Below are 1,137,273 nucleotides of genomic sequence, written 5' to 3' on the forward strand. Positions count from 1 at the left end.
ATTGGGAAGTGAGAGATTTAGATTATGTACGTAAAATTTGGACGCTAATTCTTTTGCGCATAGAATTGAATAATGGAGTTGGGACCCATTAGCTTTTCCTATTTATGACATAATCAATGCTCGTGCCAAATTTCCCGTTTCTATGACACCAGAAAGTGAAAAAATTACATTCCGCACGTAAAATTTCTACGCCAATTCTTTTGCGCTAGAATTGAATAATCAAGTTGTGACCCATAAAATTTTCCTATTTATGACATAATTAATCAATGCTCGTGCCAAATTTCCTGTTTCTATGACACCGGAAAGTGAGAAAATTACATTCCGCATGTAAAATTTGGACGCTAATTCTTTTGCGCATAGAATTGAATAATGGAGTTGGGACCCATTAGCTTTTCCTATTTATGACATAATCAATGCTCGTGCCAAATTTCCCGTTTCTATGACACCAGAAAGTGAAAAAATTACATTCCGCATGTAAAATTTCTACGCCAATTCTTTTGCGCTAGAATTGAATAATCAAGTTGCGACCCATAAAATTTTCCTATTTATGACATAATTAATCAATGCTCGTGCCAAATTTCCCGTTTCTATGACACCGGAAAGTGAGAAAATTACATTCCGCACGTAAAATTTGGACGCTAATTCTTTTGCGCATAGAATTGAATAATGGAGTTGGAACCCATGAAATTTTCCTATTTATGACATAATCAATGCTTGTGCCAAATTTCACGTTTCTATGACACCGGAAAGTGAGAAAATTAGATTCCGTACGTAAAATTTGGACACTAATTCTTTTGCGCATGTAATTGAATAATGGATTTGGGACCCATTAGCTTTTACTATTTATGACATAATCAATGCTCGTGCCAAATTTCCTGTTTCTTTGACACCGGAAAGTGAAGAAATTACATTCCGCACGTAAAATTTGGACGCTAATTTTTTTGCGCATAGAATTGAATAATGGAGTTGGGACCCATTAGCTTTTCCTATTTATGACATAATCAATGCTCGTGCCAAATTTCCTGTTTCTATGACACCGGAAAGTGAAGAAATTACATTCCGCACGTATAATTTGGACGCTAATTCTTTTGCGCATAGAATTGAATAATCGAGTTGGGACTCATTAGCTTTTCCTATTTATGACATAATCAATGCTCGTGCCAAATTTCCCGTTTCTATGACACCGGAAAGTGAAAAAATTACATTCCGCACGTAAAATTTCTACGCCAATTATTTTCCGCTAGAATTGAATAATCAAGTTGCGACCCATAAAATTTTCCTATTTATGACATAATTAATCAATGCTCGTGCCAAATTTCCCGTTTCTATGACACCGGAAAGTGAGAAAATTACATTCCGCACGTAAAATTTGGACGCTAATTCTTTTGCGCATAGAATTGAATAATGGAGTTGGAACCCATGAAATTTTCCTATTTATGACATAATCAATGCTTGTGCCAAATTTCACGTTTCTATGACACCGGAAAGTGAGAAAATTAGATTCCGTACGTAAAATTTGGACACTAATTCTTTTGCGCATGGAATTGAATAATGGATTTGGGACCCATTAGCTTTTACTATTTATGACATAATCAATGCTCGTGCCAAATTTCCTGTTTCTATGACACCGGAAAGTGAAGAAATTACATTCCGCACGTATAATTTGGACGCTAATTCTTTTGCGCATAGAATTGAATAATCGAGTTGGGACTCATTAGCTTTTCCTATTTATGACATAATCAATGCTCGTGCCAAATTTCCCGTTTCTATGACACCGGAAAGTGAAAAAATTACATTCCGCACGTAAAATTTCTACGCCAATTCTTTTCCGCTAGAATTGAATAATCAAGTTGCGACCCATAAAATTTTCCTATTTATGACATAATTAATCAATGCTCATGCCAAATTTCCCGTTTCTATGACACCGGAAAGTGAGAAAATTACATTCCGCACGTAAAATTTGGACGCTAATACTTTTGCGCATAGAATTGAATAATGGAGTTGGAACCCATGAAATTTTCCTATTTATGACATAATCAATGCTTGTGCCAAATTTCACGTTTCTATGACACCGGAAAGTGAGAAAATTAGATTCCGTACGTAAAATTTGGACACTAATTCTTTTGCGCATGGAATTGAATAATGGATTTGGGACCCATTAGCTTTTACTATTTATGACATAATCAATGCTCGTGCCAAATTTCCTGTTTCTATGACACCGGAAAGTGAAGAAATTACATTCCGCACGTAAAATTTGGACGCTAATTCTTTTGCGCATAGAATTGAATAATCGAGTTGGGACCCATTAGCTTTTCCTATTTATGACATAATCAATGCTCGTGCCAAATTTCCTGTTTCTATGACACCGGAAAGTGAAGAAATTACATTCCGCACGTATAATTTGGACACTAATTCTTTTGCGCATAGAATTGAATAATCGAGTTGGGACCCATTAGCTTTTCCTATTTATGACATAATCAATGCTCGTGCCAAATTTCCCGTTTCTATGACACCGGAAAGTGAAAAAATTACATTCCGCACGTAAAATTTCTACGCCAATTCTTTTGCGCTAGAATTGAATAATCAAGTTGCGACCCATAAAATTTTCCTATTTATGACATAATTAATCAATGCTCGTGCCAAATTTCCCGTTTCTATGACACCGGAAAGTGAGAAAATTACATTCCGCACGTAAAATTTGGACGCTAATTCTTTTGCGCATAGAATTGAATAATGGAGTTGGAACCCATGAAATTTTCCTATTTATGACATAATCAATGCTTGTGCCAAATTTCACGTTTCTATGACACCGGAAAGTGAGAAAATTAGATTCCGTACGTAAAATTTGGACACTAATTCTTTTGCGCATGGAATTGAATAATGGATTTGGGACCCATTAGCTTTTACTATTTATGACATAATCAATGCACCTGCCAAATTTCACGTTTCTATGACACCGGAAAGTGAAGAAATTACATTCCGCACGTAAAATTTGGACGCTAATTCTTTTGCGCATAGAATTGAATAATCGAGTTGGGACCCATTAGCTTTTCCTATTTATGACATAATCAATGCTCGTGCCAAATTTCCTGTTTCTATGACACCGGAAAGTGAAGAAATTACATTCCGCACGTATAATTTGGACGCTAATTCTTTTGCGCATAGAATTGAATAATCGAGTTGGGACCCATTAGCTTTTCCTATTTATGACATAATCAATGCTCGTGCCAAATTTCCCGTTTCTATGACACCGGAAAGTGAAAAAATTACATTCCGCACGTAAAATTTCAACGCCAACTCTTTTGCACTAGAATTAAATAATCGAGTTGGGACCTATGAACTTTTCCTATTTATGACATAATCAATGCTCGTGCCAAATTTCACGTTTCTATGACACCGGAAAGTGAGAAAATTAGATTCCGTACGTAAAATTTGGACGCTAATTCTTTTGCGCATAGAATTGAATAATCGAGTTGGGACCCATTAGCTTTTCCTATTTATGACATAATCAATGCTCGTGCCAAATTTTAAGTTTCTATGACATTGGGAAGTGAGAAATTTAGATTATGTACGTTAAATTTTGACGCCAATTCTTTTGCGCTAGAATTGAATAATCGAGTTGGGACCCAATTACTTTTCCTACTTTGGAGATAATCTATGCTTGTGCCTGTTTCTACGACATCGGGAAGTTGGAGAACTTTTGGCGAGTCAGTGAGTGAGTGAGTCAGTGAGGGCTTTCAGATATATATATATAAAATTGTGGACTCCCTTCAGGTCGAGCCAAGTATCAGAGACTCCAGTTAAGGTTAAGCGACCTGCTTAGTTTAACACTTTTTCGACTCCTGTGGTTGCGAGCCATTCTTTCAGCTGTTGGGCTCAAGGAGGAAATTCCACTTTGTTGCTTAAAGTGGGTTCTGTTATCTTGATGCAATTATAAGCTGGTGCAGACACCCTTGTGTCACTATGGACTGTATACTGCGACCTGCACCCAGAGAAGAAATATTATGAATGGTTAACTATGGCTGGCAACGTACTCAAACAGCAAAATTTGTACTTGCTTCAGTCGACTCTTTGTAAAGAATGGTTGGAATTAGAGATGAGCGAACGTACTCGTAATGAGTACTTACGCACCCGAGTACCGCCATTTTCGAGTACTTCAGTATTCGGGCGTAAAGATTCGGGGGGCGCCGGGGGGCGGGGAGAGGCGCGGCGGTGCGGGGGGTAGCAGCGGGGAACAGGGGGGAGCCCTCTCTCTCTCCCTCTCCCCCCCACTCCCCACTGCTACCCCCCGTGCCGCCACGGCGCCCCCCGAATCTTTACGCGCGAGTACCGCTGTACTCGAAAATGGTGGTGCTCAGGTGCGTAAGTACTCGTAACGAGTACGTTCGCTCATCTCTAGTTGGAATGTTTGAATATGCTGCAAAAGTAATAATGCCTGTAATATTGTTATTGTTTGACACTTTTATTTTTCAGATATTATTTGCAATTTTCAAAGTAAAAATGCAGGAGATGCAGTTGTGTAATGTGAAAATGTCTTCATGTTGTGTAAGTAGTAGAGATGATCGAACGTACTCGTCCGAGCTTGATACTTGTTCGAGTATTAGCGTGTTCGAGATGCTCGTTATTCGAAACGAGCACCACGCGATGTTCAAGTTACTTTCACTTTCATCTCTGAGACGTTAGCGCGCTTTTCTGGCCAATAGAAAGACAGGGAAGGCATTACAACTTTCCCCTGCGACGTTCAAGCCCTATACCACCCCCCTGCAGTGAGTGGCTGGCGAGATCAGGTGTCACCCGAGTATATAAATCGGCCCCTCCCGCGGCTCGCCACAGATGCATTCAGACATAGCTCAGGGAAAGTGCTGCTGATGCTGGAGCTGCTATAGGGAGAGTGTTAGGAGTTATTGTAGGCTTCAAGAACCCCAACGGTCCTTCTTAGGGCCACATCTGACCGTGTGCAGTGCGGTTGAGGCTGCTTTTTGCAGTGTTGCACTTTTTTTTTTTTTTTGTATATCAACCGTGCAGAGCATTGCGTCCAGAGCATTGCGTCCTGCAGTAATTTTACATAGTCCAGGGCCAGTAGTGGTGAGGCAGGGACAGAAGACATATACAGTCTATATAGGCAGTGGGCTTTTCCAAAAACATTTGGGAAAAAAAATCTATTTGGGCTGCCTGTGACCGTCCTCAGTGTACTGGGTCTCTGCTGGGGGTAGTTGTCCTCCTAATTCATACGCAGCCAGCTAAGTGTTACAGCAGGCTTGCGCAAAATTCTTTCCTGGCTCTGTGTTGCCTCTTACATCACCGCTGTATTCCTGTCCACAGTGAAACAGTCTGCAGTAATTTTACATAGTCCTGGGCCAGTAGTGGTGAGGCAGGGGCAGAAGACATATACAGTCTATATAGGCAGTGGGCTTTTCCAAAAACATTTGGGAAAAAAAATCTATTTGGGCTGCCTGTGACCGTCCTCAGTGTACTGCGTCTCTGCTGGGGGTAGTTGTCCTAATTCATACGCAGCCAGCTAAGTGTTACAGCAGGCTTGCGCAAAATTCTTTCCTGGCTCTGCTGTGCGTTCCGTAAGCGAAGTCAGCCTCCAACCACAGGCCAATAAGCGGCACATTTAATTACAGCGTTCTGTTTCTGCACTACTGGTAATACAGCATGCTGAGGGGTAGGGGTAGGCCTAGAGGACGTGGACGTGGACGCGGGCGAGGACGCGGAGGCCCAAGTCAGGGTGTGGGCACAGGTCGAGCTCCTGATCCAGGTGTATCGCAGCCGACTGCTGCGGGATTAGGAGAGAGGCACGTTTCTGGCGTCCCCACATTCATCTCACAATTAATGGGTCCACGCGGTAGACCTTTATTAGAAAATGAGCAGTGTGAGCAGGTCCTGTCGTGGATGGCAGAAAGTGCATCCAGCAATCTATCGACCACCCAGAGTTCTGCGCCGTCCACTGCTGCAACTCTGAATCCTCTGGCTGCTGCTCCTCCTTCCTCCCAGCCTCCTCACTCCATTACAATGACACATTCTGAGGAGCAGGCAGACTCCCAGGAACTGTTCTCGGGCCCCTGCCCAGAATGGGCAGCAATGGTTCCGAATCCTCTCCCACTGGAGGAGTTTGTCGTGACCGATGCCCAACCTTTGGAAAGTTCCCGGGGTCCGGGGGATGAGGCTGGGGACTTCCGGCAACTGTTTCAAGAGCTTTCAGTGGGTGAGGAGGACGATGACGATGAGACACAGTTGTCTATCAGAGAGGTAGTAGTAAGGGCAGTAAGTCCGAGGGAGGAGCGCACAGAGGATTCGGAGGAAGAGCAGCAGGACGATGAGGTGACTGACCCCACCTGGTTTGCTACACCTACTGAGGACAGGTCTTCAGAGGGGGAGGCAAGGGCAGCAGCAGGGCAGGTTGGAAGAGGCAGTGCGGTGGCCAGGGGTAGAGGCAGGGCCAGACCGAATAATCCACCAACTGTTTCCTAAAGCGCCCCCTCGCGCCATGCCACCCTGCAGAGGTCAAGGTGCTCAAAGGTCTGGCAGTTTTTTACTAAGAGTGCAGACGACCGACGAACAGTGGTGTGCAACCTGTGTCGCGCCAAGATCAGCCGGGGAGCCACCACCACCAGCCTCACCGCCACCAGCATGCGCAGACATATGATGGCCAAGCCCCCCACAAGGTGGGACGAAGGCCGTTCACCGCCTCCGGTTTGCACTGCTGCCTCTCCCCCTGTGCCCCAACCTGCCACTGAGATCCAAGCCCCCTCTAAGGACACAGGCACTACCGTCTCCCGGCCTGCACCCACACCCTCACCTCCGCTGTCCTCGGCCCCATCCCCCAATGTCTGTCAGCGCACCGTCCAGCCGTCGCTAGCGCAAGTGCTGGAGTGCAAGCGCAAGTACGCCGCCACGCACCTGCACGCTCAAGCGTTAAACGTGCACATTGCCAAATTTATCAGCCTGGAGATGCTGCCGTATAGGGTTGTGGAAACGGAGGCTTTCAAAAGTATGATGGCGGCCCCGCGCTATTCGGTTCCCAGTCGCCACTACTTTCCCCGATGTGCCGTCCCAGCCCTGCACGACCACGTCTCCCGCAACATTGTACGCGCCCTCACCAACGCGGTTACTGCCAAGGTCCACTTAACAACGGACACGTGGACAAGCACAGGCGGGCAGGGCCACTACATCTCCCTGACGGCACATTGAGTGAATTTAGTGGAGGCTGGGACAGAGTCAGAGCCTGGGACGTCTCACGTCCTACCCACCCCCAGAATTGCGGGCCCCAGCTCGGTGGTGGTATCTGCGGCGGTGTATGCTTCCTTCACTAAACCACCCTCCTCCTCCTCCGCAACATCTGTCTCGCAATCAAGATGTGTCGGCAGCAGTCGGTGTCGCGCGTTGTGGCAGCACAGCGGTGGGCAAGCATCAGCAGGCCGTGCTGAAACTACTCAGCTTAGGAGATAAGAGGCACACAGCCCACGAACTGCTGCAGGGTCTGACAGAGCAGACCGACCGCTGGCTTGCGCCGCTGAGCCTCCAACCGGGCCTGGTCGTGACAACGGCCGTAACCTGGTGGCGGCTCTGCAGCTCGGCAGCCTCACGCACGTGCCATGCCTGGCCCACGTCTTTAATTTGGTTGTTCAGCGCTTTCTGAAAAGCTACCCACGCTTGTCAGACCTGCTCGGAAAGGTGCGCCGGCTCTGCGCACATTTCCGCAAGTCCCACACGGACGCTGCCACCCTGCGCACCCTGCAACATCGGTTTAATCTGCCAGTGCACCGACTGCTGTGCGACGTGCCCACATGGTGGAACTCTACGCTCCACATGTTGGCCAGGCTCTATGAGCAGCGTAGAGCTATAGTGGAATACCAACTCCAACATGGGCGGCGCAGTGGGAGTCAGCCTCCTCAATTTTTTACAGAAGAGTGGGCCTGGTTGGCAGCCATCTGCCAGGTCCTTGGAAACTTTGAGGAGTCTACCCAGATGGTGAGCGGCGATGCTGCATTCATTAGCGTCACCATTCCTCTGCTATGCCTCTTGAGAAGTTCCCTGCAAAGCATAAAGGCAGACGCTTTGCGCTCGGAAACAGAGCCGGGGGAAGACATTATATCGCTGGATAGTCAGAGCACCCTCCTGTCTATATCTCAGCGCGTTGAGGAGGAGGAGGAGGAGCATGAGGAGGATGAGGAGGAGGGGGAAGAGACAGCTTGGCCCACTGCTGAGGGTACCCATGCTGCTTGCCTGTCATCCTTTCAGCGTGTATGGCCTGAGGAGGAGGAGGAGGAGGAGGAGGAACCTGAAAATGATCTTCCTAGTGAGGACAGCCATGTGTTGCGTACAGGTACCCTGGCACACATGGCGGACTTCATGTTAGGATGCCTTTCTCGTGACCCTCGCGTTACACACATTCTGGCCACTACGGATTACTGGGTGTACACACTGCTCGACCCACGGTATAAGGAGAACCTTTCCACTCTGATAGCCGAAGAGGAAAGGGGTTCGAGAGTGATGCTATACCACAGGACCCTGGCGGACAAGCTGATGGTAAAATTCCAAGGACCAGGTAGCAAGGGTGGTGCGGAGAGCAGGCAGCATGTACAGCACAGGTAGGGGAACATTCTCCAAGGCCTTTGACAGCTTTCTGGCTCCCCAGCAAGACTGTGTCACCGCTCCCCAGTCAAGGCTGAGTCGGCGGGAGCACTGTAAAAGGATGGTGAGGGAGTACGTAGCCGATTGCACGACCGTCCTCCGTGATGCCTCTGCCCCCTACAACCACTGGGTGTCGAAGCTGGACACGTGGCCTGAACTCGCGCTGTATGCCCTGGAGGTGCTTGCTTGTCCTGCGGCTAGCGTCTTGTCAGAGAGGGTGTTTAGTGCGGCTGGGGGAATCATCACAGATAAGCGTACCCGCCTGTCAACCGACAGTGCCGACAGGCTTACACTCATCAAGACGAACAAAGCCTGGATTTCCCCAGACTTCTCTTCTCCACCAGTGGACAGCAGCGATGCCTAAGCAATACGTAGGCTGCACCTGCGGATGGAAGCATTGTTCTCTATCACCATCAAAAACGGGGACATTTTTGCTTCATCAATCTGTGTATAATATTCATCCTCCTCCTCCTGCTCCTCCTCCTGAAACCTGACGTAATCACGCCGAACGGGCAATTTTTCTTAGGCCCACAAGGCTTAGTCATATAATTTTTGTAAACAATTTTTATACGTTTCAATGCTCATTAAAGCGTTGAAACTTGCACCTGAACCAATTTTTATTTTAACTGGGCTGCCTCCAGGCCTAGTTACAAATTAAGCCACATTAACCAAAGCGATTAATGTGTTTCACCTGCCCTCCTGGTTGGGCATGCGCAATTTTTCTGAGGTACATTAGTACTATTGGTACACCAATTTTTTTGGGCCCTCGCCTACAGTGTAATCCTATTAATCTTTTGCCCACCTGCATTAAAGCTGACGTTACATCAGCTGTGCTGGGCACTGCAATGTGATATATTTATGTACTGCCGGTGGGTTCCAGGGAGCCACCCATGCTGTCGGTCCACACGGAGTTGTAACTGCATGTGTCCACTTCTAAAGAACCCCAGTCTGACTGGGGCATGCAGTGTGGGCCGAAGCCCACCTGCATTAAACATGACATTACCTCAGCTGTGATGGGCAATGCAATGGGATATATATTAATGTGCTGCCGGTGGCTTCCTGGCACCCACCCATGCTGTCGGTCCACAGGGACTTCACAATAGGGAGTTGTACCTGCCTGTGTCTATGAATTAAAAACCCCGGTCAGGTTGGGGCATGCAGTGTGGGCCGAAGCCCACCTGCATTTAATCTGACGTTAGCTCTGCTGTCCAGGGCACTGCAATGGGATACATTTATGTACAGCTGGTGGGTTCCAGGGAGCCACCCATGCTGTGGGTGCACACGGAATTCCTATTGCGGAGTTGTACCTGCCTGTGACTATTTATAAAAAATCGCGGTCTGACTGGGGCATGCAGACACCTTGACAGAATGAATAGTGTGTGGCACATAGGTTCCCCATTGCTATGCCCACGTGTGCAGCTCCTGATGGCGGTGGCACAGGATTATATTTCTCATTGCTTCTGTACAGCATTGTGGGCTATCGTCCTGCCCCTTTTAAAGAGGGTCGCTGCCTAGCCGTGCCAACCCTCTGCAGTGTGTGCCTGCGGTTCCTTCTCATGGCAGACGCACTTATAAATAGACATGAGTGTGGCGTGGCATGAGGGCAGCTGAAGGCTGCGCAGGGACACTTTGGTGTCTGCTGTGGACACTGGGTCGTGCGGGGGGGGGGAGGGTTGGGCAGCATGTAACCCAGGAGAAGTGGCAGCGGAGTGTCCTGCAGGCAGTGATTGTGCTTTGTTGGAGGTAGTGTGGTGCTTAGCTAAGGTATGCATTGCTAATGAGGGCTTTTCAGAAGTAAAAATTGTTGGGAGAGGGGGCACTCTTGCCGCTATTGTGGCTTAATAGTGGGACCTGGGAACTTGAGATGCAGCCCAACATGTAGCCCCTCGCCTGCCCTATCCGTTGCTGTGTCGTTCCCATCACTTTCTTGAATTGCCCAGATTTTCACAAATGGAAACCTTAGCGAGCATCGGCGATATACAAAAATGCTCGGGTCGCCCATTGACTTCAATGGGGTTCGTTATTTGAAACGAACCCTCGAGCATCGTGAAATTTTCCTCCCGAGTAACGAGCACCCGAGCGTTTTGGTGCTCGCTCATCTCTAGGAAGTAGCCTTAAAGCTGGAAAACAAGACAAGTTATAGGTGTTAGGGTCGAGGAATGTTGGGTGAAGCAGATTCTACTGCATTAGTACCAGCGGTTGAATTGTGCAATTCCAATTAGATCCATTCCTTGAAGCACATCCCCATTTCTTTTTTAAGTGTGGAGTTTCCTGTCTGCAGTACCAGAAATAGGGTGTAGAAAAATTCTGCTCTTATTGGGAAAAGGCAGTATAGGGGCTCTTTTAGCAATTTGTAGTCTAGCTTGGAGGAGCATTGATGTGTGTTTCCACCTTCCAAGTCGAGGGGTGTAGTGAAGTTCATTGCCCAATTGCCATGTTTGGGCCCCATGGCATATGCTGATGCCCCCCGGGTTACGCCCGTCTCAGCAGCAGTTTCAAAATGTACTAGGCCAGTCCTTTATTCTGCATGCTGTCATAATTAAATGCTGAAGAAGTGAGACTTCAAAATTCATGCCAAATGGGTTCTTTGTTCTAATGCAACTGGAGGAAGATAGAGGTATGGTTACCCTATGCCCTTACCAGTCTTGCATAGTGATTGTACCTTCCTTGGCACCCCTTTATCGTAGTAGTTGAATGCAGTCTTTACTGGAGGTACAGGAGCTAATCTAATAGGGTAATACACTGAGGGAATCCCTATCTCAGACTTAGTCTTTGAATTATGGAGCATGCCAAGGTCAGCTTTCTTTAAGTAGGGGGGAACAGTAGTGGCCCAAAGTAGGGGCCCCACAGCACTTATGTGACTAATTTCAGTGTGTGTGTATTTGTCTGTCTATGTGTATTTTTACGCATAGCCATCTCTGTGTGTTGGCCTAGCCAGGTCATTAACAGGTCATTGTCTGGTGTTGATATTGTCTAATCTGTGTCTGTATGTGTGTCTGTCACCCTAATTCACTTGGTGTTCTGTCAATCATCTCTTGGCTAGCCCTGGATTGGGTGTGGAGCCTTCCATTACTCGGGATTGGTCGAAGGGGAAGTCAATAAAAGGTCAGACATTGTGTGAAAGAGAGGGAGAAGCAAAAAGGTAGTAGAGGAGCAGAAGAAGGATAAGGAGAGAGAGAGCTTTGGGGAAAGTCAGGCCCCAGAGGCGTTTAGTGGATTGTGGGCTCAAACTAAGTGAGAGCTTATGACGGGTCCAGCTCATCCAAAGCCGAATCTCGTCAAGCTGTGCCTGACAGAAAGCAAATAGTGAACCCAGCCATAGGAAAGTCTTTTTCCACCCTATCAGAAGATATCTGAATAAGGGCAGACCCCACGTAACTGCAAGGTAAAACAGGCCTTGGTATCATGAGTGATTTGCAACCTTGTGAATTAGAAGTCATTATGCCCTCCGACATGCCCTGCCAATTCCTCTGCAAGTATCTGCTCAGTGCAAGGGCCAGATAACTTAGACTGGCCCCTTCAGCTATCAGGAGAGGATGACAGGAAGTAGACTGAGAGAGGAAGAGTTAGAGCATTAAGGACTGTCATTATATGACTGTACAAAATACTGTTGAAGTTTCTACTGTGTAAAGGAACTCTTTTGTGAATGTTATTTTCTACAACCTGCAAGCTATAGTAAAACTGTGCCTCCGGTTTTGCAAAGATTGTATAGCTTGGACTCTTTATTATCTGACAATGTTATTCTCAGAAGTACTGGTGTCACGTGACAACTGCTCTAACCCTCTTTGTCAGGTAATCCGTCAGCTGTGGGAGTCACCACTCAAGGTACAATAGCCACCAAGCTGGAGTTGACACAAGCTGGAGTTCCCACTTGGGCTACCCCTGCTGCCTCCAGGCCACTGCAACTGCACTCCACCATCACACCCAGAGTACAGTACAGAATAGTGCATCATCACATTTGCCCTTCTATCGTCACTGTGACAGCTGGTTTGGTTGAGCAACACTTTAATTTGCCACCAGAAAGGGGAAAGAGCTTACACTGAGATATTAGGACTCACTTAACATCGTACCTATCCTGATCATCATAATTACAAACTGACATGTCATGTAGAGAGTGTGCAACATGAAACTGTTCACTGTACAATAATAAAGGAAAGGAGACTTTACTGCGATGCTCTACATGATTTATTATGACTCTACAATCACTTCTCTATTATTCTGCAATCAGTTCCTGCACATTATACATCTTATTAGAGAATTACGTCTCATTACCAGATCTATTCCTTGTGTTTATTGGGATCACTGAATCCATCATTATTCATCAGGAAACTGAAGATCAGAAGATCATTGATTTCACTACTTTAATCACAATTAGTTTTACTACATGAATATATGATCCCCGAAAGTCTTGTTTGTGCAGCCGATTTCAGGCGATGAAATTCCTCTAATCTCCTCATTCCTACCAGTAGTGATGAGCGGGATACAGAATCTGTAGTACAGAGAGAGAAATTAATTCTGTATATCTACACAGAAGAGATCTAGGGAATGTATTTGCTGTGGAGGCGGCAGGAGGTGCTGATGACTGGATGTGCATTCTGACAGACAAGGTGGAATCTGGTTATTCATAGGGATCAGGCTCGTGAGATTGGGGAAAGTGTGGAGCTGTTGGCTGTGATTGATGAGTTGGTGGGGAGTTGAGTGAGATGGTGGAAAAATAATAGTCTTAGCTTCCTGCATATTGAGTGTTAACAAGTGAGAGGAGAAGTAGGGGGATATAGCTGGTAAACACTCTGGAGCTCTGGGTAGTAGAGAGGTAACATCTGGACCAGAAAGGTAAATTTGAGTCTTATCTGTGTAAATGTGGTAAAGGAAGCAAGAGAGTAGGATGGGAAGCTTATCATCAGTAATGGTGGAGAAGCAGGTAATGTGGGGAGCACTGAGCAGTTGTGTAGGGGGGGGGGTGCAGGGACTGTACTGTAGGTTGGGGCTTTCACTAATGTTGTCAGTCTTGTATTTGAAATATGCAGTCCATCTGACAAACATCAGATAGACCTCTTGGGATAATACGCCCATGGCCAAATCAGACTTTTTTCTCATCACTAAGATTTCAATGTGTGGGAACCCTAAAATAGTAGACTAGAGATATAATGTATTGTTATGTGTATGATGGATCCTCGCCATGACAGCTGTACAGTTACACATAGACCGTTGATGTATACTTACTTGTCGGGGAGCCTGAAATCTGCTGCGGGGATATTATCTGAAACAGGAAGGAAAGTTTGAATAAATTAGAGTAATTTAACTATAACAGAAAGGTGGCAGAAGATGTATGGTGTCCAGGGCGGCTGGGCTGGGCGCAGGGTAAGCCTCTGGTCCAGTCCCCCAGTAAATGTTTAGTGACGCCCGCCTATGCCCAAACCGGCATACTGATTTGCGCTGTGGTTATTGCTGCTTTTTGCTGTCATCCGCTGTGTAATTATATACTCATTCATTACAAGCGTTGCACAGGGCAGAGAGAATGAAGGTCACAGAAGATGATAGTGGCATCGGGCGCAGCTCAAGTCAGGATGCTGCAGGTCAGGACATATTATAGTAATCAGCAGGGGTGTGTGCCATGTCATGGACCTAATCTTTCCTCCGCACTGGCGTCGCCGCACATCTCACGGCCGATGCACCCTCCTACACAATCCGCATATCACACGGCCCGATGCACCATCCTACACAATCCGCAGATCTCACGGCCCGGCGCACCCTCCTACACAATCCGCACATCGCATGGCCCAACGCACCCTCCTACACAATCCGCACATCTAACGGCCCGGCGCACCCTCCTACACAATCCGCACATCTAACGGCCCGACGCACCATCCTACACAATCCGCACATCTAACGGCCCGACACACCCTCCTACACAATCCTCACATCTCACAGCCCGGCGCACCCTCCTACACAATCCGCACATCTCACGGCTCGACGCACCCTCCTGCACAATCCGCACATCTCACGGCCCGGCACACCCTCCTACACAATCCGCACATCTCACGGCCCGACGCACCCTCCTACACAATCCTCACATCTCACAGCCCAGCGCACCCTCCTACACAATCCGCATATCACACGGCCCGATGCACCCTCCTACACAATCCGCACATCGCATGGCCCAACGCACCCTCCTACACAATCTGCACATCTAACGGCCCGACGCACCCTCCTACACAATCCTCACATCTCACAGCCCGGCGCACCCTCCTACACAATCCGCACATCTCACGGCCCGGTGCACCCTCCTACACAATCCGCACATCTCATGGCCCGGCGCACCCTCCTACTCAATCCGCACATCTCATGGCCCGGTGCACCCTCCTACACAATCCGCACATCTAACTGCCCGATGCACCCTCCTACACAATCCGCACATCTCACGGCTCGACGCACCCTCCTGCACAATCCGCACATCTCACGGCCCAGCGCACCCTCCTACACAATCCGTACATCTCACGGCCCGACGCACCCTCCTGCCCAATCCGCACCTCTCACAGCCCGGCGCACCCTCCTACACAATCCGCACATCTCATGGCCCGGTGCACCCTCCTACACAATCCGCACATCTAACTGCCCGATGCACCCTCCTACACAATCCGCACATCTCACGGCTCGACGCACCCTCCTGCACAATCCGCACATCTCACGGCCCGGCGCACCCTCCTACACAATCCGCACATCTCACGGCCCGACGCACCCTCCTGCCCAATCCGCACCTCTCACAGCCCGGCGCACCCTCCTACACAATCCGCACATCTCACGGCCCGGCGCATTCTCCTGCACAATCTGCACATCTCACGGCCGATGCACCCTCCTACACAATCCACACATCTCACGGCCCGGCGCACCCTCCTACATAATCCGCACATCTCACGGCCCGGCGCACCCTCCTTCACAATCCGCACATCTCACAGCTCGACGCACCCTCCGCACATCGCACGGCCCGACGCACCCTCCTACACAATCCGCACATCTAACGGCCTGACGCACCCTCCTACACAATCCGCACATCTAACGGCCCGACGCACCCTCCTTCACAATCCTCACATCTCACAGCCCGGCGCATTCTCCTGCACAATCTGCACATCTCACGGCCCGATGCACCCTCCTACACAATCCACACATCTCACGGCCCGGCGCACCCTCCTGCACAATCCGCACATCTCACGGCCTGATGCACCCTCCTACACAATCCACACATCTCACGGCCCGGCGCACCCTCCTACACAATCCGCACATCGCACGGCCCGATGCACCCTCCTACACAATCTGCACATCTCACGGCCCGACGCACCCTCCTACACAATCCGCACATCTCACGGCCCGGCGCACCCTCCTGCACAATCCGCATATCTCACGGCCCGACGCACCCTCCTACACAATCCGCACATCTCACGGCCCGACGCACCCTCCTACACAATCTGCACATCTCACGGCCCGATGCACCCTCCTACACAATCTGCACATCTCACGGCCCGACGCACCCTCCTACACAATCCGCACATCTCACGGCCCGGCGCACCCTCCTGCACAATCCGCATATCTCACGGCCCGACGCACCCTCCTACACAATCCGCACATCTCACGGCCCGGCGCACCCTCCTGCACAATCCGCATATCTCACGGCCCGACGCACCCTCCTACACAATCCGCACATCTCACGGCCCGACGCACCCTCCTACACAATCTGCACATCTCACGGCCCGATGCACCCTCCTACACAATCCGCACATCTCACGGCCCGGCACACCCTCCTACACAATCCTCACATGTGTGGAGCTGCCGCTGTGTAGGGCGTCTCTAGCTACATGGTGGGAGCAGAGTTACGATGGGCCTGCGGGGATTCAGTATATATATATTTGTCTGATCTTAGAGTGTATTCCCTTGATTTTTTTTGCTGCAGATTTCATGTAGAATCCATGTGGAAACTTTACTGATCTTGCATTAAATCCACATCTGAATTCTACAGCACAGATTTTTTTACGCATGCAGACTTAAAAGTGACGTCATTTTTTTTATCACAGATTCAGGAAATTCATGTGCAGATTTGCCCATTATGAAGGGTTATATCACAGGGGAATCTGCAATATACTGAAAGGCAGGGATGCAATCACTTGCCATATCTTTAGTACATAGCAGTGCACTGCTGCATGGTAGCGCACACCATTTGCCGCAACTGTTACAGTCATGACCCTGATGTTTGTGCATGTTCAACAAGGCAGGATATTGTTTTTTCTCAGACCGGTTCTGTCTGCTGTATTACATTCGCTTGCACTTCATTGAGACTCTGATCTTTTTAATGCATTGCTACCAATATACATTTCATTACATATCAAGAAAAGTCACTTATTAACCCCTTAATGACCAGGCCTATTTTGGCGTTGAGGACCAAACGATTTTTGGTATTTTTCCATCTCCATTTTTCAAAACCCATAACTTTTTTATTTTTCCGTAGATGCGGCCGTATAAGGGCTTGTTTTTTTTGCGTGGCGAACTGTAGTTTTTATTGGTACCATTTTTGGTTACATATACTATATTGTAAAACTTTTATTATTTTTTTTTATGATCGTAGGAGAAAAAACGCATCAATTCTGCCATAGATTTTTTAGGGTTTTTTTAAAGCGTTAATTATGCAGCATAACTACACACTACATTTTTTTCTGCGGGACGGTACGGTTACAATGATACCAATATTCTTATTTTTTTTTTTTGGATTTTTCCACTTTTCCACAATATAAACCCTTTTCTGGAAACAATTTTTTTTCTAAACTCACTGCATTCAAAGCGCTATAACTTTTTCATTCTTCCATGAACAGAGCTCTCTGAGGGCTTATTTTTTTGCGAGACGAGCTGTAGTTTTTAATGGTACCATTTTGGGGTACACACATTTTTTTGGATCACTTAGTTATATATCATAATTCCCTGGAAGAAGCAACAAGCGGAATGTACATCGTGGCTTTATATGGTTTCTGAGTTGGCCATTGATTAAGATATATAACTGATACACTCATATATATTCTGGTAACCAGCCACCAGCCATACATACATTATGGACATTGCATTCTTTCGTCCTGTTTCCCACGGGCTAATGGGTTCTTTCACATGAGAGATGTTTTGTATCATTGAAGGACCGATTGAAAATCATGGGCTTCAGGGCTCTTTCACACGAACACATATATGGCGCTACCCATGTGAAGCATTGGTTCCTAATGCATTCGTTCACATGGACGACTATACGGTGCGTAAATACGCCAGCAGCGTGAAAGATGGAACATAAGTGGACGAAATGTATCTGGCGTACATAGGGATGCCAAACAGATAGCTCCTAAGGGAGCAGGGAAATAGAAGGGAGGAGGAGGCATTTTTGCAGCGTCCAACGCAGTGAAAAGCTTACAGGTGCCTCTATAGGCACTGCAAGGCATCCCGGGGATTTTAGCAGAGTGAAAACACCATCGCCGTATATCCGCTCATGTGAAAGAGCCCTCACATACATGAATTTTGTAGCGAGATTTTGTAGCCCTGTGACGCAGGTGTTATTCCAGGTTTTTGCATGTTGTGTTAAGGCTGGGTTCACACAGGGCGGATTTGCCACGGAAATTCTGTCTGGAATTCCGCTGCTGCAAATCCGCCTGTGGCCGCTAATCCTGCCATTGGCCGGACATGTGGATGAGATTTGTCAAAAATCTCGCCCACACGGGATGGCCAATCCGCCGCAGCAAAGCCGGCAGAAGCCGATGCTGCGGTGCGGATTCCCCGGCCGCAACATGTTTATATTTTTTTTCCATTGCGGCCGCACTCTCCTCTAGGGGAGCGCCAGCCGCAACGGAAGAGCATGCGGCCAAGCCACTCCAAAACCCATGGTCAAGTGACGCTGGTTTTGAAGCAGAGCTTCCCCAGCGGAAATCTCCCATTTTTTTGCATGGCCAAAAGGTGAGATTCCCAGCGGGATTCCACCCTTTGGAACTCCTTGTGTTGGTGAATGAAGTATTTTGCTTTTATATTGCGCGCATTTTTGCCCTGTATGTGGATTTAATTATATTTTTACAGATGTAGCAGAGCTTAGTTTGTCATGTGACACAACGCACTGTGATATTACAGATGACCATCTGCTCTCTATGATGTTTATATCAGACCTCATGTAAATGTACTAGAAGAGCCATCATCACATGCAGAAGGTAAAGTGGGAAGAATAACGGAGCTCTGCTACATCTACACCCCATAATACGAGCCAGGAGTCTGCGTGGGGTTTCCTATCTTAATCAGTAATGACTGATGACTGGAGGGTCACTTACTCTTCCTTAGCGATGTCTCTGGAGTATCTATAATGATGACATTCCTCGCCCCAGCATTCATTAGGCATTCCATACGGCCCCTCTGCTGGATGAAAATGATAAGATTAGTAGCAGAAGCTGCGCAGCGCCGCGGCGGGAGGTTATTTCTGTTAGGCTTCCTTCATTCTGTGATCATGTAAACTGCGGCAAATTTGTATTTTTGATCGTGCGATTTTTGAGCACCAGCGATGCTTTTTTCCTGAGAATAATCTCACATTGTATCGCTGTCGCCCACAACAAAATCACGGTTACATTGCGCAATTTTTGTGCGGATAAGTCAATAGGAGTTCCTAATTTTAAAAACACATCGCATCACAGGAAACTAGAAGTTTGTGCGTTGTCATGCGATAAAAAGGAGGCTCAATAGTGAATTTTTGTTTTCACGCCCCATCACATGGGTGAAAACATCGCAAATGGGAATGAAGCTATTAGTTTCATCATCCTGCATTCTCAGCAGTGTGAAGGCACCCTGAGGCTGGGTTCACATGAGGTGGAATCGCCGCGGAATCTATGTGAGGAAAGTCCGCACAGCAATATCATCCGCGGCTCCTAATCCCGAATGAGATTTTGCAAAATAAAAAACACATGACGTCTTTTTTGGCGCTCACTACATGGCACTATAGTCTATGGATGCATAAAATACACAGGGAGTACACGTCTTACATCCACATTGGCTATGTCCTGCGTATTAAGCATGTAAAAAATACACGCGTGATATGAAGCCAAAATCGGCTTGTGTCACTGACCCTAAAATAGTACTAAAATGTGCCAGATCCATCACAGCGACTCATGACGGATGGCGAGTCCTCCAAATTCTAAGACTGTTCAGTTAAGTTAATACCACCTATTAGTTGGCTTAGTTGATGCCATAAATGCGCTAAGATGTTTGTGCACTTTATAACACGCGCTCTTTTATTAAGCTACACCTCCTTTTGGTCAGACAAATAAAGGCAGAAAAAGCGACTAAAAGTGTCTGAATACATCAAGAAGCCGCGGGGGGGGGGGGGGGGGGGTAAAGTATGTAATGCAGAATTTGTGGTATCATTTCCACCACAAAGCGGTCATATTTTGAATAGTAGATCTCCCCCAGTATCGGCGCACGCCCACGGACGTAACAAGTCACATCTGAGATTCTCGGGTACAACTAGTATTGGACAACACATGGACATCCCCTCTGTACGCGGGACACTGGACACTGATGTGCTGTTTTCATCTGAGAATCAGACAAGACTAGGACAAGCCCCTGGGAGTACATCCAGAATTGGTGCCACTTCTGTACGATTTTGGACTGACTTTTTTGTCCGAAAATTGCAAAGAAGAAATATCTGTGTGCATGTACCCGGAATGAGAAAAATACTGCGGAACACAACATACCGTAAATCATCTCCCCGTCACACATATCACACTCTGAGCAATCTAAAGTGAAGAGAAGAGGAGTTATTATGGGACGCTCACAATGTCGCAGCTGAAGCCGCCACAATTATATTCACAATAAGGATTGTCTTCCACTCCGTGTTTTGTAGAGCCCCCCATTACATGTGATTCCAGATACACTCCTTTCTGGAGTGCTACACTGTACAGAGACCCCCATTCTGTGGACATATGGGGGTCTCAGATATGGCCACATCGTACACCATTAGTACTTCCCCCCGGCTGCACCCATGTGATGCTGTGACCAGACCCAGACAATCATATCTGTGACCAGATGATTGGAGGGCACACAGAATGGTGCCACGTACCCCATGTAGCCCCCGGCTGCAGGTTGTGCCCCCTGTCTTACAGTGGATGTTCATCCTGGAGCCATTCTATGTGTCCATGTGCAGTGAATGTACCCCCCGGACATATCCAACTGTATGTCTATACCGGCTATATGTACCTGTACAGTTACAGATGTCGCCTGTTGACCCCCAGTGTAATACGACATTTACCCCCCAGCATGTGGATTTCTCATCCTGGATAATGATTATGGCTTTTCCGTACAACTGAGGTAAAGGTCCGTATGTAGCAGCGTATTCCAGCTCGTCGGATCTCAGTGTCCTCATTTACTGACATAAAGCCTTGTACATGTATAGACATTTCTCGGGTAGTTACCTGTTTCGGGTACATACATGCCAGCAGCATCTGAGAGACAAGAGAAGGAATTATTTATGTATCTATAGCCCCAACATATTCCAGAGACGCTTTCATAAGATTTTTCACAGTTTCACTTCCATTTTCAGAGCACAAAAACACACAATGATTTTTTTGTGACCGAAGCGCGACACTTAAAAAAAACGCTCTTGGCTGCATTTATTCACACATAAAGTGCACTGCCTGCTATCCCCTGCTGTGGCTGTGACAGCTGCAGCAGGGGATTCCTTACATGTGAAACCCCTGGATGCTGTCCAGCCGGCTCCATTGAACGTAGTGAGATGCTGGCAGCCCCCGCAGTGATTTGGGGGGAAGGGCTTTAAATATAAATCATCCCTAGAATGTGTAAAAAAAAAAAAAAAAAATATATATATATATATATATATATATATATACTCACCTCTCCACAGCTATGGGGCTCAGGCACATACAGACGCTTCTTCTACTGAACTTCAATAAAGTGCTTTCAGCAGGCGGGGATTTAAAATCTCTACCTGCCTAAAGGGCTGCCTCTGATTTGCTGAGCACTATGACCAATCAAATGCAGCACTCAGCCACTAAATGACAGCTGAGCGCTGCCTCTGATTGATCTCTGCGCTTAGCCAATTAGAGGCAGCACTCAGCCATTCATTGAATTCAATGTTACAGTGTTCAATGATGTGGGGACTCCCTGTCGGGATGGAAAAATCCTCAGCCATAGCTGTCACAGCTGTGGCAGAGCATTGCGATCTTCTCTGTATGTCTATCGTGCGGCTGCTGCTGCGGCCCGGCCCCATTAACCACAAGGTGAAACCCCTGGATGTCACAAAATCTAGGAATTGCACATCCAAAAAATGCAGAATGCTCTATATTTGTTGCTGCGCATTTTTGTGTGCAGGTAAATATCGGGCATGTGACCGCTGCCATTGGTTCTAATAGATGTGGATCACAAATGCAAGCAACACGTGCAGCAAAAAACGCCCATCTGAGCCCTAATACTATTTATCATTTTCAAATATGTAATAAATCTTTTTCTTTTCTTTTATCTTTTTAGCCCCTCTAAGGGATTAAAACTTGCTTGTACCATATACTGCAATAATTCTGCATAGCAGTACATACAGATGTATCTTCATCTCTGTTATAGACCACCAGGTGCCAGTACAGTATTAGGTTTCTTTCACATGAGCGCATATCAGCCAGCCTTTTGACAACCGGACGATATGCGCTGTGATCTGATGCATTGGATTCTAATGCATCAGATCACATGGGCGTATTTGTGAAATGTAAAAATGCCCGGCCCAGCTAATATAGCACCAGGCGTTTTTATGTTGGACCCAAAACATAGTTCCAGAACTATGTTTTGGGCCAGAATATGTCGGCCGCTGCATGGGCTCCTATGTGAGCCCATGGCAGTGGCCGTAATTGGGAGAGGGTTTAGCAGCTACGCTGCTAAACTCCCTCCCTCTGCTCTCCTCCCCCCATGTAGACTCACCTGTCTTCCTCACCATTCGTTCTGTGCGGGAAGGGGGTGGAGCCAAGTGTTGGTCCACCCCACCTCCTCCCATTGATGCTGTGGACAAGGGTCGGGATGGGGGCGTGATTAGCATCTGCCCTCTCTCCGCCCCTTGTCCATAGCCATCAATGGGAGGAGGTGGGGCAGACTGGCACTTGGCTCCGCCCTGTCCCACCACCTCCCATTGCACAGAACGAGCGGGGCAGAAAAGAGGTGAGCCTGCGATGGGGAGGGAGGGGAAATGGGTGATGGCCTGGTGAGCTCGGCACATTTGTGCCAGGCTTATCAGGCCATCTGAACGTGTGCACAAATGTTTGATTTGTGCGTCCATTCACCAAATTTTTCTCAACCAACGTAGCATATATCGGCAAGGCGTGAAAACAGTCTGCCAATATTCACTCGTGTGAAAGAAGCCTTAGAGTTGCGCATTTGCTATCATTCAGTTCAGGGGGGGGGGGGGGGGCAACGTGCATGCAGAATAATCGTGCCAAGCCACAACAAATTAGCTCAGTAACCCGGTAATGCGGGATTCGTCAGCAGTGTTACGCCTGTAGCAGTTTTAATTACTGCCTATTAAGCCCCGACAGGTTTCAATTCAAGGTTCTGAGCTGCTATGACACCCCATCGGGATCCTCCAATTGCTTTTTGCTGAGATGCTCAGGTTAGCATTGCCCGTGGCATTTAAGTAGTTTCATAGCCATGATAAGAGCTAACTCTGATCCCAGCTGTTCCCTGTGACAGTCCACCCCATATAATGTGCCAATCACATGACATACATTTACATTATGTGGTTGTGAAGTGATAAATATACACACTAGAGACAATTTAATAGGAGAGTTCGATAATCTCATCCTTCCATGGCGTTTTGGACCCCAACTTGGACAAGCTCTATGATGGGTTCCTTGACAACAAGCTGATCACAAAGTGTCCTCGTACTGAGACCCCCAGAAAAAAACTGTAATCTGTGGGAAACCTGGCAGGAATTTGCATGCAGATGTGCTCCTAGAGTCAAAAGCAGAATCCCAGCACAGCAGGACACGGTGCTAACCACTGAGACACCAAGTTGACTTATTTCTGCATTTATTACGGCTCTCAAAAATGTACCATTTTACATTAATGAGACTTAACAAATATTATCATTTTTTGTTGTTTCATAAAATAGACAGGTTCCATAAATGTATGCAGAAGTCATCAGGGTGCCCTGCTTTCCATCAGTCAGATGTCGGAGCTCCAGATTTTAGACTCCTCTGGGGATGAACAAACCCATTAGACTCCTTCACTTCCTTTCTATGTGAAAGTTTTTAAGAAATGCATCCTTCATAGTAGGAGACAAGGGAGTATGTATATTACCATAGGGGTGGAACAAGTGTCTCTGGAGGTGACCCAGCCCTAATATATCATAATGAGTGGTGACAACCTCTGCCCTCTGTAGAGGACAACAATGGGTCCTTTGCAACATGTGATGCAGCGAAGTGAGAGACAAGCTTCTTTAAAGTGGCCTGCAATGTCCTCATGTCAACGGGATTGGATGTAAGGCTTTGCAGCTGCAGACCCTCTAAGTATGACAATGTTTTTCTTTTGTTCATTCTCACCCCTGTTCAGACTTTTCATAGGTTTTGCTTTTAGTGCTGTGAATGTATTAAGTGGCCGATCCCCACAGCTCACTGTCAATGGGGAAGATTTGGTTGACAGTGGACAGCTTTCACCATTCACTCTCAATCATATCTGATTTCACCAATTATCAGTGGGGACCGCCCACTTGACACATGAACAGTGCTATGAGAAGAATTTATTAAGAGAATATGAAAGAATGAGGAGCCTGAACAAAAGAAAAGCACTGGTTGGAGTCAGCATGGCCGCGTCTGTGGGGTAAAGAACAGTAACGTTACCGCTATTCTGGAGGTCAGTACAATTATGGCAATGACAGATATATATATATATTTTGTCTTAATACTTTTGTCATGATAACTTAAAAAAAATTAGTCCCATTTGTGCCGCCTGGATCTGAAGTCTATAACTTTATGATTTTCCTGTACACATATTAAGTTTTAACTGGTAACATTTTGAGGTTTATGCGACCCTTTGATCACTACTTATTCTATTGTTTTGGCAGCTTTTGTTATAATATACCACATTTTTATTACTTTAATGTTTTATTATTTTTTGCACATTAAGATCACTTGTTTTTTTGGCACCTTATTCTATAGCTTATGTTTTTCTGTTTCGGGAGCTGTAAGAAGGCTGTTGGCCATTTTTCTTTGTATCCTTTATATATACTGAGCATTTATCAACTGTCATTTAGATCTTACCATAAAATAGTGCACTGATCATGCAAGTCTGCAGTATCCAAATGGGCGACATGTCTGAGAATATAGAGAGCAAACAAGGCATGAAAATTAAAAACAGGAAGAAACATCAATGATAAGTGGTATATTCTTTTATTACATGACCTGCCCTGTAACTCCAGTATAAGGGCTCTTTCACATGTCGGCCGGTCGCATCATGGCTGCAGGGTGGTTGAAAATCGAATGTACGAGAGGCAGACGTGACCAAGTCATAGCACCTCTTACGTTAGCCCAGGTGCGGCACATATACTCCACAGCCTGGAAGACCATCAAGCGTGAGGGAGAGTTTAGCTCTGCTAAACTCCTCCCCCTTCCCAACCCCTATCCACCCATTGCTGGCTGTCAGCAAAGGAAGGGGGTGGGGCACGAGCTAGTGTGCTAATTTCCTGCCCCATTCTGCCCGTCCCTTTGCCAGCATGGGGCAGAGAGGGATAGAGATTTTAGCAGAGCCGCTGCTAAACTCCCTCCCATCTCCCTTTTCCGGCAGCTCTTATAGGCTCCCATAGGAGTCTATGGGACTGGTCAACATACTCTGCCCTTTTTTGATGTGTCTGAACCTCTGACACAGCTAGTATTCTTTCTATATACCCTTGGAACATTCTCGCTATTTCATAAGGGAGTTGGCTTAGCTTTGTATTATCTCCTATCCATTGGACTGATCTTCTCAGCAGTGAAGCGCTGGTCACATCACCACCACATCAAGGGGAGGTAGAGCCTCTTCCTGCAGCGCTGCGTAAAGCTCTAAAAATGGTGTATCTAGCCTACTACAGCTCCCCGTTCTCTGCCAATCGTCTGGCAGGTAAGCAGGATCTTTCTACAAGGCGCCTTTGACTTCCTCTGCCTATCCCCACTAAGTCCAGGATAGAGGTTGGGCTTAGCATTGGCACTTGGACCATCTTCCTCTCACCATCCCTTTCTGGTCATATCTTGGACTGGAGGGGGCAGGGCTTATCCAGCATCTCCCAGGCCACATTAAACAAGCTGCTATGCCACTGTATTGTGTAAGGGGGGTGTAGAGCACGGCACGCCTTACTTCACTACACCCCCTGTTATCGTGATCAGTAAAGGTCCCAGCGGTTAGAACCTACCAATCTTGTCCTATCATGGGAATAGAGGAATGGTGACTGAGTTGTCATCTCCCTTTTAACTTTCTTTGCAGCTTTTATATTTGTAGTGTAGTAATCTGTTGTAGAGTCATTAATCACCTTTATTGTCACACTACTCAAACCTCTTCAATATTGTAACTTTATTTCTAGCATCTCTCTATCTTATCTTCTGCTCTTGCCATAAACTCACAGTCCTTGGTTCAGAAATCACAAGCTAATTTATCAGAGTTGTTTCAAGATTTGGATTCTGTTTAGCACAAAATGCAGGAATCCATTAATCTACCAGGTGAATGTCACATGACTTTTTAAGTTTTTGCCCCCATAGACTTGTTATTGGGTCTACAGCTAATAAGTGACTGACATTGAACTTCGTACACTACAGGGACAAAAACAGGATTTAAAAAGGGACATTTCCATAATGGCAGCCAGCTATGGTAGCCATGATTCATCTTCCTCCCCCTCTTATCTCGTAAGATGAGGAGGCTGAGGAGCAGATACGGGGATGCACAGCTCTGAAGCCTTCTCTACTCACTTTTTTCAAGTTCTCTTTCGCACTGTATCGTGGTCGCGCTGCCTCTCGGCTGTCACTTGCTGCTTCTAGGATGGATTAAGGATTGAAATTTAGGAAGGATAGAAAAAAACACAAAGAATTGTACTACATCGGGAGCAAGAGATCTCTAGGACTAAGTAGGTTCAATAACCTTTTAGATATTGTAGACCATATTGTTTAACATATATAACAGTCTATGCTCAGAGGCTGTAGGGAGTCACAGTGGTCACAAATGGGACCAAGCATTGGAGCCATGGTGACCCATTCATCCCTTTGTCATATGAGACTCACTGCATGTTGTTTAATGATAAACTTAGTGTCTTGCACCGCAATATTACTTTCAGGCTAAAGTGGGCTACTTATATTGGAGGCTATGACAAGGCTCATTAGTACTTTGGAGGCACAGTGGGGTGTGATTACAACTTTGGGGGCATTAATACTGTGGAAGCACAGTTGGAGCTCATTAGTACTTTGGTGGTACCGATGGCCTATTACTTCTTTGGGGGTGCAGAAGGTTCCATACTACATTGCAGACTCATTGCAGAGAACTGATTACTGTTTGGGGTAAAGAGGACTCATATTACTTTGGGGGCACATAAGGCTTATTATTTTTTTGGAGTGTAGGGGGCTAATTACTATTTTGTGGGCACAATGGGGCTCATTACTATATTAAGGTCACAATATTGGTTCACAGAAGGCTCATTACTACTCTGTGGCACAGAAAGCTAACTTTTACTTTGGGGCATAAAAGTAGCTCATTACTACTTTGGGGACGCAAAGGACTCATTAATACTATGGAGGCGCAATGAGGACTTATTATTACCTTGACATGAAATATGGCTCATTATTACTTTGGGCGCACAATGATGGTTCATTACTGCTTTTAGGGAAACAATGGGGACGAGGTTTGGGGCAGAAGGGGAGGGGGTCATTTTTACTTTTGGGACACTGTGGGAACTTATTACTATTTCGGCATCACAATGGGGGTTCATTATTTCAGTTGGATGAAGAGACTGTTCATTACTACTATGTAGTCATAATGAAAGGCATTATTACTGAGGGGTCTAAAGGCAGCAATTGTATTCTGTGGGGGGAGGTACTGTTACTATGCAGTGAACAGAGAAGTATTGGGGTAGCAGCAGGATTTACTCTGTGCCCAGAGATGAGTCATGATGGGAAACAGTCTGAGATAGGGGAAAGAAAAGAGAAACATCTATGACTACTAACAGAATAAACCTTACCTGTGATCCCTTGGGGGTAATTACAATGTAATCACAGCTCTATGTGTAGATCTTAATTATTATTTGGTGCCAGTAATCTTGTAATACCCTAGAAATACACCGGATGTGCATAAATGTCTAACTTATAGGGGTTGTCCCAATGCTGGCTGTTTTGCTGCCTGAAGCAGACAGCTTCATATAGAGGCGTAACCTGAAGCTCCTGGGCCCCAATGCAAAACCTGTAACAGGGTCCCCAACTATAATACATTTTTCATCGTACTGGGTTTCCTAGATGGAGAAATGAGGTCTTATGAGCCCCCTTAGGCTACTGAGCCCTGGTGCAACTGCATCCTCTGCATCCTCTATAGTTACGCCAGAGGCTTCATATACTAAGCAGTGGACTGGGTTGGTACTGCAGGTTCAGGCTTATTAAAGCGAATGCGACACAAATAAACGTAATTGGTATTGCAGTGTCTGTAAACGACAAAGCTCCTAAAATAATATATTACTTATGCCATACAGTGATTGCCACACAATGTCAGAGCTGGGCTTTTTTGTTTCCATCTGTCAATTCTAACAATATAAAACTTGGGAGATGAATAATAGTTAGCATTCTTCAAAATCCCTGTCTGTCTAGTAAATGAGAAAACATTTACAAGTGATGCATGAGTTCATAGATAATAGAAAAGCTTACCTGCTCCTCTTCTGTGCTGGACTGTGACTACCTTGGCATGGAGCAGGGTTTATATAGGATCCTGGATCACTACTGGAGCCAATTTACATACTTAAACAAAAGTAAGCACACCCAGTGATCCACCCTTCACCATTGTGTAAGTCACAATCAGGTTAGTGTGTGTAGACTGGCAATGAACCAACACAAAGGGTTATAGCAAGTATGCAAATAGGAGATGGTACAATGCCTCTACAGCGCCACCTACAAGAAGGCTGCTCTCCTACAAGTCACTGTCCGAAGTTATAACAGGTTATCCTTTCCTTCTCTAGAATCCTCTGGTATATTCCCAGTTACAAGACCTGTTAAAAGTTTGAACATTGACTTATAGGAAAGCTACCGTCTAATAGTGGGCACTGTAGAGGCATTATGCCATCCTTCATATGCATGCCAAAATTCCCAAAGAAGCATCATATGACTAATTAGATCTCCTCATGGTGATTAGACAGTCGTCACAAAGTGATCTGTACTTCCACCAACCTGAGTTATAGCAAATGACATGGAACTTATCTGATGATAATTCACATCTTTCTATGGCATCTCTGCCGTATGATATCTTACTGGATTACAAAAGTCTTCACATACCATGTGAAAGTACTATATGTAGATGTACCTATAACATTTTGAGAATTTTAGGTGTAGCTAGAAGATTATGGAGACCAATGGAAAAGCTAGCAGACATCTGGATCCTAACCACAGATGATGCCATATAGTGTGCCCCCATACATAATAACAGACAGCAACACAAATGGCTTCCACTATAGAAAGTAAATATATCAAATAAATTATTTCATGAGTAATATGAGAAATTAAGACTAAGGTTAAGAAAAATGTTCACATTTGATGCATATACTGAATATACCAGATTCTCATCTTTTGTAGGTGTGTTGGGGGTTTTCACCCCTCTAGAATATTGCAGACACCTGTTGCAAGAACAATAATTTAATCTTTCAGAGAAACAAGCCAATCCTTATGGCTGGGGACACTTTGAGTGGTATAATATGCTTAGTCTTATCTCCCAGACTCAATGGGTAGAAAGTCTTAGATAAATAACTGTAGAAGAGCTGCAGACAACTTGCGGCAGTCTCATGCTGGGGTGGTGCTCATATATTTGGTGCATATTTAACCATTCGTACACCCGAAAGTCAAATCTATTCCAGTCATGAGTCGACATGTAATATATATATATATATATATATATATATATATATATATATATATATATATATATATATATATAATTTTTTTTTTTTTAATCTTATTTATTTATTTTTTTTAAATGGTGAAGGGGACAGATAGAGGGAAAAGGTAATACATTCTTGTGTAATTATAGCTTGCTCAAAAATATGCAACCTTTTATGCTACAACCTTTCTTAAATTCCCTCCATAGCCTATAGCCATGTCTCATTCGCTCTCTAGCACTCATTGCTGTTTACACCATTTTTTTATAACCTACAACACTACAATACCCCACTGGTATAGTCACCTGTAGATGCATCCTTAGCTCTTTTCAACTTCAACTCTCTCTTGTTTCTGTTGAGCTACATTTAGACCTTTGCCTAGGCCGTTGGGCAACCACTACTTAAAATAGCACAATCAGCACTTTTTCCATGAGTGTTTTAATGTTTTTTGTGTAGTTGCAGTGTTATACTTGCACATAGATAAGACATACAGTACATCATCTTCCCCATACATACAAAGACTTGGCCAACAGTACTGCTGACTGCTAAGTCCAGCTGGAGTGAAATAGAAGGGCAGTGAGGAAGCTCTTGCTAGACACCTCAGGATATGACAGGACAGTGAAATGTTTAGTGGCCCTGAATTATGGAGCTTTTTCACTAATCTTGTGATTCTGGAGTCCAACATTCAGCCAGTGTGTGACCGTCATGTTGGATGGTGCTCAAAAAAGGGAAAGCCAAGAAAGTAGAAAAGTAAGGTGCTTGCACTCACTCACATGCTCCTCCACTTATCTATAGATCTAATATTCTAGTTTGGTAGCCCCCACAGTCTTCTTATCTCCCACTAATTGAGACTGTTTGAAATGTGTCAGTTGGTTAATTATGCTCACTATGGCAGGAAACCAACACAATCATCTAATTAGAAGGAGTTGGAGCAGTTTTGCCTGGAAGAATGGGCACAAATGATCAGCGTCTACATGTACAGATGTAGCAAACTTTAGCTTAACTTGTTGTAGAAAGTTATCACAGTTATCTTATCTTCACACACAAAAGCCATTGAAAAGGTGAATAAGCTGCAGCACAAAACTTTTTCTTAGCTCATTAGGTGTCAAGTCAAATGTTGTTACATTTATACTAAACCTATAGAGACAAACTCAGTGATACTTGCATGTGTGATTGTAGCAAAACAAACTACTGACCTTCACAGGGTAGATACTTATGTTCCTTTCAAGTGGTTGACATGTTGTGTGAATCAAATGATACAAACCCCTCCAAAATCCATTACAATCCATTAGGTTGTAATGCAATAAAAAAGGAAGAGGAGGGTGAATACATTTGCAGTATGTGGCATTGACTATGAGGAATCTATTATGGACTTCAGCACTTTCACCTCGTACAGTACAGGTTATAATGAAGTAGATACTATAACCCCCCCATTCTGGTATCCCCTTTTGTCAGGTGGGGAGAAAATGCAGGTACAAATGTTTTCACAGAAAAGTACATTTCTTGCCAATATATAAACACCAACAATACAAGCCAACAATTGTACTGAGGACTTGGCTTCCAGGATGTGCAAATAATCAGGGACAGTCCATTACTATTAACTTCAGTTTGATTGTTCCTTTGTGTTGTTGGGTATCGGTACAGTACAAGCCTCCGGGCATGATGGGTGCCATAAAGATGACTGCGTTCTATTAAGGGGGAAGAAGGTCTTTTCTCACAGATCTTCTGGTGGTCCGGAAAACCTTAATGAGGTTATCTCATAATGGAACCTTCAGTATTCTGTAGAGATGAGCGAGCACACTCGTCCGAGCATTAGGGTACTCGAGATGCTCCTTACTCGAGACAAACACCACGCGGTACTCGAGTCAATTGCATGTTTAGCGCCATTTTCTAGCCAGTAGACATGCGGGGAAGGCATTACCACTTCCTGCTGTGACGTGCCAGCCCTCTCTCTCCCACAGTAGTGAGTGGATGGGTCGATCAGGTGACCGCCGAGTACTTAAAGTGGTCCCGCCCTCGGCTCGCCTCAGACGCATGCTGGCAGAGGTTAGGGAAAGTGCTGCTGCTCATACAGGGATAGTGTTAGCGTAGGATCCTGTCTTCAAGAACCCCAACGGTCCTTCTTAGGGCTACTCTTCATAGTGTGCATTACTGTTGTGGCTGGCCAGGAGCAGTAATGCACCAATTTATTTTTTTAAGCATCTCGGACTGTTCAGGCTATTACAGCTATACTGTTCTGTGTGTACAGTGCATAAGGCATAGTGTAGGGACACAGCTACTTATATAGGGAAAGTTATATAGTCCTGATCCTCCATGCAAAAACCCCAACGCTCCTTCTTAGGGCTACATCTGACCCGGTGCATTATAGTTGTGGCTGGCTGGGAGCAGTAGTGCATCGGTTTTTGTATGATGCATCTAGAGCCTGTTCCCAGCCTTTCAGTAATAGCTTTCTCAGCCTGCAGTGCCGTACAACCAGCTCTCACCGTGAAACTGCTCTCTAACATCTCCTAGCCTACTGCAAACGACTTCAGTTATGCTGTTCTCTGTCTGCAGTGCATAACACAGAGTTTAGGGACACAGCCACCTCTATAGGGAAAGTTATACAGTCCTCCGGATCCTCTGTACAAAAAAACCCAACGGTCCTTCTTAGGGCTACATCTGAACGTATGCATTATAGTTGTGGCCGGCTGGGAGCAGTAGTGCATCAATTTTTGTATTACACATCCAGGCTTGTTCCCAGCCTGTCAGTAATAGCTTTCTCAGGCTGCTGTGCCGTACAACCAGCTCTCACCGTGAAACTGCACTCTAACATTTCCTAGCCTACTGCAAACTACTTCAGTTATACTGTTCTATGTCTACAGTGCATTAGACAGAGGTCTCACCGCTAAACACTACTGTAATATTTCCTGGGCCACTGCAAAGTATTTCAGCTCTGTTGCTGTGCAGAGCCTCTCACAATACTCTTTTCTTGGGGGGGGGGTTGAGATAGCCGCAGTTACCAGCACTATCCACTGGCTTTACAGTCTTCTCAAACTCCATACAGCCTCTAGGTATCAGCGCAAGACAGTGGGTCACTTTTTTCTAGTCACAGCATATAGCCCTCGCTATCTACAAGTCTCTGTGTGCGTTGAATTAAGCCACAGTTGTCAGTGCTGTACAGTGGGGTAATTTATTTGGGCCCTGCTCTATTCTTAATCCGCCATGATGAGGAGTAGGGGTAAGGGTCGAGGACGTGGATGTCCAAGTGAGGGTGTGGGCACAGGCCGAGTTCCTGGCCATGGTGAATTACAGCCAGCTGCGGTGGGATTAGGAGAGAGGCAAGTTTCTGGGCTCCCCAGCTTCATATCACAATTTACAGGTCCACGTGGCAGACCTTTATTACAAACAGAGCAGTGCGAGCAGGTCCTGTCGTGGATGGCAGAAAATACGTCCAGCAATGTATCGACCACCTAGTCTATGCAGTCTACTACTCCCGGCCTAGGGACTGCAACTCTGAATCCTATGGCTGCTGCTCCTCCTTCCTCCCAGCCTCCTCAATCCATGAAAATGACATATTCTGAGCAGTCAGACTCCCAGGAATTGTTTTAGGGTCCCTGCCATGAGTAGGAAAAAACTGTTTCTCTGTCAGCTGAGGGGTTTGTTGTGACCGATGCCCAAGCTTTGGAAAGTTCCCGGAGTCCAATTGATGAGGCTGGAGACTTCCGACTCAAGTGCTTTTTGTGGATGAGGATGATGAGACACAGTTGTATGTCAGTGAGGTAGTAGTAAGGGCAGTAAGTCCAAGGGAGGAGCGCACAGAGCATTCGGAGGAAGAGCAGCTGGACGATGAGGTGACTGGCCCCACCAGCTTTTCTAAGCCTACTGAAGACTAGGCTTCAGAGGGGGAGGCAAGTGCAGCAACAGGACAGGTTGGAAGAGGCAGTGAAGTGGCCAGGATTAGAGGCAGAGCCAGAGCGAAGAATCCTCCAACTGTTTCCCAAAGCACCCCCTCACGGCAAGCCTCCGTGCAGAGGGCTAGGTGTTCAAAGGTGCGGATGTTTTTTAGTGAGAGCGCGGACGACCGATGAACAGTGGTGTGCAACCTCTGTTGCACGAATATCAACCTGGGAGCCACCACTACCAGCCTCACCACCACCAGCATGTGCAGGCATATGATGGCCAAGCACCCCTCAAGGTGGGACGAAGGCCATTCACCACCTGCGGGTCACACCACTGCCTCTTCCCCTGTGCCCCAACCTGCCTCACAGATCCAATCCCCCTCCCAGGACACAGGCATGAGCCCCTCCTGGCTTGCACCGCCACCCTCACCACAACCGTCCTCCACTCCTTCCAGCAATTGTCTCTCAGCGCAGCATTTAGCTGTCGCTAACACAAGCATTGGAGCGAAAGCCCAAATACGACGCCACCCACCCGCATGCACAAGCTTTAAACATGCACATTGCTAATTTAATCAGCCTGGAGATGCTTCCATACAGGCTTGTGGAAACAGAGGCTTTCAAAAACATGATGTCGGCTGGGGTCCCGCGCTACTCGGTCCCAAGTCGCCACTATTTTTCCTGGTGTGCCATGCCAGCCCTACACCAGCACGTCTCCCACAACATAAATCATGCCCTCACCAACGCGGTTACTGGGAAGGTCCACTTAACCACGGACACGTGGTTAAGTACTGGTGGGCAGGGCCACTATATCTCCCTGACTGCACATTGGGTGAACTTGGTGGAGGCTGGGACCAAGTCAGAGCCTGGGACTGCTCACGTCCTACCCACACCCAGAATAGCGGGTCCTACCTCGGTGCTGGTATCTGCCACGTTTTATGCCACCTCCTCCAAACCCTCCCCCTCCTACTCCTCTGCCATCTCTACCTCTCAATTAAAAAGTGTGAGCACATCGCCAGCAGTCGATAGCACGCGGCGCAGCAGCACAGCGGTGGGCAAGCGTCAGCAAGCCATGCTGAGACTAATCAGCTTAGGTGACATGGGGCACGTGGCCCACGAGCTGCTGCAGGGCCTGACAGAGCAGACCGACCTCTGGCTTTCGCCGTTGAGCCTCCAACCCGACATGGTCGTGTGTGACAACGGCCATAGCCTGGTGGTGGCTCTACAGCTTGGCAGCCTCACACACGTGCCATGCCTGGCCCACATCTTCAATCTGGTGGTTCAGCGGTTTCTGAAAAACTACCCACACTTGTCTGACCTGCTCGCCAAGGTGCACCACGTCTGCACACATTTCCGCAAGTCTACCACGGATGCTGCCACCGTGAGGACCCTGCAACATGGGTTTCAGCTGCCAGAGCACCGACTGCTGTGCGACATGCCCACACGCTGGAATTCTACACTGTACATGTTGGCCAGGCTGTACGAGCAGTGTAGAGCAATAGTGAAATACCAGCTGCAACATGGGGGGCAGAGAGGTAGTTAACCTCTGCAATTCTTTACTGAGGAGTGAGCAAGCATGGCAGATATCTGCCAGGTCCTCGGAAACTTTGAGGAGTCTACCCAGATGGTGAGCGGCGATACGGCAATCATTAGCGTTACCGTCCCGCTGCTTTGACTGCTGAGAAGTTCACTGCTAAGCATAAAGGCTGACGCTTTGCGGTTGGAACAGGAGATGGGGGGTGACAGTATGTCGCTTGATAGCCAGACCACCCTCATGTCTATATCTCAGCGCGTTTTGGAGGAGGAGGAGAGGGGGAGGAGGATGAGGAGGAGGGGGAAGAGATAGTTGGCTACACTGCAGAGGGTACCCATGCTGCTTGCCTCTCATCTTTTCAGCATGTATGGGCTGTGGAGGAGGAGGAGGATCCTGAAAGTGATCTTCCTAGTGAGGACAGCGATGTGTTGCGTACAGGTACCCTGGCACACATGGCTGAGTTCATGTTAGGCTTCCTTTCCCGTGACCCTCGCGTTAGACGCATTCTGGCCAACACAGATTACTGGGTGTACACCCTTCTCGACCCATGGTATAAGGAGAACCTTTCCACTCTCATTCCCGAAGAAGAAAGGGGAACGAGAATTATGCAATTACACAGTGCCCTGGTAGAAAAAGGGATGCTAAAGTTCCCATCTGACAGCGCTAGTGGCAGAAGACCGGTTCAGGGGGCCAAGTAGCAGGGAAGGATCGGGGATCAGGCAGCATGTCCAGCGCAGCAGGGGAACACTCTCCAAGGCCTTTGCCAGCTTCATGGCTCCCCAGCAAGACTGTGTCACCAATCCCCAGTCAAGGCTGTATCGGAGAGTGAACTGTAAAAAGATGGTGACGGAGTACGTAGCCAATCATACCACTGTCCTCCGTGATGCCTCTGCTCCATACAACTATTGGGTGTCAAAGCTGGACACGTGGCACGAACTTGCGCTGTACATTCTGGAGGTGCTGGCCTGCACTGCTGCTAGCGTCTTGTCAGAGAGGGTGTTTAGTGCAGCTGGGGGAATCATCACGGATAAGCGTACCCGCATGTCAACTGCCAGTGCCGACATGCTTACACTCATAAAGATGAACAAAGGCTGGTTTTCCCCAGACTTCTCTTCTCCACTGGCAGAAAGCAGTGGAATCTAATGATTGTTTTCGCTGAAACAGGAGAAAAATGCATCCTCTATCACCACAAAAAAAAGGGGGAATTAGCTTTGTCAATCAATCTCGGATATTATTACTCCTCCTTCTCCTACTGCTCCTACTAAAACAGCATGTCATCATGCTGAACTGCCAATTTTTCTGTGGCCCAAGAGGCTCTGTTTAAAAGTTTTTTAAAATTTTTCAATGTTTCAGAAGTATTGATACTTTAACAGAAACCAATTTTTTTAACAGGGCTGCCTCCATGCTCTGTTACAATCTAAGCAACAGCGAGCTGTATCTTTAAAAAATGTTTATGGGTTTCACCTGCCCTGAGCAAGTTGAGCAATTTTTCAGGGGTGCACTTGTATTCTTCGTGCACTAATTTTTCTGGCCCTCACCTATACTGATATCTAACTAATTTTTCCGGCCTTCCCCTACACTCTTAGTAAACAAATTTTTTCAGGGGTTCACCTATAGTCTTGGTACACCAATGTTTTAGGGGTTCGCCTACACTATGCTACAGAAATGTTACAGGGGTCTGCCTAAACTTTTGCTACAGAAATGTTACTGGCGTCCGCCCATGCAGTTTCTACTGAATGGTTTGAGGGGTTCACATATACTTTTGCTACAGAAATGTTACTGGCGTCTGCCTATACCTTTTCTACTGAATGGTTTGAGGGGTTCGCCTATACTCTTGCTACGAAAATGTTACAGGGGTCCGCCCATACTCTTGCTACAGAAATGTAACTGGGGTCTGCCTATACTCTTGCTAAAGAAATGTTACTGGGGTCTGCCTATACCTTTTCTACTGAATGGTTTGAGGGGTTCGCCTATACTCTTGCTACGAAAATGTTACAGAGGTTCGCCTATACTTTTTGCTACAGAAATGTTACTGGGGTCCGCCTATACTATTGGTACACCAATGTTTCAGGGGTTCGCCTACACTCTTGCTACAGAAATGTTACAGGGGTCTGCCTATAACTTTTCTACTGAATGGTTTGAGGGGTTCGTCTATACTCTTGCTACGGAAATGTTACTGTGGTCTGCCTATACTTTTGCTACAGAAATGTTACTGGTGTCCCCCCATGCAGTTTATACTAAATGGTTTGAGGAGTTACCCTATACTCTTGCTACAGAAATGTTACAGGGGTCTGCCTATACTTTTGCTAAAGAAATGTTAGTGGGGTCCGCCTATGCAGTTTCTACTGAATGGTTTGAGGAGTTCGCCTATACTTTTGCTACAGAAATACTACTGGGGTCCGCCTATGCAGTTTCTACTGAATGGTTTGAGGCGTTCGCCTATACTTTTGCTACAGAAATGTTACTGGGGTACGCCTATACTCTTGGTAAACCAATGTTTCAGGGGTTCGCCTACACTCTTGCTACCGAAATGTTACAGGGGTCTGTCTATGCAGTTTCTACTGAATGGTTGGGGGTTTCGCCTATACTCTTGCTACAGAAATGTTACTGGGGTCTGCCTATACCTTTTCTACTGAATTGTTTGAGGTGTTCGCCTATACTCTTGCTACGGAAATGTTACTAGGGTCCGCCTACACTCTTGCTACAGAAATGTTACAGGGGCTCACCTATACTCTTGCTACGGAAATATTACTTGGGTCTGCCTATACTCTTGCTACAGAAATGTTACTGGGGTCTGCCTATACTCTTGCTATAGAAATGTTACTGGGGTCCGCCTATACTCCCACTATAAAAATGTTACTGGGGTTCGCCTATACTCTTCCTACAGAAATGTTACCGGGGTCTGCATATGCTGTGGGTGCACAAAGACTTCCTATCGCAGTGTTTAAGCTATCTGGCACAAATACTCTGACTGACTTGGGCAGAAATGTGGGCCAAGGCCAAGTTCCTTGGCAGGGTGAAACTCTGCCCTAATTGGGCACTCTGATTTCTTTCTGTGTAATACCATCTTTGTGCAATGACAGCATAGGCGAGCCCAAGGAACTCAAAGACTTCCCATTGTGGTGTTGAGCTTTCTGACACCTACTCAGAATGAATTGTGTGGGGACACATGGATTTCCCATTGCTATGTAACTCGTGGCAGCTTGGGTCACACAAGGTGGAGGCTGGGACCGAGCCTGACCCAGGGCCCGCTCACGTGCTTCCCACACAGAGTATTGCTGCATTGTGGAGATGTGTAGAAGTGCTGGCACCTGAGTCCCCTTTATGCCCACGTTTGCGGCTCCTGACAATTTTGTGACGGAGGTGGCACGGGATTGGAATGATGATCGTACGTCAATTTATCGCCCACACTTTCAACGAGGGTTGCTGCCTTGCCCTGCCAACCTTCTGCAGTGTGTGCCTCCGGTTCCTCCTTATCCAGTACACACTTATAAATAGACATGAGGGAGGTGTGGCTATGAAGCGAGCGTGTGGCATGAGGGCAGCTGAGCGCTGCGCAGGGAAACTTGTGTGCGCTGTGGACGCAGGGTCGTGCGGGGGGTGGAGGGGTGGGGGAGGGTTGAAAAGCAAGGCCAGCATATAACCCAGGAGAAGAGGCAGCGGTGTCACCCGCAGGCAGTGATTGTCCTTGGTTGCAGGTAGTGTGGTGCTTAGCTAAGATGTGTGTGCCTTGCTAGTGAGGGTTTGTCCGAAGTAAATTGTTAGGGGGGGTGACGCCAGACTCTTGCCCCCCTGTCCCTGTTTTGGCTTAATAGTGGGACCTGGGAGCCTCAGATGCAGCCATGCATGCTGCCTCTGCCCTTCCATATCCTATTCTGTGGTGTTTCCATGACTTTCTGATGTTTTCTGGTGTTTGACAACTCATCACCTATGCGGAGCATCGGTCCCTTACAAAAATGCTCGAGTCGCCCATTGACTTCACTGGGGTTCGGTACTCGAAACAAGCTCTCGAGCATTCCATAAGTTCGACTCGAGCAATGAGCACCCAAGCATTTTGGTGCTCGCTCATCTCTAGTATTCTGGCATCTCCTTGCTATTAAGCTGATCTGGCTGCTAAAACCGCAATTATCAGCTATAATCACTGCAGCTCTATGGGAAGTTTAGTATTTTTGCTATTGAATGTTTGACACCTTGTACTTTATGTTTGTGGTAAATTCTGATCAATATTTTAAAATTATAATGGACAGACAGGGCACTACATAAAGACCTCTAGCAACCTAGAGGTGACAAAGTCTCAATCAGAGACAACTAATAGGTGCCACCTATGTAGTTTTGAGGTAAATGACGCTCCCTCTTTTTCTTTTATTTTGTAATATTTTTTATAATCAGGGACGTCAGATGATATTACATTACTACTAGATGTAGTAGGGTGGCTACCATTATTTCTGGAACGCGGGTGTGGGAAAACCACAGATTTCCTACGTCTCTGTTTCAAGTATTAGTGGAATTATTCAACGTCAATTGATTATGCTTATCTAGGGATATCTAATGAATGATGTCAGATGTATCCCAAGTCTCTTTTTTCTTATTTTCTATAGCTATAGAGTGACGGTGATAATTTACGCTACATTTCCACTTTGTCAAATAATGAGGAAAAGATGTAAACCCATTATAGGTTTAATCACAGTGAGCAAACATAAGTTCCTCTAGATGACGATTTCTGATTTTTTGGAGCGATCGTGAGCTCATTGAATAGTACTTTGTAATCTCTTGTAATCTCGACGCGTTTCACCGCTAGTGTCAGCAGGTCATTAGGAGATTATTGAGCTATTACTTTCTCAATTTTTGGTACGGGTTATTACTCGCTCCAGAGTTTGATCAGTTAGTCTTGATAATTAAACAGTACTCTTCTGTTATCCTATTAATCAGAGATACGCAGTATTTTGCAGGATTTGTATGATTAGAAAGTAGTTTGCATACTCTATGCAAGCGATATTTCCATATATTGCAAATCCTCCAATGTATCAAAGGATTATAAATTTGATAAACTCCCTTTATTTCTTGATTACGCAGCAAGCACTCGTTGATGACATTTTTCACTAACTGTGCACAAACTGGTATAGAACCCAGCCGATATACTAGTGCTCTGTGTGTAGATACAAGCTCCTTTACTAGTGCTATTATTGATAATGCTGCCTGATTCTAGGATAGTATTTCTAATGTAGAGTACAAGTGGTAGGGCCTCTGGCCTGGATGGTAGGTCAGGGCTGTCTGTACTAAGTCCACCTCCTAAGTCACAAGTCCTTCCTTATAAAGCATGCTTAGCTCCTCCCACTGGGGGTATGTCCGCAGCTGTTAGCCAATGATATGAAGCTTAGGGACAAACTAGTCAATGTCCTTAATCATAAAGTCATCTTATATTGTGGTTTACTATAAAATAACGTGTGGGACTATTTGCTGCTGATAAGGAGATACCTGTAGTTTCCGCCGATCGCTTCCACAGTATATCGATCGATTGTAAATCTTACAATTATGCTCCTCTGTTTATCCGTTGTCTTAGTGTTAGGCCCTCCTCTCCGGGGTATAACTCTAAGATGACGCCGCATAAGAGGGTAATGCGATGACGAGACAGCGTGCGCGGCATGATGACGTAGCCGCATTACATAAGGTCACGTGACCCGAGTACGGGTCACATGTTCAATACTGACAGCGCTAGGCGGCGTGATGACATAGCCGCTTTGTGCGTAAGAGCATGACCAATTACAAGTCACATGACCGACACTGACATGATGTCTATATCAGATCATTATTGTATTTGGAAAAAGGGCATTCGCGGCCATCTTGGATGAGGGCATGCATAGTTATATTAGTTGCCAAAATCTACTTAGGTAATTTTGGATATTAATACAGTGTTCATTCTCTTGCTCATTCTTTTAAAAGCTTATTGTAGTCTTGATAAATTTATATAATCACTTTTATACTTTATTAATACCATTTTATACAAAATATCCAATGCTTTAGGAGAAAGTGTGTACTGATACTTATGTGTGTCATGGAATATAAAGTGTTAAGTTTCAGAATGCAATAAGTGTATGTTTCTTACCTTGTAGTGGACTATTGACCCTTAAATAGAAGACTAAAACCTATGCTTTGTAGTGTCAGGAACTAGGATTTTAAGATAAGAAGTCAACAGACAAATTAAATAAGGCTGAGCTATGTTAACAGAGAAGACACACAACTATTGCAGAACTATTGTCTAATGCAACAGCAATATCCTGACTTAGGTCATTTCTATGTCTGAGACGGGCTTTAAGAGCTTTGAGACTATTTGGTAGATGTCAATAAGTCTTGTGATCAATAAGTATTTTCACCTTTGTAACAGTAAGCTACGTAACACTAATCTTTGTACCAAGCAACATTTGGATACGCCCTCGTCTTTCTGTATAAGAGTTGGCAATGTTCATAATAAAGTAGAATTTCCTTGAGATTCTCACTGGAGAAATGTCTTGCCATAACATGGAGTAATTTCATGCTATTGATAGATAATTGCTAGCAAATCTCCTCATCACGGGCTTCCATATCTACCAATTTGGCACCTGGCAACGAGGTCATCTGATCGGTACCGGTGTGGTCCGATAACAGCTGACGCCCGGAACAGGGACCGAGTGACCGACGGAACCTCTGACCCAACTTACTCTCGAACGGACAGAATGCACATAATCAGGACAAAGGTGGCTGGTAAGAAATTTTTTTTCTTATCCCTCATTGTGTCTCTGTGCTTCTGTCTGCTCAAAGTTGGGTAAATGTGTTCATTTATATTAAGTGGTTCATTTAAGGTCTAAACTCGGTCTATTTTATGACAAAGAACCCTGTCAAATAAGCTGTCTCGTTGTCTAGGTCTGAATGAATGTGTAACTCAGTGTGTTTAAAGGCCATAGTAATATCAATAGGTTGAATAATTGTCCTAGTGTGGCTATTCTATAATCTAAGTTCCCTAATCTACTGGTAACGTGTTCCGGTCTCTGACGAGGGACCGATGGTTTAAGTGGGTCCTGCACTGTGAAGTCTGAGTTTTTAGAGTCACTCAGCGGGAACACTTGTACTGTATGTTGTCTGTAGGAAAAGTGTCTGATTTGTGACAAGAATCTCTTGCCATAGTCGTCATGATATCCTCAGACGGGGTTACCCTCTTCTCAAATAAGGAGGAAAAAGGTTATTAAAAACCCATATAGATTACCAGTGAAACATGGGTAACAGATGGTCTAAGAAAGCCACCTTGGATCAGTCAGAATGGATAATGGCCAAAAACATAGTAAGGGATATGAAAGGTAAAGAGATAGCTAAAGAATGTAAGGCTTTGATGTCTATCATGAAACAGGACACCAGACATGGGATCCTTAGTCCCCGTCAGTGGTCAAATGCAATGATAGAATATAAAAGGTAGTTTTAAAGATGCTAAACTCCTGGAGGCAGCTGAAGGTTGGGACAGATGTGCCCGCCTGGTTGCTAAAGGGCGGATAGAAGAAAGAATTGAAAATGATGGTGTCAGTAAGTACAGAATTAGAAAGATAATATTACTAACAATGCCAGATCCTGAGAAACAACCCATGGGGTTCTATAGAGCTTGTCTACAGTTAGCAGGAGTTTATGACTGCTGTTATAAAGACCTAGAAGTGGCCACATATAAGGCTGATCCCTTCTTTCCCTTGATGATGGAGGAATTTAATCCACCACCTGACCCTAAAGTGTCAGGTTCAGGGGCTATTTTCCTACATTATCTGAAAGACTGGGCTTCAAAGCATATGACAGAGTTAAGAATTAGCCTGCATGATGTTAGGCAGGAAAAGACAGAATCAGCAGAAAAAATGTTTGACTAGGATTCTGGTAGCGTGGAGGGACTTGGGATACAGTCCTAATGTCCTTGCACATGCCCAACTTCTTACGCAAGCCTTTGTGGGAGGTCTTATAAAGACCCTGAAGGACAAACTAGAAGCCGCCTTTCCTGAATGGCGTACTCTAGAGGCTCAGGCTCTTCTTCAAGTTGTCTGCAGTTTTGAGCTAGGCTCCTGTACTACTGTACTTGAAAACCTGGACAATAATGAATCCCGAAAACCTATCGCTACAATTGTGGCAAACAGGGCCACATGCGTAGACAATGTAGGGCACCTCCTAAGAGTCAGAATGCACAGTCCAAATCCAGACCGTCCTCCTCTGACCATTAGGAAACAGGTAATGCAGTTTCTGTACTCATTGATGACGTCTGCCCTTTGCAAATTAGCAAATCCAGAAGGGGCCCAGTACCTATTGTCTTTGACTGTAGGTTTAGAAGGTCCTTTCTGTTAGACACTGGAGCAGCCACTAGTGTAATACACAGCAGACATGTCAAAGAGAGTGACATCAGTAAACAAAGTATTTTATGTGTAGGAGTAGATGGAACACCAAAAGATACTCCTTTGTCTAAGCCAATAGAAGTGAAGTTCACAACTAATTATTCTCTAACTACTCGATTGTTGGTTAATGAAACCACTCCTCTCAACCTATTAGGAGCGGATTTGCTGCAGAAAATCCACACCTCTTAGAGTTCAGGGAGGATGGGTAGGTTAAAATCACGGGTCAGTTAGCAGAGAAAGAAATCTGTATATTAGCTGCATTTTGTAAGTCCTCAGAAACCCCTATAGCCGTATGCACACCTTTGTTGTCAGAGGGGGAGCTGGAACAATGCTTACAACAAGTCTTCAGCCCCGCCTTTGGAGAGACTGAACAGCGGATATAGGCAGACTAGTAGTACCACCAGTTCAGGTTAGGTTGAAATCAGGAGTCCCATTGCCATGTATTTCTCTATCCCTCTGTATAAAAGACAATAGTTATTTGTTTGCTTTCACACACATAGGCAAACAATATACCTGGGGTTGTGATGCTGCAGGGAGCTCAGATATCACCCTCCCTGTTCTCACAGTTCATTGGTCAAGTGTTGGAAGGCTAGCAACCTGAATCATAGGCTGTTGTTTTGTTACGATACGTTGATGATATTCGCTCTGTGCTCCAGACAAAGCCACATGCGTAGAAGCTTCAATTTCACTTCAATTCCTTATAAAGAACGGATGTAAGGCGTCAAAGAAGAAGCTCCAGTTTTGTTGTTCATCTCTGACTTTTCTTGGACATTGTCTCACGTCAGGAGGTTGTCATCTTTCCCAGCACTGTAAATCTGACGTTATGGTCATTAAGGTACCCGCTTCTGTCTCTAAACTACGTACTTTTCTGGGACTTGTTTCTTATTGTAGACCATGGACTGTGAATGCTGTGCAGCTGATGTAGCCGCTGTTTGACTGTCTCAAGAAAGAACCCTTCCAACTTACAGAATTAGCTATCTTGGTAGCCCCAGCCCTGGGCTTACCCACCTACGACAAACCCTTCAGGTTCTACAGCAGTGAGAACAATGGGCACGCAGCAGAAGTCCTCACACAGCAGCACAGAGGACACCAACGACCCATAGCCTACTACTCCAGCAGGTTAGACCCCCCGTCGTCCGACGATCACCTTCCTGTCTAAGAGTAGTAGCGGCAGTCTCCAGGATGTTGGACAAGTCCGCAGACCTAGTTCTGGATCATGAGGTACAACGGTTAGCACCACATGATATCTCTGCCATTCTAACACAGGTTCAGCCCAAGTACTTGTCTGCAGCCCGTTGCCTGAGACTCCAATGTGCCCTCCTGATGCCTGCCAGCGTTACCATCACCCGCTGTCAGACTTTGAATCCTGCTACTCTTTTACCGGAACAGGATGACACTGAGCAAGCGACTCAAGAAGAACTTCACAACTGCGCCCAGCTCATGCAGATGGAAACTTGTGGGTTTGATTCCATCAAGGATACTCCACTACTTAGTCCCGATTTAACCTTGTTCGTTGATGGCTCCAGGTATGCTGTAGATGGACAATGTCACACTGAATATGCGGTTACCACACAGACCCCTGTCCTTCATCAACAGTCATTACTTGCACACGTCTCAGCCCAACAAGCTGAACTGCAGGCCCTTACACACGCCTGTATGCTGGAACAAGACAGCTAACAATTACACGGACTCTAGATATGTCTTGGCAGACCAAGCAACCAAAGAAGCAGCCCTGCTGCCCCTCACACCGGCAGTTCTGGCCACCTGCCAAGAAAAAGATGACATGTCACCGTCACTTAATGTCTCACAACTTCTTCTTTTGTCTTTTCAGAAACAAGTATCTTCCCATGAAGTGTCTGGTTGGTAAGCAAAAGGAACCACTTCAGATTCCAGTGGCATTTGGCACTTCACGGGAAGCCTTGTCTTCCAAGAGCCTTGTTTCCAGTGCTAGCCTCCATAAAACATGACTTCATGCATGCCTCTAAAATTGCAATGTGTGATCTTGTTTCCAGGTATTGGCATGCATCCAGTTTTTCGGTAGTTGCTGTCTCTTATACTCAGGGATGTATGACTTATGCACTGTCCAGCCTAGGTAGGACTGTGAAAACCCCTTCTAAACACACTCCTAGGGCCTTGTACCCCTTCCAGAGGTTGCAGATTGAATACATACAACTTCCCCAAATCTGGACCGTTTCAATACATCCTTGTATGTATTGCTTTCTTCTCTAGCTGGAAACTTACCCCGTTTCTGCGTCTAATGCCAAAAATACAGCCAAAAAGCTTCTTTCTGAAGTGGTCTGTAGGTTTGGTGTCCCAGAAACTATTGAGTGACCGTGGTACTCACTTTACTGAGATGGCAGCGATCTTAGGCAAAGAACAGGCATTCCACACACCCTACCATCCTCAAAGCTGTGGGGGAGTAGAGAGGCTAAATGGGACTAGACAAAATTTAAAAGCAATGACCAAATTGAATAGACCTTGGCCTGAGTGTCTTTCCTTGTCTCTCATATCAATAAGACACACGCCCACCAAACAGACAGCGCTCAGTCCTTATGAGATTCTGTTTGGTTCGGCCCCTTGTCTAGGCCTATATTTTCCTCAGCAATTACAGGTTTAATTTGAACATATGTTACCTCCATTGCAGGATGTCTGGTGGATTTGTGGTGATAGTAGGATGCGTGCAACCCTGCCCAAATTTTGGAAAGGTAAGTGCGCACCTACAAAGGTACTCCTCCCCTTTCAGCTGTTCCCAGCTAGATGGACAGGACACACAATCACACCCCCATCAGGACATAAAGAATCTCTGCGTAACTGTGACGTAGTCTGCCAGGTGGATCTTTTGATGCAGGTATTCATATTGATGAAATAGGGGTACCAGGGGAGTGCAAAATGAGTTTAAAGCTGGAAACCAGATTACAGGAGGAATCTAATCTCTTTTGTCCTTGGTGCACAATTAATAAAAATATTGATTGGATTAATTATATAAATTATAATCAACAGAGATTTGTAAACTACAGCAGAGATGCCATACCAGGATTAGTGGAACAACTAGGACCAACATCCTCCATGGCCTTCCAGAACCGTCTTGCTTTGGACATGCCAATAACAGAAAAAAAGAAGAGTCTGCAAGATGATTGGGGATTCATGCTGCACCTACATCCCAACAACACGGCTCCGGATGGACTAGTAACTAAAGCTTTGCACGGACTACTAAATCTATCTATTGAACTTTCAAAAAATTCTAGTGTTTATGATTAGAGATGAGCGAACGTGTTCGGCCCCGCCCCTTTTCGCCCGAACACCGAACTTTACGAGGACTTCCGTGCTCGGGCGAAAAAAGTTCGGGGGTCGCCGTGGCAGCGCGGGGGGTTGCGGCGGGGAGTGGGGGGGAGAGGGAGAGAGGGCTCCCCCCTGTTCCCCGCTGCTGCCGCCCGCGCCGCCGCGCCTCTCCCCGGCCCCCGCCGAATCTTTACGCGCGAACACTGAAGTCCTCGGAAAAGCCGGTGTTCGGGTGCGTAAGTCCTCGTTAAGAACACGTTCGCTCATCTCTATTTATGATCCATTTACATCATGGTTGGAGGACATTTTTGGACAATAGAGTGCTTGGATCACATCTCTTCTTACTACTTTGACTATTATAGTAATTGCTTTTGTAGTAGTAGTTTATTGTGTAGTATCTTGTAAACGCACCATATTAGCAAAATCTGCTAAAAAGGTGATATCCACTATGATAGCACAAAATGGTATGTATGCCCGGCTCTTATGTTCACCCGGCTATGATTATTCTTGTATTGGTCAGAACAATAGTGATGAAATGTTATTGATAAAGGCTGGCAGACATCACTAGGATGGACTGAAGTACTTCAAATGTTTACTGTTGTTCTGGGACACGATAAGAAACAAAAGGGGGAAATGTCATGGAATATAAAGTGTTAAGTTTCAGAATGCAATAAGTGCATGTTTCTTACCTTGTATTGTACTATTGACCCTTAAATAGAAGACTAAAACCTATGCTTTGTAGTGTCAGGAACTAGGATTTTAAGATAAGAAGTCAACAGACAAATTAAATAAGGCTGAGCTATGTTAACAGAGAAGACACACAACTATTGCAGAACTATTGTCTAATGCAACAGCAATATCCTGACATAGGTAATTTCTATGTTTGAGACGGGCTTTAAGAGCTTTGAGACTATTTGGTAGATGTCAATAAGTCTTGTGATCAATAATTATTTTCACCTTTGTAACAGTAAGCTACGTAACACTAATCTTTGTACCAGGCAACATTTGGATATGCCCTCGTCTTTCTGTATAAGAGTTGGCAATGTTCATAATAAAGTAGAATTTCCTTGAGATTCTCACTGGAGAAATGTCTTGCCATAACATGGAGTAATTTCATGCTATTGATAGATAATTGCTAGCAAATCTCCTAATCACGGGCTTCCATATCTACGAATTTGGCACCTGGCAATGAGGTCATCAGATCGGTACCGGTGTGTTCCGATAACATGTGTTTTTGACTTATTTAGAAAACGCAAGAGTAGTTTGGAAGCGAATGATTTTGCAAGGGTCCAATCTTTCTTCTCTTAAAGAGATATTCTTCAATTTTCTTTTTCTAAATCAATAAAGTTCGATCTTCTTCAATTTTGTTAGGTCTCCATTTCTATTTGTATTTATTATAGAGTCCCTGATTGACACAAGCCTTCATACTTTGGACGTACATTTAGATATTAAGAAAGTCTTCTCTTTATTTCAGTGATAGTCATTGTCAGTATATTCACCGTCTTTCAGACTATTCAAAGGAAGCAGTTGAATGTCAACTGTTCGTTTAACCCCTTCGGTTGAACCGTATCCATCCTAAAGATCCATCCTGCTTCCTTTTGCAAGAGGAAGGTATCAATATCTCCACCTCTTACATCTTTCCTTACGAGTTCTATTCCCTGAAACTTTAGGCAGTCAGGATTACCCTCATGTAATTCCCAGACGTGATTCGATATTGGAGTTTTCTCCTTCCTCCTTATGTTACCGACGTGTCCCAGGATCCTTCTCCAAAATTCTTGTATAGTTTTTCCAATGTATTGTTTATTACACACGCACGTAGCAAGATAAACGATGTTTCTAGTAGTGCAATTAAAGAAATTTCTCGTCTTATAGATTTTACCAGTAACATTGGATGAGAAGGAATCACTTCTTTGTACAAAGGTACATGTGGCACAATTTGAGCAGGGGAAAGTACCATTGGGTATGTTTTTGGAAAGCCAGTTCCCATCATTTTTATTATGGTCCAGATGGCTTCTGATGAGATGGTCCCTAATATTACGTCCCCTTCTGTATGTAATTCTTAGGCTTTCTGGAATTATATCTTTGAGGTCTTTATCATGGGATAATATATCCCAGTACCTATCCAAAACCTCTTTTACTTCATGGTGTGCTGTATCATATGTGCCCAAGACTCTGATGGTAGGGGATTCTCCTCTCTCTTTCGGGATAAATAGTTGTTCTCTACTTTGTTCACGAGCATATTTATATGAATTATCTAAGAGCGCTAGTGGATACTTTCTCTGTTGAAAGCGGTTTTGCAATTTTTTGCTTTCAACTTCAAAAGTAGTAATCTCTGAGCAATTTCTCCTGACACGTAAATATTGCCCCTTGGGGATTCCTTCTTTCAGAGGATAGGGATGAAAACTGTCCCATCTCAGCAGATTATTAGTTGCTGTAGGTTTATGGTAAAGGTTTGAAGATATTGTGCCATCTTGTTTTAATTCAATCATCACGTATAGGAAGTCGATGGATGTATCATTGATTACTGATGTAAATCTTAGGTTGAGCTCATTTTGCTTAAGAAAGTTTACAAATTGTTGGAACTGAATCTCATTGCCTGTCCAAAGGAGTAGAATGTCGTCAATATATCGTGCCCAAAATAAAATATACTGAGACCATTGATTATTCTCCTCTGAGAAAAACATATTTTCCTCCCACCAGCTCAGGTACAGGTTGGCATACGATGGGCCACAGGGGGCCCCTATTGCAGTGCCCCTGAGCTGGTGGAAGTACTTTGAATCAAAAATAAAAAAATTGTGGGTAAGAATAAATTCTAGCAATGAGAGGACAAAGTCTGTAAGTCCGGACATATATACGCCTCTTTGTGAAAGGAAATGCTGTGCCGCATTAATGCCACCCGGGTGTGGGATGGAACAGTTTAAAACTGAAACTAAAAACTGACCCGACACAGAAATATAGGGCTGAGCTCAAAGATCTATTACTACAAGCGAAAGAAAGTCATTACATCAGTGAATCCGAATATCGATTTATGTCAAACGATACCCCACGGACATCAACATTCTACGCACCCCCGAAAGTGCACAAAGGTCTTAATTAGAGATGAGCGAGCATACTTGTCCGAGCTTGATGCTCGCTCGAGTATTAGGGTGCTCGACATGCTTGTTACTCGAGACGAGCACCACGCGGTACTCGAGTCTATTCCATTTCCTTCCCTGCATGTTTTGCGCCATTTTCTGGCCAATAGACATGCAGGGAAGGCATTACCACTTCCTTCTGTGACGTTCCAGCCCTATCCCACCCCGCTGCAGTGAGTGGCTGGTGAGATAAAGTGACCGCCGAGTATTTAAAGGGATCCTGCCCGCGGCTCTCCACAGATACACACTGGCAGAGATTAGGGAGAGTGCTGCTGCTGCTATAGGGAGCGTGTTAGCGTCTTCAAGAACCCCAACGGTCCTTCTTAGGGCCACATCTGACCGTGTGCATTACTGTTGTGTCTGCTGGGAGCAGTTTTGCACAATTTTTTTTTTTTCATCTTGGGCTGTGCAGACTATTGCGTTCTCAGTCTGCAGCCAATTATACAGAGTATAGGGGCAGTACTGGTGAGGCAGCGACAGTGGTAGTGTACAATCCTGTCTACAAGAACCCCAATGGTCCTTCTTAGGGCCACATCTGACCGTATGCATTAATGTTGTGGCTGCATATGCATATGCAAATAATTGCATATTTTTTTACACCGCTCTGTGTGTGCCTGCAAATTCACGCACAGCGTGCGGTGACAGCCCCTGATAGAGGAAAAGATATACACGCTATCTAGGCTGTTAGCTTTTTCAAAAAAATTTGAAAGAACGCCCCTTCTTAGGGCTACCTGTCACCGTGTCCGCGCGCATTATACTGCGCCGCTGCTGGGAGTTGCCTCACTATTACCCAGCTAGGCCTTTTTGCAGCCCTGCGTGTTATTTTTTGGGGACTGCAGTGTGCGTTACATAACCGCTGTCAGCCTCCAACTGCACGCCAATAATTGCATAATTATTCAGACCGCTCTGTGTCCGCTCTATTCGTAATCCACCATGCTGAGGGGTAGGGGTAGGCCTAGAGGACGTGGGCACGGGCAAGGAAGTAGAGGTCAAAGTGAGGGTGTGGACACAGGCTGAGTTCCTGGTCCAGGAGAATCGCAGCCGGCTGCTGCGGGACTAGGAGGGAGGCAAGTTTCTGGGGTCCCCAGCTTTATATCACAATTTTTGGGTCCACGTGGTAGACCTTAATTACAAACTGAGCAGTGTGAGCAGGTCCTGTTGTGGATGGCAGAAAGTGCATCCAGCAATGTATCGACCACCCAGTCTTCTTCGCCGTCCACTGCTGCAACTCTGAATCCTCTCGCTGCCGTTCCTCCTTTCTCCCAGCCTCCTCACTCCATGAAAATGACACATTATGATGAGCAGACAGACTCCCAGAAACTGTTCTCGGGCCCCTGCCTTGAGTGGGAAAAATTTGTTCTCTCTCAGCTGAGGAGTTTGTCGTGACCGATGCCCAACCTTTGGAAAGTTTCCGGGCTCCAGGTGACGAGGCTGGGGACTTCCGGCAACAGTCTCAAGAGCTTTCAGTGGGTGAGGAGGACGATGATGATGAGACACAGTTGTCTATCTGTGAGGTAGTAGTAAGGGCAGTAAGTACGTGGGAGGAGCGCACAGAGGATTCGGAGGAAGAGCAGCTGGACGATGAGGTGACTGACCCCACATGGTTCGCTAAGCCAACTGAGGAGAGGTCTTCAGAGGGGGAGGCAAGTGCAGTAGCAGGACAGGTTGGAAGAGGCAGTGGGGTGGCCAGGGGTAGAGGTAGGGCCAGAGCGAAGACTCCCCCCTTTGTTTCCCAAAGCACCCCCTCGCGCCAAGCCACCCTGCAGAGGCCTAGGTCTTCAAAGGTGTGGATGTTTTCCAGTGAGAGCGCGGACGACCGACGAACAGTGGTGTGCAACCTGTGTCGCGCCAAGATCAGCCGGGGAGCCACCAGTACCAGCCTCACTACCACCAGCTTGCGCAGGCATATGATGGCCAAGCACCCCACAAGGTGGGACGAAGGCCGTTCACCGCCTCCGGGTCGCACCACTGCCTCTCCCCCTGTGCCCCAACCTGCCACTCAGATTCAACCCCCCTCCCAGGACACAGGCACGAGCGCCTCACGGCCTGCACCCACACCCTCACCTCCGCTGTCCTCGGCCCCATCCAGCAATGTCTCTCAGCGCAGCATCCAGCTGTCGCTAGCGCAAGCCTTGGAGTGCAAGTGCAAATACGCTGCCACGCACCCGCACGCTCAAGCTTTAAAAGTGCACATTGCGAAATTGATCAGCCTAGAGATGCTGCCGTACAGGCTTGTGGAAACGGATGCTTTCAAAAACATGATGGTGGTGGCGGTTCCACGCTACTCGGTCCCCAGTCGCCACTATTTTTCCCGGTGTGCCGTCCCAGCCCTACACCAGCACGTCTCCCACAACATCAATCGTGCCCTCACCAACGTGGTTACTGGGAAGGGGAATTGGGTGAATTTGGTGGAGACTGGGACCGAGTCAGAGCCTGGGACCGCACATGTCCTACCCACACCCAGAACAGCGGGTCCTTCCTCGGTGCTGGTATCTGCAGCGGTCTATGTCACCTCCTCTAAACCCTCCCCCTCCTCCTACGCAACCTCTACCAATCAATTAAGAGCAGTGTGAGCAGCGTGTCGCCAGCAGTCGGTGTGGTGTGGCAGCACAGCGGTGGGCAAGTGTCAGCAGACCGTGCTGAAACTACTCAGCTTAGGTGACAAGAGACACATGGCCCCCAAACTGTTGCAGGGTCTGACAGAGCAGACCAATCTCTGGCTTTCGCCCCCCCTGCTTTCGAAGAGGGTCGCTGCCTGGCCCTGCCAACCCTCTGCAGTGTGTGCCTCCGGTTCCTGCTCATCGCAGACGTACAGAGAAATAGACATGAGGGTGGTGTGGCCATGAAGCGAGCGTGTGGCATGAGGGCAGCTGAAGGCTGCGCAGGGACACTTTTGTTTGCACTGTAGACGCAGGGTCGTGCGGGGGGGGGGGGGGTTGGGCAGCATGTATCCCAGGAGAAGAGGCAGCGGTGTGTCCCGCAGGCAATGCTTGTGCTTAGTTGGAGGTAGTGTGGTGCTTAGCTAAGGTGTGCCTTACTAATGAGGCTTTATCCAAAGTAAAAATTGTTGGGGGGGGGGGGGCAGACTCTAGCCCCTATTGTGGCTTAATAGTGAGACCTGGGAGCCTGAAATGCAGCCCTGCATGCTGCCCCTGCCCTTCCCTATCCATTTCTGTGGTGTTTCCATGACTTTCGGATGTTTTCTGGTTTTTCACAAGTGAAGACCTATGCAGAGCATCGATCATATACAAAAATGCTCGAGTCGCCCTTTGATTTCAATGGCGTTTGTTACTTGAAACGAGCTCTCGAGCATCGCGAAAAGTTAGACTCGAGCAACGAGCACCCCAGCATTTTGGTGCTCGCTCATCTCTAGTTATTTGCAATTTTCAAAGTAAAAAGTGCAGGAAATGTAGTAGTGTAATGTGAAAATGTCTCCATGTTGTGCTCTATTCCTGTGTAAGTAGCCTTACAGGTGGAAAGCAAGACAAGTTATAGGTGTTAGTCAGGGTCGAGGAAAGTTGGGTGAAGCAGATTCTACTGCATTAGTATCAGCGGTTGAATTGTGCAATTCCAATTAGATCCATTTCTTGAAGCACATCCCCATTTCTTTCTTGAGTGTGGAGTTTCCTGTCTGCAGTACCAGAAATAGAGTGTAGAAAAATTCCGCTCTTATTGAGAAAAGGCAGTATAGGGGCTCTTTTAGCAATTTGTAGTCTAGTCTGGAGGAGCATTGATGAGTGTTTCCACCTTCCAAGTCGAGGGGTGTAGTAATGTTCATTGCCCAATTGCCATGTTTGGGCCCCATGGCATATGCTGATGCCCCCCGGGTTACGCCCGTATCAGCAGCAGTTTTAAAAGGTACTAGGCCAGTCCTTTATTCTGCATGCTGTCATAATTAAATGCTGAAGAAGTGAGACTTCAAAATTCATGCCAAATGGGTTCTTTGTTCTTTGTGGATTGGGTGTGGAGACTTCCATTACTCTGGATTGGTCGAAGGGGAAGTCAATAAAGGTCAGACATTGTGTGGAGGAGAGGGAGAAGCAAAAAGGCAGTAGAGTAGGAGGAGAAGGAGAGAGAGGTTGGGGAAAGTCAGGCCCCAGAGGCGTTCAGTGGATCCTGGGCTCAAACTAAGTTGGAGCTTATGACCGGTCCAGCTCATCCAAAGCCGAATCTCGTCAAGCTGCGCCTGACGGAAAGCAAATAGTGAACCCAGCCACAGGAGAGTCTTTTTCCACCCTACAAGAAAATATCTGCATAGGGCAGACCCCATGTAACTGCAAGGTAAAACAGGCCTTGGTATCATGAGTGATTTGCAACCTTGTTAGAAGTCATTATGCCCTCCAACATGCACTGCCAATTCCTCTGCAAGTATCTGCTCAGTGCAAGGGCCGGATAACTTAAACTGGCCCCTTCAGCTATCAGGAGAGAATGAGAGGAAGTAGACTGAGAGAGGACGAGTTAGAGCATTAAGGACTGTCATTATATGACTGTACAAAATACTGTTGAAGTTTCTACTGTTTGAAGGGACTGTTTGGGAATGTTATTTTCTACAAGCTACAAGCTATAGTAAAACTGTGCCTCCAGTTTTGCAAAGATTGTATAGCTTGGACTCTTTATTATCTGACAATGTTATTCTTAGAGGTACTGGTGTCACGTGAAAACTGCTCTAACCCTCTTTGTCGGGTAATCCATCAGCTGTGGGTGTCACCACTCAAGGTACAGTAGCCACCATTGTGACAGCTGGAGTTCCCACTTGGGCTACCCCTGCTGCCTCCAGGCCACTGCAACTGCACTCCACTATGATATGTCATCATCCTGATCATCATATACACAAACTGACATGTCATGTAGAGAATGTGCAACATGTAGCCGTTCACTGTACAATAATACAAGAGGGGAGACTTTACTGCGATGCTCTACATGATTTATTATGACTCTACAATCACTTCTCTATTTTTCTACAATCAGTTCCTGCACATTATACATCTTATTAGAGAATTACGTCTCATTACCAGATCTATTCCTTGTGTTTATTGGGATCACTGAATCCATCATTATTCATCAGGAAACTGAAGATCAGAAGATCATTGATTTCACTACTTTAATCACAGTCCATTTTACTACATGAATATATGAGCCCCCAAATTCTTGTTTGTGCAGTCCATTTCAGGCGATGAAATTCCTCTAATCTCCTCATTCCTACCAGTAGTGATGAGCGGGATACGGAACCTGCAGTACAGCGAGAGAGATTAATTCTGTATATCTACACAGAAGAGATCTAGGGAATGTATTTGCTGTGGAGGCGGCAGGAGGTGCTGATGACTGGATGTGCATTCTGACAGACAGGGTGGAATCAGGTTATTCCGAGGGATCAGGCTCGAGAGACTGGGGAAAGTGTGGAGCGGTTGGCTGTGATTGATGGGTTGGTGGGGAGTTGAGCAAGATGGTGGAAAAATAATATTCTTAGCTTCCTGCATGTTGAGTGTTAACAAGTGAGAGGAGAAGAAGGGAAATATAGCTGGTAGACACTCTGGAGCTCTGGGTAGTAGAGAGGTATCTACATCTGGACCAGAAAGGTAAATTTGAGTCTTATCAGTGTAAATGTGGTAAAGGAAGCAAGGGAGTAGGATGGGAAGCTTATAGAGATGAGCGAACCTACTCGTTTCGAGTAATTACTCGATTGAGCACCGCGATTTTCGAGTACTTCCGTACTCGGGTGAAAAGATTCGGGGGGGGGGCGCCGGGGGGCGGGGGGGAGGCGTGGCGGAGCGGGGGGTAGCAGCGGGGAACAGGGGGGAGCCCTGTCTCTCTCCCTCTCCCCCCCCCCCCACTCCCCGTTGCAACCCCTCACTCACCCGCGGCGCCCCCCCGAATCTTTTCGCCCGAGTACGGAAGTAATCGAAAATCGCTGTGCTCGGGCGAAAAAGGGGCGTGGCCGAGTACATCTCTAGAAGCTTATCATCAGTAATAGTGGAGAAGCAGGTTATGTGGGGAGCACTGAGCAGTTGTGTAGGGGGGTGCAGGGATTGTAGATTGGGTCTTCTCTTATGTTGTCACTCTTGTATTTGAAATATACATCAGCTAGACCTTTTGGGACAATATGCCCACAGCCAAATCAGCCTTTTTCTCATCACTAAGATTTCAATGTGTGGGAACCCTAAAATAGTAGACTAGACCTACAATGTATTATGTGTATGATGGGTCCCCGCCATGACAGCTGTACAGTTACACATAGACCATTGATGTATACTTACATGTCGGGGAGCCTGAAATCTGCTGCGGGGATATTATCTGAAACAGAAAGGAAGTTTTCAATATATTAGAATAACAGACAGAAGCCGTGCGATGTCCAGGGGCGGCTGGGCTGGGCGCAGGGTGGTATAAGCCTCTGGTCCAGTCCCGCAGTAAATGTTTAGTGACGCCCGCCCCGCATACTGATTAGCGCTGTGGTTATTGCTGCTTTCTGCTGTCATCCGCTGTGTAATTATATACTCATTCATTACAAGCGTTGAACAGGGCCGAGGGAATGCTGGTCACAGCAGATGATAGCGGCATCGGGCACAGCTCATGTCAGGATGCTGTGGGTCAGGACACGTTGTAGTAATCAGCGGGGCTGTGTGCCATGTCATGGACCTAACCTTTCCTCCGCACATCTCACGGCCCGATGCACCCTCCTACATAATCCGCACATCTCATGGCCCGACGCACCCTCCTACACAATCCACACATCTCACAGCCCGGCGCACCCTCCTACACAATCCACACATCTCACAGCCCGGCGCACCCTCCTACACAATCCGCACATCTCACGGCCCGGCTCACCCTCCTACACAATCCGCACATCTAACTGCCTGGCGCACCCTCCTACACAATCCGCACATCTCACGGCCCGACTCACCCTCCTACACAATCCGCACATCTCACGGCCCGGCGCACCCTCCTACACAATCCTCACATCTCACGGCCCGGCGCACCCTCCTACACAATCCGCACATCTCACGGCCCGGCGCACCCTCCTACATAATCCGCACATCTCATGGCCCGATGCACCCTCCTGCACAATCCGCACATCTAACGGCCCGGCGGGCCCCCCTACACAATCCGCACATCTCACGGCCCGGCGCACCCTCCTACACAATCCACACATCTCACAGCCCGGCTGACCCTCCTACACAATCCGCACATCTCACGGCCCGACTCACCCTCCTACACAATCCGCACATCTCACGGCCCGATGCACCCTCCTACACAATCCGCACATCTAACTGCCTGGCGCACCCTCCTACACAATCCGCACATCTCACGGCCCGACGCACCATCCTACACAATCCGCACATCTCACGGCCCGACGCACCATCCTACACAATCCGCACATCTCACGGCCCGGCGCACCCTCCTACACAATCCGCACATCTCACGGCCCGATGCACCCTCCTACACAATCCGCACATCTAACTGCCTGGCGCACCCTCCTACACAATCCGCACATCTCACGGCCCTGCGCGCCCTCCTACACAATCCGCACATCTCACGGCCCGACGCACCATCCTACACAATCCGCACATCTCACGGCCCGACGCACCATCCTACACAATCCGCACATCTCACGGCCCGGCGCACCCTCCTACACAATCCGCACATGTGTGGAGCTGCTGCGTAGGGAGTCTCTAGATACATGGTGGGTGCAAAGATATGATGGGCCAGAGGGGGTTCAGTATATATATATTTGTCTGATCTTAGAGTGTATTCCCTTGATTTTTTTTGCTGCAGATTTCATGTAGAATCCACGTGGATACTTTACTGATCTTGCATTAAATCCACATCTGAATTTTACAGCACAGATTTTTTTACGCATGCAGACTTAGGGCACCCACCCACTGGCGATTTTTTTTCCTTTGCGTTTTGCGTTTTTTCTCAAGAGCAATTAGTTTTGAATGTACTCCTGTCCACTGGCGTTTTTTGTTTCAGTCCGTTGCAATTTTTAACATAGGAACTGTCAGTTGCATATGTGTCCTTATTTTTCTCTTAATGCACCCATGAATGTCAATGTAAATTAACGCAAAAAGCCGCGAAAATGCCGCGAAAAAGCCGCGAAAACGCCACGAAAAACGCACGAAAATCGCAAACGCCAGTGGGTGGGCGCCCTTAAATTGACGTAATTTTTTTGTCACGGATTCAAAAAATTCTTGTGCAGATTTGCCCATTGTGAAGGGTTATATCAATGGTGAATCTGCACTATATTGAAAGGCAGGGATGCAATCACTTGCCATATCTTTAGTACATAGCAGTGCACTGCTGCATGGTAGCGCACACCATTTGCCGCAACTGTTACAGTCATGACCCTGATGTTTGTGCATGTTCAGCACAGCGGGACATTGTTTCTCTCAGACCGGTTCTGTCTGCTGTATTACATTCACTCGCACTTCATTGAGACTCTGATCTTTTTAATTCATTGCTACTAATATACATTTCATTACATATCAAGAAAAGTCACTTATTAAAGGCACCTGACTGTGTGTATCAGCTTATGGCAAAGGCTGTAAAAGGCTGCAATTTAACCCCAGTGGGCCCTTGAGCCCTTAAAATTTGTGTTTGCATACAGTAGGCATGCCTGAAGGTTGGTTGCCAGAACAATGATTAGTTATATATGGAAGTGGAAAGTATGTTGTGGCTTTATATGGTTTCTGAGTTGGCCATTGAGTATATATATATATATATATATATATATATATATATATATATATATATATATATATATATATATATATATATATATATATATATATTTAAAGAACCGTTTGAAAACATGCGCTTCAGGACGCTTTTACATGAACGCCACCCATGTAAAGCATTGGTTCCTAACTAGAGATGAGCGAGCATACTCGTCCGAGCTTGATGCTCGTTCGAGTATTAGGGTGCTCGAGATGCTCGTTACTCGAGACGAGCACCACGTGGTACTCGTCTTGATTAAACGAGCCCTGACCATTGAATTCAATGGAGCCGGCAATACAGCCGGCTCCATTGAAAGCAATGGGCTGCCGGCGATCGCACAATGAATTTTCGGGAAGGGCTTAAATATATAAGCCCTTCCCTGCAATTCATCCAGAAATGTGTAAAAATAAAAAAATATATATATACTCACCTGCTCCCGGCAGACGGAGTTCAGCTGCGGCCAGCTGGCAGTTCTCACTCACACCCATTCATGAATTCAGCGCAGCTCTCAGCTGAATGACAGCAGTTCAGCACCACAGTACAGGGGACAGCAGGAGAAAACGCGGCTGTGCCCCGGCAGCTGAAGGGAGGTGAGTATCCATTTTTTTTGTTTTTTAAATCACTTTTAATTCATTTCCAGGGAATGGCTTATATGTAAAGCCCTTCCCTGAAAAAGAATTCAGGCTTGCCAGCGGACCATTGTCTTCAATGGAGTCGCCAGCAGCAGCAGCGGCTCCATTGAAGAGAATGCCTGCATTTTTATTCTTTTTTACACTAAAATCTTTCTTTTTCAGGTAAGGGCTTATATTTTTAAGCCCTTCCCGAAAATTCATCCCGCGCTCGCCGGCAGCCCATTGCTTTCAATGGAGCCGGCTGTATTGCTGGCTCCATTTAATTCAATGGGCTAACATCGTTCTTCTCTGCCACAGCTGTAACAGCTGTGGCAGAGGAGAACGATCTTTATGCTGACAGTGGGGGGGGGGGGTCTCACTCTTGCCACTATTGTGGCTTAATAGTGAGACCTCGGAGCCCGAAATGCAGCCCTGCATGTTGCTCCTCGCCTGCCCTATCCATTTCTGTGTTTTTTACATGACTTTGGTGATTTGCTAAGATTTTCACAAATGAAAACCTTAGCGGAGCACCAGTCATATACAAAAATGCTCGAGTCACCCATTGACTTCAATGGGGTTCGTTACTCGAAACGAACTCTCGAGCATCGCTGAAAGTTCGACTCGAGTAACGAGCACCCGAGCATTTTGGTGCTCGCTCATCTCTATTCCTAATGCATTCATTCACATGGGGGACTATACGGTGCGTAAATACACCAGCACCGTGAAAGATGGAACACAAGTGGACGAAATGTATCTGGTGTATATATGGATGACAAACAGATAGCTCATATGGAGGGGGAGGCATGTTTTCAGCGTCCAACACTGTGAAAAGCTTACAGATGCCTCTATAGGCACTGGAAAGCATCCTCAGGATTTTGGCAGAGAGAGGGTTTTCCGTGGTGCGGCGTAGGTTTTTTTGCTAAATACAGTGCTTGCAGTCATGTGAATGGATGAGAAAACCCTGTCTGTGATTACGGAAAAACGCCTATTCAGGCGCTTATACAGAGTGGGTGTGGAAGCGAAAAACACCATCGCCATATATCCGCTCGTGTGAAAGAGCCCTCCCATACATGCATTTTGTAGCCAGATTTTGTAGCCCTGTGAAACAGGCATTACTCCAAATATTTGCATGTAGTGTTAAGGCTGGGTTTACACCGGGCGGATTTGCAGCGGAAATTCTGTCTGGAATTTCGCTTCCGCAAATCTGCCTGAGGTTGCTAATCCTGCCCTTGGTCAGTGATGTGGATTCCCCGGCTGCAGCATGTTATTTTTTTCCATTGTGGCCGCACTCTCTTCTACGGGAGCGCCGGTCACAATGGAAAAGCATGCGGCCAAGTCACTCCAAAACCCATGGCTAAGTTCCGCTTCCCCGACAGAAATCTCCCGTTTTTTCGCATGACCAAAGGGCAAGATTTCCAGCGGGATTCCACCCTGTTTGTTAGCGAATGAAGTATTTTGCTTTTACACTGCGTGCATTTTTGCCCTGTATGTGGATTTAATTTGATGCTATATTTTTACAGATGTAGCAGAGCTTAGTTTGTCATGTGACACAACGCACTGTGATATTACGGATGACCATCTGCTCTCTATGATGTTTATATCAGACCCCGAGTAAATGTACTAGAAGAGCCATCATCACATGCAGAAGGAAAAATGGGAAGACTATTTGAGCTCTGCTACATCTACACCCCATAATACCAGTTTGGAGTCTGCATGGAGTTTCCTATCTTAGTAATGACTGATGACTGGAGGGTCACTTACTCTTCCTTAGCGATGTCTCTGGAGTATCTATTACAATGATATCCTTCGCCCCAGCATTCACCAGGCATTTCGTACCATCGCTCTCCTGGATGAAAATGATAAGATTAGTAGCAGAAGCTGCGCAGCGCCGCGACGGGAGGTTATTTCTGTTAGGCTTCCTTCATTCTGTGATCATGTAAATTGCGGCAAATGTGTATTTTTGATCGTGCGATTTTTGAGCGCCAGCGATGCTTTTTTCCTGAGAATAATCTCACATTGTATCGCTGTCGCCCGCAACAAAATCACCCAATTATATTGCGCAATTTTTGTGTGTATAAGTCAATAGGAGTTCTTAATGTTAAAAACACATCGCATCACAGGAAACTAGAAGTTTGTGCGTTGTGATGCGATAAAAAGGAGGCTCAATAGTGAATTTTTGTTTTCACGCCACATCACATGGGTGAAAACATCGCAAATGGGAATGAAGCTATTAGTTTCATCATCCTGCATTCTCAGCAGTGTGAAGGCACCCTGAGGCTGGGTTCACATGAGGCGGAATCGCCGCGGAATCTCTGTGAGGAAAGTCAGCACAGCAATATCATCCGCGGCTCCTAATCCCGGATTAGCCAGCAAAGTGGACGAGATTTTGCAAAAAAACCCCAAAAAACACATGTTGTCCTTTTTTGGCGCTCACTACATGGCACTATAGTCTATGGATGCATAAAATACACAGGGAGTACACGTCTTTCATGCACGTTGGCTATGTCCTGCGTATTAAGCATGTAAAAAATACACGCGTGATATGTTGCACAAAACCGCTCATGTGACTGACCTTAAAATAGTACTAAAATGTGCCAGATTCATCACAGCGACTCATGACGGATGGCGAGTCCTCCAAATTCTAAGACTGTTCAGTTAAGTTAATACCACCTATTAGTTGGCTTAGTTGATGCCATAAATGCGCTAAGATGTTTGCGCACTTTATAACACGCGCTCTTTTATTAAGCTACACCTCCTTTTGGACAGACAAATAAAGGCAGAAAAAGCGACTAAAAGAGTCCGAATACATCAAGAAGCCGCGGGGGGGGGGGGGGGGGGTAAAGTATGTAATGCAGGATTTGTGGTACCATTTCCACCACAAAGCGGTCATAATTTGAATAGTAGCGGCGCACGCACACGGACGTAACAAGTCACATCTGAGATTCTCGGGTACAACTAGTATTGGACAACACATGGACATCCCCTCTGTACGCGGGACACTGGACACTGATGTGCTGTTTTCATCTGAAAATCAGACAAGAGTAGGACAAGCCCCTAGGAGTACATCCAGAATTGGTGCCACTTCTGGACGATTTTTGGACTGACTTTTTTGTCTGAAAATAGAAAAGAAAAAATATCTGTGTGCGTGTACCCGGAATGAGAAAAATACTGCGGAACACAACATACCGTTAGTAGGTATGTCCTCACAGGCCTCATCCTCTGAACAACCTACAGTGAAGAGAAGAGAAGTTATTATGGGACGCTCACAATGTCGCAGCTGAAGCCGCCACCACAGTTATATTCAGTCAGGATTGTCTTCCACTCTGTGTTTTGTAGAGCCCCCATTACATGTGATTCCAGATACACTCCTTTCTGGAGTGCTACACTGTACAGAGACCCCCATTATGTGGACATATGGGGGTCTCAGACAATCATATCTGTCACCAGATGGTTGGAGGGTGCACAGAATGGTGTCATGTACCCCATGTAGCCCCCGGCTGCAGGTTGTGCCCCCTGTCTTACAGTGGATGTTCATCCTGGAGCCATTCTATGTGTCCATGTGCGGTGGATGTACCCCCCGGACATATCCAACTGTATGTCTATACCGGCTATATGTACCTGTACAGTTACAGACGTCGAATGTGGACCCCCAGTGTAATACGACATTTACCCCACAGGATGTGGATTTCTCATCCTGGATAATGATTACGGCTTTTCCGTACAGCTGAGGTAAAGGTCCGTATGTAGCGGCGTATTCCAGCTCGCCGGATCTCAGTGACCTCATTTACTGACATAAAGCCTTGTACATGTACAGACATTTCTCGGGTAGTTACCTGGCGGAAGCACATAGAAACCAGCGGCATCTGAGAGACAAGAGAAGGAATTATTTATGTTTCAATATCGCCAACATATTTCAGAGACGCTTCTCTAACCAGAGATTTTTCACAGTTTCACTACCATTTTCCAGAACGCAAACGCACAAAAATTTGCGTAACTGAAGCAGGCGCGATGCTTAAAAAAACACTCTTGGCTGCATTTATTTGCACATAAAGTGCGCTGCCCGCTATCCCCTGCTGCAGCTGTGACAGCTACAGCAGGGGATTTCTTGGATGTAAAACCCCTAAATGCTGTGACATCCAGGGGTTTCTCCTTGTGGTCAATGTGGCTGGCAGCAGCAGCGGCGGACGCGTTGAGATACAGAGAAGATTGCGATCACCTGCCACAGCTACAGCTGGCTCCATTGAAAGCAGTGAGATGCTGACAGCCCCCACAGTAATTTTTGGGAAAGGGCTTTAAATATAAGCCCTTTCTTGAAAATCATCCCTAGAATGTTTAAAAAAAAAACCTCTCCGCAGCTGCCGGGGCTCAGGCGCGTCCAGTCGATTCTTCTCCTGAACTGCTACGAAGTGCTTTCAGCAGGTGGGGATTTAGAATCTCTGCCTGCTGAAAGGGCTGCCTCTGATTTGCTGAGCACTGTGACCGATCAGAGACAGCACTCAGCCACTGAATGACAGCTGAGCGCTGCCTGTGATTGGTCCCTACACTCAGCCAATCAGAGACAGCACTCAGTCATTCATTGAATTCAGCCATTCATTGAATTCAATGTCACAGTGTGCAGTGATGAGGGGACTCCCCGTGGGGATGAAGAAATCCTCAGACACTGCTATCACAGCTGTGGCAGAGAATTGCAATCTTCTTAGAATGTCTATGGGGCCGCCGCTGCTGCCGCCAGCCCTATTGACCGCAAGGTGAAATCGCTGGATGTCACACCATCAGGGATTTTTATGTGCAGGTAAAAATTGGGCATGTGACCGCTGTCATTGAAAAGCATTGGTACTAAAAAAAAAACAAAAAAAAAACGCCCGTCTGACTGAGCCCTATACTTATTATTTTTTTAATATTTTCAAATATGTAATACATCTTTTTTTTCTTTTGTCTTTTTAGCCCCACCAAAGGATTGAAACTTGCAGTCCCTTGATTGCTTGTACCATATACTGCAATAATTCTACATAGCAGTACATACAGATGTATCTACATTTCTATTGTAGACCACCAGGTGCCAGTACAGTATTATAGTAGCGCATCTGCTGTCATTCAGTTTGAATGGTGGCCACACCGTGCATGCAGAATGGTCGTGCCAAGCCACAACAAATTATCTCAGCAGCCCAGCAATGCAGGATTCGTCAGCAGTTTTACATCTGCACTAGTTTTAATTACTGCCTATTAAGCCCTAACAGGTTCAAGGCTCCGGGCTGCTATGGCGCCCCATTGGGATCCTCCAATTGCTTTTTCTGAGATGCTTAGGTTAGCATTACCCGTGGCATCTAAGTAGTTAAATAGCCATGATCAGAGCTAACTCTGATTACAGCTGTTCCCTGTGACAGTCCACCCCATATAATGTGCACAATCACATGACATACATTTACATTATGTGACTGTGAAGGATTTAATATACACACTAGAGACAATTTAATAGAAGGAGAGTTGGATAATCTCATCCTTCCCTGGCATTTGGACCCCAACTTGGACAAATCTCTATGATGGGTTCCTTGACAACAAGCTGATCACAAAGTATCCTCGTGCTGAGAATCCAAGAAATAAGCTGTAATCTGTGGGAAACCTGGCAGTAACCTCTATGCAGATGTGCTCCTTGGTCAGAGTAAAAAGCAGAACCCCAGCACAGCAGGACACGGTGCTAACCACTGAGCCACCAAGCTGACTTATTTCTTTACTTATTACGGCTCCCAAAAATGTACCATTTTACATTAATGAGAATTAACGTATTATATCATTTTTTATTGTTTCATAAAAGAGACAGGTTCCATAAATGTATGCAGAAGTCATCAGGGTGCGCTGCTTTCCATCAGTCAGATGTTCACTTGATACAGAGAATGTGAATGGTCAAAGCCTTCCTTGGAGCTCCAGATTTTAGAATCCTCTGCGCATGAGCAAAATTATTAGACTCCTTCACTTCCTTTCTATGTAAAAGTTTCTAAGAAGCGACTGCATCCTTCACAGCAGGAGACATGTTAAGGGCTGGCCAGGACAGATGGACAGGGGATCTCTACACCAGCCCTCTCCCGTGTCCCTACATACTTGCCCCCCTGGGCTAGGCCCCAGGGCGACAACTGGGTGATGGTCCCTGTGCTGCACTAGTGTCAGGGACCCCAAGAAGGAGGAACTGGGAGACTGACAGGTGGGAACAGTGAGCTGACTAGGACAACGATGCGCCGACCAGAGAATAGTCAAAACAGGCAGGGCCAAACCAAAAAGTCACAAGGGGAGTGCAGGAGGGCTAAAACAGAAGCAGATGCAAGCCGAGGTCAAACCAAAAACACGTTGAGGTACAGGAGGGTAAAGCAGAAGCAGAGTCAAATGCAAGCAGAGGTCATACACACTATAGTCAGGTCAATGATTGTGGGTGTAGTCAGAAAAAGTCAAAACAAACACTGGCACTGGAGTCTGGCCAGCAGGGTTTATAAGCAGACCTCCTGCCCAGAAGAATGGGAATAAGCCACATGATGACTGGAGGGAGTCATAAAGCCACCTCCCTCCGAAAGCATGTACCCACCCGAGCACCACGCAGCCGACCAGCGGACTGGCGTGCCCGCGCAGGATGTTGGACATGCTGATGGCCACTGTGACCAACCACCAGAGTGGGGGAACTTGGACAGAGTCACCAACCCGGGCCCCAGGCATGTCAGGACGAGCAGCCCGCACCAACCAGAGCCCGGCGCCCTTAGTGGTAATCCCATCTCTAACAAGACAATGGAGTATGTATAGTATCATAGAGGTGAAACAAGTATCTTTAGAGGTGACCCAGCCCTAATATATCATAATGAGTGGTGACAACCTCTGCCCTCTGTAGAGGACAACAATGGGTCCTTTACAACATCTGCTGCAGTGAAGTGGGAGACAAGCTACTTTAAAATGGACCTGCAATGTCCTCATCTCAGTAGCATTGGATGTAAGGCTTTGCAGCTGCAGACCCTCTAAGTATGACAATGTTTTTCTTTTGTTCATTCTCACCCCTGTTCAGACTCTTCATAGGTTCGGCCTTTAGTGCTGTGAATGTATTAAGTGGCCGATCCCCACAGCTCACTGTCAATGGGGGAAGATTTGGTTGACAGTGGGCAGCTTTCACCATTCGCTCACAATCCTATCTGATGTCACCAATCATCAGTGGGGACCGCCCACTTGACACATGAACAGTGCTATGAGAAGAATTTATTAAGAGAATGTATGAGGGGATGAGGAACATGAACAAAAGAAAAAGCACTGGTTGGAGTCAGCATGGCCGCGTCTGTGGGGTAAAGAACAGTAACGTTACCGCTATTCTGCAGGTCAGTACAATTATGGTAATAACAAATGTAATTTTTTTTTACTACTCATTTTCTTACTGCTTTTGTAATAATAGCTTAAAAAATTAGTCCCATTTGTGCCGCCTGGATCTGAAGTCTATAACTTTATGATTTTCCTGTACACATATTAAGTTTTAACTGGTAACATTTTGAGGTTTATGCGACCCTTTGATCACTCCTTATTCCATTGTTTTGGGAGGAGCCGTAATTCTGGCAGCTTTTGTTATTATAATATTCACTGTGTGATATAATTTATATCTAACTAAATTATTTGGGTAGATATGATTAGGAGATAATACAATTTTCTTACTTTGATGTTTTATTATTTTTTGCACATTAAGATCACTTGTTTTTTTGGCACCTTATTCTATAGCTTATGTTTTTCTGTTTTTGGAGCTGTAAGAAGGCTGTTGGCTATTTTTCTTTTGTATCCTTTTGGGCTGCATACAACTTTTTGATCACTTTGATTACACTTAATGAGGGGGGGGGGGGGGGAATTGTGACCAAGAGGAGGAACTGATCATTGGTATCCTTGATAACTCTGTAGCTACTTTGTTACAAATAAGGAATATGGCCGTATATTTTACTGAGCATTTAGGAATTGCCATTTTAGATCTTACCATAAAATAGTGCACCGATTATGCAAATCTGCAGAATCCAAATGGGCGACATGTCTGAGAATACAGAAAGCAAGCAAGGCATTAATATAGAAAACAGGAAGAAACATCAATGATAAGTGGTATATTCTTTCATTACATGACCAGCCTTGTATAAGGGCTCCTTCACACGAGCGCTGCGATTGTTGGCCCCTCTGCATCACGGCCGCAGTGCAGTTAAAAATCGCATGTACGAAAGGCAGCCGTAACCAAGTCATAGCTGCATCTCCTGTTTAGGCGCCCATTCAGACGGCCAGGGTGCAACACGTATAAGCCACAGCCTGAAAGACTGTCGGGCGGGAAGAGACAGTTTAGCTCTGCTAACCTCCCTCCCCCTATCAGGCTGTCAGCAAGGAAGGGGGTGGGGCGTTAGCTAGTGTGCTAATCTCCCGCCCCATTTTTCTACTCCCTTTGCTGACTGCCAGCATGGCGCAGAAAGGGGGAGGGATTTTAGCAGAGTCGCTGCTAAACTCCCTTCCATCTCCCTCTTCCGGCAGCTCTAATAGACTCCCATAGGAGGCTAAAAAGCCAAAAATTGTGCCGCAATAAAACGCTGGCCAAAAATCACGATCATCCGATGCATTGGATTCCTGAAAATATAGCACATACAGTGCGCATTCCTGCAGATTTTCTGGCCAGGGTAAAAATAGCTAGCTTTTCAGGCATCCAATATATTGGATGATCATGGTTTTCAGCCAGCTTTCTATTATGGTAAGATTGCCGCGATAAAACGCTCGTGTGACTAAAGCTTTAAGGCCGCCTTTACAGGAGTGTATATATGCAACTATTTGTCTGTGTGAATACATCAGCCATCAGAAAGAATGCATTGAATTCAATGTATATATTCAGCAGGCCCGGTATATTTATGGGGGAAAACTCACTGCGCTCTACAGAAGTCTGAAGCAGTTAGCAAGAACCCCAACATCAATTTGCATAAATCCCAAGTTTGAACCCCAAATATGTCCCAGACACAGTTTATTGTTAACCATCCAAGCCATCCTGCTCTAAAAATGGTGTATCTAGCCTACTACAGCTCCCCATTCACTTCCACTGGTCTGACAGGGAAGCAGGGCCTTTCTACACAGTGCTTTTGACTTCCTCTGGCCATCCCTACTAAGTCCAGGATAGAGGTTGGGCTTAGCATTGGCACTTGGACCATCTTCCTCTCACCATCCCTTTCTGGTCATATCTTGGACTGGAGGGGGCAGGGCTTATCCAGCGTCTCCCAGGCCACATTAAAAAAGCTGCTATGCCCCTGTAATGTATAAGGGGGGTGTAGGGCACTGCATACCCTACTTTACTACACCTCCTGTTATCGTGATCAGTAAAGGTCCCAGCGGTTAGAACCTACCAATCTTGTCCTATCATGGCAATAGAGGAAAGGTGACTGAGTTGTCACATTCCTTTTAACTTTCTTTGCCGTTTCTATCTTTGTAGTGTAGTAATCTGTTGTAGAGTCATTAATCACCTTTATTGTCACACTACTCAAACATCTTTAATATTGTAACTTTATTTCTAGCATCTCTCTATCTTATCTTCTGCTCTTGCCATAAGCTCACAGTCCTTGGTTCAGAAATCACAAGCCAATTCATCAGATTCTTTTCAAGATTTGGATTCTGTTTAGCACAAAATGCAGGAATCCATTAATCTACCAGGTGAATGTCACATGGCTTTTTAAGTTTTTACCCCTATAGACTTGTTATTGGGTCTACAGCTAATATGGGACTGACAGTGAACTTCATACGCTACAGGGACAAACACAGGATTTAAAAAGGGACATTTCCATCCTGGCAGCCAGCTATGGTAGCCATGATTCATCTTCCTCCACCTCTAATCCTGTAAGATGAGGAGGCTGAGGAGAAGATACGGGGATGCTCAGCTCTGAAGCCTTCTCTACTCACTTTTTTCAAGTTCTCTTTCGCACTGTATCGTGGTCACACTGCCTCTCGGCTGTCACTTGCTGCTTCTAGGATGGATTAAGGATTGAAATTTAGGAAGGATAGAAAAAAATGCAAACAATTGTACCTCATCGGGAACAAGAGATCTCTAGGACTAAGTAGTTTCAATAGCCTTTTAGATATCGTAGACCATATTGTTTAACACATATAACAGTCTGTGCTCAGAGGCTGTAGGGAGTCACAGTGGTCACAAATGGGACAAAGCATTGGAGCCATGGTGACCCATTCATCCCTTTGCCGTATGAGACTCACTGCATGTTGTTTAATGATAAACTTAGTATCTTGCACCGCATGCGGCACATGGCAGCATCTCCATCTTCAGCAATCCAGTTGAGCAGAAATAGCACTTTAGGGGCGCAGTGTTGTCTGAACACTAATTTGGAGGCAAAACAAGTACTCATTATTACTTTGGGAGCACAATGGGCTCATTACTACATTGCAAGGAAATGTGGGCTCGTTACAACTTGGAGGCACAGAAGTCTTTTTGAGACTCTGGCATCATAAAGGATATATTACTATTTTGAGTGTGCATTGGGTTTAGTTCTACTTTGGGGGAATTAAAATGGGTTATTATTACTTTGGGGCAAGACGGCTCAAAACTACTCTGCAGTCTCACAGGGCTTATTAATACTTTGTGTGCACAATGGTGGCTCATTACAACTTTTGGTAGCACAGAGGGATTGATATTACTTGGGGACACGACTCATTACTATCTGGAGGCACATATGGCAGGAGTTACTGCATTTTCAGCATAGAATGCTCATTGCTACTTCCAGAGCAGGTGAAGTTGATTATTGCTTCACAGGACACATTGCCACTTTGGTGCACATGCGCGCCGCATTACTACATTGACAGCTCAGGGGGCTCATTTATAGTTTGGGAGACCAGGGTTGTTGTGCATAATATTGGACTCATTACTACGTTCGGGCATAATGCAAGCTTATTACTGCTTTGGGAACAATGGGGCCTCAATATTACTTTCAGGCTAAAGTGGGCTACTTATACTGAAGGCTATGACAAGGCTCATTAGTACTTTGGAGGCACAGTGGGGTGTTATTACAACTTTGGGGACAAAAAATATGCCATTACTACATTGGAGGCACAATTGGAGCTCATTAGTACTCTGGTGGTACCGATGGCGTATTACTTCTTTGGGGGTGCAGAAGGTTCCATACTACATTGCAGACTCATTGCAGAGAACTGATTGCTTTTTGGGTTAAAGAGGACTCATTACTTTGGGGGCACATAAGGCTCATTTTTGGGGGGTGTAGGGGGCTAATTACTATTTTGTGGGCACAATGGGGCTCATTACTATATTAATGGCATAATATTGGTTCATCACTACTTTGAGGACACAGAAGGCTCATTACTACTCTGGCACAGAAACTGAACTTTTACTTTGGGGCATAAAAGTAGCTCATTACTACTTTGGGGACGCAAAGGACTCATTAATACTATGGAGGCACAATGAGGACTTATTACTACCTTGACATAAAATACTGCTCATTATTACTTTGGGCGCACAATGATGGTTCATTACTACTTTTAGGGAAACAATGGGGACGAGGTTTGGGGCAGAAGGGGAGGGGGTCATTTCTACTTTTGGGACACTGTGGGAACTTATTACTATTTCGGCATCACAATGGGGGTTCATTATTTCAGTTGGATGAAGAGACTGTTCATTACTACTATGGAGTCATAATGAAAGGCATTATTACTGAGGGGTCTAAATGCAGCATTTGTATGCTGTGGGGGGAGGTACTGTTACTATGCAGTGAACAGAGGAGTATTGGGGTAGCAGCAGGATTTACTCTGTGCCCAGAGATGAGTCATGACTGGAAACAGTCTGAGATAGAGGAAAGAAAAGAGAAACATCTATGACTACTAACCGAATAAACCTTACCTGTGATCCCTTGGGGTAACTACAATGTAATCACAGCTCTATGTGTAGATCTTAATTATTATTTGGTGCCAGTAATCTTGTAATACCCTAGAAATACACCGGATGTGCATAAATGTCTAACTTATAGGGCTTGTCCCAATGCTGGCTGTTTAGCTCACGGAAGCAGACAGCTTCATATACTAAGCAGTGGACTGGGTTGGTACTACAGGTTTAGACTTATTGAAGTGAATGCGACACAGCTTGCAGTACAAACCCGGGCCACTGCACAGTGCATGGAGATGTTTGCTTTCTGCAGCAAAATGTCTAAAAGTCGGATAACCCCTTGAAGAGACTCAGCAAACCCCTGATAAATATCAACAGGAGTTTGTGTTAACCAGAAAGAGAAGTTGCGCAGGTGGGGGGATATAGCACCAGAGCCTATGAACCTTTAGCTATATCCCTGTGTGTGCTAAATATAAATGTTATGGATGCAAAATTTAAGATGCAGCTGAGTAGAAATTGTCATTTGAAAGAGTTCAATCTGATAACACAATGCATCATGGGTGGTGACACATTTCATGCCACATATAAGGGGCGCACCTGAGCCCCTGCTTCATCTGTATTGCAGTTTTACATTGAGAAGAGGACAGCAGTGATGGGAGGTTCTAGAGTTCCTGCATTTTTTCTAAGGGGATGGACTTACTATTTAGTTACCCAGCCATACAAATGAATGTAGATTACCATATAACTAGATTCTGTCTGACATCTCATCATTTATTACAGGGGCTCAAAGAGTTCAATCAAAGTATCTGCTAAGAACCCCCATTATTAGGAGATAATAAGAAGTGGCAATAATGTGGTGTACAGCTACATATAAGCATTCACAGATCTATCACAGCACTGATCGGAATCAGCAGGAAGTGTCCAATCCCCCTATATTGCCCCCACAGGAGAAATGAGGTATTACAAGGTTCTTATCGAAATAGATGTACTTAATGTCGAAGCATATTGGATGTATGTAGGGTGTGTAAAGAACAGCCTTGAAAACAACTATTATCCTGTCTGCTTAGGTATGCAAAAGGTCAGATAGAGGGAGAGGCTTACTGTATACCCTGATTAGCCCCTGGCAATCCTTGTGATTGTGGGATGATTTACAGTTGCCAACGCTACCTGGGGCCTAGTGAAGGTTCCTGGTCTGCCATGGATTTCAGCATATTAGGTCTTGCCAGTGGCATATTAAGTGTACTGCAGTATATTGTACAAGAGAGCAGACAATTGCAAGTTCAAGTCCTCTCGTGGGGTCTTAAAAAAGGAAATGAACTAAAGATTTTTTACTGTTACAAAAAAATATTAAGTTTTCCCATAAAAAGTCCAAATGAAAAAAAAAATAAACTTAATTGGTATTGCAGTGTCTGTAAACGACAAAGCTCCTAAAATAATATATTATTTATGCCATACAGTGATTGGCACACAATGTCAGAGCTGGGCTTTTTTGTTTCCATCTGTCAATTCTAACAATATAAAACTTGGGAGATGAATAATAGTTAGCATTCTTCAAAATCCCTGTCTGTCTAGTAAATGAGAAAACATTTACAAGTGATGCATGAGTTCATAGATAGTAGAAAAGCTTACCTGCTCCTCTTCTGTGCTGGACTGTGACTACCTTGACATGGGGCAGGGTTTATATAGGATCCTGGATCACTACTGGAGCCAATTTACAAGCTTAAAAAAAAAAAAAGCACGCCCAGTGATCCGCCCTTCACCATTAGGTTAGTCACATTCAGGTCAGTGTGTGTTGGTCCATTGCCAGAATAGGAAATGGTACAATGCCTCTTTCAGCGCTGCCTATTAGAAGGCTGCTCTCCAACAAGTCAGTATCCGACCTGATAACAGGTTATCCTTTCCTTGTCTAGAATCCGCTGGCTTTGGCGCATATTCCCAGTTACAAGGCCTGTTAAAAGTTTGAACATATAGGAAAGCTATCGTCTAATAGTGGGCACTGTAGGGGCGTTATACCATCCTTCATATGCATGCCAAAATTCCCAAAGGAGCATCACATGACTAATTAGATCTCCTCATGGTGATTAGACAGTCATCACAAAGTGATCTGTACTTCCACCAACCTGAGTTATAGCAATTGACATTGAACATATTTGATCATAATTCACATTTTTCCATGGCATCTCTGTAGTATGATATCTTGCTGGATTGCAAAAGTCTTCACATGCCATGTGAAAGTACTATATGTACTATATGTAGATGTACCTATTACATTTTGAGGATTTTAGGTGTAGCTAGAAGATTAGGGAGCCCTGCGGAAAAGCTAGCAGACATCTGGACCCTAAGCACAGTGATGTCATACTTTGTGCCCCCATACATAATAACAGACAGCAACACAAATGGCTTCCACTATAGAAAGTAAATATATCAAATAAATTATTTGATAAGTAATATGAGAAATGAAGAAAAAGGTTAAGAAAAATGTTCACATTTGATGCATATACTGACTATATCAGATTATCATCTTTCGTAGGTGTGTTGGTGGTTTCACCCCTCTAGAATGTTGCAGATACCTGGTGCAAGAACAATAATTTAATCTCTCAGAGAAACAAGACAATCCTAATGGTTGGGGACACTTAACATGGTACATTATGCTTAGTCTTATCTCTCAGACTCGGTGAGTAGAAAGTCTTAGATAAATAACCATAGAAGGGCTGCAGACAATTTGCCGCAGTCTCTTGCTAGGGTGGTGCTCATATATTTGGTGCATATTTAACCATTTGTACAGCAGAAAGTCAAATCTATGCCAGTGATGAGCTGACATGTATTTGAGATATATTTTTTTTGGTGATGGGGACAGATAAAGGGCAAAAGTAAAACATTCTTGCGCAAAAATATGCAACCTTTTATGCTACAACCTTTCCTAAATTCCCTCCATAGCCTATAGCCATGTCTCATTCGCTCTCTAGCATTCATTGCTGTTTACACCACTTTTACAACCTACAACAGTACCATTCCCCGACTGGTATGGTCACCTGTAGATGCATATCTAGCTTTTTTCAGCTCCAACTCTCTCTTGTTTTTGTTGAGCCACATTTAGACATTTGCGTAAGCTGTTGGGCAACCACTACTTAAAATAGCACAGTCAGCGCTTTTTCATGAGTGTTTATATGGTGTTTGTGTAGTTGCAGTGTTATACTTGCACATAGATAAGGCATACAATACATCACCTTCTCCACAACCTCAGGCGATGACAGGGCAGTGAAATGTTTGGTGGCCCTGAATTATGGAGCTTTTCCACAAATTTTGTGGTTCTGGAGTCCAACATTCAGCCTTCAGTGTGTGACTGTCATGTTGGATGGGGCTCAAAAAGGGGAAGTCAAGGAAGAAGGAAGGTAAGGCATTTGCCCCAGTCACATGCTCCAGATCTAATATTCTAGTTTGGTAGCCCCTACAGTCTTCTCATCTCCCACCAATTGAGTTTGTTTGAAATCTGTCAGTTGGTTAATTATGCTCACTATGCCTGGAAACCAACACAACCGTCTAACTAGAAGGAGTTGGAGAAGTTTTGCCTGGAAGAATGGGCACAAATTATCAGTATATTTATGTACAGATGTTGCAAACTTTCAGCTGCAGCATAAAACTTTTTCTTAGCCCATTAGGTGTCAAGTCAAATGTTGTTACATCTACACTAACCACATAGAGACAAACTCAGTGATACTTGCATGTGTGATTGTAGCAAAACAAACTACTAACCTTCACAGGGTGAATACTTATGTTCCTTCAAAAGTGGTTGACGTGTTGTGTGAGTCAAATGATACAAAACCCTACAGAAATTTACGTTAATTCAGGGTTGTAATGCAGGGGTGAATACATTCTGCAATATGTGGCACTGACTATGGGGAATCTTTTATGGTCTTGTACTGAGGACTTGGCTTCCAGGATGTGCAAATAATCAAGGACACTTCATTACTAATAACGGCAGTTTGATTGTTCCTTAAGGTTTATTTGTGCTGTTGGTTATTGGTACAGTACAAGCCTCCGGGTATGATGGCTGTCATAAAGAAGACTGCGTTCTATTTAGGGGCATGAAGGTCTTGTCTCAGAGATCTTCCGGATGTCTGGAAAACCTTAATGAGGTTAACTCATAATGGCACCTTCAGTATTCTGTCATCTTGGTGCTATTGAGTTGATCCGGCTGTTGAAACCCCAATCATCAGCTATAATCATTGCAGCTCTATGGGAAGTTTAATATTTGTGCTATTGAATGTTTAATAATGACACCTTGTACTTTATGTTTGTGGTAAATTGTGATAAATATTTTAATATTAATTTATTTAAAAAAAAACAAAAAAAAACAAATGTGCAGAAAATTTGGTAAAGTCACCAATTTTCAAAATTACTTTTTTCTGCTTACAATACGGATACATTTTTGTATATTTCCCCCAAAGTATTGCAGAGTATGTTAGTGCTATACATATAAAGATTATTATTATATTACTTTTAGCCATTTAAATTTAGCAGGAATTTTTCAAATTTTCTATAAAATTTCTAAAGCAGATTTTACGTGACAAACTTAGTTCTGAAGTTACTTTGAGGGGCCAATATACAGTATTAGAGACTGCCATAAATGACCAGATCTTAAAAACTGCGCTCTTCAAAGTATTCAAAACAGCAAACTGAACTTTGTTAACTCTTTCAGTATTATACAGGGATTATAGGAAAACAGAGTTAACATTTTAACAATTTTTGCAGAAATTCAATTTTAATTATTTTTTTTCCTGTAAGACAGATAGTGATAACACTGTAACATAGCTGATTATTGCCCTAGTTCTGCAATTTTTAGAAATATTCTGCATATAACCCTAGGGTGCTACTTGACACATTGGTCAAAGGCATGAAGCAGCACCATGCAGATTTGGGGCCCTTCCTTATTAGAATATTTTTCACGCACCATGTCAGTTTTGTGGTGGCCATTAGATGTTAAGACATAGGAAATACCCCCTAAAAGACCCCATTTTGGAAACTACACCCCTCAAAGAGTTTATCTAGGGATGTTTTGACTATTTTGTTCCCACAAGGGTTTCATAAAAATTATTACAATTGAGCCATGAAAATCGAAAAAAGTTTTCCCCAACATCTTGTTTTAACCCAAAAGTTTTAATTTTTACATGAGGTAATAGATGAAAAAAATAACTAATGAGGAGACTAACACTCAACAAATACAACAACAATCACCCCGAAAGAGCACCAATGATCCATAGCGGAGATGAAGGCTTCTAGTTCTATCCATAGAACCACTGTAATTCATATACTCCCCATTGTGAAGCTTAATGAAAAAGCAGCCATAAAAGTGCCAATACTTTAAGAAAAACATGTTTGGTGTTCACCAAGCAGCATGTGGCCTACTCCTCAAACACATGGAGGGTGAATACTTTTGCAGCATGTGGCAGTGAATTTGTGAAATTGCTAATGGTCTTTGGCACTTTCACGTTATACAGTACAAGTGTACATGGAATTCTATAACAGATAGGCAACATGTACAATGATTGGCACAGGGTAGATACCTCAATTATATAGCAGTGAGCTGCAGTAATCAAGCTGAGAGTGGAACAGGGCAACAAAAAGAGTTTTTGATTTATCCTCCTGGAGAAAAAAGTAGATTCTGGAGTAGATTTTGAGGTACAGGTGAAATGAGTATGTAAGTTATTGAATATAGGGAGCAAAGGAAATATCGTAGTCAACTATGACCCCAAGACAGCAGACGTCTTACCCAGCAGTTATAGAGGACAATTATGAGTTGGACATATCAGGATTAAGTAGTTTACTTGGCAGAAACACAAGAAGTTTTGTCTTAAAAAGAATTACTTTCAGATAGAGGAAGGACATGATGTTAGAGACAATGGACAGGTGTAGAATTGGGTGTTGTCAGTGAGGAGATGGTACAGAAAGCCAAATCTGCTAATAGTTTGTCCAACAGGGGCCGTGTAGGTGGAAAAAAAAGAAAGACATTAAGAATTATACACTAAACAAGAGTTCAGAGAGGAAGCAGAGCATCTGGAGAGCAATGTCCTTAAGAATCATCGAGTTGAGCATACTAAGGAGGAGTTGGTGATCTACGGTAATAAATACTGCAGAGAGATCCAGAGGAATCAGTAGAAAGTAGTCAACAATAGATTTAGCTGTAGAGATGAGCGAGTATACTCGCTAAGGCTAACTACTCGAGCGAGTAGTGCCCTAGCCGAGTATCCTCCCGCTCGTCTGTAAAGGTTTGGCTGCCGGCGCGGGTGACAGGTGAGTTGCGGTGGTGAGCAGGGGGGAGCGGGGGGGGGGGGGGGAGAGGGAGATCTCCCCTCCGTTCCTCCCTGCTCTCCCCCGCCGCTCCCCGCCCCCCTCGAATCTTTAGAGACGAGCGGGAGGATAGTCGGCTAAGGCACTACTTGCTCGAGTAGTTAGCCTTAGCGAGTATACTCGCTCATCTCTATTTAGCAGTCATGATGTTATTTGACACTTTTGCAAAAGCAAGTTTCTGTAGAATGTAGAGAATTAAAAGTAGATTCTAAGGGATGAAGAGGAGAGTTTTAAGAGAATTTGGCAATTAGATGAGAGCAGACTGAGTATCCAGGAATTTGAAGATGAAGGAAAAATTGAAGACAGGTCAGTAGTTGGTAGCACAGGACGTGTCAACAGTTGGCTTTTTTTGGAAAAGGGAAATTTCTGTGTGTTTGAAGGAGAAAGAAGCAAGGTTAAGTATTGTAGTGAAGTGACTGAGAGACTGGATGGAGAGTGAGGGAACATGGTCACTAATGCAGGTATTAGAGCAGGAAGAAAAGAGTCTTGCACAACTTCTTCCGTTATTGGGTCAAATATTGAGAGTGAACTACAAGAAGTCTGGGAAGGAAGGGGATCAAAGATACTTAAAGATTTGGAGAATAGTTCCTGATAAATGTTGCCAACTTTCTCTTTAAAATAAGCATTTTAGGGCTAAGGAGGCAGTGAAAGGTCTCAACGAGTCTTTTGGAGTTATTGGATAGTGAGGAGATTGAGTGGTGAAGTATGACTGTTTGTTGTAGAGAAGTGCAGAGTAGTATGTTCTGAGCATGAGCTTGTAATGGATAAAATCTGATGATGTCTGTGATTCAGCATATCTACAGCAATGCTGAAGGAACTGTGCTTGAGTAATGCTCGAAGATTGCTGTTATCTGTGTTAGTCATAGTGTTAGGTGAATACTTTGTCCATGACACTTTTGAGGGTTTCATAATAATCTACTACCAATGAACAATTCTTCTGAGGACTTGGCTTCCAAATTGTGCAAATAATCAAGGACAGTTCATAACTAATAACTTCAATTCAATTGTTCTTTAAGGTTTCTCTGTGCTTCTGCATGAGGGTACAGTACAAGCCTCCGGGTGTGATGGGTGCCATAAAGAAGACTTGCACTGCTCAGGTGGGATGAAAGTCTTTTCTCACAAATCTTCTGGTGATATGGAAAACCTTAATAAAGTTATATCATCAGAAGTACTGCATATTTCCCTGTTGAGGGACTATGGATCGGAGGCAGGGAGGGTGAGTACAGGCCGCCATGGAGCATATCTGCTGGTGTGACCCACACAGTGCAGCAGGCCTTCCCAGTCAGGCGTGATTGGTGGGGACAGCGGTGTGTCACAGCTCCACAGAGTCCTGTGGGCTCCCACCCGGCCATCAGAGATGGTACCTCTGCTGCATCCATCTGTAGTTTCATCTGCGGTAGGGCTCCTCCTGTGACCACCAGGGGATGGATCCTTAAATCCAGACCAGGGATTTAGTAGACTTGACTAGGCCATGGCCCCAACTTCTCTCACCGTTAGGCTCTGGAGCTCTTAAAAATGTTGTTGTGGAGTGGTTTACCTTACAAACATAGTGGCATGCTCTTGGAAACACGCAGACGCACACAATTACACATACATGTAGACTCTGAGGAATACTTTTCACATACTAACACTAAATTTAAATACATGTTTATACACCCAAACAGAAGTAACTGTATATATACCAGCACCCTACATGCTCCCTCTGGCAGGTATATTGGTCCAGTCAACGACAGATTCAATATACAGCAGTCCTTCTCATGGATGTCTTAAATGTCTAATGTAGCACCTGTATTATCTTATATTGTCATGTTTACTAACCGTTACTGTCAGTGATGAACACTGACCCTCACAGGCCACTGTCCATTGCCGACCTGGAGGCCATGATTTGATCTATGATTGTAATGGCAAGCATTGGCACCCCTTGATCTCATCGCGGAAGTGCCAATGGGGAGGAGGAGGAAGCTCTCCCTCTCCAAGCCTTCTAAGCATGTCTGTCTGCATTGGCAGCAACATCTAAATGGTTGAAATGCCGGGTTCGGAACTGCAGGACAACAGTTGTAAGTCTGCTTCTGAGCCCCCTGCTTATCAGAGCCATATATGTACGGTGTAATGCAGGAACTACTAGCTCGCTGCACAGTACATATACGGTGTGTGTCAGGAAAGGCTTAAAATTGCTTCCCAGCCACTCTGTCTTTTGTGGTTGCTGCTGACCAGGACATGTGACTGCTGTCACCAATCTGTGGCTATAGAGGGTCACTGATGTGGTCTAGATGAGGTGTAGGGTTGTTACTGAAATACTGTACAGGCCACAATTCACCCATACTGTAGAGAAACAAAGTTGGCGAATTGTCATGTATAAAGCTTGTAGTTATTGCAGACTGTAACACAACTCATTAGCTGTCCATACATTTCAGGAGCAACTCATTCCATTCCTAAAACAATGTGCAAAATTTATCTTTGGATATATTATTCCTCAGGTGGGTGTGCAGCTCAATACAAAACCTGCAAAAACTTTTCCTTAGTAGACCATGGAATTGATTTGGGGATTACAGCTAAGTGGCACTTCTTATTCCCATCTCATGGTAAGACTTCATGTGGTGGACTTGGTGGAACTGTGAAGAGACAAGCAGCTGGGGAAAGTTTACAATGTACTAATATTGAGAGAATTATGGCTACAAGACAATTATATGACTTGGTAAAAGACAAAATCAAGAATATGAACCTTGTATATGTGTGCCAAGAAGAAATAATGGATACTGAGAATTTTTCCCTCTCCACAGCAACACACCAGCCACACATACAGCACTCATAATATACATGGCCTTCATAATAAAGGGAATGAGTCAGAAAGTGACTTGTATACGTCACGCTTTTATGTTAAACATTTCTATAAAGATTTTTTTTTTATTTTAAAAGTCACAATCTGATTAAAAAATAGTATAGTAAAACACAGAATTTGTCATAGTGACCACTAAATCAAAAATAGTCACTTTTCTGTTCCATAGAGAAAACTTCTCAACAATCATATTATCATCACAGACAGGATGATAATGAAATTTATTTGTTAAAAATAGATAACACACCATCCACTATTCATAATAGGTAAGGGTCAAAGCTCACCTCATCCTCCTTTTTCTGCACAGGTCATAGAGCATGTCTAAAACAATCTTCCAGAGAAGTTGCTGGGTCAGATCCTGTCCATTGTATGAATGGCCAATGAGGCTGCTGTAAAACATATTTCTAAAAGCTGCTCTAAAGCTAATCTCTGCATCAAAAACAAGATGGCCACCTCCATTGTCATGTGGAAACAATGAAATATATAAATCTACAATCAGAAAATAAAAACTGGTTACATAATGGAGAATGTTGCACTGGTTTTAACTACTAAAAAATATAGGTGATGTATTCCCTCTAAATCAGAGCCACCCCTGGTTAAATGTATGCATCTATACTGTATATGAAGAACTTCACCATTTATAGCTTTTCTCTGCCCAAGACACAAAGTCACACCATGCTTTTAATTTCAGATTCAAATGGTATACCTGATAAAGATTTCTATTTGAAATTGACACACGTGGTATGCATTTACATCTATTGGTCTACTGGACTATAGAAGTTGTTAGTTTCCAGCTTTATTTCCTGAGCAGATCTAGTGTTTTCTTATTTTATCTGATCTTCTGGCTGGGTTTCCCCCACCATCTTCTAATCCCCCACCAACTGTTTGGAATGAGTTGGCTGCTTGTGCTCACTGTTGCATGGTCCACCATCATAAGAAGATAGAAGAAGCCTCACAGCCATCTGGTACAGTACACTGAATGCTGCAATACATCGGCACCACTCTAGATGATAAATGGAGGCTGGCAGTAAAAATACTCAAGAAGAATCATCCAAGTGGTCAACAAGGTGGTGGAGAAAGCATCAATAAAAATATAACAAATTTTATACTAATCTGACATATATTTTTATTATATACGTTGATGTTATTATGTGTCACTATTATGGGGAATCTCTTCTGGTCTTTAGCACTTTTACCTTGTATAGTACAGGGTTATAATGAAACAGATAAAATAAGCCCCCCATTCTTGTATCTCCTTGCGTTGGGTGGAAAGAAAATGCAGGTGCAAATGTTTTTAAGGGAAGCAAATTTCTTGCCAAAATAGAGACAATACCATCCAACAATTCTACCGAGGACTTGGCTTCAAAGTTGTGCAAACAATCAAGGACAGTACATTACTAATAATGTCGGTTCAATTGTTCTTTAAGGTTTATTTGTGCTCTTAGGTATCGGTACAGTACAAGCCTCCAGGTGTGATGGGTGCCATAAAGATGACTGTGTACTACTCAAGTGGGATGAAGGTCTTTTCTCACAGATCTTCTGGTGGTATGGAGAACATCTCAATATCAAGATGGTGCCTGAGAAGCATTAGACAGGGGGTTGCACTTCAGGGAGGCAACTGGAATATACAGGAGGAGACCACCAGTGTTTGACAGACAATCAAATGAGGGGTGGGGAGTGGGGGGAGGGCAGGCAAGTAAAAATGTAATTGAAGTAGCCCTTAAACAATCCTATGTGTTTCAACCAAAAGGGCTGATTCACAGAAATCTACTCTGCAGGATGCAGTTTGTTGCTACATTTTGAATGGGTTTCACTTATTTAATAAATAGGTACATCTTCAGCAAGGTCTACAATACATGCAATTTTACTACCACGCGTGACACACTGCAAAGGTGCCCACTGAGGCTACATTGTCTAGGACCTGCACAAACCTGGAGCTGGCCCTGACGTCACAGGAGAACTACATTAAATGAAATCATTGTATGTGCTGATTTCATAGCTGTGTTATAACTGTCATTACTGATATTCATTTGTGTATCTCAATGGTTGCAGTTTCCTTGTTTTGTTGACGGCGGAGACTGTGTTTTATTGTTGCATAATGAACAATGTAGAGTTGTGATTAGTGTTGCTCATCATGATTGACTGGCGATTTTTGCAAAATTGGATTGGGCTATAACAAACGATTTTTGGTAAAAATCACCAGAAAATTGCTTTAGAAATATGTCAGTGTATGATTTTTCTTTTATGAATGTTACTCAGTTGCCAGCGCTCTTGTGCTTTTAGTGCTGGAGTACAAGGTTCACATTTGTCAAGGATAACAACTACATAGACTTTGAAAAACTCCACCCAGATGTTGCCCTTGGTAAGATTTGAACCCACGCCTCCAGCACTGTGCAGAGGCAGTACTAATAACTGAGCTAATAAACTTAGCACATCTATTTTAAAATGTAGAAGTTCTGGTTACAAATCTGACCAAGAGCAACATTTGGATGGGATGTTTACATTCTCTTTGTGTTTATTCGTGTTGTTCTTCCCTTTCTCTGGAGCAGAGCAGAAAGGTGTGGTGGCTTAGTTGTTAGCACTGTTGGAGTTGTAGGTTCAAATTTAACCAAACGTAACATTTTATTTATTTACTTATTTTTCATTCTCTTTGTGTTTATTCTGGTTGTTCTTCCTTTTCTCTGGAGTGGAAAGGAAAGGGTGTGGTGGCTCAGTTGTTAGCACTGTTGCTTTGCAGTGCTGGAGTCATGCCTTCAGATTCGATCAAGAACAACTTCTGGGTGTTTTTTTTTCCCCCATTCTCTTTGTATTCATTCTAGTTGTTCTTCCTCTTCTCTGCAGTGGAATAGACAAGTGTGATGGCTCAGTTAGCCCAGCTGTTTTTTTCAGATATCTTGAACATAGATTACAAAGTTATTTTTTAACTTATATAGGGGAATAGGGAAACGAGGTGTGGAAGGGGGGTGAGAGGCCTGTGAAGCACAAAGGGACAAGTGACTTAAATTGTTTCTTGGCAAGACATGGTATCCATAGTATTGAGGAAGAAAATGGCAAAGATTAACTGTATTTAAAACAGAAAGAGCTTGTGATCCCGAATCGCCCTGTACATGTGTGAGACCAGGAGCCCCAGATACTTTTAAATATCTTGTGTGATCTATTTGACCAGCTCATTAACTCCTCGAATCTACGTATTTCATTCACCGTGGCCACTCATTGAGTAGCTGTGGGTGCTATGGGTTGGAGCCACAGGATTGGGATTAGAGTTTTAGCTGCCAAGAAAAGGTGCATAATTAGATTGGTTTTGGAACGCTTATAGTCATCTGAAGGTCTGAACACATGCTCTGAGAGAAGACTAAATGTGCTGTCTACTACTTCTCACATTGTACCCTCAACCTGCGCCCAATAGGGATGCGATAATGGGCAAGACAACCATATATGTATTAAGGAGCCCACATGGTCTTTGCAACGTCAGCACAAGTTTGTAGGCAAAAAGCCACTCTGGTGGCATATACCAACGTGTCATCAGTTTATACTGATTTTCTTGCAATCTGAAACACCTAAAATGACCATGGGAGCTACCCAGCACTGACTGCACCTCTTGGTCTGTTAGTTTTATATTGAGCTCCCTTTTTCCAGGAAAGAATGAATTTTGGCCAAGAGGTGTCCTGTGAGGTAATGAATTTTCTTTTTAGGAGCAAGATTTTCCTGCTGTGGCTGCATTGCGCTGAGATAATTTGCTCTAGTTCAGTTGATGGACTCGAGGAAGGGAAGGTTTTGTTAAATGTATCTAGGGTTTTAGCTAAATGAATAATTTTCAAGTGGTTAATGGAGGGGCATGTTGTTTAAGATAGCAGTTTTTCTACGAGTAGTGGGCTCCAGAGAGCTCGTTGGGACCAAAAATCAGGTATTGTAAGATTACTGAGGAGAGAACAGATCTGTTTTGTGTGGATGTCTAGTTGTGCTTCCAGGTAATCGGGTACGAGGGTTAGAGGTGAGGAGCTAGCTCCCCTCAGAGAGAATCCCAAACCTCACAGCAACCTCTAAAGAAAGGATCATACGTAGAACGTTTACATATTTTATGTGAAGGGTGCCATAGGTCCCTTAATAAGGTTGGACCGTAAGATGCTTGAGCTAAGGAGTTTACTATTAGATTTTTTGAAGGTTTTGTCAGTTTCAGCCATGTATTTAATTGGAATGATTTGTAGTATTGGGACATATCCAGAAGGTTAATGCCACCAGTCTCCCTCCTCTGAACCAAGAGATTGTGAGCTAGTCGGGGTATTCTATGATTCCATATAAATCTGGAAAAAATTGATTTCATGTTTTTGAAAAAGGAATCTGGAAGGTAGAACGGAATCATTTGTAGTTTGTACAGAATTCTGGCGACTATGTATCTTTGCAATAAGTTTTTCTGACCAAACCAGGAGAGAAAGGGAAGATTATATATTTGTAGCAGTGATGAAATTTCTTTTAAGAGTGTAGCAAAGTTCATATTGCATAAGTTCCCGAGATTTTTTGTAATTTCAATCCCCGGATATTCAATGTGGGTTTCAACCCATGTAAATTTAAGGGGCTTACTTCCCACGTCACTGACTGACTGCACTTACTTTCACTAAGGTCTCTGCGTGGGCCAGCAGCTTCTCCTGCACATCGGCGCTTCCTCCCGGACCTCCGCTCAGACTCCTCCCCTATCTGGTTCTTCAGCACTGAGATCATCAGAGGGGAGGAGTCTGAGCAGAGGTCCAGGAGGAAGTGCCAGTGTGCAGGAGCTGCCTGCCTGCGCAGAGACCTTAGTGAAAGTAAGTGCAGTCAGTGAGAGGGAACGTCCTCCTGTGTGAAGGGGGAGGAGAACAAGCAGTGTTCTGTATGATTAAGAGGGGGGGGAGGGGGATCCTGTGTGTGATGGAGAGTGGGGGGAATGAGGGGTGTTATTTGTGATGGGAGTGGGGAGAAACAAGAGGTTTTCTGTGTGATAGAGAGTGTGGGGGGGAAACGAGGGGTGTTCTGTGTGATGGGGAGTGTGGGGGGGAAGAAGGGGTGTTCTGCGTGATAGGGTGTGGGGGCAAGTGAGGGGTGTTCTGTGTGATGGGGAGTGGGGATGAAAATGAGGGGTGTTCGGTGTGTGATGGGTAGTGGGGGGAACGAGGGGTGTTCTGTGTGTGATGGGGAGTGGGGGAAACAAGAGTTCTGTGTGATGGGGAGTGTGGGGGAGGGCATTGGGGGGGTTCTGTGTGATAGGAGTGGGAGGGAAACAAGAGGTGTTCTGTGTGATTGGGGAACGAGGGGTGTTCTGTGTGATGGGGAGTGTGGGGGGGCAGGGTGGGTTCTGTGTGATGGGAGTGCGGGGGAACAAGAGGTGTTCTGTGTGATGGGGAGTGTGTGGGGGGGGAAGAAGGGGTGTTCTGTGTCATGGGGTGTAGAGGGGGGACAAGGGGCGTCCTGTGGAGTGGTTGAGAACGAGGGGTGATCTGTATGATGGGGAGTTGTGGGAGGAGAACGAGGAGCGTTCTGTGAGATAGTATCGTTGCAATCATGCCGACCCACGGAATAATGTATAATGCCATTTATGCTGTATGATTAGCGCTGTAAAAAATGGCAGAATTGATGTGCTTTCTCTCTCAGGCCTCAAAAAAAGTGAATAAACGTTTTACAATACATTTTATGTACACAAAAGATACCAATAAAAACTACATCTCGCCCCGCAGTAAACAAGCCCTCATACCGCCATGTTGATGAAAAAATATAAAAGTTATGGCTTTTGAAAAGTGGAGAAGTGAAACCCAAAAAAATCATTGCATCCTTATAGCCAAAATTATCCGTGTCCTTAATGGGTTAAAGAGCAGAAGGAGAGCATTGTTCGCAGCGTGCGGCGTGTTGGGAAACCATGTACTGTAGCTAAACATGTCTGTTCGGATTCTGTAGAGACGAATAGTAGCTGAAAAAAGCCCCAATGCTGGTCTGGGCCGGCTAGAGATGAAAACTGAAAGTGACAGTCACCAGCGATCACTGGAGGTAACTGCATGGTAATCACTATCAGCGAGCCGGCACCTGACTTCACTATTAGAGGTATGCTAGAACTGAGCCGCTGTATTGGTGACTGAGGGCTCAATGCCAATGCCACAGCCGTAAGCGTACAACGCTGTGGGAGGCCACCAGCATTTCACAGTAGGGGTTCTTTCCTTCTTTATGGATAAGTGTAATCAAGGCTTCCTGTGCTTGTTTGGGGAGAAGGGCATTGAATGATATGGCTAGTGGTGGCAGTATTATCTCTTAGCACAGCTGCTTTTGAGAAGGAAGAGTAAGAAGAAAGTAGCGTGTTTAGAACTGTTGGTTGTAGTGTTGGGCCCTATGTTTACATCTGGGTATGGAAAATGTCTGGATGGAATTTGTACATTATCGTTGTGTTTATTATTATTGTTCGTTTCTATCTCCTCCTCCTCTAGAGAAGTGAGGGTAAAGAAGTATGCTGGCTCATTTATTAGTATTGTAGGTTCGAAGGGCAACATCTGGAAGGGGTTTTTCAAAGTCCATATAGATGCTTTCATTGATGGTATTTGAAACAAGGAGCCCAGCACTGAAAGACAGCAGTGCAAACAACTAAGCTAAATTCTATGAAACACATGCTTGTGTGAATGTCGGCAAAGCGAATTTCAATAGGAGTCAGAATTGGATGTTTTGATTCATAATATATATTTTCCTGACGTGAATATTTCATTAATTGCCCAATGCTAGTTGTGATTTAGTCATGCAGCTTGTAATTACTGCATTTGTGGTATATTGTCATTTGTATAGCAGATTTTTAATAGGTCTAATCACATCATATGAGGCCATGCCAAACTGGGCAGAAGGACCCACCCACCATGTCCTTCTTTCTTTTCTGGCTTAATGGATTCACTCACCCTAATCTATATATATATATATATATATATATATATATATATATATATATATATATATATATATATATATAAAGGTGAAAGCCCTCACTGACTGACTCACTCGCCACTAATTCTCTAACTTCCCGATGTCATACAAACATGAAATTTGGCAAGAGCATTCCTTAGGTCCTAAATAGAAAAATTAAAGGGGTCACAACTCAATTATTCAATGCTAAGTGCAAAAGTATTAGCACCCCTCTGTAAAGTACCAAATCTAATTCTCTAACTTCCCAATGTCGTACAAACAGGAAATTTGGCATGACCATTCTTTAGGTCTTACATAGGAAAAGTAAAGGGGTCACAACATGATTATTCAATGCTAATGCTTAGCACAACCATTCTTTAGGTCCTAAATAGAAAAAGGAAGGTCCTAAATTGGAAAAGTAAGGGGTTCCTAACTTGATTATTCAATGCTAATTGAAAAAGTAAGTGCACCTTTATGTAATGTAACTTTGCGGTGTCGTAGAAGCGTGAAAATTGGCAAGAGCATTTTTAATGTCCTAAATGAGGAGAGTGTGAGGGATGGCACATTCAGCAGAGGGACATCGGTACATGCAGCCTGAAGAGAATCTAATTCTCCTTGATATGTATACATATTTTATTCCTTGGTTACTCTAAAGTAACTTGGACTGCGTAAAATTTTCAGTGCGAACAACATGTAAACACTTGCATCAAATTAACTTGGGCAAAGCTGGGTATATCAACTAGTCATCTCAAATGCTGTAAACTGGGGGAGAAGACAGGAGGAATTACAGCTGGACCCACCCTCTTTTTAGCAACTGGGTCACTGGGCACTGAGAGGAAGGAGGAATAATTTGATGAAGGGGAACCCAGTATCCTCTGCCTTCCAGGAACAGAAGGTGGGAAGAACACTGCAGTTCTTGTATGAATGAGTGGACAGAGTGAAGAGCAGGGAAAGAAAGCAATTTGGGAACAGTATAGTGGAGAGTATGGTACAGGGAAGGGGAGAAGCAATGAAAGAAATGAAGGAGGAATAGGAGCACTAGTGGTACAGAGGGTAAGGTGAAAAAAGTTGGGTCTAAAACCGGCAGCATTATACAGTAGGCATGGGTTTTATTAGAAGTATTCACTACAATGCTCAATGGCTGGTACTGTTTACAAGTTGGCGTTGCTTTATTATTTATTTTTTATTATTATTTCATTGTGCCAGGGTTGGTATTGCAGTCTGAATCCCAATCATTCCAATGTGCTTTTTTTTTCTTCTACTACCCCATGTGAAAATGAAACCTTATAGGGAAAAACAAGATACTATTGGAAAAAACTTTTTCATTTTTAGGGTCCAATTGTAATAATTTTTATAAAACTCTTTTAGGGAGGGGGGGGTTCCTTATGTCTTAACATGGGTTAAACTAGACAGGCATGTTTTTTTTCCAGTCTATCATATCCTGTTACTATGTATATCTCGTAGCCTCTGCAAACATAAAATGGTGCCTGAAACATATCCTAATAAAACAGGAGTTTCAAAAATCAATAAATTACTACTTTACTTTTGAGATCTGTGTGAGGCAAGTTGCACCTTATTTTTGTTAATGACAGACAGCTCCTTTGCAGCATATGGACATCATAGTGAAGGATTCTCTACTTGAATACCCCCTATTAATCAGAGCAGTTTAAACAGCTGATAATTGGGGGTTAAACAGTTGGATGAGCTCAATAGGAGAAGATGTCAAGATAATGGGGGTGTCATTATGTGATAACCTGGTTTCTAGAAAACCTGTGAAAAAAGATCTTCATCCCACTAATTATTTCACAGTCTCCTTTATGCCACCCATCACACCCAAAGGCTTGTACTGTACCCATACCCAACAGCACAAAGAAACTTTAACCCCTTAGTGACGAGGCCTGTTTGCGCCTTAGTGACGGAGCCAAATTTGGCAAATCTGACGTGTCACTTAACATATCATAACTCAGTAAAGGCTTTGCATATCCAAGTGATTCGGACATAGTTTTTTTTGCCACATGTTGTACTTCATTTAGGTGGTAAAAATAGACCCATAGAATTTGTGTATATTTATTAAAAACGCCAAAAATGGGAAAATTTTGAAAAAATTATAATTTTTTCACATTTTTAACTGTAATATCTCAAATATGTGAAACTACACCACTTAGTATATTCACTGAGGGGGGTCAGGAGTATTTTGACCCCACAGTTTCTTTTCAGGAATTAATGCAATTTAGAGTATAAAAAATAAAATTTCATATTTTTGCAAAATATGCAAATACGTAATTTTTAGCACAGGATTTTTTTCTATAGTGCACATGAAAATGAGGACTTACATCTCAAAATGCATACCCCCGTTTGTCCTGTGTTCAGAAACATACCCATTGTGGCCCTAATCTTCTGTCCGTATGTACAACAGGGCCAAAACCGAAAGGAGCAGCCGGGGGCTTTCAGATCAGACATTTTGCTTAAAGGCATTTTAGGCCGCATTGCTCACTTGTAAACCCCTCGAGCGGCCAAAACGTCGGGGACCCCCACAAATGACCTCATTTTGGAAACTAGACCTCTTAGAGCATTAATCTAGTGGTGTACTGCGTATTTTGACCCAACAGTTTTTGAATGAATCAAAGCAAAGCAGAAGTAAAAAATTACAATTTTTAAAAAAAAATCATTTATGTGATTTTAAAAACAGGTTTTTTTGGACAGCAGACATATGAATAGAGGCTTTCACCCAGAAATGGATCCCCCCGCTTGTCCCGTGTTCAGAAACATACCCATTGTGGCCCTAATCTTCTGTTTGTATGCACAATGGGGCCCTAACTGGAAGGAGCAGCGGGTGGTTTTCAGAACAGACATTTTGGTTGAAGGCGTTTTAGGCCCCATTGCCCATTTGTAGAACCCGCGAGCGACCAAAACGACAGAGAACCACCACAAATGACCCAGTTTTAAAATTTACACCCCTTAACACATTAATCTAGGGGTGTACTGCGTATTTTGACTCCACAATTTTTAAATGAATCAAAGCAAAGCAGAAGGAAAAAAACGATTTTTGTTTTTTTGGCAATTATGTCATTTTTTTTTGTACAGCATGCATAGGAATGAAGACGTTCACCCCAAAATGTATACCACCATTTGTCCCGTGTTTGAAACATACCCATTGTGGCCCTAATTTTATGTCTGGATGCACAACGGGACCCAAACTGAATGGAGCGTCAAACTTTAACTGTCTTTTGACTTTTACGTGATCGCCATTATCCGTGACCCCCCGTGACATCTCCAAGCTCTTGGCTACCTTTAGTAGCCAGGAGCAAGGAGATTTTAAATTTCCTCTTGCCCTCCCCAGCTTCTGCGCTTGCGTCCACCGTTTTGGCGATGGGCGCATGTGCCAAAACTGGGGAAAGGTCCGCGGAAAAGGATCCCATAAGGGGACATCGCCGGTGGCCTTATTTAAGTAATTTCACCTCCTCTCACGGATCTGATCCGTGACGGGAGGTGAAAATTGAGCTTTTTTTTACTTTTGGATAACGGCGATCATGTGACTGGGAAATACATACCGTGGCACCCCATGAAATCTTCTGGCTCTTGGCTACATTTAGTAGCCAGGTGCGGGGAGATTTTAAATTACCCCGCCAATCTGCGGCTCTTGCCCCTGCGTCCGCTATTTTGGCGATGGACGCGTGCGCAGAAGCCGGGCAAGATCCGCGGATAAATCTGGGGGCTTAAGGTACCTAATTTCATCTCCCCTCATGGATATGATCGGGGGTGGGGTCCCCCACCCGCGGCCCTGGATGACAGCTCCATGCTGTCAGCTACCTCCGGTAACCAGCAGCATGGAGCTATCACGTCCTGAGCCTGCAGGGCTTTCATTCTTAGAGGATGCATATTTCTACGTCCTCTAGGAATAAAGCCCAGCAGGCCAGGACGTAGAATTCCGATAGGGCCATCACTAAGGGGTTAAGGAAGAATCAAACTGCCGTTATTAGTAGAGATGAGCGAGCATACTCATCCAAGCTTGATGCTTATTCGAGTATTAGGGTGCTCGAGATGCTCGTTACTCGAGACGAGCACCACGCGGTACTCGTCTCGATTAAATGAGCACTGACCATTGAATTCAATGGAGCCGGCAATACAGCCGGCTCCATTGAAAGCAATGGGCTGCCGGCGATCGCAGGATGAATTGTCGGGAAGGGCTTAAATATATAAGCCCTTCCCTGCAATTCATCCAGAAAGGTGTAAAAATAAAAAAAATATATATACTCACCTGGTCCCGGCAGACGGAGTTCAGTGCGGCCGGCGGCAGTCCTCCTGAACTGCTCTGAACAGCTGTGAGTAGTATTCAGCAGCTGGGGATTTAAAATCCCTGCCTGCTGAATGAGCTGCCTCTGATTGGTCAGGCTGTGACCAATCAGAGGCAGCTCTCACTCACACCCATTCATGAATTCATGAATGGGTGAGTGAGTGCTGCCGGGACAAGGTGAGTATATATTTTTTTTATTTTTACACATTTCTGGATGAATTGCAGGGAAGGGCTTATATATTTAAGCCCTTCCCGACAATTCATCCTGCGATCGCCGGCAGCCCATTGCTTTCAATGGGCTAACATCGTTCTTCTCTGCCACAGCTGTTACAGCTGTGGCAGAGGAGAACGATCTTTATGCTGACAGTGCGGGGAGGGGGGGGGATCTCACTCTTGCCACTATTGTGGCTTAATAGTGGGACCTGGGAACTTGAGATGCAGCCCAACATGTAGCCCCTCGCCTGCCCTATCCGTTGCTGTGTCGTTCCCATCACTTTCTTGAATTTCCCAGGTTTTCACAAATGGAAACCTTAGCGAGCATTGGCGATATACAAAAATGCTCGAGTCGCCCATTGACTTCAATGGGGTTCGTTACTCGAAACGAACTCTCGAGCATCACTGAAAGTTCGACTCGAGTAACGAGCACCCGAGCATTTTGGTGCTCGCTCATCTCTAGTTATTAGTAATGAACTGTCCTTGATTATTTTCACATCCTTGAAGCCAAGTCATTCAATTGTCTTCTTGTAATGTAAATACAAATATTGTTCCCTCTAAGCTTTTCAGCTACTGAGCGGAACAGTTATGGAGCTGGTAATGTTCTGTCAAAAGTGGATAATGTGTTAAGGTTTAAATTAGACAGTATGGTCAAGTAGCTTTTTTTATGGCATTTACTAAAAAGACTTTCCAAATTTCTTTTTTTTACTGAAAATGCTGCAAAATCCCAGCATTTGATTCCCATTACATACAGTTACTAGAACCCAAGCTTGCTGCATAGATACCTTATTACCAGACCTATTGCAAAGGACATACATAAAATTATAACAGTACACTGTGGACGAACAACATAATAAAAACCCCAAACTAAAGACTAATACAGAAAATTCATCAAATATCATATTAATTAATACAAAAAATCATAAAAAACAGAGACAGGGCCGTGATAATAACCAGCCCGAGCGTCTGTATACATATTACACTGTGCATTCAGATGGCTTTACTATATTATATTCTGATGTAATGAATCTCACGGCTCTACATGGAAATCTACAATAGGAGGCAAATCCAGAGAAAAAACCTCTTATCACCTGCAGGAAAAACCTCCAAACCGCTGCCAGATGAAGCCGGAAGAGCTTCTAAATGCTTGTTGTTGCACTTGATTTGATAATGTAGACACGATCCCCCAAAAGCAACAACATTTACAAATGGTCAAAACCTCTTTAGATTAACACTTTAATGTATTTTCCAAATTGGATTCTTTTGAGGGGTATTTCTTATGTCTTGATACCTTATGGCTTCTGCAAAACTGACATGGTGCCTGAAAAATATCCTACCAAAAAGAGAGAACCCAAAATCCAAAAGGTGCTTCTTAATTATTGAAGCCTGGGTGAGTCAAGTAGTAACCCAGAGCAAAATGTGGGGTATTTCTAAAATCTACAGAACTATTAATATAATCAAGAGTTGTGTTTCTCTGTTATCATTGTCTGTGTTGCCAAAAAAGAATCAAATTAAAGTTGAATATCCGCAAAAAAGAGGTTAAAATTTTGACTCAATTTTGCTATAATTTCTATAAAATAACAAAGTTCTGTTTGCTGTTATGAATATTTAGCAATCATTAAAATGTGGTGATTTATGATGGTTTCAACTATATAAGCACCTTAGAATCACATCAGAACTGAACACTACATTAAAAACATCTGCTTTTGAAATTCTGCAAAATATTTAAAAACTTACTGCTAAATTTAAGAGCCCTGTAACATCCTAAAAAAATTGATAGCGTATAGAGCAGATGTAAGGTAAATGTTATGTAATATCTCCTTAGTGAGCTATGAGTATTCAGATAGTTTTAAATGAATTAATATAAAAAATGTCGATCCCAATTTACCACAAAGTACAACGTGTTATGCTAAAACATTCAAAGTCACCTAGAGAAGTAAAAGAATTCAAAGTATTTACAACACAAAGTGTCATTAATGATGCAGCCAGTGATGGCTGCATCATTAAGTGCCAAACTAGTCCATGTACTTAAAGGGGTTGTCCCGTGAAACAAAGTGGGGTTATACACTTCTGTATGGCCATATTAATGCACTTTGTAATGTACATTGTGCATTAATTATGAGCCATACAGAATTTATTCACTTACCTGTTCCGTTGCTAGCGTCCCCGTCTCAATGGTGCCGTCTAATTTTCAGCGTCTAATCTCCCGATTAGACGCGCTTGCGCAGTCCGGTCTTCTCTGTGTTGAATGGGGCTGCTCGTGCTGGAGAGCTGCTCCTCGTAGCTCCGCCCCGTCACGTGTGCCGATTCCAGCCAATCAGGAGGCTGGAATCGGCAATGGAACGCACAGAAGACCTGCGGTCCACCGTGGGTGAAGATCCCGGCGGCCATCTTCGCAAGGTAAGTAAGAAGTCACCGGAGCGCGGGGATTCGGTAAGTACTACCCTTTTTTTTTTTTTTATCCCTGCATCGGGTTTGTCTCGCGCCGAACGGGGGGGCTATTGAAAAAAAAAAAAAACGTTTCGGCGCGGGACAACCCCTTTAAGTGGTTAAAGGAATTGTCCAGGATTAGAAAAAAATGTGTCTGCACTGATTCTATCATTGAGCTTCAAACCCTTTGCAGCATCTGACATCATAGTTAAGGATCTTCTACTTGAGACCAACTATATGTCAGTGCGGAAAACTGCTACAAAGAGCACAAACACTGGACTTCCCATAGAGCTGCAGTGATAGCAGCGGATAATTGGGGTTTCAGCAGCCGGATCAGCTCAAGAGGAGCAAGGTGGAAAAATAATAGGGGTGTCATGATGAGATAACCTCGTTAAGGCTTTTCATACCACCAGAAGGTCTGTGAGAAAAGAGCTTCATCCCCCTAAATAGAACGCAGTCTTCTTTATGGCACCCATCACACCCGGAGGCTTGTACTGTACCAATACCCAACAGTACAAAGAAACCAGGGACAATCAAGTTTATGTCATTAGTAATGACTGTCCATTATTTACACACCCTGGAAGCCAAGACCTCAGTACAATTGTTGGCTTGTATTGTTTCTATTTTGGCAAAGTATGTACTTCTCCATGACAACATTTGTATCTGTGTTTTCTTCCCACCTGACACAAGGAGATACCAGAATGGGGGTTTATTTTATCTGTTTCATAATAACCCTGTACTGTGTGAGGTGAAAGTGCAGAGGACCAGAAGAGATTCCCCATAATCAGTGCTGCATATTGGGAAAGTATTCACACTCTCTGTTCCTGTTTTATTGCATTACGATCTGGAATTAATAGGGGACGGGGGGGGGGGGGGGGACCGGGGGGGTGTATCATGTGATTCACACAACATGCCGGCCACATTGAATGTACAAAATATTTTTGTACTTTGACAAACAATAGCTAAAACTATAGGCTGAAAGCTTTGCTGTTTTGCTGCAATTACAGATGCAAGTAATGATACTACGGGTGTGTAGATATTCACCCACTGAAAGTCAGTAGTTCGTTTTACTGCAATTACAGATGCAAGTATCATTGAGTTTCCTCTGGGCTCTTGGTACAGATACAGTAAAAGTTAACTTGACACCCAATGTGTTTAGAGGGAGTTCTGCGCTGCAGTTAATTTGGCTTTTCAATGGCTTTTTTGTGTGAAGATAACTTGCTGAAACAAGTAGACTTTGCTACATCTCTACATGCAGAGACTGAGAATCTTGCCATTACTCTTGGCACACCTGCTCATCCCATTCCAGTTAGACAGTTGTGTTGGTTTCCAACCATAGTGAGCACAATCATACAACCCACTCATTCCAGGCAGACTCAATTGTCAGGAAACTGTGGGGGCTACCAAACCAGAATATTAGACCTGCAAGAAAGGGGAGGAGCTTGTGAGTGGTTGCAAACTCGTTACCTTTCTACTTTCTTGGCTTCCCCTTTTTTAGTGCCATTCTACAAGACGGTCAGCTGATGTAGAGAGGCCTGAATGTTGGACTCCAGAACCACAAAACTGGTGAAAAAGCTCCATATTTCAGGGTCACTAAACATTTCATTGCCCTTTCGTCTCCTGAGTTGGTTAGCAAGGACATCCTCACCACCTTTCTTTTCACCCTCTTGACCTGAACTTAGCAGTGAGTTACAGGGAATGGTGGAAGTGATATTGTGTATTCATGTGGGTCTTCTCAGTTTCATTCTATGGGCCAAGTTCTTGGAAGTCTGGGGAAGGTGATGTATTGTATGCCTTAACTTTGTGCAAGTATAAGGCTGATATTACACAAGCATTGTTCACACTTGTGTAATAACGCTAATTGCCGCATATCACCTGCACTTGCAGACTGAATCTGTCAAATTGCAAGCACTGGTGATGGCTGCTAGTACTCATATAACAGCAGTGTTATACTCAACAGCCACCCTCACTACTGAAATGTGGTAGGCGTGTGAGTGGTTGTGCATCAGTGTTTTGGCGCTGTGCAATGCTCCTCTATATAGGAATCTCCCTGCCTGAATGCTCTTGGGAAGTAATACCTGACTCTTTATCTTAGTGTTTATGACTGCTGGACTGATTTTTGGACTCCATGATTTTATGTGGCCAAAAAATGCTACATCCAAAGTTTAGCTGTAAATCAACAGAGAATTATGAACCACAATACCAATATTGCATTGTTTGAGGCCTTCTTTCTCACTTGTGTTGTGTTTTTGGGGAGTTAATGGCATTTTTTGGATACTGAAGCATGCTGTAGGTATGGTTTTTTTTGTTTTTTTTTCAAAAAATTTCCTATAGAGTTCTCTACAATATATTTGAGCATAAAAACTTTAAAAGAAATGTGAAATTTCTTCTGTTTGTTTACAAGCTGGAAATGAAACACACAAAGTAAAGCAATGCAGAAGGAAGCATAATGTCTGGAATAACCCCTTAGTGACAAAGTCTGTTTGCGCCTTAATGACATACTCATTTTTTCTTTTTTTCTCATTGTCGCATTTCAGGAGCCATCATTTTTTAATTTGTTCATTGACATATCTATATGAGGGCATTTTTGTAAATGACTTCATCTTTGGGTACATGTATAGAAGAGGATAAAATATTCCACGCTCCAATGATCAGAATAAGGGGAATCAATATTCCAATAGTTCAAAGGTTCCGTAAGCCATATTAATTAGCTACTAGCTTACCCATCTCGCGTTGCTGCGAAGACAGACATACATACATACATACATTCGTTTTTATATATCTAGATAACAACGAATCACAGCGCAACTTTCAAGTTACCTCAGCAGTATAATATATAACAAGCAATCACAGCGCAGCTCTCATGTTATCTCAGTAGTATAAGAAGTAGCAACCAATCACAGCACAGCTTTCATTTTACCTCAGAATTCTCAATATCCAGCATTTGTCAAGCGAAACGTTCGGCGGATGCATCATTTTGTAGCTGAACACTCATCCCGTTGCTCATAATGTCTTTTGTTTTCGTGCTTGAGATGGAAATCAAACGATCTTTGTCTGGGGGGCATAACTGTCGATAATGCTCACACGCGCGCCACCTATCGTAGGATAGATGTACTATGCCAGTAATCTTCCCAGGAGTGACTCAACAACTTCCCAAAGTTTCATGACGATTAGATGAATGGTGTAGTAATGCATAAAGGACAGACAGAAAGACAGACAGACAGGCATACATTCATTTATATATATATATATATATATATATATATATATATATATATATATATAGATGACATCAGGAAGTGAGAGAATTAGCTTCCGTACTACGTAAAATGTGGACACTAATTCTTTTGTGCTTAGAATTGAATAATCGAGTTGGGACCCATAAACTTTTCCTATTTATGACATAATCAATGCTCGTGCAAAATTTCATGTTTCTATGACATCGGGAAGTGAGAAAATTAGATTCCGTACGTAAATTTTGGACGCTAATTCTGTGGCGCTTAGAATTGAATAATCGAGTTGGGACCCATTATCTTTTCCTATTTATGACATAATCAATGCTCATGACAAATTTCAAGTTTCTATGACATTGGGAAGTGATGGAATTAGATTCCGTACGCAAAATTTGGACGCTAATTTTTTTGCGCTTAGAATTGAATAATCGAGTTGGGACCCATTAACTTTTCCTATTTATGACATAATCAATGCTCATGCCAAATTTCATGTTTCTATGACATCGCGAAGTGAGAAAATTAGATTTCGTACGTAAAATTTGGACGCTAATTTTTTGGCGCTTAGAATTGAATAATCGAGTTAGGACCCATTAAGTTTTCCTATTTATGACATAATCAATGCTCGTGCCAAATTTCAAGTTCCTATGACATTGGGAAGTGATGGAATTAGATTCCGTACGTAAAATTTGGACGCTAATTCTTTTGCGCTTAGAATTAAATAATCGAGTTGGGACCCTTGAACTTTTCCTATTTATGACATAATCAATGCCTGTGCCAAATTTCAAGTTTCTATAACATCGCGAAGTGAGAGAATTGGTGGCAATGATGGAAATCAAACGGTCTACGGGGTGGGGGGGGCGTAACTGTCGACGCTCGCACGCGCGCCATTTATAATAGGATAGTTGTACTATGCCTATAATCTTCCCAGGAGTGTACTCAACAACTTCCCAAAGTTTCATGGCGATCGGATGAATGGTGTAGTAGCGCATAAAGGACAAACAGACAGACAGACACACAGACACGCATACAGACAGACACACACGCATACATTCAATTTTATATATATAGACTAGCTTACCAGTCGCGCGTTGCTGCGAAGACAGACATACATACATTTGTTTATATATATGTAGATAACAACTAGAGATGAGCGAGCACCAAAATGCTCGGGTGCTCGTTACTCGGGACGAAATTTTCGCGATGCTCGAGGGTTCGTTTCGAATAACGAACCCCATTGAAGTCAATGGGCGACCCGAGCATTTTTGTATATTGCCGATGCTCGCTAAGGTTTCCATTTGTGAAAATCTGGGCAATTCAAGAAAGTGATGGGAACGACACAGCAACGGATAGGGCAGGCGAGGGGCTACATGTTGGGCTGCATCTCAAGTTCCCACGTCCCACTATTAAGCCACAATAGTGGCAAGAGTGCCCCCCCTCCCAAAAATTTTTACTTCTGAAAAGCCCTCATTAGTAATGCATACCTTAGCTAAGCACCACACTACCTCCAACAAAGCACAATCACTGCCTGCATGACACTCCGCTGCCACTTCTCCTGGGTTACATGCTGACACCCCCCCCCCCCCCCCCCCCCGCACGACCCAGTGTCCACAGCGCACACCAAAGTGTCCCTGCGCAGCCTTCAGCTGCCCTCATGCCACACCACCCTCATGTCTATTTATAAGTGCGTCTGCCATGAGGAGGAACCGCAGGCACACACTGCAGAGGGTTGGCACGGCTAGGCAGCGACCCTCTTTAAAAGGGGCGGGGCGATAGCCCACAATGCTGTACAGAAGCAATGAGAAATCCAATTCAGTGCTACCTCCATTTGGAGCTGCACACGTGGGCATAGCAATGGGGAACCTATGTGCCACACACTATTCATTCTGTCAAGGTGTCTGCATGCCCCAGTCAGACCGCGTTTTTTTATAAATAGCCACAGGCAGGTACAACTCCGCAATGGGAATTCCGTGTGGACCCACAGCATGGGTGGCTCCTTGGAACCCACCAGCTGTACATAAATGTATCCCATTGCAGTGCCCTGGACAGCAGAGCTAACGTCAGATTAAATGCAGGTGGGCTTCGGCCCACACTGCATGCCCCAACCTGACCGGGGTTTTTAATTCATAGACACAGGCAGGTACAACTCCCTATTGTGAAGTCCCTGTGGACCGACAGCATGGGTGGGTGCCAGGAAGCCACCGGCGGCACATAAATATATCCCATTGCATTGCCCATCACAGCTGAGGTAATGTCATGTTTAATGCAGGTGGGCTTCGGCCCACACTGCATGCCCCAGTCAGACTGGGGTTCTTTAGAAGTGGACACATGCAGTTACAACTCTGTGTGGACCGACAGCATGGGTGGCTCCCTGGAACCCACCGACGGTACATAAATATATCCCATTGCAGTGCCCAGCACAGCTGAGGTAATGTCATGTTTAATGCAGGTGGGCTTCGGCCCACACTGCATGTCCCAGTCAGACTGGGGTTCTTTAGAAGTGGACACATGCAGTTACAACTCTGTGTGGACCGACAGCATGGGTGGGTGCCAGGAAGCCACCGGCGGTACATAAATATATCCCATTGCAGTGCCCAGCACAGCTGATGTAACGTCAGCTTTAATGCAGGTGGGCAAAAAATTAATTGGATTATACTGTAGGCGAGGGCCCAAAAGAATTGGTGTACCAACAGTACTAATGTACGTCAGAAAAATTGCCTATGCCCAACCAAGAGGGCAGGTGAAACCGATTAATCGCTTTGGTTAATGTGGCTTAATTTGTAACTAGGCCTGGAGGCAGCCCAGTTAAAATAAAAATTGGTTCAGGTGCAAGTTTCAACGCTTTAATGAGCATTGAAACGTATAAAAATTGTTTACAAAAATTATATCACTGAGCCTTGTGGGCCTAAGAAAAATTGCCCGTTCGGCGTGATTATGTGAGGTTTCAGGAGGAGGAGCAGGAGGAGGAGGATGAATATTATAAACAGATTGATGAAGCTAAAAGGTCCACGTTTTTGATGGTGATAGAGAACAATGCTTCCATCCGCGGGTGCAGCCTACGTATTGTTTAGGTATCGCTGCTGTCCGCTGGTGGAGAAGAGAAGTCTGGGGAAATCCAGGCTTTGTTCATCTTGATAAGTGTAAGCCTGTCGGCACTGTCGGTTGACAGGCAGGTACGCTTATCTGTGATGATTCCCCCAGCCGCACTAAACACCCTCTCTGACAAGACGCTAGCCGCAGGACAAGCAAGCACCTCCAGGGCATACAGCGCGAGTTCAGGCCTCGTGTCCAGCTTCGACACCCAGTAGTTGTAGGGGGCAGAGGCGTCACGGAGGACAGTCGTGCGATCGGCTACGTACTCCCTCACCATCCTTTTACAGTGCTCCCGCCGACTCAGCCTTGACTGGGGAGCGGTGACACAGTCTTGCAGGGGAGCCAGAAAGCTGTCAAAGGTCTTAGAGAGTGTTCCCCTGCCTGTGCTGTACATGCTGCCTGATCTCCGCGCCTCCCCTGCTACCTGGCCCTCGGAACTGCGCCTTCTGCCACTAGCGCTGTCGGATGGGAATTTTACCATCAGCTTGTCCGCCAGGGTCCTGTGGTATAGCATCACTCTTGAACCCCTTTCCTCTTCGGGTATGAGAGTGGAAAGGTTCTCCTTATACCGTGGGTCGAGCAGTGTGTACACCCAGTAATCCGTAGTGGCCAGAATGCGTGTAACGCGAGGGTCACGAGAAAGGCATCCTAACATGAAGTCAGCCATGTGTGCCAGGGTACCTGTACTCAACACATGGCTGTCCTCACTAGGAAGATCACTTTCAGGATCCTCCTCCTCAGGCCATACACGCTGAAAGGATGACAGGCAAGCATGGGTACCCTCACCAGTGGGCCAAGCTGTGTCTTCCCCCTCCTCCTCATCTTCCTCCTCCTCCTTCTCCTCCTCACCGCGCTGAGATATAGACAGGAGGGTGCTCTGACTATCCAGCGACATACTGTTTTCCCCCGCCTCTGTTTCCGAGCGCAAAGCGTCTGCCTTTATGCTTTGCAGGGAACTTCTCAAGAGGCATAGCAGAGGAATGGTGACGCTAATGATTGCAGCATCGCCGCTCACCATCTGGGTAGACTCCTCAAATGTTCCAAGGACCTGGCAGATGTCTGCCAACCAGGCCCACTCTTCTGTAAAGAATTGAGGAGGCTGACTTCCACTGCGCTGCCCATGTTGGAGTTGGTATTCCATTTTGCTCTACGCTGCTCATAGAGCCTGGCCAACATGTGGAGCGTAGAGTTCCACCGTGTGGGCACGTCGCACTGGCAGATGAAACCGATGTTGCAGGGTGCGCAGGGTGGCAGCGTCCGTGTGGGTCTTGCGGAAATGTGCGCAGAGCTGGCGCACCTTTCCGAGCATGTATGACAAGCGTGGGTAGCTTTTCAGAAAGCGCTGAACCACCAAATTAAAGACGTGGGCCAGGCATGGCACGTACGTGAGGCTGCCGAGCTGCAGAGCCGCCACCAGGTTACGGCCGTTGTCACACACGACCACGCTCGGTTGGCGGCTCAGCGGCGCAAGCCAGCGGTCGGTCTGCTCTGTCAGACCCTGCAGCAGTTCGTGGGCCGTGTGCCTCTTCTCTCCTAAGCTGAGTAGTTTCAGCACGGCCTGCTGACGCTTGCCCACCTCTGTGCTGCCGTGCCGCGCGACACCGACTGCTGGCGACGTGCTGCTGCTGACACATCTTGATTGCGAGACAGAGGTTGTGTTGGAGGAGGAGGAGGAGGGTGGTTTAGTGGAGGAAGCATACACCGCCGCAGATACCAGCACAGAGCTGGGGCCCGCAATTCTGGGGGTGGGTAGGACGTGAGCGGTCCCAGGCTCTGACTCTGTCCCAGCCTCCACTAAATTCACCCAATGTGCCTTGAGGGAGATATAGTGGCCCTGCCCGCCTGTGCTTGTCCACGTGTCCGTTGTTAAGTGGACCTTGGCAGTAACCGCGTTGGTAAGGGCGCGTACAATGTTGCGGGAGACGTGGTCGTGCAGGGCTGGGACGGCACATGGGGAAAAGTAGTGGCGACTGGGAACTGAGTAGCGTGGGGCCGCCGCCGCCATCATGTGTTTGAAAGCCTCTGTTTCCACAACCCTATACGGCAGCATCTCCAGGCTGATAAATTTGGCTATGTGCACGTTTAACGCTTGAGCGTGCGGGTGCGTGGCGGCGTACTTGCGCTTGCGCTCAAACACTTGCGCTAGCGACGGCTGGACGGTGCGCTGACAGACATTGGTGGATGGAGCCGAGGACAGCGGAGGTGAGGCTGTGGGTGCAGGCCAGGAGACGGTAGTGCCTGTGTCCTGAGAAGGGGGTTGGATCTCGGCGGCAGGTTGGGGCACAGGGGGAGAGGCAGTGGTGCAAACCGCAGGCGGTGAATGGCCTTCGTCCCACCTTGTGGGGTGCTTGGCCATCATATGTCTGCGCATGCTGGTGGTGGTGAGGCTGGTGGTGGTGGCTCCCCGGCTGATCTTGGCGTGACAAAGGTTGCACACCACTGTTCGTCGGTCGTCTGCACTCTCAGTGAAAAACTGCCAGACCTTTAAGCACCTCGGCCTCTGCAGGGTGGCATGGCGTGAGGGGGCGCTTTGGGAAACAGTTGGTGGATTATTCGGTCTGGCCCTGCCTCTACCCCTGGCCACCGCACTGCCTCTTCCAACCTGCCCTGCTGCTGCACTTGCCTCCCCTTCTGAAGACCTGTCCTCAGTAGGCTTAGCAAACCAGGTGGGGTCAGTCACCTCATCGTTCAGCTGCTCTTCCTCCGAATCCTCTGTGCGCTCCTCCATCGGACTTACTGCAATTACTACTACCTGAGTTATAGACAACTGTGTCTCATCGTCATCGTCCTCCTCACCCACTGAAAGCTCTCGAGACAGTTGCCGGAAGTCCCCAGCCTCATACCCCGGACCCTGGGAACTTTCCAAAGGTTGGGCATCGGTCACAACAAACTCCTCCGGTGGGAGAGGAACCATTGCTGTCATTGTAATGGAGTGAGGAGGCTGGGAGGAAGGAGGAGCAGCAGCCAGAGGATTCAGAGTTGGAATTGAGACGTATTGACCTGAGTTACTGTCCGGTTACTTACCTGATTTCGCTGTCCTTATCAGCACCTAGGGGGTATATTGTAAGATCCCAACATGAATCGTCTCCTTGAATGCCCTCGGCCCAGGGATGTTGCTATCAATGGGATGCCTTATGTCTCAATCATCATGAGATCCTTATTGTAATCCCTGAATTCAGGCAGGCAACATGTGCATCAGTAATGTGTGGTGCGGGCCCTTTGAACAAGTATGTGCACCACACGACTAGTTGCAATGAAGTTTAAGTCCGATGCTGGCTGTGTGTGCGCAGATGCGGGCCGTAGCCACTGTGGTTGCAATAGCGATCGAGAAAACAACAAAAGAATGACGGGTGAAATGTCACATGACCGGGAATGAGTCATGTGACAGCGCCGCACGATAACGCGGTTACGTCATGACGTGATGACGTCATGACGCCGCGAGATGAGGCCGGGGGTGTGCATGAAGACGAGTGGCTGATTGGAGCAATGGGACCAATCCCCGGTAAGAGACTGGGAGGAGCTACGAGTACAAAAGAGCTGGGTGTAGACCCACTGACCAGCTCTGTCCATATGGTTTGCGGCCAGGTTGGCTGCTGGTCTATAAAAACGGCATCTAAATAAAAGCCGTTAGGGATTTCTCTCTCCCCCTGTAAAACGGGGACTCTCTATACCTATCACTTCTACTAGGAGGCTAGATGTTGAGCGCTACTGAAAGAATTAGAACTATTTAGTGGAGGAGAAACTGAGGTGACTGACAAGCTGACAGTCTTCTTCACTTAGATTGTCAGCTAGGTCAGACTTTGGTGAATCTGCTATCTGGCAAGCTGGCAATCTCTGTCAGCAGGTGACTTTAAGCACGAAGTTGATGTCTATTTATATCAATATAGACAACTCACTTGTCCTTCTATGCCCAATACAATAGGAGCAGAAAGATGTACTAAGTGAGAGATGAGTGCATGTGAGACTAAGACTCTATATAGAGCTTAACAGTAACACAAGCTGACAATCTTTATCTACAGATGGCCATATAAGTCACACGCAGATAAACCTAAGGGGCACATCTAGGATCTATCTATATCAGTATAAACACCTCCACCAACGACTCATGCTCAAAGTAATGAGAGCAGGAGGATAAGAGGCGCTAACTAAGAGCAAAATCTATGAGAAGTAGGAGTCTGGCTGTGTGACATTATAGCAGCTTGAAAGGCCACACTGGGGTATAGGGGAGTACGTATTTTGTGTCTGTTTATATCAACATAGACACACTACATTCAAAGAGAGAGAACGTATGACAACTCAGATTAACAAAGAGTAACATACACAAGAGCGTTACAACAATTAGCTCTCTGGACGCTGAATAAAAACAAGACGAGTAACTAATCTCCATCCTGATGAAATGACACACTAACCAGTGTCATGGAAACGCGTCGATGGAATAACTGAGATGGAATGAATGTTATAATAAAGAAAGTATGAAAAATGAAAATCTAATCCCTTGAGGATTGGATATGACATTAGTCTGTTGTGTCTGGATGTGATCGGAGTATCATATAGACGGCTTCATCAAAATTACCAAATGTAAGGTGTTGTATGTTGTTCACACACCTTTTGGAAGAGTGGGTTCTTCAGCAGAGCGGCACGGTATATTGTAAGAGTGACCGCATATGAATGTTTATGGGAACTTGGTGATACCCTCATCAATGCAGAGCGATAAGTTGGGGCAAAGACAACAGACCTCATAGAGGCAATTTACTCATCGCCTTAATTATCACTTGGCATAAGTCTGTGGCTTTAATGACATGCTTTGGAAAAAGAGGGTGCCATTGACCTCACATAAACATTCTTTTTAATTAAAATTTTTTTGTTTGTCTGTACACGAAAGCTTTTTTAAGGACTACCAATAAAGGTTATATTTTAATAATCATTCAGGTTCTTTTCGGTGAGGAATAGAGGATTCAGAGTTGCAGCAGTGGACGGCGTAGAACTCTGGGTGGTTGATAGATTGCTGGATGCACTTTCTGCCATCCACGACAGGACCTGCTCACACTGCTCATTTTCTAATAAAGGTCTACCGCGTGGACCCATTAATTGTGAGATGAATGTGGGGACGCCAGAAACGTGCCTCTCTCCTAATCCTGCAGCAGTCGGCTGCGATACACCTGGACCAGGAGCTCGGCCTGTGCCCACACCCTGACTTGGGCCTCCGCGTCCTCGCCCGCGTCCACGTCCTCTAGGCCTACCCCTACCCCTCAGTGCAGAAACAGAACGCTGTAATTAAATGTGTCGCTTATTGGCCTGTGGTTGGAGGCTGCACAGAAGAGCCAGGAAAGAATTTTGCGCAAGCCTGCTGTAACACTTAGCTGGCTGCGTATTAATTAGGACTGCTACCCCCAGCAGAGACGCAGTACACTGAGGACGGTCACAGGCAGCCCAAAATAGATTTTTTTTCCCAAATTTTTGGGAAAAAGCCCACTGCCTATATAGACAGTATATCTCTTTCACCTTTCCCACTGTCCCTGCCTCACCACTACTGGCCCTATACTATGTAAAATTACTGCAGACTGTTTCCCTCTGGACAGGATGACAGCGGTGATGTAACGGGCAACGCAGAGCCAGGAAAGAATTTTGTGCAAGCGTGCTGTAACACTTAGCTGGCTGCGTATTAATTAGGACTACTACCCCCAGCAGAGACGCATTACACTGAGGACGGTCACAGGCAGCCCAAAATAGATTTTTTTTCCCAAAATTTTTTGGAAAAAGCCCACTGCCTATATAGACAGTATATCTCTTTCACCTTTCTCACTTTCCCTGCCTCACCACTACTGGCCCTATACTATGTAAAATTACTGCAGACTGAGGAAGCAATGCTCTGCACGGCCGATATACAAAAAAAATAAAAATGTGCAACACTGCAAAAAGCAGCCTCAACAGTACTGCACACGGTCAGATGTGGCCCTAAGAAGGACTGTTGGGGTTCTTGAAGCCTAAAATCACTCCTAACACTCTCCCTATAGCAGCTCCAGCATCAGCAGCACTTTCCCTGATCTCTGTCAGAATGCATCTGTGGTGAGCCGCGGGAGGGGACGATTTATATACTCAGGTGACACCTGATCTCGCCAGCCACTCACTGCAGGGGGGTGGTATAGGGCTTGAACGTCGCAGGGGGAAGTTGTAATGCCTTCCCTGTCTTTCTATTGGCCAGAAAAGCGCGCTAACGTCTCAGAGATGAAAGTGAAAGTAACTCAAACATCGCGTGGTGCACGCCTCTAGTAACGAGCATCTCGAACACGCTAATACTCAAACGAGTATCAAGCTCGGACGAGTACGTTCGCTCATCTCTAGTGAACAGGTTTTGGTAGCTACAAATATGGATCAGGAAAAAAAACAAAAAAAACCATAACCAAGACGTGCAATGAAGCAGGACTTAATATATGCATTTCTTTGGGGGGTACAACTAAAGAGTTTGCCTGATGGGGATTGGCCTTCATTCATGTAAGCAGCAGGTAATGTCCAGAATGGTGTGAGGCAGTACGTTATGCTTAACAGGTGACATCTACGAGGAGCTTCTCATGTTGAAGCAGCTTGTGATCAGGATTTAGCAATTATTCTGAACTGTTTCATTGGCTGATTATGGATTTTCTGGTATTGGTATCTCCCATGATGAGATAATTTTTTAACCATATCCAGGGCATAGAATTGTATGGAGGTTGACATCTTTATGAACAAGTAATTTTGTGGGAAAGCCCTATTTAGAATGGATTTTTCTGGATCATAGTACTGATGTGATGGAAGAAAATGCTCTAAGCAGTTTAATGGTGGCTTGGGATTAATCTGCAAACATTTGGATGTTTGAGTAAGGACTGGGCAGGACTTCAGATGTTCGGGCTGTAAACATCAGGGCTTCATTTACATGGAAGAAATGGATCCTCACTAGAGATGAGCAAGCACACTCGTCCGAGCTTGATGCTCATTCAAGCATTAGGGTACTCAAGATGCTCGTTACTCGAGACGAGCACCACACGGTACTCGAGTCAATTGCATTTCCTTCCCCGCATGTTTAGCACCATTTTCTAGCCAATAGACATGCAGGGAAGGCATTACCACTTCCTGCTGTGACGTGCCAGCCCTATCCCACCCCACAGTAGTGAGTGGCTGGGCCGATCAGGTGACCGCCGAGTACTTAAAGCGGTCCCGCCCGCAGCTTGCCTCAGACTCATGCTGGCAGAGGTTAGGGAAAGTGCTGCTGCTCATATAGGGAAAGAGTTAGAGTAGAATCCTGTCTTCAAGTACCCCAGCGGTCCTTCTTTGGGCTACTCACTCTTCATAGTGTGCATTACTGTTGTGGCTGGCTGGGAGCAGTAGTGCACCATTTGTTTTTTCATCTCAGGCTGTGCAGGCCATTTCAGCTATAGCGTTCTCAGTCTGCAGTGTATTGTGCAGAGTTTAGGGAAAGAGTTGCTGCTGATATAGTGAAAGTGTTAGAGTAGGATCCTGTCTTCAAGAACCCCAACGGTCCTTCTTAGGGCTACATCTGACCGTTTGCATTATAGTTGGGGCTGGCTGGGAGTAGTAGTGCATCAATTTTTGTATTACACATCAAGGCCAGTTCCCAGCCTTTCAGTAATAGCGTTCTCAGCCTGCAGTGCCGTACACCAGCTCTCAACGTGAAACTGCTCTCTAATATGTCCTAGCCTACTGCAAGCGACTTCATTTATACCGTTCTGTGTCTGCAGTGCATTAGACACAGAGTGTTGGGACACAGCCACTTTTGTAGGGAAAGTTATACACTATACTGTCCTGATCCTCCGTGCAAAAACCCCAAAGCTCCTTCTTAGGGCTACATCTGAACGTGTGCATTAGAGTTGTGGCTTGCTGGGAGCAGTAGTGGATCAATTTTTGTATTACACATCAAGGCTAGTTCCCAGCCTTTCAGTAATAGCGCTTTCAGGCTGCAGTGCTGTACAACCAGCTCTCAACGTGAAACTGCTCTCTAATATTTCCTAGCCTACTGCAAGCGATTGCATTTATACCGTTCTGTGTCTGCAGTGTTGAGGCACAGCCACTTTTATAGGGAAAGTTATACACTATACAGTCCTGATCCTCCATGCAAGAACCCCAAAGCTCCTTCTTAGTGCATTTTAGTAACCTGATGGCGGCTCTGTAGCTCGGCAGCCTCACACACGTGCCATGCCTGGCACACGTCTTCAATCTGCTGGTTCAGCGGTTTCTGAAAAACTACCCCCACTTGTCTGACCTGCTCGGCAAGGTGCACCGCGTCTGCGCACATTTCCGCAAGTCCAACACAGACGCTGCCACTCTGAGGACCCTGCAACATCGGTTTCAGCTGCCACAGCACCGACTGCTGTGCGACGTGCCTACACACTGTAATTCTATGCTGCACATGTTGGCCAGGCTGTACGAGCAGCGTAGAGCAATAGTGGAATACCAGCTGCAACATGGGTGGCGGAGTGGTAGTCAGCCTCTGCAATTCTTTACTGAGGAGTGGGCATGGATGGCAGATATCTGCCAGGTCCTCGGAAACTTCGAGGAGTCTACCCAGATGGTGAGCGGCGTTGCGGCAATCATTAGCGTTATCATCCCGCTGCTTTGCCTGCTGAGATGTTCGCTGTAAAGCATAAAGGCCGACGCTTTGCGGTTGGAACAGGAGCAGGGGGATGACAGTATGTCGCTTGATAGTCAGACCACCTTTATGTCTATATCTCAGCGCGTTTTGGAGGAGGAGGAGCAGAAGGAGGAGGGGGAGAGACAGCTGGCCACACTGCAGAGGGTACCCATGCTGCTTGCTTCTGTTCAGCGTGTATTGGCTGTAGAGTAGGAGGAGGAGGAGAAGGAGGAGGATCCTGAAAGTCATCTTCCTAGTGAGGACAGCGATGTGTTGCGTACTGGTACCCTGGCACACATGGCTGACTTCAGGTTAGGCTGCCTTTCTCGTTACCCTCGCGTTAGACGCATTCTGGCCAACACAGATTACTGGGTGTACACCCTTCTCGACCCATGGTATAAGGAGAACCTTTCCACTTTCAATCCCGAAGAGGAAAGGGGTTCGAGAGTGATGGAATACCACAGGTCCCTGGTGGACAAAGTGATGCTGAAGTTCCTATCTGACAGTGCTAGTGGCAGAAGTCACAGTTCAGAGGGCCAAGTAGCAGGGGAGGCACAGGGATCAGGCAGCACATCCAGCGCAGGCAGGGGGATACTCTCCAAGGCCTTTGCCAGCTTTATGGCTTTCCAGCAAGACTGTGTCACCACTCCCCAGTCAAAGCTGAGTCGTAGGAAGCACTGTAAAAAGATGGTGAGGGAGTATGTAGCCGATCGTACCACCGTCCTAAGTGATGCCTCTGCTCCGTACAACTATTGGGTGTCAAAGCTGGACACGTGACACAAACTTGAGCTGTACGCCCTGGAGGTTCTGACCTGCCCTGCCGCTAGCATCTTGGTAAATAGGGTGTTTAGTGCAGCTGGGGCAACCATCACGGATTAGTGTACCGGCATGTCAACTGCCAGTGCCAACATGCTTACACTCATAAAGATGAACAAAGGCTGGATTTCCCCAGACTTCTCTTCTCTACCGGAGGAGAGCAGCGGTACCTAAAGATTCTTTTCACTGCAACAGGAGAAAAAAGCATTCTCTATCACCAGAAAAAAAGGGGGAATTAGCTTTGTCAATCACTCTAGGATATTATTACTACTCCTCCTCCTACTCCTAAAACAGCATGTCATCACGCTGAACTACAAATTTTTCTGAGGCCCAAAAGGCTCTGTTTATAATTTTTTTACAATTTTTCAAAGTTTCAAAAGTATTGATACTTTAACAGAAATCAATTGTTTTTCACAGAGCTGCCTCCAGGCTCTGTTACAAATTAAGCAACAGCGAACTGTATCTTTAAAAAATGTTTATGGGTTTCACCTGCCCTCACGGTTGAGCAATTTTTCAGGGGTGCACTTCTACTCTTGGTACACCAATTTTTCTGGCCCTCGCCTATACTGTTATCTAACTAATTTTTCCAGCCTTCGCTTACACTCATGGTACACCAATGTTTCAGGGGTTCGCCTATACCTTTGCTACAGTAATGTTACAGGGGTCTGCCTATACCTTTGCTACAGAAATGTTACTAGGGTCTGCCTATACTTCTGCTACAGGAATGTTACAGGGGTCTGCCTATACTGTGCGTACACAAAGACTTCCCATCGTGGTGTTTTACCTGGCACAAATACACTGACTGACTAGGGCAGAAATGTGGGTCGAGGCTGAGGTCCTTGGCGGGGTGAAACTCTGCCATGTCTGGGCACTCTAATTTCTTCCTGTGTAATATCATCTTTGTGCATTGACAGCATCGGCGAGCCCAAGGAACCTACCTGACACCTACACAGAATGAATAGTGTGTGGACACATGGATTTCCCATTCCTATGTAACTCACGGCACCTTGGGTCACACAAGGTGGAGGCTGGGACCGAGCTTGACACAGGGCCTGCTCACATACTTCCAACACAGACTATTGCGAGTCCTACCTCGGTCATGGTTTCTTGGCCTTGTTATGCCACCTTCTCCTCCTGATTGGGGTCAGGGGATCAGTACTGGACAACATGTATTTTCTCTCGTGTTACCACAGTTATCTGAGACACTGGTTTGGGCCAAACAAAAGGAGCATTACTGCATTAATGAGATGGTCACAGCTGCCCTAGCATCCAAGTCCATTTTATGCCCACGATTACTGAGGGTGTGAGCCGAGGTTGGGGTCCTTGGCAGGCTGAAACTGCCTTGTTTGGGCGCTCTGATTTCTTTATGTGTAATTAGAGATGAGCGAGTATACTTGCTAAAGGCAATTGCTCGTGCGAGCATTGCCTTTAGCGAGTACCTGCCCGCTCGAGACAAAAGGTTCGGGTGCTGGCGGAGGGCAGGGAGCTGCGGGGGAGAGCTGGGCAGAACGGAGGGGAGATCTCTCTCTCCCTCTCCCCCCCCCCCCCCGCTCCCTCCTGCTGACTGCCGCTACTCACCGCTCCCCCGCACCGGCACCTGAACCTTTCGCTCCAGCAATTGCCTTTAGCGAGTATACTCGCTCATCTCTATGTGTAATACTTTCCTTAGGTTCCAGGGGCTCACCTATGCTGTGGGTGCACAAAGACTTCCCATTGCGGTGTTTTACCTGTCTGGCACAAACACACTGACTGACTAGGGCAGAAATGTGGGCCTAGGCCAAGGCCCTTAGCAGGGTAAAACTCTGCCTAGTTTGGGCACTCTGATTTCCTCATGTGTAATACCATGCTTGAGTTCCTTGGGCTCGCCTATGCTGTGGGTGCACAAAGACTTCCCATTACGGTGTTTTACCTGTCTGGCACAAATACACTGACTGGGGAAGAAATGTGGGCTGAAGTCCTTGGTGGGGTGAAACTCTGCGATGTTTGGGCACTGTGATTTCTTTATGTGTAATTCTTTCCTTGGGTTCCTTTGGCTCGCCTATGCTGTGGATGCACAAAGACTTCCTATTGCGGTTTTTTACTTGTCTAGTACAAATACACTGACTGACTAGGGTAGAAATGTGCGCCGAGGTCCTTGGCGGGGTGAAACTCTGCCATAGGCGAGCCCAAGGAACTCAAAGACTTTCCATTGCGGTGTTGAGCTATCTGACACCTACACAGAATGAATTGTGTGGGGACACATGGATTTTCCATTGCTATGTAACTCGCAACACCTTGGGTCACACAAGGTGGAGGCTGGGACCAAGCCTGACCCTGGGCCCGCTCACGTTCTTCCTACACATAGTATTGCTGCATTGTGGAGATGTGTAGAAGTGCTGGCACCTGACTCCCCTTTATGCCCACGTTTGCGGATCCTGACAATTTTGTGACGGAGGTGGCACGGGATTGGAATGATGATCGTACGTCAATTTATCATCAATTCTCAACAGCATTGTGGGCTATCGCCCACACTTTCAAACAGGGTTGCTGCCTGGCCCTGCCAACCCTCTGCAGTGTGTGCCTCCGGTTCGTCCTCATCCAGTACGCACTTATAAATTGACATGAGGGTGGTGTGGCTATGAAGCGAGCGTGTGGCATGAGGGCAGCTGAACGCTGTGCAGGGAAAATTTTGTGTGCGCTGTGGACACAGGGTCATGCGTGGGGGTTGGACAGCAATGCCAGCATGTAACCCAGGAGAAGAGGCAGCGGTGTCACCCGCAGGCAGTGATTGTCCTTGGTTGCAGGTAGTGTTGTGCTTAGCTAAGATGTGCCAGTGCGTGTGCCTTGCTAATGAGGGTTTGTCTGAAGTAAATTGTTAGGGGGGTGACGCCAGACTCTTGCCCCCATTTTGGCTTAATAGTGGGACTTGGGAGCCTCAGATGTAGCCATACATGCTGCCCCTGCCCTTCCCTATCCATTTCTGTGGTGTTTCTATGACTTTCTAATGTTTTCTGGTGTTTCATAAGTCATCAACTATGAGGAGCATCCGTCCCATACAAAAATGCTCGAGTTGCCCATTGACTTCAATGGGGTTCGGTACTCGAAACAAGCTCTCGAGCATTATGATCACCCGAGCATTTTGGTGCTCCCTCATCTCTAATCCTCACTATAACATTTCTAGAATTCTTTTCTGAAAGAAATTTAGGTTTGGGCAGTCTGTGCACTCTTTCTATTCCTGCACTGGGGTGTTTGGCAGAATTGAGCTCATAAGCTTGAACAGGAAGTCCTTTAAATTAGTTTGATTTACACTTTCAGGAACTCCACAGATTTTTATATATTTCATCTATTTCTGTCCTCAAGATCAGCTAGTTTACTTCTGATTTCTCCCTTAAGAGCATATTAGGCATCTTTGAGACTATTGCGGGGTGTGGTTATTTCCTCCATTTTATTTTCCACATGATCCGTACGCTCTTCCAATTCTTGTATAGAGATGTTGAAAATGTAGGGCATGGTTGATATCATTCTGTATAGAGCCTCTCAGTGCTATTACCATGTGTTTAATAAAATCTTCAGTAGCTAGCTGAAGTGGAGGGGAGGTCTGCAATGGGGTCTTCTATTGTAGTAAAACTGGTTTGTAGGGAATTAGAAGAGGACAACCTGGGCTTCTGTTTCTCAGGGCTTGTTGTGGGTGAAAAGTCTGCAGCATGCAAATGCCTGTGTTCAGTCACCAGCTTGTTTGCCTCATCAGGGCCAACATTTGCTTTTTCACTAGTGGCACTTATTCCTGCTTGCTGCTTGTTCCAATGTCGTGTCTTCAGAGAGCCAGCAGTGCCTGCTATGCTTGTAACTGTAGCAGAGTTGGAAGTGCTGCGAGGGGCGCAGCGGCTAATTCCTCTTCTGCTGCTGAGTTAGTGGGGGAGGGAGGGCCGTGCACTGTGAAGAAATCTGAGACCTATAGTGGAGGGAGCTTGGATATTTTCCTCTTGGCCATGGTGAGTGAGGAGGGAAGTTTTAGAGCTCAACAATCATACCTGGACTGCTGTACAGTTGCTATGATAGGAGCTCACAGATGTGCGCCCAACCTGCTCTGCATTCAAGCCACACACCCCAATATACATTACTTTGATATATCTGACATTTATGGATTCAACAATAGCAGATATATGGGTGTGTGGTGTGTGTGTGTGTGTGGGGGGGGTATTGAGATCTTTTAAAATTATAAATATGACAAAAGTTTTTTTTTAATAATTTTTATTACTTTTTATTTTTTTAATAAATATAGACTTTTTGAAACTGATTTATTTTATTTTTTTTAGTAACCATTGGGGACATGATTGCTCCTGCACTATGATGTAATATTATAGTTTTACATTATACCACAATCTGATGGGCAGTCTATCAAGCCACGCCACAGGTATGGCTTAATAGGCAATCTGCAATGGCAGCCCTGGGGGCTTTCAGAAGGCCCCCTGGCTGCCATGGTAATTAAATAGCACCCAGTGAACACCGATTGGGGCATTAACAGCTGTGATCAGCAGCAATACTGATCTGAGCTGTTGTGGATGGGTATTGGCTGTAAGAAATAGCTGACATTTGTATTGTCTGGAGCTGGATCAATTCTGAACCTCACCCATACAAACTCCAAACCTCCATTACATAAATATATGTCCTGGAGCATGCAGGGGTTAAACTAGAATATTATGGCAATGAAAGTGAAAGGCCAGGAAAAAATATACAGCTAATGAATACAATTGAGAACCTTGCTATTAGAAGTGGAAATAAAATACCAAAGACAAACAATCTGAAGGAGATAAGGGGAGCAAGAGACATCAATCACAAATTAAGATGTTTCTACACAAATGCACAGAGCATGGAACGAACAACAAACAAGGAGAATTGTAGCTCCTGACACAGAAAAAGAAGTATGATGTCATAGATATCACAGAAGCTTGGTGGAATGATACACAGGATTGCAGAAAATGGGCATATACTTACTAATGTAATGACACAAAAGAGCAGGTAAAAGCACCACATCCCTCAACATGCAGACAGGCAAAACGCTAAATGGAGAAGCATTGCACAGGTGGAAAGTACTAATGAACAACCACTCATGTGCATTTCTTATACTGAGAAGGGTGGCTGCTTAACACAGTAGCTACTCATAGATATAGCATACAAAGAAGGGTGTCAGGTGATATAGAGTGTGTAGTGCACCATGCAGGCTTCCAGCCTATTAATAATTACATATTTTATCCAGCAGGTTGCCCTGCATCTTATATGAGAAGCACAATAGCACCTTGAGCAACCCCAGCATTCAAAGCAATACTACATGTTACTGATACGTACTAAAAAATACAAGGTATTGGTTACTGTGGCCAAAATTTACAAGCTCACAAGCCCATGTCAAGGGTTTTTGTACTCTTGTTAGTCCTTACACTAACATATTTGTGCAGAAATTGTGTTAAGCAGCCACTCCCTCAGTATAATGAAGGTGTGTGAGTGGTTGTTCATCAGTACTTTGCACCTGTGCAATGCTCTTCCATTTAGCATTCGACTGTCTGCAAGCTGAGGGATGTGGTCCTTCTACTTGCCCTTTTGTATCAGTACGTAAGTAAGTATATGGCTATTTTCTGTTATGTTTCTGTACATTCCCTTTTTCAGTGATTCACATGATTGGAGGCTACAACTTATTTATAAGAAGCAGATTTAGTAAAATAAGAGTAGATGTTGCATTGTGTGTTAAAAAAACATGCATCTCCACAGAGATACAAGCTGCATAGTATTGTAGTTCTATAGAAACTAAGTAAGATTGCAAGGAGAGAACATCAGAAAGGAACCATTTTGGGCATTTACTATAGTTTGGCTGGACAAGTAGAAGATATGGATACAGTCTTTCTACATTAGATCACCAAGTATGCAAAAAAGCACAACATCACAACTACAGTGATCATGGGAAACTTTACCTAATCTCTCTCAGGCAAAATTATTGGGTCCAACACATTCTTATCCACTCTTGCTGACAACCTTATCTTTTAAAAGAAAGGAGAGACAGCAAGGGGATCTGCTCTCTTGGGCCTAATTCTTACTAACAGGGAGGAAATGGTTGAGGAAGTAGAGGGGGCTGGGACCTTAGGAGGCATTGATCATTCTATCCTTAAATTTTGGTTAACAAAAGGTAGTAAAACCTAAGAAGACTCAGACTTCAAGTTGACTTCAGCAAAGCATTTGGCAAAGTATCTCATACTATCCTTATTGAAAAAAAATGACCAAATATGGGATCAACAAGGAGGATTCACAAATGGTTTAGCGATCATAGTCAAAGAGTGGTCATAAATAGCTGCACATCCAATTGGAAGAATGTTTCAATAGGTTACCGCAGGGTTCTGTCCTGGACCGAGTGTTGTTCAACATTTTAAAAAATTATCTAGATGAGGAAATTGAGAAGCAACTGATCAAATTTGCAGACAACGCAAATCTAAGAGGGATAGCTAACACTAGAGAAAAGGGAAGTTTCAAAAAGATATAGACAATTTTAACAGGGGACCGTAACTAACACAATGGTATTTTCTTTTAGTAAATTCTATGTTTTGTTAAGATAAGAGGCATATAATTTCTTCCAGCATTAATCACATTGCAGTTAAGCACTTGAACGACAACTAGATTGGAAATTAAGGTGTAAATTTTAACATTTTAAGGCTTTAGGGACCAGGTAATAGGAGAGGGTAGGGAGCATGGGGGGTGGGAGGGGGAATATAGGAAAGGGAAGGAAAAGGGGGGGGGGGATATGTACAATTTCCAAAAATCATGCGACTAGTAGTATATCTCCTTAATAAACATTACCCAATGTAGATTTTTAGACAAAATAAACCAGACTATAGCGAAGATTAGCAAAGATTAAAGGGCTCCATTAGGCAATTGGTTGTCTATGTTCCCAGACTATCCTGTGCATTTTTGGTAGGTGAATGGATCACACTCAGTCAAAGTCCCCATATTTTTCTAAATTTCTCATGAGACCTATTCAACCACCTCGTCAGCTCCTTGAATCTACGTATTTCATTAACCTTGGCCAATCACTGAATGGTTGTAGGTGCCACGGGTTGAAGCCACAATGAGGTGATTAAGGAATTTTGCTGCTGAAATAAGGTGCATGATCAGGTTGGCTTTGGAGGGTCTATAATCAGCCGACAGTCTGGATAACAACACATATTCTGGGAGTAGTCTTAAAGAGTTATCAACTACATATCTTATTATAGCTTCAATCTGGTTGAAGTAGGGGCGTATGAGCTGACATGACCCCCAGATGTGTGTTAGGGAACCCACATGTTCTTTACATCTCCAGCAAATGTTTGAGTTTGATCATTTATATGCAAAAAGCCATTCTGGCGACTCGTACCAATGTGTCAGGAGCTTGTAATGGTTCTCTTGTAACCTAATACATCTAAAGTGGCCATGTGAGCTGTCCAAGATTGACTTCACCTCCCTATCTGACAATCTTATATTAAGCTCTGTTTTCATGATCTAATATTAGTAGGCCTAGTTGTTTCTTGATTGGCAATAACCATTCTTGAGGAGTGACACTTCCCTACTATGGCTACACTGAGCTACTACAATTCGCTCCAGATCAGTCAGTGGACAAGAGAATGGAACTGTTTTGTTAAACTCATCCAAAGTTAAAGTTATGTGAATAATTTGAAGATGGTTGAGAGGTGGGCTTGTTGTCTGAGATAGCAGCCTATCTGTAATTGATATGTTCTTGAGAGCGCTTTGAGACCAAAGGTCTGCTATTGTAAGGTTGCCAAGATAGGACTGTAATTGTTTTGTGAGGTTGTCTAGTTTTGCTTACAACTAATCAGGAATGAAATTAAGGAGCATTGGAAATGGGTGGGGAGCCAAATCTCCACATAGGGAGTCCCAATTCTGACAGACTCCTTTCAAGAGAAGATCGAACAAAGCCTTTTTATAGATTTTGTGTGAAGGGTGCCATAAGTCCCTCAAAAGGTTGCTCCATAGGCTGCTCAAACTAAGGGGCTTACCATTTGGTTTTTCGAGGGTTTTATTAGTTCCAATCATCTGTTTAGTTGGATTGATTGGTAGTATTGGTACATGTCATGAAGATTGATGTCCCCTCTCTCTCTCCTCAGAACCAAGAGTTTATGAGCCAGTCTCCTATGGTTCCAAATAAATCAGGAGAAAATTGATTTAACATGTTTAAAAAAGCAGTTTGGTGGATAAATTGGTAACATTTGTAGCTTATATAAAATTTTTGGCATAATATATGTTTGCAACAGGTTTTTCCAACCGAACCAGGTGATTAAAGGATGGTCAAAGTTTGTCAAGAGTGAAGTAGTTTCTTTTAAAAGTGGGGCAAAATTCTTGTCATACAGGTTCTCAAGGTTTTTCGTGATCTGAATCCCTAGATATTCAATGTGGGTTTCGACCTATTTAAAGTGAGAGTACATTTGGAGTTTTTTTGCAACAATTTTGGGGGAGAGTAATATTTAATACAGTGGACTTAGATATGTTTACTTTAAAATTTGAGATGGAGTCATATAATTACAAAATATTGTTACATTTTGAAAGGCTTTGTTCTGGATTTGTTAAGACAAAGAGGATGTCATCCGCAAATGTTACTGTTTTAATCAAGCAATGGCTTAGCTTTATTCCCTGTATTTCGTTATTCTTACACACCATTTCTAAAGGAATTTCCAGGGAGAGGATGAAAAGGGTGGGGGATATTAGGCACCCCAGTCTTATACCATTAAAAATTTAAAAGCGAGGGGAAAGGATGTTGTTTACTTTAATTTTAACACGCAGATTAGAGTATAATGAGAGGATTGCTTAGATTAGTACAGGGGGAAGTTTTTTGTTTTTTTTGTTTTTTTATGCAGCCTGCATAAAGATCCAATCTATGGAATCTCCTTGCATTGGGCATATTTTATTGCATGCAAGAGGTGAACAGAATTATCTTTTCCCTCCTGACCTACCAGGAAACCAGCTTGTTCTTCTTTAATCAAATTTGGGATGACTTTATTAATTCTACTGGAGAGGAGTTTTGCCCAAAATGTAATATCCAGGTTTAAGAGGGAGATAGGGCTGTAGCAGCAGCAGAGAAGGATGTCTTTACCCTCTTTATGTTTATGTGTAATAAAAGCTTCCTGCGCTTGTTTGGGTAATTGTGCTCCTTTCAGTATGGTATTGAATGATAGAACCAATTGTGGTATTATTTCTTGGAATTTTTTATAGTATGCTAAAGGAAAACCATCTGGGCCCAGGCTTTTATTGTAGTGGGAAGCTTTTTAGGACTAAGGTCAATTCTTCCAGTGAGGTTGGTGCTATCTAGAGATGAGCGAGCAAACTCGCTAAGGCAAACTACTCGAGGGAGTAGTGCCTTATGCGAGTACCTGCCCGCTCATCTCTAAAGATTCGTATGCCGACGGGGGAGAGCGGTGAGTTGCGGGAGTGAGCAGGGAGGTGCGGGGGGGGGGGGGGGGGGGGGGGAGAGTGAAAGATAGATCTCGAGTAGTTTGCCTTAGCGAGTCTGCTTGCTCATCTCTAGATAGCACCAACCTCACTGGAAGAATTGACCTTAGTCCTAAATAGCTTCCCACTACACAAAAGCCTGGGCCCAGATGGTTTTCCTTTAGCATACTATAAAAAATTCCAAGAAACACCTCAGCCACCCACACAAATCCCCTAACCACATGCTCACCCTTACTACCCTGCTACTCCTAGCCACAGGGGACATATTCCCCAACCTAGGCCCACCCTGTACTGCTCTCTACCAAAATGCCCCCCCTGCCCCATTCAAATGTGCCCTATGGAACTCCCAATCTGCACACAGCAAACTCCCAACTATCCACGACCTTTTCACCACCAAACATTTCAACCTACTCACCCTCGCCAAAACCTGAATAAAGCAGTCCAATTCTACTTCCCCCGCTGCATTGTCCTATGATGGCTTGCAGTTCACCCACATCTTCAGATTGGACGATAGGCGCGGCAGAGGAGTGGGTGTCATCCTCTTGCCGAACTGTACCTTCCAGGTCATTCCCTCAGCTCCCTCACTCACCTTCCAGTCATTTAAAGTACACACCCTAAGACTCTTACGCCCACTGTCCCTGCATGCCACAGTTTTTTTTTACCAGCCCCCAGGTTCAACCCACCTATTCCTAGACCACTTTGCAGCCTGGCTCCCCAATTTCCTATCTTGCGAAATACCAACCTTCATCCTTGGTGATTTCAAAATCCCTACTGATGACCTTAGCTCCTCATCCTCACTCACAGAGACGGCAACACTCTCAATTTAATCTTCCTCCGTCTCTGCTCTGCCTCTCTCTTTACTAACTCCCCCCTTCTTCTCTCAGACCACAACCTCCTCTCTTTCTGCATTATGCACCCTAGTATCAGCCATGACCCTCCTATTGCACCTCTAGGAACCTCCAGTTAGTCCACACCAAACAGTTCCCCAAGACCATCCAGTCCTCCTTCTCCCCTATGTCTACTCTCCTGCCCTAACCTGACAGCCCAACACTACCACAACACCCTCACCAATGCCCTGGATGAAGCAACACCACCCGTGACCCAAGCTGTCAATTGCAATGCACTTCATCTGGTGGTGCTCTAGGTTCACCAAGCAGCTGTGGAGAAAATCAAAGCTGCCCGCAGACTTCCTCCACTTAAAATTCATAAATCTTATCACCTCGCCCTTCACCACACAAAACAAGTTTACTTCACCTCCCTTGTCTCCTCACTATCCCACAACCCCAAATGACTCTTTGACACCTTCCACTCCCTCCTCAGCCCCAAAGAACAGGCCCCCATGATGGATCTGACTGCTGGAGAACTAGCTGCCTATTTCAAAGAAAAAGAAACAAAAATCGACAACAAAAATCTCTGAAAACTTGATCCCAGTTTCCTCAGCACTGCATCCAGCACCTATTCACTTTCTATGTTAGAACCAATGACAGAGAAAGAAGTCTCCATGCTGCTTTCCTGCTGCTCGCCCCACCACCTGTGCTAGCAACCCTCTCACCTCCTCCCGTCCCTTTACCCAGCTCTCATTACCCACCTCTCATTACCCACCTGCAACCTCTCCCTAACCTCTGGCACCTTCCCCTCTTAACTTGAACACTCCATCATATCCCTGCTGCCTCAAAAACCAACCCTTGACCAAACGGATGCCACCAACTACTGGCCTGTCTCAAACCTTCCCTTCATCTCCAAATGACTAGAGCGCCTGGTCTACTCCCGTCTTACATGCTTTCTCTCTGACAACTCTTTCCTCAACCCCCACTAGTCTGGTTTCCACTCTACGTTTGACCGAAACTGCCCTCATAAAAGTATCAAATGACCTGATGACAGCAAAGTCGTAAGGAGACTACTCCCTACTAATCCTCCTTGACCTCGCTGCTGCATTTGACACTGTCGACCATGGCCTGCTTCTCACTATGCTATGCCTATTGGCCTAAAGAACACTGGTTTCTTTTGGTTCTCCTCCTACCTCTCTGATCTGATTTTTTTTTGTCCGTTGGTTTGACTTCATCAGAAACAGCAAGATACAGGCTTGCATGGGGCTTGAGTCAATCACAAAAACAATAACAAGGAGACGACTTGCACTTTTTGGTCAGGTTGCATGCTTGTCAGAAGCTGTCCTGGCCCATGGTGCTATAACCGCAGCAATTGCTAGGAAAATCGAGAGACAACCTCCTGCCAGATGGCAGAGGCCTCCTGGTCATCCGTGGTTCTCATGGGTGCAACAGATAGGCAATGGTACCTCCTCCAACATCAACACTAAATAGAACAATGCTCTAGGTTGTGGTCATTCTAGATTGGCGCTACGGACCCTCGTCGTCTAAGCGAGATTTCTAACTAACTCTCTAACCACTCTTTCAGCGTCTCTTAAACTGACTCTATCTCCTTTCCACTTCCGCTTGCTGTTGGGGTACCCCAGGGCTCGGTCCTTGGCCCCCTTCTCTTCTCTATCTACACAGCCCCAATTGGACAAATCATTCTCAAATTCACACCTCTTCCCATGAGATCTCTGAACCATTCGTCCAAAGTATCACTGACTGTTTGCCCGCTGTCTCTAACATTATTTTTATTATTGTATAAATACTAGATCAGATATGAATGCAACAGCTAAGGAGTAAACAATTTACCACTACATTACAAAATAGTGTTAAAAAAAAGCAAAAAACACAAAATACACTGAACCAAGTCAATCAAACTATCAGGTAGGTTGAAATAACCCTAAACTTTCTTACATCTATGATTGAACAACATCAATTGTAGCTCTGTTCTGTACAATAGCATCCTAAGTACCTTGTACATCCACCAGTAATACGTCAAAAGCCCATAAGGTAATGTTAAGTGCTCTTTCCATATCACATGCCAAACCATGTATTAGGGCGCCTACCCACTGGCATTGCCGATTTTCGTGCGTGAAAAACGCAGCGTTTTCCGCGCGTTTTTCGCGGATTTTTCGTTAATTTCCATTGACAATCATGGGTGCATTAAGAGAATAATAAGGAGACATATGCAACTGACAGTTCCTATGTTAAAAATTGCAACGGACCGGAAAAAAAACCCCAATGGATAAGAACACATTCTATACTAATTGCTTTTCAGAAAAAACGCAAAACGCAATTTAGCATCGCAGGAAAAAAAACGCCAGTAGGTAGGCGCCCTTACCCTGCCATTATTTATCACTAGGCCCAGCCCCCACTATTGTTCCTACAAGAGCTATTATTTGACTCTTACTTAGCAGTGTGGAAGGTCTATCACGGGCTTCAAAAAGTACACGGGATTCCCCATTAGCTCTAAATTGTAGTAAGGTGTTCGATGCATGAAAATACAAACATACTAACATATGCCACTCTTGGGCAACTGTAAGGTAATCTATCTCTACAGTATATTGGTTACAGGGCTATTGGTTAGTAACAGTCAAATTATCTTGAAATGCATTTGTTTGATTATCATGTACTGGAAATATTTTGATAATCTAGATAATCAGTAGCTTGCATTAAAGGGGTTGTCCCGCGCCGAAATGTTTTTGTTTTTTTTTCAATAGCCCCCCCGTTCGGCGCGAGACAAACCCGATGCAGGGATAAAAAAAAACAAAAAACGGGTAGTACTTACCCGAATCCCCACGCTCCGGTGACTTCTTACTTACCTTGTGAAGATGGCCGCCGGGATCTTCACCCTCGGTGGACCGCAGGTCTTCTGTGCGGTCCATTGCCGATTCCAGCCTCCTGATTGGCTGGAATCGGCACACGTGACGGGGCGGAGCTACGAGGAGCCGCTCTCTGGCACGAGCGGCCCCATTCAGAAGGGAGAAGACCGGACTGCGCAAGCGAGTCTAATCGGGCAATTAGACGCTGAAGATTAGATGGCACCATGGAGACGGGGACGCTAGCAACGGAACAGGTAAGTGAATAACTTCTGTATGGCTCATAATTAATGCACAATGTACAGCTCTGGCCTGATTTTCTACCATCTCATCTCACATATTGAATACTATCTTATTAGGTAGCCCATTGTAATCGCCATAGGGTGTGTGATTTGGACATAGAGGCACTACATTATTAGTGAGTTCCACACATAAACAACCTGTCCAGGAAGGATGACAGTACATTGTAACATTTTATAAATAAATATATATATATATATATATATATATATATATATATATATATATATATATATATATATTGTGAGGGATTAGCGTTTAGGATCGGTAGCAACCTGGGCATAAGCAGTCAGAGACAGTGACACATAGGATAAAGTCTTTAGTCCAGGCTTTGCCTGGGTTTATTTCCAAGCAAACAAAAGCAAAATACAGGCCTTAACATCAGGCAAACATAACGTAAATCCTGCTCGTCTGAGCACTTACTATACATGGAGCGTCCCTGTCTACACACTGGTAACACAAATGGCTCCTGCACACAGGCAGCCTGGACTCTCAGACCTGCAGAGGTCCCAGCTCTCCTCCTGGCCCTGTAGGCCCAGGCTTTATAAGGCCTGGTACCAGCCCCACCTGGTACGTGGGAGTGACCATCCCACCCTTCACTTTGGTCACTCCAGGAAAAGCCGGCCCGGATTATGTGGCTTGGAGCCACTTACATACTACAACGTGTTAGTGGCTTAATGCTACTAACACTATACTGCCGGCTTCCTCCACCGAGCCCAGGCTGCTCGGTGGCACGCATCTGCCCAAGCGCTCCCCAAGGCAGCATAGGAGAGCATCCTTGGTGACACATACCTGCCCTCCAGCACCTTGCCGGTCACCGTCTCACAATATATATATATATATATATATATATATATATATATATATATATATATATATATATGTGTATATATACATATATATATATATATATATATATATATATATATATATATATATATATATATATATATATATATATATATATATATATATTGTAGTAGAGTGAGAGTTCAAGTGTGGGACGGAAGGTACATATCACGGAGACTACTAGCATCCGTGATGTAAACCTGTAAGTTATTTTTTATTTTTTTTTACATTAAAATTCTTATTGTTTTTTAGGTAAGGGCTTATGTTTAAAGCCCTTCCGTGAAAAACAATTACGGTGTGGCGGCAGCAGGATCCTCTACTGCAGCTGTCATCTGTGATAGCTGTGGTAGGGAATTATTTATTCCCCGCAGGGATGAAGAATTCCGTTTTTGAATCTGTCACAGATGTGGCAGGTGCAGCAGGGAATTCTTTTTACTAGCATGCGGCAGATGTGTTTTTCATCCCTGTGGGAGACACGGCAGCGGCGGAGAGGTAAGTTTTTTTTTAACACTAAATGATTGTTTTTTAGGGAAGGGCTTATGTTTAAAGCCCTTCCATGAAAAATAATTCAGGGGTGTCGGCAGACCGCGGCTCCATTGAAAGTGTGAGAAAGAGAGGGTGAAATTTTTTTGAGCACCACGTGGTGCTCGGCTCAAGTAATAAGTACATCGAGCAGGCTAATGCTTGAATGAACATCAAGTTCAGATGAGCATGCTCGCTCATCTCTAATAAACATATATAAACACATGAATATATAATTTTTTTATTTTTTTATCATGACCTGAACTATTTCATAATGAAGTAATAAGGGGTATACAAACAAAAATGTAGAGAAGGATATTATAGGAGCATGGGTGCACATAAAACAGTTCTTCAATTTTCTACAAGTACTTCATGATTGTTAACACACATATTGTCTCATTTATTTTCTAACATTATTCAACCATATTATAACCATATATGCATAGTCTAGCAGGTATTTCAATTTTATTTTGGATAGAGACATGCATACAGGGGTTGGCATGGACCCAATTATCTTTTCTTTCCTATTTGACTAAAGTGGCAGTCATCAACTGGATCTGGTATGGTCCATCAGATCTCGGTTCCAAACTTATCCCCATATTTGTCCTTCTGGGGACAACCCCATCACCTTAAGGGCGCCCACCCACTGGCGTTTGCGATTTCCGTGCGTGAAAAACGCCGCGTTTTTCGCGGCGTTTTTTGCTGCGTTTTCGCGGCGTTTCCATTAATTTCCATTGACTTTCATGGGTGCATTAGGAGAAAAATAAGGACACATATGCAACTGACAGTTCCTATGTTAAAAAACGCCACGCAACGCAACGCAAAACGCCAGTGGGTGGGAGTACATTCAATTCTAATTGCACTTGAGAAAAAACGCAAAACGCAGAGAAACGCAAATCGCCAGTGGGTGGGCGCCCTTACGTTTTTTTTCCCTGCGAAATTCGCAGCATTTTTTTCTCTGCAGGGGTCTATGGGACTTGTAATGTTAAAATCGCGATCGCGCAAAATCGCGATTTCGCGGTAAATTGCGATTTTGCGCGATCGCGATTTTAACATTACAAGTCCCATAGACCCCTGCAGAGAAAAAAATGCTGCGAATTTCGCAGGGAAAAAAAACGCCAGTGGGTGGGCGCCCTAAAACACAACTTTAAGTTTTGATCTGAAATTGAGGAAAATACACTTTTATAAGTGACAGTTAACTCTTGATATAAAGATGTGACTGTTCTCAGTGAGAGAAACAAAGTCATCTTGTAGATATGATATCTTTTAACCCCTATGTGACCCCCCTGTAGTGTTTTTACATCCTGCTTTAGTGATTTTTAATCCCCAGGGATGTAAAAACATGCTTCCCCTGGGAATTAAAGCCACGTGGGCTGTGGACGTGACCGTTCCATGCTGTTGGTTCCTGGAGGTAGACAATAACCTGGAGCCATCATCAGGGGCCACGGCAAGCCCCCTCCGGTCACATGATCGCCAGTATCTACTGGACACCAGCTATCACATTAAAGTAAACATAAAGTTAAGAAAAGTTAAAGTTTCAGACGCGCTCATAGATCAGATCCATGAGGGCAGCTAAAAATACTTACCCCCGTCCTCTGCAATGTTCTGCGGTGACCTTGTCCTCCAGGACCTGATTCTGATCTTCTGTGCATGCGTGTAAGACATCATTACATCAGCCACATGCGTAGAAGCTAGGCCAGGGAATTTGAAATCTCCTGGTTCCTGGCTACTAAATCATGACCGGGTCAGTGATCACAGAAAAGTAAAAAAGAATTAAAGTTTCAGCTTCCCTCATGGATTGGATCCATGAGGGCAGCTGAAAATACTCACCCCATCCTCCGTGATGTCCAGCCGCGATCTGCACCTGCCGCAGAGCTTTCTCAACTTTGGCGGAATCGCCTGTCAGCAAATTGAAGGATGCATGCACAAAAGAATTGTTTGGTAAATTTAAAATCTCCCTTTTCCTAGCAACAAAAGGCAGCCAAGACCCTGGAGATGTCACGGCAGGCCGCGGTATGTGGTCACCGGTCTCGTGACTGGTCATATCCAATGGATAATGGTGATTACGTAAAAGTAAAAAAAAAAAGTTGACGTTTCATCTCCCTTCATTGATGAGAGGAGATGAAACTTCTTATCAGAGGCCTCTGCATTTGAACGCCGATGCGATTATCCTCTGTTGACCTTCTCCGGCTTCTGCACATGCGCCCGCTGGCAAAATGCCAGACACATGCGCAGGAGCCGAGGAGGGCCCGGGAAATTTTAAATCTTCTTGCTTTTGGCGATCTACCATTAGGCCCGTCTCACATTACCAAATAGAAATTGCAGATTTTGCATGCTTTTGATCTGCAGTAATACTCGGATCAATCAAATGCATTGGATTACACGTTTCGCTCAAATTAGCAGGTTGGAATTGAATCATTCACTCGCAGAAAACAGAATGCAGCATATTCTATTTTACCGCAACATAGAGCCCATTGTGCTCTACCATCGTGGATATACCCACAGCCCATATGCAACTACATTATATACGGGCTGTAGGTAGCCAGCTCATTGTAAGTGACACCTATGAGCCTTTGCAAGCTTCTCTTAATGTAGGAAAACAAACTGTTCCTCAAAATGTTATTAATTATTCTTAAATTTGTACGTCTCCTAAATGGTTAAAACAAAACAAGAGTTTTTCAAATGTGCATCCAGAATAAAGTAAACAAATGGAAATATATATATTATAGCAAAATTTGTACAGTATGTTTGCACATATTTGGGATATTACAGCTGAAAATATGACATTGTTTTCAAAATTTTCCCAATTTTGGTGCTTTTAATAAATAAACTTTCAGATTTCCAAAATTTGGCTGGGCCATTGAGATGCATACAGGCTTGGTAACTAATGGTCACTTGGTCATTAATCGCTCACAAAAAGGCATGATGTTATAACAAGCTTTTGTGGTCATTACTGCTTTCTGCTTATCTGCACCCTATGTGGTGCAGAGTGTTAAGGCAGGAGTAATGTAGTCCCAAGCCCTCAACCACAACCTGAACATTGCAAGCTCAATTCCTGCGTGGTTCAGGTAACCAGCTCAAGCTTGACTCAGCCACCCATCCTTCTGAGATTGGTAAAATGAGTTTTCTTGGTGCCGGGGTGGGGGCTGCACCTACATGGATATTTTCACATTTTTTGCCACAGAATCCATGTGGAAGTCAAGTTAATTCTATATCAAATCAACATCTGAATTTTATGGCACAAATTTTTTTCTGCATGGAGACTTGAAATCCACATGTGAAAAAAAAGTGATGTCAATTGTTGACATGGTTTCTCCAGAAAAATCAGAAAAATCACAAGTGGATTTGCCCATTAAGAAGAGTTAATTCCATGTGCGAATCTACAATACACCCAAAGGTGATGCAGCAGCAGAAATCTACAGTCTAGCCGGGGATTTTAGAGGCAGAATCCACATTGAAAAATCCAACATGAATTTTGCTGTATGAGTGTATCCCATGCATTATAGACCCGTAGTATGAAGTCCTGGTCCTACGGGCAGTCGGACAGTCCGGGCACCAGATCTTTGTATGCACACGTTTACCCCTTGTGAACATCTGCGTCAGAGATTCTGTCAGGAGACTCCTCAGCAGGTTCCATCCAAAGCACTAGGAGAAATAAAGCAGCATGTAACACGCTAGCCACCATGAGAGAAGCTTTACAGACTCCATTATCCTCAGTGGGGTCCATCAGGCGCTGTTGGCGTGCGGCACGTTACCAGATCCATTGCGGAGCCTGCAGTGCTATTTCTTGCAGTAAAATGCCAAACTCCATGACTGGTACCCAATGAACCCCAATGTAGTCAACAGAATCTGTAGTGATGACTTTAGTGTCTGGCGTATGAATTTAGGTATTTGGCATAATTGTTTTGGATGCGTTTTGAGCTTCGTTTTGGAACTGTATTAGGTTCTGGAGCAGGACTTATATTATGAGCTTGGTTGTTGTACCTTATTTATGTTCTTGGTTATGGTACTGTATTAATGTCGTGAGTTTGAGTTTTGGTTCCGAATATATCTGCTGAGCCTGGTTATACTGCTGAATTTGAGCTATGAGTTTAGTTGTACTGTTGCATTCTTGTAATGAGCTTGGTTCTGGGGCTGTAACTATGTTACTAAAGGATTAGATAAAAAGGTTAAAAGGGAATTCCAGTCCACTAGATATGCTATAAAGTTTGATAAATCCAAGGCTCTTTGGGACCTCCCACCCCAGCCCGGCTGTTTATGGTGGCTTGGGGCTGCCCAGAGGATGAAAACAGAAGAGCAGGTTTCAATGGGAGTTGTGCAAATAGAATAGCTGAGGAAGCTATGTTGCTTCTATAACTTTTGAGTTACAGAAATAGTGCAACCTGAAGTGCTATGATGTTTCTGTAATGTTCATTGAATTCTATGGAGGTTACAAAGACAGTATAGCTGAGATGGGCTTGGCCCTTTCCATTCTCCCAGCCAACTTGTTTCTTGCGATGTTCTTATTGCAGCCATGATTGACCCAGATAGGATTGCCCCTTTAAGGATGGGCTGCTACTCATAGCCCTGTGCTGTGTACTTTTTCCCAGGCAGAAATTTGCCAGCCCCTGGATGTGTCATAGCTGAAGATGTGAGTAACAAAGGCTAGAGATAGAGTTTAATGGCTTCTTCTGCTTGTTAAACAGATGTTGCTTCCCGTCTGGCGAGTAACACAGCTGTGACTCTAGAGCCAAAAGATAGTTTAATCTGTGATATCGCTGGTGCCCCTAGTGGACAATAGTGCTCAGTGTGTCCATCAGCTGACAAGCCTCATGCAAGAGCCTGAGAACTACGTATTGCTTCTGACCCAGAACTACTGTTTGGAGAACATGAAAACAGACCAGGGATAGCTGTATGTGTGCAGCTATAGGGAAGCAGGGGTAGATATAGGGGTGCAGGTGTTGCTTTGAGAGGGATGTGGCAGTAGTTTATCTGGGTCCTGGAACCTGGGGAAGGCAATGGCAAACCATCCCGCAAAACCATTCTGCCAAGAAAATGTCAAAATATAATGTCAGCCTAGGAGTCAGTCATGACTCTGTGCAGAACCAGGGGACTTTACCTGAGGAGGCCAAATGCTCCTCTTGTGATGCACCCCATGTTCCTGTTTGCCTTGGCAGCAGCTGCCTGACACTGGTTGTTACAATTAACTAAAATCCCGAGTTTTTTTCCATCTCAGTTTTACCCAGTGGTTTCCCATTTAGTGTGTAATGGTGACATGTATTTCCTCTGCCCGTGTGCAGAACCTTACATTTATCAGTGCTACACCTCATTTGCCACTTTTCTGCCCCATTCCAGAACCTATCCAGGTCCTCTTGCAACTGCCGTGCATCCCCTCTTGTTTTAATGACTTTAATAAGTTTTGTGTCATTTGCAAATATTGATAGTTTATTGCACAATATTTCTACCAGTTCATTAATAAATAGATTAAAGTAAATTGGGCCCCAAACCATCCCATGTGGTACCCACTAGTGAGTGTGCACCATTCATAACCACCCTCTGCTTTCTACAGTCTTTCTATACAGTCAATATGCAATCTGTATATAATGTATATATAGTTTATATACCATCTATGTGATCTGTATCCAGTCTCTGTGCAGGAGTTAGATTAACAGTGAGTATAGAAGTAGATTACCGGCAATCTGTATATTGACCGTCCCTAGGGAAAAAAAATCAGATTTGTTCATTTCTGACTGACTTCATATTCTCCAGTATAATAAAGTGTATATCCAGCGCTGTCTTATAAATCCTGATTCCTCGTCAGTGATGTCACTGTGGCTCTTGAGCCCCCTGCCATGGGTATGTGTGCGAAGGTTGCTAAATTCTGTATTGTAGGCCTGGCTCGTCCCCACTCCAGTACAGCTGCCTGAGCCAAATGACCAGGTGGCGCTCAGGAACAGGTAGATTTAGGAGGAGTCAGGCTGTAAGGGGAGCATCCGACACATGTAGTGAGGAGAACTAAGAGGCCAGCATGATCCCAACTACAAGCGGCCAGTGTAAGCTATTCTCATGTCTACCGGGATTACTACCCCAGAGAGACTACTACAGGACTGGGGAAGCTGCAAATCCAGATACGACTAAGGGCTCCCACCCACTTGCGAGGGCGATAGTGCGTTTATAAAATCACTGCGATATCGCAGTGAACAATTTGCGATTTTTATGAGATTGCGCTGCGATTTTATTCCCCACTAAACTCGCATCGCAAAGCTCTATGCAATACTACTGTCCTGCGATTTTTTTATCGCAGCGTTTTGACACTTTAAACTCAATTATAGAGAAAAGAATCGCAACACATTCGCGCATGCGATTGTGCGATGTGTTTTTACGGCACCCATTTACTTGCATGGGCGAGGGAAAAATCGGACATCGCACAAATATAGGGCAGTCGCATTCGATAAAAAATCGCACCCACGCTGCGCAAAAAAAAAATCGCAAATGCGCATAGCCACATTACAACTCATTTGTTTCAATATAGAAATTTTTAGCGCTTTATTGCAGAGCTAAAAAAATCGCAAATCGCTAATGCAAGTGGGTGGGAGCCCTAACTGAGTTACTGCTTGCTGCTGTAGATTTAAAAGGACATTTAGGGCAAAAAATGCATTGCACAAAAATAACAGGTTCATGCTTTGCAATTTGTGTGCAATGCATTTTTAATAGAGATGAGCGAGCATACTCGTCCGAGCTTGATGCTCGTTCGAGTATTAGGGTGCTTGAGATGCTCGTTACTCGAGACGAGCACCACGCGGTACTCGTCTCGATTAAGCGAGCACTGACCATTGAATTCAATGGAGCCGGCAATACAGCCGGCTCCACTGAAAGCAATGGGCTGCCAGCGATTGCGGGATGAATTGTCGGGAAGGGGTTAAATATATAAGCCCTTCCCTGCAATTCATCCAGAAATGTGTAAAAATAAAAAAAATATATATATTCACCTGGTCCCGGCAGACGGAGTTCAGCGCGGCCGGCGGCAGTCCTCCTGAACTGCTCTGAACAGCTGTGAGTAGTATTCAGCAGCTGGGGATTTAAAATCCCCGCCTGCTGAATGAGCTGCCTCTGATTGGTCACAGCCTGACCAATCAGAGGCAGCTCTCACTCACACCCATTCATGGATTCATGAATGGGTGAGTGAGTGCTGCCTCTGATTGGCTCAGGGGCACCTCTCAGCTGAATGACAGCTGAGAGCTGCCCCTGATTGGCCCTGCGCTGAGCCAATCAGAGGCAGCACTCACTTACCCATTCATAAATTCATGAATGGGTGTGAGTGAGAGCTGCCTCTGATTGGTCAGGCTGTGACCAATCAAAGGCAGCTCATTCAGCAGGCGGGGATTTTAAATCCTCGGCTGCTGAATACTACTCACAGCTGTTCAGCGCAGTTCAGGAGAACTGCAGTCGGCCGCGCTGAACTCCGTCTGCCGGGACCAGGTGAGTATATATATATATTTTTTTATTTTTACACATTTCTGGATGAATTGCAGGGAAGGGCTTATATATTTAAGCCCTTCCCGACAATTCATCCCGCGATCACCGGCAGCCCATTGCTTTTAATGGACCCGGCTGTATTGCCGGCTCCATTGAATTCAATGGGCTAACATTGTTCTTCTCTGTTACAGCTGTGGCAGAGGAGAATGATCTTTATGCTGACAGTGGGGGGGGGGGGTCTCACTCTTGCCACTATTGCGGCTTAATAGTGGGACCTGGGAACTTGAGATGCAGCCCAACATGTTGCCTCTCGCCTGCCCTATCCGTTTCTGTGTCGTTCCCATCACTTTCTTGAATTGCCCAGATTTTCACAAATGGAAACCTTAGCGAGCATCGGCGATATACAAAAATGCTCGGGTCGCCCATTGACTTCAATGGGGTTCGTTACTCGAAACGAACTCTCGAGCATCACTGAAAGTTCGACTCGAGTAACGAGCACCCGAGCATTTTGGTGCTCGCTCATCTCAAATTTTTTAACATTAGAAAGTCCTATTGACATGCACATTAAAAAAAACGCAGAGATATCGTGATCACATGAGTGCGTGAGCCCTAAAGACTTCCATTCTCCATACACACACACACACACATATATTTCCAGATGTAGCAGAGCTCAGTTTGTCATCTGACACAACACACTGTGATATTGTGGATGGCAATCTGCTTTCTGTGATGTTTCCATCAGACCCCGAGAAAATGTATTAATGGAGCCAACATCACATACAGAAGGAAAAGTGGGAAGACTAACGGAGCTCTGCTACATCTACACCCCATAATACCAGCCAGGAGTCTGCATGGGGTTTCCTATCTTAGACCTTATTCACACGAGCGTGAGAAGATGTCTATGAAAAATCACGACCATGTGAAGCATTGGATTCCAAAAAACTGTGCCGTCAAAACAAGAAAGCCAACGAAAATTTTTCTTTTGCGTGAAAACATAAGTCTTGTCTAGAGATGAGCGAACGTACTCGGCCACGCCCCTTTTTCACTCGAGCACCGCAATTCTCGAGTACTTCTCTACTCGGGTGAAAAGATTCGGGGGGCGCCGTGGGTGAGCGGGGGGTTGCAGAGGGGAGTGGGGGGGAGAGTTAGAGAGAGAGAGCTCCCCCCTGTTCCCTACTGCTACCCCCCGGCTCCACCACGCCATCCCCCGCTCCCCGGCGCCCCCCGAATCTTTGCACCCGAGTAGCCAGGTACTCGAAAATAGCGATGCTCGATCGAGTAATTACTCATAACGAGTACGTTCACTCATCTCTAGTCTTGTCCTTTTTTTCTGAAAAACACTGGAAGCTGCCATAGCTCCATGAATGAACAAGAAAACGCTAATTAGGTGCAGGACTCTATCACGGTGATTCTTCATTGTTGCAATTTTCGAATACAAAGCGAGCAGCGTGAAAACGCATACACTCGTGTGAATGAGGCCTTAGTAAGTAATGAGAGATAGCTAGAGTATCACTTACTCGTTAATTTCGATGACTGTGAACCTCGGGTAATTATTGGAATCAGAGAGATAAGTTGTCCCGAATACAAGCCCCTGGTAGCTGCGCACTTCACATCCCATACATACTGTTGAAGGAAAATGATGAGGTTAGTAGTTGGAGCTGCACAGCGGCTGGCCGGAGGTGATATCTGCTACCTTTCTTCACATCTCTTAGGCCTCTTTCACACGACCGAATGCATTTTAACCCTCGACGTATTACCAGAAAAAAATCATGCGAAAGAAAAAAAGTCGTAATCAAGTCCCGATCTAAATAAGCATTTCCTAGCCCATTCAGAGGGGCGGCTAAAGCACTTCGGCAAAAATATATGCTGCAGCATGGAAATCTCCCGGTCGGCAGAAATCCTCGGAATTTACTTGTAATGGGTAAATAGAAGCGGCTGTAATTATTGCCAGTGCGGACGACGAGTAACTCCAACACCCTCCCTTTTTTTCAGCTCCCCATAGAAGCCTCTATGATGTGTTATCAGAAGATAGGTCAAGACTAGAGATGAGCGAGCGTACTCGGCCACGCCCCTTTTTCGCCCGAGTACCGCGATTTTCGAGTACTTCCGTACTCGGGCGAAAAGATTCGGGGGGCGCCGTGGGTGAGTGGGGGGTTGCAGCGGGGAGTGGGGAGAGAGAGAGGGCTCCCCCCTGTTCCCCGCTGCTACCCCCCGCTCCGCCATGCCTCCCCCCGCCCCCCGGCGCCCCCGAATCTTTTCACCCGAGTACTGAAGTACTCAAAAATGGCGGTGCTCGATCGAGTAATTACTCGAAACGAGTAGGTTCGCTCATCTCTACTGGCCACCCCTGAATGAATAAATTACATTACAATTAGAGATGAGCGAACCTAATCGTTTCGAGTAATTACTCGATCGAGCACCGCCATTTTCGAGTACTTTAGTACTCGGGTGAAAAGATTCGGGGGGGCGCCGAGGGGCGGGGGGAGGCGTGGCGGCGCGGGGGTAGAAGCGGGGAACAGGTGGGAGCTCTCTCTCTCTCCCTCTCCCCCCCACTCACCCACGGCGCCCCCCGAATCTTTTCGCCCGAGTACGGAAGTACTCGAAAATCGCGGTACTCAGGCGAAAAAGGGGCGTGGTCGAGTACATTCGCTCATCTCTACTTACAATATTTCAGATTTTTTTAATTCAGTAACAATAGCAGCGTATATACATTCGGGTGAATAAGGCCGTAGGGCAGCTTCATATGAGTGTAAGCAAAAATTCACACGACTGCACAAATTTTGCGCAGTGAAGGTCTCACTATTATGTACGTATCTGCACATTTTATTGCATACCACATACGCTGCAGATTCCGGACAGCCACTTCTACACGCGGACAGAAAAGATAGGTCTTCCCTCCCCCTTCATCCCCTCTCCTTTTTCCAATAGCTCCCATAGACTTCTCGCCCTGATGGAAATTTGTGCTGTGGCACAACCGGCCATGTGAATGGGTGAAAGAACGTGAGATTTAGCCGAAAAACGCAACTTCCATTCGAAAGAGGCCTAAATCAGCATGTCATAATAATGTTCAATCAACTACACATAATAATAGATTGGAATCAAAATCACTGATGGGAACCACTAGTTAATAAAACATAACTTTTAATAATAAAATATTTTAAAAAAGCGTAGCCGGATATTCGTTATTATTGTGTATTTATTCTAGGCGCTCAAAAGAGTGGTGTTGTGTTACTCGTATATATATGATCAGCTATGGGCCTGTAAATAATTGGGTTCATATGATGTATTGCTCTAATAACCCAAATGTAACACCAGCGATTGTTACTGTTTGTCACTAGGTCAATGATATATCTTATTTAGATTATAATCAATGACCATTAAAGGGGTTGTCCCGAGCCGAAACGGGTTTTTTTTTTTCAAACCCCCCCCCCCCCCCCGTTCGGCGCGAGACAACCCCGATGCAGGGGTTAAAAAAGAACACCGGACAGCGCTTACCTGAATCCCCGCGCTCCGGTGACTTCTTACTTACCTGCTGAAGATGGCCGCCGGGATCTTCTCCCTCGGTGGACCGCAGGGCTTCTGTGCGGTCCATTGCCGATTCCAGCCTCCTGATTGGCTGGAATCGGCACGTGACGGAGCGGAGCTACACGGAGCTACACGGAGCCCCATTGAGAAAAGAAGAAGACCCGGACTGCGCAAGCGCGTCTAATTTGGCCATTAGACGCTGAAAATTAGACGGCTCCATGGAAACGAGGACGCTAGCAACGGAGCAGGTAAGTGAAAAACTTCTGATAACTTCTGTATGGCTCATAATTAATGCACAATGTACATTACAAAGTGCATTAATATGGCCATACAGAAGTGTATAGACCCACTTGCTGCCGCGGGACAACCCCTTTAAGTACTCATGGTGACAAATTTTAGTAAGCTACAATTAGCCGTGTTCATTGTTCTGTGTGATTTAGTTTGAACATGCACAAACCAAACACAATAAGGAACATCTATCTATCTATCTATCTATCTATCCATCAGCTCTGACTGACTGACTCGCCACTAATTCTCTTACTTCCCGATGTTGTACAGACATGAAGTCTGGGATGATCATTCCTTAGGTCCTAAATAGGAAAAGTAAAGTGGTCACAACTTGATTATTCAATGCTAAGTACAAAAGTATTGGCACCCCTATGTAATGTACCAAATCTAATTCTCTAACTTCCCGATGATGTACAAACATGAAATTTGGCAGGGACATTCTTTAGGTCCTAAATAGGAAAAGTAAAGGGGTCACGACTCGAAAATTCAATGTTAATTGCAAAAATATTAGCACCTCTGCGTAATGTACCAAATCTAATTCTATAGCTTCCCGATGTCGTACAAACATGAAATTTGGCACAAGCCTTCTTTAGGTCTTAAATTAAAAAAAGTAAAAGGGTCACAAATTGATTATTCAATACTAAGTGCAAAAGTATTGGCATCCCTATGTAATGTACCTTCTCAGTGTCGAACAAATATGAAATTTAGCGTAACAATTCTTTAGGCCCTAAATAGGAAAAGTAAAGGGGTTACAACTTGATTATTCAATGGTAATTGCAAAAGTATTGGCACCCCTGTGTAATGTAACTTCCCGGTGTCATACAAGCATAAAATATGGCAAAAGCATTCTATAGGTCCTAAATGAGGAGAGAGGGAGGGGTGGCACATTCAGCAGAGGGGCATTGGTACATGGAGCCTGAGGAGAATCTAACACTCCTCTATGTGTATACATATTTTATTCCTCAGTTACTCTAAAATTCATAAAATTTTCTATGCAAACAGGTAAACACCTTTTATCAAATTAGCTGACTTGCCACTAATTCTATAACTTGTCATACAAACATGAAATTCATGCTGCAGTTTCCATCAACAAATTGTCATATTTTGAATAGAGAATCTCCCTCAATAACGGTACTCACACACTGACGTAACATGTCATATCTAAGGTTCTTGGGTACAAATCAGATTGCACAGCACATGAACATCACATCTGTGCGCTGTCCGATGTGCGGGACACTGATGTGCTATTTTCGTCCGAGAATCAGACAAGAGTAGGACAAGCCCTTGTGGGTGCATCCAGGATTGGTGCTACTCCCATTTAATTTTCGGACTGATTTTTTTGGTCTGAAGATTGGAAGGAAAAAATGTGAGAAAAATACTGCAGAATACAACATACCGAATAGAACCTTTTCCTCACCGGTCTCATCCACCCATCGAACTATATTGAAGAGAAGAAAAGGTATTGTGTGAGGCTCACAATGTCGGAGCTGAAGAGCCCCTCGTTAAACGTGATTCCAGATACACTCCTCTCTGAAGTGCTACACTGTACAGAGACCCCCAATCTGTGGACATATGGGCGCCACACCGTGCACTATTAGTACATCACGTGGCTGCTCCCACGTGATGCTGAAACCAGACCCAGAGAATCATATCTGTGATCAGATGGTTGGATGGTGCACGGAATGGTATCATGAAGCCCCCGACCACAGGTTGTGCCCCCTGTCTTAAAGTGAATGTTCATCCTGGTGCCATTTTATGTGTTCATGTGCAGTTAATGTACCCCCCAGACATATCCAACTGTATGTCTATACCTATGATATGTACTTCTACAGTTGCAGACCCCACCTATTGACCCCCAGTGTAATACGTGGATTTCTCATGGGTAGTGATTAGGCTTTTCCGTACAGCTGAGGTAAAGGTCCGTATGTAGCGGCATATCCCAGCTCGCCGGATCTCAGTGTCCTTAATTACTGACATAAAGCCTTGTACATGTATAGACATTTCTTGGGTAGTTACCTGGGAAGGGTACACATCGACCAGCGGCATCTGAGAGACAAGAGAAGGAATTATTGATGCATTCACAGTGCCAACATATTCTAGAGACCCTTTCATGTCCTTTTATTTTTCACCCCTGCCATACAGAAGCCATGAATTTTGTCATTTTTCTGTGTGATTGTTCTCAGTAAGAGAAACTAAGTACTCTTTTAGATATGATGCCTTTTAACCCCTTAAGGACACGGCCTATTTTGGGCTTAAGGACGCAACGATTTTTGGCGGATTTTCATCTCCATTTTTCAAAAGTCCTAACTTTTTTATTTTTCCGTCGACGCGGCCGTATAAGGGCTTGTTTTTTGTGTGACGAACTGTATTTTTTGATGGTGCCATTTTTGGGTGCATAGACTATAATGTAAAAGTTTTATTATTTTTTTTATTATAGCAGGGAGAGAAAACGCATCAATTCTGCCATAGATTTTTTTTTTACAGCGTTAATCATGCAGCATAAATGACACAATCCTTTTTTTTCTGCGGGCCGGTAAGATTACAACGATACCAACATTTTTTCAGGTTTTTTTACTTTTCTGCAATAAAACCCCTTTTTTGGAAATCTTTTTTTTTTTCTAAATCGTTGCATTTAAAGTTCTGTAACTTTTTTTTATTTTTCTTTGTATGGAGCTCTGTAAGGGCTTATTTTTTGTGAGACGAGCTGTAGCTTTTATGGGTACCATTTTGGTGTGCATACGGCTTTTTTGATCACTTTTATTGCGTTTATAGGGAGGCAAAACGCTAAAAATGAGCATTTTGCCTCCGTTTTTTAGCTTTTTTTTACGCTTTTTTACGTGCAGAGTCAAAAGCATGTGCAACGCATTGTACACATCGTTACGGACGCGACAATACGAAATATGTGGTATTTTTTAACCTTTTTTTATGCTAATATGACAAAAAGTACAAAAAAAGGTTTTTAACTTTTTTTTTTACATTTTTCTTTTTAGTACATTTTTATATATTTTTTGAAACTGTTTGTGTCCCTCTGGGGGACTTAAGGCACAGCACTGATGATCGCTGTGATAAGGTATGGCAGGGCTATATCTCTTATACAGCGATCACAGGCTGTGGCAATACAGGACCCTGATATCTGGCATACTGTTACTATAGCAACCAGCCGGGCTCTCTGCGAACCCTTCCCATGCCGCAATCTACATAGATCGGGGCAGGGAAGAGGTTAACAGCGGGGGCGCATGTCCGATGTACCCTCGTTGTTGCAGTGGGAGGCCGGCTATGACTGACATCCGGCTCCCGCTGCGGGATAGCGCGAGATCACTTATGATCTCGCGCTATCCCCAGGACGTAGCTTTACGCCCTGTTGCGGGAAGTAACCCGCTGCCAGGACATAAACTTACACCCTGGAGCGGAAAGGGGTTAATGGCTAACAAAATACATGATGTTACAGCAAGCTTTCAAAACCTCTCAGGGACTTTCTTCAGGCATAATGGAACACACCTAGAGATCTATTTAATACATACACAGATTAATATATACTGTATACAGATTTGTTCCATTATGCCTGATGAAGGACCCCGAGAAGTTTGAAGGCTCACCATTAAGAGGTATCCTACTACAAGATTACTTGATTTCTCTGGATGAGAGCAATCACACTTTACTCTACTGGCTAACATGGTACCAAACTTTTGCAATTTTTCTGGTGACATAGCTGTATGAGGGCTTGTTATTTTGCAAGATGAGATGGGTTTTTAATAACTCAATTTATTTACAATAAACTCTATGAAAAACCTTAAAAATATAATTGGAGTAAAATAATAAGTAATGCAATTTCACCAATTTAGGGAATCCTTCTCTTTACAGCATTTATGATGAGCTTTAAATGACATGTTCATTTTATTCTGTAAATCTGTATGATTTCAGTGAAATAGTACATAAATGATATTTTGTATTAAAAATAAAAAAACAAAAACTTTTAAATAACAGCTTTGCTGCCAAATTGTAACCCCCCCCCCCCCCCCCCCATTACTATTTTATTTTCCGTCTGTGGGGCTGCGTTGTGTTGTTCCTGCAGGGTGATCTGTAGATGGAATTGGAACTATTTTGGGCTACCTACCACTCATTAATCACCTTTTAGTCAATTCTGTATCAGCAGACGATGCCCAGAAAACCTGCAGTGACAGATCTTAATAGTTTGGCCTCCTAGGCTGCTGTTGCAGGAGAGCTAGTGGCTAACGCTAGTGCTGGCATTCTTCCAACTTTTCCCAGACTTAACCTGCAAGCACAGGTGCAGTCCGACAATTGGGGCTGTTACACAAGCGTTAACTGTGTATAGCAGCCATATGGACGTGACAATACCGAATGTTTTCTTAAGGTTTTCTTATTGTTGTTTAGATTTTTTCATGGGGAAATGGATAAAGTAGTTTTCATTTTTATTGTAATTTAAAATTTTAACAATGTAATAAACCTTTTTTTTCCATTTTTAACTTAAATTCCCAGTCGGGATTTTAATCCCCACTAGGGGTCTTTAATTTATAGTCACTTGATTGCATTTACAATATCATGCCATTTTTCTGTATAGCAGTAGACACAGCTGCAGCAGTGCCATCTTTAAGGGATGGTCCACTATATTTCTGTTGTATACCACCAGTGCCTCCACTGCATAGTGCCTCCACTGCCATCCACCTCCACTGCCATTGAATGGGGGCCACACTATGCAAGTTGCATAATGTACCAAGCCACAACAAATTAACTCAGCAACCCACTAATGCTAGATGTGTTAGCAGAGTTATATCTGTAGCATTTTAATTGTTGGCTCTTTAGTCCTTATACAAGCAGGGCTTAATGGACACCCATTCTAGGCTCTGGGTTGCTATTTGCACTCCATTGTCATGCTGCAATTGCTTTCTGCTTAGATGCCGAGGTCAGCACTGACTGTGGCATCCTAGTAGTTAAGCAGCCATGATCAGAGATAACTGATCACAACTGCATTTACCAAGTATATAGCAAGATCAGCTCCCAAGCATGTTCCATGTACTGTCTGCAACCACATGACATATATTTAAGCTATGCGGTTGTGAAGGTGTTCATATACTCACCAAAGACAATTTAATTGAACAGTTAGGTAATCGTATCCCTCAATAGCGTTTTGGACCCCACTATTGACAATCTCTATCATTATTCCCTGCACAACAAATTGATCACAAAGTGCTCAGTGTTCCCTGGAAATCATTTTTCTGGTGGGTCCTCAGCACCTCAGTCAAACACTTCTGCACAGAACCATAGAGGCAAACAAGGGTGTACGTACAATACTATAGAGGCAGATGACGTGTGCCTGGAGGAAGATACCCAGGCCTAGAATGTCATAATGGTGGAGCAACAACAGGTCCTTTGCAGCATTTGTTGCATTTACATGGTAGAAGAGCTTCAAAGTGGACCTTTCATGTCCTTAGTGGATCCGATGTATAGCTCCACAGCTGCAGCCCCCCTGACTCCAGCTATGCTTATCTTTTGTTCATACTCACCCCTATTAAGACTATTCATAGATTCAGGTCTTGCTGCTGTAAATGCGTCAAGTGGGTGGTCCCCACCGCTCACTGTCAATCGGTTCAGAATTCATTGACAATTGGTTTCTTTCACCATTCGCTGTCAATCACATATGATGTCACCATTTGATAGTGCGGAAAGCCCACTTGACACAATCACAGTGCTAAGTGCCAAATCAAAGAGGAGGCTATATGGGGTAATGGGGACCCTAATGCAACCAGCTAGACCGCAATGGGGATGGGCAGCAATGGTGGTAGTCACAGTGGCTCTGCGGCTTTCCCCCACTAGCAGAAGGTGGTGCAAAGTAGGAAAAATAAAATAATGTAAGTTTTTGGCTATTTGTGATTTTTGTGCAGGGTAAGATGGTCATCGCCAGATTTGTGACACCAGTCCATACACAGGATGAGATCTGTGCCAGACAAAATAATAATTAAAATGGAAAAATTAACATAAAACATATCCTTTTCCCTGAAGGAAAGTGTGATACCTCACTGTGTATGTCCAGTGGTGGGAAGAGACTCCTGGAGGCAGGATGAATGGTGAAACCATAGAATACTATATTTTACTGGAGCAAAGGATTACTTTCTCTTGAGGTAGATTTTACTTAGGCAATTCAGTTATATCAATTTGAACAAGTGCAGGCATGAAGTGCAGAAAACATTTATGAACACTGATGGGCTCCTTAATAGTAAGTAAGCACGGGAATACTTTCTGTCCTCTATGCTTTGTCCTCCTGCTTTTCTCCCTCTTTCTTATCGTCTCTTTTAAGTGTAAGGCTCCACTTACAGTTAAGTACAGTTACTTGTAGCCGTTTCTTACTCATCTAGTTATTTTTTTATTCTCTATCCCATTGAAAATCCTGCTTTATCTGCTTTCCCTTGCGCTTTACCCCAAAGCTTATGAAACTTTGGTACTCACAGTTTTTGCCTTCCCACCACACTGGTTTTATCTATCTCCTCTCCCCTGGTCTCCTAACCCTGCTCTTCTCAGAACTTCATCTTGAACTTTTCTCCTAAACTCCTTCCCTCTCTTTTATATGAACTATTGAAACCAACCCATGTGTGGGTCTTGTCTACCAAATACAGGCTGCCTATTTTCTGACCACCTGACTCCTACTTCTAACTTAGGTTGTGGTTTCTCAAGCAAAGTGTGGTACACCAACAACAAAAATCAACATACTTAAAGTGACATATGCATCAAGGACGTCTCCACATTATTATTATGGAGTGTTATAATGTTACCTTTACACTGCAGGTCAGTATAATTTTATTTTGCAGAAGAAATGAACAAAAAATAAAGCAATTTTGGATTTTTTGTTATTACAGCATCCCTCATGTAATATAATTAAATCACTGAAGCAGCAGCAGTCAGCACGTATTAAACCTCTATTCACAGATGATGCCTAAATTTATAAACTTTTTTGATTAGCTATAGAGATGAGCGAGCATACTCGTCCGAGCTTGATGCTCGTTCGAGTATTAGGGTGTTCGAGATGCTCGTTACTCGAGACGAGCACCACGTGGTGTTCGAGTATCTTCCATTTTCTTCCCTGAGAAATTTGCGCCCTTTTCTGGCCAATAGAAACACAGGGAAGGCATTACAACTTCCTCCTGTGAAGTTCCAGCCCTATCCCACCCCCCTGCAGTGAGTGGCTGGGGAGATCAGGTGACACCCGAGTATAGAAACTGGGGCCGCCCGCGGCTCGCCACAGATGCACGCTGAGAGACATTAGGAAAAGTGCCATCCTGCTGTAGCTGCTATAGGGAGAGTGTTAGGCTGTTATCTTCGTCTTCAAGAACCCCAACGGTCCTTCTTAGGGCCACATCTGACCGTGTACAGTACTGTTGAGGCTGCTTTTAGCAGCTTTGCAAATTTCTTTTTTTTTTGTATATCGGGCGTGCAGACCATAGCGTCCCCAATCTGCAGTCATTTTACTGAGTATAGGGGCAGTACCGGTGAGGCAGGGACAGTGATACAGGGAAAGAGATATACTGGCTATATAGGCAGTGGGCTTTTTAAAAAAAAATTGGAAAAAAAAATCTTTGGGCTGCCTGTGACTGTGTTCAATTTACTGCGTGTCTGCTGGGGGTAGTAGTCGCTCATTAATACTCATCTAGGTGTTACTGCAGCCTTGCGCATAATTTTTTCTGGCTGCACTGTGCTTTCAATAACCACAGTCATCCTCCAACAGGGAAATCTATATACAGGCTATATAGGCAGTGGGCTTTTTCCCAAAAATTGGAAAAAAATACTATATTTGGGCTGCCTGTGACCGTCTTCAGTTTACTGCGTGTCTGCTAGGGGTACTAGTAGTCGCTCATTATTACCCAGCTAAGCATTACAGCAGGCTTGCGCATAATTGTTTCCTGGCTCTGCTGTGTCTGTTACATGATTGCCGTCATTCCGCCAGAGGGAAAGAGTATACATATATACGCTGCATACGGTGTCTGTCTGGTTTTTCACCTCACCATTTTAAAAAATTGAAGCAAAATACTTAAGGCCTACCACTGGCCTTTGGCCACTTGACTGGTTTTGCCCTGTGAATTCCAGTAGCTCAGTCATACGCACCTAGGTCTCACTACAGGCTTGCGCATAATTGTTTCCTGGCTCTGCTGTGCGTTCCATAAGCGAAGTCAGCCTCCAACCACAGGCCAATAAGCGGCACATTTAATTACAGCGTTCTGTTTCTGCTCTACTCGTAATACACCATGCTGAGGGGTAGGGGTAGGCCTAGAGGACGTGGAAGCGGGCGAGGACGTGGAGGCCCAAGTCAGGGTGTGGGCACAGGCCGAGCTCCTGGTCCAGGTGTATCGCAGCCGACTGCTGCGGGATTAGGAGAGAGGCAAGTTTCTGGGGTCCCCAGATTCATCTCACAATTAATGGGTCCACGCGGTAGACCTTTATTAGAAACTGAGCAGTGTGAGCAGGTCCTGTCATGGATGGCAGAAAGTGCATCCAGCAAACTATCCACCACCCAGTCTTCTACGCCGTCCACAGCTGCAACTCTGAATCCTCTGGCTGCTGCTCCTCCTTCCTCCCAGCCTCCTCACTCCATGAAAATGACACATTCTGAGGAGCAGGCAGACTCCCAGGAACTGTTCTCGGGCCTCTGCCCAGATTGGGCAGCAATGGTTCCTCTCCCACCGGAGGAGTTTGTCGTGACCGATGCCCAACCTTTGGAAAGTTCCCGGGGTCCGAGGGATGAGGCTGGGGACTTCCAGCAACTGTCTCAAGAGCTTTCAGTAGGTGAGGAGGACGATGACGATGAGACACAGTTGTCTATCAGTGAGGTAGTAGTAAGGGCAGTAAGTCCTGGGGAGGAGCGCACAGAGGATTCGGAGGAAGAGCCGCTGGACGATGAGGTGACTGACCCCACCTGGTTTGCTAAGCCTACTGAGGACAGGTCTTCAGAGGGGGAGGCAAGTGCAGCAGCAGGGCAGGTTGGAATAGGCAGTGCGGTGGCCAGGGGTAGAGGCAGGGCCAGACCGAATAATCCACCAACTGTTTCCCAAAGCGCCCCCTCGCGCCATGCCACCGTGCAGAGGCCGAGGTGCTCAAAGGTGTGGCAGGTTTTCACTGAGAGTGTAGACGACCGACGAACTGTGGTGTGCAAGGTTTGTCGAGCCAAGTTCAGCCGGGGAGCCACCACCACCAGCCTCACCACCACCAGCATGCGCAGGCATATGATGGCCAAGCATCCCACAAGGTGGGACGAAGGCCATTCACCGCCTCCATTTTGCACCACTGCCTCTCCCTCTGTGCCCCAACCTGCCACTGAGATCCAACCCCCCTCTCAGGACACAGGCACTACCGTCTCCCGGCCTGCACCCACACCCTCACCTCCGCTGTCCTCGGCCCCATCCACCAATGTCTCTCAGCGCACCATCCAGCCGTCGCTAGCGCAAGTGTTTGAGCGCAAGCGCAAGTACGCCGCCACGCACCCGCACGCTCAAGCGTTAAAAGTGCACATAGCCAAATTGATCAGCCTGGAGATGCTGCCGTATAGGCTTGTGGAAACGGAGGCTTTCAAAAGCATGATGGCGGCGGAGGCCCCGCGCTACTCGGTTGCCAGTCGCCACTACTTTTCCCGATGTGCCGTCCCAGCCCTGCACGACCACGTCTCCCGCAACATTGTACGTGCCCTCACCAACGCGGTTACTGGCAAGGTCCACTTAACAACGGACACGTGGACAAGCACAGGCGGGCAGGGCCACTACATCTCCCTGACGGCACATTGGGTGAATTTAGTGGAGGCTGGGACCGAGTCAGAGCCTGGGACCGCTCACGTCCTACCCACCCCCCCGAATTGCGGGCCCCAGCTCGGTGCTGGTATCTGCGGCGGTGTATGCTTCCTCCATTAAACCACCCTCCTCCTCCTCCTCCTCTTCCTACGCAACCTCTGTCTCGCAATCAACAATGAAAAAAGACTTCGGCAGCATCCAGGGTGCAAATTGATATCCAAAATTTTATTCCCCCATCACAGAAAAACAGGCAACGTTTCGGCCATGTTGGCCTTTGTCAAGCTCACTCATAGTGGTGCACAATCACATATAAATAGTATCACAGTAAAGCAATTAACAAATCAAAACCCTCCACCTAGTTTACAACCCCTCCTAGTCACAGATGTCCATTTGCATACAATTATCTCAGGTGCCAGCGTCTCCCTCCTCCTCGAGGCTGTCATCTCCATGGTGATCACATGTGTGTACTGTCGGCGTCTGCTTTCCTCTACTACGCATGTGTGAGAAGATCGCCGGTATCACGTTGTCCCATTGCAACGTCATCCACTATGTCATGGGTGATGCCCACATGATCTCAATAAACATATACCGCTATGCTGCGGCTCAGCCGGCATAAAAAAAAATAAAAATTTCTGAACAGACTGCACAGTTTAAACAGTGAATAAATGCATCCGGGATCCTGCGCTTTCATGGGAGGCATTACGTTCCTTTTGCATTATGCAAATATCACATACATACGCTGTCATTATATCCTCAATAGATGTATGGTTTAACCAGTTGTTATCCTGCTACAAATAGATTGTAAAGCCATGCACCGAAGTATTTTTTATACACATTAACTCGTGCATGGTCATGAAATTCTGATGCCGTATAATATGTGATATATACTCATATAAAACCAATGTAGCAGGATATCAAAGCATATGCTAACATCTCTCATAATAATATCATGTATAGTGTCAAATGGTTATCCATCGTTTTATAGTCTCAATGTATCAATCATGAGATACAGCTTATCACATAAATCATACAAGATGCGCAATCATGCAGTAGTGCTCATCATGTGATATTATAATGAATATATGTAATATTTTACAGTCACCAACCTTAATATGATCATATGGCACTATATCATGCGATTGTATCAGATTATTCATATTGTTGTTTCTCACATTAACATATATGATCCCTATAGATAACATGTATATCACAATTATAAATACCATCACATATTGCATATCCTGCAAAACTATGAGATTCATTATGCATAATTCTTCAGTTATAGTATAACTTCTTGGAGTGTCCCGAGGTGTAAAACACAAGGAGGGAGAGACTGGAACCGTCTATTGGTCCATCTGTAAAGATAAAAGAAAAGAAAAGGTGGGGTATTTAAAAAAAAAACAAAACACCAACATATAATTAAAAACAAACCTCATTACCTATAATGCGTCTCAAGTTTCTTTGTTAGAGGTGGGGCATATATACATATTCCATGTTTAATCCTTTTGGGGACATTGTTTCTAACTCGTAAATCCAGCGCAACTCCCGTTTTTTTAGGAGTAGCGCGCGATTACCGCCTCTAGGGGAGGGAGGAACATGGTCGATTATTCTGAATTTAAACTGGCTGGTTGAGTGGCCCCGTTCAGTAAAGTGCCGTGAAACCGGCAATGTCAGATTTTTAGTTCTGATCGTACTCTTGTGATTCACCATTCGTGTCCTCACCTCTAGGGTGGTTTCACCTACATAACCCAGTCCACATGGACAGGTTATGAGGTAGACAACGAATGATGAATCACAAGAGTACCGATCTTTGATGTAATAGGTATTTCCATTAAGGGGATGACAAAAATGATCTCCCTTTTGTAAATTACAACAAACAGAGCACCCCAAGCATGGAAAATTGCCCTTTCTCATGGGCATCAAGGTGCGTTGTATTGATGGTTTATTATGCGCATAAAAAGAATGCACAAGTTGATGGCCAATGTTCCTCCCTCTCCTGTAGGCCATCATTGGTTTATTCAAGAACTCAGGAACAATAGAACTACTCAAGGTCAACAGCGGCCAATGTCTATTTATTATACCCTTTATTTTCCGTGACATGTTATTATAAGTGGAAATAAATGGGATTCGTTGTGCCTCTCGTTTTGTTTTTGGTTTTGTCAACAATGCTGTCTGTACAAGAGGTTTAATCTTATCCCTAGCCTCCTGTAATAACGGTTCTGGGTAACCTCTCTGTAAGAACCTGTTCGTCATCTCCTGCAATCTGACATCTACCGTGTCGTCATGTGCAACACGGCACACTCGAAGAAATTGGCTCCACGGTAGTGATCTTATAGTGGGGAGAGGATGATTGCTGTCAAATTGCAATAGGTTATTACGGTCAGTAATTTTAGTGAAGAGATCTGTGCGTAACCTATTATCCCTCTTTATAACAAGAGTATCCAAAAACTGTATTTCTGTATATGAATGAGACAAAGTGAACTGGAGCTCGGGGTATACGGAGTTGAGAAAGGAATGAAATTCCTTTAACTCATCCAAAGAGCCGTCCCATAAGAGGAAGATGTCGTCTATGTACCACCACCAGCACCTAAGATTAGGGCTGTAGGCAGATACATAGACGAACATCTCCTCAAAGGCGCGCATGTACGTATTTGCGTAACTTGGCGCCATATTGGAGCCATCAGTCTCGCAATCAAGATGTGTCAGCAGCAGCACGTAGCCAGCAGTCGGTGTCGCGTGGCGTGGGAGCACAGCGGTGGGCAAGCGTCAGCAGGCCGTGCTGAAACTACTCAGCTTAGAAGAGAAGAGGCACAGGGCCCACGAACTGCTGCAGGGTCTGACAGAGCAGACCGACTGCTGGCTTTCACCGCTGAGCCTCCAACCGGGCATGGTCGTGTGTGACAACGGCCGTAACCTGGTGGCGCTCTGCAGCTCGGCTGCCTCACGCACGTGCCATGCCTGACCCACGTCTTTAATTTGGTGGTTCAGCGGTTTCTGAAAAGCTACCCACGCTTGTCAGACCTGCTCGGAAAGGTGCGCCGGGTCAGCGCACATTTCCGCAAGTCCAACACGGACGCTGCCACCCTGCGGACCCTGCAACATCGGTTTAATCTGCCAGTGCACCGACTGCTGTGCGACGTGCCCACATGGTGGAACTCTATGCTCCACATGTTGGCCAGGCTCTATAAGCAGCGTAGAGCTATAGTGGAATACCAACTCCAACATGGGCGGCATAGTGGGAGTCAGCCTCCTCAATTCTTTACAGAAGAGTGGGCCTGGTTGGCAGACATCTGCCAGGTCCTTGGAAACTTTGAAGAGTCTACCCAGATGGTGAGCGGCGATGCTGCAATCATTAGCGTCACCATTCCTCTGCTATGCCTCTTGAGAAGTTCCCTGCAAAGCTTAAAGGCAGACGCTTTGCGCTTGGAAACGGCGGCGGGGGGAAGACAGTATGTCGCTGGATAGTCAGAGCACCCTCATGTCTATATCTCAGCGCGTTTTGGAGGAGGAGGAGGGGGAGGAGCATGAGGAGGATGGGGAAGAGACAGCTTGGCCCACTGGTGAGGGTACCCATGCTGCTTGCCTGTCATCCTTTCAGCGTGTATGGCCTGAGGAGGAGGAGGAGGAGGATCCTGAAAGTGATCTTCCTAGTGAGGACAGCCATGTGTTGCGTACAGGTACCCTGGCACACATGGCTGACTTCATGTTAGGATGCCTTTCTCGTGACCCTCGCGTTACACGCATTCTGGCCACTACGGATTACTGGGTGTACACACTGCTGGACCCACGGTATAAGGAGAACCTTTCCACTCTCATACCCGAAGAGGAAAGGGGTTCGAGAGTGATGCTATACCACAGGACCCTGGTGGACAAACTGATGGTAAAATTCCCATCCGACAGTGCTAGTGGCAGAAGGCGCAGTTCCGAGGGCCAGGTAGCAGGGGAGGCGTGGAGATCAGGCAGCATGTACAGCGCAGGCAGGGGAACACTCTCCAAGGCCTTTGCCAGCTTTATGGCTCCCCAGCAAGACTGTGTCACCGCTCCCCAGTCAAGGCTGAGTCGGCGGGAGCACTGTAAAAGGATGGTGATCGCACGACCGTCCTCCGTGACGCCTCTGCTCCGTACAACTACTGGGTGTCGAAGCTGGACACGTGGCCTGAACTTGCGCTGTATGCCCTGGAGGTGCTTGCTTGTCCTGCGGCTAGCGTCTTGTCAGAGAGGGTGTTTAGTGCGGCTGGGGGAATCATCACGGATAAGCGTACCCGCCTGTCAACTGACAGTGCCGACAGGCTTACACTCATAAAGATGAACAAAGCCTGGATTTCCCCAGACTTCTCTTTTCCACCAGTGGACAGCAGCTGTACCTCAACAATACGTAGGCTGCACCCGCGGATGGAAGCATCGTTCTCTATCACCATAAAAAACGGGGACCTTTTAGCTTCATCAATCTGTGTATAATATTCATCCTCCTCCTCCTGCTTCTCCTCCTGAAACCTCACGTAATCACGCGGAACGGGCAATTTTTCTTAGGCCCACAAGGCTCACTCATATTACTTTTGTAAACAATGTTTATACGTTTCAATTCTCATTAAAGCGTTGAAACTTGCACCTGAACCAATTTTTATTTTAACTGGGCTGCCTCCAGGCCTAGTTACAAATTAAGCCACAGTAACCAAAGTGATTAATGGGTTTCACCTGCCCTCTTGGTTGGGCATGGGCAATTTTTCTGAGGTACATTAGTACTGTTGGTACACCAATTTTTTTGGACCCTCGCCTACAGTCTAATCCTAGTAATTTTTATGGGATTCGCCTGCACTCATGGTACAGCAAGGTGTGTGGGGTTGGCCTACACTTTTGCTACATAAATGTAACTGGAGCCTTGTCTATACTGCAACTACTGAAATGTGAAACAGACTGTTATCTCCCTAAACCGCTGCAACAGGAATGTTACTGTGGCCTGTCTTGACTGCTACTACTAATGAAATGGAACTAATACTGTGCTCCCCCTATACTGCTGCTTCGGAATTGTTACTGGGGCCTGTCTTGACTGCTTCTATTACTGAAATGGAACTAAGACTGTGCTCCCCCTATACTGCTGCTAGAGATATGTTACTGGAGCCTGTCTAGACTGCTACTACTACTGAAATGGAACTAATACTTTGCTCCCCCTATACTGCTGCTAGTGATATGTTACTGGGGCCTGTCTAGACTGCAACTACTACTGAAATGGAACTAATACTGTGCTCCCCCTATACTGCTGCTTTGGAATTGTTACTGGGGCCTGTCTAGACTGCTACTACTACTGAAATGGAACTAATACTGTGCTCCCCCTATACTGCTTCTAGTGATATGTTACTGGGGCCTGTCTAGACTGCTACTACTACTGAAATGGAACTAATACTGTGCTCCCCCTATACTGCTGCTTTGGAATTGTTACTGCGGCCTGTCTTGACTGCTACTATTACTGAAATGGGCAGTTGGGCAGCATGTTACCCAGGAGAAGTGGCAGCGGAGTGTCATGCAGGGAGTGATTGTGCTTTGTTGGAGGTAGTGTGGTGCTTCGCTAAGGTATGCCTTGCTAATGAGGGTTTTTCAGAAGTAAAAATTGTTGGGGGGGGGGGGGGGCACTCTTGCCGCTCTTGTGGCTTAATAGTGGGACCTGGGAACTTGAGATGCAGCCCAACATGTAGCCCCTCATCTGCCCTATCCGTTTCTGTGTTGTTCCCATCACTTTATTGAATTTCCCAGATTTTCACAAATGAAAACCTTAGCGAGCATCGGCGATATACAAAAATGCTCGGGTCGCCCATTGACTTCAATGGGGTTCGTTACTCGAAACGAACCCTTGAGTATCGCGGGAAGTTCGACTCGAGTAACGAGCACCCGAGCATTTTGGTGCTCGCTCATCTCTAATTAACTATTAAAAAAGGGCTAAGTGAAGTTGAACAAATTGTGTTGTTTTTACAGGAAAATGATTTTTTGGCATTCAGGAAAATGTAACATCCAGATTCACTTGACAACAAATTTTTGAGGAATCCTAATATTTCCCTATACTCTAATGAGTCAGCCACTCTGAAATGTGAATGGCCACAGACATGGAGTTCCAACATAAATACTCAAAAAGAGACCAATTATCTTAGGTGCATAATTTTAGCAGCTAGTGTGGAAAATTCTGGCTAAAAAAGCAAATTCTGGCGAGTTCAACAGTTAGATTCTGTGTATGACTCAACATGTTTAACCAAGCCATTACTTGAGTCCTCATGAGCCCAATAAAACTTGAAGTCAAGGTAGAATATCAATCGGTAAATTTCCGTAAAGGTTTGTATGTAGTGGCGTTTTGCAGATGGTCGGATCTCACGGTGTCTTTATTTACTGACATAAAGCCTTGTACATAAAAAGACATATCTCAGGTAGTTACCTGGGGTGGGTAGAGATCGAACAGCGGCATCTGAAAGACAAGAGAAGGAATTATACATTTATATCAATGGTGTCAACATATGCCAGGGTGCTGTCTTATAACCCATATAAAATTCTCTACTCAACCTTTTCATGACCAGATATTTTTTCTTTTTGATTTTCCCTGCCCTCCAGCAGCCATGAGGGCTTGTTTTTTTTGTTTTTGTTTTTGCAGGATGAATTGTATTTTTGTAATGTTTCCATTTATTTACAATTGACTATACTGAAAAACCTAAAACATGCAATAGGAGTAAAAAAATGACAATTTTGGATTTATTTTTTACAGTATTGATGGTGCACTAAAAATGTCACTTTCCTCTTATTACGCAGATTTGTACGATTACAGAGATACTATATCTAGATATTTTATCTTGTATTACTTTTAGCAAATGAAGAACCTTTTTAAAAAACATAGTTTTTGTTATCAAAAATTGTGAACCCTCTTCCCTAACTATTTTATTTTCTGTCCATGGGGATGTGAGGGGTTGTTTCAGCAGGATGAGATGTAGTTATCATTGGTACTATTTTTGGCTACATATGACTTTAAATCACCTTTTTTAGTCAATTCTGTTTTAGAAAATGATGCCCAGAAAACCTGCAGTTCCTGCAATGTGTATTTTTTATCTTACGGTGATCAACGTGCAGGATAAATAGTGACAGATTTTAATAGTTTGGCCTCTTAGGCTGCTATTACACAAAGGCTAGTTCTCACATTCTCCCTACAATTGCTGTACTATACCTGAAAGCTCAGATGCTGCGAGCCCAACAATTGGCGCTATTACAGAAGTGTTAGCTGCACTCGTGTAAAAGCAGCCATATAGACAGGACAATATTTATTATGGTTTTTATGTGCTAAAGAGCCCACTGTTCTATGGGCACGTAATCAATCCTGCCCATATCGTTTACCTCAGCAGTAGAATACCAATCACAGGGCAGCTTTCATTTACCTCAGCAGTATAACACCAATCACAGTGCAGCTTTCATAGAATCATAGAAAGGTAGAGTTGGAACAGAACTCCAGAGTCATCGGGTCTAACCCTCTGTTTAGCGCAGGATTCCCTAAATCATCCCAGACAGATGTCTGTCCAACCTTTGTTTGAACACTCTCATTGAAGGAGAACTCACCACCTTCCATGGTAACCTGTTCCACTCATTGATCACCCTCACTGTAAGAAAGTTTTGCTCTAATATCTAATCTGTGTCTCCTCGCTTTCAGTTTCATCCCACTGCTTCTAATCTTTCCCTGTACAGATAAGAATAGGGCTGATCCCTCTGCACTGTGACAGCCCTTCAGATATTTGTAGACAGCTATTAAGTCTCCACTCAGCCTCTTTTTTGCAAGCTAAACATTCCCAGATTCTTTAACCATTCCTCATAGGACATGATTTGCAGACTGCTCACCATCTTGGTAACTCTTCTCTGAACTTGCTCCAGTTTGTCTGTCTTTTTTAAAGTAAGCGCCGCTGAATAAGTTGGCACTATACAAATAAAGATTATTATTATTATTATTAAAGTGGGGTGCCCAGAACTGGACCCAGTATTCCAGATGAGGTTTGACTAAGGATGAGTAGAGGGGGATAATGACCTCACATGATCTAGACTCTATGCTTCTCTTAATACATCCCAGAACTGTGTTTGCCTTTTTGGCTGCTGCATCACATTGTTGACTCATGTTCAGTCTATGATCTATTAGTATACCCAAGTCTTTTTCACATGTGCTGCTGCTTAGCCCAATTCCTTCCATTCGGTATATGCTTTCTTCATTTTACATGCCAAGATTCCCTCCTCCAGATCATTTATAAAAATGTTGAACAACACTGGGCGTAAGACCAAGCCTTGTGAAGTAAATGAAGCTTTCATTTACTTCACTGTATAATACCAATCACAGCACAGCTTTCCTTTACCTCACAGTATGATACCAATCATAGTGCAGCTTTCATTTACCTCTGTAGTATAGTAATTATTAAAATTAGTAAATTATAGTACGAGTGTTTCTGGTGGCGCATTGCGCCACACAGCTGTGCTACATGGTGCATCCATTATGATCCCCACACATCACACACAGCACATTACAAACACAGCTTGTCTCCTCCCACAGCAGTGACATCACAGCAGGTCCTTTAGCTTACCGAATCTCTGAGGTTCTGTAGGTTGGTGTCTTCTGTCAGGACAGCTGAGTTGTGTCTGACATAATAACGGCTTAGTTGTATTCTTATTTTGTTATTTTGTCCTTCCCTTTTCAAGAGCCCTAACTGTGTTGTTCCTCTGTCAGTCATGCTCTATGTTTTATACATGTTGTAGGACATTTAATGATGTCATCAGGGTGCAGTGTGATGATATCACCAGGGGCGGAGCATGAGAGGCACTCACATACTCACTCTCAAGTGGTTGTTAGTAGTTTGATCACTGCAATATACGGCGATAGGCCGAGTCACTGCCAACTTCACAGTGGTAAAATGCTGCATGAGTAGCACAGCATTTTATGCATATGGCCGTGTGAGCCCAGCCTTATTGATAATTTGCATTTTTGTTAAGTTTTTTGTTTTTTTTTTATTTCGGAAAATTATATTTTTAGAGCTCCTTTGGGTATGAGCAAACCCATTAGACTTCTTCACCATGTAAAAATTTCTTAGAAGCGACTGCACCCTTTTGAAGTAGGTGACAAGGAAGTATGTGCAATACCATAGAGGTAGGCAAGGAAATACGTATAGTAGCATTGAGACAGAACAAATGTCCATGGAGGAGATCCAGCTCTAGTATGTCATTATGGGTGATGACAACCAGGCCTCCCTATAACATGTCCAACAATTGGTCTTTTGCAACAAGCTACTTTAAAGTTGCCCAGCAGTGTTGTCATGTCAGCAGGGCTGGCTGTAAAGCTCTGCAGCTTCCGCTTCTTTGGGTACAACATTTTTTTTCTTTCATTCATACTCTCCCATGTTCAGACTTTTCCTAGATTTAGCACTTAGCGTTGTGAATGAGTTAAGTGAGCGATCACCACAGCTCACTGTCAATTAGAGAGCATTTGTTTGACAGTGGGCAGCTTTCCCCATTCACTGTCAATCATATCTGATGTCACCAATTGACAGGGGCACCGCCCACTTGACACACTAACAGTGCTATGAGCCGAATTTATTAGGAGACCCTATGAGGAGATGGGAAGCCTTAAAAGATAAAAAACAATGGTAGGAGTCGGGGGTGGCGTGGGGGCACGACTGTGGTGTAAAGAACAATATTGTTACCTTTACTCTGCAGGTCAGTACAATTAGGGCAAATGTATCTTTTTTTACATGTTAATACTTTTGTCAGAGAAAATAAACTTAAAAAGAAAATCAGCTACATTTCTGCTGCCTAAGGGCGCCCACCCACTGGCGATTTTTTTTTCTTTGCGTTTTGCGTTTTTTCTCAAGAGCAATTAGAATTGAATGTACTCCTGTCCACTGGCGCTTTTTTTTTGCGGTGCGTTGCGATTTTTAACATAGGAACTGTCAGTTGCATATGTGTCCTTATTTTTCTCCTAATGCACCCATGAATGTCAATGGAAATTAATGGAAAAGGCGCGAAAAAGCCGCGAAAACGCCGCAAAAAAAACGCTGCGAAAAACGCACGGAAAACGCTGCGTTTTTCACACACGAAAATCGCAAACGCCAGTGGGTGGGCGCCCTAAATCTGAAATCTAGAACTTTTAGATTTTCCTGTAGACTGAGACACAACACTAAGTTTTAATTTTTTTGGAAGGAGGAGAGATGATTTTTTTGTTGTTGTTCCGGCATTCACCATGTGGTATAATTGACATGTTAGCTAAATTCTTTGGGTAGATAAAATTAGGTGATACCAGATTTATATTACTTTTATGTTTTACTATTTTTGGCACATTAAGATCACTCGTTTTTTGTGTAACCTTATTTATGAATCTGTACTTTGTTTTTCTGTTGTTGGAATCGGATGAAGACTTGTTGTCCATTTTTCTTTGGGGTACATATGACTTTTTGATCCCTTTGAATCTATTTTATGGGGGGTGTGACCAAGGGTTGGGGGCTGATGATTGCTATCCTTAATAACACTATAGCTGCTTGATTACAAACTAGGAATTTGCCGTATATTTTGTTGAGCATTTATTAATTGCCAATTTGGATCTTACCATAAAATAGTCCAATGAATATGCAAATCTTCAGAATCCAGAGGAGCCCCATGTCTGTGAATAAATAGAAAAAGAACAACAATAAATATAGAAACTAAGAAGCATCAATGATAAATAACACATGCTTCATTGGTATGGATATCACGCAACTCAAGGCAGTGCAAAACCGAAAAACATGGGGGGAGGTCGCCTGTAGCATTCGCTGAGGGTCGTGAATAACTAAACGGCTAACAGGAATGCATTGTACATAGGGGGCAGTATTACAGTAGTTATATTCTTGTTCATAGAAGGCAGTATTAAAGTAGTTATATTCTTGTACATAGGAGGCAGTATTATAGTAGTTATATTCTTGTACATAGAGGGCAGTATTATAGTAGTTATATTCTTGTACATAGGAGGCAGTATTATAGTAGTTATATTCTTGTACATGGAGCAGTATTATAGTAGTTATATTCTTGTACATAGGGGCAGTATTATAGTAGTTATATTCTTGTACATAGAGGGCAGTATTATAGTAGTTATATTCTTGTACATAGGGGGCAGTATTATAGTAGTTATATTCTTGTACATAGGGGCAGTATTATAGTAGTTATATTCTTGTACATAGGGGAAAGTATTATAGTAGTTATATTCTTGTACATAGGGGGCAGTATTATAGTAGTTATATTCTTGTACATAGGGGGCAGTATTATAGTAGTTATATTCTTGTACATAGGAGCAGTATTATAGGAGTTATATTTTTGTACATAGGGAGCAGTATTATAGTAGTTATATTCTTGTACATAGGGGCAGTATTATAGTAGTAATATTCTTGTACATAGGGGCAGTATTATAGTAGTTATATTCTTGTACATAGGAGGCAGTATTATAGTAGTCATATTCTTGTTAGAGATGAGCGAACACCAAAATGTTCGGGTGTTCGTTATTCGGAACGAACTTCCAGCGATGTTCGAGGGTTCGTTTCAAATAACGAACCCCATTGAAGTCAATGGGCGACCAGAGCATTTTTGTATTTCGCCGATGCTCGCTAAGGTTTTCATGTGTGAAAATCTGGGCAATTCAACAAAGTGATGGGAACGACACAGCAACGGATAGGGCAGGCGAGGGGCTACATGTTGGGCTGCATCTCAAGTTCACAGGTCCCACTATTAAGCCACAATACCGGCAAGAGTGCCCCCCCCCCTCCCAACAACTTTTACTTCTGAAAAGCCCTCATTAGCATGGCATACCTTTGCTAAGCACCACACTACCTCCAACAAAGCACAATCACTGCCTGCATGACACTCCACTGACACTTCTCCTGGGTTACATGCTGCCCAACCGCCCCCCCTCCCCCCCCACAGCGCACACCAAAGTGTCCCTGGGCAGCCTTCAGCTGCCCTCATGCCACACCACGCTCATGTCTATTTAGAATTGCATCTGCCATGACGAGGGACCGCAGGCACACACTGCAGAGGTTGGCACGGCTAGGCAGCGACCCTCTTTAAAAGTGGCGGAGCGATAGCCCACAATGCTGTACAGAAGCAATGAGAAATAGAATCCTGTGCCACCGCCATCAGGAGCTGCACACGTGGGCATAGCAATGGGGAACCTATGTGCCACACACTATTCATTCTGTCAAGGTGTCTGCATGCCCCAGTCAGACCGGGCTTTTTAATTCATAGACACAGGCAGGTACAACTCCCTATTGTGAAGTCCCTGTCGACCCACAGCATGGGTGGCTCCCTGGAACCCACCGGCGGTACATAAAAATATCCCATTGCATTGCCCAACACAGCTGAGGTAGTAATGTCGTGCTTAATGCAGGTGGGCTTCGGCCCACACTGCATGCCCCAGTCTGACTGGGGTTCTTTATAAGTGTACAGATGTAGTAAAAACTCCGTGTGCACCTACAGCATGGGTGGGTGCCAGGAAGCCACCAGCGGTACATAGAAATATCCCATTGCATTGCCCAAGACAGCTGAGGTAGTAATGTTGTGCTTAACCCTTTCCAATCCAATTTGTATATGGTTTTCCTAGGGGGCTTACTCTTTTTCTGCCGTTATACAACGGCGCTATATGCTGGCTAAAGCCAGTACTGCATGAGCTGACACGTAGGATAGGCTCCGACAGCAGAGAGGCTGGCAATATACAGTAAGAGAACCCCGACGGACGTCTACCAACAACGGAGCTGTACAGCCTTAAACCCTAATGTCTTCACAGGTCACACAGTGGACTGGAAAGGGTTAATGCAGGTGGGTTTCGGCCCACACTGCATGCCCCAGTCTGACCGGGGTTCTTTACAAGTGGACACATGTAGGTTAAACTCCCTGTGGACCCACTACCTGGGTGGGTGCCAGGAAGCCACCGGCGGTACATAGAAATATCCCATTGCATTGCCCAACACAGCTGAGGTAGTAATGTCGTGCGTAATACAGGTGGGCTTCGGCCCACACTGCATGCCCCAGTCAGACTGGGGTTCTTTAGAAGTGGACACATGTATTAAAAACTCCGTGTGCACCTACAGCATGGGTGGCTCCCTGGAACCCACCGGCGGTACATAGAAATATCCCATTGCATTGCCCAACACAGCTGAGGTAGAAATGTCGTGCGTAATACAGGTGGGCTTCGGCCCACACTGCATGCCCCAGTCAGACTGGGGTTCTTTAGAAGTGGACACATGTAGGTTAAACTCCCTGTGGACCCACTGCCTGGGTGGGTGCCAGGAAGCCACCGGCGGTACATAGAAATATCCCATTGCATTGCCCAACACAGCTGAGGTAGTAATGTCGTGCGTAATACAGGTGGGCTTCGGCCCACACTGCATGCCCCAGTCAGACTGGGGTTCTTTAGAAGTGGACACATGTATTAAAAACTCCGTGTGCACCTACAGCATGGGTGGCTCCCTGGAACCCACCGGCGGTACATAGAAATATCCCATTGCATTGCCCAACACAGCTGAGGTAGTAATGTCATGCGTAATACAGGTGGGCTTCGGCCCACACTGCATGCCCCAGTCTGACCGGGGTTCTTTACAAGTGGACACATGTAGGTTAAACTCCCTGTGGACCCACTGCCTGGGTGGGTGCCAGGAAGCCACCGGCGGTACATAGAAATATCCCATTGCATTGCCCAACACAGCTGAGGTAGTAATGTCGTGCTTAATGCAGGTGGGCTTCGGCCCACACTGCATGCCCCAGTCAGACTGGGGTTCTTTAGAAGTGGACACATGTATTAAAAACTCCGTGTGCACCTACAGCATGGGTGGCTCCCTGGAACCCACCGGCGGTACACAAAAATATCCCATTGCATTGCCCAACACAGCTGAGGTAACGTCAGCTGTAATGCAGGTGGGCTAAAAATTAATTTGATTACACTGTAGGCGAGGGCCCACAAAAATTGCTGTATCAACAGTACTAATGTACATCCCAAAAATTGGCCATGGCCAGCCAAGAGGGCAGGTGAAACCCATTAATCGCTTTGGTTAATGTGGCTTAAGTGGTAACTAGGCCTGGAGGCAGCCCAGTGTAACGAAAAATTGGTTCAAGTTAAAGTTCCAACGCTTTTAAGCGCATTGAAACTTATAAAAATTGTTCAGAAAAATTATTTGAGTGAGCCTTGTGGCCCTAAGAAAAATTGCCCGTTCAGCATGATTACGTGAGGTTTCAGGAGGAGGGGCAGGAGGAGGAGGAGGAATATTAGACACAGATTGATGAAGCAGAAATGTCCCCGTTTTGGATGGTGAGAGAGAACGTAGCTTCCATCCGCGGGTGCAGCCTACGTATTGCTTACGTATCGCTGCTGTCCGCTGGTGGAGAACAGAAGTCTGGCGAAATCCAGCCTTTGTTCATCTTGATGAGTGTTAGCCTGTCGGCACTGTTGGTTGACAAGCGGCTACGCTTATCTGTGATGATTCCCCCAGCCGCACTAAACACCCTCTCCGACAAGACGCTAGCCGCAGGACAAGCAAGCACCTCCAGGGCATACAGCGCTAGTTCAGGCCACGTGTCCAGCTTCGACACCCAGTAGTTGTAGGGGGCAGAGGCGTCACCAAGGATTGTCGTGCGATCCGCTACGTACTCCCTCACCATCCTTTTACAGTGCTCCCGCCGACTCAGCCGTGACTGGGGAGCGGTGACACAGTCTTGGTGGGGAGCCATAAAGCTGGCCAGGCCCTTAAAGACTGTTGCACTGCCTGGGATGTACATGCTGCTCGATCTACGCACATCCCCTGCTACCTTGCCCTCGGTACTGCGCCTTCTGCCACTAGCGCTGTCGGCTGGGAATTTTACCATCAGCTTGTCCGCAAGGGTCCTGTGGTATAGCAACACTCTCGAACCCCTTTCCTCTTCGGGAATCAGAGTGGGCAGGTTCTCCTTATACCGTGGATCGAGCAGTGTGTACACCCAGTAATCCGTCGTGGCCAGAATGCGTGCAACGCGAGGGTCACGAGAAAGGCATCCTAACATGAAGTCAGCCATGTGTGCCAGGGTACCTGTACGCAACACATGGCTGTCTTCACTAGGAAGATCACTTTCAGGATCCTCCTCCTCCTCCTCCTCCTCCTCCTCCTCAGGCCATACACGCTGAAAGGATGACAGGCAATCAGCCGGTGTACCGTCAGCAGCGGCCCAAGCTGTTTCTTCCCCCTCCTCCTCATCCTCCTCATGCTCCTCCTCCTCCTCCTGTACGCGCTGAGAAATAGACAGGAGGGTGCCCTGACTATCCAGCGGCATACTGTCTTCCCCCGCCCCCGTTTCCGAGCGCAAAGCAGCTGACTTTATGGTTTGCAGGGAATTTCTCAAGATGTATAGCAGAGGAATGGTGACGCTAATGTTTGTAGCATCGCCGCTCACCACCTGGGTAGACTCCTCAAAATTACCAAGGACATGGCAGATGTCTGCCAACCAGGCCCACTCTTCTGAAAGGAATTGAGGAGGCTGACTCCCACTGCGCCGCCCATGTTGGAGTTGGTATTCGACTATAGCTCTACGTTGTTCATAGAGCCTGGCCAACATGTGGAGCGTAGAGTTCCACCGTGTGGGCACGTCGCACAGCAGTCGGTGCACTGGCAGCTTAAAGTGATGTTGCAGGGTGCGCAGGGTGGCAGCGTCCGTGTGGGACTTGCGGAAATGTGCGCAGAGCCGGCGCGCCTTTACGAGCAGGTCTGACAAGCGTGGGTAGCTTTTCAGAAAGCGCTGAACCACCAAATTAAAGACGTGGGCCAGGCATAGCACGTGCGTGAGGCTGCCGAGCTGCAGAGCCGCCACCAGGTTACGGCCGTTGTCACACACGACCATGCCCAGTTGGAGGCTCAGCGGCGCAAGCCAGCGGTCGGTCTGCTGTGTCAGACCCTGCAGCAGTTCGTGGGCCGTGTGCCTCTTATCGCCTAAGCTGAGTAGTTTCAGCACGGCCTGCTGACGCTTGCCCACCGCTGTGCTGCCACACCGCGCGACACCGACTGCTGGCGACATGCTGCTGCTAACACATCTTGATTGCGAGACAGAGGAGGAGGAGGAGGAGGAGGAGGGTGCTTTAGTGGAGGAAGCATACACCTCCGCAGATACCACCACCGAGCTGGGGCCCGCAATTCTGGGGGTGGGTAGGACATGAGCGGTCCCAGGCTCTGACTCTGTCCCAGCCTCCACTAAATTCACCCAATGTGCCGTCAGGGAGATGTAGTGGCCCTGCCCGCCTGTGCTTGTCCACGTGTCCGTAGTTAAGTGGACCGTGGCAGTAACCGCGTTGGTGAGGGCGCGTACAATGTTGCGGGAGACGTGGTCGTGCAGGGCTGGGACGGCACATCGGGAAAAGTAGTGGCGACTGGGAACTGAGTAGCGCGGGGCCGCCGCCTCCATGATACTTTTGAAGGACTCCGTTTCCACAACCCTATACGGCAGCATCTCAAGGCTGATGAATTTTGCTATGCGGACGGTTAACGTTTGAGCGTGCGGGTGCGTGGCGGCGTACTTGCGCTTGCACTCCAACAGTTGCGCAAGCGACGGCTGGACGGTGCGCTGAACTACACTGCTGGATGGGGCCGAGGACAGCGGAGGTGAGGGTGTGGGTGCAGGCCAGGAGACGGTAGTGCCTGTGTCCTGAGAGGGGGGTTGCATCTCAGTGGCAGGTTGGGGCACAGGGGGAGAGGTAGGGGTGCAAACCGGAGGCGCTGAACGGCCTTCGTCCCACCTTGCGGGGTGCTTGGCCATCATATGTCTGCGCATGGTGGTGGTGGTGAGGCTGTTGGTGTTGGCTCCCCGGCTGAGCTTTGCGCGACAAAGGTTGCACACCACTGTTCGTCGGTCGTCAGGCGTCTGTGAAAAACTGCCAGACCTTAGAGCACCTCGGCCTCTGCAGGGTGGCATGGCGCGAGGGGGCGCTTTGGGAAACACTTGGTGGATTTTTCGGTCTGGCCCTGCCTCTACCCCTGGCCACCGCACTGCCTCTTGCAACCTGCCCTGCTGATGCCCTTGACTCCACCTCTGAAGACCTGTCCTCCTGAGTAAGCGTTGCACACCAGGTGGGGTCAGTCACCTCATCGTCCTGCTGCTCTTCCTCCGAATCCTCTGTGCGCTGCTCCCTCGGACTTACTGCCCTTACTACTACCTCACTGCAAGACAACTGTGTCTGATCGTCATCGTCCTCCTCGCCCACAGAAAGTTGTTGAGACAGTTGGCGGAAGTCCCCAGCCTCTTCCCCCGGACCCCGGGAACTTTCGAATGGTTGGGCATCAGTGACGATAAACTCCTCTGGTGGGAGAGGAACCGCTGCTGCCCAATCTAAGCAGGGGCCCGAGAACAGTTCCTGGGAGTGTTCCCGCTCCTGAGCAGGTGTTATTGTAGTGGAGTGAGGAGACTGGGAGGAAGGAGGAGCAGCAGACAGAGGATTCGGATTGGCAGCAGTGGACGGCGCAGAACTGCGGGTAGACGATAGGTTGCTCGAAGCACTTTCTGCCATCCAGGACAGGACCTGCTCACACTGCTCATTTTCTAATAACCGTCTCCCGCGTGGACCCATTAATTGTGCGATGAATGTGGGGACACCAGAAACGTGCCTCTCTCCTAATCGCGCAGCAGTCGGCTGCGACACACCTGGATCAGGAGCTTGGCCTGTGCCCACACCCTGACTTGGCCCTCCGCAACCTCGGCCGCGTCCACGTCCTCTAGACCTACCCCTACCCCTCAGCATGCTGTATTACCAGTGATTTGATTTCACAGGCAGCTAATAAATTGGCGCAAGACTGCAGGCCAAATATAATTTTTTCCCTTTTTTGAAAACGAAAGGCCCCACTGCCTCTAGTGAATGAATAATCTAAGTTTAATAACTGTGCTGTTTTCCTGCTAATGTGTCACAGAACGTGAGGGTAGCAGAGTTATTAACTGTGGCAGAGCAGGTATTTTTTTTCCCAATTAAGGAAAGCAAATGGCGAAGCCAGGAGTAAAACGTAGCTGGGTGCGTCTGATTTTTACAGGTTGCACACGCAGCCGACACGTGTCCACCGGCGTTAGGACGGACAGAGGCAGGACAAATAGAATTATTTTCCGTTTTTTTGCACCAAAAGGCAGCACTGCGTATATTCTATGAACATGAGAAGTTTAATAACTGTGCTGTTTTCCTGCTAATGTGTCACAGAACGTGAGGGTAGCAGAGTTATTAACTGTGGCAGAGCAGGTATTTTTTTTCCCAATTAAGGAAAGCAAATGGCAAAGCCAGGAGTAAAACGTAGCTGGGTGCGTCTGATTTTTACAGGTTGCACACGCAGCCGACACGTGTCCACCGGCGTTAGGACGGACAGAGGCAGGACAAATAGAATTATTTTCACTTGTTTTTTTGCACCAAAAGGCAGCACTGCGTATATTCTATGAACATGAGAAGTTTAATAACTGTGCTGTTTTCCTGCTAATGTGTCACAGAACGTGAGGGTAGCAGAGTTATTAACTGTGGCAGAGCAGGTATTTTTTTTCCCAATTAAGGAAAGCAAATGGCAAAGCCAGGAGTAAAACGTAGCTGGGTGCGTCTGATTTTTACAGGTTGCACACGCAGCCGACACGTGTCCACCGGCGTTAGGACGGACAGAGGCAGGACAAATAGAATTATTTTCCGGTTTTTTGCACCAAAAGGCAGCACTGCGTATATTCAATGAATAATAACTGTGTTGTGGCCCTGCCTATACAATTCTTTCCCTGCAGTATCAATGGAGGGTGCAATGGTCTGCAGAGGCGATTTTGAGAAGCAAAAAAAAATGCAGCACAGCTAACAGCAGCCTGGACAGTACTGCACACAGATAAATATGGCCCTAGAAAGGACCGTTGAGGTTCTTGAAGGCTACACTCACTCCTAACACTCTCCCTGCCTATCCAACACTTCTGTCCCTAATGCCGGGTGCAACGCTCTGCAGAGCCGATTTTGAGAAGAAAAAAAAATTGCCACTGCTAACAGCAGCCAACACACAGCTATCAGTGGCCCTAATAAGGACCTTTGGGGGGTCTTGAAGCCTACACTAACTACCAATTCTTTCCCTACAGCAGCTCCGGTACAAACAGCACTGTCCCTCATCTAACTCACACGGCATCTGAGGCGAACCGCGGGAGGGGCCGACTTTTATGTTCGGGTGACACCTGATCTTCCCAGCCACTCACAGCAGGGGGGTGGTATAGGGCTTGAATGTCACAGGGGGAAGTTGTAATGCCTTCCCTGTCTTTCAATTGGCCAGCAAAGCGCGCTAACGTCTCAGGGAAGGAAGTGAAAGTAACCAGAACACCGCATGGTGTTCGTTACGAATAACGAACATCCCGAACACCCTAATATTCGCACGAATATCAAGCTCGGAAGAACACGTTCACTCATCTCTAATTCTTGTACATAGGAGGCAGTATTATAGTAGTTATAGTCTTGTAAATATGAAGCAGTATTATAGTAGTTATATTCTTGTACATAGAGGGCAGTATTATAGTAGTTATATTCTTGTACATAGGAGGCAGTATTATAGTAGTAATATTCTTGTACATAGGGGCAGTATTATAGTAGTTATATTCTTGTACATATGGGGCAGTATTATAGTAGTTATATTCTTGTACATAGGGGCACTATTATAGTAGTTATATTATTGTACATAGGTGCAGCATTATAGTCTTTATATTCTTGTACATAGGGGGCAGTATTATAGTAGTTATATTCTTGTACATAGGGACAGTATTATAATTGTTATATTCTTGTATATAGGAGGGCAGTATTATAGTAGTTATATTCTTGTACATAGGGGCAGTATTATAGTAGTTATATTCTTGTACATATGGGGCAGTATTATAGTAGTAATATTCTTGTACATAGGGGCAGTATTATAGTAGTTATATTCTTGTACATATGGGGCAGTATTATAGTAGTTATATTCTTGTACATAGGGGCACTATTATAGTAGTTATATTATTGTACATAGGTGCAGCATTATAGTCGTTATATTCTTGTACATAGGGGGCAGTATTATAGTAGTTATATTCTTGTACATAGGGACAGTATTATAATTGTTATATTCTTCTATATAGGAGGGCAGTATTATAATAGTTTTATTCTTGTACATAGGGGGTAGTATTCTAGTAGTTATATTCTTGCACACAGGGAGCAGTATTATAGTACTTATATTCTTGTACATAGGGGGTAGTATTCTAGTAGTTATATTCTTGCACACAGGAGGCAGTATTATAGTATTTTTATTCTTGTACATAGGGGGCAGTATTCTAGTAGTTATATTCTTTTACATAGGGGCACTATTCTAGTAGTTAAATTATTGGACATAGGTGCAGCATTATAGTAGTTATATTCTTGTACATAGGGGGCAGTATTATAGTAGTTATATTCTTGTACATAGGAGGACAGTATTATAATTGTTATATTCTTGTATATAGGGGGCAGTATTATAGTAGTTTTATTCTTGTACATAGGGGGTAGTATTCTAGTAGTTATATTCTTGCACACAGGGAGCAGTATTATAGTAGATGTATTTTTCTATAGGCTTCCAGAATATTTCCCAGACACAGTTTATTATTAACCCCTTCCCGCCCCTTGATGTAAGGGTACGTGATGGCAGGCAGGTACTTCCCGCAAAATGATGTACCCTTGAATGTAGCGATAGAGAAAAAAAAGATTTCCAGAAAAGGGTTTTTTATTGCAAAAAAGTGGAAAAATCTAAAAAAATATAAGAATTTTGGTATCGTTGTAATCGTACCGGCCCGCAGAGAAAATCTATTATGTCATTTGTGCTGCATGATTACCGCTGTAAAAAAAAAACCAAAAAATCTATGGCAGAATTGATGCGTTTTCTCTCCCTGTTATCATAAAAAAAATTATAAAAGTTTTACGATATAGTCTATGTACCCAAATGTGGCACCGATAAAAACTACAGCTCACCACTCAAAAAACAAGCCCTTATACGGCCACGTCGACGGAAAAATAAAAAAGTTATGGCTTTTGAAAAATGGAGATGAAAATCCTCCAAAAATCGTTGCGTCCTTAAGCCCAAAATAGGCCATGTTCTTAAGAAGTTAACCATTTAATCCATCCACAATTACAATGTCCTCTAATAATATAGGTCATAGTGCTACATGGTTAGTTTGCCTGCATTGGCTCTAGGAACTCACTGCTAGTGTGCACACCATTCACTTCATTTACACCTTTTTGCCACATAGCAGTTCCAAACTCTCTTTCTTGCAGCTCATTCCACCTTCAGCCCCCAATCATCAGGCCCTTGCTTGTGCTGCTCCTCAGTGCAGGGACAGTGCTGCTTAAGCTGCTCTTCTTGCAGCGGCCTCCGCCAATTGTCTGCTCTGTTGGGCTGGCGCTTTGTCTCTCCAGGTTGAATGCAGCTGCTTTGTCCTCTCTAGACGTGTCTGATTCTCTTGACACGGCAACTATTCTTTATATATGGAACATTCTCAGTAGTTCACAAGGGCAGTTGGAGTAGCCCTGCATTATTCCTTATCCTAGGGATAAGGATATCCACATGATTTTAAAAGGAAGATTTCCAGCTTAGCAGCCAGTGCCGGCAGCCATGATTTATCTTGCTCCTCCTCTTATCTAGTAAGATGTGAAAGGCTGAGGAGGAGAAACACAGCTCTAAAGCCATCTGTACTCACTTTCAAGTTCTCTCTCACACTGTATCATAGTCTGCACTGACGTGGTCTTCTTATTTGTAGGTCTTACTGACTAGCTGACTCTTGGCTGTGACTTGCAGCTTCTAGGATGGATTCATTATTCAAATGTGTGGGGAAATAGAAAAAACACAAACAATAGTACCACATACTATCAGGGTAGGAGTCTTGGAGTAAATGATCTCTAGGAGTAAGTCATTTCAGTGGCCTTCAGATATTGTAAATAGAGGTGAGCGAGCACCAAAATGCTCGGGTGCTCGTTACTCGAGACGAATTTTTCGCGATGCTCGAGGGTTCGTTTCGAGTAACGAACCCCATTGAAGTCAATGGGCGACCCGAGCATTTTTGTATATCGCCGATGCTCGCTAAGGTTTTCATTTGTGAAAATCGGGGCAATTCAATAAAGTGATGGGAACGACACAGAAACGGATAGGGCAGGCGAGGGGCTACATGTTGGGCTGCATATGAAGTTCCCAGGTCCAACTATTAAGCCACAATAGCAGCAAGATTGCCCCCCCCCAACAACTTTTACATCTTGAAAAAGCCCTCATTAGCAATGCATACCTTAGCTAAGCACCACACTACCTTCAACAAAGCACAATCACTGCCTGTATGACACTCCGCTGCCACTTCTCCTGGGTTACATGCTGCCCAACCCCCCCCCCCCCCGACCCAGTGTCCACGGCGCACACCAAACTATCCCTGCCCAGCCTTCAGCTGCCCTCATGCCATGCCACCCTCATGTCTATTTATAAGTGCGTCTGCCACAGGAAAAGCAGGCACACACTGCAGAGGGTTGGCACGGCCAGGCAGCGACCCTCTTTAAAAGGGGCGGGGCAATAGCCCACAATGCTGTACAGAAGCAATGAGAAATCCAATCCTGTGCCACCTCCATCTGGAGCTGCACACGTGGGCATAGCAGTGGGGAACCTATGTGCCACACACTATTCATTCTGTCAAGGTGTCTGCATGCCCCAGTCAGACCGCGTTTTTTTATATATAGTCACAGGCAGGTACAACTCCGCAATGGGAATTCCGTGTGCACCCACAGCATGGGTGGCTCCCTGGAACCCACCGGCGGTACATAAATATATCCCATTGCAGTGCCCATCACAGCTGATGTAATGTCGTGCTTAATGCAGGTGGGCTTCGGCCCACACTGCATACCCCAGTCAGACTTGGGTTCTTTAGAAGTGGAAAGAGATGCATTAACAACTCCCTGTGGACCCACAGCATGGGTGGGTGCCAGGAAGCCACCGGCGGTACATAAATATATCCCATTGCAGTGCCCATCACAGCTGATGTAATGTCGTGCTTAATGCAGGTGGGCTTCGGCCCACACTGCATACCCCAGTCAGACTGGGGTTCTTTAGAAGTGGAAACAGATGCATTTACAACTCCCTGTGGACCCACAGCATGGGTGGGTGCCAGGAAGCCACCGGCGGTACATAAATATATCCCATTGCATTGCCCATCACAGCTGAGGTAGTAATGTCATGTTTAATGCAGGTGGGCTTCGGCCGACACTGCATGCCCCAGTCAGACTGGGGTTCTTTAGAAGTGGAAACAGATGCATTTACAACTCCCTGTGGACCCACAGCATGGATGGGTGCCAGGAAGCCACCGGCGGTACATAAATATATCCCATTGCATTGCCCATCACAGCTGAGGTAGTAATGTCATGTTTAATGCAGGTGGGCTTCGGCCCACACTGCATGCCCCAGTCAGACTGGGGTTCTTTAGAAGTGGAAACAGATGCATTTACAACTCCCTGTGGACCCACAGCATGGGTGGCTCCCTGGAACCCACCGGCGGTACATAAAAATATCCCATTGCAGTGCCCAACACAGCTGATGTTACGTCAGCTGTAATGCAGGTGGGCTAAAAATTCATTTGATTACACTGTAGGCGAGGGCCCACAAAAATTGCTGTATCAACAATACTAATGTACATCAGAAAAATTGCCCATGCCCAACCAAGAGGGCAGGTGAAACCCATTAATCGCTTTGGTTAATGTGGCTTAATTGGTAACTAGGCCAGGAGGCAGCACAGTTAAAATAAAAATTGTTGAAAGTTTCAACGCTTTAATGAGCATTGAAACGTATAAAAATTGTTTACAAAAATTATATGACTGAGCCTTGTGGGCCTAAGAAAAATTGCCCGTTCGGCGTGATTATGTGAGGTTTCAGGAGGAGGAGCAGGAGGAGGAGGAGGAATATTATGCACAGATTGATGAAGCGAAAAGGTCCCCGCTTTTGATGGGGATACAGAACGATGCTTCCATCCGCGGGTGCGGCCTACGTATTGCTTAGGTATCGCTGCTGTCCGCTGGTGGAGAAGAGAAGTCTGGGGAAATCCAGGCTTTGTTCATCTTGATGAGTGTTAGCCTGTCGGCACTGTCGGTTGACAGGCGGGTACGCTTATCTGTGATGATTCCCCCAGCCGCACTAAACACCCTCTCTGACAAGACGCTAGCCGCAGGACAAGCAAGCACCTCCAGGGCATACAGCGCGAGTTCAGGCCACGTGTCCAGCTTCGACACCCAGTAGTTGTAGGGGGCAGAGGCGTCACGGAGGACGGTCGTGCGATCGGCTACGTATTCCCTCACCATCCTTTTACAGTGCTACCGCCGACTCAGCCGTGACTGGGGAGCGGTGACACAGTCTTGCTTGGGAGCCATAAAGCAGTCAAGGGCCTTAAAGAGTGTTGCCCTGCCTGTGCTGTACATGCTGCCTGATCTCCGCGCCTCCCCTGCTACCTGGCCCTCGGAACTGCGCCTTCGGCCACTAGCGCAGTCATATGGGAATTTTACCATCAGTTTGTCCGCCAGGGTCCTGTGGTATAGCAACACTCTCGAACCCCTTTCCTCTTCGGGTATGAGAGTGGAAAGGTTCTCCTTATACCGTGGGTCGAGCAGTGTGTACACCCAGTAATCCGTAGTGGCCAGAATGCGTGTAACGCGAGGGTCACGAGAAAGGCATCCTAACATGAAGTCAGCCATGTGTGCCAGGGTACCTCTACGCAACACATGACTGTCCTCACTAGGAAGATCACTTTCAGGATCCTCCTCCTCCTCCTCCTCCTCAGGCCATCCACGCTGAAAGGATGACAGGCCAGCAGCATGTGTACCCTCACCAGTGGGCCAAGCTGTCTCTTCCCCCTCCTCCTCTTCTTCCCCCTCCTCCTCCTCACTGCGCTGAGATTTAGACAGGAGGGTGCTCTGACTATCCAGCGACATACTGTCTTCCCCCGGCTCTGTTTCCGAGCGCAAAGCGTCTGCCTTTATGCTTTGCAGGCAACTTCTCAACAGGCATAGCAGAGGAATGGTGACGCTAATGATTGCAGCATCCCCGCTCACCACCTGGGTAGACTCCTCAAACTTTCCAAGGACCTGGCAGATGTCTGCCAACCAGGACCACTCTTCTGTAAATAATTGAGGAGGCTGACTCCCACTGCGCCGCCCATGTTGGAGTTGGTATTCCACTATAGCTCTACGCTGCTCATAGAGCCTGGCCAACAGTGTGGGACTTGCAGAAATGTGCGCAGAGCCGGCGCACCTTTCCGAGCAGGTCTGACAAGCGTGGGTAGCTTTTCAGAAAGCGCTGAACCACCAAATTAAAGACGTGGGCCAGGCATGGCACGTGCGTAAGGCTGCCGAGCTGCAGAGCCGCCCCAGGTTACGGCCGTTGTCACACACGACCATGCCCGGTTGGAGGCTCAGCGGCGCAAGCCAGCGGTCGGTCTGCTCTGTCAGACCCTGCAGCAGTTCGTGGGCCGTGTGCCTCTTATCTCCTAAGCTGAGTAGTTTCAGCACGGCCTGCTGACGCTTGCCCACCGCTGTGCTGCCACGACGCGCGACACCGACTGCTGGCGTCGTGCTGCTGCTGACACATCTTGATTGCGAGACAGAGGTTGCGTTGGAGGAGGAGGAGGAGGAGGGTGGTTTACTGGAGGAAGCATACACCGCTGCAGATACCACCACCGAGCTGGGGCCCGCAATTCTGGGGGTGGGTAGGACGTGAGCGGTCCCAGGCTCTGACTCTGTCCCAGCCTCCACTAAATTCACCCAATGTGCCGTCAGGGAGATATAGTGGGGACGGCACATCGGGAAAAATAGTGGCGACTGGGAACTGAGTAGCGCGGGGCCGCCGCCGCCATCATACTTTACGGCAGCATCTCCAGGCTGATAAATTTGGCTACGTGCACATTTAACGCTTGAGCGTGCGGGTGCGCGGCGGCGTACTTGCGCTTGCGCTCAAACACTTGCGCTAGCGACGGCTGGACGGTGCGCTGAGAGACATTGGTGGATGGGGCCGAGGACAGCGGAGGTGAGGGTGTGGGTGCAGGCCAGGAGACGGTAGTGCCTGTGTCCTCAGAGCGGGGTTGGATCTCAGTGGCAGGTTGGGGCACAGGGGGAGAGGCAGCGGTGCAAACCGGAGGCGGTGAACAGCCTTCGTCCCACCTTGTGGGGTGCTTGGCCATCATATGTCTGCGCATGCTGGTGGTGGTTAGGCTGGTGGTGGTGGCTCCCCGGCTGATCTTGGCGCGACAAAGGTTGCACACCACTGTTCGTCGGTCGTCTGCACTCTGTGAAAAACTGCCAGACGTTTGAGCACCTCGGCCTCTGCAGGGTGGCATGGCGCGAGGGGGCGCTTTGGGAAACAGTTGGTGGATTATTCGGTCTTGCCCTGCCTTTACCCCTGGCCACCGCACTGCCTCTTGCAACCTGCCCTGCTGCTGCCCTTGCCTCCCCCTCTGAAGACCTGTCCTCAGTAGGCGTAGCAAACCAGGTGGGGTCAGTCACCTAATTGTCCTGCTGCTCTTCCTCAGAATCCTCAGTGCGCTCCTCCCTCGGACTTAATGCCCTTACTACTACCTCACTGATAGACAACTGTGTCTCATCGTCATCGGCCTCCTTACCCACTGAAAGCTCTTGAGACAGTTGCCGGATGTCCGCAGCCTCATCCCCCGGACCCCGGGAACTTTCCAATGGTTGGGCATTAGTCAGGATAAACTCCTCTGGTGGGAGAGGAACCACTGCTGCCCAATCTGAGCAGGGGCCCAAGAACAGTTCCTGGGAGTCTGCCCGCTCCTCAGAATGTCTCATTTTCATGGAGTGAGGAGGCTGGGAGGAAGGAGGAGCAGCAGCCAGAGGATTCTGAGTTGCAGCAGTGGACGGCGCAGAACTGTGGGTGGACGATAGGTTGCTGGAAGCACTTTCTGCCATCCACGACAGGACCTGCTCACACTGCTCATTTTCTAATAAAGGTCTACCGCGTGGACCCATTAAATGTGCTATGAATGTGGGGATGCCAGAAACGTGCCTCTCTCCTAATCCCGCAGCAGTCGGCTGCGATACACCTGGATCAGGAGCTCGGCCTGTGCCCACACCCGGACTAGGGCCTCCGCGTCCTCGGCCGCGCCCATGTCCTCTAGGCCTACCCCTACCCCTCTGCATGCTGTATTACCAGTAATGCAGAAACAGAACGCTGTAATTAAATGTGCCGCTTATTGGCCTGTGGTTGGAGGCTGACTTCGCTTACGGAAAGCCAGGAAATAATTTGGCGCACGCCTGCTGTAACACTTAGCTGCCTGCGTATTTATTTGTAGAACTACTACACCCAGCACACACGGACCCAGAACACTGAGCACAGTGACAGGCAGGCCAAATAGATTTTTTACCCAATATTTTTTTGAAAAGGACCACTGCGTATATTCAGTCAATAATATATGTCTTCTCTCCCTGCCTACACAATTCTGTCCCTGGAGTATTACTGCAGGGCGCAATGCTCTGTACGGCCGATATAGCAAAAAAAATAAAATGTGCAACACTGCAAAAAGCTGCCTCCACAGTATTGCACACGGTTAGATGTGGCCCTAAGAAGGACCGTTGGGGTTCTTGAAGCCTACACTAACTCCTAACACTCTCCCTATAGCAGTTCCGGCACCAACAGCACTGTCCCTCAGCTATGTCACAACGCATCTGAGGCGAGCCGCGGGAGGGGCCGATTTTTATACTCGGGTGACACCTGATCTCGCCTGCCACTCACTGCAGGAGGGTGGTATAGGGCTTGAACGTCGCAGGGGGAAGTTGTAATGCCTTCCCTGTCTTTCTATTGGCCAGAAAAGCGCGCTAACGTCTCAGAGATGAAAGTGAAAGTAACTCGAACATCGCGTGGTACTCGTCACGAGTAACGAGCATCTCGAACACGCTAATACTCGAACGAGTATCAAGCTCGGACGAGTACGTTCGCTCATCTCTAATTGTAAACAATCTTGTGTAACACATATAACAGTCTGTGCTCAGTGGCGTAGCTGTAGGGGTCGCAGTCGTTGCAAATGTGGCCAATCCCTAGAACCTTGGTGAACCATCCCCCCCCCCCCCTTTGCCATATGAGGCTCACTGCATGCTGTTTAATGAAGAACTTAGAAGTCTTGGATGTGACACATGACAGCGTCTGCATCTTTAGCATTCTACTAGAGCAGAAAGAGAACTTTGGAGGCACAGTGGTGTCTTAATACTAATTTGGTGGCAAACTGATTATTACTTTGGAAGCACAGTAGACTTATTACTACATTTAAAGGACAATAGGAACTCATTACACTTGGAGGCACAGGAGTTGTTTTGCTACTCAGGGATTCCAAAGGATGTATTAGTATTTTGAGGTTACATAGGGCTCACTTCTATCTGGTGGGCATAAATAAGAGTTGTTACTACTTTAGGATCAGAGCTCAAAACTACTTTGAGGTTTCACAGGGCTGAGTATTACTTTGGGAGCACAATTGGGCTAATTACAACTTGTTGTGGCACAGAGGGCTTGAAATTACTTGGGGGCACATACCTAATGACTAATCTATAGCCACAGAGGACAGTCTTTACTGCATTTTGAGCACAGAATGCTCATTATGTCTTTTGGGGCAGGTGAAGTTGCTTTGAGGGTACAGAGCTCACATTGCTACTTCAGGTGCACAATCAAACTTAATTCATTCATTGAAGGGCTCATAGGGGTCATTCATACCTTGGGTACCTGCAGACTCATTTTTTGGATAATATTAGACTTAATATTACGTTGAGGCATAATGCAAGCTCATTACTACTTTGGGGAACAGTGGGGTCTCAATATTACTTTCAGGGTGCTTCTGAAGGCACAATAGAGGCTCCTTACTATTTTTTAATACTGGAGGGTTCCTTTGTAAGTGTCACACAGAAGACGAAATTACTACTTTGGGGACATAGTGGAGTGTGATTGTGGCATGTAATTAATACTTTAGAAGCACAATTGGAGATCAATATTACCTTTAGGGGTGCAGATGGCTCATTACTACTTTGGGAGCACAGAGGACTCCATACTACATTGCAGACTCCTTACTAGTCACAAAATGCAGAAAACTGATTACTTTTGAAGCGAAGGGGACTCTTTTGTAGTGAAGATTACTACTTTGGAAGCACATTATTTTATTGGGATGCAGTGAGCTAGTTACTACTTTTTAGGCACAAATGGGGATCATTACCACAATAAGGACTCAAGGTCAGTTCCTTACTATTTTGGGGGCAAAGATGATTCATTACTATTTTTGGGGTGCAGAGGGCTCATTAATATTTTGGGGACACAAAGCTTATTATTCGGGTGCAAAGGGTTCATTACTGTTTCAGTGGAATAGGGCCCATTTCTACTTTGGGGACATAGAGGAGTCATTACTACTTTTGGGGCACAGAAGGCTCATTGTTTACTTTGGGGCAGAAAAGGATCTCAATACTACTTTGGGGACACAAAGCACTCAATAATACTTTAGAGGCACAATGAGAACTCAGTACTACCTTGGGGTGAAAGAGGGCTCATTATTATTTTGGGAAGACAAAAGACTCAATAATCCTTTGGAGGCACAGTGAGAACTCAATACAATGATCCGTCACTATATCGTGGTTCAATGATTGCGGCTTCAGTGCATCGTGGATTTTAGATAGACCATGTATGCTTTCTGTTTTCGCAGAGTTCTTTTGCTATATCGTGGAATTTTGCGGTGCATACAGGAAATACAGGACGCCACTAGCGCTTGCCAATGCGAGATTGTACATGGCACACTATTGGCTGATGGAATGTGTTCTGTATTGGGTGCTGATTGGCTCACTGATCGTAGCATCAGTCTGTTTGTTCACTTTTGTGATCGTTAGGCAGTTCACCCCACAGATTGATTTGTGTAAATATAACGCCGCTACTTTGTCGATTTTCACATATCGCAGGGGTCTCTGGAACGTAAGACGAGGAATCACTGTACTACCTTTGGGGCACAATGATTCCTCATTATTACTTTTAGGGAAACCATGTGGACTAGGTTTGAGGCAGAAGAGGGGTATCATTTATACTTTTCGGACACTATTGGGACTCATTACTACTTTGGCATTACAATGGAGGTTCATTTGTGGGAGGCACTATTACTATGCAATGAACAATCAGAGGAGCATTGGGGTAGCAACAAGATGGAGTGTTTGTGCTCAGAGATGAGTCATGACTCTAAGAATTTTTCATAGTAGTCTGACATAGAGAAGAAAAGTGAGACATTTATGACTACATCAGAATAAACCTTACCTGTGATCACAGAGGTAATTGCACTGTAAATACAGCTCTAAGTGTAGAACTTATTTGGTGCCTGGGATCTTGTAATACCTTAGAAATACACCTGGCTGTGCATCAATGGTTAACTTATAGGGGTTTCCCAATGTTAGCTGTATTGCTGCAGGAAGCAGACAGCTTCATACACTGCACAATGTATGGAGCTGTCTGTTTCCTGCAGCAAAACAGCTAGAAGTAGGACAACCCCTTGAAAAGATCCACCGAAACAGCCCATAGATACTGAGAGGACTTTGTGGTAGCCATAAAGAGACGTTGCACAGGTGGGGTAGCTAGTTGAACTTTTGCACCAGAGCCTATAAGCTTTTAGCTATACTGCTGTGTGTGCTTGGTATAAATGCCATAGAAGCACATTTTTTAATGTGCAGCAGAACAGAATTTGTCATTTGGAACAGTTCAATGTGATAACGCAATGCATCATGGGTGGTTACACATTTCATGCTACATATGAGGGGCGCACCTGAGCCGCTGCTTCATCTGTGTTGCCGTTATACTTTATTACAAAGCACATTTGAGAAGATGACAAAAGTGATGGAAGTTTCTACAGTTCTTCTAAGGGGATGGACTTACTAGTCAGTTACAGCGCTATATGCACAAATACAAATTACCACTCTACCTTACATCTCCTCATTAATTACAGGGGCTCATATAATATAATCAAAATATCTGCTAAGAACCCCCATTATTAGGAGATCATAAGAAACGGCAGTTATGTGATGTAAAGCTACATATAAGTATTGACAGATCTATCCCAGCACTGAGAGGAACCAGCAGGAACTGTTCAATCTGCCTGCATTGCCCCTACAGGAGAAATGAAGTATTACAAGCTTCTCATTATAATTGATGTCCCAACATACATGTACATTAGTTGTGTGTGGGGTTTCAAAAGAACACCCTAGGAAATAACTATTATCCTGGCTGTTTAGGTATTTAAATTGTCAGATAGAGGGAGGGCTTTATTGAATAGCTGACTGCGATGAGAGTGCTTTGCGGTTGTCATAGCTACCTGAGACCTATTGAAGTCTAGTGGCCTGCCATTGATTTCAGCCTATTAACCTTGCCAGTGGCATATTAAGTGTACTGAATTATTGCAGTATAGTGTACAAGGGATCAGACAATTGCAAGTTCAAGTCCTCTAATGGGTCTCAAAAAGTAAATGAAATAAATATTTTTTTTTATTATTACAAAACAAATTAAAAGTTTAAGAAACTATCCCTTTTGCCATTTTCCCACAAAAAAAGTCCAAATGAAAAACATAAACTTAATTGGTATAGCAGTGTCTGTATAAGTCAAAGCTCCTAAAATGATATGCTATGTAAGCTGCACAGTGATTGGCACACAATGTCAGAGCTGGGCTTCTTTATTTCCATTTGTCAATTCTAACAATATAAAACTTAGGAAATAAAAAAAGTTAGTATTCTTCAAAATCCCTGTCTGTCTAGTTAGTGTAAAAACATTTACAAGTGCTACATGAGTACATAGATAATAGAAAAGCTTACCTGCTCCTCTTCTGTGCTGGACTGTGACTACCTCGGGATGGGACAGGGTTTATATAGGATCCTGGATCACTACTGGAGCCAATTTACATGCTTAAAAAAGTAAGCACACCCAGTGATCCGCCCTTCACCATTACGTAAATCACATTCAGGTTAGTGTGTGTAGACTGGCAGTGAACCAACACAAAGAGTTATAGCAAGTATGGAAATAGGAGATGGTACAATGTCTGTACAGCGCCACATATAAGAGGGCAGCTCTCCTACAAGCCACTGTCCGAACCTATAACAGATTATCCTACCTTCCCTAGAATGCTTTGTCTTTGGCGCATATTCCTAGTTACAGGGCCTGTTAAAAGCTTGAACACTGACTTGTAGGAAAGCTACTTTCTACTATTTGGTGCTGTAGAGCCATTATACCATCCGCCATATGCATACCAAAATTCCCAGAGGAGCATCACATGGCTTATTGGACCCCCTCATGTTTATTAGACAGTCATCACAAAGTGAGTCTGTACTTCTACCAATCTGAGTTATAGCAAGTGACATGGAACATATCTGATGATAACTCACATCTTTCTGTGCATCTCTATAGAATGGTATCTTACTAAATTTCAAAAGTCTTCACATCCCATGTGAAAGTAACAGATGTGGATGTATTCTTAGACTTATTACATTTTGAGGATTTTAGTTGTAGCTAGAAGATCATGGAGCCCTATGGAAAAGCTAGCAGACATCTGGATCCTAACCACAGATGATGCCATACAGTATGCCCCCATACATAATAACAGACAGCAACACAAATGGCTTCCACTGTAGAAAGTAAATATATAAAACAGAAATTATTTGATAAATAATTGAAGTAATTCATAAAACAAAAAGGTAAGAAAAATGTTCACATTTGGTGCATATTTACCTAATACAGCAGATTCTCGTCTTTATTAGGTGTGCTGGGGGTTTTGCTCCTCTGGAATGCTGCAAGAACAATGATTTTATTTGTCTATCAGAGAAGCAAGAAAACCTTTATGGTTGGGGACACTTTGAGAGGTACAATATGCTTAGCCTTAGTCTTGGTGGGTAGACAGTCTGGAACAAATAGCCATAGAAAACTTGAAGACAATTTTGGTCAGTCTCTTGCTGGGGTGGTGCTCATATATGTAATGCATGTTTGACTGTTCGGACACCAGAAAGTCTAATTTATGCCAGTCATGAGCCGACTAGAGATGAGCGAGCCTACTCGGCCACGCCCCTTTTTCGCCCGAGCGCCGCGATTTTCGAGTACTTCCGTACTCAGGTAAAAAGATTCAAGGGGCGCTGTGGGTGAGTGGGGGGTTGCAGCGGGGAGTGGGGGGGGGGAGAGGGAGAGGGCTCCCCCCTGTTTCCCGCTGTTACCCCCCGCTCCGTCACGCCTCCCCCCGCCCCCCGGCGCCCCCCGAATCTTTTCACCCAAGTACGGAAGTACTCGAAAATCGTGGTGCTCGATCAAGTAATTACACGAAACGAGTAGGTTCGCTCATCTCTAGAGCCGACACATATTTGTGCTGTCATTTTTTTTTTTTTAATTGTGAGGGGACAGATAAAGGGCCAAAGTAAAACATTCTTGTGCAATTATAGCTTGTGCAAAAATATGCAACTTTTCTATGCCACAACCTTTCTATCACTCAGTGCTGTTTACATCATCCTTTACAACATACTCTGGTAACACTACAATACCCCATTGGTAAGGCCGACTGTAGATGCCTCTTACTCTAACTCTGTCTTGTTTTTGTTGAGCCAAATTTGGCTTATAGCCAGGCTGTTGGGCAACCATTACTTAGGATAGCAAAATTAGTGCTATTAAATAAGTGTTAATGGTGCTCATATAGTAGCAGTCTTATACTTGCACATAGGTAAGGCATGCAATATATCACCTTCTACACACATACCATATAACATGGCATACAGATTTGTTCATGGTTAGGTCCCATATAAGTGATATGGAAGGGCAATCAGGATACCCCTGCTAACCACCAAAGAGGACAACAGGGTATAGAAATGTTTAGTGGCCCTGAATCATGGAGCTTTTTCACCAGTTTTGTAGTTCTGGAGTCCAACATTCAGCCTTTGGTGTTTTAGCTGACCATCATGTGGATGGCACTCAAAAAAGGGAAAGCCAAGGAAGCAGGTAGGTAAGGCATTTGAGCCCAATTGCATCCTCCTCCTCTTACTAAATGGTCTAATATTCTGGTTTGGTAACCCCAATAGTCTTCTTATTGCCCACCAATTGAGACTGTTTGGAATGAGCTACAGTACTTGGGTGATTGTGCTCACTATGGCTGGAAACCAACACAACCATTTAACTGAAAGTGGGTGAGGCAGTTGTGCCTGGAATAATGAGCACAAATTCTAAGTGTCTACATGTAGTAATTTAGCAGAGTTTAGCTTCACTTGTTTTAGAAAGTTGTCACATTTATCTTCACACAGAACATTTATTTAACTCATTACATGTCAAGTTAAATGTTAAGTCCCATTTGCATGGGACAGATGTCGGGCAAGCGATGCCCGACACACGTTCCTGCACATACTCGCTGCTGTCTCTGCTGCTACTTACCGCAGAGAGACAAATGCTATAATACTAAACAAAACAATAGCAAAACAAACTACTGACTTTCAGGGAGTGAATTCTTATGTACCTTCAATTTGGTCAACATGTTGTTTTGTAAATCACATGGTAGAAAACCTTCCAAAAATCTATATTAAGGCCAGGTGCACACAGCCGTGACGGGCTCCGCCCCCCCAGAGACCCCATACTTACCTGCGGATACGGCGTCCTGGGTCCCGCATGATGCTTTGGCGTGACACGCTGCAGCATCATGTGACACGCCAGCCACGTCACATGACACGCCCACAGCGTCACAAAGGCGTATCAACGGTCCTTAAGTGGTTAAAGTCTGAAATAATTTTTGTATTTTTAAAACGGAGTATTGAGATTCTTGTGGGTTCTTTAGTTATGTTTACACCGTATATACATGAAACAACATCTGGAATGTTTAAGTGACCCATTGTTCTGCCAATAGTTAACTTAAACATTACAGAATCTATGTCGCCACTAATACTAATAATATTAATCTTTATTTGTATAGCGCCAACATATTCCGCAGCGCTTACATAGACAGGGGGAATACAGAAAGACAAAATACAAAAATTACAGAACCACAGTTACATAGTAATCAGTTGATGGAAACAATAGGGGTGCGGGTCCTGCTCCAACGAGCTTACATACTACAAGTAATGGGCTGATACAGAAAGTAAAGGAGCTGGAGATGTGCGCGGTATGGTGGGGTGGAGAGTGAGGGGTGATATACACACAGACAATGGTCAGACATTTAGCAGTGTGACGGCAGAATCGTTATGACTGCTGGGGCGGTTTATGACGGCTAGCAGGGATTGCAGTCAGTAGGTCAGGGAGCATGTTATCAGGCGACGTACAGAGGACTTTGTTTAGGGAATGCCGTATGCCTTCCTGATGAGGTGCGTTTTTAGAGCACGCCTGAAGTTTTTTGAGTCCTGGATTGCCCGGGTAGCCTTTGGTAGTGCATTCCAGAGGACCGGTGCTGCTCTGGAGAAGTCTTGGAGGCGGGAATGAGAAGTTCGAATTAAAGGGGTGCACAGTCTAGTTTTGTTAGCAGAGCGGAGAGCCAGGGCTGGGTGATGGATTAAGACGAGGGAGGCAATATAGGGTGGAGCTGCACTGTGAAGGGCTTTGTGGATGAAGGCAGTGAGTTTAAATTGAATTCTGTATTTAACGGGCAGCCAGTTCAGTGACCGGCACCAGGCAGAGGCGTCTGAGTAGCGGCTGGACAGGAAGATGAGCCTGGCTGCCGCATTCAGGATGGATTGGATTGGAGAGGGTAGAGTCTGGTGCAGGGGAGGCCAATCAGCAATGATCGAGCCGAGAGTGGATGAGGGCAACAATAAGCGTTTTTAGTGTGTCTATAGTGAGAAAAGAGTGGATTCTTGCGATGTTCTTGAGGTGCAGCTGACATGTTCGGGTAAGAGATTGGATGTAGGGGGTAAAGGAGAGATTGGAGTCGAATATGACCCCAAGGCAGCGGGCATGCTGTCTGGGAGTTATGGTGGTGCCACACACCGAGATGGAGATGTCAGGATGAGGTCGGTTAGTAGAGGGTGGAAATACCAATAAGTCAGTTTTAGGGAGGTTTAGTTTTAGGTAGAGAGAGGAAATAGTGTTAGAGACAGCGGACAGACAGTGATGTTTTGAATAAAGTTGCAGAGATGTCACGGGAAAAGATGTATTGCTGGGTGTCGTCAGCATACAGGTGGTATTGGAGGCCAAATCTCCTGATGATTTGTCCAATAGGGGCTGCGTAGATAAAGAAAAAGAGGGGGCTGAGGACCGAGCCCTGGGGATCCTAACAGCAAAGGGAAGAGGATGGGAGGTAGAGCCAGCAAAGGAGACAGTGAAAGAGCGGTCAGATAGGTAGGAGGAGAACCAGGAGAGAGCAGTGTCCTTTAGGCCGATGGAGCAAAGCATCCCCAACCATGAACAGCAGTTAATTAACTTAAATACAAGAAATAGTAATCTCTCAGTGATATGGGTGAAAAAAGCACCAAAAAAATTCTACGACAAAAATCCATGACAAATCGGAAAACCCCATGTCATTTCCAGGTATTCCATGACTTTCAACAAATTCCAGGTTTTCCATGATGCGTTTAAACCCTGAAGCTAATACCAAACCCCTGCCCAACTAGCTAGGAACCTCCTCCTTCTGAGTAAGGAGCACTGGAGGAACTGTAGTCAGGAGTGTACATTGTTCTACATCTTTTGGGAATGCCTGTTCGTTCACTGTCGCTTTCAATGGGGACATTGCTTTCAATGTGGCCGGTGTTACTGTCACATCCAAGGGTTTCACCTTGTTGTCAGTGAGGCCAGTGGCAGCCCTGCCGTCCCCATTGAAAAGATACATAGAAGATCATGATCCTCTGCTACAGCTATGACAGCTGTCACAGCTATGACAGGGAGACTCACACAGATTTTATAATTAAAATCCGCCCATGGACATTGAAGAGCACTTTAGGCCCACTGAAGTCAATGGAAGCCGTCCGATCCATGGCACAGCCACAACTGTCACTGTGGACGTGCCGTGGATCCATGGGAAAGCAGGAGATTTTTTAAAAATTGCACTGCACATGCATCCGCCATGTCACATTCACTTTGCTGAAGAAAAAAGATCCTGCTGGCACATAACAGACCTGTGCTAGATCTGGGCAGGTAAGAAAATGTCTTTTTCTGTCCATGTCTGCGGGCACGGCTAGATTCTGCTGCGGCATTCAGCAGTGGAATCTGTGCATGCAAGTGGACATGAGGACTAAGTTTTTGCCTTGCTCTGAGCAGTTCCGAATGTAAGAACATACAGGGGCCAAAGCTTAATTTATGTTCTATTTCTTTTATTGATAAGAGAAGGCAACAAAGTTCCCTTTCTTTTCCTTCTTTGTATGGGGAACCTCGCTGGACCATAATTGAATACTGATTTATGAGCGTTCCATAAAGTGAAGGGGCTAATATCCAGGAAGTCGTTGAGAGAAAAATATTCTCGGATGGCTGTGTGAAAAATTTCCTTATATTTGGTGAGTTTCAGCAGAATTGTTACGCCAAAGTCTGAAGGGGGAGGTTTCGAGGAGGTCACCAATGTCAGGAACAAAGGAGTGTGGTCTTACCAAGCTGACGTCTCTATCAAGGCTTTTTGAATCTTAGGGAGGAGAAAGAAATTGGTCAAGAACATGTTAATCCTGGAAAAGGCCTTGTGCTTTGGAGAATAGAAAGATAATTCCCTTGATCCTGCATTCATGCACCTGAATGCATCATATAATGCTTCCTTGGTAAGCCAGGAGGAAAGGAGCAGAAGATCTACAACAGCTGTTCATGTCAAATGCTGGGTCAGCTATAATATTAAAATCCCCACATATCAACAGTTGGCCCGTCATCACTTTTGTGGTGATTCTCATGACTTTGTTCAAGTAATTAACCTGGGAGGAATTGGGTGCATACACTTTAACTAACATCATTAACATTCCGTTTATCTTATAAACCATCACAATGTATCTGCCGCCTTTATCGGCTACCAATTCAATCAGAGAAATCGTATCTCTGGGTGATGACCATCATGGCCGTGCCGTCAACTTGGTAGACCCCTCTTGGGTAGGCGGTTCGGGGGAGCCACTGCCCTGTCCAGAAGGCCCCACTCCTTTGACCCTTTTCTGGCCTGAGAATATTAGAGGTGGGATACAAGCAATCTTGTTGGGAAGCCCCATTTGTAAAGAATTTTCATTTTTTGGAGGATTGTGGATATAGGGAAAAACTTCCTTCTATGCTGCATTGTTGCTTGAGACAGATCAGCAAATATTTTGGTCTTGTCAAAAGGTACAGGCAGACTTGAGTGCTTTTTTGCTGTGAACATCAGCGCCTCTTTGATATGGTAATAGTGTATTCACATTATGCTATCTCTGGGAAGATTCTCTGAGATCGTTTTTGGACAGGGTAGCCTATGTGCCTTTCTATAATTCTTTCCTCTGCTGTGGAGTTTGGGAAGAAAGTTGAAATTAGGCGCTGCACGTACATGGTCACTGCCTTCTGAAGGGCCGATTCTGCTGATACTCTGAGTTTAACAGTATTGCGGTGGTTCCTATCTTTTTCAGGTCCACCAGTTTATATTTGATAGATAAATCTATCATTCCCATCTATATTCCCCGATATATCTATCATTTCTTCAAGATCTTCAGCTAGCGAGAGGTGGGCATCTATTAAAGGGGTTGTCCCGCGAAACAAAGTTGGGGTATACACTTCTGTATGGCCATATTAATGCACTTTGTATTGTACATTGTGCATTAATTATGAGCCATACAGAAGTTATTCACTTACCTGTTCAGTTGCTAGCGTCCTCGTCTCCATGAAGCCGTCTAATTTTCAGCGTCTAATCGCCCGATTAGACGCGCTTGCGCAGTCCGGTCTTCTCCCTTCTGAATGGGGCCGCTTGTGCCAGAGAGCTGCTCCTCGTAGCTCCGCCCCGTCACGTGTGCCGATTCCAGCCAATCAGGAGGCTGGAATCGGCAATGGACCGCACAGAAGACCTGCGGTCCACCGAGGGTGAAGATCCCGGCGGCCATCTTCACAAGGTAAGTAAGAAGTCACCGGAGCGCGGGGATTTGGGTAAGTACTATCCGGTTTTTTTTTAAACCCCTGCATCGGGTTTGTCTCGCGCCGAACGGGGGGGCTATTGAAAAAAAAAAAAAAACGTTTCGGCACGGGACAACCCCTTTAATTCATTATACAAACCAGTCACCTCCCCATCTAGTGTTCCAAGTGGTTTACAATGTCTCCAAGCTCTGTGATGTTGAAGTTGACTGATGCATTAAATTTGGTCAAGACATTCTGTATAGACTCTTTGAAAGCTAGGATAATTTCCATAATAAAATGCTCTGAAGCCACTTGATTGCTGCACATTATGTATAGAAGGGGATTCACAGTAGCCTTATGATTATTTTGTAAGGATAGGGGGTCTTTACATTGCTTCTCATTCTGCCTCTGCAGTTTCTGCATCTCTCTGGCACTGCTATTCTTGGTCTGCTTTTGTCAGGGCTCCCACCCTGGGACTTACTTTGCAGATCAGTAAGGGTTATTTCCTCCATTGAGGATTGTGAGGCCTCTTCCCCGCTTGTAGGACATACTGCAGGGATCCCTGGATATACACTGGTGGTATGCTCTGCGGACGAGGGACAGGGAGAAGATCTCTTACCCGATCCATGGGGCCTGATGTCCTCTCGGCCCACCGGCCCCTTCTCCTGCTCCATATTGCTGACAGCAGTGCTCGGCACCCCCATGAGTGCGTCTTGTGCTTCCTCCTCCCCCAGCTCCCTCACAGGAAAGAAGTCAATTTGCTGTTTGAGTGCCGGCTTCCCATACTTCTCCTTGTCATCCTGGCAGAGTAAGTCTCCAACTTTGCTCACTGGGGTCCCTCCAATAAAACAAGATGTAGTTTCTTGTTGGCTTTCTAAGCACAGCTCACAACTAGACAACCGCTCTCTCCGCCATCAGGCCACGCCCCTCTATGTTATCAGTATATATGATATGGTTATATGTTGAGTCAAATTTGTTTTACAGTGATGCTCTATGCAAACGCAATTATAAACTAGAAAGTACTAAGTATAAATTAACATAAGTGTGCAAGATACTTTAAACATGCTTCATGTGATTTTCATACTTAGACCGATGTAAAACACTTGTGTATGTGATTCAAGATCTGTTCATTCATTTTTATCTATTTGCATGTGTAACTCTGGACATGCCAGTGTGTTGCATACATGTATGTTTTGAAAAATCAAATAAATATTATTTGGTAGTCGCTGGAGAGGCAATTCATTGCAAACCCATCTGATGTTAATAGAACCTGATGGTCGCAGATTGGCAGAGATTATTTGCTGTAATTAAAGGAGAAGGCCCAAAGGAATCTTTTTTACCCAACAGTCTTTCCTTGAGGTGGGCAATCAATCGAGTAAGTTACTGGCCTACATGGCCCATGAAGAGACTGCCTCTCTCTCGATATTGCAGAATAAATTGGCTGAGGTAGTCACACTCTCAGACCTAGTAGATATCCTGAATAGATTTCAACAATTCTATAGCACCCTATATCAAGGGTTGATTACTCCACTACAGAACTAAATACCTATTCAGCAGATTTAGTATTTCCTAAATTACAAGATACTCATACATCCCTAATAGACTCCCCTATTAGAATGGAAGAAGTTGTAGCGGCAATTATGGTCATTACCAAGGGTAAGACCCCGGGACCAGACGGTCTGCCATTAGAGGTCTCTTTACAATATAAAGAAGAACTCGCGTCACATCTGCTTTCTGTATAGTTGCATGTATTTGAGGAGGGACGTCTATATCAGAGGCTAGCATAGTGCTCATTATGAAGTCTGATGAAGACCCAGTTTAATGTACTTCATACAGATGCATATCTCTTTTAAACACATATTATAAGATCCTCACTAAGATATTGGCCTCTCACTTGAACCAAACAATAAAAGAAATCATACACCCGGACCAAGCCGGGTTTATTCCGTGAATATCCACCTTGTACAATAATAGAAAGACAAAGGTAGGCTGGAGGTGGGGGTTAGACTTGGCCTTGGCTTCATTAGATTCAGCTAGGACGTTCGACTCTCTTGAGTGGCAATACTTGATAAATGTACTCCAGAGATTCGGATTTGGAGACTCATTTATTAAGTGGATCTCTGTACTGTATCGTTTACCGGTAGCCATGGTCATGGTAAATGCCTGGTCTCCACCTCCTTTTCACTACACAGAGGCACTCAGCAGGGCTGTCCGCTCTCCCACCTCCTGCTTGCCATTGCCATAGAGCCCTTGGCCATAATGATTCGGCAACATGTATCATACAAGGGTGTGAAGATCAGATCTAGAGATGATAGGGTAGGTCTGTACGCACATGATCTAATGCTATATATGTCAGAGCCCAGGAATACTTTGCCACTGGCTATTTCCCTGATAGATTGGTTTGGTAAATTTTCAGGCTTACGCATAAGTCAGCATTTATGCCTCGGAGACTTTAAGGCTTGCAGATGGGAGAGGCATTCCACAACCTGCAGGTCAATCCCTGATTTAAATATCTAAGAATTTAAATCTATAGATTTCATGCTCTGAGCTTTAACCTGAACACTTCTCCTGTGTTAACGTCCCTCCAACATAAAAATCCTGGAGTGCTCTGCCCTTATTCATGGTCTGCAGAATACATATTATTAAAATGATTGACTTTTCCAAGTATTTACTGTCTAGAACATGCAGACACAATTGTACCACGGAAATCTTGCAAAAAAATTAACTCAGTGGTTTTATTGGCTTGGCTTTGTTTGGGGAAAAGCTGGGGCCAAACTTTGCATGGAATCATTACAGCATCCGAAAGATAGAGCAGGAATGGCACAATCAGATTTTAAGCTGTATTATTTGGCTGGACAAGTAAGACATATCCGCTACTGCTTGTTGGGTTCTCCCATTCCAAACTCTGAACATCATCTAATGGTTTTTATGTCCAAAATATCTCTATAGGTAGTTTTGGAAAAAACGGAGTTACTGGCCAAGCAGATATTACGTATCCATAAGTTGGTGGTTAGACTGTGGCATGCATGTAATGCACTGACTAAGTACACAGATTCCCCCTTAGAAACATATCTGTGGGATAATAGACTGCTCTAACACCTTGTGAACTTACCAGATAAGCAGTTATCGGTGAACTTCGAATCAACACATTATAACAGCTATATATCAATGGAGTATTAGCCTTCTTTGAACAGCTACAGCAACTCTTCCAAGTCCCGAGGACTGTAATATAGTATGTTAGGCTGAATGAAGACAATGTCAAGTTCAGTCTGTTTTTAACCCACCCCCCTTGTTGATCCAGAAGTTGGCAGCTAGGCTGTCTGCTATAGATACCTGCAGCCCCGACATGCCATCATTTTCAGAGCCCGGACAACCCTTTTCTCTATATCCATTGATAGGTGTAATGCGTACCAAGAGCCCTAGAGGTCTGATATTGGTGTTATATACCCATCTGCTGCTCTCCAAAATTTTCTACATGCTAAAAAGGTGATTGATAGATGGAAAGAGCTCATTTACTCCCTTAGTAGGCAGGAATGGGAAGTGGCAATGTCCTCATATTCCATGGTATCACCAGCTACAAATAATAAACTAATGGAGTTGTATATACTCCATCAGTGCTAGCTCACACTGACTTGGCTTTATCAAATGAACAGAGTGCGTAGCAACCAGTGTTATCGGTGCCAGGCACCGGGTGCAAATTGTAATCATTTATTATGGAGCTGCCCTGACATCTACAGGTACTGAAGAAGGTCACAGAATTCCTAAGCCAGCTAATGGAAATGCTGGTCCCACTCGACCTGAGGATCTGCCTGCTGGGAATTTAGGATAAGGAGCACTGGAAATTTCATGACTGGATATTTCATATTAAGGTGCTATTTCTGGCTCGCAAAGTGATAGCTCTGAGGTGGATGAATAGACGTCCCCCAACACTCTCAGCGTGGCAGAACATTGTTAATTCCACCTTGCCATATGAAAAGTTAGTCTATAGAAACAGAAAGTGTCCGGAGAAGTTCAACAGGGTGTGGGGAAGGTGGTGTGGCATGGCAGACACAACTTGCCCAGTAAAATGGGTGTCAAATGTCAAATTCTACTGTTATGGAAGCCTAATGTTCTAGTGTACTATACTTATATATCAAAAGTGGATAATGCATCTATGTATTTTTCCCCTTAACTTGATGAATTTATGTTTTATGGAAAAGTTTTTTCTTTTACTTATATACTGTATGGTGTAACTATTGTTCAATAAAGCAAGTTTAAAAATGGAAAATAGTTCACTCCACCATGAGTTCTTATTTGCCTTATGCTCCTTTAGCCATGTATCACTCATTTTTGAGACCGCTTATACACTTGCTTGTACCTGCATGTTACCCTTGGGATCAATATATTGGCAATAGACAGGTCCAAAGATTTGACACATTCCCCCTTGGCCTGCTGTGAGGTAATCTAGAGCAGTAGTATGCTGATTAGCAACTACAATTAATTGAACTTGAATTGCATTAGTTTGATTAACTATCCCCAATACAGCAAAAATCTGATCATCTGGATATCTGTAACTTTAATTAGCTAATCCCTTATTTGTTGTTCAAATGGGGAAAAAACCCATCCCGTTAGCCATGTCCATAGACACTGCATGAAGCTTACCATTTGGCTTTGGCCAGTTATGCACAGCCTTTTGAAAGAATGTGTCCAGGGCTTGCCGTTTAAGACAGGACATCATGGCATGGCTACTACCAAGTGATCTAGGTAGTATTCCAGACAACTGTAGTTCAATGCTTAGGACATCCTACATCCTGATTCAATTTGTTACCGTGTTAAGCTGCCCTACACATTGTACATGTTTATTAGGTAGCCCATTGTATATTTGTTCCATAGTTTTGAACTTCCACACACACACACTTTGTTGAGGATGGATAACAGTTTATAGTGACATTTTCCTGGGCAAATGAGATAACATGATGATCCCCAATCCATGAGTAATAAAGAACCAACCAACCAGGGGTCACCGAGCCATGCTCCAACCAATGTTTGGTCAAGTGTTTTTGTGACAACACAGGAGCACCAAGAATTTTATTAAACCATGACCTGATCTCCTCCACAGTCAGGGGCATTAGCCACAAAGGGCATAGAGGAGAACATTGTAGGGGAATGAGAATACATTTAGAAATTATGCTGTTTTCTGCATCACAAGTACTTCATGATTTTTAACCCCTTAAGGACCAGGTTGTTTTGTACCTTAAGGACCAGACACGTTTTAGGGATTTTACCCATGTGGCGGTTTTACTGCTCCATTTTTTTTCCTTTAGCTACCAAAATTATTTTTGCTGCATTTTTTTTTTCCGTGACATGTAGGACTATTTTTTAAATATCTTTTTCAATGACTTTTTTCCCCGTTTTTTAGTTTTATTGGGGGTAAAATGCTAAAAAAAATGATTTTTTTAACATTTATAATTTTTTTTAAAATAATTTTTATATTTACACTAAAATAAAGTACAGTAACAGGTTCCTCAATTTGTTTCGGACATTTTGATATATAGCATGTATGGTTTTGGTTTACAGGGCGCATACGGTGACGGTTTTTGTTGGCGTCTGCTTTGTGTTATTCTCTTTCTTTTGTATGTATTGTTGTTTTATTCTGTTATTTTGTTTTACTTATGTATGTAATTGTGTATTTTACTATCTATGTCCCCCCATGACGTCATATAAGACCTCTGGGGGGCATTCACTTTTTTTTTAACTTTATTTGACACTTTCCCACTGTAGCTGGGGCGTCCATAGGAACCCTAGTTACAGGGGAAAGCAACCCCTCTAGTGACATTAGTCACTTGCAGAGCTGCCAGGGTCTAGTCTGACCCTCCAGCTCTGCAGTAGCAGGGAATCCCAGGAGGTCACATGACCCCCCGGGGCTCCTGTAGTGAAAGTAAATGTTCCTCTGGGAAGCAGAAGGCAGGAAGGGTTAAAAACCCCTCCTGCCTGCCTGACTGATTGCAGAGGCAGGAGACCTAATGCACCGCTGTAATTTTACTATCGGCTGTGCTCTAAGCCCAGGACCAGCCGCCATAAATTTACTGTGCCTGGTCCTAAACAGGTTAACAAACACATTATCTTAATCATGTTTCAACACATTATAGAATCTGTGTGTGTGTTTGTGTGTGTGTGTGCGGTGGCATATAGCAACAGTGACAACAGTCTTTTTCTGCTTCAAGAGTGAGGATGCTCTGGCAGTCGCTAGCGTGTATCCAGTTGTCTTTTCTTTCCAATTTGACTGAAGTAGTAGTCGTCAACTGGATCTGGGGTAGTCCACTAAATCTCGGTTCCAAACCTTTTCTGATATGTCCTTTTAAGAACAACCCAGTGAACTGAAAGCAAAACTATGTGACTTCTCTTTTGAGTCTGGATCTGAAATCAAGGAAAATGCACATTTATGAGTGACAGTTAACTCGTGATATAAATAGCCCACATGGGAAGTGAGGTCCTCATGCTGGGACTGGAGAAAGTATTAGCCTGTTACAAGAGCCCTACCAAACCAAACTTCACAGGAACTCAACTTAGTCTTACAATTAAGCACAGTTTTGAGCAGAGGGCTAACAAAACATGTATCACCATGTGGTGATCAAAATGTTGCACAAATCAATAAATGGTGCCATTAAAAAGTACAACTCATCCTGCATAAGAAAAAAAAACTAACAGCACTGTTAACAAAAAAAAATGTTAGGGGTCTTTGAATGCAGCAATGAAAAAATATATATATTTTAAGGATGAAAAAGTTGCAAAACAAAGTCTATAACAATTGGGTATTGGCGTACTTGTACTGGCCTGCTGAAATAAAGATGAATGCCTAAAAATAAAAAAAAGAAACCAGCCAGAATTGCAGATTTTGTTTATTTTCCCTCAATAAATAAGTGTAATAAAAAGCAATCGATACAGTATATGTTCCCAAAAGATGTTCCTCCCACAAAAATTAAGCCCTCCTAGATGGAAAAAAAATGCCCTGGCTCTTGGAGTACAGCAGCACAAGTGTAGGTCTTTTTTTCTGTACAAAAATAGCAAAACATAAAAAGCCGTATAAACTTGGTATCACTATATCCATGCTTAGGCCTCATGTCCACGGACGGGTCAGATTCCGCAAGTGGATTTCTGCAGCGGGAGACATGCAGAAATGAGTTTTAATTATTTGCGGATGCAATTTTTTCCCGGCGTAGATGTAGACAGATACACTGCGGATGAATTGCGGAAGTAAACACAAGCCCAATAAAAAAGTAGCCAAATCCCTAGCCATCGCCTATTAACTTACCACCCCCTTTATACAAGTCCTAAGTTCTATTTTACATTGCTTTTCTGCAGTGGAGAGAGAAAGATACCTTTATCAAGAGCTAGCCAAGATGCCTTGCTGTCCTGGATGGTCTACAGCACCTTTTTTGCAGAGCAGCTACCAACCCTAGAGGATGAAGAGGAGGAGCAGCATCGTCCACTAAATGATAACTTTGCTTATCTGTCCAAGGACCTGTGCAGACATGAAAGACATTTTTTTTTCTTTCGATAGGTTGACCATCGCAAGCTTTGACAAGTTGCTAGAGATGCTGTGGCCCCATCTGACTTAGGCTGGGTTCACATGCGGCGGATTTGCCGCGGAAATTCCATGCGGAATTTCGCCGCGGCAAATCCTCATGCGGCCACTAATCTCGGGATTAGCCAGCCGAGTGGACGAGATTTCTCAGAAATCTCGTCCACACGGGACGGCCAATCCGCTGCGGTTAATCCGGCAGAAACCGCCGCTGCAGCGCGGCTTTGCCGACCGCAGCCGCGGTTTGGCCAAACGCAGCATGTCTATTGCTCGGCCGCGCTTTCCTCTATGATGACCACTTAGTGACCAAGCCTGTTTGCGCCTTAATGACCAGGCCAAATTTTGCAAATCTGACGTGTACTTTAACATAGAATAGCTCCGTAAAGGTTTTGCATATCCAAGTGATTCTGACATTGTTTTTTCACCACATATTGTGCTTCATTTAGGTGGTGAAAATAGTCCGATATAATTTGTGCATATTTATTAAAAGTGCCAATATTGGGAAAATTTTGAAAAAAATATAGTTTTTTCACAATTTCAATTGTAATATATCAAATATGTGCAAACATGCTGTACAAACTTTTGATAAGATATATATTTCCATCTATTTACTTTATTCTGAATGCACATTTGAAAAACTTTAGTTTTTTTAACTATTTAGGAGACGTACAAATTTAACATTACTTTTCAGCCTTTTGAGGAACACTTTATTTTCCTGCACCAAGCCAAGATAGCAAAGGCTCATAGGTGTCCGAATAATAGATACCCCCAAAAATGACCCCATTTTAAAAACTACACCCCTTAATGTATTCACTGAGGGGTGTCATGAGTATTTTGACCCCACAGTTTTTTTTCAGGAATAATTCAATTTAGAGGAGAAAAATTAAAATGTCATATTTTTGCAAATATGTCATTTTAAAGACATACTTTTTTTCTATAGTTTACATGAAAATGAGGATTTACACCCCAAAATGGATCCCCTGTTTGTCCTGCGTTCAAAAATATACCCAATTTGGCCCCAATCTTATATCTGAGTGCACAACAGGGCTCAAAATGAAAGGAGTAGTCAGTGTCTTTCAGAACAGAAATTTTGCTTGAAAGCGTTTTAGGCCGCATAGCACACTTGTAGAGTTCTTGAGCGCCCCAAACCATAGAAAACCCCCACAAATGACCCCATCTTGAAAACTAGACCCCTTAACAAATTTATCTAGGGGTGTACTGCCCATTATGACCCCACGGTTTTTGAATGAATTCAAGCAAAGAAAAAGGAAAAAATTGTGATTTTCGTTTTTTTGGCAATTTTGTCATTTTAAAAACAGCTTTTTTTGTACAGCACACATATAAATAAAGGCTTGCACCCCAAAATGGATACCCCTGTTTGTGCTGTTTTCAGAAATATACCCATTGTGGCCCTAATCTTATGTCCGCATGCACAATGGGTCCCAAAATGAAAGGAGTAATCGGTGGCTTTCAGAACATAGATTTTGGTTGAAGTCCTTTTAGACCCCATAGCACACTTGTAGATTTCTTGAGCGCCCAAAACAATAAAGAACCCCCACAAATGACCCCATTTTGAAAACTAGACTCCTTAACGAATTTATCTAGGGGTGTACAACCTATTTTGATGCCACAGTTTTTGAATGAATTCAAGCAAAGCTAAAGGAAAAAATTGGGATTTTCATTTTTTTGGCAATTCTGTCACTTTAAAAACAGCTTTTTTGTACAGCACACATGTGAATGAAGACTTGCACCACAAAATGGATATCCCTGTTTGTGCTGTTTTCAGAAATATACCCATTGTGGTCCTAATATTATGTCTGGATGCACAACAGGGCCCAAAATGAAAGGAGCAGCCGGTGGCTTTCAGAACATAAGTTTTGCTTGAAGGCCTTTTATGCCCCATAGCACACTTGTAGAGTTCTTGAGCGGCCAAAACAATAGAGAACCCCCACAAATGACCTCATTTTGAAAACTAGACCCTGCAAAGCAGAAGGAAAAAAATTACTATTTTCATTTTCTGGGCAATTGTGTCAATTTAAAAACAGCTTTTTTTGTACAGCACACATATAAATGAAGACTTTCACCCCAAAATGGATACCCCTGTTTGTCCCGTGTTCAGAAACATACCGATTGTGGCCCTAATCTACTAACAGGACACATGGCTAGGCCTATAGAGAAAGGAACACCCGTTGGATTTCAGGGTACAACTGAATAAATTCCAGGTCCCATCGCTCACTTATAGAGCCATTGAGCGGCTAAAACGATAAGAAACCCCCTCAAATGATCCCATTTTGAAAACTCGACCCCTTAACAAATTCATCTAGGGTTATACTCACTAATGTGAGCGGAATTTTGTAATCGAATGCGATTGATGTGCGTATTACTGCGGATCAGACGCATGCGGAATCCGTAATTCCTATCCAGTCATGTGAGACCGACCTATGTTAGATCGCTACTTTTTTATTACGTGACGAGGGACTGCTCAACGAGGCCACCCGTCACTGCTCCATGCTCTCGGCGACCGTTGGTCGCCGAGAGCAAGCAGATTTTAAGTTTCCTGGGCTCCCCGACTCCTGCGCATGTGTCCGGCATTTTGCCAGCGGTCGCATGTGCAGAATCCGGGTAAGTTCACGGAGGAGGATCGCGTCGGGGTGCAAATATGGAGGCCTCTGGTAAAAATCTTCATCTCCTCTCACCGATCGCATCGGTGAGGGGAAATGAAACTTCAATTTTTAAAAAAACTTTTACGTGATCGCCATTATCCACTGTATAACGGCGAACACGTGACCAGGAACCGCTCACCGTGGCCCCCCATTAAATCTCCAGGCTCTTGACTCAGTTTTTTCAATTATCCTGGCAATCCACAGCTTTTGCGCATGCGTCCGCCATTTTGGCGACGGGCGTGTGCGCAGAAGCTGGGGTAAGGTCCGCGGATAAATCCGGGGGCCTTATGTACGTACTTTCATCCTCCCTTACGGATATGATCTGTGAGGGGAGATGAAACGTACGCTTTTTAAACTTTTTAAAAACTTTTAAAAACTTTTTTACACTTTTTTTAAACTTTACATGATCACTGTTATCCATTGGGTAACAGTGATCATGTCCCCGGTATAATCTCTCTGCTCCTGGCTACACATGGCAGCCAGGAGCAGAGGGATTTTGAATTTCCCGGGGCTCGAGCCCCTCTGTGCATGTGCCCGATGTCAATCATCGGGCGCGCATGCGCAGAGGGGGACTTCAGGTCCTGGAACACCGGGGACATCGGCGGACCTGAGGTGAGTATTTTCACCTCACCTCATGGATTGGATCCATTAAGGGGAGGTGAAACTAGCACTTTTTTAAACTTTTTAAAATTTTTTCGTGATCCCCGGTAACATTTCCTGGTTTCTGGCTGCCTTCAGGAGCTGGGAGCCAGGAGATTTCGAGTTTGCCGGGGGCCCCCGGGCTTCTGCACATGCGCGTGACGTCATCGCCTGGCGCGCACGCGCAGAAGAGCGGCGGCGGGTCCGGGAGGACCAGATCTTCGGGGGGCAGCGCGAAGAAGGCGGGTGAGTATTTTCAGATGCCCTGATGGATCCGATCCATCAGGGCAGCTGTATCTTTAACTTTTTAAGCACTTTTATTTACTTTATTGCAATTGGCGCTATCCATTGCAATGCCGGGGGGAAAGGCACTGCAGCCTGGGATGACAGCTCCATACTGTCGGCTAACTGCGGGCACCGACAGCATGGAGCTGTCATGTCCATAGCACACGGAGCTTTATTCTCTGTAGGACGCATTTTTTTACGTCCTCAGAGAATAAAGCCCACTTGGGCAGGATGTAAAAAGACTATGGGCTGGTCGTTAAGGGGTTAAATATTAGTTTCTGTTTTTTGGTCCCTTTATTCTTTTTGGCATAGTTTTTTTTCCCCCTTTTGGAATTTCTAACATATTATGTGTTTGTCGTTACAGATTCCTGTCCGCCGGAAACCCGTTTCCTTCATTGCATTTTAAGTGTCTGCTGGGGCACTGTACAATTGCCAGGCTCATCAGGAGGACCTGCTGCATCATCTGAGAGTGCCTCAAGGGGACTGTGATGCCACCACCACAGAGCAGAAGTGGCTGCAGATTGCTGACTGGTTTTGAAGCAGCGGCGAAGTTTCCTAACTGCATTAGAGCCATGGATGGTAAGCACATCCAGATAAAGAATCCTCCATGCTCGGGTTACCGATATTTTAATTACAAACAGGATTGTTTAGTAGTCCTGTTGGCAGTAGCCAATAGTGATTACCAATTTGTACCAGTTGATATTTGGAGCCTATGGAAGCACTGCTGATGCGTGCATCCTCAGGTCTTCCAGAATGGGCCACCAGCTTCTTTCCAACCAGCTAGCCCTGCCATAGCTTTGGTTGCTTTCTGGTTCTTTAGGTTCAACGTTCTCATTTGTAATTTGGCCTTTCAACTCATGTTCCTGCGGCCATTAGCCTGCAGAGGTTTGGACACCAGATGATGAGTCTTTAATTACTGACTCACGCAGGGTCTGCATTTTGTCGAATGTGCCTTCGTAATTCTCACCAGATGAAACCTGAAAACTTATGCTCTGTAGTTAAAGTCACTGTGGTTCTGCACAATTTTTGCCAGATCAATGACTCGGGTTGGATGTTTGTGGATGACCAACTTTAACAGTTGCAGGAATTGTTCAGAACCAAGCGGATAGGCTTGCATCTCCTGGGCTGCATGTTAGAGACCACTTCGCAGGCTACTTACTCACCCTTCAGGTTTCTCTGGCAGATGGCCTCTGTAAACGAAGCATGAGGATCAGGACTTTCTGAACCAGGTCATTGCTTCTTTTTACCGACATCCAAATTATTTTTTAGGTAGTGTTTTTGATTTTTTTTTAGTCAGGGATTTGCAAGCAAATGAGGACCCTTGATGTGGTTTGCAAGCTCACATAATATGGTCAATTTAGCAAAATTAATATTAATAATCTTTATTTGTATAAATGCAAACAATACAACAAATACAATGTGAGGTACAATTAGTTTGAAACAAATGGGGTGGGGGTGGTACAGGAGGTACAAGGGGGGAGGCATGGGGAACACAACAGCAGGATATTTGATGTGGAAATCAGTTATTAGAAAGAAACGGGGTGGGATGGTAAGGAGGTGCAGGGGTAGAGGTCGTATGTGATAGGCAGGGTGGAAGGTGTGAGGAGCCATAGGGTGGGGGACTAGGTCAGGGGATTGGGTATGCCTTCCTGAAGAGGTGCGTTTTTAAGGCACATCTGAAATTTTGCGCATCGGAAATTGTCCGGATGCCTTGGGATAGAGTGTTCCAGAGGATGGGTCCTGCTCTGGTAAAGTCCTGGAGGCAAGTCCTGAGGTTCGTATTAGAGGAGTGCTTAGTCTGAGTGTGCTGGTGGATCGGAATGAGCGGGATGGGTGGTTTATGGACAGGAGGGAGGCACGGCATCATGCAGAGCTTTGTGGGTGGGGTTGAGGACTTTAATTTTAGTTCTGCAGTGGATGGGCAGCCATTGCAGCAACTGGCATACTGCAGAGGCATCTGAGTAACAGCTGGTTAGAAAAATGAGCCAAGCTGCTGCATTTAGTATGGATTGGAGTGGAGCGAATCTGGTGCAGAAAGGCAGATGAATAGCTAGTTGCAGCAGTTGAGTCGGAAGGGGATGAGGGAGACCACGAGTGTCTTTAGCGTGTCTGTGGTGAGGAACGGCCATATTTTAGCAACATTTCTGAGGTGCATGTGGCATGTTTGGGCAAGAGGTTGGATGTGGAGGTAAAGGAGAGGTCAGAGTCCAGTGTGACCACAAGGCAGCAGGCATGCTGTCTGGGGGTCATGATGATGCCAGACACTGGAATGGAGAAGTTGAGGGGAGGTCAGTTAGAAGGTGGAAAGACAAGGAGGTCAGTTTTAGAGAGGTTAAGTTTGAGAATAAAGGGAGGACATAGTATTAGAGACAGCGAGCCCTGGGGTACGCCAACAGCGAGAGAAAGTGGAGAGGAAATATTGCAAATATTTCTGTTGTTTTGCTATTTTTGTTATTACACCCTGTTATGTTTTTTACTTTTATAATAAAAAGATTCACAGTGCTTTGTATATCATGTAGTTACAACTGATTTGACAAACACATTAGGGCACATAATGGCACAAAAGGTTGCTTAACTGGAATATATCTCGGACCACAAGGCAAAACGTACAATATTGCTTCAAGTTTATATAACTGCTTTACTCTCAGTTTTTTGTTGTTTGTTTATATTCTATGTTCTCTCCTTTTTGTTTTTTACTATCTCCTCACTTGTTTTCTTACAAAATTCTCTTTTATAGCATAATCATTCACAAATTAGTGTATGTAAAAGGCATTACAAAAGTATTACAAGAGTGAAGTACGGAAATTAGCGATGAGCGAGCACGCTCGGTAAGGTCAGTTACTTGAGCGAGCATCACTCTTCTCAAGTAACTGCCTTCTCGTCCGAGCATGCTCGGGAGGGGCGGCAGGGGAGCAGGGGGGAGAGTGAGAGATATCTCTCCCCCCCTCCCTCCTCTACCCTCTCCCGCCCCCCGCTCACCCCCGCCGCCTCCTGAGCACGCTTGGATGAGAAGGCAGTTACTTGAGAAGAGCGATGCTCGCTAGGGTAACTAACCTTACCGACCGTGCTCGCTTATCTCTAACGAAAATGTATGTGTATCCAAAACAGATGGAGTTGTCAATTTATATTATGTACGGTATATATGAATATTTCTGTATTAAATGAACAATATTTGGTTAATTTTTCTTAAACTTTGATAAAATTTATAAATAATGTGTTAGCAATAATTACAATACAGTTAATCACAGAAGGAACTGTGAATCCCTGAATGATCATTAGAATATTAGATAATTACCCTCTCATGTCTTTAGCTGCCCCAATGTTTCTATATAAGGCCCACCGATAGTTACTGCATGCGGCACCATAGGTGCCCTACACGTGAGTGTCTATATGTGTGTGCCTACTTTCACAATGTGTTCTTATAGCAACTAATACAGCATCAGATAAAAAGAACTAAATAATGAGCTGATCTTGTGATATCTGAGGTATTACATAGGACTGCAGGTGACATCTACTATATTATCTGTGGGGTTACATAGGACTGCAGGTAACATCTACTATATTATCTGTACTCAGTTATCACTGTTATCTGTGGGGTTACTTAGGACTGCAGGTAACATCTACTACATTATCTGTGGGCTTACATAGGACTGCAGGTAACATCTACTACATTATCTGTACTCAGTTATTGCTGTATTATCTGTGCGGTTATATAGGACTGTAGGTGATATCTACATTATCTGTACTCAGTTATCACTGTTATCTGTGGGGTTACATAGGACTGCAGGTGACATCTACATTATCTGTACTCAGTTATCATTGTTATCTGTGGGGTTACATAGGACTGCAGGTGACATCTACTACATAATCTGTACTCAGTTATCACTGTTATCTGTGGGGTTACATAGGACTGCCGGTGACATCTACATTATCTGTACTCAGTTATAACTGTTATCTGTGGGGTTACATAGGACTGCAAGTGACATCTACTACATTATTTGTACCCAGTTATCACTGTGTTATCTGTGGGGTTACTTAGGACTGCAGGTAACATCTACTACATTATCTGTGGGGTTACATAGGACTGCAGGTAACATCTACTACATTATCTGCACTCAGTTATTGCTGTGTTATCTGTGCGGTTATATAGGACTGTAGGTGATATCTACATTATCTGTACTCAGTTATCACTGTTATCTGTGGGGTTACATAGGACTGCCGGTGACATCTACTACATTATTTGTACCCAGTTATCACTGTGTTATCTGTGGGGTTTTATAGGACTGCAGGTGACATCTACATTATCTATAGATCCAGAAACAACACGATACCCTGCAGCACTTCGTTAAATACCCATAGAGGAGGAGGAACCGCCTGCACAAGCCGATCTGGAGAGGAGGACAAGCCTTCCAAACACTGTCATCAAAATTGCAAAAGATGATACTAAGTTTTTTATGACATCTCTAGTCTGCTGCGGATCCTCTTTTGCAATCTACATTATCTATACTCAGTTATCACTGTTATCTGTGGGGTTACATAGGACTGCAGGTGACACCTACTACATGATCTGTACTCAGTTATCACCGTGTTATCTGTGGGGTTACATAGGACTGACTGTGACATCTACATTATCTGTACTCATTTATCACTGTGTTATCTGTGGGGTTGCATAGGACTGCAGGTCGTATCGACTGCATTATCTGTATCATTGAGAATCCTATGCGAAACACTGAATGATAACTGTTTAAAAGGCACGAAAAGTGCCACAGCCGATACTGGTATTTATGCTGGCTGCAACTGAACGACGAACGAGAACCTTGCAATTCTAGCTCATTGTTCAGTCATTTTCTTGCGTTTAAACTGAACAATAATTGTCCCATCTAAACAGGGCATTAGTCCCACATACTCTTTCAGTCACATATGGCTGTGCCACCTGTCATTTGCCATAATTTTACAGGCAGGTTAGCTGCTTCATATAAGAGTTATCACACGCTCAAAGGGCATGTGAAATTAGTAAAAAACCCCAAAAACTAAAAATAACTAGAGATGAGCGAGCATACTCGTCCGAGCTTGATGCTCGTTCGAGTATTAGGGTGTTCGAGATGCTCGTTACTCTGGACGAGCACCACGCACTACTCGAGTCAATTCCATTTCCTTCCCTGCAGCGACATTTTCTGGCCAATAGACATGCAGGGAAGGAATTACAACTTCCTCCTGTGACATTCCAGCCTTATCTCACCCCCTGCAGTGAGTGGCTGCGAGATCAAATGACCCCCGAGTATTTAAAGCGGTCCCGCCCGCGGCTCGCCTCAGACACACGCTGGCAGAGATTAGGGAGAGTGCTGCTGCTGCTGCTATAGGGAGAGTGTTAGCATCTACAAAAACCCCAACAATCCTTCTTAGGGCCACAGCTCACTTTTTTTTTTTTTTTTTTAATATCGGGCGTGCAGGCTATAGCATTCTCAGGCTGCAGTCTGTAGTACGTAGCATAGGGGAAATATTGGTGAGGCAGGGATCAGTGGTAGTGTGGAATCCTGTCTAGAAGAACCCCAATGGTGCTTCTTAGGGCTACCTGTGACCCAGTGCATTTAACTCAGTGGCTGCTGGGAGTTGTAGTACCTCAGTATTGCACAGCTAGGTGTGCTTGCAGCCTTCTGTTACATTTTTTCTGAGTGCAGTTTGCGTAACGTAAGCGCTGTCTGCCTCCAACTGCACGCCCAGAAACCGCCAATTTTTCTCACCGCTCTGTGTTTGCCGTCAGCTGCCCGCACAGTGCATGGTGACAGACACTCATAGAGGGAAAGTCCGATACACGCTCTATAGCCTGCATTGCATTGAAAAAAATATATTTTAAAAGATAAATCCTTCTTACGTCTACCTGTGACCCAGTGCATTTCACTGTGTGGCCTGTGGCACTAGAGGTGCATCACAACTGAATATTGCACAGCAAGGCCTGCGTTCAGCCTTCCATTTAATTTATATCTGGCTTCATTTTGTGTGATATTACCGCTGGCAGCCACCAACTGCGCGGCAATGATTCACAAAATTTTTTACACCGCTCAGTATCTGCTGGATTTTTAATCCACCATGCTGAGGGGTAGGGGTAGAGGACGTGGACGCGGTCGAGGACGCGGAGTTCCACGTGAGGGTGTGGGCATAGGCCCAGTTCCTGGTCCAGGTGAATCACAGCCGACTGCTGCGGGATTAGGAGAGAGGAAAGTTTCTGATGTCCCCAGCTTCATATCACAATTCTTGGGTCCACGTCGTAGACCTTTATTAAAAAACAAGCAGTGTGAGCAGGTCCTGTTGTGGATGGCAGAAAGTGCATCCAGCAATGTATCGACCACCCAGTCTTCTACGCCGTTCACTGTTGCAACTCTGAATCCTCTCGCTGCTTCTCTTCCTTCCTCCCAGCCTCCTCACTCCATGAAAAAGACATATTCTGAGGAGCAGGCAGACTCCCAGGAACTGTTCTCGGGCCCTGCCCTGATTGGGAAAAAATCGTACCTCTCCCACTGGAGGAGTTTGTCGTGACTGATGCCCAACCTTTGGAAAGTTCCCGGGGTCCGGGTGATGAGGCTGGGGACTTCTGGCAACTGTCTCAAGAGCTTTCAGTGGGTGAGGAGGACGATGGCGATGAGACATAGTTGTCTATCAGTGAGGCAGTAGTAAGGGCAGTAAGTCCAAGGGAGGAGCGCACAGAGGATTCGGAGGAAGAGCAGCTGGACCATGAGGTTACTGACTCCACCTGGTTTGATAAGCCAACTGAGGACAGGTCTTCAGAGGGGGCGGCAATTGCAGCCGCAGGACAGGTTGGAAGACACAGTGGGGTGGCCAGGGGTAGAGGCAGGGCCAGAGCGAATAATCTCCCAACTGTTTCCCAAAGCACCACCTCTCGCCAAGCCACCGTGCAGAGGCCAAGGTGCTCAAAGGTGTGGCAGTTTTTCACTGAGAGCACGGACGACTGACGAACAGTGGTGTGCAACCTTTGTCATGCCAAGGTCAGCCGGGGAACCACCAGTACCAGCCTCACCACCACCAGCATGAGCAGGCATATGATGGCCAAGCACCCCACAAGGTGGGACGAAGGCCATTCACCGCCTCCGGGTTGCACCACTGCCTCTCCCCCTGTGTCCCAACCTGCCACTGAGATCCAACCCACCTCTCAGGACACAGGCACAAGTGTCTCCCAGCCTGGACCCACACCCTCACCTCCACTGTCCTCGGCCCCATCCAGCAATGTCTCTCAGCGCAGCGTCCAGCTGTCGGTAGCACAAGCGTTGGAGCGAAAGCGCACATACGACGCCACGCACCCGCACGCTCAAGCTTTAAATGTCCAAACTGATCAGCCTGGAGATGCTCCCGTACAGGCTTGTGAAAACGGAGGCTTTCAAAAACATGATGACGGCGGCGGCCCTGCGCTACTCGGTTCCCAGTCGCCACTATTTTTCACGGTGTGCTGTCCCAGCCCTGCATGACCACAACTCCCGCAACATTGTACGCGCCCTCACCATCGCGGTTACTGGCAAGGTACACTTAACAACGGACACGTGGACAAGCACAGGCGGGCAGGGCCACTATATCTCCCTGACGGCATATGGGGTGAATTTAGTGGAGGCTGGGACCGAGTCAGAGCCTGGGACCGCTCACGTCCTACCCACCCCCAGAATTGCGGGCCCCCGCTCGGTGCTGGTATCTGCGGCGGTGTATGCCACCTCTACTAAACCTTCCCCTCCTCCTCGAACGCAACCTCTACCTCACAATCAAGATGTGTCAGCAGCAGTACGTCGCTAGCAGTCGGTGTCGCGTGGCACGGCAGCACAGCGATGGGCAAGCGTCAGCAGGCCGTGCTGTAACTAATCAGCTTAGGAGAGAAGAGGCACATGGCCCAGGAACTGTTGCATTGTCTGACAGAGCAGATCGACAGCTGGCTTTCGCCACTGAGCCTCCAACCGGGCATGGTCGTGTGTGACAACGGCCGTAACCTGGTGGCGGCTCTGCAGCTTGACAGCCTCAAGCACGTGCCATGCCTGGCCCACGTCTTTAATTTGGTGGTTCAGCGGTTTCTGAAAAGCTACCCACACTTGTCAGACCTGCTCGGCAAGGTGTGCCGGGTCAGTGCTCATTTCCGCAAGTCCCACACGGACGCTGCCACCCTGCGGACCCTGCAACATTGGTTTAATCTGCCAGTGCACCGACTGCTTTGCGATGTGCCCACATGGTGGAACTCTACGCTGCACATGTTGGCCAGGCTGTATGAGCAGCGTAGAGCTATAGTGGAATACCAACTCCAACATGGGCGGCGAAGTAGGAGTCAGCCTCCTCAATTCTTTACAGAAGAGTGGGCCTGGATGGCAGATATCTGCCAGGTCCTTGGAAACTTTGAGGAGTCTACCCAGATGGTGAGCAGCGATGCTGCAATCATTAGCATCACCATTCCTCTGGTATGCCTGTTGAGAAGTTCCCTGCAGAGCATGAAGGCTGACTCTTTGCTGTCGGAAACGGAGGCAGGGGAAGACAGTATGTCGCTGGATAGTCAGAGCACCCTCATGTCTATATCTCAACGCGTTGAGGAGGAGGAGGGGGAGGAGCCGGAGGAGGAGGGGGAAAAGACAGCTGAGCCCACTGCAGAGGGTACCCATGCTGCTTGCCTCTCATCCGTTCAGCGTGTATGGCCTGTGGAGGAGGAGGAGGATCCTGAAAATGATCTCCTAGTGAGGACAGCCATGTGTTGCGTACAGGTACCCTGGCACACATGGCTGACTTCATGTTAGGATGCTTTTCTCGTGACTCTCGCGTTAGACGCATTCTGGCCACTACGGATTACTGGGTGTACACACTGCTCGACACACGGTATAAGGAGAACCTTTCCACTCTCATTCCCAAAGAGGAAAGGGGTTCGAGAGTGATGCAATACCACAGGGCCCTGGTGGACAAACTGATGGTAAACTTCCCATCCGACAGCGCTAGTGGCAGAAGGCGCAGTTCCGAGGGCCAAATAGCAGGGGAGGCGCAGAGATCAGGCAGCATGTTCAGCGCAGGCAGGGGAACACTCTCCAAGGCCTTTGCCAGCTTTATGGCTCCCCAGCAAGACTGTGTCACCACTCCCCAGTCAAGGCTGAGTCGGAGGGAGCACTGTAAAAGGATGGTGAGGGAGTACATAGCCGATTGTACCACCGTCCTCCGTGTCGCCTCTGCTCCATACAACTACTAGGTGTCAAAGCTGGACACGTGGCACGAACTCACGCTGTATGCCCTGGAGGTGCTTCCTTGCCGTGCTGCTAGCGTCTTGTCAGAGAGGGTGTTTAGTGCAGCTGGGGGAATCATCACGGATAAGCGTACCCGCCTGTCAACTGACAGTGCCGACATGCTTACACTCATAAAGATGAACAAAGCCTGGATTTCCCCAGACTTCTCTTCTCCACCAGCAGAGAGCAGCAGTACCTAAAGATTATTTTCGCTGAAACCGCGGATACAAGCATTGTAAAAAACGGGGACATTTATCTTTGTCAATCTGTGTATGATATTCGTCCTCCTCCTCCTGCTCCTCCTCCTGAAACCTCACGTAATCACCCCGAATGGCCAATTTTTCGGTGGGCCAAAAGGCTCATATAACTTTTGTAAACAATATTTATACGTTTCTATTCTACTTAACCCCTTAACGAGCAGGCCATAGCCTTTTTACGTCCTCCCGAAGTGGGCTTTATTCTCTGAGGACGTAAAAACATGTGTCCTGCAGAGAATAAAGCCCCTCGGGCTCTGGACGTGATAGCTCCATGCTGTCGGTGCCCGCAGGTAGCTGACAGCATGGAGCTGTCATCCCGGGCTGAGGGGACCCCCCCCCCCCCCCCCCGGATAGCGCCGATCGCAAAAAAGTAAATAAAAGTGCAAAAAAAGTTAAAGATTCAGCTGCCCTGATGGATCCGATCCATCAGGGCAGCTAAAATTACTTACCCGGGTCCGCCGCACTGCTCCCCGCTCTCCTCGTCCTCCAGGTCCCGAAGCCGGTCTTCTGCGCATGCGAGCCAGGCGGCATTACGTCAGCCGCATGCGCAGAAGGCCCGGAGCCGCGGGAGATTTAAAATCTCCTGGCTCCCGGCTCCTGTGGGTAGCCGGGAGGCAGGAGATATCAGCGGTATCACCGTTATCCATCGCGGAAAAGTGCAAAAAGTGTAAAAAAAAGTAAAGTTTCACCTCGGTCCGCCCCGATGTCCCGGGAAGCGATGTCACCTTCTGCACATGCGCGCCCGATGATTGACATCGGGCGCGTGCACAGAGGGGCTCGAGCCCCGGGGAATTCAAAATCCCTCTGCTCCTGGCTGCCATGTGTAGCCAGGAGCAGAGGGATGTCACCCAGCATGTGATCACTGTTATCCAATGGATAACAGTGATCATTTCAAGTAAAAAAAAAAATGTGTAAAAAGTAAAAAAAAGTTTAAAAAGCGTACGTTTCATCTCCCCTCACGGATCATATCCGTGAGGGAGGATGAAAGTACGTACATAAGGCCCCCGGATTTATCCGCGGACCTTACCCCAGCTTCTGCGCATGCACCCGTTGCCAAAATGGCGGACGCATGCGCAAAAGCCGTGGATTGCCAGGATAATTTAAATTCTTCCTGCTCCTGGCTACAAAACGTAGCCAAGAGCCTGGAGATTTCACGGGGGGTTGCAGTGAGCGGTTCCTGGTCACGTGTTCACCGTTATCCAATAATGGCGATCACGTAAAAGCATGGAGCAGTGACGGGTGGCCTCGTTGAGCGGTCCCCGGTCACATAATAAAAAAGTAGCGCTCTAACATAGGTCGGTCTCACATGACCGGATAGGAATTACGGATTCCGCATGCGTCTGATCCGCGCTAATACGCAGATCAATCGCATTGGATTACACAATTCCGCTCACATTAGTGGGTCGGAATTGTGTAATCCACTCGCAGAAAAGAGAACGCAGCAGGTTCTATTTTACCGCGGATATCCGCAGCATAGAGCCTATTGTGCTCCATGGTCATGGATATACCCGCTACCCATACGCAACTACATTGTATACGGGCTGCGGGTACCCATGTCATCGCTAAGCGACGGTGCGGGAAATACAAACAAAAAAAAGGTGTACTGCGCATGACCGCCCGTGTAGGTACGCAGTTATGCACAGTAGATTACGCGGCTGTATGCAGGGTCACAGTCAGGCTTACAAATGGGATCCGCTGCGGGCCTCCGCAAGCCGATTCCGCCAACGGCTGCGTGAGCCCGGCGTTATTCAGACCGCTACCTGTAATACGTATTTTACAAGAAGCCCCGGGAACGCTCGCCTTCATGCAGTTCCAGGAGCAGCTTGTTGAGCGCCTTCTGTGCAAGACCGCCGCACCTCAGTAAGCCTACGGAGACTCACGGAACGCCACTTTTTACACCCCATACCCACTACTGAGGTCAAGAAATGACCCCCAAAAAGCAAGAGAGGAGGGGGGATACATGGTTTTATTGCCCCATGGGCCCATTCCAACCAGCCTCCGTAGTTACACCTGTCTTCGGAAATACCACACAGTTCACATTATTACTTTTATCTAAGATTTGCGAATGCCGAAAAGGGCGCGGAGGGGGAGGGGGGGGGGGAATTTTTAGGGAGTCAATTTTTATTCCATACAAATAAGCAATGGGGCCTGGAATGTATTCAGTTGTGCCCTGAAATCCAACGGGTGTTCCCTCCTTTATAGGCCTTGCCATGGGTCCTGTAAGTAGATGAGGGCCACAATGGGTATGTTTCTGAACACGGGACAAACGGGGGTATCCATTTTGGGGTGAAGGTCTTCATTGCTATGTATGCTGTACAAAAAAACTGTTTTTAAATGTTAAAAATTGCCAAAAAAATTGAAAATAGTAACTTTTTCCTTCTGCTTTGCTTAGATTTATTCAAATACTGTGGCGTCAAAATACGCAATACACACCTAGATGAATTTGTTAAGGGGTCTAGTTTTCAAAATGGGGTCATTTGTGGGGGTTCTTAATAGTTTTGGCCGCTCATTGGCTCTATAAGTGGGCAATGGGGCCTAGAATTTATTCAGTTGTACCCTGAAATCCAACGGGTGTTCCTTTCATTATAGGCCTTGCCATGGGCCCTGTAAGTAGATGAGGGCCACAATGGGTATGTTTCTGAACACAGGACAAACGGGGGTATCCATTTGGGGGAGAATGTCTTCATTCCTATGTACACTGTACAAAAAAACTGTTTTTTAATTTTAAAAATTGCCAAAAAAATTTAAAATTGTAACTTTTTCCTTCTGCTTTGCTTAGAGTCATTAAAATACTGTGATATCAAAATACACAGTACACCCCTAGTTGAATTTGTTATGGGGTCTAGTTTTCAAAATGGGGTCATTTGTGGGGGTTCTCTATCGTTTTGGCCGCTCAATGGCTCTATAAGTGGGCAATGGGGCCTGGAATTTATTCAGTTGTACCCTGAAATCCAACGGGTATTACTTTCATTGTAGGCCTAGCCATGTGTCCTGTAAGTCTATTAGGGCTACATTGGGTATGTTTCTGAACACGGGACAAACAGGGGTATCCATTTTGGGGTGAAAATCTTCATTTATATGTGTGCTGTACAAAAAAAACCTGTTTTTAAATTGACGCAATATCCCAAAAAATGAAAATCGTAATTTTTTCTTATTGCTTTGCTTAGATCTATTCAAAAATTGTACAAGTAAAATACACAGTACACCCCTAGATAAATTCGTTAAGGAGTCTAGTGTTCAAAATGGGGTCATTTGTGGGGGTTCTATATGGTTTTGGGCGCTCAAGAACTCTACAAGTGGGCTATGGGGCCTAAAGGACTTCAAGCAAAATCTATGTTCTGTAAGCCACTGACTACTCCTTTCATTTTGGGCCCTGTTGTGCATCCAGACATAAGACTAGGGCCACAATGGGTATGTCTCTGAACACAGCACAAACAGGGGTGTCTATTTTGGGGTGCAAGTCTTCATTCATATGTGTGCTGTACAAAAAAAGCTGTTTTTAAAGTGACAGAATTGCCAAAAAAATGAAAATCACAATTTTTTCCTTTTGCTTGGCTTGAATTCATTCAAAAACTGTGGGGTCAAAATATGCAGTACACCCCTAGATAAATTCCTTAAGTTGTCTAGTTTTCAAAATGGGGTCATTTGTGGAGGTTTTCTATGGTTTTAGGCGCTCAAGAACTTTACATGTGTGCTATGGGGCCTAAAACGACTTCAAGCAAAATTTCTGTTTTGAAAGACACTGACTACTCCTTTCATTTTGGGCCCGTTGTGGACTCAGATATAACATTAGGGCCACAATGGGTATATTTCTGAACACGGGAGAAACAGGGATATCCATTTTGGGGTGTAAATACTCATTTTCATGTAAACTATAGGAAAAAAATATGTCTTTAAAATGACAGATTTGCAAAAATATGAAATTTTACTTTTTCTCCTCTAAATTAAATTAATTCCTGAAAAAAAACTGTGGGGTCAAAATACTCATGACACCTTTCAGTGAATACACTAATGGGTGTAGTTTTTAAAATGGGGTCATTTGTGGGGGTATCTATTATTCTGACACTCATGAGCCTTTCCAATCTTGGCTTGGTGTAGGAAAACAAAGTGTTCCTCAAAATGCTAAAAAGTAATGTTAAATTTGTACGTCTCCTAAATGGTTAAAAAAAAAACGAAAGTTTTTCCAATGAGCACCCAAAATAAAGTAAACGGGTGGAAATATAAATCTTAGCAAAAATTTCTATATTATGTTTGTACATATTTAAGATATTGCAGTTGGAAATGTGAAAAAAATGACGATTTTTTCAAAATTTTCCAAATTTTGGCGCTTTTAATAAATAAACATAAATTCTATCGGTCTATTTTTTCCGCCTAAATGAAGTACAACATGTGGCGAAAAAACAATGTCAGAATCGCTTGGATATGCAAAACCTTTCTGGTGATTTTCCATGTTAAAGTGACACATGTCAGATTTGCAAAATTTGGCCTGGTCATTAAGGCGCAAACAGGCTTGGTCACTAAGGGGTTAAAGCATTGAAACTTCCACCTGAACCAATTTTTTTAACTGGGCTGCCTCCAGGCCTAATTACAAATTAAGCCACAGTAAGCTCATCGAGTAATGGGTTTCACCTGCCCTCTGGGTTTGGCATGGGCAATTTTTCTGAGGTACATTTGTACTGTCGGTACAACAATTTTTCGGGCCCTCGCCTACCATGTAATCCAAGTAATTTTTATGGGCTTCGTCTGCACTCATGGTACACCAATGTGTCAGGGGTTGTCCTACACTTTTGCTACAGAAATGTAACTCGGTTCTGCCTGCCTACACTTCTGCCACAGTAATGCTACAGGGGTCTGCCTATACTTCTGCAACAGAAATGTAACTTTGGTCTGCCAATACTTCTGCTCCTGAAATGTTACCGTGGTCTGTGTATACTGTTACTACTGTAATGTTACTAATACTGGGCTCTGCCTATACTGCTGCTACGGAAATGTTACTGGGGTCTGTCTATACTGTTACTACTATAATGTAACTAATACTGGGATATGCCTATACTGCGGCTACGGAAATGTTACTGGGGTCTGTCCATACTGTTACCACAGAAACATAACTAATACTGGGCTCTGCCTATACTGCTGCTATGGAAATGTTACTGGGGTCTGTCTATACTGTTACCACTGAAATGTTACTAATACTGGGCTCTGCCTATTACTGCTGCTACGGAAATGTTACAGGGGTCTGGATCTGCTGTTACTACTGCAATGTTACTGGGCTCTGCCTATACTGTAGCTACTGAAATGCTACTGGGGTCTGTCTATACTTTTACCACAGAAATGTTACTAATACTGGGCTCCGCCTATACTGCTGCAACTGCAATGTTAATGGGCTCTGCCTATACTGCTGCTACGGAAATGTTACTGGGGTCTGTCTATACTGTTACAACTGAAATGTTACTAATACAGGGCTCTGCTTATACTGCAGCTACTGCAATGTTATAGGCTTGTGGAAACGGAGGCTTTCCAAAGACATGATGGTGGCGTGTCCGCCCTACTAGATCCACAGTCGTGACTATTTTTCACCAGCGCGGTTACTGGGAAGGTGCATATAACCACGGACACGTGAACACGTACTGTCTCAAAAACATCCCCCTCCTCCTCCTCCAACAATGAAAACATTCTTGGCAAATGCTTTCGCAGTGGTCCATCTTGCGGTGGTCCAAGAATTTCACCTAAAACGCCACAATAGGAATGCCCCCCCCCCCCCCCCCGCCTTGGCCCTCTTAATCCTGGCCACATTCCGAAAACCAAGTAAATAAAACCGGGGTACTAGTCCATTATCCCTAGCTGAAGCTTTCAGCCAAGTGGTAGAGCAATGGTGGCTTCCAACTTGTTGGTACTGCTAATTACAAAGATAAGCGTACAGCTGAGGTAGGAATAGAGCCGACTATAGAAGACAGCATCCCTTCAGGGCTAGGGACAGAATAGCAGCAGCACCAATCTTTGTTGGAAGCAGGCCAGCTGAGAACCACATACTCCCGGAATGATTTTGGACTGACTGATGATGAGGCCTTTACTTGTGATCATCTTTGGTAATTCTATTTCTTGGATTGCTATTTGCTAACACTTTGAAAGGGTCAACAGAAAACATATGAATGAAGCCTTTCCATAGTTCAGCTTGAGATGAGGAGGAGTGCAGACTTTCAGTACCTTGAATATCCTTTTCATGCAATCAAATGCCCCTCTTGTCTCAGAAAATACTAGCTTTTCCACAAAGCTGTTGTCTATCTGTCTGTAACTACTACTGAAATGTTACTAATACTGGGTTCTGCCTATACTGCTGCTACGGAAATGTTACTGGGGTCTGTTTATACTGTTACTACTGAAATGTAACTGATACTGGGCTCTGTCTATAATGCAGCTACTGAAATGTTACTGGGGTCCGTCTATTCTGTTACTACAGAAGCATTACTAGGGTCTCCCTAGACTTCTGCAACACAACTGTTAGTGGGGTCAGCTTATACCTTTGCTACTGGAGTATTACAGGGGTCTGGGCATTGTATGGGTGCACTAAGTTTTCCCATCGTGGTGTTCAACGTAGCTGCCCTCCCCCCCCCCCCCCCCCCAAAAAAAAACCCAGACTGACTGGGGCATGCAGCTCAGCGCAGGGCCAATCAGGGGCAGTTATCAGCTGTCATTCAGCTGAGAGCTGCCCCTGATTGGTCGCTGAGCCAATCAGAGGCAGCACTCACTCACCCATTCATGAATTCATGAATGGGTGTGAGTGAGAGCTGCCTCTGATTGGTCAGGCTGTGACCAATCAGAGGCAGCTCATTCAGCAGGCGGGGATTTTAAATCCCCGGCTGCTGAATACTACAGAGAGCAGTTCAGGAGAACTGCCGGACAGACGCGCTGAACTCCGTCTGCCGGGACAAGGTGAGTGTATATATTTTTTTTATTTTTACACATTTCTGGATGAATTGCAGGGAAGGGCTTATATATTTAAGCCCTTCCCAAGAATTCATCCCGTGATCGCCGGCAGCCCATTGCTTTCAATGGAGCCGGCTGTATTGCCGGCTCCATTGAATTCAATGGGCTAACATCGTTCTGCCGGGACAAGGTGAGTATATTTTTGTTTTTTACTTTTTACACATTTTAGGATGATTTTCAGGTAAGGGCTTATATTTTTAAGCCCTTCCCTATAATTGATCCCGCGCTCGCCGGCAGCCCATTGCTTTCAATGGAGCCGGCTATATTGCCGGCTCCATTGAATTCAATGGGCTAACATCGTTCTGCTCTGCCACAGCTGTTACAGCTGTGGCAGAGGAGAACGATCGTTATGCTGACAGTGCGGGAGGGGGGGGGGGGGGTCTCACTCTTGGCACTATGTGGCTTAATAGTGAGACCTCGGAGCCCGAAATGCAGCCCTGCATGTTGCTCCTCGCCTTCCCTATCCATTTCTGTGTTTTTCACATGACTTTGGTGATTTGCTAAGATTTTCACAAATGAAAACCTTAGCGGAGCACCAGTCATATACAAAAATGCTCGAGTCGCCCATTGACTTCAATGGGGTTCGTTACTCGAAACGAACTCTCGAGCATCACTGAAAGTTCGATTCGAGTAACGAGCACTCGAGCATTTTGGTGCTCGCTCATCTCTAGTAAAGAGTCCACTTGTTTGTTCTTTTTTTTCTACATGTTATACATAGTATTCTAAAGTTCAGGGCCTCTAATTCTTGTTTCTTTATATTGTTATTGATCTAGAATTACAGAAGCATAGGGAATACAACTGACCAAGGATATTACATCTCAAGATCTTTGTAGAGCTTTCAAATTGGCTCCTACCGAGTGGAAGTCTCATGACTAAATCTTCTTTTATTAATATGTAATGTTGCTAAAAACAAATGGAACCACTAGTCTAACCCTGACTTACCAGGTTGTGAAGTTTATTGGATCCTCGTGTTTCTAGTTCCTAAGCCTGTCATGAAGGTATAGACTTTCTGGTTAGATTCACAGATTACTGAAATAATCACTGTAGATGCAATGCAAAGGATATCAAGCAAGGACAAGATTATAAATTCAGATATGTACATCACAGAATCAATAATAATCCATATCAAGAAGGCATCAGAGCCATGTGACAGATCATAGAAGATCAAAAGCATAGCCAGAAGACAGAGCTAGAATCAATAACAGAGTCAAACAAGAAAACAACCAGATGTAAATCTGGGAAAGTTAGAAGAGTGTAACTCCCAGAACGTTAGTAACAAAAGATCAGGAGATACAATATAATAGAATTTTTACTCTCAGACAATAGGACTAAATTTACGTGAGGCTAAAAGGACAGTAGAGATATAGATAGACTCCTTCTAGTGGTATCTGTCAGCTATGCTTAGGAACCATAGTAGCTAAGATTGTAGAGCAGAAGTATACCAATGCTTGTGGTTAGTTTGAACAGTATTAAGTAGTTTGTTTTTTTTTTTCTCGAGACTAGTGTACATGTATACCCTGACCATTTGCAGGACAAGATAATTTTTGAGCCATGACTTGAGCTATTTTGACACATAGGTATGGAGTTTCAAAGAGTTTAGAATCATGGATCTTCCCATTAATAGGACTCTTGCCACAGAAGTAATTCTTCTTGGATTCTCTAAACATTTTAAGATAAACCTTGCACTTTTCTTTGTCTTTTTGGCCATCTATATAGTAACTATATCTGGCAATGGCTTCATGGTGTGTGTGATTATCTTCTGCTCCCACCTTCACACCCCCATGTACTTTTTCCTCTGCAATTTAGCTTTTGTAGACTTTTTTTACTCTTCATCGACTGTTCTCAAACTGTTGGTGGATCTCTTGTCTTCAAGTGGAAAAACATCTATTACAGTTTGCGCCATTCAAGTCTACTTTGGGATTTTTTTAGGAGGAACTGAATGCCTACTACTTGTCCTCATGGCATATGACCGATATGTTGCTATTTGTAAACCACTCCACTATCCTATTCTCATGAGGTGGAGTATTTGCTTTCGACTCATTGCCTTGGTTTGGGTGTCCAGTTTTATGACATCTGTGGTTCCATCACTATTGATGCCAGTGAGGGTCTGTAACCCAAATCAAATGAATCATTTTGTGTGTGAGGTCCTTGTAGTAGTAAAGTTGTCATGTGACAGCACGGAGAAGAATGAGATTGTGATGCGTTTTACTAGTTTTATTTCTATTCTCTTCCCTTTTGTATTTATTTTACTATCATATGCCTGCATTTTATCCTCTGTGTTCAAGATTCAGTCTGCTGGAAGGTCTAAGGCCTTCTCTACATGCACTTCACATGTGACTGTGGTGACATTGTTCTATGGGACAGCATTGATTATGTATTGTGGACCTTCATCAAAATACTCTCCAAATTTTGGAAAATATATTTCCATTTTTTATGCTATTATAATTCCGATGTTAAATCCTCTTATTTATAGTTTGAAGAACAAAGAGGTGACCAAAATTTTCCTAGCAATAAAGCCTTCTTCGGGCTGCTGCAAAATTAAAAGTGTTTTTTCACGGGAATAAAAAGTTTTTCATTAGCCTTAAACAGAAAAACAAGAAAAGTTTTAATGCATTTACCTTCAACTTCTCTACCATTGCAGTTACAATCAGATCAGCATATGGGAATTATCCTATAAATTAAGCCTGATACAAACATTTTTCCATTCCCTGGAAAACCCTTTTACATGTATATGACTTTTCCATCACATATTAAAAAGCTTGTACCAAGATGCCCAACCATTTTGAGAATGTGAGGTTCTGGACAACTTGCTGATTACACTGAAATATGCTCTCAGCTCTCTCAGCAATCCAATAATTTGGTGGGAGAAGCCACAACCAGCTTGACATTTCCACTGCAGAGAAAATGTAGCATTACACAATAGCAGAATGTCCGCCAGGATGAGAGCCTGCTATCACTTAGTGGCTCTCTGCTCTGGGTCATAGTTCGAAACACTGAATGTGGGACTCCAATCTGTGATGTTCCTATAACCTAGTAGAGAAAATGAACAGTGGATGCCATCGCGGCACAGCACCTTTAAATTCTGAAACAAAGAATTTGAATTACACAAATGTTGTCTCCCTCAGAATATGTGTAATGCTCTTCATATGTTACTAACAAAAATGTCCTACATTTAACTGGTCATCTTTGTGTTGGAGGCATTTACTGAATTTAGAGTTTAAAGGAGTTTCCCAGGCAAAAACTATTAATGATCTAGTTAATCGCCGGGAAACTGCGTGTGTTATAGTAGATGGCACTGGAAGTGTCCTAGCTGGCTTCACTTCCATTAAAATTAACGGGAGCTAAAGCGACTGTTACACTTTTGGTGCTTCCACATCCAGCAACAGGAATAGCCACGGAAGTATAATGGTGACTTCAGCTCCCATAGATTTCAAGCCAGCTAGAGTACTTTTGGTGCTGATCAATCTTCTTGGTTCTACTGGTACTCTTGTGTTTTGTGATTCTACTCCTGGCCTCCATAATTGTCTCACTGACATATAGGAGGCCACAGGGACATGTGCTAGTATACATTACATAAGAGGAGGCACAGGTGTATCTTCCTCCTATGTAGTATATCTCCCCAGTGAGGGGATGGGAAAAACTGTTACCCTTCACCAGGTTGTTGCAGCACGAACAGCCAAGGCAGGGGAAATTACCCCTCTTGGCTGGCTTAAAAAAGTGTGCTCTACTGAGATTTCCTTTTTCCTTCAAGTCAAATGTAACAATTTATCCTTGAAATTGGGATCCCCAACGATATGCCCTCATAGGTGGTACCCTAAATTCACATAGATGCTGTCTTGTGAATATGGTCATCTTTCTCTGTTCTCATTCTCTCTCTCTCTCTTTGTGGTGTGAGCAGATTCTATGTTTTGTGGCTGCAAGAAAGGTTTGTGTTTTGGGCTATGTTTGGTTATGTCGCTGGACTCCTGGTTAATGTAGAGACTAGTGGTATAGCCAGGAGCCATGATGTGGCCCCCCTAGCTTCCATATTTTGGCCAAAATGTCAACAAATACCTGGCATTTATAGCATTAACATCCGCTACTATTGTTTGTGTATTGGCTGCTGTATGGTGTTATTATGGCTCTTTGTGTCCTCCTATCCTGTCCAGTTGTCCCTGTCAGTGGTGGCATGTGTATGCATCCTAGCCTAGGTGCATGTATTCCTAGGGCAGTAAGGGCCCAGATCCAAGGAGCGCTGGGCCACCCCCTATTGGGGAGATGTCCCCGCTCAGGTAGATCATTGGTCATCTTCTTTTGTAGATGATAGGGAGAGGTGTTAATCGGTGGTTGTTTCATTTGGTGATCCCAGTCCATGGTAATGTTCATGTGGGCCCGGTGCGTTTGTTTCTGCTGTTTGCTCAGAATGTGGTGTCTCTGCATGTGTTTGTTGGAGCATATTCCCCAGTCTTCCCTGAAGTTGGTTTGGACACCTGCTGTCCCTCCCCTCTTTGCATTCTGGGGTGTGTGCATCAAGTAGTGTGTGGTATGGTGACATACACCTGCAGGTTTCTCCCTTTCCCTTTGCAGGTGCAGCTTCCAAACATTAGATGTTCTTGTGCGTGGCACAGACTGGTGATTCTGGCCACAGTGTTCCTTGAATGCCAAGTGGGTGAATCCTGGCACCCCTTCCCTTTTTTTGGTGGGTGTGGTGGCTCTATACTGCTTTGGTTGTATTGGTGGCATGCATAAATTCTGAGTGGTGTTCATATGTTATGTTATGCACTATGTTGTCTTTTTGTTGTGCTGATTTTCTCCTGTGTAGGACACTAGTGGTATAGCCAAGAGCTGTGGCGTGGCCCGCTACTTCCATATTTTGGCCAAAATGTCAACAAATACCTGGCATTCATAGTATTAACATCTGCTACTAGTGTTTGTGTATAGGCTACTGTATGGTGTGGTTATTGCTCTTTGTGTCTTCTTATCCTTTCCAGTTGTCCCTGTCGGTGCTGGCATGTGTATGTGTCCTAGCCTGGGTGTGTGGGTTCCTAGGGGCAGTAAGGTCCAAGATCCAAAGACCACTGGTGTGCCCCCTGTTGGGGCGATGTCCCTGTTCAGGTAGGTTATTGATCACATTCCTTTGTAGAAGATAGGGAGAGGTGTCTATCAGTGGTTGTTTTACCTGGTGCTCCCTATCCATGGTAACGTTCATGTGGGCCCGGTGCTCACTTGCCCACACGAAAGTAACACCATGTTATGTTAAACTTTTTTCTATGGTGATGTAGGATGCATCCTTGTGATTGCTGTGCATACTGTACAAAACTGAAATGTTTTTCTATGTAGCACTTGTATGGTTATGTTTTTTTTTTCTCTTTTTACCCACAATATTGAGTATTAAATCTCCTTTTCTTTCCAATAAAGTATTATGTCTAAGCATGTTACCTCACTGTTTTTGGACATTCTCCTAATGGGTTACTGCTATTGCGCAAAGTGTGTGTGTTAGATATTTGGGTTGACCAAGCATGTTTTTCTTTTGCACTGTTTTATTGTATGCTGAACTTAGACATAAGATTGTTATCTGTATTTGTCTTCTGCACATCATCTGTATATCTGCTGATTGGAATAAAATTTGATTCATTAAATAAAAAAGAAAGTATTGCAACTTTTAGTAATAAAGTTTTTACCTTTATTAAGTTCAGTCCTTGTCACTCTATACAAACCTATAGACACTGATAAGACTATGACTTTGACTGCTGGAATGTAATAAATACCCATGCCTGTATCTTATCAAAGTTTAGGTGGCTTACCTGTCCTATAATAAAACGGTCAGTGGTGGCAGTGATTTGGGGCGAACACACTGGGGTCTTGGAGTGTGAATTATGCTCCATCTCTCAATGAATACAGTAGTGAGGAAGTATAGGAGTGAGAAAGTTTTGCATTCATGTTTGCATCATGAGCTGTGAACGCTCAGCTTGTGAATGTCTATTCAGCATATGGCCCCAATAATTGATAGTGCTCTCTTTATGGTCCAATTAAGTATAACTCTATGGCTCCATTTAGTAATAGTGTCCCCTGTAGGACCCTATAAAGTAATAATTATACCTCTGTGGCCCCAATTACTAATAGGATTATATTTGTGGCCCTAATTTATATTAGTGTCAACTCTGTGACCTTGTTTAGCATTTGAGCCCATTCTGTGGACCCATTTAGTAATAATGTCCCTTAGGTAGCCAGGCACGTTTCCATTTAGCAATAGTGTGTCCATGCTGCTTCTCTGAATGTCAGGTTGGGCAACAATGTTTTCAAGTGCACATGGAAGTCAATCACTGTGAAGAGTTAAGGCCTTAACTCATGCCGAATGGCAAAACTACCTGTGCTTCATATGCCTAAAGACGCAGGGTAATGGACAACCATTAACGTAAGTGGTAGAGGATTTGTTGTTCTCATGCCTAGGAGTACAGATGGTCGGGAGGTTCCCTGCTGCAAAGTGTGTGGTCTAAGTGAAGCTGACACTTCAGGGCAGCAGCCTAGAGGACAAATACCCAGGAGAGTGAAGTTCAGAGAGTGAGGACAGGATGAAAGTGTGACCAACAGGACAAGTGCTGAGAGAACTCCAAAGGCGTTACCAGTAAAAACTGCTTGAGTTTACAGGGGAAATGAACAGTAACCCTCAGTCCCAGGAAAAAGTGCAGAATGGTGGAAAACCAGGAATATTGAAAATCAAATGTATTATTTTGTTTTGAAATGAACTGTGGCTCCATATTATGGATGCTGTAACCAACAAGATTTTTGCTAGACATAAACTGTGAGTTAATCTGCTTACCATTTCCTGGGGTTTACACTGCACCCCACCATCACACCCAGAGAACAGTACAGTGCAGTGCAGTGCATCACCGCCATCACACTCAGAGAACAGTACACTGCACTGCACCCCACCATCACACCCAGAGAACAGTACACTGCACTGCACCCCACCATCACCCCCAGAGAACAGTACAGTGCACTGCACCCCACCATCACACTCAGAGAACAGTACACTGCACTGCACCCCACCATCACCCCCAGAGAACAGTACAATGCACTGCACCCCACCATCACACCCAGAGAACAGTACAGTGCACTGCACCCCACCATCACACTCAGAGAACAGTACACTGCACTGCACCCCACCATCACACCCAGAGAACAGTACACTGCACTGCACCCCACCATCACACCCAGAGAACAGTACACTGCACTGCACCCCACCATCACACCCAGAGAACAGTACACTGCACTGCACCCCACCATCACACCCAGAGAACAGTACACTGCACTGCACCCCACCATCACACCCAGAGAACAGTACACTGCACTGCACCCCACCATCACACCCAGAGAACAGTACACTGCACTGCACCCCACCATCACACCCAGAGAATAGTAAACTGCACTGCAGCCCACCATCACCCCCAGAGAGCAGTACACTGCACTGCACCCCACCATCACACCCAGAGAACAGTACAGTGCAGTGCATCACCACCCTCACACCTCTATTGTCACTGTGACAGCTGGTTTCAGGACAACACTTTAATCTGCCACCAGAGAGGGGAAAGTGTTTACACCATGATTCTATAGAACTCGCCCTCGATACCGTACTCATCCCGGTCATAACAAACACAAGTTGATGTGTAAAGGGTGTACAACATGTAGCCGTTCACTGCACAATAATACAAGATGAGACTTTACTGCGATGCTCTACAGCAGGAGTGTCAAACTCATTTTCACCAAGGGCCATATTAGGCTTATGGTGACCTTCAAAGGGCCGATTGTAAGGTCGCCTGCAGACGGCCGGGTCTGATCCCGCTGTGAGAATTCTCGCAGCGGGACCCGACCCGAGCCCCTGCAGGGACCAGCGCGGCACTCACCTGCTCCCGCGGCTCTGGCTCTGTGATGTGCCAGCTGCCCCGCACAGTAATACAGCATGCCGCAATTTGTTTTCTGTGCGAGATTTTGCGCAGACAAATCGCAGCCGTCTGCATAGGATTACGTTTTTTAATCCTATAGCAGCTTCCATGGGCGAAAATTCTGCGGGAAATCCTGCTGCGGAATTTCCGCCCATGTGCAGGGATCCTAAGACAGTACAGTAAGGGCTTGTGAATATGCAGTGAATAGAAGCCATTGATCTCAATGAGTTCTTTCACATGATGTATATTTTCTCACAGCATGACCTATTTTGTTACGTACTACGCACCCCAATAGGCCATTGATGTGAATGGGCCGCGCAAATATGTGGTGAATGCGCAGGAAACCTGTGTATTCACTGCATATTTGCACACCATTTCAATGGGCCCAATCTGCGTTCCTTTTTACGTACGCAAATATACAGGCATAATCGGTTTTCGATTGCGCAAATACGTAGCGTATTTGTGCGACCGAAATACAATTACACCCATGTGAACAAACCCTAATAGTGACCCTGATAGTGGCCTCAGTAAAAATAACGACCCCCACAGTGGCCCAATTAGTAATAAGCAGCCCACCCCCTACTAATAAGCAGCCCCTCCCATTAATAAGCAGCCCACCCCCCTACTAATAAGCAGCCCCTCCCATTAATAAGCAGCCCACCCCCCAGTAATAAGCAGCCCCCCAATAATACCCCCTCCCCAGTAATAAGCAGCCCCCCACCCAATAATACCCTCTCCCCAGTAATAAGCAGCCCCTCCCCCACAGTAATAAGCAGCCCCACCCCCATAGTAAGCAGCCCCCCCAGTAATAAGCAGCCCCCTCCAGTAATAATAGTTCCCCCCAACTCAAATACTTACGTCCTCTTTCCTGTCAGCGCTGCTCCCTCTCTGCTTGCCCTGAGCCCGGATGCACACTGACGTCAGTGTGTAGCCCGGCATGCTTCCTCCCCGAGTCCTCTCCTGCGGGAACAGAAGAGCAGGGGACTCAGGGGAGGAGGATCCTGGCTGCACACTGACGTCAGTGTGCGCCGCAATCAGCGGTAACAGCGTGATTACCAGCGGGGAGCTACGGCACTCCAGCTGGTAATCGCTTCAGTGGTGAAAGGCGTCAGAATGGCGCGGGCCACATAACACGAGGCAGAGGGCCGCATTCGGCCCGCGGGCCTTGTGTTTGACACGTGCTCTACAGGATTTATTATGACTCTACAATCACTTCTCTATTATTCATCATATCAGTTCCTGCACATTATACATCTTATTAGGGAATTATGTAATATTACCAGATCTGATCATTGAATTTATTGATATCACTGAATCTGCCATTACTTATCAGAAAACTGAAGATTATTGATTTCAATACTGTAATCACACTTAATTTAACTAAATGAATATATGAGCCCCCAAACTCCTGTTTGTGCAGTCAAATTCAGGAGAATTAAATTTCAAGAGTGATGAGAGATATAGAGCCTTCAGTAAAGAGAGAAATGAATCCTATATCTATGCAGAAGAGATCTGTATAGATATAATCTGGGCCTGAGCTGTATTCTTAACATTACTTCTATGATTTCTAGCTATAGATCGCTGGACAAGGTGCAGGGTTTAATGGCCAGGCGCGGCTGCTCAGCAGTGTGGAAAAGATTTTATACATTAAGTGAGATGAAATGAAAAGTAATCACTATTGACTTAATTTGTAATAACATAATTAAACTTATTGTGGGGACATTAATGGCCCTTTTACATGGGGAAGTATCATTTAAAATCGCTCAAATTTCCAGGCTTCAGCTGTCATTTTTTTGGATAATCATCCCATGTAAATGCATGCAGCGACTGAACAAGAATTACGAGCCGTTCAGTATAAACAGCAGTCGTTCACTTCTGAAAAACTGTCTGTTTAGTGTGAATGGAGGAGGGGAGGCACTCCTCGACCCGCTCCGCCTCCATTCCTGCAGTGCTGTAAGTGATTCCAGTGATACTCGCTCCTGCGTACCAGCCCAGGAGCAAGCATCACTGGGATGAGCTGTCGGGCATCATTTGCCTGACAGCTTCTCTCATGTAAATTAAAGCTTGTGGATGTAAGGATGTGCTGATAAGGATCTCTAGGCAGTGATAGGCAAATAGTACAACAATTACCAGGAATGTTACTGGATATTCATGTCCTGCATGCCCAAGAAAGAAGAATTGGCCGGTTTTGGGGTTTTTAACGCCTGTGATGTTGCCATATTTTTTTTAAATGGTGCATGCGCATTAAGGCTGATACAACAGCAGGGATCTGGATATAGAAATAAATAGGAATGCTAACAGAGTGGCCGTTAGTGTGGATGTTTATATATGCTGGCTATGCTAGTAGAATTTATATAAATTAGAAAAAGAGAGAGAATGATGATCAGTTGATTATTAACATAAGACAATGATTATAAAATTAAAATTGGTGACATATTTCCAAATAAATATTGATAATAAATTAAAAAATAGTTACATGAGATCTCTGTGATATGGTTTTCATTTATGTCTCTCAACAAGTGAATAAAATATTTTTTACATCATGGCTTTTATATATGGATAAGGCTTTATTCCCACGAGCGCATATACGGCGCATTTTCACGCCCTGGCGTATATACGGTACCCATGTGAAGCATTGATTTCTAATGCAGCCGTTCACACGGGTAAATATACGGCATGTAAAAATGCTGGTAATGCGATAAATAGAACATATAGACGGCCGGCGCATATACGCTCAGCCAAAACATAGTTCTGGAACTATTTTTTGGCCAATATACGCCGGCGGGTCCTATAGACTCCAATGGGAGCAGGGAAAGAGAAGGGAGGGGAGGCATTTTTGCAGCGTCCAATGCTGTGAAAAGCTTACAGGTGCCTCTATATTGGCGCTGGAAGGCATCCCCAGGATTTTGGCAGAGCGAGGCTTTTCCGGAGTGCAGCGTATTTTTTTTTGCTAAAAACGACGCTCGCGTTTGTGTGAATGGACGGGAAAACACTGGCTACAAGAAATAGGAAAGCTGCAACACTCGCCTTTTTCACCCTCACCGGTGTATTAGATGCACGCCCCGCCAGGACTGAATTCAAATCCAAATGTCATTCTTTACACAAGATTTTCACATATTGCGGGGGTCTCTGGAACGTAACCCCTGCAACAGACGAAGTATCAAAAGAAGTAAAAAGGAGCTCATTATTATTTTTGGGGCACAATGATGGCTCATTATCACTTTTAGGGAAGCAATGTGCACTGGGTTTGGGGCAGAATACGGGTATCGTTTCTACTTTTGGGACACTATTGGGGCTCATTACTATTTTGGCATTACAATGGAGGTTCACTTGTCGCAGGCACTATTACTGCGATGAACAATCAGAGGAGCATTGGGGTAGCAACAAGATGGAGTGTTTGTGCTCAGAGATGAGTCATGAATGTAAAAATTTTTCATAGTAGTCTGAGATAGAGAAGAAAATTGAGACATTTATGACTACAAACTTTACCTGTGATCACTGAAGGTAACTGCACTGTAAACATAACTCTATGTGTAGAACTTATTTGGTGCCTGTGATCTTATAATACCTTAGAAATACACCTGGCTGTGCATCAATGGCTAACTTATAGTGGTTTCACAATGTTAGCTGTATTTCTGCAGGAAGCAGACAGCTTCATACACTGAGCAGTGGACTGGGTTGTTACTGCAGGCTCAGACCTATTGAAGTAAATGGGAGTCAGTTTGCAGTACCAACCCAGGCCACTGCGCAGTGTATGGAGCCATCTATTTCCTGCAGCAAAACAGCTAGAAGTAGGACAACCCCTTGAAGAGACCCATCAAAGCAGCCCATAGATACTGCCAGGACTTTGTGGTAACCAAAAAGAGGAGTTGCACCAGGAGCACCACTTCATCAGATACCCCTGTATCCTCTCAAGATAGCAGTGGCAGAAGCAATATCAGGACAGGTCAAGGCCCTGCTCCGAAATGGCCCTGCTCTCATCCCCTGCGAGTCACCCTGCAAGATACACCCCTCTTTCCCGTGAAGAAGACCCAGAAAGGGCAACCAGACAAATATAGAATGGTCCAGGATTTCAGAGCGTAAATGAGGTCACCATATTGGACACCCCTATCGTGCCGAACCCCCACACCTTGTTGTCCGGAATCCCACCCTAACCTATGTACTTTACAGTGGTGGACCTTGCGAATATGTTTTTCAGTGTCCCTCTCCATCCATCCAGCCGATACCTCTTTGCCTTCACTCATGACGGCCAACAGTAACTTAGACAGTAATGCCACAGGGAGCACAGAACTCTCCAAGTCAATTTGCCAAAGCCAAGGCCCTCATCCTAAATACTTGGCAGCTGGAGATCCCAAGTGTTCTCCACAAAACCCAAGCTCCAGTGGTGTGCGACATCAGTTGTGTTCTTAGGACACTGCATCTCGAAGGGTACAAGGGTACAAGACACATCACCCAAGACCGAGTTACTGCCATATAGCAGATCTCATTACTTAAAGAACCAAAGGCACTTCAAGCAATCCTTGGACTCATCTCCTACTGCAGAGCATGGATCCCAGAAGACTCTCTATTGATGCAACCTCTGTATGATGCTTGAAAGACGGATTCTTTCAGTCTCTTACCAGAAGCACTATCCAACTTTACCCTGCTCAAGCACGCCATTTCCTCTGCACCAGCTCTGGGCTTACCGGACTGCAACAAAACCTTTAAGCTCTTTGTGTCGGAAAGAAAAGGACATGCTACTGGAGTCCCTACCCAGTCTCATGGCAACAGACTAAGGCCCAACGGATACTTCTCTTCTCGCTTGGACCCAGTACCTAGAGGTGGCTGCTTCTGCCTGTGGGCAGTCTTTGCAGCCCAAGCTCTCCTGGACAAAACCTTGGACTTGATCCTCGGGCACTCACTGGTGCTTCTGGCCCCTAATGACATTGTTGCTAACCTTAACCAAACCCAACCCAAGCACCTTTTAGCGGCCAGATACCTCTGCCTTCAGTGTTCTCTCCTAATCCCGGACAACGTCACCCTGCAGAGATGCACCGTCCTCAACCCCTCCTCCCAATTCCCAAGGGAGGAACAGAAGACCCTGCAGAAGATCCGGAACAGGACTGCTTTGACTTGATGAAACAAGAGACTTCACACCTCCCTACAGTGTCTGACACACCACTGGGAACCCAGACCACACAATTTTTGTTGAGGGTTGCAGATACGCCGATAACTAGAGAAGGTTCCACACAGTATATGCGGTCGCCACTGAAGACACCATCCTGCTAGCTCAAGAGCTGCCCCCCGCTAAGGCCGAACCCCAAGCACTGACCTCAACTACACTGACTCCGCTTTCGGAGTGGCCCATGACTTTGGAGTCATTTGGAAAACACACGGGTTCTTCACTGCAGTGGGTACCCCTGTGAAATATCATGAGGCCATCAGGAATCTGATGGACGCACTTCTCCTGCCCACCCAAGTGGCCATAGTGAAAGTAAAAGCCCACGGACGGCTGAACTCTGCAGAGGCACGAGGAAACCACTTGGCAGAGATGGCAGATAAGGAAGTAGCTGCATGACCATGGAGAATTGAGAGTCGGGTGGAAGCGGAACCAGTGATGACAATGCAAGCCCACCCCGTGGAACAAATATACCTTTCAAGAACTGCAGAAGAAATTCAGCAAAGAAGAAAAGGACCTCTGAGTGAAGAAAGGAGCCACAACCAATAAACATGGCCTCTATGTAGTCAACAAGAAACCATGCCTACCTAGATGCCTATACCCAGCCGCCATAGTACAATGGGCACATGGCCCTGCACACCTGTGTAAGACACTGATGAATGCCCTTATCTAGAAGTACTATGTGGCCCTAGGCATCTTCTCCCTCACAGACAGATTCTGCAATTCATGTGCCATCCGTGCAGAATGCAACCCTGGACATACTGAAAAGGTTCCCCGGAAGCACTTGGCCAAACCCCTGTATCCCTTCCAGAAGATTCAAATTGACCATATCCAGATGCCAAAAAGCGGCTGACTTGAGTATGCACTGGTGATCATGGATATGTTCTCAAGCTGTCCGGAAGCATACGCAGTGGCCAATATGACTGACAAAACTACAGCAAAGAAACTACTCAGTGAAGTGGGGTGTAGATTGAGAGTCCCGGAAGGGATTGAGAGTGACCAGGGACCAGCCTTCACTGCAAACGTGACCAAAGAAGTTTGGAAAGCCCTGGGTGTAAACCTGGCCTTTCACACCTCTTACCACGCCCAGAGCATTGGGAAAGTGGAAAGACTGAGTGGCACCCTAAAGAACAGAATGCTGAAAATGTCCCGAGAGACTGGCATGCCTTGGCCTGAGAGCCTGCCCATTGCCATGTTCAGCATCCGGTACACCTCCTAAGGAGAACACTCCCGCTATGAAATCTTGTTTGGGTCAGCCCCCAGACTAGGTTTCTGTTACCCCCAACAGCTCCAACTGCAGTCTGATGTGTTGACTAAATATGTAACGTCCATGTCACGGGAACAAACCCAAGTACATGCTCAGGTGTTTTCTTCTATTCCAGATCCAGAGGCCAACCTGGGGAACCATGATCTACTCCCCGGGGACTGGGTCTATGTGAAGACGTTTGTGAGAAAACACTCCCTTGAACCTAAATACGATGGTCCCTACCAGGTGTTGCTGACCATGGCCACATCAGTGAAACTAGATGGAAAGAGCTCCTGGATCCACACCTCCCTTTGCAAAAATGCTCCGCCTCCCGAGGAACAGGCATAATTATGCTATATATCCTTTTACTACTGGGGCTGTTTCGGGAGGGGGGCAGACCTCAGGTAGCCATCACAAGAGAAAAGGATGAAACTTGGAACCCCTGGTCAAAGGTGTACGAGGGTACAGTTACGTTCTGGTACAATTCATCCAACACCCATGCAGCCACATTCACCTTTGATTATTGTGATCTAGCCCCCTACCCTCAAGTTTCGTGGTAGTGTAATGGATACGAGAGCATAATATACATATGCACCACGGATTCTTACTGGGACAGGACGGTAGCTATTGGGGATCCGTGGGGTGGAACAAAGGGATAGAGTGGGACTACAAACCACAGAGTGCCTTAGACAAGATTGACAGAAACTGGATATCCTTCAAACTAGGGGACATGAAAGATGCACTAGAGTGGAAACCTTCCATCAGTCCTGCACCTGTAACAAACCCCCTATGCCCTAAAATACAGACTTTGAACAACATGATAGCTATAGCTGACCCTACCTTTGAGAACACCATGATGGTAGAAACCAGCTTCTCCGACCTGAACCTCTTGTTAGAGTGGATGAAGTATAATGCCAAGAAACACAACAAGTCTGACTGCTACATGTGTGAGAGTGCTAGACCACACCTAGGTACCGTCCCTCTCCAAATCCCAGCAAAAAGCGAGGACTGCTTCCTCAAACTAGAGATGAGCGAACGCGTTCGTCCGAGCTTGATATTCGTGCGAATATTAGGGTGTTCGGGATGTTCGTTATTCGTGACGAACACCATGCGGTGTTCTGGTTACTTTCACTTCCTTCCCTGAGACGTTAGCGCGCTTTTCTGGCCAATTGAAAGACAGGGAAGGCATTACAACTTCCCCCTGCAACGTTTAAGCCCTATACCACCCCCCTGCTGTGAGTGGCTGGCGAGATCAGGTGTTCGCCTAATATAAAAGTCGGCCCCTCCCGCGGCTCGCCTCAGATGCGGTGTGAGTTAGATGAGGGACAGTGCTGTTTATACCGGAGCTGCTGTAGGGAAAGAATTGGTAGTTAGTGTAGGCTTCAAGACCCCCCAAAGGTCCTTATTAGGGCCACTGATAGCTGTGTGTTGGCTGCTGTTAGCAGTGGGATTTTTTTTTCTTTCTCAAAATCGCCTCTGCAGACCGTTGCACCTGGCATTAGGGACAGAAGTGCTGCATAGGCAGGGAGAGTGTTAGGAGTGAGTGTAGCCTTCAAGAACCTCAACGGTCCTTTCTAGGGCCATATTTATCCGTGTGCAGTACTGTCCAGGCTGCTGTTGGCTGTGCTGCATTTTTTTTGGGCTTCTCAAAATCGCCTCTGCAGAGCATTGCACCCTCCATTGATACTGCAGGGAAAGAATTGTATAGGCAGGGCCACAACACAGTTATTATTCATAGAATATACGCAGTGCTGCCTGTTGGTGGGAAAAAACTGAAAAGAAATCTATTTGTCCAGCCTGTGTCCGTCCTTACGCCTGTGGAGACGTGTGAGCTGCGTGAAAAACATTGCTAAATCATACGCAGCCAGCTACGCTTTACTGCTGGGTTCGCCATTTGCTTTCCTTAATTGGGGAAAAAAATACCTGCTCTCCAAGAGTTATAATAACTCTGCTACCCTCACGTTCTGTGACACATAAGCAGGGACACAGCGCAGTTATTAAACTTCGCAGGTTCATTGAATATACGCAGTGCTGCCTGTTGGTGGGAAAAAACTGAAAACAAATCTATTTGTCCAGCCTGTGTCCGTCCTTACGCCTGTGTAGACGTGTGAGCTGCGTGAAAAACATTGCTAAATCATACGCAGCCAGCTACGCTTTACTGCTGGGTTCGCCATTTGCTTTCCTTAATTGGGAAAAAAAATACCTGCTCTCCAAGAGTTATAATAACTCTGCTACCCTCACGTTCTGTGACACATAAGCAGGGACACAGCGCAGTTATTAAACTTCGCAGGTTCATTGAATATACGCAGTGCTGCCTGTTGGTGGGAAAAAACTGAAAACAAATCTATTTGTCCAGCCTGTGTCCGTCCTTACGCCTGTGGAGACGTGTGAGCTGCGTGAAAAACATTGCTAAATCATACGCAGCCAGCTACGCTTTACTGCTGGGTTCGCCATTTGCTTTCCTTAATTGGGAAAAAAAATACCTGCTCTCCAAGAGTTATAATAACTCTGCTACCCTCACGTTCTGTGACACATAAGCAGGGACACAGCGCAGTTATTAAACTTCGCAGGTTCATTGAATATACGCAGTGCTGCCTGTTGGTGGGAAAAAACTGAAAACAAATCTATTTGTCCAGCCTGTGTCCGTCCTTACGCCTGTGTAGACGTGTGAGCTGCGTGAAAAACATTGCTAAATCATACGCAGCCAGCTACGCTTTACTGCTGGGTTCGCCATTTGCTTTCCTTAATTGGGAAAAAAAATACCTGCTCTCCAAGAGTTATAATAACTCTGCTACCCTCACGTTCTGTGACACATAAGCAGGGACACAGCGCAGTTATTAAACTTCGCAGGTTCATTGAATATACGCAGTGCTGCCTGTTGGTGGGAAAAAACTGAAAACAAATCTATTTGTCCAGCCTGTGTCCGTCCTTACGCCTGTGTAGACGTGTGAGCTGCGTGAAAAACATTGCTAAATCATACGCAGCCAGCTACGCTTTACTGCTGGGTTCGCCATTTGCTTTCCTTAATTGGGAAAAAAAATACCTGCTCTCCAAGAGTTATAATAACTCTGCTACCCTCACGTTCTGTGACACATAAGCAGGGACACAGCACAGTTATTAAACTTAGATAATTCATTCACTAGAGGCAGTGGGGCCTTTCGTTTTCCAAAAAGGGCAAAAATTATATTTGGCCTGCAGTCTTGCGCCAATTTATTTCCTGCCTGGGAAATCTAATCACTGGTAATACAGCATGCTGAGGGGTAGGGGTAAGCCTAGAGGACGTGGACGTGGACGTGGCCGAGGACGCGGAGGGCCAAGTGAGGGTGTGGGCACAGGCCAAGCTCCTGATCCAGGTGTGTCGCAGCTGTCTGCTGCGCGATTAGGAGAGAGGCACGTTTCTGGCGTCCCCACATTCATCGCCCAATTAATGGGTCCACGCGGGAGACGGTTATTAGAAAATGAGCAGTGTGAGCAGGTCCTGTCCTGGATGGCAGAAAGTGCTTCGAGCAACCTATCGTCTACCCGCAGTTCTGCGCCGTCCACTGCTGCCAATCCGAATCCTCTGTCTGCTGCTCCTCCTTCCTCCCAGCCTCCTCACTCCACTACAATGACACCTGCTCAGGAGCGGGAACACTCCCAGGAACTGTTCTCGGGCCCCTGCTTAGATTGGGCAGCAGCGGTTCCTCTCCCACCAGAGGAGTTTATCGTCACTGATGCCCAATCATTCGAAAGTTCCCGGGGTCCGGGGGAAGAGGCTGGGGACTTCCGCCAACTGTCTCAACAACTTTCTGTGGGTGAGGAGGACGATGACGATCAGACACAGTTGTCTTGCAGTGAGGTAGTAGTAAGGGCAGTAAGTCCCAGGGAGCAGCGCACAGAGGATTCGGAGGAAGAGCAGCAGGACGATGAGGTGACTGACCCCACCTGGTGTGCAACGCTTACTCAGGAGGACAGGTCTTCAGAGGGGGAGTCAAGGGCATCAGCAGGGCAGGTTGCAAGAGGCAGTGCAGTGGCCAGGGGTAGAGGCAGGGCCAGACCGAATAATCCACCAAGTGTTTCCCAAAGCGCCCCCTCGCGCCATGCCACCCTGCGGAGGCCGAGGTGCTCTAAGGTCTGGCAGTTTTTCACAGAGACGCCTGACGACCGACGAACAGTGGTGTGCAACCTTTGTCGCGCAAAGCTCAGCCGGGGAGCCAACACCAACAGCCTCACCACCACCACCATGCGCAGACATATGATGGCCAAGCACCCCGCAAGGTGGGACGAAGGCCGTTCACCGCCTCCGGTTTGCACCCCTGCCTCTCCCCCTGTGCCCCAACCTGCCACTGAGATGCAACCCCCCTCTCAGGACACAGGCACTACCGCCTCATGGCCTGCACCCACACCCTCATCTCCGCTGTCCTCGGCCCCATCCAGCAGTGTAGTTCAGCGCACCGTTCAGCCGTCGCTTGCGCAAGTGTTCGAGCGCAAGCGCAAGTACGCCGCCACGCACCCGCACGCTCAAACGTTAACCGTCCGCATCGCAAAATTCATCAGCCTTGAGATGCTGCCGTATAGGGTTGTGGAAACGGAGTCCTTCAAAAGTATCATGGAGGCGGCGGCCCCGCGCTACTCAGTTCCCAGTCGCCACTACTTTTCCCGATGTGCCGTCCCAGCCCTGCACGACCACGTCTCCCGCAACATTGTGCGCGCCCTCACCAACGCGGTTACTGCCACGGTCCACTTAACTACGGACACGTGGACAAGCACAGGCGGGCAGGGCCACTACATCTCCCTGACGGCACATTGGGTGAATTTAGTGGAGGCTGGGACAGAGTCAGAGCCTGGGACCGCTCACGTCCTACCCACCCCCAGAATTGCGGGCCCCAGCTCGGTGCTGGTATCTGCGGAGGTGTATGCTTCCTCCACTAAAGCACCCTCCTCCTCCTCCTCCTCCTCTGTCTCACAATCAAGATGTGTTAGCAGCAGCATGTCGCCAGCAGTCGGTGTCGCGCGGTGTGGCAGCACAGCGGTGGGCAAGCGTCAGCAGGCCGTGCTGAAACTACTCAGCTTAGGCGATAAGAGGCACACGGCCCACGAACTGCTGCAGGGTCTGACACAGCAGACCGACCGCTGGCTTGCGCCGCTGAGCCTCCAACCGGGCATGGTCGTGTGTGACAACGGCCGTAACCTGGTGGCGGCTCTGCAGCTCGGCAGCCTCACGCACGTGCCATGCCTGGCCCACGTCTTTAATTTGGTGGTTCAGCGGTTTCTGAAAAGCTACCCACGCTTGTCAGACCTGCTCGTAAAGGCGCGCCGGCTCTGCGCACATTTCCGCAAGTCCCACACGGACGCTGCCACCCTGCGCACCCTGCAACATCACTTTAAGCTGCCAGTGCACCGACTGCTGTGCGACGTGCCCACACGGTGGAACTCTACGCTCCACATGTTGGCCAGGCTCTATGAACAGCGTAGAGCTATAGTCGAATACCAACTCCAACATGGGCGGCGCAGTGGGAGTCAGCCTCCTCAATTCCTTTCAGAAGAGTGGGCCTGGTTGGCAGACATCTGCCATGTCCTTGGTAATTTTGAGGAGTCTACCCAGGTGGTGAGCGGCGATGCTACAATCATTAGCGTCACCATTCCTCTGCTATGCATCTTGAGAAATTCCCTGCAAACCATAAAGGCAGCTGCTTTGCGCTCGGAAACGGGGGCGGGGGAAGACAGTATGCCGCTGGATAGTCAGGGCACCCTCCTGTCTATTTATCAGCGCGTACAGGAGGAGGAGGAGGAGGAGCATGAGGAGGAGGGGGAAGAGACAGCTTGGGCCGCTGCTGACGGTACACCGGCTGATTGCCTGTCATCCTTTCAGCGTGTATGGCCTGAGGAGGAGGAGGAGGAGGAGGATCCTGAAAGTGATCTTCCTAGTGAAGACAGCCATGTGTTGCGTACAGGTACCCTGGCACACATGGCTGACTTCATGTTAGGATGCCTTTCTCGTGACCCTCGCGTTGCACGCATTCTGGCCACTACGGATTACTGGGTGTACACACTGCTCGATCCACGGTATAAGGAGAACCTGCCCACTCTGATTCCCGAAGAGGAAAGGGGTTCGAGAGTGTTGCTATACCACAGGACCCTTGCGGACAAGCTGATGGTAAAATTCCCAGCCGACAGCGCTAGTGGCAGAAGGCGCAGTTCCGAGGGCCATGTTGCAGGGGATGTGCGTAGATCGAGCAGCATGTACATCCCAGGCAGTGCAACAGTCTTTAAGGGCCTGGCCAGCTTTATGGCTCCCCACCAAGACTGTGTCACCGCTCCCCAGTCACGGCTGAGTCGGCGGGAGCACTGCAAAAGGATGGTGAGGGAGTACGTAGCGGATCGCACGACCATCCTTGGTGACGCCTCTGCCCCCTACAACTACTGGGTGTCGAAGCTGGACACGTGGCCTGAACTAGCCCTGTATGCCCTTGAGGTGCTTGCTTGTCCTGCGGCTAGCGTGTTGTCGGAGAGGGTGTTTAGTGCGGCTGGGGGAATCATCACAGATAAGCGTAGCCGCTTGTCAACCGACAGTGCCGACAGGCTAACACTCATCAAGATGAACAAAGGCTGGATTTCCCCAGACTTCTGTTCTCCACCAGCGGACAGCAGCGATACGTAAGCAATACGTAGGCTGCACCCGCGGATGGAAGCTACGTTCTCTCTCACCATCCAAAACGGGGACATTTCTGCTTCATCAATCTGTGTCTAATATTCCTCCTCCTCCTCCTCCTGCTCCTCCTCGTGAAACCTCACGTAATCACGCTGAACGGGCAATTTTTCTTAGGGCCACAAGGCTCACTCAAATAATTTTTCTGAACAATTTTTATAAGTTTCAATGCGCTTAAAAGCATTGGAACTTTAACTTGAACCAATTTTTCGTTACACTGGGCTGCCTCCAGGCCTAGTTACCACTTAAGCCACATTAACCAAAGCGATTAATGGGTTTCACCTGCCCTCTTGGCTGGCCATGGCCAATTTTTGGGATGTACATTAGTACTGTTGATACAGCAATTTTTGTGGGCCCTCGCCTACAGTGTAATCAAATTAATTTTTAGCCCACCTGCATTACAGCTGACGTTACCTCAGCTGTGTTGGGCAATGCAATGGGATATTTTTGTGTACCGCCGGTGGGTTCCAGGGAGCCACCCATGCTGTAGGTGCACACTGAGTTTTTAATACTTCTGTACACTTCTAAAGAACCCGTCTGACTGGGGCATGCAGTGTGGGCCGAAGCCCACCTGTATTACGCACGACATTACTACCTCAGCTGTGTTGGGCAATGCAATGGGATATTTCTATGTACCGGCCGTGGCTTCCTGGCACCCACCCAGGCAGTGGGTCCACAGGGAGTTAAACCTACATGTGTCCACTTGTAAAGAACCCCAGTCTGACTGGGGCATGCAGTGTGGGCCGAAGCCCACCTGCATTACGCACGACATTACTACCTCAGCTGTGTTGGGCAATGCAATGGGATATTTTTGTGTACCGCCGGTGGGTTCCAGGGAGCCACCCATGCTGTAGGTGCACACTGAGTTTTTAATACTTCTGTACACTTCTAAAGAACCCGTCTGACTGGGGCATGCAGTGTGGGCCGAAGCCCACCTGTATTACGCACGACATTACTACCTCAGCTGTGTTGGGCAATGCAATGGGATATTTCTATGTACCGCCGGTGGCTTCCTGGCACCCACCCAGGCAGTGGGTCCACAGGGAGTTAAACCTACATGTGTCCACTTGTAAAGAACCCCAGTCTGACTGGGGCATGCAGTGTGGGCCGAAACCCACCTGCATTAACCCTTTCCAGTCCACTGTGTGACCTGTGAAGACATTAGGGTTTAAGGCTGTACAGCTCCGTTGTTGGTAGACGTCCGTCGGGGTTCTCTTACTGTATATTGCCAGCCTCTCTGCTGTCGGAGCCTATCCTACGTGTCAGCTCATGCAGTACTGGCTTTAGCCAGCATATAGCGCCGTTGTATAACAGCAGAAAAAGAGTAAGCCCCCTAGGAAAACCATATACAAATTGGATTGGAAAGGGTTAAGCACAACATTACTACCTCAGCTGTGTTGGGCAATGCAATGGGATATTTCTATGTACCGCCGGTGGCTTCCTGGCACCCACCCATGCTGTAGGTGCACACGGAGTTTTTACTACATCTGTACACTTATAAAGAACCCCAGTCAGACTGGGGCATGCAGTGTGGGCCGAAGCCCACCTGCATTAAGCACGACATTACTACCTCAGCTGTGTTGGGCAATGCAATGGGATATTTCTGTGTACCGCCGGTGGGTTCCAGGGAGCCACCCATGCTGTGGGTCGACAGGGACTTCACAATAGGGAGTTGTACCTGCCTGTGTCTATGAATTAAAAAGCCCGGTCTGACTGGGGCATGCAGACACCTTGACAGAATGAATAGTGTGTGGCACATAGGTTCCCCATTGCTATGCCCACGTGTGCAGCTCCTGATGGCGGTGGCACAGGATTCTATTTCTCATTGCTTCTGTACAGCATTGTGGGCTATCGCTCCGCCACTTTTAAAGAGGGTCGCTGCCTAGCCGTGCCAACCTCTGCAGTGTGTGCCTGCGGTCCCTCGTCATGGCAGACGCAATTCTAAATAGACATGAGCGTGGTGTGGCATGAGGGCAGCTGAAGGCTGCGCAGGGACACTTTGGTGTGCGCTGTGGGGGGGAGGGGGGGCGGTTGGGCAGCATGTAACCCAGGAGAAGTGTCAGTGGAGTGTCATGCAGGCAGTGATTGTGCTTTGTTGGAGGTAGTGTGGTGCTTAGCAAAGGTATGCCATGCTAATGAGGGCTTTTCAGAAGTAAAAGTTGTTGGGAGGGGGGGGGGGCCCACTCTTGCCGGTATTGTGGCTTAATAGTGGGACCTGTGAACTTGAGATGCAGCCCAACATGTAGCCCCTCGCCTGCCCTATCCGTCACTGTGTCATTCCCATCACTTTCCTGAATTGCCCAGATTTTCACACATGAAAACCTTAGCGAGCATCGGCGAAATACAAAAATGTTCTGGTCGCCCATTGACTTCAATGGGGTTCGTTGTTCGAAACGAACCCTCGAGCATCACGGGAAGTTCGTTACTAGAGATGAGCGAACACCAAAATGTTCGGGTGTTCGTTATTCGTAACGAACTTCCCGTGATGCTCGAGGGTTCGTTTCGAACAACGAACCCCATTGAAGTCAATGGGCGACCGGAACATTTTTGTATTTCGCCGATGCTCGCTAAGGTTTTCATGTGTGAAAATCTGGGCAATTCAGGAAAGTGATGGGAATGACACAGTGACGGATAGGGCAGGCGAGGGGCTACATGGTGGGCTGCATCTCAAGTTCACAGGTCCCACTATTAAGCCACAATAGCGGCAAGAGTGCCCCCCCCCCCCCCCCCCCACTGTCAGCATAAAGATCGTCCTCCTCTGGCACAGCTGTAACAGCTGTAGCAGAGAAGAACGATGTTTGCCCATTGAATTCAATGGAACCGGCAATACAGCCGACTCCACTGAATGCAATGGGCTGCCGGCGATCGCAGGATGAATGGTCGGAAAGGGGTTAAATATATAACCCCTTTCCTGCAATTCATCCAGAAATGTGTTACACTAAAAATATATACCGGCGTATAAGGCGACCGGGCGTATAAGACGACCCCCCAACTGTCACCTTATACGCCGGTAATACAGTGGAGCAAAGAATAAAAAGCATTACTTACGTTTTTAGATGATCTGCGGCGCTCCTGCAGGCTGTCACTCCCTCCTAATCCACGGCAGACAAGCTTTCTCTATGAAAGGCTTTAAATCCCTGCCTCCAGGAAGACACGTGCCTTCAGCCAATCACAGCCAATGACAATGATGTCATTGAATGGCTGTGATAGGCTGTGTTTCTGGAGGCGGGGATTTCAAGGCTTGAAATCCCCGCCTCCAGAAACACAGCCAATCACAGCCATTCAATGACATCATTGTCATTGGCTGTGATTGGCTGAAGGCACATGTGCTTCTGGAGGCAGGGATTTAAAGTCTTTCGTGGAGAAAGCTTGTCTGCCGTGGACCAGGAGGGAGTGACAGCCTGCAGGAGCGCCGCAGATCATCTAAAAACGTAAGTAATGCTTTTTATTCTTTGCTCCACTGTATTACCGGCGTATAAGGTGACAGTTGGGGGGTCGTCTTATACGCCCGGTCGCCTTATACGCCGGTATATATTTTTAGTGTAACACATTTCTGGATGAATTGCAGGAAAGGGGTTATATATTTAACCCCTTTCCGACCATTCATCCTGCGATCGCCGGCAGCCCATTGCATTCAGTGGAGTCGGCTGTATTGCCGGTTCCATTGAATTCAATGGGCAAACATCGTTCTTCTCTGCTACAGCTGTTACAGCTGTGCCAGAGAAGAAGGATTTGTCTTCTATATGTTCTCAATGGGGTCAGCGCTGCTGCTGCTGGCCCCATTGAGCGCATATAGAATGCATCCATAGCGAGCAGCGGGAGAGGCAGACTTTCATATCAGGCGGACACCTTATCTCCCCAGCCACTCACAGCAGGGGGGTGGTATAGGGCTTAAACGTTGCAGGGGGAAGTTGTAATGCCTTCCCTGTCTTTATATTGGCCAAAAAAAAGCGCTAACGTCTCAGGGAAGAAAGTTTAATTTACCAGAACACCGCATGGTGTTCGTTACGAATAACGAACATCCCGAACACCCTAATATTCGCACGAATAGCAAGCTCGGACGAACGCGTTCGCTCATCTCTATTCGTTACGAATAACGAACACCCGAACATTTTGGTGTTCGCTCATCTCTACCTCAAACTCTTCACCAACGCCTCAACTGACCACACTGCCTGTGAAAAATGGAAAAAGGAGTACCCCATAAACACCAAAACTCCCCGCCCAGGAGAAGGGATCACTGTCTTCCCAGGGAATTACACCTGTTACAAAAATAGATAGGGTGAAGGGAGATTTTTAGGGAATTTCACCTATGGGTATTGCTCCTCATACAGTAGTATAGACAGAGAGAAGGCACAAAATAAGATCCAATTCCTAGGAGATATTCACTGGCTTTATGGAGACATGAAGCTGAAAACCCATTTGGAGGGCAAATGGACAGGAGAATGCGCTCTGGCTAAGGTTCTGATGCATCTACACATCCTTTCTGTTAACATTAGAGATGTCCCGACTAATGAGCCCCACAGAACTGAACGTAAATCTCCATAACCGAGCTTTGACCATCATGTCTACATATATACCATCAGGGTCCCAAGGGAGGTGCCAAATGAATTTAGCCAGAGATCAGATAAAAGCAGAATTCGAGTCATTGATACCCATCATCACTGCTAATAAGAATGTAGATTGGATAAACTACATCTACTACAATCAACAGAGGTTCTTGAATTACACCGAAGACGCCCTACTGGGACTAGAGGACCAGCTAGTACCTATCTCTTCCATGACTTTCCAGAATAGAATGGCCCTAGATATGATCTTAGCAGAGAAAGGAGGAGTGTGCAAAGCAATAGGGGAAAATTGTTGCACGTACATTCCTGACAATACAGGGCCAAGTGGTAAAGTACCTAAGCCATTAAGAAGTTGGAGGACTTGTCAGTGGAGCTAAAGAAAAACTCATGTATAAGTGACCCATGGTACCAATGCTTTAGTTGGATGAGTGGGTGGCAGAGAATGCTGGCTCAGGTAGGAATAACGATACTTGTGATTCTGATTATCCTTGCCAACATAATCTGCTGCATACTACCCTGCCTGAAGAAACTCTGTGAGAAGGCTGTGGACAATGATGATGCTGAACATGGAGAGTCCAGAGGGCTATGAGAAATCCTACACCCCCTGCAGACTCTTTCCCCTAATCAATTACAATACCTTTAAGCCCATAGGGACAGCATCTGACTTCTCTAAGTGCAAAGTCCGTGGCAAGAGGGGTCATGGGATAGCCATGGCTCGACTAACGTACAGCACAAAAAAGTTCCAAGGAACTAGAGACAGATGAGATAAGCCCTGGATTAGGGACAGGTAAAATATTCATTTTAAGGGGGGATTGTAGTGGACCAAGCAAAATGTCTATTCTTTTATACTTTTATATATACATCTGCTTTTAGTAATAAAGACGCTTGCTAAAACGGACGCTAGCTTGCTCTTTGCTCCCCACTCCCACCGTGCTTGAAACAATGTGCTCAAGATGGCGCCTCCTCCAGGAATGCAATTAAGATGATGACGTTGTGGTCCTGGAGGAAGAAACCCATATAAGGCAACTGCCAATCAGTAACGGATTTGTACACTGTGACGTTTAAACTATGCACCCGACACAGACAGCATCTATATAACCCAGTGTAACCTGTTGCAATAAAGGAAGTGACATTCAGCTGAACTGTGTGTCAGTGTTATTCTTCATGTGCATGCACCCGCCTTAAGCTTTTTAATCAGGAAGGGGGCAAATATATATCAGGTACTTACTGTACCAAGCCATAACACAAGTATGTAAATAGGAGATCGTACAAAGGCTCTCCAGCACCACCTGTAAGAGGGCAGCTCTCCTACAAGTCAGTGTCTGAACTTATAACAGCTAATCCTTTCCTTATCTAGAATGCTCTGGTATTGGCGCATATTCCCAGTTACAGGGCCTGTTAAAAGCTTGAACACTAACTTGTAGAAAAGCTACCTTCTAATAGGTGGCGCTGTGGAGGCATTATACCATGCTCCACATGCATACCAAAATTCCCAGAGGAGCATCACATGGCTTATTAGACCTCGTTATGGTGATTAGACAGTCATCAGAAAGTGAATCTGTACATCTACCAACCTGAATTATAGCAAGTGCCATGGAACATATCAGATGATAATTCACATCTTTCTGTGGCATCTCTATAGAATGGTATCTTATTGGATTTCAAAAGTCTTCACACCCCATGTGATAGTACCATATCTGTATGTATTCTTATATCTATTACATTTTGAGGATTTTAGGTGTAGCTAGAAGACTATGGAGCCCTATGGAAAAGCCATCAGACATCTGGATCCTAACCACAGATGATGTCTGTCGTGTCTTCAGCAGTCTCTGTTCACTAAGATTGTCTGTACTGTATAATGTATATGGTATTGGTTTATTTTTGGCAATACTAGCTGGAGTTTCTGTTAGAGCTCCATCTAGTGGGCATTTGTATACTGAGCCTCAGTCTATTTTGTCCTCTGTGGGATGTTGTATCTTTTACCCATGACCTCGGTGACATCATCAGCTCAACCCACAGCATCCATTTTCTGGTACATTTTCTTCATGTCTGGACTGTTCTAGATACCCTCTAGAAATATTCATTATCCAGGCTCACAGTGACATCGTCTGTATGTCAGAACTTCTACCTGAAGTCATACTCTTACATCCTGTGTATATTATGTTTCCAGTTCCATGATTATACCACTTCTATAGTTTCTAGTCTCATGTGTGTTATTCAGATAGCATGTGTCCTAGTGTATGCGCATGCGCACTTATCATCTCTCATGTTTGTATTACATGCTTCCTGTCTTTTCACATGTATGGAATGTATTCTATGTCCTGCTTTGTTAGTGTACATTGCTAAGTGCATTATTTTCTTTTTTTTAAATCAATAAGTCTTTTTATTGGACAGCTTACATAAAAGGTACATTGTATGCATTAAAATTTTTTACATATAATCATGCGAAAAAGGGTTAACAAGTTGCGAAATAAACTAAAGTTGGGATTGAATTGTATGTTAATTCTAAGGCAAGCTGACCAGAACATTTTCCATTGTTAAGAGGGGGGAAACATTAGTTTGATTTGCACATTTTAAACATATATTTCAACAAGTTCTATATATGACATTAGGCGGAAAGTTGTAGTGGGGGGAGGAGGGGTCGAGGGTGGGGAGGGAGGGTGGGGTGGGGAGGTGGGGGGGAGGGGGGGAGGAGTTGAATTGAATGGGTAGGCTTGAAACAAAAAGAGGCCTAAAACGAGGCCTGTAACCAGAACTTAATCATCAGATAGGTCCAAAGAAGAAATGTTTCAGTTCGGGAATAGTCTTAACCATGGGTTCCACGTCTCATATTTTGGTAACTAAATATTTTGCGCCCAGTAGGATATGTCCTATGAGGTTTTTTGATTGGGGATCTATCCCTCCCGGATCTACCAGAAGTACGGCTAATTTCGGGTTGAAAGGTAGGCGTATTCTAGAAACGTCCTGTATTATTTTGTAAGTATCCTTTCAGAAGGATTTTAGATGTGGGCATTTCCAGAAAATATGTAATAGGGATCCTCAACCTCCACATCCTCTCCAACACAAATCATTTGGAGATATTTCTCTGCTTTTTAGCAAAGTAGGAGTGAAATACCATCTAGTAAGTACTTTTAAGTGAGTTTCTATCAGATTTGCCCCTCGTGAGGCCCGTCTAACCCATCTAAAGGCTTTCAGCCATTGATCTATGGGTATTTCTTGCTCTAAGTCTCTTTCCCAATTCAGTAGGTGACATTTTTTCGTAGATCCCAACAGACCTGTGAAAACATCATAAAATGATCTCGTGTTTGGTTTCTTTTGGGTGTTGTTTAGTAAATATGTCACTATTTTTGGGATTTTCAGAGATTTAATGTCTTGTGTTTGAAGGAAAGAGGCGATCTGTAGATGTTTAAAAACTTTGGATGCCGTTATGTGATATTTAGATTGCAGGTCTTGGAAGGAAATGAATTTTTCTTGGGAAACAAGTCTGAGATGTATGAAATTCCTCTGTCTGTCCACGATTTTAACTGTAGATTGGGAATAAAGTATTCCAAAGTTCTGAGGGGTATTTTGGGAAAGGCGCTGTGAGAGTCCTTTTCAGTTTTTTGTAATAGTTCTTTCCAGGCTTCTATCGAGGCCAGTAGTATACGTCCATACAAAATGTCAAGCCACCCACTTTTGGAAAGTGACAGGTGCCACGCCCCTTTCCCATGACCTTTGACCCTCTATCCCCTCGGCGCAGCAGCTGGCCGTCTGTGACGTGTATCAGGGGCCCCCATCCGCATTCTAAGCCTGTGACGCATCACGAGACACACTTTAGAATACAGTGTGTGTCATGATGATCAAGGGGGGCTTATTATATGTATAGTTTGACTTGGTTGTTATATACCAATCAAGACGGCTTATGAGTATATGGTTAATATATAGAATGCATTTCAAGCCACTAACAGATTTTTTCAGCACTGCAACCCATCAGCCTAAGCAGCTGTTATCTACCATGCAAATCATCCCCAATGAATGGCTTATTATGTGTATAGGATGAGGTGGTGTTATGTATAGTCTGAGCAGCTGTTATTACCATTCAAGTAATCCGCAATGAATGGGTTATTATGTGTATAGGTTGGCCTTCTGTTATATATCAATCAAGTCAGATTATGAGTATAAGGAAGTTAATATATTGAAAGAAAAACAAACTAATGTATAGTTTTATAAACGGTGCGCTGTAAGGGAAAAAAAATACAGAATATAGTTATTACATAAAGGAATGCATAAGAATGATTACATAGATGTGTATAGCACCGTATAATGTTAAAAGAAATATAGTTACATTTTTACAATCCTTTACAAAGCTAACCACGACATGGGGAGCATTGGTGTCGTTCGCTTTTTAGGCAGCAGGCTCCCCTGGGTTATTCCGTGTGGAGATGAGGAGAAAGTCAGGATTTTGTTTTTGGGGGTACCAGTTGCAAAGCCGGGAGCTGAGCCTGTTTTCAAATCCTGGAGAATTTCTCTAGTACTGTGGCTGCCAATGACCGTAGAAGGCATATTAACTTCGGCCAACGATCGCATAAAAATGTCCCAGCCCAGAGGCTGATTTTTCTTGGTAGCGCTATGGCTCTGCGTAGCATGGCGGATCAAGTCCAAAATGTTTGACCCATTAACCGCCTCATCTTTATAAACAAACTCGTCGCGCAAATTCCACGATGTAATATCCCCATTCTGCGACAGTCTGTTTAGCAAATCTCAGCATTTTTTTTTGAACCGTGGATTGACATGGCTCACAATTTCGTGAACACTATTTCTATTATCAGGAGATGTATTTGACACTTGTTGATGATCAGCGTCACCAGCGGTTACGAGTTTTAAAGTTGTTAGCTCTTTTGCGTCCTGTTTAGCATATACCAAGTATCTTTGTAAAACATCCGTGTATTTTTTAATTTTCACATCATCAGGAATGTCACTACGTTGTAAAATCGAGCTAATTTAATCATCAAGGCGATGTATAGTCGTCTGTCGTATGCTCGGTGTCATTGTGGCGGATTGTCTTATCTTGTTAAGTTCGTGTTTAGGCACCAAGTACATTTTCTCCGCATGCTCCATTATCGATTGGCAAGCAGACTCGTAATTATTGGGATTGCAAAACCCAAGAGCGATCCTATAAAACCGCCGGCCTGATTCACTATACGCTTCTTTTTCTTAACGGCCAGGGTTTTATCACCCAGGCGCCTTATAGCACCTCGCCATTTTTTTAGTATCTTTTTCTGACGAGGTTTCAGAAGTATCCGACCTTTTAAAATATTTAATGCGATCTCAGCTATGGCTGTAATCAGATCGTTGCTCGCGTCGTGTAAAATAGATTTTCTTACGAACGGTTTTGCTTTCACAAGGCTTTTTAAGAGAGCCCAATTACGACGTATTCTCTCAGACATCCTGTCGGCCCAATGCGCTCAGAATAAAATAAGTCGCGAAAAAGACAAACTCACTTTTTAGAAGCATTTTTCTTGGGGATGTACACAGCTGGTAAAGCAGGAGGAAACAAAGCTGTTCTCAAGCGGTGCTCCTCAGCCGTATTGGCTCTTAAGTCAACTAGCAGATGTCCGTAAGGAGCACTCGTGGCATCCTCAAAAGCTTCTAAGAAGAAGCGCGTCTGACCCGGATACATCTGTCTAGCCAACGTGACAATTTGAAGTTTATCACGCGGACTTTTAAACACCACAATATAATTAGTGTTCAGACTAATAGTGCGGCTTTTTTTACCTTGACAAAATATGTTCTGTACAAGGTACAAAATGCTCAGAATTCTGTGGTGTACATACTTGGTAAACGCTTTCTCTATTTCGTTGTTCTCGCTGGCATTCTCCATGAGATCATCAACAACGGTCAAATTTATCTTATCAGGCGGGAATAAGTCATCATCTATAAAAGTCTGAGGTAGTCCTTCTATAAATCTAATGTTGGAAAAAGAGGCGGAAAGTTCATCATAAAGCAGCTGCCAACACGAATGAAAAAACACAATGTTGGTGGGGATATGAGATATATGCGTTGCAGAGTTAAGTAACAATTGCTTAACAAAGTAACTTTTCCCAGAGTTAGACGGACCGGCTAAAATACAAGAGAAGGGGTGTTGCAATCGTGTGTCCATCATACAACCGTTAACACCATGATGTTATAGTGTGAATTCGTCTAATAGTCGTCTCCTCACACGATCTTGCGGATTGCGTGGCGTTAATCCTGCGGCGATCCGGTAGTACGTATTCCTTACAGAGCCTAGTTAGGAGAAGAAGCAGTTATCTCCGACATATAATTACGCCAACACGCCACAAAATCAAACAATATTACGGGTTTGCATGTCTGGGTGTATTTGCTTACTTTATGATCTAATAACCGTAAGGGAGAGTGGTAAAATCATCTAGTAGATACCTCTTTGTATAAACACACCTCTGTGTTTTTTGTAGTGGCCTTGTTTCGATATCCCAATACTTTTTATTTCTCACGAAGCCTGGCTGCTCTCCGGTGATGGTCTTTTGTGTTTCAGGGTCGCTGTTACGTTGATAATCCAGAACCAGATCTGTCAGACTGTCAAAATTTACGACCTGAGTGGCTGAGTGGCTATTTAAAGTTATACCTTTAACTTTTAACACTGTTTTACCAGTGTTCAACTTGTACCCGTAGGTTTTGGGACCAGCAGATACAAACTCTGTTATGTGTGTATCACCGGGGATCTCACTGGTCAATTTCCCCAGATAGTCGCCTAACGGTGGGTTCCATTCGCCTTCACGGTGTACAAACATGACAGAGTCTGTGTCATGATAAAGGCAACGTTCCTGCAGTCTATCCAGAAGAGAGTAGAGCTCTAGGCGTGCGTAGGCTGTTGTAAAACAAGCTATAAAGATGTTTGTGTTTTTGTTGACTGTGTGGTGCTCTTTGGCGTATTTCCACGCGACATTGGCTGTTTCGTCATCAATAAAATTTAGACCTGAAATTTCGTACTGTGGTAGAAACACATACTCAAAGAGTTCATCAGGGTCAGTCACGATGTTGGTACACGGAAGGTTTGATTTCTGCGCAAACTTTCCCCACAAGGAGTTTAAGAAAAGCTTGGAGATTTGGCGTTTAGCAGGGTTTACGCCTATTTCCTCCTTACGCAATTTAACACCTTCTTTTTGAAGAAAGGAGTCAATATACTCATTTGTCTTATCATCGTCAGTGCACCAACTAGGATACCCTGAAGCCTCTTGCTTATCCCTAAGATGCAACTCGATGTAAGATGCAAATAGATTATCCGATGTTTCCAGAAAGTGCCATATTTCGTAGGTGTGTGCTATCCTGTAGCCTTTCTCTACAGTCATCTCGAGTTCTATCGTACACCATGTGCCAACGATAGACCTCTCTTCATCGGTATGACTACAGGGATCGCGCAGTGAATTTAAAGCGCAGGTGTAACACAGCGGAAACATCAACTTATGATTCATTTTCACCGGTAGCACCGGGAAAAATAAATCGCGCGGCGGGTACACTTTAACTTTTGCGATACCAAAGTAATTTTTGATGTAACTAAAATTTTCATAAATAATTGTCAGGTGACCTATAGAGTAAGTCTTTGTTTTGTTGACGAAAGGATATAGACTCGTGAAATCATAATAATTTATCGTCTCACCATCGGCCAACCTGTGATATAGCTTTATCGCGTTAGTTCGACCCCCGTAAAGGGCGTCACGCGGCTCTAGCGGTACTGGGAAGTGTATTTTAAGAAGAAAAGCCTGAAGGTCTGAATTGATCTCAACCATTTCACGCCATTCATGCTCCCATAAGACGCGTAAACTGTACCCCTGCTGTTGTAAGTAGCGCTTTTTAGCTAAAGATGCCTGGTATAGTTGACTGTACGTCATTTTTGTGACGTTATTTTGCGCGTTTGCGTTAAAACACACGACACACCCATGATAGAAACAGCCGTGAAACTCTAAAGCGATATGGCGTCCATCAACATACGCGTAACCATCTAAATAATACTTGCCGACCTTTTTTTCGCCATCTCTCAGCGCGTGCTGTATGACTATGTTTTCACTGTGAGACACGTACATCAACCACTGAATAGCTGGCGTTTAGTACCTTTTTTTGGCCTTATGATAATTATCAGAGGGCACAACAGCTATAGTGTCTTTAGGTAAGAACTTAAACCTGTATATAGCCATACAGACAGACGCGAGAGTGATGTGCTGGAACGGGTCAACGCAATAAGTCACAGTAACGTTTTTCCTTTTTTCTGTACAATACCTTCTAACCTTTTTCTTGGCCATGTCCATTACCCGGTCTCTATAACGCTCACAGGCTTTCCGCAATACTTCAACATCCTGCTTACAATAGGCCTTCAATCCTGCATTAAAATCAAAAGTACAATCCTTTTGCGATTCATACCACTCCATGAACTCTTTTCGGTCCTCAGGCATCATGTACTCTGGGCCGTAATATTTAGTATCAGGTATGGGGCCGACATAATTCTGGTTTTCTTTAGTATTGAAAAAGTGAGGGAAATGGCCCTTTCCCCCTGAAAAACCCATAGCCTGAGGTAGCTTGCTAAGCTTCATGGGAATGAAGTTAAGCGAGTCTATGAACCTCAAGTTCACCGAAGGTACCGTCACACACAGAAGGCGACCGCCTTGAGTGATCATATCTATTTGAATCTTCTCAATTATCAATTGCTTGACTATGAAATACGAATCATATCGCCCGGCATTGTGGGCAATAAATGTAGAATCTTCAAAAGCGCCACTGAGAAAAAACTGAACAAAATCGCGCGTGCAAAACTCGCCCTCAAACTCCCAAGACACTGACCCGTGCAGCGGTGTGGCAAAAATAAAATTTGGAATGTGTTTACCTGTATCCTGTTGGCACTCAAAGTCGTAGATAATATACGATGAGGCGTCCTCATCTGGTCCCCCTTGGTAAGGCTGCATGTAATACTCGTGTTTGTCAAATTTCACCACGTTGGCTTTACAGATGTTACAACGGAGCCCCTTGCATTCGTGAGGCTCGGAACCTTTAACCACATAGCGGTAACAACTCTCGCAAAAGATTTTAGTCTTGCAAAACCCTTTATTTGCCGAAGCAAGGACCCTGTGTCGGGCTAAACATCCAGATGAGCGACAAAACACGCGACAATTGGAACAACGGTATATCGATTCCGCGGTCTCGACACACAATTCTGACTGACAAGCCTTGCAAAAATACTGACACGAGTGATTATTTTTGTGGTGGAAAACAGAACTGCAATGGTCACAAAAGTAATTTTCCCCGATAATGGCTTTTATATTCGTAATCCCGTAATAATGACCATCATGGTGAAGAATGTATACAACATTCCCACCAGATGTTTTGCCGGTGTGAAAATAACGCCAATCACCGCGATTGTGGTATAAAACCCTTATGGTTATGCCCAGGTGTTTCTCGAATGCCTCGATATCGCTAAAACTCACTAACTGATTGTCGGGAATGTCCAATTCGCGATGTAATTCTCTAGCACGCGCCAATAAAACACTATCATCAGGAGACCCATTCTCTAACAGTGCGAATAGGCTGGCGGCTAAGCAGAGGTTAGAGTCGTAATTGTTAAAATCAAACAGCCAGCGTTTTTTCTGCTTGATGATCTGTGTGTAAAGTATTGATTTTAAATGTCTGCGATGTCTTCTGCCGCCGCGCCTATTCCGCACTATTAGCACTCTGAGAGTCAGAAATTCACCAGCTAAACACTCCGCATTACTCTGCAATGCATTGGCCACAGCATTTAAGAAACTCTCAGTGTTAAAATCATCCCGAGCCTGTTTTAGGGAATAAATAGGATCCAGCCATCGACCGCCATCGATCCTAAGTTGTATGAAATCACCGGGTTGTATATTTCGTCTGATTCTGTCGAGCAAAGACTGAACAGCATTAATCGCACCAATAAAAGACTGTATCCTATGCAAATTTGCAAAGCTGAAATGATCAATGTGCTCCACGGCATTGAAGTGACCAACTTCACGCCGTATATGGAATAAATGCTGTAAAAACACAGACGCGTCAGCAGGTTGCTCAACACGATCAAACGGTATACGCTCTTGTTCCTGCGGGGGGGGGGGGGGATCAGCGGTGAGGGTTTATTATTTACAGACTGATTGAGCATGTCTGGAATCTGCGCGGTATGTGGAGCTGAATCAGATCTATCTGGGGGTGCGTCAGGGTTTTTTGGGGAAACTCTGGTTTGCCTCTTTCTGCGTCTTCTGACGGATTCCCTTCTTGCGGCAGTACACAACATTTTTATGGCTTTTTTAACAGACTTTGCTCTACCCCAAACACAACCTCTGTTAGAACACTGTTTCTTCAGACCTGACCCGACCATAGATAGTCATAAGGTGGGGGGCTGGTGGGGCTCCGTAATAGCGAGGGCCTTGGAAATCTTTCGCAACTTTACGACTAGTTTTAAAAGTTCATCGGTACTAACGGCTCTACAGGTGCATGCTCTAGCTCTGATTGCCTCGTCCTCACTTGGGAAACTATAGTGAGACATTCTGATGCCTTAGCGGCCCATTCTGATGCCTTAGCGCTACATTCTGATGCCTTAGCGATAACGCCGTCACATAGAAGCTGTATCGTATTTTTCATCTGTCTCTGTCGCATCACACAGTGACGGTAAACAGGATCGTTAAGGTTTCTCAGTGTTGGCGATCTTTTTGAAACTTGATACTCATCAGATGATTTTCTCTTTCTGTGAGATGAAGTGGGGTGTGATGGGGTAACTAGCGACTACTGTGTATCAACACATGTTACTGCGTTAATACTAGCACTGACTAGTTGGTGTTGTGTATCAGTTTGTGTTGCATTATGACAAACCTGAATATCATTTGACATTACGGCATGCGGCTTACCGTTAGCGGCACCAGTGTTGGTGTCCCCAGGCTTTTCGGACTCTTCCAAAATAGGGGATAGCGGTGTTTTTCTCACACAATGTTTCTCACGCTTCAATAAGTTTCGGCGATGTTTGACAGCAGTTGGTGTGGCGACGCGGTTGATGGTTATCTGTGGTTCTAGCGGCATCGGGTATCTCACAGGTTCGTTGTGTGTCTGTAACACAGGGCTAGTTGCATCCGTCGATACACTCGTATTTTCCACAGGGTTTAGCGTCAGGTTTGCCATCCCTAATGTTGTGTTTTCCCCCGCGATGACACAAGTATTCTCTGGAAGGAAGAAAAGAAAAAAAAACACAATAAAAATGTGTAACGCTGTTGATGAATCACGCGGGATTTACGCATGTAACAGTCGTACTATAATTGAACATTCGCTCAAATTGTTGCAAGCATCTTACCGATGACACTTTGACCGGAGTCCCCCGACTGGCTCCCATGCGCATCCGATATAGGTGATAGCTCCACCATTCTCACGCATCCGTTTTGCTGTCTTAGTGGACTCCATGGGTGATTGGCGTGTCCAACCAAGCGACTGGACTGGTCTTTCGTGATTTATGGATGTTTCTAAAGGATATAACGGATCTACGTGTTCATTTACATCTGTAGCATCTGTATCGAGACAACACTTATTTAGCATAACACATAACAATAAGTGCGTAAACAAAACAGCGCATACGGTGTGATAAAAACCTACCATTGGCAGACTGTGAGAAACATTCGAATCGCAGTTCATCAAAAGTGTCGACGATCTCCTCCCAGTTCTCTACTTTATACAGCAAATGATAAAAATGGATAAAATTAACGTATTTTTAAAAATGTAGCCTTAGCGGATAGCTATACGAAATCAAGTGGGTAAACGCTGCATACCTACCGATTTTGGGTGTTAGTAAATTCAAGGGGGGAACAATCAACACCCAGACTTTCCATCTGAAAATGCATAGAGAATTACTGTAGCAAAAAACTGATTTCTAGCACCAATGCTGTTCGTTAGAAGATTCGTCATTTAAAAATATTGGTCATGCATCTTTACTGATAGACTAGCGTGTCGTAAAAATATTACTGACCCGCATATTAAATACACACATATAATATATTTATTTGATACAGTAATATTATTATGTTATTAATAAGCATTATAATGATTAAAACTATAGCGAAAGACTAGTATATTGCACACGTAGTAAGGTTACCAAAATTATAAATAAATATATATATATATATATATATATATATATATATATATATATATATATATATCTAATGTTTAATACAACAATATTAATAAACTGCTATAATTAAAAATAAAACACATCTAATGTAACGCGATAGTACATCATACAACAATTAATGGGTACGGACATTAAAAATATACGGTATTAATAAGCATTCTAATAGTTAAAAACATAGTGATATATTAGTAAAATGCGCACACACACACTAAGACTAACAATATTACGCTATATGCATAATTAAAGACAGTATGTATTAAAAATATATGTAATCAACTATTAAACTAATTAAACATAGATCTATTATAATGCACTAATTTATGCATGCAATTATTAAACGTGTGTATATCAAATACATGAATATTAATAATTACGTTAATACGTCAATATAATACGGTAATAAAACAATGTTTTCAATATTACGCTATATGCATAATTAAAGTCAGCCTGTATTAAAAATATATGTAATCAGCTATACTAATTAAACATAGATCTATCGTAATGCACTAATTTATGCATGCATTTATTAACCGCACGTATATCAAATACGTGAATATTAATAATTACGTTAATGCGTTAATATAATAGGTAATAAAACAATGTTTATCCTTATACACTAATGCAAAAATAAAAAGATAAAAACAATGTATTACCTTTATTCCACTGATGCTTTGTGAAGGGCTGGAGGCGATGAATCCAAGTTCACTAGATGAACACAGATGTTTTCTGGCTCTGTAAAGGAGACGGGCTGACTGGCTGGTGAGCTATCTTAACTGAGTTAAGGGCCAGTTATATGAGCGGCTCTCGTCAGCCCGGCGGGCAAGTCCAGACAAACTCCTCAACAGGTGTTTCTAGTTATTTACAAATACCCCCCTTGTCCCCGTCGTCTCAATAGGCTCTTTTTTTTTGCACAGTGTAAATAATCAGTACTGTGACAGCATCTTGATTTTATTGATCCTATAAGTATCAGGATGTATGAGACAGCCGATCATAATGTGTCAAACTTCAGCTAGTGTTACGCTAGACCACGCACCTGTCAGAAGGTCTTAAACTTACTTAGCTACTGTCACGCTAAATTAGCCATATGTCTAATGGCTTCAATCTCTCAATAGACTCTTTTTTCACAGTGTAAATAATCAGTTCTGTGACATAGCATCTTGATTTTATTGATCCTATAAGTATCAGGATGTACGAGACATCCGGTCATAATGTGTCAGACTTCAGCTACTGTTACGCTAAATTAGCCATATGTCTAATATCCTAAATGCTTCATTCGGCAACACAATGAACCTTTGTAAATGCTATGCTACTAAGTTAAATATGCCATTCTATGTTCTGGCACATTTTAAAACTGGTTAGCGAAATCAAAATGTGATAGATACTTTATTTAAAAAAAAAAAAAAAAAGCAGAAAGTGATTGAAATGTCCAGGTTTCTACGTGCTGTAATCAGGTGATTTAAAATCTACGAGTGGTAGAATCAAAGCGCTCTAGATTTATAAAAAGTTAGGAGGTAATTAAACCGCTGCATCCCCATCCTTGATGCATAATTATTAGAGATGAGCGAACGCGTTCGTCCGAGCTTGATATTCGTGCGAATATTAGGGTGTTCGGGATGTTCGTTATTCGTAACGAACACCATGCTGTGTTCTGGTTATTTTCACTTCCTTCCCTGAGACGTTAGCGCGCTTTTCTGGCCAATTGAAAGACAGGGAAGGCATTACAACTTCCCCCTGTGACGTTCAAGCCCTATACCACCCCCCTGCTGTGAGTGGCTGGGGAGATCAGGTGTCACCCGAACATAAAAGTCGGCCCCTCCCGCGGTTCGCCTCAGATGCGGTGTGAGTTAGATGAGGGACAGTGCTGTTTGTACCGGAGCTGCTGTAGGGAAAGAATTGGTAGTTAGTGTAGGCTTCAAGACCCCCCAAAGGTCCTTATTAGGGCCACTGATAGCTGTGTGTTGGCTGCTGTTAGCAGTGGCAAATTTTTTTTTCTCAAAATCGCCTCTGCAGACCGTTGCACCTGGCATTAGGGACAGAAGTGCTGCATAGGCAGGGAGAGTGTTAGGAGTGAGTGTAGCCTTCAAGAACCTCAACGGTCCTTTCTAGGGCCATATTTATCCTTGTGCAGTACTGTCCAGGCTGCTGTTAGCTGTGCTGCATTTTTTTTTGCTTCTCAAAATCGCCTCTGCAGACCATTGCACCCTCCATTGATACTGCAGGGAAAGAATTGTATAGGCAGGGCCACAACACAGTTATTATTCATAGAATATACGCAGTGCTGCCTTTTGGTGGAAAAAAACTGAAAACAAATCTATTTGTCCAGCCTCTGTCCGTCCTAAGGGCGGTGGACACGTGTGAGCTGCTTGAACAACATTGCTAAATCAGACGCACCCAGCTACGCTTTACTGCTGGCTTCGCCATTTGCTTTCCTTAATTGGGAAAAAAATACCTGCTCTCCAAGAGTTATAATAACTCTGCTACCCTCACGTTCTGTGACACATAAGCAGGGACACAGCACAGTTATTAAACTTCTCATGTTCATTGAATATACGCAGTGCTGCCTTTTGGTGGAAAAAAACTGAAAACAAATCTATTTGTCCAGCCTCTGTCCGTCCTAAGGGCGGTGGACACGTGTGAGCTGCTTGAACAACATTGCTAAATCAGACGCACCCAGCTACGCTTTACTGCTGGCTTCGCCATTTGCTTTCCTTAATTGGGAAAAAAATACCTGCTCTCCAAGAGTTATAATAACTCTGCTACCCTCACGTTCTGTGACACATAAGCAGGGACACAGCACAGTTATTAAACTTCTCATGTTCATAGAATATACGCAGTGCTGCCTTTTGGTGGAAAAACAAGTGAAAACAAATCTATTTGTCCAGCCTCTGTCCGTCCTTACGGGCGGTGGAGACGTGTGAGCTGCGTGAAGAACAGTGCTAAATCATACGCACCCAGCTACGCTTTACTGCTGGCTTCGCCATTTGCTTTCCTTAATTGGGAAAAAAATACCTGCTCTCCAAGAGTTATAATAACTCTGCTACCCTCACGTTCTGTGACACATAAGCAGGGACACAGCACATTTATTAAACTTCTCATGTTCATTGAATATACGCAGTGCTGCCTTTTGGTGGAAAAAAACTGAAAACAAATCTATTTGTCCAGCCTCTGTCCGTCCTAAGGGCGGTGGACACGTGTGAGCTGCTTGAACAACATTGCTAAATCAGACGCACCCAGCTACGCTTTACTGCTGGCTTCGCCATTTGCTTTCCTTAATTGGGAAAAAAATACCTGCTCTCCAAGAGTTATAATAACTCTGCTACCCTCACGTTCTGTGACACATAAGCAGGGACACAGCACAGTTATTAAACTTCTCATGTTCATTGAATATACGCAGTGCTGCCTTTTGGTGGAAAAAAACTGAAAACAAATCTATTTGTCCAGCCTCTGTCCGTCCTAAGGGCGGTGGACACGTGTGAGCTGCTTGAACAACATTGCTAAATCAGACGCACCCAGCTACGCTTTACTGCTGGCTTCGCCATTTGCTTTCCTTAATTGGGAAAAAAATACCTGCTCTCCAAGAGTTATAATAACTCTGCTACCCTCACGTTCTGTGACACATAAGCAGGGACACAGCACAGTTATTAAACTTCTCATGTTCATTGAATATACGCAGTGCTGCCTTTTGGTGGAAAAAAACTGAAAACAAATCTATTTGTCCAGCCTCTGTCCGTCCTAAGGGCGGTGGACACGTGTGAGCTGCTTGAACAACATTGCTAAATCAGACGCACCCAGCTACGCTTTACTGCTGGCTTCGCCATTTGCTTTCCTTAATTGGGAAAAAAATACCTGCTCTCCAAGAGTTATAATAACTCTGCTACCCTCACGTTCTGTGACACATAAGCAGGGACACAGCACAGTTATTAAACTTCTCATGTTCATTGAATATACGCAGTGCTGCCTTTTGGTGGAAAAAAACTGAAAACAAATCTATTTGTCCAGCCTCTGTCCGTCCTAAGGGCGGTGGACACGTGTGAGCTGCTTGAACAACATTGCTAAATCAGACGCACCCAGCTACGCTTTACTGCTGGCTTCGCCATTTGCTTTCCTTAATTGGGAAAAAAATACCTGCTCTCCAAGAGTTATAATAACTCTGCTACCCTCACGTTCTGTGACACATAAGCAGGGACACAGCACAGTTATTAAACTTAGATAATTCATTCACTAGAGGCAGTGGGGCCTTTCGTTTTCCAAAAAGGGCAAAAATTATATTTGGCCTGCAGTCTTGCGCCAATTTATTAGCTGCCTGTGAAATCAAATCACTGGTAATACAGCATGCTGAGGGGTAGGGGTAGGCCTAGAGGACGTGGACGCGGCCGAGGACGCGGAGGGCCAAGTCAGGGTGTGGGCACAGCCCGAGCTCCTGATCCCGGTGTGTCGCAGCCGACTGCTGCGCGATTAGGAGAGTGGCACGTTTCTGGCGTCCCCACATTCATCGCCCAATTAATGGGTCCACGCGGGAGACGGTTATTAGAAAATGAGCAGTGTGAGCAGGTCCTGTCCTGGATGGCAGAAAGTGCTTCGAGCAACCTATCGTCTACCCGCAGTTCTGCGCCGTCCACTGCTGCCAATCCGAATCCTCTGTCTGCTGCTCCTCCTTCCTCCCAGCCTCCTCACTCCACTACAATAACACCTGCTCAGGAACGGGAACACTCCCAGGAACTGTTCTCGGGCCCCTGCTTAGATTGGGCAGCAGCGGTTCCTCTCCCACCAGAGGAGTTTATCGTCACTGATGCCCAACCATTCGAAAGTTCCCGGGGTCCGGGGGAAGAGGCTGGGGACTTCCGCCAACTGTCTCAACAACTTTCTGTGGGTGAGGAGGACGATGACGATCAGACACAGTTGTCTTGCAGTGAGGTAGTAGTAAGGGCAGTAAGTCCCAGGGAGCAGCGCACAGAGGATTCGGAGGAAGAGCAGCAGGACGATGAGGTGACTGACCCCACCTGGTGTGCAACGCTTACTCAGGAGGACAGGTCTTCAGAGGGGGAGTCAAGGGCATCAGCAGGGCAGGTTGCAAGAGGCAGTGCAGTGGCCAGGGGTAGAGGCAGGGCCAGACCGAATAATCCACCAAGTGTTTCCCAAAGCGCCCCCTCGCGCCATGCCACCCTGCGGAGGCCGAGGTGCTCTAAGGTCTGGCAGTTTTTCACAGAGACGCCTGACGACCGACGAACAGTGGTGTGCAACCTTTGTCGCGCAAAGCTCAGCCGGGGAGCCAACACCAACAGCCTCACCACCACCACCATGCGCAGACATATGATGGCCAAGCACCCCACAAGGTGGGACGAAGGCCGTTCACCGCCTCCGGTTGGCACCCCTGCCTCTCCCCCTGTGCCCCAACCTGCCACTGAGATGCAACCCCCCTCTCAGGACACAGGCACTACCGCCTCATGGCCTGCACCCACACCCTCATCTCCGCTGTCCTCGGCCCCATCCAGCAGTGTAGTTCAGCGCACCGTTCAGCCGTCGCTTGCGCAAGTGTTCGAGCGCAAGCGCAAGTACGCCGCCACGCACCCGCACGCTCAAACGTTAACCGTCCGCATAGCAAAATTCATCAGCCTTGAGATGCTGCCGTATAGGGTTGTGGAAACTGAGTCCTTCAAAAGTATCATGGAGGCGGCGGCCCCGCGCTACTCAGTTCCCAGTCGCCACTACTTTTCCCGATGTGCCGTCCCAGCCCTGCACGACCACGTCTGCCGCAACATTGTGCGCGCCCTCACCAACGCGGTTACTGCCACGGTCCACTTAACTACGGACACGTGGACAAGCACAGGCGGGCAGGGCCACTACATCTCCCTGACGGCACATTGGGTGAATTTAGTGGAGGCTGGGACAGAGTCAGAGCCTGGGACCGCTCACGTCCTACCCACCCCCAGAATTGCGGGCCCCAGCTCGGTGCTGGTATCTGCGGAGGTGTATGCTTCCTCCACTAAAGCACCCTCCTCCTCCTCCTCCTCCTCCTCCTCTGTCTCGCAATCAAGATGTGTTAGCAGCAGCATGTCGCCAGCAGTCGGTGTCGCGCGGTGTGGCAGCACAGCGGTGGGCAAGCGTCAGCAGGCCGTGCTGAAACTACTCAGCTTAGGCGATAAGAGGCACACGGCCCACGAACTGCTGCAGGGTCTGACACAGCAGACCGACCGCTGGCTTGCGCCGCTGAGCCTCCAACCGGGCATGGTCGTGTGTGACAACGGCCGTAACCTGGTGGCGGCTCTGCAGCTCGGCAGCCTCACGCACGTGCCATGCCTGGCCCATGTCTTTAATTTGGTGGTTCAGCGCTTTCTGAAAAGCTACCCACGCTTGTCAGACCTGCTCGTAAAGGCGCGCCGGCTCTGCGCACATTTCCGCAAGTCCCACACGGACGCTGCCACCCTGCGCACCCTGCAACATCACTTTAAGCTGCCAGTGCACCGACTGCTGTGCGACGTGCCCACACGGTGGAACTCTACGCTCCACATGTTGGCCAGGCTCTCTGAACAACGTAGAGCTATAGTCGAATACCAACTCCAACATGGGCGGCGCAGTGGGAGTCAGCCTCCTCAATTCCTTTCAGAAGAGTGGGCCTGGTTGGCAGACATCTGCCATGTCCTTGGTAATTTTGAGGAGTCTACCCAGGTGGTGAGCGGCGATGCTACAATCATTAGCGTCACCATTCCTCTGCTATGCATCTTGAGAAATTCCCTGCAAACCATAAAGGCAGCTGCTTTGCGCTCGGAAACGGGGGCGGGGGAAGACAGTATGCCGCTGGATAGTCAGGGCACCCTCCTGTCTATTTCTCAGCGCATACAGGAGGAGGAGGAGGAGCATGAGGAGGATGAGGAGGAGGGGGAAGAGACAGCTTGGGCCGCTGCTGACGGTACACCGGCTGATTGCCTGTCATCCTTTCAGCGTGTATGGCCTGAGGAGGAGGAGGAGGAGGATCCTGATAGTGATCTTCCTAGTGAAGACAGCCATGTGTTGCGTACAGGTACCCTGGCACACATGGCTGACTTCATGTTAGGATGCCTTTCTCGTGACCCTCGCGTCGCACGCATTCTGGCCACGACGGATTACTGGGTGTACACACTGCTCGATCCACGGTATAAGGAGAACCTGCCCACTCTGATTCCCGAAGAGGAAAGGGGTTCGAGAGTGTTGCTATACCACAGGACCCTTGCGGACAAGCTGATGGTAAAATTCCCAGCCGACAGCGCTAGTGGCAGAAGGCGCAGTACCGAGGGCAAGGTAGCAGAGGATGTGCGTAGATCGAGCAGCATGTACATCCCAGGTAGTGCAACAGTCTTTAAGGGCCTGGCCAGCTTTATGTCTCCCCACCAAGACTGTGTCACCGCTCCCCAGTCACGGCTGAGTCGGCGGGAGCACTGTAAAAGGATGGTGAGGGAGTACGTAGCGGATCGCACGACCATCCTTGGTGACGCCTCTGCCCCCTACAACTACTGGGTGTCGAAGCTGGACATGTGGCCTGAACTAGCGCTGTATGCCCTGGAGGTGCTTGCTTGTCCTGCGGCTAGCGTCTTGTCGGAGAGGGTGTTTAGTGCGGCTGGGGGAATCATCACAGATAAGCGTAGCCGCTTGTCAACCGACAGTGCCGACAGGCTAACACTCATCAAGATGAACAAAGGCTGGATTTCCCCAGACTTCTGTTCTCCACCAGCGGACAGCAGCGATACATAAGCAATACGTAGGCTGCACCCGCGGATGGAAGCTACGTTCTCTCTCACCATCCAAAACGGGGACATTTCTGCTTCATCAATCTGTGTCTAATATTCCTCCTCCTCCTCCTCCTGCTCCTCCTCCTGAAACCTCACGTAATCACGCTGAACGGGCAATTTTTCTTAGGGCCACAAGGCTCACTCAAATAATTTTTCAGAACAATTTTTATAAGTTTCAATGCGCTTAAAAGCATTGGAACTTTAACTTGAACCAATTTTTCGTTACACTGGGCTGCCTCCAGGCCTAGTTACCACTTAAGCCACATTAACCAAAGCGATTAATGGGTTTTACCTGCCCTCTTGGCTGGCCATGGCCAATTTTTGGGATGTACATTAGTACTGTTGATACAGCAATTTTTGTGGGCCCTCGCCTACAGTGTAATCAAATTAATTTTTAGCCCACCTGCATTACAGCTGACGTTACCTCAGCTGTGTTGGGCAATGCAATGGGATATTTTTATGTACCGCCGGTGGGTTCCAGGGAGCCACCCATGCTGTAGGTGCACACTGAGTTTTTAATACATCTGTACACTTCTAAAGAACCCGTCTGACTGGGCCATGCAGTGTGGGCCGAAGCCCACCTGTATTACGCATGACATTACTACCTCAGCTGTGTTGGGCAATGCAATGGGATATTTCTATGTACCGCCGGTGGCTTCCTGGCACCCACCCAGGCAGTGGGTCCACAGGGAGTTTAACCTACATGTGTCCACTTGTAAAGAACCCCAGTCAGACTGGGGCATGCAGTGTGGGCCGAAGCCCACCTGCATTAAGCACGACATTACTACCTCAGCTGTGTTGGGCAATGCAATGGGATATTTTTATGTACCGCCGGTGGGTTCCAGGGAGCCACCCATGCTGTAGGTGCACACTGAGTTTTTAATACATCTGTACACTTCTAAAGAACCCGTCTGACTGGGGCATGCAGTGTGGGCCGAAGCCCACCTGTATTACGCACGACATTACTACCTCAGCTGTGTTGGGCAATGCAATGGGATATTTCTATGTACCGCCGGTGGCTTCCTGGCACCCACCCAGGCAGTGGGTCCACAGGGAGTTTAACCTACATGTGTCCACTTGTAAAGAACCCCAGTCTGACTGGGGCATGCAGTGTGGGCCGAAACCCACCTGCATTAACCCTTTCCAGTCCACTGTGTGACCTGTGAAGACATTAGGGTTTAAGGCTGTACAGCTCCGTTGTTGGTAGACGTCCGTCGGGGTTCTCTTACTGTATATTGCCAGCCTCTCTGCTGTCGGAGCCTATCCTACGTGTCAGCTCATGCAGTACTGGCTTTAGCCAGCATATAGCGCCGTTGTATAACAGCAGAAAAAGAGTAAGCCCCCTAGGAAAACCATATACAAATTGGATTGGAAAGGGTTAAGCACAACATTACTACCTCAGCTGTGTTGGGCAATGCAATGGGATATTTCTATGTACCGCCGGTGGCTTCCTGGCACCCACCCATGCTGTAGGTGCACACGGACTTTTTACTACATCTGTACACTTATAAAGAACCCCAGTCAGACTGGGGCATGCAGTGTGGGCCGAAGCCCACCTGCATTAAGCACGACATTACTACCTCAGCTGTGTTGGGCAATGCAATGGGATATTTCTGTGTACCGCCGGTGGGTTCCAGGGAGCCACCCATGCTGTGGGTCGACAGGGACTTCACAATAGGGAGTTGTACCTGCCTGTGTCTATGAATTAAAAAGCCCGGTCTGACTGGGGCATGCAGACACCTTGACAGAATGAATAGTGTGTGGCACATAGGTTCCCCATTGCTATGCCCACGTGTGCAGCTCCTGATGGCGGTGGCACAGGATTCTATTTCTCATTGCTTCTGTACAGCATTGTGGGCTATCGCTCCGCCACTTTTAAAGAGGGTCGCTGCCTAGCCGTGCCAACCTCTGCAGTGTGTGCCTGCGGTCCCTCGTCATGGCAGACGCAATTCTAAATAGACATGAGCGTGGTGTGGCATGAGGGCAGCTGAAGGCTGCCCAGGGACACTTTGGTGTGCGCTGTGGGGGGGGGAGGGGGGGCGGTTGGGCAGCATGTAACCCAGGAGAAGTGTCAGTGGAGTGTCATGCAGGCAGTGATTGTGCTTTGTTGGAGGTAGTGTGGTGCTTAGCAAAGGTATGCCATGCTAATGAGGGCTTTTCAGAAGTAAAAGTTGTTGGGAGGGGGGGGGCCCACTCTTGCCGGTATTGTGGCTTAATAGTGGGACCTGTGAACTTGAGATGCAGCCCAACACGTAGCCCCTCGCCTGCCCTATCCGTTTCTGTGTCATTCCCATCACTTTCTTGAATTGCCCAGATTTTCACACATGAAAACCTTAGCGAGCATCGGCGAAATACAAAAATGTTCTGGTCGCCCATTGACTTCAATGGGGTTCGTTGTTCGAAACGAACCCTCGAGCATCACGGGAAGTTCGTTCCGAATAACGAACACCCGAACATTTTGGTGTTCGCTCATCTCTAATAATTATTACCACTATGGTCGCTTCACGGGATGCACATCGGTTACAGCGGCAATATTTTACACCATCAAGCGCCGGTACTTATGACGGAATTCAAAAATTGCATAAGGCACTTAAGGGGATAAACCAGTGCAAAATTACAGAATGGTTGCAAAAGATTAATTGTTATAGCCTTCACAAGGCGATCAGAAAGAAATTTGCTGGAAACAAAATAATTTCTGCTGATATAGATTCGCTCTGGGAATCTGACCGCGTGTGTTTAATGCAATACTCTAAAGAAAATGATGGCATAAAATACATTTTAACGGTTATAGATGTTTTATCAAAATATGCATGGTGCGTCGGATTATCATCTAAATCGGGATCAAGCGTCGCAAGAGCCTTCGAGCTGATATTTGAGAATAGCGATCGTGTACCTCGAAAAATACGCACCGATCGCGGGAAAGAATTCATGAATCAACACATGAAGCGCGTTTGTAAAAGATAGAACATACACCATTACATTACGAGCAACAACGTAAAGGCTGCGGTGATTGAACGTTTTAATCGCATTTTAAAATCGCGAATGTGGCGTTATCTCACCCATCATAACACATTTCACTATATCGATATTTTACCAGCACTGGTATACAGTTATAACCGAACTTACCACCGTATTATCCGATGCCGACCTGTGGATGTCACGAAAAAGAACTCCTTAACAATTTGACGAAATATCTACAGTGATATTCTGAACTCAAAGCATAAAAAGACTTCTTTAAAAATAGGCGATCATGTGAGGATTTCTCAACATAAAGGAACATTTACGAAAGGCTATGAGCAAACTTACACTGATGAAATTTTCATAGAGTCCATTAATACGCGATTTCAAAAACCGCTATATAAATTAATCGACATGAGCGGCGAAGCTATAGAGGGGTCATTTTATAAAGAGGAAATACAGCAGGTACCCGCTGATGAGAACCGTGTCTACAGGATTGAGAAAATATTAAAGAAGAGGCGCATCCGCGGAACGGACCATTATTTTGTGAAGTGGCTCGGGTACCCTACAAAATTTAACATCTGGGTCGCTGAAAATCAACTGTCACCCGCATAGAGCATGGAGTCGGGGTCGTTTTATAAAACTCTTCCTAGTAATGCATCGTCCAGAATCTACCCCGAAAACTCAATTTCTACTTACACTACGAAACTAGCGAAGCCGATTCACCTCTCGGGCGCTTACAATGTGGCGCTAACCGAAATTCAGTACCCGCACACATAGGACACAATTGCGGCGACTGAGGGAAACTTTTTCGTAGCTAAACACGGCAGTACATACAAGGAATATTTTGTCAAATCTGGATTTTACGCCTCATTATCAGATTTGACGTGTGCGATAAATGACAGAATTGAGGCTTTAAGGCTAACAAACGAGGTCTTTAAGCTACGCTATGATGAAGTAAAAAGAATTGTTACAGTTACCGACTCTCCAATGCTACACTTTGCTCCAGGTCATAAGTTGTCCGTTCTGCTAGGTCTGCCTGAATATAACGCTGCTTTACCTGGGAATATCCCGGACAAGAGGCACCATTTTGCGGACATAAAAGGTGGCTTTAAAACATTGTTCGTCTACACGGATATCATCAATCACCAGATTGTAGGAGATAGCTATGTGCAGCTATTAAAAACAGTAGAAATCAGCGGTAAAAACAGCGACATTGTCACAATTCACTACAACCGCCCTGATTACGTGGCGGTGTGTAAACAACATTTTGACACGATTACAATCTCGATTTTATCAGACCAGAACAGGCCTGTTAAATTCAAGTACGGGAAAAGTATAGTGCGATTACACTTTAGATCGCGTAACGATTCGCAGCATTAAAACATGTTGTCTCAGCGAGTGTACGGAGATCCTACGCTCTACGTGAAACTATTTGGCGCAGAGTGGAAACGGAAAAATAGATGGATTTCACGGAGACGAGTATATGAATGGCACCGGAAGTGGCGGTGTCTTCAGGTCACTCTTCCGAAGGGCCTTGCCTCTTTTCAGAAAAGGTCTAGAATTAGTAAAGCCTCATGTAAAGACGGCTGTCAAAAATATCGCTACAGATGCAGTCGGTTCTGTTTCGTCGGCTGTTTTGGACAGACTCAATCAGTCGCGTCAAGAACAGCGCGGCTCCGGACTTGTTTCTGTTGTAAAAAACCCCCGTAAAAGAAAAAGACGAATCGTTGCATGATTTCACCCGCTCCTCAGGGATAAGACTTCACGCAAAAGACGACGCAGTTAGAAACCCGCTAGACGCGCAGCAGACGACATCTTTTAATTCTCTAACATGGCGTTCATACACGACGGATCTGTAGAGTGCACCAAATCTGAGTTGGATATTTTCACCATACCGCTAACGCAGACAAGTATTGAAAAATCTTTATTTGTTGAAGTCCTACCTATCGCAGCCCTCACTGACAACACGCCGTTGGAATTCTTCATATCGGGTAGCGGCGAATATTACTACGACTTAAAGGGGTTGTCCCGCGGCAGCAAGTTGGTCTATACACTTCTGTATGGCCATATTAATGCACTTTGTAATGTACATTGTGCATTAATTATGAGCCATACAGAAGTTATAAGAAGTTTTTCACTTACCTGCTCCGTTGCTAGCGTCCTCGTTTCCATGGAGCCCGCCTAATTTTCGGCGTCTAATGGCCAAATTAGACGCGCTTGCGCAGTCCGGGTCTTCTTCTTTTCTCAATGGGGCCGCTCGTGCAGGATGCCGGCTCTGTGTAGCTCCGCCCCGTCACGTGCCGATTCCAGCCAATCAGGAGGCTGGAATCGGCAATGGACCGCACAGAAGCCCTGCGGTCCACCAAGGGAGAAGATCCCGGCGGCCATCTTCAGCAGGTAAGTAAGAAGTCACCGGAGCGCGGGGATTCAGGTAAGCGCTGTGCGGTGTTCTTTTTTAACCCCTGCATCGGGGTTGTCTCGCGCCGAACGGGGGGGGTTGAAAAGAAAAAACCCGTTTCGGCGCGGGACAACCCTTTTAAATAACACCCTCCTGCACTTAACCTGTCATATAGTTAAACAAGATAACACACCCATCCCCGATGGTGCACGTGTGGGCTTTATTAATTACCCTGTAGCCACACTTTTTAATCAAGTTGACATCACATTGGGGGATCGACTAATCTCACAATCCGATAATCTTTATAGCTATAGAGCGTTCATCGAGACAATTTTAAATTATAGTGCTCAAACGCTCGCATCCCAATTTACAGCTGGCCTGTTTTACAAGGATTCGGCAGGTCACCACCATGAAAGGACACTCGACGGTCCAAATTTAGGCTTCGCTAAAAGAGCTGCAGCAACACAGTGCTCTAAAACTGTGGAGCTTCTGGGGCCTATTTGTGGCGATATATTTAACCAACCGAAGCTTATCTTGAACGGTCTGGATTTAAAGATAAAACTGACAAGTAATAAAGACTCGTTCTGCTTGATGTCAGCAGACCCTGATGGATTTAAAGTTCAAATCCTTCATGCTTCAATTTTCATCAAGAGAGTACAAGTATCCCCAGCCGTCCGCATAGGCCACAGCCAGGCGCTACTAGCGACCACCGCTAAATATACTTTGGATAGGACGAGTCTCAAAGTCTTCAGCATAGCAATCGGAAGCCGTATAGCAACCCATGAAAATTTGTTCCTGGGCCAAATACCTAAAACTGTGATATTAGCCTTTGTGGACAAGGAAGCCTTTAGCGGTAGCTTCCAAAAAAATCCTCTCTGTTTTCACCATTATTCCGTAAACCACGCGGCCTTGTATCTGGATGGTCAACAGATTCCGGCCAGGCCTTTTCAGCCTGATTTTGAGGCCGAATTAGCTATCAGGGAATACATGGCTCTCGTGCATATCTCCGGAAAGGAACGAGCAGACAACTCGATTTCGATTGACCGAAATGAGTTCGTTAGCGGATACACATTTTTTGCATTCGATCTGTCACCGGACATGGAGCCCGGGATGCACTTCTTGCTCGTTAAAACCGGGAACCTGCGTGCGGAAGTACGCTTCTCAGTCCCTACCCCTCACACGGTTAACATGCTTGTCTATGCGTCAAGTCCCGCTATTCTGGAAATAAATCACAGAAGAGAAGTTCTGTACGATTACAATTAAATTATGAACACACTTCAACTCACAAATCTCCTTAAATCCGATCGTTATACTTCGCAAATTTTTGCTGGAGTATACCCGAATGACTTCCTACCCCAATTCAATGTGGATAAAAGACCATCGGCTTATATAATTAATACTGATGATTCAACTCAGCGAGGACGACACTGGGTGTTAATTGTACTATGTGACTCGGAGAGAGCGCTCTTTTTTGATAGTTACGGCCTAGCACCGGATAGTCCCATTTTCCCGAGGCTTTTATAGAGTTTTTAAAAAGAAACTGCGCTAGGTACATATATCAGGATAACCAAATTCAGGATACTGACAGTGTATTTTGTGGGCATTACTGTGTGTTTGTATTATATTACATAGCCCGTGGATTATCTTATGAGAGTATTTTACGTTTCTTTACGCCAGATTTTTAAAAAAATGATAATTTTGTAAACCAATTTATAAAAGATAAGTTTTGTGACCGTCATTACAGATGTCGGATCCCGTGTGTTTTTAATATGATCTGTGCATCTTTATATAATCATTAGATACATGAAGTATAATAAAATAGAGAGATAGACACCTGTGTTAACTGTTAACAGTGTAATCTTTGATTCTTACTGTGTAATAATAGACACCATCATTCATCACTATGCTGACACCCTTCCCGAGTTGGAACTAATTAGCTACTGATTGTAAAAAAGGCGTAACTAATTCAAGCCGCATCCCATTCATTGTCACACACCCACATCCTGTGGGGCCTGGACATGAGTGATAGTCAGCTGATCACACTAATGTGAGCTTCTCGAAGTCAGCAGACAGAAATCATTAACGGCTGTCCCCATCTAGTTCAAAGTTGCACGTTACACTAAAGCGACCTATTGAACTTAGCGAGAGGAATCATACCAAGACTGCGCTCGTAGCTAAACCGAAGTGATAAAGACTTTAATATGGAGTCAGACTACGCTATTCCATCCGTGCATGCTGCCGAACGATCGCGTTATGAAGCTGAAATAGCTAATGTCATTCGACGCTGGGACCTTCCATAATCGTGCAAGAAAAACACGGAGCGATTGCTGGCAGCTCTACTCAATCACAGGAATATTATCACATGGAACGATAAGCACGAGCTGGTGTATAAAAACGTCGTAATTCACGGAACCAATTTCCCCGCGCTGATCAGACATACGACGCAGAGTCACACCTTCGTGAGAAGAAGTATACCTTTGGGATGGAACATTTTTATGCATGCAATAGCGGAGGCTAATGTACCTAGCGATGTCGCTGGAGACGCCAGTACTCGCGAGTTGGTGGAATCTTTGAAGATGGATTTTTTAATAAAGTCCATGATGGATCTAAAACTTTAACTCGGAAAGACTTTTGAACTGTTACTCCCCTCAAACAAAACATTTTGGACTTGATCCGCCATGCTACGCAGAGCCATAGCACTACCAAGAAAAATCAGCCTCTGGGCTGGGACACTTTTATGCGAGCGTTGGCCGAAGTTAATATGCCTTCTACGGTCATTGGCGACCACAGTACTAGAGAAATTCTCCAGGATTTGAAAACAGGCTCAGCTCCCGGCTTTGCAACTGGTACCCCCAAAAACAAAATCCTGACTTTCTCCTCATCTCCACACGGAATAACCCAGGGGAGCCTGCTGCCTAAAAAGCGAACGACACCAATGCTCCCCATGTCGTGGTTAGCTTTGTAAAGGATTGTAAAAATGTAACTATATTTCTTTTAACATTATACAGTGCTATACAGATCTATGTAATCATTATTATGCATTCCTTTATGTAATAACTATATTCTGTATTTTTTTTTCTTACAGCGCACCGTTTATATATTCGGCGCACTCAATAAAGCTTTTATAAAACTATACATTAGTTTGTTTTTCTTTCAATATATTAACTTCCTTATACTCATAATCTCACTTGATTGATATATAACAGAAGGCCAACCTATACACATAATAACCCATTCATTGCGGATTACTTGAATGGTAATAACAGCTGCTCAGACTATACATAACACCACCTCATCCTATACACATAATAAGCCATTCATTGGGGATGATTTGCATGGTAGATAACAGCTGCTTAGGCTGATGGGTTGCAGTGCTGAAAAAATCTGTTAGTGGCTTGAAATGCATTCTATATATTAACCATATACTCATAAGCCGTCTTGATTGGTATATAACAACCAAGTCAAACTATACATATAATAAGCCCCCCTTGATTATCATGACACACACTGTATTCTAAAGTGTGTCTCATGATGCGTCACAGGCTTAGAATGCGGATGGGGGCCCCTGATACACGTCACAGACGGCCAGCTGCTGCGCCGAGGGGATAGAGGGTCAAAGGTCATGGGAAAGGGGCGTGGCACCTCTCACTTTCCAAAAGTGGGCGGCTTGACATTTTGTATGGACGTATACTACTGAGGCCTGCATAGGAGGAGATAAACTAGGAAGATTTAGGTGTTTCTTAAAGTAGGGGACATATGTGGCCAGAGTTTGCGCGTATAACAGTAAATTTAAAGGTCTTTGTTTATTGTGTTCTAATTCTAGAGCGGGCCAGCTTATGTTTGCGTTGTGACGTATCCAAGAGGATAGTTGGCTTAGAATGGTGGCTTTACGATAAGATTCCAAGTTGGGAAGGCCTAAACCTCCTTGGTCTCTGTTTAATGATAGGATTGAAAGTGCTATTCTAGGTTTTTTATTTTGCCAGATATATCTGGATAGTTGTTTTTGAGAGCTTTCAACTGTTTGTTTCGGGACTTGTATGGGTAGAGTTCTGAAAAAATGTAACATTTTTGGCAGAATGATCATCTTATATGCTATCACTCTTCCCAACCACGATAAAGGGCATGAGCTGAAAGAGTCTAGTTCTTTCTGTATATCAGTAAGCAAAGGGGGAAGTTAACAGGGATTAAGTCTGAAATGGGGAAGCATAATTTTATCCCGAGATATGGGATACTTTTAATCTGCCATTGAAACAAAAATTCTCTTTTAATGTTTTGTTTTAGATTTTCATTTATGCGCATGCCCAGAATTTGAGATTTAGTGATATTTAGTTTGTAAAAGGATGCCTCTGCGAATTCAGTTAGGGTGTGTTGTATTTTCCTAAGGGACTGGAGTGGGTTTGTAAGTGTGAGTAAGATGTCGTCTGCAAATAGACTAATTTTGTGTTGTCGTGATCCTGCGTGTATGCCGTGTATGTCTGGGTTATTTCTAATGTGTTCAGCTAAGGGTTCCATGACCAATGTAAACAGTAAAGGTGATAAAGGACAACCTTGGCGAGTGCCGTTGGTTATGGAAAAGGAGTTTGATAGAGTTCCATCAACTAGTACTTTAGCAGATGGGACTGTATATAGTGCTGTTATTGCGTTAAAAATATTGCCACAGAATCCAAATTTATTTAATGTTGAAAAAGCAAATTCCCAGTGCAGGCGGTCAAATGCTTTTTCAGCATCAAGGGCAACTAGTATTGAGGGGGATTGTGTCTTGGAATTTTTGTGGATCAGATTTAGGATTCTTCTGGTCGCATCTGATGCCTGCCTCCCACTGGTGAAACCCACCTGATCTGAATGCACTATGTCAGGTAGGATTTTTAGGAGTCAGCGGGCAATGGTTTTTGCGTATATTTTAATATCGCAATTTAGTAGCGAAATGGGCCTAAAGTTAACCGGTGAGGTGGGATTTTTCCCCGGTTTAGGTATTGTCACTATCGTTGCTTCTAATATCTCTGGGGGAAAGGAGCGTTGTTGGATGCCTTGGTTGAATGCTTGTGACATATGGGAGACGAGAGGTGAGTAGAAGATTTTATAGTAGTCGTTCGAGAATCCATCTGGACCAGGTGCTTTCTGGGGTTTTAGGGTTTGGATGGTGTCTTTAATTTCCGCAGGTGAAATAGGAGTGTTTAAGTAGGTTAGACGTTTTCCTGTGAGAGTTGGAAGTGATATTCTTTTTAGAAAGGAGTCTATTATTTGGGCAGTCGGTTGAGGCGTGTCTCTGTCGTCCCTTAGGTTGTAGAGTCTGTTATAGTATTGCCGAAAGGCTTCTGAGATTTGGAGAGGATGGTATAGTTTTGTCTTTTGGTTTTTTGGGTCTAAGATGTAGGGAATTGAAGATTTTTGTATTCTTTTTTTGACCATTTTAGCCAGCATGCGCGTGGGTTTATTGTTAGAAATGTAGAAGGTAGAGCAGAAGGATTTTTGTTCCCTTTCGTAGTTGTCAAGCAAGGTGTTTCTAGGTTTGTGTCTTAAATCAAAAAGTTCCTTATGTAGATTTTCCGTAGGGAACTCGCTCATTTTTTGTTCTGTATTGGAGATTTGTGTTATGAGTGTGTCTAACTGTTTTGTTTTTTCTTTTTTGTGTTGTGAGCTAATTTTAATTAAAGATCCTCTAATGTATGCTTTGTGGGCATTCCAAATGGTAAGTGGGGATACTTCTGGGGTGGTGTTTTTAATGAAATATTCTTTAAGGTCTGCTAGGATCGATTCACGAAATTCTGGAAGTTTCATGAGATAGATGTTATTTCTCCAGGTTTTTGTTTTTTCCTGAGTGTTCTCCAGGTTTATGGAGAGTAATGTTGGGGCATGGTCGGACCATGTTATTGTGCCTATTTGGGCTTCTTTGAGTAGTGAGAGAGCGTTTTTGTTGACTAAAATATAATCAATTCTGGAGAAGGACTTGTATCTGGCCGAGTAGAAAGAAAATTCTTTCGAAGATGTGTTTAAACATCTAAATGTATCAAAGATATTCTCTTTATGTAGCCAGGGTAACAAGGAGGGAGAGGATCTTAGGGGACCTCTTGAGGAGTCCATTAGTTTATCCGGAACCGCATTAAAGTCTCCACATATAATTAAAGTTCCCGTTTCGCACTTCCTAATTTTCCTCAATTTATTTTTAAAACGCAGCGGGGCGTGGTTAGGTGCATACAGATTGACGAGCGTAAATGGTTTGGAATTTATCAGCCCTGTCAGGATGAGATATCTACCGGCAGAGTCTGAGGTTTGTGAGAGGATTTCAGTGTGTATGGTTTCTCTGAATGCTATTAGAACACCTGCTTGTTTTTTGGAGGAGCATGCTGTAAAAATTTTTGGGAATTTTTTGTGGAGTAGTGTTAGGGAAGTGGAGGATGCGAGGTGAGTTTCCTGCACACATACAATGTCCGCATTAGAGGAAATTGCCTCTTTCCATAGTGAGGATCTTTTGAAGGGGGAATTTAGCCCATTAGCATTTATAGAGAATATTTTTATTGGCATTTTTTCTACGTTTGTGGGAGGCAGAGGTATGAGACGTGGAAAGTTAAGTACTGCGTGGACCTATACGTGGGTAAAAGGTTTAACAATGTAGAGACTAGAACCAGAATATTTCTAATGCATAACAGTTAGCTAATATTTCTCAATACTCTAGAATTGTTGTCTCAGATTATAGTTTTAGGAGAAAGAAAAGGAAAAGAGAAGAAAAATGTAAGTATAAAACAGAACAGAGATATTTCACTTTTCAGATGTGAAATAGAGGGGGTAGATTTGTCTCAGGTTAAAAACCTGTACAAAAGTGGTGGTGGTGGGGTGGGGGGGGGGAAAGTTCGCCTGGGATGAGCCGGGCCTAACCACCTCACATTTTTGATGGGATAGAAAAACTTCCTCTTCTTGGGAGGTGATCATTTGTAAGGCAGCTCTAGATCTTTCACATGATAATTCTTCAGGGAAGGATGTTGGTTTTGTGGCGGAGGTGTTTATCCCCCACTCTCTGCAGATCAGGAGGGCGTCCTCAGGTTTGACAATTACGTGGGTAGTGTCATCTTTCCTTATAAGGATTTTGGTCGGGAAGCCCCATCTGTAGGGAATTTTTGCTTGGCGTAGAGCTACGGTAATTAAAGAAAATGTCTTCCTTTCAAGCATAGTAGCTTTGGATAGGTCTGTAAATAGGCGGATGTCTTCGTAGGGAGCTGGTAATGGATTGAATTTTCGCGCAGCTGACATGAGAGCCTCCTTTGTCTGGAAGAAATGTATTCTTGCAATAATGTCTCTTGGGATGGAGTCTGCGAGATATCTCGGCTTAGGCAGCCTATGCGCTCTGTTGATAGATAAGTCTAGATTGGAGGCATTAGGAAGCAAAGTGGCCATTAAGCGGTTTAAATATACAGGAATCTCAGATGTTGCGATGTTTTCCGGTACTCCACAGATTTTTATATTATTTCTCCTGTTCCTGTCCTCCATATCGGCTATTTTCGTTTTTAGTTGGGCTACTTCATCTACCAGCTCGTAGTGCGCATCTATCAGTGCATTATGCGACTGTGAGAATTCTCCCATTTTATTTTCTGTGTGTGATACTCTTTCTCCTATGTCTTCTATTGTGGCTTTCAAGGAGGTTTTCAGAGAGTTGAAGTTAAGTTGTAGGGAGTCACTTAAAGCGATTACCATATCTTTAATGAAAGATTCCGAGGCTGGTTGAGAGGATGAAGGGAGAGCCGTAATGTACTCTTTCAAAGAAGGAGCATGTTGTTCTGTATTTAATGGCTCTTATATCCTGGGTCTTTCTTTGAGCGGGCTTACTGTGGGGGACTGATCTTCCATAGCATGTATAGAAGAGGCCGACGCCATTTTGTGGGCAGCATATGGAATTGTGTTATGCCTTTTTTCTGCAGTCTTGTGGTGTGCAGGGGATTCTTGAAGCTCACTTCCAGAATTATGTGGTGAGCGTTCTGCTGGAGAGCTCTCCCTAGACCAAGAACTCTGCTTAGTCGGGCTATTTGAAGCAGTTTTCTCCTGTGACATATGCTGAAGGGTGCCGGGCGCCATTTTGTGGGCATGGTGTGGGGCACTGCTATGTATTTTGTCTGCTTTTTTATGGTGTGCAGAGGTGTTTGCTGCTTCACTCACCACTTTTCTAGAAGAGCGTTCCGGTGGGGATCCCTCGTGTGCCGGTGGAGAGAGAGAGAGCCCTCTCTTCTGGTGCCTGTGCTGGACAAGGGAGAAGTCGGAGCGCTCGCTGCAGAAGCTTGCCTGGCTGTCGGCGCTGCAAAGAATTCGTCCAGCCGCTTCGGCTGCGGGCGCTGGGCTCGGCGTCGGGACATCTCTGGGTGGGTGCTTAGATCCAGAGAGGCTGCTGGAATCAGATTGCGGGAGGGAAAGCTATTTTTGTCCGCTGTGGGTTGCTTTTTGGTGGTAGACCGAGCGGAGCTCCAGGATTACGCTGCCATCTTGAGTTCGTCCAGGCCACGCCCCCCCCAGTGCATTATTTTCTTTGTTCTACAGTTTTACCTCTACCTTGCAATAAAGTTGAAAGTGGACATTGCTCCATCGTCATTATGTTGCAAGGAAGGTTATCTGCCTGTCTACTTATGCTCGACTCACAGAGAGGACAGAACAGTAAAACAGCGGCCCCTCACAGGCTGAGGAGAGAAACAGGGACTTCTCACAGGCTGGAAACAGGGCACCAGCAGTCTAGACAGGAGAATACTAAACCACACTTAGTGCTATACGCAGAGGTACTGCTACAGGACGCCCATTATGGCGGCAAGCATGTAAGCTGGTCCAGAGCATCATCATGTCAACCTTAGAGACTGGACTGTATGAGACAAGGTCGCACATCTCAGCCAGCTCCAGAAGCTCAAAAAAGTCAGTGAGTAGCTCTACAGTCGCCATTGCTCGTGCAAAAGCAAAAGCTGCCAAAATTCGAGTACATTATGCCGAGCAAGAAAGGCAATTAAAATTAAAGCACACATGGAAGCAACACTGGAAAAAATATCAGTAGAAAAATAAGCTGCAGCTGCTGTGGTCGAAGCAGAGGCTTTGGAAGAAGCAGCGATCTACGCAAGTGAAAGATTCAGCGACATGTCTAGGCGCAATTCTGGTCACCAAGATAATCTCCAGCGTGCTTCAGACTATGTACAGCTATATGCTAAGTCGGGTGACGACTTGTGTTCACATCCGGTAGAGGAGTCAAACCTCCAAAAAGAGCTCCGCCAGCATCCGGTGAGACAACAAGCAACCTCAGCAGACAGATTGCCTAACATCAAATTAGATAGCAGTTTAATATTCAGTCAGCCCTCAGTACAACCTGAGCTTGAACCAACAAATGTTTATAGTACCGCAGTCACCACCAATAAGAAGGAACCTGTAGACGGTGGCTATTATCGTAGCAGTGTGTCAAAAAATCATGGTAACTCACTAGGACCTCCAAAAGGCAACTTACCTTTAGATCTACCATGCAAAGATCAAGGTATGACAGACCTCGTCAAATTCTTTGCACGACGTGAGCTAATAACTAAAGGACTCACAAAGTTTAATGACAGACCTGAAGGCTATAGAGCATGGCATTCTTCATTCAGAAATTTGACGGAAGATCTTGACCTGTCTGTAAGTGAAGAAGTTGACCTCCTAGTCAAATGGTTATGCAACGAGTCAGCAGAACCTGCAAAGCGAATTAGAGATATCAACATTAACTACCCAAGCAGAGGACTAAAAATGATATAGGAAAGACTGGAGGAGTGTTATGGATCACCAGAAATGGTAGAAAACGCACTCTTCAAAAGGATTGAGGATTTTCCTAAGATTCCCAATAAAGGATTTCAGAAGCTGAGAGAATAATTGATCTGCTGATGGAACTCGAAGTTGCTAAAGGTGAAGGAAACTTGCAAGGTCTCGCATTTTTAGACACAGCACGTGGTGTCAACCCCATTGTACAGAAATTACCTTACAGTCTACAAGAAAAGTGGATTACTCAAGGCTCCAAGTACAAACAACAGCACAACATCTTATTCCCTCCATTCTCCTTTTTTGTGGATTTCATACGCCAACAATCAAGGATTAGAAATGCCCTAGCTTTGACTTCTCAACATTTGAAACCGCTTACACAAGAACTAACAAACCTGCTTCACTTCGAAACCCGAAAGCTACACCTGTTGCAGTACACAAAACCAGCATATCTGCTGTGCACCCCTCAACAAGAGACCCTTGCAAAGAGAGCCCTCTACATAAGAAGCCTCACCCATTGCAGAAATGCAGAGGATTCAGGGAAAAACCTCTTAAGGACCGGAAAGCCTTTCTCAAGGAAAACCAAATTTGCAAAAGGTGTTGTGCCTCAACGTCTCATCGGGCGAAAGACTGTACAGCAAACATCAAGTATTCAGAATGTGATAGTAAGGAGCATACCATGGCCTTACATGCTGAGCCCGCCCCATGAACTCTCATGCCTTTAGACCAGGCCACAGAGAATGGCAGGGAGGAGAAAGTCAAAGTATATCATGAAGTGTCACCCCAGTGTACCCAAGTCTGTGGAAAGGGCCTCAGGGGTAAAACCAGCTCTAAGATTTGTCTTGTTAAAGTTTATCAAATTGGACACAAAGAAATGGCTGTAAGGATATATACCATTCTTGACGATCAAAGCAACAGGTCCCTTGTCAGCTCTACTTTCTTCGACATCTTCAACATCAAAGGACATAGCTCTTCATATTTACTTTAGAGTTGCACAGGAGTAACTGAAGAAGCCGAAGAAGAGCTACTGGTTTTCAAATCGAATCCATGTATGGTGAAACATCCCTGCCTCTACCTATACTGATAGAATTTAATCATTTCAAAACAACAGAGAGGAGATTCCTACGCCAGAAGCGGCATTACCACATAGGCACTTGAAGACCATGTCCCATCTCATCCCTGCTTTAGATCCTAAGGCTCAAATAGTGCTTCTGCTTGGAAGGGACATCATGAGAGTCCACAAGGTCATAAAACAGGTAAATGGCCCTCACAATTCTCCATTTGCACAGAAACTAGACCTAGGATGGGTCATTGTAGGTGACGTCTGCCTAGGAAACGTCCACAAACCATTCACAGTAAATTCCTTTTGCACTAATATATTGGAAAATGGACATCCATACTCTTACTCTACGGAAATCGGGTCCCATTTCTGTGGCGAGGACAGAGACCACTTAGGATGCACAGTGTTCCGAGTACAAAAGACGACCATAAAATTGCCCCCTCTATTGAAGACAAAGCCTTCTTGAACATAATGGAACAAAGGTTTTTTCAAAGATGAAACAAACAGTTGGGTGGCACCACTTCCTTTCAAAACTCAGAGACGCCATCTCCCCGACAGCAGAGATCAAGCACTGAAGCGATTTTACTCGCTCAGACGCAACCTCCTAAGAAGACCAGGAGTGAACATTTCTTCACATTCATGGGGAATATATTTGAAAACGGTCATGCGAAAGTTGCTCCACCTCTAAGAGAAAAGGAGGAACACTGGTACCTACCCTGTTTCCCTGAAAATAAGACATACCCTGAAAATAAGACATAACATGATTTTCCAGAATTTTTGAGGATGCAAAATGATTTTTCAGGCTTTTTGAGGATGCTTGAAATATAAGCCCTACTCCAAAATTAAGCCCTGCTAACAGTTAATTTAAAAAGTCAATTTAAATAATGTCCAGGCAGCTATACATGTAAAAAAGTTAAACCTTTTTTAACAAAAATTTATATAAGACACTGTCTTATTTTCGGGGAAACAGGGTACCAATCTTTGGTGTCTACTCATGGGTAGGGAAGAATCTTTCATACATAGCATGCTAAAAATCTGTCTGTGTGCATTGGGCTTTATACTTGCACATAAATAAGACATACAATATCTTACCTTCTCCACGCAAACAACTTTGCCCACAGATTTGTTAATGGTTATAACTAGCGACCTAACGATGACAGGGAATAGAAATGTTTAGTTGTCCTGAATTTTAGAGCTTTTTCTTTTTGTATATCAAATTTTTATTGGTATTTTTCTCATAACAGTCCACCATAATGTACAAACAGGATAATTACATATCTTATATAAAATCCATCCAGCAGGACACACAATGGAACAATCATGGTCTACTGCAGAATTTGACTGCATGAAAAAAATCAACAAATCTCTTAATCAAAGAACTAATACACAATATATGTGGAGGGGGTGTTGAGGGGGATAGAGGGGGGAGGGGAATGCTTGAGTGTATATACCGAGATGTACAAATGAGCAGATATGTTAAACAGAGAGAGACAAGAGGCTAAGGCTGCTTGGGGGAATCAACAACCACGACCTTCTCCCATTATACCTTCCAACTACTCCCAGTAAGCATACTTATGTTAAATCCCAGAGACCCGATTAGGGCTCTCAATCAAAGATTAACACTGAGAACCTGAGAAGGGTTGGATCTCAACGTGCCCAACCAAGCAGGCTGCACTTACATCGCTAGCAATAACACCTATGAAGCTCCTCTCAATTTTTGCCAGGGACTCCAAATTTCCAAAAATGTATCATGAGTGCCTTTGGACCAACTGGAAAGCTCCTCAATATTATAGATAAGGTCAACCTTCTCACTCCACTGCACCTGGTTTGAGTGTGTCTTTTGCAGCCAGTGAAGCAGAATTAGAGCTTTAGCTGCATTTATTAGGAAGGCAATCAGTTTATGCTTAAGTGGGTGGAAAAAGAGATAGTCAGATTTGAGGAGAGCTTCCTAAAGGCCCTTTCTACTTCCCGCCAAAATGGTGTGATAATCGAACATTCCCACCAAATATGCGGGAAGGAGCCTTCTGCAGCGTCGCACCTCCAAAACCTACTATGTAGTGCTAGTTTGTAAGCGAAGAGCCATTATTGTGTCTTGTACCATCTCATCAGTTTTATATCCTTCAAAGAGAGTGAGATATTTAGCCCCTTTTCCCATGAAATGAGAAAGGCAGGTTTGTACCATATTTGAGGATCGACAAAGCATTTGCGCAAATTTGCTATTTTCCTAGGATTCTTTCAAAAGAGGTCAGTGGTCTAGATGATTTAAAAGAACGGAGGAAACTCTGAATCATTTTAGGGATATTGGCCCTCTGTAGGAATGAAAAAGACTGATTAGGAAGGAGGGTTTGTAGAATATCTGATGTTTTTTTTTATGTGCCAGTACCTGAAGGTTGCAAAGGTTAAGACACGAAAATTTCATCCAGATACTCCTTACACCCGGGTTTGAAGGGATGTCAAGTAGTCTGGGGAGGGTTCGCAATGGTGTACTTGCTGAAGGTCTAGGAGTCAATGAATCTCTCAGTCCATCACAGGTCTTGCAAGGACACCTAATCAGGGGGTTAAAGCCACCTAGTAAACATTTACTTTTTATAGGAAACCATAAGTCCTCCTCTAATGTGTCACCATACAAACTCACAGCCAAGATCTGCAACAACAGATCCCTGATAGGGTGGGTTAATTCCATCCAATAGCCAAACTAAAACACTTGATAGAAGTCATGAACACAGGGCAAGTCAATGCCTTCCTCTGAGCCTCTCTTCACCATTAAGCTACATGCCTGACATGGTCTTCAGACATAGCCAGAGCAAACCGAGTGGAGAGTTTTGAAGTAACTCATGGATTAGTGGATTGGGATCATACAGAGTTTATACAAAATTATCGAAGCACATATAACTTTAAATTATTTTTCCTGCTAAACCATGATATGTAGATTAAATCATACGAGTGTGGAAGGGTCTTTGTGTGAGCTATAAGGGGCGCAACATTATGAGTATAGGTCCTCTGCTTTTTGGTGAGTTTAATTCCTGGATAATCTATAAAGGTATTCGACAAAGAAAAAGCAGAGCAAATTTTTAGAGCACTATAGTGGGCCTCAGGAATGGAAACATTTAATACTGCAAATTTTGAGAAATTGAGTTTAAAGTTGAAGTTGAAACCCAAACTCCTCCAGAAACAGAACAAGCCTGGGGATGCCTTTTTCAGGGTCTGACACCAAAAACATAATATCATCAGCGAGGACCACCATAGACAGAGTTTATTCCCCAATGCTTAACCCCTTAAAATCTGGGTCTAGTGTTTCATCGCAAAGATAGATAGTGGGGGACAATGGACAACCCTGGTGTGTACCATTCCTGATATTAAAAGAGGGAGACAGAATATCATTAAAGGGGTTGTCCCGCGCCGAAACGGGGTTTTTTTTTTCAATAGCCCCCCCGTTCGGCGCGAGACAAACCCGATGCAGGGGTTAAAAAAGAAAACCGGATAGTGCTTACCTGAATCCCCGCGCTCCGGTGACTTCTTACTTACCTGGTGAAGATGGCCGCCGGGATCTTCACCCTCGGTGGACCGCAGGTCTTCTGTGCTGTCCATTGCCGATTCCAGCCTCCTGATTGGCTGGAATCAGCATGTGACGGGGCGGAGCTACGAGGAGCCGCTCTCCGGCACGAGCGGCCCCATTCAGAAAAGAAGAAGACCGGACTGCGCAAGCGCGTCTAATCCGGCGATTAGACGCTGAAAATTAGACGGCACCATGGAGACGAGGACGCTAGCAACGGAACAGGTAAGTGAATAACTTCTGTATGGCTCATAATTAATGCACAATGTACATTACAAAGTGCATTAATATGGCCATACAGAAGTGTATACCCCCACTTTGTTTCGCGGGACAACCCCTTTAAATTTTAGTCTATGATAAGGTTTTGCATAAAGGGAGAAGATGTCAGAAATGACCATGGTAGGGACATTGAGTTGTGTTAAAACTTTTTCCATGCAGAGCCAGTTCACCCTGTCAAAAGGCTTTTTGGCATCAGTTCCTACTAAGGCTAAGGGGGCGTTATGAACTTGGGAGTAATGGATGGCATGCAGGAATTGTAGACAATTATCCCATCCCTCCCTACCCTTTACTAAACCGGTCTGCTCCCTATTGATCAATGCAGGAATACAATCCTCTATTCTTCAGGCTAGGAGTTTAGCCCAGAGCTTACCATCTACATTTATCAGGGAGATGGGCCTATAACTGCCACACATCTTTGCGTCTTTGCCCTCTTTCTGTCTTAGGGCGAGCACCCACTGGCGTTTTTTTACCTGCGTTTTGCGTTTTTCCTGCACAGGCATAGAGATAACATGTGTTCCTGTCCACTGGCGTTTTTTTTGCGTTGCGTTTGCGTTTTTAACATAGGAACTGTCAGTTGCACATGTGTCCTTATTTTTCTCCTAATGCACCCATGAAAGTCAATGGAAATTAATGGAAAAGCCGCGAAAACGCCACGAAAACGCCGCGAAAACCGCGCGGTAAAATCGCGGGAAACGTGGCGAAAACACTGCGTTTTTTTCCCGCGGAAAACGCAAACGCCAGTGGGTGCTCGCCCTTAGTGTGATATGCATTTCCTGACACTGCTTCGGCAAGGGTTCTCCCTGTAGTAGAGCATTGAAGAGAAACTAACAGACGGGGAGCAAGCATTGTTTTAAAGTTTTTATAACATACTAGCTTACCCGTCGTGCGTTGCTGCGAAGACAGACATACATACATACATTTGTTTTTATATATATAGATAACAACCATTCACAGCGCAGCTTTCATGTTTCCTTAGTGGTATAATATATAACAATCAATCGCATCGCAGCTTACATGTTACCTCAGCTTTATAATATATAACACCCAATCACAGCACAGCTTTCATGTTACCTCAGCAGTATAATATATAGCAACCAATCACAGCGCAGCTTTCATGTTACCTCAGCAGTATAATATATAACAACCAATCACAGCGCAGCTTACATGTTACCTCAGCTTTATAATATATAACACCCAATCACAGCACAGCTTTCATGTTACCTCAGCAGTATAATATATAGCAACCAATCACAGCGCAGCTTTCATGTTACCTCAGCAGTATAATATATAACAACCAATCACAGCGCAGCTTTCATGTTACCTCAGCAGTACAATATATAACAACTAATCACAGCGCAGCTTTTATTCTGCCTCAGCAATATAAAAAATAGCAACCAATCACAGCGCAGCATTCATTTTACCTCAGCTGTATAATATATAGCAACCAATCACAGTACAGCTTTCATGTTACCTTAGCACTATAGGAAATAGCAATAAATCACAGCACAGCTTTCATGTTACCTCAGCAGTATAAGAAATAGAAACCAATCACAGCGCAGCTTTCATGTTACCTCAACAGTATAAGGAATGGCAACCAATCACAGTGCAGCTTTCAAGTTACCTCAGTAGTATAAGGAATAGCAACCAATCACAGCGCAGCTTTTATGTTACTTCAACAGTATAATATATAACAACCAATCACAGTGCAGCTTTAATGCTACCTCAGCAGTATAATATATAACAAATAGAGATGAGCGAGTATACTCGCTAAAGGCAATTCCTCGAGCGAGCATTGCCTTTAGCGAGTACCTGCCCGCTCGAGACAGAAGGTTCGGGTGGCGGCGCGGGGGTGTGGTGAATAGCGGCTGTCAGCAGGAGGGAGCGGGGGGAGAGAGGGAGAGGGAGATCTCCCCTCCGTTCCGCCCCGCTCTCCCCCGCAGCTCCGTGCCCGCTGCCGGCACCCAAACCTGCAGTCTCGAGCGGGGGAGATACTCGCTAAAGGCAATGCTCGCTCGAGCAATTGCCTTTAGCGAGTATACTCGCTCATCTATAATAACAACCAATTACTGTGCAGCTTTCATGTTACCTCAGCAGTATAATATATAGCAACCAATCACAACGCAGCTTTCATGTTACCTCAGCAGTATAAGGAACAGCAACCAATCACAGCGCAGCTTTTATGTTACCTCAGCAGTATAAAAAATAGCAACCAATCACAGCGCAGCTTTCATGTTACCTCAGTAATATAAGAAGTAGCAACCAATCACAGCACAGCTTTCATTTTACCTCAGCATTCTCAATATCCAGCAATTGTCTTGCGAAACGTTTGGCGGATGCATCATTTTGTAGTTGAACACGCATCCCGTTGCTCGTAATGCCTTTTGCTTTCGTGCTTGAGATGGAAATCAAACGATCTTTGTCTGGGGGGCATAACTGTCGACGACGCTCGCATGCATCCCACCTATCGTAGAATAGTTGGTGACATATCACCAACATATCATATCACATATCATACTGGTGGGTTTAATCTGATAAAGGCTAGGGCAATGTGGTAGGAAAAAATTCTAAAACTCGGATGGCGGATTGTCAATTCCTTTTCTATGTGTCTTTCCCTGTTTTTGACCTATTTGTTATGGAATAAATCACTGTCGGTAAGCCATACTGATATTTAGTTGCCTTGATATATGACGTCAAGTGCATTCCACGTCATCAGTTTTGATTACCAGTGAAATTATATTTCATGTGGGAATGTCATGTATACATCCACTAAATTCAGGAAAGAGTGACAACTTCAAAGGACATGAGTCATATTTAGTTATTGGGATTCCCAGCTGCCCAAGTGCTCATTGTCTCTTAAGCACTTGTCACGAAAAGGAGATAAAGTAACGCCCTTTTAGAGTAACCAGTGGGCGACTTAGTTTAACAAATAAATGGTCTTATGTGGCGCTTTTTGACCTTTTGTTACTTGATCATTAGTACTTCATGATTTCGTGATACTTTTTGATCTTTTCGTTCAAATCAAGCGTACAAAAGCTTGAGCAGTAGTACTTTGTAGTCTCTTTACAACCTCGACGCGTTTCTCCACTCATTTGGGCGGGTCATCAGGATATTATATTTATAGTTAGTACCACATATATTATAACTAGGTATCTATTCCAAGATTAGAATCTTAGGTCGGTATTAGTATGGAACTAAGGCCGCCTGCAGACGAGCGGAAATCCCGCCGCGGGATTTCCCGCGGGATTTCCGCCGCTGAAAGTCTGCATAGGAGTGCATTACAATACGCACTCCTATGCAGACGGCCACGGTTTGGCCGCGTGAAATCTCGCGCGGCAAACAAACCGCGGCATGTTCTAATTTTCTGCGGGGCACGCACTCACCTGGCCGCCGGCTCCGGTCTGCGCATGCGCCGGCTGCGCGGCAGCCGGCACATCAAAGAGCCGGGGCCGCCAGGCGCGGGTGAGTACGCTCTCGTCCCTGCAGGCTCTGGGGTCGGATCGCGCGGCGAGATTTCTCGCTGCCGGATCCGACCCGCTCGTCTGCAGGCGGCCTTAAGGTGTTCCTCGTAGGCAGAGGTATAAGATCTTTATTGTTTAGGAGTCAGTATACTTATACTAGAGTGCAGCTTAGATACAGCAGATAAACACTCAGTATATTACTGATCAGGTATAGTGTGGGATTAAGAGTTGAAGCATAGAGGCATAGTTCCTATAGATTGATAGCCCGCAATGTGTAAAAGGCTATCATATTCAAATAGTCGCTCAGGATGTGACTTAGCTGGTAAGGTATAGGAATGAGGATTACAACATAATTCCTATATAATGATAGTACAAGAGATCAGCATACTTATATTCGAGTGTAGCTTAAATACAGCAGATGAGCACTCGGTATATTACTGATCAAATGTAATATAGGATTAGGTATCAGAGTTCCTATAACATGATAGCCCTCAGTGTGTAAGGAGCTATCATACACAGATAGTCACTAGAGCTGTGACTAGTCTAATAGAGTATAGGGAAGAGAATTATAGCATAATTCCCATAGTATATAGCCTGCGGTGTATCAAGAGCTGTCATATCTATATTGATACACAGTGCTGAAAATATAAATACACCTCTCTTAGCTAGAGCTTCATATGCTTCCCACTGCCTACATCTGGGAGAGTATCCACAATCTAATAAAGAAATGGTAGCGCCTCTGGCCTTGATGGTAGGTCAGGGCTATCTGTGCATTGTTGAGATGTCAGTCCTTTTAAAGCAAGCTTTGCTCCTCCTATGGAGGGAGTGTCACATTATTAGGCCAATCGGGTAACCTAGGGGGCGCGGTTTCATCTTGTAAATAATGGTCTGTCCCTCTTAGCTAGTAATATGTAAGGCATGGAGAACACCCGTCATAACTTGTTTATAAAGAAGAAAAAGCATAGTATCTGCCGATCGTTCTTTTATTGGCTGCGATTCATCTGGTGGCTTCCGATTATACGGTGTATTGCAGTTTGGGAACCTCCCATTGTGGGCCGCACTGATAGTAGGGCCCCATGATAGGAGGGAAATGGGGGGCGCTGCCCGCGACGCATCACCGTAGCGCGATGTCACGTGACGTGCGGACGTAACAGCGTAACGCGTCATCACGTGAGCGGCGTCACAGGTTCTGGACTACATAGACTGTGAGGCGCAGCGTGGTAAACGTAGTGACGTAGGTGAAAGCGTGGCTATTGGGCGCACGGTCACATGATCTTGATGCCGGGTAGAAGGGAACGCGGCATTATAAGGCGCCATATAAATATTGATGACGTGGCTGTTCCCAAGCGGTTATGTGACCCTCGGGGGCATCAGCTAGTGTCACCAAATTAGTATGCATAATTATGCATATTCAAATGACCCATGTTGGTCTTTGGTCTATATGTCCCTTGTTGAGGTATATTGAAACCCGGCAGCATATATTAAAATATTGTATATTTTACTTTATGTAGTATTTTATTATAGCGGCAGGCAGTGTGTATTCTTCATTTCTTTATTAGATATATCTTATATTTTTAAAGAGGTATTTATGTATTTTGTATCAGTGGGCCAGGTTCACGTAAGTGTCTTAAATTATACATTGCTTAGGTTAATGATATTTATTATTGATGTTGCTAGAAATAGATAGAGGATAGAGTCAATTAAGATGTATAATATGAAGACGTTTATAATTTGAAGACATATATGGTCCAGCTTTTTATGCAATTTATAAAATAGATGATTAGATGATATCCCCTTCATTCACCTTGTTACTAGTTTATGTTCCTATTATGTTTTTTTCTCCCCTATATAATTGGACTCTAGGGCCTAGACGGGTGATTTCATGTCACCAGAATCTTCTCTTACGGTTCTCATTGTTGTTTTTTTCCCTGTTTTTTAATTTTTTAATTAAACTAGAGAAGACAAACACATAGTCCAAACTCTGAAAAGAGGAATGGACTTGAAAGAAGTAGGTGAAATCTTTTTTAGAGGGATGCAAGTGATGCCATAAGTCCACTACTCCTATCTCCTGGAGGCAGCGGTTGAGCTTTCTAAGCTTCACCTGTGAGACCTGGGAACGGCCCATAGAAGAATCAAGTAAGAGATGTAGAGTGACATTCAGATCATTACCAAGTAGGATATAGCCCACAGCAAACTGCTTAAGTACCTCCAATTGTTTAATTAGCCAGAGAATTTGATCATGGTTGGGGCGTACAGGTTTGCAATGGTCATCTTAGTATTATTAATTGAGCCTTTGAGGTATAAAACTCTACCCTCTTCATCTCCATAGTGTGCCTTGCCGGCAAATGTACAAAATTTATGGAAAAAGGTTAACACCCCCTTTGAGGTGGAGGTAGAGTGAGAGTTGTGAAACTTTTGAGGGAAGTGCTTCCCCGGGAGAGGAAAGCACCTATCTTGTTTAAAATGTGTCTCCTGCAAACAGATAATTTTTGTTCCATATCTTTTTAAGTAGGAGTGAGACGTTAGGTGTAGGTCAGCAAATATAGGTAACCACCATAACACTAATAACAACAACAAACCACTTGAAAAAGATCTTTTAGTCAAACGACAACTACTCAGACGAGTGCAAGAGTCCTTAAAATCAAGTGTCATCTTTGTTTTTCTTGCTGCTTTGTGACTTAGAGTGCCCTGCAACTTGCTAGCTCTCTGGGGTCTCCAGTCGTGGGAAACTTGGCAACTCCAGTAGCGGTAACCAGCATGGTAGCTCGATCAGATCCAATTCCAGGTGTTACCAACAGCTCTGTAGGTACTCTGGAGAACAAATGTTTAATCTCCAGCCCTTGTGAGTTATCTCCAGCCCAAAGGGGAACAGCCATGAATATTTTATGTCCGTAGCCCTCAGAGCTTCCAGCAGTAGACGCAGCAAGCGACACTTTGCTATGGATGTCGGGGCTAAGTCTTGGAACACCTGCAAAGCTACCCCCGCATATTATAAATCCCTACGATTTCTTGCCGCCTTCAAGATAGCTAGAGCATCCGGGAATGAGAGAAGTCTGCAGATGATGTCTCTTGGTGGTTTGGAGACCGCGGGTTGCGGTCTGAGCGTACTGTGAATGCATTCTATAGAGATTATGGTGGTATTATTGTATCTTGATGCTACCGGAAACTAGGGGTTTGACAGGAGGAATGCCTCTGTCACATCCTCAGCTCCTGATAGGGTCAAGGCTGGAAGGTCCTAGCAGCACAGTGTCGATTGATGTGTGCCAGTGGTGCAGCCTTAGGCTGAGGGTTTGTGGTCTTCTTAGGCATACATTATGAGCTGTAAATGCTGCCATGTTACTGCTGTAACATGGCATCATTAACATCTGGCACATATCAATGCAGATGCTGTCAACATTTTGCCGGCCGCCGCAACTCTGTTCTCCCTGATGTGCGCTCCCCCGCTCACCACTTGCAATGCTGCCACAAGCCGCACTTCTGCTCTGGCAGCTGGAACAGCCACCCAGCTGCCGCCTCACTGCTGTGTCCCAGCAGCCGCTGTCACCTCTGTGCTGGCTGACCCCGCTGGCTCTCTGCTCCCTCAGCACCGCTTCCCCACGCACCACTGCCAGTCCACCTCCCCATTCACTGCTGCCAGTACGCTCCCCCGCTCACCACTGCCAGTCCACTTCCCTGCTCACTGCTGCCAGTTCGCTTCCCCGCTCACTGCTGCCAGTCCACTTCCGCGCTCACCGCTGCCAGTCCGCTCCCCCACTGACCACTGCCAGCTGAAATTCGGTAGTGGCCTTGCAGGACCCACACGGTTACCAGATGTTCAGCCAATCATGTACAGGGGGCGTCACCCCCCTGTCAATCTTGACTCCACCAGGAGTTCCTGGTGACATCAAGATACAATAATACCAATTGTGGTTGCCTTGTCATCTCCTAGTAAAAGCACAAAGATTTATTTCACCACTTTAGGCAGGACATTCATGGCCCATGATTCTGGTAGCCCCTTAATACACATATGACAGCGCCTGTTATGGTTCTCCAAGTCCTTCTACATAATAAAAGCTTTGTTTAAATAGGAATGTTGGTCTTTAATAGCTTGTGCTACTTCATAGAATGAGAAGTAAGGGAAGCCCATGAGGACTCTAAATCCTTCACCTGACGGCCCATGTGTCTGACCTCCTCATTAATCTCAGCCAGGTCTGACTACGCAGGACACATAGCTTGCAATATCAGCTCTCTCATTAAACCGAGAAATCTGCTCACAGTCCTCACCACCTGATGAAGCCTCATTTTCCCTCTCCTTGCCGTGAACAGCAACAGTCTCCTGACTCAGTGCCATCTTGAAAGCTGCATGAGGGGAACGAGAGCTGCGGTCTTTCAGGTACTTCTACAGATCTGATTGTCCTCTGCTTGGTCTGGGAGTCCCCTGGAGCTCTACCCTCTCTGCTTGTCTGTTTTGCCCATTTTCTGCTGCTTCTAGCTTCTGAAAGAGTCCTGTAAATATGTTGCTGTGATGGAGCTTTCTGCTCACACTTCCATCGCACTCGACAGTTTGGAGCTTTTTCATCAGTTTTGTGGTTCTGAAGTCCAACATTCAGCCTTCAATGCCTGAGTTGATCATCATGCGGGATAGCACTCCCCCCACCAAAAAAAAGCCAAGTAAGCAGGTAGGTAAGGCATTTGAATCCACTCACATGCTCCTCCCCTTACTTAAAGGACTAATATTCTGGTTCAGTAGGTAGCCCCCACAGTCTACTTATTTCCTCCCATTTAAGACTGTTTGGAATGAGCTATTTGGGTGATTGTGCTCACTATGGCTGGAAACCAACACAACCATTTAACTCGAAGTGGGTGAGGCAGTTGTGCCTTGAATAATGGGCACAAATTCTAAGTGGGTGAGGCAGTTGTGCCTTGAATAATGGGCACAAATTCTAAGTGTCTACATGTAGAATATAGCAAAATTTACCTTAACCTATTGTATATAGTTATCACACTTATCTTCACAGAACAAAAGTTAATGAAAAGACAAATAATCTGCAGCACAGAACTTTTTCTTAACTCATTAGCTGTCAAGTTGAATGTTGTTACTCTAAACTCAATGATACTTGAATGGATGATTGTAGCAAAACAAACTACTAACTTTAAGGAAGTACTTATGTACGTTCAATGTGGTCAACATGTGTAAATCAAATGATACAAAATATTCCAACAACCCAAATTAATTCAAGATTGTAATGCAACAAAACAAAAAAGGAGGGTGACTTAATTTGCAATATGGGGCACTAATTGTGGGGAATCTCTTATGGTTTTTAGTACTTTCTACTTTTACTGTACAGGGTTATTATGAAGTTGATAAAATAAACCCCCTATTCTGGTATCTCCTTGTGTCAGCAGGGAAAAAGATGCTGGTACAAATGTTTGTTTTCACAGAAAAGTAAATTTTTTGCCAATATATGGACACCCAGATTACAAGCCAACAATTGTACTGAGGACTTGGCTTCCAGGATGTGCAAATAATCACGGACAGTAAATAATCACGGACAGTCCATTACTAATGACGTCAGTTTGATTGTTCCTTAAGGTTTCTTTGTACTGTTAGGTATTGGTACAGTACAAGCCTCCGGGTGTGATGGGTGCCATAAGGAAGACTGTGTTCTATTTAGAGGAATGAAGGTCTTTTCTCACGGATCTTCTGGAGGTCCAGAAAATCATTAACAAGGTTATCTCATCATGACACTCATTATTCTGGCATCTTGCACCTATTGAGGTAATTCAGCTGCTGATACCCCAATTATCATCTACGATCACTGCAACTCGACGGGAGGTTTAACATGACACATTTTACTTTATACAATGTGGGTTTTTTAATAGCCCCTTACATATTTTAACCTTCCCTTCTCAGATGACCACAGTACTATGGCACTTTTTGCTTTTTGTCCTTTGTTCTCGCTACTAGGTACTGCCATTTACATACTGTTTTTTCTTTTAGATTTTTTGATTATTTTTTCTTATTATTCTCATATGTATATACTTAGATTTTTTGCATATCTATTTATTTTTTTTTTAAACTGATCTAGATTTATTTTTCATATATTCTGAAATATTCTAACAGTAACATATCCTATTGTTATTGCATGCTTCTATTTGTATCCTATTTTTTTTCTTTTTTTTCCCCTCCCTCACTTTCTTTTTCTCTTCTTTCTTTCCTTTTCCCTTCCCCATACTATCCATTCCAATGTAACCTGACAAATTTCTGCTTGAAAAAGAAGCCTCTTTTGCTCTGAAATGCGTTTGCACTCCATTGTTTTTTTCCCCTCTATTTTGTCGCCTGTTTGTCTTCCTATCAATAAATTAGCTGAGATTGAAATCTCACAGGACTCCCTCCTTTGGCGTACTAAGGACGTCCGTGGATTGAGAGGAGCCCCAAAAGCATATAAGGCTCCTTTACACAGTCAGTTATACCCATCATTAGATTTATATCACTCACATTATCCTAAGTGCATATAAGCACAGGGTCATTTTCTACTTTGTCTACTACATTATACTTCATGTTTGTGGTAAGTTGTGATCAATATTTTTTGTATTTATTTATTTAAAAAAAATCTGAAATGTACAGAAAATTTGAAAAAGCCAGCAATTACTAAAATTACATTTTTTTCTGCTTATAAAATAAGACTCCTTTTCTTTAGGTTCCCCACAACTTCTAAATCTGCAGAATATGTTGGTGCTATACAAATAAAAATAATTTAAAAAATTGCAGCCAAATTTAAAAGCCTAAAAGAATAAAAGTAATAATTATCTGCAAATTTTTAAAGACAGATTTTAACATTAAGTAACGTTAAGGGACCAATATACAGTATTAGAAACTGTCACGTACCACAATATTTTTAAAACTAAACTACTTAAAGTATCCAAAACAGCAAACCAAATTTTGTTAACGCTTTATTATATTATATTATACAGGAATTATAGCTAAATAGAGTTAACATTTTAACATTATTTGCAGAATTTCAATTTCAATTTATTCATTATTTCCTGTAACATAGAAGGTGGCAACAGAATAATGAAAGCCATAGTTATTGCCCTAGTTCTGCAGTTTTTAGTAATGCTCCCTATGTCACCCTAGTGGGCTACTTGACTTACATTGGGCGACCATCATACAGATTTGGGCCATTCCTTTGCATTAAAATATTTTTTCTGGCACCATGCCACTTTTGTAAAGGCTATAAAATGTCAAGACATAAGAAATACCCCTAAATGACCCCACTTTCAAAATTACACCCCTAAAAGAATCATAGATTGTAGAGTTGGAAGGCACCTCCAGGTTCACCGGGTCCAACCCCCTGCTCAGTGCAGGATTACCTAAATCATCCCAGACAGATATTTGTCCAGCCTTTGTTTGAAGACTTCCATTGAAGGAGAACTCAACACCTCCCATGGTAACTTTAAAAGACTTTATCTAGAGTTGTCACCATCCCACAAGAGTTTCATACAATTTATTACAATTGGGCGATAAAAAATAAAAAAAATATATTTTTTCCTCAACATCTTGTTTCAACCCAAAAGGTTTTCATTTTCCCATGGGATAATAGACAAGAAAAGCAACCATGGGGAGAATAGAACTCAACCAATACACCAACAATCACACTGAAAGAGCACCAATGAGCCATAGTGAAGATGGAAGTATATCTCCACAGTTCACTATAAATCGTAGACTTCACAGAGTGAAGCTTTATGAAAGAATAACCAGAAGAGCAACCAGAAAAAACACAAAAACACATATTTTATGTTCTCCAAGCAGCATGTGGCTGACTAACCAAACACATTGAGGGGGAATACTTTTGCAGCATGTGGCAGTGAATATGTGACATCTCTTATGGTCTTTAGCACTTTCACATCGTACAGTACAAGTGTAAATTGAATTCTATCATGATGGGCAACCAGTGCAGAGATTGGCACATGGTAGAGACATCAATTAAATAGCAGCGAGTTGCAGTAATCAAGCTGAGAATGGAATAGGGAATCGCAGGGGCAGAATTTGTCTCAATAATCAAATCGAAACCCTTCACAGTATAAGACAACTAAAATATAACTTTTATTTAAGAATATTTATAAAACAATTAGGGCTAAGACAAACCAGACATACATAGAGACAGAGAACAGAGATGGTCAGCGTGGGTAGATAAAAAGGTAGTAGTACCCAAACTAAACTTGTAGATACTTGAGACTAGGTGGTCGCTAATATGATGCGAGATGATCTTAGATTGTGACAGTAACAATCATTGATACGTAAGCTACACATACATGTGGAGTATAGATTACTTAAGATAGTGTCACAGGATAAATTCATTCAGTAGTCAACAGAGCTCAAGCTCCAAAATTAGAGGTATGTGGTTTATGTGGCTAGGTGCGATACCAAGCAACAATTCATAAGCCACTCACCACATAGGTAAAATTACCCTCAAAGAGCGTGGTGTTGACAATAATTCGAATGACAGCAGAGGCTGACTAAATTCAAAAGTCAGCAGCGCTGGACTTCAGTATTGAAGATGTAAAAAGAAAAATCCAAGGATCTCATATATTTAAGAAGCGACCCACACCAATATCTAGATGATAAGAGTAACGCCAAAAGTAGATGAAGATCTCAAATTTTAGGTATTTTTTAGAAACTCAAGGACCCGTCTAACTGGGGAGGTAATGGTGTCTCCTCAGTTTTCTGGGGGTATCATAACCTCATAACCACTTGAGAAGGAGAGTAGTCCTCTCAGATGGATTAATTGACGCTCAACGCGTTTCCCTACCAGGGTAGATAGTAGTTCATCAGGAGCGGTTAAATGAGTTTTTAGTCAATTAGAGTTGACAGTATCATCAAAGATATTTTGCCATACTGATATCTTTTGGCAAAAAGAGAGAATATAGTCTCAAAAAGTGCCACAGTGGTAATCTGAGACACAACAGAGTTAGGTAGCCTCTGTCAGCTATCGTTGGTGTGATAGTATAAAAGAGCTCACAGGTAGAATGTAGAACACAGGTTCAGAAAGGATAATATAACCTTAGTATATATTGTCCATGGACTAGTGAGAGATAGTAGATGACAGAATGAATGAAAATTGGCATCAGGGATATCAATTGAGATGATAATTGATTCCCAAGCTCTATGTAGAGGTAGAGTAGTTTTCAGATCAAGACCTATTACTGCCTAGATAAATTAAGCAGAAACAAATAGTGACAGTCATCCTCTAAAGGGAATAAATCCCAGCCATTATTAGAGCAACTGGATCCCATTCATTCAAAGTTAGTCAAACATGAACAGCATAATAGCGGGAGCAGAACGATATCTTTGCTACCCAGCTAGGAGAGCTAACTATCACACACATCCATTCAAAATAAAAAAATGGTAGAGCCTAGAACTCTGGTAGTCTTGTTGACTACTGAATGAATTTATCCTGTGACACTATCTTAAGTAATCTATACTCCACATGTATGTGTAGCTTACGTATCAATGATTGTTACTGTCACAATCTAAGATCATCTCGCATCATATTAGCGACCACCTAGTCTCAAGTATCTACAAGTTTAGTTTGGGTACTACTACCTTTTTATCTACCCACGCTGACCATCTCTGTTCTCTGTCTCTATGTATGTCTGGTTTGTCTTAGCCCTAATTGTTTTATAAATATTCTTAAATAAAAGTTATATTTTAGTTGTCTTATACTGTGAAGGGTTTTGAGAATGGAATAGGGCAACAAAAAAAGTGAGATAAGGATGGATTCTGGAGTAGATTTTGAGGTGCAGGTAAAATGAGGGTGCAAGTGATTCAATATAGAGAGCAAAGGAAATATCATAGTCAACTATGACCCCAAGACAGCAGCCATCTTGCCCAGCAGTTATGGAGGAACCACACAAAGAGCTGAAAATATCAGGATTAAGTAGATTATTTGAAAGTAACACAATAGGTTTGGTCTTAGAAAGATTTTGTTTCAGATAAGGGGAAGACGTGATATTAAAGACAGTGGAAAGACATTCACTAATGTTTTCAAGTAGTAAAGGAGTGATGTCTCAGGATGAGGTGTGTAATTGTGTGTTCTTAATGAGGAGGTGATACAGAAAGCGAAATCTGCTGATAGACTGCCTAACGGGCTGTGAAGGTGGAAATAAAGGAGGAAGCCTGCAAAACCCATAATGCAGGAAGAAAATAAAAAGTGTAGCCGGAGAATAATACAGTGAACAAGAGGCCAGAGAGGTAGGAAGAGAACCAGGAGGGTTCAGTGTCCTTAACCCCTCAGTGACCAAGCCTGTTTGCGCCTTAATGACCAGGCCAAATTATGGAAATCTAACAAGTGTCACCTAAACAGAAAAACTCCGTATAGGCTTTGCATATCCAAGTGATTCTGACATTATTTTTTCAACACACTTTGTACTTCATTTAGGTGGTAAAAATAGACCAATAGAATTTGTGTATATTTATTAAAAGTGCCAAAATTGGTTAAAAAAATGTTATTTTTTTCACATTTTCAACTGCAGTATCTCAAATATGTGCAAACATAATGTACAAATTTTTGATGAGGTACATATTTCCATCTGTTTATTTTATTCTGGGCGCAGATTTGAAAAACTTTTGTTTATTTTAACCATTTAGGAGACGTACAAATTTAACATTACTTATTAACATTTTGTTTTCCCTCACCAAGCTAAGATTGCAAAACCTCATGGGTGTCAGAATTATATACCCCCACAAATGACACAATTAAAAAAAAATATACATCCTAATCTATTCAAAGAGAGGTGACGTGTATTTTGACCCCACGGTTTCTCTTTAGGAGTTAATGCAATTTAGAGGAGAAAAATATATATTTTTTAAATATATATCATATTAAAAAAAGTTTTTTTATATTATGCACATGAAAATAAGGATTAGCACAGCAAAATGGATACCCCTGTTGGTCCCATGTTCAGAAACATACCAATGGTGGCCCTAATATTACGTCTGCATGCACAACGGGGCACAAACCTAACAGAGTTCTCGGCTACCTTTTAGTAGCCAAAAGCAAGAAGATTTTAAATTTCCCAGGCGATTTTGGTGACTGGCGCATGTGCCGAAGTTGGGAAAAAGGTCCACAGATGATGATTCCATTGGGGGACATCACCGGAGGCCTTTAGGTAAATTTTATCTCCTTTCATGAATCAGATCTGTGATGGGAAGTGAAACTTTAACATGATCACCGTCATCTTTTGCATAACCGCGCTCATGTGACCAAGGACCACGTACCGCAGCTTCCCGTGAGATTTCCAGGCTATGTTTATTAGCTAGAAGCAGTGATATTTTAAATTACTTCAGCAATCTGCGGCTTTTGCACATGCGTCCACCACTTTGGCGACGGGCGAGTGTGCAGAAGCGGGGTAAGGTCCGTGGATAAATCTGCGGGCTTAGATACGTAACTTCATCTCCCCTCATGGACATGATCCATGGGGGGAGATGAAACTTAAACTTTTCTTATTTTTTTAAACTTTTTTTTTAACTTTTATGTGATCACTGTTATCCATGACTCATACTAGCCGGGAATAGGGCGTTTTCTAACATTTCCTGGACTTCTGCACTTGCGCGTAATGTAAGGATGTCTACTGCGCATGCTCAGATGCTAGCATCAGGTCCTGGAGGATGAGAACCCTGAGGGACATCATGGAGAACAAGGCTGAGTATCATCAGGTGAAAATGTAACTTTTTTTTAACTTCTTATTGACTTTAATGCGATTGCCGTTATCCGGGTGGGGGGGGGGGAGATTTCCAATGACCCCTTCATGACAGCTCTAGGTTGTTGGCCACGTCCGCTAGCCAATAATATGGAGCTGTCATGTCCAGAGCCGGCAGGGCTTTAATCACCAGGGGAAGCATGTTTTTACATCCCTGGAGATTAAAGCCCAGCCAGCGAGGACGTAAAAACACTATGGGATGGTCACTAAGGGGTTAAATCCTATTGAGTTGAGAATACTAAGGAGGAGTTGGTGATCTATGGTGTTTAATGCTGTATATATATATATATATATATATATATAATCTACAGTGAAGAAAAGAAAAGTTATTGTGGGACATTCACAATGTCAGACCAGATAATTGGAGGGCACACAGAATGGTGTCACGTACCCCATGTACCCCCCGGCCGCAGGTTGTGCCCCCCTGTCTTACAGTGGATGTTCATCCTGAAGCCATTCTATGTGTCCATGTGCGGTGAATGGACCCCCCGGACATATCCAACTGTATGTCTATACCGGCTATATGTACCTGTACAGTTACAGATGTCACCTGTTGACCCCCAGTGTAATACAACATTTACCCCACAGGATGTGGATTTCTCATCCTGGATAATGATTACGGCTTTTCCGTACAGCTGAGGTAAAGGTCCGTATGTAGCGGCGTATTCCAGCTCGACGGAAATCACAGTCTTATAAATAGACATTTCTCGGGTAGTTACCTGTGCTGGGTTGCCATCGAGCAGCATCTGAGAGAAAGAATTATTTATTTATGTATCAATAACGCCATGATTTCCCAGAGTGCTGAATTCAGATATTATAGTTCATATGAAATTCCTTTCTTAACCTTTTCATGACAAGAGAGTTTTCGTTTTCATTTTTCATTCTTGCCCCCAGTAGGTTTTTATTTTTCTGCTTACATAGCCAAATGCATTCTTGTTTTATTTTGGGACCAGTTGAATTTATTAATGGTTCTATTTATTTACAATAAACTCTACTGAAGAACTTTAAAAAAAAAAACTGAAATAAAAAAATGTAAATTTGCTAATTTGGGAAGTTTTCTTTTTACAGCATTCACGGTGTATAAAAAAAATGAGTATAGGCGAACCCCTGAAGCATTGGTGTACCAAAAGTATAGGTGAACCCCTGAAAAAATTTGGTTACCAAGAGTGTAGGAGTAAGCAAAACATTTATTAGATAACAGTATAGGCAAGGGCCTGAAAAATTGGTGTACCAAGAGTACAAGTGTACCCCAGAAAAATTGCTCAACCATGAGGGCAGGTGAAACCCATAGACATTTTTTAAAGATATAGCTCGCTGTTGCTTAATTTGTAACAGAGCCTTGAGGGAGCCCTCTGAAAAAAATTGGTTGCAGTTAAAGTATAAAAACTTTTGAAACTTTGAAAAATTGTAAAAAAAACCTTTTAAACAGAGCCTTTTGGGCCGCAGGAAAAATTGGCAGGTCAGTGTGATGACATGCTGTTTTAGGAGGAGGAGTAATAATATCCGAGAGCGATTGACGAAGCTTATTCCCCCTTTTTTGGTGTTGATAGAGAATGCATTTTTCTCCTGCTGCAGCGAAAAGAATCATTAGGTTCCGCTGTTTTCTGCCGGTGGAGAAGAGAAGTCTGGGGAAATCCAGCCTTTGTTCATCTTTATGAGTGTAAGCATGTTGGCGCTGGCAGTTGACAGGCAGGTACGCTTATCCGTGATGATTCCTTAAGCTGCACTAAACACCCTCTCTGACAAGATGCTAGCGGCAGGGCAGGCCAGCACCTCCAGGGTGTACAGTGCAAGTTTGTGCCACGTGTCCAGCTTTGACATCCAATAGTTGTATAGAGCAGAGGCATCACGGAGGATGGTGGTACGATCGGCTATGTACTCCCTCACCATCTTTTTACAGTGCTCCCTCTGACTTAGCCTTGACTGGGGAGTGGTGACACAGTCTTGCTGCGGAGCCATAAAACTGGAAAAGGCTTTCGACAGTGTTCCCCTGCCTGCACTAGACATGCTGCCTGATCCCCGCACCTTCCCTTCTAGTTGGCCCTCTGAACTGCATCTTCTGCCATTAGCGCTGTCAGATGGGAACTTTAGCATCACTTTTTCTACCAGGGCCCTGTGGTATTGCATTACTTTCGTACCCTTTTCCTCTTTAGGAATAAGAGTGGAAAGGTTCTCCTTATACCATGGGCCGAGAAGGGTGTACACCCAGTAATCCGTGTTGGCCAGAATGCGTCTAACGCGAGGGTCCCAGTACACCACACATCGCTATCCTCACTAGAAAGATGACTTTTAGGATCCTTCTCTTCAGCCCATACACGCTGAGCAGATGAGAGGCAAGCAACATGGGTACTTTCTGCAGTGTGGCTAGTTGTCTCTTCCCCCTCCTCCCCCTCCTCCTCCCGCTCCCACTCCTCCTCTTCCAAAACGCGCTGAGATATAAACATGAGGGTGCTCTGGCTATAAAGTGACATACGGTCATCCCCCATCTCCTGTTCCAACCGCAAAGCGTCAGACTTTATGCTTAGCAGCAAAATTCTCAGCAGGCAAAGCAGCGGGATGGTAACGCTAATGATGGCCGCATCGACACTCACCATCCGGGTAGACTCCTCAAAGTTTCTGAGGACCTGGCAGATATCTGCCGTTCATGCCCACTCCTCAGTAAAGAATTGCAGAGGCTGACTACCCATCTGCCGCCCATGTTGCAGTTGGTATTCCACTATTGCTCTATGCTGCTCGTACAGCCTGGCCAACATGTGCAGCACAGAATTCCACCGTGTGGGCACGTCGCACAGCGGTTGGTGCTCTAGCAGCTGAAACCGATGTTGCAGGGTCCTTAGGGTGGCAGCGTCCGTGGTGGACTTGCGGAAATGTGTGCAGATGCGGCGTACCTTGCCGAGCAGGTCAGACAAGTGGGGGTAGTTTTTCAGAAACCGCTGAACCACCAGATTGAAGACGTTGGCCAGGCATGGCACGCATGTGAGGCTGCCAAGCTGCACAGCTGCCAGAGTTGACAGAGCTAGGTCTTGAAAGAGTTGTATAGGCATTCCGTCGTATTGTAGATCTTTTTTGTTTCTGGTGGCTTCCAGGATTGCAAGGGCATCTGGGAATGTCAGAAGCTTGCAGACCACATCCCCGGGAGGATCTGCGGGCATTGGGGGTGGTCTCAAAGCCCTATGGATTTGTTCGATGGAGATACGGGCTGCTCTGTCGGGTCCCAGTAAGAGTGAGAATAGTTCCGTGGCTACTTTAGGGAGGGCCTCTACTGCCCATGACTCAGGGAGACCTTTGATTCTGACATTACTGTGCCTGTTTCTATTTTCTAGGTCTTCTTGCATAATCAAGGTGCGGTTAAGTTGAGAGTGGTGTTCTTTAATGACTTGAGCCATTTCAATTGAGTGGGATATGATGTTGGCTGTGGAGGTCTCAAGGTATTCAACTCTCTTCCCCAGATGCCTGAGCTCCTCTTTGATTTCAGATAAGTCCGATATGACCGGATGTAGAGCTCTTGTAATTAAGTCTCTCATAAAACTTTTGGAGATTTGTTCGCTATCTTCGCCCTCTGAGGAGGCATTATCATCTCTTTCCGTACTGCGGTTGGATGATGCGGGTAAGATTAGAGATTTTTGTACTAGATGGATGAGGTGACCCAGAGCAGCGGTCTTTTAGAAATCATTGCATGTCAGTTTGTCCTTTGGTGGGACGGGGGGTGCACAGGATTTCCATACTTTTGTCTCGGTTAGTTTTCCCCATAGTGTATAGTTGTTTGTAAAAGGTCCTTCAGTGGTGCCTATCTCAACACCGCCAGCTTAGCTTTGGGCCATTGAGGGCCGACTGCTGATGATGTAACCAGAAAGTCCTTATCTGAGGTTGAAAGTAATTGTCGGGGAGCTATACAGATTGCGTGCCGGAGGGCTTGAGTTCCGCTATGGGAGCTCCGGAGAAAAAATTCAGGCTGGACCTGTGTTTCAGCAGTTTGCTATAGTCTTTCTAATAGGTAGGATCTTCCCCTTGTGTAGGGGGGTCAGAGAGGAAGAAAGTGTGGTGAATGTAACGTCCAAAAATGATTAGAGCTCCACAATAGGGATTCCAGAAAAAATTCAGGCTAGGCCTGTACTTCAGAGGCTTGTTGTAGTCTTGTTACTGGATCTCCTTGCTTGGAAAGCAATTCCGGGTGGTGTTCAAAGGTGAGGGAGGGGTTATTGTTTTTGTATTGCTGCAGGAGAGGTGTCAGTGCTCTGTGGGGTGGAGGGGGAGGGCGCTGGTCAGGACTCTGTAGGTGTTAAGCACAGTATGGGTCCTTGTTTATGCTCATTTGCATGGCCACAAGTCTTTGTCTACTCTGCACCTGGGATCACTGCTCTAGGGTGCTGCTGATTGTGCTTCTTTCTCCCTTCCTTCTCCACAGTGTTTGGCGGGGGGTGGGGTGGGGGGAGTATGCGTGGGACGCTGCACAATAGCCTTGTTTCCTCTGCCCTATGCTCAGCTCCCCACTCCGTGACCAACCAAACTCCTGGAGGCTTCTGAGACTTCAGCTTGAGGCTGTGTGGCCGGCGGTGGTGATGAGTGCCAGCGTAGCGCCTCACTCCGGGCCACTCCGGCTCCAAAATCGAGGCCCTGGCTTCACTCCTGGAGGTAGGCCCTGACTTCTTCCCGCTGTCGATTCGGTCCTAAGACCCCTCTTTCTGTTCCTTAGCCTGCGGGGTAGCTGCTGCTGGTGTTCAACGGTTTGATAACGGGCTAGGGCCAGCTACAGTCCAGGCTTTCTGGCTGCAGGAGCTCTGTGCCTGTGCTACCTCTCTTTCTGCAGGCTAGGCCATGCTAGTATTTGAAAATTTTAAAGAAATATACTGCTTCGGTGAATTAAATCTTTTAACAAATCAATTGTCTGTTTGTTTTTTGATTATTTTTGTGTGGCAATTGATGTATATTAGCGTATAAGCTTGTGTGTTTTTATTATTTATGTTGGACTACTTGGTCCCTATGAGCGGTCACATGACCAGATGACATTACCCGCTACATCTAGTGCAGCTATGTTGTAATTGGCCTGAGGAAGGTGCCATTCCAGCACAGAAAGTCATTGCTGAATAAAATTCTTCTCCATACTTATCCTGGCCTTGGTCCTCCCTTTTGAAGTGCTCTATAATCCCCTTTATTCATTTCCCCTGGTTCCTGATTTTTAATCTTGTTTTTTTTTTACTCCTAAATATTCTCTCAATCTGTCTGCATGATTAGTATGTATGGATGATATGGAATTACTTCATGTATTGTAAGTTACATATGTTTACATCTCACTTTGACTAAATAAAGAATAAAAAATCTTAAAGACATGAGCCGTGCCAGGCTCTCCATACTCCAGCATGATGACTAACAACTCTTCCTACTTATGTATAGGGAGTGAGCTGTCAGTCAACATGCTGCGGCCGAGGAGAGCCCAGTGCTGCCTGCAAGTTTTACTCAACAGTACTGTTCTCAAATCAAAGAGGCAAACTTCAAAGTATGTTGCTGTGAATTTCAGAATAACAGCTACAAGGAGTTAGGCCTTAGTCAGACGGGCGTTTTTTCGCGCGGTTTGCGGATCGCATGACGGATGCGCATCCGCAAATCGCGTGACCGATGCCCAAAAATCGCCCGAAAATCTGCTCCTAGCCGCGTTTCATTAGAAACGGGCCGGAGCTGTCCAGCGCATTGCATTCAATGGAGCCGGCAATACAGCCGGCTCCATTGAAAGCAATGCGCTGCGGGTGAGCGCTGGATGAATTGTCGGGAAGGGCTTAAATATATAAGCCCTTCCCTGCAATTCATCCAGAAATGTGTTAAGATAAAAAATATATATATACTCACCTTGTCCCGGCAGCCGGAGTTCAGAGCAGCCGGCCTGCAGTGGGTGTGAAGGGGGTGTAACTCAAAGCTGCCCCTGATTGGCTCAGCCTGAGCCAATCAGAGGCAGGTCTCACTCACACCCATTCATGAATTCATGAATGGGTGTGAGTGAGACCTGCCCCTGATTGGCTGCCTCTGAGCCAATCAGGGGCAGGTCTGACACACACCCCCTTCACACCCACTGCAGGCCGGCCGCCCTGAACTCCGTCTGCCGGGACAAGGTAAGTATATATATCTTTTTTATTTTAACACATTTCTGGATGAATTGCAGGGAAGGGCTTATATATTTAACCCCTTCCCGACAATTCATCCAGCGCTGTCCGGCAGCCCATTGCTTTCAATGGAGCCGGCTGTATTGCCGGCTCCATTGAATTCAATGAGCAAACATTCTTCTTCTCTGCCACAGCTGTTATAGCTGTGGCAGAGAAGAATGATTTGTTTCTATATGTTCTCAAATGGGGTCGGCGCTACTGCCGCCGGCCCCATTGAGCGCATATAGAGAAGAGAACAGGAATCGCAGATCGCAGATAGGTGCGATCTGCGATTTCTGTCCTATAATTTATCGGACGAGCGCATAAAAAGCGCTCATGTGTCCGATACCATTGCAAAGCAATGGTTTAAAAAAGAACAAAAAAAAACGCCGGACGCATGCGCAAATCGCGCGAAAAAACGCCTGTCTGACTAAGGCCTTACTGTGCATAATGGTCTCGAGTTCCTTTTACTATTGCACAAAACAGACCAGACAAGCGTGATTCATTTCTGATCTAACATTTATTTCTTCATATGAAGCATTTTATACATATTAATATACTTACATGATGAAAATCAGTTTCCAATCACACAACATCATGGAGCATTCCTTAAGTACCATCGCCTTAGTAATATCCTATGATATTTTATTAGGCTCTATTCATATCTATAGTAGAGATGAGCAAGCATGCTCGGTTAAGGCAGATACTTGAGTGAGCAGCGCTCTTCTCGAGTAACTGCATACTCGACCGAGCAATGGCAGAGGGGGGGGGCACACTCACCCCCGCCGCCCCTACTGCATTTCCTCGGACGAGTATGCAGTTACTCGAGAAGAGCGATGCTTGCTCAAGTATCTGCCTTAACCCCTTGAGTGGCACGCCCGGAAATTTTCCAGGACGAGCTCCACTGCTCATAGCGATATAGCCCGGAAGATTTCCGGGCTATGTATCACTATGGGATCTGCAGAGCACAATGCCACAAGCTGTGGCATTGTGCTCTGCCTGCACTGTCCCACAGAGAACAAAGCAGGCCATTGAGAAGCAGGAAGATATTGACGATATGCCGGCAATCTCCTGCTTCTAATGTCCTGCTTTGTTTACAGGTTGCTATAGAGACCATTGGCTTGTCAGAAGCAAGCCGATGGTCTCTGTTGCAGGGAGAGCTGGTGCTTGGCTGTCAGAGGACAGCCAGGCACCAGCTCTTACAGCAGAGATCAGAGTAAACCTCTGATCTCTGCTGTGTTAACCCTTTACATGCTGCAGTCTGTGTGACTGCAGCATGTAAAGGGCTGTCACTGCAGCATGTAAAGGGCTGTCACCATGGGACCCCCCCCAGAATGTGATCAGGGAGTCCTGATGGATCTCTGTGGAGGTCCCCTAAAGGGACAAAAATAAAAAAAAAGTTAAAAAAAAGTAAAAAATTATTTAAAAAAATAAAATAAATAAAATTAAAAACACTTGTCTCCCTTTACTTTGTGAAAAATTAAAAATAAAATTACACATGTGGTATTACTGCATCGTAATGACCCAGAGAAGGAAGTTCGTACATTATTTAACCCCTTAATGACACGGTCCCTTTTTTTCTTCTTTCCCCATTTCTTTTTTTCCTCCCCCCATTTAAAAAATCATAACTCCTTTATTTATCCATTGACATCACTGTATGAGGGCTTGTTTTTTGCGGAATGAGTTGTATTTTTCAATGGTGCTATTTAAAGTACCATATAATGTACTAAAAAACTTTTACAAAAATCTAAGTGAAGTAAAAAGAAAGAAAAATGACATTCCACCATCCTTCAGTGTGTTTTGTTTCTACGGCACACAAACTGCAACAAAAATGACATAATAACTTTATTCTATGGGTCAGTACGATTACTACGATACCAAATGTGTATACTTTTTTTACTCTAGCACTTGTCTTTTTTTTCAGACATTACATTTTTTAAAATTATTTTCTGCTGCATCTTCTGCGTGCAATAACTTTTTTATTTTTCCATCGATGTACTTGAACAAGGGCTCATTTTTTGTGGGACGTCCTGTAGTTAACGTTGGTACCATTTTGGAATACATGCGACTTTTTGATCGCTTTTTATTGCATTTTTTCTGGGAGACAGGGTGACTGAAAAAGTGCATTTCTGGCATTCTTTATTTTTTTTTTGGACTACGTTCATCGTGGGGGGTAAATAATGCACTATTTTGATAGATCAGACATTTACGGACGCAGGGATACCAAATATGTATTTTTCTTTTATGATTTAGATTTTTTTATTATAGATATGGCAAAAGGAGGGCGATTTAAACTTGTATTTCTTTTTTTTTTTAAGTGTGAAAAAGAAAAAAAACTATTACAATTTGGTATTGGCATAATCGTACCGGCCTGAAGAATGACTTTAATATATTATTTATACTGTTCAGAGAATGCAGTGAAAAATACAAAAAAAAAATACATGCCAGAATTGCAGATTTTGTTAATCTTGCCACTAGAAAAAATGGAATAAAAAGTGATCAAAATTTTACATGTTCCAAAAAATTTGATAAATGAAGACTGAAGTTCATCCTGGAAAAAACACAAGCCCTTCTAGGGCTCCGGCAATGGGAAATAACATTAATATGGCTCTTGGAATGTGCAGACACAAAAGCAAACATTTAAGAAAAAAAAAAATGTTTTAAATGTATAAAAATAGCAAAACCTAAAAAAACTGTATAAACCTGGTATTGCCAGGATCGTGTTGACTCAGAGAATAACATTATCACATTATTTATTCTGCACACCGAACGTCGTAAAAATGAAATCGAAAAAACAAATGGCAGGATTTATTTTTTTTTCCCCTAATCTCCCTACAAATTTTTTCACAAAAGTTATGCAATACATTATATATGCACAAAAATGATGCCATCAAAAAGTACAACTTGTCCTGCAAAAATCAAGCCCTCACATGGCCGTGTCAATGGAAAAATGAAAAAGTTATGGCTCTTGAAACGCGACTGCAAAATTAGTTGAAATTAAACGATTGGCCCATTTAAAAAATCTGCCCTGGTGGGTCTGACAGGGTGGTAAGAAACCACCACTCAAGGGGTTAACAGAGCGTTCTCGCTCATCTCTAATCTATAGCAGAAACTCTGTTAAGAGCATCCAGTGCAGATCTGGCATGAAATGATGGCCGAAAAAGTTGTGCACACAGGACTTTTTTGTCCAATAAAAATACCAGACAAGTGCAGGAACTAAAAGGACCCCGTTCTAGTCAATGGGGTCAGTTCGGCACAGATTACTTCCATTATGAGATGGATATATTCATCCATAGAAGTCTATCTTTCTGCTACCCCAGTGCAAAGGTGAATTTAATCTCATCTGCTTTACATATCTGAGAATGATTCTGCTACATTAACAATATTCTTATTACAGTTTTGAAATCCAGCAGAAAATTCAGCCACACATATAGTGAAAGGAACACCCTAAGTATCAGTAGAACACTACAGACAGCGAAATATGTATGACAATTTCCAACAACATTCATTTTATGCTTTCAAATTCGAGAACAGCAATTTTCTTTAAAGGGGCATTCTGGGCTTCTTTAACTGATGTCTTATCCTCTGGTAGGTCATCAATTGTTGATGGACTGGAGAACCCCTATCCATCAGCTGATCGTCTGCCCCACTGTCATTGCAGAAAATAAAATATTCAAATTATCTAGTCCTTACACATTAAATGTTCCTCAACTCCAGTTCTTGGCGCTCTGGTTACAGAATCTTCTACACCGTTAATCACACACATGGCTGATGCTGTCAATCACTGACTTTTGCAATGATGCTTTTATGTATTGCCCAGGACTGCTGAGACCACTGATTGCCAACACCCATCATGTCAATAATGAACTGCACAAGACTGCTGCGGGAGCCTCTGGGAGCAGAACAACAGGGACCAGTGTGGCAAGACATTACACTGATGAGTGCAGGAAAGCTTAACTTATAATTTAATTCCCTGCTCATAGGCAGTTTTTTTCAAAGTCCCGGAAAACCCATTTATTATCCCCTTATTTCTAAGAGATTCTTTATTTATGATTTACTTAAATTAATAGGGAAGGATTGCAAATCTAATAATTTGGATTACAGGATATATCTGACTTTTTTTTTTTGCTGTTCAGTGTCAGAAATTGATAAATAAGAATAATTTTACAAATGTTAAAGAACATTTACAGTAAAACTTCAATAAATCTAACTGACGGACTTCATCATATACTCAAGTGATCATTAGAGACTAGAAATAAGAAAAGAGCAGATCACTCAGTCACAGCTTGTTGATGGGTTCCATGTAATAACCAGACACTTTTCAATAACCGGAACCTTCACCTATTAAACAATAATGACACATCCTATTGATTTATCTCATAGAGCGACTACTTCTATGTTGTTGCCAGTTTCTCTAACTTTCCTTTGCAATAAGAAATCAGTCACAACCTGAAGAGCCTTGGTCATCTGACTCCTGAGTTTAGCTGTTCTGTAGATCAGATAGCAGGAATGTAAAGCTGGGAGAAATTCCAAAACAATATAAAGCCAAACAAGCCTCGCACAATAAAAATAGTTAAAAAAGGTGCAAGTAAAAAAGCCAAAGTAGTATATAGTTTTATAAATGAGAGTGAAAGATATAAATTTCATCACTGAGTAATAGGTCTCTAATTTGATGGATAGATTACTGCTCATCTTCATCTTTGCTGTGTGGTGATACAATGAGGTGAAGAGGAGGACTGAGGAGATGCAAGAGAAAAACATTGGGATGGAGGCTCCTATAGTAAAACTGAATATTAAACCAAAAGAAGTACAATTCGTGGAAAAATTTGCCTTCATTGTATTGTATGTTCCACCATAGATGTTCTTAGTGAAAGTCTTCATAAAGGTTATCCCACTACTTACAGCGGATAGAAGTACTGCAGCTACAATGAAATAAACAGTCTTATCTACTATCATTCCCCTCAGATACAGGAACAGTCTGGTTTGGAGGTTGGAGATCTTCAGATAGAAGAGAATGGACAGCAGAGATGTTAACCAATAATTGACATACATAAAGAAATTACTTAATCCTGCCATAGTGAGAATCACGGCACGTAAATGCTGTATGCTTGAGAACAATGTGATCAAAAATAGACCCAGAGTAGCAATAGACTGAGAACACATCCTTGAAATCCCAAGAGAAGTTACAATGTGGTCAACTGGAGTCACTGGTCTTCCTTTCCACCAGTCAGTGACATTGACTCCTATAATAAATGAATGTATCACCAGTCCAGCTATGAGAGCAATCAGTGCCAGGACCAGAAAACCCAGATGCAGGACGTCAGTGTCACCTTCTGTAGAATCAGCCATCTCTGCTTTGTGTGAGGACCCTGATGACACAGAGAGCCTTTATCAATGATTTTAAAACAAGCTTTTAGCATTTATTTAAATGTCACAAGATTTCCATTGGAAATACAGATGAGATCACAGAGTCTCTGAGCTGGAGCAGGTCTACAGTACAAATGTAAAGCAGTTGGCAAAACAGAAAAGGGAATATTAAAATATGATCATTTGTTGAGTCACTCTGTAAATATATTGCATTACTTATCCTGTGCTGATCCAGAGTTAGATTTGTATTGAGGACATGAAATCTATATTCTGTTGGTGGAGTCACTGTGTACATATATTACTTATCCTGTACTGATCCTGCACGTATAATAGCTCTAGTTAAATCCAGATTTATCAGGAAAAGCCTAATTAGAAATGTATACAGAGTAACACACTGAGCACATATTCTTGCAATCCCAAGAGAAGTTACAATGTGGTCAACTGGAGACACTGATCTTCCTTCCCACCAGTCAGGGACATTGACATGTTCAGAGAGTCCAGGAGGTGCCGGGTCTCGCACGCAGTGGGAGAGGTTCTTCATGGAGCTCCCAAGTTATGCTAATGAAAGATGAATTGTAGCCATCCAAGGACCATCAAATAAGAATTCAACAAAATAAGAACTGAAAATAAGAAATAAAAAAATAAAGTTAAAATAAACTACCAAAATGTATCACTCCAAAAAGAAGCCATCATGCAATGAATAGTTCCATTTAAACTATTTAATTTCATCATCTACCATTTCATCAGCTCAAAATAGACAATCATAATGGTGAAAACGTTCACAGCTAATTTTTCAGGATCTCTGTGGTAAGACAAAATCATCAAGAGATAACAAAACATAAATGTTAGATCAGTTAAGATAAAGCTATCTACAGTTTATGTCAAAAAGGATTCAGAAATGGTCCAACTGCAATCATAGAGCTACTATTTCTAAGTTCTATCAGATTTTTGTATCTTTCCTTTGGAATAAAAATTACATTTTGAAAAACCCTGGACATCTGACTCCTGAGTTTGGCTGTTCTGTGAATCAGGTTAAAGAAATGTGAAACTGGGAGGAATTACTGTACAATATAAAGCCATAGAAAGTTCATACAATACAAGATACAAACAAAATTATCAGTGGTGTTATCAATGAAAGTGAAGGGTAGAAATTTGATCAATTTTTTTTGGTCAGTCCCTTAAGGTACCTTGACACATGATGATGGGAGGGAACTTGTGGACAAGTCTACTGACCGGAGAGGCTGTGCTGCAGAAGTGATGTACCGGAAGTGACGTCAGCGGGAGCCAAGGGAGCACAGAGCGAAAGTGAGGGAACTCTGGAGCAGCACCAGAGCCTCAAGAAGACCAGAAGAAATGCTGAAAGGATACGTCCAGCAGCTGAAGAAGAGTGAAGAGGAGAAGCAGTTCAGAGAGCGGCAGGAGGCCAGAGTGCAGCCGCCAGTAGAGAGGTCCTGTCGCTGAGACTGCAGGTGACATCATCAGAGCTGTAGAGGAGCTGCTGACCAATGTGGATAAGTATATTCTATGTGTCTAAGTGTGTGTCTTGGCGATTCCTGAACTGCCTTACCCCAACAAGCTTGCAAAGTTGTCAGATGAGGGGGGTGCCATTACAGAGCCAGCACCGCTGCAAAGCGACATGCCCTCTGAACGCCAGGGGTATGACTGCTCCAATGAGAAGGGGACAGGGAGCGCACGGCAGGCCAGACAGATCCTAGTAGTGGGGCACTGAATTATAATGGAGACAGATAGGGCAATCTGCCATAAAGACCAGGATCGTCAAATGGTGTCTTGTCTTCCTGGCACTCGAGTTCGACACATCACAGATCAGATTAACAGATTACTGATAGGGGCCGGTGAGGATCTAGTTGTCATGGTGTACATTGGCACCAATGAACAAATTAGAGGTCAATGGAGGGACTTCAAAAATGATTTCAGGGACCTAGGATCTAAGCTTAGGGCGAGGACCTTCAGGGTAGTTTTCTCGGAAATACTACCTGCACCAAAAGCCACACTAGAAAGGCAACAGAAGCTTAGGGAGTTAAACAAGTGGCTTCAGAGTTGGTGTAAGAAGAAGGGGTTCGGGTTGCTGGAGAACTAGGCTGACTTTGCTGTTGGCTACAGGCCGTACTGTAGGGAACGGCTGCATATTAATGGGGAGGGTGCAGCTGTGCTGTGTTGGTACCCTTTAAAAAAAAAAAGAACCACATGTAGAAGGAAACCAATGTGGCTCGACCAGGCTGTAAGGGGGGCAAGAGACAAAAAAAAAAAAAGGAAGTGTTTAAACTACTAAAACAAGAAGGCAGCGAAGAAACGCTAAAATCATACAGGTAAAAAAACAAAATATGTAAAGAAAAGGTAAAAATTGCTAAAGAGGAGGCTGAAAGACTGATCACCAAAGAGAGCAAAAATAACCCTAAACTATTCTTTAATTATATTGACAGCAAAATGATTTTCACTGAGAGCAACGGTCCTTTAACAAATAATGCAGGGGAAATCATAGAAGACGATGGGGGGGGGGGGGGCGAGGCAAATCTATTAAATGGTTTCTTTTCAAGGCAAATATTTTAAATGGTTTCTTTTCAAGTGTATTCACAACATACAGGAAACGTCACACTAGATTCAGGGGAATAAAACGAACCCCCGCTAAATATTGTAACTTAACACAGGAGTAAGTGCTGAGACGGTTAAAGAGGATTAAAATTGATATATCACCGGGCCCATATGGAATATGCACAAGGGTTCTAAGGGAACTAAGTCATGTGAAAGCTAGACCCCTATTTATTATATTTATGGACACTATCAGGACCAGGGTTGTACCATTGGATTGGCGCATTGCCAATGTGGTTTTAATATACAAAAAGGGGTCCAAAAGAGAGCCTGGTAACTACAGTCCAGTAAGTATCACTTCAGTAACTGGAAAAATATTCAATAGGTTTCTGAGATATGCCATCCTAGAATACCTCAAGGAGAACAACAGTGTAACTCCTCACCAGCATGGGTTCATAAGGGGTCAATCATTTCAGACCTATCTGATCAGCTTCTATGATGAAGTAAGTTCTAAGCTGGACCTGGGAGAGTCTATTGATCTCGTATATCTGGATTTCTCTAAAGCATTTGACCCCGTGCCGCCTAATAGGTTGATATATAAAATGAGGCAGCTCGGACTGGGCGAAAACGTGTGCATCTGGGTAAAGAACTGGCTAAGAGATAGAAAGCAGAGGGTGGTAATAAATGGTTTGTACTCTGATTGGACCACCTTCGCTAGTGGGGTGCCACAGGGCTTAGTACTAGGCCCCATTCTGTTGAATATATTTATCTGAGAGAGGGACTAGACAGTAAAATATCCATATTTGAAGATGATGCAAAATCATGCAAGATAATTAATGCAGCGGAGGACAATGTACAGCTACAAAAGGACCTAGATAAGCTGGGGGATTGGGCAGGTAAGGTTATGCATATGGGCAGGAGAAATGGATGTTACCAATATACACTAAATGGGGTTCAGCTAGGTAAGAGTGGTATGGAAAAAGACCAGGGGGTACTAGTAGATTGTAGATTTAACTGGAGCAACCGATGCCAGTCAGCTGCTGCAAAAGCTCATAAAGTCTTGGTGTGTGTTAAAAGAGGCATAGGGGCAAGAACATTATTCTTCCACTATATAAGGCACTTGTCAGGTCTCATATGGAATATGGTTTACAGTTCTGGTCACCGGTGCTCAGGAAAGATGTTACAGTGCTTCAGGAGGTTCAAAGAAGGGCAACTAAATTAATAAACAGAATGAGAGGACTGGAATACCCAGAGAGGCTATCCAAATTAGGATTATTCACTCTGGTTAAAAGACGGTTAGGGGGCGATCAAATAACTATGTATAAATACATGAGGGGACAATACAAAGATCTCTCCCATGATCTGTTTATACCCAGGACGGCATTGGCAACAAGAGGGCATCCACTACGGGATGGAAAGCAGGTTTCATTACCAACACAGAAGAGCAGTGAGACTGTGGAACTCTCTGCTTGAGGACGTGGTGATGGTAAAATTTATTGAGGAGTTTAAGAGGGGACTAGACATATTTTTAAGGGCACAAGGATATTACAGGATATAGACATTAGGTGACCAGTGGGTTGTTGTTCTGGGTCTTACATTTAGGTAGGAACCATCAAGCTTGATCCAGGAATTATTCTGACTGCGATTACGGAGCCGGGAAGGAACTTTTCCCCCTAATGGGCTAATTGTCTTCTGCCTTTTTTTTGGCTTCCTCTGGATCAACAAAGGGGTTGAAACAGACTGAACTAGATAAATTAGTTACATGTGCGTGTCAGAGCTGTGTCTGTAATGTACATATTATGTAGCAGAGCTGTGTCTGTGACACACATCATATAGCAGAGCTGTTTCTGTGATTCACATATAAAGTAACAGAGCTGTGTCTTTGACATGCACATGTAATGTAGTAGAGGTGTGTCTGTGATATGCATTTAATGTAGCAGAACTGTATCTTTGATGTGCATTTTATGTAACAGAGCTGTGTTTGTGCTGCACATGTCATGTAGCAGAGCTTTGTTTGTAACCTATGCATGTCATGTTGCAGAGCTATGTCTGTGACATGCTTGTCATGTTGCAGAGCTGTGTCTGTGCCATGCATGTCTTCTAGCAGAGCTGTGTTTATGATGCACATGTCATGCAGCAGAGCTATGTCTGTGGCGTGCATATCATGTATTAGAGCTGTGTCTGTGATGCACATGTCATGCAGCAGAACTGTGTCTCTGATGTGCTTGTCATGGATAAGAGCTGTGTTTGTAACATATGCATGTCATATAGTAGAGCTGTGTCTATGGCACGCATGTCATGCAGCAGAGCTGTGTTTGTGACATGTATATCATGTAGCAGAGCTGTGTTTGTTTCACGCATGTCATGTAGCAGAGCTAGGTTTGTAAAATGAGCATGTAATGTAGCAGAGCTGTGCCTGTGACACACAAGTCATGTAGCAGACCCGCGTCTGTGCCACGCATGTCATGTAGCCGAGCTGTGTTTTAACATGTGTATGTAATGTAGCAGAGCAGTGTCTGTTCCACAGATGTCATGTAGCAGAGCTGTGTTTGTAACATGTACATGTCATGCAGCAAAGCTGTCTGTGCCAAGCATATCATGCAACAGAGCTGTGTCTGTGATGCACATGTCATATAGCAGAGCTGTGTCTATCAGGCACATGGCATGTTGCACAGCTGTGTGTGTAGGTCACACGCCCATGTACCAGAGCTGTGCGTGTGTGACATGCATGTAGCAAAGGTGTGTATTTGTGACATGCATGTAGCAGAGCTGTGTGGCGCATTGCACCAACAGAAACAAATGGTACTATAATTTCCCCTTAATTACTAATAAAAATGCTAATGACCACTTGTCCATGAGAATATTTGTAAATGTGTCACATGCTCTTCCCCCTGATCTCATTATGGTGAGGTCATCACAGGTCCTAAAGCATAGATAAAACACAAAGCCTGACAGCAGCTGTGTGCTCACAGGACATGTGATGATGTCACCATTATGTGATCAGTCCCATGGTCTCTGAGCTCTGCCCCTGATCACATAAGAGTAACTTAAAGGGGTTGTCCCGCGAAACAAAGTGGGTCTATACACTTCTGTATGGCCATATTAATGCACTTTGTAATGTACATTGTGCATTAATTATGAGCCATACAGAAGTTATCAAAAGTTTTATACTTACCTGCTCCATTGCTGGCGTCCTCGTCTCCATGGTGCCGACTAATTTTCGGCCTCTAATGGCCAAATTAGCCGCGCTTGCGCAGTCCGGGTCTTCTGCTGTCTTCAATGGGGCCGCTCGTGCAGAATGCCGGCTCCGTGTAGCTCCGCCCCGTCACGTGCCGATTCCAGCCAATCAGGAGGCTGGAATCGGCAATGGACCGCACAGAAGCCCTGCGGTCCACAGAGAGAGAGGATCCCGGCGGCCATCTTCAGCAGGTGAGTATGAAGACGCCGGACCGCCGGGATTCGGGTAAGTACTACCCGGTTTGTTTTTTTAACCCCTGCATCGGGGTTGTCTCGGGGTTGAAAAAACCTGTTTCGGCGCGGGACAACCCCTTTAATAGCAGGTCCTTCACGTTATTAAAACCTGCAGAACTGGACACCAGCCATCTGCTGACAGGACCTGTGATGACAGAAATCAGGTAGGGTGCCAGGAGCACAATCTTCAATGCTGGTATCAGCAGGGCAAAGAAGCAGATGCACAGCCACAGAAATAGACCTGATCCAAAGTCCAATAAACATGTATAAATAATAGCTGCCAACCTCCTCTCAGCGCCTGCTGTATGACTATGTTTTTGTTGTGAGACACGTACATCAACCACTGAATAACAGGGGTTGAGTAATATTTTTTTGCCTTGTGGTAATTATCAGAGGGCAAAATAGCTATAGTGTCTTCAGGTAAGAATGTAGACCTGTATATCGCCATGCATACAGACGCCAGAGGGATGTGCTGGAACAGGTCAGCGCAATAAGCCACATTGTTTTTCTCTTTTTCCTCACTATACCTGGTTACCATTTTTTTTAGCCATTTCCATTACCGATCTCTAAAACGTTCACAATCATGACTGAACACCTCAACACCTTACAATAAGCCTTTAGTTCTGTCTTAAAATCAAAAGTGCATAATTTTTGCTTCTGATACCACTTCATGAACTCCTTTTTTTTTTTTTTCCAAATATTTTTTATTAAACATTTTCATGTAGTACATACACTTATATTCTCACTGAACATACATATACATGTATTATTTTTAATCACACATAACACTTTGTGATATTTTGTTTAACACTCAGTAAAAAGGGAAACAATTGCATACTGAAACTGTAAATTATATTTCAATGTATATATTTATCTTAGAGTTTAACTTAAATAAGTTTTGCTATGCTTATCAAACATAAACTATTATTTGTGTATTGTGGTGCAGTTTAATATTCTAAATTCGAAGTGAGATACTATTAATTATATTTATTGTTCTCTCAAATGAGGTATTGTACTTTTCTTACAACATAAAACAAATTTACAACTTGAACTTTTGCCAGTATTTCCACACATAGTTAAATTTATGTAAACAATTATTGTTTTTTGCATGCATTTTTTCATAATAGTAATGGTCTGCCATCATATCCAATACCTCCTTATTTGTTGGGGGGGATTCTGTTCTCCACTTCCTTGCGATCAAGTTTTTTGCTGCCAAAAGAAAGTGGCAGGTCCACTTTCTTTTCTTTTGGGGTATAGACTCACACTCTAAAAGCAATAAAGCTGTTTGAGGGGAACATGTCAGTCTTTCACCCATGATGGACCATATGCTATCGGAAACCTGTCTCCAATATGTCTGAATCTTCGGGCACGTCCAAAACAGGTGAAATAAGGAACCCTCGCCTCCGCACCCCCTCCAGCAACCACCATCTACATTTTTAAAGCATCTAGCCAGTTTCACAGGTGTGTAATACCATCTGGAAATTTTTTTTTGGTGCGTCTGGAGTAAGCCGGCCGAGAGGGTGGCCCCACCTGCCCACCTAAAAGAACTCAGCCACTGATCTGGGGAGAAACTCTTTCTCAGATCTCGCTCCCAATTTATTAAATGCATTTTCTTGCTATTGTTCATGTTTCCAGATATGTTGTCATATATTATCCTAGTTAGTGAACTTTGGTTGAGGCTCGCTTTATGAAGCAATGTCTCAAGCTGTGTTGGGATGGAACATTTCTCCAATTGCGAACTGTTTAGAAAAGAGACAACTTTCATATAGGAGTATAGCTCCGAATTCAGTAGGCCGAATTTATTTTGAAGTAGATTAAAGGTAAGCAGCTTACCCCTATCAAAGAGGTCTGCTACCCATCTAATTCCTCTTTTATTCCACACTCTCAAATTGACATCTTGAACATAACACAAGAGAATTTCAATAGGGAGTTGAATAGCCTTAGTTCGGGGAGCAGATCTATGAATATATGCCAGGTGTTTCCAAAATTGTGCGGTCAACCTCATCATGGGAGAGATATGTTGCAGTGTCGACAATATATTGATGTGAGGGTAAAGAGCTTCTATAATGGAGGCAATGATAAGAAACCTCAAAGGTCTGTTGTGATTTTTATATTTTTCTATATGCCCCCAAGGAGGGAGTAAGGATTCTCTCAGCCACGCTCCAGATTGGCCTATGATGATCGCTTGGTAGTATGACCAAAGGTTTGGGACCCCTAGCCCCCCCTGCCCTTTGCGTAAATGTAAAATTGATGCAGCTACTCTGGGTCGCTTTCTATTCCAAACAAATGTTAATAGTTGTTTTTGAAAATTGGCGATTGTAGATTTAGGAATAGGGTAAGATAGTGTGCGAAAAAGGTAAAGGATTTTCGGAAGAATCAACATTTTATAGAGGATTATTCTGCCAACCCATGAGAACTCTTTTTTTGCTAAATTGTTCAGTTCCCCCTTCAGTGTATTGAGTAGCGGGTCTAAATTGGATGAGATGATATTAGTTTTAGACTGGCATAGCTTGATTCCTAAGTATGGTATTTCTGTAAACCACTTAAAAGGGAACTCTTTTTGAATATCTAACTTCAGTTTTCTTTCCATATTAATCCCAAGAATTTGCGATTTATCTGAATTAAGCTTATAATAAGATGCATTGCTAAATTGTGAGATGCATTCCCGGACTTTTCTCAATGAATTTAGTGGATCCCTTAGGGTCAATAGCACATCATCAGCGAACAGCCCTATTTTATGTTGCCTTAAATTGAATGGTATTCCTTTGATATTTATGTTTGCCCTGATCGACTCCGCCAAAGGTTCTATCACCATTACGAACAACAAGGGGGATAGGGGGCACCCCTGGCGTGTACCATTTGTTATATAAAAAGGAGAAGATAAGGCACCATCAACCAAAACCCTTGCCGATGGTCTCGTGTAAAGGGCCCGAACCGCCTGTAAGAAATTTCCTCCTACACCAAATTTCTGTAGGACCGCAAATGCGAATTCCCAGTGGACTCTATCGAATGCCTTCTCCGCATCCAGGGAAAGGAGGAGAGAAGGCGTCCGACTCGAGTCCATTATCTCTATCAAGTTCTGGGTTCTGCGAGCACCATCTGCCGCGTTTCTACCTTTCGTAAACCCCACTTGGTCACTATGTAATATGTCTGGTAAATTCTCCAACAACCGCAGGGCTAAAATTTTTGAGTAAATCTTAATGTCAGTGTTTAAAAGCGAAATGGGCCTAAAATTCGCCGGGGATGTAGGTTCCTTACCTGGTTTTGGTAAAGTTATTATAGTAGCTTGCAACATTTCTTCGGGCAACGTTCCTTTTATCATAGACTCATTGAAAATAGAGGTTAAACGGGGGGATAGAATAGGTGCGAAGGTTTTATAGTACTCGTTTGACAGGCCGTCTGGACCTGGAGATTTATGGTTTTTGGATAGCATTATTGCCTTATTTATTTCACTTATTGTTATGGGTTCATTAAGGGCTTCTCCCCGTATTCCCATTGATGGCAGGGATATGTTATTTAGAAAATTCGTTATAATTTCGGGGGTAGGTTGAGGCGTCTTCTCACAATCCTTTAAGTTATATAGATTAGCGTAAAACCTTTGAAATTGTTCAGCAATTTGTTGTGGGTGAGTTATCTGTGATGAGGGGTTATTTGGGCACTTTATGTAGGGGATCTTTGCTTTTATCTGTTTTTTCTTTGCCATTTTGGCCATCAATTTGGAGGGTTTATCAACGTTGGAATAAAAATTTGCTTTCGAATACATTACCCCTCTATTAAAACTATCTAGTAGCTCTTTCCTCAACTCTCTTCTCAATGAAATCAGTTCCGATTGAGCGTTCATTTGGGGGAACTTTTGCTCTTCTTTTTCTCTCTCTTGAATTTTACTTAATAAAGAGTTTATCTTGCTTTGTTTATTTTTCTTTTCTTGTATTTTTAATTTGATTAAAATCCCTCTGATTCCAAATGGTAAAGTTACTTATGTCTGGGCTCTCATTCAAGGCAAAATATTCTAATAAAGCTTGCTTGATTTTTTCCTGGGTGTTAGGTGACTTGAATAGATTTATATCATTCCTCCAGATTCTAGTGGGGTTAAAGGGGGGACCCACCTTAAAATTTATGCAAATAGGGGAGTGATCAGACCACGTGGTTATACCTATGGAAGATTCTATTATAGAAGAGAGGGTCCACCTGTCAACCACACACAAATCTATTCGGGAAAATGTTCTGTGTCTTGATGAGAAAAAAGTAAACTCTTTTGAAGTTGAATTAAGACATCTAAAAGTATCATACAAGCTTTCTCTATGTAACCATGGTTGTAGGGTTGTCGCGGTTCTATGGATAGCTGTTGAATCCATTTCTTTGTTTGGTATGATATTGAAGTCGCCGCAAATAATTAGCTTGCCTTTTTGAATTTTTTTAATTTTCTTCATCGTTTTATTTAAAAAGGAAATTTGGGCGCTATTAGGGGCGTAAACGTTCGCTAAGGTGAGGGGGGTTTCATTAAGCCTACCCTGTAGGATGATATATCTTCCCTTTGAGTCAATTACTTGGTTTTCTACCAGAAAATGAATACCCTCTTTAAAGGCAATTACTACTCCTGCACGCTTTTTATTTTGGGCGGTGGCCGAAAAGATCTGGGGAAAATTTTTATTTGTAAATTTGGAGGCTGCAAGTTCAGTAAAATGTGTTTCTTGTACACATAACACATCAACCTTGTTTGCTCTTGCATCCCTCCAAATCATTGCTCTTTTAAAGGGGGTATTGAGCCCCTTGGCGTTTTGTGAATATATTTTAATAGACATGGTAAATATTTTGAAAAAGCATGTTGTTAGGAAATATACTGGCATTGTACTTTACAAACATAACATTACAACTGTAACATAAGTAACCAAATGTACTAATCACTGTGACAGTAGGGTTCTTTTTAAACTTAATTATTTACACTGGGAAGAGCCCACTAACTAATTTTAAACATAAAATATAACTTTTATTCACTCTGTTAAAAATTGAGCTCACTGACAAACATACACAGATATATATCAATCTAAATGATCAATTTACGATCAGTAAAGTATCAACACTGTAGTTCCAATATCAATAGATTCTGTTGGTGGACAAAAAGTATATAAATTATGCACGATCAACTTGTTTTTGTGTATCGTGCAGAAATTAATTTATTCTCCCACAGTCGACGCGTTTCTTCAGTCACCTCCAACCTGTGACTGATTCATCAGGATGGGGAGACAGTATATTACAGAAATAGGTCCACTTTGATGATGGATAGTGAGGATATATTAATCACTTATCAAAAACTCCCTTTTTTTTTTTTTTTTTTTTTTTTTCTTTTTCCTGTGGATTTTTATATAGTATGGGAGTTTTCTTTTCCCCAAAATTTGATGATACTTGTGTTGCAAATGGTCTGAATTATGATATTAATTGGTTTCAGCTCAGTACTTGAAGTATCCAGCCCAGATTGATTTAGGTTTAATCATGGTTAACGGATGCCATCCGAGCTAGCTCTCTAACCACATTAATGATATCATTCAGGAATCATGTGGTTACGATAATACACGGACTGGTATCCAACTGATGTATGTATCTTCACTGTGACTCTGTTAGACTAATGGTCATCAGTGTGATCTTATTCCATAAATTATTCTAGTAACTTACTGGGGTACTTCTGTATAGCTGTCCCTGATGTTTGTTTATAAACCATCAGTAAGTAGCTAACAGATGTTACACAGCTACTTGAAATGTTTTTATATAGGCGGTCATAAACACAGTTGGGCCTCAATATTATGAGCCCATTGATAAACTGTGTTATCATTAGTGTCCTTAGTGCAGCTTTAGGTTAGTCTAAGTCAAAAGAGCTAGATACTTTGGCTCAATTGCAGTGACTGAACACTAAAGCTGACTTAGTTTGCTGCCCAGATCACTAAAGAGAGCTGTAACATAGTACTGGAATCGGATGTGATATCTGATAGCACCCTTCAACCTTTCCCACACAGCACAGCATGTGCAACCGCTGGGATCAATGTCCCACAATAAACTGACAGACCTGGTATCCTCTGGTTTGCCAGGGTTTAAGTATACCAAACTCCTCCCCTCTCATTGGGGGCTCGTCTCTGTTTGCACCTATCACAAGATATCCGGCCCTGAAGTGGGCGTTCCTATCTGCTGCAATCATGTGACCACTAGTGTCCCATGACTCAAATCATGTGGCTGCGGATGTCATGTGACCTATTAACTCACGAGGCGCCACACAGGTCCTTAACTATTGCAGAAATTCAGCATTATATCCTGAGTACCGCTGTCTTGCTTGACAGTTTGTTGTTTATGTCTCACTAGCTGTCTGCTTGTTCAACGCCCATACTCACTGTCCCCTTATTAGTTTGAAATCGCTCACTTTTAACGGAGAAACTATCTCCAACTGTTTTATCATATGAATGATGTATTAAATAGGCGATCCTATTGTTTTATGATCACACTACCTAGCAAACCAGTATGAGCAATAAAACATTAGAACAGGGCTGTCGTGTCATTTCTATGATTTGTGCAGTGATATTTATTTGGAGTGGTATATTTTAATTGTAGCTCAAGCTAACAGCAAATGAACTGATTTTTCTTGCTGAACAAGATAAGTGTTTCCATAAAAAGACTACACCATTGTCTTAATTAAGGTTTTTTATTTTTATTTGATCCATTCATCTCAAAATGTTGCTACTATAACCTGTGTGTTATTACAACCATATTTATTTTACAGATGTATTTTTGAGGTCCTCACATTATATTCATGGTATCTATTAACACTTAAATGAAAGGAGCAAACGACAAACATTCATTCAAGCCATTTGGAGCCACTGAATTCAAGCGATGGATCCATCTTGATTCCTTCTGAAGTAGATCACGATCTACATTGCCTCTACGTGCCGTCAAACGCAGGGTCTCAATTCCTCTAAATACCACCTTATGGGGATCATTCCCATGTACGTCTCGGATGTGGTTTGCTAAACTAGTGCTCTCATTCCTGTTTATGTTTCCTATATGTGAGAGCACTCTTCTTCGCAGTTCTTGTATCGTCTTACCTACATAGTCCTTTGGACAAGGACATGTTGCGACATATATAACGGCTGTGGTTCTGCAGTTTATGAAGCTCCTAATAGAGTAGGTTTTACCCGTTGCTGCACCAGTGAAGGTTTTGGTCCTCTCCATAAAAGGACAGGCTTTGCAGCCCGAACATCTGAAAGAGCCTGAAATTGGGTGTTGATCCAGCCAGTTTTGTGGGTCCACTTTGGGAATATAGTGGCTGTGCACCAATCTGTCCCTCACGCTCCTCCCCCTCCGGTATGTAATAGAGGGTTGCTCAGATACACATCTTGTGAGGTCAGTGTCCCTTCTTAGAATGTTCCAATATTTTTGGAAAATTCCCCTAACTTTGGCGGATTTTTCATCGTATGTTGCTATCATCCGTATTAAACCTTCACCCTGTTCTTTCACTTTTCTTGATAGGAGCTCAGTTCTTGTTCTTACTGCCGCTGCCGTTTGCGCCTCTCTAATCACGTTCTCTGGATAACCTCGTCTTGTGAATCTATCCGCCATTTCTCTAGCTTTTACTTCGAATTCCTGGGGTTCAGAGCAATTTCTTTTCGTCCTCAAAATCTGCCCTTTTGGAATGCCCTTTTTAAGGGCCCATGGATGGTGACTTTGATAATGGAGGAGATTGTTGGTAGCTGTGGGCTTCCTATAGATAGTAGTTGCCAAGGTGCCAGTCGAGGTTTTGGAAATTTGGAGGTCCAAGAACGTGATTGATTGGGAGTTAATCTCTGATGTAAACCTCAACCCAAGATCGTTTTTATTCAACATGTTGACGAAATCTTGAAAGGAATCAGTATCCCCTGACCACAGTATAAGCACATCGTCTATGTACCTCAGCCAGATGTCTACCATGTTTGTCCATTTTAAGTTGGATTCTTCAAAGACAAATTTTTCCTCCCACCAGCCCAGGTAAAGATTTGCATAAGTGGGCGCACATGGGCTCCCCATTGCGGTACCCCTGAGCTGGTGGGAGAATTTGCCATTAAAAAGAAAATAATTATGTTCAAGGACGAACTGTAATAGTTCTATTATGAACATGTTATGCTGACTGAAATGTTGACCCCTTTGGCTGAGGAAGTGCTTTATTGCTTTGAGGCCACCATGATGGGGAATAGATGTATAAAGAGCTTCTACATCTAAGCTTGCAAGATAAACTGTTTCTGGGACGCAGATGCCATCCAGTTTCCTGAGTACGTCCGTGGTGTCTTGGACGTATGAAGGTAATGCCTCTACGAAATTCCGAAGAACTTTGTCGATATAGACACTTGGATTTTGTGTAATGCTGTTAATCCCAGAGACTATTGGGCGACCTTTAAGCGGGGACAGGCCCTTATGAACTTTGGGTATGGCGTAGAACGTCGCCACCTGAGGATAACTGATATGTAAGAACTCAAATTCTCTGTTGTCAATTAAGTGATTTTCTAAAGCCTTGGTTAATATTTCTTTTAATTGTTGTGAGAATTCATCAGTAGGATCCTTTGAGAGTTTACCATAGCTTGAAGTATCTTTTAAGAGCTGTAAACACATTTTTTGGTAATCTGATTTATCCATGATGACAATGTTTCCTCCTTTATCTGATTGTTTTATTACAATATTGTGATCTTTTTCTAAGGAGACCAAGGCTTTTTTTTCCGTTACTGAGAGATTTTGGTGATGGAAACACTTTTCTTGTGATAGTAATTGAAGTTCTTGTTTTACAAGAGTCTCAAATATATCAATGTGTGGATTATCACCAACAGGCGGCATACTAGTACTTTTATTCTTCAAGTTCGTAAAGGGGCCTTCCCCTATGGGTCTGCGAGCTTCTTGTGAGAGCTGGTCTAGGTCGTTAAGAGCAGTGATGTCGCTCGGATCAAGATTCAATTCAGCGCTTTTCTTACGCTCTTGAATGGCGTAATACTTACGCCAGCGTAGCTTTCTAAGAAATAGCGCTAAGTCTTTCTCCCACGTAAACAGATCAAACTGATGTGTAGGCACGAATGACAGGCCTTTTTTGAGGACTGTAATTTCGTCCAAAGACAGAATCTTCTTTGACAAATTAATGATAGTCATATCTTTCTCAGGATCCGGTAGAGTCCCTGTACTCTTATTAGTGGTCCCTTCATCCATTAAGTTTATTGAGGTGGTCCCCTGCGTTCGCGTAGTAGATAGGTAGACATTGGGCCTAAAAAAACGATCTCCAGTCGGATTATATATTCTTCCCCTACCCCTGGTTCTACCACGTGAGAAGTTTCTGCCTTTTGTCCTTTCAAAGTATTGTCCTCTGCGTAACGATTCGTTCCCAGATAATTCACTTTTTGAGGTGCTGGCCTCTGATTCAGTTTGTGATCTGTAGTCATAAGCCTTATTCTCAGAGAAATCTCGATGGTCTCGGTTAAATTGATGGTGTTTTCTCTCTTTCAAGTAGTTAGTATATTTATCAATTGTTTGTTTGAGGGTCTTCTCTTTTTTGTCAAAATCAATTTCTTCAGAGAAGTTGTTGGCTTCTTTTATCGCCTCATCTAATAGCTTTTTGTTTTTCTCATGTGAATTTTTTCCTTCGTCTAGGAGTAAACGCATGAACCGAAAGGAACACTCAGATGCTTCCCTTTCCCACTGCTGCATAAATGATGTTGTCCGCAGTTTGGGTGGTGGTAGTGTCTGAATTCTCAACCCGCGTGGGATAATTTTATGCTCAAGGTACTTTGTTAAACCTTGGACCTCCCACCATGAGCGGGTGAACTCTTTATAGGTTGAAGTGAGACGTTTAAAGGCTTGATTTATGGAAACACTAGAACCGCTCGGTTCAAAATTTTCATTTGAGAATACCGTGTTGGCTTCAACAAGCCAGGGGGACGTATCAACGCCTCCTGACAAAAAACCTGTCATACTTTTTATTTCACTAATCACTGTGACAGTAGGGTTCTTTTTAAACTTAATTATTTACACTGGGAAGAGCCCACTAACTAATTTTAAACATAAAATATAACTTTTATTCACTCTGTTAAAAATTGAGCTCACTGACAAACATACACAGATATATATCAATCTAAATGATCAATTTACGATCAGTAAAGTATCAACACTGTAGTTCCAATATCAATAGATTCTGTTGGTGGACAAAAAGTATATAAATTATGCACGATCAACTTGTTTTTGTGTATCGTGCAGAAATTAATTTATTCTCCCACAGTCGACGCGTTTCTTCAGTCACCTCCAACCTGTGACTGATTCATCAGGATGGGGAGACAGTATATTACAGAAATAGGTCCACTTTGATGATGGATAGTGAGGATATATTAATCACTTATCAAAAACTCCCTTTTTTTTTTTTTTTTTTTTTTTTTTTTTTTTTTTTTCTTTTTCCTGTGGATTTTTATATAGTATGGGAGTTTTCTTTTCCCCAAAATTTGATGATACTTGTGTTGCAAATGGTCTGAATTATGATATTAATTGGTTTCAGCTCAGTACTTGAAGTATCCAGCCCAGATTGATTTAGGTTTAATCATGGTTAACGGATGCCATCCGAGCTAGCTCTCTAACCACATTAATGATATCATTCAGGAATCATGTGGTTACGATAATACACGGACTGGTATCCAACTGATGTATGTATCTTCACTGTGACTCTGTTAGACTAATGGTCATCAGTGTGATCTTATTCCATAAATTATTCTAGTAACTTACTGGGGTACTTCTGTATAGCTGTCCCTGATGTTTGTTTATAAACCATCAGTAAGTAGCTAACAGATGTTACACAGCTACTTGAAATGTTTTTATATAGGCGGTCATAAACACAGTTGGGCCTCAATATTATGAGCCCATTGATAAACTGTGTTATCATTAGTGTCCTTAGTGCAGCTTTAGGTTAGTCTAAGTCAAAAGAGCTAGATACTTTGGCTCAATTGCAGTGACTGAACACTAAAGCTGACTTAGTTTGCTGCCCAGATCACTAAAGAGAGCTGTAACATAGTACTGGAATCGGATGTGATATCTGATAGCACCCTTCAACCTTTCCCACACAGCACAGCATGTGCAACCGCTGGGATCAATGTCCCACAATAAACTGACAGACCTGGTATCCTCTGGTTTGCCAGGGTTTAAGTATACCAAACTCCTCCCCTCTCATTGGGGGCTCGTCTCTGTTTGCACCTATCACAAGATATCCGGCCCTGAAGTGGGCGTTCCTATCTGCTGCAATCATGTGACCACTAGTGTCCCATGACTCAAATCATGTGGCTGCGGATGTCATGTGACCTATTAACTCACGAGGCGCCACACAGGTCCTTAACTATTGCAGAAATTCAGCATTATATCCTGAGTACCGCTGTCTTGCTTGACAGTTTGTTGTTTATGTCTCACTAGCTGTCTGCTTGTTCAACGCCCATACTCACTGTCCCCTTATTAGTTTGAAATCGCTCACTTTTAACGGAGAAACTATCTCCAACTGTTTTATCATATGAATGATGTATTAAATAGGCGATCCTATTGTTTTATGATCACACTACCTAGCAAACCAGTATGAGCAATAAAACATTAGAACAGGGCTGTCGTGTCATTTCTATGATTTGTGCAGTGATATTTATTTGGAGTGGTATATTTTAATTGTAGCTCAAGCTAACAGCAAATGAACTGATTTTTCTTGCTGAACAAGATAAGTGTTTCCATAAAAAGACTACACCATTGTCTTAATTAAGGTTTTTTATTTTTATTTGATCCATTCATCTCAAAATGTTGCTACTATAACCTGTGTGTTATTACAACCATATTTATTTTACAGATGTATTTTTGAGGTCCTCACATTATATTCATGGTATCTATTAACACTTAAATGAAAGGAGCAAACGACAAACATTCATTCAAGCCATTTGGAGCCACTGAATTCAAGCGATGGATCCATCTTGATTCCTTCTGAAGTAGATCACGATCTACATTGCCTCTACGTGCCGTCAAACGCAGGGTCTCAATTCCTCTAAATACCACCTTATGGGGATCATTCCCATGTACGTCTCGGATGTGGTTTGCTAAACTAGTGCTCTCATTCCTGTTTATGTTTCCTATATGTGAGAGCACTCTTCTTCGCAGTTCTTGTATCGTCTTACCTACATAGTCCTTTGGACAAGGACATGTTGCGACATATATAACGGCTGTGGTTCTGCAGTTTATGAAGCTCCTAATAGAGTAGGTTTTACCCGTTGCTGCACCAGTGAAGGTTTTGGTCCTCTCCATAAAAGGACAGGCTTTGCAGCCCGAACATCTGAAAGAGCCTGAAATTGGGTGTTGATCCAGCCAGTTTTGTGGGTCCACTTTGGGAATATAGTGGCTGTGCACCAATCTGTCCCTCACGCTCCTCCCCCTCCGGTATGTAATAGAGGGTTGCTCAGATAAACATCTTGTGAGGTCAGTGTCCCTTCTTAGAATGTTCCAATATTTTTGGAAAATTCCCCTAACTTTGGCGGATTTTTCATCGTATGTTGCTATCATCCGTATTAAACCTTCACCCTGTTCTTTCACTTTTCTTGATAGGAGCTCAGTTCTTGTTCTTACTGCCGCTGCCGTTTGCGCCTCTCTAATCACGTTCTCTGGATAACCTCGTCTTGTGAATCTATCCGCCATTTCTCTAGCTTTTACTTCGAATTCCTGGGGTTCAGAGCAATTTCTTTTCGTCCTCAAAATCTGCCCTTTTGGAATGCCCTTTTTAAGGGCCCATGGATGGTGACTTTGATAATGGAGGAGATTGTTGGTAGCTGTGGGCTTCCTATAGATAGTAGTTGCCAAGGTGCCAGTCGAGGTTTTGGAAATTTGGAGGTCCAAGAACGTGATTGATTGGGAGTTAATCTCTGATGTAAACCTCAACCCAAGATCGTTTTTATTCAACATGTTGACGAAATCTTGAAAGGAATCAGTATCCCCTGACCACAGTATAAGCACATCGTCTATGTACCTCAGCCAGATGTCTACCATGTTTGTCCATTTTAAGTTGGATTCTTCAAAGACAAATTTTTCCTCCCACCAGCCCAGGTAAAGATTTGCATAAGTGGGCGCACATGGGCTCCCCATTGCGGTACCCCTGAGCTGGTGGGAGAATTTGCCATTAAAAAGAAAATAATTATGTTCAAGGACGAACTGTAATAGTTCTATTATGAACATGTTATGCTGACTGAAATGTTGACCCCTTTGGCTGAGGAAGTGCTTTATTGCTTTGAGGCCACCATGATGGGGAATAGATGTATAAAGAGCTTCTACATCTAAGCTTGCAAGATAAACTGTTTCTGGGACGCAGATGCCATCCAGTTTCCTGAGTACGTCCGTGGTGTCTTGGACGTATGAAGGTAATGCCTCTACGAAATTCCGAAGAACTTTGTCGATATAGACACTTGGATTTTGTGTAATGCTGTTAATCCCAGAGACTATTGGGCGACCTTTAAGCGGGGACAGGCCCTTATGAACTTTGGGTATGGCGTAGAACGTCGCCACCTGAGGATAACTGATATGTAAGAACTCAAATTCTCTGTTGTCAATTAAGTGATTTTCTAAAGCCTTGGTTAATATTTCTTTTAATTGTTGTGAGAATTCATCAGTAGGATCCTTTGAGAGTTTACCATAGCTTGAAGTATCTTTTAAGAGCTGTAAACACATTTTTTGGTAATCTGATTTATCCATGATGACAATGTTTCCTCCTTTATCTGATTGTTTTATTACAATATTGTGATCTTTTTCTAAGGAGACCAAGGCTTTTTTTTCCGTTACTGAGAGATTTTGGTGATGGAAACACTTTTCTTGTGATAGCAATTGAAGTTCTTGTTTTACAAGAGTCTCAAATATATCAATGTGTGGATTATCACCAACAGGCGGCATACTAGTACTTTTATTCTTCAAGTTCGTAAAGGGGCCTTCCCCTATGGGTCTGCGAGCTTCTTGTGAGAGCTGGTCTAGGTCGTTAAGAGCAGTGATGTCGCTCGGATCAAGATTCAATTCAGCGCTTTTCTTACGCTCTTGAATGGCGTAATACTTACGCCAGCGTAGCTTTCTAAGAAATAGCGCTAAGTCTTTCTCCCACGTAAACAGATCAAACTGATGTGTAGGCACGAATGACAGGCCTTTTTTGAGGACTGTAATTTCGTCCAAAGACAGAATCTTCTTTGACAAATTAATGATAGTCATATCTTTCTCAGGATCCGGTAGAGTCCCTGTACTCTTATTAGTGGTCCCTTCATCCATTAAGTTTATTGAATGGATCAAATAAAAATAAAAAACCTTAATTAAGACAATGGTGTAGTCTTTTTATGGAAACACTTATCTTGTTCAGCAAGAAAAATCAGTTCATTTGCTGTTAGCTTGAGCTACAATTAAAATATACCACTCCAAATAAATATCACTGCACAAATCATAGAAATGACACGACAGCCCTGTTCTAATGTTTTATTGCTCATACTGGTTTGCTAGGTAGTGTGATCATAAAACAATAGGATCGCCTATTTAATACATCATTCATATGATAAAACAGTTGGAGATAGTTTCTCCGTTAAAAGTGAGCGATTTCAAACTAATAAGGGGACAGTGAGTATGGGCGTTGAACAAGCAGACAGCTAGTGAGACATAAACAACAAACTGTCAAGCAAGACAGCGGTACTCAGGATATAATGCTGAATTTCTGCAATAGTTAAGGACCTGTGTGGCGCCTCGTGAGTTAATAGGTCACATGACATCCGCAGCCACATGATTTGAGTCATGGGACACTAGTGGTCACATGATTGCAGCAGATAGGAACGCCCACTTCAGGGCCGGATATCTTGTGATAGGTGCAAACAGAGACGAGCCCCCAATGAGAGGGGAGGAGTTTGGTATACTTAAACCCTGGCAAACCAGAGGATACCAGGTCTGTCAGTTTATTGTGGGACATTGATCCCAGCGGTTGCACATGCTGTGCTGTGTGGGAAAGGTTGAAGGGTGCTATCAGATATCACATCCGATTCCAGTACTATGTTACAGCTCTCTTTAGTGATCTGGGCAGCAAACTAAGTCAGCTTTAGTGTTCAGTCACTGCAATTGAGCCAAAGTATCTAGCTCTTTTGACTTAGACTAACCTAAAGCTGCACTAAGGACACTAATGATAACACAGTTTATCAATGGGCTCATAATATTGAGGCCCAACTGTGTTTATGACCGCCTATATAAAAACATTTCAAGTAGCTGTGTAACATCTGTTAGCTACTTACTGATGGTTTATAAACAAACATCAGGGACAGCTATACAGAAGTACCCCAGTAAGTTACTAGAATAATTTATGGAATAAGATCACACTGATGACCATTAGTCTAACAGAGTCACAGTGAAGATACATACATCAGTTGGATACCAGTCCGTGTATTATCGTAACCACATGATTCCTGAATGATATCATTAATGTGGTTAGAGAGCTAGCTCGGATGGCATCCGTTAACCATGATTAAACCTAAATCAATCTGGGCTGGATACTTCAAGTACTGAGCTGAAACCAATTAATATCATAATTCAGACCATTTGCAACACAAGTATCATCAAATTTTGGGGAAAAGAAAACTCCCATACTATATAAAAATCCACAGGAAAAAGAAAAAAAAAAAAAAAAAAAAAAAAAAAAAAAAAAAAAAAAAAAAAAAGGGAGTTTTTGATAAGTGATTAATATATCCTCACTATCCATCATCAAAGTGGACCTATTTCTGTAATATACTGTCTCCCCATCCTGATGAATCAGTCACAGGTTGGAGGTGACTGAAGAAACGCGTCGACTGTGGGAGAATAAATTAATTTCTGCACGATACACAAAAACAAGTTGATCGTGCATAATTTATATACTTTTTGTCCACCAACAGAATCTATTGATATTGGAACTACAGTGTTGATACTTTACTGATCGTAAATTGATCATTTAGATTGATATATATCTGTGTATGTTTGTCAGTGAGCTCAATTTTTAACAGAGTGAATAAAAGTTATATTTTATGTTTAAAATTAGTTAGTGGGCTCTTCCCAGTGTAAATAAGTAACCAAATGTAGGCCTTCTTTTAAAAAGTAATTTTCTTAAAGGTCCGCTATAAAAACGGATTAAGACCTGTAACATAAAGCAGATAAATTTCTGCAGATTATCAGGGTTAACCTGGTAAATGGTGGGGGGGGGGGGGGGGGTAAAAGTTCGCCTTGCACCGTGAGACCCATCTTTTACTCACGTACACCATGAGCCCAGTCCGTCAGATCGGCCTTTTTTCAGTCTGGATTGGGATGTTCTTCCCTTGATGGAGTGGAAGGCAATGTACGTCTGTTGATCCCGCTTTTCATATTTGGACGTTTTGTAGCTTGAGTTTCTTCTAGTAACGGAATGTTCCACTTTTGTAAGATTTTTTCTCCTGCTTCTGGGGAAGAGATAACATGCATAACATTGTTCCTGTGGATTATGATTTTCGTTGGGAAACCCCACTTATATGGAATGTTTGCAGAGAGTAGGGTTGCGGTCACTTGTGAGAGTGCTCTCCTTGCTCTTATTGTAGATTGTGATAAGTCCGCATATAGACTAATATTGGCGTATGAGGGAGGTAAAAAGTGACTCTGTCTCACCGCCAACATCAATTCTTCTTTTATGTGATAGAAGTGAAACCTAGCGATTACATCCCGCGGTATAGAGTCCGGCAGAAAACTTGGCTTAGCTAGCCTATGGATTCTATCGATTGTGCAGTCCTGATCATTAGAGTTAGGGAGGGCTGTTTTTATTAAGTTGACAAGAAACTGTTTCAACTCCGCTTGAGGAACGCTATCAGGGATGCCTCTGATCTTTATATTGTTCCTCCTACTCCTATCTTCCAAATCAGTTAACTTGTTCTTGATGGTTTCTAGCTCCTCCTCAAGCGTATAATGAGCATCTATCAGATTATTATGTGACGCTGTTATTTCGCCCATTTTGGTTTCCACATGATCAGTGCGGGTTTCTAACTCTGGAATAGAGTTGTTTACTGTGGCTGATAAAGCTTGGATGTCTTTTTGCAAAGATCCATGCAGGGCAAGCATCATATTCTTAATGAAGTCTTCTGATGCTGGGATATTAGATGAGGGAACACTCTTTATTAATTCCTCTCCAAATTGTAGTTTCTGGTGATATGAGCTAGAAGAGGGAGAGAGACAAGGTCTCTGCTTCTCTGGGCTTATGGAGGGGGAGGAGGACAGGGAGACAGATGGGGACTGTGAACTGCTCGGCACCACCTTAGATGCACCTGCTGTTTTAACATGCAGCTTTTCAGCTTCCTCACTCACCCCCTCCTGACGGAGCCCTCTCGCTGGTCTCCCTTGAGGCTTCTCCTGGCTGACAGCTTGCAGGCTTGTCTCTTCAATGAAGCATGTCGGGGATTGCCGTTCTCCCCCGCTGGCTCCGGAGCTCGTGTGCAGGACGGCGCCATCTTGACTGCTCCGTTGCTGTCTTGCCGGGCCCCGAGATGAGAAGAAGTCTGACACCTTATTAAGCGGTGTTTTCGAGCTTCTTCTTTTCGGCATCCCTTCTCCGAGGTGTCAGGAGCTTCTCCGCGCGATCTGGTAGGGCTGAAGTCGCTTTAAGTAGCTAATAGTGGGTCTTGAAGACGGAGCTAGTTCTCACACAACTTTCCTCCGCTGCATCAGGCCACGCCCCCCTTCATGAACTCCTTTTTGTCATCAGGCATTATATACTCAGGTCCTTAATATTTAGCATCAGGCAGGGGCCCAACATAATTCTGGTTTTCCTCAGTGTTGAAAAAGTGAGGGAAATGACCCTTTGCCCCTGAAAAACCCATAGCCTGGGGTAACTTGCTAAGCTTCATGGGTATGAAGTTAAGCGAGTCTATGAACTTCAAGTTCCATGCCAGTACCATCACACACAGAAGGCGGCCACCTTGAATGATCATTTTTATATGATTTTTTTGACAATCAACTCCTTAACAATAAAATAAGGGTTGTATCCACCGGCATTGTGGGCAATAAAGGTGCAGTCTGTAAAATTATTGCTGAGAAAAAACTAAACAAATTCACGGGTATGCGATTCATCCTCAAACTCCCAGAGCCTCGAACTGTACAGCGCTGTGCCAAAAAAAATATGATGGCTCTTCCACAGTGACCATCGGACGGTGAGGATGGATGTAACACAGGTGGGTGTCATATTTCTGTCCTCTGGTTTTACAAATTTTGCAGCACAATCCATTGCATTCACGAGGCTTGGTGCGTTTACGTACATACCGATAACAAGTGCTGCAAAATATTTCAATCCAACAAAACACTTCATCCATTGAAGCCAGTGTCTTGTGCCGATCTAAACAATCAAATGAGCGACAAAAAACATGGCAGCTGGGGCATCGGAACATCATTCCCAAGCTTTCGACACACAAATCAGTCTGACAAGCAGTGCAAAAGTATTGATATGGGTGCTTATTAGAGATGAGCGAACACCAAAATGTTCGGGTGTTCGTTATTCGGAACGAACTTCCCGCGATGTTCGAGGGTTCGTTTCGAACAACGAACCCCATTGAAGTCAATGGGCGACCAGAGCATTTTTGTATTTCGCCGATGCTCGCTAAGGTTTTCATGTGTGAAAATCTGGGCAATTCAAGAAAGTGATGGGAATGACACAGAAACGGATAGGGCAGGCGAGGGGCTACATATTGGGCTGCATCTCAAGTTCACAGGTCCCACTATTAAGCCACAATACCGGCAAGAGTGCCCCCCCCCCCCCCCTCCCAACAACTTTTACTTCTGAAAAGCCCTCATTAGCATGGCATACCTTTGCTAAGCACCACACTAGCTACAACAAAGCACAATCACTGCCTGGATGACACTCCGCTGCCACTTCTCCTGGGTTACATGCTGACCAACCGCCCCCCCTCCCCCCCACAGCGCACACCAAAGTGTCCCTGCGCAGCCTTCAGCTGCCCTCATGCCACGCCACACTCATGTCTATTTAGAAGTGTGTCTGCCATGAGGAGGAACCGCAGGCACACACTGCAGAGGGTTGGCATGGCTAGGCAGCGGCCCTCTTTAAAAGGGGCGGGGCGATAGCCCACAATGCTGTACAGAAGCAATGAGAAATAGAATCCTGTGCCACCGCCATCAGGAGCTGCACACGTAGGCATAGCAATGGGGAACCTATGTGCCACACACTATTCATTCTGTCAAGGTGTCTGCATGCCCCAGTTATACCGGGCTTTTTAATTCATAGACACAGGCAGGTACAACTCCCTATTGTGAAGTCCCTGTCGACCCACAGCATGGGTGGGTGCCAGGAAGCCACCGGCGGTACATAGAAATATCCCATTGCATTGCCCAACACAGCTGAGGTAGTAATGTCGTGCTTAATACAGGTGGGCTTCGGCCCACACTGCATGCCCCAGTCTGACCGGGGTTCTTTACAAGTGGACACATGTAGGTTCACTCCGTGTGCACCTACAGCATGGGTGGCTCCCTGGAACCCACCGGCGGTACATAAAAATATCCCATTGCATTGCCCAACACAGCTGAGGTAGTAATGTCGTGCTTAATGCAGGTGGGCTTCGGCCCACACTGCATGCCCCAGTCAGACTGGGGTTCTTTACAAGTGGACACATGTAGGTTAAACTCCCTGTGGACCCACTGCCTGGGTGGGTGCCAGGAAGCCACCGGCGGTACATAGAAATATCCCATTGCATTGCCCAACACAGCTGAGGTAGTAATGTCGTGCGTAATACAGGTGGGCTTCGGCCCACACTGCATGCCCCAGTCAGACTGGGGTTCTTTAGAAGTGTACAGATGTATTAAAAACTCCGTGTGCACCTACAGCATGGGTGGCTCCCTGGAACCCACCGGCGGTACATAAAAATATCCCATTGCATTGCCCAACACAGCTGTGGTAGTAATGTCGTGCTTAATGCAGGTGGGCTTCGGCCCACACTGCATGCCCCAGTCAGACTGGGGTTCTTTAGAAGTGGACACATGTAGGTTAAACTCCCTGTGGACCCACTGCCTGGGTGGGTGCCAGGAAGCCACCGGCGGTACATAGAAATATCCCATTGCATTGCCCAACACAGCTGAGGTAGTAATGTCGTGCGTAATACAGGTGGGCTTCGGCCCACACTGCATGCCCCAGTCAGACTGGGGTTCTTTAGAAGTGTACAGATGTATTAAAAACTCCGTGTGCACCTACAGCATGGGTGGCTCCCTGGAACCCACCGGCGGTACATAAAAATATCCCATTGCATTGCCCAACACAGCTGAGGTAACGTCAGCTGTAATGCAGGTGGGCTAAAAATTAATTTGATTACACTGTAGGCGAGGGCCCACAAAAATTGCTGTATCAACAGTACTAATGTACATCCCAAAAATTGGCCATGGCCAGCCAAGAGGGCAGGTGAAACCCATTAATCGCTTTGGTTAATGTGGCTTAAGTGGTAACTAGGCCTGGAGGCAGCCCAGTGTAACGAAAAATTGGTTCAAGTTAAAGTTCCAACGCTTTTAAGCGCATTGAAACTTATAAAAATTATTCAGAAAAATTATTTGAGTGAGCCTTGTGGCCCTAAGAAAAATTGCCCGTTCAGCGTGATTACGTGAGGTTTCAGGAGGAGGAGGAGGAATATTAGACACAGATTGATGAAGCAGAAATGTCCCCGTTTTGGATGGTGAGAGAGAACGTAGCTTCCATCCGCGGGTGCAGCCTACATATTGCTTACGTATCGCTGCTGTCCGCTGGTGGAGAACAGAAGTCTGGGGAAATCCAGGCTTTGTTCATCTTGATGAGTGTTAGCCTGTCGGCACTGTCGGTTGACAAGCGGCTACGCTTATCTGTGATGATTCCCCCAGCCGCACTAAACACCCTCTCCGACAAGACGCTAGCCGCAGGACAAGCAAGCACCTCCAGGGCATACAGCGCTAGTTCAGGCCACGTGTCCAGTTTCGACACCCAGTAGTTGTAGGGGGCAGAGGCGTCACCAAGGATGGTCGTGCGATCCGCTACGCACTCCCTCACCATCCTTTTACAGTGCTCCCGCCGACTCAGCCGTGACTGGGGAGCGGTGACACAGTCTTGGTGGGGAGCCATAAAGCTGGCCAGGCCCTTAAAGACTGTTGCACTGCCTGGGATGTACATGCTGCTCGATCTACGCACATCCCTTGCTACCTTGCCCTCGGTACTGCGCCTTCTGCCACTAGCGCTGTCGGCTGGGAATTTTACCATCAGCTTGTCCGCAAGGGTCCTGTGGTATAGCAACACTCTCGAACCCCTTTCCTCTTCGGGAATCAGAGTGGGCAGGTTATCCTTATACCGTGGATCGAGCAGTGTGTACACCCAGTAATCCGTCGTGGCCAGAATGCGTGCAACGCGAGGGTCACGAGAAAGGCATCCTAACATGAAGTCAGCCATGTGTGCCAGGGTACCTGTACGCAACACATGGCTGTCTTCACTAGGAAGATCACTTTCAGGATCCTCCTCCTCCTCCTCAGGCCATACACGCTGAAAGGATGACAGGCAAGCAGCCGGTGTACCGTCAGCAGCGGCCCAAGCTGTCTCTTCCCCCTCCTCCTCATCCTCCTCATGCTCCTCCTCCTGTACGCGCTGAGAAATAGACAGGAGGGTGCCCTGACTATCCAGCGGCATACTGTCTTCCCCCGCCCCCGTTTCCGAGCGCAAAGCAGCTGCCTTTATGGTTTGCAGGGAATTTCTCAAGATGCATAGCAGAGGAATGGTGACGCTAATGATTGTAGCATCGCCGCTCACCACCTGGGTAGACTCCTCAAAATTACCAAGGACATGGCAGATGTCTGCCAACCAGGCCCACTCTTCTGAAAGGAATTGAGGAGGCTGACTCCCACTGCGCCGCCCATGTTGGAGTTGGTATTCGACTATAGCTCTACGTTGTTCATAGAGCCTGGCCAACATGTGGAGCGTAGAGTTCCACCGTGTGGGCACGTCGCACAGCAGTCGGTGCACTGGCAGCTTAAAGTGATGTTGCAGGGTGCGCAGGGTGGCAGCGTCCGTGTGGGACTTGCGAAAATGTGCGCAGAGCCGGCGCGCCTTTACGAGCAGGTCTGACAAGCGTGGGTAGCTTTTCAGAAAGCGCTGAACCACCAAATTAAAGACGTGGGCCAGGCATGGCACGTGCGTGAGGCTGCCGAGCTGCAGAGCCGCCACCAGGTTACGGCCGTTGTCACACACGACCATGCCCGGTTGGAGGCTCAGCGGCGCAAGCCAGCGGTCGGTCTGCTGTGTCAGACCCTGCAGCAGTTCGTGGGCCGTGTGCCTCTTATCGCCTAAGCTGAGTAGTTTCAGCACGGCCTGCTGACGCTTGCCCACCGCTGTGCTGCCACACCGCGCGACACCGACTGCTGGCGACATGCTGCTGCTAACACATCTTGATTGCGAGACAGAGGAGGAGGAGGAGGAGGAGGGTGCTTTAGTGGAGGAAGCATACACCTCTGCAGATACCACCACCGAGCTGGGGCCCGCAATTCTGGGGGTGGGTAGGACATGAGCGGTCCCAGGCTCTGACTCTGTCCCAGCCTCCACTAAATTCACCCAATGTGCCGTCAGGGAGATGTAGTGGCCCTGCCCGCCTGTGCTTGTCCACGTGTCCGTTGTTAAGTGGACCGTGGCAATAACCGCGTTGGTGAGGGCGCGTACAATGTTGCGGGAGACGTGGTCGTGCAGGGCTGGGACGGCACATCGGGAAAAGTAGTGGCGACTGGGAACTGAGTAGCGCGGGGCCGCCGCCTCCATGATACTTTTGAAGGACTCCATTTCCACAACCCTATACGGCAGCATCTCAAGGCTGATGAATTTTGCTATGCGGACGGTTAACGTTTGAGCGTGCGGGTGCGTGGCGGAGTACTTGCGTTTGCGCTCCAACAGTTGCGCATGCGACGGCTGGACGGTGCGCTGAACTACACTGCTGGATGGGGCCGAGGACAGCGGAGGTGAGGGTGTGGGTGCAGGCCAGGAGACGGTAGTGCCTGTGTCCTGAGAGGGGGGTTGCATCTCAGTGGCAGTTTGGGGCACAGGGGGAGAGGCAGGGGTGCAAACCGGAGGCGCTGAACGGCCTTCGTCCCACCTTGCGGGGTGCTTGGCCATCATATGTCTGCGCATGGTGGTGGTGGTGAGGCTGTTGGTGTTGGCTCCCCGGCTGAGCTTTGCGCGACAAAGGTTGCACACCACTGTTCGTCGGTCGTCAGGCGTCTCTGTGAAAAACTGCCAGACCTTAGAGCACCTCGGCCTCTGCAGGGTGGCATGGCGCGAGGGGGCGCTTTGGGAAACACTTGGTGGATTATTCGGTCTGGCCCTGCCTCTACCCCTGGCCACCGCACTGCCTCTTGCAACCTGCCCTGCTGATGCCCTTGACTCCCCCTCTGAAGACCTGTCCTCCTGAGTAAGCGTTGCACACCAGGTGGGGTCAGTCACCTCATCGTCCTGCTGCTCTTCCTCCGAATCCTCTGTGCGCTGCTCCCTCGGACTTACTGCCCTTACTACTACCTCACTGCAAGACAACTGTGTCTGATCGTCATCGTCCTCCTCACCCACAGAAAGTTGTTGAGACAGTTGGCGAAAGTCCCCAGCCTCTTCCCCCGGACCCCGGGAACTTTCGAATGGTTGGGCATCAGTGACAATAAACTCCTCTGGTGGGAGAGGAACCGCTGCTGCCCAATCTAAGCAGGGGCCCGAGAACAGTTCCTGGGAGTGTTCCCGCTCCTGAGCAGGTGTCATTGTAGTGGAGTGAGGAGGCTGGGAGGAAGGAGGAGCAGCAGACAGAGGATTCGGATTTGCAGCAGTGGACGGCGCAGAACTGTGGGTAGACGATAGGTTGCTCGAAGCACTTTCTGCCATCCAGGACAGGACCTGCTCACACTGCTCATTTTCTAATAACCGTCTCCCGCGTGGACCCATTAATTGGGCGATGAATGTGGGGACACCAGAAACGTGCCTCTCTCCTAATCGCGCAGCAGTCGGCTGCGACACACCTGGATCAGGAGCTCGGCCTGTGTCCACACCCTGACTTGGCCCTCCGCGTCCTCGGCCGCGTCCACGTCCTCTAGGCCTACCCCTACCCCTCAGCATGCTGTATTACCAGTGATTTGATTTCACAGGCAGCTAATAAATTGGCGCAAGACTGCAGGCCAAATATAATTTTTTCCCTTTTTTGAAAACGAAAGGCCCCACTGCCTCTAGTGAATGTATAATCTAAGTTTAATAACTGTGCTGTTTTCCTGCTAATGTGTCACAGAACGTGAGGGTAGCAGAGTTATTAACTGTGGCAGAGCAGGTATTTTTTTTCCCAATTAAGGAAAGCAAATGGCGAAGCCAGGAGTAAAACGTAGCTGGGTGCGTCTGATTTTTACAGGTTGCACACGCAGCCGACACGTGTTCACCGCCCTTAGGACGGACAGAGGCAGGACAAATAGAATTATTTTCACTTGTTTTACAAGCAAAAGGCAGCACTGCGTATATTCTATGAACATGAGAAGTTTAATAACTGTGCTGTTTTCCTGCTAATGTGTCACAGAACGTGAGGGTAGCAGAGTTATTAACTGTGGCAGAGCAGGTATTTTTTTTCCCAATTAAGGAAAGCAAATGGCGAATCCAGGAGTAAAACGTAGCTGGGTGCGTCTGATTTTTACAGGTTGCACACGCAGCCGACACGTGTCCACCGCCCTTAGGACGGACAGAGGCAGGACAAATAGAATTATTTTCACTTGTTTTACAAGCAAAAGGCAGCACTGCGTATATTCAATGAATAATAACTGTGTTGTGGCCCTGCCTATACAATTCTTTCCCTGCAGTATCAATGGAGGGTGCAATGCTCTGCAGAGGCGATTTTGAGAAGCAAAAAAAAAATGCAGCACAGCTAACAGCAGCCTGGACAGTACTGCACACGGATAAATATGGCCCTAGAAAGGACCGTTGAGGTTCTTGAAGGCTACACTCACTCCTAACACTCTCCCTGCCTATGCAGCACTTCTGTCCCTAATGCCAGGTGCAACGCTCTGCAGAGCCGATTTTGAGGAAAAAAAAAATTGCCACTGCTAACAGCAGCCAACACACAGCTATCAGTGGCCCTAATAAGGACCTTTGGGGGGTCTTGAAGCCTACACTAACTACCAATTCTTTCCCTACAGCAGCTCCGGTATAAACAGCACTGTCCCTCATCTAACTCACACCGCATCTGAGGCGAGCCGCGGGAGGGGCCGACTTTTATATTAGGCGAACACCTGATCTTCCCAGCCACTCACAGCAGGGGGGTGGTATAGGGCTTGAATGTCACAGGGGGAAGTTGTAATGCCTTCCCTGTCTTTCAATTGGCCAGAAAAGCGCGCTAACGTCTCAGGGAAGGAAGTGAAAATAACCAGAACACCGCATGGTGTTCGTTACGAATAACGAACATCCCGAACACCCTAATATTCGCACGAATATCAAGCTCGGAAGAACACGTTCGCTCATCTCTAGTGCTTATGTCTGTGGCTAGAGATGAGCGAGCACTCTGGAATAAGGCAGATACTCCAGCGAGCCTTGCTCTCTCCCCCTTCCTCCCTCCCGCTCCCTTCGGGCCTACAGTTACTCGAGAAGAGTGATGCTCGCTCGAGTAACTGCCTTAACTGAGCGTGCTCGCTCATCTCTACTTGTAAAAAACAGAATTGCAGAGGTCACAGAAGTTATTCACCCCGATAAAACTTTTCATATTCCTAATTCTGTAGTAATGATCATCATGGTGCAGGATGTATACAACAGCACCGCCATGACTGTGGTAAAGAACCCTGTCCAAAGAACAATGTCCAAATCACTGGGTAATTATCTAGCTCACGTCAATAAAATGCCATCATCAACAGAAGCCTCCTCTAACAACGCATATAGACTGGCCGATAAAAATACTGATTAGAGTCATAACTGTTAAAGTTGTACAGCCACGGCTTTTTTTTCCGTTTGACAATCTGTGTGTAAAGTATGGATTTCAAATGCCGCCCATGTTTCCCTGCTAATCTCTGATTTCTGACTATAAGGACCACAAGTTTCATGCATTCACCAGCTAGACACTCTGCATTACTCTGTAATGTGTTGGTCACAGCATTTAAGAAGCTCTCTACGTTAAAATCCTCCCTGGCCTGTTTTAATGAATAAATAGGATCTAACGAGCGCCCGCCTTCGAGTCTTAGTTGAATAAAATCTCCAGGTTGTATATCCCATCTGAGGCCTTAGTCAGACGGGCGTTTTTTCGCGCGATTTGCGCATCGCATGTCGCATGCGCAAATCGCGTGACCGGAAGCGAAAAATCTGCAACTAGCCGCGTTAATCGTCGCAGCAAAACGCCCGTCTGACCGGAGAAAAATCGCCGTGCGCATCAAAATGCGCATGAAACTTAGACTGGCCGGCGAAAAAAATGATTTTGATGCGCACATAAAACGCCGAACGCAGATAGGCGCGATCTGCGAATCGTCGTGTCCTATAATTTATCACATATCTGTATAAAAAGCGGACATGTGACTGATACCATAGCGAACCATTGGTTCTATATATGCGCGAATCGCATGCGCATGCGCTAATCGCGCAAAAAAACGCCCGTCTGACTAAGGCCTGATTCTGTCAGGTAAAGACTGAATGGTGCCATGTTCAGCATTAACAGCTTCCACAAATGAGTGGATGCAGTGTAAATTCACAAAGCGCAAATGATCGATGTGCTCAATGGCATTGAAGCAATCAATGAAATAAGTGCTGTAAAAACGCCTGAGCAGGTTGCTCAGTCCGCTCAGCCCCCATAAATCTTGCTCCATCAGTGAGCTCGGTTGCCAACTTCTGCCCGCGTGGAGACATATTCATGAGTTATGGGTGGTTCAAGCAGGTGGGTTGTCAGTAGCGTTGCGTGTCTGAGCGAATTGGAGTGAGTCTGTAAACCCGGGCAGGATGCCCCTGCCGATGCACTCTCAGGCTCTCAGGTTTCACAATGCAAATGTAATGTTTTTTTCTGATGCTACACCATCCATTCTCTGGAAGAAAAAAGCGTGATGTTGCTTGTGAATTACAGAGTGATTACACATGTAGCGCTCATATTTCACCGGGGCAAGTAAAGTCCAAATTATATTATAAAACTTTTCACTGCTAGGACTCTAAAACGTCACCTTTAATTAAATCATTAAAATTGATACAATACTGACACAAACTGACACACAAAATACATAAAAGAAGGGGGGGGGGGGAAATTCTCTGGACTAATATCTCAGAGGGTTTTTCTAACTATATAGATGCCACTATCTTTTATTCTGGGTATCGTATCATAAAGATATCTCTCAGAGGCAATAAATGATCGTTCTTAAGTTAAAGACGATACACCCCTGTCAAAGGGGTAACAATTATCAAGGGAAACTAATGATCCCCAAGATAAAGGATATTGCACTTTGGTTATTATTGCCAAGAGAGCTAGATCTACATTTGGTCCGACGCGTTTCGCACAAACTCTTGAGCTCCTCAGGGACCTCTGTAAATTTTAAGATATATCTCTAAGGATAGTCCTAAGTTTTTTTTTTGTTTTTTTTCTCAAATAATTTTTATTGGGTTTTATAATAGATCAAGAGTACATATACAAACATTACATATGCAGTAGACATTGTATACATCGTTACAAAGTTCTTGTTACTGAGTGTTTCAAGTTCTACATTTTATGCAGCGATATAAATTGTAAATATGATGAAATACTCTAAGTTTAATCAGTAGTTAAAAGGATCAACAAAACAGTTTTTGACCATGTCAAAACTTATTTTTTAACTCGAATTGCTGCCATTTCTTCCAAGTGCTGTTAACTTTTGGGAGACAGTTATTAAATTTTGCATATATTTTTTCATAGCAATAGTGATCTGAAACTGCGCCTAGGAGGTCCCTCATTGAGGGTGGGGAAACCTCTCTCCATTTTTTTGCTATGATGTTTTTGGCCGTTAGTAGAAAATGGCATATCCACTTTCTTTTCTTTTTTGGTATTGTTTGGCAATCGATGAGAAGAAGTGCTAGCTGGGGTAGGCATTGTAGACGTGTGCCAGTTATAAGTTGAATGGTATTGAATACTTCTTTCCAGTAACCATGAATTTGGGGGCACTCCCAGAACAAGTGATATAGGGTACCCTCTTGTCCGCAGCCTCTCCAGCATGAATTAGAGTGAGCTGGAAAGAATCTTGCCATTTTTGAGGGTGTGTAGTACCAGTTGGTTAACACCTTGTAGTGGGTTTGGAGAATGTTGGCCGACAAAGTAGCTTTGTTTGCCCATTCAAAGGCTTTCAACCATTTGGGGAGTGGTATGTTTTCTTTTATTGTGTGTTCCCAGTTCAATAAGTGAATCTTTTTTGATCTGTTAAAATTTTGAGTGAGTGCGTTGTAAAAAATTTTAATTTCGGAAGTTTGGGATTTTCTGCATCTGAGAAATATGATCTCCAGTTCTTTTGGGAAGGAGAAGCTATATATAATTGGCGTGTTTGAGAAAGGAGATAATCTTTATATATGAGAAAGCTTCTGAGTCGGGTATATTGAATTTGTTTTGGATTATTTGAAAGGTATAGGTTTACCATTATTTAGTATGTCGGAGATAGATTTTACTCCCTTCGCCAGCCATCTGTTTAGATTTAGGTCTCGTATAAAATACGAGAGGATTTCAAATGAAAGCTCCGCTGGTGAGCCCTTTGAATCAATCTTAAATCCAAGGGCCAATTGGTTCCAATAATGTAGGGTGTTTGACATTAATAAGGAGATATTTTGAAGATCTATTAATGGTTGGATCTTCTGAATCAGAGCCCCCAGAATTGAGGCTTTAATTAAAGAGCTTAGGTGTTTATCTCCATTTCTATTTTTCTCTATGTGGCACCAGGATGGAGATGGTTGGGGCTTCAGCCATATACTAGATTGGCTTAATAGAGAAGCTTTATAGTAGGATTGGAGGTTGGGTACACCGAGGCCTCCTTGTTTCCTATGTTGGTATAGTATGGACGCTGCCAGTCTCGGTTTCTTGCCGCTCCAAATAAAGTTGAGTAGTTGTCTCTGGAATTTTTGAATCATGGATAAGGGAATTGGATATGCCAGTGTGCGGAACAGATATAGGATTTTCGGGAGTAATATCATTTTATAAAGTGCCATTCTGCCAAACCAAGATAATTCTTTTTTGCCCATCTCTTCCATCTCTGTTTGGAGGGAAACATATAGGGGGTCAAAGTTTGCAGAGATTGTTTCCAATGGGTTTTGGCATATGTTGGTGCCTAAGTATGGCATCTCGGTTTTCCATTGGAAAGGAAACTCCCTTTGTATATCTAATTTTAAATCAGAATCGACATTAATCCCCAATATCTGGGATTTGTCAGAGTTTAGCTTGTATAATGAGGCTCTGCTATATTGGGTGATACAGTTGTTTACTTCTCTTAGGGAGTTTAGGGGGTCTGTCATGGTGACAATAATGTCATCGGCAAAAAGACCGATTTTGTGTTGTCTTAATCCCATAGAAACTCCTCTTATTTCTGGGGAGGATCTAATCATTTCAGCAAGGGGCTCTATCGTCATAACAAATAATAATGGGGACAGAGGGCAGCCCTGTCGGATACCATTTGATATAGAAAAGGATGAAGACAACACCCGTCAACTAGTACTTTGGCAAAGGGTTTCGTGCAGAGAGCTTGGACCGCCCGTATAAAGCCCTCGCCCACTCCAAATCTCCAGAGCACTTCAAAAGCAAAGCCCCAGTGCACTCTATCGAACGCCTTCTCTGCATCCAGGGGAAGGAGGAGAGAAGGCGTCCGACTCGAGTTTCTGTTCCAGCAAGTTCTGGATTTTGCGTGCCGTCCGCGGCACTTCTTCCTTTCGTAAAATCTACTTGGTCATTGTGTATGACCTTGGGCAGGACCTCTAGGAGCCTATAGGCCAATATTTTGGCATATATTTTTAAATCAGAATTTAGAAGGGAGATAGGCCTAAAATTTGCTGGTGTTGTGGGGGGTTTGCCTTGCTTGGGTATAGTGACGATGGTGGCTTGGAGTATTTCTTCATGCATAATGCCTTGTTCCATCGTCTCATTAAATAGTGAGTTTAGCTGGGGAGTCAGCATGTGAGCGAAATTTTTGTAGTATTCGTTTGAAAGACCGTCAGGTCAAGGGGATTTATGACTTTTCAGGTCATGTATGGCTTTGTGGATTTCTGCGTCCGAGATTGGTTTGCTTAAGATATCTTCTTGGCCGTCTAGCGTGGGGAGAGCTATTCCATCCAAGAATTTGTTTATTATCTCTGGAGTGGGTTGCAAGGTATTAGAGCTATCCTTGAGATTGTAAAGATTCATGTAATAGTCTTTAAATTGTTCAGCTATTTGCTTGGGGTGGGAAATTTTATTTGGGGGGTACTGATATTAGTGATATATGGAATTTTAGTTTAATTGTTTTTTCTTTACAAGGTTGGCCATCAGTTTTGAGGGCTTATCCATGTAAGAATAAAAGTTTGCTTTGGAATACATTAGACCTCTTAAAATTATCTAGAAGCGTTTTCTTTAAATCTCTTCTCAAGGAAGACAGTTCCAGTAGATGTATGCTTTGTGAAGATTTTTGATGGAGTGATTCCAGCTTTTTTATTTTTTCTAGTAAGAGATCTAACTTTTTTCGCTTGTTTTTATTCTGTTGTATTTTGATTTTTATCAGCACTCCTCTTATAACTGCATTGTGGGTGTTACTTATATCCGGGGTGGAGTTGAAGGAGAAATATTCCTCTAGGGCTTTGTTTATAATTTTTTGATTCTCGGGAATATTGTATAGGTTTGTGTCATTACGCCAGATTTTTGTTAGAGTGCATGGTGTGCCCACATTCAATTCCATATGTTTCGGCGCATGGTCTGATCAAGTAGAGACTCCAATTGTGGAGTTGGTAATTGATGTGAAGGTCTCTCTGTCCACCAAAAACATGTCTATCCTCGAATATGTTTTGTGTCTTGGGGAGAAAAAAGTGTATTCCTTTGAGGAGGAATTGAGACATCTAAACGTGTCATATAGCCCCTCTTTATGTAACCAAGGGCGGAGGACCGACATATTTCTGGTGGGCGCTGTGGAGTCCATTTCTTTGTCTACTATTATATTAAAATCTCCACAGATTATCAATTTTCCCGAGAGGGTTTTTTTGACCTTCTTGATTACTTTGTTCAAGAAGGAGACCTGGGATTTGTTAGGTGCGTAAATATTTACTAGAGTAATCGGTGAATTATTAATAATACCTTGTAATATCAGATATCTGCCTTTGTCATCTGACATTTGTTTGTGGAGAGAGAAGTGAAGGTTATCCCTTAAAGCAATCAGTACTCCTGCATGCTTTTTGTGGGCATTCGAAAAGAAAACATGAGGGTATTGTTTATTTGAAAATTTAGGGCAAGACTGCTGAGCAAAATGCGTTTCCTGTAAACATAGAATGTCTATATTGGACGCTTTAGCGTCCTTCCAGACCATTGAGCGCTTAAATGGGGAGTTTAATCCCCTAACGTTTTGGGAGCAGATTTTTTATGCATTATAAAGGTAAATTATGAGCGTATGTGTTTGGGGTACTTTGGCAGCATAGTAAACATACAAACTTAATCCAGAAATACAGGCGGAAACAGTAATATGCCTGTTAACATTTAAAGATATGTGAAATGCATTATTTGAATAAAGCATTACGATGAGTCCTCTATGCAATAAGCAACGGACCTGTAAAACAAAACAGATAAAACTTTGGATAATAACAGGTATAAAAACCTGAATACTGTTGTGGGGGGGAAAGTTCGGCTTGCAGACCATCAGCCTGGTTTTGAAGGTCGACAAAGGATGTAACCAGCGACATATGAAGAACACTTGAGGGTATTCATGATGTTCTCACGGAGGGGTGGTGGGGAGCGTGCGGCGGTAGGAGGATTTGGAAGACCTTTGGGACTTGCTTGTTTGTGGTTCTTCCGGGAGTAGAATATTCCACTTGGAGAGGATGTTGGTGCCATCTTCTGGAGAGTTTAGAGCGTGCACTGTATTATCCTTGTGAATTATTTTAGCAGGGAAACCCCATTTGTAGGGGATTTTTGCAGCTCTTAGGGAAGAGGTGATTAAAGAAAAAGCCTTTCTTGCTTGAATTGTATTCTGTGATAAATCGGTGAAAAGGCTGATGTTTGTAAATGGAGATGGTAAGGTGCCCTGTTTTCTTACAGCTGTCATAAGGGCGTCTTTTATATGGAAAAAATGGAATTTGGCGATTACATCTCTTGGGACAGAATCTGGGAGAAAGTTCGGCTTTAACAATCTGTGCGCTCTATCAATTGTACAGTCCAGTTCCGAGACTTCTGGAAGGATGCTTTTGATTAGCTTGGTGAGAACTTTTTAGCTCATGTTGTGAAACACTCTCTGGGATGCCTCTGAATTTAACGTTACACCTTCTGCTCCTATCTTCCAGATCTGTGAGTTTTTTCTTTATGTCTTCTACTTCCTCCTCCAGGGAGTAGTGTGCATCTATTAACTTGTTATGGGATGCAGTTACTTCTCCCATTTTGGTTTCAATATGATCCGTCCTTTCTTCCAATTCTTGTATAGAGGTATTTAGAGTATTTGACAGAGACTTCATGTCCTTTTGTAAGGATCCTCTTAAAGCTAGGATCATTTGTTTTATAAAATCCTCTGTGGCAGGCGTATTGGATGATGGAACACTTGTGATGAGGTCAGGCTCAAATGCGGGGTCCTCCTGGAGTTGATTGGTGGATGGGGATAGTCGTGGACGTTGCTTTTCAGGGCTTGATAAAGGGGTGGAGGGGGTAGATGGTGGTCGGGAGCCCATCAGCGCCATTTTTTGGCCCTGCGGGGTGGTACCATCTTTTTCCTCAGGGGAAACACTCACGCCACGTCTGGATGTGCTCCTCAGTGTCTCCTCTCCTTGTAATTCTTGGTTGGAGTTTTGGCTTCTGGCGCCGAGTGATTGAGAAGGAGAGAGATCCGTTCTCTCTTTGGGGCTCGCAGGTGGGGGGACCCATCTTTGTTTAATGGTCCCTGTTTTTTTGGGCCACGAGTGGTAAAAAAGTTCGAGACTTTATTTAATGGTGTTCTGGTGCTTCTTCTTTTGGGCATTTTTTTTTTACTATAGAGGGTCTTTTGGTCTGTTTTTAGAAGTTTCAAAAGAGAGCAGTATCCCTTTCAATCTTTGTGTGGACCGGAGGCAGTCAGATCTCTGTGTTGTGAAGTTGTGCCTGCCTGCGTTCAGACCACTCCCCCTCCAAGGGAGCTCTCTGTTAAATTTGATTATGGTGTGTTTGTGCTTATATTTGACCCGGTTTATGGTCAATTATAGTGCTTTCACTGTTGTGAGAACTCACTCTTTTAAGCCCCAGTGTAGGGGAGTCACAGTCCCTGAGGGTCTTATCTCCGGCGTTCTGACACTGCAGAGCTATTCTCTCTGTTATCAGTTCAAAGTGCTGCAGAGAGTTCCTCTGTACTCAGCCGTCTAGCTTATCTGAGCAGCAGCTGTGACCTTTGGTCTGTTTTTAGAAGTTTTAAAGGAGAGCAGTATCCCTTTCAATCTCTGTGTGGACCGGAGGCAGTCAGATCTCTGCGTTGTAAAGTTGTGCCTGCCTGCATTCAGACCACTCCCCCTCCAAGGGAGCTCTCTGTTAGATTTGATTGTGGTGTGTTTGTGCTTATATTTGACCCGGTTCATGGTCAATTATAGTGCTTTCACTGTTGGGAGAACTCTCTTTTAAGCCCCAGTGCATGGGAGTCACAGTCCCTGAGGGTCTTATCTCCGGCGCTCTGACACTGCGGAGCTATTCTCCCTGTTATCAGTGCAAAGCGGAGCTAATTTCTCTGTTATCAGTGCAAAGCGCTGCTCAGGCAGAGAGTTCCTCCGTATTCAGGTCTAGCTCATCTGAGCAGCAGCTGTGAGCTTTGTTATTTCGGAGGGCTTGGGGCTACGGCACGCTGTCTGATGCTGTGACAGCTGCTATACTCCGCACTACACACTCAGCCGAGGCCACTGGAGTCCAAGATGGCGCCCTTTCCCGCTCTTTACCTAGCTTCCTCCTGCAGCAACTCACTGGCTGGTATCACGCTGTCAGTGCTGGGGCTCCGATCTTTCTCCTCTGTTGTGGAGATTGCCCTCGAGGACGGGTAAGACCTTTGATATGTATCCAGATGTCTTTAGCTGGCTTTACCTCTTCTGGGATACGCTGGGTAACGGAGGTCACTGTTCCTCTCCTCCACGCTTCTCAGTGTTCAAACTTTGTCCCCACCGCTGTAGGGAACTTCAGCAGTAGATTTGAGCAGGTTGGCTTCGCTGGGGATGCTTTTAACGTTGCTTTAAGGCCAGGTACGAGCAGAGCTCAAGGAAACATGTCTGCCTGGGTCTGCATCTAGGCCATGCCCCCCAGTCCTAAGTTTTTTAGTGACAAGACGCTAAGTATGAATTTGTAGTAGGTGGGTATATACTTCACAGGTCAGATGTTACCTATGAAGATATTTCCAAATTCTCAGTGTAGCAGTCCAACCTGAGCTACTTAATATTTACCATGTAAGATAGTCTCATATGATTAGAGAGACGACACTACATGGTATTTATACACCCATCCCTTTCATCTAATTATATAGCTTGCTGGCCCCTATATCTTCTTACTCTTCAAAATATATTGCCTGATGTATTAGGCCTTATGTTGGAGAATTTCTAGGTGCCATCTACCTTCACCAATTACGTTCTCTTGGTGCCTTATGCCTAATAGAGTTTCAATGTTTAATTATAGGATAGATATCCCAGGAGAAGCACTCAGTACCAGAAAGATCAAAAATAAAAAAAGATATGAAAAGAGATAGAGCAACAGCAAGCCAACTGCCCTGATGGTGGGCGATTGGTATCAATGAGCAAAATGAAGGGAGCTCTGTTATGTAGCGCTCATAGCTATAATTGAGCAACCATGGGACCAGACCGCATTGTGTTATGACAAAAAAATATATCATCTGAAATTGCGACATGTGGCTTACCGATCCTTCTGCGAGCGTTGCTGTTCAATTGGTTTTTGCCATCTTCTGAAAAAGGTGATAGTGCCCAATTCTCACCCAGCCGGTTTGTCATCTTGATCGGGAGGCTGCGGAGGCTTGTTCATGAATTACAATTAGTTCTAGAGGATACACTGTCTATAGCGGCACGTTTACATCCACAGCATGCATAGCGAATAGGGATGAGCGAGTATACTCGCTAAGGCACTACTCGCTCGAGTATTGTGCCTTAGCCGAGTATCTCCCTGCTCGTCCCTAAAGATTCGGGGGCCGCCGCAGCTGACAGGTGAGTTGCGGCGGGGAGCAGGGGAGAGCGGGCGGGAGAGAGGGATAGAGAGATCTCGCCTCAGTTCCTCCCTGCTCTCCCCCGCAGCTCCCCGCTCTGCTGCGGCCCCCGAATCTTTAGGGACGAGCGGGGAGATACTCGGCTAAAGCACATTACTCGAGCGAGTAGTGCCTTAGTGAGTATACTCACTCATCCCTAATAGCGAAACAACAGTTATTTAGCCTAACATATAACAACATCGGCATAAAACAAAGCAATTGTGTGTATAAAACCTACCATTGCCTGACACGTTAAATTTCAAAGCGGGTTTCATCAAATTCCTCTGTTTAAGTTTTCCACTTAAACAGTAAAATGATTAGGAGTAAAATTAGCAAATTTTAAATTTTATACATATCTAGCGCTATAAAAAATGTAATATGTAAACTCGGTATACCTATCAAACTGGATGTTGATAATATCAAAGGAGAAGCTATCGATACCCTGGCTTTCCATCTGAAAAAAAAAAAAAAACTGAATTAATATACCAAAACTCATTTCTAGCGACGCAGATGGACGAAAGAAAATATATTTTTAAAATATAAAAACTATAGCAATAAACTAAAACAGCTATTACGGAAACAGAAGTTAAAGAATATGCTATAAGGGTGGATTCACAGGAGTGTGTGTTTGTGTGTACATAGGTGCGCATCTACGTACCAGCAAAAACACGCGTGTATGCAGCTGCATGCATTATTTTCAATGGAGCCGTGGACCCCTGCATTGTTTTTCAGGAAAGGGCTTTACATATAAGCCCTTCCCTGAAAAACAATCATTTTAGTGTAAAAAAACCCCCAAAATTACCCTCCGCCGTTGCCGTGTCCCCCGCGGGAATGAAGAACACATCTGCCTCATGCAGTAGATGTTTCCTTCATCCCCGTTAGATGAAAGAATTCCCTGCTGATACATCTGCCACATCTGTGGCAGATGCAGCAGAGGAATTCTTCAAATCTATACCGCAGCTGTCACAAATGACATTTGCTGTAAAGAATCCTGCTGCCAGCATCCCCGTCATTAGATTTCAGGGAAGGGCTTTAAACATAAGCCCTTCCCTAAAAATCCAAGAAAAAAAAAAAGCATGCTCACCTGCCTTCAGCTGCCGGGCTCAGCCGCGACTTCTGCTGCTATCCCCGGCTCTGTAGTTCTGAGCTATCAGCATGCGGGGATTTAAAATCCTGGTAGCTCTGATTGTGATTGGCTGAGCACTTCAGCCAATCACAATCAGATCTACCAGCAGGCTGGGATTTTAAGTCCCCGCATGCTGATAGCTCAACAGCGTGAGGAGTCACTGCTGAGCCTCGGCAGCCGTCAATGGATTTCAGGGAGGGCTTCATAAGCCCTTCCCTGAAATCCATTTAAAATAGTGTAGAAAAAAAAAAATACTCACCTCCCTTCAGCTGTAGGGCTCAGCTGTGACTTCTGCTGCTGTCCGCGGCTTTGTAGTTCTGAGCTATCAGCAGCCGGGGATTCAAAATTCCAGCCTGCTGGTAGCTGTGATTGTGATTGGCTGAGCACTTCAGCCAATCACAATCAGATTTACCAGCAGGCTGGGATTTTAAGTCCCCGCATGCTGATAGCTCAGCAGCGCTACAGAGCCGGGGACAGCGCGAGGAGTCACTGCTGAGCCCCGGCAGCCGTCAATGGATTTCAGGATGGGCTTCATAAGCCCTTCCCTGAAATCCATTTAAAATAGTGTAAAAAAAATAAATAAATACTCACCTCTCTTCAGCTGTAGGGCTCCGCTGTGACTTCTGCCGCTGTCCCCGGCTTTGTAGTTAAGAGCTATCAGCAGCCGGGGATTCAAAATTCCAGCCTGCTGGTAGCTCTGATTGTGATTGGCTGAGCACTTGTCCTATCTTTGGTGCACGCATGTCCTATCATTGCAGGCACGCACCTGCAAAGTACGGACATGTGAACACACAATAGGAAATGCAATGTTGCAAATACAAGCGTGTTTTCGTGCGTGCGTACGCAGGCACAAAAACATGCTCGTGTGAAGCCACCCTAATTATTGAAAATCAGCGCAGCCACAATAACATATCTGCGATACTACAGGAGAAATGCTATAATGTACTTTGCAGCCGCATGAAGTTACAATGTAAATAGCGAGCGATCGCACATCAACATAAACAAGACATTTTTTAAATATTACGACTAAAGCAATGAACTAAAGCAAATGTTACAACCGCAACAATGAATTAATGCAGATAATATGGAAACCCGATGTTAAAGAATATGCTATAATTATGAAAAAATCAGAGACGACACAATAAGAGAGCACCTATATTACCGGAGATCTGATAAAATATACTTTGCAGCAACACTAAGTTATATAAATATTACGGCAACATGCCATCATAAACAAGACATTTTTAAAATACTATGAGTCATAATATCATTATAGCAATAAACTACACAGATATTATGAAAATAGAAGTTAAAGGGGTTGTCCGGCCATAATAACTTCATGTGAGCACTTCTGTTTGTCCATTACAATGCACTTTGTAATCTATATTGTGCACTGTAAATTGGCCAAACAGAAGTTATATACTTACCTACAGGGGTGCCCCCACCTGTGTTGATCCTCTGGCCGTTCTTGGATATGACATATCCATCTTCTTTTCTTGTCGGGCTGGCTGGCTTGCAAGGGAGGTGCCGCTGGGCATATTAACTTTTTCTTCCCCACTTCTGCCCTAATCAGCAATTTCAGCAACCTGATTGGTTGTTTGGTGAATCATGGTACTGCTCTGCAGGGAAGTGTAAGGACGGCGGCCATCTTGAATTCATTCAGCATGTCGGTTTCACAGAGAAAAGACAAAGATGATAAAAGGTAAGTTGAATAATGCTTTTGTTTGTATAATGCTGTATGTTCCAAGACATTTACTTTACAGGTCATTAGTGGGAAAAAAACCATAGGCGGCCGGACAACCCCTGCAGACGGGCGAAAATTCCGCGGCAGGATTTCCGCCGCTGGAAGCCTGCATAGGATTGCGTTAATAAACGCAATCCTATGCAGACGGCCGTGGTTTGGCCTCGGAAATTTCGCGCAGCAAACAAACTGCTGCATGCCCTACTTCTATACAGGGCTCACAGAGCCCCGCACAGAAACATCACTCACCCGCCGCCGGCTCCGGTCTGCGCATGCGCTGGCTGCCCGGCAGCCGGCACATGAAAGATCCGGAGCTGCGGGGCGCGGGTGAATTCTTGCTGCCGGAACCAACCCGGCCGTCTGCAGGCGGCCATAATTATTAAAAAAATCATAACCGTAGCAATTTCAGACCAGGCTGTATAAAAGTAAGTAACAGTTAATACTGTAGATGGAATATTTTTTAATTAACACAACACACAGCACACTAATTCATACAGATAGTAGGGCGGAAAATTAAAAATATACATACAATATAAATAACATAAATACAAAATATTAACCCCTTAACGACCGGGCCATAGTGTTTTTACGTCCTCCCGAAGTGGGCTTTATTCTCTGAAGACGTAAAAACATGCGTCCTACAGAGAATAAAGCCCCTCGGGCTGTGGACGTGACAGCTCCATGCTGTCGGTGTCCGCAGGTTGCCGACAGCATGGAGCTGTCATCCCGGGCTGCGGGGACACCCCCCCCCCCCCCACCGGCATTGCGCCGATCGCAAAAAAGTAAATAAAAGTACAAAAAAAGTTAAAGATTCAGCTGCCCTGATGGATCGGATCCATCAGGGCAGCTGAAATTACTCACCGAGGTCCGCCGCACGGCTCCCCGCTCTCCCGATGCTCCGGGCCCCGTAGCCGTCCTTTTGTGCATGCACGCCAGGCGGCATTACGTCAGCCGCATCCGCAGAAGGCCCGGCGACGCGGGAGATTTAAAATCTCCTGGCTCCCGGCTCCTGTAGGTAGCTGGGAGGCAGGAGATGTCAACGGGGACCGCGGTGAGCGGTCCACGGTACCGCGATTGCCGTTATCCAATGAATAACGGCGATCACGGGAAAATAAAAAAAAAGTGTAAAAAAAGAAAAGTTTCACCTCCCCTCATGGATCGGATCCATGAGGGGAGGTGAAAATACTCACCTCAGGTCCGCCGATGTCCTCCGGCCGGTGTCGGGACCCCCGCTGGCTTCTGCGCATGCGCCGATGTGAGTAGGCAGTTATGCGCAGTACATTACGCAGCCATACGCAGGGTCACAGCCAGGCTCACAGTTGGAATCCGCTGCGGGCCTCCGCAAGCGGATTCTGCATACGGCCATGTGAGCCCGGCGTTATTCAGACAGCTACCTGTAATCCGTAATTTGCAAGAAGCCCCGGGAACGCTCGCCTTCATGCAGTTCCAGGAGCAGCTTGTTGAGCATCTTCTTTGTGAGACCGCTGCACCGCAGCAAAATTACAAAGCCTCACAGAGCGCCACTTTTTACACCCCATACCTGCCGCTGAGGTTACGAAATACCCCCCAAAATACATGAGAGGAGGGGGGATACACGGTTTTATTGCCCCATGTGCCCATCCCAAGCAGCCTCCGTAATTACCCCTGTCTTCGGACATAAAAGGCAGTTTATATTATTACCTTTTTCTAATATTTAGGGAATGCCAAAAAATGGGGATGGGGATGGGGGGGGGGTTATTTTTAGGAAGTCAATTTTTTTTCCGTATAAGTGGGCAATGGGGCCTGGAATTTATTCAGTTCTGCCCTAAAATCCAGTGGGCAATCCCTCCATTATGGGCTTAGCCATGTGTCCTGTAAGTAGATTAGGGCCACAAGGGGTATGTTTCTGAACATGGGACAAACAGGGGTACCCATTTTGGGGTGAAGGTCTTCATTCCTATGTACACTGTACAAAAAAAACCCAGTTTTTAAATTGACAAAATTGCCAAAAAAAATGAAAATCGTAATTTTTTCCTTTTGCTTTGCTTAGATTCATTCAAATACTGTGGGGTCAAAATACGCAGTACACCCCTAGATGAATTTGTTAAGGGGTCTAGTTTTCAAAATGGGGTCATTTGTGGGGGTTCTCTATCGTTTTGGCCGCTCAATGGCTCTACAACTGGGCAATGGGGACTGGAATTTTTTCCGTTGTACCCTGAAATCCAATGGGTGCTCCTTCCATTATAGGCCTAGCTATGTTTCCTTTAAGTAGATTAGGGCCACAATGGGTATGTTTCTGAACACAGGACAAATGGGGGTACCCATTTGGGGGTGAAGGTCTTCATTCCTATGTACACTGTACAAAAAAAAAAGAAAATGAAAATCGTAATTTTTTCCTTTTGCTTTGTTTAGATTCATTCAAAAACTGTGAAGTCAAAAAAGTAATCGTACACCTAGATAAATTCGTTAAGGGGTCTACTTTTCAAAATGGGGCCACTTGTGGGGGTTCTCCATCGTTTTGGTCACTCAATGGCTCTACAAGTGGGCAATGGGGACTAAATCTCCTTCAAGCAAAATTTCTGTTCCGAAAGACACCGGTTGCTCCTTTCATTTTGGGCCGCATTGTGCATACAGACGTAATACTAGGGCCACAATGAGTATGTTTCTGTGCACAGGACAAACTGGGGTATCCATTTTGGGGTGCAATTCTTCATTCATATATGTGCTGTACAAAAAAACTGCTTTTAAAATGACAGAATTACCAAAAAAATGAAAATCGTAATTTTTTTCCCTCTGCTTGGCTTAGATTCATTCAAAAACTGTGAAGTCAAAAAAGTCATCGTACACCTAGATAAATTTGTTAAGGGGTCTACTTTTCAAAATGGGGCCACTTGTGGGCGTTCTCCATTGTTTTGGTCACTCAATGGCTCTACAAGTGTGCAATAGGGCCTAAATCTCCTTCAAGCAAAATTTCTGTTCCGAAAGCCACCGATTGCTCCTTTCATTTTGGGCCCCATTGTGCATCCAGATGTAAGATTAGGGCCACAATGGGTATGCTTCTGAGCACGGGACAAACAGGGGTATCCATTCTGGGGTGCAAATCCTAATTTTCATGTGTAGTATAGACAAAAGTCCTGTCTTTAATATGACATATTTGCAAAAATATGAAAGTTTAGTTTTTCTCGTCTAAATTGCATTAACGCCTAAAAAAAAACCTGTGGGGTTAAAATACTCATGACACCCCTCAGTGAATACGTTAAGGGGTGTAGTTTTTAAAATGGGGTCACTTGTGGGGGTATCTATCATTTTGACTCCTATGAGCCTTTCCAATCTTGGCTTGGTGTAGGAAAACAAAGTGTTCCTCAAAATGCTGAAAAGTAATGTTAAATTTGTACGTCTCCTAAATGGTTAAAAAAAAACGAAAGTTTTTCCAATGCGCCAAAAATAAAGTAAACAGATGGAAATATATATCTTAGCAAAAATTTCTATATTATGTTTGCACATATTTGAGATATTGCAGTTGGAAATGTGAAAAAAATGACGATTTTTTCAAAATTTTCCCAATTTTGGCGCTTTTAATAAATAAACACAAATTCTATCGGTATTTTTTTCCCGCCTTGATGAAGTACAACATGTGGCGGAAAAACAATGTCAGAATCGCTTGGATATGCAAAACCTTTCTGGTGTTTTTCCATGCTAAAGTGACACGTGTCAGATTTGCAAAATTTCGCCTGGTCATTAAGGCGCAAGCAGGTTTGGTCACTAAGAGGTTAATAAACAAGATGTTTATGCTTAAACAAAAAAAAGGCTTGTATTACCTTTTTCCCGCAGTTTTTCAGCAGACTTGAAGGGGTTTCTCCGCAGAAGTATTATTTGCCATGCTTGTCTTTGGGACTTATATACACCCTCTCTTTTAATATACACCTCAGACTTGTCTACGAACATGCCCAACATGGGTTTGTGTATCTCGTTACAGGCTTTCATTGTACCTAGATGTGACGTTAGAACTTTTCTTCTGTAATTAATCACTTTTGTGTCTAAAAATATATATTTTACTATTGAATATATTTTATTATTCTTTTTTATTTATTAAAAGTGTCAGGAGGTTTAACTCTGGAGGTCAAAAGGTTGAAAGCTTCTTGTGCATCATGATGGGTTAGCTACTTGGTGAGAGGCTTAAATCTGTTGGATAGTTAAAAAGCCAGATGTAATTAAGCTGTGTACGGCATTCTATGTTCGGTAATTATTCCTTTAAGCAGCGGGCGACAGAATCAAATGTATGAGGGCTCATTCAGACGAGGGTGTTTATGTGCGTATATATGTCCGTACATAACCACGCATCTATTAGAACCATTGGTTCCATATGGTGTGTTCACATATTCGTATTTTACAGTCATACAAATGGGCACACCTGTAAAAGATAGGACACGTGTGCAGCATAGGTCCGTGGTGCATGTGAATATTCCCTGCGAGGAGCCCCCTTGTCATTTAATACTGTGACTGTACTGTCACAGTGTTCAGTGACAAGGAGACTTCCTGCAGGAAGTAAAGAATCCCTTGCCACAGCTGTCACGGCTGTGATAGCTGTGGCAGAGGATCGCAATGTTTTCCCATTGCTATCAATGGGGCCACAGCAACGTCTACAATTACTTTCAGGGAAGGGCTTTAAATCTAATCCCTTCCCTGCAAATAATCTTTAGCTGGTGTAAAAAAAAAAAAAAAATAATACTCACCTTTCCCGTGCTGTCGGGGTTCAGTGCGTCTTCTCTGAGTGCAGCCTGTGATTGGTGATGTCACTCAGCCAATGAATGCCCAAGCATTGCCTGTGTTTGGCTAAACACTCAGCCAATCAGAAACAGCCCTTTCAGCAGGCGGGGATTTTAAATACACTGCTGGGGACAGAGCAGAAAAGATGCGCCGAGCCCCAATAGCGCTGGAGAAGTATTTTTTTCTTTACATCAGCAAGGGATGATTTTCAGGGAAGGAATTATATTAAAAGCTCTTCCCTGAAAATCACTGCAGAGGTTGCCGGCAAACCATTACTTTCAATGGGGCTGTAGGCAGCAGCCGTGGCCCCATTGAAAGCAATGCTGCATGGACCTCCATTCACACCTGTTTGTGCAGGTACGTGGGCGCGCCAGTTTTGTGCGCACCTATGTACGCACCAGCACACACTCGTGTGAATGAGCACTGAGATACTTAAAGTTAGTTGCAACTAAGTTGTATTTGGGGGTTCTGTGTTGTGTAATTACCACCCTGGCCTCTGGATGCACTGCACACATATTGCAGAGACAATATTTTAAGCCTGCAATACCTGGCTCCTACAGCAGAATTGATAAACTATACAGGTCTCTCAAGGGTATAAAACGGTGTGATGTAAAATAATGGCTTCCGAAAATTAACTGTTATAGTCTTTATAAGGCAATCAGAAAGAAATTTGTAAGAAATAAAATAATTGTATCAGATACCAACTCCCTCTGCAAGTGATCTCGTAAGTCTAATACAGTATTCGAAAGAAACTGATGGATTAAAGTACATTTTACCAGTTATAGATACTTTATAAAAATACGCGTGGTGCATCTGATTAGCAGGCAAATCAGGAGCCAGCATCGTGAAAGCCTTCAAACTGATATTTGAAAATGGCGGGCGCATACCGAGAAACATCCAGACAGATCTCCGGAAAGAATTTATTAATCACTCTATGAGACTACTTTGTAATACCTACAGCATACACCATTTCTTTACAAGCAACAACATAAAGGTAGCATTGGTTAAATATATTAATTACACTTTAAAGTCAAGAATGAGGCGTTATCTGATGTGGCATAACACTTTTAGGTATAGCAATATTTTACCCCAGCTTGTATACAGTTCTAATCAAACTTACCATCCGGAAGATGTCTGGAAAAAGAACTCCTTAAGAATATGGCAGAATATCGTCAGCAATATTCTGAAATGAAAGCCTGACAAGTCTTTTAAAAATTGGGTATCATGTAAGGATTTCGTAATATAAAGGAAGATTTGCGAAACGATACGAACAAGCATACATTGTCACCGAGTGTATTAATACACGATTTAAAAAACGCTTTAAAAATTAATCAACCTGAGCAGTGAGCCTATAGAGGGTTCATTTTATAAAGAGGAGATACAATGTGTGCTTTGGATGAGAACCGCGTCTACAGGGTCAAAACAATACTGAGGAAATACTGTTACTGTACAACACATTATCTGTTCGCGTACCCTGCAAAATGTAACAGTTCGATCGATAAAAACTCAGTTGACATCCGCATACACAATGGGGTCCAGGTCATTTTATATAACTCTCCCTAGCAACGCCTTATCCAAAATTACCCAGAAAACACTATTTCCAGTAATACCACAAAACTAGCAAAACCAATGCACCTCTTGGGCGCTTATGAGGTGGCGCTAACCGATATCCAGTATCCCCATACGTGGGATACGATTGACCGGGCAAAGGCGTTTTTTTCATCGGGCAACAAGGAGGGACATTTATACACCATTTTGTGAGGGGTGAATATTATTCAACCATCGACGATATTGTGTGAACAATAAATTATCACATAGTGGTTTTGCATGTCCCAAACAGCGGTTTTAAACTATGCTATGATGATGTAAAACTAATGGTCAGTGCCGAAGATACAGTTGCACTGTGCTTTGCACTTGGATATAGATTGAGATTGTCGGTTTTACTAGGTTTCCCCGAGCATGTGGACCTGGATCAGCTGTCAGACAGCGTCGGAAACACTACACTGATAAAAAGGTGGTTTTTATACGCTGTTTGTGTACAGTGATATCATTCAACATAAGTACATAGGCGATCGTTTAGTACAGCTTTTAAGTGGCAAAAACAATGACATTGTCACGATACACTGCAACCGACCGGTTTACATACCGGTGTGCAAACAACATTTTGACACAGTTACAATTTCCATTTTATCAGACCAGAATGAGCGTGTTAAATTTAGATATGGAAAAAGCCTGGTGCGATTACACTTTAGACCGCACAATGAATCGCCAGGTTAAAAATGCTATCTCAGAGGATGTCCGGTGACCCTGCTATTTATGCGCATTATTATGTAGCTTAATCTAAGGGCAAATGGGAAGGATTTCCTAGGACAAATATATGAATGGCACAGACCTAGCAGGCATATTAGAGGGATTTTTAGAAAGGCCGTTCCTCTTCAGAGCAGGACTAGAATTAACCCTTTCCAATCCACTGTCTGACATCCGAAGATATTATAATTTAAGGCTGTACAGCTCCGATGTTGGAAGACATCTGTTAGGGTTCTCTTACTGTATATTGCCAGCCTCTCTGCTGTCTGAGCCTATCCAACATGTCACTCAAGCAGTACTGGCTTTAGCAAGCTGATAGCGCCATTGTATAACGGCAGAAAAAGAGTAAACCCGCTAGGAAAATCAGGATAGAAATTGGATTGGATTAGGATTAGGTTTAATAAAACCGCATGTAAAGACAGCTGTCAAAAACATTGCTAAAGACGCCATCACTACCGTCTCTGCGGCTGTTATGAGCCGGATTAATCATCTCCAGCATGAACTGTGCGTTTTGAGACTTGTTCACATCACGAAAAATATGCATAAAAGACGACTCTCAGCAACATTTCACCCAATTCTCATGGATAAGAACGCTTTGCCTAAAACATGGAGATGCCAGAAACCCGTTGGATGCTCAGCGGGTGACATCTTATAATTTTCTACCATGGCTTTCATACACAACAAATCTATAGAATGCACCATATCTCACAGTCAGATAACCCTTATAGCTTTAGAGTATATTTTGAGACTATATTAAATTACAGGTCTCAAACACTGGCATCCCAATTTACGGCTGGGCTGCTCTACAAAGACACGGCCAGACATGAAAGGACCCTTGATCGTAAAAATGTAGGCTTTATCAAAAGAGCCAGAGCCACACACCATTCTGAATCTATGGAACATTTGGGGTGTATTTATGGTGACATATTAAATCAGCCGAAGATTATCTTGAATGGCTGAAGATCCAGCTGACCAGAAATAAAGACTAGAGATGAGCGAGCACACTCGTCCGAGCTTGATACTCGCTTGCGTATTAGGGTACTCGAGATGCTCGTTACTCGAGACGAGCACCACACGGTACTCGAGGCAATTCCATTTCCTTCCCTGCATGTTTTGCGCCATTTTCTGGCCAATAGACATGCAGGGAAGGCATTACAACTTCCTCCTATGACGTTCCAGCCCTATCCCGACCCCCTGCAGTGAGTGACTGGCGAGATCAAGTGACCGCCAAGTATATAAAATGGCGCCGCCTGTGGCTCGCCTCAGACACGCGCTGGCAGAGATTAGGGAGAGTGCTACTGCTGCTATAGGGAGAGTGTTAGCGTCTTCAAGAACCCCAATGGACCTTCTTAGGGCCACATCTGACCATGTGCATTACTGTTGTGGCTGCTGGGAGCAGTTTTGCACCAATTTTTTTTTTTCATCTCGGGCTGTGCAGGCTATTACAGCTATAGCGTTCTCAGCCTGCACTCTATTATACAGAGTATAGGGGCAGTACTGGTCAGGCAGGGACAATGGTAGTGTAGAATCCTGTCAACAAGTACCCCAACGGTCCTTCTTTGGGCTACCTCTGACCGTGTGCATTACTGTTGTGGCAGCTGGGAGCAGTTCTGCACTTTTTTTTTTTCATCTTGGGCTGTGCAGACTATTGCGCTCTCAGTCTGCAGCCAATTATACAGAGTATAGGGGCAGTACTGGTCAGGTAGGGACAGTGCTAGTGTAGAATCCAGTCAACAAGTACCTCAAAAAAGCTCCTCCTTAGGGCTACCTGTGAGCGTGTGTATTACTGTTGTAGTGGCTCACTATTAGCCAGCTAGGCCTTTCTGCAGCCCATCGTATATTTTTTTCGGCCTACAGTGTGCGTTACATAACCGCTGTGACCCTCCAAGTGCAGGCCAATAATTGCCTAATTTTTTACACCACTCTGTGCATCCCGTCAACTTCACGAGCAGCGTTTGCCCACAGCCGCTGATAGAGGGAAAGTCATATACACGCAATCTAGGCTGTTTGCTTTTTCAAAAATTTTTTTTAAAAAAGCTCCTTCTTAGGGCTACCTGTGACCGTGTGCATTTTACTGCATGGCCGCTGGGAGTTGTAGTGGCTCACTATTAGCCAGCTAGGCCTTTTTGCAGCCTAGCGTATCATTTTTTGCGGACTGCAGTGTGCGTAACATAACCGCTTTTAGCCTCCAACTGCACGCCACTAATTGCATAATTATTCAGACCGCTCTGTCTGCTCTATTCATAATACACCATGCTGAGGGGTAGGCCTAGAGGACGTGGCCGTGGACGCGGGTGAGGACGCGGAGGTCCAAGTGAGGGTGTGGGCACAGGCCGAGTTCCTGGTCCAGGTGAATTGCAGCCGGCTGCTGCGGGATTAGGAGAGAGGCAAGTTTCTGGGTTCCCCAGCTTCATATCACAATTTATGGGTCCACGTGGTAGACCTTTATTACAAAATGAACAGTGTGAGCAGGACCTGTCGTGGATGGCAGAAAATGCATCCAGCAATGTATCGACCACCCAGTCTTCTACGCGGTCCACTGCTGCAACTCTGAATCCTCTCGCTGCTGCTCCTCCTTCCTCCCAGCCTCCTCACTCCATGAAAATGACATTCTGAGGAGCAGACAGACTCCCAGGAACTGTTCTCGGCCCTCTGCCTTGATTGGCAAAAAATGGTTCCTCTGCCACCTGAGGAGTTTGTCGTGACCGATGCCCAACCTTTGGAAAGCTCCCGGGGTCCGGGTGATGAGGCTGGGGACTTCCGACAACTGTCTCAAGAGCTTTCAGTGGGTGAGGAGGTCGATGATGATGAGACACAGTTGTCTATCTGTGAGGTAATAGTAAGGGCAGTAAGTCCGAGGGAGGAGCGCACAGAGGATTTGGAGGAAGAGCCACTGAACGATGAGGTGACTGACCCCACCTGGTTCGCTAAGCAAACTGAGAAGAGGTCTTCAGAGGGGGAGGCAAGTGCAGCAGCAGGACAGGTTGGAAGAGGCAGTGGGGTGGGCATGGGTAGAGGCAGGGCCAGAGCGAAGACTCCCCCAACTGTTTTCCAAAGCACCCCCTCGCGCCAAGCCACCCTGCAGAGGCCTAGGTCTTCAAAGGTGTGGATGTTTTTCAGTGAGAGCGCGGACGACCGACGAACAGGGGTGTGCAACCTGTGTCGCACCAAGATCAGCCGGGGAGCCACCAGTACAAGCCTCACCACCACCAGCATGCGCAGGCATATGATGCCCAAGCACCCCACGAGGTGGGACGAAGGCCGTCACCGCCTCTGGGTCGCACCACTGCCTCTTCCCCTGGGCCCCAACCTGCCACTCAAATGCAACCCCCCTCTCAGGACACAAGCACGAGTGCCTCCCGGCCTGCACCCACAGCCTCACCTCCGCTGTCCTCGGCCACATCCAGCAGTATCTCTCAGCGCAGCATCCAGCTGTCGCTGGTGCAAGCCTTGGAGCTCAAGCACACCCGCACGCTCAAGCTTTAAACGTGCACATTGCGAAATTGATCAGCCAGGAGATGCTGCCGTACAGGCTTGCAGGAACGGAGGCTTTCAAAAACATGATGGCGGCGGCAGTCCCACACTACTGGGTCCCCAGTCGCCACTATTTTTCCTGGTGTGCCGTCCCAGTCCTACACCAGCACGTCTCCCGCAACATCAATCGTGCCCTCAGCAACGCGGTTACTGGGAAGGTCCACTTAACCACGGACACGTGGACAAGTACTGGCGGGCAGGGCCACTATATCTCCCTGACGGCACATTGGGTGAATTTGGTGGAGGCTGGGACAGAGTCAGAGCCTGGGACCACACACATCCTACCCACACACAGCATTGCGAGTCCTTCATCGGTTCTGGTATCTGCAGCGGTCTATGCCACCTCCTCTAAACCCTCCCCCTCCTCTTACTACTATGCAACCTCTACCTCTCAATTAAGAAATGTGAGCAGCACGTCGCCAGCAGTCGGTGTGGCACGTGCTGAAACTACTCAGCCCAGGTGACAAGAGGCACACTGCCCCCGAGCTGTTGCAGGGTCTGACTGAGCAGATCGACCCCTGGCTTTCGCCGCTGAGCCTCCAACCGGGCATGGTCGTGTGTGACAACGGCCGTAACCTGGTGGCGGCTCTGCAGCTCGGCAGCCTCACACACGTGCCATGCCTGGCGCACGTCTTCAATCTGGTGGTTCAGCGGTTTCTGAAAAACTACCCGCACTTGTCAGACCTGCTCGGCAAGGTGCGCCACGTCTGCGCATATTTCCGCGAGTCCACCATGGACGCTGCCACCCTGAGGACCCTGCAACATCGGTTTAATCTGCCAGAGCACCGGCTGCTGTGCAACGTGCCCACACAGTAAAATTCTACGCTGCACATGTTGGCCAGGCTCTATGAGCAGCGTAGAGCAATAGTGGAATACCAACTCCAACATGGGTGGCGTAGTGGGAGTCAGCCTCCCCAATTCTTTACCGAGGATTGGGCCTGGATGGCAGACATCTGTCAGGTCCTCAGAAACTTTGAGGAGTCTACCCAGATGGTGAGCGGCAATGCTGCAATCATTAGCGTCACCATTCCTCTGCTATGCCTGCTGAGAAGTTCACTGCAAAGCATAAAGGCTGACGCTTTGTTTTCGGAACAGGAGATGGGGGAAGAGAGTATGTCGCTTGATAGTCAGAGTACCCTCATGTCTATATCTCAGCGCATTTTGGAGGAGGAGGAGCATGAGGAGGAGGGGGAAGAGACAGCTGGACCCACTGCTGATGCTGCTTGCCCCCCATCTGTTCAGCGTGTGACGCCAGTGGATGATGAGGAGGAGGAGGATCCTGAAAGTGATCTTCCTAGTGAGGACAGCCATGTCTTGCATACTAGCACCCTTGCACACATGGCTGACTTCATGATAGGCTGCCTTTCTTGTGACCCTCGCGTTAGACGCATTCTGGCCAACATGGATTACTGGGTGTACACCCTTCTCCACCCCCGGTATAAGGAGAACCTTTCCACTCTCATTCCCGAAGAGGAAAGGGGTTCGAGAGTGATGCAATACCACAGGGCCCTGGTGGACAAACTGATGGTAAAAACTTTCCATCTGACAGTGCTAGCGGCAAAAGGCGCAGTTCCGAGGGCCAAGTAGCAGGGGAGGTGTGGAGATCGGGCAGCATGTTCAGCGCAGGCAGGGGACACTCTCCAAGGCCTTTGCCAGCTTTATCGCTCCCCAGCAAGACTGCGTCACCACTCCCCAGTCAAGGCTGAGTCTGAGGGAGCACTGTAAGAGGATGGTGAGGGAGTACGTAGCCGATCGTACCACCGTCCTTCGTGATGCCTCAGCTCCATACAACTATTAGGTGTCAAAGCTGGACACGGGGCACGAGCTTGCGATGTATGCCCTGGAGGTGCTGGCTTGCCCTGCCGCTAGAGTCTTGTCAGAGAGGGTGTTTAGTGAAGTTGGGGGAATCATCACGGACAAGCGTACCCGCCTGTCAACTGCCAGTGCCAACATGCTTACACTTATAAAGATGAACAAAGCCTGGATTTCCCCAGACTTCTCTTCTCCACCAGCGGAGAGCAGCGGAACCTAAAGATTCTTTTCGCTGCAACCGCAGATAAAAGCACTCTTCTGTATCTCCGGCAAAACGGCGCATTTCTCTTTGTAAATCTGTCTCTGACATTAGTCCTCCTCCTGCTACACCTCCTCCAGAAACAACATGTCATCACACTGAACGGCCAATTTTTCTGCGGCCCACAAGGCTCATCTACATCTAGCAATGTTTTTACAATTTTTCTAAGTTTCAAAAGTTTTGAGACTGTTACATGAACCATTTTTTTCAACAGGGCTGCCTCCAGGCTCTGTTACAAATTAAGCAACAGTGGGCTGTATCTTTAAAAAAATGTTTATGGGTTTCACGTGCCCTCTCGGTTGATAAATTTTTCAGGAGGTACACTTGCACTCTCGGTACACTAACTTTCCTGGCCCATGCCTACACTCTTATTCAACTAATTTTTCCGGCCTTCGCGTATGCTCATGGTATCCCAATGTTTCAGAGGTTGGCCTAAACTATTACTACAGAAATTTTACTTGGGTCTGCCTGCCTGCATATACTTCTGCTACGAGAAAATTACAGGGGTCTGCCTATACTGCTGCTACATAACTGTTACTGGGGTCTGCCTATACATCTGCTACAGAAATGTTACTGGGATCTGTCTATAGTGTTACTACAGAAATGTTACAGGGGTCTACCTATACTGCTGCTACATAAATGATACTGGGGTCTGCCTATACTGCTGCTACATAACTGTTACTGGGGTCTGCCTATATTTTTGCTACAGAAATGTTACTGGGATCTGTCTATAGTGTTACTACAGAAATGTTACAGGGGTCTGCCTATATTGCTGCTACATACATGTTATTGGGGTCTGCCTATACTGTTACTACAGATATGTTACTCGGCTCTGTCTATAGTGTTACTACAGAAATGTTACTGGGGTCTGTCTATACTGTTACTACTGAAATGTTACAAATACTGGGCTCTGCCTATACTGCTGCTACTAAAATGTTACAGGGGTCTGCATATACTGCTGCTACACAAATGCTACTAGGGGGTCAGCGTATACGTCTGCTACTAAAATGTTACTGGGGTCTGCCTATACTTCTGGCACGTAAATATTACAGGGGTCTGTCTATACTTCTGCTAATGAAATGTTACTGGGGTCTGTCTATACTGTTACTACAGAAATGTTACTGGGGTCTCCCTAGACTTCTGCAACATAGCTGTTACTGGGGTCAGCTTATACCTTTGCTACAGGAATGTTACAGAGGTCTGTGTATACTATGGGTGCATTAAGTCTTCCCATTGCAGTGTTCTACTTATCTGGCCCCCCAAAAAAACAAGAATGTCTAGGGCATGGCAGGTGGGCCGCAGCCAACATGTATTTCCTCTCACGTAACCTCAGCTATCTGGGCACTGCAATGGGATTTCTTTCTGTACCGTCTGTGTGTACCTGCTAGCCACCCATGCTGCGGGTGAACACAGACTTGCCATAGCGGAGTTGTACTTGTCTGTCCCCAAAACACTCACAGACTTGCGTAGGGTGCAGAGTGCAGATGGTTTACCCCTTGCGTTGTCCATGAGGTATCCGACACCCAAACAGAATGAGTAGTGTGTGGACACATGGAGTCCCCATTGTTATGTCACTCGCAGCACCTTGAGCCCACTCAGGGTGTTTGCTGGGACAGAGGCTGACTCAGGGCCCGCTCACATACTTCCCACACCGAATATTGCTGCATTGTGGAGAAGTGTATAAGTGCTAGGCTGGCACCTGAGTCCCCTTTATGCCCACGTTTGCAGCTCCTGATGGAGGTGGCAAAGGATTGGAATGAAGATCGAACGTCAATCTATTATCAATTCTCAACAGCATTGTGGGCTATCACCCACACTTTCAAAGAGGGTTGCTGCCTGGCCCTGCCAACCCTCTGCAGTGTGTGCCTCTGGTTCCTCCTCATGGCAGACACACTTATAAATAGACATGAGGGTGGTGTAGCTATGAGGCCAGCGTGTGGCATGAGGGCAACTGAAGGCTGCGCAGGGACACTTGTGTGCACTGCGGACGCAGGTTTGTGCGGGGGGGGGGTTGGGCAGCATGTAGCCCAGGAGAAGAGGCAGCGGTGTGTCCCGCAGGCAGTGATTGTGCTTGGTTGGAGGTAGTGTGGTGCTTAGCTAAGGTGTGCCTTGCTAATGAGGGTTTGTCTGAAGTAAAAATTGTTGGGGGGGGGCACTCTTGCTGCTAATGTGGCTTAACAGTGAGATCTGGAAACCTGAGATGCAGCCCTGCATGTTGCCCCTCGCCTGCCTTATTTGTTTGTGTTGTTTCCATCACTTTCATAGGTTTTGCAGATTTGCACAAATGAAAACCGTAGCGAGCATCGGTCATATACAAAAATGCTCGAGTCACCCATTGACTTCAATGGGGTTTGTTACTCGAAACGAACTCTCGAGCATCGCAGAAAGCTCGACTCGAGCAACGAGCACCCGAGCATTTTGGTAGGCCACGACCAAGCCCTTCATTCGGCCTCAGCTAAATATGCTCCAGATAGAGCGTGCTTGAAGCTTTACAGCATACCTGCAGGTACGAGGATTGCCAATCATGAACATTTGTTCCTGAGACAGATTCCTAAAACCATGATGTTAAGCCGATAATGAAGCCTTTAGCGGTAACTTCAAAAAAAATTCTCTGCCCCTATTATTCTATAAATCATGCTGCATGATTTATAGAATAACGCCCCACAATTGTTGAGCAAACTACTCAAACATCAGAATATTATTATGTGGAATGCTAAAGACGTAATGATTTATAAAAATGCAGTAATCTGTGTGTGATCTCTATAATGCTTAATGTGTCAGGCTACACAAATCCAGAATACTAAATGTGTCAGGCTATACATAAACACTTAGGTCTGGGGATACATTCTATATATTAACCCATATACTCATAAGGGCAGCTTGAATGGAACATAACATCAATTCAGACTATATATAATAAAGGCTTATTATCAGGATACATGCTGTATTCACACTGTGTCTCATGATACATCACAGGTCTGGAATGCAGATGGGACCCCCAGGTTCCAGAAGGCTTCCAAATGTCACATCAGATGGGGGCTAAACATCATGGATCAGAGGTCAGGGGAAGGGGACACGGTACCTGTCACTTTCCAAAATGGGGGGTTTGAGGAGATATGTATCTCCTTTACTATTAAAATGTCAGCATAAATAGTGGAGTCTACCAATTAAAAATAAAAAAAAATGTTTTTGTTCCATGAAAATGACGTTTCGGACAGACAGATACCCCATGTTTAAAGATAAGGTGAACATACAGACAGTGATATTTAAATACAATCACTTAGGCATTGAACACCCAATCACCATTATGAAACCATCCCCCAAACATTAAAATCTAACATCACCTGCATGACCCACAGGAGCACAATTACATGAATAAACATCTATAGCCATGTCACGGAGAGTTGTCATTCTTCATGCTTGTTCTTGCATATATGCTCTTTTTTTTGGGAGGGGAATAAAAAATATGTGGTAGCTATTTTTGTGTACTATATAAATAAAAAACATATGTTTAATCTCACTTTTATAATTTGTTGGATCTTTTTTTTTGCGCTTAACTATATTTTTTGTTTCACTTGTGAATTGGATATTTTCCTATACCCTTCCATATTCATCATAGCATCGAGATGACCAATACAAGTGTTACTACAGTTATTTTATGACGATATTTAGTCATAAGCGAGGATTTAATGATGGTTTCTACTTGATTATTGAACTTGGATTTCCTTAATTGAATACTATTTTTTGTATTTAAAAGGACTTTGCCCCAGTTATTATTTTTCCATTTTTTTTAATGGTTATGTTTTTAGACAACTGCATTGCTACTATGGGTTCATGAATGTCTCCTCTTTGGTTTGGTCTATGAAGATTCTGGTGGTGATTGTAGAGTTATACTACTCCGGTTCATGTGGGATCTCTATTGCTGTAGCTTGATCTTGATTCGAGCAGTTGTCTGCCCGATGCTGTCTCTACTATTTAATGCTTAGCATACCATTCTGTTGGTCGCTGCCCACTGTTCCAGCTTGTCTATATCTTTTGGAATCCTCTCTCTTCTCTAGTGTTAGCTATCCCTCCTAGCTTTGTCTTGTCAGCAAATGTCCCCTCAATTCCCTCCTCCAGATCATTAATAAGCATGTTGAACAACACTACACCGAGTACAGAGCTTTGTGGCACCCCACTTGAGACATTCTTGCATTTGGATGTACTGTTAGTAAGATCCCTCAACCAGCTGTGAATCCATCTAAGAGCCTTGTCAATCCCATATTTGGTCATTTTTTCAATAAGGGTGGTATGAGATACTTTGTCAAATGCTTTACTAAACTCTAGCTATACTATACCTACTGCATTTCCCTGAATAATCCAGTCAGTGTTTCTGTCACAGAAGGAAATTGCGTTTGTCTGGCATGACTTCTTTGTTACCACCCCATGCTACCTGTGTTTAATTACGCCAATCTCATCCAAGTATTTGCATACACGCTTTTTAACAGTTTGTTCAAAGAACTTTTCCAGTATAGAAGTCAGGCTCACAGGCCTGTAGTTTCCTGGGTCCACCTTTTTTCCTTTTTTGAAGACAAGGACAACATTTGCCCTCTTCCAATCTTCTGGGACTTCTCCTGTTCTCCAGGAATTTTCAAAGATTATGTCTAGTTGTTCAACAATAACCTCTGCTGCTTCCTTTAGTATACTAGGATGTAATTCATCTGAACCTGGAGACTTGAATTCATCTAGGTTTGATTTGTGTTCCCTCACCATCGCTGCTTATATATAGCCTGCATTCTTTTATTCCCCCAGTAGCGCAAGGAAGATCAGCTATTGTTACATGTACTTTCTTTTAAGCCATCTGTATTTTGTGGATAACAACTCCAAAAAAGCAAGTATACATCAGAATATAGCAAAATCATTGCAACATGATACATCCCAATGAATCATCCCCATACTGGATAAACTCCCATCTGTCAGATACATAAAACATTCGGAAAGAATAATCATGTGGCTTCGATATTTAGAACTTAATATTTTATCATGTCCTAAAACATTTTTTTATGGAAAGTGCACTCTCTCAGCTTCAAGACAAGCCAAGATGAAAGTTCAAGCATTATTAGAAGCAAAGCATCCTTATTAGAGATGAGCGAGTATACTCGCTAATGGCAATTGCTCGAGCGAGCATTGCCTTTAGCGAGTATCTCCCCGCTCGAGACGGAAGGTTCGGGTGCCAGCGCGGGGGAGCGGTGAGTAGCGGCAGTCAGCAGGAGGGAGCGCGGGGGGGGGGGGGAGAGATGGAGAGAGAGATCTCCCCTCCGTTCCACCCCGCTCTCCCCCGCAGCCGCCTGCCGTCACCCGAACCTTCCGTCTGGAGCGGGGAGATACTCGCTAAAGGCAATGCTCGCTCGAGCAATTGCCTTTAGCGAGTATACTCGCTCATCTCTAATCATTTTTTTTACCTGGTTAGCATACATTTCACAATTATTCTCAGGCTTGTGTCCATCGCACTATCATGTTGTCCTGTGAGTGTGATGACAGTGGCTTTCAGGATGATTGGAAGACTTGACTAATAGTGATGAGCGAGCATACTCGCTAAGGCCAACTGCTCGAGCGAGCATTGCCCTTAGCGAGTACCTGACTGCTCGAGAGAAAAGGCTCCGCTACCAGCGGCAGGCAGGAAGCGGCGGGGGAGATCGGGGAGATCTCTCTCCCTCTCTCCCCTCCCGCTCCCCCTGCTTACTGCAGCAACTCACCTGTCACCCGCGCCGGCACCCGAACCTTTTCTCTCAAGTGGGCAGGAACTCTCTAAGGGCAATGCTCGCTCGAGCAATTGCCCTTAGCAAGTATGCTCTCTCATCTCTACTGACTATTATACAGTATAAAACAAATGACAGATGCAATAGTACAGGCATCATTATATAGTAATAGTCACATAAACAGTTGTAGTGTAGTAATTGAAACAAGACGGGCTGGAAATATTTTCTCACCTTCTTGAGAAAAAGAGGAAGAAATAAGACAGGAAGGTACAGCTTTTCCCTTACTCCTTTCTCTCCACAACATAATAGCCCCACATGCTGCAGTCATTAATATTAAAGGGAATTAGCCAGAAAGCTATTTGTATATATCACCTTTTTATGTTAAACATATTTAGGAAGTTTTGTTTTTTTTTAATTTTCAAAGTCACAATCTCATTTTTTTAAATCATAAAATCCTGATGTTTTCAGTGACCACCAAATTGAAAAAGAAAAGTTTGTCACTGCTTTGCGCTGCAGAGAAAACTTCTCAGCAATCATCTTATTATTATCACAGGCAGAATTACAATGAAATTTAAGAATTATAAATATATAACACATCATCTACCATTCACAAAAGGTAAAGATTAGAGATGAGCGAACGTACTCGTCCGAGCTTGATACTCGTTCGAGTATTAGCGTGTTCGGGATGCTCGTTACTCGTGACGAGCACCACGCGATGTTCGGGTTACTTTCAGTTTCCTCTCTGAGACGTTAGCGCGCTTTTCTGGCCAATTGAAAGACAGGGAAGGCATTACAACTTCCTCCTGTGATGCTCCAGCCCTATACCACCCCCCTGCAGTGAGTGGCTGGCGAGATCAGGTGTCACCCGAGTATAAAAATCGGCCCCTCCCGCGGCTCGCCTCAGATGTGTTCTGACATAGCTGAGCGAAAGTGCTATTGTGTTGGTGCTGCTGTAGGGAGAGTGTTAGGAGTTATTGTAGGCTTCAAGAACCCCAACGGTCCTTCTTAGGGCCACATCTAACCGTGTGCAGTACTGTGGAGGCTGCTTTTTGCAGTGGTGCACATTTTTTTTTTTTTTTGGTATATCGGCCGTGCAGAGCATTGCGTCCTGCAGTAATACTCCAGGGACAGAAGTGGTGGTTAGGCAGGGACAGAAGACATATATTCATTAGATATAGGCAGTGGGCCTTTGCTAAAAAAATTTGTTCAAATAATCTATTTGGCCTGCCTGTCACTGTGCTCAGTGTTCTGGGTCTGTGTGTGCTGGGTGTAGTAGTTCTACAAAATCATACGCAGCCAGCTAAGTGTTACAGCAGGCTTGCGCCAAATAATTTCCTGGCTCTGTCTGGGCTCTGAAATCACCGCTGTGTTGCAGTTAATAGTGCAACACTCTGCAGTTCAGTGACACACTCCAGGGACAGAAGTGCTGGTTAGGCAGGGACAGAAGACATATTATTGATTGAATATAGGCAGTGGGCCTTTGCAAAAAAATTTGTGGAAAAAAATCTATTTGGCCTGCCTGTCACTGTGCTCAGTGTTCTGGGTCCGTCTGTGCTGGGTGTAGTAGTTCTACAAAATCATTCGCAGCCAGCTAAGTGTTACAGCAGGCTTGCGCCAAATTATTTCCTGGCGTTCCGTAAGCGAAGTCAGCCTCCAACCACAGGCCAACAAGCGGCACATTTAATTACAGTGTTCTGTTTCTGCATTACTGGTAATACAGCATGCTGAGGGGTAGGGGTAGGCCTAGAGGACGTGGACGCGGCCGAGGACGCGTAGGCCCAAGTCAGGGTGTGGGCACAGGCCGAGCCAGTGCGGTGGCCAAGGGTAGAGGCAGGGCCAGACCGAATAATCCACCAACTGTTTCCCAAAGCGCCCCCTCGCGCCATGCCACCCTGCAGAGGTCAAGGTGCTCTACAGTGTGGCAGTTTTTCACAGAGACGCCTGACGACCGACGAACAGTGGTGTGCAACCTTTGTCGCGCCAAGATCAGCTGGGGAGGCACCACCACCAGCATGCGCAGGCATATGATGGCCAAGCACCCCACAAGGTGGGACGAAGGCCGTTCACCGCCTCCGGTTTGCACCACTGCCTCTCCCCCTGTGCCCCAACCTGCCACTGAGATCCAACCCCCCTCTCAGGGCACAGGCACTACCGTCTCCTGGCCTGCACCCACACCCTCACCTCCGCTGTCCTCGGCCCCATCCAGCAATGTCTCTCAGCGCAGCGTCCAGACGTCGCTAGCGCCACTGTTTGAGCACGAGCGCAAGTACGCCGCCATGCACCCGCACGCTCAAGCGTTAAACGTGCACATTGCCAAATTGATCAGCCTGGAGATGCTGCCTTACAGGCTTGTGGAAACGGAGGCTTTCAAAAGCATGATGGCGGTGGCGGCCCAGCGCTACTCAGTTCCCAGTCGCCACTACTTTTCCCGATGTGCCGTCCCAGGCCTGCACGACCACGTCTCCCGCAACATTGTACGCGCCCTCACCAACGCGGTTACTGCCAAGGTCCACTTAACTACAGACACGTGGACAAGCACAGGCGGGCAGGGCCACTATATCTCCCTGACGGCACATTGGGTGAATTTAGTGGAGGCTGGGACTGAGTCAGAGCCTGGGACCGCTCACGTCCTACCCACCCCCCGAATTGCGTGCCCCAGCTCGGTGGTGCTATCTGCGGCGGTGTATGCTTCCTCCACTAAACCACCCTCCTCCTCCTCCTCCTACGCAACCTCTGTCTCGCAATCAAGAAGTGTCAGCAGCACGTCGCCAGCAGTCGGTGTCGCGCGGCATGGCAGCTCAGCGGTGGGCAAGCGTCAGCAGGCCGTGCTGAAGCTACTCAGCTTAGGAGATAAGAGGCACACGGCCCACGAACTGCTGCAGGGTCTGACAGAGCAGACCGACCGCTGGCTTGCGCCGCTGAGCCTCCAACCGGGCATGGTCGTGTGTGACAACGGCCGTAACCTGGTGGCGGCTCTGCAGCTCGGCAGCCTCATGCATGTGCCATGCCTGGCCCATGTCTTTAATTTGGTGGTTCAGCGCTTTCTGAAAAGCTACCCACACTTGTCATACCTGCTCGGAAAGGTGCGCCGGGTCAGCGCACATTTCCGCAACTTCAAGACGGACGCTGCCACCCTGCGCACCCTGCAACATCGGTTTCATCTGCTAGTGCACCGATTGCTGTGCGACGTGCCCACACAGTGGAACTCTACGCTCCACATGTTGGCCAGGCTCTATGAGCAGCGTAGAGCTATAGTGGAATACCAACTCCAACATGGGCGGCGTAGTGGGAGTCAGCCTCCTCAATTATTTACAGAAGAGTGGGCCTGGTTGGCAGACATCTGTCCGGTCCTTGGAAACTTTGAGGAGTCTACCCAGATGCTGAGCGGGGATGCTGCAATCATTAGCGTCACCATTCCTCTGCTATGCCTCTTGAGAAGTTACCTGCAAAGCATAAAGGCAGACGCTTTGGAATCGGAAACGGAGGTGGGGGAAGACATTATGTCGCTGGATAGTCAGAGCACCCTCATGTCTATATCTCAGCGCGTTGAGGAGGAGGGGGAGGAGCATGAGGAGGAGGGGGAAGAGACAGCTTGGCCCACTGCTGAGGGTACAGATGCAGCTTGCCTGTCATCCTTTCAGCGTATATGGCCGGAGGAGGAGGAGGAAGAGGAGGAGGAGGAGGAGGAGGATCCTGAAAGTGATCTTCCGAGTGAGGACAGCCATGTGATGCGTACAGGTACCCTGACACACATGGCTGACTTCATGTTAGGATGCCTTTCTCGTGACCCTCGCGTTGCACGCATTCTGGCGACTACGGATTACTGGGTGTACACACTGCTCGACCCACGGTATAAGGAGAGCCTTTCCACTCTCATTCCCGAAGAGGAAAGGGGTTCGAGAATGATGCTATACCACAGGGCGCTGGTGGACAAGCTGGTGGTAAACTTCCCATCCGACAGCGCTAGTGGCCGAAGGCGAATTTCCGCGGCCCAGGTAGCAGGGGAGGCGCAGAGATCAGGCAGCATGTACAGCGCAGGCAGGGGAACATTATCCAAGGCCTTTGACAGCATTATGGCTCCCCAGCAAGACTGTGTCACCGGTCCCCAGTCAAGGCTGAGTTGGCGGGAGCACTGTAAAAGGATGGTGAGGGAGTACGTAGCCGATCTCACGACTGTCCTCCGTGACGCCTCTGCCCCCTACAACTACTGGGTGTCGAAGCTGGACACGTGGCCTGAACTCGAGCTGTATGCCCTGGAGGTGCTTGCTTGTTCTGCGGCTAGCGTCTTGTCAGAGAGGGTGTTTAGTGTGGCTGGGGGAATCATCACGGATAAGCGTACCCACCTGTCGACCGACAGTGCCGACAGGCTAACACTCATCAAGATGAACAAAGCCTGGATTTCCCCAGACTTCTCTTCTCCACCAGCGGACAGCAGCGGTACCTAAACAATACGTAGGCTGCACCCGCGGATGGAAGCATCGTTCTCTATCACCATAAAAAACGGGGACATTTTTGCTTCATCAATCTGTGTATAATATCCCTCCTCCTCCTCCTGCTCCTCCTCCTGAAACCTGACGTAATCACGCCGAACGGGCAATTTTTCTTAGGCCCACAAGGCTCAGTCATATAATTTTTCGAAACAATTTTTAGACGTTTCAATGCTCATTAAAGCGTTGAAACTTCCACGTGAACCAATTTTTATTTAAACTGGGCTGCCTCCAGGCCTAGTTACCAATTAAGCCACATTAACCAAAGCGATTAATGGGTTTCACCTGCCCTCTTGGTTGGGCATGGGCAATTTTTCTCAGGTACATTAGTAATGTTGGTACACCAATTTTTGGGGGCCCTCGCCTACAGTGTAATCAAATTAATTTTTAGCCCACCTGCATTACAGCTGACGTTACATCAGCTGTGTTGGGCACTGCAATGGGATATATTTATGTACCGCCAGTGGCTTCCTGACACCCACCCATGCTGTGGGTCCACACGGAGTTGAACCTACATCTGTCCACTTCTAAAGAACCCCAGTCAGACTGGGGCATGCAGTGTGGGCCGAAGCCCACCTGCATTAAGCACGACATTACCTCAGCTGTGATGGGCAATGCAATGGGATATATTTATGTACCGCCGGTGGCTTCCTGGCACCCACCCATGCTGTAGGTGCACACGGAATTCCCATTGCGGAGTTGTACCTGGCTGTGACTATTTATAAAAAACCGCGGGCTGACTGGGGCATGCAGACACCTTGACAGAATGAATAGTGTGTGGCACATAGGTTCCCCATTGCTATGCCCACGTGTGCAGCTCCAGATGGAGGTGGCTCAGGATTGGATTTCTCATTGCTTCTGTACAGCATTGTGGACTATCGCCCCCCCCCCCCTTTTATGGGGGGGTCGCTGCCTAGCCATGCCAACCCTCTGCAGTGTGTGCCTGCTTTTCCTCTGGCAGACACACTTATAAATAGACATGAGGGTGGTGTGGCATGAGTGTAGCTGAAGGCTGCGCAGGGACACTTTGGTGTGCGCTGTGGACACTGCGTCGTGCAGGGGGGGGGGGGTTGGGCAGCATGTAACCCAGGAGATGTGGCAGCGGAGTGTCATGCAGGCAGTGATTGTGCTTTGTTGGAGGTAGTGTGGTGCTTAGCTAAGGTATGCCTTGCTAATGAGGGCTTTTCAGAAGTAAAAGTTGTTGGGAGGGGGGGGGGGCACTCTTGCCGCTATTGTGGCTTAATAGTGGGACCTGGGAACTTGAGATGCAGCCCAACATGTAGCCCCTCGCCTGCCCTATCCGTTTCTGTGTCGTTCCCATCACTTTCTTGCATGTCCCAGATTTTCACAAATGAAAACCTTAGCGGAGCATAGGTCCCATACAAAAATGCTCGGGTCGCCCATTGACTTCAATGGGGTTCGTTACTCGAAACGAACCCTCGAGCATCGCGGGAAGTTCGACTCGAGTAACGAGCACCCGAGCATTTTGGTGCTCGCTCATCTCTAGTAAAGATGACAGCTCACCTCCTCCCGCACTCTGCACAGGTCACAGAGCATGTATAAAACCGGCTCCCAAAGAAGTCACTGGGTTAAATACTGTCAATAGTAGGAATGTCCCATGAGCCTGCTATAATCATATCACTACAAGCTGCTCTAAAGCTTATGTTTGCATCAAAGGCAAGATGTCCGTCCCATGATCATCTGGAGATTATGGGATATGTAAATCTACAATCAAAAGATAAAAACAGGTTAGCTAGCAGAGACTGTTTAAAATATAGGTGCTGCTTTCCCTTTAAAGCAGAGAAGCCCCCAGTTAAATTAATATAACTATATATGAAAAACTTTAGGTGTAGCTCTCCTCTGCTCAGCCACGAAGGCACACATTATATTATCAATATTAGGTATGCCTGTAAGAAAATTTCAATCTGAATTCGACACGTTGGATGTATTTACATCCACAATACAGCATTGGTCTATTTTGTTTATAGAAGCGGTTGTTTTCCAGATTTCCTGAGCAGCAGCAAACATTTCTGGTGGTTTTCTCATTAGTTTGATCTTATATTCTGCTTTGGTAGGCCCCACAATCTTCTGACCTCCTTCCAATTAAGTTTGTTTGGAATGAGTTGGGGGATTGTGCTTACTATGACTGGTCAATGTGAGCCTACTGACTATCCGGTACACTACACTGAATGCTACAATACATTGGCACCATTCTAGTTGGTAATTCAAAGCTGGCGGTAAAAATATTTAAGTGTTCAAAAAAGGTAAAGGAGAAAAATCTTGTACATTGTTTACTAATCTGATAGAGGTTTTGTTATATACATTGATATGTGGCACAAATTATGGGACATCTTTCGCCTTGTACAGTAAGTTATAATGACGTAGATAAAATTACCCACCGATTCTGGTATCTCCTTGTGTCAGGTCTGTCAGAACTAAGTAGGGTCAGGGAGGGTAATACATCTATTTGTACTCTGTAACATATTAACACAGCAGTTGCCTCTCTTATCTAAGAGCACCCTCCTGACAGCGTTTTGTGTATTGGTCTCTTGGCTATCTCTAGGGGCAAACAGGGGTCACTATTATCAAAGACTGTCTGTATCCCTTAGGAGATGTCTATTGATGCAAATTAAGTCTGCCCTGATGAAACAGTGGTTGTGCTACACTGTGGAAACGCATTGACAGAGAGTAACAGTAAAAGTTATAAGTTTAAGGGGACTTATCAGATCACCATTAAGCTTGTCCATACTGGAGGTCTCATTATCGAGTTTCCAATGTTAGTGGATTGGCTTAGGTGAACTGCACCCTCCATGTTAGAGCTTGTCCACTAAAATTCTGGACTGGCAATAGTTCACCGGAATAAATTTTACGTTGACAGACGTTATCCGGGACCCCCTACCTAGGAGAAACATGTACTAGTTGGGCTTCTGTCAGCACCGCTCACTCTGACCCCTACCTGTGGTTCTATCTTTGAGCAATTGACAGGTGTTAGCCATTGTGTCCCAAAAAACATTATACCACCTTCTCCATCACTGTTCTCAAAGGATATCCTCTTTAAAATCCTGAGAACTGCTCAAGAGGGACGAATTATAGGATTTATTGGGCTTGTCTAAAGTATCGCCCTTTAGAGTTTCTACACTACTCCTATCATAGGGTGTCCTTGTTCTTCTGTGTGTGTGTCTTGTCCATGACTAACCTCCTCGCAATAAGGGGTGCAGTCTTTTATTGGAGATTATTAAAAGTTATATTTTAGTCTGATTTTCAGTGATAGGTTCCTTGATTCCCAAAGAGCCTTCTTGTCTCTGTGATTCAGGTGGGGAAATGCAGGGGAAATGTTTCAGGGGAACGTAAATTTCTTGCTAAAATAAAGACAATACAAGCCAACAATCCTACTGAGGACTTGGCCTCGAAGTTGTGCAAATAATCAAGGACAGTACATTACTAATACCGTCACTTCGATTGTTCTTTAAGGTTCTTTGTGCTGTTGGTTATTGGTACAGTACAAGCCTCCGGGTGTGATGGGTGCCATAAAGAAGACTGTGTACTACTCAGGCGGGATGAAGGTCTTTTCTTACTAGATCTTCTGAGCAATTAATTATTATTTTTTTAAATATGCAGAAAACCATTTCACGTTTCTATGAATGTGACTCAGTTATCAGCACTCTTGTATTTTAGTGCAAGGGTCATAGATTCACATTCAATCAAAATTAACAACTGAATAGACTTTGAAATACTCAGTCCAGATGTTGCCCGTGGTAGGTTTCGAACCCACACCTCCAGCACTGCGCAGCAGCCCTAACAACTGAGCTGACATACTTGTCAGTTGTGCTTTGCAGTGCTGGAATTGTGGGTTCAAAGCTAACAAAGATCAACATCTTGAGTTTTTTTGTTACATTCTCTGTGTTTACTTTTGTTGGTCTTCCCTTTCTCTGGAGCAGGGTGCAAGGGTGTGGAGGCTAGGTTTTTAGCACTGTTGCTTTGCAGTGTTGGTGCTGTGGTTTCAGATATGACCAACAACCACATTTGGATGGCTTTTTTTTTGCATTCTCTTTGTTTTTATTCTTGCTGATCTTCCCCTTCTCTGTAGTGGAATAGACAAGTGTGGTGGCTCAGTTGTTAGCACAGATGCTTTGGAGGAGGAGTGAGAAGGACGAAGCTTGGTTAGCACTGTTGGCTTGTAGTGCTAGGACTCTAGGTTCACATCTAATTATGGAAAACATCTGCGTGGTGTTTGTACATTGTCTTTGTGTTTATTATTATAGTTCTTTTCTATTTTCTTCTCCTCTAATGCCTCTTGCGCACAGGTGGGTTGGATGCTGCATGCGGAATTCCCGCAGGGGAGTTTGACATGGTGCCAGTTACCCCTATGTACCAGTCCAGCATCTTCTGCAAGCACTGCGGATGTGCCAGCCAGCACTCCATCAGACGTGTGCAGTAGGCAATTTGATTGCGCAGTTTGTAACTACTCCAATTGTCGCATGCTGTCATTTGTACATAAGATTTATGATAGTTCTTATCACATTATCTAAGGCTATGCCAAACTGGGTGAAAGAACCCAGCACAGTCCACGATGCAAGCTTAATAGATTCCCTAGATATAGTAAGGTGGGAAGAAGACAGGAAGGATTACAGCTGCCCACCCCAATTTTTGGCTTCTTGGTCACTGGGTACCGAGAGGAAGGAGGGATTATCTGACAAAAATTAACCCAGCATTATTCGCCCTCCAAGAACAGAGGATGAGAAGAGATCAATGGGACCAGAAGGCAGGTGTGGACCTAGAGAGGAGCGTGGAAAAATTTTCTGGTCGGCACTACCATATCCGTGACTACAAACTGACTTAATTTTGTCCAAAAGTAGTCACATGGTAGTGCCAGCCATAAATTAGTCCCCCTATTAGATAGTGCCAACTAGAGATAAGCGAGTATACTCGCTAAAGGCAATTGCTCGAGCGAGCATTGCCTTTAGCGAGTACCTGCCCGCTCGAGACGAAAGGTTCGGGTGCCGGCGCGGGGGAGTGGTGAGTAGCGGCAGTCAGCAGGAGGGAGTGGGGGGGGGGGAGAGATCTCCCCTCTGTTCCGCCCCGCTCTCCCCCGCAGCTCCCTGCCCACCGCCGACACCCGAACCTTTTGTCTCGAGCGGGCAGGTACTCGCTAAGAGCAATGCTCACTTGAGCAATTGCCTTTAGCGAGTATATTCGCTCAGCTCTAGTGCCAACCATTTTCCAGTATCTGTTATCCAATAGTATTAATCACATAAATCACATCTATTCTATTTCCACTGTTTGGCTCCATAAGAGCCAAACAATGTATATAACAGAAGTGCCAGATGCAACATTTCACTAGCATGAATGGCGCTCAAACCCTGATGAGTAAAATGGAATTGATAAATGACAAAAAGTTTTGAGAAATATCAATATTCCCGCCCCACACTATTAAAATGTCATCAATAAATTACCGGTACCAATCTACTGAATGTGATGGGACTACTGATTGCTGAATAAGGAAGTGAACCTCACTTCCCAGCCTGTAAACAATGGTGAAAATTTGGCAACAATTGGTGCAGCACACACCTACAGGAAAAACTCTTGCTCAAAAGGCACAATCAAGCTGACATTATTAGTAATGGACTGTTCCTGATTATTTACTGTCCCTGATTATTTGCACATCCTGGAAGCCAAGTCCTCAGTAGGATTGTCTTCATGTAATGTAAATGCCAACATTGTTCCCTCCAACCCTTTTAGCTCCTGCAGCAGATGCCAGGGAATAGTTAGTCCTGGATCAGTCTGATTACAGCAGAAGTATCTGAAAGTCCAGAGCTAAATGCTGGATGATGCCTGGCTGCTGACCTTTGGGTCCAATACATGTGTTACTATTACTACTGGGGCTGCTAACAAGGTCACTTTTACTACTTAGGCCACTATGGGGGGGGGGGGGGGGGAGGGCACATAATATTAGGGCCACTACTGGGGGCACTATTAATATTGAGGTCACTAGAATTACAGTGCAAAATGCATGTGTTGTGATAAACCAAATACCTAACAAAGTCCCAAACTATGCCAGGATTTAATGTGACTAAGGTGGCAACCCTATATGTGTTCCTTCCAGCAGGTATATTGGTTCAGTACTCAGCATCATCAATCTACAACAGTCCTTTTAATAGGTGTCCTGACTCCCCATTGATTCTCCAGGTTTACAAAACAAAACACAATCTAAAGGTGCATTAAGACACAAAGATGGCATTTGAACAATTATTTTGCATAAAATTATTACTTGGTACTAATGCCTATTAGTACCAATTAGTAGTGTGTGAGCTGCCGAGAGCTGTGTTCAGAGAACAGACCACCCCTTGACAGCTGAGACAATGTAATCAGCACTCCCCGGGCAGAACACAGCGTGCGTTCCTTGTTATCAACTCTTCTGCTGAAGGATGAAATTCATGCAGAACTGAAATCAATTGATCGGCAGAAAAGTGAAAGATGGGCACATTCACACCTAACGATTATGGCTCAAAACAGGTCTTTTTCGCAAACTTTGATCAATAATCGTTGTGTCTAAATTGGCCTTTATAGAGTGTTCAAGTAATGGCATGTAGTAAGAAGCTGTATGATAAAAGGGTGGGCATATCTTCCTATCTATCTGTTCATCTTCAGGAGTGGATGTGTCTGTTTGTGTTCTGCAGGTCAGACCTATGGAGAAGATGAATCTCACAGACAACTAGGATCAGTGTTTCAGCTGCCTAGGGGAGGAGAAGTGGCAGCAGATGCATCTGGAGGTCAATGCTTTAAATAGTAGGCCTTATTTTTAATTCAACTGGAGCCTAAGGGCCAATGAAGGATGAGTGTGCGTCCTCAGCTCTTTGCTGTGGTACATAAGACTATGTGCTTCAGCAGCAGCAGAAATAAAGGACTAAAGAAGTATTTTTCGTTCACTTGTCAGTCTGCAGCTGAGCAGGGCTCTTCTACTGGCTGATTGGGGCGGGATCAGAAGCTGCACAGCCGCGCTGCTACACAGCTTAGCATAAATACTGTTGAAAAGTGCCTGACATTTTATATGGAGGCTTTGATTTTGCTAGAGGCTGCCAAGTAAGAGGGCAAGGTATAACAAGAAGATGTAAAATACACCCAAAAGATTAGGATTTATGAAGGAAAAAACACCAGAATAAGGCCTCATGTCCACGGGGAAAATCAGGCCCGCTATGGATTCTTCATGGAGAATCCGTAGCGGGCCCCTCCTGCCCCGCGGACATGAGGCATTAAAATAACAATTACTCACCTCTCCGCACACTCCGGATCTTCCCTTCTTCGCGGCTTGATCTTCTCTCCGTCGCAGCTGGATCTTCTTTCTTCGGCCCGGCGGATGTGCTCGGCACACCGGCTGCGTGCCGCGCGCATCCGCCGGGCACATCCGCCCAGCCGAAGAAAGAAGATCCGGCCGTGAAGAAGGAAAATCTGCATCGCCCGGAGCAGGTGAGTATAATTCAGGCGCGGGTCTCCTGCGGACCCGGACGGCTTCCATAGGCTTCAATAGAAGCCTGTGGGAGCAGTCCCCATGGGAGACCCGTACTAAAATGGAGCATGTCCATTTTTTTTCATGCTCCATGATTTTTTAAATTCACTTTTATTGACCATCCACGGGTATTTATCTACCCGCGGGTGGTCAATGCATCCCTATGGGATGCGGATCCGCGTGCGGGTGAAGAGTTAAAATCCGCTGCAGATTTACTTCGTTTGGCAGTGGACATGAGGCCTTAATGTCACAAAATGTCTGCCCGTCTTGACAGCTGCTGGAAAATACTGTGGAGTTTTGCACACCCACTGCTAGACCAGGCCAACTACCTCTAAACTCACTTTTCCAGTTCCTTGCTTCTAGTATTGGTGCACTGTAGAAAACAGAGAGAAGCCTCCTTAAGATGCTGCCGGGGAAACACTCAGAAGGAGGTATTTTCTGTACTGGTATAATAAAACCACCATTTCTGGATGCATTACAGGTCAAAATTTCTTACAATGATGAGGCAGGAGTAATGTTCTTGGTGGTTACAATTTTGTACAGACTTCTAGCACGTACTTCACTATATTCAGAGTACAACATGGCAGTTATGTTTTCCAAGGTACTGGAATTGGCTAATAATTCAGTCACTCACTCAAATGCACTGGACAGCAATATGCAACCGTACCACTTCACCCCTGGGACACTCATGTATGGATACTCAGACCGCCTTCAGTCCGGGAGTCCGTCAGCTTCACTTTCCTACCTATAACATTCACTCCATGCTTTTGCTCCTGGAAAACCCACTGGCACCACACTATGGACCAAGACTTGAGGAAAATCAAAGCGACCATTGTAGTGCTATACACATCTCCAATCCTCAATAACAATAGCACAATGCAGTAAATATCACTAAACTAGGAATCAGGTGACACATGGTGCCATTTCCCTTCCACGCCCTGCTGTGTGCCCAAGCAGCAGATAATAACCACATGTGGAGCCCTGCTAAACCCTGGAGAACTCAAACCGCATTACCTTATAGACAACACCTGTGGGGTCCATATACTTACTTCCCTCCTAGATGAATATTTTGGAGTGTAGTCTTGCAGGATGTCCCCCAGCATATTTTTGTTATCATAGAGATTCCCCGTTTGTGAACCGCAAATTGCAGCATGCTGCGAATTGCCCGGATTTACCGCAGTGAGCCTCTTTGTCAGATAGGCTCATCGCAGAGATCTGTCTGTTGGCTACTGCTTCCTGGCCGTGGCTCCCACGTCGGAGACCCACCGCAGCATATCACGACACCCGTGGACAGGCAGCCTAACTGTCCAAACAACTCACTTCCTGTTTCACTCAGAGACCTCACCCCCATGCTCCCACCCCCACGGGAAGTCACAGAATCTTACATGTAATTCACTCAGCATTAAAACCTTATGAATGAAGCCCACATATAATGTTACCCTGCTGCAGTAGCCCAAATGTTTCACTGCCATCTACCAAATTTTTCTCATAGGTTGTAATCTCCTGTGGGCAGGGTCATCACCCCTTCTGCTCACTTTGGTTATTAGTTTAAATATATGTATGCTCTGATTTGTAAGGCACTGTGGAAAATGTTGGCACCATATAATTAGGGGTGATGATGATTATTATTATTGTGGGCATCTCTATTTTAGCAAGAATTGTCCTTCCCTCCTAAAAACATTTGCACCTGCATTTCCTTCTCCCTTGACACAAGGAGATACTAGAATGATTGTAACCCTGTGCAAAGCGAAAATGCTGGACAATAGGAGATTCCCCAAATATGGCCACATATAGTGAAAGTATTCCCACTGTGTGTTTGTGGAGTTGGCCGTATGCTGTTAGGTGAAGATTAGAGATGAGCGAGCACCAAAATGCTCGGGTGCTCGTTACTCGGGACGAAAATTTCGCGATGCTCAAGGGTTCGTTTCGAATAACGAACCCCATTGAAGTCAATGGGCGACCCGAGCATTTTTGTATATCGCCGGTGCTCGCTAAGGTTTCCATTTGTGAAAATCTGGGCAATTCAAGAAAGTGATGGGAACGACAGCAACGGATAGGGCAGGCGAGGGGCTACATGTTGGGCTGCATCTCAAGTTCCCAGGTCCCACTATTAAGCCACAATAACGGCAAGAGTGCCCCCCCCCCCCTCCCAACAATTTTTACTTCTGAAAAAACCTCATTAGCAAGGCATACCTTCGCAAAGCACCACACTACCTCCAACAAAGCACAATCACTGCCTGCATGACACTCCGCTGCCACTTCTCCTGGGTTACATGCTGCCCCCCCCCCCCCCCCGCGCGCATGACCCAGTGTCCACAGCGCACACCAAAGTGTCCCTGGCAGCCTTCAGCTGCCCTCATGCCACACGCTGGCCTCATAGCCACACCACCCTCATGTCTATTTATAAGTGCGTCTGCCATGAGGAGGAACTGCAGGTACACACTGCAGAGGGTTGGCACGGCCAGGCAGCGACCCTCTTTAAAAGGGGTGGGGCGATAGCCCACAATGCTGTACAGAAGCAATGAGAAATCCAATCCTGTGCCACCTCCATTAGGAGCTGCACACGTGGGCATAGCAATGGGGTACCCATGTGCCACACACTATTCATTCTGTCAAGGTGTCTGCATGCCCCAGTCAGACCGGGGTTTTTTATAAATAGTCACAGTCAGGTACAACTCCGCAATGGGAATTCCGTGTGCACCCACAGCATGGGTGGCTCCCTGGAACCCACCGGCTGTACATAAACGTATCCCATTGCAGTGCCCTGGACAGCAGAGCTAACGTCAGATTAAATGCAGGTGGGCTTCGGCCCACACTGCATGCCCCAACCTGACCGGGGTTTTTAATTCATAGACACAGGCAGGTACAAATCCCCAATGTGAAGTCCCTGTGGACCCACAGCATGGGTGGCTCCCTGGAACCCACCGGCTGTACATAAATGTATCCCATTGCAGTGCCCTGGACAGCAGAGCTAACGTCAGATTACATGCAGGTGGGCTTCGGCCCACACTGCATGCCCCAACTTGACCAGGGTTTTTAATTCATAGACACAGGCAGGTACAACTCCCTATTGTGAAGTCCGTGTGGACCCACAGCATGGGTGGCTCCCTGGAACCCACCGGCAGTACATAAATAAATCCCATTGCAGTGCCCAGCACAGTTGAGGTAACGTCAGGTTTAATGCAAGTGGGCTTCGGCCCACACTGCATACCCCAGTCAGACTGGGGTTCTTTATAAGTGGACACATGCAGTTACAACTCCGTGTGGACCGACAGCATGGGTGGCTCCCTGGAACCCACCGGCGGTACATAAATAAATCCCATTGCAGTGCCCAGCACAGCTGAGGTAACGTCAGGTTTAATGCAGGTGGGCTTCGGCCCACACTGCATGCCCCAGTCAGACTGGGGTTCTTTAGAAGTGGACACATGCAGTTACAACTCCGTGTGGACCGACAGCATGGGTGGGTCCCAGGAAGCCACCGGCGGTACATAAATATATCCCATTGCAGTGCCCAGCACAGCTGAGGTAATGTCAGGTTTAATGCAGGTGGGCTAAAAATACTAGGATTACACTGTAGGCGAGGGCCCAAAAAAATTGGTGTACCAACAGTACTAATATATCTCATGCCCAAAATTGCCCATGCCCAACCAAGAGGGCAGGTGAAACCCATTAATCGCTTTGGTTAATGTGGCTTAATTTGTAACCAGGCCTGTAGGCAGCCCAGTTATAATAAAAATTGGTTCAGGTGCAAGTTTCAACGCTTTAATGAGAATTGAAACGTATAAACATTGTTTAGAAAAGTAATATGACTGAGCCTTGTGGGCGTAAGAAAAATTGCCCGTTCGGCGTGATTACGTGAGGTTTCAGGAGGAGGAGCAGGAGGAGGAGGATGAATATTATACACAGATTTTTGAAGCTAAAAGGTCCTCGTTTTTTATGGTGATAGAGAACGATGCTTCCATCCGCGGGTGCAGCCTACGTATTGTTTAGATATCGCTGCTGTCCGCTGGTGGAGAAGAGAAGTCTGGGGAAATCCAGGCTTTGTTCATCTTTATGATTGTAAGGTTGACAGGCGGGTACGCTTATCCGTGATGATTCCCCCAGCCGCACTAAACACCCTCTCTGACAAGACGCTAGCCGCAGGACAAGCAAGCACCTCCAGGGCATACAGCGCGAGTTCAGGCCACGTGTCCAGCTTCGACACCCAGTAGTTGTAGGGGGCAGAGGCATCACGGAGGACGGTCGTGCAATCGGCTACGTACTCCCTCACCATCCTTTTACAGTGCTCCCGCCGACTCAGCCTTGACTGGGGAGCGGTGACACAGTCTTGCTGGGGAGCCATAAAGCTGTCAAGGGCCTTGGAGAATGTTCCCTGCCTGTGCTGTACATGCTGCCTGATCTCCGTGCCTCCCCTGCTACCTGGCCCTCGGAACTGCGCCTTCTGCCACTAGCGCTGTCGGATGGGAATTTTACCATTAGTTTGTCCGCCAGGGTCTTGTGGTATAGCATCACTCTCGAACCCCTTTCCTCTTCGGGTATGAGAGTGGAAAGCTTCTCCTTATATCGTGGGTCGAGCAGTGTGTACACCCAGTAATCCGTAGTGGCCAGAATGCGTGTAACGCGAGGGTCATGAGAAAGGCATCCTAACATGAAGTCAGCCATGTGTGCCAGGGTACCTGTACGCAACACATGGCTTTCCTCACTAGGAAGATCACTTTCAGGATCCTCCTCCTCCTCCTCCGGTCATACACGCTGAAAGGATGACAGGAAGCAGCATGGGTACCCTCAGCAGTGGGCCAAGCTGTCTCTTCCCCCTCCTCCTCATGCTCCTCCCCCCTCCTCCTCCTCAATGCGCTGAGATATAGACATGAGGGTGCTCTGACTATCCAGCGACATACTGTCTTCCCCCGCCTCCGTTTCTGAGCGCAAAGCGTCTGCCTTTATGCTTTGCAGGGAACTTCTCAAGAGGCATAGCAGAGGAATGGTGACGCTAATGATGTCAGCATCACTGCTCACCATCTGGGTAGACTCCTCAAAGTTTCCAAGGACCTGGCAGATGTCTGCAAACCAGGCCCACTCTTCTGTAAAGAATTGAGGAGGCTGACTCCAACTACGCTGCCCATGTTGGAGTTGGTATTCTACTATAGTTCTACGCTGCACATAGAGCCTGGCCAACATGTGGAGTGTAGAGTTCCACCGTGTGGGCACGTCGCACAGCAGTCGGTGCACTGGCAGATTAAACCGATGTTGCAGGGTGCGCAGGGTGGCAGCGGCCGTCTTGGACGGCGCACCTTTCCGAGCAGGTCTGACAAGCGTGGGTAGCTTTCAGAAAGCGCTGAACCACCAAATTAAAGACGTGGGCCAGGCATGGCACGTGCGTGAGGCTGCCGAGCTGCAGAGCCGCCACCAGGTTACGGCCGTTGTCACACACGACCATGCCCGGTTGGAGGCTCAGCGGCGAAAGCCAGAGGTCGGTCTGCTCTGTCAGACCCTGCAGCAGTTTGTGGGCCGTGTGCCTCTTCTCTCATAAGCTGAGTAGTTTCAGCACAGCCTGCTGACGCTTGCCCACCGCTGTGCTGCCACGCTGCGCGACACTGACTGCTGGCGACGTGCTGCTGCTGACACATCTTGATTGCGAGACAGAGGTTGTGTAGGAGGAGGAGGAGAAGGAGGGTGGTTTAGTGGAGGAAGCATACACCGCCGCAGATACCAGCACCGAGCTGGGGCCCGTAATTCTGGGGGTGGGTAGGATGTGAGCGGTCCCAGGCTCTGACTCAGTCCCAGCCTCCGCTAAATTCACCCAATGTGCCGTCAGGGAGATATAGTGGCCCTGCCCGCCTGTGCTTGTCCACGTGTCCGTTGTTAAGTGGACCTTGGCAGTAACCGCGTTGGTGAGGGCGCGTACAATGTTGCGGGAGACGTGCTCATGTAGGGCTGGGACGGCACATCGGAAAAAGTAGTGGCGACTGGGAACCGAGTAGCGCGGGGCCGCCGCCATCATGTTTTTGAAAGCCCCCGTTTCCACAAGCCTATACGTCAGCATCTCCAGGCTGATCAATTTGGCTATGTGCACGTTTAACGCTTGAGCGTGCGGGTGCGTGGTGGCGTACTTGTGCTTGCGCTCAAACAGTTGCGCTAGTTACGGCTGGACGCTGCGCTGAGAGACATTGCTGGATGGGGCCGAGGACAGCGGAGGTGATGCTGGTGGTGGTGGCTCCACGGCTGATCTTGGCTCGACAAACCTTGCACACCACAGTTCGTTGGTCGTCTGCACTCTGTGAAAAACTGCCACGCCTTTGAGCACCTCGGCCTCTGCAGGGTGGCATGGCGCGAGGGGGCGCTTTGGGAAACAGTTGGTGGATTATTCGGTCTGGCCCTGCCTCTACCCCTGGCCACCGCACTGCCTATTCCAACCTGCCCTGCTGCACTTGCCTCCCCCTCTGAAGACCTGTCCTCAGTAGGCTTAGCAAACCAGGTGGGGTCAGTCACTTCATCTTCCAGCTGCTCTTCCTCCGAATCCTCTGTGCCCTCCTCCCTCGGACTTACTGAAATTACTACTACCTGAGTGATAGACAACTGTGTCTCATCGTCATCGTCCTCCTCACCCACTGAAAGCTCTTGAGACAGTTGCCGGAAGTCCCCAGCCTCATCCCCCGGACCCCGGGAACTTTCCAAAGGTTGGGCATCGGTCACGACAAACTCCTCCAGTGGGAGAGGATTCGGAACCATTGCTGCCCATTCTGGGCAGGGGCCCGAGAACAGTTCCTGGGAGTCTGCCTGCTCCTCAGAATGTGTCATTGTAATGGAGTGAGGAGGCTGGGAGGAAGGAGGAGCAGTAGCCAGAGGATTCAGAGTTGCAGCAGTGGATGGCGTAGTACTCAGGGTGGTCGATAGATTGCTGGATGCACTTTCTGCCATCCACGACAGGACCTGCTCACACTGCTCATTTTCTAATAAAGGTCTACCGCTTGGACCCATTAATTGTGAGAGGAATCTGGGGACCCCAGAAACTTGCCTCTCTCCTAATCCCGCAGCAGTCGGCTGCGATACACCTGGACCAGGAGCTTGGCCTGTGCCCACACCCTGACTTGGGCCTCCGTGTCCTCGCCCGCGTCCACGTCCTCTAGGCCTACCCCTACCTCTCAGCATCGTGTATTACGAGTAGAGCAGAAACAGAACGCTGTAATTAAATGTGCCGCTTATTGGCCTGTGGTTGGAGGCAGACTTCGCTTACAGAACGCACAGCAGAGCCAGCAAACAATTATGCGCACGCCTGTAGTGAGACGTAGGTGCGTATGACTGAGCTAGTGCAATTCACAGCGCAGAAGCAGTCAAGTGGCCAAAGGCCAGTGGTAGGCCTTACGTATTTTGCTTCTATTTTTTTAAATGCTAAGCTGATACAGCAGACAGATACTGTAGGCAGCGTATATTATGTATACTGTTTCCCTCTGGCGCTATGACGGCGGTGATGTAACGGAGACAGCAGAGCCAGGAAACAATTTTGCCTTTCCCTAGCCTACCATCTGGGCTATGGACACCAACTTTTGTTATTTTCATCTTGTATCCATCCTTTTCTTCTGTCAATTCTGACACTCTGGGAAAAGAAACTCGGGCGGGTTCTGTTAGATAAGCTCCTACACGTAACAGGCTAGTAAACCACTAGTCTGTTTATGTGATAGCTAAAGAAGCAGCAGATTGGTGAACGGGGTGTTCTCTATAGAGAAGCAGGGGGCTAGTGCTTCTCTCCTTTTCCTCACCTGGGGATATGTGTCCTGAATAAGCACAGGCACAAAAACCCTTGCGATACCGGCTTAGCGTCCCAGTATGCATATTGCATAGGACGAACCGGCTATCCAATCTCTGGACAGAGACGGATTGCTCCAATACTACTTTACTCACAGCATAATACTGCATCCCTATGGTATGTTTCTGTGAGTAGTAGCAGCTTGAACATTCCCGTATCAGTCCTGAACACCCCACGCCAGACATTCGCATTCAAGGCTGATTTGGGTCATTAGGATACGCTATCTCTGGCAAATCTCAAATTATTGCTTTTGTCAATAAGAGAAATTTGAGTATCGAACTTTCTACCCAGGCTAGACCCGATCCTTTGAGAAACCTGCTGCATGAACAGGCCCTCCAAAAATTAAGATATTCGTTTCTTTATCAATTGGTCTATTGGTGACCTCATGATATCATCTATACTGTCTCTACTCAATCCCGATTTATAATGCTCCTGATGATCCACGAGAATTGAAGTGGTGAAACGCGTCGAGCAATTAAATACGAGAATCAGCATACTAAAAAGGGAAATTCGAATACGCTTGGGTCAAGTATTTACACTACGACCCTTATCTATAGAGGCGAGGCCGTCCTATACTAACCGGGAGACTCTCTCTGGAGGTTGGCATCATACATATCTAGCAACCTCGGGAGATGATCCCTACGGCCAAGGCCAATTCCGACTATCCATTTAGGAATTGGTCAGGTACCTCTACCCTCCTTTGAAAAAAAAAAGGGGGGGGGGCAAAAAAGAATTGTGAAGAAACGAACGTTCAAATCACTAAAAATTGCATCCATCTACGGTGTGTGGGCTTTATAAATAAAAAAGACCAAAACAACTGGGGATAATCTTACAAACCCCAAGTACCAATATACCCCTGCCTCATACATTACCGGCTTTAAGCAGGACAAAAAAACTTTGTGGTCGCCGGTGACCAGATCACACAAACACCCACACACACAGCACAAGTGGATGCCCATCTTTAGTGACGGTGTGGTTGGATGGTATTTACCACGCCCCTTACTTACTTTTTTTGTTTTTGTTGTTTTATGTGTTGTGCCCCTATATGTGCATTTTTAAAAAGTTCAAAATAAAAATTATATTTTTTAATTCAAGTCACCACTGTGAAAGGGCTACTCAAGTTAAATTTGGAGACTTTTTGCTCTGCCTACTCTGTGAAATATTGTACGCAGTGAAGCCCGTCACGGCGCCCCCCAGAGCCCCTATACTTACCTGCGGGAGATAGCGTGAAATCGCTTCCCCGCCCACCACCGCCGCGTCACCGCCCGTCACCGCCCACCACTGCCGCGTCACCGGCCGTGTCACGTGCACGGCCGGCCGTGTCACGTGACGCGGCCGGCCGCGTCATTTGGCGTCATATGACGCGCGGCGGTGGGCGGGAAAGCGTTTTTTCACGCTATCTCCCGCTGGTTACAGCGGGAGATAGCGTGAACGGACGGCTTCCATTGACTGCAATGGAAGCCGTCAGTGCGTACAGCCCGTCCTCACCCGCAGAAAATAGAGCATGCTGCGGGTGAGGACGGGAGAAATCGCGGTGCGTAATTCCGCGCTGGAATTACGCATCGTGAGCATTGTGCTATTAGGTTCAATAGAACCTAATAGCTGCGGGCAACGCAGCGGATTTTCGCCGCGAATTACGCGGCGGAAATCCGTTCGTGGGAAGGAGGCCTTATAGTGCTCGTTCTGTGTGCTTCTTGGTATATTAGGTCCTATCCTCCTCAATGTCTCCTCCTTTTTTGTCCCACTGTGAAAGAGAACACTTTTGGATTAAAGCAAGATGTTGATGGGAGAAAATAATCTTTCATTTTTCATGGCCCAATTGTGAGAATTTCAGCGAAACCCTTGTGGGATCAAACTGGCCAAAACATTGCTAGATGAAGACCTTGAGGGGTATAGTTTCTAAAATGGGGCCTTTTATTGGGTATTTCTTATGATTTGTTACCTCCTTGTTTGCCTCTACTAACCTGACATGGTGTCTGAAAAATATCCCGTTATAAGGGCGCCCACCCACTGGCGTTTGCGATTTTCGTGCGTGAAAAACGCAGCGTTTTTCGCGGCGTTTTTTGTCGCCTTTTCGCGGCGTTTTCACGGCTTTTCCATTAATTTCCATTGACTTTCATGGGTGCATTAGGAGAAAAATAAGGACACATATGCAACTGACAGTTCCTATGTTAAAAATCGCAACGCAACGCAAAAAAAAACGCCAGTGGACAGGAGTACATTCAATTCTAATTGCTCTTGAGAAAAAACGCAAAACGCAAAGAAAAAAAAATCGCCAGTGGGTGGGCGCCCTAAGGCTGAACACGCACTTGCGTTTTTTTAATGCTGCAATATTGCTGCACTTTTTTCACGTGATTGTTAATGGGACTCATGTTAAAACCGCATCACACAAAAATTGCAAAGCACCAACTTGTGATGCGTGTTTAACACTAGAAAGTCCACACACACACACAATAATTTAGTTGACATCATTGCAAGCAGGTGGGCGATTGGCTCATTTCAATAACTATGTAAGCTCCCTTCTCTACTGCTGGATCAGCTGTACATCAGACCCTCAAAGCCTCAAAACCTGTAACCAGAAGTGCAGAAGAAACTTCAGAAAAGGTTTCTTACATTTTTTTTCTTATCTGTTTTACATTTACCAAATATATATTTTTTGCTATATTTGCTTTCATTATGGTAAGCCATTTGTGCTTCCATCTATACCGCCAACTTGCAATAAGTACAGTGATAAAATTGCATCCACTTATGGGGCTTCAATGTGGAATATTAAGGCAGTCGAAACCCGGTAATATACCATACTATAGTGACGCCATAGAAAGATGTTAATTATAATGTTTTCCATGTCACCTGCTATAACCCAAGATGGTAGGAATACAGTTTTGCCCTATGGGGACTGCCTACTCAGCATAAGAAGACTAAAAAGGCCATGCAGTGCTTCTCTGGGAAATGAAGTATGCAAATAGAAGATAGTATAATGCCTCTACAGCGCCACTCATTAGAAGGCAGCTTTCCTATTAGTCAATGTCCGAGCTTTTATCACGTCACGTACTTTGTAATATGAATGAAAGCCGAAGTCTTCTCTAGAATGAAAGGATAAGTTGGTAGAAGGTCGGACACTGGCTTGTGAGAGAGCTGCCTTCTAGTAAACAAAAAATGTATCAGAGACATTATGCCATATCCTAAGTGCATAATTGCTATCCCTCTTCATATTACCCCTGTGCCAGTATCAACACACTGAGCTAAATGTGTCCTACAGCACTGTAGAGGGCAGATCAATGGGCATGGCTAGTATGTAAATTGGCTTCAGTAGTGATCCAGGATCCTATATAAACCCTGCTCCATGCCAATGTAGTCCAGGGCAGCCAAGTAGCAGGTAAGCTTTTCTTTTATCTGTGAACTTATCCATCACTTATAAAAGTTTTCACACTAACTGAATTTTATTTTTTAGAATTAACAAACGGAAAAAAAAAAAAATCACAGTTCCTGGCTATTTGTATTTTGGTTTCCCTGAGGACATTGACTGCGTGCAATAATTAAAAAAAATAATTTTTTAATTTTGACCTTTGCAGACAGTAAAGTTTATTTTTTCTCTTCAGATTTTTAAGGGAAAAATAGAAAAGGAGTGTTTTCTAAAACATTTAATATTTTTGTAACAAAAAAAACAAAACAAAACTTTGATTTGCAGAGGATTTGAACTTGCAATGCTTCAGTACATTTAACATGCCACTGGCAAGGCTTAATGGGCTGAAATCCATGGCAGGTCAGGAGTCTTCAATAAACCCCGGGGAGCTGTGGCAACTGAAGAGCACACCACAATGTCATTGCAAGGGGCTAATTGGGGACAAAGTGAGCTCGTCCCTCAAGGTGCATCAATCTTAAGGCCCATTTACACTTAACGATTATCGCTCAAAATTCTGCACATGTGCAATCATTGTTGCATGTGAACGCTGCGATTGCTGCGTCCCAGAAGTGGGCCCCAGCCTAGGAGACAGCGAGGTAGAGTTTTGGGCCTAGTCACAGTGGCTCTACTGTCTACCACCCATAGGGTAACCACTGACACGTCCAATAGCAGAGGGCAGGCCATTTAATAAGGGGAACCCAATGATGGATTACCTTAGTTTTGTTTGTTACTCGTGAGGCCATTGTTCAGTCTTCTGCAGTGAATCCAGTTGTCCGTAATAAAAAGTCCACACACAGGGATTTAACTTTCTGAGCCCAACTGGGAATAGTTGGTGAAGCCTGTTTAGTTGAAATAACTTGAATAAAATCCAACAATATACACGACCAGTAGAAGAGTGCAAAAACTTAAAACGGTGTGACAGAGAGGATTCACGGGAGGTCAGGAGAAACCACAGCCTTGTTATCTGTAGCTACTGATCCGGGCGACACTCTTCTATTCTTCAACTCTCTACTGGTCAACACTCACATTTAGGGAAAAGTATGATGCTTCGCGGCTCCTCATTCGTAGAGAAAAAAAGAAAGGGGGAGGCATTTTAGCTGCACCCAATGGTACTAAAAGCTTACAAGTGCCTCTATAAATGCATTGAAAGGCATCCTGAGGATTTTGGCAGAGCGAGAGTTTTCCAGGGTGCAATGTATTTTTTCACAAAAAAATGTTGCTCCTGGTTTTTTAATGGGTAAGAAAACGTTGGTTGTAAGCACGGAAAAACGTCTGTTTAAGCAATTTTATGGCACCGCCAAGAAAACCTAAACACGCTCTGTGAAAGCGCCATAATAGTCATGTTCTTCACATAGAGCTGTGATTATAATCCAGTTACCTCCAGTAGACACAGGTGACATTTCTTCTGATTGTAGTCATACATGTTTCTCTTTTCTACTCTATCTCTGACTGCTATGAAAAATTATTCCAGGCATGACCCAATTCCCCTAAATGTTTACCAAATAATAATAGGGTCCCCTTATGAGCCTCTCAAAGTAAGAGTAACCAACACATTCTGCCCCAAAGCTAGTCTCCATTTTTGCACTAAAAGTAGTAATAAGCCCTCATATGTCAGAACGTAATAATGAGGTTTGTGTTACCCCAAATTAGAAATAAGAACTTTTTGAGCCCCAAAGTATTATTCAGTCCCCTGTGTGCCCAAAGTAAAATGTTCTCCTATTCTATCCCAAAGTAATAATGAGAAATGTGTGCCTCTAAAGTAAAAAAAAAAAACATGTATCCCAAAATAATGTGTTTTCAAAGTCAAAATACCCCCCCCCCCCATCAGTCCCGATTAGCCTCCCAATGTAGGAATGAGCTCACTGTGCTTACAAATTAATAAGCCCTCTGTTTCCCTCCAAATTAGTATTGAGACCACACTGTGCCCATAAAGCTAGCTTTCTGCTCAACTGGACTTCTGAATATGCAGACACTGTCATGTGCCACATGCAGTGCAAGACACTAAGTTTATCATTAAGCAACATTCACTGAGCCTCATATGGTTAAGGGGGCCAATGGTTCACCATGGCTTTGACACTTGGTCCCATTTGTGACCACTGTGACCCCCTACAGCTACACCACTGAGCACAGACTGTTATATGTTACATAAAATTGTCTACAATATCTAAGAGGCCACTGAAATTACTTAGTCCTAGAGATTACTTGCTCCAAGACTTCTAAACTAATAGTTGTTGCGTCCTTACCAGACGTGCAATATACAAAAACAAAAGAAAAGGCACCACTGTGCAACGTAAATACAAAACTAAGGGAACTCCTTTCCCTGTAAACCCCTAACCCGGGAGGGGGCCCTGCCTACTCGGCAAGCCGATCGCTTCCGACAGGTGCAGACCCACAGCCTATGCCTGGGCCACTAAGTATTCCCTACCAGGGAGCCCTGATACAAAAAAGGGAACAGAACACCACAAACGCAAAGATACTTAACTTAAACGTGGAGGAGCTCCAGTGGCAGGCTGTGCTCCTCAGCAGCAATCCAGGTAGCAACTGAAATATTGACCAGCACTAAGGTCAATTCTAGCATGGCTTATATAGGAGCAGAGCTACTCAGAAACAGGTGAGGACTGACATCACTCATTCAACCACCACACCCCTCTGCTCCAGGAAAGGTAGAGACACAGCTAAATGTTGGTCCAACCTGAAAGCAAGGTGAAGACTTCAGAACAGCTGCAACAGTACCTCCCCTTCTAGAAGGGGCCCCAGGACCCTTAGGACCAGGACAACCAGGGTTAGATCTGTGAATTTTTTTACCAGACGATCTACATGAACATCAACTGCAGGAACCCATGACCTTTCTTCTGGGCCATAACCGCGCCAATGTACAAGATACTGCAAAGAATTCCTGACTCGATGAGAGTCCAAAATGCGACTTATTACAAACTGCACCTCCCCATCCACTAGCACAGGAGCCGGGGGTGGTGAATCATTCCAAGAATCGATTAATCTTTTGAGCAGAGATTTGTGGAAAACATTGTTAATCTTCATCGCACTGGGAATTTCTAACCGAAAAGTGACCGCATTAATCTTCTCAATTATTTTAAACGGATCGATAAATCACGGGCCAAGTTTAGCGGACGGTTGTTTAAGTTTTATATTCCTGGATGACCAGGGGTCCCCAACTCCAGTCCTCAGGGACCACCAACAGGTCATGTTTTCAGGATATCCTATGGTAAGAACACCTGTGGCAATGTCTGAGGCACTGATAATAATTACATCACCTGCGCAATACTGAGGAAATCCTGAAAACATGACCTGTGGTGGTCCCTGAGGACTGGAGTTGGAGAACACTATGGTAGACAACAAAATCAAGTCTCCAACACAGAATCCCGCCCCCTCAGAGCAATGACTGTCTGCAATTCGGTTGCTCCGCAGAACTGATCCCTGTAAATTTTTCTGGACCTCCGCCCATCCGGCCTCAATATCAGAACAAAACTCATTTGCTCCTGGTACCTCAGAAACCCTCTTGGAAAGGGGGCCAAAACATGAGTGAAATCCGTAGTTACAAAAGAACGGCGATGTCCCCGTGACCTCCAGTGGTCTATTGTTTGGAGCAAACTCAGCTAGTGGTAAGAACCTTGACCAGTCCTCCTGGTTTTCCGAGACATAACAGTGTAAATATTGCTCCAGGTTCTGATTACATCTCTCAGTCTGCCCGTTGGTCTCTGGATGGTATGCCGAGGAAAACGAGAGCTGGACACCCAAACGAGAGCACACTATTCGGCAAAAGCTGGAAACAAATTGCACGCCACAATCGGAGACTATATTCTCTGGCAAACCATGTAGTCTAATGATGTGGCAAATGAACAAACTCGCCAACACCTTAGCATTCGGTAAACCAGGGAGTGCCAAAAAATGGCACATTTTGCTAAACCGATCCACTACCACCCAAACAACTGTGTTGCCGTCGGAAGGTGGTAAATCCGTAATGAAGTCTATGGACAAATGAGTCCATGGTCTCATAGGAATAGGCAATGGTAATAACATACCGGCTGGCCGACTGCGGGATGACTTGGTTCTGGCACATACCTCACAAGAAGAAACAAAACTGAACGTATCCCGTCATAATGACGGCCACCAAAACGTTCTAGAGAGTAGCCTACGGGTATTATTAATTCCTGGATACCCGGGCAATACCAAACTATGAAGCTCAGCCAGCACCTGTAACCTTAGATGAACTGGAACAAAAAGCATCCCAACCGGAAGCTTTGACGGGGCCAAATTCTGTGCTTTACGGACTTGCTCCTCTAACTCTAATGACACTGCCGACACCACCACCCCTTTAGACAGGATAGGGGCAGGAGGTTCATCAGAAACTACTGGAAGAAAACTTCTCGAAAGAGCATCGGCCTTCACATTCTTCCAGCCAGGACGATATGTAACTAAAAATTTGACGCGGGAAAAGAAAAGTGACCAGCGTGCCTGTCTGGAGTTAAGTCTCTTAGCAGATTCCAGATAAATAAGGTTTTTGTGATCCGTGAAAACCGTTACTTTGTGTCGCACCCCCTCTAGAAAATGATGCCACTCCTCGAATGCCCATTTAATCGCCAGCAATTCCCTGTCCCCAATATCATAATTTTGTTCCGAAGAAGAAAATTTACGAGAGAAGAATGCAAACGGGCGGAGGTCTTGCAATGTCTCCTTTCCCTGAGACAGAATTACTCCAACCCCCACCTCTGAAGCATCAACCTCAACAATAGGAGGCCTAGAAGAATCTGGCTGCACCAGAACTGTAGCCGTAGCAAAACACTTCTTCAATCTCTGAAATGACTGCATTGCTTCCGCCGACCATTTAGTAGGAAAACACCTCTTCTTGGTCATATCAGTAAGAGGTTTAACAATCACCAAAAAATTCCTAATGAATCTACGGTAATAGTTGGTGATTCCCAAGAGCCTTTGTAGGGCTTTCACATTCTCTGGTAGGACCCAGTCCTGCACCGCTCGAACCTTCTCAGAGTGCATCTTGGAACCCTCTTGGGTAATTATATGCCCCAAAAATGTGATCTCTTGTACAGCAAACACACATTTTTCTCTTTTGGCAAACAAACAATTCTCACACAAAACTTGGAGGACCTGGCGAACATGGAAAACATGAGACTCAAAATCAGGGGAAAAGATCAAAATATCATCCAGGTATACTAGTACGAATCTGCCCACAAACTTATAGAGAACCTCATTGATAAAGGACTGAAATACAGCAGGGGCATTAGCGAGACCAAAAGGCATCACCAGATTCTTATAATGCCCCTCTGGGGTATTAAACGCAGTCTTCCACTCGTCCCCCTCCGGATTAAATTATATGCCCCGTGCAAGTCTAGTTTAGAAAAACAGTTGGAGCCATTCAACTGTGAAAATGGATCCAGGATAAGGGGAAGAGGGTATGGATTGCGTTTCGTGATTTTCTTAAATTCCCTAAAGTCAACACAGGGACGTAACCCGCCATCCTTTTTCTTTACAAAAAAGAAGTCAGCTGCTAGTGGGGAATTAGATGGCCATATATGACTTTTTCTCAAACTGTCCTGGATATAATCTTTGAGCGCCTGTCTCTCAGGGGCCGATATGTTGTACATGCAACTCTTGGGAAACTTGCAGTCTGGGAGAAGTTCAATTGCACAATCCCCCTGTCTGTGTGGTGGTAATTTGTCTGCCCCCTCCTGGGAAAACACATCAGAGAAGTCAGCGATAAATTCAGGTAACTCTTCTGCCTGAATAGAAGCTATATCAACAGAAATGCAACAGGACAGACAACCAGGGCTCCATTTCGCAATCTCCCCCTTCTCCCAGTCCACTACTGGGTTGTGTAAGCGTAGCCAAGGCAACCCCAAGACTACTTGTGTAGGGAGGGATTTCATGACATATAATGTTATAATTTCTGTGTGTAACAGCCCAATCTTTAAATGGACATTATGCTAGCAAAACCTCAGACTTCTCTGAGATGGTGGGGCAGCATCAATGACGGACACAGGGATAGGAAAATCCAAAGGATTCATCTCTAAGCCTAAATGTTTGACCATTTCCTGATGTATTAAATTAATACTAGCTCCACAATCCAGAAAGACTTTTATGGGACTGCCCACACTGTCACAAAGGATCTCAGCAGGAAGCACCAGCCTGGAGGATGACCCCCAGCAATTTGATGGACTAGAGGGACCTTCCCATTAATCTCCAGGCCATCAAGTTCTGGCTGGCAATTATGACGGAGACAACACTGAGCCATATGACCTGTGCGGCTACAGGAAAAGCAACAACCTTTACACTGTACCTTCCCTTCTCTCCTAACCTTGGCAGACAGTGACCCCAGCTGCATGGGCTCCTCTGCATCCACAGGTAAGAAGCCCAAATCTATGGAAAGTTCCTGATGCCTCTCCCTGATCCATCTTCCAACTTTAATAGCCAGAGACATGGCCTCATCTAGACTGCGGCGTACTGGATACCCTACCAGTATATCCTTGATCTTATTTGACAGACCACAATGGAACTGGTTCTTTAAAACAGGGTCATTCCACTGAGTTTCTGCTGCCCACCTTCGAAACCCAGCACAATAATCCTCGACAGGGGAGTCTCCCTGTCGCAAACGTCTGATATTTCCCTCAGCCACTGATATCTTATCTGGGTCATCATAGATAAGACCCAATGCAGCAAAAAAGGTATCAACTGAGGCCAAGACCTCAGACGTTGAAGGCAAGGAAAAAGCCCATGCCTGCGGTGCCCCCTGCAGTCTGGACATGACAACGCCCACCCTCTGGGCGTCGTCCCCTGAAGACACTGGACGCAGTCTAAAATAGAGCTTACAGGCATCCCGAAAAGATCTGAATTTCTGCCTATCACCAGAAAAATGATCGGGAAGCTCAATCTTTGGTTCTTTGCTCGGAACCTGCAGTGCAAGTTGTCACCGTTTTACCTCTGTGACCTCAGCAGCCAGCGCTCCAAGCTGGTGCGACAAAACCTCAAGGAGATTCATAATACACACATAGAATCTATGAGTAAGTAAGGGCAGGTCAATCTGTTGTGTCCTTACCGGACATGCAATATACAAAAACAAAAGGAAAGCACAACTGTGCAACGTAAATACAAAACTAAGGGAACTCCTTACCCTGCAAACCCCCAACTCGGGAGGGGGCCCTGCCTACTCGGCGGGCCGATCGCTTCTGACAGGTGCGGAGCCACAACGCTTGCCTGGGCCACTAAGTATTCCCTACCAGGGAGCCTTGATACAAAAAAGGGAACAGAACACCATAAAAGCAAAGATAGTAGGTTGACCTGGCCCTAACTAAGCAAGCGGCCCAGCGGTCTTTGGATCTTGGCCCTAGCTGATCCAAGGAGCCATGCACCAGAACAGGACACATTCAAATGCCACATAACAGGGACTGAACAACAGGACACACAGAACCAGTATACACAGCATACAGTAGCCACAATGCAAACACTAATAGCAGATCATAAGCTGAATATAAATGTGAGGCGTTAGTTTGTACGTTGGCCAATAAACTTAAGCTGCACAGATCAAACAGCAAGCTGCAACAAAACACAGATAGCAGACTTCAACAGGCAAGGATTCATGAGTGCTCACCCTGAACACCATACAGAGACTGACCAGGAGCTGGGTTTATATGGGAGCAAAGACCCAGGAGATTGGCTAGCAGGAAGTACCACACCCAGCCAGCTCAATCAATTAACCCTGTTAGGGCTGTGCTGCTAGGAAGCTTAGAACTACAGACCCCAGCAGCACACGTAGCAAATAGTATGTGATACAATAGTTTGTGTTTGTTTTTAACCTCCTAGATTTCAATTTTTAATCTATCCTAGAAGCAGCAAGACTTAGAGAAGAGTGAGCCAGTCAGTAAGACCTACAAGGAAGACTGAGAGCTTGAAAAAGTGAGTACAGATGACTTTAGAGCTGTGTTTCTCCTACTTAGCCTTCATATAATATTGCCTATGTACAAGAATCCAACTATTAAAAAACTGCTCCTATATACAAAAAATATAACTACTATAATAAGGCTCCTATGTACAAGAATATAACAACTATAATACTGATCCTTTGCACACGAACACAACTACTGTAAAACTGTCCCTATGTACAACAATTAAACCACTACAATAGTGCTCTTTTATACAAGAATATGGCTACTATAAATCTGCTCCATATATTCAACAACATAACTAGTATAATACTGATCCCTATGTACAAAAATATAACTACTATAATACAGCCTCCTATATAAAAGAATATAACTACTATAATACTGCTCCCTATGAGCAATAATATTCCTACTACAATATTGCTCCTATATACAAAAATATAACTACCATAATACTGCTCCCTATGAACAATAATATTCCTACTACAATATTGCTCCTATGTACAAAAATATAACTACTATAATGCTGCTCCTATGTACAAGAATTTAACTACTTTAATACTGCCCCCATGTACAAGAATATAACTACTATAATACTGCCCCCTATGTACAAGAATATAACTACTATAATACTGCCCCTATGTACCAGAATATAACTACTATAATACTGCCCCTATGAGCAATAATATTCCTACTACAATATTGCTCCTATGTACAAAAATATAACTACTATAATACTGCCCCTATGTACAAGAATATAACTACTATATTACTGCCCCTATGAACAATAATATTCCTACTACAATATTGCTCCTATGTACAAAAATATAACTACTATAATACTGCTCCTATGTACAAGAATTTAACTACTATAATACTGCCCCCATGTACAAGAATATAACTACTATAATACTGCCCCCTATGTACAAGAATATAACTACTATAATACTGCCCCTATGTACCAGAATATAACTACTATAATACTGCCCCTATGAGCAATAATATTCCTACTACAATATTGCTCCTATGTACAAAAATATAACTACTATAATACTGCCCCTATGTACAAGAATATAACTACTATATTACTGCCCCTATGCACAATAATATTCCTACTACAATATGGCTCCTATGTACAAAAATATAACTACTATAATACTGCCTCATATATACAAGATTATAACTACTATAATACTGCTCCTATGTACAAGAATGTAACTACTATAATACCGCCCCCTATATACAATAATATATCTACTATAACACTGTCTCATATGTACAATAATATAACTGCTATTATACTGCCTCCTATGTACTAGAGTATAACTACTATATTTCTGCTCCTATGTACAAGAATATAATGACTATAATACTGCTCCTATGAACAAGAATATAATTACTATAATGCTGCCCTCTATATACAATAATATAACTACTATAATACTGTCTCCTATGTACAAGAATATAACTACTATAATACTACCCCCTATGTGCAATCATATAACTACAATAATACTGCCCCTATAAACAAGAATATAACTACTATAATACTGCCCTCTATGTACAAAAATATAGCTACTATAATACTGCACCCTATGTACAAGAATATAACAACTATAATACTGCCTCCCATGTGCAAGAATATAACTACTATAATACTACCCCCTGTGTACAAGAATGTACATACTATAATACTGCCCCCTATGTACAAGAATATAACTACTATAATACTAACCCCTATGTGAAAGAATATAATTACTATAATACTGCTCCTGTGTACAAGAATATAACTACTATAATACTGATCCTTTGCACAAGAACACAACTATTGTAAAACTGCCCCTATGTACAACAATTGAACCACTATGTTAGTGCTCTTTTATTCAAGAATATAACTACTATAAATCTGCCCCATATATATAACAATATAACTACTATAATACTGCTCCTATGTACAAGAATATAACTACTATAATACTGACCCCTATGAAAAAGAATAATACTCCTATAATATTGCTCACTATTTATGAGAATAAAACTATTATAATACTGCCTATGTACAAGAATCCAACTATTAAAAAACTGCTCCTATATACAAAAAATATAACTACTATAATAAGGCTCCTATGTACAAGAATATAACAACTATAATACTGATCCTTTGCACACGAACACAACTACTGTAAAACTGTCCCTATGTACAACAATTAAACCACTACAATAGTGCTCTTTTATACAAGAATATGGCTACTATAAATCTGCTCCATATATTCAACAACATAACTAGTATAATACTGATCCCTATGTACAAAAATATAACTACTATAATACAACCTCCTATATAAAAGAATATAACTACTATAATACTGCTCCCTATGAGGAATAATATTCCTACTACAATATTGCTCCTATGTACAAAAATATAACTACCATAATACTGCTCCCTATGAACAATAATATTCCTACTACAATATTGCTCCTATGTACAAAAATATAACTACTATAATACTGCTCCTATGTACAAGAATTTAACTACTATAATACTGCCCCCTATGTACAAGAATATAACTACTATAATACTGCCCCTATGTACAAGAATATAACTACTATAATACTGCCCCTATGCACAATAATATTCCTACTACAATATGGCTCCTATGTACAAAAATATAACTACTATAATACTGCCTCATATATACAAGATTATAACTACTATAATACTGCTCCCTATGTACAAGAATATAACTACTATAATACTGCCCCTATGTACAAGAATATAACTACTATAATACTGCTCCTATGTACAAGAATGTAACTACTATAATACCGCCCCCTATATACAATAATATATCTACTATAATACTGTCTCATATGTACAATAATATAACTGCTATTATACTGCCTTCTATGTACAAGAATGTAACTACTATAATACTGCTCCTATGTACAAGAATATAATGACTATAATACTGCTTCTATGAACAAGAATATAATTACTATAATACTGCCCCCTATATACAATAATATAACTCCTATAATACTGTCTCCTATGTACAAGAATATAACTACTATAATACTACCCCCTATGTGCAATCATATAACTACAATAATACTGCCCCTATAAACAAGAATATAACTACTATAATACTGCCCTCTATGTACAAAAATATAGCTACTATAATACTGCACCCTATGTACAAGAATATAACAACTATAATACTGCCTCCCATGTGCAAGAATATTACTAGTATAATACTACCCCTAAGTACAAGAATATAACTACTATAATACTACCACCTGTGTACAAGAATGTAAATACTATAATACTGCCCCCTATGTACAAGAATATAACTACTATAATACTAACCCCTATGTGAAAGAATATAATTACTATGATACTGCTCCTGTGTACAAGAATATAACTACTATAATACTGATCCTTTGCACAAGAACACAACTATTGTAAAACTGCCCCTATGTACAACAATTGAACCACTATGTTAGTGCTCTTTTATTCAAGAATATAACTACTATAAATCTGCCCCATATATATAACAATATAACTACTATAATACTGCTCCTATGTACAAGAATATAGCTACCATAATACTGCATCCTGTGTACAAGAATATAACTACTATAATACTGGCCCCTATGTACAAGATTATAACTACTATAATACTGCCCCTATGTACCAGAATATAACTACTATAATACTGCTCCTATGTACAAGAATATAATTACTATAATACTGCATCCTGTGTACAAGAATATAACTACTATAATACTGCCCCCTATGTACAAGAATATAACTACTATAAATCTGCCCCCTATGTACAAGAATATAACTACTATAATACTACCCCCTATGTGCAAGAATATAACTACTATAACACTGCTCCTATGTAGAATAATATAACTACTATAGTACTGATCCTTTGCACAAGAACACAACTATTGTAAAACTGCCCCTATGTACAGCAATTAGTGTACACCATATTAGTGCTCTTTTATTCAAGAATATAACTACTATAAATCTGCCCCATATATGCAAGAATATAACTACTATAATACTGCCCCCTTTGTACAAGAATATAAGTAGTATAATACTGCACCCTATGTACAAGAGTATAACTACTATAATACTGTCCCCTATGTCCAAGAATATAACTACTGTAATACTCCCCTCTATGTACAAGAATATAACTACTATAATACTTCTCCTATGTGCAAGAATATAACTAGTATAATACTGCCTCCCATGTACAAGAATATAACTACTATAATACCGCTCCTATGTACAAGAATATTACTACTATAAAACTGCTCCCTATGTACCAGAATATAACTACTATAATACTGCCCCCTATGTACAAGAATATAACTACTATAATACTGCCCCCTATGTACAAGAATATAACTACTATAATACGTCCCTCTATGTACAAGAATATAACTACTATAATACTGCTCCTATGTACAAGAATATAACTACTATAATACTGTCCCCTATATACAAGAATATAACTACTATAATACTTTTCCCATATACAAGAATATAACTACTATAATACTGCCCTCTATGTATAAGAATATAACTACTATAACACTGCCCCCTATGTACTAGAATATAACTAATATAATACTTCCCTCTATGTACAAGAATATAACTACTATAATACTGCCCCCTTTGTACAAGAATATAACTACGATAATACTTCTCCTATGTGCAAGAATATAGCTAATATAATTCTGTCCCCTATATACAAGAATATAACTACTATAATACTCCCCTCTATGTACAAGAATATAACTACTATAATACTGCCACCTATGTACAAGAATATAACTACTATAATACTGCTCCTATGTACAAGAATATAACTACTATAATACTGCTCCCTATGTACAAGAATATAACTACTATAATACTGCTCCTATGTACAAGAATATAACTACTATAATACTTCTCCTATGTACAATAATATAACTACTATAATACTGTCCCCTATGTACAAGAATATAACTACTGTAATACTCCCCTCTATGTACAAGAATATAACTACTATAATACTGCTCCTATGTACAAGAATATAACTACTATAATACTTCTCCTATGTACAATAATATAACTACTATAATACTGCCCCCTATGTACAAGAATATAACTACTATAATACTGCTCCCCATGTACAAGAATATAACTACTATAATACTGCCCCTATGTACAAGAATATAACTACTATAATACTTCTCCCATATACAAGAATATAACTACTATAATACTGCCTCCTATGTACAAGAATATAACTACTATAATACTCCTCCTATGTACAAGAATATAACTACTATAATACTGCCCTCTATGTACAAGAATATAACTACTATAATTCTGCCCCCTATGTACAAGAATATAACTACTATAATACTGCCCCTATGTACAAGAATATAACTACTATAATACTGCCCCCTATGTACAAGAATATAACTACTATAATACTTCTCCTATGTACAAGAATATAACTACTATAATACGTCCCTCTATGTACAAGAATATAACTACTATAATACTGCCCCCTATGTACAAGAATATAACTACTATAATAATGCTTCAATGTACAAGAATATAACTACTATAATACTGTCCACTATGTATAAGAATATAACTACTATAATACTGTCCCTATGTACAAGAATATAACTACTATAATACTGCCTCCTATATACAAGAATATAACTACTATAATACTGCCCCCTATGTACAAGAATATAACTACTATAATACTGCCCCTATGTACAAGAATATAACTACTATAATACTGCCCTCTATGTACAAGAATATAACTACTATAATACTGCTCCCTATGTACAAGAATATAACTACGATAATACTTCTCCTATGTGCAAGAATATAGCTAATATAATTCTGTCCCCTATATACAAGAATATAACTACTATAATACTGCCTCCTATGTACAAGAATATAACTACTATAATACTGCCCCTCATGTACAAGAATATAATTAGTATAATGGTTAGGTATAAGAATATAACAATGATAACTGCTACAATGACTCATTAACAGGAGTGACGGGGCAGGTCATGTGATGGAGAATATGCTACTTATGATTGATGTCTCTTCCTGCTTTCTGTATTAAGATCTTTTTTTTTCTTTTTATTCTCAGACATGGCACCCTTCTGGATTCTGCAGATTTGCATATTGGGTGCATTACTTTATGGTAAGATTTAAAATGGCAATTAAGAAATGCTTAATAAATATATATGGCCATATTCCTGGTTCGTAACCAGGCAACTGTATATTCATCAAGGCTAGCGATCATCAATCCCTCCCCTTGGTTTTACCCAGTATAAAGTGGATCAAAGTGAAGAAAAGGTCACATGCACCCCAAGATGATACAAAGAAAAACGCCAACAACACTTCATAGAGTTCCAACAACAGAAAATCACAAGTATAGATTAATAAATAATTTGACGCAAAACCTCATAATCGTAATGGGATAAATGGAAATCACAAAAGTTATGTAATTTCCATATCACCAGTCACTTGCAGGCTCTGCCGGCTATTGTTGAGAAACCATGAATGCTAGTGATAACCACCAGCACTCGTGTTATAGAAGACTAAAAGGCCAAAATATTAAAATGTTGCTCCACTTATCCTGCTTGTTGAACACCGTAAATTAAAAAAATATACAATGCAGGAACTGCAGGCTCTCTGGGCATCGTCTCACAATTGAGTAAAAGGGAGTTTAATACAATGCATTCTGAAAGTCTGCAGGCCTTTTCACTTTTTTACATTTTGTTATGTTGTGCAAATAAAAAGAAAAATCCAGTTTATCCGCATCATTCTACACTCAATACACAATAATGACAAAATGACAACAGAATGTTAGAATTTTTTGTAATTTTTTATATATAAAAATGAACATTGACATTAATATTCACTTACCCTTTTGCTTGATACTTACAATTTAGCTGTAAGAGCTTCTTATTCCTCTTGATCTTTGAGATTTTTCTACACCTTTTTTGAAGTCCACATGTGCTAAATTCAGTTAAATGGACATAGTGTACCCCCCCACACACACACACACCCACACACACACACTTATACAAAGCCTCACAGCTCACAATGCATATCAGAACAAAACAAAGCCAAGAGAAGGAAAAAACTGCCTGTAGAGCTCTCAGACAGGATTGTGTGGAGGCACAGATCTGGAGAAGCTGCAAAACATTTCTGCTCTATTGAAAGTTCTCAATAGAACAGTGGCCTCCATAACGGTTTCTAAAGCTGACCAAACCACCAACCTAAGTAATCAGGGGAGAAGGGCCTTAATAAGAGAGGTGACCAAGAATGCAATGGTCACTCTGACAGAGCTCCAAACATCTTGGGTAATTTGGGAGAAGGTTCCAAAAGGCAGCAATCTGGGCTTACTGTAAGTAAGTAACTATAAAGAAGCCTCTCCTTGGTAAAAGTTGTATGAAAGCTGTCTTTTACACAAAAAAAAGGAAAATAAAAACATCTCAAGGACTCTCAGACTGAGAGAAACAAGATTGTCTGGTATGATGGCACCCAGATTGCACTTTTTGTCTTCAAGTGTAAATGCAATATCTAGAGGAAAACAGACACCGCTCATTGCCTGCTCAATACCATCCCTACAGTGAAGCCTGGTGGTGGAGTATCATGTGAGGGAGTAGAGACCGGTCAGAGTGGACGGAAACCAGTCATCGCTGATCGCCTCCCAAAACCATCCCTACAGGGAGGCCTGGTGGTGGAGCATTACGCTTGGGAAGGTGAGACCGGTCAGGGTGGATGGAAAGCTGAATGGCTCAAAGTACAGAGATAATGACAACTGATCCAGAGCGCATGGGACCTTAGACTGGACAGAAGGTTCGCCTTCCAACAAAATAATGACCGTAAGCACACAGACAGGATAACACAGTAGTAACATAGGAAAACTGGGTAAATGTCCTTGAGTGGCCCAGCCAGAGGCCTGACCTATACCCAATTGCACATCTCAGGTACCAAAGAAAGGTACAGCTCAAACTATAAAAACAAGCCTCCACATGGGCCCATGGATGGGGACATAAAATAGTTATGGGAATCAGGATATGTTTTCTTTTTAAGTAATACACTTACTAGATAAATATGGTATCACTGTATTCATACTCATCTGCAGGATAAAATGAACATTTGAGTTTTAGTGCATCATGAATGCTATAAAAACAAAACTCTTCAAATTGGGACAATTGAAATTTTTTCATATCATTCCAATTTTAGGTTTTTCAGGACAGTTTACTGTAAGTAAATGGAACTGTTAAAAAATGCAACTCGCACCACAAAAATTAAGCTCTCTTACAGCTCTGTCACCATAAATGTCCAAAAACGCAAAGCTCCAGGAGGGCAGAGATAAAAAATGGAAATAAAAAAGTGCAAAACCTCTGGACACGAAAGGGTCTCTGGAAAATGTTGACACTGTTGATATAATTCTTGCTTTGTCTCTCAGATGCCGCTGGTCAATATGTACTCTGCCCAGGTAACTACACGAGAAATGTCTATTAATGATCAAGGCTTTATGTCAGTAAATGAGGACACTGTGAGACCCGGCGAGCTGGAATACGCTGCTACATACGGACCTTTACCTCAGCTGTACGGAAAAGCCTAATCATTATCCAGGATGAGAAATCCACATCCTGGGGGGTAAATGTCGTATTACACTGGGGGTCAACGGGCGACATCTGTAACTGTACAGGTACATATAGCCGGTATAGACATACAGTTGGATATGTATGGGGGTCCATACACGGCACATGGACACATAGAATGGCTCCAGGATGAACATCCACTGTAAGACGGGGCACATGGGGGCTACATGGGGTACGTGACACCATTCTGTGTGCCCTTCCACCATCTGGTCACAGATATGATTGTCTGGGTCTGGTTGCAGCATCACGTAGGAGCAGCCGGAGGAAATACTAATGGTGTACAACATAGTCATTAGAGATGAGCGAGCATGCTCGGTTAAGGCAGTCACTCGAGCGAGCATCGCTCTTCTCGAGTAACTGCATACTCGTCCAAGCAAATACGAGCAGGGGGGAGAGTGAGAGAAATCTCTTGGTCTATCTCTCCCCCCGCAACCCCCTGCTCACCCCCGCTGCCCCCCCCCCCCCCACCACCACCACCACATTTGCTTGGAGGAGTATGTAGTTACTTGAGAAGAGCGATGCTCACTCGAGTAACTGCCTTAACTGAGCGTGCTTGCTTATCTCTAATAGTCATCTCTGAGACCCTCACATGTGCACAGAATGGGGTTCTCTGTACAGTGTAGCACTTCAGAAAGGATTGCATCCGAAATAATGTTTAATGGGTGGAAGATAATCCTGATTGTTAATGTTATTGCGTGGTGGCTTCAGCTCCGAACTTGTGAACATCCAACAATACCATTTCTTCTAGTTACAGCACGTATCTCACTGACCCATCATCCTGATTTTCCGCTAAATATGGGTAAGTTTATTCTGCAGCATCTTTCTCATTTGTTGACCTAAAGGTACTAAAATCTACCAGCTTTCTGGTGAAAATTGCACCACAAAAAACTTGTTACATGATTTGCACCATATTTCCTAGCTGGTAAACCCAGCCCGGGTTTAATTTCATACAGATGTTTACGTGTTGTTTGCATGATACATTTTATGATTCAAGGTTAACAGAGGAATACAATATGTATGCATATAGAGTAGCAGTAGCTTCTCCCCAGGCTGCATGTATCCATGTTCCTCTGCAGAATGTGCCACCCCTCCCACTCTCCTCATTTAGGACCTCAAGAATGCTTGTGCCACATTTCACGTTTGTACGACACCGGGAAGTTACATTGCATAAATGTGCACTGACTTTTGCACTTAGCATTCAATAATCCAGTTGTGATCCCTTCACTTTTCCCATTTAGGACCTAAAGAATGATCGTGGTGAATTTCATGCTTGTACGACACCAGGAAGTTGCATTACATTGGGGTGCACTTACTTTTGCACTTAGCACTGAATAATCATGTTGTGACCCCTTTACTTTTTTAATTTAGTACCTAAAGATTGGTTGTGCCAAATTTCATGTTTGTACAACACAGGGAAATTAGAGAATTAGTGGAGAGTCAGTCAGTCACTGGGGGCTTTCACCTCTATATATGGGGTCGTGGTTAGAGATGAGCGAACGTACTCGGATAAGCATTACTCGTCTGAGTAATGTGCTTTATCCGAGTATCGCTGTGCTCGGCTCTAAAGATTCGGGGAGCGCTGCGGAGCGGGGAGCTGCAGGGGAGAGCCGGGAGGAATGGAGGGGAGATCTTTCTCTCCTTCTCTCCCGCCCGCTCTCCCCTGCTCCCCGCCGCAACTCACCTGTCAGCAGCGGCGCTCCCCGAATCTTTAGAGCCAAGCACAGCGATACTCGGATAAAGCACATTACTCGGACGAGTAGTGCTTATCCGAGTACGTTCGCTCATCTCTAGTCGTGGTCTAAATTGCTCCAAAAGTTTAGTACAATTTTTAAGCCAACTAATAGGTGATATAAACTTAGACCCGACATTCTTAATATTCATCAGTTTTGGTTTTTGGACTTGCCTTGTCTCTTTATTACTTTGTCCTTCAGCTCCTGGGGGGTCTGTTACCCGAATCATATAGTAAATAACATCTACACCTCATAATGAGCCAAAATGTAACAAATCATAAAGAAAAACCTGGAAACTATCACTGGCTACTTTTGTAGACGATGATGATGATAATGATGATGAGTCACCATCTAGTCCACATATGTAGTTGATGGAACATTATTACATCAGATGCTGATTAAGAGATGTGAAGAAAGGTAACAGATATTACCCCCCGCCAGGCGCTGCGCCGCTCCAACTACTAACCTCATCATTTGTATCTGGCAGAGGGTTGGTTTAAAGATGAGTTAGGCGAAACGACTGATGAAGAATGGAAAGTTTTTTGTAGTACTATGAATTACTACTTAAAGGGCCGGATAAACGGGTAAGTGACACTCTAGTCATATGTGATTGCTGACTAAGATAGAAAACCCCATGCAGACTCCTGGCTGGTATTATGGGGTGTAGGTGTAGCAGAGCTCCGTTAGACTTCCCATTTTTCCTTCTGCATGTGATGATGGCTCTTCTAATACATTTACATGGGGTCTGATATAAACATCCCAGAGAGCAGATGGTCATCCGTAATATCACAGTGTGCTGTGTCAGATGACAAACTAAGCTCTGCTGCATCATCCAAAATGTATATATATATATATATATATATATATATATATATATATATATATGTTGCGGCAATGCCTGCGGGGGGGGGGGGGGGGTGTTGCATCGGCAAAGATACAGCGGCTCACTCAATCCATATAAAAGTCCAAATAACTTTAGCTTCTTAAATTTTCAGCAATAAAGAAGGATCTCTCTCTCTCTCCCTCTCTCTCCCTCTCTCCCCCTCCCCCTCCCCCTCCCTCTCTCTCCCTCTCTCTCTCTCTTTATCCCTTTCTATCCCTCTCTATCTCTCTCTCTATTCCTCTCCCTCTCTCTCTCCCTCCCCCCTCTTTCTCCCTCTCCCTCTTTATCCCTATCTATCCCTCTCCCTCTTTCTCCCTTTCTATCCCTCTCCCTGCTTATCCCTCTTATATCCTCTCTATCCCTCTCTATCGCTCTCCCTCTCTATCTCTCTCTCTCCCTCTCTATCCCTCTCCCTCTTTCTCCCTTTCTATCCCTCTCCCTGCTTATCCCTCTTATATCCTCTCTATCCCTCTCTATCGCTCTCCCTCTCTATCTCTCTCTCTCCCTCTCTATCCCTCTCTCTCTTTCTCCCTCTCTATCTCTCTCCCTCCATATCCCTCTCCCTCTTTCTCCCTCTCTATCCCTCTCCCTCTTTCTCCCTTTCTATCCCTCTCTCCCTAAAGGACATCTTGTGTATTGCATGCCTAATAGATGGATATCCTACTTAACAAAGTAATGAAAGTAAGAATCGGGCTCTGAATTCACAATATTTTATACCGGAAAATAAGAAATCGCTCAGAAATGAACAAATCTTTATCATAATCTGTTGTTTTTTTCTTCCTTTTACAGAAAAAAAAGTCGTGGAGCCTTTAAAAAAGGGTAATCTTCTGCTATACTCACTAATGATCTAATGCCTGCAATATATTGTATACAGATCATATAGATAATATATAAACTGCATATAAGCTATAACAGATTTGTACATAGACTGTATATACATGATACCTAGTGTAGACTGTATATAGACTCCAAATAGATTGTATAGACTGTATATATATGATACATAGTGTAGATTGTATATAGACTCTACATAGATTGTATAGACTGTATATACATGGTATATAGTGTAGATTGTATATAGACTCTACATAGATTGTATAGACTGTATATACATGATACATAGTGTAGATTGTATATAGACTCTACATAGATTGTATAGACTGTATATACATGGTATATAGTGTAGATTGTATATAGACTCTACATAGATTGTATAGACTGTATATACATGGTATATAGTGTAGATTGTATAGACTGTATATACATGATACATAGTGTAGATTGTATATAGACTCCAAATAGATTGTATAGACTGTATATACATGATACATAGTGCAGATTGTATATAGACTCTACATAGATTGTATAGACTGTATATACATGGTATATAGTGTAGATTGTATATAGACTCTACATAGATTGTATAGACTGTATATACATGGTATATAGTGTAGATTGTATAGACTTTATATACATGATACATAGTGTAGATTGTATATAGACTCTACATAGATTGTACAGACTGTATATACATGATACATAGTGTAGACTGTATATAGATTCTACATAGATTGTATAGACTGTATATACATGATACATAGTGTAGATTGTATATAGACTCTCCATAGATTGTATAGACTGTATATAGATGGTATATAGTGTAGATTGTATATAGACTCTACATAGATTGTATAGACTGTATATACATGATACCTAGTGTAGATTGTATATAGAATCTACATAGATTGTATAGACTGTATATACATGGTATATAGTGTAGACTGTATATAGACTCTACATAGATTGTATAGACTGTATATACATGTATATAGTGTAGATTGTATATAGACTCTACATAGATTGTATAGACTGTATATACATGATACATAGTGTAGACTGTATATAGACTCCAAATAGATTGTATAGACTGTATATACATGGTATATACTGTAGATTGTGTATAGACTCTACATAGATTGTATAGACTGTATATACATGATGCATAGTGTAGATTGTATAGACTGTATATACATGGTATATAGTGTAGATTGTATATAGACTCTACATAGATTGTATAGACTGTATATACATGATACATAGTGTAGACTGTATATAGACTCCAAATAGATTGTATAGACTGTATATACATGATGCATAGTGTAGATTGTATATAGACTCTACATAGATTGTACAGACTGTATATACATGATACATAGTATAGACTGTATATAGACTCTACATAGATTGTACAGACTGTATATACATGGTATATAGTGTAGACTGTATATAGACTCTACATAGATTGTATAGACTGTATATACATGATACATAGTGTAGATTGTATATAGACTCTACATAGATTGTATAGACTGTATATACATGGTATATAGTGTAGCTTGTATATAGACTCTACATAGATTGTATAGACTGTATATACATGATACATAGTGTAGCTTGTATATAGACTCTACATAGATTGTATAGACTGTACACACATAGTATATACTATAGATTGTACACAGAATCCACATAGATAGTATAGACTGTAAATACATGATATGTACTATAAATTGTATACAGACTCTACATAGATTATATATAGACTATACGCGCATGTATCGTGATCCGGAGTGTCCTACAAAGTAGGCAAACAGTGTTAATAAGTTCCTGGTATATCACTATGAGCCTGAAAGGGACATAGGAGGTGCCCCACCTGAAATAGAAGCTGTTATCCTGAAATAGCTATCACAGCTAAGGTAACTGTAAGTGTGCATACACTGGTAGTTGGTAGATGAACATTGGGAGCAGAAGAGGGCAGACACAAAGACAAGAGCAGGAAAGGATATAGTGTGATGAGACAGTGAGTGTGTCATCAGAGGAGATAAAAGGAGTAGAGATGAGCGAGCGTACTCGTCTGAGCTGGATGCTTGTTCGAGAACTAGGGTGTTCGAGATGCTCGTTACTCGAGACGAGCACCACGCGGTACTCGAGTCAATTCCTTTTCCTTCCCTGCATGTTTAGCGCCATTTTCTAGCCAATAGACATGCAGGGAAGGCATTACCACTTCCTCCTGTGACTTTCCAGCCCTATCCCACCCCCCTGCAGTGAGATCAAGGGACCACGGAGTATTTAAAGCGGTCCTGCCCACGGCTCGCCTCAGACACACACTGGGAGAGTATAGGGAAAGTGCTGCTGCTCATTCAGGAATAGTGTTAGTGTAGGATCCTGTGTACAAGCACCCCAACGGTCCTCCTTAGGGCCACATCTGACCGTGTGCATATTACTGTGTGGCTGCTGGGAGTTGTAGTGCTTCCATTTTAGTATTACGCAGCTAGGCCTGTTTGCAAACTTTCATAACATTTTTTTCTGGCTTGAGTTTGCGATAAAATACCGCTCTCACCGTGAAAGTGTACGCAAATAATTCCATACTTATTTATAGCGTTCTCTGTCTGCAGTAAATTAGACGCAGAGCGTTGGGCCACAGCCACTGATAGAGGGAAAGTGATATACACTATGCAGCCTGTATCCACTGTGCCAAAAAAACCAAAAGCTCCTTCGTTGGACTACATCTGACCGTGTGCATTTTACTGGGTGTCTGCTGGGAGTTGTAGTGCTTCCATTTTAGTATTACGCAGCTAGGCCTGTTTGTAGCCTTCTGAAATATTTTTTTCTGGCTGGGGTGTGCTTAAAGTTTTATTAGAAGAAAAGACTGAGGAAGAATGGAAAGATCTTTATAATACTTTGGCATACAACTATAAGGGCCAAGTGAACAAGTAAGCAACACTCTAGTCTTATGTCATTACTTACTAAGATAGAAAACCCCACACCAATTCCTGGCTGGTATTATGGAGTGTAGATGTAGCAGAGTTCATTTACTTGGGGACCTATGGAAATGTCACAGAGAGCAGATTGTCATCCATAATATCACAGTGTGCTGTTTCAGATGACAAACTAAGCTCTGCTACATCTTCCAAAATGTATATATATATGACGTGGCAATGCCTGCTGGGGAAGGGGGGGTGGGGTTGGGGGGGGGGGGTTGCATTGGCAAAGATACAGCGGCCCACTCAATCCATATAAAAGTCCAAATAACTTTAGCTTCTTTGATTTACAGCAATAAAAAAGGATCTCTCTCTCCCTCTCTTTCTCTCTCTCCCTCTCTTTCTCTCTCTCTCTCCCTCTCTATCCCTCTTCCTCTCCCTCTTTATCCCTCTCTATCCCTCTTTATCCCTCTCTTTCTCTCTATCCCTCTCTTTCTCTCTCTCTCTCTTTCTCCCTCTCTCTCACTCGCTCTCTATCTCTCTCCCTCTCTATCTATCTCTCCCTCTTTCTCCCTCTCCCTTTGTATCCCTCTCTATCCCTCTTCCTGCTTATCCCTCTCTATCCCTCTCCCTGCTTATCCCTCTTATATCCTCTCTATCCCTCTCTATCGCTCTCCCTCTCTATCCCTCTCTATCCCTCTCTATCTCTCTCCCTCTCTATCTCTCTCTCTCCCTCCATATCCCTCTCCCTCTTTCTCCCTCTCTATCCCTCTCTCCCTAAAGGGCATCTTGTGTATTGCATGCCTAATAGATGGATATCCTACTTAACAAAGTAATTAAAGTAAGAATCTGGCTCTGAATTCACAATATTTAATACCGGAAAATAAGAAATCGCTCAGAAATGAACAAATCTTTATCATAATCTGTTGTTTTTCTTCTTTCTACAGCAAAAAAAGTTGTGGAGACTTTAAAAAATGGTAATCTTCTGCTATACTCACTAATGATCTAATGCCTGCAATATATTGTATACAGATCATATAGCTAATATATAAACTGCATATAAGCTATAAACAGATTTGTACATAGACTGTATATACATGATACATAGTGTAGATTGTATATAGACTCTACATAGATTGTATAGACTGTATATAGATGGTATATAGTGTAGATTGTATATAGACTCTACATAGATTGTACAGACTGTATATACATGGTATATAGTGAAGATTGTATATAGACTCTACATAGATTATATAGACTGTATATACATGATACATAGTGTAGATTGTATATAGACTCTACATAGATTGTATAGACTGTATATACATGGTATATAGTGTAGATTGTATATAGACTCTACATAGATTGTATAGACTGTATATACATGATACCTAGTGTAGATTGTATATAGACTCTACATAGATTGTATAGACTGTATATACATGGTATATAGTGCAGATTGTATATAGACACCACATAGATTGTATAGACTGTATATACATGGTATATACTGTAGATTGTGTATAGACTCAACATAGATTGTGTAGACTGTATATACATGATACATAGTGTAGATTGTATATAGACTCTACATAGATTGTATAGACTGTATATACATGGTATATAGTGTATATTGTATATAGACTCTTCATAGATTGTATATAGACTCTATATAGATTGTATAGACTGTATATACATGGTACATAGTGTAGCTTGTATATAGACTCTACATAGATTGTATAGACTGTATATACATGATACATAGTGTAGCTTGTATACAGACTCTCCATAGATTGTATAGACTGTATATACATGATGCATAGTGTAGATTGTATATAGACTCTACATAGATTGTATAGACTGTATATACATGATACATAGTGCAGATTGTATATAGACACCACATAGATTGTATAGACTGTATATACATGGTATATAGTGCAGATTGTATATAGACTCTATATAGATTGTACAGACTGTATATACATGGTATATAGTGAAGATTGTATATAGACTCTACATAGATTGTATAGACTGTATATACATGATACATAGTGTAGCTTGTATACAGACTCTCCATAGATTGTATAGACTGTATATACATGATGCATAGTGTAGATTGTATATAGACTCTACATAGATTGTATAGACTGTATATACATGGTATATACTGTAGATTGTGTATAGACTCTACATAGATTGTATAGACTGTATATACATGATACATAGTGCAGATTGTATATAGACACCACATAGATTGTATAGACTGTATATACATGGTATATAGTGTAGATTGTATATAGACTCTACATAGATTGTATGGACTGTAAAGGCATGGTATATACTGTAGATTGTATATAGACTCTACATGGATTGTACAGACTGTATATACATGATACATAGTGTAGATTGTATATAGACTCTACATAGATTGTATAGACTGTATATACATGGTATATAGTGTAGATTGTATATAGACTCTATATAGATTGTATAGACTGTATATACATGGTATATAGTGCAGATTGTATATAGACACCACATAGATTGTATAGACTGTATATACATGGTATATAGTGTAGATTGTATATAGACTCTACATAGATTGTATAGACTGTATATACATGATACATAGTGTAGATTGTATATAGACTCTACATAGATTGTATAGACTGTATATACATGATACATAGTATAGATTGTATATAGACTCTACATAGATTGTATAGACTGTATATACATGGTATATAGTGTAGATTGTATATAGACTCTATATAGATTGTATAGACTGTATATACATGGTATATAGTGCAGATTGTATATAGACACCACATAGATTGTATAGACTGTATATACATGGTATATAGTGCAGATTGTATATAGACTCTACATAGATTGTATAGACTGTATATACATGATACATAGTGTAGATTGTATATAGACTCTACATAGATTGTATAGACTGTATATACATGGTATATAGTGCAGATTGTATATAGACTCTACATAGATTGTATAGACTGTATATACATGATACATAGTGTAGATTGTATATAGACTCTACATAGATTGTATAGACTGTATATACATGATACATAGTATAGATTGTATATAGACTCTACATAGATTGTATAGACTGTATATACATGGTATATAGTGTAGACTGTATATAGACTCTACATAGATTGTATAGACTGTATATACATGATGCATAGTGTAGATTGTATATAGACTCTACATAGATTGTATAGACTGTATATACATGGTATATACTGTAGATTGTGTATAGACTCTACATAGATTGTATAGACTGTATATACATGATACATAGTGCAGATTGTATATAGACACCACATAGATTGTATAGACTGTATATACATGGTATATAGTGTAGATTGTATATAGACTCTACATAGATTGTATGGACTGTAAAGGCATGGTATATACTGTAGATTGTATATAGACTCTACATGGATTGTACAGACTGTATATACATGATACATAGTGTAGATTGTTTATAGACTCTACATAGATTGTATAGACTGTATATACATGGTATATAGTGTAGATTGTATATAGACTCTATATAGATTGTATAGACTTTATATACATGGTATATAGTGCAGATTGTATATAGACACCACATAGATTGTATAGACTGTATATACATGGTATATAGTGTAGATTGTATATAGACTCTACATAGATTGTATAGACTGTATATACATGATACATAGTGTAGATTGTATATAGACTCTACATAGATTGTATAGACTGTATATACATGATACATAGTATAGATTGTATATAGACTCTACATAGATTGTATAGACTGTATATACATGGTATATAGTGTAGATTGTATATAGACTCTATATAGATTGTATAGACTGTATATACATGGTATATAGTGCAGATTGTATATAGACACCACATAGATTGTATAGACTGTATATACATGGTATATAGTTCAGATTGTATATAGACTCTACATAGATTGTATAGACTGTATATACATGATACATAGTGTAGATTGTATATAGACTCTACATAGATTGTATAGACTGTATATACATGGTATATAGTGCAGATTGTATATAGACACCACATAGATTGTATAGACTATATATACATGGTATATAGTGTAGATTGTATATAGACTCTACATAGATTGTATAGACTGTATATACATGGTATATACTGTAGATTGTGTATAGACTCAACATAGATTGTATAGACTGTATATACATGGTATATAGTGTAGATTGTATATAGACTCTACATGGATTGTACAGACTGTATATACATGATACATAGTGCAGATTGTATATAGACACCACATAGATTGTATAGACTGTATATACATGGTATATAGTGCAGATTGTATATAGACTCTACATAGATTGCACAGACTGTATATACATAGTATATAGTGTAGATTGTATATAGACTCTACATAGATTGCACAGACGGTATACATGGTATATAGTGTAGATTGTATATAGACTCTACATAGATTGTATAGACTGTATATACATGTATATAGTGTAGATTGTATATAGAATCTACATAGATTGTATAGACTGTATATACATGGTATATAGTGCAGATTGTATATAGAATCTACATAGATTGTATAGACTGTATATACATGATGCATAGTGTAGATTGTATATAGACTCTACATAGATTGTATAGACTGTATATACATGGTATATAGTGTAGATTGTATATAGACTCTACATAGATTGTATATAGACTCTACATAGATTGTATAGACTGTATATACATGGTATATAGTGTAGATTGTATATAGACTCTGCATAGATTGTATAGACCGTATATACATGGTATATAGTGTAGATTGTATATAGACTCTACATAGATTGTATAGACTGTATATTCATGATACATAGTGTAGATTGTATATAGACTCTACATAGATTGTATAGACTGTATATACATGATACATAGTGTAGATTGTATATAGACTCTACATAGATTGTATAGACTGTATATAGATGATACATAGTGTATATTGTATATAGACTCTACATAGATTGTATAGACTGTATATACATGGTATATAGTGTAGATTGTATATAGACTCTACATAGATTGTATAGACTGTATATACATGGTATATGCTGTAGATTGTGTATAGACTCAACATAGATTGTATAGACTGTATATACATGATACATAGTTTAGATTGTATATAGACTCTACATAGATTGTAGATACAAAGTAGGCAAGCAGAGTTAATAAGTTCCTGGTATCTTACTATGCGCCTAAGGGTGGACACCCACAGGCGTTCTTTTCTCCACTGCGCTGCGAGAGTAAGTGAAAAGTCTTGGAGCGTAGTGCGAGAAAGACGCTGGCAGATCGCTGGAACATCGCCAGTCTCTTCAATGAGGCCAGCGGCAGCAGCGCTAGCCCCATTGAAAAGACAGGGAGAATGCCGTGGACTTCTGCCACAGCTGTGGCAAGAGTTTCCTTCATCCCCGAATGAATGAATAGCTAAATACTATCTGTAATTGGCTGAGCACTCAGCCAATAGCTAAGCGCTAGCTGCTATTGGCTGAACCCTCAGCCAATCAGCACAGCCCTTTCAGGAGGAGGGGATTTTTAAAGCCAGCTGGAGGACGCGTCTGAGCGGCGGAGAGGTGAGTATTTTTTTTTTTTACCACTTATTGATGATTATTGGGGAAGGGCTTATATTTCAAGCTCCTCCCCGATAATCATACTGCGGGGCTTGCCAGGAAGCATTGCTTTCAATGGGATTGGCAGCATGGCATGAAGGAAATTCCTGCCACAGCTGTCACAGCTGTGGCAGAAGTCCGCGGCATTCTCCCTATCTTTTCAATGGGGCTAGTGCTGCTGCCGCTGGCCCCATTGAAAAGACTGGCGATATGCCGGTTCTATTTCGGCGTCTTTCTTGCGCTGTGAGACGAGAGTTTTCCCGTGCTTTCGCAGCGCAAGAAAGAAAATATCGCCAGTGGGTGTCAGCCCTAAAAGGGACATAGGAGGTGCCCCACCTGAAGTAAAAGGTGTAATTCCTGAAATAGCTATCACAGCTATAGGATATAACTATCCCAGCTAAGGTAATTGTAAGTGTGCATACACTGGCAGTTGGTAGTTGGAGATTGGGAGCAGAAGAGGGCAGACACAAAGACAAGAGCAGGAAAGGATATAGTGTGATGAGACAGTGAGTGTGTCATCAGAGGAGATAAAGGAAGAAAGCATGGAGAATAGTGGGGTTTTTCCTCCATCCTCAGTAAGTAAATTGGAGCCAGCAGAGAGGTCATCACAATAGTGAGTGTTACCTCCCCTTGCGCAGTTAACTAACGGCGGAATATAATCTATCCTGCACGAGCCCCTCCAGCCTGTCGCTGACAGCCCAGGACAAAGTAAAGGGAAAATCTTTACTGTATCTAAATGATCTTCATCTCGAGAGAAGTAAGAAATCTGACAATGTCAATGTGAATACAAATGTAACTGTTGTTATCATTGCTCCCAAATCCACAAGAATAAACTGTCTCTATGACCTGACATGACATCGTAAACTGCATGCCTTTAATTTTCTGGCATACAGTTGGACTGGTCTCATTATTTCATTACCAAGTAAGGTTTTTCTCATATAAAGGCATTGGCATCACATACAAATATCAGCAGTCAGTACCATAACTACACAGAGGTGCTAACCAACCACCTGATGTCCGAGTCACCATATCTGTCAGAGTAGCTGCCACTGTGACCAAGTATAAACTGACAGCACCCACTCCAGCTACCTCTGGCTCACTGCACACGGTAAGTACCAGTGATGGCGAACCTTTTTGAAACCGAGTGCCCAAACTGCAACACAAAACCCACTTATTTATCGCAAAGTACCAACACGTCAGGGGGCGGCGCTTATCACAACTTATGATTTTACCCCGTCTTCTTAAAAGGACAGGGCTGTTTCAAAATCGACAGGGTACAAATTTTGACTGCTTCTTGGATACAGAAATGCTACAGAATTTGCCACGGAAATTTCCACTGAGAATATTCTGCAGCATTTCGGCCATGTGTAAAAATACCCCAGCAGAAATAGTGACCCCCACGGCAGCCCCTGCAGTAATAGTGATGCTCCACAGTGGCCCCTGTAGTATTAGTTACATTCTACAGCAGCCCCAGTAGTAATAGTGACATTCTACAGAGGACCCCAGTAGTAATAGTGATATCCCACAGTGGCCCCCAGTAGTAATGGTGACCCTCCCCTACAGTGGCCCCAGTAGTAATAGCACCCCCCTGAGATCCACATACTTACCCCCTCATCCTCATGGAAGCGCCGATGCTCCTCTGCTCAGAGCTGCTGCTGGTGCTAATCCCAGGTGCACACTGTGATGTCAGTGTGCTGCCTGATGCCTCCATCCCCTGCTCTCACGAAACCTAAGAGGAGACGTCAGGGGAGGGGGGAGGAGGAACTGACTGCACACTGACGTCACAGTGTGCACTGGGATCTGCGCTGCTATCAGCGCAACTGGGTGAATACCAGCAGGGGAGCTACAGCACCTCTGCCGGTATTCACTAACGCAGTAAGTGGACTACGACGGCGCGTGCCAGCAGGGAGGGCTATGCGTGCCGCCTCTGGCACGCATGCCATTGGTTTTCCACCACTGGTATATACTGTAGATTGTATGTAGACTCTAGGTAGATTATACAGACTGTATGCATGAGGAAGGATTTTAGGGGGATCCAAAAGCTTGCTAGAACATCATGCATTTTTGTTAGCCATTAAAATGTGTCATATCTGTAAAATTATCTGATTTCTCTCACTGAGAAGAATCGTATTTTGCTTCGCTGGCTAACAGCGTGCAATTTATTTATTTATTTTTTTATATTTTTACAGTCCGTATATACATTGTTAATACTGTAGACTGTATATAGCCTCTACATAGATTGTATAGACTGTATATACATGGTATATACTGAAGATTTGTAGACTACGAAAATAGTGTAGACGCTATATACATGGTTAATACTCTAGATTGTATATAGACTGTATATACATGGCATATACTGAAGATTCATAGACTCTACATAGATCGTATAGACTGTTTACAGAATGTATATGTTGAGTCCTGACTGACTATAGAGACAGAAACATTTAGTCACATCAAGTGATTTCCGCTGATGTCACTATTTTGGTTTAGTCCAGAGATGTATGTTAGACTTTTACTGATGTTTTCTCACATGTCAGAGGGGAATTTAGTCCTCTTAGGTTCCAGGACCCAGGTGGAACTACTACCCCTGCACCCCTATAGCTACTGAGCACTATGATCTATTAGGGGCACCAGGGATGTGTCTGATTACAAAGTAGAAGCAATTAAACACTATATCTAGGCTCCGTCTCTAATCTGGTATTCAACTGTAACACATATGAGGCTGGCTGGCATATTTTAGCCTGGGGGAAAGCACACGGCACAGGCCTATGAGTAGTGCCCATTAACAAAGGGGTGATCCCATCTGTATCAATCATGGGAACATTGCCAGAAACTGTAAAGATAGAAATAGCCAAGCATGGGTCAGCTATATTATCTCTGTATCTCCCTTGGAAGTTACACATAGAGCACAGCATTGCAAGCTACGCTGATTCTATTTGGGCAACCCTATCGACTTTTATGGGAATTACAAAAACAGTGTACTAAAGCCTGGGGCAGGTCCCAGAGGTAGGATCTGAGCCAATCACACTGTTGTGGCATATAACAAAGATTAGGAATTATGAGTAAAAGGCAGAAATGTTTCCAGAAGGAAAGGATAATCATGCACAGAAAGACTATTTTGAGGGTGATTATCTCTTCTCGGTGTGCAGTAGGCTTCTGTCTTGGCTAGTTAGAGGCCTATAGATGTGTGTTAGAAATGCTATAGTTTCTCCTTAGATAAAGCACCAAGTAAGTGTGAGGAGACTTATAAGGCCATATATGCTCCCCTTAGAGATACGCAATTGTGAAGATGGAACAATGTTTCTACAGCATCACCTATTGGAAGTCAGCCAGAAACCTACTGCACACGGATCAGGGGAAATCACCCCAAAACATTCTGTGCATTGTTATCTTTTCCTTCCAGAGAAGATTCTGGATTTGGTTTATAAATCCCTTCTATTGTTGCAAGGCTTGTTGGAAGGTTTGACATTGACTTACAAGAATACTACCCTCCAATAGATGGCACTGTAGAGGCATTATTCCAACTTTTGATTTGCATTTTTCTCTGCCTGCAGTAACAAGATATGCAGCGTTGCCAGTACAAAAGAAATGATAGGCTCGCTTCATGGTGCACATGAGCCGTTGACTACTATAATGTGTCCTGACCTGAGCTGTGCCTGATGCTTCTTTCATATGTTATGACTATCAATCCCTTCTTGGCCCTTTGCAACACTTTCAATGAATAAGCATATCATTACAAGTGTTGCACAATGGATGACAGCAGAAAACAGCAGCAGAGCTAATCAGTATGTCGGGCAGGTAACAGTAAACATTAAACAATGGAGTGGCACCCAATACTTCAACCCAGCCCCCCCTGGGCACGTCTCATCTTCCGCCACTTTTCTGTTGCAGTTAAGAATTCTAATTTATTCTAAACTCCCTTTCTATTTCAGTTAATATTCCGGCAGCAGATTTCAGGCTCCCGACAAGTAAGTATACACCAATGGTCTATGTGTAACTGCACAGCCATCATGGTGGGGACATATCACACACATAACAATACATTGTGTCTCTAATCTACTATTCTATGGTTCCAAAAAATTACAATTCCAGTGATGACAAAATGGCAGACTTAGCAGTGGATATAATGCCCCAACAGGTCTGTTTGATATAGCAAAGTTTGTCAGATGAACTTTACCAGGTATTTCAAGTACAAAATCAGCAGCATTAGAAAAAGAGTCAACTTATGGTATAGTCCAAGCACCCCTATACAACGGCTCACTGCTCTAACTTTGCATTACTTTGCTCCTCCTTCTACATCAATTATCCCCCTTCATTACTCCAGACCTATCTTCTACTCTGTGCTGCTCTTTCTAGACTTGCCTTCTGTCTTCTACAATACTCTGTGCCCCTTCTTTTAGACCTGTCTCCTGCCTTTGCCTTACTTTGTGCTACTCCTTTTTGACCTGTCCTCTTCCTTCTACATTACTTTGTGTTTTTCCTTCTAGATCTTTTCTCTTCCATCTTAATTACCATATGCCATTCATTCTAGACCTGTCTTCTGCCCTCTACTTTTCCCTGTTTCCCCATCTACATAGATCATACTTCATTCACATTACTCTGTGCTCCTCCTTTCAGATCTGTCCTCCACCTTTTACACAGTCAACCGTTCCATCCTTTTACAACATCTCTTGTCTTCTGGCATCATAACCTTGGCTTTCCTTGGATTACCTAATACCTCACCAACTGAACATTCACGCACCACCTCCTCATCTCCCCTCCTCTTTGTTGGTGTCCCTCAATGGCTTGTCCCCATATACAGACTCTTCTCCATCTGTACCTTTAGCTGAGGACAACTCATATAATCCTATAGCTTTCATAAACACATTTAAATTGATAACATTGTCCAGATGTTACCTTTTTACTATCCAGAGTTCCAAGATGTCTACCAGCCATATTCCCCTTCTTCTCCTCTCACTTGTTAACACTCAACATGAAGAAAGCTAAATTATTTTCCTCTCCATCTCACTCAACTCCCTATCAACCCATCAATCACAGCCAACAGTTCCACACGTTTCCCAGTCTCACAAGTCTGATCCCTCGGAATAACCTGATTCCACCCTGTCTGTCAGAATGCACATCCAATCATCAGCACCTCCTGCCGCCTCCACGGCAAATACATTTTCCATGATCTCTCCCGTGTAGATATATAGAATTAATTTCTCTCTCATTATTGCAGGCTCTGAATCCTGCCTATTACTCCTGGTATGAACGGAGATTGGAGGAATTTCATTGCCTGAACTCAACAGCACAAACAGGAATTTGGGGGCTCATATATTCATGTAGTAAAATGGACTGTGATTAAAGTAGTGAAATCAATGATCTTCTGATCTTCAGTTTCCTGATGAATAATGTCGGTTTCAGTGATCCCAATAAACACAAGGATCAGATCTGGTAATGAGACGTAATTCTCTAATAAGATGTATAATGTACAGGAACTGATTGTAGAATAATAGAGAAGTGATTGTAGAGTCATAATAAATCCTGTAGAGCATCGCAGTAAAGTCTCCTTGTATTATTGTGCAGTGATGGCTACATGTTGTACATCCTTTAGATGACACATCAGCAGAATTGGTATGATGTTAAGGGCAAGTTCTATACCTTTACAATGTAAGCTATTTTCCATATTCAGCTATTACGGTGACAATAAAGTAGTGATAGCGGTGATCCACCGAGCTGTACTATTCTCTGGATGTGACGGTGGGCTGCAGTGTAAATCCCAAATAGAGTCCAGAAAATGGGAGGCAGAGTAAGATTTAGGGAAAAGGGAACATTTCTATTAGATAAAAACAGCAGGCGATCATACCTACTGATATAATGGTATATGGATATACACAGAGGAGTCAAAAATATCATTCTCAAGCAGCATGCAGACCTGGCAAAATACTTATGGAGGGACGGACCAGATGCAAAATACTGATAAGCAGCCACTCCCACCTATTATACTTTGGGGGTCTGCTGTAGAGGTATTGTTCCATCGTTCCATTCGTAAATTTTCTCTGCCTGCAGTAACATGAGATGTGCGGCGGTACCAATGGAGAGGAAAGGTTAGGTTCATGACATGGCACACAGCGCTGCTGATTACTATAACGTGTCCTGATCTGTGGTATCCTCATGAACTGTGCCAAATGCCGCTTTCATCTGCTGTGACTATTATTCCCTCCTTACAATGATTGAGTATACAATTACAAAGTGAAATGACAGCAGAAGGCAGCAGCACAAATCAGTATGTTGGGTGGGCAACATTAAACGTTTATCGGGGGATGTGTAACTCAGGTCAGCTATCTAATCTTTGGCTACTTACCAGTTTCAGACACTCACTACAGTCCAGCAGTAAAACTCACCCTCTCATCGGTGTCTGTAGGTTTTTACTAGTAATTACAGTAAATTATAGTACCGGTGTTACTGGTTGCACAATGCGGCACAGACTGATATATTATAGTTTACCGGATTGGAGTTGTAAGCAAATGGCTGCTGTTTTAGAACCTGTGATTACATCAGCATCATTGCGCCTCTAGGGTGGTTGATAGATAATAGATAGCTCTGCTACATGCACCTTACATTCACACAGCTCTGTTACATGTGCAGCAGCTGAGGAGCAGGTCCTCGGCCGAGGAGATAGCAGGTTAGAGAGCTAACCTTGTCATGGGGCTCTAATGTCTCCTCTCTAAGGGTAGTTTGGGACCCAACCTCACTACCGCAGGGGGAGATCACAAATGAGGCTAGCGGTGGTTACCTGAAGTCCAGTTTGTCACTCGTGATGCCAACGTTCCATCCTCTGCAGTGAGTCTTATTAGATGGAATAAAGTAGTCCATACACACATTTTTTTTTTCTGAACAAGAATCGGGAATGTTTGGTTCTGTCTGTTAACTGAAAAGTTGTAAGCAAATAACAAGAAAACAGTTCTTACAGTGGTGAAGCAGGAAGGATTCATGGGGTATCTGTACATCCAAAGGCATAGTTATCTGCAGGAACTCACTCTACTGCTCCATCTGTCACATGCATGGCTCTGCTTCTCCATCTGTCCCATGCACAGCTCTAGTGCTCCATTTGTCACACACACGGCTCTGCAAAGTGAAGGACCTGTGATAACATCACTGTAAGGCAATCATCAGGGTTGGAGGTTAGAGCCTAGGTGACTGATCAGATGATGGTGACATCACCACAAGTTCTGTGAGCACACGGCTGCTGTCAGACTCTGCATGTTTTATTGTGCTGTAGGACCTGCAATGATGTCACCACCATGTGATAATCGGCGGGGCATGAGAAGCACTCACACATGGACAAGTCGTTGTTAACAGTTTGATATTGTGACAAGGACTGAACTTTATAAAGGTCAAAATGGTATTTTTTTACTTAAGCAATGAAACTTTATTGGAATCAGGAAGATATACCGAGGATGTGCCGAAGACAGAGATAAATAAAGATCTAATGTCAAGATGTGGCATATAATAAAACATGCAAAGAAAAAAACATATTGTCTGAGTGTGTTTGATCAAATCAAATATCTAACATATGCACCTCACTAAATAACAGCAGACTATAAGGAGAATGTCCAAGACTGAGGCACCATACTTGGCATAATGAGTATATGATTACACTGCCAAAAGATAGAGATCTAACACGCAGTAAATTCAATATGTACTAAAACGAACACTCTGGGTAAACAGGAAAACCATAAGCAAACAAGTCTAATACAGAAAACCATTGCAGAGTTGCTCCATCACCATAGAAAAGGTTTTAAAGGGGTTGCCTGGGGGGCGGAGCCTGACCACTGTACCTAATGGCTGCCTGAGTGCGGAGCTCTGTCAGTGGGCTTGCCTGCCTACAACTGCCCGTGTCTTACCCAAGGCTGGGCACGGCCCATGGAGGAATTATGAGTCTCATGCCAATAAAAGGTGTCTATATTAGGAAGGTCACATACGTGTTCTATAGATCGTTAAATTAACTTCACCCCTCCCCCTTTACCCTCCATTTCCTCCTCCCTCCACCTCCCTTATTGTCATTGTTTGTCTTTGTTTTGTATACTCTTTTTTATCTATTCTTAGTTGATGTTAGTCAGTGTGATCGTTTTAGGTCATGTGGGCTTTTTTTTTTTAGCTCAGCTGTCTTCTCTACTCTGCATGAGACTTGTGAGTCGTATAGTTGGGTATACCTTTTGTATTGATGGAAAAGCTTAATAAAAATATATTTGGGAAAAAAAGGGGTTGCCTGTTATTAAACAACATGCACCCTTTTAGTGCCTCCCTGTGCTAAAATGAGAAGTGAAGCAATGCTTAACTATTTCCTGCTGTTGCTTTCCAACACTGCAGCCTTGTTACAGAAGTGGTGTTTGTTGTGACTGGTGATGTCACAGGAAGCCAGGTGATCACTGCAACCAATCAGAAGCTGCATCGTCAACTCTCATTCTCCTGGCATAAGTGCTCACATCCAGTGTACCACTATTTTAGGAGTGCAGGAACATGACGCAGAAGCAGCCATCTGACTTCTGGTGACATCATCGGTTACAACAAGCACTGAGACGACAGCAGGACAGGAGCGCTGAATAGAAGCATCAGAAAACAAGGGGGCACTAAAAAGGGCATGCGGTTCAGTATTTGTTCAACTATTTTAACATAAGGGGCCTTACAGGGGATACAGCAAAAATAATAAGTTGGACAGCAGGGTAAAGGGGGCAGGGGAGAGTCACAGGACATGCTACAAAGACAATATGCAAATGTAGGAGATTGTGGCTATCCATCCCAGATTTTACTTCACGTGAGCACAATTTCTGCAGTGATTTCTTATGGTGCAACAAACAGCTCACAGTTCTGAGAACATAAGTTGGCGGCATACAAGACAATATTGGACAATTATTTGCAGAATTACTACATTTTATTTATTACCAAAAAATAATTACCTTTTTTTAGCATAAAACAAGAATTCCACCATAATCCTATATTATATATTACAGAACTACAAGAGGTCCTGACTCTGTACGGTATATAATAGATCTGGGGAAGTACCTGATCATGTGCTGTATATGAGATCTAGAGGAGATACTGACCTTATACTGCATTTAGACAATCTAAAGGGGAGCCGGACTCTGTAGTGTATATAATAGATCTAGAGAAGAGCCTGATGATGTAATGTATATAAGTGATCTAGAGGAGATCGGACTCTGTACTGTATATAACAGATCTAATACACATCCTGATCCTGCACTATCTATAACAGATCTAGTGTAGATCCTGACCGTATATTTATATTACAGATCTAGAGGTGAGCCTGACCTTTCACTGTATATAATAAATATATCATGTGCTGTATATAACAGAACTACAGGAGATCCTGACTGTACCATATATAATAGATCTAGAAATTACCCTGATCCTGCGGCGTGTATAACAGATCTAGTGGAGATCCTAACTCTGTGCTGTACATAACAGATCTAGAGAAGAGCCTGATGCTGTGCTTTAGATGATAGATCTAGTGTTAGGTGAGTTACTTTGTCCCGGCACCTTTGAGGGTTTCATTATAATCTTCTCTTAATTTACAATTTTGAAGATTTGGCTTCTAAGTTGTGAAAACAATCAAGGACAGTTTATTACTAATAATTCCATCTTGATTGATTGTCAAGCTTTTCTTAGCAAAATCTACACTTCAGATATAATTGGGGTATTTCAAATCATATAAAATAATAGGAATGAAGTACGTCACAGAACTATGAGATGTCACACTTGTTCCTCAGTGTAAATCAAACATTTCATCTTTATTCTACAATGCAACAGACTTTTAGAATAGCAAACAAGGAAGTGTCCGACATGCGCAGTAAATTTGAAACATATACATTTTGTTTTTTTTTCTCTTGAAAAGCTCATCATGAATCTTCTTCTAAGTTGCTTGTTTCATATTCCGTCTTCAATAGTCTGGAATTAGCTCTTATGTCTGATAGCACTTCTGATCTCTGTCTGACTTATATCTGTTCTTGTGCAGAGCAGCTTTTCTGGTTTAATGAGGACGTTGTCTGTTTTATAATCACTGTTAAGGAAATTCACCAGACCAGGCAGAATTAAAACAAAGTGTTGTATAAGACCACACCTTAAAAAAATCAGATGACATAACATTATAATTTCAATAAGGGAAAGCTCTAAAAATTAGCAATCCCCTCAGACTGTATAGATAAACAAGAGGGAGGTACATTTCATGTTAAATGACATAAATGAATGTATTTTGGCATAAAATGAATGTATTTTGGCATAAAAATCATCTTCCTGTAGTATATATGCTACAATAGTTCAGATTTGGCAACGTATCATGCCATCTGGTGTGCTGACCATCAGTATTACACAATATTGCACCATAGACATCCCACTCCCCCTAATCCCTGTGGTTTTGGGGATCATAACATCACTCCAAGTCGTGCTCTATGCTATAATTAATTCCATGTTTCCAAATTGATAACATAACCTTTTTCTGACATCTTAAATACATCAGACCTTCTTAAAGGGACTAGATTTCTTTATCAGTTCTCTTCTTTTTATCATCTAAAAAACTCAGGATTGTCCTTACCCTGGGGGCCGAGGAAATACCTGCTTTCCTTGCATACCAAGGCAAGCCCCTGAGGCACATTACAGATCTACCTGTTATGCCCCAAACAGCTCAACTTTTTCTGCCCCTGCATTTATTCCTATTAAGCATTATGCATTAGTCAACTATGGGAATATACACATATATAAATAGAAAGTAATTAGATAACATATGGTTACCGTATTAGTTTTTGAATAAAGGCCAATAATAAATGTAAAAATAAGTATATTCTCATTTATAGTGCAGTGCATGAACTATTTGCCCTTTTAGGATGACAATAACTGCAAGCATTGCATCCTATTGTCAAACTCTTGCACAGTGTGTTTTCACATAAGGTACCCGGCTGTTTAGCAGTTGTAATAACAGTCAGAACATTCCAGGCTCAGGATGCTTGGTATGTCCCATTGAAGCTTTACTTGGAAAACACCTACAGTTAGTTTTTATGTTCTAATAACCCCTCGGCTTCACCCTCCCTTCCATCAGGAACAAGTGTGGAAGGATTCAATGATGTACATCTCTTGATTGTAACATTTGGTGGAGTCTGAAGAGCTATCTCCTACTTTGTCAGTCTGGCCATTGACAGATGCTTTGTCATCACCAGTGACCACAATTCTTGAACTGAATGTGGTAGCTGTACTATCAAAGGATATTCTAGCACAATGTCTGCAACATTTTTCTTCGAGAATGGCACAAGCTTCAGTGGCTCTGATGCATAAAGAAGCTCCCTTGATTACCACATCAATTCTGGAGGAATAATACCCTAAGGGCTCTTGCTTCCTCTGTGCAGTTTGGTGAGTACACCCTTGGCATACCCGTCACTTTCATGACAAAAAAAAAAAAATTGACCGGCAACTCATAGTTTGGCATTCTTAAAGCTGAAGTTGACATAATTTCAGCTTTCTGAACCCTTCTTTCGAAACTCATCTATGCTTGGCTGTGTACATGTTACATAGCCTCCTCTTGCCTCTTGAATTGATGTAGCACCTGCTAGACCAGGCGCTACTGAGATTCCAAGATAGGCTGCCAAAGAAATCATCATGGGCACAGTCTTTTGAGCTTTCTTCCATTTCCTCTTATAAAACTTCTCTCTGTCTTTCTCTCCCTGCAACATTGATTTTTCTATGATAACAAGGTATGCTTCAGTCTCCCGAAAAACAGGGGTAACCATAGAGTGCATAACTCCTACAGGTTCTAGCTTTCTGAACATCCCAGAATTGTTACACTGCTCTGTTTTTACCTAGTTCATTATCTACATCTTCATAATAATACACTTGTGATGTAATAGGTGCATGGCTGTGCCAAAAAAATCCAAGGAGCTTCAGTTGTCTGTTTAACTAAACTTACAGTGCAAACACACTGACCATTCACATAAATAGCAGCTCAACATAACCTTGTTACTGGAAACCCACTTTTTTATTTTTATAGATTCAATGTACCAACCACAATGTCGTCAACAAAATCAAAGTATTCTAGTAAAATCTTCAGGACAATATGCATTCACCCAAGGCTTATATTACCAGGATGCACTGTATTCATACTTTACTTATACGAACATAATATTCAAACACCAATCACCACACAGAAGTAAAATTCCTTTCGTAATGGTAATACAATACAGTTGCAAAGATGAAAGGTAATAAAATGAATTACATATACATTGTAATAAATTGAAAACATATTGACATACACAATAAAAGACAGCTGAAAGACTGAGAGCAACATTTAGTATGAACAAAATCTTTATCAAAATCAGGAGGAAGAGGAAAAGGGGTTTAGTGATTACAGTAGTCAGCAGTACAAAGACAAACAGGAAGAGAAAGAAACATACAAGTAACACAAAGTAATTATGGCTGATAGAGATCGAATTGATGCTTTGCATCCTCCTGCGCTGACCCATAGGATTTTTCTCTCCCCAGCAGAGAAAATAGGAGACAAAGGCTGCTTACCCAAGTCTATTTTCCCTACAGTGGAGTGAAAGGTCCTCCTTGTTCAGTGTACAAAAGAAAACAAAATGAGAAAAATCACGCTGGGGCCTCCAAAGTATTAAAGAAATTCACCAGAACAGGTAGAATTTTTTTTTTAAAGTGTTGTATACGACCACACCTTACAAGAAAAGCTGACAAAACTATGTTGTGATTTTAATAAGTGAAAGCTCTAAATTTGAGAAATCCCCCTATAACATTATAGATAAAAAAGGAGGTACATTTCATATCAAATGACATAAATGAATATATTTTGGCATAACAATCATCTTCAGATTTGGCAACATATCATGCCATCTGGTCTGCTAACCGTCCGTATCACACATTACAGCACAATAGACATCCTACCCCCCCAGATTCCTGTAGTTTTTGGGATTATAATATCAGTCCAAGACATCCGGCCTTCTTAAAGAGACTAGATTTTACCACAAAGCGAATTGTGTCTTCATTTGCAAAAGCTTAGCAAAGATACTTTAACGCATTTATAATAAGTTATAGATTAAAGATATAATCAATAATGAAAATGAATGTTAGTTAGAAAATGGAGTTACTATACATTCAACTGTAATACATGCTCTTACAATTCCCCCCTTTTGTGACCACTTCATCACTACCAGGCTTATTTAATATTGATGCTGTGTGCAGCATATGAGCTTGTCCCTGGGACTAGTATTTCCCTGTCTAGGGTCATTGCCATAGGTTAACCCTTAATGATAGGAATGCCTATTCCTCACACCTAACACGAAGAGTAGAGCAAAGTGTTGAAGTGTAAAACTTCAACTTTTATGGAGTCCCACCTTCATAGGCAGGATTGCGATATGGATGAGAGTTCTTGTATCTTGAATTAATAATCTTTGCGAGCTTCTATGTTCCCCTTGCTCCAGCCTTGCATACAGAGCATACAACTCAGTATTACTATAATATAGGCTGCAACATAAAGCTGTAATATTTGAAAAATAGCTTGTGCAATACCCAATCTCCTATAAACAAAAAACAATTTGCAGGATGGAACATAGAACATATGTAGCTACTTTTCTCTCATCTCCTGGATTACTTGAACACTAGCCCTGACCTGCATGTTGCCCCTTGGATCTATATAATGTCAAAAGGTAGGTCCTATGATCTATCAAATCCCACCCTGAGCAACTGAAAGGTAATCTAACACTGTTGTGTATTGGTTAGTAACCACAATTAAGCTTGAATTGCATTAGTTTGATTAACTAGCCCCAATACTGTGAAAATCTGGTCATCTGGATAGTCCATAGCTTTCACTAGCTTTCCCCCCATTTGTAGTATAAGTGGGCAAATAAATTATCCTGTTAGCCATGCCCACAGACATTACATGAAGCTTACAATTTATCCATGGCCAATTATCCAGAGCTCTCTTGAAGAGTGTGTATTCAGGGCTTACCACTAATGACAGACCATCACACAGTAACACAAAGAGGTCACTGCTACTACCGTGTTTTATATAGGATGCCAGACAACTGTCATCCAAAGCTTAGGGCATCCTATATTCTGGTCCAATTTTCTACCACATGTTGTCCCACACATTGTGGACAATTATTAGGTAACCCATTTCAATCTCAGAAGGGATAATAATCTATAGTGACACTTTCCTGGGCAAATGACATGGCATGATGTTCCCCAGCCAACGAGCAATTAAGAACCAACCAGGGGTCACCGAGCCATGCTCCAACCATTATTGGATCAGTTATGCTATGGTGTTTTTGAGACAACACATGGGAACCAAGACTTTTATTAGATCATGACCTTATCTCCTTCAGAGTGAGGGGTATAGCCACAAAGAGTTAGAGGAGGACGTTAGAGGGGCATGAGTTCAATTTCAACACTTTTCAATTTTTCTGCATTATCAAATACTACAACAATCACTTTATGATGTTTATCTCTTAATGCCACAGGATGTAAATGTAAGTTCCTGGCTGTGGGGTACTTAATGCAATAGGATGTATAATTATGTCCTGTGGAAAGTGCAAGATCATAAGAGATCCCGCGCTATCCGACATAGTGATATGCCAATTTATTTCAGAAATGGTACCAGGATGCAGCTAAAAATGCTGAGTATGGAGGAGTTATCATTTACTTGCCCTGTTTTGGCAAGATATTAGCAGATGTTAGCCTGTTTACACCAAGAATATAGCCAAGAATGTATGTAATCATAGAATTTGATTATGTAAAGTTGTTTAAGCCATCCCATATCTATATGTTAGATATACCTCTTCTTGGTTTCTAATAAAACATAGCAATGGGCAGTTTTGGCCCAGAAACTACTATCATTGACTGCAATTCAGATCTCCTTGTCTGAGTTTCTGTTAAGAGAGTAGTCACGAGTGACTTATTAATTTTACCTGATCTGGGATAATTCTTTAACAGTTTGGAGTGCCTCAGTGGGATGCTATACCTTTACACTTACTACTGAACAAAGAGCAGCAACTTTCTCCCCTCATACGAAGCAGAACCCGGAGGCAAGGGATATTTCTTTTGGTTTCTGCCTATGGAGGGGGTCATCTCCGGTGTTAGTGGCAGGTGAAAAGTGTTCAGCATAATTGAACTTGATCCCTATCAGGTAAAATTTCTTTTTGATGATTTATTTGTCTGTTTTGCTTTCTGTGCTATTCGCATATTTTAATTTGGAACGCTTTGTCTGTTTTCTTGTTATATGCCATTTCCTGTCTTGTACGTGCTTTAACTCTTCCTTGCCTAACCATTCAATTAGTTTCCTGTTGTGCCCTCTTGTTCTGCTGTGTTGTGTGTTATAATTAGGGTGCCTACCCACTTGCGATTTTTTTTCCAGTGATGTTTTGCGTTTTTTCTCAAGAGCAATTAGTATAGAATGTGTTCTTGTCCATCTGGGGTTTTTTTTCCGTTTCGTGGGGTTTTTTCACATAGGAACTGTCAGTTGCATATGTGTCCTTATTTTTCTCTTAATGCACCCATGATTGTCAATGGAGGGCTGCAAAAAACGCCGTGAAAAACGTGCAAAATCCGCCGCGAAAAACGCGCAAAAAACGTGCGAAAACACTGCGTTTTTCACGCGCAAAAATCGGCAACGCAAGTGGGTAGGCGCCCTTATACTGTCATTGACAATAATGTTGCATAGTATTACAGCATGAGTAATGTTATGCACCCCTATGAGGCAGCTCTAAAGTTGGTGGATGTCTATTGTTTGGAAGGATTTGTTGCTGCATTGTGTTTAAATCTACTGATGACATTATGGCTTGCATACAAGATTTATAAGAATCAGAAATTAGGTCTTCCTTTTGCTAGACTAGTTTAGATATCAATGGTGTGTTATCTTTGTATTTGCCCTGCTGTTTTGAGTAGAGAAACATTTAATGGTCCCTTGGTATCGTGCCAACTACGTAGTAGTGTTTCCTCATGTCGTACCTACTATGTCCATAATTGCCTTTATATTGACGCCCCGTGTCACGCAATCTAAATACCTATTTCTGGATGTTTCTTGAATAATATAATTGATAATCAGTGTTATATGTCTTACTGGATAAGCAAGCTTGAATGTACAAATAATTTTGATGCCTCGAAAGGAGATTCTGGCATAGACACGTAAGTTCCAACCTGCTCCGTTCTGTAATAGCTTCTGTAGTAGCTTTGCTTTTTCACGGCTGGCTTTCCGGTGTTTCTCTATGACTACTGTTAAAGGCTGCCATTAGAGTGTTGGTACATAACTGGGCTTTGGGATAGCCTCCCTTAACAGCTGTGGGGAAAAAGGATATTTACATAGCTGGTAATTTGAAGATGGGACTGGCTATTCCTGACAAATTGCTATAGGGGGTGGTCCTTGCCAAATTAAATGGAATGTCTGATTATAAGCCTACAGTTCTTGGTTTGGTGCAAATCGCATTCGGGAAGGTGGCCATGAGAAATGCAGATGCCATATTGCGAAAAGCTGGCATGCCAAAAACAGGGAGCCTGGATTTGTAGGCATGAAGAGATTTTGCTTTGAATGAAGCATGGTGGATTGCCAATAATGGCTATGCCACTCAAGTCCAAGCTTATGATCCCCTATTGAATACTGATGTTGATACGGAGTTACACCATAAAAAGTGTGCAACAAACTCTGTTTCTGATCCTGCAGCATCTTCTGGTGGATCAGTGGTAGAGGTACAGTCCACTTCAGTGGAGGAGGCTTCCTCCTCCCCTGAACAGAGAATTAATCCTGTAATACATCAGCCGGTTATTTCTTCGCTTACACTACTTGGAGGGGGGAATGCGGATGAGTTTGATGTGCCTGGTAGTCCTATCCATTTTGAAGGCTATATGCAGCCCCCTCAATATAGTGACTCTGGTTCTACTGGGTACATATCATTATCTGATGGTAACGAGCCAACTCTCACTCGCACACTCCAACAGCTCTTTCCCTTTCCCTGCACAGTCCATTGGCATCTCAGGCAGATGTGAGCGGCTGGATTCATTGAGATTAAACACAAGTGAATCATTTACTGCACAGTCTCCTCCATTTAACCAGAGCTTATAGGGCCTGATGCCCGATGTCCTGAGTCCTGTGTTTTCTCCTCATACGTCAAGTCTTAAGATGAGGAGAACAAAGGAGGGAGGGTGGAGTAATTCATACTCCGCACCAGTTTGGGGAGGCACCACAGGTGGATCCTCAAAGCGAGGAGGCTGCAAGGAGGGCAGAGGAGCATAGAAAGAGGAGACACCCGTCAATTAGATCTACACGTTCTAACTTTTGGATTTGTAAATGTGGCATGGCAGTGTCGAGTAATGGAAGTCAGTGCAGGAAGTACAATATGTTAAAACCTGGTAGAAATTTGCCCTTCGCCTCTCATTCAGCGGACTCCCCTTTAGCATCACAGGCTGCCTCTGAGGCATATCCAGTAAGCAAGCAACATCAGTCCCAGGGTAGAATGGGGAGGAATGAAAAACGGAAGTGACAAGGTGGTTAAAGCCCTCAAGCCAATCAGACCAATTAGTAATAGTTAGTAAGTTGCCAGATTCTTATAAAAATCCAATAGGCTTCTATAAGCATATAGATCGTAATTAGAAAAACTATGCCACAACCTGGAGTGACTTGGCAGGTTTGTGCTCTGTTGCTGCTGGATCAGCAATTTTGTCAAAAATTTGAAGTGTTCCAGTAAGTAATGACAGTGGAGATGTGCCAGATGATAGAAAAACAACAGATTTGAGTGTTAAGTTAGTTAAATGTTTAAATGTGTTTAGTAAGCAAATTTCTAATGAGTTATCATCTGGATTACCAGAAGCAGTTCAAGGGCCAGATGAATCAGTAGATCAATATCATGCTAGATGTGCTAACATATTTACAGATCCGGAGTAAGATATTACCACTGCTTCAAGTAGGAATGCATGATTGTTCCATACATGTTTCCTAAATGGATGGAGCAAGAACATTAAAGCTGAACTGAATGAAATGCGTCCAGAGTGTATATATGCGCCTCTTGAGCAGATTTTGGTAGTAATCAGAAGTATAGGGGACAGATTAAATAAGAAGAAATTGAAGAAAAGTTAGAAACAGACGCCTATAATGATCTCTGTAGATGCCTCACCAGAAATTGTAATATTCAAGGAATGAGGATTCAGGGCGGGAATGAGGCTGCTCAGAAGAAAGGCAGAGGCTATGATGTGTGTGCACATCGTCGACAGCCGAGGAGGCAGGATCTGAGGAAAGCAGTCATGTTCTTTGGCTGTGGAGGGAGAGGGCACATGAAGTGTGATTGTCTATCCCGGACAATCGTCAGACATATGTACAGATGTTTGGCACAAACTTCCCCATTTTGACTGAGAAATCAGCTACCCCACTTTGTTTGTTCCGCCCATACCATGACCACATGCTAGTGTGAAACTAATGCTCCCCTATGGGAACAAACAAAGATTCATGATTGGTACAGGGACTGGCTGCTCAATAATACAAATATAGGATGTACCTTCCATCTTCCTTGAACCTGGCCAGGTGTGTGTGGGGGGGAAGGGGGGGGGGGGGGATTGATGGCCCTTGCTTGTTGGAGCAAGCAAGACCCTTACAAATGCAATTAGCAGATATGGTTGACATCAGTATCCAGCTGTTGGTTTTTGAAAGCTGCCCTGTGAATTTGATTGGTGTAGATTTACTGAGTGCCGTTAATGCAATTTTGCAGTTTAGGAAAAAGGGTGTTACAGTGACTGGCCCTATGTCTAAGGAAATGTTGACAACCTGATAGGGGTTGTGCAGATGGAAGAGACAGGCCAGAATTTTTAAAGAAATGTGGAATGTTAATTGAGGCTGCTGGTAAAAATACTCAAGTAGAATTACCAGAGTGTTAAATAAAAAAGTGGAGGAGAAAATTCTAGTAATTTATTAACTAACGTGACAGAGGTTTTGTTATATATGTTGGTATGTGGCACTGATTATGGGGAATCTCTTATGGTCTGCAGTACCTGGTATCTCCTTGTGTCAGGTGGGAAGGAAATGCAGGTGCAAATGTTTCAGGGTAACATAAATTTCTTACTAAAATACAAGCCAACAATCCTACTGAGGACTTGGCTTCCAGGTTCTGCAAATAATCAAGGACAGTTAATAGCTAATAACGTCAGTTCGATTGTTCTTTAAGGTTTCTTTGTGCTGATGCATTATGGTACAGTACAAGCCTCCGGGTGTGATGGGTGACAAGAAGAAGACTGTGTACTGCTCAGTTAGGTGTAAGGGTGGCTTCACACGAGCGTGTTTTTGTGCATATATAGGTGCGTACATAAGTGCGCACCGATGTATGTGCAAAAACAAGCATGAATGGAGGTCTGTGCATTGATTTTAATGGAGCCGCGGCTGCTGCCAGCAGCTCCATTGAAAACAATGGGCTGCCATCCCCCCTGCATTGTTTTTCAGGTAAGGGCTTTACATATAAGCCTTTTCCTGAAGAATACAAATTTTTGTGTAAAAATTTTTTTTAAAAAGAACACATTCCCGCTAGTAAAAATAATTCCCTGCTGCTACATATGCCACATCTGTGAGAGATGCAGAAGAGGAGTTCTTTAATTCTCTACCACAGCTGTCACACATGACAGCTGCCGTAGAGGATTCTGCTGCCGGCAATTCATTTCAGGGAAGGGCTTTAAATATAAGCCCTTCTCTGAAAATCCTGTAAAAGTGCTGTAAAAAATAAAAATAAATAAATACTCACCTTACTTCAGCTGCAGGGGCTCAGTCGCATTTTCTCCTGCTGTCCCCTGCTCTGTGGTGCTGATCTATCAGCAGGCGGGGATTTAAAATCCCCACCTGCTGAAAGAGCTGATTGTGATTGGCTGAGTTGCTGGCCCACCATTTATTCATCAGGAATTGCAGAATTCCTCTTCTGCATCTGTCACAACTGTGGCAGTTGTAGCAGCAGGGAATTATTTTTGATAGCGGGGATGAAGGAAACATCTGCCGCATGCATGTGTTCTTCATCCCCGCGGGGGACACGGCAGCAGCGGGGGTTAATTTTTTTACACTAAAATTTTTGCTCTTCAGGGAAAGGCTTATATGTAAATCCCTTCCCTGAAAAACAATGCAGGGAGCCAGCAGACCATTGTTTTCAATGGAGCTGCCGGCAGAAGCCGCGGCTCTATTGAACAAAATGCGTGCATTCCCTATGGTGCACGCATGTCTTATCTTTGCAGGCACTGGCCTGTAAAGCACGGACATGTGCACACACCATAGGGAATGCATTGGGGTTAATAGGCGCGTGTTTTTGTGCGTGCGTATGCTGAAGCCACCCTAAGGTCTTTTCCCACCAGATGCTCTGGTGGTATGGAAAGCCAAGAAAACATCTCACTCTCAAGGCAGTGCCTATGGGATGCACTACAGGGAGGTGACTGAAATACACAGAGGAGACCCCCAGTGTCTGAAATTCAATCGTGTGAGAAGGAAGTCATGAATAAAATGTTGTTTTTTGTTTGTTTTTTTTTATCAGAGAAGCCATTTAAAAATCCTATATATGGAGCAACCCTAAGGGCTATTTTACTCTACAGCTTACAGTCCATTGCACAATTTTCAATGGTTTTTAATAATTTAATAAATAGGTAAAATATTCAGCAATATCTACAATGCATGCAATTTTACTGCCACATGTGACACAATGCAAAGGGGCTCATTGAGACTCCATTGTCCGAGGGCTGGCATAAACCTGGAGCCGGCCCTGATGTGACATGAGAACTGCATTAAATGGAATCATTACAAGTGGTAATGTCAAACCTATGTTATATTATTAATATGTGCTTCTGACATCAGCCAGGGCAAAACACACACACACACATATATATATAGCACCTATAGCCATTAGAGATGAGCGAACATGTCCGTTACGGACACATCCGCACCCGGACACCGGCTTTGCCGAACACTGCAGTGTTCGCGCGTAAAGGTCCGGGTGCCGCCGGGGGGCGGGGAGATGCGCGGCGGCGCGGGCGGCAGTAGCGGGGAACAGGGGGGAGCCCTCTCTCTCTCCCTCTCCCCCCCACTCCCCGCCGCACCCCCCCGCGCTGCCACGGCGGCCCCCGAACTTTTTCGCCCGAACACTGAAGTGTTCGCAAAGTTCGGTGTTCGGGCGAAAAAGGGGCGGGGCCGAACATGTTCGCTCATCTCTAATAGCCATACATGGGTTCTTATTAGAGATGAGCGAACGTACTCGTCCGAGCTTGAAATTCGTGCGAATATTAGGGTGTTCGGGATGCTCGTTACTCGTAACGAGTACCACGCGATGTTCCGGTTACTTTCAGTTTCCTCTCTGAGACGTTAGCGCACTTTTCTGGCCAATTGAAAGACAGGGAAGGCATTACAACTTCCCCCTGTGACGTTCAAGCCCTATACCACCCCACTGCTGTGAGTGGCTGGGGCGATCAGATGTCACCCGAGTATAAAAGTCGGCCCCTCCCGCGGCTCGCCACAGATGTCTTGTGAGTTAGCTGAGGGAAAGTGCTGTTCTATTGGAGTTGCTGTAGGGAGAGTGTTTGTAGTGAGTGTAGGCTTCAAGAACCCCAACGGTCCTTCTTAGGGCCACATCTACGTGTGTGCAGGCTGCTGTTAGCAGTGGAGAAATTTTTTTTTCCCTCAAAATCGGCAGTGCAGAGCATTGCACCCGGTATTAGGGACAGAAGTGGTGCTTAGGCAGGGAGAGTGTTAGGAGTGAGTGTAGCCTTCAAGAACCTCAACGGTCCTTTCTAGGGCCACATTTAACTGTGTGGAGTACTGTGCAGGCTGCTGTTAGCTGTGTTGCTTTTTTTTTTTTTTCCTCAAAATCGGCGGTGCAGAGCATTGCACCCTGCATTGATACTACAGGCACAGAATTGTGTAGGCAGGGCCACAACACAGTTATTAGTCATTGAATAGACGCAGTGGGCCTTTTCTTTTTTAACAAAAGGGAAAAAAGTATATTTGCCCTGCCTCTGTCAGTCCTAAGGGCTCTGGGTACGTGTGTGCTGCGTGGAGAACCTAAAAAAATCAGACGCAACCAGCTACGGTTGAGTGCAGCCTTGCGCCAATTTCTTTCCTGCCTGGGAAATACCTGCTCTGCCACAGTTAATAACTCTGCAACAGTAAAGTTCTGTGACACTTTTGCAGAGCCGCAACACAGTTATATTAGTCATTGAATAGACGCAGTGGGCCTTTTCTTTTTTAACAAAAGGGAAAAAAGTATATTTGCCCTGCCTCTGTCAGTCCTAAGGGCTCTGGGTACGTGTGTGCTGCGTGGAGAACCTAAAAAAATCAGACGCAACCAGCTACGGTTGAGTGCAGCCTTGCGCCAATTTCTTTCCTGCCTGGGAAATACCTGCTCTACCACAGTTAATAACTCTGCAACAGTAAAGTTCTGTGACACTTTTGCAGGGCCGCAACACAGTTATATTAGTCATTGAATAGACGCAGTGGGCCTTTTCTTTTTTAACAAAAGGGAAAAAAGTATATTTGCCCTGCCTCTGTCAGTCCTAAGGGCTCTGGGTACGTGTGTGCTGCGTGGAGAACCTAAAAAAATCAGACGCAACCAGCTACGGTTGAGTGCAGCCTTGCGCCAATTTCTTTCCTGCCTGGGAAATACCTGCTCTGCCACAGTTAATAACTCTGCAACAGTAAAGTTCTGACACTTTTGCAGGGCCGCAACACAGTTGTATTAGTCATTAAATAGACGCAGTGGGCCTTTTCTTTTTTAACAAAAGGGAAAAAAGTATATTTGCCCTGCCTCTGTCAGTCCTAAGGGCTCTGGGTACGTGTGTGCTGCGTGGAGAACCTAAAAAAATCAGACGCAACCAGCTACGGTTGAGTGCAGCCTTGCGCCAATTTCTTTCCTGCCTGGGAAATACCTGCTCTGCCACAGTTAATAACTCTGCAACAGTAAAGTTCTGTGACACTTTTGCAGGGCCGCAACACAGTTATTAAACTTATTATTCATTCACTAGAGGCAGTGGGCCTTTCCTTTTTAAAAAAAGTAAAAAAATTATATTTGGCCTGCAGGCTTGCGCCAATTTCTTTCCTGCCTGTGAAATCAAATCACTGGTAATACAGCATGCTGAGGGGTAGGGGTAGGCCTAGAGGACGTGGACGCGGCCGAGGACGCGTAGGGCCAAGTGAGGGTGTGGGCACAGGCCGAGCTCCTGATCCAGGTGTGTCGCAGCCGACTGCTGCGCGATTAGGAGAGAGGCACGTTTCTGGCGTCCCCACATTCATCGCCCAATTAATGGGTCCACGCGGGAGACCTTTATTAGAAAATGAGCAGTGTGAGCAGGTCCTGTCCTGGATGGCAGAAAGTGCTTCGAGCAACCTATCGTCCAGCCACAGTTCTGCGCCGTCCACTGCTGCAAATCCAAATCCTCTGTCTGCTGCTCCTCCTTCCTCCCAGCCTCCTCACTCCACTACAATGACACATGCTCAGGAGCGGGAAGACTCCCAGGAACTGTTCTCGGGCCCCTGCTCAGATTGGGCAGCAGTGGTTCCTCTCCCACCAGAGGAGTTTATCGTCACTGATGCCCAACCATTGGAAAGTTCCCGGGGTCCGGGGGATGAGGCTGGGGACTTCCGCCAACTGTCTCAAGAACTTTCTGTGGGTGAGGAGGACGATGACGATGAGACACAGTTGTCTTGCAGTGAGGTAGTAGTAAGGGCAGTAAGTCCGAGGGAGGAGCGCACAGAGGATTCGGAGGAAGAGCAGCAGGACGATTAGGTGACTGACCCCACCTGGTGTGCAACGCCTACACAGGACAGGTCTTCAGAGGGGGAGGCGCGGGCAGCAGCAGGGCAGGTTGCAAGAGGCAGTGCGGTGGCCAGGGGTAGAGGCAGGGCCAGACCGAATAATCCACCAAGTGTTTCCCAAAGCGCACCCTCGCGCCATGCCACCCTGCAGAGGCCGAGGTGCTCTAAGGTCTGGCAGTTTTTCACCGAGACGCCTGACGACCGACGAACAGTGGTGTGCAACCTTTGTCGCGCCAAGATCAGCCGGGGAGCCACCACCAACAGCCTCACCACCACCAGCATGCGCAGACATATGATGGCCAAGCACCCCACAAGGTGGGACGAAGGCCGTTCACCGCCTCCGGTTTGCACCGCTGCCTCTCCCCCTGTGCCCCAACCTGCCACTGAGATCCAACCCCCCTCTCAGGACACAGGCACTACCGTCTCATGGCCTGCACCCACACCCTCACCTCCGCTGTCCTTGGCCCCATCCATCAATGTTTCACACCGCACAGTCCAGCCGTCGCTAGCGCAAGTGTTGGAGCACAAGCGCAAGTACGCCGCCATGCACCCGCACGCTCAAGCGTTAACCGTCCAGATAGCCAAATTTATCAGCCTTGAGATGCTGCTGTATAGGGTTGTGGAAACGGAGTCCTTCAAAAGTGTGATGGCGGTGGCGGCCCCGCGCTACTCAGTTCCCAGTCGCCACTACTTTTCCCGATGTGCCGTCCCAGCCCTGCACGACCACGTCTCCCGCAACATTGTACGCGCCCTCACCAACGCGGTTACTGCCACGGTCCACTTAACTACGGACACGTGGACAAGCACAGGCGGGCAGGGCCACTACATCTCCCTGACGGCACATTGGGTGAATTTAGTGGAGGCTGGGACAGAGTCAGAGCCTGGGACCGCTCACGTCCTCCCACCCCCAGAATTGCAGGCCCTAGCTCGGTGGTGGTATGTTCGGCGGTGTATGCTTCTTCCACTAAAGCACCCTCCTCCTCCTCAACCTCTGTCTCGCAATCTAGATGTGTCAGCAGCAGCAGGACGTCGCCAGCAGTCGGTGTCGCGCGGCGTGGCAGCACAGCGGTGGGCAAGCGTCAGCAGGCCGTGCTGAAACTACTCAGCTTAGGAGATAGGAGGCACACGGCCCACGAACTGCTGCAGGGTCTGACAGAGCAGACCGACCGTTGGCTTGCGCCGCTGAGCCTCCAACCGGGCATGGTCGTGTGTGACAACGGCCGTAACCTGGTGGCGGCTCTGCAGCTCGGCAGCCTCACGCACGTGCCATGCCTGGCCCACGTCTTTAATTTGGTGGTTCAGCGCTTTCTGAAAAGCTACCCACGCTTGTCAGACCTGCTCGTAAAGGTGCGCCGGCTCTGCGCACATTTCCGCAAGTCCCACACGGACGCTGCCACCCTGCGCACCCTGCAACATCGGTAGAGCGTAGAGCTATAGTGGAATACCAACTCCAACATGGGCGGCGCAGTGGGAGTCAGCCTCCTCAATTCTTTTCAGAAGAGTGGGCCTGGTTGGCAGACATCTGCCAGGTCCTTCGAAACTTTGAGCAGTCTACCCAGGTGGTGAGCGGCGATGCTGCAATCATTAGCGTCACCATTCCTCTGCTATGCATCTTGAGAAGTTCCCTGCAAACCATAAAGGCAGCCACTTTGCGCTCGGAAACAGAGCCGGGGGAAGACAGTATGTCGCTGGATAGTCAGAGCACCCTCCTGTCTATATCTCAGCGCGTTCAGGAGGAGGAGGAGGAGCATGAGGAGGATGAGGAGGAGGGGGAAGAGACAGCTTGGCCCACTGCTGACGGTACCCATGCTGCTTGCCTGTCATCCTTTCAGCGTGTATGGCCTGAGGAGGAGGAGGAGGAGGAGGATCCTGAAAGTGATCTTCCTAGTGCGGACAGCCATGTGTTGCGTACAGGTACCCTGGCACACATGGCTGACTTCATGTTAGGATGCCTTTCTCGTGACCCTCGCGTTACACGCATTCTGGCCACTACGGATTACTGGGTGTACACACTGTTCGACCCACGCTATAAGGAGAACCTTCCCACTCTCATTCCCGAAGAGGAAAGGGGTTCGAGAGTGTTGCTATACCACAGGACCCTGGCGGACAAGCTGATGGTAAAATTCCCATCCGACAGCGCTAGTGGCAGAAGGCGCAGTTCCGAGGGCCAGGTAGCAGGGGAGGTGCGGAGATCGAGCAGCATGTACAGCCCAGGCAGTGCAACAGTCTTTAAGGTCCTGGACAGCTTTATGGCTCCCCACCAAGACTGTGTCACCGCTCCCCAGTCAAGGCTGAGTCGGCGGGAGCACTGTAAAAGGATGGTGAGGGAGTACGTAGCCGATCGCACGACCGTCCTCCGTGACGCCTCTGCCCCCTACAACTACTGGGTGTCGAAGCTGGACACATGGCCTGAACTCGCGCTGTATGCCCTGGAGGTGCTTGCTTGTCCTGCGGCTAGCGTCTTGTCGGAGAGGGTGTTTAGTGCGGCTGGGGGAATCATCACAGATAAGCGTACCCGCCTGTCAACCGACAGTGCCGACAGGCTAACACTCATCAAGATGAACAAAGCCTGGATTTCCCCAGACTTCTCTTCTCCACCAGCGGACAGCAGCGATACGTAAGCAATACTTAGGCTGCACCCGCGGATGGAAGCTACGTTCTCTCTCACCATCCAAAACGGGGACATTTCTGCTTCATCAATCTGTGTCTAATATTCCTCCTCCTCCTCCTGCTCCTCCTCCTGAAACCTCACGTAATCACGCTGAACGGGCAGTTTTTCTTAGGGCCACAAGGCTCACTCATCTAATTTTTCTAAACAATTTTTATATGTTTCAATGCTCTTAAAAGCGTTGAAACTTTAACTTGAACCAATTTTTTGTTAAACTGGGCTGCCTCCAGGCCTAGTTACCACTTAAGCCACATTAACCAAAGCGATTAATGGGTTTCACCTGCCATCTTGGTTGGGCATGGCCAATTTTTACTGAGGTACATTAGTACTGTTGGTACACCAATGTTTTGGGGCCCTCACCTACAGTGTAATCATAGCAATTTCTATGTTCTTCGCCTGCACTCATGGTACAGAAGTGTGTGTGGGTTTGGCCTACACTTTAGCTACATAAATGTAACTTGGGCCTTGGCTATACTGCAGCTACTGAAATGGAACTAAGACTGCGCTCCCACTATACTGCTGCTTCGGAATTGTTACTGGGGCCTGTGTAGGCTGCTACTATTACTGAAATGGAACTAAGACTGTGCTCCCCCTATAATGCTGCTAGTGATATGTTAGTGGGGCCTGTCGCTAATGCTACGGCTGAAATGTTACTAATTCTGGGCTCTGCCTATACCGCTGCTAATGGTATGTCTCTGGGGTGTGGAAACGGAGGCTTCCCAAAGACATGATGGCGGCGAGGCCATTTCCCACCAACGCTGTTACTGTTAAGGTGCATATAACCACGGACACGTGGAGAGGACACGTAGTGCCTCCAAAACATCCCCCGCCACGGCCCACTTAATCCTGGCCACATTCCGAAAACCAACAAAATAAAACCGCGCTACTAGGTCCGCAGTCACCACCACATTACCACCAACGCGGTTACTGTTAAGGTACATATTACCAGTCTGACTGGGGCATGCAGTGTTGGCCGGAGCCCACCTGCATTAAGCACGACATTACTACCTCAGCTGTGTTGGGCAATGCAATGGGATATTTTTGTGTATCGCCGGTTGGTTCCAGGGAGCCACCCATGCTGTAGGTGCACACGGAGTTTAACCTACATGTGTCCACTTGTAAAGAACCCCAGTCTGACTGGGGCATGCAGTGTGGGCCGAAGCCCACCTGCATTAAGCACGACATTACTACCTCAGCTGTGTTGGGCAATGCAATGGTATATTTCTATGTACCGCCGGTGGCTTCCTGGCACCCACCCATGCTGTGGGTCCACAGGGAATTATAAATGCATCTGTTCCCACTTGTAAAGAACCCCAGTCTGACTGGGGCATGCAGTGTGGGCCGAAGCCCACCTGCATTAAGCACGACATTACTACCTCAGCTGTGTTGGGCAATGCAATGGGATATTTTTGTATATCGCCGGTGGGTTCCAGGGAGCCACCCATGCTGTAGGTGCACACGGAGTTTAACCTACATGTGTCCACTTGTAAAGAACCCCAGTCTGACTGGGGCATGCAGTGTGGGCCGAAGCCCACCTGCATTAAGCACGACATTACTACCTCAGCTGTGTTGGGCAATGCAATGGGATATTTCTATGTACCGCCGGTGGCTTCCTGGCACCCACCCATGCTGTGGGTCAACAGGGAATTATAAATGCATCTGTTTCCACTTGTAAAGAACCCCAGTCTGACTGGGGCATGCAGTGTGGGCCGAAGCCCACCTGCATTAAGCACGACATTACTACCTCAGCTGTGTTGGGCAATGCAATGGGATATTTTTGTGTATCGCCGGTGGGTTCCAGGGAGCCACCCATGCTGTCGGTCGACAGGGACTTCACAATAGGGAGTTGTACCTGCCTGTGTCTATGAATTAAAAAGCCCGGTCTGACTGGGGCATGCAGAGACACCTTGATAGAATGAATAGTGTGTGGCACATAGGTTCCCCATTGCTATGACTACGTGTGCATCTCCTGATGGCGGTGGCACAGGATTCTATTTCTCATTGCTTCTGTACAGCATTGTGGCCTATCGCCCCGCCCCTTTTAAAGAGGGTCGCTGCCTAGCCGTGCCAACCCTCTGCAGTGTGTGCCTGCGGTTCCTCCTCATGGCAGACGCACTTCTAAATAGACATGAGGGTGGTGTGGCATTAGGGCAGCTGAAGGCTGCGCAGGGACACTTTGGTGTGCGCTGTGGGGGGGGAGGGGGGGCGGTTGGGCAGCATGTAAGCCAGGAGAAGTGGCAGTGGAGTGTCATGCAGGCAGTGATTGTGCTTTGTTGGAGGTAGTGTGGTGCTTAGCTAAGGTATGCCATGCTAATGAGGGCTTTTCAGAAGTAAAAGTTTTTGGGAGGGGGGGGGCCCACTCTTGCCGCTATTGTGGCTTAATAGTGGGACCTGTGAACTTGAGATGCAGCCCAACATGTAGCCCCTCGCCTGCCCTATCCGTTGCTGTGTCGTTCCCATCACTTTCTTGAATTGCCCAGATTTTCACACAAGGAAACCTTAGCGAGCATCGGCGAAATACAAAAATGCTCGGGTCGCCCATTGACTTCAATGGGGTTCGTTACTCGAAACGAACCCTCGAGCATCGCGAAAAGTTTGTCCCGAGTAACGAGCACCCGAGCATTTTGGTGCTCGCTCATCTCTAGTTCTTATGATTACAGAGGGGTGGCATGTATTTCTGATTATATGTAAGGGAATTTATATATACATTGTCTGCTTTGTAATAAAGCCAAAAGAGAGTGACTATAAATTTAAAAAAGAATCCATATACGGAGTCAACTCCAGTACCAAGGAATGGCTGAATGCTGTGTAAGGTTTGTTTGTTTGCAGTTTATCTGGGTTTTATAGTGTTTAATGAGACACTGATGGTATGCTAAGAATTGTCTGAAAGGTTTTTATAAAATAGTCATTGCAAGCAAAGGTACGTGTCCCTGCTGAATGACTGGTGATCTATGGGTAGCACAATAATACAGTAATACGGTAATTGTGTGGTGTATTGATTCTACCCCTCTGTCTGCAGGTGTTGTACAATGGTGGACTCCCATGTTACAGTTCACTGTGGGTGTTCTTCATTCAGAGAATCTGTCGTTCCTCGTAATGGAAAGGATGTCTGTTGATGTAGTGCTTGGTATGCCCTGGTTGGCACTGCTCAATCCCCGATTTGATTGGTCCACTCGGGAATTGACACATTGGGGGTTGTCCTGTCATAGTCACTTAGCTACTATATCCATGTGTTCAGCAGATACCATACTTATTCCGGAGTATTTGTCTGATTTTCATTATGTATTTTTCAAGAAACTGTCTGAGACTTTGCTTCCTCATAGGGAGTGGGACTGTGGCATTGATTTGATCCCCGACAGTCCCAACCCTAAGGGGGCCAGGGAGTCGCTGGCCAAACAACATATCAGGCCGTCCAGGTCCCCAGCTGAGGCAGGTCTCTTCTTTGTAGAGAAGAAGGATAGGACATTGAGGCCTTGTGTGGATTATCGGGTTTTGAATAAAATTACAGTGAAGAACCAGTGCTCCTTGCCCCTGATTCCTGATTTATTGAATCAGGTGGTAGGGGCCCACTGGTTTTCCAAATTGGACTTAAGAGGGGCTTACAATTAAATTTGCATCCGAGAGGGAGATGAGTGGAAGACCGCGTTAAACACCCCGTTAGGAAATATTGAATGTCTGGTCATGCCCTTCGGACTTTGTAATGCCCCCGCTGTGTTTCAGGGTTTCATAAATGCGGTCTTTCACGACTTCCTGGGGGTATTTTTGGTCATATATCTTGATTACATTCTGGTGTATTCCAAGGACTGGGATTCCCATGTCAGTACCTGAGGCTGGTTCTGACCCGTTTGCGTGAGTATCAACTTTTTGTCAAGTTGGAGAAATGCACTTTTGGCACTAAACAAGTGTCTTTCCTGGGTTGTGATTTCACCCACGGAGATTCAGATGGAGTCTGATAAAGTGTCAGCAATTTCCCAATGGGTCAGACCAGATAACCTGAAAGCTCTCCAGCTGTTTTTAGGTTTCACGAATTTTCACCGTAAATTCATTAAGAATCATTCTGTTATTGCGCAGCCCCTGACCGATTTGACCAAGAAGGGTGCCGACTTGGTAAGATGGTCACTAGAGGCTCTAGAGGCTTTTAGTTGTCTCAAGAGGGCGTTTACTGCTGCCCCAGTACTAGTACAGCCTGACACGTGGCGACCGCTCTTTATTGAGGTCGATGAGTCTGAGGTAGGAGTGGGGGCTGTAATGTCTCAGGAAATCATCGGAGATCTGGGTATAGCCCATGTGCGTTCTTCTCGCGGAAGTTCATTTCGACGGAACGTAACTACGACGTGGGTAATCATGAGTTATTGATGCCACTCTTCTAGAGCCAACTTAAGTGGGCTCTAGAAGAGTGGCATCACCATCTTGAGGGGGCAAGGCATCCCATTACAGTATATACTGATCATAAAAACTTGGTATATCTCGCCAATGCTAAGAGACTTACAGCTCGTCAAGCCAGGTGGGCGTTGTTTTTTGCCAGGTTTAACTTCGTTGTCACATATATTCTAGGGGAGAAGAACGTAAAGGCGGACGCCCTCTCACGGAATTTCAGTTCGCCAGAAAGTGGGACAATTACTCCCGAGAATATCTTAGCACCTGGGGTGGTGGTGGCAGCTGTAGAATCTGATCTTGTTCCTCGTCCATGGAGTTGTCAGCAGGACTCTCCCTCGGGGGTGCCAGAGGGCAGATGGTTTGTGCCAGTGACCTTGCGTCTTAGAGTCATTGAAGAGTCTCACTTATCTGTTCTCGCAGGTCATCCGGGGGTTCAGGGTGCTCTGGATCTTTGTTCTAGATACTGCTAGTGGCCAGGCATGTCTCGGGAGTTCCGCGACTTTGTTAAGGGATGCTCCGTCTGTGCAGGCAGTAAAAGTCATCGTCGTCCGGAGGGGCCCCTGAGACCATTACCGGTGCCGTATCGTCTGTGGTCGCATTTATCGGTAGATTTTATCACCGATTTGCTTGAGTATCAGAAATTCGTCACGATCCTGGTTGTTGTGGACCGCTTCTCAAAAATGGCACATTTCGTGGCGCTAAAGAAGCTACCTTCCGCTATAGAGTTTGCCAAGATTTTTGTAAAAGAAATCATTCGTCTACATGGGGTTCCTGAGAACATTGTATCTGATTGCGGTGTTCAGTTCGTTGCGCAATTCTTGGGAGCCTTCTGTAGGAACCTGGGAATGTCGCTTTCTTTCTCGTAAGTATTCCACTCACAAACTAATGGTCAGACTGAGTGGAAGAACCAGGATTTAGTGCAATATTTACGGTTGTTTGCTTGCAAAAAGGCTCATTAGTGGGCAGAATTACTGCCACTGGCAGAGTTTGCGCTAATCAACCGTACTTGTTCATCCACTGCGGTATCTCCATTCCGTTGCATATATGGTCAGCTAAAGGGAGTATGGAAAGAAGTACAGAAGAATCTGGAAGCAAAGGGGGCTCGTATGCAGTTGCGTAGTGGGAGGAGTCTGTCAGTATCTGAACCATATGGGACAGAAGGTATATTTGTCTTCTAGAAATCTCAAATTGAAAATTCCGTTGTTGAAACTGGCACCACGTTACGTGAGTCCCTTTGTTATCACGTGGTTAGTAAATCCGTTTGCTTATGAACTTGATTTGCCATCTACATGGAGGGTTCATAGGGTCTTTCACAAGTCATTATTGAAACCTTTTGCCCCTTCGGTGAGGGCTGCCAGGTTATTCCATTTGCCTCAGGAATGCTTTGTATTTTCGTGTTGGTTTATTGCGTCTACCTTTTCTGTCGTTATTCTGCCCTTTCCATCAGGTCAGCTTCCCTTCTCGGTCGTTAACTAGAGTAGGGACCGCCGCCCAGTTGCCCACCTGAGGTTAGCCAGGAGTGGAGGCAAGTAGGCAGGGACAGGGGTTGCGGGTGAGATCAGGGCAACCCGGGCTGGCGTATCAAGGGCAGTATACCGTTAATGTTGCCAGGTGCAGATGGCTTAACATCTGAATTTTATAAAGTCTTTAAATAAGTTTTGGTTCCCCTCTTGACTGAGGCTTTTAATGAATGTCTATCCGCAGACATTCTGTCAAAGTCAATGAGGAGGTTAGTCCTAATTATTCTGTCAAAAGATAAAGATCCATTGCGTATTGAGTATTGGTATCCAATAGCGATCCTGAATCCGAACAGAAAGATTCTGGTGAAATTGCTTTTCAGTAGGTTGGTGAAATTTACACCCCAGCTATTTTCTGGGACTCAGTACTGCTGTGTTCCCAGTTGAAGCACATTTAGCGCCATGCTGAGTTGCTGGGAGGGGTTTTTACTTTCCCAGGATCAGGCAAAAGCTTTAGATCAAGTGAATTATGAGCATCTTTGCTCTGTTCTTTTTACATATGGTCTGTTGGTGGGGTTTGTAAATTGCTTAAAAACTTTGTATTCAGAGGCTGGGAGTTTCCCACTTGTGAACAGTTAGGTGGCCTGTCCTTTTTGGGTCAAGTCTGGTTTCCAAAAGGGATGCCCTCTGAGCCCCTTGTTTTACGTATTTGCTGTTAATCCATTCCTCAGAAGGATAGAAGGGGGATCATTGGCGGGGGTGAGCATGGACCTGGTGGTGACTGGTTCAACCTTGAGAACCGTGGCATATGCTGAAAATGTTTCTATCTTTGTCACGTCCTGATGGGAGGTGAAGTGGGGGATCTCAGAAGTTGACTGCTACTCGGAGGTCTTTGGACGGGGGATGACGTTTTTGATTTTCTGGACACTCTACCAGAATTCCAAGATTCTGCTATGATTTTAGGCATTAGGAATTCCGCGGCAGAGCCCGTCACGGCACCCCCCAGAGACCCCAATACTTACCTGCGGATCCAGCGTCCTACGTCCCGCAAGACGCCGGCCACGTCACATGACACGCCCACAGCTTCACATGACGCGGCTGGCCGCATCATATGACGTGGCGGCAGTAGGCGGGGAAGTGGTTTCACGCTATCTTCCACTGTGCTACAGCGGAAGATAGCGTGACGGACGGCTTCCATTGACTGCAATGGAAGCCGTCCGCGCGTACACCCGCGGCAAATAGAGCATGCCGCGGGTGAGGTCGGGTGATTTCACAGTGCGGAATTCCACACCGTGAGCATTGAGCTATTAGGTTCAATAGAAACTAATAGCTGCGGGCAACGCAGCGGATTTCCGCCGCATATTACGCGGCGGAAATCCGTCCGTGGGAAGGAGCCCTAAGACTGTGCACATACTGTACGCTGCATGCTCTTTCCTAGAGAGGCTGCAATTATTAAAGGGATATACCGGGACTGAGCTAACTTTTTCTATTAATGACCGAGCATCCTGGGTTCGTACTGCAGACCTGAAACCACTGAATTCAACAGGAGCTGCACCTATGGTACCAACTCAGTAAAATGTGCTATGGTCAGCACATTCTGCTCCCTGTACTGACCATAACACAGCTCCTCAGGTTGGTACTGCAGGCATAGCAGCATACAGCAGGGATCCCAGTGGCAGGTCCTCACTGATCATCTATTGATGACCTATTGGTCTTCAATAGAAAAAAAATAGCTGAATTGCGGAATCCCCCTTTAAGCTTTGTGTTTCCTGTGAATTTAATTGTGCTAATTTTTTTTCTGTGTGTTTCCTTTTCACTCCAGCATTCCAAAGTGGGGCCCACAATAAGGGTCAAGAAATGCATACTTGGGGTTCAGTCTAAACAGAGATTTTTTTTTTTTTGTGTACAAAAAAAAAAGCGCTCCATGGATGAGCAAAATGCGCGTGACCAAAGGTCTGTGCATTTGGCTCCGTTCCCTGGAGCAGCTGCGCTTGTAAGAAGCAAAGTGTCTCGAGGAATGTCCCTTCATCACTGAGCACTGTGACAGCACTGTCACAGTGGTCAGCAATGAGGAGACAGACCGCAAGGGTTTAAAAATCCCCGCCTCCTGAAAGGGCTGTGCTGATTGCCTTCACAGCAGTGTCTGGGAACCAGCCGGAGGACTCGCCTAAGCCCTGACAGTGGCGGTGAGGTGAATATGTTTTTTTTTTCTCACCAACTTGGGTTTATTTTCAGGAAAGGGCTTATATTTCAAACCCTTCCCTGAAAATTACTGTGGGGGTTGCCTGAAGCTCATTACTTTCAAGGGGTCAGCTGCAGCGCTGGTCCCATTGAAAGTAATGCAGTAGCATTGCACTCCTCTGCCACAGCTGGTGTCACAGCTGTGGCAGGGGATTCTTTAACCCCCGCGGGTGTCCTCTCATCACTGAACACTGTGACAGTGCTGTCACAGTGTTCAGTGATGAGGGCACTCCCCACGGGGATTCTATATGTGCAACGGCTAGATCCGTGCTGTGCAATAGGGGCACGGATGTCCCACCTTTTCCAGCTGTGAGTATTTCCATGTCTCAAAAAATAGACATCTGATCAGTGCCATAGTAAATCAATGGTTCTAATAGACGCACATTTTTTTCCGCACATAGGTGCGCGCAAAAAAACGCTCATCTGACTGAGCCCTTAAGAGAAGTTACCTTTTACTAGCAGTGTACATTAGTACTGAGTTCATATTCAAGTAGAGGCAAAGCTGTATGGAGTTTGTATGTGTTCATGCAGGTTTCCACCGGGTCTTGGTTAGTACAATAGATAATTGCAATACAGTTAGTCACAGAAGGAGCTGTTAATCCCAGTATGCTCATTAGAATATGTGCTCATAATTACCCTCTCGTGTCTGCAACTGCCCCAATGTCTCTATATAAGGCCCACTGATAGTTACTGCATGCCGCATGATGGACACCCTACATGCAAGTGTCTATATGTATGTGTCTAATCTCACCCTGCATCCTTACAGCAGGTCACACAGCATCAGATAGGACAGGAACTAAACAAAGAGCAGATATTGTGTTATCTACATAGGACTGCAGGTCACATCTATTACATTATCTGTACTCAAAGAATTAGCACTGTTATCTCTGGTGTTACATAGGACTGCCGGTCACATCTACTACGTTATCTGTACTCAGTTATCAATGTGTTATCTGTCTGGTTACATAGGACTGCGGGTGACATCTACTACAGTATCTGTGCTCAGTTATCACTGTGTTATCTGTGGGGTTACATAGGACTGCAGGTGACATCTACTACATTATCTGTACTCAGTTATCACTGTGTTGTCTGTGGGGTTACATAGGACAGTCGGTGACATCTACTACATTATCTGTGGGGTTACATAGGACTGCAGGTGACATCTACTACATCATCTGTATCCAGTTATCTCCGTGCTATCTTTTGAGTGTTATCTGTGACCTATTTATGAAAATTAAGCCTTCTGACCCATTTACACAAGACAATTATTGTTCAGAGTTGCTCAAATTCTGCGGGAATTTGAATAATAGTCATCCCATGTAAAAGTGATCAGAGACTGAATGACTGAATGAGAATTGTTCAGTCATTCAGTTTCTGCATGCAGAAAACTGAACAACTATCTGTGTAAATAGCAGTCATTCAGTTCTGAACAATTGTCTGCTTACAGTGAATGGAGGTTGGCAGGGGGGACACTCCTCAGCCAACTCCACCTCCATGCTTGCCGCGCTCTGAGCAATGCGAGTGATACTCACTCCTGTGTAACATCACAGGAGCGAGCATCAATAGGACGTGCTGTTGGGAATTGTTTGTCTGACAACTCTTCCTTTGTAAATGGGGCTTTACCTTTTCACAAGCCGGCAAGTGGTCTTTGGAGAAGACTTTAATAATGTCACAAGGCTCTGTAATAGTGGAGGTTCCAATTATTACCTATTATGATAGTGAGGTATACCTGATGGAGGTCAACATTCAGCACACTCTAGGAAACATGGAGTTCACTTACTTTAAAGGTAGTAATTGTAGATCTAGGATAGACAGGTTTTATTTAAAGGAGGAAGCTATCTCCTCATTGCTATAGGTGGTGAAGGGGGAGTTCTCCAATCACTGTTTGATTCTTTTTTCTCTTGGTAAAGATTTATGGAAGCTAAATTTGTCATTGACAGAAGAAGCCGAAATAAGATGGTCCGTTGAAGATTTTCTTAAGAGACAGAAATCACTACTGGGCATGTGCAGCAATAAGTCAGAGTGGTGGTAAATGTTCAAACATCAGGTAAGAAGGTTCTTCTGACAGCTTTCCAACCTCAGAAGCTTCAACAGAAAGCATGTGTATCAGAGCCTGAGGAAGAAACTCAAGCATTTGGTCTTGACTGGGGGTAGCCATGAGGAGGTCTCCAGTGTGAAATCCTTGCTCAAGAGATGTCACTATGATAGAGATCCATTTTTGTTTTTTGAGAAGGATTTTGGGAAGTACAGCTCACCCAACCCCTACAGGAACGGTAAGATGTCAGTGAGTTGTAAATTGATCATGGGTCTGTTGCATAGTACAGGGTCCCTGAAGAGGTCCAGATCAGGGATGGTGGAAGTCATTAGATCCTTCTACTGACCTGTCTTGGGTAGGAGGGAACTTAATTGGGACAGAATTTGGGCTTACTGGTGGAAGCTGTTCCTGAACCAAGAGTAGACCCCTTTCTTCATGTTTTGACATAATTATGGAAGAGAAAGTTGGACTGGTGATTGTTGCGCTTACGTCCAATAAGTCATCAGGTCCAGAGGGCATACATATGATTTTTATAAAGCCTTCTGAAGGTTTTTTTGTCCTGGATCAGGAAAAAGCATTTGATTGAGTGAATCATGAGTATCTTTGGTCTGTCCTTTTGAGATATGATCTGCTGATGGGTTTGTAAATTTATTAAAAATGTATTCGGAGGCTGAGAGTTTCCCGCTTGTGAACAGTTGGGTTGGTTGTCCTTTTGTATTCAGATGTGGTACCTGCCAGGGATGCCCTCTGAGCCCCTTGCGTGAGGATGGACATGGGTGTTCCTGGCTCGACCTTGAGAACAGTGGCATATGCTGACAATGTTACTATCTTTGTCTCTTACTGATGGAAGGTGAGGTGGGTGATTTCAGAAGTTGACTGCTACTCAGAGCTCTTTGGATCAAAGAGCAATCAGGAAAAGTATGAGAGTCTCTGGCTGGGAGGAGATGATGTTTTTGATTTTCTGGACACTGTGCCAGAACCCCAAGATTCTGCTATGATTTTAGGCATTTTATCCAACAAAGGGAATTACCCTGAGAGAAATTGGGAAGGAAAATTGAGAAATATCGCCTAAAGGGTGGATCAATGGAAAGGATACTCTTTGACCATGAGAGAGAGGGTTTACTTGATCAAGACCTACCTGCTTCCTTTGTTGATATACCTGGGAAGTGTATGTATTTAGCAAGAACCTTCTTGTTCACAGGTCCACAGCCTGTTCTTCCAGCTGTTATGGGGCAATAGGTTGAACCCGGTCAGGAGGGAGGTTACCATACGAGGAAACTAGGTGGGTTGGATATTGTCAACCCAGTGGTATTCTTTGTGAGTACCTTTTTGAAAGTTAACATCACAAACCTCTGGAAAGAAAGGGCTCCTCCATGGGTATCTTCCTGCAAAGCGAAGGTTTGGACCTTTCTTTCAGGAATTATGAGGGCATGTGAAGGATTTTTGTACACCGCATGGACATCTTCTGGCTTACGTCGCACTGGTTCTGGAGGTTTTGCGCCAATGGAGCTTGACCATGGGAGAAGTCAGGATGCTGGCAAGGTGTGTGCTTGACCAGAGGTTTATGGCAACTCACTTTCAGAGTCCATTGGGCCTAAGGAACTTCCCAGGGCTGGATTTTTAGAGTAGGTTTGTTTTTTTTAAATTCAGTAAAATCCCCTTGACGTATTGTGACTTGTCCTGGCACTGCTTCCATGGTAAGCTATATATTGAGGCAACTTGAAGCACAGGAACATAGAGGATAGGGATGGTCCCCTAGCCTGGAGAACTTTTCCTGGTGGGGGGCTGGGTTATTTCACCCTAGCTTTTTGGTTTTAGGTTAAAGGTTAACTAAAGGCTTACAGGACCCAAATCAGGGCTGGAGAGCCTCCGGCTCTAAAAAGTATTGGTCATGTCCTTGTAATTTGTTCCAAGTATTTACACTGTGGTTTATTTATTTCTATGAAGGTCATGTAGTATGTCTTTTTGCGTACTATGTGTATTATGTTTTTGTGGGTGGTTATTATGTCACATATTGTGGGTGTATAATATATAAAAAAAATAAATCTTATTTTACTTGTATGTCTAAAAAGATGTTTGGTGGGTGTTGGTAGTAGACTGGGCAATATGTATAGGGGGTGGGTATATTGTAAAGCATATGTGTTTAAAAAAGTGTTAGATGGGGGCATGGCTGGCTGATAATAGGATAAGTCACACTATTCTGAGCTCCTGCAAGCCCCACCACATTTCAGCATCTACAGGCCTATTCAAGGAAGGATCCAGACACCCCACAGCCACCCGAAGAAGAGGCTGGCAGGAGCAGTACTTGTGCTCCTCTTAGGAGTCAGATTCCAGACACAGGAGTTCCAAGATGGCATCTGAGTTAATGGAGACAGTGAAGGGCCTGAAGCCCAGTAAAAGCCCGGATCCAGATGGCTTTATCACCAGGTTCTATAAATAGTTAAATAAATAAGTCTCCCCATTAGTCTTATGCTCCTTCAACAAGGTCGCTCATGGGTGTCATTTTCCTAAACAGGCCCGTCAAGCCAACATAATAGTCATTCCCAAACTAGGAAAGAGCAACTCAGTGTGTGGTAACTATAGACCGGTATCGCTCATAAATATAGATATTAAACTTTTCTCTAAATTGATAGTGACACATCTAAATCTCCTACTACTGACTTTAATTCACAGGTATCAGGCGGTTTGTCATGGATCTGTTTGGTCATGAGCATGTCCTTTGATCGCTAGCATATACATACTGCCACATGAATTGTGGAGGAATAGTTGATCCGCCCCCAGGGCAGGCTTAAGGCTGCTATTTATTCCGGACTGCTCTGATAGTATGCGATAACCTCCGGTCTATGATCAAGGCTGGAGGCTCTACCTCTTTTACTTTATACTGTACATCTCTGTTTTCTGAACTGACAGCTAGGTGCCTACTGTAGAAATTTAAATATACAGAGCATTTGTGAGCTAATAGGGAAATCCGGTTGGGTATTGGTTCTCCAAGCAGGAGTTCCTTCCATTAAACAGCTGAATTTAGTAATAAGCAAAGGGAACTGGGATTAGCTGCTGATAGGGGTGGTCCCACAAATGAAAGATAAATGAGATAGTTCCTTTGTGATTGGGCATAAACATAATTGAGCCCGGTCAGTCAGCTGTGGGACCTCCCTTCCCCCTTCAGCCTTATCCATCAGAGATGCAAGATTCACTATGCAATAGTATTACCGAAGTTGGTGATGCTATCCATAAGGTTCCTGATGAAATGTCCATATTTGACATAGAAACGTGTTGAACCTTGAACCACTTTACAGTTGAATCCCTTTACACCTTCTAAGCAATGACCTATAGTATTTTGCTGTTGAACTTTCATTTCAAACCAAGATAAACATATATATTGTATGACGATTGCTCTTTCTGATATATCATAGTAAATAAACGTGTGTTTGTATGCACCGTCTTTCTGCGTAAGAGCTCAGCTAAATACACTGGTCTAGTCCATGTAGTCTTGCACTTGCTTATTAACAGAAATATTTATCTTTGTGCAAGCTCTAGACTGATGAGGGCTAATCTTGTCCGCTGAGCTCCACTCATTCATAATCAGATGTTGAGACCTTCATATCTCCTTAGGCTGTGATATGTTCTAATTCAAATAGCCCAGGGTTATCAGAAGGTTTGTTCTTTGTAGTTGTATGTGAGTCTCTTCATGTCAGCCTTCTATTATTTTAATAGTTGTTCAATAAAGATTTATTATTTTAGGTGTCTATAACTGTGAAGGATAGGTATCAGGTGAGATTCGTCCCAAGGAGGAAGGCCAGGAACAATACCATCAAATTTCTCTCTCTAATTGTGCAGGGCCAAAGGATGAAGTCTCTTCTGTGCCTTCTGGCAATTGATGCAGAGAAGGCGTTTGATAGTGTAAAATAGGACTTCTTGGCAACGTTGGAGAATCTGGGATGGGTCCTCGCTAGAGATGAGCGATCGTACTCGCCAAGGCAAACTGCCATTAAGCTCTTTCAGCAGTCAGGGATTTAAAAATCCCTGCCTCCTGAAAGGGGTGTGCAGATTGGCTGAGGGCTCAGCCAATAGCAGCTACTGCTTAGCTATTGGCTGAGCGCTCAGCCAATCACACATAGCCCTTAGCTATTCATTCATGCACTCTTTCAGCACTGCTGAAAGAGCTTAATAGCAGTGTCGGGGAGCCAGCAGGAGGACGCGGCTGAGCGCAGGAGAGGTGAGTAATAATTTTTTTAATTTTTTTGCACACTTATTGATGATTATCAGGGAAGGGCTTATATTTCAAGCCCTTCCCCGATAATCATTCTGCGGGGCTTGGCAGAAATCATTGATTTCAATGGGATCGGCAGCAGTGCCGATCCCATTGAAAGCAATGGAATAGAATGCCGCAGACTTCTGCCACAGCTGTGACAGCTGTGGCAGAAGTCCGCGGCATTCTCCCTATGCCTTCAATGGGGCAAGCGCTGCTCTTTCCCCACCATTCTATACACCTAGGATTGTTTGGATGTTGGTGACTGGTTTTTGTAACACCAATTATTTTATACAAAACCAACAGTGGTGTTTATTTCTGTTTTTAAGACCTAGGCTGGGTCCTGGTGGATGTGTGCTCCATTGCATGGTTTATATTCTTAATATATACTGTACATGCCTAGGACAAATTTGATGTTGGCTGTCTAATAAAATACTTTTGAACATAAAAGGTGTTATGTTACTATTGTGTGTTTTTTGTCTTTCTCAGTAGGATGAAGTATATGAGATTGTTTGTTAGACTTTTCTTTATTTTTGAAATATATTTTGATATAAATTAGTTTGTATTAATGGCACATGTATTAATGAGTATGCGGCCCGTCCAGTTTTCTTTTTCCTCTTGTTCTATCATATTTTGTAAATATGTATATATGCTTTTGGCTATTGTATTTTGGCAAGTTTTCTGTTATTTTGTTATCATTTGTTATTTTCCCCTGTGGTCTTTTTACTTTTATTATAAAAAGATCCACTATGCTATCTGTGATGTTACATAGGACTGCAAGTCACATCTACCAAATTATGTAGAGGAAACTTACTAGATAAAGTACTGTGGTTGCAGCAGTTTATTTCTCTCATAGTATCTCTCTTTCTCACACTCTCTTTCCCCTTTCTCCTGCTCTCTTGGGCTACTCTCAAATGAGCATATTGTCATTCGGTGTCACATGCACAATTTGATGCTGCATGACACGCGATGCCAAGAACCCATTGATTGCTATTGGGCCATTCACACCTGTGTTTTTTTCACATGCATATAACTAATGTGAAAAAAAATTCAGCATGCTCTATTTTGGCATGTATTATGTGTGCGTGCATTCCAAGATAGTCCATGGCGATTGGCAGAAGCAGCAAATATACAATTTCATTGCATACTTGTTCCATCTCCATCACGAGAAATTCATGGCTGTGTTAGCCCGATCTTACTCTCAAATGCTTTCTCTCGGTCCCTATATGATTATGTTACTTGAGATTTGCTATAATATTACAGACAGGCTTACTGCACCAGATTATCGCAATGCTCAAAAGAGGTATAGAATTTGTAAAATACTCAAAAGAAAACTAAAAATAACATAAAATAAAACGTGTAAAGGATTTGTACAATTTATAGTTTTTATATTTTGAGCCCAAATATAAATGTAAATATCTGAAAAACCCTACTGTTCACATTGTATGTGAAAGTATTGTGATGGATGGGTGGACCTCTCCACAGGAAGCTCAAGATCTTCTCTAGCACATCAGTCTGTTTTTCTTCTTGGAACCTTGACCGTACAAGCCATTTCTAATCCTTCTGAGGGTCCAGTATGGTCCTCAGTATAACCGATTTATTACTATTTACTGAAGAGCTTCACCTCCTAGTGTCCATATGAAAATTTCTACAAAATGTCTGGTGATTGTTCAGGCCTTGCATTTTCTAAAGTCTATGTTTACATTTTCTGCATTGTGTTGGTTTGCTTTTTAGCTGGCGATCCTGCTTGTCACCACCTCCAGTGAACTGTTCTGCAGATATATAATTGTTCTAATAGTACATTTAGGATATCATAGAGCTTCATTCATGTCATTGGATAATCTGCAAGAGGTATTTTAATCTTGATTTTGTAAAGGATCCACTTGTTTGTTCTTCATTCTTCTTAATGCTATACAAAGTATTCTTAAGTTCAAGGGGACCAACACTTGTTTACCAATATATTTTTTTAATCTAGCATTAAAGAAGAAGAAGGAATAGGACTGCCCAAGGATATTACATTTCAAGATATTTGTAGATTTTTCACATTGATTCCTACCAAGTCTCCCACATAAATCTTTTTTCATTAATGGAACATTTCTCACCAAAAATGGAAACACTAGTCTAACCCTGACCTAACAGGGTGTGAAGTCTAAGGAATCCTCCTGTCCTTTATATCTAAGCCTGTCAGAATGGTATAGACTTTTCTGGTCAGATTCTCAGAATACAGAAATAGTCACCTTAGATGCAATGCTAAAGATATCAAGCAAGAACATGATGATAAAGAAAGATAGGAAGGTCACAGAATCAAAAAGTTTCAATATAAAAAAGGAATCAGAGCCATGTGATAGATCAGAGAAGATCCAAAATATAGCTAAAAGAAACAGCTAAGATCAATCACAGAGTCTGACAAGAAAAAGGTCAGGTGTAAATCCGAAGAAGCGAGGAGAGTGCAAAGGTCAGGACATTAGTAACCAAAGATAAGAAGGTATATTATAATAGGAATTCTGTTCAAAGACAATAAGACTAAACTGTGGTTCAGGAGAGGCTAAAAGGACAGGGGACATATAGATAGACTCTTTTTGGTGATATCTGTTAGCTGTGTTTAGGAGCAATGACAGCTAGGATTGGAGATCATAGTGTTTTCTTTAGACTGATGTACTGACTAAATAGATATCCATTTACACGGCAAGATAATTTTTGGGCCTTGATTTGAGCCATTTTGACTCATAGATATTGAGTTTCAAAAAGTTTAGAACGATGGAACTACACAATAACAGAACTCTTGCCACAGAGGTCATACTCCTTGGCTTCTCAAAAAATGTTAAGATAAACCTTGGACTTTTCTTTGTCTTTTTGGCCATCTACATAGTAACTTTATCTGGCAATGGCTTCATGGTGTGTGTGATCATCTTCTGCTCCCACCTACACACCCCCATGTACTTTTTCCTCTGCAATTTAGCTTTTATAGACTTCTTTTATTCTTCATCGATAGTTTTGAAACTGTTGGTGGATCTTTTCTCCTCAAGTGGAAAAACATCTCTTACAGTTTGCGGCATTCAAGTCTACTTTGGGCTTTTCCTAGGAGGAACTGAATGTCTACTACTTGTCATCATGGCATATGACCGATATATCGCTATTTGTAAACCACTCCACTATCCTGTTCTCATGAGGTGGAGTATTTGCTTCCGACTCATCGTCTTGGTTTGTGTGTGCAGTTTTATGACATCGGTGCTTCCATCACTATTGATGCCAATGAGGGTCTGTAACCCAAACAAAATGAATCATTTTATGTGTGAGGTCCCTGTAGTAGTAAAGTTGTCATGTGACAGCACGGAGAAGAATGAGATTGTGATGCGTTTTATTAGTTTTATTTCTATTCTCTTCCCTTTTGTATTTATTTTACTATCATATGCCTGCATTTTATCCTCTGTGTTCAAGATCCGTTCTGCCGGAAGGTCTAAGGCCTTCTCTACATGCACTTCACATGTGAGTGTGGTGACCTTGTTCTACGGGACAGCATTGATTATGTATTGTGGACCTTCATCAAAATACTCTCCAAATTTTGGAAAGTATATTTCAGTTTTTTATACTATCATAATTCCAATGTTAAATCCTCTCATTTACAGTTTGAAAAACAAAGAGGTGACCAAAATTTTCTCAGCAATGAAGAATTATTCAAACTGATTGCAAAATTAATGTGTTTCTTAAGAGAAAAAAAGTTTTTTTTTATGGTCAAAATCAGGAAACCATAAAAGTTTGGAAACATTTACATTCAACTTCATCACCATAACAGGAAAATCAGATCTGCATGTGGGGATTACCCTACACTTTTAGCTTGAAACCAAATTTTCAAATATTTTCCAATCCCTGGAAGACCTTTTACATTTATGGGACTATTGGATCACATATTAACCCCTTAAGGACATGGCCTATTTTGGGCTTAAGGACATGACGATTGTTGGCGTTTTTTCATCTCCATTTTTCAAAAGCCATAACTTTTTTATTTTTCCATTGACACAGCCGTATAAGGGCTTGTGTTTTGCGTTTGTGAGCTGTTGTGTTTATTGGTGCCATTTTTGGGTACATAACACTTTATTGTAAAACTTTTAGAAATTTTTTTTATGATAGCAGGGGGAGAAAAAAAATCAATTTTGCCATAGATTTTTTGCTTTTTTTACAACATTAATCATGCAGCATAAAGAGAATCATAGAATGGTAGAGTTGGAAGGAACCTCCAGGGTCACCTGGTCCAACCCCCTGCTCAGTGCAGGATTTACTAAATCATCCCACACAGAAATTTGTCCAGCCTTTGAAGGAAAACTCACAACCTCCTGTGGTAGCCTGTTCCTCTCGTTGATCACCCTCACTGTCAGAAAGTTTTTATCTAATATCTAATTTGTGTCTCCTCCATTTCATTTTCATCCCATTGTTCTAGTCTTTCCTGGCGCAAATGAGAAAAGGGCTGATCCCTCTGCACTGTGCCAGTCCTTCAGATATCTGTAGACAGCTATTAGGTCTCCTCTCAGCCTTCTTTTTTGCAAGCTAAACATTCCCAGATCCTTTAACCTTTCCTCACTGGACATGATTTGCAGACCGCTCACCATCTTGGTAACTCTTAACATCTTCTCTGAACTCCAGTTTGTCTTTGTCTTTTTTAAAGTAGGGTGCCCAGAACTGAACACAGTATTCCAGATGAGGTCTGACTAAGGAATAGTAGAATAACTGCCCACCGTTCATGCTTTTCTTTTTGAATACACTCTCTCTTCTCTAGTGTTAGCTAAACCTCTTAGCTTATTGTTGTCTGCAAATTTTATCAGTTTCCCATCAATTTCCTCCTCCAGATCATTTATGAAAATGTTGAACAACACTGGACCTCGGACAGAGCCTTGTGGTACCCCACTTGATACATTCTTCCACTTGGATGTGCAGCCATTTATGACCACTCTTTGAGTCACTCAGCCAGTTGTGAATCTACCTAATAGTTGCCCTGTCAATCCCTGATTTGCTTATATTTTACAATAACCATAGTATAACCATAATGAGATACTTTGTCAAATGCTTTACTAAGGTCAATATATGCTATATCTACTGCATTTCCCTGATCAACCCAGTAAGTGATTCTGTCATAGAAGGAAATTAGCTTTGTATGGCATACCTTGTTTGTTACAAACCCATGCTGGCTTTGGCTAATTACTCCATTTTCAACCAAGTTCTTGCATATGTGGTGTTTAATAATTTGCTCAAAGATATTTCCCAGTATAGAGGTTAGGCTCACAGGTCTGTAGTTTCCTGGATCCACCTCCTTCCCTTTTTTGAAGATAGGGACAACATTTGCCCTTTTCCAATCTTCTGAGACTTCTGTTCTCTAGGAATTTTCAAAGATTATGGCAAGTGGCTCAGCAATTACCTCCACTTTTTGTATTCTTGGATGTAATTCATCTGGACTTTGAGACTTGTATTCATTTAAGTTAGCTAATAGAGATGAGCAAGCAGGAAAATGCTCGGGTGCTCGTTACTCGAGTCGAACTTTTCGTAATGCTCGAGAGCTCATTGTCATGTCTCAGTCAGTATATAGTTAATTATTTGTAAGCACACCTTGTTTCTGTAGGTTCTGTCCAGACAAGCCAGGGTTAACTGCTCCTGTGCCTTCTAGTCTAGGTTAATTGCCCTGCTTATGTCTGAGAGGGGTGCTGGGGATTGACATGCCACTAGGCAGCGTAGGGTCAATGTTGGCGGCCTGGACCTGTCCACTTTTAGGGGTACCTCCAGGAAGGGACATTGGTGTGGGTGAGGATCTGGGAGTCCCGCGCCGTGCGTACCTGTGCACTCTAACAGTATTGTATCATACTTGCGCTGTGCGTACCTGTGCACACTACTAGTATTGTAAGTCCCGCGCTGTGCATACCAGTGCACACTACTAGTACTGTAGTTAGATGCACCAGTCTGATTAGTGCCATGTCTGTACAGGATCCAACACAAGCTCTGGTTCAGCAAGTGCTAGCCTTATCGCAGTAAATGGCAGACATTATGCAGCAGCTGTCTGCCATTAAGTCAGTGCCTACAGCTTTTGACTTATCTGCACAATCTGAACCAAGGCTTGAGCTACCAGACCGTTTTTTCGGTAAATGTAGCAATTTTGTTTCGTGAAACCTGCAAGTTATATTTTTGTTTATGGCCAATTTCCTCAGGGAATGAGGCCCAGTATGTGGGCATAATTATCTCCCGATTACAGGGAGACCCTCAGGCCTGAGCATTTTCCCTTTCTTCTGTCTCACCTGCTCTGTCTTCAGTCGACACTTTTTTCTCAGCTCTAGGCTTGCTCTATGATGATCCAGATCATGTGGCCCTTGCTGAAAGTAAATCCCGCATGATGCTACAAGGCAATCACCTGGTTGAGGATTACTGTGCAGAATTTCGCCGTTGGGCAAATGAAACCGAGTGGAACGATCCAGCTTTCAGAAACCAGTTCTGTTTTGGTCTGTCGTGCAGGGTTAAGAATGCAATGGCTCAGTATGCTACACTTTGCACGTTGGAGGATGCCATGGCCCTGGCAATAAGGGTTGATCGCCGCCTGTGGGAGAGACAGCAGGAGACTAAATTTAAATCTCCTTCCTCATCATTTATATTCCCTGAAGAGGTTGCAGATGAACCTATGGAGATAGGGACTGTCTATATTAATAAAGCACATAGGGATATTCGTCTAAAGAAAGGTTAGTGTTTTTATTGTGGGCATGATGAGCACTTTATTTGCAGTTGTCCAGTGAGACCTCGGAACAAGCAACCAGTTATTCAGCGGGATCCACAAGTTGCTTGGTTGGCTAAATCCAGGCAAGGCATCTCTGCTGCGGTAATTTTACATGATAACGTCATATCTGCTGGTGTTTGTCTGGATTGTGGGTCGGACATTAATGTGATTAATTCTCAGTTTGCCCTAAAAGCTCGTCTGAAGATAAAGACTCTCCCTAATCCAATGTCAGTTACCAGGGTAGACTCGTCCCCGTTACGTCTGAGACACATTGCTCCGGACGTACGTTTAAAGGTTGGGCAGTTTCATGTGGAAACTATATCCTTGTATGTATGTCAAGGCCTGCCTTCTGATATAATCCTTGGATTACCCTGGTTTAAGATTCATAACCCGATTGTCAACTTGGTTTCTAATGAGATTTCTGGGTGGGGAACCCATTGTCTAACCTGGTGTATTCCTGCGAATACCCCTGTTAGGGACTATTATCCCTCATCCTGGTTCTGGGAAAAGTTATGATATATATATATATATATTTTTTTTTGTTGGCTTTGTACATCTGTTCATTACAGACTATTGTGGCTGAGGCAGATTTTGTAAGGCACAATAGTTCTGTTCAAGTTGTCTTATGTATGTTTTGCCTTATTGTGACAGTTATGCATTTATTTTAGGCCCGTATGCATAAGTACTGTAAGACGTGCATATATATATATATATATATATATATATATATATATATATATATATATATATATATTTGCCCTAAGGGTCCAGAGGCCCCTTTTTTTTAGGGGGGTGGGGTGGTGGAATAGTGTCACGTCTCAGTCAGTACATAGTTAATTATTTGCAAGCACGCCTTGTTACTGTAAGTTCTGTCCAGACAAGCCAGGGTTAACAGCTCCTATGCCTTCTAGTCTAGGTTAATTGCCCTGCTTGTGTCTGGGAAGGGTGCTGGGGATTGACATGTCTGCCAATCAGCTTCTCTCACCTCCCTATAAGATCCAGCTCTGGCTGCCTAGGAGTGGCCGATTATTCTCCAGTGATCCCTGAGCAGTACTGCTGCTCAGACCTGTTGAGTTCCGGCTCTGGTACTTTGACCTGTTCCCTGTTTGTGCTGGGTGTTCTGCTACTGCTGATAGTAGCTGCTGCATGTTAACCAGTTTTTCCTGTTATATTGGTCTATCCTTTCAGCCTAGCCTGCCGGTACCAGTAAGTTGTTTCCTGCATAGGTATGGCGGTTCCTTCCTGTCTTGCCACTAGGCAGCGTAGGGTCAATGTTGGCGGCCTGGACCTGTCCACCTTTGGGGCTACCTCCAGGAAGGGGCATTGGCGTGGGTGAGGGTCAGGGAGTCCCGCGCCATGCGTACCTGTGCACACTACTAGTACTGTAACACTCATTTCGAGTAACGCACCCCATTGAAGTCAATGGGAGACTCAAGCATTTTTCAAGGTGACCCATGCTCCGTGAATCATATGAAAACATCAGAAAAAGTCATGGAAACAACACAGAAACGGAGAGGGAATGGCAGGGGCAGCATCAATGGGTGCATCTGAGGCTCCTAGGTTGCACTACTAAGCCAAATTGTGGGCAAGAGCCTGACGGTCACCACCCTAACAATTTACTTGGGACAGATCATAAGCAGCAAGGCACACGCGCTGGCACATCTTAGCTAAGCACCACACTAGGTGCAACCAAGGCCAATCACCGCCTGGATGACACCACTGCCTCTTCTCCAGGGTTACATGCTGGTATTGCTGCCCAACCCCCAACATGAGCCTGAATCCACAGCGCACACAAAAATTTCAATTTTCCCTGCGCGGCGTTCAGCTGCCCTCATGCCCCACGCTGGCTTAATAGCCACACCATCCTCATGTCTATTTATAAGTGCATCTTGGAAGAGGGGGAACCGGATACACATAGAGCAGAGGGTCGGCAGGGTCTGCCAGCGACCCTCTCTGAAAGTGTGGGCGATAGCCCACAATGCTGATAAGAATAGCTGATAAATTACCGTACAATCATAATTCCAATACGGTGCCACCTCTGTCTCAAAATTGTCAGGAGCCGCAAACATGGGCATAAAGGGGACTCAGATGCCAGTACTTCTACACATCTCCACAGTGCAGCAGCGCATACTAACACCAAAGACTGGTTTGAAGCATGAGGTGTCGCAAAAGTAGCCACCACAGGTATACAGTGACCCTGTGAAAGTCTCATTAAATCAGTTATGCTTCCTGTGAATGCTCCAATCCAGTATCTCGAAAAACGGTGGTAACACGAAACACGAGAAATAATACATGCCGACCAGTGTGCATTTAATTACACTTAAACCAATCCGGCTGTTTACTACTCAGGGCATTATACGTCAGCGGACATCCAAAAACAGCCAGTGTACAATGAGTTGACCTGTTATACAGCTGGGATGCTTGCGAAAGCCTAGTGCGCACTACTAGGCACAACAAACGTGGGTATAAAGCGGACTCAGATGTTAGTACTGCTGTGAACGTCTCATTAATTCAGTTACGCTTCTTTTGATTGGTCCAAACCAGTGCCTCAGATAACTGTGGTAACACGAGAGCAAATACACGTTGACGAGCGCTGATTCCCAGACCCCAAGGAGGAGGATGAGGTGGCATAATAAGCCCGAGAAACCGTGACCGAAGTAAGACCCGCAATACTCTGTATGAGAAGCGCGTGAGCGGACCCAGGGTCAGACTCGGTCCAAGCCTCCACCTGGTTGACCCAATGTGCCGTCAATTAGGGTTCCTTTCATCGCTCCAAAGACTGCATAAACCACAAAGAAATTCCACTGCCCAAACCTTGCACAGTTGCACCCCACCCAGGACCTTGGCCTCTGCCCACACCCTCAACAATTGTGGGCATAAAGCAGACTCAGATGCTAGTACTGCTGTTAACGTCTCATTAAATCGGTCCCAGCCTCCACCTTGTGTGACCCAATGTGCCGTCAGTTGCATCGCTATGGGAAACCCTTGTGTACCCACACAATTCATTCTGTGTATGGGTCAGATAGCTGAAAATCGCAATGGGAAACCCTTGTGTACCCTACCCAAGTCATTCATTGTATTTGTGCCAGATAGCTGAACACCGCTATGGGAAACCTTTGTGCATCCACAGCATAGACGAACCCATTAAACCCATTGACAGTATTAAATATAAAGAAATTAGAGTGCCCAAACATGGCAGAGTTGCACCCCCCACCCAGTACCTCGGCCTCTGCTCATACCTCAACAATAGTGGGCATAAAGTGGACTCGGATGCTAGTAGTGCTGTGAACGGCTCATTAAATCAGTTACGGTTCCTTTCAGCGCTCCAAAGACTGGATGAACCACCAAAAAGTAATTCCACAGGCCAAATCTGGCACAGTTGTATCCCCCGCCCAGGACCTCGGCCTCTGCCCACACCCTCAGCATTCGTAGGCATAAAGTTGACTCGGATGCTAGTACTGCTGTGAATGTCTCATTAATTCATTTACACTTCTTTTGATTGGTCCAAACCAGTGTCTCAGATAACTGTGGTAACACGAGAGCAAATGTCGACCAGCCCTGATCCCCAGACCCCAAGCAGAAGGGGAAGGTGGCATAATAAGCCCGAGAAACCGTGACCAAGGTAGGACCCGCAATCCTCTGTATGGGAAGCACGTGAGTGGGCCCAGTGTCAGGCTCAGTTCCAGCCTCCACCTTGTGTGACCCAAGGTGCCATGAGTTACATAGCTATGGGAAACCCATATGTACCCACACAATTCATTCTGTGTATGTGTCAGATAGCTGAACACTGCTATGGGAAACCCTTGTGTACTCACACAAGTCATTCTGTGTATGTGTCAGATTGCTGAACACCGCCCTGGGAAACCCTTGTGTACCCACACTATAGGCGAACGCCTGAAACCTTTCGGTAGCAAGAGTATAGGCGAACCCCTGAAGCATTTCTGTAGCAAGATTATAGGCAACCCCCTCAAACCTTTCTGTAGCAATAGTATAGGCGAACCCCTCAAACCTTTCTGCAGCAAGTGTATAGGCGAACCCCTAAAACATTTCTGTAGTAAGAGCATAGGCGACCCCCTCAAACCTTTCTGTAGCAAGTGTATAGGCAACCCCCTCAAACCTTTCTGTAGCAAGAGTATAGGCGAACCCCTGAAACATTTCTGTAGCAAGAGTATAGGCGAACCACTCAAACCTTTCTGTAGCAATAGTATAGGCAAACCCCTGAAACCTTTCCATAGCAAGAGTATTGGTGAACCCCTGAAACCTTTCTGTAGCAATAGTATAGGAAAACCCCTCAAACCTTTGACATTTCTGTTGCAAGAGTATAGACGAACTCCTCAAACCTTTCTGTAGCAATAGTATAGTCGACCCCCTGAAACCTTTCTGTAGCAAGTGTATAGACGAACCCCTGAAATATTTCTGTAGCAAGAGTATATGCGAACTCCTCAATAATTTCTGTACCAAGAGTATAGGCGACTCCCGGAAAAATAGGTGTACCTAGAGTATAGGTGAACCCCTGAAAAATTGGTGTACCAATAGTATAGGCGAACACCTGAAACATTTATTTACTAAGAGTATAGGTGAAGCCTGAAAAATTAGTTTGCTATGAGTTTTTACAAAGGCTGGAAAAATTGGTTTACCCACAGTGCATGGGGAAACCCAGAAACATGTTTTAAAGATACAGCTCGTAGTTGCTTCATTTGCTACAGAGCCTGGAGACAGCCCTCTGAAAATAGTAGTTTTAACAGAGCCTTTAGGCCCGCAGAAAAATTGGCAGTTCATTGTGATGACATACTGTTTAGGAGGAGGAGCAGGAAGAGTAAGATCCGAGAGGGATAGACCAAGCTACTTCTCCCCCTTTTGGGGGTGATAGAGGATGCATGGTTCTCCTGTTCCAGCTGAAAGAATCTTTATGTTCCGCTGCTTTCCGCCAGTGGAGAAGAGAAGTCTGGGGAAATCCAGCCATTGTTCATCTTAATGAGTGTAAGCATGTCAGCGCTGTCAGTTGACAGACAGGTATGCTTATCCATGATGATCCCCCCAGCATCACTAAACACCCTCTCTGATAAGATGCTAGTGCAGGACAACACCTCCAGGGCGTACAGCGGAAGTTCGTGCCACGTGTCCAGCTTTGAAATCCAATAGTTGTATGGAGCAGAAGGATCACCGAGGACGGTGGTACGATCGGCTTTATACTCCCTCACCATCTTTTTACAGTGTTATTTCTGCCTCAGCCTAGATTGGGGAGTGGTAACACAGTCTGGCTGGGGAGCCATAAAACTGGCAAAGGCCTTGGAGAGTGTTCCCCTGCCTGCGCTGGACATGCTGCCTGATCCCTGCGCCTCCCCTGCTAGATGGCCCTCTGAACTACATCCTTTACCGCTAGCGCTGTAAGATGGGAACTTTAGCATCAGTTTTTCCACCAGGGCCCTGTGGTATTGCATAATTCTCGTACTCCTTTCCTATTCGGGAATGAGAGTGTAAAGATTCTCCTTATACCGTGGGTCAAGAAGGGTGAACACCCGGTAATCCGCGTTGGCCAGAATGCGTCTAATGTGAGAGTCACGGGAAAAGCAGCCTAACTTGAAGTAAGCCATGTGTGCCAGAGTCCCATTACGCAACACATCGCTGTCCTCACTAGGGGGATGACTCTCATGATAATCCTCCTCTTCCTCCTCCTCCTCTATAGCCCATACACGCTAAACAAATGTGAGGGAAGCAGCATGGGTACCCTATGCAGTGTGGGCTGCAGTCTCTTCCCCCCTCCTCCTCCTCCTCCAAAACACGACCAGATAAAGATGTGAGGGTTGGTCTGGCTATCAAGCAACATACTGCCATCCCCCATTTCCTGTTCTAACTGCAAAACGTCAGCCTTTATGCTAAGCAGCAAACTTCTCATAAGGCAAAGCAGTGGGATAGTTACGCTGATAATGGCTGCATTGCCGCTCCCCATTTGTGTAGACTCCTCAAAGTTTCCTAGGACACGACAGATGTCTGCCATCCATGCCCACTTCTCTGTGAAGAACTGGTGTGGCTGACTACTACTCTGATGGCCATGTTGCAGTTGGTATTTTACAATGACTCTACGCTGCTCGTAAAGCCTGACCAACATGTGCAGCATAGAATTCCACCGCATGAGCATGTCGCACAGCAATCGGTGCTCTGGCAGCTGGAAGTGATGTTGCAGTGTCTTGAGGGTGGCAGCATCTGTGGTGGAATTGTAGAAATATGCGCACACGTGGCGCACCTTGCCGAGCAGGTCAGACAAGTGGGGGTAGTTTTTCAGAAAGTGCTGAACCACCAGATTGAAGACGTGGGCCAGGCACAGCACGTGTGTGAGGCTGCCAAGCTGGAGAGCTGCCACCAGGTTACGCTCATTGTCACACACGACCATAACTGGTTGGAGGCTCAGCAGCAAAAGCCAGAGATCGGTCTGCTCCGTCAACCCTGTAACAGCTCTGTAATAAAGATCTACCACACGGACCTGCAAAATGTGAGATGAAGCTGGGGAACGGTGTTTAGCGATGAGAACTTCAGCTAATTCACCGCACACAGAGAATGGTAGATGTGAGATGCTCTGCACAGGCCTAGAAAAAATTAAGCAACTGTTTAGCGATGAGAATTACAGCAAATTCACTGCACACAGTGAATGGGAGATTTTAGATGCTCTGCACAGGGCTATAAAAAACTAGCCCACTGTTTAGCGATGCGAATTATGGCTAATTCACCACACACAGCGAATGGGTGATGTGAGATGCTCTGCACAGGCCTAGATGCTTGAAAAAAAAATGGTGTACTACTGCTCCCAGCCAGCCAAAAAAGTAGGGGAAATTAAACTTACTCGAGTTCGTGTGGTGCTCGACTCGAGTAGCGAGCATCTCGAGTAGTCTAATACTTGAACGAGCATCAAGCTCAGACAAGTGTGCTCGCTCATCTCTATTAGCTAAGTGTTCCCTCACCACCTCTCTGCTTATAGATAGCCTGCATTATTTTATTGCCCCAAAAGCACAGAGAAGATCAGTTGATGTTCCTTTCACTTTACATGACACAATATATTTTTTCTGTGGGTCGGTACGATTACAATAATACCAAAATTCTTAGATTTCTCATTTGCAGGACATTCAACGTTTTTATTTTTCCATGGACAAATCTCTGTGAAGGCTTATGTTTTGCGATACTACCTGTAGTTTTTATTGGTACATATGACTTTTTTGATCACTTTATTTTTTTTCATTTTGGCTCCAAAAAAATATCTCATTTTGCCTCAGTTTTTCAGGGTTTTTTTTAACGCATTTTGCCATGCAGGATAAAAAGCATGTTCAATTTATGGTAAGAGTCATTATAGATATGATGATACCAAATATGTGGGATTTTAATTTTAAAATATATGCTAATATGGGAAAAACGACATAATTTTTTTTACATTTTTCTTTTTTTTACATTATTTTTATCTTTTTTTACACTTTTTATGTCCCTGTGGGGGACTTGTACAATACATGTAGTTGCACCTATGATCACTATGGTAAGGCATTGCAGGACTTCCATGCTGCAGTGTTTTAATCGCTTGTATTAGCGATCATAGGCAATGGCAATGCAGGACGCCTCTTGCTGGGGTCCTGTTGCAATGGTAACCCATTGGGCTCTCCAGGATTACATTGCAAGAGTCCGATGACATCACAGAGAGAGCGTGCTCCCTCTGTGAACCCTTTACATGTCGTGATCTACATAGATTGTGGCATCTAAGGGGTTAACAGTGGGGGTCGCTGTCTTGATGCACCCCCACTGTTGTAGGCAGAGTCCAGCTATCAGTGACAGCTGGCTCCTGCTGCTGGATAGCATGAGATCTATTATGATCTAGCACTATCCACTGCGCGTAACTGTACATCCTGTTGCTTTAAGTACCCCTCTGCCAGGATGTACAGTTACGCTCCCTGTGGCGGGAAGGTGTTAAAGAGGTTGTGCCAAGATGCACAACCCCTTAGAAAATGTAAAGTTCTGGCCAACTGGCTGATCACCCCAAGTCCTGCCCCCCACACTTCCCACGAACAACTGATTTTGCCTGGAGTAGCTGCAGCCAGCAGATGTGAGCCACTCTTACTTAGTGGTTCTCTATTTTGGGTCATAGTGTGGAACACTAAATAGGGAACTGCACTCTGTGATGTTCATATGTCCTAATAGGAAATATGAACAGAAGATGCCATCCGGGCACAGACTTTAACTTTTAAAACAAAGAATTTGAATTGCAGAAATTATATCTCTTTCAGAATATACTCAATGCTCCCCATATGCTACTAACAAAAATATATTTTCACAGACTGACATTTTTGTAAGGCATTGTCCTCAATGTAACTGATCACTAAGTGTTTAGAAGGGGTTTTCCTGGCAAAAGGTATTTATGATCTATCCTCAGCATAAGTCATCAATAGTTAATCGCTGGTGATCTATTGCTAGGGATTGCTGATGATATGCTAATTGCCATACTACTGTTAGTGCAGCGGACAGGTCATGTATCATACTAGATGGCGCTTTAAGTGCTCTATATGGCTTCACTCCAATTGAAATCAATGGAAGTTGAATCGGCTACTACACTTCTGGCACTTCCGCCTCTGGCGCTGGGGATGTCCACAGAAGTATAATAGCGGCTTTAACTCCCATCAATTTCAAGCCAAGTAGAGTACTTGAATGCTGTCTACTATGATGCACATCCTGCTCACTGTACTGGGGGTGGCCCAGGCAAAAGGCCCATTGCTGGGGATCCCAAGCAGTGGGTCCTTAGCTATTGATTAATCAATTGTTTTTGCTTGGAAAATCCCTTCAAAAGGGTCATACCATAACTCCTATACATATGGCCCATGAACACCATTGAGCATGGTCCCCTGCTTGGAAACCCTCTTTCCTTCTATGTTCCAGAGCAGAGAATCACTCAGCAAGAGCAGCTCCTGCTATGGTTGACTTTCTGCCATTCCAGGATTGTAAGACAGCCATTAATGTGAATGGTTGTCCTGTAATACTACATTTTCCCTGCAGTGGACACTTAGAGCTCATTCACTTGACTGTATGCGTAAAATGCTGCATTGGTCACACAGCATTTTACCTGTCTGTGTGAGGGCTCATGAGCTGGCAAAGAGACAGCTATTGCCACATATGGTGGCGAGTGCATTGCGCATAACAGCGTATCTCACACACACTGTCATGCGCAGTGTGACTTTTGTCATTGTTCATACACAATATTTTGTACATGGACAGCGTTGCATACGCTGCCCATAGAAAAAAATAAGGCACATACTGTGTAATAAAGCATGATGCGATCTTTCTCACACATATAGCTACATGCAGTGTTTACATGCTAATGTTAATAGATCAATGAAAGTCTATGTACTACCATTAACTCCATTCCACACATATCATGCAGCCATGCATTACATGCATAAAATGTGCCAAAATCATGGTCATACGAATTAACCTATAAGGGGAAATGTCAGGTTGGCTGCAGCTTCCATCAGCAAAATCAGCTGTTGAATGGAGGTGCTGACTGTTGGAATTAGGGCGTGAAATCAGATAGAGAGTACATGTTTCTGTCCGCAATAGATCTCGGTCACCTAAACTATATACAAAGCAGCACTCCCTTATAAGCCGATAGTGATTAAAACATAGAAAACAATTGATTTTTAACTCCTACACTCCTGATATAGAAAAGGCAAAGGCAATAGAAAAGTCCATGTAACACATCAGATGCAAAGATGCACCACGCAGGGTGCTCAGGTCCACGCTGTAAGGTACTGCTCCCTTCTTAGCTTGTCAGACACTGACTCCTTAGAGCTGCAGTCTTTTATGCCCCAGTAATAGGGTCAGTGCCTACAGCTGAGCTTTCTGAGAAGAAGACTGAAGTTGTGGACTGGACCGCCACCCTGTCCAGACTAAGAGCCTGAGAGGGAGATATACTCCATCCACCACTTCACCCTTTAACTGCCTACATATCCCCTCCTCTTCTCCAGACCGGAGGGCTGGGCCTTTTTGGTGACAAGACAATGCCCCCTAGACAGGGCATCAGCATTACCTTGTGACTTGCCTGGTCTATATTCGAGGATGAACTTGAATTTCTGAAGCGAAAAAAACCACCTCATCACCCTCGCATTCTTTTCCTTATTTTGCTTCATCCAAGTCAGGGGGGCATGGTCTGACACCAATTAGAATTCTCTCCCCAAGAGATAGTACCTCAATGTTTCCAGTTTCCAGAAGGCTGAAGTTGTGGACTGGACCGCCACCCTGTCCAGACTAAGAGCCTAGGAGGGAGATACACTCCATCCACCACTTCACCCCTTTAACTGCCTACGATAGATAGATAGATAGATAGATAGATAGATAGATAGATAGATAGATAGATAGGTCAAATGTTCAAAAGGACTATTTCTTAGCTAGTTTCCATTAAATATTAAATACTAGAAATTATTATGTACTAATCTAACGGGAACCTTAAATAGAAATTACCATAATAGCAATGTATTGAAAAAATACCCAAATCCTGTTAAATTCATTAGGAATAATAATAATTAATCCAAAATAAATGCATCATAAATTAAATGACATAAAAAAAATCAAATGTATCATAATGACAACTAAATTCCTGCATATAACAACATTTTTTTATATAAATAATTCATCAATAGTTACTAAATATACAAAAGGTCAGATCTATAATTGAGACCTTTGGGAAAATTAGTATCCAGTTGTAATATCCAAAAAGCCTCCTATTTGTGTATTTGTTCCTGATTCACTTTAAGCTTTCTGCCTTTATGTACTAATTCTACGCCATAACACAATAATGTATCTATATTTTTATGCTGTTCTTCTACGAACTGTTTAGCGGCACCTGAGCCCCCTGGGCCACCATTTTTGACATAGCGTAGATGTGGCGCGATCCTCATTCTGAGCTTGTGGTTGGTGCATCCCACATACTTTACAGTAATAAAAAACCACATTGGTGCTATCCCAATTAATGAGGTTATTGAAAGAAAAATATCTTGATTTATTGCTCTTACTAAAACGATATCTTTTTTGTGTTCTGCTACATGTCTCACATCATGTTTTATTGCAACCAAATGAGCCCTTGTCTTCTAACCATTGTAAATGTTTCTCAGAAAGGGATCTAAATAGGCTAGGAGATAATATATTGCCTAAGCTCCCGTGTTCTTTTTGCTACACATGAAACTCCCTCCTTTAGTATGTTGTTAATTATATCATCTTGCTGAAGAATCGGCAAGTGTCGAAGAAATTATCTTTTCATTTCATGAAAGTTTTTGCTATAGGCAGTGGAGAAGGTTAGTCCATAATGGCTCTTAGATTGTACAAAATGGCTAGTATTACTCAGAAGCTCCACTTTCTTCCTTTGTTCTACCCTTTCAAGTGCTTTACTTAGGATGTTCTTTTTATATCTCTGTTTGTATAGTCTGTGACAGATTAGATTTTTATGTGTATCAAAATCTTGAACAACATGACCTCTTTGCTCTTACCAGTTTTCCCAAAGGTATTGCATTAATGATATGCCTAGGGAGAGCGCTGGATGCGTGTTACCAGAGGTAGGTTTTCTATACATACACATGTCAATTCTAAGCATGAAGGCATTATCCTTTTGTAGAAAATCCAAAAACGGTCTCTCTACCTTATCAGTGCTTGTCGTAAACCTTAAATTAAACTCATTATTGTTGATGTATTTTTCAAAGTTTTTCAGAGCAACATGAATTGGGTCACCATTTGAAATGCCTTTCCATATTATCACAACACTGTGCACGTCTATAGCAGTGACTGGCTGACCGGATCAGGTGACCTACAAGCAGAAAAACTCAGGTCACTTGATGCTCGCCTCACACGCAGGCTGGATTAGCTGAGGGATGGAGCTGCTGTCAATCAGGAAGAGTGGTAGTGTAGTTTAGAAGGAGCGTGTAGGCAGAGATCCATTTTGCAAGAACCCAACAGTTCTTTTTAGGACTACAACTGTATTTTTGTGCATCAGCAGTTTGGCTGGCTGGGAGCAGTAGTGCGCACAAAGTATTCTTAAGCATCCCGGCTGTATACTGCATACTGTTACCAGTTTTATGCAGTATACTGCTAGTGGTGTACAGAGACTAGATAGGAAGTAACAAAACTCCTATCATTTTTTTATTTTTTTAGGGGGCTTAAAGCATACACTATATACCCATGTGTGCGTCCTATCGATGCATGCTATCTAACAAGCCTGTACGCGGTTTACAGTGGTTTTTTTTTTTTTTTTTTAGGGGGGGGGGTTAAAACGTACACAATATACTCCTGTGTGCGTCCTGTAGATGCACACTATCTAACAAGACTATACACTGTTTACAGTGTATATTTTGGGCTTAAAGCATATGCCAAATTACCCCCTGGGGTGTGTCCTGTCAATCCACGCTATCTAACAAGACAATACGCTGTTTACAGTGTATATTTTGGGCTTAAAGCATACGCTATATACCCCTGTGTGCGTCCTGTCAATGCATACTATCTAACTTGACTGTATGCAGTTTACAGGGTTTTTTTTGTTTGGGGGGGGGTAAAATGTACACAATATACCCCTGTGTGCGTCCTGTCGATGCACACTACCTAACAAGACTTACACAGTTTACAGTGTCTATTTTAGGCTTAAATCATATGCAAAATACCTCGCAGTTTGCATAGCATTTTGACCAAGTGCATTATACAACATGATGAAGACTTGGGGTAAGGGTCGAGGTCGAGGGCATGGACGTGGGCGTCGAAATGAGAGTGTGGGCAAAGGCCAAGGTCCTGGGCGGGGTGAAACAATGCCTGCTGCTGAGGGAGAAGTAGAGCACCATGTATCTACGCTCCCTAGCTTCATCTCACATTTTGCAGGTCCGCATTGTAGATCATTATTAAAAGCACAACAGTGTGATCAGGTGATGACGTGGAAAGCGGATAACGCATCCAGTAATTTATCCAACACCCAGTCTTCCACACATTCCACTCATGCTAGCCAAGGGACTGGACCTGTGAATCCTCAGGCTGGTCCTCCTTCCTTCCAGCCTGGTCACTCCAGAAAAAGGAAAGATTCAGAACAGGCATACTCGCAGGAACTGTTATCGGGTCCCTTCCCTGAGTCAGAAAAAACGGTTCATGATGAGCCACCTGAGGAGTTTGTCGTGACCGATGCCCAAAATTTGGACCTTTCACAGTCTCAGGGTGATGAGGCTGGGGACTTCTAAGTAGTGTATCAATAGGTATTTGTTGATGATGATGATGATGAGACACAGTTGTCTGTCAGTGAGGTTGTTGTTAGGGCAGTAAGTCTGAGGGAGGAGCAGACTGAGGATTCAGAGGAAGAGCTGCTGGACGATAATGAGGTGACTGGCCCAACCTGGGTTGGTAAGCGTACTGAAGACATGGCTTCAAAGGGGGAGGCAAGTGCAGCACCAGAACGGGTTGGAAGAGGCAGTGGGGTGGCCAGAGGGAGAAGCAGGGCCAGAGCAAGTAATTCCCAAACTGTTCACCACAGCACCTACTCGCAGCAAGCTACCATGCAGAGGGCTAGGTGTTCAAAGGCCTGGAAGTTTTTTTATGAGAGCGCGGATGACCAAAGAACAGCGGTGTGCAACCTGTGCTGCACCAAGATGTGCAGGGGAGCCACCACTACCAGCCTGACCACCACCAGCATACGCAGGCATATGATAGCTAAACACTCGATGAAGTGGAAGGAAGGCCATTCACCACCTGCGGGTCCCACTACTGCCTCTCCCCCTGTGTCACATGCTGGCACTGAGATGCAATCCCCCTGAGGACGCAGGCACGAGCGTCTCTCGGCCTGCACCCACCCCTTCACCTTCACGGTCCTCCACTTCCTCCACCAATGTGTCCCAGCGCAGCCTTCAGCTGTCAATAACACAAACATTAGAGCGCAAGCACAAATATGCAGTCACCCACCCGCATGCATAATGAATACTAGCTGCAACATGGCCGTAGGAGTGGTAGTCAGCCTCCACAGTTCTTCACAGAGGAGTGGGCATGGATGTCTGACATCTGTCAGGTGTTAGGCAACTTTGAGGAGTCAACACAAATGGTGAGCGGTGATGCAGCCATTATTAGCGTAACCATCCCGCTGCATTGCCTGCTGAGAAGGTTGCTGCTAAGCATTAAGGCCGCTGCTTTGGGGATAGAACAAGAGATGGGAGATGACAATACATTTCTTGATAGCAAGAGCACCCTCACATCTCTTTTTCAGCGTAAATTGGAGGAGGAGGAGGGGGAAGAGACTGCTGCCCACACTGCAGAGGGTACCCATGCTACTTCCTTCAAACCTGATCAGTGTTTATGGGCTGAAGAGGAGGAGACTGAGAGTCATCATCCTAGTGAGGACAGCGATTTGTTGCATACTGGGACTCTGGCACACATGGCTGACTTCATGTTAAGCTGCCTTTCCCGTGACCCTCACGTTAGACACATTCTGGCCAACACGGATTACTAGGTGTTCACCCTTCTCGACCCACGGTATAAGGAGAACCTTTCCACTCTCATTCCTGAAGAGGAAAGGAGTACGAGAGTGATGCTAAAGTTCCCATCTGACAACGTGTTCAGTGGGCCAACTAGCAGGAGAGATGAGGCGAACAGGCAGCATGTCCAGCGCAGGCAGGGGAACACTCTTCAAGGCCTTTGCCAGTTTTATGGCACCCCAACCAGACTGTCACCACTCCCCAGTCTAGGCTGAGTAGGAGGGAATATTGTAAAAAGATGGCGAGGGAGGACATAGCCGACCGGACCAATGTCCTCAGTGATCCCTCTGCTCCATACAACTATTTGGTGTCAAAGCTTGAGACGTGGCACAAACTTGCGCTGTACGCCCTGGAGGATCTGGCCTGCCCTGCTGCTAGCATGTTATCAGAGAGGGTGTTTAGTGCTGCGGGGGGGGGGGGATTATCACGGATAAGCGTACCCACATGTCAACTGACAGCGCCGACAGGCTTACACTCATTAAGATGAACAAAGCCTGGATTTCCTCAGACTTCTGTTCTCCATTGGTGGAAAGCAGCGGAACATAAAGTATCTTTAAGCTGGAACTGGAGAACCCTGCACCCTCTATCACCCCAAAAAAGGGTAGAAGTAGCTTGGTCTATCCTTTTCTGATCTTCCTCCTCCTCCTAAACCAGCATGTCAGCACACTGAACAGCCAATTCTTCAGCGGGCCAAAAAAGGCTCTGTAAAAACTAATCTTTTTCAGAGGGCTGCCTCCAGGCTCTGTCAAAACAATTTTTCTGAGGGCCACCTCCAGGTTCTCACCCGCAATTTTGAAGGATATTGAGGGTAAGAATTTTGAGGTTCACCACTAGAGTTCAGCAAACGTGCTGGTTTCAGCTTCATATGCCCACAGAGTCCACAAATACAGTATATCCCAGCACAGTGTCCAGCTATCTGACACAGACAGAATGAATTGTTCTGATTTGGCCACTCTAAACACTTCATAGTACATGCTGTCTTTCCCTGGGGCAATGGTTAAAAAGCCCCATGGGGAGAGGCAGGGGCTGGGACAGGCGGTAGCTTGCCTGTCGGTGGACCGCCACCTGGATCCCATTAAGAGAGCACAAGCTATGTTAAAAAAATATTTCAGGGGTTCACCTGCACTCTAGGTAAACAAATCTTTCAGGGGTACATCTATACTCTTGGTACACACATCTTTCAGGGGTTCACCTATACTCTTGGTCAACAAATGTTTCAGGGGTTTGCCTATAGTCTTGGTACACAAATTTTCAGTGGTTCACCTATACTCTTGGTACACAAATGTTTTAGGGATTCGGCTGTACTCTTGGTACACAAATTTTTCAGGGGTTCACCTGCACTCTAGGTAAAAAAATCTTTTGTTTTAGAATGGGTTGTTGAATTGTGGAGATGTGTAGAAGAACTGGCAACGTTTGTGGCTCATGAAATTTTGTGACAGAAGTGGCATGGGATTGGAATTATTAGAACCCAACAGTCCTTTTTAGGACCACAACTCCACTTTTGTGCATCATCAGTTTGGCTGCCTGGGACCAGTAGTGCACACAAAGCATTAATAAGCATCCCGGCTGTATACTGCATACTGTTACCGGTTCTATACAGTATACTGGTGTACACAGACTATATAGGAACTAACAAAACTCCTCTTTTCATTTTTTATTTGTTTTTGGCTGAAAGCACTTGCATAATAGGCCCAAGAGTTATATAGTGCAGATCAAGAGGACACACAAGACTGTACGCATTTTACACTGTCTATTTTTGGCTGAAAGCATTTGCATAATAGGCCCAAGTGTGTATCCTGTTGAGCCACACTATATAACAAGACTGTACTTATTTTACACTATTTTTGGCTTAAAGCATATGTAAAATACCCTTAGTGTGTGTCCTCTCGATCCGCACTATATAGCAAGACTGTTCATATTTTACACTGTCTATTTTTGGCTTAAAGCCAAGGGTGTGGGCAGAGGCCGAGGTTCTGGGCAGGGTGAAACAGTGCCTGGTTTGGCCACTCTAATTTCTTCATAGTACATGCTTTCTTTCTCTGGGGCACTGGTTAAAAAGTCCCTCGGGCAGAGGCAGGGGCTGAGACAGGCGGTAGCTTGCCTGTCGGTGGACCGCCTTCTGGATCCCATTAAGCAAGTACGAGCTCTATGTTAAAAAATATTTCAGGGGTTCACCTGCACTCTGGGTAAAAAAATCTTTCCGGGGTACACCTATACCTTTCGTACACACATTTTTCAGGGGTTTGCCTATACTGTTCATACACACATTTTTCAGGGGTTTGCCTATACTCTTGGAAAATAAATGTTTCAGAGTTTTGCCTACACTCTTGGTAAACAAATGTTTCAGGAGTTTGCCTATACTCTTGGTAAACAAATGTTTCAGGAGTTTGCCTATACTGTTGGTACACAAATGTTTTAGGGGTTTGCCTTTACTCTTGGTAAACAAATGTTTCAGGGGTTCACCTATACTCCTGGTAAACAAATACCCTGCACTCTAGCTCAAAAAATCTTTCAGGGTCTCACCTGCAATCTTGGTAAAAAAAAAAAATCTTCTTTTTAAAATGGGTTGTTTTCTTCATTAAAAATGTAGAATTACTGGCCTCTGGGTCCCCCCTATGCTGGCATTTGTGGCTAATGAAATGCTGTGATAAAGGTGGCATGGGATGGCACTTACAATCATACATTAATTTGTCTGCGATTTGTCAGCTATGAAGCACAATTTTAAAAGGGTCACACGGCATACAGAAACATATCCCAGCGCAGTATGCATCTTGAGCCACTAATTTCTTTACAGATCATGCAGTCTTCTCCTGGAGCACTGGTTAACAAGCCCCCTGGGGACAGATTTTTTCATTTTTTTTTCTCTTTGCACGCTTCCTCAACCAGCAGAGGTGTTGTTTTGTGCCCGGCCACTCAGAGGGAGTGCCCAGATCGGATGTCCGCCCGCCAGCTACCGTGGCCGGACAGGCAGAATAGGGACTTGGGGTCTTCGTGGCTCTGTCACAAAGGGAGGCAACAAAGAGGCAGCTACAGTGCGTTGACTCCAGTGTGCGCGTTCCCACTCCTTCTCAGCGCTTTGAGAAAATAGGTTAAAGACCGCCAGCTCTACGCCACTACTCCTGGTCAAAGGCGGGTTGACCTAAACCCCCGGGACAAGAGGAGACGGCCGCTCCTCTTTCACGTGCTGCTCCGTGCGGGGGCGGCGTCGGTCCATCAGACGTCAGGAACCGGAAGGATTGGCCTCCCGTCGGCGAAGTGGTCGGCAAAATAGGTGAAGGGTTGTGCTTTACCCCGTCTGGGATGGGGACAGCTGGTCGCTGCGCTGGGAAAAATTTTCAGTACACTGTGGATGCAGGCTCTTGCCTGAGTCCTGGGGGGGATTGGACAGCAATGCCAGCATGTAACACAGGAGAAGAGGCAGTGGTGTCACCCAGAGGTGGTGATTGGCCTTCATTGAACCCAGTGTGGTGCTTAGCCAAGATGTGCCAGCGTGTGTGCCTTGCTGATTATGGTCTGGCCCAAGTAAATTGTTAGATGGGTGACCACCAGGCTCTTGCCCACAATTTGGCTTAATATTGCGACCTAGGAGCCTCAGATGCATCCATGCATGCTGCCCCCGCTGTTCCCTATCCATTTCTGTGGTTCCATCACTTTCTGATGTTTTCAGGTGAATCACATACACTCCCCTATGCAGAGCATGGGTCACCTTGAAAAATGCTCGAGTCTCCCATTGACTTCAATGAGGTTTGTTACTCGAAAGGAGCTCTCGAGCATTATGAAAAGCTTGACTCGAGTAACGAGCACCAGAGCATTTTGGTGCTCGCTCATCTCTAATATTAAACGTTTCATATAAAACCATTTCCGTGCATTAATAATCAAAAAAAGAAAAAAAAAAGTTGAAATAGTTATAAATAAAAACTACAAGATGTCACCCCCAAAAAACAGGCGGATTGCGCATGATGATACTGTAGATCAGAGACTGAAGGATATGTGTGACAAGTCTATTAATAGAGGGTACCCAGAGCACATTGTAAAAACAGCTTCAGATAGAGCTAGATCATTGTCACAAACAGACCTTCTGATTTCCAATACAAAAGAGCAAAATATGACTGCAGCATGTGAGTGCAAAGAGAGTTCGCTGATTTGCCTGTAAGAACGGGCTTTTACTGACCAGCACCCGCTGCTTCTGACAGCTCCCCCCCCCCCTCCACTTCAGGAGAGAGCGCTTAATGTCTTGTGGTAGCAAGGAGGGTCTCAGGCATGTTCCTATTGTGCTTCGGTTGCTGTTTCATGTGCCACGGTCGGCCACATCTGCAAGTATCCAAAAAAATTAGGCCCCTGTGCAGGCGCACAGCTAGGCTCCAGCACACGGCATTCCCCACGGAGCCTCTGTCGGCTTCACAGGGTCTTTTTCCTCCTGCTATCTGTTTGTGTTGTTTCCAATGGAGCCCACTTGCAGTGCAACTTCTCTTGGTGGTGGTTAGACTGCAACCCTCATGCATCTGTATTTTTACAGCATTTTTTTATAGACGGCGTGAAGTTGATAGTTTTAATGCCATTGAGCACGTTGATCATTTCTGCTTTGTGAATTTACACAGCATACACTCATTTGTAGTGCTGTACATGGCGTCCTTGATAGAATCAGGTGGGATATACAACCTGGTGATTTTGTACAAGTAAAACTTGAAGGAGGCCATACATTGGATCCTGTATATTCATTAAAACAGGTCAGGGAGAGGGTCCGGGAAACGCCAGAGGCATTTGAAATCCATACTTTACACTCAGATCATCAAACACAAAAAGAGATGGCTGTATGACTTTAACAATTATGACTCTAACCTGTGTTTAGCGGCCAGTTTATATATGTTGTTAGAGGAGGGTTCTGTTGATGATGGGCTTTTATTGACACGAGCTAGATAATTACACAATGATTTGGATATTCCCGACATTCAGCTAGTGAGTTTTATCAACATTGTGGCTTTTGAGAAGTACCTGGGCGTAACCATGAGAGTTCTTTATCACAGTTGTGGTGATTGGCGTTATTTTCACACCAGTGAAGCAACTGGCGGTGCTATTGTATACATCCTGCACCATGATAATTATTACTACGGCATAACGAATATAAAAGATTTTATCGGGGCCACTTACTTTTGTGATAGCTGCAATTCTGTTTTTCACCACAAAAATAATCACTCATGTCAGTACTTTTGTGCGGCTTGTCAGACAGACTTGTGTGCTGAAAGCTCGGGATTGCTGTTCTGCTGCGCCAGTTGCTGTGTGTTTTGTCACTTGTCTGATTATTTAGAGTGGCACAAGACACTGCAACAGATGAAGCATTTTGCAGGACTAAAATATTTTGCGGCCTTTGCTATTGGTATGTGTGTAAACGTACAATGCCTCATGAATGCAATGGTTTGTGCTGCAAAATTTGTAAAGCCAGGAAGCAACAATTTGACATCCACTTATATGCAGCCTTACCACCTGAGGGTAGGTGTAGAAGAACTGTCATATATTTTCTATGACTTTGAGTGTCGACAGGAAACCGGTAAATACTTTCCGAATTTTATCTTTTCCACAGCGTTTTTCAGTGCAAAGTCCTGGGAGTTTGAGGATAAATCGTATACCCACGATTTTGTTCAGTTCTTTCTCAGCGATAACTTTATAGACTGCACCTTTATTGCCCACAATGCCGGTAGATACGAGTCTTATTTTATGGTTAGGGAGTTGATTGATCATTTACTATACAAATTTTTTCGACAATCAAGGCAGACGCTTTCTGTGTGTGATGGTACTTGCATTGAACTTGAGGTTCATAGATTTGCTTAACTTAATAACCATGAAGCTTAGCAAGTTACCCCAGGCTATGGGTTTTTCAGGGTCAAAGGTCATTTCCCCCACTTTTTCACCACTGAGGAAAGCCATAATTATGTTGGGTTCTTACCTGATGATAAATATTACGGACCCGAGTACATGATGACAAAAAGGAGTTCATGGAGTGGTATGGAGATCAAAAAGGATGTACTTTTGATTTTAAGGCAGAGCTAAAAGCTTACTGTTAGCAGGATGTTTAGGTGTTGAGGCAGGCTTGTGAATGTTGCAGAGATCGGGTAATGGAAATGGCTAAAAAAACGGTTACAAGGTATTGTGAGGCAAAAGACAAAAATGTTAGTGTGACTTATTGCATTGACCCATTCTAGCAAATCAATTTGGCTTCTGTATGCATGGCGATAAACAGGTTGAAATTCCTGCCTGAAATAACTCACCAATTTGCCCTCTGATACCTACCACAAGGCCAAAAAATGTTACTCAACCACGGCTATTCAGTGGTTGATGTTTGTCTCTCACAGTGAAAACACAGTCATGCAGCACATGCTGAGTGGAGGTGAAAAACATTATTTAGCGTATGTTGACGGCCAATATTTTGTGTTTAAATTTCAGGGATGCTTTTACCACGAATGCCTCATCTGCTACAACAAAGACACTCAAAAAAACTTCACTAAAATTAAGTATGGGCAACTATACCAGGCTTTTTTAAGCTAAAAAGCATTTTTTACAACACATAGGATACACTGTAGGTGTTTTATGGAAGCATGAGTGGCAAGAGATGGTTGAGAACGATTTGGGCCTTCAGGCATTTCTTCTTAAAATGCAGTTTGCAATGAGGCCAGACCCTCACGATGCCCCTTATGGGGGTCGAACTGACGCCATAAAGCTATGCCACAGACTGAGTGAGGGGGAGATGATAAATTATTATGATTTCACCAGTCTGTACCTCTTTGTCAACAAAACAAAGACTTGGGCACCCAACGATTATTTACGAAAATTTTGGCTACATCAAAAATTACTTTGTATTTAAAAAATTTAAAGTGTGCCCGCCATGCAATTTATTTTTTCCGGTACTGCCAGAGAAAATTAATCATAAACTGATGTTTACCCTCTGCTACACATGCGCTTTAAATTCACAGTCACAGCCATATAGCCATGCCGATGGAGAGAGATCTATCATTGGTACACAAAGTATGATAGAGCTAGAGATGGCAGTGGAGAAAGACTACAGGATAGCGCACACCTACAAAATATGGCATTTTCCTGAAACATCAGATGACCTGTTCACATCCTACATTAAAATGCATCTTAGGGATAAACAAGGGGCTTCAGGGTACCTTGGTGCACGGATAATGTCAAGAAAAATGAATACATTGATTCCTTTCTTCAAAATTGCGCAAGGGTGAAATACGAGTAAACCCTGCTAAAAAACAAATCTCCAAGCTTTTCTTAAACTCCTTGTTGGGAAAGTTGGTGCAGAAACCAAATCGTCCGTGCACCAGCATTGTGAGTGACCCTGATGAATTCTTTGAGTATGTGTTTCTAGCTCACTATGAAATTTTAGGGCCGAATAACATTGATGATGCAATAGCCAACATAATGGGGAAATACACAAAAGAGAATTACACGGTCAACAAAAACAACATCTTTATAGCTTGTTTTACAACAGCCTATGCACGACTAAAGCTCTACTCGCTTCTGAATAAACTGTAGGAATGCTGTATTTACCACAACACAGATTCTGTCATTTTTGTACACCAGGAAGGTGAGTGGAATCTAAACACTGGTAAAACCATGTAAAAGTTAAAGATATAACTTTATATGTTGGCAACACTCAGCTCATAAATGTTGACAGCCTGAAAGCTTTGGTTTTGGGTAACCCATGCAAACCCTGAAATGCAGAAAACTATCAGCGTAGAGCAGCCAGGGTTTGTAAGAAATGAAAAGTATTGGGAAATCGAAAGAAGGCTGCTGTGCAAAACACAGAGGTGTGTTCATACAAAGAGACATCTATTAGATGATTTTACAACCTTTCCTTATGGTTACTAGCACAGCTACTGTGAAACCCCCCGGCAGCTCCACAAACCCGCAATATTGTTTGATTTTATGCATGCCAGCAAAATTATGATGGCCTGACTGTCTCTTTTCCTAACCACGTTTTGTAAGAAATAAGAACTATTGGGTCAGTGATGTGTCAGCGCTACACAAACCACGAAATCGTGTGAGGAGATGTTATTAGATGAATTTACAATATACCCTCATAGTTATTAGTCCCGATATGGTGGATACACGCTTGCAACATCCCTTCTTGTGTATTTTAGCAGAACCGTCTAACTCTGGAAAAAGGTACTTTGTGAAGCAACAGTTATATAACTCTGCAACACATATAGCTCACAAACCCGATAATATTGTTTGGTTTTATGCTTGTTGGCAGGTAATTTATGATGAACTGTCTGCCTCTTTTCCTAACATTAGGCTTATTGAAAGTGTCCAACAGACCTGAATAGATGACTTATTTCCACCTGATAAAGTAAATTTGACTATTGTTGATGATGGAGAGCGCTGGAGAAATTGCAGGATGCCACACAAGTTCCTTACCCGAGGAGCACCACTTGAGAATAGGTTTGTTTCCTCCTGCTTTACCAGCTGTGTATATTCACAAGGAAAGTACCTCTAAAAAGTGAGTTTGCCTTTTTTGCGACTTATTTTATTTGCTGCTCTTCGTGGTGACAGAATGTCTGAGAGAATATGCTGCAATTGGGCTCCCTTAAAAAGGCTGATGAAAACAAAACCTGCCATCAGAAAGTCTATTTTACGCAACGCGAGCAATGATCTAATTACAGCCCTAGCTGAGATCACTTTAAATATCTTAAAAGGTAGGATACCTTTAAAAGAGCGACAAGAAAATATACAAAATAAAAGTGGCGCTGCGCTATAAAGAGAGTTGGTGATAAAAACTTGACCATAAAGATAATGAAGCATACAGGGAATTAGGCTGGCGGTTTTATAGGCTCGCTTTTGGGCTTTACAATCCGGATAATTAAGAGTCTGCTTGCCAATCAATAATGGAGCATGCAGAGAAAATGTACTTGGTCCCTAAACACAAGCTTAACAAGATAAGACATGCCGTTACAATGACACCAAACATATGTCAGGCTGCTATTCATCGCTTTGATAATGAAATTAGCTATTTTACAGTGCAGTGACATACCAGATGATGTGAAAATTGAAAATACACAGCTATTGTACAAAGATACTTGATTCATGCTAAACAAGACACAAAGAGCTAACAACTTTAAACCTTGTAACTCCAAGAGAAACTGGTCATCAGCAATTATCAAATACCAAACCTGTTAATAGAAATACTGTTCATGAAATTGTAAGTCATGTCAACTAGAGATGAGCGAGCACACTCGTCCGAGCTTGATGCTCATTCGAGTATTTGGGTGCTCGAGATGCTCATTACTCGAGACGAACACCACGCGTTACTCGAGTCAATTGCATTTCCCTTCCCCGCATGTTTAGCGCCATTTTCTAGCCAATAAAAATGCGGGGAAGGCATTACCACTTCCTGCTGTGATGTGCCAGCCCTCTCCCCCACCCCACCCCACAGTAGTGAGTGGCTGGGCTGATCAGGTGACCGCTGAGTACTTAAACCGGTCCCGACCGCGGCTCGCCTCAGACGCATGCTGGCAGAGGTTAGGAAAAGTGCTGCTTATACAGGGATAGTGTTAGAGTAGGATCTTGTCTTCAAGAACCCCAACAGTCCTTCTTAAGGCTACTCCCCATCGTGTGCATTACAGTTGTGGCTGGCTGGGAGCAGTAGTGCACTCAAGAGCTCGTTTTGAGTAACGAACCCCGTTGAAGTCAATGGTAGACTCGAGCATTTTTGTATGCGACTGATGCTCCGCATAGGTGATGACTTGTGCAACAGTTGTGGCTGGCTGGAAGCAGTAGTGCACCAATTTAGTTTTTTTAAAACATCTATCTCTCTGCAGAGCATTATACCTATAGCATTCTCAGTCTGCAATGCATCAGGCAGAGTTGAGGGAAAGAGCTGCTTATATAAGGAAAGTGTTTGAGTAGGATCCTGTTTTCAAGAACCCCAACGGTCCTTCTTAGGGTTACTCCTCATCATGTGCATTACAGTTGTGGCTGGCTGGGAGCAGTAGTGCACTCGAGAGCTCGTTTCGAGTAACGAACCCCATTGAAGTCAATGGTAGACTCGTGCATTTTTGTATGGGACCGATGCTCCGCATAGGTGATGACTTGTGAAGCACCTGAAAACATCAGAAAGTCATGGAAACACCACAGAAACGGATAGGGAACAGCAGGGGCAGCATGCATGGCTGTATCTGAGGCTCTCAGTTCCCACTATTAAGCCAAAATGGGGGCAAGAGCCTGGCAGTCACCCCTATAACAATTTACTTGGAACAAACCCTCATTAGCAAGGCACACGCACTGACACATCTTACCTAAGCACCACACTACCTGCAACCAAGGAGAATCACTGCCTGCGGGTGACACCGCTGCCTCATCTCCTGGGTTACATGCTGGCATTGCTGTCCAACCCACCGGACGACCCTGCGTCCACAGCACACACAAAATTTTCCCTGCGCAGCATTCAGCTGGCCTCATGCCATATGCTGGCTTGATAGCCACACCACCATCTCATGTCGATTTATATGTGCGTCTGCGATGAGGAGGAACCAGAGGCACACACTGCAGAGGGTTGGCAGGGCCAGGTAGCGACCCTCTTTGAAAGCATGGGCAATAGCCCACAATGCTGTTGAGAATTGATAATAAATTGACGTATTATCATCATTCCAATCCCGTGCCACCTCCGTCACAAAATTGTCAGGAGCCGGAAACGGGGGCATAAAGGGGACTCAGGTGCCAGCACTTCTACACATCTCCACAATGCAGCAATGCTCTGTGTGGGAAGCACGTGAGCGGGCCCAGGGTCAGGCTCAGTCCCAGCCTCCACCTTGTGTGACCCAAGGTGCTGTGAGTTACATAGCAATGGGAAATCCATGTGTCCCCACACAATTCATTCTGTGTAGGTGTCAGATAGCTGAACACCACAATGGGAAATCTTTGTGCACCCACAGTATAGGCAAGCCCAAGGAACTCAACGATGGTATTACACATGAAGAAATCAGAGTGCTCAAACATGGCAGAGTTTCACCCCGCCAAGGACCTCGGCCCACATTTCTTCCCTAGTCTTTCAGTGTATTTGTGCCAGATAGGTAAAACACTGCAATGGGAAAGCAGTCTGCACTCTACCCAAGTCAGTGTATTTGTGCCAGACAAGTAAAACACCGCAATGGGAAGTCTTTGTGCGCCCACAGCATAGGCGAGCCCAAGGAACTCAAAGATGGTATTACACATGAAGAAATCAGAGTGACCAAAGATGGCAGAGTTTCAACCCTCCAAGGACCTCGACCTCAGCCCACATTTCTCCCCTAGTATTTCAGTGTATTTGTGCCAGATAGGCAAAACACAGCAATTGGAAAGCCGTCTGTACCCTACCCAAGTCAGTCAGTGTATTTGTGCCAGACAGGTAAAACACTGTGATGGGAGGTGTTTTTGCACCCACAGCACAGGTAAGCCCAAGGAACTCAAAGGTGGTATTACACAGGAAGAAATCAGAAAGCGTAAAAATGGCAGAGTTTCACCACGCCAAGGACATCGGCCTCCGACGACATTTCTGCCCTAGTCATTCAGTGTATTTGTGCCAGACAGGTAAAACATCGCAATAGGAAACCTTTGTGCACCCACTGCATAGGCGAGCCCAAGGAACTCAAAGATGGAAATACACAGGAAAAAAATCAGAGTGCCCAAACATGGCAGAGTTTCACCCTGCCAAGGACCTCGGCCTCGGCCCACATTTCTGCTCTAGTCAGTCAGTGTATTTGTGCCAGACAGGTAAAACAACGCAATGGGAAGTCCTTGAGTTCCTTGGGCTCGCCTATGCTGTAGGTGCACAAAGATAGTATTACACAGGAAGAAATCAGAGTGCCCAAACAAGGCTGAGTTTCACCTCGCCAAGGACTTCGGCCTCGGCCCACACCCTCAGTAATCGTGGGCATAAAGCAGACTCAGATGCTAGTACAGCTGTGAACGTCTCATTAAATCAGTTACGGTTGCTTTCATCGCTCCAAAAATGGATGAACCACAAAGAAGTTCCACAGGCCAAACCTGGCACAGTTGCCCCCCAGGACCTCAGACTCTTCCCTACACCCTCAGCAATCGTGGGCATAAAGCCGACTCAGGTGCTAGTACAGCTGTGAACCTTTCATTAATTCAGTAACGCTTCTTTTGTTTGATCCAAAGCAGTGTCTCAGATAACTGTGGTAACGCAAGAGCAAATACATGTCGACCAGCGCTGATCCCCAGACCCCAAGCAGGAGGAGGAGGTGGCATAATAAGGCCGATAAACCATGACCGAGGTAGGCACAGCAATACTCTGTGTGGGAAGCATGTGAGCGGGCCCTGGGCCAGGCTTGGTCGCAGCCTCCACCTTGCATGACCCAAGGTGCCGTGAGTTACAAAGCTATTGTAAATCCATGTGTCTCAACACACTTCATTCTGTGTATGTGTCAGGCAGCTGAACACCTCTATGGGAAACCTTTGTGCACCCACAGTATTGGCGGACCGCTGAAACTTTTCTGTTGCAAGAGTATAGGCGAACCCCTCAAAACTTTTATCAGCAAGTGTATAGACGGACCCCAGTAACATTTCAGTAGCAAGAGTATAGGTGAACGCCTTAAACCTTTCAGTAGCAAGTGTACATGCGAACCCCAGTAACATTTCAGTAGCAAGAATATAGGCAAACTTGTCAAACCTTTCATTAGCAAGAGTATAAGCAGCCCCCAGTAACATTTCTGTAGCAAGAGTATAGGCGGACCCCAGTTTCATTTCAGTAGCAAGAGTATAAAAAAGAAAAAGAAAAAAAGGGGTCAGCACTACCCTTTGGAAATATATCCCAATAGAAATGCATAGGTGCACGTTAAACCATGGTGGCAACATACAGTAGAAGCAGAAACCAAAAATGGCAACAGCACGCAAAATAAATTTACTCTATGAGGTATACATACCTATAATCAATACTCTAACCACATTAAATAATGCAAGGTTCTTGGTATATAACTTGATCAAATTACATTGGCCCATCTAACAACGTCCAGTTTCCTACCTCAGCTTTCCCATGTTGAGATTTACCACCTGGTATTAGTGTTAGGACCCATCTGAGAGCTTGGTTACCTGGATGTTGGTAGATGGGCCAATGTAATTTGATCAAATTATATACCAAGAACCTTGCATTATTTAATGTGGATAGAGTATTGATTATAGGTATGTATACCTCTGATAGTAAATTTATTTTGCGTGCTGTTGCCATTTTTGGTTTCAGTTGCAAGAGTATAGGTGAACCCCTCAAACCTTTCGGTACCAAGTGTATAGGCGGTCCCCTGTAACATTTATGCAGCAAGAGTGTAGGTGGACGCCTGTAACATTTCTGTAGCAAGAGTATAGGCAAACCCCTGTAACATTTCTGTAGCAAGAGTATAGGCAAAAGCCTCAAACTTTTCAGTAGCAAGTGTATAGGCGGATCCCTGTGACTTTTCTGTAGCAAGTGTATAGGTGGACCCCTGTAACATTTCTGTAGCAAGATTATAGGCGGACCCCTGTAACATTTCAGTATCAAGATTATAGGCGAACCCCTGAAACATTGGTGTACCAATATTATTGGCGAACACCTGTGAAAATGTGTTTACCAAAAGTATAGGTGAAGCCTGGAAAAATTAGTCTGCTAACAGTATTGGCAATGGCCTGAAAAATTGGTGTACCAAGACTACAAGTGTGCCCGTGAAAAATTGCTGAACGCTGAGGCCAGGTGAAACCCATAAACTTTTTTTAAAGATACAGCTCGTTATTGGTTAATTTGTAACAGAGCCTGCAGGCAGCCCTCCAAAAAAAATGGTTTAAGTCTAACTTTTAAAACTTTTAAACAGAGCCTTTTGGGCCGCATAGAAATTGGCAGTTCAGCATGATGACGCGCTGTTTAAGGAGGAGGAGGAGTAATAATATCCGAGAGGGATACACACAGCTAATTCTCCCCTTTTTTTGGGTGATAGAGGATGCATTTTTCTCATGTTGCAGCGAAAAGTTTCTTTAGGATCCGCTGCTTTCCACCGGTGGAGAAGAAAAGTCTGTGGAAATCCAGCCTTTGTTCATCTTTATGAGGGTAAGCCTGTCGGCGCTGTCAGTTGACAGGCGGGTACGCTTATCTGTGATGATCCCCCCAGCAGCACTAAACACCATCTCTGACAAGATGCTAGCGGCAGGGCAGGCCAGCACCTCCAGAGCGTACAGTGCAAGTTCGTGCCACGTGTCTAGCACCGAGGTAGGACCCGCTATTCTTGGTGTGGGTAGCACGTGAGCGGTCCCAGGCTCTGACTCGGTCCCAGTCTCCACCAAGTTCATCCCATGTGCCGTCAGGGACATATAGTGGCCCTTCCCGCCAGTACTTGTCCAGGTGTCCGTCGTTAAGTGGACCTTCCCAGTAACTGCGTTGTTGAGGGTATGGGTAATGTTGCGGGAGACGTGCTGGTGTAGAACAGGGACGGCACACTGGGAAAAATAGTGGCGACTGGGGACCGAGTAGTGTGGGACCGCCGCCGCCATCATGTTTTTGAAAGCCTCAGTTTCCACAAGCCTGTACCACAACATCTCCAGGCTGATTAATTTGGCAATGTGCACATGCGGGTGGGTGGCGGCGTATTTGCACTTTCGCTCCAACACTTGTTTTAGCGACAGCGGAACGCTACACTGGGAGACATTGCTAGAGGCCGTGGAGAACCGTGGAGGTGAGGATGTGGGTGCAGTCTAGGAGACGCTCGTGCCTGCGTCCTGGGGGTGGGATTTGATCTGTGGCACTGGTTGTGGCACAGGGGAAGAGACAGTGGTGGACCCAGAGGAGGTGAATGCTCTTCGTCCCACTTTGTGGGGTGCTTGGCCATCATATGCCTGCACCTGGTGGTGGGGAGGCTGGTAGTAGTGTCTCCCCGGCTGATCTTGGTGTGGCACAGGTTGCAAACCACAGTTCGTCTGTCGTCCGTGCTCTCACTGAAAAACATCCACACCTTTGAACATCTAGTCCTCTGCACGGTGGCTTGCCGCGAGGGGGTGCTGTGGGAAACAGTTGGGGGACTCTTTGCTCAAGCCCTGCCTCTACCCCTGGCCACCCCACTGCCTCTTCCAACCTGTCCTGCTGCTGCCCTTGCCTCCCCCTTTGAAGCCCTGACTTCAGTAGGCTTAGCAAGCCAGGTGGGGTCAATCGCCTCATCATCCAGCAGATCTTCCGCCAAATCCTCTTTGTGCTCCTCCCCCAGACTTACTGCCTTTACTACTACTCACTGACAGACAACTGTGCCTCATCATCCACATCCATAAAAAGCTCTTGAGACAGTTGCCGGAAGTCCCCAGCCTCATCACCCGGACTCTGGGAACTTTCCAAAGGTTTGGCATCGGTCATGACAAACTGCTCAGGTGAGAGAGGAACCATTTCTTCCCACTCATGGCAGGGACCTGAGAACAGTTCCTGGTAGTCTGCCTGCTCAGAATCTGTCATTTTCCTGGAGTGTCGAGGGCTGGGAGGAAGGAGGAGCAGCCAGAGGATTCAGAGGAGCAGTCCCTAGGCCAGGAGTAGTGGACTGCGTAGAAGACTGGGGGGTTGATACATTGCTGAATGCGTTATCTGCCATCCACGACAGGACCTACTTGCACTGCTCTTCTTGTAATAAAGTTCTACCACACGGACCTGCAAATTGTGGTAGGAAGCTGGGGAGCATAGGGACTTGGCGCTCTCCTTATCCCTCTGCAGCCGGCTGTGATGCACCCCGCCCAGGACCTCGGCCTGCGCCCACACCCTTACTTGGATGCCCGCGGCCTCATCCACATCTACATCCTTGACCCTTACCCCTACTCCTCATCATGTCTGATTAAGGAAAGAGCAGGGCCAAAAAAAATTACCCCACCATATAGCACTGAGAACTGTGGCTAATTTACCACACACAGAGACTTGTAGATACCGAAGGCTCTATGCTGTGATCGGAAAAAATTAAACCGCTGTCTTGCGCTGATACCGAGGGGTCATTTACCACTCACAGAGACTTGTATATAATAGAGAGGCTGAATGGAGTGGGAGAAAAATAGAAAGCCAGTGGATGGTGTTGGTAACTGTGGCAACTTCACCCCACCCAAGGAAAGGGTATTGTGAGATGCTCTGCACAGAGTCAGAAAGCTATACAGCCAGTGGACAGTGCTAATAACTGGGGCAACTTCACCACACCCAAGGAAAGGGTATTGTGCAGTGCTCTGCCTAGGGACAGAAAGCTATACAGCCAGTGAACAGTTCTAATAACTGCGGCAACTTCACCGCAGCCAAGGAAAGGGTATTGTGCAATGCTCTGCCTAGGGGCAGAAAGCTATACATCCAGTGGATAGCGTTGATAACTGCAGCTACTTCACCCAACACATAGAATGGAATCTTTGAAATGCTGTTCTGCAGAGGGCCAGGAAATCGGTGCACTACTGCTCCCAGCCAGCCACAACTGTAATGAACACGATGAGGAGTAGCCCTAAGAAGGACCGTTGGGGTTCTTGAAGACAGGATCCTACTCAAACACTTTCCTTATATAAGCAGCTCTTTCCCTCAACTCTGCCTAATGCTCACCACCGTGTAAAATTATAAAATCTGAGTTTGTTACATTGAGTGACTGTCAGGCCAGGACAAAGTTCCTGTATTAAGTCTAGCAGTGCTGTTGTGCTTCAGCCAACAACACCTCTAGGGAGAGTCAGGACCATCTAAAAACACTAGAGTGAGTAAGCACTAAGGCTGATTACAGTTTATGATTTCAGCTCACTAAAGATGTTTTTGGCTCAATATAACTCAATCATAGAAGTTCTCAAGCCTAATCATATATGGAGATAACAAGCAAAGGCATATAAACCATACCAGAGAACCATTCAGGGCCCTTGGACAGAGAGGGCTTATACCTACATGATTCCATTACCTTTGCTTTTACAACCTGCCCTGGACTCGCCTCTCCAAGAGGCTGCCTTGTCATCAAACAATTTGGTGTAAAATATGCCCAATGGTCATTGATATATTGCTGAGGGGAAAGCAGACACAAGGTCTTTCTGTGCTGAGTAGCAAATCCAAACAGCTTAATAGGGGCTTATTCTTATTTTGGACATCTTTCTTCTGTATATGTTACTGGAAACATAAAAATATGATAACCTGATAAATATAAGTAAATAGACTAATTATCAGAAATATAAAGAAATGAGAACAAACAGTTGGCGATAAATCCCTCGTCTCCAGATGCAATTCTATGTCTCAGTATCAGTAATTGATCTCAAGAGTTTCCATCATCTTATAAAACTCAGCAGTAATTGTTGGCTATGAAGTGCAGGTGGTAAATGATGGCGGCCACAGGGTTCACGTCAGACACTGGATTGGATGTAATTTGAGCTGCTGCTTGGTTTATTCAGGATTGGACCTCTATGTGAATGGATGCTCTGAAAGAAATATTTAAGGCTCTGTTAGCATTTGTTTCTTTGTAAAATCCATAACGCAGCGCCAAGAGATACCACCGCCATCCAACTCCCCATTGTTCCCTAGTGCAGTGCTGATGACACTCGATGTGCTGTGTTTGGTGCCTCTGTTCATCACTGCATTACATCTATTCCTCCTAGATGCAATTCCCCATAACACAACAGAGAGTGCAACAGTTCTTTGATATCGGATTTTGTAGGAATCCAAGATGAAATAAAGACTGCAAACAGCCCTGTATTACATGTGTAGATAATTTTTCTTTTTACTGCACTTTTTGTGCTCGCAGAGCATGTTCACGTCTATGTGTTCTCTTCTCTTCAGATATTGTGAAGGCAAAGAATGTAATCATATGGCATCTTGATTCGATATCTTGCAATTAAAATGGATTTAGATGTTGCTAATATTCTGTCTTTGGTAGTAGGAGACATTAGCTGAGACAACATCAGACCAATCAGCTGAGGTATTTTTTAGGAGTATTATTGAATCTTAATGATCAGTTAAACCTTCCCAGTCAATTGTTACAATGCATTGCAAATACAGCTCATATGCAGAACTATGTACCTCCGGAACCTGTGTGATGCTATGCGGTAGTCATGCCCTTTCGTCTAGTTTCTGTAGATTATCTCCAAGACTAGCAGCAAACAGTTGTCGCTTAGCGTTAATTGATTATTAGCCAGGTGTACGTGCATAAAACTGAAAAATACTTGCACCTCAGGCTACTTTACCATTGAAAGAAAACTGCCTCCTTCCGTGCAGACTCCAGAGCTCCTGCTAACATGTAACCTATGGAAAAAACTTAGCAGAGCTTCGGCATTGTGTGAACAGATGTGAGGCGATTGACTGTTGGATTACAACCTCCCCCAGGCAACTTCCATACAAAGTAACCTTCTACACTATCTACCATTTGATGACCACCATGAACCGGACCCTGGCTACTGAATTTATCCTCCTGGGCTTTTCTAAGGATCTTCGGGTGAATATATTTTTGTTTTTGCTGTTTTTGGGCATCTATCTAGTAACCATCATTGGAAATGTTCTTATTATGAGCCTGATTGTAACGACCCCCAATCTATGTACCCCAATGTACTTCTTCCTGTGTATTTTATCCTTTCTGGATCTATGTATGTCAACATGTGTTGTGCCTCGACTCCTGGCGGACCTGTTCTCCACTCTTAGATTGATATCTCTTGGAGCTTGTACCATGCAGTTCTATACTAATCTTCTCATGTCAGGAACTGAGTCCTACCTACTTGTCCTAATGGCTTATGATAGATACATTGCAATCTGCCGCCCGCTCCACTATCCAGTCCTGATGAGGTGGAGTATGTGTTATCGTCTAACAGCCTTGCTGTGGATAACGAGTTTCATTGTCTTCATCCTTCCATGTCTTTTAATGCCAATAGACCTGTGTTACCCAAACCATATCAATCATTATATGTGTGAGGTTCTTGCTGTCATGCAGTTGGCTTGTGATACCATTTACTTAAGTGAAGTCATGATAACTGTGAATTGTTTTATCTCCCTTTTTCTCCCATTTTTCTTTATTATTGTTTCTTATGCCTGTATTATATCCTCTGTCCTAAGGATTCATTCTAAAACAAAGTCTAAGGCCTTCTCTACATGCACCTCCCATATAACTGTGGTCATTTTAGTTTACGGGACAGCAATGATCTTGTATTTTAGTCCATCATCTCAACACTCTACCAGCTATGGAAAATACTTATCAATGTTTTCTTATATTATCTGTCCATCACTAAACCCTCTAATTTACAGCCTGAATAACAAAGAAGTTAAAGATACAAGTAGAAAAGTCTTTGTAAGACTTAGTATTGCTCTAAAATCTAAGATATTTAATGCAGATCCACAGAATGCTTCACTTGGGCAGTGAAATCTACGTATTATATTAAAGCCCTTTCACAGTGTAGACAATTTAAAATAATATTTATTGATCACAATAGTTAAAAACGCAGGGCACATAGGAGAGAACCCGTACCCCTATTATAATATAGAAGGGGACAGGGACCCAACACAAACACACAGTTATGACTCAGACACACAACAATAGCATACCCCATAGTGTATAAGACTACATGCAAATCTGCGAATCGCACGTCCCACTTCACATGAGCGGCAACAGGGAAACAATATTCCACCAGTGAATTTATAAATTGTAGGACATCCAGCATAGTATACCCTGCAACCTGCGCCTGCCCACTAGAGTATGTAGGAAAAACACGTCAACAATTTAGATGTAAAATATTGGGCCATATTGGCAATATACAAAGATGGGAAAATGCACCACTTGCAAACCATATCTGGGACAAACATAATGGGGATCCGGAGGCTATTAGGTTTCAAGGTATAGAAGTGATGCGACTTAGGATGTGGAAGTCCTGTGTCTGTTTCCTAGCAACAGTTTAAACAGATTATGTCCCGCTAGCCTTACGGCTGATCAGATGCCAACTGGACCGCTCCACATCGTTCTGACGTCACATCGGTAGAGTCACATGTTGATGGTCATGTGACGCTTGGTTGCCTAGGAACAAGGTACACATGTACAACGCAGCCGGTACGCTAGCTGAAGGTGGATCGTGCATCATTGCAGTCCAGGAGATGTGACATACGAAGGGGAGGCGGCCGAGACGGACATCACTGATTGGCGTCTCCATAGCGATTACATAGCATTGTGATGGCATCGCAGGAGATCTGCACTACCCTCTTGTGCGGTGAGCGACCACAGCGGCTCAGACTGTACAAAACTGTAGCCCATCATGCACCAATACTTGATAACTTTACCCACTTCTGTGTCTCATGTCAAACAGGTGGGTTTTTTATCCTATTTAAGCAGGGTTAGGAGTATAGACCCCCAGACACCTGCTACCTAACATCAAGGTGGTGGGCTTTATGTGTATTTTGTTTCATCTTTATTTCTTTGATTTGCGCTACTCTATCTTTGAGGCAACTTTAGATAAGCTCTGGCATGCAACCAGCTATCCCTAAAAACAGACATACTATTATTAAAGAGAGGAGGGAAACATAAGGCTATCTAGACCCGGGTCAGCCGGCAGCAGCAGGAACAGAGGTGCCATCTCCTCTGTCTCTGCATGAGAAGCATTAGAATGTCCGCAGGCAAGGTCAGTGGATAAGAAGCATCCACACACCTAAGTAACGGGGTTCTCACTGCTTATGCTTATCTACACCTAGAGGTGACACCAGTATCACCCTGTGCTTCATTCCAATCTAACCAGGTTCAGACTTTATATATTTGCCTCTGTAATTGGACCAGATACCCTTTCAACAATCGGTATCCTAATCTATAAGGGACTAGAACTCTACGAGAGATTGTTCTTTCCGTTAGGCTAGGGTGGTTCCTGATGAACTACTTGATACTATAGGGAAACACGTTGAACCTAACCCTAAGAATATTACAATTAATGAAGTGAATCTAAGGCTTACACATATAGCCCCATAGGATAAGCCCTCTGTACGATCTATGAAGTCCTGATACGTTATTTCATTGGCATCTAATTCACAGTGCGCAGTTCTCTATCTACTGCACTGCGATCTTGCTTCGTATCACCACCAGCTAACCACCAAATTTGGTCTTATACCCTAGGTGGTATGCTATTGTTGTGTGTGTCTGAGTCATAACTGTGTGTTTGTGTTGGGTCCCTGCCCCCTTCTATATTACAATAGGGGTACGGGTTCTCTCCTATGTGCCCTGCGTTTTTAACTATTGTGATCAATAAATATTGTTTTAAATTGTCTACAATACCCGCAGAATGTGCCATAAATGTCTGACTGAAGTGGACTCAGGTGTTCCTTAGAATTGAATGGAGAGAGCTGCACCCAAAATGTACAGTATGTGGTCACCTTTTTAATCATTCTGCACTTAGAGGTGCAACGAGGATCAGATGACTTCAGCCCTTAACCTATTAATGCCACAGGATGTAATTTTACATCATGGTCACATGGTATTTAGCACAACAGGATGGAAACTTATGTCCTTTGTTTAAAGTGTTGCCACAGTGGCAATCGCAGTGACACTGTAGTGATGGCTGCTACTTGCCGCTGGGAGACTAATCACAGCAGTCCTGCCCCAGCAATCGCTGTGATTGGTCAGTCAGAACTAACTGATCACTCAGAATGCAGCAGCCTGATCTACAAGTCAAGCTCTCTCTCCATCTACCACAGCATTATATCGGTGGTTGGAGAGAGAGATCTGACAAAATATTGTGTGAAAAGAAGACAAATTTACAGCGATCGCCATAAGTGTATTGTAGATGTATTGCAGCGTGATCAGTATAATGTATTGGTAGGACGGACTCTCACTGACATATTTGCGTGCAATATGCAGAAAATAGAACCCATTTATTTTAGAAACGCTTTACAATTTTGCAGAAAAACTAACACAACTGTTTCTAATCAGGCTGCACAGTCTTTTCTGCGTGGGTGCATCCGGTATTGATGTGGAAGGTCACCATCAGCGATAAAAGTATAGTAAAATATGCAGATACACATGCAAAAAAGACTCCTCCACAGTGCTAAAATGCTGTGCTACTGTAAGATGATGAAACAGCCCTCCTGTTGTGAATGTACCTGTTTCTGTAAGTTTATGCTGTTATAACTGACATTTTATTGTTTGACCACAAGAGGTCACTGTGGGCTGAAATGCAACAGGGAAGAGGAAGTGCATCATCTCTGCCCAGATAGAGCTCAGAAGAAAAGAGAGAAGTGTGTGGGTCAGCCATCTTGTGAAGTGTGCTTTTGAGGACTGGAGAGAGTGAGCCAATGTGATCCACATGGAGAATGACCCCTAAAGGACCGGAGTTACAGTGAAGGAAGCTGAATTAGAGACTGTTCAAGAGTTTGTCAGACCCCCATCTTAACAGAGAAGATTGCTTTAAGAACCGGGCTCAGAAGTTGCAGCGTCAGAGAGTTCACATGGTTCTCAGATTAACTCTTATTCTTTCCATTCCCGACAACATCTAGAGGTATGCAACAGACCCGGGTCAGCCAGAGAACTACGGCCTCTGGTGTAACCATGCACGCACCACATTGTATGGTGGGCGCCAAACTGTTCGAGACTGATAACAAGGCCTGTTGTTAGTTAGTTAGGCATACTGATTGTCACAGGCCACACTACTGGTGACTGATCTGTCTGTTTGTAGCCCTCGAACACAGGAAACTCTATAGACCTGTAATTCTCAGAGTGAGAGAGAGCTTTCTACAAAGGTCTAAAAGTCACATGTTATATAACTTTACATTTTCTTGGGTTGTGAGCTATATACTGTGATATCTCTTTACTATGATTGGGGAGGATAGGGGTATGTTGGTAAGATTGTAACTAGAGATGAGCGAGCATACTCGTCCGAGCTTGATACTCGTTCGAGTATTAGGGTGTTTGAGATGCTCGTTACTCGTAACGAGTACCACGTGATGTTCGAGTTACTTTCATTTTCTTCCCTGAGAAATTTGCGCGCTTTTCTGGCCAATAGAAAGACAGGGAAGGCATTACAACTTCCTCCAGTGACATTCCAGCCCTATACCACCCCCCTGCAGTGAGTGGCTGGCGAGATCAGGTGTCACCCGAGTATTGAAATCTGCCCCTCCAGCGGCTCGCTACGGATGCATTCTGACATTAGTTCAGGGAAAGTGCTATCAAGTTGGAGCTGCTATAGGGAGAGCGTTAGGTGTATTGTAGGCTTCAAGAACCCCAACGGTCCTTCTTAAGGCCATAAATCTTCTCTATATGCGCTCAATGGGGCCGGCGGCAGCAGCGCCGACCCCATTGAGAACATATAGAAGACAAATCCTTCTTCAGCTGTGGCAGAGAAAAACGATGTTTGCCCATTGAATTCAATGGAGCCAGCAATACAGCAGGTTCCACTGAAAGCAATGGGCTGCCGGCGATCGCAGGATGAATTGTCGGGAAGGGGTTAAATATATAAGCCCTTCCCTGCAATTCATCCAGAAATGTGTTACAATAAAAATATATACCGGCGTATAAGGCGATGGGGCGTATAAGACGACCCCCCAACTGTCACCTTATACGCCGGCAATACAGTGGAGCAAAGAATAAAAATCATTACTTACTTCTTCTGCAGGCTGTTGCTCCGTCCTGGTTCCCGGCAGAGCATTGATTTCTCTACGAAGGGCTTTAAATCCCCGCCTCCAGAAAACACGTGCCTTCAGCCAATCACAGCCAATGATAATGATGTCATTGAATGGCTGTGTTTCTGGAGGCGGGGATTTCAAGCCCTGCCTCCAGAAAGCAATACTCTGCCGTGGACCAGGAGGGAGCAACAGCCTGCAGGAGCGCCGCAGAACGTCAGAAGAAGTAAGTAATGATTTTTATTCTTTGCTCCACTGTATTGCCGGCGTATAAGGTGACAGTTGGGGGGTCGTCTTATACGCCCCGTCGCCTTATACGCCGGTATATATCTTTATTGTAACACATTTCTGGATGAATTGCAGGGAAGGGGTTATATATTTAACCCCTTCCCGACAATTCATCCTGCGATCGCCGGCAGCCCATTGCTTTCAGTGGAACCTGCTGTATTGCTGGCTCCATTGAATTCAATGGGCAAACATCGTTCTTCTCTGCCACAGCTGTTACAGCTATGGCTGAGGAGAACGATCTTTACGCTGACAGTGCGGGGGGGGGGGCCCACTCTTGCCGCTATTGTGGCTTAATAGTGGGACCTGGGAACTTGAGATGCAGCCCAACATGTTGCCCCTCGCCTGCCCTATCCGTTGCTGTGTCGTTCCCATCACTTTGTAGAATTGCCCAGATTTTCACAAACGAAAACCTTAGCGAGCATTGGCGATATACAAAAATGCTCGGGTCGCCCATTGACTTCAATGGGGTTCGTTACTCGAAACGAACCCTCGAGCATTGCGAAAATTTCGTCCCGAGTAACGAGCACCCGAGCATTTTGGTGCTCGCTCATCTCTAATTGTAACCTCTTGTGTTGTGCCGCCGATGTGTCCCTAGCATCCTCACTAATTGTTCCTGTGTCTAGGGTGATAGAAGACAATAGCGGCTGGTTAGAGACAGTCTGCAGATAGGCAAAAGTTTGGAGTATATTGGAAGCACACATTATAAAGCACCACTCTGCATGGCATAAGGGGCTCGGCTGCCCAGCTGAGTGTATGTAAATATCTGGAGGGGTTCTTTTTGGTAAAGGGTAGAGATGAGCGAACACCCGCATGCTCGGGTCCGCGTTATTCGAGTCGAGCTTTTCCTATAATTCGAGAGCTCTACTCGATAACGAACCCATTGACTACAATGGGAGACTCGAGAATTTTTATATGTGGGACCCGAGCTTCTTTTTTATTCTCTCTCTCTCTCTCTCTCTCTCTGTCTCTCTCTCTCAATTTGCCAATGATGAGCGCTGCGGCCGGGAGGGGACAAAACAGGCACGTCATAGCGGGTAGGAGCCAAAACCTGGGGCGGGGTCGCACAAGACTTGATGCTCGTTCGAATAATGAGCACAATCGAGTACGCTAATACTCGAACGAGTATCAAGCTCGGCAGAGTATGTTCTCTCAACTCTAGCAAGGGGGTTTTAGTTGCCTCTTTTGTTCAAGACTTTGCTGTATCCTGGGGAGCTACCTCGGTCCACGGCTTACATTACCACAAGCATTTTTGCATATATGCTAGTGTGAGTCCGCCCTTAGTGCACTCCAGGTGTAGTGCTAGGCCGGACTCACAGAGCCGTATGCCCAAAAACTCTCAATATTTTGCACCATGGAGGAACCTTTTTTTGGACGTGTAAACGGAAGTTGATTTGAAATATAAAAAATGTATTTGCATCCTCTTTGTAATGGATTTTGTAAACATATTGTTTCATACAGAGCGAGTTTAGCCAGTGAAGGAAGTGGAAAATATGGGTAACTCTTAATTGTTCCTGTTCAGGAGGGTTAAATTCAGTTACAAATTGTTATAATTGTTGATCAGGTAAAAAATAAAATGTGTGGAATAGTCAGTTGGTTGGAGTTCCATCAATCAAAGGAAAATAGATCCAAGCTTGGAGACAATTTAGGATTTGGGATGATTGGAAGCATGGTGGTGGGGCTAGAGGATAGTCCATATTTAAATCTACTGCTCCTCCAGAGGAGCACTGAGTAGAAGTCAAGTGGATTCAGTGTAAATAAGCCTAGAATCAGGGGCTCAAGAGTCCAGCTCAGGAAGGCTAAGGAATCTGAAGCAAGTCTATTTTTTTCAAGTTCCCCCTATATGAATCACGGGTGTAAAAACAAATAACACCTGCTCTATTTTGTGCACATTTGCGCACCAAGGAGGCCAATAGAGGTCTACAGGAGGTGCAGCACATATGTACGTGTAGGTACGCATATATGTACATGCAGGTATGCGCAAAATGCTGCATATTCCTGCAGTCACTGGCACCTCGTTTGGCTGAAGAGCAACTTAAAGGGGTTGTCTCGCGAAAGCAAGTGGGGTTAAGTACTTCTGTATGGCCATATTAATGCACTTTGTAATATACATCGTGCATTAAATATGAGCCATACAGAAGTTATTCTCTTACTTGCTCCGTTGCTGGCGTCCCCGTCTCCATGGCTCCGTCTAATTTCGGTGTCTTCTTGCTTTTTTAGACGCGCTTGCGCAGATGGGTCTTCTCCCTTAATGGTATAATTTCGCCTCGTAATGCGGCCATGTGTTTAAGCCCTACAGGTGACTACACTGTGGGGAGTTTTTCCCTTACTGTTTTTTGCTTCTGGAGGATTATGTCCACATTAGGGTTGACTGCAACAACAAGCGCTTAGGGCTCCCACCCACTGGTGATATTTTCTCCACTGCGATGCGATTCTAAAGTTAAAGTCTCGCATCGCAGTGCGAGAAAGAAATCGGCATGACGCCGGTCCCCGCGGGGATGAAGAAAACTCCTGTCACAGCTGTCACAGCTGTGGCAGAAGTCCGCAGCATTCTACCTATTCTTTCAATGGGGCTAGAGCTGCTGTCGCTGGCCCCATTGAAACCATTTGCGATATGCCGGTTCTATACCGGCCTCTTTCTTGCGCTGCGATGCAAGATTTTTCTCGTGCTCTCGCAGCGCAAGAAAGAAAATATCGCCAGTGGGTGGGAGCCCTTAGAAGCTTTTCCTGCTTCATCTGGCAGTGGTTTGGAGGTGTTTTCTGCAGGTGATAAGAGAGGTTATTTCTCTGGATTTGCCTCCTATTGCAGATCTCCATGTAGAGCCGTGAGATTCATTACATCAGAATTAAATATAGTAAAGCTATCTGAATGCACAGTGTAATATGTATACAGACGCTCGGGCTGGTTATTATCACGGCCCTGTCTCTGTTTTTTATGATTTTTTGTATTAATTAATATGAGATTTGATGAATTTTCAGGACTAGTCTGTGGTTTGGGGTTTTTATTATATTGTTGGTCCACAGTGTACTGGAATATTTGGATTATGACCTTCGCAATAGGTCTGGTAATTAAGGGTATCTAGGTAGGATGCTTGGGTTCTGGTAACTTATATATGTAATAGACATCAAATGCTGGGATTTGAAAAAAAAAAAAGTGGTTTGGCACGTTTTTTTCAATAAATGCCATAATGCCGTAAAAAAAAGTTAATTAACGTATCTGAATAAACCCTTAACCCATCACCCACCTTTAACAGAACATTAAGGCTGGGTTCACACAATTCCCGGAGGAAATCTTGCGGTTTGGCCGCAGCAAACAAACGCAAGATTTCCGCCGGGAGAAGCGCGGCTTCAAAACCCGTGGCACTTAGCCGTGGGTTTTAAAGCGGCCTGGCTGCTCGCTCTTCCGCTGCAGCCGGCGCTCATATAGAGGAGAGCACGGCCGCAGCGGAAGAAGAAAATACATAAACATGCTGCGGCCGGCAAATCCGCGCCGCAGTGCCAGCTTCTGCCAGCTTTGCCGCAGCGGATTCGCAGATTTCTGAGAAATCTCGTCCACATGGCTGGCTAATCCCAGGATTAGCGGCCGCAGGTGGATTTGCCATGGCAAAATTCCGGATGGAATTTCCGCGGCAAATCCGCCCGGTGTGAACCCAGCCTACCAGCTCCATAAGGGTGACTACCCAGTAGAGTTTTTTTTCTGCTGCGAATTTGACAATTGGAAGAAAAAATAGCAACAAATTCGCAGCAGAAAAAGAAAAGCTAGTGGGTAGTCACCCTAACTGCTACAAAGGCTTCGGAGGAACAATGTTGGCATTTACAAAATAAGAAGACAATTGTACTGAGGACTTGGCTTCCAGGATGTGCAAATAATTAGGAACAGTAAAAGATCAGGGACAGTCCATTACTAATAATGTCAGTTTGTTCTTTAAGGTTTCTTTGTGCTGTTGGGTATTGGTACAGTACAAGCCTCCGGGTGTGATGGGTGCAAAAAAGAAGACTGTGTTCTATTTTATGAAGGTCTTTTTTCATACATCTTCAGGTGATCTGCTAACAAGGTCTCATCATGACACCCCATTATTTTGGCTATGTCCTCCTAATGAGCTGATTCGGCTGCTGAAATGTGAATTATCAGCTGAAATCACTGCAGCTGTGGGAAGTTTAGTAATTGTGGTCTTTGTAGCAGTTCTGGACTCTGACAAAAAGGGGAATGTCAAGTAGAGGAGCCTTCACTATGTCCATATACTTCAAAGGGGTCATTTATCATTAACAAAAATGGAATAGGGTGCACTTGGCTCACACAGATCTCAGGAGTTAAGGAGTACTTTATGAATTTCCATTAAGATATGTTTCAGACACTATTTTATATTTTATTATTACAATTGGACCATAAAAATTATGAATATATGTTTTCCAATAATATCTTATTTTCACCCAAAAGTTTTCATTTTTACATGGGGAGGTAGTGGAAAAATTACCATTGGAGTGAATGGCACTAGACTGCAACACTAACCCTGGCACAATGTACAAAGCTTTCTTCCTCCAGCAGCAAAACAGTTCCATATACTAAGACACCAACACTGGGGAACAGCTGATAGCTCGGGGTCCCAAATGGTGAATCCCCACCAATGTACTATTGATGATCTGTCCTGAAGATAGTGCTTGCTTTGGGCCTCTTTTAGTTATAATGACACATTTGCAGGCCAATTTATAGTAGCTTCTCTTACTTGTAATGCCCCACTGTGACCCCTGCAATATATTTTGATCCCATCAAATCAACCAAAAAAAGAACTTTCGAACCCGACCACCTTAGATGTGCCTAAATTTGTGTCAGGATGGTAGAGCACATGAAGTAACTTACAGATGTAAAATGTTATCCCTCAGTGATACATGGTATTCATACAACAAGGATGCAAACACAAGAAAAGAAATGAAGGCTTACAAGGTCAGCTAAAAAATTCATAACTTTGCTTCTCATCATGGTAGAATTTTCTTCTTTAACCTGTTTTGAAGCTAAGGTACAACATTATACTTATAGTAGTGAGACATGTCCGGGAGGTTGATGTCCCCGCTGTCCCTCCTCTGAGCCAGGAGTCTATGAGCCAGTTGAGGTCTTCTGTGATTCTAGATAAATCTGGAGAAAATTGATTCAACATATTTGAAGAAGTAGTTTGGCAGGTAGATTGGGATCATTTTTAACTTGTATTAAAGCTTAGGGACAATGTATGTTTGCAGTGACTATCGGACTTATTTAAGTTATACAATTCTGCATAAAATTCATAAAAGGTTTGCACTATTTTTGTAGGCTCCCGACAAGTCTCTCCAGGTCTGTCATGGATGCTGGTGATGTGTGTTTTATACCTAGCCTATCCCCTTTGTTGCCCTTTGAATAGATTTGGTGTTTATAGCGTAAAAGGGACTTTGCCAATCTATTGTTTAGTATGTCTTTGAGCTTCTCTCTCAGTTCTGTCAGCTTTGTTTGAGCATCATGTGCTTTTTTTTGCTTGGACAATTGTTCTAGGTTAGAGATTTGTGGTAGGATTTCATCAATCTCTTTTTGTCTGTGTTTTTTTGTGTGCCGAGCCAAGAGCTATAAATCAGTCTCCGATGTATCCTTTATGGGTCTCCCACACCAAAGGGTGTTTATCTGGAGAGTGCATGTTCTTTTTAAAAAGTAGTTTTAAGTTAGAAGATATGGTATTATTTATAAGGCTATGACAGGGGCATGGTCTGAAAGTGTTATATTTCCTATGCTCGAGTTCCTTATTTGGTGTATCAGGAAGTAGGAAATAAGGATATAGTCTATCCCTTGGTGCGTGCCATGCACCCGGAAGTAGAACGAGTAGTCCCTAGTTGCCTGGTTAAGGGTCCTCCAGATATCTATGACTCGTAAGTCCTGAAGTGTGTTTTGCAATTTCTTCCTAGCCTGCTGTGATATCTGGGACCTCCCAGAGGAGGAGTCAAGTATAAGGTTCAAGGCTAAATTAAGGTCTGACCCCAGGATTATATTACCTTCCGCAAATAGTGCTAGTTTTTTCAGTGCGTCTAAAAGACAGAGAATCTGATTTTTATTCGGAGCATATACATTTACCAATGTAAATATCTCTGAGTGGATCTTGCTCTTTAAAAAGTGCATCCTTCCTTATGAGCCCAAGAATTTACTAACAAGGACGAAAGGGACAGAGGAGTGGAGCGCTATGACTACTCCTTTAGTTGCGCTTGTGAGATGATTATTAAAGTACCATTTGTCAAACGGCCTTCTTGGGAGCCTGGGTGATATTTCCCCTTTGAAGTGGGTCTCCTGCAGGAAAGCAAGTGATGTGTTAAGCTACTTCAGGAGCCACAGTACTTTTGGGGAGAATTCAGGCCTTTGGTATTTAGGGTTGTGATGGTAAATTTGTCTGCCATTGGTGACTAAATTATTAAATTTGAAGGCAGGTTAGGGTAACACAAGAGTCTCTCAGATGCTCTCCAGTGGGTTCCTTCTCTTTAGGGTCGGGTTTTCATGATTGGTTTAGGCATTGGGGCTAAGAAAGGGTTAACTTGCGTAATTAGCTCCCAAGGGGGTTATGGGAGTTTGTGGTTACAACACAATCTGACAATGAGCTTGTCAGAGATTTTTGGAATGCTGTTTGTTCTGATCAGGGTGTGCCCTACTTAAAGCAGTAGGTGACTGTGTTAAACATTAAGTTTCTTTAGCTATCTTCTCTTTTCCTTTATATAGCTTATCAAGTTGTGCTCCAACTCCTCTTTTAACATGTTAAGCGATAAACCAACTATTATACAATAAATGAACTTAACCTGTTGATGCCCTTCACAGATATAGATTAAAACTAATAACTTTTATTATCAACAAATATTAAAAATAAGGCCACATACAACATAAAACAAACATGGACTCACAACATAAATCGTGCTTAATAAACCCAGGTAACCGGGTAGTGTGAGGGTATCAATTCCCTTCAGAATAGGACCAGGTAGCCAGTCTGGTTAGGCCCTTTAGCGATATTGGGGGACTGGGTCGCTAGTCTAGAGCGGCACGTCACGCTTCGTGGAATAGTCAAAGTGTCAGACTTCCAATCATTAGATTATATAGCTACTCGAATATTTCTATTTATGTTTCAACAATGGAGGCTATCTGACTGTTAATGTAGCCGCTCAGATATTTATATGCGTATTTTCACAGTAGAGGTTTATGTAACCGCTCAGATGTTTTTGCATGTTTCAACATTAGAGGTAGTACAGTTGCTCATATTTCAACATTAGAGGTAGTACAGTTGCTCGACGCGTTTCTCCATCCCTGTCTAGGGCGGTTCCTCAGAAGAAGGGCCGACGATCGCCCAGAAGTGTGCGTGATTGCCCCTATTTGTCCTATCACAGTAGTTCAGACCATTGTTGGTAGTCCTTTAAAAGATTGAACCTTGAACCGTTGATGCCCGAGTACTGTCGTAGTTATCAACAGCTTAGAAGACTTTGCCCTATCAGGGGCAAACCTCCTGCAGTCCACCAGCGGACAAGCATACAGGGTCAAGCCAGCCACAGGGTGCAAGGAGGAGGGGCCCAGCCATCAAGACCGGTCTGGCCGAACATATATATACATTTTGATTATTACATATGTAAGATTTCCAGATGAAGGTAGTAGGGGAAAAGACACATATACAAATGCAACTGCAGTTGATACTTATTGACTATAAGTTAAGTCCGCTTGCGCAGCTGCATTCTCTTTTCTGGCGCCATAAGCGACTCCCAATTTGGTTGTGTTCATAGTCCCTATAGCTTTAAGAACAGGTAAGGAGAGTGCAAAAAGAAGAGGAAAAAGAAAACAGAAGGAAAAAAAGAGAAAGATGGGGGAAACGAGAGAGAGGCCAACACGGATTATGCGTCAACTACAGAGTTGCCAGATCCGTGAGGACCATCAGGTAAGTTTCTTAGTAAAACTGTCCCATCTTTTCTGCGGGTCATCCAATCTTCTGGGTCTCGTGTGGTGGAGGAGTCTGTGAATTCTTGTCTTTGGAAATTGAGTCAAACTCTGGATTTCCTGTTTCTGGGTGACTTGGAGCGTGGTACTCCCTTCCACGATGTCTGTTTTTCTATTCTCGGGTCCTCCTCCCTCTCTACAAGTGGCATCCAGGAGGGAATCTGGATTGGTGTTATGTCGAGTGTATTCCATGCCCTCTCCAAATCTGCCAGTGTGTATATGATGATGCATTTGCCATCTTGGAGTAAATAACAAGAGCCAGCATGGGTTTGTAACAAACAAGTCATGTCATACTAATCTAATTTCCTTCTATGGCAGAATCACTGACTGGATAAATCAGGGAAATGCAGTGGATATAGTTTATCTTGACCTTAGTAAAGCATTTGACAAAGTATCTCATAGCATACTTATTTAAAAATTGCACAAATACGGGATTGACAAGGCAACTGTTAGGTGGATTCACAACTGGCTGAGTGATCGTACTCAAAGAGTGGTCATAAATGGCTGCACATCCAAGTGAAAGAATGTATCAAGTGGAGTACCACAAGGCTCTGTCCGAGGCCCAGTGTTGTTCAACATTTTTATAAATGATCTGGAAGAGGGAATTCATGGGAAATTAATCAAATTTGCCGACAACACAAAGCTAGGAGGGATAGCTAACACTAGGGAAGAGAGAAAGAGTATTAAAAAAAACTAGAAAAGCTTGCACAGTGGGCAGCGACTAATAAAATGTTACTTAACACAGAGAAATGCAAAGTCCTACATCTGGGCAAGAAAAGAGAAGAAAGCACATACAGAATTGGAGGGATTGAGCTGAGCAGCAGCACATGTGAAAAAAGACTTGGGTATACTAATAGATCATAGACTGAACATGAGTGAACAATGTGATGAAGCAGCCAAAAAGACAAAAACAATTCTGGGACTCCCCACTATACTTAAAGATGCTTTTCAATTAAATATTAAAATATTAATTTCAAGGTCAAATGATGTGAATATTCAATGTTTCGGGAATAGAGGAGAGGGCATAGAGGAGGTTGTGTCAATCACCTGAAAACATTGGAAAGTCAGAGATACACCACAGAAACGGATCGGGAACGGCAGGGCAGCATGCATGGCTGCATCTGAGGCTCCCAGGTCGCACTATTAAGCCAAATTGGGGGCAAGAGCCTGGCGGTCAGCCCCCTAAAAATTTACTTAGGACAGACCATAAGCAGCAAGGCACACGCACTGGCACATCTTAGCTAAGCACCACGCTAGGTGCAACAAAGGCCAATCACAACCTACGGGTGACACCGCTGCCTCTTTTTCTCAGTTACATGTTGGCATTGCTGCCCAATCCCCCGCATAAGCCTGCATCCACAGAGTACTCAAAATCTTCCCTGCACAGCGTTTAACTGCCCTCATGCCACACGCTCGCTTGATAGCCACACCACCCTCATGTCTATTTATAAGTGCATCTTGGATGAGGAGGAACCAGAGACACACACTGCAAAGGGTTGGCAGGGCCTGTCAGCGACCCTATTTGAAAGTGTGGGCAATAGGTCATAATGCTGTTGAGAATTGATGAGAAATTAACACACCATCAGAATTCCAATCCTGTGCCACCTCTGTCACAAAATTGTCAGGAGCTGCAAACGTGGGCATAAAGGGGACTCAGATGCCAGTACTTCTACACATCTCCACAATGCAGCAGCGCATACTAACACCAAAGACTGGTTTAAAGCATGAGGTGTCACAAAAGTAGCCACCACAGGTATACAGTGACCCTGTGAAAGTCACATTAAATCAGTTAAGCTTCCTGTGAATGCTCCAATCCAGTATCTCGGATAACTGTGGTAACACGAAGCATGAGAAATAATACATGCTGACCAGCGCTGACCCCCAGGGATGCGTGCGTTTTTGTCACACCTAAACCAATCCGGCCATTTACCACTCGGCATTATACGTCAGTGGATATCCAAAAACAGGCAGTGTACAATGAGTTGACCTGTTATACAGCCGGGATGCTTGCAAGGCCTAGTGCACACTACTAGGCACAACAAACGTGTGAAGTGCTGAGAATGGCTCATTAATTCATTAACGCTTCTTTTGATTGGTCCAAACCAGCGTCTCAGATAACTGTGGTAATACGAGAGCAAATACATGTCGACCAGCACTGATCCCCAGACCCCAAGCCGGAGGAAGAGGTGGCATAATAAGCCTGAGAAACCGTGACCGAGGTAGGACCCGCAATCCTCTGTGAGCGGGCCCAGGGTCAGACTCAGTCCCAGCCTCCACCTGGTTGACCCAATGTGCCGTCAGTTACAATGGAACGGAAAACCCATGTGTACCCACACAATGCATTCTGTGTATGCGTCAGATAGCTGAACACCACAACGGGAAACCCTTTTGTACCCTACCCAAGTCATTCAGTGTATTTATGCCAGATAGCTGAACACCGCTATGGGAACCTTTTGTGCACCCACAGTATAGACAAACCCATGAAACCCATTGATAGTATTAGACATGAAGAAAATAGTGCCCAAACATGGCAGAGTTGCATCCCCCGCCCAGGAACTCGACCTCTGCTCACACCCTCAGCAATAGTGGGCATACAGCGGACTCGGATGCTAGTACTGCTGTGAAAGTCTCATTAAATCAGTTATGGTTCCTTTGATCGACCCATTGAAATTAGAGTGCCCAAACATGGCAGAGTTGCACTCCGGCCAGGACCTTGGCCTCCGCCCACACCCTCAACTAACGTCGGCATAAAGGCGACTTGGATGCTAGTTAGAGATGAGCGAGCACCAAAAAGCTCGGGTGCTCGTTACTCGGGACGAAATTATCACGATGCTCGAGGGTTCGTTTCGAATAACGAACCCCATTGAAGTCAATGGGCGACCCGAGCATTTTTGTATTTCGCCGATGCTCGCTTAGGTTTTCATGTGTGAAAATCTGGGCAATTCAAGAAAGTGATGGGAACGACACAGCAACGGATATGGCAGGCGAGGGGCTACATGTTGGGCTGCATCTCAAGTTCACAGGTCCCACTATTAAGCCACAATACCGGCAAGAGTGGGCCCCCCCCCCTCCCAACAACTTTTACTTCTGAAAAGCCCTCTTTAGCAATGCATACCTTAGCTAAGCACCACACTACCTCCAACAAAGCACAATCACTGCCTGCATGACACTCCGCTACCACTTCTCCTGGGTTACATGCTGCCCAACCCCCCCCTGCACGACCCTGTGTCCACAGCGCACACCAAATTGTCCCTGCGCAGCCTTCAGCTGCCCTCATGCCACGCCACACTCATGTCTATTTATAAGTGCGTCTGCCACAGGAAAAGCAGGCACACACTGCAGAGGGTTGGCACGGCTAGGCAGCGACCCTCTTTAAAAGGGGCGGGGCGGTAGCCCACAATGCTGTACAGAAGCAATGAGAAATATAATCCTGTACCACCGCCATCAGGAGCTGCACACATGGGCATAGCAATGGGGAACCTATGTGCCACACACTATTCATTCTGTCAAGGTGTCTGCATGCCCCAGTCAGACCGCGGTTTTTAATTCATAGACACAGGCAGGTACAACTCCCTATTGTGAAGTCCCTGTGGACCGACAGCATGGGTGGCTCCCTGGAACCCACCGGCGGTACATAAAAATATCCCATTGCATTGCCCAACACAGCTGAGGTAGTAATGTCGTGCTTAATACAGGTGGGCTTCGGCCCACACTGCATGCCCCAGTCAGACTGGGGTTCTTTAGAAGTGGAAACAGATGCATTTATAATTCCCTGTGGACCCACAGCATGGGTGGCTCCCTGGAACCCACCGGCGGTACATAAAAATATCCCATTGCATTGCCCAACACAGCTGAGGTAGTAATGTCGTGCTTAATGCAGGTGGGCTTCGGCCCACACTGCATGCCCCAGTCTGACTGGGGTTCTTTAGAAGTGGAAACAGATGCATTTATAATTCTCTGTGGACCCACAGCATGGGTGGGTGCCAGGAAGCCACCGGCGGTACATAAAAATATCCCATTGCATTGCCCAACACAGCTGAGGTAGTAATGTTGTGCTTAATGCAGGTGGGCTTCGGCCCACACTGCATGCCCCAGTCTGACTGGGGTTCTTTAGAAGTGGAAACAGATGCATTTATAATTCCCTGTGGACCCACAGCATGGGTGGCTCCCTGGAACCCACTGGCGGTACATAAAAATATCCCATTGCATTGCCCAACACAGCTGAGGTAGTAATGTCGTGCTTAATGCAGGTGGGCTTCGGCCCACACTGCATGCCCCAGTCTGACTGGGGTTCTTTAGAAGTGGAAACAGATGCATTTATAATTCCCTGTGGACCCACAGCATGGGTGGCTCCCTGGAACCCACTGGCGGTACATAAAAATATCCCATTGCATTGCCCAACACAGCTGAGGTAGTAATGTCGTGCTTAATGCAGGTGGGCTTCGGCCCACACTGCATGCCCCAGTCTGACTGGGGTTCTTTAGAAGTGGAAACAGATGCATTTATAATTCTCTGTGGATCCACAGCATGGGTGGGTGCCAGGAAGCCACTGGCGGTACATAAAAATATCCCATTGCATTGCCCAACACAGCGGATGTAACGTCATCTGTAATGCAGGTGGGCTAAAAATTCATTTGATTACACTGTAGGCGAGGGCCCACAAAAATTGCTGTATCCACAGTACTAATGTACATCCAAAAAATTGGCCATGGCCAACCAAGAGGGCAGGTGAAACCCATTAATCGCTTTGGTTAATGTGGCTTAAGTGGTAACTAGGCCTGGAGGCAGCCCAGTTGAACGAAAAATTGGTTCAAGTTAAAGTTTCAACGCTTTTAAGAGCATTGAAACGTATAAAAATTGTTTAGAAAAATTATATGACTGAGCCTTGTGGCCCTAAGAAAAATTGCCCGTTCGGCGTGATTACGTGAGGTTTTAGGAGGAGGAGCAGGAGGAGGAGGAGGAGGAATATTATACACAGATTGATGAAGCAGAAATGTCCCCGTTTTGGATGGTGAGAGAGAACGATGCTTCCATCCGTGGGTGCAGCCTACGTATTGCTTAGGTATCGCTGCTGTCCGCTGGTGGAGAAGAGAAGTCTGGGGAAATCCAGGCTTTGTTCATCTTGATGAGTGTAAGCCTGTCGGCACTGTCGGTTGACAGGTGGGTACGCTTATCCGTGATGATTCCCCCAGCCACACTAAACACACTCTCTGACAAGACGCTAGCCGCAGGACAAGCAAGCACCTCCAAGGCATACAGCGCGAGTTCAGGCCATGTGTCCAGCTTCGACACCCAGTAGTTGTAGGGGGCAGAGGCGTCACTGAGGACGGTGCTGCAATCAGCTACGTACTCCCTCACCATCCTTTTACAGTGCTCCCGCCAACTCAGCCTTGACTGGGGACCGGTGACACAGTCTTGATGGGGAGCCATAAAGCTGGCAAAGGCCTTGGAGAATGTTCCCCTGCCTGCGCTGTACATGCTGCCTGATCTCTGCGCCTCCCCTGCTACCTGGCCCTCGGAACTGCGCTTTCTGCCACTAGAGCTGTCGGATGGGAAGTTTACCATCACTTTGTCCACCAGCGCCCTGTGGTATAGCATCATTCTCGAACCCCTTTCCTCTTCGGGAATGAGAGTGCAAAGGCTCTCCTTATACCGTGGATCGAGCAGTGTGTACACCCAGTAATCCGCAGTGGCCAGAATGCGTGTAACGCGAGGGTCACGAGAAAGGCATCCTAACATGAAGTCAGCCATGTGTGCCAGGGTACCTGTACGCAACACATGGCTGTCTTGACTAGGAAGATCACTTTCAGGATCCTCCTCCTCCTCCTCCTCCTCAGGCCATACACGCTGGAAGGATGACAGGCAAGCAGCATGGGTACCGTCAGCAGTGGGCCAAGCTGTCTCTTCCCCCTCCTCCTCATCCTCCTCATGCTCCTCCTCCTCCTCCTGAACTCGCTGAGATATAGACAGGAGGGTGCTCTGACTATCCAGCGACATACTGTCTTCCCCCGGCTCTGTTTCCGAGCGCAAAGCGTCTGCCTTTATGCTTTGCAGGGAACTTCTCAAGATGCATAGCAGAGGAATGGTGACGCTAATGATTGCAGCATCGCCGCTCACCATCTGGGTAGACTCCTCAAACTTTCCAAGGACCTGGCAGATGGCTGCCAACCAGGCCCACTCTTCTGTAAATAATTGAGGAGGCTGACTCCAACTGCGCCGCGCAAGTTGGAGTTGGTATTCCACTATAGCTCTACGCTGCTGATAGAGTCTGGCCAACATGTGGAGCGTAGAGTTCCACTGTGTGGGCACGTCGCACAGCAGTCGGTGCACTGGCAGATTAAACCGATGTTGCAGGGTCCGCAGGGTGGCAGCGTGCGTGTGTGATTTGCGGAAATGTGCGCAGAGCTGGCGCACCTTTCCGAGCAGGTATGACAAGTGGGGGTAGCTTTTCAGAAAGCGCTGAACCACCAAATTAAACACATAGGCCAGGCATGGCACGTGCGTGAGGCTGCCGAGCTGCAGAGCCGCCACCAGCTTACGGCCATTGTCACACATGACCATGCCCGGTTGGAGGCTCAGCGGCGCAAGCCAGCGGTCGGTCTGCTCTGTCGGAACCTGCAGCAGTTCGTGGGCCGTGTGCCTCTTCTCTCCTAAGCTGAGTAGTTTCAGCACGGCCTGCTGACGCTTGCCCACCGCTGTGCTGCCACGCCGCGTGACACCGACTGCTGGCGACGTGCTGCTGCTGACACATCTTGATTGCGAGACAGAGGTTGCGTAGGAGGAGGAGGGTGGTTTAGTGGAGGAAGCATACACCCCTGCAGATACCACCACCGAGCTGGGGCACGCAATTCGGGGGGTGGGTAGGATGTGAGCGGTCCCAGGCTCTGACTCTGTCCCAGCCTGCACTAAATTCACCCAATGTGCCGTCAGGGAGATATAGTGGCCCTGCCCGCCTGTGCTTGTCCACGTGTCTGTTGTTAAGTGGACCTTGGCAGTAACCGCGTTGGTGAGGGCGCGTACAATGTTGCGGGAGACGTGGTCGTGCAGGCCTGGGACGGCACATCGGGAAAAGTAGTGGCGACTGGGAACCGAGTAGCGCGGGGCCGCCGCCGCCATCATGCTTTTGAAAGCCTCCGTTTCCACAAGCCTATACGGCAGCATCTCTAGGCTGATCAATTTTGCAATGTGCACGTTTAACACTTGAGCGTGCATGTGCGTGGCGTCGTACTTGCGCTTGCGCTCAAACTGTGGCGCTAGCGACGTCTGGACGCTACGCTGAGAGACATTGCTGGATGGGGCCGAGGACAGCGGAGGTGAGGGTGTGGGTGCATGCCAGGAGACGGTCGTGCCTTTGTCCTCAGAGGGGGGTTGGATCTCAGTGGCAGGTTGGGGCACAGGGGGAGAGGCAGTGGTGCAAACCGGAGGCGGTGAACGGGCATCGTCCCACCTTGTGGGGTGCTTGGCCATCATATGCCTGCGCATGCTGTTGGTGGTGCCTCCCCAGCTGATCTTGGCGCGACAAAGGTTGCACACCACAGTTCGTCGGTCGTCAGGCGTCTCTGTGAAAAACTGCCACACCGTAGAGCACCTTGACCTCTGCAGGGTGGCATGGCGCGAGGGGGCGCTTTGGGAAACAGTTGGTGGATTATTCGGTCTGGCCCTGCCTCTACCCCTGGCCACCGCACTGGCTCGGCCTGTGCCCACACCCTGACTTGGGCCTCCGCGTCCTCGCCCGCGTCCACATCCTATAGGCCTACCCCTACCCCTCAGCATGGTGTATTACCAGTGATTTGATTTCCCAGGCATGAAAGAAATTGGCGCAAGCCTGCTGTTAAACGTAGCTGGCTGCGTATGTTTTTTGTTAACGTTCTGCACCCACCACACACGTACCCAGAACGCTGAGGACTGTCAGAGGCAGGCCAAATAGAATGTTTCCCTTTTTTTTGGTAAAGAAAAGGCCCACTGCGTATATTCAATGAATAATATATGTCTTCTGGCCCTGCAAATGTGTCACAGAACTGCAGGGTTGCAGAGTTATTAACTACAGCAGAGCGGTGATTTTTCCCAGGCAGGAAAGAAATTGGCGCAAGCCTGCTGTTAAACGTAGCTGGCTGCGTATGTTTTTGTTAACGTTCTGCACCCACCACACACGTACCCAGAAGGCTGAGGACTGTCAGAGGCAGGCCACATAGAATGTTTCCCTTTTTTTTGGTAAAGAAAAGGCCCACTGCGTATATTCAATCAATAATATATGTCTTCTGGCCCTGCAAATGTGTCACAGAACTGCAGGGTTGCAGAGTTATTAACTACAGCAGAGCGGTGATTTTTCCCAGGCAGGAAAGAAATTGGCGCAAGCCTGCTGTTAAACGTAGCTGGCTGCGTATGTTTTTGTTAACGTTCTGCACCCACCACACACGTACCCAGAACGCTGAGGACTGTCAGAGGCAGGCCACATAGAATGTTTCCCTTTTTTTGGTAAAGAAAAGGCCCACTGCGTATATTCAATCAATAATATATGTCTTCTGGCCCTGCAAATGTGTCACAGAACTGCAGGGTTGCAGAGTTATTAACTACAGCAGAGCGGTGATTTTTCCCAGGCAGGAAAGAAATTGGCGCAAGCCTGCTGTTAAACGTAGCTGGCTGCGTATGTTTTTTGTTAACGTTCTGCACCCACCACACACGTACACAGAACGCTGAGGACTGACAGAGGCAGGGCACATAGAATTTTTCCCTTTTTTTAAAAAGAAAAGGCCCACTGACTATATTCAATCAGATAAGAAATCTGTTCCACAGAAATGCAGTTATATGAAGTGCAGCAGAGCGGTGATTTTTCCCAGGAAGGCAGTAAATTAATTGGCGCAAGCCTGCTGTTAAACGTAGCTGGCTGCGTATGAATTTTTTACTATCTCCACCCACCACACACGTACCCAGAACGCTGAGGACTGACAGAGGCAGGGCACATAGAATTTTTCCCTTTTTTTTAAAAGAAAAGGCCCACTGCGTATATTCAATCAATAATATATGTCTTCTGGCCCTGCCTACACAATTCTGTCCCTGTAGTATTACTGCAGGGCGCAATGCTCTGCACAGCCGATTTTGAAAAAAAAAAAAATGCAACACTGCTAACAGCAGCCTGCACAGTACTGCACACGGTTAATATGGCCCTAAGAAGGACCGTTGGGGTTCTTGAAGCCTACACTCACTTCTAACACTCTCCCTGCCTAACCACCACTTCTGTCCCTGGACTATTACTGCAGGGCGCAATGCTCTGCAGACAGTCGAGCGCTCCAAAGACTGCATAAAGAGTGAAGAAATTTAAGCGTGAAGAACCCCTTGAAACATTGCTGTTGCAAGAGTACAGGCGAAACTCTGAAACTTTTCCATAGCAAGTGTATAGACGAACCCCAGAAACATTTCTGTAGCAAGAGTATAGGCGAGCCCCTCAAACCTTTATGTAGCAAGAGTATAGGTGAACCCCTCAAACCTTTATGTAGCAAGTGTATAGGCGAACCCCTGAAACCTTTCTGCAGCAAGCATATAGGCGAACCACTAAAACCTTTATGTAGCAAGCATATAGGTGAACCCCTCAAACCTTTCTGTAGCAAGAGTATAGGTGAACCCCTGAAACATTTGTGTACAAAAAGTATAGGCGAACCCCTGAAACATTTGTGTACCAAGAGTATAGGCGAACCCCTGAAACATTGGTGTACCAAGAGCATAGGCGAACCCCTGAAACATCGGTGTACCAAGAGTATGAGCAAACCCTTGAAAAATTGATGCACCAAGAGTATAGGCGAACCCCTAAAACATTTGTGTACCAAGAGTATAGGCGAACCCTTAAAACATTTGTGTACCAAGAGTATAGGCGAACCCCTGAAACATTTGTGTACCAAAAGTATAGGCAAACTCCTGAAACATTGGCAGTTCAGCGTGATGACATGCTGTTTTAGGAGGAGGAGTAGGATCCGGGAGGGATAGACCAAGCTACTTCTCTCCTTTTTGGGGTGATAGAGGATACATATTTCTCCTGTTGCAGCTAATAGAAACTTTATGATTCGCTACTTTCCACCGGTGGAGAAGAGAAGTCTAGGGAAATCCAGCATTTGTTTATCCTAATGAGTGTAAGCATGTCGGCGCTGTCAGTTGACAGGCAGGTATGCTTATCCGTGATGATCCCCCCTGCAGCACTAAACACCCTTTCTGATAACACTCTAGTGGTAAGGCAGGCCAGCACCTCCAGGGTGTACAGCGCAAGTTCGTGCCATGTGTCCAGCTTTGACACCCAATAGTTCTATGGAGCAGAGGGATCACGGAGGACGGTGGTACGATCAGCTATGTACTCCCTCACCATCTTTTTACAGTGCTCCCTCCGACTCAGCCTTGACTGGAAGTGGTGACACATTCTGGCTTGAGAGCCATAAAACTAGCAAAGGCCTTAGAGAGTGTTCCCCTGCCTGCGCTGGACATGCTGCCTGATCCCCGCGCCTCCCCTGCTAGTTAGCCCTCTGAACTGCATCTTCTACCGCTAGCGCTGTCAGATGGGAACTTTAGCATCAGTTTTTCAACCAGGGCCCTGTGCTATTGCATCACTCTCGTACTCCTCCTTTCCTCTTCGGGAATTAGGTGGGTCGAGAAGCGAGTACACCTAGTAATCCATGTTGGCCAGAATGCGTCTAACGATAGGGTCACAGGATAGACAGCCTAACATGAAGTCAGCCATGTGTGCCAGAGTCCCAGTATGCAACACATCACTGTCTTCACTAGGAGGATGACTTTCATGATCCTCCTCCTCGTTTTCAGCCCATACACGCTGAACAGATGAGAGGGAAGCAGCATGAGTACCCTCTGCAGTGTGGGCAGCAGTCTCTTCCCACTCCTCCTCTTCCCCCTCCTCTTTCTCCAAAACGCGCTGAGTTACAGACGTGAGGGTGGTCTGGCTATCAAGCGACTTACTGTCATCCCCCATCTCCTGTTCTACTCGCAAAGCGTCAGCCTTTTTTGCTTAGCAGCGAACTTCTCAGCAGATGGTAACGCTAATAGTGGCCGCATCGCCACTCACCATTTGTATAGACAAGTTTCTGATGACCTGACTGATGTCTGCCATCCATGCCCACTCCTCTGTGAAGAACTGCGGAGGCTGACCACCACTCCGCCGGCCATGTTGCAACTGGTATTCTACAATTGCTCTATGCTGCTCGTTAAGCCTGGCCAACATGTGCAGCATAGAATTCCAGCACGTGGGCATGTTGCACAGCAGTCGGTGGTTTGGCAGCTGGAAGCGATGTTGTAGTGTCCTCAGGGTGGCAGCATCCGTGGTGGACTTGCAGAAATGTGCGCACACGCGGTGCACCTTGCCAAGCAGGTCAGACAAGTGGGGGTAGTTTTTCAGTAAGGGCTGAACCACCAGATTGAACACATGGGCCAGGCATGGCACGTGTGCGAGGCTGTCAAGCTGCAGAGCCACCACCAGGTTACGGCCATTGTCACACATGACCATAACTGGTTGGAGGATCAGCAGCGAAAGCCAGGAATCGATCTGCTCTGTCAAACCATGTAACAGCTCTGTGGCATTGTGCCTCTTGTTATCTAGTTTCAGCACGGCTTGCTGATGCTTCCCAACTGCAGTGATGCCGCACTGTGCGCTGCCGAAAGCCGGCGACATGCTCACACTTCTTAATTGCGAGGTGTAGGTGGCAGAGGAGGAGGACGGGAGTGGAGGAGGGGGGTTGTAGGAGGTGGCATAATACAGCGGAGAAACTATCACTGAGGTAGGACTCGCTATCCTTGGTGGGGGTAGCACGTGAGCGGTCCAAGGCTCTGACTTGGTCCCAGCCTCCATCAAGTTCACCCAATGTGCCGTCAGGGAGATGTAGTGTCCTGCCCGCCAGCACTTGTCCACGTGCCTGTCGTAAAGTGGACCTTCCCAGTAACTAAAATGGGTGAGGGCACGGTTTATGTTGCGGGAGACGTACTGGTGTAAGGCGGGGACGGCACACCGGGAAAAATAGTGGTGACTGGCGACCGAGTACCGAGGTACCGCTGCCGCCATCATGTTGCGGAATGCCTCTGTTTCCACTAGCCGGTATGGCAGCATCTCCAGGCTGAGTAATTTTGCAATGTGCATGTTTAAAGATTGTGCATGCGGGTGGGTGGCAGCGTATTTCTGCTTTCGCTCTAATGCTTGTGTTAGCGATGGCTGAACGCTGCACTGGGAGACATTGCTGGAGGCAGTGGAGGACCACAGAGGTGAGAGTGTGGGTGCTGTCCGGGAGGCACTCGTTCCTGCGTCCTGGGAGGGGGATTGGATCTGTGTGCCAGGTTTTGGCACAGGGGAAGAGGCAGTGGTGTGACCCGGTGGTGGTGAATGGCCCTCGTTCCACCTCGTGGGGTGCTTGGCCATCATATGCCTGCGCATGCTGGTGGTGGTGAGGCTGGTAATGGTGGTTCCCCTGCTGATCTTGGTGCGGCACAGGTAGTACACCACTGTTCGTCGGTCGTCCACGGTCTCACTAAAAAACATCCACACCTTTGAAGACCTAGGCCTCTACAGGGTGGCTTGCAGCGAGGGGATGCTGTGGGGAACAGTTGGAGGATTATTTGCTCCGGCCCTGCCTCTCCCCCTGGCCACCCCACTGCCTCTTCCAACCTATCCTGCTGCTACACTTGCCTCCCCATCTGAAACCGTCTTCAGTAGGCTTAACAAGCCAGGTGTGGTCAGTCACCTCATCGTCCAGCAGCTCTTCGTCTGAATCCTCTGTATGCTCCTCCTTTGGACTTCCTGCCCTAACAACAACCTCACTGACAGACAACTATGTCATCATCTTCATCCACAAAAACTCTTGAGACAGTTCCCGGAAGTCCTTAACCTCATCACCCTGATTCTTGGAAAGTTCCAAATGTTGGGCATTGGTCAAGACAAACTTCTCAGGTGGCTGATAAACATTTTTTTCCGACTCAGGGCAGGGACCCGAGAACAGTTCCTGGGAGTCTGCCTGTTCGGAATCTCTCCTTTTCCTGGAGTGACCAGGCTGGAAGGAAGGCGGAGCAGCCTGAGGATTCAGAGGAGCAGTCCTTTAGCCTGAATGAGTGGACTGCGTAGAATACTGGGTGTTGGATAAATTTCTGGGCGCGTTATCCATGATCCACGTCAGCACCTGATCGCACTGTTGTGCTTGTAATAAAGGTCTACCACTTGGACCTGCAAAATGTGAGATGAAGCTGGGGAGAAAAGATACGCAGCACTCTACTAATCCCTCAGCAGCAGGCTCCGATTCCCCCCGCCTAGGACCGCGGCCTCTGCCCACACCCTCACTTGGACGCCCGCGAAAATTAACCGACTGTTTAGCGATGAAAACTATGGCAAATTCACCGCACACAGCGAATGGGAGATGTGAGATGCTCTGCCATGGCCCAGCAAAAATTAACCGATTGTTTAGTGATGGGAACTACCTTCCACTAATTCACCGCTCACAGCGAATAGGAGATGTGAGATGCTCTGCATTGGCCCACAAAAAATTAACCCACTGTTTAGCGATGGGTACTACCTTCGGCTAATTCATTGTACACAGCGAATGGGAGATGTGAGATGCTCTGCACTGGCCCTAAAAAAAATTAACCCACTGTTTACCGATGGGAACTATCTTCGGCTAATTCACCACACATAGCGAATAGGAGATGTGAGATGCTCTGCACTGGCCCAGCAAAAATTAAGGCACTGTTTAGTGATGGGAACTATCTTCAGCAAATTCACCACACACAGCGAATGGGAGATGTGAGATGCTCTGCACTGGCCCACAAAAAATTAACCCACTGTTTAGCGATGACAACTCCAGCTAATTCACCACACACATTGAATGGGAGATGTGAGATGCTCTGCACAGCCCCAGAAAAAAATAGCCCACTGTTTAGCGATGGGAACTGCCTTCGGCTAATTCACCGCACACAGCGAATGAGAGATGTGAGATGCTCTGCACTGGCCCACAAAAAATTAACCCACTGTTCAGCGATGGGAACTACCTTTGGCTAATACACCACACACAGCGAATAGGAGATGTGAGATGCTCTGCACAGCCCCAGAAAAAAATTAACCCACCGTTTAGCGATGGGAACTATCTTTGGCAAATTCACCACACACAGCGAATGGGAGATGTGAGATGTTCTGCACTGGCCCAGCAAAAAGTAACCAACTGTTTACCAATGGGAACTACCTTTGCCTAATTTACCATACATAGCGAATGGGAGATGTGAGATGCTCTGCGCAGCCCAGAAAAAATTAGCCCACTGTTTAGCGATGAGAATTACTGCTAATTCACCGCATGCAGCAAATGGGAGATGTGAGATGCTCTGCATAGCCCCAGAAAAAATTAGCCCACTGTTTAGCAATAAGAATTACGGCTAATTTACTGCACACAGCGAATGGGAGATGTGAGATGTTCTGCGCAGCCCCAGAAAAAAATTAACCCACTGTTTAGCGATGAGAACTACGGCAAATTCATCGGGCACAGTGAATGGGAGATGTGAGATGCTTTGCACTGGCCCAGCAAAAAATGAAACCGCTGTTTATTGATGAAAACTACGGCTAATTCACCGAACACAGAAAAGATGTGAGATGCTCTTCACTGTGGCTAATTAACTGCACACAGAGAATGGTGGATGTGAGATGGTCTGCACAGGCCCAGAAAAAAATTAACCCACTCTATAGCAATGAGAATTACAGCTAATTCAGCGGACACAGAGAATGGCAGATGTGAGATGCTTTGCACAGGCCCAGAATCTGCATGTACTTTGAAAAACTCCATCCAGATGTTGCCATTAAACCTGCACCTCCAGCACTGTAAAGCAGGATGCAGTGCTAACAGCTAAGCCACCACACTTGTTATGTCTGCTCCAGAGGAGGGGAAGAACAACGAGAATAAGCAGAAAATGTAAAAACCTATCCAGATATTGCCCTTGGACTTATTTGAACCTGCAATCGCTGTACTGCCAGACAGAAGCGCTAGCAACTGAGACAGCACACTGTCCTGAGGAGAAGATGATAGACAAGAGTTTATCAAAGTCCATGCATATGTTATCATTAATGGAATTTGAACCTAGCACTCCAGCACTGAAAAGTAGGAGTGTTAACAAATGAGACATTTTAAGAGAAGAAAAAACATATTCACCAACGTTAAGTTAATTGTAAAACATTTAAGCGATTTTTGCAAAATAAATGGTTTGGGAGGAGCTTATCTGATTTTGCAAAAATTAGCACAATTTTAAATGCCCCATCCGATTATGACAAGCTACAGTAATCACAACTAGAGATGAGCGAACGTACTCGTTACGAGTACATACGCACCCGAGCACCGCCATTTTCGAGTACAGCAGTACTCGCGCGTAAAGATTCGGGGGGCGCCGTGGCGGCACGGGGGGTAGCAGTGGGGAGTGGGGGGGGGAGAGGGAGAGAGAGAGGGCTCCCCCCTGTTCCCCGCTGCTCCCCCCCGCACCGCCGCGCCTCTCCCCGCCCCACGGCGCCCCCCGAATCTTTACGCGCGAGTACTGAAGTACTCGAAAATGGCGGTACTCGGGTGCGTAAGTACTCATTACGAGTACGTTCGCTCATCTCTAATCACAACCCCACATTGCTTATTATGCCGCAATGAAGCCCATGCTTTTATTGTTTCAAAGTAATGAAATCTTTAAAAAAACATATATAAATTTGGCATCACCGGAATTATAATGTCCCATGGAATAAATATAACATATCAATTATATTGCATAGTAAGCAGCATGAAACGTCAGAATTGCATTTTTGGTACAACTTAGATTCAAACCATACAATAAAAAGAGATCAAAAAGTAATTTCCAGCACATAATAATACCAATGAACATTTCATCTCATTCTGCAGAAAACGAGCCCCTAACTAGCTCCTGATGAAAACATTAGAAAGTTATTTTTTGCTGAATATGGTGATTCAAGGAAAAATTCTATGAAAAATGCTTTTACTTTACATAAGTACTAAAAAAATAAAAGATTATACACACACACGCACATATATATATATATATATATATATATATATATATATATATATATATATATATATATATATACACATACATTTTGTATTGCTGTGACTGCTCTGACCTACAGAATAAGGATAACATATCAATTATGGAGCATGATCAAGGTTTTAAAAAAATACATAAAAAAGCTATGCCAGAATTGCATTTTTTTTAAAAAACATCTTCTAGTAATGCAATGAAAAACTATTAAAAATGTTGTCTGCACCCCAAAATGGTGCAAATCAAAACATTAGCTTATCTCAGAAAAAATCAGGCCCACGCACAATGTCATAGATGGAAAAATAAAAAAGATTATTGAAACAAAGGTCCCAAAATCTGAGGCCAGTATTTGAGTCTGGTTACCAACTATATTTCTAAAAACTGCAGATTCAGTATAATAAATATTCAGTTTCATCTGCTAACTTCTGTTATATTACAGAAAAAATATCCAAATCAAAAATCTGCAAGAAAAAGAAATATTTCAAATCAATCCTCTGCTCTGCTTTAGTTTCTGTGAAACAGCTGAACAGTTAGCAGAATTTGTATTTGCAGCTTTTGAAAACGCTGAGGGGCCACTTTTTAGAATTAGGTGATTTATGGGGGTTTCCAATATATAGGCCTCTGAAAGTTACTTCAGAACTGAATTGGTTCCATCGAAAAATAGAAAAATTCCCCCTATACTTACACATTTTCTGATGACCAAAAGGAATGAAATTACGCTTTCAAAATGGTACCAACATATTGCACACATGTGCTAAATGTTATTTATTAGCTATTTTGTGCATTATGCATATTTGTCTTAAAAGCAGAAGATTACAAAGTTGTAAAATAGCACATTTTTCAAAACTTTCCGAAATTTAGGATTTTTTTAATAAATAAGTACAAGATATATCAACCAAAATTCACCACTAAAATTAAAGGGGTTCTGTCATGAAAAAAAATTGATATACTAATCTATTCCTCCCAAGGCAGGCTTCCTACTAGATCTTCACCTCACCAATCTTCTCCTGGCTCCTTCGGTCCCTCGGGTCACATCACCTCTAGCAGGCCGGATCCTCTTCTTCCTGTGATGAAGCATACATTGCTGGTATTTTACTTCCTGCAGGGCAATGTACGCTAAGTCATTAGTGACATAGCATTCACTGCCTAGCAGGGAATGCTGAAATAATGGCAGCCTGCTTTAGCGTGACTAAGCATGCGTGTTGTCTCACCGCTACTGTTTCATGCACTATATGAAATACTAGCGGCGAGATATCGTGCATGCGCGCTAAAGCAGGCTGCTGATGTTTCGGCATTCCCTGCTAGTCACTGAATGCTGCATCACTTGTAGCATTCACTACCCTGCAGGAAGTGAACTGCAGCTAATAAATGCTCCAAAACAGCAAGAAGAACATCCAGCCATCTGGAAATGACATAACCTGGGAACTGGAGGAGCCAGGAGAAGATAGGTGAGTAGAAGATGTGGTAAGAAGACTGACTGGGGAGGAATTGGTTTTGTTTTATTTTTTTCCAGTTTTTGTGTCATGAAAAAAATTTCATAATCACTTTCATAAGTAAAAGCATTCCAAAGTTATTACCACTGAAAGTGATACATGTCATTTTTGAAAAATGGAGCCTGGTCAGAATGGCAAAACAGGCTGCAGTGGGAGAGGTTAAGTGGTGGGACAACACTTTTCATATTTTTCCTTTTGTTCATAAAGCAGTAGCAAAATGAAACTTGAAACCAACGAGAGACTGAATTTACTTGTATTACATGCTTTATTTCTAGAGATGAGCGAGCACCAAAATGCTCGGGTGCTCGTTACTCGGGACGAAATTATCGCGATGCTCGAGGGTTCGTTTCGAGTAATGAACCCCATTGAAGTCAATGGGCGACCCGAGCATTTTTGTATATCGCCGATGCTCGCTAAGGTTTTCATTTCTGAAAATCTGGGCAATTCAAGAAAGTGATGGGAACGACACAGAAACGGATAGGGCAGGCGAGGGGCTACATGTTGGGCTGCATCTGAAGTTCCCAGGTCCCACTATTAAGCCACAATAGCGGCAAGAGTGCCCCCCCCCCCCGCACTGTCAGCATAAAGACCGTTCTCCTCTGCCACAGCAGTAACAGCTGTGGCAGAGAAGAACGATGTTAGCCCATTGATTTCAATTGAGCCAGCAATACAGCAGGTTCCACTGAAAGCAGTGGGCTGCCGGCGTGCGCGGGATGAATTGTCGGGAAGGGCTTAAATATAGAAGCCCTTCCCTGCAATTCATCCAGAAATGTGTAAAAATAAAAAAAATATACCATATATACCGGCGTATAAGGCGACGGGGCGTATAAGACAACCCCCCAACTGTCACCTTATACGCCGGGAATACAGCGGAGCAAAAAATAAAAATCATTACTCACTTCCCCTGGCGTTCTGCGGTGCTGCTGCAGGATGTCGCTCCCTCCTGGTCCCCGGCAGAGCATTGCTTTCTGGACGCAGGGCTTGAAATCCCCGCCTCCAGAAAACACACGTGCCTTCAGCCAATCACAGCCAATGACAATGATGTCATTGAATGGCTGTGATTGGCTGACGGCGTGTGTTAGCTAATCACAGTAGCTTTCTGGAGGGGGGGATTTCAAGCCCTGCGTCCAGAAAGCAATGCTCTGCCAGGGACCAGGACGGAGCGACAGCCTGCAGCAGCGCCGCAGAACGCCGGGGGAGGTAATGTTTTTTTTTTTTTGACACTTTCTTTTTTTGTATTAACGGCGTATAAGACGACCCCCGAATTCAGAGAAGATTTTTCGGGGTTCAAAAGTCGTCTTATACGCCAGTATATACGGTATATACTTACCTTGTCCCGGCAGACGGAGTTCAGCGCGGCCGGCCTACAGTGGGTGTGAAGGGGGTCTGAGTCAGACCTGGTCTGAGTCAGACCTGCCCCCTGATTGGCTCAGCGCTGAGTCTGACTCACACCCCCTTCACACCCACTGCCGGCCGCCGCGGCTGAACTCCGTCTGCCGGGACAAGGTAAGTATATATATATATATATATATATATATATATATATATATATATATATATATATATTGTGAGGGGTTAGCGTTTAGGATCGGTAGCAACCTGGGCATAAGCAGTCAGAGACAGTGACACTTGCGGTAAAGTCTTTAGTCCAGGCTTTGCCTGGGTTTATTTCCAAGCAAACAAAAGCAAAAGACAGGCCTTAACATCAGGCAAACATAACGTACATCCTGCTCGTCTGAGCACTTACTATACATGGAGCGTCCCTGTCTACACACTGGTAACAAATGGCTCCTGCACACCGCCAGCCAGGACTCTCAGACCTGCAAAGGTCTCAGCTCTCCTCCTGGCCCTGTAGGCCCAGGCTTTATAAGGCCTGGTACCAGCCCCACCTGGTACGTGGGAGGGACCATCCCACCCTTCACTTTGGTCACTCCAGGAAAAGCCGGCCCGGATTATGCGGCTTGGAGCCACTTACTTACTACAACGTGTTAGTAGCTTAATGCTACTAACACTATACTGCCGGCTTCCTCCACCGAGCCCAGGCTGCTCGGTGGCACGTATCTGCCCAAGCGCTCCCCAAAGCAGCATGGGAGAGCATCCTAGGCGATATATACCTGCCCTCCAGCACCTTGCCGGTCACCGTCTCACAATATATATATTTTTATTTTAACACATTTCTGGATGAATTGCAGGGAAGGGCTTATATATTTAAGCCCTTCCCGACAATTCATCCAGCGCACACTGGCAGCCCATTGCTTTCAGTGGAACCTGCTGTATTGCCGGCTCCATTGAATTCAATGGGCAAACATCGTTCTTCTCTGCCACAGCTGTTACAGCTGTGGCAGAGAAGAATGATTTGTCTTCTATATGTTCTCAATGGGGTCGGCGCTGCTGCTGCCGGCCCCGTTGAGTGCATATAGAGAAGAGAACAGGAATCGCAGATTCCAGATAGGTGCGATCTGCGATATCTATGGCCTAAGAAGGATCGTTGGGGTTCTTGAAGCCTAAAATCACTTCTAACGCTCTCCCTATAGCAGCTCCGGCATCAACAGCACTTTCCCTGAACTATGTCAGAATGTGGCGAGCCGCGGGCGGGCAGATTTTAATACTCGGGTGACACCTGATCTCGCCAGCCACTCACTGCATGGGGGTGGTATAAGGCTTGAACGTCGCAGGGGGAAGTTGTAATGCCTTCGCTGTCTTTCTATTGGCCAGAAAACTGCGCTAACGTCTCAGAGATGAAAGTGAAAGTAACTCGAACATCGCGTGGTACTCGTCTCGAGTAACGAGCATCTCGAACACCCTAATACTCTAACGAGTATCAAGCTCGGATGAGTACGCTCGCTCATCTCTATTTATTTCCCCTTAAAATTTAATGTACTTTTTTTTCGATATTTAAGGTCAAAGTAAAGATCATGTGACCTTGAAATTAAAATTTTAATATTTTGTTATGAAACATTTTTAAGGAAACTGTTTTAACTTAGGTTTAAAACAAGACAAAGATGAAAGTTCTAGAATAGTGAGAATCAAAATTCTGATAACAGGTGATATTTCTGGTTTCAGCAGCCGTATCAGCTTAACAGCAGCAAGATGCCAGAATAATAGGGCGTCATGATGAGATAACATCGTTAAGGTTTTACGTAACACCAGAAGATCTGTCAGATAAGATCTTCATCTCCATAAATAGAAGGCAGTCTTTTTATGGAACCCCTCACATCCGGAGGTTTGTACTGTACCGATACTCAACAGCACAAAGAGACCTATTGGAACAATCTAACTGACACCCTTAGTAATGAACTGTCCGTGATTATTTGCACATCCTGGAAGCCAAGTCCTCAGTATAATTGTTGGCTTGTATTGTTGGTGTTTATATATTGGCAAGAAATGTACTTTCCTGTGAAAACATTTGTATCTGTGTTTTCTCACCACCTGACACAAGGAAATACCAGAATGGGGGGTTAATTTATCTATTTCATTATAACCCTGTACTGTACAAAGTGAAGTGCTGAAGACCAGAAGAGATTTGCTACAGTTACAGATGTAAGTATAATTATCCTTTCAATGGCTTTGGTTGTGTGAAGATAGCGGAATTGTGATTACTTTCCACAACAAGTTAGGAGACACTTTTCACATCTGTATATGTGGACGCTGAGAATATTTGCCGATTCTTCCAGGCAAAACTACTCCAACTCCTACAGTTAGACGGTTGTGTTGGTTTCCAGCCATAGTGAGCACAACCAACCCACTCATTCCAAACAGTCTCTATTGGTGGGAGATAAAAAGATAGTGAGGGCCAACAAACCAGAAGATTGGACCTATAAGTAAGGGAAAGAGCATGTGAGTGGATGCAATCGCCTTACCTTCCTGCTTCCTTGACTTTCCCTTTTTTGAGTGCCATCCCACATACAGGCTGAATGTTGGACTACAGAAGAACAAACTAGGTGAAAAAGTTCCATAATTCTGGCCTACTAAACATTTCACTGCCCTGTTGTCTCATAAGGTGGCTAGTAGAGATGAGCGAACCTACTCGGCCATGCCCCTTTTTCACCCGAGCGCCCCAATTTTCGAGTATTTCCGTACCCGGGCGAAAAGATTCGGGGGGGCGCCGTGGGTGAGTGGGGGGCTGCAGTGGGGAGTGGGGTGGAGAGGGAGAGAAAGAGGGCTCCCCCCTGTTCCCCGCTGCTACCCCCCTCTCCGCCACGCCTCCCCCCGCCCCCCGGCGCCCCCCGAATCTTTTCATCCGGATATGGAAGTACTCGAGAATCGCAGTGCTCGATCGAGTAATTACTCGAAACGAGTATATTCGTTCATCTCTAGTGGCTAGCAAGAGCATCAATACTGCCCTTCAATATCCTTTGAGCTGGACTTAGCAGTGAGCAGTTCTGTGAGCCAAGTTGTTATATGTGTGGGGAAGATGATGTATTGTATGTCTTACTATGCGCATGAATAAGGCTGTTTTTATACAAGCACCATTAACACTTGTGTAATAGTGTTGATTGTGCTATTCTAAGTTATGGTTGTCCAATGGCCTGTCCAAAGACCCAAATTAGCTTAACAGAAAAAAGAGAGAATTTGTAGCTCAATGGAAACAATTTGCATATTTTTGTGCAAGCTTTAATTGCACAAAAATGTTTTACTTTTGTCCTTTATCTGCCACCTTCACTATTAAAGAAAATAAATTACAGCTCAATATATGTCAGCTCATGACGCGCATAGATTTGACTTTCTGTTGTCCAGATGGTCAAATATGCACCAAATATATGAGCAGCACCCCAGCAAGAGACTGCCTAAATTCTCTGCAACAATTTTATGGTTGCCAACATGGTTCCAATTTACAAAAAAAGGGGGGGGGAGGGAGCCTGGTAACTACAGGCCAGTAAGTCTCACTTCAGTAACGGGAAAAATTTTCAAGGGGATTCTGAGAGATGCCATCGATGAGTATCTCAAGGAGAACAAGGGAATAACTCCTCACCAGCATGGATTCATGAAGGGTCGCTCATGTCAGACAAATCTGATCAGTTTCTACGATGAAGTAAGCTCTAGGCTGGACCTGGGAGAATCTATTGATCTCGTATATCTGGACTTCTCTAAAGCCTTTGACACCGTGCTACATAATAGGCTAATATACAAAATGAGGCAGCTCAAATTGGGTGAAAACGTGTGTAATTGGGTAAAAAATTGGCTCAATGATAGAAAGCAGAGGGTGGTAATAAATGGTTCGTACTCTGATTGGACTACAGTCGCTAGCGGGGTACCACAGGGTTCAGTATTAGGCCCCATTCTGTTCAATATATTTATCAGCGACCTGATAGAGGGACTGCACAGCAAAATATCAATATTTGCAGATGACAGAAAATTATACAATATAATTAATGCAACGGAGGACAATGTACGGCTACAAACAGACCTAGATAAGCCGGGGGCTTGGGCAGGAAAATGGCAAATGAAGTTCAATGTTGAAAAATGTAAGACTATGCACATGGGCAGCAAAAACGGATGTCACCAATATTCAATTAATGGAGTACCGCTAGGGAAAAATGATATGGAAAAGGGCCTGGGGGTACTAGTGGATAGTAGACTGAAATGGAGTAACCAGTGCCAGTCAGCTGCTGAAAAGGCAAATAAAGTCTTGGGGTGCATTTAAAGAGGTATAGGGGCGAAGGATGAGAACATTATTCTTGGAATACTATAGAATACTGCGCACAGTTCTGGTCACCAGTGCTCAGGAAAGATGCTACAGTACTGGGGGGGGGGGGGGGGGGTTCCAAGAAGAGCAACTAAACTAATACATGGAATGAAGGGACTGGAATACCCAGAGAGGCTATCCAAACTGGGTGTCAGAACCGGCAACTCTCGGGGCCGCCGTGCCCGCACCACCGGTCCGGCCACCCGGGGTACAGGAGCGCGGCGCAGAGGTACCCCGGTTCTTGTGATCTCCCCGGGCCGCTGTAAGACTGGTCGCCGCCGGGTTGCTAGGGAGGCAGCTGGTGCTTCTAGTGTCCTGACTACCAGGCTGGCTTCCCTAGTAACTGTCTGTGCAGCTAGACTGGGGGCGTGTCCCCAGCACCGCCCTGATTAGCCCTGCTGCTGTCAGGCTCCCCGCCCCAATCAGCTTCTGGGGCGGGAGCGCTGACAGCATTTAAATAGGTGTGTTTTCCTCTCAGGCCTCGCCAGTGTTAGTTTGGTTCTCCAGCTGCACCCGCGTTTATCCTGACTGCTCTTGTGACCTCGGCTTTTCTGACACCTGCTTTTGGACTTGACTACGTTTTTGCCTGACCCCTCCGTACTGCGTACCCTCTTGTTGCCTACCCGGATTGTCTGACCATTCTACCGTTGCTTGTCTCAGTGTCTGTTTGTCTCCCGTGTCCCGCTTCCCTAGTGAGGGTAGGGACCGTCGCCCAGTTGTCGCCCTGGGGGTTAGCCCAGGGGGGCAAGTAGGCAGGGACAGGGGTTGCGGGATATCTCAGGGACCCCCATATCCCGGACACTGTCCTGACAGTAACACTGGCCGAACTAAGGTCAGACCCTTGCATCCGCCCGGCAACTTTGAGCCCCTCGATGGAGGCCGTGGCGGCTGTAGCGAACCAGGTCCAGGTCCTTACGACCCTTGCCCAGGACCTAACAGCCCGCTTGCAGCCACGGGAACAAGTGGCAGCTGCAGGTCCCATGCAGCCCTCGTCCGCTCCAGGAACGATGTCAGAACCTCGAGCCACGCTTCCGGATTGCTTCTCCGGAGAGAGAGATCAGTTTTTTGCATTTAGAGAGAGCTGCAAGCTCTACTTTGATCTCCGCCCCCACTCCTCTGGTACTGAATACCAGAAAGTGGGAATCGTAATTACCCGCCTGAGGGGAGAGCCCCAAAATTGGGCTTTCTCGCTACCAGCTGGCTCTCCAGCCCGACTATCCCTTGACGCCTTTTTTTTCGCCCTGGGTCAAATTTATGACGAACCCGACCGGGCGGGCTACGCAGTCTCCAAACTTCTGGCCCTGCGCCAGGGTTGTAAGATGGCGGAGGACTACTGTTCCCAATTCCGTCAACATTGTACGGAATCCCGGTGGAACGATGCCGCCCTAAAAGACTTATTTTTGACCGGCCTGTCTGAGGGTCTCAAGGACCTACTTGTGGCCCACCCAGAGCCCAAAACCCTGGAGCAAGCCATGTCGCTGGCTATTCGAGCCGACCGACGTTTGAGGGCCAGACACGCCGCTCGGACCACCCCACTCCCCACGTCTACTTCTTCGACTGACCCGACCTTTTACCCTCCCACCACCGAGGCCATGGAGCTGGGAGCCGTGAACCCCGAGCAACGACGGGAACACCGCCTGAAGAAGAACCTCTGCTTCTACTGTGGGGAGCCGGGTCACCGCATTGCTACCTGCGCTAAGAAGCCACGGCAGGAAGAACTCCCGCTCCTAGGCAGTTATCGGGGGGACTGTCTAGGAGCCAAGGTACTCCCTGTGTTGTCCAAAATGTTAGTGCCTTGCACCCTAGAATTTCATGCTTTCCACCGTACTGGGCAAGCCTTTGTTGATTCGGGGGCTGCGGCTAATTTCGTTAACTTTAATTTCGTTGCTCAACTGTCCGGGGTTTTGTTACGTTTAGAAACTCCGATTCTGGTTTCAGGAGTGGACTCCACTCCTTTGCAAGCAGGGGTGGTTAATCTGGTGACCCCTGAAGTAAGGTTTACTATAGGAGCCTTACACGTGGAAACCTGCACCTTTCTAGTGATGAGAGATTTGTCTGTGGACGTCGTCCTAGGCCTCCCCTGGCTCCGGGAGCACAACCCGGTAGTAAATTGGGACACGTTGGAACTGGTAAAGTGGGGTCCCCGCTGTGCCAACCACCTTTGTGCGGTGAAGGTGGGAATCTCCACCTGCGAGGGGAGCCCCCTACCAGAATACCTCTCCGAGTTTTCTGACGTGTTCTCCAAACAATTATCTGAAGCTCTGCCCCCTCATAGGGAATGGGACTGTAAAATAGACTTGATTCCTGGGGCCAAACTTCCTAAGGGCCGCATTTATAACGTTACGGTTCCAGAGAGAGAATCCATGAGGGACTACATCCAGGACAGCCTGGCCAAGGGGCACATCCGGCCCTCAGAATCCCCGGTGGGTGCCGGGTTTTTCTTCGTTGAGAAGAAGGATGGGGGTCTCCGGCCCTGTATTGACTATAGAGAGCTAAATAAAATCACAGTCCGAAACCAGTATGCTCTTCCACTCATTCCTGACCTCCTCAACCAGGTCGCTGGTGCCCGATGGTTTTCTAAACTTGATCTCAGGGGAGCATACAACCTCATCCGCATTCGGGAGGGGGATGAGTGGAAAACCGCCTTCAATACGCCCCTCGGGCATTTTGAATACCTAGTTATGCCTTTTGGATTGTGTAACGCCCCCGCCATTTTTCAGGGGTACATGAACTCAGTGTTTCAGGATATCATGGGGGTGTTCGTGGTTGTATATCTAGACGACATTTTGATTTTTTCCTCCGACTTGCCGAGTCACCATACTCACGTTCAGACTGTGCTAGCTCGACTCAGACATAACAAGCTGTTTGCTAAACTCGAGAAATGTGTTTTCGGGGTACAAAAGATATCATTTTTGGGGTATATCATCACGCCATGCGACTTCCAGATGGATCCTGAAAAGGTGAAGGCCATCACGGAGTGGGCCCAGCCAGGGTCGTTGAAAGCCCTTCAACGCTTCCTCGGCTTCGCCAACTACTATCGCAAATTCATTAAAGACTTCTCCGTGGTGGCTAAACCTCTAACGGACCTCACCAGAAAGGGGGCAGATGTGAGGACCTGGTCTTCTGAGGCTCTGAGGGCCTTCAATACCCTAAAGGCGGCGTTCTCGTCTGCACCTGTCCTAGTACAACCGGATCTGTCCAGTCCTTTTGTGGTGGAGGTAGATGCCTCTGAGTTTGGTGTGGGAGCGGTACTGTCCCAAGGTCCCTCCACTCTCACCAACCTTAGACCGTGTGCCTATTTTTCTAGGAAGTTTTCGTCCACCGAACGGAACTATGATATAGGCAACCGGGAATTGCTGGCGATTAAGTGGGCTTTCGAAGAGTGGAGGCATTTTTTGGAAGGAGCCCATCACCAGATTACGGTACTCACTGACCATAAAAACCTCACTTATCTAGATTCCGCTAAGAGGTTAAATGCTCGGCAAGCCCGCTGGGCCTTGTTTTTCTCTCGGTTCAATTTTGTTGTTACCTATAGACCCGGTTCTAAGAATGTCAAGGCTGATGCCCTGTCTAGGAGTTTTGGTTCTCCGGAACCTTCCGAGCCGGAGCCTGAGAGCATTCTCTCCCCTGGGGTGGTCCTCGCTGCTGTCTCCTCCGACCTTTCACCTCTCATTCACGCCGCTCAACAATCTGCTCCTGAAGCCCTTCCGGAAGGCAAATTATTTGTCCCGTTGTCACTGAGATTGAAAGTGTTAGAGGAGACACATGCTTCAGTCCTAGCTGGACACCCCGGTATCAGGGGTACTCTGGAGTTAGCGGCCAGACTCTATTGGTGGCCGCACATGGCCAAGGATGTACGGGTATTTGTGTCCGCGTGCCCGGTTTGCGCAAGGGGGAAGAACCTCAGGAGACGTCCTGAGGGGCCTCTTCTGCCCTTGCCCATTCCGTCCAGGCCATGGTCCCATTTGTCCATGGATTTTATTACTGATCTGCCATCCTCGCTGGGGAATACGGTCATTTGGGTAATAGTTGACCGTTTCTCCAAAATGTCTCATTTTGTTCCACTTGGCAAGTTGCCTAACGCCAAACTTTTGTCTGAGATGTTCATCAAGGAGATTGTTCGGTTACATGGGATCCCCGAGGATATTGTGTCTGATAGAGGGGTTCAGTTCGTCGCACGCTTCTGGCGAGCCTTCTGTAAAAATCTAAACGTTAATTTGTCCTTTTCCTCCGCTTTCCATCCCGAGAGTAACGGACAAACGGAACGGATGAACCAAGAACTTATCCAGTATCTGCGACTGTTTGTCTCTGATAACCAGCATCAGTGGGCCAACTACTTACCTCTCGCCGAATTTGCTATTAACAACCATGGTAACTCGTCGACCCAACTGTCACCTTTTTTTTGTAACTATGGGTTCCATCCCCGGTTCTCGCTTTCTACTCCTTTGGTCTCGAACAATCCGGCCGCCGACATATCCGCCGAAGAACTGTGCACAGTTTGGGCCCAGGTTCGTAAGAACCTTCAGGGTTCCCAAGAGAAACTGCGTAAATACGCAAATATAAGACGTACTATCTCTGCACCTTTTGTGGTCGGGGAGCAGGTTTTATTATCATCTAAGAATCTGAGACTTAAGGTTCCCTCCCTGAAACTTGCTCCTCGGTTCATTGGCCCATTTACGGTTTCTCAGGTTATCAACCCGGTGTCATATAAGTTGGCACTTCCTGACCCCTGGAAGGTCCACAAGGTTTTTCACAAGAACTTGCTTAAGAAGTATGTGACTCCAGTTCTCCCCACCCAGAACCCGCCTCCTCCCTCTCTGGTACAGGGGGAACTGGAGTATGAAGTAGAAAGGCTTGTGGATGCCCGACGGGTTAGAGGTGGGCTGCAGTACCTGGTCCACTGGAGAGGATTTGGCCCTGAGGATAGGACGTGGGTCCCTGCCAGGGACGTTCATGCGCCACGCCTAGTCCAGGCATTCCACAGGGCTTTCCCGCTTAAGCCCGCACCTGGCCATGGGGGTCCGGTGTACCCCCGTAGAAGGGGGGGTACTGTCAGAACCGGCAACTCTCGGGGCCGCCGTGCCCGCACCACCGGTCCGGCCACCCGGGGTACAGGAGCGCGGCGCAGAGGTACCCCGGTTCTTGTGATCTCCCCGGGCCGCTGTAAGACTGGTCGCCGCCGGGTTGCTAGGGAGGCAGCTGGTGCTTCTAGTGTCCTGACTACCAGGCTGGCTTCCCTAGTAACTGTCTGTGCAGCTAGACTGGGGGCGTGTCCCCAGCACCGCCCTGATTAGCCCTGCTGCTGTCAGGCTCCCCGCCCCAATCAGCTTCTGGGGCGGGAGCGCTGACAGCATTTAAATAGGTGTGTTTTCCTCTCAGGCCTCGCCAGTGTTAGTTTGGTTCTCCAGCTGCACCCGCGTTTATCCTGACTGCTCTTGTGACCTCGGCTTTTCTGACACCTGCTTTTGGACTTGACTACGTTTTTGCCTGACCCCTCCGTACTGCGTACCCTCTTGTTGCCTACCCGGATTGTCTGACCATTCTACCGTTGCTTGTCTCAGTGTCTGTTTGTCTCCCGTGTCCCGCTTCCCTAGTGAGGGTAGGGACCGTCGCCCAGTTGTCGCCCTGGGGGTTAGCCCAGGGGGGCAAGTAGGCAGGGACAGGGGTTGCGGGATATCTCAGGGACCCCCATATCCCGGACACTGTCCTGACACTGGGATTATTTACTTTAGAAAAAAGACGGCTAAGGGGCGACCAAATAACTATGTATAAATACATGAGGGACAATACAAGGATCTCTCCCATGATCTGTTTACACCCAGCAGGGATTGCAGTCAGTAGGTCAGAGAGTATGTTATCAGGTGGAGTACAGAGGAGTTTGGATGCCACAGAAAGATGTGAGTTATCATCAGATATGTTCCTATAACTCAGGTTGGTAGAAGTACAGATTCACTTTATGACGACTGTCTAATAAACATGAGGAGGTCCAATTAGCCATGTGCTGCTTCTCTGGGAACTTTGGTATGCATTTGGCAGATGGTATAATACCTCTACAGCACCCACTTTTAGAAGGTAGCTTCTTAGAAGTCAGTGTTCAATGTTTTAACAGGCCCTGTAACTGGGAATATACCAGAGGATTCTATAGAAGGAAAGGATAAGCTGTAATAAGGTCGAGCACTGACTTGTAAAAGAGCTGCATTGTAATAGGTGGCGCTCTAGAGGCATTGTACCATCTCCTCTCTACATACTTGCTATAACCCTTTGTGTTGGTTCATTGCCAGTCTGCACACACTAACCTGATTGTGACTTACACAATGGTGAAGGGCGGATCACTGGGTGTGGTTTACTTTTTTAAGCATGTAAATTGGCTTCAGTAGTGATCCAGGATCCTATATAAACCCTGCCCCATGCCAAGGTAGTCACAGTCCAGCACAGGAGAGGAGCAGGTAAGGTTTTCTATTATCTATGAACTCATGAAGCGCTTGTAAATGTTTTCATACTCATTGGCAGATAGGTATATTAAAAAATGGTAACTTTTTTCATAATTGTTGGAATAAACAAATGGAAACAAAAAAAGCAGTTGACATTCTGTGGCATAAATAACATAATATTTCAAGAGCTTTGACTTTTACAGAAACTGTAATACCGATGAAGTTTAATTATATTTTATTTGGACTTTTTAATGGGAAAAATCTACTGCATCCAAAGGATAACAGCGATCATGTAAAGTAAAAAACAAGTGTATAAAAATGTTCAAAAAGTTTTGTTTCATCTCTCCTCCCGGAATATATCTGTGAGGGAAGATTAAATTACGTACCTAAGGTCCCCGGAATAATCTGCGGACCTTACCAAGGCCTCTGCGCACATGGCCATTGCCAAAATGACAGACACATGTGCAAAAGCCGTGGATTACTTGGGTAATTTAAAATTTTCCTGCTTCTGGCTACCAAACATAGCCAAGAGCCTGGAGATTTCATGATGTGCCGCGGTATGCGGTTCCTGGTCACATGATGACCATTATCTAATGGATAACAGTGATCATTTGAAAGTAAAAAAAAAGTTAGTTTCACCTCCCGTCACGGATCCCATCCATAAGGAGAAGTAAGCATTTAAAAATGTGAAAAAATTATAATTTTTTCAAAAGTTTCCAAGTTTTGGTGCTTTTAATAAATAAACACAAATTCTATGGGTCTATTTTTACCACCTAAATGAAGTACAACATGTGGCGAAAAAAAAAATGTCAGAAATACTTGGATATGCAAAACCTTTACAGAGTTATTTTATGTTAATTTGATGTCAAATAGAGATGAGCGAGCACCAAAATGCTCGAGTGCTTGTTGCTCGAGTCAAACTTTTCGTAATGCTCGAGAGCTCGTTTCGAGTAACGAACCCCATTGAAGTCAATGGGCGACTCGAGCATTTTTGTAAGGGACCGATGCTCCGCATAGGTCATGACTTGTCAAACACCAGAAAACATCAGAAAGTCATGGAAACACCACAGAAACGGCAGGGGCAGCATGCGTGGCTGCATCTGAGGCTCCCAGGTCCCACTATTAAGCCAAAATGGGGGCAAGAGTCTGGCGTCACCCCCCTAACAATTTACTTCGGACAAACCATCATTAGCAAGGCACAAAGATGGTATTACACAGAAAGAAATAAGAGCGCGCAAACATGGCAGAGTTTCACCCCGTCAAGGACCTCGGCCCACATTTCTACCCTAGTCAGTCAGTGTATTTGTTGCAGACAGGTTAAACACTGCTATGGGAAGTCTTTGTGCACTCACTGCATAGGCGAGTCCAAGGAACTCAAGCATGGTATTACACATGAGGAACTCAGAGTGCCCAAACATGGCAGAGTTTCACCCTGCTAAGGGCCTCGGCCTCTGCCCACATTTCTGCCCTAGTCAGTAAGTGTGTTTGTGCCAGACAGGTAAAACAACGCAATGGGAAGTCTTTGTGCACCCACAGCATAGGCGAGCCCCTGGAACCAAAGAAAAGTATTACACATAAACAAATTCGAGCGGCCAAACAAGGCAGTTTCACCCTGCCAAGGAACCTCATCCTCGACTCACACCCTCAGTAATCATTGGCATAAAGCGAACTCAGATGCTAGTGCAGCTGTGAACATCTCATTAATGCAGTAACGCTCCTTTTGTTTGGCCCAAATTAGTGTCTCATATAACTGTGGTAACATGAGAGAAAATACATGTTGCCCAGCGCTGATCCTTAGACCCCAAGCAGGAGGAGGAGGTGGCATAACGAGGCCAATAAACCATAGCCGAGGTAGGACCCACAATAGTCTGTGTGGGAAGTACGTGAGCGGGCCCTCAGTCAGGCTCAGTCCCAGCCTCCACCTTGTGTGACCCAAGGTGCCGCGAGTTACACAGCAATGGGAAATCCATGTGTCCACACACTATTCATTCTGTGTAGGTGTCAGATAGCTCAACACCGCAAGGGGAAGTATTTGTGTTCCTTGGGCTCGCTTATGCTGTCAGTGCACAAAGATGGTATTACACAGGAAGAAATCAGAGTGGCCAAACATGCCAGAGTTTCACCCTGCCAAGTACCTCGGCCTCAGCCAGCATTTCTGCCCTAGTCAGTCAGTGTATTTGTGCCAAACAGGTAAAACACCGCAATGGAAAGTCTTTGTGCACCCACCGCATAGGCTTACCCCTGTAACAATTCTGTAGCAAGAGTATAGGCGAACTCCTTAAACCATTCAGTAGAAAAGGTGTAGGCAGACCCCAGTAAAATTTGTATAGCAAGATTATAGGCGGACCCCTGTAACATTTCTGTAGCAAAAGTATAGGCGGACCCCAGTAACATTTCTGTAGTAAAAGTATTGGTGGACCCCAGTAACATTTCTGTAGCAAAAGTATAGGCGGACTGCAGTAACATTTTTGTAGCAAGAGTGTAGGCGAATCCCTGAAACATTGGTGTACCAAGAGTGTAGGCAAAGACCGGAAAAATTGGTGTACCAAGAGTACAAGTGCACCCCTGAAAAATTGCTCAACCGCGAGGGCAGGTGAAGCCGATAAACATTTTTTAAAGATACAGCTCACTGTTGCTTAATTTGCAACAGAGCCTGGAGGCAGCCCTGCGAAAAAAATTGGTTTCTGATAAAGTATCAATACTTTTGAAACTTTGAAAAATTGTAAAAAAATTATAAACACAGCCTTTTGAGCCGCAGAAAAATCGGCAGTTCAGCGTGATGACATGCTGTTTTAGGAGGAGGAGGAGGGGTAGGAGGAGTAATAATATCCAACAGTGATTGACAAAGCTAATTCCCCCTTTTTTGTGGTGAGAGAGAATACATTTTTATCCTATTGTAGCGAAAAGAATCATTAGGTTGCGCTGCTTTCCGCATGAGTGTAAGCATGTCGGCACTGGCAGTTGACAGACGGGTACGCTTATCCGTGATGATTCCCCCAGCTGCACTAAACACCCTCTCTGACAAGACGCTAGCGGCAGGGCAGGTCAGCACCTCCAGGTCGTACAGTGCAAGTTCGTACCACATGTCCAGCTTTGACACCCAATAGTTGTATGGAGCAGAGGCATCCCGGAGGACGGTGGTACGATCAGCTATGTACTCCCTCACCATCTTTTACAGTGCTCCCTCTGACTCAGCTTTGACTGGGGAATGGTGGCACAGTCTTGCTGGGAGCCATAAAGCTGGCAAAGGCCTTAGAGAGTGTTACCCTACCTGCGCTGGACATGCTGCCTGGTCCCCACGCGTCCCCTGCTACTTGGCCCTCGGAACTGCGTCTTCTGCCACTAGCGCTGTCAAATGGGAACTTTAGCATCACTTTTTTCACCAGGGCCCTGTGGTACTGCATCACTCTCGTACCCCTTTCCTCTTTGGGAATGAGAGTGGAAAGGTTCTCCTTATAGCGTGGGTCGAGAAGGGTGTACACCCAGTAATCCGTGTTGGCCAGAATGCGACTAACGCGAGGGTCACGGGAAAGGCAGCCTAACATGAAGTCAGGGTCCCAGTATGCAACACATCACTGTCCTCACTAGGAAGATGACTTTCATGATTCTCCTCCTCCTCCTCTACAGCCCATATACGCTTAACAGATGAGAGGCAAGCAGCATGGGCACCCTCTGCAGTGTGCCCAGCTGTCTCTTCCCCCTCCTCCTCCTCCTCATCCCCCTCCCCCTCCTCCTCCTCCAAAACGTGCTGAGATATAGACATGAGGGTGGTCTGGCTATGAAGCGACATACTCTCATCCCCCATCTCCTGTTCCAACCGCAAAGCGTCGGCCTTTATGCTTTGCAGCGAACTTCTCAGCAGGCAAAGCAGCGGGATGGTAACGCTAATGATTGCCGCATTGCCGCTCACCATCTGGGTAGACTCCTCAAAGTCTCTGAGGACCTGGCAGATATCTGCCATCCATGTCCACTTCTCAGTAAAGAATTGAGGAGGCTGACTACCACTCCGCCGCCCATGTTGCAGCTGGTATTCCACTATTGCTCTACACTGCTCGTATAGCCTGGCCAACATGTGCAGCATAGAATTCCAGCATGTGGGCACGTCGCATAGCAGTTGGTGCTCTGGCAGCTGAAACTGACGTTGCAGGGTCCTCAGGGTGGCAGCGTTCATGGTGGACTTGCGGAAATGTGCGCAGACGTGGCACACCTTGCTGAGCAGGTCAGACAAGTGGGGGTAGTTTTTCAGAAACCACTGAACCACCAGATTGAAGATATGGGCCAGGCATATCACATGTGTGAGGCTGCCGAGCTGCAGAGCCGCCACCAGGTTACGGCCGTTGTCACACACGACCATGCCCGGTTGGAGGCTCAGCAGAGAAAGCCAGAGGTCGGTCTGCTCTGTCTGACCCTGCAACAGCTCGGAGGCCGTGTGCCTCTTGTCACCTAAGCTGATTAGTTTCAGCACAGCTTGCTGGCGACGTGCTCACACTTCTTAATTTAGAGGTAGAGATGGCGGAGGAGGAGGAGTGGGAGGGTTTGGAGGAGGTGGCATAAAACGCCGCAGATACCAGCACCGAGGTAGGACCCACCATCATCTTTTGAAAGCCTCTGTTTTCACAAGCCTGTACTGCAGCATCTCCAGGCTGATTAATTTTGCAATGTGCATGTTTAAAGCTTGTGCGTGCAGGTGGGTGGCGGCGTATTTGTGCTTTTGCTTCAACGCTTGTGTTAGCGGCAGCTGAACGCTGCGCTGAGAGACATTGCTGGATGGAGTGGAGGACGGTGGAGGTGAGGTTGTGGGTGCTCGTGCCTGTGTCCTGGGAGGGGGATTGGATCTGTGTGGCAGGTTGGGGCATAGTGGTGTGACCCGAAGGCGGTGAATGGCCTTCGTCCCACCTTGTGGGGTGCTTGGCCATCATATGACTGTGCATGCTAGTGGTGATGAGGCTGGTAGTGGTGCCTCCCCACTGATATTGGTGCGACACAGGTTGCACACGACTGTTCCTTGGTCGTCCGCGCTCTCACTATAAAACATTCACACCTTTGAAGACCTAGCCCTCTGCACGGAGGCTTGCCACGAGGAGATGCTTGGGGAAACAGTTAGGGGATTCTTTGCTCTGGCCCTGCCTCTACCCCTGGCCACTCCACTGCCTCTTTCAACCTGTTCTGCTGCTGCACTTGCCTCCCCCTCTGAAGACCTGTCGTCAGTAGGCTTAGCAAACCAGGTGGGGTCAGTCACCTCATCGTCCAGCTGCTCTTCCTCCAAATCCTCTGTGCGCTCCTCTCTCGGACTTACTGCCCTTACTACTACCTCACTGACAGACAACTGTGTCTCATCATCCTCATCCACAAAAAGCTCTTGAGACAGTTGCCGAAAGTCCCCAACCTCATCACCCGGACTCCGGGAACTTTCCAAAGGATGGGCATCGGTCACGACAAACTCCTCAGTTGAGAGAGGAACCGTTTTTTCCCACTCATGGCAGGGACCCGAGAACAGTTCCTGGGAGTCTGCCTGCTCATCAGAATATGTCATTTTCATGGAGTGAGGAGGCTGAGAGGAAGGAGGATCAGCAGCAAGAGGATTCAGAGTTGCAGTCCCTAGGCCGGGAGTAGTGGACTGAGTAGAAGACTGGGTGGTCGATATATTGCTGGACGCGTTGTCTGCCATCCACGGCAGGACCTGCTCACACTGCTCTGTTTGTAATAAAGTTCTACTACACAAACCCGTAAATTGTGAAATGAATCTGGGGAGCCCAGAAACGTGCCTCTCTCGTAATGCCGCTGCAGCCGGCTGTGATTCACCACGCCCGTAACTCGGCCTGTGCCATCACCCTCACTTGGACGTCCGGGTCCGCGTCCTCGACCCTTACCCCTACTCCTCATTATGGCGGATTAAGAATAGAGCAGGGCCCAAATAAATTACCCCACTGTACAGCACTGACAACTGTGGCTTAATTCACCACACACAGAGACTTGTAGATAATGGAGGCTCTATGCTGTCACTTGAAAAAATTAACCCCCTGTCTTGCGCTGATACCTAGGGGTAATTTACTGCTCACAGAGACTTGTAGATAATAGAGGCTGTGTGGAGTGGGAGAAGACTCTAAAGCCAGTGGATAGTGCTGGTAACTGCGGCTATCTCAACGCCCCCAAGGAAAGGGTATTGTGAGACGCTCTGCACAGCGGCAGAGCTGAAATACTTTGCAGTGGCACCGGTAATATTACAGTACTGTTTAGCGGTGAGACCTTTGTCTAATGCACTGCAGACACAGAACGGTATAACTGAAGTCGTTTGCAGTAGGCAATGAAATATTAGAGAGCAATTTCACGGTGAGACCTGGTTGTACGGCACTGCAGCCTGAGAACCCTATTACTGAAAGGCTGGGAACAGGCATAGATGCGTAATACAAAAATTGATGCACTACTACTCCCAGCCAACCACAACTATAATGCACACGGTCAGATGTAGCCCTAAGAAGGAGCTTTGGGGTTCTTGCATGGAGGATCAGGAAGATTGTATAGTGTATATAACTTTCCCTATAGAAGTGGCTGTGCTCCAACACTCTGTCTAATGCACTGCAGACACAGAATGGTATTACTGAAATCATTTGCAGTATGCTTGGAAATATTAGAGAGCAGTTTCATGGTGAGAGCTGGTTGTACGGCACTGCAGGCTGAGAACGCTATTACTGAAAGGCTGCAAACTGGCCTAGATGCGTAATACTAAAATTGATGCACTACAACTCCCAGCCAGCCATAACTATAATGCACATGGTGAGATGTAACCCTAAGAAGGACCGTTAGGGTTCTTGAATACAGATCCTACTCTAACATTTTCCCTATAGAAGCAGCTCTTTCCCTAAACTCTGCTTAATACACTGCAGACTGAGAACGCTATAGATGAAATAGCTTGCACAGCCCGAGATGTTTAAAAAAAAAATAAATTGGTGCACTACTGCTCCCAGCCAGCCACAACAGTAATGCACACTATGAAGAGTAGCCCTAAGAAGGACCGTTGGGGTTCTTGAAGACAGGATCCTACTCTAACACTTTTCCTATATCAGCAGCAGCACTTTCCCTAACCTCTGCCAGCATGCGTCTGAGGAGAGCCAGTTTAAGTACTCGGCGGTCACCTGATCGGCCCAGCCACTCACTACTGTGGGGTGGGATAGGGCTGGCACGTCACAGCAGGAAGTGGTAATGCCTTCCCTGCATGTCTATTGGCTAGAAAAGGGTGCTAAACATGTGGGGAAGGAAATGCAATTGACTCGAGTACTGTGTGGTGTTCGTCTTGAGTGCCGAGCATCTCGAGCACCCTAATGCTCGAATGAGCATCAAGCTCGGACGAGTGTGCTCACTCATCTCTAATGTCAAATTTCCAAAATTTGGCTTGGTCAGTAAGGCACAAACAGGCTTAGTCACTAAGGGCTTAATGGAAAAATGAATGCAAATGAAAGAGGCGTTTAAGATGGCTACCTGATACAAAATAGCTATAAATAGGATAAAACATGGATACATAATCATTTCACTAACAATTACAAGATCACAAGAACCAAATTATAGAGAGACACAGAAACACAGAGAGAGAGAGCGTAGAGAGACAGAGAGAGCAAAAGACAGACAGAAAAAAGTCATAAAGAGACAGAGTGAGAGCGATAGAGAGACAGAGAGAGAGCAATAGATAGACAGAGTGAGAGCAATAGAGAGACAGAAAGAGTGTGCGATAGAGAGACAGAAAGCGAGAGACAGAGAAAGACAGAGAGACAGACAGAAAGATAAACAGGCAGACCGATAGAGACTTCTAGACTTTTTTATAGTAGATATTTGCTCCAAATACAAAGTGACCCTCTAAATAATCACTTAACCGAGCAGATTTAGAAGTTCACAACAACCTTTTTTTGAAACATTTTATGTCCGCGTAGTGAACATGGGGTCAATCTAGTCTTATAAAAATAAGTAGTATGGAGCATTCCGAGAACAAATGACCATACCGTGGTGTAATCAAGTAAGTTCTTCTGTTTATTCCATTAACCAGCAGCAGTCTGGTCCTCTTGTCTCAACACACAGAAAGTATGGGATGTTCTGACCAAGCAAGATCTTACTAGACGTAGTATCTGAAAGGTACTCATGAAGGAAAATGTCAACAATATGAAAGGCTGAAGCATACAAAATGGGATGCAAAACACAAAATGGATTCATATTTCCTGCTCTAACATTAGTGTGGACCATGATACAATGTGATCGAGAAAGCTTGAAAAAAGTGAGTGCAGATGGCTTCAGAGCAGTGCACCAGTGTGTCTACTCCACAGGCTCCATATCTTACTAGATAGGAGGAGAAGGAAGATGAATCATGGCTGCCAGGCTAGAAACCTTTTTAAAATGCTGCATTTGTCCCATTAGTGTACTAAGCTTTCGGTCAGTCCCTTGTTAGCTGTAGATCTAATTACAATTCTATGGGGAGCATCAGGGGCGTACCTAAAGGCTCAGGGGCCCGGGTGCAAAAGTTCAGCTCGGGGCCCCGCTACCCAGGCCTCCACCCCACATGCCCCCGTACCCATACCTAGATCGTGCTGCATACATGATCTGTCTTGGCGTAATCTTTCCAAACATGATGCATTTCCTGCACTACATGAAGATTAGTTTGTAGCCCCGCAGGCCGCTCTCACACACACCGCTTTTTACCGCTATTAGCACAGCGCCCCGAGCGCCGTACTAACCGCGGTACACCACTCCCATAGATTTTAATGAGGTTACTCAAATTTGTGCTCGAACATGGTGTTTCTAACGCTGTGATTTTCGAGAGCTGTCTGTTCTGTTCCTGCATTTTTGTGGTTTTTAACACATCTCATCACCCATCACAATGATGGGGTGCATTGAAGAGTGCTGTCAAACTCTGTACCATGTGTTCAAAAACGCTGCTCGAAATTCCGGTAAAAATGCCACGATTTCAAGCTGCGTTTTCTGAACACGTGTGAGAGCGGCCTTAGGGGGGTCATGTGTTTGTTGTACTTTAGAACCACAATTAAGACACATAAAAACCTGCATGCAGTATTTAAAGACCGCGTACGGTATTAGGGTGACTACCCACTAGAGTTTTTTTTCACGGCGAAATTCGCAGCGTTTTTTTTTTCTGCAGGGGTCTATGGGACTTGTAATGTTAAAATCATGATCGCGCAAAACCACGATTTCGCGGTAAATCATGATTTTGCGCAATCGCTATTTTAACATTACAAGTCCCATAGACCCCTACAGAAAAAAAAAACTCTGCGAATTTCGCCGTGAAAAACAAATGTAGTGGGTAGTCACCCTAAAGGAGCTGCAGACACTATTAATAACCGCATGCGGTTTTGATGCGTTTTTTGATTGCGTGTAAAGGGTGCAAATAAATACAGTAAATCCAGGGAGATGTATAACTTATAACAAAGAGAGAGATAGATGGGAGATAGATGGGAGATAGAGAGAGAGATATGAGATAGGGAGAGAGAGAGAGATATGAGATAGAGAGAGAGATATGAGATAGATATGAGATAGATATGAGATAGATAGATAGATAGATAGATAGATAGATAGATAGATATAAGATAGATAGATAGATATAAGATAGATAGATAGATATAAGATAGATATGAGATAGATATGAGATAGATATGAGATAGATAGATATGAGATAGATAGATAGATATAAGATAGATATGAGATAGATATGAGATAGATAGATAGATAGATAGATAGATAGATAGATAGATATAAGATAGATAGATAGATATAAGATAGATATGAGATAGATATGAGATAGATATGAGATAGATAGATAGATAGATAGATAGATAGATAGATAGATATGAGATAGGCCGCCTGCACACGGGCGGAAATCCCGCGGTGGGATTTCCGCCACTGAAAGCCTGCATAGGAGTGCATTACAATACGCACTCCTATGCAGACGGCCGCGGCATGTCCTATTTTTGTGCAGGGCTCGCAGAGCCTCGCACAGAAACGTCACCCACCTGGCCGCCGGCTCCGGTCTGCGCATGCACTGGCTGCCCGGCAGCCGACACATGAAAGAGCCGGGCCGCCGGGCGCGGGTGAGTACGCACTCGTCTCTGCAGGCGCTCGGGTCGGGTCCCGCGGCGAGGATCCGACCCGCTCGTCTGCAGGCGGCCATAGATAGATATGAGATAGATAGATATGAGATAGATAGATTGATAGATAGATATGAGGTAGATAGATAGGAGATAGATAGATAGATAGATAGATAGATAGATAGATAGATAGATAGATAGATAGATAGATATGAGAGAGATAGATAGATAGATAGATAGATAGATAGATAGATATGAGATAGATAGATAGATAGATAGATAGATATGAGATAGATAGATAGATAGATAGATAGATAGGAGATAGAGAGGTAGATAGATAGATAGATATGAGATAGATAGATAGATAGATATGAGATAGATAGATAAGAGATAGATGGATATGAGATAGGTAGATATGAGATAGGTAGATATGAGATAGATAGATATGAGATAGATAGATAAGAGATAGATAGATAGATAGATAGATAGATAGATATGAGATAAATAGATAGATATGAGATAGATAGATAGATAGATATGAGATAGGTAGATATGAGATAGATAGAGGAGGGAGACAGACAGATACACACACATCTATACACTTACCCCAGGGCTCGGTCCACTTCTCCTCCATGTGACAGCAGCAGCAGGAGAGGTAAACTCAGAAGCTTCCCCGTTCAGCAGGAAGCAAGGGGGGCAGCACATGATCACTGTGCCCTGCCGTCCCATGTGACCTCCTCCCCTGCCGTCCCATGTGACCTCCTCCCGCCTCCCCTGCCGGCCCATGTGAGTACCTCCCTGCTTTTCCTCTCAGGCTGGCTGTTCTGACTGTCGCATCATGTGGGGGAAAGAACGGCCAGCCATTAATGCACTGAATGTGCATGGGGGTATGGTGGAGGGCGGCCCCGGGGCCCCCTGAGCTCACGGGCCGGGTCGCCATGGCGACCCCAGCACGCCATGATGCTACGCCTATGGGGAGCATACCTTAAAAGTCATGTGACATTCACCAAGTAGATTAACAGAGTCTTGTATTTCTGTGATAAACGGAATCCAAATATTGAAAGAAAAACTCAGATAAATTGACAAGCAATTGCTGAACCAAGGACTATGAGTTTATGGAAATAGGAGAAGAGAAGATGGACCAATGCTAGAAATAAAGTCACCGGAGTCACAATATTAAAGAAGTCTGAGTAGTGGACAAGGGAGGTGCATATCATAGTGTAGCAAACTACCAGATGGAGAGAGTGTGTCAGAGAGGGGTATAGCATGGTAAACCTTAAGAAAATTAGGGACGTTTACAAAGTCAATTGTATTGTGCAGAAAGACTGCCTCCAATGCACAAGTTGTACAAGAACATAACTACTATATTACTGCCTTCTGTGTACAAAAATATTACTATTTTTAGACTGTTCCTATGCAAAAAAAATATGACTACTGTAATACTGACCACTACGCACAACAATATAGCTACTATAATACTGCCTATTATGTACAGGAATATAACTACTATAATACTGCCCTGTCTGTACAAGAATATAACTACTATAATACTGCACTGTCTGTACAAGAATATAACTACTATAGTAGTACCCACTATGCACAAGAATATAGCTACAATAATACTGCCCCCTATGTACAAGAATATAACTACTATAATACTGCCCCCTATGTACAAGAATATAACTACTATAATACTGCTATTATGTACAAGAATATACCTACTATAATACTGCCTCCTATGTACCATAGTATTACTACTATAGTACTCTCCCCTATGTACAAGAATACAATTACTATAATAATGCCTCCTATGTACAAGAATATAACTACTATAATACTGCCTCCTATGTACCATAGTATCACTACTATAGTACTCTGCCCTATGTACAACAATATAATTACTATAATAATGTCCCCTATGTACAAGAATATAACTACTATAATACTGCCCCTATGTACAAGGATATAACTACTATAATACTGCTATTATGTACAAGAGTATAACTACTATAATACTGATCCTATGTACAAGAATATAACTACTATAATACTGTGTTGTATGTACAAGAATATAACTACTATAATACTGCGTTGTATGTACAAGAATATAACTACCATAATTCTGCCCCATGTACAAGAATATAACTACTAAAATACTGCCCCCTATGGACAAGAATATAACTACTATAATGTTTCCCCCTATGTACAAGAATATAACTACTATAATACTGCCTCCTATGTACAAGAATATAACTACTATAATACTGCCCCCTATGTACAAGAATATAACTACTATAATACTGCCCCCTATGTATAAGAATATAACTACTATAATTCTGCCCCTATGTACAAGAATATAACTATTATATTACTGCCTCCTATGTATAAGAATATAACAACTATAATACTGCCCCCTATGTACAAGAATATAACTACTATAATACTGCCCCCTATGTACAAGAATATAACTACTATCATTCTGCCCCCTATGTAAAAGAATATAACTACTATATAACTGCCCCCTATGTACAAGAATATAACTACTGTAATATTGCCCCCTATGTACAAGAATATAACTACTATAATACTGCCTCCTATGTACAAGAATATAACTACTACAATACTGCCTCCTTTGTACAAGAATATAACTACTATAATACTGCCCCCTATGTACAAGAATATAACTACTATAATACTGCCCCCTATGTACAAGAATATAACTACTATCATTCTGCCCCCTATGTAAAAGAATATAACTACTATAACACTGTGTTGTATGTACAAAAATATAACTACTATAATTCTGCCCCTATGTACAAGAATATAACTACTAAAATACTGCCCCCTATGTACAAGAATATAACTACTATAATACTGCTCCTATGTACAAGAATATAACTACTATCATTCTGCACCCTATGTACAAGAATATAACTACTATAATACTGCCCCCTATGTACAAGAATATAACTACTATAATACTGTCCCCTATATACAAGAATATAACTACTATAATACTGCCCCCTATGTACAAGAATATAACTACTATAATACTGCCCCCTATGTACAAGAATTTTACTACTATAATACTGCTCCCATGTAAAAGAATATAACTGCTATAATACTGCTCATATGTACAAGAATATAACTACTACAATACTGCCCCCTATGTACAAAAATAGAACTACTATAATACTGCCCCATATGTACAAGAATATAACTACTATAGTACTCTCCCCTATGTACAAGAATATAATTACTATAATACTGCCCCCTATGTACAAGAATAAAAGTACTATAATACTGCTCCTATGTACAAGAATATAACTACTATAATATTGCTCCTATGTACAAGAATATAACTACTATCAATCTGCACCCTATGAAAAAGAATATAACTACTATAATACTGCTCATATGTACAAGAATATAACTACTATAATACTGCCCCTATGTACAAGAATATAACTACTAAAATACTGCTCCCTATGTACAAGAGTAGAACTACTGTAATACTGCCTTCTATGTACAAGAATATAACTACTGTAATATTGCCCCCTATGTACAAGACTATAACTACTATAATACTGCCTCCTTTGTACAAGAATATAACTACTATAATACTGCCTCCTATGTACAAGAATATAACTACTATAATACTGCCCCCTTTGTACAAGAATATCACTACTATAATACTGTCCTCCTATGTACAAGAATATAACTACTACAATACTGCCTCCTTTGTACAAGAATATAACTACTATAATACTGCCTCCTATGTACAATAATATAACTACTACAATACGGCCTCCTTTGTACAATAATATCACTACTATAATACTGCTCCTATGTACAGGAATATAACTACTATAATACTGCCCCCTATGTACAAGAATATAACTACTATAATACTGCCCCCTATGTACAAGAATATAACTACTATAGTACTCTCCCCTATGTACAAGAATATAACTACTATAATACTGCCCCCTATGTACAAGAATATAACTACTATAATACTGCCCCTTATGTACAAGAATATAACTACTATAATACTGCCCCCTATGTACAAGAATATAACTACTATAATACTGCCCCCATATGTACAAGAATGTAACTACTATAAGTACTATAATGACTCACTAAAACTGCAGTAATGGGGCAGATCATATAATGAAATTATGTATTACTTATTATTGATGCCTTTTCTGTTTACTATATTATTACCTAGCATTTTCTCTTTATTCTCAGACATGGGGTTCCTCTGTATTCTGCAGATTTGCATATTCAGCGCACTGTTTTGTGGTAAGAATTAAAATGGCAATTAAATGCTCATTACAATATATGGCCATATTCCTAGTTCATAGCCAAGCAACCATAGAGTTATCAAACATGGCCAACATTCCTTTATACAGCAACTACAACAGAAAACACAAGATGCAGATCTGTAAATAAGATGACATAAAAAAACAAGCGAAGTTAATCTGCAAAAATCGTACAACATAATAGTTATATAAATGTTGTATCACCTAATCATATCTACCTAAAGACGTTAGCTAACATACCACTTGTATCCCACGGTGAATGCCGGAACAGCAAACATTCAAGAATTATTTTTTTTTATTTAGCCCTTTCAAAAAAATGAAATAAGGAAGGATCAAAAAGTCATAAAGACTTCAAAATGTACCCATGAAAACATAACCCTGTATCACAAAAATCGACAGGAAAATCTCTAAATTACAGATTTCAGATTCGTACAGCACGAATGTAAATGATTGTTTGTAAGTTTATTTATTATGACAAAAGCATTAAGACTAGAGATGAGCGAACACCAAAATGTTCGGGTGTTCGTTATTCGGAACGAACTTCCCGCGATGCTCGAGGGTTCGTTTCGAGTAACGAACCCCATTGAAGTCAATGGGCGACCTGAGCATTTTTGTATTTCGCCGATGCTCGCTAAGGTTTTCATTTGTGAAAATCTGGGCAATTCAAGAAAGTGATGGGAACGACACAGCAACGGATAGGGCAGGCGAGGGGCTACATGTTGGGCTGCATCTCAAGTTCCCAGGTCCCACTATTAAGCCACAATACCGGCAAGAGTGCCCCCCCCCCCCCTCCCAACAACTTTTACTTCTGAAAAGCCCTCATTAGCAATGCATACCTTTGCTAAGCACCACACTAGCTACAACAAAGCACAATCACTGCCTGGATGACACTCCGCTGCCACTTCTCCTGGGTTACATGCTGACCAACCGCCCCCCTCCCCCCCACAGCGCACACCAAAGTGTCCCTGCGCAGCCTTCAGCTGCCCTCATGCCACGCCACACTCATGTCTATTTAGAAGTGCGTCTGCCATGAGGAGGAACCGCAGGCACACACTGCAGAGGGTTGGCATGGCTAGGCAGCGACCCTCTTTAAAAGTGGCGGGGCGATAGCCCACAATGCTGTACAGAAGCAATAAGAAATAGAATCCTGTGCCACCGCCATCAGGAGCTGCACACGTGGGCATAGTAATGGGGAACCTATGTGCCACACACTATTCATTCTGTCAAGGTGTCTGCATGCCCCAGTCAGACTGGTAATATGTACCTTAACAGTAACCGCGTTGGTGGTAATGTGGTGGTGACTGCGGACCTAGTAGCACAGTTGTATTTTGTTGGTTTTCGGAATGCGGCCAGGATTAAGTGGGCCGTGGCGGGGGGATGGTGGGGGGGCTCTCTTGTTGTGTCGGTAAAGGTGAAATTCTTGGACTGCCACCAGACGAACCAATGCAAAGACATTTGCCAAGAATGTTTTCCCTGTTGGAGGAGGAGGGGGATGTTTTTGAGGCACTACGTGTCCTCTCCACGTGTCCGTGGTTATATGCACCTTTACAGTAACCGCGTTGGTGGTAATGTGGTGGTGACTGCAGACCTAGTAGCACGGTTTTATTTTGTTGGTTTTCGGAATGCGGCCAGGATTAAGTGGGCCGTGGCGGGGGGATGGTGTGGGGGCTCTCTTGTTGTGTCGGTAAAGGTGAAATTCTTGGACTGCCACCAGACGAACCAATGCAAAGACATTTGCCAAGAATGTTTTCCCTGTTGGAGGAGGAGGGGGATGTTTTTGAGGCACTACGTGTCCTCTCCACGTGTCCGTGGTTATATGCACCTTTACAGTAACCGCGTTGGTGGGAAATGGCCTCGCCGCCATTATGTCTTTGGGAAGCCTCTGTTTCCACACCCCAGAGACATACCATTAGCAGCGGTATAGGCAGAGCTCAGAATTCGTAACATTCCAGCCGTAGCATTAGGACAGGCCCCACTAACATATCACTAGCAGCATTATAGGAGGAGCGCAGTCTTCGTTCCATGTCAGCAATAGTAGCACTCAAGACAGGCCCCAGTAACAATTCCGAAGCAGCAGTATAGCGGGAGCGCAGTCTTCGTTCCATGTCAGCAATAGTAGCACTCAAGACAGGCCCCAGTAACAATTCCGAAGCAGCAGTATAGCGGGAGCGCAGTCTTCGTTCCATGTCAGCAATAGTAGCACTCAAGACAGGCCCCAGTAACAATTCCGAAGCAGCAGTATAGCGGGAGCGCAGTCTTCGTTCCATGTCAGCAATAGTAGCACTCAAGACAGGCCCCAGTAACAATTCCGAAGCAGCAGTATAGCGGGAGCGCAGTCTTCGTTCCATGTCAGCAATAGTAGCACTCAAGACAGGCCCCAGTAACAATTCCGAAGCAGCAGTATAGCGGGAGCGCAGTCTTCGTTCCATGTCAGTAGCCTTAGTATAGCCAAGGCCCAAGTTACATTTATGTAGCTAAAGTGTAGGCCAACCCCACACACCTTTCTGTACCATGAGTGCAGGCGAAGAACATACAAATTGCTATGATTACACTGTAGGTGAGGGCCCCAAAAATTTGGTGTACCAACAGTACTAATGTACCTCAGTAAAAATTGGCCATGCCCAACCAAGATGGCAGGTGAATCGCTTTGGTTAATGTGGCTTAAGTGGTAACTAGGCCTGGAGGCAGCCCAGTGTAACGAAAAATTGGTTCAAGTTAAAGTTCCAAAGCTTTTAAGCGCATTGAAACTTATAAAAATTGTTCTGAAAAATTATTTGAGTGAGCCTTGTGGCCCTAAGAAAAATTGCCCGTTCAGCGTGATTACGTGAGGTTTCAGGAGGAGGAGCAGGAGGAGGAGGAGGAATATTAGACACAGATTGATGAAGCAGAAATGTCCCCGTTTTGGATGGTGAGAGAGAACGTAGCTTCCATCCGCGGGTGCAGCCTACGTATTGCTTATGTATCGCTGCTGTCCGCTGGTGGAGAACAGAAGTCTGGGGAAATCCAGCCTTTGTTCATCTTGATGAGTGTTAGCCTGTCGGCACTGTCGGTTGACAAGCGGCTACGCTTATCTGTGATGATTCCCCCAGCCGCACTAAACACCCTCTCCGACAAGACGCTAGCCGCAGGACAAGCAAGCACCTCCAGGGCATACAGCGCTAGTTCAGGCCACGTGTCCAGCTTCGACACCCAGTAGTTGTAGGGGGCAGAGGCGTCACCGAGGATGGTCGTGCGATCTGCTACGTACTCCCTCACCATCCTTTTACAGTGCTCCCGCCGACTCAGCCTTGACTGGGGAGCGGTGACACAGTCTTGGTGGGGAGCCATAAAGCTGGCCAGGCCCTTAAAGACTGTTGCACTGCCTGGGATGTACATGCTGCTCGATCTACGCACATCCCCTGCTACCTTGCCCTCGGTACTCTGCGCCTTCTGCCACTAGCGCTGTCGGCTGGGAATTTTACCATCAGCTTGTCCGCAAGGGTCCTGTGGTATAGCAACACTCTCGAACCCCTTTCCTCTTCGGGAATCAGAGTGGGCAGGTTCTCCTTATACCGTGGATCGAGCAGTGTGTACACCCAGTAATCCGTCGTGGCCAGAATGCGTGCAACGCGAGGGTCACGAGAAAGGCATCCTAACATGAAGTCAGCCATGTGTGCCAGGGTACCTGTACGCAACACATGGCTGTCTTCACTAGGAAGATCACTTTCAGGATCCTCCTCCTCCTCCTCCTCCTCCTCAGGCCATACACGCTGAAAGGATGACAGGCAATCAGCCGGTGTACCGTCAGCAGCGGGCCAAGCTGTCTCTTCCCCCTCCTCCTCATCCTCCTCATGCTCCTCCTCCTCCTCCTGTACGCGCTGAGAAATAGACAGGAGGGTGCCCTGACTATCCAGCGGCATACTGTCTTCCCCCGCCCCCGTTTCCGAGCGCAAAGCAGCTGCCTTTATGGTTTGCAGGGAATTTCTCAAGATGCATAGCAGAGGAATGGTGACGCTAATGATTGTAGCATCGCCGCTCACCACCTGGGTAGACTCCTCAAAATTACCAAGGACATGGCAGATGTCTGCCAACCAGGCCCACTCTTCTGAAAGGAATTGAGGAGGTTGACTCCCACAGCGCCGCCCATGTTGGAGTTGGTATTCGACTATAGCTCTACGTTGTTCATAGAGCCTGGCCAACATGTGGAGCGTAGAGTTCCACCGTGTGGGCACGTCGCACAGCAGTCGGTGCACTGGCAGCTTAAAGTGATGTTGCAGGGTGCGCAGGGTGGCAGCGTCCGTGTGGGACTTGCGGAAATGTGCGCAGAGCCGGCGCGCCTTTACGAGCAGGTCTGACAAGCATGGGTAGCTTTTCAGAAAGCGCTGAACCACCAAATTAAAGACGTGGGCCAGGCATGGCACGTGCGTGAGGCTGCCGAGCTGCAGAGCCGCCACCAGGTTACGGCCGTTGTCACACACGACCATGCCCGGTTGGAGGCTCAGCGGCGCAAGCCAGTGGTCGGTCTGCTGTGTCAGACCCTGCAGCAGTTCGTGGGCCGTGTGCCTCTTATCGCCTAAGCTGAGTAGTTTCAGCACGGCCTGCTGATGCTTGCCCACCGCTGTGCTGCCACACCGCGCGACACCGACTGCTGGCGACATGCTGCTGCTAACACATCTTGATTGCGAGACAGAGGAGGAGGAGGAGGGTGCTTTAGTGGAGGAAGCATACACCTCCGCAGATACCACCACCGAGCTGGGGTCCGCAATTCTGGGGGTGGGTAGGACGTGAGCGGTCCCGGGCTCTGACTCTGTCCCAGCCTCCACTAAATTCACCCAATGTGCCGTCAGGGAGATGTAGTGGCCCTGCCCGCCTGTGCTTGTCCACGTGTCCGTAGTTAAGTGGACCGTGGCAGTAACCGCGTTGGTGAGGGCGCGTACAATGTTGCGGGAGACGTGGTCGTGCAGGGCTGGGACGGCACATCGGGAAAAGTAGTGGCGACTGGGAACTGAGTAGCGCGGGGCCGCCGCCTCCATGATACTTTTGAAGGACTCCGTTTCCACAACCCTATACGGCAGCATCTCAAGGCTGATGAATTTTGCTATGCGGACGGTTAACGTTTGAGCGTGCGAGTGCGTGGCGGCGTACTTGCGCTTGCGCTCCAACAGTTGCGCAAGCGACGGCTGGACGGTGCGCTGAACTACATTGCTGGATGGGGCCGAGGACAGCGGAGGTGAGGGTGTGGGTGCAGGCCAGGAGACGGTAGTGCCTGTGTCCTGAGAGGGGGGTTGCATCTCAGTGGCAGGTTGGGGCACAGGGGGAGAGGCAGGGGTGCAAACCGGAGGCGCTGAACGGCCTTCGTTCCACCTTGTGGGGTGCTTGGCCATCATATGTCTGCGCATGGTGGTGGTGGTGAGGCTGTTGGTGTTGGCTCCCCGGCTGAGCTTTGCACGACAAAGGTTGCACACCACTGTTCGTCGGTCGTCAGGCGTCTCTGTGAAAAACTGCCAGACCTTAGAGCACCTCGGCCTCTGCAGGGTGGCATGGCGCGAGGGGGCGCTTTGGGAAACAGTTGGTGGATTATTCGGTCTGGCCCTGCCTCTACCCCTGGCCACCGCACTGCCTCTTGCAACCTGCCCTGCTGATGCCCTTGACTCCCCCTCTGAAGACCTGTCCTCCTGAGTAAGCGTTGCACACCAGGTTGGGTCAGTCACCTCATCGTCCTGCTGCTCTTCCTCCGAATCCTCTGTGCGCTGCTCCCTCGGACTTACTGCCCTTACTACTACCTCACTGCAAGACAACTGTGTCTGATCGTCATCGTCCTCCTCACCCACAGAAAGTTGTTGAGACAGTTGGCGGAAGTCCCCAGCCTCTTCCCCCGGACCCCGGGAACTTTCGAATGGTTGGGCATCAGTGACGATAAACTCCTCTGGTGGGAGAGGAACCGCTGCTGCCCAATCTAAGCAGGGACCCGAGAACAGTTCCTGGGAGTGTTCCCGCTCCTGAGCAGGTGTCATTGTAGTGGAGTGAGGAGGCTGGGAGGAAGGAGGAGCAGCAGACAGAGGATTCGGATTTGCAGCAGTGGACGGCGCAGAACTGCGGGTTGACGATAGGTTGCTCGAAGCACTTTCTGCCATCCAGGACAGGACCTGCTCACACTGCTCATTTTCTAATAACCGTCTCCCGCGTGGACCCATTAATTGGGCGATGAATGTGGGGACGCCAGAAACGTGCCTCTCTCCTAATCGCGCAGCAGTCGGCTGCGACACACCTGGATCAGGAGCTCGGCCTGTGCCCACACCCTGACTTGGCCCTCCGCGTCCTCGGCCACGTCCACGTCCTCTAGGCCTACCCCTACCCCTCAGCATGCTGTATTACCAGTGATTTGATTTCACAGGCAGCTAATAAATTGGCGCAAGACTGCAGGCCAAATATAATTTTTTCCCTTTTTTGAAAACGAAAGGCCCCACTGCCTCTAGTGAATGTATAATCTAAGTTTAATAACTGTGCTGTTTTCCTGCTAATGTGTCACAGAACGTGAGGGTAGCAGAGTTATTAACTGTGGCAGAGCAGGTATTTTTTTTCCCAATTAAGGAAAGCAAATGGCGAAGCCAGCAGTAAACCGTAGCTGGGTGCGTCTGATTTTTTAACGTTGTACACGCAGCTCACACATGTCCACCGCCCTTAGGACGGACAGAGGCAGGACAAATCGAATTATTTTCCGTTTTTTTGCACCAAAAGGCAGCACTGCGTATATTCAATGAACATGAGAAGTTTAATAACTGTGCTGTTTTCCTGCTAATGTGTCACAGAACGTGAGGGTAGCAGAGTTATTAACTGTGGCAGAGCAGGTATTTTTTTCCCAATTAAGGAAAGCAAATGGCGAAGCCAGCAGTAAACCGTAGCTGGGTGCGTCTGATTTTTAAAGGTTGCACACGCAGCCGACACGTGTCCACCGCCCTTAGGACGGACAGAGGCAGGACAAATAGAAATATTTTCCGTTTTTTTGCACCAAAAGGCAGCACTGCGTATATTCAATGAACATGAGAAGTTTAATAACTGTGCTGTGTCCCTGCTAATGTGTCACAGAACGTGAGGGTAGCAGAGTTATTAACTGTGGCAGAGCAGGTATTTTTTTCCCAATTAAGGAAAGCAAATGGCGAAGCCAGGAGTAAAACGTAGCTGGGTGCGTCTGATTTTTAAAGGTTGCACACGCAGCCGACACGTGTCCACCGCCCTTAGGACGGACAGAGGCAGGACAAATAGAAATATTTTCCGTTTTTTTCCACCAAAAGGCAGCACTGCGTATATTCAATGAATAATAACTCTGTTGTGGCCCTGCCTACACAATTCTTTCCCTGCAGTATCAATGGAGGGTGCAATGCTCTGCAGAGGCGATTTTGAGAAGTAAAATAAAATGCAGCACAGCTAACAGCAGCCTGGACAGTACTGCACACGGATAAATATGGCCCTAGAAAGGACCGTTGAGGTTCTTGAAGGCTACACTCACTCCTAACACTCTCCCTTCCTATGCAACACTTCTGTCCCTAATGGCGGGTGCAACGCTCTGCAGAGGCGATTTTGAGAAAAAAAAAATTGCCACTGCTAACAGCAGCCAACACACAGCTATCAGTGGCCCTAATAAGGACCTTTGGGGGGCCTTGAAGCCTACACTAACTACCAATTCTTTCCCTACAGCAGCTCCGGTACAAACAGCACTGTCCCTCATCTAACTCACACGGCATCTGAGGCGAGCCGCGGGAGGGGCCGACTTTTATATTCGGCGGACACCTGATCTCCCCAGCCACTCACTGCAGGGGGGTGGTATAGGGCTTGACTGTCACAGGGGGAAGTTGTAATGCCTTCCCTGTCATTCAATTGGCCAGAAAAGCGCGCTAACGTCTCAGGGAAGGAAGTGAAAGTAACCCGAACACCGCATGGTGTTCGTTACGAATAACGAACATCACGAACACCCTAATATTCGCACGAATATCAAGCTCGGAAGAACACGTTCGCTCATCTCTAATTAAGACCTAAAAAAGCTCTACTTTGGTTATTGCCATAATTGTAGTGACCTCCAGCATAAAGGTAACATGACTGTTCTTTACTAGAGATGAGCGAGTATACTCGCTAAGGCCTCGGTCAGACGACCATTTTTTGCTGCGATTTGCGGATCGCATAACGGATGCACATCCGCAAATCGTGTGACAGGGGCCGACGAGTCGCCGAAAAATCTGCAGCTAGCAGCGTTTTCGGCGAAACGGGCCTGATCAAAGGAGCGCTGTCCACCCATTGAAATTCAATGGGCTGCCGGTGAGCGCAGGATGAATTTTCAGGAAGGGCTTAACCCCTTAACGACTGCTCCATCGGGGAACTACGTCCTCAGTAAGTGGGCTTTAATCCTAGAGGACGTAGTTTTATGCATCCTCTTTGGATTAATGCCCACTTGCCTGAGGACGTGACAGCTCCATGCTGTCGGTGCCCGCAGGTAGCCAACAGCATGGAGCTGTCATCCCAGGATGGGGGCAATCCCCCCCGGCATTGCGATCGGCACTACCCAGTGGATAGCGGCCGATTGCAAAAAAGTACACAAAGCAGTGTAAAAAGTTAGATATTCAGCTGCCCCGATGGATCAGATCCATCGGGGCAGCTGAAATTACTCACCCGGCTTGTCCGCGGTGTCCCCCGAAGATCGGGTCCTCCCGGACCCGCTGCCGTCCTTCTGCACATGCGCGCCAGACGATGACATTAGGGGCATGCGCAGAAGCCCGGGAGCCCCCGGGAAATTTGAAATCTCCTGGCTCCCGGCTCCTGAAGGTAGCCGCTGTGACTGGTCCCCGGACCCGCGTTCGCTGCTATCCAATGGATAGCGGCGATCACGAAAAAGTTACAAAAGTTAAAAAAAAGTAATGTTTCACCTCCCCTCATGGATCGGATCCATGAGGGGAGGTGAAAATCCTCTGCGATGTCCCGATGTCCCGGGACCCGAAATCCCCGTCTGCGCATGTGCGCCGGATGTCAATCATCGGGCGCGTGCACAGACGGGCTCGAGCCCCGGGAAATTCAAAATCCCTCTGCTCCTGGCTGCCATGTGTAGCCCAGAGCAGAGGGATGCCCCTGCAAAGATGATCACTGTTATCCAATGGATAGCAGTGATCATTTAAAGTAAAAAAAAAAGTGTAAAAAGTAAAAAAAAGCTTGCGTTTCATCTCCCCTACGGATCATATCTGTGAGGGAGGATGAAATGACGTACCTAAGGCCTGCGGATTTATCCGCGGACCTTACCCCAGCTTCTGCGCACACGCCTGTCGCCACAATGGCAGGCGCATGGGCAAAAGCTGCGGTAATTTAAAATCTCCCTACTCCTGGCTACAAAACTTAGCCGAGAGCCTGGAGATTTCACGGGGTGCCGCGGTGAGCGGTTCCTGATCACGTGTTCACCGTTATCCAATGGATAATGGCAATCACGTAAAAGTAAAAAAAGGTGAAGGTTCATCTCCCTTCACCGATGCGAGAGGAGATGAAACATTTTACCGGAGGCCTCCGTATTTGCACCCTGACGCTATCCTCCTCCGTGAACTTTCCCGGATTCTGCACATGCGACCGCCGGCAAAACACCAGACACATGTGCAGGAGTCAGGGAGCCCAGGAAACTTAAAATCTCCTTACTCCCAGCGACCAACGGTCGCCGAGAGCCTGGAGCAGTGACAGGTGGCCTCGTTGAGCGGTCCCCGGTCACGTGAAAAAAAGGTAGCGATCTAACATAAGTCGGTCTCACATAACCGGATAGGAATTACGGATTCCGCATGCGTCTGATCCGCGGTAATACAGATCAATCGCATTGGATTACACAATTCCGCTCACATTAGTGGGTTGGAATTGCGTAATCCATTCGCAGAAAAGAGAACGCAGCATGTTCTATTTTACCGCGAATATCCGCAACATAGAGCCTTGTGCTCCATGGTCGCAGATATACCCGCAGCCCGTACGCAACTACCTTGTATATAGGCTGCGGGTACCCGTGTCATCGCTAAGCGACGGTGCAGGAAATACAAACAACAACAAAAAATATACTGTGCATGACCGCCTGTGTGAGTAGGCATTTATGCGCAGTACATTACGTGGCTGTACGCAGGGTCACAGCCGGGCTCACAGCTGGGATCCACTGCGGGCCTCCGCAAGCGGATTCCACCTACAGCTGCGTGAGCCCGGCGTTATTCAGACTGCTACCTATAATCCGTAATTTACAAGAAGCCCCTGATACGCTCGCCTTCCTGCAGTTCCAGGAGCACCTTGTTGAGCGTCTTCTGTGTGAGACCGCCGCACCTCCTCAAGCTAACGGAGACTCACAGAGCGCCACTTTTTACACCCCATACCCACCACGGAGGTCACGAAATACCCCAAAAAGCATGAGAGGAGGGAGGATACACAGTTTTATTGCCCCATGTACCCATCCCAGCCAGCCTCCGTAATTACCCCTGTCTTCGGAAATACTACACAGTTCACATTATTACTTTTATCTAAGATTGTCACTGAACACGGGACAAAAAGGGGTATCTATTTTGGTGTGCAAGTCTTCATTCATGTGTGTGCTGTACAAAAAAAGCAGTTTTTAAAATGACAGAATTGTCAAAAAAACGAAAATCATATTTTTTTCCTTTTGCTTTGCTTGAATTCATTCAAAAACTGTGGGGTCAAAATGGGCAGTACACTCCTAGATAAATTCGTTAAGGGGTCTAGTTTTCAAAATGGGGTCACTTGTGGGGTTTCTCTTTGGTTTTGGCCGCTCAAGAGCTCTACAAGTGTGCTATGTGGCCGAAAACGCCTTTAAGGAAAACTTATGTTCTGAAAGACACCGACTACTTTCGTTTTGGGCCCCGTTGTGCATCCAGACATAAGATTAGGGCCACAATGGGTATGTTTCTGAACACGGGAGAACAGGGATATCCATTTTGGGGTGTAAATCCTCATTTTCATGGGCACTATAGGAAAAAAATATGTCTTTAAAATGACATATTTGCAAAAATATGAAATTTTATTTTATCTCCTCTAAATTTAATTAATTCCTGAAAAAAACTGGTGGGGTCAAAATACTCATGACACCCCTTATTGGATACATTAAGGGGTGTAGTTTTTAAAATGGGGTCATTTGGGGGGGGGATCTATTATTCTGACACTAATGAGCCTTTGCAAACTTGGCTTGGTACAGGAAAACAAAGTGTTCCTCAAAATTCTGAAAAGTAATGTTAAATTTGTACGTCATTTAAATGGTTAAAAAAACACAAAAGTTTTTCAAATGTGCATTCAGAATAAAGTAAACTGATGAAGTAAATATATATCTTATCCAAAATGTGTACAGTATGTTTGGACATATTTGAGATATTACAGTTGAAAATGTGAAAAAAATGACAATTTTTTCAAAATTTTCCCAATTTTGGCGCTTTTAATAAATATACACAAATTATATCGGTCTCTTTTTACAACCAAAATGAAGTTCAACATGTGGTGAAAAAACAATGTCAGAATCACTTGGATATGTAAAGCCTTTACGGAGTTATGCTACGTTGAACGACACCTGTCAGATTTCCAAAATTTGGCTCCGTCACTAAGGCGCAAACAGACTTCGTCACTAAGGGGTTAAACATATAAGCCCTTACCTGAAAACCATCCAAAAATGTGTAAAAATAAAAAAAATATATATATACTCACCTTGTCCCTGCAGACGGAGTTCAGCCGCGGCCGGCCGGCAGTTCTCCTGAACTGCTCTATGTAGTATTCAGCAGGCGGGGATTTAAAATCTCCGCCTGCTGAATGGGCTGCCTCTGATTGGTCACAGCCCCCACCAATCAGAGGCAGCTCTCACTCACCCATTCATGAATTCATGAAACTGGGTCTGAAAAGATGAAAGGAAAAAAAAGTTTATTACCTATTTGAAAATATTAAAAATATTTTAAAAAATAACTTTCTCTATAAAAAATCTGAACAATGCAAAACATAATTGGTAGCGTCATATTCATATGGTTGCTATTACATGAAGACAGTTAACACTCGTGTAATAGCACCAATTGTTGGGATGAGAGATGGAAATGTAAAAGTAAAATAGAGAGAAATGGGAATGTAAAACTCTCTGGTCATGAAAGGGTCTCTGGAATATGTTGGGGCTATGGATACATAAATAATTCCTTCTCCTTTCTCTCAGATGCCGCCGGCTTGTGTGTACCCGAAACAGGTAACTAACCGAGAAATGTCTATTTATGTTCCTTATGTCAGTAAATGAGGTCACTGTCAGATCCGGCGAGCTGGAATACGCCGCTACATACGGACCTTTACCTCAGCTGTACGGAAAAGCTGTAATCATTATCCAGAATGAGAAATCCACATCCTGGGGGGTAAATGTCGTATTACACTGGGGGTCAACGGGCGACATCTTTAACTGTACAGGTACATATAGCCGGTATAGACATACAGTTGGATATGTCCGGGGGGTCCATTCACCACACATGGACACAGAATGGCTCCAGGATGAACATTCACTGCAAGACAGGGGGGCACAACCTGTGGCCGGGGGCTACATGGGGTACGTGACACCATTCTGTGCGCCTTCCAACCATCTGGTCACAGATATGATTGTCTAAGTCTGGTTGCAGTAATACTGTGGGAGCAATCGGGGGGGGGGGGGGGGTGAGGAGTACTAATAGTACACGACGTGGCGGTCCCTGAGACCATCATATGAATGGGGGGTCTCTGTACGGTGTAGCACTTTATAAAGGAGTGTATCTGGAATCACATGTAATGGGGGCTCTACAAAACACAAAGTGGAAGACAATCGTGATTGTGAATATAACTGTGGTGGCGGCTGGTGGCGACATTGTGAATGGTCCACAATAACTTCTCTTCTCTTCCCTGCAGTTTGCTTGGTGGATAGCACATGTGCGGCGATGCTTTCATCTGGAATTAATATAATGAGTATGTTGTGTTCTGCAGTATTTCTTTCACTCAGGAGCACTCAGACATTTTTACCTTCCAATTTTCAGACTGAAAAATCAGTCTAAAAATCGTACAAAAGTAGCGCCAATTCTGGATGTACTCACAGGGGCTTGTCCTAGTCTTGTCTGATTCTCAGACAAAAACATCATGTCAGTGTCCCGCACGTTGGACAGCCTACAGACGGGATGTTCATGTGCTGTAAAAAACTCGTTATACCCGAGAATCTCAGATGCAACCAGTTATTTTTATTTTTTGCCTCCCTCTGGTCCAACAAGAAAGGAGGAAGGAAGGGGGGGGGGGGTAGAAATGGGCTGAAGTGGATGGACATTTGTCTTTTGTTAGCCTAGCTGTTACTATGTATCTATGTGTATATAGTTATTGGGGGAGGTTTACATTTTCAATAAAATAACAGTTTTCTGGTGAAAATTGTGGCACAAAAGCTGCATTACATGCGGTGCACCATATCTGTTCTCTTTTAATACACTTTTTCAGTCGCATTTTCTGTCTTCTCTGGAACAGGGGTGTGGCTTATCATAAAGGGGTGTGGTCTATATTTCACCAAAACTATAGCATAAACTATGCCAACTATACTAGATGGTATAAAATTCAACAGCTTTAACATCTGGCATGAGTCGCTGGGATGAATCTGGCGCCAGTGTATTTTGGCTATGTATAAGGTTGCCTACCCACTAGCAATATTTTTTCTTGCAATGTGAGAGCGACGATTATAAAACCAATGACTTTCAATGGTTTCATACTCATTTGCGTTTCTTTTTTACTCCCAAGCCTCGCAGCGCAGAGAAAAAATCCACGATAGCGCTCAGTGTTGTTAATGGGGCCGGGGGCGGCAGCGCCAGCCCCATTGAAAACATAGGGAGTACATTGCGGACTTGTACCACAGCTCTGACAGAGGATTCCTTCATCCCCATGGGAAGGCTCTTCTAGGTGAGTATAATTTTTTTCACAGCTGATGATTTTCAGGGAAGGGCTTACATTTCAAGCTCTTCCCCGAAAATCATTGCTGTGGGGGTTGCCTGCAACCCACTGCTTTCAATGGGGCCGCTGCAGTGCAGGCTCAATTAAAAGCAATGGGATAGCATCATGTACTTCTGCCACAGCTGTGACATCTGTGGCAGAAGATCCCTTCATAATCCACGGTCCCCATAGGGTTGAAGAAATCCTCTGCCATAGCTGTTACAGCTGTGGCAGAAGTCTGTAATGTGCTCCCTATGTTTTTATAATAATAATCTTTATTTGTATGGCGCCAACTGGAGATGAGCGAGCATACTCGCTAATGGCAATCACTCAAGCGAGCATTGTCCTTACCGAATACCTGCCCGCTTGAAAGAAAAGATTTGGGTGCCAGCGGGGGGCGGGAAGCGATGGGGGACAGCAGGGGGGAACTAAGGGGAGATCTCTCTCTCCCCCCCTTTCCCCTCTGCTCACTCCCACAACTCTCAGCTCACAAGCGCCGGCACCCGAATCTTTTCTTCCGAGTGGGCAGGTACTCACTAAGGGCAATACTCGCTCATCTCTAGCGCCAACTTATTCCGCAGCGCTTACATAGACAGGGGAATACAGAAAGACAAAAGTACAAAAATTACAGAACCACGGTTACATAGTAATCAGCTGATGGAAACAATAGGGGTGCGGGTCCTGCTCCAACGAGCTTACATACTACAAGTAATGGGCTGATACAGAAGGTAAAGGGCTGGAGATGGGCACGGTATGGCGGGGTGGAGAGTGAGGGATGCTATGCACATAGACAATGGTCAGACATTAAGCCGTGTGATGGCAAAATTGGTGTGACTGCCGCTGACCCCATTGAAAAGAATGAGCGGTCTCGCTGAGTTTTCTCTGCGCTGCGAGGCACTCGCTCTCGCATTGCTAGAAAAAATATCGCTGTTGGGTAGGCACCCTTATGGTGACATCACAGGGGTGTATTGCGAAATACACTCGCTCCTGTGCAGCATTTTTGTGCAATAAATGAGGATACTGTGCATATTTGTGCAGGCACCGCTCATTTACATGGGTGGAATCACCCCAGCCCTGATTTAAATGACTATTATGCCAAATAAGGTGCCAGTGTGCGCGGGTTTCCACAGTGTTTTGCGCATACCCACGTGTATACATATGCACACTTGCATACCTTCCATAGATCTCCGTGGGTCTCCTGGGTGCGCATATACACACAAAATACAGCAATTCTTATTTGTTTGCACCCACAAAAAATAAGTAAAATGAGGATGAACCTGTGAAATCAGCAGCTTCCGTTCACTCAGTTTTGTCTGCTGGATTTTTCCACACATAAAGCGCTAACATGTGCGTCTGAAGGATTATTCTGTGTAGTCCACAACCAATAAGCATGTGACGTGTATCTCTGCGTAGTTTACGCCCCCATAGACTATAACGCCGTGTGATATGCACCATAATACGACACGTTGCATTTTTCACCCGTGTCAAAAACACAGGTCTGAGTGTTCTGATGTAGATCATTAGCGCTTCAGCACTGCGTGTTACTCGCATAAACTATATACACAATCCGCTCGTGTGAGTGAGCCCGCAGTTTGTGCCGCCTAACCGGTAGCGTTTAAGCACACTGGTGGATGCATGAATGAGTTCGCTGCTGTGGAGACTATTAGCGGATGAACCGGGTAAAAAAATGTTACTGTTCAAATTTTGCGCTATTACACACAGGGTTTAAAAAAGAAGCTGGACGATAAGTCCTGTCCTACCTTATCTCACACGTAGAAAAACTGCGTGCGAAGGATAGGGCAAGTCCTAATACTACATGCGAGACTCACTCAGGCAAAACGAAACAACTGCAATGATGTTCATCTGAAGCCGCCCTTAGACAGTATTAAACACGTCTTTTTAAGCCCTCGGTACATGTGCCCCATGGTGTTTTGGTTTCTGGACTTGTCTTGACTCTTTATGACTTTGCCCTTCAGCTCCTGGGGGGTCTGTTACCCGAATCACATAGTAAATCACGTCTGCACCTCAGAGCTCTTTCACATGAGCGCTGTTTTGATGCTGAGTAGGTGCTTCAAAAAATGGCATCTAAAAGAACCCATGGTTTCCTATCGGTTCTCCCAGATGAGGTTTTTTTTGACGTGCCGAGAAAATTTCTCGCCATCAAAAGATAGGACATGTGGAGCCGGCTGGCAAGGGGAGGGGGAGTGGCAGACTCGCTAATAGCAGCCGCGACATGGTAATAGCTGCTGCGGCCAACCTGCAGTGTATATATGCAGCCAGAATACTGTCAGGCGGAGGCAGAGAGTTCAGTTCTGCTAAACTCACTTCCTTTCCCCTTTGGCCCTTTGCTGGCTGCCAGCAAAGGGAGGGCTCAGGTCGGGAGCTTAGCAGAGCTAGTGTGATAATCTCTGGCAAGTCGACAAGGGAAAGGAATGGGAGCAAGTTTAGCAGAGCCAGTGCTAATTTTCCTCCCACCTCCCTTTTCCGGCAGCTCTCATAGGCTTCCACTGGAGTCTATGGGTCCGGCCAGTGTATTCCATCAAACGAAAGATCCTGACTAGAGATGAACGAACGTACTCGTTTTGAGTAATTACTCGATCGAGCGCTGCGATTTTCGAGTACTTCAGTACTCGGGTGAAAAGATTCGGGGGCGGGGGAGGCGTGGCGGCGCGGGGGGTAGCAGCGGGGAACAGGGGGGAGCCCTCTCTCTTTCCCTCTCCCCCCACTCCCCGCTGCAACCCCCCACTCACCCACGGCTCCCCCCAAATTTATTCGCCCGAGTACGGAAGTACTCGAAAATCGCGGTATTCTGGCGGAAAAGAGGCGTGGCCGAGTACGTTCGCTCATCTCTAATACTGACCTATCTTCTCCGGTCAGCATAACAGTGGGCAGTCAGAATGTGCACCGTGTGTGCTACCTTTTCTGGCCGGAAAATCACCCATGTGAACAAATACATTGGAATCTAATGCAACAGATGGGCGCAATTTTCGGCCAGCGTTTTATCGCAGCAAAATTGCCACAAAAAACACCGCTTGTGCGAATAAAGCCTGAGAGATGTGAAGAAAAGTAACAGAAATAACCTCCCGCCTGGGCGCTGCGCAGCTCCAACTACTAACTTCATCATTTCCGTCCGGCAGAGATTGTGCTCACACGCCCCGACTGCATTACATGTAAGCAACAGAAGAACTGCGAATGCGTCCATAAAGGGTAAGTGACCCTCCAGTCATATGTTGTTATTAGTAAGGCAGGAAGCCCCATGCAGACTCCTGGCTGGTATTATGGGGTGTAGAGAGGGGCGTAACTATAGGGGATGCAGCGGATGCGGTTGCACCCGGGCCCAGGAGCCTTAGGGGGCCCAAAAGGCCTCTTTTCTCCATATAGGGAGCCTAGTACTATGTATAAAGCATTACAGTTGGGGGCCCTGTTACATATTTCGCATTGGGGCCCAAAAGCTTCAAGTTACGCCTCTGGGTGTAGATGTAGCAGAGCTCCGTTAGTCTTCCCACTTTACCTTCTGCATGTGATGATGGCTCTTCCAGTACATTTAGGGTTAAACATTTGGGCACATGTGCCAAGTCGCTCACCGCTATGGAGTGTATTGGTGCATGAAGCAGGTAACATTCTTTTTTTTTTTGGACTATTCATGCTCTGTGCTATGGCTCGAGAGTCTGAAAAAAAAGCAGGCAGATAGATCCGACCGAGCAAAACTACGAGTCAGAATCCACTGAAATTGCTTGCCTTGCCTGTGATTCTGTATATCTAAATAAAGAAGCTATTTTAACGGATGCTGCCTGGACGACGTATTCTTACATCTACGTTTTATGGTGGATCTCTGGAGTCGGGATCCGGTTCTAGGCTCTGCATGCTACCTTGCACCAGTGGTGTTTCTCAGATTGGAGTGCTGCTGTTACCTTGTTTTCTTCTGTCCACTGAAATCAATGGTTTGGTTGTGTCTCATTTTGCATCCATGATTTTAACGGACGCAAAACGGGACAAAAAGATTTTCTTTTACAGAAACACAGATGTTACTCAGTAGTAATCTAATGCCTGTATATACACTGTATACAGATCATATCAATGTTATGTAAACTGCATATACATTGGATAAAGATTGTACAAAGACTGTATATTTATATATATAGATTGTATATAGACTGTATACAGATCATATTGATGTTATGTAAACTGCATATACATTGGATAAAGATTGTACAAAGACTATACATATATATAGTATATAGACTCTGCAGAAATTGTATAGACTGTATATACATGGTATATAGTGTAGATTGTAAATAGACTCTACATAGATTATATAGACTGTATCTCCATGGTATATACTGTAGATTGTATATAGACTCTACATAGATTGCATAGACTGTATCTCCATGGTATATAGTGTAGATTGTAAATAGACTCTACATAGATTGTACAGACTGTATATACATGGTATATACTGTAGATTGTATATAGACTCTACATAGATTGCATAGACTGTATCTCCATGGTATATAGTGTAGATTGTAAATAGACTCTACATAGATTGTACAGACTGTATATACATGGTATATACTGTAGATTGTATATAGACTCTACATAGATTGTACAGACTGTATATACATGGTATATAGTGTAGATTGTATATAGACTCTACATAGATTGTATAGACTGTATAAGGGCTCACACCCACTGGCGTTGTTTTCTCCACTGCGCTGCAGTACAGCGCAGTGCGAGAAAAAAAACGGCATCACGCTGGGATATTGCCAGTCCTTTCAATGGGGCCAGCGCCAGCAGTGCTAGCCCCATTGAAAAGAAATGGAGAATGCCGGGGACTTCTGCCACAGCTGTCACAGCTGTCACAACTGTGGCAGAAGTCCGCGGCATACCATCCCATTGCTGCTGCCAATCCCATTGAAAGCAGTGCTTTCTGGCAAGCCCCGCAGTATGATTATCGGGGAAGGGCTTGAAATATAAGCCCTTCCCTGATAATCATCAATAAGTGGTCCAAAAAAAAAAAAATTACTCACCTCTCGGCCGCTCAGCTGGAGGACACATCTGAGCGGCAGAGAGGTGAGTAATTTTTTTTTTTTTCACACATGGCAGAGGGACACTTGGTCCCTTAATGTTTCAGGACCGGGTACAACTGCTGCCCCTTCACACCCATAGCTGCCCCTGGTCTGTTTCTGTGTCCCTCAAGCACTGATTCTGGGTCAGAAGCAATTTATAAAATTCTTAGGTCCCTGCATGTGGCTCCTCAGATGGAAACACTGATTAATATCGTCCACTAGGGGTGCTAGTGATGTTACAGATTTTATGACCTTTTGGCTCTACAGTCACAGATCTGTTAATTGCTACTGGAAAGCAGCATCTGATTAACAAGCAGAAGCAGCTCTATCTCTAGCCTCTGTCTACACTCAGGTCTTCAGCTATCGAACATCCAGGGGTGGGCTGGCAAATTGTAGCATGGAGAACAAGCACACAGCACAAGCCCATCAGTAGCGACCCATCCTTAAAGGAGTTATGTGATCTGGGTCAATCATGTCTGCAATGAGAACATTGCAGAAAAGACATAGCTGGGAAAATGGAATGTGTCCTGACCTGCGGCATCCTGACTTGAGCTGCGCCTATGCCACTATCATCTGCTGTGACCATCATTCCCTCGGCCCTGTCCAACGCTTGTAATGAATGAGTATATAATTACACAGCGGATGACAGCAGAAAGCAGCAATAACCACAGCGCTAATCAGTATGCGGGCGGGCGTCACTAAACATTTACTGGAGGACTGGACCAGAGGCTTATACCACCCTGCGCCCAGCCCAGCCGCCCCTGGACATCGCACGGCTTCTGTCACCTTTCTGTTGTAGTTAAATTATTCTAATTTATTGAAAATTTTCTTCCTGTTTCAGGTAATATCCCAGCAGCAGATTTCAGGCTCCCCGACAAGTAAGTAAACTCCAACAGTCTATGTGTAACTGTACAGCTGTCATGGCGGGGACCCATCATACACATATCAATACATTGTAGGTCTAGTCTCCGATTTAAGGCTGGGTTCACACTGGGCGAATTTGATGAGACACAGTTGCCTGTCAGTGAGGTAGCAGTAAGGGCAGTAAGTCAGAGGGAGAAGCACACAGAGGATTCGGAGGAAGAGCACCTGGACGATGAGGTGACTGACCCCACCTGGTTTGCTAAGCCTACTGAGGATAGGGCTTCAGAGGGGGAGGCAAGTGCAGCAGCAAGAAAGGTTGGAAAAGGTAGTGGAGTGGCCAGGGGTAGAGGCAGGGCCAGAGTGAAGAATCCCCCAACTGTTTCCCAAAGCACCCCCTCGCGGCAAGCCTCCATGCAGAGGGCTAGGTGTTCAAAGGTGTGGATGTTTTTTAGTGAGCGTGCGGACGACCATCGAACAATGGTGTGCAACCTGTGTCACACCAAAAGATCAGCCGGGGAGCCACCACTACCAGCCTCACCACCACCAGCATGCACAGGCATATGATGGCCAAGCACCCCACAAGGTGGGACGAAGAACATTCACCGCCTCCGGGTCACTCCACTCTCTCTTTCCCAGTGCCACAACCTGCCACAGAGAACCAATCCCCCTCCCAGGACGCAGGCACCACCTATCCGCATGCACTAGCTTTAAACGTACCCATTGCCAAATTAATCAGCCTGGAGATGCTGCCGTGCAGGCTTGTGGAAACGGAGGCTTTCAAAAACATGATGCCGGCGGCGGTCCCATGCTACTCCGTCCCCAGTCACCACTATTTTCCGGTGTGCCGTCCCCGCCCTACACCAGCATGTCTCCCGCAACATAAATCGTGCCCTCAAAACGTGGCTACTAGGAAGGTCCACTTAACCACGGACATGTGGACAAGTACTGGTGGGCAGGACCACTATTTCCCCCTGACGGCACATTGGGTGAACTTGATGGAGGCTGGGACCGAGTCAGCGCCTGGGATTGCTCATGTCCTACCCACACCCAGAATAGCGGGTCCTACCTTGGTGCTGGTATCTGCGGTGTTTTATGCCACCTCCTCCAAACGCTCCACCTCCTCCGCCACCTCTACCTCTCAATTAAAAAGTGTGAGCAGCATGTTCCCAGCAGTCGGTAGCACGCGGCAGCACAGCAGTGGGAAACTATCAGCAAGCCGTGCTGAAACTAATCAGTTTAGGTGACGAGAAACACACGGTTCCCGAGCTGTTGCAGGGTCTGACTGAGCGGACTGACCTCTGGCTTTCACCACTGAGCCTCCAAACGGCCATGGTCATGTGTGACAACGGCCGTAACCTGGTGGCGGCTCTGCAGCTTGGCAGCCTCACACACATGCCATGCCTGGCCCACGTTTTCGATCTGGTGGTTCAGCGGTTTCTGAAAAAATACCCCCACTTGTCTGACCTGCTCGGCAAGGTGCGCCGCATCCGCACACATTTCCACAAGTTCACCACGGACGCTGCCACCCTAAGGACCCTGCAACATCGGTTTCAGCTGCCACAGCACCGACTGCTGTGCCACGTTCCCACACGCTGGAATTCTACGCTGCAGATGTTGACCAGGCTGTACGAGTAGCGTAGAGCAATAGTGGAATACCAGCTGCAACATGGGGGGCAGAGTGGTAGTCAGCCTCCACAATTCTTTACAGAGGAGTGGGCCTGGATGGCAGATATCTGCCAGGTCTTCGGAAACTTTGAGGATGGCGAGCAGCGATGCGGCAATCATTAGCGTTACCATCCCGCTGCTTTGCCTGCTGAGAAGTTTGCTGCTAAGCATAAAGGCCGACGCTTTGTGGTTGGAACAGAAGATGGGGAATGACAGTATGTCGCTTGATAGCCAGACCACCCTCATGTCTATATCTCAGCATGTTTTGGAGGAGGACGGGGATGGGAAGGGGGAGGAGGAGAGGAAGAGACAGCTGGCCAGACTGCAGAGGGTACCCATGCTGCTTGCCTCTCATCTGTTCAGCGTGTATGGGCTGAAGAGGAGGAGGATGCTGAAAGTCCTCCTCCTAGTGAGGACCGCAATATGTTGCATTCTGGGACCCTGGCACACATGGCTGACTTCATGTTAGGCTGCCTTTCCCATGACCCTCGCGTCAGACGTATGCTGGCCAACACGGATTACTGGAGGTACACCCTTCTCAACCCACGGTATAAGGAGAACCTTTCCATTCTCATTCCCGAAGAGGAAAGGGGTATGAGAGTGATGCAATACCACAGGGCCCTGGTGGACAAAGTGATGCTAAAGTTCCCATCTGATAGCGCTAGTGGCAGAAGACGCAGTTTAAAGGGCCAAGTAGCAGGGGAGGCGCAGGGATCAGGCAGCATGTGCAGCACAGGCATGGGAACACTCTCCAAGGCCTTTGCCAGCTTTATGGCTCCCCAGCAAGACTGAGTCACCACTCCCATCAAGACTGAGTTGGAGGGAGCACTGTAAAAAGATGGTGAGGGAGTATGTAGCCGATCGTACCAGCGTCCTCCGTGATCCCTCTGCTCCACACAACTATTGGGTGTCAAAGCTGGACACATGGCACGAACTTGCGCTGTACGCCCTGTGCGGAGGTGCTGGCTTGCCCTGCCACTAGCGTCTTGTCAGAGAGGGTGTTTAGTGTAGCTGGGGTAATCATCACGGATAAGCGTGCCCGCCTGTCAACTGCCAGTGCCGACACTCTTACACTCATAAAGATGAACAAAGGCTGGATTTCCCCAGACTTCTCTTCTCCACTGGTGGAAAGCAGCAAAACCTAATGATTCTTTTCGCTGCAATAGGAGAAAAATGCATCGTCTATCACCACAAAAAAAGGGGGAATTAGCTTTGTCAATCACTCTCGGATATTATTACTCCTCCTCCTCCTAAAACAGCATGTCATCACACTGAACTGCCAATTTTTTTTGCGACCCAAAAGGCTATGTTTAATAGTTTTTAACAATTTTTCAAAGTTTCAAAAGTATTTATACTTCAACAGAAACCATTTTTTTTTACAGGGCTGCCTCCAGACTCTGTTACAAATTAAGCAACAGCGACCTGTATCTTTAAAAAGTGTTTCACCAGCCCTCGTGGTTGAGCAATTTTTTTAGGGGTACACTTGTTCTCTTGGTACACCAATTTTTCAAGCCCTTGCCTATATTGGTATCTAACTAATTTTTCTGGCCTTCGCCTACGCTCTTGGTAACCAAATTTTTTCACGTGTTCGCCTATACTCTTGGTACACCAATGTTACTGGGGTTCACCTATACTTTTGCTACAGAAATGTTACAGGGGTCCGCCTATACACTTGGTACTGAAAGGTTTGAGGGGTTCACCTATACTCTTGCTACAGAAATCTTACAGGGGTCCACCTATACTCTTGCTACCAAAATGTTACAGGGGTCCACCTATACTCTTGCTACAGAAACGTTACAGGGGTCCGCCTATACATTTGCTTCAGAAATGTTACTGGGGTCCGCCTATACTCTGGCTACAGACATGTTACAGGGGTCCGCTTATACTTTTGCTACATAAATATTACTGGGGTCCACCTATACACTTGCTACTGAAAGGTTTGAGGGGTTCGCCTATACTCTTGCTACAGAAATGTTACTAGGGTCCGCCTATACTGTGCGTGCACAAAGGTTTCCCATTGTGGTGTTCAGCTGCCTGACACCTACACAGAATGAAGTGTGTGGGGACACATGGATTTCCCATAGCTATTTAACTCACGGCACCTTGAGTCACACAAGGTGGAGGCTGGGACTGAGCCTGACCCAGGGCCCGCTCACGTACTTCCCACACAGACTATTGCAGGTCCTGGTCATGGTTTCTTGGCCTTGTAATGCCACCTCCTCCTCTTGCTTGGGTTCTGGGGATCAGCGCTGGGCAACATGTATTTTCTCTCGTGTTACCACAGTTATATGAGACAGTGGTTTGGGCCAAACAAAAGGAGCATTACTGCATTAATGAGATGTTCACAGGTGCACTAGCATCTGAGTCCACTTTATGCCTATGATTAATGAGGGTGTGAGCCAAGGCTGAGGTCCTTGGAGGGTTGAAACTGCCATGTTTTGGCGCTCTGATTTCTTTTTGTGTAATACTTTCCTTGGGTTCCAGGGGCCTATGCTGTGGGTGCACAAAGACTTCCCATTGCATTGTTTTAGCTGTCTGGCTGAAATACACTGACTGACTTGGCTAGGGTGCAGGCGGCTTTCCCATTGCGGTGTTTTACCAATCTGGCGCAATTACACTGAGTGACTAGGGCAGAAGTGTGGGCCGAGGTTCTGGTTGGGGTGAAACTCTGCCATGTTTGGGCACTCTCTTTTCTTCATTATTAATACTGCCTTTAGTTTCATGGGCTCGCCTCTGCTGTGGGTGCACAAAGGCTTTCCCATTGCATTGTTCAGCTATCTGACACATACAAAGAATGAATTGCGCAGAAATGTGGGCCGAGGTCCTTGGTGGGGTGAAACTCTGCCATGTTTGAACACTCTGATCTCCTCCTGTGTAATACTATCTTTGTGCACCCACAGCATAGGCGAGTCCAAGGAAGTCAAAGACTTCTCATTGCGGTATTGAGCTTTCTGACACCAACACAGAATGAATAGTGTGGGGACACATTGATTTCCCATTGCTATGTAACTCGCGACACCTTGGGTCACACAAGGTGGAGGCTGGGACCAAGCCTGACCATGGGCCCGCTCACGTGCTTCCCACACAGAGTATTGTTGCATTGTGGAGATGCGTAGAAGTGCTTGCACCTGAGTCCCCTTTATGCCCACGTTTGCGGCTCCTGATAATTTTGTAACGGAGGTGGCACGGGATTGGAATGATGATCGTACGTCAATTTATCATCAATTCTCAACAGCATTGTGGGATATCGCCCACACATTCAAAGAGGGTCGCTGCCTGGCCCTGCCAACCATCTGCAGTGTGTTCCTCCGGTTCCTCCTCATCCAGTACGCACTTATAAATCAACTTCAGGGTGTTGTGGCTATGAATCAAGCAGGTGGCATGAGGCCAGCAGAACGCTGCACAGGGAAAATTTTGGGTGCGCTGTGGACGCCTGGTTGTGCGCGCGCGCGCACGCGGGGGGGGGGGGGGGGGGACAGCAATGCCAGCATGTAACTCAGGAGAAGAGGCAGCGGTGTCACCCACAGGCAGTGATTGTCCTTGGTTGCCGGTAGTGTGGTGCTTAGCTGAGATGTGCCAGCACATGTGCCTTGCTAATGAGGGTTTGTCCCAAGTAAATTGTTAGGTGGGTGCCGCCAGGCTCTTGCCCCCATTTTGGCTTAATAGTGGGACCTAGGAGCCTCAGATGCAGCCATGCATGCTGCTCCTGCCCTTCCCTATCTGTTTCTGTGGTGTTTCCTTGACTTTCTGATGTTTTCTGGTATTTCACAAGTCATCAACTATGCGGAGCATTGATCCCATACAAAAATGCTCGAGTCGCCCATTGACTTCAATGGGGTTCATTACTCGAAACGAGCTATCGAGCATTACGAAAAGTTTGACTCGAGCAATGAGCACCCAAGCATTTTGGTGCTCGCTCATCTCTACTCTGTACTCCACTTTCTTGATTTTACTCCTTTGTCCCGTGCATTATACTGTACCCCTTCTTGCAGACCTGTACTCGGACTAATGCATTACTCTCTGCTACTTCTAGACTTGTCCTCTGGCTTCTATACTACTCTGTGTTCATCCTTGTAGATTTGTCCTCTGCTTTCCCATCACTCTGTGCTTCTCCTTCTTCACCTATCCTTTGCCTTCTGCATTACTGTGTTCTTCCTTCTAGAACTGTCCTCCTATATGTACATTACTCTGTGTTCCTACTGAACCTGTCCTCTGACTAAATAATGAGGTATTATCCACATTCTCTACCACAACTTCAACCGCCATCCTCCAGCAGTTTATTACGGCAGTGTGACACATTGTAAAATAGGTATACTACAAGAAATACCAAAGCAAGATAGATTTTTTTTTCACTACTTCTATCACCATTCCATGCGTTTCATTTCTAGTTCTCTGCTACAACTCTAACAACCAATATCCACCTTCTGTGCACTCTCTCCATATCAAGCCCTCACTCTGTCCCTCACCCATATATAGCTTACATGCACTATTCACCTTCTTTAACCACCTCACACCTTATTTGCATTATTGAATAGTAAAGAGATAAGAATGGTGAAAGAGGATTGTTTGGCATGATGAAGGGCAGAGTAATAAGTTCTGAGTATAAACTTGAAATGGATAAAGTCTGCTTCCTTATCTTCCAGCTTGTTCTTAGTACTTTCACTTCTTTACCTGCTGTGAGGTGGCTCAACCTTTCACTATCCAATAGAAAATAATATCAGAATCAGCAAGCAGCTTTAACCCTTTCCAATCCTGTACAGCTCCGATGTTGAAAGACGTCCGTCAGGGTTCTCTTACTGTATATTGCCAGCCTCTCTGCTGTCAGAGCCTGTCCAACATGTCATCCCATGCAGTACTGGCTTTAGCCAGCAGGTAACACCATTGTATAACAGCAGAAAAAGAGTAAGACCCCTAGGAAAACTAGGATACATAATGGATTGGAAAGGGTTAATGCCCTTCCTATTTCCAAACCCCTGGAATGCCTGGTTTACTCTTGTCTAATCACCTTCCTGTCTGCAAACTTTCTTCTTGACTACTTCTAATCTATTTTTCATTCTCTACATTCTTTAAAAAAACACCCTTACAAATGATCTGCTGGCAGCTAAATCTAATGGTGACTATTTTCTACTGATTGTCTGCAGCATTCGACACTGTAGAATAGCAAATTCTCTTCAGTATGTTCAAGTCACTAGTCCAGAGAGGAAATACTGCCTTCCTTGTTTTCCTCCTACCATTGGGAGCACTTGTTTAGTGTATCATTCTCTGGTGCTACCTCTTCTCCTCTTCTACTTCCTGTTGGGGTTCCTCAGGTTTCGGTTCTTGGCCCTCCTCCTTTTTACACAGCTCCTATTGGAAAAAACCCTCAGCAGATTTGGCTTTCAGTACCATCCCTACGTGGACGACACCCAGTTATAAACGTCTTTCCGTGATATCACCCCTTTACACTACAAAATACCAGTGATTGTCTATATGTCGTCTCTAACAGCATATCATCTCGTTATCAAAAACTGAATCTTTCTAAGATTAAACTACTTGTGCTTCTGCCTTCTAATTTACTTAATCCCGGAATATCAATCTATATGTATGGCACCAGAATAACTCCTCATCAGCATGCCTATTGTATTGGGGTCATATTCATCTCTGACTTTCTCTTACCCCCTATATTCAGTCACTTGCATGCTCGTGTCACCTGCCCCTCAAAATCGTTTTCAGAATCCACTCCTACCTCATGGTAGAAACAGCTCAATCTCCTTTTGTTGCTCTGATCCATTATTGGCTTGATTACTGCTACTCGCTACTATTCAGTCTTCCCCTCACCAATATCTCCCCTCTCCAATCCATCATGAACACAGCAGCCTGGCTCATCATTTTGTCTAATGCTTACCTGATGCCTCCACCCTGTGCCAATTATTTTACTGGTTGCCCCTGCACTATGGAATTCAAATTAAACTTACCACGCTCATAGTAACATAATGACATACTAGCCTACCCATGTTCTCCGTTCAACCAATGACCTTAAACTTAATTCTGCTTTAGTCTAAATCTCACACTTCAATCTCAAATACTTTTTTGAGCTCCTCCAGTTATCTGGAATGCGCTACCACGGAGACTCAGATTAATCCTCAATATTCACAATTTCAAGCATGCCCTTATAAATGCATCTCTTTTTGAGAGGCCTATCACAACCCCTAATCTTTTTCTCACCCATCTTGTTTCTATGTTCTTTGACTGAACCTGATCATAGGATCAGACTCACCACTTACTTTGAATGCAATTATGTACTGTACATATGTAGATAATAAATGGTAACCAGCTTACAGAGTGCTTTGTATATTACCCTTTTTATATAAGATGGCCAGACCATTATACAGAACAAGCACTTGTCCCTCATGTGTCACCCCTTTTTGTCTTAGATTGTAAGCTCTTGTAGGAAGGGACCTTAAACCTACTGTTGAGTAATCATTTTATAGTGTATGTAATGTTTGACTTAATCTATATATAAAGGTGAAAGCCCTTACTCACTGACTCACTCACTGACTCACTCACTCACTTACTGATAAACTCGCCACTAATTCTCTAACTTTCTGATGTTGTGCAAACATGTAATTTAGCAGGAGCATTCTTTCGTTCCTAAATAGGAAAAGTAAAGGGGTCACAACTTGATTATTCAATGCTAAGTGTAAAAGTATTGGCACCCCTGTGTAATGTACCAAATCTAATTCTCTAACTTCCCGGTGTCATACAAACATGAAATTTGGGATGAACATTGTTTAGGTCCTACACAGGAAAAGTAAAGGGGTGACAACACGATTATTCAATGCTAAGTGCAAAAGTAAATGCACCCCTATGTAATGTAACTTGTCGGTGTCTTACAAGCATGAAATTTGGCGTGAGCATTCTTTAGGTCCTAAATGAGGGGAGTGAGAGGGGTGGTACATTTTGCAATGGGACATCGGTACATGCAGCCTGGGGGGAAACTAATGCTCCCCTATGTGTATTCATATTTTATTCCTCTGTTACTCTAAAATAACATTGACTTCATAAAATTTTCTGTGCAAACAACACGTAAACACCTGTATCAAATTAAATCATGCGCTGCCGGGTATATCAGCTAGTTTATTTATGTACCCTCTGGCTTGTAGAGTGTTGTGGAATATTTTCTTACTAGATAAACAAAGATAATTATAATCCAGTGCAATAAATCCAGTCGTTACTCAGACGCCTCTGCACTATGCCAGTCACTGCATTGGCGGCCCATCCACTGCAGAACTAAATTTAAACTCCTCTACCTCACTCACAAAGCTCTGCATGGTGCTGCACCAACATACATCGCCTCCCTCCTGTCAGTACACCACCCATCCCGCTTACTCTGATCGGCTAACACACTCAGACTTAACATCCCTGTAATACAAACCTCACATGCTCGCCTACAGGACTTCACCAGAGCAGCAACCATCCTCTGGAACGCTCTACACCAAGGCATCAGGACAATTCCAGATGCACGAAATTTCAGAAGTGCCTTAAAAACGCACCTCTTCAGGGAAGCATACCAAATCTCCTGACCTAGTCCCCTGCCCCTCCCTATGGCGCCCCACCCAGTCTGCCATCTAATAATTAATCTGCACATGAAATTCCCAATTACCATGTCTTGCTCCTCCCCCCTACCGACCCTTTGCACCTCCTGTATCACCCCCAGCCCATTTGTGTCAAACCCAATGTACCTCACATTGTAATTGTTGTATTGTTTTGCATTTATCCATGCCTGAAAGCGCTGCAGAATAAGTTGGCGCCATACAAATAAAGATTATTATTATTATATTTATAATTATACTATGTTACTGTGTGCTCTCCATCTAGACTTATCCTTCTTCAACATTGTTCTGTCTGCCTTCTACGTTACTCTGTGTTCCTTCTACTAGACCAGATGACAGGCGTGGTGGAGGAGTAGGTGCTCTTCTCTCCCCGAAATGCACCTACCAGGTCATCCCCCCTGTACCCTCACTCACTTTTCCATCCTTTGAAGTACATATGCTACGGCTTTTCCGCCCGCTGTCCATGCGAGTAGCAGTTATCTATCGCCCCCCAGGTGCTGCTCGCCTGTTTTTGGACCACTTTGCTGCCTGGCTCCCCCACTTCCTATCCTGTGAAATTCCAACCCTCATCTTAGGTGATTTTAACATCCCCACTAATGACCCCAACTCCCCATCTGCCTCTAAGCTTCTTTCACTCACCTCCTCCCTTGGTCTCTCTCAACTCACAGCCTCTCTCACTCACAGGGATGGCAATACTCTAGATCTGGTCTTCCTCCGGCTCTGCTCTGCTTCCAACTTCACTAACTTCCCTCTCCCGCTCTCTGATCATAACCTCCTCTCTTTCTCTGTCACGCTCCCTAACATCTCTCCAGACTCACCTACCTACAGTACCTACAGGAACCTTAAGGCCATTCACACCCAGAACTTTGCTGAATCCCTACAGTCCTCTCTGTCCCCCATCTCTCTCCTCTCCTGCCACAACCTGGCTGCCGCTCACTACAACACCGCTCTCAAACATGTCCTGGATGAAGCAGCGCCCCCCAGGACCCGAGCCATCCGATGTAGACCTCGGCAACCCTGGCTCACGCCTCAAGCGCGCTTCATCTGGCGGTGCTCTAGAAGTGCTGAACGGCTGTGGAGGAAATCGCAAACGTCCGCAGACGTCCTCCACTACAAATTCATGCTTAGAACCTACAACCTTGCCCTCCACCACGCCAAACAAGTCTACTTCACCTCTCTCGTCTCCTCACTATCCCACAACCCTAAACGGCTCTTTGATACTTTTCACTCCCTTCTCAGCCCTAAACCACAGCCCCCAGTGACGGATCTCAGTGCCAAAGAGCTGGCTGCTTACTTCAAAAAGAAAATTGATGACATCCGTCAGGAAATAACTTCCCAACCCCAGACTAGCCCTGACCCTAGTCTTGTCAGCACTGCATCTAGCTCCTGCTCACTGTCTGTACTCAGACCAGCGACAGAGGAAGAAGTCTCCAAATTGCTCTTCTCTGCTCCCCCCACCACCTGCGCTAGCGACCCCCTCCCCTCACACCTCCTCCGCTCCCTCTCCCCAGTGGTCATCTCCCATCTCACCACTATATTCAACCTCTCTCTGACCTCTGGCATCTTTCCCTCTTCTTTCAAACATGCCATCATATCCCCACTGCTAAAGAAGCCGACTCTGGACGCGACTGATGCTGCCAACTACCGACCCATCTCAAACCTCCCCTTCATCTCCAAACTACTAGAACGGCTGGTTTACTCCCGCCTTGTAAGCTACCTATCAGAGCACTCTCTCCTAGACCCCCTACAGTCTGGCTTTCGACCTCAACACTCGACAGAAACTGCCCTTACTAGGGTATCCAATAACCTATTGACAGCCAAATCGAGGGACGATTACTCCCTACTGATCCTCCTCGATCTCTCCGCAGCATTTGACACTGTTGACCACAAACTCCTCCTCGGTATGCTACGCTCCATTGGCCTAAAGGACACTGCTCTCTCCTGGTTCTCTTCCTACCTTTCTGACCGCTCTTTCAGTGTCTCCTTTGCTGGCTCTACCTCCCCTCCTCTTCCCCTTGCTGTTGGGGTCCCCCAGGGCTCTGTCCTCGGCCCCCTTCTTTTCTCTATCTACACAGCCCCTATTGGACAAACCATCAGGAGATTTGGCCTCCAATACCACCTGTATGCTGATGACACCCAGCTATACACCTCTTCCCGTGACATCTCTGCACCTTTACTCCAAAATATCACTAACTGTCTGTCCGCTGTCTCTAACACCATGTCCTCTCTCTACCTAAAACTAAACCTCTCTAAAACTGACCTGCTGGTATTTCCACCCTCCACTAACCGACCTCCTCCTGACATCTCCATCTCAGTGTGTGGCACCACCATAACTCCTAGACAACATGCCCGCTGCCTTGGAGTCATATTTGATTCTGATCTCTCTTTCACCCCCTACATCCAATCTCTGGCCCGAACATGTCAGCTGCACCTCAAGAACATCGCAAGAATCCGCTCTTTTCTCACTGTGGACACACTAAAAACGCTTACTGTTGCCCTCATCCACTCCCGGCTCGATTATTGCAACTCGTTGCTGATCGGCCTCCCCTGCACTAGACTCTACCCTCTCCAATCCATCCTGAATGCGGCAGCCAGGCTCATCTTCCTGTCCAGCCGCTACTCGGATGCCTCTGCCCTGTGCCAGTCACTGCACTGGCTGCCCGTTAAATACAGAGTTCAATTTAAACTCGCTACCTTCATCCACAAATCCCTCCATAGCGCAGCGCCCCCTCTATATCGCCTCCCTCATCTCAATCCATCAACCAGCCCGGGCTCTCCGCTCTGCTAACGAAACCAGACTGAGCGCCCCTTTAATTCGAAGTTCTCATTCCCGCCTCCAAGACTTCTCCAGAGCAGCACCGGTCCTCTGGAATGCACTACCAAAGGCTACCCGAGCAATCCAGGACTCGCAGAACTTCAGGCGTGCTCTAAAAACGCACCTCTTCAGGGAGGCATACCGAATTCCCTAAGCAAACCCCTCTGTACTCCGCCTGATAACATGCTCCTTGACCTACTGACTGCAATCCCTGCTAGCCATCATAAACCGCTCCTGTAGTCATACTGTTTCTGCTGTCACACGGCTAAATGTCTGACCATTGTCTATGTGTATATCACCCCTCACTCTCCACCTCGCCATACAGTGCACATCTCCAGCCCCTTTACCTTCTGTATCACCACATTACTTGTAGTATGTAAGCTCGTTGGAGCAGGACCCGCACCCCTATTGTTTCCATCAATTGATTACTATGTAACCGTGGTTCTGTAATGTTTGTACTTTTGTCTTTCTGTATTCCCCCTGTCTATGTAAGCGCTGCGGAATATGATGGCACTATACAAATAATATTATTATTATTACCTGTTCTCCTACATCTGCAGTACAATACTCTGTAGTCCTATTAGACCTGTTCTCCTCAATTGACACAGAACATTACTCTGTGCTCCTCCTTCTAGACCTACCTTCTTGCCTGTAGAACTGTCCTGCATCTATATTATTCCATGTTCCTCATTGTAGTTCTGTTCTGTTTTTCTAGAGTTCACTTTAGACTTCTACGCTACTCTGTGCGATTCCTTCTACACTTTGCCTCTGCCTTCTGCATAGTTTGTCACTCTGTCCTTTTATAAAGTGTCTCATCCCCTGTCATCACATCCTTGGCTATGTCCTGGATGTCCTATTACCTTCCCAACAGTACATTTAGTGTTCTCCATTCACACACCACCTCTGCGTCTCACCTTCTCTTTGCTAGTACCCTTTTAGGGTCTGTCCCATTACACAGACTCTTCTTAATCTATAACTATGGAGTAGGACAGCTCATAGTTTAACATGGCTTTCTTAAGACATTTGCACTGATTAGACTTAAATTTACCTTTCTGGTCCAGATATTATCTCTCTACTACCCAGAGTTCCAGAGCATCTACCAGCTATCTTCCCCTTCTTCTCCTCTCATTTGTCAACACTCAACATGGAGGAAGCTAAATTTATAATTTTTCCATTATATCACTCAACCCCCCGTTCCTCTCTGTCACCCCCCAAACCATCAATCACAGCCAGCAGCTGCACACTTTCCCCAGTCTCACAAGTCTGCTCCCTCGGAATAAGCTGATTCCACCCGGTCTTCCAGAATGCACATCCAATCATCAGAACCTCCTACCGCCTCCACCTCAAATATATTTTCTTATATGTCTTCTGTGTAGATATATAGCATTAATTTCTCTTTCTGTATTGCAGGCACTGAATCCTGCTCATCACTCCTGGTATGAATTTCAGCAGCTGAAATTACCTGCACATACTGGAATTTGGGGGCTCATATATTCATGTAGTAAAATTAATTGTGATTAAAGTAGTGAAATCAATGATCTTCTGATCTTCAGTTTCCTGATGAATAATGTCGGTTTCAGTGATCTCAATAAACACAATGATCAGATCTGGTAATGAGACGTAATTCTCTAATAAGATGTATAATGTGCAGGAACTGATTGTAGAATAATAGAGAAGTGATTGTAGAGTCATAATAAATCATGTAGAGCATCGCAGTAAAGTGTCCTCTCTTGTATTATTGTGCAGTGAACGGCTACATGTTGTACATCCTTTACATCACACATCAGCTTGTCTTTGTGATGACCGGGATGGGTAGTATGCTTTGTGCGAGTTCAATAGCATCACGTTGTAAGCTCTTCTCCATTTCAAGTGGCAGGTTTCAGTTTTTCTCCCCAAACCAGCGATCACAGTGACAATAGAGGGTAGATGTATGGCTGCATCTGAGGCTCCCAGGTCGCACTATTAAGCCAAATTGGGGGCAAGAGCCTGGCGGTCACCCCCCTAACAATTTACTTAGGACAGACCGTAAGCAGCAAGGCACACGCACTGCCACATCTTAGCTAAGCACCACACTAGGTGCAAAAAAGGCCAATCACAACCTGCGGGTGACACCACTGCCTCTTTTTCTGGGTTACATGCTGGCATTGCTGTCTAAGCCCCCGCATAAGCTTGCATCCACAGCGTACTCAAAATCTTCCCTACACAGTGTTCAGCTGCCCTCATGCCACACCCTCGCTTGATAGCTACACCACCCTCATGTCTATTTATAAGTGCATCTTGGATGAGGAAGAACCAGAGGCACACACTGTAAAGGGTTGGCAGGGCCTGTCAGCGACCCTCTTTGAAAGTGTCGGCAATAGCTAACAATGCTGTTAAGAATTGATGAGAAATTAACATACCATCAGAATTCCAATCCTGTGCCACCTCCGTCACAAAATTGTCAGGAGCCGCAAACGTGGGCATAAAGGCAACTCAGATGCCAGTACTTCTACACATCTCCACAATGCAGCAGCACATACTAACACCAAAGACTGGTTTGAAGCATGAGGTGTCACAAAACTAGCCACCACACGTATACAGTGACCCTGTGAAAGTCTCATTAAATCAGTTAAGCTTCCTGTGAATGCTCCAATCTAGTATCTCGGATAACTGTGGTAACACGAAACATGAGAAATAATACATGCCGACCAGTGCTGACCCCCAGGGATGCGTGCGTTTATCACACCTAAACCAATCCGGCCATTTACCACTCGGCATTATACGTCAGCGGATATCCAAAAACAGGCAGTGTACAATGAGTTTACCTGTTATACAGCCTGGATGCTTGCAAAACCCTAGTGCGCACTACTAGGCACAACAAACGTGTGAAGTGCTGTGAATGGCTCATTAATTCATTAATGCTTCTTTTGATTGGTCCAAACCAGCGTCTCAGATAACTGTGGTAATACCAGAGCAAATACACGTCGACCAGCACTGATCCCCAGACCCCAAGCCGGAGGAAGAGGTGGCATAATAAGCCCGAGAAACCGTGACCGAGTGTGGGTAGCACCAGAGTGGTCCCAGGCTCTGACTCGGTCCCAGCCTCCATCAAGTTCACCCAATGTGCCGTCAGGGAGATGTAGTGTCCCTGCTTACCAGCACTTGTCCACGTGCCTGTCGTTAAGTGGACCTTCCCAGCATCCAAAATTGGTGATGGCACGGTTTATGTTGCGGGAGACGTACTGGTGTAAGGCGGGGACGGCACACTGGGAAAAATAGTGGCGACTGGGGACAGAGTACCGAGGTACCGCTGCCGCCATCATGTTGCGGAATGCCTCTGTTTCCACAAGCCGGTATGGCAGCATCTCCAGGCTGAGTAATTTTTCAAGAAATTCGCAGAGGCAGCAGTACGTCGTTATTAAATTGAGATTAAAGCCCTTCACAGATATAGACTGAATTAAAATTTAACTTTTATTTAGAATCCTTACTAAAAAAACATAAAGGTGTGGGCCAACAAACAACACAAACCAAAAAGACTAGGCGACAAAGTGTATATATTCAGGGTAAGTCAGTCACTATAATTTATACTTATCAGGATCGTTACTTAGAGTAAACGAATGCATGCGTAATACTCAATAATGTGAGAGGTAGAAAGTGACTGTTATACCCTAATATAGATCGAGTCTGTTGTATATAGCACTGGATCTATAATAACATGTAACCGCCCAGCATAGATGATGTAAACCTATGCGGAGACCATAGTGTCAGATCCTGTCTGGACACTAAAAAACATGTGTTGATTGATGTATTTTATGATATTACACCAGTCAAAATAGCTCATGGAGATCTTGCTTATGCTTATACCAAATCAAAATAATAAAGAAATGAAATCAAAAGGTAAAGCCTGTGGCTCTGCCTTGGCTCACCATCAGTCTATATCTGTGAAGAGAGTAATTTTTCAATGTGCACGTTTAAAGATTGTGCATGCGGGTGGGTGGCAGCGTATTTCTGCTTTCGCTCTAACGCTTGTGTTAGCGCCAGCTGAACGCTGCTCTGGGAGACATTGCTGGATGTTTAGCGATGTGAACTACCTTCCACTAATTCACCGCTCACAGCGAATAGGAGATGTGAGATGCTCTGCACTGGCCCACAAACAATTAAGCCACCGTTTAGCGATGGGTACTACCTTCGGCTAATTCATTGCACACAGCGAATGGGAGATGTGATATGCTCTGCACTGGCCCACAAAAAATTAACCCACTGTTTACCAATAGGAACTATCTTCGGCTAATCTCCACACATAGCGAATGGGAGATGTGAGATGTTCTGCACTGGCCCAGCAAAAATGAAGACACTGTTTAGCGATGGGAACTATCCTCAGCAAATTCACCACACACAGCAAATGGGAGATGTGAAATGCTCTGCACTGGCCCAGAAAAAATGAACCCACTGTTTAGCGATGACAACTTCAGCTAATTCACCACACACAGCGAATGGGAGATGTGAGATGCTCTGGACAGCCCCAGAAAAAAATAGCCCACTGTTTAGTGATGGGAACTACCTTCGGCTAATTCACCGCACACAGCGAATGAGAAATGTGAGATGCTCTGCACTGGCCCACAAAAAATTAACTCACTGTTCAGCGATGGGAACTACCTTTGGCTAATACATCGCACACAGCGAATGGGAGATGTGAGATGCTCTGCACAGCCCCAGAAAAAATTAACTCACTGTTTAGCGATGAGAACTACGTTCGGCTAATTCACCGCACACAGCGAATGGGAGATGTGAGATGCTCTGCACTGGCTCAGCAAAAATTTACCCACTGTTTAGTGATGAGAACTCCGGCTAATCCATCGAACACAGCGAATGGGAGATGTGAGATGCTCTGCACAGCCCAGAAAAAAATTACCCAACTGTTGAGAGATGGGAACTACGTTCGGCTAATTCACCGCACACAGCGAATGGGAGATGTAAGATGCTCTGCACTGGCCCAGCAAAAATTAACCAACTGTTTACCAATAGGAACTACCTTCACCTAATTTACCATACATAGCGAATGGGAGATGTGAGATGCTCTGCATAGCCCAGAAAAAAAATAGCCCACTGTTTAGCGATGAGAATTACTGCTAATTGACTGCACACAGCAAATGGGGGATGTGAGATGCTCTGCATAGCCCCAGAAAAAATTAGCCCACTGTTTAGCAAGGAGAATTACGGCTAATTCACCACACACAGCGAATGGGAGATGTGAGATGTTCTGCACAGCCCCAGAAAAAAATGAACCCACTGTTTAGGAATAAGAACTACGGCAAATTCATCGGGCACAGTGAATGGGAGATGGGAGATGCTCTGCATCAATAAACCTGCTGTTTATTGATGAAAACTACGGCTAATTCACCGAACGCAGAAAAGATGTGAGATGCTCTGCACAGACCCAGAAAAAATTAATCCACTCTATAGTAATGAGAACTACAGCTAATTCACCGCATACAGAGAATGGTAGATGTGAGATGCTCTGCACAGGCCCAGACAAAATTAGCCCACTCCATAGCGATGAGAACTACTGATAATTCACCGCACACAGAGAATGGTAGATGTGAGATGCTTTGCACAGGGCTGGAAAAAATTAACCCACTCTAAAGCAATGAGAACTGTGCTAATTAACCGCGCACAGAGAATGGTGGATGTGAGATGGTCTGCACAGGCCCAGAAAAAAATTAACCCTCTCTATAGCGATGAGAATTAGGGGGAGTAGGGGGAAGAGACAGTTGGGCACACTGCAGGGGGTACCCTGCTGCTTGCCTCCCATCTGTTCAGCGTGGATGGGCTGTAGAGGAGGAGGAGGATCCTGAAAGTTATCTTCCTAGTAAGGGCAACGATGTGTTGTGTACTGGTACCCTGGCACACATGGCTGACTTCATGTTAGGCTGCCTTTTTCCGTGACCCTCGCGTTAGACGCATTCTGGCCAAGAAGGATTACTGGGTGTACACCCTTCTCGACCCATGTTATAAGGAGAACCTTTCCACTCTCATTCCCGAAGAGGAAAGGGGTACGAGAGTGATGCAATACCACAGTGCCCTGGTGGAAAAAGTGATGCTAAAGTTCCCATCTGACAGCGCTAGTGGCAGAAGACGCAGTTCAGAGGGCAAAGTAGCAGGGAAGGAACGGGGATAAGGCAGCATGTCCAGCGCAGACAGGGGAACATTCTCCAAGGCCTTTGCCAGCTTTATGGCCCCCCAGAAAGACTGTGTCACTACTCCCCAGTCAAGGCTGAGTCGGAGGGAGCACTGTAAAAAGATGGTGAGTGAGTACATAACCGATCGTACCACCGTCCTCCATGATGCCTCTGCTCCATACAACTATTGGGTGTCAAAGCTGGACACGTGGCACGGACTTGCACTGGAGGTGCTGGCCTGCCCTGCCGCTAGCATCTTGTCAGAGAGGGTGTGTAATGCAGCTGGGGGAATCATCACGGATAAGCGTACCTGCCTGTCAACTGCTAGTGCCGACATGCTTATACTCATAAAGATGAACAAAGGCTGGATTTCCCCAGACTTCTCTTCTCCACTGGCGGAAAGCAGCAGAACCTAATGATTCTTTTCACTGCAACAAGAGAAAAATGCATCCTCTATCACCACTAATAAAGGGGGAATTTGCTTTGTCAATCACTCTCGAAAATTATTACTCCTGCTACTCCTCCTCCTAAAACAGCATGTCATCACGCTGAATTGCCATTTTTTCTGCGGCCCAAAAGGCTCTCTTTAAAAAAATTTTTACAATTTTTCAACGTTTCAAAAGTATTGATACTTTAACAGACACTAATTTTTTTTTACAGGGCTGCCTGCAGATTCTGTTACAAATTAGGCAACAGCGAGCTGTATCTTTAAAAAATGTTTATGGGTTTCACCTGCCCTCGCGGTTGAGCAATTTTTCAGGCGTGCAATTGTACACCAATTTTTCCGCCCTCTCCTATACTGTTATCTAACTATTTTTTCTGGCCTTCGCCTGCACTCTTGGTAACCAAATTTTTTCAGGGGTTCGCCTATACTCTTGTTATACCAATGTTTCAGGGATTCACCTACACTCTTGCTACAGAAATGTTACAGTGGTCTGCCTATACCTTTTCAACTGAATTGTTTGAGGGGTTCGCCTATACTCTTGCTACGGAAATATTACTGCGGTCTGCCTATACTTTTGCTACTGAAATATTACTGGGGTCCGCCTATGCAGTTTCTACTGAATAGTTTGAGGGGTTCGCCTATACTTTTGCTGCAGAAATGTTACTGGGTTCCGCCTATACTCTTGCAATAAAACATGTTACAGGGGTCTGCCTATGCTCTTGCTACAGAAATGTTAGTGGGGTCCGCCTATGTAGTTTCAACTGAATGGTTTGAGGGGTTCACCTATACTTTTGCTACGGAAATGTTACTGGGGTACGCCTATACTCTTGCTACAGAAATGTTACAGGGGTCTGCTTATACTCTTGCTACAGAAATGTTACTGGAGTCTGCCTATACCTTTTCTACTGAATGGCTTGAGGGGTTCACCTATACTCTTGCTACGGAAATGGGGTCTGGGGTCTGCCTATACTTTTGCTACAGAAATCTTACTGGGGTCTGCCTATTCTGTGGGTGCACAAAGAATTCCCATTGCGGTGTTTTACCTATCTGGAACAAATACACTGACTGACTTGGGCAGAAATGTGGGCCAAGGCCGAGGTACTTGGCGGGGTAAAACTCTGCCATGTTTGGGCACTTTGAATTCTTCCTGTTTAATACTGTCTTTGCGCACCCACAGCATAGGCAAAATACACTGACTGACTAGGGTAGAAATGTTGACCGAGGTCATTGGCGGGGTGAAACTCTGCATTGTTTGGGCACTCTGATTTCTTTAAGTTTAATACCATCTTTAAGTTCCTTGGGCTCGCCTATGCTGTAGGTGCACAAAGACTTCCCATTGCCGTGTTTTACCTGTCTGACACAAATACACTGACTGACTAGGGTTGAAATGTGGGCCGAGGCAGGGTGAAAATCTGCCATGTTTGGGCGCTCTAATTTCTTTATGTGTAATTCCATCTTTAAGTTCTTTGGGCTCGCCTATGCTGTGGGTGCACCAAGACTTCCCATTGCAGTTTTACCTGTCTGGCACAAATACACTGACTGACTAGGGGAGAAATGTGGGCCAAGGTCCTTGGTGGGGTGAAACTCTGCCATGGGCGAGCCCAAGGAACTCAAAGACTTCCCATTGCGTTAATGAGCTATCTGACACCTATGTAACCCGCGGAACCTTGGGTCACACAAGGTGGAGGCTGGGACCGAGCCTGACCCTGGGCCCGCTCACGTGCTTCCCACACAGAGTATTGCTGCATTGTGGAGATGTGTAGAAGTGCTGACACCTGAGTCCCCTTTATGCCCACATTTGCGGCTCCTGACAATTTTGTGACGGAGGTGGCATGGGATTGGAATGATGATCGTGCATCAATTTATCATGAATTCTCAACAGCATTGTGGGCTATCGCCCCCCCACTCTTTCAAAGAAGGTCGCTGCCTGGCCCTGCCAAGCCTCGGCAGTGTGTGCCTCTGGTTCCTCCTCATCCAGTACGCACTTATAAATAGACATGAGGGTGGTGTGGCTATGAAGCGAGCATGTGGCATGAGGGCAGCTGAACGCTGTGCAGGGAAACCTTTGTGTGCGATGTGGACGCAGCCTCATGCGGGGGGTGGGGGGAGGGGGTTGGACAGCAATGCCAGTATATAACCCAGGAGAAGAGGCAGCAGTGTCACCCGCAGGCAATGATTGGCCTTGGTTGCAGGTAGTGTGGTGCTTGGCTAAGATGTGCCAGCACGTGTGCCTTGCTAATGAGGGTTTGTCCCAAGTAAATTGTTAGGAGGGTTACATCAGACTCTTGCCCCCATTTTGACTTAATAGTGGGACCTAGGAGCCTCAGATGCAGCCATGCATGCTGCCCCTGCCCTTCCCGATCTGTTTCTGTGGTGTTTCCATAACTTTCTGATGTTTTCTGGTGTCTGACAAGACATCAGCTATGCAGAGCATTGGTCCCATAAAAAAATGCTTAAGTCCCCCATTGACTTCAATGGGGTTCGTTACTCGAAACGAGCTCTCGAGCATTACGAAAAGTTTGACTCGAGCAACGAACACCCGAGCATTTTGGTGCTCGCTCATCTCTAATAACAACCAATCACAGCGCAGCTTTCATGTTACCTCAGCAGTATAAGGAATAGCAACCAATCACAGCTCAGCTTTCATTATACCTCAGCCATATAAGAAATAACAACCAATCACAGCACAGCTTTCATGTTACCTCAGCACTATAGGAAATAGCAACCAATCGCAGTGCAGCTTTTATTTTACCTCAGTGGTATAAGAAATAACAACCAATCACAGCACAGCTTTCATGTTACCTCAGCAGTATAAGAAAAAGCAACCAATCACAGCGCAGCTTACATGTGACCTGGGGAGTATAACAGAAAGCAACCAATCATAGCACAGCTTTTATGTTCCCTCAGCAGTATAATATATAACAACCAATCACAGCACAGTTTTCATGTCACCTCAGCAGTTTAGAACGTAACAACCAATCAAAGCACAGCTTTTATGTAACCTCGTTAGTATAAGTAGCAACCAATAACAGTGCAGCTTTCATTGTACCTCAGCCATATAAGAAATAACCAATCACAGTGCAGCTTTCATGTTACCTCAGCAATGTAAGGAATAGCAACCAATCACAGCGCAGCTTTCATGTTACCTCAACACTATAGGAAATAGCAACCAATCACAGCATAGCTTTCATTATACCTCAGCAGTATAAGAAATAGCAACCAATCACATTGCAGCTTTCATGTTACCTCAGCAGTATAAGAAATAACAACCAATCAAAGCACAGCTTTCATGTAACTTCATTAGTATAAGCAGCAACCAATCACAGTGCAGCTTTCATATTGTCTCAGCAGTATAAAAAAATAGCAACCAATCACAGCTCAGCTTTCATGTTACTTCAGAAGTATGAGGAATAGCAACCAATCACAGAGCAGCCTTCATGTTACTTCAGAAGTATGAGGAATAGCAACCAATCACAGAGCAGCCTTCATGTTACCTCAGCACTATACGAAATAGCAACCAATCACAGCACAGCTTACATTATACCTCAGCAGTATAAGAAATAGCAACCAATCACAGTGCAGCTTTCATGTTACCTCAACAGCATAAGAAATAGCAACCAATCGCAGTGCAGCTTTTATTTTACCTCAGTAGTATAAGAAATAACAACCAATCACAGCACAGCTTTCATGTTACCTCAGCAGTATAAGAAATAGCAACCAATCACAGCACAGCTTACATTATACCTCAGCAGTATAAGAAATAACAACCAATCAAAGCACAGCTTTCATGTAACCTCATTAGTATAAGCAGCAACCAATCACAGCGCAGCTTTCATATTGTTTCAGCAGTATAAAAAATAGCAACCAATCACAGCTCAGCTTCATTATACCTCAGCCGTATACGAAATAACAACCAATCACAGCGCAGCTTTCATGTTACTTCAGCAGTATAGGGAATAACAACCAATCACAGCGCAGCTTTCATGTTACCTCAGCACTATAGGAAATAGCAACCAATCACAGCACAGCTTACATTATACTTCAGCAGTATAAGAAATAGCAACCAATCACAGTGCAGCTTTCATGTTACCTCAACAGGATAAGTAAGCGTCCATACCTTATGTCAAGCCGTCCACTTTGGGAAATTGACAGGTGCCACGCCCACTTCCCATGACGTTTGACCCTCCCCCTTCGGCGCACCACCTGGTCGCCATCTGGTGGGTGGTGGACTCCCCTTCCGCATTCCAGGGGTGTGACGTGTATCAGGGGCCCCCATCAGCATTCCAGGCCTGTGACGTATCATAAGACAAACTTTAGAATACAGTGTGTGTCATGATAATCAAGGGCCTTATTATATGTATAGCCTGATTTGATGTTATATACCATTCAAGTCACCCCAATCAATGGGCTTATTATATGTATAGTGTGACTTGATGTTATATACCATTCAAGTCGCCTTATGAGTATAAGGGTTAATATATAGAATGCATTTCCAACCACTAGTAGCCTTTTCAGCATTCCCACCCCATTCTAATAAGTTTTTATGTATTGGCTAACAGTGACCGTGCTATAGAGAACACAAAGTAGACAAAATGCAAAGTTTTATAAAGCTTTATTGAGCGCACAGAATATATAACCGATGTGCGATAAAAAATACAGAATATAGTTATTACATAAAGGAATGCATAAGAATTATTACATAGATGTGTATAACACTGTATAATGTTAACAGATACATAGTTACATTTTTAAATTTTTACAATCCTTTACAAAGTCAACCACGACATGAGAAACAGCGGTGTCGGTCGCTTTTTAGGCAGCAAGCTCCCCTGTGTTATACCGGGAGGGGGAGGGGAGAAAGACAGGATTTTGTTTTTGGGGGTACCATGTGCAAAGCTGAGATCCAAGCCTGTTTTCAAATACTGGAGAATTTCTCTAGTACTGTGGCCAATGACCGTAGAAGGCATATTAATCTCGGCCAACGCTCGCACAAAAATGTCCCAGCCCAGAGGACGATTTTTCTTGGTAGCGCTATGGCTCTGCGTAGCATGACAGATCAAGTCTAAAATGTTTGACCTATTAACCGGCTCCCCTTTATAAACAAACTCGTCACGCAAATTCCACGATGTAATATCGCCATTCTGCGACAGTCTGTTTAGCAAAAGCTCACCTTTTTTATTTTGAACCATGGATTGACATGATTTACAATTTCGTGAACAGTATTTCTATTATCAGGAGAGGTATTTGACAATTGCTGATGATCAGTTTCACCAGCGGTTACGAGGTTTAAAGTTGTTAGCTCTTTTGCGTCCTGTTTAGCGTGTACCAAGTATCTTTGTAAAACAGCGGTGTATTTTTTAATTTTCACATCATCAGGTATGTCACTACGTTGTAAAATTGAGCTAATTTCATCATCATGATGAAATAGTCGTCTGTCGTATGCTCGGTGTCATTGTAGCGGATTGCCTTATCTTCCTAAGTTCGTGTTTAGGCACCAAGTACATTTTCTCCGCATGCTCCATTATCGATTGGCAAGCAGACTCGTAATTATTGGGATTGCAAAACCCAAGAGCGATCCTATAAAACCGCTGGACTGATTCACTATACGCTTCTTTTTCTTAACGGCCTGTGTTTTATCACCCAGACGCCTTATAGTACTTCGCCATTTTTTCAGTATCTTTTTCTGGTGAGGTTTTAGAGGTATCCGGCCTTTTAAAATATTTAATGTGATCTCAGCTATAATGTAATCGGCTGTAATCAGATTGCTGCTCGCGTCGTGTAAAATAGATTTTCTAACGGCCGGTTTCGCTTTCACCAGGCTTTTTAAGAGAGCCCAATTACGACGTATTCTCTCAGACATCCTGTCGGACCAATGCGCACAGAATAAAATAAGTCGCGAAAAAGACAAACTATTTTTAGAAGCATTTTTCTTGGGGATATACACAGCTGGTAAAGCAGGTAGAAACAAAGCTGTTCTCAAGCTGTGCTCCTCAGGCGTATTGGCTCTGAAGTCAACTAGCAGATATCCGTAAGGAGCACTCGTGGCATCCTCAAAAGCTTCTAAGAAGAAGCGCGTCTGCCCCGGATACATCTGTCTAGCCAACGTGACAATTTGAAGTTTATCACGTGTGGATTTAAATAACACCATATAATTAGTATTCAGATTTATCGTGCGGCTTTTTTTACCTTGACAAAATATGTTCTGCACAAGGTACAAAATGCTCAGATTTCTGTGGTGTACATACTTGGTAAACGCTTTCTCTATTTCGTTGTTCTCACTGGCACTCTCCATGAGATCATCAACAACGGTCAAATTTACCTTATCAGGAGGGAATAAGTCATCATCTATAAAAGTCTGAGGCAAACCTTCTATAAATCTAATGTTAGAAAAAGAGGAGGAAAGTTCATCATAAAGCGGCTGCCAACACGAATAAAAATAGACAATGTTGCTGGGGATATGAGATATATGCGTTACAGAGTTAAGTAACAATTGCTTAACAAAGTAACTTTTCCCAGAGTTAGACGGACGTGCTAAAATACACGAGAAGGGGTGTTGCAAATGTGTGTCCATCATGCAGCCGTTAACACCCGTGAGGTTATATTGTGAATTTGTCTAATAGTCGCCTCCTCACACAATCTCGCGGATTGCGTGGCGTTAATGCTGCGTCGATCTGGTAGTACGTATTCCTTACAGATCTTGGTTAGGAGAAGAAGCAGTTACCCCCGACATATAATTACGCCAACACGCCACAAAATCAAACAATATTACGGGTTTGGATGTATTTGCATACTATATGATCTAATAACCGTAAGGGAGAGTTGTAAAATCATCTAGTAGATACCTGTTTGTATAAACACACCTCTGTGTTTTTTGTAGCGGCCTTGTTTCCATGTCCCAATACTTTTTATTTCTCACAAAGCCAGGCTGCTCTACGCTGATAGTCTTTTGTGTTTCAGGGTCGCTGTTACGAGGATAATCCAGAACCAGATCTTTCAGACTGTCAAAATAGCAGATACAAACTCTGTTATGTGTGTAGCACAGGGGATCTCACTGGTCAATTCCCCCAGGTAGTCGCCTTCACGGTGTACAAAAATGACAGAGTCTGTGTCATGATAAAGGCAGCGCTCCTGCAATCTATCCAGAAGCGAGTAGAGCTCTAGGCGTGTGTAGGCTGTTGTAAAGCAAGCTATAAAGATGTTGGTGTTTTTGTTGACCATGTGGTGCTCTTTTGCGTATTTCCACGTGACATTGGCTGTTTCGTCATCAATAAAATTTAGGCCTGAAATTTCGTACTGAGGTAGAAACACATACTCAAAGAGTTCATCAGGGTCAGGCACAATGTTGGTACACGGAAGGTTTGATTTCTGCGCAAACTTTCCCCACAAGGAGTTTAAGAAAAGCTTGGAGATTTGTCGTTTAGCAGGGTTTACGCCTATTTCCCCCTTACGCAATTGAGGACCGTCTTTTTGAAGAAAAGAGTCAATATACTCATTTTTCTTATCATCGTCAGTGCACCAATTATGATACCCTGAAGCCTCTTGCTTATCCCTAAGATGCAACTTGATGTAAGATGCAAATAGATTAGCCAATGTTTCTAGAAAGTGCCATATTTCGTAGGTGTGTGCTATCCTGTAGCCTTTCTCTACAGTCATCTCGAGTTCTATCGTACACCATGTGCCAACGATAGACCTCTCTTCATCGGTATGACTACACGGCTCGGTCTGTGAATTTAAAGCGCAAGTGTAACACAGCGGAAACATCAACTTATGATTCATTTTCACCGGTAGCACCGGGAAAAATAAATCGCGCAGCGGGTACACTTTAACTTTTGCGATACCTAAGTAATTTTTGATGTAACCAAAATCTTCATAAATAATCGTCGGGTGCCCTATAGGGTAAGTCTTTGTTTTGTTGACGAAAGGGTACAGACTAGTGAAATCATAATAATTTATCGTCTCACCATCGTTCAGCCTGTGGTAAAGCTTTATTGCGTTAGTTCGACCCCCGTAAAGAGCCTCACGCGGCTCTAACGGCACTGGGAACTGCATTTTAAGAAGAAACGCCTGAAGGTCTGAATTGGTCTCAATCATGTCACGCCATTCATGTTCCCATAAGATGCGTAAAGTGTACCCCTGCTGCTGTAAATAACGCTTTTTAGCTAAAAAAAGCCTGGTATAGTTGACTGTACGTCGCTTTTGTAAAGTTATTTTGCGCATTTTCGTTAAAACAAACGGCACATTCGTGGAAGAAACATACTTGGAATTCCAAAGCGATATGCCGTCCGTCAACATGCGCGTAACCATCTAAATAATACTTACCGACTAGTTTTTCGCCACCTTTCAACGCATACTGTATGACTATGTTTTCACTGTGAGACACGTACATCAACCACTGAATAGCTGGAGTTGAGTACCTTTTTTTGGTCTTGTGATAATTATCAGAGGGCACAACAGCTATAGTGTCTTTAGGTAAGAATTTAAACCTGTATATAGCCATGCATACAGAGTGATGTGCTGGAACCGGTCAACGCAATAAGTCACAGTAACGTTTTTGTTTTTTTTCCGCGCAATACCTTTTAACCTTTTTCTTAGCCATGTCCATTACCCGGTCTCTGTAACACTCACAGGCATTCCACAATACATCAACCACCCGCTTACAATAGGCCTTCAATTCTGCATTAAAATCAAAAGTACAGTCCTTTTGCAATTCATACCACTCCATGAACTCTTTTCTGTCGTCAGGCATCATGTACTCTGGGCCGTAATATTTAGCATCAGGTAGGGGGCCGACATAATTCTGGTTTTCTTTAGTATTGAAAAAGTGAGGGGAATGTCCCTTTCCCCCTGAAAAACCTATAGCCTGAGGTAGCTTGCTAAGCTTAATGGGAATGAAGTTAAGCGAGTCTATGAACCTCAAGTTCATTGAAGGTTCCGTCACACACAGAAGGCGACCGCCTTGAGTGATCATTTCTATTAGAATTTTTCCAATTATCAATTGCTTGACAATGAAATACGAATCATATCGTCCGGCATTGTGGGCAATAAAGGTACAATCTGCAAAATCGCCGCTGAGAAAAAACTGAACAACATCACGCGTGCAAAACTCGCCCTCAAACTCCCAAGACTCTGATCCGTGCAGCGAAGTGGCAAAAATATAATTTGGAATGTGTTTACCTGTATCCTGTTGGCACTCAAAGTCGTAGATAATATACGATGAGGCGTCCTCAGCTGGTCCCCCCTGGTAAGGCTGCATGTAACACGTGTGTTTGTCAAATTTCACCACGCTGGCTTTACAGATGTTACAGTGGAGCCCCTTGCATTCGTGAGGATCGGAGCGTTAAACCACATAGCGGCAAACAACTCTCGCAAAAGATTTTAGTCTTGCAAAACGCTTTATTTGACGCAGCAATGATCTTGTGGCGGGCTAAACAATCGGATGAGCGACAAAACACGCAGCAAGTGGGGCATCGGTATATCAATTCCGGGGTTTCGACACACGATTCTGTCTGACAAGCCTTGCAAAAATACTGACACGAGTGATTATTTTTGTGGTGGAAGACAGAACTGCAATGATCACAAAAGTAATTGGCCCCAATAAAAGCTTTTATATTTGTAACCCGGAATAATGATATCATGGTAAAGGATGTATACAACATTCCCACCAGATGTCTCGCCGGTGTGAAAATAACGCCAATCACCGCGATTGTGGTATAGAACCCAGGTGCTTCTCAAATGCCTCAATATCGCTAAAACTCACTAGTTGGTTGTTGGGGATGTCCAATTCGTGATGTAATTCTCTATCTCGTGCTAATAAAACACTATCATCTGGAGGCCCCTTCTCTAACAGTGCAAATAGGCTGGCAGCTAAGCAGAGGTTAGAGTCGTAATTGTTAAAATCAAACAGCCACTGCTTTTTCTGTTTGATGATCTGTGTGTAAAGTATTGATTTTAACCATCTCTGATGTCTTCCACCTCCGCGCATATTCCACACTATTAGCACTCTGAGAGTCAGACATTTACCAGCTAAACACTCTGCATTACTCTGTAATGCGTTGGCCACAGCATTTAAGAAACTGTCAGCATTAAAATCATCCCCGGCCTGTTTTAGGGAATAAATAGGATCCAGCCATCGCCCGCCATCGACGCTCCGCTGTATAAAATCACCGGGTTGTATATCTCATCTGATTCTGTCGAGCAAAGACTGAATGACACCGTGAACAGCATTAATTGCGCCGATAAAAGACTGAATCCTATGCAAATTAGCAAAGCTGAAATGATCAATGTGCTCCACGGCATTGAAGTGATCAACTTCACGGCGTATATGGAATAAATGCTGTAAAAACACAGACGCTGTATACCTACTGATTTGAGTGTTAGTAATTTCAAAGGGGGAAGAATCGACACCCTGGCTTTCCATCTGAAAATACACAAACAGCATTACTGTAGCGAAAACCGATTTCTAGCGCTGTAGCTGTTTGTTAGAAAATTAATTAAAAATATTTGTCATGCATCTTTTCTGATAGACTAGCATGTCGTAGAAATATTACCGGGCCGTATATTAAATACATACATATAATATATTTATTTGATACAGTAATATTACTACTTTATTAATAAACATTCTAATGATTAAAACTATAGTATTATAGCAATATATTGCACAAATATTAAGGGTGGCTATATTATAAATATACATATAATATATTTATTTGATACAGTAATATTACTACGTTAATTTAATACTTTTTTTAATACGGTAATATTAATATAATACGACAATGTTAATAAAGTGCTATAATTAAAAATAAATACATCTATGGTAATGCACTAGTTTATGCATGCAATTATTAACCGTACGTATATCAAATACATGAATATTAATAATTATTAGAGATGAGCGAGCTTACTTGGCCACGCCCCTTTTTCGCCCGAGCACCGCGATTTTCGAGTACTTCCGTACTTGGGCGAAAAGATTCGGGGGGCGCCGTGGGTGAGTGGGGGGTTGCAGCGGGGAGTGGGGGGGAGAGGGAGAGAGAGAGGGTTCCCCCTGTTCCCCGCTGTTACCCCCCCTCCGCCACGCCTCCCCCCGCCCCCTGGTGCCCCCGAATCTTTTCACCCGAGTACTGAAGTACTCAAAAATTGCAGTGCTCGATCGAGTAAATACTTGAAACGAGTAGAGTCGCTCATCTCTAATAATTATTTTAAAACGCTAATATAATACGGCATCAATATAGCAATATTAATACGTTATTAATAAACATTCTAATGATTAAAACTATAGTAATGTAGCAATATAGCGCACAAATATTAAGGGTGGCTATATTATAAATATACATGTAATATATTTATTTGATACAGTAATATTACTACGTTAATTTAATACATTTTTTTTAATACAGTAATATTAATATAATACGACAATGTTAATAAAGTGCTATAATTAAAAATAAATACATCTATTGTAATGCACTAGTTTATGCATGCGATTATTAACCATACGTATATCAAATACATGAATATTAATAATTATTAAAGATGAGCAAGCCTACTCAGCCACGCCCCTTTTTCGCCCGAGCACCGCGATTTTCGAGTACTCGGGCGAAAAGATTCGGGGGGCGCCGTGGGTGAGTGGGGGGTTGCAGCGGGGAGTGGGGGGGAGAGGGAGAGAGAGAGGGTTCCCCCCTGTTCCCCGCTGCTACCCCCCACGCCGCCACGCCTCCCCCCGCCCCCTGGCGCCCCCGAATCTTTTCACCCGAGTACTGAAGTACTCAAAAATACTCGAAACGAGTAGAGTCGCTCATCTCTAATAATTATTTTAATACGCTAATATAATACTGCATCAATATAGCAATATTAATACGTTATTAATAAACATTCTAATGATTAAAACTATAGTAATATAGCAATATAGCGCACAAATATTAAGGGTGGCTATATTATAAATATATGTATAATTAGGTCTACAGCTAATGTAATGTGTTAGTTTATAGTGTAGAACTATTAACGGGGACGTACATTAAAATTACACAGTATTAATAAGGCAATGTTTATCCTTATACATTAATGCAAAAATAAAAAGATAAAAAAACAATGTATTACCTTTTTTCCAACAATGCTTTGAGAAGTCCCGGAGATGATGTGGTTGGTGATGTTGGATGATTTCTGGCTCTGTAAAGGAGAAGAACTGACTGGCTCGGGAGCTGGTTGGTTATGTGTGTGACCTGAAGGGCCACTTATATGCAAGGGTCTCATCCCCACTTCAGACAAGTCCAGACAAACTCCTCAACACGTGTTTCTACTTATTTACAAATACCAATTGTTCCCACCATCCCAATAGGAACTTTTTTCAAAGTGTAATTAATCAGTTCTGTGACATCGCATCTTGATTTTATTGATCCTAAAAGTATCAGGATGGATGAGACAAGAGGTCATAAGGTCTCAAACTTCAGCTACTGTCATGGTAGATCATCCACAGGTCAGAAGGTCTCAAACTTCAGTTACTGTCACAGTAAATTAGCCACCTGGCTAATGACTTCAATTTGTTATAATGAACTCGTAAACAGGCATTCATTGATCCTACAGATGTTAGATCTTTTTTTGAATCCAGTTAATCAGAACTGTGACATTTACAACTAGATTTTATTTATCCTAAATGTATCATCCAGCCACACAATGAAACTTTGTAAATGCTACTGAGCTGAATATAGCATTCTATGTTCTGGCACATTTTAAAGCTAGATATCAAAATCAAAATGTGATAGATACTTTATAAAAAGTGGAAATTCATTATAACGTTATAAATACTTTCTACATGCTGTAATCAGAGGATTTAAAACTATGAGTTGCAGAATCATAGCGGACTAGATTTATAAAAAAAGATAGGAGGTAATTAAACCGCAGCACCCCATCCATGCGCCATAATTACCACCATGTCCTCTTCACGGGATGCACGCAGATTACAGCGACAATATTTTACACCATCATGCGCCGGTTCTTATGCTGGAATTCAAAAATTGCATAAGGCCCTTAAGGGAATAAACCAGTGCAAAATTACAGAATGGCTACAAAAGATTAATTGTTATAGCCTTCACAAGCCAATCAGAAAGAAATTTGCTAGAAATAAAATAATTGCTGCTGGTATAGAGTCGCTCTGGCAATCTGACCTCGTGTGTTTAATGCAATACTCTAAAGAAAATGATGGCATAAAATACATTTTAACGGTTATAGATGTTTTATCAAAATATGCTTGGTGCGTCGGGTTAGCTTCCAAATCGGGGTCAAGCGTCGCAAGAGCATTCAAGCTGATATTTGAGAATAGCAATCGTGTACCTCGAAAAATATGCACAGATCTCGGCAAAGAATTTGTGAATCAACACATGAAGCGCCTTTGTAAAAGATACAACATACACCATTACTTTACGAGCAACAACGTAAAGGCTGCGCTGGTCGAACGTTTTAATCGCACTTTAAAATCACGAATGTGGCGTTATCTCATGCATCATAACACATTTCGCTATATCGATATTTTAACATCGCCGGTATACAGTTATAACCGAACTTACCACCGTACTATCCGATGCCGACCTGTGGATGTCACGAAAAAGAACTCCTTAACAATTTGGCGAAATATCTACGCGATATTCTGAACTCAAAACCTGAAAAGACTTCTTTAAAAATAGGGGATCATGTAAGGATTTCGCAGTATAAAGGAACATTTGTGAAAGGCTATGAGCAAACTTACACTGATAAAATTTTTGTCAAAGACTCTATTAATACCTGATTTCAAAAACCAGTATATAAATTAATCGACCTGAGCGGCGAAGCTATAGAGGGTTCGTTTTATAAAGAGGAAATACAGCAGGTACCAGCGGATGAGAACCGCGTCTACAGGATCGAGAAAATATTAAAGAAAAGACGCGTCCGCAGGGCGAGGCATTATTTTGTGAAGTGGCTTGGGTACCCTACAAAATTTAACAGCTGGGTCGCTGAAAATCAACTGTCACCCGCATAGAGCATGGAGTCGGGCTCATTTTATATAACTCTTCCTAGTAATGCATCGTCCAGAATCTACCCCGAAAACTAAATTTCTACTTACACTACGAAACTAGCGAAGCCGATTCACCTCTTGGGCGCTTACGATGTGGCGCTAACCGAGATACAGTATCCGCACACGTGGGAAACGATTGGGGCGAACGAGGGAAACTTTTTCATCGCTAAACAGGGGGATATCTACCGCGAGTATTATGTGAAGGCGGGGTTTTATTCCTCCGTATCAGATTTGAAGCGTGCAATAAATGACAGAATTGAGGTTTTAAGGATAATAAACGAGGTCTTTAAGCTAAACTATGATGAAGTAAAAAGAATTGTTACAGTTACCGATTCGCCAACGCTACACTTTGCACCAGGGCATAAGTTGTCCGTTCTGCTAGGTCTGCCTGAATATAACGAAGGTTTTATTGGAAATATGCCCGACAGACGCAGACATTACGCGGACATAAAAACAGGATTTTATACATTATAAATGTATACAGATATTATCCATCATCAGTTTGTAGGAGATAGCTATGTGCAGCTATTAAGAACGGTAGAAATCAGCGGTAAAAACAGCGACATTGTCACAATTCAGTACAATCGTCTTGATTACGTGCCAGTGTGTAAACAACATTTTGACACGATTACAATCTCCATTTTATCAGACCAGAACATGCCTGTTAAATTCAGGTACGGGAAAAGTATAGTGCGATTACACTTTAGACCGCGTAACGATTCGCAGCGTTAAAACATGTTGTCTCAGCGGGTATATGGAGATCCGGCGGTCTACGTGAGACACTATTTGGCGCAGAGTGGAGGAGGAAAAATAGACGGATTTCATGGAGACGAGTATATGATTGGCGCAGGGATCGTGGGTATCTTCAAGTCGTTCTTCCTTAGGGCCTTGCCTCTATTCAGAAAAGGTCTAGAATTAGTAAAGCCTCATGCAAAGACGGCTGTCAAAAATATCGCTACAGACGCGGGCAGTTCTGTTTCGTCGGCTGTTTTGGACAGACTCAACCCGCCACGTCAAGAACAGCGCGGCTCAGGCCTCGTTTCTGTTGTAAAAAAACCCCGTAAAAGAAAAAGACGAATCGTAGAGCGATTTCACCTGCTCCTCGTGGATAAGACTCCTTCATACAAAAGACGACATCGTCAGAAACCCGCTAGACGAGCAGCAGATAACATGTTTTAATTCTCTAACATGACGTTCATATACGATGGTTGGGACCCATTAACTTTTCCTATTTATGACATAATCAATGCTCGTGCCAAATTTCAAGTTTCTATGACATTGGGAAGTGAGAGAATTAGATTCCATACGTACAAATTGGACGCTAATTCTTTGGTGCTTAGAATTGAATAATCGAGTTGGGACCCATTAGCTTTTCCTATTTAAGACATAAACAATGCTCTTGCCAAATTTCATTTTTCTATGACATCGGGAAGTGAGAGAATTAGTGGCAATGATGGAAATCGAATAGAGATGAGCGAGCACCAAAATGCTCGGGTGCTCGTTACTCGAGTCGAACTTTTTGCGATGCTCGAGGGTTCGTTTCAAGTAACGAACCCCATTGAAGTCAATGGGCGACTCAAGCATTTTTGTATATCGCCGATGCTCGCTAAGGTTTTCATTTGTGAACATCTGGGAAATTCAAAAAAGTGATGGGAACGACACAGAAACGGATAGGGCAGGCGAGGGGCTACATGTTGGGCTGCATCTCAAGTTCCCAGGTCCCACTATTAAGCCACAATAGCAGCAAGAGTGCCCCCCCCCCCAACAATTTTTACTTCTGAAAAACCCTCATTAGCAAGGCATACCTTAGCTAAGCACCACACTACCTCCAACAAAGCACAATCACTGCCTGTATGACACTCCGCTGCCACTTCTCCTGGGTTACATGCTGCCCAACCCCCCCGCACGACCCAGTGTCCACAGCGCACACCAAAGTGTCCCTGCGCAGCCTTCAGCTGCCCTCATGCCACACGCTGGCCTCATAGCCACACCACCCTCATGTCTATTTATAAGTGCGTCAGCCATGAGGAGGAACCGCAGGCACACACTGCAGAGGGTTGGCAGGGCCAGGCAGCGACCCTCTTTAAAAGGGGCAGGGCGATAGCCCACAATGCTGTACAGAAGCAATGAGAACTCCAATCGGTGCCACCTCCATCAGGAGCTGCAAACGTGGGCATAGCAATGGGGAATCCATGTGCCACACAGTATTCATTCTGTCAAGGTGTCGCATAGCTCAATCCACACTGCAAGGGGAAAGCCATCAGCGCTCTGCCCTCTACCCAAGTCAGTCAGTGCCTTTGTGCCAGACAGGTCAAACACTGCAATGGGAACTAAGTTTGCACCCACAGCATAGGGGGGTCCTAGGAAGCCCAAGACATGAACCAAAAATTGATCTAAGCGGCCAAACATGGCAGACTTGCACCGCGCCCACGACATAGGCCTCGGCCCACAGCTTCAGCAATCCTATGCAGGAAGCGGACTTTCACTGCACCAAGGACATAGGCCTCTGCACAAACCGTCAGCAATCGCGGGCCTACAGCGGACTCCTATGCTAGCGTAGCTGTGCACGTCTCATTAGCTCCGTATTGTTCCTGTAGTTTGTCCCAATGCAGTGCCCCGGATAGTAGAGCTATCGTAAGATTAAATACAGGTGGGCTTCGGCCCACGCTGCATGCCCCAGTCAGACCAGGGTTTTTTATAAATAGTCACAGGCAGGTACAACTCCGCAATGGGAATTCCTTGTGCACCCACAGCATGGGTGGCTCCCTGCAACCCACCGGCTGTACATAAATGTATCCCATTGCAGTGCCCTGGACAGCAGAGCTAACGTCAGATTAAATGCAGGTGGGCTTCGGCCCACACTGCATGCCCCAGTCAGACTGGGGTTTTTTATAAGTAGACACAGGCAGGTACAACTCCCTATTGTGAAGTCCGTGTGGACCGACAGCATGGGAGGGTCCCAGGAAGCCACCGGCGGTACATAAATAAATCCCATTGCAATGCCCAGCACAGCTGAGGTAACGTCAGATTAAATACAGGTGGGCTTCGGCCCACACTGCATTCCCCAGTCAGACCGGGGTTTTTAATAAATAGACACAGGCAGGTACAACTCACTAATGTGAAGTCCGTGTGGACCGACAGCATGGGTGGCTCCCTGGAACCCACCGGCGGTACATAAATATATCCCATTGCAGTGCCCTGCACAGCTGAGGTAACGTCAGGTTTAATGCAGGTGGGCTTCGGCCCACACTGCATGCCCCAGTCAGACTGGGGTTCTTTATAAGTAGACATATGCAGTTACAACTCCGTGTGGACCGACAGCATAGGTGGGTCCCAGGAAGCCACCGGCAGTACATAAATATATTCCATTGCATTGCCCAGCACAGCTAAGGTAACGTCTGATTTCATGCAGATGGGCTTCGGCCCACACTGCATGCCCCGACCTGACCGGGGTTTTTAATTCATAGACACAGGCAGGTACAAATCCCCAATGTGAAGTCCCTGTGGACCCACAGCATGGGTTGCTCCCTGGAGCCCACCGGCGGTACATAAAGAAATCCCATTGCAGTGCCCAGCACAGCTGAGGTAACGTCAGATTTAATGCAGGTGGGCTTCGGCCCACACTGCATGCCCTAGTCAGACTGGGGTTCTTTATAAGTAGACATATGCAGTTACAACTCCGTGTGGACCAACAGCATAGGTGGGTCCCAGGAAGCCACCAGCGGTACATAAATATATCCCATTGCATTGCCCAGCACAGCTGAGGTAACGTCCGATTACATGCAGGTGGGCTTCGGCCCACACTGCATGCCCCAACCTGACCGGGGTTTTTAATTCATAGACACAGGCAGGTACAAATCCCCAATGTGAAGTCCCTGTGGACCCACAGCATGGGTGGCTCCCTGGAACCCACCGGCGGTACATAAATAAATCCCATTGCAGTGCCCAGCACAGCTGAGGTAACGTTAGGTTTAATACAGGTGGGCTTCGGCCCACACTGCATGCCCCAGACAGACTGGGGTTCTTTATAAGTAGACACATGCAGTTACAACTCCGTGTGGACCGACAGCATGGGTGGGTCCCAGGAAGCCACCGGCGGCACATAAATATATCCCATTGCAGTGCCCTGGACAGCAAAGCTAACGTCAGGTTTAATGCAGGTGGGCTTCGGCCCACACTGCATGCCCCAGTCAGACTGGGGTTCTTTATAAGTAGACACATGCAGTTACAACTCCGTATGGACCGACAGCATAGGTGGGTCCCAGGAAGCCACCGGCGGTACATAAATATATCCCATTGCATTGCCCATCACAGCAGAGGTAACGTCCGATTAAATGCAGGTGGGCTTCGGCCCACACTGCATGCCCCTGTCTGACCGGGGTTTTTAATACATAGACACTGGCAGGTACAAATCCCTAATGTGAAGTCCCTGTGGACCCACAGCATGGGTGGCTCCCTGGAACCCATCGGCGGTACATAAATGTATCCCATTGCAGTGCCCTGCTCAGCAGAGCTAACGTCACATACAATACAGGTGGGCTTCGGCCCACAGTGCATGCCCCAGTCAGACTGGTAATATGTACCTTAACAGTAACCGCGTTGGTGGGAATGTGGTGGCGACTGCGGACCTAGTAGCGGGGTTTTATTTAGTTGGTTTTCAGAATGTGGCCAGGATTAAGTGGGCCGTGGCGGGGGGGGGGGGGGGGGGGGGCTCTCTTGTTGTGTCGTTAAAGGTGAAATTCTTGGACTGCCACCAGACGGACCAATGCAAAAGTATTTGCCAAGAATGTTTTCATTGTTGGAGGAGGAGGGGGATGTTTTTGAGGCACTACGTGTCCTGTCCACGTGTCCGTGGTTATATGCACCTTAACAGTAACCGCGTTGGTGGGAAATGGTCACGCCGCCATCATGTCTTTGGGAAGCCTCCGTTTCCACACCCCAGTGACATAGCATTAGCAGTGGTATAGGCAGAGCCCAGAATTAGTAACATTTCAGCGGTAGCATTAGCGATAGGCCCCAGTAACATATCACTAGCAGCATTATAGGGGGAGCACAGTATTAGTTCCATTTCAGTAGTAGTAGCAGTCCAGACAGGCCCCAGTAACAATTCCGAAGCAGCAGTATAGGGGAGAACAGTCTTAGTTCCATTTCAGTAATAGTAGCACTCAAGACAGGCCCCAGTAACAATTCCGAAGCAGCAGTATAGGGGGAGCACAGTATTAGTTCCATTTCAGTAGTAGTAGCAGTCAAGACAGGCCACAGTAACATTCCCGTTGCAGCAGTTTAGGGAGAAAACAGTCTCTTTCACATTTCAGTAGTTGCAGTATAGACAAGGCCCCAGTTACATTTATGTAGCAAAAGTGTAGGCCAACCCCACACACCTTGCTGTACCATGAGTGCAGGCAAAGCCCATAAAAATTAATAGGATTACACTGTAGGCGAGGGCCCAAAAAAATTGGTGCACCAACAGTACAAATGTACCTCAGAAAAATTGCCCATGCCCAACCAAGAGGGCAGGTGAAACCCATTAATCGCTTTGGTTACTGTGGCATAATTTGTAACTAGGCCTGGAGGCAGCCCAGTTAAAATAAAAATTGGTTCAGGTGCAAGTTTCAACGCTTTAATGAGAATTGAAACGTATAAACATTGTTTACAAAAGTCATATGACAGAGCCTTGTGGGCCTAAGAAAAATTTCCCGTTCGGCGTGATTATGTGAGGTTTCAAGAGGAGGACAAGGAGGAGGAGGATGAATATAATACACAGATTGATGAAGCTAAAAGGTCCCCATTTTTGATGGTGATAGAGAACGATGCTTCCATCCGCGGGTGCAGCCTACGTATTGTTTAGGTACCGCTGCTGTCTGCTGGTGGAGAAGAGAAGTCTGGGGAATCCAGGCTTTGTTCATCTTTATGAGTGTAAGCCTGTCGGCACTGTCGGTTGACAGGCGGGTACGCTTATCCGTGATGATTTCCCCAGCCGCACTAAACACCCTCTCTGACAAGATGCTAGCCGCTGGACAAGCAAGCACCTCCAGGGCATACAGCGCGAATTCAGGCCACGTGTCCAGCTTCGACACCCAGTAGTTGTAGGGAGCAGAGGCGTCACGGAGGACGGTCGTGTGAACGTCTACGTACTCCCTCCCCATCCTTTTACAGTGCTCCCTCCGACTCAGCCTTGACTGGGGAGCGGTGACACAGTCTTGCTGGGGAGCCAGAAAGCTGGCAAAGGCCTTGGAGAGTGTTCCCCTGCCTATGCTGTACATGCTGCCTGATCTCCGCGCCTCCCCTGCTACCTGGCCCTCGGAACTGCGCCTTCTGCCACTAGCGCTGTCGGATGGGAATTTTACCATCAGTTTGTCCGCCAGGGTCCTGTGGTATAGCATCACTCTCGAACCCCTTTCCTCTTCGGGTATGAGAGTGGAAAGGTTCTCTTTGTACAGTGGGTCGAGCAGTGTGTACACCCAGTAATCCGTAGTGGCCAGAATGCGTGTAACGCGAGGGTCACGAGAAAGGCATCCTAACATGAAGTCAGCCATGTGTGCCAGGCTACCTGTACGCACCACATGGTTGTCCTCACTAGGAAGATCACTTTCAGGATCCTCCTCCTCCTCTTCCTCCTCCTCAGGCCATACACGCTGAAAGGATGACAGGCACGCAGCATGGGTACCCTCATCAGTGGGCCAAGCTGTCTCTTCCCCCTCCTCCTCATGCTCCTCCCCCTCCTCCTCCTCAACGCGCTGAGATATAGACATGAGGGTGCTCTGACTATCCAGCGACATACTGTCTTCCCCCGCCTCAGTTTCAGAGCACAAAGCGTCTGCCTTTATGCTTTGCAGGGAACTTCTCAAGAGGCATAGCAGAGGAATGGTGACGCTAATGATTGCAGCATCCCCGCTCACCATCTGGGTAGACTCCTCGAAGTTTCCAAGGACCTTGCAGATGTCTGCCAACCAGGCCCACTCTTCTGTAAAGAATTGAGGAGGCTGACTCCCACTACGCCGCCCATGTTGGAGTTGGTATTCCACTATAGCTCTACGCTGCTCATATAGCCTGGCCAACATGTGGAGCGTAGAGTTCCACCGTGTGGGCACGTCGCACAGCAGTCGGTGCACTGGCAGATTAAACCGATGTTGCAGGGTCCGCAGGGTGGCAGCGTCCGTCTTGGACTTGCGGAAATGTGCGCTGAGGTGGCGCACCTTTCCGAGCAGGTCTGACAAACGTGGGTAGCTTTTCAGAAACCGCTGAACCACCAAATTAAAGAGGTGGGCCAGGCATGGCACGTGCGTGAGGCTGCCGAGCTGCAGAGCCACCACCAGGTTACGGCCGTTGTCACACACGACCATGCCCGGTTGGAGGCTCAGCAGCGAAAGCCAGCGGTCGGTCTGCTCTGTCAGACCCTGCAGCAGTTCGTGGGCCGTGTGCCTCTTCTCTCCTAAGCTGAGTAGTTTCAGCACGGCCTGCTGACGCTTGCCCACCGCTGTGCTGCCACGCCGCGCGACACCGACTGCTGGCGACCTACTATTGCTGACACATCTTGATTGCGAGACAGAGGTTGCGTAGGAGGAGGAGGAGGAGGAGGGTGCTTTACTGGAGGAAGCATACACCGCCGCAGATACCACCACCGAGCTGGGGCCCGCAATTCTGGGGGTGGGTAGGACGTGAGCGGTCCCAGGCTCTGACTAGGTCCCAGCCTCCACTAAATTCACCCAATGTGCCGTCAGGGAGATATAGTGTCCCTACCCGCCTGTGCTTGTCCACGTGTCCTTGTTAAGTGGACCTTGCCAGTAACCGCGTTGGTGAGGGCGCGTACAATGTTGCGGGAGACGTGGTCGTGCAGGGCTGGGACGGCACATCGGGAAAAGTAGTGGAGACTGGGAACCGAGTAGCGCGGGGCCGCCGCCGCCATCATGTTTTTGAAATCCTCCGTTTCCACAAGCCTATACGGCAGCATCTCCAGGCTGATAAATTTGGCTATGTGCACGTTTAACGCTTGAGCGTGCGGGTGCGTGGCGGCGTACTTGCGCTTGCTCTCAAACAGTTGCACTAGCGAGCGCTGGATGCAGCGATGAGAGACATTGCTGGATGGGGCTGAGGACAGTGGAGGTGAGCGTGTGGGTGCAGGCCGGGAGACGGTCGTGCCTGTGTCCTGAGAGGGGGATTGGATCTAAGTGGCAGGTTGGGGCACAGGGGGAGAGGCAGTGGTGCAAACCGGAGGCGGTGAACGGCCTTCGTCCCACCTTGTGGATTGCTTGGCCATCATATGCCTGCGCATGCTGGTGGTGGTGAGGCTGGTGGTGGTGGCTCCCCGGCTTATCTTGGCGCGACAAACCTTGCACACCACAGTTCGTCGGTCGTCTGCGCTCTCAGTGAAAAACTGTCACACCTTTGAGCACCTCGGCCTCTGCAGGGTGGCATGGCGCGAGGGGGCGCTTTGGGAAACAGTTGGTGGATTATTCAGTCTGGCCCTGCCTCTACCCCTGGCCACCGCACTGCCTCTTCCAACCTGTCCTGCTGCTGCACTTGCCTCCCCCTCTGAAAACCTGTCCTCAGTAGGCTTAGCAAACCAGGTGGGGTCAGTCACCTCATCGTCCAGCTGCTCTTCCTCCGAATCCTCTGTGCGCTCCTCCCTCGGACTTACTGCCCTTACTACTAGCTCACTGATAGACAACTGTGTCTCATCGTCATCGTCCTCCTCATCCACTGAAAGCTCTTGAGACAGTTGCCGGAAGTCCCCAGCCTCATCCCCTGGACCCCGGGAACTTTCCAAAGGTTTGCATCGGTCATGACTAGAGATGAGCGAGCGTACTCATCCGAGCTTGATACTCGTTCGAGTATTAGGGTGTTCGAGATGCTTGTTACTCGAGACGAGCATCACGCGATGTTCGAGTTACTTTCACTTTCTTCCCTGAGAAATGTGCGCGCTTTTCTGACCAATAGAAAGACAGGGAAGGCATTACAACTTCCTCCTGTGACGTTCCAGCCCTATACCACCCCCTGCAGTGAGTCGTTGGGGAGATCAGGTGACACCCGAGTATTAAGATCTGCCCCGCCCGCGGCTCGCCACAGATGCATTCTGACAGAGATCAGGGAAAGTGCTGTCTTGCTGTAGCTGCTATAGGGAGAGTGTTAGGTGTTATTTTAGTCTTCAAGAACTGTTGAGGCTGCTGGAAGCAGTGTTGCACAATTTTGTTTTTTTTGTATATCGGGCTTTCAGACCATAGCGTCCTCAGTCTGCAGTCATTTTACAGAGTATAGGGGCAGTACTGGTGAGGCAGGGACAGTGGGAAAGGTGAAAGAGATATACTGGCTATATAGGCAGTGTGGTTGTTCCCAAAAAGTTCAAAAATATACAATATTTCGCCTGCCTGTCACTGCCTTCAGTTTACTGCGTCTCTGCTGGGGGTAGTAATTGGTGAATTAATACCCAGCCTTGTGCATAATTGTTTCCTGCCTCTGCTGTGCGTTACTTATGCGAAGTCAGCCTCCAACAGGGAAATCGAAATACAGTGTATATCACAGGCAGTGTGGTTGTTCCCAAAAAGTTAAAAAATATACAATATTTGGCCTGCCTGTTACTGCCTTCAGTTTACTGCGTCTCAGCTGGGGGTAGTAGTTGGTGAATTAATACCCAGCCTTGCGCATAATAGTTTCCTGCCTCTGCTGTGCGTTACGTACGCGAAGTCAGCCTCCAACCACAGGCCAATAAGCGGCACATTTAATTACAGCGTTCTGGTTCTGCTAATCTCGTAATACACCATGCTGAGTGGTAGGGGTAGGCCTAGAGGACGTGGACAGGGGCGAGGACGCGGAGGCCCAAGTCAGGGTGTGGGCACAGGCCGAGCTCCTGATCCAGGTGTATCACAGCCGACTGCTGCGGGATTAGGAGAGAGGCAAGTTTCTGGTGTCCCCAGATTCATCTCACAATTAATGGGTCCACGTGGTAGACCTTTATTAGAAACTGAGCAGTGTGAGCAGGTCCTGTCGTGGATGGCAGAAAGTGCATCCAGCAATCTATCGACTACCCAGACTTCTACGCCGTCCACTGTTGCAACTCTGAATCCTCTGGCTGCTGCTCCTCCTTCCTCCCAGCCTCCTCACTCCATTAAAATGGCACATTTTGAGGAGTAGGAAGACTCCCAGGAACTGTTCTCGGGCCCCTGCCCAGAATGGGCAGCAATGGTTCCTCTCCCACCGGAGTTTTTCGTGACTAGAGATGAGCGAGCACCAAAATGCTCGGGTGCTCATTACTCGAGTCGAACTTTGCACGATGCTCGAGGGTTCGTTTCGAGTAAAGAGCCCGGCCTGTCGCCATGGCAACAGGACGCCAGACACTGGCGTCCTGTGTTGCCAGTGACTAAGATCGCTGTATAAGCGATAAGGCATATGCCTTATCACAGCGATCATCAGGGCTGTGGTGAAAGTCCCCCAGAGGGACATAAATGTTGTAAAAAAAAAAAAAAAGATAAAAAAAATGAATTAAAAAAACTGTAAAAAAAGTAAAAAAAAAACCTTTTTATGCTTTTTCACAGATTAGCATTAAAAAAGGTTAAAAAAATTAAAACCCAACATATTTGGTATTGTCATGTCCGTAACGACGCGTACAATAAGTTGCACATGCTTTTGACTGTGCACGGCAAAAAGCGTAAAAAAAATGCTAAAAAACTGAGGCAAAATTCTAATTTTTAGCATTTTGCCTCACTAAAACCGCAATAAAAGTGATCAAAAAAGCCGTATGTAGCCCAAAATGGTACCAATAAAAGCTACAGCTCGTCTCGCAAAAATAAGCCCTCATAGAGCTCCGTACATCAAAAAATAAAAAAGTTACAGGACTTTGAATGCAGCGATTTAGAAAAAAAAAAAGATTTCCAAAAAAGGGGTTTTATTGCAGAAAAGTGGAAAAACCTAAAAAAATGTAAGAACTTTGGTATCTTTGTAACCGTACCGACCCGCATAAAAAAATGGATTGTCTTAATTATGCTGCATGATTGACGCTGTAAAAAAAAATAAAAATCTATGGCAGAATTGATGCGTTTTCTCTCCCTGCTATCATAAAAAAAAAAAAAAAAGTTTTACAATGTAGTCAATCTACCCAGAAATGACTCAGATAAAAACCACAGTTTGCCACGCAAAAAACAAGCCCTTATTTGGCCGCGTAGACTGAAAAATAAGAAAATTATGACTTTTGATAAATGCAGAAGAAAATCCGCCAAAAATCGTTGCGTCCTTAAAGGGGTTGTCCTGCGCCGAAACGTTTTTTTTTTTCTTCAACAGCCCCCCCGTTCGGCGCGAGACAACCCCGATGCAGGGGTTAAACAAGAACACCGGACAGCGCTTACCTGAATCCCCGCGCTCCGGTGACTTCTTACTTACCTGCTGAAGATGGCCGCCGGGATCTTCTCCCTCGGTGGACCGCAGGGCTTCTGTGCGGTCCATTGCCGATTCCAGCCTCCTGATTGGGGGGGCGGAGCTACAGCGATTAGACGCTGAAAATTAGACGGCTCCATGGAAACGAGGACGCTAGCAACGGAACAGGTAAGTGAAAAATTTCTGATAACTTCTGTATGGCTCATAATTAATGCACAATGTACATTACAAATGTGCATTAATATGGCCATACAGAAGTGTATAGACCCACTTTGTTTCACGGGACAACCCCTTTAAGCCCAAAATAGGCCGTGTCCTTAAGGGGTTAAAGAAAAGAAATTACAGCTCAATACATGTCAGCTCATGACTGGCATAGATTTGACTTTCTGGTGTCCAAATGGTCAAATATGCACCAAATATATGAGCACCCCCCCACCACCCCAGCAAGAGTCTGCCCAAAGTTGTTTGCAACTCTTCTATAGTTATTTGTTCAAGTCTGTCTATGAACCAAGTCTGAAAAATAAGAATACGCATATTGTGCCTCTAAAAATGTGTCCCCGACCATTAGGATTATCTTATTTCTCTGAGAGATGAGATGAAATCATTGATTTTTCAACATTCCAGAAGAGCGAAACCCACAGGACATATACAAAAGGCGCAAATATAATATGTTAGGTAAATATGCACCAAATGTGAACATTCGTCTTAACAATTTTTCCTAATTTCTTATGCTTCCCACTAAATAATTTATGTTTTAAATATTTACTTTCTATAGTGGAAGCCATTTGTGTTGCTGTCTGTTATTATGTATGGGGGCACACTGTATGGCATCATCTCTGGTTAGGATCCAGATGTCTGCTGGCTTTTCCATAGGGCTCCATAATCTTCTAGCTACATCTAAAATCCTCAAAATGTAATACGTATAAGAGTACATCCACTTATGGTGCTGTCACATGGGCTGTGAACAGTTTTGAAATGCAGTATCATACCAGTCTATAGAGATGATAATAATAATAATATTTATTTGTATAGCGCCAACATATTCCGCAGCGCTTACAAAGACAGGGGGAATACAGAAAGACAAAAGTGGAAAAATTACAGAACCACGGTTACATAGTAATCAGTTGATGGAAACAGTAGGAGTGAGGATCCTGCTCCAACAAGCTTACATACTACAAGTAATGGGGTGATACAGAAGGTAAGGGGGCTGGAGATGTGTCCTGTATGGCGAGTTGGAGAGTGAGGGATGCTATACACAGACAATGCTCAGACATTAAGCCGTGTGATGGCAGAATTGATAAGACTGCAGGGGCAGTTGATGGTGGCTAGCAGGGATTACAGTCAGTAGGTCAGAGAGCATGTTATCAGGCGGAGTACAGAGGAGTTTGGATGCCACAGAAAGATGTGAGTTATCATCAGATATGTTCCATGTCACTTGCTATAACTCAGGTTGGTAGAAGTACAGATTCACTTTATGACGACTGTCTAATAAACATGAGGAGGTCCAATAATCCATGCAATGCTCCTCTGGGAACTTTGGTATGCATTTGGCAGATGGTATAATACCTCTACAGCACCCACTTTTAGAAGGTAGCTTCTTAGAAGTCAGTGTTCAATGTTTTAACAGGCCCTGTAACTGGGAATATACCAGAGGATTCTATAGAAGGAAAGGATAAGCTGTAATAAGGTCGAGCACTGTCTTGTAAAAGAGCTGCATTATAATAGGTGGCGCTCTAGAGGCATTGTACCATCTCCTCTCTACATACTTGCTATAACCCTTTGTGTTGGTTCATTGCCAGTCTACACACACTAACCTGAAATTGACTTACATAATGGTGAAGGGCGGATCACTGGGTGTGGTTTACTTTTTTAAGCATGCAAATTGGCTCCAGTAGTGATCCAGGATCCTATATAAACCCTGCTCCATGCCAAGGTAGTCACAGTCCAGCACAGGAGAGGAGCAGGTAAGCTTTTCTATTATGTATGAACTCATGAAGCGCTTGTAGATGTTTTCACACTCACTAGGCAGATTGGTATATTGAAGAATGCTAACTTTTTTCATAATTGTTGGAATAAACAAATGGAAACAAAAAAAGCAGTTGACATTTTGTGGCATAAATAACATAATATTTCAAGAGCTTTGACTTTTACAGAAACTGCAATACCAATGAAGTTTATTTTTATTTTATTTGGACTTTTTAATGGGAAAAATCTACTGCATCCAAAGGATAACAGCAATCAAGTAAAGTAAAAAACCAAGTGTAAAAAAATGTTTAAAAAGTTTTATGTTTCATCTCCCCTCACGGAAAATATCTGTGAGGGAAGATTAAATTATGTACCTAAGGTCCCCGGAATAATCTGCGGACCTTACCAAGGCCTCTGCGCACATGGCCATTGCCAAAATGACAGACACATGTGCAAAAGCCGTGGATTACTTGGGTAATTTAAAATTTTCCTGCTTCTGGCTACCAAACATAGCCAAGAGCCTGGAGATTTCATGAAGTGCCGCGGTATGCGGTTCCTGGTCACATGATCACCATTATCTAGAGATGAGCGAACGTACTCGGATAGGCACTACTCGTCCGAGTAATGTGCCTTATCCGAGTACCTCCCCGCTCGTGCTGAAAGGTTCGGGAGCTGCCGCTGCTGACAGGTGAGTCGCAGCGGGGAGCGGGCGGGAGAGAAGGAGAGAAAGATCTCCCCTCCGTTCCTCCCCGCTCTCCCCTGCAGCTCCCCGCTCCGTGCCGGCACCCGAACCTTTCAGCACGAGCGGGGAGGTACTCGGATAAGGCACATTACTCGGACGAGTAGTGCCTATCCGAGTACGTTCGCTCATCTCTACCATTATCTAATGGATAACAGTGATCATTTGAAAGTAAAAAAAAGTTATTTTCACCTCCCGTCATGGATCCCATCCATGAGGAGAAGTGAAATGATTTAACTAAGACCTTCGGAGATGCCCCTGAAGGAATCTTTATTTGCAGACCTTTCCTAAGCTTTGGCACATGTGCCCGTCGGCGAGATGTCGGACACAAGCGTAGAAGCTGGGGAGGGCCCGGGAAATTTAAAATCTCCTTGCTCCTGGCTACTGAAGGTAGCTGAGAGCCTGGAGCAGTGACCGAGAGCCTTTGTGAGAGGTCCCCGGTCATGTGATCACCATTATCCCATGGATAATGGCGATCATGTAAAAGTTAAAAAAAGTTGAAGTTTCATCTCCCCTCACCAATGCGATCAGTGAGGGCAGATGAAACTTCTTACCAAAGGCCTCCACATTTGAACCCTGACGCGATAATCTTTCATGGACCTTCCCTGGCTTCTGCACATGTGCCTGTCGACAAAATGCAGGATACCTGACAGGAGACGGGGAGGGCCTGGTAAATGTAAAATCTCCTAGCTCCTGGCTAACAAAGGTAGCCAAAAGCCTGAAGCAGTGACCGGACGCCGCGTTAAGCAGTCCTTTGTTACGTGATAAAAAGGTAGTGATCTACCTTAGGCCGGTCTCATGCGAGCAGATAGAAATTCCTAATTTCGCATGTGTGTGATCCGTGGTAATACTCGGATCAATCAAATGCATTATATTACACAGTTGCGCTCATATTAACAGGGTTGGAATTATGTAATGAACTAGCAGAAAACAGAGTGCAGCAGGTTCTATTTTACCGTGGATATCAGCAACATAGAGCCCATTGCGCTCTATTGTCGCAGATATACCCGCAGCCCATGTGCAACTACATTGTGTACGGACTGCAGGTACCTGCATCATTGCTAAGCAACAGCATTGGAAATCTAAGCAAAAAAAGTGCACTGCGTATGACGCCTGTGTGAGCACGCAGTTATGAGCTGTACATTACGCAGCCATATGCAGTGCCATGGCCGGGCTCACAGCTGGATTCCTGCAGTTCCAGAAACAGGTTGTTGAGCGCCTTCTGTGTGAGACCGCTGCACCTCAGCAAGCTTCCGAAGCCTCACAGAGCCCTTTTTACACCCCATCCCTGCCGCTGAGGCCCAGAAATAACCCCCCAAAAAAGTGTTGGGCTTGCAGCAAGCATGGGGGCAGGAGGGTTGTCCGGTTTTATTGCCCCATGTGCCCATCCCAACTAGGCCCTGAAATGCAACGGGTGTTCCCTCCATTACAGGCCTGGCCATGTATCCAGTAATAATGGGTATGTTTCTGAACACAAGACAAACAGCTCTGCCGTTCAAAAAATAGAAGCAGAATACTTAAGGCCTACTAGTGGTGTCTGGCCACTTGACTGCTTCTGTGCTGTGAATTCCCCATAGCTCAGTCATACGCACCTACGTCTCACTGCAGGCGTGCGCAAAAGTGTTTCCTGGCTCTGCGGTGCCCGTTACATCACCGTCGTCATCCTGTTCACATTGAAACAGTATACATATATATATTGCCTACAGTATCTGTCTACTGTCTCAGCTCTGCCGTTCAAAGATAGAAGCAAAATACTTTAGGCCTACTAGTGGCGTCTGGCCACTTGACTGCTTCTGCACTGTGAATTCCACTATCTCAGTCATGCGCACCTACGTCTCACTACAGGCGTGCGCAAAATTCTTTCCTGGCTCTGCTGTGCGTTCCGTAAGCAAAGTCAGCCTCCAACCACAGGCCAATAAGCGGCACACTTTATTACAGCGTTCTGTTTCTGCTCTACTCATAATACACCATGCTGAGTGGTAGGGGTAGGCCTAGAGGACGTGGACGCGGGCGAGGACGCGGAGGCCCAAGACAGGGTGTGGGCACAGGCCGAGCTCCTGATCCAGGTGTTTCGCAGCCGACTGCTGCGGGATTACGAGAGAGGCACGTTTCTGGCGTCCCCAGATTAATCTCACAATTAATGGGTCCACGCGGTAGACCTTTATTAGAAAATGAGCAGTGTGAGCAGGTCCTGTCGTAGATGGCAGAAAGTGCATCCAGCAATCTATCGACCACCCAGAGTTCTACGCCGTCCACTGCTGCAACACTGAATTCTCTGGCTGCTGCTCCTCCTTCCTCCCAGCCTCCTCACTCCATTACAATGACACATTCTGTGGAGCAGGCAGACTCCCAGGAACTGTTCTTGGGCCCCTGCCCAGAATGGGCAGCAATGGTTCCTCTCCCACCGGAGGAGTTTGTCATGACCGATGCCCAACCTTTGGAAAGTTCCCGGGGTCCGGGGGATGAGGCTGGGGACTTCCGGCAACTGTCTCAAGACCTTTCAGTGGGTGAGGAGGACGATGACGATGAGACACAGTTGTCTATCACTCAGGTAGTAGTAATTGGAGTAAGTCCGAGGGAGGAGCGCACAGAGGATTCGGAGGAAGAGCAGCTGGACGATGAGGTGACTGACCCCACCTGGTTTGCTAAGCCAACTGAGGAGAGGTCTTCAGAGGGGGAGGCAAGTGCAGCAGCAGGGCAGGATGGAAGAGGAAGTGCGGTGGCCAGGGGTAGAGGCAGGGCCAGAGCGAATAATCCACCAACTGTTTCCCAAAGCACAACCTCACGCCATGCCACCCTGCAGAGGCCGAGGTGCTCAAAGGTCTGGCAGTTTTTCACTGAGAGTGTAGACGACCGACGAACAGTGGTGTGCAAACTTTGTCGCGCCAAGATCAGCCGGGGAGCCACCACCCCCCAGCCTCACCACCACCAGCATGCGCCGATGATGGCCAAGCACCGCACAAGGTGGGACGAAGGCCGTTCACCACCTCCGGTTTGCACCACTGCCTCTCCCCCTGTGCCCCAACCTGCCACTGAGATCCAACACCCCTCTCAGGACACAGGCACTACCGTCTCCTGGCCTGCACCCACACCCTCACCTCCGCTGTCCTCGGCCCCATCCACCAATGTCTCTCAGCGCACCGTCCAGCCGTCGCTAGCGCAAGTGAGTGCAAGCGCAAGTACGCCGCCATGCACCCGCACGCTCAAGCGTTAAACGTGCACATAGCCAAATTTATCAGCCTGGAGATGCTTCCGTATAGGCTTGTGGAAACGGAGGCTTTCAAAAGCATGATGGCGGCGGCGGCGGCCCCACGCTACTCGGTTCCCACTCGCCACTACTTTTCCCGATGTGCCGTCCCAGCCCTGCACGACCACGTCTTCCGCAACATTGTACGCGCCCTCACCAACGCGGTTACTGCCAAGGTCCACTTAACAACGGACACGTGGACAAGCACAGGCGGGCAGGGCCACTACATCTCCCTGACGGCACATTGGGTGAATTTAGTGGAGGCTGGGACCGAGTCAGAGCCTGGGACCGCTCACGTCCTACCCACCCCCAGAATTGCGAGCCCTAACTCAGTGCTGGTATCTGCGGCGGTGTATGCTTCCTCCACTAAACCACCCTCCTCCTCCTACGCAACCTCTATCTCGCAATCAAGATGTGTCAGCAGCAGCACGTCGCCAGCAGTCGGTGTCGCGCGGCGTGGCAGCACAGCGGTGGGCAAGCGTCAGCAGGCTGTGCTGAAACTACTCAGCTTAGGAGAGAAGAGGCACACGGCCCATGAACTGCTGCAGGGTCTGACAGAGCAGACCGACCGTTGGATTGCGCCGCTGAGCCTCCAACCAGGCATGGTCGTGTGTGACAACGGCCGTAACCTGGTGGCGGCTCTGCAGCTCGGCAGCCTCACGCACGTGCCATGCCTGGCCCACGTCTTTAATTTGGTGGTTCAGCGGTTTCTGAAAAGCTACCCACGCTTGTCAGACCTGCTCGGAAAGGTGCGCCGGCTCAGCGCACATTTCCGCAAGTCCCACACGGACGCTGCCACCCTTCGGACCCTGCAACATCGGTTTAATCTGCCAGTGCACCGACTGCTGTGCGACGTGCCCACACGGTGGAACTCTACGCTCCACATGTTGGCCAGGCTCTATGAGCAGCGTAGAGCTATAGTGGAATACCAACTCCAACATGGGCGGCGTAGTGGGAGTCAGCCTCCTCAATTCTTTACAGAAGAGTGGGCCTGGTTGGCAGACATCTGCAAGGTCCTTGGAAACTTCGAGGAGTCTACCCAGATGGTGAGCGGCGATGCTGCAATCATTAGCGTCACCATTCCTCTGCTATGCCTCTTGAGAAGTTCCCTGCAAAGCATAAAGGCAGACGCTTTGCGCTCGGAAACGGAGGCGGGGGAAGACAGTATGTCGCTGGATAGTGTAGAGCACCCTCATGTCTATATCTCAGCGCGTTGAGGAGGAGGAGGAGGAGCATGAGGAGAATGAGGAGGACGGGGAAGAGACAGCTTGGCCCACTGCTGAGGGTACCCATGCTGCTTGCCTGTCATCCTTTCAGCGTGCATGGCCGGAGGAGGAGGAGGAGGATCCTGAAAGTGATCTTCCTAGTGAGGACAGCCATGTGTTGCATACAGGTACCCTGGCACACATGGCTGACTTCATGTTAGGATGCCTTTCTCGTGACCCTCGCGTTACACGCATTCTGGACACTACGGATTACTGGATGTACCCACTGCTCGACCCACGGTATAAGGAGAACCTTTCCACTCTCCTACCCGAAGAGGAAAGGGGTTCGAGAGTGATGCTATACCACAGGACCCTGGCAGACAAGTTGATCGTAAAATTCCCATCCGACAGCGCTAGTGGCAGAAGGCGCAGTTCCGAGGGCCAGGTAGCAGGGGAGGCGTGGAGATCAGGCAGCATGTACAGCACAGGCAGGGGAACACTCTCTAAGGCCTTTGACAGCTTTCTAGCTCCCCAGCAGAACTGTGTCACCGCTCCCCAGTCAAGGCTGAGTCGGCAGGAGCACTGAAAAAGGATGGTGAGGGAGTACGTAGCCGATCGCACGACCGTCCTCCATGACGCCTCTGCCCCCTACAACTACTGGGTGTCGAAGCTGGACACGTGGCCTGAACTCGCGCTCTATGCCCTGGAGGTGCTTGCTTGTCCTGCGGCTAGCGTCTTGTCAGAGAGGGTGTTTAGTGCGGCTGGGGGAATCATCACGGATAAGCGTACCCGCCTGTCAACCGACAGTGCCGACAGGCTTACACTCATCAAGATGAACAAAGCCTGGATTTCCCTTCTCTTCTCCACCAGCGGACAGCAGCGATACCTAAGCAATACGTAGGCTGCACCCGCGGATGGAAGCATCGTTCTCTATCATCATCAAAAACGTGGACCTTTTAGCTTCATCAATCTGTGTATAATATTCATCCTCCTCCTCCTGTTCCTCCTCCTGAAACCTTACGTAATCACGCCGAACGGGAAATTTTTCTTAGGCCCACAAGGCTTAGTCATATAATTTTTGTAAACAATTTTTACACGTTTCAATGCTCATTAAAGCGTTGAAACTTGCACCTGAACCAATTTTTATTTTAACTGGGCTGCCTCCAGGCCTAGTTACAAATTAAGCCACATTAACCAAAGCGATTAATGGGTTTCACCTGCCCTCTTGGTTGGGCATGGGCAATTTTTCTGAGGTACATTAGTACTGTTGGTACACCAATTTTTTTGGGGCCCTCGCCTACAGTGTAGTCCTATTAATTTTTAGCCCACCTGCATTAAACCTGACATTACCTCAGCTGTGCTGGGCACTGCAATGGGCTATATTTATGTACCACCGGTGGGTTCCAGGGAGCCACCCATGCTGTTGTAACTGCATGCGTCCACTTCTAAAGAACCCCAGTCTGACTGGGGCATGCAGTGTGGGCCGAAGCCCACCTGCATTAAACCTGACGTTAGCTTTGCTGTCCAGGGCACTGCAATGGGATATATTTACGTACCGCCGGTGGCTTCCTGGCACCCACCCATGCTGTGGGTCCACACGGACTTCACAATAGGGAGTTGTACCTGCCTGTGTCTATGAACTAAAAACCCCGGTCAGGTTGGGGCATGCACTGTGGGCCGAAGCCCACCTGCATTTAATCTGACGTTAGCTCTGCTGTCCAGGGCATTGCAATGGGATACATTTATGTACAGCCGGTGGGTTCCAGGGAGCCACCCATGCTGTGGGTGCACACGGAATTCCCATTGCGGAGTTGTACCTGCCTGTGACTATTTATAAAAAAAACGCGGTCTGACTGGGGCATGCAGACACCTTGACAGAATGAATAGTGTGTGGCACATAGGTTCCCCATTGCTATGCCCACGTGTGCAGCTACTGAAGGCGGTGGCACAGGATTATATTTCTCATTGCTTCTGTACAGCATTGTGGGCTATCGCCCCACCACTTTTAAAGAGGGTCGCTGCCTAGCCGTGCCAACCCTCTGCAGTGTGTGCCTGCGGTTCCTCCTCATGGCAGACGCACTTATAAATAGACATGAGGGTGGTGTGGCATGAGGGCAGCTGAAGGCTGCGCAGGGACACTTTGGTGTGCGCTGTGGACACTGGGTCGTGCGGGGGGGGGGTTGGGCAACATGTAACCCAGGAGAAGTGGCAGCGGAGTGTCATGCAGGCAGTGATTGTGCTTTGTTGGAGGTAGTGTGGTGCTTAGCTAAGGTATGCATTGCTAATGAGGGCTTTTCATGGCAGACGCACTTATAAATAGACATGAGGGTGGTGTGGCATGAGGGCAGCTGAAGGCTGCGCAGGGACACTTTGGTGTGCGCTGTGGACACTGGGTCGTGCGGGGGGGGGGGGGGGTTGGGCAACATGTAACCCAGGAGAAGTGGCAGCGGAGTGTCATGCAGGCAGTGATTGTGCTTTGTTGGAGGTAGTGTGGTGCTTAGCTAAGGTATGCATTGCTAATGAGGGCTTTTCAGAAGTAAAAATTGTTGGGAGGGGGGGGGGCCACTCTTGCCGCTATTGTGGCTTAATAGTGGGACCTGGGAACTTGAGATGCAGCCCAACATGTAGCCTCTCACCTGCCCTATCCGTTGCTGTGTCGTTCCCATCACTTTCTTGAATTGCCCAGATTTTCACAAATGGAAACCTTAGCGAGCAACGGCGAAATCCAAAAATGCTCGAGTCGCCCATTGACTTCAATGGGGTTCGTTACGAGAAACGAACCCTCGAGCATCGCAAAATTTTCGTCCCGAGTAACGAGCACCCGAGCATTTTGGTGCTCGCTCATCTCTAGTCATGACTTGTCAAACACCAGAAAACATCAGATAGTCATGGAAACACCACAGAAACGGCAGGGGCAGCATGCATGGTTACATCTGAGGCTCCCAGGTCCCACTATTAAGCCAAAATGGGGGGTAAGAGTCTGGCTCCCTAACAATTTACTTCGGACCAACCATCATTAGCAAGGCACAAAGATGGTATTGCACAGGAAGAAATCAGAGCGCCCAAACATGGCAGAGTTTCACCCTGCTAAGGGCCTCGGCCCACATTTCTGCCCTAGTCAGTCAGTGTATTTGTGCCAGACAGGTAAAACAGCGCTATGGGAAGTCTTTGTGCACTCACAGCATAGGCGAGCCCAAGGAACTCAAACATGGTATTACACATGAGGAAATCAGAGTACCCAAACATAGCAGAATTTCACCCTACAAAGGGCCTCAGCCTCAGCCCACATTTCTGCCCTAGTGAGTCAGTGTGTTTCTGCTAGACAGCATAGCCGAGCCCCTGTAATCAAAGAAAAGTATTACACATAAACATATCCCAGGGCCCAACCATGGCAGTTTCACCCTGCCAAGGACCTCAACCTCAGCTCACACCCTCAGTAATCGTGGGCATAAAGCGGACTTGGATGTTAGTGCAGCTGTAAACATCTCATTAATGCAGTAATGCTCCTTTTGTTTGGCCCAAACCAGTGTCTCAGATAACTGTGGTAACTTAAGAGAAAATACATGTTGCCCAGCGCTGATCCTTAGGCCCCAAAGCAAGAGGAAGAGGTGGCATAACAAGGCCAAAAAACCATAACCGAGGTAGGACCCGCAGTAGTCTGTGTGGGAAGTACGTGAGCGGGCCCTGGGTCAGGCTCAGTCCCAGCCTCCACCTTGTGTGAACCAAGGTGCCTCAAATTACACAGCATTGGGCAAACCATGTGTCCACACACTATTCATTCTGCGTAGATGTCAGATAGCTCAACACCGGAAGGGGAAGTCTTTGAGTTCCTTGGGCTCGCCTATGCTGTCAGTGCACAAAGATGGTATTACACAGGAAGAAATCCCGCGCCACACCGACTGCTGGCGACGTGCTGCTCACATTTCTTAATTATCAGGTAGAGGTATGCAAAGGAGGAGGAGGAGGGTTTGGAGGAGATGGCATAGACCGCCACAGATGCCAGAACCGAGGAAGGACCCAGACATTGCTGGATGGGGCCGAGGACAGCGGGGGTGAGGGTGTGGGTGCAGGCCGGGAGGCACTTGTGCCTGTGTCCTGAGAGGGGGGTTGAATCTGAGTGGCAGGTTGGGGCACAGGGGGAGAGGCAGTGTTGCGACCCGGAGGCGGTGAACGGCCTTTGTCCAACCTCGTGGGGTGCTTGGCCATCATATGCCTGCGCATGCTGGTGGTGGTGAGGCTGGTACTGGTGGCTCCCCGGCTGATCTTGGCACGACACAGGTTGCACACCACTGTTTGTCGGTCGTCTGCGCTCTCACTGAAAAACATCCACACTTTTGAACACCTAGCCCTCTGCATGGAGGCTTGGCGCGAGGGGGTGCTTTGGGAAACAGTTGGGGGATTTTTCGCTCTGGCCCTGCCTCTACCCCTGGCCACCGCAGTGCCTCTGCCAACCTGTCCTGATGCTGCACTTGCCTCCTCCTCTGAAGACCTCTCCTCAGTTGGCTTAGCGAACCAGGTGGAGTCAGTCACCTCATCGTCCAGCGGCTCTTCCTCCGAATCCTCTGTGCGCTCCTCCCTCGGACTTACTGCCCTTACTACTGCCTCACTGATAGACAACTGTGTCTTATCATCATCGACCTCCTCAGCCACTGAAAGCTCTTGAGACAGTTGCCGGAAGTCCCTGGCCTCATCACCCGGACCCTGGGAACTTTCCAGTGGTTGGGCATCGGTCACGACAAACTCCTCAGGTGGGAGAGGAACCATTTTTTCCCAATCAAGACAGGGGCCCGAGAACAGTTCCTGGGAGTCAGTCTGCTCATCAGAATATGTCATTTTCATGGAGTGAGAAGGCTGGGAGGAAGGAGGAGCAGCAACAAGAGGATTCAGAGTTGCAGCTGTGGACAGCGTAGAAGACTGGGTGGTCGATACATTGCTGGATGCATTTTCTGCCTTCCACGACATGACCTGCTCACACTGCTCATTTTGTAATAAAGGTCTACCACGTGGACCCAAAAATTGTGTTATTAAGATGGGGACCCCAGAACCTTGCCTCTCTCCTAATCCCTCATCAGCTGGCTGCGATTCACCTGGACCAGGAACCCGGCCTGTGTCCACACCCTCACTTGGACCTCCGCGTCCGCACCTGCGTCCATGGCCACGTCCTCTAGGCCTACCCCTACCCCTCAGCATGGTGTATTACCAATAGAGCAGACACAGAGCGGTCTGAATAATTATGCAATTATTAGCGTGCAGTTGGAGGCTGACAGCGGTTATGTTACGCACACTGCAGTCCTTAAAAAAATATACGCTAGGCTGCAAAAAGGCCTAGTTGGGTAATAGTGAGCCACTACAATTCCCAGCGGCCACGCAGTAAAATGCACACGGTCACAGGTAGCCCTAAGAAGGAGCTTTTTTAAAAAAATTTTTGAAAAAGCAAACAGCATCCTAGATAGCGTGTATATGTCTTTCCCTCTATCAGCGGCTGTGGGCGTATGCTGTGCGTGAAGTTGACAGGATACACAGAGCGGTGTAAAAAAGTAGGCAATTCTTGGCCTGTACTTGGAGGGTCACAGCGGTTATGTTACACACCCTGTAGGCCGAAAAAAATTATACGCTGGCCTGCAGCAAGGCCTAGCTGGCTAATAGTGAGCCACTACAACAGTAATGCACATGCTCACAGGTAGCCCTAAGGAGGAGGTTTATTTTAGATTTTTTTGAAAAAAACAGCAGCCTAGATAGCGTGCATGTCTTTCCCTCTATCACCGGCTGTGGGCATACGCTGTGCGTCAAGTTGACGGGACGCACAGAGCGGTGTAATTAATTAGGCAATTATTGTCCTGCACTTGGAGGGTCACAGCGGTTATGTAAAGCACACTGTAGGCCGAAAAAATTATATGCTGGGCTGTAGAAAGGCCTAGCTAGCTAATAGTGAGCCACTACAACAGTATTGCACACGGTCACAGGTAGCCCTAAGGAGGAGCTTTTTTTGGGGTACTTGTTGACAGGATTCTATACTACCACTGTTTCTGCCTGACCAGTACTGCCCCTATACTCTGTATAATTGGCTGCAGACTGAGAACGCAAAAGTCTGCACAGCTGAAGATGAAAAAAAAAAAAAGTGCAAAACAGCTCCCAGCTGCCACAACAGTAATGCACACGGTCAGAGGTAGCCCTAAGAAGGACCGTTGGGGTACTTGTTATACTCTGTATAATTGGTTGCAGACTGAGAACGCAATTGTCTGCACAGCCCAAGATGTTCGCTCATCTCTAACAAGAATATAACTACTATAATACTGCCCCCCCTATGTACAAGAATATAACTACTATAATACTGCTCATATGTACAAGAAAATAACTACTAAAATACTGCCCCATATGTACAAGAATATAACTACTATAATACTGCCTCCTATGTATAAGAATAAAACTACTATAATACTGTCTCCTATGTACAAGAATATAACTACTATAATACTGCCTCCTATGTATAAGAATAAAACTACTATAATACTGCCCCTATGTACAAGAATATGACTACTATAATACTGCCCCTATTTACAAGAATATAACTACTATAATACTGCCCCCTATGTACAAAAATATAACTACTATAATACTGACCCCTATGTACAACAATATAACTACTATAATACTGCTACTATGTACAAAAATATAACTACTATAATACTGCCCTGTATGTACAAGAATATACATACTATAATGCAGCCTCCTATGTACAAGAATATCACTACTATAGTACTCTCCCCTATGTACAAGAATATAATTACTATAATAATGCCCCCTATGTACAAGAATATAACTACTATAGTACTGCCCACTAAGTAAAAGAATATAGCTACTATAATACTTATCTCTATGTACAAGAATATAACTACTATAATACTGCTCCCTATGTACAAGAATATAACTACCATATACTGCCCCCTATGTACAAGAATATAACTACTATAATACTGCCCCCTATGTGCTAGAATATAACTACTATAATACTTCCTCCTATTTACAAGAATACAACTACTATAATACCACTCCCTATGTACAAGAATATAACTACTATAATACTGCCCCCTATGTACAAGAGAATAACTACAACAATACTGCTCTCTATGTACAAGAATATAACTACTATAATGCTGCTCCCTATGTACAAGAATATAACTACTATAATACTGCCCCCTATGGAGAAGAATATAATTACTATAATACTGCTCCTATGTACAAGAAAATAACTAATATAATACTGCCCCTATGTACAAGAATATTACTATTATAATACTGCCTCCTATGTACAAAAATATAACTACTATAATACTACCCCTATGTATGAGAATATAACTACTATAATACTGCCTCCTATATACAAGAATATAACTACTGTAATACTGCCCCCTATGTACAAGAATGCAACTACTATAATACTGCCTCCCATATATAAGAATATAACTACTATAATACTGCCCCTATGTACAAGAATATAACTACTATAATACTCCTATGTACAAGAATATAACTACTATAATACTGCCCCCGATGTACAAGAATATAACTACTATAATACTGCCCGTATGTACAAGAATATACCTACTATAATACTGCCCCCTATGTATAAGAATATAACTTCTATAGTACTGCTCCCTATGTACAAGAATATAACTACTATAATACTGCTCCCTATGTACAAGAATATAACTATTCTAATACTGCCCCCTATGTACAAGAATATAACTACTATAATACTGCCCTCTATGTACAAGAATATAACTTCTATAGTACTGCTCCCTATGTACAAGAATATAACTACTATAATACTGCTCCCTATGTACAAGAATATAACTACTATAATACTGCCCCTATGTACAAGAATATAACTACTATAATACTGCCCCTATGTACAAGAATATAACTACTATAATGCTGCTCCAATGTACAAGAATATAACTACTATAATACTGCCCCCTATGTACAAGAATATAACTACTATAATACTGCCCCTATGTACAAGAATATAACTACTATAATACTGTCCACTATGTACAAGAATATAACTACTATAATACTGCCCCCTATGTATAAGAATATAACTACTATAATACTGCCCCCTATGTACAAGAATATAACTGCTATAATACTGCTTCCTATGTACAAGAATATAACTACTGTAATACTGCCCCCTATATACAAGAATATAACTACTGTAATACTGCCCCTATATACAAGAATATAACTACTGTAATACTGCCCCCTATGTACAAGAATATAACTACTATAATACTGCCCCCTATGTACAAGAATATAACTACTATACTACTGCCCCCTATGTACAAGAATAAAACTACTATAATACTGCCTTCTATGTACAAGAATATAACTACTAGAAGTACTATAATGACTCACTAAAACTGCAGTAATGGGGCAGATCATATAATGAAATTATGTATTACTTATTATTGATGCCTTTTCTTTTTACTATATTATTACCTAGCATTTTCTCTTTATTCTCAGACATGGCGTTCCTCTGTATTCTGCAGATTTGCATATTCAGCGCACTGTTTTGTGGTAAGAACTAAAATGGCAAATAAATGCTCATTACAATATATGGCCATATTCCTAGTTTATAGCCAAGCAACCATAGAGTTATCAAACATGGCCAACAAGCCTTTATACAGCAACTACAACAGAAAACACAAGATGCAGATCTGTAAATAAGATGACATAAAAAAACAAGCAAAGTAAGGGCGCCCACCCACTGGCGTTTGCGATTTTCGTGCGTGAAAAACGCAGCGTTTTCGGTGCGTTTTTGGCACCTTTTTCGCGGCTTTTTCCGTTAATTTACATTGACATTCATGGGTGCATTAAGAGAAAAATAAGGACACATATGCAACTGACAGTTCCTATGTTAAAAATTGCAACGGACTGAAAAAAAAAAACGCCAGTGGACAAGAGTACATTCAAAACTAATTGCTCTTGAGAAAAAACGCAAAGGAAAAAAAATCGCCAGTGGGTGGGCGCCCTTAATCTGCAAAAATAGTACAACAAAATAGTAATATAAATGTTGTATCACCTAATCATATCTACCTAAAGACGTTAGCTAACATATCACTTATATCCCACGGTGAATGCCGGAACAGCAAACATTCAAGAATTGTTTTCTTTATTTAGCCCCTCCCATAAAATGAAATAAGGAGGGATCAAAAAGTCATATAGGCTTCAAAATGTACCCATGAAAACATAACCCTGTATCACAAAAATCGACAGGAAACTCTCTTAGTTACAGATTTCAGATTCGTACAGCAGAAATGTAAATGATTGTTTGTAAGTTTATTTATTATGACAAAAGAATTAAGACCTGAAAAAGCTCCACTTTGGTTATTGCCATAATTGTAGTGACCTCCGGCATAAAGGTAACATGACTGTTCTTTACTAGAGATGAGCGAGTATACTCACTAAGGCACATTAGTCGAGCAAGTAGTGCCTGAGCCGAGTATTTCCCCGCTCGTCTCTAAAGATTCGGGGGCCGGCGCGGGTGACAGGTGAGTTGCGGGGGGGAGAGAGGGAGAAAGATCTCCCCGCTCTCCCCCGCCCTCCCAGCCCCCCGAATCTTTAGAGACGAGCGGGGAGATACTCGGCTAAGGCACTACTTGCTCGAGTAATGTGCCTTAGTGAGTATACTCGCTCATCTCTATTCTTTACCCCACAGCTGCGGCCCTGCTGACTCCAACCAGTGTTTTACTTTTGTTCAGGCTCCTCATTCTCTCATACATTCTCTTAATAAATTCTGTTCTTAGCACTGTTGATGTGTCAAGTGGGCGGTTCCAGCTGTGCAGGGGCATAGCTAAAGGCTCAGGGACCAGGGTGTAAACGTTTAGCTTGGCACTCCGCCATACCTTTATGTGTACCCATATCTAAAGCAAGTTGCTTACAACTGCAAAACACATTAACATACATGGTCTAGCCCCTTGGCATAAGCTTTCCAAACATGACTCATTTCCTGGACTATGTGAGAATCTGTTTGGAGCCCCTTAGGCAGCTTTCATGTTTTTTGTTGCATTTTTGAGCCACGTGAAAATTGCCTAAAAAAATGCATTCACTATTAAAGACTGCATATGGATTTAAACAATGCATGCATTTTAAAAAGTCCTTGATGGGTTTTTTAATTATGTGTACTGATACCAGCTGTACATACATAATTATATACAGTATATACCCAGGTTATACCAGCATGGTGCATATCACTATACACAGGATGTATAAGTTATACCAGCTGAGCTGTAGTGATCGCCCATTTAACCCATTCAGAGCTCTAAGAGACAAATCTCTGAAAAGCCTGACAACCATTGCTATATATTTAGAGGGTTGCAAATCCTTACATCCAACCCCACTGACATAATAGCTAAGCAGGTGCCCTTTAAAGAAGCTTTTTTTCCCAATTAGCTGCAGCAAAAATTGCAAAGGACCCATTGTTGGACATCCTATAGAGAGAGCAGAGGTTGTCATTACGTGTGTGTGTGTGTGTGTGTGTGTATATATATATATATATGTGTGTACTTATGGCAAAGCCCTCCCTGACTGACTTGCCACTGATTCTCTAACTTCCTGGTGTTGTACAAATGTAAAATTTGGTAAGACCATTCTAAATAGAAAAAGTAAAAGGGTCACAACTTGAATATTTAATGCTAATTGCAAATGTATTAGCATCCCTGTGTAATGTAACTTCCCGGTGTACAAGAGTGAAATTTGGCACAGCAATTTAACTGATCTTTGTGTATATATATACTGATGAGAATCGACCTCACTTCTATGTGTATATACTGAGAACAATCTAACTGACCTCTATGTGTATATACTGAAAGGCTGTAAAGTACATAAGGAAGTGGCCATGGACTGCAGGGATGGAGCATACCTTTAAAGCTGAGAAAGGCTGCAACCTCCAGTCTGGGGGGAAATTAGAATAAAAAGGGGCATTACCGTTAAGGGTAAAAAGTGAGGAGTGTGGGAGGGGTGGCACATTCTGTAGAGGGACATTGGTACATGCAGTCTGAGGAGAATCTATCGCTCCTCTATGTGTATACATAATTTACTCCTCGGCTTCTCTGAAGTACCCATGAATTTATATGATTTTTTTTCCTTGCGAACAGTTAAACACCTCTACCAAATTAACTCAGGCAGAGCTGGATATATCAGCTAGTTATGACATATTAGAGCTGGATCTCCTCCAGGGACACTTGTTCTGCCTTCATGGTATAATACATACCCCCTTGTCTGCCTGTATGGTGCTGTACACTGACTCTTGTCAGTCTCTCTGGTATTGTACATACGTACGCTTGGTATCTCAATGGTTAGCAACGTGACCTGCAGTGTTGGGGTTCTGCTTTTGACTCTGACCAAAGAGCACATCTGCATGGAGAGTGCTTCCAGGTTTTCTACAGATTACAGCTTATTTCTCGGGTTCTCAGCAGCAGGACACTTTGTGATCAGCTCGCTGTCAAGGAACCAGAGATGAGCAAGCACGCTCAGATAAAGCAGTTACTCGAGCGAGCATCTCGAGTAACTGCTTACTGGTCCAAGCAGGCTCGGGGGGCGGCGGGAGGTAGCAGGGGGAGAGATCTTTCTCTCCCCCCCCCCCCGTTACCCTCTGCCACCCCCCCTTCTCTGAGCCTGCTCGAACGAGTAAGCAATTAGTCAAGAAGAGCAATGCTCGCTCAAGTAACTGCTTTTTTCGAGCGTGCTCACCCATCCCTACAGGGAACCCATCATAGAGATTGTCCAAGGTGGGGTTCAAGACTCCATGGAAGGATGAGATTATCCAACTCTTCTATTAAATTGTCTCTAGTGTGTATATTAATCTCTTCACAACCACATAAAGTAAATATATGTTGTTTGATGTAGAAAGTTTATGGAGCGGACTGGAAAGCTGAGCGTGCTCTATACTTGGTGAGTGCAGGCTGTTCTCAACTGTTAACAGTCGTTGGGAACAGCTGGGATCAGAGTTAGGTCAGACCATGGCTATTTACCTACTTAGATGCCACGGGCATTGCAGCTTGGAGCCTTGAATCGAAGCCTGTTAGGGCTTAATAAGCAGTAAGTAAAACTACTACAGGTGTAACATTGCTGACGCATCCTGCATTGCTGGGCTACTGAGTTAATTTCTTACTTGCACAGTGAGGCCCCCATTCAAACTGAATGGCAAAAGATGTGCTACTCTAATATTGTAATGGCACCTGCTGGTCTACGACATATAACATGCCAACCTTCATGTATGCTGTTGCTACATCTGTATGTTATATACTATACAGAATTATTGCAGTTTATCAACTGACTGCAAGAAATCAAGTGACTGCAAGTTCAACTCCCCTACTGGGTCTGAAAAGATGAAAGGAAAAAAAAGTTTATTACCTATTTGAAAATATTAAAAATATATTAAAAAATAACTTTCTCTATAAAAAACCCAGACAATACAAAACATAATTGGTAGCGTCATATTCATATGGTTGCTATTACATGAAGACAGTTAACACTCGTGTAATAGCACCAATTGTTGGGATGAGAAATGGAAATATAAAAGTAAAATAGAGAGAAATGGGAATTTAAAAATCTTTGGTCATGAAAGGGTCTCTGGAATATGTTGGGGCTATGGATACATAAATAATTCCTTCTCCTTTCTCTCAGATGCCGCTGGCTTGTGTGTACCCGAAACAGGTAACTAACCGAGAAATGTCTATTTATGTTCCTTATGTCAGTAAATGAGGTCACTGTCAGATCTGGCGAGCTGGAATACGCCGCTACATACGGACCTTTACCTCAGCTGTACGGAAAAGCCGTAATCATTATCCAGGATGAGAAATCCACATCCTGGGGGGGTAAATGTTGTATTACACTGGGGGTCAACGGGCGACGTCTGTAACTGTACGGGTACATATAGCCGGTATAGACATACAGTTGGATATGTCCGGGGGGTACATTCACCGCACATGGACACATAGAATGGCTCCAGGATGAACATCCATGTAAGACAGGGGGGCACAACCTGCGGCCGGGGGCTACATGGGGTACGTGACACCATTCTGTGAGCCTTCCAACCATCTGGTCACAGATATGATTGTCTAAGTCTGGTTGCAGTAATACCGTGGGAGCAGTCGGGGGGGGGGGGTACTAATAGTACACGACGTGGCGGTCTCTGAGACCACCATAGGAATGGGGGGTCTCTGTACGGTGTAGCACTTTATAAAGGAGTGTATCTGGAATCACAGGTAATGGGGGCTCTACAAAACACGGAGTGGAAGACAATCGTGATTGTGAATATAACTGTGGGGACGGCTGGTGGCGACATTGTGAATGGTCCACAATAACGTCTCTTCTCTTCCCTGCAGTTTGCTTGGTGGATAAGACATGTGTGGCGATGGTTTCATCTGGAATTCATATAATGAGTATGTTGTGTTCTGCAGTATTTCTTTCACTCAGGAGCGCTCAGACATTTTTACCTTCCAATTTTCAGACTAAAAAATCAGTCTAAAAATCATATAGAAGTAGCGCCAATTCTGCATGTACTCGCAGGGGCTTGTCCTCTTGTCTGATTCTCAGACAAAAACATCATGTCAGTGTCCCGCACGTTGGACAGCCTACAGACGGGATGTCTGTCTGTCCTAAACTCGTTGTACCCGAGAATCTCAGATGCAACCAGTTATTTATTTTTTTTGCCTGCCTCTGGTCCAACAAGAAAGGAGGAAGGAAGGGGGGGGGGTGGGTAGAAATGGGCTGAAGTGGATGGACATTTGTCTTTTGTTAGCCTAGCTGTTACTATGTATCTATGTGTATATAGTTATTGGAGGAGATTTACATTTTCAATAAAATAACAGTTTTCTGGTGAAAATTGTGGCACAAAAACTGCATTACATGCGGTGCACCATATCTGTTCTGTTTTTATACACTTTTTCAGTTGCATTTCTGTCTTCTCTGGAACAGGGGTGTGGCTTATCATAAAGGGGTGTGGTCTATATTTCACCAAAACTATAGCATAAACTATGCCAACTATACTAGATGGTATAAAATTCAACAGCTTTAACATCTGGCATGAGTCGCTGTGATGAATCTGGCGCCAGTGTATTTTGGCTATGTATAAGGTTGCCTACCCACTAGTGATATTTTTTCTTGCGATGTGAGAGAGATGATTATAAAACCAATGACTTTCGATGGTTTTATACTCATTTGCAATTTTTTTTTTTTTACTCCCAAGCCTCGCAGCGCAGAGAAAAAATCCACGATATCGCTCAGTGTCCTGATGTAAATCATTAGCGCTTCAGCACTGCGTGTTACTCGCGTAAACTATATACACAATCCGCTCGTGTGAGTGAGCCCGCAGTTTGTGTCGCCTAACCGGTAGGGTTTAAGCACACTGGTGGATGCATGAATGAGTTCGCTGCTGTGGAGACTATTAGCGGATGAACCAGGGGAAAACCTATTTTTACTGTTCAAATTTTGCGCTATTACACACAGGGGCTTAAAAAAAAAGCTGGACGATAAGTCCTGTCCTATCTTATCTCACACGTAGAAAAACTGCGAGCGAAGGATAGGGCAAGTCCTAATACTACATGCGAGACTCACTCAGGCAAAACGAAACAACTGCAATGATGTTCATCTGAAGCCGCCCTTAGACAGTATTAAACACGTCTTTTTAAGCCCTCAGTACATGTGCCCCATGGTGTTTTGGTTTTTGGACTTGTCTTGACTCTTTGTGACTTTGCCCTTCAGCTCCTGGGGGGTCTGTTACCCGAATCCTGTAGTACATCACGTTTGCACCTGAGAGCTCTTTCACATGAGTGTTGTTTTGATGCTGAGTAGGTGCTTCAAAAAATGGCATCTAAAAGAACCCATGGTTTCCTATGGGTTCTCTCAGATGAGTTTTTTTTTTTTTGACGTGCCGAGAAAATTTCCCGCCATCAAAAGATAGGACATGTGGAGCCGGCCGGCAAGGGGAGGGGGGGTGGGAGTGGCAAACTCGCTAATACCAGCCGCGACATGGTAATAGCTGCTGCGGGCAACCTGCAGTGTATGTATGCTGGCCAGAATACTGTCAGGCGGAGGCAGAGAGTTCAGCTCTGCTAAACTCACTTCCTTTCCCCTTCCGCCCCTTGCTGGCTGCCAGCAAAGGGAGGGCTCAGGCCGGGAGCTTAGCAGAGCTAGTGTGATAATCTCTGGCAAGTCGACAAGGGGAGGGAAGGGGGAGCAAGTTTAGCAGAGCCAGTGCTAATTTCCCTCCCACCTCCCTTTTCCGGCAGCTCTCATAGGCTCCCATTGGAGTCTATGGGACCGGCCAGTGTATTCCGTCAAACGATAGGTCCAGACCTATCTTCTCCGGTCAGCGTAACAGCGGCCAGTCAGAATGTGCACCGTGTGTGCTATCTTTACTGGTCGGAAAATCGCCCATCTGAACAAATACATTGGAATCTAATGCAGCAGCTGGGCGCAGCAAAATTGCCACGAAAAAAAAAACGCTTGTGTGAATAAAGCCCGAGAGATGGGAAGAAAGGTAACAGAAATACCCTCCCACCCGGGCGCTGCGCAACTCCTATTACTAACCTCATCATTTCCATCCGGCAGAGATTGTGCTCACACGCCCCGACTGCATTACATGTAAGCAACAGAAGAACTGTGAATACGTCCATAATAAAGGGTAAGTGACCCTCCAGTCTTATGTTGTTATTAGTAAGACAGGAAGCCCCATGCAGACTCCTGGCTGGTATTATGGAGTGTAGACAGGGGCGTAACTATAGGGGATGCAGCGGATGCAGTTGCACCCGGGCGCAGGAACCTTAGGGGGCCGATAAGGCCTCTTTTCTCCATATAGGGAGCCCAGTACTATGAATAAAGCATTACAGTTGGGGGCCCTGTTACATATTTCGCATTGGGGCCCAAAAGCTTCAAGTTATGCCTCTGGGTGTAGATGTAGCAGAGCTCCGTTAGTCTTCCCACTTTACCTTCTGCATGTGATGATGGCTCTTCCAGTACATTTAGGGTTAAACATTTGGGCGCATGTGCTAAGATGCTCACCGCTATGGAGTGTATTGACGCATGAAGCAGGTAACATTCTTTTTTTTTGGACTATTAATGCTCTGCGCTGCTGCTTGAGAGTCTGAAAAAAAAGCAGGCAGATAGATCCGACCGAGCAAAACTACGTGTCAGAATCCACTGAAATCAATGGTTTGGTTGTGTCTCATTTTGCATCCATGATTTTAACGGACGCAAAACGGAACAAAAAGATTTTCTTTTACAGGAACACAGATGTTACTCAGTAGTAATCTAATGCCTGTATATACACGGTATACAGATCATATCAATGTTATGTAAACTGCATATACATTGGATACAGATTGTACAAAGACTGTATATATATTTGTGTGTGTGTGTCTATATATATATATATATATATATATACTATAGATTGTATATAGACTCTGCAGAAATTGTATAGACTGTATATACATGTATATAGTGTAGATTGTATACTCTACATAGATTGTACAGACTGTATATACATGGTATATAGTGAATATTGTATATAGACTCTACATAGATTATATAGACTGTATATACATGTATATAGTGTAGATTGTATATAGATTCTACATAGATTGTACAGACTGTATATAGATGGTATATAGTGTAGATTGTATATAGACTACATAGATTGTATAGACTGTATATACATGTATATAGTGTAGATTGTATATAGACTCTACATAGATTGTATATAGACTCTACATAGATTGTATAGACTGTATATACATGTATATAGTGTATGCCGATCCCATTGAAAGCAGTGTTTTCTGGCAGAAAGCAGCAATAACCACAGCGCTAATCAGTATGCGGGGCGGGTGTCACTAAACATTTACTGGGGGACTGGACCGGAGGCTTATACCACCCTGCGCCCAGCCCAGCCGCCCCTGGACACGTCACGTCTTCTGTCACCTCTCTGTTGTAGTTAAATTATTCTAATTTATTGAAACTTTCCTTCCTGTTTCAGATAATATCCCAGCAGCAGATTTCAGGCTCCCCGACAAGTAAGTAAACTCCAACAGTCTATGTGTAACTGTACAGCTGTCATGGCGGCGACCCATCATACACATATCAATACATTGTAGGTCTAGTCTCCGATTTAAGGCTGGGTTCACACTGGGCGAATTTGAGACACAGTTGTCTGTCAGTGAGGTAGTAGTAAGGGCAGTAAGTCAGAGGGAGAAGCGCACAGAGGATTCGGAGGAAGAGCTGCTGGACGATGAGGTGACTGACCCCACCTGGTTTGCTAAGCCTACTGAGGACAGGGCTTCAGAGGGGGAGGCAAGTGCAGCAGCAAGAAAGGTTGGAAGAGGTAGTGGAGTGGCCAGGGGTAGAGGCAGGGCCAGAGTGAAGAATCCCCCAACTGTTTCCCAAAGCAACCCCTCGCGAGAAGCCTCCATGCAGAGGGCTAGGTGTTCAAAGGTGTGGATGTTTTTAAGTGAGTGTGGACGACCATCAAACAATGGTGTGCAATCTGTGTCACACCAAAAGATCAGCCGGGGAGCCACCACTACCAGCCTCACCACCACCAGCATGCGGAGGCATATGATGGCCAAGCACCCCACAAGGTGGGAGGAAGGACATTCACCACCTCCGGGTCACGCCACTCCCTCTTTCCCAGTGCCACAACCTGCCACAGAGAACCAATCCCCCTCCCAGGACGCAGGCACGAGTGCCTCCCGGCCAGCACCCACACCCACACCTCCACGGTCCTCCACTCCATCCAGCAATGTCTCTCTCTAACACAAGCGTTGGTCGAAACCTTAAATACGCCACCACCTATCCGCATGCACAAGCTTTAAACGTGCACATTGCCAAATTAATCAGCCTGGAGATGCTGCCGTGCAGGCTTGTGGAAACGGAGGCTTTCAAAAACACGATGGCGGCGGTGGTCCCACGCTACTCAGTTTCCAGTCACCACTATTTTCCGGTGTGCCGTCCCCACCCTACACCAGCACGTCTCCCGCAACATAAATCGTGCCCTCAAAACGTGGCTACTGGAAGGTCCACTTAACCACGGACATGTGGACAAGTACTAGCAGGCAGGACCACTATTTCTCCCTGACGGCACATTGGGTGAACTTGGTGGAGGCTGGGACCGGGTCCGCGCCTGGGATTGCTCTTTTCCTACCCACACCCAGAATAGCGGGTCCTACCCTGGTGCTGGTATCTGCGGCGTTTTATGCCACCTCCTCCAAACGCTCCGCCTCATCCTCCTCCTCTGCCACCTCTACCTCTCAATTAAAAAGTGTGAGCAGCACGTCGCCAGCAGTCGGTAGCACGTGGCAGCACAGCGGTGGAAAAGTATCAGCAAGCCATGCTGAAGCTAATCAGTTTAGGTGACAAGAGGCACACGGCTCCCGAGCTGTTGCAGGGTCTGACAGAGCGGACTAACCTCTGGCTTTCACCACTGAGCCTTCAAACGGGCATGGTCATGTATGGCACATTTCCGCAAGTTCACCACGGACGCTACCACCCAGAGGACGCTGCAACATCGGTTTCAGCTGCCACAGCACCGACTGCTGTGCCACGTGCCCACACGCTGGAATTCTACGCTGCACATGTTGGCCAGGCTGTACAAGTAGCGTAGAGCAATAGTGGAATACCAGCTGCAACATGGGGGGGCGGAGTGGTAGTCAGCCTCCGCAATTCTTTACAGAGGAGTGGGCCTGGATGCCAGATATCTGCCAGGTCTTCGGAAACTTTGAGGAATCTACCCAGATGGTGAGCAGCGATGCGGCAATCATTAGCGTTACCATCCCGCTGCTTTGCCTGCTGAGAAGTGCACTGCTAAGCATAAAGGCCGACGCTTTGTGGTTGGAACAGGAGAGGGGGAGTGACAGTATGTCGCTTGATAGCCAGACCACCCTCATGTCTATATCTCAGCGTGTTTTGGAGGAGGACGGGGATGGGGAGGGGGAGAAGGGGAAGAGACAGCTGGCCACACTGCAGAGAGTACCCATGCTGCTTGCCTCTCATCTGTTCATCATGTATGGGCTGAAGAGGAGGAGGATGCTGAAAGTCATCCTCCTAGTGAGGACAGCAATATGTTGCCACTTCACAGAGGCAGTAAGGTCCCAAACAATCAGTCCCGCTTACTACAAGGACCCTAGGTATAAAGATTCTAAAAATTAACTAAAAAAGCGGCGGCATGACAGCCTTAATGGTGGACTGTCAGCAATATGCAGTCCACCCTTAGGGCTGTCATGCCGCCGCTTTTTTGTTTTATTTCTACTTTGATTTATTTCTGATTTAGGGAGGGCATTTTTCATCTTGGCAATATGCAATATCCTCTCTTAGTTTGCATCTCGACCCTGTAACCTGTAATGAGCCTTATATCAATCTAGCCTAGCAGGACTTATTGAGGCCGAGTTTGCAACAACTTCTGTAGACGGCGCTTATTTACTCTCAAGTACAGGCTAACCTGGTATCTACCTAGGTATTATCCTATGGGGAACCACTGTACTTCGACTTACCCGCATCACTAGCATTTTTAACATTATGTGTGATGCGACATACTGATCAACTTACATGAGAGTCTGATCATAATTATCTGAGCAACTAAATCTCTGCAACTGGGTACAGAACTGGTACAGTATCCTCCACTGACGTATTTGTATTGGATTATAGTCCTTTCTAACATATAACATCTTACCCCTTTCTTTCACCGTGAACTAACCTCACTACAAGATTACATATCTGGAGTTATCTGAGCCCCTGAAGAGCCCTCACGGGCGAAACGCATTGGGAAGTTGTGAGGGTATATTGGAATTAAAATAATATAACATCTGGATACTAGTGAGGGTATACTTCAATATACTACATTACACCTTTCACTATTCACATATTGGACTATGAGTACTATATCCAACCCCAATTATTGGAACTATATCTAACTCTGGCTAAGTATAAGCCATTTTTTGATATATACGATCTTGATTACGGAGAATGTGTGGTTGTAATCTTTTTTCTGGCTACAGTCTTTTTTCTGGCTTCTGGCTAACTATCGTGAATGATACTGTGTTTAAAGCGAGACTTGACAAACATGCTCGCACATTCCCTACCTTCTATCAGAATTTTTTGTTTGTTTGTACATAAGTTTTTAACTAGATTCCAATAAAAGTTAATTTTTAGAATCTTTATACCTAGGGTCCTTGTAGTAAGCAGCAATATGTTGCATTCTGGGTCCCTGGCACACATGGCTGACTTCATGTTAGGCTGCCTTTCCCGTGACCCTCACGTCAGATGCATTCTGGCCAACACGGATTACTGGGGGTACACCCTTCTCGACCCATGGTATAAGGAGAGCCTTTCCATTCTCATTCCCGAAGAGGAAAGGGGTTCGAGACTGATGCAATACCACAGGACCCTGGTGGACAAAGTGATGCTAAAGTTTCCATCTGACAGCGCTAGTGGCAGAAGACGCAGTTTAGAGGGTCAAGTAGCAGGGGAGGCGCTGGGATCAGGTAGCATGTGCAGCGCAGCAGGGGAACACTCTTCAAGGCCTTTGCCAGCTTTATGGCTCCCCAGCAAGACTGTCACCACTCCCATCAAGACTGAGTTGGAGGGAGCACTGTAAAAGGATGGTGAGGGAGTATGTAGCCGATCGTACCACCATCCTCCGTGATCCCTCTGTTCCATAAAACTATTGGGTGTCAAAGCTGGACACATGGCACGAACTTGCGCTGTACGCCCTGTACGGAGGTGCTGGCTTGCCCTGCTGCTAGCGTCTTGTCAGAGAGGGTGTTTAGTGCAGCTGGGGTAATCATCACAGATAAGAGTACCCGCCTGTCAGCTGCCAGTGCCGACATGCTTAAACTCATAAAGATGAACAAAGACTGGATTTCCACTGGTGGAAAGCAGCGAAACTTAATGATTCTTTTCGCTGCAACAGGAGAAAAATGCATAGTCTATCACCACAAAAAAGGGGGGAATTAGCTTTGTCAATCACTCTCGGATATTATTACTCCTCCTCCTCCTCCTCCTAAAACAGCATGTCATCACACTGAACTGCCAATTATTTTTGCGACCCAAAAGGCTATGTTTAAAAGTTTTTAACAATTTTTCAAAGTTTCAAAAGTATTTATACTTAAACAGAAACCAATTTTTTTTACAGGGCTGCCTCCAGGCTATGTTACAAATTAAGCAACAGCGAGCTGTATCTTTAAACAGTGTTTCACCAGCCCTCGCGGTTGAGCAATTTTTTTAGGGGTACACTTCTACTCTTGGTACACCAATTTTTCAGGCCTTTGCCTATACTGTTATCTAACTAATTTTTCTGGCCTTCGCCTACACTCTTGGTAACCAAATTTTTTCAGGTGTTTACCTATACTCTTGGTACACCAATGTTACTGGGGTTCACCTATACTTTTTCTACAGAAATGTTACAGAGGTCCGCCTATACACTTGGTACTGAAAGGTTTGAGGGGTTCACCTATACTCTTGCTACAGAAATGTTACAGGGGTCCGCTTATACTCTTGCTGCATAAATGTTACTGGGGTTTGCCTATACTGTTGCTACAGAAATGTCAATGGGGTCCGCCTATACTCTTGCTACATAAATATTACTGGGGTCCCCCTATACACTTGCTACTGAAAGGTTTGAGGGGTTCGCCTATACTCTTGCTACAGAAATGTTACTGGGGTCCGCCTATACTGTGGGTGCACAAAGGTTTCCCATTGTGGTGTTCAGCTGCCTGACACCTACACAGAATGAAGTGTGTGGGGACACATGGATTTCCCATAGCTATTTAACTCACGGCACCTTGAGTCACTCAAGGTGGAGGCTGGGACCGAGCCTGACCCAGGGCCCGCTCACGTACTTCCCACACAGACTATTGTGGGTCCTGGTCATGGTTTCTTGGCCTTGTAATACCACCTCCTCCTCCATCTTGGGTTCTGGGGATCAGCGCTGGGCAACATGTATTTTTCTCTCGTGTTACCACAGTTATATGAGACAGTGCTTTGGGCCAAACAAAAGGAGCGTTACTGCATTAATGAGATGTTCACAGGTGCACTAGCATCCGAGTCCACTTTATGCCTATGATTAATGAGGGTTTGAGCCGAGGCCGAGGTCCTTGGCGGGTTGAAACTGCCTTGTTTGGGAGCTCTGATTTCTTTTTGTGTAATACTTTCCTTGGGTTCCAGGGGCTTGCCTATGATGTGGGTGCACAAAGGCTTCCCATTGTGTTGTTTTACCTGTCTGGCTGAAATACACTGACTGACTTGGCTAGGGTGCAGACGGCTTTCCCCTTGTGGTGTTTTACCAATCTGGCACAATTACACTGAATGACTATGGCAGAAGTGTAGGCCGTGGTTCTGGTTGGGGTGAAATTCGGCCATGTTTGGGCACTCTCTTTTCTTCATTATTAATACTGCCTTTAGTTTCAAGGGCTCGCCTCTGCTGTGGGTGCACAAATGCTTTCCCATTGCATTGTTCAGCTATCTGACACATACAAATAATGAATTGCGAAGAAATGTGGGCCGAGGTCCTTGGCGGGGTGAAACTCTGCCATATTTGGACCCTCTGATTTCTTCCTGTGTAATACTATCTTTGTGCACCCACAGCATAGGCGAGTCCAAGGAACTCAAAGACTTCCCATTGCGGTATTGAGCTTTCTGACAACTACACAGAATGAATAGTGTGGGGACACATTGATTTCCCATTGCTATGTAACTCGCGGCACCTTGGGTCACACAAGGTGGAGGCTGGGACCGAGCCTGACCCAGGGCCTGCTCACGTGCTTCCCACACAGAGTATTGTTGCATTGTGGAGATGTGTAGAAGTGCTGGCACCTGAGTCCCCTTTATGCCCACGTTTGCGGCTCCTGATAATTGTGACGGAGGTGGCACGGGATTGGAATGATGATCGTACGTCAATTTATCATCAATTCTCAACAGCATTGTGGGATATCGCCCACACTTTCAAAGAGGGTCGCTGCCTGGCCCTGCCAACCCTCTGCAATGTGTTCCTCCGGTTCCTCCTCATCCAGTACGCACTTATAAATCAACTTCAGGGTGGTGTGGCTATGAATCAAGCAGGTGGCATGAGGCCAGCAGAACGCCGCACAGGGAAAATTTTGGGTGCTCTGTGGATGTATGGTTGTGCGGGGGAAGGGGGGGTGGACAGCAATGCCAGCATGTAACCCAGGAGAAGAGGCAGCGGTGTCACCCACAGGCAGTGATTGTCCTTGGTTGCCGGTAGTGTGGTGCTTAGCTGAGATTTGCCTGCACGTGTGGCTTGCTAATGAGGGTTTATCCCAAGTAAATTGTTAGGGGGGTGACTGCAGGCTCTTGCCCCCATTTTGGCTTAATAGTGGGACCTAGGAGCCTCAGATGCAGCCATGCATGCTGCTCCTGCCCTTCCCTATCTGTTTCTGTGGGGTTTACTTGACTTTCTGATGTTTTCTGGTATTTCACCAGTCATCACCTATGCGGAGCATTGATCCAATACAAAAATGCTCAAGTCCCCCATTGACTTCAATGGGGTTCATTACACGAAACGAGCTATTGAGCATTACGAGAAGTTTGACTTGAGCAACGAGCACCCGAGCATTTTGGTGCTCTCTTATCTCTACTCTGTACTCCACTTTCTTGATTTTACTCCTTTGTCCCGTGCATTATACTGTACCCGTCCTTGCAGACCTGTACTCTGACTAATGCATTACTCTCTGCTACTTCTAGACTTGTCCTCTGCCTTCTATACTACTCTGTGTTCATCCTTGTAGATTTGTCCTCTGCTTTCCCATCACTCTGTGCTTCTCCTTCTACACCTATCCTTTGCCTTCTGCATTACTGTGTTCTTCCTTCTAGAACTGTCCTCCTATATCTACATTACTCTGTGTTCCTACTGAACCTGTCCTCTACCTAAATAATGAGGTATTATCCACATTCTCTACCACAACTTCAACCGCCATCCTCTTGCAGTTTATTACGGCAGTTTGACACATTGTAAAACAGGTATATGACAAGAAATACCAAAGCAAGATAGATTTTTTTCACTACTTCTATCACCATTCCATGCGTTTCATTTCTAGTTCTCTGCTGCAAATCTCCCAACCAATATCCACCTTCTGTGCACTCTCTCCATATCAAGTTCTCACTCTCTCCCTGACCCATATATAGCTTACATGCACTATTTACCTTCTTTAACCACCTCACACCTTATTTGCATTATTGAATAGTGAAGAGATAAGAATAGTGAAAAAGGATTGTTTGGCATGATGAAGGGCAGAGTAATAAGTTCTGAGTATAAACTTGAAATGGACAAAGTCTGCTTCCTTATCTTCCAGCTTGTTTTTAGCACTTTCACTTCTTTACCTGTTGTGAGGTGGCTCAACCGTTCAATATCCAATAGGAAATAATATTAGAATCAGCAAGAATCTTTAACCCTTTCCAATCCACTGTCTGACATCTGAAGACATTATGATTTAAGGCTGTACAGCTCCGATGTTGAAAGACGTCCGTCAGGGCTCTCTTACTATATATTGCCAGCCTCTCTGCTGTCGGAGCCTGTCCAACGTGTCATCTCATGCAGTACTGGCTTCAGCCAACAGGTAACACCATTGTATAAAAGCAGAAAAAGAGTAAGCCCCCTAGGAAAACTAGGATACAAATTGGATTGGAAAGGGTTAACGCCCTTCCCATTTCCAAACCCCTGGAATGCCTAGTTTACTCTTGTCTAATTACCTTTCTGTCTGCAAACTTTCTTCTTGACTCCTTCTAATCTATTTTTCATTCTCTACACTCTATAAAAAAAACATTGTAATTGTTGTATTGTTTTGCATTTATCCATGCCTGAAAGCGCTGCGGAATAAATTGGCGCTATACAAATAAAGATAATTATTACTATTATATTTATAATTATGCTATGTTACTCTGTGCTCACCATCTAGACTTCTCCTTCTTCAACATTGTTCTGTCTGCCTTCTACATTACTCTGTGTTCCTTCTATTAGCCCTGTTCTCCTCTATCTACAGTACAATGCTCTATTCCTATTAGACCTGTTCTCCTCCATTGACACAGAACATTACTCTGTGTTCCTCCTTCTAGACCTACCTTCTTGCCTGTAGAACTGTCCTGCATCTATATTATTCCATGTTCCTCATTGTAGTTCTGTTTTTCTAGAGTTCACTTTAGACTTCTACGCTACTCTGTGCGACTCCTTCTAGACTTTGCCTCTGCCTTCTGCATAGTTTGTCACTGTCCTTTCATAAAATGTCTCATCCCCTGTCATCACATCCTTGGCTATGTTCTGGATGTCCTATTACCTTACCAACAGAACATTTAGTGTTCTCCATTCACACACCACCTCTGCGTCCCACCTTCTCTTTGTTAGTATCCCTTTAGGGCCTGTCCCTGTACACAGACTCTTCTTAATCTATAACTATGGAGTAGGACAGCTCATAGGATCCCATGGCTTTCCTAACACATTTACACTGATAAGACTTAAATTTACCTCTCTGGTCCAGATATTATCTCTCTACTACCCAGAGTTCCAGAGCATCCACCAGCTATATTCCCCTTCTCCTCTCATTTGTCAACACTCAACATGGAGGAAGCTAAATTCATAATTTTTCCATTATATCACTCAACCCCCCGGTTCCCCTCTGTCACCCCCCAAACCATCAATCACAGCCAACAGCTGCACACTTTCTCCAGTCTTGCAAGTCTGCTCCCTCGGAATAACCTGATTCCACCCGATCTTCCAGAATGCACATCCAATCATCAGAACCTCCTACCGCCTCCACCTCAAATATATTTTCCTATATGTCTTCTGTGTAGATATATAGCATTAATTTCTCTCCTGTACTGCAGGCTCTGAATCCCGCTCATCACTCCTGGTATGAATTTCAGCAGCTGAAATTACCTGCACAAACAAGACTTTGGGGGCTCATATATTCATGTAGTAAAATATACTGTGATTAAAGTAGTGAAATCAATGATCTTCTGATCTTCAGTTTCCTGATGAATAATGTCGGATTCAGTGATCCCAATAAACACAAGGATCAGATCTGGTAATGAGACGTAATTCTCTAATAAGATGTATAATGTGCAGGAACTGATTGTAGAATAATAGAGAAGTGATTGTAGAGTCATAATAAATCCTGTAGAGCATCACAGTAAGGTCTCCTCTCTTGTATTATTGTGTAGTGAACGGCTACATGTTGTACACCCTTTACATGATATGTCAGCTTGTGTTTGTGATGACCGGCATGGGTAGTATGCTTTGTGCGAGTTCCATAGTATCACGGTGTAAGCACTTCTCCATTTCAAGTGGTGGGTTTCAGTTTTACTCCCCAAACCAGCGATCACAGTGACAATAGAGGGTAGATGGTGTGATGCACTGTGTTGTACTCTTCTCTCGGTGTGTTGGGGGAGTGCATTGCAAACTCAATGAAAGTACAGAAAATAGAAGGCAAATTTAATCACGGCTTATGTTTAGCAGTAATTTTGGTGGTTACAACATCTGTAATATGGAGGCACAGTTCACTTTAAATAAAAAAACAACAATGTGGAAGCATAAAGGGCATTATTACTAAATGGGGCCAATGAATAGGCTCAAATACTAAAAGGGACCACAGAGAGGACACTAATATTGATTGGTGCCATAGAGGGGGGCAATAGTAATAATTATGTCCACATAGTTAGAACAATTACTAATTGGGGCCACAGAGGGAGAGTTATTAGTAAATGGGGTTATAGAGAATTATTACTAAATGGGGTCACACAGATTGCGAGATGGAGCATACATCAGACTCCAAGACAGTCCTATGTTCACCCTTAAAATACTGCCACTGACCATTTTACTGCAAGACAGGTCAGCCGCCTAAACTTTGAGCAGACACTGGTATGAGTACTCACTACACTCTAGCAATCAAAGTCACAATCTTATCGGGGGCTATAGGTTTTTAAAGAGTGAGAAGGACTGAACTAAATAAAGGTTACAAAGTTATTAGAAAAAGCTGCAATGCTTTCTGTTTTTTACCTAATGAATCAAGTTTTATTGGAATCAACAGTGCAGAAGACATAGGAAGAATAAGATCTCACAATAGAGTGCAAAGGAAAAAACAGCATACTGAGTATATTTGATTAAAATAAATATTTAACATTTGGACTTCACATATTAGCAGCAGGCCATAAGGAGAATGCCCAAAAGAGTAAGGTAATATACTTTGACATAATGAGTATGGCTATATTGCAAAAAGATTGAGTTCTAATATTCAATATTGTGGGGAAAAGGGGGAAAAAATTAGGCATATCGGGACTACACAGAAAAACATTTCAGTTTGGCCAAGCAGGCACAGCAATCACAAGCAGAGACGCTCCATTGCCATTAAAAAAAAATTAATATGACATGGAAGTTACAGTAACAGTGTAGCACACTGTGCTATGCAGTTTTCACTAACCTATTCACTTCAGTGGGTAATATGGGACAGGTGGTCAGGAATTCAGCACACGTTTCTCATCTTAGCCAACAAGTGCTTAGATGGGAAAACTCCCTTTGATCCCTCAGTGACCATTCATATGTGTTTTCACATCCTTGGTGTCTGAGCTTTATTCTACAGGGCCGTGAAGAGAGGTCAGCCCTGTAAAATAAAGCTGCGGGGTCAGGAAGTAAGACAGCTGCCTCCTACCAGAGGAGCTCTTACTGGGGGCCACAATGTGTCGTCCTTGATCACATGATCACCGTTATTTAATGGATAACAGCGATCACATGACAGTGTTTTAAAAACTTTAAAAAATTAAAGCTTCATCTCTCCTCACTGATCCAATCGGTGAAGATAAATTAAATTTTTTTTACCTGAGACCTTTGGAGATGTCTTCTGATGACATTTTCCTTCACAGACCGTCACATGTGCAGAAGCCAGGGAGGGCCTGGGAAATTGAAAACCTCCTTGCTCTCAGCTACTTTGGTACTTCTGAGTCTGGAACAATGACCAGGGGCGGTGCCTAGTCACATGAGCACTGTTATCCAATGGATAACAGTGATCATGTAAAAGTTAAAAAAAGATTCAAAAGAAAGAACCCCCATCACCCCATTATGACTGCTCCTCACACCCTGGTTATGGATGACACATCATCCGTAAAGTACCACCACCTCCTCTTCCTCCCAGTGACAGGCACACAGCAGTCAGTCTGCACCAGGCAGCCATTGGGATCCCCTCTCTGTTTCACCCCATGCCAAAACCCCCGCGCCCTCTGAAGCAATCAACATGGATCAGTCTGAGGAGCTGTTTGATCATTCAGCGTCATGATTGTAAACCTGGCAGTCCACTCAAGAGAAGGATGATGATGATGAAGAAGAAGAAGTGAAAGATAGTGAGGTGCTTGACCCAAAATGGACAGACAGATAGCAGCTCCCAGGAATGGGGGGAAAGGCAAACATTGTGGGGAAGTACCATGCTAAGAGATTGCAGCACCATGTTACTGTTTGCCATGAAAGGTGGTGAGTTCTCCTTCAATGTAAGTCTTCAAATATAGACTGGAGAGACATCTGTCTGGGATGATTTAGTGATCCTGAATTGAGTAGAGTATTGGGCCCGATGATCCTGGAGGTCTCTTCCAGCTCCACCATTCTAGGATTCTAAGACGGAGTATGGCATCGCAGACAAACATAAGGCCTGTACCATCACCATCAGCTACTAGAAGTTACTCTGGCACCAATATCAGGCCCATAGCCAGGTTTGCTCAAATGACATGTGCAGCCTTAACATTCTGTTAAGGAAATTCAATCACTCCGTCAATATGCTGCGAGGCTCCAAATTAGAGGTGGTTATGGCGGCCGCCATGAGAAAGCAATGAACACAGACATCATGACTGTGTCTAAAAGCAATCTGTCTTTATTACAAAACATCTTTCTTTATATATATATATATATATATATATATATATATATATATATATATATATATACACACACATATGCTTTTTGCTGAGTACCATCCTCTATTTCTATTCCTGTAACAATCCAATCTTACTGGACAAACATATGAATGTATAGCCGTCACAATCCCCTATTTGAAACAGTCCATCTAGAAAAGAACCTTTGTAGTGGTACTTTTAAGGGTTCTAAGCCACCCCTGCCGGTCTTTCTTTATTGTCTTCTTTGCCGTATCCCCACTGTTGTTGCTCTTTCAACGATATCGTAGAGGGAGCGATTACAGATAATTTGCTTGTCTCCGTATTCCACAGAATGTCCAGAAATTGCAAACACTCAAAAGAATGAACAAAAGAAACAGTATAAGTAATGGGTGAGACATAAAATCCATCATCTTACCTGCAGTAGGTGACCATCCAGTAAAAATATCATACCAGTGATATTTGGTGTCTACCTGGATCTTAGTACCTATGCTGACCAACCTATCTCCTACCCATACAGTTTGTTTTTCTAATTCCATAAGGGAGAGGTTGTTAACATTCAAATGCTTTTGAAGGTGTTCAGTGTCTTTCATTAGTCTTACGATTCTACCCAAGGATACAGTCAGATTTGACATAGGGATAGTATCTGGGTGCCAGTAGTGCCTTAATACAGCTTCAGTATCTGGCAAAAAGGTGTAAGTTTCTGTAAACCAATGTATCACCAATATGTTTTGTAAACATCCAGAAAATGGAGTGGTGAGATTATACATACTGGTGGTGTTAGTTTGGTTGGTAGCAAAGCATATATATTGGGGGCCAACTTCTATCAGCATATGGAAAGACGCAGGTAGCACCATCCAATCGCATATGCTGCCTGATGGCTGCAGGAAACATGGCTCATATGTGGCTGTACTCCGACCGCATACTAGGTCATCCAGTGTTACGTCACAGTTTTCTATGCCATGGGTTTTATTTTCACTATCAATCATCGTACTTGTGAACTTGGGCAACCAATATTGGAAAGCATATAGAGGCGGTCCAAAGACCACAGGTAGTACTCCAAACTTACACATCAGGCTTGTGTCCTTTACCTAATAAAAAGTCATTTCTCCAGTGCAATACTCATCATAGCATTTTACACTATCAGCCCGGGGCCGTATCCAAGATCCTACTGGAATTACATTCTTGAGAATATTTCTCCACAATTTTTCATTTTTTGTCATCAAATCTGATTGTGCTTTGTCCTTCTCGTGAATCATATATACATATTGCAGGCTACATTGTGTATAGTTTATGAATTTACTCATATTTGCAAACAAATCCTTTTGAGCCGCAAAACTCAGATTAAAAAGCATTAATACATCCTTATCATATCCTGATGCAAGATGATGGAGAAGGAATATGGAGGGCATCCATGGTGCCTGAAAGTTGACCAGATTAGACACATCTCTTCCTACCCCTGCCATCTTATTTTTCATTACTTCTAAATCTACTGAATTTAAGACCCCTGTGCCTGCTCTTACTCCTCCAAGAAGAGTATCATACCATTCTCTCTTCATTCTAGAGCATGATTTCATTACAGGGAAAGATATATTAAAGTCCACTACTGTCCTCTGTTGTTTGGTTGAGACATTTTTACATGTATGGGAAATCCTAACTAAATTATCAGTATGTACCATGGGGTTGTTTCCAGCAATGTCAAAAAATGTAACCACATTAGAGAGTTATCTATAGGAGTACCATTTATGCACAGGAGAGTATATGTATCTTTTAAAGATATTGTCTGGTTTGTGCCTCTCCCAACTTGGTCACCCTTGCACATCAACGTTTTTGAAAGATGCTCATATGGGAACTGTTTATCTATATGAGCCACACATCCTTGGGTTAGTTTATAGCATGAGATATTTACTCTACTGTTAATGTTTCTCCAAGGATGCTCTCCTTCCTGTATCACATATGAACGACCCCTAAATTTAGTAGAGGGGACATATAAGCCACTGGTTTCTCCTAGTGTAAAGTTGGTTGTTGTGCACCTATGATGGATTTCACATATGAACTCCTCTTGCTGTCTGGCTTTAGTTCTATTTGTCCATCCCCATTAGCTTTTAACAACACCTCCTTTCTTAGCTTTTGCCAATCTCAACTTTCCCACTGGCGTCAGGGTCCAGGCCCTGACGATAAGCAGGAGAGTTCCCAGCACCTGGAACAGTCTAATTTCTCTCAGATTGTGGTCTCTTAACCATCTCGCAATGTGAGGCATGTACCCAATTGGTTTTACCTTCTAGTTTGACGGCAGTACTGGTTGTGAGCAGCACTTGATACAGGCGGTCAAACCTTAGTTCCAATGTCCTCCTCACGTGTCTCTTGTAACTACCCAATCTCTGGACTGCAGATCATGCGTTCCTTCAAGAAAATTTGGATCTGGAATTGAAGAAAACACTTGGTTGTGTGTTGCCTTTAGGCGTGCATTTAAGAACATAACAGTCAGTTAGACTGGGCCTGCAGCAGCTGTGGAAAGTACAGACCCAACCTGCGTGCACACGCAGACAAGATTTGATATGGTGATAGCCCTGTCTTTCTGTTAGGCACATATCTGACTGAGAAAAGGGCCAATGGGAGGCACTCAGTCCATGGTTTGCCTGTTCCTTTCATTGCTTTCTGTATTTTTAGCTTTAGGGAACCATTTATTCTTTCTACCTTCCCACTACTTTGTGGATGATAAGGGGTGTGAAATGCCTGGGAGATACCCACCTGTGAAATGTGTACCTCTGTCTGACTCGATTACCTCTGGTACCCCATACCTGCAGATTACCTCATTCATTAGCATCTTTCCAGTTGCCTTGGTGACAGCGTAGACCTCAACCCAACCTGATAAGATATCATCAACAACAAGCACATATTCATACTTCCCAACATGTGGGAGCTGAATGTAGTCAATTTGCAATCTCTGAAATTGGTAAAGTGGCCTAGGCCAGTGTTTTTGCGGGACCTTTACCTTCTGTCCTGGATCGCTTATGGCACAGATCATGCAAGATTGGACAAATGATGTAGCAGGTATAGAGAACCCAGTGACCACCCATTCTCTCTCAAGCTTCAGTAGCATAGCTGCCTTCGATAAGTGAGTCTTTCCATGGATAAGCTGTGCCATCATGGGGTACAGGGATCGTGGTAGGCAAGTTCTGCTGACTGTTCACCATACGCTATCCTGTTCTGCTGCTCTCATATTAGTCCATTTATCCTTTTCTTCTTTGCTGGCTTGTGACTGTAATGTCTTTAGTACATCAATGTCCAAAGGTCTATCAAGGTCCAAATCATAGTCTATGACTTGTGCGGTCAGTATCTTCTTTTCTTCTTTCTTCCAAGGCTTGAGGGCCACTGCCTTTGCAGTGAAGTCTACTAGGATGTTGCCTTTTGCTTCTGCAGTGTTGGCTTTGGTATGAACTTTCACCTTTAGGATTGCTACTTTGTCTGGTAGGAGTAGGGCTTTCATGAGGTTCTGTACTGCTACACCATTCTTAACGGGTTGTCCTACAGAAGTTAAAAATTGTCTAGCCTTCCATATTGGGACGTAATCATGAGCTATGCCAATTGCATACCTGGAATCAGTGTAAACGTTTGCCGTCTTACCTTCTGCCCCTCTACACGCCTCAGTGAAGGCCTTCAGTTCCGCTTCTTGTGCTTAGACATGCGGAGGCAGAGCTTCTGTTTTTAGAACATCATGTTGTGTGACTTCTGCATACCCGGTATGGAATTGGCCATCCTCACCTTGATACCGTGAACCATCTACAAAAATCTCAAAATGTGCATTGTCAATAGGCGTTTCAGTAACTGATTCAAAACCTGCAGTTTCTTGCTACATCAATTGTAGACAATCATGTTGGTGTTCTGCATCAAATAAATCAGAATCATGCTGTAAAGAATTTAAAAATAACTGATCTGCAGTACCCTGATCCCCCACTCCCCCATTTGAATCGAGATACTCGATTGGAAAAAGAGTAGCCAGGTTCAAGGTAGTGCACCGTTGGAAAAATATGTTAGGGGGCATGAGCAAGGCACATTGCAACCTTATTTGACGAGTTTGAGACAGATGTTTAGGCTGTACTTGAGTGAGTATACTCTGGATGTCATGAGGGGTGAGAACCACTAGAGTGTAGTCCAGGACCAATTCAGAAGACTTGTCCACCATTGCTTGTACTGCTGCCACGGCACGGACACAGGAGGGGGCTCCTCGAGCCACTGGATCCAATCTCATAGAGTAATACCCAAGTGGCCGTGGACGTCCTCCATGTTTTTGCGTCAATACTGCCGTCGCATGACCAGGAAATTCAGTGCAGAAGAGAGTGAAAGGTAAAATGTAGTTAGGAATTCCCAGTGCTGGAGAACTGAGAATAGAGAGTTTTAGTGTATGGAAGTTGGCAGTTGCATCAGGAATGAAGCAGAACGGATCCAAGGATGGCAGTATGAGACAAGTCCCAAAAAGGTGCAGAGTTTGGCAGCAGAAGAAGGTACAGAAATGGCTTGAACTGCAGTTTTGCATTCTTTTGTGAGATGTTTGGTCCCTTTAGCTAGGCAATGGCCTAGAAACACAACATTTTGTTTACAAAGCTGTAATTTTTCCTTTGAAGCCTTGCAGCCATTTTCTGCTAAAAATTTTAGAAGAGAAATGGATGCAGACTTTTTCAGATCCTCAGCACAAAGCAGAAGGTCATCAACATATTGCAACAGCACAGTCCCATTAGACGCAGTCCAGTCCTGCAAGACAGATTGGAGTGCCTAGGTGTACATGTTTGGAGAATTCTGCGCACCTTGTGGCAGGAAGGTCCATGCACCCTTTTTTCATTTCTTTAAGTTTAAAGTGGTTGTCCCGCGCCGAAACGTTTTTGTTTTTTTTTGCATAGGCCCCCCGTTCAGCGCAGGACAAACCCAAGGGATGTGTTGAAATTTAAAAAAAAAAATTTTAATTACCCGAATCCCCTCTCTGCAACTTCTTCCTTCTTTTCCTCCAAGATGGCCACCGGGATCTTCACCCACGATGCACCGCGGGTCTTCTCCCATGGTGCACCGTGGGCTCTGTGCGGTCCATTGCCGATTCCAGCCTCCTGATTGGCTGGAATCGGCACACGTGATGGGGCGGAGCTACGCGATGATGCGTAGAAGGGGACAGAGCCAGAACGCCGCTCGTGCCCGGACCGACCAGAAGGGAGAAGACCCTTCTGCGCAAGCGCGTCTAATCGGGCGATTAGACGCTGAAATTAGACGGCACCATGGAGACGGGGACGCCAGCGCAGGGAAGGTAAGTATATAACTTCTGTATGGCACATATTTCATGCACGATGTATATTACAAAGTGCATTTATGGCCATACAGAAGTGTTTAACTTAACTTGTCCTTGTGGGACAACCCCTTTAACTCAATGCCCTTTGCTGTCTGTAAAAGGGCCGGAGATTCAGACTGTCTCTACTCTGGCTTATCGTCTATGAGTTTAGATTTTAGGGGTTCCCATAAACCTTCTACAAAGGCCATACTAAGTACATGTTCGCAACTGTTCTACACCCTCTTCTTTGTCTTGCGTTGTGTTAGAGAGGAACAGAGAGACTCCTTCAATTTTTTTCTATGCCCAGTGTTTGATTATTTCTTTCTCATTTTATTTTCAGCCATTGAACAGTCTATCTATATAAAGACGAAAGCCCTCACTGACTCACTGACTGACTGACTGACTCGCCAAAAGTTCTCCAACTTCCCGATGTCGTAGAAACATGAAATTTGGCACAAGCATAGATTATCTTCAAAATAGGAAAAGTAATTGGGTCCCAACTCGATTATTCAATTCTAGCGCAAAAGAATTGGCGTCAAAATTTTAAGTACATAATCTAAATCTGTCACTTCCCAATGCCATAGAAACTTAAAATTTGGCACGGGCATTGATTATGACATAAATAGGAAAAGTTCATAGGTCCTAACTCGATTATTCAATTCTATGCGCAAAAGAATTGGCGTCAAAATTTTACGTGCGGAATGTAATTTTTTCACTTTACAGTGTCATAGAAACGTGAAATTTGGCACGAGCATTGATTATGTCATAAATAGGAAAAGCTTATGGGTCCCAACTCGATTATTCAATTCTATGCGCAAAAGAATTAGCGTCCAAATTTTACGTACATAATCAAAATCTCTCCCTTCCCAATGTGATAGAAACATGAAATTTGGCGCGGGCATTGATTATGTCATAAATAGGAAAAGTTAATAGGTCCCAAATCGATTATTCAATTCTATGCGCAAAAGAATTGGCGTCGAAATTTTACGTGCGGAATGTAATTTTTTCACTTTCCGGTGTCATAGAAACGGGAAATTTGGCAGGAGCATTGATTATGTCATAAGCAGGAAAAGCTAATGGGTCCCAACTTGATTATTCAATTCTATGCGCAAAAGAATTAGCGTCCAAATTTTATGTACGTAATCAAATTCTCTCACTTCCTGATGTCATTTTATATGAAGGAAACGTTGCATGGTTACCTCCCCGTGGTGTTTCCTGGGTAACGCAGAGAACTATGCAAAATGGTGAACATATCTTTTTCCTCAGTATCTCTAAAGTAACCACGACTTCATAAGATTTTCTGTGTGAACACCAGATAAACACCAGTACCAAATTAACTCGGGCGAAGCTGGGTATATCTGCTAGTATTTCATATACCACAACATGACTCACATACGGGACCTTTACACACATACAAAAATTCACAAAAAATGACGGATACACATTTATGATCAGGACCAACAAATGTATGACACTCTAATTCTCCTGTGCAGCCAAATATAACCAATTCTCAATTCACATTTCTTTGCACAGACAAGTAGGCCCTCTACAACACAGTACCCGACCCTTTGGAATTTAACTTATCTCCTATAGAACACAGAAACTTCTCTAGACAAACAATAAAACTGTATCACAGGTTTCACTCCCTATAACCATCTTCTTTTATGTGCAAATAGCCTGGGCTGTGAGTCTATTTAGACTTAACCTAGAGCGTAATATATTTGCCCCACCTTACAAAACTGCAAATTCACACACACTAGGGCTTTAGTCATTCATATACAGACTGATAAGTTTATCAGGTGAAGTAGAAACTCGGATTGAATTTAGTGTACATAGGACTGCCGACAGCGAACAAAACACACACACACACACACACATATATATATATATAAGAAAAACTCTTATGCATCTCGGTTTTTACATGTTTTCTCCAGTATGGGTTATCTAGTGGCAAACACAATACAACGTATGCCTATTATCACCCACATACTTATATTCACCACTTAAGTTAGCAACTATAATCACTGTTAAATAGAGATGAGCGAACATACTCGTCCGAGCTTGATGCTCGTTCGAGTATTAGGGTGTTCGAGATGCTCGTTATTCGAAACGAGCACCACGCGATGTTCGAGTTACTTTCAATTTCATCTCTGAGACGTTAGCGCGCTTTTCTGGCCAATAGAAAGACAGGGAAGGCATTACAACTTCCCCTTGCGACGTTCAAGTCCTCTACCACCCCCCTGCTGTGAGTGGCTGGCGAGATCAGGTGTCACTCGAGTATATAAATCGGCCTCTCCCGCGGCTCGCCACAGATGCGTTCTGATATAGAGGAGGGAAAGTGCTGTCTTGGTGGAGCTGCTATAGGGAGAGTGTTAGGAGTATTTTAGGCTTCAAGAACCCCAACGGTCCTTCTTAGGGCCACATCTAACAGTGTGCAGTACTGTGGAGGCTGCTTTTTGCAGTGTTGCACATTTTTTTTTTTTTTTGGTATATCGGCCGTGCAGAGCACTGCGCCCTGCAGCAATACTCCAGGGCCAGAAGTGGTGGTTAGGCAGGGACAGAAGACATATATTGTGAGGCAGGGACAGTAGACATATTTATTGAATATAGGCAGTGGGCCTTTGCAAAAACATTTGGGGAAAAAAATCTATTTGGGCTGCCTGTGACTGTCCTCAGTGTTCTGGGTCTCTGCTGGGTGTAGTAGTCCTCCTAATTCATACGCAGCCAGCTAAGTGTTACAGCAGGCTTGCGCAAAATTATTTCCTGGCTCTGCGTTGCCCGTCACATCACCGCTGTATTCCAGTCCACAGTGCAACACTCTGCAGTTCTTTGACATACTCCAGGGCCAGAAGTGGTGACACAGAGAGAGAAGAGATATATTTATTGAATATAGGCAGTGGGCCTTTGCAAAAACTTTTGTGAAAAAAATTCTATTTGGGCTGCCTGTGACCGCCCTCAGTGTACTGGGTCTCTGGTGAGGGTAGTTGTCCAAATTCATACGCAGCCAGCTAAGCGTTACAGCAGGCTTGCGCAAAATTATTTCCTGGCCCTGTGTTGGCTGTTACATCAGCGCTGTATTACAGTCCACAGTGCAACACTCTGCAGTTATTTGACATACTCCAGGGACAGTAGTGCTGCTGAAGCAGGGACAGAAGACATATTTCGTGAATATAGGCAGTGGGCCTTTCCGCAAACTTTTGTGAAAAAAATTCTATTTGGGCTGCCTGTGACCGCCCTCAGTGTACTTGGTCTCTGGTGAGGGTAGTTGTCCAAATTCATAAGTGTTACAGCAGGCTTGCGCAAAATTATTTCCTGGCTCTGTGTTGGCTGTTACATCAGCGCTGTATTACAGTCCACAGTGCAACACTCTGCAGTTATTTGACATACTCCAGGGACAGTAGTGCTGCTGAGGCAGGGACAGAAGACATATTTCGTGAATATAGGCAGTGGGTCTTTCCGCAAGCTTTTGTGAAAAAAATTCTATTTGGGCTGCCTGTGACCGCCCTCAGTGTACTGGGTCTCTGGTGAGGGTAGTTGTCCAAATTCATACGCAGCCAGCTAAGTGTTACAGCAGGCTTGCGCAAAATTATTTCCTGGCTCTGTGTTGGCTGTTACATCAGCGCTGTATTACAGTCCACAGTGCAACACTCTGCAGTTATTTGACATACTCCAGGGACAGTAGTGCTGCTGAGGCAGGGACAGAAGACATATTTCGTGAATATAGGCAGTGGGCCTTTCCGCAAACTTTTGTGAAAAAAATTCTATTTGGGCTGCCTGTGACCGCCCTCAGTGTACTGGGTCTCTGGTGAGGGTAATTGTCCAAATTCATACGCAGCCAGCTAAGTGTTACAGCAGGCTTGCGCAAAATTATTTCCTGGCTCTACTGTGCGTTCCGTAAGCGAAGTCAGCCTCCAACCACAGGCCAATAAGCAGCACATTTAATTACAGCGTTCTGTTTCTGCACTACTGGTAATACACCATGCTGAGGGGTAGGGGTAGGCCTAGAGGACGTGGACGTGGCCGAGGACGCGGAGGCCCAAGTCAGGGTGTGGGCATAGGCTGAGCTCCTGATCCAGGTCTATCGCAGCCGACTGCTGCGGGATTAGGAGAGAGGCACGCTTCTGGCGTCCCCACATTCATCTCACAATTAATGGGTCCACGCGGTAGACCTTTATTAGAAAATGAGCAGTGTGAGCAGGTCCTGTCATGGATGGCACAAAGTGCATCCAGCAACCTATCGACCACCCAGAGTTCTGCGTCGTCCACTGCTGCAACTCTGAATTCTCTGGCTGCTGCTCCTCCTTCCTCCCAGCCTCCTCACTCCATTACAATGACACATTCTGAGGAGCAGCCAGACTCCCAGGAACTGTTCTCGGGCCCCTGCCCAGAATGGGCAGCAATGGTTCCGAAACCTCTCCCACTGGAGGAGTTTGACGTGACCGATGCCCAACCTTTTGAAAGTTCCCGGGGTCCGTGGGATGAGGCTGGGGACTTCCGGCAACTGTCTCAAGACCTTTCAGTGGGTGAGGAGGACGATGAGACACAGTTGTCTATCAGTGAGGTAGTAGTAAGAGCAGTAAGTCCAAGGGAGGAGCGCACAGAGAATTTGGAGGAAGAGCAGCAGGACGATGAGGTGACTGACCCCACCTGGTTTGCTACGCCTACTGAAGACAGGTCTTCAGAGGGGGAGGCAAGGGCAGCAGCAGGGCAGGTTGGAAGAGGCAGTGCGGTGGCCAGGGGTAGAGGCAGGGCCAGACCGAATAATCCACCAACTGTTTCCCAAAGCGCCCCCTCGCACCATACCACTCTGCAGAGGTCGAGGTGCTCTAAGGTCTGGCAGTTTTTCACTGAGAGTGCAGACGACCGACGGACAGTGGTGTGCAACCTGTGTCGCGCCAAGATCAGCCGGGGAGCCACCACCACCAGCCTCACCATCACCAGCATGCGCAGACATATGATGGCCAAGCACCCCACAAGGTGGGACGAAGGCCGTTCACCGCCTCCGGTTTGCACCGCTGCCTCTCCCCCTGTGCCCCAACCTGCCACTGAGATCCAACCCCCCTCTCAGGACACAGGCACTACCGTCTCCTGACCTGCACCCACACCCTCACCTCCGCTGTCCTCGGCCCCATCCACCAATGTCTCTCAGCGCACCGTCCAGCCGTCGCTAGCGCAAGTGTTGGAGCGCAAGTACGCCGCCACACACCCGCACGCTCAAGCGTTAAACGTGCACATAGCCAAATTGATCAGCCTGGAGATGCTGCCGTATAGGGTTGTGGAAACTGAGGCTTTCAAAAGTATGATGGCGGCGGCGGCCCCGCGCTACTCGGTTCCCAGTCGCCACTACTTTTCCCGATGTGCCGTCCCAGCCCTGCACGACCACGTCTCCCGCAACATTGTACGCGCCCTCACCAACGCGGTTACTGCCAAGGTCCACTTAACAACGGACACGTGGACAAGCACAGGCGGGCAGGGCCACTATATCTCTCTGACGGCACATTGGGTGAATTTAGTGGAGGCTGGGACAGAGTCAGAGCCTGGGACTGCTCACGTCCTACCCACCCCGGGAATTGCGGGCCCCAGCTCGGTGCTGGTATCTGCGGCGGTGTATGCTTCCTCCACTAAACCACCCTCCTCCTCCTCCTCCGCAACCTCTGTCTCGCAATCAAGATGTGTCAGCAGCAGCACGTCGGCAGCAGTCATTGTCGTGTGGCGTGGCAGCACAGCGGTGGGCGAGCGTCAGCAGGCCGTGCTGAAACTACTCAGCTTAGGAGATAAGAGGCACACGGCCGACGAACTGCTGCAGGGTCTGACAGAGCAGACCGACCGGTGGCTTGCGCCACTGAGCCTCCAACCGGGCATGGTCGTGTGTGACTTCTTGAGAAGTTCCCTGCAAAGCATAAAGGCAGACGCTTTGCGCTCGGAAACAGAGCCGGGGGAAGACAGTATGTCACTGGATAGTCAGAGCACCCTCCTGTCTATATCTCAGTGCGTTGAGGAGGAGGAGGAGGAGCATGAGGAGGATGAGGAGGAGGGGGACGAGACAGCTTGGCCCACTGCTGAGGGTACCCATGCTGCTTGCCTGTCATCCTTTCAGCGTGTATGGCCTGAGGAGGAGGAGGAGGAGGATCCTGAAAGTGATCTTCCTAGTGAGGACAGCCATGTGTTGCGTACAGGTACTCTGGCACACATGGCGGACTTCATGTTAGGATAAAATGCAAAAAAGCTGTCAGCAAACAAAATTTCCTGCGCTCAATAAATAGTGTGTAACCACAAATAATAGTCTGTCAAAGAATATATAGGAGTTACACTTACTGGGAAGGAGGGGGGTATGATGACCATGAGCCCCCTCCTTGAAGTGATGACTCCTTCAGCCTCCAAATAGATGTTTACCACACGTTTTAGAAGTGAAGCAATAACACCTTTAATTCCAAACTTCACTAAAATAACAGGCGACGCGTTTCAGTGCACACAGGCACCTTTCTCAAGCCATAATACAACATAAAATCATCACATATATATAGGAGATGGATTACTTACAATACATGCCGCTGGTGGGGGCAGCCATGATGGAGGCGTGTCATAATGCGTCGACGTCACGGCGCCGGTCACATGGTCGATGCCCTGACATTCTACCACTACTGATAAGATATAGGGGTGTGTTAGCGGCGTGCTGTGGTGAAACTACGTCATTACGCTGGTCACCTGACCTGCGTCTCGACGCCCACCACCATACACGTCTCCCTGTGGTGGTGGCCATATTTGGGGCATGTGTTAGATTATACAACGTCATCACGTCAGTCCTTTGACTGACGTGATGACGTTGTATAATCCGTAGTGGTAGAATGTACCGCCGGTGGGTTCCAGGGAGCCACCCATGCTGTGGGTGCACACGGAATTCCCATTGCGGAGTTGTACCTGCCTGGGACTATTTATAAAAAACCGGGGTCTGACTGGGGCATGCAGACACCTTGACAGAATGAATAGTGTGTGGCACATAGGTTCCCCATTGCTATGCCCACGTGTGCAGCTCCTGATGGCGTTGGCACAGGATTATATTTCTCATTGCTTCTGTACAGCATTGTGGGCTATCGCCCCGCCCCTTTTAAAGAGGGTCGCTGCCTAGCCGTGCCAACCCTCTGCAGTGTGTGCCTGCGGTTCCTCCTCATGGCAGATGCACTTATAAATAGACATGAGGGTGGTGTGGCATGAGGCCAGCGTGTGGCATGAGGGCAGCTGAAGGCTGCGCAGGAACAATTTGGTGTGCGCTGTGAACACTGGGTCGTGCGAGGGGGGGGGGGGGGGTTGGGCAGCATGTAACCCAGGAGAAGTGGCAGCGGAGTGTCATGCAGGCAGTGATTGTGCTTTGTTGGAGGTAGTGTGGTGCTTAGCTAAGGTATGCATTGCTAATGAGGGCTTTTCAGAAGTAAAAATTGTTGGGAGGGGGGGGGGGCACTCTTGCCGCTATTGTGGCTTAATAGTGGGACCTGGGAACTTGAGATTCACTTTCTTGAATTGCCCAGATTTTCACAAATGAAAACCTTAGCGAGCATCGGCGATATACAAAAATGCTCGGGTCGCCCATTGACTTCAATGGGGTTCGTTACTCGAAACGAACCCTCGAGCATCACGATAATTTCGTCCCGAGTAACGAGCACCCGAGCATTTTGGTGCTCGCTCATCTCTACTGTTAAACCTTCTTCTATATCTTTAATTGCTTTCTGCCAACTATTTAACATTTCCCATAATCCATTATCTTTTGCCCACCCAACATGACTGTCTGCAAAACATTCCCACTGCTGGAGATCTAATACTCCTGTCCCTTTATATCCTACGTACTTTCAAAATTTATCACATCCTCTTCCACTGCAGCTCTGCCATCTCTTTCTTGCACAATTTCTTTAGCCGTCTTCCACACCTTACCCTCTTTGCCAGCAATATTCCCTATGGCTGATGGTTTATGTATACCAAGAGGTTTTTTGCTTTTATTCTTTCACACACATAAAACAATCCCCTGACCATTGAAATATACAAACGGAACTGCAGGGGGCCCTGTCCACAATCGTGGCTTTGTTAGGGACTCCTTACACCCTTACTGATCGGATTCCTGTTAACACGGGACACAGAAATTTATATTTGCACCCCGGAGGTCAGGTTCCGTAATCAGGTCAGCTCATCTCAATCACTCAGTCATGCATAGACAGGCACACATAAAAACAAAAATATTTGCATGTCAGTTCCTTCTAAGTGTCAATACTTCCTCACCCTGCGTATCCCCCCCCCCCCCCCCCGTCTCTACTACTCTCTTATACATATAAGAGGATCCTACCAGGGATTCTATCTCTTCAATGTTTTAGGCTTCCCTGGTACAACTTATACCATGCCTTTCAGAGATTGGCAAGAGGGTTTCATATTCTGTAAACTGACCATACAAAATAACAAATAAAGACAATAACAGTTAAAGAACACCCACACAGCATATTGATCCCACCATAAGGATTCTTTTAAAAGCTTGAAGATTTATAAGAGGCATGCACTTCTTACCCCTCAGACAGGAAAGGAGCAGCCAGGAAACACGGATAGATTTTGGCAAGAACCCATCTGGGTCTGAGGGGGGGGGGGGGGGGGGGGTTCACGGTGTAGATTGTCCTCTTGTTTCTTTAAGCCCCACGTTCTTGGGCGTCAATTTGTTAAGGAAAGTCAATTGTTCCGTCAATATACTGTGAGGCTCCAAATTAGAGGTGGTTATGCCCGCCGCCGTGGGAAAGCAATGGACAAAGACATCATGAATGTGTCTAAAAGCAATCTGTCTTTATTACAAAACATCTTCCTTTATATAGTATTTTTAAAGGAGAGTGGTGTATTGTCAATATGTGTACATTTCAGTCAGTCATGTGCTTTTACATAGATTGTAGTTAATCATTAAAGCATTGTCTTTACTGGACACTGTTGCACACTGACCTTTGAACAGTGTAACAGAAGATAAGGACAGAATGTAAGCTATATATACTTTTGCTGAGTACGATTCTCTATGTCTATTCCTGTTACAATCAAATCTTACTGTGCAAACAACATATGAATGTATAAGCATATATCAGAGACGTTCATAGGAGACAAGATGAAATATATATGTATATGTTTAGGCCCATAGCCTTCACAATTCTTTGAAACTGCACATCATGACAGAAGAATGGTCATCTGTAAGATCTGCAGTAGGCATTTAAAATGTGGTAAGAACATAAACAACCTCAAGACAATGTGTATAAAAAGGCACATGAACTCCGCCCCACCCGTTGCCTTGGAAAGCCAACTTGAGCCAAAGTGCAAAGTCAGCCTCATTAAACTGACTCTTCTGCTGCCTTTTCCTCCATCTTCCTCCTTGTTAATGCAGTAGTCTCTAAGCACAGAAATGCAGTTTTTTATATGGGCTATAGCACGCCTACTTCACTTCTCTCTTATTGTTGCTCCTTCCCTTACTGGCAGGTCTAATATCATGGTTCGGCAGCTCCCACAGTTACCGCTCCAGCTCAAAGGATATTGAAGGGCAGTATGGATGCTCTTGCTAGCTACCTTATGAGACAACAGGGCAGTGAAATGTTTAGTAGAATTATGAAAACAATTCACCAAGTTTGTTGTTCTGCAGTCTAGCATACAACCTCCATGTGGGATGGCACTCAAAAAAGGGAAAGTCAAGGAAGCAGGAAGGTAAGGTGTTTGCACCCACTCACACACTCCTTCCTTTACTTACTAGTCCAATAATCTGTTTTGTTAGCTCTCACTACCTTCTTATCTCCCACCAATTAGGACTGTTTGGAATGAGTGGGGTAATTGTGCTCAGGTGTGCTTGTCACGGATCGACTGGAAACCAACCCAATCGTCTAACTAGAAGGAGATGGGGCAGTTTTGACTGGAATAATGAGCTGCATCCTCAGTGCCTACATGTAGAGATGTAACAAAGATTAACTTAACTCATTGCAGCAAGTTATCACATTATCTTCACATAACAAAAGCCATAAAATAGACAAATAAACTGCAGCGGAGAACTTCCTCTAAGTGCATTAGGAGTCAAGTTAACATTTGCTACAACTGTACTAAGCTCATAGCGACAAACCCAATGATACTGGCATCTGTATTTGCAGTAAAACAAACTACTGACTTTCATGGGGTGAATACTAACATGTACTGAAGTGCTCGGTTTATAGTATTAACTAGAGATGAGCAAGTATACTCTCTAAAGGTTCGGGTGCCGGCGGCGGGCAGGGAGCTGCGGGGGAGAGCGGGGAGGAACGGAGGGGAGATCTCTCTCTCCCTCTCCCCCCCCCCCCCTCCGCTCCCTCCTGCTGACTGCTGCTACTCACCGCTCCCCCGCGCCGGCACCCGAACCTTTAGTCTCGAGCGGGCAGGTACTCGCTAAAGACAATGCTCGCTCGAGCAATTGCCTTTAGCGAGTATACTTGCTCATCTCTAGTATTAACTATTGTTTGTCAAAAAATCTTTTGCACCTGCAAAGTGGTTGGCATGTTGTGTAAATCACATGATACTAAACCCCCATATTAATACCAGGTTGTAATGCAATAAAACAGGAAGAGAGTATAAATAATATCCCAATGTGTGGCATTTATTATGGGCTTCACTACTGTGTTTGTACAGGGTGAAAATGCTGAAGTAGATGAAATAAACCCCCCATTCTGGTATCTTGTTGTGTCAGCTGGGGAGAAAATGCAGATATAAATGTTTTAATGGAGAAGTAATAATATAATAACAATAATCTTTATTTGCATAGCGCTTTCGAAACACTGGGAAGCTCAGTCAGGACAAAATATTTGTCACAGAAAGAGAGGGGGGACCCTGACCAATCCCGCGTCTATCACCAATTTGTCACAGATCGGCCATTTCAAGTGCACTTGCCACTGCCAACCATCACTGCAGAGCCTTCATCGATCACTGTAGCAGTGTTGAAAGCATGGAATTCCAAGGCTGGGGTCGAATGGGACAGAATTCCAATGGAATTCTTGAGGAATAGCCGCACCAAAAAAACGCGAGAACTCTGCTGGAAAGCACAGCTTCGAATCCTGTGGCCTTTAGCTGTATGTTTTGGAGCGGTTTCACCGTCTGCATTCTGCTGTAGCTTTCTCTCCGCATAGAGAGGAGAGAGGCCGCTGCGGAAACGAGAAAATAATTGACATACTACAGAACTGAATTCCGCGCTGCATGCCAGTTTATGTGCAGCTTGGCCGCAGCATGTCAATGAGGTTTTTGCAAAATCTCGTCTACTTTGCTGGCTCATCCTGGGATTAGGAGCCAAAGGCGGAATTGCCATACTGACTTTCTGCACAGAAATTCTGTGGCAATTCCACCCCATTTGACCCTAGCCTTAGAATCCTTTCCTAGGCTTCTGCATGCATGCAGACCTGAAACTCAGATCACCTTTTCGGTCATATTTCTTGAAGTCCTCCAATCAGGAAGATATGCCTGCCATATTTTTTGTCATGATATTATCTATTCATTAATCTCAAGCATGACGCATAAATTATAACCAGGTATGGGGGATATGCAGTTTGAGGGGGTTCTGGGGCCTGTACTGAAACATCCGTGGGTGCATTTTATTTAGCTGGGTCGCCCGATTCTGAAAATATATTTTAGATTGGGCTACAGACCTCACACAATTAATAATTAGAGATGAGCGAGCACCAAAATACTCTGGTCCTCATTATTTGAGTCAAGCTTTTCGTAAAATTCAAGAGCTCTATTCCATTAACAAACCCCATTGACTTCAATGGGAGACTCCAGCATTTTGTATGGGACCCGCCGTTTGCCGAACTTTTTTTTTTCCTGTTTTTGTGTTCTTTCTCTCTCTTCTCTCTCACTCCTCTGCCAAGCCAGCCACAAAGTACCGTTGACATGCGCAGCGGGGAGGGGTCAAGTCTGACACGTCAGTGGCAGGGAGGAGCCAAAACTGGGGCGGGGTCAAACACAGCGTGATGCTCGCTCGAGTACCGAGCACCATCGAGTATGCTAATACTCAAACGAGCATCAAGCTCGGAAGAGTACGTTCGCTCAACTCTACTAATAATCCTTATTAAAAGATTTTCCCTAATCTGAATTTTTCGGTCCTGGCATAGCTACAAGCAGTCCTCTGCTAGGTGCATGTTTTTTCTAAGACTTCATTAACAAGTGCATGGTCATACATCTCTGTATCTTCATGCTAATACTACCCAAACAGATACAGGTGGGAGAAGAAAGAAAGTGGGGTTATATACATCACCGCTCTTGTCCAGGGATGGTGAGACAATGGGCATTTCTACATGCAAACATTCAGCAGGCAGTTGAGGGGGAGGAAGGGGGGGGGGGTTAGAACATTGAATTCATTGAGCTTTCCCAAGGTCGTGACAAATTACAATTGCTAATGGCACACAACATGGCTGCCATACAGCCAGAACGCTGAATTGGCAAACATAGTATGGAAGCTGAAATAAGCCTAAAACCTGACACACACCAAAATGTCTGATAGCCTAGCGGTCTCTACATCACAGTGTTCAATAAATTTTGGATTGGGGGGTGTAGTAGTCAAGGTACGGGTGGCAGGAAATGTACATGATAGACAGTTTATAGGGTCGGGGGACTAGATCAGGAGAGTTGGTATGCTTCTGAACATGCAGTTAGGTTACTTTGCCAAAACAGAGACAATACAAGCCAACAATTGTATTGAGGACGTGGTTTCCAGGATGTGCAAATAATCAAGGACAGCTCGTTACTAATGACGGTAGTTTAATTGTTCCTTGAGTTTTCTCTGTGCTGTTGGGTATTGGTACAGTTCAAGCCCCCGGGTGTGATGGGTGCCATAAGGAAGACTGTGTTCTATGTAGTGGAATGAAAGTCTTTTCTCGCAGATCTTCTGGTGGTATGAAAAGCCTTAACGAGGTTATCTCATCATGACACCCCATTATTCTGGCATCTTGCTCCTGTTGAGCTGATCCAACTGCTGAAACCCCAATTATCAGCTGCTATAAGTTCAGCTCTGTAGGAAGTTTAGTATTTCTGCTCTTCGCAGCAGTACTCCATACTGACTAATAGGGCGTCTCAAGTAGAGGACACTTCACTATGTTGTCCAGATGCCTTCAAGGGGATTAAAGTTCATTGACAGAAGTGCTGCTGTTTTTAGAAGAAAGAATAGACACTTTATTTAATCCCAGACAACTCATTTAACCCCTTAAGTATCTGGACTAGTTTGGCACTTAATGATGTAGCCTTATTATTTTTTTAAATCTAGCATACAGCACTTTATGTGGTAATAAGCCTGTTTTGCTTCAAATCCTCTAAGTGATTCTGAAAATATTTTATCATGATATTTTGTAATTTATGTTTGTGGTAAATTGGGATTAGTATCTTTTTGCATTCATGTATAAAAAAAATCTGAAAGTTACAGAAAATTTTAAAAAATATAGCAACTTTTAAAATTATTTTTTCTCGGCTTGCAAGACAGATACAACACAAAATAATTGTTAAATTACATGTTCCTGATTTCTGCTATATATAGTGGAAGTTTTAAATGCAGCCGCAGCGGCTGTGCATTGTGTCAGCAGGAGGGGAGCAGCAGGGTAATGACATCATTATCACTGCTCCACTTCATGCCATGCCATGCATCTGTGTCTGCATCCCTCCTCCTCCCTAAGAGTCCTCCCTTCTCCTCCTCTCTGGCTCTTTCTGTCGACCGGACTGCGCTAATCACGCAGATGACAGTGTCACCTGAATGTGTATTTGTTTATGGCAGAGGGCATACTCTGGGCACCCTTAGGCACAGGGGCCCAGTCACCATTGCAACCCCTGATGGTATGGCTATGCTCACAACTAGTGTTGAGTGATTATAAAAAAAATAATTAGGAGTGACTGGCCCAGTTTTAAAAACTAATTGTAAAATCAGATTCCCAATTCCAATTTCCCTTAAAATTAATGGCAGTAAAAATCAGGATCTTTAATTTGACCTCCAAAATGTCTCCTGAATAGTGGAAGTGGAGGTAATGGCGGCCCAGTGGTCAGCCCCCCTGCAGTATAACTGCAGGGCCCAGCTTCAAATCCCCATCAGGGCCAGATTCAAACCTGGAACCCTAGCACAGCAAGGCAGCAGTTCCAAGTCAACACACCTGTCCTTGCTGCTCAATGCAGTAAACTGATATTTTGCTGATTTTTGCTAAAAATCACATTACGATAATTTGATTTAGCAATAATCGACTCAAATTTATTGCCTGACAATCATGATGAGTAACATTACTCACAACCTATCAATGATGCCAGATAGGATTCAGTTCGAAAGGCTTTCCTGCAACTCTAAAGGGAACTGCACTGGCACTGACACCCCAGGTTTCCCTGCAATTAAAGCCAGACTGTATTTTTTAATCTTCACATTATCCAGTGGGTCACTATGCTGTAAAATAGTGCTAATGTCATCATCAGTGCAATGATAGTAGCTTGACATATGTTAAGGGTTGTTTTAATGGCATGTTTTAGCTTGTCAAGTTCATTTTTAGGGACCAAGTACATTTTCTCTGCATGCTCCATTATCGACTAGCAAGCAGACTTGTTATTATCAGTATTGCAAAGCCCAAGAGCGAACTTATAAATCCGCCTGCCCGATTAACTATACATTCCTTTTTCTTTGTGGTCAGGGCTTTATCACCCAAACTTCTTATAACGCTGTGCCACTTTTTTAATATATTTCTTTGATACTCTTTTAGGGGTATTCGACCTTTTCAAATACTTAAAGCAATAACCGCTATGGCTATAATTAAATCATTGCTCACGTTGCGTAAATTAGATTTTCTGACGTCATGTTTTGTTTCAGCAACCTTTTTAAGAGAGTCCAATTGCGATGTATGCTCCGAGACATCTCGTCACCACAATGCCCAGCGAATAAAATAGGCTGTAAAATGGCAAACTCACTTTTTAGAGATATTGTTCTTGTGATTATACATCGCTGGTAAAGCTGGTGGAAACAAACCCATTCTCAAGTAGAGTTCCTCTGGCATATTGCCTCATGAATCTACTAACAAATAGCCATAAGGTTCTATTTGCCTCCTCAAAAGCTTCTAAGAAGAAATGTGTCTTCCCGCGGTACATCTGTATTGCTAGTGTGACAATTTGCAATTTATCGTGGGGGTTGTTAAAAAGGACCATGTACTTGGTGTTTAAATTTATCATTCGGCTTTGTTTTACCTTGGCAGAATGTGCTCTGTACGAAATAGAAAATGCTGAGATTTCTGGAGGAGGAAATAAGTAATCTATAAAGGTCTGTTGGAAGACCTTCGATAAACCTGATGTTAGGAAAAGAAACAAACAGTTCATCATATAGTTTTTACCAGCATGCATGAAACCAAACAATATTATCAGGTTTGTGCGATATATCTGTCGCGGAGTTATGTAACAGTTGCTTTACAAAGTAACTTTTCCCAGAGTTAGAGTCTCCAGCAATAATACATGAGAAGGGGTGTTGCAAGCATGTGTCCATCATTTCTGCACTAATAACCATGATGTTATATTGTAAATTCATCTAATAAATGTCTCCTCATGCGTTTATGTATAGTTCAGCTGCACCAAAGACCAGATACTTATTTATTACAAATCCTGGTTAGGAAAGGAAGCAGACAAGTTATCAGTTTTAGCCAACATATATAAACTCAAATGATATTACAGGAACAAGTGTGTCTGACAGCCACTTGAGACACAAACTAATACCGTATATACCGGCGTATAAGGCGACGGGGCGTATAAGACGACCCCCAACTTTCACCTTATACGCCGGTATACAGTGGAGAAAAAAAAAAATCATTACTCACCTCCCCCGGCGTTCTGTCGCGCTCCGGCAGGATGTCGCTCGCTCCTCGTCCCCGGCGCAGCATTGCTTTCTGAATGCGGGGCTTGAAATCCCCGCTTCCAGAAAGCTAATACACACGCCGGCAGCCATGACATCATTGAATGGCTGTGATTGGCTAAAACACATGTGGCTTCAGCCAATCACACTATTCAATGACATCATTGAATGGGTGTGATTGCTAACACGTGCGCCTTCAGCCAATCACAGCCATTCAATGCTGTCATGGCTGCCGGCGTGTGTATTAGCTTTCTGGAAGCGGGGATTTCAAGCCCCGCATTCAGAAAGCAATGCTGCGCCGGGGACGAGGAGCGAGCGACATCCTGCCGGAGCGCGACAGAACGTCGGGGGAGGTGAGTAATGAATTTTTTTTTTTTTACACTTTTTTTTTTTGTATTACCGGCGCATAAGACGACCCCCGACTGCAGAGCAGATTTTTCGGGGTTCAAAAGTCGTCTTATACGCCGGTATATACGGTAATCGAAAGTTGTAAAATCATCCAAGAAGTATCTCTTTGTGTAAATACCCCTTTGTGTTTTGTGCAGAGGTCTTGTTTCAATGTCCCAGTATGTCTTATTAATCACAATCCCTGGCTGTTCTACATTAATAGATTTCCGTGGAATTGCGCAGAAAATCCAAAGGTAGATCTTTTAGACTGTCAAAATTTACCTGCTGCATGTTAGCAACGTTTAGAGTTAAGTCTAGAACTTTTAAGATGGTTTTACCTGTGTTCAGCTTGTACCCATAGATTTTGAGAGCCACAGATACAAATTCTGTGATAAATGTGCCATTGGGTATTTGATGGTTAACTCCCCCAGATAATCGCCTAATGGTGGAATCCACTCACTTTCTCAGTGCACAAAAATAACCAAATCTGTGTCATGATAAGGACATCTCTCCTGCAGTCGGTCCAGAGAGTACAATTCTAGCCTGGTGTAAGCGGTTGGAAAACAAGCTATAAAGATGTTCATGTTTCTGTTAATCTTGTGATGTTCTTTTGTGTATTTCCAGGTCATGTTGGCCATTTCCTCATCAATAAAATTCAACCCCAAAGTCTCATAGTAGGAAAGAAACACATACTCAAAAAGCTCATCAGGGTTAGTCACAATGCTGGTACATGGAAGGTCAGGTTTCTGCTCACATTTTCCCCACAAGGAATTTAAGAAAAGTTTGTAGATTTTTTTTTAGCAGAATTCACAAATACATTGCCAGACTTTAGTTGTATGCCTTCTTTTTCAAGAAAGGTGATGTATTCACTTTTCTTAACATCATCCATGCACTAGCTAGGGTAACCTGAGGCCTCCCGTTTATCCCTAAGATGTAATTTAACATGGGGCAGTAAGAGATCATACAAGGTTATAGAAAAATGCCAGATTTCATAGATGTGTGCTATACTGTACCCTTTCTCCATGGTCATCTCTATTTCTATGGTACACCAGGTTCCATTCAATGAACGGACTTCTTCGCTGTGGTCGCAAGGGTCCATCTGTGATTTTAGTGCACAGAGGGGAAACACCAATTTCTTGTTAATTTTCACCAGCAGTACAGGAAAAAACTAATCTCTCAGAGAGTACACTAACTTTTGCAAGACCAAAGTAATTTTTGATGTATCCAAAATTTTCCTAAATGATCTCCGGGTGACCTACAGAATATGTTTTTGTTTTGTTGACAAAGGAATTCAGAGTATTCCACACTGAGAATGTGTTTAAACAGAGTTTAAATTTGTGGAAAAGAACCACTCTAGCTCCTCTTTAAGGGCCTGTTCATATTTGGGATGATTAAAAATATATCCATTGCGTCTCCAGGGGAAGGATTGGGCGTGATTAAGCTTCTCCTGAAGGGACAGGGATATAGGAGCATTGTCAGACCATGTAATGGTCGCAATATCAGCCAGCATGACCCCCACCAATCCTCCCTGTGACAGCAAAAAGATATAGATTCTAGAATAAGAAGAATGGGGCAGGGAGAGAAAACCATGTAGGCATCTCCAGACATCATATAGTTCCTTTCTTAGGCAATGGATTTCTAGTACTAGCAGAGGAGTCTAGTAGAGGATCTAACCACCAGAGTTCCATACCAGATTATAGCTAATTCTGACAGAATCTGCATGAAGAAACTAGCCTGTCGTTTACAGGGGAAATACACATTTACATAAGTATAGATAGCAGTGTTGATCTCACACACTAGTATTATGAAGCAACCCATTGGGTCTAAGTATAAGGTCCATTGGGAAAATGCTACTGATTGACTTACAGCTATTAATACTCCTCTCTTCTTTCTTTCTGGTTTCAGGCCAGGAATAAGTTTGAGAATTTGGGAAGCGTATAGCTAGGGTGTTCGTCTTTCAGGAAATGAGTTTCCTGTGCAAAAAAGATATCCACACAGAGTCTGGGAGTCTCCTACCAAAGCATGCTACATTTGTAAGAGCTATTCAGACCTTTAACATTCAATGATGAGATATTAATAGGCATACCTTGTGAATAAACTAGATGCTAGGTTGACGTTGTGGTTTGTTTTCATAGATGGGGACCCGGTATATTGGAAAAACCTCTTGAACAAACAACTGTAACAAATACAATCATAAAAACATTTACTAACACTTGAAAGTATCAAAATCTTGCTCACTCAGTGCCAGTTAGCTTTGGATGAATAGAAACCTGGATGGTGGTGGTGGTGATGGGGTAGCATATCAAATCACCCGTAAATGGCTACAGATTACAAAAAGTAGTAGAAAAACCAAACAGCTGGTATCTTCTTCTATCCAGTTCATAACTATGTGAATGAGATACTACATCCCTTTTCCCGCTATAGGAGCTTAATGGACAGAAATCTGTGAGTCTCCTTGGGACAACTGGTTTAGTATGTTGCTTACCCATCATAGTTTAGCGAAGTTAGGGCTATGTAAGTCGAATTTACAACTACTGTCATTGAGAAGGGTTGGTTGAGACAGCCGTTGCTTGTTATGAGTCTTGAAAGTTGTAGCAAGAGTGGTTAATGATTATTAGGACAAAATTTGCAATAAATGATCATATTTTGAGCTGGTTTGGAGCCATGCTTATCCGAGGGAGAAGATTTCAATCAGCCATGCCTCTCAGATGCATGTATTGTGAGGCAGAGACTCTGAGACATCTCAAAAAAATATTCGCTTTTTAGAGTTTAAGAAACAGATTAAGAGATTGCACTATTTATGTATTCTTTGTCAGCGGAGCAATTATACTATTTATGGATTGTTTGCAATTAGGGGGCAATTCCAGCTCTGCTCATTTCCGAATCAACAATCATCAGTAGGAATGTGGCCAACCATACTGGAACGATCGCAGGGCCCCTCAATTCCTGCCTGTCAACTTACCCAGGTGGATGAATGGATGGGAAACGTTTGCTCAAGGAGATGCTAGAGCCTGTGTTGGGAGGCCCTCTCCTCCAGCCTGAGGAGTTCTGGATGAAGTCCATTTTAAGGACTGTAAGATTTAGTGGTTAGGTGGAGAGAAAATATCTCACTTGGCTTTGGATTGCTTTATTCAGATTGAAGGGGCTAAAATACGTTGAGAGACATTACTGTGGTGGCCATCTTCACCTGCAGATGTTTTGACGAATCAGGAAAGCTGGGGGAGAGGAAAGGGGACGGAATTGAGCCTGGGTGTATGCCTGAAGTTCACTTTCTTGCCCTAATCTCAGGAGCTAGCCCCCGTAAGATTGTCTCTCCACCACGCACAGTCACTTCTCCTACCGGCCTCTCGGTTGCACAGTGAGGATCTCACACAGGGTCCGTTCACAACTGAAGTCTCTCAAGATTTTGCACAGGAGCACTCTGTAACTCCAGTCCCCAGCTTTGAAGGCCTCGTTAGGCTGCAAAGCCCCAACTGTCTTGTGGTGGTCGGGCCTCGCTCCCGGCCAGCTAGTCATCCACATCCAGGTCCCTGAGCACCTTTGAGAGCTATTTCGGGAGTGAAAACCGTCCAAGTAGTGGTGTAGGGAGTCTTCATAACGGATCAAGGCAAAGCGACAACCGCTACTCTGCATCTGGTACCCGACAGTCTGTGTGAGTCTACAAAGGATACAGATGTTCTTGGCTGCATTGCCCCCCAGGGTCTCTCTGGAGTGACGAGTGTCCTGTAGCTGGTTGCTGACTGTGGCAGCAAGCTGCGGAGAAGAGCGTGCAGCTGAACTCCCCCAAGCACGCTGAGCTTTCACCTGCCCCGCCGACATGATGTCCACCGCCGCCTTCTTCTCGGGTCTCTCTATGGGTGTGAGGCCTGTAAATCTAGGTCATTGTTGGTGGACTGTGGTGGCTGCGGCAAGGCCTCAGATCCAGGCTCCCTCCTTGCCTGGTCCGCGCATCTTCCAAGGAGCCTTAAAAAAGTCTGTTGGGCTAGCAAATGTGCACTCCTGTACACCTACAGAGGTCACCTGTAGCCTAAAGGACTGATAAAGTATACATTTTTTGGATGGATTTAAGGTGGCATCCTCTCGCTCTGAAGACAAGCCATGACCCCAGAGATGGTATTTTAACCCTGTGAAGCCTGGCTTCTGTGGTGAAATTGATAAACTATACAAATATGTTAATGGTATAAAATGTTGTGGCGTTGCCCAGTGGTTAACTGCACATGATATTTTCAGTCTTCATAAACTAGTCAGAAAGAAATTTGTAAGAAATAAAATTATTGTTTCGGATATCGATTCACAGTGGCAGGCTGATCTTGCAAGCATGATCCAGTATTTGAAAGAGAATGATAGTTTAAAATACATTTTAACAGTTATGGACACTTTATCAAAATACGCGTGGTGCGACAGTTTAGCAGACAAATCCGGAGTGAGCATTACAAAACTCATCAAACTGATGTTTCAAAATAGGGAACGCGTCCCCAAGAAGCTTCAGACTGTTTGCAGAAGAAAACTTCTGAATAGTGCCATAAAGCGCTTTTGTAATTCCTACAGTATACACCATTTATTTATGCCAAACATGCTGCTTTAGTGGACCGATTTAAATGCACTTTAAAAATGAGAATGTGGCGCTACATCACAGAATATAACATCTTGGTAAGTATATATCTTCTGTTTTGCTCATTTACAATGCACATTGTATATTACAAAGTGCATTGTAATGGCCAAACAAAAGTACTGAATAAGAAAAGTAAAAAGGTCATAATAACTAATTGCAAAATTAAGTGTACCCCTATGTGATGTAACTTCCCGATATCATAGAAGCATGAAATTTGGCACAAGCATTCTTTAGGCACTTTATACGAAAAGTAAAAGGGTAGAAAATTAATTATCTAATGCTAATTGAAAAGTGAGTGCACCCCTATATAATGTAACTTCCCGGTGTCATAAAAGCATGACATTTGGCATGAGCATTCTTTAGGTACTAAACAGGAATAGTAAAAGAGTCACAACTTGATTATACAATAATAATTGCAAAAGTAAGTGCACCCCTATGTGATGTAACTTCCCACTGTTGTACAAGCATGGATTTGGCATCACACGGGGGGAGGGGGGCTGATAAACATGGGGGGACGAATTAGAGGTATAGGAATGGGAGGTTTAGGAATTTTTTGGAAGGAGAGAGTGGTAGTGCAGGGATTTGTGGGATAAGTAGTAGGTGGGGTTTTTTTTTAAGGAAGGGGGGTTGAGGTCAGCATAATCTTGTTTTCAGGGAGTTAGAGAGTACCACCATCCCGCCCGTAATTGGTTAGGTGGGATGAGGTTGATTTTGTCATGGCAGCTTGGCAGGTGGGGCGTCCTTGGAGTCGTTGGAAAATTGTGGGGAAGGGGGAGTTGGGTGGCTACGGTCTCCCCTGCTAAGACTTCTCCTCAGTGTTAATTGTATGGTATCTGGTGCGGTTACTTGGCTGGTATAGGGGGAGTAGACTCCAACTGGCTGATTGTAGTAGTAGCCACCCCATGGGCGGCTTATATTGCCCTTAAGCCTGTTGGTCCAGTTGGGGCAGGGTTTATGTTTTTATAGTTGCACCAGATTTAGTTGCTCCAAGGACTCTCCCTCATACTTTGTACGATTATTGTTAATTTTATGTATAGTTTTTTAATAAATTGGCTGCTGTGGATATTTTAGCCAAAGAAGAAGTTGTCTGTCTTTATTGGGTGGGGTGGCTGCAGTGGAGATTATTACAGCATTCCCAGGTCATATAACTACCTGGTGTTGTATAAGCGTGAAGTTTGGCACAAGCATTCTTTAGGTCCTGAATGCAGAGAATGGGAAGGGTTGCACATTCTGCAGAGGGACATCGGTACATGCAGCCTGAGGGCTCATTCAGATGAGCGTGTTTATGTGTGTACAATTGTGCACACACGCGTCTTTTAAAACCATTGGTTTCCTATGATGTGTTCACATGTCCGTGTTTTATAAGTGTACCTTCAAAACAGAGAACATGCATGCACATAGGCCCATGCCATACGTCAATATTCCTCACGGAAAGTTCCCTTGTCACTGAACACTGTGACAGCACTGTCACAGTGTTCAGTGACGAGGACACACGCGGGCAGTAAAGAATCCTCTGGCACAGCTGTCACAGTTTTGACAGCCGTGGCTGAGGATCACAATGTTCTCCTTTTGCTTTCAATAGGGCCACCGCTGCTGCCGGCGACCCATTAAAGGCAATGGGATGCAGGCAACCACTGCAGTGATTTTCAGAGAAGGGCTTTCAATATAAGCCCTTCCCTGAGGATCATCTCTGGCTTGTTTAAAAAAATAAAAAATCATACACACACCTCTCCGCCGCTGTCGGGGCTCAGGAACATCTTCTTTGCTTGAATCCAATGAATGGCCGAGCGCTGCCTGTGATTGGCCGAGCACTGTGAGCAATAACTGGCAGCACTCAGCGGGCATTCAATGAATGGCTGAGCGCTGCCTGTGATTGGTTGAGTACTCAGCCAATCAGATACAGCCCTTTCAGCAGGTGGGGATTTAAAATCCCTGTCTGCTGAAAGAACTTCACTACACTTTCAGAGACCAAACAGCTAGATGCGCCTGAGCCCGGCAGTGGTGAAGAGGTAAGTATATAAATTATTTACTACAGCTAGGAATGATTTTCAAGAAAGTGCTTATATTTAAAGCCCTTTCCGGAAAATCCCTGCAGGGGGTGCAAGCATCCTGTTGCTTTCAATGGGGCCGCCAGCAGCAGTGCGTAGCTTCGTTCAAACGTGTTTTGGCACGTGCATGGACACATGGGTTTGTGTGCAAACATGCACATGCAAAATAAGGCTTGTGTGAACGAGGCCTGTGGAGAATCTAATGCTCCTCTATGTGTATACCTTTTTTTGTTCCTCGGTTCCTCTAAAGTAACCTTCACTTCATAAAATTTTCTGTGCAAACAACATGTAAACCCTGTTTTAAATTAACTCAGGAGAAGCCGGGTATATCAGCTAGTAACATATAATATTGTATCACTCAAGATTGATGTACAGGCCCCTCTTGAACTCTTTTATTGAATTTGTTATCACCATGTCCTCAGGCAGAGAGTTGCATAGTCTCACTGATCTTACAGTAAAGACCCCCCTTCTATGTTGGTGTAGAAACCTTCTTTCCTCTAGTCATAGAAGATGCCCCCTAGTTACAGTCACAGTCCTGGGTATAAACATATCCTGGAACATATCTCTATATTGTGCCCAGATATATTTGTACATAGTTATTAGGTCATCCCTCAACCATCTTTTTTCCCCCAACATCTAGCACTCATGCCCGTGAGAACCGTTGCCATCTTCTATGACGTCACCGGATGTGAGGGATGCATGAGCGCTATCACCGTGTTATCAAGATACGTCGCAATGAGGGTCTGACTCCTAGCGTTATGCTCATTGGAGCATTGAGGACGAGCCCTTCGTAGAGGGGAGGTGGAGCTACGGCTATTTAAATCATGACATTTTCAATGCCTACTAGCATGTTAACAGAAATGTCAGTAACACATCACAGCTGTCCGAATGACTAATTTTTTTTCTAATTTACACTGTACTAATGAATCAGATAGGGTTTATTATAGCTGAGGAGCTGTGTAGATAGAGAGTTAGCTACTACAAGACAGAGAGAGAGAAATAACAAGATCTTTATAGTCAGCTGATATGATAGTTCATGTGCAGCATCTATAGTCAGCTGATAGCTTACTACTGGCGACTATCTATTGTTTAGACATCATTTAGCATCTCCTATTGCAGCCAATCAATCTGTATGTAGAGAGACATTCTAGTAAGCGGATAGCAGAAACTCCTCATTGTAGGAACAGCAGCTAGAGGCTGGGGGCTATCAAATGTTTGGTTACTGTGTTTAGTGTCCTCTACTGCATTGTGTCTTATAGTGCAGCCAATCAATCTGAGTATAGATGGACATTCTGAATAAACTGATAGCAAAAACTATTCATTGTAGTAATATCAATATCTGAATGGTCTTCTGCTTGGTGTCTCCTAACATCATAACAGATGATTAGATGTGTCTATCATCTACATCTATGCATATATATTAAAAATCGAGGTAGACTTTCCACAAGTTCTCTGTAAGTCTTGGCAGGAATAGCCTCCATTCCTCGTGCAAGGCTGTGAGAAGAGATTGTTGTGAAGATGGGCGTGGGTGGCGGGGTCATACTCGATGCTCCAGTTCATCCCACAAGGGCTCGATTGGAAGAATGAATAGTTATTACGAAATGATCAGCTTTTTATTTTACCCATGCCCTTCCCTGTTTGGCAAACTCGGTATTTGTATATCTGCTGATTTTCTGCAGTGTCCAAATACCTTTTGTACATATAGTGTATATATTTGCACTGCTAGACTTCTTTAGAATAAATCTGCAATTCATTAGTCAAGCCTTGTCTGTTTTAACATCAACCATAAACCCCGACGATTGTGTTCATAGTTCATAGTCTGGGTTCAGGCTTCCCTGAACAGCTGGTGGTGGCAGCGTGTATGTGCACAGCTCTGTAGAGCACTAGAGTGCGTAAGACCAGATCAGGGGGTGATTTGTGCTTTCGGCCTGTAGGACTCCGTGAAAGCTGGTTACAAATCCAGTTGTAGAGTGGCAACTTGGCACTCGCAATCTCATTAGAGTGATCAAGGCTCTGCCGTGATGTTGCAGTAGCAAGAGCACTCGGAATAGGCAAACTGTGACTAATCAGTAATAAAGCCTGGATCTGGCGGGTTTCCCCTCTACCATCTGTGATACTATAGTATAGTACTGCAGGCTTTAGACCCAACTTCTTTATTTCTTTCATTCTTCTGACCCTTTCCTGTGCCTTACTCTCTCCACTACAAGCCCGCAGATTGCTTTCTCTCTGTATTCCTCACTAGGTTCATCCCTTCTTTTTGAATCTACTGCCTTCTTCCCACCCCCTGCTTCCAGAGGCCGAAAATGCTGGGTTCCCCTTTGTCAGATAATTGCTCCTTGCTCTTGCTATCCGGCAATCCAGATGCTAGAAAGGGCATCTGGGGCACCAGATGGAATTCCTCCTGTCTTTTTCCCCAGCTTACCCTGTCTGAGGAAATTTAGGTGACTGAATCCATTAAACTTGCATCCTGGACTGTGGCTGGGGCCGGAACAGACAGATGGTCAGGTGGGCAGCCCATTTGTCCCACTTTGGTGTGGCCTCATGTGATTAGACTAGAGATGAGCGAACACCAAAATGTTCGGGTGTTCGTTATTCGTAACGAACTTCCCGTGATGCTCGAGGGTTCGTTTCGAACAACGAACCCCATTGAAGTCAATGGGCGACCGGAACATTTTTGTATTTCGCCGATGCTCGCTAAGGTTTTCATGTGTGAAAATCTGGGCAATTCAGGAAAGTGATGGGAATGACACAGTGACGGATAGGGCAGGCGAGGGGCTACATGGTGGGCTGCATCTCAAGTTCACAGGTCCCACTATTAAGCCACAATAGCGGCAAGAGTGCCCCCCCCCCCCCCCACTGTCAGCATAAAGATCGTCCTCCTCTGGCACAGCTGTAACAGCTGTAGCAGAGAAGAACGATGTTTGCCCATTGAATTCAATGGAACCGGCAATACAGCCGACTCCACTGAATGCAATGGGCTGCCGGCGATCGCAGGATGAATGGTCGGAAAGGGGTTAAATATATAACCCCTTTCCTGCAATTCATCCAGAAATGTGTTACACTAAAAATATATACCGGCGTATAAGACGACCCCCCAACTGTCACCTTATACGCCGGTAATACAGTGGAGCAAAGAATAAAAAGCATTACTTACGTTTTTAGATGATCTGCGGCGCTCCTGCAGGCTGTCACTCCCTCCTGGTCCACGGCAGACAAGCTTTCTCCACGAAAGACTTTAAATCCCTGCCTCCAGAAGCACATGTGCCTTCAGCCAATCACAGCCAATGACAATGATGTCATTGAATGGCTGTGATTGGCTGTGTTTCTGGAGGCGGGGATTTCAAGCCTTGAAATCCCCGCCTCCAGAAACACAGCCAATCACAGCCATTCAATGACATCATTGTCATTGGCTGTGATTGGCTGAAGGCACATGTGCTTCTGGAGGCAGGGATTTAAAGTCTTTCGTGGAGAAAGCTTGTCTGCCGTGGACCAGGAGGGAGTGACAGCCTGCAGGAGCGCCGCAGATCATCTAAAAACGTAAGTAATGCTTTTTATTCTTTGCTCCACTGTATTACCGGCGTATAAGGTGACAGTTGGGGGGTCGTCTTATACGCCCCGTCGCCTTATACGCCGGTATATATTTTTAGTGTAACACATTTCTGGATGAATTGCAGGAAAGGGGTTATATATTTAACCCCTTTCCGACCATTCATCCTGCGATCGCCGGCAGCCCATTGCATTCAGTGGAGTCGGCTGTATTGCCGGTTCCATTGAATTCAATGGGCAAACATCGTTCTTCTCTGCTACAGCTGTTACAGCTGTGCCAGAGAAGAAGGATTTGTCTTCTATATGTTCTCAATGGGGTCAGCGCTGCTGCCGCTGGCCCCATTGAGCGCATATAGAATGCATCCATAGCGAGCAGCGGGAGGGGCAGATTTCAATACTCGGGTGACACCTTATCTCCCCAGCCACTCACAGCAGGGGGGTGGTATAGGGCTTAAACGTTGCAGGGGGAAGTTGTAATGCCTTCCCTGTCTTTATATTGGCCAAAAAAAAGCGCTAACGTCTCAGGGAAGAAAGTTTAATTTACCAGAACACCGCATGGTGTTCGTTACGAATAACGAACATCCCGAACACCCTAATATTCGCACGAATAGCAAGCTCGGACGAACGCGTTCGCTCATCTCTAGATTAGACCTATCATAAATCTTCTATACAAATTACAATATATAACAATTGCTGAAATATCCAGGTCAGGACTGCCTGACCATATTTTTAAAAAGATATTTGTAAATTATAACAGCTGATGACTAGAGATGAGCGAGCATACTCGTCCGAGCTTGATGCTCGTTCGAGTATTAGGGTGCTCGAGATGCTCGTCACTCGAGATGAGCACCATGTGGTGCTCGTCTCGATTAAACAAGCACTGACCATTGAATTGAAAGCAATGGGCTGCCAGCTAGCGCGGGATGAATTTTCGGGAAGGGCTTAAAAATATAAGCCCTTACCTGAAAATCATCCTAAAATGTGTAAAAAGTAAAAAAAAAATATATACTCACCTTGTCCCGGCAGAACGATGTTAGCCCATTGAATTCAATGGAGCCGGCAATACAGCCGGCTCCATTGAAAGCAATGGGCTGCCGGCGATCGCACAATGAATTTTCGGGAAGGGCTTAAATATATAAGCCCTTCCCTGCAATTCATCCAGAAATGTGTAAAAATAAAAAAATATATATACTCACCTGATCCCGGCAGACGGAGTTCTCCTGAACTGCTCTCTGTAGTATTCAGCAGCCGGGGATTTAAAATCCCTGCCTGCTGAATGAGCTGCCTCTGATTGGTCACAGCCTGACCAATCAGAGGCAGATCTCACTCACACCCATTCATGAATTCATGAATGGGTGAGTGAATGCTGCCTCTGATTGGCTCAGCGCAGCTCTCAGTTGAATGACAGCAGTTCAGCACCGCAGTGCAGGGGGACAGCAGGGGAAGACGCGGCTGTGCCCCGGCAGCTGAAGGGAGGTGAGTATCTATTTTTTTTTTGTTTTTTAAGTCACTTTTAATTCATTTCCAGGGAATGGCTTATATGTAAAGCCCTTCCCTGAAAAAGAATTCAGGTGTGCCAGCGGACCATTGTCTTCAATGGAGTCACCGGCAGCAGCAGCGGCTCCATTGAAGAGAATGACTGCATTTTTATTCTTTTTTACACTAAAATCTTTCTTTTTCAGGTAAGGGCTTATATTTTTAAGCCCTTCCCGAAAATTCATCCCGCGCTCGCCGGCAGCCCATTGCTTTCAATGGAGCCGGCTGTATTGCCGGCTCCATTGAATTCAATGGGCTAACATCGTTCTTCTCTGCCACAGCTGTTACAGCTGTGGCAGAGGAGAACGATCGCTGTGCTGACAGTGGGGGGGGGGGGTCTCACTCTTGCCACTATTGTGGCTTAATAGTGAGATCTCGGAGCTCAAAATGCAGCCCTGCATGTTGCTCCTCGCCTGCCCTATCCATTTCTGTGTTTTTTACATGACTTTGGTGATTTGCTAAGATTTTCACAAATGAAAACCTTAGCGGAGCACCAGTCATATACAAAAATGCTCGAGTCGCCCATTGACTTCAATGGGGTTCGTTACTCGAAACGAACTCTCGAGCATCACTGAAAGTTTGACTCGAGTAACGAGCACTCGAGCATTTTGGTGCTCGCTCATCTCTACTGATGACCCTATCTTAATTTGCGAAAATTGGCATGATTTTATCACCCCATCTGATCACAAAGCAAGCACAATCCTCAAAACGGGTAATCAATAGAAGGGAGGTGGGGATTCACCATCTGGGACACCCAGCTATCATTAGTTTACCAGTTTTGGTGTCTTAGTGTTTGGAGCTGTTTTGCTGATGGAGAGATATAGCTCTGTACATTGGGCCAGGGCTGATATTGCAATGCCATTCACTCCAATATGTGTTTTTTCTTCTACTTCCCAATGTGAAAATAAAGTATTTTGGTGAAAACAAGATAATATCGGGATCAGAACATTCAATTTTATGTAATATTTTCTATGAAAACCCTTTAGGGTCAAAACATCCCTAGGTGAACTCTTTGAGGGGTGTAGTTTCAAAAATGTAGTGTTTTAGGGTGAGTTTCTTATGTATTGACACTTGACATAGGCTGAAGTGGATGGACATGTCTTCTTTTCCGCCTTACAATGTGACAACTTATAGCCTCTGCAAACATAAAATAGTGTCTGAAAAATATCCTAATAAAAAGGGAGACCCCAAAATCCATACGGTTCTTCATTACTGAGACCTGTGTGGATCAAATTGTACCCTCAACTATATTTTCTAATGATAAATAACCACTTTAGGTTGGTTTCAAAAGCTGGATCAGCTCAATAGGAGGAAGCTGACAGAATAAGGGAGGTGTCAGGCTGATATAACCTCATTAGGGTTTTACGGACCTCCAGAAGATCTGTGAGAAGAGACCTTCATCCCCCTAAATAGAACGCAGTCATCTTTATGGCACCCATCACACCCGGAGGCTTGTACTGTACCAATGCCCAACAACACAAAGAAACCTAAAAGAACAATCAAGCTGATGTAGTTGGTAATGAACTGTCCTTGATTATTTACTGTCCCTGATTATTTGCAGATCCTGGAAGCCAAGTCCTCAGTATTATTGTTAGCTTGTTCTGTAAAATCCAAAGCTACTGAGCAGAGCAGATATGGAGCTGGTAATGTTCTTGCAAAAGTGGGCGATCCATTATGGTTTAATTCAGATGGTCCAGTCAAGTAGCTTGTTTTTCATGGCATTTACTGAAAACTGTGTGAAATTGCACTTTTTTCAATAAAAATGCTGCAAAATTTCAGTATTAGATGCCAATTACATAAATATGTCAACAGAACCCTGTCTGTTATTATGTATAGGAACACACTGTATGGCATCATCTGTGGTTAGGATCCAGATGTCTGCTAGCTTTTCCACAGGGCTCCATAATCTACTAGCTACACCTAAAATCCGCACAATGTAAAAGATATTATAATACATCCATATCTGTTACTTTCACACGGGGTGTGAAAACTTTGGGAATCCAGTAAGATAACATTCTATAGAGATGCACAGAAAAATGTTAATTATCATCAGATATGTTCCATGTCACTTGCTATAGCTCAGTTTGGTAGGAGTACAGATTTACATTGTGAAGACTGTCTTATCACCATGTGGAGGTCTAATAACCCATGCGATGCTCCTCTGGGTACTTTGGTATACATATGGCGGATGGTATAATGGCTCTACAACCCCAACTGTTAGAAGGTAGCTTTCCTACAAGTCAGTGTTCAAGCTTTTAAAAGGCCCTGTAACTGGGAATATACCAGAGGATTCTAGAGAAGGAGAAGATACGCTGTTATAAGGTCAGACACTGAGAGCAGCCTTCTTGTAGGTGGCGCTGTAGAGGCATTGAATCATCTCCTATTTACATACTTGTTATAGCCCTTTGTGTTGGTTCACTGCCAGCCTACACACCCTAACCTGAATGTGACTTACGTAATGGTGAAGCATGGTTTACTTAGCATGCTAATTTTTTTTTCTAGTGTGTAAATTGGCTCCAGTAGTGATCCAGGATCCTGTATAAACCCTGTCCCATGCCAAGGTAGTCACAGTCCAGCACAGAAGAGGAGCAGGTAAGCTTTTCAATTACCTATGAACTCATTTGGGATTATGCTAACTGTTTTCCTTTCCAAAGTTATCTTTTGTTAGAATCGATAAAGGGAAATAGGAAAGTACAGTTCAGACATTGTGTAGTATTCACTTTGTAGCACAAATAACCCAGGTGTCTCCTCCTCAGCCTCCACATCTTACTAGATAAGAGGGGGAGGAAGATGGATCATGTCTAATAGCACTGGCTGCCAGGCTGGAAAGTCTCCTCTGAAAACCTTCATTTGTTCCAGTAATGTATTGAGTTCACTGTCAGTCCCTATTAACTGAAGACCCAATTACTATTCTATGGGGGAAACAATATGACATCCACATGGTTGAATATTTGATACCTGCATTTCTGCACTATACAGAATCCAAATCTTGAAAAGACTGATAAATTGACTTGTGATTTCTGAACCAAGGATTGTGAGTTTATGACGAGAGCGGAAGATAAAATGGACAGATATTAGAAATAAAGTCACTGGTGTCACGATATTGAAGAGATCTGAGTAGTGTGACAATAAAGGTGATTTATGACTCTACAATAGAAATAGATAGAAACACAAAGGAAAATGAAAGGGGTTGTGACAACTTTAACACCTCTCCCCTTTCTACATGACACAACAAGAGTTGTGGTCTCTGACCACTCGGACTTTCACTGATCATGACAACAGTGGATGTTGTAAAGGTGGTGAGCAGTACTCAACACCCCCCTTATACAATACAGAGGCATAGCAGCTTGTTTAATGGGGCCAGAAAGGTAGCCCCGCTTCCTCCAGTCCCAGATATGGCCATAAGAGAGATGGGAAGAGGAGGACTGGCCAAGTGCCGATGCTAAGCCTACTCCATGTCCTGGACTCAGTGAGGGTTGTCAGAAGTTATATGTGCCTTATAAGTCCCAAAAAAGGAAAGAAAGAACAGAATGTTTGTATAACAAGTATAAAAAGGGAAGATGTTTAATTGGAAATGACAAAGGTACAAGTAGCAGTAAGTGCACCACAGAAGAGTGATATGAAGCTGCCTGCCAGTCAAAGCCTGCAAAATGGTCAGCAAGTAAGTGACTTACAAAAGAATTTTTCATTTGCGAACAAGAAAAGTGAAAAGCAAAGTCAGCAAGTTTCCCCGGCGATGAGGCCGAGCACCTCTCATGCAGCAGGAGCCCCGGCGATGAGGCTGAGCACATCTCATGCAGTAAATCCAGCATGTGAAAGTTACTGAGTGTAGAAGCTTCACACTCTTGGCCAAGAACTCGCCATTTTGGTCGGGAAGATGGACTGTATTCTGGAGAGGATGGGTCTGCTGGCTGAGACTTACATGAACAAAGGAAGATTTATGGAACAGCAGCTGATCTGTGAATCATGGTCCCGGTCTTCAGAAGCTCCATCACAGTCACATACCTCCACAGATGACCCTCAGCAGGTGAAAAGATCCTAAGTGCAACTAGCAACCTTTTCATTCCAAGAAGGAAGAATATATGAGCCTGACAAAAGAAAGCAACAGCCACAGTAGCCTACACCTACCCCTGAGCCGGAGCTAGCAGGGGTACCACAAGTCCCAGAGAGCACATTTGAGCAGCAGGACAATAAGGTAACACAGCAGAGCTCTATTGTGGGGCCACCAACTGGGGATAGTCATCCAGATGTACATGAAGGGAGCGAACAACCCATGAGGGACATAGAACTGTCTTATAATGATATAGAGGTGGACGGGCCTGAAGACGTACTACAAAATGATGTGCAGAATTTCTACCCTTTACCTACAAGAGGTGTGATGGTTCACCCATCAGCAGGTGCTCACCCTATAAATCCGGGCAGTGAGACCATATAAGATCCTCCAAGGAACGCCTGGAGCCATGGTCCGCTATCTTTTACCTCTGGCGCTAATTATACAGGTCAGGCATTTAAAAGGAGGAATGTTGTAAAGTTCAAGCACAAAGGTGCCAAAGAAGATCTTTCAGATAGGAGCTTTATGATCCGGGAACTCCTATGCCACCAAATGGGGTTTGTGCCAGCAAACATCTTGGCAGTAGTTAATCTACCAGACCGTCGGGGATATAATATCCGCTTTAAGCTCATGTACAACCTTGATAGGTTCTGGGACAATTTCCCCAAGTTCAGGGACACAGACGGGTGCAATAAATTTATACTCATTCTGATTTCCAAGCCAGATACAGTTACGGTGAATGTCATCTTCAGGAATTAGTCTGCTCCCCCCAGGACATTGTGGTGCTGCTCCGGAGGAACTGTGACCTAGGGTCTGACCTGACCAAGAACAGTGACTCTGATGTTAGATTGGTGGGTGAAAGGTCCTGGTCAAACCACGCCAACATAATAACATCACGCTGCATTTACTCAACTCTTTCTTTATCGGCAGTGAGAGTGGTGTCCATTTTTATCCTGGCCAGCCTTGTAAGTGTTGCCAAAACTTCCACTGCAATCTATGTGCAAGTATCAACCATTCTCACAGGGATTGCCCAGACGCCTGGCACAACATCTGCAAGGAGCTTCTTGATGAGGAATTCGTAATGTGGGCAGATGCTGACAAGGAGGAGGCTTTGATAGTGTAGGCAATACTGCCAAGACAAGAGGTCAAGCAGTGGTCGGGTAATGTAGCACAAGAGCTACAGACTTCAGAGAGTGCAAAAGGGGGTAAGGAGGCAGTCCATCAGGGCCAGCAAGATCCAGAGGTGACTTCTATATCACTATTTGTGTCTAAGAAACATAATATAAACAGAGCAATAGGAAAAAAGACAAGTACTCCCGTAAGCTGGAGAGAAACTATAGCAGTGACCAAAAGACCAAGAAAGTAATCACTGACAACCATGGAGTTATGGTAATTGATAATAGATAAAATGTTCTATCGGATGGTGATTTTGAGAACTACTATAATACTTCCCCCTATGTACAAGAATATAACTACTATAATACATACACCCATGTACAAGAATATAACTACTATAATACTGCCTCCTATGTACAAGAATATAACTACTATAATACAGCCCCCTATGTACAAGAATATAACTACTATAATACTGCCTCCTATGTACAAGAATATAACTATTATAATACTGCCCCCTATGTACAAGAATATAACTACTATAATGCTGTTACCTATGTACAAGAATATAACTACTATAATACTGCTCCTATGTACAAGAATATAACTACTATAATACTGCCCCCTATGTACAAAAATATAACTACTATAATACTGCCCCCTATGTACAAGAATATAACTACTATAATACTGCTCCCTATGTACAAGAATATAACTACTATAATACTGCTCCCTATGTACAAGAATATAACCACTATAATACTGCCTCCTATTTACAAGACTGTAACTACTATAATACTGTTCCCTATGTACAAGTATAAAACTACTTTAATACTGCCCCCTGTGTACACGAATATAACTACTATAATACTGCCCCCTATGTACATGAATATAACTACTATAATACTGCTTACTATGTACGAGAATATAACTACTATAACATGTTTCCTATGTACAATAATGTAACTACTATAATACTGCATACTATGTATAAAAATATAAGTACTATAGTATTGCCCCCAGTGTCCAAAAATATAACTACTATAATACTGCCCCTAAACACAAGGATATAACCACTATAATACTGCCCCTTTATATACAAGTATATAATTTCTATAATACTGCCTCCTATGTACAAGAATATAACTACTATAATACTGCCTCCTATGTACAAGAATATAACTACTCTAATACTGCCTCCTATGTACGAGAATATAACTACTATAATACTGCTCCCTATGTACAAGAATATAACTACCATAATACTACCTTCTATGTACAAGAATATAAATACTATAATACTGCCCCCTATGTACAAGAATATAACTACTATAATACGACCTCCTATGTACAAGAATATAAGTACTCTAATACTGCCTCCTATGTACGAGAATATAACTACTATAATACTGCCCCCTATGTACAAGAGTAGAACTACTATAATAGTGCCCCCTATGTACAAGAATATAACTACTATAATACCACCTCCTATGTACAAGATAACTACTATAATACTGCGCCCTATATACAAGAATATAACTACTATAATACTGCCCCCTATGTACAAGAGTAGAACTACTATAATACTGCCCCCTATGTACAAGAATAGAACTACTATAATACTGCCCCCTATGTACAAGAGTAGAACTACTATAATAGTGCCCCCTATGTACAAGAATATAACTACTATAATACCACCTCCTATGTACAAGATAACTACTATAATACTGCGCCCTATATACAAGAATATAACTACTATAATACTGCCCCCTATGTACAAGAATAGAACTACTATAATACTGCCCCCTATGTACAAGAATAGAACTACTATAATACTGCCCCCTATGTACAAGAGTAGAACTACTATAATAGTGCCCCCTATGTACAAGAATATAACTACTATAATACCACCTCCTATGTACAAGATAACTACTATAATACTGCCCCCTATATACAAGAATATAACTACTATAATACTGCCTCCTATGTACAAGAATATAACTACTATAATACTGCCCCCTATGTACAAGAATATAACTACTATAATACCACCTCCTATGTACAAGATAACTACTATAATACTGCCCCCTATATACAAGAATATAACTACTATAATACTGCCCCCTATGTACAAGAATATAACTACTATAATACTGCCCCCTATGTACAAGAATATTACTACTATAATACTGCCCCATGTATAAGAATATAACTACTATAAAACTGCTCTCTATGTACAAGAATATAACTACTATAAAACTGTCCCCTATGTACAAGAATATAACTACTATAATACTGCCCCCTATGTACAAGAATATAACTACTATAATACTGCCCCCTATGTACAAAAATATAACTAATATAATTCTACCCCCTATGTACAAGGATATAACTATTATAATACTGCCCCCTATGTTCAAGAATGTAACTGCTCTAACTATCATATTGACTCATTAGGAGTGACGTTTCAGATCATATAGTGAAAGCATATATTACTTATTATTGATGCCTCTTCCTGTCTATTGTATTAATGCTTTGCATTTTCTCTTTATTCTCAGCATGGCGTTCCTCTGGATTCTGCACATTTGCATATTCTGTACTCTATTTTGTGGTAAGATCTAAAATGGTAATTACTAAATGCTCAGTAAGATATATACGGTCATATTCCTACTTTGTAACAAAGCCAACGTAGTTATTAAGGATAATGATCATCAGTCCCTTCCCTTGGCCACACGCCATGAAATAGAATGAAAGCGACCAAAAAGTCTTATGTATCCCGAAGGGTTACAAAGAAAAGTGGCCAGCAAGGATTAATATAGCAGCTACAACAGAAAAAACACAAGGTGTACATCTATAAATAACGGGACACAAAAACAATTGCTTTAAACACCTAAAGAACCAAGCTGTTCTGTATCTTAAAGGGGTTGTCCCGCAGAAGCAAGTGCAGTTATGCACTTCTGTATGGCCATATTAATGCACTTTGCAATATACATCGTGCATTAAATATGAGCCATACAGAAGTTATATACTTACCCCCTCCCGGTGCTGGCGTCCCCTTCTCCATGGCGATGACCAAACTTCTCCTCTGGTCGCCGCAACAGTCGCGCTTGCACAGAGAGGAATCCTCTTCTGGATGGTCCGGGCTCACGAGCTGCGTCCTGGCTCCTCCCCCTTCTCAGTGTCACCTCGTAACTCCGCCCCCGTCACATGGTGCCAATCAGCCAATGAGGTGGCTGGAATCGGCAGTGGAGCGCAGACAGCAGAAGAACATCCACGGTGCACCTTGGGAGAAGACCCACAGTGCACCGTGGGAGAAGACCAGCAGCAGCCATCTTGGAAAGAAGATTTTTTATAGTTGCTGAACGGGGATTCAGGTAAGGGAATTTTTTTTTTTAATAACACCTGGCAGCAGTATTCCTTTACAGGTACTGGGGGACTGGGCCAAAAAAAATTTTTCTCTGTAGGCGCGTGACAACCCCTTTAAGGGCCAGGCACTGTTTAGGGAGTTTACCGATGTGGTAGTTATGTTGTTTTTTTTCATTCAGCTCCCAAAATTATTTTTGCTGCATTTGTTTTCCCGTAACACATAGGGCTGTTTTTTAATATATTTTTCACTGGATTTTTTTTCAGTTATTTAGTTTTATTGGGTGTAAAAAGCGGAAAAAAAATGTTTTTTTAACATTTATGGTTATTTTTTTCAATTAGTATATTTACTATAAAATAAAGTATGTGAACAGGTTCATTATTTCGTTTTGGATGTTTTGCTATATAATATGTATGGTATTGGATTACAGGGCGCATACAGCGACGGTTTTGGTTGGTGTCGGCTTTGGATTATTTTCTTTTTTATGTATGTACTAGCGTACCCGTTGCGCGTTGCTGCGAAGACAGACAGACATACATTCATTCGTTTTAATATATCTAGATAACAACCAATCACAGCGCAGCTTTCATGTTACCTCAGTGGTATAATATATAACAACCAATCACAGCGCAGCTTTCATGTTACCTTAGCAGTATAAAATATAACAACCAATCACAGCGCAGCTTTCATGTTACCTTAGCAGTATAAAATATAACAACCAATCACAGCGCAGCTTTCATGTTACCTCAGCAGTAGGAGAAATAACAATCAATCACAGCGCAACTTTTATTCTGCCTCAGCAATATAAAAAACAGCAACCAATCACAGCGCAGCTTTCATGTTACCTCAGCAGCAGTAAGAGAAATAACAACCAATCACAGCGCAACTTTTATTCTGCCTCAGCAATATATATAAAAAATAGCAACCAATCACAGCACAACTTTCATGTTACCTCTGCGGTATTATATATAGCAACCAATCACAGCGCAGCTTTCATGTTACCTCAGTGCTATAATATATAACAACGAATTGCAGCACTGCTTTCATACAACCTCAGTAGTATAAGAAGTAGCCACCAATCACAGCACAGCTTTCATGTTACCTCAGCAGTATAAGAAATAGCAACCAATCACAGCACAGCTTTCATTTGACCTCAGCATTCTCAATATCCAGCAATTGTCTTGCGAAACGTTCGGCGGATGCATCATTTTGTAGTTGAACACGCATCCCGTTGCTGGTAATGCCTTTTGCTTTCGTGCTTGAGATGGAAATCAAACCATCTTTGTCTGAGGGGCATAACTGTCGACGATGCTCACACGCGCGCCACCTATCGTAGGATAGTTGTACTATGCCTATAATCTTCCCAGGAGTGTACTCAGCAACTTCCCAAAGTCTCATGGCAATTGGATGAATGGTGTAGTAATGCATAAAGGACATACAGACATTCATTTATATATATCAGGAAGTGAGAGAATTAGATTCCGTACGTAAAATTTGGACGCTAATTCTTTTGCGCTAGAATCGAATAATCGAGTTCAGACCGATTAGCTTTTCCTATTTATGACATAATCAATGCTCGTGCCAAATTTCAAGTTTCTATGTGAGAAAATTACATTCCGTACGTAAAATTTGGACGCTAATTCTTTGGCGCATAGAATTGAATAATCGAGTCGGGACCCATTAGCTTTTCCTATTTATGACATAATCAATGTTCGTGCCAAATTTCATGTTTCTACAATATCGGGAAGTGAGAGAATTAGTGGCAATGATGGAAATCGAACGATCTACGTGGGGGGGGTCGTAACTGTCGACGACGCTCGCACGCGCCAAATGCCATAGAATATTTGTACTATGCCTATAATCTTCCCAGGAGTGTACTCAACAACTTCCCAAAGTTTCATGACGATCGGATGAATGGTGTAGTAGCGCATAAAGGACAAACAGACAGACAGACACGCACACAGACAGACACGCATACAGACAGACACGCATACAGACAGACACACAGACACGCATAGATTCAATTTTATATATATAGATTGTTGTTTTATCCTGTAATTTTGTTTTATTTATTTATGTAATTATTCTTTTTACTATCTATGTCCACCATGACGTCATATAAGACCTCTGGGGGACATTCACGTGTTGTTTTATTTTGACATTTGACTTTTTTTCACTGTAGCTGAGGCATCTATAGGACCTTCCTTACCCCTAAAGGAGATGTCTCGAGGAAGCAGTGAATTTTTTTTTTTGCCCAGTCCCCCTAATTAAACATACATTACTAATTACCCCTGTAAATTACTTTCCTAGCTGGTTTCTACTTACCGTTCCAGCGTTTCAGCAACTTATAAAACTTTTTCCCAAGATGGCCGCCAGCTCTTTTCGCATCGCTTGCTGTAGCCCGACGTGCGCGCTCCCGAGACACTACCAGCTGTGTCTCCATGGCAACCAGACGCCCCGCAGCCGCCGACCCGACCCCTGGAGTGAACATGGCCGACCTGTCACCCACCGCCAGGCAGAAGGTAACCGGCGCAGCCCCCCCCCCATCACAGCGGCAGCCCCCCCGGCCCAGCGCTAGTTCCCCCGGCGCAGCGGCAGCCCCCCCGGCCCAGCGACAGCCCCCCCCGGCCCAGCGCTAGTTCCCCCGGCACAGCGGCAGCCCCCCCGGCCCAGCGCTAGTTCCCCCAGCGCAGCGACAGCCCCCCCCGGCCCAGCGCTAGTTCCCCCGGCGCAGCGACAGCCCCCCCCCCCCCATCACAGCGGCAGCCCCCCCGGCCTAACGACAGCCCCCCCCGGCCCAGCGGCAGCCCCCCCCCCGGCCTAGCGACAGCCCCCCCCGGCCTAGCGACAGCCCCCCCCATCGCAGCAGCCCCCCCCGGCGCAGCCCGGCGCAGCGGCAGCCCCCCCGGCCCATCACTTACCAGGACAGCTGGACGGCGGGACAGCTGGGCAGCTTCTCCGGACAGCTCGGCAGCTCTGCACCTTCCTCTAACAGAGGATGGTACAGAATGGCCGCTCCAGCGCGCTCCCGAGCAGTGACAGCTCGTCTGCGCATGCACAGAAGAGCTGTAGCGGGGAGCACACTGAAGCGGCTCGTGCTGAATGGAGAAGACCGGACTGCGCAAGCGCGTCTAAAAAAGCAAGCTGCCGGCGAATTTAGACGGAACCATGAAGACGAGGACGCTAGCAACGGAGCAGGTAAGTGAATAACTTCTGTATGGCTCATATTTAATGCACGATGTACATTACAAAGTGCATTAATATGGCCATACGGAAGTGTATAACCCCACTTTGTTTCGTGAGACCACCCCTTTAAGTGCCATAAGTCACTGGCAGACCTAATCAGGGTCTTCTGGGACCCTGTAGCTCTGCTGCGCCAGAGGTCACCAGGCTCGAGTAGTGAAAGAAAGAATTACACTTTCGCTTTTTTAGTACAATGCGCTCATTGAGTGGTGTGTACTAAATATAGTAGATGGTAGAAAGGGTTAAAACTAGATATGAGTAAGCACACTCGTCCGAGCTTGATGCTCGTTCGAGCATTAGGCTACTTGAGATGCTCGGTACTCGAGTTGTGCACCACGCGGTACTCGAGTCAATTTCATTTCCCTTCCCCGCATGTTTAGAGCCCATTTTTATCCACTAAACATGTAGGGAAGGCATTACCACATCCTGCTTAGACGTGCCAGCCCTGTGCACGTCTACAGCAGTGGGTTGCTGGCGGAATCAGGTGACCGCCGAGTACTTAAACTGGTGCCACCTGCGGCTCACCTTAGATGCATGCTGGAAGAGATTAGGAGAATTGTCAGGACTTGGGGTCCGGGAAACTGGAAGTCCCTGAAAATACCCACAACCCCTGTCCCTACCTACTTGCCCCCCTGGGCTAAGCCCCAGTGCGACAACTCTGCGACGGTCCCCACACTCACTAAGGAAGGAGGACACTGGGACTAACAAAAAGACAAACACTGGAACAAACAACAGCAAGGAGAGTCAGACTACCCGGGTCGGCAACGAGAGGGTACGAGGTCCAAGAGGGTTAGGCAAAGGCAACATCAGGTCAAAAGCAGAGAGTCAATATCAGGAGTCAAAACACGAAGTACGCTGGTGTAGCAGGAAGACCAAACTAACACTGGCACTGGTCTGCTGACACAATCAGGTTTAAATGCTGTCAGAGCTCCCACCCCAGCAGCTGATTGGGGAGGGGAGTCTGACAGCAACTGAGTGCACCCAGCAGCACTGGGGAACCTGCCCCCAGCCCAGCAGGAGGCAGGGAAGGAGACACATGCCTGGTTGCTATAATACTGAGGATGCGATGTGGGGAAAAACCCACCGCTTCCCTAGCAACCCAGCGGTGAGGAGGATCTCGGCGACCAGGGGAGGTGACGAGGACCGGGGCCCCCCTGCGCCACACAGCAGCCACACGTGTGACAGGACCGGCGGTGCGGGCACGACGGACTTGCGAACCGCCAGTCCTTACAGAAATATCTGATGTTGAGATAGGGAAAGTGGAAGTGTAGGGTGCGGTTAGGCAGGGATCCTGACTAGAGATGAGCGAACACCAAAATGCTCAGGTGTTCGTTATTCGGGACGAAATTATCGCGATGCTCGAGGGTTCGTTTCGAATAACGAACCCCATTGAAGTCAATGGGCGACCCGAGCATTTTTGTATTTCGCCGATGCTCGCTAAGGTTTCCATTTGTGAAAATCTGGGCAATTCAAGAAAGTGATGGGAACGACACAGCAACGGATAGGGCAGGCGAGGGGCTACATGTTGGGCTGGATCTCAAGTTCACAGGTCCCACTATTAAGCCACAATAGCGGCAAGAGTGGGCACAATCACTGCCTGCATGACACTCCGCTGCCACTTCTCCTGGGTTACATGCTGCCCAACCCCCCTCCCCCCGCACGACAGTGTCCACAGCTTACACCAAAGTGTCCCTGCGTAGCCTTCAGCTGCCCTCATGCCACGCCACACTCATGTCTATTTAGAAGTGCGTCTGCCACAGGAAAAGCAGGCACACACTGCAGAGGGTTGGCATGGCTAGGCAGCGACCCCCCCATAAAAGGGGCGGGGCGATTGTCCACAATGCTGTACAGAAGCAATGAGAAATATAATCCTGTGCCACCGCCATTAGGAGCTGCACACGTGGGCATAGCAATGGGGAACCTATGTGACACACACTATTCATTCTGTCAAGGTGTCTGCATGCCCCAGTCAGACCGGGCTTTTTAATTCATACACACAGGCAGGTACAACTCCCTATTGTGAAGTCCCTGTGGCCCGACAGCATGGGTGGCTCCCTGGAACCCACCGGCGGTACATAAAAATATCCCATTGCATTGCCCAACACAGCTGAGGTAGTAATGTCGTGCTTAATACAGGTGGGCTTCGGCCCACACTGCATGCCCCAGTCTGACTGGGGTTCTTTAGAAGTGGAAACAGATGCATTTACAACTCCCTGTGGACCCACAGCATGGGTGGCTCCCTGGAACCCACCGGCGGTACATAAAAATATCCCATTGCAGTGCCCAACACAGCTGATGTAACGTCAGCTGTAATGCAGGTGGGCTAAAAATTCATTTGATTACACTGTAGGCGAGGGCCCCAAAAAATTGGTGTACCAACAGTACTAATGTACCTCAGAAAAAATTGGCCATGCCCAACCAAGATGGCAGGTGAAACCCATTAATCGCTTTGGTTAATGTGGCTTAAGTGGTAACTAGGCCTGGAGGCAGCCCAGTGTAACGAAAAATTGGTTCAAGTTAAAGTTTCAACGCTTTTAAGAGCATTGAAACGTATAAAAATTGTTTAGAAAAATTATATGAGTGAGCCTTGTGGCCCTAAGAAAAATTGCCCGTTCAGCGTGATTACGTGAGGTTTCAGGAGGAGGAGCAGGAGGAGGAATATTATACACAGATTGATGAAGCAGAAATGTCCCCGTTTTGGATGGTGAGAGAGAACGATGCTTCCATCCGCGGGTGCAGCCTACGTATTGCTTACGTATCGCTGCTGTCCGCTGGTGGAGAAGAGAAGTCTGGGGAAATCCAGGCTTTGTTCATCTTGATGAGTGTAAGCCTGTCGGCACTGTCGGTTGACAGGCGGGTACGCTTATCTGTGATGATTTCTCCAGCCGCTCTAAACACCCTCTCTGACAAGACGCTAGCCGCAGGACAAGCAAGCACCTCCAGGGCATACAGCGCTAGTTCAGGCCACGTGTCCAGCTTCGACACCCAGTAGTTGTAGGTGGCAGAGGCGTCACGGAGGACGGTCGTGCGATCGGCTACGTACTCCCTCACCATCCTTTTACAGTGCTCCCACCGACTCAGCCTTGACTGGGGAGCGGTGACACAGTCTTGCTGGGGAGCCATAAAGCTGTCCAGGCCCTTAAAGACTATTGCACTGCCTGTGCTGTACATGCTGCTCGATCTCCGCACCTCCCCTGCTACCTGGCCCTCGGAACTGCGCCTTCTGCCACTAGCGCTGTCGGATGGGAATTTTACCATCAGCTTGTCCGCCAGGGTCCTGTGGTATAGCAACACTCTCGAACCCCTTTCCTCTTCGGGAATGAGAGTGGAAAGGTTCTCCTTATACCGTGGGTCGAGCAGTGTGTACACCCAGTAATCCGTAGTGGCCAGAATGCGTGCAACGCGAGGGTCACGAGAAAGGCATCCTAACATGAAGTCAGCCATGTGTGCCAGGGTACCTGTACGCAACACATGGCTGTCTTCACTAGGAAGATCACTTTCAGGATCCTCCTCCTCCTCCTCCTCAGGCCATACACGCTGAAAGAATGACAGGCAACCAGCATGGGTACCGTCAGCAGTGGGCCAAGCTGTCTCTTCCCCCTCCTCCTCATCCTCCTCATGCTCCTCCTCCTCAACGCGCTGAAATATAGACAGGAGGGTGCTCTGACTCTCCAGCGACATACTGTCTTCCCCCGCCTCCGTTTCCGAGCGCAAATCATCTGCCTTTATGCTTTGCAGGGAACTTCTCAAGATGCATAGCAGAGGAATGGTGACGCTAATGATTGCAGCATCACCGCTCACCACCTGGGTAGACTCCTCAAAGTTTCCAAGGACCTGGCAGATGTCTGCCAACCAGGCCCACTCTTCTGAAAATAATTGAGGAGGCTGACTCCCACTACGCCGCCCATGTTGGAGTTGGTATTCCACTATAGCTCTACGCTGCTCATAGAGCCTGGCCAACATGTGGAGTGTAGAGTTCCACCGTGTGGGCACCTCGCACAGCAGTCGGTGCACTGGCAGATTAAACCGATGTTGCAGGGTGGCAGCGTCCGTGTGGGACTTGCGGAAATGTGCGCAGAGCCGACGCACCTTTACGAGCAGGTCTGACAAGCATGGGTAGCTTTTCAGAAAGCGCTGAACCACCAAATTAAAGACGTGGGCCAGGCATGGCACGTGCGTGAGGCTGCCGAGCTGCAGAGCCGCCACCAGCTTACGGCCGTTGTCACACACGACCATGCCCGGTTGGAGGCTCAGCGGCGCAAGCCAGCGGTCGGTCTGCTCTGTCAGACCCTGCAGCAGTTCGTGGGCCGTGTGCCTCTTCTCTCCTAAGCTGAGTAGTTTCAGCACGGCCTGCTGATGCTTGCCCACCGCTGTGCTGCCACGCCGCGCGACACCGACTGCTGGCGACGTGCTGCTGCTGCTGACACATCTTGATTGCGAGACAGAGGTTGCAGAGGAGGAGGAGGGTGGTTTAGTGGAGGAAGCATACACCGCCGCAGATACCACCACCGAGCTGGGGCCCGCAATTCTGGGGGTGGGTAGGACATGAGCGGTCCCAGGCTCTGACTCTGTCCCAGCCTCCACTAAATTCACCCAATGTGCCGTCAGGGAGATGTAGTGGCCCTGCCCGCCTGTGCTTGTCCACGTGTCCGTTGTTAAGTTGACCTTGCCAGTAACCGCGTTGGTGAGGGCGCGTACAATGTTGCGGGAGACGTGGTCGTGCAGGGCTGGGACGGCACATCGGGAAAAGTAGTGGTGACTGGGGACTAAGTAGCGCGGGGCCGCCGTCGCCATCATACTTTTGAAGGACTCGGTTTCCACAACCCTATATGGCAGCATCTCAAGGCTGATAAATTTGGCTATGTGGACGGTTAACGCTTGAGCGTGTGGGTGCGTGGCGGCGTACTTGCGCTTGCGCTCCAACACTTGCGCTAGCGACGGCTGGACGGTGCGCTGAGAGACATTGGTGGATGGGGCCGAGGACAGCGGAGGTGAGGGTGTGGGTGCAGGCCAGGAGACGGTAGTGCCTGTGTCCTCAGAGGGGGGTTGGATCTCAGTGGAAGTTTGGGGCACAGGGCGAGAGGCAGCGGTGCAAACCGGAGACGGTGAACGGCCTTCGTCCCACCTTGTGGGGTGCTTGGCCATCATATGCCTGCGCATGCTGGTGGTGGTGAGGCTGTTGGTGTTGGCTCCCCGGCTGATCTTGGCGCGACAAAGGTTGCACACCACTGTTCTCCGGTCGTCAGGCGTCTCTGTGAAAAACTGCCAGACCTTAGAGCACCTCGGCCTCTGCAGGGTGGCATGGCGCGAGGGTGCGCTTTGGGAAACAGTTGGTGGATTATTCGGTCTGGCCCTGCCTCTACCCCTGGACACCGCACTGCCTCTTGCAACCTGCCCTGCTGCTGCCCTTGCCTCCCCCTCTGAAGACCTGTCCTGAGTAGGCGTTGCACACCAGGTGGGGTCAGTCACCTCATCGTCCTGCTGCTCTTCCTCCGAATCCTCTGTGCGCTCCTCCCTCGGACTTACTGCCCTTACTACTACCTCACTGAGAGACAACTGTGTCTCATCGTCATCGTCCTCCTCACCCACTGAAAGGTCTTGAGACAGTTGCCGGAAGTCCCCAGCCTCATCCCCCGGACCCCGGTAACTTTCCAATGGTTGGGCATCAGTGACGATAAACTCCTCTGGTGGGAGAGGAACCACTGCTGCCCAATCTGAGCAGGGGCCCGAGAACAGTTCCTGGGAGTCTGCCCGCTCCTGAGCATGTGTCATTGTAGTGGAGTGAGGAGGCTGGGAGGAAGGAGGAGCAGCAGACAGAGGATTCGGATTTGCAGCAGTGGACGGCGCAGAACTGTGGGCGGACGATAGGTTGCTCGAAGTACTTTCTGCCATCCACGACAGGACCTGCTCACACTGCTCATTTTCTAAGGTCTCCCGCGTGGACCCATTAATTGTGCGATGAATGTGGGGACGCCAGAAACGTGCCTCTTTCCTAATCGTGCAGCAGTCGGCTGCGATACACCTGGATCAGGAGTTCGGCCTGTGCCCACACCCTCACTTGGCCCTGCGCGTCCTCGGCCGCGTCCACGTCCTCTAGGCCTACCCCTACCCCTCAGCATGCTGTATTACCAGTGATTTGATTTCCCAGGCAGAAAATAAATTGGCGCAAGCCTGCAGGCCAAATACAATTTTTTCCCTTTTTTTTTAAGGAAAGGCCCACTGCGTATATTCACTCAATAATAAATGTGTTGTTGTGGCCCTGCAATGTGTCACAGAACTGCGGTGTTGCAGAGTTATTATCTACAGCAGAGAGGTGATATTTCCCCGGCAGTAAATAAATTAATTGGCGCAAGCCTGCTGTTAAACTTAGCTGGCTGCGTCTGTTTTTTTTTACGTTCTCCACCCAGCACACACGTACAGCGAACGCTGAGGACTGTCAGAGGCAGGCCAAATACAATTTTTTTCCCTTTTTTTTAAAGGTAAGGCCCACTGCGTATATTCACTCAATAATAAATGTGTTGTTGTGGCCCTGCAATGTGTCACAGAACTGCGGTGTTGCAGAGTTATTATCTACAGCAGAGAGGTGATATTTCCCCGGCAGGAAATAAATTAATTGGCGCAAGCCTGCTGTTAAACTTAGCTGGCTGCGTCTGCTTTTTTTTACGTTCTCCACCCAGCACACACGTACAGCGAACGCTGAGGACTGTCAGAGGCAGGCCAAATAGAATTTTTTTCCCTTTTTTTTAAAGGAAAGGCCCACTGCGTATATTCACTCAATAATAAATGTCTTCTGGCCCTGCCTACACAATTCTGTCCCTCTAGTATTAATGCAGGGCGCAATGGTCTGCAGACAGCCGATTTTGAAAAAAAAAAAAAAAAGGGCAACACTGCTAACTGCAGCCTGCACAGTACTGCACACGGTTAGATGTGGCCCTAGAAAGGACCGTTGGGGTTCTTGAAGCCTACACTCACTCCTAACACTCTCCCTGCCTAACCACCACTTCTGTCCCTCTAGTATTAATGCAGGGCGCAATGCTCTGCAGACAGCCGATTATGAAAAAAAAAATGTGCAACACTGCTAACAGCAGCCTGCACAGTACTGCACACGGATAGATGTGGCCCTAAGAAGGACCGTTGGGGTTCTTGAAGCCTACACTCACTCCTAACACTCTCCCTGCCTAACCACCACTTCTGTCCCTCTAGTATTAATGCAGGGCACAATGCTCTGCAGACAGCCGATTATGAAAAAAAAAAAAAAGTGCAACACTGCTAACAGCAGCCTGCACAGTACTGCACATGGATAGATGTGGCCCTAAGAAGGACCGTTGGGGTTCTTGAAGCCTACACTAACTCCTAACGCTCTCCCTATAGCAGCTACGGCACCAGCAGCACTGTCCCTCAGCTATCTCACAAGGCATCTGAGGCGAGCCGCGGGAGGGGCCGACTTTTATACTCGGGTGACATCTGATCTCCCCAGCCACTCACAGCAGGGGGGTGGTATAGGGCTTGAACGACGCAGGGGGAAGTTGTAATGCCTTCCCTGTCTTTCAATTGGCCAGAAAAGCGCGCTAACGTCTCAGAGATGAAAGTGAAAGTAACCCGAACATCGCGTGGTACTCGTTAAGAGTAACGAGCATCCCGAACACCCTAATATTCGCACGAATATCAAGCTCGGAAGAGTACGTTCGCTCATCTCTAATCCTGACATCAAGAACCCAACAGTCCTTCTTAGTGCTACTCTCATTGTGTGCATTACTTTTTTGGCAGGCTGGGAGCAGTAGTGCACTAGTATCTCACATCTCCCATTTGCTGCATGTGGTGAAACACACTAAATGTTACCATGTGGCGGTTGCTCGTCCTCCCGGGGCGGTGTTGTGCGGGGTGCCTGGCCGGCGTGGCCGGCGTTGTGCTGGTGGCCCACGTGCACCTGTGAGTACAGCTTCCATGTACAAGCTCCCTTTTAGTATGTTCTGTTGGAAGTTGGCTGTCTCCCTCTCTCCGCCCCTGGCCGGAGGCTTTTGTTTAAAGGTCAGGCAGAGACTTGCAATCACTGCCAGTTATTGGTTTCCCTCAGTATGCTAGCTAGTCTGCCTCTGTTGATCTCCTGCTTCTGTCATCTTGTCTGCTATACTTTGGTATTATCCGCCAGGTTTTTCCATCTGCCTCGGTTCTGCTTAGTATTGTTTGTGTTGGTTATTTACGTCTGCTTTTTCTATCAGTATTCTACCCTTTCCATCCAGGTACGCCAGTGTCCCTTTTTCGGTCCCTAGTGAGAGTAGGGACCGCTGCCCAGTTGCCCGCCTGGTGTTAGCCAGGAGTGAAGGCAAGTAGGTAGGAACAGGGGTTGTGGGTGAGATCTAGGACACCCGGGCTGGCGTATCAAGGGTAGTATACCGTAACACTAAATTCTCCACGCTAAGCAGTGGGTTTATTTTTTCCTGGGGCTCTGCTGAGTATACCACATGCGCCAATCGCTGCATTTGGTGAACTAGACTAAATTCTCCACATTAAGCAGTTGATTAATTTTTTCTGCCCTTGTGCACAGCATCTCACATCTAGCATTGTCTGTGTGCGGTGAAGTAGCCGCAGTTACCAGCACTATCCACTGGGTTAATTTTTTTCTGCCACTCCGTACAGCCTCTCTTATCTACAAGTCTCTATGAGTGGTAAATTACCCATAGGTATCAGCAGAAGATAGCACTTTAATTTTTCCTGTCACAGCATAGAGCCTCTGGTATCCACAAGTCTCTGCGTGCGGTGAATTAAGCCATAGTTGTCAGTGCTGTACAGTGGGGTAATTTATTTGGGCCCTGCTCTATTCTTTATCCGACATGATGAAGAGTAGGGGCAAGGGTTGTGGACATGGATGCGGACATGGGCATCCAATCAGAGGTGGCTGCTGAGGGATTAGGAGAGCGCCACATCTCTCCACTCCCCAGCTCCATCTCACAATTTGCGGGTCCGCATGATAGATCTCTATTACAAGCAGAGCAGTACGGGTAGGTCATGCCGTGGATCGCAGATAATGCGTCCAGCAATGTATCAAATCCCCAGTCTTCCACGCAGTCCACTCCTACCGGCCTGGCTGCTCATCCTTCCTCCCAGCCTCCTCACTCCATGAAAATGACAAATTCTGAGCAGGCAGACTACCAGGAACTGTTCTCGGGTCCCTGCCCTGAGTGAGAACAAATGGTTCCTCTCTCACCTAAGGAGTTTGTCGTGACCGATGCCCAACCTGTGGAATGTTCCCAGAGTCTGGGTGATGAGGCTAGGGACTTCCGGCAACTGTCTCAAGAGCTTTTTGTGGATGAGGATGATGAGACACAGTTGTCTCTCTGAGAGGTAATTGTAAGGGCAGAAAGTCCGAGGGAGGAGCGCACAGAGGATTCGGAGGAAGAGCTGCTGGATGATGAGGTGACTGACCCCACCTGTCCTACTAAGCCTACTGAAGACAGGGCTTCAGAGGGAGAGGAAAGTGCAGCAGCAGGACAGGTTGGAAGAGGCAGTGGGTTGGCCAGAGGGGGAGGCAGGGCCAGAGCAAAGAATCCCCCAACTGTTTCCCACAGCACCTCCTCGCGGCAAGGTCCGTCCAGAGGGCTAGGTGTTCAAAGGTGTGGATATTTTTTAAAGAGAGCGCGGACGACCAAAGGACAGTGGTGTGCAACCTGTGCTGCACCAAGATCAGCCGGTAGCCACCGCTACCAGCCTCACCACCACCAGCATGTGCAGGCATATGATGGCCCAGCACCCCACAAGGTGAGACGAACGACATTCAGCGCCTCTGTGTCACACCACTGCCTCTTTCCCTGTGCCACAACCTGCCACACAGACCCAATCCCCCTCCCAGGACGCAGGCGTCTCCCGGCCTGCACCCACACCCTCACCTCCACGGTCCTCTACTGCCTCCAGCAATGTCTCCCAGCGCAGCGTTTAGCTGTCGCTAACACATGCATTGGAATGAAAGCGGAAATATGCGGCCACCCACCCGCATGCACAATCTTTAAACGTGCACATTGCCAAATTATTCAGCCTGGTATATGCGGCGTTTTATGCTACCTCCTACAAACCCTTCCCCTCCTCGTCCTCTGCCACCTCTACCTCTCAATTAAGAAGTGTGAGCACGTCACCAGCAGTCGGTAGCACGCGGCGCGGCAGCACAGCGGTGGGCAAACGTCAGCAAGCCGTGCTGAAACTAATCAGCTTAGGAGACAAGAGGCATATGGCCCACGGGCTGCTGCAGGGTCTGACAGAGCAGACTGACCTCTGGCTTTCGCCGCTGAGCCTCCAACCAGGCATGGTCGTGTGTGACAACGGCCGTAACCTGTGGCGTCTCTGCAGCTTAGCAGCCTCAGACACGTGCCATGCCTGGCCCACGTCTTCAATCTGATGGTTCAGCGGTTTCTGAAAAACTACCCCACTTGTCTTACCTGCTTAGCAAGGTGTGCCATGTGTGCGCACATTTCCACAAGTCCACCACGGATACTGCCACCCTCAGGACACTGCAACATTGGTTCCAGCTGCCAGATTACCGACTGCTGCGCAACATGTCCACGTGTTGGAATTCTTCTGGAGGAGGAGGAGGGGGAAGAGACTGCTGGTCACACTGCAGAGAGTACCCCTGCTGCTTCCCACTCATCTGTTCAGCATGCATGGGCTAAAAGTCAGTGAAAGTCATCCTCCTAGTGAGGACAGCGATGTGTTGCGTACTGGGTCTCTGGCACACATGGATGACTTCATCTTAGGTTGCCTTTCCCGTGACCCTCGCGTTAGACGCATTCTGGCCAACACGGATTACTGGGTGTACACCCTTCTGAACCCACGGTATAAGGAGGACCTTTCCATTCTGATTCTAGAGGAGAAAAGGGGTACGAGAGTGATACAATACCACAGGGCCCTGGTGGAAAAAGTGATGCAAAAATTCCCAACTGACAGCGCTAGCAGTAGAAAATGTAGTTCAGGGGAGGGGCGGTGATCAGGCAGCATGTTCAGCGCAAGCAGGGGAACACTCTCCAAGGCCTTTGCCAGTTTTATGGCTCCCCAGCCTGACTGTGTCACCACTCCCCAGTCAAGGCAGAGTCGGAAGGAGCACTGTAAAAAGATGGTGAGGAGTACATAGCCAGCCGTACCACTGTCCTCCATGATGCCTCTGCTCCATACAAGTATTGGGTGTCAAAGCTGGACACGTGGCACGAAGTTGCTCTGTACGCCCTGGAGGTGCTGTCCATCTCTGCCGCTAGCATCTTATCAGAGAGGGTGTTTAGTGCTGCTAGGGGGATCATCACGGATAAGCATACCCGCATGTCAACTGACAGCGCCGACATGCTTACACTCATTAAGATGAACAAAGCTGGATTTCCCCAGACTTCTTGTCTCCACCGAGGGAAAGCAGTGGATCCTAAAGATTATTTTAGCTGCGACAGAAGAAATATGCATCATCTCTCTAACCTCAATAAAGGGGAGAAATAGCTTGGTCTATCCCTTTCAGATCGTACTCCTCCTCCTAAAACAGCATGTCATGACGCTGAACTGCCAATTTTGGCTCTGTTTAGGCTCTATTAAAATCAATTTTTCGGAGGGCTACCTCCAGGCTCACTTACAAATTAATCAAAAAACAACCACTATCTTTAAAAAATGTTTATGAGTTTCACCTGCCCTCGGGGTAAACCAATTTTTTAGGGGAACACTTGTACTCTTGGTACACCAATTTTTCTGGCCATTGCCTATACTGTTGTCTAACTAAATTTTCCGGCCTTCGCCTACAGTCTTGGTAAACAAATTTTTTCAGGTGTTCACCTATACTCTTGGTACACCAATGTTTCAGGGTTCTGCCTATACTCTAGGTACACCAATGTCTCAGGGGTTTGCCTATACTATTGCTACAAAAAGGTTTGAAAGGTTCGCTTATACTCTTGCTACAGAAATGTTTCAGCAAATCCTCTATACTATTGCTACAGAAATGTTTCAGGGGTCCGCCTATACACTGGCTACAAAAAGGTTTGAGGGGTTTGCCTATACTATTGCTACAGAAATGTTTTGTTACGCCTGTCAGCTCATAGTTAATTTTTCCAGCACAACTTGTTCTGTCCAGGTGAGCCAGGGTTAACATCTCCTGTGCCTTCCAGTCAGGTTAATTTCCCTGCTATGTGTCTGAGAAGTGTGCTGGTGATTGACAGGTCTATCTACCTATCGGCTCCTCCGGCCTCCCTATAAGAGGGAGCGTGGGAGTGGGCAATTATTGTTTAGTGTCCAGTTTTTCAGTGCACACTGTTTGTATCCTGTTTCTGTAAGTTTGTCTGCTAGAGCTCGCTGTTATCTGCCAGGCCTTACCATCTGCTTCTGTTCCGTTTGTATTGTTTCTAGAGATGAGCGAACGTACTCGTCCGAGCTTGATATTCGTGCAAATATTAGGGTGTTCGGGATGCTCGTTACTCGTAACGAGTACCACGCGGTGTTCCGGTTACTTTCAGTTTCCTCTCTGAGACGTTAGCGCGCTTTTCTGGCCAATTGAAAGACAGGGAAGGCATTACAACTTCCCCCTGTGACGTTCAAGCCCTATACCACCCCCCTGCTGTGAGTGGCTGGGAAGATCAGATGTCACCCGAGTATAAAAATCGGCCCCTCCCGCGGCTCGCCACACATGCCTTGTGAGTTAGCTGAGGGAAAGTGCTGCTGCTGGTGCTGCTGCAGGGAGAGCGTTAGGAGTTAGTGTAGGCTTCAAGAACCCCAACGGCCCTTCTCAGGGCCACATCTACTAGTGTGCAGTACTGTGTTAGCACAGTATTTTTTTTTTCTTCCCAAAATTGGATCTGCAGAGCATTGCGCCCTGCAATAGGGACAGAAGTGGGGGTTAGGCAGGGAGAGTGTTAGGCGTTAGTGTAGGCTTCAAGAACCCCAACGGTCCTTTCTAGGGCCACATCTATCCATGTGCAGTACTGTCCAGGCTGTTGTTAGCAGTGTTGCATATTATTATTTTTTTTCTCAAAACCGGCTGTGCAGAGCATTGCACCCGGCATTAATACTACAGGGATAGAATTGTGTAGGCAGGGCCAGAAGACATACATTATTCATTGAATACACGCAGTGTGGGTGTTCCTTGTAAAAAGCAGGGAAAAAAATTCTATTTGGCCTGCCTGTGTCAGTCCTAAGGGCTCTGGGTACGTGTGTGCTGCGTGGAGAACGTAAAAAAATCAGACGCAACCAGCTACGGTTGAGTGCAGCCTTGCGCCAATTTCTTTCCTGCCTGGGAAATACCTGCTCTGCCACAGTTAGTAACTCTGCAACAGTAAAGTTCTGTGACAGTTTTGCAGGGCCGCAACACAGTTATTAAACTTATTATTCAGTGAATAGACGCAGTGGGCCTATCCTTTTAAACAAAAGGGAAGAAAGTATATTTGCCCTGCATGTGTCAGTCCTAAGGGCTCTGGGTACGTGTGTGCTGCGTGGAGAACGTAAAAAAATCAGACGCAACCAGCTACGGTTGAGTGCAGCCTTGTGCCAATTTCTTTCCTGCCTGGGAAATCAAATCACTGGTAATACAGCATGCTGAGGGGTAGGGGTAGGCCTAGAGGACGTGGACGCGGCCGAGGACGCGGAGGGCCAAGTGAGGGTGTGGGCACAGGCCGAGCCAGTGCGGTGGCCAGGGGTAGAGGCAGGGCCAGACCGAATAATCCACCAACTGTTTCCCAAAGCGCCCCCTCGCGCCATGCCACCCTGCACAGGTCAAGGTGCTCTACTGTGTGGCAGTTTTTCACAGAGACGCCTGACGACCGACGAACAGTGGTGTGCAACCTTTGTCGCGCCAAGATCAGCTGGGGAGGCACCACCAACAGCATGCGCAGGCATATGATGGCCAAGCACCCCACAAGGTGGGACGATGCCCGTTCACCGCCTCCGGTTTGCACCACTGCCTCTCCCCCTGTGCCCCAACCTGCCACTTAGATCCAACCCCCCTCTGAGGACACAGGCACTACCGTCTCCTGGCCTGCACCCACACCCTCACCTCCGCTGTCCTCGGCCCCATCCAGCAATGTCTCTCAGCGCAGCGTCCAGACGTCGCTAGTGCCACTGTTTGAGCGCAAGCGCAAGTACGACGCCACGCACCCGCACGCTCTAGCGTTAAACGTGCACATTGCAAAATTGATCAGCCTAGAGATGCTGCCGTATAGGCTTGTGGAAACGGAGGCTTTCAAAAGCATGATGGCGGCGGCGGCCCCGCGCTACTCAGTTCCCAGTCGCCACTACTTTTCCCGATGTGCCGTCCCAGCCCTGCACGACCACGTCTCCCGCAACATTGTACGCGCCCTCACCAACGCGGTTACTCCCAAGGTCCACTTAACAACGGACACGTGGACAAGCACAGGCGGGCAGGGCCACTATATCTCCCTGACGGCACATTGGGTGAATTTAGTGGAGGCTGGGACAGAGTCAGAGCCTGGGACCGCTCACGTCCTACCCACCCCCAGAATTGCGGGCCACAGCTCGGTGGTGGTATCTGCGGCGGTGTATGCTTCCTCCACTAAAGCACCTTCCTCCTCCTCCTCCAACGCAACCTCTGTCTCGCAATCAAGATGTGTCAGCAGCACATCGCCAGCAGTCGGTGTCACGCGGCGTGGCAGCACAGCGGTGGGCAAGCGTCAGCAGGCCGTGCTGAAACTACTCAGCTTAGGAGAGAAGAGGCACACGGCCCACGAACTGCTGCAGGGTCTGACAGAGCAGACCGACCACTGGCTTGCGCCGCTGAGCCTCCAACCGGGCATGGTCGTGTGTGACAACGGCCGTAAGCTGGTGGCGGCTCTGCAGCTCAGCAGCCTCACGCACGTGCCATGCCTGGCCCATGAGTTTAATTTGGTGGTTCAGGGCTTTCTGAAAAGCTACCCCCACTTGTCATACCTGCTCGGAAAGGTGTGCCAGCTCTGCGCACATTTCCGCAAATCCCACACGCACGCTGCCACCCTGCGGACACTGCAACATCACTTTAAGCTGCCAGTGCACCGACTGCTGTGCGACGTGCCCACATGGTGGAACTCTACGCTCCACATGTTGGCCAGACTCTATGAGCAGCGTAGAGCTATAGTGGAATACCAACTCCAACTTGCGCGGCGCAGTGGGAGTCAGCCTCCTCAATTATTTACAGAAGAGTGGCCCTGGTTGGCAGCCATCTGCCAGGTCCTTGGAAAATTTGAGGAGTCTACCCAGGTGGTGAGCGGCGATGCTGCAATCATTAGCGTCACCATTCCTCTGCTATGCATCTTGAGAAGTTCCCTGCAAAGCATAAAGGCAGACGCTTTGCGCTCAGTAAATAGAGCCGGGGGAAGACAGTATGTCGCTGGATAGTCAGAGCACCCGCCTGTCTATATCTCAGCGCGTTGAGGAGGAGGAGGAGGAGCATGAGGAGCATGAGGAGGAGGGGGAAGAGACAGCTTGGCCCACTGGTGAGGGTACACATGCTGCTGGGCTGTCATCCTTTCAGCGTGTATGGCCTGAGGAGGAGGAAGAGGAGGAGGAGGAGGATCCTGAAAGTGATCTTCCTAGTGAAGACAGCCATGTGTTGCGTACAGGTACCCTGGCACACATGGCTGACTTCATGTTAGGATGCCTTTCTCGTGACCCTCACGTTACACGCATTCTGGCCACTACGGATTACTGGGTGTACACACTGCTCGATCCACGGTATAAGGAGAGCCTTTGCACTCTCATTCCCGAAGAGGAAAGGGGTTCGAGAATGATGCTATACCACAGGGCGCTGCTGGACAAACTGATGGTAAACTTCCCATCCGACAGCGCTAGTGGCAGAAGGCGCAGTTCCGAGGGCCAGGTAGCAGGGGAGGCGCAGAGATCAGGCAGCATGTACAGCGCAGGCAGGGGAACATTCTCCAAGGCCTTTGCCAGCTTTATGGCTCCCCAGCAAGACTGTGTCACCGCTCCCCAGTCAAGGCTGAGTCGGCGGGAGCACTGTAAAAGGATGGTGAGGGAGTACGTAGCCGATCGCACGACCGTCCTCCGTGACGCCTCTGCCCCCTACAACTACTGGGTGTCGAAGCTGGACACGTGGCCTGAACTCGCGCTGTATGCCCTGGAGGTGCTTGCTTGTCCTGCGGCTAGCGTCTTGTCAGAGAGTGTGTTTAGTGTGGCTGGGGGAATCATCACAGATAAGCGTACCCACCTGTCAACGAAAGTGCCGACAGGCTTACACTCATCAAGATGAACAAAGCCTGGATTTCCCCAGACTTCTCTTCTCCACCAGCGGACAGCAGCGATACGTAAGCAATACGTAGGCTGCACCCGCGGATGGAAGCTACGTTCTCTCTCACCATCCAAAACGGGGACATTTCTGCTTCATCAATCTGTGTCTAATATTCCTCCTCCTCCTCCTCCTGCTCCTCCTCCTGAAACCTCACGTAATCACGCTGAACGGGCAATTTTTCTTAGGGCCACAAGGCTCACTCATATAATTTTTCTAAACAATTTTTATATGTTTCAATGCTCTTACAAGCGATGAAACTTTAACTTGAACCAATTTTTCGTTAAACTGGGCTGCCTCCAGGCCTAGTTACCACTTAAGCCACATTAACCAAAGCGATTAATGGGTTTCACCTGCCCTCTTGGTTGGCCATGGCCAATTTTTTGGATGTACATTAGTACTGTTGATACAGCAATTTTTGTGGGCCCTCGCCTACAGTGTAATCAAATGAATTTTTAGCCCACCTGCATTACAGCTGACGTTACATCCGCTGTGTTGGGCAATGCAATGGGATATTTTTGTGTATCGCCGGTGGGTCCCAGGGAGCCACCCATGCTGTAGGTGCACACGGAGTTTAACCTACATCTGTCCACTTGTAAAGAACCCCAGTCTGACTGGGGCATGCAGTGTGGGCCGAAGCCCACCTGCATTAAGCACGACATTACTACCTCAGCTGTGTTGGGCAATGCAATGGGATATTTCTATGTACCGCCGGTGGCTTCCTGGCACCCACCCCTGCTGTGGGTCCACAGGGAATTATAAATGCATCTGTTTCCACTTGTAAAGAACCCCAGTCAGACTGGGGCATGCAGTGTGGGCCGAAGCCCACCTGCATTAAGCACGACATTACTACCTCAGCTGTGTTGGGCAATGCAATGGGATATTTTTATGTACCGCCGGTGGGTTCCAGGGAGCCACCCATGCTGTAGGTGCACACGGAGTTTAACCTACATCTGTCCACTTGTAAAGAACCCCAGTCTGACTGGGGCATGCAGTGTGGGCCGAAGCCCACCTGTATTAAGCACAACATTACTACCTCAGCTGTGTTGGGCAATGCAATGGGATATTTCTATGTACCACCGGTGGCTTCCTGGCACCCACCCATGCTGTGGGTCCACAGGGAATTATAAATGCATCTGTTTCCACTTGTAAAGAACCCCAGTCTGACTGGGCATGCAGTGTGGGCCGAAGCCCACCTGCATTAAACATGACATTACTACCTCAGCTGTGATGGGCACTGCAATGGGATATTTTTATGTACCGCCGGTGGGTTCCAGGGAGCCACCCATGCTGTCGGTCCACAGGGACTTCACAATAGGGAGTTGTACCTGCCTGTGTCTATGAATTAAAAACCGCGGTCTGACTGGGGCATGCAGACACCTTGACAGAATGAATAGTGTGTGGCACATAGGTTTCCCATTGCTATGCCCACGTGTGCAGCTCCTGATGGCGGTGGCACAGGATTCTATTTCTCATTGCTTCTGTACAGCATTGTGGGCTATCGCCCCGCCCCTTTTAAAGAGGGTCGCTGCCTAGCCGTGCCAACCCTCTGCAGTGTGTGCCTGCGGTTCCTCCTCATGGCAGACGCACTTCTAAATAGACATGAGTGTGGCGTGGCATGAGGGCAGCTGAAGGCTGCGCAGGGACACTTTGGTGTGCGCTGTGGGGGGGAGGGGGGCAGTTGGGCAGCATGTAAGCCAGGAGAAGTGGCAGTGGAGTGTCATGCAGGCAGTGATTGTGCTTTGTTGGAGGTAGTGTGGTGCTTAGCAAAGGTATGCATTACTAATGAGGGCTTTTCAGAAGTAAAAGTTTTTGGGAGGGGGGGGCACTCTTGCCGCTATTGTGGCTTAATAGTGGGACCTGTGAACTTGAGATGCAGCCCAACATGTAGCCCCTCGCCTGCCCTATCCGTTGCTGTGTCGTTCCCATCACTTTCTTGAATTGCCCAGATTTTCACACATGAAAACCTTAGCGAGCATCGGCGAAATACAAAAATGCTCGGGTCGCCCATTGACTTCAATGGGGTTCGTTACTCGAAACGAACCCTCGAGCATCGCGATAATTTCGTCCCGAGTAACGAGCACCCGAGCATTTTGGTGCTCGCTCATCTCTAATTGTTTCATGTTGGTTCTTGTCATCTGCCTTTCCTGTCATTGCTAGTGGGTAGTAGTCTCTTGCACAGGTACTGCGGTCCCTGCCTGTGCCCCCTAGTAAGCGTAGGGCCAGAGTTGGTGGCCTGGACGTGTCTTCAGGAAGGGACAGTGGCGTGGGTGTAGATCAGGGAACCCCACACCGTGCGTACTTAAGCAACTCACTAGTACTGTAACAGGTTTGAGGGGTAGGGCACGGAAGGCTTTCCCATTGCAGTGTTCCGCTATCTGACACATACAAAGACTGAATTGGACAGAAGTGTGGGCAGAGGCCGAGGTCCTGGGTGGGGTGAAACTCTGCCATGTTTGGGCACTCTAATTTCTTCATATTTAATACTATCCCTTGGTTTCACGGGCTCGCCTATGCTATGGGTGCACAACGGTTTCCCAGCGCGGTGTTTAGCGATCTGGCACAAATACACTGAATGACTTGGGTTAGATTCAGAGTGCAGATGGCTTTAACATTGCGTTGTTCAGCTATCTGACACATACACAGAATGACTTGTGTGGGGACACATGGGTTTCCCATAGCTATGTAACTCACGGCACCTTGGGTCACACAAGGTGGAGGCTGGGACCGAGCCTGACCCTGGGCCCTATCACGTGCTTTCCACACAAAGCATTGCGGGTCCTACCTCGGTCATGGTTTCTTGGGCTTATTATGCCACCTTCTCCTCCTGCTTGGGGTCTGGGGATCAGCGATGGGCGACATGTATTTGCTCTCGTGTTACCACAGTTATCTAAAACACTGGTTTGGACCAATCAAAAGAAGCGTAACTGAATTAATTAGCCGTTCACAGCAGTACTAGCATCCAAGTCCGCTTTATGCCCACGATTGCTGAGGGTGTGGGCAGAGGCCGAGGTCCTGGGGTAAGGGGGGGGGGGGCAACTGTGCCAGATTTGGCCTGTGGAAATTCTTTGTGGGTCATCCAGTCTTTGGATGGCCTGCGAGAACAGATGAGTGAGACTCTTCAATGATTCCAAGACGCAAGATCTCTGGCACAAACCATCTGCCCTCCGGCACCCTCGAGGGAGCGTCCTGCTGACAATTTTGTAGATGAGGAACGAGATCAGATTCTACAGCTGCCACCACCACCCCAAGTGCCAAGATATTCTTGGGAGCCACTGTCTTACTTTCCAGTGAACCGAAACTCTGTGAGAGGGCATCGGCCTTCACGTTCTTCTCCCCTGAAATATATGTAACAACAAAGTTAAACCTGGCGAAAAACAACGCCCACCTGGCTTGACGAGCTGTGAGTCTCTTAGCATTGGTGAGATATACTAAGTTTTTATGATCAGTATACACGGTAATGGGATGCCTAGCCCCCTCAGAAGGTGACGCCACTCTTCCAGAGACCACTTAATCCCCAATAACTCACGATTACCCACGTCGTAGTTACATTCCGCTGAACTGAACTTCCACAAGAAGAACGCACATGGGCAATACCCAGATCTCCCGCTGGCTTCCTGAGACAATACAGCCCCCGCCCCCACCTCAGACGCATCGACCTCAATAAAGAATGGTCTGGTAACACTGTAACTGATTTAATGAGACATTCTCAGCAGTACTAGCATTCGAGTCCGCTTTATCCCCACGATTGCTGAGGGTGTGGGCAGGGGCTGAGGTCCTGGGGGGATGCAACTGCGCCAGGTTTGGCCTGTGAAACTTCTTTGTGGTTCATCCAGTCTTTGGAGCTATGAAAGTAACCGTAACTGATGTAATGAGACGTTTACAGCAGTACTAGCATCCGAGTCCGCTTTATGCCCATGATTGCTGAGGGTGTGGGCAGAGGCAGAGGTCCTATGGGGGGATGCAACTGCGCCAGGTTTGGCCTGTTGAACTTCTTCGGGGTTCATCCAGTCTTTAAAGCGATGAAAGCAACCGTTCACAGCAGTACTAGCATTTCCTGTATATAATTATATATGTACAGCTGGTATAAGTTATACATCTCCCTGTATATAGTGATATGGAGTATGCTGGTATAACCTGGGTATCTGCTGTATATAATTATATATGTACAGCTGGTATAGGTTATACATCTCCTGTATATAGTGATATGGAGCATGCTGGTAAAACCTGGGTATCTCCTATATATAATTATATATGTACAGCTGGTATATATGTTATACATCTCCTCTATATAGTGATATGAACCGTGCTGGTATAACCTGGTAACTCCTATGTATAATTATTAGAGATGAGCGAACACCAAAATGTTCGGGTGTTCGTTATTCGGAACGAACTTCCCGCGATGTTCGAGGGTTCGTTTCGAACAACGAACCCCATTGAAGTCAATGGGCGACCAGAACATTTTTGTATTTCGCCGATGCTCGCTAAGGTTTTCATGTGTGAAAATCTGGGCAATTCAAGAAAGTGATGGGAACAACACAGCAACGGATAGGGCAGGCGAGGGGCTACATGTTGGGCTGCATCTCAAGTTCACAGGTCCCACTATTAAGCCACAATACCGGCAAGAGTGCCCCCCCCCCCTCCCAACAACTTTTACTTCTGAAAAGCCCTCATTAGCATGGCATACCTTTGCTAAGCACCACACTAGCTACAACAAAGCACAATCACTGCCTGGATGACACTCCGCTGCCACTTCTCCTGGGTTACATGCTGCCCAACCGCCCCCCCTCCCCCCCACAGCGCACACCAAAGTGTCCCTGCGCAGCCTTCAGCTGCCCTCATGCCACGCCACACTCCTGTCTATTTAGAAGTGCGCCTGCCATGAGGAGGAACCGCAGGCACACACTGCAGAGGGTTGGCACGGCTAGGCAGCGACCCTCTTTAAAAGGGGCGGGGCGATAGCCCACAATGCTGTACAGAAGCAATGAGAAATATAATCCTGTGCCACCGCCATCAGGAGCTGCACACGTGGGCATAGCAATGGGGAACCTATGTGCCACACACTATTCATTCTGTCAAGGTGTCTGCATGCCCCAGTCAGACCGCGGTTTTTAATTCATAGGCGAGGGGCTACATGTTGGGCTGCATCTCAAGTTCCCAGGTCCTACTATTAAGCCACAATAGCGGCAAGAGTGGGCCCCCCCCCTCCCAACAATTTTTACTTCTGAAAAGCCCTCATTAGCAATGCATACCTTAGCTAAGCACCACACTACCTCCAACAAAGCACAATCACTGCCTGCATGACACTCCGCTGCCACTTCTCCTGGGTTACATGCTGCACGACCCAGTGTCCACAGCACACACCAAAGTGTCCCTGTGCAGCCTTCAGCTGCCCTCATGCCACACCACCCTCATGTCTATTTATAAGTGCGTCTGCCATGAGGAGGAACCGCAGGCACACACTGCAGAGGGTTGGCACGGCTAGGCAGCGACATTCTTTAAAAGGGGCGGGGCGATAGCCCCCAATGCTGTACAGAAGCAATGAGAAATCCAATCCTGTGCCACCTCCATCAGGAGCTGCACACGTGGGCATAGCAATGGGGAACCTATGTGCCACACACTATTCATTCTGTCAAGGTGTCTGCATGCCCCAGTCAGACTGGTAATATGCACCTTAACAGTAACCGCGTTGGTGGTAATGTGGTGGTGACTGCGGACCTAGTAGCATGGTTGTATTTTGTTGGTTTTCGGAATGCGGCCAGGATTAAGTGGGCCGTGGCGGGGGGATGGTGTGGGGGCTCTCTTGTAGTGTCGGTAAAGGTGAAATTCTTGGACTGCCACCAGACGAACCAATGCAAAGGCATTTGCCAAGAATGTTTTCCCTGTTGGAGGAGGAGGGGGATGTTTTTGAGGCACTACGTGTCCTCTCCACGTGTCCGTGGTAATATGCACCTTAACAGTAACCGTGTTGGTGGTATTGTGGTGGTGACTGCGGACCTAGTAGCACGGTTGTATTTTGTTGGTTTTCAGAATGCGGCCAGGATTAAGTGGGCCGTGGCGGGGGGATGGTGTGGGGGCTCTCTTGTAGTGTCGGTAAAGGTGAAATTCTTGGACTGCCACCAGACGAACCAATGCAAAGGCATTTGCCAAGAATGTTTTCCCTGTTGGAGGAGGAGGGGGACGTTTTTGAGGCACTACGTGTGCTCTCCACGTGTCCGTGGTTATATGCACCTTAACAGTAACCGCGTCGGTGGGAAATGGCCTCGCCGCCATCATGTCTTTGGGAAGCCTCTGTTTCCACACCCCAGAGACATACCATTAGCAGCGGTATAGGCAGAGCCCAGAATTCGTAACATTTCAGCCGTAGCATTAGGACAGGCCCTACTAACATATCAGTAGCAGCATTATAGGAGGAGCGCAGTCTTCGTTCCATGTCAGCAATAGTAGCACTCAAGACAGGCCCCAGTAACAATTCCGAAGCAGCTGTATAGCGGGAGCGCAGTCTTCGTTCCATGTCAGCAATAGTAGCACTCAAGACAGGCCCTAGTAACAATTCCGAAGCAGCAGTATAGCGGGAGCGCAGTCTTCGTTCCATGTCAGCAATAGTAGCACTCAAGACAGGCCCCAGTAACAATTCTGAAGCAGCAGTATAGTGGGAGCGCAGTCTTAGTTCCATTTCAGTAGCCTTAGTATAGCCAAGGCACAAGTTACATTTATGTAGCTAAAGTGTAGGCCAACCCCACACACCTTTCTGTACCATGAGTGCAGGCGAAGAACATAGAAATTACTATGATTACACTGTAGGTGAGGGCCCCAAAAAATTGGTGTACCAACAGTACTAATGTACCTCAGTAAAAATTGGCCATGCCCAACCAAGATGGCAGGTGAATCGCTTTGGTTAATGTGGCTTAAGTGGTAACTAGGCCTGGAGGCAACCCAGTGTAACGAAAAATTGGTTCAAGTTAAAGTTTCAACGCTTTTAAGCGCATTGAAACTTATAAAAATTGTTCAGAAAAATTATTTGAGTGAGCCTTGTGGCCCTAAGAAAAATTGCCCGTTCAGCGTGATCACGTGAGGTTTCAGGAGGAGGAGGAGGAGGAATATTAGACACAGATTGATGAAGCAGAAATGTCCCCGTTTTGGATGGTGAGAGAGAACGTAGCTTCCATCCGCGGGTGCAGCCTACGTATTGCTTACGTATCGCTGCTGTCCGCTGGTGGAGAACAGAAGTCTGGGGAAATCCAGCCTTTGTTCATCTTGATGAGTGTAAGCCTGTCGGCACTGTCGGTTGACAAGCGGCTACGCTTATCTGTGATGATTCCCCCAGCCGCACTAAACACCCTCTCCGACAAGACGCTAGCCGCAGGACAAGCAAGCACCTCCAGGGCATACAGCGCTAGTTCAGGCCACGTGTCCAGCTTCGACACCCAGTAGTTGTAGGGGGCAGAGGCGTCACCGAGGATGGTCGTGCGATCGGCTACGTACTCCCTCACCATCCTTTTACAGTGCTCCCGCCGACTCAGCCTTGACTGGGGAGCGGTGACACAGTCTTGGTGGGGAGCCATAAAGCTGGCCAGGCCCTTAAAGACTGTTGCACTGCCTGGGATGTACATGCTGCTCGATCTCCGCACCTCCCCTGCTACCTTGCCCTCGGTACTGCGCCTTCTGCCACTAGCGCTGTCGGCTGGGAATTTTACCATCAGCTTATCCGCAAGGGTCCTGTGGTATAGCAACACTCTCGAACCCCTTTCCTCTTCGGGAATGAGAGTGGGCAGGTTCTCCTTATAGCGTGGGTCGAGCAGTGTGTACACCCAGTAATCCGTTGTGGCCAGAATGCGTGCAACGCGAGGGTCACGAGAAAGGCATCCTAACATGAAGTCAGCCATGTGTGCCAGGGTACCAGTACGCAACACATGGCTGTCTTCACTAGGAAGATCACTTTCAGGATCCTCCTCCTCCTCCTCCTCCTCCTCAGGCCATACACACTGAAAGGATGACAGGCAATCAGCCGGTGTACCGTCAGCAGCGGGCCAAGCTGTCTCTTCCCCCTCCTCCTCATCCTCCTCATGCTCCTCCTCCTCCTCCTGTACGCGCTGAGAAATAGACAGGAGGGTGCCCTGACTATCCAGCGGCATACTGTCTTCCCCCGCCCCCGTTTCCGAGCGCAAAGCAGCTGCCTTTATGGTTTGCAGGGAATTTCTCAAGATGCATAGCAGAGGAATGGTGACGCTAATGATTGTAGCATCGCCGCTCACCACCTGGGTAGACTCCTCAAAATTACCAAGGACATGGCAGATGTCTGCCAACCAGGCCCACTCTTCTGAAAGGAACTGAGGAGGCTGACTCCCACTGCGCCGCCCATGTTGGAGTTGGTATTCGACTATAGCTCTACGTTGTTCATAGAGCCTGGCCAACATGTGGAGCGTAGAGTTCCACCGTGTGGGCACGTCGCACAGCAGTCGGTGCACTGGCAGCTTAAAGTGATGTTGCAGGGTGCGCAGGGTGGCAGCGTCCGTGTGGGACTTGCGGAAATGTGCGCAGAGCCGGCGCGCCTTTACGAGCAGGTCTGACAAGCGTGGGTAGCTTTTCAGAAAGCGCTGAACCACCAAATTAAAGACGTGGGCCAGGCATGGCACGTGCGTGAGGCTGCCGAGCTGCAGAGCCGCCACCAGGTTACGGCCGTTGTCACACACGACCATGCCCGGTTGGAGGCTCAGCGGCGCAAGCCAGCGGTCGGTCTGCTCTGTCAGACCCTGCAGCAGTTCGTGGGCCGTGTGCCTCTTATCGCCTAAGCTGAGTAGTTTCAGCACGGCCTGCTGACGCTTGCCCACTGCTGTGCTGCCACACCGCGCGACACCGACTGCTGGCGACATGCTGCTGCTAACACATCTTGATTGCGAGACAGAGGAGGAGGAGGAGGAGGAGGGTGCTTTAGTGGAGGAAGCATACACCTCCGCAGATACCAGCACCGAGCTGGGGCCCGCAATTCTGGGGGTGGGTAGGACGTGAGCGGTCCCAGGCTCTGACTCTGTCCCAGCCTCCACTAAATTCACCCAATGTGCTGTCAGGGAGATGTAGTGGCCCTGCCCGCCTGTGCTTGTCCACGTGTCCGTTGTTAAGTGGACCGTGGCAGTAACCGCGTTGGTGAGGGCGCGTACAATGTTGCGGGAGACGTGGTCGTGCAGGGCTGGGACGGCACATCGGGAAAAGTAGTGGCGACTGGGAACTGAGTAGCGCGGGGCCGCCGCCTCCATGATACTTTTGAAGGACTCGGTTTCCACAACCCTATACGGCAGCATCTCAAGGCTGATGAATTTTGCTATGCGGACGGTTAACGTTTGAGCGTGCGGGTGCGTGGCGGCGTACTTGCGCTTGCGCTCGAACACTTGCGCAAGTGACGGCTGGACGGTGCGCTGAACTACACTGCTGGATGGGGCCGAGGACAGCGGAGATGAGGGTGTGGGTGCAGGCCATGAGGCGGTAGTGCCTGTGTCCTGAGAGGGGGGTTGCATCTCAGTGGCAGGTTGGGGCACAGGGGGAGAGGCAGGGGTGCAAACCGGAGGCGCTGAACGGCCTTCGTCCCACCTTGTGGGGTGCTTGGCCATCATATGTCTGCGCATGGTGGTGGTGGTGAGGCTGTTGGTGTTGGCTCTCCGGCTGAGCTTTGCGCAACAAAGGTTGCACACCACTGTTCGTCGGTCGTCAGGCGTCTCTGTGAAAAACTGCCAGACCTTAGAGCACCTCGGCCTCTGCAGGGTGGCATGGCGCGAGGGTGCGCTTTGGGAAACACTTGGTGGATTATTCGGTCTGGCCCTGCCTCTACCCCTGGCCACCGCACTGCCTCTTGCAACCTGCCCTGCTGATGCCCTTGACTCCCCCTCTGAAGACCTGTCCTCCTGAGTAAGCGTTGCACACCAGGTGGGGTCAGTCACCTCATCGTCCTGCTGCTCTTCCTCCGAATCCTCTGTGCGCTGCTCCCTCGGACTTACTGCCCTTACTACTACCTCACTGCAAGACAACTGTGTCTGATCGTCATCGTCCTCCTCACCCACAGAAAGTTGTTGAGACAGTTGGCGTAAGTCCCCAGCCTCTTCCCCCGGACCCCGGGAACTTTCGAATGGTTGGGCATCAGTGACGATAAACTCCTCTGGTGGGAGAGGAACCGCTGCTGCCCAATCTAAGCAGGGGCCCGAGAACAGTTCCTGGGAGTGTTCCCGCTCCTGAGCAGGTGTCATTGTAGTGGAGTGAGGAGGCTGGGAAGAAGGAGGAGCAGCAGACAGAGGATTCGGATTTGCAGCAGTGGACGGCGCAGAACTGCGTGTTGACGATAGCTTGCTCGAAGCACTTTCTGCCATCCAGGACAGGACCTGCTCACACTGCTCATTTTCTAATAACCGTCTCCCGCGTGGACCCATTAATTGGGCGATGAATGTGGGGACGCCAGAAACGTGCCTCTCTCCTAATCGCGCAGCAGTCGGCTGCGACACACCGGGATCAGGAGCTCGGCCTGTGCCCACACCCTGACTTGGCCCTCCGCATCCTCGGCCGCGTCCACGTCCTCTAGGCCTACCCCTACCCCTCAGCATGCTGTATTACCAGTGATTTGATTTCACAGGCAGGAAATAAATTGGCGCAAGACTGCAGCCAAATATAATTTTTTCCCTTTTTTGAAAACGAAAGGCCCCACTGCCTCTAGTGAATGAATAATCTAAGTTTAATAACTGTGCTGTGTCCCTGCTAATGTGTCACAGAACGTGAGGGTAGCAGAGTTATTAACTCTGGCAGAGCAGGTATTTTTTTTCCCAATTAAGGAAAGCAAATGGCGAAGCCAGGAGTAAAACGTAGCTGGGTGCGTCTGATTTTTAAACGTTGCACACGCAGCCGACACGTGTCCACAGCCCTTAGGACGGACAGAGGCAGGACAAATAGTTTTTTTTTCAGTTTTTTTCCACCAAAAGGCAGCACTGCGTATATTCAATGAACATGAGAAGTTTAATAACTGTGCTGTGTCCCTGCTAATGTGTCACAGAACGTGAGGGTAGCAGAGTTATTAACTCTGGCAGAGCAGGTATTTTTTTTCCCAATTAAGGAAAGCAAATGGCGAAGCCAGGAGTAAAACGTAGCTGGGTGCGTCTGATTTTTAAACGTTGCACACGCAGCCGACACGTGTCCACCGCCCTTAGGACGGACAGAGGCAGGACAAATACAATTATTTTCAGTTTTTTTCAACCAAAAGGCCGCACTGCGCATATTCAATGAATAATAACTGTGTTGTGGCCCTGCCTACACAATTCTTTCCCTGCAGTATCAGTGGAGGGTGGAATGCTCTGCAGAGGCGATTTTGAGAAGAAAAAACATATGCAGCACAGCTAACAGCAGCCAGCACAGTACTGCACACGGTTAAATATGGCCCTAGAAAGGACCGTTGAGGTTCTTGAAGGCTACACTCACTCCTAACACTCTCCCTGCCTATGCAACACTTCTGTCCCTAATGCCGGGTGCAACGCTCTGCAGAGACGATTTTGAGAAAAAAAAAAAAATTGCCACTGCTAACAGCAGCCAACACACAGCTATCAGTGGCCCTAATAAGGACCTTTGGGGGGTCTTGAAGCCTACACTAACTACCAATTCTTTCCCTACAGCAGCTCCGGTACAAACAGCACTGTCCCTCATCTAACTCACACGGCATCTGAGGCGAACCGCGGGAGGGGCCGACTTTTATATTAGGCGGACACCTGATCTCCCCAGCCACTCACTGCAGGGGGGTGGTATAGGGCTGGAACAACACAGGGGGAAGTTGTAATGCCTTCCCTGTCTTTCAATTGGCCAGAAAAGCGTGCAAACGTCTCAGGGAAGGAAGTGAAAGTAACTAGAACACCGCATGGTGTTCGTTACGAATAACGAACATCCCGAACACCCTAATATCCGCACGGATATCAAGCTCGGACGAACACGTTCGCTCATCTCTAATAATTATATATTTACAGCTGGTATGTTATACATCTCCTGTATAATGATATGGAGCATGCTGGTATTACCTGGGTATCTCCTGTATATAATTATATATGTACAGCTGGTATAAGTTATACATCTCCTGTATATAGTGATATGGACCATGCTGGTATAACCTGGGTATCTGCTGTATATAATTATATATGTACAGCTGGTATAGGTTATACATCTGTATATAGTGATATGGAGCATGCTGGTAAAACCTGGGTATCTCCTATATATAATTATATATGTACAGCTGGTATATATGTTATACATCTCCTCTATATAGTGATATGAACCATGCTGGTATAACCTGGGTAACTCCTATATATAATTTTATATGTACAGCTGGTGTAGGTTATACATCTCCTGTATATAGTGTTAAAGACCATGCTGGCATAGCCTGGGCAAGGGTTTATATCACTATATACAGCAGATGTATTAGTTATACCAGCTATACATATAGAATTCTATACAGGACATACCCAGGTTATACCAGCATGGTACATATCAGTATATATAGGATGTGTTAGTTATACCAGCTGAGCTGTGGGGATCACCCAATACATTCACAGCATTGAGAGACACATCTCTTAAAAACCAAGACAGGAATGAGTATGAGCAATGGAAAACCACTGTTATATTCAGAGGATCGCAAAGCCTTACATCCGCCCCCGCTGACACAACGAAGAGCAGGTCCACTTTAAAGTTGATTTTTTCTCACTGTGATCAAGAAAGCAGTGTCTTTTGAAACGGGTTTGTACTGACATGGTATCACACAGTACCCATCATGTATAACTCTCTGTTTTTTTGTGATTAAAGGAAAAATAAAAGAAGTGTTTTTAAAGAGTCGGCCTTTCTCCTCTTGTATTTAACTACTTAGATGCCGCGGGCAATGCTAACCTTAGCATGTAAACAGTAAGCTATCACAGGATCCCACCTATTAAAACTCCTATTGGTGTAACACTGCTGACACATCCTGCATTGCTGGGCTGCTGAGATAATTTCTTACTCGTACAGTGAGGCCTCCATTCACACTGAATGACAGCAGATGCACTACTCTAATATTGTAGTGGCACCTGGTGGTCTACAGCAGAAATGTAGCACAACAACCTTCAATGATGGCTCTACTGCATCTGTATGTACTGCTAAACAGAATCACTGCAGTATATGATACTAGCGATGAAGTGACTGCAAGGCCAAGTCCTCTAGTGGGACTAAAAAGAAAAAGGTTTATTATTTATTTGAAAACTATATATATATATATATATATATATATATATATATATATATATTTATACACACACACCATATATACTTGAGTATAAGCCTAGTTTTTCAGCACATTTTTTTAATGCTGAAAAAGCCCCCCTCGGCTTATACTCGAGTGAGGTAAGAAAAAAAAATGACAACAAAAAACCTGCAATACTCACCTTTCAGCCTGCGTCATGTCCTCGGCCTGTTGGTCTCCCCGGCGGTGCGGCAAGCTGCTTGAGAATTCCCCCTGCTCAGCTTTGAATTCCCCTGCTGTCAGCAGTGTATGTAAGCGCTGTGATTGGATCGAGCGCTAGCCAATCACAGCCGGCGCTCGATCATTCACAGGCATTCAGTGGATGACATCACTGAATAGCTGTGATTGATTTATCGAGCACCAGCTGTGATTGGCTGGCGCTCGATCCAATCACAGTGCTTACTTACACAGCACTGACGGCAGGGGAATTCAAAGCCGAGCAGAGAGATGACAGTGGGGCGAATTTTCAAGCAGCTTGCCGCAGCCCTGGGAAGACCATCACACCGGTGACACAGACTCCGGCTGGGAGGGGAGTATTGCATTTTTTCTTTACCTAGTATATACTCGAGTACAGCTAGGCTTATGCTCGAGTCAATAAGTTTTACGAGTTATTTGTGGTAAAACGTATTGATTCGGCTTATACTCGGGTCGGCAAATACTCGAGTATATATGGTATATTAAAAGGTAAAACATATAACTTTCCCCATAAAAAACTACACAATAAAAATCATAATTGGTGTCATTATGTCCATATGGTTGCTGTTACATGAAGACAGTTAACAGCTGTGTAATAGTGCCAATTGTTGGGATGAGAAATGGAAATCTAAAAGTGAATATCTCCGATCATGAAAGCGTCTCTGGAATATGTTGGGGCTATAGATGCATAAATAATTCCTTCTCTTGTCTCTCAGATGCCGCTGGTCTATGTCTATACCCCAAAGGTAACTACCCGAGAAATGTCTATTAATGATCAAGGCTTTATGTCAGTAAATGAGGACACTGAGATCCGGCGAGCTGGAATACGCCGCTACATACGGACCTTTACCTCAGCTGTACGGAAAAGCCTAATCATTATCCAGGATGAGAAATCACATCCTGTGGGGTAAATGTCGTATTACACTGGGGGTCAACAGGCGACGTCTGTAACTGTACAGGTACATATAGCCAGTATGGGGGTCCATTCACCGCACAAGGACACATAGAATGGCTCCAGGATGAACATCCAGAGACAGGGGGGGACATGGGGGGTACATGGGGTACATGACACCATTCTGTGCGCCCTCCAACCATCTGGTCACAAATATGATTGTCTGAGTCTGGTTGCAGTATCACATTGGGGCAGCCGGGGGGGAGGGGGGGTGCAGGAAGTACTAATGGTGCACGATGTGCCCATCTCTGAGACCCCTATATGACCACTGAATTGGGGTCTCTGTACAGTGTAGCACTCCACAAAGGAGTGTATCTGGAATCACATGTAATAGGGGGCTCTACAAAACATTGAGTGGAAGACGGTCTTGATTGTGAATATAACTGTGGTGGCGGCTTCAGCTGCCACATTGTTAGCGTCCCACAATAACTTCTCTTCCCCGCAGGTTGGTCAGCAGATGAGGCCTGTGAGAAGGAGGATGCGATCCCTTTGCTGGTGATGCCACCTGGATTGAATTCATTCAGTAGGTCGTATTCTGCAGTATTTCTCGTTCCGGGCACACGCACACCGACATTTATACCTTCCAATATTCAGACGTTAAAATCAGTTCTAAAATCGTCCAGAAGTGGCGCCAATTCTGGATGTACCCACAAGGACTTGTCCTACTCTTGTCTGATTCTCTGACGGAAACAGCACATCAGTGTCCCGCACATCTGACAGCGCACAGATGTGATGTTCATGCCTGTCAATCCGAGTTGTACCCGGGAATCTCAGATACGACTTGTTCCATCCTGTGCGTGCGCCGCTACTGGGGGAGATCTACTTTTTCACTATATGAGTTTACTAGTGAAAATTGTGGCCCAAAAACTGTGTTACCTACTTTACACCTTATCTGTTCCCTTTTTATTCACTTTTTTGGTCACTTTCCTGTCTTCTCCTAAAAAGGGTTGTGGTTTGTCATAAAGGGGTGTGGTGTATCATAAAGGGTGTGGTCTATCATAAAGGGGTGTGGTCTAAAGTGCACCAAAATGCTAGCACATTTTTTGGTATAAACTTAGACTAGTCAGTCTTAAAATTCACCAGCTGTATCCTCTGACATGAGTCGCAGTGATGACTCTGGCTCAAGAGTATTTTGGCTATGTATTAGGGCGACATCACACGGGTGTATTAAAAAACACACTCGCTCCTGTGCAATGAGTGAGGATATATTGCACGCGTGTCTGCTGACAGTACTGTGTGCATTTGCGCAGCCACCGCTTGTTCACATGGGGGGTGAATCACCCCTGCCCTGATTTCACTGGCTAATAAGCCAAACGAGGTGCAGTGTGCGCGGGTTTGCAGGGTGCACTGAGCTCCCGCCTCCTCTCCACCCCCTCTCCGCCTCTCACCACTATTTGCAATGGGAGGGGGCGATACAGGGGTGGAGATAAGTTTCCGGGCGTGAAAACCCAGCCGATATATGATCGTCTGAATGCACTCTTACTAACGCAAAAAATATACACATGTAATATGTGGCCAATATACGCACAAATACATTCACTGCTATGAAGCGAATTAGCGCATGAACCTGGAAAGAAAAAAAAATTACCGTTCAAATTTCGCACTATTGCGCACGGGGGAAAAAATGAAGGAAGATAGTTCTGTTCTATCTACTCTTACATGTAGAAAAACTATGTACGAAAAAGGTATGGCGAGTCCTGATACTACCTGCAAGAACCACACTAGGCAAAACAAAACCATGAAATCCTGTTCATCTAATCTAGGGATTAAACACAAGGCCGAGATTTAGTCACATTTTGTGGCTGTTGGAATGACGACCGCAAAACGTCACAAAACCAATGTGTTTTTTAATAGCATTATTCTTGCGCAATATTACTCCTCACGAGAAGAGATGTGCCGCACCTGCAGGATCTTTCTGCTTTTTTTTACCGCACACAATGGCACAAAATGTAAACTTTAGTTTAAAAAAATTGACTTGTTCACACGCAAATACGCTTCCTGCATGCGCTTGTCTGTTAACCCCTTGGTACATGAGTCCATAGTGTTTTGTTTTTGGACTTGTCTTGTCTCTTTATGACTTTGTCCTTTCAGCTCCTGGGGGGTCTGCTACCCGAATCACACAGTCAATCACATCTGCATCTCATAATTAGCCAAAATGTAGCAAGTCATAAAGAAAAAACCATAAATCATCACCAACTGCTTTGTAGATGATGATGATGATGATGATGATGACGATAAGTCACCATCTGGTCCACATATGAAGTCGATAGAGATGAGCGAGCATTTGCATATTCTGAAGTACTCGTTACTCGAGCGAGCACCACTGTGGTGCTCGGGTGCTCGAGAAAATTTCACCCTCTCCATTGTCTTCAATGGAACCGCAGCTGCTGCCAGTGGCTCCATTGAAGACAATGGTCTGCCGACACCCCTGCATTGTTTTTCATGGAAGGGCTTTACATATAAGCCCTTCCCTGAAAAACAAGGATTTTAGTATAAACAAACAAACAAAAAAACTTACCTATATGTCGCTGTCATATGAATCACAGGTGAGAGCTGTCTGTGATTGGCTGAGCGCCTCAGACAATCACAATCAGTTCTTTCAGCAGGTGGGGTTTTTAAATCCCCGCCTGCTAATAGTACAGCACAACAGAGCCTGGGACAGGGCAGAACAGACTCGGCTGAGCACCAGCAGCTGAAGGGAGGTATCTATTTTTTTTTGTTTTTTAAACTACTTTTACTGGATTTTTAGGGAAGGGCTTATATTTAAAGCCCTTCCCTGAAATCCACTGACGGGGTGACGGCAGCAGGATCCTCTACTGCAGCTGTCATGTGCGGTAGGGAATTGAAGAAATCCTCTGCTGCATCTATCATCCTCAGGGGAACACAGCAGCAACAAATAGGTAAGTTTATTTTTTATTTTTTTTACACTAAAATCCTTGTTTTTCAGGGAAATGCTTATATGTAAAGCCCTTCCACGAAAAACAATACAGGGGTGCCAGCAGACCATTGTTTTCAATGGAGCCACCAGCAGCAGCTGCGGCTTCATTGAGAAATGCCCAGGTCCCCATTGACTTCAATGGGGTTTGTTACTCAAAACGAGCTCTAGAGCATTTTGGTGCTCGCTCATCTCTAGTAGTCGATAGAACATTATTACATCAGATGCTGATTAAGAGAAGTGAAAAAAGGTAACAGATATAACCCCGCCAGGTGCTGCGCAGCTCCTACTATTAACCTCATCATTTCCATCTGGCAGAGATTCTAATCCCAGTACAAAACTGCAGACACAGCAATGAGGTTGGCGATGTATGTACACATATCTGCGGATTTATCAGGATTGAAGGGTAAGTCACACTCTAGTTATCTGTCCTTACTCACTAAAACGTCTTTCACACGGCCATAGACATTTTTATGTACGCCCGCCGGCGCCATAAAACATGTTCAGATGGCACGGGGCTCAGTGTATATGCATTGTCTCCTCCTTCCCTCCCCCTTGCCGGTCACCTCCTCTCTCCTTCCCTCCGGCGGATTGCAATGGTAGTGGGTGGGACGGAGCGGAGCTAAGCACCCACCCCTCCCCGCAGCCAGAAATGGGAGGGACAGAGCTTAGGTCCCCCCCCAATGCAAACAGCCAGAGGAGGGGAGAGAGGAGGAAAGCAGACAAAGGGTGTTTAGCAGTTATTACTGGTATGCTCCCTCCCACCTCCCTTCTCTGGCCGCTGTCATGGGCTCCATTAGGAGCCCATGCAATGGCCAACATATTCCGGCCCAAAAGATAGTTCCAGGACTATCTTCTTGGCCCAGCATGCCCAACCTATATTGGCCCAGCCGGGTGCTTTTAAGCCACGGGAATGTGCCTATGTGATCTGATGCATTGGAATCCAATGCATCAGATCACAGCGTATATCAGCTGGCCGTGAAAACGGCGGCCGATATATGCTCATGTGAAAAAGCCCTAAAGGCGAGGTTAGACTAGCTTTTTTTTGTTTTGTTTTTTTTATGTGCACGCCTTTGTGTGCAAAATAACTGCGTCTATTAGAACCATTAGTTCCCAATGAACCGTTTACATGTCCGTCTTTTAGAGGCACAAAATACTTGCAGCTGCAAAAGACAGAACATGCATGCCTGTAAGGTCCATGTTGCACGTAAAGTTACAAAGGTGACAGGTGATGATGGGACTCCCCGTGGGGATGAAAGAATCCCCTGCAACAACTGAGGTAGTGGACCACGATGCCATCCCATTGGTTTTAATGAATGGCTGAGCGCTTCCTATGATTTGTCACAGCGCTTATCCAATGAGACGCAGCACTTTCAGGAGGCGGGAATTTTTAAATTCTCATCCAGAAAATATTTTTGGGGAGCCAGAGAGAAGCTACGCCAGAGCCCAGACAGCGCCGGAGAGGTGATGTATACATATTTTTTCAAGCTGCTCTGGCTTATTTTCTGGTAAGGGTGTATATTTCAAGCCCTTCCCAGAAAATCCATGCGGGGATTGCCTTAATACCATTGCTTTCAATGGGGCAGCAGCAGCACCAGCCCCATTAAAAGCAATGGGACAGCATAGTGGTCCTCTGCCACTGCACAAAGCTTTGGTCACGTGCATTTAGCAGATCCATGAAGTGCACATAGGTGAAAAAAAAAATATCGCTCGTCTGACCGAGCCCTTAGGTAGAAAACCCCATGCAGATTCCAGCCGCCCCTGGACTCGTTACATCTTCCGTTACCTTTCTGTTCACTACACGAACATAAAAGGTCTCAAAAAATGGTTGCTGTGCACTTCTAAGGGCGAGCACCCACTGGCGTTTTTTTACCTGCGTTTTGCGTTTTTCCTGCACAGGCACAGAGATAACATGTGTTCCTGTCCACTGGCGTTTTTTTTGCGTTGCGTTTGCGTTTTTAACATAGGAACTGTCAGTTGCATATGTGTCCTTATTTTTCTCCTAATGCACCCATGAAAGTCAATGGAAATTAATGGAAAAGCCGCGAAAACGCTGCGAAAAACGCGCGGAAAAATCGCGGGAAACGCGGCAAAAACGCCAGTGGGTGCTCGCCCTTAATCTGCTTGGTGAGGTGATTATTTATAGTGTCACTTTGTATTTGCAGCAGACATCTAATATAAAAAAAGCCTACAGGTCTCTGTCTGTCCTCTCTCTCTTTCTGTTTGTCTGTCTCTCTTGTCTGTCTCTCTCTCTGTCTTTTTCTCTCTGTCTCTTTATTGTGGTCGCTGTCTGTCTCTATCACTCTGTCTACCGCTCTCTCTCTCTATCGCTTTCTCTGTGTTTCTCTGTCTCTATCACTTTCTCTCTGTCTTTCTCTCTCTATTGCTATCTCTCTCTGTCTATCGCTCTCTGTCTCTCTCTATCGCTCTTTCTGTCTGTTTCTTTCTGTCTCTATCACTATCTCTCTATTGCTCTTTCTCTAGAGGAGAAAGAGAGCTGGAGAGAGAGAGAGACTGAGGAGTTCCTTTGCAGACAATAGAGGTCCCTGACCGCTTGCTGGGAGGTGTCAATGTAACTAGCATTCAGAGCAACGAGTCATGGAGCCCAGGCAGCAGCCCTTCCCCCCTCAGTGCTGTGCTCATTGCTGTCCATGAAGAGTCACTGCTGCGAGGTGACTGGCACGGGAGGGACAGCAGCCAAGCAGGTGAGTGGTGGGGGCATTACTGCAGGCATTAAATGGTCACCCTGGTGATTGGGCAATGCATGGTGCAGCTTAGCAGTGTTGCTTAGCAACGCTTCACTCATTCTAGTGTATGCCTGAAGCAGAGCAGCGCCACCCATAGACTTAACATTGTAACTTTCAGCCCGCCTGACAGGTCGCAGAATGTGTTAACTTTTTCTAATCCACTGTCTGACGTCTGAAAACATTCTGATTGAAGGCTGTGCAGCTCCGATGTTGGAAGATGTCCGGCAGGGTATTCTTACTGTATATTGCTGGCCGCTCTGTTGTCAGGGGCTTCTCCAGCAGGTCCCATACCGCAGTACTGTCTCTAACCAGCAGACAGCGCCCTTGTATAATGGCAGAAAGAGAGAGCCCCCTAGGTAACCCTGAATCCAAAATTGGATTGCAAAGGGTTAAACTCACATTTGATGACTTTACGGTGGTGGAACACACGTGCCTCATCTAATTACACCAACATCATCCACCAGAGTTACAGCAAAGGGGTCAACGTGTGGGGCAAGAAAAAAAATGTAGGCTTATTTATATTAGATTTATTGAAAACTTTCTTTCTGTTTCAGGTAATAGCCCGGCAGCAGATTTCAGGCTTCCAAAGTAAGTATACATCAATGGTTCATGTGTAACTGTACAGCTGTCATGGTGGGGACTCATCATATACAAACACAATACATTGTGCCTAGGGGTATTACTAAAGGCTCAGGGCCCAGGTGCAAAAGTTGAGCTTTTGCACCTGGGCCACCCTTTACCCACACCTAGATTGTGCTGCATACAGCTGCAGAAACAAATTTACATGCATGATCAAGCTCCTTAGCGTAATCTTTGCAAACTTGACCCATTTCCTGCAGTACATGAAAATTTGCTTGCGGCCCCGTAGGCCACTCTTACAGACACACCACTTTTTACTACTATTAGCATGGTGTCCCAAGCGCCATGCTAACTGTGGTACAATGCTCCCATTGATTCTAATCCATAGCTAGTCCAAGTGTCCTCACACCAAGAGGAAAGAGAGTCAGCCACTATACTGACAAAGGGAGCAGTGTCAGGAATAACCCATCGGACCATACATGGCATCAGACATCTGGAGGCCGCACCTGTTAAAAGGGAAAGAAGAGAGGGTCCATGTAAGATGCAGTCAAAGGACTACAGGTGTCCAAACCGTCCTCAGGTATGGTAAGAGAAATACTTCAGACAAGCATGCAGCACACCAGCTCTGAGCGGGATTAGCATAAAGATAAAATGACCAGCAATCTCAATGGGGATTGGCTGGAGCAACACCACACCCAGCTAACACAATCAACCCTCACCTGTTAAGCTGTGCTCCTAGAAACCTGTAGAACCACAGGTCCCAGCTGCACAACCATAACAATTTCTTTATGTACCCTCTGATTTGCAGAGCATTGTGGAATAAGTTGGCACTATATGAGAGATAATTACTATTACGAGCCCTGCGTGGCGCAGAGAGTTTAGGCAGCAGAAATGCAGTCCCAAGCTCTTGCTCACAACCTGAAGGCTGCGAGTTCAATCCCTGCTTGGTTCAGGTTGACTCGGCCTCCCATCCTTCAGAGGTCGGTGAAATGAGTTCCCAGCTTGATGGGGGGTAAAAGATGACTGGGGAAGACAATGGCAAGCAAACCGGCAAAAACAGTCTGCCAAGAAAATGTCACAACATGACATCACCCTAGGAGTCAGTCATGACTCGGTGCTTGCAACAGGGGACTTTACCTTTACTATGTAACTCTGTGGTCTCTTTTCATCTAGACGTGTCCTTCAACATTGTTCTGTCTGCCTTCTACATTACTCTGTGTTCCTTCTACTAGACCTGTCCTCCTGTATCTACAGTTCATTACTTTGTTCTCCTCCTTCTAGACCTTTCTTCTTGTCTGTAGAACTGTCCTGAATCTATAATATTCCATGTTCCTCATTATACGGTAGATCTAACTTCTGCCTTTTACTTTATGTGACTCTTTCAAGATTTGACTTCAGCTTTCTACATTACTCTGTGCGACTCCTTCTAGTTTTGGACTCTGCCTTCTACTTAGTTTGCTACTCTTTACTTTTACAAAATCTCTCATCCTGTCATCACATCATTGGCACTATTACCTTATCAACAGAACATTTACTGTTCTCCATTCACACCCCTTTTTCTCTTTGCTAGTATCCCTTTAGGGCCTGTCCTAGTACACAGACTCTTCTTAATCTAAAACTGTGGAGTAGGATAGTTCATAGGACCGCATGGCTTTCTTAACACATTTACACTGATAAGACTTAAATTTATCTTTCTGGTCCACATGTTACCTCTCTACTACCCAGAGCTCCAGAGTGTCTACCAGCTATATTTCTGTTCTTCTCCTCTCAGTTGTTAACACTCAACTTGGATAAAAATAAATTCATTGTTTTTTCACCATTTTATTCAACTCCCCACCAACCCATCAATCACAGCCAACAGCTGCACACTTTCCCCAGTCTCACAATTCTGCTCCCTCAGAATAACCTGATTCCACCAGGTCTGACAGAATGCACATCCAATCCACAGCACCTCCTACCGCCTCCACCTCAAATTAATTTCTCTCTGTATTTCCGTGTAGATACATATAATTAATTTCTCTCTGTATTGCAGGCTTTGTATCCCGCTCATCACTCCTGGTATGAATGAGGGGATTCCAGGAATTTTGCTGCCTGAATTCGACTGCATGAATGGGAATTTTGGGGGCTCATATACTCATGTAGTAACATTTTGATCTGAAGTAGTGAAATCAATGATCTTCTGATCTTCAGTTTTCTGATGAATAATGATGGATTCAGTGATCTCAATAAACACAAGGAATAGATCTGGTAATGAGACGTAATTCTCTAATAAGATGTATAATGTGCAGGAACTGATTGTAGAATAATAGAGAAGTGATTGTAGAGTCATAATAAATCCTGTAGAGCATCGCAGTAAAGTCTCCTCTCTTGTATTATTGTGCAGTGAACAGCTACATGTTGCATGCACTTTACCTATTAGCTTGTGTCTGTGATGAGCGGGATGGGTAGGATGTTGCGGGCGAGTTACCTAGTATCACGGTGTAAGCTCTTCCCCATTTCCGGTGGCGGATTAAAGTGTTGCTCTCCAAACCAGCGATCACAGCGAGGGCAGACGGCAGTGATGCACTGCGCTCTACTCTTTCTTTGGGTGTGATGGTGGAGTGTATTGCAAACACAATGAAAATACAGAAAACAGGAAGACAATTTACTCACGTTTTATGCCTAGCAATAATTTTGGTGGTTACAAGATTCATAATAATATGGAGGCACAGTTTACTTAAAAATAATAAATAAAACAATCTTTTGTTCAAGATTTGTGGATTTTTACTAGTCTGTACTTTTTTCCATGAAGACTGCCTGTCCACGGGCGTTGCGGTATCACGTGGCGATACTACCGCCCCGGAGCAGGAGCCGGCAGGCGGATCTGCCATTCATGGAAGCAAGATGGACACACTATTGCTGAATGGGAACATTGAAACATAAGGCACATTTTTACTAAAAGGAGCCACAGAGTGGACACTAATATTGATTGGGACCATAGAGGGGGCAATATTAATAAATAGGGCCAGATAATTAAAACTATAACTAATTGGTTCCACAGAAGGACAATTATTACTAAATTTGGTTACAGATAGAGATGAGCGAGCATACTCGTCCGAGCTTGATGCTCGTTCAAGTATTAGGGTACTCGAGATGCTTGTTAGTCATGACGAGCACCACGCGGTACTCGAGTCAATTCCATTTCCTTCCCTGCATGTTTAGCGCCATTTTCTGGCCAATAGACATGCAGTGAAGGCTTTAACACTTTAACAGGGTGCTGTTGCTATGGGGAGAGTGTTAGCATCTTCAAAAACCCCATCGGTCCTTCTTAGGGCCACATTTGACCGTGTGCATTACTGTTGTGGCTGGCTGGGAGCAGTTTTGCACAATTTTTTTTTTCATCTCGGGCTGTGCAGGCCATTACAGCTATAGCGTTCTCAGTCTGCAGTCTATTATACAGAGTATAGGGGCAGTACTGGTGAGACAGGGACAGTGGTGGTGTAGGATCCTGTCTACAAGAACCCCAACGGTACTTCTTAGGGCTACCTGTGACCGTGTGCATTTTACTGCGTGGCTGCTGGGAGTTGTAGTGCATCACTATTGCAGAGCCAGACCTTTTTCCAGCCTTCCGTATAATTTTTTTCTGGTTGCAGTTTGCGTTACATTATCGCTGTCAGCGTCCAATTGTACGCCAATAATTCCAAAATTTTTTACACAGCTCTGTGTATGCCGTCAACTTCACGCACAGTGTACGGCGACAGCCACTGATAGAGGGAAAGTCATATACACGCTATATAGCCTGTATTCTTTTTCAAAAAAAATTTAAATAAAAGCTCCTTCGTTGGGCTACCTCTGAAATTTACTGGGTGTCTGGTGGGAGCTGCAGTACATCAGTATTGCATGGCTAGGCCTGTTTGCAGCCTTCCGTATTCTTTGTTTCTGTCTGGAGTTAGCGTTACAATACCGCTGTCAGCCTCCAACTGTACACCAATAATTGCATAATTATTTACACCGCTCTATGTCTGCTTTATTCGTAATCCACCATGCTGAGGGGTAGGGGTAGGGCTAGAGGACATGGACGTGGACAAGGACGCGGAGGTCTAAGTGAGGGTGTGGGCACAGGCTGAGTTCCTGGTCCAGGTGAATCGCAGCCGGCTGCTGTGGGATTAGGAGAGAGGCAAGTTTCTGGGGTCCCCAGCTTCATATCACAATTTTTGGGTCCACGTGGTAGACCTTTATTACAAACAAAGCAGTGTGAGCAGGTCCTGTCATGGATGGCAGAAAATGAATCCAGCAATGTATCGACCACCCAGTCTTCTACGCCGTCCACTGCTGCAACTCTGAATCCTCTTGCTGCTGCTCCTCCTTCCTCCCAGCCTCCTCACTCCATGAAAATGACACATTCTGATGAGCAGACAGACTCCCAGGAACTGTTCTCTGGCCCCTACCTTGATTGGGAAAAAATGGTTCCTGTCTCACCTGAGGAGTTTGTCATGACCGATGCCCAACCTTTGGAATGTTCCCTGGGTCCGGGTAATGAGGCTGGGGACTTCCGGCAACTGTCTCAAGAGCTTTCAGTGGGTGAGGAGGACGATGATGATGAGACACAGTTGTCTATCAGTGAGGTAGTAGTAAGGGCAGTAAGTCTGAGGGAGGAGCGCAAAGAGGATTCGGAGGAAGAGCCGCTGGACGATGAGGTGACTGACCCCACCTGGTTTGCTAAGCCAACTGAGGACAGGTCTTCAGAGGGGGAGGCAAGTGCAGCAGCAGGACAGGTTTGAAGAGACAGTGGGGTGGCCAGGGGTGGAGGCAGGGCCAGAGCGAAGAATCCCCCAACTGTTTCCCAAAGCACCCCCTCGTGCCAAGCCACCATGCAGAGGCCAAGATGTTCAAACGTGTGGATGTTTTTCAGTGAAAGCGCGGATGACTGACAAATAGTGGTGTGCAACCTGTGTCGCGCCAAGATCAGCTGGGGAGCCACCACTACCAGCCTCACCACCACCAGCATGCGCAGGCATATGATGGCCAAGCACCCCACAAGGTAGGACGAAGGCCGTTCACCGCCTACGGGTCGTACCACTGCCTCTCCCCCTGTGCCCCAACCTGCCACTCAGATCCAACCCCCCTCTCAGGACACAGGTACGAACGCCTCCCGGCCTGCATCCTCACCCTAACCTCCGCTGTCCTCGACCCCATCCAGCAATGTCTCTCAGCGTAGCGTCCAGCTGTCGCTAGCGCAAGCGTTGGAGCGAAAGCGCAAATACGCCACCACGCACCCACACGCTCAAGCTTTAAACGTGCACATTGCCAAATTGATCAGCCTTGGAGATGCTGCTGTACAGGCTTGTGGAAACAGAGGCTTTCAAAAACATGATGGCGGCAGCGGTCCCACGCTACTCGGTCCCCAGTCGCCTCTATTTTTCCTTGTGTGCCATCCCAGCCCTACACCAGCGCGTCTCCCGCGACATCAATGGTGCCCTCACCAACGCGGTTACTGGGAAGGTCCACTTAACCACGGACACGTGGACAAGTACTGGCAGGCAGGGCCACTATATCTCCCTGACAGCACATTGGGTGAATTTGGTGGAGACTGGGACCAAGTCAGAGCCTAGGACCGCTCAGGTCCTACCCACACCCAGAATAGCGGGTCCTTCCTCGGTTCTGGTATCTGAGGCGGTCTATGCCACCTCCTCTAAACGCTCCCCCTCCTCCACCTACGCAACCTCTACCACTCAATTAAGACATGTGAGCAGCACGTCGCCAGCAGTCGGTGTGGTGCGGCAGCACAGTGGTGGGCAAGCGTCAGCAGGCCTTGCTGAAACTCCTCAGCCTAGGTGACAAGAGGCACACGGCCCCCGAACTTTTGCAGGGTCTGACAGAGCAGACCGACCTCTGGCTTTCGCCGCTGAGCCTCCAACCGGGCATGGTCATGCGTGAGAACGGCCGTAACGTGGTGGCGGCTCTGCAGCTCAGCAGCCTCACACACGTGCCATGCCTGGCCCACGTCTTTAATTTGGTGGTTCAGCGGTTTCTGAAAAACTACCCGCACTTTTCAGACCTGCTCGGCAAGGTGCACCGCGTCTGCGCACATTTCCGCAAGTCCACCACGGATGCTGCCACCCTGAGGACTTGCAACATCGGTTTAATCTGCCAGAGCACTGACTGCTGTGCAACGTGCCCACACGGTGTATTTCTACGCTGCACATGTGTTACCATGCAGGGCGGTGCTGGGTCCTGCGGCCGGCACGCACCTCTCCGATGTCGGCTCCGGCGCCCCGGAGCTTTGCAGTCGGGGCTCTCCCGGCGGCGTGGGGCAGCCAGCGTACCGCGGCGTGGGCGTGTCCGCCCGTAGGGTGCCGCCCGCTCTCCCCACCTTCCTTATGCACAGTGGGAGAGTCGGCTCCTCCCACTCTCCGCCCCGGCCGGGGGCTTGAAGTTAAAAGGCTGGCAGTGACCTGAGCTCACTGTCAGTTATTGGTTCTGCTAGCCTCTAGTCAGGTCTGTTCCAGTCTGCCCTAGTTGCTTGTCAGTATCCTTTCATTTGCCTGTGAGCTCCACCTCCAGCCTTGATTTACCTAGTAAGTTTTGTTGGTCTGTTACACCTGCCTCTTCTGTCGGCACTCTGTCCAGCATTAGTTAGTTCCATCGTGGTAGTCTCCAGGTCCCTAGCCAGTACAGGGACCGCCGCCCAGTTGTCCGCCTGGGGTTAGCCAGGGCGGAGGCAAGTAGGCAGGGACAGTGGGGTGCGGGAAGTTCAGGGCACCCCATCTGGCGCTCGGGGGGCAGAGTGCCGTAACATAATGTTGGCCAGGCTGTATAAGCAGCATAGAGCAATAGTGGAATACCAACTCCTGCATGGGCGGCGTAGTGGGAGTCAGCCTCCTCAATTCTTTACAGAGGAGTGGGCCTGGATGGCAGATATTTGCCAGGTCCTTGGAAACTTTGAGGAGTCCACCCAGATGGTGAGCGGCGATGCTGCAATCATTAGCGTCACCATTTCTCTGCTATGCCTGCTGAGAAGTTCGCTGCAAAGCATAAAGGCTGACGCTTTGCGGTCGGGACAGGAGACGAGGGAAGAGAGTGTGTTGCTTGATAGTCAGAGCACCCTCATGTCTATATCCCAGCGTGTTTTGGAGGAGGAGGAGGGGGAGGGGGAGGAGCAGGTGGAGGAGGGGGAAGAGACAGCTGGGCCCACTGCAGGGGGTACCCATGCTGCTTGCCTGTCATCTGTTCAGCGTGTATGGCCTGTGGAGAAGGAGGAGGAGGATCCTGAAAGTGATCTTCCTAGTGAGGACAGCGATGTGTTGCATACTGGTACCCTGGCACACATGGCTGACTTCATGTTAGGCTGCCTTTCTCTTGACCGTCGCATTAGACGCATTCTGGCCACTACAGATTACTGGGTGTACACCCTTTTCGACCCACGGTATAAGGAGAACCTTTCCACTCTCATTCCCAAAGAGGAAAGGGGTTCGAGAGTGATACAATACCACAGGGCCCTGGTGGACAAACTGATGGTGAAATTCCCATACGACAGCGCTAGTGGCCAAAGGCACAGTTCCGAGGGCCAGGTAGCAGGGGAGGCACGGAGATCAGGCAGCATGTACAGCACAGGCAGGGCAACACTCTTTAAGGCCCTTGACAGCTTTATGGCTCCCCAGCAAGACTGTGTCACCGCTCCCCAGTCACGGCTGAGTCGGCGGGAGCACTGTAAAAGGATGGTGAGGGAGTACATAGCTGATCGCACGACTGTCCTTCGTGACGCCTCTGCCCCCTACAACTACTGGGTGTCGAAGCTGGACACGTGGCCTGAACTCGCGCTGTATGCCCTGGAGGTGCTTGCTTGTCCTGCGGCTAGCGTCTTGTCAGAGAGGGTGTTTAGTGCGGCTGGGGGAATCATCACAGATAAGCGTACCCGCCTGTCAACCGACAGTGCCGACAGGCTAACACTCATCAAGATGAACAAAGCCTGGATTTCCCCAGACTTCTCTTCTCCACCAGCGGACAGCAGCGATACCTAAGCAATACGTAGGTTGCACCCGCGGATGGAAGCATCGTTCTCTATCCCCATCAAAAACGGGGACCTTTTTGCTTCATCAATCTGTGTATAATATTCCTCCTCCTGCTCCTCCTCCTGAAACCTCACATAATCACGCCGAACGGGCAATTTTTCTTAGGCCCACAAGGCTCAGTCATATAATTTTTCTAAACAATTTTTATACGTTTCAATGCTCATTAAAGCGTTGAAACTTTCATCTCAACCAATTTTTATTTTTACTGGGCTGCCTCCAGGCCTAGTTACCAATCAAGCCACATTAACCAAAGTGATTAATGGGTTTCACCTGCCCTCTTGGTTGGGCATGGGCAATTTTTCTCAGGTACTTTAGTACTGTTGGTACACCAATTTTTGGGGGCCCTCGCCTACAGTGTAATCCAATTAATTTTTGGCCCACCTGCATTACAGCTGACATTACATCAGCTGTGATGGGCAATGCAATGGGATATATTTATGTACCGCCGGTGGCTTCCTGGCACCCACCCATGCTGTAGGTCCACAGGGAGTTGTAACTGCATGTGTCCACTTCTAAAGAACCCCGGTCTGACTGGGGCATGCAGTGTGGGCCGAAGCCCACCTGCATTAAGCACGACATTACATCAACTGTGTTGGGCACTGCAATGGGATATATTTATGTACCGCCGGTGGGTTCCAGGGAGCCACCCATGCTGTGGGTCCACAGGGAGTTGTAACTGCATCTGTCCACTTCTAAAGAACCCCGGTCTGACTGGGGCATGCAGTGTGGGCCGAAGCCCACCTGCATTAGACATGACATTACCTCAGCTGAGATGGGCAATGCAATGGGATATATTTATGTATAGCCGGTGGGTTCCAGGGAGCCACCCATGCTGTGGGTGCACACGGAATTCCCATTGCGGAGTTGTACCTGCCTGTGACTATTTATAAAAAACCGCGGTCTGACTGTGGCATGCAGACACCTTGACAGAATGAATAGTGTGTGGCACATAGGTTCCCCATTGCTATGCCCACGTGTGCAGCTCCAGATGGAGGTGGCACAGGATTGCATTTCTCATTGCTTCTGTACAGCATTGTGGACTATCGCCCCGCCCCTTTTAAAGAGGGTCGCTGCCTAGCCGTGCCAACCCTCTGCAGTGTGTGCCTGCTTTTCCTCTGGCAGACGCACTTATAAATAGACATGAGGGTGGCGTCCCATGAGGGCAGCTGAAGGCTGGGCAGGGACAGTTTGGTGTGCGCTGTGGACACTGGGTCGTGCGGGGGGGTTGGGCAGCATGTAACACAGGAGAAGTGGCAGCGGAGTGTTATGCAGGCAGTGATTGTGCTTTGTTAGAGATAGTGTGGTGCTTAGCTAAGGTATGCCTTGCTAATGAGGGCTTTTCAGAAGTAAAAGTTGTTGGGGGGGGGGGCACTCTTGCTGCTATTGTGGCTTAGTGGGACCTGTGAACTTGAGATGCAGCCCAACAAGTAGCCCCTCGCCTGCCCTATCCGTTTCTGTGTCGTTCCCATCACTTTCTTGAATTGCCCAGATTTTCACAAATGGAAACCTTAGCGAGCATCGGCGATATACAAAAATGCTCGGGTCGCCCATTGACTTCAATGGGGCTCGTTATTCGAAACGAACCCTCGAGCGTCGCGAAAAGTTTGTCTCGAGTAACGAACACCCGAGCATTTTGGTGCTCGCTCATCTCTAGTGTGTATATGTGTGTGTGTGTGTGTGTGTGTGTGTGTGTGTGTGTGTGTGTGTGTGTGTGTGTGTGTGTGTGTGTAAAATGTTCCCTGTCACTTTCTATAACTCAGGTTGGTAGAAGGACAGATTCACTTTATGAAGACACAAACCTGAATGTGACTTACACAATGGTGAGGCATTGATCACTGGGTGTGCTTACTTTTGTTTAAGTATGTAAATTGGCTCCAGTAGTGATCCAGGATCCTATATAAACCCTGCTCCATGCCAAGGTAATCAAGTCCAGCACAGACGAGGAGCAGGTAAGCTTTTCTATTATCTATGAACTCATGTAGCACTTGTAAACGTTTTCACACTCACTAGAAAAATAGGGATTTTGAAGTCTTTTTAGAATTGATAAATTGAAACAAAAGGTAAAGTTCTAATATTGTGTGCCATTCACTGTGGGGCATAAATAACCAGTGTGTCTCCTCCTCAGCCTTTGTATTTTATTAGATAAGAGGAAGGTGGGTCATGGCTGCCGGCGCTGGCTGCTAAACTGGAAATATTCCTTTTAAAATCTTCATTTGTCTAAGTAATGTATTGAGTTCACTGTCAGTCCCTATTAGCTGTAGACCCAATTACTATTCTATGAGGGCAATAACTTAAAAGCCATGTGACATTCACCTGGTAGAATAACAGAGTCCTGCATTTCTGTGCTAAATCCAATCCAAATCTTAAGACTGACAAATTGACTTGTGATTTCTGAAACAAGGATTGTGAGATTATTACAAGAGCAGAAGATAAGATGGACCGATGTAAGAAATAAAGTCATCTGTGTCACGATATTGAAGAGGTCTGAGCAGTGTGACAATAAAGGTGATTATGACTCTACAACAGATTACTAGAATACAAAGATAGAAACTACAAAGAAAGTTAAAAGGGTTGTGACAACTTTAACACCTCTCCCCTCTCTACATGATACAACAGGAGTGGTGGTCTCTGACTACTGGGACTTTCACTGATCATGACAACAGGTGGTTTTGTAAAGAGGGTGATCAGTATCTAGCACCATCCTTACACAATACAGCGGCATAGCAGCTTGTTTAATGCGGCCTTGATATTAAGCCCTGCCCCATCCAGTCCAAGACATTGCCGAAAGAGAGATAGGGAGAGGACTGGCCAATTGACGATGCTAAGCCTACTCCATATCCTGTACTCAGTGGGAGTTGTCAGAGGAAGTTATGCGTGCCACGTAGAAAGGCCATTTGGAGTTTGGAGCTGCGATATGTGGCAATGGGTTGTAGATTATATTGGCTTGAGTGAAGGCCAAATTGTGTGCACACCAGCAGCGAGTTCCCAGGGGTAATGCAGGCCTGCTAATAGAGTAGTGCTATGAGCTATTTTATTAGAGAACATTGTAATTGTGGATGGCGTGGATGGTTAACAGTGAACTGTGTCTGGGATATATTCTGGGACTGATCCAGGGATTTATGGGCATTGATGTGGTGTTATTGCTAACTGCCTCAGACTCCCATATAGTGTGGGGAGCATTTTCATTACTAACATTCTGTGCTAAAGTTGAGCTCATTATGGATATTGTGTAATGCATGTAATAACATAGCAGGTCACCACAAGGCAAAAGTGTAAGAGAAGGAGCATAGCATGGTAGACCTTAAGAACATTGTGGACATGTACAAGTGGTACAAGAATATACCTACTATAACGCTGCCCCCTATGTACAAGAATATAACTACTATAATACTGCCCCCTATGTACAAGAATAGAACTACTATAATACTGCTCCTCTATGTACAAGAATATAACTACTATAATACTGCCCCCTATGTACAAGAATATAACTACTATAATACTGCCTCCTATGTACAAGAATATAACTACTATAATACTGCCTCCTATGTACAAGAATATAACTACTATAATACTGCCTCCTATGTACAAGAATATAACTACTATAATACTGCCTCCTATGTACAAGAATATAACTAATATAATACTGCCTCCTGTGTACAAGAATATAACTACTATAATACTGCCTCCTATGTACAAGAATATAACTACTATAACACTGCCCCCTGCCCCCTATGTACAAGAATATAACTACTATAATACTGCCTCCTATGTACAAGAATATAACTACTATAATACTGCCTCCTATGTGCAAGAATATAACTACTATAATACTGTCCCCTATGTACAAGAATATAACCACTACAATACTGCCCCCTATGTACAAGAATATAACTACTATAATACTGCCCCCTATGTACAAGAATATAACTACTATAATACTGCCCCCTATGTACAAGAATATAACTACTATAATACTACCCCCTATGTACAAGAATATAACTACTATAATACTGCCCCCTATGTACAAGAATATAACTACTATAATACTGCCCCCTATGTACAAGAATATAACTACTATAATACTGCCTCCTATGTACAAGAATATAACTACTATAATACTGCCCCTATGTACAAGAATATAACTACTATAATACTGCCTCCTATGTACAAGAATATAACTACTATAATACTGCCCCCTATGTACAAGAGTATAACTACTATAATACTGCCCCCTATGTACAAGAATATAACTACTATAATACTGCCCCTATGTACAAGAATATAACTACTATAATACTGCCTCCTATGTACAAGAATATAACTACTATAATACTGCCTCCTATGTACAGATCATGTAATGAAAGTGTATATTACTTAACATTGATGACTCTTCCTGTTTATTACATTAATGCTTTACATTTTCTCTTTATCCTCAGATATGGTTTTTCCTTGGATTGTGCTGATTTGCATATTCAGTGCTCTTTTTTGTGGTAAGATCTAAAATGGCAATTACTAAATGCTCAGTAAAATATATGGCCATATTCCTAGTTTGTAACCAAACAACTGTAGAGTTATCAAGGATAGCAATCATTAGTCCCTCCCCTTGGCCACAACCCCCATGATATAGATTCAAAGTGATCAAGTCTTATGTACCCCAAGACACAAAGAAAAATGGCCAACAAGCCTTCATACAGCTCCAACAACAGAAAAACACATAGTGAAGATCTGTAAATAAGGTGACAAAAGTAAACTTAATATACAAATCTGAAGTGAAAAGTTTTTTGTATCCTCTCAGGAGGTGTTCATGTCTTTTGTTGCATTTTTAAAAAACACAGTTAAATTGCATACCCCTCCCTCCCCAAACACCCCCAAAAAACACATGTACAGTATTATAGACCGCATGCTCATTTAGACAATACATGGTTTTGTTTTTTTTTGGGGGGGGGGTTAATGAAGTGTAAAATGTGAAATCATATACAGGAAATGCCCAGCTTATGCCAGCATGCTTCATATCTCTATATACAGGGTGTTGTATAGTTTATACTAGCTGGACATACATAATTATACTAGATGACATACCTGGCCTCTCCCGAGTTAATTTGATACAGGCGTTTACATTTTATATAGTCAAGGCTAATTTAGAGAAACGGAAGAATAAAATATCTTTTCACATTAGGGTATTAGTGTATCTTGACGCCACCTGGCACTGCTGTTGGAGTCAAGACTGACAGGGGGTGACGGCGCCTGAACATTATTGGCTGCACAGCTGCTTGCCCTGTAGGTTCTGGAAGGGCACTAAAGGATTGGCAGCAGTGGAGCGCAGATCAGGTGGGATGGGGGAGCCGACGAAAGGATGTTAGGATGGATAGCAGGACCTTGATATAGGTCGTAGGTGTATCACACTTTCTTTTGGCCCTCCAGGGTTAAAACTCCAGGCTCGGGGCTTTCTGCAAACCTGTAGTTTGATTCTGTGCATTTGTAGAAGCTCTTTCTAACTTGCAACACATCATCTCCAACACTTGGGTTTTCATTTGCAGTTTCTTACAATTCTGTTCACACTGCACAGATTGTGCCTCCAGACTCTGCAATCAGCCTCATCTCTGGCTACATCTCTGAGGTCTTGTATCTCTTCATAGGCTATTGAAAGATATCCCTCATACTTCTTTTTCACACTTCTCATCTCTTCTAAGCTCTGTTCACACTGAACATTCTTCTGTTCCAGCAACACCCGGTGATCAGCTTGCTCCTTAGCCAATCTCTCAAGACGCTCATTTTCCTTTACAAGAGCTGCATTCTCTGCTTTCAGCTGATCAGCTTCCAGGAGAATATTTTCCTTTTCTATCAGGAATCTTCCTGTATCAACCTGGACTTCAGGATCTGCACTGACAACCTCACTTGTCTCACTAGCAGCAGCCGTTTTCTTCTTTCTCTTCTTTGCACCTTTAGTACCATCTATTCTCTCTCTCTTCCTCACTCTAGGTATAGTTGCACTAATTCCCGCATTTCTCGTCCTACACACACACTATCATCATTATTTCTTCCCTCTTTCACTAGAGGTATATTTGCACTGGCTCCCATATGGGCATTGGTTGCACTCCTTATTGCAACCTGTTCACACTGGGAAACATTTCTATACACCTCATACACAGAAAACATCCCACAATCCCCTACAAACATTTCAGGGTTAATGAATGTCAATTCACAGTGTACAGATTCTCCTGCACTGACCTGCAAAAGAGGCAGGTTATGCATTTTGGCTGGCTTTGCATTATCAGAATGTTCCAGTCCATATTGCATCATATCCTCAGTCCTTGGAGTGCTCTACCCACTCCCCCAACTTGATAGGTGGCATTGCTCCTCCAGACGCCCAAATGACAGTCCTTGACTACAGCTCACACTTGCAGTTTTTGTGTGAGCCTGCAAATGCGGAAAGTCTGTGCCCAACACAAATTCTACTGGCAGTTTCTTGCATTTTGTAAGGACCCATGTCACCATATCATATGCATCTCAAAAGTTAAACTCACCCCCTTATCAGTCTCTGGACCATAACGGAGAAATGGCAAAATGCCTGGCATAACAGCAGACTTATGCTGCTGCTGATCTAACTCCACAAACAGTGGGATCCCACCCACTATCAGCTGGCAGGTTCTCACCTCCAACTTCACTGGAACTGGCCTCCTGGCCACTGGACTCTCTGGTGCACAACCATCCGTGTTGTCACACCTCCATATGCAGTCCATTTGTCTCCTGGCTACAGTCTTGTGCTGTTAATGCCTGTTGCCCATGACAACCGCAAACTTCGACCTCCTGGCCCTTTAAATAGTGCTCCTGCAGCAACCGTATATTTAGCCTCCTGGCCATTTAAACTGCATCCAGCAACAATCGCACACTCAGCCTCCTGGCCCTTTAAATGCTGCATGCAGCAGCACTGATCCCAGCAGACATGCACTTCATGTGTTGCTCCTGTGTGCCACACTCCAGATTGTGCCCGCATCCTCTACCATATGTGACAAGTTAGGGTCTGCTTGCCACGGGATCGCCTACCTTTGGTACCGAAACGGTCGCCAGCCATGCAGAAATGCTCCAGAGACATGGATTCTCTTCAATAAAGGCTGGCAGGAGCCAGATTTAGCAGAATATCCAACAAATCATACACAGTCCACATAAGCTTGGGTTTTACAATTCACAGGGTTCTGTCATTAGCCCTCCTGGGGCGTCTGGAGGGCATCTTCCTCCGTCAGACTGGGTGACGGACCCAACTGGTCCACACTGGACCTCAGCTTGCAGCCTGTCCTGCACTGTCAAGCTGTAACTTCCCCCTTGATTCTGGCAGAAACAGGCTTAAATGCAACCAATTCCTGCTACACCCATTAGTTTTTAACCCTATCTTTCACTTTCCAGGTATCAGATAGAATAGCTAGATAGATGAGATAGATGAGATAGATGAGATACTCAGGTCATGCTGGCATGGTCAATATCACTGTTTACAGTGAGATATACAACTCCTGTACATAGTGAAATGGACCATGCTGGTGTAAGCCTGGTTTCACATCTAATTTGGAACCTCCAGTTGAAGGTTTCATCATGGATCCAGCTCAAAATATCAGAAAAATATTTTTCTTTCAACCCAAAGTTGGACATCTGGGTGGAAAGTAAACAAAACCTCAATAGAGTACTATTGGCACTGTTTAGTTTCGTCTAAAGACTGTCATTCAGTTGCAGGAATTCCCTATTCCTACTCCCTCAATGGAGCAAGAAACTGAGATCTTGAGTACAGATGGGAAACCCCCCTAACCTTAGTATCTCCTGTATAAACTTATATGTACAGCTGGTATAAAAATTCTTTATCTCTTGTATACAGCAATATGGACCATGCTGGTATAACCTTGGTGTGTGTATGTATATATCTCCATTCTGTGTGGCACAGAGTGTTAAGACAGCAGAAATGCAGTCCTTAGCTCTCGCTCACAACCTAGGGGTGGACACTCACTTGCGATTATTTTCCCTGTGATGGGACAGCGATGACTATGAAACCAATGGTTTCATACTCATTTGCGATGTTTCAGCAGAGCTTTGCATCACAGAGAAGAAATCTGCAATATCGCCAGTGCTTTCAATGGGGCCATAGGCAGCAGCGCTAGCCCCTTTGAAAACATAGGGAGAATATCACGGACTTCTGCCACAGCTGAAGTCCAGGATGCTATCCCTTACTTTCAATGGGGTCAGCGCTGCTGACAGCCCCATTGCAAGCAGTGGTTTTGTGGCAACCCCCGCAGCATGATTTTCAGGGAAGGGCTTGAAATACAAGCCCATTCCTGAAAATCATCCCTAGCTGGGTAGAAAAAACAAAAAAATCTTTATTCACCTCTCCGTAACTCAGACACGTCCTCAATGAATAGCTAAGTGCTGCCTGTAATCGTCTGAGCACTTAGCCAATCAGCACAACCCTTTCAGGAGGTGGGGATTTTTAAATCCCCGTCTGCTGAAAGTGCTGGACAGCTGTGCAGGGGAGCCAGCCGGAGGACGCGTCTGAGTGGCGGAGAGGTGAGTAAAGATTTTTTTTAGTTTTTTTTTTAACAAGTAGGAATGATTTGCAGGGAAGAGCTTATATTTCAAGCCCTTCCCTGAAAATCATGCTGCGGGGGTTACCACAAAACCACGGCTTTCAATGTGGCCAGCAGCAGCGCCGACCCCATTAAAAGCAATGGGATTGCATCCTGCACTTCTGCCACAGCTGTGGCAGAGGATTTCATCATCCCCCGCGGTCCCTGCGGGGATGAAGGAAACACCCACCACAGCTGTCACAGAAGTCCACAATTAACACCCTATGTTTTCAATGAGGCTAGCGCTGCTGCCACTGGCCCCATTGAAAACACTGGCAATATCAGAGGTTTTTTTGCACTGTAAGGCGAGTGTTTTCATTTGCTCTCACAGCGCAAGAAATAAAAACGTCAGTGGGTGTGAGCCCTAAGTGTTGAAAGTTCACTCCCTGCTTGGGTCAGGGTTTATTCATCATTCTGAGGTCAGTAAAATGAGTTCCCAGCTTGGTGGGTAGTAATAAACTACCTGAAAGTGCGAAATAAGTTGGCGCTATAAAAAAGATTTTTTTTAACATCTATAATTATGTATATCTATATATTTATAAAGACGAAAGCCCTCACTGACTCACTGACAGACTGACTGATTCGCCAATAATTCTCCAACTTCCCGATTGTCGTAGAAACATGAAATTTGGCAAAAGCATAGATTATGTCCAAAATAGGAAAAGTAAATGGGTCCCAACTCGATTATTCAATTCTAGCGCAAAAGAATTAGCGTCTAAATTTTATGTACGGAATCTAATTCTCTCACTTCCCGATGTCATAGAAACATGAAATTTGGCACAAGCATAGATCATGTCCTAAACAGGAGAAGTAAATGGGTACAACTCGATTATTCAATTCTAGCGCAAAAGAATTAGCGTCCAAATTTTACGTACGGAATCTAATTCTCTCACTTTCCGGTGTCATAGAAACTTGAAATTTGGCATGGGCATTGATTATGTCATAAATAGGAAAAGCTAATAGACCCCAACTCGATTATTCAATTCTAAGCGCCAAAGAATTAGCGTCCAAATTTTACGTACGGAATCTAATTCTCTCACTTCCTGATGTCATAGAAACTTGAAATTTGGCACGAGCATTGATTATGTCATAAATAGGAAAAGTTAATGGGTCCCAACTCGATTATTCAATTCTAAGTGCTAAAGAATTAGCGTCCAAATTTTACCTTCTTAATCTAATTCTCTCACTCCCTGATGTCATTTTATATAAAGGAAACATCGCATGGTTACCTCCACGTGGTGTTTCCTGGGTAACGCAAAGAACCATACAAAATGGTGAACATATTTTTTTCCTCGGTATCTCTAAAGTAATCACAACTTCATAAGATTTTCCATGTGAACACCAGATAAACACCAGTACCAAATTACTTGTCAGTCTCTGGTATTGTACATACTCCTTAGTCTGCCTGTATGGTGCTGTACACTGACTCTTGTCAGTCTCTATGGTATTGCACATACTCCTTAGTCTGCCTGTATGGTGCTGTATAGGTACTTGGTTAGAGGACTGTTTTTTAGGTCCGTGGAAAATGAACATGTTCTAAAAGAACCAATGGGTTCTTATGAATCATTCATATGGGCAGAATTAGCAGCGCGAAACAGCGCACCCCTAAAAAGATAGGACATTAGGTGTGCGCAGACAGGAGTTTCCATTGACGCCTATGGGAGCAGTCGTTATTAGCTTTTTGCACTGGGAATTGATACCTGTTGCTTACAACAGGGCATTTAAAAGGTGCTTCTGGCCTGAAACACCTTTTAAATGGCCAGCTGTTAACTCCTGTTAGTCTGTGCGGGGATGAGAGGACTCCCCGAGGGTTCCGTTAATCACTGTGAGGACTATCTGGATTTTACAATGGGACATTTAAAAGGTGCTTCTGGGCAGCACCTTTACATGTGCTGCTGTAAGCAGTGGGGCATTCCTACTGCTACAGCTATCACAGCAGTATTCTTCTCCCATTGTTTTCAATGGGGCTGGTGCCACTGACACCTCATTGAAAGCAATAGGATGAAGGCAACCCCTGCAGCAATTTTCACGAAAGGGCTTAAAATATAGGCCCTATGCTGAAAATAAGCCCTAGCTGCTGAAAAATATTAAATAAATAATACATCACCTAGCAGTGCTGTCAGGGCTCTGGCATGTGTTGTCCCTGGCTCCCCAGCAGTGTTTGTTCATCATTTCTTCTAACTGGGGATTTAAAAACCCCTGCCTCCTGGAAGCACTGCCTCTGATTGGCTGAATGCAGGGACCAATCACAGCCATTCAATCATTGCAGCAGCGTGGGCCCCATTGAAGGCAATGGGAGAACATTGTGTTTCTCTGCCACAGCTGTGACGGGATTCCTTCATCCTCGCGGGAGTCCACTCATCACTGAACACTGTGACAGTGCTGTCACGGTGTTCAGTCATGAGAGGAATCCCATTGGGATGAAGGAATCCCCTGCCACAGGAGACACAGCTCTGTGGAAATGCCCATAGCCTCGGTCTGTCTCTCCTCTTCCTGAAGCAGCTGGCTTCTCCAAGTGCAGCTGCTCCAGTAAACGGGCAATAATTCATGTGCTGCGCATGTGAGACTTTGCCCGTACACTTGTTTCCAGCAGCACTTTTTTTGCACGCTCATAGATGCTCAAAAAAGAACTCTCATCTGAGTCCTAAAAGGTAAAAAAATAAAAACCTTTCCCTACAAAAAAATTCTAAACAATAAATGACATAGTTGCTAGCATCATATCTACATGGTTGCTATTAGGCTTTGCATATCCAAGTGATTCGGACATTGTTTTTTCGCCCCATATTGTACTTCATTTAGGTGGTAAAAAGAGACCCATAGAATTTGAGTATATTCATTAAAAGTGCCAATATCGGGAAAATTTTGAAAAAATTGTTTTTTTTAGTATTTTCAACTGTAATATCTCAAATATGTGCAAACATACTGTACAAATTTTTGCTAAGATATATATTTCCATCTGTTCACTTCATTCTGAATGCACGTTTGAAAAACTTTCGTTTTTTTTTAACCATTTAGGAGACGCACAAATTTAACATTAATTATCAACATTTTGAGGAACACTTTATTTTCCGGCACCAAGCCGAGATTGCAAAGGCTCATGGGTGTCAGAATTATAGATAACCCCACAAATGACCCCATTTTAAAAACTACACCCCTTAGTGTATTCACTGAGGGGGGTCAGGAGAATTTTGACCCCACTGTTTCTTTTCAGGAATTAATGCAATTTAGAGTAAAAAAAAATAAAATTTCATATTTTTGCAATTACGTAATTTTAAAGACAGGATTTTTTCTATAGTGCACATGAAAATGAGGATTTACACCTCAAAATGCATACCCCCGTTTGTCCTGTGTTCAGAAATATACCCATGGTGGCCCTAATCTTATGTCCGTATGTACAACGGGGCCAAAACCGAAAGGAGCAGCCGGTGGCTTTCAGATCAGACATTTTGCTTGAAGGCGTTTTAGTCCCCCTTGCCCACTTGTAGACCCTTTGAGCGGCCAAAACGCAGAGGACCCCCACAAATGACCACATTTTGGAAACTAGACCTCTTAGTGCATTTATCTAGGGGTGTACTGCGTATTTTGACCCAACAGTTTTTGAATGAAGCAAAGCAAAGGAGAAGTAAAAAAAAATTACGATTTTTTTTTCTTTTTTTTTTAAAATCAATTATGTGATTTTAAAAACATTTTTTTTTGGACAGCAGACATATGAATGGAGGCTTTCACCCAAAAATGGATCCCCCCCCCCCCTTTGTCCCGTTTTCAGAAACATACCCATTGTGGCCCTAATCTTCTGTCCGTATGCACAGCGGGGCCCAAACTGAAAGGAGCAGTGGGTGGATTTCAGAACAGACATTTTGGTTGTTGGTGATTTAGGCCCCATTGCCCACTTGTAAACCCCTTGAGCGGCCAAAACAATAGAGAACCCCCAAAAATGACCCCATTTTAAAAACGACACACCTTAACGCATTCATCTAGGGGTGTATTTTGACTCCACCATTTTTAAATGAATCGAAGCAAAGCAGAAGAAAAAAATTACGATTTTTTTTTTTTTTTTTTGGCAATTGTGTCATTTTAAAAATAGGTCTTTTTGTACAGCATACATAGGAATAAAGACTTTCACCCCACAATGTATACCCCCATTTGTCCCATGTTCAGAAACATACCCATTGTTGCCCTAATCTTCTGTCTGGATGCACAACGGGGCCCAAACTTAACGGAGCGTCAAACTTTAACTGTCTTTTATTTTTTACGTGATCGCCATTATCCATTGGATTATGGCGATCACGTGAGCGAAGACCACTCACCACGGGCCCCCCCCCCCATGACATCTCCAAGCTCTTGGCTTCCTTTAGTAGCCAGGAGCAAGGAGATTTTAAATTTCCTCTTGCCCTTCCCAGCTTCTGCGCTTGCGTCCGCCATTTTGGTGACGGGCGCATGCGCCAAAACTGGGAAAAGGTCCGCGGATAAGGATCCCATCAGGGGACATCGCCGGTGGCCTTATTTAAGTAATTTCACCCCCCCTCACGGATCCGATCCGTGACGGGAGGTGAAAATTGAGCTTTTTTTACTTTTACGTGATCGCTGTTATCCAGGCTTTTGCGCCTGCGTCTGCCATGTTGGACGTCCATTGGATAGCAGCGAGAATGTGACCGGGAACTGCATACAGCGGCTCCCAGTGACAGCTCCCTGCTCTCGGCTACTCATACTAGCCGGAAGCAGGGAGTTTTTAAATTTGCCGGGCCTCCCGGCTCTCTGCGCATGACATAATGCGTCTGTCGCGCATGCACAGACACCGGTGGCAGGGCCGGGGAGATCCCAGAAGATGCCGGACGGTGCGGAGGACGGGGGGTGAGTACACTCAGCTCCCCTTACAGATGCGATCCGTAAGGGGAGCTGAAACTTTAATTGTTTTCAACTTCTCATTGACTTGAACGTGATCGCTGGTATCAGGTGGATACCGGTGATCGCATGACCAGGGGTGAGGTCCCGCGGCCCTGGATGTCAGCTCCATGCTGTCGGCTAGCTCCGGTAACCGGCAGCATGGAGCTATCACGTCCTGAGCCTGCAGGGCTTTCATTCCTAGAGGAGGCATGCTTTTATGTCCTCTAGGAATTAAGCCCAGCAGGCCAGGACGTAAAAAGGCAATGGGGCCGTCACCAAAGGGTTAACAGCTGTGTAACAGCACCAATTGTTGGGATGAGAAATGGAGATGTAAAAGTGAACGTCTCTGGACATGAAAACGTCTCCGGAATATATTGGGGCTATAGATACATAAATAATTCCTTCTCTTGTGTCTCAGATGCCGCTGGTCGTTGTCTACCTGACTCAGGTAACTACCCGAGAAATGTCTATACATGTACAAGGCTTTATATCAGTAAATGAGGACACTGAGATCCGGCGAGCTGGAATACGCCATAACATATGGACCTTTACCTCAGCTGTACGGAAAAGCCGTAATCATTATCCAGGATGAGAAATCCACATCCTGTGGGGTAAATGTCGTATTACACTGGGGGTCAACAGGCAACGTCTGTAACTGTGCAGGTACATATAGCCGGTATAGACATACAGTTGGATGTGTCTGGGGGGTCCATTCACCACACATGGACACATAGAATGGCTCCAGGATGAACATGCACTGTAAGACAGGGGGGCACAACCTGCGGCCGGGGGCTACATGGGGTACGTGGCACCATTTTGTGCGCCCTCCAACCATCTGGTCACAGATATGATTGTCTGAGTCTGGTTGCAGCATCACACGGGAGCAGCCGGGGAAAAGTACTAATGGTGCACAACGTGGCCATCTCTGAGACCCCCATATGTCCACAGAATGGGGGTCTCTGTACAGTGTAGCACTCCAGAAGGAGTGTATCTGGAATCACATGTAATGGGGGCTCTACAAAACACGGAGTGGAAGACAATCCTGACTGAATATAATTGTGGTGGCGGCTTCAGCTCTCACATTGTGAGCGTCCCACAATAACTTCTCTTCTCCGCAGGTTTGTCAGCGGATGCATTCCGTGAGATGCTGATTTTTCCAATGCCTGAAAAATTCAGTAGGTCATATTCTGCAGTATCTTTCTCATTCAGGGTACACGCACACCAATATTTTTTCCTTCTAATTTTCAGACCAAAAAATTTCTCCAAAAATCATACAGAAGTGGCGCCAATTCTGGATGTATCACATGGGCTTGTCCTACTCCTGTCTGATCTTGAAAGAAAACAGCACATCAGTGTCCCACACATCGGGCAGCGCACAGACAGGATGTTCCTGTACTGTCCAATACTAGTTGTACCCGAGATCTCAGATGCGACTAGTCATATCCACGCGCTCTTATTGGGGGAGATTTATTTTTTCATCATATAACATTTTTCTTCTGAAAATTGTGGGACAGTATCTGCATTACACGCTTTACACTTTATCTGTTCTGTTTTTATAACCTTTCAGTCTTCTCTGACACTCTAACACTACCTAGAAATGATCAGGCCGGGGCTATTACTTGGCCACAGAAGATCAGCCAAAGTTGCCCCAGACTTCAGCAATCACCAAGCAGGCCGCACTAGGAATACACTGCCTTCTCCGAAAAAGAGTCGTGTCTTATCATAAAGGGGTGTGCTTAAATGGCACTAAAATTATCGCACACTTTTGGCATAAACTAAGCCATCTAATAAATGGTATAAACTCAGAGCAGACAGGCTATACATTCGACAGCTTTGACATCTGGCAAGAGTCACTGTGATAAATTGGGCGCAAGTGCTTTACACCTTATCGGTTCTGTTTTTATAACCTTTCACTCGCTCTTTCTTCTCTGATAAGGGGTATGGCTTGTCATAAAGGGGTGTGGTCTAAATTGCACCAAAGTTATCGCAAATTTTTTGGCATAAACTAAGCCAACTAATAAATGGTATAAACTTAAGACTAGACGGTCTTAACATTCGACAGCTTTGACATCTGACAAGAGTCACTGTGATGAATCTGGCTCAAGTATATTTCGGCTATGTAGAAGGCTGGATTCACACGAACGTATATCGGCTCGGTTTTCACGCCCAGCCGATATACGGCGTCTCTCTCTGCAGGGGGAGGAGTCTGGAAGAGCTAGGAGCAGTGCTCTGAGCTCCCACCCCTCTCTGCCTCCTCTCCATATCTGTGACAGATGCAGCGATAGAATTCTAAATCCCCGCGGGGAATAAAGAATTCCCTACCACAGCTAATTCCCAGAACTTAGCCCCGCCCCCAATCCACCTCCTCTCATTGCAAATAGTGCAGAGGGGCGGAGAGGAGGCAGGAGCTCAGTGCACTGCTCCCGACTCTTCCAGCCTCCTCCCCCTGCAGAGAGAGACGCCGTGTATCGGCCGGCGTGAATACCCGGCCGATATACGGTAGTCTGAATGCACCCTAAGGCACGTATATTTATAGCATATTATAGACCATGAACTACATAAGATTCTTTTTTTTGCTGTTCAAATTTTGCGCTATTGTGTGCAGAGAATAAAAAAAAAAACAGGAGGCTAGGTCCTTCCCTATCTTTTTTCCTGCTAGTAAAAACTGAGCCAGTGTTAGGGCTTAAACACATGACCGCGATTTAGTCACGTTTTGTGGGTGTGAAAATCTCGGCAGCAAAAAGCGAGAAAGCAAAACCATAAATTTGAATAGTTTCGTACTAACTAGTCGTGCAATGTTACTACACACAGTACCTGCAAGAAACGATAGGACAGGACCTACAGGGGTTGGACAAAAATATGGGAACGCCAAACGAAATGCATGGCTTAAGTTACATGGGATTATTAATCATATTTTAACAAGACATGTAGAGACCGATTTTAAGTGAAGGTAATATGACACAGATGCCGCCGGCATGGTCAGGGCTTTTGGGGATTTGAACCACTCAGTTGCTGTTATCAGCTGGCTCCCAAAACTACTCAGAGCAGGGCAAGAGGTGAAGAAAACATATGTTTGGGGGAAAGCTCTCCGCCAAGCAAGAATCAAAAGGGCAGCTCAGTGCTAATGATTTTTGTATGGTGTTTCCATATATTCTTTCTCCTGAGTGAGAAAGTATTTGCAGTAGCAGTGAGTGTATTTGCGCATGCGCTTGTCTGTTAACCCCTCAGTACATGTGCCCCATAGTGTTTGGTTTTTGGACTTGTCTTGTCTCTTTATGACTTTGCTCTTCTCTTTTCCTGGGGGGGGGGGGGGGGGGTCCGTTGCCCGAATCATATAGTAAATCACGTCTGCATTTCATAATGAGCCAAAATGTAGCAAGACATAAAGAGAAACCCACGTAAATCATCAGTGACAACTTTGTAGACGACGATGATGATAATGAATCACCATCTAGTCCACATGTGTAGTCCATGGAACGTTATTATAACAGATGCTGATTAAAAGATGTGAAGAAAGGTAACAGATATTACCCCCCGCCGGGCGCTGCGCTGCTTCTACTACTAACCTCATCATTTCCATCCCGCAGTGGTTGAGATGCCAGGCCCCCTTATCACAAGCAGTACTCTACCTATTTATAATGGTTAGAAGGATGAAGGGTAAGTAACACTCCAATCATCAGTAATTACTTACTAGGATAGGAAACCTCATGCAGATTCCTGGCTGGTATTATGGGGTGTAGATGTAGCAGAGCTCAGATAGTCTTTCTGCTTTTCCTTCTGCATGTGACGATGGCTCTTCTAGTACATTTAGAGTTAAACAGACGGGCACATATGCTAAGTCGCTCACCGCTACAGAGCATATTAGTGCATGAATCAGGTAAAATAATTTTTTTTCTTAGCCGTTCAAACTCCACGCTATTGTGCTCAAATTTGAAAAAAAAAATGTGCAAGAAAGATCAGACAAGTCCTATCTACTTGCATGTGGTATTGCATGTTGCATGCGCACGCACAAAAGCATGCGCCTATTACAACAATGCAGTCCCTATGGTGTGTGCCTGTAAAGAAAGGACATGCGTGCACCATAGAGAATGCAGGCATTGTCTTCAATAGAGCCGCGTGAGGCTGCTGCCGGCGGCTCCATTAAGGACATTGGTCTGTCGGCACCCCTGAATTGTTTTTTACATATAAGCTCTTTGCTGAAAAGCAAAAATTTTAGTATTAAAAAATAAGTAAATAAAAAAATATACTTACCTGTCCGCCGCTGCTGTGTCCCCCGCAGGGATGAAGAACACATCTGCCGCATGGGGCAAATGTTTTCTTCATCCCCGTGGGAAAAAAGAATTCCCTGCTGCACCTGCCATATCTGTGACAAATGCAGTGATAGAATTCCAAATCCCCGCAGGGAATAAAGAATTCCCTACCACAGCTGTCACACATGACAGCTGCGGTAGCTGATCCAGCTGCCAGCACTCAGTAATTGTTTTTCAGGAAAACAAGGCAAAGTAGTGTAAAAAGTAATAAATACCTCATACTCCCCTTCCTTCAGCTGCCGGGGCTCTGCAATGCAGTTCTTTCAGCAGGTGGGGTTTTAAAATCCCCGCCTGCTGGAAGAGCTGCTTGTGATTGGCTGAGGCGCTCAGCCAATCACTGGCAGCTCTCGTCTCTCATTCATTCATTGAGAGCTGCCTGTGATTGTCTGGGGTGCTCAGCCAATCATAATCAGCTGTCTGTGATTGGCTGAGCCCCCCAGACAATCATAGGCAGCTCCCACTAAATGAATGACAGACGAGAACTACCTGTGATTGGCTGAGCGCCTCAGCCAATCACAAGCATCTCTTTCAGCAGGCAGGGATATTAAATCCCAACCTGCTGAAAGAATTGCATTGCAGAGCCGGGGACAGCGCTGAGAGGACGCGGCTGCGCCCTGGCAGCTGAAGGAATGTGAGTATGTGGTGTTTATTATTTTTTACACTACTTTGTCTTGTTTTTCAGGGAAGGGCTTATACTTAAAGCCCTTCCCTGAAAAACAATTACTGGGTGCCGGCAGCTGGATCCTTTACCGCAGCTGTCATCTGTGACAGCTGCAGTAGGAAATTCTTTATTCCCAGCGGCAGATGTGTTCTTTATCCCCACAGGGATTTAGAATTCCTTTGCTGCATCTGTCACGGATGTGGCAGGTGCAGCAGGGAATTATTTTTCTCCGCAGGGATGAAGAAGACATCTGCCGTATGCGGCAGATGTGTTCTTCATCCCTGCAGAGAATATGGCAGCGGCGGATAGGTAAGTGTATATATATATATATATTTTTTTTTTAACACTAAAATGTTTGTTTTTTTCAGGGAAGAGCTTATAGTTACAGCTCTTCGCTGACAAACAATTACGGAGCCACTAGCAGCAGCCGTGGCTCCATTGAAGGCAATGCGCACTTGCATACACGTGTGTTTTTGCGCGTACTGGTGTGCGCACCTATGTACGCACACGCTTGTGTGAAGCTACCCTTAACGTTCAAAAATCCTAATCAATGGCTTTGTTCTGTCCCATTTTGCAGCTGTGCTTTTCATGGCGGCAAAACAGGACAAAAACACGGCCATGTGCTTAAGCCCTTACATGGGGTCCTATGGAAACATCACAGAGAGGAGATCGTCATCGAACATATCACAGTGCATTGTATGAAATGACCAACTAAGCTCTAAGTCATCTGTAAAAATGTGTGTGTGTGTGTATATATATATATATATAATATATATATATATATATATATATATATCCTAATGAAGGGAACAGGCAGCGGAGAGAAGGAGGATGATGTCTAGGAGAGCACAAGGGGCATGAGACGCTGGAGCCACAGTGACATCACTGATGAGGAATCAGGATTTATAAGACGGCGCTGAATTTACACTTTATTATACCGGAGGATATGATATAAGAAGTAAACAAAACATCACAATCTGATTTTCTTTTACAGGAACACAGATGTTACTATCGTGTGTGACGGGTAATCTACTTCTATACTCACTAGTAATCTAATGCCTGTATATAGACTTATACAGATCATATAGATGTTATGTAAACTGCATATACATTAGATACAGATTATATACAGACACATACTTAAACTTAGAATTGGATAATCAAGTTGTGAGCCCTTCAATTTTCCTATTTAGGACCTAAGGAATGGTTGTGCAAAATTTTATGTTTGTACGACACTGGGAAGTTATAGAATTAGATTAGGTACAGTAATGGGAGTGAAGCCCAGCGTACTGCCCTGTCTCTTGCCCGGTGGAGCAAGATTATCGGTGAGAAAATGGTCAATGGATCTCCGAACCACTATTCCCAAATAAGGGGAGCAGGGAGAACTATTTATGCCGCAGGGGCAACGACTGCTAGCAGCCCAGTTTTATCCCAGTTAACCCTTACATAAGAGTACTCTCCATAAGCATTAAAAATTAAGAGCATTGAGGCCGAAGAGCATTCCAGGTTTTGCAGGAAAAGAAGAGTATCATCCGTGTACAATGCCACTTGCTTTTCATAAGTTCTCAGTCGAAACCTTGTGACCACCGTTGACTATCGAATCTGTATTGCAAATGGCTCAATCACAAAAGCGAAGATGGCTGGAGACAGAGGGCAGTCCTTACACGTTCCTCTACTAAGAAAAACTGCTTAGATATATGGGTGTTCATCTACAACCCAGCCACCGTAAAATGATACAGCACCTGTATGCACTTAATAAAGGTTGTCCCAAACCCAAAATGAGCCATCACTTCCCATAGATATCTTCACTATCAAGACTATCAAAACGTCAGGCATAGTCAGTGGCACAATCCCCTCCTGAAGGATACTGTTGAATAACACAAGGAGCTTCAGGGCTGTAAATTCTGCTTTTTTTATACAATTCCATGGGAAGCCCATCAGCACTCAGAGATTTTCTATCTGGGAAAGTTGGATAGCCTCTACAATCTCCTCCTGCTCCAAATCACCATCCAGCATTGTCACACTAGCCTGGGGTAATGTCAGGAAAGCAATAGTATCAAGGTAGGACTTTACGGTTTCATCCGGGTAAACAAGTTGGGAGCTATACAGATTTTTGTAAAAGGCAACAAATACATTATTGGTGAACTCAGGGTCAGTGACCATGGCCCTGGGTGTGTCTCAAATTCCTACAATTGGGTGAATAACATTGTCCTAGCTGTTATTAGATAGACTAATAGTCGACCATTTTTACCTTTTTTCTTGGTATAATCAAGCAGTAGTATCTTATATTCTCTCCTCAGACAGTAAAGCGCAGAATGATTGGCCTCAGTGGGAGTCATAATATAATAGGTTTCCAGCTCGGAGAGACAATGCTCCAAGTCCTTTCTTGCCTGCCATAGGGACTTTCTATAGACCAGTATGGCCCAAGCAAAAGAGCCTCTACTGAAGGCTTTAAAAGCCTTCCAGACCATGGACTCGGATGCCGAAGCAGCATTAACTCCCCAGTAAATCTCTGCCTCCTGGTCAGTATAATTGCAGGCCAAAGGTGGTTAAGTCTTCACAGGGAACGAGTGTTCCTTCCTCCAAATTGAGGACCAGTTGTAGCAGTGAATGATCCTAAACACCTCAAGGTAGATAAGAGACATCACACACCAAAGGAAGACACTCTGGGGACCCGTAGCACAGGTCAATTCTAGAAAAAGTACCATAAGTCATTAAATGACAAGAGTATGCAATATTGTGTGGATGTTTCAAGCGTTCATTTCCTCCAGCAGATAAGCATAGGGCCACATATGCAACAGAGATTCCACCTGAGCCATCTGCCAAAGATGGTCACGCATTGGGTCAATTAGGTGGTTGAAGTTATCCATCAAAATTAGTGGGACTGCCTCTTGGAGTATCACCTTGGCCATAATATCATGTAGCAACTGAATATCTGCTGGAGGTGGGAAGTAAACAGAAGCTGTCCGTTAAAGAAGCCCTGCAATAAAAGGAAAGCGACCATTAGGGTAAATATGTAGGTATTTAAAGGTGAACGAGACTGATTTAGTCACTTGAATTGTCACCCCTCTAGCATAGTTAGAGTATGAGGAATGATAGGCCGAGCTAACAAATGCATGTCTGAGTGCCATCACTTTAGAGCCCTGTAAATGTGTTCCCCCGCAGAAGAATGTGGGGAGAATAATTCCTAAGGACATTAAGCACCAGTTCTCTCTTTATCTTGGAATTAAGGCCTCTGACATTTCATGAAATCAGCTTATTTTATTGGCCATTGGGAAACCATAAAAAAAATAATATGAGAAGGTCACATCTGTACAAGTCATTTGTTTAACTGCTCATGGACAGTCGCACCGTGGCTCAAACTTAAGATTTAAACTATTACAAACAAATCTTAACATCCCTTCCGACCCTACCCATCCAACCCAACCGAGGAGAGGTTTAAATCCCATAACCATTACGATCAGAAGGGGGGCACAAGCCCACCAGGCTACTCCTAAAGAAAAAACAAAAGAAGCAGCAAAAGATTTGAAGGAGAGAAGAAAAGAACAGAAAGAGAGACAACTACCTTGTCTATGTCAGGAACATTTTGACATCCATAAACCCATATAGAAATCCAGAGGTCACATATTCTGCAGCTTACCAAGTAACTCAATAGAGGAAAATGACCATGACTATGCATGGATCAATCTTGACAGTAGCTGATCATGCACATTTATCTACCTCAGGCCTAACTCATGTCCACATCCTATCACTGACCACCAGTATCTTCCCATTCTTACTTAAACATGCAGCCATTATGCCCATCCTTAGGAAACCATCCATTGTCCAGCAATCACCCCATCTCACTACTCCTATTTGTCTTAAAACTTCTTGAACCACATGTTCATATTGTATATTTCCCTGCCATTTCTCATCCAAGTCACTTTCCAACCCTCTATATTGTGTCTTGCAACCCCACTACTTAATTACTTTAATCAAAGTCACTAAAAATCCAGATCCGTTTTCTGCACTTTTCTGTGTTCCTTTTTTTCAACGTAACCTCTGGCTATCAAATTAATCAGTACTTCTTCTTCTAGACCTATTCTCCTCCTAAATTATTCTGTGCTCCTTGTAGACCCATCCTCTGTCTTCTACATTACTCTGTGATTCTTCTTCTCGATCCATCTTCTGCATTACTCCTCTTTTCGGATCTGTCCTCTGAGTGTGAAATTAATATTTGCTTCTGCTTTTAGTCCTGTCATACTTCTCCTTCTAGACTTATCCTTCTCCTACATTATTCTATGTGCCTCCTTCTGAAACCATCCTCTACCTTCTGCATTACTCTGTAGTCAACTTCCTGGATTTTATTCATCTGCCTCCTGCGTTATTCTGTACCCCTCCTTCCAGACCTATACTCTGACTTCTGCATTACTCTGTGCTTCTCCATCTAGACTTGTCCTCTGGTTTCTATATCACTCTGGGTTCATCCTTCTGGACGTGTCCTCCTGATTATTCTCTATTTCTATTTGTGGATTTGTCCTTGTTACTTTCCCATCACTCTGTGCTTCTCCTTCTACACCTGTCCTATGCTGTCTGCATTACTGTGTTCTTCCCTCTAGAACTGTCCTCCTATATCTACATTACTCTGTGCTACTCCTTCTACACCTATCCTATGCCTTCTGCATGGCTCTGCCTTCTAGAACTGTCCTCTTATATCTACATTACTCTGCGTTCCTACTGAACCTGTTATCTGTCTAAATAATGAGGGATTATCCACATTCTCTACTACAACTTCTACTACCTTCCTCTGGCAGTTTATTTTGGCAGTTTGACAGATACTACAAAAAATACCAAACCAAGCCCTTCATTTTTTCCCACTTCTATCACCATTCCATGCGTTTCATTTCTAGTTTTCTGCTACAAATCTCCCAATCAATATCCACCTTCTGTGCAATCATACCAGTCCCTCCTTCCCTCACCCATGTATAGGTTACATGCACTATTCACCATCTCTAATCACCTCACACCGTCTGATCACAGGGTCCACCACAAAGGTTGCTATCACAAATGTCTCACTCATCTGTTTATTCTCTTTACTAGCTACTGATATTTGCTTCGGGCAAGGGGTGAAGAGATATCTCTCCTAACCCTGAGCCACCATTTATTTATGCTAACTTCAACCTCTTACTGTTACATAAAGAAGCTTCTCAAAATTCGAAGCATACCTTTTCCTGTCTTTAAGTGTGCGCTCTAGCACTCTCATCATGCAACAAACTCTCCACCATTCATGACTTCTTCACTACAAAATCTTTCAATCTTCTGACTCCCACAGAAAAATGGATTCAGTAGTCATACACAGCTCCCTCTACTGCTGTAACCTATGGGGGCCTATACTTTCCTCATACCCTCAGATGTGAAAACAGGTGTGGTGAATGGGTAGGCATTCTTTCTCTACAATAAATCTTCCAGGTCATCCCCTGTTCCCTCACTCACATTTCCCTCTTTTAAGGATCACTCACTTAGGCTTTTCAATCCACTCTCCCAGCCAGCGGCAGTTATCTACCACCTCCCAGTTCATCGATCACTTTGCCTCCTGGCTTCCCCATTTTTGATATTCCAGCTGTTATTATGGTTGATTTTACCAGTACTAACCACCTCCCTAGACCTCTCACAACTCTCATACCCTCAAACCTGAAAACAGGTGTGGTGAAGGTATAGGCATTAGAGGTGAGCGAACGTACTCGTCCGAGCTTGATACTCGTTCGAGTATTAGCGTGTTCGAGATGCTCGTTATTCGTAACGAGTACCACGTGATGTTCGGGTTACTTTCACTTTCATCTCTGAGACGTTAGTGCGCTTTTCTGGCCAATTGAAAGACATGGAAGGCATTACAACTTCCCCCTGCGACGTTCAAGCCCTATACCACCCCCTGCAGTGAGTCGCTGGCGAGATCAGGTGTCACCCGAGTATAAAAATCGGCCCCTCCCGCGGCTTGCCACAGATGCGTTGTGAGATAGCTGAGGGACAGTGGTATCGTGTTGGAGCTGCTATAGGGAGAGTGTTAGGAGTATTTTAGGCTTCAAGAACCCCAATGGTCCTTCTTAGGGCCACATCTAACTGTGTGCAGTACTGTGGAGGCTGCTTTTTGCAGTGTTGCACATTTTTTTTTTTTTTGGTATATCGGCTGTGCAGAGCATTGCGCCCTGCAGTAATACTCCAGGGACAGAAGTGCTTAGGCAGGGACAGAAGACAGATTATTGATTGAATATAGGCAGTGGGCCTTTGCAAAAAAATTTGTGGGAAAAAATCTATTTGGCCTTCCTGTGACTGTGCTCAGTGTTCTGGGCCTGTCTGTGCTGGGTGTAGTAGTTCTACAAAATCATACGCAGCCAGCTAAGTGTTACAGCAGGCTTGCGCCAAATTATTTCCTGGCTCTATCTGGGCTCTGAAATCACTGCTGTGTTGCAGTTCACAGTGCAACACTCTGCAGTTCTGTGACACACTCCAGGGACAGAAGTGCGTAGGCAGGGCAGAAGACATATTGATTGAATATAGGCAGTGGGCCTTTGCTAAAAAATTTGTGGGAAAAAATCTATTTGGCCTGCCTGTGACTGTGCTCAGTGTTCTGGGTCTGTCTGTGCTGGGTGTAGTAGTTCTACAAAATCATACGCAGCCAGCTAAGTGTTACAGCAGGCGTGCGCCAAATTATTTCCTGGCGTTCCGTAAGCGAAGTCAGCCTCCAACCACAGGCCAATAAGCGGCACATTTAATTACAGCGTTCTGTTTCTGCATTACTGGTAATACAGCATGCTGAGGGCTAGGGGTAGGCCTAGAGGACGTGGACGCGGCCGAGGACGCGGAGGCCCAAGTCAGGGTGTGGGCACAGGCCGAGCAAGTGCGGTGGCCAGCGGTAGAGGCAGGGCCAGACCGAATAATCCACCAACTGTTTCCCAAAGCGCCCCCTCGCGCCATGCCACCCTGCAGAGGTCAAGGTGCTCTACAGTGTGGCAGTTTTTCACAGAGACGCCTGACGACCGACGGACAGTGGTGTGCAACCTTTCTCGCGCCAAGATCAGCTGGGGAGGCACCACCACCAGCATGCGCAGGCATATGATGGCCAAGCACCCCACAAGGTGGGACGAAGGCCGTTCACCGCCTCCGGTTTGCACCACTGCCTCTCCCCCTGTGCCCCAACCTGCCACTGAGATCCAACCCCCCTCTCAGGGCACAGGCACTACCGTCTCATGGCCTGCACCCACACCCTCACCTCCGCTGTCCTCGGCCCCATCAAGCAATGTCTCTCAGCGCAGCATCCAGACGTCGCTAGCGCCACTGCAAGTACGCCACCACGCACCCGCACGCTAAAGCGTTAAACATACATATTGCCAAATTGATCAGCCTGGAGATGCTGCCTTATAGGCTTGTGGAAACAGAGGCTTTCAAAAGCATGATGGCGGCGGCCCCGCGCTTCTCAGTTCCCAGTCGCCACTACTTTTCCCGATGTGCCGTCCCAGGCCTGCACGACCACATCTCCCGCAACATTGTACGCGCCCTCACCAACGCGGTTACTGCCAAGGTCCACTTAACTACAGACGCGTGAACAAGCACAGGCGGGCAGGGCCACTATATCTCCCTGACGGCACATTGGGTGAATTTAGTGGAGGCTGGGACAGAGTCAGAGCCTGGGACCGCTCACGTCCTACCCACCCCCCGAATTGCGTGCCCCAGCTCGGTGGTGGTATCTGCGGCGGTGTATGCTTCCTCCACTAAACCACCCTCCTCCTCCTACGCAACCTCTGTCTCGCAATCAAGATGTGTCAGCAGCAGCACGTCGCCAGCAGTCGGTGTCGCGCGGCATGGCAGCTCAGCGGTGGGCAAGCATCAGCAGGCCGTGCTGAAGCTACTCAGCTTAGGAGATAAGAGGCACACGGCCCACGAACTGCTGCAGGTTCTGACAGAGCAGACTGACCGCTGGCTTGCGCCGCTGAGCCTCCAACCGGGCATGGTTGTGTGTGACAACGGCCGTAACCTAGTGGCGGCTCTGCAGCTCGGCAGCCTCACGCACGTGCCATGCCTGGCCCATGTGTTTAATTTGGTGGTTCAGCGCTTTCTGAAAAGCTACCCACACTTGTCATACCTGCTCGGAAAGGTGCGCCAGCTCTGCGCACATTTCCGCAAGTCCCACACGCACGCTGCCACCCTGCGGACACTGCAACATCGGTTTAATCTGCCAGTGCACCGACTGCTGTGCGACGTGCCCACACGGTGGAACTCTACGCTCCACATGTTGGCCAGCCTCTATGAGCAGCGTAGAACTATTGCGGAATACCAACTCCAACATGGGCGGCGTAGTGGGAGTCAGCCTCCTCAATTATTTACAGAAGAGTGGGCCTGGTTGGCAGACATCTGCCAGGTCCTTGGAAACTTTGAGGAGTCTACCCAGATGGTGAGCGGCGATGCTGCAATCATTAGCGTCACCATTCCTCTGCTATGCCTCTTGAGAAGTTCCCTGCAAAGCATAAAGGCAGACGCTTTGGAATCGGAAACGGAAGCGGGGGAAGACAGTATGTCGCTGGATAGTAAGAGCACCCTCATGTCTATATCTCAGCGCGTTGAGGAGGAGGGGGAGGAGCATGAGGAGGAGGGGGAAGAGACAGCTTGGCCCACTGCTGAGGGGACAGATGCTGCTTGCCTGTCATCCTTTCAGCGTGTATGGCCAGAGGAGGAGGAGGAGGGGGAGGAGCATGAGGAGGAGGGGGAAGAGACAGCTTGGCCCACTGCTGAGGGTACAGATGCAACTTGCCTGTCATCCTTTCAGTGTGTATGGCCAGAGGAGGAGGAGGAGGATCCTGAAAGTGATCTTCCGAGTGAGGACAGCCATGTGTTGCGTACAGGTACCCTGACACACATGGCTGACTTCATGTTAGGATGCCTTTCTCGTGACCCTTGTGCTACACGCATTCTGGCCACTATGGATTACTGGGTGTACACACTGCTCGACCCACGGTATAAGGAGAGCCTTTCCACTCTCATTCCCGAAGAGGAAAGGGGTTCGAGAATGATGCAATACCACAGGGCGCTGGTGGACAAACTGATGGTAAACTACCCATCCGACAGCGCTAGTGGCCGAAGGCGCATTTCCGCGGCCCAGGTAGCAGGGGAGGCACAGAGATCAGGCAGCATGTACAGCGCAGGCAGGGGAACATTATCCAAGGCCTTTGCCAGCTTTATGGCTCCCCAGCAAGACTGTGTCACCGGTCCCCAGTCAAGGCTGAGTTGGCGGGAGCACTGTAAAAGGATGGTGAGGGAGTACATAGCCGATCGCACGACCGTCCTCGGTGACGCCTCTGCCCCTTACAACTACTGGGTGTCGAAGCTGGACACGTGGCCTGAACTCGTGCTGTATGCCCTGGAGGTGCTTGCTTGTCCTGCGGCTAGCGTCTTGTCAGAGAGGGTGTTTAGTGCGGCTGGGGGAATCATCACGGATAAGCGTACCCACCTGTCAACCGACAGTGCCGACAGGCTTACACTCATCAAGATGAACAAAGCCTGGATTTCCCCCAGACTTCTCTTCTGCACCAGCGGACAGCAGCGATACCTAAACAATACGTAGGCTGCACCCGCGGATGGAAGCATCGTTCTCTATCACCATCCAAAACGGGGACCTTTTTGCTTCATCTATCTGTGTATAATATTCCTCCTCCTCCGCCTGCTCCTCCTCCTGAAACCTCACATAATCACGCTGAACGGGCAATTTTTCTTAGGCCCACAAGGCTCAGTCATATAATTTTTCTAAACAATTTTTATACGTTTCAATGCTCATTAAAGTGTTGAAACTTTCACCTCAACCAATTTTTATTTTTACTGGGCTGCCTCCAGGCCTAGTTACCAATTAAGCCACATTAACCAAAGTTATTAATGGGTTTCACCTGCCCTCTTGGTTGGGCATGGGCAATTTTTCTCAGGTACATTAGTACTGTTGGTACACCAATTTTTGGGGGCCCTCGCCTACAGTGTAATCCAATTAATTTTTTGCCCACCTGCATTACAGCTGCATAACATCAGCTGTGTTGGGCACTGCAATGGGATATATTTATGTACCGCCGGTGGCTTCCTGGCACCCACCCATGCCGTGGGTCCACAGGGAGTTGTAATTGCATGTGTCCACTTCTAAAGAACCCCGGTCTGACTGTGGCATGCAGTGTGGGCCGAAGCCCACCTGCATTAAACATGACATTACCTCAGCTGTGATGGGCAATGCAATGGGATATATTTATGTACCGCCGGTGGCTTCCTGGCACCCACCCATGCCGTGGGTCCACAGGGAGTTGTAACTGCATGTGTCCACTTCTAAAGAACCCCGGTCTGACTGGGGCATGCAGTGTGGGCCGAAGCCCACCTGCATTAAACATGACATTACCTCAGCTGTGATGGGCAATGCAATGGGATATATTTATGTACCGCCGGTGGGTTCCACGGAGCCACCCATGCCGTGGGTCCACAGGGAGTTGTAACTGCATGTGTCCACTTCTAAAGAACCCCGGTCTGACTGGGGCATGCAGTGTGGGCCGAAGCCCACCTGCATTAAGCACGACATTACATCAGGTGTGTTGGGCACTGCAATGGGATATATTTATGTACCGCCGGTGGCTTCCTGGCACCCACCCATGCCGTGGGTCCACAGGGAGTTGTAACTGCATGTGTCCACTTCTAAAGAACCCCGGTCTGACTGGGGCATGCAGTGTGGGCCGAAGCCCACCTGCATTAAGCACGACATTACCTCAGCTGTGATGGGCAATGCAATGGGATACATTTATGTACCGCCGGTGGGTTCCAGGGAGCCACCCATGCTGTCGGTGCACACGGAATTCCCATTGCGGAGTTGTACCTGCCTGTGACTATTTATAAAAAAACGCGGTCTGACTGGGGCATGCAGACACCTTGACAGAATGAATAGTGTGTGGCACATAGGTTCCCCATTGCTATGCCCACGTGTGCAGCTCCAGATGGAGGTGGCACAGGATTGGATTTCTCATTGCTTCTGTACAGCATTGTGGACTATCGCCCCGCCCCTTTTAAAGAGGGCCGCTGCCTAGCCGTGCCAACCCTCTGCAGTGTGTGCCTGCGGTTCCTCTGGCAGACGCACTTATAAATAGACATGAGGGTGGCGTGGCATGAGGGCAGCTGAAGGCTGGGCAGGGACAGTTTGGTGTGCGCTGTGGACACTGGGTCGTGGGGGGGAGGGGGGTTGGGCAGCATGTTACCCAGGAGAAGTGGCAGCGGAGTGTCATGCAGGCAGTGATTGTGCTTTGTTGGAGGTAGTGTGGTGCTTAGCAAAGTTATGCATTGCTAATGAGGGCTTTTCAGAAGTAAAAGTTGTTGGGGGGGCCCACTCTTGCCGCTATTGTGGCTTAATAGTGGGACCTGGGAACTTGAGATGCAGCCCAACATGTAGCCCCTCGCCTGCCCTATCCGTTGCTGTGTTGTTCCCATCACTTTCTTGAATTGCCCAGATTTTCACAAACGAAAACCTTAGCGAGCATCGGCGATATACAAAAATGCTCGGGTCGCCCATTGACTTCAATGGGGTTCGTTATTCGAAACGAACCCTCGAGCATCGCGAAAAGTTCGTTTCGAGTAACGAGCACCCGAGCATTTTGGTGCTCGCTCATCTCTAATAGGCATTCTTTCTCTCCATGCCATCTATACTAAGCAGTTTGTAGACTTCCTATAGTTTTTTCATCCCTAATCTCTTCCCTCTTATGTCCTGATCTGGTTAGCAAACCTTACATGAAAACCCTCAAAAGGTGGCCTGGATGAAGTAGTTCCCTTAACACTTCACCCTTCCTGATGGTGACCATGACAACCCTGGCACATGCCTCAAACATGTTTCCTTCAGTTATGCTCTAAATTTACTGGACATCTGTGGAGGGAATTATAGACGTCAGCAGACTTTGTCCATTACAAGTTTAAACTCAAAATGTATTACTCTTCCCTTCAGCCTGCCAATCTTCTTTCATCATTCTTATCTCTTCACTATCCAATAACCCAAATAAACTCTTTGAGACTTTCACTATACAATAGGAAATAATATCAGAAACACCAAGTAGCTTTGATACCCTTCCCATTTCCAAACCCCTTGAATGCCTGGTTTACAATCTAATCGCTTACCTGCCTGCAAACTCTCTGCTTGACTCCTTGTAATCCCTTTTTTGTTCTCTACATTCAACAGAAACCATGCTTACAAAAGTTTAAAATGATCTGCTGGCAGCTAAATCTAATGGTGACCATTCTCTGCTGATTCTCTGCAGCATTTGAAACCGTATAATAGCAAATCCTCCTCAGTATGTTCTGCTCAGTAAGCCTGAGAGATACTGCTGCCCCTTGGTTTTCCTCCCACCTCTCTAATCACTTGTTTAGTCTATCATTCTCTGGTGCTACCTCTTCTCCTGTTCTACTTCCTCTTGGGATTAATCAGGTTTCATTCCTTGCCCCTCCTGCTTTTTACACAGCCCCTATTGGACAAACCCTCAGCAGATTTGGCTTTCAGTACCATCACTACACTGACGACACCTAGTTATAAACTCCTTCCCGTGACATGAGCCTTCACTAATAGTTATCACAATACCAGTGATTGTCTATATGCTGTCTCTAACACCATAGCCTCTCTCTATCTTTCCAAGATTAAACTACTTCTGCTTTCGCCTTCTAATTTACTTAATCCCGGAATATCAATCTATATGTATGGCACCAGCATAACTCCTCATCAGTATGCCTATTGTACTGGGGCCATATTGGACTCTGACTTTCCTTTACACACTATATTCAGTCACTTGCATGTTGTTATCTGCACCTCAAAAAGGTCTTCAGAATCCATTCCCATTTCATGGTAGAAACAGCCAAAACTCTTGTTGCTCTGATCCATTATTGGCTTGATTACTGCCACTCTCTACTAATCAGTCTTCCCCTCACCAATATCTCCCCTCTCCATTGTGAACGCAGCAGCCAGGCTCATCATTTTGTCTAATGCTTCACTGATGCCTCCACCCCTGTGCCAATTATTTCACTGGTTACCCCTGCACTATAGAATTCAAATTAAACTTATCACGCTCATAGTAACATAGTGTGTAGAGCAAAGTGAGATTGTTCTCAGTGAGAGAAACCAAGTAATCTTGTAGATATGACACCTTTTAATGGCTACCAAAAATACATGATGTTACAACAAGCTTTCGGGTGGTTATTATCGATCCTTCATCTACTGGCTAACATGGTACCAAACCTTTTTTCCATAGTAACTTAGTGACCTACTACCCTGCCCATGCTCTTTGTTCAGCCAATAACCCCAGACTAAATTCTGCTTTAGTCCAAACCTCACACTCCCATCTTCAAGACTTTTCCTGAGCTACTCCAGTTATCTGGAATGCGCTACCCGAGAGAATCAGGTTAATTCTCAACACTCACAACTTTAGGAATGCTCTAAAAACGCATCTCTTTTGGAAGGCCTATCACAACCCCTAATCCATTTCTCACCCATTCTGTTTCTATGCTCTTTGTCCCAGCCTGATCACAGGATCCCGCTCACCATATACATATGACTGTACTTATGTACATATGTAGATTCTGGATGGTAACCAGCTTACATAGTGCTTTGTATATTACCCTATTTATATAAGATGGCCAGACCATTATACAGGACAGGCACTTGTCCCTCATGTGTCACCCCTTTTCTCTTAGATTGTAAGCTCTTGCGGGGAGGGACCTCAACCCTACTGTTCTATTTGAATATTCATTTTATAGTGTATGTAATGTTTGACTTCATTTCTTTATGTACCCTCTGATTTGTAGAGCATTGTGGAATATGTTGGCACTACATAAACAAAGATAATCATAATTATACTAATGATATATAGAATTCATTTCTCTCTGTATTGCAGGTATGAATGAGGAGATTACAGGAATTTTATCTGAAATCAGCTGCACAAACAAGAATTTGGGGGCTCATATATTCATGTAGTAAAATTAATTGTGATTAAAGTAGTGAAATCAATGATCTTCTGATCTTCAGTTTCCTGATGAATAATGTCGGATTCGGTGATATTAATAAACACAAGGATCAGATCTGGTAATGAGACGTAATTCTCTAATAAGATGTGTAATGTGCAGGAACTGATTGTAGAAAAATAGAGAAGTGATTGTAGAGTCATAATAAATCCTGTAGAGCATCGCAGTAAAGTCTCCTCTCTTGTACTATTGTGCAGTGAACGGCTACATGTTGTACATCATTTACATGTCAGCTTGTGTTTGTGTCACGGTGTAAGGTTTCCATTTCCGTTGGCAGATTACAGTTTTGCTACCCAAACTAGCGGTCACAGTGACAATAGAGGGTAGATGGCGGTGATTTACTGTGCTGCACTCTTTTCTGGGTGTTATGGTGGGGTGAAGCACAAACCCCAATGAAAATACAAAGAATGGGAGGCAAAATTACGTACTGTTAATGTTTAGCATAATTTTGGTGGTTACAACATCGATAATACGGAGGGACATTTTACTTAAAAAAAGCAATCTTTTGTTTAATATTCCTGGTTTTCCATCAGTCTGCATTTTTTCCTGGAACTGAGGGTTACTGTTCCTTTCCTCTGTGACCTCAGGTAGTTCTTGCTGGAACAGCCCTTTGAGTTTTATCACTGCTGGTACATGTGGTCACCATCTTACATTGTCCTCACTCTCTGCACTGTAGTCTCCTGGGTATTTTTCCTCTAGGCAGCTACCCTAGAGCATCATCTTAATTTAGTCCATTGACCCCACAGCAGGAAACCTCCCAGCCACCTGTACCCCTAGGCATGGTAACAACAGATCCTTTACCACTCTACTTAAGAACTCTCCATTACTTTGTGTCCCCAGGCATGAGAAACACAGGTAGTTTTACCATTGTAGTGCATGTTAAGGCTAGAACTACTCATAGTGATTGAATTTCTTGTGTTCTTGAAAACTTTGCTGCCCAGCCTGCTATTCGGGGAAGCTGGATGGATAAACAATTGCCAATTGGGAACGTGAAAACATAAGGTGCATTATTACTAAATGGGCCACAGAATGGGCTCAAACACTGAAAGGGGCTACGGAGAGGACACTAATATTGATTAAGGCTATAGAGCAGGCAATATTAATAATTAGGTCCACTTATATAGAACTATTACTAATTGAGTCCACAGAGGAAGAATTATTATTTATTGGGGTCACAGAAAATTATTACTTAATGGGGTTGCCCTGTTTGCAAGATCTAGCATAAATCACACCCTTAAAATACTGCCACCACTGACCATTTTACTGCAAGACAGCTCAGTTGCATAAACTTTGATAAGATACTGGTATGAGTGTTCACTACACTCCAGCAGTCAAAGTCAAAATCATATTGATTTCTTTAATAGTGACAAAGAAAAAACTTAATAAAGGTTAAAACTTTATTACAAAAATTGGGGGAAGCCTGGATGGAAACCCAGAAGACACATTTTAATTGAGCTCTGGGTAAAAGATCTCTAAAAAAAGCTGAAAAAAGCAACTTACAACCGGCAGCTGACAAGCCAGGGAAGACAAGAAAAGAGAGAGCAGTATGACCCAATGGACAGTCTTGAAAACGGGACATAAGTAGCTACAAAGCTACTTATACCCCCTTATCCCCGTGTTGCTTTGGTCTCTCATCGGAGAACCCATCTGTGCAATCTGGCATGCTATGGGACTGATCCTATATAGGAGGGTGACATCATTTATTCGTCACTAGTTCTGTATTCTCTTACACACGACTTTTCCTCTCAATTTACAATACATATTCGATTGATATTTAATTCAGTATGTCATCCTCATCTAGGCTCCCGTATCTCTTGAAGATCCTCCATATTGGCGGTGAAATGCATAGGGGGGGAGAAGTAACACAATTAGTTGGCAGAATTAGCAATTGAAACTATGAGCTAGAGGAGCTGCAACGAGTTGGCAGGGTTAGTAATCGAAATTATCCGAACCATTGAGTGGACAGTAATATATTCTGGGTGTCTCTATAGTAAACACCTTAAGTCTATCAGGGTTCTCACCTCTCTATCTGAGCTGAGAGCTGTCGCTCTCCCCTTTATGCGTGTCTAAGTTCTTTTGTTTTTTGTCTGTCTTGTCGCTGGAGCGTTCATATGCTTTTGGGTCTAAATTGGTTAGAAGTAAAAACGGGCCAGGAAATAACTTTTTAAACTACAAATAACTTGATGTGATCAAAATTATCTGTTTATTGATTGACAGGCAGCAGTTTTTGTAGGGGCACATGCTTCGATTACAATAATTCAAATCTATTATAATTAGAGATGAGCGAACGTACTCGTCCGAGCTTGACACTCGTTCGAGTATTAGCGTGTTCGAGATGCTCGTTACTAGAGGCAAGTACCACGCGATGTTCGAGCTACTTTCACTTTCATCTCTGAGACGTTAGCGCGCTTTTCTGGCCAATAGAAAGACAGGGAAGGCATTACAACTTCCCCCTGCGACGTTCAAGCCGTATACCACCCCCCTGCAGTGAGTGGCTGGCGAGATCAGGTGTCACCCGAGTATATAAATCGGCCCCTCCCACGGCTCGCCACAGAGGCATTCTGACAGAGATCAGGGAAAGTGCTGCTGGTGCCGGAGCTGCTATAGGGAGAGCGTTAGGAGTTATTTTAGGCTTCAAGAACCCCAACGATCCTTCTTAGGGCCACATCTAACCGTGTGCAGTACTGTTGAGGCTGCTTTTAGCAGTGTTGCACAATTTTTTTTTTTTTGCATATCGGCCGTGCAGAGCATTGCGTCCGCAGTCTGCAGTCATTGTACAGAGTATAGGGCCAGTACTGGTGAGGCAGGGAAAGAGATATTCAGGCTATATAGGCAGTGGGCTTTTTCCGAAAAATACTATATTTAGGCTGCCTGTGACCGTCTTCAGCTTACTGCGGGTCTGCTGGGGGTAGTAGTCCTAATTAATACGCAGCTAAGCGTTACAGCAGGCTTGCGCAAAATTGTTTCCTGGATCTGCTGTCTCTGTTACATCAGCGCTGTCATCCCGCCAGAGGGAAAGAGTATACATAATATTATACGCTGCCTACAGTATCTATCTGCTGGGGGTAGTAGTCGTAATTAATACGCAGCTAAGCGTTACAGCAGGCTTGCGCAAAATTGTTTCCTGGATCTGCTGTCTCTGTTACATGATCGCCGTCATCCCGCCAGAGGGAAAGAGTATACATAATATTATATGCTGCCTACAGTATCTATCTGATGGGGGTAGTAGTCCTAATTAATACGCAGCTAAGCGTTACAGCAGGCTTGCGCAAAATTGTTTTCCTGGATCTGCTGTCTCTGTTACATGATCGCCGTCATCCCGCCAGAGGGAAAGAGTATACATAATATTATACGCTGCCTACAGTATCTATCTGCTGGGGGTAGTAGTCGTAATTAATACGCAGCTAAGCGTTACAGCAGGCTTGCGCAAAATTGTTTCCTGGATCTGCTGTCTGTTACATGATCGCCATCATCCCGCCAGAGGGAAACAGTATACATAATATTATACGCTGCCTACAGTATCTATCTGCTGGGGGTAGTAGTCCTAATTAATACGCCGCTAAGCATTACAGCAGGCTTGCGCAAAATTGTTTCCTGGATCTGCTGTCTCTGTTACATCAGCGTAGAGATGAGCGAACGTACTCCGTAAGGCCGATTTCGCAATCGAGCACCGCGATTTTCGAGTACTTCACTACTCGGGTGAAAAGTACTCGGGTGCGCTGTGGGGCGGGGGGTTGCAGAGGGGAGTGGGGGGTAGCAGCGGGGAACAGGGGGGAGCCCTCTCTCTCTCCCTCTCCCCCCCACTCCCCGCTGCAACCCCCCGCTCACCCACAGCGCACCCGAGGACTTTTCACCCGAGTAGTGAAGTACTCGCAAATCGCGGTGCTCGATTGCGAAATCGCCCTTACCGAGTACGTTCGCTCATCTCTACATCAGCGCTGTCATCCCGCCAGAGGGAAACAGTATACATAATATTATACGCTGCCTACAGTATCTGTCTGCTGTATCAGCTCAACATTTTAAAAAAATAGAAGCAAAATACTTAAGGCCTACTACTGGCCTTTGGCCACTTGACTGCTTCTGCGCTGTGAATTCCACTAGCTCAGTCATACGCACCTACGTATCACTACAAGCATGCGCAAAATTATTTCCTGGCTCTGCTGTGCGTTCCGTAAGGGAAGTCAGCCTCCAACCACAGGCCAATAAGCGGCACATTTAATTACAGCGTTCTGTTTCTGCACTACTGGTAATACAGCATGCTGAGGGGTAGGGGTAGGCCTAGAGGACGTTGACGCGGGCGAGGACGCGGAGGCCCAAGTCAGGGTGTGGGCACAGGCCGAGCTCCTGATCCAGGTGTATCGCAGCCGACTGCTGCTGGATTAGGAGAGAGGCACGTTTCTGGCGTCCCCACAATTAATGGGTCCACGCGGGAGACCTTTATTAGAAAATGAGCAGTGTGAGCAGGTCCTGTCGTGGATGGCAGAAAGTGCATCCAGCAATCTATCGACTACCCAGAGTTCTACGCCGTCCACTGCTGCAACCCTGAATCCTCTGGCTGCTGCTCCTCCTTCCTCCCAGCTTCCTCACTCCATTACAATGACACATTCTGAGGAGCAGGCAGACTCCCAGGAACTGCTCTCGGGCCCCTGCCCAGAATGGGCAGCAATGGTTCCGAATCCTCTCCCACTGGAGAAGTTTGTCGCGACCGATGCCCAACCTTTGGAAAGTTCCCGGGGTCTGGGGGATGAGGCTGGGGACTTCCGGCAACTGTCTCAAGACCTTTCAGTGGGTAAGGAGGACGATGATGATGAGACACAGTTGTCTATCACTCAGGTAGTAGTAATTGGAGTAAGTAGGAGGGAGGAGCGCACAGAGAATTCGGAGGAAGAGCAGCAGGATGATGAGGTGACTGACCCCACCTGGTTTGCTACGCCTACTGAGGACAGGTCTTCAGAGGGGGAGGCAAGTGCAGCAGCAGGGCAGGTTGGAAGAGGCAGTGCGGTGGCTAGGGGGTAGAGGTAGGGCCAGACCGAATAATCCACCAACTGTTTCCCAAAGCGCCCCCTTGCGCCATGCCACCCTGCAGAGGCCGAGGTGCTCAAAGGTTTGGCAGTTTTTCACTGAGAGTGCAGACGACCGACGAACAGTGGTGTGCAACCTTCGTCACGCCAAGATCAGCCGGGGAGCCACCACCACCAGCCTCACCACAACCAGCATGCGCAGACATATGATGGCCAAGCACCCCACAAGGTGGGACGAAGGCCGTTCACCGCCTCCGGTTTGCACCGTTGCCTCTCCCCCTGTGCCCCAACCTGCCACTGAGATCCAACCCCCCTTTCAAGACACAGGCACTACCGTCTCCTGGCCTGCACCCACACCCTCACCTCCGCTGTGCTCGGCCCCATCCACCAATGTCTCTCAGCGCACCGTCCAGCCGTCGCTAGCGCAAGTGTTGGAGCGCAAGCGCAAGTACGCCGCCACCCACCCGCACGTTCAAGCGTTAAATGTGCACATAGCCAAATTTATCAGCCTGGAGATGCTGCCGTATAGGGTTGTGGAAACGGAGACTTTCAAAGGCATCATGGCGGCGGCGGCCCCGCGCTACTCAGTTCCCAGTCGCCACTACTTTTCCCGATGTGCCGTCCCAGCCCTGCACGACGACGTCTCCCGCAACATTGTACGCGCCCTCACCAACGCGGTTACTGCCAAGGTCTACTTAACAACGGACACGTGGACAAGCACAGGCGGGCAGGGCCACAATATCTCCCTGATGGCACATTGGGTGAATTTAGTGGAGGCTGGTACAGAGTCAAAGCCTGGGACCGCTCACGTCCTACCCACCCCCAGAATTGAGGGCCCCAGCTCGGTGGTGGTATCTGCGGCGGTGTATGCTTCCTCCACTAAACCACCCTTCTCCTCCTCCTTTGCAACCTCTGTCTCGCAGTCAAGATGTTTCAGCAGCAGCACGTCGCCAGCAGTCGGTGTCGCGCGGCACGGCAGCACAGCGGTGGGCAAGCGTCAGCAGGCCGTGCTGAAACTACTCAGCTTAGGAGAGAAGAGGCACACGGCCCACGAACTGCTGCAGGGTCTGACAGAGCAGACCGACCGCTGGCTTGCGCCGCTGAGCCTCCAACCGGGCATGGTCGTGTGTGACAACGGCCGTAACCTGGTGGCGGCTCTGCAGCTTGGCAGCCTCACGCACGTGCCATGCCTGGCCCACGTCTTTAATTTGGTGGTTCAGCGCTTTCTGAAAAGCTTCCCACACTTGTCAGACCTGCTCGGAAAGGTGCGCAGATGCGCACATTTCCGCAAGTCCACACGGACGCTGCCAGCCTACGCAGCCTGCAACATCGGTTTCATCTGCCAGTGCACCGACTGCTGTGCGATGTGCCCACACGGTGGAACTCTACGCTCCACATGTTGGCCAGGCTCTATGAGCAGCGTAGAGCTATAGTGGAATACCAACTCCAACATGGGCGGCGCAGTGGGAATCAGCCTCCTCAATTCTTTACAGAAGAGTGGGCTTGGTTGGCAGACATCTGCCAGGTCCTTGGAAACTTTGAGGAGTCTACCCAGATGGTGAGCAGCGATGCTGCAATCATTAGCGTCACCATTCCTCTGCTATGCCTCTTGAGAAGTTCCCTGCAAAGCATAAAGGCAGACGCTTTGCGCTCGGAAACAGAGGCGGGGGAAGACAGTATGTCGCTGGATAGTCAGAGCACCCTCCTGTCTATATCTCAGCGCGTTGAGGAGGAGGAGGAACATGAGGAGGATGAGGAGGAGGGGGAAGAGACAGCTTGGCCCACTGCTGAGGGTACCCATGCTGCTTGCTTGTCATCCTTTCAGCGTGTATGGCCTGAGGAGGAGGAGGATCCTGAAAGTGATCTTCCTAGTGAGGACAGCCATGTGTTGCGTACAGGTACCCTGGCACACATGGCTGACTTCATGTTAGGATGCCTTTCTCGTGACCCTCACGTTACACGCATTCTGGCCACTACGGATTACTGGGTGTACACACTACTCGACCCATGGTATAAGGAGAACCTTTCCACTCTCATACCCGAAGAGGAAAGGGGTTCGAGAGTTATGCTATACCACAGGACCCTGGCGGACAAACTGATGGTAAAATTCCCAACCGACAGCGCTAGTGGCCGAAGGCGCAGTTCCGACGGCCAGATAGCAGGGGAGGCGCAAAGATCAGGCAGCATGTACAGCACAGGCAGGGGAACACTCTCTAAGGTCTTTGACAGCTTTCTGGCTCCCCAGCAAGACTGTGTCACCGCTCCCCAGTCAAGGCTGAGTCGGCGGGAGCACTGTAAAAGGATGGTGAGGGAGTACGTAGCCGATCGCACGACCGTCCTCTGTGACGCCTCTGCCGCCTACAACTACTGGGTTTCGAAGCTGGACACAAGGCCTGAACTCGCGCTGTATGCCCTGGAGGTGCTTACTTGTCCTGCAGCTAGCGTCTTGTCAGAGAGGGTGTTTAGTGCGGCTGGGGGAATCATCACAGATAAGCGTACCCACCTGTCAACCGACAGTGCCGACAGGCTTACACTCATCAAGATGAACAAAGCCTGGATTTCCCCAGACTTCTCTTCTCCACCAGCGGACAGCAGCGATACCTAAACAATACGTAGGCTGCACCCGTGGATGGAAGCATTGTTCTCTATCACCATCAAAAACGTGGACCTTTTAGCTTCATCAATCTGTGTATAATATTCATCCTCCTCCTCCTGCTCCTCCTCCTGAAACCTGACGTAATCACGCTGAACGGGCAATTTTTCTTAGGCCCACAAGGCTCAGTCATATAATTTTTGTAAACAATTTTTATACGTTTCAATGCTCATTAAAGCGTTGAAACTTTCACCTGAACCAATTTTTATTTTAACTGGGCTGCCTCCAGGCCTAGTTACAAATTAAGCCACATTAACCAAAGCGATTAATGGGTTTCACCTGCCCTCTTGGTTGGGCATGGGCAATTTTTCTGACATACATTAGTACTGTTGGTACACCAATTTTTTGGGGCCCTCGCCTACAGTGTAATCCAATTAATTTTTTGCCCACCTGCATTAAAGCTGACGTTACATCAGCTGTGCTGGACACTGCAATGGGATATATTTATGTACCGCCGGTGGGTTCCAGGGAGCCACCCATGCTGTGGGTCCACAGGGAGTTGTAACTGCATGTGTCCACTTCTAAAGAACCCCAGTCTGACTGGGCCATGCAGTGTGGGCCGAAGCCCACCTGCATTAAACATGACATTACCTCAGCTGTGATGGGCAATGCAATGGGATATATTTATGTACCGCCGGTGGCTTCCTGGCACCCACCCATGCTGTGGGTCCACACGAACTTCACAATCGGGAGTTGTACCTGGCTGTGTCTATGAATTAAAAAGCCCGGTCAGGTTGGGGCATGCAGTGCGGGCCGAAGCCCACCTGCCTTTAATCTGACTTTAGCTCTGCTGTCCAGGGCACTGCAATGGGATACATTAATGTACAGCCAGTGGGTTACAGGGAGCCACCCATGCTGTGGGTGTACACGGAGTTCCCATTGCGGAGTTGTACCTGCCTGTGACTATTTATAAAAAAACGCGGTCTGACTGGGGCATGCAGACACCTTGACAGAATGAATAGTGTGTGGCACATAGGTTCCCCATTGCTATACCCACGTGTGCAGCTCCTGATGGCGGTGGCACAGGATTATATTTGTGGGCTATCGGCCCGCCCCTTTTAAAGAGGGTCGCTGCCTAGCCGTGCCAACCCTCTGCAGTGTGTGCCTGTGGTTCCTCCTCATGGCAGACGCACTTATAAATAGACATGAGGGTGGTGTGGCATGAGTGCAGCTGAAGGCTGCGCAGGGACACTTTGGTGTGCGCTGTGGACACTGCGTCGTGCGGGGGGGGGGGGGGGGTTGGGCAGCATGTAACCCAGGAGAAGTGGCAGCAGAGTGTCATGCAGGCAGTGATTGTGCTTTGTTGTAGGTAGTGTGGTGCTTAGCTAAGGTATGCATTGCTAATGAGGGCTTTTCAGAAGTAAAAGTTGTTGGGAGGGGGGGCACTCTTGCCACTATTGTGGCTTAATAGTGGGACCTGGGAACTTGAGATGCAGGCCAACATGTAGCCCCTCGCCTGCCCTATCCGTTGCTGTGTCGTTCCCATCACTTTCTTGAATTGCCCAGATTTTCACAAATGGAAACCTTAGCGAGCATCGGCGATATACAAAAATGCTCGGGTCGCCCATTGACTTCAATGGGGTTCGTTACTCGAAACGAACCCTCGAGCATCGCGATAATTTCGTCCCGAGTAACGAGCACCCGAGCATTTTGGTGCTCGCTCATCTCTAATTATAATTACTTTTTTTACCATTGGTCGATGAAACAAACACAATAAGAATATGCAAGATAACAAATTCAACATATAAATTGCTGAAGATAAAGCAGCACAGATGCAGTAGAATCTTACATAATTAACGTCTTAGAACACAAAAGTACAGTAATGGTAAACAATAAGTTGTTTAGAAAGACAGACACAGGAGAACAGGGCACAATGACCCGAGGCATTCTAGGATATTGGACTGTTCTAATCATTGAGGTCACTTTTTATTGAGCAAATATTGTTAAAGAAAAAGTTCAATACATTGACACATACTGTATCATAAAAAATGGAAGGAGCATACTATAAGACCGTGTAAAGGAAAATGGAGTCATATTCATTTTAATAACATCCCTATCCTAAACAACCTCTTACCCCCAATGAGTGTACCTTCTCACAGGGGGCCACGAGATCACCCCACTAAGAAGGAACTCACAACAAGGTTTTATGACAAACTTCTACTTGCCCTGAGTTTTTCCTTTCCTTCCACACTCCCTCCTTGGGGCTCTGCTGGTTGCGAGACACTTTACCCCAATGACAAACCACATGATGAAAAATCTATCCATTAAAAATACAAGCCCCACATACCAAACATCAACCACTGGGACATCCTAGGAAAGCTATTTACATGCATCAATATGCTCCTTCATCATGAGTATTAATCTCATATCCATTAATGTGAAGGGGCTGAACCCCAAATAAAGATCTGCATTATAGAAGAATGTGCTATCGCTCAAAGTGCTTTGTGTACAAGAGGCAGATTTTGCAAAACAGAAGAGCCCAAAATTTTCTCACCCAAGTTTCCCTACAGTATTTCTAGCTAATGCAGAGAATAAGGCAAGATAATTGGTTGCAGTTAAAGATACAGTGGACTTTCAGTTGGTTGATTTCGAGGTAGATGGGACAGCAGATATTTTATTCTAGTACGCAGCTTCAATGGCTCCCTGTTAACGTTAGTAAATTTACTGTATATGCACCAAATTCCGCACAGATCAGCTTTGTCAACAAAATTAGAAGATCCAAAAAGATCCAAAAAGGAAGTTTGATTATGTGTGGCAACTTTAACATTATCAGTGACAGAGAGGTTGACTCAAACAGCCCGAGCAGGATGTCTGCACCCACACTATCTCAGTGGAGGAACTCTATGATACCTTCAGATGTCTAAATACAAATTTGAAGGAATATACATTCTATTCTACAAGCCATAGAACATTCTCCAGAATACATATATTTCTGGTGGACTTTTTTATGCTACGTAAACTGAAGAAGGCCTCAACAGACACAGCATTCTGGTGTGACCACGCACCCATTCTCTTATCCCTGATGCTGTCCCCTTCCAGTTATTGCAATATTATAAATTAGGATAGCACTCCTTGTGATGAAGAATATCCCAAATGGGTATCAAATTAGTCTGGACTTACCTCGTGTGTAGTGGAGCCTAGGACAGAAACTCCACTACCACCTCCACATCCAGGTACGCCTTGATATATCTAGTGCCAATCTTCCCCCTGCGTTTCCAAAAATCCTGATGGGCTATTTCAGGTGTGTCACACTACCCAGTGTGACCCACTATAACAGGTTCTCCAAAAAGTTTTTAAAAATCCTGCGCTCCTTCAGGAAAAAATTCTCCAGGGGAAGCATATTACCGTAAATAGAAAAATCCTCCTTTATTTCATAATTTACAGTGCAACGAGTTTCATCGCATATAGCGACCTTATCAAGCACATCAAACATATTGCAATAATAAAACATAATATACCTTTCTTAATCAAAGTAAATTACCTTAACTCATGTAGGTGTTCTCCTCCTGCTTAGGTCTGTTGCTCAGCCGGCTAGTCAGACTGCGGTGTCCCGCCCCGTGTCCCACGTCTGACGTGATCACGTGTGTCACGCTTCCGACGCCCGAGAACGGCGTGTGGAATGCATAATGGAACGCTGGCTTCATTGCCTACATGATGACGTCTGTGGGGGAGGAATATACAGTTTCTAAATACATTCCTTATGGAATCTCGGAACCCTGTAGCTGCTATTATAAAGTGTATTGAACAAGCACTATAGCCCTTAGTGCTTGCATACAGTACACCTGCAGAGTTATCACCATATAATTGAATCTTTTATACACATTTATATATTGTCCATCAAGCTGGCATAACAACACATATTTATGGAAAAACACATTGTATCAGAGCAAAATACAGGATTCTCTGAAGGAATTCTTTAAAAATAATAACTCTCCGGGAATAGACCTCCTTTATATTATGGAATGTTCAAAAGGCAGTAATGAGAGGAGTGATAAACCATTAAAGCTCTATACAGAAAAAAGAAAATGCTAATTACTATACTCTATTCTATCCCAGATAAAAGAAGTGGAAGGGAATCTTCAAATAAATGCTACTACAAAATTACACAATGCGAGAGCATCATAAACTAAGAGACGTACTATTAGAAGAACAGGACAAACATTTTAAATCCATTTGACAAACTTACTATATGGCTAAAAACAAGTGTAGCAAACTCATGGCAAATAGGGTTAAACAAAGATGAGTTAGATCAAGGATATCTTTCCTGAAGGAGGCAGATTCCCTACATAAAATAATTAGTCCTCGAGACATAGCAGAAGCATTTAAAAAGTTCTACGAAAAACTATAAAATCTTAGAGAGGATGTATTGACTCCTCAGCACACGGTCGAGGAAACTGAGGTGTCCATCCAATTACCGTTGCTAGACCGAGAACAACTGGAGTCCCTAATTTCACCCATTACATTACATTACAGGACATTTTGAAGTGCATACATACCTCTAAAAAGGGCAAAGCACTGAGCATTCTGGTATCTCCTTGTGCCAAGTGGGTAGAAAAAACATGTGCAAATGTGTTATGGAGAAATACATACTTGATCAAGATAGGCACAATACAAGCCAACAATTGTACCGATGACTTATTACTAATCACATTAGTTTGATTGTTGCTTAAGGTTTCTTTGTGCTGTTGGGTATTGGTACAGTACAAGCCTCCGGGTGTGATGGGTGCCATAAAAGATGACTGTGTACTACTCAGGCGGGATGAAGGTCTTTTCTCACAGATCTTATGGTGGTCCAGAAGACCTTAATGAGGTTATCTCATCATGACACCCCATTATTCTGGCATCTCACTCCTGTTGAGCTGATCAGGATGCTGAAACCACAAGTATTAGATGTAATCACTGCAGCTTTAAGGGGAGTTTAATATTTGTGATCTCTGTAGCAGTTCTCCACTTTAATTAATAGGCAGTCTCAAATACAGTGCACTTCAATATGAAAAGGGGGTGAAAGTACATTGACAAAAGTGGTGCTGTTTCTAGAAAAAAAAACTTTTCCTAATTAACTTTTTTTAACCTCTTGAGTACTTGGACTAGTTTGGCATTTAATGATGCAGCTTTATTATTTTTGTATACAACACTTTATGTGGTAATAAGATTGCTTTGCTTCAACTCCTCTAAATGATTCTGAAAATCTATTATCATGATACCTTGCAGTTTATGTTTGTGGTAAATTGGGATTGGTATATTTTTGTATTCATATATAAAAAAACATCTAAAAGTTAAAGAGAATTTACCAGCTTACAAGGCAGGCACTCATACCTCAGGTAAGCTTGCAAGCCATGTCAAGGGTCTGTAAAGGTTGGTTAGGAACAGAAGACTGGAAGTCCCTAACAACGACAGGAGGGACATATTTCTTCAACAAAGATTTAGAAAAACATTATGAATCCTCCATGACTCTGGTAATGCCAACTCAAAAGCCACCGGATTGATCACTCTGGTAACAGGGAAAGGTCCCACAAAATGTGGGGCTAATTTCATTGCGGGGACCTTTAATCTTAAATTCTTGGAAGAAAGATGCATGAACTGACCAACTGAGAAGGAATCCGAGATGGTGCGTCTGTTGGCACCACCCCTTAACATGCCTCTCTTGGCCTGTTCTAAATTCCGTCTGACCTCACCCCAAACCTCCTCAAGCTTTGCAATTCTAGCATCGGCTGCGGGATTCTCAGAAACCGAAGAAACCCCCAAAGAACACCTGGGGTGATAACCCACATTACAAAAAAATGGTGAGGTACCAGATGTGGAATTGCAATGATTATTAATGGCAAATTCTGCCAACGCCGAAAATTCTGCCCAATGCTGTTGTCAATCGCCCACATCGAGCCTGAAATACTGAATAAGGTCTTGGTTCATGCGTTCCGTCTGCCCATTAGATTCTGGGTGAAAGGCCATGGAAAATGACAACCCCACTTACAGAACTCATGCCAAAAGTGGGCTACAAATTGTACCCCCCAATCTGACACAACATCATCGGGAATGCCATGCAACCATACAACTTCCTTAATAAAAATGGATGCCAATTCAGGAGCCGACAGTAACTTCTTCAATGGCACAAAATGAGTCATCTTAGAAAAAACGGTCAACTACCACCCATATTACCAAATACCCTTGAGAGACAGGCAAATCGGTAATAAAATCTATGGATAAGTGCGACCATGGTCTAGATGGAACAGGCGGTGGCATAATGGGCCCCTCGGCACATCCCCTAACATTCTTCCCATGAGAGCAGGTGCTACAGGCTTCCACAAAACTCCTGACATCCCAGGCCATCCGCAGCCACCAGTACGAACGTTTGCATAATTCTAACATACTACGGATTCCCGGGTGCCCTGCTAAGATGGTTGTATAGACCTCCTACAGTACATGCAACCGCCAGGTACTGTGTTACGGCACTCTGCCCCCCGAGTGCCAAGTGGGATGCCCTGATCTTCCCGCACCCCACTGTCCCTGCCTACTTGCCTCGGCCCTGGCTAACCCCAGGCGGACAACTGGACGGCGGTCCCTGCTCTGGCTGGGGACCTGGCGGCCAACACAAACAGACAGAGTGATAGGGGACCAGAGGGAGCTGACCGACAACTAGGGACTGACTGAGGGGGACCACAGACAGACTGGCTAGGTGCATGCAGAACCAATAACTGGCAATGAGCTCAGTTCACTGCCAGTCTTTTAACCACAAGGTTCCGCCCAGGGGCGGAGAGTGGGAGGAGGCAACTCCACCCACTGCTGTATAAGAAGCACAGAGGAGTGCGGGCGGCACCCTACGGGCGGGCACGCCCACACCGCCGCCCACTGGCCAACCCAAGCTGCTGGAATGACCTCGACACAGGGCTCCAGGCTGCTGGAGCCGACGCCGGAGCGACGCGCGCCGACCGCGGGACCCCATGCCGCACTGTATGGTAACATTACCCCCCCTCTGACGGGGGACCTCCGGGCCCCCGGAAACTCCACCAGGCTTATCCAGGCAAAGGCTGTGAAAACGCTGTACCAACCCGAGAATGTGACCCTCCTGAGCGGACACCATGGACTGATCCTCAGGTCCATGACTTCGGTAGTCTGTGGCTGCCCCATTTCCTTCAGGGCCAACCATTGACATATCGTCATGTTTCAGGTCGTCTTCCGAGTCAATGTCCAACCATTCGCCACTGTCTTTTGACCCATCTTCGCTACCAATGACGCTGCCTTCAAAATCTGAGGCATCTCTAACTTTACAATCACTGTCATCTGAGCTATCATACTCCAAAAAACTCTTCCGGGCCCCCAAATATTGTACGGTTCCTGGACCCCGGCAAGAATCCAGGACCTCCTGGGCCTTGTGTTCAACTTCATCACAGACCAGGGTGGGCGGCGGGGGACCGGAGGTGGGCATCACCGAAGAGACAACAGGTTTCGACAAAGACTTATGGCACCCCGTGCGACCCCTCCTTTTGCGATTTCCAGAGGACCGGTACCCCTTCTGTTCGACTGAGCAGGTGGGAGGGGGAGCACGATGGCTATGGCAGGACGGCCCCCACTGGGTTAGCTCCCCAGTGGCCCAATCGAATTGGGGATTGTGCAACGCCAGCCACGGCCTCCCTAGTACCATGTCTACCGACATTTTCTCCATCACCAGGAATGATAGACCTTCCAAATGGCGACCCCCCACCATGAGTTGTAACACTGGGGTCCTCCATCGTACCAAGCCCGAAGCAAGAGGAGTAGCATCAATGCTAGCAAAACGAATTGGCGTCTTCAGCGCCACAAATTCAGCCCTCAGGGGCTCAACGAGACGCATGCTTATCAGGTTAGCAGCTGCTCCGGAATCAATAAACGCCTGCCCTAGGCGGGAGAAGTTCCGGAATCTAACCTGGCAGGGTATCAGAAGTCTAGGACGTACCTGAGGTCCTAGGCGACTCTCCCTGCAGTCGCCTAGGACTGGAAGTCTTTCTGCCGTTTCAGACTGTGGACGCTGAGGCCTCCAGGGGCAAGTTATCACCCGATGTCCAGCTTTCCCGCAGTAGAGACAGAGATTATGTAATAACCGAATCCGGCGTCGCTCCTTGGGGTCCAGCGGGTCCAGTTCCATAGGTTCGGGAACAGAGACTGGTACGGACAGGGAGGGAACAGGACAAATGACCTCCCTGACTCTATGGGTCGGTCTATCTTGCTTCCCAGCCCTGAGCCTCCTATCTGCCTTCACTGCTAACTCCATAGCCTCCTTTAAGGACCCGGGAACGGGATGGGAGATCAACAGTTCTTTGACCGCGTCTGAGAGACCTTGCATAAAAACGTCTTTCAGGGCACTATCGTTCCATGCAGTATCACCCGCATAGCGTCTGAAATTGGAGCAATAATCCTCCACACAAAGCGACCCCTGATGCAGCGCCAGCAACCGCGCAACCGCCAACCCCACTCGGTCCGGTTCATCGAAGATACCCCCAAGTTCCTGAAAAAAGGAGTCCACCGACTGCAGGGAGGGGGAACCCTCGGGAATGGAAAAGGCCCAAGTCTGGGCAGAGCCCCGCAGCAGGGACATTATAAGCCCGACCCTCTGGACCTCCGAGCCGGAAGAACGGGGACGCATCCGATAAAACAGGCGACACGCCTGTTGGAAAACGAAAAACTTGTTCCTCTCCCCAGAGAACACCTCGGGAAGAGGGCACTTGGGTTCGGGACAGGTTGAGGCGTTCTGCTCCTGCGACAACGCCCACTGCTCCTGGGCCACCATGCGGGCTGACAAATCCCGGATCACCGGCACCAGGTCTTGCAGCTGGTTTGCAAGGGCGCTGATCGCCGCCATGAAAAGAAAAACAATATTTTAAGGGCCAGTTATTATGTCACGGCACTCTGCCCCCCGAGTGCCAAGTGGGATGCCCTGATCTTCCCGCACCCCACTGTCCCTGCCTACTTGCCTCGGCCCTGGCTAACCCCAGGCGGACAACTGGACGGCGGTCCCTGCTCTGGCTGGGGACCTGGCGGCCAACACAAACAGACAGAGTGATAGGGGACCAGAGGGAGCTGACCGACAACTAGGGACTGACTGAGGGGGACCACAGACAGACTGGCTAGGTGCATGCAGAACCAATAACTGGCAATGAGCTCAGTTCACTGCCAGTCTTTTAACCACAAGGTTCCGCCCAGGGGCGGAGAGTGGGAGGAGGCAACTCCACCCACTGCTGTATAAGAAGCACAGAGGAGTGCGGGCGGCACCCTACGGGCGGGCACGCCCACGCCGCCGCCCACTGGCCAACCCAAGCTGCTGGAATGACCTCGACACAGGGCTCCAGGCTGCTGGAGCCGACGCCGGAGCGACGCGCGCCGACCGCGGGACCCCATGCCGCACTGTATGGTAACATACTGGGTACAAAAAGCTACCCTTTGGGAATAGAAACTGTCGCCTCAGCCTGGGCTGCCAAAATCTAATTGGATACGTTTTACGTTAAGGCCGCCACCACTATCCCAGGCGACAAGAACCCCTCAGAATGGGACTCTTCCAGCTCAGGGGCTCCAAAACTACGGGATAAGGCATCAGCTCTAACATTCTTAGAATCTGGAATGTATGTAACTACAAAATTAAAGCGTGAAAAGAACAAAGCCCACCGGGCTTTTAGATGTTTAGCAGACTCTAAATATATCAAATTTTTATGATCAGTAAATACTGTAACTTGATGCTTAGCCCCCTCCAGAAAATGTCTTCACTCCTCAAATGCCCATTTGATAGCCAATAATTCTCTATTGCCAATATCATAGCTTCTCTCTGCAAAACCAAACTTCTTGGAAGTTTACCTCCACCACAAAGGGCAAGTTAAGATCGGGTTGTACCAGTACAAGAACTGACGAGAATGCCTTCTTCAAACTTACAAAAGCCTCTATCGCCTCAAGTGACCAGTTAACCAATCAGTGCCCTTCTTGGTTAGGTCAGTCAACGGTTCGGCTAATACAGAAAAGTTCCTGATAAACTTACGATAAAAATTGGCGAAACCAAGAAAGCACCAAAGTGGTTGTCTCGCGGCAAGCATCAAAATTTTAAATAACCCCATTCCCCCTCCCCCCCCCCCCCTGGCATAAAATAGCAAATTAAAGCGGTTTTTACACCGCTTGCTACTCACCGATCCGACGAAATAAGGAGTTTAAAAAATCTTCTCCCTAAGATGGCTGCCGGTCCTTTCCCAGGAATGCACTGCGGTTTTCTCCCATGGTGCACCGCGGGTCTTCTCCCATGGTGCACCATGGGCTCTGTGCGTTCCATTGCCGATTCCAGCCTCCTGATTGGCTGAAATCGGCACATGTGACGGGGCGGAGCTACGATGACGACGCGGTGACCAGCTCTCCGGCACGAGCGGCCCCATTCACCAGGCAGAAGACCGCACAGCGCAAGCGCGTCTAAAAAAGCAAGAAGCCAGCGAAATTAGACGGAGCCATGGAGACGTGGACGCTAGCAACGGAGCAGGTAAATGAATAACTTCTGTATGGCTCATATTTAATGCACGATGTACATTATAAAGTGCATTAATATGGCCATACAGAAGTGTATAACCCCACTTGCTTTCGCAAGACAACCCCTTTAAGACTGCTCCTGGCACCGTTCGGTTATGGCACAACCTTATCAGAATCCATCTGTATGGTGGAAGGAGTTATCACATAGCTCAAAAAAGACACCATCTGCACCCGAACTGACATTTTTCCAATTTGGCAAACAATTTATTGTCTCATAGGCGCGAAAGCACTACATGTAAATGACTCACATGAGATTCCCAATCAGGAATGTCATCAAGATAAACCACCATGAAGACCCCAGAGATATCGTGAAAAATGGTGTTCATGAAGCCATGAAAAACGGCCAGAGCATTGCATAATCCAAACAGCATTACTAAACATTCAAAATGTTCGAACGGGGTATTAAATGCAGTCTTCCATTTTTCCCCTTCACGAATTATAATCAGGTTGTAGGCTCCCCTGAGATCGAGCTTGGAGAAACAACAAGCCCCCACAACCTGATTGAGTAAATCGGGGATTAATGGCAGCGAGTATTGATTTTTTACAGTAATCATATTTAACGCTCAATAATCAATGCAAGGCTGGAGACCGCTATCCTTCCTCTTCACGAAGAACAGACCGGCCCCAGCAGGAGACTCAGAATGACGTATATGGCCCCCAAGCTCTCGGTTACATACCCCTTCATAGCTTCACGTTCCGGAACCGTAACATTGTAAATACCCCCCTTAGGGATCTTATTTCCAGGGAAAAAATCAATCTTGCAATCCCACTCCCTGTGAGGGGGTAAGGCTTCCGAAAGCTGTTTGGAACATACGTCTGTGAATTCTTCTAAATACTTAGGCAGGCCGGCCACCTCGCAACCAGAGGAATGCAACTGGACAGTTGCCAATTGGTCCTTGCACCCCGTACCCCACTGTATCAACTCGGACGTGGCCCAATCAATAACGGGGTTATGTAGTTGCAACCACGGTAACCCCAACACGACATCAACCAATAGACCTTCCATCACCAAAAATGTACAGATCTCTGAATGTAAAGCTCCTACCGAAAACCAGAGTTTTGGTGTAACCTTTTTTAACAACCCTGCTGCCAGCGGGGTGACATCAACTCCAGAGACCTGTAAATTGGGATTTAAATCTTGCAACTCGGAAGCTATAGACTTAACAAACTCAAAATTCACAAAATCAACTGCCGCCCCCGAGTCGACAAAAGCGTGACCAAAAATGAGGCAGGAACCGAACAGAATGGAACAAGGGAGAAGCAACTTGGAAAAATCCAGAAGTATCTGAGCTCCTAGGCGATCCTTCCGGAGATCGCCTAGGAGCGGAAGTTTTCCTGCTGCCATCTTAGGTCACAGGTGGTGACAAGATGTCCAGGGTCCCTGCAGTAAAAGCACAACCTGTTTCTTTGTTGGAAGACCCAGCGCTCCGGTGCTGCCATGTATCCCAGTTTCATCTTCTCAACCTGGTTGCTGGAGGAACTGGGGAGCTGCTCTTTACAGGCCGCAGTGAGGTTCTCTGGTCTGGTGACCCTTCCAGCCCTCAGGCGCCGGTCAGCCCGTACAGCTAACGTCATTGCCGTCTCTAACATTTTAGGCTCCAGGTGACCCAACAGCAAATCTTTTACTGACCCAGAGAGTCCGGTCAAAAAAAGGTCCTTTAAGGCTCAATCATTCCACCCTGAGTCTGCACAATACTTTCGGAATTGTGAACAAAACTCCTCGGCCGTCCTCTTACCCTGACGCAGGCTCAATAATTTAACAACCGCATAATCTGCACGATCAAGCTCATCGTATATCTGACCTAAGGCGGAGAAAAAGGCATCCACCGACTGCCGAGAAGGGGAATCTGATGGCAATAAAAAAGCCCAATTCTGTTGCTCCCCTCTTAGTCTGGAAATTACAATTCCAACCCTCTGATGTTCTGACCCAGAGGTAAACTAAAATATAGTTTACAACCCTCACGGAATGCAAAAAATGCCTTATGGTCACTGAAAAAAATCAGGCCGCCTTAGGTTTACAAATGGGTATGGACCCTCGTGATACAATTGCTGAAGACCCCGCCACCGTCTGTTCCTGGTGCAAGAGACAAGACGACAAGTCCTGTACCACCTCAAATTCTGGACCTGATTTATGACTGCTGTAACAGCCTCCATAATGCTCAGATACTTGGGGTTCACCTTCAGCCCCAAATCTTTGTATGGCCAGTGTTTCTCTCAGGAAGACTGGAAGTCCCTATCTACTTGCTTCCCTGGGCTAAACCCCAGGGCGATAATTGGGCGGCAGTCTCTACTCTGCACTGATGGGGACCCGAGGACAAGGACAGGAGACACCAACTAAACAGAGAGACAAATGTAACAATAACAGTGGACTAAAACGCCTAGTAACGAACAAAGAACAAAATAAGGAAAAAAGACTAAATCCAAGTCAGAGCAAAACCGGGTCAGCAGACTGGGAGAGAAACCTGAGCAGGTGTTAGTTGGAGAAGAAACAAACACTGGCAGGGACTGACAGTGTGTATGGAGCTAAATACCAAAAGCCCCGCCTAGGTCGGGGCAGGACTTGGTGACACGCTGGCCGGTAATGTATACAGACTGGCCCTCCTCCGGCCACGCCCCCTAATAGGGGAACTCTGAACCCGGCCGCAGAGGCCCCGCGCAGCAGTGCCGCGGACCCCACGCCTGACCCCAGACAGGACACCAACCCGACTGGGCGACCCCCTCGAGACACCACCGCGGCCCTTGACGGTCCCGGGCACGCCGCCACGCCCACACCGTGCGCCTCCCTCCGGCAACTGCAAGTCTCCTCCTAACAGGGTCCTTGTTTTCTTGTGAGTTCCTACACTTTACACATTACAAATAAATCACAGAAAAAGAGCACATCAATACTGAAATCACAGAAGGCGGCCTACTTACTGGTATAATGATACAGAATACAAGGGCAGGACACCACATCCCTCAGCCAATTGTTATATGGAGGAACATTGCAATGGTTCAACATATTTCTTTTTTTTCAGGAAACATTAACTAAAAGATTATTTCGGAGACTACACTTCTCAAACAGTTCATCTGGGAATGTTGTGAGCATTTTAACCCACATCAAGGTTTTATAAAATTTATGAGAATTGGGCTGTGAAAATAAAGAAAAGAATATCCAATAATGTTTTCTCCCAAAAGTTAAAATTTTTATATTGTGTAATAAATAGAGATGAGCGAGCACCCAAATTCTTAGGTCTGCGTTATTCGAGTCGAGCTTTTCGTAAAATTCGGGAGCTCTACTCGAGTTATGAACCCCATTGACTACAATGGGAGACTCGAGCATTTTTGTATGTGGGACACCGGGTTCCAAGCTTTTTTTTTTTTCTTGGTTCGTGTGTTCTCCTCTCTCTCTCTTTCTCTCTCATTCGAGTAACGAGCACCATCGAGTACGCTAATACTCGAACGAGCATCAAGCTCAGCAGAGTACGTTCGCTCAACTCTAGTAATAAACAAAAAATGCACCCAATAATTTGTAACACAATTTGTCCTGCGTAGGACAATACTCAACTATTGGCTGCTGCCTTGGCACAGGGCAGGGTTTAGAAGAGAATGAGTGTAATTATACTTTTGAAGCGCAGATGTTGTTGGAATTATTTTGCAGTGCCATGCCCATTTTTAGAGCTCTTTAAGGTACCAGTACAGTAGAAACCCTCAAGAAGAGACCCCATTTTGGAAAACTACACACCTCAAGACATTCATCTAAGGAGGCGGTGAGTATATTGAGCCCACAGGTATTGTCTAAAAGTTAATGTGCAGTGAATGGTACAGAGTAAAAACGGCAACTTTTGCAATAATGCAGTTTCAATGCTTAATATTTTATGTCCACATTGTGTCCCCAGATATGCACCCTATAAATTGTTATGTAGGTTCTCCAGGTCTTGGCAGGGCACCACATGTGGCTATTACCTACTGCATGAGCACACAGCAAGGCATAGAAGGGAAATAGCACCAATTGTCACTTAATTCCTAGTTTGGTATTTGTTAAAAATGTTTTTATTAATCAATCAAGACAAATATCCATAACCATATGATGGTATTTCGTACAGCAATCTTCGACTGCCTAATCCTGATACATAATTCTCTTATTTTATAAACAAGATAATACGTAAAAGTATAATAAAAAAAAAGAATACAAAAAGAAAGAAAACCAGACCTGCTATGACCACAGAGCTATAGGTTGTCTCCTTTCTCATATGGTGAGAAGCAAAGGAATTGCATCTGCTGTCCACAATTATTATCAACACGTCTATGTATATGAAACAGACCTTTAGCTACATACTGGAGACATGACAGAAAATGCAGAGACTCCCATGCCAGCGGCACGGCAAGTGAAACGTGACAGGTGCCACGCCCCCTTCCCATGACCTTTTACCCTCCCCCTTTGGCGCACCAGCTGGCCGCCATCTGGTGGATGGTGGGGGACCCCTTCCGCATTCCAGGAGTCTGAAGTGTATCAAGGCCCCCCATTCGCATTCCAGACCTGTGACGTATCATGAGACACACTTTAGAATAATAGGGCGATTGTACTGAATTGTGACAATGTCGCTGTTTTTACCACTGATTTCAACGGTTCGTAAAAGCAGCACAAAACTATTGCCAACAAACTGCTGTTGGATAACATCGCTGTACACAAATAACGTGTAAAACCCTGCTTTTATGTCAGCGTATTGTCTAAGTCTGCCTGGCATATTACCGGCAAAACTTTCGTTATACTCAGGCAGACCTAGCAGAACGGACAACTTATGCCCTGGTGCGAACTGTAGCGTTGGTGAGTCGGTAACTGTAACAATTCTTTTTACTTCGTCATAGCGTAGCTTAAAGACCTCGTTTGTTATCCTTAAAACCTCAATTCTGTCATTTATCATGCGTGTCAAGTCTGATACGGAGGAATAAAAGCCGCCTTCACATAATACTTTCTATACACATCGCCCTATTAAGCGATAAAAAAGTTTCCGTCGTTCGGCCCAATCGTTTCCCACGTGTGCGGATACTGTATCTCGGTTAGCGACACATCATAAGCGCCCGAGAGATGAATCGGCTTCGCTAGTTTTGTGGTGTAAGTAGAAATTGAGTTTTCGGGGTAGATTCTGGACGATGCATTACTAGGAAGAGTTATATAAAATGACCCCGATTCCATGGCCTATGCGGGTGTCAACTGATTTTCAGCAACCCAGCTGTTAAATTTTGTAGGGTACCCGAGCCACTTTACAAAATAATGCGTCGCTCTGTGGATGAATCTTTTCTTTAATATTTTCTCGATCCTGTAGACGCGGTTCTTATCCGCTGGTACCTGCTGTATTTCCTCTTTATAAAACGAACCCTCTATAGCTTCGCCGCTCAGGTCGATTAATTTATATAGTGGTTTTTGAAATCACGTATTAATAGAGACTATGACAAAAATTTCATCAGTGTAAGTTTGCTCATAGCCTTTCGCAAATGTTCCTTTATACTGCAAAATCCTTACATGATCCCCAAAGTCTTTTCAGGCTTTGAGTTCAGAATATCGCTGTAGATATTTTCGCCAAATTGATAAGGAGTTCTTTTTCGGGACATCCACAGCATGACATCGAATAGTGCGGTGGTAAGTTCGGTAATAACTGGATACAAGCGCTGCTAAAATATTGATATAGCGCAACATGTTATTATGCGTGAGATAACGCCACATTTGTGATTTTAAAGTGCGATTAAAACGTTCGACCAGCGCAGCCTTTACATTGTTACTCGTAAAGTAATGATGTATGTTGTATCTTTTACAAAGGCGATTCATGTGTTGATTCGAGAATTCTCTGCCACGATCTGTGCGCATTTTTCACGGTACGCGACCGCTATTCTCAAATATCAGTTCGAAGGCTCTTGCGAAGCATGCCCCCGATTTGGATGCTAATCCGACGCACCATGCATATTTTGATAAAGCATCTATAACCTTTAAAATGTATTTTATGCCATCAATTTCTTTAGAGTATTGTATTAATCACATGAGGTCAGATTCCCAGAGCGAATCTATATCAGCCGCAATTATTTTATTTCTAGCAAATTTCTTTCTGATTGGCTTGTGAAGGCTATAACAATTAATCTTTCGCAGCCATTCTGTAATTTTGCGCTGTTTTTTTCTCTTAAGTGCCTTATGCAATTTTTGAATTCCAGCATGATGCTGTAAAATATTGGCGCTGCAATTTGCGTGCAACCCGTGAAGAGGGCATGGCGGCAATTATGCTGCATGGCTGGGGATGCTGTGCTTTAATTACCCCTATCTTTTTTATAAATCTATCACACTTTGATTCTACCAGTCATAGTTTTAAATCCTGTGATTACAGAACATAGAAAGCCTGTACAGCGTTTTAATTACTTTCCGCTTTTTATAAAGTATCTATCCCATTTTGATTTCGAGATCCCTGCTTTAAAAATATGACAGAACATAGAATGCTATATTCAGCTTAATGGCATTTACAAAGTTTCTCTGTGCGTCTGCCTGATACTTTTAGGATAAAAAAAATCTAGTTATAAATGTCACAGATCTGATTAATTGGATGGATACATAGAAATAATGAATGGCTGTTATGAGTTCATTACAACAAATTTAAGTCATTAGCCAGGTGGCTAATTTACCATGACAGTAGCTGAAGTTTGAAGCCTTCTGACCTGTGTCTGATCTACCGTGACAGTAGTTGAAGTTTGGGACCTTCTGACCTCTTGACTCATCCATCCTGATACTTTTATGATCAATAAAATCTAGATGTTGGTGTCACAGACCTAATTAATTACCGTTGGAAAAAAAAAAAAGTTCCAACGGGCTAGTGGGAACAAGGGGCATTTGTAAATAACTAGAAACACATGTTGTGAAGATTGTCTGGACATGCCTGAAGTGAGTGTGAAAACCTGCATATAAGTGGCTGTGTAGGTCACACATAGAGATGAGCGAGCGTACTCATCCGAGCTTGATGCTCGTTCGAGTATTAGGGTACTCGAGATGCTCGTTACTCGAGACGAGCACCACACGGTGTTCGAGTCACTTCCATTTTCTTCCCAGAAAAGTTTGCGCCGTTTTCTGGGCAATAGAAAAACAGGGAAGGCATTACAACTTCCTCCTGTGAAGTTCCAGCCCTATCCCACCCCCCTGCAGTGAGTGGCTGGGGAGATCAGGTGACACCCGAGTATATAAACTGGGGCCGGCCGCGGCTCGCCACAGATGCACGCTGAGAGACATTAGGGAAAGTGCCGTCCTGCTGTAGCTGCTATAGGGAGAGTGTTAGGCTGTTATCTTCGTCTTCAAGAACCCCAATGGCCCTTCTTAGGGCCACATCTGACCGTGTGCAGTACTGTTGAGGCTGCTTTTAGCAGTATTGCAAATTTTTTTTTTGTATATCGGGCGTGCAGACCATAGCGTCCTCAGTTTGCGGTCATTTTACTGGGTATAGGGGCAGTATTGGTGAGGCAGGGACAGTGGAACAGGGAAAGAGATATACTGGCTATATAGGCAGTGGGCTTTTTCAAAAAAATCTTTGGGCTGCCTGTGACCGTGTTCAGTTTACTGCGTGTCTGCTGGGGGTAGTAGTCGCTCATTATTACCCAGCCTTGCGCATAATTTTTTCTGGCTGCACTGTGCTTTCAATAACCACAGTCATCCTCCAACAGGGAAATCCATATACAGGCTATATAGGCAGTGGGCTTTTTCCCAAAAATTGGGAAAAAAATACTATATTTGGGCTGCCTGTGACCGTGTTCAGTTTAATGCGTGTGTGCTGGGGGTAGTAGTCGCTCATTATTACCCAGCTAAGCCTGTGACCGTCTACAGTTTACTGCGTGTCTGCTGGGGGTAGTAGTCGCTCATTAATACCCTAGACTGCTACTACTACTGAAATGGAACTAATACTGTGCTCCCCCTATACTGCTGCTTTGGAATTGTTACTGGGGCCTGTCTTGACTGCTCCTATTACTGAAATGGAACTAATACTGTGCTCCCCCTATACTGCTGCTAGTGATATGTTACTGGGGCCTGTCTAGACTGCTACTACTATTGAAATGGAACTAATACTGTGCTCCCCCTATACTGCTGCTTTGGAATTGTTACTGGGGCCTGTCTTGACTGCTACTATTACTGAAATGGGCGGTTGGGCAGCATGTTACCCAGGAGAAGTGGCAGCGGAGTGTCATGCAGGCAGTGATTCTGCTTTGTTGAAGGTAGTGTGGTGCTTAGCTAAGGTATGCATTGCTAATGAGGGTTTTTCAGAAGTAAAAATTGTTGGGGGGGGGGGCACTCTTGCCGCTATTGTGGCTTAATAGTGGGACCTGGGAACTTGAGATGCAGCCCAACATGTAGCCCCTCACTTGCCCTATCCGTTTCTGTGCCGTTCCCATCACTTTCTTGAATTTCCCAGATTTTCACAAATGAAAACCTTAGCAGAGCATAGGTCCCATACAAAAATGCTCGGGTCGCCCATTGACTTCAATGGGGTTCATTACTCGAAACGAACCCTCGAGCATCGCGGGAAGTTTGACTCGAGTAACGAGCACCCGAGCATTTTGGTGCTCGCTCATCTCTAGTCACACACAGCCAGCTTCCTGGGAGCCAGCTCGTCTTCTTTACAGAGCCAGAAATCAGTTTGTGTTCATCTTCTGAATTTGGAGGGTCAACAGCACCAGCCACATCATCACCGGGACTTCTCAAATAAGCGTTGGAAAAGGTAATACACTGCCTTTTTTAATTTTTGTATTAATGTATAAGGATAAACATATTGTTATATGTATATTTTAATATAGTCACCATTACTATGTGAGCGATATACTACCGCATTACAAAAGCTGTATTTTAATTATTAGAATGTTTTATTAATACCATATTAATATTAGCATATTGAATTATTAATATTACCGTATTAAAATAATTATTATACGTATATCTTAATATAGCGACCCTTACTATGTGTGCGATATACTAGTCTATCAAAATAGTTTTATTTTTAATTATTAGAATGTTTTATTAATACCGTATTAATATTACTGTATTAAAATAATTATATTATTATGTATTTAATATATGCACTAGAGATGAGCGAACACGTTCGGCCCCGCCCCTTTTTCGCCCGAACACCGAACTTTGCGAACACTTCAGTGTTCGGGCGAAAAAGTTCGGGGGCCGCCGTGGCAGCGCGGGGGGGTGCGGCGGGGAGTGGGGGGGGAGAGGGAGAGAGAGAGGGCTCCCCCCTGTTCTCCGCTACTGCCGCCCGCGCCGCCGCGCATCTCCCCGCCCCCCGGCGGCACCCGGACCTTTACGCGCGAACACTGCAGTGTTCGGCAAAGCCGGTGTCCGGGTGCGGATGTGTCCGTAACGGACACGTTCGCTCATCTTTAATATGCACCATTAATATTTTTACGACATGCTAGTCTTTCACTATAGCATTATTTTTTTATTATTTATGCCGTATTATATTAGCGTATTAAAATAATTACACTATTTAAATTTTGAATTTACGTCGCTGTTAATATTTCTACAATATATTACTGCATTACAATAGCTGTATTTTTAATTATTTGAATGTTTTATTATTACCGTATTAATATTAGCATATTAAAATAATTATTAATATTACTGTATTAAAATAATTATATTATTATGTATCCACTATATGTGGGAGTGTACGCCAAGCATCCACCCCCCTCATTATCAGGAGGCAGTGTGAGTGGGTGTTTTATCGGTGTCCTGCACAGGTGTTATTGGCTCCTCTATTTGGTAGTCAGCTACCTGCATGGTGAGAGGATGCATCTATATGCACTCCTCAGTCAGTAAGTAACGGGCATTTTCTGTGATTGTTTTTAATTTTTTATTTTCCCTTCTGTCATGCATTTATATTAGTGTAGGGACCCACTACAACACAAGGAACCATGAAGTGGTTAGTGGGCTCATGTATCTTGGCCAATATCCAACAAATGCCTTGCCTTTATTACCTATCATTCACATGCAGTTTGGCATTAAGACTGCAGGGGGAGCCCAGGGTGGCAGTACCAATGTGTTTCACTGAAGGAAATGCAGGGCAACCCACCGAATTATCATGGCATCATTAATAGGTTGCTGGTCTGCATGGTGAACTACATATATCAGAATGGCCTGGTACCCTGTATCCACTATGTGTGGGAGTATACACCAAGCATCCACCCCCTTCATTATCAAGAGGCAGTGTGAGTTCTTGTTTTATCGGTGTCCTGCACAGGTGTTATTGGTTCCTCCATTTGGTAGTCAGCTACCTGCATGGTGAGAGGAGGATGCATCTATATGTACTCCTTAGTCAGTAAGTAACAGCCATTTTCTGTGATTGTATCACCTATATAGGAAGCGTATGGAAACCAATTGACCCACGGCGATCAAAGTGCCATCGGTAAGCTGCTTGCAAGGGTTTAAGTGAATGTTCAATTATAGTATGAGTGCTACATGCGTAAGCCCTGCGTAATTGATTAACAGCGTTACGCATTTTGTTTTTGTTTTTTTTCCTTCCAGAGAATGCTCGCGGCAGCGTCTGGGAAAACACTACATTAGGGATGGCAAACTTGACGCTAAACCCTGTGGAACATGTGAGTGCGTCATGCATTTACACCGGTGTTACAGACACGCATCGACCCCGTCAGATACCCGCTGCCGTTAGAACCGCATATAACCGTCAACCGCATAGCCACTCCAACTGTTGTCAAAGACGCAGCTTATTAAAACGAGAGAAAAAATGTGTGAGAAAAACATTGCTACCATCTATTTTGGAAGAGGCTGAAAAGCATAGGGACAACGGGGGCGTGGCCTAGACGCAGACTGATGCAGACGTGTTAAACTGAGCTCTGCACATTCATAGCCTTTTAAGCTACAAAAAAGCTTCTCCAGCTTTTTCAAAACCACTAAATACCTGGCTGAAAGATCCTCTGGTAAGCATGCCGAAGAGAAGATCCACAAAACCATCCCTCCAGAAGGTCTTGGACTTCTCCTCCTCCCGCGGTCCGGGACGGACGGGACCTACAAGCAGGGATGGCTCCCCTCAGTCTGCAGGCTCCGGTGAGAGCACGGAGCTTCCACTGACCTCAGCAGTAACTGCGGGCGGGGGAGATGCCTCTCCTGACAGCCCGGGGAAGACACAGGACACATCGCTGGCCCCTCCATCGCAACGGAGGGTAAGTGAGAGTGCCGAAGGGCCCAACATTATCGCGGCAAGCAGCCTCAAAATGGCGGCGGAGCACTCACTCTCCTCAACTACGCATTCCACCCCTCCTGCTAGCCCAGAAAAACAGAGACCTCGTCTCTCCTCTTCTACCAGCCCTGGCTAGCAATTATTCCCAACAGAAGAAGATCTGATTAATGATCTCCCCTCTTCAAGCCTCCATGCATCAGAAGATTTTATAAAATCCGTGATTCTGGCCTTACGCAGATCTTTGCAGAGAGACATTAAAGCTTTTTCAAACGCAATCAATGTTTCAGTGCAGGAGCTGGAGGTGCGCACTGATCATATTGAAAACAAAATAGGAGAATCACTACATCCCATAACAAGCTAATTGATGCGCATTACACTCTTGAGGAGGAAGTTGAACTTATCAAAAATAAACTGACCTATCTGGAGGACAGAAGTAGAAGAAATAATGTTAAATTCAGAGGAATACCCGAAAATGTAACCCAAGCAGATTTAAAACATTTCCTGTCCAAAATAATAAAGAATCTTCTACCGAACTCTACAGAACAAGACTGCACAATTGACAGAGCTCACAGACTAGTAAAACCGAGCTTTCTCCTGGATTCTATTCCATGCGACGTAATCGCAAGACTTCATTTTTTCCACGTAAAGGAGGCATTGATATCTGCGTCAAGAACATCCGGACCTCTTCCAGACCCTTATACCAATATCAGCCTCTATACAGACCTATCCCAGGCTACAACACAAGCTAGAAAAGCCTTTTCCCAAATAACACTAGCTTTGAGATCAGCCAAAGTGCCTTATAAATGGAGCTTCCAAGCAAAGATACTAGTCTATAAGGACAATGCATTACAAGTAATTGCATCCCCAGAAGATGGAGAAAACATTCTACTAAAATGGAATATTCCTTTTCCAGACACCCTTCATCCAGGCAAACCTCAAAGGCCACAAAAGGCCCTCAACTGCAGGGCCCTTCCTACCACTCCTACCTGAAAGCAACGAATTATCCCTGACAGGATCCGATCTGTTTCATTTGCTGGACTTTACACCTTTTCAACACAAGACAAAAGGCTATTGTCTGCTTGACGAACTTTTTCTACCCCCGAATGTGCCAGGTTTTAATACCTGCTCTTCTATGTTTCGTTCTCTTCTGTTTACAGGTCTCTAATTACCCCCACAGAGAGCACTCGCTTCCACCCTCCCCCAACGGAAGCCCCATTCTCGTTCTCACCCGCATTAGCGACTTGAGAAGATGCTTACCTCTGTCGTTATCCTACAGAAGACCTGTTTTTGTTATTGTGAGTTTGAAAATTGCTATTTTGTTTGTTTACTATGCTGCCAAACCTGCTCCAAACCAAAAGCGTTCACCCAACATTCTTTATGTCAATAAGCATTTGCTCACTTAATGTCAAAGGACTAAACTCCCCTTTTAAAAGGGCGATGGTCTGGAAGGACGCAAAGTCAGCAAATATTAACACCAGCAATCAAAAATATAGAAAGTGACAACTATCCGAAACTATTTAATACTGCACAAAAAGAGATAGATCATCTGTCCAAGCTAAATTTAACAGGGTTTGGCAGAATTATGTCATGCAAAATGAAAATACTCCCATTAATACTGTACTATTTCAGAGTGTTGCCAATTTTAATTTCATGCTCCACCCTCAATAAACTACAGAAACAATTACGTACTTTCATATGGGGAGGGCAAGGACCACGACTAGCACTATCTATATTAGCACTACACCGGAAAAATGGAGGAGCAGACGTCCCTAATCTAAAGGCCTATCATAAAGCTATCTTATTAAACCAAACTAGACAATTAATCTCCAGAGACACAGTTGTGGGTTGGCCTAATATGGAAAAAAAATTATTTGAAAGATATTTCAGGACAAGCACTACTATATGCTATTTCTATAGAAAGCTTTATCTTTCCCAAAAACCCTAAAAATACAAATAGTAGATGTCTCACCTACTATGAGAGCATCTATGGACTCATGGACTGACTTCTCAAAAAAAATAGGCCTATCCGGTAAATTAAAAAAACCTTTATTGCCTATTGAGATATTAAATCTTTTTTTTACCAGATTTAGACTTAAAGGGGTTGTCCCGCGAAAGCAAGTGGGGTTATACACTTCTGTATGGCCATATTAATGCACTTTGTAATATACATCGTGCATTAATTATGAGCCATACAGAAGTTATTCACTTACCTGTTCCGTTGCTAGCGTCCTCGTCTCCATGGTGCCGTCTAATTTTCAGCGTCTAATCGCCGGATTAGACGCGCTTGCGCAGTCCGGTCTTCTTCTTTTCTGAATGGGGCCGCTCGTGCCGGAGAGCGGCTCCTCGTAGCTCCGCCCCGTCACGTGCCGATCCCAGCCAATCAGGAGGCTGGAATCGGCAATGGACCGCACAGAAGCCCTGCGGTCCACCGAGGGTGAAGATCCCGGCGGCCATCTTCACCAGGTAAGTAAGAAGTCACCGGAGTGCGGGGATTCAGGTAAGCACTATCCGGTTTTCTTTTTTAACTCCTGCATCGGGTTTGTCCCGCGCCGAACGGGGGGGCTATTAAAAAAAAAAAAAAACGTTTCGGCGCGGGACAACCCCTTTAAGACTATGGAAAAGAAGGGGGTGAGATGGATAAATGAATTTACCAATTTAGAAGAAATTAAAGAATTTAACGAACTAAGCCTCAAACACAACCTCCCACACAATGATATTTTCAAACACATTAGGATTGGTTCCTTGTTAAGGGACACACCTATTCATAAAATATCGCTCCCTACAATACTCATTAATAAAATCACCTTGACTATTCCCGAGAATAGATCTGGGACTAGAACTTTCTACGATATATTGATTAACAACACGACCGTGACAAAAAAATCATACATCTTAAGCTGGGAAATTTAATTACAAGAAGAAAGATCTACCAATTCTTAGTCCAGAGCCTTTAACCTAACTTCTAAATCCACCAAAGGTCTAGGAATACTAGAAACCCAGACTAAATTATTTATGAGATGGTATTTTACTCCCTCCCTGATATTTAATAGATCAAACAAAGGAGATGGCCTCTGTTGGAGAGAGTGCAGTCAAAGAGGAACACTGTCACACATCTTCTGGTCATGTCCTAAAATAAAAACATACTGGGAAAAAGTACTGAACTTCTTACAAGACATATTAAAATACTGTATACCCAGAAAAGCTAAATTAGTTCTACTACTAATAGGCTCTGAAGAATTCCCGAAACAACTAAGACCCCTACTGGCACACTCCCTAATGACTGCTAAAACTATTATAGCAAAACACTGGAAAAATCCAGAAGCTCCAGAAATGGATGAGTTCAGGAGACGAATGGAGGAACAATATGTTTTTGAAAAATGGTTGGCGTTTCACAGTAATTCCAGTACACAATTTGAAGTAACTTGGGACATATGGAGAAAATCTTTAAAAGACAAATATTGAACAAAGCGTTATACATTCTGATGCCATGTTATATTGTTATTCTTTTATAAAATTTAGTTAAAAAATAAACATAATAACTATAAGATCACAGCAGTACACCATAGAAGCTGACGTTATTCTTTAATGTTGGAAGTACAAGATTTGAAAGATACTGCTGAACCAAGTAACAGTTGTAACTTCTAACTGTGTGATATATGTCATTTAGTCATATGAATAACTCTACCTGTAGAAAAAAACTGTATAACTCATATATGGTGTCCTGTATGACTATGTGAATTTGTACTTTGAAAATCAATAAAAATAATAAAGTAAAAAAAAAATAGTCACAACATCTCAAGATGAATTCTATGGGGGGTGTAGTTTCCATTATGTAATGTTTTAGGGGAGTTTCTAATGTATTGTGGGAGATATCCGATATGTTCACCATTTTGTATGTATTTTCTGTTGTCAACTGTGAATATACTGTATTTTGTCTATAATGGTTTAAACCTCTAGGGGAAGGGAACATCGCCCCCCCCCCCACCTCCACAAGAATTGGAGTAGCAGTGGTGTGTGTCCAAGAACTGGTCAAACCGGTTCTAACTGGCAGAAACCTATCTAGGAATGCTTTGTCTTGGTCAACCAGAGAGGAGAAACAGGATGTTCTTCTCATGAGATCAAATTCAAGAATGAACTGAGCGTGCTCACCGAAGTTCCTCCCAGATGGATGACATCACAAGCTACCTCACAAATACCTCCCTCTGAGAATGGCCTATCAGCTCACTGTAACTGATAAATTGCCTGACTTCCTGTATTAAAACTTATTTAAGTTTTACCCGCGCTTAATAAAGAGAGAGACTCTTTTGGGGACACATGATGTAGGCTTGTGATCTTTGAAAGGCTCTCCAGACCTGCACATATTATCAAATTTGGAACGCACAGTATATCGAATAGCGAATTTTGCGCTAACAGTATTGACACTTGACATAGGCTGCATGGACATGTCTTCTTTTCAGCCTTATGGCCTCTGCAAACATGAAATGAATCATATCCTAATAAAAAGGGAGGCCATAAAATCCATAAGGTTCTACTTCACCCCTCAGACCCGTGCGGGTCACATTGCTCCCTTAAGCATTTTTTTCTAATGATAAACAACCACTTTAAGCTGGTTTCAACACCTAGATCAGCTGAATAGGAGGAAGCAAGATGTCAGAATAAGGGGGTGTCAACAGAGCTCGAGAGCAGCACAACCACAGCAGGTAGGAGTGGACAGACGACTGGTGCGGGATCCAAAACGGGTCTGGACTTGTAGAACCCAATAACGCAAAGCAAAATTCAATTGGCAGACAGGATCAGCACACTGGGACTTTTATAAATCCATCTTCTTTATTTCCCAGTAAAATGCATAAAAAGCTGAGACGTTTCGACCCACATTTAGGTCTTTCTCAAGCATGCAGCATACAGGCAATAAGCTCCCTTTATATAATACAACCAAGCTAACACCCACATTAATTGAAAGAAATAAGGGGGGTGTCAGGATGAGATAACCTCATTAAGATGTTTCATACCTCTAGAAGAACCTCTGTGAGAAAAGACCTTCATCCGTTAATAGAACGCAGTCTTCTTTATGGCACCATCACACCCGGAGGCTTGTACTGTACCAATACCCAACAGCACAAAGGAACCTTAAGGAACAATCAGCGTACGTAATTAATAATGAACTGTCCCTGATTATTTGCTGAACTTTGACACCAAGTCCTCAGTAGAATTGTCTTTGTGTACAGTAAATACAAGCACTGTTGCCTGGAAGTGTTTGCAGATACATAAGAAAGCGTATAGTTCGCCATCAGTTGTGTTACTGTGTTCGGTATACCACAAACAATAAAAAAAAAGTACATTTAAAAACACAATACACGTAAGTACATTTTACACACAGCGGCACAGTTCACTTACATTACCTATACACTCACATGGCGGGACACTCTTACATACTCACATCGCGGTACGTCTGTGCATAAACATATATATGGTTTACCCTACAAACAGGGCTTCATGCTCTTAGAAACACGCAGACGATTACACATACATGTAGACACTGAGGGACACTTTTCACATATAAACACAGAATGTGAACACATGTTTATACATCCGGACAGAAGTAACTGTATATACTGTATACTTGCACCCTCCGGCAGGTATACTGGTCCGGGCATTGGCAGATTCAATGTACAGCAATCCTTCTTCTGGACATTCTGCGGCCGCTGTTGACAATCCAGGTTTGCCATAGAAAACAGTGTAATAGGCTGCTCACCTCCACTACTCAGAGTCCATGAAGCGGCTAAGCAATGACCTTCTATGGGTGGACAGGATAATTACTGTTCATCCACAGCTCTAATATGGCAACGTCGAGAGAACATCCAGTACTTGACCCTGGCTAAAAAGTAACCAGTGCCAGCATCTGTGTCACCCTGTAGAGAAACACCAAGAAAATCAGTACTCTTAGAATTCTAATTATGGTGATTGGCACCGTTCCCTATCAATCTCACCATCTTCGAGGATGGCGCAGGTCCCAATGTCCACCATCTGATCGGTACCGATACACCTGTGTGTATTGTGTTCTACTGGGTAATTACATTTTAATTGTGTGATTGGTATTGTATAAAAATGTGTTCCGTGTAAGCAGAGGCAGCTTGACAAAGACTCGATGCTGCTGCTGTTCATCTGTAGAAAGAATGAAGCTGTCCCGTAAGGGAGCGAAGCTCACCGTTCATGCTGCCAGATCCCTGCCTATTGAATTAAGGTTTATGGGTGTCCCCTTTAAAGAAGAAGAAGCAGTCACTTGTGCATTGCTGTGGGGATCTGGCACCGGTCTATTACTAGGGGATCAGATAGGAAATATATTAGCAACTGTGCAAAGTATAGACTGATTGCTCAGGAACCTGCTGATGGACTAGTCTTATATAACTGAGGGCCTGTTAGGATTGGTTCAGAACTGGATAGTTGGGTGCGCATGCTGGCCCTTTAAGAGTCAGACTGGGTGCAAGTAGCATTCTATGGAAACCAGGTAACTGACAGGAAATATAGAATATGCCACAGAGTACATAACAACACGGGAGACGGGGCACCGTCCACACCCAACAGCAGAAGGAGATAAGGGACATTGCCGGCAGTGAGCAGTGGCCATAACATTAGATGAGTACTACAATGACTAATGTGATTTGGCTCGTATTGTCTTGCTCCTCAGTCTGGTGCCTGTGGGTTTTTCAGGAGTTTAGCTGCCAAAAGACAGTCTAGCTTGTTGGCAAATTTAAAGTAAATGGCCCCAGTCCACTGAAGTGCCCGTTCTACCTGATGAGATAAAATAGCATTAATTTGCAATTTGATGTCCCTAATATATCTAGTCCTAGCCAATAATGTGCTGTTGATTAAGAGTTTCTAAAAGAGAAAATTGGTTTGATTTATCGTTCTTTTGTTTTGGAAAGCTAATTTAATTAGCTGCCCTCTAATAAACACTTTATGTGAAAGCCATATCCACATAGCAGCAGAGTCAGAATTAGAGCTACTATTAAAGAATTTGGAGAGAAATTTGCTTGTTCTGATCTTCATCAAGTAATGCAGCAGAGAGAAGAGGATTAAAATATAATCTAGTCATGAATATATAGATGGAAGACTGGGGAGAAATATGTGATTTTCTTTTAAACTGTGAATTTCTCTCCAGCAGTCGGCTATTGAAGGGGTAGTTAACATGTTAGACCATTTTCATCTCATACAGTTTTCCAGAAATGACATAGAACCTGCCTGCTCCATCCGCATAAATGGGAGAATGTTACCATGCAGAGCAGCGCAGGGTCCCGCGGTCAGCGCGCGCCACCCCGGCGTCAGCTCCGGCGTCCTGGAGTCCTGACGTCGGGGCTCTCCCGGCGACATGAACGGCTGTTGTGCGGTAGCGTGGGTGTGTCCGCCCGTAGGGCGCCGCCCGCACTCCTCCACCTCTCTTGTGCAGTAGTGGAGGAGCTGGCTCCTCCCACTCTCTGCCCCGGGGCGGAGTCTTTCGTTTATAAGGCTGGCAGCGACCTTAGCTCACTGCCAGTTATTGGTTCTGTTAGTCACTAGTCAGTTCTGCCTGTGTCAGTCAGTACTAGTTGCTAGTCAGTCTCTTTCTAGTGTGCCTTTTACTCAGTCTGTTCTGGTTCTGTCTGCTACTAGCTAGTCAGTCTGCAGCTACTCTCAGCTAGCCCTAGTTAGCCAGCCTGCCTGTAGCTTTGTTTGTTCTGTTGGTCTTTTCCATCTGCCTCTCTGTCGGCACTCTGTCCCCCCATCAGTTAGTCTCTCTTGTCAGTCGCCAGGTCCCTAGCCAGCGCAGAGACCGCCGTCCAGTTGTCCGCCTGGGATTAGCCAGGGCCGAGGCAAGTAGGCAGGGACAGTGGGGTGCGGGAAGATCAGGGCACCCCACCTGGCGCTCGGGGGGCAGAGTGCCATAACAGAGAAGTTTAACAACATCCTAATGACCTCATGTGAGCAGTTCATACCCTTCAAAAACAAAAGAACTGAAAGTAGAAGTAAACCAATGTGGCTCGACAAGACTGTTAAGAGGGCAATAAACGAAAACAAGAAAGCGCTTAAACTACTAAAACAAGATGGCAGCAAAGCGCTAAAATCATACAGAAAAAAAACAAATTGCTAAAGAAAAAAACAAATTGCCAAAGAGGAGGCAGAAAGACTGATCTCCAAAGAGAGCAAAAATAATCCTAAACTATTCTTCAACTATATTAACAGTAAAAGGATTTGCACTGAGAGCACTGGCCCTTTACCAAATAACACAGGAGAAATCATAGAAGACGATGGGAGGAAGGCAAATCTATTAAATGGTTTCTTTTCAAGTGTATTCACGAATGAAAAAGAAATGTCACACGAGGTGCAGGGGAATAAAATGAACCCCCCACTAAATATTACATGCCTAACACATGAGGAATGCAGAGTCGGTTAAAGAGGATTCAAATGGATAAATTGCTGGGCCCATATGAAATACACCCAAGGGTTCTAAGGGAAATGTCATGGAATATAAAGTGATAATTTTTAGAATGCAATTAGTGTATGTTTCTTACATTGTATTGGACTACTGACCCTTAAATAGAAGAGTAAAACCTATGCTTTGTAGTGCCGATAACTAGGATTTTAAGTTAAGAAGTCAACAGACAAATTAAATAAGGCTGAGCTATGTTAACAGAGAAGACACACAGCTATAGCAGAAATAGTGTCTAATGCAACAACAATATCCTGACTGCACTGATTTCCATGTCTAAGGCGACCCCTAAGAGCTTTGAGACTATTTGGTAGATGCCAATAAGTCTTATGATTAATAAGCTTCGTCACCTATGTAACACTAATCTTTTTACCAAGTAACTTTTGTATACGCCCTCTTCTTTCTGTATAAGAGTTGTTAATGTTGATAATAAAGTAGAATTCATTGAGTTCTCATGGAGAAGTGTCTTGACATAACATGGAGTGATTTCATGGCTTCCATATCTACCAATTTGACACCTGGCAACGAGGTCATCAGATCGGTATCGGTGTGGTCCAATAACAGCTGACGCCCGGAACAGGGACCGAGTGACCAGAACCTCTGACCCGACTTACTCTCGAATGGACAGAATGCACAGACCCATAATCAGGACAAAGCCGTCTGGTAAGAAACTGTTATTCTTATCCCTCATTGTGTCTCTGTGATTCTGTCTGGTCAAAGTTGGCTAAGTGTGCTCATTTATATTGAGTGGTTCATTTAAGGTCTAAACTGTGTCTATTTTATATGACAAAGAACCTTGTCAAATAAGCTGTCTCGTTGTCTAGATTTGAATTAATGTGTAACCCAGTGTGTTTAAAGGCCACAATAGTATCAATAGGTTGGATAATTGTCCTAGTGTGGATATTCTATGATCTAAGTTCCCTGATCTACTGGTAACGTGTTCCGGATCCCTAACGAGGGGCTGATGGTTTAGGTGGGTCCTGCACTGTGAAGCCTGCGTTTTTAGGGTCACGCAGCAGGAACACCTGTGTATATGGTTTAAGTGGGTCCTGCACTGTGAAGCCTGAGTTTTTAGGGTCACACAGCGGGAACACTTGTACTGTATGTTGTCTGTAGGAAAAGTGTCTGATTTGTGACAAGAATCTCTTGCCATACGCGACATGATATCCTCAGACTGGGTCACCCTCTCCTCAGATAAGGAGGAAAAAGGTTATTAAAAACCCATATAGATTACTAGTAAAACATGGGTACTGGATGGTCTAAGAAAGCCACCTTGGTTGAGTCAGAATGGACAATGGCCAAAAACATAGTAAGGAATATGGAAGGTAAAGAGATAGCTGAAGAATGTAAGGCTTTGATGTCTATCATGAAACAAGACACCAGACACGGGATCCTTAGTCACTGTCTGTGGTCAAATGCAATAATAGAATATAAAGGCAGTTTTAAAGATGCTAAACTCATGGAGGCAGCTGAAGGTCAGGACAGATATCCCTGTCTGGTTGCTAAAGGGAAGATAGAAGAAAGAATTGAAAATTATGGTGTGAGTAAATACAGAATAAGAATGTCAAATCCTGAGAAACAACCCATGGGGTTCTATAGAGCTTGTCTACAGTTAGCAGGAGTTTATGACTGTTGTTTTAAAGACCTAGAAGGAGTGGCCAGATATAAGGCTGGTCGCTTCTTCTTCCCCTTGATGATGGAGGAATTTAATCCACCACCTGACCCTAAGGTGTCAGGTTCAGGGGCTACGTCATCTGAAAGACTGGGCTTCAAAGCATATGACAGAGTAAGGAATTACCTTGCATGATGTTAGGCAGGAGAAGACAGAATCAGCAGACATTTTTTGTCTAGGATTCAGGTAACATGGAGGGACTTGGGATACAGTCCTAATGTCCCTGCACATGCCCAGCTTCTTATGTAAGCCTTTGTGGGAGGTGTCAAAAAGAACCTAAAGAACAAACTAGAAGCCACCTGTCCTAAATGGCTCACTCTAGAGGCTCAGGCTCTTCTTCAAGTTGTCCGCAGTTTGGAGCTAAGCTCCTGTACCACGGTACTTGTAAATCAGGACAATCATGAATCCCGGAAACCTATCACTTGCTACAACTGTGGCAAACAGGGCTACGTGCGTAGTTAATGTAGGGTACCTCCAAGGCTCAAAATGGACAGTCCAAACCCAGACTGTCCTCCTCTGACCATCAGGAAACAGGCAATCCAGTGTCTGTACTCATTGATGACGTCTGCCTTTTGCAACTTAGCAAATCCAGAAGGGGCCCAGTACCTATTGTCTCTAACTGTAGGTTTAGAAGGTCCTCTCCCCTTTCTGGTAGACACCGGAGCAGCCACTAGTGTAATACACAGCAGACATGTCAAAGAGAGTGACATCAGTAAACAAAGCCTTTTATGTGTAAGAGTAGATGAAACACCAAAAGATGCTCCTTTGTCTAAACCAATGGAAGTGAAGTTCACAACCAATTATTCTCTGACTATTCGATTGTTGGTTAGTGAAACTCCTCCTCTCAACCTATTAGGAGCGGATTTGCTGCAGAAAATCCACACCTCTTAGAGTTCAGGGAGGATGGGTCGGTTAAAATCACGGGTCAGTTAGCAGAGAAAGAAATCTGTATACTAGCTGCTTGTTGTCAATCTTCAGAAACCCCTATAGCTGTATGCACACCGTTGTTGTCAGAGGAGGAGCTGGAACAATGCTTACAAGTTCCAGCCCCGCCTTTGGAGTGAGGGAACAACGGATATAGGAAGACTAGCAGTACCACCTGTTCAGGTTAGGTTGAAATCAAGAGTCCCATTGCCATGTATTTTTCTATCCCTCTGTATAAAAGACGGTAGGTATTTGTTTACTTTCACACACATAGGCAAACAATATACCTGGGTTGTGACGCTGCAGGGAGCTAAGTTATCGCCCTCCCTGTTCTCACAGCTCATGGGTCAAGTGTTGGAAGGCTTGCAGCCTGAATCACAGCTGTTGTTTTGTTACAATACATTGATGACATTTTGCTCTGTGCTCCAGACAAAGCCACACGCGTAGAAGCTTTAATTTCTCTTCTTTAATTCCTAGTAAAGAATGGATGTACGACGTCCAAGAAAAAGCTCCAGTTTTGTTGCTCATCTGTGACTTTTCTAGGACATTTTGTCACGTCAGGAGCTCGTCATCTCACCCAGGTCTCAAGAAAGAACCCTTCAAACTTACAGAAGTAGCCATCTTGGCAGCACCAGCCTGGGCCTGCCCAGCTACGACAAACCCTTCAGGCTCTACTGCAATGAGAACAATGGACACGCAGTAGCAGTCGTCACACAGCAGCATGGAGGGCACCAATGACCCATAGCCTACTACTCCAGCAGGTTAGACCCAGTCATCAGAGGATCACCTTCCTGTCTACAAGCAGTAGTAGCAGTCTCCAGGATGTTGGACAAGTCAGCGGACCCAGTTCTGGATCATGAGGTACAAGTGCTAAACTTCCCATAGCGCTGCAGGGATAACAGCTGATAATTGGGCTTTTCTGCTGCCAGATTAGCTCATTAGAAATGAGGTGCTAGAGTAATAGGGTTGTCACGATGCGATAATCTCATTAAGGTTTTCTATACCACCAAAAGACCTATGAGTAAAGACCTTCATCCCCCTATATATAATGCAATCTTCTTTATGCCAACCATCACACCCGGAGACTTGTACTGTACCAATACCCAACCGCACAAAGAGAGCTTAAGGAATAATCCAGTTTACGTCATTAGTAATGAACTGTCCTGGATTATTTGCACAACCTTCAAGTTATGTCCTCAGTAGAATTTTTCATTAATAGTACATTAGAATGAAACCCTCAAAGGTGAGGTGGACAAAGTAGCTCACCAAACACTATGACGTTTCCAATACAGACAACAGAAACCTTGCAGCATACCTCAAGCACATTTCCTTCAGTGCTGCCGTAGATGTGCTAGCATCTGTGGAGGAAATCACAGACATCAGCAGACTTTGTCCAATACAAGTTCATGCTTAGAACCTACTACTCTACCCGTCGCAAACCAAACAGTCCTATTTCACCACTCACTCACCACTTACTATCCAATAAACCCTTAAGACTCTTTGAGACCTTTCATTGCCTTTAGCCCTAACGTGCAGATGCCTATAATGAACCTCGGGACTGAGGACCTGGCCACGTATTTAAAAGAGAAAGTTGACAAAATCCTTCAGGAATAATATTTCAACCCCCAAGTAGTTTTGATCCCTTTCCCTCCCACCCTTCCTGTTGGGTTTTTTTCTCAATCTCAGACACAATAATTGAAAAAGTAATTGCCAGGCATCTTTCTTCTTCCTGCCCTTCTAACTGCATTAGTGACCCAGTTCTGTCACTTCTTATCCAGTCTCTTCTCACTTACCTCACTACCTCATTTAACCTCCTTATGTCCTCTGGGATCTTTTCCTCCTCCTCCAAACATGCAGTCATTTCCCATTATTAAAAAAGCCAACTCTTGAGTGGTGCTGTGCTGCCAGTTATCGACCGGTCTCCATTCTCCTATTTATCTTCCACTTCCCAAAATACCTAGTTTACACTCATTTATTCACCTACCTCTCTGCAAACTTTCTTCATTATCCCTTACAATCTGATTTTTGTTCTCTAGATTCTACAGAAACTGCCTGTACAAAAGTGTCAAATGACCTCCTGACAGCTAAATATTTTGGTGACAACTCTCTACTGATTCTTCTGAATCTCCCTGTAAATTTGACATCATAGATCACCAACTCGTCCTTCGTATCCTCCACTTGATAGCCCCTTAGGACATTGCTCTCTCTTGGCTCTCTTCCTACCAGTCTGACCTGTCATTCAGCGTATCATTCTCTGGCCCTACTTTTTCTTTTCTTCTGGCATTAAAGGTTCCTCAGGCCTCGGTCATAGGCTTCCTCTTCTTTTTCTATCTATACAGCCCCTGTCGGACAAACTATAAGTAGATTTGGCTTTCTGTACCATCTCCCCTCTGACACCCAATTATACACCTCATCCTGAGACATCACCCCTTCACTACTCCAAAACACCAGTGAATGTTGGCCCGTTGTCTCTAACATCATGTCCTTCCTCTATCTGAGACTAAAACCTTTCTAAGACCAAACTTCTTGTGTTTCTGTGAACTACCTTACTTAATCCTGATACTTCCATCTCTTTGTGTGGAACCACCATAACTCCTAGATAGCATGGCTGCTGTCTTGTGGTCATATTTGACTCCAACATTTCCTTTGCTCCCTATATTCAATCATCTCCATGCTCATTTGACCTGCACCTCAAAAATACTCCAGAATCCACATTTCTCTCACTATGGAAAAATTAAAAACTATTATTACCCTGTTTCATTCTCAGCTTTGTTACTGCAACTCAATACTATTTGATTGATGCCTCTACCCTGTGCCAATCATTGCTGTGGTTGCCAACGCACTATAGAATTTAATTTACACTTGTACTGTAAAAGGGAAAGAATAAAATAGGTCAGCACTACCCAATGGAAATATATCCCAATAGAAATATATAGGTGCACGTTAAACCATGGCTGCAACATACAATAGAAGCAGAAAATTACCAACGTCCAGGTGACCAAGCTTTCAGATGGGTCCTAACTAGGGATGAGCGATTATACTCGCTAAGGCACTACTCGCTCGAGTAATGTGCCTTAGACGAGTATCGCCCTGCTCGTCCCTAAAGATTCAGGGGCCGCCGCAGCTGGCAGGGGAGTTGCGGCGGGGAGCAGGGGAGAGCGGGCGTTAGAGAGGGAGAGAGAGATCTCCCCTCCATTCCTCCCTGCTCTCCCCCCGCAGCTCCCCGCCCCGCGACGGCACCCGAAACTTTCGGGACGAGCGGGGAGATACTCGGCTAAGACACATTACTCGAGCGAGTAGTGCCTTAGCGAGTATACTCGCTCATCCCTAGTCCTAACACTAATACCAGGTGGTTTAATCTTAATCTGGGAAAGATGGGCACCTACCGCTCAGAATGGTCCTCTCTTGGGATTAAGCCTACTGACAAGACCAGCGAAGGTAGGATAACATTTATAGGGTCCGGTAGGAGGAACAGAAGGTAAATGGGTGGCAGGTGTGCACGAGCAGGTGGAGGCAACCAAAACTTCACAATATTTGTACAAAAAAGAATAAAATAGATCAGCACTAGCCAATGGAAATATATTCCAATAGAAATATATAGGTGCACGTTAAACCATGACTGCAACATACAGTAGAAGCAGAAACCAAAAATGGCAACAGCATGCAGGATAAATTCACTATCAGAAGTATACATATCTATAATCAATACCCTAACCACAATAAATAATGCAAGGTTCTTGGTATAGAATTTGATCAAATTGCATTGGCCCATCTACCAGTGCTACAGAGGTTTCACATAATCAGTGTCACATATTGCAAAAGTATTTACCCTCCATGTGTTTGGGGTGTTGGCCATTTGCTGTTTGGTGAACACCAAATGTGTTTTTCTTCAGCAATGGCCTTCTTTTCTGGCTGCATGAAGCTTCCTCTGTGGAGTTACTGACTTATAGCAAACTATAGACAGAAACCTCCATCTTTGCTATGGCTCATTGGTGCCCTTTCAGTGGGATTGTTGGTGTATTTGTTGAGTCATATTCTCCTTAATGGAGAAAATGTGAAAATGAAAACATTTATGTTAAAACAAGATGTCGTTGGGAAAAAAATATTTTTTTAATTTTCATGGCCTAATTTTAATAGTTTTTATGAAATCCTTGTGGGATCAAAAATGGAGGTATTTCTTATGGCTTGATAACTTGTGGTCCTGCAAACCTGACATGGTGTCTGAAAAATATCCTAATAAAAAGGGAGGCCCCCAAAACTGGAAGGTGCTCTTTCATTTCTGAGACCTGTGTGAGTAAAATAGCACCCAAGGGAATATATCTATAAAATATGAAGAACTAGGGCAATGACTATGAGTTGTGTTTCTCCTTTATCAACTTACTTGTAATAAAAATAATGAATGAATATTGAGTTTTTAAGAAAAAAAAGCCTTACATTTTAACTCCATTTTGCTATAATTCCTGTAAAAAACAGTTAAATTTTGGTTTGCTGTTTTGAGTACTTTAAGGAGTGCAGTTTTTAAAATGTGGTGATTTGTGGCGGTTTCTAATGTTATACAAGTATATTGACCCCTAAAGTAATTTCCAAATTAGTTTGTCACATAAAATCTGATTTTAAATCTTTTTTAATATTTTAAAAATTGTTGCTTAATTTAAAAGCCTAAAATAATAAAAGTAATAATAATAATCTTTTTTGTATATCACCAATGTATTCTGAAAATATTTAGAAATCAGATGAAATATACAAAAAAGAGACTGTCTTGTAAACAGAAAAAAATATGTTTGATAATTGCTAACTTTTCTACATTTTCTGTACATTTAAGTTATTTTTAAATAAATGAATACAAAAAATACTAATCACTATTTACCTTAAACACAAAGTGTCATGATAAAGCATTCAAGAGCACAAGTACTAAACTTCCCATTGAGCTGCAGTGTTAACTTAGGCTGATTGGGGTTTCAGCACGTGGATCAGCTCAAGAGGAGCGAGATGCCAGAATAACGAGTGTCATGATGGGATAACCTCGTTAAGGTGTTTCGGACCACCAGAAGATCTGTGAGAAAAGACCTTCATCCCACTAAATAGAACGCAGTCTTTTTATGGCACCCATCACACCCGGAGGCTTGTACTGTACCAATACCCAACAGTACAAAGAAACCTTAAGGAACAATCAAGCTGACGTTAATAGTAATGGACTGTCCCTGATTATTTGCACATCCTGGAAGCCAAGTCCTCAGTACAATTTTTGGCTTGTATTGTGGGTATTCATATATTGGCAAGACATTTACTTTCCTGTGAAAACATTTGCACCTGCATTTTCTCCCCACCTGACACAAGGAGATACCAGAATGGGGGGTTTATATCATCTACTTCATTATAACCTGTACTGTACGAGGTGAAAGTGCAGAAGACCAGGAGAGATTCCCCACAGTCAATGCAACATCTTGCAAACATATTCCCCTTTTCCTGTATTCTGCATTACAACTTGGAATTAAAATGGATTTTCGGAGGGTTTTGTACCATTTGATTTACAAAACTTTGAAGGTCCATAAGTATTCACCCACTGAAGGTCAGTAGTTTGTTTCCCCACAATTACAGATGCCAGTATCAGCTTGTTGAGAAAAAAAGGGTTGCAGACAGCACCACCTTACCCAATAAGGGATGGACCAGTATATTGCAATCGCCACAAGGAAATTTGATCCAAATAATTTCCAAAGTAATCCAAGTATAAGAGAAAAGTGACGTTTTGATACAAAGTCTTTTTCAAATGCAATGAAAGCCATGGTACAACAGGGTATATATGCAGTCAAACAGCCAATCAGTTGTTAATTGCAAATTAGTACCTCATGTGGAGGGTTCAGAATCAATGCATGGATACCTGTGGGCACTTCCGGCATCAGGCGTCGTCATGGAGAAAGTCATGTGATAGAACGTCATGATGTCACAACGTACCACGCATAGGAACCTCATACAGCGTGTCTACACTGTCACGTGAACACACGTCATCGAATGTGCCACATGTGCGCATCAGAGTCAGCGCTTCCAAATAGGGCGCATAAATTAATCGCAAACTTGCGAAAAAGGGCCTGCGTGTCAAAATGTGCGTTCCAAAGCGAAGCGCATAGATACTACGTATTCAATGCGAAAAAAGACCGAAAGTGTCAACAAGAGTCCATGCATTAATTAGTCAAATACAAGAAATAATACAAACAGTACGGGAGGAACCAGGGCAAAACACACAGAGCAAACATCCAAATATAGCAATGTATAGAAACAGAGCAGATATAACAGCTGGGATTAGTGGCACCAAGGAAAAGGATGCATGATATAAAAAAATCGCTACAAAACGCAGCAGAAACCGCTGTATATGCATATGTACAAAATGTGTTTGCAAATAAAGGATGTAAGTCCCCATGTGCAGCTCCAAGTTCACTCCGGTAGATTCCAATATCCAATTTCACAAACGAGTATACATTTCAACACTATAACAAAAGAAAAAAGTATAAATAAGCAAAAATATGACAAACATATCAAAATAAATACCAAATACAGGAAATGCAAAAATGAAAGTAAGACAGATACAGTGAGAATCAACAGCACTATAAAAATTGCGCAATATTAATCATGACGACGCCTGATGCCGGAAGTGCCCACAGGTATCCATGCATTGATTCTGAACCCTCCACATGAGGTACTAATTTGCAATTAACAACTGATTGGCTGTTTGACTGCATATATACCCTGTTGTACCATGGCTTTCATTGCATTTGAAAAAGACTTTGTGTCGAAACGTCATGTATCTGTGACTTGAGGAGGAATAAAGCTCTGCATCATTTATCTGCACCTGGTTTGCTGCCATACTTTTCTCTTATACTCAGTATCATCTTGTTAATAGCATTTGTAGTGTTGCATAGTATGTTAGGCTGAAAGAAGGCAATGTCCATCTATTTATGCCTGTTTCCACTCCCCACCCCCTTGTTGATGCAGAGGAAGGCAAAAAACCCTAATGAGACAGAAGCTAATTAGCCCATTTGGGGTAAAATATTCCTTCCCAACTCCATAATGGCAGCCAGAATAATCAACATTTGAAAGTTGCTACCTAATTCCAAGACCCAACAACCCCGCTGGTTATGTAATGTCTACATCCTGTAATATTATAGCACTCTAAAATATGTCTAGTCTTCTCTTAAACTCCTCTATTGATTTTGCATCACCACGTACTAAGGCCTCTTTCACACGAGTGTATATTGGCCGCCGTTTTCACGGCCGGCTGATATAAGCTACGATCTGATGTACTGGATTCCAATGCATCAGATCATATAGGCACATTACCGTAGCGTAAAAGCACCCGGCTAGGCCAATATAGAATCGGGAGCTTTTACGTCGGGCTGCAAAGATAGTCCTGGAACTATCTTTTCATCCGGAATACATCAGCCGCTGCATGGGCTCCTACGGGAGCCAATGACAGCGGCCGGAGAAGGGAGGTGGGAGGAAGTATTTATACATTAATATTTGTTCGCACCTTAACTGTCTTTTTTAAGGGTGAATAATCCCAATTTTGATAGTCTCTCTGGATATTCGATTTCTCTTATTCTGTTTATTAATTTAGTTGCCCTTCTTTGAATCCCCTCAAGCTCTGCAATATCTTTCCTGAGCACTAGTGTCCAGAACTGTACACAGTATTCCATGGGAGGTCTGACAAGTGCGTTATATAGTGGAAGAATAATGTTCTCGTCCCTCTCTCCTATGCCTCTTTTAATGCACCCCAAGACTTGTTTTGCTTTTGCAGCAGCTGCCTGGCATTGATTGCTCCAGTTCAGTCAAAAGTCACCTATTATCCCCAGGTCTTTTTCCATCTCACTTTTCCCTAGCAGTACCCTATTTAGTGTAGATTGGTGGCATCTGTTTCACCTGCCCATATGGATAACCTTACATTTATCAATATTGAACTTCATTTGCCCTTTTTCTACCCAAGCCTCCAGCTTGGATATTGGAACCACATTGGCAATGCGCTGATCCAGTGCTACAACACCGGTCTCACTAGTGTCCCTCAATATAAGAAATAGTGGTCTACCTATCATGTAACTTAGTTCCCTTAGAACCCTTGGGCGTATTCCATCTGGGCATGGTGATTTCCTTGTTTGAATCCTTTTTACTGGCTCTGCACTTCCTCTTGCATTAGGCAGGTGATATTTAGTGGTTGGGGAGGGGGATTTGTTTTATCTCCCTGCGTCTAATGTGATTTTTTTTTTCATTCAGGAATATACTTGAGAAAAAACTATTTAATAGATTTGCCTTCCTCCCATCATCTTCTATAGGTTCTCCTGCATTATTTGTTTAAGGGCCAGTGCTTTCAGTACACATACTTTTACGGTTTATATAATTGAAAAATAGTTTAGAGTTATTTTTGCTCTTTTTGGCCATCAGTCTCTCTGTCTGCTTCTTGGCAGTTTTTATCTTTTCCTTCCATATTTTGTTTTTTTTCCCCTGTATGTTTTAAGCACTTCTTCACTGCCTTCTTTTTAATAATTTAAATGCTTTCTTTTTTTGCTTATTGCCCCCCTTGCAGTCTTGTCAAGCCACCTTACTTCTTTTATTTTTAAAGGGTATGAACTGTTCACATGAGGTAATTAGGATGTTTTTAAACTTCTCCCATTTGTTACCTGTACTGTTATTTTTGAGATTGTTGTTCCAATTTATGTTACCAAGATTAATTCTGAGCTGACAACATTTTGCTTTCATATAATTTAGTTTTATTGTTGCTGAATAGGCTTCCTATTGAATGATAGCTGGAAATTAATTATATTGTGGTCACTATTTCCCAAGTGCACCTCAGCCTTCACCCCCATGATTCTGTCCAGTTTATTAGTTAATACTAAATCCATAGTGGCCCTTTCTCTAGTGGTACAGGTAGTATTTCTAATAAAGCTATCTTAGTGGTCCTTGTACTGAGTTTAGACCCCAGATCCCTGAAATCAGTTTTGAGGGTCCTCCATTGACCCCTAACTTAGTCATTGGTGTCAATGTGCACCATGACCACTGGATCCTCACTAGGACTCCCAGAAATCTGCCAACTCGATTTGCAGTCTGTCGAACCCGAGTGCTAGGAAGACAACACATCATTCAACAATCCCGGTCTTTGTAGCAGATTGCCCTATCTGTCCCCCTTATAATTGAGTCCCCCACCAATATGAACTGTCTAGCCTGCTCTGTGCTCCCCTTCCCCTTCTTACTTGAGCAGTCATCTCCCTAGTGTTCAGACGACATATCATACTGCAGAAGTGCTCTCCCTGTACTGGCATCCCTTTCATCTGACAACTTTGCAACCTTGTTGGGGTGTGCCAGTTCAGGACTAGCTTCCCTGGTTCTCTTCCCTCTACCCCTTTCACTGCTACCCAGCTAGCTCCCCCTTTTTTTTCTGGACTGCCCCCCACCCCCACCCCCTCTAGCTCAACAAACTCCTCTCCATAGTGTCAATGTATCTCAGTGTTGCCAGTCACTCATTTGGATCCAGGATCTGGGCTTCCAAATGTGCGGTGTGCATCGGCAGATCAAGGACCGCATACATTGCACAAGTAGCACACCAGACAGCATTGTCAAGCATGGAGCACATTCTAGTGGGGATCTACAAATTTATTTACAGAAGTAAGGAAAATCAACTAGATCACACTCCTCACATGCCTCTGCCCATTCACAACCACTCTTTTTTTTTTTTTTATTAAATTGCTCCCACGCTCACTGCCTGTTTACTCTTAGTCACACAGATTTGCTTCACTTACACACTCACTTCCTCTCTTACACACACTCATTTACTTTGTTACACACATTCACACCCACTTAGACACACAGAATATACTTATACGCCCTTGTCAGTAGCAGTCTTCTTCTTCACAGCTCTTCTTCAGTCTGGTCAAGCAGCCTATGACGTCACCCTCCAGGCACTGGCTTAGCATCGGGACCTCTCACCGGCTCAGTGTCAGGACCTCTCTCACTGGTAGTCACAGTCTCTGGCCTTTTGCCACTTTGGGACCTCCCCTTCTTTTCCCCATTGGTCAAATTCTCCAGCAGCTCTTTTCGTCTCCTTGCGGCTGGCAGCTCCATGAAGATAAGATAACAGTGATAATCTTCACTCGCTGTTCTTTTTTTTTTTTTAATTAAATTTTATTGGTAGTTTTTCATTACTTTATATAGAACAATCCACTGTCAAGGAAAATACAGGTATCACATCTTACAGCCACTGTGTCCACCTCTGACTCCTAGTAACACTTGCAGACACACTCGAGAAGACCGTTGGATGATCCTGTGTGGAAACAGGAAGCCACACTTGGATAACTATATCGAAACAGTAAACAAGGGGGGGAGAGTGTAATGGGAGGGGAAGATAAGGGAAAAGGGGGGGAAGGGAAGATAGATAGATAAAGGTGGTCCTTCTCATGAAAAGAATACAATTATATTAACCAGGGAATCTAATCTTAATATAGAAGAGGGTATTAAAACAACCCTCCAAGGGTAGAGAGCGGGAACCACAACCAATGTCCCAGCCAGGCCTTACAAATCGGGTTTAGGCCGTCAGATATAGACACCCGCCTAAGCACCCTGTAATAATTACTTAAAACTAGAATACAAGCCACTTGTGGGACAGCATATAAAGTGTTTTATAGTCGGGAATCAGAGTCTCCGAGTCAGATATCACTTCCATTTTCTCCATAGTCTTTGTTTTCTTGCTTCTTAGCGACTTACGGTTTCCTGCCAGGTGCCATCTTTCAGGGGACTCCAGCCTTGAAAATCTCGGAAGCTCTGGGAGTGGGAGCCAACATGGGAGATTAATCGGATCAAGATCCAGATGCTGCCAACAGTTCTGTAAATCCTCTGGAAAAACTGATATTTAGCCTTTGCCCCTCTGGGTAGCATAGTATCATAGTTTGTAAGGCCGAATGAAGACAATGTCCATCTTGTCCAGCCTGTCTATCCTCCTGTGTTGTTGATCCAGAGGAAGGCAAAAAAAAGCCCAAGAGCAGAAGCCTATTAGCCCTTTTGGGGGGAAAATTCCTTCCCGACTCCCTAATGGCAATCAGACTAATCCCTGGATCAACCCCTAATATTTCCTACCTGCTGTGTACCCAGATTAACAATTAACCTAAGATTTATATCCTGTAATATCCTTCTGCTCTAGAAAGACTTCAAGTCCCCTTTAAAACTCCTCTATGGGTTTTGCCATCACCACATCCTCAGGCAGAGAGTTCCACAGTCTAACTGCTCTTACAGTAAAGAACCCTTTTCTGTGTTGGTGATGAAACCTGCTTTCTTCTAGACGTAGCGGATGCCCTCTTGTTACCGTTGCAGTCCTGGGTACAAACAGATCATGGGAGAGATCCTTGTATTGTCCCCTCATGTATTTATACATAGTTATTTGATCACCCCTTAGCCATCTTTTTTCTAGAGTAAATAATCCCAATTTGGATAACCTCTCTGGGTATTCCAGTCCCTTCATTCCATGTATTAGTTTAGTTGTCCTTCTTTGAACCCCCTCCAGCACTGTAACATCTTTCCTGAGCAACAGTGACCAGAACTGTACGCAGTATTCCATGTGAGGCCTGACAAGTGCCATATATAGTGGAAGGATAATGTTCTCGTCCTTCGCCCCTATACCTCTTTTAATGCACCCCAAGACTTTATTTGCTTTTGCAGCAGCTGCCTGGCATTGGTTACTCCAGTTTAGTCTACAGTCCACTAGTACCCCCAGGTCTTTTTCCATATCGCTTTTCCCTAGCAGTACCCCATTTAGTGTATGTTGGTGTCGTCCGTTTCTCCTGCCCATGTGCATAACCTTACATTTATCCACAGTGAACTTCATTTGCCATTTTTCTGCCCAAGCTCCCAGCTTATCCAGGTCCATTTGTAGCCGTACATTGTCCTCTGTTGCATTAATTATATTGTATAATTTTGTGTCATCTGCAAATATTGATATTTTACTGTGCAGCCCCTCTATCAGGTCGTTGATAAATATATTGAACAGAATGGGGCCTAACACTGAACCCTGTGGCACCCCGTTAGCGATGGTGGCCCTATCAGAGTATGAACCATTTATTACCACCCTCTGCTTTCTGTCATTGAGCCAATTCTTAACCCAATTACACACGTGTTTACCCAGTCCGAGCTGTCTCATTTTATATATTAGCCTATTATGCGGCACAGTGTCAAATGCTTTAGAGAAGTCCAGATATACAAGATCAATAGACTCTCCCAGCCTAGAGCTTACTTCATCGTAGAAGCTGATCAGATTGCTCTGACATGATCGACCCTTCATGAACCCATGCTGGTGAGGAGTTATTCCATTGTTCTCCTTGAGGTATTCTTCAATTTTGTCTCCTAGAAAACCCCTCGAATATTTTTCCCGTTACTGAAGTGAGATTTACCGGACTGTAGTTACCAGGCTCACTTTTGGTGCCTTTTTTGTAAATTGGAACCACGTTGGCAATGCGCCAATCCAATGGTACAACCCCGGTCTTGATAGTATCCACAAATATTAGATATAGCGGCCTAGCTATCACATCACTTAGTTCTCCTTGAACCCTTGGGTGTATTCCATCTGGGCCCTGCGATTTTATCGATTTTAATCTTCTTTAACCTGTTCCGCACTTCATCCTGTGTTAGGTATGAGATATTTTGTGAGGGGTTCATTTTATTCCCCTGCATCTTGTGGGGCATTTCCTTTTCGTTTGTGAATACGCTTGAAAATAAACTATTTAATAGATTTGCCCTCCCTCCATCATCGTCATTGATTTCTCCTGCATTATTTGTTAAAGGGCCAGTGCTTTCAGTGCAAATCCTTTTGCAGTTAATATAGTTGAAAAATAGTTTCTGGTTGTTTTTGCTCTCTTTGGCGATCAGTCTCTCTGCCTCCTCCTTAGCAATTTTGATCTTACCTTGCATATTTTGGTTTTTTCCCTGTACAATTTTAGTGCTTCCTCGCTGCCTTCTTGTTTTAGTAGTTTGAACGCTTTCTTTTTTACATATATTGCCCCCCTTACCGTTTTGTCGAGCCACATTGGTTTCCTTTTACTTGAAGTTCTTTTATTTTTAAAGGGAATGAACTGCTCACATGAGGAGATTAGGATCCTTTTAAACTTATCCTATTTGTCGTCTGCACTGATATTTTTGAGGGTGTTGTCCCAATTAATGTTACCAATAGTAGTTCTAAACTGATCAAATTTTGCTTTACTAAAGTTTAGTTTATTTGTCGCTCCCTGATAAGGTTTATTATTAAATGACAGTTGGAAGTTGATTATATTCTGGTCACTATTCCCCAAGTGCCCCTCAACCTGTACCCCTTTATTCGGTCCGGTTCGTTAGTTGGTACTAAGTCCAGAATGGCCCTCCCTCTCGCTGGTTCCCACACAAGTTGGGTAAGGTAGTTATCTTTAATACCCAGGCAAACTGTAAACAGCCAGGTATATTTTAAATCTTTAGGCCTCAGAGGCTTCAGTAATGGGCATAACAGGTGGCTGTGGTCTGAGCGCTCAATGGATGCGTTCGATAGAAATAGTGGATGCCCTGTCAAACCTCAATAGATGTGCAAAAATGTCCTTTGCTACTTTTGACAGAGAGTCCACTGCCCAAGACTCCAGCAGCCCCTTAATGCGTACATTTCTGTTTTCTAAGTTCCCCTGCATATTGAGGGCTTTATTGAGGTAGGTATGCTGATCTTTTAGTATTTGCACCATTTCCATGGAGTGGGATGTAATAGAAGCTGATGTAGATGCCACAGATCCTCCACCCAGTGGTCCATATGTTTAACCTCCTCTTTGATTTCTGCCAGATCCGACATCACTGGGTGCATGGCCCGCATTATCAGTTCTCTCATGAACCCCTTGAATATCATAGAATTATAGATTTTATGTGTTCTCTGTCCTCCCCATCTGAAGAGGCTTCCTTCTCCTTCTACTTACTATGAGTGACGATTGTCTCCTGGCTCGGCGCCATCTTGGAGGCTACATACAGCCACTGAGCCCTTCGTTCTTTGAGGTCCCTCTGCATGTCTGAGATATGTAAAGTTTTGATCCAGCACTTATGCAGTTCTAAAAAATTAGTGAGTGAAATAAGGCTTCAAGGCAGCCCGAGTGTCCTTCATAGAAACATCAATGGATTTTATTTTTTCTTGTTTATAAGCAATTATCAGTTGGATTAATTTAAAAGAGCATTCAGATAAGATATCATCCCACTGAGTTAGAAAGGTATTAACACATTCAAAGGAGGGCAGTTCCTTCAATCTCAGACCACAAGGGATCATGTTTTCTCCACATAATTTGTTGTTGTGTGATATAAATTTCTCCAGATTGTCCATACGGTTGTTCTTGTTGTTTGAAAGATCTGGTTGGTCATTACCACTCAAACACTTTTGCAGCTTTGTCCAATCTGCCTGGATTGTTGAGGTCTAGAAGGATATGTTGGGCCAGACAGACCCAGGGGAGGTGGACATGTTTATATATTCAAGAACAGTAATAAGATCAGAATGTCAATTAATAATGGAATCAGGTGATACAATGTGAACACTTTAGAAGCACGTAACTAATCTGGGAACACGAAAAGTGAAGAAAAGAGAGAACAACGAATAACAATTCTACAAGATACAATCCTTTATCAATTGTAACACCAACTATGCTGTTCATCTCATAGTTTGTACAGATTGTCATATTTACTATGTAGGTTGTACCTTGCGCAAATTGAAAATTTGCATTGCTGAACACGCTGCATCTATCACATCATGTGCTAAGAATAATCTTTCCAACAAGCGCTCTTTCTAGAGCTGTGCGCCATTTTGTAGACTTCATGATGCTAGCCTCTCATCATTCAGGGTTATTGGTGTGGATAAAAGTGCCACGTCTGGTGATAGGAGGTGATTGGTCTGTGAAATTGTATGCCAGGGAAGCCTTTTGGATCCTTTAACTAGGTACACGATATTCCAAGAGTCTCAATTATAGGTCTGCTTTGTTATATCTCTATTAAAAAGAGAGAGAGTTAATCCAGTGATTGGCCATAGATTAGATATTATATAAAGAGCAGTCAGTCATAGGCTGGACAATGATTAGTTGTTTACGGTGCTGAATATATCTTCACAATGTTATTTCTTGATTTACGAAAATTGCAATTTAAAAAAAAAGAAAACTAGGGAAGAAAAGATAAGGGAACGGAAAGAAAGAAAAGAAGAAAAAAATTATTTTGTTTTTGTGTTGTTATTTTTTCCCATTATTTCGGTTGTTTATATTGCTGGACACATGACAATAATCAGTTTTTTTACAAATACCCAAAAATGTGTATTGCCTGCATTGCTGGACATATCACCATTATCATGTTCTATGACTAATATAAATGTCTTTATCAGTATGTGCTCTACACCAGGGACGTGAGTTCCCTCATGTCAGTGGAATGTGCTTATCAGCTGATACTCATTCAGTGATTTAGTCTGGAGACCAATGTCAGCACTCGTGATTGGTAGATCTGGGGGAGGGATGGAGAACTTTAACATGTCATATCCTTCTGTACTATTCAAGACCTTGATTTCTATTATGATGCCATGCTATGAGTAAGGCTGCATGACAGCCGAAATGCATCAGCTTGTTTTTTAAGCCCTGTCCACATGGGAATTTTTAATGTGTTTTTAAAAGAATATTGGTGCTGGATCAAATCTTCACATTCCTCATCTTTACCCCGGGACTGGGCTCGGCCTGCTACATCTGCGCACCTGTGGATTATTTTGCAAGGACACTTGATTTTTATGTGCAGACATTTAACAGGGAGGCTGTATCATTTTTCTCTCTTTTCCTCTGCATGTCTGCTTGTCCTCTTCTCGGTCCGGGAATTCCATGAAGCTCACTCCCTCTCTTTGCAATTTTTACCCATTTTCTTCTGCCTCTAGCCGCTGAATAGATCCCTAGAAAGTGCTGCTGTAAGCTCTTCACGCAGGCGTCCATCACGCTCAGCGGTCGGGCTCCCCCCCCCCCCCCACTACTCATTAACTTGTCGCTATGTTTAAACACTCTCTGCTTAGTGCTATTACACAAGCACCATTAACACTCGTGTAATAGGGCTAATTGCGCTATTCTGAGTAATAGTTGCCCAATGGTGTGACTAATGACCCAAGTGGGGCTGAACAGAAGCAAGAGAGATTTAAAGTTGAAGGAAGCTAGTGGTGCATCTACAGGTGACCATACCAGTGTTACAGAGTACTTTGTAAAGAAAGCTGTAAACTGCACTGAGTGCTAGAGAGCAAACGAGGTGTGGATAAAATCTATAGAGGGAATTTAAGAAAGTTTGTGGCATAAGTTGCATATTTTAATAGAGCTCAAAAATGTATCAGCCCATGACTGAGATAGATTTGGCTTTCTTGTGTATGAATGGTCAAATATGTACTAAGTATATAAGCAGCACAACAGGAAGAGACTGACGCAAACTGTCTGCAACTATTCTACTGTTATTTGTCCAGGACTATCTACCCACCGAGTCTGAGAGATAAGACTAAGTATATTGTACCTCTGAGGCCTTAGTCAGACGGGCGTTTTTTCGCGCGATTTGCGGATCGCATGACGGATGCGCATCCGCAAATCGCGTGACCGGTGCCCGAAAATCGCCCGAAAATCTGCTCCTAGTCGCGTTTCATTAGAAACGGGACGGAGCTGTCCAGCGCATTGCATTCAATGGAGCGGCAATACAGCCCGCTCCATTGAAAGCAATGCGCTGCGGGCGAGTGTGGGATGAATTGTCGGGAAGGGCTTAAATATATAAGCCCTTCCCTGCAATTCATCCAGAAAAGTGTTAAAATAAAAAATATATATATACTAACCTGCTCCCGGCAGCCGGAGTTCCGCGCGGTCGTACTGCAGTGGGTGTGAAGGGTGTGTGAGTCAGACCTGCCCCCTGATTGGCTCAGCGCTGAGCCAATCAGGGGGCAGGTCTGACTCACACACCCTTCACACCCACTGCAGTACGACCGCGCGGAACTCCGGCTGCCGGGAGCAGGTGAGTATATATATATATTTTTTTTATTTTAACACATTTCTGGATGAATTGCAGGGAAGAGCTTATATATTTAAGCCCTTCCTGACAATTCATCCCGCGCACGCCGGCAGCCCATTGCTTTCAATGGAGTCGGCTGTATTGACGGCTCCATTGAATTCAATGGGCAAACATTGTTCTTCTCTGCCAGAGCTGTTACAGCTGTGGCAGAGGAGAAGGATTTGTCTTCTATATGTTCTCAATGGGGTCGGCGCTGCTGCCGCCGGCCCCATTGAGCGCATATAGAGAAGAGAACAGGAATCGCAGATCGCAGATAGGTGCGATCTGCGATTTCTGTTCTATAATTTATCGGACGAGCGCATAAAAAGCGCTCATGTGTCCGATACCATTGCAAAGCAATGGTTTTATAAAATCGCCGGACGCATGCGCGTCAGCACTTAAGCCCGGGACCTCTTGTGCTCCAGTTAGCAGCCATATCCCCTTGGCTATCCAGAATTTGGACAGCTCCTTGTGAAACCCAGCCTTGTTCTATGTTCTCTTGCTCCTGCTAAATCCACTTCTTGTCTCCCTGTTTTGGCTCAACCCTGCTACTAATTAGGACTTCCTATAAAAGCCTGTCCGTGCCTCAGATCCAACACGTGATTATTGTGCTCCACCACCTTGATCAAGCTCCTCTTCCTCCTGCTCATCTGCAATTTTACCAATAACTCCTGCTGCTCCTGAGCTCTGGCTTCCATTTGACTACGCTTCTATATCATCTCATTGTACTGCATTCCATAACTTGCCGATAACGATTCCTGGTTTCCTCCACTCTTCTCCAGTGACTGGTGCGGCTCCAATCCAGCGTCGGTAAGTCATGATATACAGATTCACTTTGTGATGACTGTCTAATCAGCATGAAGAGGTCAAATCAATCATTTCATGCTCTTTGGGAATTTTGGAATGCATATGAAGGATGGCATAATGCCTCTACAGCGCTGACTATCAGTGGATAGCTTTCCTACAAGTCAATGTTCGAACTTTTGACAGGCCTTGTAACTGGGATTAAGTGCTAAAGCTAGAGGATTATAGAGAAGGAAAGGATAACCTTGTCTCAGGTCAGACACTGACTTGTAGGAGAGATGCCTTCTAATAGGTGGCGCTGTAGAGGCATTGTACCATCTCCTATTTGCAAACTTGCTATAACCCTTCATGTTGGTTCACTGCCAGTCTGCACACACCAACCTGAATGTGACTTATGTAATAACAACAGCGGATCACTGGGTGTGCTTACTTTTTTAAGCATGTAAATTGGCTCCAGTAGTGATCCAGGATCCTATATAAACCCTTCCCCATGCCAAGGTAGTCACAGTCCAGCACAGCAGAGGAGCAGGTAAGTTTTTCTATTATCTGTGAACTCATTTAGCACTTGTAAATATTTCCACACTCACTAGGCAGATAGGTATATTGAAGAATGCTTTTTACATTTCCTAAGTGCTATTTTATTAGAATTGACCAATGAAAATAAAAGAGCACAGCTCTGGCATTGTGTGGCATTCACTGTGCGGCATAAATAACATATTATTTTAAAAGCTTAGACTTTTATATACACTGCAATACTAATTAAGATTATTTTTTAATGGAAACTCTTTGTGAAAGAAAATAGAAAAAGGCATGTTTTTTAAAGATTTTTAGTAATATTAAAAAAAAAAAAAATCATTTACTTTTTTCAGACCCCATTAGAGGATTTGAATTTCTAATTTTTGTCTGATCCCTTGTTCAATGTACTGCAATCCTTCAGTATCTTAATATGCAACTAGCAAGACTTAATAGACTGAAATCCATAGCAGGATTCACTAGGCAACAGGTAGCTATGGAAACCAAAAAGCATGGCCTGTACTGAAAAAAAGTTTTTTCCTATGTCCCTATGATGAGATTTGATGCATTTGAATGAACAAAGGATTAGCAAAAAAAAAATGAAATTGACAAAATTATTCTCAATTTTTGACAAAAGAAGATGTGAAGAGCTAGTTCTTAATATTGAAGATTTGGAGGACCCAAGAAATCTGGATGATCTCTTTAAGGAAAGCAACAGATGAGAGGCCGAAGTCCCATTCACACATTTAGCTCTTAGAAGTAAGAAGTTACCCCTAGTGGGTGGCTATATAAATATTGACATGTTTGTGGCACTGGTAGAAAATGAGTTACGGAAACTAGAATGTAAACAAGTGAGATGGAAAAAATGTAAAAGACGGGAAGGGAGGCATTATCTACAATGGAAATGATAACACCATCATTATCAATTCTTCTAACAAGGGGGAAAACATTGTTGTCCTCCATCGTCAGATGTACATTACCATGTGTACGGATATTTTGGAATAGAAAGAATGCTATAAGAAAGCAAGGTCTGACCCAATAGCGGAAATTAAGAATCAATTAAGTTTTATTAATCCAAGAGTTTTATTGGAATCAGCAAAGGAAGAAAATTAAAATGACATAAAAGAGTTTGATTTTTTACTGCCACTGTATTCGATTATGTCACCATTTTACACCCTTCCTAAAATACAAAAGGGTTTCTTACCACTCAAAGGTCACTGAATTGCTTCAGGTGTGGGCAACTTTACCCAAAATGCTAGAACCTACTTGGATAGAATTCTTGGATCTCTTGTAGAAGCACTCCCCTCATTTACAAAAGATACAACTGATGTCCTCAGACTGATTTAAGAGGTCCAGTTTGATCAACATAATATTTTAGTTAGCCTGAATGTAGAAGTACTCTTCTCATCAATTACACATGATAAGGGATATGATGCTGTTGAAAACTTTTGGAAAATTTGAAGTAACAGAATGTTGGCCCATAACAGATTTGTTATCACACTTTTATGTTTCATCTTGCAACATAATATGTTTCTCTTTGGAGAAACCAGCTCAGGGGGACAGCTAAGGGGACGCCATCTGCCCTAACTTATGCAAATCTCTTACTGGGCTGGTGGGAATAAAAACAATTATCTTTCATGATAAGAATGACAATATGATCCAATATAATGCATTATCGATGCAATGCATTGATAACATTTACAGTTGAGCGAACGTACTCTGTCGAGCTTGATGCTCATTCGAGTATTAGCGTACTCGATGGTGCTCGTTACTTGAACAAGCATCATATCGTGTTTGACACCCCCCCCCCCCCCCCAGCTTTTGGCTCCTTCCCGCTGTGACGTGCCTGTTTTGGCCCCACCGAGACGCAGCGCGCGTCATTCAAAAATTTTTAGTCTGGCGAGAAGGAGAAGAAGGAGAAGCAGAAGAAGGAGGAGGAGAAGGAGGAGAAGGAGAAGGAGAAAAAGGACAAGGAGAAGAAGAAGGAGAAGAAGAAGAAGAAGAAGGAGAAGGAGAAGGAGAAAGAGATGGAGAGAGAGAAAGAGAGAGAGAGAGAGAGAGAGAGGGAACGAACGAACAAAAAAAAAAAAGCTCGGGACCCTGCGTTCCACATACAAAAATGCTCGAGTCTCCCATTGTAGTCAATGGGGTTCGTTACTCGAGTAGAGCTCTCGAATTTTACGAAAAGATGAGTGTTAAATTCTCCTCAGGCTGCATGTACAGATGTCCCTCTGCAGAATGTGCCACTCCTCCCACTCTTCTCATTTAGGACCTAAAGAATGCTCATGACAAATTTCATGCTTGTACGACACTGGGAAGTTACATTACATAGGGGTGCACTTAAGTTTGCAATTATCATGAAATTATCGAATCATGACCTCTTTACTTTTCCAATATGGGACCTTACTTATCCTATATAGGACCTAAAGAATGCATGCGCCAACTTTCAGGCTTGTACAACACCGAGAAGTTACATTACATAGGGGTGCACTTAGTTTCGCAATTAGAATTGAATAATCGAGTTGTGAGCCCTCTACTTTTCCTATTTAGGATGTAAAAAATGCTCATGTCAAATTTTACGCTTGTACGACATCGGGAAGTTACATTAGATAGGGGTGCACTTACTCTTGCAATTAGCATTGAATAATCAAGTTGTGAATCCTTTACTTTTGCTATTTGGGACGCAAAGAATGCTCATGCCAAATTTCATGCTTGTACGACCTCGAGAAGTTACATTACATAGGGGTGCCAATACTTTTGCATTTAGCATAGATTAATCAAGTTGTGAATCCTTTACTTTTCCTATTTGGGACACAAAGAATGCTCGTGACAATGTTCATGTTTGTACAACACCAGGAAATTAGAGAATTAGTAGCAAGTCAGTCAGTCAGCCTTGCCCGAGTTAATTTGATACAGGTGTTTATGTGTTGTTTGCACAGAAAACTTTATGAAGTCACGGTTACTTTAGAGGAACCGAGGAATAAAATATGTATACGCATAGAGGAGCATTAGATTCTGCTCAGGCTGCATGTACCAATGTCCCTCTGCAGAATATGCCACCCCTCCCACTCTCCCCATTTAGGCTCCAAAGAATGCTCGTGGGAAATTTTACGCTTGTAAGACATGGGGAAGTTACATTACATAGGGATGCACTTACTTTTGCAATAAGCATTGAATAATTGAGTTGTGACTTACTTTCTTCCTATTTAGGACCTAAAAAATGGTTGTGCCAAGTTTCATGTTTGTACGACATCGTGAAGTTCGAGAATTAGATTTGGCAGGTCATGTAATGAAACAAGGCAGGTCATGTAATGAAAGCATGTATTACTTATGATTGGTGCTCCTGCCTGTTTTGTTATATTCGTGGCTTTATTTTTATTTTTATTCTCAGGCATGACACCCATCTGGATTCTGCAGATTTGTATATTCCATGCACTATTTTCAGGTAAGATCTAAAATGGCAATTAATAAATGCCTAGTAAAATATGGGGCCATATTTGTAACTAAGCAGCTGGAGTTATCAAGGATAGCAATTATCAGTCTCTCTGTTCTTTACCCCACAGCTGCAGCCCTGCTGACTACAACTAGTATTTTTCTTTTTTTCAAGCTCTCCATTACCTCGTACAATCTTTTAATAAATTCTGTTTGTAGCACTATTGATGTGTCAAGTGGGCGGTCCTCACTGTTGTAAGTGCAAATAAAATCTATTTGCTATGCAGTGTGCTTCTGGGATCCAAATTGGTTAGAAGTACATACGGACCTGGATATAACCTGTCAAACCACACACGACCTGAGGTGATCAAAATTATCAGTTTATTAATTGACAAGCATCAGCTTTTATAGAGGCACATACTTTGATTACAATTAAATTCTAATTTAATTCATTTACAACCAATGATTGATGAAACAAAAAGACAATATGAATATGCAAGATGAGGAATTGAACATCTAAGATTAAAGGCAAAAATCACGCAAGCGCAGTTACTCATACAGCCTTATGTCCACAGGGAAAATAAAATTTAAAATCCACAGCAGATCACCCGCGTGCGTGATCCGCACCTAAAATTTCCCATTGGAATGCATTGACCACCAGGTAGATAAATAGCTGCGGATGGTATTTTACAGTGATTTAAAAATTTCATGCACGTGAAAAAAAACGCGACATTTAAGTGCGGATCACGCGTGCGGGAGCTCATAAAGCTCATAGCTCAATTGATCTCCCGCATGAAAAAAAAAAAAAGGAATTTAAGCTCATCCGCACTGCATCCGCAGCAGAAATCTGCATTACATATCTGCAGTGGACATGATTTTCCTCATGGACATGAGGCCTACATGATTAACTTTTCAGAACCCAAAAGTACAGTAACTATAAACAATAGGTTGTTTAGAGAGAGACAGAAGAACAGGGCGCAATGACCCGAGACATTCAATCTAGGACCTTCAAATGTTCTATTTATCGAGGTCCCTTTTTTATTCTGCAATACCTTTGAGCAAAATCTTGTTAAAGGAAAAGTACAAAACATTGACACAGACTATATCATACAAAACAGAAGGAGCATACTATAAGACAGTGAAAGGAAAACAGAGTCATATTCATTTTACTAACAGTCCCTCCTTTTGTGTCTGCTTTATCATGCTACAAACCCCTCCCTATACCATGAACAACATGGCCTCTTCCCTTATCCCAAAAACTTGAGCTAACCACTAGAGAATGTGTTGCCTTACCTAACCAGGAAGATGGAGGTTCCTAGGAGCCATCCATAGTCTCATGATTACACCCATATAGGGTGGTGCCAAATCGTCCCTAGGGCCTCTATTATAACCCTAGGTCTGAGAGCAGAGGATTCATATGTGCCACATACTAGGATAGATGATAAAGCATAACACAACCTTTGAGTCATATCGGAATTAGATTTCACCTAAATAACATAACCATATTTTTCCCTTAAAAAAAAAACATAAGTTACAAATCTGTGCATTAACGGCCCCCTTAAACCAATTATTGTATAAATACTAGATCAGGTATGCACTGAATGCAACAGCTAAGGAATATACAATTTATCACTATACTGTGAAGTATGCAGAAAAATAAGCAAAATTCCAAAAATGCACTGAACCAGGAATGTGGAAGTCAATCGAAACTATCAGATAGGTTGAAATAACAAATATCACAAAATATCTCACATCAATGATTAAATAACATCAGTTTTAGCTCTTTTCCTTAGAATAGAATCCTAAGTACCTTGTACATCCACCAGTAATAAGTCAAAAGCCTATAAGGTAGCATTAAGATCTCTTGCTAAATCACGATATACCATTTATTATCCTTCCCCTAGTTATTGCCAGTCCCCAGACCCACACCCTTTCCCCTCCCACACACACTAGTGATGCTCCCAGAGCTATTACTTCACTATTACTCAGCAGTGTAATAGGTCTATCACAGGCTTCAACCAGTACACAGGATTCCCTTTAGCTCTAAATTAGATGTTCGATGCATGAGAATACCTATATCTAACCAAATACAAAACATACTAATGTATACCACTCTTGGGCAGCTGTAAGGTAATCTATTACTATTGTGTATTGGTTAGTAACAACAAAAATGAATTAATCCTGAATTGCATTAGTTGGTTAGCTAGCCCTAATACTGGAAAAATGTGATAATCTAGACAAATCGGTAACTTGAATTAATGAATCTCTCATCTGTAGTATGATTGGGCAAATAAAATCATCTAGTAGGCCTAGTCCATAAACATTACAAGAGGCTTACTATCATCCACAGCCATATCTGCAGCTCCCCAGGACCGTGTGCACTCAGAGCTCACCATTCATGACAGAGCATTATGCAATAACACGGAATTTAGCATGACTACTACCATGTGATCTAGGGTTCTAGGCATTGCATAGTTCTGAATTTCTACCATTTTATCTCACAAATTGTACACTATTTTATTAGGTAGCCCATTGTAATCCTCATAGAGTGTGATTTGGAAAGGCACTACATTATTAGTGATTTCCACACACGCACATCCGGTTGAGGAGGGGTACAGGCTATAGTGACACTTTTTCCTACACAAATGGGATGGCATAATGATCACCAGTTCATGAGAACTAACCAGGGGTCACAGAGCCACGTGTAACCATTTTTTGGGTAAGATATACCCATACATTAACAGATACACCATACACATAGATACATTTTTATTTATTTTTTAACATGACCTGACCTCCTTCATAATTAATAGAGATGAGCAAGTACCAAAATGCTCGGGTGATCATTTCTCGAGGTGAACTTTTCGTAATACTTGAGAGGTTGTTTTGAGTAATGAACCCCATTGAAGTCAATGAAGGGCTCAAGCATTTTTCAAGCTGACCGATGCTCTGCATGGGGGAGGTTGTGGAAAATACCTTAAAACATCAGAAAGTCATGGAAACACTACAGAAATGGATAGGGAACAGCAGGGGCAGCAGGCATGGGTGCATTTAAGGCACCCTGGTCGCACTATTAAGCCAAATTGGGGGCAAGAGCCTGGCGGTCACCCCCCTAACAATTTACTTGGGACAAACCCTCATTAGCAAAGCAAACGCGCTGGAACATCTTAGCTAAGCACCACACTAGCTGCAACCAAGGCCAATCACCGCCTGTGGGTGACACCGCTGCCTCTTCTGCTGGGTTACATGCTGGCATTGCTGTCCAACCCCCCGCATTCAGCTGCCCTCATGCCACACACTCGCTTCATAGCAGCACCACCCTCATGACGATTTATAAGTGTGTCTGCGATGAGGAGGAACCAAAGACACACACTGCAGAGGGTTGGCAGGGCCAGGCAGCGACCCTCTTTGAAAGTGTGGGCGATAGCCCACAATGCTGTTAAGAATTGATGATAAATTGTTATACGATCATCATTGCAATCCCATGCCACCTCCGTCACAAAATTGTCAGGAGCCCCAAACGTGGGCATAAAGGGGACTCAGGTGCCAGCACTTCTACACATATCCACAATGCAGCAATACTCTGTGTGGGAAGCATGTGAGCAGGTCCAGGGTCAGGCTCGGTCCCAGCCTCCACCTTGTGTGACCCAGGGTACCTTAAGTTACATTGCAATGGGAAATCCATGTGTCCCCAAACAATTCATTCTGTGTATGTTTCATATAGCTGAACACCGCGCTTGGAAACCGTTGTGCACCCACAGCATAGGCAAACCCATGAAACCCAAAGACAGTATTACACATGAAGAAGAGAGCCCAAACATGGCAGAGTTTCACCCCGCCCAGGACCTCAGCCTCCACCCACACTTCTGCCCAATTCATTCAGTGTATTTGTGCCAGACAGCTGAACACCGCTATGGGAAAACTTGGTGCACCCACAGTATAGTCAATCCCCTGAAGCATTTATGTAGCAAGAATGTAGGCGAACCCCTAAAACCTTTCGGTAGCAAGAGTATGGGCGAACCCCTGAAACTTTTCTGTAGCAAGAGTATAGGCGAACCCCTGAAACATTTCTGTAGCAAGAGTACAGCCGAACCCTCAATCCTTTCAGTAGCAAAAGTATAGGCTGACCCCTCAAACATTTCTGTAGCAAGAGTATAGGGGAACCCCTCAAACATTGGTGTACCAAGAGTATAGACGAACACCTGAAAATTGTGTTTACCAGGAGTATAGGCGAAGCCCGGAAAAATTTGTTGCCTAAGAGTATAGGCAAAAAAATTGGTGTACCAAGAGTACAAGTGTATCCCTGAAAAATTGCTTAACCCTGAGGGCAGGTGAAACCTATAAACATTTTTTAAAGATACAGCTCGTTTTTGCTTCATTCGTAACAGAGCCTGGAGGCAGCCCTTCGAAAACATTGGTTTAACACAGCCTTTTGGCCTGCAGAAAAATTGGCGGTTCAGCGTGATGACATGCTGTTTGAGGAGGAGAAGGAGGAGAAGTAATATCCGAGAGAGATAGACCAAGCTACTGCTCCCCTTTTTTGGGGTAATAGAGGATGCATATTTCTCCTGTTGCAGCTAAAAGAATCTTTAGGATCCACTGCTTTTCACCGGTGGAGAAGAGAAGTCTGGGGAAATCCAGCCTTTGTTCATCTTTATGAGTGCAAGCATGTCGGCGCTGGCAGTTGACAGGCAGGTACACTTATCCGTGATGATCCCCCCTAGGTGCACTAAACACCCTCTCTGACAAGATGCTAGCAGCAGGGCAGGCCAGCACCTCCAGGGTGTACAGTGCAAGTTCGTGCCACGTGTCCAGCTTTGACACCCAATAGTTGTATGGAGCAAAGGCACCACAGGGGACATTGGTATGATCAGCTATGTGCTCCCTCACCATCTTTTTACAGTGCTCCCTCCGACAAAGCCTTGACTGGGGAGTTGTGACATAGTTTTGCTGGGAAGCCATAAAACTGGCAAAGGCCTTGGAGAGTGTTACCCTGCCTGCGCTGGACATGCTGCCTGATCCCTGCGCCTCCCCTGCTAGTTTGCACTCTGAACTGCGTCTTCTGCTGCTAGCGCTGTGAGATGGGAACTTTAGCATCACTTTTTCCACCAGGGCCCTGTGGTATTGCATCACTCTCGTACTCCTTTCCTCTTCGGGAATCAGAGTGGAAAGGTTCTCCTTATACAGTGGGTCAAGAAGGGTGTACATCCAGTAATCTGTGTTGGCCAGAATGCGTCTAATGCGAGGGTCATGGGAAAGGCAACCTAACATAAAGTCAGCCATGTGTGTCAGGATCCCAGTACGCAACACATTGCTGTCCTCACTAGTAGGATGCTCCTCCTCCTCCTGCTCTTTAGCCCATACACGCTGAACGGATAAGAGGCAAGCAGCATAAGTACCCTCTGCAGTGTGGCCTCTTCTCCGTCCCTCTCCAAAACGCGCTGTGATATAGACATGAGGCTGGTCTGGCTATCAAGTGATATAATGGCATCCACCATCTCCTGTTATAACCGCAAAGCGTTGGCCTTTATGCTTAGCAGCGAACGTCTCAGCAGGCAAAGCAGCGGGATGGTAGCGCTAATGATGGCCTCATCGCCGCTCTCCATTTGGGTAGACTCCTCAAGGTTTCCAAGGACCTGGCAGATGTCATCCATCCATGCTCACTCCTCTGTAAAGGGCTGCGGAGGCTGACTACCACTACGCCGCCCATGTTGCAGCTGGTATTCCCCAATTGCTCTACGCTGCTTGTACAGCCTGGCCAACATGTTCAGCGTAGAATTCCACCGCGTGGGCATGTCGCACAGCAGTCGGTGCTCTGGCAGCTGAAACTGATGTTGCAGGGTCCTCAGGGTGGCAGCGTCCGTGGTGGACTTGCAGAAATGTGCACAGATGCGGAGCACCTTGCCAAGCAGGTCAGACAAGTGGGGGTAGTTTTTCAGAAACCACTGAACCAACATATTGAAGATGTGAGTTAGGCATGGCACGTGCGTGAGGCTGCCAAGCTGCAGAGCCGCCACCAGGTCACACACGACCATGCCCGGAGATAGTGTTCCTGCCTGCCAGTACTTGTCCACGTGTCTGTCGTTAAGTGAACCTTCCCAATAACTGCATTGGTGAGGGCACGGCTAATGTTGCAGGAGACATGCTGGTGTAGGGCAGGGACGACACACCGGGAAAAATAATGGTGACTGGGGACCGAGTAGCGTGGGACCGCTGCCATCATCATGTTTTTGAAAGCCTCAGTTTCCACAAGCCTGTACAGCAGCATCTCTAGGCTGATTAATTTGGCAATGTGCACATTTAAAGCTTGTGCATGCGTGTGGGTGGTGTTGTATTTCCGCTTTCGCTCCAACGCTTGTGTTAGCGACAGCTGGACTCTGCGCTGAGAGACATTGCTGGATGGAGTGGAGGACGTTGGAGGTGAGGGTGTGGGTTCAGGCTGGGAGGCGCTCGTGCCTGTGTCCTGAAAGGGGTATTGGATCTGTGTGGCAGGTTGGGGCACAGGGGAAGAGGCAGTGGTGTGACCCGGAGGCGGCGAACGGCCTTCGTCCCAACTTGTGGGGTGCTTGGCCATCATATGCCTGTGCATGCTGGTGGTGGTGAGGCTGATAGTGGTGCGGAACAGCTTGCACACCACTGTTCGTCGGTTGTCCATGCTATCACTAAAAACATCCACACCTTTGAACACCTAGCCCTCTGCCACAAGTATTGCCGCAAGGGGGTGCCTTGGGAAACAGTTGGAGGATTTGTTGCTCTGGCCCTGCCTCTCCCATTGGCCACCCCACTGCCTCTTCCAACCTGTCCTGCTGCTGCACTTGCCTCCCCCTCTGAATCCCTGTCTTCAGTAGCATTAGCAAGCCAGGTGGTGTCAGTCACCTCATCGTCCAGCAGCTCTTCCTCCGAATCCTCTGTGCGCTCCTCCCTCAGACTTACTGCGGTTACTACTACCTCACTGACAAACAAATGTGTCTCATCATCCTCACCAACAAAAAGCTCTTAAGACAGTTGCCAGAAGTCCTCAGCCTCATCACACGGACTCGGTGAACTTACGAAATGTTGGGTATTGGCCATGACAAACTCCTCAGGTGAGAGAGGAACAGTTTTTTCCCACTCAGGGCAGGGACCCGAGAACAGTTCCTGAGAGTCTGCCTGATCAGAATATGTCATTTTCATGGAGTGACGAGGCTGGGAAGAAGGAGAAGCAGCCAGAGGATTCAGAGATACAGTCCCTAGGCTGGGAGTAGTGGACTGCATAAGAGACTGGGTGTTCGATACATTGCTGGACGCATTATCTGCCATCCATGACAGGACCTCCTCACACTGATCTACTAGTAATAAAGGTGATATGAAGCTGGGGAGCATAGGGACTGGGCGCTCTCCTGATCCCTCAGCAGCTGGCTGTGATTCACCCCGCCGACGACCTCGACCTGTGCCCACACCCTCACTTGGACACCCACATCCACATCCTCGACCCTTACCTCTACTCCTCATCATGTTGGATTAAGGATAGAGTAGGGCCAAAATAAATTACCCCACCGTATAGCTCTGAAAACTGTGGCTAATTCACCGCACACAGAGACTTGTAGATAGGCACTATATGTGACTGGAAAAAAATAAACCGCTGTCTTGCGCTGATACCTAGGGGTCATTTACCACTCACAGAGACTTGTAGATAAGAGAGGCTGCATGGAGTGGGAGAAAACTAGAAAGCCAGTGGATAGTGCTGGTAACTGTGGCTACCTCAACCCCCTAAGCAAAGGGTATTGTGAGACGCTCTGCACAGGGGCAGAAAACTAGAAAGCCAGTGGATAGGGTGAATTACTGCGGCTACTTCACCGCACCCAGGAAAAGGGTATTGTGAGATGCTCTGCACAGGGGCAGAAAGCTATAAAGCCAGTGGACAGTGCTAATAACTGTGGCTACTTCACCACACCCAAGGAAAGGCTATTGTAAGATGCTCTGCACAGGGGCAGAAAGCTATAAAGCCAGTGGATAGTGTTGATAACTGTGGCTACTTCACCCAACACAGAGAACGGTATCTGTGAAATGCTCTGCAGTGGCCCAGGACATATTAGCGTACTATTTAGTGATGAGAACTTTGCCTAACGCACTGCACACAGAGAATGGTATAGCTGAAATGCTCTGCAGTGGCCCAGGAAATATTAGCGTACTATTTAGGGATGACATCCCTGGCTAATGCACTGCACACAGAGAACAGTATAGCTGAAATGCTCTGCAGTGGCCCAGGAAATATTAGTGTACTATTTAGCGATGAGTCCTCTGCCTAATGCACTGAACACATAGAACGGTACAGCTGAAATGCTCTGCGGTGGCCCAGGAACTATTTGCGTACTGTTTAGCGATGAGACATCTGCCTTATGCACTGCACACACAGTACGGTCCAGCTCAAATGCTCTGCAGGTGCCCAGGAAATATTAGCGTACTATTTAGCAATGAGACCTCTGCACACAGAGAACGGTATAGCTGAAATGCTCTGCAGTGGCCCAGGAAATATTAGCATACTATTTAGCGGTGAGACCTCTGCCTAATGCACTGCACACAGAGAATGGTATAGCTGAAATGATCTGCAGTGGCCCAGGGAAAATTAACAGGAAATATTAACATACTGTTTAGCGATGAGAAATCTGCCTAATGCATTGCACACATAGAACGGTATAACTGAAATGGCCTGTACAGCCTGAGATGCTTAAAAAAAAAAAAAAATGGTGCACTACTGCTCCCAGCCAGCCACAACAGTAATGCACACTATGAAGAGTAGCCCTAAGAAGGACCGTTGGGGTTCTTGAAGACAGGATCCTACTCTAACACTTTCCCTATATCAGCAGCAGCACTTTCCTTAACCTCTGCCAGCATGAGTCTGAGGCGAGCTGCGTGCGAGACCAGTTTAAGTACTCAGCGGTCACCTGATCGGTCCAGCCACTCACTACTGTGGGGTGGGATAGGGCTGGCACATCACAGCAGGAAGTGGTAATGCCTTCCCCGCATGTCTATTGGCTAGAAAATGGCACTATACATGTGGGACGGGAAATGGAATTGACTCGAGTACCGCGTGGTGCTCGTCTCGAGTAGCGAGCATCTCGAGTACCCTAATACTCAAACGAGTATCAAGCTCGGACAAGTGTGCTCGCTCATCTCCAATAATGAAGTAACAAAGGTTATTCACACAAAAGCGTACAAGAGAATAATATTTAAGCATGAGTGTATACATAAAACAGTTCTTCGAGTACCAAACCCATGGTACTATAACCATAACTTAAAAGATATGCTTACTTTAGCGGGTATTTGATTCTTTCTTTCGGATGGAGACTCGCATACAGTGGTTGGCATTCTTGGTCTATTCTTCTTTCTTCCGCTCATAGTCTCAGAGATCTGTTCCTGCAATTTAAGCAACAGAGAAAATATCCACACCCAATCCGGGTGTAATTAAGTTAGCAATCATCATACCGTAGTTAAGGAGAGTCATTGCATCTATTGCATCTACTCTCTGGAGTTGCAGGAGTCACATCCTTGGCAAAGGATGGTGTAAGCAGACTGTTTTTGTGGGGTGGTTTGCCATTTCCTTCCTCAGTTATCTTTTTTCCAAAAGAGTAGCTCAAGTCAGTACTCAACATCAAGCCAAATCTACACATTGCAGTTAGTGCCATAATCTCCAACCTCCTCGGATATGTCCCAGGAAAGAAGTGGTTTCTCCTCCCAATAACCAATATTGGTCATCAATGCACAACCTGTTCTGCTTGTCCATCATGATGTTATGGAACAATCTACAAAAAACACTCAAACCCTGCATTAGCAAATCAGTTTATCTTGAAGATGCTGAGATGCAATTTAGTTCTCTGGGATCCAGTGTTTTAAAATACAGAGTATTTTCCGGCTGCTCAGTGGTTTCTGTTCCCATTTCCTCCCCGCTTTGAATCCCTGCAGAAATAATATAGCGGGATTCATATAGTGACTATTATTTCTATGGCCCCGACCTGTAGTAAGGTGAGAATTGTCACTTCAAAGGCTGCCTCTCGTGCGGGACTCAGGTTGTATTTAGTCATGAGGGCTTAGTCACACGGGCGTTATAACGTCCGATTTTTTTCACGCGTTAAAAAAGATCGCACCATATAGAACCAATGCTTTCCACTGGCAGCAGTCACATGTGCGAATTTTACATGCGCAAAAACGTCTGTGGCGAAAATTATAGGACACCATTTTTTAAAACAAGGGTAACTGCGGATTCGGTGTTTCTGGAATGTGAAACCATGAATGCTGCTGCATCCAGGGGTGTCACCTTGTGTCCACTCGGGCCCGCGGCTGCAGCGCCGACCCCATTGAGATCATACAGTGAAGATCGCGATCCTCTGCCACAGCTGTGGCAGAGGAGAGCAATGTTCTCCCATTTAATTCAATGGAGCCAGCGCTACAGCTGTCTCTATTGAAAGCAATCGGCTGCCAGCAAGCCCTGCAGTGATTTTTGGGGAAGGACTTTAAATATAAGCCCTTTCCTGAAAATCATCCCTAAAATGTGTAAAAAATAAAAAAATATATATACTCACCTCTGCGCAGCTGCCGTGGTTCAGGCGTGTCCAGTTGGGTCTTCTCCTGCACTGCTCTGAAATGCTTTCAACAGGAGGGGCTTTTAAAATCCCTGCCTACTGAAAGGGCTGCCTCTGGGTTTTTCCCTGGGACCAATCAGAGGCAGTTTTCAGCTATTGAATGACATTACTGGATGTAATATAGAGAGGGTAGAGGATATTATCACCAATTATGACATACTACAGCTGGGTCTCCTCCAGGGACCCTTGTTCTGCCTCCATGGTAAAATACATACTCCCTTGTCTGTTGGTGCTGTACACTGACTCTTGTCAGTCTCTCTGGAATTCTACATACTCCCTAGTCTGCCTGTATGGTGCTGTACACTGACTCTTGTCAGTCTCTCTGGTATTGTACATACTCCCTAGTCTGCCTCTATGGTGCTGTACACTGACTCTTGTTAGTTTCTATAGTATTGTATATACTCCCTTGTCTGCCTGTATGGTGCTGTACACTGACTCTTGTCAGTCTCTCTGGTATTGTACATACTCCTTAGTCTGCCTGTATGGTGCTGTACACTGACTCTTGTCAGTCTCTCTGGTATTGTACATACTCCCTAGTCTGCCTGTATGGTGCTGTACACTGAGTCTGGTCAGTTTCTATGGCATTGTACATACTCCCTTGTCTGCCTGTATGGTGCTATACACTGAGTCTTGTTAGTTTCTATAGTATTGTATATACTCCCTTGTCTGCCTGTATGGTGCTGTACACTGACTCTTGTCAGTCTCTCTGGTATTGTACATACTCCTTAGTCTGCCTGTATGGTGCTGTACACTGACTCTTGTCAGTCTCTCTGGTATTGTACATACTTCCTTGTCTGCTTGTATGGTGCTATAAACGGACTCTTGTCAGTCTCTCTTGTATGGTACATACTCCCTTGTCTGCCTGTATGGTGCTGTACACTGACTCATGTCAGTCTCTATGGTATTGTACATACTCCCTAGTCTGCCTGTATGGTGCTGTAGACTGAGTCTTGTCAGTTTCTATGGTATTGTACATACTCCCTAGTCTGCCTGTATGGTGCTTTACACTGACTCTTGTCAGTCTCTCTGGTATTGTACATACTCCCTTGTCTGCCTGTATGGTGCTTTACACTGACTCTTGTCAGTTTCTATGGTATTGTACATACTACCTAGTCTGCCTGTATGGTGCTGTACACAGGCTCTTGTCAGTCTCTCTGGTATTGTACATACTTCCTTGTCTGCCTGTATGGTGCTTTACACTGACTCTTGTCAGTTTCTATGGTATTGTACATACTACCTAGTCTGCCTGTATGGTGCTGTACACAGGCTCTTGTCAGTCTCTCTGGTATTGTACATACTCCCTTGTCTGCCTGTATGGTGCTTTACACTGACTCTTGTCAGTTTCTATGGTATTGTACATACTACCTAGTCTGCCTGTATGGTGCTGTACACAGGCTCTTGTCAGTCTCTATGGTATTGTATTTACTCCTTAGTCTGCCTGTATGGTGCTGTACACTGACTCTTTTAAGTTTCTATAGTATTGTATATACTCCCTTGTCTGCCTGTATGGTGCTGTACACTGACTCATGTCAGTCTCTATGGTATTGTACATACTCCCTTGTCTGCCTGTATGGTGCTGTACACTGACTCATGTCAGTCTCTATGGTATTGTACATACTCCCTTGTCTGCCTGTATGGTGCTGTACACTGACTCTTGTCAGTCTCTGGTATTCTACATGCTCCCTTGTCTGCCTGTATGGTGCTGTACACTGACTCTTGTCAGACTCTCTGGTATTGTACATACTCCCTTGTCTGCCTGTATGGTTCTGTACACTGACTCTTGTCAGTTTCTATGGTATTGTACATACTCCTTAGTCTGCCTGTATGGTGCTGTACACAGGCTCTTGTCAGTCTATCTGGTATTGTACATACTCCTTAGTCTGCCTGTATGGTGCTGTACACTGACTCTTTTTAGTTTCTATAGTATTGTACATACTCCCTTGTCTGCCTGTATGGTGCTGTACACTGACTCATGTCAGTCTCTCTAGTATTGTACAAACTCCTTAGTCTGCCTGTAAAGTGCTGTACACTGACTCTTGTCCTTCTCTATGGTATTGTACATACTCCCTTGTCTGCCTGTATGGTGCTGTACACTGACTCTCTTCAGTTTCTCTGGTATTCTACATGCTCCCTTGTCTGCCTGTATGGTGCTGTACACTGACTCTTGTCAGACTCTCTGGTATTGTACATACTCCCTTGTCTGCCTGTATGGTTCTGTACACTGACTCTTGTCAGTTTCTCTGGTATTGTACATACTTCCTGTTCTGCTTGTATGGTGCTGTACACTGACTCTTGTCAGTCTCTATGGTATTGTACATACTCCCTTGTCTGCCTGTATGGTGCTGTACACTGACTCTTGTCAGTCTCTACTGCATTGTACATACTCCCTTGTCTGCCTGTATGGTGCTGTTCTCTGACTCTTTTCAGTCTCTCTGGTATTGTACATACTCCCTTGTCTGCCTGTATGGTGCTGTACACTGACTCTTGTCAGTCTCTATGGTATTGTACATACTGCCCAGTCTGCCTGTATGGTGCTGTACACTGACTCTTGTCAGTCTCTCTGGTATTGTACAAACTCCCTAGTCTGCCTGTATGGTGCTGTACACTGACTCTTGTCAGTCTCTCTGGTATTGTACATACTCCCTTGTTTGCTGTATGGTGCTGTACACTGACTATTGGCAGTCTCTCTGGTATTGTACATACTCCCTTGTCTGCCTGTAGGGTGCTGTACGCTGAATATTGTCAGTTTCTATTGCATTGTACATACTCCCTTGTCTGCCTGTATGTTGCTGTACACTGACTCTTGTTTGTCTCTCTGGTATTGTACATACTCCCTTGTCTGCCTGTATGGTGCTGTACACTGACTCTTGTCAGTCTCTATTGCATTGTACATACTCCCTTGTCTGCCTGTATGGTGCTGTACACTGACTCTTGTCAGTCTCTTTGGTATTGTACATACTCCCTAGTCTGCCTGTATGGTGCTACATACAGGCAGACTATGAAGCAGTTATTGTACATACTCGCTTGTCTTCTACTTTAAAACTTGCAGTCACTTCTCAGAAATGTTTGCACAGAAGTGAAGGTGTCTACTGCATCTGCTCCTCCTGAGAGGATTCTAAAGGCTGGAGCTCCAAGGAGGGCTTTGGTCATTCTTATTCTCTATATCAAGTGAATATTGATGCCTGTCTTGAGCGGACATCTGACGGATGGAAAGCAGTGCACCCCGATTACTTCTGCACATATTTTTGGAATTATTGTCTCTTTTCTAAAATTAAAAAAAAAAATGAAAAAATGTTTTCATTATAATTAATTATGTAAAATGGTACATTTTTGAGAGCCGTAATAAATGCAGAACTAAATCAGCTTGGTGGCTCAGTGGTTAGCATTGTGTCCAGCAGTGCTGGGGTTCTGCTTTTGACTCTCACGAAAAGCCACATCTGCATGGAAATTACTGTGAGGTTTCCCACAGATTACACCTTCTTTCTGGGGGTCTTAGTGCGAGGACACCTTGTGATCAGCTTGTTGTCAAAGAATTCATCATAGAGATCGAAGGATTATATTATCCAACTCTCCTTCTATTAAATTGTCTCTAGTGTGTATATTTATCCCTTCTCAAGTATATAATGTAAATATATATGTGATTGTGAGCATTATATGAGGCGGACTGAAGAGCTGAGCCTGCTCTATACTTGGTGAGTGCAGGCTGTTCTCACAGTTAGCTCTGATTACGGCTGTTTAACTACTTAGATGCCACGTTCATTGCTAACCCGAGCAGCTAAGCAGTAAGCAATCCTAACGGGGTGCCACAGCAGCGCGGAGCCTTGAACCTGTAAGGGCCTAATAGGCAGTAATTAAAACTACTACAGATTAGAGATGAGCGAGCACCAAAATGCTCGGGTGCTCGTTGCTCGAGTCGAACTTTCCGCGATGCTCGAGGGTTCGTTTCGAGTTAATGGGCATTTTTATATATGACCCATGCTCCGCTAAGGTTTTCATTTGTGAAAATCTGCAAAACCCTAGAAAGTGATGGAAACGACACAGAAACGGATAGGGCAGGCGAGGGGCAACATGCTGGGCTGCATTTCAGGTTCCCAGGTCCCACTATTAAGCCACAATAGCGGCAAGAGTGCCCCCCCTAACAATTTTTACTTCAGACAAACCCTCATTAGTAAGCCACACCTTAGCTAAGCACCACACTACCTACAACCAAGCACAATCACTGCCTGCTGGACACACCGCTGCCTCTTCTCCTGGGTAACATGCTGCCCAACCCCCCGCATGACCCTGCGCCCGCAGCGCACATAAGACTGTCCCTGCGCAGTCTTCAGCTGCCCTCATGCCACACACTGGCCTCAAAGCCACACCACCCTCATGTCTATTTATAAGTGCGTCTGCCATGAGGAGGAACCGGAGGCACACACTGCAGAGGGTTGGCACGGCTAGGCAGCGACCATCTTTAAAAGGGGCGGGGCGATAGCCCACAATGCTGTACAGAAGCAATGAGAACTCCAATCCTGTGCCACCTCCGTCAGGAGCTGCAAACGTGGGCATAGCAATGGGGAATCCATGTGCCCACACAGTATTCATTCTGTCAAGGTGTCGCATAGCTCATTCAACACTGCAAGGGGAAAGCCGTCTGCGCTCTGCCCCCTACCCAAGTCAGTCAGTGTCTTTGTGCCAGACAGGTCAAACACCGCGATGGGAAATAATTGTGGCACCAACAGCATAGGTGGGTCCTAGGCAACCCAAGACATAAACAAAAAATAAATCTGAGCGGCCAAACATGGCAGACTTGCACCGCGCCCACGACATAGGCCTCGGCCCACAGCTTCAGCAATCGTAGGCAGGAAGTGGACTTTCACTGCACCCAGGACATAGGCCTCTGCACAAACCCTCAGCAATCGCGTGACTACAGCTGACTACAATGCTAGTGTAGCTGTGCACGTCTCACTAGCTCTGTATTGTTCCTGTAGTTTGTCCCAATGCAGTGCCCCGGATAGTAGAGCTAACGTCAGATTAAATGCAGGTGGGCTTCGGCCCACACTGCATGCCCCAGTCAGACTGGGTTTTTTTATAAGTAGACACAGGCAGGTACAACTCCGCTCAGGGAAGTCTGTGTGGACCCACAGCATGGGTGGCTCCCTGGAACCCACCGGCGGTACATAAATAAATCCCATTGCAGTGCCCTGGACAGCAGAGCTAACGTCAGATAAAATGCAGGTGGGCTTCGGCCCACACTGCATGCCCCAGTCAGACTGGGGTTTTTTATAAGTAGACACAGGCAGGTACAACTCCCCTATGTGAAGTCCCTGTGGACCCACAGCAGGGGTGGCTCCCTGGAGCCCACCGGCGGTACATAAATACATCCCATTCCAGTGCCCTGGACAGCAGAGCTAACGTCAAATTAAATACAGGTGGGCTTCGGCCCACACTGCATGCCCTAGTCAGTCTGGGTTATTTTTTTTGAGCCATGTACGTGGAACACCGCGATGGGAACACTTAGTGCACCCATAGTATGCACAGACCCCTTTAATACTCCTGTAGCAAAGGTATACGCTGACCCCACTAACAGTTATGTTACAGAAGTCTAGGGAGACCTTATTAACACTTCTGTAGTAACAGTATAGACGGACCCCAGTAACATTTCAGTAGCTGCAGTGTAGGCAGAGCACAGTATCAGTTACATTTCAGTAGTAACGGTATCGACAGACCCCTGTAACATTTCCGTTACAGCAGTATAGGCAGAGCCCAGTATTTGATGTGGAAAAGCTAGTATTTTCTAAGACAAGAGAGGGGCATTTGATTGCAATGAAAAGGATATGAAAGTCTGGTAATGAAATCTGGATATGAAAGTCAAGGTACTGAAAGTCTGCACTCCTTTTCATCTCAAGCTGAAAAATGGAAATGCTTCATTCATATGGTTTCAGTTGTCCATTTCAAAGTGTTAGCAAATAGCAATCCAAGTTTCCGGCTACTGCCACGCATCTTTCTTAGTAATTACCAAAGATGATCACAAGTAAAGGCCTCATCATTGGTCAGTCCAAAATCATTCAGGGAGTATGTGGTTCTCAGCTGGCCTGCTTCCATTAAGGGTCAGTACCTGCTGCAACTCTGTCCCTTGCCCTGCAGGGATGCTGTGTTCTATAGTCACCTGTATTCTGACCTCAGCTGTACGCTTATCTTTGGACTTAGCAGTACCAATAAGTTGGAAGCCACCATTGCTCTACCAGTCGGCTGAAAGCTTCAGCTAGGGATAACGGAATACCACAGCGGTTTTATTTAGTTGGTTTTCAGGATGTGGCCAGGATTAAGTGTCGTTTAAGGTGAAATTCTTGGAATTCCGCCAGACGGACCACTGCGAAAGCATTTGCCAAGAATGTTTTCATTGTTGGAGGAGAAGGAGGGGGATGTTTTTGAGGCAGTAGGTGTCCTGTCCAAGTGTCCGTGGTTATATGCACCTTCCCAGTAACCGCGTCGCTGAAAAGTTGTCGCGCCTGGAAACCTAGTAGCGCCGCCTCGCCACCATCATGTCTTTGGGAAGCCTCCGTTTCCACAACTCTGTAACATAGCAGTAGCAGCAGTATAGGCAGAGCCGAGAATTAGTAACATTTCAGTGGTAAGAGTATGGACAGACCCCAGTAACATTTCATTGGCAGCAGTAGGGACAGACCCCACTAACATTTAATTTGCAGCAGTATAATACTCCTGTAGCAAAGGTATACGCTGACCCCACTAACAGTTATGTTACAGAAGTCTAGGGAGACCCTATTAACACTTCTGTAGTAACAGTATAGACAGACCCCAGTAACATTTCAGTAGTATAAGTATAGACTAGAGATGAGCGAACGTACTCGGATAAGCACTACTCGTTCAAGTAATGTGCCTTATCCGAATACCGCTGTACTCGTCTTGAAAGATTCGGGGCGCTCCGCTGCTGACAGGTGAGTCGCAGCGGGGAGCGGGGCAGAGCGGGCGGGAGAGAAGGAGAGAAAGATCTCCCCTCCGTTCCTCCCCGCTCTCCCCTGCAGCTCCCCACTCCGCAGCGCGTCCCGAATCTTTCAGCACGAGCGGGGAGGTACTCGGATAAAGCACATTACTCGGACGAGTAGTGCTTATCCGAGTACGTTCGCTCATCTCTAGTATAGACAGACCCCAGTAACATTTCAGTAGTATAAGTCTAGACAGACCCCAGTAACATTTCAGTAGTATAAGTCTAGACAGACCCCAGTAAAAGTTCAGTAGTAACAGTAGGGACAGACCCCAGTAACATTTCAGTAGAATCAGTTGTGACATGCCCCAGTAACATTTCAGTTCCAGCAGTGCAGACAGACCCCAGTAACATTTCAGTTTCAGCAGTGCAAACAGACCCCAGTAGCATTTCAGTTCCAGCAGTACAAACAGACCCCAGTAACATTTCAGTAGTATCATTAGGACAGGCCCCAGTAACATTTCAGTAGCAACAGTATAGACAGACCCCAGTAACATTTCAGTTCTAGCAGTATTGACAGACCCCAGCAACATTTCAGTTCCAGCAGTGCAGACAGATCCCAGTAACATTTCAGTTCCAGCAGTGCAGACAGACCCCAGTTACATTTCATTTGCATCAGTATAGACAGACCCCAGTAACATTTCAGTAGTATCAGTTGTGACATGCCCCAGTAACATTTCAGTTCCAGCAGTGCAGACAGACCCCAGTAACATTTCAGTTCCAGCAGTGCAGACAGACCACAGTAACATTTCAGTAGTATCATTAGGGACAGGCCTCAGTAACATTTCAGTTCTAGTAGTGCAGATAGACCCCAGTTACATTTCATTTGCAGCAGTATATACAGACCCCAGTAACATTTCAGTAGTATCAGTACGGACAGGCCCCAGTAACATTTCCGTTCCAGCAGTGCAGACAGACCGCAGTAACATTTCAGTAGTAGTAACAGTATAGACACACCCCTTTAACATTTCCGTTGCAGCAGTGTAGGCTGACCCCATAACATTTCATTTGCAGCAGTATAGACAGAGTGCAGTGACTTATCAGTTGTAGTAACAGTATAGACAGACCCCAGTAACATTTACGTAGAAGCAGTATGGGCAAAGCAGCAGATTCACATATCCCCTGCAGCAGTATAGGGAGAGCACAGTATTTGTAACAATTCAGTAGTAGCAGTATAGTCAGACCCCAGTAACATTTACGTAGAAGCAGTATGGGCAAAGCAGCAGATTACCATGTTCCTTGCAGCAGTGTAGGGAGAGCACAGCTTTTGTAACATTTCAGTAGTAGCAGTATAGACAGGCCCCAGTAACATTTACGTAGAAGCAGTATGGGCAAAGCAGCAGATAAACATTTCCCTTGCAGCGGTGTAGGGAGAGTACAGCTTTTGTAACATTTCAGTAGTAGCAGTATAGACAGGCCCCTGTAACATTTACGTAGAAGCAGTATGGGCAAAGCAGCAGATTAACATGTCCCTTGCAGCAGTGTAGGGAGAGCACAACTTTTGTAACATTTCAGTAGTAGCAGTATAGACAGGCCCCAGTAACATTTACATAGAAGAAGTATGGGCAAAGCAGCAGATTAACATTTCCCTTGCAGCAGTGTAGGGAGAGCATAGTATTTGTAACATTTCAGTAGTAGCAGTATAGTTAGACCCCAGTAACATTTACGTAGAAGCAGTATGGGCAAAGCAGCAGATAAACATTTTCCTCGCAGCAGTGTAGGGAGAGTACAGCTTTTGTAACATTTCAGTAGTAGCAGTATGGACATGCCCCAGTAACATTTCCGTTGAAGCAGTATGGGCAGAGCCCAGTATTAGTAAAATTACAGTAGTAACAGTATACACAAACCAAGGTACCGACACTACAAATGTACCCCAGAAAAATTGCCCATGACCAACCCAGAAGTTAAGTGAAACCCATTAATCGCTTAGCTTACTGTGGCTTATTTTGTAACTAGGCCTGGAGGCAGCCCAGCCAAAATAAAAATTGGTTCAGGTGGAAGTTTCAATGCTTTAATGAGAATTGAAACGTATAAATATTGTTTAGAAAAGTTATATGAGCCTTTTGGGCCACAGAAAAATTGCCCGTTCAGGGGGATTACGTGAGGTTTCAGGAGGAGGAGCAGGAGGAGGAGGACGAATATCATACACAGATTGACAAAGGTCTTTAGGTACCGCTGCTGTCCGCTGGTGGAGAAGAGAAGTCTGGGGAAATCCCGGCTTTGTTCATCTTTATGAGTGTAAGCCTGTCGGCACTGTCAGTTGACAGGCGGGTACGCTTGTCCGTGATGATTCCCCCAGCTGCACTAAACACTCTCTCTGACAAGAAGCTAGTCGCAGGGCAAGCCAGCACCTCCAGGGCATACAGCGCGAGTTCGTGCCACGTGTCCAGCTTTGATACCCAGTAGTTGTACGGAGCAGAGACGTCACGGAGGACGGTGGTACGATCGGCTACGTATTCCCTCACCATCTTTTTACAGTGCTCCCGCAGACTCAGCCTGGACTGGGGAGGTGTGACACAGTCTTGCTGGGAAGCCATAAAGCTGTCAAAGGCCTTGGAGAGTGTTCCCCTGCGTGCGCTGTACATGCTGCCTGATCCCCGCGCCTCCCCTTTGACTTGGCCCTCGGAACTGCGCCTTCTGCTACTAGCACTGTCGGATGGGAAGTTTACCATCAGTTTGTCCACCAGGGCCCTGTGGTATTGCATCACTTTCAAACCCCTTTCTTCTTCGGGAATGAGAGTGGAAAGTTTCTCCTTATACCATGGGTCGAGCAGTTTGTACACCCAGTAATCCGTAGTGGCCAGAATGCGTCTAACGCGAGGGTCACGAGAAAGGCAGCCTAACATGAAGTCACCCATGTGTGCCAGGGTACCTGTACGCAACATATGGCTGTCCTCACTAGGAAGATCCCTTTGAGGAGGATCCTCCTCCTCCTCAGGCCATCCACACTGAATGGATGAGAGGCAAGCAGAGTGGGTACCCTCTGCAGTGGGCCCAGCTGTCTATTCCTCCTCAGGCTCCTCCCCCTCTTCCTCCTCCTCCTTCATACACCGCCGCAGATACCAGCACCGATCTGGGGCCCGCAATTCTGGGGGTGGGTAGGACATGAGCAGTCCCAGGCTCTGACTCGGTCCCAGCCTCCACTAAATTCACCCAATGTGCCGTCATGGAGATATAGTGGCCCTGCCCGCGTGCGCTTGTCCACATGTCCGTTCTTAAGTGGACCTTGCCAGTAACCGAGTTGGTGAGGGCACGTACAATGTTGCGAGAGACGTGGTCGTGCAGGGCTGGGACGGCACACTGTGAAAAATAGTGGCGACTGGGGACAGAGTAGTGCGGGGCCGCCGCCGCCATCATGTTTTTGAATGCCTCAGTTTCCACAAGCCTGTAGGGGAGCATCTCCAGGCTGATCAATTTGGCTATGTTGACAGTTAAAGCTTGAGCGTGCGGGTGCGTGGCGGCGTATTTGTGCTTTCGCTCCAACGATTTTCTTAGCGACAGCTGGACGCTGCGTGGAGAGACATTGCTGGATCGGACTGAGGACAGCGGAGGTGAGGGTGTGGGTCCAGGCCAGGAGACGCTCGTGCCTGTGTCGTGAGAGGTGGGTTGGATCTCAGTGGCAGCTTGGGGCCCAAGGGGAGAGGCAGTGGCGCAAGCCGGAGGCGGTGAAGGGCCTTTGTCCCACCTTGTGGGGTGCTTGGCCATCATATGCCTGCGCATGCTGGTGGTGGTGAGGCTGGTAGTGGTGGCTCCCGGGCTGATCTTGGCGCGACAAAGGTTGCACACCACTGTTCACCGGTCGTCCGCGGTCTCAGTGAAAAACTGCCACACCTTAGAGCACCTTGGCCTCTGCACGGTGGCTTGGCACGAGGGGGTGCTTTGGGAAACAACTGGTGGATTATTCGCTCTGGCCCTGCCTCTACCCCTGGCCACTCCACTGCCTCTTCCAACCTGTCCTGTGGCTGCAATTGCCTCCCCCTCTGAAGACCTGTCCTCAGTTGGCTTATCACACCACGTGGGGTCAGTCACGTCATTGTCCAGCGGCTCTTCCTCCGAATCCTCTGTGCGCTCCTCCCTCGGACTTAGTGTCCTTACTACTACCTCACTGATAGACAACTGTGTCTCATCATCATCATCCTCCTCACCCACTGAAAGCTCTTGAGACAGTTGCCGTAAGTCCCTACCCTCATTCCCCGGACCCTGGGAACTTTCCAAAGGTTGGGCATCAGTCACAACAAACTCCTCCGGTGGGAGAGGAACCATTGTTGCCTAATCTGGGAAGGGGCCCAAGAACAGTTCCTGGGAGTCTGCCTGCTCCTCAGAATGTGTCATTTTCATGGAGTGAGGAGGCTGAGAGGAAGGAGGAGCAGCAGCCAGAGGATTCAGAGTTGCAGCAGTGGACGGCGTAGAAGACTGGGTGGTCGATAGATTGCTGGATGCACTTTCTGCCATCCACGACAGGACCTGCTCACACTTCTCGGTTTTTAATAAAGGTCTACGACGTGGACCCAAAAATTGTGATATGAAGCTGGGGACCCCAGAAACTGTCCTCTCTCCTACTCCCGCAGCAGCCGGCTGTGATTTGCCTGGACCAGGAACTCGGCCTATACTCACACCCTTACTTGGAACTCCGCGTCCTCGCCCGCGTCCACATCCTCTACCCCTACCCTTACCCCTACCCTTCAGCATGGTGGATTAAGAATCGAGCAGACACTGAGCGGTGTAAAACATTTTTTGAATTATTGCCGCGCAGTTGGTGGCTGCCAACGGTTATACAACACAAAATGAAGCCAGAGCTAAATTATAAGGAAGGCTGCACGCAGGACTAGCTGTGCACTATGCAGTTCAGATTCACCTCAAGTCCCACAGGCCACGCAGTAATGTGTAATGGGTTACAAGCAGCCATAAAAAAGAATTCCTTTTTTAAATTAGTTTTTCTCCAATGCAATGCAGGCAATGGAGCGTGTATTGGACTCTCCCTCTATGGCTGTCTGGCACCGTACACTGTGCCGGCAGCTGACTGGTAACACAGAGCGGTGAAAAAAATTAGTGCTTTCTAAACGTGCACTTGGAGGCAGAGAGCGCTTACGTTACACTAACTGCCCCCAACAAAAAATTACACTGAAGGCTGAACTGAGGCCTTGCTATGCAATGCTGAGGTACTACAACTCCCAGCAACCACAGAGTTAAATGCACAGGTAGACAGGATTCCACACTACCACTGTCCCTGCCTCACCAATACTTCCCCTATACTATGTAGTACAGACTGCAGCCTGAGAACGCTATAGCTGTAATGGGGCTGCACGCCCGATATACCCAAAAAAATAAAAATGCACAACTGCTCCAAGCAGCCACAACAGTAGTGCACTAGGTGAGCTGTGGCCCTAAGAAGGACTGTTGGGGCGTCTATGGCGAGCCACGGGCGGCGCCACTTTATATACTCGGCGGTCACTTGATCTCGCCAGCCACTCACTGCAGGGGGTGGGATAGGACTGCAACGTCACAAGAGGAAGTTGTAATGCCTTCCCTGCGTTTCTATTGGCCAGAAAATGGTGCAAATCTTTCAGGGAAGGAAATGTAATTGACTCGAACATTGCGTGGTGCTCGGCTCGAGTAACGAGCATCTCGAACGCCCTAATACTCGAACGAGCATCAAGCTTAGACGAGTACGCTCGCTCATCTCTACTACAGATGTAACACTGCAAACGAATTCTGCATTATTGGGTTACTGAGCTAATTTTTTACTTGCGCACTGTAGCCCCAATTCGAACTGAATGACAGAAGATGCACTACTCTAATACTGTGGTGGCACACTGCTGATACATAAATAATTCCTTCTCTTGTCTCTCAGATGCCGCTGGTCGATGTCTATACCCCAAAGGTAACTACCCGAGAAATGTCTATACATGTACAAGGCTTTATGTCAGTAAATGAGGACACTGAGATCCGACGAGCTGGAATACGCCGCTACATACGGACCTTTACCTCAGCTGTACGGAAAAGCCATAATCATTATCCAGGATGAGAAATCCACATGCTGGGGGGTAAATGTTGTATTACACTGGGGGTCAACAGGCGACGTCTGTAACTGTGCAGGTACATATAGCCGGTATAGACATACAGTTGGATATGTCCCGGGGGTACATTCACTGCACATGGAAGCATAGAATGGCTCCAGGATGAACATCCACTGTAAGACAGGGGGGCACAACCTGCGGCCGGGGGGGTACATGGGGTACGTGGCACCATTCTGTGCGCCCTCCAACCATCTGGTCACAGATGTGTTTGTCTGGGTCTGTTTGCAGCTCAATTGTATTATGTGGGAGCAGCCATGGGGAAGTACTAATGGTGCATGATATGGCCATCTCTGAGACCCCCACATGTCCACAGAATGGGGGGTCTCTGTACAGTGTAGCATTTCAGTAAAAAGTGTATCTGGAATCACGTTTAATGGGGGCTCTACAAAACACGGAGTGAAAGACAATCCTTGTGAATATAATTGTGGCGGCTTCAGCTCCGAAATTGTGAGCGTCCCACAATTACTTCTCTTTTCTTCATCATAGATTCGTCGATGGACAAGAACTTTGGGGTAGAGTTTCCATCTGGAATTAATGTAGTCTATGTGTTCTATTCTGCAGTGTTTTGTCTGGTTTACGGCACACAGACATTTTTACCTTCCAATTTTCAAAACAAAAAATCAGTCTAAAAATCGTACAGAAGTAGCGCCAATTCTGGGTGTACTCACAGGGGCTTGTCCTCTTGTCTAATTCTCAGACAAAAATAGCACATCAGTGTCCCGCATATCAGACCGCACACAGCTGGGATGTCTATGTGCTGACCAATCCGAGTTGTACCCAAAAATCTCAGATGCCACCAGCTATATCCATGGGCGTGTGCGGTTATTGGGGAAGACTTACTTTTTCACTATATGACAGTTTTATGCTGAAAATTGTGGCACAAAAACTGCCGTCAGGACTTGAACCTGGGAACTCCAGTGCTCCAGACTGTTTTTCTCCCTAGTAAGCTATTCAGCCTGCTGGCAGCTGCCCTTCTTAATGTGGCTCCTGATTAGCTGCACTGATTGGACGTCCTATTTAAACCTGGCCCGGTTCCTCCTCTCAGTGCGTGTTTATTGTGCGCCGAACCATCAGCCTTCAAACCAGGTCCTACTTCTACCTGCTCCATCTAAAGATTGCTCTTCGTGTACCAACCACTGGCTTGTTTTGCTGAATCAACTGTATTGCATCACCCTCTCTGTGTATCAACCCCCGGCTTGCCTGACCACGTTGCCCGCCCTTGCTTGCTACCACCCGAGACTCCAATCCTGTGCCTGAATGTGAGCACTGCATCACATGGGGTGCACCATATCTGCTCTCATTTTATACACTTTTTCATTCGCTTTTTTGTCTTCTCTGAAAAAGGGGTGAGGCTTATCAGAAAGGGGTGTGGTCTAAAGTGCATCTAAATTATAGCATATTTTTTGGCATAAACTTGCACTATTCAGCTTTAACATCTGATGCTATGGAACCTATTAGCGCATGAACCAGGTCCTTTTTTTTCTACTAATCAAATTTCACACTATTGCACGCTGGTAAAATAAAAATTACAGGAAGATAGGTCATGGCCTATCAATTATCGGATGTAGAGAAAGATAGGGCAAGTCCTAATACCACATGTGAGAATCAGGCTAGTCAAAACGAAACCATTAAAAGCACGTTCATCTAAAGCCGCCCTTAGACAGTACTTTAAACACACGCCTGAAAAATGTAGCGGAACAATTGATTTCAATGGTTTTGTTTTGACTAGCATTATTCTCATGCGATATTACTATGCTGCCCACTCCTGTGTCCAATTTTATGCGTCTTCAGAAAAGATATGTCTTGCCCTATCTTTTAGCAACAATCAGCTGGGAGCTCCCATAGAAGCCTATGGGAGCTGCTGGCAAAGGAAGGGAGTTTAGGAGTACTTGCGCTACTAAACTACCGCGATTCTCCAAAAATAAGACCCTGTCTTATATTAATTTTTGCCCTAAAAGAGGCTCTAGGTCTTATTTTTGGGGATGTCTTTTTATACTTACCCAGCAGGCTCAGTCCAGGTCCCTCACGCTGCTCTCCGGAGCTCCGACATGAGGAGCCACAGCACTGATTGGCCAATTCATACATCCCGCCTCCACAATGCAATGGCTGTGATTGGTTCTTTAACCGTTGCTCAGCCAATCAATGCAGCGCTTGATGAACCAATCACAGCCATTGCATTGGTTCATCGAGTGCTGCATTGATTGGTTCTCGAGCGCTGCTCAGCCAATCAGAGCCATCGCTTCCTAGAGGTGTGATTTTAAAAAATCCTACAACCCGGAAGTGATCTTCTGTGGGTGAGTGAGGACTGCAGGGCACACGGTGAAGCTCCGGACAGCATCAGAAGGACCCAGATTAAGCCTGCTAGGCAAGTATTCCTTTTTTTATGTGATGCTGCCAGGGCTTATTTTCAGGATAGGGCTAATATTTCAAGCCTCCCGAAAATCAGGGTAGAGCTTATTTTCAGGATAGGTCTTATTTTGGGGGAAACTGGGTATGTCAGTAGGCTCTATTGAGCTAGTTGAAGAATTTCTTCCCAGCTGACGGAATTCCGGGCTGCAGTGTATATACGTTGCACCCGGCTGTGTGAATGTGCGAGAAATCGCGAAATTTAGCCGTGACTTGGTCGCAGCTTTCTCCCATCCATGCGGGGAAAAAAAAACACTGCCCTGTGAATGAGACCTAAAGGTGAGTCACATGGATTATCACACATTTACTGGAAGAACAGGTTTACAATGCAAATTTGTGCTAGTTTTTTACCATCTTTCTACTAACAGAAACGTGGAATCTGTATGAAGAGTTGAAGCCATTTCCTTCTCATCATGGCAGAATCAGCCATTCATCCTCCGTTCTTCATGATATCTGTGTGATTAATACATTATACATGCAGCAACAGAAATCTTCCGGCTCTACAGGCTGTCTTATTGATGTTTTGGACAGGTCTAGTCGCACATCTACTGAGATGCCGTCCATTTGGATGCTGAAGAGTTTTATTAGCCTGCCTGTCTGTTGCAGGGAATCCCATGTGCTGGTGGCTTCATGGTTAGCACTGTGTTGCTGTGGTCCTACAGATGGGTTACTCCCACATATACCGCCGGCAAAGCGGCGCACTTGAAATCACAGCGCTTTGCCGAGATTTTACTTTCGCCTTCAGATGCCGCGTATTTTAGCGCATCCCATCATTGTGATGTGTGATGAGTAGAGATGAGCAAGCATACTCTCTAAGGACAGTTACTCGAGCGAGCATTGTCCTTAGCGAGTACCTGCCCGCTCGGAAGAAAAGATTCGGCTGCCGGCGGGGAGCAGCAGGGGAGAGCGGGGAGGAACAGAGGGGAGATCTCCTTCTCTCTCTCTCCCCCCTACTCACTATCGCAACTCACCTGTCATCCGCGCTGGCAGCTGAATCTTTTCTCCCGAGTGGGCAGGTACTCGCTAAGGACAATGCTTGATCGAGTAATTGTCCTTAGGGAGTATGCTCGCTCATCTCTAGTGATGAGGTGCACTAGATGCTGAAGAATACAGCAGACAGCGTTCGGAAATCGCCACGATCTAATGCATGTCTGCGTTATAATCGTGGTAAAAAACGGATGTGTGAGAGTGGCCGGACTCCTAATGTGACCTGGGATCGCAGGGTGATCAGGGGGGCTTATTTACAATGGGTTTTGTTGTGCTAAGATAACCCTTTTTAATGGGTTAACATGAGGTAACTTTTTGTGCAGCTATTACAATCAAGCTAAAATGTATCCCATCTGTAGGTCCAAATTCAACAACGGACACCATATTCACAGGCGTCCTACATTCAACCTGTGGTTGAATTGCTTCCCTCTAAGGACGCCAGTTTTTTCCCACTTCCCAAAATCGTAAACCAAGGTAAATATAGATTGTGGGCTTGTATGGGTACAGAACGGATGAGAGGGGCTGCATAATATTCATGCGCTATATAAATAAAGAGAATTATTTGTACTTTTTGAAAGGCTATGTGCTGAGAAGGGGGAGCGGTACCTTCTTTAGGCCTGTTGCACATCAGAGTATTATGCCCATAATATGGATAAGAATCCCAGCCGGGTCTACAGACCTCAACTGAGAACATCACAAATCCGGATGATGCTCCGAGTCTGAGTTAATAAACCCATGGTAGGGTCAGCACACGGATCCATATCATGAGCACACGGATGTAACCCTTATACATTTGTGTGAAACTGGCCTAACGGGCACAAATATTCTGCTTTTATGCCCCTAAGCAAGGGTTCCTTCACACGGGCGACATTTTGACACTGAGTAGGCGCGTCAAAAATTGCATCTACAACAACCTATGGTTTCCTATGGGTTCTTTCAGATGAATCATTTTTGACACGTCAAAAAAATTGTGCGCCAAATGATCGGCCCGATTGTTTTTTTTGCCGAGATTTCTCTCCATCAAAATATAGGACAAGTCTTATATTTGACGGCACAACGCCAACGGCATCATAGTCTCCTTTGGAAGGCTATGGAGCTGTCCGGCAATGGGAGGGGGTGGGAGTTTAGCAGCGCTGAGCGCTGCTAAACAATGACAGGCACCCCGCGCTGCCAAACTCTCTCCCTATTGGCAGAAAAAAGGGAGAGGGAGGGAGATTAGCAGTGGGTAGCGCTAGAACAATGAAGAGCATCCCTGCTAATGTGCATGAATGCTTGTGATTATGTAAGTCCAGTGGCCTAGTATTACTACTAAAGTGACACTGTTAGGGCCCATTCACATGGCCATATATTTGGATTCTGTGCTGTCCATGAATTGGGCCATGAGCTGCTTTCACACAGCTGAGAAAGTCAAGTGAGATTTGTGCGTTGCGAGACATACAAATCTTGACTGAATGTGAATCCCAAATTCGCTGCGCATCCTTTCTCTTCACGTTCCTTGGAAAGCATCGCCCATTGATTTCAATGAGACCTTTAATGCATCGCATGCCTCTCGCATACATGTAAGTGCAATGCGAGGTTTCCCGATTGAAATCAATGGGAAACACTTCCTATCCTCTATCGTGTGTGAAAGTCCTGTGACAGGGTCGGAATCATAGATGCCACGCAAGGCGCTTTTGCCTGAAAATCACCTTGAATCCACAGTCAAATCGCACGTTCACGACCACGATATCGGGCCAGGTTTCTCAGGCCTGATACTGCGCTCGTCCGTTTGTAGGTGGCCTCAGGCTGAAGCTACAGACCTGTGGTGCTCCAGCGGCAATCTATAGTAATACAATGGGGGACATTCTTTAACTGATTTCTGAGCGATTTGTGGCACAGAATAGTGACAAATTATGATGCATGCCACATGTCAAAAGTAGTGAGAAAGATGGATGAACACCTTTGAGCCCCGTAAACTATGGAAACGGGGAATCTGAGGAGCTGACATTCATATTCACCAGGTGCCCCTTCTTGCGCTCTGCCCCTGGAAAGTTGGCACACACACACAGCTTGGCTCTCTTCAGATGGCTCGGTGCACGTACTCACCCATAGAGATGAATGTGACAGCACGCACAGAGCCGCTCTATGGGCACATTCCAACTTTGTGGGGACACAACGCTAGAATGGGACACTAGGAGAGTAAGAAACACCGCTCCCTGGACTCCCTGTTCACGTCATAATGTTTATGGGGCTCAAAGAATGATAGGTTCCCTTTAAATGGTCACAAGAATGAGTTTCTCTCAAAAAAGTTATTGGTTACATCGCATGAATGGCCGTTGGATGCCAAATGTCCAGTACCTGTTAGTATATTGATGGTCACATTGTGCAGGTTTATGAGGAAACACACAATTGGTCGGCAGAATTAGGTTAATCTAATATTCATGAGCTTTGGATATGAACGGCACAGCTCAGAGAAACAATACTCGGTATCTTTAAGACTACTTAAGGCATATCAGCCAGCTGTAAGGACTGGCGGTTCGCGGGTCCGTCGTGCCCGCACCGCCGGTCCTGTCACACGTGCAGCTGCTGTGCGGCGCAGCGGAGCCCCGGTCCTCGTCACCTCCCCTGGCCGCCGAGCTCCACCTCGCCGCCGGGTTGCTAGGGACGCGGTGGGTGTTGCCCCGCGTCACGTCCTAGGTATCTTAGCAACCAGACAGGTGTCTCCTTTCCTGCCTCCTGCTGGGCTGGGGGCGGGTTCCCCAGTGCTGCTGGGTGCACTCAGCTGCTGTCAGGCTCCCCGCCCCAATCAGCTCCTGGGGTGGGAGCTCTGACAGCATTTAAACCTGCTTGTGTCTGCAGTCCAGTGCCAGTGTTAGTTTGGATTTCCTGCTACACCAGCGTTTTGCGTATTTCTGACTCCTGATACTGACCGTCTGCCCTTTGACCTGACGTTGCCTTTGCCTGACCCCCTTGTACCGCGTACCCTCTCGTTGCTGACCCGGATTGTCTGACTCTCCTTGCTGTTGCTTGTTCCAGTGTTTGTCTGTTTGTTAGTACCAGTGTCCCCCTTCCTTAGTGAGTGTGGGGACCGTCGCCCAGTTGTCGTCCTGGGGCTTAGCCCAGGGGGGCAAGTAGGCAGGGACAGGGGTTGCGGATATTGTCAGGGACTTCCAGTTTCCCGGACCCCGAGTCCTGACACCAGCTATGTTATAATGCCAAAACCATGGGCTCCAGCTAGGTGGGACCCCTGATGCGTAGAGTGATAGCAGGTGATGGTCTCTGCGGCTGACCTTTTCACTAGAGAGGGAATGTGTGTATGTAACCATCTCTACATGGTAAATGGGGAATTGGGACCTCCTCATTCTTGTGATTGGAGAGTCCCTATGCAGCAGGACCTCTAACCAACATGTCAGATTGACGTAAAAGCTGTAGGATGGGTTATCTGGATGAGCCTAATGTTTGTTTTTTTCCGGTCCTCTACCCAAGACCTTTCAGATTTGTCTGTAACTGCTCCATGGTAATACTAGTAGTTGGACAAGTTGTGCCTAAGAAGTCAGCTTTTCGCTTATTCTCTAGTTCTCGGACGGCATCCCTTCCTCTCCTGAGACTCCTCATGTAGCTCTCTGCTCAGGGTTTGGGTTGTCACCTCGCTTCTACAGGGTCTGTCTGGTTATAGTTACCTGATCTCTTGGGTCAGACCTTGTCTAGTCGGCGGACTGTGTATCCGCTCAGCCATCTGATCCTTATGTCCTATGCTAATGAACACAACACACATGATATGGTCACTCGCTGCTTCTAGAAAGCTCCTTGCTTTTTTACCATGGCTGCTCATTAATTAATTTTGCTAATTGGTTTATTCTTCTCGGCTCACGTTTGTTTTCTCAGTTTTTTACAGTTTATTTATAGATAATAATTTTTTTTGCACTTTGATAAACCAAATCGAGGACGTTATCTCAGACTGCGGCTCCTTTATGCCAGAAGTTGCCAGTTTATAACATTGGGTTTGGGGGAATTCATCCAAACTTGATGAAGACTTGCTACAGTGCTTTGCTTACTCACACAGGCAGGATAATAGACAGATTTCACTGCTGCTCACATGGATGGAGAATTGTTAACTCCTTTAAAAAAATGAATTTAATTTGAATGGCGCATGTGATGCAATTTTTTGAATAAGGGAGATGGAACAATACGTCTGCAGCGCCACTTATTGGAAGGCAGCATTTTTGCAAGTCAATGTTAGACTCTTTATACAAGCCTTGTAACAATGACTGTAGTATTTAGGATATGTGTAATTATCGGAATGACCATTTTGGGTTCAGATTGTTGGTGTACATGTTCATCCACCATGAAGTGACATAAGGAACAGAAATGTGTCTAACGAGTGTCAAAAAAGTGTGCTGTTTTAGACTTTAAAAATATTGCCACACTTTTTGCCATTTTCATTGGTGCCAAAATTCACAAAATCAAAATGATTTACCATCAAAAAAGCAGAATGCAATGTATCAGCTTGCCAAAAACTCTAAGTCAATTGAATACATATAAAACCAACCTGGTTGCATTATTCAGATCAAATACCCAAATCTTGACAACCCCCTTGAGGCACATTTTGCATCAGCTTTTTCAATGTTCAGTTCCTACATGTATGTGCCAACATGCAGCCTGAATGCATCCATAGCGCCTCACAGGCCGGACACATGCCAAAAGAGTGACAAAGAGAGTTTGTTTTGATCCTTGCAAACTGATGATTGATCATAGGAGTGAGATCGGTTATATCAGGATCAGAAGATGTGGATCCATTAAGCCATAGACTGGTTTGGCTTTGGGACAAACCTTTAGACATCATCTGATGTACCCCAGTCTTCATCTTTTACCCGCACCAATAACGATAGAGGGTTTGCTGCAAAGTTCCCAGGCCGTTGCTCAGGAAGTGGTCCCAGTTATAGCGTAGATAATGCTATCAGAAGCCTAGAAGCGATACCTGAGGGTATAAACAGGAATACAGGCAGTCTGGGTCGGAGCAGGGTCACGGAAAAGAGGTACAGTTTGTAGGCTGGAGGTCAAGGCAGGCAACCTATAGGAATGTAGTCAGATAACCTACTCCCTCCTCAGCCCCAAGGAACAGCCCCCTGGGACAGACCTGACTGCTGGAGAACTAGCTGCCTATTTCAAAGAAAAAATCGACCACATTCGAAAAGAAATCTCTGAAAGCTGCATGGCTAGCCCTGATCCCAGTTTCATCAGCACTGCACCCAGCACCTACCCACTATCTACGCTAGAACCAACGACAGAGGAAGAAGTCTCCAGGCTCCTTTCCGCTGCCCACCCTACCACCTGTGCTAGCGACCCTCTCCCCTCTCACCTCCTCCGATCCCTTTCCCCAGCTCTCATTACTCACCTTACCACAATCTGCAACCTCTCCCTAACCTCTGGCACTTTTCCCTCCTCATTCAAACACTCCATTATATCCCCTCTGCTTAAAAAACCAACCCTGGACCCGACTAATGCTGCCAACTACCGACCCGTCTCAAACCTCCCCTTTATCTCCAAATTACTGGACCGCCTGGTCTACTCCCGCCTTACTCGCTTTCTCTCTGACAACTCACTCCTCGACCCCCTCCAGTCTGGCTTCCGCTCTCTACACTCGACCGAAACTGCTCTTACAAAAGTAACAAATGACCTGATGACTGCAAAGTCGAGAGGTGATTACTCCCTACTAATCCTCCTTGACCTGTCTGCTGCATTTGACACTGTCGACCATAATCTCCTTCTCACTATGCTCCACTCTATTGGTCTAAAGGATACTGCTCTCTCCTGGTTCTCCTCCTACCTCTCTGACCGCTCTTTCAGTGTTTCCTTTGCTGGTTCTATCTCTGCTCCACTTTCTCTTGCTGTCGGGGTACCCCAGGGCTCGGTCCTTGGTCCCCTTCTTTTCTCTATCTATACTGCCCCAATTGGACAAACCATCCACAGATTCGGCCTCCAATACCATCTCTATGCTGATGACACCCAACTATACACCTCCTCTCGTGAGATCTCTGGACCATTCCTCCAAAATATCACCGACTGTCTGTCCGCTGTCTCTAACACTATGTCCTCCCTTTTTCTCAAACTAAACCTCTCTAAAACTGACCTCCTTGTCTTTCCACCTTCTAACCGACCTCCCCTCAACATCTCCATTCCAGTGTCTGGCACCATCATAACCCCCAGACGGCATGCCCGATGCCTTGGGGTCGCACTGGACTCTGACCTCTCCTTTGCCCCCAATATCCAATCTCTGACCCAAACATGCCACATGCACCTCAGAAATATTGCTAAAATATGTCCGTTCCTAACCACGGACACGCTAAAGACGCTCGTGGTTGCCCTCATCCACTCCCGGCTTGACTACTGCAACTCGCTACTCATTGGCCTCCCCCGCACTAGACTCGCTCCGCTCCAATCCATACTAAATGCAGCAGCTAGACTCATTTTTCTCTCCAGTCGTTATTCAGACGCCTCTGCATTATGCCAGTCGCTGCATTGGCTGCCCATCCACTGCAGAACTAAATTTAAACTCCTCTACCTCACTCACAAAGCTCTGCATGGCGCTGCGCCACCATACATCGCCTCCCTACTGTCAGTACACCACCCAGCGCGCTCATTCCGATCGGCTAACATCCTCAGACTAAACGCCCCTGTAATACGAACCTCACATGCTCGCCTACAGGACTTCACCAGAGCAGCACCCATCCTCTGGAATGCTCTTTTTTCCATGCCTGAAAGCGCTGCGGAATAAGTTGGCGCTATACAAATAAAGATTATTATTATTTATTATAACAAAGCTGAGGTCAGAAGCGGAGATGGGAACAAAGTCAGGGAATGCCCAAATGTCAGGAAACCAGGCAGACCAGACTTGAAGGTCACCTTAAATAGACAGACCAAAAGAACCTTGATACTTAGGCAGCCTCTCTAAGGGAAGGATACCTTATATGTCCAGGAGAAACAGATCATTGGTTGGGAAGACTTTTAATGAAGCACACTGGCCCTTTAAGAACACTGCCAGGAGCACGTGCATGCCCTTTGGGTTGTCATCACAGCAAGTGCAGACATTGGTGACCAGCATCTGCAAAGAGAAGAGACTGTATGCGTGCCGCTTCTATCACGGTGGTCAAGGCGGTAGCTGCATGTTGCAGGTTACACATGCTAGATGGCTGTACCCTACAAATAAAGATTGGCTTAGTGACCCCATTAGGCCACAGCTATCAATACTGCTTCCACGTTGAAAGAACTTGCCAGGGAAAATGTATACATTCATATTAGTGCAGCGGCTGACACAGGAAATCAAAGAACACCAAAGAGAATCCGTGTGCCATGCCCGGCACTAACCTGTGGGTACAACATGTATATCTGCATCACTGGGGCGCGGTCCTGTGCTGTAATCACGCTTCATCCAAGGCCTCTAGGCACATGTGGCTATATGTATGCACAGATTATGGCCTCCTGCAGATGGCCGGGTCGGATCCTGCTGTGAGAATTCGTGCAGCGGGACCTGACCCGCGTCCCTGCAGGGACCAGTGCGGGTCTCACCTGCTCCCGCGGCTCCGACTCTGTGATGTGCCAGCTGCCGGCCAGCCGCTGCATGTGCAGAGCGAAGCCGGCAGCCCAGGAGTGACATATCTGTGCGGGCCTCTGCTACACCTGCACAGAAATAGGGCATGCCACGATTTGTTTTCCGCGTGTGATTTCACACGAACAATTCTCAGCCGTCTGCCTAGGATTGTGTATTGTAATGCAATCCTATGCAGGCGGGCACGGGTGGAAATTCTTTGGGAGATCCTGCCGCGGAATTTCGGCCCGTCTGCAGGTGGCCTTAGGAAGAGGTTTTTGAAGCAGTCACAGGATGTGGCTTATACATATATATGAATACCGCAGATTGTACCCTCCTTTTGCAGCAGATATCCACTATGTTTGGTCTTTATAAATACCAGCCTTTTTTCGTCCTCTATATCCCTATATGTTGTAAGAAACCTGATCAGCACAAATTGAAATACTGAGCAAACACACTGTGAAGCAAGCCCAGCAAGTAAAGAGAGCAACACTGTAACTTTGCATGTTAGGCTGGGAGTCATGAAACGGCTCCCTCCATTTCTTCATGTTGCGATTTGTATAATTCCATATTACAAAATATCCGCAATCCTTGCTCCACCTCTATAGGCTGGCGTCACACGCTTTATCAGCGGTTTTCCTTTATGTTTTTTTGCATTGCCAGATGTTTCATTCAAGCCTCTAGGGAATTATAAAACATCCCACAAACAATGGGTTTTGGTTTGTGGTGCTTTGGCAGCTTTTGTGATGAGCAGCATTTTTTGAAATTCTGAAATTTAGTCATTAGATATTGAGAAATATGCCACAACTCTGATTTATCAAGCTGCGCCCTCCACACGCCTGCACCTTCCTTATTTATTGTCCTCCATTGGGGCCTATGCACAAAGAGAGGTGTCTGTTGGTCTTCCACTATCCTACATAGACAATAGAGATGAGCGAGCACCAAAATGCTCGAGTCGAGCTTTCCACAATGCCCTAGGGTTCGTTTCGAGTAACGAACCCCATTGAAGTCAATGGGCGACCCGAGCATTTTTGTATATGACTGATGCTCTCTAAGTTTTTCATTTGTGCAAATCTTCAAAACCTACGAAAGTGATGGAAACGACACAGAAACGGATAGGGCAGACGAGGGGCAACATGCAGGGCTGCATTTCAGGTTCCCAGGTCCCACTATTCAGCCACAATAGGGGCAAGAGTGCCCCCCCCAACAATTTTTACTTCGGACAAACCCTAATTAGCAAGGCACACCTTAGCTAAGCACCACACTACCTTCAACCAAGCACAATCACTGCCTGCGGAACACACCACTGCCTCTTCTCCTGGGTTACATGCTGCCCAACCCACTCGCACGACCCAGCGTCCACAGCGCACACAAAAGTGTCCCTGCGCAGCCTTCAGCTGCCCTCATGCCACACACTGGCCTCATAGCCACACCACCCTCATGTCTATTTATAAGTGCGTACTGGATGAGGAGGAACAGGAGGCACACACTGCAGAGGGTTAGCAGGGCCAGGTAGTGACCCTCTTTAAAAGGGGGGGGCGATAGCCCACAATGCAGTTGAGAATCAATGAGAAATTGACATTCGATCTTCATTCGAATAAAGTGCCAACCTCCGTCAGGAGCTGCAAACGTGGGCATCAGTTACATAGCTATGGGGAATCCATGTGCCCACACAGTATTCATTCTGACTGGGTGTCAGATAGCTCAATCGACACCGCAAGGCAAAAGCCATCTGCACTCTGCCCCCTACCCAAGTCAGTCAGTGCCTTTGTGCCAGACAGGTAAAACACCGCAATGGGAAGTCTGTGTGCACCAACAGCATAGGCGAGCAGAAGGAACCAAAAGAAAGTAATAAACATGAAGAAATTACAATGCCCAATCATGGCAGATTTACACTGCGCCGAGGACATAGGCCTCGGCCACAGCTTCAGCAATCATAGGCATGAAGCGGACTTCGATGCTAGTAAACCTTTGAAGGTCTCAATAAATCAGTTACGTTTTCTTTCACCGCTCCAAAGACTGGATTAGCCAGGAAAAAGTTCCACAGGCCCAACCTGGCATAGTTGCAGTTTCCCCGGGACAGGCCTCGGCCAACAGCTTCAGCAATTGTAGGCATGAAGCGGACTTCGATGCTAGTTCATCTGCGACGGGCTCATTAAATCAGTTATGTTTTCTTTCACTACTCCAATGACTGGATTAGCAGGAAAAACTTCCACAGGCCCAACCAGGCGCCGTTGCAGTTCCCTGGGACATAGGCCTCGGCCAACAGCTTCAGCAATCGTAGGCATGAAGCGGACTTCGATGCTAGCACAGCATTGAACGTCTCATTAATGGAGTAACGCTCCTCTTCTTTGGCCCAAACCAGTGTATCAGATAACTGTTGTAACACAAGAGCAAATACATGATGCCCAGTGCTGATCCCCTGACCCCAAGCAGAAGGAGGAGGCGGCCTTACAAGGCCAAGAAACCATGACCAGGACCCACTGTAGCCTGTGTGGGAAGTATGTGAGCAGGCCCTTGGTACGGCTTGGTTCCAGCAAACACACTGTGGTACCAAGGTGTCGCGAGTTACATAGCAATGGGCCATCCGGGTCCCCTCACACTATTCATTCTGTGTTGGTGTCGGATAGCTCAATCGACACCGCAAGGGGAAATCCATCTGCACTCTGCACCCTACCCAAGTCAGTCAGTGACTTTGTGCCCGACAGGTAAAACACCGCAATGGGAAGTCTTTGTGCACCCACAGCATAGGCGAGCAGAAGAAACCAAAAGAAAGTAATAAACATGAAGAAATTACAGTGCCCAAACATGGCAGACTTTCACTCCGCCGAGGACATAGGCCACTGCACACACCCTCAGCAAACGCGGGCATAGAGCGGACTCCGATGCTAGTACAGCTGTGAACGTCTCATTAAGCCAGTAACGCTCCTCTTCTGTGGCCCAAACGAGTTTCACAGATAACTGTGGTAACACGAGAGAAAATAAATATTGGCCTCGGCCCACAATTCATGCCCTAGTAAGTGAGTGTTTTTGGGCCAGATAGGTAAAACACTGTGATGGGAAGTCTGTGTGCACCCATAGTATAAACAGACCCCTGTAACATTGCAGTAGAAAAGGTATAAGCAGACCCCAGTAACATTTTGTTTGCAGTAGTATAGGCAGACCCCAGTACCATTTCTTTAGTAGACGTATAGGCAGACCCCTGTAACATTTTGGTAGCAGTAGTATAGGCAGATGCCTCTAATATTTCGGTAGCAGGACTAAAGGCAGACCCCAGTAGTACCATTTCTGTACAAGTATAGGCAGACCCCAGTATCAGTTCTGTAGCAGCAGTATAGGCAGACCCCAGCACCATTTCTTTAGTAGAAGTATAGGTAAACCCTTGTAACATTTACGTGGCAGAAATATAGGCAGACCCCTGTAACATTTAAGTGGCAGCAGTATAGGTAGACCCCAGTAACATTTATGGAGCAGCAGTATAGGCAGACCCCTGTAACATGTACGTGGCAGAAGTATAGGCAGACCCCAGTAACAATCTTGTAGCAGAAGTATAGGCAGGCAGACCGCAGTAAAATTTCTGTAGTAATAGTATAGGCCAACCTCTGAAACATTGGGGTACCATGAGCGTAGGTGAAGGCTGGAAAAATTAGCTGGATAAGAGTGTAGGTGTGGGCCCGAAAAATAAGTGTACCAAGAGTACAAGTGTACCTCTGAAAAATTTATCAACCGAGTGGGCAGGTGAAACCCATAAATATTTTTGAAAGATACAGCTCGCTGGTGCTTAATTTCTAACAGAGCCTGGAGGCAGCCCTGTTAAAAAAATTGGTTCATGTTATAAAGTATCAATAGTTTGAAACTTTGAAAAATTGTAAAAACATTGGTAGATGTAGATGAGCCTTTTGGGCCGCAGAACAAATTGGCAGTTCAGCGCGATGACATGTTGTTTCTGGAGAAGGAGGAGTAGCAGGAGGAGGACTTATGTCAGAGACAGATTAACAAAGCTAAATGCCCCGTTTTTCCCATGATAGAGAATAGTGTTTTTATCTGCGGTTGCAGAGAAAAGAATCTTTAGGTTCCGCTGCTTTCCACCGGTGGAGAAGAGAAGTCTGGGGGAATCCAGGCTTTGTTCATCTTTATGAGTGTAAGCATGTCGGCACTGGCAGTTGACAGGTGGGTACACTTGTCCGTGATGATTCCCCCAGCTGCACTAAACACCCTCACTGACAAGACCCTAGCCGCAGGGCAAGCCAGCACCTCCAGGACATACAGCGCAAGTTCGTGCCACGTGTCCAGCTTTGACACCCAATAGTTGTATGGAGCAGAGGCATCATGGAGGACAGTGGTACGATCAGCTACGTACTCCCTCATCATCTTTTTACAGTGCTCCCTCCGACTCAGCCTTGACTGGGGAGTGGTGACGCAGTCTTGCTGGGGAGCCATAAAGCTGGCAAAGGCCTTGGAGAGTGTTCCCCTGCCAGCGTTAAACATGCTGCCTGATCTCCGCACCTCCCCTGCTACTTGGCCCTTGGAACTGCACCTTCTGCCGCTAACGCTGTCAGATGGGAAGTTTAACATCAGTTTGTCCACCAGGGACCTGTGGTATTGCATCACTCTCGAACCCCTTTCCTCTTTGGGAATGAGAGTGGAAAGGTTCTCCTTATACCTGGGGTTGAGAAGGGTGTACACCCAGTAATCCGTAGTGGCCAGAATGCGTCTAACGCGAGGGTCACGAGAAAGGCAGCCTAACATGAAGTCACCCATGTGTGCCAGGGTACCAGTACGCAACACATCGCTGTCCTTACTAGGAAGATCACTTTCTGGATCCTCCTTCTCCTCCTTGTCCACAGGCCATACACGCTGAACAGATGGGAGGCAAGCAGCATGGGTACCCTCTGCAGTGGGCCCAGCTGTCTCTTCCCCCTCCTCCTCTTGCTCCTCCCCCTCCTCCTCCTCCAAAACGCGCTGAGATATAGACATGAGGGTGCTCTGACTATCAAGCAACATACTCTCTTCCCCCGTCTCCTGTTCCGACCGCAAAGCGTCAGCCTTTATGCTTTGCAGCGAACTTCTCAGCAAGCATAGCAGAGGAATGGTGACGCTAAGGATTGCAGCATCGCCGCTCACCATCTGGGTAGACTCCTCAAAGTTTCTGAGGACCTGGCAGATGTCTGTCATTCAGGCCCACTCCTCGGTAAAGAATTGGAAAGGCTGACTCCCACTACACCGCCCATGTTGGAGTTGGTATTCCACTATTGCTCTACCGGTTGGCTGAATGCTTCAGCTAGGAATAGTGGAATAGGACCCTGGTTGTATTTTGTTGGTTTTCGGAACTGTGGCCATGATTAAGAGGGATGGCCGGGGGCATTCGTATTGTGCCGGTAGAGGTGAAATTCTTGGACCGGCGCAAGACAGACCAAAGCAAAAGCATTTGCCAAGAATGCTTTCATTGTTGGAGGAGGAGGAGGGGGAGGGTTTAGAGGAGGTGGCATAGACCGCCGCAGATACCAGAACCGAGGAAAAACATGCAATTCTGGGTGTGGGTAGGACGTGTGCGGTCCCAGGCTCTGACTCGGTCCCAGCCCCCACCAAATTCACCCAATGTGCCGTCAGGGAGATATAGTGGCCCTGCCCGCCAGTACTTGTCCACGTGTCCGTGGTTAAGTCGACCTTCCCAGTAACCGTGTTGGTGAGGGCACGATTGATGTTGCGGGAGACGTGCTGGTGTAGGGCTGGGACCTGTACGGCTGCGATTCACCTGGACCGGCACACCGGGAAAGATAGTAGCGACTGGGGACCGAGTAGCGTGGGACCGCCACCGCCATCATGTTTTTGAAAGCCTCCGTTTCCACAAAGCCTGTACGGCAGCATCTCCAGGCTGATCAATTTGGTAATGTGCACGTTTAATGCTTGAGCGTGTGCGTTCATGGCTGCGTATTTGCGCTTGCGCTAGCGATAGCTGGACGCTGCGCTGAGAGACATTGCTGGATGGGGCCGAGGACAGCAGAGTCTGCCTGCTCATCAGAATGTGTCATTTTCATGGAGTGAGAAGCCTGCGACGAAGGAGGGGCAGTAGCAAGAGGATTCAGAGTAGCAGCAGTGGATGGCGTAGAAGACTGGGTGGTCGATACATCGCTGAATGCATTTTCTGCTATCCCCGACAGGACCTGCTCACACTGCTCATTTTGTAATAAAGGTCTACGACGTGGACCTCAAAATTGTGATATGAAGCTGGGGACCCCAGAAACTTGCCTCTCTCCTAATCCCGCAGCAGCCGGCTGCGATTCACCTGGACCGGGAACTCGGCCTGTGCCCACACCCTCACTTGGACCTCCGCGTCCTCGCCCGCGTCCACGGCCACGTCCTCTAGGCCTGCCCCTACCCCTCAGCATGGTGGATTTCGAATACAGCAGACACAGAGCGGTGTAAAAAATTAGGCAATTATTGGTCTCCACTTGGAGGCTGACAGTGGTTATGTTATGCACACTGTAGGCCCAAAAAATTATACGCTGGCCTGCAGCAAGGCCTAGCTGGCTAATAGTGAGCCACTACAACTCACAGCAGCCAGAACAGTAATGCACACAGTCACAGGTAGCCCTAAGGAGGATTTTTTTTTCAGTTTTTTTTTTTCAAAACAACAGCCTAGATAGCGTGTATATCTCTTTCCCTCTATCAGTGGCTGTGGCCGTACACTGTGCATGAAGTTGATGGGATGCACAGAGCGATGTAAAAAATTAGGCAATTATTGGCCTGCACTTGGAGGCTGATAGCGGTACTGTAACGCACACTGTAGGCCCAAAAAATTATACGCTGGCCTGCAGCAAGGCCTAGCTGGCTAATATTGAGCCACTACAACTCACAGCAGCCACAACAGTAATGCACACGGTCACAGATAGCCCTAAGCAGGAGCTTTTTTGGGGTACTTGTAGACAGGATTGTACACTACCACTGTCCCTGCCTCACCAATACTTCTCCTATACTCTGTATAATTGGCTGCAGACTGAGAACGCAATAGTCTGCAGAGCCCAAGATGAAAAAAAAAATTGGTGCAAAACTGCTCCTAGCAGCCACAACAGTAATGCACACGGTAAGATGTGGCCCTAAGAAGGACCGTTGGGGTTCTTGCAGACACAAATAGTAGCCTAACACTCTCCCTAATCTCTGCCAGCGTGTGTCTGAGGCGAGCCGCAGGGCAGGACTGCCTTATATCCTCGGCGGTCGCTTGATCTCTAGCTGTAATAGCCTGCACAGACCGAGATGAAAAAAAAAATTTGGTGCAAAACTGCTCCCAGCAGCCACAACAGTAATGCACACGGTCAGATGTGGCCCTAAGAAGGGGGCGTTCTTGAAGACGCTAACACTATGCCTGAATGAGCAACAGCACCTTCCCTAATCTCTGCCAGCTTGTGTCTGTGGCGAGCCGCGGGTGGGACGGCTTTAAGTTCTCGGCGGTCACTTGATCTCGCCAGCCACTCACTGCAGGGGGGGTGGAATAGGGCTGGAACGTCACAGGAGGAAGTTGTAATGCCTTCTCTGCATGTCCATTGGCCAGAAAATGGTGCCAAACTTTCAGGGAAGGAAATGGAATTGATTTGAGTAACGCGTGGTGCTCTCGAGTACCCTAATACTCGAACGAGCATCAAGCTCGGACGAGTACGTTCGCTCATCTCTAATAGACAACTTTCAAAAACTCCTGATAAACACATTGAGTTTGACACAACTCTGAAACCTGCTTACTCTTCCCCACACAGGTATATGTGACTTAAAAGTGTCATGGGTAAGATAGAAGCTGAACCCTAGGTCTTGTGTTGTTCCAAATGAAGATATGTAACCGTCTCTGGAATTCTGCTATAGCAGAGTGTGGGATCGGATAGGCTAGGGTGCGAGAGAAATATAGAACTTTTGGTAGTATTAGCATCTTACATATTACTATTTTACCAAACCAAGATGGCTCAGTTTTTGCTAGCCGACCCAGCTCCTCTTGAACTGAGATAAATTGAGAGTTGCAATTTTTTTGTATCATAGAATGGTAGAGTTGGAAGGGACCTCCAGGGTCATCGGGTCCAACCCTCTGCTCAGTGCAGGATCACTAAATCATCCCAGACAGATATTTGTCCGACCTTTGTTTGAACACTTTTTATTGAAGGAGAACTCACCCACTCTGGTGGTAACCTGTTCCACTCATTGATCACTCTCACTGTCTAATATCTAATCCGTGTCTCCTCTCTCTGTTTCATCCCATTGCTTCTAGTCTTTCCTTGTTCACATAAGAATAGGGGTGATCCCTCTGCACTGTGACAGCCCTTCAGATATTTGTAGACAGCTATTAAGTCTCCTCTCAGCCTTCTTTTTCCAAGCTAAACATTCCCAGATCCTTTAAATGTTCCTCATAGGACATGATTTGCAGACCACTCACCATCATGATAACTCTTCTCTGAACTTGCTCCAGTTTGTCTATGTCTTTTTTAAAGTGGGGTGCCCAGAACTGGACCCAGTATTCCAGATGAGGTCTGACTAAGGAAGAGTAGAGGGGATAATTACCTCACGTGATCTAGAGTCTATGCTTCTCTTAATACATCCCAGAATTGGGTTTGCCTTTTTGGCTGCTGCATCACATTGTTGACTTATGTTCAGTCTATGATCTATTAGTATACCTTTTTCACATGTGCTGCTTAGCCCAATTCCCCCCATTCTGTATGTGCTTTTTTAATTTTTCTTGTCCAGATGTAGGACTTTGCATTTCTCCTTGTTAAATACCATTCTGTTAGTCGCCGCCCACTAACATATGTAATTCTAATATAATATTATAAAGTGCATATTATAATGTTATACCTAGGTAGGGTACTGTGGAGGGCCACTGGTAGGAGAATTCTCTTTGTACATCTTTCCTCAGGGGTGAGTTAACATTTATACCTAGAATTTGGGATTTACTAATATTTAAATTGTAATATCAGACCTCACTTAATAGGGAGATAATATTACCCACTGCTCTTAGGGATCTCAGTGGGTCTGTTAGGGTCAGGAGCACGTCATCGGCAAATAACCCAATCTTATACTGTCTAATTCTCATTTAAAAAAAACCTTTACGTTCTGGGGTTATTCTGATTAGCTTTGCCATTAGTTCTATGACCATTATAAATAGTAGAGGGGAAAGGTGGCAGCTTTGGCGAGTTCCATCTATATATACAGTATAAGACGAAAGCCCTCACTGACTGACTTTCCAAAAGTTCTCCAACTTTCCGTAGAAACATGAAATTTGGCACAAGCATAGATTATCTCCAAAATAGGAAAAGCTAATGGGTCCCAACTCGATTATTCAATTCTAGCGCAAAAGAATTGGCGTCGAAATTTTACATACATAATCTAAATTTCTCACTTCCAATGTCATAGAAACTTTAAATTTGGCACGAGCATTGAATATGTCATAAATAGGAAAAGCTAATGGGTCCCAACCCGATTATTCAATTCTATGCGCAGAAGAATTGGCGTCCAAATTTTACGTACGGAATCTAATTCTCTCACTTCCCGGTGTCATAGAAACTTGAAATTTGGCAGGAGCATTGATTATGTCATAAATAGGAAAAGCTATGGGGTCCCAACTCGATTATTGAATTCTATGCGCAAAAGAATTAGCGTCCAAATTTTACGTACGGAATGTAATTTTCTCACTTTCCGGTGTCATAGAAGCGTGAAATTTAGCACGAGCATTGATTATGTCATAAATAGGAAATGCTAATGGGTCCCAACTCGATTATTCAATCCTATGCTCAAAAGAATTAGCGTCCAAATTTTACATACGGAATGTAATTTTCTCACTTTCCGGTGTCATAGAAACGTGAAATTTGGCTTGAGCATTGATTATGTCATAAATAGGAAAAGCTAATGGGTCCCAACTCGATTATTGAATTTTATGAGCAAAAGAATTAGCGTCCAAATTTTGCAGACGGAATTTAATTCTCCAACTTCTCGATGTCGTAGAAACATGAAATTTGGCAAAAGCATTGATTATGTCATAATTAGGAAAACCTAATGGGTCCCAACTCGATTATTCAATTCAATTCTAGCGCAAAAAAATTAGCGTCCAAATTTTACGTACGGGATGTCAGAGAAACTTGAAATTTGGCACAAGCATTGATTATGTCATAAATAGGAAAACTTAATGGGTCCCAACTCGATTATTCAATTCTAAGTGCAAAAGAATTAGCGTCCAAATTTTACGTATGGAATCTAATTCTCTCACTTCCTGATTTCATTTTATTTAAAGGAAACGTCGCATGGTTACCTCCCCGTGGTGTTTCCTGGGTAACGCAGAGAACTATGCAAAATGGTGAACATATGTTTTTCCTTGGTATCTCTAAAGTAACCACAACTTCATCAGATTTTCCCTGTGAACACCAGATAAACACCAGTACCAAATTAACTCGGGCGAAGCCGGGTATATCAGCTAGTTAGTTATATGAAAAGGTTTAGACAAGGTGCATCAATCAAAACTCTGTCTGAAGGGGCTGTGTATAAGGCTTAAATTGGCTTAAGAAAATTGCTGCTGATTCCAAATTTCCGCGGGGTGCCAAAAGCAAAACTCCAATGAAGTCTATTGAATGCCTTCTCTGCATCCAGGGCAAGGAGAAGAGAAGGCGTCTGACTCAGACCCATGCCCGCAATTAAGCTGAGTGCTCTTCTTGTGCCATCTGCCTTTCGTAAATCCCACCTAATCGTTGTGGATTATATTAGGGGGACCGTGAGAAGTCTAATGGCAAGAATCTTTCAGTAGATTTTGGGGTGAGTGTTTAAAGGCGAGATCAGTATATAGTTGGCTACGGAGTCAGAGGGTTTTCCTGGTTTGGGTATAGTGATGATAATAGCCTGTAGCATTTCATCTGGTAGAGCGCCTTTGGATATCGCATCATTGAAAGTTATGGTGAGACACGGGGATAAGATGTGGGAAAATATTTCATAATACTTGTTATTTAAAGTTTAATGGTTTGATGGTTCAATAATAGCAGTAGATAGATCTGCATATGTTACGGTACTAGTGGGGTGCATAGGTACGCACGGCGCGGGGCTCCTTGATCTTAACCCATGCCACTCTCCCTTCCTGGAGATAGCCCTGATGGTAGACACGTCCAGGCCGCCAACTGGGGGGTGGGGGGGACAGGCAGGGACCGCAGTACCTATGCAAGAGACTACTACCCACTAGCACCGACAGGAAAGGCAGATGACAAGAACCAACACGAACAATACAAACAGAACAGAGGCAGATGGTAAGGCCTAGGTTATAACAGACAAGTAGAGATAAGCGAGCGTACTTGGAAAAGCACTACTCGCTCGAGTAATTTGCTTTATCCGAGTATCGCTGTGCTCGTCCCTGAAGATTCGGGTGCCGCTGCGGCTGACAGGTGAGTCGCAGCGGGGAGCAGGAGAGAGCGGGCGGGAAAGAGGAAGAGAAAGATCTCCCCTCCGTTCCTCCCCGCTCTCCCCTGCAGCTCCCCGCTCCGTGCCGGCACCCGAATCTTCAGACCCGAGCACAGCGATACTCGGATAAAGCAAATTACTCGAGCGAGTAGTGCTTTTCCGAGTACGCTCGCTCATCCCTACAGACAAGCTGACAGAAGCAGGATACCAAACAAGGCAGACAAGTTAGCAGACTGTGGGAATGGCACCAAGTACCAGGACTGACACTCAGCAGGTCAGAGCAGCAGAGCTACTAAGCTGACACTGAAAACTGAACAATAATCGGCAACTCCCAGGCAGCAAGAGACGGATCTTATAGGAAGGCGGGAGGAGCCGATAGATAGATAGATAGATAGATAGATAGATAGATAGATAGATAGATAGATAGATAGATAGATAGATAGATAGATAGATAGATAGATAGATAGATAGATAGATAGATAGACCTGTCCATCACCAGCACACCTGTCAGACACATAGCAGGGTAATTAACCTGACTGGAATGCACAGGAGATGTTAACCCTGGCTCGTCTGGACAGAACAAGGTGTGTTAACAGGCCTAACAGCATATAGATGGACATTCGCATGTGCGCTAAGTAGGTTATTGAGTTTATAAGCAGCTAATATAAAGGCCTCCTTGACATGGAAAAAATGGATCCTCACAAAGACCTCTTGCGGAGTCGCTTCCGGGAGAAAATGTTTTTAACAGGCGTTTCAAAACGCTCGTGTTAAGCTTTGTTGATGATACTTTCCAGAAAGGGTTAACTTTGAAGCATATCGCACTTTACCGCCTGGGCTGCACTCGCCTTTTAAGCCCCTGTATTATTACACAGAGAACACTCAGAATCAGGCATGGAACTTTTTATGCAAGTTGGAACTAAAACCGCGACATGATTAGATGCTTCTACTGTCTGCCCTGCATTGTAAGAGATACATGTTTCTACTCCGGGCGGAATCGTGTAGCAAACTGCTATCCACCGCCGGCAAATAATCATGGTCCAGATATAAAGCCGCCAAACTATTGATTAGCACACATTATTCCCATAGAAGCATATAAAACGTCCTCATCGGGCATACGACCCAAACCTGATGTGATGAGAGCCTCCGTGATGTAAGATTGTTACATATACGTAACACTTGGCTACATGTCATCCAATTGGCAAAGGCCTTCTGTAAATAAGGGAGCCAGTTAAGGGATCGTCTCCACGACCGGGTTTATAATCGCGTATTACGACTGAGTTGCACAGATCCATGGTACATGAAGCATGGAGTCAATGAAAGTCAAAGAACTGTCATTGAGCAATGCCCCTGGGGTGTAGACACGGCGTATCGATACTCACGGGAAGTATGCTGTATTTCTCTGTGTACCCCGCACCGTGAGCCATAAGAGAAGTTAGCCGAACCAAACGTGTTATTGCTTATGTAGAGAAGATTAGTTATCCCTCTGTGTCTCTGACACTCATTGAATTTGAGCCAACTACCAGTTTAGGGAACCATATCTCACAATTCGGTTTTACCAATCAGCTCCAAAAAGTTTTTCCTGATAATCCGCCAACATCAGCGGGAAAACGGGTCAAAATTAGAATATTAAAAATTAGATACATCTAGGACGTATAAATTGGGATCTAATATCTTTAACGTCGAGTACATCCGGGTCTGAAGTGAAGCCAATATATTTAAGGTGTCCACCTGGAGATCCAATACCTCCAACGTTGGGCATCTACAAATGCCATAACATCTGCAAATGGCATATTCGTGACGCTCATCTTCAGAGGTTACTGAACTAAACACTGGTGCTTCAGTCATATTTGCACTTTATGTGTATCTATGCTTGAGTGGTCGCGTAATGTCGGTTATCAGACCAGCGACACTTCAAGTATTCCAGCCACGTAGGCATTACTTAGGAGAGCAGTCTTTGAGGATCTATATGTATCCCTTATCGGAAGGTTATCTATGAACAGCAAGGTCTGCTACATACTCCTTATCTGCCATTGAACATGGTGGCCATACCGTTCATGTTCAATGTGAGTCTGAGTATTAGTTATATGTTCTTCTATACACACCCCTGACGTATACCTCCCCTCTGGCATTACATGGGCCCCACGTCTACACGGGTTTAAAATGAAGCAATAAAGAGTATCTTTTAGCAAGTCTGTTCTGTGAAGGGCGAGCTGCAACCTGGTGGCGGCTTCCTCCCGTCCATGTGGCCATCAGAAAAAAACACCGCCCGTGTGAATAAGGCCAAGAAGATGTGAAGAAAGGTAACAGATATAACCTCCCGCCGGGCGCTCCGCCGCTCCGACTACTAACCTCCTCATCGTTTTCATCCGGCAGATATTAATATCCAAGTAGGAACCTGCAGTATCCATGAGCAGGTGAAGACGTTTTTGAAAAACTCCATATTCATCTATAATGAAGAGTAAGTGACCCTCCAGTAATCAGTCATTACTGCCTAAGACAGGAAACCCCATGCAGAGACCTGGCTGGTATTATGGGGTGTAGATGTAGCAGAGCTCCGTTCCTGGCTGGTATTATGGGGTGTAGATGTAGCAGAGCTCCGTTCCTGGCTGGTATTATGGGGTGTAGATGTAGCAGAGCTCCGTTAGTCTCCCCACTTTACCTTCTGCATGTGATGATGGCTCTTCCAGTACATTTAGGGTTAAACATTTGGGCGCATGTGCTAAGACGCTCGCCGCTATCTTTTGTTGGGCGCAGTATTAACGCACAAGGAGTGACAATGAAGCCATTGCAGTGAACGGTTTTGCTTTGTTCCGTTTTGCGGCCATGATTTTCACGGCCGCAAAATGAGCCCAAAACACGTCTGTGTGTTCAATCCCTTACACGGGGTCCTACGGACACACCCCAGAGAGCAGGGGTCACCCATGATGTGTCAGATGACTGACTGAGCTCTGCTACATCAGGAAATATATCAGGGCGCCCCGATTAGTTCAGCCCCCCCCCCCCCCCGATCTCACTCCAGTCAACAACAATGAACGATCTGTGCAAAACTTTAGCTCCATCGGACAACTGGGAGGGGCCTCATCAGCCATGAAGTTATGAAATTTTCATCAGAAATTCATTTTTTCAGCTAATTTTTTTTAGTTATTTTACTTAGAATCACTTATAAGCGCTGGTAAGGGGAATGAATGCGGGTTTTCATACATCTAATTAGCATTGCTATCGCCAAGTTAAGCCGGCGCTACAGCTGATTAGCATACAACTATGTGATGCGATTCGCACAGTAACGCTATTAACGACGGCGGCGTGTTTCATCTGGTCACCTGTGTATAAGGCTGGGCTCCTTTGGTCTGTGTTATACAGAGGGAGCATTATATCACTGCAGGTAATGTAGTAAAGCTCATTAAGTGCAGTGAATTATTCATGAGGTGGGCGGGGCTGTCCAACATTTTGCCACAATGTAACAGATCCCAGACTGCTGCTGATCCTCTCTTAGGGAAACATAATGTTCCATGTTTTATACATAGTGTCTATGTAACAGTCCTGGCGCATCCAGCTGATACTTCATGACTGTGCGGTCGGGGTCCGGCAGAGGTGCGCCCCTATTCCCAGGATCGGGGAGGGAGTCGAGTACATCGTCCCCATTAGTATCTATGACAGATGAGCGCAGGTGTCAGTCTGACCCTAATGATCCCGGACTGAAGCCCATGATCGGATTCCAGCTAACCGATGGCCGGCCACCTGGAGGCGCCACATACAAGTCTCTGAACATGGCTGCGACAGTGAGGAGTGCAGCGCTGTGATCATTGCGTAATGTGCCACTATGCTCCACGTTTGAGGGCCGCCCCGCAGGTATCTGATGGAGCTGAAGCTTTACACACACCATCTTTAGGTGATTGGAACAGGATTAGGGGTGGAGGGGGGGGGGGGGCAGAAAAAGGTTAAAATTACCCATAACTGAGGGCCACCGAATATATATATATATATCCTGATTAACATTCTAATGAAGGGAACGGGTAGGGAGAGGGAAAAGTGGACAATGTCTAGGAGGGTACGAGGGTCAGGAGACGCGGGGGCCACAGTGACATCACTGATGAGCAGTCAGGATTTATGAGACTGAGGAATATGAGATCAGAAAGACACTAAACTTCATCAGAATCTGACATTTTTTTCTAGGACTGGAAAACCCGAATACGCGAGTAAATGGTAATCTACTTCTATACTAAATAGCTTTCTAATGCCTGTATATAGACTGTATACAGATAATATAGATGGTATATAAACTGCATATACATTGTATACAGATTGTATATAGACTCTACATAGATTGTACAGACTGTATATACATGGTATATAGTGTAGATTGTATATAGACTCTACATAGATTGTATAGACTGTATATACATGGTATATCCTGTAGATTGTATATAGACTCTACATAGATTGTACAGACTGTATATACATGGTATATAGTGTAGATTGTATATAGACTCTACATAGATTGTACAGACTGTATATACATGGTATATAGTGTAGATTGTATATAGACTCTACATAGATTGTACAGACTGTATATACATGGTATATAGTGTAGATTGTATATAGACTCTACATAGATTGTATAGACTGTATATACATGATACATAGTGTAGATTGTATATAGACTCTACATAGATTGTATAGACTGTATATACATGGTATATCCTGTAGATTGTATATAGACTCTACATAGATTGTACAGACTGTATATACATGGTATATAGTGTAGATTGTGTATAGACTCTACATAGATTGTATATAGACTCTACATAGATTGTACAGACTGTATATACATGGTATATAGTGCAGATTGTATATAGACTCTACATAGATTGTACAGACTGTATATACATGATACATAGTGTAGATTGTATATAGACTCTACATAGATTGTACAGACTGTATATACATGATACATAGTGTAGATTGTATATAGACTCTACATAGATTGTACAGACTGTATATACATGGTATATAGAGTAGATTGTATATAGACTCTACATAGATTGTACAGACTGTATATACATGGTATATAGTGTAGATTGTATATAGACTCTCCATAGATTGTATAGACTGTATATACATGATACATAGTGTAGATTGTATATAGACTCTACATAGATTGTATAGACTGTATATACATGGTATATAGTGTAGATTGTATATAGACTCTACATAGATTGTACAGACTGTATATACATGGTATATAGTGCAGATTGTATATAGACTCTACATAGATTGTACAGACTGTATATACATGATACATAGTGTAGATTGTATATAGACTCTACATAGATTGTACAGACTGTATATACATGATACATAGTGTAGATTGTATATAGACTCTACATAGATTGTACAGACTGTATATACATGGTATATAGAGTAGATTGTATATAGACTCTACATAGATTGTACAGACTGTATATACATGGTATATAGTGTAGATTGTATATAGACTCTCCATAGATTGTATAGACTGTATATACATGATACATAGTGTAGATTGTATATAGACTCTACATAGATTGTATAGACTGTATATACGTGGTATATAGTGTAGATTGTATATAGACTCTACATAGATTGTACAGACTGTATATACATGGTATATAGTGTAGATTGTATATAGACTCTACATAGATTATATAGACTTTATATACATGGTATATACTGTAGATTGTATATAGACTCTACATAGATTGTATAGACTGTATATACATGGTATATACTGTAGATTGTATATAGACTCTGCAGATATTGTATAGACTGTATATACATGGTATATAGTGTCGATTGTATATAGACTCTACATAGATTGTACGGACTGTATATACATGGTATATAGTGTCGATTGTATATAGACTCTACATAGATTGTATATAGACTCTACATAGATTGTATAGACTGTATATACATGGTATATACTGTAGATTGTATATAGACTCTACATAGATTGTACAGACTGTATATACATGATACATAGTGTAGATTGTATATAGACTCTACATAGATTGTACAGACTGTATATAGATGGTATATAGTGTAGATTGTATATAGACTCTACATAGATTGTATAGACTATATATACATGGTATATAGTGTGGATTGTATATAGACTCTCCATAGATTGTATAGACTGTATATACATGATACATAGTGTAGATTGTATATAGACTCTACATAGATTGTATAGACTGTATATACATGGTATATAGTGTAGATTGTATATAGACTCTACATAGATTGTATAGACTGTATATACATGGTATATAGTGTAGATTGTATATAGACTACATAGAGTGTACAGACTGTATATACATGTATATAGTGTAGGTTGTATATAGACTACATAGATTATATAGACTGTATATACATGGTATATAGTGTAGATTGTATATAGACTCTACATAGATTGTATAGACTGTATATACATGATACATAGTGTAGATTGTATATAGACTCTACATAGATTGTATAGACTGTCTATACAGGTATATACTGTAGATTGTATATAGACTCTACATAGATTGTATAGACTGTATATACATGATACATAGTGTAGATTGTATATAGACTCTGCAGATATTGTATAGACTGTATATACATGGTATATAGTGTCGATTGTATATAGACTCTACATAGATTGTACGGACTGTATATACATGGTATATAGTGTCGATTGTATATAGACTCTACATAGATTGTACGGACTGTATTTACATGGTATATAGTGCAGATTGTACATAGACTCTACATAGATTGTACAGACTGTATATACATGGTATATAGTGCAGATTGTAGATAGACTCTACATAGATTGTACAGACTGTATATACATGATACATAGTGTAGATTGTATATAGACTCTACATAGATTGTATAGACTGTATATACATGGTATATAGTGCAGATTGTACATAGACTCTACATAGATTGTATAGACTGTATATACATGATACATAGTGTAGATTGTATATAGACTCTACATAGATTGTACAGACTGTATATACATGGTATATAGTGTAGATTGTATACTGACTCTCCATAGATTGTATAGACTGTATATACATGATACATAGTGTAGATTGTATATAGACTCTACATAGATTGTACAGACTGTATATACATGATACATAGTGTAGATTGTATATAGACTCTACATAGATTGTACAGACTGTATATACATGATGCATAGTGTAGATTGTATATAGACTCTACATAGATTGTACAGACTGTATATACATGGTATATAGTGTAGATTGTATACTGACTCTCCATAGATTGTATAGACTGTATATACATGATACATAGTGTAGATTGTATATAGACTCTACATAGATTGTACAGACTGTATATACATGATACATAGTGTAGATTGTATATAGACTCTACATAGATTGTATATAGACTGTATATACATGGTATATAGTGCAGATTGTATATAGACCCTACATAGATTGTACAGACTGTATATACATGGTATATAGTGTAGATTGTATATAGACTCTACATAGATTGTACAGACTGTATATATATGGTATATAGTGCAGATTGTATATAGACTCTACATAGATTGTATAGACTGTCTATACAGGTATATAGTGTAGATTGTATATAGACTCTACATAGATTGTACAGACTGTATATACATGATACATAGTGTAGATTGTATATAGACTATACATAGATTGTATAGACTGTATATACATGGTATATAGTGTAGATTGTATACTGACTCTCCATAGATTGTATAGACTGTATATACATGATACATAGTGCAGATTGTATATAGACTCTACATAGATTGTACAGACTGTATATACATGATACCTAGTGTAGACTGTATATAGACTCTACATAGATTGTACAGACTGTATATACATGATACATAGTGTAGATTGTATATAGACTCTACATAGATTGTACAGACTGTATATACATGATACATAGTGTAGATTGTATATAGACTCTACATAGATTGTACAGACTGTATATACATGATACATACTGTAGATTGTATATAGACTCTACATAGATTGTACAGACTGTATATACATGATATATACTATAAATTGTATACAGACTCTACATAGATTGTACAGACTGTATATACATGATACATAGTGTAGATTGTATATAAACTCTACATAGATTGTACAGACTGTATATACATGGTATATAGTGTATATTGTATATAGACTCTTCATAGATTGTATAGACTGTATATACATGGTATATAGTGTATATTGTATATAGACTCTTCATAGATTGTACAGACTGTATATACATGGTATATAGTGTATATTGTATATAGACTCTTCATAGATTGTATATAGACTCTCCATAGATTGTACAGACTGTATATACATGGTATATAATGTAGATTGTATATAGACTCTACATAGATTGTACAGACTGTATATACATGGTATATAATGTAGATTGTATATAGACTCTACATAGATTGTATAGACTGTATATACATGGTATATAGTGTAGATTGTATATAGACTCTACATAGATTGTACAGACTGTATATACATGGTATATAATGTAGATTGTATATAGACTCTACATAGATTGTACAAACTGTATATACATGGTATATACTGCAGATTGTATATAGACTCTACATAGATTGTATATAGACCCTACATAGATTGTACAGACTGTATATACATGGTATATAGTGCAGATTGTATATAGACTCTACATAGATTGTATATAGACTCTACATAGATTGTACAGACTGTATATACATGGTATATAGTGTAGATTGTATATAGACTCTCCATAGATTGTATAGACTGTATATACATGGTATATAGTGTAGATTGTATATAGACTCTCCATAGATTGTATAGACTGTATATACATGGTATATAGTGTAGATTGTATATAGACTCTACATAGATTGTACAGACTGTATATACATGGTATATCCTGTAGATTGTATATAGACTCTACATAGATTGTATAGACTGTATATACATGGTATATAATGTAGATTGTATATAGACTCTACATAGATTGTACAGACTGTATATACATGGTATATAGTGTAGATTGTATATAGACTCTACATAGATTGTACAGACTGTATATACATGATACATAGTGTAGATTGTATATAGACTCTACATAGATTGTACAGACTGTATATACATGATACATAGTGTAGATTGTATATAGACTCTACATAGATTGTATAGACTGTATATACATGGTATATAGTGTAGATTGTATATAGACTCTACATAGATTGTACAGACTGTATATACATGGTATATAGTGTAGATTGTATATAGACTCTACATAGATTGTACAGACTGTATATACATGGTATATAGTGTAGATTGTAAACAGACTCTGCATAGATTGTACAGACTGTATATACATGGTATATAGTGTAGATTGTATATAGACCCTACATAGATTGTATAGACTGTATATACATGGTTTATACTGTAGATTGTATACAGACTCTATATAGATTGTATAGACTGTATAAACCTGGTATATACTGTAGATTGTATATAGACTCTACATAGATTGTACAGACTGTATATACATGGTATATACTGTAGATTGTATATAGACTCTGCAGATATTGTATAGACTGTATATACATGGTATATAATGTAGATTGTATATAGACTCTACATAGATTGTACAGACTGTATATACATGGTATATAGTGCAGATTGTATATAGACTCTACATAGATTGTATAGACTGTATATACATGGTATATAGTGCAGATTGTATATAGACTCTACATAGATTGTACGGACTGTATTTACATGGTATATAGTGCAGATTGTATATAGACTCTACATAGATTGTACAGACTGTATATACATGGTATATAGTGCAGATTGTATATAGACTCTGCAGATATTGTATAGACTGTATATACATGGTATATAGTGTGGATTGTATATAGACTCTACATAGATTGTATAGACTGTATATACATGGTATATAGTGTAGATTGTATATAGACTCTACATAGATTGTACAGACTGTATATACATGGTATATAGTGTAGATTGTATATAGACTCTGCAGATATTGTATAGACTGTATATACATGGTATATAGTGCAGATTGTATATAGACTCTACATAGATTGTACAGACTGTATATACATGGTATATAGTGTAGATTGTGTATAGACTCTACATAGATTGTATATAGACCCTACATAGATTGTATAGACTGTATATACATGGTATATAGTGTAGATTGTATATAGACTCTACATAGATTGTACAGACTGTATATACATGGTATATAGTGTAGATTGTGTATAGACTCTACATAGATTGTATATAGACCCTACATAGATTGTATAGACTGTATATACATGGTATATAGTGTAGATTGTATATAGACTCTACATAGATTGTACAGACTGTATATACATGGTATATAGTGTAGATTGTATATAGACTCTCCATAGATTGTATAGACTGTATATACATAATACATAGTGTAGATTGTATATAGACTCTACATAGATTGTACGGACTGTATTTACATGGTATATACTGTAGATTGTATATAGACTCTACATAGATTGTATAGACTGTATATACATGATACATAGTGTAGATTGTATATAGACTACATAGAGTGTACAGACTGTATATACATGGTATATAGTGTAGATTGTATACAGACTCTACATAGATTGTACAGACTGTATATACATGTATATAGTGTAGGTTGTATATAGACTACATAGATTATATAGACTGTATATACATGGTATATACTGTAGATTGTATATAGACTCTACATAGATTGTATAGACTGTATATACATGGTATATACTGTAGATTGTATATAGACTCTACATAGATTGTATAGACTGTATATACATGGTATATACTGCAGATTGTATATAGACTCTACATAGATTGTATAGACTGTATATACATGGTATATACTGTAGATTGTATATAGACTCTACATAGATTGTATAGACTGTATATACATGGTATATACTGTAGATTGTATATAGACTCTACATAGATTGTATAGACTGTATATACATGGTATATACTGCAGATTGTATATAGACTCTACATAGATTGTACAGACTGTATATACATGGTATATAATGTAGATTGTATATAGACTCTACATAGATTGTACAAACTGTATATACATGGTATATAGTGTAGATTGTATATAGACTCTCCATAGATTGTATAGACTGTATATACATGGTATATACTGCAGATTGTATATAGACTCTACATAGATTGTACAGACTGTATATACATGGTATATAGTGTAGATTGTATATAGACCCTACATAGATTGTACAGACTGTATATACATGGTATATACTGTAGATTGTATATAGACTCTACATAGATTGTATATAGACTGTATATACATGGTATATAGTGTAGATTGTATATAGACTCTACATAGATTGTACAGACTGTATATACATAGTATATAGTGCAGATTGTATATAGACTCTACATAGATTGTACAGACTGTATATACATGGTATATACTGTAGATTGTATATAGACTCTACATAGATTGTATATAGACCCTACATAGATTGTACAGACTGTATATACATGGTATATAATGTAGATTGTATATAGACTCTACATAGATTGTATAGACTGTATATACATGGTATATACTGCAGATTGTATATAGACTCTACATAGATTGTACAGACTGTATATACATGGTATATAGTGTAGATTGTATATAGACCCTACATAGATTGTACAGACTGTATATACATGGTATATACTGTAGATTGTATATAGACTCTACATAGATTGTATATAGACTGTATATACATGGTATATAGTGTAGATTGTATATAGACTCTACATAGATTGTACAGACTGTATATACATAGTATATAGTGCAGATTGTATATAGACTCTACATAGATTGTACAGACTGTATATACATGGTATATACTGTAGATTGTATATAGACTCTACATAGATTGTATATAGACCCTACATAGATTGTACAGACTGTATATACATGGTATATACTGTAGATTGTATATAGACTCTACATAGATTGTATAGACTGTATATATATGGTATATAGTGTAGATTGTATATAGACTCTACATAGATTGTACAGACTGTATATACATAGTATATAGTGCAGATTGTATATAGACTCTACATAGATTGTATAGACTGTATATACATGGTATATACTGTAGATTGTGTATAGACCCTACATAGATTGTACAGACTGTATACATTCAGTTCAGACTTTAGAGATAGAAACATTCAGTGATTTCTGCTGCTGTCACTACTTTGGTCTTGTTCCGAGACGTTTGTTAGGCTTCATGGTCCCGAATAAAAAGCCCTATAGCAGCGCCCCCACCTGCCATGTGTAGTACTGATATTTTCCTACATGGCTGAGGGACATTTGTACCCCCAGGCTGCAGCACATGGGTGCAACTGCTGCCCCCTCACCCCTATAGCTGCCCCTGGCCTGTTTCCATATTCCACAAGCAGTGGTTCCGGGTTAGAAGCATATAATATATATAATTCTCAGCCCCCCCATGTGGCTCCTCAGCTGATAGAAGCACTGTACACCATTGTCCACTAGGGGCGCCAGTGATGCTGCAGAATATATGACCTTTTGGCTCTAGAGTCACAGCCCTGTCACTGGTTAACGGGAAGCAGCGACTGATTACCAAGCAGAAGAAACTCTGTCTTTAGCCTCTGCCTCTACTCAGGTCCTCAGCTGTCACACATCCAGGGGCGGGCTGGCAAATCTTAGGCAGGGGGACAAGCACACAGCACAAGCCCATCAGTAGTGGCCCATCCTTAAAGGGGTGAAGTCATCTGGGTCAATTATGTCTGCAAAGAGAACTTCGCAAGAAACAAGGTGGTTCAGAAACTGGAAATAGCTAAACCCGGCTCAGCTATACTGTCTCTGTAACTCCCATTGAAGTCAATGGAAGTTACACAAACAGCATAGAACAGCAAGCTGCACTTTTTGTGTGACTTCAAAGTTATAGAAGCAATGTAGCTTCCTCAGGTGTTATTATTACACTCCTGTTCAACTCTATGGGAACTAGAAAGACTGTGTAGTGAGCCCGCCCCTCTGTTGCCATCCTCCGGACCTCCACAGACAGCCAGCCTAGGAGTGGTGGGGGACCAAACATGAGATAGGAGCAGGTCCTAGAGTTCCTTGCACTTATCACACTTTTATATCTCGTGGACGGGAATTGCCTTTTAACCTTTTAATCTCTGCCTTTTGTAACATAATTACAGCCCCAGAACCAAGCTCATGGCAGAAAAACAGTAGAACCAAACTCCTAACACAAATCACCATCAGATCGAAGCTCACCAAGAACCAAACTCACGATATTAATACAGTACCATAACCAAGTACAGAAATAAGGTTCCAGAACCAAATACAGTGCCATAAACAAGCTCATAACACATCCCCCCAAAATTATGCCAGACATGTCACTGTGTATGCCGGACACTAACAGCATTCCTAGGGACCCCATTGACTATATTGGGGTTCATTGGGTTTCGGTCATGGAGTTTGCTGCAAGAAATAGCACTGCAGGCTCTACAACGTATCTGGTGACGTGCCGCACGCCAACAGTGCCTGATGGACCCCACTGAGGATAAAGGAGCTACACTCCAAAATCAACCAAGTATATCTACTGAAAAGCTCCCCGACCCGCAGGCCCATCGTAGCTCTGCACCCACCATGTAGCTAGAGGCGCCGCACACAGCAGCAGCTCCACACAAGTGCGGATTGTGTAGGAGGGTGTGCCGGGCCGTGAGATGTGCGGATTGTGTAGGAGGGTGCATCGGGCTGTGAGAGGTGCGGATTGTGTAGGAGGGTGCGCCGGGCCGTGAGATGTGCGGATTATGTAGGAGGGTGCATCGGTCCGTTAGATGTGCGGATTGTGGAGGAGGGTGCATCGGGCCGTGAGATGTGCGGATTGTGTAGGAGGGTGCGCCGGGCCGTGAGATGTGCGGATTGTGTAGGGGGGCACACCGGGCAGCTCATTGTGGAGCCTGCAGTGCTATTTCTTGCAGCAAACACCATGACCGAAATCCAATGAACCCCAATATAGTCAATGGGGTCCCTAGGAATGCAGGAGGGTGCGCCGGGCCGTGAGATGTGCGGATTGTGTAGGAGGGTGCGCCGGTTCGTGAGATGTGCGGATTGTGTAGGAGGGTGCGCCGGGTCGTGAGATGTGCGGATTGTGTAGGAGGGTGCGCCGGGCCGTGAGATGTGCGGATTATGTAGGATGGTGCGCCGGGCCGTGAGATGTGCGGATTGTGTAGGAGGGTGCACCGGGCCGTGAGATGTGCGGATTGTGTAGGAGGGTGCGCCGGGCCGTGAGATGTGCGGATTGTGTAGGAGGGTGCGCCGGGCCGTGAGATGTGCGGATTGTGTAGGAGGGTGCGCCGGGCCGTGAGATGTGCGGAGTGTGTAGGAGGGTGCGCCGGGCCGTGAGATGTGCGGATTGTGTAGGAGGGTGCATCGGGCCGTGAGATGTGCGGATTGTGTAGGAGGGTGCGCCGGGCCGTTAGGTGCGCGGATTGTGTAGGAGGGTGTGCCGGGCCTTGAGATGTGCGGATTGTGTAGGAGGGTGCGCCGGGCCGTTAGATGTGCGGATAGTGTAGGAGGGTGCGCCGGGGCGTGAGATGTGCGGATTGTGTAGGAGGGTGCGCCGGGCCGTGAGATGTGCGGATTGTGTAGGAGGGTGTGCCGGGCCGTGAGATGTGCGGATTGTGTAGGAGGGTGCGCCGGGCTGTTAGGTGCGCGGATTGTGTAGGAGGGTGTGCCGGGCCTTGAGATGTGCGGATTGTGTAGGAGGGTGCGCCGGGCCGTTAGATGTGCGGATAGTGTAGGAGGGTGCGCCGGGCCGTGAGATGTGCGGATTGTGTAGGAGGGTGCGCCGGGCCGTGAGATGTGCGGATTGTGTAGGAGGGTGCATCGGGCCGTGAGATGTGCGGATTGTGTAGGAGGGTGCGCCGGGCCGTTAGGTGCACGGATTGTGTAGGAGGGTGTGCCGGGCCTTGAGATGTGCAGATTGTGTAGGAGGGTGCGCCGGGCCGTTAGATGTGCGGATAGTGTAGGAGGGTGCGCCGGGGCGTGAGATGTGCGGATTGTGTAGGAGGGTGCGCCGGGCCGTGAGATGTGCGGATTGTGTAGGAGGGTGTGCCGGGCCGTGAGATGTGCGGATTGTGTAGGAGGGTGCGCCGAGCTGTGAGATGTGAGGATTGTGTAGGAGGGTGCGCCGGGCCGTGAGATGTGCGGATTGTGTAGGAGGGTGCGCTGGGCTGTGAGATGTGCGGATTGTGTAGGAGGGTGCGGCGGGCCGTGAGATGTGCGGATTGTGTAGGAGGGTGCGCCGGGCCGTGAGATGTGCGGATTGTGTAGGAGGGTGCGTCGGGCCGTTAGATGTGTGGATTGTGTAGGAGGGTGCGCCGGGCCGTGAGATGTGCGGATTGTGTAGGAGGGTGCGCCGGGCCGTGAAATGTGCGGATTGTGTAGGAGGGTGCGTCGGGCCATGAGATGTGCAGATTGTGTAGGAGGGTGCGCCGGGCCGTGAGATGTGCGGATTATGTAGGAGGGTGCGCCGGGCCGTGAGATGTGCGGATTGTGTAGGAGGGTGCGCCGGGCCGTGAGATGTGCGGATTATGTAGGAGGGTGCGCCGGGCCATGAGATGTGCGGATTGTGTAGGAGGGTGCGTCGGGCGATGAGATGTGCGGATTATGTAGGAGGGTGCATCGGGCCGTGAGATGTGCGGAGGAAAGGTTAGGTCCATGACATGGCACACAGCCCCGCTGATTACTACAAAGTATCCTGACCTGCGGCATCCTGACTTGAGCTGCGCCCGATGCCGCTATCATCTGCTGTGACCATCATTCCCTCGGCTCTGTGCAACGCTTGCAATGAACAGCAGAAAGCGGCAATAACCACAGCGCAAATCAGTATGCCGGGTGGGCATCACTAAACATTTACTGGGGGACTGGACCAGAGGCTTATACCACCCTGCGCCCAGCCCAGCCGCCCCTGGACACCGCACTGCTTCTGTCTGTTATTCTAATTTATTGAAAACTTCCTTTCTGTTCCAGGTAATATCCCCGCAGCAGATTTCAGGCTCCTAGACATGTAAGTATACGCCAATGGTCTATGTGTAACTATACAGCTGGATGGCGGAGACCCATCATACACATAATACATTGGGCCTAAAAAGATAAAAAGGCTGATTTGGCCGTGGGCATATTGTCCCTACAGGTCTATCTGATGTAGCAGAGCAGAGTTTGTCAGATGAACTGCATATTTCAAATACAAGACTGACAACATTAGAGAAGACCCAGCCTACAGTATAGTCCTCTCACCCCCCTACACAACTGCTCAGTGCTCCCCACATAACCTGCTTCTCCACCATTAGTGATGATAATTTCCATCCTGCTCTCCAATTCTCCTCACCCTCCGGGCAGTTGAGCAAATCACACCTCATCACCAACTTTACCACTGGATTTACCCCAGCCCTAACTCATGTCCACAACCTATCACTGACCACCAGCATCTTCCCTTTCTCACTTAAACATGCAGCCATTATGCCCATCCTTAGGAAACCATCCATTGTCCAGCAATCACCCCATCTCACTACTCCAATTGTCTTAAAACTTCTTGAACAACATTGAATTTTCCTCCGACTTCTCATTCAGTACTCTTTCCAACTCTCTATAATCCGGCTTGCAACCCCACTACTTAATGACTTTAATCAAAGTCACTGACAATCTAGATCCCTCTTCTGCTCTCTGCAATACTCTGTGCTCCTCTTTTTTAATGTATCCTCTGGCTATCAAATTTATCTTCTTCTAGACCTATTCCCATTCTTCATTACTCTGTGCTCCACCTTGTAGACCCATCCTCTATAGTAGTCTGTGATGCTTCTTCTTGATCCATCTTCTGCCTCCTGAATCACTCTGTGCTCCTCCTTCTGGATCTGTCCTCGGAGTGTGAAATTGATCTTAGCTTCTGCTTCTAGACTTTTTATACTCCTCCTTCTAGACTTATCCTCCTCCTACATTATTCTATGTGCCTCCTTCTAGAACCATCCTCTGCCTTCAACATTACTCTTTACTCCACTTTCTAGATTTTACTCCTTTGTCCCCTGCATTACTCTGCACCCCTCCTTCCAGAGCTGTACTCTGACTTCTGCATTACTCTGTGCTTCTCCTTCAAGACTTGTCCTCTGGCTTCTACATTACTCTGTGTTCACCCTTGTAGATTTATCCTCTGCTTTCCCATCACTCTGTGCTTCTCCTTCTACACCTATCCTTTGCCTTCTGCATTACTGCGTTCTTCCTTCTAGAACTGTCCTCCTATATCTACATTACTCTGTGTTCTTCCTTCTAGAACTGTCCTCCTGTATCAACATTACTGTGTTCTTCCTTCTAGAACTGTCCTCCTATATCTACATTACTCTGTGTTCTTCCTTCTAGAACTGTCCTCCTATATCTACATTACTCTGTGTTCTTCCTTCTAGAACTATCCTCCTATATCTACATTACTCTGTGTTCTTCCTTCTAGAACTGTCCTCCTATATCTACATTACTCTGTGTTCCTACTCCTGAACCTGTCCTCTGCCTAAATAATGAGGTATTATCCACATTCTCTACCACAACTTCAACCGACATCCTCTGGCAGTTTATTACGGCAGTTTGACACATTGTAAAATAGGTATACGACAAGAAATACCAAAGCAAGATAGATTTTTTTCACTACTTCTATCACCATTCCATGCGTTTCATTTCTAGTTCTCTGCTGCAAATCTCCCAACCAATATCCACCTTCTGTGCACTCTCTCCATATCAAGCCCTCACTCCGTCCCTCACCCATGTATAGCTTACATGTACTATCCACCTTCTGTGCACTCTCTCCATATCAAGCCCTCACTTCGTCCCTCACCCATATATAGCTTACATGCACTATTCACCTTCTGTGCACTCTGTCCATATCAAGCCCTCACTCTGTCCCTCACCCATATATAGCTTACATGTACTATCCACCTTCTGTGCACTCTGTCCATATCAAGCCCTCACTCCGTCCCTCACCCATATATAGCTTACATGCACTATTCACCTTCTTTGCACTCTCTCCATATCAAGTCCTCACTCTGTCCCTCACCCATATATAGCTTACATGCACTATTCACCTTCTTTGCACTCTCTCCATATCAAGCCCTCACTCCGTCCCTCACCCATAGCTTACATGCACTATTTACCTTCTTTAACCACCTCACCCCTTCTGATTATACGGTCCACCATAAAGTGACTCAATCCTCTGCTCACCCTCTGTGTTCTACTGCCATTAGCTGCAGGGATATCTCTTATAATCCTGACCATCTGCTTATTTCTGCTAACATTAACCTATTACTGTCTGCACAAAGAAACTTCTTAAATCGTCTTAAGATTCACGACTCACCTTCTGATTTTTTTTCAAGTGTGCGCTCTAGCACTCTCATCATACAACAAACTCTCCACCATCCATGACTTCTTCACTACAAAATCTCTCAATCTGCTGACTCCCACAGAAACATGGATTCAGCAGTCAGACAGGGCTCCCTTTACTGCTGTAACCTATGGGGGCCTATACTTTCCTCATACCCCCAGACCTGAAAACAGGTGTGGTGAAGGGGTAGGTGCTCTTCTTTCTTCACAATGCACCCTCCAGGTCATCACCTTGTGCCCTCACTCACATTATCCTCTTTTGAGGTTCACTCACTTAGGCTCTTCAATTCCCTCGTCCAGTGAGTGGCAGTTGTCTACCACCCCTCAGCTCCTCCCCATCAGGTCTTGGATCACTTTGCCTCCTGGCTTACCCATTTTCTCTCTTATAATATTACAGCTAGCAATATGGTTGCTATGGGGCAGAGGTGGTATGGGAGGAATCACACGAGGTGGCAAGGCTCAGCGCTGGGTGCTATGCCTTTCTCTGAAAAGGGGGCGGGGCCTAGTGCTTGGCTGACAACAGATAGCAGTAGCATCGTGAGGGAAAGCTCATGTGGTGATGATCTTTTGGGAGTCTGGTGGCAGACAAGGGTCAGCAGGTGTCAGGGGTGATGGTGGTGGTACAGATAAAAAAAATAGGGATGAAATGCGATTAGATGACAGCGAAGGGGGAGGTGTATGTGTGTTTTGTGGGTCCACTATCAGTGCATTTGAAAAAGGAGATTAGGGAAAAAATTTGGTAGAATTAATATGTTTAGATATGCTCTTTCCTCCCTTTGGAGGAAAATTTGTTTGAAGGAGGGGAAGAGGAGAGAATACAAAAAGGAGGACGGAGAGAAGAAAAGATGGTGCCTGATTCTGCAGACGTTTACAAACTGGTTGCAGGCATTCACCATGTTGACATGCGTTATCGGTGAAAAGGCGCCAGCAAATTGTTCCTTACTTTTTTGTTATATGGATGTGATTGGGGAAACGCATCGGGTGAACAAACCTGGCTGCGCTATGATGAGCAGTTCAGGCAAGGGAAAGCAGTTTGCCCTAGTATTAGATGGGCGTAGAAAGACCTTGGCCTCTGGTTATGGGTCATGGCGCCAATGACATACGGGCAGTCTTTACAGGGGAAGCCGGGTCGTCCAATTTGGTCAGTGGATATTAGTCTTACGGTCAGTCCGGGCAATCAAAGGGGCAAAAAACGGGATTGTGTTGACAATTAAATGATGGTCAATGCCAATTTGCAGGGAGTTACAGATTTAGGCATATCTGCTCTCACTTCAGAACAACATCGCATGGAGCAAGTGCTGGAAAAAGGGATGATGCCGGTGAAACTAAGAGAGATGCTTCCATTTCTAAATAGATATCCAGAGTTGTTTTATGCTTTCCACAACGGTTTTAAAGCTCCGCCTCCTTTGCATTGGGTTCCTTTTCTAATAAAAACCTTCGGTCTGCCCTTATGTATCCACCAGTAGTTACAGAAAGCTGGAGAAGGTGGTGCTATTAGGGTGCATGTTGGGGCCTTTCAAGGAGCCTCTTTGTTCAGACTTCATAGTTTCTCTGCTAGGTGTAGTCCCCAAAAAAGAGCCGAATAAATTGTGGCTGATTCACCGCTTATCGTATCCAAAAGGTGTGTTAATGATAGAATAGATCCTGAGCTTCGCCCCGTAGTTTATACGTCATTTCATGCGGCTCTTACTTGAGTCCAAAAATATGGAAGGGGGCTCTTTTGGCAAAAAACCCTATTGAATCAACTTTTCGCCTACTTCCAGTTCATCTCAAAAGCCTCTGGGAAGTCTGCCTATGGGCTGTTCGATTCCTTGCATGTATTTTAAAGCATTCAGCTGCTTTTGTGAGTGGCCGGTGAAAGATTTAGCGGGTATTGGTTTAGTCATTCATTACCTGGATCATTTTCTATGTCTCGTTCGCTTGTATGTTTGACTCGCCTGTCGACGGTTAAATGCGCGTCACAACATTTTGTGGGTCCGTTAGCTCCAAAGCGCCTTCTTCTTGCTTGATCTTCCTGGGCATTACTATTGACACGGTGGCTATGGAGTGTAGGTTGCCGGCAGATGAATTGCAATCCTTGCAGCAGGAGGATATTCGCACCCGGCGGGTCAGTAAGATTACGCTGCGAGATTTGCAATCTCTGTTGAGGAAACTGAATTTTGTGTGTTGGATAACACAAATGGAAATAGTTTTTTTGTCGACGTTTGGCGACCACCATGTCAGGGGTAAAAGCGGCCCTTCATTACATTCAGTTGGGGAGGGAAGGGAAGCTGGATTTGAAGGTGTGGATGTCCTTTTTTGGAACATTACAATGGTAAATTTTTAGTGATTTTAGAGTCAATTGATGATTTTGACCGAACTGTTTACGAACGCAGCAGGTGGTTCGGGGCATTCTTTCAAGGACATTTGTGTATCGGTCAATGGCCTAATAAGTGGGTAGAGTCAGGATTAGTGAGGGATTCGGCGGTGCTGGAGTTTTCCCCATTATTGTCACAGTGATGCTATAGGCTGATTGGTTTTGTAACAAGAAAGTGAGGGTTCATTGTGACAATTTGGGAGTGGTTCAGACCATTAACGATTTCACAGCATCCTTTCCCCCGGTAGTGAGTTTGTTGTGCTATTTGGGGTTACAAGCGTTGTCCCTGCATCCAATTGTGGATTCTCTCTCGCGCTTTCATTGGGAGCGTTTTCAACTGTTAGCTCCAGAAGCAAAGGAGAAGGGGAGGCTTTGCCCACCACAGCTTTGGAACTTGATCGCAAACAGTGAATCATCTGACTCTTACATCTTTGGTGCCAGCAACTTTAACAGCTTATGAGGCAGCTTGGCAGGTTGAGAAGATTGGGTATTTTCAGTGGGCGACTTACGAACGGATGACGATAGAGTGGTAGCTTTATTTTATTGACTGGGAAGCTCATCTTGGCGGGCTGGTCTGAAGCCAAAGTGAATCGCTTTGTAGCGGTTTTGGCTTTTGGTTATAAAATAAGGGGGGTAAAGGATGTGACAAAACAATTTTTAGTAGGCCAGGCCCTGAAAGCTTTTCGAAAGGGAAATGGGTGACTGGATAAATGTGGGCGCATATCTTTTAAATTGCTTGAACAATTAGGGATAGTACTGAAAAAAGGTGTGTTGTGATGATTCTCAGAGGGCATTGTTTAAAATAGTATTTTCCTTGGCATTTTTCGGGGCACTACTTCTAAGTAAGTTGGTTTCCCCCAGCAAAAAGATGGGAGGTGGGTTGTGTTTGGAGAACGTGATGCCTTTTGAAGATCGGCTGGAGGTGTGGATCCATCTTTCCAAGACAGACCAGGTGGCAAATCGTCGGAGGATCATTTTAGGTCACGTGGAAAGAGCACAAATGTGTCTGGTTAATTGTTACGGTATTTCTAAAAGTTTTTCAATGGTTCTTGTGGGACCGTTATTGCATCATGCAGATGGTTCCTTTTTGTCCAGATTTCAATTTATTGCATTTTCATAAGACATTGGTGAGCCTGGGACTTAACAGTTCCCATTTTGGGTTTCATTCCTTCCCGGTTGGTGCGGCAACTGGGGCAGCTAGTTAGGGTCTGGATTCAGAAGGGGTAAAGAGGTCCTATAGATGGGAAGCAAGTCATTATAAATCTTATGTAAGGCTGCATTTACTATGAAAAAAAAATTAAATGGCGGGGGCATAGACAAGATGGCGGGATGCAACAATTGTTTGAAGTTAGTTACGTTTTTGCAGTATTTTTTGCTTCTTATTGTTTTACAGATCAACACTCGGCTCTAGTATGGATACTGGGCCATTCCTAAGTGTACTGGGGTGCAGAGGGGGCAAATATCCACCCGGACAGGAGACAGCTGGGGTTTGTGCGAGATGTCGCGACAATAGGGTGGATAGGATTGCGCGGTACTGGTTTTCGTAGGGTCATTCCAGAGTTACAACCTTTTGTGGGTTTAGATAGGGTCTCTAACATATTGGTGCTTCACATCGGGGGGAATGATTTGGGTTGTAGGCCTTTTCGGGAACTGATGCAAGATATCCGTTATCATATTTTATGTCTGTTAACTTCTTTCCCCAGGTTAGTAGTGGTTTGGTCTGAGATTGTACCGCGTAAGTCATGGGCAATGTGAGGCCGGTAGAGTGGCTTAACAAAGCTTGAGTAAAAGTTAATAGAGCAATCTCGTGTTTTGAAGCTCGTAATGGGGGAGTGGCTGTTAGGCATTTAGATCTGGAGTCTGGATATGGGAATTTCTGGCGTAGTGATGAGGTCCACTTAAGCGCAGTGGGCGTTCACCTGTGGTCATTGGAGATCCAAAAGGGGATCGAGAGAGCTTCAGTGCTGTGGATTGTGTTGCAGACTTGAGGTGGTCAAGTTGTGCTCGCTGTGGTGGGTGGGGGGACCTTGGAGTTGGTTATGAAATTGGTTGAGGGGGGAGGCAGAGTGTGCATAGCCACCTTCCCCCCTCTCATTGGATGGTGTGTGTTGGTGTCTGGTGCTTCATTGCTCTGACAGGGAAAAGTCTTTGCAGAGATGGCATAGTCTATAGCCTAGTAAAGGTTAGTCATGTCTCCAAGTCAGTTGCAGTGCAGCTCAAGGCAATTGGGATATTTCCCTTTAAATGTTGTAGCATCAGGCTTTGGTGGATGGTTAAATTAATTTAGAAGTTTTAGTTAAAAGATTAATCTATGTTAAATTGTTTGTAATAAAATGGCTGCTGTGGCCAAACGATCCAAAATTAAGAAGTGTTTGTCATCATTGGGGAAGTAGCGAGTGTGGGGTAAGTAAATGGTAGGTTGGGAAGGTCATGGGGGTCTACAGCGGGTAATGACTATGGTATACCCGAGTCATGTCTCTACCAGGATACTTCTACCTATCGTACACCCAGAAATCTGCATGCCATCTATACGCAGGAGTTTGGGGACAAAAAAGACTAGGAAGTCTATAATCTCTTCCATCTTCTGTCCTGATCTAATGAAACCCTTAAACGTGCCCTGGATGAAGCAGCCCTCCTAAGACTTCCTGATGGTGACCACGGCATCTCTGGCATATGTCTCAAACATGCTTCCTTCAGTTGTGCTCTAGATTTACTGAACATGCAGACATCAGCAGATTTTGTCCATTACAGGTTTATACTCAGAACTTAATATTCTGCCCTTCACCACGCCCAACAATATTCTTTCACCATTCTTATCTCTTGACCATCCAATAACCCAAATAAACTCTTTGAGACCTTTCACTATACAATAGGAAATAATATCAGAAACAACAAGTAGCTTTGATACTAGTTTACCTGGTTTACTCTCATCTAATCACCTACCTGCAATGACTGAGCCTAGAGCGCCAAAGTGAGGGAGAACCACAGGGTTGTGCAGAAGGATTGTCATGGGTGGCTTTGTGGCCTCTCCTGACAGTGGCGCCAAAAGTGCTCTGCTCGGGGGTTGTGCAATGACTCAAGGAACATTCTGTGGTATGCTTACAGGAAGGCTTGTTTTATCACGTGTGACGCCAGTACTCTAATTGGACCCTCGCGATGGAATGCTGATGAAATAATTGAGACAAGTCCAATAGTTGAGATAGTAATCTGAGAGTACACAGATTTACTGAAGCTGGTATTTGGTAAAACAGTTGAAATGGTACAAGACTAGGTACAAGACAAGCAGTAGGTTAAACACGGTGTAGAACACAACAATATTGACTTACTTTAGAACTGACTTTGACACTCTATCCTTTCCTTTATCTGACTTGAAACACAATTTTCTCCACTAGTTATTCTCACTGAAGGAATGATTTGAGTTTAGTGAATTGAAGATGAAGCAGAGTTTAAAGTAGCTTTTAGACTAATCCTGGCTTTGAGTACACTGGGTAGTTTTAGACTCACTGTTTAGTAGAAGATCGACCATGGAAAGACTCTCCTTCTTTCTGCCCTTCAACCTCAAGGGAGTGGAGTGAAAACTCGCTCGACCCTGGGAAGACTGCGTGCTGCCACTGACTGCTCTGACTTGTACGCGTGTCTCCTCTCCGTCGCTGACTGCAACTTCCTTTCTCTCACTCCTGGCTGAGTCTGTCTAACTGCTCACTGACTCCTCCTTTTATTATCTCTTCCCACACTTTATTGACTCCTCCAACTGCTGCATAGGGATCAGTATTATGATTTCCCGCCCTTAGGCGCTGCACCAGTGAGTTTGAAGCTGACTGTCAGCCAATAGGACACCAGCTGACATCAGGATAAGCTCTAGGCTTAGAAGAGAGGGAGAAACAGGGTCTCTCCTACAGACGGCACCTTCTATGTCCAAGGACGGCACATAGACAGGTGAGACAGGACAAGTGTTGGACCCCGCTGGGCCACTAAATACCTGTCTGCAAACTCTCTTCTTGACTCTTTCTAATTTTTTTTTTTTTGCTGTCTACATTCTATAAACACCCTTACGCTCTACCTCTTCTCCTCTTCTATTTCCTGTTGGAGATCTTCAGATTTTTGTCCTTGGCCCTCGTCCTTTTCTTTACACAGCACCTATTGGACAATTTCCCAGCAGATTTGGCTTTCAGTACCATCCCTACGTGGACGACACCCAGTTATAAACTTCTTCCCGTGATATCACCCCTTCACTACTACAAAATACCAGTAATTGTCTATATATTGTTTCTAACACTATGTCCTCTCGTTATCAAAAACTGAATCTTTCTAAGATTAAACTTCTTGTGCTTCCGCCTTCTAATTTACTTAATCCTGGAATATCAATCTATATGTATGGCACCAGAATAACTCCTCATCAGCATGCCCAGTGTATTGGGGTCATATTCGACTCTGACCTTTCCTTTATATATTCAGTCACTTGCACGCTCTTGTCACCTGCACCTCAAAAACATCTTCAGAATCCATTCCTATCTAATGGTAGAAACAGGTAAAACTCTTATTGTTGCTTTGAGCCATTATTGGCTTGATTATTGCTACTCTCTGCTAATCAGTCTTGCCCTCACCAATATCTCTCCTCTCCAATCCATCATGAACACAGCAGCCAGGCTCATCTTGTTGTCCAATGCTTCCCTGATGCCTCCACCCTGTACCAATCTTATCACTGACTGCCCCTGCATTAAAGAATTAAAATTAAACTTATCACGCTCATAGTAACATAGTGACATACTGCCCTGCCCATGTTCTCCGTTCAGCCAATGACCTCAGACTAAATTCTGCTTTAGTCCAAACCTCACACTCCCATCTTCAAGACTTTTCCTGAGCTTCTCCATTTCTCTGGAATGCGCTACCACAGAGACTCAGGTTAAACCACAACAATAACAATTTTAAGCATGCCCTAAAAGCGCATCTCTTTTGGAAGGCCTATCACAACCCCTAATCTTTTTCCCATCCATTCTGTTTCTATGCTCTTTATCCCAAACTGATTCTTAGGATCTCCCTCATCCCATACATATGAATGTACTTATGTACATATGTAGATACAGGATGGTGACCGGCTCACATAGTGCTTTGTATATTACCCTATTTATTTAGGATGGCCGGACCATTATACTGAACAAGCACTTGTATAGATATATAGAATTAATCTCTCTCTCTGTACTGCAGGTTCTGTATCCCGCTCATCACTCCTGGTATGAACGAGGAGATTGGAGGAATTTCATTGCCTCAAATTAATGTTAGAAACGGGAATTTGGGGGCTCATCTATTCATGTAGTAAAATGTACTGTGATTAAAGTAGTGAAATCAATGATCTTCTGATCTTCAGTTTCCTGATGAATAATGTTGGTTTTAGTGATATCAAGAAACACAATTATCAGATCTGGTAATGAGACGTAATTCTCTAATAAGATGTATAATGTGCAGGAACTGATTGTAGAATAATAGAGAAGTGATTGTAGAGTCATAATAAATCCTGTAGAGCATCGCAGTAAAGTCTCCTCTCTTGTATTATTGTGCAGTGAACGGCTACATGTTGTACACTCTCTACATGGCATATCAGCTTGTGTTTGTGATGACGGGATTGGTAGGGTTTTGCATGCAAGTTCCTTAGTATCACAGTGTAAGCTCTTCCCCTTTTCCGGTGGCAGATTACAGTTTTGCTCCCTAAACCAGCGGTCACAGTGACAATAGAGGGTAGATGGCGGTGATGCACTGCGCTGTACTGTTGTTTGGATATGATGGTGGGTTGCAGTGCAAACGCAATATAAGTCCAGGAAACGGGAGGAAAATTGACTCACAATTTCTGTTTAGCAATAATTTTGGTGGTTACAACATCCATAATACGGAGGGACAGTTTACTTAAAAAAAGCTATTTCTATTCAATATTCCTGGTTTTCCACCAATCAGCACTTTTTCCTGGAACTGAGGGTTACTGTTTGTTTTCTCTGTGACCTCAGGTAGTTCTCGCTCGTAACGTCTTTGGAGTTCTCTCACTGCTTGTCATGGTGGTCACAATCTTAGGCCTCTCACACGAGTTACAAAGTCGTGTGATTTTCTCGCGATGCGACAATGCTACGAATCGCATGTATGTGAAGCCCGTGCTTTCCTATGGGTTCCATCACATTTACGATGTTCTGCAGCATGTGACATTGCGGATCAAAAACCTTGTGGGTTTTGTGATATGCAGGCGACTTGCGAGGTTTTGTAGTCCACATTTCCCTATAGAGCCTTCCTCTCTGCTAAATTGCATTGCATGAAAATGTGGTTTTTGTGTGGTGCGCTGCAAGTTTAAGAGTAGGAAATCCTACTGTCAAAGCCCTAAACTAACTCCTGGCTGCAGAAAAAACACATAAATCACCTGTCCGGCTCCGGCCCATCTTCTCTCCGGTCAGAATTCAGAAACATTAATAGTACTGGCACGTTCAGAAATAATTTTAATAGAGAGGAATCTTTGGCCTTGAACTCCCTTATAGAGAATCCCAACCTGGTTATCCGCAATGCAGAAAAAGGAGGCGAGACAGTTCTACATCCAAGAAGCTATGCGGATATTGTCTGATGCACATCACTACATTCCCCTCTACTCAGACACAACAGTCTCAATGCAAAAGAATTTTCTTGATCTTATCCAGGCTGCATTCGATAGCAATATCCTCAATAAAAAAGAGAAGGATTTACTCATTAGCCATTCTCGCACTCCTATTTTTTACCATTTGCCAAAAATCCATAAAGACACAATCAATCCCCCAGGAAGGCCCATAATCAATCCCCCAGGAAGGCCAGCAACAAAGTAATTATCATGGGGGACTTTAATTATCCAGATATAATATGGGATAACAAGACCTGCAAATCTCACAGGGGTGATAAGTTCTTGAGAACAATTAAAGATAATTACCTGAACCAACTAGTGCAGGAACCAACAAGAGGGAGGGCCATTCTGGACTTAGGACTAACTAACAAACTGGACCGAATAAAGGGGGTACAGGCTGAGGGGCACTTGGGGAACAGTGACCACAATATAATCAACTTCCAGCTGTCATTGAATAAGAAACCTTATCAGGGAGCGACAAATAAACTAAACTTTAGTAAAGCAAAATTTGATCAGCTTAGAACTACTATCGGTAACATTAATTGGGACAACATCCTCAAAAATGCCAGTACGGAGGACAAATGGGAAAAGTTCAAAAGGATCCTAATCACCTCATGTGAGCAGTTCATTCCCTTTAAAAATAAAAGAATCTCAACTAAAAGGAAACCAATGTGGCTGGACAAGACGGTAAGAGAGGCAATAAACGGAAAAAAAGAAAGCGTTCAAACTACTAAAGATACAAGGCAGCGAAGAAGCGCTAAAATCGTACAGGGAAAAAAACAAAATATGCAAAGATAGGATCAAAACTGCCAAGGAGGAAGCAGAAAGACGGATCGCCAAAGAGAGCAAAAACAACCCAAAACTATTTTTCAACTATATTAACAGCAAAAGGATTTGCACTGAGTGCACTGGCCCTTTAACAAATAATGCAGGAGGAATCATTGAAGATGATGGAGAGAAGGCAAACCTATTAAATAGTTTCTTTTCAAGTATATTCACAAACGAAAAGGAAATGCCACATGAGATGCAGGGGAATAAAATGAACCCCTCACAAAATATGTCATACCTAACGCAAGAGGAAGTATAGAACCGGTTAAAGAAGATTAAAATTGACAAATCGCCAGGCCCAGATGGAATACACGCAAGGGTACTAAGGGAACTAAGTGATGTGATAGCTAGGCCACTATATCTAATATTTGTGGATACTATCAAGACCGGAGTTGTACCATTGGATTGGCGCATTGCCAACGTGGTTCCAATTTACAAAAAGAGGACCAAAAGTGAGCTTCGTAACTACAGGCCGGTAAGTCTCACTTCAGTAACGGGAAACATTTTTGAGGGGATTCTGAGAGACGCCATCGAAGAGTACCTCAAGGAGAACAACGGAATAACTCCTTACCAGCATGGATTCATGAAGGGTCGATCATGTCAGACCAATCTGATCAGCTTCTACGATGAAGTAAGCTCTAGGCTGGACCTGGGAGACTCTTTTGATCTCGTATATCTGGACTTCTCTAAAGAATTTGACACCATGCCGCATAATAGGCTAATATATAAAATGAGACAGCTCGGATTGGGTGAAAACGTGTGTAATTGGGTAAAGAATTGGCTCAATGATAGAAAGCAGAGGGTGGTAATAAATGGTTTGTATTCTGATTGGGCTACCTTTGCTAGAGGGGTCCACAGGGTTCAGTATTGGGCCCCATTATGTTCAATATATTTATCAACGGACCTGATAGAGGGGCTGCACAGTAAAATATCAATATTTGCAGATGACACAAAAGTATACAATATAATCAATGCAACGGAGGACAATGTACAGCTACAAACGGACCTAGATAAGCTGGGGGCTTGGGCAGAAAAATGGCAAATGAAGTTCAATGTTGATAAATGTAAGGTTATGCACTTGGGCAGGAGAAACGGATGTCACCAATATACACTGAATGGGGTACTGCTAGGGAAAAGTGATATGGAAAAAGACCTGGGGGTACTAGTGGATTATAGATTAAACTGAAGTAACCAATGCCAGTCAGCTGCTGCAAAAGCTAATAAAGTCTTGGGGTGCATTAAAAGAGGTAAAGGGGCGAGGGACGGGAACATTATTCTACCGCTATATCAGGCACTTGTCAGGCCTCACATGGAACACTGTGCACAGTTCTGGTCCCCGGTGCTCAGAAAAGATGTTACAGTGCTGGAAGGGGTTCAAAGAAGGGCAACTAAACTAATACATGGAATGACGGGACTGGAATACCCAGAAAGGCTATCCAAATTGGGATTATTTACTCTAGAAAAAAGACGGCTAATCAAATAACGGGTGATCAAATAACTATGTATATATACATGAGGGGACAATACAAGGATCTCTCCCATAACCTGTTTATACCCAGGACTGCGACGTTAATGAGAGGACATCCACTTTGTCTACAGGAAAGCAGGTTTCATCACCAACACAGAACGGGGTTCTTTACTGTAAGAGCAGTTAGACTGTGGAACTCTGCCTGAGGAAGTGGTGATGGCAAAATCCATAGAGGAGTTTAAAATGGGACTTGATGTCTTTCTAGAGCGGAAGGATATTACAGAATTTAAATCTTAGGTTAACTGTTAATCCGGGTATACAGGCAGGTAGGAAATATTAGGGGTTGATCCAGGGATTAGTATGATTGCCATTAGGGAGTCGGGAAGGAATTTTTCTCCCAAAAGGGCCAATTGGCTTTTGCTCTTGGTTTTTTTTTTGCCTTTCTCTGGATCAACAACACAGGAGGATGAACAGGCTGGACTAGATGGACATTGTCTTCATTCGGCCTTACAAACTATGTTCCTATGTAAGCCCTAGATTCATTACATTAAAAAAAGGAATAGATTATCTGGCAGGCTCCGTCCAAGTCCCTCCCACTGCTCTGCAGAGCTCCAGTGCAGTTTCCACAGTCCTTGGAGACTCACATCACTTCCTGGTTATTGGATTCATTAAAAGGGGTTGTCTCGCGCCGAAACGTTTTTTTTTTTTTTTTTTGCATAGGCCCCCCGTTCCGCGCAGGACAAACCCAAGGGATGTGTTAAAAAAGAAATATATATATATTACTTACCCGAATCCCCGCTCTGCGACTTCTTTCTTCTTCCTACTTCTTCCTTCTCCAAGATGGCCGCCGGGATCTTCACCCACGATGCACCGCGAGTCTTCTCCCATGGTGCACCGTGGGCTCTGTGCGGTCCATTGCTGATTCCAGCCTCCTGATTGGCTGGAATCGGCACACGTGACGGGGCGGAGCTACGCGATGACGCGTAGAAGGGGGCGGAGCCAGAACGTGTGACCGAGCAGAAGAGAAAAGACCCTTCTGCGCAAGCGCGTCTAAAAAAGCAAGAAGACAGCGAAATTAGACGGAGCCATGGAGACGGGGACGCCAGCAACGGAGCAGGTAAGTGAATAACTTCTGTATGGCTCATATTTAATGCACGATGTATATTACAAAGTGCATTAATATGGCCATACAGAAGTGCTTAACCCCACTTGCTGCCGCAAGACAACCCCTTTAATCCCATCTCCAGGAAGGGATGGCTGTGATTGTTTCTTCGAGCGCTACTCAGACAATCAATGCAGTGGTCGAAGAACCACTCAGAGCCATTGCATTGTGAAAGCAGGATTTATGAATCCTGTAACCAGGAAGTAATCTTCTGTGGATAGATGAGGACTGCAGGAACCACGCTGGAGCTTTGGAGAGAAGCCGGAGGCACCTGGCCTGAGCCTGCTAGATAAGTATAATAAGATATCCTCGAAAATAAGACCTAGTTCCTCTTTTGGATAAAAAATTAATATAAGACAGGGTCTTATTTTCGAAGAAACACGATAGATCCAAGGCAGCACCTGGTGTTCCCTGGATTTCACCTTTTTACCCCACCAGTCACGATCTGTTCTTTGCTGCAGAGAACTTCCACATTATCACATCAGTAATAATCTGAAACAAGAGAGAGTTGACACATTTGGTCAGGTTTTCTGTAATGTGGTACCAGACAGTGTAGAGAAAGATCAATTAAGGGCAAGCTAAGGTTAAGGCTGGCGGATAACTTATATACCTATACCTAAAACACTGCAAAGCAGCGAGCAGTACTAACAGCTAACCCATCACTCTTGTCAGTTCTGCTCTAGAGGAGGGGACGAACAAGAATAAACACAAAGAAAATGTTTAGCAGCAGTTATAACAACTGAGCCACCACTCCTTTTCTTTCTACTCTAGAATAGAAGAACGGAAGGAATAAACGCAAGCAGAACATAGAAGCAGCATCCAGATATTACCCTTGGACTTATTTGAACTGTTAGGGGTCTAAACCAGACCGTTCAGCTGATGCTGTCTGCTTCCGAATTAGTTTAGATATGAGTACTCATAGACGACGCAAATGGACGACCACATACGACATGCGATGCCAAAAAGCGAAGTGAGTTTATTCAGCGAAAGACAGAGGATATATAGAAGCTTGCTTACGTAGGATTTAATTACAGCGCATGTCCAAGGTCGCTGGACATCTGGAGAAAACAATTATTAATACTTCTTTCAAAAGACATCTGCTACAAGAACAATATATCAACACTCTTTGATAAGTTTATCAAGGCAAAAGTATCCTTGACTACGTTCCCAGAACGGGATGACATAGGAGGACAGATAATTCATGTGAGAACAAGATTAGAGAGAAAGTGAGATAATAGTACAGGGAAACTAAAACGTATTTTCTCTTATTTATTTGAAAAAGAGGGAAAACTAGAATTAACCTCTCACATTCCCCCATTTGGACATTGGGTCCACCATCATGCTAGGTACGTTCACCTGAGTGGTGCCAGCTCCTGCCAGATTCCCTAGAGTCATGTGGTGGTCCCAAAGTCCATCTGGGTTAAAGTTTAGCAAAAGCCTTTTCACTACAACGTGTGATACAAGACATGATTAACTTTAAAGCAACATATATGACGAGCAACATCATCACTACTTGAAGTATACTTTTGTAAAATTCCCATGAACCATCCTCCCAGACCAGAGAACCAATTGGCAGGGTTCAAAGAACTAAATGTGTTACCCCACCAGCTATCCCTGGTTTCTGAGTTTTCATTTGTCCATGTAAGCAATTCTTTTGGTGGAACAGGAACAGTCAGGAAAGGAAGACTAGTGGCAGTTACTGGTTCGTGTGTGCAAATCCAACAGTCCTTCACCTGTGAGGTGTTCAGTCCATCTAACAATATTTGGTGGTGTCTAACAAAGTGGTTCTGGGCATTATGTCCAAGCTTAACTTCCTCATATGGGGGCAAAGTATGGAGCGAGGAGTCCAAAAGTCCAACAATAAACAAAATGTCCTTCATTTTCCTTCTCATAGGGGGCAAAGCAGGGCATGAAAAGTCCCATTAGTCCCAAAACAAGCAACAGTTTCTTCAACTTTCACTGAAGTAGGTGTGGTCAGCAGGACTTGATAGGGCCCCTCGAATCTGGGCCCTCAGGATTTCCAGACACGCCTCTTTACGACCACCCAGTCTTCAGGTTGCAGAGAGTGTGATCCCTCTAAGTTGTCTGGGTCTGGAATGGAAGAAAAGACTAGATTCTGTGTTATTTTTAGTTGGTCACACAGGTGCCTTACGTATCCGGCTACTGTGTCATAGCCATGCTGTAGGGCCTGTGGGTGATACAGCCCCAATCTTGGCACAGAGCCAAACAAAACTTCTTTTAACTTAAGCGTACCATTTAGTCTTTTAACTTTGCCTGAACTCTGCGGGTGGTATGGAGTGTGAAACGCTTGTTCCACCGCAAGGGCTGACATTACCACTTGCATCACTTCACCTGTAAAATGTGTACCTCTGTCACTCTCAATTGTCTCTGGTACCCCAAATTTACATACAAGTTCTGACACAAGTTTCTTTGCCGTGCATTGTGCAGTGGCCCTGCCCACAGGGTAATCCTCAACCCACCCAGAGAACAGGTCCAGGCACACGAGGACGTACTCATACCTGCCTGATTTGGGAAGCTGGATGTAATCGATTTGTAATCTCTGAAAAGGATACAGTGGTCTGGGTGTGTACTTCCGGGGGGTCCTCACCACTTGACCTGGATTGTGCAGGGCGCACACTTCACATGCCTTCACATATGCCTTCGCCATCCTGTCGAACCCTGGAGCATACCATACCTTGTCCACAACAGAAACCATGGCATTCCGAGGGGCATGCACTTTCCCGTGAGCTAGGACGGCGAGGTGGGGGTAGGCAGCCACTGGTAAACACACTCTGTCTCCCATTTTCCATACATCATCTACGTACCTAGCTCCTGCCTTGGTCCACTGCTCCACTTCATCCTGTGCGACGCTAAATCCCACATCAACAAGAGTGGTGGGACCAAGATCTAACTTACAGCACATTGCCTTGGTCCACTGCTCCACTTCATCCTGTGGGACGCCAAATCCCACATCAACAAGAGTGGTGGGACCAAGGTCTTGCGTCCTGTCCAGAAGAGCTGCAGCCTTGACTGCCCTATCCGCTCTATCATTCCCCTTGCTCTCTGGTGACTGCCCCTGCGTGTGTGCTTTAACCTTTATTATGGCCACCTGTTTCGGCAACATGATGGCCTGCATTAATCTACCTACTGATACACCATTCTTAATGGGCTTGCCTTGTGCCGTGTGAAAACTCCTGGACCGCCAGATGGGTCCATAATCGTGTGCAATACCAAAGACGTACCTGGAATCAGTGTAGATGTTAGCAGTGGTACCTTTTGCAATCGTACAGGCCTCAGTTAGAGCACGGAGCTCAGCCTCCTGCGCTGACATGTGTGGCGGCAGTGGTTTTTGTACAAGTATCTCATTCAGTGTGACTACTGCAAAACCTGTTAAAAACCTTCCTTCGTCATTCAGGTATCTGGATCCATCCACAAACAGCTCAAACTGGGGGTTCTGCCGGGGCTTGTCTGTGACATGCGCGAACCCAGCCGTATCCTGGGCCATGAGGGCCACACAGTCATGCTGGTGCTCGGCGTCGAATGCCTCCTGCTCGTCAGTCAGGGAGTTGTAAAACAACTGATCCCCTGTACTTACTCCCCCATTTGAATCTACATCACCTAATGGAAGTAAGGTGGCTGGATTCAAGGTGGTGCACCTTTGGAATGAGATGTTCGAGGAGGAATGTACTGCGAGTTCCATTTTTATCTGCCTGGCAAGAGACAGATGACGACGGCTTACCTGAGTCAGGATACCATGTATGTCATGTGAGGTGTAGATCACCATGGTGAGATCTAGGACAACGTCAGAACTTTTGTCCAGTAGTGCCTGAACTGCTAGAACCGCTCGGACGCATGATGGAGACCCTCTAGCCACCGCGTCAAGATGGGCACTGTAGTATGCTACAGGTCGCTTTTTGTCACCATGCATTTGTGTCAGTACAGCGGTGGCGTGTCCCGCCATCTCAGTGACGTACATTTGGAAAGGTTTGTCATAGTCTGGCAGCCCCAGCGCGGGTGCACTAGTTATCTGTATTTTCAGTTGGTGGAAAGCTGACTCAGCCTGTGGGGTCAGGGCAAATGGCCGTGAACCCAAACAGTCGTACAGAGGCTGCATGGTCATGGGGGCAGAGCGTATCCATGGCTGACAGTATGAGACCAGTCCCAAGAAGGTACGCAACTGAGCATGGGAGGTAGGAAGTTGCATGTCACTTACCAACTTTGTGCGTTCCGGCGTCAGGTGTTTAGTACCTGGACCTAGGCAGTGGCCCAGGAACACTACGTGAAATTTGCAGAACTGAAGTTTGTCTTTGCTTGCTTTGCAGCCACTCTGATGGAGGAAACACAAAAGGCTTAGTGGTGCATCGAGGCAGCTTGTCGGGTCAGAAGCACACAGAAGCAGATCATCAACATATTGCAAGAGGGCAATGCCCTCAAGAATTGGCCAGGCGTCCAATACCAGCTTCATGCATCTGGTGAACTGGTTTGGGCTATTCTGTGCCCCTTACGGCAGTACTGTCCAGCAGTACTGCTTGCCCCTGAAAGTGAACGCAAACAAGTATTGACAATCGGGGTGCAGGGAACAGAAAAGAAGCCGTTCGCTAGATCGATCAATGTATAGCATTTGGTGCCTGAGGGGATCGTAGAAAACAGGGTGAATGGATAAGGGACAACAGGAGTTTCTAGCACTGTGACCTTGTTAACCTCCCGTAGGTCATGAGCCATTCTGTATGTGTCTGGCTGGCCTTTTATACCTTTTTTCTTAACAGGGAACAAAGGGGTGTTGGCTGGGGAGACACATTCCTTGAGGGCTTTAAGTTGGCATAAAGAAAGAATGGTGTCTGCAATTGCATCTTCTTGGGCATGTGCCAGGGGGTATTGATGGACCATGGGGGCTTTTTCCCCTTCCTTTAGGTACACCATTACCGGCGGGACTGACAGTCTACAGAGGTCCGTTTGACTGGTAGCCCAAAGGCTTCGAAGGAACGACACTAAGAGCTTGTTCCTCTGCGTGTGTAAGAGTGAGGACAGGGAGAGGTGTCGCTAGGTCTGCTGCCATCCGACAGAAGGTCGGGTGGCTTTCAGACCTGGGATGTATACGAGCCTCACTGGACGGGTGAAGTTCGATACAACATCCCAAGGGTCCCATCACGTCAGTTCCCAATATGCTTTCAGGACGTTCCAGCACAAGGAAGCGCGTGAGGCATCGCGACCCTTTGAACATAACCTCTAGGGGTTCAGTTTCTGCCAATTGAATTGGCACTCCTGAAACCCCTTGTACCGTCTGAGTATCTGTGGAAACAGGGATGTTGAGATCTCGTACTACCCGTGAGCTGATGCAGTATTTGGTAGCCCCAGTGTCTATGAGGAAAGGCACCTCCCCCCCTCCTATGGAAACAAGCTCAAAGATCTAGATGCCTCTGTCTTCTGCTTCCAATAGGGACACTGGGGCGGGATTGCCGGAACTTCATTGGGACGGATTCGGGCAACGCGGCGCGTCGTTGCCGCTGGGAGTGGCGCTCTGATCCGTCTCCTGATCGCGAGGATTCTTGGGACAGCGGCAATTCTTGGCCAGGCGGCCTATCTTGCCACTATTATAACACTTGCGTGTTTCTCTGTTGGGTCTGTCCTGGAGCTGCACCTCCCCCCCCCCCCCCTGGTTGCTATAGTATTTGATCGCTGCTGCAGGGCGCTTCTCATCCATAGCAAACCCTACTGCCTTTTTATACAAGTCCCTGGGCTTGGCTTGTCGCCAGTCCGGGGTGCATGCCTTTACTTTATCTGCCAATGATGGGCCAATGCCTTGCATGAACGCCTCACACATCATTGGGTAGTACACCTCATCTTTGCAGAGGGTGAGACCCATGTCCCTAGCCTTCATTTCCAGCCTACCAAAATAACATTCAATGGTTTCATTCTTTTCCCATCTACACATAGTTAAAGCAGTTTGTCTTTCTCTATTTTGCTGAGTGGTCCAACACTTTAACCTTGTGAGGAACTCTTGTCCGCTCTCACTGGTTATGAGGTTATCGGGGACTTGATAGTCTAGGCCACTTTCTGAGATAATTGTGGAATACAATCCCTCAGGTAATTTTATGTGTAGTAATGATGACAAATCAGACCATGTTGGGTGATAGTTTTTCTGAATTATCTTTAATTTACGATGAAACGCTGCTGATTCAACCTCTGGATCAGGCAGCTGTTGGCATATGGCCATTTGCTCTGTCCTGTTCCAGGGGCGCCAGGCCGAAGTATTCTTGTAGACCGTTGTCTCAGCTTCTTGCGATGGTGATTGTTGAGAAGTGGACGAAGCAGCTTCCTCTTCTCCATCCTCCCTCGCAGGCGCAGTTGGCGCAACGCGACAAGTGGAGGTATGCTCTATTCCAAAAGTAATCGGGTAGAGCTCTTGTTTGTGGGGTCTGGGAGCCCCACAGACAAGACAAGTGTCTCGGCATGAAGGGTTTTGTTGTCCGCAACTGGGGCAATCCCAGCAAGGTTTCCCTTTTTGGGACTCCTTTGGTGGAACTATGGCGGTACAACTCTGATAGTCAGGAAGAATGTCAGAGCTGTTCGCGGTTGGTAAGACCGGGTACAACCTAGCCAGGTTTGGCACCGGGGGTGAGTACACAAGCATGCCATCATCCCTCGATTCACAATCCCATACCTTTACCTTTTTGCTATATCTTATTATGGCTTCTATTCCTTTTTCTAGACCGGCGTCTCTGATAGCCGTCATATGCTTTTTCCCGTACTGTTGCCAGAACTCATAGTTAAAGATTCCAGCCTTTTTAAGTCCTATCTGTCTATATATTTTATAGGCTTGCCTACAGATATCTTTCCCTTCCCCTTCTCGTATTATCTTGATGGGTGTCAGATAAGTCTTAGACTGGTCGGACCCCATTTTGACTATTGGACTTACCTCTTGATTTACCACTATCACACAGTATTGAGGATGCACACAGCTTCCTCTGGGTAAATCTGGCGGTCACACAGACCTTTTAGTCCCTTCTGCCAAGTCTGCGACTAGCAGGACACTTATTTGTCACACAGACCTTTTTACGGGCATAGGGGGGACCACGGCTCGCCTCTATATGCGGCTTTAGTAATCTTATAACAAATTACGGCTAAGATTATGAGTCCGGCAGTTAAAGCACAACAGAAAGCTATGAGATCAATGCTTTCAGCAGACAGCATGGCAATATACACATATGGGTTCTTCCGTCTATTACAGTTACTAAGAACACCAAAGATAACAGGCAGAAGCGTCCTATATAACATGCAGCGACTCACCTCCTGTCAACACGGGACTGAAGTCAGGGGAGCCCAGAGCTGGAAAATGGCAAGTCAAAGGCTTACCTTACACCGGTGTTTTGTAGATCTGGGATCCCGTGGCCTCTGGTCCAGCTGGTCGGCAGGCGGGGTTGTCAGGTATCGGCTGCAGGTAAGGAGTTAGCCTCTGCCCCACGTTGGGCGCCAAGTAATGTTAGGGGTCTAAACCAGATCGTTCAGCTGATGCTGTCTGCTTCCGAATTAGTTTAGATATGAGTACTCATAGACGACGCAAATGGACGACCACATACGACATGCAATGCCAAAAAGCGAAGTAAGTTTATTCAGCAAAAGACAGAGGATATATAGAAGCTTGCTTACGTAGGATTTAATTACTGCGCATGTCCAAGGTCGCTGGACATCTGGAGAAAACAATTAATAATACTTCTTTCAAAAGACATCTGCTACAAGAACAATATATCAACACTCTTTGATAAGTTTATCAAGGCAAAAGTATCCTTGACTACGTTCCCAGAACGGGTTGACATAGGAGGACAGATAATTCATGTGAGAACAAGATTAGAGAGAAAGTGAGATAATAGTACAGGGAAATTAAAACTTATTTTCTCTTATTTATTTGAAAAAGAGGCAAAACTAGAATTAACCCCTCACAGAACCTACAACTCCAGCGCCACAAGACAGTAGTGCTAACAATTGAGCCAGCACATTCGTTTTTTCTACAGAGTAGGAGACGATGGGAAAGAACAATCATAAACATAAAGAGAATGTACAAAGTCCATGCAGATGTCTTCGATAATCAGATGTGAATCTAAAACCCCAACACTTGGGGAAACAGGCAACAGCTCCTTCCTTCTTCCTCCTCCTCCAAAGCACCTGTGCCAACAACGGAGCCACCAGATGTTGCTTTTAGTCAGATTTAAACCCACAGTTCTAGTACTGCTAAGCACAACTCACAAGCACGGCGGTTCGGTTGTTAGGGTCGGTGGTAATGGTTTTTCTTCTGTGGATGTGGCTCAGATGTTCGCACTCTCGCTTTTAAACAATAATTTTAATTGCAATCATGAAAAAAATATTCTCAGAATCACTTAAGTAAAAACATTCCAGAGTTATTACCACTAAAAGTGACCATCCGTCACAGAAAAAAGAAAAAAAATCTCCCCCGCGCTCCAAGGGTTAAATATAAATGCAGACCGCTGGTCCGTAAATTGTAAGACTAATTTTATTTGCTACGCGTTTCGGCATTAGAATTACGCCCTTTTCAAGCAAAAATCCACATGATTGAGATAATTTTGGGGGGATGAGGCGCTGATACATGCCTTTTTTCTATCACCACTGAAAGTGACACATGTTATTCTTGAAAAATGGGGCCTGGTCAGAAAACTGCCTGCAGGGGGGAAGGGGTTAGGTGGCGGCACAACATTTTAATGTTTTTCATTCCTGTTCACAAAACTATTGCAAAATGAAACTTTGACCAAATAGAGATTAAATTTGTTTGTATAACAGACTTTACCCCCCCCCCCCCTTACAATTGAATGCACTTTTTGTAGATTTTCAAGCTCAAAGTTTAGATCATGTGACTTTTAGAGATGAGCGAGCGCACTCGTCCGAGTTTGATACTCGTTCGAGCATTAGGGTGATGCTCGTTACTCAAGACGAGCACCACGCGGCACTCGACTCAATTACATTTCCTTCCCTGAGAAATTTGCGCCCTTTTCTGGCCAATAGAAACACAGGGAAGGCATTACAACTTCCTCCTGTGACGTTCCAGCCCTATCCCACCCCCCTGCAGTGAGTGGCTCGGAAGATCAAGTGACCCCTGAGTATTTCAATCTGCCCCGCCCGCGGCTCGCCACAGACACATGCTAAGAGAGATCAGGGAAAGAGCTGCTGATGCTGCTGCTGCTATAGGGACAGTGTGAGCATCTTCAAGAACCCCAACGGTCCTTCTTAGGGCCACAGCTCACCTAGTGCATTACTGTTGTGGCTGCTGTGAGCAGTTTTGCACTTTTTTTTTATGTATATCAGGCGTGCAGGCTGTAGCGTTCTCAGGCTGCAGTCTGTACTTGAGTATAGGGGCAGTATTGGTCAGGCAGGGACAGTGGTAGTGTAGAATCCTGTCTACAAGTACCCCAACGGTTCTTCTTAGGGCAACCTGTGACCGTGTGCATTTAACTCCGTGGTTGCTGGGAGTTGTAGTACCTCAGTATTGCACAGCAGAGCCTGCGTGCAACCTTCATTTAAACATTTTTCTGTCCGCACTTTGCGTTGCGTCAGTTCAGTCTGCCTCTAAGTGTATGCCAAGAAACCACAAATTTTCTACAACGCTCTGTGTTATACGTGTGCTGTCTCACAAGTGCACGGTGTGCCCGATGCCCATAGATTGAAAGTGCAATACACACTGCATAGCCTCAGCCTGCATTGCATCGAAAAAAAAGGAGATTTAAAAAAGAAATCCTTTTTACGGCTACTGGTGACCCAGTGCATTTGCCTGTGTGGCCTGTGGGACTTCACGTCCATCCAAACTGCATAGTGCACGGCAAGGCCTAAGTGCAGCCTTCATTTAAACATTTTTCTGTCCGCACTTTGCATTGCGTCAGCTCAGTCTGCCTCTAAGTGTACGCCAAGAAACCACAAATTTTCTACAATGCTCTGTGTTATACGTGTGCTGTCTCACAAGTGCACGGTGTGCCCGATGCCCATAGATTGAAAGTGCAATACACACTGCATAGCCTCAGCCTGCATTGCATCGAAAAAAAAGAAGATTTAAAAAAGAAATCCTTTTTACGGCTACTGGTGACCCAGTGCATGTGCCTGCGTGGCCTGTGGGACTTCACGTCCATCCAAATTGCATAGTTCACAGCAAGACCTAAGTGCAGCCTTCATTCAAATATTTTTCTGTCCGCACTTTGCATTGCGTCAGTTCAGTCTGCCTCTAAGTGTACGCGGGGAAACCACACATTTTCTACAACGCTCTGTGTTATACGTGTGCTGTCTCACAAGTGCACGGGGTGCCAGACGCCCATAGATTGAAAGTGCAATATATACTGCATAGCCTCAGCCTGCATTGTATCGAAAAAGAAGGAGATTTAAAAAAGAAATCCCTTTTTACGGCTACCGGTGACCCAGTGCATTTACCTGCGTGGCCTGTGGGACTTCACGTCCATCCAAACTGCATAGTTCACAGCAACGCCTAAGTGCAGCCTTCCTTATAATTTATCTCTGGCTTCATTTTGCGTTATATTACCGCTGGCAGCCACCAACTGCGCGGCAATAATTCACAAACATTTTAACACTAGAGATGAGCGAACGTACTCGTCCGAGCTTGATATTCGTGCGAATATTAGGGTGTTCGGGATGCTCGTTACTCGTTACTCGTAACACGCGGTGTTCTGGTTACTTTCAGTTTCCTCTCTGAGACGTTAGCGCGCTTTTCTGGCCAATTGAAAGACAGGGAAGGCATTACAACTTCCCCCTGTGACGTTCAAGCCCTATACCACCCCCCTGCTGTGAGTGGCTGGGGCGATCAGATGTCACCCGAGTATAAAAGTCGGCCCCTCCCGCGGCTCGCCACACATGCCTTGTGAGTTAGCTGAGGGAAAGTACTATCGTGCTGGTGCTGCTGTAGGGAGAGCGTTAGGAGTCAGTGTAGGCTTCAAGAACCCCAAAGGTCCTTCTTAGGGCCACATCTACCTGTGTGCAGGCTGCTGCTAGCAGTGTTTTTTTTGTTTTTTTTCTCAATATCAGCAGTGCAGAGCATTGCACCCGGCATTAGGGACAGAAGTGGTGCATAGGCAGGGAGAGTGTTAGGAGTGAGTGTAGCCTTCAAGAACCTCAACGGTCCTTTCTAGGGCCAAATTTAAGCGTGTGCAGTACTGTGCTGGCTGCTGTTAGCAGTGTTGCATTTTTTTTTTTTCTTCTAAAAATCGTCTGTGCAGAGCATTGCACCCTCCATTGATACTACAGGGACAGAATTGTGTAGGCAGGGCCACAACACAGTTATTGTTCATTGAATATACGCAGTGGGTCCTTCCCTTTGCAAAAAAGGAAAAGAAATTATATTTGGCCTGCCTGTGTCAGTCCTAAGGTCTCTGTGTACGTGTGTGCTGCGTGGACAACGTACAAAAATCAGACGCAACCAGCTACGGTTTACTGCAGGCTTGCGCCATTGTCTTTCCTGACTGGCAAATACCTGCTCTGCTAGAGTTAATAACTCTGCTACACTAAAGTTGTGTGTCACTTTTTCAGGGCCACACTACAGTTCTAAAAGTTATTGTTCATTGAATATACGCAGTGGGTCCTTCCCTTTGCAAAAAAGGAAAAGAAATTATATTTGGCCTGCCTGTGTCAGTCCTAAGGTCTCCGTGTACGTGTTTGCTGCGTGGACAACGTACAAAAATCAGACGCAACCAGCTACGGTTTACTGCAGGCTTGCGCCATTGTCTTTCCTGACTGGCAAATACCTGCTCTGCTAGAGTTAATAACTCTGCTACACTAAAGTTGTGTGTCACTTTTTCAGGGCCACACTACAGTTCTAAAAGTTATTGTTCATTGAATATACGCAGTGGGGCCTTCCCTTTGCAAAAAAGCGAAAACATTATATTTGGCCTGCAGGCTTGCGCCAATTTATTTCCTGCCTGGGAAATCAAATCACTGGTAATACAGCATGCTGAGGGGTAGGGGTAAGCCTAGAGGACGTGGACGTGGCCGAGGACGCGTAGGCCCAAGTGAGGGTGTGGGCACAGGCCGAGCTCCTGATCCAGGTGTGTCGCAGCCGACTGCTGCGCGATTAGGAGAGAGGCACGGTTCTGGCGTCCCCACATTCATCGCCCAATTAATGGGTCCATGCGGGAGACCTTTATTAGAAAATGAGCAGTGTGAGCAGGTCCTGTCCTGGATGGCAGAAAGTGCTTCGAGCAACCTATCGTCCAGCCACAGTTCTGTGCCGTCCACTGCTGCAAATCCGAATCCTCTGTCTGCTGCTCCTCCTTCCTCCCAGCCTCCTCACTGCACTACAATGACACATGCTCAGGAGCGGGAACACTCCCAGGAACTGTTCTCGGGCCCCTGCTCAGATTGGGCAGCAGTGGTTCCTCTCCCACCAGAGGAGTTTATCGTCACTGATGCCCAACCATTCGAAAGTTCCCGGGGTCCGGGGGAAGAGGCTGGGGACTTCCGCCAACTGTCTCAAGAACTTTCTGTGGGTGAGGAGGACGATGACGATGAGACACAGTTGTCTTGCAGTGAGGTAGTAGTAAGGGCAGTAAGTCCAAGGGAGCAGCGCACAGAGGATTCGGAGGAAGAGCAGCAGGACGATGAGGTGACTGACCCCACCTGGTGTGCAACGCCTACTCGAATAATCCACCAAGTGTTTCCCAAAGCACACCCTCGCGCCATGCCACCCTGCAGAGGCCGAGGTGCTCTAAGGTCTGGCAGTTTTTCACAGAGACGCCTGACGACCGACGAACAGTGGTGTGCAACCTTTGTCGCGCCAAGATCAGCCGGGGAGCCACCACCAACAGCCTCACCACCACCAGCATGCGCAGACATATGATGGCCAAGCACCCCACAAGGTGGGACGAAGGCCGTTCACCGCCTCCGGTTTGCACCGCTGCCTCTCTCCCTGTGCCCCAACCTGCCACTGAGATCCAACCTCCCTCTCAGGACACAGGCACAACCGTCTCATGGCCTGCACCCACACCCTCACCTCCGCTGTCCTCGGCCCCATCCAGCAATGTCTCGCACCGCACAGTCCAGCCGTCGCTAGCGCAAGTGTTGGAGCGCAAGTACGCCGCCACGCACCCGCACGCTCAATCGTTAACCGTCCACATAGCCAAATTTAAAAGCCTTGAGATGCTGCCGTATAGGGTTGTGGAAACGGAGTCCTTCAAAGCTATGATGGCGGCGGCGGCCCTGCGCTACTCAGTTCCCAGTCGCCACTACTTTTCCCGATGTGCCGTCCCAGCCCTGCACGACCACGTCTCCCGCAACATTGTACGCGCCCTCACCAATGCGGTTAGTGGCAAGGTCCACTTAACTACGGACACGTGAACAAGCACAGGTGGGCAGGGCCACTACATCTCCCTGACGGCACATTGGGTGAATTTAGTGGAGGCTGGGACAGAGTCAGAGCCTGGGACCGCTCACGTCCTACCCACCCCCAGAATTGCGGGCCCCAGCTCGGTGCTGGTATCTGCGGCGCTGTATGCTTCCTCCACTAAAGCACCCTCCTCCTCCTCCTCCTCCTCAACCTCTGTCTCGCAATCTAGATGTGTCAGCTGCAGCAGGACGTCGCCAGCAGTCGGTGTCGCGCGGCGTGGCAGCACAGCGGTGGGCAAGCGTCAGCAGGCCGTGCTGAAACTACTCAGCTTAGGAGATAGGAGGCACACGGCCCACGAACTGCTGCAGGGTCTGACAGAGCAGACCGACCGTTGGCTTGCGCAGCTGAGCCTCCAACCGGGCATGGACGTGTGTGACAACGGCCGCAACCTGGTGGCGGCTCTGCAGCTCGGCAGCCTCGCGCACGTGCCATGCCTGCCCCACGTCTTTAATTTGGTGGTTCAGCGCTTTCTGAAAAGCTACCCACGCTTGTCAGACCTGCTCGTAAAGGTGCGCCGGCTCTGTGCACATTTCCGCAAGTCCCACACGGACGCTGCCACCCTGCGCACCCTGCAACATCGCTTTAATCTGCCAGTGCACCGACTGCTGTGCGACGTGCCCACACGGTGGAACTCTACGCTCCACATGTTGGCTAGGCTCTATGAGCAGCGTAGAGCTATAGTGGAATACCAACTCCAACATGGGCGGCGCAGTGGGAGTCAGCCTCCTCAATTCTTTTCAGAAGAGTGGGCCTGGTTGGCAGACATCTGCCAGGTCCTTCGAAACTTTGAGCAGTCTACCCAGGTGGTGAGCGGCGATGCTGCAATCATTAGCGTCACCATTCCTCTGCTATGCATCTTGAGAAGTTCCCTGCAAACCATAAAGGCAGCCGCTTTGCGCTCGGAAACAGAGCCGGGGGAAGACAGTATGTTGCTGGATAGTCAGAGCACCCTCCTGTCTATATCTCTGCGCGTTCAGGAGGAGGAGGATGAGGAGGGGGAAGAGACAGCTTGGCCCACTGCTGACGGTACCCATGCTGCTTGCCTGTCATCATTTCAGCGTGTATGACCTGAGGAGGAGGAGGAGAAGGAGGAGGAGGAGGAGGAGGAGGATCCTGAAAGTGATCTTCCTAGTGCGGACAGCCATGTGTTGCGTACAGGTACCCTGGCACACATGGCAGACTTCATGTTAGGATGCCTTTCTCGTGACCCTCGCATTCAACGCATTCTGGCCACTACGGATTACTGGGTGTACACACTGCTCGACCCACGCTATAAGGAGAACCTTCCCAGTCTCATTCCCGAAGAGGAAAGGGGTTCGAGAGTGTTGCTATACCACAGGACCCTGGCGGACAAGCTGATGGTCAAATTCCCATCCGACAGCGCTAGTGGCAGAAGGCGCAGTTCCGAGGGCCAGGTAGCAGGGGAGGTGCGTAGATCGAGCAGCATGTACAGCCCAGACAGTGCAACAGACTTTAAGGGCCTGGCCAGCTTTATGGCTCCCCAGCAAGACTGTGTCAACGCTCCCCAGTCAAGGCTGAGTCGGCGGGAGCACTGTAAAAGGATGGTGAGGGAGTACGTAGCCGATCGCACGACCATCCTCGGTGACGCCTCTGCCCCCTACAACTACTGGGTGTCGAAGCTGGACACGTGGCCTGAACTAGCGCTGTATGCCCTGGAGGTGCTTGCTTCTCCTGCGGCTAGCGTCTTGTCGGAGAGGGTGTTTAGTGCGGCTGGGGGAATCATCACAGATAAGCGTACCCGCCTGTCAACCGACAGTGCCGACAGGCTAACACTCATCAAGATGAACAAAGCCTGGATTTCCCCAGACTTCTCTTCTCCACCAGCGGACAGCAGCGATACGTAAGCAATACGTAGGCTGCACCCGCGGATGGAAGCTACGTTCTCTCTCACCATCCAAAACGGGGACATTTCTGCTTCATCAATCTGTGTCTAATATTCCTCCTCCTCCTCCTGCTCCTCCTCCTGAAACCTCACGTAATCACGCTGAACGGGCAATTTTTCTTAGGGCCACAAGGCTCACTCATCTAATTTTTCCAAACAATTTTTATATGTTTCAATGCTCTTAAAAGCGTTGAAACTTTAACTTGAACCAATTTTTCGTTAAACTGGGCTGCCTCCAGGCCTAGTTACCACTTAAGCCACATTAACCAAAGCGATTAATGGGTTTCACCTGCCATCTTGGTTGGGCATGGCCAATTTTTACTGAGGTACATTAGTACTGTTGGTACACCAATTTTTTGGGGCCCTCACCTACAGTGTAATCATAGCAATTTGTATGTTCTTCGCCTGCACTCATGGTACAGAAGTGTGTGTGGGGTTGGCCTACACTTTAGCTACATAAATGTAACTTGGGCCTTGGCTATACTGCAGCTACTGAAATGGAACTAAGACTGCGCTCCCACTATACTGCTGCTTCGGAATTGTTACTGGGGCCTGTCTTGAGTGCTACTATTGCTGACATGGAACGAAGACTGCGCTCCCGCTATACTGCTGCTTCGGAATTGTTACTGGGGCCTGTCTTGAGTGCTACTATTGCTGACATGGAACGAAGACTGCGCTCACGCTATAATGCTGCTTCGGAATTGTTACTGGGGCCTGTCTTGAGTGCTACTATTGCTGACATGGAACGAAGACTGCGCTCCCGCTATAATGCTGCTTCGGAATTGTTACTGGGGCCTGTCATGAGTGCTACTATTGCTGACATGGAACGAAGACTGCGCTCCCGCTATAATGCTGCTAGTGATATGTTAGTGGGGCCTGTCCTAATGCTACGGCTGAAATGTTACGAATTCTAGGCTCTGCCTATACCGCTGCTAATGGTATGTCTCTGGGGTGTAGAAACAGAGGCTTCCCAAAGACATGATGGCGGCGAGGCCATTTCCCACCAACGCGGTTACTGTTAAGGTGCATATAACCACGGACACGTGGAGAGGACATGTAGTGCCTCAAAAACATCCCCCTCCTCCTCCAACAGGGAAAACATTCTTGGCAAATGCCTTTGCATTGGTTCGTCTGGTGGCAGTCCAAGAATTTCACCTTTACCGACACTACAAGAGAGCCCCCCCCCCCTCCCCCCGCCACGGCCCACTTAATCCTGGCCACATTCCGAAAACCAACAAAATAAAACTGCGCTACTAGGTCCGCAGTCACCACCACATTACCACCAACGCGGTTACTGTTAAGGTGCATATAACCACGGACACGTGGAGAGGACATGTAGTGCCTCCAAAACATCCCCCTCCTCCTCCAACAGGGAAAACATTCTTGGCAAATGCCTTTGCATTGGTTCGTCTGGTGGCAGTCCAAGAATTTCACCTTTACCGACACTACAAGAGAGCCCCCCCCCCACCATCCCCCCGCCACGGCCCACTTAATCCTGGCCACATTCCGAAAACCAACAAAATAAAACTGCGCTACTAGGTCCGCAGTCACCACCACATTACCACCAACGCGGTTACTGTTAAGGTACATATTACCAGTCTGACTGGGGCATGCAGAGACACCTTGACAGAATGAATAGTGTGTGGCACATAGGTTCCCCATTGCTATGCCCACGTGTGCAGCTCCTGATGGCGGTGGCACAGGATTCTATTTCTCATTGCTTCTGTACAGCATTGTGGGCTATCGCCCCACCACTTTTAAAGAGGGTCGCTGCCTAGCCGTGCCAACCCCTCTGCAGTGTGTGCCTGAGGTTCCTCCTCATGGCAGACGCACTTCTAAATAGACATGAGGGTGGTGTGGCATGAGGGCAGCTGAAGACTGCGCAGGGACACTTTGGTGTGCGCTGTGGGGGGGAGGGGGGGCGGTTGGTCAGCATGTAACCCAGGAGAAGTGGCAGTAGAGTGTCATGCAGGCAGTGATTGTGCTTTGTTGGAGGTAGTGTGGTGCTTAGCTAAGGTATGCATTGCTAATGAGGGCTTTTCAGAAGTAAAAGTTGTTGGGAGGGGGGGCCCACTCTTGCCGCTATTGTGGCTTAATAGTGGGACCTGTGAACTTGAGATGCAGCCCAACACGTAGCCCCTCGCCTGCCCTATCCGTTGCTGTGTCGTTCCCATCACTTTCTTGAATTGCCCAGATTTTCACACATGAAAACCTTAGCGGAGCATCGGCGAAATACAAAAATGCTCTGGTCGCCCATTGACTTCAATGGGGTTCGTTATTCGAAACGAACCCTCGAGCATCGCGAAAACTTCTTTCCGAGTAACGAGCACCCGAGCATTTTGGTGCTCGCTCATCTCTATTTAACACCGATCTGTCTCTGCTCGATTCTTAATCCAGCATGCTGAGGGGTAGGGGTAGGGGCAAAGGACGTAGACACGGTCGCGGTCGAGGACGCGGAGTCCCAAGTGAGGGCGTGGGCATAGGACGAGTTCCTGGTCCAGGTGAATCGCAGCCAGCTGCTGCGGGAGTAGGAGAGAGGACAGTTTCTGGGGTCCCCAGCTTCATATCGCAATTTTTGGGTCCACGTCGTAGACCTTTATTAAAAAATGAGCAGTGTGAGCAGGTCCTGTCGTGGATGGCAGAAAGTGCATCCAGCAATCTATCGACCACCCAGTCTTCTCCGCTGTCCACTGCTGCAACTCTGAATCCTCTGGCTGCTGCTCCTCCTTCCTCCCAGCCTCCTTACTCCATAAAAATGACACATTCTGAGAAGCAGGCAGACTCCCAGGAACTGTTCTCTGGCCCCTGCCCAGATTGGGCAGCAATGGTTCCTCTCCCACCGGAGGAGTTTGTCGTGACCAATGCCCAACCTTTGGAAAGTTCCCGGGGTCCGGGGATGAGGCTGGGGACTTCCGGCAACTGTCTCAAGAGCTTTCAGTGGGTGAGGAGGACGATGACAATGAGACACAGTTGTCTATCAGCGAGGTAGTTGTAAGGGCAGTAAGTCCGAGGGAGGAGCGCACAGAGGATTCGGAGAAAGAGCCGCTGGACGATGGGGTGACCCCACCTGGTGTGATAAGCCAACTGAGGACAGGTCTTCAGAGGGGGAGGCAATTGCAGCCGCAGGACAGGTTGGAAGAGGCAGTGGGGTGGCCAGGGGTAGAGGCAGGGCAAGAGCGAATAATCCACCAGCTGTTTCCCAAAGCACCCCCTCGCGCCAAGCCACCGTGCAGAGGCCAAGGTGCTCTAAGGTGTGGCAGTTTTTCTCTGAGATGGCGGACAACCGACGAACAGTGGTGTGCAACCTTTGTCGCGCCAAGATCAGCCGGGGAGCCACCACCACCAGCCTCACCACCACCAGCATGCGCAGGCATATGATGGCCAAGCACCCCACAAGGTGGGACGAAGGCCGTTCACCGCCTCCAGCCTGGACCCACACCCTTACCTTCGCTGTCCTTGGCCCCATCCAGCAATGTCTCTCAGCGCAGCGTCCAGCTGTCACTAAGAGAATCGTTGGAGCGAAAGCACAAATACGCCACGCACCCGCACGCTCAAGCTTTAAATGTCCACATAGCCAAATTGATCAGCCTGGAGATGCTCCCCTACAGGCTGGTGAAAACTGAGGTGTTCAAAAACATGATGGCGGCGGCAGCCCCGCGCTACTCTGTCCGCAGTCGCCACTATTTTTCACGGTGTGCCGTCCCAGCCCTGCACGACCACGTCTCACGCAACATCGTATTCGCCCTCACCAACTCGGTTACTGGCAAGGTCCACTTAACAACAGACACGTGGAAAAGTACAGGCGGGCAGGGCCACTATATCTCCCTGACGGCACATTGGGTGAATTTAGTAGAGGCTGGGACCGAGTCAGAACCTGGGACCGCTCATGTACTACCCACCCCCAGATTTGCGGGCCCCAGATCGGTGCTGGTATCTGCAGCGGTGTATGCCACCTCCACTAAACCTTCCTCGTCCTCCTCCTCCTCCTCCAATGCAACCTCTACCTCGCAATCAAGACTTGTCAGCAGCAGCACGTCGCCAGCAGTCGGTGTCGCACGGCGCGGCAGCACAGGGGTGGGCAAGCGCCAGCAGTCCGTGCTAAAACTACTCAGCTTAGGAGAGAAGAGGCACACGGCCTACGAACTGATGCACGGTCTGACAGAGCAGACCGACCGCTGACTTTCGCCACTGAGCCTCCAACCGTGCATGGTCGTGTGTGACAACGGCCGTAACCTGGTGGCGGCTCTGCAGCTCGGCAGCCTCACGCACATTCCATGCCTGGCCCACGTCTTTAATTTGGTGGTTCAGCGGCTTCTGAAAGGCTACCCACACTTGTCAGACCTCCTCGGCAAGGTGCGCCGGGTCATCGCACATTTCCGCAAGTCCAACATGGACGCTGCCACCCTGCGCACCCTGCAACATCGGTTTAATCTGCCAGTGCACCGACTGCTTTGCGATGTGCCCACACGGTTGAACTCTACGCTTCACATGTTCTCCCTGCTGTATGAGCAGCGTAGAGCTATAGTGGAATACCAACTCCAACAAGGGCGGCGAAGTGGGAGTCAGCCTCCTCAATTCTTTACAGAGGAGTGGGCCTGGATGGCAGATATCTGCCAGGTCCTTAGAAACTTTGAGGAGTCCATCCTGATGGTGAGCGGCGATGCTGCAATCATTAGCGTCACCATTCCCCTGCTATGCCTGTTGAGAAGTTCCCTGCAAAGCATAAAGGCAGATGCTTTTCGCTCGGAAACGGAGGCGGGGGAAGACAGTATGTCGCTGGATAGTCAGAGCACCCTCATGTCTATATCTCAGCGCGTGAAGGAGGAGGAGGAGGGGGAGGAGCCTGGGAGGAGCCTGAGGAGGAAGAGACAGTTGGGCCCACTGCAGAGGGTACCCATGCTGCTTGCCTCTCATCCATTCAACGTGTATAGCCTGAGGAGGAGGAGGAGGAGGAGGAGGAGGATACTCAAAGAGATCTTCCTAGTGAGGACAGCCATGTGTTGCGTACAGGTACCCTGGCACACATGGCTGACTTTATGTTAGCATGCCTTTCTCGTGACCCTCGTGTTAGACGCATTCTGGCCACTACGGATTACTGGGTGTACACACTGCTTGACCCACGGTATAAGGAGAACCTTTCCACTCTTATTCCCGAAGAGGAAAGGGGTTCGAGAGTAATGCAATACCACAGGGCCCTGGTGGACAAACTGATGGTAAACTTCCCATCTGACAGCGCTAGTGGCAGAAGGCGCAGTTCCGAGGGCCAAGTAGAAGGGGAGGCGTGGAGATCAGGCAGCATGTTCAGCGCAGGCAGGGGAACACTCTCCAAGGCCTTTGCCAGCTTTATGGCTCCCCAGCAAGACTGTGTCACACCTCCCCAGTCCAGGCTGAGTCGGAGGGAGCACTGTAAGAAGATGGTGAGGGAGTACACAGCCGATCGTACCACCATCCTCCGTGACGCCTCTGCTCCGTACAACTACTGGGTGTCAAAGCTGGACACGTGGCCCAAACTCGCGCTGTATGCCCTGGAGGTGTTGGCTTGCCCTGCGGCTAGCGTCTTGTCAGAGAGGGTGTTTAGTGCAGCTGGGGGAATCATCACGGACAAGCATACCCGCCTGTCAACTGACAGCGCTGACAGGCTTACACTCATAAAGATGAACAAAGCCTGGATTTCCCCAGACTTCATTTCTCCACCAGCGGACAGCAGCGGTACCTAAAGACCTTTGTCAATCTGTGTATGATATTCGTCCTCCTCCTCCGGCTCCTCCTCCTGAAACCTCTCGTAATCACCGCGAACGGGCAATTTTTCTGTGGGCCAAAAGGCTCATATAACTTTTCTAAATAATATTTATCTGTTTCAATTCTCATTAAAGCATTGAAACTTCCACCTGAACCTATTGTTTTTTAGACGGGGCTGCCTCCAGGCCTAGTTAAAAATTAAGCCACAGTATGGTAAGCGATTAATGGGTTTCACCTGCGCTCTGGGTTGGGCATGGGCAATTTTTCTGGGGTACATTTGTACTGTCGGTACAACAATTTTTCGGGCCCTCGCCTACAATGTAATCAAAGTAATTTTTATGGGCTTCGCCTGCACTCATGGTACACCACTGTGTCTGGGGTTGGCCTACACTTTTGCTACAGAAATGTAACTCTGTTCTGCCTACCTATACTTCTGCCGCAGTAATGCTACAGGGGTCTGACTATACTTCAGCAACAGAAATGTAACTTCGGTCTGCCAATACTTCTGCTCCTGAAATGTTACCTTGGTTGGTGTATACTGTTACTACTGTAATTTTACTAATTCTGGGCTCTGCCCATAATGCTTCAACGGAAATGTTACTGGGGCAGGTCTATACTGCTATAACAGAAATGTAACTAATAGTGGGCTCTGCCCATACTGCTTCTACGTTAATGTTACTGGGGCCTGTGTATACTGCTACTACTGAAATCTTAGCAATACTATGCTCTCCCTACACTGCTGCCAGGGAAATGTTTATCTGCTGCTTTGCCCATACTGTTTCTACGTTACTGTTACTGGGGTCTGAATATACTGCTACTACTGAAATGTTACAAATGCTTTGCTCTCCCTACACTGCTGCCAGGGAAATGTTTATCTGCTGCTTTGCCCATACTACTTCTATGTTACTGTTACTGGGGTCTGACTATAGTGAGACTACTGAAATGTTACGAATGCAGTGCTCTCCCTACACTGCTGCCAGGGAAATGTGAATCTGCTGCTTTGCCCATACTGCTTCTACGTTAATGTTACTGGGGCCTGTCTATACTGCTACTACTGAAATCTTACCAATACTATGCTCTCCCTACACTGCTGCCAGGGAAATGTTCATCTGCTGCTTTGCCCATACTGCTTCTACGTAACTGTTACTGGGGTCTGACTATACTGCTACTACTGAAATGTTACAAATACTTTGCTCTCACTACACTGCCGCCAGGGAAATGTTTATCTGCTGCTTTGCCCATACTGCTTCAACGTTACTGTTACTGGGGTCTGACTATACTGCTACTACTGAAATGTTACAACTGCAGTGCTCTCGCTACACTGCTGCAAGGGAAATGTGAATCTGCTGCTTTGCCCATACTGCTTCTATGTTAATGTTACTGGGGTCTGTCTGCACTGCTGGAACTGAAATGTGACTGAGGCATGTCGCAACTGATACTACTGAAATGTTACTGGGGTCTGTCAATACTGCTGGAACCAAAATGTTACTGGGGTCTGTCTACACTGCTGGAACTGAAATGTTACTTGGGTCTGTCTAGACTTATACTACTTAACTGTTACTGGGGTCTGTCTATGCTGATACTACTGAAATGTTACTGGGGTCTGTGTATACTGCTGCAAATGAAATGTTACTGGGGTCTGTCTTCACTGCTGCCAATGAAATGTTACAGGGGTTTGTGCATACTCTTACCGCTGAAATGTTACTAATTCTCGGCTCTGCCTATACTGCTGCTACTGCAATGTTACAGGGTTGTGGAAACGGAGACTTCCCAAAAGACATGATGGTGGCGAGGCCGCACTACTAGATTCCACAGGCGCGACAACTTTTCAGCGACGCGGTCACTGGGAAGGTGCATATAACCACGGACATGGGGACAGGACACGTACTGCCTCAAAAACTTCCCCGTCCTCCTCCTCCAACAATGAAAACATTCTTGGCAAATGCTTTCGCAGTGGTCCGTCTGGCGGTAGTCCAAGAATTTCACCTTAAACAACACAATAAGAAAGCCCTCCACCACGGCCCACTTAAAAGGGTTGTCTCAAGCCGAAACGGGGTTTTTTTTTTCTTTCAATAGGCCCCCCGTTCGGCGCGAGACAAACCCAAGGGATGGGTTAAAAAAAAAAAAGTTTAGTACTTACCCGAATCCCCGCTCTGCGGCGACTTCTTACTTACCTTACCAAGATGGCCGCCGGGATCTTCACCCACGATGCACCGCGGGTCTTCTCCCATGGTGCACTGTGGGCTCTGTGCGGTCCATTGCCGATTCCAGCCTCCTGATTGGCTGGAATCGGTACACGTGACGGGGCGGAGCTACGAGGACCAGCTCTCCGGCATGAGCGGCCCCATTCAACACGGAGAACACCGCACAGCGCAAGCGCGTCTAAAATCGCCAGAAGACGGCGAAATTAGACGGATCCATGGCGACGGGGACGCTAGCAACGGAGCAGGTAAGTGAATAACTTCTGTATGGCTCATAATTAATGCACGATGTATATTACAAAGTGCATTAATATGGCCATACAGAAGTGTATAACCCCACTTGATTTCATGAGACAACCCCTTTAATCCTGGCCACATTCCGAAAACCAACGGAATAAAACCGCGCTAATAGGTCCACACTCGCGACCACTATCCCACCAACACGGTTACTGGTAAGGTGCATATAACCACGGACATGGGGACAGGACACGTACTGCCTCAAAAACATCCCCGTCCTCCACCTCCAACAATGAAAACATTCTTGGCCGAAACCCACCTGTATTTAATCTGACGTTAGCTCTGCTGTCCAGGGCACTGCAATGGGATTTATTTATGTACCGCCGGTGGGTTCCAGGGAGCCACCCATGCTGTCGGTTCACACGGACTTCACATTACTGAGTTGCACCTGCCTGTGTCTATGTATTAAAAACCCCGGTCAGACTGGGGCATGCAGTGTGGGCCGAAGTCCACCTGCATTTAATCTGACGTTACCTCAGCTGTGCTGGGCACTGCAATGGGATTTGTTTATGTACCGCCGGTGGGTTCCAGGGAGCCACCTATGCTGTCGGTCCACAGGGACTTCACATAGGGGATTTGTACCTGCCTGTGTCTACCTTTAAAAACCCCGGTCAGACTGGGGCATGCAGTGTGGGCCGAAGCCCACCTGCATTTAATCTGACGTTACCGCAGCTGTGCTGGGCAATGCAATGGGATTTATTTATGTACCGCCGGTGGCTTCCTGGGACCCACCCATGCTGTCGGTCCACACGGAGTTGTAACTGCATGTGTCTACTTATAAAGAACCCCTGTCTGACTGGGGCATGCAGTGTGGGCCAAAGCCCACCTGCATTTAATCTGACGTTACCTCAGCTGTGCTGGGCAATGCAATGGGATTTATTTATGTACCGCCGGTGGGTTCCAGGAAGCCACCCATGCTGTGGGTGCACACAGAATTCCCATTGCGGAGTTGTACCTGCCTGTGACTATTTATAAAAAACCCCGGTCTGACTGGGGCATGCAGTGTGGGCCGAAGCCCACCTGTATTTCATCTGACGTTAGCTCTACTATCCGTGGCACTGCATTGGGACAAACTACAGGAGCAATACTGCGCTAATGAGACGTTCACAGCTACGCTAGCATTGGAGTCCGCTGTAGGCCCGCCATTGCTGAGGGTTTGTGCAGAGGCCTATGTCCTGGGTGCAGTGAAAGTCCGCTTCCTGCCTACGATTGCTGAAGCTGTGGGCCGAAGCCTATGCCGTGGGCGCGGTGCAAGTCTGCCATGTTTGGCCGCTCAGATCAATTTTTTGTTCATGTCTTGGGTTTCCTAGGACCCACCTATGCTGTTGGTGCAAACTTAGTTCCCATCGCGGTGTTTGACCTGTTTGGCACAAAGACACTGACTGACTTGGGTAGGGGCCAGAGCGCAGACGGCTTTCCCCTTGCAGTGTGGATTGAGCTATGCGACACCTTGACAGAATGAATCGTGTGTGGCACATGGATTCCCCATTGCTATGCCCACGTTTGCAGCTCCTGACGGAGGTGGCACAGGATTGGAGTTCTCATTGCTTTTGTACAGCATTGTGGGCTATCGCCCCGCCCCTTTTAAAGAGGGTCGCTGCCTGGCCCTGCCAACCCTCTGCAGTGTGTGCCCCCAGTTCCTCCTCATGGCAGACGCACTTATAAATAGACATGAGGGTGGTGTGGCTATGAGGCCAGCGTGTGGCATGAGGGCAGCCGAAGGCTGCGCAGGGACACTTTTGTGTGCGCTGCGGACGCAGGGTCGTGTGGGGGGGTTGGGCAGCATGTAACCCAGGAGAAGAGGCAGCGGTGTGTCCCGCAAGGCAGTGCTTGTGCTTAGTTGGAGGTAGTGTAGTGCTTAGCTAAGGTGTGCCTTACTAATGAGGGTTTGTCCAAAGTAAAAATTGTTAAGGGGGAGCACTCTTGCCGCTATTGTGGCTCAATAGTGGGACCTGCGAACCTGAAATGCAGTCTAGCATGTTGCCCCTCGCCTTCCCTATCCGTTTCTGAGTCATTTCCATCACTTTCTTGGGTTTTGCAGATTTTCACCAATGAAAACCTTAGCGGAGCATGGGTGATATACAAAAATGCTCGAGTCGCCCATTGACTTCAATGGGGTTCGTTACTCGAATCGAATCCTTGAGCATCGCGGAAAGTTCGACTCGAGCAATGAGCACCCGAGCATTTTGGTGCTCATCTCTAGTGACTTTGAAATTAATATTTTAACATTTAATTATTTACATTTTTCAAGGAAACTGTTCTACCTTAGCTTCAAAGCAAAACAAAGATCACAGTATTACGATACTAAGAAGCAAAATTATGATTTTTTCCTCTTGACCTTATAAGCATAAGTTTCACATTTTTCTCAGGTTTACTTCCCGGAGTCGTGGAGGGAAGCTGTGCAGTATGTGTTGTGCTCTCATGCTGTCTTGTGACTGTGATGATGCTGGGCTTACTGCAGGTGGAAAGACTTAGTGGTGAGGAAGCCCAGGAGTAGGAGGTGGATCACTAGACCTAAGAGATGCCATAGTGGGGGCAATACAAGTAAGAGGAGCTACTAAAAATAATTGGGGCTGTAGAAAGGGTCATTATAACTAAAAGTGGCTACAAAGCAGGCAATATCCTCAAAACAGGTCATCAATAGTAGGGAGGTGGAGATTCCCCATTTGGGTCCGCTAGCTATCAGCTGTTCCCCAGTGTTGGTGTCTTAGTGTTTTTTATTTTTTTTTATTTTACTACACTTAGAATTTTTTAAAAGTTTTTCAGTACATTATATGGTACATTAAATAGCACCATTGAAAAATACAACTCATCCTGCAAAAAACAAGCCCTCATACAGCGACGTCGGTGGATAATTTAAAGGAGTTACAATTGTTTAAAAGAGGAGGGAGGAAAAATTGAAATTGGGAAAAAAGGGCCGCATCATTAAGGGGTTAAACTGCTAAGGATTCAAAATAGTCACAACCTCTCAAGATGAATTCTTTGGGGGGTGTAGTTTCCAAAATGTAGTGTTTTAGGGGAGTTTCTAATGTATTGACACTTGACATAGGCTGCATGGACATGTCTTCTGTTCAGCCTTATGGCCTCTGCAAACATGAAATGAATCATCCTATAAAAAGGGAGGCCATAAAATCCATAAGATTCTACTTCACCCCTCAGACCCGTGCGGGTCACATTGCTCCCTCGACCATTTTTTTCTAATGATAAACAACCACTTTAAGCTGGTTTTAACACCTAGATCAGCTGAATAGGAGGAAGCAAGATGTCAGAATAAGGGGGGTGTCAACAGAGGTCAAGAGCAGCACAACCTAGCAGGTAGGAGTGGACAGACGACTGGTGCAGGATCCAAAACAGGTCTGGACTTGTAGAACCCAATAACGCAAAGCAAAATTCAATTGGCAGACAGGATCAGCACACTGGAACTTTTATAAATCCATCTTCTTTATTTCCCAGTAAAATGCATAAAAAGCTGCGACGTTTCGACCCACATTTAGGTCTTTCTCAAGCATGCAGCATACAGGCAATCCCCTTTATATAATACAACCAAGCTAACACCCACATTAATTGAAAGAAATAAGGGGGGTGTCAGGATGAGATAACCTCATTAAGATGTTCCATACCTCTAGAAGAACCTCTGTGAGAAAAGAGCTTCATCCCTTAATAGAACGCAGTCATCTTTATGGCACCAATCATGCCCGGAGGCTTGTACTGTACCGATACCCAACAGTAAAAAGAGAGCTTAAGGAACAATCAGCGTACGTAATTAGTAATGAGCTGTCCCTGATTATTTGCAGAATTTGGAAGCCAAGTCCTCAGTAGAAATGTCTTTTTGTACTGTAAATACAAGCACTGTTGCCCCTGAGTGTTTGCAGATATGTAGAGGAGCGTATAGTTCGCCATCAGTTGTGTTATTGTGTTCGGTATACAACAAAACAAAGTAAAAAGTACATTTAAAAACACAATACACGTCAGTACATTTTACACACAGCGGCACAGTTTACTTACATTACGTACACACTCACACAGCGGGACACTCTTACATACTCACATCGCGGTACGCCCGTCCATAAACACATACATAAGATTAGCTTACAAACAATGCGACATACATTCTCTTAGAAACACGCAGACGATTACACATACATGAAGACACCGAGGGACACCTTTTACATATAAACACAGAATGCGAATACATGTTTATACACCCGGACAGAAGTAACTGTGTGTATATATATATAAACATACCGCCACCCTGTGTGCTCCCTCTGGCAGGTATATTGGTCCATGGAGCAGCTATAAACAAGGACCTTCTATGGGTGCACAGGATAATTACTGTTCATCCACAGCTTGAATATGGCAATATCGAGAGAACATCCAGTACTTGACCCTGGCTAAAAAGTAACCAGTGCCAGCATCTGTGTCACCCTGTAGAGAAACACCAAGAAAATCAGTACTCTTAGAATTCTAATTATGGTGATTGGCACCGTTCCCTATCAATCTCACCATCTTCGGGGATAGCGCAGGTCCCAATGTCCACCATCTGATCGGTACGGATACACCTGTGTGGATTGTGTTCTATTGGTTAATTACATTTTAATTGTGTGATTGGTATTGTATAAATATGTGTTCTGTGTAAGCAGAGGCAGCTTGACAAAGACTCGCTGCTGCTGCTCATCTGTAGAAAGAATAAAGGAGTCCCGTAAGGGAGCGAAGCTCACCGTTCATGCTGCCAGATCCCTGCCTATTGAATTAAGGTTTATGGGTGTCGCCTTTAAAGAAGAGATCAGATAGGAAACATATTAGCAACTGTGCAATCAGAAGGCTGGAATCGGCACATGTGACGGGGGCGGAGCTACGCAATGGCGCTACAAGGGGGCGGAGCAAGAACGCCGCTGCTGCCGGACCCAGCCGAAGGGAAAAGACCCATCTGCGCAAGCGCATCTAATCGGGCGATTAGACGCTGAAGTTAGACGGCACCATGGCGACGAGGACGCTAGCAACGGAGCAGGTAAGTGAATAACTTCTGTATGGCTCATATTTAATGCACGATGTATATTACAAAGTGCATTAATATGGCCATACAGAAGTGCATAACCCCACTTGCTATCGCGGGACAACCCCTTTAAGGTCTAAACTGTGTCTATTTTATATGACAAAGAACCCTGTCAAATAAGTTGTCTCATTGTCTAGATTTGAATGAATGTGTAACTCAGTGTGTTTAAAGGCCATAATAATATTAATAGGTTGAATAATTGTCCTAGTGTGGCTATTCTATGATCTAAGTTCCCTGATCTACTGGTAACGTTTTCCGGATCCCTACCAAGGGGCCGATGGTTTAGGTGGGTCCTGCACTGTGAAGCCTGAGTTTTTAGGATCACACAGCGTGAACACTTGTACTGTATGTTGTCTGTAGGAAAAGTGTCTGATTTGTGACAAGAATCTCTTGCCATAGTCGACATGATATCCTCAGACTGGGTCACCCTCTCCTCAGATAAGGAGGAAAAAGGTTATTAAAAACCAATATAGATTACTAGTAAAACATGGGTACTGGATGGTCTAAGAAAGCCACCTTGGATGAGTCAAAATGGACAATGGCCAAAAACATAGTAAGGAATATAGAAGGTAAAGAGATAGCTGAAGAATGTAAGGCTTTGATGTCTATCATGAAACAAGACACCAGACATGGGACCCTTAGTCACTGTCTGTGGTCAAATACAATGATAGAATATAAAGGCAGTTTTAAAGATGCTAAACTCCTGGAGGCAGCTGAAGATCAGGACAGATATCCCTGTCTGGTTGCTAAAGGAAAGATAGAAGAAAGAATTGAAAATTATGGTGTCAGTAAGTACAGAATAAGAATGCCAAATCCTGAGAAACAGAGCTTGTCTACAGTTAGCAGGAGTTTATGACTGTTGTTTTAAAGACCTAGAAGAAGTGGTCAGATATAAGGCTGATCGCTTCCTCTTCCCCTTGATGATGGAGGAATTTAATCCACCACCTGATCCTAAGGTGTCAGGTTCAGGGGCTACTGAAAGACTGGGCTTCAAAGCGTATGACGGAATTAGGAATTACCTTGCATGATGTTAGGCGGGAGAAGACAGAATCAGCAGAAATTTTTTGTCTAGGATTCTGGTAGCATGGAGGGACTTGGGATACAGTCCTAATGTCCCTGCACATGCCCAGCTTCTTACGCAAGCCTTTGTGGGAGGTTTCAAAAAGAACCTAAAGAACAAACTAGAAGCCGCCTGTCCTAAATGGCTCACTCGAGAGGCTCAGGCTCTTCTTCAAGTTGTCCGCAGTTTGGAGCTAAGCTCCTGTACCACGGTACTTGTAAATCAGGACAATCATGAATCCCGGAAACCTATCACTTGCTACAACTGTGGCAAACAGGGCCACATAGGGTACCTCCAAGGCTCAAAATGGACAGTCCAAACCCAGACTGTCCTCCTCTGACCATTAGGAAACAGGCAATCCGGTGTCTGTACTCATTGATGACGTCTGCCCTTTGCAACTTAGCAAATCCAGAAGGGGCCCAGTACCTATAGTCTCTGACTGTAGGTTTAGAAGGTTCTCTACCCTTTCTGGTAGACACCGGAGCAGCCACTTGTGCAATACACAGCAGACGTGTCAAAGAGAGTGACGTCAGTAAACAAAGCCTTTTATGTGTAAGAGTAGATGAAACACCAAAGATACTCCTTTGTCTAAACCAATGGAAGTGAAGTTCACAACCAATTATTCTCTGACTACTCGATTGTTGGTTAGTGAAACCCCTCCTCTCAACCTATTAGGAGCGGATTTGCTGCAGAAAATCCACACCTCTTAGAGTTCAGGGAGGATGGGTCGGTTAAAATCACGGGTCAGTTAGCAGAGAAAGAAATCTGTATACTAGCTGCTTGTTGTCAATCTTCAGAAACCCCTATAGCCGTATGCATACCTTTGTTCTCAGAGGAGGAGCTGGAACAATGCTTACAACAAGTTCCAGCCCCGCCTTTGGAGTAAGGAAACAGCGGATATAGGCAGACTAGCAGTACCACCTGTTCAGGTTAGGTTGAAATCAAGAGTCCCATTGCCATGTATTTCCCTCTGTATAAAAGACAGTAGGTATTTGTTTGCTTTCACACACAGGCAAACAATATACCTGGGTTGTGACTCTGCAGGGAGCTCAAATATCACCCTTCCTGTTCTCATAGCTCATGGGTCAAGTGTTGGAAGGCTGGCATCCTGAATCACAGGCTGTTGTTTTGTTATAATACATTGATGACCTTTTGCTCTGTGCTCCAGACAAAGCCACATGTGTAGAAGCTTCAATTTCTCTTCAATTCCTGGTAAAGAAGGAGTGTAAGGTGTCCAAGAAGAAGTTCCAGTTTTGTTGTTCATCTGTGACTTTTCTTGAACATTGTCTCACGGCAGAAACTCGTCATCTCACCCAGGACTGTAAATCTGCCATTATGGACATTAAGGTACCCGCTTCTGTCTCTAAACTACGTACCTTTCTGGGACTTGTTTCCTATTGTAGACCATGGACTGTGGATACTTCGCAGCTGATGTAGCCACTGTTTGACTGTCTCAAGAAAGAACCCTTCCAACTTACAGAAGTAGCTATCTTGGCAGCACCAGCCTGGGCCTGCCCAGCTACGACAAACCCTTCAGGCTCTACTGCAATGAGAACAATGGACATGCAGCAGCAGTCGTCACACAGCAGCATGGAGGGCACCAATGACCCGTAGCCTACTACTCCAGCAGGTTAGACCCAGTCATCAGAGGATCACCTTCCTGTCTACAAGCAGTAGTAGAAGTCTCCAGGATGTTGGACAAGTCAGCGGACCTAGTTCTGGATCATGAGGTACAAGTGCTAAACTTCCCATAGCGCTGCAGGGATAACAGCTGATAATTGGGCTTTTCTGCTGCCAGATTAGCTCATTAGAAATGAGGTGCCAGAGTAATGGGGTTCTCAGAATGCGATAATCTCATTAAGGTTTTCCATACCACCAAAAGACCTATGAGTAAAGACCTTCATCCCCCTATATATAATGTAGTCTTCTTTATGTCAACCATCACACCCGGAGGCTTGTACTGTACCAATACCCAACCGCACAAAGGGAGCTTAAGGAATAATCCAGTTTATGTCATTAGTAATAATGAACTGTCCTCGATTATTTGCACAACCTTGAAGTTATGTCCTCAGTAGAATTTTTCATTAATAGTACATTAGAATGAAACCCTCAAAGGTGAGGTGGACAAAGTAGCTCACCAAACACTATGACGTTTCCAATACAGACAACAGAAACCTTGCAGCATACCTCAAGCACATTTCCTTCCGTGCTGCCGTAGATGTGCTGAGCATCTGTGGAGGAAATTACAGCAGACTTTGTCCAATACAAGTGCATGCTTAGAACCTACTACTCTACCGTCGCAAACCAAACAGTCCTATTTCCCCACTCACTCACCACTCACTATCCAATAAACCCTTAAGACTCTTTGAGACCTTTCATTGCCTCATTAGCCCTAACGTGCAGATGCCTATGATAAACTGAGGACCTGGCCACGTATTTAAAAGAGAAAGTTGACAAAATCCTTCAGGAATAATATTTCAACCCCCAAGTAGTTTTGATCCCTTTGTCTCCCACCCTTCCTGTTGGGTTCACTCTCAATCTTAGACACAATAATTGAAAAAGTAATTGCCAGGCATCTTTCTTCTTCCTGCCCTTCTAACTGCATTAGTGACCCAGTTCTGTCACTTCTTACCCAGTCTCTTCTCACTTACCTCACTACCTCATTTAACCTCTTTATTTCCTCTGGGATCTTTTTCTCCTCCTCCAAACATACAGTCATTTCCCATTATTAAAAAAAAACAACTCTTGAGTGGTGCTGTGCTGCCAGTTATCAACCGCTCTCCAATCTCCCATTTATCTTCCACTTCCCAAAATACCTAGTTTACACTCATTTATTCACCTACCTCTCTGCAAACTTTCTTCATTATCCCTTACAATCTGATTTTTGTTCTCTAGATTCTACAGAAACTGCCTGTACAAAAGTGTCAAATGACTTCCAGACAGCTAAATATATTGGTGACAACTCTCTACTGATTCTTCTGAATCTCCCTGTAGATTTGACATCATAGATCACCAACTCGTCCTTAGTATCCTCCACTTGATAGCCCCTTAGGACATTGCTCTCTCTTGGTTCTCTTCCTACCTGTCTGACCTGTCATTCAGCGTATCATTCTCTGGCCCTACTTTTTCTTTTCTTCTGGCATTAAAGGTTCCTCAGGCCTCGGTCATAGGCTTCCTCTTCTTTTTCTATCTATACAGCCCCTGTCGGACAAACTATAAGTAGATTTGGCTTTCTGTACCATCTCCCCACTGACACCCAATTATACACCTCATCCTGAGACATCACCCCTTCACTACTCCAAAACACCAGTGAATGTTGGGCTGTTGTCTCTAACATCATGTCCTTCCTCTATCTGAGACTAAAACCTTTCTAAGACCAAACTTCTTGTGTTTCTGTAAACTACCTTACTTAATCCTGATACTTTCATCTCTTTGTGTGGAACCACCATAACTCCTAGATAGAATGGCTGCTGTCTTGGGGTCATATTTGACTCCAATATTTCCTTTGCTCCCTATATTCAATCATCTCCATGCTCATTTTACCTGCACCTCAAAAATACTCCAGAATCCACATTTCTCTCACTAAATCAAAAACTATTATTACCCTGTTTCGTTCTCAGCTTGGCTACTGTAACTCAATACTATTTGATTGATGCCTCTACCCTGTGCCAATCATTGCTGTGGTTGCCAACGCACTATAGAATTTAATTTACACTTTACTGTAAAAGGGAAAGAATAAAATAGGTCAGCACTACCCAATGGAAATATATCCCAATAGAAATCTATAGGTGCACGTTAAACCATGGCTGCAACATACAGTAGAAGCAGAACCCAAAAATGGCAACAGAACGCAAAACTATCAGAAGTATACATATCTATAATCAATACTCTAACCACATTAAATAATGCAAGGTTCTTGGTATATAATTTGATCAAATTACATTGGCCCATCTAGCAGTGCTACAGAGGTTTCACATAATCAGTGTCACATGTTGCAAAAGTATTCATCCTCCATGTGTTTGGGGTGTTGGCCACATGCCGCTTGGTGAACACCAAATGTGTTTTTCTTCAGCAATGGCCTTCTTTTCTGGCTGCATGAAGCTTCCTCTGTGGAGTTACTGACTTATAGCAAACTATAGACAGAAACCTCCATCTTTGCTATGGCTCATTGGTGCCCTTTCAGTGGGATTGTTAGTGTATTTGTTGAGTCATATTCTCCTTAATGGAGAATATGTGAAAATAAAAACATTTATGTTAAAACAAGATGTCGTGGGGAAAAAAATAGTTTTTAATTTGCATGGCCTAATTTTAATAGTTTTTATGAAATCCTTGTGGGATCAAAATTGGAGGTATTTCTTAGGGCTTGATAACTTGTGGTCCTGCAAACCTGACATGATGTCTGAAAAATATCCTAATAAAAAGGGAGGCCCCCAAAACTGGAAGGTGCTCTTTCATTTCTGAGACCTGTGTGAGTAAAGTAGCACCCCAAGGAAATATATTTGTAAAATATGAAGAACTATGGCAATGACTATGAGTTGTGTTTCTCCGTTATCAACTTACTTGTAATAAAAATAATGAATTAATATTGAATTTTTAAGAAAAAAAGCCTTACATTTTACCTCCATTTTGCTATCATTCCCGTTAAAAAACAGTTAACAAAGTTTGGTTTGCTGTTTTGAGTACTTTGAGGAGTGCAGTTTTTAAAATGTGGTGATTTGTGGCGGTTTCTAATGTTATACAAGTATATTGACCCCTAAAGTAATTTCCAAATTAGTTTGTCACACAAAATCTGCTTTTAAAATCTTTTTTAATATTTAAAAAATTGTTGCTAAAAAGCCTAAAATAAAAAAAGTAATAATAATAATAATAATAATAATCTTTTTTGTATATCAAGAATATATTCAGAAAATATTTAGAAATCAGGGGAAATATTCACAAAAAGAGACTGTCTTGTAAACAGAAAAAAAATATCTTTGATTGCTAACTTTTCTACATTTTCTGTACATTTAAGATTTTTTTAAATAAATGAATACAAAAAATACTAATCACTATTTACCTTAAACACAAAGTGTCATGATAAAGCATTCAAGAGCACAAATACTAAACTTCCCATTGAGCTGCAGTGTTAACGGCTGATTGGGGTTTCAGCAAGTGGATCAGCTCAAGAGGAGCGAGATGCCAGAATAACGAGAATAATGGGGCATCATGATGGGATAACCTCGTTAAGGTGTTTTGGACCACCAGAAGATCTGTGAGAAAAGAGCTTCATTCCCCTAAATAGAACACAGCCTTCTTTTTGCCACCCATCACACCCGGAGGCTTGTACTGTACCAATACCTAACAGTACAAAGAAACCTTAAGGAACAATCAAGCTGATGTAATTAATATTGGACTGTCCCTGATTATTTGCACATCCTGGAAGCGATGTCCTCAGTATAATTGTTGGCTTGTATTGTGGGTATTCATATATTGGCAAGGAATTTACTTTCCTGTGAAAACATTTGTACCTGCATTTTCTCCCCACCTGACACAAGGAGATACCAGAATGGGGGGTTTATATTATCTACTTCATTATAACCTGTACTGTACGAGGGGAAAGTGCTAAAGACCATAAGGGATTCCCCACAATCAATGCAACATCTTGCAAATGTATTCCCCATGGATTTTCGGAGGGTTTTGTACCATTTGATTTACAAAACTTTGAAGGTCCATAAGTATTCACCCACTGAAGGTCAGTAGTAGTTTGTTTTCCCACAATTACAGATGCCAGTATCATCTTTTTAATAGCATTTGTAGTGTTGCATAGTATGTTAGGCTGAAAGAAGGCAATGTCCATCTATTTATACCTGTTTCCACTCCCAACCCCCTTGTTGATCCAGAAGAAGGCAAAAAACCCTAATGAGCCAGAAGCTAATTAGCCCATTTGGGGGAAAATATTCCTTCCCGACTCCATAATGGCAGTCAGAATAATCAACATTTGAAAGTTCCTACCTAATTCCAAGACCCAACAACCCCGCTGTTTATGTAATGTCTACATCCTGTAATATTATAGCACTCTAAAATATGTCTAGTCTCCTCTTAAACTCCTTTATCGATTTTGCATCACCACGTTCTAAGGGCTCTTTCACACGAATGTATATTGTATATTTTCACGGCTGGCCAATATAAGCTACGATCTGATGCACTGGATTCCAATGCATCAGATCACATAGGCACATTCCTGTGGCGTAAAAGCACCCGGCTGAGTCAATATAGAATCGGGAGCTTTTACGTCGCGCCGCAAACATAGTCCTGGAACTATCTTTCCATCCGGAATACATCGGCCGCTGCACGGGCTCCTACGGGAGGGAGGCGGGAGGAAGTATTTATACATTGATATTTGTTCGCCCCTTAAATGTCTTTTTTAAGGGTGAATAATCTCAATTTGGATAGCCTCTCTGGGTATTCCAGTCCTCTCATTCTGTTTATTAGTTTAGTTGCCCTTCTTTGAAACCCCTTAAGCACTGTGACATCTTTCCTGAGCACCGGTGTCCAGAACTGTGCGCAGTATTCCATGTGAGGCCTGACAAGTGCCTTATATAGTGGAAGAATAATGTTCTCGTCCCTCGCCCCTATACCTCTTTTAATGCACCCCAAGACTTGTTTTGCTTTTGCAGCAGCTGACTGGCATTGATTGCTCCAGGTAAATCAACAGTCACCTATTATCCCCAGGTCTTTTTTCCATATCACTTTTTCCTAACAGTATCCCATTTTGTGTATATTTGTGGCATCTGTTTCTCCTGCCCATGTGGATAACTTTACATTTATCAATATTGAACTTTTTCTACCCAAGCCCCCAACTTATCTAGGTCTACTTGCACCCATATATTGTCCTCTTTTGTATTAATGATCTTGTATAATTTCTTATAATCTTCAAAAATTTAAATTTTACTGTGGCGTCCCACTATCAGGTCATTGATAAGTATTAGAGATGAGCGAGCATACTCACTAAGGGCAATTGCTCGATCGAGCATTGCCCTTAGCGAGTACCTGACCGCTCGGGAGTGGCGGGCAGGGAGCGGCGGGTGATAGCAGGGAGGAACGGAGGGGAGATCTCTCTCTCCCTCTCTCCCCCCCCACTCCTCCTTGCTGACTGCCGCAACTCAATTGTCACCCGAGTCGGCAGCCGAACCTTTGCTTCCGAGCAGGGAGATACTCGCTAAAGACAATGCTTGATCGAGCAATTGTCCTTAGCGAGTATGCTCGCTCATCTCTAATAAGTATATTGAACAGAATGGAGCCTAATGCTGAACCCTGTGGCACCCCGCTAGCAACGGTGGCACAATCCATTTATTATCACCCTCTGCTTTCTATCATTGAGCCAATTCTTTACCCAGATACACACGTTTTCACCCAATCCGAGCTGTCTCATTTTATATATCAGCCTATTATGTGGCACGGTGTCAAATGCTTTAGAAAAATTCAGATATACAAGATCAATAGACTCAACTAGGTCCAGCCTAGAACTGTACAACTTACTCCATTGTAGAAACAGATAAAATTGGTGGACCCTCATGAACCCATGCTGATGAGGAGTTTTACCATTGTTTTCCTTGAGGTATTCTAGGATGGTACCTCTCAAAAAAAACCTCAAATATTTTTACAATTATTGAAGTGAGACTTATTGGCTCTTTTCTTGACCCTTTTTGGATATTGAAACCACATTGGCAATGCGTGAATCCAGTGCTACAACACCGGTCTCACTAGTGTCCCTAAATATAAGAAATAGTGGTCTATCTATCACGTCACTTAGATCCCTTAGAACCCTTGGGCGTATTCCATCTGGGCTTGGTGATTTCCTTGTTTTAATCCTTTTTACTGACTCTACACTTCCTCCTGCATTAGGCAGGTGATATTTAGTGGTTGGGGAGGGGGATCTGTTTTATCCCCCTGAATCTCATGTGATTTTTTTTTCATTTATGAATATACTTGAGAAAAAAACTATTTAATAGTTTCTATAGTTTTTCCTGCATTATTTGTTTAAGGGCCAGTGCTTTTAGTGCAAATACTTTTATGGTTTATATAATTGAAAAATAGTTTAGGGTTATTTTTGCTCTTTTTGGCCATCAGTCTCTCTGTCTCCTTCTTGGCAGTTTTTATCTTTTCCTTCCATATTTTTTTTTTCCCCTGTATGTTTTAAGCACTTCTTCACTGCCTTTTTGTTTTAATACTTTAAATGCTTTCTTTTTTTGCTTATTTCCCCGTTTGCAGTCTTGTAAAGCCACATTAGTTCTTTTATTTTTAAAGGGTATCAACTGTTCACATGAGGTAATTAGGATGTTTTTAAACTTCTCCCATTTGTCGCCTATACTGTTATTTTAGAGAATGTTGTCTCAATTTATGTTGCCAAGATTAATTCTGAGCTGCTAAAATTTTACTTTTATATAGTTTAGTTTTATTGTTGCCTATTAGGCTTCCTATTGAATGACAGCTGGAAATTAATTATATTGTGGTCACTATTTCCCAAGTGCCCCTCAACCTTCACCCCCATGATTCTGTCCAGTTTATTATTTAATACTAAATCCAGAGTGGCCCTTCCTCTAGTGGTACAGGTGGTATTTCTGATAAAACGACCTTGGAGGTTCTTGCCCTGAGTTTAGATCATAGATCCCTGAAATCAGTTTTGAGGGTCCTCCATTGTCAATGTGCACCATGACCACTGGATCCTCACTAGGACTCCCAAAAATCTGCCAACTCGATCTGTGGTCTGTCGAACTCGAGTGCTAGGAAGACAACACATCATTCAACAATCCCGGTCTTTGTAGCAGGTTGCCCTATCTGTCCCCCTTATAATTGAGTCCCCCACCAATATGAACTGTCTAGCCTGCTCTGTGCTCCCCTTCCCTTTCTTACTTGAGCAGTCATCTCCCTGGTGTTTGGACGGCATGTCATGCTGCAGAAGTGCTCACCCTGTAGTGGCATCCCTTTCATCTAACAACTTTGCAAACTTGTTGGGGTGTGCCACTTCAGGACTAGCTTCCCTGTTTCTCTTCCCTCTACCCCTTTCAATGTTACCCAGCTAGCTGCCTGCTTCCCTTTTCTTCTGGACTGCCATCCCCCCGCCCTATCTAACATAACAAACTCCTCTCTATAGTGTCAATGTATCTCAGTGTTGCCAGTCGTTTGTTTGGATCTAGGATCTGGACTTCCAAATGTGCGTTGTGCATGCATCTTGTGCAACAGTGTGCACCCTCGATCGCCTGATCAAGGACTGCATACATTGCACAAGTAGCACATCAGACAGCATTGTCAAGCATGGAGCACATTCTATTGGGGATCTACAAATTTATTTACAGAAGTAATGAAAATCAACTATATCATACTCCTTACATGCCTCTGCCCATTCACAAGCACTCACTTTTTTTGTTTTTTTATTCAATTGCTCCCACGCTCACTGCCTGCTTACTCTCAGTCACACAGATTTGCTTCACTTACACACTCACTTCCTCTCTTACACACACTCATTCACTTTGTTACACACATTCGCACCCACTTAGACACACAAAATATACTTGTACGCCCTTGTCAGCAGCAGTCTTCTTCTTCACAGCTCTTCTTCAGTCTGGTCAAGCAGCCAATGACATCACCCACCAGGAGCTGGCTTGGGATCGGAACCTCTCACCGGCTCAGTGTCAGGACCTTTCCCACTGGTAGTCACAGTCTCTGGCCTCTTGCCACTTCAGGACCTGCCCCTATTCTCCCAATTGGTCGGACTCTCAAGCAGCTCTCTTGGTCTCCTTGCGGCTGGCAGCTCCATGAAGATAAGATAACAGTGATAATCTTCACTCGCTGCTCAGTTTTTGTCTTTTTTTAATTAAGTTTTATTGGTATTTTTCCATTACTTTATATAGAACAATCCACTGTTCTATATAAGGAAAATACAGGTATCACATCTTACAGCCAATGTGTCCACCTCTGACTCCTAGTAACACTTGCAGACACACTCGACAAGACCGTTGGATGATCTTGTGTGGAAACCCTTAGAGAACTATATTGAAACAGTAAACGGGGGGGGGGGGGAGAGTGAAATGGGGGGCGGGATAAGGGAAAAGGGGGGGAAGGGAAGAGGAGGGAGGGAAGGGGTTGGGGGACCATTGCACGGTGGACATATAATATACCATGTACTAGAGGGAGATCTTATAAGGTATGATGCAATCCCCACCAAGAAATGAGAATCTGAGACTTAGACAGGGTTCATGTCTCAAGTCGCCAGGCCACTCTGCTTCCTCAGAGTCCACCAGGGACTCCATATCTGCAAGAATTTATCATGCATGCAGCTGGATAATTCCTCAAGGTTGAAGATCAGATTAATCTTCTCTTTCCATTGTGACAATGGTGTTTTTTAAAGCCAATGAAGAGGCATCAGGGTTTTAGCCACATCTAACACGAAGGCAATTAGTTTATGCTTTAAAGGATGAAAAGCTGCAGAGGGTTTCCAAAGAAAAACCATCTCAGGTGAAATGATCAGGTTTGGGGAGAGTTTCTTCAGCACTCCCTCCACTCCTTGCCAAAAGGGTGTCATAATTAGGCATTTTCACCAAATATGTAAAAAATGACCCTTCCTCTCTATCACACCTCCAACATTTCCCATGTGGGGCTAATTTATATGCAAACAGCCACTCTTACTAATAGATTACAATGACTCTCTTGTGACAAAATGAAGGTGGAGAGTCCAAAGGCCATATTCAGGATTAGCCTAGTATCCCTCATGGAAAGAGAGAAACCCAGCTCCCTCTCCCAGGAGACAAGAAAGATGGGTTTAGCTAACAATGGAGGGGAAATAAAATGTTTACATAAATTTACAATTTTCCTAAAGTTAAAATTATCTTCACTCAGAGTCCTTTCAAAGTGCATCTGAGGTCTGATTGATTTCTACAGCCTGAGGAATTCCCCAAACAATCTAGTCACATGTATCTTCTGCAGAAAAGACAAGTTCTGGTTGGGCAGAAGGGTTTGTAGTATAGCCGATGGGTTTTTATGTGCAAGCGCCTGCAGGTCACTTACATTTAAGCCCACAAATTTCTTCCAAATAATAGCAGTACACGGGTCAAAGGGTATATCGAGCAGCTTTTAGATGGCCCACAACGGACTGTTTGAAGAGGGCTTACGAGCCAACACATTCTTCATCCCACCCCAGGTCTCGCAAGGGCCCCTAACTAGTGGATTAAACCCTTTGATTTGTACTTGCTTTTCAGTGGGAACTAAAGGTCATCTAAGAGGGTGTCACCACAGGAGCTATCAGCCAACTCATAGAGCATCTGATCCCTAGTCGGTAGAAACAGATCCATCCAATAACCTAGCTGGGAGGCCTGGTAGAAGTCATGGACACTAGGGAGATCAATACCACCCTCTGAGCGTCTCTTAACCATTAAACTGTAGGCCAATCTCAGTCTCCTCTGCCTCCACACAAATCCAGAAAATGGAGGGCCTAGAAAAAAGACACAGGGCGGTGAATGGAAAGCATCCGAATCTTATACAGAATTATCGGGAGCACGTATGATTTCAGTATATTTTTTCTGCCATATAAAGGGCAGATCATATAAATGCAGAAGATTCTTTACCTGGCCTAGCAGGGGGAGGGAGTTGGATCAGTATAAATCTTCTGCTTTTTTAGTTAGCTTAACTCTCAAATAATCTATTGACATCTCTAACCACAGGAAAGGGGAACTAGCTTTTAGGACCCTACAATGGGCTAGAGGAATGGACACATTTAGCACCGTGGATTTTGAGAAGTTGATTTTGAAGTTGGATATGAAGCCAAACTCCCCCTGAAGCCATGTGAGTTTAGAGAGGCCCTTTTCTGGGTCTGTTATTAAAAACAGACAAAGCCCGCTGCGACAAGTAAATGCTGCGTATCTCCGGGTCTTTGTTTTCTTTCTGAATGTAATATGCGCTTCCTAAAACTGGTATGGTAAAGTTTTCCCCTGCAAAAGTGCATTAAAGAGCTTAGTTAAACAAGGTACTAAGATTGATTAAAGGATTTGTAATATATTAAAGTTTGACTGTCCGGGCCCGGACTTTTACCCAGGGTACACAAATCCAGTAAGCTCTCAACCTCTGAGTTTATGACAGGTGTAATTAATGTAATTACCTCACTGTCACTTAACTTAGGAAGGTGAACATGTTTCAGAAAGGAATCCATCAGCTCTTTAGTTCTCAGCACTTCTTGTGGTAAAACTGTTGAAATTCTCTGGCTATTTCTATGGAAGAAGTGACCGAGTTGCCCAAATAGGTTTTAATGGATTTGATGAAATTCTTTGCCCCTGCTTTCTTAAGTAATCAGGACATGAATTTACTCCCCTTGTTGCCCTGCGCATAAACTACATGTTTCAGATATAGATGTTTCTTATTAAATTTGGACTCAAGGCAACACCGCAGATATCTCCTCAACTCAGTCAGCCTTCCTTGATCACCTTTTGTTTGAGAAAGCTTCACCACCTGCTCTAGTTTTGTTATTTGATAGATTCATTTGCCAATACTTTTCTGCAGCAGTTTTTTGGTTCTGGAACCCAGGGTGCTCAACAAATCCCATACAAATGCCTTATGGGCTTCCCATACCATTGGAATACCGTGGTCCCCTTTTTACATATAGTTGGAAATACTCATCAATAAATTTTGAAAGTTGTGTTCTATCCTCATTTGAATTCAGAAGGGCAACAATAAGCCGCCAACTCCATTCCCGTGGGGTCGACCGAAGGGGTCTATGTGTAATAGGGCATGATCAGAGACTGTCCATGAGTTTAAATTAGCTTTATCTAAACATGTTAGTAGGCCAGATGACTAAGTAGTCCAATCTCTGATAAGAGGTGAGACGAAGACCCCCATTCCGAGTCAAAAGAACCTAGGCCAGCCAACAGCCAAATGCCGATTCAAGCCAATTGTGGGAATAGTTTATGCTAGGCAAGGAAAACAAAGCGTTCGAAAGTAAAATATAGTTCGAGCCGCCAAACAACAAATTCAGGTCCACACCCTCAATGAGGAATTCGTGGGATGGAGAAGAAGGGGAAGAGGGATAGGAAATACCAGTGGAAGTAAGGAAAGGAAATCTATTCACAAGCTATACCAGTAAATAGCCAACTATCTCACAAGAGATTAGAGATGGTTCCACGTACACCTGGAACCACCACTAAAAAGTGAGGTGAGATAAATGCACTGCAAAATTGCAGTAAGGTATTACATTCACACAACCTGACCTGACAGGCATGGTCATAGACCTTTATTCTGGAGAAAATAGATAGAAAAAGGTGTTCCCTCTCATGAAAAAAATACAATTATATTAACCAAGGAATCTAAACTTAATATAGAAGAGGGTATTAAAACAACCCTCCAAGGGTAGAGAGCGTGACCCGCAACCAATGTCCCAGCCAGGCCTTAAAAATCGGGTTTAGGCCGTCAGATACAGACGCCCACCCAAGCACCCTGTAATCGTTACTTAAAACTAGAATGCAAGCCACTTGTGGGATGGCATATAAAGCGTTTTATAGTCGGAATCAGAGTTTCGGAGTCAGACACCACTTCCCATTATTTCCTCCATACTCTTTTTTTTCTTGCCTCTCAGCGACTTAGGGTTTCCTGCCAGGTGCCATCTTTCTGGGGACTCCAGAATTAAAAATCTTGGAAGCTCTTGGAGTAGGAGCCAACATGGGAGATTAATGAGATCCAGTTCCCGATGCTGCCAACAGTTCTGTAAATCCTCTGGAAAAGTGGATATTTAGCCTTCGCCCCCCTAGGTAATACCCAGGTGAACTGGAAACAGCCAGTTATACTTTATATCTTTAGCCATCAGAGGCTCTAGTAATGGGCATAACAGGTGGCGCTTAGCCAGAGTAGACGGTGCCAAGTCCTGAAAAATTTGTAATGGGGCATCAGCATATCGTAGATCTTTGTGGTTTCTTGATGCTCTCAAGATGGCAACCACAGCCAGAAAGGAGAGTAATGTGCAAATAATTTCTGTCAGTGGATCAGAAGAGGATGGCTGTGGTGTGAGCGCTCAATGGATGCGTTCAATAGAAATAGTGGATGCCCTGTCAGATCTCAATAGAAGTGCAAAAATATCCTTTGCTACTTTTGACAGAGAGTCAACTGCCCAAGACTCCAGCAGCCCCTTAATGAGTACATTTCTGCACCTATTTATGTTTTCTAATTTCTCCTACATATTGAGGGCTTTATTGAGGTGGGTATGCTGATCTTTTAGTATTTGCACCATTTCCATGGAGTGGGATGTAATGGAAGCTCATGTGGACTCCACAGCTCCTCCACCCAGTGGTCCATATGTTTAACCTCCTCTTTGATTTCTGCCAGATCCGACAAGACTGGGCACATTAGCAGTTCTCTCATGAACCCCTTGAATATCATAGAATCATAGATTCTATGTGCTCTCTGTCCTCCCCATCTGAAGAGGCCTCCTCCTCCTTCTACTTACTATGAGTAATGATTGTCTCCTGGCTCGGCGCCATCTTAGAGGTTGCATACAGGCACTGAGCACTTCGTTCTTTGAGGTACCTCTGCATGTCTGAGAAATGTGAAGAGATTTGATCCAGCGCCAATATTCTTTTTAAAAAATCACTCCTTTATTGAAAACACATTAAAAATGTTCATGTGCACAGGGATTAAAAAAACAAACTGACGCGTTTCGGCTGTCATTCAGCCTTACTCATAGCATGGCATCACAATAGAAATCAAGGTCTTGAATGGTACAGAAGGGTGTGACATATTAGAGCTGTCCACCCCCCCCCCCCACCCCCATTCCCCTTCCAGGTCTACCAATCATGAGTGCTGACATTGGTCTCCAGACTAAATCACTGAATGAGTATCAGCTGGTAAACACATTCCACAAACATGAGGGAACTCACACCCCTGGTGTAGAGCACATACCAATAAAGACATTTATATCAGTCATAGAACACGATAATGGTGATATGTCCTGCAACACAAGCAATATACATTTTGGGGTATTTGTCAAAAAAAGGATTATGGTTAGAGATGAGCGAGCACCAAAATGCTCGGGTGTTCGTTATTCGGGACGAACTTTTCGCGATGCTCGAGGGTTCGTTTCGAGTAACGAACCCCATTGAAGTCAATGGGCGACCCGAGCATTTTTGTATTTCGCCGATGCTCGCTAAGGTTTCCTTGTGTGAAAATCTGGGCAATTCAAGAAAGTGATGGGAACGACACAGCAACGGATAGGGCAGGCGAGGGGCTACATGTTGGGCTGCATCTCAAGTTCACAGGTCCCACTATTAAGCCACAATAGCGGCAAGAGTGGGGCCCCCCCCTCCCAAAAACTTTTACTTCTGAAAAGCCCTCATTAGCATGGCATACCTTAGCTAAGCACCACACTACCTCCAACAAAGCACGATCACTGCCTGCATAACACTCCACTGCCACTTCTCCTGGGTTACATGCTGCCCAACCCCCCCCCCCTCCCCCCCACAGCGCACACCAAAGTGTCCCTGCGCAGCCTTCAGCTGCCCTCATGCCACACCACCCTCATGTCTATTTAGAAGTGCGTCTGCCATGACGAGGAACCGCAGGCACACACTGCAGAGGGTTGGCACGGCTAGGCAGCGACCCTCTTTAAAAGGGGCGGGGCGATAGCCCACAATGCTGTACAGAAGCAATGAGAAATAGAATCCTGTGCCACCGCCATCAGGAGCTGCACACGTGGGCATAGCAATGGGGAACCTATGTGCCACACACTATTCATTCTGTCAAGGTGTCTGCATGCCCCAGTCAGACCGCGGTTTTTAATTCATAGACACAGGCAGGTACAACTCCCTATTGTGAAGTCCCTGTCGACCCACAGCATGGGTGGCTCCCTGGAACCCACCGGCGGTACATAAAAATATCCCATTGCATTGCCCAACACAGCTGAGGTAGTAATGTGCTTAATGCAGGTGGGCTTCGGCCCACACTGCATGCCCCAGTCAGACTGGGGTTCTTTACAAGTGGAAACAGATGCATTTATAATTCCCTGTGGACCCACAGCATGGGTGGGTGCCAGGAACCCACCGGCGGTACATAGAAATATCCCATTGCATTGCCCAACACAGCTGAGGTAGTAATGTCGTGCTTAATGCAGGTGGGCTTCGGCCCACACTGCATGCCCCAGTCTGACTGGGGTTCTTTACAAGTGGAAACAGATGCATTTATAATTCCCTGTGGACCCACAGCATGGGTGGCTCCCTGGAACCCACCGGCGGTACATAGAAATATCCCATTGCATTGCCCAACACAGCTGAGGTAGTAATGTCGTGCTTAATGCAGGTGGGCTTCGGCCCACACTGCATGCCCCAGTCAGACTGGGGTTCTTTACAAGTGGACAGATGTAGGTTAAACTCCGTGTGCACCTACAGCATGGGTGGCTCCCTGGAACCCACCGGCGATACACAAAAATATCCCATTGCATTGCCCAACACAGCGGATGTAACGTCAGCTGTAATGCAGGTGGGCTAAAAATTTATTTGATTACACTGTAGGCGAGGGCCCACAAAAATTGCTGTATCAACAGTACTAATGTACATCCCAAAAATTGGCCATGCCCAACCAAGATGGCAGGTGAAACCCATTAATCGCTTTGGTTAATGTGGCTTAAGTGGTAACTAGGCCTGGAGGCAGCCCAGTTTAACGAAAAATTGGTTCAAGTTAAAGTTTCAACGCTTTTAAGAGCATTGAAACATATAAAAATTGTTTAGAAAAATTATGAGTGAGCCTTGTGGCCCTAAGAAAAATTGCCCGTTCAGCGTGATTACGTGAGGTTTCAGGAGGAGGAGGAGGAGGAATATTAGACACAGATTGATGAAGCAGAAATGTCCCCGTTTTGGATGGTGAGAGAGAACGTAGCTTCCATCCGCGGGTGCAGCCTACGTATTGCTTACGTATCGCTGCTGTCCGCTGGTGGAGAAGAGAAGTCTGGGGAAATCCAGGCTTTGTTCATCTTGATGAGTGTAAGCCTGTCGGCACTGTCGGTTGACAGGCGGCTACGCTTATCCGTGATGATTCCCCCAGCCACACTAAACACACTCTCTGACAAGACGCTAGCCGCAGGACAAGCAAGCACCTCCAGGGCATACAGCGCGAGTTCAGGCCACGTGTCCAGCTTCGACACCCAGTAGTTGTAGGGGGCAGAGGCGTCACGGAGGACGGTCGTGCGATCGGCTACGTACTCCCTCACCATCCTTTTACAGTGCTCCCGCCGACTCAGCCTTGACTGGGGAGCGGTGACACAGTCTTGCTGGGGAGCCATAAAGCTGGCAAAGGCCTTGGAGAATGTTCCCCTGCCTGCGCTGTACATGCTGCCTGATCTCTGCGCCTCCCCTGCTACCTGGCCCTCGGAACTGCGCCTTCTGCCACTAGCGCTGTCGGATGGGAAGTTTACCATCAGTTTGTCCACCAGCGCCCTGTGGTATAGCAACACTCTCGAACCCCTTTCCTCTTCGGGAATGAGAGTGGGAAGGTTCTCCTTATAGCGTGGGTCGAGCAGTGTGTACACCCAGTAATCCGTAGTGGCCAGAATGCGTGTAACGCGAGGGTCACGAGAAAGGCATCCTAACATGAAGTCAGTCATGTGTGCCAGGGTACCTGTACGCAACACATGGCTGTCTTCACTAGGAAGATCACTTTCAGGATCCTCCTCCTCCTCTTCCTCCTCCTCAGGCCATACACGCTGAAAGGATGACAGCCCAGCAGCATGTGTGCCAAGTGGGCCACCAGTGGGCCAAGCTGTCTCTTCCCCCTCCTCCTCATCCTCCTCATGCTCCTCCTCCTCCTCCTCAACGCGCTGAGATATAGACAGGCGGGTGCTCTGACTATCCAGCGACATACTGTCTTCCCCCGGCTCTGTTTCCGAGCGCAAAGCGTCTGCCTTTATGCTTTGCAGGGAACTTCTCAAGATGCATAGCAGAGGAATGGTGACGCTAATAATTGCAGCATCGCCGCTCACCACCTGGGTAGACTCCTCAAATTTTCCAAGGACCTGGCAGATGGCTGCCAACCAGGGCCACTCTTCTGTAAATAATTGAGGAGGCTGACTCCCACTGCGCCGCGCAAGTTGGAGTTGGTATTCCACTATAGCTCTACGCTGCTCATAGAGTCTGGCCAACATGTGGAGCGTAGAGTTCCACTGTGTGGGCACGTCGCACAGCAGTCGGTGCACTGGCAGATTAAACCTATGTTGCAGTGTCCGCAGGGTGGCAGCGTGCGTGTGGGATTTGCGGAAATGTGCGCAGAGCTGGTGCACCTTTCCGAGCAGGTATGACAAGTGGGGGTAGCTTTTCAGAAAGCGCTGAACCACCAAATTAAACACATGGGCCAGGCATGGCACGTGCGTGAGGCTGCCGAGCTGCAGAGCCGCCACCAGCTTACGGCCGTTGTCACACACGACCATGCTCGGTTGGAGGCTCAGCGGCGCAAGCCATTGGTCGGTCTGCTCTGTCAGACCCTGCAGCAGTTCGTGGGCCGTGTGCCTCTTCTCTCCTAAGCTGAGTAGTTTCAGCACGGCCTGCTGACGCTTGCCCACCGCTGTGCTGCCACGCCGCGTGACACCGACTGCTGGCGACGTGCTGCTGACACATCTTGATTGCGAGACAGAGGTTGCGTTGGAGGAGGAGGAGGAGGGTGCTTTAGTGGAGGAAGCATACACCGCCGCAGATACCACCACCGAGCTGGGGCCCGCAATTCTGGGGGTGGCTAGGACGTGAGCGGTCCCAGGCTCTGACTCTGTCCCAGCCTCCACTAAATTCACCCAATGTGCCGTCAGGGAGATATAGTGGCCCTGCCCGCCTGTGCTTGTCCACGTGTCCGTTGTTAAGTGGACCTTGGCAGTAACCGTGTTGGTGAGGGCGCGTACAATGTTGCGGGAGACGTGGTCGTGCAGGGCTGGGACGGCACATCGGGAAAAGTAGTGGCGACTGGGAACCGAGTAGAGCGCGGGGCAGCCGCCGCCATCATGCTTTTGAAAGCCTCCGTTTCCACAAGCCTATACGGCAGCATCTCTAGGCTGATCAATTTTGCAATGTGCACGTTTAACGCTTGAGCGTGCAGGTGCGTGGTGTCGTAGTTGCGCTTGCGCTCAAACTGTGGCACTAGCGACGTCTGGACGCTGCGCTAAGAGGCATTGCTGGATGGGGCCGAGGACAGCGGAGGTGAGGGTGTGGGTGCAGGCCAGGAGACGGTAGTGCCTGTGTCCTCAGAGGGGGGTTGGATCTCAGTGGCAGGTTGGGGCACAGGGGGAGAGGCAGTGGTGCAAACCGGAGGCGGTGAACGGGCATCGTCCCACCTTGTGGGGTGCTTGGCCATCATATGCCTGCGCATGCTGTTGGTGGTGCCTCCCCAGCTGATCTTGGCGCGACAAAGGTTGCACACCACTGTTCGTCGGTCGTCTGCACTCTCAGTGAAAAACTGCCAGACTTTTGAGCACCTCGGCCTCTGCAGGGTGGCATGGCGCGAGGGGGCGCTTTGGGAAACAGTTGGTGGATTATTCGGTCTGGCCCTGCCTCTACCCCTGGCCACCGCACTGGCTCGGCCTGTGCCCACACCCTCACTTGGCCCTCCGCGTCCTCGGCCGCGTCCACATCCTCTAGGCCTACCCCTACCCCTCAGCATGCTGTATTACCAGTGATTTGATTTCCCAGGCAGGAAAGAAATTGGCGCAAGGCTGCACTCAACCGTAGCTGGTTGCGTCAGATTTTTGTACGTTGTACACGCAGCACACACGTACACGGAGACCTTAGGACTGACACAGGCAGGCCAAATATAATTTTTTTCCTTTTTAGCAAAGGGAAGACCCCACTGCGTGTATTCAATGAATAATAAATGTCTTCTGGCCCTGCCTACACAATTCTATCCCTGTAGTATTAATGCCGGGTGCAATGCTCTGCACAGCCAGTTTTGAGAAAAAAAAAAAAAATGCAACACTGCTAACAGCAGCCTGGACAGTACTGCACACGGATAGAAGTGGCCCTAGAAAGGACCGTTGGGGTTCTTGAAGCCTACACTAACTCCTAACACTCTCCCTGCCTAACCCCCACTTCTGTCCCTATTGCTGGGCGCAATGCTCTGCAGATCCAATTTTGGACAAAAAAAAATAAAAATACTGTGCTAACACAGTACTGCACACTAGTAGATGTGGCCCTGAGAAGGGCCGTTGGGGTTCTTGAAGCCTACACTGACTCCTAACGCTCTCCCTACAGCAGCACCAGCACGATAGTACTTTCCCTCAGCTAAGTCACAAGGCATGTGTGGCGAGCCGCGGGAGGGGCCGACTTTTATACTCGGGTGACATCTGATCGCCCCAGCCACTCACAGCAGGGGGGTGGTATAGGGCTTGAACGTCACAGGGGGAAGTTGTAATGCCCTCCCTGTCTTTCAATTGGCCAGAAAAGCGCGCTAACGTCTCAGAGAGGAAACTGAAAGTAACCAGAACACCGCGTGGTGCTCGTTAAGAGTAACGAGCATCCCGAACACCCTAATATTCGCACGAATATCAAGCTCGGACGAGTACGTTCGCTCATCTCTAATTATGGTCATATGTCCAGCAATATAAACAACCGAAATAATGGGAAAAAATAATTAAAAAAACAAAACAAAAACAAATATTTTTTTTCTTCTTTCTTTTTCTTTCTTTCTGTTCCCTTTCTTCCTTAGTTTTCTTTTTTTTTAAATTGCAAAAATCAAGAAATAACATTGTGAAGATATATTCAGCACTGTAAACAACTAATCATTGTCCGTCTGACTGACTCCTCATTATATAATATCTAATCTATGCCAATCACTAGATTAACTCTCTCTCTTTTTAATAGATATATAACAAATCAGACCTATAATTGAGATCCTTGGAATATCGTGTACCTAGTTAAAGGATCCAAAATTCTTCCCTGGCATACAGTTTCCCAGACCAATCACCTCCTCTCACCGGACGTGGCACTTTTTCCACACCAATAACCCTGAGGGATGAGAGGCTAGCATTATGAACTTCTACATAATGGCGCACAGCTCCAGAAAGAGAGCGCTTGTTGGAAAGATTATCCTCAGCACATGAAGCAATAGATGCAACTAGAGATGAGCGAGCACCTAAATGCTTGGGTGCTCGCTGGTCGAACTTTTCGCAATGCTCGAGAGCTCGTTTCGAGTAACGCTAATGATTGCCGCATCGCCGCTCACCATCTGGGTTGACTCCTCAAAGTTTCCGAGGACCTGGCAGATATCTGCCATCCAGGCCCACTCCTCAGTAAATAATTGCGGAGGCTGACTACCACTCCGCCGCCCATGTTGCAGGTTGTATTCCACTATTGCTCTACACTGCTCGTACAGCCTGGCCAACATATGCAGCGTAGAATTCCAGCGTGTGGGCACGCCGCACAGCAGTCGGTGCTCTGGCAGCTGAAACCGATGTTGCAGGGTCCTCAGGGTGGCAGCGTCCATGGTGGACTTCTGGAAATGTGCGCAGACGCGGTGCACCTTGCCAAGCAGGTCAGACAAGTGGGGGTAGTTTTTAAGAAACCGCTGAACCACCAGATTGAAAACGTGGGCCAGGCATGGCACGTATGTGAGGCTGCCGAACTGTTGAGCCCCCACCAGCTCACGGCCGCTGTCACACATGACCATGCCTGGTTGGAGGCTCAGCGGCGAAAGTCAGAGGTCGGTCTGCTCTGTCAGACCCTGCAACAGTTCGTGGGCCGTGTGCCTCTTGTCACCTAAGCTGAGTAGTTTCAGCACGGCCTGCTGATGCTTGCCCACCACTGTGCTGCTGTGCTGCCGTGCTGCGCGATACAGACTGCTGGCGATGTGCTCACACTTCTTAATTGAGAGGTAGAGGTGGCGGAGGAGGGGGAGGGTTTGGAGGAGGTGGCATAAAACGCCGCAGATACCAGCACCAAGGTAGGACCCGCTATTCTGAGTGTGGGTAGGACGTGAGCGGTCCCAGGCTCTGACTCGCTCCCAGCCTCCACCAAATTCACCCAATGTGCCATCAGGGAGATAGTGGCCCTCCCCGCCAGTACTTGTCCACATGTCCGTGGTTAACTGGACCTTCCCAGTAACTGCGTTGGTGAGGGCACATATAATGTTGCGGGAGACGTGCTGGTGTAGGGCTGGGACAGCACACCGGGAAAATAGTGGCAACTGGGGACCGAGTAGCGTGGGACCGCTGCAGCCATCATGTTTTTGAAAGAAGTTGTCTCCATATGATGCTCCAATGAAAAAGACAGATTGTCTCCATTACCATTAATGTAACTTCCGAAGTCATCTACAGAATATGGTCCTCGATGTTAGATTGGGAGGAGGTCATCCATATACCTCCTATACCACCCGATCTGGGCTACAAATGGGTTATGGGAGGCATACAGATAACGCTCCTCCCACCAGGCCACATAAAGATTAGCCAGAGATGGTGAAAAAAAAGAACCCATAGGACATCCACAAATCTGCAAATAAAAAGATTTGTTGAATATAAAGACGTTATGTTTCAGCAAAAACAATGTGATGGATAAAATAAACTCCTTTAGGTCAAATGAATAATTACTATAGCAGTTTAAATGATGTCCCAAAGCAACCGGGGCTTTGTCATGTGGAATTAAAGACTAACATAGTAACATAGTAACATAGTATGTAAGGCCGAATGAAGACATTGTCCATCTAGTCCAGCCTGTCTATCCTACTGTGTTGATCCAGAGGAAGGCAAAAAAAAACCCAAGGCCAGAAGCCAATTAGCCCTTTTGGAGGAAAAATTCCTTCCCGACTCCCTAATGGCAATCAGACTGTTCCCTGGATCAACCCCTAATAGTTCCTACCTGCCTGTATACCAGGATTGACACTTAACCTAATATTTATATCCTGTAATATCCTTCTCCAGAAAGACATCATGTCCCCTTTTAAACTCCTCTATGGATTTTGCCATCACCACTTCCTCCGGTAGAGAGTTCCACAGTCTAACTGCTCTTACAGTAAAGAACCCCTTTCTGTGTTGGTGATGAAACCTGCTTTCCTCTAATCGTAGTGGATGTCCTCTTGTTACCTTTGTGGTCCTGGGTGTAAACAGATCGCGGGAGAGATCCATGTGTTGTCCCCTCATGTACTTATACATAGTTATTTGGTCCCCTCTTAACCTTCTTTTTTCTAGAGTAAATAGTCCCAATATTGATAACCTCTCGGGGTATTCCAGTCCTGTCATTCCATGTATTAGTTTAGTCGCTCTTCTTTGAACCCCCTCAAGCACTGTGACATCTTTCCTGAGCACCGGTGTCCAGAATTGTACGCAGTATTCCATGTGAGGTCTGACAAGTGCCTTATATAATGGAAGGATAATGTTCTCGTCCTTCGCCCCTATACCTCTTTTGATGCACCCCAAGACTTTATTTGCCTTTGCAGCGGCTGACTGGCATTGGTTACTCCAGTTTAGTCTATTATCCACTAATACCCCTAGATCCTTTTCCATATCACTTTTCCCTAGTGGTACCCCATTAAGTGAGTATTTGTGACATCCGTTCCTCTTGCCCATGTGCATAGTCTTACATTTTTCAACATTGAACTTCATTTGCCATTTTTCTGCCCAAGCCCCCATCTTATCCACGTCCGTTTGTAGCCGCACATTGTCTTCCGTTGCATTAATTATATTGTATAATTTTGTGTCATCTGCAAATATTGATATTTTGCTGTGCAGCCCCTCTATCAGGTCATTAATAAATATGTTGAACAGAGTGGGGCCTAATACTGAACCCTGTGGCACCCCGCTAGCGACTGTGGTCCAATCAGAGTACGAACCATTTATTACCACCCTCTGCTTTCTATCGTTGAGCCAATTTTTTACCCACTTACACACGTTTTCGCCCAGTCCGAGCTGCCTCATTTTGTATATTAGCCTATTATGTGGCACGGTGTCAAAGGCTTTAGAGAAGTCCAGATATACAAGATCAATAGATTCTCCCTGGTCCAGCTTAGAGCTTACTTCATCGTAGAAACTGATCAGATTTGTCTGACATGAGCGACCCTTCATGAATCCATGCTGGTGAGGAGTTATTCCCTTAATCTCCTTGAGGTACTCATCGATGGCGTCTCTCAGAATCCCCTCGAAAATTTTTCCCGTTACTGAAGTGAGACTTACTGGCCTGTAGTTACCAGGCTCACTTTTGCTCCCTTTTTTGTAAATTGGAACCACGTTGGCAATGCGCCAGTTCAATGGTACTACTCCGGTCTTGATAGTGTCTAGAAATATTCGGTATAGCGGCCTAGCTATCTCGTCACTTAGTTCCTTTAGTATCCTTGGGTGTAATCCATCTGGGCCCGGTGATTTATCAATTTTAGTTTTCTTTAGACGCTTCCGCACCTCCTCCTGCATTAGGTATGAGATATTTTGTGAGGGGTTCGTTTTATTCCCCTGCATCTCGTGTGGCATTTCCTTTTCTTTGGTGAACACACTTGAGAAGAAACTGTTTAGTAGATTTGCTTTCCCTTCGTCATCATCAATGATTTCTCCTGCATTGTTTTTTAAAAGGCCAGCGCTCTCCCTGCAAATCCTTTTGCTGTTTATGTAGTTGAAAAATAGCTTCGGGTTGTTTTTGCTCTCTTTTGCGATCCGTCTTTCTGCTTCCTCCTTGGCAGTTTTGATCGTATCTTTGCATATTTTGTTTTTTTCCCTGTATGATTTTAGCGCTTCTTCGCTGCCTTCTTGCTTTAGTAGTTTGAACGCTTTCTTCTTTTCGTTTATTGCCCCTCGTACCGTCTTGTCGAGCCACATTGGTTTCCTTTTAGCTGAGTTTCTTTTATTTTTAAAGGGAATGAACTGCTCACATGAGGTGATTAGGATCCTTTTGAACTTTTCCCATTTTTCCTCCGTACTGATATTTTTGAGGATGTTGTCCCAATTAATGTTACCGATAGTAGTTCTAAGCTCATCAAATTTTGCTTTACTAAAGTTTAGTTTCTTTGTCGCTCCTTGATAAGGCTTCCTATTGATTGACAGCTGGAAGTTGATTATATTGTGGTCGCTGTTCCCCAAGTGCCCCTCAACCTGCACCCCCTTTATACGTTCCGGTTTGTTAGTTAGTACTAGGTCCAGAATGGCTCTCCCTCTTGTTGGTTCCTGCACAAGTTGGTTCAGGTAATTGTCTTTAATTACTCTCAAGAACTTATCACCCCTGTGAGATTTGCAGGTTTCGTTCTCCCATGTTATAACGAGCGCACATCACATGTAACCCATGAAGAGTTCTCTGTCCATTTAAGCCTCTTGATGATTTGTAGTTATGATTTAGTGTCCTTAATGTGACTCGGCACCCGAGTTACCAGGGGTTGTAACAGTTTATCCAGCCATTGGGAGAGTCTCTCCAATAGAGAACCATTGCTCACAATTATAGGACCGAAAAGCGGAGGAAATAGATTTTTATGCAGTTTGGGTAAAGCATTAAAAATGAGACAGACTGGGAATGCCATCAAAAAGTATTTCACTTGTTTTTCATTGATAACACCAAGAGAAAGACCTTCCTCCATTATAATTAATTATAATTTATGCAATGAGACTTTAAATGATTCTGTTGGATTTTCATTCAAAAGTCTATAAGTAGTGTTGTCCCCCAACATCTTCTGTACCTCCCGTTCATGTAAGATCTTGTCAAGTATGATCATGGAGCCTTGTCAGCCAGACGGACTAGTATGTTAGAATTGTTGGATGGTTGCTCAAGTGCTTATCTTTCACTGTATGTTAAATTGGAGTCCTTATCCAGCTGTTGCGTGTCCAATATCATCAGTTCTTTTTCTACTTGAATTTGGAACTCATCCATCACCTTCACGTGTGATTTGACAGGATAGACTCTTGGATTGGGGATTTTTATATCAGCAGTAGAAGTCATGGGGCTAGAGTCAAACAGGGATTCACACCTCAGACTTGTGGGAGACATAGTAGCAATTTGTTCAGATGGTGATGAATCCACAGGTATCATGCCTTGCCCATAGTTGTTCAGAGCATTTGTGTTGGTGCTGAGTGTAGACACACAGGCAGAACGAGCACAATCAGAATCAGAACCCTGGAAGCGTTTCTTCACTATGAGTAGTCTAACAAACCTGTTTACATTCTTCAGTGTTTGAAAGAGGTCCATTTTGCATTTTGGAGCAGCATTAAGCCCCTTCGACAGAACGTCCATGTGATCCTTATATAAGATGTTTGCTGAAAGATTCACCACATTTGGATCTTCATGCACATCAGATAGTTTTATGTACGTTTGCGGTGAGTTTTTCGTCTTATGATGTTTGCGTCTTGAACATTTTTTATTTTCCACCTTATATTTGTCATAATGTGATTGCTTTTTCAAAATAGGCCTGATGCCTTGTCTGTATGAAGACTTTATTTGTGAACACCAAGTGTAAATTGTGCCTGAATGGTCATTTCTCAAGTCACATGCGAACTTAGTTTTCTTGATTGCTGTGATATTTTCCTCAAACTTGTTCAGATTGTCCTGCAATTCCTTATGCAGCTCTAAAAAAAATCTCTGAGTGAAATAAGGCTCCAAGGCAGCCCGAGTGTCCCTCATAAAAACATCAATGGATTTTAGTTTTTCTTGTTTATAAGTAGAGATGAGCGAACGTGTTCTTCCGAGCTTGATATTCGTGCGAATATTAGGGTGTTCGGGATGTTCGTTATTCGTAACGAACACCATGCGGTGTTCTGGTTACTTTCACTTCCTTCCCTGAGACGTTAGCGCGCTTTTTTTGGCCAATTGAAAGACAGGGAAGGCATTACAACTTCCCCCTGTGACGTTCAAGCCCTATACCACCCCCCTGCAGTGAGTGGCTGGGGTGATCAGGTGTCCGCCGAATATAAAAGTCGGCCCCTCCCGCGGCTCACCTCAGATGCCGTGTGAGTTAGATGAGGGACAGTGCTGTTTGTACCGGAGCTGCTGTAGGGAAAGAATTGGTAGTTAGTGTAGGCTTCAAGACCCCCAAAGGTCCTTATTAGGGCCACTGATAGCTGTGTGTTGGCTGCTGTTAGCAGTGGCAATTATTTTTTTTCTCAAAATCGCCTCTGCAGAGCATTGCACCCGGCATTAGGGACAGAAGTGCTGCATAGGCAGGGAGAGTGTTAGGAGTGAGTGTAGCCTTCAAGAATCTCAACGATCCTTTCTAGGGCCATATTTAACCGTGTGCAGTACTGTGCTGGCTGCTGTTAGCTGTGCTGCATTTTTTTTTACTTCTCAAAATCGCCTCTGCAGAACATTGCACCCTCCATTGATACTGCAGGGAAAGAATTGTATAGGCAGGGCCACAACACAGTTATTATTCATTGAATATACGCAGTGCTGCCTTTTGGTGGAAAAAAACTGAAAATAATTCTATTTGTCCTGCCTCTGTCCGTCCTAAGGGCGGTGGACACGTGTCGGCTGCGTGTGCAACGTTTAAAAATCAGACGCACCCAGCTACGTTTTACTCCTGGCTTCGCCATTTGCTTTCCTTAATTGGGAAAAAAAATACCTGCTCTGCCAGAGTTAATAACTCTGCTACCCTCACGTTCTGTGCCACATTAGCAGGGCCACAGCACAGTTATTAAACTTCTCATGTTCATTGAATATACGCAGTGCTGCCTTTTGGTGGAAAAAAACTGAAAATAATTGTATTTGTCCTGCCTCTGTCCGTCCTAAGGGCGGTGGACACGTGTCGGCTGCGTGTGCAACGTTTAAAAATCAGACGCACCCAGCTACGTTTTACTCCTGGCTTCGCCATTTGCTTTCCTTAATTGGGAAAAAAAATACCTGCTCTGCCAGAGTTAATAACTCTGCTACCCTCACGTTCTGTGACACATTAGCAGGGACACAGCACAGTTATTAAACTTCTCATGTTCATTGAATATACGCAGTGCTGCCTTTTGGTGGAAAAAAACGGAAAATAATTCTATTTGTCCTGCCTCTGTCCGTCCTAAGGGCGGTGGACACGTGTCGGCTGCATGTGCAACGTTTAAAAATCAGACGCACCCAGCTACGTTTTACTCCTGGCTTCGCCATTTGCTTTCCTTAATTGGGAGAAAAAATACCTGCTCTGCCAGAGTTAATAACTCTGCTACCCTCACGTTCTGTGACACATTAGCAGGGACACAGCACAGTTATTAAACTTAGATTATTCATTCACTAGAGGCAGTGGGGCCTTTCGTTTTCAAAAAACGGAAAAAATTATATTTGGCTGCAGTCTTGCGCCAATTTATTTCCTGCCTGTGAAATCAAATCACTGGTAATACAGCATGCTGAGGGGTAGGGGTAGGCCTAGAGGACGTGGACGCGGCCGAGGACGCGGAGGGCCAAGTCAGGGTGTGGGCACAGGCCGAGCTCCTGATCCAGGTGTGTCGCAGCCGACTGCTGCGCGATTAGGAGAGAGGCACGTCTCTGGCGTCCCCACATTCATCGCCCAATTAATGGGTCCACGCGGGAGACGGTTATTAGAAAATGAGCAGTGTGAGCAGGTCCTGTCCTGGATGGCAGAAAGTGCTTCGAGCAACCTATCGTCAACATGCAGTTCTGCGCCGTCCACTGCTGCAAATCCGAATCCTCTGTCTGCTGCTCCTCCTTCCTCCCAGCCTCCTCACTCCACTACAATGACACCTGCTCAGGAGCGGGAACACTCCCAGGAACTGTTCTCGGGCCCCTGCTTAGATTGGGCAGCAGCGGTTCCTCTCCCACCAGAGGAGTTTATCGTCACTGATGCCCAACCATTCGAAAGTTCCCGGGGTCCGGGGGAAGAGGCTGGGGACTTCCGCCAACTGTCTCAACAACTTTCTGTGGGTGAGGAGGACGATGACGATCAGACACAGTTGTCTTGCAGTGAGGTAGTAGTAAGGGCAGTAAGTCCGAGGGAGCAGCACACAGAGGATTCGGAGAAAGAGCAGCAGGACGATGAGGTGACTGACCCCACCTGGTGTGCAACGCCTACTCAGGACAGGTCTTCAGAGGGGGAGGCAAGAGCAGCAGCAGGGCAGGTTGCAAGAGGCAGTGCGGTGGCCAGGGGTAGAGGCAGGGCCAGACCGAATAATCCACCAACTGTTTCCCAAAGCGCCCCCTCGCGCCATGCCACCCTGCAGAGGCCGAGGTGCTCTAAGGTCTGGCAGTTTTTCACAGAGACGCCTGACGACTGACGAACAGTGGTGTGCAACCTTTGTCGCGCAAAGCTCAGCCGGGGAGCCAACACCAACAGCCTCACCACCACCACCATGCGCAGACATATGATGGCCAAGCACCCCACAAGGTGGGACGAAGGCCATTCAGCGCCTCCGGTTTGCACCCCTGCCTCTCCCCCTGTGCCCCAACCTGCCACTGAGATGCAACCCCCCTCTCAGGACACAGGCACTACCGTCTCCTGGCCTGCACCCACACCCTCACCTCCGCTGTCCTCGGCCCCATCCAGCAGTGTAGTTCAGCGCACCGTCCAGCCGTCGCTTGCGCAACTGTTGGAGCGCAAGCGCAAGTACGCCGCCACGCACCCGCACGCTCAAACGTTAACCGTCCGCATAGCAAAATTCATCAGCCTTGAGATGCTGCGGTATAGGGTTGTGGAAACGGAGTCCTTCAAAAGTATCATGGAGGCGGCAGCCCCGCGCTACTCAGTTCCCAGTCGCCACTACTTTTCCCAATGTGCCGTCCCAGCCCTGCACGACCACGTCTCCCGCAACATTGTACGCGCCCTCACCAACGCGGTTACTGCCACGGTCCACTTAACAACGGACACGTGGACAAGCACAGGCGGGCAGGGCCACTACATCTCCCTGACGGCACATTGGGTGAATTTAGTGGAGGCTGGGACAGAGTCAGAGCCTGGGACCGCTCACGTCCTACCCACCCCCAGAATTGCGGGCCCCAGCTCGGTGGTGGTATCTGCGGAGGTGTATGCTTCCTCCACTAAAGCACCCTCCTCCTCCTCCTCTGTCTCGCAATCAAGATGTGTTAGCAGCAGCATGTCGCCAGCAGTCGGTGTCGCGCGGTGTGGCAGCACAGCGGTGGGCAAGCGTCAGCAGGCCGTGCTGAAACTACTCAGCTTAGGCGATAAGAGGCACACGGCCCACGAACTGCTGCAGGGTCTGACACAGCAGACCGACCGCTGGCTTGCGCCGCTGAGCCTCCAACCGGGCATGGTCGTGTGTGACAACGGCCGTAACCTGGTGGCGGCTCTGCAGCTCGGCAGCCTCACGCACGTGCCATGCCTGGCCCACGTCTTTAATTTGGTGGTTCAGCGCTTTCTGAAAAGCTACCCACGCTTGTCAGACCTGCTCGTAAAGGTGCGCCGGCTCTGCGCACATTTCCGCAAGTCCCACACGGACGCTGCCACCCTGCGCACCCTGCAACATCACTTTAAGCTGCCAGTGCACCGACTGCTGTGCGACGTGCCCACACGGTGGAACTCTACGCTCCACATGTTGGCCAGGCTCTATGAACAACGTAGAGCTATAGTCGAATACCAACTCCAACATGGGCGGCGCAGTGGGAGTCAGCCTCCTCAATTCCTTTCAGAAGAGTGGGCCTGGTTGGCAGACATCTGCCATGTCCTTGGTAATTTTGAGGAGTCTACCCAGGTGGTGAGCGGCGATGCTACAATCATTAGCGTCACCATTCCTCTGCTATGCATCTTGAGAAATTCCCTGCAAAGCATAAAGGCAGCTGCTTTGCGCTCGGAAACGGGGGCGGGGGAAGACAGTATGCCGCTGGATAGTCAGGGCACCCTCCTGTCTATTTCTCAGCGCGTACAGGAGGAGGAGGAGGAGCATGAGGAGGATGAGGAGGAGGGGGAAGAGACAGCTTGGCCCGCTGCTGACGGTACACCGGCTGATTGCCTGTCATCCTTTCAGCGTGTATGGCCTGAGGAGGAGGAGGAGGAGGAGGATCCTGAAAGTGATCTTCCTAGTGAAGACAGCCATGTGTTGCGTACTGGTACCCTGGCACACATGGCTGACTTCATGTTAGGATGCCTTTCTCGTGACCCTCGCGTTGCACGCATTCTGGCCACAACGGATTACTGGGTGTACACACTGCTCGACCCACGCTATAAGGAGAACCTGCCCACTCTGATTCCCGAAGAGGAAAGGGGTTCGAGAGTGTTGCTATACCACAGGACCCTTGCGGACAAGCTGATGGTAAAATTCCCATCCGACAGCGCTAGTGGCAGAAGGCGCAGTACCGAGGGCAAGGTAGCAGGGGAGGTGCGGAGATCGAGCAGCATGTACATCCCAGGCAGTGCAACAGTCTTTAATGGCCTGGCCAGCTTTATGGCTCCCCACCAAGACTGTGTCACCGCTCCCCAGTCAAGGCTGAGTCGGCGGGAGCACTGTAAAAGGATGGTGAGGGAGTACGTAGCCGATCGCACGACCATCCTCGGTGATGCCTCTGCCCCCTACAACTACTGGGTGTCGAAGCTGGACACGTGGCCTGAACTAGCGCTGTATGCCCTGGAGGTGCTTGCTTGTCCTGCGGCTAGCGTCTTGTCGGAGAGGGTGTTTAGTGCGGCTGGGGGAATCATCACAGATAAGCGTAGCCGCTTGTCAACCGACAGTGCCGACAGGCTAACACTCATCAAGATGAACAAAGGCTGGATTTCCCCAGACTTCTGTTCTCCACCAGCGGACAGCAGCGATACCTAAGCAATATGTAGGCTGCACCTGCGGATGGAAGCTACGTTCTCTCTCACCATCCAAAACAGGGACATTTCTGTTTCATCAATCTGTGTCTAATATTCCCCCTCTTCCTCCTGCTCCTCCTCCTGAAACCTCACGTAATCACGCTGAACGGGCAATTTTTCTTAGGGCCACAAGGCTCACTCAAATAATTTTTCTGAACAATTTTTATAAGTTTCAATGCGCTTAAAAGCGTTGGAACTGTAACTTGAACCAATTTTTCGTTACACTGGGCTGCCTCCAGGCCTAGTTACCACTTAAGCCACATTAACCAAAGCGATTAATGGGTTTCACCTGCCCTCTTGGCTGGCCATGGCCAATTTTTGGGATGTACATTAGTACTGTTGATACAGCAATTTTTGTGGGCCCTCGCCTACAGTGTAATCAAATTAATTTTTAGCCCACCTGCATTACAGCTGGCGTTACCTCAGCTGTGTTGGGCAATGCAATGGGATATTTCTATGTACCGCCGGTGGGTTCCAGGGAGCCACCCATGCTGTAGGTGCACACGGAGTGTAACCTACATGTGTCCACTTGTAAAGAACCCCAGTCTGACTGGGGCATGCAGTGTGGGCCGAAGCCCACCTGTATTACGCACGACATTACTACCTCAGCTCTGTTGGGCAATGCAATGGGATATTTCTATGTACCGCCGGTGGCTTCCTGGCACCCACCCAGGCAGTGGGTCCACAGGGAGTTTAACCTACATGTGTCCACTTCTAAAGAACCCCAGTCAGACTGGGGCATGCAGTGTGGGCCGAAGCCCACCTGTATTACGCACGACATTACTACCTCAGCTGTGTTGGGCAGTGCAATGGGATATTTTTGTGTACCGCCGGTGGGTTCCAGGGAGCCACCCATGCTGTCGGTCGACAGGGACTTCACAATACGGAGTTGTACCTGCCTGTGTCTATGAATTAAAAAGCCCGGTCTAACTGGGGCATGCAGACACCTTGACAGAATGAATAGTGTGTGGCACATAGGTTCCCCATTGCTATGCCCACGTATGCAGCTCCTGATGGCGGTGGCACAGGATTCTATTTCTCATTGCTTCTGTACAGCATTGTGGGCTATCGCTCCGCCCCTTTTAAAGAGGGTCGCTGCCTAGCCGTGCCAACCCTGTGCAGTGTGTGCCTGCGGTCCCTCGTCATGGCAGACGCAATTCTAAATAGACATGAGCGTGGCGTGGCATGAGGGCAGCTGAAGGCTGCGCAGGGACAATTTGGTGTGCGCTGTGGGGGGGAGGGGGGGCGGTTGGGCAGCATGTAACCCAGTAGAAGTGGCAGTGGAGTGTCATGCAGGCGGTGATTGTGCTTTGTTGGAGGTAGTGTGGTGCTTAGCAAAGGTATGCCATGCTAATGATGGCTTTTCAGAAGTAAAAGTTGTTGGGAGGGGGGGGCCCCACTCTTGCCGGTATTCTGGCTTAATAGTGGGACCTGTGAACTTGAGATGCAGCCCAACATGTAGCCCCTCGCCTGCCCTATCCGTTTCTGTGTCATTCCCATCACTTTCTTGAATTGCCCATATTTTAACACATGAAAACCTTAGCGAGCATCGGCGAAATACAAAAATGTTCTGGTCGCCCATTGACTTCAATGGGGTTCGTTATTCGAAACGAACCCTCGAACATCGCGGGAAGTTCGTTTCGAATAACGAACACCCGAACATTTTGGTGTTCGCTCATCTCTATTTATAAGCAATTTTCAGTTGAATTAATTTAAAAGAGCATTCAGATAAGATATCATTCCACTGAGTTCACATTCAAAGAAGGGCAGTTCCTTCAATCTCAGACCATGAGGGATCATTTTTTTCCCCAGAGTGATGGCATCCTGCCATATTCAGAGTTGTTGTGACATAAATTTCTCCAGATTGTCCATACGGTTGTTCTTGTTGTTTGAAGATCTGGTTGGTCATTACCACTCAAACACTTTTGCAGCTTTGTCCAATCTGCCAGGATTGTTGAGGTCTAGAAGGATATGTTGGGCCAGACAGCCCCAGGGGAGGTGGATATGTTTATATATTCAAGAACAGTAATAAGATCAGAATGTCAATTAATAATGGAATCAGGTGATACAATTGGAGCGCTATAGAAGCACGTAACTAATCTGGGAACACAAAAAGTGAAGAATAGAGAGAAAAACAAATGATAATTCCACACAATACAAGATACGATCCTTTATCAATTGTAACTCCAACCACGTTGTTTATCTCATAGTTTGTACAGATTGTCATATTTACTATGTTTACAAATTGAAAATTTGCATTGCCGAACACGTTGCATCTATTGCTTCATGTGCTGAGGATAATCTTTCCAACAAGCGCTCTCTTTCTGGAGCTGTGCGCCATTTTGTAGACTTCATGATGCTAGCCTCTCATCGTTCAGGGTTATTGGTGTGGATAAAAGTGTCACGTCTGGTGAGAAGATGTGATTGGTCTGGGAAACTGTATGCCAGGGAAGCCTTTTGGATCCTTAAACTAGGTACACGATATTCCAAGAGTCTCAATTATGGGTCTGATTTGTTATATATCTATTAAAATGAGAGAGAGAGTTAATCCAGTGATTGGCCATAGATTGGATATTATATAAAGAGCAGTCAGTCATAGGCTGGACAATGATTAGCTGTTTACAGTGCTGAATATATCTTCACAATGTTATTTCTTGATTTATGAAAATGGCAATTAAAAAAAAATCAGGGAAGAAAAGATAGGGAACGGAAAGAAAAAAAGAAAAAAATTTTGTTTTTGTTTTGTTTTTTTTAATTATTTTTTTTCCCATTATTTTGGTTGTTTATATTGCTGGACACATGACAATAATCAGTTTTTTGACAAATACCCGAAAATGTATATTGCCTGTATTGCTGGACATATCACCATTATAATGTTCTATGACTAATATAAATGTCTTTATCAGTATGTGCTCTACACCAGGGACGTGAGTTGCCTCATGTCTGTGGAATGTGTTTACCAGCTGATACTCATTCAGTGATTTAGTCTGGAGACCAATGTCAGCACTCATGATTGGTAGACCTGGATGGGGGGGGGGGAGAACTTTTACATGTCGTATCCTTCTGTACTATTCAAGACCTTGATTTCTATTATGATGCCATGCTATGAGTAAGGCTGCATGTTAGCCGAAACGCGTCAGTTAGTTTTCTAATCATTGTGCACATGGGAATTATAAACGTGTTTTTAATAAAGGAGTGATTTTTTAAAAGCATATTGGTGCCGGATCTAATCTTCATATTCCTCACCTTTACCCCGGGACTGGGCTCGGCCTGCTACATCCGCGCACCTGTGGATTATTTTGCAAGGACACTTGATTTTTATGTGCAGACATTTTACAGGGAGGCTGTGTCATTTTTCTCTCTTTTCCTCTGCATGTCTGCTTGTCCTCTTCTCGGTCGGGGAGTTCCATGAAGCTCACTCCCTCTCTTTGCCAGTTTTCCCCATTTTCTTCTGCCTCTAGCTGCTGAATAGATCCCTAGAAAGTGTCACTGTGAGCCCTTCACGCAGGCGTCCATCATGCTTAGCGGTCAGTTCCCCCCCCCCCCCCACTATCCAGTTTCATTCAGCATAAAAATCATTGGCTACTCATTCACTTGTCGTTACGTTTAAACACTCTCTGCTCAGTGCTATTACACAAGCACCATTAACAATCGTGTAATAGCACAAATTGCGCTATTCTGAGTAATAGTTGCCCAATGGTGTGACTAATGACCCAAGTGGGGCTGAACAGAAGCAAGAGAGATTTAAAGTTGAAGGAAGCTAGCGGTGCATCTACAGGTGACCATACCAGTGTAACAGAGTACGTTGTAAAGAATACTGTAAAGAGCACTGAGTGCTAGAGAGCAAACGAGGTGTGGATAAAATCTATAGAGGAGAATTAAGAAAGTTTGTGGCATAAGTTGCATATTTTAATAGAGCTCAAAAATGTATCAGCCCATGACTGAGATAGATTTGGCTTTCTCGTGTATGAACGGTCAAATATGTACTAAGTATATGAGCAGCACAACAGGAAGAGACTGCCGCAAACTGTCTGCACCTCTTCTACTGTTATTTGCCCAGGACTGTCTAGCCACCGAGTCTGAGAGATAAGACTAAGCATATCGTACCTCTTAAAGTGCCCCCAACCATTAGGATTGTCTTGTTTCTCTAAGAGATGAAATAAAGTCATTGTTCTTGCAACAGGTGTCTGCAACATTCCAGCTGGACGAAATCCTCAACACACCTAAGAAAGGTACAAATCTTATATGTTAGGTAAATATGCACCAAATGTGAACTTTTTCTTCGCATCTTTTCTTAATTTTTTATATTATCCACCAAATAATTTTTGTTTGATATATTTAATTTTCACAGCAGAAGCCATTTATGTTGCTGTCTGTTATTATGTATGGGGACACACTGTATGACAACATCTGTGGTTAGGATCCAGATGTCTGTTTGATTATTCATAGGGCTCCATAATTTTCTAAAATCTTTGAAATTTAATAGGTATGTTTTACGTTCGTATGGGCAAGTGGGCACCAGCCCCACACGAACGTTACTATGAATAGGTAACACCAGGTAAAGCAACCATCGATTAAAACCTCTCTCTATATTCTACAAAGGAAGGTGACCAAATACCTACCTGAGCGGGGACATTGTCCCAAAAAGGGGCGGTCTTTGGATCTGGGCCCTTGCTGCCCCTGAGAACCCATGCACACAAGCTAGGATACAAACAGATGCCACCACCGACAAGGACAACTGGACAGGATAAGAAGACACACAGAGCCATAATCACACCATACAGCAGCCAATGCACGAACACCAGTAGCAAATGTTAATACTATAAAGGTATTTGTTGATATTTTGTTCAAAATATGAAAGCTGGTGGGCCACGTCACAGCTCCCAGCAATACCTCTAGTCCCTACACTAACCAGGAGTTCAGCGACATAACCAAACAAAATTACAAGACACAAACCTTTCTTGCAGCTACCACACTTAGAACCTGCTCACACAACACAGAGAGAGAAATTAGAACAAGAAAAGGTGAATACAATCACACCTGGGAAGACATCTTTTATGTGTACTGACCTTTAGTGATTGGCTGACTGGAGACACACACATGCTCAACCAGCACAATTCCCCATATTTGAGCAGAACCTGTAGTACAACAGATCTCAGGAGACAGACGTGATAGTATGAAGTACATCAACATATAGTATCACATGGGGTGTGAAGACTTTTGTAAGATACCATTCTAAAGAAAGATGTGAATTATCATAAGATATATTCAATGTCACTTGCTATAACTCAGGTTAGTAGAAGTACAGATTCAGCACTCAAACCCGGGACCTATTGCGCTTCAGTTAGCAGCTATATCCCCTTGGCTATCCAGAATTTGGACAGCTCCTCGTTGAAACCCAGCCTTGTTCTATGTTCCCTTGCTCCTGCTAAATCCACTTCTTGCCTCCCTGTTTTGGCTCCACCCTGCTACTAATTAGGACTTCTTATAAAAGCCTGACCATGCCTCAGATCCAACGCGTGATTATTGTGCTCCACCACCTTGATCAAGCTCCTCTTCCTCCTGCTCATCTGGAATTTTACCAATACCTCCTGATGCTCCTGAGCTCTGGCTTCCATTTGACAACACTTTTATCTCATCTCAGCTGAGAGCTGCCCCTGATTGGTCCCTGCGCTGAGCCAATCAGAGGCAGCACTCACTCACCTATTCATGTATTCATGAATGGGTGAGTGAGAGCTGCCTCTGATTGGTGAGGCTGTGACCAATCAGAGGCAGCTCATTCAGCAGGTGGGGATTTTAAATCCCCAGCTGCTGAATACTACTCACAGCAGTTCAGGAGAACTGCTGGCCGCGGCTGAACTCCGTCTGCCGGGACAAGGTGAGTATATATTTTTTTTTACTTTTTACACATTTCTGGATGAATTTCAGGGAAGGGCTTATATTTTTAAGCCCTTCCCGAAAATTCATCCCGCGCTCGCCGGCAGCCCATTGCTTTCAATGGAGCCGGCTATATTGCCGGCTCCATTTAATTCAATGGTCAGTGCTCGTTAATCGAGACGAGTACCGCGTGGTGCTTGTCTCGAGTAACGAGCATCTCGAGCACCCTAATACTCGAATGAGCATCAAGCTCGGACGAGTATGCTCGCTCATCTCTACTAATCAACCATTTCATGCTCTTTGGGAATTTTGGAATGCATATGAAGGATGGCATAATGCCTCTACAGCGCTAACTATCAGTGGATAGCTTTCCTACAAGTCAATGTTAGAACTTTCGACAGGCCTGGTAACTGGGATTAAGTGCTAAACCTAGAGGATTATAGAGAAGGAAAGGATAACCTTGTCTCAGGTCAGACACTGACTTGTAGAAGAGCTATCTTCTTACAAGTGGCGCTGTACAGACATTGTACCATCTCCTATTTGCATACTTGCTATAACCCTTTGTGTTCGTTCACTGCCAGTCTACACACACTAACCTGATTGTGACTTACATAATGGTGAAGGGCAGATCACTGGGCGTGCTTACTTTTGTTTAAGTATGTAAATTGGCTCCAGTAGTGATCCAGGATCCTATATAAACCCTTCCCCATGCCAAGGTAGTCACAGTCCAGCACAGAAGAGGAGCAGGTAAGCTTTTCTATTATCTGTGAACTCATTTAGCACTTGTAAATATTTCCACACTCACTAGGCAGATAGGTATATTGCAGAATGCTTTTTACATTTCCTAAGTGCTATTTTGTTAGAATTGACCAATGAAAATAAAAAAGCCCAGCTCTGGCATTGTGTGGCATTCACTGTGCGGCATAAATAACATATTATTTTAAAAGCTTAGACTTTTATATACACTGCAATACTAATGAAGATTATTTTTTTTATGGAAACTTTTTTTGTGGAAGAAAATGGAAAAGGCATGTTTTTTTAAAGAATTTAGTAATATTAAAATAAAAACTTTAATTCATTTACTTTTTGCAGACCCGATTAGAGGATTTGAATTTGCAATTGTCTGATCCCTTGTTCAATGTACTGCAATCCTTCAGTATCTTAATATGCCACTAGCAAGACTTAATAGACTGAAATCCATAGCAGGATTCACTAGGCAACAGGTACCGTATATACCGGCGTATAAGGCGACGGGGCGTATAAGACGACCCCCCAACTGTCACCTTATACGCCGGTATACAGTGGAGAAAAAAAAAAAAATCCATTACTCACCTCCCACGGCGTTCTGTCGCGCTCCGGCAGGATGTCGCTCGCTCCGGCAGGCTGTCGCTCGCTCCTCGTCCCCGGCGCAGCATAGCTTTCTGAATGCGGGGCTGGAAATCCCCGCTTCCAGAAAGCTAATACACACGCCGGTAGCCATGACATCATTGAATGGCTGTGATTGGCTAAAGCACACGTGGCTTCAGCCAATCACACTATTCAATGACATCATTGAATGGGTGTGATTGCTAACACGTGCGCCTTCAGCCAATCACAGCCATTCAATGATGTCATTGAATAGTGTGATTGGCTGAAGCCACGTGTGCTTTAGCCAATCACAGCCATTCAATGCTGTCATGGCTGCCGGCGTGTGTATTAGCTTTCTGGAAGCGGGGATTTCAAGCCCCGCATTCGGAAAGCTATGCTGCGCCGGGGACGAGGAGCGAGCGACAGCCTGCCGGAGCGAGCGACATCCTGCCGGAGCGCGACAGAACGCCGTGGGAGGTGAGTAATAAAATTTTTTTTTTTACACTTTTTTTTTTTTTGTATTACCGGCGCATAAGACAACCCCCGACTGCAGAGCAGATTTTTCGGGGTTCAAAAGTCGTCTTATACGCCGGTATATACGGTAGCTATGGCAACCAAAAAGCATGGACCGTACTGTTTTTTCCTATGTCCCTATAATGAGATTTGATGCATTTGCATGAACAAAGGATTAGCAAAAAAAAATTGAAATTGACAAAATTAGACAAAAGAAGATGTGAAGAGCTAGTTCTTAATATTGAAGATTTGGAGGACCCTAGATATCTGGATGATCTCTTCAAGGAAAGCAACAGATGAGAGGCTGAAGTCCCATTCACACATTTAGCGCCTAGAAGTAAGAAGTTAGTGGGTGGCTATATAAATATTGACATGTTTGTGGCACTGGTAGAAAATGAGTTACGGAAACTAGAATGTAAACAAGTGAGATGGAAAAAATGTAAAATACCTGGAAGGGAGGCATTATCTACAATGGAAATGATAACACCATCATTATCAATTCTTCTAACAAGGGGGAAAACATTGTTGTCCTCCATCGTCAGATGTACATTACCATGTGTACGGATATTTTGGAACAGAGATAATACCGTAAGAAAGCGAGGTCTGACCCAATAGCGGAAATTAAGAATTAATTAAGAGTTTTATTGGAATCAGCAAATGAAGAAAATTAAAATGACATAAAAGAGTTTGATTTTTTACTGCCTCTGTATTCGATTATGTCCCCATTTTTCACCCTTCCTAAAATACAAAAGGGTTTCTTACCACTCAAAGGTCACTGAATTGCTTCAGGTGTGGGCAACTTTACCCAAAATGCTAGAACAGATGCCGATGCGCCCATGTGACTAAGCCCTTAATATGAATGATCTTGACCTGAAATCTATATACAAACTAGCTAGTATACACGGCTTCACCCGAGTTAATTTGATACAGGTGTTTACGTATTGTTCGCATGAAAAATTTTATGCAGTTAAGTTTACTTCAGATGAACTAAGGAATAAAATATGAATACACATAGACGAGTGTTAGATTCTCCTCAGGCTGCATGTACAGATGTCCCTCTGCAGAATGTGCCACTCCTCCCACTCTTCTCATTTAGGACCTAAAAAATGCTCATGACAAATTTCATGCTTGTACGACGCTGGGAAGTTATATTACATAGGGGTGCACTTACGTTTGCAATCACTATCAAATTATCAAGTCATGATCTCTTTACTTTTCCAATATAAGACCTTACTTATCCTATTTAGGACCTAAAGAATGCATGTGCCAAATTTCAGGCTTGTACGACACTGATGAGTTACAATACATAAGGGTGCAGTTGGTTTCGCAAATTAGCATTGAATAATCGAGTTGCAAGCCCTCTACTTTTCCTATTTAGGATGTAAAGAATGCTCATGTCAAATTTCACGCTTGTACGACATCGGGAAGTTACATTAGATAGGGGTGCATTTACTCTTGCAATTAGCATTGAATATTCTAGTTGTGACTCCTTAACTTTTCCTATTTGGGTCGCAAAGAATGCTCATGCCAAATTTCATTCTTGTACGACAGCGAGAAGTTACATTACATAGGGGTGCCAATACTTTTGCACTTAGCATTGATTAATCGAGTTGTGAGCCCTTTGCTTTTCCTATGTAGGACCTAAAGAATGCTCAGTCAGTCAGCCTTGGCGGAGTTAATTTGATACAAGTGTTTATGTATTGTTTGCATAGAAAATTTTATGAAGTCACGGTTACTTTAGAGTAGCCGATGAATAAAATATGTATACACATAGAGGAGCATTAAATTCTCCTCAGGCTGCATGTACTAATATTCCTCTGCAGAATATGCCACCCCTCTCAATCTCCACATTTAGGCCCCAAAGAATGGTCGGGCTAAATTTTACGCTTGTATGACACCGGGAAGTTACATTACCTAGGGGTGCACTTACTTTTGCAATTAACACTGAATAATTGAGTTGTGGCCACTTACTTTCTTCCTATTTAGGACCTAAAGAATGGTCATGCCAAATTTCATGTTTATATGATACAAGGAAGTTAGAGAATTAGATTAGCTACATTACATAGAGATATCAATACTTTTGCACTTAGCATTGAATAATTGAGCTGTGACTCCTTTACTTTTCCTATTTAGAACTTAAAGAATGGTTGTGCCAAATTTCCTGCTTGTACGACATTGGGAAGTTTGAAAATTAGATTTGGCAGGTCACATAATGAAACAGGGCAGGTCATGTAATGAAAGTATATATTACTTATGATTGGTGCACCTTCCTGTTTTGTTATATTCATGCCTTTATTTTTATTCTCAGGCATGACGCCCCTCTGGATTCTGCAGATTTGCATATTTCATGCACTATTTTCTGGTAAGATCTAAAATGGCAATTAATAAATGCTTAGTAAAATATGGGCCCATGTCCTAGTTTGTAACTAAATAGCCAGAGATATCAAGGATAGCAATTGTCAGTCTCTCTGTTCTTTACCCCACAGCGGCAACCCTGCTGGCTCCAACCAGTATTATTTTTTAAGCTCTCCATTACCTTGTACAATCTTTTAATAAATTCTGCTCGTAGCACTATAGATGTGTCAAGTGGGTGGTCCTCACTGTTGTTAGTGCAAATAAAATCTATTTGCCATACAGTGTGCTTCTGGGATCCAAATTGGTTAGAAGTATATAAGGACCTGCATATAACTTGTCAAACCACACAAGACTTGAGGTGATCAAAGTTATCAGTTTATTGATTGACAAGCATCAGTTTTTATAGAGACACATACTTTGATTACAATTAAAATCTAATTTAATTCGTTTACAACCAATGGCCGATGAAACATAAAAACAATATGAATATGCAAGATGAGGAATTTAACATCTAAGATTAAAGGCAAAAACCACGCAAGTGCAGTTACTCATACATGATTAACTTTTCAGAACCCAAAAGTACAGCAATTATAAACAATAAGTTGTTCAGAGAGAAACAGGAGAACAGGGTGCAATGACCCCAGACATTCAATCTGTTACGTGTGCTGCTGGGATCTGTAGTTCTAAGCTTCCTAGCAGCACAGCCCTCACAGGGTTAATTAATTGAGCTGTCTGGGTGTGGTACTTCCTGCTAGCCAATTCCCTGGGTCTGTGCTCACATATAAACCCAGCTCCTGGTCAGTCTCTGTATGGCCCCTAGGGTGAGCAGTCATGAATCCTTGTCTGTTGAAGTTTGCTGTGTGACCTGCTATCTGTGTTTTGTTGCAGCTTGCTGTGTGATCTGTGTCTTGCTGGTTCACGTCCGTTTGTATGTTTATTTTGTGTCAGTTTGGTCTGCTGTGTTTGTTTGCTATGTCTGCGCTAGGTTGGCCCCTAGGGCCCTCTAGTAGATGTGTCTTGCTAGTGTAGGGACTGCAAGATATGAGGGGCCTTGCAGCTTAAGTTCATTAGCCATTGTATGAAATAACACCTCGCATTTATATTCAGCTTATCATCTGCTATTAGTGTTTGATTTGTGGCTGCTGTATGCTGTGTATCCTGGCTCTGTGTGTCCTGTTGTTCAGTCCCTGTCATGTGAATGCATCCTGTTCTGGTGCGTGGCTCCTAGGATCAGCTAGGGCCCAGATCCGAAGACCGCTGGGCTGCCCTTATTGGGGCAATGTCCCCGCTTAGGTAGGGTACTGTCATCCTCTGGTAGCACAGAGTCAGTTTGCATGAAACCCATGTGCATACCCAGTCCCCTTTGGTCACGGTCGTAACACAATCTAGGACCTTAAAATGTTCTATTCATCGATGTTCCTTTTTTATTCTGCAATACCTTTGAGCAAAATCTTATAAAAGGAAAAATACTAAACATTGACACAGACTATATCATACAAAATAGAAGGAGCATACTATAAGACAGTGAAAGGAAAACAGTCATATTCATTTTACTAACAGTCCCTCCTTTTGTGGCTGCTTTATCATGCTACACAACCCCTCCCTATACCATCAACAACATGGCCTCTTCCCTTATCCCGAAAACCTGAGCTAACCACTAGAGTATGTGTTGCCTTACCTAACCAGGAAGATGGAGGTTCCTAGGAGCCATCCATAGTCTCATGATTACACCCATATAGGGTGGTGTCAAATCGTCCCTAGGGCCTCTATTCTAACCCTAGGTCTGAGAGCAGAGGATTAATACTGGGATAGATGATGAAGCATAACACAACCTTTGAGTCATATTGGAATTAGATTTCACCTAAATAACATAAACATATTTTTCCTTTTAAAAAAAATATAAAATATAAATCTGTGCATTAATGGACCTGTAAACCAATTATTGTATGAATACTAGATCAGATATGCCCTAAATGCAACAGCTAAGAAATATACAATTTATCACTACACTGTAAAAAATATGCAGAAAAATAAACGCAAATCCAAAAATGCACTGAACCAGGAATGTGGAAGACAATCAAAACTATCAGTTAGGTTGAGATAACAAATATCACAAAATGTCTCACATCAATGATTAAATAACATCAGTTTTAGCTCTTTTCCGTAGAATAGCATCCTAAGTACCTTGTACATCCACCAGTAATAAGTCAAAAGCCTATAAGGTAGCATTAAGATCTCTTGCTAAATCACGATATACCATTTATTATCCTTCCCCTAGTTATTGCCAGTCCCCAGACCCACACCCTTTCCCCTCCCACACACACTAGTGATGCTCCCAGAGCTATTACTTCACTATTACTCAGCAGTGTGATTGGTCTATCACAGGCTTCAACCAGTACACAGGATTCCTTTTAGCTCTAAATTAGGTGTTCAATGCATGAGAATACCTATATCTAACCAAATACAAAACATACTAACTAGAGATGAGCGAGCACCAAAATGCTTGGGTGCTCGTTACTCGAAACGAACTTTTCGCGATGCTCGAGGGTTCGTTTCGAGTAACGAACCCCATTGAAGTCAATGGGCGACCCGAGCATTTTTGTATATCGCCGATGCTCGCTAAGGTTTTCATTTGTGAAAATCTGGGCAATTCAAGAAAGTGATGGGAACGACACAGAAACGGATAGGGCAGGCGAGGGGCTACATGTTGGGCTGCATCTCAAGTTCACAGGTCCCACTATTAAGCCACAATAGCGGCAAGAGTGGGCCCCCCCCCCAACAACGTTTACTTCTGAAAAGCCCTCATTAGCAATGCATACCTTAGCTAAGCAACACACTACCTCCAACAAAGCACAATCACTGCCTGCATGACACTCCGCTGCCACTTCTCCTGGGTTACATGCTGCCCAACCCCCCCTGCACGACCCAGTGTCCACAGCGCACACCAAATTGTCCCTGCGCAGCCTTCAGCTGCCCTGATGCCACGCCACCCTCATGTCTATTTATAAGTGTGTCTGCCAGAGGAACCGCAGGCACACACTGCAGAGGGTTGGCACGGCTAGGCAGTGACCCTCTTTAAAAGGGGCGGGGCAATAGCCCACAATGCTGTACAGAAGCAATGAGAAATATAATCCTGTGCCACCGCCATCAGGAGCTGCACACGTGGGCATAGCAATGGGGAACCTATGTGCCACACACTATTCATTCTGTCAAGGTGTCTGCATGCCCCAGTCAGACCACGGTTTTTTATAAATAGTCACAGGCAGGTACAATTGGGAATCCCCAACTCCGCAATGGGAATTCCGTGTGCACCCACAGCATGGGTGGCTCCCTGGAACCCACCGGCTGTACATAAATATATCCCATTGCAGTGCCCTGGACAGCAGAGCTAACGTCAGATGAAATGCAGGTGGGCTTCGGCCCACACTGCATGCCCCAGTCAGACTGGGGTTCTTTAGAAATGGACACATGTAGTTACAACTCCCTGTGGACCCACAGCATGGGTGGGTGCCAGGAAGCCACCGGCGGTACATAAATATATCCCATTGCATTGCCCATCACAGCTGAGGTAATAATGTCATGTTTAATGCAGGTGGGCTTCGGCCCACACTGCATGTCCCAGTCAGACTGGGGTTCTTTAGAAGTGGACACAGATGCATTTACAACTCCCTGTGGACCCACAGCATGGGTGGCTCCCTAGAACCCACCGGCGGTACATAAAAATATCCCATTGCATTGCCCATCACAGCTGAGGTAACGTCAGATGTAATGGAGGTGGGCTAAAAATTAATTTGATTACACTGTAGGCGAGGGCCCCCAAAAATTGGTGTATCAACAGTGCTAATGTACCTCAGAAAAATTGCCCATGCCCAACCAAGAGGGCAGGTGAAACCCATTAATCGCTTTGGTTAATGTGGCTTAATTGGTAACTAGGCCTGGAGGCAGCCCAGTTAAAATAAAAATTGGTTGAGGTGAAAGTTTCAACGCTTTAATGAGCATTAAAACGTATAAAAATTGTTTAGAAAAATTATATGATTGAGCCTTGTGGGCCTAAGAAAAATTGCACGTTCGGCGTGATTATGTGAGGTTTCAGGAGGAGGAGCAGGAGGAGGAGGAGGAATATTATACACAGATTGATGAAGCGAAAAGGTCCCCGTTGTTGATGGTGAGAGAGAACGATGCTTCCATCCGCGGGTGCAGCCTACGTATAGCTTAGGTATCGCTGCTGTCCGCTGGTGGAGAAGAGAAGTCTGGGGAAATCCAGGCTTTGTTCATCTTGATGAGTGTTAGCCTGTCGGCACTGTCGGTTGACAGGCGGGTACGCTTATCTGTGATGATTCCCCCAGCCGCACTAAACACCCTCTCTGACAAGACGCTAGCCGCAGGACAAGCAAGCACCTCCAGGGCATACAGCGCGAGTTCAGGCCACGTGTCCAGCTTCGACACCCAGTAGTTGTAGGGGGCAGAGGCGTCACGGAGGACGGTCGTGCGATCGGCTACGTACTCCCTCACCATCCTTTTACAGTGCTCCCGCCGACTCAGCCGTGACTGGGGAGCGGTGACACAGTCTTGCTGGGGAGCCATAAAGCAGTCAAGGGCCTTAAAGAGTGTTGCCCTGCCTGTGCTGTACATGCTGCCTGATCTCCGCGCCTCCCTTGCTACCTGGCCCTCGGAACTGCGCCTTCGGCCACTAGCGCTGTCGTATGGGAATTATACCATCAGTTTGTCCGCCAGGGTACTGTGGTATAGCAACACTCTCGAACCCCTTTCCTCTTCGGGTATGAGAGTGGAAAGGTTCTCCTTATACCGTGGGTCGAGCAGTGTGTACACCCAGTAATCCGTAGTGGCCAGAATGCGTGTAACACGCGGGTCACGAGAAAGGCATCCTAACATGAAGTCAGCCATGTGTGCCAGGGTACCTGTACGCAACACATGGCTGTCCTCACTAGCAAGATCACTTTCAGGATCCTTCTCCTCCTCCTCCTCCTCCTCCTCCTCAGGCCATACACGCTGAAAGGATGACAGGCCAGCAGCATGTGTACCCTCACCAGTGGGCCAAGCTGTCTCTTCCCCCTCCTCCTCATCTTCCTCCTCCTCCTCTTCCTCACCGCACTGAGATATAGACAGGAGGGTGCTCTGACTATCCAGCGACATACTGTCTTGCCCCGGCTCTGTTTCCGTGCAAAGCGTCTGCCTTTATGCTTTGCAGGGAACTTCTCAAGAGGCATAGCAGAGGAATGGTGACGCTAATGATTGCAGCATCGCCGCTCACCACCTGGGTAGACTCCTCAAACTTTCCAAGGACCTGGCAGATGTCTGCCAACCAGGCCCACTCTTCTGAAAATAATTGAGGAGGCTGACTCCCACTGCGCCGCCCATGTTGGAGTTGGTATTCCACTATAGCTCTACGCTGCTCATAGAGCCTGGCCAACATGTGGAGCGTAGAGTTCCACCGTGTGGGCACATCGCACAGCAGTCGGTGCACTGGCAGATTAAACCGATGTTGCAGGGTGCGCAGGGTGGCAGCGTCCGTGTGGAACTTGCGGAAATGTGCGCAGAGCCGCCGCACCTTTCCGAGCAGGTCTGACAAACGTGGGTAGCTTTTCAGAAAGCGCTGAACCACCAAATTAAAGACGTGGGCCAGGCATGGCACGTGCGTGAGGCTGCCGAGCTGCAGAGCCGCCACCAGGTTACGGCCGTTGTCACACACGACCATGCCCGGTTGGAGGCTCAGCGGCGCAAGCCAGCGGTCTGCTCTGTCAGACCCTGCAGCAGTTTGTGGGCCGTGGGCCTCTTATCTCCTAAGCTGAGTAGTTTCAGCACGGCCTGCTGACGCTTGCCCACCGCTGTGCTGCCACGCCGCGCGACACCGACTGCTGGCGACGTGCTGCTGCTGCTGACACATCTTGATTGCGAGACAGAGGTTGCGTTGGAGGAGGAGGGTGGTTTATTGGAGGAAGCATACACCGCCGCAGATACCAGCACCGAGCTGGGGCACGCAATTCTGGGGGTGGGTAGGACGTGAGCGGTCCCAGGCTCTGACTCTGTCCGAGCCTCCACTAAATTCACCCAATGTGCCGTCAGGGAGATATAGTGGCCCTGCCCGCCTGTGCTTGTCCACGTGTCCGTAGTTAAGTGGACCTTGGCAGTAACCGCATTGGTGAGGGTGCCTACAATGTTGCGGGAGACGTGGTCGTGCAGGGCTGGGACGGCACATCGGGAAAAGTAGTGGCGACTGGGAACTGAGTAGCGCGGGGCCGCCGCCGCTGTCATACTTTTGAAGGACTCCGTTTCCACAACCCTATACGGCAGCATCTCCAGGCTGATAAATTTGGCTACGTGCACGTTTAACGCTTGAGCGTGCGGGTGCGTGGTGGCATACTTGCGCTTGCGCACAAACACTTGCGCTAGCGACGTCTGGATGCTGCGCTGACAGACATTGTTGGATGGGGCCGAGGACAGCGGAGGTGAGGGTGTGGGTGCAGGCCAGGAGACGGTAATGCCTGTGTCCTCAGAGCGGGCTTGGATCTCAGTGGCAGGTTGGGGCACAGGGGGAGAGGCAGCGGTGCAAACCGGAGGCGGTGAACGGCCTTCGTCCCACCTTGTGGGGTGCTTGGCCATCATTTGTCTGCGCATGCTGGTGGTGGTGAGGCTGGTGGTGGTGGCTCCCCGGCTGATCTTGGCGCGACAAAGGTTGCACACCACTGTTCGTCGGTCGTCTGCACTCTCAGTGAAAAACTGCCAGACCTTTGAGCACCTCGGCCTCTGCAGGGTGGCATGGCGCGAGGGGGCGCTTTGGGAAACAGTTGGTGGATTATTCGGTCTGGCCCTGCCTCTACCCCTGGCCACCGCACTGCCTCTTGCAACCTGCCCTGCTGCTGCCCTTGCCTCCCCCTCTGAAGACCTGTCCTCAGTAGGCGTAGCAAACCAGGTGGGCTCAGTCACCTCATTGTCCTGCTGCTCTTCCTCAGAATCCTCGGTGCGCTCCTCCCTCGGACTTAATGCCCTTACTACTACCTCACTGATAGACAACTGTGTCTCATCGTCATCGTCCTCCTCACCCACTGAAAGGTCTTGAGACAGTTGCCGGAAGTCCCCAGCCTCATCCCCCGGACCCCGGGAACTTTCCAATGGTTGGGCATCAGTCACGATAAACTCCTCTGGTGGGAGAGGAACCACTGCTGCCCAATCTGAGCAGGGGCCCGAGAACAGTTCCTGGGAGTCTGCCCGCTCCTCAGAATGTCTCATTTTCATGTAGTGAGGAGGCTGGGAGGAAGGAGGAGCAGCAGCCAAAGGATTCTGAGTTGCAGCAGTGGACGGCGCAGAACTCTGGGTGGACGATAGGTTGCTGGAAGCACTTTCTGCTATCCACGACAGGACCTGCTCACACTGCTCATTTTCTAATAAAGGTCTACCGCGTGGACCCATTAAATGTGCTATGAATGTGGGGACGCCAGAAACGTGCCTCTCTCCTAATCCCGCAGCAGTCGGCTGCGATACACCTGGATCAGGAGCTCGGCCTGTACCCACACCCGGACTAGGGCCTCCGCGTCCTCGGCCGCGCCCACGTCCTCTAGGCCTACCCCTACCCCTCAGCATGCTGTATTACCAGGAATGCAGAAACACAACGCTGTAATTAAATGTGCCGCTTATTGGCCTGTGGTTGGAGGCTGAGTTCGCTTACGGAACGCCAGGAAATAATTTGGCGCAAGCCTGCTGTAACACTTAGCTGGCTGCGTATGATTTTGGAGAACTACTACCCCCAGCAGACACGGACCCAGAACACTGAGCACAGTGACAGGCAGGCCAAATAGATTTTTTTCCAATATTTTTTTGAAAAGGACCACACTGCGTATATTCAATCTATAATATATGTCTTCTGGCCCTGCCTACACAATTCTGTCCCTGGAGTGTGTCACGGAACTGCAGTGTTGCACTGTTATTAACTGCAACAGAGCGGTGATTTCAGAGCCAGGAAATAATTTGGCGCAAGCCTGCTGTAACACTTAGCTGGCTGCGTATGATTTTGGAGAACTACTACCCCCAGCAGACACGGACCCAGAACACTGAGCACAGTGACAGGCAGGCCAAATAAAAATGTTTCCAATATTTTTTTGAAAAGGACCACTGCGTATATTCAATCAATAATATATGTCTTCTGTCCCTGCCTCACCACCACTACTTGCCCTGGAGTATGTATAATTACTGCAGGGCGCAATGCTCTGCACGGCCGATATACCAAAAAAAAAAAATTTGCAACACTGCTAAAAGCAGCCTCCACAGTACTGCACACGGTTAGATGTGGCCCTAAGAAGGACCGTTGGGGTTCTTAAAGCCTACAATAACTCCTAACGCTCTCCCTGCCTCCACACTTCTGTCCCTGTAGTATTACTGCAGGGCGCAATGCTCTGCATGGCCGATATACCCAAAAAAAAAAATTGCAACACTGCAAAAAGCAGCCTCCACACTACTGCACACGGTTAGATGTGGCCCTAAGAAGGACCGTTGGGGTTCTTGAAGCCTACACTAACTCCTAACACTCTCCCTATAGCATCTCCGGCACCAACAGCACTTTCCCTCAGCTAACTCACAATGCATCTAAGGCGAGCCGCGGGAGGGGCCGATTTTTATACTCGGGTGACACCTGATCTCCCCAGCCACTCACTGCAGGGGGGTGGTATAGGGCTTGAACGTCGCAGGGGGAAGTTGTAATGCCTTCCCTGTCTTTGTATTGGCCAGAAAAGCGCGCTAATGTCTCAGAGATGAAAGTGAAAGTAACCCGAACATCGCGTGGTACTCGTCACGAGTAACGAGCATCTCGAACACGCTAATACTCGAACGAGTATCAAGCTCGGACGAGTACGTTCGCTCATCTCTATTACTGAACTAATTTTTTACTTGCGCACTGTAGCCCCCATTCGAACTGAATGATAGAAGATGCACTACTCTAATACTGTGGTGGCACACTGTTGATACATAAATAATTCCTTCTCTTGTCTCTCAGATGCTGCTGGCGTGTATGTACCCATCCCAGGTAACTACCCGAGAAATGTCTATATGTATACAAGGCTTTATGTCAGTAAATGAGGTCACTGTCAGATCTGGCGAGCTGGAATACGCCGCTACATACAGACCTTTACCTCAGCTGTACGGAAAAGCCGTAATCATTATCCAGGATGAGAAATCCACATCCTGGGGGGTAAATGTTGTATTACACTGGGGGTCAACAGGCGACGTCTGTAACTGTACGGGTACATATAGCCGGTATAGACATACAGTTGGATATGTCCGGGGGGTACATTCACCACACATGGACACATAGAATGGCTCCAGGATGAACATCCATGTAAGACAGGGGGGCACAACCTGCGGCCGGGGGCTACATGGGGTACGTGGCACCATTCTGTGCACCCTCCAATCATCTGGTGACAGATATGATTGTCTGGGTCTGCTTGCAGCTCAATTGTATCATGTAGGAGCAGCCATGGGGAAGTACTAATGGTGCATGATGTGGCCATCTCTGAGACCCCCACATGTCCACCGAATGGAGGTCTCTGTACAGTGTAGCACTCCAGAAAAAAGTGTACCTGGAATCACGTGTAATGGGGGCTCTACAAAACACAGAGTGAAAGACAATCCTGATTGTGAATATAATTGTGGTGGCGGCTTCAACTCCGAAATTGTGAACAACTCACAACACCTTTTCTTTTCTTCATTGTAGATTGGCCAACGGTGGACAAGGGCTTTGGGGTAGAGTTTCCATCTCGAATTAATGTAGTCTGTATGCTCCATTTAAAGATTGCTCTTCGTATACCGACCACTGGCTTGCTTTGCTTTGCCCAGATTTTCACAAACGAAAACCTTAGCGAGCGTCGGCGACATACAAAAATGCTTGGGTTGCCCATTGACTTCAATGGGTTTCGTTACTCGAAACGAACCCTCGAGCATCGCGAAAAGTTCGTCCCGAGTAACGAGCACCCGAGCATTTTGGTGCTCGCTCATCTCTAATTATCACACATTTACTGGAAGAACAGGTTTACAAAGCAAATTTGTGCTAGTTTTTTACCACTTTTCTACTATTAAAACCGGGGAATCTGTATGTGGAGTGGAAGCCTAGAACAAGTCATTTCCTTCTCATCATGGCAGAATCAGCCATTCATCCTCCGTTCTTCATGATATCTGTGTGATTAATACATTATACATGCAGCAACAGAAATCTTCTGGCTCTACAGGCTGTCTTATTGATGTTTTGGACAGGTCTAGTCGCACATCTACTGAGAGGACGTCCATTTGGATGCTGAAGAGTTTTATTAGCCTGCCTGTCTGTTGCAGGGAATCCCATGTGCTGGTGGCTTCATGGTTAGCACTGTGTTGCTGTGGTCCTACAGATGGGTTACTCCCACATATACCGCCGGCAAAGCGGCGCACTTGAAATCCCAGCGCTTTGCCGAGATTTTACTTTCGCCTTCACATGCCGCGTATTTTAGCGCATCCCATCATTGTGATGTGTGATGAGGGGTGCTAAACGCTGAAAAGCAGAGCAGACAGCGTTCGGAAATCGCCACGATCTAATGCATGTCTGCGTTATAATCGTGGTAAAAAACGGATGTGTGAGAGTGGCCGGACTCCTAATGTGACCTGGGATCGCAGGGTGATCAGGGGGGCTTATTTACAATGGGTTTAGTGGTGTTAAGATAAGCCTTTTTAATGGGTTAAAATGAGGTAACTTTTTGTGCCATGCTATTACAATCAAGCTAAAATGTATCCCATCTGCAGCTCCAAATTCAGCAACGGAAACCATATTCACGGCCTCTCCGCGTTGATCCTATGTTTGAGTGGCTTTCCTCTAAGGACGCCTGTTTTTTACCACCTTCCAAAACCGTAAACCAAGGTAAATATAGATTGTGGGCTTGTATGGGTACAGAACGGATGAGAGGGGCTGCATAATATTCATGCGCTATATAACTAAAGGGAATTATTTGTACTTTTTGAAAGGCTATGTGCTGAGAAGGGGGAGCGGTACCTTCTTTAGGCCTGTTGCACATCAGAGTATTATGCCCATAATATGGATAAGAATCCCAACCAGGTCTACAGACCTCAACTGAGAACATCACAAATCCGGATGATGCTCCGAGTCTGAGTTAATAAAGCCATGGTAGGGTCAGCACACGGATCCATATCATGAGCACACGGATGTAACCCTTATACATTTGTGTGAAACTGGCCTAACGGGCACAAATATTCTGCTTTTATGCCCCTAAGTAAGGGTTCCTTCACACGGGCAACATTTTGACACTGAGTAGACGCGTCAAAAATTGCATTTACAACAACCTATGGTTTCCTATGGGTTCTTTCAGATGAATCATTTTTGACACGCCGAAAAAAATTGTGCGCCAAATGATCGGCCCGATTGTTTTTTTTTTTGCCGAGATTTCTCTCCATCTAAATATAGGACAAGTCTTATCTTTTGACGGCACAACTCCAACGGCATCATAGTCTCCTTTGGAAGGCTATGGACCTGTCTGGCAATGGGAGGGGGTGGGAGTTTAGCAGGGCTGAGCGCTGCTAAACAATGACAGGCACCCCCTGCTGCTGGAATCATAGATGGCATGCAAGGCGCTTTTGTCTGAAAATTGCCTTGAATCCGCAGCCAAATTGCACGTTCACGGCCACAATATGGGGCCAGGTCTCTCAGCCCGTTATTGAGCTCGCCCATATGTGGGTAGCCTCCGGCTGAAGCTACAGACCTGTGCTACTACAGCGGCAATCTATAGTATTACAATGGGGGACATTCTTTAACTGATTTTTGAGAGATTTGTGTCACAAAATTGTCACAAATGATGATGCATGCCACATGTCAAAAGTAGTGAGAAAGACGGATGAAGTTACAAGGGGGCATGGTCTATAACAAAGCAGCAGATTTACGATCACTTAGCAGGGGTACATTTCAATGTCTGATGTAACAAAGTCAAATTTATTAAGAGTCATCTTCCCGAAAGAGTCTAAGGACACATTTCCATCAACCTTTCCTGCATTGGTTCCACAATAAACTTTATTGTGGGAGAAGTTAGTGGATAAAAAGTTTTCCACAGATCACATGACTGCGACTGTCCCACAGCGCTCAATATTGTAGGAAAAAAGTATAAATATAGTCCTGGCCACACACTTTACTTGAAAATGATCTGAAATGGCCATTTTTACTACATTGGCCATCTTCAATTTAAAAGTCACCTGTCGTCACCTTTGAGCCCCGTAAACTATGGGAACGGGGAATCTGAGGAGCTGTCATTCATACTCACCAGGTGCCCCTTCTTGCGCTGTGCCCCTGGAAACTTGGCACACACACACAGCTTGGCTCTCTTCAGATGGCTAGGTGCACACACTCGCCCATACAGATGAATGTGACAGCACGCACAGAGCCGCTCTATGGGCACATTCCAACTTCGTGGGGACACAACGCTAGAATGGGACACTAGGAGAGTAAGAAACACCGCTCCCTGGACTCCCTGCTCACGTCATAATGTTGTTTATGGGGCTCAAAGAATGATAGGTTCCCTTTAAATGGTCACAAGAATGAGTTTCTCTCAAAAAAGTGATTGGTTACATCGCATGAATGGCCGTTGAGTGACAAATGTCCAGTATCTGCTGGTTTACTGATGGCCACATTGTGCAGGTTTATGAGGAACCGCGATGGGCACGAATGTGGCCCCAACGTACGCCAATCTCTTTATGGCGTACGTTGAGGAGACCCACATTCGTGCCCTTCAATCTTGGGATAAGGTCAAAGCATGGATTCGATATATAGATGACATATTTGTCATCTGGGAAGGTAGTCATCAAGAGTTGATGCAATTTCATACGGCACTGAATAACATGATCCCGGATTTGAAATTTACGCTTACGTCCTCGGCTGATTCCGTCCAATTTTTGGACGTCTTGGTGTATAAACGTGAAACACGGCTATGTTCTGATCTATTCACTAAAAATACCGACAGGAACAATTTACTTCTATACGAAAGCTTCCATCCACCAAGAATGAAGGATTCCCTACCGTGGAGTCAACTGCTCAGGGTCCGACGTATCGTGGGTAATGAAAATTTAGATCTACGTCTGGAGCAAATGTGCTCTAAGTTTCGGACGAGGGGGTACCCTGAGCAGTTGACCACAGGTTTATGTCAAAAAATATTGCAGGTCGAACGTGACTCTCTTTTGGTTCCCAAATCAAAACCAAATGTGGAACCACGTATTCCATTCGTGACATCATTTGGCCCCATGAGTGGCAAGATGAGCCACATAATCAAACGCCACTGGCCTCTGTTGGCTGGGTGTTATGACAAGATCCCTGAATTTAAGTCTTTTTTTATTTTTGCGTACCGCTGTGGGAAAAACCTTAGAGATTCTTTAGTACACACGACACAGATATCGGCATCTAGGACAAGACAAACAGTACTTGCTCCTTTGTTACCGGGCAATTTCCCGTGTGGAAATTGCGCCAGTTGTAGCAATATGATACGTGGTAACATTTTTACGCATCCCCGCACTGGCAAGAGATACTACATTAAGGGTCGTTACTCATGTAGCTCATCATTTGTGGTTTATGTGATCTCTTGTCCCTGCGGGTTGCTATACGTCGGTGAAACGACACTCGAGTGCCGAAATCGGATGTCAAGCCACAAAAGTACGATGCGTACGGGTAAAATCGAGGTTCCGGTGGCAAAACATTTCATTGAAAAACATCACAATATTAGTCAGTTTCGTTTCCAAATTATCGATGCGGTACCGGTGGGTCAACGTGGAGGTAATAGAGAAAAAAAGCTTAGATTACTCGAAGCAAGATGGATATTCGAACTAGACTCCCTTGACCCACTTGGACTTAATATAAAGTACAACCCTTTACCATATGCTGATTGAAATCCAGTCTCCTGTTGTTCGAGGTTTCTCACTCATCCCATTGGCTTTGTTTGATCATATGGAGGTATTATGCATTCCCTTATATGCATGATCATTAATAATACAAGTTTTTAGGTTGGCTTTAATCATTTATTGTTTTTTCTCTTGCAGGTCCATGAGTCATGCTGTGACACAGGCGGCATCTCTGTGCGTCCGTTTACATATATTTTTAGGACTGTTTGGATCACAAGTCTTTCCTGCTGTCCGGCTATATGTCTGTAAACTTATGAATAAAGTTTTTTTCTTTGAATGGTTACTGCATAGCGCTGATATTGCCTCTATTCTTTAGTGACATATACTGCAGATAAATTATTGACTAAGGTGCGGTCACAACTTTGGGGCCATGCCTTTTACATACAGAGACAGCCTTGATGGTGTAATGATTACATTTAAGCCGCCTGACCCCGGAAATTAGCTGTAAGCCTTGTGTAATTACATCTATCGCCTTGACAACCGGTATGGCCGCCTGTGATTGGCTGTCTGGATACCATGTGACCGGGCAAGTGACGGAGCGCTAATGTAGTGACGTCAGGATGCTGTAATGATGCGCCGGCACTGAAGCAGCGCATGAGCAGTAACACATACAGACGCTGGACGTTCAGCTGCACTGGAGATGCCGCCTCGTGCCCCAGATATGCCTTTTGGACTCAGCGAGTGTTTTAATGTACTCATGTTTTCTATCCTGCACTTATGTATTGTAATGTGATTGGTGGGCGGATACTATTTAATGTGGGTGTGATGTTTGAGACAGACCCATGCATAGGGCGATACGGCGCTGCTGCTCGCCTCACCTGTGATGTCATGCACTGAATAAAGAAGCAATCTGTTAACGGATGCGGCCTGGATGACTTCTATTCCTTCATCTGCAGGTTTATGAGGAAACACAATCAGCAGAATTAGGGTAATCTAATATTCATGAGCTTTGGATATGAACGGCACAGCTCAGAGAAACAATACTCGGTATCTTTAAGACTACTTAAGGCATATCAGCCAGCTATGCTATAATGCCAAAACCATGAGCTCCAGCTAGGTGGGACCCCTGATGCGTAGAGTGATAGCAGGTGATGGTCTCTGCGGCTGACCTTTTCACTAGAGAGGGAATGTGTGTATGTAACAATCTCTACCTGGTAAATGGGGAATTGGGACCTCCTCATTCTTGTGATTGGAGAGTCCCCATGCAGCAGGACCTCTAACCAACATGTCAGATTGACGTAAAAGCTGTAGGATGGGTTATGTGGATGAGCCAAATGTTTGTTTTTTCCGGTCCTCTACCCAAGACCTTTCAGATTTGTCTGTAACTGCTCCATGGTAATACTAGTAGTTGGACAAGTTGTGCCTAAGAAGTCAGCTTTTTGCTTATTCTCTAGTTCTCGGACGGCATCCCTTCCTCTCCTGAGACTCCTCATGTAGCTCTCTGCTCAGGGTTTGGGTTGTCACCTCGCTTCTACAGGGTCTGTCTGGCTATAGTTACCTGATCTCTTGGGTCAGACCTTGTCTAGTCGGCGGACCGTGTATCCGCTCAGCCATCTGATCCTTATGTCCTATGCTAATGAACACAACACACATGATATGGTCACTCGCTGCTTCTAGAAAGCTCCTTGCTTTTTTACCATGGCTGCTCATTAATTAATTTTGCTAATTGGTTTATACTTCTCGGCTCATGTTTGTTTTCTCAGTTTTTTACAGTTTATTTATAGATAATAATTTTTTTTGCACTTTGATAAACCAAATCGAGGACCTTATCTCAGACTGCGGCTCCTTTATGCCAGAAGTTGCCAGTTTATAACATTGGGTTTGGGGGAATTCATCCAAACTTGATGAAGACTTGCTACAGTGCTTTGCTTACTCACACAGGCAGGATAATAGACAGATTTCACTGCTGCTCACATCGATGGAGAATTGTTAACTCCTTTAAAAAAATGAATTTAATTTGAATGGCGCATGTGATGCAATTTTTTGAATAAGGGAGATGGAACAATACGTCTGCAGCGCCACTTATTGGAAGGCAGCATTCCTGCAAGTCAATGTTAGACTCTTTATACAAGCCTTGTAACAATGGCTGTAGTATTTATGATATGTGTAATTATCGGAATGACCATTTTGGGTTCAGATTATTGGTGTACATGTTCATCCACCATGAGGTGACATAAGAAAGAGAAATGTGTCTAACGAGTGTCAAAAAAAGTATTGCGATGTTTTAGACTAAAAATATTGATGCTCATTACTCAAGATGAACACCACACGGTACTCGAGTCAATTCCATTTCCTTCCCCGCATGTTTAGTGCCATTTTCTAGCCAATAGACATGCAGGGAAGGCATTACAACTTCCTCCTGTGACGTGCCAGCCCTATCCCACCCCCCTGCAGTGAGTGGCTGGTGAGATCAAGTGACCGCCGAGTACTTAAAGCGGTCCTGCCCGCGGCTCGCTTCAGACACATGCTGGCAGAGGTTAGGGAAAGTGCTGCTGCTGATATAGGGAAAGTGTTAGTGTAGGATCCTGTCCTCAAGAACCCCAACGGTCCTTCTTAGGGCTACATCTGACCGTGTGCATTACTGTTGTGGCTGGCTGGGAGCAGTAGTGCACTTTTTTTTATCTCGGGCTGTGCAGGCCATTACAGCTATAGCGTTCTCAGTCTGCAGTCTGTACTACATAGTATAGGGACAGCGTCGCTGAGATAGGGAGAGTGGTAGTGTAGGATCCTGTCTACAAAAACCCCAACGGTCCTTCTTAGGGCTACATCTCACCGTGTGCATTTTACTTGGTGCCTGCTGGGAGTAGTAGTGCTTCCGTTTTTGTATTATGCAGCTAGGCCTGTTTGCAGCCTTCTTTAATATTTTTTTCTGTCTGGAGTGCAGTACAATACCGCTCTCACCGTGAAAGTGCACGCAAATAATTCCTAGCCTGCCTATACTTTTACAACAAAAATGTTACAGGGGTCTGCCTATACTTCTGCTACAGAAATGTTACAGGGGTCTGCCTATACTTGTGCTAGAGAAATGTTACTGGGGTCCGCCTATACTTGTGCTAGAGAAATGTTACTGGGGTCCGCCTATACTGCTGCTACAGAAATATTACAGGGGTCTGCCTATACTTGTGCTACAGAAATATTACAGGGGTCTGCCTATATTTCTGCTACATAAATGTTACTGGGGTCTGCCTATACTTGTGCTACAGAAATGTTCCTGGGGTCTGTTTATACCTTTGCTACAGGAATGTTACAGCGGTCTGTCTTTACTATGGGTGCACTAAGTCTTCCCATTGCGGTGTTTTACCTATCTGGCACAAATAATACAGTGACTGCCTAGGCCAGAAATGCGGGCCGAGGCCAAGGTCCTTGGTGGGGTGAAACTCTCCCATGGTTGGGCACTCAGATTTCTTTCTGTGTAATACCATGTTTGTGCACTGACAGCATAGGTGAGCCCAAGGAACTCAAAGACTGCCCCTTGCAGTGTTAAGCTATCTGTGTGGGGACACATGGATTTCCCATTGCTATGTAACTCAGGGCACCTTGGGTCCCACAAGGTCTTTGTTGGGAACGAGCCTGACCCTGTGCCCGCTCACATACTTCCCACACAGGCTACAGCGGGTCCTGGTCATGGTTTCTTGGCCTTGTAAGGCCACCTCTTCCTCTTGCTTGGGGTCAGGGGATCAGCACTGGGCATCATGTATTTTCTCTCATGTTACCACAGTTATCTGAGACTCTGGTTTGGGCCAAAGAAGACGAGCGTTACTGCATTAATGAGACGTTCATTGCTGTACTAGTATCGAAGTCTTCTCTATGCCCACAAGGTGTTTGCTGGGACAGAGCCTGGCCAAGGGCCCGCTCACATACTTCCCACACAGGCTACAGCGGGTCCTGGTCATGGTTTCTTGGCCTTGTAAGGCTTCCGCCTCCTCCTGCTTGGGGTCAAGGGATCAGCACTGGGCATTATGTATTTTCTCTCATGTTACCACAGTTATCTGAGACACTGGTTTGGGCCAAAGAAGACAAGCGTTACTGCATTAATGAGACGTTCACTGCTGTACTAGCATCGGAGTCCGCTTCATGCCCGCGATTGCTGAGGGTGTGGGCTGAGGCCTATGTCCTGGGGGAAATGGAACTGCGCCAGGTTGGGCCTGTGGAACTTCTTCCTGGTTAATGCAGTCTTTGAGCGGTGAAAGCAAACGTAACTGATTTACTGAGCCCGTCGCAGATGAACTAGCATCGAAGTCCACTTCATGCCCATGATTGCTGAGGGTGTGGGCCGAGGTCCTTGGCGGGGTGAAACTTTGCCATGTTCGGGCGCTCAAAGAGGGTCACTGCCTGGCCCTGCCAACCCTCTGCAGTGTGTGCCTCCGGTTCCTCCTCATATGGCAGACGCACTTATAAATAGACATGAGGGTGGTGTGGCATGAGGGCAGATGAAGGCTGCGCAGGGACACTTTGGTGTGCGCTGTGGACACTGAGTCGTGCGGGGGGGGGGGGGGGGTTGGGCAGCATGTAACCCAGGAGAAGTGGCAGCGGAGTGTCATGCAGGCAGTGATTGTGCTTTGTTGGAGGTAGTGTGGTGCTTAGCTAAGGTGTGCCTTGCTAATGAGGGTTTGTCCAAAGTAAAAATTGTTATGGGGGGGCACTCTTGCCGCTATTGTGGCTTAATTCCCTTCCCTATCCGTTTCTGTGGTGTTTCCATGACTTTCCGATGTTTTCCAGAGTTTCTCACGTGAAGACCTATGCAGAGCATAGGTCATATACAAAAATGCTCGAGTCGCCTATTGACTTCAATGGGGTTCGTTACTCGAAACGAGCTCTGGAGCATCGCGGAAAGTTCGACTCGAGCAACGAGCACCCGAGCATTTTGCTGCTCGGCTCATCTCTAAGAGGAACAGTTTTCCGGCTGGAGGTCAAAATAGGCAATGTACAGGAATGTACTCAGATAACCAACTGAGGTCAGGAGCGGAGATGGGAACAAAGTCAGGGAATGCCCAAATGTCAGGAAACCAGGCAGACCAGACTTGAAGGTGACCTTAAATGGACAGACCAAAAGAACCTTGATACTTAGGCAGCCTCCCTAGGGGAAAGATATGTTATATGTCCAGGAGAAACAGATCATTGGTGTGGAAGACCTTTTATGACGTACACTGGCCCTTTAAGAACACTGCCAGGAGCACGTGCATGCCCTTTGGGCTGTCATCACAGCAAGTGCAGACATTGGTGACCAGCATCTGCAAAGAGAAGAGACTGTATGCGTGCCGCTTCTATCACGGTGGTCAAGGCGGTAGCCGCATGTTGCAGGTTACACATGCTAGATGGCTGTACCCTACAAATAAAGATTGGCTTAGTGACCCCATTAGGCCCCAGCTATCAATACTGCTTCCACGTTGAAAGAACTTGCTAGGGAAAATGTATACATTCATATTAGTGCAGCGGCTGACACAGGAAATCAAAGACCAGAGAGAATCCTTGTGCCATGCCCGGCACTAACCTGTGGGTACAACATGTATATCTGCATCACTGGTGCGCAGTCCTGTGCTGTAATCACGCTTCATCCAATTCTCGCAGCAGGACCCGACCCGCACCTCTGCAGGGACCAGTGCGGGTCTCACCTGCTCCCGCGGCTCTATGATGCACGAGCTGCCGACCAGCCGCTGCATGCGCAGAGCGAAGCCGGCAGCCCAGGAGTGACATTTCTGTGCGGGCCTCTGCTAGACCTGCACAGAAATAGGGCATGCCGCGATTTGTTTTCCGCATGTGTTTTCATGCGGACAAATCTCAGCCGTCTGCTTGGATTGTGTATTGTAATGCAATCCTATGCAGGCGGGCACGGGTGGAAATTCTTTGGGAGATCCCGCCGCGGAATTTCGGCCCGTGTGCAGGGGGCCTTAGGAAGAGGTTTTTGAAGCAGTCACAGGATGTGGCTTATACATATATATGAATACCGCAGATTGTACCCTCCTTTTGCAGCAGATATCCACTATGTTTGGTCTTTATAAATACCAGCCTTTTTTCGTCCTCTATATCCCTATATGTTGTAAGAAACCCGATCAGCACAAATAGTAATACTGAGCAAACATACTGTGAGCCAAGCCCAGCAAATAAAGAGAGCAAGATTGTAGGGCTGAATAAAGACAAATATCCATCCAGTTCAGCCTGATTCAACCCCCCATTCCAGGGGAAGGAAATAAAAAAAAACAATGAGCCAGAAGCCACTCTACCCCATTTGGGGGGGGGGGGGGGGATTGCTTCCTGACTCCATAATGGCAGTCAGAATAATTCTTGGATCAACATTTGAAATTTCTTACCTGACTCCACGACCCGGATCAGCAACCCTGCTGGTTATTTAATGTCTATATCCTGGAATGTTCGTAGCGCTCCAAAAAGACATTTAGAATCCTCTTAAACTCCTCCATTGATTTTGCCATCACCACATCCTCAGGCAGAGAGTTCCACAGTCTCACTGCTCTTACAGTAAAGAACCCTTTCTGTGTTGGTGATGAAACTTGCTTTCCTCTAGACGTAGCGGATGCCCTCTTGTTACCGTTGCAGTCCTGAGTGTAAACAGATTATAGGAGAGATCCTTGTATTGTCCCCTCATGGATTTATACATAGTTATTAGGTCGCCCCTTAGCCGTCTTTTTTTCCAGGGTGAATAATCCCAATTTTTATAGCCTCTGGGTATTAGTTGCCCGTCTTTGGACCCCATCAAGCACTGCAATGCCTCCCCTGAGTACTGGTGTACACAATATTCCGTGTGGGGTCTGACAAGTGCTCTTACGTTCGTTTGGGCAAAAGAGAACTGGGCCCACCTGAATGTGACCCATTTATCAATGTTGAACTTCCTTTGACATTTTTGCCATTTTTCTACCCAAGCCCCCAGCTTATATAGGTCCATTTGCAGCCGTACATTGTCCTCTGCTGTATTAATTATCTTGTACAATTTCATATCGTCCACAAATATCATTTTAGCTGGTGAGTGTGGGAGGTCGCCTGAGGACAGCATTCTGTTTACAGGAGAGATTGCTAAAAGACCTGAATAAAGAAGAGCTGCAGCTTCCTTCGGCTTCGGTCAGAAACTGGGAGTCATGAAACGTCTCCCTCCATTTCTTCATGTTGCGATTTGTATAATTCCATATTACAAAATATCCGCAATCCTTGCTCCACCTCTATAGGCTGGTGTCACACAACCTTTTATCAGCATTTTTCCTTTATGTTTTTTTGCATTGCCAGATGTTTCATTCAAGCCTCTAGGGAATCATTAAAGTCCCACAAACAATGGGTTTTGGTTTGTGGTGCTTTGGCAGCTTTTGGGATGAGCAGCATTTTTTGAAATTCTGAAATTTAGTCATTAGATATTGAGCAATATGCCACAACTCTGATTTATCATGCTGCGCCCTCCACACGCCTGCACCTTCCTTATTTATGTGGTTAGTATACATATGGCCTGTGACACCGCATTTGTCCTCCATTGGGGCCTATGCACAAAGAGAGGTGTCTGTTGGTCTTCCACTATCCTACATAGACAACTTTCAATAACTGTTGCTAAACGCATTGAGTTTGACACAACTCTGAAACCTGCTTACTCTTCCCCACACAGGTATATGTGACTTAAAGGTGTCATGGGTAAGATAGAAGCTGAACCCTCGGTCTTGTGTTGTTCCAAATGAAGATATGTAACCGTCTCTGGAATTCTGCTATAGCAGAGTGTGGGATCGGATAGGCTAGGGTGCGAGAGAAATATAGAACTTTTGGTAGTATTAGCATCTTACATATTACTATTTTACCGAACCAAGATGGCTCAGTTTTTGCTCGCCGACCCAGCTCCTCTTGAACTGAGATCAATTGAAGGGTAAAATTTTTTTGTATCATAGAATGGTAGAGTTGGAAGGGACCTCCAGGGTCATCGGGTCCAACCCCCTGCTCAGTGCAGGATTTACTAATTCATTCCAGACAGATATTTGTCCGAACTTTGTTTGAACACTTCCATTGAAGGAGAACTCCCCACCTCCCGTGGTAACCTGTTCCACTCATTGATCCCCCTCACTGTCTAATATCTAATGTGTGTCTGCTCTCTCTCAGTTTCATCCCATTGCTTCTAGTCTTTCCTTGTGCAAATGAGAATAGGGCTGATCCCTCTGCACTGTGACAGCCCTTCAGATATTTGTAGACAGCTATTAAGTCTCCTCTCAGCCTTCTTTTTCCAAGCTAAACATTCCCAGATCCTTTAACCGTTCCTCATAGGACATGATTTGCAGACCGCTCACCATCTTGGTAACTCTTCTCTGAACTTGCTCCAGTTTGTCTGTCTTTCTTAAAGTGGGGTGCCCAGAAGTGGACGCAGTATTCCAGATGAGGCCTGACTAAGGAAGAGTAGAGGGGGATAATGACCTGACGTGATCTAGACTCTATGCTTCTCTTAATACATCCCAAAATTGTGTTTGCCTTTTTGGCTGCTGCATCACATTGTTGACTCATGTTCAGTCTATGATCTATTAGTATACCCAAGTCTTTTTCACATGTTCTGCTACTTAGCCCGATTCCCCCCATTCTGTATGTGCTTTCTTAATTTTTCTTGTCCAGATGTAGGACTTTGCATTTCTCCTTGTTAAATACCATTCTGTTAGTCGCCGCCCACTAACATATGTATTTCTAATATAATGTTATAAAGTGGATAACATAATGTTATACCTAGGTAGGGTACTGTGGAGGGCCACTGGTAGGAGAATTCTCTTTGGACATCTTTCCTCGGGGTGAGTTAACATTTATACCTAGAATTTGGGATGTACTAATATTTAAATGGTAATAGCAGACCTCACTTAACCCATTCAGTGGCGCGTTTCTTATTCCCTGTCAGACCCACCAGGGCAGTTTTTTTTTTAAATGGTCTAATCATTTAATTTCAACTAATTTTGTAGTCGCGTTCCAAGAGCCATAACTTTTTCATTTTTCCATTGACACAGCCATGTGAGGGTTTGTTTTTTTGGGGACAAGTTGTACTTTTTGATGGCATCATTTTTGGGTATATATAATGTATTGCATAACTTTTGTAAATAAATTTGCATGGAGATTGGGGAAAAAAGCAATTCTGCCATTTGTTTTTTGGATTGCATTTCTACGGCATTCAGTGTGCAGAATAAATAGTGTGATAACGTTATTCTCTGAGTCACACGATTCCGGCGATACCGAGATTATACAGTTTTTTTTTTTTTTAATGTTTTGCTATTTTTGTTCATTTAAAACATTTTTCTTTTTAAAGGTTTGCTTTTATGTCGCCACATTCCAAGAGCCGTATTAATGTTATTTTCCCTTGCCAGAGCCCCAGAAGGACTTGTTTTTTGTGGGATGAACTCCAGTCTTCATTTAGCTAATATTTTGGAACATGCAAAATTTTGATTGCTTTTTATTCTATTTTTTCTAGTGGCAAAATCTGTAATTCTGGCATGTTTTTTATTTTTATTTTTCACTGCATTCTCTGAGCAGTATAAATAATGTATTAAAGTCATTCTTCAGGCCGGTACGATTATACCAATACCAAATTGTAATAGGTATTTTTTTTTTTTACGACTTTTTGACACTTTAGGCCTCGGTCAGACGACCGTATTTTGCCGCGATTTGTGGATGCACATGCGATCTGCGCATATATAGAACCATTGCTTCGCAATGGGATCGGTCACATGTTTTTATGCGGATGTCCGATAAATTATAGGACACGAGGAATCGCAGATCGCTCCTATCTGCGTTCTGTGATTCCTTGTGTTCTATATATGCGCTCAATGGGGCCAGCGGCAGCAGCAGCGCCGACCCCATTGAGAACATATACTATAAAGATCATTCTCCTCTGCACAGCTGTAACAGCTGTGGCAGAGAAGAACGATGTTCGCCCATTGAATTCAATGGAGCCGGCAATACAGCCGGATCCATTGAAAGCAATAGGCTGCCGGCGAGCGAGGGATGAATTTTCGGAAAGCACTTAAAAATATAAGCCCTTCCCTTAAAACCATCCAGCAGCCGGAGTTCAGCCGCGGCCGGCCGGCAGTTCTCCTGAACTGCTCTGTGTAGTATTCAGCAACCGGGGATTTAAAATCCCCGTCTGCTGAATGGGCTGCCTCTGATTGGTCACAGCCCTCACCAATCAGAGGCAGCTCTCACTCACCCATTCATGAATTCAACAATGGTGTCGGGATCAGTAATAGCGCTCCTCCAGTGCTAAATGATTTGATAAGTGAGTAAAGAAAAATGACTTACCCGGTACTAAGTGAGTGGCCCTGGGAAGGGTTAACTCACTAGTACCTCCAAATCCTAAACGTTTCTGCATGCTGACGCCATCACGCTGACGCCGAGACTCCGCCCACAACAGGGCGGCGGCAGTGAGCACTGCAATGACTGCTAAGTGTAAGTCACTTCTTTTAAACTATATAAATGATTGTATATTGTACTTTTGTATGCTTGAAAAAGGCCCTTTATAGGGTTGAAACGCGTTGCAATAAAACTTCACCTTTATGGTGCAGAAAGATACACTTCATCTATCCTTCATCCCGTGAAGCGCTATACTGGATATATTTTTTATCTTTGATTTCCATTCATGAATGGGTGAGTGAGTGCTGCCTCTGATTGGCTGAGTGCAGGGACCAATCAGAGGCAGCTCTCAGCTATTGAATGACAGCGTATTTTGGCGTTGAGAACCAAGCAATTTTTTTTGGTATTTTTCCATCTCCATTTTTCAAAAGCCATAACTTTTTTATTTTTCCGTGGACGCGGCCGTATAAGGGCTTGTTTTTTGCGTGGTGAGCTGTAGTTTTTATCGGTGCCACTTTTGGGTACATAGACTATATCGTAAAACTTTTATTATTTTTTTTATGATAACAGGGAGAGAAAATGCATCAATTCTGCCATAGATTTTTTTTCTTTTTTTTTTACAGCGTTAATCATGCAGCATAAATGACACACAAATTTTTTTCTGCGGGTCAGTATGGTTACAACGATACCAAAATTCTTATATTTTTTTTTTTAGGTTTTTACACTTTTCTGCAATAAAACACCCTTATTTTGGAAATCTTTTTTTTTTTTCTCTATAGCTGCATTTAAAGTCCTGTAACTTTTATATTTTTCTATGTACGGAACTCTATGAGGGCTTATTTTTTGCGAGACGAGCTGTAGTTTTTATTGGGGAATGCACGGCTTTTTTAATCACTTTTATTGCATTTTTTGGGAGGCAAAATGCTAAAAATTAGTTTCTTAGCGGTTTTTTTTTACGCTTTTTGTCATACAAAATAAAAAGTGTGTTCAACTTTTTGTACACGTCGTTACGGACGTGTCAATACCCAATATGTGGGGTTTTAATTTTGTTTTACCTTTTTTTATGCTAATATTAGAAAAAGCATAAAAAAGGAGCTTTTTTACGTTTTTCTTTTTTTTTTTTTTTTTTTACACAATTTGAGTCCTCAGAGGGACTTGCAGCACTATGCCTATGATCGCTGTGATAAGGCATGGCAGAGCTACTGCTCTCCCATGCCTTATCGCTTATAGGCATAGGCAATACAGGACGCCAGTGTCTGGCGTCCTGTTGTCATGGTGACAGGCTGGGCTCTCGCGATGACATCGCGAGTGCCGGCCGGAGACACAGAGGGAGCGCGATCCCTCTGTGAACTTTTTCCTTGCCGCGATCTACTTATGTGATCTCACGCTATCCCCAGGACGTACCGGTACGTCCTGGAGCGGGAAGGGGTTAAATATATTTTGATTTTATAAAAAATAGTTATCTGCCAGGGTGGTAACTCACCAGCCAGGTGGCAACCCTACTGCCACTCCTCTGAGGTGCTGAAGAATGCTGCCTGAGGTGGCAGGCTCAAGGTGCCTCATGGTAGGGTCAACCCTGGATACACTGGTGGGAAGACACTTCTCTGAACTACATCACAGTCTAGTGGATCTACAGTGAAAGTCTGAATACTCAAAAGTCATTTTAGGAAAGACAGGCAGGAAAGTCTGGAGATTCAAACTGATAGATGGAGTCCTTGTGTCAGTAACTGGAAAGTTCCTAACAGCTGGACTTACACAGACTCATTACACAGATTCCTAAACCATCACCTTTACCATTCTCTTCATATATGATCTTTACTGCTCTGCCTTATCTTAATGATGATTCCCCCAATGTACAGCATATGGATGTAATGTTCTGCTTTTCAATTGTTATCAGCCTGAGGGGCCCTCTGAGCTCTGAAAACTTGCAAATATCATTTCTTTCTGGTTAGCCAGTAAAGGTTTCACCTGTATAACAGTTTTGTGTTTTTAACACAATAGTATTTAATGTCACAATGTATCCAGAGTGAGTTCTTCCTTCATTCTGTCATTTACAGTATCACCACTAGATGGCACAATACTACCATTCCTATGATGCCTCGTTCATTCCGCTGCTTCTTAACAAAATATTCCAGGAAAGTCAGAGTCTTTTGTAAATCACCAGGAGACCCTCCATGTTACATCGCTGGAAACACATTATACCAGTGGTCTGCAGCTCTCTTAGCATGCTGGGAGTTGTAGTTTTATACGGAAGGATAGTAGATGGCTACTAGAAGAAAAATGATAAACTCCCAAAACGTCTCATTTTACTTACTGTATTTTTCAGACTATAAGAGTGTAGACAACCGAAAACAGGAAAAAATATTTCATACTAATTTAAACATCTCTGGGGTCTAACAAAGTGGAGGGACTTCCATCATTAACTTTGGTGATCTAGTATTGGAAAGGGGGCTTACAGTGAACAGTCAACTCCTATTAATCCTAGTGTGTCCATCCAGACAATGGTGCAAGCATATAGGTTCACATTATACACACATTGTACATGTGCGCACACTCACAGCACTGCTGCGTGCACACACCACTGCTGTATGCACACACAGCACTGCCGTACGCACGTACATGTCTGCAGCTGGCATGCCAAGCATTGATTTTATTAACACTTTATAACCACATACAAGTGTGCTTCCTGCTCACATTGCTCCTGGTCACTCTTCTTTCTTTCAGACGGCGTGGCAGAGCTCCCAGCTCCCCTCTCCATGCTCCCTGCTCCCCACTCCATGCCCCCTCCTTCTGGTTCCCTGCTCCCCACTCCATGCTCCCTGCTTCCTACTCCCTGCTCCATCCTTCTAGTTCCCTGCTCTCCACTCCATGATCCATCCTTCTGGTTCCATGCTCCCCACTCCATGCTCCCTGCTTCCAGCTCCCCACTCCATGCTCCATCCTTCTGGTTCCCTGCTCCCCACTCCATGCTCCATCCTTCTGGTTCCCTGCTCCCCACAGATTTAGGTGTAATTTATGCCAGAAAAGTACGCCAGGAGCCTTTCTGAGAAGGCGCACAGACCTGCTGGGTGTAATCATACTAGGCACGCCGTGCGCTGGGTGTAATCATACTAAGTCTGACGTTTAAAATGCCAGGATTAGCAAATTTCCTCCAATGTTTTTTTGGGTACAAAAGCCACATTCTTCGTGGTGCTGCGGCCGGATTGTAGCTGCGGGTCCACAGGGAAATATGACATTTACTACAATTGCACCAGGCTGTGGGTTTGGAGTTTTTTATTGGTGTCTCAATTAGGGGTAAACATTCTAGAAAAAGCGCATGTAAAAAAAGTGTGAATTAAAAATATGCCTTTAAAAAACTGCCGGTACAGGTTCAAAAATGTGTGGATTTTTCCATGACGGCCCTTTAAATGGGTTTTTCCACAACTTTAGATTGCTTCCCAGCCACTCTGTCCTTCCCGATTGCTGCTGACCAGAACATGTGACTGCTGCAGCCAATCACTACAGCAATGACCTGCCATAGGCATGTTATGGTCAGCAGCAACCAGAAAGTACAAAGTGGCTCTGAAGAAATTTAGGTAATAGGAAAACCCCTTTAAGTTACAGTTCTACAGTAAGAGGGCTGCGTCAGGGGCCGGAGGACCTATGGAGGGGCCCACATGACGAGGTTTGGAGGGAAGAGACTAGTAGTGAAGGGGTTAGCAGGAGCGCAGAGAGGAAGAGCAGGGCTCCAAGATGGAGGAGTCCATGTAGAAGAGGACAGCCTGTTAAGTCCTGCCCCACCTCCCCTTTCTGATGGTTCTCCATTGACGGGTTTTAAAATCTGTTGATTGGTCTTGAAATGTTTGTATTCAGGTTTTTAATTTTGTCGCACGTAAAATGATGTCATGGCAGCCGTGTGGCGGCGGAGGGTCCTTGTAGTCGGGCGTAGAAGGGGATTTCATCAGGCGTATGGCCCTCTTAATTCATGCAGCACTTGTGTTTGGTCTGGCTCATCTGGGACTCGCACAATAGTCTGTTTAATGACGGCCGCTCTCTTGGTGGCTGGTTATGCCCCCGAGCCGAGGTAGGTGTTCACTGGGGGTAGATATTGGTTCTTGTTAACAAACGTTTTGGGGTGGCAGACATTTGTAGCTCCAAGGATCTGCCCCCCCCCCACCTTCCTTCTTTATTGCTATTAGATTTATTGTTAATTGTGGTTATTTGTTAATGAAATGGTAACTGTGGCCAATTTAACCCAAAACCTTGAATTACATCTTGATTTACTTAGAAGGGTCTTTTGGGCAGAGGGTTAGTAGAGGGGCACAAGGACTGTGTGACGGCTCTTATTTTACTGCTGCAGTGAAGTGCAGTCCCATTAATGGACCTCTTACAAGGGGTCCAATAACGACTGACATTGTCGCTAAGGTCGTCATGCAGAGCGCTTACACAGACAGACTTCCCATCGGCTTGCTGGCTTCTCATCTGCTTCTTGCTAAGCGCTACACCTCCTATGGGAAGCACGGAGCAGGGAGCATTTAGACAAGATAAGAAGCCAACGAGCCAATGAGGTTTTTTAACTTAACTAAAAAGTCATCTTACCAAACGACAAGTGAGCGATTTATTACATTTATTACACAGAGCAAATTTTGAACGATAATCGTTACGTGTAAAAGGGCCATAAAGTCCTTCATAAAATTGATTGCTGTATAGACCCATTTCCTTCCATGGGTTCCTCAAAAGATAACCCTTCAGAGTACAGCAGCCTTCTCAAGGTACCTCTACAGGGGATGACTATTGTCCAAATAATCGCTCAATGCAAGCCATCGTCCTTCCGTGTGACGGTGGCCACCAACAGGGTAACAAGGGACAATTCGCACACTAGTCGCCAGTCCTTTAGTTTTAGCTCACCTAAAATATAATGGCTGGTTGATCAAAAGTCGTCTGGTGTGAAGTCCCAGCTGTTCACACTGGGCAAGCAACTAATGAACAACAAGCAACAACCAACCGTCGTTCATAAGCTTCAATGACATTACATACATATGGAGTACAGATCTGCACACCTCCCATGAACAGATAAGGGGACCTTGGGAGCAGGACTGTGCGCAAAAAATGAAATGTGAATGAACCCATTGAAATTAATGGGCGCTATTCTCTGTGTATTGTTACAGTAAAAGCGAACAGAAACCCTGCAGTAAATGGACCCGTCCTACGATGAAACCAAACAGCGCCGTATGGCTGATTGACTAGAATGGGGTCTGTCCAGTTCCTGTTATGCTTTCCAGAATTTTCCTGGAGGAAATGGTCAAGAATGTTGCATTATTTTGTCTGGAAGCCCCGATGTGACCAGAATCTAAGAATACCATCAGGAGATAAGCGGGTTGTATTGGTGCTCCCACCACATGTACACTTATCTTCTGACTGATTACGGGAACACAGGTTTCCATATTATATGCATAGGGATCGGTATCTGTCTTAGCACTTATTCGGCAACCGTCCAAGAATCCCAATGGGGTGTTCATTTAAAATCCTGAAAACAGCACCCCTGGACAGGCCCTGAACAGATCCTATCTCAGCCATTAACGAAGAACCCGCTGACCAATAGGTCTCCATTTTGGCAGGTTCCCATTCATTTCCAGAATCCTGTGCCGAAAAGCACAGTGGAATACATAATGTTATTCTTTCCAGCACCAGATGCCACTAACAGTTGGTCTCCATTTCATCAGTTTTCATTAATGGTTGAGATAGTCTCCATTCAGGTCCCATCCAGGGGCCATTTTGAAAATTTTAAATGGGAACCTCAATGGGACCGCTGGACAGAGGCCATAACAAGGTCTGAACAGCCCTGAAGATAGACAATCCCTTTAATTATGTCATCCTAAATTAAGGTGGACTTTACACATTAGATAAATGTCTACTCAACCAGACCCGATACCCAACCCCTCCGTACACATTAGTTAGTGATCTACTCAACCAGACCCGATACCCAACTCCTCCGTACACATTAGTTAGTGATCTACTCAACCAGACCTGATACCCAACCCCTCCGTACACATTAGTTAGTGATCTACTCAACCAGACCTGATACCCAACCCCTCCGTACACATTAGTTAGTGATCCACTCAACCAGACCTGATACCCAAACCCTCCGTACACATTAGTTAGTGATCTACTCAACCAGACCCGATACCTAACCCCTCCGTACACATTAGTTAGTGATCCACTCAACCAGACCCGATACCCAACCCCTCCGTACACATTAGTTAGTGATCCACTCAACCAGACCTGATACCCAAACCCTCCGTACACATTAGTTAGTGATCTACTCAACCAGACCCGATACCTAACCCCTCCGTACACATTAATGATCTACTCAACCAGACCCGATACCCAACCCCTCCGTACACATTAGTTAGTGATCTACTCAACCAGACCCGATACCCAACCCCTCCGTACACATTAGTTAGTGATCTACTCAACCAGACCCAATACCCAACCCCTCGTACACATTAGTTAGTGATCTACTCAACCAGACCCGATACCCAACCCCTTTGTACACATTAGTTAGTGATCTACTCAACCAGACCCGATACCCAACCCTTTTGTACACATTAGTTAGTGATCTACTCAACCAGACCCGATACCCAACCCCTCTGTACATTTGCACACTCAGCTCGGCTGAGCGGACTAAGTCACTGCCAAAATCATCTTGTGGTGCCTTATCTACCAAGAACAGTACATTTGGGCAAGTTGAAATCTAAATGTTTATCGCCCAAATGATTGCTGGAAACAGCGATTTTCGGAAATAGTTGGCCAGTGTACATGGCCACTGACAAGGCACTGAGAAAGAAAATGCTCACTTGTCGGAGTTGCTTGGCTTTAAGCTAATCTAAAATTCTAGCAACGATCAGCCCGTATAAACAGGAGTCATTCAGTTTTTGAATTATTGCCTGTTTGCAGTGAATAGAGGCAGAAGATCTCCGTGGTGCTCCGGCTCCATTCACTGGATGACTATTGCTCCTGTTGGAAAGCACAGCAGCGGCAGTCACCAGGATGACTTCTGCACCCAACAGGTGTCCCATGTAAAAGTACCTTTACCGCTGATCCTTATCGCCTCCAACATCTGCTGTAAGGGGAGTGGGGAGGCCGCCATATGCATTATCTGGTCAGCTACGCCTACCAAAACCGGCAGCTACACCGATATACTACAAATCTAATGTGTACGGCCTGCTTCAGGTTGGTTGTACAGACTAGGAGGCAACCAACTGCCATCTCATGGATGTGAACAGTTTCAATACAGAAACCCAAATCGCTGATATGGTTTGATGTGAACCTCCCGCCTCACAACTTTGGTCAAAGTTGATTTATTTGGGTGACTATAAGGGCGAGCACCCACTGGCGTTTGCATTCTCCGCGGGAAAAAAACGCAGCGTTTTCGCCGCGTTTCTCGCGTTTTTTCCGCGCGTTTTTCGCGGTGTTTTTCGCGGCGGTTTCGCGGCTTTTCCATTAATTTCCATTGACTTTCATGGGTGCATTAGGAGAAAAATAAGGACACATATGCAACTGACAGTTCCTATGTCAAAAACGCAAACGCAACGCAAAAAAAACGCCAGTGGACAGGAACACATGTTATCTCTATGCCTGTGCAGGAAAAACGCAAAACGCAAAACGCAAAACGCAGGTAAAAAAACGCCAGTGGGTGCTCGCCCTAAAGGTGGTTTCACACGGGCAAGAAAGTGATGCGAGTCAGTAAAAAAGGCAGACTATGAAACTAATGATTTTCAATGGTTTCCTTCCCATCTGTGATGTTTTCACTGATGCGATGTTGAGAGAAAAAAAATAGGATGCCTGCTCTATCTTTCTGCAATGTGCGTATTTTTTTCCTCATGTTTCCCTATGGAATCTCCTTTTTATCGCATCGCAAAGCAACAACTGCGTTGCAATTTTTACATGAGAAAGTCCTATTTGGTGATAAAAACGCGCGAGAAAATTGCGGATGGCAGCAATGATTTTGTGAGAAAAAGCAGCCCTGACACTCAAAAATCACAGTAAAAAAGACACGCTTCTGCCACGATTTTCTCGCAGCAAAATTGCGATCACCCATGTCAAACTAGCCTACGGGATCCTTCGCACTGGTGATCGCGATATCGCCATGAGAAAATCGTGGCAAAAATAGCAATTTTGTTCATTCATTCTGCATTGCATGAAAATCACGCTATTTTATCGCCAGTGTGAAGGCGCCTCTAGACTTAGGCTCCTCTAGGCTGGTGATTGACACCATGGATAATCATATCTAATGGGAGCAGGTGGAGGTGTGGTTGGTATAAGAAATGACAAATGTAATGATGCCTAAAAACATTCGGGAGGGAAAAACAGAGACATGGCGAACAGATATGTGGCCAGACAATACAGAAGTCAGTAATATTGTAGTATCAGGTAAAGTGTGAGTGTAGGTGGCTGAACCAGAGGGCTGCTTGGTAATGGAGGCCAAACAGAATGTGCCTTGTAGTCCATAAGAGTAGTAGAGGAGGGTGTCCAGCGAGGGTTCATATCTGCACACAGATTCCACTTTCCTGCTCTGTTCAGGAAGACCCCATTGACGACTCAGCTGCCCGGCTTTAGGACAGAGGAAAAAGTGCAGCCAGATCTGCGATGGAACTCGGGCCAGAGGTTGTGACGCAGATATGAAACCGGACTAAGCTGAGGTTTCATAATGGTGGCCAAGGTCATGTAGAGTCAAGTATGTAAACCTGGAGGGAGCAACATGAGGAAGCGGGCCAGGACCATTTGGGCACATGATGCTCCTTGCAGCCGCACATTGTTTGCAATGCTATTTGCTTCCCTCCAATATTGTACTTCAGAAATCAATAATGTGCAAGAATATTGATACCTAAAAAGTTACATTTATTTTAGCTTTGATCCCGTTTTTGTTACTTTGTGATTGTTTTAATTACTTTTGTATTACTTTTAGGTCAATTATTACTGTAATCTGCTCTATGCAACTTCTTGGGTCACGTCAAATAAATGTTATCAATTGGCCAAATATTTTAAAAAAAAGCTAAAAGTTTGTGTTTCTTTATCTTGTTTAACCCTTGCCTTAACTTACTCCTCTATTTCCAACACAAACTCTACAACTGACTAACTCAAACATAAAACAAACTGTGACAACAGAGATTCCCCTAATGGCCGCTCCCCCGGGACGTCTGAGACCTTATAAGAGCACACGGAATCATTTCATAAGCCCGTGAGATCAATTAATACCTTTGTAATACAGGGAAGCCATTGTCGGCGGACGGGCGCCGGGGATCGCCTCTAATTGTGTCTCTCAGTAAAATCCTTCTTGTAATAAAAGTTTGTCTTATCAGAAAATTAGAATCCGTGAAAGTACATTAACTGAAGGACTTCAGCCAGCAGCGGAATCACTATAATCTTTACTTCTAGAGCGCCAACAGATTCTCCAGCGCTCTACAAATAAGAGGGGCCACGTACAGACAGAAGCAGACAATACATACACTGTGTGGGGGCCCTGCACACAAGAGCTGACCATCTATCAGGTAATAGGGGGACACAAGAGGTAGCAGGGCTTGTTCTGTGCAGAGGTCCAACCATCTCTTATATAAATAGGGCAATATACATAAAAAGTGATGAGCGATTAGTGGAACAATCGGTTTGTACCAGTATGAGGCCAATTTCACAAAAATCATTGTGAATCAGGAAAGACAATACCAACTTACATTGAATCGATGGGAGTAAAAATCGGGTTCACTAATTTACCCTCCAGAAGGTGCCCAATACAGCCAAGGCCCCCACATTGCATAGGACTGCAGCCACACATCTGGGGAACACTGTACTCCGTCCACAAACTGGTCAGAATAGTGTATAGAGGTGTAGGGGTCAATCGTAGCACAGGGGTGTCACTGAAAACAAAAGACGGTTCACATAGGGGCTCCTAGACCAAAATTGTGCCACGGAAGACAGCAGTTGGCACAGCATGTTAGAATAAGTACTTCATTCTCTTCCACCACCTCTTACTCTTCAGCATCCTTCTCCTCTTGAGTGGATTCAGTGTCACAGTGCAGGCACCATGCCGCCATTGTTGACATCCATCTTATGCCCCCGTGGTCTCCCCTTCGTTGGCGCGTCTAGCTCGGGTGCTGCAGTACCGTGTTAGCCGGTAGAGCTAAGTGTGATTGTTCTCAGTAAGAGAAACCAAGCAATCTTGTAGGTATGGTACCTTTTAATGGCTAACGAAAAGACATGATGTTAATGTGAGCTTTTAGATCTTCCATATATATCCACACAAATGCAGGGACTACACCCTTCTTGACCTAAGTACAAATGTTCACACACAGACATTTGAAATTGATTTGCCCTTAAAACTTAAAACAATACCAGACAAGCTGAGCAGAGAAATCCTTAATTCCACTGAGTTAAGGAATGTGACAGTTTTATGATGTGTCTTATCTCTCCTTCAAGGCTTACATAAATGGGATGGAAGAATACCTCTGCAGCGCCACCTATTGGATGGCAGCATTCCTTCAAATCAATTTTTAAATTTTTATGAAGTTTTTAACAATAAATAATGATTCGGAGGAGGACATCCCTCTTGACCTCCTTCAGGCCTTTCGTATTCTCCACTTATGCAAGAATCCCCGGCTGAGGTTCATTCCATTCTTGAGGGTATCAAACATGGCCATAAATTTGTACTCCCAAATTCTTCTGTGATGCTGTGACTTGAAGTTGCCCTTCAGTATGATAACTCCCATCTGCTCTATGCTGTGTCCCTGACCACAAAAATGTTTGCCACAGGTAATTCTGTTTTTCCCCTCTCTAACTGTGTGATGATGAGATCTCCTCCTGGCTCTCAGTTTGTGTCCAGTTTCCCTGATATAAAGCCCCCCAACAGGACATTTACTGCACAGGATCAGGTACACAACATTGGACGAGGAACATGTGAATGTCCCGGGATCTTATAGTCCATCATACCCTACACAAGGATGACCGTCTGACCACCATATTCCCGGACACCCCCTTCTGTGTTACAGGCAACCTCCTAATTTGAGCAACTTTATAATCAGGAGTGCATTGCCCTTTGGCACATGAAAAGGAACTTATCCCTGTAATGTAAGGAGCTGTAAGACCTGCTCACATATACTGACCGCGGACGGGATACGGATCCCCAACACACAGCAGGACTAAAAGATTCCAGGGACATTCACATGTTCCACGTCCAATGTTGTGTACCTGATCCTGTGCAGTAAATGTCCTGTTGGGGGCCTTTATGTTGGAGAAACAGGACAGAAACTGAGAGTGAGGATGAGATCTCACCACAACACAAGATCCGCAAGCTTGCTGTAACATCATGTATTTTTGTCAGCCATTAAAAGGTATAATTTCTACAAGATTACTTGGTTTCTCTTATTGAGATCCCATTTTTCATATAGGCATATAAACATGATGCAGCTTCTCTGTCCTGTACATGGCCGCTGGTAAAACAATGCTTATGTTATACATGACTTGATCATGTGATGCAGGCGTCCAATGAAACGGCTTCCCATAAGCAAGATGAAGGACACATTTGGTGACATCAGCAAAGCGCCTTGACCTCTGCAGCAGGCATTGTGGGAGACTCAATTTAAGGCCGGTCTCACACAAATGGATTTGAATTACGGACAGAGTATAGGGAGCAACACATATATCCAGACTGCTGGCTGCAACCTCTGCTTGTTCTTCTGGGCTCTTCCTCCACAAGAGTGATTTTATTCTTAAGTGGTTTATACTACTTCTAAAAATAGTAGTATAAAACCAGCCAAGCCAAGAGAGCAGGATCCCGTCCTGAAGGACGCAGAACAGCTCTCTCCACAACCGCACAAGGGAATGTCACCTTGGGAGCTACCTGATCAATAGAGGGGCGCTTCCCGGATGTTGGGCTGCTTTCTGATGTTGTTCCCTGCTTGCGTCCATTCTTCAGCGTGGACAATATTCTGCACATTTGCGTGGAAAACTGCATGCATACGCAATCTGCTCGTGGAATCTGACCCGCTCATGTGAGCCCGGCCTTACCATAATTTTCACCAAACAACAGTGCAGACTTACTCGGGCCCAAATTTCTTGCACCGATATTGTGCACCCTCATTAGAGTACAGGGTGGTTTAGCTATAGGGAGAGCAGATGTAATAGTTGACCTTGGACTTTGGTGGCTCGATGTGTCAAAAAGTCATTCTGACCCCATAAGAAGACACCAGTATTATAGATGGCACTCATGTTACACGTTTTGCATTGGAGCCCGGGAGCTTCACATTACAAACCTAACAGTCGGTAACATAACTGGTGCAATGTGTACTCCAGGGTAACCCCCGACCCGTGGGAGGACCAGTTGGGAGACACTGACTGAGAAACTATGGAGCAGACATAAACCAACAGGCAAGTGTTAGGACCAAGAGCTGCTAATCCTATGTGCTGCTGATTACGGACTTTTGACTTGCCCTGTTGGATGTGGACTACTCCCGCCATCCGTCATGTGTGTACAGGTGAGGGGAGGTCATGGAGACCCGGTATCACCTCTCCTCCTTATCTGAAGACACACAGCAGAAATTACCTCCCCCCCCAGAAAATCCTCCCTAGCCATAAACTACTTGTAGAAGATTTGGGCATGGAGGCGTGCTAGCTGTTCTCCTGATAACACCATATATTTGTGTCTCATTTCCTCAATAACTTTGACTATTTCACTAGATCTTAAAAATCTCCACACATATAATTGTAAGAAAAGTAAGTGAACCCTTTGGAATGCCCTGGATTTCTGCTGTGATTATTAATACATTGGTCACAATTATAGATAAACACAGTGGGGTCTATTTAAGACGCCCAGAACACCAGAATTCTAGCATCAAAACTGCAACATTTAGGGTATTTACTACATAGCTTTGTTCACCCCCTACTTTATCGCTCTGCTCCATGGCCCCCCACCTAACAACTCTGCTCTATGGCCTTCTTGCTTCTTGCTTAACTCTATGGGTTCTCAGCTTTATTACTCCACTCTATGGGCCCCCTACTTTACTGCTCTGATTTATGTGCCCCTTACCTTACTCCTCCACTCTATGGGCCCCTCCTTACTGCTCCACTTTATGATTCCCACTCCTTAATGCTCTGCTCTATTGACCCCCCTCCTTACTGATCTAGGCTATGGGCCCCCCTACTAAGTGCTCCATTCTATGGGACTCTCCTTAGTTCTCTGCTCAATGGGCCCCACTTCTTATTGCTCTGCTCTATGTGCCACCCTCCTTACTGATCCACTCTATGAACCCCCTCCTTACTATTCTATTCTATGGGCTTCGCTTCTTACTGCTCTACTCAATGGGCACCGTCCTCATTTGTCTTCTCTATTGGCCTCCCTCTTAATAATCCACTTCATGGGTTCCCCTCCTGATAGCTCCGCTCTACTGGCCCCCCTCCTTACTGCTCTGCTCTATAGACCCCCTCCTTACCGTTCCCCTTTATGAGCACCGCTCCTTAGTGTTCGTTTTAAGTCCCACCCTTCTTACTGCTCTGCTTTATGGCCTCCCTCCTTACTGCTCTGCTCTGTGGGCTCCTCTCCTTAGTGCTCCACTTTATGGGCACCCCTACTTACTGCTCCGCTCAATGGGCCCCCTCACTACTCTACTCAATGGGCCCCCTCCTTAGTACTCTACTCTTTGGTCCCTTCTCCTTACTACTCCACTCTATAGTCCCTTCTCCTTACTGTGCCACTCTATGGGCCCCCTCCTTACTGATCCGCTTCATGGACTCCACTCTTTACTGCTCCACTTAATAGGCACCCCTCCTTAATGCTCCTTACAATGGGCCCCCTCCTTACTGCTCCTCTCAATGCCCCCCCCCCTCCTTACTGCCCCTCTCAATGCCCCCCCCCCCTCCTTACTACTCCTCTCAATGGGCCCCCTCCTTACTACTCCACTCTATGGTTCCTCCTTCATACTGCTCCAATCTATTGCCCCCCTCCTTAGTGCTCTTTTCTATGGGGCCCCCTCCTTACTGCTCCACTCTGTGGGCAACCCTCCTTACTGCTCTGCTCTATGGGACCCCTACTTAATGCTATCTTTTATGGGCCCCCTTCCATACTGCTCTGCTCCATGGGCCCTCCTCCTTATTGCTCCGCTTTATGGCCCCCTCTCCTTACTGCTTGATTCTATGGGCCACCCTTCTTACTGCTCTGCTTTATGGCTCCCTCTTTACTGCTCTGCTCTATGGGTCCCTCCCCTTACTTCCCTGCTGTATGGGCCCCCTCCTTACTTTTCCACTTTTTGAACCCACCACCTTACTACTCCACTTTATTTGCTGCTCTTCCTACTTCTCCATTCTATGAGCCCCTCACCCTAGTGCTCCATTCTATGGGGCCTCCTCTTTACTACTCCACTCTATAGGCGGGCACCCTTTTTTACTGCTCTGCTCTATGGGTCTCCCTCCTTACTGCTTCTCTCTATGGGCCCCCCTTATTATTACTCTATGAGCCCCCCTTATTAGTGCTTCACTTTATGGGCTCCCATTCTTCCTGCTCCGTTCTGTGCATCCCCCTCCTTACCGCTACACTTTATGGGCTGCTCTCCTTACTTCTCCAATCTATGGGCCCCTCTCCCTAGTTCTCCACTCTATGGGCTCCCCTCCTTAGTGCTCCACTGTATTGGAACCCGTCCTTACTACTCAGCTCAATGGTACCCCCTGATTCTTATTTCTCTGCTCTATGCCCACCCTTCTTAATGCTCCTCTCTATAGGCCCCCCTCCTTAATGCTCCACTCTATGAGCCCTCCTTGTTACTACTCCACTTTATGGGCTGCTCTCCTTACTTCTCTACTCTATGGGACCCTCTCCTTAGTGCTCCACTCTATGGGCTACCCTTCTTACTGCTCTGTTCTATGGGCCCTCCTCCTTACTGCTGCGGTCTATGGGCCCCCTCCTTACTACTCCACTCAATGGGCCCATTCCTTACTACTCCACTCTATAGGCACTCCTCCTTACTGCTCCATTCTATTTGGCCCCCTCCTTAGTGCTTCTTACTATGGGCAGCCCTCCTTCCTTCTCCACTCTATGGGCCCCTCTCCTTAGTGCTCCATTCTTTTGGCTCCCTTACTTGCTTCTCTGCTCTATGGGCCCCTATCCTTACTGCTCTGCTCTATTGGTCACCCTGCTTACTGCTCTGCTCTATTGGTCCCCCTCCTTACTGCTTTTCTCTATGGGCTCCCCTCCTTGCTGCACCTCTATATTTGCTCCCCTCCTTACTCCTCTTCTCTATTGGGCCTCCTCCTTACTACTCCACTTCATGGGTCCCGCACTTTACTGCTTTGTGCCCCCCCCCCCCTTCTTACCGCTATGGTCTATGGGACCCCCTCCTTACTACTCTGCTCTAAGGGCCCCCCTCCTTACTGCTCTGCTCTATGCGTTCCCCTCCTTATCGCTGTGCTCTTTGGGTCTCATCTCTGCTTGCATAAGTGAGCCAAAGGTGAAATAACAAAGAGTACAATTACATATTTGGATTCTTCACAGTCTGGACAGGACACTTTCTGTTCCCCAAAGCAGGAGAAGTCTATGTGGTTACACAGCTGAAGCCACCGGAAACCTGCAGCAAATTGTTCCTCATCATAACTAAGAGAATCAAGAGCGCTCATCCTCATCATCAATCCCCCCCATGCTTATTATCACGGCTCCCATAATGATGGCTGCGGGCTCTGCGCTCGCCCTCACATTCTCACCTCCTCTTTCTGTTCTGGCTACACACAACATCCCATAGATGCTTTATACTTCCACGTCTCACATGTCTTCTGCCGCTCTGTTCACATCTGCATTTCAGCTTTAGTGTTCGACGGACGCGTCTACAATCCCATGAACGGATTCAAAAGCAGACGCCAAAGTGAGGCAATGGGAACTAAGTTTTCCCTTTTTTGGGGGGGGGGGGGGGGGGGATTGACAAATTAGTTAGAAGGATCATCCAAAAGTGGAAGCGTTGGCCTCCACCTCTATCAGTTTGTTGTGCGTTTCCGTTCGTTATAACAGGTCCATTTTTTGTGGGGATAATGGGTTTCTAGTTCCCTTATGAGCGCGACAGAAGAAAAACGGATCCAGTAAGCAATAAATAATGGCTACAAACGCAAGACGTTCCAATCGCATCTCCTCTCCAACGGCAACAAGGTAAAATAAATTGAAGGCTACTTTACGGTTTGTGTTTTTATAGATGGAACAATAAATAGCGCGGCGGACCACACTGCTGTTACCTTAAACAAACAGAATCTCGATAACAACCACGAACGGAGACGAACGGAAAGCCTTGGAATCGGCAATGAAATCAATGGGGAATGAAATGGAATGTTTGCTTCCGTTCTTCTCCCCCTATGATGGAGGTCTGGAGGGGGGCGGCTTCCCTTTACTGGGGCACCTGCAAGGTGTAAAAAGACTTGTAAGGCCATGAACGCTCTCTGGGAAATTAACGTAAATGAGAAATTGGAGCAACGCCTCTACAGCGCCCCCATGGAAACCATGATTAAAACACAAAAAGTGCGCATGCCCTGTCTTTTAAGACTGAAGTCCATGCAGTGCAATGCTCTGCAGATCATCATAGCCGAGCAAAAGCCGGCATCGGGGACGGATTGGTCTATCCCTGACATAGGTGAGCAGCTGGTCGCACCTTCTAAGTTTCAGTCTAATGGCCCCTTTACACGCGCCGACAGTCGGTAAATGACTGCACGTCCGCTACGATCATCAGCGCTCATGCAGATGTTTAGACTAAAAGACTTTGCGCTGGGAGTGGAGAGCGTTTACACGCAACGGGAAGCCCGCGGTCCAATGATAAATTTGTCACTGACTATAAGGCAACGATAAACAACTGCAACGAATAGTGGGCGATAATCGTTACGTGTAAATGGGCCCTAATATCCCATCCAATAGCAATGTGATTAGACATGGAACATGGGGATTGGCAGTCTGGGGTATTTGGTCCATACGAGGAGGTTGTCTGGTCACGGGTCCCTTGCTTGTAGGCCCGGTATGTTTCTCCTGCGTTAGTAGCAAAATATTTGGGTGGCTTTTTGTGTTTTAATTCTGGTTTCAACATGCCTGGCCCCTATGTATACGGGCCTGGCCCCCCGCTGCAGTAGTGACTTATCACGGTTTTATAGGAGAGCCTATACAGACTCTGGCTACTTAGATAGTAAAGACACATACAGGGGTGGACAATAGTATGGAAACACTGTATGAAATGCATGCCTTAACCCTTTGCAATCCAATTTTGGATTTAGGTTTTCCTAGGGGGGCTCTCTCTTTCTGCCATTATACAATTATGCCATCTGCTGGCTAGACACAGTATTGTGGTATGGGACATGCTGGAGAGGCCCCCGACAACAGAGCGGCCGGCAATATACAGTAAGAATACTCTGCCAGACTTCTTCCGACATTGGAGCTGTACAGCCTTCAATCAGAATGTCTTTAGACGTCAGACAGTGGATTGGAAAGGGTTAAGTTAAATAGGGTTAATTAATTATATTACATTATAGAGACTGATTTTAAGTAGAGGTAATATGACGCAGATGTCGCCGGAGAGAAGTGAACATCTGCCAGAGCAACAAGGTTCCATTAATCAGGGGTTGGAGCCACTGGTATTAGTGTATCTTGACGCCACCAGGCACTCCTGGTGGAGTCAAGATTCACAAGGGTGACGCCCCCTCGACCTCATTGGCTGTGACAGCAGCCGTATGCTTCCAAAGGAATCAGAGAGCGGGGTATGCAGCAGGGCTTCCACAGCGGCATGCAGCGGCCTGCCAGACGGGCGGCCCCCCCACCCAGTGACCCCTACGCCATCACTGTAAATGCACAGGAATGAACACCGGTGGCCCAGAGCACCCCCAGGGCACTTGTACGTCGGCTTGCTGCCGACCTCCTTGTCACTGTAATGTCGGTGGCCGGGAGCCAACAGCGGTGACAGCACACACACAGCCACTGTACTGCCTCCCTGCACTGCCAGCACCTCGGAGTGGAACAGCGATGGCGGTGGACATTGAGGGAGCGACAGCCAAGGTGGGTTTCACAGAGGAAGGGGAATGGGGAGGTTCTAGGGAAGGCTGTAGGACCGCTGGGTGACAGGGGCATGGGGAGGCTGTGGGGAGGACTGCAGTGTGTGCCGCGGTGGGTTCCACAGATGAAGGGGAACGGGGAGGTTCTGGGGAAGGCTGTAGGAGCGCTGGCTGACAGGGGCACGGGGAGGCTGTGGGGAGGACTGCAGCGTGTGCATTGTTTTTAGCCGACCCGGCTGCTTTAGGGTGAGAGTTGTTTCTCTTCTTAGGCTTATATTATTTGCTTACAGTGCTGGCATGTTACTTCGGTAACATGCCAGCATTTACAGCTAATAATGTAAGTCTGACTGGAGAAGTAAGCTTCACCGTCAACCTGCAGGGACACCTAAAATCAATGTACACGCTGCTGGGATTTTTGTGCCTTGAGCCTATCAGGAGCTGGAGGTGTGAGAGGGGCATTCCACTGTCAAACCCCTAGCTTCTGGTGGCCTCAAGATACACTAATACCAGAGCCACTCAGCTGCGGTTACACAAGTTTGGCTGGAAAGCTCTCAGCCAAGTCGGGGTCGAAGGGTGGCTCAGTGCTAATGATATAAACCCCATGCATTACATATGGTGTTTCCATATTGTGTCCAACCTTTGTATATATGTATATAGGATGACGGTTGGTGTCCTCTGATCTTGGCTTCTCATGGCAGCCCTCATTTTAACTCTGATTTTTCTTTTGTTGGGGGGTTTAATTAACCATAATAAAAATTATGCTTCAGTTGTTGGCATGTCCTCGGCACCGGATGTAGTCCTAGGTGGCACCATTCCTGCAAGTGAATGCCAGACCTGTTAACAAGGCTTATAACAATGCCTGGGAATATGAGCCTAAGCCAGAGTCTACTCCGGATGGATGTACAGACAGACTGTTTTGGGGTGATTGCCCCTCCTCAGTGGGCAGCAGGTTTCGGGGTGAGAGGCCTGTGATGTAGGTCAGGAAGGGTAATGGTTCTCCTTAGGGAGAGCAGCATTCCTGCAATGCAAGAATGACTGGGAAGGTAAGCCTCTGTCTGGACATGGTTATCTGTTCCTTCTGGAGTAGACTCTGCTTCTGGCTTATATTTCCAGTCATTGTTATGAGGCTTGTTAAAAGGTCTGACATTGACTTGCAGGAATGCTGCCTTAAAATAGATGGCGCTGTAGATGTATTAGTCCATTTTCCCATTTGTATATTTCCAAGAGGAGTATGAATGGCCTTATAAGTCTCCTCACACCTTCTAGGCAGAAACAATACCCTTCCTGACCCACTTTTATAGGTCTCTCACTAGCCAAGCAGGAGTCCTACTGCACACTGATGAGGGGCAGTCACCCCAAAACAGTCTATCTGTACACGCTTATCTTTTCCTTCTAGAGTAGACTCTGGCTTTGGCTCATATTCCCAGTCATGTGGTTTGCAGGAATGCTGCCTTCCAATAGGTGGTGCTGTTCCGTCTTCCTATTTGCATCCCTAAGATGGAATGGTAAGCGCAGACACAAATATGATTGGAGCCTAAACACCTCATCTGCAGAAATCTCGCTTCTGTCCTGATAGCGTATTACGGAGTATCAGTCTGGAGCCAAGGGAATTGTATAGACTGGATGTAACTGTGACAAACGCTCAGCTGTGAGAACACTTGGGCCCATTCACACCCGTGTTTAGGGATTCAGTCACAATTGTAACTCTCTGTTCAGTTTTTGGAGATAAAAATGTAATTAAAACTAAAGTAAATGTTTCCGTTTTTTTACTCATTGATTGTAATGAGGTTCAAAAAAACGAAAAGCTCTCCCTCTGCTTCCATTAGGTAACGTAGCCGTAACGTAAGTGTGGATGGGCCTCTAATTGTACAGAAGAAAGTCCCCATTCACTGACATCAAGCAGAGACATTCAAAAGGGGAGGAACTGAAACACAAAGACAGAGAATTATGAGACTGCCCCTGCAGCTCATAACAACCAATCACAGCGCAGCTTTCATTTTGTATTCATCTGAGATAAAATGAAAGCTGCACTGTGATTGGTTGGATTTTCTTTTAAACGGTCTTAGAAATCTTCCTTAAAGCGCTGGAGCGATGGAGGAGGTATGTGATTTCTCCTCTATTGCCCTAATCCTTTAAGCCCTAATGACTGCTCATATTGTTTCTGATGGCAGCCATTGGGGGACCTTATTCTGATGCGCACGCCTTTTTACGGCACTGTATCAGAAGCCTGGCATGGGTGTGCCAGGCGACAGCCAAGCACTTGTTCCAATAGCGGGGACCAAAGAAACCCTTTAACCCCACTATTTAATGATTTTGCATGCCACAGTCAATGCGACTACGGCATGTAAATGGCTGACAGAGGGAGGGGGCGCCCCCGGTCACCCATCGGACCCCCGGGATGGGTTACTATGGCACCTGGTGGGTTGAAGATGGCCTCCGGGTCTCCCACATACGGAGGCCAATGAGGCTTAGCTTCTGGCTAAGCTTCACAAGCTTTATAATATACTGAAGCATAGTAGCGTATTATAAGAACAATGAAACGTGGAACAAAAGCAAAAAAAAGTAAACAAAATAGGAAGAAAATACAATAAAAGTCAAAACCCAGCTGTAAAAACACACAAATCCATCACAAATTTGGTGCTGCTGCGTTCATAATGACGCAAGTAAAAAAAAGTTAGCACAATATTTAACCCTCACAGCGCAAGTAGCGGAAAAAATACAAAAAACATGAAGAGAGTTGTGCCCATTCACCTTATAAGAAACAGAATAGTAGGCAATCAAGAAGTCTTATGGTCAAAAAATGGCAGCATAAACAGTCCAACTCATCCAGTAAAACACCCTCCCAGAGCGTCACTGGTGAAAAAAGAAAAAAGTTAGGGGTCTAGGGAGGCAGAGAGAGAAAAAATACATCTAAAAGAAGAGGGAAACTTTATTCTGAGCTCCTGGGTTTCATCTTCACCTCCTTCCTGGAATGTGAGCATCCTCCTCTGACTAATGATATAACAATGGTGTCAGTAATTCTATTCATGTGATAATTATATGTACAATGTAGTGTAATTATATGGCCCTATCACAGAAGACAGTGAAGAAGCAGGGGATACTGGCAGATTTCAGCTCTGAAGCTTACATAATAGTAAATGCAGCTCTGGAGTATAATGCAGGATGTAACTCAGGATCAGTACAGGATAAGTAATGTATGCACACAGTGACTCCACCAGCAGAATAGTGAGTGCAGCTCTGGAGTATAATACAGGATGTAACTCAGGATCAGTACAAGATAAGTAATGTATGTACACAGTGACTCCACCAGCAGAATAGTGAGTGCAGCTCTGGAGTATAATACAGGATGTAACTCAGGATCAGTACAGGATAAGTAATGCATGTACACAGTGACTCCACCAGTAGAATAGTGAGTGCAGCTCTGGAGTATAAAACAGGATGTAACTCAGGAGCAGTACAAGATAAGTAATGTATGTACACAGTGACTCCAGCAGCAGAATAGTGAGCGCAGCTCTGGAGTATAATACAGGATGTAACTCAGGAGCAGTACAGGATAAGTAATGTATGCACACAGTGACTCCACCAGCAGAATAGTGAGTGCAGCTCTGGAGTATAATACAGGATGTAACTCAGGATCAGTAAAGGATAAGTAACGTATTTACACAGTGACTCCACCAGCAGAATAGTGAGTGCAGCTCTGGAGTATAATACAGGATGTAACTCAGGATTAGTACAGGATAAGTAATGTATGCACACAGTGACTCCACCAGCAGAATAGTGAGTGCAGCTCTGGAGTATAATACAGGATGTAACTCAGGATTAGTATAGGATAAGTAATGTATGTACACAGTGACTCCAGCAGCAGAATAGTGAGTGCAGCTCTGGGGTATAATACAGGATGTAACTCAGGGTCAGTACAGGATAAGTAATGTATGTACACAGTGACTCCAGCAGCAGAATAGTGAGTGCAGCTCTGGGGTATAATACAGGATGTAACTCAGGATCAGTACAGGATAAGTAATGTATGTACACAGTGACTCCACTAGCAGAATAGTGAGTGCAGCTCTGGAGTATAATACACGATGTAACTCAGAATCAGTACAGGATAAGTAATGGATGTACACAGTGACTCCACCTTCAGCCCTCATGTAGTGAAGCAGGAAAGAGGAAGAGAGGTTTCCCGGAGTGCTTGTTGCAATGATGAAGATAGGCCGCCTGCACACGGGCAGAAATCCCGCCGCGGGATTTCCCGCGGGATTTCCGCCACTGAGAGTTTGCATAGGAGTGCATTACAATACGCACTCCTATGCAGACGGCCGCGGTTTGGCCGCGCGAAATGTCGCGCGGCAAACAAACCGCGACATGTCCTATTTTTGAGCGGGGCACGCACTCACCCGGCCGCCGGCTCCGGTCTGCGCATGCGCCGGCTGCACCGCAGCCGGCACATAAAAGAGCTGGGGCCGCCAGGCGCGGGAGAGTACGCGCTCGTCCCTGCAGGCTCTCGGGTCGGGTCCCGCGGCGAGAATTCTCGCTGCCGGATCTGACCCGCTCGTGTGCAGGCGGCCATAGAGTGAGCCCGCAGGTGGGAGAGTCAGCAATGAGTGACTTAGGCCGCCTGCACACGAGCGTTCCGGATTCCGCTAGCGGATTTTCACGCGCGTATGGTACCTAAATGTGCTTGCGGATAGGTGTGGATGCGTGAAAAATCACGCGCGGATATACGCGGATGTGTTGTGGAAAAAAACGCGCAGAAAAACCAGCAGACACCCCTTATTGTAAACCCAACCCCTAGAGAACTGCCCATTCCTTGGAAAACAGCTTAAGGCCGGCTTCACACGAGCGTGACGGGCTCCGCCGTGGAATATTCCGCAAGGAAGCCCGTCACGGCGCCCCCCAGAGACCCCATACTTACCAGCGGAAGATAGCGTGAAGACGCTTCCCCGCCCACCGCCGCCGCGTCATGTGACACGCCAACCGCGTCATATGATGTGGCGGCGGTAGGCGGGAAAGCGTTTTTACGCTATCTTCCGCTGTGTTACAGCAGGAGATAGCGTGAACGGACGGCTTCCATTGACTGCAATGGAAGCCATCAGCACGTACACCCACGGCAAATAGAGCATGCCGCGGGTGAGGACGGGAGATTTCACGGTTCGAAATTCCGCGGTGGAATTCCGCATCGTGAGCATTGTGCTATTAGGTTCAATAGAACCTAATAGCAGGGGGCAACGCAGCGGATTTTTTCGCCGCGAATTACGCGGCGTAAATCCGTTCGTGGGAAGGAGGCCTTAAAACCAACACCCAGACTCCGTTTTGTCCCTCTTGCTTGTGCGAGCACCGTTAAATTATTGATGTCTTTGTGGGCATGGTTGATCCATGTAACTTTTTTCAGGCGCTTCTCCAGCGTGACTTTATTTCAGTCACTGCAAAAAAATTCACAAGAGGAATTCATTACTACAGATTTTGCGTTCTTACATCCTGCATTGGCAAGAAATACTACCTATCTCCCTCTACACATTGCGGGTGTCTGCTGAACAAGTCTATTAACCCAATAAATGCCGCTTCAGTGGCACCAGTGGAAAATACAACTGTTCCCGCAAAAAACAAACAGGGAGGGCTTAGTAACTTGGGCGCATCCTGGTGGCTAATGCACTCGTCTTCCTGCACAAGACGGTCGCAATGCAGGATGGACGTCTTTCCACAGAGCTGGAGGAAAGAACACAAGTCCGGCAATGGAGCCGGTCATGTGCTCTTTTCTGCCAGCGTTGCGGAGAGTCGTCCGTCCTGCAGTGTGACCGTTTTGGTATCGCTGCATCCGTAAAAGTCTGATCTATCAAAGTAATGTATGATTTACCCTGCACGGTGAATGTGGTCAAAAAAAATAAAGAAACTACGCCCGAAATGCACTTTTTTGGTCACCCTATTTCCAAGAAAAAATGTAATAAAAGGCGATCAAAAAGTCAACTGTATGCAAAAATGGTACCAACAGAAACGTCAGGACATACCGCACAAAATGAGCCCTCACACAACTATGTCGCCAAAGAAATAAAAAAGTTATTGCATGCAGAAAATGAACACAGAAAATAATTTAAAAAATTAAATATCTTAAAAAAAAGTGTGGTATCGTAGTAATCGTACTGACTAGAGATGAGCGAACGTACTCGTCCGAGCTTGATACTCGTTCGAGTATTAGCGTGTTCGAGATGCTCGTTACTCGTGACGAGTACCACGCGATGTTCGGGTTACTTTCACTTTCATCTCTGAGACGTTAGCGCGCTTTTCTGGCCAATAGAAAGACAGGGAAGGCATTACAACTTCCCCCTGCGACGTTCAAGCCCTATACCACCCCCCTGCAGTGAGTGGCTGGCGAGATCAGGTGTCATCCGAGTATAAAAATCGGCCCCTCCCGCGGCTCGCCTCAGATGCGTTCTGACATAGAGGAGGGAAAGTGCTGTCTTGGTGGAGTTGCTATAGGGAGAGCGTTAGGAGTTATTTTAGGCTTCAAGAACCCCAACGGTCCTTCTTAGGGCCACATCTAACCGTGTGCAGTACTGTGGAGGCTGCTTTTTGCAGTGTTGCACTTTTTTTTTTTTGGTATATCGGCCGTGCAGAGCATTGCGCCCTGCAGTAATACTCCAGGGCCAGAAGTGGTGGTTAGGCAGGGACAGAAGACATATATTGTGAGGCAGGGACAGAAGACATATTTATTGAATATAGGCAGTGGGCCTTTGCAAAAACATTTGGGGAAAAAAATCTATTTGAGCTGCCTGTGACTGTCCTCAGTGTTCTGGGTCTCTGCTGGGTGTAGTAGTCCTCCTAATTCATGCGCAGCCAGCTAAGTGTTACAGCAGGCTTGCGAAAAATTATTTCCTGGCGTTCCGTAAGCGAAGTCAGCCTCCAACCACAGGCCAATAAGCGGCACATTTAATTACAGCGTTCTGTTTCTGCATTACTGGTAATACACCATGCTGAGGGGTAGGGGTAGGCCTAGAGGACGTGGACGCGGGCGAGGACGCAGAGGCCCAAGTCAGGGTGTGGGCACAGGCCGAGCTCCTGATCCAGGTGTATCGCAGCCGACTGCTGCAGGATTAGGAGAGAGGCACGTTTCTGGCGTCCCCACATTCATCGCACAATTAATGGGTCCACGCGGTAGACCTTTATTAGAAAATGAGCAGTGTGAGCAGGTCCTGTCGTGGATGGCAGAAAGTGCATCCAGCAATCTATCGTCCACCCAGAGTTCTGCGCCGTCCACTGCTGCAACTCTGAATCCTCTGGCTGCTGCTCCTCCTTCCTCCCAGCCTCCTCACTCCATTACAATGACACATTCTGAGTAGCGGGCAGACTCCCAGGAACTGTTCTCGGGCCCCTGCTCAGATTGGGCAGCAGTGGTTCCTCTCCCACCAGAGGAGTTTATCGTGACTGATGCCCAACCTTTGGAAAGTTCCCGGGGTCCGGGGGATGAGACTGGGGACTTCCGGCAACTGTCTCAAGACCTTTCAGTGGGTGAGGAGGACGATGACGATGAGACACAGTTGTCTTGCAGTGAGGTAGTAGTAAGGGCAGTAAGTCCGAGGGAGGAGCGCACAGAGGATTCGGAGGAAGAGCAGCAGGACAATGAGGTGACTGACCCCACCTGGTTTGCTACGCCTACTGAGGACAGGTCTTCAGAGGGGGAGGCAAGGGCAGCAGCAGGGCAGGTTGCAAGAGGCAGTGCGGTGTCCAGGGGTAGAGGCAGGGCCAGACCGAATAATCCACCAACTGTTTCCCAAAGCGCCCCCTCGCGCCATGCCACCCTGCAGAGGCCGAGGTGCTCAAAGGTCTGGCAGTTTTTCACTGAGAGTGCAGACGACCGACGAACAGTGGTGTGCAACCTTTGTCGCGCCAAGATCAGCCGGGGAGCCACCACCACCAGCCTCACCACCACCAGCATGCACAGACATATGATGGCCAAGCACCCCACAAGGTGGGACGAAGGCCGTTCACCGCCTCCGGTTTGCACCGCTGCCTCTCCCCCTGTGCCCCAACCTGCCACTGAGATCCAACCCCCCTCTGAGGACACAGGCACTACCATCTCCTGGCCTGCACCCACACCCTCACCTCCGCTATCCTCGGCCCCATCCACCAATGTCTGTCAGCGCACCGTCCAGCCGTCGCTAGCGCAAGTGTTGGAGCGCAAGCGCAAGTATGCCGCCACGCACCCGCACGCTCAAGCGTTAAACGTGCACATAGCCAAATTTATCAGCCTAGAGATGCTGCCGTATAGGGTTGTGGAAACGGAGTCTTTCAAATGTATGATGGCGGCGGCGGCCCCGCGCTACTCAGTTCCCCGTCGCCACTACTTTTCCCGATGTGCAGTCCCAGCCCTGCCCGACCACGTCTCCCGCAACATTGTACGCGCCCTCACCAACGCGGTTACTGGCAAGGTCCAGTTAACAACGGACACGTGGACAAGCACAGGCGGGCAGGGCCACTATATCTCCCTGACGGCACATTGGGTGAATTTAGTGGAGGCTGGGACAGAGTCAGAGCCTGGGACCGCTCACGTCCTACCCACCCCCAGAATTGCGGGCCCCAGCTCGGTGGTGGAATCTGCGGCGGTGTATGCTTCCTCCACTAAACCACCCTCCTCCTCCTCCTCATCCTCCAACGCAACCTCTGTCTCGCAATCAAGATGTGTCAGCCGCAGCAGCACATCGCCAGCAGTCGGTGTCGTGCGGCGTGGCAGCACAGCGGTGGGCAAGCGTCAGCAGGCCGTGCTGAAACTACTCAGCTTAGGAGAGAAGAGGCACACGGCCCACGAACTGCTGCAGGGTCTGACAGAGCAGACCGACCGCTGGCTTGCGCCGCTGAGCCTCCAACCGGGCATGGTCGTGTGTGACAACGGCCGTAACCTGGTGGCGGCTCTGCAGCTCGGCAGCCTCACGCACGTGCCATGCCTGGCCCACGTCTTTATTTTGGTGGTTCAGCGCTTTCTGAAAAGCTACCCACGCTTGTCAGACCTGCTCGGAAAGGTGCGCCGGGTCAGCGCACATTTCCGCAAGTCCCACACGGACGCTGCCACCCTGCGGACCCTGCAACATCGGTTTCATCTGCCAGTGCACCGACTGCTGTGCAACATGCCCACACGGTGGAACTCTACGCTCCACATGTTGGCCAGGCTCTATGAGCAGCGTAGAGCTATAGTGGAATACCAACTCCAACATGGGCGGCGCAGTGGGAATCAGCCTCCTCAATTCTTTACAGAAGAGTGGGCCTGGTTGGCAGACATCTGCCAGGTCCTTGGAAACTTTGAGGAGTCTACCCAGATGGTGAGCGGCGATGCTGCAATCATTAGCGTCACCATTCCTCTGCTATGCCTCTTGAGAAGTTCCCTGCAAAGCATAAAGGCAGAAGCTTTGCGCTCGGAAACAGAGCCGGGGGAAGACAGTATGTCGCTGGATAGTCAGAGCACCCTCCTGTCTATATCTCAGCACGTTGAGGAGGAGGAGGAGGAGGAGCATGAGGAGGATGAGGAGGAGGGGGAAGAGACAGCTTGGCCCACTGCTGAGGGTACACATGCTGCTTGCCTGTCATCCTTTCAGCGTGTATGGCCTGAGGAGGAGGAGGAGGAGGGGGAGGATCCTGAAAGTGATCTTCCTAGTGAGGACAGCCATGTGTTGCGTACAGGTACCCTGGCACACATGGCTGACTTCATGTTCGGATGCCTTTCTCGTGACCCTCGCGTTACACGCATTCTGGCCACTACGGATTACTGGCTGTACACACTGCTCGACCCACGGTATAAGGAGAACCTTTCCACTCTCATACCCGAAGAGGAAAGGGGTTCGAGAGTGATGCTATACCACAGGACCCTGGCGGACAAACTGATGGTAAAATTCCCATCCGACAGCGCTAGTGGCCGAAGGCACAGTTCCGAGGGCCAGGTAGCAGGGGAGGCGCGGAGATCAGGCAGCATGTACAGCGCAGGCAGGGGAACACTCTCTAAGGCCCTTGACAGCTTTATGGCTCCCCAGCAAGACTGTGTCACTGCTCCCCAGTCAAGGCTGAGTCGGCGGGAGCACTGTAAAAGGATGGTGAGGGAGTACGTAGCCGATCGCACGACCGTCCTCCGTGACGCCTCTGCCCCCTACAACTACTGGGTGTCGAAGCTGGACATGTGGTACGAACTTGCGCTGTATGCCCTGGAGGTGCTTGCTTGTCCTGCGGCTAGCGTCTTGTCGGAGAGTGTGTTTAGTGCGGCTGGGGGAATCATCACAGATAAGCGTACCCGCCTGTCAACCCACAGTGCCGACAGGCTTACACTCATCAAGATGAACAAAGCCTGGATTTCCCCAGACTTCTCTTCTCCACCAGCGGACAGCAGCGATACCTAAGCAATACGTAGGCTGCACCCGCGGATGGAAGCTACGTTCTCTCTCACCATCCAAAACGGGGACCTTTTAGCTTCATCAATCTGTGTATTATATTCATCCTCCTCCTCCTGTTCCTCCTCCTGAAACCTCACGTAATCACACCGAACGGGCAATTTTTCTTAGGCCCACAAGGCTCAGTCATATAATTTTTCTAAACAATTTTTATACGTTTCAATGCTCATTAAAGCGTTGAAACTTTCACCTCAACCAATTTTTATTTTAACTGGGCTGCCTCCAGGCCTAGTTACCAATTAGGCCACATTAACCAAAGCGATTAATGGGTTTCACCTGCCCTCTTGGTTGGGCATGGGCAATTTTTGTCAGGTACATTAGTACTGTTGGTACACCAATTTTTGTGGGCCCTCGCCTACAGTGTAATCAAATTAATTTTTAGGCCACCTGCATTACAGCTGACGTTACATCAGCTGTGTTGGGCACTGCAATGGGATATTTTTATGTACCGCCGGTGGCTTCCTGGCACCCACCCATGCTGTGGGTCCACACGGAGTTGTAACTGCATGTGTCCACTTCTAAAGAACCCCAGTCTGACTGGGGCATGCAGTGTGGGACGAAGCCCACCTGCATTAAGCACGACATTACCTCAGCTGTGATGGGCACTGCAATGGGATACATTTATGTACCGCCGGTGGTTTCCAGGGAGCCACCCATGCTGTGGGTGCACACGGAATTCCCATTGCGGAGTTGTACCTGCCTGTGACTATTTATAAAAAAACGCGCTCTGACTGGGGCATGCAGACACCTTGACAGAATGAATAGTGTGTGGCACATAGGTTCCCCATTGCTATGCCCACGTGTGCAGCTCCAGATGGAGGTGGCACAGGATTGGATTTCTCATTGCTTCTGTACAGCATTGTGGGCTATCGCCCCGCCCCTTTTAAAGAGGGTCGCTGCCTAGCCGTGCCAACCCTCTGCAGTTTGTGCCTGCGGTTCCTCTGGCAGACGCACTTATAAATAGACATGAGGGTGGCGTGGCATGAGGGCAGCTGAAGGCTGGGCAGGGACAGTTTGGTGTGCGCTGTGGACACTGGGTCGTGCGGGGGGGTTGGGCAGCATGTTACCCAGGAGAAGTGGCAGCGGAGTGTCATGCAGGCAGTGATTGTGCTTTGTTGGAGGTAGTGTGGTGCTTAGCTAAGGTATGCATTGCTAATGAGGGCTTTTCAGAAGTAAAAATTGTTGGGAGGGGGGGGGGGCACTCTTGCCGCTATTGTGGCTTAATAGTGGGACCTGTGAACTTGAGATGCAGCCCAACACGTAGCCCCTCGCCTGCCCTATCCGTTGCTGTGTCGTTCCCATCACTTTCTTGAATTGCCCAGATTTTCACACATGGAAACCTTAGCGAGCATCGGCGAAAAACAAAAATGCTCAGGTCGCCCATTGACTTCAATGGGGTTCGTTACTCGAAACGAACCCTCGAGCATCGCGATAATTTCGTCCCGAGTAATGAGCACCCGAGCATTTTGGTGCTCGCTCATCTCTAGTACTGACCCATAGAATAAAAATATCAGGTCGTTTTTGTTTGTCACTTTGCGCGCTGCAGAAACAGGACGCACCGAAAGATGGTGGAAAGTCTTTTTTTTTTCTCTCCGATTACAATTTTTTAAAAGATTTTTCAGTAAATTATATGGTACAATAAATAGTGCCATTGCAAAATACAACTCGTCCCGCAAAAAAACAAGCCCTTATACAGCGACGTCGAAGGATAAACAAAGGAACTACGATTTTTTTAGGGAGTAGGGGGAAAAAAAGGAAAAAAGCAAAAATGCTCCGTCACTAAGGGGTTAAAAGTGGGGATGGAAAAAAGCACAATAAAAACAAAAGTAAAACTGCTTGGCCACTAAGGGGTTAAAATGAAAACAAAAGGACATTTGACGCAATAGCGAATAATACTCACGCAAGTTCTTCTTTTCCTCTTCTATTGCGTTCGTCCAGGCATCCCCATAAACCTGAGCGGAGAGTTGAAGCCAGGATTGTTCCTTTCGATTCTTGTTTAAGTACTCTGGGCAGTTACTGTCCCATATGCTAGGGAAGTCCTGCATCATTGCGACAAGTTTGCCCATGTCGATCATTATTCGTTACGCCTGGTGGCTGCAGGCTGTGGCTGCAGGCTGGTGGCTGATGGCTGGTGGCTGCAGGCTGGTGGCTTGTGGCTGCTGTCTGGTGGATGAGGTGACTGGAAGGACAGTGCTGCTGCTGAAATTTGCCTGTGAAGCTCTGTGCTGTGTCTTGGGACGCCTCCTACCATGCCTACTTCCTGTAGTCATAGCAACCAGTGACTCCATCCGCAGCTGCACTGCGGATGTACTGCGTGAAAAAACGCACCCACTCACTTGTATTGGAGGCTTCACGCGCAGAATCCGACCCAAATTAGAACAGGTCGCAGATTTTTTCAAGCGCGTGAAAAACGCGATACAAATCTGTCCGTCTGGGGACAACTGCGGATCCTCATAGGAGTATATTGGCTGCGGTCTGGGGTGGACAACTTGCCTAAAATAACGCGCTAGAAATTCCGTTCGTGTGCAGGCACCCTAAGGCCGCCTGCAAACGAGCGGGTCGGATCCAGCAGCGAGAATTCTCGCCGCGGGACCCAACCCGAGAGCCTGCAGAGACGAGCGCGTACTCACCCGCGCCTGGCGGCCCTGGCTCTTTCATGTGCCGGCTGCGGCGCAGCCGGCGCATGCGCAGACCGGAGCCGGCGGCCGGGTGAGTGCGTGCCCCGCACAAAAATAGGACATGCCGCGGTTTGTTTGCCACGCGAGATTTCGCGCGGCCAAACCGCGGCCGTCTGCATAGGAGTGCGTATTGTAATGCACTCCTATGCAAACTTTCAGTGGCGGAAATCCCGTGGGAAATACCGCCGCGGGATTTCCGCCCGTGTGCAGGCGGCCTAAGACTTTCTTAAGGCCCAGGGCAGAGGTGCTCTTTCTTCTTCAACTGTTCACACTTAAAGGGGTTCTGTCAGGAAAGAACAAAAAAAACATACTCACCTGTGCCGTCGGACCAGTCCCCGGGAGGCTGCTGCTCCTCCTCTTTATCTCTGGTAGCTGTGCTATCGCAGGGCATAAGCTGGCAAAGTGCCAGCTTCCGCCCCTGCTCCGACCATGTGGGGCAGCAAGTACTGCTGCCCAGGTCAGTGGTTTGCGCGTCACAAGTGATGCGTTGCCCACTGGTTGGCCTGGCCGCATCTAACTTCTGCCGTCCTCGGAGAGTCAACAGCGAGTGCACATGTGTCCGTCAACTCTCTGTGGACCACAGAGGTTAGGCGTGGCCAGGACGGTGAGAGCGCTCAGGAGCCATGGAAGCTGACCTTGCATGTGGCAGGTAAACAGCGGATGGAGAACGACAACGGGAATAAGCAAGTTATTTATTTTTTTTTCAGTCCTTTCTTTTTACAGGTTTAACTCTTAAGGGATAAAGGACAGGATGTGGGGGAGTATGCATTTTTTTTATTTTACTGTCAGAACCCCTTTAAGCGTCCTGAAGTATGGGACCGCTGGGTGGAGGTACACGTCTACAGTTATCACACACACAGGCCTCCTGAAGTATGGGACCGCTGGGTGGAGGTACACGCCTACAGTCATCACACACACTGACGTCCTGAAGTCTGGGACCGCTGGGTGGAGGTACACGCCTACAGTCATCACACACACTGACGTCCTGAAGTCTGGGACCGATGGGTGGAGGTACACGCCTACAGTTGTCACACACAAGATTCCTGAAGTCTGGAACCGCTGGGTGGAGGTATGCGTTTATAGTTGTCACACACACAAGCGTCCTGAACCCTAGGACCGCTGGGTGGAGGTATGCGTCTACAGTCGCCACACACACTGACGTCCTGAAGTCTGGGACCGATGGGTGGAGGTACACACCTACAGTTGTCACACACACACACAAGCGTCCTGAAGTCTGGGACCGCTGGGTGGAGGTACACATCTACAGTTCTCACACACACAAGCGTCCTGAAGTCTGGGACCGCTGGGTGAAGGTACGCATCTATAGTTGACACATACACAAGTTTCCTGAAGTCTGGGACCACTGGGTGGAGGTATGCATCTACAGTTGTCAAACACACAAGTGTCTTGAAGTCTGGGACCGCTGGGTGGAGGAATGCGTCTATAGTTGTCACACACACAAGCGTCCTGAACCCTAGGACCGCTGGGTGGAGGTATGCGTCTACAGTTGTCACACACACAAGCATCCTGAAGTCTGGGACCGCTGGGTGGAGGTACACGTCTACAGTTGTCACACACAGACCTCCTGAAGTCTGGGACCGTTGGGTGGAGGTACGCATCTACAGTTGTCACACACACAGGCCTCCTGAAGTCTGGGACCGCTGGGTAGTGGTACGCGTCTACAGTTGTCACACACGTAGGTATCCTAAAGTCTGGGACCGCTGGGTGGAGGTACACGCCTACAGTTGTCACACACGAAGACGTCCTGAAGTCTGGGACCGCTGGGTGGAGGTACACGCCTACAGTCGTCACACACACAGGCCTCCTGAAGTCTGGGACCACAGGGTAGTGGTATGCGTCTACAGTTGTCACACACACAGGCCTCCTGAAGTCTGGGACCACAGGGTAGTGGTATGCGTCTACAGTTGTCACACACGTAGGTATCCTGTAGTCTGGGACCGCTGTGTGCAGGTACTCATCATGTCTGTCTGTATATATCTCTCATTTTGCCTGCACTCGGAATACTGCTGACTTGTGACTTGTACCGTTTGAAGTTATTGTCCAGTAAAGTTATTCCATCCCCCGACCGTTCCCGGGGTCCTGAGGTATTCTATCACTGTCTGTGGCTCGTTTATTTCCTCGCCAATGTTCGTGCCAGTGGATTTTGGAACAGTCGTGCCACCTGTGACAACCCCTTTACCTGTTTTCCTGTTTATTAGGCATCCCCATGCTGGGGGTGTCCGGAAGAGGCCCAACGCTGCCCTGGCCTTGGCTGTGTGCGTCCTTCCAGGAGGGAACGTGGTAAGTGCCGCTGTGACAAGCCAACATCTTGCCCTCCTAGCCCCTCAGCGCCATGTGTCCGGGGTCACCCTACGAGACGCTCCAAAGCCCTATACTGCAAATTCACCAATTCCCATATATACTAGCCTGATTTCTCTGTACGCCCCCTGTGTGTATAAAGTATATAAGTGCTCCCTGTAGATCTTTGCACTCCCCCTGTGTATATATGTGTCCCCTGTAAGACTCTGTAGGCATCCTGTGTGTATACAGTATATATGTGACCCCTGTAGGTATCTGCAGTCCCCCTGTGTGTTTACAGTATATATGTGCCCCGTGTGTATACAGTATATATGTGTCCCCTGTAGGTATATGCAGTCCCCCTGCGTGTAAACAGTATATATGTGTCCCCTGTAGGTCTCTGTACGCCCCCTGTGTATACAGTATATATGTGCCCCCTGTAGGTCTCTGTATTCCCCCTGTGTATACAGTATATATGTTCCTCCTGTAGGTCTCTGTACGCCCCGTGTATACAGTATATATGTGCCTCCTGTAGGTCTATGTATGTCCCTGTGTATACAGTATATATGTGCCCCCTGTAGGTCTATGTACGCCCCCTGTGTATACAGTATATATGTGCCCCCTGTAGGTCTCTGTACGCCCCGTGTATACAGTATATATGTGCCTCCTGTAGGGCTCTGTATTCCCCCTGTGTATACAGTATATATGTGCCCCCTGTAGGTCTCTGTACGCCCCGTGTATACAGTATATATGTGCCTCCTGTAGGTCTATGTATGTCCCTGTGTATACAGTATATATGTGCCCCCTGTAGGTCTATGTACGCCCCCTGTGTATACAGTATATATGTGCCCCCTGTAGGTCTCTGTACGCCCCGTGTATACAGTATATATGTGCCTCCTGTAGGGCTCTGTATTCCCCCTGTGTATACAGTATATATGTGCCCTCTGTAGGTCTATGTATGTCCCTGTGTATACAGTATATATGTGCCCCCTGTAGGTCTATGTACGCCCCCTGTGTATACAGTATATATGTGCCCCCTGTAGGTCTCTGTACGCCCCGTGTATACAGTATATATGTGCCTCCTGTAGGGCTCTGTATTCCCCCTGTGTATACAGTATATATGTGCCCTCTGTATGTCTCTGTATTCCCCCTGTGTATACAGTATATATGAGCCTCCTGTGTATACAGTATATATGTGCCTCCTGTAGGTCTCTGTATTCCCCCTGTGTATACAGTATATATGTGCCCCCTGTAGGTCTATGTACGCCCCCTGTGTATACAGTATATATGTGCCCCCTGTAGGTCTCTGTACGCCCCGTGTATACAGTATATATGTGCCTCCTGTAGGTCTATATATGTCCCTGTGTATACAGTATATATGTGCCCCCTGTAGGTCTATGTACGCCCCCTGTGTATACAGTATATATGTGCCCCCTGTAGGTCTCTGTACGCCCCGTGTATACAGTATATATGTGCCTCCTGTGTATACAGTATATATGTGCCTCCTGTAGGTCTATGTATGTCCCTGTGTATACAGTATATATGAGCCCCCTGTGTATACAGTATATATGTGCCTCCTGTAGGTCTATGTATGTCCCTGTGTATACAGTATATATGTGCCCCCTGTAGGTCTCTGTACGCCCCCTGCATATACAGTATATATGTGCCCCCTGTAGGTCTCTGCCTTCCCCCTGTGTATACAGTATATATGTGCCCCCTGTAGGTCTATGTACGCCTCCTGTGTATACAGTATATATGTGCCTCCTGTGTATACAGTATATATGTGCCCCCTGTAGGTCTCTGTATTCCCCCTGTGTATACAGTATATATGTGCCCCCTGTAGGTCTCTGTACGCCCCGTGTATACAGTATATATGTGCCTCCTGTAGGTCTATGTATGTCGCTGTGTATACAGTATATATGTGCCCCCTGTAGGTCTCTGTACTCCCCCTGTGTGTACAGTATATATGTGCCTCCTGTAGGTCTCTGTACGCCCCCTGTGTATACAGTATATATGTGCCCCCTGTAGGTCTCTGTACGCCCCCTGTGTATACAGTATATATGTGCCCCCTGTAGGTCTATGTACGCCCCCTGTGTATACAGTATATATGTGCCCCCTGTAGGTCTCTGTACGCCCCCTTTGTATACAGTATATATGTGCCCCCTGTAGGTCTATGTACGCCTCCTGTGTATACAGTATATATGTGCCTCCTGTGTATACAGTATATATGTGCCCCCTGTAGGTCTCTGTACGCCCCCTGTGTATACAGTATATATGTGCCCCTGTAGGTCTCTGTACGCCCCCTGTGTATACAGTATATATGTGCCCCCTGTAGGTCTCTGTACGCCCCCTGTGTATACAGTATATATGTGCCCCCTGTGTATACAGTATATATGAGCCCCCTGTGTATACAGTATATATGTGCCCCCTGTGTATACAGTATATATGTGCCCCCTGTGTATACAGTATATATGAGCCCCCTGTGTATACAGTATATATGTGCCCCTGTAGGTCTCTGTACGCCCCCTGTGTATACAGTATATATGTGCCCCCTGTAGGTCTCTGTACGCCCCCTGTGTATACAGTATATATGTGCCCCCTGTGTATACAGTATATATGAGCCCCCTGTGTATACAGTATATATGAGCCCCCTGTGTATACAGTATATATGTGCCCTCTGTAGGTCTCTGTACGCCCCCTGTGTATACAATATATATGAGCCCCCTGTGTATACAGTATATATGTGCCCTCTGTAGGTCTCTGTACGCCCCCTGTGTATACAGTATATATGTGCCCCCTGTAGGTCTCTGTACGCCCCCTGTGTATACAGTATATATGAGCCCCCTGTGTATACAGTATATATGTGCCTCCTGTAGGTCTCTGTATTCCCCCTGTGTATACAGCATATATGTGCCCCCTGTAGGTCTATGTATCCCCCCTGTAGGTCTCTGTCTGCTCCGTGTGTATACAGTATATATGTTCCCCCTGTAGGTCTCTGTCGGCTCCGTGTGTATACAGTATATATGTGCCCCCTGTGTATACAGTATATATGTGCCTCCTGTGTATACAGTATATATGTGCCCCCTGTGTATACAGTATATATGTGCCTCCTGTAGGTCTCTGTATCCCCCGTGTATACAGTATATATGTTCCTCCTGTAGGTCTCTGTACTCCCCCTGAGTATACAGTGTATATGTGCCCCCTGTAGGGCTCTGTATTCCCCCTGTGTATACAGTATATATGTGCCCCCTGTAGGGCTCTGTATCTCCCCTGTGTGTATACAGTATATATGTGCCTCCTGTAGGTCTCTGTATCTCCCCTGTGTGGATACAGTATATATGTGCCCCCTGTAGGTCTATGTACGCCCCCTGTGTATACAGTATATATGTGCCCCCTGTAGGTCTATGTACGCCCCCTGTGTATACAGTATATATGTGCCCCCTGTAGGTCTATGTACGCCCCCTGTGTATACAGTATATATGTGCCCCCTGTAGGTCTATGTACGCCCCCTGTGTATACAGTATATATGTGCCCCCTGTAGGTCTCTGTATCTCCCCTGTGTGGATACAGTATATATGTGCCCCCTCTAGGTCTCTGTACTCCCCGTGTATACAGTATATATGTGCCCCCTCTAGGTCTCTGTACCCCAGCTGTGTGTATACAGTATATATGTGCCTCCTGTGTATACAGTATATATGTGCCCCCTGTGTATACAGTATATATGTGCCTCCTGTGTATACAGTATATATGTGCCCCCTGTGTATACAGTATATATGAGCCCCCTGTGTATACAGTATATATGTGCCCCCTGTGTATACAGTATATATGAGCCCCCTGTGTATACAGTATATATGTGCCCTCTGTAGGTCTCTGTATACCCCTTGTGTGTATACAGTATATATGTGCCCTCTGTACCCCACTGTATGTGTGATACCATGTCACGTGTCCCGCCCCCGGATGACACGCCCCGCCCTCTCTGACTCGCGGTCACATGACTCCTTCCCTTGCACGCAGGATACGGGCCGCCGGGCTGTACTTACCGTCCGCCCCAGTAGCCGGTAGGTGACGGCGGCTGAGCGCTCGGAGATGGCGTGGACCTCCTACCAGCTGCTGCTGGCCGGCATGATGCTCGTCACCGGCTCCATCAACACGCTGTCCGCCAAGTACGTATCACCTGCAGGCGCAGCAGAGCGGAGTGTGTCGGGTGGTGAGAGCTGTGCTACCCGCAGTCCCCCCGGGTCGGGCGGCCACCCAGTCGGCTCTGCTGCATCAGTGCTGATATACCCCGGGGCCGCGGCTCCATCCTCTGTGCCCGGGGGTGCACTGATCACGTGACCTGCGGCCGGTATACAGCCGGGCGCCGCTGATCTCCACCCGCCATATAAATAGCTCCGCCGTTACCTTCTATTCTTTCATGTCTTCCCTCTCAGAATCTCTGCTTGCTGGTAGTGAATGGGATTAGTTACAGTCAGAGGCCGCCCTGCTCCCCGGGCGGACCGCCTGCACTGATACATTGTAGCAGGCTGAGTACTTCCTGCAGCTGAGGGTTTGTTACAATGTATCCAGTCTAGGAAATCCCCGGCCTGCCGGGCTGATACACTGTAACAAACAGGAGCGATCAGTGCTGCTGATAGAAGGTGGAGCCGCAGAGCATCCCGAGAGCCCCGGGGTGGGCGCTGCGCCTCCGGGGTGGGCACTGCACTGGCGGGTGGGCGCTGCGCCTCCGGGGTGGGCACTGCACTGGCGGGTGGGCGCTGCGCCTCCGGGGTGGGCACTGCACTGGCAGGTGGGCGCTGTGCCTCTGGGGTGGGCACTGCACTGGCAGGTGGGCGCTGTGCCTCTGGGGTGGGCACTGCACTGGCAGGTGGGCGTTGTGCCTCTGGGGTGGGCGCTGTGTTGGCACTATTGGGGTTTAGACAACCACATGTGCAAACGCAGGACTTCATGGGGAAATCGATGACCCCGGTGACTGATTGGGCTGCGCGTTACCCCGCGGTGCGGCCGTTCTGTGCCGCTGTGAAAGTACAGTAATGCGCAGTTACACGCAGCAGCCCGCGATCGCCCTCCCTTCACGATCTCCCGATCTACGCCTACAGGAGCCTCGGTCTTAGGCCGCCTGCAGACGGCCGGGTCGGATGCGGCAGCGAGAATTCTCGCCGCGGGACCCGACCCGAGTGCCTGCAGAGAGCAGCGCGGACTCACCCGCGCAGCGCATGCGCAGACCGGAGCCGGCGGCGGGTGAGTGACTTTTCTGTGCGGGGCTCGAAATAGAACATGCTGCGGTTTTTGTTTGCCACGCGATATTTTGCGCGGCCGTCTGCTTAGGATTGCGTTTGTTAATGCAATCCTATGCTGGCTTCCAGCGGTGGAAACCCCGCCGCGGAATTTCCGCCCGTCTGCAGGCGGCCTTACTCTGGGACAGAACCCAGAGGCTGGCGAGGCACTCTAAACTCGCATGAATATGAGCCCCGTTCTTGTAAATGGGGCCCCTGTATGGGCGGGGCCTCACATCGGCGGCGGCAGGGTGCAGCGCATCAGGCGCTCCCATTGAAAAGAATGGGAGAGACTCTGCGACAGCCTGCCGCGGCGCCGATCACCGCTCTCTTGAAGTGATGCCAGGCGGTTCTGATATAAAAACGCCTCGCAGCGAGGAAATCACATTCTGGCGAGCGCGATATCGGGCCGTGATTCACGCTCTCTCGGGGCGGTCAGCAGCAAGGCGGAGGTCTGCGCAAAATTTGTGCTTCCAGAATCTTATATCCGCAGTGTGTCCGTTCTAGCAATGGGGAGAGTGGGCGGGGCCACCCCTACAGGGGCAGCAGAGCGGGTGAGCCCGGCCACCCCTACAGGGGCAGCAGAGCGGGTGAGCCCGGCCACCCCTACAGGGGCAGCAGAGCGGGTGAGCCCGGCCACCCCTACAGGGGCAGCAGAGCGGGTGAGCCCGGCCACCCCTACAGGGGCAGCAGAGCGGGTGAGCCCGGCCACCCCTACAGGGGCAGCAGAGCGGGTGAGCCCGGCCACCCCTACAGGGGCAGCAGAGCGGGTGAGCCCGGCCACCCCTACAGGGGCAGCGGAGCGGGTGAGCCCGGCCACCCCTACAGGGGCAGCGGAGCGGGTGAGCCCGGCCACCTCTACAGTTGCTGGGGCGGGACCACCTCTACAGATGGGGGGATCTGCACCAAAAATCCTCCCCAAATAGTGACGCGGATTGCGCTCTTGTGCTTTGCTGCATAATGTTTGGTGCGACGCTCCACAGCGCATTCCGCTCGCTCCGGGTGTCCTGCGGTTCTATACAGAGTAGTAACCTCCCCTCCTCTGAGGGTCTGCGCGCCCCCGGGGGTCCTGTGGTTCTATACAGAGTAGTAACCTCTCCCCCTCTGAGGGTCTGTGCGCCCCCGGGGGTCCTGCGCTTTTATACAGAGTAGTAACCTCTCCCCCTCTGAGGGTCTGCGCCCCCCCCCCCCCCCCAAGGGGGTCCTGTGGTTCTATACAGACTAGTAACCTCTCCCCCTCTGAGGGTCTGCGCCCCCACCCCCCCCCCCCCACCCCCGGGGGTCCTGTGGTTCTATACAGACTAGTAACCTCTACTCTGAGGGTCTGCGTGCCCCCGGGGGTCCTGTGGTTCTATACAGACTAGTAACCTCTACTCTGAGGGTCTGCGTGCCCCCGGGGGTCCTGCGGTTCTATACAGACTAGTAACCTCTCTTCCTCTGAGGGTCTGCGTGCCCCCGGGGCCCCTGCTGCCATTTTTTGGCCCCATCCATCCCCTGCAGTCAGCAGCCCAGTAGGATCAGCAGGCTGTAGACTCGGATGAGTCGCCCTCCTCTTCGTTATCTCAGCTTATTTACTCCATGTTTGCACTTTTGGAGCCACTTATGTGAACCGCGGTCACATGACTGAGGGGCGCACGGATCCTGAGTCACCGCCGTCACAGGAAACCTCCGCCTGAGTCAGCAGTCCCTCCACTCAGGACCCTTGTGGTCGGCGCAGGGACATCTGTCAGCCTGAGCCTCTTAGTCATGTAGCGTCACAACCACCACTGGCTGTCCCTAATGCCTGGTCAGAGGGGAGGGGAGGGGAGGGGGGGGGGGTGCAGAAGTAACAGCGCCCCCTACAACTGCTGTTCTGTACTTCATGTACTCCTAGGCCTCCATGCATGGCGTGTGCACTATAACATCACACCCCCCCCCCCCCAGGAGTGCATAGTGCTCTAGTACCCTGTTGTACCGCCTCTAGCTTGGATACAAGATGTGATACAGGCGGGCATGGAGGCTCTAGTACCCTGTTGTACTACCTCTAGCTTGGATACAAGATGTGATACAGGTGGGCATGGAGGCTCTAGTACCCTGTTGTACCACCTCTAGCTTGGATACAAGATGTGATACAGGTGGGCATGGAGGCTCTAGTACCCTGTTGTACCACCTCTAGCTTGGATACAAGATGTGATACAGGTGGGCATGGAGGCTCTAGTACCCTGTTGTACCACCTCTAGCTTGGATACAAGATGTGATACGGGCGGGCATGGAGGCTGTCATACCCTGTTGTACCACCTCTAGCTTGGATACAAGATGTGATACGGGCAGGCATGGAAGCTCTAGTACCCTGTTGTACCGCCTCTAGCTTGGATACAAGATGTGATACGGGCAGGCATGGAGGCTCTAGTACCCTGTTGTACCGCCTCTAGCTTGGATACAAGATGTGATACAGGTGGGCATGGAGGCTCTAGTACCCTGTTGTACCACCTCTAGCTATACAGACCTGCAGGACAGGTATTGCAGCACGACTACTTCTCGGTGCGGAGGTGTCTGTGTTTATCTCAGGTTCTGGCACATTCTGGGTTATTACGGGTCACCCATCACTGATTAATCCTCCGCTGGAAGTGAAACTGGTTTCTGTTCCGCTGAGCAGAAAGGACGCCTTCCCCTCGGTGAGGCTGACCTCACCGGGCCGCGCCATATTGGCTGTGATTGGCTGCCCGGTTTTGCGCTCGCCAGCGTGCATTTTACCTGCGGATGTGATGCCCTCCATCAGTTGGGTGCAGCGGCGCCCCTCCTCCGTCCCCCCCACTCCTGCTATAAAGGGGTATTGCCATGCTGAGATCTACCATCACTACAGATGGTTTGGGCTCAGACCCCTGCGGTCCCGCCGACAGACCCCACAGATCCGGAAGTGACGGCTTATCCTAGGAGACCCTTTAAGAAGCACCTAGATCAAAGTAGGCCAGAACACTAACGGAGGGGTCCGCGGGTTTTAGTATATGTGGTGCTCTGGCCACTGTGGTAATGAGGGGGTTAACCATGCTAGTAGGTGGCCCGGCGGGCATAGCATGCTTCCCGGACATCGCCCCGGAGAACTGCGCTGTAGACTGAGGACACGAGTTGTTTACCTGCGTCACCTGTGACTCAGACAGGACGGCTGCATACCTGAGCCGCCAGCCGGAGCGTAATAAACCCGTATAACCGGCGCTGCGTGGATAATAGATGTGTAATATAGAGGTGTACTATTAGGTGGGGAGTATATACCGTTGTTGTATGGGATGTATTAAACCTTATGTGGAAACTATATGGCAGCATTATGTAGCATCTATGATATGTGGGAAGAATATGGCAGTATTCCCATATGTGCATGCTATATAGCAGTATTATATGGGATCCAGATGCAGTATAATGTGGAATCTATATTACATTATTATGTGGGAAGTCTCAGTATTTTCTGGACAGGATATAGCAGTATGATTTGAGAACTATACCGGATTTCTAGTGCAGTATTATATGGCAGTACTATGTGGACGCTGTTATTTGGCACTATTATATGAGACCTATATGACAGTATTATATGGAATCTGTACTGCCATATTATATGTGGCAGTATTTTAAGGGATCTGTATGATATGTGGGAAGTATATGGCAGTATCAGGCCTTTTTGACACGGTTGACGCTACAAAATCATGGTGATATCGCGGCTGTGCTCCTGCAGTTTTGTAGCGTCAGTAGTGCTTTTTTTTTCTTGGGAAAAATCTCACATCGCTTTGCTGCTGCCGGCGATATAATCGCAAGATGGTTAAGCCCTCTCCCTTAAATAAGCCCCAGCTGCAGTTCTGAGGGAAAAAAACCAAAAGAATACTTAGCTGTCAGGCTCGGCCCGGGTCCTCCCGCTGCTCCCCGGAGCTCCGCCGGCCGTCCTGCAGAGGATCACTTTCTGGGATGCTGGATTCATAAATTGTCGCAGAAGAATTTGGGGGTCTAAATTTCTGGTCATTTTTAATACCCTCTAGAATGGAATAAACTTCGGAGCGGGAGAAGATGAAAGGTCTGAAGGAGGTCAAGAGGGGGGGTCCTCTAATCTCTCTTCCCGATCATTGGTTTAAAAAACACAAAAAAAACCCATAGAAATTGATAGACTGATTTGAAGGAATGCTGCCATCCAATCATCCAATAGGTGGCGCTGCAGAGGTGTTGTTCCATCTCCCTTTTGTGCACATCATACTGTCACATTCCTTAGCTCAGTGGACTGATTAAGTATTTACTCATCTGCTCATCCTGTCTGGTATTGTGTTAAGTGCAAATTGGCCTCCAATTTCTTTGTCCTTTCATGTGTGAACATTTGTATTTAGGTCAAGAGGTGTGTGTGTGTGTGTGTGTGTGTATTAGTGTGTGTGTGAGAATATTAGTGTGTGTATGTTAACCTGCGCATGCGTAGATGAGCTTAATTTCAGTGACCATGTGATTTGCATGCAGGTGAAAATCATAAATATTTTCAATAAGGTAATATAATAACTCGCCGCGCCCTTGCCGCTCCGTGTGACGCAACAGAGTTATTTTTTTTTTCTCATCCATCAGAAACCGTGAGTGAAATATCTGCTCACAGAAAGATAGAACTTGTGTAATATCTCTTATCTCGTAGCGTCGCTGCAAAGAGAAACTCTGCCTGTGACCACGCCCACTGAAAACAACGGGGTCACTTAAGTGCGAGCTTCGTGCGGACGTTCACTATGTGGGACCGTGCAGGTTGGCGCTGAGTTGTAACGTCCCATTGGGTTTCTGATGCATTATGTGGATAGCCCTTAGGTGAAACCTGTAATATGGTTGTCTGTTTAACCCCTCAATGCCACAGGACATAAGTCCACGTCCCGGCAGGATAGTGGTTAACGCAACAGGGACATAAACTTCCTATGGATGAGGCGAATCAGAAATGAGGCTGTGGCTGTGTCTGATAGCCGGCCTCCTGCAACAGCGGGGATCGGTGATGTTGCTGATCCGTGCTGTGCCCCTCCCCCATCCAGTGATCAATGTAGATCCCTGCTTGTAAATGGGCTCACAGAAGGAGTTCACTACTGTGAGCGATAATGCATTATCATAGCGATCAGAGCTTTAATGGTTCAAGTCCCCTACGGGGCCGTAATAAATAAATAAAAATATATAAAAAATACTTTTTGTTTTATTTAAAAAGCCACATATTTGGTATAAACTGTGCGATAAATGAAACTCACTATTTCTCCTGCACAGCAAAGGCTGCGGGTGGGAAAAGTCTGAAGCGTTTTGCCTCCGTATTTTTAATTTTTTAATTTTTTTTTTTTTTTTTTTTTATTAATTTCACCTCCAAAAAAGCAATCCAAGTGATCAGAAACGCTGTATGTACCCCAGAGTGCTACCAATAAGATCTCCAGCCCTCGCAGAGCTGTGTCAATGCGGAGAATAAAGTTGTGGGACTTTGAATGCAGCGATGTCAAAATATTGGTCTTGTTGTAATCTCACGGACGCAGAAAAAACAGATCTGGTCGTTTATGCTGCAGGATTAATGCTGTAAAAAAGAATTGGCCGATCCGTTGTGTTTTATCTCCCTGCCCTCCGAAAAAAGAGGTGTGAACACTTCTGGGGGCATCTATCTATATTAAACCCCAGTTCGGCACTAACAACCAATCAGGTTGAATCAGGGAACCCAAACAACCAATGAGGTTGAATCACACAAGCCAAACAACCAATGACCTTCCTGGAATTGTGAATCAGAACCAATGAGGTTGCTGGAATTGCTGCATAGTGCCGAACTGGGATTTAATATAGATATATGCCCTCTGGGGGGTCTGCCCGCCTCCAGTAACCCTCCCCCGTTTGTCTTGTAGGTGGGCCGACAACTTTAGCGCTGAGGGATGTAAAGGATCCCAAAGTCATCAGTTTCAGCATCCGTTCCTCCAGGTGAGTGCTGGCCGTCCGGGGGGTCCCCGCTCATCCGACTACTGGGGGGTGAAGCCATTAATCCCTGCAGACAGCCTGCCAGCCGCTCACAGGGGGCATTTGCGGCCGACCACGGTGGTTAAGATGCGATCAGGCGATGAGCGAGGGCTAGCTCATTGTTGGGTGACGCTTTAGGGCTCGCTCACACCGGCGTATTATACCGGTAATAATATAGGCTATGGGGGTCTAACATCCACCGCAGATATACATGTGCTACGTATTTTATGGCCCAGGTAAAAGGGCCTTTAGTTTTCTCTTGAGTCCTGGCCGCAGAGAGCGCCCCCCGTTGACTGATGATCATCAGGCTACTAGTGTTGGTTGTTGTGATTTGGCTGGGCAACAAAATCGAGTTGAAATGCACAAAATCTGATCTGGTCATCTAATATGAATAAACGCAAAAAGAACATAAACTCCCTGCAGATGTTCATAGTTAGCAGTGAACCTGCAACGGCAGAGCTACGAGGCAGCGCTGCTAACCACTGAGCCACCAAGCTGCTTCCTTCTTTCTCCTCCTGTTTCTTTTTTTCTCTAGAAAATAGATCTTCTTCTCCATCATCACCATCTTCCTTTTTTTTCTCCCTTTTCTTCTCCTTATTCTTCTCATCCACTTTCTTCTTGTTCTTCCTTCTTCTTTACCCCCTCCTCCAGCGGAGAAGGAGAATCAGAATGGTGGCTCAGTTATTAGCACAGTTGCCTGGGTTCAAATCTTTCCAATGACTGCATATGGATGTTGTTTGTTCTCCTCTGGTGAGGAGGGCCAGGTGCGGTGGCTCAGTTGTTAGCACTGCTGCTTTGCAGTGGAGTGGTAGGTTCAAATCTGACCATGGGCGACATCAGGTGTTTTTATCTTCTTTGTGTTTATTCTTGTTGTTCTTATCCTGAGCAGAACGGACAAGTGTGGTGGCTCAGTAGTCAGCACTGCCTGTGGTGGCTCAGTAGTCGGCACTGCCTGTGGTGGCTCAGTAGTCGGCACTGCCTGTGGTGGCTCAGTAGTCGGCACTGCCTGTGGTGGCTCAGTAGTCGGCACTGCCTGTGGTGGCTCAGTAGTCGGCACTGCCTGTGGTGGCTCAGTAGTCGGCACTGCCTGTGGTGGCTCAGTAGTCGGCACTGCCTGTGGTGGCTCAGTAGTCGGCACTGCCATCTTGCAGTGCTGGAGTTGTAAGTTTAAGGCCGAATGCACACTGCCGGGTCGGATTCCAATTGCGAGATCTTGCAGCGGAATCAGACCCTGTGGCGCAGCGGTGACCCCCATGTACCTGTCAGTTCTCCTCTTCTCTGTGCTGCAGACGTGTCGGCTGGCGCAATAAATGACGCGCCAGCAATTATGCGGATCCGCGGCAAATCGCCATGGACTGACGGCTTCCATTGACTGATATGTCCGTACTAGGCTCGCACTAGAATAGGACATACTGCGTTTTTTTTTTTTCTTCTTGATTTCGCTCGTTGGCATGGAAAAGCGTTTTGCGTAGCATGTCTTGGGCAGTATTTGCTGCGGGATCTGGAGGCTAACGCCCGCTCCGGGTCCCGCAGTGCATTGGGCCTAACTCTGGAAAAACTCCATCCAGATGTTGACCTTGATGGGACTTGAGCCGAGGACCCCGACGCTGAAATGGACGAGCGCTGGCAGCTGAGCCACATTAATGGCACACGCACGCACACTTTTACTGCCATTGATTTCAGTCGGAATCGGCTATGATTCCCAGTGACTTGTAGACAATTGGGTCAGGAACTCCCGACCCGAAGACTTCATAAACTGCTCAACACTGGAGGCCAGTGTAACTGAAAACAGAGATGAGCCCAGATAGAGTCCGGTACGTAGCGGGAAATGCACTGTGCGAGGCCCGAAGGCCGGCGAGCTATGGTAAGGGTCTCGCCATCTGGTGCCAGGCTGAAGGGGTTGTCTGTCTTGCAGGCGGTGGGCATGTTCCTGGGCGAACTCTCCTGTCTGGCCGTGTTCTACATCCTGGTGCTCAAGGACCGGCGATCCCCAGAACCGACCCTGGCGCCTTCTCAGCCCTTCAACTCTCTTCTCTTTCTTCCTCCGGCTATCTGTGACATGACGGGCACCAGCATCATGTATGTGGGTGAGTACAGAGCCGAGTCCTTGCTGGCACGGCTAATACTATATGAAAGGGGAACTCTGGTTTTATACAAATAAAGGAAAATCTCTGTATAAATAAGTTCCACAAGTTTCTAATATGCTTTGAGTTTCAATCCCTCAACATTACCAAGATATTAGTTTGCTGTCAGTGAATGAGAAGACTCTTGTTTCCATTCAGACTCCGTAATCCTGTACATGGCTAGTGCTTTCAGCAGATACCATTGTATCCAGTGTAGACAATGCTCTGTGAGCTCAACAGCTCAGACTCCAAACTGATATGTTGTAGCAAACTAGCAGATTTCTGCAGTTGCTTCTGATGTGTTGCGCTCACAGAGCATTGTCCTGATTGGATTCAGTTGTCTTCACTTGTCAGCTCACAGGGCATTGTCTAGACCAGATATAATTGTGTATCCACTTCTCAGCTGAGAACAGAACTGGTTATGTAACAAACAGTTCAGCTTGTCCCCCCCCCCCCCCCCCCCCCTTGTTGATCCAGAGGAAGGCAAAAAGAAAAAAACCCAATGAGGAAAAACCAATGTATAATGTATTAGTCTGGATTTCAGGCTGTTCAGCTCGCAGAGCATTGCCTAGACCAGATGCAATCGTATCTACTTCTCGGCTAAGGACAGGACTGGCTGTTTGAGTTTTGCTGTCTTTGGATGTAGACCAATATATTATTATTCATTGACAGCAAGTACAGATCCTGAAAATGGTGAGAAGTTGAATCACAAAGTACAGACCAGATAAGTGGATTGTAGCTTCAGGTTCCTAGATGTACTAAGAGCCTTCTGGTACTGTTGTATCTTGACGCCACCAGAAGCTAGGGGTTTGACAGGGCTTCCATGGAGAACGCCCCTGTCACAACCCTAGCTCCCGATTGGCGGAATACTCAATGCTAACAGCAGCATCTCCATTGATTTTTGTCTGGCCTGGAGGGTTAGGGTTTGTTTTCGTGTTAGACTTACATTATATGTAAGCCTAACAGGAAAAGTAACCCTAACCCTCCAGGCCATGCAAAATTCAATGCAGACGCTGCTGCTAGGATCTGTGGAAGCCCTGCTTCCTCCGGCTCTCCTCCTGCCGCCAGACAATGGAATTTGGGGTATTACACATGCCCCCAGCCAATCAGAAGCTGGGGGCATTACTCTGTCAACAGTGCTCTATTATGTCGCCACCCCTAACTTCCAGTGGCGACATAATACAACAGTACTGATCCTTCCCATTATGCTGGGTGCACTCGGTGCCGCCTCTGTGGTTGGGCTTAATATATCCCCATATGTTCCCCTTTTCCTATCGCAGCTTTGAACATGACCAGCGCCTCCAGCTTCCAGATGCTCCGAGGAGCCGTCATCATCTTCACCGGCCTTCTGTCCGTTGCCTTCTTGGGGAGGAAGCTGGAGAGCAGTCAGTGGATCGGGATCTTTGTCACCATTGCCGGACTGATCGTCGTGGGGTTGGCTGACCTGCTAAGTGGTCCGGGCAGCGGGAAGAATCTCAGTGATGTCATTACAGGTACTGTAGGATGCTCTGCTAGTTTGAGGGGCTAATCCAAGACCCAAACCAGTCTCAGTGATCATCTAGAAAGATGTGTCAAAAGTCATGGAATTCTGTAGCTAGGGATTATTTTTGGGGTAGGGCTTATATTTCACCTTGGGGAGTCCCATCAGCAATGCACACTGACAGTGTTGTCACAGTGTTCGGGGATGAAGAAATCCCCTGCCACAGCTGTCACATCTGCAGCAGGGGATCGCTATCTTCTCCCATTAACTACAGTGGGGCCGGTGCTTGGGAACAATGGGTGAGATGGCAAAAAGATAAGACATGCTGCCATTTTGTTGTCAAGCTGCTTCGCAAGCATTAAAACATCACACATGTGAAGGGAGCCATTGCCTTATTAATTTTGTGATTTTTCACAGCGCTGGGAAATCGTGCGATTTCATCACCAGTGTGAAGGCGCCCTGAGGGCTCTTGTTGTGCCAGAACTGCTCCAGTTACCCAATGCAAGGCATGGCGAAGGGCCACTCGGGCCCCTGGACTTAGCATGGAGGCATATCTGTTATGCCCTTTAAGCCAAATTTTCAACTTTTTATTTATTTGCACTGGGACTCGCCATGTTTTAAAAACTGGGTGGGGCCCAGCATTAGAGGGCGTGTCTGCAAATTGTACAGTTCTGTGAATGCAACCGTGAGGCCGCTTTAAGGGTGTGTTCACATGTAGTGTCAAACTCCACATCAAAATTTCATCAAAACCCGCACCTTCAACTGAAAGGGTGAAATCTACGGAGTTTGTGCCCCATGCTGGATGCTGGTGAGGACCTGGCAGGCGTCACCCTTTCGTCTGATGCTTTGCTGTGAGTATTGGAGTAGTTTCCACTACATGTGAATGGATCCTGTAAGTGATCCCCCGGCATCGGACATGCAGGATGTTAGAGCGTCTCATTCATCTCCTCCTTCTCTCGCTGTCCAGGGGACCTGCTGATCATCATGGCCCAAGTTATTGTAGCCATCCAGATGGTCTTGGAAGAGAAGTTCGTCTACAAGCACAACGTCCACCCGCTGCGAGCTGTGGGCACAGAGGGTGAGTGCCAGTTCTACTATAGCTTCTCTGGTACCAGATCCTGTCTCGCTCTAGTCACAGCCAGAGCTACATTCTTTGCTGGTTTTCTGTTAGCTCTCAAGCTAAACAACCTGCAGCCCCTTGCTGGCTGAATATCTAGAAACATGTCCCACAGTGGTGCATTGTGGGAGATGCAGCGTTTCCATATCCATAATTATGCCACAGCCACAATGTAATGGGCCTTAAAACATGGATTTCAATTTTTGTGGCCCCTGTAAGAGCGTAAAACCCAATTGCAAAGTTGAAGAGTAGCGTGAGAAGCTGAAATCTGCTTTCTGCCTCCTCTGTGGGACCGCCACTGTGACTGAAGTAAGGAAAATGTAGTGGCCTGAAGTTAGTGGAAGTTTCCAGAATGTGCGCGAATGATCTGTTTGTTCTGTGCCTTTTGTAATGTCCTTGCTTTGCTTGTGGGATGAATCAGTATTATGTGTATTGCATGTCTGCAGCACCACAAGGGTTAATAGTCTGGAAATTGTATCATTTGTTAGTCACATGATCGTGCTTTATAGATGTGATTGCAAGGTGTATGTGAGGGATGGAGGGAGGAGGAGGAGGAGGAGGAAGTAGTGAGTAGTTGAGTCTGCCTGCACACAGACACCATTGGTCTGTGTGTAGGGAAAGTGGAGGCGGCTGAGAGATGGTTGGATGTGCGGCCTATGCTAATCATACCAAGTGCCTACAAGATGACTGTCAGGTGTTGAGAGAGACAAGTCACAAATAACTGGGACTGTGGACTTGGTGTGAATGCCCCGTGTACCTCCACCGCTGCTACGCTCAATTTACTGTAATACTGTTGATTGAATTTGCTACGTTCAGTAAAGCGGACCTCATCGACCGTTCCCGGTGTGTCCAGAAAAGTACTTATTCTGTGTGGACTCTGTTTAGTCTATTGAGGAGTCGCACCAGAAGGAAGGAATGGTGGTGTCACCCGTGACAACCTTGGACTTGCTGGTTACCCATCCCATTCTCAATTTTCCCCTCTGTCAACTACCCCTGTGGCGACGTGGACAGGTCCCATGCTGCCCGTAACTGAAGACCGTAGATGACTTTCTGCATGAGCGGCCCCTATTGTAGCAGGAGGACACCACTTCCAGTACGCTTTTCTTACCTCAGACATGATAGCGGTGACATGGGGAAGTGGCTTTCCGCTTCTCACTGCTACTCTTCAACTTAGAAAGTAAAATCCAATTGCAATGTCTTACAGGGGCCTCAACACAATATTGAAATCAATGTTCCGGGGCCCCCAGGGGTCTTACATTATACCATCATGTAGTGCATTCAGGCCTTCCTATTCAAGTACGCTATTGTTAGGTCACTATAGGACACCAGTACTGAGATTTAGCTCTGGATTTGTTTTTTTTGACTATATCCTGTGTTTTTTACCCTTACAAAGTAGTAGAGCCCCTCCTATTGTTTGATCATAAAGATCAGTCTTGTGGTCCGGACATAATTTTGGGAGCGGTGCTCCAAAGTGGACATCTCCTTGAAGACCATATTGGGCACAACACAGACTAACAGTGATTGGTTTGTCTTTTGCAGGTCTGTTTGGATTTTGCATCCTCTCCTTACTGTTGATCCCCTTCTACTACATCCCAGCCGGTGACTTCAGCAGCAGCGACCGTGGGGTCCTGGAGGATTCCTTGGACGCTTTTTGCCAAATGGGGAACCAACCTCTCATAATTTTGGCTCTGCTAGGCAACATCAGCAGCATCGCCTTCTTCAACTTTGCTGGTATCAGTGTCACCAAAGAAATCAGTGCCACCACCCGTATGGTGCTCGACAGCCTCCGGACTGTGGTCATCTGGGTGGTCAGCCTCGCAGTGGGGTGGGAGAAGTTTCATGCTCTGCAGATATTGGGCTTCATCATTCTCTTGTTAGGCACCGGACTTTACAATGGGTTGCACAAACCATTGATGTGTAGACGTTGCCGAGAAGAGAGTGAGGAGACACAGGGTCTTCTACAAGGAGAGCGGGCGTCCATCAATGCAGACTGCTGATGACCTTCACTGGAACTTTATATAAACTTCTCATGTTGGAGATGTTGTGGACCTCTTCAGGCCATGAAATTATTTCAACTCCTGTTTTCACTGGGGCGGACTTTACGTAGTGAATATGTAACACACCAACTCTGATGGATCTTATGGACCAACATGTTCCCTAGAAACTTTACCTTCATGGATCATAACCCCAAAAGTGTGCTACAAAGTAGAACAAATCAAAGTTGTTGACTATGAGAGTTTAGTTTGCCATTCTGTAGTCTAATCTGCTGCCCAATGACTGGATCATATTGAAGATGCTGTAGATGAACACATTTCCCATGATCCGAACTCCATATTATACAAAGAGAGTTCCCAGCGTCTTAGATCTCCCTACTGATGTTTAGATCCCTGATGTTTATCTTATAAAAAGGGAAGGAGGGCGGCCATGGCTTTCAGATCTAGGTATGGGGTGATGGCTCGCCAACTGGGAAGGTGGCTAACTAATTGACTCATGAATTAGGAAGATGGCTCACTTTAAAGTACTTTGCCGACCAGTCTATGTTCCAACTAATCAAATAAAAAAATTGGCTCATGCAAAGCAGGATTGCCTAGGGTCCTGAGGCCACGTATAGCCCGTGATGCCATTCAGTGCAGCCCCTAACCATCAGGCTGGCACTGCTGTGAGGGGCGCGGTGTGGCTGGTACTGTTAGAATTGAAGCAGCCCAAAAATGTCTCCTTGTATTATAACCAATTTAAAGAGGCAAAACTATATGCCAAGTGCCGACCATCGGACCGTGACGGTATTGTCTGTTTGGTGGTCTTTAAATTCCTGCATTGTGTACTGTCCCATCAGCCCCTGCACTAGGTTGAACACAATTTTACCCTAATTGCTCCTTAAAGAGGTATTCCCATATGAAACACTTTGGTGTAGCCACTCAATCTATATCTATAAACAACTTTCTGCTGTATGGTCTTTATGTCCAACCAAAACACTGGACCAAACTTACCCAATGGGTAAATCGGGTGTTTCGGGAGGTTTTGGACTGGCTCTCAGCTCACCGGAATCTACTGTTCTCGATGCATTCATGGATGCAGTCTCAGCTGCTGCTTGTTTGGTAACTGCTCTGACCCTGCTGTCCTCCTCCTGACCATGACCAGCATAGGGGCGCTGTGTACTGCAGTAAACCAACACATCCAAATACCCACCTCACATATATGTATTTACATTGAGGAGAATATAGTGAGGCCTGGACCAAGCTGCACCACACAGATAAAACCGCAATGCAGGAGGCTTTAGATAGTTTTGTCTCTCCATGTCCGACCGTGTTCTCCAACGTATTTGCAAAGAAACAGAATACGACGACGGGCTTGGGCCGGGTGAGAGGTTCCGGACGTTTGCGTAACAGCTTTGCACTTGGCTGCAGGGGTCTTTCGTCCAAGTACAGCGCTCCATGAGTAGGTTAAAAGGGGTTCAATTTATGAGAATGCTAAAATTCAGTCTGTTCATGGCAAGGGAAGATAAATAACAGGATGTTGTGCCCAGAGATGAGCCACCTGGCCAGTCGTGTCCTGAAGACCTATTAATATCTGCATTTAGCTGCCAATCTTTTGCAACTATGTTGAGAGCAGAAGGTCCTGAAGAGCAGGAACAAGGTCTACAACCTTCCAAAGCGCCTGGTTTACCTGGGTGGCAAATTTGGTGCAGAGCAGTTGTTTGGCTGTATTCTGATCATCTACGAATGTGTCACGAACGGTAGGTCCTAGAGAGCTGAAGCCTGGTCTACAACCTTCAAAGGGCCTGATTTACCTGTGTGGTAAATTTCGTGCAGATTAGTCATTTGGCTGTCATTTTGGGGATACCACTAAGTTTCTTTGGGGGGGGGGGGGGGGGGGGGGTTGGCCCTTAGACCATAAAGTAGAGGTCACTTCATACGGCTGCATGATTCTTGGTGGCATAGGAGTCTGAGGATGGGTAGATGGCTTGTCATTCACGAGTGTTGGTGTAGCCACCCCTTGCTGGTTGTTTGTACAGGGAAGCATAACACTTCCCCAGATGGTCTTTATAGGAAAAGATTTACATGACTTTTTACACAAAGGGAAGGGTGAAACAATTAGTCCTAATCTAGTATTTTGGGGTTTTTAAAGGAATACTCCAAGTGTCCTCTCAAAGACCACTTATATATGATTTCTGGAGGGGATCATGGGGTCGAAACAGGGTATTGTGCTTCTGTGTTCTTAATGGCCTTTCCGCCATTTCTGTTTTTTCCATTATTTCTAGACTGTGTCCAACCTAAATGTATCAGCTTCTATACAGATCCGATGACTCCACCTCCCCATATACACCTGTGTGTGGGAAACAGTGAGAGAACTAAATGTGGGCACCAGATCTGATATCCCTGAAGGCCTTTACTACAGCTCCGGATTTGTCGGAGACTTCCACCGCAGAGAGAGATTAGTCTTTGTAGTTCTAAAGTAAAATGTTTGTCCTTTCTATGAGACTTTTACATATGTTAGATAAGAAATATCATAAGGCTCTTATAGTCTGTGTCCAACCTAAATGTATCCACTTACTTATATACATACTACATTGTAGAATCCTCGGGGGTGGGCCTTCAACTCTCCCCATACACTCCTGTATGGGGGAAACATTGGGATAACTAATATGGGCACAAGTTTTTCACTAAGTTTGGTGGAGGCCCACACTGCACAGTCTGCACCTTTTCTGGTGAGATTTTAAATCCAATTATTTTTTTATTTTTTGGCCTTTTTTCAATCAGACTTTTTTTTTACATCTGTTCTAATGATTACCTCTTGCTGCCTTAGCCACTCTTCTACAAATATCAGTCTTATAGCCTATGTCCATCCTCAATGTACCAGTTTACTTGTATACATGCTACTTTGTGGCGTCCTCGGGGGTTGGGCCTTCCACATCAATAGGACTCCACCCTCCCCCTATGTTGCTGTGTAGGGGAAATGGTGAAATAACTAATATGGGCACCAGATATGATATCCATGAAGGTTTTCACTGAGGTTGTGGATTTGGCGGAGACCCACATTGCACCGTCTGCACCTTCTCCGCAGAGATGACTCTTTGTGGTTCTAAAGTAACGTTTTCTATGAGACTTTTATATGTATTATATAACAAATGTTCTATTGTTTCTCCCCTGCTGCCTTAATTGCTCTTCTATAAATATAGATCTTTTGGAAATTGACTGAGATGTTCCTAAACTTAAGCATCGGTTATCAGGGTCGGTGATTTGGGGGACTTGGAGATAGGAGGAGCTGGAAATGTACTAAATAAAGTCCATTTAAAATACGGAAATCCATTTTTTATGTTGTGCCATAACGTTTGCTCTGAAGGGGATTGTCCAGTATGAACTGAAGGCTGGTGAGAAGTGGCTGAGTGGTGGAGATATAGAGAGATTGAAGGATTAAATCCCCACAGAAAACAATAGACATCGATGGATTTTAATGGACACCAGCAGCCCTCATCCTACCAACAGAACCCAGACCTCCTGACCCCTTATAGCAGCCACATATGGCTGAGGTGGCCATTGGTTTATGGGTTATATGAAAATAGCAGGGCTAACTCAATGAGACTTCAAAAGAGGACCAAATGTATATATCTCTTCTGTCGGATTTGATTGCTTGAGATGAAGAGTAAGACTCCAGGGTCATCAGGTCCGACCCCCTGCTCAGTGCCCGATCACTAAATCATCCCACACATATGTCTGTCCAGACTCTGAAGACTTCCATTGAAGGAGAGCTCCTCCCCCCCCCCCTCCTGTGGTAGCCTGTTCCACTCATTGATCCCCCTCACTGTCTAATATCTAATCTGTGTCTCCTCCCTTTCAGTTTCATCCCATTGCTTCTAGTCTTTCCTTGTGCGGATGAGAATAGGGCTGATCCCTCTGCACTGTGACAGCCCTTCAGATATTTGTAGACAGCTATTAAAGGGGTTGTCCCGCGGCAGCAAGTGGGTCTATACACTTCTGTATGGCCATATTAATGCACTTTGTAATGTACATTGTGCATTAATTATGACCCATACAGAAGTTATAAGAAGTTTTTCACTTACCTGCTCCGTTGCTGGCGTCCTCGTTCCCATGGAGCCGACTAATTTTCGCCGTCTAATGGCCAAATTAGCCGCGCTTGCGCAGTCCGGCTCTTCTTCTGTTCTCAATGGGGCTCCGTGTAGCTCCGCCCCGTCACGTGCCGATTCCAGCCAATCAGGAGGCTGGAATCGGCAATGGACCGCACAGAAGCCCTGCGGTCCACGGAGGGAGAAGATGCCGGCGGCCATCTTCAGCCGGTAAGTAAGAAGTCACCGGAGCGCGGGGATTCAGGTAAGCGCTGTGCGGATTTTTCTTTAGGTCCCTGCATCGGGGTTGTCTCGCGCCGAACGGGGGGGGGGGGGGAGAAACCGTTTCGGCGCCCTTTAAGTCTCCTCTCAGCCTTCTTTTTTGCAAGCTAAACATTCCCAGATCCTTTAACCGTTCCTCATAGGACATGATTTGCAGACCGCTCACCATCTTGGTAACTCTTCTCTGAACTAGCTCCAGTTTGTCTGTCTTTCTTAAAGTGGGATGCCCAGAACTGGACCCAGTATTCCAGATGAGGCCTGACTAAGGAAGAGTAGAGGGGGATAATGACCTGACGTGATCTAGACTCTATGCTTCTCTTAATACATCCCAGAATTGTGTTTGCCTTTTTGGCTGCTGCATCACATTGTTGACTCATGCTCAGTCTATGATCTATTAGTATACCCAAGTCTTTTTCACATGTGCTGCTGCTTAGCCCCATTCCTCCCATTCTGTATGTGCTTTCTTCATTTTTCTTGCCCAGATGTAGGACTTTGCATTTCTCCTTGTTAAATACCATTCTGTTAGTTGCTGCCCACTGCGCAAGCTTTTTAGATCTTTTTGAATACTCTCTCTCTCTCTCTCTCTCTTCCCTAGTGTTAGCTATCCCTCCTTGCTTTGTGTCGTTGGCAAATTTGATCAGTTTCCCATCAATTCCCTCCTTCAGGACAGAGCCTTGTGGTCCCCACTTGATACATTCTTCACAACCATCCTGCATTACATAGCGGTGTACATTACATTTACTTAGGAATTGCTATTTTAGCTATATGGTGGTATTTTATAGTTTCTATAAGGCAGTACTAATGTTTCTGCATAGTCCATATTATTTGGGCTGTATACGTATGTGCTGAAATTATGAAAAGTGATCAAAATCTGTGCCAGGATTGGAAATGGTAACCGTAGTCTAAGAAGTACATGATTGAACATCTTGGCCAGAAGTTTGCCTTGTGTGCAGGTTCTTCGCAGCGAGAGTTGTTGAAGTCCTTGAGGTCCTCCTCCTGCAGGAAGGTGTCCTCCTTACAAAGAGCTGGGAAGCCGATGCCCTTTTCACAAATTCTTCTGCAAAAGCGAATCGCTCAGCTTTGCCGATCCAGCCCTCACGCTCCTTTGTGCTCCAGCATAGTGTGAAATCAGGAGCGAGGCGCGAGGTGTTGAGTTTCCTCCTCACAGACTCTTTGGACGGGAGCTGGAAATAAGATCTTAGAACTTTCCAAGTGGCTTTTGTCAAAACAAAAGCTTTTCTTGCACCTTGAAGCTCTGCGGTCTGAATACTGCAACCAGAACCTTTTGTCTCCAAGAGCCAGGCTTGATTTTATCTTCACGCTTTAACTGCAGAAATCCTCACACCCCTAAACAACCTGAAACTACAAATCCAGGCCCACCTGTAAAGTCTTGTAATATTCGACTCACCTGTTCCTCCATCTCCTGCACAGGCCCAAATCACTTCCACATAAAAATTGTCCCCAGGACCTGTAAGGCACAGCCGGAGCGATGCGCTGCTGAACTGCATGCCATTTAAGTGACTTCCCTATTGTCTTGTCTGCATACGTGTCAGTCTGCACTGCAGTTCTGGCATTTTATTCACTGTAAGTAAAATTGGAGACTGCTGCTGTGAATTGAACTGCGGGAAGGGTTCTTAATAGAGATGAGCGAACGTACTCGTCCGAGCTTGATACTCGTTCGAATATTAGCGTGTTCGAGATGCTCGTTACTCGTAACGAGCACCACGCGATGTTCGGGTTACTTTCACTTTCATCTCTGAGCTGTTAGCGCGCTTATCTGGCCAATTGAAAGACAGGGAAGGCATTACAACTTCCCCCTGCGACGTTCAAGCCCTATACCACCCCCCTGCAGTGAGTGGCTGGCGAGATCAGGTGTCACCCGAGTATAAAAATCGGCCCCTCCCGCGGCTCGCCTCAGATGCGTTGTGAGATAGCTGAGGGACAGTGCTATAGTGTTGGAGCTGCTGTAGGGAGAGTGTTAGGAGTTAGTGTAGGCTCCAAGAACCCCAACGGTCCTTCTTAGGGCCACATCTAACCGTGTGCAGTAGTGTGGAGGCTGCTTTTAGAAGTGTTGCACTTTTTTTTTTTTTTTAGTATATCGGCCGTGCAGAGCATTGCGCCCTGCAGTAATACTCCAGGGATAGAATTTAGTAGGCAGGGCCAGAAGACATATATTATAGATTGAATATACGCAGTGGTCCTTTTCAAAAAAATATTGGAAAAAAATCTATTTGGCCTGCCCGTCACTGTGCTCAGTGTTCTGGGTCCGTGTCTGCTGGGGGTAGTAGTTCTCCAAATAAATACACAGCCAGCTAAGTGTTACAGCAGGCTTGCGCCAAATTATTTCCTGGCGTTCCGTAAGCGAACTCAGCCTCCAACCACAGGCCAATAAGCGGCACATTTAATTACAGCGTTGTGTTTCTGCATTCCTGGTAATACAGCATGCTGAGGGGTAGGGGTAGGCCTAGAGGACGTGGGCGAGGCCGAGGACGCGGAGGCCCTAGTCCGGGTGTGGGCACAGGCCGAGCTCCTGATCCAGGTGTATCGCAGCCGACTGCTGCGGGATTAGGAGAGAGGCACGGTTCTGGCGTCCCCACATTCATAGCACATTTAATGGGTCCACGCGGTAGACCTTTATTAGAAAATGAGCAGTGTGAGCAGGTCCTGTCGTGGATGGCAGAAAGTGCTTCCAGCAACCTATCGTCCACCCAGAGTTCTGCGCCGTCCACTGCTGCAACTCAGAATCCTCTGGCTGCTGCTCCTCCTTCCTCCCAGCCTCCTCACTCCATGAAAATGAGACATTCTGAGGAGCAGGCAGACTCCCAGGAACTGTTCTCGGGCCCCTGCTCAGATTGGGCAGCAGTGGTTCCTCTCCCACCAGAGGAGTTTATCGTGACTGATGCCCAACCATTGCAAAGTTCCCGGGGTCCAGGGGATGAGGCTGGGGACTTCCGGCAACTGTCTCAAGACCTTTCAGTGGGTGAGGAGGCCGATGACGATGAGACACAGTTGTCTATCAGTGAGGTAGTAGTAAGGGCATTAAGTCCGAGGGAGGAGCGCATCGGGGATTCTGAGGAAGAGCAGCAGGACAATGAGGTGACTGACCCCACCTGGTTTGCTACGCCTACTGAGGACAGGTCTTCAGAGGGGAAGGCAAGGGCAGCAGCAGGGCAGGTTGCAAGAGGCAGTGCGGTGGCCAGGGGTAGAGGCAGGGCCAGACCGAATAATCCACCAACTGTTTCCCAAAGCGCCCCCTCGCGCCATGCCACCCTGCAGAGGCCGAGGTGCTCAAAGGTCTGGCAGTTTTTCACTGAGAGTGCAGACGACCGACGAACAGTGGTGTGCAACCTTTGTCGCGCCAAGATCAGCCGGGGAGCCACCACCAGCCTCACCACCACCAGCATGCGCAGACATATGATGGCCAAGCACCCCACAAGGTGGGACGAAGGCCGTTCACCGCCTCCGGTTTGCACCGCTGCCTCTCCCCCTGTGCCCCAACCTGCCACTGAGATCCAACCCCGCTCTGAGGACACTGGCACTACCGTCTCCTGGCCTGCACCCACACCCTCACCTCCGCTGTCCTCGGCCCCATCCAGCAATGTCTGTCAGCGCAGCGTCCAGCCGTCGCTAGCGCAAGTACGCCGCCACGCACCCGCACGCTCAAGCGTTAAACGTGCACGTAGCCAAATTTATCAGCCTGGAGATGCTGCCGTATAGGGTTGTGGAAACGGAGTCCTTCAAAAGTATGATGGCGGCGGCGGCCCCGCGCTACTCAGTTCCCAGTCGCCACTACTTTTCCCGATGTGCCGTCCCAGCCCTGCACGACCACGTCTCCCGCAACATTGTACGCGCCCTCACCAATGCGGTTACTGCCAAGGTCCACTTAACAACGGACACGTGGACAAGCACAGGCGGGCAGGGCCACTATATCTCCCTGACGGCACATTGGGTGAATTTAGTGGAGGCTGGGACAGAGTCAGAGCCTGGGACCGCTCACGTCCTACCCACCCGGGAATTGCGGGCCACAGCTCGGTGGTGGTATCTGCAGCGGTGTATGCTTCCTCCACTAAAGCACCCTCCTCCTCCTCCTCCAACGCAACCTCTGTCTCGCAATCAAGATGTGTCAGCAGCAGCACGTCGCCAGCAGTCGGTGTCGCGCGGCGTGGCAGCACAGCGGTGGGCAAGCGTCAGCTTAGGAGATAAGAGGCACACGGCCCACGAACTGCTGCAGGGTCTGACAGAGCAGACCGACCGCTGGCTTGCGCCGCTGAGCCTCCAACCGGGCATGGTCGTGTGTGACAACGGCCGTAAGCTGGTGGCGGCTCTGCAGCTCGGCAGCCTCACGCACATGCCATGCCTGGCCCACGTCTTTAATTTGGTGGTTCAGCGCTTTCTGAAAAGCTGCCCACGCTTGTCAGACCTGCTCGGAAAGGTGCGCCGGCTCTGCGCACATTTCCGCAAGTCCCACACGGACGCTGCCACCCTGCGCACCCTGCAACATTGGTTTAATCTGCCAGTGCACCGACTGCTGTGCGACGTGCCCACACGGTGGAACTCTACGCTCCACATGTTGGCCAGGCTCTATGAGCAGCGTAGAGCTATAGTGGAATACCAACTCTAACATGGGCGGTGCAATGGGAGTCAGCCTCCTCAATTCTTTTCAGAAGAGTGGGCCTGGTTGGCAGACAGCTGCCAGGTCCTTGGAAAGTTTGAGGAGTCTACCCAGGTGGTGAGCGGCGATGCTGCAATCATTAGCGTCACCATTCCTCTTCTATGCCTCTTGAGAAGTTCCCTGCAAAGCATAAAGGCAGACGCTTTGCGCTCGGAAACAGAGCCGGGGGAAGACAATATGTCGCTGGATAGTCAGAGCACCCTCCTGTCTATATCTCAGCGCGGTGAGGAGGAGGAGGAAGATGAGGAGGAGGGGGAAGACACAGCTTGGCCCACTGGTGAGGGTACTCATGCTGCTGGCCTGTCATCCTTTCAGCGTGTATGGCCGGAGGAGGAGGAGGAGGAGGAGGATCCTGAAAGTGACCTTCCTAGTGAGGACAGCCATGTGTTGCGTACAGGTACCCTGGCACACATGGCTGACTTCATGTTAGGATGCCTTTCTCGTGACCCTCATGTTATACGCATTTTGGCCACTACGGATTACTGGGTGTACACACTGCTCGACCCACGGTATAAGGAGAACCTTTCCACTCTCATACCCAAAGAGGAAAGGGGTTCGAGAGTGTTGCTATACCACAGGACCCTTGCGGACAAACTGATGGTAAAATTCCCATACGACAGTGCTAGTGGCAGAAGGCGCAGTTCCGAGGGCCAGGTAGTAGGGGAGGCGCGGAGATCAGGCAGCATGTACAGCACAGGCAGGGCAACACTCTTTAAGGCCCTTGACTGCTTTATGGCTCTCCAGTCACGGCTGAGTCGGCGGGAGCACTGTAAAAGGATGGTGAGGGAGTATGTAGCCGATTGCACGACCGTCCTCCGTGACGCCTCTGCCCCCTACAACTACTGGGTGTCGAAGCTGGACACGTGGCCTGAACTCGCGCTGTATGCCCTGGAGGTGCTTGCTTGTCCTGCGGCTAGCGTCTTGTCAGAGAGGGTGTTTAGTGCGGCTGGGGGAATCATCACAGATAAGCGTACCCGCCTGTCAACCGACAGTGCCGACAGGCTTACACTCATCAAGATGAACAAAGCCTGGATTTCGCCAGACTTCTCTTCTCCACCAGCGGACAGCAGCGATACCTAAGCAATACGTAGGCTGTACCCGCGGATGGAAGCATCGTTCTGTATCCCCATAAAAAACGGGGACCTTTTCGCTTCATCAATCTGTGTATAATATTCCTCCTGCTCCTCCTCCTGAAACCTCACATAATCACACCGAACGGGCCCACAAGGCTCAGTCATATAATTTTTCTAAACAATTTTTATACGTTTCAATTCTCATTAAAGCGTTGAAACTTGCACCTGAACCAATTTTTATTTTAACTGGGCTGCCTCCAGGCCTAGTTACAAATTAAGCCACATTAACCAAAGCGATTAATGGGTTTCACCTGCCCTCTTGGTTGGCCATGGGCAATTTTTCTGATGTACATTAGTACTGTTGATACAGCAATTTTTGTGGGCCCTCGTCTACAGTGTAATCAAATTAATTTTTAGCCCACCTGCATTACAGCTGACGTTACATCAGCTGTGTTGGGCACTGCAATGGGATATTTCTATGTACCGCCGGTGGGTTCCAGGGAGCCACCCATGCTGTGGGTCCACAGGGAGTTGTAAATGCATCTGTTTCCACTTCTAAAGAACCCCAGTCTGACTGGGGCATGCAGTGTGGGCCGAAGCCCACTTGCATTAAGCACGACGTTACCTCAGCTGTGATGGGCAATGCAATCGGATACATTAATGTACAGCCGGTGGGTTCCAGGGAGCCACCCATGCTGTGGGTGCACACGGAATTCCCATTGCGGAGTTGTACCTGCCTATGACTATTTATAAAAAACCGCGGTCTGACTGGGGCATGCAGACACCTTGACAGAATGAATAGTGTGTGGCACATAGGTTCCCCATTGCTATGCCCACGTGTGCAGCTCCAGATGGAGGTGGCACAGGATTGGATTTCTCATTGCTTCTGTACAGCATTGTGGACTATCGCCCCGCCCCTTTTAAAGAGGGTCGCTGCCTAGCCGTGCCAACCCTCTGCAGTGTGTGCCTGCGGTTCCTCTGGCAGACGCACTTATAAATAGACATGAGTGTGGCGTGGCATGAGGGCAGCTGAAGGCTGCGCAGGGACAATTTGGTGTGCGCTGTGGACACTGGGTCGTGCAGGGGGGGGGGGGGTTGGGCAGCATGTAACCCAGGAGAAGTGGCAGCGGAGTGTCATGCAGGCAGTGATTGTGCTTTGTTGGAGGTAGTGTGGTGCTTAGCTAAGGTATCCATTGCTAATGAGGGCTTTTCAGAAGTAAAAGTTGTTGGGAGGGGGGGGGGCCCACTCTTGCCGCTATTGTGGCTTAATAGTGGGACCTGTGAACTTGAGATGCAGCCCAACATGTAGCCCCTCGCCTGCCCTATCCGTTGCTGTGTCGTTCCCATCACTTTCTTGAATTGCCCCGATTTTCACAAATGAAAACCTTAGCGAGCATCGGCGATATACAAAAATGCTCGGGTCGCCCATTGACTTCAATGGGGTTCGTTACTCGAAACGAACCCTCGAGCATCGCGAAAAGTTCGTCTCGAGTAACGAGCACCCGAGCATTTTGGTGCTCGCTCATCTCTAGTTCTTAATACACAACTAAAGACAGCAGTGACACAAGAAGGTGCAAATCTCTTGGACTGCCTCACTATCTTCTCCGTGTCTAAGTATGAGGTGGCCTTAAAAAAGATCTCTCCTCCTATGGTAGAATTTACAAAATTCACTCCGGGGTACAAATGAGTAGGTGCAGTCTGATGGTTTATGCATCTACTGTAGAGCATGATTTTGGGCAATGCTATATGGCACATTTAGGCACCATTACTGCAGCTTTGCTTTGTTGCGATCCACTTTCTTTCTTTTGGACAAAAAAAAATAAAATACCATGTCATTGAAGACCAGATGCGACTTACATGTAGTTGGAGTACCGGCCTTAGAAAAAAAACAGTGTATTATACTGATAAGACGTCTCCTTGGATTTTGCTTGTGTAGCAAGATCGCAGCATAGCCGCACCAGAACAGCTTGGTCTATACTGTACAGAACCAAGCTCATAACATAAATACAGCCCCAGAATCAAGGCTGTGATATAAATACAGTAACACAACCAACCTCAGTACATAAATACAGTACCAGGATCGGTCACAAATGCAGCACCAAAAACTCATAACATAATTACAGTAAATAGAGCACAAACCCACTTTAGTACATAGATACAGCACCAGAATCAAGCTTAGTACATCAATACAGCAATCATATGAAGTTAACAAGCCTTTTATAATACCATCCTTAAAAACACTGAATTCATAAAATCCGACGGGAAAAAAGAACTAGTTTTTAACTTTATTTGAGTCTTGGAAAAAATCGTGTGGTTTGGAATTGGGTCCATCCATGGCTGAGGTGGCTTCCTCCCCTGAACCATGATCCTTAGATTGTAGGATAGTGTCCGGTATGGGTGAGCTGTTTTTTACTTTTTCTACATAAATACAGCCCCAGAACCAAGTTCAGTACATAGTGTAGTAGTGTAGTACACAGAATGGCCTGTAGAGGGCTGCAGACAGGACTTCTGGTGCTAGGGTTAACACCTGATGGGTGTGGCAGGAAAAGGTTGCATTTAAGCCAGTTCCTGCCAGAAGCAAGGGGAAAGTTACAGCTCAGGTGAGCTGGAAAGGCTGAAAGCCTGGGGTCCAGTGTGGACCAGTGGAAGCAGTGGTGATGCCGCGTCAGGAACTGGGAGCGTGATCCGTGTGGACCAGTTTTCGGTCAGTCGCATGTCTGATAGAGGAAGACGCCCTCTAGACACCCCGGGTGGGGTAGTGACTGTGACCCAGTGGGTGGTGAACCCAGGATTGCACATGGACTTTGTTAGTGTATGCCGTTTGCTGTGAAATAAATGCTGGCAGGTGCTAGTCTTAGGGCGGACACTCACTGTTGTTTCTTTCTCCACTGCGCTGCGAGAGTAAAAGGGAAAAGTCTCGCAGCACAGTGCGGAAAAAAGAAAACGGCATCACGCCGGGATATCGCCAGTCTTTTTAATGGGGCCAGCGGCAGCAGCGCTAGCCCCATTGAAAAGAAATGGAGAATGCCGCGGACTTCTGCCACAGCTGTGACAGCTGTGGCAGAAGTGCAGCATGCTATTCCATTGCTTTCAATGGGATCGGCGCTGCTGACGGTCCCATTAAAAGCAGTGGTTTGTAGCAAACCCTGCAGTATGAATTTCGGGGAAGGGCTTGAAATATAAGCCCTTCCCTGAAAATCATCAATAAGTGGTAAAAAAAAAAAATTACTCACGTCTCCGCTGCTCAGACGCATCCTCCGCCTGGTTCCCCGTCACTGCTGTCCAGCTAAGATAGTGCTTAGCTCTTCATTCATGAATAGCACTATCTGTAATTGGCTGAGCCCTCAGCCAATCAGCACAGCCCTTTCAGGAGGCGGGGATTTTTAAATCCCCGCCTGCTGAAAGTGCTGGACAGCAGTGACGGGGAGCCAGCCGGAGGATGCGGCGAGGAGGTGAGTAATTTTTTTTTTTTTAACCACTTATTGATTTTCAGGGAAGGGCTTATATTTCAAGCCCTTCCCCGATAATCATACTGCGGGGGTTGCCAGAAAGCACTGCTTTCACTGGGATCGGCAGCAGTGCTGATCCCATTGAAAGCAATCGGATATCATTCTACACTTCTGCCACAGCTGTGGCAGAGGATTCTTTCATCCCCGTGGAAGGAAGCTCCTGCCACAGCTGTGGCAGAAGTCCGTGGTATTCTCCCTATGTTTTCAATGGGTCTAGCGCTGCGCCCGCTGGCCCCATTGCAAACACTGGCGATATGTCGGTTGTATTTCGGTGTCTTTCTTGCGCCGCGAGGCGAGAGTTTTGACGTGCTCTCTCAGCGCAAGAAAGAAGATATCGCCAGTGGGTGTCCACCCTTAAAGAGAATCCACGTCTCTGGAGCATTTCTACACGTGGGGTACGCAATTTTCCTGTCTGAGAGGTCAGAGATCCGCAGGCGAGTGACTCCAAACTTGCCACAATAGATACAATAGCAGGACTGAGCACAAAAATACAGCACCAAGCTCATAACCAAAATACAGTGAATAGAGCACAAATGAACTTAATACCAAAAGCTTAGTACATACAGTAGCTACAACACTAGAACCAAGCTACTAAAATTAATACAGTAGTAAAACTAAGCAAATGTGCTGCAGGACCACCGATGGGGCGACAGCAGCACCTTGGAATGTCCGAGGGGGAAGATGGAGAACGAGGGATGATTCAAGTAGCTCCACAAGAAGCAGCTGTAGAAGGAAAGCGGATCATCTGGCGAACCTAAAGAGGGGGAAAATTGCCCTCAGCCTCCTGATGCTCCCCTACGAGCTGGTGGCTTGTGCCCTATGAAACCTTATGGGTCGCACATAACGAAAGCCGGTCACGTGTGTTCCTCTTTGAGGAGCATTAGCACTTCATGACTTTATAAAAATGATATGCAACCATCAGAAGAGTAACGATAAACCGTATGGCGCCCGTGTGAACAGTTGGCTTAATAAGAACAATGGATGACACAAAACGCCTCAAACATTAAAGGTTCTTTATTATATTTTTTTACATTTTTGGTCCCTACAAAAAGCAGCAAACATTAAACCAGTAGTATTAATAGTGTGACAGCAGTTAGACTGGGAGTTAGCGCCGGCCATGGAGAGTTACATAGATGACAATCCCGGGATCATCCGAGGTCTGGAACAGTAAAGGCTGAGATCTACTGGGATTCAGAGCGTTCTGGCTGTAACGGAGCGTTGTGGCAACAAGCGGCTATTCAGCCCATTGCGTCCAATCAGACGGCCTCACTGCAGACGAGAAGCAAGGGATCAATAAGTAAAGACATTATCAGTATTTCCTGCAAGTTAACAATTTATTACATCATCTCTGCTGCATATTGGAAATGACATATTTCGCAACCATGCAATAAATCTTACATGACTTCTTTCTTGAATCTCTTCAAAGCTTCCTCAGCTACAAGCTCTGCAAATTTTGGATCCTCCATACCGATCTTGCCAGGCACAGTGAAAGTAAAGGGCTCAGAGTCAAAAAGATTCACTGTTACAGTAGTTTCAGATTGTTCCCCTCCAGTACTAGAATGTGCCTGGAAAGTGGAAAATATATTACATCATCTTGTACATCCTGGCATATCCTGTGTAACAATAATACTACTACTATAACAGTGCCCGCTATGTACAAGAATATAACTACTATAATACTGCCCCCTATGTACAAGAATATAACTACTATAATACTGTCCCCTATGTACAAGAATATAACTACTATAATACTGCTCCTATGTACAAGAATATAACTACTATAATACTGCCCCCTATGTACAAGATTATAACGACTATAATACTGCCCCCTATGTACAAGAATATAACTACTATAATACTGCTCCTATGTACAAGAATATAACTACTATAATACTGCCTCCTATGTACAAGACTATAACTACTATAATACTGCCCCCTATGTACAAGAATATAACTACTATAATACTGCCCCCTATGTACAGGAATATAACTACTATAATACTGTCCCCTTTGTACAAGAATATAACTACTATAATACTGCTCCTATGTACAAGAATATAACTACTATAATACTGCTCCCTATGTACAAGAATATAACTACTATAATACTGCCCCCTATGTACAAGAATATAACTACTATAATACTGCCCCCTATGTACAAGAATATAACTACTATAATACTGCCCCCCTATGTACAAGAATATAACTACTATAATACTGCCCCCTATGTACAAGAATATAACTACTCTAATACTGTCCCCTTTGTACAAGAATATAACTACTATAATACTGCTCCTATGTACAAGAATATAACTACTATAATACTGCTCCCTATGTACAAGAATATAACTACTATAATACTGCCCCCTATGTACAAGAATATAACTACTATAATACTGCCTCCTATGTACGAGAATATAACTACTATAATACTGCCTCCTATGTACCAGAATATAACTACTATAATACTGCCCCCTATGTACAAGAATATAACTACTATAATACTGCTACTATGTACAAGAATATAACTACTATAATACTGCCCCCTATGTACAAGAATATAACTACTATAATACTGCTCCTATGTACAAGAATATAACTACTATAATACTGCCTCCTATGTACAAGAATATAACTACTATAATACTGCCCCCTATGTACAAGAATATAACTACTATAATACTGCCTCCTATGTACAAGAATATAACTACTATAATACTGCCCCCTATGTACAAGAATATAACTACTATAATACTGCCCCCTATGTACAAGAATATAACTACTATAATACTGCTCCTATGTACAAGAATATAACTACTATAATACTGCCTCCTATGTACAAGACTATAACTACTATAATACTGCCTCCTATGTACAAGAATATAACTACTATAATACTGCTCCCTATGTACAAGGATATAACTACTATAATACTGCCTTCTATGTACAAGAATATAACTACTATAATACTGCCCCCTATGTACAAGAATATAACTACTATAATACTGCCTTCTATGTACAAGAATATAACTGCTATAATACTGCCCCCCTATGTACAAGAATATAACTACTATAACAGTGCCCCCTATATACAGGAATATAACTACTATAATACTGCCCCCTATGTACAGGAATATAACTACTATAATACTGCCCTCTATGTACAATAATATAACTACTATAATACTGCTCCCTATGTACAAGAATATAACTACTATAATACTGCTCCCTATGTACAATAATATAACTACTATAATACGGCCTCCTGTGTACAAGAATATAACTACTATAATACTGCCAACAATGTACAAGAATATAACTACTATAATACTGCCCCTATGTACAAGAATATAACTTCTATAATACTGCTCCTATGTACAAGAATATAACTACTATAATACTGCCCCCTATGTACAAGAATAGAACTACTATAATACTGCCCCCTATGTACAAGAATATAACTACTATACTGCATCCTATGAACAAGAATATGACTACTATAATACTGCCCCCTATGTACAAGAATATAACTACTATAATACTGCCCCCTATGTACAAGAGTATTACTACTATAATACTGCCCCCTATGTACAAGAATACAACTACTATAATACTGCCTCCTATGTACAAGAATATAACTACTATAATACTGCTCCCTATGTACAATAACATAACTACTATAATACTGCTCCCTATGTACAAGAGTATAACTACTATACTGCCCCCTATGTACAAGAATATAACTACTATAATACTGCCTCCTATGTACAAGAATATAACTACTATAATACTGCTCCCTATGTACAAGGATATAACTACTATAATACTGCCTTCTATGTACAAGAATATAACTACTATAATACTGCCCCCTATGTGCAAGAATATAACTACTATAATACTGCTCCCGATATACAAGAATATAACTACTATAATACTGCCTTCTATGTACAAGAATATAACTACTATAATACTGCCCCCCTATGTACAAGAATATAACTACTATAACAGTGCCCCCTATGTACAGGAATATAACTACTATAATACTGCTCCCTATGTACAAGAATATAACTACTATAATACTGCCTCCTATGTACAAGAATATAACTACTATAATACTGCCCCTATGTACAAGAAAATAACTACTATATTACTGCCCCCTATGTACAAGAATATAACTACTATAATACTGCCCCCTATGTACAAGAATATAACTACTATAATACTGCCCCCTATGTACAAGGATATAACTATTATAATACTGCCCCCTATGTACAAGAATATAACTACTATAATACTGCCCCCTATGTACAAGGATATAACTACTATAATACTGCCCCCTATGTACAAGGATATAACTACTATAATACTGCCCCCTATGTACAAGAATATAACTACTATAATACTGCTCCCTGTGTACAAGAATATAGCTTCTATAATACTGCCCCCTATGTACAAGAATATAACTACTATAATACTGCTCCTATATACAAGAATATAACTACTATAATACTGCCTCCTATGTACAAGAATATAACTACTATAATACTGCTCCCTATGTACAAGGATATAACTACTATAATACTGCCTTCTATGTACAAGAATATAACTACTATAATACTGCCCCCTATGTGCAAGAATATAACTACTATAATACTGCTCCCGATATACAAGAATATAACTACTATAATACTGCCTTCTATGTACAAGAATATAACTACTATAATACTGCCCCCCTATGTACAAGAATATAACTACTATAACAGTGCCCCCTATGTACAGGAATATAACTACTATAATACTGCTCCCTATGTACAAGAATATAACTACTATAATACTGCCTCCTATGTACAAGAATATAACTACTATAATACTGCCCCTATGTACAAGAAAATAACTACTATATTACTGCCCCCTATGTACAAGAATATAACTACTATAATACTGCCCCCTATGTACAAGAATATAACTACTATAATACTGCCCCCTATGTACAAGGATATAACTATTATAATACTGCCCCCTATGTACAAGAATATAACTACTATAATACTGCCCCCTATGTACAAGGATATAACTACTATAATACTGCCCCCTATGTACAAGGATATAACTGCTATAATACTGCCCCCTATGTACAAGAATATAACTACTATAATACTGCCTCCTATGTACAAGAATATTACTACTATAATACTGCCCCCTATGTGCAAGAATATAACTACTATAATACTTCCCCCTATGTACAAGAATATAACTACTATAATACTGCTCCTATGTACAAGAATATAACTACTATAATACTGCCCCCTATGTACAAGAATATAACTACTATAATACTGCTCCTATGTACAAGGATATAACTACTATAATACTGCCCCCTATGTACAAGGATATAACTACTATAATACTTCCCCCTATGTACAAGAATATAACTACTATAATACTGCTCCTATGTACAAGAATATAACTACTATAATACTGCCCCCTATGTACAAGAATATAACTACTATAATACTGCTCCTATGTACAAGAATATAACTACTATAATACTGCCCCCTATGTACAAGGATATAACTACTATAATACTGCCCCCTATGTACAAGGATATAACTACTATAATACTGCCCCCTATGTACAAGAATATAACTACTATAATACTGCCCCCTATGTGCAAGAATATAACTACTATAATACTTCCCCCTATGTACAAGAATATAACTACTATAATACTGCTCCCTATGTACAAGAATATAACTACTATAATACTGCCCCCTATGTACAAGAATATAACTACTATAATACTGCCCCCTATGTAGAGCATGAGGAGCCAAGTAGACTTATAAAAATGAATAAAGTACATTATACTGATTCTTTTCCCCCCAGTGTAACATATCAGTCGGCTCCTCCCGCTCCCCCTCCCCTCCTTCTCCTCCTCTCGGTCCCGCTCCTCCCCCCCCCCCCCCCTCCTCCTCTTCTGTCACATGAAGTTTCAATGTGACAAGTTCCTTTTGATTTGATTTATTTGCAGTTTTCCGCTCATTGTGGTTGTAGTAACTTTTGCACTCACTGTAGATACTTGGAATATCCCGTTCTTGTCATTCTGGGTGAGGTTGGCGAGGCGGGATACCCATCCGAACTCCGTACTTAGGTCTTCTAACACATTGGTAGCGTTCAGCATCTTGTTGTGGAACCGCTGCAGTAAGTCGTCGTACTGCTTGGTGAACTTCTCAGCTATGCGGATGGATTCCTCAAACTTCTCCTTAAGTTTCCCTTGTATTTGCGCTTTACCGCCGCAGTCTGAATAGCGGAAGAGACGTTCATCATCTTTAGGACGTTCCAGCTTTTTCATCATCACCAACATTTTTGCACCCTCTTCAGCCACCATTATGTCATCAGCGTTCAACCTCCATCAGCATCATATTCTGAGCAGCCTCATTCTCACTAACAATTATACATAATCACAGCTATCATCATCATCATCCACTTTCTCATTGTCACATTCATTAACCCCATCTTTACCAACTTTTTTTTGGAGTATTTTATAGGGTGCTGCTTGGCTGTCTCGGTGGCTTCCAAGCAGTGAATGGAGAGAGCTATATACTGCTATAAATGTTGAGGATCCCCCTTTAATCCCTACCATCCTCATCATCAATGTCATTCCACATTGTCCATCATTCATCGTCAACATCATACTTTATCATCAGGCCGACCTCTTAAATCAATCGACGTCCAAATCATCACATATGGTGGATCAAGTTTCCATCACTTCCATCATCTTCTATCATCCACATCATCTACAGATCTACCAGTGCTGGCCGAATCTAAATCAGCGAGCCCTCTTATTGGTCCAGTACTTATTAGTCCCGCCTCCAGGCCACACTGATGACCTGATACGCTGCTGGCCTACAGGCGTTGGGACGTTCTCAGTGGCGCAGCGGCAAGCTGCCCAGTGCTGTTAGTGCCACCTCTTCCTGCCGCCCTCTAATTCTCTCTGGGGCCGCAGCTAGGCCGGAGGCAGTACTGTGAGTGAACTACTAAGCGGGCGGCCCGCTGCAGACAGTAGTTAGTGAACCGCCACAGCAGTATTCATTTAGAAGCCATCGCCCTCTGCCTCACGTGGGCATTAATTGATTATTTGAACCATAAAGGTACGTTGGAATTCTGCCTCTTAAAAACTGCAGCAAAATCTGTGGCTTTCTGCGTGGATCCAGAATTAGCTTTTTCAATAGGCAAAATCCATTTGCGAAATTCATCGCATTTCATGTGAATCAAGACAGCTGTGCTTCCAATGTGGCTCAGAGGCACCAAAAGGTTTGTCACCCCTGCACTACATCATCATCCACGTCATCCATGCCACCATCATCATCACCATCTTAGCCCTGCAAGTTCCACTTTGGTCCTTACCAATTGCCAGAATCTCCTTGCACTTGTCACACTTCTCCTTCATCTTCAGGCAGCCGGCAGAGTTCCTCCGCAGCTCCCGGCACACCACTTTGCCATCTGTTGAATTCTCTGATCATAAAGGAAAATCGATTCACAGATCAGTGAGTGTAATAAATGCTGTAGCTTAGAGAGGTTACCGCTTCTATGTAATCTCTGTATATGAGAAGTTCTACAACTTTTTAATATCCTTTGTTTCTATTCTATATCATTTTTAAGATCTCTGCTTGCTGTGATTGAATGTGAACAAGGCTACTTTCATCCAAAGGCAGTAAACATGTACATAACAAGTCCTTGTCCTCAGTGGACACAATAGTATCTGGTCTAGACAATGCTCTGTGAGCCCAACACCCTGAACACCAGACTGATACATTGTATATAGCTAGTCCTGCCCTTAGTGGATACAATAGTATCTGGTCTAGACAATGCTCTGTGAGCCCAACACCCTGAACACCAGACTGATACATTGTATATAGCTAGTCCTGCCCTTAGTGGATACAATAGTATCTGGTCTAGACAATGCTCTGTGAGCCCAACACCCTGAACACCAGACTGATACATTGTATATAGCTAGTCCTGCCCTTAGTGGATACAATAGTATCTGGTCTAGACAATGCTCTGTGAGCCCAACACCCTGAACACCAGACTGATACATTGTATATAGCTAGTCCTGCCCTTAGTGGATACAATAGTATCTGGTCTAGACAATGCTCTGTGAGCCCAACACCCTGAACACCAGACTGATACATTGTATATAGCTAGTCCTGCCCTTAGTGGATACAATAGTAACTGGTCTAGACAATGCTCTGTGAGCCCAACACCCTGAACACCAGACTGATACATTGTATATAGCTAGTCCTGCCCTTAGTGGACACAATAGTATCTGGTTTAGACAATGCTCTGTGAGCTAAACAGCCAGTACTCCAGACTGATACATTGTATATAGCTAGTCCTGCCCTTAGTGGATACAATAGTATCTGTTCTAGACAATGCTCTGTGAGCTAAACAGCCAGTACTCCAGACTGATACATTGTATATAGCTAGTCCTGCTCTGAGCTGAGAAGTGGATACAATTGTATGTGGACTAGACCAGGGGTCCCCAACTCCAGTCCTCAGGGACCACAAACAGATCATGTTTTCAGGATATCCTATGCTAAGAACCCCTGTTGCAATGTCTGAGGCGCTGACAATAATTACATCACCTGTGCAACATGAGGAAATCCTGAAAACATGACCTGTAGGCGGTCCCTGAGGACTGGAGTTGGGGAACGCTGGTCTAGACAATGCTCTGTGAGCTGAACATCCTGCATTCCAGACTGATACATTGTAGCTAAGTAGCAGATTTGTGCCGCTGCTGCTGAAGTAGTGTTTAGCTGCTGCAGGTCCTCTGAGGACCCCTGTCTGGGTGATTAGTGGGTTAGAAGTCTCTATGAGAGTGTAACACTCACCTCGGCCCTCGGTGGCCTGTTGGGCGAGCTGGTGGTGTCTCTCCATTATCTTCTTTGCAGCTTCAAAAAGAGACTCAAAGTTGCCTGGAAAAAATGGGTCAAAAAGAGTGGACCTCTCCCTGCGGGACTGTTTAGAGGAGGGGAAGTGGAGTCCCTCGAAAGGGAATGGATTCCACATGGGCACATTGAATGCACCCTCGAAAGGACTGGTGACGAAGGGCTTCATGTTGGCATAGGCTTTAATACTGTCTCGGAAGAGCTCATCCACACTGTCCTCCACGATGCTGTAGCCATCCTCCAGGTCCTCCAGTGCCATGTGCTGCTGCTCGTCCTGCTTGGTCAGAGCATCCACCTTCTCTCCATTGAAGAAAATGGAAAATGGAGACGATCTGTTCAGGAAGTCTTCAAACTGTGGAATGCAGAAAACATTGGAGTACTTATCTGACTGATGGGCGGGAATTCTGGTCAATCTACATTATAGGAGGGACTGTGAATGCTTAGGCTAAGAAAAAGCTGCAGTACGTTTTAGAACCACTAGCAGGCACTGCAGATAGAAGTATATTTAGAACTCACGAGGCCCTATAGTAAAACTGAGAAGTTGGGGTAATAACTGAATAATAGGGTCCCAATTAGTAGCAGTGCCCCATCTATAACTCCAATCAGTATTAGTGCATACTCTGACTTCATTTGGTATAAGTGTCCATTCTTTGGCCTCACAAAGTAATAATGCCCCCCTGTGGCCCTATAATGTAAGAGTGCGCTCTTTAGCCCAGCAAAAAAGGAACAGTGGGCCCTCAGTGGTCCCATAAGGTAATTGTTCTCCCTCTATTACCCCAAAAATTAATAGTAGCCCATTTGTTGCCCTCAAAGCAATAATTGCCCATTTATGGTCCCCAAAGCAATAGTGCCACCTCTGTGGCCCGACAAAGAACTAGAAATCACGAATGCTCCTTTGTCCCAGTCAAAGTTATAGTGCACCGGGGGGCGGAGCCTGGCCGCTGAGGAGAATGGCCGTGTGAGAGGTTAGCTCCTGCGGCAGAACTCCGCTATAGGACCGCTAGCAGCTGCCAGCAGCGCGAAAATGAGAAGAGTCGGGAGGGAGAGAGGACCGGAGCCTGCAGGGACGCCGCGGGGGAGCAGAGGACAATCAGATATGCAGCGCTATCTGAAGGAGAAGAGTCCCAGCGCTCCGCTGTTCCCAGCAAAGATGGCGCCGGCACAGCTATCGGCTGCAACTCTCAGTAAGGAGGAGGGGGCTGCATCGGACAGTGAGGATGGAGAGGCAGTATCCAGAGGCTTCATGAAAGACCTCATAATGAAAGCCCTGAGCCCCATCATGATAGAACTGGGTGAGATTAAAGAGGATATTAAGCTCCTGGGGAGAAGAGTGGAGGACCTGGAGTCTTCCTCCTCCGCTATTGTTGCCCACGCCACAGAGGTAGAGCGAACCCTGCGCGCACATCATGATCACATCAACAGAGCCCTCTTGATGCAGGAGGACTTAGAAAATAGAAACAGGCGCTCCAACGTTCGCATCAAGGGGCTCCCGGAGTCATGGGCTGCGGAGTGCCTCCACAAGGTAGCTAAAGAAATCTTTGCACTACTTCTTGGTCCGGAGAGGGCAGCTCCTATCACGATCGAAAGGGTCCATAGAGCCCTCAGACCCCCCCCTGCGAGTTCTGACCCCCCAAGAGACGTCATCTGCAAAGTCCTCTCGTTCCAGGACGCTTTTGCTATCTTGAGAGCGGCTAGAAGTCACAGGGATCTGAAATACGTAGACGCCTCTATACAGATCTTCCAGGACCTGGCCCCGTCTACCCTCGCCAAGCGTCGCCTTCTCCGTCCATTACTTGATGTCCTGAGAGAGAGGGGGATTAAATATGCCTGGCTGTTTCCTTTTGGCCTTGGCATCTCCCATAAGGGGCGGCGACTGAATATTCGCGACCCAGAGGACCTCCAAGCTTGTTGGCAGTTTCTGGAGGTGGAGCCGATGGACCTGCCATGTTGGCTCCCTTTGCCGGACTTGCCAAGACTCCCAAAGCTGCCTTCTGCTTCTGCTTGGAGTTCAGCCCCCCCGGCAAAATCACCAAAAAATAAGAAGAAAAAGAGTCGCGACCCCACCCCAGCAGGAGACTGAGGAAACGTTTCTACCCGGACATGGACCGGGCTTAGATTTTGCTCCAGCCATGCCCCCGGTTCCGCGAAACCAAGACCGCTGCCACGTTGTTGGACTGTTCGTGTTTGGGCCCATCAAGGGTCCGTGTTGGAACTTTGGGTCTGGTTCTGCTGATCTCTCCTGCTTGGGGACGGCTGGCACATCGCGGAGGAACCCGTTGCTGTCTCCAAGGAATGCCAGCCGACGGTTGCATCAATGTTTTCCTTGATTTGCTCCCATTCCCTCTCCTGACCTACCCCCCCCCCTCTTCTCTCTTTTCCTGTATCAATGCAAGTTCGCTGCGCATTGCTGGCTTTAAGAGCTCTTTTCTTTTTCTCTTCAAATGGTCCTCAGGAGTCGTCCAGGGCAGGCTCTGTGCACCGCGGTCTCCGCCTATTATCCGCGAGCTCCAGTACTCGGGCTCGGGGTGGGCACCGTTCTGCACATCGCCCCCACTGACCGTCCTAGGACAAATTGGTCTTTATATCTTTAATTTTTGTGTTATTCATCTTAGTGTTAACTCCCTTCTGTGTCTCTCACCTTCCCTTAGTGTTTATCTCCTAACTCCCAACCTCCGCCGTCCACACCCCCCACACCCCGTATCGTGATTTTACCTGGTGTCTTACTGTGCATTTTGATTTCTTCAGCTACAGTAGCGCACTCTTTGGTTGAACGATGCCTCCTCCGCTTCCAGCGTCAGATGACCGCCTCCGCCTATCTTCGTTTAACGTTAGAGGGTTGAATTCGCCTTTCAAACGACACAATGTAGCGCAACTCTTGAGAAGGTACGGCACCAAGATCGCCTTCCTTCAAGAGACCCACTTCAAGGAGGGTAAGTGCCTCTCTTTACCGGGTGGACAGTTCCCCCAGGGCTTCCACAACCCCCACCCGACATCTGCCTCAAAAGGAGTCTCCATATTGTTTCACAGATCCACCACATTCAAATGTGAGGCTCAGCACACAGACGGGGAGGGCAGGGCCATCTTTCTGAGAGGACGCCTAAATAATTTTCAGATTACCCTCGCCAACCTGTACACCCCTAACTCCAACCAAGTAACTTGGTTGCTGGGCCAGTTAGAAATCCTTAGGGAATTCGCGGTGGGCCCTATCATCCTGGGAGGGGACCTGAACTTGACATTAAACCCCCTGCTGGACTCGTCAGTCGGGCGCTCCCAAATATCTCACCCAAAACTGAGACGCCTACAGAGATGCATCTCGGAGTTGGGCTTGATCGACGCCTGGCGTCAATGCTCACCCACTACTAAGGATTTCACTTACTTCTCACATGTCCACGCCTCTTTCCAGAGGTTAGATTACTTCCTCATAGCCTCCTCCTTTCTCCCGGGGCTGGTGGACTCCTCTATCGCCACCACCACTGTGTCCGACCACGCACCGCTTCACGTTGACCTCAGTCCCTTAAGTAATTCCCCACGGGAGTGGAGTTGGAGGTTGAACACCTCTCTCCTTGACTCCGAGGATGACAAATCTGAGATCTCCAAACAGCTAAAAGAATTTTTTGAGCTTAACGGGGGCGGTGATCAATCGGTCCCGGTGGTATGGGAAACGCACAAAGCGTTTATCAGGGGCATCCTGATAGCCCTTGGAGCGAGGAAAAAGAAAAGTCAACAAAAAGAAATTGATGCCCTCCTAAAGCGTGTAGCTAAATTGGAATACACCACTAAACTTTCCGTCACTAAAGAAAACCTATCCAAACTTGCGGACACCAGAAAGGAATTAAATATTTGCCTAGAAAAAAGATTTAATAAAAAGTGTTTATATCTTAAACATATTGCATTTGCCCAAGGGAATAGGGGTAGCAAGTATATGACCGCCATGATAAAAAAAGCCCGCACCAGGAATCAAATCGACTCAATAAAAACCCAGCTAGGGACCCATGTCACCTCCTCCCAAGACATCGCGGCCGAATTTCAACACTTCTACTCCCAACTCTACAATTTACGCCCACATCGTGACCAAAATGAAGTGGATAAATCCGACAAACAAATAAAAGAATTCCTAAAAAAGCTCTCTCTTCCCAAAATAGACCCAGAAATAGCCAACCAACTCTTGACCCCGGTCACGGAAACGGAGGTGGAGGAGATCCTGAATTCTTCCCCCCCGGGCAAAAGCCCTGGCCCAGACGGCTTGCCCCTCATTTATTATAAATCGTTTCGCCCCACGCTGGTGCCGCGCCTCACAGAGTTGTTCAATGCCCTGCTAGTAGGTGGCGCCCTCCCGAGACAAAGTCAGGAGGCCCACATCACGCTAATCCTGAAAGAAAACAAAGACGCGGAGGTGTGCGGCAGCTACCGTCCCATTTCCCTAATTAATCTTGATGCCAAACTATGGGCCAAACTCCTCGCTAGGCGTATGGAGGCCCACATCCCTCATCTGGTGGAGAGGGAGCAGGCCGGGTTTGTGAAGGGTAGGGAGGGGAGGGACAATTGTATTCGTATTCTCCACGCTATGCACTATGCCCACACTAACAGAATTCCACTCGCCTTAGTAAGCACCGATGCCGAAAAGGCATTTGATAGAGTTGACTGGCAATATATGAAATCGGTCCTTCTCAACTTTAACTTCCCACCCTCCTTTGTAGAGGCCATTTTCTCCCTATATGCCGAACCTTTTGCTAGATTAAAAATAAATAACATCCTTTCCCCCCCTTTTGAAATAAAAAATGGCACACGCCAAGGCTGCCCTCTATCCCCTTCCCTGTTCATCCTGGCCTTGGAGCCCTTTCTCCAGTCCATTAGGTTGGATCAGGAGATACGGGGACTTACAATAGGAGACCGGTCTCTGTCTGCAGCCGCTTTTGCGGATGATATCATCTTTCTCATCACCAACCCAGAGACGGGTCTTATCAGACTCACCACATGCCTGGAACGGTTTGGGAAGATATCAAACTTCAAAATAAGTTTTAATAAATCGACGGTCCTCAATGTCTCGATCTCAAAGGCGCGCTGTACGAGTCTGATGTCGGACTCCCCGTTCTCCTGGTCCAACACAGCAATAGACTTTTTGGGTGTTAAGTTGACAAAGAAGGCAGAGGATCTCTTCACAGCCAACTTCCCACCCTTAATTTCCAAAATCAAAGCTCTGCTACACAATTATGATCTCCCCTACATTTCCTGGTTCGGCAGGAGAAACATAATCAAATCTTATATACTCCCAATCATCCTCTATCAGATCCGGTCGCTCCCGATCCACCTACCCGCAAATTTTTTCAATACCCTCCGTAAGATGTTCAGCCAGTATATTTGGAGACAAAGGGGTTCCAGGCTTCCGTACAGCCTGCTGATAAAGAGAAGAGAAGAGGGGGGGATGGGCCTGCCGTGCATCTCCGACTTCTACGTCGCATCACACATTAGTTGCTGGTTGAGGCTGTCCGGACCAACGGGAGACCCCTTCCTGTTCCGGATGATCTCGGCCATGTATGGCCCAACACTGTTGGAGACCTTGTGGTACCCTAAAAAAGCTACCTACAGAAATAGGAATTTCAATGTACTCCTGAGGGGCCCCTGCGAGGCCTGGGACTCTCGAGTCGAGGTACTTGCGCCTATCCCCTCTCCAATCTCCCCACTATGTTCTCTTCCCGCCTTGTTGGGCATCCCACAGGATCCTTGCTCGATTAGGCTATGGCAAAAATTAAGTAACAAGACCATTGGAGAGCTCCAGTCCTTGTCCCATCTAAACCCTGGGGAGACAGTGGAGTCTTTATTACCCGACCGAACCCTGCCTTTTCTACAGCGAGCCCAAATTGCAGGAACAATTAAAGACTTTAAAAAAACCTTTACATCCACAAGACCCCTCACAGCCTTTGAGAAGGCAATAGGGTCCAACCCCGCGTCCGCTGGAAGAATCGCTATTCTACGCAAGCTTTGCTTCCCACCTGCCCCCCCTTATAAGCCCGCGTTCATCTCCTCCTGGGAGAAAGAACTTAATATAACCTTATCCTCGTCGGACACGCAACTAATCCTAAAGCTCGCTTATGGGCTCTCATCGTGCATCATTAATCAAGAAGCCCACTACAAGCTACTAGTCCGCTGGTATAGGACCCCGCAGTGGCTGGCCGACCACAAACTTACGCCTGACAGCAAATGTTGGAGATGCGAAAGGGATGTGGGCTCATATCTTCATATCTGGTGGTCCTGTCCTCTCCTGTCGACCTTCTGGCAGGAAATAGCGGCTGCGCTAAAAAGAATCTTGCCCAACTTTATTTTGACTCCAGAGGTGATGTTCTTGTGGAGGCCCTCTGGGGACTTTAACCCTCTGAGGCACAGACTATTAGCTCATGCAATAGATGGAGCCAAGGCTCTTATTCCCTCTCTGTGGCTACAGAGGTCTCCTCCCCTCTTCTCTCAGTGGAGGGATAGAATGGACCGGACTTGCAACTTGGAGGAACTCTCCAGCTGGTCTAACGGCTCCCATGTGAAATTTCTCGAAATCTGGGGCTTATGGCGCATGATACGCCAGGAGCTCTCCTGCTAATCCCCCACGCACGGAGAGGTAGGAGTGAGGGGTCTCGGCTTAGATATTCGACGCGAGGCGCGTAGCAAGCAGCAAGGAGTGCAACCCCAGCACAGACCACAGCTATATTACATACCCCCCCCCCCCTGTCCACCCTTCCGCTTCCCCTCCCCCCCCCTCTGTGGTATGTCTTTGTTTGTCTATAAGTCCGTCGAGTTTTGATTGCATGTATGTATAAGGGTTGGTTCAAGCCCTGTGGTTATATGCTGCAAATTTTGTTGCTTGTTCGTAGGATACTACGGTCACGGACCTACCATTGTACACCTTGTTATGCACCCTATATTAAAAATTCAATAAAATTTGGATTTAAAAAAAAAAAAAAGTTATAGTGCACCCTCTGTGACCCTCAAGATAATAGTGCCCCTTCTGTGGCCCAACAAAGTTACATTTTCCCCTCTGTGGCTCTTCAAAATTATAGTGTTCTATCTATCTATTTGGCACGAGCATTGATTATGTCATAAATAGGGAAAGCTAATGGGTCCCAACTCGATTATTCAATTCTAAGCGAAAAAGAATTAGCGTCCAAATTTATCGTACGGAATCTAATTCTCTCACTTCCCAATGTCGTAGAAACATGAAATTTGGCGTGAGCATTGATTATGTCATAAATAGGAAGAGCTAATGGGTCCCAACTCCATTATTCAATTGTAAGCGCTAAAGAATTAGCGTCCACATTTTATGTACGGAATCTAATTCTCTCACTTCCCGATGCAACAAATAATTACACAAATTTTTACTGCACAAATGTGAAATTTGCCATGACCATTCTTTGCGTACTAAATATTGGAAATTTAAAGGGTTGCAACTTGATTATTTAATCCTACGCATAAAAGTAAGTGACCCCTTATGTAATGTAACTAATAACACACATCTGTACTGCACAAACTTGAAATTTGGCATGACCATTCCTATGTTATGTAACTAATAACATATCTGTACCACGCAATATATGAGTTATCTTCTCAGCAAAACAAAATGCATTTAGAAATATGAGTATACAGTGACAGGAATAAAACTGACTGTTGTATGTATTGAAAGGCTGTAAGGTACAAAAGGAAGTGGACATGGACTGCTGGGATGGAGTATGCCTTTAAGTATAAAAAGGGGCTGCAACCTTCTGTCTGGGTAGGAAATCTGAATAAAAAGGGGTGTTACCTTTCAGGGTAAAAATGAGGTGTGTGAGATGTGGCACATTCGGTGGGGTGACATTTTCACATACAGTCTGAGATAAATCTCTCCCCTATCTGACTATACACTGAGAGGAATCTATCTGATCTGTGTGTTATGAGCAGCGTGTGAGAGGCAGACATTCTGTGGGGTGACATTTTCACATACAGTCTGAGATAAATCTCTCTCCTATCTGCCTATACACTGAGAGGAATCTATCTGATCTGTGTTATGAGCAGCGTGTGAGAGGTGGCACATTCTGTGGGGTAATATTTTCACATACAATCTGAGATAAATCTCTCTCCTATCTGTCTATACACTGAGAGGAATCTATCTGATATGTGTGTTATGAGCAGCGTGTGAGAGGTGGACATTCTGTGGAGGGAAATTTTCACATACAGTCTGAGATAAATCTCTCCCCGATCTGCCTGTACACTGAGAGGAATCTATCTGATCTGTGTGTTATGAGCAGCGTGTGTGAGGTGGCACATTCTGTGGAGGGAAATTTTCACATACAGTCTGAGATAAATCTCTCCTCTATCTGCCTATACACTGAGAGGAATCTATCTGATATGTGTGTTATGAGCAGTGTGTGAGGGGTGGCACATTCTGCGGGGTGACATTTTCACATACAATCTGAGATAAATCTCTCTCCTATCTGCCTATACACTGAGAGGAATCTATCTGATCTGTTTGTTATGAGCAGCGTGTGAGGTGGACATTCTGTGGGGTGACATTATCACATACAGTCTGAGATAAATCTCTCTCCTATCTGCCTATACACTGAGAGGAATCTATCTGATCTGTGTGTTATGAGCAGCGTGTGAGCTGGACATTCTGTGGGGTGACATTATCACATACAGTCTGAGATAAATCTCTCTCCTATCTGCCTATACACTGAGAGGAATCTATCTGATCTGTGTGTTATGTTTCTTTTAACCTTACCTATGTTGAGAGTTAGATTCCTAAGTTTAGTATTTTACATTCATATTTGTTATTTACAACAAAAAATGACCTTTTTAGTTTTAACGAGGAATTATTATTTCCTTTTAAAATTCAATTATTTTCTTATTTGTTTTTCAGAAATCTTTTTAATTTTTCATTTAATATGAAGGAAACGTCGCATGGTTACCTCCCGTGGTGTTTCCTGGGTAATGCAGAGAACTATGTAAAATGGTGAACATATGTTTTTCCTCAGTATCTCTAAAGTAACCACAACTTCATAAGATTTTCCGTGTGAACACCAGATAAACACCAGTACCAAATTATCTCGGGCGAAGCCGGGTATATCAGCTAGTCTATATATATATAAAGCTGAAAGCCCTCACTGACTCACTGACTCACTGACTGACTCACTGACTGACTGACTCGCCAAAAGTTCTCCAACTTCCCGATGTCGTAGAAACATGAAATTTGGCGCAAGCATAGATTATCTCCAAAATAGGAAAAGAAATTGGGTCCCAACTCGATTATTCAATTCTAGCGCAAAAGAATTGGCGTCAAAATTTAACGTACGTAATCTAAATCAATCACTTCCCAATGTCATAGAAACGGGAAATTTGGCACGAGCATTGATTATGTCATAAATAGGAAAAGCTAATGGGTCCCAACTCGATTATTCAATTCTATGCGCAAAAGAATTAGCGTCCAAATTTTATGTACGTAATCTAATTCTCTCACTTCCTGATGTCATTTTATATGAAGGAAACGTTGCATGGTTACCTCCCGTGGTGTTTCCTGGGTAACGCAGAGAACTATGCAAAATTGTGAACATATGTTTTTCCTCAGTATCTCTAAAGTAACTACGACTTCATAAGATTTTCTGTGTGAACACCAGATAAACACCAGTACCAATTTAACTCGGGCGAAGCCGGGTATATCAGCTAGTAATATTATTAAATTAGGAATAGTCCTGCGTAATATACAGGCAGAGTCTGTGGCGCCAAATATAGTTACAAGTCCCACCTGTAATATGACAAAGGGGTCCTGTGGCCTCCATTTCATTCCCCTGTTCAGTTATGTTACAGGACCGCAGACTGACAACCTGCGCCTCACGTTTAGAAAACGCAGATTTATGTGTCAAAACGCAAACGTAGCCGAGCGGAGTATGTCATTTACCTGTTTCATTGGTGTATCTCTAAACAAAGATAATGCAAACTTATGGAAGACCGTAAGCTTCCCACTCACCGGCTCGGCTACATACCTGGCGACCGACCAGCCCCGAGCCGCTCCGGCAGGTCTTGGAGTAGAAGCGGACACAGCTGTGCTTTAGGCAGGGTTTACACTCCTCCCACAGCGCCAGGACAGTTTCGTTGCAGACTTCCTGCGTATCTGAAAGCTGCTGCTCGGATTCTAGGGCGTCTTTAAGGGCCTCCTGGAAACAACATAAAAGGAGTCCAGTGATGTCACCGCCGGATCGCTGCAAACCACAAGATCAGCACATCGATCTGCTGAAATACTCTGTGCTGCTGTGGGACCCGGTTCTTTCTGCTATGTAACTCACAGCTTGTCTTCTCCCTCACAGTCAGCGCAGTCCCCTCCTGACATCCTCTGTGCTGCTGGGAGTGCTCTCCTTACTTTCTTATGACCTCCCGCACAGTCAGCGCAATCCCCTCCTGAGATCCTCTGTGCTGCTGTGACTATCAGGAACCTGCCGGGGAGTACTGACCTCCTTGTGCCTCTTGGTCTCCTCCAGGGAGCGCATGATCTCCTGGTGCTCCTCGCCCGTCTGGTCCATGAGCAGCTTCATCTGTCTCACTCCGTTCAGAGCATTCTCAAACTGGACGGTGATGAACTTACTGCCCTCCTCTGAGATCTCTGCAGTGGTAGAGATGTAGCAGAGCTGAGCATATCATTATCTACAACCCTCTGAGGACAGACAGTACCACAGGTAAGACCCATGGCGTCTATGCTTGTGTGCCCTTCCCTCTCACTGTCTGGAATATCACACTGCTGGAATGTCTATTAACCCCATCACTGCCCTAGACCACCAGGGATACTTCCATTAAGCCCTTCATTACCCAAGACCATCAGGGATGTCTCCATTAACCCCATATACTGCCCTAGACCAACTGCGTTTCCTTTAACTCTATGTACTGTCCTAGACTGTTAGGAATGTCTCGACGAATCCTATTCACTATGCTAAATCACCTGGGATGCATCCATTACCCCATCTACTGTTTTAGACCACCAGGGTGATTTTCATTAACCCCTTCATTACCCTAGACCACCAAGGATGTCTCCATTATCCCTATGTACTGCCCAAACCACCACCGATCAATCCATTAACCCCATGTGCTGTCCTAGACCAACAAGGATATCTCCATTAACCCCATTCATTGTCCTAAAGTATTTAAGGTATCTCCACTAATGCCTTCATTACCCTAGACCACCAGGGAGGACTCTGTTAACATCATGTACTGACCTAGGCCTGCACGGATATCTCCATTAACACCAGTCACTACAAGGAATGTCTAAAATAACCATCAATGCCTTAGATCACAAGGGATTCCTTCATTAACCCCTTTGTTACCCCAGACCACTGTGCACCTCTGCATTAACCCTCTGCACCCTACGATGCTATAATGTGAGCACTGTATGGCTATTATATGAGCACTGAGTGAGGAATACTCACGCTTCAGGCTTTCTTGAGGAAGCAGCGCCTCACTGACACTGAGCAGAATGACCACCGGGAAGAGGTTGAGTGCAAACGACTTCATCTCCGACTCTGAAGTCCAGCTCTAAAAGTAAGAAAGCATAAAAGAGAATGAAAGAAGGAGCGTCGGCTCAGTAGGAGTCGGTGCAACAACCACATCTACAGCCGGAGTCTGTGAATAGAATGTCAGAACTACAGTAAAGACTGGCACACTGGCAGAGCAGGGGGAATGGGGACATAACAGACTCATCGGGTCCAGTCACTGGAAGTAATCACTCCCCGCTGCTGATACTTTTGCAGGTTATGTGATGTCATGGGGGGGAGAAGCAGCTGCGGATTGTGGAAGCGCTTCCCAGAAACTTATGTAACCTGCTTACTGGTACGGCGGCGGAAAAGTCCGCTCATCACTGCCTGAGGAGGCGCCGCGGCCACGACTGGAGGGCCAGATGGGTTTTATATCTGAGCAGCAGGAGAGAATTCCCCTCAGTACACTTCATGGTTCATCAAACCTAGAGTTTACAGTCTATTGCTCTTTGGTATCAGCCATTTCAGGCTAAGGAGAGGCCGTGGCTCCTTTTACACGGAGTGAACAATGACGAGTTGAATGATAATCGTTCCGTGTCTAAGTGAACACTGGGCGCCGTTCGCACGGGTGATCTTCTGTCCTTGTGGTGCCACATGTTTTACTGAATACGGACCTTAACCCTTTCCAATCCACTGTCTGACCTCTGAAGACATTATGATTTAAGGCTGTACGGCTCCGATGTTGGAAGACGTCCGTCGGAGTTCTCTTACTGTATATTGCCAGCCTCTCTGCTGTCGGAGCCTATCCAACGTGTCACCTCATGCAGTACTGGCTTTAGCCAGCAGATAGCGCCGTTGTATAACAGCAGAAAAAGAGTAAGCCCCCTAGGAAAACCAGGAAACCAAATTGGATTGGAAAGGGTTAAAGTAAACAGGTTCAGATATTTCCCTGCAGACAGCGTCACGCGGAGAAGAAAACTGCGTGTCTGATATTGGCAGTAAACAGAACCAAATCAGCTGTAAGAAGCAGCGAACGCGGATGTTATATGAGGTATTTGATGACAAACCGATGGTGCAGGGACATAAAAACCGCACGTACGCTGCAAAGACGCGGGACACACGCACATACAATCACAGGATAGAGGGGCGGGTAGAAGTACAACAACCCTCAGCATGCAAATGCACTACAAGTGCAAGTACTGATGAACCACCTTCCTGACACTGAGGGTGGTGGCTGTTAGTACTGCCCCTGCACAGAGGGTGTCCGGCCACATGGTACTTGTAGCGCAATCTTACAGCCTTCTAATGACACCATATGTCTATCCGGCGGGCTGCCTGCACCTCACAGGTGTGCCCCACCGGCCCCACCGGCCCCCCGAGGTTCACAGCCGCTCTGCAGGTCACTGATGCATACGAGGTATTGGTTAATATTTCAGCCACAACCCGCGCCGAGGGTCCTCGTGCCCCCACACGAACATCAGCCACGAGTCAGAGGGAAGGAATGTGCCAAGATGTCACAGAAACCAGACGTATACTTCCCAATGTGCTGGTACAGGATAGACAGCGGCTGTAGAACTACAAGTCTCAGCATGCAGGAGCGTTGCACGTTCGGAAGCAGTCAGATGGGTCTGTTTTTCGCAGCCATCTACGTGAACGAGCGCTGACTGCTTCTCCCAGTCAGCAGTTCTATCCATCTGGAGGCAGGATAGGTTAGTGCAATCTATTGCTCTCTGTTGTCAGCCAAGTGGCTAATGTCTGCATGATCTGGCTGGTCCACCCGAGGAGGTTGTGCAGCCCCTGGGTATGGAGTTATATATGTGGTACATGTAGCGTGGACACCCAGCGTCAGCCGGCTTCACACAAGCGGATTTTCGTGCAAAAAATTTGAGCGCATTATGGGCAGAAAATCGAATTTGTACACAATTACATAAAAGGCGCTTGAGGCCGCCGGCACACAAATGGATATCCGCTGCGGAATCCGCGGCCGGCGTCTGCACCGCGGTCCCACAGCAAATACCGTCCATAGCACACGAGCCGAAAGGAATCGCAATTTCGTGAACAGAGGAAAAATCGCAGAACGCTCAATCTTTGTGCGATGCCCGCTGCACAGGTGAAGAATTAAAGAGACAGGTAGCGCAGTCAGGCACAGGGGCGGATTCGTGTGCAGGTGGCCTTAGCTGTCTCAAACTGGAGAGGAGCCCACAATATTACTCTCTGTTATCGGCCACTTCATACTGGAGAGCTGCTAACTGTAGGAGATTACAGCTAGTGTTCCCTGTTATTAGTCTTGCTGTGGGACTTCTTGTTCCTTTCGGGTTACTGGCCCTTTAAGGATGGTCCGCAGCCGGCTTGTTTGTGTCTCCTGCTACAGGCGGGGTGGGCTGTTGTCCCCAGATGTCACCCGGGAGGCTGCGGGTGACCTTGGCTGGTGACACAGAGATTGTAATGTGAGAACGCAATCAGAGGCGGACTGTAATAAGCATATAATGTACAGCAGTAGGGTTCACGGGTCCGACAGTCACCAACCTTTGGCGTACGGCCCCCGGCGCAGACCGCCATGCTGCAGGAGAAATATCACAAGTAGAAACAGACCTAATAAAAACAATGGCGTTTATTTCAGTGCAAGTTTTGCGCATCTCGCAACACGAGGAACTCGCTCATGTGAATGCTCCCTCAAGGATGCTTAGCAAGTCCCCGCCCCTTTCTTCAGGAGGAACGTCGCTCGCTGCAACACCCGCTACCGAGCGCTGGTCAGGTGATGGTCGGGTGATGTAGAGGAGCGCTCAATAGCGGCTGCTGCAGCGAGCGGCGCTCTTACTGAAGAAAGGGGCGGGGACTTGCTAAGCATCTTTTACTCGCTGTTGCCACTGGAAGATGGCATCCGGGTCAAAATCCGTAGCAGCGGTGCGACTTGGCGCCGTTTTTAATGCAGAAATGCTACAAATCTTGTTGCAAATCCACAATTTCCGCTACGTATGAACGCGCTCTGAGGTCTGCGGCAGACGCACACGTCTGGGTGCTCGATACGCAGAAAAGAGAACCCAATGGCTTCATTCACACGCGCGCATTCTGTGTTCGCAATTGCATCACGCAAAAAAAAATGGCAGCATGTTCTCTTTTCCTGCACACCAATGATCCGCTAGAAGTCAGTGGCGGTGCGTACATGTGTGAGCAGTACGCCAGGAGATGCTGCACGCAAAAGAACAAGTCCTGCGGACGTACAAAATACAGTAAAATATGCCGATGCGTGTAAAAAGGATCATTTAGTGCACAAAAGCGCCACACGCATGCGCAGGCAAATACACGCCCGTGTGAAGAGCTTTAAAATGCTGCCAGTTCACATGCGCAATTTTTTCATCATTCACTCGATCGCTGGCGGTTCAGGCGCCGTAGCGGTGGCTGTGACAGACTGAACGACCGCGGTTTACACGAAACAACCTGCGAACGACTGCGTAAAATGAATGAATTCTCATTGGTCGATCAGTTGTCGGCCGCGTTCACACTGAACGATCATCCTTGGAATTCGCACGATCCAACAATTTATGAACGCTAAAAGGGCCCCAACTTATAAATACCAGATCTGTAGATTTTTTGCAACTTTTTCACACTTTAAAAAAAAACTATCATTTTTAATGCAGAATTCAAAGACCCCGAACATTTTTATTTTTTTGTCTCCGGCGCTGGGAGGGTTTGTACTTTTTAATGGCGCCATTTGTTAATCTGTGTGATAACTTACTATTCCGTTTTTTGTAGGGCTAGATACACAGAATTGGCTATACTCAGCATGTTTTTTGTATTTTTTTCCCGACCTGCGCTGGGTGGGTTAAATAAAGTACTGACTTTTTCTGTGGGTCGTTATGAACGCAGCGATGCCACGTGATTTATTTATTTGTTCACATAGTAAGGGGAGAGGCGGGGTTTAAAGTTTTTATTATTTTTTTTTACTTTTTATTTAGCTTTCTATTTTCGTCCCACTGGGGGACTTGAATGTCAGCATCTTTTATCATTCTTCTAATACACTACTATGCTGTAGTTGCACTGACCGCGGCATGTAAAGGGTTAAACGGTGGGGTTCGCAGGTTTTTCTGGTCGCCTTTTTTAGAGCCCATGCCAGGCTGTTATCTGATAGCCGAGCACCCGCTACCCCTGGCAGGCTTCTTATGCAGTGCTAGGCTAGCCATCATTAATGAAAGGGTGAGGCATAAGTCTGGACACACCCATTTAACTGATGTACACAGATAGCCGCTGTTGATGGGCGCTGGATTGGGCATAGAGGTAGGTGGCTGTTGAGATCGCCGGGCTTAACCCCCCCCCCCCCCCCAACTAAAAAAAACAGGGAAAAAAATGTGAAAAAAAAAAATTAAAGTGCAGAAAATATAATTTTGGTAGCTGAAGGAAAAAATAAAGGGCAGTAAAAAGACTGAATACCCGGGTCCTTAAACAAAGCCGCTTCTCCGATGCCTGTGTAGTGGCGGGCGCTTGTAATTGCAGGTTCAGCTCCTATTGATTTAATTGAGATTCTAGCCTGCAATTACAAGCACCGGCCACTACACAGGGGTCGGAGCAGCGGCTTCTGCTTATACCTAGTGTACCCCAACACTGAGAGTGGGCGCTGCCTGCAAAACCCCTTTAACGCCTTTGGACTTTTATCTCTAGGGTAATTTAAAGCGACCCTCTGGGCCTGGAGAAACAAATATGGCCGGACTGTTTCTTTGACTACCTGATGCACACTATATATTGTCTAAGACACTACAGGCTGATGTGATGGGCTAGCACTGCTCAATCACAGCAGCTGTAGAAGTGTCTTAAGGCCCATTTAGACACAACGATTCACGCTCACAATTCACTCAAAGCTGTCTTTTGAGCGATAACAGTTGTGTCTAAGTGCAGACATTGTGCAGTTTTCGTGCACGATTCATTCCTCGCTCAATTCTAGTTTTCTAGAAATGAGTGATAAACTCTTATCAGCGGTGCAGGCTGTTATCACAGTCGGCAGCACTTATATTTTTTCAGCTCGTGTCCCACTGGCAGTTCACAGCAGGACGCGAGCTGTAAGCACGGAGAAAAATGCAGCTGTCTGCTTAAGCAAAACAGCTGTATTGTTCGCTGACCAATAGCGGCAGTGTCCCGCCCCACCTGCATAGCTCTTTAGTAGCTAATTAGCAACTATAGACTATATAGAGATGATCGTTCAAAACGGTCACTCAGACTGTGCTTTGAGCGATTTTTGAGTGATAATCTCTCAGTATAAATGGGGTCTTGCACACAAATATCTTTCAAAATATCCGCACATGCTAGCTCCTGTGCACCTGCATGGAAGCTAGTATCGCTGGCTCACAGTGTGGAGGCTGCAGGAGATTTCTCTTCTCTCGCTCCCCGGCACCTCTCTGTTGATTTAACACAGTGGCCATTCACTACTAAACGGCTGCTATTTACACTGACTGATGAGCGATCACCTGATCATCCAGCGCGATATGCTGCATAAATGATGGACGATGAGCTGATTGCTCATTGTTCAATGTAACCAGCGGCTATTCCGTACTGAACGGCTGCTGTGCTATGTCAATGGAGAGGGGCGGGGGAGCAAGAGGAGAGAAATTTGAGCAAGCCAGCAATACTAGCTCCTGTGCAGGAGCACGGGAGGGAGAACACACAGGGATGAGTGTCGGGCATCGTTTGCCCAATATTCATCCCATGTAAGCCCAGCTTTATAGGCAATAATTGCTATTAGTACTTTATTAGCGTCATTTGCATACAAAGGAGCTTCTGGGAACTGTGACTCAGCAGGAGGTCTGAGCTTTGTAATTAGCTCCATTGTTCAGCCATGGGCTCCCCATGGAGAATTCAGCACCATGGACAGAGGACAAAGGCCTACTGAGAACAATGAGAACTGTACAGCTGAGAACTGTAACAATGTTATCAGCTGTAATCAGCTCTCCATAGGCAAAGCACAGAGTGCAGTCCTGCTTATCAGCTGTTCTGCTGAAGGAGGGTTTTCAGCAGTGAAAGATGGGCACATTTAGACACAGTGAATATCGCTCAAAAGACAGCTTTTGAGTGAGTTTTAAGCAATAATCGTTGTGTATAAATGGGCCTCTAGACTTCTAAGGGGCCCAGATGATGTTTCCTTGGATAGTAAAAGGGCGACCTCTACTGCCTGTTATACATCACTGCATTTTGTGTCTTTCTCTATAGAGAGTTGCGTATTTCTTCTGATTGGCTGCAGAGATCAGGTGGGATGCCTGAAGGTCTAGGTAAGATAGAAAGGCGCATGGGCTTGGCTACAATCATAGGAGTCAGACACTGACTGAGAGCAGCAAGTTGGAGTGTAATTCCAGTGGTACTAAACAGAGGAACAGCCGCGAGAGCAATGATGAGTCGTCTGAGGGAGCCATGCTAGACCAGTCCTGGAGATGCTGCGCCTGTCAGAGAGGGACAGTGGAACGAGAGAGCAGGCAGCTAGAGGGACTGCTACAAAGGACTCACATCATCATGCAGCTCTGTAAATAGTGATACCCCGAACAGATGTCCAAAGATGCGTCATTTACATTACCACACTGAACAAGCTGGAGATCGGTAAGTGAGGTCATCCTCAGAAAAAAATCATGTACACTTGGACAGTTAAAATATGTGAGCGTCACACTGTTATTACTGTTTAATGAAAGAAAGTGAACACCGCAAAGCTGGGTTTGACATTTGCCTCGTCACATGTGTTATTTGTTGGGTTACATAGGACTTCAGATGACATCTACTACATTATCTGTACTCAGTTATCACTGTATTATCTGTGGGGTTACATAGGACTGCAGGTGACATCTACAACATTATCTGTACTCAGTTATCATTGTGTTATCTGTGGGGTTACATAGGACTGCAGGTGACATCTACAACATTATCCGTGGGGTTACACAGAACTGCATGTGACATCTACAACATAATCTGTACTCAGTTATCATTGTGTTATCTGTGTGGTTACATAGGACTGCCGATTACATCTACTACATTATCTGTACTCAGTTATCACCGTGTTATCTGTGGGATTACATAGGACTGCTGGTGGCATCTACTACATTATCTGTACTCATTTACCACGGTGTTATCTGTGGGGTTACATAGGACTGCAGGTGACATCTACAACATTATCTGTGGGGTTACATAGGACTGCAGGTGGCATCTACTACATTATCTGTACTCAGTTATCACTGTGTTATCTGTGGGGTTACATAGGACTGCAATTCACATCTACAACATTATCTGTAATCAGTTATCACTTTGTTATCTGTGGGGTTACATAGGACTGCAGGTCACATATACTACATTATCTGTAGGGTTACATAGGACTGCAGATATCTACTTCATTATCTGTACTCAGTTAACACTGTGCTATCTGTGGGGTTACATAGGACTGCAGGCCACATCTGCAACATTATCTGTGGGGTTACATAGGACTGCTGGTGACATCTACATTAGCTGTACTCAGTTATCACTGTGTTATCTGTGGGGTTACATAGGACTGCAGGTCACATCTACTACATTATCTGTACCACTGTGTTATCTGTGGGGTTACATAGGACTGCAGGTGACATGTACTACATTATCTGTACTCAGTTATCACTATGTTATCTGTGGAGCTACATAGGACAGCAGGTGACATCTACTAAATTATCTGTGGGGTCACCTGCAGTCCTATGCAACATTTACTACATTGTCTGTACTCAGTTGTCACTTATCTGTGGGGTTACATAGGACTGCAGGTGACATCTACTACATTATCTGTGGGGTCACCTGCAGTTCTATGTAACATTTACTACATTGTCTGTACTCAGTTGTCACTTATCTGTGGGGTTACATAGGACTGCAGGTGACATCTACTACATTATCTGTGGTGTTACATAGGACTGCAGGTGACATCTAGTACATTATCTGTGGTGTTGCATATTATACAGTATATACAATGTATCAGTGACAGGCAGCTGCAGGTATGATACATTGTTGCAGAATACATCATTGCTACATCCATAAGTTACAAGTCCCCATCATAAAGCTGCTGATTATTTCGCCCTCCAGTATTACTAATCATGGCAATATGAACCATAAATCTAAGAGTGGTTCTGCAAGGGTTAAACTCCTAATAATGTCCTGTCATTCTGGTTAGTGGTGCAAGAAGCTCCTTCCTTACCTGCTGGGAGACCTGTGTGATGTGCGAGGATCTGCAGATGCTCACATATATATATATGGAGCCTCCTATCGGTGCAGCAGCTCCTGAGTCATCAGCAAGGAATGTACCAGCAGCGGCAGCAGCAGAGTAAGGCTGCACTACAGCCAGAGGCCACCAGAGGGCAGCCTGGAGACTGCAATACTGCAATCACATCTAATGTATCCTATGGCAGCAGTACTACCAGCCACCACTAGGTGGCAGAGGCATCCATGGAAATTCTGTGTATCACTTCTCAGAAAAGGTCTTGTAAAACCATTTATTTATGTTCTGGTCACATGACTGCCAGAACAGAGGATTTATACAAACACGCCAAAACATGAGTGTTAGGTAAATGTCACGGCTTACAAAGTGACTTTTTAATATTTCGAAATCCTTGATATCCATTGAGCAATGAGTGACTCGTTTCTTCTCCTTTTACCGAAAACAACCAGAATTAACTTTCTGGAAGGTTCTAGTGCTGTGAGATTGTTGTGCTAAAACAATTCTGCTGGTTGCTCTTGGAAACAGTCAGCAATCTGGTTGTCGGCCCCGCCCCCTAACAGCTTTAAAAGGGAGGGACTCATAGTTTCCTACTTAGATGACTATATATAACTGAGGTGCTCAACAGGCAGGCCGGGGACTGGATGCGGACCTCAGCTAACGGCTGGCCGGACCCAGAGAAGAAGCCGCTGCCGGTTCCCCTTTCCCCCTCCACTAACCCCTTTCAGTGTGATCACATGACAGGACCTGGCGCTGTAGCAGCTTCTCTCCTCCCCGCCTCTGGACTCTCAGTGATCCTGAGATCAGGAGTCGGGGGAGCAGCGATGCTACGCTGAGGCTCATAGCAGGAGGCAGCACCGAGCTCATCTACATGTGTGTGCTGGTGAAAGGAGGGGAGGGAGGGTCTTACATGGGACTGTATGTTGGAGGGGGCAGAAGATGGCAAAAGAGATGTGTTTTACGTGGGATTGTATACTAGATATTCTAAAGAGAGGGCAAAATATGTTTTACATGGGACTGTATATTGGAGGGGTATGTTGTGGGGCTGCAGGTAGGGGGAGAATGTGGTTTTTACATGGGACTGTACATTGGGTGCTGAAGGGAGGGGAGTGATCTTTTTTACATTGGACTGTGTGATGGAGGAGATGAAGGGAGGTAGAGTGTGATTTTTACATGGGAATGGATGATGGAGGAGTTAGTGAAAGAGGGGCCCCATAACTACGAGGGGCCACAGCGGGGAAAGTATAACTAAGAGGGGGCAGAATAATAAAGAGGGGCCATGGAGGTGGCATTATAACTAAGAGGGGGCAGTATAACTAAGAGGGCCCACAGAGGGGGAAGTATAACTAAGAGGGACCACGGGGGGGGGGGGGGGAGTTTATCTAAGAGGGCCCACAGAGGGGGAAGTATAACTAAGAAGGCCCACAGAGGGGGAAGAATAACTAAAAGGGGGCAACATAACTAAGAGGGGCCACAGAGGGGGAAGTATAACTGAAGGGGCCACCGAGGGAGAAATATAACTCAGAGGGGCCACAGAGGGGGAATTATAACTAAGAGGGGCCACTGAGGGGCAGCATAACTAAGGGAAGCCAAAGAGGGTGCAGCGTAACTGAGGGGCTACAGAGGGGGCAGCAAAAGTAAGAGGGTCTACAAAGGGGGCAGCATAACTAAGAAGGGCCACAGAGGAGGCAGTATAACTTAGGGGGCATTATTTACTATAGGGGAGTTACTGAGAGGGAATGGTGGGGTAGCAGCAGGATGAGAAGAGTGTGCAGAGATGAGTCATGGCTGGTGATGGCGGTCTGGGCTCAGATAGAGAAGTAAAACAAAAAGCAGACGTGACCAATCAGAGAAGTCGGCACCTGTGATCACTGGAAGTAACTGCACTGTAATCACTATCACTGTAGGACTGGTATCCTGGCCCATTGGTGTTCTTAAAGCCACATGTACCCCAAAGTGGTATAAATGAAAACATCAACTCATTCTGCAGAAAACAATCCGCGCGCCGCTCCGCTGATGGGAGAATAAAGTCATGGCTCTCAGAAGACGGCAAGTTAGATGTTCTATAGCGCAAAAGTGGTAAGAAAAACCATATACATATATATATATGTAGTATCACGTAGACATGCCGTAATTCATATGTAACTTTGATTATGTGCCTTGGGTTAACCCTCATTACATGGGTTTGTAGGTCTGACGGCAAACCCTGGTAAGTGAACCTTCACAAAGACTAGTTGAGAACCCCTGATGTGGAGCCGGGTATACAGGATGCAAATCACCAGTGGGGAGTGCTGGAAGATTTCAGCTCTGAAGCCTGCAGAATTGTGAATGCAGCTCTGAAGTGTAATACAGGATCTTATAAGAACAATGAGACCCCGTGAGGACCCAGATCACCACATACAACAATATCCACATCCTTGTTGGCCTAAGGTGCGTATATATATGGACATTAATGTGGATGGTCAGCTAGAGCCGCATACGTCTTTTTACACTGTACCTGATGATGTCATCAGAAACTCTCAGTAGTGCAGCCTCAGGCTTTGGGCCTGTAACATCTACAGATCCAACTGCAACACAGCAGTGTGCGGTATAAGTAGGTATGTCAGGTAGGTGCGGACGCTCCCACTGACTGTATACAAAATAAAAACATCATCCCAGCCACGATCGTCCCTGTGCTTTCACAGAGAGGTGAACGGACCCGCCCCCTCCATTCACAGTAAACAGGCAGATGTTCCTAGATGGGTGACTGCCTGTTTTCAAAGGACCGATCCATCATTCAGCTGTGATTCATGCAGAAACTGATCAACGAATGACTTTATCATTCATTGTCCAGTCGTGCGGTTAGTCTGGATGATAATCATTCAGGTTCTCGCAAGACTCCGAACAATTATCAGCCCATGTAAAAGGTCCTAAGACTATCAGCACAAATCTTCCCCATTCCTCCCTGCAGCTTGTGCTTTGCCTGTGCCATGCGGCATGCTGCTGCGCAGTGCAGCCTGCAGCCTCTCCTGGGCCCTTACCTGCCTCGCTGTCTCTCCAGCATCCTGATCAGGGTGAGTACCGAAGTAGTAAAGAATAAAAGGTCTCTATAAACTCAGTATTGCAGTAATCGTGCCGATCAGATAACAAATGTATCAGGTTGTTTGTACCACTGATAACTTGAACCTCATGAACACTTTAAAACCCCAAAACAATGTTGGAATTGTAGTGGCCCAGAGTTTGGGGTCCCCTCCAGCACCTTATCTTTTGTGATTGTCATGTATGTTGAATGAATCAGTTATGTGTATTGAGTGTCTGCAGGCATGAATTGGTTAATGTCTGGTCATGTCTGGAAAATGTATCGTTTTGTCTTGTGTGTCATATAAAAGTGTAGTCATGTGGGAGCCCGAGAGAGAGTTCTAGGGGTTCCAGCCTGGGAAGAGGGAATCAAGTGAGTTCCAGGGAGAGAGGAAGGAAGAGTTGGGAGACATGGAGGAGGCCGAAAGGTGGTCTGCTGTTCCCGCTTGGGCCTATACCAATTAGCTATCAAAGTGTGCATGAGCCCAGACCCGGGGAGAACCGCGGGTGTCCGGAGAAATAGAGAAACCACGGAGAGCGAGAAAGACTGTGAGTGATTGACAGGAGAGAGAGAGAGTTACCAGGAGAGAGAGTTCCTGCAGATAACTAGGACTGTGGATGAGGCCGCTCCGCGGACGCTGCAGAATTTTGGGTCGTTTTTTTCCATCCCCCTCCACCCCAAAAAGTGTAATAAAAGTTCTACAACACGTTACATGTACCCCAGAGTGGGGCCATTAAAATATCATGGCGGTGTCAGCAACTTCTGGCTCTTGCTATGTGATAATGAAAATCGCTTGGTCCTTAAGGCACACAACAGTCCGGTCATTAAGGGGCTAAGTGGGCCAGTATTAGATGGGCGTTAAAGGGGTTGTCCCGCGCCGAAACGGGTTTTTTTTTTTTTCAAACCCCCCCCCCCCCCCCCCCCGTTCGGCGCGAGACAACCCCGATGCAGGGACGTAAAAAAAAACCCGCTCAGCGCTTACCTTAATCCCCGCGCTCCGGTGACTTCTATACTTACCGGCTGAAGATGGCCGCCGGGATCCTCTTCCTCCGTGGACCGCAGCTCTTCTGTGCGGTCCATTGCCGATTCCAGCCTCCTGATTGGCTGGAATCGGCATGTGATGGGGCGGAGCTACACGGAGCCCCATTGAAGAAAGCAGAAGACCCGGACTGCGCAAGCGCGTCTAATTTGGCCATTCGACCATTTTAGACGGCGAAAATTAGTCGGCTCCATGGGAACGAGGACGCCAGCAGCGGAGCAGGTAAGTAAAAAACTTTTGATAACTTCTGTATGGCTCATAATTAATGCACAATGTACATTACAAAGTGCATTAATATGGCCATACAGAAGTGTATAGACCCACTTGCTGCCGCGGGACAACCCCTTTAATGCCCAGGAGCCTCAGGTTACACTTCTGCTGTCACGTGCAAATGCCAGCTGCTCCTATCCTGCAGCTACGATGAGTCTCGTGGTAGAGTTGGCAGGGGTGCCAGGTGCCATATGTGCCCAGCACCTGACCCCTTCGGCCAATCAGAACGTAAAGGCATTCCAGTAATTTGCTGCATATCGTTTGCCTCCTCTTGTGCTTGTCCCGACTGTACCACATACTCAGCTCTGCTACATCACTATTAGTATGCACTGGCTGCCCTTCTAAACTACCCATAACGCCACCACATACTCAGCTCTGCTACATCAATTTTACTATGCTCTGGATACCCGTCTGGACTACCCGTAACAGCACCGCATACTCAGCTCTGCTACATCACTATTACTATGCGCTGGCTGCCCTCCTAAACTACCTGTAACGCCACTGCATACTCAGCTCTGCTACATCAGAAAGGACTCGCAGAGGGGACAGAGCAATGACAACGCGGGCCGGTGACACTTCATCCCTTCCAGAACTCATCCAACATCTGCATAATGAGCTCGTGTTTTGGCCCCCGGCCAGTCCAAAAATAAATAGAGGAACCCGACTGGACTAATAGGCAACAGCCGCGTTGTGTAACATGGTGTGACGGCTTCCCTGCCGCATCAATACAGTCACTCATTTATATTTAACGATGCGCTGACCTCCATGCCCCCCCCCCCCCTGCCCCGCTCGGCGCGGTCCTGATCGATAGTAACCTCGGGCCAATGTACTGGAGGATGACCGATGCGGCACAGCCCGGAGATTATCTGCCCGCTGTGAAAAGTGCAAAAGTATTCAACCCCCTAAAAGGGAGAAGTGAACAGATTTACCTGAACTACTAAGAACCCCGATTGTCGGGATGTTCCAGATTGTTCCTGGCTGTTTTTTTTTTATTTGTCAGCAAATTTTGGTAAATTACATTAAAAATTGCTACTTGCAGAAGTATCCAACCCCAGACTAATACTTGGTAGCACCAGCTACTGCTGCAGCAACAGCTTTAGGCCTGCTGGGGGCGCTTCCAGCAGCTTGGCTGTTCAGGACTGACTTTTGCCCGTGAGGTTGGTTTGTTGCCATCTGCAGACATGGATTAAGGATAGAGATCTGAAGCGTGATACAGGGAGGTCCAAAAGTTATGGAGACACCTGGGTACATGGAGAATGCTGGTTGTAAATGCCATCCTGTGTGTGGCATGTTGCTAAGGGGGTCGTCCAACATAACGGCCATTTTGAAAGCTGCCATCTTGGAACTAAGTCAATATTTTCAAATAGAAAGAGGTGTGTGTGTGATGCGTGATGATGAATCCAAATCTTACTCGTCACATACCTTCATTCCTGCCAAAGTTATGAGCAATGTTTCCGGGACATGGAACACAACAACGATCTGTTACAGGATGGGAGGCATAAGGGTACGTCACATGTGAGCACAGATGTGGATTCCTCGTCCAATCCTCTATCAGATACATGTGTCACATGTATCCCTTCCCAATTGAAAATATCAAAGAAGAAGGAAACAATGGGATAGCGCCGTGTGCAGGTGGTGGTATCATACAAATGTGAAAGAGCAAGTCACCAGGTGTGGATGACAGCACAGGGGAGGGCAGCCGCCACACTTTAGGTCCTGGTCTGCAGTGGATTAATACGCCCCCTATGCACTCAAGACATACAATACCAAAGAGCATCAGCATGGAGTCCAAAATGGCAAATTTTACAAAATTATGGCAGCCAAGCGGCAAATAGCCGTTGCGGGGGAGGCCTCGGATCGTAAGATGGTGTTGTCAATGGTGGCCCCTCCTACTGCAATAGCTGAGCACGGCCTAACTCAGCTGCACATAGTGGTAATAACATATAACGATATTGGGGTATGTGGGTGGAGTGTCACGTGACGCCAGTACCTTTTAAGGGGGAACTCGTGTTGTTGGAAAAAGAAATATTAAGACGAGTCCACGTAGCTTTTGTGGTAAACCGAAGGTACACAGTTAACTCAACGCTTTCAGCAGAAGAGCATTAAACAGGTCACACTTTGCAGACTTCAGTTAAATTTACTTTCACAGTAGTTCCGAGGGTAAGAATACCACAAAAACTTCCTTTAACTCTCACTCTCACTGTTAGTAAATATGAGCCCGCCAGTCTCAGTTATCTGGGGGTTTCCTGTAGGTATTTGTAGAAGTATGGGGATGGTTAAACCAGGCCAGCTGAACTGAACTTCCTCTGACTCTCCATAACTTGAGGGGTAAGTTACACTCTCCGTTGTGAAGACTTTGGTTAGTCTCCTCCTGCTCACTGTGGCTCGTTTCCTGGTATCCTCCTCCTTCTCTTAACCTCCATTAGAAGGATGGGCTTCTGCAGCTCTGCAGATTACCTCCTCTCCCGATTACCTCCATACAGCCACTCTCGACTCCTCCTTCGCTTCCTGCTGTCTTACCTGCACTTTTTCTCCCCTCCCCGACTCACTTTCTGCCTCGCCCTGCTCATTTTTCTGGGCTTGCCTCAACTCCTCTGCCTCCTACCAATTAGGAATTTACTAGCAAGCAGCCAATCCGAAACGAGCAGTTGCCGGGCAGAATAGCTTTGGCCCGTGACTTAGGAGAAAGAGAGGGTCTCTTTCCTGTGAGATACCCTCTATGTCTCCACAGGAACTCGCAGCCAGGTAACAAGGACTTTTAGACTACTTGACTACCCTGCAGTACCCTCTGGACCACCACAAAACAAACAAAGTAGTCAATGAAAATTACCTGCGCTCATAAGAAGCCTATAAGAATTGGAAAAAGGACTTACTCTAAAGGAGGGGGATCCCCATCTAGAATCCCCCTCCTTAGAAGTACAGCAGCGGCTCGACCAGTGGATTATAATGATGGAAGATGTAAGACTTTTCAGCAACATTTCTCAAGCTTGAGGAAGACAACCGTCAGCTGCCGAAACGCGTTGCATCTGTTGTACTGTAACCTCCATTTATGAAATACATTTTTCATCATTTTAATCCACTGGTCAAGCTGCTAAGGAGGGGGTTTCTAGGTGGGAATCCCCCTTCCTTTCCCAGTAACTACTTTTTCCAAATCTTATGAGAGCAGCAATTGAAAATATCGACTTTATTACAAGATGCCGACATTCAAAATGGCTGCCATGTTGGACCTCGCCCCACAGGGATTTTCCTCCTTCTCCTTAGCAACATGCCACACACACTGGATGGTGGTCCTATCCATCATTTGCCATGTATTCAGGTGTCTCCATACATTTGGACCCCCTGTAGAACGTTCCACCGCTGTGCTTGTCTCCATGCATTGTGCATCATCCATCCGTCTTCCGTGTTATGACGCCTCCCAGTGATCCCTGAGGTCAAGCATCCCTACTTATAAGGGGGGCGAATACTTTTCAAATTAACCATTGATGAGATCTATGAAGTTAAAATAAGCAAATTAAAGTCACAAAACGTGGTACAAGCCCCGTGTGCGCAAAAATGTTGTGACTTTTTGCCTTCTATGCCAGAGAAAGTGGTTGGAGGGAAGCACGGCTGCCCCGACCTATCTGATATATGAAGACGCACAGCCTGTCTGTCAGCACCATCACAAAAAAAGCTGGAAACACCAGTCTTAATTAAAGGGGTTGTCCCGCGGCAGCAAGTTGGGGTATACACTTCTGTACGGCCATATTAATGCACTTTGTAATATACATCGTGCATTAATTATGAGCCATACAGAAGTTATTCACTTACCTGTTCCGTTGCTGGCGTCCTCGTCTCCATGGTGCCGTCTAATTTCAGCGTCTAATCGCCCGATTAGACGTGCTTGCGCAGTCCGGTCTTCTCCCTTCTGAATGGGGCCACTCGTGCCGGAGAGCTGCTCCTCGTAGCTCCGCCCCGTCACGTGTGCCGATTCCAGCCAATCAGGAGGCTGGAATCGGCAATGGAACGCACAGAGCCCACGGTGCACCATGGGAGAAGACCTGCGGTCCACCATGGGTGAAGATCCCGGCGGCCATCTTAGCAAGGTAAGTAAGAAGTCGCCGCAGCACGGGGATTCGGGTAAGTACTATCCGTTTGTTTTTTTTTACCCCTGCATTGGGTTTGTCTCGCGCCGAACGGGGGGCCTATTAAAAAAAAAAAAACGTTTCGGTGCGGGACAACCCCTTTAATTCTCATACATATGTACTGTATGTGCAATAAGCGATACGGAATGGCAAGCAGGCTCTAGCACCCTGTTGTACCGCCTCTAGTTTGGATACAAGATGTGATACGGACGGACATGGAGACTCTAGTACCCTGTTGTACCGCCTCTAGTTTGGATACAAGATGTGATACGGAATGGCAAGCAGGCTCTAGAACCCTGTTGTACCTCCTCTAGCTGGGATACAAGATGTCACACGGGCGGGCATGGAGGCTCTAGTACCCTGTTGTACTTCTTCTACCTTGGATACAAGATGTGATACGGGCAGGCATGGATGCTCTAGTACCCTGTTGGGCTTCCTCTAGTTTGGATACAAGATGTGATATGGTCGGGCATGGAGGCTCTAGTACCCCGTTGCACTTCCTCTAGTTTGGATACAAGATGTGATACAGGCAGGCAAGGAGGCTCTAGTACCCTTTTGTACCGCCTCTAGCTTGGATACAAGATGTGATACAGGCAAGCATGGAGGCTCTAGTACCCTGTTGTACCACCTCTAGCTTGGATACGAGATGTGATACAGGCAGGCATGGAGGCTCTAGTACCCTGTTGTACCGCCTCTAGCTTGGATACAAGATGTGATACAGGCAAGCATGGAGGCTCTAGTACCCTGTTGTACCACCTCTAGCTTGGATACGAGATGTGATACGGGCGGGCATAGAGGCTCTAGTACCCTGTTGTACTTCCTCTAGCTTGGATACAAGATGTGATATGGGCAGGAATGGAGGCTTGGATAGAAAAAGCGATACGGGAGGGCAAGGAGGCTATTAGAACTCTGTTGTATCGACTCTAGCTTGGAAACAGCATGTGATACGGGCGGACATGGAGGCTCTAGTACCCTGTTGTACCTCGTCTACCTTGGAAACAAGATGTGATACGGGTGAACATGGAGGCACTAATACCCTGCGGTACCGCCACTAGCTTGGATAAAAGATGTGATACGGGCAGGCATGGAAGCTCAAGTTCTCTGATAGACTGCCTCTAGCTTGGGTACAAGATGTGATACAAGCAGGCATAGAGGCTCTAGTTTCCTGTTGCACCACCTCTAGCTTGGATACAAGATGTGATAAGGGCAGGCATGGAGGCTCTAGTACCCTGTTGTACCACCTCTAGCTTGGATACGAGATGTGATACGGGCGGGCATAGAGGCTCTAGCACCCAGTTGTACCACCTGTAGCTGGGATAAAAGATGTGTTACAGGCATTGACGATCTAGTACTCTGTTGTACCGCCTCTAGTTTAGATACAAGTTGTGATACTGGCAGGTATAGAGGCTCCAGAACCCTGTTGTACTACCTCTAGCTTGGATACAAGATGTGATACGGGTGGGCATGGAGGCTCTACTACCCTGTTGTACCGCCTCTAGCTTGGATACCAGATGTGATAATGGCGGGCATGTAGGCTCTAGTACCCTGCTGTACTACCTCTAGCTTGGATACAAGACGTGATAATGGCAGGCATGGAGGCTCTAGTACCCTGCTGTACTACCTCTAGCTTGGATACAAGATGTGATACGGGCGGACATGGGGGCTCTAGTACCCTGTTGTACCCCCTCTAGCTTGGATACAAGATTTGATACGGGGGGGGGGGCATGGAGGCTCTAGTACCCTGTTGTACTACCTCTAGCTTGGATACAAGATGTGATACAGGCAGGCATGGAGGCTCCAGTAACCTGTTGTACCACCTCTAGCTTGGATACGAGATGTGTTACAGGCATTGACGATCTAGTACTCTGTTGTACCGCCTCTAGTTTAGATACAAGATGTGATACTGGAAGGTATAGAGGCTCTAGTACCTAATTGTTGTACTACCTCTAGTTTGGATACAAGATTTGATACGGGCGGGCATGGAGGCTCTAGTACCCTGCTGTACCGCCTCCAGCTTGGATACAAGATGTGATACAGGTGGGCATGGAGGCTCTAGTACCCTGCTGTACCGCCTCCAGCTTGGATACAAGATGTGATAATGGCAGGCATGGAGGCTCTAGTACCCTGTTGTACCACCTCTAGCTTGGATGCAAGATGTGATACGGGCGGGCATGGGGGCTCTAGTACCCTGTTGTACCGCCTCTAGCTTGGATACAAGATTTGATAGGGGGGGGGCATGGAGGCTCTAGTACCCTGTTGTACAGCCTCTAGCTTGGATACAAGATGTGATACGGGGGGTCATGGAGGCTCTAGTACCCTGTTGTACCGCCTCTAGCTTGGATACAAGATGTGATACGGGCAGGCATGTAGGCTCTAGTACCCTGTTGTACTACCTCTAGCTTGGATACAAGATGTGATACGGGCGGGCATGGAGGCTCTAGTACTCTGTTTCACCTCGTCTACCTTGGAAACAAGATGTGATACGGGCAGGCATGGAGGCTCTAATACCCTGCGGTACCGCCACTAGCTTGGATAAAAGATGTGATACGGGCAGGCATGGAAGCTCAAGTTCTCTGATAGACTGCCTCTAGCTTGGATACAAGATGTGATACAGGCAGGCATAGAGGCTCTAGTTTCCTGTTGCACCACCTCTAGCTTGGACACAAGATGTGATAAGGGCAGGCATGGAGGCTCTAGCACCCCATTGTACCACCTCTAGCTTGGATACAAGATGTGTTACAGGAATTGACGATCTAGTACTCTGTTCTACCGCCTCTAGTTTAGATACAAGATGAGATACTGGCAGGTATAGAGGCTCTAGTACCTTATTGTTGTACTACCTCTAGTTTGGACACAAGATGTGATACGGGCGGGCATGGAGGCTCTAGTAACCTGTTGTACTACCTCTAGCTTGGATACAAGATGTGATACGGCCGGGCATGGAGGCTCTAGTAACCTGTTGTACTACCTCTAGCTTGGATACAAGATGTGATATGGGTGGGCATGGAGGCGCTAGTACCCTGTTGTACCCCCTCTAGCTTGGATACAATATTTGATATGGGGGGGGCATAGAGGCTCTAGTACCCTGTTGTACTCCCTCTAGCTTGGATACAAGATGTGATACAGGCAGGCATGGAGGCTCCAGTAACCTCTTGTACCACCTCTAGCTTGCATACGAGATGTCTTACAGGCATTGACGATCTAGTACTCTGTTGTACCGCCTCTAGTTTAGATACAAGATGTGATACTGGCAGGTATAGGGGCTCTAGTACCCTGTTGTACTACCTCTAGCTTGGATACAAGATGTGATACGGGCGGGCATGGAGGCTCTAGTACCCTGTTGTACCCCTCTAGCCTGAATACAAGATTTGATACAGGGGGGGGTGGGCATTGAGGCTCTAGTACTCTGTTGTACCGCCTCTAGTTTAGATACAAGTTGTGATACTGGCAGGTATAGAGTCTCCAGAACCCTGTTGTACTACCTCTAGCTTGGATACAAGATGTGATACGGGTGGGCATGGAGGCTCTACTACCCTGTTGTACCGCCTCTAGCTTGGATACCAGATGTGATAATGGCGGGCATGTAGGCTCTAGTACCCTGCTGTACTACCTCTAGCTTGGATACAAGACGTGATAATGGCAGGCATGGAGGCTCTAGTACCCTGCTGTACTACCTCTAGCTTGGATACAAGATGTGATACGGGCGGGCATGGGGGCTCTAGTACCCTGTTGTACCCCCTCTAGCTTGGATACAAGATTTGATACGGGGGGGGGGGCATGGAGGCTCTAGTACCCTGTTGTACTACCTCTAGCTTGGATACAAGATGTGATACAGGCAGGCATGGAGGCTCCAGTAACCTGTTGTACCACCTTTAGCTTGGATACGAGATGTGTTACAGGCATTGACGATCTAGTACTCTGTTGTACCGCCTCTAGTTTAGATACAAGATGTGATACTGGAAGGTATAGAGGCTCTAGTACCTAATTGTTGTACTACCTCTAGTTTGGATACAAGATTTGATACGGGCGGGCATGGAGGCTCTAGTAACCTGTTATACCACCTCTAGCTTGGATACAAGATGTGATACAGGTGGGCATGGAGGCTCTAGTACCCTGCTGTACCGCCTCCAGCTTGGATACAAGATGTGATAATGGCAGGCATGGAGGCTCTAGTACCCTGTTGTACCACCTCTAGCTTGGATGCAAGATGTGATACGGGCGGGCATGGGGGCTCTAGTACCCTGTTGTACCGCCTCTAGCTTGGATACAAGATTTGATAGGGGGGGGGGCATGGAGGCTCTAGTACCCTGTTGTACAGCCTCTAGCTTGGATACAAGATGTGATACGGGGGGTCATGGAGGCTCTAGTACCCTGTTGTACCGCCTCTAGCTTGGATACAAGATGTGATACGGGCAGGCATGTAGGCTCTAGTACCCTGTTGTACTACCTCTAGCTTGGATACAAGATGTGATACGGGCGGGCATGGAGGCTCTAGTACTCTGTTTCACCTCGTCTACCTTGGAAACAAGATGTGATACGGGCAGGCATGGAGGCTCTAATACCCTGCGGTACCGCCACTAGCTTGGATAAAAGATGTGATACGGGCAGGCATGGAAGCTCAAGTTCTCTGATAGACTGCCTCTAGCTTGGATACAAGATGTGATACAGGCAGGCATAGAGGCTCTAGTTTCCTGTTGCACCACCTCTAGCTTGGACACAAGATGTGATAAGGGCAGGCATGGAGGCTCTAGCACCCCATTGTACCACCTCTAGCTTGGATACAAGATGTGTTACAGGAATTGACGATCTAGTACTCTGTTGTACCGCCTCTAGTTTAGATACAAGATGAGATACTGGCAGGTATAGAGGCTCTAGTACCTTATTGTTGTACTACCTCTAGTTTGGACACAAGATGTGATACGGGCGGGCATGGAGGCTCTAGTAACCTGTTGTACTACCTCTAGCTTGGATACAAGATGTGATACGGCCGGGCATGGAGGCTCTAGTAACCTGTTGTACTACCTCTAGCTTGGATACAAGATGTGATATGGGTGGGCATGGAGGTGCTAGTACCCTGTTGTACCCCCTCTAGCTTGGATACAAGATTTGATATGGGGGGGGCATAGAGGCTCTAGTACCCTGTTGTACTCCCTCTAGCTTGGATACAAGATGTGATACAGGCAGGCATGGAGGCTCCAGTAACCTCTTGTACCACCTCTAGCTTGGATACGAGATGTCTTACAGGCATTGACGATCTAGTACTCTGTTGTACCGCCTCTAGTTTAGATACAAGATGTGATACTGGCAGGTATAGGGGCTCTAGTACCCTGTTGTACTACCTCTAGCTTGGATACAAGATGTGATACGGGCGGGCATGGAGGCTCTAGTACCCTGTTGTACCCCTCTAGCCTGAATACAAGATTTGATACAGGGGGGGTGGGCATTGAGGCTCTAGTACTTTGTTGTACCGCCTCTAGTTTAGATACAAGATGAGATACTGGCAGGTATAGAGGCTCTAGTACCTTATTGTTGTACTACCTCTAGTTTGGACACAAGATGTGATACGGGCGGGCATGGAGGCTCTAGTAACCTGTTGTACCACCTCTAGCTTGGATACGAGATGTGATACAGGTGGGCATAGAGGCTCTAGTACTCTGCTGTACCGCCTCCAGCTTGGATACAAGATGTGATAATGGCGGGCATGGAGGCTCTAGAACCCTGTTGTACTACCTCTAGCTTGGATACAAGATGTGATAATGGCGGGCATGGAGGCTCTAGTACCCTGTAGTACTACCTCTAGCTTGGATACAAGATGTGATAATGGCGGGCATGGAGGCTCTAGTACCCTGTTGTACTACCTCTAGCTTGGATACAAGATTTGATACGGGGGGGGGGGAGGGGCATGGAGGCTCTAGTACCCTGTTGTAGTGCCTTTAGCTTGGATACAAGATGTGATATGGGCAGGAATGGAGGCTCTATTACCTTGTTGGACCACCTCTAGCTTGGATAAAAGATATGATACTAGTGAACATGAAGGCTCTATTACCCTGTTGTATCGCCTCTAGTTTGGATAGAAGACATGATATGGGTGGGGGTAGAGGCTCTAGATGTGAAACTGTAGTGGCCCAATACACCATTTTGGTCGCCTCCATAAATGTCATACTTGTTTGTCCTATATAGATGCTCTGTGCAAAGCTTGCCCAGTGTGTGTGTGTTGCACAGCTGCAGCGCTTGAGAGGTTAACTCTAATAAAATCATTGCTTGCCTGTAAATGTATCAGTCTGTCATGTCATGTGGTGTGTCAGAAGGTATAAATGTGAGTGTTTGAGAGCGGGAAGAGGTCTTCAATCTCTGGGTTCCATCTTGTCTGATGAGCGAGTGCAAACACAGAGCCACATGGAAGCACCTTCAGCTTCCTTGTGGTGAAGATGGAGGAGAAGGAGAGATTTCCCATAGCAACTGAAATTCGGATGTGAGTGGAGTGAGACCCAAGTCTAAGAGAGAGCGCTCGTAAGTAATTCTGTATAGAGAGACCCAGTGCAGAGGTACTAATTCAATCCCACAAGTTGTTCCTTTACAGCCGTCCAAAGCCAGGATCACTGTGTAGAAGTACGCTACTCAGTCACACCCACGCATGTCCCATGTTGGTGCTAATCCTTAAAGTAAATAATTTCTGCCAGAGTGTCTGCGGAGTGACCCCTTTCCTCCTTCGGAGTGCTCCCAATCCAGGAGCGGTGCCTGACAGATATTGCATCCTGTGTATCCTGCCTGACCTCTGATCTCTGTTCTACCTGCACTGTGAAGAATTGTACCTAAATGGCTGTGAATAATTGTTTTGCAATAGTTACTTCAAGTAAAGTTATACCGGGCCCTAACCGATCCTAGGGACTCGAGGTAAGATACACCAGTTTCTGTGTTTATTCTCCACCGACGTTGGTCAAGTATCCAAGGTGACCCTATGGGATGTTGAAATATGGAGGACCATGGAGACTCTAGTACCCTGCTCTACCTCCTCTAGCTTGGATGTAAGATATGATATGGGCAGGCATGGAGGCTCGAGTACCCTATTGGGCCACCCCTAGCTTGAATACAAGATGTGATACAGGCAGGCATAGAGGCTCTAGTACCCTGTTGTACCTCCCCTAGCTTGGATACAAGATGTGATACAGGCAGGCATGGAGGCTCTAGTACCCTGCTCTACCTCCTCTAGCTTGGATACAAGATATGATACAGGCAGGCATGGAGGCTCTAGTACCCTGTTGGGCTGCCTCTAACTTGGATATGAGATGTTATATGGATGGGCACGGAGGCTCAAGTACCCTATTGTATTGGCTATAGCTTGGATAGAAGATGTGATACAGGCGGGCATGGAGACTCTAGTTCCCTGTTCTACTGCCTCTAGCTTGAATACAAGATTTGATATGGGCGGGTATTGTGACCCCAGTACCCTGTTGTACCGCCTTTAGTTTAGATACAAGATGCCATACTGACAAGCAGGCATGAAGGCTCTATAACATGTTGGTCTGTCTCTAGATTGGATACAAGATGTGATACGAGGGGCATATGACCATTCAGCTTCTCCCATACTAATAATGCGCCCCTCTCAGACTCTGGTAATGAGGTGAAATCTCATCTCTGCGTCGTAGAGGTGTCTAGTGGTCAACAAGCTCTACACAAGCGGAAGAAGAGGTCACTACACACAAGGGGCCTCTGAGAGCCTCTTATAGGCCAAGGGGGGAACCACTTTTAGGGCCTCCGGTGACAAGACCGTCCATCTAATCACCACAACTCATCATTTGTATATCTGCCTCCCAGGGGCAGAGCTCCTCCCAGGGGCCGGATTGTTTTTGACAAAGAGTGTGTCTGAATCATATAGCAACCTAACAATAGTCTGATTGATGTGACTTTCTTCACCCTTTGGCCATGATGGGACAGATGAAACTTGAGTCCTACAGAAATATATAGATCCATCATGATCCTGAAACAAGCTTCTAAATCCTGTAGGCGTCTTACAGCTATTTTTGCACCTCTCTTATTTTCGTGCACAAAACACATAGTTGTGATGCTTTCTATTTGCTGCAGTGACCACACAGTGCTGCCAGATGGCGCTAGAAATCTATCTCCGCTATTTCTTGTTTTTGGTGTTAAAACTTGCATTCTCTGTATTATTTCAGACATACTATATACACCTACGGGCATCTCTCTTTCTGCACTTGGGAGATTTAGTGGCCATCAATGTTGCATATTCTATATCCCAGATGAGTTTGACCAGTTAAAGGGACACTCCAGGCAATGCTGATTTTAGGCGCTGTGACTAGTGTAGCGTCTATGGGGGTGAGGCAGTCCTCGGCTGTGCTTGGTTCTCGAGTGCTGCTCAGCCAGTTAATGCAGCGCTCGATGAACCAATGTGATGGCTGTGATTGGTTCATCGAGTGCTGCATTGATTGGCTGAGCAGCACTCGGGAACCAATCACAGCCATCACATTGTGGAGGCTGGATTTATGAATTGGCTGAGCTGCAGCATTGAGTGTCCAATTCATAAATCCCACCTCCACAACGTGATGGCTCTGATTGGCTGAGCAGCACTCGGGAACCAATCAATGCAGCACTCAATGAACCAATCACAGCCATCACATTGGTTCATCGAGCGCTGCATTAACTGGCTGAGCAGCACTCGAGAACCAAGCACAGCTGTCACTTTATGAATGCGGTAACCAGTAAGTGATCTTCTGTAGGCAGCCGAGGAATGCAGCAAGTGCGCTGGAGCTCTGGAGAGCAGCTGGAGAACCCGGACCGAGCCTGCTAGATAATGTATTACTTTTTTTATGTAATGCAGCTAGGGCTTATTTTCAGGGAAACGTGGTACTACCTGTGCAGTCAGTTATGGAGTAAAATGAAGAAAATAGACTATATTCACCCCTCTCATTTCTTTTTGCCTTCGGTGCTCACTAATCCTGTTTCCCACTCACTTCTGTGTAGTGCGATCACATGACATCACATGATTGTTGCAGGAAGCATCGGCCTTTAGATGCCCCAACACTGAGGTCGGAGAAAAGTTGCAGTGATCATAGAATTATAGAACAGTAGAGTTGAAAAGGACCTCCAGGCTCATCGGGTCCAACCGCCTTATCAATGCAGGATTCACTGAATAGTCCCACACAGATGTCCGTCTAGCCTCTGAAGATTCCATTGAAGAACTCCCCACCTCCCGTGGCAACCTTTTCCACTCATTGATCGCCCTCACTGTCTAATATCTAATCTATGTCTCATCCCTTTCAGTTTCATCCCATTGCTTCTTTCCTTGTGGAGATGATAATAGAGCTGATCCCTCTGCACTGTGACAGCCCTTCAGATATTTGTAGACAGCTATTAAGTCTCCTCTCAGCCTTCTCTTCTGCAAGCTAAACATTCCCAGATCCTTTAACCCTTTCCTTATAGGACATGGTTTGCAGATCGCTCACTGTCCTTTTAGCTCTTCCCTGAACTTTGTCTATCTCTTTTTTTAAATCGGGGTGCCCAGAACTGGACACAGTATTCCAGATGAGGTCTGACTAAAGGCCCTTTTACATGCAACAGTTATCGTTCAAAATTCATCCAAATGCACTAAAATGAGCGAAAATTGTTACACGTAAATGCAGGCATTGTGCACTTTTTGTTTGAACAATAGATTTTGATTCACTTAAATCCATGGTTTAGCCACTGAAAGACTGAGCAAATATGTTCCATTTGAATGAATGTATTTCGCTTATCTTTTAAAGCAGTGTTCCCCAACTCCAGTCCTCACGGACCGCCAACAGGTCATGTTTTCAGGATTTTCTCAGTTTTGCACAGGTGATGTAATTATCGTCAGTCCTCAGACATTGCCACAGGTGTTCTTACATAGGATATCCTGACAACATGACCTGTTGGAGGTCCCTGAGGACTGGAGTTGGGGAACACTGTTTTAAAGGACTGCAGGATGTTACCTCTACGACTTGTTTACACTAGCCCTGAGGAGAGCAATGGAATGTGTCGGCAACTGTTTGCACAGCTGGGTGTGTGCTTAAACACATGCTCGGCTCTGCAAACAACTCATGGAGGTCCTTTTAAATGCAAATGAAGATGATAACGTGTTAATGGCCATTAAAATTTTATGCAAATAGATCACTAAATATTTCAGTCTTTTAGTCATTTCAAACATTATCTTTGTGTGTAAAAGGGCCTTAAGGAAGTCTAGAGGCGCATATTTACCTCACATGATCTAGACTCTATGCTTTTTTTTCAATAAGGATGGTATGAGATACTTTGTCAAATGCTTTACTAAAGTCAAAATGTGCTATATCCACCGCATTTCCCTGATCAACCCAGACAGTGATTCTGTCATAGAAGAGAATTAGATTAGTCTGGCATGACTTGTTTGTTACAAACCCATGCTGGCTTTGGTTAATCACTCCATTCTCATCCAAGTGCTTGCAAACGTGCTGTTTAATAATTTACCGGTATAGAAGTCAGGCTCACAGGTCTGTAGTTTCCTGGGTCCACTTTCTTCCCTTTTTTGAAGTTAGGGACAACATTTGCCCTTTTACAATCTTCTGGGACTTCTCCTGTTCTCCAGGAATTTTCAAAGATTATGCCAAGTGGTTCAGCAAGTACCTCCACTGCTACCTTTAGTATCCTAGGATGTAATTCCTCTGGATATTGAGACTTGATTTCATGTAAGTTAGCTAAGTGTTCCCTCACCATCTCTCTGCTTACAGATGGCCTGCTTTATTTTACTCCCCCAATAGCACAGGGAAGATCAGCTGATGTTACATTTACTTTCTGAGAGAAAATAGATACAAAATAGAAATTTAAAAGTTCAGCCTTCTCAACATCATTCTTAACCAATTCACCATTTTCATCTTGTAAGCATCCTATAGCATCTTTAATTTTTGATTTGCTTTTGACCCCCGAAATCCTTTCTTATTGCTTTTGGCCTCTGTTACAAGCCTTAATTCCTTATTAGCTTTAGCTTTTCTGACACTTTCCCTACAGTTTCTGCAGACCCTATTATATTCTTCTTTAGATATTCCCCCCTCTTTCCATTTGATAAACATATTTTTATTTGTTTTTAACATGTGTGTAAGTTCTGCGTTCATCCATCCTTGTTTCTTTAAATGCTTCCCATTTTTCCTTCTTTTAGGGATTGGTAACGATTGTGCTTTGAGAATCTCATTTCGCAATATTTCCCAACCTTTTTGGACATTTCTGTCCTTAAGAACATCCAGTTTTTGGATTCTTCCTACCCTCTTTCTAAGTTCATTAAAATCTGCCTTTCTGAAATCCAACCTTGAGGTCTGAGTCATCACAGTTCTTCCTCTCTTTGTTATCCAAAATTCAAGGACAGCATGAACACTGCCTTCTTGTGACATGATTGTGCCACCTAGAAGTGAGCTGGGGACAGGAGTAGTGCAGACTGAGTGGTGGGGGAGCAACAGAGGTGTGCATAGGAGTTATTTATTTTTCTACAGGGAGCATTATTATTGAGCTGGGGCATGCAGAGGCATTACTTAGCAGGGGCATTATTACTGAAGGGGAACATGCAGGGGCATTATTACTGAGGGCCAGTATGCAGGTGCAGCGTCCCATAGGGAGCCCCTGGACACCTGGCATACGTGGGAAGCTGGGAGACTAAAGTGCTGACTAGCCATGGTAGCAATTACCATGCTCTGTCCCAGAGGGACACATGCAGCCAAGGTCAGAGTAGCACCTCAGTCCACCTCGGACACCCCAGGATAGGGAATGCCCACCAAACTGGATAACGGGATAATCGACACGCGTGACGCCACAGTTTCCACCGGTATGATTCCAGGATATAAACACAGCCACAGACAGTCTTTGCAATACCACAGGTCTCCAGGAACGGTCAGAGTCCAGTAATAACCTTACTTGGAGAATAATCACAACAGTACAAGCAGTTCAATGACAGACTTCTCAGTGCAGGTAAATGAATAAACGTTAGAGACTCTTACCTCATAGTACCTCCACCCGGCCTTAGTGACGCGTGGGTGTGACAGACAAACAGGGTGTACCTCTACGCAGTGATCCAGACTTCAGATGGCCGCGTAGGAAATTAAATAAAATCACTATTACCTCTGCACTTGGCCTTGTACAACACCACAGATGCCCTCTCCTTCTCTCTCTCTCTTTCTCTCTGTAGGGCTCACTCCATTTAGCATCCAATCATAGCAGCATTGGAAACCTCTACTTTTCCTCCATGCTTCAGCACATGAGAACTCAAGGTATTTCCATGTGCCCGGACCTCCTGTCTCACCAACTCCTGAAGACATGAACTCTCTTCCCGCTTACAATCACTCATATTCATCAGCTCTCTCACATGACATGACATAACTGATACATTTCCATGCAGGCTTTGGATTTTATTAGCACTTAACCTCTCAAGCGCTGCATCTGTGCAACCCACATACTGGAAATGACAGGACACTTTGCACAGTGCATCAGCATGAGACATACATGTATGACATTTATGGAGGGGACCCGAATGATGTGCCGGGCCACTAAACAGGGATATTGTTACTGAGGAAGGGCACACAGTGGCATTATTACCAAGCATTGGCATTTATACTGAAGGGGCCATTATTACTGGGGGAATTTCTGCAGGAGCGTGCAGGGGCATTATTAATTTATGGGGGCATGCGTGGGATTATTGCTGAAAAGAGAGCATAGAGGGGCATTATTATTCTGTAGGAAGGAGCATGCAGGGACATTGTTACTATGTTGGAGTATTCTTACTGAGGGTAAGCATGCAGGGGCATTATTACTGTCCGGGGAAATTATTAGTGATGGGAGCGTACAGGGGCATTATTACTGAGAAGGAGCATGCGGGGACGTTGTTATAAGGAAGATCATGCAGGAGTATTACTACTATGTTGGAGTATTCTTACTGAGGGTAAGCATGCAGAAGTATTAGTAGTTAGTGGGGGCATTACCGATCAGTGCACTATTACAATGTGAGGGCATTATTACTGAGGGGAGGTATGTAGGAGCATTATTACTGATTTGGGCATGCTTGACAATTAATACTGGGTGGAGGCAATACTACTTAGAAGGGGCATTATTACTGAGGGGAAGGATGTGGGTACATTGTTACTGAGGGGGGGGGGGGGGGGTGTATGCAGAGGCATTACTACTAAAAGGGTTTCTAACAGACACTATTATGGTGAGGGGGCCACAAAGTGTGTGCATTAACATAAAAAGGGGTGTGGCTTAATGTAAATAATTAAAGATAGCGCACTACACGCTCCACAAGAGTTGTCCTTTTTATTCAGTGCACTGAGACTATCCGCAGCGCCGTATACAGTACTAGCTGCTATCTCTGGTCGCCTTGTCATCCCCGCAGCTAGAGGAGCGCTACAGAGTAACGAGCATTTGTTATATAGGAGTAACATTCTACATCTGCGCTCTATGAGGGCCGTTGGGATAGATGTTAAGTTCGCAGGACGCCGCGGACGGTAAATGAACTGCATACTTCTTCCACAAATGCCTGCGGCTCCAGAGCCAGGGGCGATGTCAGTTCATATTTGTTTTCAAGTCTCAAGACAGGAAATGGAAAGCCCTTGACCCGCACCATGTTTTACTCTGCAGAATCTTACTTTATTTCCAAGTATCTGTGTGATGGATGATGATGAGAAAGTGGATTCAGCTGGATTACAGGACATGTGCTAATATTGTGCAATCCCCTGATATCTCCTCTTAACATTGCAGAATAGTCCATCCCTTGTGATAGGCCTACCTAATACACAGCAACTATATTGCAAACAGTTAGGCTTCTGCGCCCTCCTCTCAACTTTATCTTGTCCCTCCCATCTTATATATTGTAGTTGAGACTGATAGGAATGTCACTCTCAACTACACTTGTTAACTTTCAAGAAAATACATCAGGGAGACTCCAAACATGGAAATTCTTCCCCCCTAAGCCCCGCCCATTTATATAGGGCACACCCCCAGCTTGGGAGCATTTAGAATAAGCAGACTGCAATTTAAGGGAAAACGTGTAGAAAGAAGTTCTCCTTTACTGCATCCTTCAGATTGTATAAAGCGTACTTTACATGGACAATTACCATTCGAATTCTCACTGGAAGAGAGGTTGGCCAACAAAAACGCAACCGCCAACCGGGCCATCAGTGAGAAATCACTAGCAGACTATAGGCCAAGCAACTGTCGGCCCGTGTAAACTGGAGCTGCTCAATAAGTGAGTGACTCCTGTGTACTGTGAATGGAGGCCGACGGCCGGAACAATGCTGGACCTCTCCACCTTCATTTACTTGAGCGACTATAAACCAGAGGAGCGATAGTCAAGCGGTAGACAGTGGGATGGCTATGAGGTGCTTATATGCCTGACAGACCTATGTAAAGGGACCTTAAAGGGATTGTCCACTTGGAAACTAGTGATGGCAGATCCTTACGATGGGCCAGCAATAGTAAATTACGAGGGTCCACCACCTGGGACCCCTGCCAATCAGCTGTAAGCGAGGCCGCTGTGCTTGTGCACTGAGACAATTTCTGTAGACAGCTCTGTTCTCACTGCAGGGGCCATAATCACACAAATAAAAAAAATTATACTACACATATACATCACCTTAGCTGGTAGAAGTGATGCAGTGGGACCCCAACTTTGAGAACCCAACCTCCAGCAAGAGATTATTGTGATTGGTTCTCGGTGCTGGCTCGATGCACCAATCACAGCCATTCATTGACTGGCTTAGCCAATCAGAGCTTGCCAGCTCTGATTGGTTGAGCCAGCGCTGAGAACCAATCACAGCAATGTCTTGCTGGAGGCAGGGTTCTCAAAGCCTCACTACCAGCAATAGATGGTCTGTCAGTGCAGGGGAAGCCTGGAGCAGCGCCAGAGATCAGCGGGAAGGACCCTGATGGCACCTGCTAGGTGAGTATTGCTTTTTTTTCCAGCTTCCTTGGCGCTGCTGAAACTAGGCTGAAACCGCAGTAAACGCAGCGTTGAAAAACGCCCATCTGAGGGTGGCTTAAGACAGTCATTTTTCTACTCTGCCCAGAGGAGCAGCAGAGCTACTGAGACTACCATCTTATTTTTGCTCTGCTGCTAAATACCTCCTAAGTCTGGGTCTTTGCAAATGTGATAGGTTAAGTCTCTTTTGATGTGCCTACCTATATATGGGTATGTAGTGCCCAGAACATAGATTTCTGGTCCCTCCATAATGTCATACATGTAATGTCTTTTGTAGATGCGCTGTGCAAAGTTGTCTAGTCATTTTGACATGTGTATTGCACAGCTGCAGCAAGTGAGAGGTTAATGTTTGCATGAGAATGGGAGATGCCTGCAATGTATCAATATTTGTCTAGTCACCTGGTATGTGAGAGATGATAAATATGAGTGAGTTAGTGAGATAGAGAGAGATTCTTCTGGGTTCCTGAGTAAGAGTGCCAGTCACATATGGGTACCTTTAACCCTCATGTGGTGAAGAACGGAAGAGGAGGAGCGGTTTCTGAGGATTGGTATGCCAGTACCTGCAGAAGAGTGAGAGGTGGAGGCGAGAGAGAGCATGAGCACCAAGAGACAAGGTCGAGATCACCATGCAGAGGTACTATAACCAAGAGTGTCTGTGGAGTGTTCCTACCCTTATCCTCCTCTGGAGATTTTCCTCGTCCAGGATCCGTGCCTGTCAGATAACTTGGCCTACAAGACCGGTGTCATCCTGTGTTTTCCTCCCGGATATTAAGTCTACTGTTTTGCCTGCATGGCCGTCTTGTACAATTTTACCTTGTACGAAGTTCATATCAAGTGAAGTTTTGCCAGGCCCTGACTGTTCTCAGGGACCTGAGGTACGTTACACAAGTCTGCGGCTCATTTATTTACCGCCGAGGGTCATTCCGGTGGGTAACGTAATGGTGGCATCACCTGTGACAAATTCACAGCCATCCCTCCCTTAGGGGTGTCTGGAAGAGACCCAGCACTGCCCTGGCCGAGGCTACATGCGTCCCTCCGGGAGAGAGCCTGGTAAGTGCTGCTGTGACAAGTGTCCACCTTACCATCCCAGCTCCTCAATGTATGCCCTGCGTCTGGGGTCACCCTACGGAACGCTGCAGCAGCCTACTTCTGTTTGGCATCACAAACAGAATTGAATCCTCTGTGCCGCTCTAGTTTCCCTGCGATACCGCAGAGGTACGAAGAAAAGAAAAATCTGTAAAATTTTAAAGAAGTTTGGTGATTTACAGGTTTCCCGGCCAAGTGTTCCTGCCATGGCCACTCAAAATGGCGCCCAACAGCCATCTCTCTCATCTCTCTCCTTCTCCTGCCAAGACTTTTCCACCAGACGTTTGGCGCCAAAAAGCCCGCGCTGTGGCTAGGTGCAAAGTAGTGGGGAGGACTACCCTCGCCAAGAGTGCCTGGCGCTAACTACAAATCAGCCCCCAAGAGGAGGAGTTATCTGTGGCTACAGACTCCTTGAGCCAGAACTTTTGCAGCTTTTGTCCTGCCAAGATTGACTCTGGAAGAAGACACCTACACCTACGCCCAACCGGAGATGCTGCTGCCGGAGCGTCTCCCAGAAGACAGCCCCACTACTGGGAAGAGGACCCACAGATTCTGCTTTTGTCCAGCAACTCTTTCACCTCTCCACCACCCAATGCAGCCACCGGAGAGGTAGAGTCAGGAGATGTTGCAAAACCCACTTGCCCCCTGTATACCTTCAGGCGAGAAAATGTCACTGCCCAAGCGGAGTACTCCCCTTAGATACTCATCCACCACCACAATGCCGTGGTAAGGGACTATCTTCCAGAACTTTTAAGAAGTTTTGTGATTGAGTTTGAGGATCACAATTTTTCTTTTCACTTTGCCGGAAGCTGCCAAGTTGTACCTAACCTGCCTCTGCGGCAATTTCAACAGGGACCGCTACGTCTCCCATTCTAATTCAGGACACTTCTTCAGATGGAGATTCCATTCAAGCTTCTCCTTCTACTACCAGTTCTGTTGTGACCAAGTGTGATGAAGAGGTTGGCCGGCTTCTACAGAGGAGTTCTTCGGAAAGTGCTGCATGTACCATATGCTGATTATTATCAATAGCTATAGATTCTTCAGGTCTCGCCATCCCAGCTGTCCCACCAGATAGCAGCACATTGCGCTATCACAGTCTCTCTTTATACTGGCACTGCTATGATAACTGTAAGACAATGGGCAACCTCTGCTGTACTTGTATCCCACCTGCTGCCGGACAACTGTGTTCCTGTTCCTTGTAGATGAAGCGGAGGGGACCGTGTAGGGACCAGCATCGGCCTTTGGAGTCTATGAACCGGCCGCGCTCAGGGCAGCCGCCGGCACACATGGTTTCTTTTGGTTACTTTCACCCTCACAAAACTGCATCTGTTTCCGATTTTCAGAGAATTTCCATTGATAATCCGCTTGCCCCCTCCCGATAGTTAACGCTGTGTTGACAAGAGTGTGTATGGCTGTACGTTTGGCATATAGGGGGCAGGAGATTTCCATGTAGGATACAAAATGTAATACATATTGGGGCAATAGAGCATTGAACTGTATGTGTCTGAATGATAGTGTTCCTGATCTGTGTAGGACGTAGTAGGTGTATGTTCCCTGAACAGCACACCAGGTGGTTAAGTGTGGTACTGCACTGTAAAACTGATTTAGAATTGAAAACAAGTATCTGGTCCCTATATTTACATGTTCCACAATGGATGATGATTTTCAGTTTGGGGGTGTATTAACTTACCGACACCCCATTTATGGCTGTGCTGGAACTCACCATTGTTCCTATTATTGTAGGTGATCGTTTTGTATATTATAATTTTATGTAAGACACAAACGTCATTTTGCAAATATGAACTCCAGCAGCTTGAATCTCATTTCTCTTTTCTGCTCATTTTAACCCCCTAATCCCCTCCAATTCCCACTTTTTAACCCTTAACATTCCACTGGGCCACAATGGGTTGCTATGGCACCTGGAGGCTTGGATATGGTTTCCGGGTCTGCTAGCTATGGTGGTCTATGAGGCTCAACCTCTGGCTCCATAGGCTTTATAATACACTGAAGTATAGCAGTGTATTATAGGAGTGATAAAAGATATTCACAAAAACCCTAGTGGGATAAAAAATTAACAGTATATAAAAAAATATTTTAAAAAATACAAATGACACCCTTTACTATGTGAAAAACAAACAAAGAAAAAAAGAACACAAATCCGGTATCACAGCGTTCGTAATGACCCAAAGTAAAAGGTTAGTACATTATTTCACCTGCAAAGTGCATGCTATGAAACGAAAAATACAAAAAAAAAAAGCCAAAAATAGCACATTTTGGATATCTCACCTTATAAAAACAGAATTGAAAGTGATCCAAACGTTGTATAGATCAACGAAGAGCAGCATTACAAATGAGAACTCGTCCTGCATAAAAAGGCCCGCACGCGGCGCAGCTGACAGAAAACGAAAAATACTAGGGGTCTTTGAATGTAGCAATAAAAAAATATTTTTTTATTTAAAGTGTAATAAAGTTACTCTATATATATATATATATATATATATATATATATATATATATATATATATATATATGCCAATAAAAATGTAAAACACATGCCAGAATTGCAGATTTTGTTAATCTTCCTCTAGAAAAATGTGGAATAAAAATCAATCAAAAGGTTATATTTCTAAAAATCAAATAACTTCTAGCTCCGTTGATGGAAAAAGAAGAATGTTCTGGCTCTAAGGGCTTATTCAGACGACCGTATATCGGTCGGGTATTCACGCCGGCTGATATACGGCGTCCCTCTCTGCAGGGGAAGGAGGCTGGAAGAGCCTGGAGCAGTGCTCTGAGCTCCCGCCCCCTCTCCGCCTTCTCTTCGCCCCTCGGCACTATTTGCAATGGGAGGGGTCGGAATGGGGCAGAGTCAACTCACAGGACTTAGCCCCGCCCCGCCTCCTCTCATTGTAAATAGTGTCGAGGGGTGGAGATGAGGCAGAGAGGGGGCGGGAGCTCAGTGCACTGCTCCTGGCTCTTCCAGCCCCCTCCCCCTGCAGAGAGGGACACCATATATCGGCCGACGTGAATACCCAGCTGATATACGGTCGTCTGAATAAGCCCTTAGAATGCAGAAACACAAAAGCAAATCTTTTTTAAAAAAGTTTTTTTTTGCATACAAAAAAAGCATAAAACTGTATAAACTTGGTGTCGCCAGAATCGTGCCGGAGAGTCATGTTGTCACATGATTTATTCTGCATGCTGAATGCCGTAAAAGTGAAATCCAAGAAGCAATGGCAGAATTCCTTTTATTCCCCAATCCCATTAAAAAAAATAAATAAAAGTTATACAATACATTATTTGTACCCAAAATGATGCTATTACAAAATACAACTCGTCCCGCAGAAAACAAGCCCACGTATGGCGACGGGAACAGTACAGACGTCTGCTCCAGATGTTCCCAGGACGGTCACCAGTCAGCGACTACTCATGGGATCACAGGTCCATATCTCCTTGCAGGAGATAGAGGCCAAGGACAGGAAGATTCTTAGATTCCACCCCTTAAACTGATGGCAATTCAAGAAACCACTTCGACAGAGAAAATTGTAACAGTGTGACTATGTGGCTACCTATTGCACAAAGTGGACCACTAAATTCTTACTCTGAAAGCCACTGGACTTAGTGCTGTATTTATGTTATGAGTGTGGTTCCGGTGCTACATTTATCTTATGTACTTGGTTCTGGTGCTGTATTTATGTACTTAGGTTGATTTTATTGCTTTATTTATGAGCTTGGTCCTGGTACTGTGCTTGTGTTATAAGCCAGATGTTGTACTTTTGGTATGAGCTTGGTTCTGGTTCTGTATTTATAATATCCACTTCTTCTAGAGCTGCATTTATGTAATGAGCTTGGCTCAGGTGCTGTATTTCTATAACAAGCTTGGTTCTGGTGTTGCATTGATGTACTGAGCTTGCTCCTATTGCTGTATTTATTCTATGAGCTTGGTTCTGGTACCACATTGATATTATAAGCTTGGTTATATAGCCTTATTTATATTATGAGCTTGGTTCTAGTGCCATATTCATGCTATAATGTTGACTCTGGTGCTGTATTTATGTGACAAACTTATTTCTGGTACTGTAATTATGTCATGAATTCCGTTGTGTTTCCACATTTATGTGATGGGCTTGGTTCTAGTGACGTGTTGATCTTATGAGCTTGTTTCTTGGGTTCTGGTGCGGTATTTCTGTGACAAGCTTGGGTTTCGTACTGTATGTTAGAAGCTTGTTTCTGGTGCTGTGTTTATGTCACAAGCCTCTTTCTGGTACTGTATTTATGTCATCAGCTTGGTTGTGGTGCTGTATTTACATTATGAGTATTTGTGGTGGCATATTGGTTCTTGTACTGTATGTTATCGGCTTGGTTCTGCTGCTGTATTGAGGTTATGAGCTTGGTTCTGC

General features: G+C 45.6%; 2 protein-coding genes and 7 long non-coding RNA genes across 9 annotated transcripts; 6 read left to right on the forward strand and 3 right to left on the reverse strand.

The window, feature by feature from the left end:
* Positions 1-20,362: 20,362 nt before the first annotated feature.
* On the reverse strand, positions 20,363-28,602 carry LOC136619771 (uncharacterized). The gene is made up of 5 exons (XR_010791024.1): positions 28,548-28,602; positions 26,616-26,680; positions 24,942-24,995; positions 21,102-21,131; positions 20,363-20,426 (listed from the first exon to the last, which is right to left on the reverse strand). It is a non-coding gene; the product is annotated as an uncharacterized lncRNA (long non-coding RNA).
* Positions 28,603-146,020: 117,418 nt separating this feature from the next.
* LOC136609086 (uncharacterized) lies at positions 146,021-177,701 on the reverse strand. Its single transcript, XR_010790039.1, has 4 exons — positions 177,666-177,701; positions 156,414-156,467; positions 152,235-152,264; positions 146,021-147,171 (listed from the first exon to the last, which is right to left on the reverse strand). It is a non-coding gene; the product is annotated as an uncharacterized lncRNA (long non-coding RNA).
* A 220,668-nt stretch (positions 177,702-398,369) lies between these two features.
* LOC136609097 (uncharacterized) lies at positions 398,370-407,006 on the forward strand. The gene is made up of 4 exons (XR_010790040.1): positions 398,370-398,464; positions 404,637-404,690; positions 406,129-406,260; positions 406,974-407,006. It is a non-coding gene; the product is annotated as an uncharacterized lncRNA (long non-coding RNA).
* A 912-nt stretch (positions 407,007-407,918) lies between these two features.
* LOC136609108 (uncharacterized) lies at positions 407,919-410,602 on the forward strand. The gene is made up of 3 exons (XR_010790041.1): positions 407,919-407,971; positions 409,390-409,486; positions 410,575-410,602. It is a non-coding gene; the product is annotated as an uncharacterized lncRNA (long non-coding RNA).
* Positions 410,603-423,187: 12,585 nt separating this feature from the next.
* LOC136619854 (uncharacterized) lies at positions 423,188-914,397 on the forward strand. Its single transcript, XR_010791065.1, has 2 exons — positions 423,188-423,222; positions 914,256-914,397. It is a non-coding gene; the product is annotated as an uncharacterized lncRNA (long non-coding RNA).
* On the forward strand, positions 557,122-654,519 carry LOC136619850 (uncharacterized). Its single transcript, XR_010791060.1, has 6 exons — positions 557,122-557,197; positions 569,393-569,422; positions 570,103-570,159; positions 574,293-574,362; positions 645,366-645,402; positions 654,215-654,519. It is a non-coding gene; the product is annotated as an uncharacterized lncRNA (long non-coding RNA).
* On the forward strand, positions 576,874-590,877 carry LOC136609119 (uncharacterized). Its single transcript, XR_010790042.1, has 2 exons — positions 576,874-577,099; positions 590,568-590,877. It is a non-coding gene; the product is annotated as an uncharacterized lncRNA (long non-coding RNA).
* A 137,762-nt stretch (positions 914,398-1,052,159) lies between the features above and the next one.
* On the forward strand, positions 1,052,160-1,067,994 carry SLC35F6 (solute carrier family 35 member F6). Its single transcript, XM_066594599.1, has 6 exons — positions 1,052,160-1,052,342; positions 1,059,299-1,059,371; positions 1,061,323-1,061,494; positions 1,062,811-1,063,023; positions 1,063,978-1,064,088; positions 1,065,667-1,067,994. Exons 1-6 carry the CDS (start codon positions 1,052,266-1,052,268, stop codon positions 1,066,122-1,066,124), a joined length of 1,104 nt encoding a protein of 367 aa, XP_066450696.1. The 5' UTR covers positions 1,052,160-1,052,265; the 3' UTR covers positions 1,066,125-1,067,994.
* Positions 1,067,995-1,080,718: 12,724 nt separating this feature from the next.
* On the reverse strand, positions 1,080,719-1,108,409 carry CLU (clusterin). The gene is made up of 9 exons (XM_066594619.1): positions 1,108,323-1,108,409; positions 1,100,099-1,100,204; positions 1,099,133-1,099,281; positions 1,098,668-1,098,838; positions 1,088,613-1,089,021; positions 1,087,129-1,087,236; positions 1,085,792-1,086,021; positions 1,081,123-1,081,289; positions 1,080,719-1,080,993 (listed from the first exon to the last, which is right to left on the reverse strand). The coding sequence occupies exons 2-9, from the start codon at positions 1,100,181-1,100,183 to the stop codon at positions 1,080,981-1,080,983; spliced, it is 1,332 nt and encodes a 443-aa protein (XP_066450716.1). The 5' UTR covers positions 1,100,184-1,100,204; positions 1,108,323-1,108,409; the 3' UTR covers positions 1,080,719-1,080,980.
* Between the last annotated feature and the right edge of the window lie 28,864 nt (positions 1,108,410-1,137,273).

The sequence above is a fragment of the Eleutherodactylus coqui genome, chromosome 1 (assembly GCF_035609145.1).
Source record: "Eleutherodactylus coqui strain aEleCoq1 chromosome 1, aEleCoq1.hap1, whole genome shotgun sequence".
Classification (NCBI taxonomy): Eukaryota; Metazoa; Chordata; class Amphibia; order Anura; family Eleutherodactylidae; genus Eleutherodactylus; species Eleutherodactylus coqui.

Bases quoted from the DNA above. Each gene is read 5' to 3' on its own strand.
- SLC35F6 (XM_066594599.1), top strand. From the start codon at position 1,052,266: ATGGCGTGGACCTCCTACCAGCTGCTGCTGGCCGGCATGATGCTCGTC. The intron at 1,059,372-1,061,322 runs GTGAGTGCTGGC...TCTGTCTTGCAG, and splicing joins TTCAGCATCCGTTCCTCCAG to GCGGTGGGCATGTTCCTGGG. The intron at 1,064,089-1,065,666 runs GTGAGTGCCAGT...TGTCTTTTGCAG, and splicing joins GCGAGCTGTGGGCACAGAGG to GTCTGTTTGGATTTTGCATC.
- CLU (XM_066594619.1), bottom strand. From the start codon at position 1,100,183: ATGAAGTCGTTTGCACTCAACCTCTTCCCGGTGGTCATTCTGCTCAGT. The intron at 1,099,282-1,100,098 runs GTGAGTATTCCT...CTACCACTGCAG, and splicing joins TCCTCAAGAAAGCCTGAAGC to AGATCTCAGAGGAGGGCAGT. The intron at 1,081,290-1,085,791 runs GTGAGTGCAAAA...TCCACTTTCCAG, and splicing joins GGATATTCCAAGTATCTACA to GCACATTCTAGTACTGGAGG.